General features: G+C 38.6%; 1 protein-coding gene across 3 annotated transcripts; it reads right to left on the bottom strand.

The window, feature by feature from the left end:
• Window positions 1-228910: 228910 nt before the first annotated feature.
• On the bottom strand, window positions 228911-1146755 carry LOC120541399 (cytosolic carboxypeptidase 4). Of its 3 annotated transcripts, none has more exons than XM_039772988.1 (24): window positions 1146602-1146755; window positions 1017630-1017697; window positions 971533-971596; window positions 941392-941538; window positions 917718-917849; window positions 909437-909530; window positions 858178-858215; window positions 819269-819477; window positions 789354-789522; window positions 770806-770873; window positions 753616-753732; window positions 726496-726947; window positions 697641-697724; window positions 694394-694483; window positions 693663-693811; window positions 683512-683599; window positions 678746-678890; window positions 673595-673748; window positions 626130-626310; window positions 464203-464332; window positions 458595-458726; window positions 457418-457594; window positions 399647-399810; window positions 228911-229931 (listed from the first exon to the last, which is right to left on the bottom strand). In XM_039772988.1, exons 1-24 carry the CDS (start codon window positions 1146675-1146677, stop codon window positions 229625-229627), a joined length of 3435 nt encoding a protein of 1144 aa, XP_039628922.1. In that variant the 5' UTR covers window positions 1146678-1146755; the 3' UTR covers window positions 228911-229624. The 3 variants fall into 3 exon arrangements, with proteins under 3 accessions (XP_039628922.1, XP_039628923.1, XP_039628924.1); XM_039772990.1 differs by lacking the exon at window positions 228911-229931 and adding an exon at window positions 358088-358143; XM_039772989.1 differs by lacking the exons at window positions 971533-971596; window positions 1017630-1017697; window positions 1146602-1146755 and adding an exon at window positions 941773-941873.
• Window positions 1146756-1153433: the final 6678 nt, after the last annotated feature.

The raw sequence follows: 1153433 nt of genomic DNA, 5'->3' as shown, positions 1-1153433 counted from the left end.
TTGTTAAAAAAAATAAATAATGCATCAGGTGAGGATGCTGATAAAAAGGTTGAGAGATAAAAGGAACTGGAGAAAAGCAAAGGGAACAAAGACGAATCAGATGAAATTGGGAAGAGTGAAAGCTCCAATACGAGTGCCTGTGCAGAGCGCGGACAGCTGGGCAATTTAAGATTGCAAGATATCCAAGTAAAATACGAGTTTATATGTGCAAGTTGTAGTCATCTGAGGGAATGACAGGTCATGAAAAAATAAATGTTGGGACACCAACCCAGCCATCCCCTTTTACTTCAAATAATAATAAAAAAAACAAGCACATGATGGCATCAAAGCAACAACAAAGTATAGCCTCCTTCAAGATTGGCGCAAAGTAATTCCGCTTTTAGATAATAGAGGAGCTCCATCTCTTTCAGTTTCTCAGTCATAAAGTGACGCTTCCTTTCAGATGGTCATGCTTTTATGGCCCAGGGACAGGAAGGGGTGGAGTCAGTTGCCCTCACTAGTCAGTATTTTGGTTCTCAGCCTGGGGTGTAACTACATACCTGGCAGGAACTTGAAGGGTGACTATTTGACGCATATGCATGATAAAGTATACATATCAGAAGATCTCATTTCATTTATTAAAATATTACATGCTGACAGTGCTGTGAGTGCTGTGTGAGGGTTGTGTGGGCTTTCCCATTAGTTTATCCCAGCTTTCTGAAGGGGTGTTAGTTACTCATTTACCTTATTCTAACCTTGGAAAATGAAATTGGTAGCTTCTCTAAAACAAGACAGACACCTCCTGGACTTCAGTTTTAAGTTACATTTATTTAACTCTTGAGTAACATGCATATATATATATATATATATATATATATATATATATATATATATATATATATGCAGTATATATATATATATATGCAGTATATATATATAGTCACAAAAATTATACAAAGTCATCAAAAGGTTTGGGGCAGCCACCTGTATAATGTATCCTGGCTGCAAAAGGGTTAAGTAACTGTGCAATGTTCACAAGTTCTAGTCCAAAACAGAACTGACATTGGTTGCCTAAGATGGCGGTTTTATATGCCAAGCATGGAAGTGACATCATCAAAGGCACCAGAAACCAGAAGTGACATCATCAAAGGCACCAGAAACCAGAAGTGACATTATCAAAGGTGCCAGAACCGGACATGACATCATCAGGAGGTGCCAGTACGTCATCAGTGGCACGGAAAACCGGAACTGGTGCCGTCAATGGTACCGGGACCGGAAGTAAAGGCATCAGTGGTGTTGGAACTGTGCAGGATTTTCCGTGGATAGTCTGCAAGGGATTGAGAAAGAAGGTCATTGCACCTCAACGGCCCCTGGTCTAGCATGGAATTACTATAATTCAAGCCCATTAGCTGTCTCCCAAAGGTACGTGTGTGACAATATATATATATATATATATATATATATATATATACTTTTAATAAACTGTAAAAGATTATTATATATTAAATACAAATTCCATACTTCTAATTACAGACATGGGAGAACCATGTACCTGCTGCTTTTTATTCCAACTAGTTTTCACAGTCAGTGATTCATTTTACCTTGAATTATTTTCATTGTTTATTTTTCGGTTCTTTTTATCTTCTCTTATTCTGAATTTAGAAAACTGCAAATGAACAAGTGGAAAAAAAAGGGAAAAAAGCATTTTTAATCAGGAAACGCTACTTCTTCTAGAGTTTCAGAGTCTCTACTAAATGTGCAAACCAAAGATATCTTATCCTCTTTGTTCTTCAAACAAAACAAAATATCATAAACAACAACAGTGGGCGTGAAATTTGGCTTTTAGAAACAAAGTCATCAAGAATATCGCATATGTTAATTTTTGCTGCATGCTCTCTTTAAAAACCAGTGACAGGAATGGAAAAGGAGAAAGGATATAATATTGGAAGAGGGGATGCTGTAATAAAGTGCAAATGTTGGCTGCATATTGAACTGTGTGCAATTTTTTCCATTTTATCTCCAGTTACTTAAGCAAGCATGTGCATGTGTATATCAATAATGGCTGTAGTAAGGCAATTCCATGAAATGTTGTCATCTTTATGTTCTTAAACATTCACGTCTACTTTTGAATCCTGTTGTTTTGTTTTTGTTTTTTTTTAATATTTGTTTATTTTTCATGTTATTTTGAATGTCAGACCCATTTTGTTAGCAGAAGCACCTCCATATTGTTTATATTTATAACTCATTTCTGATTAGGGGGACTATGATGTTTTTGGTTGTTCCCTAGTTAAAGATGGCAGTGTGCACCTCCCAATGTCCTAGCTTAGATTTAAATCTAGTGAGTTCCTTATGCATGCTGTTTTGGTTCAGATCCTCATTTATTTGATTGGCTTTAGACTGTTGCTCTCCTTTCTGACCTCCGAAGTTTGCATTAAAGTTTTGGTTGTGCTGCTTGTAATGTTTGCCTTACTCATTCCCAATCTTATACATTTTTAGCCTTTGGACTAAGAATTTAGTCTAATCCTCTTGTCTTTCTACTCCTGGAGTCATATTTATAAAACTTCCATTCGCTCATTTCGATCCTCTTTTTGCATTTATGCAACTTTCCGTGCAAAAGTTGGGATTTATAAAAGGAAACTTGGAAGGAGAGCCTGCATATATTTATGACAACTTTGACTCGTCCATACTCAACATTTTAGAGAAAGTGGGAAATTATGACACCATTGATAAAGTGAGAGATTGCAGCCAAAACCAAGTAAACAGCAACTAAATGATAACCAAGTCATTATTATAAATTTGCATTGATGTAACAAACAAATTAAGCCTAAATAGTGATGAATATGATGAACTGACTCTAGTTTAGTTCCCTTTTAAGAGCAAACATTTACATATATGCAGTAAAGAAATTTTTCATCTGTTTATATTGAATACCTGTTGTCACGTCTCAGGATTAGAAACAAATGCAGAAACTTGTTGTCAATAATTGCATGAAGAAAAAACAGGTAGGATTCACTCCCTGTGTACAGAAACCTATACAGTAAATATCAGCCTACTCCTAGCCTAATGGTTTGAAACAACATTGCTTGTTTGGCGCTATTTGAAGACTATGTACAGTAAATAATCATATACGAAAGGAACAAGCTTTTAGAACCTAGCTGGGCTTTTTTTTGCCCATGGTCTTCATTGTCTTGGAGCTATGTGCTGATTTGGGTAACTACAACAATAAATATGTGACACCATGAACACACCAAGAAAAGGCAAAAGGGGCAAACAAGCCATAACAAAGGATATCAAAGGAAAAAAGTCCCATAAAATGCTAGCAATAGCATTAAAATATCCCCAGAACAGTCAAAACCTTGAACGGCTAATCGATTAAAGCAGTAGGCAAAGACTTAACAAAGATTATTGGGTAAAGAATTGAAATATGTTTTTAAGCTCTGTAAGGTGGCGCAGTGATAGCGCTGCTGCCTCGCAGTTAGGAGAACTGGGTTCGCTTCCCAGGTCCTCCCTGTGTGTTTGCATGTCCTCCCCGTGTCTGTGTGGGTTTACTCCCACAGTCCAAAGACATGCAGGTTAGGCGCATTGGCGAACCTAAATTGTCCCAAGTGTGTGTGTGTGCCCTGCAGTGGGCTGGCGCCCTGCCCAGGGATTTGTTCCTGCCTTGCGCCCTGTGTTGGCTGGGATTGGCTCCAGCAGACCCCTGTGACCTTGTAGTTAGGATAATAGTGGGTTAGATAATGGAATGATTAATGAAGCTCTGTAAGCTTGAGTAGAAGCTAAGTATCATTTAGTACACCAGCAAAAACACATCAGACAGCCAAATCACGAGCAGCAAAACTGACAGGGAAGTGGCACTTACCTAAACAATCTAATGCTACATTCAGACCAAATGTTGAAATTGTTTTTTTGTCTGCTTTACCCTATATGGGATGAAGTGGTGGCTGTGAGGCTAGGGATTTGCACTAGTGATCGGAAGGATGCCGGTTCAAATCCCGTAAACGGCAAAAGTGACTCTACTTCATTGGGCACTTGAGCAAGGCCTGGGTATGATGTTAACATGCATGCAGTCCTGCATGTAGGCCCTCCAACCTGCAGGGAAAAACCTGGGGGTTGGTGGCAGAATTGGCACTCCAGCCACCGTAAAAACCTTCACACTGGTTCCATTCCATCTGAACTGGTTGTGGTGCTGAGGTGTCCTAATCTGGGATCTTGAGTTGGTTTGTTATGTGGTTGGTGCAGCAATGTGTAAGCTTCTAATCTCTACCCTATACCATCAGCATGTCTTCATAAATTCAATTTTGATTAAAGAGTCTTCTTCTTCTTCTTTCAGCTGCTCCTGTTAGGGGTTGCCACAGCGGATCATCTTCTTCTATATCTTTCTGTCCTCTGCATCTTGTTCTGTTACACCCATCACCTGCATGTCTCTTTTGTTCTGGATACAAATGTATCTTTGTAAATAGATGTTTCCTGCATTAGAAGAAAGCACGCCTACTTCAAACAATGTTTTCAAAATCCAGAAAACTATTACATTTCAGCCAACAACTTCCCTTTTTCTTACTTCCTGAAAACATCATCCATGATTCTCCTATCCCCTCATTCACTGCACCTAGCATCAGATAGTAGAACATTTTATTAATGTTTTAGCCTTTCTTCTTTGATAAATCATCACACTGTAATTTCAAAAAATGCTTTTGTCTTAGCATATCAAAAGATTATATTATCTCTAATCTTATTATTTACTGACTCATCTTGAATTTCTCAGAACTTGCTTATATTACAGAAACCTTTTTACTTTTCCAGTAAAGATTTATGATGAATTTTAGACCCGATAATAGTGCTGCTACGTAACGGTATTGTCCAGGTCATTACAAACTGAAACACAATGCTGTCTTATTCATTTATATATGAAATAATGTTTGTCACAGTTTATCATTTCATTTTAATTAATAAACTGCTTACTATTTCACTAATTCTCAAATTACCATTATAATACATGCTAAGCTATTTAAACTAATATAAACAAATCCTTACTCAGGAAGTTCACTCTTGGCCCCGTTTTCTTTTTCATTTACTGACGTAGTTAGGCTTCAACTTTCACAATTCCAGGATTCATCTGTATGTTGATGTCACAGTTGTTGATCTTCATACTGCTTCCTTGTCCCCATCAAATAAGAACCAGCATGAATTCATCTGCTTTGTTCAGCTGGCTCGTCACATTTATTCTAAAGCCCTTGTCACACTACATGACTTCTGCAGTGATTTTTACTCACAGAGTTTATCACCTATATCTTGGTGAGTTGGGGCACCTGTGGCACTCTCACATTACTGTCAGTTGTGAAGTTCGATATTTCTAGGAACTAAATCAACAGCTGCAGGGATGGGCACATGGGAGAGCTGACAACCAATAACAACCAGCATGGCCATAAAAATATGAACACAGGTGTTTTGATCCAAGCAAGAAGAAGACAGGTTCTTCAGTCTGATGTCACAAGACAGAATTAAAAAAGGAAAATAAACGGACCAAGATTAAGGCTGAACTTGTCATACCTGGAAACCCTAAATAAAGGCGCAGGTTCAGTCAAATAGTACGTGAATTATCTGTCAGCATGCCATGAGTTTAAAATACTTTGAAAATTTGCAAATATACTGCAGAATCATCATGGTGTCATGTAATTTGTCATCCCCTGCACTTTCTAGTTGCTTATCTGTAAACAAGATTTAGCAACTGCAGTTGTGACTTTTTATATCAACACTGACTAGAAGTTGCGTAGCCAGGTTAATCTGTAACTTCAAACAACTAACTCTGCAAAGGAACATATCCAGGGTGTTTATTATTTGAACATACAAGAGTAGTGTACCACAAAGCCAAATTCCATCCATCCATCCATTTTCTAACCTGCTGAATCCGAATACAGGGTCACGGGGGTCTGCTGGAGCCAATCCCAGCCAACACAGGGCACAAGGCAGGAACCAATCCTGGGCAGGGTGCCAACCCACCGCAGGACACACACAAACACACCCACACACTAAGGCCAATTTAGAATCGCCAATCCACCTAACCTGCATGTCTTTGGATTGTGGGAGGAAACCGGAGTGCCCGGAGGAAACCCACGCAGACACGGGAGAACATGCAAACTCCACGCAGGGAGGACCCGGGAAGCGAACCCGGGTCTCCTAACTGCGAGGCAACAGCGCTACCACTGCGCCACCGTGCCGCCCACAAGCCAAATTCAGTAGGACATATTAAACAATAACATCTAACATCTAAGTCAAGTCGGGGAGCATGCACTGGTACAGTGTGTTGTCGCACCCACTACATGACGAAACAACTCCGGCAGACATGCGGTCCAGTCCCACCCTCAGGAAATGACTCTCTATATGCCACAGCCAGGTGTTACGTGGGTGACTCCTTGGCCTGGTCCAGCCACTTGGGTCCCCAACAATGAGGATCCTACGAGCTGGATCACCCTCTGGAGCGGAGTAAAAAGTGTAGGATAACAATGAAATAAACTGTAAACATGTGTTATTATCAAAAGTACAAATATATATAAAAATCTCATGTTCACAGACTGGCAATAAACAATAACCAGGCACAGAAATTAAAATATAATAATTAAAAAATTTACAAACAAAGAGCACAGCAAAAAAAAGACAATATTAACAGAACTATGAGGTTTTGCTCTTTTTAAATACACACATACCTCCAACTGCATGAATGGCTGATTAAATAGGTTGCTTAGCAACAGTGATTGAGAAGTAGGGCCAAAGGCACAGCCCTGAGCACACCGAGAGAGCTCGGTACAACCTCAGTCAAGTGCTGACCTCAAACACGACCACAGCATGTCCTTCTTGAAAATGTGCTGCAAGCCTTGTACTTCATGATCTATCTCTACTATAAACAGCACAACTATTGAGCAGGTGGCCTTGTAAAATAATTAGCAATCTGGCAGAATTATAAAGTTTTAAAAACATATAGATAACCTTGTATTAAACCTAAATGTTTTATGGTAGGAAACATGTCTTTGTACATTTAACACAAGAAAGGAATTAGATGTTGCTACTGACTTGCCCCTGCCTGAATTTGCCATGGTAGATGTAAAAATGTCTTTTAGCTTCTTTGTCCTTTACAAGTAGAATATATACTGTAGACATAACGAATTTCAAGACTGCAGTTACTCACTGCTACTGGCTACTTTATATTTTAAATTTTCATATGTGTGATTTTATCATGAAATTACTATGAAATTCCAGAAATCACAGTAAAAAGTGTGATGGATTAATCGAAAGAGTGGACCCTCAATAGTTGAGTTTAAAAAATGGATCACAGAAGAAAAAACATCTATAAGTCTGATTTAAATTATGTTGAACCTGTGCCTTCATTTCTAGGCATTGAGACAGAGAAGGGATGTTATTCACCACGTGTCCATAAAGAAATCTATTGCACCTTTCAAACAAGAATCAATGAAGTGTCAGTATAAGAAAATGCCGTATCAAAAGTTGCAGTATGTTAGGGGTGACAAATGCTTTTTTATTCATCCTTAGTGTTAATCAGTACCAATATGCAGCTGTAAATCCATGAAAAAATGCATTATTATTATTTTAATTCTTTTCATTTTTATTACTATTTAATTTAATATTGTTTCTTTGTATCAGTATACTGCTGCTGGATTATGTGAATTTCCCCTTGGGATTAATAAAGTATCTATCTATCTATCTATCTATCTATCTATCTATCTATCTATCTATCTATCTATCTATCTATCTATCTATCTATCTATCTATTTTATTTGACTCTAGCTGACATTTTGGCACATAATAGATCTATTGTTGATCACATGTGACTCATTCTTCTCTTTTGGGAAAATAATTTAAATGTATTAGAAGGGACCTGGTACTCCACCTATTACTAAAAGACCAAAAAGATCTTGAAGGCAATGATATTGTTTTAAGTCATGAGCTATTTCTGAAAACAGCTTTGTGTTTTATTGTGTGAGATAATGTAGAATATCATTGTTTTGGAGTATTTGTGGTCAATTTTGGTAGAACTGATTATTTATGCAGATATTGCAACATAGACAAGGGAACTCTCTCAGACTATGAGACATGTGGGTGGCTACATACAAACAGTACCATCCTACGTGAATAATTTTTTAGCAATTATCCATTGTTGATTCTGTTCCTGATGTTAAGTTTTATTTATGTTATAAATAAGCCCATGCTGTAAAAAGCATGGGGTCCTAGAAACTATTGAAATCGTCAGAAAAAAATTGAAATGTAGAGATGTCAGGTAATTGAAAGGAACTACTCTGGGCATCTCTCTCCTAGGATGGTTCATTTTACTTACGTACTCGTCTCACTTGTGTATCAGCGGCTAAGCAAGTTTCTGTATCCTCGGAGGTGGAGCCCTTACCCCGACTCCATTTTTCACTTCCGGGCCTGACAGACAGACACACACACTTCCACACGTAGATGTTTATGTGTACGATTACCTGAAACACTAATGATTATCAGCCTGGACTGTCCCCATCATGTCTTGGGCATGATATTTTTGAGGGTATTGTTTCTTTAATGTTCCATTGATAATCAAAAGCTTAGTAAATCCAAACTGAACACTTCACATATTGAGAACTGAATTGCTTTCTAAGCCAGTTCTCGTATCTTTGAAATGATGCAGCTGATAAACCTACAGATTACCCCGGGAAGTTAAAATTTTGATTTTCATGGCATTTAGAACTGGCACATATTGCCAAATAATAAGGCCATGTATTTATCTATTCTGGGATCATGTTACCTGGAGTTTTTCTTTTCCTCTCCCCTTTTGACATTCTCTCTACCACTGCTGCTATATTATAATGTTCCTAAATCTGCTCAGTTCAGTTGAGAGGTGTGAATGACCATAGGATATGCTGACAGTGTAAAGAACAAAGCAAAAATCAGAGTGACAATAATTAAGAGTCTAGCCATCCATGTGGATACAGGAAGAACTCCAAAAGGATAAGAGTATGGGATTCAAACCTCAGACACTGAAACTTTAAGGCAGCATCATTAACTTTTGGGTCCTGTGCTATTAACATAGTTTTTGTAAAATAATAAATTACTGACTTCACTATACTAGCATGTTTAAAAAAGTAATAGTTTGAAAATCAGGTACAATTAAACCATTAATAAAGGTAATAATGACTCCTGCTGCAGCAGTTCTGCCGGAACAAAGTGTTGCAATTAACTAATTCATGGCGCCCTGCCCAGGGTTTGTTTCCTGCCTTGCGCCCTGCGCTGGCTGGGATTGGTCCCAGCAGACCCCTCTGACCCTGTAGTTAGGATATAGTGGGTTGGATAATAGATGGATGGATGTTTTTACTTCATTTAGCAAAAAAGGTCTAACATCAATAGAGCTATTCAAACTGTTCCAAGTTCTACCCACAAATTACACCTACAAGCCAGACTACTGAATCTGTTACCATGTTATCAATTTTTTAAGATGTCTGGTGCCTCCAAGACAGACGAAAGCATTATATACAAATTTTACTTCATTTCTTTTAAGCTGATGGCAATAAGTTGTTTTAATTTCTTGTCAACCATCTGTAGTTTCACCATCTCCTCTCTCTCCCTGTCTTGCTCCATCTGACGTTTACAGTACTTTTAAATGGCATACCACCCTGTGGCAGTGCTCTTTTTTCGACACTGGCAAGATAACAGGTTGCTTTTGCCAACACCTTCTTATCCCTGTCCTCTGCTACCTGTTTCTCCCCGACAACCCTTTGCCCAACTAGCAGACCATTACTTTCTTCTTTTACAGCTTTTCCCACTTTCATGTGCTTGTGGGGCCACTATATTTGTTGTACACTTCCTCACCTACCAGGCCTTCATAACGTATGTCCACTTTCACTTATCCTCGATACCAGCACTTCCATATCCAATATTCTTTTCCCCATAATGTTCACCAGTCTGTTCATTGCATGCTTGTGCCACTTTAAGCTTTTTTCTGTATTTTCATTGAGATTTTCCTAACTTTAATTGTACCTCTGATCCGCTCAATCCTGATCTTATCAAGTTTTGTTACTCCACACATCCATCTCAACATTCTCATATTTGTAGTATCCAGTTTCCTTTCAAGCACTTTTTTAACTGCCCGTGTTTCTGATCCATACGGCAATGCTGGTGTACCCAAGGTTTTATATACCCTTCACTTTTATATTGATTCTTCAGTCACATAACTCTCCCAATGTAGTTTTCTAATGTTTCCAACTTGATTCGCTCTGTGGTTTATTTCTAGATCTAACTCTCCATCCTCTGTTATAGTTGATCCGAGGTATTTTAACTTTCCACCCTTTAAAGCTTTTCTCCCTGAAGATGAACTTCTCCATCTTCTGTCTTTTTCCTACTAATTCTTAAAGTCTTTTTCCTCCATAACCCTTCTCCTCTGCTCCAGTTTCCTTTATGCAACATTCTTAGTGGTGCCATATTGTATGATGTTATATGCAAACAGCATGTACCATGGGGCCTGATGTACAGTACTATTCCTCTAGCGAACAGCCCATTATATTAAACTTTTATAATAATAAGAACACCACACAGTTCATCCAGCATACACTAGTCTTTGATTGAAAAGCAAAATACAACTAATCTTTAGGATTGATAAACTGTGTCTTAACAAAAGTTGAGGTATGTGTAAACAGACGAGGGACTCACTGTGAAACAGTCCACAAGGGGCTAAACCTTCCTCTGGACCTACTGTAAAAATAGATACTGTGAACTGTAAACAGTTTTTTCTGCGGCTCTACACCTGTATAAAGCTCTCTAAAAAAATGAGTAAGGTACCTTAAATATTATATTATATTATATTATATTATATTATATTATATTATATTATATTATATTATATTATATTATAGTAGCTGTAAGAAGCCTGGGCTCCTAGAAACCTTGGATTCTGGCACTTCAATCAATCAATCGCATCAGTTGTGCATTGGCAGCTCAGCGAGGTTCTCTCACGGTTTCATTTTGCCGACATGCTCATCTCCGTTGTCTATCAGCGGCTAAGTGGGTTTCTCTCTCTCTCCTCGGAGGTTACGTTTTGCTGATTTGCTCGCCTCACTTGTGTATTAGCGGCTAAACGTGTTTCTCTTTTCTTGCCAGTTTCACTTTGGCGACAGAATCAATTTCTTTAAGCTTCAGGCTATAGCCTCGCACTTCCAGAGTACCTCGCTCTTCCAGACTGGACAGACAGACATGCACACTTCCACATGTAGACGTTTATATTATATTATATTATATTATATTATATTATACAATTACTCACTTTAGCTGAATTGTGTCTAGCAGACCATAAAGAAAACAGTGCACACCTTGTTCTTAGGTTTTCAGAGTTTAATTTTGCCACAATTTTTGAACATTCATATAAAATATATCCATGAAAATAGCTGTTTACTGTTATTTTAGACAGGGCTGAGGTTATAGTACTAGTAGAGGAAACATAGATGATATAGAAATGCACTTATAACCCAGTAAGTATATAAATGCCAGCTACAACACATCACTTCAGTAATTACCTCTTTCTCCTGTAGACTTATAGTTGATGCCTCCCATAATCTACTTAAAGTCATGAGTATGATATTCTCTGAGCATCATCCCATTTTGTCTACTTCCTGACCTCCACCAATAAATCTATATAGGCATACAAAAAGAAGTGTAATTTCAACAGAGTTTGTCTACTTATACTCAAAAAAAAAGATGCTATATTATCTGAAAACCATATTATCTGAATCCATGCAAAAATGTTTCAGAACTGCTTTAATATTATTAAAAAAATAACAATACACTGCAAACAGGAATGCTTTGACATTCGGGCTCCATTAAAAATATTGCAATATGTAAAACAATTTATACATAACTTGAAGCTGGTACCACGACAAATTTTCTCTCTGAGGCACTGGATTTTTATGGAGAGTGGGTGGGTGGGGGTGTTTCATGGATTTGATGTGGAATTACATTACAAATAAAGGTCACAATATTTCTGATTCACAACATGTATGCCCAAGAGTGCATAAGCAACAAATTACAGCAAACAGAGCTTTATTCTGCAAGCAGGATCACAGTGTAACAGTTGTATCAACCAAACACATGCAAGGTGGTACTGTAAGTTTTTGCTTTTCATTTGCTTTTTCAAAATCTATTGCAAATTCATTTGTAATTTTATTACTTCTATTGAATGAGTTCCTAACTGACAAAACCAATACAAAATAATTTCCTGTATTTTGCTTTTTGAATTGCCTTTTCTCAATGCATTTTTGATGATGTTAGGTGTATTATGATACTGAAGAGACTGTTGCTACAAGACACCCCCAGTGGATTTACACTAGTAATTGCTTTACTATAAATCCCAATCAAAGCACATAGATCATCTGGGTCTTAAGCTGTGAACACATTTTTTAAATTTATTTATTAGACGTCACCATCCTAACATTAGAAGACATTGGCCAGGTTTTTTTCAAAGTTTTTTTTTTAAATCTATAATAAGAAGCTGCCTTCAGTAACAGCCATTTCTTGGTATGTACACACCTCAGACCAGAAAAAGTCCAGCTAACCTCCCCACAATACATCTATTTTCTGAATGTGGTTTCCCAGAAGTATTCAGCACAATGCAAAATGTATCTCTTAACCCTGGCGTTATACACCTTATATCACCCTGTGTGGGTTTTCCAGTTATTCTGGTTTTCTTTCTCATACATGTGCATTTTAGGCTGCTTGGTGACTATAATTTGGGCAAGGTTAAGTGCCTTGAGCATGGGGATGGTGCTATATAAATAAAATATATATTATTATTATTATTATTATTATTATTATTATTATTATTATTATTATTATTATTATTATTATTATTATTATTATCTGTTTATAGCTTTCAAAAGATCCATCCAGCTTCTACTATTGCTTTGGTTTAGGATTTTATTTTTTATGGTATATATATATATATTTATTTTTTATTATATATCATTTGATTAGATTTAATGTTTGAACAATTAATGTTTAGTTAAAAAAAGAAATGCAACACTCTCCATTACATGCTGTATTAAAAAGTAATCAGTCATTTGAATCATATCTTTTTAATCATGTCATGAAAATGTCACTCCAAAATTAAAGGCACCAGACCCAAATGCTTTGAATTACAGTGTGTTTTACACATTAGATTGCATTTAATTTTAGTAATCCTCCATAATTTTGAACTACTGGGCTCTCCTTTTCCCTTGGCTTGCCCCATTTTTATTAACTTTATTAAGCAAGGCGCCTTTGCCTTTTCAACTACATGAAATAACTAACGTTAGACTTCAAATACTGTATGCTATAGACTGAATGTAAATCGTATTTTTTTTCTTCCTGAAGAGATATTGTTGTATTTGTCAGAGGCCGGACGCGGCTGTTTCTCTACTTTGAGTTTCTGTAGTTGAGAGCAATATGTAATGCTAAAAATAGTGCATTCTTGTTGATGCTAAAGTGGCAGACACAGAAAGATCAGTCTAAATATATGATCTTAAGAAAAAACAATCCCCTACAACATGGCCAGGCTCTGTGATTTAAGTGACATTGAATTTCTTATTAAATCGTATACTGCTTTTGAAAGAGTGAGATTATTGCTGGCTTTCGGAATACCAAAATGAACAAAGTGTGTCTGGATGTCTTCCTTGCTGAGTAGCTGCAGATAGCATGATCCAGCAGAGAAAGAGTTTGGCTTAGAAACTTTATGCTGCTTCCTTGTTTTTTATGCAATCTCGGCTTCAGACACAATGAAAAAAATTTACTTTTTTTTTTTAAGTAAACCAATTTTATTTACTTAGATATACAGGTGCCGGTCATAAAATTAGAATATCATGACAAAGTTGATTTATTTCAGTAATTCCATTCAAAAAGTGAAACTTGTATATTAGATTCATTCATTACACACAGACTGATGTATTTCAAATGTTTATTTCTTTTAATTTTGATGATTATAACTGACAACTAATGAAAGTCCCAAATTCAGTATCTCGGAAAATTAGAATATTGTGAAAAGGTTCAATATTGAAGACACCTGGTGCCACACTCTAATCAGCTAATTAACTCAAAACACCTGCAAAAGCCTTTAAATGGTCTCTCAGTCTAGTTCTGTAGGCTACACAATCATGGGGAAGACTGCTGACTTGACAGTTGTCCAAAAGACGACCATTGACACCTTGCACAAGGAGGGCAAGACACAAAAGGTCATTGCTAAAGAGGCTGGCTGTTCACAGAGCTCTGTGTCCAAGCACATTAATAGAGAGGCGAAGGGAAGGACAAGATGTGGTAGAAAAAAGTGTACAAGCAATAGGGATAACCGCACCCTGGAGAGGATTGTGAAACAAAACCCATTCAAAACTGTGGGGGAGATTCACAAAGAGTGGACTGCAGCTGGAGTCAGTGCTTCAAGAACCACCACACACAGACGTATGCAAGGTTTCAGCTGTCACATTCCTTGTGTCAAGCCACTCTTGAACAAGAGACAGCGTCAGAAGCGTCTCGCCTGGGCTAAAGACAAAACTGCTGCTGAGTGGTCCAAAGTTATGTTCTCTGATGAAAGTAAATTTTGCATTTCCTTTGGAAATCAAGGTCCCAGAGTCTGGAGGAAGAGAGGAGAGGCACAGAATCCACGTTGCTTGAGGTCCAGTGTAAAGTTTCCACAGTCAGTGATGGTTTGGGGTGCCATGTCATCTGCTGGTGTTGGTCCATTGTGTTTTCTGAGGTCCAAGGTCAACGCAGCCATCTACCAGGAAGTTTTAGAGCACTTCATGCTTCCTGCTGCTGACGAACTTTATGGAGATGCAGATTTCATTTTCCAACAGGACCTGGCACCTGCACAAAGTGCCAAAACTACCAGTACCTGGTTTAAGGACCATGGTATCCCTGTTCTTGATTGGCCAGCAAACTCGCCTGACCTTAACCCCATAGAAAATCTATGGGGTATTGTGAAGAGGAAGATGCAATACGCCAGACCCAACAATTCAGAAGAGCTGAAGGCCACTATCAGAGCAACATGGGCTCTCATAACACCTGAGCAGTGCCACAGACTGATCGACTCCATGCCACCCCGCATTGCTGCAGTAATCCAGACCAAAGGAGCCCCAACTAAATATTGAGTGCTGTACATGCTCATACTTTTCATGTTCATACCTTTCAGTTGGCCAACATTTCTAAAAATCCTTTTTTGCATTGGTCTTAATTGATATTCTAATTTTCCGAGATACTGAATTTGGGACTTTCATTAGTTGTCAGTTATAATCATCAAAATTAAAAGAAATAAACATTTGAAATACATCAGTCTGTGTGTAATGAATGAATCTAATATACAAGTTTCACTTTTTGAATGGAATTACTGAAATAAATCAACTTTGTCATGATATTCTAATTTTATGACCGGCACCTGTAAATGCACTAAAAAGTGAAAAATACATTTTTCTTTAACCACAAGTTGCGTGGTTATATGTGACTAAATAAAATTGTGGGGTGCATAAATTAATTGATTCAAACAATATTTGAAACTTGTTTAGCATGGTGGGGAATTACAATGTGAATTACAATGTCGTCTTTTTAATATTTTATGATGAAAGTAGCTATTCTATTAATTGATTGAATAATTAATTTACGTGTGCCACATGATTCTATTTAGTCACATATAACCATGAAAATTGTGGTTAAAGAAAAAAATTATGTTTTGCTTTTTAGTGCATTTATAACTAAAGTAAATAAAATTGTTTAACTTAAAGGAAAATGTTTTATATATTTTATTTTTTATTTCTTGAATATTTTGCACATTAGTTTTTTTTAATAATTTTTCATTAACGGGAAGCTTCTTTAAAAGCATTACATATATCTTCTTTGCAGAATTATTTGAAAACTAAAAAGCTTTATGTTGTGATCTCTATTTTTTTAAGCTTACACCAATACTTCGTCACCGTGCTCATCAAGGCTACTCCTTAACAAGAGTAAACAAGTAGAGGCAAGTGGGGGAAATCCGATGTGTCTCTCACTTGGATGCTTCTATGTAGCACTATATTCTTTTTCCATGATTGCTGCGTGTGCGTTAATTAGAATTGCATAACCATTGATTATGGCAAAATTTGTTAGGTAATTAAATTGGTTTTGATGGATTATTGTATTGTCATCGATACTGAACACATATGGAAAATTGTAAGAAATTCTCTTTGCCAAAAGTGGGTTTAAAATCAGTTGCAGACAAACAGAGAGAGGAGTCAAGTTAAATAAAATAATTTAAATAAAAATCATGTGCAGTGTATGTAAACTCTTTTACAATTTTTTTTCACCATTGAATGCGCTTTATAAAGGAGACCTACTTACAAAATTTGTTGCTTTGTACACATTTAACAAATTAGTTTCTGAATATTCAAGTCAAATTGATCTCCATAATGTGAAAAATGAATGTATTATCTAGAGGACGGTGAAACCCTGCACCATGTTTGTTAAATTAAATTAAAGATAAAAAAAAAAACAAACAAAAGCAACCTAAATGAAGTCTCAGTGAGCATTGCTTGAAAACTCTACACTCATGGACAAACGGGTAGATCTGAGTCTCAGCATGTGAAGACATATTCATATACAAACACAGCTGGACGATACTGAAATATACTCTGCTGAAACATCCAAAGATGATTCCATTTATCAAACTCTCTAATTAGAAACACCTTACTGTGCTGTGCATCAGGTTACTGTAGACCATATGTATGTGCTGAAGAGGTAACCTAATAAACAGTGTAGCCCAGAAGTAAACACAGTTAATGATGATGCTAAATTATGGATGAATACATTTGAAGACATTGCTAGTCATTAGTCAGTTCATCACATATGGTTACTATACATAAAAACACACTGCAGAAGATTCAATACAAGCAGTTCTATCAGTAACATTTTCAGAACTTCATTTACCTGTCCATATTATAAAATAAAATCTATATCCGCTTCAATTGTCTTTAATTTCGAATAAAAGAGCAATACTGGTCTTCAATTCTGACATGAGCTATGTTGTTCAGAAAATTCAACTAATATTACCACTTGACACTTGTGTCACGGATGTTTATTTGGTTTCTTTTATTCTTCACTGAAGCACATCTCAGTACAGCGTAGCCTTTTGATTACGTTACTTGATTTTCAAGGCTGCAGGTGTATGTCCTGCTTTAAGTCACTGTGTTTACTTTGGGCTTGTATTTACTGCTTACAAAGGTGAAGATAGAGACACAGATGTAGGTAAAATTATTATTATTATTTTTTTTTTTTGTCAAAGAAGAGATTAAGATAATGGAAAATATCACCAGCTGGCAACAGAAGAATGAAAAAAAATATATTTCCTTGACAATATTCCTGGACAAAATAAATCATAAGTGCTTCTCGATCCATTAAGATAAACAAAATTACCAAACTGTTATATTGAGTAGCGGTGGTTTTAACATTTGGAAAATGATTACGCTTTTCAGGTACCTCGGTTTAAAGTCTTAGCACATTAACTTCATACATCACTTTACTGTGCCTGCGCTTTCAGCCCATACTGGAAGCATCAGGAATAAGGTCTGAATGCACCCGACATGAGATGTCAGATCATCTCTGGACACACTCACATATACTGTATATCCACACCCACAATCACTGACAGGATAGCAAGTCACTAAGTACCTTGATTCACTCTGAATGTGCAATGATACTGGAATTACTAGAGAAAACTCTCCTGAGCACAGAGTGATATTTTCAAACTTGACAAAGACAGATAGTGCGCTAGGGAGTTGAATCCTGAGTGCAGAGCCTATGAATTAGTAGCAACACTAACTTTGTGCCACTGTATCACCTCACCATGCTTCTTTTAGTTTAAAATGCAGCACCAAGAACCACTGCAGTTCCTAGCGTTCTTAATTAGCATCCAATTATGTTATGTACTGACAGCAAAATACTCATCCTAACTTCATAAAATGTGACTTATTATTCTTTTCTTTATCTTTACAAAGCAATAATGGCCTAGTACTCCCATTTTAATTTGAGATGAGCTTCATGTAATCTGGAAAATACAAATTTAGATTATTGTAGAGAACACAAACAAGCACATACATTATGGGAAGGAATCTTGTAAACTGGAAAAACTTCTGTTGATTAACTGGGCACCTAAATTCAATCTAAGAAGTTTTCATATTAGGATGGTGGATTTTGCTCTAGTTACATGACCAGAGAAGTATTAATATTTGCTTTAGTTGTACATACAAACCTTTAAAGATTAAAATTCTTCTATTTATATTTTATATTTAATTTGATTTCCATTGCAATGTGGTATGAAGAGGTAACTGATAAGAAGTTACCTGGGCAAGTCCACAATGATGGCACAAAATAGGACTTAAGACTCAAAGAGGTCTTACATACCGTATATACTCGTATATAATTCAGGTCTTAAAACCTGAAAAATTGATCATAAAATCAGACCAAAAACTTATACACCCGTTCAAAAATACACTTATTTTATTAGATTTTTTTACATCTTCTTGCCTCCTCCAATCTTGCATCAGTTTCTCAGACACATCGAATTTTGTTGCAGCAGCAGCACAGTTAACCGTTTTTGTTTTGTTCGCCACTTCAACAATTTTTAATTTAAAACCAGCTTCATATTTTCTTCGGATTGAACGCTCCATCATAGATATGGGATGCTCTTATGATAAAGGTGTATGAGCGTGTGAGATACAAAAAACACAAAACAGTGCAAACGTCATGTCAGGATAGTTTGGGTATTAACGTATGGTCATGTAGGCACAATACATAGCAAAAAAAGGCAGTGTGCTCCGTGGATACTTTCTCAGGTGGGCGTTAGCATATCATAATGTCTTGACCTTAATATCGTGAGTTTTCCGTATTCAAATTATACGATGAGCATTATAAAATACCGGACATTTTATGGTATACCAGTATGGGAGCACAGGGGGATACTATGACGCATTAACCTGGACCACCAGCACTAACAAGAGAGACAATTAACCTGAGTGGAGGAAGGGACTAACTTCCCAGGAGTCAAAAATAAGACAACTTCACTTATTGCAGAGATTCCTGATAGTCTTATATTAGAGAGAGTTAACCAAGGCAAGGATAGCTACAGACGACAACATCTTCTGGCCACTAAGGGGCACATGGTTCCAGGTGCAGAGTAGGCAGAAAGGAGGCTGTCTGGGTCATTTGGCCCTAAAGACAATTGGCTTCTTTCATCTTGAATTCATACCTAACATTTCTATACAGGACAACTCCAATTTTGCACACACCACTTCTTAATGCTGCCAGCCCTTATATTTTATGCACACCACTCATATTTTGAATATGCCACCTCTTTTCTTGCCTGTGCTACTTTCAAATTTTGTATGTGCCACTTATTTTAATTTTCAGCACCTTTTACATCAGGGCCACTGTAATAGATATAAATTTTGAGTGTTAGCACTACCTGATGGTCTGTTAAAAAAAAAAACTATAAGCAAGAAGACCATTTGTGTTGCATATTTTGTTTTGTTCTTGTCTGGGGAACTGTTGTAGAATAAAGTGACATTGTCTTCTTTTCTTTGTCATGGAACATGAGGCTTAGAGCGTTGGCAGACCTCAGAACTTTTTATAAGTTTCTAGCTGTGTAAGCCTGTGCTGTAAAAACCTGGGGTCCTAGAAACTATTGAAATAGTCAGAAAAAAAATTGAAATATGGAGATATCAGGTAATTGAAAGGAACTACTCTGGGCATCTCTTTCCCAGGAGGATTCGTTTTGCCGACATGCTCGCCTCGCTTGTACATTAACGGCAGGAGGAAAAGTAAAATGGATACCATTTATCTGATGTTAGCGGCTAAGGGACTTTGTCTTTCTTCATGCTCGCCTCACTTGTGTTATTAGTGGCTAAGTGAGTTTTCTGTTTCCTTGGAGGTGGAGCCCTTACTCCGACTCCATCTCTCACTTCCGCGCCGGACACACACATGAACACTTCCATGTGTAGACGTTTATATATAAGATAATTGAGTTACACTTTGAAACGCTTATAACTGACTTTAGGGCACCTTAATTAGAGAGACCTTAACTTGGCAATACTTAGTTTACAAACCTGTGCAACAATTATCAACCAGAATTGTGGTGATATGTGCACCCAATAAACCAATAGTGTGTCCCAAAAGCCACGATGAGACAAAGCAAAGTTTGGGGCAGCCACCCGTATAATTTGTTTTCCTGGCTGCAAAGTGTTCTTTTCAAATGATAGCACTGCTGTGCACAAAACCGAGTCCAATACAGAACTGAGGGCATAGGGAAAAGGAGGAGGTTTTTAAAGGGGAAGACAGGAAGTGAGATCATAGGGGTCGGGCTCATTGAGGTCTTCAGCCATTGGTTCGAGCCCGGACGTGACATCACAGGGGCCGGAGCCGGCAAGGTCTCCTTCAATAGGCTCGATCCCCGGAAGTGACGTCAGGAGAGCCAGGCAGAATCCCCCGGGAATGGCCTGCAAGCAAGGAAGAAAAAGAGTCAGCGCACTCTGCCACATCCTGGTATGTCTCAGAACTGTCCTTACCCGAGCCCTTTAGCTGTCTCCCATGCGCACGTGTGGGACAAGTGGTCCGTCCTTCAAAAGGGATCAGCACCTGCTCACTTCAGCAGACCCTCTGCTCTTTAGGGTAAGGAGTAGAAGGCAGTTTGTAATTGGACTTGGAGTCTGTCTTACTGAAGACAGCTAAATGCACAAGAAGGAGAGACCTTACATAACAGCAATATCTTGCTGAAGAAAATAGTTGAGCAATTTTCAGTAGATATAGTTTATTCCTTGCAAGTGAAGATTACTGTGGGAAACCTTAAAGACTGAAACTGTAATACAGCCATCCACCGTGGTGTAGCCAAAACCAGGGAGAGAATGTGTCTGGATAAAAAAGACAAACACGCAATCATTTTTCCACATGTGCCACAGAAAATCTTTCCATGGAGCCTGAAGATTACACAATAAATTATGCTTTCCATCCCTTTAGACAGTAAGACCAGGGCAAAATTCTTATTATGAATACTTACACTTTTGGTTCCAAGACTAATGTTGCTTATAACCTTAAAAATAGTATATGGTCAGCAAATGCATTAGCATATGTATTATAACTACGATTGGACATAATAGACCGTGGGAACGATAAATCTTTAGCTTTTCTAAATATTCCTTTACTGTTAATTTTAAAGTTTGTGAACGCTGGCCCCGGCACAGACAGACGGACAGCATATTTTTGCCCAACACACTGTTTATTGACACACTATTTACAATATAAAAGTCCTAGTGCACACTCACACGACCCCAGTGCCTCTGCACCGATTTCCCCAAAGTCCAGGCCCACAGTCTCTTGTGCCTTCCTGGCCGCCTCCCGTCCTCACTCTCCAGTTCCGTCTCCTTCCTCCCGACTTCCACCAATCACTGGAGGGAGGCGGCCCCTTAAATAATGCCACGGATGAGCCCCAGGTGCTTCCGCCGTCCTTGGCCACGCCCCAGCGTGGCGGAAGTGTCGGCTGCCTTCCTGGCAGCTCTCCGGGTGCCACACAATGTCTTCCCCCCGGCACTTCCTGGTGTGGCGGAAGTGTCGGGTTCCCGGGATAATCAGGCACCGGGGCGCCGCCTGGCGGTGGCCACGGGTCCCTACAGGGCTGGGCTTCAAAGCCCTGTACCTGAGGGCCCGTGCCTAACCAGGACGGACGCCCCACTCTGTCTGGAGGAGGCACTCGCCCTCCTCCGGTCCTCCAAGGCGTCCCGGCCGGGCTCCTGCCCGACCGGCAACCGCGGGATAAACCGGCATCGGCGCCGCCTGGCGGTGACCACGGGCCCCTACAGGGAAGGGCTTCCATGCCCTCAACCCGTGGCCCCAACAGAACCAGGACGGACGCCCTCGCGGTCTGGAGGAGGCACAAGCCCTCCTCACGTCCTCCTGGGCGTCCCGGCCGGGCTCCCGCCCCGGCCGGGGGCCACAAGTTATATCCAAGAGAGCACAACCTCATTCCATTACAACTTTCAGCTTCAGGCATCCAGCCAAACTGCTGCTTCAAACAGTGTGACAGACATCCTCACAGAGTAGCTGTGAAGAAAACAACGCTGCTGTATTAAAGCATGTATTCAATGAACAACTCATAACTAAGAAAACATTTATCAGTTTGACTGGCTACTAAACAATAAATCTTACAAAAACCATTCAAAAGTCATTTTGAAATAAAGAATGTTTCCTTGGGCGATTTTTAGGCAAGAATTTAAAAAGGAAAATACAATTTTTAAGCTTGTACAAAGTCTAAAACCGTATATTTGCTAAAATGCCAAGAAGTGTAATTTCAACGCTGCATTTGTCTTCTAACACTCAATCAGAGTTCAATATACTATATGATTTCATAACCTTATTAACTGAAACCATACAAAGATCAGAATTTGAACTGTAATAATATAATTTATTAATAGAATAGAAATACACTGAAAGTCTAATAATAACTGTGATAATTGAAGTACAGTATGTAAAACAGTTGACTACAAAGCAAGGTCGATGCCAAAACAAATTTATAGGTGTGCAGTGGATTTTGATTTTTTTTATTGATATTTAGTAGAGTCTCGCTTATCCGACATAAACGGGCCGGCGGAACATCGGATAAGCGAAAATGTTGGATAATGGCAGGTGTTAAGAAAAAACCTATTAAACGTCAAACTGTGTTATAATCTTACACATTATGAACCTAATAATCATGTTTTACAACAAAACAGAATAAATTAACTGAAAAAAATGAACTTACAGTTACAGAATTGTCTGACGTTAAATACAGTATGTACTGTACTTAAAAAGTTCAGTGCTGTGATGATTTAAAGACATTTTTGATCGTAGTTTGCTTTCCTGATGAGTGCCGTTTCTTCACTGTGAAGTCTCGCCATCTTTGCAGCATCATTATGTCGATTCCTGTAGCTTCTTCTTGTTGCTCAATGTAATTAATTGCAGTTTCTAGCCTTAACTCCGTCACTAATATAGTCAACATCCGTACGAGCGTATACGTTTTACTGCAGCATTGTGACTGCGTATGTGTGTTTGTGATGTGACGTGCGAGTCCCCGTCTTGCACCCGAAAACTCGAAGCTGAGTCTCAGTACTTTTAGCAACACCAGCTTTATTAAGCTAGAAACAGCAACAGCGAGGTTATTTAATGTAGCGGAATCTGCCATTCTCCTATACACAGACACAGCAGTCAGGCAGGATCGGGGAGAAAGTAATACTGAGCTCAACGCATTTATAATGTCCCTTGTTCCTTGTATCACCCATCAACGGCAGGCGCTTATAGCATGTCCGCGATCTTTTATGATTGGCTTTTACATCGAACTGCTATAGCACTGGGAGATTGCGATTGCTTTGGGACGCTCTTCCGCGTGTCGTTCCATTGGGTGGAATCCCATCCTCACACCAGCCATGATTCTTTTCAAAGGTAAAGTGCAGGTTAATTTGCTTTATGTATTTTTACTTTATATTGTGTATTAATCATTTTTATATGAATAGTTTTGGGTTGTAGAACGAATCACCTGAGTTTCCATTATTTCTTATGGGGAAATTCACATTGATATACTGTACAAGTGCTTTGGACTGCAAGCACATTTCCAAAACGAATTATGCTCGCAAACCGAGGTTCCACTGTAATTAGCTGCGGCAGAGTCGGGAGCAACAAAAAACAGACTACGTTCACGCTCGCAACTTGCAGTTCTTGTTGCCGATTGATGCGTATTTTTTTTTTTGTTTGTTTTTTGCAGTGGGACGTCGGATAATACGGAATGTTGAATAAGCGAAGATAGGATAAGGGATACTCTACTGTACTTTATTAATCCTTGAGGGAAAATTGTCTTGTCACATGACCTTTGGGGGTCAGTGCACATGGTCAGCCATTGTACCTTGAAGGGACGGGGCATGTTTGATTAGAATTACTGTAAATATTTCTCACATTGTATTTGATTCACCCTAAATATGCTTGAGAGTGGATAAGAAAAAGATTACAGTTAACAACTTCATCATTCGCATTGCAGTGCTGGAGGATGACACTCCAACAAACCAAACAGAAGTTGTATCGATCAAACACATGAGATGCAGCACAGGTAAGAGCCCACACTCACACACAGAAAGCAAATTCATAGAACTGAAGATGCCGTTCTGCGCAATGAAAAATAAGAAAATAAAGTTATAATAAAAAAAAATGTGTAACTTTAACTTACCACTGCATTGTTATTATAAGTTAAACTGTAGGAAATGTTTTTCATATAACCTAGCTGAGGCACCAAGTCAAGGATTTGATGATTTAAAACAGTAAGGAGGTGATTTGTGTAAAGAAATTAAATTACTATAGGAAAGAACAGAGGTTTAAATACCTAGATATTGATTTCTTCAATGTATGTGGTACAATAACGATTTGTTCATAACTGTACTTTTCATTCTTGTATATGATGTTGTTTTCTTCTGATACTGTGTGTATTGTATTTCTTCTTGCCATCGTGCAAGTTGTGCAAATTATCGGGTCATCATCTTATGTATAAACATCTACGCCTGGAAGTGTGTGTGTCTGTCCGGCACGGAAGTGAGAGGTGGAGTCGGGCTAAAGGCTCCATCTCCAAGGATACGCAAGTGAGGCGAGCACGCTGGCAAAATGAAACATCCGAACAGAGAGTCACTTGCTTATCCGCTATTACAGAAGCGTGCCGAGCACATTGGCAAACCGGTTTCCCTTTTACTTTTCCTCCTGCCGCTAATATAGAAGTAAGGTGAGCACATCTGCAAAACGAAACCTCCGAAGAAAGACAGTCGCTTAGCCGCTAATGCACAAATGATGGGAGCACGTTGGCAAAACGAAACATCCTAGAAAAGATGCCCAGAGTAGTTCCTTTCAATTACCTGACATCTCTACATTTTAATTCTTTTTCTGACGATTTCAATAGTTTCTAGGACCCCAGGCTTTTTACAGGACAGGCTTACACAGCTAGTAAGATATAAGCGGAAAACTCTGATTTCCATTGAGTCATGCTGTTGTGTCAGACTGGGCTTATATTTATTTTCTAATGTATTGTTGTTTTCGTATTTTATGTCATTTTTGTTATGAGTTAAATGGAGTTTTCTGTAAGTAGGCCTACTGTGTTTTTATTTCATCAACTTTTGGTTTCTGGATTTTTCTTGTTTGTGGCTTGCTGCTGTGGATTGCTTTTTTGAGCAAATCTCTTTTTGTTTGCTTATTTTTGCGGTTTGAACATTTTTGGTTTTTTTTATATTCAATAATAAATAACTTCTCACTTTACAAATATAATTTGTATAACTTGTCTTTACAGCCCAGAGTTGGATGGTTCTCTCCCTTATGAAACATTTTGAGTTATATTTTTGGAGACTTTCTTTTTATTTTTATAATTTAAAACCAGCTCCCCTTTTTTGTCTTGTGTAGGCCGAAGTTAGCATGTAGTAGTTGTGGGACAAACTGGATTGGGGTGAGCCTCTTCTGGGTAAGTCAGTGAAGGCCCTGGCCTGCTTTTGTGGATCTTTTTGAGGACTCACACCCTTTTTGCCAAGTTTGGAATTCCAAATCACCATACATGATGAAATTCCCATTAATTTGATGTCTTAATGATTAAGTCAAGTATAAAACGTTGAGCATGTTGGTGTCTGCCTGTCTCCACTTATGTTTCCCATTGGCATCTTCTGACTGCCATAAGGCTGAAAGAAAACTTTGAAGACTATACCAAATAAAATAGTTGTGTTTTTTATTTGCTTTTTCAATATTTGTTGCAAGTTAATTTGTAATTTTATTCCCCCTGTTGAGTAAGTTCCTTACTGGCTCAAACAGTACCACCACTTTCCTGTGGTGCGTTCTGAATTGCCTTCTGAGGCTGTATTGTTCAGCCAAATGTAATTACAGGTATTATGATAAAGAAGTGGACTATTGCTGAAAGAAACTCTTGTTGGATTCATGTCTAGTGACTTCTCATTTTCTTAAGTTATGAATAAACTGCCTTGTGCCCTGTGTTGGCTGGGATTGGCTCCAGCAGACCCCCGTGACCCTATTCGGATTCAGCGGGTTAGAAAATGGATGGATGGATGGATGGATTACTTTGTTTGCTACAGTGAGTATGTTTGCATTATTTGTTGAATACAGCTTCACCATGTCCATACTACTAAAAAGTTAAAATGTAAAGGTATTTGTGTCTAATTTTCCCAATTAATGAACTTTGTTGATAATTGTACATAATTGCACATAATGCTCTCGACATGAAGTATTTCTTCCATCCTGGCTTGAATGTGACAGAGAGAGATATTCCATGTTGTTGGCGTAAACTTCCAACAGGTACCTCCTCTCTATCTTTCTACCACACACTGTTTTTCTTGCAGCTGCAGTTTGTTACTGACTTTTGACTTTGCCTCCTAGGGGTGTTTATATTTAACAAGTCTCCAGACATTTTTTTTTGAGATATGCAAACTGCCAGGCAAAAACTGGTTTTAATTCTATTAAGTTGTTCTTCCAGTGAGGTAAGGATGGTTTGTGCCATTACAGAAGAGTTCCTGGTCACTTCTCTGTATTTACTTTGCATGTGCACAAATGTTGAACACACCTACCCAATAAGTAAATGCTTAATATTGGAAACTATTGTGTTTTGCCCCTTTTTAAGAAGCCATGTTCTTATGTGCTTACCACTAACAGTAGTTTATATTATTTTTCTTTTGGAGGTACCATTTGGGTAGAAAAGATTTCTTTTAGTACATCCTGTGTTTGTTTTCCAATAATTGTGTCGCTACAAAGGCAGCTTAAAGATTTAAATCTAAATAAATTAAACCTTTTTATTTATTTGGAACAGATTCATAGCTCCACACATATGTCTGAAGGATATTTTTTATTTCTATGCAAAAGGACGAAGGTCCAAATCTTTAGAGTCCTGGTGCTTCTTGTCTTACTCAATGGTTGCGAGATATGGGCACTATCCAGTGACCTGAGATGAAGACTGGACTCCTTCGGTGCTGTGTCTCTCCAGAAACTCCTTGGGTACCGCTGGTTTGACTTTGAGTTGCTCATGGAGTCCAGAATGAGGCGCTTTACCTGCATTTTGTGAGGAAACATCAGTTACGGCACTAAGGCCATTTGGCGCTTTTCCCCCGAGGGTGATCGAGCTTGTAAGATCCTCATTGTTGGAGACCCAAGTGGCTGGACCAGGCCAAGGGGTCACCCACATAACACTTGGCTGTGGCACATAGAGGGTCATTTCCGGAGGGTGGGACTGGCCTGCGTGGCTGCCAGGGTTGTTGCCAAACAGGATCCCTAGCTGTTTTGTCGTGTAGTGGGTGCGGCAATGTACTGTACCAGTGCATACTCCCCAACTTGACTTGACTTGAAAATGGAGCTGCTGCCTTGCAGTAAGAAAACCTGTGTTCTTTACAAAGCCAGGTGCTCTCTGCGTATAATTTGCATATTCCTCCCATGTTTGTGTGGGTGTCCTCCGCGGGCTCTGGTTTCCTCCCACAGTTCAAAGACATGCAGGTTAGGTGAACTAGTGATACTAAATAACTGGAGTGTGTGTCTGCCTGAGGGGTTTCCAGGCAGGATCCTGAATTGTTTCGTCATGTGGTGGGTGCGTCAATGCACTGTACCAGTGAATGCTCCCCAACTTGACTTGACTTGACTTGATATTCTAAGTGTATTCCTTTCAGAATTAAAGAGTGAATTTGACTTAGGAGTTTGATTAACTAACTGTCTGCTTGTCCGTTTACATGCCAAGTTTTGAAGTACATCCATTAATATACAAGCTCCACTGCCTGTAGCACACAAAATATTCTGACAATTTTACAAGAAGACTATACACATTTATAATAGCACCAAGACAAAAATCAATTTCAAGGTCAAAGTATTCCTATAAAATTGATATGAAGCCCTTCAAAACATAATGCAAATTCATGACAAAAAAGCCAGTAGAGAGGACAATACTCATAAAAATTTAAATTACATTATTACCAGTGTGGGCTATCATCAACCAAAAGGTTACATAAAAATAAAAATATAAAATATGAATAAATGTCGGTTTTTCAGTCATCCAAAACTTTAACAGAAATGGGGAACAACAAACATACTAGCAAAAGACCTGACAAGCAGTACTGCTAACCAGAAAAGGGAGAAAATCACAAACACCTGTCTTCACTGACATAATTTTAAACAGTTAGTGTGGCCACCTGCCTAGATATGAGTGCAAACAAACAAAGATAAAGTACAAAATGAATATGCTCATTTCATCCAACGCATTCTTATCTTTTAGACTAGTAGCTTAAATTCCTTAAGCACGTGATATTATTAGCTTTACAAGTATAACTCATTAGGTTTCAGCAAAAGCACCTGTTTTACAATGCAAGAAAAAATGCAAAGCATGTCATTTTGGTACTACATCAGGGAGACCATAGATAAATAGGTGATCCATGAATTTCTAGCCACTGGAACTTCCTGCAATAACTTAATATGAATGTGAACATATGGAGTATACATACCGTATATTGACAGTGTAACATTCATATTGTTCTAACCATAACTCATGTACTGATCAAAAAATTAATGTAATATAATACTAAAAGAGAAAGTGTGCCAGAAACTGATTGATTGCACAGAAAAAAACTCATTTCTGTTATTTTTAATTCATCATTGCATTTGACTGTGCTTCATTTTTATACTAATTTTACAACATATAGTAATTCATCCATCCATCCATCCATTATCCAACCCGCTATATCCTAACTACAGGGTCAGGGGGGTCTGCTGGAGCCAATCCCAGCCAACACAGGGCGCAAGGCAGGAAACAAACTCAGCCCACCACAGACATATAGTCATCTAAAACATAAAAACAAATCTCAAGCTTTTATTTGAATTAATCTCATAAACATAATAATGCAGTTAGTGACATGCTTTCTGTTGTTTGTCTTGCTTGTGTTCTTGAATCAGCGCCCATTAACAGTATGTATTGTGTCATAGAAGACAAAGTCATGGGCACCAGCTATTAAAAGCACAGTGTTCTTGTCATATTTCTTTTGGGCAAAATTAAAATAAATACTGAGATTACTTTGAGGTTTAGGGACTGGGACCCTGGACTGAGTAAGGTTCCCAGGAAAACAGTTTATTTTTTAGCTTTGCCAAGTGTGTTCCTATCCCAGTGGCAAAGATTCTCTCTGCTTTCAACCATGTCAACTAAAGATCATCTCTCACCCTTGATGTACCTCCAGCCATCATCTCTGCAGCTATTTTTGTCCAATAACTCTGTGAAGACTTTGTTTTTTTGTCCAGACAGCTGAGCTCCCAGATTGTTGTGCTTGGCTCTAACCACTGCCAATTGTCAGTCTGCTCATTTTTGTTTTGTACAGATGTCCACATCTCAAGTGACTGGAGATAGTCTTTGTTTGTTACTATGCAGCTAAGGAAAATCCAGCCTAAGTGGCTACATTCTTGATTTTAAAGCATTTTCATAGATATTCATAGATAGGTGTATGCCAAAGTATTAATTTGTGACAGTTTATCAGCAAGAGTGAAATGGAAGGTCTACAAGACGGCAGTGAGACCAGCTTTGTTATTTGGGTTGGAGACGGTGGCACTGACCAGAAAGCAGGAGACAAAGCTGGAGGTGGCAGAGTTAAAGATGCTAAGATTTGCACTGGGTGTGACGAGGATGGACAGGATTAGAAATGAGTACATTAGAGGGTCGGCTCCAGTTTGGAGACAAAGTCAGAGAGGCGAGATTACGTTGGTTTGGACGTGTGCAGAGGAGAGAGGCTGGGTATATTGGTAAAATGATGTTAAAGATAGAGCTGCCAGGCAAGAGGAAAAGAGGAAGGCCTAAGAGAAGGTTTATGGATGTGGTGAGAGAGGACATTCAGGTGATGGGTGTAACAGAGCAAGATGACGAGGACAGGAAGATATGGAACAAGATGATTTGCTGTTGCAACCCCTAACAGGAGCAGCCAAAAGAAGAAGAAGCTGTGTGCCAAATTATTGATGACTTTTACTACGTCATGCTTTCTTCCATTTTTAAAAAATGTTAAAGCAACTGATTGAAAAAATTGTATTTTTTGATTATGCTCCAAAAACATTAAATAATCAAAGTGTGCCCCATTCAAGCCATCTACAGATAATACAGGAGGTGGGGTAATGGAAACATAATATGAACCACTTTACAACAACCACAGCTGCGAAACTTAAAATGTGGAGTGGATCTTAAAGTGGGCCAGTTGGGACAAACTGTAAATACAGGACCACCACATTGCCAAACAATGTATGGTCTAATATATCTGGGTGCTAATTTCTGGTACAGCACTCTTAACCAAATGTCCCCGGTCACCAACCATACCTTTAGCCCTATTTTGTAAATTGGAGCAGGTATACCAGTAGGAACACTCTTTGTATTTGAAGCTTCATTCAAATTTTTTATTGCCCTCACTAGTTTTTCTCAAGAAGTCTGAACTCCTGTCATCTGTTTTTTTTTTTTCAGAATCTTTATTTCACCTTGTACCTCCTTGCACTTCTTGCAGTTCGTAAGACTGAGGATTAAGGGGGTTAATATGGTGTACCAAATACCAAAAAAGCAAAGTGCAAAAGTCAGTCTTTTGTCAATGCTGGCTCATTATGTCACTCAGTTCAAGTGCAAAGGTTTTCCAAAAATAGTCACAAAAGTCATAATTAAAGAAAAAAGAAAGTAAAGCCATTGATCCTTTTTGCAACCTTTCTCCTCTAAAGGCCTCCTAGAAAAGGAATCTTCTGGACAAAAATTCAAACTAAAATTAAATCCACTTACTGTTCACCAGCTTTGTAGCGGTACTATATGATTAACGTTGTCATAAATGTATTTTGTGCTGAGTCTTTCGTAGCATTGCCCTGTTTACATGGTTTGTGTGTCTATGTAAATATGCACTCCAGGAACAAAGGGGGAAGGATAACACTGTGGAACCGTGGTTCCTCGTGATAATTTGCCTGTCAATCCTATTACCTGCATCCAAGACATTCACTACTTAAACAGGAGGTCAAAAAGAAGAAAAAAAAAAGAAAGAAATCCTGTTCTATTATACCGCCAATTCATTGCAGAGCTAGGAGAAAGTACCAATCCAAATCACTTACACTTTTTTCTACTTGCCACTTTTAATGCCTGACAACTTCACCTTTGCATCGTAAAACCCCGGGGTTCTGGACTACACCGATGTACCAAGGATAAGCACAGTGAGACTATTTCTTGTTGTTTGGGGAGAGGAGCAAGCTGTCATTTTCATCTGTATAATTGCCGTAGGACACTTTTTCCAACTGAACCAGGTTCACAAACATTATCAATTTTCCGTTTAATCTTCCAGACTTTTACACTCACCTAAAGGATTATTAGGAACACCATACTAATATGGTGTTTGACCCCCTTTCGCCTTCAGAACTGCCTTAATTCTACGTGGCATTGATTCAACAAGGTGCTGAAAGCATTCTTTAGAAATGTTGGCCCATATTGATAGGATAGCATCTTGCAGTTGATGGAGATTTGTGGGATGCACATCCAGGGCATGAAGCTCCCGTTCCACCACATCCCAAAGATGCTCTATTGGGTTGAGATCTGGTGACTGTGGGGGCCATTTTAGTACAGTGAACTCATTGTCATGTTCAAGAAACCAATTTGAAATGATTCGAGCTTTGTGACATGGTGCATTATCCTGCTGGAAGTAGCCATCAGAGGATGGGAACATGGTGGTCATGAAGGGATGGACATGGTCAGAAACAATGCTCAGGTAGCCCGTGGCATTTAAACGATGCCCAATTGGCACTAAGGGGCCTAAAGTGTGCCAAGAAAACATCCCCACACCATTACACCACCACCACCAGCCTGCACAGTGGTAACAAGGCATGATGGATCCATGTTCTCATCTGTTTACGCCAAATTCTGACTCTACCATTTGAATGTCTCAACAGAAATCGAGACTCATCAGACCAGGCAACATTTTTCCAGTCTTCAACTGTCCAATTTTGGTGAGCTTGTGCAAATTGTAGCCTCTTTTTCCTATTTGTAGTGGAGATGAGTGGTACCCGGTGGGGTCTTCTGCTGTTGTAGCCCATCCACCTCAAGGTTGTGTGTGTTGTGGCTTCACAAATGCTTTGCTGCATACCTCGGTTGTAACGAGTGGTTATTTCAGTCAAAGTTGCTCTTCTATCAGCTTGAATCAGTCGGCCCATTCTCCTCTGACCTTTAGCATCAACAAGGCATTTTCGCCCACAGGACTGCCGCATACTGGATGTTTTTCCCTTTTCACACCATTCTTTGTAAACCCTAGAAATGGTTGTGCGTGAACAGTAACTGAGCAGATTGTGAAATACTCAGACCGGCCCATCTGGCACCAACAACCATGCCACGCTCAAAATTGCTTAAATCACCTTTCTTTCTCATTCTGACATTCAGTTTGGAGTTCAGGAGATTGTCTTGACCAGGACCACACCCCTAAATGCATTGAAGCAACTGCCATGTGATTGGTTGATTAGATAATTTCATTAATGAATTTTTTTTTCATTTTTATTACTATTTAATTTAATATTGTTTCTTTGTATCAGTATACTGCTGCTGGAGTATGTGAATTTCCCCTTGGGATTAATAAAGTATCTATCTATCTATCTATCTATCTATCTATCTAATGAGAAATTGAACAGGTGTTCCTAATAATCCTTTAGGTGAGTGTATGTGCGCTTCGTCTTTTAGGGTTCATGTTGTATATTAACTTTTTGCTGCACCTTTTTTATTATCACATTCTGCCAGTCACTTTTGGGGTTCAGTGTTATGACGGGGCCAGTTGGGGTGTGATATAAATTGTTTGGAGTTTGTTCATTTCTGCCATGCTCACAATGCGTCATACCTCAAACAGACACACACAGTCCTGTTTTAATAGATGTGGCTATGCACATATGCCACATGCCCATGTAGTCCTCCTGTCTAGGCACACGTCTGAATCTCACACGTGTAATATATATTTCTTGCACACAGCTCATTCACATGCTCACCAGGATTAGCATCTACCTGCTTTAACTAATCTCCTAACATGTGCCTTAATACATCACTTTAAAAACATTAAAAAGATGTCAGCTTCAAACATGCAAATAAAATTGCAACATTACATGATAAAATATGCTCAAAACATGGTTTAGCATTTCAAAATAATAAATTAGACAAAGTGACAGTGCTTCGATGTCTGCTTTCACAGTATCCAAAATGGCTGACAGTATATCACATGTTTACAGGCTGATAACATCCCATGAAGTCATGCCGTAGGCAGGGTCATCTTAGCATATGGGCATGCTGGGCGGTTGCTCGGGGGCCCCATGCTAATCTATGTATGTTGTGATTTGCTGAGTGGTTATGTAGGTAGGGCCCCAGTACACTGCTTTTCTGGGGCCTATAATGCTGTTAAGACAGCCCAGGCCATACCAACCATCTTGGGACCCTGCATGACAAATGATGCCAGATTGCTAGCAAATAAATAAATAAACAAATAGACAATTACATAAATAATAGTAAAAGTACACAAACAATACAAAAAATGATGCCATTCACCTTGTCAACAACCACACAGTCTAAATAAAAACAAGGACAAAATAAGGTACAAAGAAGACGATTGTTTTTGTAAATTGGATGAGTGACTGAAAAATAAACAAAAGGGCCACCAGAAACATATCGATCAGACTTAAAGCAGCAAAATACCCATAAATTCTGCTATACAAACTGTTCAGAAGACTATATGGGCACAATGGAATAGGACACTGGGCACACTTTAGAAACAAGAAGCATAAACCGAATGCAGCAGCTGCAGAGAGAGTAGGAGAGAAACAGAAGAAGACAAAGAGAAAGGACATTTGGGGGCTCTGCTCAACAGTCATGAAATGATGGAATGATCCTCCCAGGTCTCTAAGATTCTGGCTACAGTAATTTATGCTATGCTGCACATTGTCAGCATCCCCTAATAAGCTAGATTTGATCAGTGGACACCTGATATTTTGTGCCTGCCCAGTTCCCAAGTTCCCAAGCAGCCATTTTGTTATTTCTTTGTTGCTTGTCAAGTGAATTGGTGGCAGCCTGGTGTATCTTTAAATGGGTAATTTGGTGGAAAACCATGCTTCTCTTTTTTTGTGTGCAGCTTCTGACCATCAACTTACAAAACAGCTACACTGGCTTTCTTGTCTGCACAGACTTCCTAACTTTAACCAAGATGTGGCTACATTGTTTATTCTTGTTCCTGTTCAATTTGTCTCAACACCTGAGCCGAAAATAGCTCTTCTGTAAAGTGAGCAGCAGCTTCGTTTTGTGTTTCTACTTGAGTAGTCTGCTGGTTTTTTAGTGGTGTCTGCCTGGCTATTAATTCTCACAGGTATCAACTTTTTGTCTAAAAAGTCTATAGTCCTTGTTTTAAGGCACACTTATATTTTCACTCTATGTGGTTCTTAACCAATAGTGTTCATGGTACCCCATACTATTAATTGTACCCCTCAAATAATGCTTTCAGAGTTGAAAGATGCACTGGTTATAATCCCTGCTGTTCTTTGGGCCAATATTTTCCCTAGAATTTCAGTACATAATCACTGCCATTCCAAAACAGCATTTGCAACACAATGGATGAAAACTCTCATTATCACCAGTGGTTCCTAATTACCAGCATCATAACTGCATTCTTAGAACAGAAACATGAGCAAATGAAAACATAAAAATGTCTCGTTTGTTTAGTATTCGGTTACCACTAAGACAATGCTGCACACACATCACAGTGTGAAGTGTCTGTCTCCATTCCAAACCGAAGGCTGGGGCATGGATGTCTGGGAATGGCAGCAGATATTAACATACTCTTTAATAATCTATGACTTTTGAGCCTCCGAGATTCACAAGAAAATTCTGTTTGCTTTCTTTATGAAACCAGTGATGGGCTCCATGGTAGAACTACTTTAAAGTATTTATGGTAACTTAGACTTTCTAATCATGCCAATGATACTTAAATAGGTAATGCCAGTAGACGGTTACTGTACAGAAGCAGTTGGCAAGTTGTTACCAGGGACCATAGAATGACGACACCACAAGGGATTAGTCTGTAAGAGGCTGTTCTTCAAAACAGTATTTCACATTAGTAACAAGAGCCTCGCCAAGGGGCCACTCTGAGTAAATGAGAAATTCTTAAATATTTTTCCATTAGACAACACTGGACATATTGACAGTGTCCCACACGTGCGAGTAGGAGGCAGCTGAAGGGCTTAAATAATCGTAACAACTTATCCAACCAGGGGGTGGTGGGGTGCACTGACTCTCTTTCTCAGTTCCCTGCAGACTGTTCCTGGGAAATCCCGCCAGGTGCCGAAGCCCAGAAGAAGACACTTCCGGTCCTGGCCCCGAGGGCGTTATCACTTCCGGTCAACTCTCCATAAAAGCAGTTCCCCTTCCTCTGGTGATCAGTTCTGTCTTGGACTCAGTAGTGTAAACTACCCAGTGCTAATTTTGACACAACTACTTTTTGCAACCTGGATTATAATATACGGGCGGCTGTCCCAAACCTTCTTGCGATGTCTGGAGTCTCTTATTGTGACAACAGAAATAGAGAAGGAAGAAGAAAATCGAAGAAATCAAATATATCTTAAAGAAACCTGGCAGCACGTAAATAAGATGCCAAAGTACAAGAAGAGTGTGAACACTTAATGGTGATGTGTACAAATGTCATTCACACCTGTCTGCTGATCAATAGAAATTGATATTTTTAACAGAAGTAACCAATCGACTTCTCAAAGAATGATCAAATCTGAGAGATGGTAGAAAATAATTTGTATTGTTCAGCGTTATCATTTTTTAAATCATATAAAAGGACCCTACCAGACAGTTTAAGCTTCAGAAACTAGTGAAAAAAGGCAACAAAGTAAACCAAGTTAACTGGCATTCATCATTGTGCTCCAGCTTATGAGTTTGAGTCTAAGAAAACAGGCCTGTAGTTATTTAGTCTAGTTGGGAAACCTCAAATATACTTGTGTTAATAAAAAAACTGCTGCCTAGGGTGCTATCATCTGAGGGAGCCAGTTATTAAGGTTAAAGGGGGCACTCCAAACATCAGGGGAGATCCTACCCAGGTACTAGAAGTATGATAATAATGTGGTATATATGCAGAGGAGCAGTGTTTGTGTGGGTGACCCCACACCCCATCAAACTTTAATGATATTGAGTGGGTACCATTAATGAAAGTAAACCCTATGGAGCAGATCATTGAACTTTGATGGGTGCTGTTAACTACCGGGTGCTGATTATGAAAATAACCGTGCACATACTCCATACACCAAGGGGCACGCGATCTTTAAAGTTAGCATCCATCAACCCCATCTAGGACTCCAAATGGTCTTTATCTAGCACTTACATTATTGTGCATGTGTGGGAGTACTAATGGAGGAAAATTTAAGTTTATTCATGGAGTAGAACTTGTTAGCTATAAGGAAAGAGAGTGGAATGTTCTGAGCTCAAGTGACAGTTCTGTGTGCATCTGTGGAAAGATGTCAACAAGATGGAAAGAAAGCCTTGTACACTTTGTATAATCATAAACAATGTGAACTTCCATCAGGCCAGAGAAGATCGTCTGAAACTCTAAAAGGACTGGGTAGGCTCTGGATTTGCAAATGGGCAAATTTTACTGTTACCTGATTCTCTTTCCAGGAATGTATCTTTACTTTCACTCAATTATGGCTGCTGGGTTCTTGTTGCATCCTTTCACATGGGTTTAAGACAACAATACATGAAAAAGACCAAGGCCCTGTGGTGCCAGAACAGTAGCCCAAAATAAGGAGTTACCTGCAGACTATAAATGAAAATCATTCCAGATGATTCAGGCTTTTCATTTGGTGAACAAGAAAGATTCTGGAGTTGGGCTGTGGGAGGTCAGTCAAGCAGAGTCTAGGCCAGTGGTTGGAGACCTCTGGTGTTGCACTGCTTGCCAAGGAAGTGTTGGCAAGCATGTGTTAATGAAGGGGCCCAGCATCAGGTGTGGTATCTTTACTAAGCTGATGCCCAGGGTTCATTTTGGTTTCTTGATGTATGCTTTTGAGTGACTTCCTGCCCATATCTTGGCCTGTCTGTGCCAAATCGGTTACGACATATTTTATTGCAGGTGTGAAGACATTCTGAGCATGTGAACCAAGACATAAGTAAAGAGATACCTCGAATGAAAAAAGGTTCCAGAACCTCAATACACTATCCTCAAAAAGCTGTTGTTCCCTGTGACCTGAATTGATTTTCAATGACAACTACAGGAATTAGAAGGTCTAACTTACCTTCAGTATGATCATATGACCTTAGTCGGTTGTTGTACAATTTGTGATGCCAGGTACCAGCCCTCTGTTCATGGTGACTCGGAATGAGCCCATGCATTATCATAATTTCACTGTACCATGTTGAGTTTAATGTTCTGTTTATACTTGAGGACCTGAAGTCTTAATTTTAGGTTTCTTGCACAGTGAAACAAAAGAGACAGTGTTTTCAAATGGGCTGCTTTTTTTGTTTCCTTAAAGAGATTTTCATGGTTGTTGGCCACAGCATTTCCCAGTAGTAGTTTTCTTATGTGCTCCACCAATCTGCTGTTATGCTGTTATAAGACATGGATTCCTCAGGTTTTGCATTCCAGTCCTGATCCCTTTCTGTTGCTGATTAGAGCGCACAAAGCCTACTCATGATTGCTAGGCTTTGGCTAACCTCTGTGAGAGAGGGCTCAACTATTGACATTTGGCTCACTTTGATATAAATTGAATTTCCAAATCAAAAGCATTCTCAAGAGTTTTTGCCTAGAAACGCCTGTTGAAAGGGTTCACTTTTGCTTCACAATCATTTAGCTGTAGCAATGTTACCCACATGTACACAGCTGTAAACTTGGGCAGCATTAATCCCTAATCCATAAATCCATTAAATATAGGGTACTGCTACACTTGGGCACACTATTAAACTGCACACCCCAGTAAATGCCCCAGTTCCTGATAATAGTTTTGTTGTTTTCATTGTCCAAGTGTCTCACAAATAGAGTTCCCAGCTAGATGTGAAGCTGAAACATGCTTATCGGCTATAGGCAGACATTTCCATTTAAGCAAAAAGACTTCTGACTTTAATGGTTTTCTGGAGAAAAGAGTGAGTAGCCATTGGTCAGCAAGCCTTTATTTTTAATCCATCCTGAAGGAACTGCTAATATTTGATACTAAATGTGCCTGACGGGTCATTATTGTAAGGTAAATATTAAACCACTTTCTTTTACTGTTTGATCTTCCAGAACAACAACAACAACAGCATTTATTTATATAGCACATTTTCATACAAAAAAAATGTAGCTCAAAGTGCTTTACAAAAAGAAGAAGAGAAAAATAGAAGACACAATAAAAAATAAAAATAAGTCAACATTAATTAACATAGAATAAGTAAGGTCCGATGGCCAGGGTGGACAGAAAAAACAAAAAAAAAAACCCCAGAGGCTGGAGAAAAAAAATAAAATCTGTAGGGATTCCATACCAAGAGACCGCCCAGTCCCCTCTGGACAATCTACCTAACATAAATCAAACAGTCCTCTTTGTATTTAGGGTTCTCATGGAAGGACTTGATGATGATGGTCACGTAGACTTCTGGCTTTCAGTCCATCAATGTTGGAGCATCATGATGCTTTGAGTAGGTGGTGGTGGTGGTGGTGGTGCAGGCCGCCACCAAAAAGAAACCGGAAAAGGTAACAGAAGAGAGAGTAGGGGTCAGTACGGATTTTGGAGCCACTATGAATAGTTATTATGATGAATTAAACATACAGAGTATCAGTATTAAGTTAAAGTGAAGTTATAAAAAGGCCATGTTAAAGTAAAGAAGCCTACTGGATTCAGGTCTTGTATATAAGACATTACTACAACTGTGACAAGAACAGCCCTTTCTGCCCAACAAGCTTGTCCATCCTATTTTCCTAGATTGTCTTGTGGGCAGGAGGAAAGGGTTTAGGGAAGGGGGAGAAAGAGAGCAAGCTATTTCTAATCTATCCTTTTAATCCTTATAATTATAAGTTCCAACATAACGTTAAGCTCCATGCCAATGACTCCTGGGAAAACTGGAAATTAAGGTCAAAGCTGTCTTATTTTAAGTTAAGACTACAAAATGACAGAAAAAATTCAGAAGCAATATCTTCATGACCAAACAGTTAACTTTGTGAGCTGGAATGTTCAAGGGTTGAATCATGAATTAAAGAGAAAGAAGGTATTCTCTCACCTAACAGGTCTAAATGCTAAAATAGTATTTTTACAAGTGACCCACTTATTAAGCAAGGATTAGTTCTGGCTGCACAGAGACTGAACTGGCCAAATATTCCATTCCAGCTGTACAAAGAAAACTAGAGGTGTAGGAATTCTTGTACACAGAAAAAAACATTTGTGGTAACAGTATTTGATCCTGAAGGGAGATTGTGATAGGTAATTTATTTAACTGTAAAGTGATTTTGATAAATATCTACGCACCCAGTGTAGATGATAAGGACTTCATCCAAAATGTATCTGCATCCATTTCCAATATAAACGCTCATAAAATTATAATGGCTTTAATTGTGTTCTAAATCCAGACCTAGACGATGACGTCTAACACTGCAAAACAGTTACACAGTTTGTAACAGATCACAACTTATCAGACCCCTGTAGATTTCTAAACCCAAACTCAAGAGCATATTCCTTCTACTCACCAGTGCCTCACTGATACTCAAGAATTGATTGTTTTAAAATAACATCAAGTCAAGATCTTTAGCTCCTTACAATCCTACTCTTCACTGCACTGCTTGATAATTTATTTCATGGGCCTATGGTTCTTTATGAGAAAAAAACTTCTAACGTTTGTATGAAATCTGCACTTAATTTCTCAACTGCATCTCTGTTCTTGTTGAAGAATTTATTTTTATGTAACAGCTAGGAACCCCTTTACTATTTCCTTTTATAATTTTAAACATTTTGATCATGTTGCATCTTAATCTTGATTTGGTTTAACTCCATTAATCTTTCATCAGGCAGATGTTGAAATTGTTCAAGTAAGGGTAGCATGTTACTATCGTTATTAGTCTGTAGATACTGTAATTTGTAAATAATCCTAATTTTGTGTAGTATAGTATTTTAGTTGGGACTCGGGAGCAGTAGTTAGCGTGTTGTAGTCACTAATTTTGAGCAGTCCTATTCTTTCTTCTTCTTTTTCTATGAGAGAGGCTGAAAATGAAACAGGAAGGTAGTCCAATTCCAACAATTTTGTTGAGAAGTTCAGTAACAAGAAATGATTCTTTATTTGTGGTATACCAAGACTGGCTGTCTGACTGCTAGCAGTGATAGAGAGCTAGTTTTGCAGACCTTGTGAATTTTGATGTGCTGTGTCAGAGACACCAAAAATCAAAGATATTTTAAGTTATGTGTTCTGAACTTGGGGCTGCTTTGTAGCTGTGAGGTGTCTGTGCAAGATCTCACTGTAATGAAAATTCAGCTAAAGCCTAATTTGCAATGAAACTGATAGCAATAGAGAGCCATCTTTTTTATTTACCTCATGGACTTCCTGTAGAGAAGACTGGTCCTTTTTTGAGGTGTCACTTTATAAGAAGGTGGTTTAAAAAAGTTACCATAAAATACAATTTTAAAAGGTTAAGAATTCCTGAAATAGGGGCATGTGCATGACTGAGCATACTTGACAGGCAGGGAAAGAAACATATTATTGACGAGGGTGCCCGACTTCCTACTGTTCTTAGGTGTCTGATAGATGCAACATCGCTGCTGTGCTGCCAGGAGTTAGCTTCCAGGGGACATGATGAGAACAGAGATTCTGTCAATAAGGGCAACTTTAGAGAATTTACAGACACGTTTGCGAAGTATGATGATATCTTGGCAGCTCACTTTGTCATTATGTGTATTTGCTTGAATTCTGGCATGTCAGAGACCATACAGAATGACTTCAATGTTGCTACTGCAGCTACAGATCTGTAGGAGATCAATGATGAGGTCAAAACTTCTTTTTAGCATTTCAAGTAGATGAGACAACAGGGATTTCATATTGTGCACAGCTGGTCCTTTACAAGGTATGTGGATATTGCTCCCTTAATTCAGGAGGGTTTTATTTGTTTGTTTAATTTGCTAGGAGGGTGAGATACAAAACTTATGATCAAAATCTCTGGTGAGCTGAAAAGATTTAAAAAATATTTGTTTATTTTAAGCAGTTACATATAGATTTAGATGACGTTTGGTGCTGTTATGTATTTTGCAGCATGGCAGCTAGTGAATTAAAAAGTAGCTACAGATGAATAGAAAAGATTCCTGTGATCTGGTTTGAAATAACTGAAATGTATGTCCTGAAGACACTGCAGATAAATTGTATGGAACTGCATGTGTTAACTGTATGCTGTGACAGATTGGGGGTGCTGTCGTCCCCTTGAACCCTCAGATCAGTCGATAGACACCAGGTAAAAGTCCAAATATTGACTTTATTATAATTATACAGTGCACAAAGCACCCTCCTCTCCACAATACTAATAAATCACTACAATACAAAATAATCAATACAATGGTCCACTTCCATGATGCGTTGCCACCCTGCCACCCAGCTCAGCTCACTCGTCTGGGATCTCTCCCAGTCTTTTATAGTCCGAGACACGGAAGTGCTTCTGAACCCGCAGTCCATGTGACTTCCTAGCACGTCCAGGTCAGAAGAAAACTCCTCTTCTTCAACCCGGAAGCACGTCATTCCTTTTGTCCATGTGGCTAGGACGAACTTCTGGGCTGTTGGCAAAATACTTGTTGCTCCTCCCTGCAGCACCTTCTAGTGGCCCCTGTGGTATCCAGCAGGGCTGTGGATGAAAACTCCATTGTCCATAATTCCCTGCTGGCATTCAGGGCACCTCCATGCTGCAGGGAGGGCTCCACCTGGTGGCCTGGGGGTATTGGCCAGGATGACTGGCCTGCCATAGTCCACAATGTATTACATCATTACACAACAGATTATGGTGATATTCTTGTACCAAGGACTATGAGCCACCACTGGCCACAAACGGCACCATGCACTGTCATATGTCTCAGAGGAAAGCAGAGAAGAAGAAGTTAGTTATACCCATGATTGTTTTTTGTCATGTTAGGATCCCAGTGTGACCTTATTTTTCCCTTTATAGACTTTATTATGTATACCTTAACAAAATGTCTCAAATTCCATACTCCTACCACACTGTTAGTTACAATAGTTCAGCTTTTCCCACTTCCGTTTTACATTCTATAACCCCAGACAACCTGATAGCATAAAAGAACAGTCAGGAGAAAGAGTTACATATAAATTTAATTATGTTTTAAAGATAATACAATTTTATTGTTACTAGCACCATATAAAAAAATAGAAAGTGCCATCAGAAACCATACAACATTTTATTGCTAGATATGTAGTTTCAAGCAGTTCATAAACTTGTTGTTACGCTTAATTCTTCTTCTTAGCTACCACATCAATCTGCCTGTATCAGTATGGCTTCTGAATAGAATAGGGCTTCTCAGGATGGATCAATTGAGTGAGAGAGAGGATAGAAAAGCAGAGAGACAAAACTCAGACCAGTACCTGTCACATGAGGACCAATGTGGCGTAATGGTACAGTGTGACCTCCTCATTCAGTGACTAATCCTCATCAGCCACATCCCAGAATGAGTGTCTCCCTACTTCATACTACAGGGTGGCCCATGAAAAAGTAGCCCGTCTTCCTGCCAGAATGGCGCGCCGATTGACTACCCTCATCACGAAAGCTGTGTAGACGTAGTGCAAACGTGTGAGTATGAGCTGAGCGACATGTAGGCTATTCCATTCCACAAACAATCGCAATAGTGGAGGCGTACGTTCTCACGGGTTCTATTAAGGAAACGTGGGACATTTTTGCAACAAAGTTTCCTGCCGCTGGTGTCCCTGCACGTGTCACTGTCACGAATTCGGGGGACATTTACAGAAGACAGGATTGTCACCAAAGGATTGTGGCCGCCGAGATCGCCAGACTTAAGCACTTGTGACTTTTATCTGTGGGGCAATTTGAAGGGAAAAGTGTACGCTAATAACCCGAGAACTTTACACCAGTTGAAAGACAATATTCGTAATGCAATTCGGAGCATTGGCGCCCCAGAATTGCGTCGCGTATATGACAACATGTTAAGGTGCGCCCAAACATGCATTGACGCACAAGGAGATCATTTTCAGCACTTTCTGTAAAGAGTGAGCAAAGATTTTTGCATTTCAAGTTCTTTCTTTCTTTATGGAAGGGCGCCTTTTTTCGCCAGGGAGGCGGGCTACTTTTTCGTGGGCCACCCTGTAGTTCTTCTTATACCAAGACTCAGTCCCATTACTTCCAGCTCGATTACTCTTTCATCTCACGGTAGTTGGCCAGTTTATGACCGTCCTGAGGGGGATGGCTCATAGAATGTCCTTGTAAAATTGGTTGCAAGGAGATTGATGAGTACCCCCAACCCCCTTCCACAAATTTACACTCCCAAAGCAGCACTTAACAAGGTGGTTCTTATCAGTCATGGAATTCGTAAAACTTCTGGGAGTTCACAATGAATTGTTTGAAGAATGCTGTTTCTTTCTTTAAGTCACTAATTCATTCTTAAATGACAAACAGTTATCAAAGTATTAAATATTAATCTACTTCACAGTTGGCCAGTTAGTCTGTTTACTTTAGTCCAATAGTGCAATAACTGGAAGTATGTGTCAACATCCCTTATATGTTTTCTGCTTTATTGCTCTGTTTTATGTTGCAGACCCCCACTATAGCATGAGACTGTCTTCACTGTGCATACCCAGCCTTTCTGTGACCATCAAAAAGTCGTACTGAAATGTACCAACTGCAGCCAAGAGCGTATATTATCGCAGAGTGAAATGGCGTTCGTAATAACCAAGAATTTTGTTCCTTGTGGTTAATTAACCACTTCAGGATAAACCTTTTCTGTTATCAATTATTTCACTGCACAATGTGAAAAAATCTACTTTTTTGTGATAAAATTGAAAATATAAATAATTCAATACTTCTAATTTATCATCCTCATATATTCCTTCCTGTCTTCCTTTTCCATTAAGCTCCTTTACCAAATTAAGTTCATCTTCATCCATCAATGACTTCTTTAAAATGAGGCTTACCACTTGTGTACTGGGTCTCATACCTACCCCACTAATCAAAACCTGCCTTAATACCACTTTCCCAGCTGTCACAATCATAACGAATACATTCATTGATACTGGCGGCTTAATTGCCACTAGTTCATTATTATCAAAATCACACTTTGTATGCAAGATCTTTTGTGCATGAAAAGCACAGGCATATAATGTATTAGTAACATGGAATACAATTGTATTCACAACAATGTCCATCTACCTCCAGCTAATGCAGAAGACTTCAGTGTGGATGCCTGAAGACAGAAGCATATTTTAAAAAAGTAGTTTTTAATAAGTAGTAAAATATTTCTTGAGTATCCAAAGTCCACCCGTGATGGATGCCACCATGGAGCCAAGGTTTTTAACAAAATAAACATAGTCAAGGGAAAACACCACTAATGTCTGGACTTGTTCAGTATCTTTAGGACTTGATACTATGCCATGAATATAAGGACTTTGAGGGTTCTAGGCATTTTTGCACTGATTCCACCATTTCAGTTTATTTTTTCTTTGTTTTGGTCATATGACTACAAGATAACTGGGAACACAGGCATGTTGCTGTGCCATTAGTGTATATGAACTTGATAATTTGTTCATTATTTTACTGGTCCTTTGTTTTTTAAAGATAAACATAGGGTTGAGGAGGCTTCTTCAAAAGGAGAAGAGAACACTGTTTTCTTTTCACGTTAAGCAAATGGCCTTTAATTTGAACCTCCTTTGCTTCAAAACATTCCTTGATTTTATAAGAAGTTAGAGGTTCTGGAGTTAGTAGGAACCCCCCATGGAATAATTTAGAGATTTTGTTTTTACTACTGTAAACTAGGCGTCTCACTGCTCAGTGGCTGTTCTCTCCAGTTGCACTTACCATGCCAAGCTGAATAGTAGCTTTCCTTTTTCATTTTTATATGCAAACCAAAGCTCATATGCTACCAGACTCTTTGAGTAGTCTGTAAATTCTCGAACACTCTCTTTAATAGTCAGTTTCTTTCCCAATTTCAGCTCCCATTATAATTTGCATGTCTATTAAAGCAAGTGATGTTGTTGTGATTTTACCTACTAAATGATATGGAATAACTCACATTTCAAATATAGCTCAGATGTCTTTTCTTTCAATTTAATCCTGTTGTTATCCTTTAAACATTATTTTGTTATTGAATATAATATTTTTATTATACTTTTGTGAATATTATTATTTTTTATGAATTATTATAATGTTACTGTATTGTGTAAATCGTATATATTTGTCCTTTATTCCTTGTAGTTTGTATATTAAACCTAAGAGGTGGAGACTCCTGATGCTGCAGCCGTAGGACTCTCCCCACCAGCCTTACTTAAGAGACTTGCAGGCAGTAAGCTGCTTTCTGAAGCACTAGTGTAAACTTCTGTTGTTTGGAGCTCCTATTTTTCAGATGTGTGAAGTGTATCTGAAAGTACTTTTTTGTTTTGATCTTAGTTGTATGAACTTCAGTTTTTTTCCTGCATCTGAGAATTAGTATTTTTGTTTTCAGTTTGTCTTTTTAAGCATACCCTTTGATTCTCTTTGTTTTTGTGAAATAAACCTTTAAACATAAACAAGCATAGTTTTTGTTATTGTGGGCCAGCATTAATGTGGTTTTCCTTTTCCTTTTTAAGTCTTCAAGGTATTTTATAGCCTTGGTTTCATTTTGGCCTGTATAGGCAGTGAAGCTTGCTTCTCAAGTTTGGTGCTTTCTGGAAATCTAGTTTTTGATTAAATCCTGTTTCTGAGATTCATGAATGGGGCAGGATCATAAAACTAAAGCCCTATAGATTATTTAAAACAACAGTTAAGAACTTTTTAATGTATGTCTTCTTATATAATACATTACCATGGCCATCCCTTTGTCTGCCCAGGATTTTAAATCACCTGCAGCTCACAAACCATTGACCTGAAATTTGGTACACATATACTACGTGACGTCTACTATTCATGTTCGGGGTGATGATTGACCTAAAAGGTTATTCCTCTTTTTATTTAATTTAATTGTAGAATCAACTCTCAGCAGTGGCCAGCAGGGCGGCCATGTGGCGCATGCATATGGGCGCCATTCTCATCCCTACCACCTTTGCCGTCACTTCCCCTACCTCTTCATATCTTAAATCATTCTTGAGGCAGATTGAACACTTAAGTGCCAGCTTAAGTGAAAAATTAAGAAAAACGTACTTAGTAATTGACTTAATCAGTTTTAATGTGAAAAGATGCCGACAAAAGAAGAGAAGAAGTGGGCCGCCATGGAGAAAAGAAGAGCCGCTCAGGAAGCAGCATATGTATCAGCCTCTTAGCAAACGAATGCTAAATGTACTGAGAAAAGAGTATGAAAACTGTAAGTCAAGCGTAATAACTGCATGTTATCGTGCAGTACGCTGTTACTGGTAACATATATTTGACCTTGGAAATATTTGGAATCAATGTTCCTGTCAACAACAGTCTGGTTTTCTGTTGTGGATGCAGGGAAGGAGCCTAAAAAGAGAACTACTTTAAACTTGTTTGTTAAATGTCAAATAACAAATTTTTTTGGGAAACACTTGTAAAACTCATTTATTCTTTACCTACATGATTTGTTATCTCATTTGTTATTCCCTAAGACTTATCAATTTCAAGAAACAAAACCCAGAACTGCTATATAAACCTGTTTATGAATCAGGTTATTTAGCATAGATGTTTTAACGTTGGCAGAATGCTTTTGCAGAGTTGGTGTTCCTGCCTCACAGTGCCAGGAGCTCAGGTTTGATTGTTAGCCTGGTCAGGGTTTGTATGGACTTTGCACTTTCTCCACATGTCTGTTTGGATTAACTGGTGTAAGGGAGTGTATGTGTAAAAACACTGCATGATTAGCAGTTTTAAGGAAATGTGCTATTAAGCACTCCTAATTAACAAAATGTTTATTCCTACATGCACTTTGCAATAAATAATTTCCTTCACTTTCCAACTTGTGAAGCATTTAGAATATTTAGCATGTTATAAAGCTTTTAAATGCAGTTTGAAGACTTTGTTCATGTGAGGGAGGTGTGTATCCCAGCAGTTCTGGGTGCAAGGCAGGAACAAAGGCACACAGCCACAAGCATAGTGATTATGTATTAAAGTTTGCTGTCTTTAAAATGAATGTATTTGCACGGACCTGTTAAAACTCAAACCATGCATGGGAAAAACATGCAAATACGACCCAAATAGTGATGAGGAAATGCTACAATTAGACCTCATAATTCTGGAATTATGAGATAGAAGCACTAACTACTAGACCAATCGGCAATCAGTTAGTGGTCTTTTTATTCTTGTAGCTATGTTTATACATGTGACATACTGTAAATTTGAACTTGAAAATATTTTGTTAAAGAAAATTCTTACATTTGTTATTTTTTAAATACTGCTAAAGTCATTACCTGATAGATATTAATAACAGTAGAAACAGAAATATAAATGAAGATTTTGCCATTTATACTGTATAGTGCATTTCCACAAGCATGTTAACATTGCATGCTGTACATCTGCTATAACAAATCATTCAATCAACTCACAGTATGGGATTAAAAATTTACCAATGCTCTACTCTATTTTAATAATGCCTTCTGTTACATGTGTGTTGGAAATATGGCAGTATGTCTTCTCACAGGGCAGAAGTTCACATACGCATGATGCAAGTGTGTTCACATATGTAAGCCAAATTTGCTAAATTAAAAAAAAAGAAAAAGCTGATCCTGTTTTTTTTGTATTAGCCTGCTGTTTGAAAGTGTGTTTTCTCTGTGGCCCAACTAACCCCAGAGAACAAAAGTGCAGTGTGATCAGTCACAATATGTAAAGCTGTGTTTGAAATGGATATACGCGTCAGTACTCTGTGCATTACACTAATGTATTGATGTGAAGAATGAGGAACACGGTGCATTTTCCCATTAGAAATTTAAGTGCCACTGCCTAAGTTCAATGTTTCTCCCATATAGCTTGCGGGGGGAGTCTCCCTTAATATTTTAAATGTTATTAGCATGGTCAAAGAGCAGGGGTAGGAGCGGGTCAGTTTTCAGTACTGCGACAAGGATCTGAGTGGCGACCGAGCAAACATATAAACAACATGAGAGCTGGTATACATCTAGGAGTGTCAGTAGTCAATAGGAAAAATAAAAATGAAAACAAACACTTGCTCTCCACTGAGCTTTGGTGGACTTTCTCTTTCCCTTTTCCAATATGATCACATCTCTATTTTACTGTCCAGGACACTGCCTCATCTTCAGACATCCATCCTTCCTCTTAGTTGCTGGCTGGTGCTATTCTTGTGGCCCATCAATCACTTCTGCTGCATTCTTCACTTACATAAAGCACGCTTCTCACTACAGCCGACATGTAAGGTGTTTTGGTTGTTTTTTTTTTTGTTCTTTATTTCGCCTTATACAATTTCTCGTTTTAGGAATTTGTTAGTTTTCGCATACTGCGCAGGGTCAGCCATTGTATAGCGCCCCGGAGCAATTGAAGGTTGAGGGCCTTGCTCAAGGGCCCAGCAGAGTACGATTTCTTTTGGCAGTGACGGGGATTCGAACTGGCTTCCTTTTGCATACCAGCGCAGATTCTTAGCCTCAGAGCCATATTTATAAAAGCTGAGAAATAAAATATCTATGGAGATATAAAAAAGAGTCAGCTATCTTTCATTTTTGCATAACAATATTAATATTTATTTATTATTCCAATCAAATCCATCAAGGTACTTTTGAAATTCTGTAGTATTTAGTTTTTCTATTGTTGGGGTTTTACCCCTAAATATTGATATATCAAAATGTCCTTTCTTAGCAGATACTTACTTGCCATCCTGCCAAATTTCAGCTTCTTAACTAAATGGGAAATGGTGTTATTGTAGGTAAGAGAGTGAATGATGAAGTTAACTTTACACTCTATAGATAGATAGATAGATAGAGAATGGCACTATATAATAGATAGATATATTATGATCAATTGACTGTTTTTTCAGTATTACTTGTAATGCTTTTTTTCTATGTGGTGTGATATAAACACAGACCAGACATCATAAAAAGGTTTGGGGCAGCCACCCGTATAATATCCCAAGCTGGCGGGGCATCGGCTGGTGTTTGATCAGCTGATGCCGGCTTCTCACTCTCTTGCTCGATCTCCTGATCACTGTAAATAAAATCCGATTCTGAAAAATCAGAGTCCGACTACGCGATAAAGCGCAAAACATAGTCTGCCGAGTGTTTTCTTTTCTGCACTCACTTCGCTCCCTTGTCACATGTCGATGCCATCTTGCCATTGTTTACATTTCACAACTCACGCACACGCTAGGATTAGTTGCCGAGTCAACGAGTCTAGCATTCCTCCAAGCACAGAGGTAATGCCTGTGATGTGACAGTGAGATTTGTCGCCATTAACAGCTGATTATCGCCCTCTATCCCTGAATGTCGACTTTAGTCGACATTTGCCCTCAACCCCTCCTGTCGACAAAAGTCAACATCCGCCCTAAAAGAGTTCAAGGCCCATACAGGGAGTGATGTCATCAAAGGGGCATGTCCTGGAAGTGACGTCGTATGGACCGGAAGTGATGTCATCGAAGGGGAGGGACCCGGACGTGACGTCTTCTAAGGTACCGAAACTGGTAGGATTTCTTGGGAAAGGTCTTCAGCTGTCTCCTACTCGTATACTTCAGATGGGATTGACTAAGTAGCACTTTATTTTGACTCATAATGCTGCTGCTAGACAAAGGTTTCAAAAAACACACATGAAACTACCTTGTGGGTTACATCCATGCAATGTAAGGTCGCTCATTAATTCTTAAGATTCATTGTTTTCGGGAAATACACCCAAGCTCAGTAAAGATCCCATGTATTTCACTGCCTAGCAAAAATGTGAATTAATTAAAGAATGGCAAAAAGCAGCAGTTAAGTACTTAAAAATATAGCAAACCATGAACATTTCTAAATTTCTTATAAATGTACAACTCACTCTACTGCACTTTCCTAAATGCAGAATAAATTTGTAGGAGAAAGTTTAACTAATTAAACAATGAGATCATTTTGAGGTCCAATGACTTGCTAATTGGGAAAATAATTAGAACAAAAACCTGCAGCCACATGGATGCCTAGGACTGGGACTGGAAATCACTGACTTGGATAAATGATATCAAGATACTGCACTCTGATCCACACATATAGGATCCACACAAATATGTGATCTTTTTATTATACTCTCAGTTTAAGCTGATCTGACAGTTGTATATTACAATTTAATGATATAATACTATTTATTCATTCTTTTTCCACAGCTTATCCAAAACCAGGCCATGGGGGCAATGGTCTTAGCACTGAGGCCCATACGTCTCTTTCACTAGCGACATCTAACTCACACTGTGGGATCCCAAGGTGTTCCCATGCCAACTGGGAGATATAATCATCCCAGCAAGTCGGTATTCCTCAGGAGGGTCTTCCCCGGGGTCTCTTCACAGCTGTTCATGCCCATAAAATCTTCACAGAGATGTATCCGAGAGGCTTCTGTATCAGATGCCTGAACCACCACAGTTGGCTCATTTCGATGTGGAGAGTCAGTTGCTCATACTCAGAGCCACTCCCAGATATCAGTACTTCTCACTCTTATCTCTAAAGGTGAGGGTGAGAATATACTAATAATGCATTCATTTAGGACATCAGAACTTTAAAATGTTTAACATTTATTTTTGAGCAGGTAGCAAAGTTATTTTGTTGGTGATATTCTAGGGTTAGTATTGATTAACACTAATATGGAAGTGCTATTCAGAAACCAAACAGCTAAGCAATCGAAGAAAAGCAAATACAGTCACATGTTTTCATAAACCAGAGGTGCAGTTCATCAACTTCTAACTTTTTTGGTGTACAAAGATAAAAGCACAGGATATATAGTATAAACACTGACCAAATTTTAGGCTTGTATGTTCAATCAAGCTATATGAGCAATTCTTCTATGGCTCTAATTTTCAAACTACTGTACTTAATTGGATCTTTCAAAGAAACAGGTTGCATCTTTTGAGCTTCTTTTCCAAGATTGGAATAAGACACCTTTTATTGGCTAACTAGAAAGATTATTTTGCTTACCTTCTCACCACATCCATAACGGTTAACACGGTACAACACCCTAGGCCTATAGATTGGAATACGCTAGCTTATCACTGACAGTGAACAGAATATTTACAACTGACAACCAATTATGGGTAATGAAATCTATAGAAGACATCACTGGGAGAAGGTGAGGCTTTTCTGTTAGGGAGACTGACTGGACTGACAGCTGAAAATGGCCAAAGAAATTTAGAGAATAAGCCAGCTGATTCCAAAGAGTTGGGAGTTACTCTTCATTATTAAAGACACTTGAAGAATTTAAACAATAAATGTGAAAAATTCAAATAGAACAGTAACAAAGCTGAAACAAATATAACAGAGTAATAATAATTTTTTGCTTACAGATGACCTTGAGTAAAACTGAAAATGTACAGTCATCAAAAACTACCCTGTAATATACAATTTATCTAGAACTTTACAAATACAAATAACTAATGCAACGGGTGGCCGAGATTCTTAACTGGCTGGGACACCTCTGTAAGGGAAGGACCAGGGGTAGGAGCTTGCATGGGGCGATACCTCACCCAGGGCGACACAGAGGGCAGTCCCCCTGGTTTGCTACAGTGCCACGTAGCAGGGAAGCTCAACACTGCTGGGGCCCGTGGCCACCACCAGGAGGCGTGTGAAGAACGGCTGAACCCTCTTGTGCAGGGCTGCCGTCACACCCAGAAGTGCAGCCAGGAGGTGATCATGGAAGAGCTGGAGCACTTTCGGGTACTCTATAAAAGTCAGGTGGTGGAGGAGGACAAAGATGCAAGGAGGAGTGGAGGCAGAAGAGAAAAAAGAGGAGAAAAGAAAGGGACTGAGTAATTGGTGATAGGTGTACTGTGTGCTAAAGAAGAAGAAAAGCAAAGTCTGCTTTAGGGACTTGTGTGTCACTGAGCCTATCTGTGTCTGGGTTAGGGGGCTGTTTGACCCCTGATCTTACACACTGAGTAAATGTAGCGTGTTACTTCCCACTTCTACTTGTGGGTTTTTGTGGGTAGTCCTCAGTCATCTGAAAGCCTTGTGATTCTAAACTGAATGTATTTTCCTGGGCAGCAGGTGGATATGAAACTCGTTATTTACTTAATATTTAAATTTGTATTGCTTTATTTTATTAAATACTGCACATAATCAGCGATCTGATGCCAACTAAGGCACATATGTTGATTTAGGGTCTCAGGTTTTTAAAGCAGATGGTAGGTGGGTTGCACACTAACAAACATGTACACACACACACACACAAATCAGTATTCTTACAGTCACAGTTATGTGTTTTTAAGTGTTGCAAAAAATCTAAATTCCAACATTCTTTATTTCCTCTTTTTCTTTGTGTTTTTAGATTTTTTCATTTTTATTTTTATTTAATTAGCACAGTTTTTTTTTTTTATTAATGACAGTTATACAGGGTGGTCCAGATCGAATTATGCAGATCCAGATCGTCTGGATGACTTTGATTTATGCGGGGACAATTCCAGTTCGGAGCGAAGGCGATTCTTCATGTCGTCAGTTTGCACACTTCTCGATCGTCCGGGATTTTTCGGGTGATTTTCTATGTAATAAACTTAATAAGTTATAGAGTAATTTAAATGGCATAATTAGATCTGGACCACCCTATAGTTTTCATTAAAAACAAAGATATCCTTTCTAAAACTGAAATACACTTCCATAATAAACTACTACAAGATAAATTAGCCATTAATGCATTTTAATTGTATTACTTTTTAATCATCCATTTTTTTAACCTGTTAGGGAAACTCTAAACCAGCAGCATCACACAGAAAGCAGATTTAAAATCATATTAGAAAACCTTAGTTGCATCACTAGAACCATAACTAGGAGCATCCATCTGTTGCATATTTGGACATTATGTTCTTTTCAATGTGTATTTTGTAATTGATAAGACAGCATATAGAGTAAAGCAACAACATCTTGGGTACCCTGCATATATCACTTAGCGTCTAGGAGAGCTTGACAGAGGAAGATGGAGCGTGTATTTATTTTAAACTACCTCTTATAAAAACGAGGCATTTATCTGATTAAACTTGCAATTGGAAGAAGCATTTTGCTGCTTTTCGCTGCCTTTATTTGTCACTGGTCTTTGACACTCATTCATTTATTTTGTTTGAAGTCTGCTACAAGACTTTTTTATGAGACCTAAGCATGCGAAAGATTGGGGAGGAGAGAGACAAAATCCTGCTTATTAGGAGTTGCATTTCAAAACAGATTCTAACCGTTTTTTTTTGTGAGAAATTTCTGTCTTCTGACAGAAATAGTTTCTTTTGATAGGTCAAAAGTATAATTAAGAAATACACTTAAGGAAAGCATCTCCAATTTAAAGATTAAAAAGATCTACTGTACTAATTATAATAAGGTACTAAAGGGAAACATTTGCTTAAGAAACTGTGAAACAAATAATAGAATGGTCAATGGCCCCTTTACAAGCTCATACATAAAGAAAACCACTTTTTGTGGTCTTTTCAGGTACTAGCACAAAAGATTTTTAAATGTGCCTACAATAAGTAGTTAGGAGAAACTAGGTTTAAATAAGGTGCTTTCATAATGCATATGGCTATTATATTTATAAATTGTAGTACTAGGGGTTGTACCGTTTTAGCCATTATGGATGCAGTGAGAAGTCAAGCAAAATGACACCTTTTATTTTCTAACTAAAAAGATTACAATATGCAAGTTTTCGAGGCAACTCAGGCCACTTCTTCAGGCAAGATATAAGGGAAAAGGGAAGGGTGATCGCCTGGATTGCGGCAACTACAAGGGGATAACACTGCTCTCTATTCCAGGTAAGGTCCTTGCTAGGGTCGTCCTCAGTATTATCCGTGATCTCCTGCTCACCTACCAGCGACCAGAACAGTCTGGTTTTACGCCTAAGAAGGCTACCATCGACTGCCTCCTGGCACTGAGAGTTCTCATGGAGCACAAACGCGAATATCGGCAGAGTTTCTTTGCAGCCTTTGTCGATTTTCATAAAGCGGCCGACTCTGTTGATCGAGCTGCCCTGTGGGACATCCTGAGGGTTCGTGGGATCCCCTCAAGGTTGCTGGATATCATGGTCGGCCTGTACACTGGTACTGTGAGTGCTGTGCAGAGTGGAGGCAGAACCTCTGTGTTTTTCATAGTTGATTCAGGGGTTCGTCAATGGTGTGTTCTGCTCCTACTCTGTGCAATGCTTGTATGGATTGGGTGTTGGGCAAGGTCTTGGGGTCCAGTGGCTGTGGGGCATCTGTTGCTGAAGAAAGATTCACGGATCTTGACTTTGCTGACTATGCTGTGATCTTCGCGGAGTCAATGGAGGCTCTGATCGGGGAGCTTGAGAGACTGAATGAGGAGTCCGAGTGTCTGGGCTTGCGAGTATCCTGGATAAAAACCAAGATCCGGGCTTTTAATGACCATCAGCAGTGTGTCTGTCTGCGGAGAGAATGTCGACCTTGTCGAGAGGTTTACTTACCTTGGCAGTGACATTTATATCTCTGGTCACTCAGTAGACGGATTGGGAGAGCATGGGGGGTCATGAAGTCGCTGGAAAGGGGTGTGTGGGGCTCCCATTATCTGCAAAAGGACAAAGGTCCAAGTCTTTAGAGTCCTGTTGCTTCCTGTTTTGCTATATGGTTGTGAGACATGGACGCTATCCAGTGACCTGAGATGAAGACTGGACTCCTTTGGTACTGTGTCTCTCTGGAACATCCTTGGGTATCGTTGGTTTGACTTTGTGTCGATTGAGTGGTTGCTCATGGAGTCCCGAATGAGGCACATTACCTGCATTGTGAGGGAACGGTACTAAGGCCATATGGCTCATTTCCCTGAGGGTGATCCGGCTCGTAAGATCCTCATTGTTGGGGACCTGAGTGGCTGGACCAGGCCAAGGGGTCGCCCATGTAACACCTGGCTGTGGCAGATAGAGGGCCATTTCCGGAGGGTGGGACTGCCAGGGGTGTTGCCAAACGGGATCCCAAGCTGTTTTATCATGTAGTGGGTGCAGCAACACACTGCACCAGTGCATGCTCCTTGACTTGACAGTGGAGCTGCTGCCTTGCTGTAAGAAGCCATGTGTTCTTTACAAACCCAGGTGCTTTCTGAATGGAATTTGCATGTTCTTCCCATGTTTGTGTGGGTTTCCTCCATGGGCTCTGGTTTCCTCCCACAGTCCAAAGACATGCAGGTTAGGTTGAACTAGAGATACTAAATAACTGGAGTGTGCGTGTGTGTTCGCCCTGTTGTTACTGGTGCCTTGTCCAGCGTTTGTTCCTACCTTGCATCCTATGCTAGCTGGGATAGGCTCCAGCACCCCCTGTAACCGTGCTCAGGACTAAGTGGGTTAGAAAATGACTGACTGACTAATAAATTCATCCATTCATTTATGAAACTCATTTTTTCTAAGACTTGCTTTGCAGGGAGCCAACTAACATTAGAACAGCAGAACAGAACAGAAATCAAAACATTTTGATAAGCACAGCCCAAAATAGCTTGCCAATACTATCCACTTAATTTCTTCAAAATAACATCAAGTTGAGCATTGAAGGTACCTAACGTTTCACTGTCTACCCCATTACTTGGTAACTTATTCCATGTGTCTATGGTTCTCTTTGTCCTAGTATTTGTGCAAAGTGCACCCTTTTTTTTACCGTGTCCTGTTCGGCTGTGAAGCAATCAGAATTGATGTCTGAATGCTGGCGACTAGCCTTACAGTTTTTCTCTCAGGTGGAGCGTTACAGCTTCTGCTGACGTCACGCCTGATACCAAAACTTTATTAAAAAATATTTTTAGATGTTTTTAAGATTCGAACCGGACACGGAGACAAAAGTGAAAGAAAAAGAAGAGAGAGAAGGAAGAGATGGAGGTAAAGGGGAGGGGGGGTTTCGTATAGAATAAACAATAAATGAACCAGAATCCGCTTCTAGACCTGCAGAAAGCGAGGGGAACAAAAAACCACAAGACAAAATCATTGCTGCATCAGCTACATGAAGATATATAAAAGTAAAAATGTTTGCTGACAATCATACAGTAATTATTACTGAGGCATTTAAGGCCACCACAACCTTAGATCATGTGCTGAAGATGTCCAAGTCATACTTATGAAATCACCATGTGAGCACCTGTGTGTGTACGCACGCTTGTATGTGTAAGGTTTCTCTATAGGAGCATCCAATAGTGAGTGTGAAGGGCCACAGACCTGCCCCCAAAACGTGCGGAAGATGGAGGAGTTCCAAGCCCAGAGATCCAGAGGTCACCCCAGAGCGCGGAGACCCCAGGGAGGCCGTCACCAGAGAAGCACCCTTAACAAGTTTACAAATGTTTCTCTGTGTTCTTGTTCAGCTCATTTTAAAGTAACAGTTTCGATCCACTGTACTAATTCCTTTCATAATTTTAAACACTTCAATCATGTCTCCTGTTAATCTTCTGAAAAGATTCAACTCCTTTAGTCTTTCCCCATAACTCATACCCTGCATACCTGGAATGAGCCTAGCTGCTCTTCTCTGGACCTCTTCTAGTGCCGTTATGTCCTTCTTGTATCCTGGAGACCAAAACTGCACACAGTACTCCAGATGAGGCCTCACCAGTGTGTTATAAAGCCTGAGCATCACCTCCTTAGACTTGTACTCCACACATTGTGCAATATAACCTGACATTTTATCTGCCTTCTTAATGGTTTCTGAACACGGTGTGGAAGTTGATAGTGTCAAGTTCACTATGACTCCTAATTTCTTCTCATAAAATATAATTTCAGTTTTCAAACTTCCAATTCTGCATTCAAAACATGTAGTGGTTTAGGCTGGAAGATGGAACTGGAGGACGCAAACACAACCAACACAGCCATGTGATGATTATGGAAAATCTCCACAGCTAGCCGCTGTACATCTGTGTTTTGCATATTATTCTTCATTTTCTTTTTCACAATGTATCTTACTGCACTTACTTTGACATAAGCCATATTATAAATTTTACATATTTTCATGGAAAAGGGTCTTATGCAATTTCTTTGTTAGTTAATCCATCTATCTGTCAATGCACTTAGGATCTCTGAAACCAAAGAAGAAAACTGAATGATTATTTTTGAAATTAAAAAAATAAAATGGTCTAGTTTTGTACACTCCCACACACACACATTTATATATATATATATATTGTGGCCTAGTGTAGGAATGTCAGGTTGCCGAAGAAAATCTGGTGCACCAACTAGGTCATCCTATTTAATAGCATAAAGTCTCAACACAAACAGTAATGCTCCTTGGGCTTCAAATAACAAAATAAAGGCTTGGCTCTTAGCCGTGAATTAGGGGCAGTTTGTTCGGGAGCTCCATCCAGCGGGTCGCTCTTGCCAAAATGACACCTCAATCCGGGCAGCCTGGGGTTTTTATAGTTACAGAACAAGATGAGGTGGAGCTAGGTTCCCTCATGGGTACTTCGTCAAGATTGCTGGGAAAAAATGAGAAGACAATATTAGCAATGGTGCCCCCCTCTCATCCTAGTTAAATATATATATATAGCTAATGGTGTGACAAAATTCAAAAATAGCTAAGCACTTCACAATTACTAATGGCACTTCTTTGGTCATGGGATTATCAATGAACATACTATAGTTTTTATATAATTTCTCTCCCACATCTTGTTACTGGATTGCTTAAGCAGCTCTGACACTCATTGAAGAACCAAAATCAAATCCCTTTTCTCACAACAACCCTAGCATTTATTCATGGAGCCAGGAAGAAGGATGTGCAATGACTATGAATTGATACAAAAATTAATTATATACACATCAGGGACTTACTTTATAAAGAGCAAGATATCCAATATTCGACAGTTCGAAACTAATATCCTGGCAGAGACCGACCACAAAACAGCAGCCAGCACTGGGCAGAATGCCATTCTCCCACAGTGCACACACGCATACAGTGGGCTAATTTCAATACTCTTACTATAATTTTAAAAAAGCCAAGTAAAAATTAGCAAAGACATAAGGAATTGTTTGTAGAAGAAATCATAATGCTTTAATTTTTTTTAAGGTTTGCTATTCATATACATTAACTTGTAATTATTTATTTTAGTTTTCATTATGAAAGACACTACATTTCATGTAGTGAAGCATATTTTAAAAAGAAAAGGCTGACAAATATGAGCATAGCTATTTAATATGATCAGATATTTAAAGTATGCTTAAAGAGTCATATGCCATAACTGTCCTGGTATCCTGTAAAATGCTACATACTGTAAAGTTAAATGTGGCTAATGGATTGATTTAGGTGCTAACCCTTCTTGTGAAAGTGTTATGTTCATGTAGGTTGATCTTCATCAATGCAGACACTTAATAAAACAGTTAGTACATATGTATTTACTGCCTATCAGTGCTGCATTAAAGTGCTGAAATTGCTTTGATGGAGATGCAGCGCTACTCAAAGCCTGGATGTGTATTCATATTAGTGATTGTGCATATGTTTTGATTTTTTCGTTTACTTTTTCACTGAAGGTAGGGTTAAGAGGGTGGACAATGGCTGCATATGTCTCTTCTAACATTCCATGCCATTTGTACCTTATAACATTCTGAAATTTTTATTCTGCATTTCAAATGGAATAAAAGCGGTAAAGTAATCTACTCTCTATATATAAAATTCTAAGCCTAAAAGTGCAACGATTTTGTGCAATGATTTTTTGGTGATTTTTTATGTCACGTTTTTTGTTAAGCTTTAAATCGGGCGTATTTTAAAACCAACATATATATGTTTGGTATCATTCCTTTCAGAATTTATTGAGCTTTAATGTGATGCTGTTAGATTTTCACATTCTTATTTCATTTTTAAATTCTAAACTAAAAAATATCAAGAACTCACGTTCCGTGAGACGAGACTTTGTGGCAAGAGATTTAACCACATCTGGGGCCGGAAATAAAAGACAAAAAGTAGGACAGCTGCTGTACAGGCTTTTAAATGTTTGAAGCACCGTGAGAGATGCAGATCACACGGCATGGCAGCAGCAGCAGCAGCAAGCCAGCAGCTGATCGAGCAAAGAGGAGGTAAAAAAAAAACTATTTATTTCCCATTGTATCACCATTTAAGAGGTTGTTTCAGAGGAGTGACTGCATCTCCTCTTCACAACGAAAGCAGCAGAGACACAGGGGGGCTGGTGATTGCAGCAAGCAGGGGGCGAACCCCTTAGTAATAAATAATATTTTTAACCCTTCTTAATCCAGTTCATGGTTGTGGACAGGATACCTGCCTGCCCCCATGCCAACTACAGTATTTAGCCAATCTGGAATTATCAATTAACCTAACTTGCACATCTTTGGAATGTAGGAGGAAAACCCCATGTAGACAAGGACAATGACTGAGGTTGGGATTCAGACTGAGGACATTAGATGAGGTTGTACTGTTTCTCACTGCTCCACCTAGCCACACTGATAAAATAACAATTAATAAAAAATCTCAAAATAGTTAACAGCAGACAGGCTCCCTTAATGGAAAGTGCTAGTTTCAGTCATAAACATGTATGTGTGGATAAAATTAAAATATATTAATTTGCCAATAAAACGTTTATTGACAAGGAAAAAATTCCAAATTAACAAAGCAGCAACTATTATAATACTTGTATAAAATGGATGAAACATAAATGGTAGTAATAAAAGTATTTAAAAGGACAGTTACCGTATATACTCATGGATACGTTCTCTGGCAGATAAGTCGGGACTTGATTTTACCATATAATTTCTGGCATTTTATACTGTTGGTCGTATATAAGTCAAATGCAGAAAACTCACGTTATTGGTTCCAAGAGATTACGATATGCTAACGGACACCTGAGAGAGTAACCACGGAGCACACTGTCTTTTATTTCTATGTGGGTGTGGCAATGCGTTGTATTAGCATATCCTCCTAACCCAAACTATTCCAAAACAACATTTGCACCGATTTGTGTTTTTTGTATCTCACACTCTCATACACCTTTTCATAAGAGCATCCCTTATCTACAATGGAGCATTTGATCAGAAGAAAATATGAAGCTGGTTTTAATTTAAACGTCATTGAAGTAGTGAAAGAAATTGGTAACTGCGCTGCTGCAACAAAATTCGATGCATCTGAGAAAATGATGCAAGATTTCAGGAGACAAGAAGATGCAAAAAAAAAATGAAAGTGTCGCAGTTTTGAACGGGCGTATAAGTCTGGGGTCTGATTTAATGATCGATTTTTCGGGTTTGGTGACCCAACTTATATGTAAGTATATACGGTAATTTTCTAAAAAGTAAACTTCATATCAGAATGAGTTTCTTTGAACTAATCAGGGCACTGAAAGACAGAAGGGAGAGCTGGAAGTGGCAGAGTTGAAGATGCTACGATTTTTGCTCCGAGTAACAAGGGTAGACAGGAATAGAAATGAGTATATTAGAGGGACAACACAGGTACGGCAGTTTGGTGACCAATTGAGAGAGGCTACATTGAGAAGGTTTGGGCATTTGGATAGGAGAGATGAGGGGTACATCGGGTAAAGAATGTTGAGGATGGAACCGCTAGGCAAGAGGAAAAGAGGAAAGCCAAAGGAGGAGGATTATGGATGTGGTGAGGGAGGACATGATGACAGTCGGTGTGGCAGAAAATGGTGACCCCTAAATGGCAGCAGCCAAAAGAAGAAGTAGAAGTTTTGTGCTGGTGATTTGTCACTGTTTTCAAAACCTTCACACTATTTTTAATACGCCTTTAAAGAGAATGTTTCCAAACTTTTCTTTCATGGGCATTAACTTGTCATAAACATTGTGGGCAGGCTACAATGTAAACAACAATAATATCAATAATAATATTCTTTATGTTTGAGTAGAATAGGAAACACCACACAATAAAAATATGTCTCACTCATTTTGAATGAGGGAGGGCAGTAGTGTGAACAATGAGTTCCCAGGATGGGAAGGGGCTTTACCGATTTTCCAGGCTCTGTGGAGGCAGTGGGAACTGCAGATATCTTCCAGGGAAGGCAGAGAACAGCCAATGATTTTCTCTGCCTTCAATATTATCCTCTGCAGAGCTTTCCTGTCTGCTCCTGTATAGCCAGCATGCCATTTTGAAATACACTATGCTAAAACACTCTCGACGGTAGAGTGGATGGACATTAATGAAACTTGAATAGTTAGAGATTATCATCGTAAAACTAAAAGATGTTTGGCACGATTGCACGGAAAGCAAAAAGTGTGCTTCCTGGTGATTCTGCATTTGAAACAAAATTTTATATTTTTGAAAACAGTGATGAAATTATAATTCCTGATTATTACAGAAAGGTAGAGGTATGTAAAGGAAGAATTACAGAGTAAAACATACAAAGCAGAGACCATTGTAGCAGAGGGGAGTAAGAGGAATGAGAGCTGTGTAGTGGGTTTTGACAAATAATGTGAAATGGAAAGAGAGGCTGTGAGACCTAATAGAGAGAAACTGTAAGGAGAGATAGAAGTAGAAATGAAGCAGTCCTCAAAAAGACTGCACATCACATGAAGGCCCAGCTAGCCAAAAATGTTCTCACAGAGCCTATGGATGACAATGGGCACCCACCAATATCAAAGAGTGTTTTGTGTAGTTGGGGATTACTGCTTTGGAGTGAAGTCTTTTATGCTTTTCCATTAGTAGAAAATATCAATTGCATATGTCAGAATTTGGCATGAACCATATTTTTAATTTTGATTTGAAGTTAGCAATGGAGATTTCTCCTAATTTATAAACAGCATTAATGGTATCCTCTACGGAGCTATTAAGGAGAAGTAAATGTTTGAAGGTTGGGAAGAGTGACACCAATATCATGTCATACTCATACTGGGCATTTTAGAGATGAGTGATTCTGCATCATATTTATAAGGGATTGAACCCATGGCACTGGTAAAATTAAAATGAGGCACAGTGTTTGTTATACTATGGTCAAGCAAGGCTGAAAGGATACAATAAATGTGACAAAAGCAATAATTTGTGTTAGCTGTCAAATTTAAAGAGGAACAGATTTCAACTCTCTGATACTGGTGTTGTTTAGAAAACAAGGATTACAGGGAATAATACTGACTTAAATGGATGATAGAAAATTTGAACCTGAATCTTTTAGTCGGTGTCACATGCTTTAGACATGGCCCATGTAAAAGGAGGAGTTGAGGTTTCCACAGTAGTTTAATTGTCCTTCAATTCCACCCTCAGCTAGAACAATCCTCACCAACCAAAAGACCCCTGATGTTATCTAAATCCTATTTCAACACCTACATCTTCTGTTCCATCCCTTTTTAAACAATATATATTTACTTACACTTTTCATGTAATTTCATTACACTTACACCTTAACACCAGCAAGACCAAGGAGCTGGTGGTGGATTTTAGGAGGCCCAGGCCCCTCATGGACCCTGTGATCACCAGAGGTGACTGTGTGCAGAGGGTGCAGACCTTTAAATATCTGGGTGTGCAGCTGGATGACAAATTGGACTGGACTGCCAATACTGATGCTCTATGTAAGAAAGGTCAGAGCAGACTATACTTTCTGAGAAGGTTGGCATCCTTCAACATCTGCAGTAAGATGCTGCAGATGTTCTACCAGACGGTTGTGGCGAGTGCCCTCTTCTACGCGGTGGTGTGCTGGGGTGGCAGCATAAAGATGAAAGACGCCTCACGCCTGGACAAACTTGTTAAGAAGGCAGGCTCTATTGTAGGAGTAAAGTTGGACAGTTTAACATCTGTGGCAGAGTGACGGGCACTAAGCAAACTCCTGTCAATCATGAATAATCCACTACATCCACTGAACAGTGTCATCTCCAGACAGAGGAGTAGCTTCAGTGACAGACTTTTGTCACTGTCCTGCTCCACTGACAGACTAAAGAGATCGTTCCTCCCCAACACTATGCGACTCTTCAATTCCACCCGGGGGAGTAAATGCGAACATTAATTTTATTTTAATTTTTTTCATTTTTATTACTATTTAATTTAATATTGTTTCTTTGTATCATTATACTGCTGCTGGATTATGTGAATTTCCCCTTGGGATTAATAAAGTATCTATCTATCTATCTATCTATCTATCTATCTATCTATCTATCTATCTATCTATCTATCTATCTATCTATCTATCTATCTATCTATATTGAAACCATAGGTATCATTCAACCAGCACTGGAGTGAGACACTGTAGTTGCACAAGTCTGTACTATTTTAGTTGAGTTTATTTTTTAAAAATACAATAATATTAACTGAGGAAGCCTGAGGCATCCCAACCCTTTGTGACATGGTTGTAGTTTAACTTACACCTACATTAAATATAGATATGATAAAGGAGAACAGATTCAATCTGTTTGATAGGTCTTACCAAGGAAGAAAAGAATATCATAGTGAAAGGCAGAGGCAGGACAGTTTAAAATTTTAAAGATTCAAATGAGAAAGTAAACAAAGGTGACGGCATGCAACAAACACTTTTTAAAGCTTAGATTAATTTATAAGGTGCTGAGAAATGTTAAGGTTCGTCATAACAACTGCTGATAGGGTGTAAAATAAAAATGTAAACATGTTCATGAACACTGACCTGAAACCCATGTGATAAAGCACTTGCCAGAAGGAGAACCAATTTCATTTGTCAAACACAATTTTATTGTCTAAATATATGTTTGCAGAAGAGGGGGAGGCAGTATCATTGTTGTGAAGAAAGCAAGGGGCATTATTAAAAGTCAAACAAATTGAAGAATGTGGTTATTAAAAGCAAGTTTTAGAATGGATTTTCCCTTTATTTTTACACAAAGCTTGGAAGCTACTAACCGTGCAACCACTTGTAAACATGACTTCCATGATGTAACATGTCACATTTTGGATGTGAATTTTGGAGAACGGGGTGGGTTGGGTTGTGTTTGGGTTCACACTTAGAGGTCCTAAAGCGTGATGATTTTTTCACACACTTGCGATTGGCAGGCAGCTCAAAGGCCTTAAGAATTGTACTACCATGCCAGACCAGGGGGTGGCGAGCTGCACTAACTCCCTTTCTCAATCTTCTACAGACCATCCATGCCAGGTCCCAGTGCCAGTGATGATGTTACTTTCAACACCAGCACCATAGATGATGTCACTTCTGGTTTCCGGCACCACAGATGATGTCACTTCTGAGCCCCAGAACACATCACTTCCAATTCGGGCAGCATAGAAGATGTCACTACCTGTCCAGAAGACGTCACTTCCGGCCCTGATGACGTCACTTCCAGTCTCGGGCTTTAAAGCCGCCATCTTTTCATTTTACAATCAGTTCTGTTTTGGACTCAAACCTGTGAACATCACAACCAAATCAACCCATTTGTTTGCAGCCAAGGCACAATGTATGGGTGACTGCCCCAAACCTTGTCAATGTCTGTGGTCTGCTTTTGTGGCAATATACAGAAACAATCTCACTGAGCAGGGGAATGGTTCAGGGTGGTTTGTTCTGTTTGGGTTCCTCCTTGGAGGTCAGAAAGGATGTAGATTTACTGAAACTGTTAAAGTGATCAGGAGGTGGAGGTGCCCCTTGAAAGCATGAAAGCTGAGTGAAAAGACAGGGTGGAATAGGGAAATGCCGGTAAGAAGCCAACTTCATGCACTGTTTATAATCATACAAATGTACATAAAGTACATTTCAAAGCAAATACAGAATTTTCTAGTAATCACCAAATTAATTTCAGACAAACTTGATGTATATTTAAATGTGTGCAAATTCACACAGAAATAAGCTAATACACACTTGAAAAGTAATTATGTAGGACATGTGCTAGTTCATTTTCAAGAAAGGGAAAGGTAATTTCTAGAATCTATGTAATTTATTTTGCTTTATTGTTCAACACCTTTCTGTGGCTGAAATATGGATCATTTAGATTATAATGAGGTACATGAGAACAGTTAAATTCCTAAAAGACTACAACATTTTGAAAAATGTTCTGTAGAACACAACATATTTTTTATGATCAGTGTGAGAGAGTAGTGAATAAATAACATCCACTTAAAGAGAAAATAAAAGCTACACTGTAAATTACGACTTTGGTCTTTTTACGCATATGTTTCTATAAGTAACTCTTCTGAAAAGCTTTAAGATAATTATCAATGCTGTTTTGATTGAAGTATTTAGATAGATAGATAGATAGATAGATAGATAGATAGATAGATAGATAGATAGATAGATAGATAGATAGATACTTTATTAATCCCAAGGGGAAATTCACATTTGTTCCAACCATTTAAAAAGCTCCTGGCAGAATATGCTCTCTTTCTCCTCAAATAATATAAATAAATCTGAAAATGTTCCTATCAAAGAACCAAGAAGTTATAATAAATCAAAAGAAATAAAAAATAATGACCCTCTTCCATAATATGTAAACAAGCAAATATATATGAAACTGAAAATAAAAAAATGAATAATATGTACATCACAGAAGATATTAACGTGTGGAAGAGGAGGAAGAGAAGCTGATAGAGTCATCTTTGTGTTTAACATTAGGGAGTCTATTATGCACTAAGTACTTGGATATTTTAATGTGATTAATGAAGTACAAAAGGATTAAATGAAAAATATTTAATGAGTGGTTGCTTTAAAGAGACAGTGTTAAATATGTTTTTAAAAAGTTTTTTTTCTTAACAGAATAACTAATTATCCTTGATCTTTTTAAATCTTTGCAACTGCTCATTTAAATCCATCAGTTAATTATATATACTATAGAGTGTAATTGAGCGTAACAAAGGAAATCTACTTCATTAAGGAAAATCTCTTTAACTGTAAGTTGGCCTGCTAGTGTATTTTGATGTTGATGCCTTCATTAAAAGAGACTGAAGCACTTTTTTATCCAGTTTGATATGTTTTCATTTTTTAATATATCACAATTCACTTTATTGGCCAGGCACACGAACGTGTACTAGCTATTTGTCTTAATAGTGCTGGTTAACATACAAGGATAACAGAGAATACAAAAGATAAATATAGAAAAAATAAAATATAAAATGATAAAATATGATGCATTATACAAGGCAAAAGAAAAAAGATAAAGAGATAGTAGGATTAAATTATCCAGGCAGTCTAATGTGCAGGTGTACATACAAGGTGTGATCAAAAAATATGGTGAATGTTTAAATAAAAAAAACATTACAGGAAAAGACGCATTGCCATTAATCCCCCTCAAAATACTCCCCCTCGCTTTGAACACACTTATCCCATCATTCTTGCCAGTTTCTGAAGCAGTTCTAGATGTCCTCTTTTGTGAATGTCAGAAATTGCTGTACCAGAAGCAATGTCTGAAACGGAACATTGTCACGATGGAGGATGAAACCCATTTCTCACATCATTTCCTATACACTTTAATAAGCCTTTATAATATTTAGAATTCACCTTAGTGTTCTTGGATACAAACTCAGCTTGTACAATTCCATTAAGATAAAAAAACACCATCAACATCACCTTGATGTTGGATCTTGATTGACGTGCAGGACTTCAAGGCAGCCACGACAGCAGAACTAAAGACACTCACAAAAGAGGACTTCTTCAGAAAGTGACAAAACAATGAGATAAGCGTGTTCGAAGAGAGGGGGAGTATTTTGAGGAGGATTGATGGCAATGTGTCTTTTACTGTAATTTTTTTTTTAATTTAAACATTCACCATATTTTTTTTCATCACACCTCGTAGATATTGAGTAGAAGCCTCAAACCTGATTAGTCAGAATAAATGCAAGTGGGGAAAAAAAAGTTTAGGTGACATGTTGTTTTAGCTTTCACTGTACAAAGATGTTTGGACATCTTTCAAAAAAGGTGATGTCCTGGGTGCAGTCAGCAATGATCTTTATGGCTGTATTCCTTTCCCTGGACTCATATAGGACTTCAACGTGTGGTAAGTTACAGCCTATGATCTTTTCACAGGCTCTTATGATGTGCTGCAGATTGGCCATAGCCAGACCAGAGGCAGCACCAAACCACACAGTTATAGATGAGGTCAGAATGATGGCTTTGCAGAATTGAGACCAATATTGCTTGAGGAAGATTGAATTTCCTTAGCTGATGCAAAATGAACCTTCGGTCATGGACTTTCTTAACAATGCATGCAATGTTATTATCCCACTTAAGGTTTTGTGACAGCACAGTGCCCGGAAACTTAAATGGTCCTGTCATTCCAATGGCTTAGCCATTTATAGCAAGTGATAGGTGAGCAGGTGACTTTTTCCTGAAATCTATGATCATCTCCTGAGTGTTTTGAGTGGTTAAGGGCCAAATTATTATGGCTGCACCACAATGTCAGATTTCCCACCTCTTGTCTGTATATGGACGCATCATTGTTTGAAATGAAGGCCTATTAGTGTAATGTCATCTGCAAATTTAAGATGTTTGAGAGACGAATCACAATCAGTAAAGTAATTTGTATACTGTGAGAAGAGTAGTAGGGAAAGGACACATCCCTTCAGTGAACCAGTACTAAATGTTAATGGGTCAGACATGTGTGCACCTAGCAGCATGCACTGTTTCCGATCTGTAAGAAAAGTTTGGTTGAACTGAGCGAGTTTCCTATCTAGGAGCTCTGGGATGATTGTGTTGAAGAGCTAAAGTTCACAAACAAGATCCTCACAAAAGCCTCTGGTTTATCAAAGTGTTAATAAATAAAGCTCGGACCTAAATTTACTGCATCTACAGAACAGTTGGCTCTCTATGCAATAAATGGGTCCAGGAAATCTTTTTAGTATTTTTGAGGTAATTCAGAATAAGGTTCTGTATCCAAAGGTCTTCATTACAACAGAGGTTAAAGCTACTTTAGGCCTTTTATTGTTTTGCTACTGGAATGATGTTGGAGGTCTTGAAGTTGGCAGTAACAGTGCACAGATCCTGAGATTGGTTAAAAATGTCTGCAAATACTGTAGTCAACTGTTCTGCACAGTGCCTGAGTATGGAAGGGGAAATAAGGCCTGCAACTTTTTAAATATTTTGACTAAGCTGCAGATGTCTTCTTCAGTGATGAGAGGACAGGGAAGCTGAGAAGATGAGTGTAGTGTGGTAACAGTGAGACCATCAGATAAAATACAACACTGTGCAAGTTTACTAGCCAATCACTTCATCCAATTTCTAAAACTGCTTTTACCACAGGCTGGATTCTTACTAAGGGAGGAACTCAAATCTGGAACAAATGGGATATTTGAATATTTGAACTACAAGTGGAATTACAAGAAACCTACATGATATGAGAACAACACACAAATAGGCCTTTGTACCTTTGGACCCCCTTAACCTGTGTTCTGTTTATTTATTTTTTAACTGAATATTGATATCAACTTATTCATACATCTCCTGAACCTACTTTTTTTAATTAAGGCACAAGGGATCTGGACCTTATCAACTGCAGCAAAGTTCCAGTCCATGTCAGGAAATGCTCATTTAAAAACTCAGTCTCATTTATACTGAGCTACTTTATAGTCAATGAAGCCGGCTGGTGTGTCTTATGAATGTTGGATGAAAGATAGATACAGAAGGTTATACATACATACATACATACATACATAAAAACAACAAACCAACCAAACACACATACAAACTTCTGGCTTGGATAATAGAGAGCTGCTGCTGTCAATAAGGTGATTCTAAATTGTCCCTAGTGTATGCTTGGTGTGTAGGTGTGGGTGTGTGTCCTGCGGTGAATTGGCACCCTGCCCGGGATTGGTTCCTGCCTTGTGCCCTGTGTTGGCTGGGATTGGCTCCAACAGACCCCCGTGACCCTGTGTTCGGATTCAGCAGGTTGGAAAATGGATGGATGGATAAAAGGGTTGTAAATGGGAATAGGTTGACATTAGACCTGGTCAGATTGTAGCACAGGTTTATACTTAAAATCATTAATATTTGAGTACAGGGGTCCAGCTTTTAGTGTCCACAAATGGAACATGCTGATAAACATTTATTGCCTTGTTTGAAGACACCAGCATTCAGAACGTTTCATCATTAAGATATTAGTAGCAGTAACATGGACAAATTCAGTCCGCATTTAATTTTAATTGTACTGTGCTCCTTTGTTTTCCACCAATGCTAATTCGCAGAAATCTCCAGACCCTCTCCTGCCCAATCCACTGTGGCAGGCGGCCTGGACACCCCTGCTGCATATGTTCCGGGGGAGCAACCATGGGCAACTCAATACCTCCCCTCGGGACGCTTGGTGGCAGTCTCCCTGGCCAGTGGTGATGCTTCAACCTCCCGCAGGGCTCCATGGGAGATGGAGTCCTCAACAGTCCAGTTGGGAGCTGGGGTGCCCGCCAGGGGGTGCTGCATGGATTCCACAGCCCAGCTGGACAACTCTTCAGCCCCACCCGGAAGTGCAATTGGAACCAGGTGGTCAAGCACCTGGAACACTTCTGGGTGAGCTATAAAAAGGACCGGGAACCACCAGTTAGGACCAGAATCAGGAGGAAGAGGACATGGTTACCTGGGAGGAGTGGTGGTGACAAGGTGGAGAGTTGTGTTGTTTATAGTAAGTGCTTTTGGGACTGTGTTGTGGTTAGGGGGTTCACGGGGAAGATGTGCCCTCCAGCTGAAGAAAATAAAGTCTGTGTTTGGATTTTACATGAGCCTCTGTGTCAGTCTGTGCCAGGTCAGGTGCTATATAGTGTCCTTATCACACCACGTAGTCTAATGAAACCTATCCAGCATTAAAATTACATGTGAAAAAAGAGCTTTGAGCCAGTTCTCTGCAGTACCTAAAATATTACAGAAGTTGTACTTGCCATTCCATTCTGTAGGATGTAACAGTTCATGCAACAATCTATTAATGTGGGCAAGATGAAAGAGATGATTGTTAACTTCAAAAAGGCGCACTTCCCACTACACATTAAGGTGTCAGTGGTGGAATTGGTCAAGAGCACCAAATTCCTTGGTATCCAACTAGCAGGTCTCTTTACTTGGTCAATTAACACCACCTCAATAGCCAAGAAGGCGAAGCAGCATCTCCACTTCCTCAACCTACCTCACCCATTCTCAACACATTCTACATGGGCACCACTAACAGCATTCTGACCTGCTTCATCACAGTCTGGTTTGGAAACTGCAGTGCCTCTGACTGTAAGGTCCTGATTGTCTATACAGCAGGGCATAAAAGAAAAAAGATCACTGAGGATTCTCTGCCCTCCATTAAATACATCTTTATAAAGTGATGCATCTGCAAAGTCTATACAATTGTGAAGGACCACTCTGCCCACCCGCAGTCTTCTTGGCCCACGTCCATCTGGCAGAAGGTACTGTAGCACGTGAACCAGTTCTTCAAGGTTCTGCAACAGCTTCTACCCCTTAGCTGTCTGGACTCTGACCTTTGTGCTTTCCCCAGCCCTCAGATCTGCTCCTAGTAGCTTATTTATATGCATTACCTGTTGTTATATGTGTTACTACTGTTGTTTTTTATTATTAGTTGTTATTATTTATTTATTAATATCTATTTCAAATTATTACTATTTATTTATCAATTTATAGCATGTTATACGATTTTTACATGTCTTGCACTTGCCTTGTATATATGTATATAATGTTGCACTGCTGTCCTGGGGAACATTATTTTCATTATTTAATGCCACTGTATGCTGCAATACCGTGCAGTACTGCAATACAATAAAGCCACTTGACTTAACTTGACTTGAAAATCGATAAAACATTTCTCAAATATTGGATCAGGCCATGCCTGAATCCTTTCTGCCTTACTTAAATCCTTGCTTCAGACCTTCACCTCCTTCGTCCTCAGATGAACTTGCAAGTTTAATCTTCCCTCCAGATTTTTGCGTTTTTGCCCTTTCCATTTTCAGATGAGCAGCCCCTCCAATAGCATGTCACTTAGTCAGCAGCGATCACACTGCTATCAGGTGAATACATTTATAATAATAATATTTAATATATTCTACTTTACGCTCCTCAGAGTCTCTTACATTCTTGCATGTTATTGTGACAAGTCAAGCAAAATTAAACCTTTTATTGGCTAACTAAAAAGATTACAATATGCAAGCTTCCAAGGCAACTCAGGTCCCTTCTTCAGGCAAGACGTAATACAGAAACTGGAGTTCCCTGTGTTTATATAGACATCAAGACAGATACAACATTGGAAAACCTTTAAGTGAGACATCTTAAATGTAAAAAACTAATAGACCTCTTCAGGCTAAGATTCATTTAGCAAGAGAGGAGAACAATGTATAGTCCAGATCTTTGGATAAGATAACTGTCCAAACAAAGTCTTTTGCTGTTTCTGATTAGTTTTTCCATACAATGTGGATCTGTAGACAGGTTGTCTATGTCAGTCTGTGAGATGGAGACAATCCTCATATTTGGCCATGTCTCTTTTTAAATCATGTTTTAATGTGTTAAATTTTAGCATGACTTTGACTTCCCATTCTTTTTTCTCTTGCTGTGTTCTGAAGTTGCCCATGAGCACTGTGACTTTAAAGTCCCTCTCACAGTGTCCATGGCTGTTGAAGTGGGCTGCTACAGGAACATCTGTGTTGCCATGCTTGTTGTGGAAGCTGTGGAAATTCATTCTTTGTCCAGTTTCTCCCACATAGAGTGCAGAGTGAGGACATTTCATGCAGAGAATTAGGTAGACCAAAATAGATAGTCTACAGGAAAATGATCCCTTTATGCAATGTTATAGTCAGCAGTGTGGTATAACTACACGGTCTGTATTATAAATGTAAGCACATGTTTTACATCTTTTCTGTAGACAGGGAGATGTTGCCAGATTCTTTTGGTTCACTTAGGGAGCTTTGGACAATTAGTTGCTGCAGGTTTGCCAGGAGGGGAGGTTCTAGGTAGCATTAAAAAACTTAATTTTCTGAGACCTTAAAATGAAAACTTAACAATCCAGATATAACTAAAATTGTTGTAACATTAAGAATACGGGTCTAAATGAAACCACTAAGCACACTTTAATCAGATTAATCATCTGATTTTCATTTTATGTGAATACTGTCACATCCAAAGAGCTCTTTATGAAGCAATTAAGAAAATTAGAATGCTTGGCATATCAAGTGCTCTGTACAGGATTACTGTCATGCTTCCGCTTATAAGAAGTCCATTTCTTGTCCCTTATACACTTACTCCCCTTGTATTTTGACCCTGTCCAGGTTGCTCGGTTTGGCTTGCAAACAATTGCCACTTGCAAGGGGATGCACAGTATGAATCTGGACTGCTCTTAGCCTTCATTTAGTGTTCATTCATTACGTCCGTCTTTCTTGAGCCTTTCATGTCTTTCATTGTGGGTTCAGCTTTGTTTCTGTTAAATGCTTTTTCCTTCTGATATATCTATCCTTTATTCTGGTGCTTGACTCTGCTTGTTGACTCACAGTTCTGCTATTGCACTTTTTCGACTTGAATGTGCACCTTATATTTTTGTTGTTTCCATTTATTTTGCTCTGAGTACTGACCTCCTGCTTTCTTTCTGACTATGACATTGGTAACCTTTTATTTTGATCTGAATTCACCTTTGAAATTTGTTATCTGCTATACTCATTAACCTAGTCATTGCGTTTCCCTTCATTATTTTAAAAAGTGCCCTTCTCAAAAAAGAGCTAGATATAAACATAGAAGAGGAAGAGAGAAGCAACCATAGCTGAGCTGACACATAGCATGACAGTTATGTACAGAACAGTCATTACAACGAATGCAGACAGATAGAATGTTAAAAGAGCAAGATGAAAGACAGATAGAATGTTGTAACAGGAAGGGCGTTTTTGTAAGTGGCACCTGTTTAATCTCAGTATGCACTTCTCCCCAGCAATACAGTAAGTCTAAGATACAAAACATTCCATTTTTAACACTAAAACGTAAAGTGAGGAATCCTCCTCACCATAATTTATTAGCACAGTTTGATAAAAAAACAAAACATTTTTGCTATGAGATTAGAGGAATATATTAGTTCAGTACTGCAAGTAAAACCCATCCGCTCAGAAACGTATGTCATTCTTATTGGTAAAGAGGATTACATGGAATGCAACTAAAGGAGAACAACACATCTAGCTCCAAAGTACAGGCAACATTTCAATACAAAAAAGTTAACAATTACTCCTACACCATGTTAATATATAGTTGTGATATTTATGAACTTGTGAATGTTGGGGACATGCTCAGAATGTGTCTGGTTCATTTTATTTTGTTTTATAATGTTACCAATTTTTAATTGCATTCCTTGCATGTTTTCTTGTCGTAATATTGTGACATTGCTTCTGTGTGTTGATTTTCCAGTGGATTCTGCTATTTTGTGTGGTTGTTTGCTATGTTGTGAATCTGGATTCTAGGATACTGCAGGGTTACTAGGCATGAAATGTGAGTACCATGTGACCCATGACATTATGGCAGACATGATACACAGCATAAGATTGTTGATTGCATTGAGTACGAGTCTAAACCATTGTTCTTCAACTTTCTTTTAAAGAAAGATTTATTTTATTTTGTGGTACCCCTAGTTAATTTTCTGACTATAGGTAACCCTGAACAAAACAAAAACCAACTAACCTGGTTGATGATTATAGCTTTTCAATAAGATATTATGGCCTGCCATGATTTGCAGATCTTCTGGATATTAGGTAGTATAGTAGAGAGCGAGATTCTTTCATTACTTCCTCGATCTTCTATAGCCTTTATCTTTTTTTAGCTTTTACACTTATAATGCAGAAAATACGAACTCACACGGATGCGATTAAAAAAAAATTGCAGAAGATTTACTAAAGTTTTTCTCAATATGAGGATATTCATTCTTTATTTCTTTTTTTTTATTATTAATTTTATTACAATCCATACAAAGAAATCAAGTTTTTACAAAAAGAAAAATTGAATTAAGAACAGATCAATTCTTTATTTCTACCCATAATTTCTCAAGATGTTTGAATTTCTTGATGGAAACATTATGTGCAATTTCTATCTTTGTGAGACTAAGCTTAGAATGACTTGATACTGATGGGTTCTCAACCCATATTTGTATGTGCATATTCTTTGGTATAAAGTTTGGAAAATAAAACTAAATACTTTTCCTGTACTTCAAGATGCTCAGAAATCAATGACGTGACGTCTTTTCTCTCTGTTGCAGCAACATGTGCTAACATGAACACATTGACTTGCTCCACTATGGTGACCCACACTCCAAACTTATCCCGCAAAGCTTTTATTTTATCAGTGGAAGATACAACATTTTCAGCAGATCCTTGCATGTTGGAATTAATCATGTTTAAAATGTTCAAAGATATCAACTAAATACGATCATTTTGAAATCTAATCATCAGCAAGTGACATGCAGAATCTTTCTTGTTTTTGAAGGGTAAAAAAACACCTCATCCTTCAGTTCAAAAGCTTGTGACAACACTTTGTCTTTTTAAGATACCATTCTTGTTTCCTAGTGAAACAGAAGCTTTGCTAAAACTTCTTGAAAAACAGATGTGATTTAGGAGATGTGCGATTTGATATACTTATCAATTTTTAAGTATATACGGTTTAGTAGATGTCAAGCACATTTTTTAACTTATTGCTGAGTGTTTTCCTAACCAGCACTTGATAATGGAGGAAGCAATATGTTATTATAAAGTCACTGTTTTCTTTCTTCATTAAAAACTAGGGGGCAAAGCCCCCTGTTTGCTTTGCAGCTCCTTTCACTGAACCAATCATTGGTCATTGAGCCCCATCTACAGTATATGAAATCCCACACAAGGAGAGGGAGTTGTATAATGACACAGACATAGAAGTTGGCAAGTAGCCGCGCCTCAACCTCGCTATTTGGTTGTTGGGAGTAGCTTTGGGGTCCATCCTACTTACAACCCAGGCTTCCAGACAGGAACTAAAATACATTTATTTCAGAGTCAATAGAGTGAATTATCCTGAATTTTTAAGGAGGGAAATGTGTGGCTTCCGAAGTAAAGTACAAACTAATCCTGGCACAACAGCTGACCCACAACCTCCAGCCCGTAACACATTTTAATAGCATACATATTATCTTTCTAACCTTGCCATATCTCAGAGGGTTTTCACTTTGCTCTTTTGGAGCTTGTTCACAAATACAATTTTGGGTACCAGTAGCATTCATATCAAACAAACACTAACTATCAAGTGCATCTGTGGCACCCCTCTGCTATTGTTGTGGCACCCTGGTTGAAAATCACAGGTCTAAACTTTCAAAACCTTTAAAGGGAACATTCTGCAAAGAAATCAAAAGCGTCATTCCGAAAAAAAAAAAAAAAAGAAATTGCTTTTCACTTTATTTTATTTTGACATTGATGTTTTGTTTTTTATTTTGTGTTTTGGTTTGGCCAAAAAGCTTTACCCATCTCTCATGTATCAGAACTAACTTTAGCCCCAGACAACTCCCTTGCTTTTCCCTAAAAGACATAATGAGTATCACAAAATAGGAATGAAGATTTTTTTCATAAGCAATGTGATGATGCTTTTAAATAAAGAAAATGTAGGCTGAAGACATTTACATTTGTCTTGTGTGATACTAGGCATTTGACAGGTATTCTTGGATGTTCATATTGAGAAGTTTGAAGGTGTGGACTCAGCTACTCAAATTGATTCAAAAATGAAATCAGTATGTAAAGACTGCTATAACAATCAATCAATCAACATTTATTTATATAGCACATATTCATACAAAAAAAATGTAGCTCAAAGTGCTTTACAAAATGAATAGAAAAATAGAAGACACAATAAAAAATAAACATAAGTCAACAATAATTAACATAGAATAAGAGTAAGGTCCGATGGACAGTGTGGACAGAAAAAACAAAAATAAAATCTGTAGGGGTTCCAGACCAAGAGACCGCCCAGTCCCCTCTGGACAATCTACCTAACATTAGTCAAACAGTCCTCTTTGTATTTAGGGTTTTCATGGAAGGACCTGATGATGATGGTCACGTAGACTTCTGGCTTTCAGACCATCAATGTTGGTGCATCATGATGCTTTGAGTAGGTGGTGGTGGCGCAGGCCGCCACCACAGAGAAACGGGAAAAAGAAACAGAAGAGAGAGTAGCAACACCTGACCTTCTGCTTCACATTTGTTTCAGTGCTGCTGGCAGTTAAATTGTGCCTTTAAGCAGAGTTTCAAAACAGAGACTACATCCCAAAATAAATATGATATTATTCAGACATCCATTTAAACCTAAAGGCTTACATTTTCTAATATCCCTTGTCTACGCCCAAACCACCTCTGTTGTAGTATTTCACCAGAATAAAGGAGTTCATTCAACCAAAATCTTCAAGCCGCTAAAGGCACACTTATTTCAGTGAGCAACTAAGCATTTCACTACATATTGCACTGTATGTATAATTTGTAGGTGGCATATTAAATTTGATTTCAGTAACAAAAACATTTTAATCATTAAGAAATAAGTATAAAATACAAACAAGACAAAAAGCAACAACAATGATATTGTAGCACATGAGATATTGCCATCTTACATTACATGAAAAAGAAAACAAAGATTTGCTTTCAGAATTAAAGAAAGGATTATTTATGATTTAGGCAAGGTTTGAAGCTCCTGTAGCTAAATTGAATTTTCCTTTTGTGTGGGCATTCTATATAATTTTCACTTCAGAATCACTATACACACCCAAACCAACTAAATTGGAGGAGTGCTGACATACCTTATGCTACATGAGATTCAAATGAGTAAAAAATGGTAAACCCTAGAATAAATAATAGTGATTAATTTATTTGCATATATTGGTATTGTTTTTGAATTTGCTGAAATGCAGTAACTGTAATAGGATATCCATATTTGACATACTTCTTGTGCTTGAGATGATTTATATCTTGCAGGTGATATACAAAGTCATTGCCAGCTTTAGCACTTAACTCATGTGGACAGCGTAACTTAAAAGACCAACAATGTATATATAGAGAAACCTCTATTAGATGTGTAAAAAATCCTTATTATTATCAGAAGTTGACCAACTCTCTTCTTTCTGTCTATGTTGACAGTTTCACAATTTGGAGAGCTATTGAGAATTCCTCTCCTGAACTCCTGAATTACTAGCCAATTCATGTAACTGAATAGGTCTGTGAAGTTCATTGGTTAAACACAAAGGGGACATACCTTTATCATCATATACAGATGATACTCAGATCTATTTCAGTGTTAAAACTGAAACATCATCAGAGCTTCCTCAGCTCATAATACGTCTTAGTGAAATTAAGACCTGGATGGAGCATAACACATTAAAATTGAATTGCAACAGAATTGAACTCCTGCAAACTGGCACTAAATCTTCATTTAAGAAAACAAGCTACTTTTCAATAACTCTTGGTGATGAACTCATCAGATCTTTGTCTACTGCAAGGAATCTTGGTGTAATTTTTGATACCCCCCTTTGTTATTCCACTGACACAAACCACATAAAGAAACTTTCTTCCTTCCACCTCCATAACATATTCTCTCCTTTTATAATACCAAGAAAGTTGTCCATGCTTTTATGAAATCCTGCATCCACTATTGTAACTCCTTACTGGTAGGTGATGCTTCTAATCTTATTTCACAGATCCAGTTGATTCAAACTTCTGCTGCAAGAGTCCTTACTCAAACCAGCAACAGCGAGCTGATATCATCCATTCTGCTTCACCTTCACTGGCTTCCTGTGTCTTAAAGGACTGAATATAAAATTCTGTTAATGATATACAAAGCTTTAAATGGCCTTATACCGGACTACATCACTGACTGTCTCCTATGGTCCACTGATTCTGTCCATGTTATTGTGCGCCACAATAACCTGCACTCTATGGGTGACAGGGCCTTCCGCTCTGTAGCATCCAGACTTGTGAATGACCTCCCTCAACTAATTAGATCAGCTAAAAGAATATTTTTTTAAAATAGAGAGTGGAATGAGTTAGTTTTATCTGAGATTCAATGCTTCTCTCTTTATAAGCTCTTCAGATAATACATTGCAGCATCTCTCATATGCAATGCTAATGTGAATGTTAAACAAACTGAAGAAACAAAAATAATACTTATTTTGTCATTTATTTTGCTTTCAACAAATGATGGATGAGAACTACCTATCTTTAAACACCGATAAAACAGAGATGTTAATTATTGGAAGGAATGACGCAGATCGCAACAATATTTTGCCATCATTTAACTCGATTGGAATCACCATTAACTTTACTGAATCAGCCCACAATCTAGGAGTTATCTTTGACTCTAGCATGTCACTTAAAGCACACATTACAAAGTTGTCTAAATCATGTTTCTTCTATCTTAAAAGTGTTGTGAAATTAAGATGCTTTCTAAATAAATAGGTTTCTGAGAAATTAATTCATGCTTTTATTTCTAGTAGGATTGACTACTGCAATGCTGTGTTCACTGGATGTTCAAACTGTTCTTTAGACAGCTTCCAATTAATCCAAAATGCTGTTGCAAGAATTATTACAAGAACAAGAAAATAAGAACACATAACTCCAGTTCTTAATTCCTGACACTGGCTTCCGGTTAAGTTTAGGGCAGATTTCAAAATCCTTCTTTTAACATATAAAGCCTTAAATGGCCAAAACCCTGCTTACTTATCTGAACTTATCATCGCTTACAAACCAGAGCGCTCACTAACATCTCAAGATGCTGGTCTGCTTATGATTCCAGGGATTAATAAAATGGGAAGTCGTGTTTTTAGTTACTGGGCCCCTAAACTGTGGATGGTGGACATGCCTTCGGTCTCAACTTTCAAATCCTGGCTGAAGACTCATTACTTCAGTTTAGCATATCCTGACTAGAGCTGCTGATTAACTGTACAGACTGTATCTCTTTTGTTATTCATTAGCACTAAAACATAAGTAATAAGATAGTTATAATTTGTTATTAACCCTCACCTATTCTGTTTCTCTTCTCGGTACTCAGATGTGGCACTTGATGCCACTGCCCACCTGCCAAGTTGTTTTGCCTGCCTAAGGTTAAATCATCTCTGATGGAGGATCAAAGGAATCATCGGGTAGAGGGGTCTTTTCATTGGATTAACTGGCCCAGCGCTGTCTCAGCTGTGGAATGGCCAGTTGGGGGAGGCAGCTTGATGGCTGAGTTCTCCAGGACTCTGATTTGTGATATCATCTACTGTTGAATTATGCTCTGTACTTGTAATATTTCTATTGAACTATTATATTGTATTGAGGATTATTTGTGCTTTGTTCTGTGTATTGTATTGTATTGACCCCTTTTTTTGACACCCTCTGCATACCCAACCTACTTGGAAAGGGGTCTCTCTTTGAACTGATTTTCCCAAAGGATTCATCTATTTTTGTCCCTACAATGGTTTTTTTGGCATTTTTTCCTTATCTTCTTAGAGAGTCAAGGCTGGGAGTCTGTCAAGAGGTAGGGCATGTTAAAACCCATTGAGGCATTCATTGTGTGATTGTGGGCTATACAAAAATAAATTGTATTGTATTGTATGCCTATTAATGTGCCACCTTCTGTGGCTTACAAATTCCATAGATGTCTTCTACACTGATGTGCTCAGCATGACCACAGAATATTTATTTCATACTATATCAAATGTCTTTGTACTTTCCATGGATGCTTCTCTTTCCTTGAGGAAAAAACAAATATTGCAGAGACTGCTGTCTTTCAATGTACCAAGATAAAAGAAGGCAGCACAGCAAGTATATAACTGGGTGCAAAATGATTGTCAGCATTGCAAACAGAAGCCAATGCGTCCCCAGTATCGATCGATAAGTGGATGGAGGTGCACAAGTCATTGATGTAAATCCGCCTGTCAGAAGAGATTAAGCTGGCTTAAATGGTAATTAATGAAAATCCCTGTGCAATTGATAATGGAATTTTAACAGGTTATTTATGCAACAGAATGTGGAATATTCAGAATTAACTGAATTATCTCCATTATTTTCTAAGTGTTTATGAAATGAGTCCCTTTGAATATGGGCGCAGAGGATTTAAAAAATGTGTGAACAGAGAATACTGGACTCCTGACTAGATAATTTAAGATGCTACTAAAATTATTGTATTGTAACAAGGCTTTGAGTGACACTGTTAAATGGTAGCACATTGATAGCAAGGACACTGAGCCCTTCCTTTTTAGTGAATGGAAATGCGGCCTTGTTGAAGTTCTCAGCCCAATAATAGGCAAAATATATTTTTTGCATATCCACTCTGGCAATATACTATTGATAGTTCAAATGGTGTGGCACAACAAGTATGAATGTAAGAAATGCAATGGTTATTATCCATGGGTAACAGAATCTTAGTCTTGTTTGGTTTTCAAAACTATAAGACTCAGGGTGGCAGGACTAAACAGAGTTCAAAGTTCTAAATGGTAACATTTGGGTATTGCCCTGGATCTGCAGGAAAAACATCAAGTGTTCAGGGTTAAAGGATGTTTTTCACATATCAGTTCAAATAATACAGGTGTGTGTATGTGTGTGTGAAGGATCAGCGCTAGGCCATTTACTCTTTCATGGCATTTCTTACCGTTGCTATGTTGACAACAGGGTTACTCCCAAAACTCCAACCAACTCTGTTCCATCTCCTCATGAGTAGATTAATATCTTCTTAACCCTTTGATCTGAACCCTGCCCTCTCCAGCATTTTGGCATTATAACTTTACCTCTCAAGCAATTTTCAACAATTCTGAAAAACAAAAATGTTGATTTATAAAAGTAAAATTTTAGTATATGACGATAAGCTACAATGTTATAACAACAGACTGATACTACTGAACAAGCTGCATCACTTTCAGTGTTGCAGTTTCCATCATTTTCGTCCATTTTAAGGAACTAATGCTAAAACTGCATATTTGAGTGATATGGTTCAAACCAATTTTTAGTGCCAGAAGCAATGCACGGGAACACATTGCATGATTTTCACCATCTTCTAATCAATCGCTCCATGTCTCCCTTTCCCCGTGGATCTCTCATTTCTGACATCAATCGCCCAAACTCTCTCAGGCGCAATGCAACCTGCTCTGGAGACAGCGGCATTTGGGGAGTTTTGACCGGAGTGGTAAAACTGTCACACCATAATGCAAATGTTCTAAGGTGAGTTCAGGGAGGAAAGAAATCTCCTGTGAAGCAGAAAGGCAAAAGCTGCTCCCATGCTATAGTACAACTGATTTATTTCCCTTTTCTTCTTGAAACCTACCTGAAAAAGCAAATCTGGCCCACAGCTAAAAAAAAACCCATCAGCATAACTTGTGTAAGTAGTGTAACAGTGTAACTAGACAGAGGCATATTAAGCGCATAGTGTAAAAAAGCAAAGTCCAGTATGCTGGTGAGGTGGGTTATAATGGAGTGGGATATGACTCCACAACAGTGGACTGCAAGATTTAGAGAGTAGAGCAGCATAACAGCAGTATACCGTAATAGCTATTCGAAGGCCTATATTCATGCCAGCAGGGTTATGACAGTAGATAGGTGGGCCGTTATACCAGCCTTTCGATTATATACCATTTTGTGACTGGCTCAAAAAAATTGGCCTACCATGTTCAAAAGGTTAAACTATACCTCTCCAAGTCTGGCATGACACACCTAGAGAGGTACAGTCATACCTAAAGCAATACACCTTTATAATGGCTCAGTGTGCCTGCTCTCTTATTGTTAGCTAAATCAAAAGGTTGTTTTTTCTTCTTGTGTAAGGGAAGTTGCTTTTATGTTTTTTTATAATATTTACATATTTCTTGAGTTTCTGAGATAAATTTCCGCTTGAAACAAATAAAGCTCTCTCTGTCTATCTACCTTTCTATTTCTTCTGTTTCTCTTACTCTCTGTAGGCTACTCGCCAAGCTTGCAAAATCTCATCTCCAACTTTCCCAGCTGATCCAAAATATCTTATTCCTCATTTCACTCACATTGCCTCTGTACGCTGCTCTATCAAATTGTGCTAAACATTACTAGAATTCAATTCCAATGTCTTTTATCTATAACATCCCAATTCATCCCCTCCAAGACATTTGTATTCTGTCTGAGCCTGTCTACCACCTCTCTGTTAATTCACCAGATGTACTGAAAATTCACAATGTTGCTCAGTTTTACCTCCTAATTATAGAACAAGTTTACTACGATCATCCAAACTCTTCCAAAATCTTCTGATGTTGAAGTGTCTCTTAAAGATGCTTCTCTTTACAGAGTATTTAGGGACAGCTTAGATTTTCAGTCTATCCAGTCATAAAAGTCAATCAAATGTGGTCTGCCAGACAGGTACTTTTTTTCTCAATTGCTTATTTACTTTCAACATTCTGTGCAAATGTTCTACTTACATACTGACTTTGTAAATCATATTGGGTAAATGTGTCTGTCAAATAAAGAATAATAATAAGTAGCATGCCAGTACTGATAACTTCCAACCTGGATGGATGTGAACTATAGTTTGGCTGAATTCATAGTTTGGCTGTTTTCTTTTGCAAAGTTTTGACATTTATTCATAACATATCTGTGCTAAATTAAAGATGTTTTCTGAAGCAAAGATGCAGGTCTCCATAAAATTTCCTTGATGAATAAACTGCTATTGGAGATAGAGCATCTAGCTTTAGAACAGAGCATTAACGCTATAGACATTCTTACTAGTTAATATTAACTAGTTAGTTATTAAGATCAGAAAAATGATGGATGCCTAAGGAGTAAGCAAATTCATAATCAAAAGTGAAGCAGAGGATAGTTACCAAAGACAGAAAGACAACGCATACCACATGCAGTTCAGAAGAGTTCATCCACCTGGAGCTAAACATGTTTGGGCCAGGCCAGTAATAGGATGGGAGACCAGCTATGGTTGCTGCTGGAAGATGTGTGGATGATGCCAGCAGGGGGCGCTTACCCTGTGGTCTGAATGTGGATCCCAATGCCCCAGTGCAGTGAAGGGGACACTGTGCTGTAAAAATGGCACCGTCCTTCAGATGAGATGTAAAACCGAGGTCCTGACTCTCTGTGGTCATAAAGGATCCCTGGGCATCCTTCAAAAAAAGCAAGGTGTATCCTGATGTCCAGGCTAGTTTGCCCTCCACGGCCTAGTTATTCTGGCCACCTAATCATCCCCCGTCTCTAATTTGCTATCTCTCTCACCACTTCTCTCCCTAGTAGCTTATGTGTGGTGAGAGTACTGGTGCAAAATGGCTGCTGTTGTATTATCCAGGCGAATGGAGCACATTAGTGGTAGTTGAAGTGGCTCCTCACTCTCTATGTAAAGTGATTTGAGTAGTGAGAAAAGCGCTATATAAATGTAATGAGTTACTATTATTATTATTATTATTAACACTCAAACTGAACCAGAATACCAGGCAAAATCAAAGATCAAAAAAGAAGTGCAAATGCCTTTCAACTAAATAATCCAAAAAACAAGGACAAAAAATAAACAGAGGCCACAAAGGAAAGCTTTAAGTAAAGAAACTATGCAGAAGCCAGGATGCTTTGTATATTACACTGCCATCTTAAACAGTTACGGTTTAATGATGTCACGCTGGCAGCAATCACATGACTATAACTGACATAACAATGAGCAAACAACAATGATCACAGTCATCAGAAACAATCAAAAAATGGAGGCATGAATGGCAGAAACACTCCTAAAATGGGGGCACAGAGACGTCATTGTCATAACAGTAAATATAAACAAATAATGAAAAGTCAAAAAAGTCTGCAAAAACCATAACATTCAGAACTAAATCAGGATAACTCTTTTATGGCACTTGGCATCACTGCCATTTTGATCCTTCTTAATTTGGCAAAGGAAATGTGTTTGTCAGGATTAAACTAATAATGCTTGTTTTTATTTCATTTTTTGTTATGTTTGATGTTATTTCAAGGACATTACAGTTGTGAACGGCACCCAGGCACAGACAGGCGGACATGTTGTTGTCAAACCACCACACGTTTATTTACAGAATATTTACAAATTATGGTCACAAAGACCCCAATCTATTTGGTCACTCAGACCCAGTTTAGTGCACAATACCCCAATAAACACTCAGTCCTGGCCACAATGCCTTTCTTCGGGCCGCCTCCACTCTCCACTGCTTCGTCCTCCTTCCACCCGACTCTTGCCTCGAATGAATGGAGACGGCCCCTTTTATACAGGACCCGGATGAGCCCCAGGTGTTCCCGGCAATCCTCTTCTGGCCACGCCCCAGCGTGGCGGAAGTGCCGGCTGTCCTCCTGGCTGCTCTCCGGGCGCCGTCATAAATCATTCCCCCAGCACTTCCTGGTGTGGCGGAAGTGCTGGGGTAACAGGTCCCCAAGGCACTGGGGTGCCTCCTGGCGGTGACCACGGGCCCCTACAGGGAAAGGCTTCCATGCCCTTGACCCGTGGCCCCCAAAGCAACCCGGAAGGCAAACCCCATGTGATCCAGGCAGGGCTCTGACCCTCTTCCGGTCCCTCCTGGCGTCCCGGCCGGGTCATGGCCCCTGGCATCCCTGACACAGTCATCATTTCATGTGTTTGTTTACTTGTGAAACACCTCTTTGTGTTGTTCCTTGTGTTCGGTGCCACCATTTTGTGTGTCCTGTTGCTATGAAATTATTTGGTTGAAGGTACATGGTCTGCGGTGGGTTGGCACCCTGCCCTGGATTGGTTCCTGCCTTGTGCCCTGTGTTGGCTGGGATTGGCTCCAGCAGACCCCCGTGACCCTGTATTCGGATTCAGCGGGTTAGAAAATGGATGGATGGAGGTACATGGTGCAATCATGGAAACTCCTCCTATCAATCATAGCTTAATATTAACTATGAATCTTTTGAAGTTTACAAACAATCAGTTGATTTTTTTGTGTTTTGATATTCTGATCTAGACAACAACTGACTTCTCTTCTGTAATCCCTAAAAATCCCTTCCATTTTCAGTCAGATGGGCAAAACACTGTTTTTACCAATGATAGCCACCTTGTCAGCTGGGTGTTAAGCTATGGGATAGTTAGATATGGAAACAGAATTGTGTTGCTCTTCTTTGCAATTTTAAAGGTTAAAGAAACCAATTAATTTAAACAAACTGTAATATATTTGTATTTCTATGCACATACCTCTGCGGTGGGTTGGCACCCTGCCCTGGATTGGTTCCTGCCTTGTGCCCTGTGTTGGCTGGGATTGGCTTCAGCAGACCCCCGTGACCCTGTATTCGGATTCAGCGGGTTAGAAAATGGATGGATGGATGGATGCACATACCTTTGAGTTCACCATTTTAGATTTGTTACGTGTAGTTTTGTGTTTACTTTAACTACACTGTATATGTAATGGTGTGTAGCTCACTTGGCTTGTACAGTAAATTACAGTGCACTTTACAAGAATAATTTGAACATAATGATTGTTAATGTCTGATGTTTGCAGCAAAATGTTTTATTGAGAAGGGCTTGTTAAAGGGAAGGTTCAGAGCTAAACTGGAAGAAATGCTAAGGCTGATGGGATTTTCTGTTTTACAAATTAAAGTCGCAAGTGCCTTAAGTGCAATATAATGCATATGGCGATAATGCTGGTGAATATATATGTAAAATTACTAGAAAACTTTCCTTTTCTGATTGACCTGAAAGAGGATCAGTAGACAGTACATTTATGTGTGTTCATCATTCTTTAGTTTCAATAGCATCTTAAATCACAGAGCTTTCGACTGGATAACAAGAGACCTAGATTTGTCAATAAATGAAAGACCAATAAATAAATGTAATAAGGCACACGAAAAAAGATTTGGGGATCCTCTCCGTATATTGTGAAAAAAAGAGTTGTCTTAAAAAACTGATACCCGTTGTGATCATAATGCAACACAGACATCATAAAGATTTGGGGCAGCCACCCATATATTGTTTTCCCAGCTGCAAAAGTTGAATTTTAGTAGCATGATGTGCATTGAACAGAGTGCAAAAAAAAAAACTGCTTATCAGAGAGAAAGATGGAGGCTTTAAAGGCCCGTAAAGGAAGTGACGTCATCAAAAGTGTTAGAATCGGAAGTGATATCTTCTGGATCGGATGTGACGTCAGTAAAGGGGTCGGCACCGAAAATGATGTCTTCTGGTCTGGAAGTTACATCAGCAAAGGGGTCGGTACCGGAAGTGATGTCTTCTGAGGTGCCAGAATCTTGCAGGATTTCCCGAGAAAGGTCTGTAGGGAACTGAGAAAGACAATCAGCGCACTCCGCCGCTCCCTGGTCAGATGTTTTATTACAATTACTCAGGCCCTTCAGCTGCATTCTACTAGCAAGTGTGTGAGACTGTCTTAATGGCTAAAAACAAAACAAGACAAAAAATATTACTTAGTGGAAGGTAGAAAGTAGGAAGTGAGGCCATCGGGATGGGATGGAAGTGTTTGGAAACAATGGGTTAGTCTTGTGTAGGTCTGCAGGAAGAAGAGAAAGGCATTACTCCTTACTCCTTACCAACTCTTTTCTCATGTTTGGTAGCCCTGAATTGGACCCTTTGGCTTACCCCTAAATGCATGTGTGTGACAAGAGGTAGATAGATATTTTGTATTTGTCCCAAAGGGGAAATTAAAAATATCTTTATGTACTTTTAATTATTATTTGTAAAGTAACTGCAGTGTTATTACAATATAAGTTTTTTCATATAACTTGATAAATAAACAGCTGTAAACAGAATATTTAAAGAAAACAGATATGAGCTTCAAGAGCAGCTTTGGCTTGCAGACCATTTGGGTCATTTTAGCCCTGATAAAAAATATACTTTTCCGCGTTTTGTGGAGTCCATGCACAATAGTACAAATAATGAATTAGAAAACAGTTGGCTTTGGGAGAAATGGAGTTGGAAAGAAAGGAGAGTCATCACTCAAAAGAAAGGCACTTATCATTCTTGACTTATTCAATCTTTTTAATCTTTCCAAAGCTGCTATTCTTCATTTTTTTCAACTTAATTTAAAAGCACACCATCTTGCAGCATCTAAAACTTGCTAAGCTTGAATTGTAAATCTTTGATATTAAGGTCAAAGATGATGCTGTTATCAGCAGAAGTTAAGAGGCTAATGCCAAGTTAGTTTATGTTACTCATTTTTCAACTCAGGCTGAAATTTTCTATAAAAAACATTATAATACAAGGTGACAGATTAATGTCACATATTTTGGAAGATTTTAAAATACTATTTACATATTTTTACTTTTAATATAGAGGTTTCTGTAACAAATAACATAAAAAGTACAAATCAACCTGTTCATTTTCAAAACTGTTGAATCCTATAGCAAGACAAAAAGAAACCCTGTTTGAGACACAGGTGCATACTCACTGATAGCACTGCAAGTTAAAATCTATAATTTTTATATTATTTCCCATATATGAGTATATATACAGGAGTACCAGTCAAAAGTTTGCACACACCTGCTCTTAGAAGTGTTTTTCTTTTTTTTTTTTTGTCATTTTCCCCATTTTAGAATAATAGTGGAGACATCAAAACAATGAAATAACACAAGGAATTGTACAGTCACCATATTAGAGTTAAACAACACAGATCTTTCTTATATTTTGGAATCTTTAAAGTAACAAGCATTTGCATTGATGACATCAATAGACACTCTTGGCATTCTCCTAGTCAGGCTTCAGAAAAATGGAATTATTTATCGACAGTCTTAAATGAATTCCCAGATATGCCGAGCACTCATTTCCTTTTTCACAAGTCTCTGCTGCACCAAGTCATCCTGAACCATCGAGCAGCGTTTAATTTGAGTATCTGTTGATGCCAGCTCACCTGCTGCAGCACATTATTTATCTCCTTCATTGCCAAACAGCTCTTACACAGCTTGAAGGTGTGTTTTGTGTTATTGCCCTGTTCAAAAATAAATAATAGTCCAACTAACTGCAAACTAAATGGGATAAGGTGTTATTGCAGGCTGCTTTAGTAGCCATGCCAGATAGTCTGTATAAATTGTGGACAATCCAAAGCTATCTCACAATATCATAACTCCTTATTCATGCTTCATGGTGGGAATAACACATGCAGGCATCATGAATGACAAGAAAGAATAAAGGTATATAGAAGAGTCTTGTATGTTCATTAGATTTTACTTAACTTCCATACCATTGGAAACCCCAATACCTTCTAATGGCTAGAAAGCATCTTCCTATGAAGACACAAAGGTAGAAATCCGAAATCTCAAATTTGGAATAATCAAACCAAAGGACTGATTTCCACTAGTGTGCTGTTCACTACCTGTGTTTGTGGGCCCAAGCAAGTCTCTTCTAATTTATTGTCTCTGTAGTAGTGATTTCTTTCCAGAAATCCTATCAAGAGAACCACTAGAGATTTGAAAAGGATATTGACCATACCATACCTGTACGAAGGCTGCGTCACCACTACAACCTCCACAGCTAAGCTGAAATTCAGCTGAAGCTTTTGATAACATTACCTCTGCAGGCTGGTATAGCTCTTGTTGAGTCTCATACCTAAGGATGTCAAATTATCCAAAAAATAAAGTTTAAATATTCAAATTAAAAATAAGTAAATATTCACAAATATTGTATCTGAATTAGGTTAATGATTCTATGTGTTACTTGTTTTCATGCACTTCTTATACATTAGATAGATAGATAGATAGATAGATAGATAGATAGATAGATAGATAGATAGATAGATAGATAGATAGATAGATAGATAGATAGATAGATACTTTATTAATCCCCAAGGGGAAATTTACATACTCCAGCAGCAGCATAGATAAAAAAAAATTAAATTAAAGAGTGATACAAATGCAGGTATAACAGATGTGATAAAGACGCAATATAGGCACCTGACCCAGCACAGATTCACACTGAGGTATGTGTAAAATCAACAGGCTTTTTATTTCTTTCTTCAGCCATGGGGCACGTCTTCCCCGTGTCCCACCAGCCCAACACAGTCCCAAAGCACAATTCAGCAATCAACCAACCCTTCCTTTGGCACCACCACTCCTCTCAGGCAACCTCGTCCTCTTCCTCCTGATTCTGGCCCCTTTTATAGCCCACCCGGAAGTGCTTCAGGTGCTTGATCACCTGTGGCTAATTGCACTTCCGGGCTGGGCTGTAGAGGTGTCCATACAGGCTCCGGGATCCATGTAGCACAACCTGGCGGCCACCCCAGATTCCTCACAATAAAAGCCTTGTGTGGATTGAGTCTTCTAAGGAATATAGCAATTATTTTAAAAACCAAAATGATATTACAAATGAGTTAAATGTTAATGAAGAAGGGGATAGTGACAATGACACCTCTCAATATCTCCTCAGAGGCAATTACATAGTAGTGCTAGCATTAAGAATTTTTTGGAGTTTATTAATGGCAAGAGAGGCACAAGAGTGGAAGATCATTTTTCAGACCTGCAGTTATTTCTACCATCAAAGAGTTATGTGTGAAGCAGTTGTGATACTGTAGGCTACTAGATTAAAAAAATGTCATCAGCAAAGTGTGCAAGTCACTTAATCCAAAATCATGGATCATTTCTTTAGTTGGCTTATTTGTTTGGTGTGGTTTGTTTTACTGTGGACTCCCATTGGCATCTTTTCCATGCAGTCCTTTCACATTGGGAGTTTGAATGTTAATAGCTGTAGTAGGTGAACAAAGAGGACCATGGTTTTAAAATTTTTAGAACAGAAACCTTTGCATATTAGCCTGCTTCAGGAGATCCATTCCAATATAAAGAATCAACCAGACTGGTTACAAGAATGGGTTGGGGGGTCAGACTTTTCTTGGCCATAGTTCCAGTCCAGTTCTGGGGTGGCCATATTATTTTAAATATCTGTGCAATTACAGGTCACTAAAATTAGTGAAGTGGTGGATAGACACTTGTTAGTGGTTCTGGTCAAATATAGGGATCAGGATCTGGTGTTTATTAATGTCTTATGCCCCTACCAATGGAAGGGAAAGGATTTGTTTCTTTGAATCTTTACAAAGAGTGGTGAATTTTTTTGTTAATGGTAAGGTTGTGTTGGTGGGAGGGGACTTTATTTTGCAAAAATTTTGTGTTAGATTGTAATGGCACTGGACCTCATCCTGATTCTGTCCCAATGTGTAAAGCTCTGTTAAAACAGGCAGATCTTGTGGATGTTTGGCATAACATGAAGGAGTGAAGAATGTAAAGGAGTGGGTGGATATATTTCTATGGCTCAACTAGATCAGTTTTATTGTCCCAGTCACAATCTAAACACTATCAGATTACATCTTTCCTGTTGGTTTTACTGATCATTTTATGGTGGGATTGAAAAGTGTCATCCCCAAAAAACTCTCTTTAAATTCTTTCTGACACTTCAATGTTTCACTGCTAGAATTTGCTCATTTTGTTAAATGTTTTCAATTTTTTTTAAGCAGTGGACTGATTCCAAATCTAAATATGATTCTCTTAAGCAGTTGAGAGGGACATTTCTAAAGGTTAGATAAAGGCTTTTGGCTAACGGTGTACACAGGACGTCACTTGAAAGAGCTTGATAAACATGAAATCCTTGAAAGAATACTCCAGGATTCTTTGCAGAATGGATTTGACAAAGAGTTTTTTTCAATTTTAACATCCAAAAAGCATTCCCTTGCTGGTTTTTTGGATTTATGTACACAAGGTGCCCTAATGAGGCCACAGTTTCAGAAAATAAATCACTTTGATGCAGTTACAAAATCTTTCTTTAGTTTGGAGAAGAAAGAAACTCAAAGCAAATTGGCAGAGAATTGTGCACTACTGAAAACATTAAAGACTTTTCATACAAATCTTTTTAATGCCAATTTTATTGATAATTCGGCAATGGTTGAGTTTCTTGACAGACTTCCTAGGTTTTCAAATGATTTTAAGCTACCACTAGACTCTGAGATAACATTTAAGGAAATTTCAGGCTCCCTTTATGATTTACACACAGGAAAGGCCACAGGGATTGATGGCCTTCCTGCTGAGTTCCACAGACACATCTGGCCAGAGCTGATGTGCGCAGGGTGTTTTTAGAAAGCTTGAAAAATGGTGAATTGCCTGTAAGCTGCAGAAGAGCAGTGGTCACTCTGTTTCCAAAAAAAGGACGTCTATGCCAAATAAAGAACTGGTGTCCCATGAGTCTACTCTGTACAGCTTGTAAGATTTTCTCCAGGGCATTGGAAAACCGTCTGACAACTCAAGCTTACTGTACACCCATTAGGTCACTAATAAGTTAATTCATGACAACATCTTCTTTATGAGTGATGTGATTTCAGCACCAAGAATGTATGGTATCAGTCTTGGAATTTTATTGATCAGGAAAAGGCATTTGACAGAGTAGATCACAGATATTTGGTTAATACTTTGAACTGCTTTGGGTTTGGGGATAATTTTATCAAAATGATCACAGCTGTGTAGTAAAGTTTTTAATAATTTAAAGATTAATGGGACTTTCAGTGTCCCTGGTCGAGAGGGAGATTCAGCAAGTGTGCACTTTATCAGGAATGCTGTATTCCTTTATCATATAATTCAGAGATTTCAAGGTGTAGATGTCCCTCCTTGTCCAAAGGTCACTACTAAGTGTTTGTGTTTATTTGTTAGATCAGAGCATAATGTTAAAGTGTTAGTTTCATGCCAAAAAACCTTTGAAAGCATTTGTTCAGCTAAAATTAATTGGTCTAAAATCATTGCATTGGCATAAACCTATGTGTGGAGATCCTCCTCCAGGGAGGTTACATAAGATGCAAAAACAGTTGGTTGATTTTTTTTTGGATGGTTTGCATTGGCTGCAACAGAGTGTGCTCTCTCTACCAGTGGAACAAGGAGGTCAGGGATTCATTGATATGCCCTCAAAAGGTGTATGCTTTTGACTATTTGCAATTAAAAAACTTTTTTTGGTTCCCACTTTCTGACTTGGATGGATTTGGTACTTCATTTCTTTTTTCGGATAGGGGATTTTGGATTTGGACGAACAACTTTTGGTAATGGAAATAAGCAAGATAGTTCAGGTTTTACCCAAATACCACAAGGTTGCTTTATTAACATGCCATCTTGTTTTTAAGAAACATTTTAGAACATCAGGTTAGTTGCATGATGTGTCTTTAATTTTTAACTCTCTATTTTGTGCTTTCATTTGAGGAGTAAAAATGTTATGGTGTATCACGTGACTTTTGATGCTCGCCTCAGATGGAGATTTCCCCATTTGCATTTCAGACTTTGTTCGAAAGTGACGAAATACGCTACTTTGAATTTGTTCAGCAAAGACTCTAGCCCATACTGTGCTGTATGAAAATGGAAGAGCTAGGTGTAGTGTCCGAGAAGGAATCATGGCATGTTGATATGCAACGATTCTATGATGAACTGTCTAAAGTGTGAGCCAATGCTGCAAAAACAGTGTTTTCCTAACTGAAACTACTTACCAGAAGTTAGTGAGAGATGTAAAAAAGGCCAAGATGACTACTAAGAAGGAACCACGGGAATATTGGCAGCTAATCACTATGATGTGATGTTAGTGGAAAACAAAAGTAAATTGATTTAGCCTGTTAAAGAAGGTGTTATTGCTATCCAGTTCTACATCACGGACTCTGAGTTATTTAACGTACTTCATGATGCTCAGAGGACGTGACAGAATGTTGAAAGAACTTTCACCCAAATACAAGAACGTTACTTGTAATGATAATTAAATGCAATTTAAAATAATTTATTTTCCATCCTTGTTGCAACAAGCAGTTCAGGGGACTGGGCGGTCTCTTGGTCTGGAACCCTTGCAGATTTTATTTTTTTCTCCAGCCTTTGGAGGTTTTTTTTGTTTTTTCTGTCCACGCTGGCCATCGGACCTTACTCTTATTCTATGTTAATTAATGTTGACTTATGTTTATTTTTTATTGTGTCTTCTATTTTTCTATTCATTTTGTAAAGCACTTTGAGCTACATTTTTTTGTATGAAAATGTGCTATATAAATAAATGTTGATTGATTGATTGATTGATTGATTGATTTTATTTTCTCTTGTTTTCCTCAATAAGAAAGTCCCATACTTTATTTTGTATTTCTTTCTTTTTAATATACGTCTTTTCAATAAAAGCCTTTTCATGACTCTCTTTTAATACTTGTCAATCTATATAATGCCTAGGTATTACATACAATGCCTAGGGAAAGTATATATAATATTAAAATAATTCAGATATTTCATACCTTGCTCAAAAACACCAGGAATTCTATATATTGCCTAGGCATTTTTATACAATGCATGGTTTTCATACATTGCCAGTAACATACAGTATATATTACCAAACATAGAAGAGTGTCAGGAGGCACTGTAGGAATTTGGCTGTGCTTTGGCCACAAGTGAGGGTGCTTTGCCTTTAAGGAGTCAGCTTAATTCTTCCCAGGTAGTCAAAAATGACCCAAAACTAATGTTGGTCATTTGAATATGACACCAGACTTGTCTTTGGGTATTCATTTAAAAAGACTTCCAGTCCTGCAGCCAGGCGAGTTTGAAGAGATGACAGGTGCAATGGCAAGCGTGGAAGAGGACAAGGCTGGAGTCAAGAGGCAGAGTTGGCTGAAGAAGCATGGTGCAAGGTTGGTTAAGATAGATTGAAGCTAATTTTCTGCTATACTGAGAGCTTCTGTACTTATGTTCATCCTTTGCTGGTCCTACCTTACCCAAACACAATAAATTTCCATTTGTTTTGCAGGTTGACTGGTATCTGTTTATTCTTTTGGGTTTGGACCACGTCGGAGAAAATCCTCTGCAGTTCATAATATAGGTTAGCTTATGTAACTTGTGTTCTCAGACACAAACTAGTGAACTAGTGATGGCAGATTCATTGTATGCATAAAAAGACTTCTCATCTATAAAAAGAAACTTAAAATGAGGTTTATTTTTCCTTCTGAACTCAAGACAGTACTAATTCAATACCTCCTAGTCTTTATCTGGGTCAAAAACAATTGAAAAGCCTGACTTCTTTACTGTACTTCATATTCTTATTACAGCAAAAAATGAAGTAATTACCTTTGTGAATAGGGATTATTACTTTCATTTGCAGAGAAAATTAAATTATTTCTTATTTCTATTCATATTTCATCCACATGATTTTTAACTTTTATTTTCAGATCACTATTATAATGATATTGCATACTTATCTGCATGCATTTATGTTGCTCTTAAAAATTGTACATTGTTCATATAATCAAGAAGGCTGTTTATATTAGGGCTGATTTTTGATGTCAACAGAATGGCCTGTTATTGATTTTCTATGAGGCAGATGGAGTCATTAACGGAATTTTAAAATTATATTATCATGTGAACAATTGCAAGAAGTAAATTTAATTATAAATGTATGCTTTTTATCCCCTTGAAATGGACTGATGTTTAATTTCTGTTGCTGAAAATCACATACCTTTTTGTAACTTTATCATCATGCATCATCTATATTTAATGGGACAGCAGCATTTCTGTGTTACTGTTGTATTTTTTCTTCTTATGGAATAGTACATTTGAAAAGTTTAATTTAGTTAATTTTAAAAAATCTTGTTTATTCATATATAACGTACATTTTCCTGCAATTCAACTAACACTAGGATAAGAAAAGAGCAATGCATTTCCTGGTCCTTGATCCTTTATTATCTGAAATTTATGCTCAGAAAAGTTATGTGCTAATGGTGGTACGGTGTTACATAGCATTAAGTCCCAATAAAAATGAAGCCACTTTAACCGGCCCGTTACATGAGTTAATGATACTGTAGACTAAGAATAACCTCTTAGGCTTTGAGACAATTTAACAATGGCCTCAGTAGAATTTTATTGTTTTGGTTCTCAAGTGGTTCTCAAATTCAGTTTTTTTCTCAACCAGTGCCACACTCAGTCAGTTGATCTCATTGTTTAATTAGCTGGTGTTTTTACCTCTCCTTTCTGAATTGTGTAAATCACAGTAGTGTGAATTATGTATTCATAAGAAATTAAAAAATATTGGTATTTTTGCCATAGCTTTAAATGCTTAACCCCCTTCTTCCATTTTTACCTTTTAATATACATTTTGTGTATTGATTTTACTTCCTAAATTGTATCCTAACTATTGCAGTTAACAATGAGTAAGGTAGACTAAATTCAACACTGCATATAAAACTGGCCACAGCTCCTTTAGTGACATACATGCTACTATGCTTGTTAGTTAATAACAGCTTTAATAGCTAGAATACCTGAAAAGGTGGAATGAAAATGATCATAATGATGATGTCATGTCCAAACCTAATTATGTCATATCATCTACTGTTAAACCGTACTTCTTTTTATTATTATGCTGTCTTAAGGAATTGTTCTGTTCTGTATATTGTATTGTATTGACCCCCTACTTTTGACACCCACTGCACGCCCAACCTACCTGGAAAGGGGTCTCTCTTTGAACTGCCTTTCCCGAGGTTTCTTCCATTTTTCCCTACAAGGTTTTATTGGGAGTTTTCCTTGTCTTCTCAGAGAGTCAAGGCTGGGGGCTGTCAAAAGGCAGGGCCTGTTAAAGCCCATTGCGGCACTTCCTGTGTGATTTTGGGCTATACAAAAATAAACTGTATTGTATTGTATTGTAAGGGTAAAAACACTAAAATATTACCATATAACATACATTAACACTTGTAACATTCCAATGAAAATGAAGAAAACCCAATTTTGCAATTTCTAAGTTGACTCCAAAAAATGAAACCGGGAAATAATTAATTATTTTAATTAAGGAAGGTGTCTCATTAAAATCAGAATTTGCTTAAAACAAAAGCCTTCAGCCACCGTGGGCTCCACTGAATGTACTTAAATAAACACTTTTTAGTGTTTTTTAGAGGCAGATCATAAGCCAAGAGATGGAATGTCTGTTTTAATAGTACCTCGTCTTTGGGTATAATAGTACATCAGATCAGAAGGTGTAAAAGAGCCTAATTATGTTGTTTTGACACAATACTACAGGAAGCTGCTTAAAACAAAGCATTATATAAGTCTGAGGTAACAGGCCTGCAAAACCTAATTTGTATGGAAGGAGCTATATAGGAAATATGAATATTAGAACAAGAACAACATTTATTTATAATGCACATTTTCATAAAAAAATGTAGCTCAAAGTACTTTACATAATGAAGAACAGAAAAATAAAAGACACAGTAAGAAAATAAAATAAGTCAGCATTAATTAACATAGAATAAGAGTAAGGTCCGATGGCCAGGGAGGACAGAAAAAACAAACAAAAAAAAAACTCCAGATGGCTGGAGAAAAAAATAAAATCTGCAGGTATGCCAGACCATGAGACCGCCCAGTCGCCTCTGGGCATTCTACCTCACATAAATGAAACAGTCCTCTTTGTATTTTAGATTCTCACAGAAGGACTTGATGATGATGGTCATGTAGACTTCTAGCTTTTAGTCCATCAATGTTGGAGCATCATGATGCTTTGAGTAGGTGGTGGTGGCGCAGGCAGGGTTTGATTCCTGCCTTGCGCCCTGTGTTGGCTGAGATTGGCTCCAGCAGACCCCTGTGACCCTGTAGTTAGGAAATAGCGGGTTAGATAATGGATGGATGGATTTTACAGTATTTTTTTGCAAAAACTGAAAAGCATTCAGTAAACATTAATAATAATAATAAAGAAACTACCTAACTGTCATACCTTTAATCATGAACTTCATGGACACGTCTATTTCACTTTGTTCTCTGATCATTACATTATTGTTAAATTCTTCCTGTAAAAGATATTCTTTCAAGTTGTTGTAAAATTCAAATGTTTTCTTTTTTTTCAAGAAATGAAAAATGTTCTTTTTGACGGAGAGAAATTCAATATGTTCTTCTTCTTTCTTCTTTTTACTTGAATGGCGGAAATTCTATTTGTTAATACAGACAAACACAATGCCAGATCAAATGCAAATCAAGGGATCGGGCAGTATCATAAAAGTAATTTTTAGTAAGCAGAGAGTGCTTTGCGTGAGGCAAAATGGATGGGAACACGTCGTAAAATCAGAAATGCAGATCAGGTAGTGTCATAACATTAAAAGTTTTTTTACATACATGCATGGATCAGGCAGGCAACACAGATCAGGAAGTGACAGAGGTATTGTAATTTTCTTATTCAGACTGTCCAGGATGGCATTGTTTCCTGTTTTGAGACATTCTGGGAGGAAGAGGCGGGTCTAGGTGGGCTAACCCCGGAAGTGACATCACAGGTGGAAATGTGTCAATCTTGCTTTCTGTAAAGGGGAAAGGAGAAGAGAGAATGTTATTGCATATCGCCACCTCTGAAGAGAATTATAATCACATAAGCACTTATAGTTGTGCTTGAAAGTTTGTGAACCCTTTAGAATGTTCTATATTTCTGCATAAATATGACCTAAAACATCATCAGATTTTCACTCAAGTCTTCAAAGTAGATAAAGAGAAACCAGTTAAATAAATTAGACAAAAATAATATACTTGGTCATTTATTTATTAAGGAAAATGATCAAATCTATACTAATAAAAGGCAAAGCCCTCACTGACTGACTCACTCACTCACTGACTCATCACTAATTCTCCAACTTCCCGTGTAGGTGGAAGGCTGAAATTTGGCAGGCTCATTTCTTACAGCTTACTTACAAAAGTTAAGCAAGTTTCATTTCGAAATTCTACGCGTAACAGTCAACGGTCGACAACGTCTGCCATGTTAAACTTTCTTATTTATGGCCCCATCTTCACGAAATTTGGTAGGCGGCTTCCCTGCGCTAACTGAAACTGATGTACATACTTATTTCGGTGGTATGATGCCACTGTCGGCCACCATATTGAACTTTCCAATGTCACTAATTCTCCATCTTCCCGTGTGGGTAGAAGGCTGAAATTTGGCAGGCTCATTCCTTACAGCTTACTTACAAAAGTTAAGCAGGTTTCATTTAGAAATTCTACGCGTAACGGTAATAACGGTCCACAACGTCCGCCATTTTAAACTTTCTTATTTATGGCCCTATCTTCACGAAATTTGGTAGGCGGCTTCCCTGCGCTAACCGAAACCAATGTACGTACTTATTTCGGTGGTATGACGCCACTGTCGGCTGTCATATTGAACTTTCCAACGGTCTTTGTTACCTATGGGCCCATCTTCAAGAAATTTGGTACACAGGTTCCCAACGCTAACTGAATCCTACTTACGTACATATATACGTCCATAGCCTGCAGCTCGGTCGCCATGTGAGGCAGCGTTGGGTCCCCCATCCCCATGCCTTCCACGTTGTTGGCTGTCTGCCTATATAAGGCTGTCTGTCGCTCCAGTCTCTTCATTCCCTTTCTTACTTCGCCACGGTATTCACGTCTCCCTGCTGATAACCTCAGCCTTTTTATTTAATCCACAGCTTCTCCGCTGTTTTATTATTCGTTTATTACGATTATAGTTATTGTTTAGGTATTTTAGACTTAGTTTACATTGTTCAGGTACCCATTTCCTTTATCGTTCCAACAGTACCCCCATTAACATGTCTATCGAGGTGATCACCATCAATCAAAGAATTGTCACTTACCGAGTGGTTTCCATGCCCGGAGATGGCACCTGCCTTTTCCATTCGCTGTGTTACATATTGCACGGCTATATCAGGCTCACTCTTGATATCCGGAGGAACATTGTGTCTTATGTATTGAATGACTGGGACAGGTTCAAGGTGTGGACTGATGACGGTACAGGAGATAATTATACTACACAGGAGCACTATAAGAGTGAAATGCTTAAGCCCTTCACCTATGGTTCTGCATGTGCGTTGATGGCTGCCACTGAATTGTTCGGTTGTCGCTTTCAAGTGTACCAAAATGGTCAAATATTTTACACCTTTGGACAACCGCCAATGCCTCTTAAACATCTTAGATTCACAGGTTACGATTTGAATAGTGGACACTTTGATGTTTATGAATGTTTAAACTCTCAAAAGCTGGATGCGAAGTTAAAGTGAAACCGGTTGTATGCTTACAACGCTTGACAGATGCCGATTGTCTCTTCAATACAACAAGTCCAGCAAATACTAACGTAATTGAAACAAACCATAAAACTCAAACAGCACTTTATGACAGCAGCAATCCAAGCTGTGAGATTTGAGGCAAGATTACTTTTCACATGGCCAACTGTACATTGCATGCTTAAGAGTAACCTCAGGGCACAGCTTGGTCCTTACAACCGGAGGGCCGAACTGACAACGTGGTATACAAAGAGATCCTTAACAAATAATTATTGGTATATTTTCCCTCAGTTTAAAAAGGTTTACTTTTCTTCTTAATAAAAATTTTAAGGCAGTACTTCGCCACTGCAAAGCACGAGTATTTTGCTAGTATTACATATTTGCAAAAGTATGTGAACTTTTACTTTCAGTATCTGGTGTGACCCCCTTTTGCAGCAATAACTGCAACTAAACATTTCCGGTAACTTTTGATCATTCCTGCACACTGGCTTGGAGGAATTTTAGCCCATTCCTCCATACAGAACAGCTTCAACTCTGGGATGTTGGTGGGTTTCCTCACATTAACTGCTCGCTTCAAGTCCTTCCACAATATTTCGATTGGATTAAGGTCAGGACTTTGACTTGGCCATTCCAAAACATTAACTTTATTCTTCTTTAACCATTCTTTGGTAGAACGACTTGTGTGTTTAGGGTTGTTGTCTTGCTACATGACCCTCCTTCTCTTGAGATTCAGTTCATGGACAGATGTCCTGACATTTTCCTTTAGAATTCTCTGATATAATTCAGAATTCATTGTACCATCAATGAAGGCAAGCCGTCTTGACCCAGGTGCAGCAAAACAGGCCCAAACCATAATACTACCACCACCATGTTTCACAGATGGAATAAGGTTCTTATGCTGGAATGCAGTGTTTTCCTTTCTCCAAACATAACGCTTTTCATTTAAACCAAAAAGTTCTATTTTGGTCTCATCCGTCCACAAAACATTCTTCCAATAGCCTTCTGGTTTGTCCATGTGATCTTTAGCAAACTGCAGACGAGCAGCAATGTTTTTTTTGGAGAACAGTGGCTTTCTCCTTGCAACCCTGCCATGCACACCATTGTTGTTCAGTGTTCTCCTGATGTGAACTCATGAACATGAACATTAGCCAATGTGAGAGAGGCCTCCAGTTGCTTAGAAGTTACCCTGGGGTCCTTTTTGACCTCGCTGACTATTACACGCCTTGCTCTTGGAGTGATCTTCGATGGTCGATCACTCCTGGGGAGGGTAACAATGGTCTTGAATTTCCTCCATTTGTACACAATCTGTCTGACTGTGAATTGATGGAGTCCAAACTCTTTAGAGAAGGTTTTGTAACCTTTTCCAGCCTGATGAGCATCACCAACTCTTTTTATTAGGTCCTCAGAAATCTCCTTTGTTCGTGCCATGATACACTTCCATAAACATGTGTTGTTAAGAGCAGACTTTGATAGATCCCTGTTCTTTAAATAACACAGGGTGGCCACTCACACCTGAGTCAAATTTCACCTTCAAACTCACTGCTAATCCTGGAGGTTCACATACTTTTGTCACTCACAAATATGTAATATTCGATCATTTTACTCAATAAATAAATGGCCAAGCACAATATTTTTGTCTCATTTGTTTAACTGGTTTCTCTTTATCTACTTTTTGGACTTGAGTAAAAATCTGATGATGTTTTCAATCAATCAATCAACATTTATTTCTATAGCACATATTCATACAAAAAAATGTAGCTCAAAGTGCTTTACAAAATGAATAGAAAAATAGAAGACACAATAAAAAATAAACATAAGTCAACATTAATTAACATAGAATAAGTAAGGTCCGATGGCCAGGGTGGACAGAAAAAACAAAAAAAACTCCAAAGGCTGGAGAAAAAAATAAAATCTGTAGGGGTTCCAGACCAAGAGACCGCCCAGTCCCCTCTGGGCAATCTACCTAACATAAATCAAACAGTCCTCTTTGTATTTAGGGTTTTCATGGAAGGAGGTTTTAGGTCATATTTATGCAGAAATATAGAAAATTCTAAAGGGTTCACAAACTTTCAAGCACAACTGTAAGCTGTTCCCAAAGACACACGTGTGACAGTCGTAAAATTGTTTGTAACCTGGAACATTTCTTGGATAGAGTCCTTTATATTTTAGCTGCCACTTCTCTCTGACTTCTTCATATTGGAATTAACTTTCATCCAGCTATTGGTATTGCTGTAATTTCACTCAAATATTAGGGCAAGTGTTATAAGACATTTAGTAAAGTGTTTGCTTAGAAATAAGGACAGTCATTAAGTGACTGAAAATGGGCTATAAAATACAAAGAACCTTCTTCTGTGAACTTCAATTGTCTTAATTTTTAAAAGTACTTAAAATGAAATTGATAAAATGAAAGACACGCACAACAGAAGAAAAGTGTAAAAATCAATTGATTTAACTTTCAAAAGAAAATAAATGTATGTTTCTTTTTTGTTGTTAATTTAAGACATTAGCCATATTTCTAATGTTTTCAGAGGTCTTTTAAAAAGTAAACTTATAAAAAAGACAGAGTGCTCAAACATGGTAAACAGAAATGTGAACATATTATCATGAAAACAATGGATGTGTCAGATGTTTAAATCACTTTTTACAGATAAATGAACCCATCTGCAAAAAAGATCCTGTCTTACTCCTCAATCCACAAAGTTGCCTGTTGGTGGACCTCTCTTTAATAAACAGGTAAGTAGTGGAGGCAGAGAAGGAGGACAAAGAGCTGGTATATGAGAGCAAATGTCAGTGAATTACTTTGATTTAACCTTCTTTAAACAGTACTGTATAATTATTTGTCTCATATAGTACTGCATGCTTGATATTTTTGTGCCAAAAACTTTCCTGTATCTTCAAAGACGCCAGCCATGAAGCCCAGATGAGAATGCAGAATGTTTCTTTATTTACACACATCATGCATTAATGTCTCAGTCCATGGAGTGAGCAGTCAATTCAACAGTTCGTTTGCTTTTATTTTATTTCTATTACCTCAACTAATGCATCACTTCATTTGACTCTTAATATGTATATTATGCAAAACTTTATTATCCCATCCAATCTGCTTGTACCACCAGTCGACTCTCCAGTTTACCTGAATTTGATAGGGGTGTTCTGAGAACATTTCTATTGATCTTAGCACTGCTTCATAGGCCAGGTGTTTGGGCTTTCCCATTAATATATCCTCGCTTTCTAGAGGGGTGTTTTTTACTCATTTACCTCATTCTAAGCTGGGAAATTCAAGTTGCTGGTTTCTTTAAGGTGAGGGAGACCTCACATGCTTCATCTTTAAGGTACACTTGTGTTACCTTCAGTCCTTTTCCTTTTGTTTAAATAATGCATTGTTACAACTTCAATTAAGTATATACTTGTAATAATTTGTGAAACATTATATATATTAACTAAAAATTCCATAATATCTGACTGCTTCTAAAACAGTTACTTTTGGTGCCATGAAAATATCACAAGCATTGAGCATTTCTCTATACACTACAGCACATATGAGAGGTGAGAGTCAAGAGAACAGAACCTACAAGTAAACAATGACAAATAAAAATGCAAATCTCATTAAATGTGTGAGCAGAGCAGAGACTAAAGTGAGGTGCTACAAATGTGGGAGTGATAGCTTTGAAAGTAAAGGAAAGTCGGTTGAAGTGTTATTGACATCTAATGAGGACAGACAATGAATATAGAATAAATAAGGAATGGAATTACAAAGTCAAAGTGGAGATGGATGGATAAAGTAAAAGAAGATCTCAAAGAAAAGAGCTTAACTGGCAAGGAGGTGCAGGGCCGAGCTGTTTGGAGAAGGTTTATCAAGCACATCAACCACACATAGAAGTGGGAAAAGATGAAGAGGAACAGGAAGACACTTTTGGTATTGTCTCTGTGAGGTCTGAATAGTTATTCAGTGCTGGACCATGTGGTTTTTTAATAATAATAATAATAATAATAATCATAATGCATTTAATTTGTATAGCGTATTTTCTCCACATACTCCAGCTTTAATACCACATGTGTGTTGTAAGCGATGGCCAGTAGCTCAACCTGGCTGGGAGGTCCTTGAGATGGAAGGACGGGGGAAGGCAGCTTTTGTAGGACACTTCCTCCCCCAAGATTCCTGCAGGGCACTATGGGACATGTAGTGTAATACCACAGCCCTGCTGGGTACTGTGGGTGCCGCCAGGGGATGCTGCAAGAGGACCGGAGGAGTTGTATTTCATTCATAGCCCGGAAGTACTCCCAAGTCACGAGGACATAAGTGTGATGATGCGGGTTCCACTCCATGCCAAACATTGCCGAACCCAACACCATCGGCAATGTTACCAATGAGCTGGACAGTGAGGCACAACAATGAAGCAAGGGGATGGTGCAAAAATTGCAAAGTGCTTTTATTAAAACAACAAAACTTAAAACAAAGTGGCCAAATAAAGTGCTGTGCATCACAGTTCCTTAAATAAATAATCCCTAAAAAGCAGTGAATTGTGGAGGTTAAAAACAATAAATAAATCCTTAAAAAAACAAGGTTAAAACAATGGCTGGAAGTTAAAACAAATCCTGGTGCTTTTCTACTGGTGACTCCCCTACTTCTCCCGTCCAGGCTATGCACCAGGGGAGCCACCTTACCCGCAGCTGACCTTCTTACTGCCTTCTTCTGCTGGTCTGTTCACCTTGCCGATCCCTGGCTCTGGTGGGCTTCACCTGACCATGACTTGGGCTCCCCAGCAACCAGGGTGCTCACTCTGGAGCTTTCACATCTCAAGTCCCAACTCCCGATGCCTATCCCGGCCTTATGCGGTGAGCCATCCTCCTTCTGGTCACTCCCGCTCCTCAATAATGCTCAGCAGGAGCAACCACTACCACCTGCTCCCGGGGTGCCGGACAAACACCCAGGCTCACTGTTCAGCTGCAGGTGTTCTCAACTACGAGCACCTTTGCTCACTTGCTTGCTCATGCACCGGCTTTCTCCTCCCTACTTCCTGCTTTCTATCCTTCTCAACCTTCATCCATTTTTTTTTCTTTCTCTCTGTCTTTTTCCCCCTAGCCACCTCACGCTTCTATTTATTATGGGGATGTGGATCAGTTGTGGCATTTAGCAGCTCCCGGCAACAATTACGGAAACGGACAACTCCTCACCTGTGCACTTAAAACTAGAATTACCAGACAAAATGACACCTTTTATAAATACTATATTTTTATTTGGAACACTGCATTTAAAATGTGTTCTATGTCTACAACGATCTATGTAAACACATTGTTAAAACAGAAACGTTTTTCATGTTTTAGTAATAGTTGACAAAATGTAGACATGAAGTGTATAATGTGTGAAGCCTGAATTCCAAATATCAAAGAAACACTTTCAGAAAAGGCACAAATGTAACAGAACAAGTGTGCTTCTATTCAAGAATATAACTGCAGAAAAAGAACCCACGTTAGGGTGCGACATTGACACACATTTGCTACGATCAAGTCGGTGGTGCAATGATATCAACTGTTGACTGGTAATGAAAACTTCACGGGTTCGATCCTGGATGAGTCCGTTTTGAGAAGTGAGCTGCACGTATTCTTACTATTTTAGAATAAAAACATACATTTGATTCCAGTCTGTAACAGCCAGTGTAATTTATGATACTTGTAAAGGTTAGCTTTTTTTTTTATTCAGTTTTATTCTCTCAGCCGCGTTCACGATCCCAACACCCCCTCCCCCAATTTGACACTGCTGTTTTCACATAGACGCTATAACAGAGGTCAACTCAGATCATGACGACGGTTCTACATCGGAGCAAGAATACACTTTTGCCATCACTGTACTTTGTATATGTACATGGGAAGCTCTGCACTCTACTTGTGACTTTACGCTGTAGGAAGTAAGTAAATAAATAAAGGTAAATAGGTAAACAACATTCGATCTGGCTCTTATATACAAAGGACGTAATTCTAGTGTTAAGTGAAGACCGTCTGCATCACGAATCATGCTGGAACTGCTCCAGCCACACATGCCACGCCCCCTCTCTCAGCCGCGAGTTATTTTAAAAAGTGGCCATTTTGACGTGAGCTTTGGACCCGCTTCACCACGGGAAGCTCCGAAGTACTTCTGGGCTGAAGAAAACTCAAGTCCTCCATCTGACCGGGAACTGTTTGCAAGTCATGTGGGAGGAAGAATGGAAGCACTTCCTTGTCACGGAATATATAAAGGACTGCTGTGAACCCAGCAAGCGAGCTGGAGTCGGGAGGTGTAGGACAGAACTTGCTGGAAGGTGTGGAGGTGAGAATTAGAATTATTGTGAATATTATTGTGTTTAATTATCTATTGGTGGCTGTGGTGTTGAAAAGGCACTGTAAAAGAAGAAACCTTAATAAATATCTTCTTAGTTCTTTAACCTTGGGTCCTGAGCATCTGTCTGTTGGATTTAAGGGGCAACATTGCCACCTAGTGTCCGACAGTGTCTTAGGCTAATTGGTGATTCTAAACTGGTTTTGTATTTTTGAGTACATGTGTGTTCATGAGTGTACACAAGAGCAGACTGGTGCCTTGTCTATGCTTGGTTCCTGCCTTGCAACACATGCTGTCAGGGTAAGCTCCAGCTTATACTACCCTGAAATCAATTGGGTACAATGATAAATGATGGATGAGTGGATGGGTATAACAGCTGAAAAGTAAAATAATAATTCAGGTTTTCTTTGTTTAGGTTATTCCTGCATTTCTACATAAGTTTATTTTGGGTGATATTGCTTTTTAATTAAAGGAATGAAAAGGTTGTCATTCTTCATAGAATTGAAAAAAGAGGCATAATAAGAACATGCCCTTACACAACCAAATACTGAAGGAAGCCGGGCGTTGATTGTTTAAGAATAGGATCCATGAAAAGTGTTTGGTCAAGATGCATAATGAATACTTTTCAGCAAAATCAAGGACACAGGATATAATAGCATATGATGACAATATAACAGTTCATCCTTTGACATGAACAAGTTTGAGTGAGCCATTACAATTGTGACAGTGTCACCCTCGAGACTGAGATACAAGGATGCTGAAGTTCTTGCAACTGCCATAGTAAATATATTATCTTTTGCTATTGACATAATGATTTGACATCTTCAACAACACTCAAGTGCCAGGTATATGAAAAATGTCTACCCTAGTATCAGTACCTTCAGTATCATTCCATCTTAAAAATAAAGTTTTTGAAGAGTGGTACAATATTTAAAACTACATCCAGCAAGCTGACAATGTTTAAGGATATATTAGGACTAAATAAGAGTGAAAAGACCTTTTTAGACACTGAAAGCAATAGTACCTGCAAAAAACACAGGAAGACTGTCAGCATGTCTTCCCTTAGGGATGCACTCCTGTTTTTAAGAGGAACATTGAATGAAATGAGGATTCTTCCAAACAGTATGACGTAAGGCTAACAGTAACAACCAATTTACAAAATTCAATAGCCTAAAGTTAGGCATATTCCTTGAAATGTAGTCATGAAAACCACAATAATGAGTGGATAAGGCACTCCAAGGGGGAAGAAATATGGGTAAATTACTTCACTGAAATCTGACCAGTCGCCTACATTACATAAGAATCCAAATTAAATTACCAACAAGCTTCTCCGTCACAGTGGTAGTCTTTAAGATATCCATTAAAATCTCTAAGGACCATGTTACATTATTTTCAGGAAGGAATCCTTCAACATTCTCAAAAGCTGTGGTTTATGAGGATGAGGTCAGTGGTCCTTACATTACATCACATACTAATACTGAATTCACAGTAGCACATTCTGAAGGAGATGACTTCTTTCATCAAACACACTGCCATTTTAATGTAATTAATAAGCTCAGACAACAGTAGTTGTCTCATAGTCAAGAGTCTCAGAAATCAGTGCCAAAGCTGATTTACTTAAGCTGAACACCTTGCTCCCTCTAACAATAACCTAAAGACAGATCATACATTAATAATGAAGAGCAAATTAATCAAAGAAAAAAATAATCAAGTTATGATATGCATAATGTGTGAACATTGGCTCTGTACAGAAGAAGAGAAACACTCTCTCCCATTACGTTTAGAGTAGCTGTTTGAAAGTGTAAAATGTAAAGTTTTTTAATGACCTGATGATTTTTTATGCTATACACCACTTTGCAAGCCTGTTTTAAAAACTGCACAAAAAAAATTTGTTGATATAAAAGTTTACTTCATCACATATGTTTTCAAGGAAGAAGTCACCATTTAAATGAACACCACACTATCTCAGCAAGCACAGAAAAGATGGAGGCACATACCCGACAGAACTAAAAGACGTGAAGTGACATGTTTAGAGGAAAGCTGATTTCACAGCAGAATCTCAAGCAAACTCAGGAAGGATATATGCACTCAAAGCAGAATAATAAAAACAGCTCAAATCATGCTGTGTGGCAGGAAAACTAACCATAATGAAATAATAAGACACAAAAATATATTTTTTGTATTCTCATGGTCCCAGGAAATGCATTTACTGGTTCTTGTTAATGCTGCTTAAATAAGATGGTTCTTAGACTTAATGTTGTGACCATTCCAAAGTCACTCAACTCTGCAGAGGCAGCTCAAACTTATAAAGTACTGCAAGTGTACACCACTAATTTCATATATTTTACAAACAATGCAGGATGTGAAGGCGAAATTATAAGCTCTTGCTAAGGGGAGCATGCACATGCAAATGTCAGAGTCATTAATTGTTGTCACTAAAATGCATTATGACCTACTCATGATAATCAGAAGTGTTCAATTTGTTTCTGAAAGAAATGTATTTCTGGAACAAAAAATTAACACGCTCATTAAGTATGCTGGTCTTCTCTTGGACAATGAGATAATAGATAAAATATGCAAGTTACTTCCACATAGCTCTTTTTGTTTGACTCTTTAACGCCTCAATAAATATGTTACTGAGGGCCTTGGTATAGTGAATGAGTATTGCCCATTATTTCTAGGTTTTCAGTGTCACGCAAGGGCTGCTAAGACAGCGGACTTAACTAGGGAGCCCAACAACATTACCTTGACCTGCAATCCAGAATGAAGACTAAATTCAGTGGCTAAACTACATCTCTACAAACACTTTGGTCAACTCTGTGCTTTATCTGATAATGGATATGTAAATCATGGAAGAGATCCCATATCTGGGAAGACTTCTTGAAAAAAAACAAGCACGTACATTTTATGCTTGTAACTGCAAGCTGAAGTCTGGCTGACTCTTGTTGACAAAATGTAACATCTAGAAGCTGTTATGGTTTAGCCAGAGTTGCTGTTTCCTCGCAAAAGACAAATTGTTCATACCACATGCTTGGTATCATACTGATTTACTTCTGTAATGCAATAAAATTATTACTTCCATATCCCTTTTGTTACAAACATGTACCGGGAACACAGAAGGCATGTTCTCTTATATTGACACTTTTGTCGGTTAAAAGTGGACATGTTCAGTAAGTTTTGTAATGCCCTGTCATACTTGGCTAGCCTGGATAGTGTCACTGATTCACATAAAATGCAATTAATGCTGATATATGTTTTACTTAAAAAGATTTGGGAACTCAGGCAAAAATTAAGCCCTAAATGACTCTGTACACTACAACTGAAAAAGATAGCACATTCACCACAATATCTCTGTATTATAAAAGAAAATCTGGAGACGAGACAAGACTATTGGCAACAGATTTCTTCAAGTCCTGCCCTCCTCTCAATCATTTCCGGGAAACGGTCCACACCCACGGTCCTCTCACCTCTCATTTTTGTGAATGCTTTTGTCAGACACAGATACTGCGCTCTCAGCTCTTATAAATTTTTACGTTTTCCTCACTAAGTTCCCAATGAAAGAAGACTTGTTATGTCAAAATCTTATTGAAGAAGTTCATCCCAAAGGGTTATCAACAGAAGAAATGAGTACATGGGCAATCCTAGCACTGAGAAACGATGAAGTCAAACAAATTAACGTGAAAATTGTCGATTGGTTACATGGTAAATTGGTTAAATGTGTATCAATAGACTCTGCTGAAACAGTTGGTGGTGATGGTGCAGAAGATGAAAAGATCAACTTACAATATCCCAAAGAATATCTACAACCATTAACACCATCGGCTCTTCCACTGGCCGAATTACTGTTGAAAGTAGGATGTATCCAAGAAAGATACATCTTCCGCGGATAACATTAGACACCAAAGGAGATCTTGATATGACGTTCGTATTAAAACATTAACAGTTTCCTGTTAGCTTTTGCAAAGACAATTAACAAATCACAGAGACAAACATTCGAAATAAGTCAGTTTATTTATTAGAGAGAAAGAAACGATATTCACTCATGGGCAGTTATACGTTGTGTTGTCACGATGTAAGTCCAAACATAGAATCAAAATTCAATGCAATATTGATGAAAATTTAATGAAAAAAATTGTTTTTACTGAAGTTTTACATTAAAAGTGTAAGTTTAAAAAGTATTTGCATGTTAATTTCAAAGGCAAACAGAACAACATTATATAACGCAACAAATAACTCTAATGCAACATGAAACCTTTCAAAATATTACGTTTTACTATTTTTTACTATGGATTATTACTTGTTGTAATGTAAACTAGTTAGTTCTATTATGCATATGTAACAATTCCCATGAAAATAACAATCTGTTTAAATTGTATATCTGCATCACCATATGCGAGCAGCCGAACTGCAAAATGGCTAGTGTGTAGTTCTGGGCCAGGGGTTGGCGAGCGAAGCGAGCAGCGGGGCAAAGTCCCCTAGTGTTTTACTTAAAAAGATTTGGGAACTCAGGCAATAATTAAGTCCTAAAGTACTCTGTACACTACACCTGAAAAAGATAACACATTCACCACAATATCTTACTAAAACAGTAATGTATTAAAAATCTTACTTTATTCTTTGTCAGTTAGTATTGCCTAATTTTAATATTTTTTCTTGTAAAGCACTTTGAACTACATCATTTGTATAAAAAAGTGCTATATAAATAAATGTTGTTGTTGTTGTTGTTGTTGTAAGGTACAAGGCAACTTGACCTATGAAAGGGAGAATTCATTCCACTTGTGTCGGCCCCATAGGCAGTATGACATTGAGACCTGGGCATTAAACTTTGAGTACCTGATGAATTTAGATAGAACTGAGATGTGTATGATAAGATGGACCGTGTCACTGTGAGATACGCTGAAGAAAGCAGATCTACACAGCAAAGAGATTATTCAACCTAGAAGTGTTGTCATGCAGAGGTGATGCCATAGGTTGTGTATGCATTTGATGCAGAAAGATGATGACAGAAATGTTGCATTGAGGAAGTGAGAAGAGATACGAAGAAAATGCAGCTTACAGATGCTGATATGTATGATAAATGTTGATGGAGAAAAGCAATTTTAGGGTGAAGCAGTCAACCTGGGTTATCCTGGAAAGTAGCCATGAAACTGAAATGATTACTCGCTAACTGCACTTTGTGGAATGCCCTCCAGGTAACCTTCCAAACGGTGTTTGTTACCAAACCATTTCCCTGTTAAATTAGGAATTTGTATTTCCAGACAACAAACACATTATGGACAAGTAACCTTAAGATGCAGTGTTTTAGATTTTGATTGCTTTTAATTGTTTTTTTTTTTTTTTTTTGCAGTTTTCTCATTCACAATGATTAATTTTAATGTCTTTATAAATCCCCTAAAAAGGCATTTTAATTGTACAGCATGTGTGCTACTCTGTGCATAAAAGAAAGTAAAAGGCAAAGTTTACTTAACAGGTGTTTGCTCTTTGAAAACCAGTGAAGGCTGCCTGTTTGTGGCAAATCCTAAGCACAAAATAAAATAATGTTTAAATAAAAAGTAATGCAATAAAAAAGGAAATTTAACTTTGTAATTATCCTTTGTTCAGAATACACACATGCTTAGTGTTTGTGTGTTCTATATAGAAAACAAAGACAGAGATTAGTTCTTCAGTTTGTTATTCTGACTTTAACCTTGGCATAGTTTTGGTTTTGGTTCTCTCGTTATTTAGATGTGTTAGTTTAAAAGGTTTAACTTGATTTTCCCTGGAAAGGAGAATCAAATTTGTCCTTGAATAGGAAACCGACTCTCTGCTTAAGTTTTTCATTGTAATGTAATTTATAAAGCAATAAATGTATCTCAACAGGAAACACTATTCACAGCTTCTCAAGAAAAAAAAAAAGAATAATGTTGTGACCAAACTTATTTCTGTGTCTTTCTGGTTATGTACAATTAATACTTATTGAAAAAAATGGTGTTAAGGACAGAAATCAAGCAAGTATCTGACCTGCCTTACATGTTTATATTACACTAGCCAACCTGCGGCGTACCATACGCCACATAATCAGGCCGGTGTTTTAATGATTTTTAAGCACAGGGAGAAAGTTAACATTTGAAATCTCGGTAATGTAATAAATCAGCAAGAAAAGCAACATTGTAACAATGCATGGAACGAAGCAACACACAATCGTCCGTGACTGAAAACTGGCGGACCGTCCTCGCGCCTTCTTCTGCCAGACGGAGGGATGGGGGTGCAAGGCGCGGAGTGTGGAATGGGAGGAGAGGAGAATGACGTCCATTCAGCTCTGTCCGTCATGCTAGTCTGCTGATTTCTCGTTCAGTATGCACTGGCCAGTCATGTGCCCACCTCCAACTCTTAACTTGAGTTGTTGGCTGCTTTTCTATATATAATCCACCAAGACACCCGACCACGGTAGTAGCGAGGTGGTAGGGGGTGTATACAAAGGGTTGAGACGCAACCAGTGGGAGCGTATGAGTCGCACTTAGTGGGAATTCCATGGTTTGCAGCCCGAATGGGATTCAACCGCTTACCCACGCTGGGTAGACACACGCTCAATGTCATGCATAATTATTTATTGAATGCTAAACACTTCTGGAAAGACACGGTTGTCTAAAATGGGTTGGTGTGAGAATACAACAGTAAGCGGATGGAACTCTGGAGAGAGCAAAATACAACACAATAGTGAACCCGCGGCATAACAAACGCCGCATAATTATGTATTGATGGTTGAACACTTCTGGAAAGACACAGTTGTCTAAAAAGGGAGGGTTTGAGGACAGAAAGTGAATGAAAAGATGGAACTCTAGACTGCTTACTTCATTGTGTTTTAACCTCAGTTGTAAAGGAATGTTTTAAGGACCCCATGGGAGACCCCTCGGTTTTGGCTGCTTTTCTATATATAATCCACCAAGATACCCGACCACGGTAGGAGGGGGGTGTGCACAAAGTGTAGGGACGTAATGAGTGGGAGCGTATGAGTCACACTTAGTGGGAATTCCACGGCTTGCAGCCCGAATGGGGTTCAACGGCTTACCCACGCCTCTCTGCGCTGAGTAGACACACGGTCAATCTCATGCATAATTATTTATTGAATGCTAAACACTTCTGGAAAGACACGGATGTCTAAAATGGGTTGGTGTGAGAATACAACAGTAAGTGAATGAAAAGATGGAACTCTGGAGAGAGCAAAATACAACACAATAGTGAACCCTATTGGCTCAGACGTGCATGTGGACTCTTACCACAGACGAAAGGGAGTAACTGGGTGGTCGGTGAGTTTTTGCGTCCAGGCAAATGGGCAGGCAGTGTGAATGCCTAGAGAGCGAGGGTAGACGCCGGCCGGTGAAAAAGGAGTGTTGGTGGGCAGGAAAACGTCTTCCGTGTTCCTGTAGGAGCATCTAAGAAGACGCATGTTTGTTGTGGATACGAATAGCTGTATGTAGCATGTAAAACAGTTTGCTATGGTGCACGCGTCATGTGTCGTAACCGAAAAGTCGGTTTTTAAAGACTGCTTACTTCATTGTGCTTTAACCTCAGTTGTAAAGGATTGTTTTAAGAATCCCATGGGATACCCCTCGCAAACCGTTTCACACACTGCATATGGCGATTCACCTCCGCGAGAAACATGCTTCTATGAACGGTCAACATAGCTCGGAGGTGCATGACATGTACATGACATTAACCTGACCTGCACTGCATGTGGCCTCTACGACAGACAAATATAAATGACGCCATTTTTTCTGTGTTTTCGCGTCCGAGTTGGTGGCCGTGGCCCTGCGAGTTGTCGTCGTATCCAATGGTCTTGGAGTTGGTGGGCGTGGCTCCTTCCTGCGTGCGCCATAGGTGTCTCACTTGTCGGCGGCTTAGTGAATCCACACCCCTTCTGGCATGCTTTCCATGGTTGTCTTGCCTTAGTGAATTATATATATAGATATGTAAAGTACCACTGAGCAATTATTCTGGGGTAATGGAACAAATCGAATTTTAAGTCAATAACACAGGTTTGTAGAAGATTTAATATTGAGGGAGAAGAACTGCAGATGAACCAACCGGCCTATACTGAACTGAGACAAGAAAATCTGCTATAGGGGGTTTGGTATCTTACATTTGGCAAGCACTTACTGATACAATGTGGTTAAAAGGTCAAGGACAATAAGCTTAATACTTGTGCTGCCAACTTGCAAACTATACTGATATTGATATGTAGTGACCCTGAGGCGCTTGGAATCACATTATTTAAAAAACAGCATTTTATCTATTTTAAATAGGGAAGTCAGAACACCACCCAGTCTGATTTGACCAACACCCCTTCAATAGTGACACAATACACAGAGTTTAAATATTTCAACAGGAATATATCAAACTAGCAGAGTGAAACACTCATTTATTAAAGCAATCACAATGGTACAGGGTGAGGCAGAAAGGACAGACTTTTTTACAAAATCACAAAATTGTTAATTTTTTCTTACAAAGAAATTTATTGAAAGATTTGAGCTCATATTGAAATAGCATTTGACAATTTGTAGGGATGGAAATGCAGGTCTATATGCAAAATACCCCTTACCGAACGATTACTGAGGCCAAGTTCATAAGAATGCTTCCGAGCAGATCGACTTGGACTGCACAGCAGGGCTAGTCATACGCTTTCCACATTTTCAGGGGTATGTGCCGTTAGTGTAGCCCCGGTGTCTTTTGTTCATTAGTGTACCTTGTGTACGAAGTGCTTTAACCCAACGTAGGATAGTGTTATGAGTGGAAACAGCTTTATTTCTGAGGATATTGAAATGGCAACGAAACTCACGCTGAACTGCGGTAATAGAATGGTTGTTCTTGACAAAACAGTCCTACGCAAAAATGCGGTGTTCTATTGTCCACGGCTCCATGGCTTCAACTAAAAAGAAAATAAAAAATGTTAAGACTTCGCGAACCTAACGCCACCTACCGCACATCTGTCACTCCACCTAGTGGTGAGTTCTAGCCATTTCAAAGACGTCTGTCCTTTCTGGCTCACCCTTTAAAATGGTATGTCTGTCTGTTTCGATTACAGTGTGCATTTAGGAACCTCTGTTCACCTGAGTTGCTAAACCTTACTTCCCTCATTCTTTTTAAGTCTTGCTACCTTTGTTCATCGGATATTGAAGCCCTCTTGTGGACACCGGATGACATTACACCCAGGCACAGACACCGATCATACCGTACAAAAAACTAGATATCACATCCTCAGGACTGCAAGCTTCCTTTAAGTCCAGATGTCACAATCATAAAATTCCTGCAATCTGTGGTGATATTTACTTTTTTGGGTATACTGATCTTTTTTTTTCTCTTTTTTTCTTTTTTTCTTTTTGATCTAATTTAAATCTTTTATTGACTAACTAAAACGATTACAATATGCAAACTTTCGAGGCAACTCAGGCCCCTTCTTCAGGCGAGATGTAATCCATAAACTGGAGTTCCCTGCGTTTATATGCACACTAAGATAAGAAACAACATTGGTAAGTTTTTAAGTGAGATTTACCAATGTTGTTACCTGTCCTAGTGTGTATATAAACACATGGCATGGAACTCAAGTTTCTGTATTACATCTTTCCTGAAGAAGGGACCTGAGTTGCCTCGAAAGCTTGCATATTGTAATCTTTAGTTAGCCAATAAAAGGTGTCATTTTGCTTGACTTCTCACTACATTCATAATGGCTAACACGGTACAACACCCTAGTACTACAGATCTAATTGAGAACTGGATCTACATACTAAGAATTTTGTGTTTGAGAACCAGAGCTTTTTCAATATTCAGTCATGTGTATATGCCTCAATAAAACCTTCATCCACTGCTAGGTGTCACATCATCAGGAAACTAAAACTTTCTGATGTTTGTGGTGGTACTGGATTTAGACTGAATTGCTTGGTTTCTATTAGATAGATAGATAGATAGATAGATAGATAGATAGATAGATAGATAGATAGATAGATAGATAGATAGATAGATACTTAATTAATCCCAAGGGGAAATTCACATAATCCAGCAGCAGTATACTGATACAAAAAAATAAAAACAAAAAAAACAAATCAATATTAAATTAAATAGTAATACAAATGAAAAATGAAAAAAAAAGCAGACAATAACTTTGAGTAATGTTAGCATTTACTCCCCCAGGTGGAATTGAAGAGTCGCATAGTGTGGGGGAGGAACGATCTCCTCATTCTGTCAGTGGAGCTACTCCTCTGTCTGGAGATGACACTGTTCAGGGGATGCAGTGAATTCTTCATGATTGACAGGAGTTTGCTTAGTGCCCGTCGCTCTGCCACAGATGTTAAACTGTCCAACTTTAATCCTACAATGGAGCCTGCCTTCTTAACAAGTTTGTCCAGGCGTGAGGCGTCTTTCATGTTTATGCTGTCTCCCCAGTACACCACCGCATAGAAGAGGGCACTCGCCACAACCGTCTGGTAGAACATCTGCAGCATCTTACTGCAGATTTTGAAGGATGCCAACCTTCTCAGAAAGTATAGTCGGCTCTGACCTTTCTTACACAGAGCATCAATATTGGCAGTCCAGTCCAATTTGTCATCTAGCTGCACTCCCAGATATTTATAGGTCTGCACCCTCTGCACACAGTCACCTCTGATGATCACAGGGTCCATGAGGGGTCTGGGCCTCCTAAAATCCACCACCAGCTCCTTGGTCTTGCTGGTGTTAAGGTGTAAGTGGTTTGAGTCGCACCATTTAACAAAGTCTTTGATTAACTTCCTGTACTCCTCCTCCTGCTCACTCCTGATGCAGCCCACACTAGCAGTGTCGTCAGCAAACTTTTGCACGTGGCAGGACTCCGAGTCATATTGGAAGTCTGATGTATATAGATTGAACAGGACCGGAGAAAGTACAGTCCCCTGCGGCGCTCCTGTGTTGCTGACCACAATGTCAGACCTGCAGTTCCCAACACGCACATATTAAGGTCTGTCTGTAAGATAGTCCACGATCCATGCCACCAGGTGAGTCTACTCCCATCACAGTCAGCTTGTCTCTAAGGAGCAGAGGTTGGATGGTGTTGAAGGCGCTAGAGAAGTACAAAAACATAATTCTTACAGCACCACTGCCTCTGTCCAAGTGGGAGAGGGATCGGTGTAGCATATAGATGATGGCATCCTCGGCTCCCATCTTCTCCTGGTATGCAAACTGCAGAGGGTGGCCTCAGGTGGTGAAGCAGCAGCCGCTCCATGGTCTTAATCAGATGTGACGTCAGAGCAACAGGCCGGAAGTCATTCAGCTCACTAGGACGTGATACCTTTGGGACAGGGGTGATACAAGATGTTTTCCAAAGTCTTGGGACTCTCCCCTGTTCCAGGCTCAGGTTGAAGATGCGCTGTAGAGAACTCCCCAGTTCCAACGCACAGGCCTTCAGCAGTCGTGGCGATACTCCATCTGGACCCGCTGCTTTGCTGGCATGAAGTCTTCTCAGCTCTCTGCTCTCATGGGCTGCTGTAAGGTAAGAGTCTCTACAAATGGAAATATGCTTTTAACTAAATTAAGAATGTCAGCTAAGAAGATTAAAGTAAGAGCTTAGGCAATGATGCAAAAGGATTCATATAAGTACTCTGAATGAATTGACTCTTGGATGACATGAAAATCTTCAAAAAAAAATTAATCCAAAATTAAAATGAAATTACCCTTCTGCTCAAGATCATTGCAATACTACTAATAATCTGTCTCCATCTTTTTGATGGGGAGGTTCTTTTGAAATTCCAGTGTTTGCTGAGGACATTAAGAAGCATAACTGATATGATTTTCAACAGTTCCAGGGAATATTTTAGAACAGTGAAAGTAGCATGAAAGTAGCTCAAATTGCTTCACAATAATAATCTATCGAGATTCTATCAGCAACTAACAGCAGCTGTATGTGAAGAAATCAGATTAATTGTAGGCTCCAGTACTTTAGTCTTAAAACTAAATTGTAAGTAGTTAACAAAAAATGGGTAAAAAGAATAGGGACTCATCAAAAATGAGAACAGGAAGGCGTTTGGGACAAGGCACAAATGGGAACATGACAGCCTTTCAAAAACAGACTATTCACTGTTGTGCCATATTTAGTAAAGAGCTGCTTTTGGATAAACCTCAGGACATTTTATTATTATTAAAATCACCTGTTTCTTACTATTATCCTGAAGAATGCAGATTTTTTTTTTTTTTTTAATTTTTGCAATAGCCAACAGTGTTTTACAGTTCAGGTAACAGTAGACATTGCCTTCATTTGAAAAGTTACATTTCAGTGTAACAGTGTACACAACTTCTCAGCTTTTTTGCTAACTGCTTGATCCATTGGGACAGTACTACATGTACAAACACAACCAAATAATCAGTAGAATTTGAGGAATAAAGGTTAATGAGGAAAATACTATGTGTGAACATAATTTTGGATAAAATTAAAAAGGACACATAAAAAACTAAGATAATGGAGCAGTTTATATGGCAAAGCATTAATGATGCACTACTGCATTTAAAAAGCTTCAGTCACTGCTGTGCAGTCAGCTCTTTCTTTTGGCGAATGCATGCATTCGTTTTTATTTAAAATAATTAATCATTATGGGACTTAATAAAGAAATTGTACCCTTTGTGGTTTAAGCTTGCTTAACTTGGCCATGGTAAACAATTCGACTTTTGTTTTTTTCCTGAATAGTTATTTTAGATTTAAATGAACAAACATCTAATGTTATAAACCTAAAGATTGATTTCATATGCTGTACTATAGAAACCTTGGATTGTGCATTCAAATTTGGGTAGGATTGTTTTCTGTTAATATTTGTAATATTGTACCTCTTTTAAGTGATGGGTTCTCTGTCCTTTAGAAATGTAGTTTAAGGTATATATCAAGGTTAAGGTAATTTGAACATGTCTAAAGAGGACTCATATATATAGCCACACACGCGTGCATGGGAGGCAGCTAAAGGGCCTAAATGAGAGTAATTCCATACCAGAACAGGGGGTGACGGAGTGCACTGACTATTTTTCTCACTTTCCTGCAGACCGTTCACTGGAAATTCCACCTGGCCCCGATGATGCCACTTCCTGTTCCGGTCATATTTACGCCACTTCAAGTTCCAGGCCCTTGGATGATGTCACTACTGGTATAGAACCCATTAAAGAATAGCGTTCTGGTTCCGGCCATTCTGATGATGTCACATCCAGGTCCAAGGCTATGGAAGGGGACCCTTCCGCTTCCAGCTTTGATGACTTAATTTCCCTTTCTGACCTTTAAAGTCGACATGTTCAAACTAACTTGGCAGTTTGATCTTGGACTCTGATCTGTGCACATCAGTTCTATTTACCCATTTGCAGCCAAGGAATATTATTTGGGTGGCTGCCCCAAACCTTTTTTTAAGACTCTCATCTCTGATTTTTGTCACACGATTTTTGTCACACACACGAGACAAAGACAGATAAAGGTTTGGGGCAGCCACCCATATAATTTGGTATCCTGGCTGCAAAAGTCATTTTCAAAGCAACTAGCACTGAAGTGCATACAATGGAGTCCAAAACCAGATTGCGGGAGAAGGGAAAAGGGTAGGCTTTTAAAGGGGAAGACAGGAAGTGAGGTCATAAGGATCGGGCACGTGTTCATTATTCATTGGATCAGGCCCGGATGTGACATCAGGGGGGCCGGAGCTCGTAAGGTCTGTTTCCATTGGTTCGGTCCCAGAAGTGATGTCAAGAGAGCCAGGTGGAGCCTCCCAGGTTTGGTCTACAGGGAAGTGAGAAAGAGAGTTAGTGCACTCTGCCACATCCCGGCATGCCTCAGAACTGCCTTCACTCGAGCCCTTTAGCTGCCTCCCATGCACGCGTGCGTGACAATATATATAGTAAAACTATCAACAGGAAAGGTAAACATGTTTTGGAGCGCCTTGAGGCTAACCCTGCATAATTCAACAATTGTATGAAAATAAAGCACGTGGTAAAATGCAAAAATGAGTTGTTATGTACATATTGTAAAATTGAGATGACCACAGGGGAAACAGTTGTAGCTGGGTGGCAACTAGCAAAGAAAAGAATTTCGAACAGTAACAAAAGAATGTGCCAAAGGAAACTGTGATCAGAACTGCTTGGAAAGCTTGCCTCCAAAACTTATTATACATTTCTGTTCTGAGTAAGGATCCAACTGATCAGACTCTTTCAGTGCAGCAGTGAAATATGTAGCTCCTGGCCCAGATGGGATGGGGAGTCATGTAAGTGCTGTTGGTGTGGTAATTTCTTGGGTGGGAATTTCTCTGAATTGCAGAAAAAGAAGAGGAAATTTTTACTGTAAGTGCCTGATCCTGGAGTAGTATTGCTCCTCTTTCCAGAGCCCAGAAGGTGAACTCTAGTCGCACACGTGTGGCTGTATGTTGTTTATTTCCATGCCTAATACTACCTTTTATCTGAAAAAGAACATTCCATTCTACTTCTAATTTGTTTTTAATTTTAATTACCTAAAACACTTATAACCAAGATATGTTTCTTCACATAATTAATATTTCATTATATCTAATTTTAATTTAACTTACAATGATCAATAGTTTAAGGCTTACTATAATCTTAAAAAGTAATAAAACATCAGATTGTTAACTGCAGACAAAAGGAGGAGATTTCTTTTGAGCTTTCAACTTAATTTTTAAACTATTCATCGTGTTTTTGAATGCCTATTCCTTTTGCCATCTGCTCTGTTACTTACAGGGTACATGGAATATACATGTCCTGTCTCAGACAGTCCAAGGGCCCTGTTTTTCCTAGTATGCGTAGTTAGTTTGACTGTCTTGTTGCAATTAATTTCAAACCATTCTTCACCATTAATTACATCTTACATGATGTCAAGTGAGCAACTACATAAATACTGTGTGTGATACTTCTAAAAGTTAATGCCACTACTACTATGGGATAGCTGCGGCTCTCTCAATAATAATAATAATTTTTTGCATTTAAGTAGCGCTTTAATGAATACACATGATTGGAAACTATTTTTACCATACTATTCCTGTTGCAACAGTACAATAATAATAACAATACAATAAACAGGTAATAACGGGAGAGAAAGGAAAAGAACTAGACACTGTACTAATTTCCTTGAACCCTAGTACACTTCCATTGGTTCATCCAAGTACAGGTAGTTGAGTAGTTTGTGTCTGGCTTTTCTGCACTTGCAGCATTGGAGGTGGGGAGTGAGGAGTCTTTCTTTCTTTCTTGGTCTTGTGCTTCCGTGGTCATGTGAGGTCTTTGCATGACAGACCCGGTCTGCTAGAAGTCCTTAGGATGACAAGATGGTACTTAATCACCTTTATAAGGTCCCCTATGGAATGTAAGGGCATTGTAGAAGTCTGCCAAGCAAATCAGGTATAGTGTTTACTACATAATTTGCGGTTTTCAGTTGCATGATTTGCTCACTGGAATTTTGGTTTATTTTCACCATTTGGCCTTTCAAATCAATATCTGAGTGCAATCTGTACACATACGATTAAATGTTTATTCCATGCCCTTATTCGCCCATTTGCTGGGTATCACCCTGTTTTGGGCTAATGTCTTTTTCTTCAAAATTGGGTATTTAAGGACATGCCACTTGTCTAAATAAGAGTACATTCTGAGGGACTCACCAGTCAAGAGCAGTGTGACCCCACTTATGTGGTAGCCAGCAATGTTGCTTAACCATTAACTCAGGAATGAGGAAATGCTTAGCCATTTGTATCTGGAGATGCCACAGTCGCCTGGGGCCTCATGTATAAATGGTGCGTACGCACAGAAATGTTGCGTAAGAACTTTTCCACGTTCAAATCGCGATGTATAAAACCTACACTTGGCGTAAAGCCACGCACTTTTCCATGGTACCTCATACCTTGTGATTGTAGTTAACTTGTAACAATATAATGGTCCAGGGAATAGCCATAGTATTCCAAATACCATAACTGCTTTAGCGTTGTTACTCTCACTGCACCTTAGGAGTTGCCACAGCGGATCATCTTTTTCCATATTACTCTCACTGCACCACTCAGAGTATTAATATCACTGTATCTGAGTGTGGATCACAGCAGCAGCTGATCGGAAAGAGAATTATCGGTATACAGCTTCAAGGACACACTGTCTCAGACACGGCAAAACGTTTTAAAGCCTTTCCTGTACGGACCTCGTGGTTCAGAAACAGTTTCATCCCAAGGACTATAAACGCACTCAATCACTGCTCCTTGTAGAACTCTTTGTACTTATAAGTACAATTACCTCACTGTAAACTTGTACTACAGTTATAATATTGCACAACCTGAGCCACTTTATAAAGTGCGTATTTACATATGATGACAATATCATTTTTAAGATGAAATGCAGCAAAATATGTTTATTATATTATATAGGTAAAACTTTAACTTCATTTAAATCTATATTCTTCACTGGGACTGGCGTGAAGGATAGAATAATTAAACATGTACTACGAAGATATTTCAATGTTCCTTAAACTTTTTAAAGAATCAGTTCTCTAAGTTTACAGATGGCTTAACATCTATTACAGAGCTGATTGTGTGGCAATCGGTTACTTGGAGAAAGAAAAGCAAAAACTGCATGGGCGGCCACGTCAATATATATTGAATATAAAACAGAAAGAGAAAATAACGACACAGCTAAAAATGCAGCGGCAAATTTCAACAAAAGTTAAATGCTTGTGTCATGAGCACGAGGCGGCTAGTGTCTGCAACGGACGTGGCCATCCGCCGTGCATAAGCTACCTCACTGACATTGGCGGGCGAAGGAGCCACCAATTCTTTTTCTGCCCAGTGCCACCACAAACCTAGAGCCGCCCCTGATACTGCTGCAATAAATAATTTCATCGATGGTCGTGCACAATCGCTGCTCTGTAAAACTCATGTTTAATAACGTGCTTTAACTCTTAATGATATCACTTATACATCTCAGAATTTTAGTTATTCAGAGAGCTGTAATATCTGTGTACAGTCGGAGGAAGAGAGCCGGTTTAAGAAGCAAGTAGTGATTCACACACATAGAGCACAAAGAAGATCAAATATAAAACAAAGCATTTAACGTGCTACTTTAATTACGATGTGATTTGAGAAACTGGTTAAGTAAATGATTTTAAGATGACGTTTATGATGTTCTACTTTAATGACAAAATAAACTACGTGATTAAAGTGGAAATTTCGAGATTGAAGTTGACATTTCGTGCTTTTTTTCTCTACTGTGCCTTTTTTTTCTCTGTAACCTAAAAAGCTTTCATATGACACTCAGACGGTAGGCTACGATTCGCCTTTTCACGGCGACTGATATCTGTGCTTTCAAGTTTCTCCAACACGCTATGTCACTCGATCAACTTCCTTTTGTGGTTTAATTAAACAAATAGTATATTTTTCCTTTGCCTCCACTTGGTATTCGCTGAAATCGTTATATTTTCCCCCGTGCTTTTCCCATTGTCTTTTCACAGAAGGCTGAATAACATTCGGGGTCATTTTTGCTAAATCGCTTGTAATTCGACCTCTCCAAATTAGAATCATTGCTGTTATTGAACTATCTGGAGTATAAACACATGTTTGGTCTCTTTGTAAAGGTAACATTCTCTAGTTTCACCCTTAGTAGTCAGAATCACTGTAGGTGTGACTGATCAAAAGTTATGCACATTAGAACTCACAAAAAACAAATTTTTTGTTCTCGCCTAAGTTTTTTTATGAAAATAAAGGAAAATAAAGCTGCAGTAGGTAGGTGAGGACAGAAACACACAATGTACCAACAGAATAACTTGTTGACTACTCACATTTCAAATTTGAAAAGAATACCTGTAAAAATGACATTTTTACACCAGTTTTTATGTGGGCATGCCCAGGGGGTTTTTAGAGGGACCATTATCCACATTTTGGAACATATGGAAAAGTGTAATAACTTTTGAATGCTTCAACCCACATATATCAATGAGGGCTCTACTGAAAGCTTACACCTAAAGGAATCTATATCTACATACAGTGTCACTCTATTAGTTATAAAAATAATAAAAACAATAAAAAATACACATTTCTATGTAAAATAGTCAATACAAGTTATGGGCCAAAAATATATTTATATTTTTATTTTTACTTTTTTTATAAAATGCACACAAACTATATATATTTCTTTTACAAACTGTTACAACACAGCTCAGCGTTTTTCCATGTGCCACTTGATGGCAGCAATCACTAGCAAGCAGAAAGCACAAGGCGTGGCACGTCGCTCTCTGCCATTACGTCCCTGTGCGGTTGAATACTTTCAAGCGTACATGCATCTATTATTTAATCAAGCGTTTATTTACGTTTAAACTTCTACTTTTATTCATATTTAAAATGCGAAAAACTTGGCGAAATCACAATAAACAACCACGCACCAACTCTGCAGACTGGCACAAATGCCACCTTCACGCAGCTCGATTGTTTTTTACAAGTTAGTATGGCAAGTCACATATCAAAATGCTCGGCTGCTCATTGGCTGTAAGTTTTGAGTGTCAGTCACAGTGTCCAATCAAACTGGTAGATTCTACCAGAGTTTGAAGCAGACGTCATCATCTAAAGCTTTCTGTGACACTGGTTGGCTATACGAGGTGCCAGTCAACCCCAGACCCATCGTAATTGGCCAACTTAGGTGTCTTTGAAGCTAACACTTCCGTGTTTCATGCGGTAGCATGGTTATCGCCGACAGAAACAAATTACGTCTAATATGAGCAATATAAGTGAAAAAAAATTACTTAGGTGGTCTCAAGTTATGAAGCATTTTCTGGAGTTTTTGTCCCTTTGAGAATATATCGTGTGTTTTGGACCTAAATCGTTTTACTGGATTATATTCGCTGGAGCCTTACGGACACAATGGGATCAATACTGCTCGGAAATATTGATGTTTGACTTGCAGGGGTCTTCAAAGGTAGGCACAGTCAACTCTTAAAAGTATGTACTTCTCTGTAAAAAAGGCTTTAGTGTCAGTGCTGTGGTTGTTGTGTGTCAAAATGGTTTATATCATCGGAAAGACGAGACTTTGAAGTTTCATTTGATGGGTAGGGTGTCGAGATGCATGGCAGATGGGCATGCACACATTACTGTAACGTTTTTGAACCGCTGTTTGTCCCGGGACCGGGACGTGTGCGCGTTAAGAGGTTAAGGGTGATTTATATTGATTTGCATATTCAAAGAGGCGTAATTCTGGGAGGAGTTGGGGCGTTACATAAAGCGTGCGGCGTTAGTTTTCACGCTGATCGGGATTTATATAGCGGAAGAACGTGGAAGTTGGAGTACGCACAGATTCCTGCATCTGTTTTTTTCTGTGCGTAAGCACATTTCGGCTTTTATGCTTACGCCATGTTATAGTGCGAGTTCTACGCACGGCGTTATACATGAGGCCCCTGGTCTGTTGATGGCATCCAGCAAAGTTGAAATGTTCACCTGCTTTATTATGGGTCAATGAAAAATCCTACCAGCAACACCACTGAAAGGATGACAAAAGAACATGTCAAAGGTTCAGGGCTTCATTGGAAGTTCACATTTATCTGCCAGCAGGAAACTTAAAGACTGTAAAATATGTGTGAAAAAATGCTGTTTTAGTAGCTGATCTAAATATGATAGCCTCCTTCTGGTGAGTTTCATGCTTATATGCTATGAAGCTGGAAGAGGCAAAATTGATCGGTCCAGAGGAAGTGACATCATCAGTCATCACAGGCTTCTCTTCCATACTGGAAAAGACAACAGAGTTATTCACATGCTGTACTTCCTTCCTCCACCTGTCTTGTCTCCTTGCAGTGACTCCAGTACTCACTAGGCTCACCCATATGATAATATATACTTACATAAAGTATATTTTGGAGAGCTGTTGCTGTGCATATATTTTACAGTTACTAAATAACACCCATTGTAAGTAAGAAATGTTTCAACAATTCTTAACAAGTAAAGCAGTCAACATCCAAGTGGTGAGAGAAGAAGATGATCTCAAGACCTTCTCAGGTCTGTCCTGATTTAAGCATCTGTTCCTCTCCTTCAGTTGTTAAACCAGATTCACAAGTCCATTTTAATGTTTCTGTTTATCTGTAATAGTTTGAGGAGTCAAGCAAAGCCTCATTCTTTTTCGTTCACTTACTCACACAGGTTGGGTTTCGGTGGCTGGCCAGCTGTTTTGTCCTAGTAGAGTTATATATTACTCTACTTTCCCCTTTTGTATTATAATGTGTAGCCTTTGCCAGAATGCCTCATATCTCACAGACTTATCACTGTTTATAAGCTATTATACCTTATAAATGTAGAAGGGAAGGTGGGGAGAAGTTATAACTTCAGGCAATTTGGTGTAGTAAAAGACAAGCAGGAGTTAAGTTACACCTTAAATAATGTCTTATTGATAATATTCATAAATAATAACAATAAGCAAAGTACAAATGAACACTGGCAACCATACAACCTGATAAATGCTGATAGGTAGTTTCAGGCAGCACACAGACTTGCAGTTTCTTTAAATGTCTAGTTAAGGGATCATTTTTGGTCAGCTTTCTTCAGAACAGGCTGCATGCCGGTCTCAGTATGGCTGCCGAGTTGTGCTCCTCATGGCAATGTTGTGACAGAGAGATGCTTCTTCGTGGTGACGGTGTAAGAGGGAGAGGTAAAGCAAGCAAATTTAAAGATTCTCTGCCCAAACTCTACAGCCAATAGGGCGCTTTGGTACTTAATGGCTTCTGATTTAAAACCAAACAGGCAACTTTAGACCAATAAAATTCTGGTGTGAGACAATGGTTTCACACCTGCCCCCAAAACCATTTGTTAAGCTGATGCTTGCCATCTAGGTCATTTGGCTTTCCTGTGGGGGTTGATTTAGACAGTCCTGCAGAGAATCACTTGCCAAACTGGACTGAGGCACTTTCCCCTGACCCCTGTCACAAAATTACAAAGAAACTCAGTTTAAATGGTTTCAAATTGCGGGGATGGGGGGCATCAAACCATTGCTGTTCTTATCAATGATATAACACTAATATTACATTGCTCTGTCTAAGTTACAAATAAAGTCATACAAAATATTTATCAACTTATACACAACATTTCACACCACAACACAAGCCATTAGGCTTTATTTCCTTAACACTCATATATTATCACTGAATTAAATTTAAAACCCTTGATTCTCTAATCGTGTACATATTGGAGGTACACTGCAATCATTTGGTTTTCATGAACCTTTTAATTTATGTTTTTCCTTTTTTTCAATGACAGTATTAGAGATGTACAGTATGTGTTTCATGGCATACCAGTCAGTCATGCATTTTTCTTTTTGGCAAAATGTTCCATTTTCACTTGTAGATATTGGCATAATCAAGCTAAATCACCTCAGTCCACAAATGTATCATAAAATCATTGTGTTAATCCCTGTCCTTCTTTACCAAGCTATGCTACAGTGTGAGCATTATATCACTGAGCTACTGTCTTTAAAGTCTTCAAAGTCACAATGTTTACGAGGTCTTCATAGACATTGCAATTTCTTCTTGTTTTATTCAGGCAGTCTTATTGCACCCTGTTAACATTTTATAATTAAATTTTGTAATGAGCACCGATAAGGAAAATGGATTGCAAATAGAATTGACAGTTCAACCCTTACTTTAATCAGTCTGAGAACTTCTGAATGAACATCCATACTGTTATGTCCACGGAAAACATCTCTGAGGCAGCAAATATAAGTACTGAAGTAGTGAAAATAATCTGTCCTACTCAGTTTGGAGACCTATGTAATCAAAAGAATCGTTTCAACACTTGTATATAATGAGACATCAAAAAGGTTAACCAGAGGACCAGCTTGTTTATTTTAGAACTACAGCCATAAAGATGTAAAATGTTGCAGTTCAGTATTAGAATTAATTGCCAGTCAACTTAATATGTATAATACTGAATGGTTTAAGTTTTTTCACATAATATAAATCAGTAGTGGTTCTCAACCCATTTTTTATTGATGGCCAACAAGTTGTGATAATAATAAGATTAAAAATGATTCACCCAAAATTGAATGTAGTGAAACACTGAGTTTTTAATTTACAAAAAAATTGCAACGCAAATGGTGTTTCGCCAGGCAGCATTTTAGGTTATTCACAGTCATGGGTTGGTAAAAAACTGTTGTGCTGGTATTTAAAGCATTGCAGAGATTCCTTCAGACACTGTGACTTCTGAGATCATGGCCCATAATAAGGAGGATCCATGTCTCATAAATGGGGATCTCAAAATGATAGCGTCCATCCCAAAAAACAAAATGGAGTTGCACAGTAAAAATAAAAATAATCAAATAAAACATTTTTGTAACATCACCAGTTTAGTCAGTAAGAATGAAATTATAATCTATGCTGATACAGATATATTATTGAGTTGTTTAGAAAAAAAAAAAAAAGAATATTACATTTTTAAAAACATCTCAATCATAACACCAGGACCATAGCCACAGGTGGGCGTGGATGGGTGATTGCCCACCTACTCAGAACCCCCACCCACCCAATCAATTTTCAAATTGAAATATATATAAATCATATTTTACATAAAACAGTTTTGATATTTATGTTAGTATTATTCATCATCCCTTAGAATATATAAATATATCAATATTCAAGTTGGTATTTTATAGCCACACCCCCATCCAATCATTTGAGTGCTGCGTCTCCCAACATTGTGTGCATTACTGAGTACAGTTTTACTGGAGTATCCCCCTTGTTCAGCCGCTGATGGTCAAGTTTTATACACCTTCTTATCTGAGTAAAATTTTATTTGTCCACTTATTTTCATGCCCACCCACCAACCAATTTCTGGCAATGCCACTGCATAACACAAATTAAATTTTTAATTTCTTCGGCAGCCATTTTCTTCCTGTGCAAAAACGTGTTAAAATGTTATACTGGCGCAAAGAGCAGAAAGGGGAGTGTGATTAGACAGGACCTACCTGTAAGCACTTCAGAGGTGTTTTCTCCACTACTAAAATCCATTGACTTGGTTATGTGACCGCCTACGAGCTTCAGAAAGGATCCTGATTTGGATCAGTTCATAGAGTTGGAGAAAGAGCCAATGGTGTTACTACTGACCCCAAATGAGTGGTCCTTGGTTTGCCGGGACGCCTCCACGCTGGAAGGACTGGGGTAGGGAGCCTATCCTGAGTATTAAAGAGCACTAGATTGCAGCACCCTTGGGTTGCAGCTTTACCTCAGAATCCTGCAAGGCTCCATGAGAGGTGGAGTTTGATGTAGCCCCATTGGGTCCCGTGGGTGCAGTCAGGGGGTTCTGCAGCTGCTTCAGAGCCCTTGGATGCAGCTCTTCCATTACACCAGGAAGTGCTGCCAGAAGTAGGTCAGCGAGCAACTGGAGCACTTCCGGGTGCTTTATAAAAGGAGCCAGCAGCCACTACTCAGGAAGCAAGAGTGGAGAAATGGGGGACAAAGCTTGCCAGGAGGAGTAGAGATGGACAGGGAGAGAAAAGAAAGAAAGAAAGAAAGAAAGAAAGAAAGACCTGAGCATTGCGTGCCATTTGGTTCTGTGGGGAGAGAAGGATGTGCCCCCATGTGTAAATAAACTGTATGCTGTGTGGCAAACTTGTGTCCAGCCTGTCTGTATCGGGGTTGGGGGGGCTGTACATGCCCCAGGCTTCACAGCAGGCAGGCAGTGCACAGGGCAGATGAGAGCACACAGAGACACACAGAAGGGGGCTTGGGTGGCATTGCAGGGTACTGACGAAGAACAAAACGGTTTTGGTTGCAGTATATTCCTCAGGGCAATATTACTTGCTTTTCACCCCGAAAAATTTATTTAAGTGAATTTTATTTTTGGCCATTACGAACTCACATGAAAGATGACATTTAGAGACAATTTTGAGAGATCGAACGCAAAGTGAAAAGCTGCTGTCTGTTGATCACTATTAACAAGCTTAGTGGGATGCACAATAAGACATATTTCCCTGAAAATTACTGTAAATGTTTGTCTTACACAAAAATGAAACATACAGGTTTATCTGGTAGTGGCATCATTATTTGTTTAATAATTTATTCAGATCAAACGTTTTGAAAAACACCAGTGAGTAGAGAAGACAGAACACCTTTTTACAACTAGTAAAACCAAAACCAACAGTCCATCCTTGTTTTATTAATAATTAAAACATCCTTCCACAATTTACTTGAACAGTTTCCTAAATAAAATGATTATATTTTTATAAATAAGAAACACTTATGTTAGTGAGCTTTTCTTCTCTGTAGAGAAGATTAAGTCTATGAAGTGAGGAGACAGGAGTGATGGCATATCTAAGATGTGTTTGCAGATTACAATCCACTACACCTACCTTAATACATGATGGAAATTGGCTCACAGAAAAGGGGGCTTAAGAATAACAGGTGTTTCCTGTAGCACTGTGTCCTGAACATGGGGTTCCTATGCACAAAATATCTCAAAAAAGCTCACCTTAGGGGCTGCCAAACCCCAGTTAGTCACAAAAGGGCAAACATATAATCTTTATAAATGAAATATTTATTATTAACAAAAATGCTCTGTAACAAAAATTAGCTCAGAAGAGCACCAGAGGCCAAAGCAGTTACCTGAAACAACAAAGGCAATCCAAAGCAAACAATGTCCTAATACACTAATCCAAAGACTAGTTAAAAAGAGAGCACAGAGGTCAAAAATCCAGTAATTCAGAAAAATATAATAGTAACCCAAAACACCACAAGTACATTTAATGAACTGCAAGGGTCTGTGGGTTTTCTTCAGCCTTTATAGGGCTGAGGGCATTCACTTGATGGTGTAAGACAGACAGGTGGCCTTGCCTCTTGGGGGACCACACACAAAACACATGGCACAAAGGAAAAGATACATAGACATAAAAAACTAAATTATGCACAAAACTAATAAGAAAAAGAATAAAACAAATAATTAACACCAGTAACACTATTAGTATAAACAAAAGAATAAAAAAATGGATGAAAATTACTTAAAAATGGAAGTTGAACACCAGCCAGAGGAGGAACTATGGTTGAAATATAACATGAGAAATGGCACCAAACTGAATTGTCATTTTTATGCTGCTAAAACCTATTTTGCATGCGGATCACTTTACCTTGTAATTTGCTCATTCTTGGATTTTGAACAAACCGCATCTTGTTTACTGGAACGTTTTTCTTGTTTATGGCACACCTCCTAATCACCATCTGTTTCCATTTCATGTTCATAATGTTGTCACACACATGCGATTAGGAGGAAGCTGAGTGGACCAAGTGGAGGTAATTAGCCGCCAGACCTGGGGGTGGCAGGGTGCACTAAACCTACTTCTGTTATCTCTGCAGGCCAGATACAGGAAAACCTACCTGATTTATCATCAGCAATGTCACTTCTGGTTACGCTACCACGAACGATGTCACTTCTGGTCCCGGAAGCACGAACTTGCATCACTTCCGCCGTTGGTGCCACGAACGACATCACTTCCGGTTTTGGCCTCTAATGCTGCCATCATCTTATTATTTCATCGGTTCCGTCTTGGAACTCAGCCAGAGCATTTCTGAGTTTATTTAAAGACCCTTTTTGCAGCCAGGGACAATATAAGGGTGGCTGCACCAAACCTTTTTTGTGTGTTTAGACTCATTCTTTCACAAAAAATCACACACAATTAGAAACATTGTAAAAGGTTGTAGTAAACTGGTTTTACAAACCTACATAGTGCGAAGCTTTACATATATTGCAAGGTTAAATAACCTCTAATCATAAACTTGTGAAGGAGTGACTAATGCAGATGATTTGTGGTTTTGCATAAGTAAAAGCTAGGAGTTGGTTAAGAACTCCTGATATAAATAATATACAAATATGTACAAATATATTGCTTAGGGAAGCTTATTACATTTGTCTTCTTAGTGGTTTACTGCTGCAATAAGAGTGAAAATAAAAAGTGTACCATATACTACTTGAAATTTCCATCCATCCATCCATCCATTTTCCAACCCGCTGAATCCGAACATAGGGTCACAGGGGTCTGCTGGAGCCAATTCCAACCAATACAGGGCACAAAGCAGGAACCAATCCCGGGCAGGGTGCTAACCCACCGCAGGACACACACAAACACACCCACACACCAAGCACACAGTTGGGCCAATTTAGAATCGACAATCCACCTAACCTGCATGTCTTTGGACTGTGGGAGGAAACCGGAGCGCCCGGAGGAAACCCACGCGAACACGGGAGAACATGCAAACTCCACGCAGGGAGGACCTGGGAAGCGAACCCGGGTCTCCTAACTGCGAGGCAGCAGCGCCTCCACTGCACCACCGTGCCACCCTATTTGAAATTTACGGGTGAAAAACATTGTGTATTGCAACTGATAACAAAGTATTGTGGCAGGAGGCTGGGGGCCAGACCCAGCCGGGACACCTGGAAGGACTGGGAGGCGATCCATACATCCCCCGGGTCACGAGGGGGCAACCGCCCTGGATGATGAGGGGGCCACGGGGATGGAGCAAGGGGCATCGTGGAGCCCGGGAGACCTGTACTTCCACCACACCTGGGCAGGTGGAGGAAGAACCTTCCAGGGACACCCGGAGTGCTTCCAGGTGCTCATGCGGCACTTCCGCCACACCAGGAAGTGCCTCTGGAAGGTCATCAATGAGCACCTAGAGCACATCTGGGTGGACATAAAAGAGGCCGCCTTCCTACACTTGGGGAGCTAGAGTCGGGAGCTGGAGCTGGAGCAGGACGAAGCTCCAGGGACAGGAGGAAGAAAGGCGGCCCACGGACATTGAAAGAATGGCCCGTGTTGAAGGTGACTGGTGCTGGGAGCACTGTGTGCTGTGCGGAGTTTATTAGAGAAATAAACGTGTGCTTTGTATTTGTGCTGGTGTCTGTCTGATGGTGTTTGGACCAGGTCTCACAGTATCTAATTTTGTAATATATTTAAAAAGTCATATACAATACTAATGTTGCACAGAGTAATATAAATATACCCTACTATAAATGTTGTGTATATCGAGCCTGTGTAATTTTGGATTAGCTAATCTGTAACAGAACTCTGTTTCATGTTAAAAAGTATTAGCTATAACTTTGACAGTCCTGTTCAAAACATTAATGACATTTACTTGACAATGGGGTGGGGATATTTTTTTGTAGGCAGAATAGAGTGAGACACTAATTAAGAAAATCAGTCATGTGTGCGCTTTCTTTTCTATACAGAATGTTAATGAAGTCTTTTTTACCTTAGTATGTCTTGGGATTTGAAATACTCGTAACTAATTAGACAGCTCCATGTGCATAAGGGAATAGCAGATTTCAAAAAACATTGTAAACTGGGAGAAAGAGGTGTTAGTGTTAGTACTACATGACCGAACAATATTGGTTCCAATTCTTCAGTTACAAAAGAAGATGGCTAATTATGCTATTTTCTCTCAGAGGTGTTAGTTTTCTAAGATTTTCCATATATTCTTTATTTTTCTTTAACATCACCCATATTACAGCAGTATTTCTCTATTACAACACTTAGCAATGTCTGGACCTCAATTAAATAGACTTAAATAGATAATTATTAATAAAACTTGTTCATTATGAAGAAAATAATAATAATAATAATAAGATAAATACTGTATAAGAATTGTAATATTACAGGATATAGGTATTTTTCTGGCTTTGGAAGTTTAAGTTGCTGTATAGTGCATTCAAACATGAGAAATAAGCCTAATTTTTGTAGAATCCTGTGTTTATGGGTCTGCTGTATGTTTCAAACTGGGGTCTAAACATTGGAGGAAATAAATAAAGAAATGATACTCCCACCCAGATTACATAGGCTGTTTTTTACAAACAAGAGGAAAAACAACAAGAATGTATTAGAATAGCTAACCACATCCAGATTTGTAGAATTCATTAAAAGTAAATGCAACCACATAAAAAAATGGGTAGCTGTTATCTGGAACAATTTGAAGTAACTGAGTAACAAATCAATGTATAATCCCCAAAGCCACTGTCTCTTGAATTGGCATGTACATCCCATGTGGTTTCTTTTAGTTGAACTCTCAGCCTACTCATAAGTTTGCGTTTTATGTTTTTTCATGTTTGCTTCTTATTAAAACATTATTTCAATTGGTAATTCAGAAAGAGTAATTCAACGATGTAACTTTCCTTAAATTGCTGTTATTGATTAGGAACAAGTAATTCAGTCTATTTGAAGAGAATCCCCATGGCTATATGCTAGCTACATCAGGACCAAATATTTGTGTTTTCTTGTGGTGTAAAATGGGCAAATTGCTGTAAATACACTGGTTTTTAAACCATATACAGTGGAATCTTGGATTGCGAGCATAATTCGTTCTGGAAATGTGCTTGTAATCCAAAGCACTCATTTCCACATAAGAAATAATGGAAACTCAGATGATTTGTTCCACAACCCAAAACTATTCATATAAAAATGATTAATACAAAATATAAAGTAAAAATACATGCAACAAATTAACCTCAACTTTACCTTTGAAAAGAATCATGGCTGGTGTGAGTGAGTTTCTAAAGAAAGAAGAGCGTCCCGAAGCAACCGCAGGCTGCCAGCATTGTAGTTGTTCACCGTTAAAGCGCCTGCCGTTAATAGGTGATACAAGGAAAGTTATAAATACAGGGCACAGTATAGCTTGGCCACTGACCTGGCCCGACCTTGCCCGATTGCTGTGTCTGTGTATAGGAGAGTGGCAGATCCCGCTACAATAAATAACCATGCTGTTCCTGTTTTAAGTTGAATAAAGCTGGTGTTGCTAAAGTACTGAGACTCAGCTTCGTGTTTTGGGGTGCAAGACAGAGACTCACACATTACAACACACACGTGGTCACAATGCTATAGTAAACATAGAAGTAAATATAGAAGAACCATCAGCTCAGTTGTGATCATGTGACGCTCGGCAGACAAAGCGTATATGTACTACTCATATTATAAGACCTCGCTCGTTTATCAAGTCAAAATTTATTAAAAATTTTAGCTCCTCTTACAAAACACTCGCAATCCAAGGTTCCACTGTATAGACGGGATGAGATCCTCCCTGTAACTTACTATTTTATCTTGAGCAAGTACAGTAAATATGCCTATGCTCCAATTGTAAAAGAAAATTACACCTATACAAGTAGTGTATTTTATGATTGTAGATTGCGTTGGGTAAAGGCATGTACCCAATATATAATAATTAACTCTATAAATCTGTATAATGGAAACAGCTGTAAGTGTTTTTCTATATAACATGATGAAATACTGGTATTTCTGAAATTACTCTTGTTAACTAGTCAACCTCAACAGCAACACTTATTTCCAAAAGCACATTTTCATACAAACAATGTAGCTTTATAAGATGTCAAAGAAGTAGTTACATGCAAAGAAATTACAATTAGATAAGACAAATAATGCATAAATAGTATACAAAAAAATAAATAATGCACACTTACATGAGATAGATATATAATTAAGAGCAACAGAGTCCTTAAACATACATTTTTTTTTAAGTCTCTAGTGTTGTACCGTGTTAGCCATTATGAATGTAGTGAGAAGTCAAGCAAAATGACACCTTTTATTGGCTAACTAAAAAAATTATAATATGCAAGGTTTTCGAGGCAACTCAGGCTCCTCCTTCAGGCAAGATGTAATCCAGAAACTGGGGTTTGCTGTGTTTATATAGACGCTAGGCCAGATGCAGCATTGGAAAACATGTAAGAATGTACATATTAAATGTAAAAAATTAATAGACCTCTTCAGGCTAAGATTCATTTAGCAAGAGAATAGAACAATGTATAGTCAAGATCTTTGGATAAGATAACTGTCCAACAAAGTCTTTTGAAGTTTCTGATGAGTTTTTCCATGCAATGTGGATCTGTAGTCAGGTTGTTTAAGTCAGTCTGATAGATGCAAACCATCCTCATATCTGGCCATAAAACACTTGTCTCTATTTAAGCTTTCTGTTCTCTCTTGCTGTGTTCTGAAGTTGTCCATAAGCACTTTGGCAGTTTAGAGATTTCTTAATAAGGAGGGTCTGAATCCATCTGCAGCTGAACTCCTTAAAATTTTAAACTGAAGAAAACCTCAATCTGTTTTCCCCATTGTTGACATTATGCAGATTCTTTGATCCACTTTGCCTGTGACTAATGCTAGTGAAGAGCTGTTCTTTATCTGAACTCTTTATTGTGAAAAATAGATCTGCTTTTTCTTGAGATGCCTTACTCTGATTAGAAGAGCCATTTGTTAATTACTAATGTAGCGGTCGCGATGCCGCTAAGATTCATACCATCATAAGGACGGTGATTTATTAATTTTTTTGGTGGGGGCCCCAAGAATGCACCCAGCCTTGGCCAGACTCGCACACACTCGCACACAAAACGGGAGTGATATCGTGAATAGAGGGGGTCCTAGTAATGATGTGGGCAGCTGAATTGTGGACCAGTTGAAGCTTATATTTCTTTTCTTTTCTGCACACCTGACTCATGTTGACTTAAGCTCTCTCTACTCATTAACGCAAAAACTAACATGACTGTCAACAATGTTAATTTGATGATTCATGACAAAGCTACAACTCCAATACAGTCAAGCTGCAGTACTCCAGTTCTCCGCTCTGTTGTGGAGGTTGTTGCTTTGCACTACACTTCAGTGATGTTACATAATAAACCTGGTTACACATAGTGAAAATTATGTGTGAACAAACAATTTTAGGGTAACATAGCTTTCATCTTGTAGAAATAACATAAAGGGTTAATAAATGTCACAAACCTTTGAAGGTATATCAGGAAACCAGATAAAGGGTCAAGTGAACAACAAAATGTACTGAAAGATGACTAAGAGATGACTAAGAAATCAGCAGATGTCCTGTAAAGAACCAGAATGGAAAGTTGTTTTATGCACAGAAATTTCATGGGTGGTGGCTCAACTGAAAAGTATAAGAAGAACCAGAATATAATATAATAGTCTTTTATTTTATATAAGTCATTTGGGTGTAAACCAATGAACCAACCAGAGTAATTGTATACATTGATTGAAACTGTATTTAAATTAATAGTTTATATTATGATAGATAGATAGATAGATAGATAGATAGATAGATAGATAGATAGATAGATAGATAGATAGATAGATACTTTATTAATCCCAAGGGGAAATTCACATAATCCAGCAGCAGTATACTGATACAAAGAAACAATATTAAATTAAATAGTAATAAAAATGAAAAGAATTAAAATAAAATTAATGTTCGCATTTACTCCCCCGGGTGGAATTGAAGAGTCGCATAGTGTGGGGGAGGAACGATCTCCTCAGTCTGTCAGTGGAGCAGGACAGTGACAAAAGTCTGTCACTGAAGCTACTCCTCTGCCTGGAGATGACACTGTTAAGTGGATGCAGTGGATTCTTCATGATTGACAGGAGTTTGCTTAATGCCCGTCGCTCTGCCACAGATGTTGAACTGTCCAACTTTAATCCTACAATGGAGCCTGCCTTCTTAACAAGTTTGTCCAGGCGTGAGGCGTCTTTCATCTTTATGCTGCCACCCCAGCACACCACCGCGTAAAAGAGGGCACTCGCCGAACCTCTATTCTTTGTTTCGCTGATCATTCTGTGACGGACTGCTTTTGAAGAATGCTCCCTCTAAGGCACTTTGCCGAGGAGTAAATAAAAGATACCATGACCAGCTTTTCTCCTGCCTGACAACTAATGTGTCCTGTTAGGAGAGGTTTCTTTCTTTAATAAGATGTTACTGTGGCCCATGGCCGGCTTTTCATCCCAGCCAATACCCCCAGGTCGCCAGATGGAGTGCTCCCTGCAGCATGGAGGTGCCCCGGATACCAGCAGGGAATCATGGACAATGGTGTTTTCCTTTACAGCCCTGCTGGATACCACAGGGGCCAACAGAGGATACTGCAGTGAGGCCCAGAGAGTCGTTTGTGCCCTATAACCTGGAAGTGCGTCTTAGTAACAGCGACAGGAGAGATGACATACTTTCGGGGTAAGAAAAGGACTTTTATCTGACCAGAAAGTGATAAGGAATCATGGACTGAAGGATGGGGAACACTTCCAGGTCGGGGACTATAAAGAATTGTGAGAATTCCCCAAATATTGAGCTGAGCTGGGTGGAAGGGTGGCAACGCGTCTGGGAGTGGAGGATTGTTATTGTAGTGATTGTTGATTATTTATATGAGTATTGTGGAGAGAAGGGTGCTTTGTGCACTGTGTAGTTCAAATAAATCAAATTATTGGACTTTTACCTGGTGTCTGACGTTTGGTCTGAGGGTTCAAGTGAGAGATAGCGCCCCCTATCTGTCACATTACATTTCTGTCACATATGTTTATGGGAGGGGTTATCTGACTCAAGTCAAGTAAACTGAGCAACAAAATCATGCAATCCAATTCGCTGTCCATCATAATTCCTGAATCACGTAGGTCTGCGAATCCTCAACACTGACCTCCCCGCCATCGGTCCTCTGATTACAGGCCACATACACAGTGTGTGTTCTGCACATAAGAAGGGGTGGGTTTGCTAACAGTACACCATTCTACAACACTCAGCACAGAAAAGCACATTATCAGAATGCCTAGCATTTGCTCCTCTCTTAGAATTAAAATTAAAGCATTGAACATTTTGTCCTGCCATTCAGTGCTTAGAATGAGAGAGCTGGATATATAATTAGACTATTGCTATTAAATTACTTTTTGTTATTATTTAGATAACAAATTACTCTTTGAAAACATTAATTTTAAAATAAAAAGTGCCATCACTAGTGCATGTCAATATCTTACAAACATTTTCATTTGGATTCTGTGTAAAAAAAAAAAAACATTCTTAGAAAATTCGACAAGGCATTGTTTTTGTAAAACCTGTGATAAAAACAATAAGGTAGAATAAGGTAAAAAGGTAAATGATAATACTAGTGTAAACATCTTAACCTGTAATAAACAAATTCTTGCCATGACAGACATACTTACGCATGAAACAAATCATCTATCTTGCTCAAAGTCCTTTTATTAACAGCCAAGGCACCCAAAAAACAGAACTGACATTCAGTAATATTGAGTGTGAAGACATGCACAGATTGATTGCATAGTATTTCATTAGAACTAAGGTCTCAAAGGCAGCAAATGTTATGCCTACTGCAACTTAATAATGAAGGAAGACTTGCATTCATAGCCCTTGTAATATTTGCCTGCAAAAAAGTGAAATCGTTTTTTCAAGAAATGCCCATTTTCATTGAAGAAAACAATCTGGCCACTCAAAAGAAAAAAAAAAATGAATTACTTGAAAGAAAAGATTGTGTTATTTCACAAAAGGATCACTTGTTTGCAACTGGTAGCATAGTCGGCATGTGAGCTTTTCTCATGAAGGGTGCTGCAGGCAATCCGAAAACTGAAACCTACATATAGATAGATAGATAGATACTTTATTAATCCCAAGGGGAAATTCCCATACTCCAGCAGCAGTATAATGATAAAAAACAATATTAAATTAAAGAGTGATAAAAATGCAGGTATAACAGACAATAACGTTGTATAATGTTAATGTTTACCCCCCTAGGTGGAATTGAAGAGTCACACAGTGTGGGGTCTCCTCAGTCTGTCAGTGGAGCAGGATGGTGACAGCAGTCTGTCGCTGAAGCTGCTCCTCTGTCTGGAGATGATCCTGTTCAGTGGAGGCAGTGGATTCTCCATGATTGACAGGAGCCTGCTCAGCGCCGTGCCTACAATAGAGCCTGCCTTCCTCACCAGTTTGTCCAGGCGTGAGGCGTCCCTCTTGTTTATGCTGCCTCCCCAGCACACCACCGCATAGAAGAGGGCGCTCGCCACAACCGTCTGATAGAACATCTGCAGCATCTTATTGCAGATGTTGAAAGACGCAGGCCTTCTAAGGAAGTATAGTCGACTCTGCCCTCTCTTGCACAGAGCGTCAGTATTGGCAGTCCAGTCCAATTTATCATCAAGCTGCACTCCCAGGTGTTTATATGTCTGTATATGAAGTATCACTTTAGTTTTAATCTCATGGTTTACTACAGATGATATTGGGAAATGAGACAATATGGTGGGACAATGATTTGCATTCCTGCATCATACTGTAGCTCCAGGGCAGGTCTAAATTCTAATTCCTGGGTTAAATGACCTGTATATTCCATGTGGTATTCTGGCATACTTATCAGGATTGCTTTCTGTCCCAGATCCTATGCTGCCAACGCAGGTTCTTCAGGTGTACAAAGTGTTTTTTATTTTATTTTTTAAGGGCACATTTTTCCTTAATGCATGTACTTTTGTCCCTTTGAGAACATATACTTTCATTATCATTCTCACCTATTGTCATGAGCTCTGGGCAGTGACTGATAGAACGAGGTTGAGTAACTTAGCAATAAAGGAGAACCTCTGAGTAGAAGAGTTGCTCCTCTGGATCAAGAAAAACCAGTTGTGATGCATTGGGCATGTAGTTAGATGCCTGCTGGATGCCTTCCATGAGAGAGGATGAAGACCAAGGGGCATAGCCAGGAGTTATTTGTCAAGGGGCACCGACATTCAGATGGAAAGCTAATCCCCTAGCAGTTCGTTAAACTGATAAAGGGCCCAGTTGTGAGTGAGAGACATAAAACAGGCCTTTATGTAAAAAGTGCAAAAAAGGTACAATGTTTATTGTGCAAACTGACCAAGGAACAAACTGGTCCATAAATAATTAAAATGTTCAAACCAGTTCAAAGTATAAAACTGGTAAAATCCAAGAAAGCAAGAAATGCATTAATAATTTAAAGGGCTTCTTTAAAATTAGTCTTCAAAATGAGCTAAAGAAACCCACACCAGGAAAGTCACATTCACCTCCATACTGCAGGCAAACTTAGGGCTACCAACTCTCTTTCTCTGAAAATGAGGACATTTGGGTCAAAATATGAGGACTTTTGAGGATGCCTTTCCCTATGAAGTCATAATATACCTTTATACTGTCTTATGGTTTTTTTAAATTCTATAAACCTTTACTAACAGTTTATCACTATAATTATGATATGATGGCCACAATCACAGTCACTGGCAAACTAATAACCCATTGTTATATATTGCTGAAATAAATGAACCACGCAATCTAGTCAGTTCTTCCTTAACTTTATTCACTCTTCTCCTTTTCCCTTTCTTTTCTCCTCCACCCCTTTCCTCACAGTGACCTCTACCTCCTGACTGATTACATTAATATCCCACACCCATTAAATATTTTGAATATATCAAGCCTCTTAAATTAACAGACTTCATTACTTCCATTCTTATTTGTAGAGCTTAACTGTCGTAAAACCCGTAAAAAATGATACATATGGTAAATCTGATTGGATTAAAATAAAAATTTAGTTTATTTGCATTTATCTACATTCTTTTATATTCTTCCACTGAAGTTATTTTTCTCAGTAAAGGGTTCTTGGATAAATATGAATGGAAATCTTTACATAGTGTGCTAGTGAAATTGAATCTTGGGAACATTAGCCCCTTAATTGAATCTGTTCTGCCCTTTCGAAAACAAGAAGATTTGTTGTTCATGTAGTCTGTAAACTTGTACTTTCTTTTCACCATAATGAGTATTCCAGAATTTATGTAAATGAAAGAATTCTGAAACTGTTATTAAATTACATGATGAAGTGACTTATTACTTGATCAACTGATAACTAAAAAGATATTGCATTAATAATGCAGAATAAATTTGTGATTTTTTTAATTAACTGAAACTTTAATAGTTGACTTATTCATTTACAATTATAAATCCATTTTGGAACAACAGGTGGTAATAACAATATTTTCCATTAAAATATTACAAAGCAGTACTTACTCGCACTTAAATACTATGGACTGTACCTGGATGTTTACCCAAGCTGCTGAAAGAAAAGGTCTCACATAGAAAACATGATATTGTAATTTTGATTTTGAATACATTCACTTAGTTACAGTGAATTAGGATTACAAATAATTAAGGAAAGAAACAACATTTATAATTAACTGTCTACTCGCCAAGAAGATAAAGCTGAATTCAAAAGATGAAGTGAAAAGGCCAAGTTGGACAGATATCGATTATTCTCGTCAATATCTGCGTTGTTTACTACCGAAATGGAAGTGAAGATTCTGGGAAAAAAAGTGTGTGCACTACTTCCGCAAATGCTGATTGGTGTATGGCTTTCAATTTTTACCAATGATAAGGATATGGAGATTTTCAAATTTTAGGACACAAAATTCAGGACACAGAATTTTATAAATTCCTCCCAGACAGTCCCTGGCGGGGATATGTCTGGGAAAATGAGAACGGTTGGCAGCCCTAGGTAAGCTGAGACCTGAAGAGGTGACCCATATTGCACATCTCTAGGACCCAGTTCAGATGGCAGGTGAACTCCCTTCATTGCTCCAGTCAGCTCTGCATCTCCTCTGACACACACGTAGGCATTCCAGGCAGCCTCTTCACCTTTGCTCTGTGGTAGCAGAGTTCCTCACCACCTTACTTCGGCACGCTGTACCGCCAAGAGGTTTCCCCAGCAGCCGTTTGCCACAGCTTACTGCGTTAGTTCCATGTCCTGTCCTGCTCTGTTGTATTCCCAGTGGGGCCCTGCACCACCTACCGCATGGCCTACTTGACGTATTTCCAGCAAGTTCACTCTGCCTCAGATAACATCATTTTAAAGTCTTTAAAAAAACTCCCCCTTTTCTTCTATTTTGTGGTACCAATGTCTCCATATTAACATAGGTACAGAGTGTGTGTACTTTCTCCCATATTTTATTCTTTGTACACCAATGACTTGAGGTCCACTAACTCTTCAGTGAAAATCATTAAGAAAAAGAAAAAATGATACATTTCCCTGTCGTATTGTTGCCTCCAAGTCAGTTCATCATCATCTTGGATTCACTAACTAATGAAAATTAAAACATTGTTTCACTAGGACCAGTCCTCAGCTATACAAAATCCTGAGAAGGAGAAACACACAGTGAAGCCCATTCGTAAACACAGCTCAAGCATTACTGTGTTGACGCCTATTAAAGGGGATGAAGGTAGGGACATTAGAGCTTCAACCACACAGACCATTTCTTTTATCACAGTGACAACCAACACCTCAGAGGCTTTTGCAAGCATCAATGCCTTTTCTACTTCTGTAACTGCCAGATGATCTCAGCAAATATCTGGATAAATACACTGCCTGTCTATGCATTGGGAAAGGAAGATCATTCAGAGAACTGCGGTTAAAAATAGAGAATGGCAGGAATATTCCTGTAAAGCAGATGCATTTTTTGGCTATCCATGCTGAAGCTTTAGTAGTGCTAATGCTGTATCATTATTCCCCAGATTGGCTGAATGCAACAAGGGACTACTACAACATGCAATCTGCAAAAAACTTTTGAGGTGCATGGTGATTTGGAAAGAAAAAGAAACAAGCCTTGCAAACGTTGGTTCATTCTGCACAGTTTACAAGAAGTCACACTGTACAGTATGTATCTATCTGCCTTCAATTACTGACATTTTTCACTTTTTGGCCCCCAACAAGTTATCTTTCTAAGAACCTGTTAATACAGTGGATTAGATGGCTGGTATGATTTTTGGCAATGTCGTATCTTACACTTGGCCAAAATAAGCAAATTGCTAGTGCTTTTTGAAAAATTATTTCACACAATATCACTTAAAATCTCATAACATTTGAAATTAAATAATGGCACTAATGAGTGACATAGTAATAAGTGAAATTGTGAAAAGTTTACTCTTTAATTCCTGTGGAAAAAAAAACTGATGTAGCACTATTGCTACAGAAAACATGAGTTTGCTGTCATTTTTTTGAGTTTTGAAAAGCACTGTCTGGTTTGTTGTAGGGAATTCTGTTTGAACGGAGTGGTAGTGAAGGAGTGTGTTTTGCAGTTCTGTTCGAATTCATGAAAGGAAATGCTTCTGTTCTGTGTCCAACGTATCCTGAACAAAATAGTCACAAACCTCATTGATCGTTTTGTCTTATTTTCTTGAAATGACATACAGATACATTTCCTTTTTACCAGCTCCTGGACACCATCATTTTCTATCCCTCAGCCTAAAAGTAGAGCTAAATCGTATCACCGAGAGCTGAAATGAACGTGTCTCATAATCTCACGAGCTCATTTATATTTTAAACAGGTACAGTACATAAATATGGTCTTTTGTAGCATGTTAATGTTTAAAAAAGCATAACGTTTATACATTCCACCACTATGGTTTGATAAATTCATTACCTTGGGTGCAAAGGAAATCTTTATCTGCACCTGCAGGACAGCTGAAATATGTTTTTCCAGATCCTTTATGACTGTGGGTGTAAGGCAATACTCTTATCCTCACCCATGGAAAAATATTTTCATAGGCAGAAAATGTTTTTTGTTGTGAAAGAAAGTTGGTGCATGCGGTGGTTTCAAAAAGTATGATCCCTTCACTTTTTTTAACATTTTGTTACAGCCTTGTGCTAAAAGTAAATTCATGTATTCCCTCATCAGGCAACACCCAATACTTTTTTCAAATTTAATAAAAAGGCAAAATTGAAATATATCACATCCATACAAGTATTCAGACTCTTTGCTATGACACTAAAAATCTCAGGTGTATCCCATTCTATTGTTAATCATTGAATTGCTCTTACACACTGCTTGTAGTCCACCTGTGCTCAACCCATTTACTGGCCATGATTAGGAAAGTCGCACACTTGTCTATAGAAGATCTCTTGCTTTATAGTCATTCTGGTGTGTGTTGAGAACAAAGTTTGTGTGTATATTTATGTATTTATTTACTTACTTTTCTATCTATTTAGGTATATATTTATTTAAAGAGCTTCTGTAAAAAGCTACATTTCCACCTGGGGACAAATAAAGTTCTATCTATCTATCTATCTATCTATCTATCTATCTATCTATCATATAGTGCCTTTCACATCCATCTATCTACTTATCTATTATATAGTGCCTTTCATATCTGTCTATCTTGTTTGTTAGGTGTGAATACACTTGCATTTCGTACATACTGAAATATCCATGTGTTCTGCAGATTACCCAACATAACTGCTGAATATTTGTAATGTTAATGGTCTTTTTGTACCTATGTGATACTTGCTGTTGAGGAGTTTCCACATATGCAAAGACAAATTCTCACACTTGACAGTTAGTTGCAAATAATGAAATTCTAACAGCTGTATTCTGGTTTCTATGTATGCTTGTTACAATTGTTTTGATTAAAACCATTTTAACCCAAAATGTGAACATTAACAAAAATGTTGGGTAAAAAATATAAATTTAGACAAGTGCATCTGAAACTGGGCACAATTTCTCCTGAAATCACTACCAATATGTATTAACATGTGTTGGAAGTTAATGAAAGTCTTTAGAACAGCTGCTTGGCATTGTAGTGCAGTAGTTTCTAATAGCGGTTATTGTTTTGCCTTTGCATGTAAGATTGCTTTTATTATCTGACTTAACAATTCTAAGAGACACATCTTCTATTATGAACAAGCTTAGAGATGCAGACTTGTTTATAACATATAAAAGTTAACAAAGTGGCAATATCTGTGAGAGGATCATAAATAAGTAATGAGACATGACAAGCTGTACTAAACAAATCAAATCCTCCCATGTCTATAGTTGTGTTTTAAGGGTACAATGTGAAATGTCTTAAAATATACATACATACATACACACATATATATATATATATATATATAGTGGTAGATTAAGGGTTTTCTTGCACCCTTGTACCCTCAGACCACTCGTCAGACACCAGATAAAAAGTCCAATTATTATTTATTATAATAATAATGTGCACAGCGCACGCTCCTCTCCACAATTCTCAATAAACACAATAATACAATAACCAATCCTCAACTCCCAGACGCTTAGCCACCCTGCCTCCCAACTCAGCTCCCCGTCTGGGAGCTCCCACAGTCCTTTTATATTCCCTGACCCGGAAGTGTTCCCTATCTCCAGTCCATGTGATTCTCAATCACTTCCGGGTCAGGTAAAAGTTCTTTTCTTCAACCCGGAAGTCCGTCGCTCTTCCTATGACGAACCTCCGGGTCACAGGGCACGAAGAAGCCCTCGGTCCTCCCTGCAGCTCCCTCCTGTGGCCCCCATGGCATCCAGCAGGGCTGTGCACAAAAACCACATTGTCCATGATGCCCTGCTGGTCTTCTGGGGACCTCCATGCTGCAAGGAGGGCTCCACCTGGCGGCTTGGGGGTATTGGCTGGGATGAATGGACGGCCATATCTTACAATATATACTGTATACACAAAATCAAATAAAACATTAAATGGAAAAACTATATAGTATACAATTTTTAACATTCTACACAGGAATATTTTTCTAGCCCCTGACACTACATACTTACGTTTGTTGCTTTAAATATGAAAATAACTAAGTTGTCCAACTAAGGCTTGTATACAATATTATAGAATGTTAGTTACAGTATATTTTTATCTTTGATGGACGTATTCTCGATTCAGTTTACTCAGAAATGAACATATTACATTATTGCCCTGGCACGGCAGGACAATATCACGACAAGACAATACTGACCTATAACAGGAGGAAGTAATGGCGTTTATCCTGGTCATTTTCCATTTTCATATGTAAGCTAAAATGAATGAACCATTTCAATGTTCATGTGTGTTTTATTTGAAACTTATCATTTGTGACACAGTGGCTAAGGGACTTGACTCCAATCTCGAAGTTGCAGGTCCTAACTAACTCCTAACTCTTTTTCTGTTTCTTTTTCCAGTTTCTTTGTGGTGAGGGCCTGCGCCACCTCCACCTACTCAAAGCTTCATGATGCTCCAACAATGAAGGATGGATTAAAAGGCAGAAGTCTACATGACCATCATCATCAAGCCCTTCCGTGAGATCCCTAAATACACAGAGGACTGTTTCATGTATGTTAGGTAGAATGCCCAGAGGGGACTGGCCAGTCTCATGGTCTGGAATCCCTACAGATTTTATTTTTTTCTCCAGCCGTCTGGAGTTTTTTTTTGTTTTTTCTGTCCACCTTGGCCATTGAACCTTACTCTTATTATATGTTAATTAATGTTGACTTATTTTATTTTCTTACTGTGTCTTTTATTTTTCTATTCTTTATTATGTAAAGCACTTTGAGCTACTGTTTGTATGAAAATGTGCTATATAAATAAATGTTGTTGCTGTTGTTATAAATAATCAGCTTGGATCATTTTATACAAAGTATTTTTTTCAGATTGCCTAGTTAAACTTGTAAAATTATTAGAGTAGATTCTTTGTGATTTTTAGAATACTTAGATGGACATTTATCTCGTAAAAGAATGTGATATACTTTATATGTGGAAAAAATGAATTATGCTAAAGGGAAAAAGGGAACCATTTTCACAGTTATATGTGACTAAATAAAATCGTGAGGCACACATAAATAAATTAATTCAATCAATTAATAGAATTGCTACTTTCATCATAAAATATTAAAAAAACAGCATTGTAATTCCCTAACATGCTAAACAAGTTTCATAAATTGTTTGAATCAATTTATGTGCGCCCCACGATTTTACATAGTCACATATAACCACGAAAATTGTGGCTAAAGAAAAATGTATTTTTTTGCTTTTTAGTGCATTTATAACTAAAGTAAATAAAATCGTTTTACTTAAAAAAAAAAAATTCTCCTTAATAGTCCATGCTGAGAGTGTAATGGACATGTGCAGACAGGATTCTTAACTGTAACCCAGTTAAGGGTTTACATGGCCAGTTAACCAGGTTGCTCACAGAGAAATCTATGTTTGCTAACCAGGTTTCTAAGAGATTGATAATCTGGTTCCTCTAGCCAGAATAAGGCTTGACATGGTATTTTAGAAACTGGTGAGTAATCAGGTTATTAAAGCACATCTAAATGCACTGAATGTGTTCCATGAACACACATAAATATTCCCCACAATATTACACTGGTACTACAACCTCTAAAATCTTGCAAATCAACTTCAAGGATTAATAGACTCATATCACTAATGATTCCTAAAGCTGGCCAATGGCATAAGCACTTTATCATTGTGTGCTTCTCTATTAATAATTTGTTCAAATGGTTTGAGAGAAAAATGTCATTAATAACATGCATCAGAGATATTAAAATTATAAACAAATATGAAAATGAGTAAATAAAAAAATTACAAACTCATATTTAGTAATCCATATTGTGCATAAATTATGCTGGGAAACAGTAACAGGCTTGTTGATATGGCACTAAGTTAAAGTTCCATACAAACATCAACATTTGCAAATTACACACTAGTGCTAAAAACTGTATCTTCTACAATGAGCCAAACAGTGAAATCGGCCTCCTCTTTTGTAATAAAATAAGAATGCAGTCGGTACACCCATCAGTCAGCACATAATGGCCTTGTTGACAAAGTGCAGATATGGGGAATGACAGATTAACTATATTAGACAAAATCTAAGATGAAGTGATTAAATTAAGATCAAGAAATATTTTATTCGGTCCATTGAGACAGAATTTTATCTTTGAGAATTGGATTTTTTCTAGAAGACCACAGCTTTTGTGCAATGCAAAATGCTACGTTTCTTTGCGATCTGGACTATTCCATGTCAGTTCTTAATTCATTCACTCAGAGGTATAACCGAATGTTTTAATGAAGGGGTGCTGCTGAATTATTAAGAAAGCTCAGTCTTTTCATATGATTAGCCACACTTCAGCTTTTCCTTTTCGTCAAGAATAGACTTCCAGTACCCAACAAACCATCTACAACAAATCAGCTTGGAGGACTGTATAGTTTTGTTTCAATAGCCAAATGTCTTATGTTCTTAATGAAAATAGTTAGACATATAAGTTACAAAAGTTCCTCTCAAGGAGGTAAGAGGTAAGAAACCCCAGATTTTCACACCAAGGAGCTGGTCTATTGGGTTTATGGCTGAAATGACATTTGAGCCGATGGTGGTGTCATCATGCCAACAACAACTGGAGTCAATTTGCAAAGAGGCACAATGTAAATGTACAGACACTGCTCAGTGCAAAATTCTTCACAGATCCTGAGATCCTGCAATAAAAGGAAAGAAAAATGAATGCATCTAGAAAAACTGAAAGTCCACAAATCAGTCTCGAACAAATCAAAATATGAATGAAGAGTATCACTAGAAACATGCATCATTACTTGAACACATAAGATTTTCAGTTTAATGTCTAACTCGTTATGTTTTTTTCATATCACACTGGTCATAGAACATTTTTTTTCTATTTTGTTCCCCAGAAATACACAATATTAAGAATAACAATTCAGTTGCTGTTCCAATACTATTGAACTTTTTTCACACATTCATTTTTGGATGGTGTCCATGGTGGTACCATATTTACCAGTGCTGCCTTACAAATCCAGTACCAAATGTGGATCTCACACTTTGTTGTTGTCGTTGTGGAGTCTTCTCATCCTCTCTGTCTGCAGTGATTTTTTTTTTGTGGATTCTATTGTTTTTCTCACACAATCTTCAAGACGCTAAAGTGTTATGTTTGTTTGCTGCTGTAAAGATGGAGGGATATTGTCCAAAAACGTGATGTGGGATGCAACTTTTCAAAGATTCAATGTGAATTATGCAGGTTTAAAAAAGATAATAATAAAGTTAAAGCAGCCAAATAAATAAGTAATCTGTATGTATGTATGGAGTATACATGCAGATAAAATGCTTTTTCAGTAGTCAGCATGTGAGGCATACTGAGCTCAGAAACTGGAAGGGCAGACAAGTGCTAGATTGACATCTAATATCTTTTTAAGTATGTGTGCAACTTCCATTTGCCACTAAAATCTCACATATTTATGTCATTTTAATAAAAACACCACTATTTTGGGTCAAATATAAATATGACATGAAACTGTAAAGAATATATCTTGCTGTAGAGCACTGGTACTGTGTTCTTTTGAAATGGAGGTCATCAATAGCATGCAATTTTATACTTAAATCAAATCACTATAATAATACAGAGGTGCTCTTTATAGATTGTATTCCTGTGATTTTCTTTTGAAAATGAGAATTTAGTCCAAATGTTTTTCATCTTGCCAGCTTTTTATTAGCAGTGTTTTTGCTGCCATATTCGCCATGTCATTTATGTAATCACAGATATGTATTTAGCATTTCAATTTAGATGAAAAGCTATGGAGAAAACGTTAAAGGGTAGCATGAGTGATGTTTTATTATAGTGCTGCTAACAAGATTACAAAATGCAGGAAAAAATTATAAAATGATTATTATTTTCAGAGCTCCAACTATGGAAATACTGAATTGCAAAGTGTAAAAAGTAAAGAAAGGAGGATCCAGCGTCCTATGGGTGGGATGAAATTTTAGCTTGAAAGGACTTTTAGTAGATGATGAAATATCTGAGTACACACAAAAATATCATCTACCCCGGTATAGGAAGCTCCTGTAAAACTTGAAAGAAAGTACATTTGAATTAGAAATGATTCTATCATAGTTTCTTTTAAATTATCACATTTTACAAGATATTACATATTTATATTTGTCTTTATGGCACCTCTTATAGTAGGTGTTACCACAAATCACAAACAAGTAAAAAAAGAGAGCAAAATCTGACAAAAATGCAGTTGCATGTACATAATAAATAACATACAATAACAATGGAATCTTGGGACTTGGTCTTGTGGTGCAAGGACAACAACCTGAAACTCAACATTAGCAAGACAAAATAGCTGATGATGGACATCTGCTGTGCCAAGAAGCCTCTCAGACCAGTCGTTATCCAGGGGCCTTATGTATAAACGGTGCGTACTGACAAAAATGTTGCATAAGCCCATTTCCATGCTCAAATCACGATGTATAAAACCTAAACTTGGCATATAGCCACGCACATTTTCACGCCAGTTTTGCAAACTGGTGGCACCCAGCATCAAAGCAGTGCTTTTGTTCGAATGTGGTTTCCCTTTTTTTTCTTTTTAGATCCACATCCCTGATGCGGCTTTATCAAATACACTGAAATTAACCGCATATTGTTTATTAGTTTAAGGCATCTGATTGTAATTAACCTGTAACAATATAATGGTCCACGGAATGGCCAAACTATTCCAAATACCATAGCTGCTTTAGCATTGATACTCTCACTGCACCACTTGGAGTATTTATCCCACTGTATCTGAGTGTGGAATCACAGCTCTACAGCAGCTGATCGAAAAGAGAATTATCAGAATACAGCATCAAGCACACGCTGCCTCAGCCATGCTCACTGTCTATTGAACTGCTCCTAAATGGCAAACGCTTCAGAGCCTTTCCTGTACGGACCTTGTGGTTCAGAAACAGTTTCACCCCAAGAACTATAAACGCACTCAATCTGTCCATCTGGTACTCCTTGTAGAACTGTTTGTACTTATTAGTACAATCACCTTACCTCACTCTGTGACCTAGAGGGGAGAGGACGCTGGCGTTGAATGTTCGCCGCTTCTCCCTCGGAGTCTGAAGTTTAATATTGCTAATTTACTATTTTTAGTAATTTTTAGAAAATTTTCCTGCTCTGTTTTATCGTTTGTCGTGGATTTTACGCATTTTTATCAAGTTTTTGTTGTCTATTTACCTGTTGCCTGGACATACTGTTTTATTGTTTGCTGTGGATTCTACGGATTTTTATCAAGTTTTGTCAAGATTTAGTGTCTACTCACCTGCCACCGGGATATACTGCTTTATCGTTTGTTGTGGATTTTGCAGCACTATCTGGATGGCATCCTTTTCTCCCTCTTTGGTTGGAATGGTGCTCAGCTATTCCAGTTTACAACTTCGCCGACTAAATCCTATAACCACTCCTGGAATTAACATCCACATCATTAAAGAACTTGGACTTCTTCGCCGTCTTCATTACATTCATAGAGGCTCTGGTTGGAAGTTCATTTTCTATAATCAGCAAAAGTGCTCTGCTACCAACATTCCATCTTTTTGGTCACTTGTTCCACATGTGATGCGTCATCAGAGCACCGTTGTTTCAACTACTATCAACATTAGAAGTATTGCAAGATCTCTGCACTCTAGCATGGGAAACACCCGAGCCATTGTGAGAAATACCGCGAGATCCTTACATCCCCGGCTGGATTTATTTTAATGTTTTGAGACCTGTACTGAGATTTACTCCACAATCACTGGTCAAATTTGAATTGTTTAATTCACAATCCATCAACAATAAATCCACACTGATTGACGAACACATCAGGGAGAAAGGACTTGACTTCATGTGTCTGACAGAAACCTGGCACTAGTCAGAGGCTTACTCTACCTTAAATGAAGCGTGTCCATCTGGCTACAGTTATTTGGAAGCAGCTCTCAGCACTGGGCATGGTGGTGGTCTAGCCATCATCTATTGTCAGGTAATGGGGGTGTCCCCTATTTCGTTACCTGTAACATCTTCCTGCGAGTGTCTTGCATTTAAAAGCAAGCCCCCTTTTCCCATGACTGTTCTTCTTATCTATCGACCTCTAAAACCTAACTCTGCTTTTATTCCGGGAATGACTGATCTTCTCACAACACTGTGTGCCACCTCTGCTAACATCATAATCCTGGGAGATATAAATATTCATGTTGATAATCCTAAATATTATCTCACTGTTGATTTTCTTGAGTTGTTAGATTCTCTCAACTTACAACAATATGTTGATGTCCTCACACACTCTAGGGGTCATACACTTGACTTGGTTATTTCAAACTCTGCTTTAATTAGTAATTTACTGGTTTATGATCTTGGTATTTCAGACCACAAAGTAGTGTCAATAGAGCTACCTTTTTTCTCCCCTCATACCAAACCAAAACGGCAGATTCATTTTAGAAATTTGAAGAACATCAATGTGGATGCCTTGGCCCTGGACCTTAAACTTCTTTCTACTGATCTTACCAGTTCCAGCTCTGTTGCTGACCTTGTGGATCTCTACAACCAGTCTCTGAGAAGTCTCCTTGACTTTCACGCCCCTTTAATGTCTAGGTCCGTCTCATTTTCGTGCTCATCACCATGGTACACCTGCGAGCTGCGAAAAATGAAGGCGGCTGGGCGTGTCCTTGAGTGGCAGCTCAAGGCTTCTGGGTTGACTGTCCACAAACAGGCCTATAGGGAACATAGGAGGGCGTATGCAGAAGCTTTGAAGGTTGCACGGTCCAGGTTCTAAACTATCATCATTAGAAATAGCTCCAGGGATCCAAAAAACTTTTTTCTACTATAAATCATCTTCTTAAACCTCCTTCATGTGCTCATTCCGAGGTCACTGATGAGAGGTGTAATTTGCATATAAATTTTTTCTGACAAAAGGTTTATAACATTCGCTTAAACCTCTCTACCATGGATATTCTGTTCCCCCCAACTGTCGACCCGCTGCCTGAGACTGTCCAGCCCCTTTGCTCCATCACTGTGTCCACACGGGAAGAGGTGGAGGACGTCATCAGGAAAATGAAACCGTCTACCAGTTCCCTGGACCCTTTTCCCTCAGCCTTGCTGAGGGCCAACATTTCTGCTGTTTCTCCATTTATCACCAGGATTATAAACCAGTCCCTTTTGGCTGGCCATATTCCTTCAGCACTAAAAACTGCTGTCATCAGACCTCTACTGAAAAAACCCACCCTGGATCCTGAAGTTCTGTCTAACTATAGACCCATCTCTAATCTTCCATTTGTCTCGAAAGTTCTGGAAAAAATAGTTGCAGTACAACTTCATGATCATCTCAAACTGAATAACCTTTTTGAAAAGTTTCAGTCTGGTTTTCGCCCTGGCCATAGCACCGAAACAGCCCTGGTCAGGGTCACTAATGACCTTCTGATGTCAGCAGATACTGGTTCTCCTTCTTTACTCATTCTCCTTGACCTGTCAGCTGCTTTTGATACAATTGATCATAATATTCTTCTTCACCGTCTGCAATATACCATTGGACTTTCAGGAAATATTAAAAATTGGTTTACATCTTATTTGACCGGTAGAACTGAGTATGTTGCTCTTGGCAGCGCAAAATCTCATACCCATAATGTTACCTGTGGTGTTCCACAGGGCTCTGTGTTGGGCCCCATCCTTTTCATCCTTTACATGCTCCCCCTTGGAAGTTTCATTAGGAGACATGGTCTATCTTTCCATTGTTATGCCGATGACACTCAGCTTTATCTTAGGACAACTCCCACCTCTTTTACTGCTCCTCTGCCAATATCTTCATTGACTATTTGTTTGGAGGAAATAGAGGCATGGATGAGGCTCAACTTCCTTCAGCTAAACAGATCTAAAACAGAAGCCATTTTAGTTGGCACACCACACCAGCTTCGTTCTACCATCACCAGTATCATGTTTTCTGATCAAAACATTCCTGTTTCTACATTTGTTACAAATTTGGGGGTTAAAATGGACTCTCAACTCACTTTTGACACCCACATTAAACATCTCTGTAAGTCATCTTTTTACCATCCCAGGAACATTGCTAAACTCCAACACTTACCCTGGCAGATGCAGAGAGGCTTGTCCATGCCTTTGTCTTGTCCAGGCTGGATTACTGTAATGTGCTCCTCACTGGGATTCCTGACAAGAGTATCCAGAGACTCCAGTACATTCAGAACAGCGCTGCCAGGATCCTGATGAGGGTGCGAAAGCATAGCCACATCACTCCTATCTTGAAAACCCTTTACTGGCTACCTGTACCACTTAGAATAGAGTACAAGGTTTCCCTCCTTACCCATCAGTGCATCTATGGATCTGCTCCCCTGTATTTACAGGAACTCCTTATCCCTCATACTTCCTCACGCACCCTCCGCTCTGTGCATGCTAACATTCTTCAAGTTCCCAGAACTAAGCTTAGCAGTATGGGTGATAGGGCCTTTTCTTCGGTGGCACCGAGGCTGTGGAATTCTCTCCCTGACTACCTGAGAGCCCCACAGTCGACTGATGCTTTCAAACGAAACCTAAAAACTTTTTTAGAAAGGCCTTTTGTTAAATTATTTCTATAGATTATCTGGTTTCTTAATTTATTCTTATTTTGTAGCACTTTGAGATTGTTAAATATAATAGCGCAATATAAATAAAATTTATTATTATTATTAACTTGCGATATAGTTATAATATTGCATAACCTCAGTTACTTTATAAAGAGCGTATTTATATATGATGACAATATCATTTTAAGATGAAATGCAGCAAAATATTTTTATTACATTATACAGATAAAATGTTAACATCATTTAAATAAACTATATTGTTAATAATTAAACATGTGAGGACACAGTGGCACAGCGCTAGCGACAATCTGGTGCCCCGTTCAGAGATTGTTCCTGGTTGACCCTGGATGGATAGATGGATAGAATAATTAAACACGTACTACAAAGATATTTCAATGTTCCTTAAAAGTTTTGAAGAATCAGCATTCTAATCTTACAGATGGCTTTACATCTATTACAGAGCTGATTGTGTGGTGATTGGTTACTTGGAGAAAGAAAAGGAAGGACAGGAATTGGGGGTAAGTACGTTTGAAAGAGACAGTACTGCTGCAATAAATTATTTCATCAACGGTCGCAAATGGCACAGTAAGCATCTTGCGGGAGGCAGAAACAATCTCTGGACAGGGCACCAGGTTGTCACTATTACTGCGCCACCATGTTCCCATGTTTAATAACATGCTTTAACTCCTATCATCATGAAAATGGTATCAAGTATACATCTCAGTATTTTAATTATTCAGAGAGCTGTAATATCATGAATGTAATGAATTCTGTGTCCTGTTGGAGAAAGAGAAAGGCCATTTAAGAAGCATGTAGTGATTCACACACATAGAGCACATAGAAGAACACATACAAAAGAAAGCATTTAATGTGCTACTTTAGTTACGATGGTATTTGAGAAGCTAGTAAATTAAACGATTTAAAGATGAAGTTTATGATGTTTATCTTTAATGACAAAATAAACTACGTGATTAAAGTAGAAATTTCGAGATTAAAGTTGACATTTCCAGCTTTTTTCCCACTGTGTGCCTATTCTTTTTCTTTTCTCTGCACCCTAATAAGCTTTCATATGACACTCAGATGGTGGATAATGACTTGCCTTTTCACAACGACTTTGATATCTGACAACTTCTTGTCTATTTCGGGCACTGTGCGACTTTGTGAACTTGAGCTTTCAAGTTTCTCCGACACTCTATGTCACTCGATCAACTTCCTTTTGTTGATTATGCCACTCTTAAAACCAACAAATAGTATATTTTTCCTTGCCTCCACTTGTTAGTTGCTGAAATTCTTCTATTTTCCCCCGTGCTTTTGCCATTGGGTTTTCACAGAATGCTGAGCTTAAGGGCTATTTATATTGATTTGCATATTCAAAGAGGCATAATTCTGGGAGGAGTTTGAGAGTAGCAGCAGGCATGTGTATGTGCTTTGCTTTGCTTTTCACGCTGACTGGGATTTATGTAGCGGAAGAATGTGGAAGTTGGTGAATGCTCAGATTTATGCATCTGGATTTTTTGTGTGCATGCACATTTCCACTTTTGTCCATATGCCATGTTTTAGTGTGAATTCTACACACGGTTTTATTCATGAGACCCCAGAGGAGGATGTGGAAGTGGTCTGACAACACAGTGGCACTGGATAAAAAAGGCAAGAGCAGAATGTACTTCCTAAAGAGTCTCAGGTCTTTTGATGTATGCAGCAAGCCGCTGGAAATGTTCCATCAGTCCATAGAAGCCAGTGTGGTGTTTTACTCTGTAGTGTACTGGGGAAGCAACCTGAGCTCAAAAGAAGCACAACGCCTAAACAAACTTTTCAAGAAAGCCTGTGCCATCATAGGGCCAACCCTGGACACACTGGAAACTGTTGTGGAAATGAGGATGGTGGCAAAATTGTATGCCATCATGAAAAATCCCCTCCACCTCCTTTTAGCCACATGCTCATTCCACCACAGTGTGCCCAATAGCACCTCTGGGGGTCTTTTCTCCCCACTGCTATTAGACAACTCAGTGCTTCCTCCTGACTTTTAAGTTCATTTTGAAATATCTGCACAATATAAATTTCTTTATTTATTTGTTTGTGGATTGATTGATTGATTGGCTGTCTTATTTATACAGTGAGCATGTATCCTTATTTTTGATGTTTCTGCTGCTGTATGCATCTGAATTTCCACATGGGATTAATTAAACTTATCTAATGTCATCTAAATCTTATTAGGTTAAGGCAAGAGGAGAATGTGGAGTTTGAAATATTATTTAGTGATGAGAGAACTTTTTCTTATGCTTTAGAGTTTTTTTTCTTTCTCTTCATTAAATGACTTCACTTTACAGGCTATATTGTACTTTATATAGAAGTAGACAAGTATTTATGCATACCTATCTATATATGCCTCTATATATGTGACTTATGTCACACTCTTGCAATGTGTCTTGAAAGGCCTGATACAGTAGAATAATCTAATGAATGTTTTCTATGCAAATATTTAAAATTATGAGTAACCTAAAGTAGGAGCTTTTGCAAGGAAAGAAAACAGCATGCATAAGAAGCATTTGCTGGGCACAAGTTGTAATGAGATACAAACACAAAGCAAAAGGTTTGGGGGGTTCCACTCCATATATTGTAGGATTCAGAGTGAGAAAAAAGATCTGTGTGGTCCAACAAGGACTGACTGCAGAGCAAAGGTGTTGGGTTTTTATAGCTGAGGGAAAGGAAGAGGCGGGTCATCTGGAGGGAAAGCAGAAGTGAGGTTGTAAGGGGGTGTGGTTTAAAGCCAAAAAAGGAAGAGGACTAGGTCTTACTGCTCCTGTAAGAATGTGAAAAAGGCATTAGCAGACTTGATTACTCCCTGCACCTGCATTTCAGCATTAGCTAGACCCGAAACTGCTGCCTTCCATGCAAATGTATGTGACAAAGTCTTTAAAGTAAAATTAGAATTAAACAGGAAAAAAGAAGCAATTGCTTTAGTGTTTCAATTCTGCCTACTATGAGAATTGTCAGTTATCATTGCACTCTAGAGAATATTAACATCTAAAACATGTGGTTATAATTTACTAATGTGGCCTTCTTTTTTAATAATAATTACATTTTGTCATTAATATATATGGGCTACATGTAGGTACGGTTATTTGTTACCTTATTTTGTTGACCTATTGTGGCACTCTATGCATCTGTCCAAATTACTCTACAAATGCCTTTGAAGCTGATAATGTGATAATGTTGGACGACACTACTGCTGTGATGATACTTAGAGCATTGAATTCTATAGTAATTTTCATCATACATTGACAAAATTAAATACTTTTGTCAAATTTTAAAACTGTAGTGACCCCTAGTGGGGCCGAGTTTCTGTTGGCCCCTAAACCCTGTAAAAATATTCACGTAACACAGGAAAAGGTCTGGGAGCAGCCGCCCGTATTCTTGAAATAGGCTGCCAAAGATGAGGGTTTGGTTAAATAAATGAAAAGGTCTTGACAGATATCAATCCAAAACAGAATGGTTCAAACAGAGAAAACATGGCAATTTTAAAGTCATGCAGTGGAAATGACATCATTCAGGAAGAAAGCGGATGTGATATCTCCTGGGCCGGAACTGGAAGTTATGTCATCAGGGCCCAGAACTGGAAGTGGTGTCATCAGGCCCGGAACCGGAAGTGACGTAATCGAGTCCAGGCGGAATTTCCCGTGGTTGGTCTGGAGATAAAAAAGAGGAAGGATCAATGCACTCCACCACCCCCTGGACTGGCATGGAATTATCCCTTTTTAAACCCTTCATTTGCCTCCCATGCACACGTGTGTGATAATCACTATGGTTCATTTTCTCCAGTATCCTCACCAATGGAGTTTTTATGTTCCTTTTCTCCTTAGCTATCTAACCACTACATATGTAAGCAAATCAAATATTGACTTTTACCATTTTAGCTGTTACAGACTTACAGTATATCTGACTTCAATTGCAACTTAATTTTGATTCACCTCCATTGAAGATTCTTCCATTTCTGCCTCTTTTGAAATGTTATTATATGTTTTATTATTTAAAAAAAAAATGAGCTACAATTTGGATCAAAAATGTAATATACAGTCAGGTATTCTGTAATGGTTCCTTATAGATTCCTTATAGCATTTCAGGGATATCTGGAACTGTCCGAAATGGAATAAAGCACCCCTGCAATCACTAAGTAAAATTTCCAGAGGGGAAGTTTTTTTTTTCCCTAATTAATATTTCACTGACTAAACCTACTGTGCATTATTGCATACCTGTGCCACCTCTGAGGGGCACCTTCCTAATAAAGTACAGGTGACACTTAATAAAGGGGGAGATTTTCAGAATGAAACATAGCATATGGTCTTCCCCTGTGCAAATGGGGAGTGTGTGCAAAATATGGCTGAGATAGATTAAACTGTGTAGATTAACATACCAGGCAAACACAATTTCAGCATTGTGTATTGGATAAGAAAACTATTGTAATGGAACTGACTCTTGCATCAGCAGGAATGGCCAATCGTAACTGTTCTGCCTGTGACTGAAGATTAATAGCAGGCACATAGGCAAGAACAAGGGATCAGGACTCAGGAGCTGAAATGGATAGAATAACAAATAATAATGATCATTGAAGCCAAGCCATTTACAAAAAGTCAAAGTAAAAAAAAAAAACACATTCTAGTCAAAGGTCAGTCCTGGAAGCTGCATCTCCCATGGTATCAGCTTAAATATTGTCACACTGCTCACATCGCATGCAGTACTTCCAAAGGATGCAGCATTACCAAAAGACACCAATGCTCAAAAATGATGGTGCCAACTAACAATTCAAAACCATAATGCTTAAATAACATTAGAAAACATAAATACAATAAAGGCTTTGTGAATCAAAATCAGCATGAAACAAGGTCTCTGAAAAAAAATACAGGAACAAGGGAAACATTTTATTTAAGGAAAAAAAAATAACAAAAGTACAAAGAATCAAAATAACAAGAACAGTAACGCTAAGACATCAAGAGAAAGCAAGAGCTGGTATTCTGTTATTCAAATTCTATAAACAGGGCCCACCTACCACAATCACAATTCTAGAGGTGCTAATGCAAGTAGTCCTTTGTGTGAAAGAGAAATAAAATGAGCAACAATCTGTTGGGTCAGCACTCTATCAATTCAGACAGTTTGCTTACAAATTGCACTGTTTGATAGAGTTAGAGATTTGAATCTTCAAAAGGCATAATTAGATACAGGTCATATTAATGTTGAAAGAAGTAAAACAATGGTTAGAAACACTGAACTTTGGCTGTGTAACCTTTCTTTTATACCCACAACACCTTTTTAGGCTTGTAATTCCTCTGGCTTTGTTACCCTTTTTCCTGTTATATTCTCTGTTCATAGGGACACTTTATAATTGAAAGGTGTGCTCTGGCATCTGGTGATGGTCACCAATGAATTCTGTTTCTCTTTTGGGGATAAACCTTTGATTCATCCATGTAGATAATGCTCTAATAGCAGTGGATGTTTTAGTGTGGGGTACAATTTGGTACAATATGTGTTTGCTTCTTTTTCTACAAAGTGTTTTACCTCAATGGTGCCATTTTCATAACAGGAGAATGCCCGATTGCCCACACAGCTTCTAACGTGTCTCTGCTAGAGATGGTGTGGGACATCCTGGACTGAACTATGGTTTACAGTAATCCCTCCTCGATCGCGGGGGTTGCGTTCCAGAACCCCCGCGATAGATGAAAATCCGTGAAGTAGAAACCATATGTTTGTATGGTTATTTTTATATATTTTAAGCCCTTAGAAACTCTCCCACACTGTTAACATTATTAGAGCCCTCTAGACATGAAATAACACCCTTTAGTCAAACGTTTAAACTGTGCTCCATGACAAGACAGAGATGACAGTTCTTTCTCACAATTAAAAGAATGCAAATATATCTTTTCTTCAAAGGAGTGTCTGCATCAGGAGAAGAGAATTTAAGAGAGAGCACGAGCGCTCGCAAAGAAAAGCAAACAATCAAAAAATCAATACGTGTCCTTTTAAGTTTGCCGAAGCACCGCAATAAAGCGGCATTTTTTAGAGGAGCGTCAGTATCTTCTAAGCAAACAGCCTCTGTGCAAACAGCCCCTCTGCTCACATCTCCTCCGTCAGGCGCAGAGAACGTCAGAGAGAGAGAGAGAGAGATTAAAGCAACAATCAAAAAATCAATACGTGTGCTTTTGTGCTTTTAAATATGCCGAGCACCGCAATAAAGCGGCATTTTTTTAGAGGAGCGTCAGTATCTTTTAAGCAAACAGCCCCTCCATCAGGCGCAGAGAATGTCAGAGAGGGTGAGATAGAGGCAGAGACAAGCAAACAATCAAGCTCCGCGCGGGATGCATATCTTATAGCATTGAGGAGTTTTAGTTAATATGTAATACATGCTCTGATTGGGTAGCTTCTAAGCCATCCGCCAATAGCGTCCCTTGTATGAAATCAACTGGGCAATCAAACTGAGGAAGCGTGTAGCATAAATTAAAAGACCCATTGTCTGCAGAAATCCGCGAACCAGCGAAAAATCTGTGATATATATTTAGATGTGCTTACATTTGAAATCCGCGATAGAGTGAAACCGCGAAAGTCGAAGCGCGATATAGCGAGGGATTACTGTATTCCACACCTATGACAGGCCATTGTCTTTTTGGTAGAATAGTTGGACAATGCTCAGTTGGATAAGACAATGGATACTTTTGATTGTTCATTAGTTGGGCTCAGTGTCACAGCATGAAGCACTACATTTTTTTTTTTACCCAATGCTATTATTCTCCATTTGCATCCGAATTCTGGACCAATGAACCAGCTGGACCAAGTGGTTTATTTTCTTTGTCATTAGATTATTTGTTACTCATGTGTGATATTTTCTGTTTTATGATGTTTAAGCAGATTTCATGGCATTACATTTCTTGTATATGTAGCACCCTCCTAGTTGGGTTTAATAGTAAACTTAGTAGTTTCAGTACTAAGTCTCAGTGACACATTTTTTTTTCTTTTCTTTGCTTTGAGGAAAGCAGGAACAGAGAGAGGTGTGATTGGTGCTCTTTACTACCAATCAAGGTATAGTGTGCTGTTAGTACGCCAATGAGATTTGTTTTTTTTGGGGAGGTGAGAGGAAGAGGGTGTGGAGTCAGAGTGGGGGTAGAGTGTTGAATGAGGGTGTAAGAAAGAAAACGGGGAAAAAAGAAAAGAAAAAGCTTGTACTAAGGTTGAGGAGAGTGCGGGAGCGAGCTTTGAAAAAAAAGGTAGAAAATTTTTTTTTTGGTGTGTCAATGTTAAATATGAGCGGCACTGAGCGTGTTTGGCTCATTGGAAAGCAGATGAAAAATGGGGCTAAGCTTTGGAAAAAAAAAAGAGTGACAGACAAACGAAGCGTTGAAGGCCTATTTTGTGGAAATTCACTATCTAAAGGAAAAGGGAACGCAAATAAATCCCGCATCAAGATGAAGCTACTGCTGTCTTCAAAGACAAAGCTTTGAGATTTCTGTGTTTCACCACAGAGGTAAATGTGAAGTGCGGCGAACGTTTTAGAAGGACACAGTGAGTACCTGTGGAGTTGTGTACTGTATATGAGCTCCAACTAAGCGCGCCAATGATTTTTTTTATATACATATATATATATATTTTTTTAATTTATTGTTGATTTCTATGTGTGAACCTTGACTGTGCTGTAATTCAGACCAAGTAGTTGAGTTAATTTAAACTGTGATAATATCCCTTGAGTGGTGTGTTTAATAGATGTGTTTTATTTCTTTTTGTTTCCTATCCATGATTGTGTGGAGTACTTACATGGTGGTTGCATTCAAATAAATTATTTTATATTTATATATTGTCACACACACGTGAGTAAGAGGCAGCTAAAGAGCTTTGATAATGGTAATGTCTCACCTGACCAGGGTGCGGCGGGGTGCACTGACTTTCTTTCTAAGTTCCTGCAGACCTTTCCCGGGAAATCCCGCCAGGTTCCTGTGCCTCGACTCTGAACATGTCACTTCCTGTCCCGAGGATGATGTCACTTCCTGTCCCGGTTCTGAGGACAACATCACTTCCCCAAGACTCCCTATAAAACCTCCCTCCCCTCCTCAGTATTTCAGTTCTGTTTTGGACTTAGTCTTGTAAACTGCTATTGTCTACAATTCTTTAATTTTGAAGCCATGAACATATTATATGGGTGGCTGCCCCAAACCTTTACCATGTCTGGAGTCTCACTGTGTCACAATATATATAGTGGAAAATCAGCCCCGATACAGGCAAGTCCCAAGCACACATGTTTATTTTTCTTTTCTTTTCTTTACACAGCACAAATGCCCACAAGTATTGCTCAGTCCTTGTCCTTTCTCTTTCTTCTCTCTTTCTTCCTTTATCTACTGCTTCCATACCTCCATACAAGCTCTGTCCTCTACTTCCTGACTCCAGCTCCTCAAATGGAGTGAGGCGGCCCCTTTTATATTGCACCTGGAAGAGCTCCAGTTGCTCCCTGACGATCATCCGACAGCACTTCCTGGTGTGGCAGAAGTAGCAGAAGTGCTACATGGACACTTGGAAACACTCCAGGTGCACTCGTATGTTCTTCTGGCAGCACTTCTGAGTGTGGCGGAAGTGCTGCATTCCAGGGCTTCGAAATTGACCAGGAGCTTCCAAGCCTCAATCCCACAGCTCCGATACAAACCAGGGGGGCTGGCCTCTCATGTCCCGGGGGAGGTGTCATCCTCCACAATATATATATATATAATGTGCATAAATGGGAAAGGGTATATTATGTAATTAACAAAAGGGGGAGTGTTTACTTTGAAATATTTTAACAGCAGGGATAAATATAATTGTTTCATTGTACCCATTGGTTATTAAAAATAATTGGGTAATGTGGATCCCACCAGTGAAATTTCATCCTATGACATAGGTAACATGCCAGTTCAACAGTGGGAGGGCTACAAATAAATTTTTCATTCTTCCATTCTTGGCATATTTCACAATGTAGCTTCAAATTATGTTTGAACAAATATTATTGAACCAAGTATGCATGGAAGTGTGCACATTTCAGTTTTAGCAAAAAAGTTGCAATGCTGGAAATAGAAACAAGGAAGTAAGCTTAAAAACGTGACATGCTATTTAGTCAGCAAGTGTTCTTTGGCAATGGTGCTACTTTTCCATTCCAAGAAAAAAAGTGCACATTTTTATTAGAAAAAATTATTTGAAAATAGAAACATTTAAAAAAAATACACTTGTATTGAATATTTGCTGAACCCTTTACAGAAAACAGTTTTTTCTTTCTGCTAACTTTATCAAGCTGAGTCATCCAGAGCAAATGTTATGCATCAGCCTTAGCACAGTACTGTACAGCTTACTATAGAAGCTCCCTATTTCATTGTTCACACTACTGTCCCTGACAGCTCAAACAGCTGATCAGCATTTCTGCAATAACTTCCTAAAAATATAGATTAAACACACACAAATGTGTAAGACCCTGTCATAGAACAGTTAAACTTGAACAAAACACTGAGATTTAATGCTAATCATTTGCCTCTATTGGAAAGGATCACAAATATAAAACAACAGATGATGGAGTAGTGGGAATGAGCAGATTAGGTAAATAACATTGTATCATTAAATATTAATAAGGTTTATAAGTAATAGATCTGTGCATACAAATGTTTAAATGAAATATTATAGGATGCCTCTGTTGTAATTACTGTCTAATTCGTATTTGAGAATACTTACTTCTGCTGTATGTACTTTCACCTGTTCGCTGGATGTGTACATTTTCATTGTGCTAGAAAAGGTTTTGTTTAGTATTATCCAAATCATATTATGTGATATCATCGAGTGTTGAATTCTTCTCTGTACTTGTAAGATTTCTATTGCACTATTATATTGTATTGAGGATTACTTGTGTTCTGTTCTGTGTATTGTAGTGTATTTTTTTTTGTATTGGATTTTTCCTTGCCTTCTTAGAGAGTCAAGGCTCAGGGAGGCTGTCGAAAGGCAAGGCCTATTAAAGCCCATTGTGGCACTTCTTGTGTGATTTTGGACTATATAAATATAAACTGTTTTGTAATGTATTGTATTGTATTACTTGGGCCCATATGCTGATTTCACATTCAGTTTCAAACAAATAGTAAACATTAAATAAGAATGGTTCAGATTGTTAAAACGTTTATCTCACTGAAAAAAAAATGAATGCTGTAACAATAGGTGCTTGGAAAACATTAGCTTAAAAGCCTAATGTGACAAGAATGTTAAAAAAAGCATGTTTAAAACCAAAAAAGATGATGTGAAAAACTATTTTAATCCAAAAGTGAAAATATAGAATTTGTGTGAGGAGCTTGAATTTGCGTTATAGTCAAGTCTTCAACTAGATACAGCCATTATTATTATTTCTTGTATCACACATTTTGACTACATTGTGTCTCTTCAGTTTTCATCCTATATAATGAACTTTGCTTATTTTAGCCATTTTTCAGGACTCGCTTCTTGCTCTTATTGCGAGCTGCTTTCTACCTTTAACCTCCTTTGTATTAACCAGGCTCAGAATTCTGTACAATTGTGGTTAAACCCGAGTCAGGCTTGGTGTGAGCTGTAATGATATTCTTTATAATGTGTGTTAGGACAGCCCCCTGTACACAGACTGACACGAAACCAGATGTCCGATACACACACATTTAATGGTTTTTCTCTTATACATCACCACACAATGCTCAAGTAGCCAAACTCAGTCCCTTTTCTCTCTCTTCTTCTATTTCTGCCGCCCTCACTCCTCCACATGCAAGCTCCGTTCTCTTCCTCCCAACTCCAGCTTGACCAATGGAATGAGGTGCCCCCTTTTATAACACCCTGAATGTGCTACAGGTGCTTCATGGTTGAGTTTCTAAGTTCTGGCTCCTTGGCCCCCATGCAGACCAGGGCAGCTGCCCTCTCGTGGCCCAGGGAGGTATTGTCTCTCTCCCGGTCCTTCCAGGCATCGCGGCTGGGCAGGATCCCCAGCTGTCCGACACAAATGTTAAACCTGAATAAATGCTCCTGTCAGTATTCTGCTGCCAACATGAATATTTCTATGCTTTCTGTCACTTTATGGTAACTCTAAAGTAATTCATCAATATTCATGAGTGGGGCAGAGCTTCAAGGAAAAACACAATGGTAAACAAAAGTTATAAAGGCAGTTTGAAAATGAACTGAAAATGAACCATTGCTTGAATTGAGTGAGGGTGTTGTTATGTGCTTTGGTCATCAGATATCGACATGGAAAATATAACCCTAAATTGCACAAGGAATGCCTCAATGGGCTTTAAGAGGCCATTTTTGACAGCCTCTAGCCTCTAATCCCTAAGAAGACAAGAAAAATCTCCCAAAAAAATGTTGTTGGGGAATAAAATGGAAGAAATATTGGGAAAGCAATTCAGAGAGAGAGAAACCTCCTTCCAGGCATGAAAGTGTCTCTCTTCAAAAGATCACATCTCATCACAAAAAAAAAAAATTCTCGTGTCATCCCAAGATTTTTTTTTTATAATAGATAATAATTTTAGCATCATTCCCTTGGTAAGTATTCAGGACACGATAGGTACAGAATGTGTTAGTTTCATAGGAAAGGCACACCCAGAACACAAAAAATTTACACAGTAATAAAAAAGCATACAAAGATTAGATTTTTGGGGATTTTTCGTTAAATTAACATAAAGCGGAAGGCAATATGCATTGTAGCTGTGCAGCAGAATGAAAGCAATAAAAAGAAAGTGATGGAATAAAAAGGCAGGAAAGCATACAGTATATGAAAAAATTACAGGAAAGTGTAAAATGGCCGAGCCAACTTAGCCATATTGCATCACATAACAGAATGTATTTTAATGAAAACTCCTTTACTTATTTGTTTTAATGTCTGCATGTGAAAAACTGTATTGTATGAATCATTAAATTCAAAGCTGCTAGTTTTTTTATTTAATAAAATCTGTTTACTGTAATACATCACAGAAGACCCTTATAGAGAAGTGAGTTGTCCTCTGCCAGCTGATTTTTCAATATACTGGATTGCTCTCATGTAGAGAATAAACTATGGCACAATCTCACAGAGAAAAAGTGTTTGTGCATTCTTAACAATCAATATTAAGCTTTAGAGTACGCTTTCTCCAGGGCTTTCATGTATCATTCTGAAATCAGAGGGCTCCTGACCATCACACATACTCTTCAGACACAGAAGAATTCCCCTGTATTAAGCATGTGTAACAGATAAACAAGGTTTTCTGAGGGCAGTTCCCAGAAAACAAGAGTGCACTGCATTCATAACCCTAATAACAGCAAATTCTATACCCCCTAAGAACCTGCTGGTTAGTAGATGTTATATTCCCATGCCTTACAAAATAAAACCCATTTTCAGGGATAGATTTTATTTACAGTCTAAAAACAGACACTAGTCAGAGTGCAGCCCGAGTGATAAACATATATCCAAGAAGGATTTAGGTTTGTGTGCCATGCTTTTATTTAGCTTATACAGATTATATAAAGAAGACAAAAGGTGATGGCCTCCTATGGGGATTCCCTGGTAATTAGTTTGAAACCTTGTAATACCAATACACTTTTTAGGTTTAGGACATCCATAAAATGTTGTAATTCTTATATAGGACAATGATTGGAAGACAAGATTACAACGCAAGGATTTATAGATATAAAAATAACATTAGCAAACCTGCTTAATCTAACTCAGGGTGGCAGGGAGCCTGAGCCTATGGTGGCAATACTGGTCAAATGTCCACACTCACACTGGGTCATTTTAAAGTTGGCAATCAACATAATCTTTGTGTCTTTGGAGATGTGGAGGAAAACTCAGAGATACAGGGAGAACATACAGACTCCAGGTGGATGCTGATTCACTGAAGCATTAGCACTACCATGACCTGGAATGCAACAACAGCTGGAAATACTACACAATGCAACACAAATTCAAACACAAATACAACACAATGCAGCACACATTCAACATCTGGTGCTTCCATGAGTGGTTACCAGTTACTGCAGCTTAATTTTTCTGTTGTTGTTGTTGTTTGCGACTGTTTATTACAGTTTCTGTCTTTTTGGATACTTTTTCTTCCATAGACGCCAGAACCTGTGAGGAACAACTATTGTTCACCTTCATGTAACAGCATCCAATGGATCTCCGCCTTTTGGCTCCTGGTGTGCCAGAGCCAAAGCTAATTGCTGGACTATTTACAGAGCTGCTGCAGAAGTGCCAGGTGAAGAGAGCAGGAACCTGACTTCACAATAAGAGGAGAAGGTACAGACCTTATCTGCTTTCTATCGTCATGTGGTAATACTAGCAAATATAATGGAGGAACTCTTAGTGCTGACCAGGAGATTCAGGGAATACAAACACTGTAACCCCATATGCTTTATGGAGACCTGGCAGAGAACTGAAACTTCAGACTCAGTCGTTGCATTGGACAAGTTTAATACGGTGCGAGCGGATAGAAGTAGGAAGGAAAGCGGTAAGAAGTAGGGAAGTGGACTTGCCATTTTTGTGAATGAAAAGTGATGTAAACTGGGACACATTACAATTAAAGCATAGGCTTGCAACCTTAATACTGAACCTGTTATTCTGGGATTACATGCTGCAGGAGTTTCAAACACTTTTCTGGAAGACGCGGCAGTTACAATGGACATCAATCCATTGCATCAATCGATTGTAACCAGTGCAGAATGCAGCTGCTAGAATCTTAACTCGGAAACGAAAATCCGAGCACATCACCCCAGTTTTGATGTCACTACACTGGTTACCTTTGTCATTTAGAATTGACTTTAAAATACTGCTTATGGTTTACAAAGCCTTAAATAATCTCGCTCCATCTTATATTTCGGAATGTCTTACATCTTACACTCCAAATCGTAACCTTAGATTTTCAAATGTGTGTCGACTTAGAATTCCAAGAAGTGGTGAGGCGGCCTTCTGCTGTTATGCACCTAAAATCTGTAATAGCCTGCCAATAGGAAATTGTCAGGATAATACAGTGGAACACTTTAAAGCACTGCTGAAAACACATTATTTTAACATGGCTTTCTCATAGCTTCATCTTAGTTAAATCCTGATGCTCTGTATATTCAATTAATTATCAATATTATTCATGGTGGCTCCAAAATCCGTACTAACCCCTACTTTCTCTTCTGTTCTTTTTCCGGTTTTCTGTGGTGGCGATCTGCGCCACCACCACCTAATCAAAGCACTGCGATGTCCTTACATTGATGGATTAAAGGCCAGAGGCCCACATGATCATCATCATCAAATTCTTCCATGAGATCCCTGAATACAATGAGGACTGATTGAGGTAATTTATGTTAGGTAGAATGCCTAGACGGGGCTGGGCAGTATCATGGACTGGAACCCCTTCAAATTTTATTTTTTTCTCCAGCCGTCTAGAGTTTTTTTTTCTGTCCTCCCTGGCCATCGGACCTTACTTTTTTTCTATGTTAATTAGTTTAATAATTTTAATTATTTATTCTGCCTTCTTTCTCTTTTTTCATCATGTAAATCACTTTGAGCTACATTGTTTGTAAGAAAATGTGCTATATAAATAAATGTTGTTGTTGCTGACATAGTATATGCTTTGGATAGCAAACATACCACTGAACAATCCAGTGCTTTCAATACAGTTTCTATGAATTTTAATCATATGCCTCTCTCTCTTTCACAAATTTTTATCAATTTGCAGACTGTTCAACTAGGGATAATGGAACCCTGGACATGTTATGTTAAAGAAGCATATTACTCTGTTGCTATGCCACCAAGAGGCAGATCAGACCACAAGTTGTTTCAGCTCCTACCCACATATTAAACCCATTGTCCAGCAGCTGCTGTCATCACTAGGACAGTGCATAAATGGACAAGGGAAGCTGAGGAGGCTTTGCAGGATGGCTTTGAGAACACTGACTGGGATGTGCTTTTTTGAGTGAGAACATTGAGGGATTCGGTCACTGTGTTATAGATTACATTATGTTTTGTATAGAGAACACAGTTCCTAATAGGACAGTGAGCTGTTTCCCCAAGAACAAACAATGGATCATAAAGGATGTGAGGCCCTACTAAATAAGAAGATGAAGGCCTTCAGTTGATGAGGAGAAGATTGGTGGGTACAGTCAGAACTGAAGAATCAAGTTTGGGTTGGTAAAGTTTGCTATGAGAACAAGCCACAGTTCAATCTACAGCAGAACAATGAAAAGGACATATAGAACAGGTTTGGGAACTATCACTGGCTACAAGCAGGCTGTAAAATCTGTGGAAGAAAGGAACACAGACAGTTCTAATGAGCTGAGCCAGTTCTTTATCAGGCTTAAATCAAATTTATCAATCCATCCCTTCCTCAACATCAGCCACTGTGTGTAGGGAATCCATGCACAGGCATCTCACATGTGAATGGTTTTAGAACGACCGACACTTATTTTTAATAAAACTACTGCAATATGTTGACAACAATAAAAGACTAACCTTAACTACAGGCAGTTCATGCTGTCATATAAGTACATGTATCTAGTTAGTTGCATAATAAGAGCATAGAAAGCACAACGTGTCGAGCGTGAAGTCATCCAGGCGAGAGTGCACCTACGTGCAGAGTACACCAGCCGCTGAGAAAGCACGCTCTGCCTCCACTGGAGTAGGCGGCACAGTCATCAGATACTGATACACTTGTTCTAAACAACACCCATGCTTGCTGTTGCTCTGAAACACCACCATTTCAGCTTTTAATGACGCATCCAGTTTCTTGTCATCATTCTGTGATGGCAAGTTTCTTGGCACAGCTAAAGTGGATGCAACAGACTGACACATTGCAATTTCAAGTTAATGTTCAAAGCTGTTGTCTGATAAAGACACCAGCCTGTACTGTCAACAGCACATGCTACAGACGTCAACGAACTCTGCCCCTTCCCGGCATTCATGAGCTGCAGAGTGCAGACACATCCCAGTCCACTGTCTTAGTGGGAGCCGGGAGACTGACTGCTGCTGGTCTGTTGCTGACTGAATTAATGAGCAACACATTACACCATAGGCCAAAAAACCGTGCCACTTAATTTTTTTCAATTATAACTCTGTTATTTCTTAAAAGATTTTTACACTTTTACATGCTATATATGTGAGCTTGGCCATTACCGTTCAGCTGGGAATTTTAGCAGTTTCATTCCCAGGAATCCCTAACTGTGTGCAAACAGAGGAGGTGTTAAGCTCCTTACTGCCACCTCTGACTTTTCACCACCTTCGTACCTTCCCATGACTTCCCCTTTGATGACACAACACCTGTGATCTCTACTCTCCCACCCACTTCCCAGTTTGTCTGTCTCTTCTTACCAGGTGAAGAGAGACCCGGGTAAACTCGGTAAAATAGATGGTGAGGACTGGTGGAATCAGCCCCAGGGAGCTGAAAACATTTTAGCCAGCTCTAATATTTTTTTTCAGTATCTGTTCTCTCTTTCCTTGCATTTGTAGAATGTTTCCCTGCTGTGGAAAACATTTTTGTGATCTCAGTGCCAGAGAAGTGAGATTATCAATATGTTTGAGAGGTTGGTCCAGAAACTCCTCCAAGTTACCAGACTCATGTTGGTATTGAGGACGCTGTGATTTATATGCTCCACTGAGCGTACTCTGGTACTTTGTGTGAAGGATCTCTATTTCACCTTTCAGCCAGTATCCCAGAAATATCAAGAGATCTATACAATTTTTTACTGAGATTCATAAATTGGTGAAAGTCTACATTAAATAACTCATTAAATACACTATTTTTTAACAAATAACCCAAACACACTTGCTGCAATAAGCCAAATAAACAATGTACTCATCACATAAGGATAATAGAAAATGTATATATGCAAGTCTACACAGATATACATGCATATAGATATACAAACAAAGGACAATAACAAATAACACAAAACACAAATGTACACTAGCCTAGTCAACTTTATCTCCCCTAATAAAAAAGGCACATAACTTATAAATTCGGATCTTTCAATTCATGTGGTCAAGATGGATAACTTATTTAGCTAGTTATTAAGTTTCTAGTGTCCTTACCATGGCAGTCGTGTTCATTTGCTCACAACTAGTCTACACTGCCTCCCCCAACTCCCCATACACAATATGTTGTGTGTGTGTGTGTGTGTGTATGTGTGTGAGATGCTGCTCTTAAATTTTCTCCTGGATTTAGGAAGAGAAGCATACAAGAATGTAAAACTGTGCCTTTGCAAATGTTGTTACTTTTCAGTTACAGTGAAACCAATACCATAATATATTAGCTGGCTTTACCCTAACAACTTATTTAACTACAGAATTACGGTAAAGCCAAAAGCATTAAGCATGTAGAAAGATCCTAGATCCAGCGCATAAAATGGTTTTTAAATGAAGGAGTCAACATTTTGTAATTTGTTTTTGGGTGCACATAAGCCCAAGTGTTTGGTTGACAAGTGCTGCAATGTTTTGTCCATCATGTATGCCAACTGTTATGTTACAGCTCTTTTTTCACTGATAAATGTTTAGATGGCTCATCAAGGAGACATTTGTGGGTGTCAGTTTGTAATTGATCATTTTATCAAATAAATCCCTGAGGTTGCATTCCAAAGAGGTCCTGTGAGGAGAAATGACCCTTGTGCTGGGATTAAGAGTGTCAGGCATTTTTCATTTTAGAAAAGTCTTGTGTGGCAAAGTGTAGCAAAATGGGTAAGGCCAGTCTGTCATACACGTCCTCCTGGATAAAGCAGGAACCAAGTTCAGGATCATGTTCTTTAATTTTGCCAAGGTCTTTAACACCATTCTGCTTCACAGACTATGAAACAAGCTAAGAGTTATGAATCCATGCTCCCACAGTTTCCTGGATCATGGTCTTCCTGATCAACAGCAGGCAGTTTTTGAAGCTTTAGGACTTTGTGTCAAAGATGGTGGGGTGTAACACTGGGAAATTTTAGGAAATGTCTAGTCTCCCTTTTTGTTTTGGATCTACATAATAAACTTCCAGTATACTACCAGCTCTTACCATCTGCAGAAGTTCTGAGACAACTCCACCATCATAGAGTATATTGATAATGGAGGTTAGGCAGATGAAAGGACGCAGGTGGAGGACTTTATCTTGCGGTGCAGGAAGAACCACCTGCAGATTAACACCGACAAGACAAGGGTTGGTGATGGAATTCTTACGTGTTAAAGAATCTCTAAGACCAGTTATCATCGAGGGGAGAAACTTGAGCTGGTGCAGAGATACAAATACCTTGCGGTCCATATGAACAGTTAACTGTACTGGTCGGACAAGACAGAGGCACTGTATAAGAACGGCCTGAGTAGGCAGTACTTCCTAAGGAAACTCAAGTCTTTTGAAATGTACAGCAAGTTGCTGAAAATGTTTTACCAGTCCATTGTAGCCAGTGTGTTTTTCTACACGGTGGTCTCCTGGAGAAGCAAGTTGAGTTTAGATGACGCAAAACACCTAAACAAACTTATAAGTAAAGCCATTTCCATCACAGGACTGACACTGGGCAATTTGGAGGCTGTTATGGAAAAGAAAATGGTGGCAAAATTGGATGGGCATCAAGAAACAATTCTGCTTATTCAGGCTAGGGAGAGCTTTCTTGGAATACTTTTAGCTACAGGCTTCTACCTCCATGGTGTAAAAAAGGCAGCTCTGGGGATCTCTTCTGCCTGCTGCCATTAGGCATTTCAAGGCTTTCTCCCAACGTCCCTTTCTATACGGAAACTATAGGAAAACAAACTTTAGTTTACTACTTATTTTTCAGCATACTATTTATTGTATTATATATTTTACTCTATTGTCTTATATAGACTGTGAGTTGATAGCTGTGTATTTAATGTTTTTTTGTTTTGCTGTGGCATGCATTTATTAGTCCCGAAAGGGAAATTTAAAGTACAACTAATCTAATCTAACCTAATATAACCTAATCTAAATACCTATGTAAATAAGCAGACTAATGTTGTTTATACTTTGAATGTGGATAAGTGTACATGTTTTCACACACGTGCACATGGGAGGCAGCTAGAATGACCAAAAGAAGGGAATTCCACGCCAGGTCAGGGGGTGGTGGGGTGTAGTAAATCTTTCTCTTTCAAATCTGCGGTCCAGACACGGGATTCTGCCTGACTATGACGATGTCAGATCCGGTTCCGGCCAGAGGACGTCACTTCCTGTTCCGTGGCCTTCTGGCTTCAGCTCCAAGTACATCACTTCTGGTTCTGTGCCCTGATGACATAAAAGAAAGACAACCTCTACATTGTATTCAGCTCTGTTTTGGACTCAACTCTGTACACATCTTTGCAAACTATTTTGTGTTTTGTATACAGGTGGCTGCTCCAAACCTTTTTTTGTGTGTCAACGTTATTTATATTCACAATGTAAAAATAGAGAATATACTGATATATGATAAGACAGGTAGTCAACAAAAGATGTAAATGAAAACTCCACATTACAAACTTTCTTAGAAAAATGAATGTTTGATGGATATACAGTATGTTTTCTTTATGAAAACTGAAAATCCAGATGAACAAAAATGAACTTAACACAGGGCCACAACCATAGTTGAAACATAATAAGTGGGGTTACTGCTGCCTTGTATCATTGGGAATCCCTTCCAATTCTCTATTCAAGTGAAGTTTTAATGTTTGCTCAATGTTTTCATAGCTTTTCCTCACACATGTGAAAGGCTTGCATGTTAGAAGACCCGGCAAGCCTAGAAAATCACAATATAAATATGTGGGGTTTGTTCATGACTAAGTCCTATGATTGACTAAAGTTCCAACCATGACCGTTTTGCATGCAATGAGGCTGAGACTCTGGTTCTCACTTGCAAAAACCCTGCAGAGAAGTATGTAAGAGTTGTACAGGATATGTACGAGGGAAGTGTGACAGTGGTGAGGTCTGCAATAGGAGTGACAGATGCATTCAGCGTGGAGTTGGGATTACATCAGTGATCGCCTCTGAGCCATTTCTTATTTGCAATGCTGATGGACAGGTTGACAGACGAGATTAGACAGGAGTCTCTGTGAACTATGATGTTTGCTGATGAGATTGTGATCTGTAGCGATAGTAGGGAGCAGGTTGAGGAGACCCTGGAGAGGTGGAAATATGCTCTAAAGAGGAGAGGAAAGAAGTTCTGTAGGAACAAGAGAGAATACATATCTGTGAATGAGAGGGAGGTCAGTGGAATGGTGAGGAAGCAGAGAGTAGAGTTGGTGAAGTTGGATGAGTTTAAATACTTGGGATCAACAGTACAGAGTAATGGGGATTGTGGAAGAGAAGTGAAAAAGAGAGTGCAGGCAGGGTGGAAAGGGTGGAGAAGAGTGTCAGGAGTAATCTGTGACAGACTGGTACCAGCAAGAATGAAAGGGAAGGTCTACAGGACATTAGTGAGACCTGCTTTGTTATATGGGTTGGAGACGGTGGCACGGACCAAAAAACAGGAGACAGAGCTGGAAGTGGCAGAGTTAATGATGCTAAGATTTGCATTGAGTGCGACGAGGATGGACAGAATTAGAAATGAGGACATTAGAGGGACAGATCAGGTTGGATGGTTGGGAGACAGTCAGAGAGGTGAGATTGCATTGGTTTGGACATGTGCAGAAGAGAGATGATGAGTACATTGGGAAAAGGATGTTAAAGATAGAGTTGCCAGGCAAGAGGAAAAGAGGAAGGCCTAAGAGGAGGTTTATGGATGTGGTGTGAGAGGACATGAAGGTGGTGGGTGTGACAGAACAAGATGACAAAGACAGAAACATATGGAAAAAGATGATCCACTGTGGCAACCCCTAACGGGAGCAGCCAAAAGAAGAAGAAGCCAAAAGTGGCTGTGTCTTCTTTGTAGATAAAGAGAAAAATGAAACTTATGTAGTCAGGCCCGGAGTGGCAGAATTGGTTTGTTTTTATAGTATATTGTGTTCTCTCTTTCCTGTACATTTCATTTTGTTGTTAAGGTACCACTTCTGTTTACTTCACTTATGACCTTATTAGTGTTATTTTGAATGCAGAGTGTTGCCACAAGGTCACCTACATGCTAAATACAATATGAATTTTTGTATCTTCAAGAAAAATGCATAGTAAGTTTTCTTTTTGTGAGCACAAAATAAGCCAAATAGACAAGTAACTGGAATCAGATGATGGAAAAAGATTAAGAATCCTCAATAACTCTGATGCTTCATTCCATGGCTAGAAGGATGCAGTATTATTGTACTTAAAGTAGGTGTTTGAAGTAACTTCACTGAAATAAAAATTCTGGAGTTCATTTGTGTTGAACTTTTTAACTTCAATGAAATCACAGGCAGAAATCAAACTGTGTTGTGAGGCAGGAATGTTACCCACAGTGCCCTATACAGTATATGACTGTAGATCTCCCTTTAGTGAAGGAAGTACAGTTCATTTATCTTTTTATTAATCAACTTGAGTGTAATCCTCATTTCCTCATTCTAGCAAAAGGGCAAAAGCTCGGCTGAGAGCAGCAAGGCTGTAGAAATCGCTTCCCCCCCTGGTCCTTATGCTAATAATAACAGTGGTAATAGGAAATGCAACACTGGGAAAACAAACAGAGCAGTCTGTAAAAAAGAAGAAAATTAAATTAAGGACACTTGAGTAGCTCAACTCGAATAAGAGGGTCACAAATTTGATTACTGGGATTTTAGCAGGCAGTATTTGTGTCCCTTGTGCTGTTGCAGTGGAGCAGACTTTTATTTTTTTGCCCTTTAAATAAAGCCACTGCAAAGAACAAGCAAACATTTGAAAGTGGATTTTTAATTTCAAACATTTACTCATGTTTCATGTTTTTAATGGTATGCCCCAAGTGCAGTTTGCTGAAATGTGCTCTTTTATGACATAAAATGTGTCCTTCACTAAGTAAATTAAACATTGGAAGTAAAGGAAAAAAGCCGTCACATTTGGTGGATATTACCAACATACTGAATCAGATTTTGCTGCATACTGAACATCCGGAAACAGGGTGACTCTTATTGTACTTCTTTAGAGTTAATTTGAGCATTTTAATGGGAGAATTCACAAAATATGTGTCAGCATTCATGTTTCATTTTGTTTTGACTGGTATCAAAAATGAATGACAGAAGTCAATCTTATGTATTTCATTAACCTATATTATATCCTAAAGGAGTGTCCTTTTGGACATGTTATTTTTAGTTATTAAAGATTTTAAATTTTTAGATATTAAAATATCTTTCTTACATAAAGGTAGAAAGCAAGAGTCAAAAAAGAGTTGTTTTATCCTCAACCAGAATCACTAAGTCTAAACTAAATACAAAGCCAAAAGTAACAGTCCAGTTTGGCTCTACGTCTTTTAGCAGCTTGAACCCAGAGCCACCAATAGTTATAAACAAGGATGAGCCAGGCATATGAGGACACAATCACTCAGCAACGATTGGTGTAAAAGTGATAAGTGCTTTATTTCACACGAATCAGTGTTCAGCAGGTTCAAATAAAATAATCCAATAAAAGCAAGGTGAAATGTGGAGGTTAAGAAGTCAAATAAGTAATCAATAAATACTCCTTAACATGAGGTTAAAATCAAAGTAGAGAGTAATTCTTTTTTGAAATCATGAGCCCCAATGCTTCTGTCTAAAACCTGGCCTGCCTGACATGTGCACAGGTTTCCATCGCTCGTCCTTCAGCATCCAAGGGGTGCCATGCCAAGCTGCACACATGTCCTCTTTCGCCACTTCTTTGGTGTATGTGGGATACACAGCATAACAGGCCGTTCCTACTCTTCAGCATCACTCAATTGGAGCGCCCTCTTCAGCCTTGAGCAGGCCACATTTTTCCCTCTTGGGCTTATTCCCAACCACCAGTCTCCATTTCTCACAGCATGGGTTCTCTCATTACTGCCTCTCACTTTGTTTCTTTTGCTTTGTTAACCTTCATTTCTTCATCTCTGTTCTTCTTTTACTCTTCTCACTGTCTTTTGCCCAGCCCCCTATTTAAGCTGTGGCCCAGTGCCGGTGCCACAATTACCAACTACAAGACACGAATGAAGCACTTGACTGATCCGCTCATATCTGAATGTGAATGCACGGTCAGCAAAGCTCCCTCACCTTGGCCTGCTGCATGTCTTTCAGATTCACACAAACAAAATCGGTACTGCAAGCAAACTAAGATACTTAACACGATGAAAGAAGTCATAAAATCAACCAGAATGTTCAATCAAATTATAGAAAAAAACCTGATTTAAATCCGTTGTGAGGGATGGCTGGCGTTTCAGTCTGGCCAGGACGTCACTGAACAGAAAGAAGGAGGAAGAGCAGGTTTTTAGGACAATGCCTCCCCTAGAACACTAGATGGCAGCTTCCCTGGACAGAAATGGTTCCCCGGATTTCCTCAGAGCATCATGGGACATGGAGTCCGTTTCTTCAGCCCTGTTGGGTGCAGTGGGTGCCACCAGGGGGAGCTCACAAGGAACCTGGGGACTCCTACTGTTATTACGACCTGGAAGTACTTCAGAGGCACGAGGACAGAAGCCCGCAGTACTTCTGGGCTACTTGAGGAGGATGATGTGGCATTGAACCTGGGAGAAATACTTTCGGGTCCTGGACTATTTAAAGGACTGGTGAAGACCCAGCAAGGAGAGCCAGAGTTGGGAGGTTGGGTGACTAAGCTGCTGGGAGTGGAGGATTGATTTATTGTATTAATTATTATTGTTATTGTATTATTATTGGAGAATTGTGGAGTGTGTGGTGCTTTGTGCACTGTATAAGAAGAAAATGTTAAGGAATTCCTCCGGGTGCTTCCAAACGTGTGTCCTGGATGTCAGACAGATATACAGACAGACAGAGAGATGTTGGATTTTATATATATACACAGTATATATATATATAGAGAGAGAGAGAGAGAGAGATTGCATATTTGTTATAATCAGCCTAAGCATATATAAGATTTAATGACAGTTTTCTGTATTTTTATGTTACAGACGGCATTAATTGTGATTGATTTCAGTTGTTGTCATGCTTAGAAATTGTGTTAATCATCCAGACAGTTTCTGTTATGTGTGTGGCTTATTCAGACCAAAGCACCACATCACCCAATTACTGTAGATCTTTAGAAGATATACAAATTGTAAATCTTGGGCTCCACAGGTTATCTGTACGAATGGATATTTACAGGTCCATAGATCAATTCTGTTTTTCAGGATAATGGTTTTAAACAAATTCTTTCAGTAGCTGAGCTAGAAGCTTGGGAGACATTCATGTGGCTCTGTGAAAAATTTCTGGGTAGCCATAAGTCTCCTTCATACACAGAAGGAGTTCAGAATTAGCTTGAATCATACCAGAAACTGGGCTATTGCATGTCATTGAAAATACACTTCTTGTACTTACATCTAGAGTTCTTAATTCAAAATCTTGGTGTGGCGAGTGACAAGCAAGGAGAACATTTTCACCAGGTCATTCAGTTAATGAAGCATCGCTACCAAGGTTTTTGGAATGAGAGTATGATGGCCAACTGCTGCTGGATGTTGTGCCGTGACAATCCAGACACAGTGTTCACAAGAAAATCCTACTCAGTATTTTTAATGAAACAGTGGTAGCTGACTGACACTGTTCGGTATATCGATGCCACAGTGTGTGGCAATTTGACTTTGCACTGAATATTTTGAAACATTTACTTCATCGGTGCTTACGTTTTACTAAACACTACATGCAAATACACTGTAAATTAATATCACTCGTAACTCAAAAAGTTGACGTGACTGGAAAAGACTAAAAGTAGATCTGAAATCAACTTGAAAAATATTTTAGAAAAGTGTGTTGTGGTCTCTGATAATTACCAAAAGCATTTTTTGTTGCCTTATGTAATGTGTCAAAAAGTAAATGGCTAATTTTTATAGGCAACGGTTGGCATCACAATGTCTCAAAAAACATTGTATTCTGTACAATAATGCATTTACTCTGGGTTAACTATGAAAAACAAGCTTCATGACTAAGGAGCTTGGTCTCATAGTCTCCAGAAAAGTACTTGCAATCTAACCTCACTTAAAAGTAATATAACCTAAGCCTAATTTACATCCATGTCAATATTATGCTATACAAATTGTGAAACAAGCCAGATAATAAACTTTGAAGATCAGTACAGAGCAACAGAGATAATCCTTGAGTAACTGCTGTATGTTACTTGCACAGCTGTCAATTGGCAGCACAGCTCATTCCTTTGTGGCAAGCACATGACAGACTGTAATAACTGCGGGCCCCAATGCCCATGGTGTTCTGAATATTTATTTGCAATTACATATTTAATTCTTTCTTCTGGGTTTTCTACCTCATCATAAAGATGTGCAGATTAGGCTGAATGGTGGCTGTAAATTGATCTGATGTGTTTGAGGGTGCCTTGCAATGCTGTTATACTGTTTTACAGTCAAAAGTTTTGATGTTTTGTTCCCAGAGCCACTTAGTTATCACTTTTGCCTTATGGCACGGTGCTCCATCATGCTGGAATATGTGGGTTTTTGTTTGTCCACCTGCCTTTTGAGGATGGACCAAAAGTTCTCAATGGGATTAAGGTCTGGGGAATTTACTGGCCACGGACCCAAAATTTCGATGTTTTGTTCCCAGAGCCACTTAGTTATCACTTTTGCCTTATGGCATGGTGCTCCATCATGCTGGAAAAATTCATTGTGGTTCACCAATCTGTTCTTGGATGGTTGGGAGAAGTTGCTCGCGGAGGATATTTTGGTCAAATTCTTTACTCATGGCTGTGTTCTTAGGCAAAATTGTGAGTGAGCCCACCACCCTCTTGGCTGAGAAGCAACCCCACACATGAATGATCTCAGGATGCTTTACTGTTGGCATGACACAGCACTGATGGTAACGCTCACCTTTTCTTCTATGGACAATTATTTTTGCGGATGCCCCAATCGCAAAGGGAATGCATCAGAGAAAATGACTTTACCTCAGCAGTCATCAACAGTCAAAATCTCTGTCCCTTTTTTAGAATATCATTCTGTCCCTGATGTTTTTTCTTGGAGAGAAGTGGCTTCTTTGCTGCCCTTCTTGACATTAGGTCATCCTCCAAAAGTCTCACACCTGCCTGACGGTCGTGGCGCTCTCTGGACTGTCTTGGGTGCCTTGAAACCTTCTTCACAACAATTGAACCTCTCTATTCTAACTCAGTCAGCATAACAGAGTGACCTCCAGCTATGTCTTTGTTGACACTCTCACCGGTGTGAACAAGAGGATCACTGAAATGATGTTAGGAGGTCCTTTTGTGACAAGGATGAAATGCTGTGGAAATGTTTTTTTGGGATTAAGTTAATTTTCATGGCAAAGAGGGACTTTGCAATTAATTAAAATTCATCTGATCACTCTTCATAACATTCATAAAAACTGAGGCAACAAACTTTGTGAAAATTAATATTTGTGTCATTCTCGAAACTTTTCGCCATGACTGTAGTAGGCCCTTCCTGTAACCCTGCCATGGAAAAAAGACAGATAGGCCTATATTTCATACAACTCAACTTCAAAAATGCTTTTAGGAGGGTTATTATTGATGCACACTTCTCTCTGAATAAGAGTGCTGTTTTGAAGATATTTTAATATTAATACAGACTTTTATGACAGTGAAAAAAATGCTAACTATAGAGCACTCAGTAAGAGCACATTCACATTTCTTCTGTTGTATCTTCTGGGTCTTGGGTAAGTATTTTAGATGTTGTGGCTCTGACCGAAGAATTCATTAATATAGACGAGTAAGAAAAAGCTTGTTAACACAGAAGCTTTAACTTGAGTGTTTTGTGGTAAAAGTGCAGAGGACACATCTAAGGCAGGCATAAAATACATTCAGAAAGATGAATTGGTACAAACCACAACTCATATCTATTTAGTTGTACACCTCTGAGGTCTTTAATGAATAACTAGCGCCCTAAGTTTCCTTTCTTATTAGAATGCATGTATTCATATTACATATTGCAGCAATCTATTAGGGAGGAGCCTTGGACAAATGAATTTTTATAATGAGAAATCAGTACAGCGTCCAAATGTAAAATTAAGTAAACATTTTCCTTCAAAAGTCATAGCCAAACATTTTGAGAATGACACAAATATTAAATATGCTGCCTCAGTTTTTATGATAGCAATTTGCATATACTCCAGAATGTTATGAAGAATGTTCAGATGAATTGCAATTAATTCCAAAGTCCCTCTTCGCCGTGAAAATGAACTTAATCACCAAAATAACATTTCCACTGCATTTCAGCCCTGCCACAAAAGGACCTGCTGACATCATTTCAGTGATCCTCTCGTTAACACCTGTTAGTGTATTGATGAGGACACGGTTGGAGATCACTCCATCATGCTGACTGAGTTAGAATAGAGAGGTTCAATTGTTGTGAAGAAGGCTTCAGGGCACCCAAGAAAGTCCAGCAAGAGCCAGGACCATCTCGTAAAGTTGATTTAGCTGCAGGATCAGGGCACCACCAGTGCACAGCTTGCTCAGAAGTTGATTGAGAGCCTGACAGGATGAATTGCAGAGAGGTCTTGAAAAAGAATGGCCAACACTGCAAATATGGACTCTTTGCATAAACTTAATATAATTATCAATAAAAGCCTTTTTTGAATGTTTGTCCCTGCGATATGTTAATTGTCATAGCAACAGCTATTGTAACGGGAAACTGTAAACGTTTTAACTGAAAATGTTTAATATAAATGGCATATCAAGATCTCCTTTGGTGTCTAATGTTATCTACGGAAGATGTACTACATTACTTTTCTTGTTGCCTGTTAAAATTTTACATGTCATTGTGATGTAACTAAGCGACAATTTTCACATTGATTCGTTTGATTTCATCGTTTCTCTGCACTAGGATTGCCTGTATACTAATTTCTTCTGTTGATAATCCTTCGGGATAAAATTCTTCAATAAGATTTGGACATAATACTGTAAGTCTTCTTTCATAGGAAACTTAAAGTGAGGAAAAAGTAAAAATTTATAAAAGCTGAGATTCTGTGAACTGTGTCTGACAAAAAGCATTCACATGAGTGAGAGGTGAGAGGACTGTGGGTGTGGTTGAAAATGGTTGAGAGGAGGGCAGGACTTGAAAAAATCTCTTGGCAATAGTCTTGTCTCAAGATTTTCTTTTATAATAGAGTGACTATAATTTTCTTAAATAGATTTTTAAATTGAGCATATGCTGCTGTCATCGCACACCTGAGCTTTGGTTCATCAGAACTGTCTTTCAGAGAAAATGTGAAATAAAGAAATGTCACAGGGTGAGCGCTGAGGACCTGAAGGCTTACTTATATCCACAATATCTAAAAAATGTAATAGACTTTGAGGAAAGTAATGTGGAATATATTAAATATTCCAGTACTCAGCTGGTAGCACTGCAATCACTACCACCTAAGGAGTTATCTCACACCTTATCGGAGGAACAGCTCGTCAGAGGATCACAAGGCTGAAGATATGGAGCGAGGTCAAAAGTAAGGTGGAAAGGATTCAAAACTGGCCAGCCTTGATTGCTTTTTAAGCTGAAACCAAAAAAGACACCCATTTTGAGTGGTCCACACCAGTGCCTTATTGGTCCTCTTTGCTTTGTGATACACTGGTCAGCTCTCAATTTGAAGATTATCAGCATTTCAAGGATTTTCTGCACTGACACCTCCAGTGGTATGGTTTAGTTTCTATTTGAGACAAGATGACTCTGTGTGGCTAGGTATTCTTGTTTTAATTATTAACCTGTTTATTTATGTGATATTGCTATATTGTTAGATTGCTGTATTAATTTTCTTTATGTATATTTTTGTTTGGAAAAATGCCCTGATTTTGTTTCTGTTATTGCTTTGCTCTTTTTGGGCAGGATGTTATTTGATAGACAGTTAAGACCTGCCCTCAAACAAACAGAACACTGGTATTCAGTGGATGTTAGACTTGTTTTTTTCTTTTCTCCTGTTGTAAAAAGTCAAAATTGTCTTTTTCAAAATGTAAATATTATATCTTACAGGAAAACTATAAAGTGAACAGCAGTCTTCTAATCTGGATATAAAAATCATGCTCACTAACTCAAATGTGGCTAGATGTTTTAGGACTCTAGGTCTTTCGTGTATATGAAATTGTTTATTAAGTAATTAATCATTAAAGTACATTGGCCCAAACATAAAAATCTAGAAAATTCATTTTGATTTACTAAATTGGGGCAAAAGAAAGATTGTTGTCAGACTTTAATATTTTCACTTGACTAAAAAAGCCAAGGGCGATGTTTACATGACTGTGTGATGCTTCTATCATGCATTATTAAAAGCCAGTACAAGCTCTTCATATTGAGCTGAACAGCACTGGTTGTGCATGTAAATATTTAAAAGAAAAAATAAATAAATAAAACAGAGCACAGATTTCTTTCTCACATGTTTTAATCATCTGCAGCATGGTTAATGAAGAGGATTTACTTGAGGTGCTGCTCAAACATTAGACCTTGCGCAGAATAACAATTCATGCTTTATTTACTGCATTAATAAATTCTGTTTTCTTACTATGATCTTAAAAAAAATAACATTATATTTCATGGTGCTAATTGGATAGAATCCTCACTAAATAATAAAGACACATCTCCTAGCAAGAAAGAAATAGAGAACGTGTTATGAAGGTCATCAGTCAGTCATTAAGTAGCAATTAGCTTTGACTTTCACTTCTAAAGGGACGACTGCACCCAAACTGTGAAAGTAATAATCAATAATTACTTGTTCAAACAAGTGAGCAATGCCTGTAGGCTTCCTCTTGTGTACAAAAAAACATTAACACATAGGCCCACTTACACACAGGTACCCGCCATTGTTCTGTTCAGTTTGGAGTTGAGAAGTGAGATAATGCAATGACACAGTTGGAAGGATGATAGCAGAATAGGAGAGAGTGAGAGAATAAGGGTGATGGGGAGAGAATATTGTGTTTTTGGACGGTGGGCAAGTCAAGAGACTTAAACTTGCATAAGATAGGCCCAATGAGGCAGACAAAAGGAGTAAAATCTAATAATACGGTGCCACCATAATAATTTGGACCTTAACATACAAAATACTCAAGAGATGATCATAGATTTCAGGAAACGGTCATCTGCTCACCTATCACTTGCTCAGTAATTGGGATAACAGAATTATTTAAGTTTCTGGGCACTGTGCTGTCACAAAACCTTAAGTGGGACAATAACATTGCATGCATCATTAAGAAAACCCATGAGAGAAGGTTCTTTTTTGCATCAGCTGAGGAAATTCAGTCTTTGTCCAGATCTACACAGCCATCATCGAGATCATTCTGACCTTGTCTATAACTGACTGGTTTTGTGCTGCCTCTGTTCAGACTAAGGCCAATCTGTAGCACATCATAAAAAGATGCCCGTGAAAAGATCGTAGGCTGTAACTTACCACAAGTTGAAGTCCTATATGAGTCCATGGTAAGGAATAGGGCTGATCTGACTCACTACAGGGCATCACCTGTTTCAAAGACTTCTCTCCGGCAAACGTCTTCATGCAGTGAAAACCAAACCAACATGTTACTTAAACAGTTTTTTTTCCATGTGCAGTTATTCTTACTACTCAGATCTAAGCTTCTAATCAATATCTACATATACCTGCACACTAGACCGCCTGGACATTTTAATCCTACAATCTCTTTATTTATTTATTTAATAATGATTATTATTATTATTATTATTTATTTATTGTCATTTTATTTTATCATTTTATATTTTATTCTCTTATATCTTTTGTATTCTGTGTTATCCTTGTAGGGTGCACAAGTACTATTAAAACAAATTCCTTGTACTGTACACAATTCTGATCCTAATTAATGAAGCAATTTAGTTTGATTATTTTTTTTCACAGCTCATAGACAATGCTCATCCCAGTCATCAGATCTTAGTTAAAGTCAGATTTTATTCAAAATTCTGGAGTGATGCCCATGACAGGATTATCCACTATCCTCATTTATTGATCCATTAGCAGACTTGTTTAATCAGTTTTAGAATTGTGGGGACTAAAACCTATCTAAGTAGCATCAAGTGCATGGAAGGAGCCAAAAATGACATAAATGCCAAAGGATGTTTCTTGTCGATGAATGTTGTAGTGTCCTTCATACATGCATGGTATATCTATGTCAAGGTGCACTGAAGCAGTTATCGCCACTTGTGGTTACCCAGCACTCTACTAAGGCAGTGTGTTTCCATTTTTATTATTTTGTCAGACATTTGTATGACTAAAAGCATTTTTAGAATGGCTGATGGATATTCTACCTAAAGCCGTTAGCGAAAGCAGTTCAGCGTACTTTTATGACTTTTTTTAATGTGAAAATCAGCTAAACTACATATCCCACAGAAAAGGAGTTGTGGAGTGCACTACACTGTCAGCGATGGATGTTTGAAGTACAGAAAAATAAGGAAATCAAAGTTTTCATTTGGGATATTGGGTATTATTGAAGGCATTTATCACATTTTTCTGAGAAATAAAGATCCGCCTCCAAGTTGTTGAAACATTTCATTATCATCAGGTTTTACTTTTCAGAGCTAGATTTGGTAGGACATTAAGTTCAATCTCTCCTTTCTTTTTTATTAACAGAAATGTATCTGAGAGAGGACTATGAAGAATGTTAATCTAGGATGCACAAAATTGTTTTACAGAAACACAATTTTGCAGGTAAGGAGCGGCAGTTCTTTTTCATAACATAGGTGATCACTTAATTTGAATGATCAAATTTTGGGTAAACAATTAAAGCAGCACCCTGACCACCATCACTGGATAACAGCAACCAAATCAGGCTTTACAGTGTATAGATCTTTGCTATACAGTAGCCATACTGATACATGAAATTCCGTGTTACAAAAATGCAAACTTTTGGCACATCATTAAAACATGACTTTCATAATTTGGGGGTAATACTAGGGTGTTGTACCGTGTTAGCCATTATGAAAGTAGTGAGAAGTCAAGGTACTCATGGCCATCGATCAGTGGACAATTTGCATATCATTGATCATACTGCCTATTGTTTGTCAATGGTGCTAGTTCGGTCATTAGGCCAAGGTACTGTTTATAAGGTTGGAGAAACCTGCAGTCAACTGAGACTGAGGAAGTCACTTGGATGAGTGATGAAACGTAACAGAAAAGAACTATATCCAGATGAACAGAATCAACTTTCTAGAATTTCCTTACCTGGATTATTGAGCATGCATCGAAACGTCATTTTGCTTGACTTCTCACTATAATTTGTGGGTAAAAGTGTCTCAAGTTTGTACAGTTTAATTAAAAATGGCTGCTTAATAGTGACTGACAAACCTAATGATTTTTGCTTAGAGCAGGGGGTGCCTAAGCTATTCTTTTGGTTCTCGACAACCAAAATGTTTGCCCTTACTCCCCATTTTATTTCACCCATAAACGATATCCAGAAATCAACTTTCCCAGGATACAAGCAGTATGCAGCTTGTTCGGTTGACTGCTTAGCAGAGGATGTATTTGTGAAATGAGAATGTTAAATGAATCCAAGTTTGTTAACAGGACAATGACATGAAAACCAATGAAATTTGCATGGACTCTAAATAACACTAAATAACATAAAATTATTCAGTTTACGTGGATTTGTCATGCTTTTTCATGGCATTTTAATCTGTCCATGCTTGCTGCATAGTTGCATACCTTACCAAGGCACCTTAATTTTAAGTGTTCTTTTTACGGATCTTGCAGCTCCCAAAATAACCACCAGATGGTGAGTTGCGTGCTGTAAAAGCCTGGGACGATAAATGCACCGACTGTCTGTGAAGCCTCTTAAAAAAGAAAAAAGTTGATTTTTTTTCTCAATGCCACCTAATCTTATTCCCTCCCAGGGAATTCTGGTTGGATCATATCAGAATTTTCCAATATGTGGACAGATTTCTCTAATAAACGTTAACTTATCTAAATAATTACTTCTGCCCCTCTTAAGCTAATCATTAGAAAAACATGAAAATTCACACTCTTTTTGTCACAAAAAATCAATAAAACAATGGGATGCTGGAGTCTAGTTGATTGACATCAGATCATTGTGATACCCTCCGACTCATCATCGTCTAGCAGTACAGATTTAACCACCATAAATACTTGGGATCAACAGTACAGAGTAATGGGGATAATGGAAGAGAGGTGAAAAAGAGAGTGCAGGAAGGGTCAGGAGAGATTTGTGACAGACGGGTATCAGCAAGAGTGAAAGGGAAGGTCTACAGGACGGTAGTGAGACCAGCTATGTTATATGGGTTGGAGACGGTGGCACTGACCAGAAAGCAGGAGACAGAGCTGGAGGTGGCAGAGTTAAAGATGCTAAGATTTGCATTGGGTGTGATGAGGATGGACAGGATTAGAAATGAGGACATTAGAGGGACATATCAGGTTGGACGGTTGATAGACAAAGTCAGAGAGGCGAGATTGTGTTGATTTAGACACGTGCAGAGGAGAGATGCTGAGTATATTGGGAAAAGGATGTTAAGGATAGAGACGGCAGGCAAGAGGAAAAGAGGAAAACCTAAGAGGAGGATTATGGATGTGGTGAGAAAGGACATGCAGGTGATGGGTGCAACAGAGCAAGATGATGAGAACAGGAAGATATGGAAAAAGTTAATCCACTGTGGCAACCCCTAATTGGAGCAGCCAAAAGAAGAAGAAGATTTAAACACTATGAAGAAAAAAAAGTGAGAACCTCAAAACTGCCCACTGCTTAGGAAATTTTATTAGCTATAAACTTCATAAATCGAAATTGCAGCACCTCAAGTTTAGAATTGCACAGCTTTAAGGTGATAAAGGACAAGCTGCAGTAACACAGAAAACATACACAGACTACACAAACTGCATATCTGGTCTGGTAGCATGGCTAACCACTGGGCTGCTAAGGTGTTTGCTAGTCAGCTCAAGGATAACAAACAATTGAAAAAGAGATTTTCTACCTGCATACTTGTTCTTCCAACACCAACTGTTTGAAAGAGGAGCATCATACTTGCGGCTCCTAGACTTCCTTGCTGTTTTTTTTTCAAATTTGGCATGGTCCTCAGCATGGATAAGGATGAAAATCAAGATTCAGCGTCATTTCTAACTGATGTTGGCCTCCTTTCTTTCCTTTTTCTTTACATTACTGTGGTCACTTGTAAGGGATAATATGCTACTGAACATTTCATACTGTTTCACTGGCATTTGCTGCATGGAGAAAAGGTCAAACTGGAAATGCAAATGCATATAAAAAATAATAATAAAAAAATAACAGGCAGTCCTCATTTTAATGTAGGCAATGACCTTAAGGCTCCATCGCTTAACTAGGTGGTTCAAGTTGCAAATCCACATACATGCCTAAAGATACAGAGAACACTGCAGGGCCAATTGATCCTGCCTTTAAAGACAATTTCACATATTACAAGAAGTAACATTTTCCTGGATAAGTAATAGAATTGAGCATATTAGAGAAATCTACAACAAAATATTTAACAAGACAAAGCTAGGGGGGGTTTTATGATCATTTTAATAATAAGTTGCCCAACATGTGGTGACTGGATCTTAATGCAGAAATGCCCACTCTTCCCACCACTAATTCAGTTCATTTAATTGCGTTATTTCATATTTATGATTGAATTATGTCACTAGTGTACCATGACAATGAATGTACTGCCATATCTTCTAGGTCTTATTCTTGCTCTGGACCCAATTCTGCTGATGTGCACTCGTATTCTTTTCTGGTGAATGATAATGTGTGCTTGTACTTCTGTTTTGTAGGAATACATACAGAGAAAAGTTTCAGCCGGTCTTTAAAAGTGAGATACTCATAATCCAGAGGCATTACACTAATAAAATATAAGTTGAATCAAAACCAAATCATCCATCCATCAATGTTGTGCAACAGTGCTGATCTGATTTGGTATAATTCAGAAGTGAAAGTCTATTCAGATGTAATAAAAATCAGATTTTCTTGAAATGTACACAAGGTACAAAGGACTGATATTTATGAAGCTCTGAACTTTCAACTAAACCATCTGGGTAAAATAGGAAACATCTCTGGATGAGTCACCAGCTCATCATGGAGTGAAGGGACACACAGATTCACTCTCACTTACAGCAGGATTAAATTAAAAGTTGCTAAACAAAAATAGTCAAGGATTCGTAAAATGTTATTTTTGTCAAAGCTTGTCAGAGAGGAATTTTTTCTATGTTACTTACGCAATGTGTTTTGTAGGGCTGACCAAGAAAAAATTTTCAACTCACGTTTTTACCGAGAACAAAGATAAAAAAATGCTTATTATATAATAGAACCCAATGATAACCAATGCTGTATAAGGGTAAATGATATGAAAAATGTCCGAGTTAAAAAAATGGCAAATTTTTCGTCTGGCAAAATCCACATGTTTGTTATCCAGAAGTTTAATCACAGCATGCAAAACACAAGCATTTTTTGACAAAATATACTTTAAATGTTTTTTGCTAAAATGTACACTGTGATGGGTAGCCACGGCCACTACATAGCCGGGACACCAACAGAGTGGAAGGACCAGGGGAGAAGGCATTGGTGAGGCAATGTCTCCCCTGGGACACAACAGCGCAGCCCTCCTGGGCAGCTGTGGGACCACGGATTCCCGCAGGATATGTTGGGAGCCGGAGTTTGGTGAAACCCTGTTGGGTTACGTGGGGTCCACCAGGGGAAGCTGCAGAGCCCTATAGAGGACCTCCAGCACACCTGTGAGTTGTTCCAGGTAATACTGAGGAGCCATCTGGAACGCTCCCGGGACCTGAATAAGAGGAGCCGCCTCACTCCATTGAATGGCTAGAGTCGGGAGGAAGAAGACAAACCCTGAGGAGGAACGAAGGCGGATGAACTGGCGGCAAGAAGGGACTATATATAGATGTGTTGCGGTGTTTGTAATATGTGCACGTTTTGCTGTAAATAAATACAGGTGTTGAGTTGAACCTGTGTCCTGCTTATGTGTGTCCGGGTTAGGGTGGCTGTACGCCCCCTGGTGACTTGTTACAACACACACATTGTCTTACAGCATGAAATGATAAGCAGTTGCTTTAAAGACAGTTGTAAGGGTGTTCACTTCATATCCTTATAGCCATGGTGTGCTCACAGTTAACATTTCTCAGACATGAAGAAATTAAATAAAAACTGAATTATCTTTTTTAAGATATAAAAACATTAACTTTTTGTTTGATTCAAAGGATGAGAATTTTTTTATGTAAATTGATAAGATTTCTTCTTGAAAGTGAATCACAGCAATGTCTTTTCTTTTCCTTTCTGAAAACAATCCCATCAATTAACACTTGTGGAAGTATCCCCGGAGGAAGACAGGAATAATTCAATCAATCAGTCTTTATTCAGGCACAGATGAGTACATGGATTGATGCTTTGCAAAGTAGAAGAGCAAAAAACTTTTAATATTCCTCCATGCCCCTTCCCCTTACTTATCAATAAGCACAATACGTTTATCTAAACATTTCATCTTACATTGCATGAATCGGCTAACCATTTCTATTTTATGTACATCACAAAAGGCTACTGGGCATGTAAGGCCTGGTTTAAAACTGTGTGCCCTCCATACCTTACACACGGCAAGACAAATCCCTAACTGAGGCTAATCTATAGTCAGTGAGGTTAGAAATAGTTAGAATATATCAACTCAGTTCCGCTTGTGGGGGTTATAAGAACCTTCCATAGACTACACACCAATATATTAGCAAACATTTAATATAACTTATACAGTAATCCCTCCTCGATCGCGGTTGGGGATGGTCTGGAACGCAACCAGGTGAAAATCCGCGAAGTAGAAACCATATGTTTCTATGGTTATTTTTATATATTTTAAGCCCTTATAAACTCTCCCACACTGTTTATAAATATTCCCTGCACAGTTATACAGCATAATCCCTTTGTATTCTCTTAGATATTAGGTAAGATTCATTTAAATTATGTATATAAACACACTGTTTATATACAGTAAAACCTAAATATTATTTTAAAGATATCCAGTGTCTCCGATATCACATATGTTACAGCCATTACGATAGACAGGCCATCAGCAATAAATACGTACAATGCAAGAAAAATAGTATACAGTAAATGTGTGTACAGTGACACTAAATGTACGTACATGTACTAAGTACTGTAAGTAGAAAATTAATTATGGTTATTCACCAACAATGACACGATGACTTGTCCAATAACAATGAGTTTAATTTTACTGCACAACAAAGGAGAGCGTTACAGCCCTTCTAAAGGAGCCTCTTCAGGCAATTGTGTAGCACTGCCATTGTTCTTCTTCTGGCGGTCTTCAATCCAAATCCCTAAAACAGATTCCATCCGGACTACTGCCTTATTACATCCACTTACAACTCGCTTTGCACCCTGGTTAAAAGGACACTGCGGCCGTAGATCTTATATTACTTTCCTACTTTTAAAATAAAAAGAATCGTAGCCTCATTGATGCTGTAATGGCATCCTACAGCGGTGTAGCTTTTCCCTTTCTTCAACAAATCCAAAACATTTACCTTTTCAGCAATCGTTAACATCTTCCATTGGCGCTTGGGCACAGCCCCTGAAGCAGTAGCAGGAGCATATCGTTTTGGAGCCATAATGAAGGGCTTGACTATGCACAAAGATGAGCACAAAAGTAAACTCTTTACACAGCGAAACACGTTGATGCTGAATGAGCGAGACGAGACTTCCTGGTTAACACTGCATTCAGCACACAGGAACTTAACTACGTGCTCTGATTGGTTAGCTGCTCAGTCATCCGCCAATAGCGTCCCTTGTATGAAATCAACTGGGCAAACCAACTGAGGAAGCATGTACAGGAAGTAAAAAGACCCATTGTCCGCAGAACCCGCGAAGCAGCGAAAAATCCGCGTTATATATTTAGTTATGCTTACATATAAAATCTGCGATAGAGTGAAGCCGCAAAAGTCGAAGCGCGATATAGCGAGGGATTACTGTATAACCAGCAAATGGCTCTTACAGTCTTCTTTCTGGTTGCATTTCATTTTGGAACAATGTAGTACACACTTAATATGTTTAGTTATTTTTTTATTTTCACTAGTTATAATGATAGATGATGAACTTACGTTGAAATGTTTTACGTGCAGATCAAGCAGAAAATCAGTAACAACATTTTTCTGCAATACGAGCAAACAGTAAATCGAGTACAAAATAGTGTGAGATATTCAAGCAGACATCTGAAGTTTTTTAGAGCTGTTCGACTGTCAGTCTTGCTTCACAGTTATCGTATTTCAAAAAATTGCTCAGCACTGTCCCTCTCTGTCCTGATCGCACCCTGATCTTCTGTTCACAAAGGACTTAATGTACTCGATTCAGTGCTGGTTTGTGGCCACAATCTACTGGCAGAAAGATATTTTGCAGTTAAGAAGGTAGCCCTGTCACACCATGTAACTGCTGCAGGTGCCGTGGGCCATGTTACGGAGAACCACTGTAAATACTGGCAGACACTATTGTGAAATACAGTGAAAGCTCTCTGGGCATGCAGGTCAAACAATGGTGCTCATTATTTTGGGTTCTCATTTTATGGCATGGTCATCATGTTTGCGTGAGCCAGTGGAAGTTGTAAGCAGATATTTCACTTTGTATCAACATTATATATAAAAACAGGACTAAAAAGGTTATGTTAAAGAAACATCATTTTCAAAAGTAGGCTTTATTCAGCATTTCAATGGAACCCTGTGTAAAAATTCATAATGAATTAAAGTCAAGTTGGGACATAATCACAACAGTAACCAGTATGCAGTGGTGTAGCTAGAGTTTGTGCCGCTCGAGGCGGGGCGGTGCTTCAATTTGCTGCCCTCCAACATGTCTGAATATGTTAACCTATTTAAATAGAAAAGTAAAATGATGTATAGAGAAAAATTAAAATAGATTTTGCATAGATTTATTTATATATAGAGAAACAGCAGTAATTTTTCACATATAATTATTTATAAGCTTCAACTAAACAAGAATATAGTATAGACGCACTGATAAGCCATGTTCTAATTATTAGTTTAATATAATAACGCTGTGAAAACCAGAACCAGTGTAGTGTACAAATGATAGGTGGGGATGTTTTCTGCGCAGAGCAAGAACGCATTCGGATTGATAACGAAATGAAATTATAAATTGTAAACTAGTTGTTTATCTTCCTAGAAATTATTATCGGTGTAATGTTTATATTTATTCTTGTTATTGCCTCGTAGATTTCAACTGCTGTGTCTGATGCCATCACAGAAGGACAGTCTGAAAATTATTTTTGAAGCATTTGTGGATAAAAATCAGAGAATTTTACTTTTTTCATTCATGAGTGATATTTTTCCGAGCCCTGATGCTTACACATGAATTGTACTGAGCCTGTTAGCCAATAATGCAGCCCCCCAAAATGTGCCAGCCGGAGCAGACCGTGCCCGCCGCCCACCCTTAGCTACACCACTGCCAGTATGGATCATTGCTTGTGGTGAACCTTGTTAGTACAATGCTGTATCTGCTACTGTGTACTGGCACAGGGACACACAATAACAATGAACCCGACCAGTTCCTATAAACCTAATACAAATAGTAAAAGAGACACACCATTTGGCAATAATGGTCTATGTGGTGGTGTGCTTTGCTTTGAAATTTACAGACCTCATTTTAAGTATCCAATAATCTCTCTAAATACACTTTTGAGAAGTCAAACTTTTTCTGCAAGAGAGTTTATTATTTTAAATTAATCTGCACTCTTTTCATGAGAGAGTGGATCGATATCACGTAATGTATTGATTAGCCATGCCTTCTAGGAGCTAATGTGCATGTAACATTTTCTTAGAATGTGGCCTGAATATAAAAGAATCTTCACGAGCACTTAAACAGAAGTCTTCCAGAATGAAAGATGAAAACATTGAACTTGGCCTCATGCCGATACATTAAATTTCCAATTAGCACAGCTAGCAAATTACAAATCCACAGCAACAGCCATGCTTTCTAAGTTTTAAAAAGATTAACAATGATTCCAGCTGATTTAAATAAGTCTTATTTTACTGGTTATGTAAGGGGATAGCAGTCTAAAGAAGCCTGCAGTGCCCTTTTATGTGTAAACATATGCTACTCTTCTGAAAGTAGTCCTTCACTCCTGAAGCTCTAACTTGTTATTCACTTCAGGACTTGTTAATGAGCAATTACTTCATGCTGCGCTCACAATAGGGAACTTGCTGTGAACTTCCTCCACAGCAAACCCTTGCATGCAAAATAAGATTCTGTACATGATGCCTTTAATGTATCAGTCAGCTGTTACATTTCTCAAACAAAAATGTATGTTAAGAATTTACTATCAAATGACCCTGAAACACATTTTAGACCCAAGTCATTAAGCATTAATAATAACGCAATGTGTATTGAAGGCATTAGACGTGTGTCAGCCAACAGTGCTCTCTTTCTGTGGACTTGTTTTCCTTTAGAGCATTCTCTCCTTTTAAATACACCTTTGCCTTGTAATTGTTACTATTTTCTCTACTAATTTGGCATCAAAACTGCACTACATCTGGGGAAAGCTGATTAGTGAATAAGTAAAATGGTTCATTTTTTTGCTCTTTGGAGGCTCTCCTGATTGTTGGTGAACATTATTGCTGTCATTAATCCTTTACAGCGTAACTGCTTTTTGAGTCATTATATCGGATACTGAAAGATTTGTGTCCTCACATCAAGCCATAATTTATTACTTTCTGGTTGGTATTCCTATTGTAATCAATCCTTCATCTATTACCAAATAAGACTTCATACCACCAGAGTATTCCAAGTTATGCTCGATGCTGGTGATGTAGACATCTGTTAGCAGTATCTTACCTTCTTCTTTCATTAGTGCTGCAAATTAAAAATGGCACACCATCCTTATGCCCTACAATTTATTGATTTAAATAGATATACGTATATTAACTAGGGGGTTCGCCCCCTGCTCGCTTGGCTCGCCAACCCCCAGCCTGTGCTATGTGCCTGCCACTTTGTGTCTCTGGCGCTCGCGTTGTGAAGAGGGGGGCTGAACGCACCCCAAGGAGACTCGGTCGCTTCTCTGAAACCCACTCTTAAACAGTGATACAATGATACCTCTTTGCTCGATCAGCTGCTGCCATGCCGCATGATCTGCATCTTGTACGGCGCTTTGAACATTTAAAAGCCCATACAGCAGCTGTCCTACTCTTTGTCTTTTATTTCCAGTCCCGGGTGTGGTTAAATCTCTTGGTACAAAGTCTTGTCGTGCGGGACGTGAGTTCTTGATATTTTTTAGGTTATAATTTAAAAATGGAATAGGAACCTGAAAATCTAACAACATCACATTAAAGTTCGATAAATTCTTAAAAGAATGATACCAAATATATATATGTAGGTTTTAAAATAAGCTAGATTTAAAGCGTGACAAAAAACGTAACATAAAATCATTGCACTTTTAGGCTTAGGATTTTATATATAGAGAGTAGATATATATTATTATTAAAGCCTTAGAATATTGAAGTTCCCATTTCAGCTTGTACCATAATAATTTGTAAAAACTGTCTTTTAACACAATATGCTGTGCCTTAATGGTAAAATCTGCACTATATGGCCAAAAGTATAGTTGTTCATCACTCCTTGAAGAGTAGAGGCTACTACATTAACAAAGGATTCGGTGGAGGGGGGGTACTCAGGGAGGGGGGTGTAATGACACTGTTGTATAGATGCACAGCACTTGCTTTTGTTTTTTTTGTTTTTTTTTTTCCTGTGCCAAAATCTACTTATTAAAGTGGGTTACAGCTGGCTTGGCACCCTACTAAACATTTTACCCGAGTCCAGAGATTCTGTTACACCTATTTGAACACTAAGCTGTTGGTCTGACCTGTAGGACAAAATACAGCTGGGGAGGGGACACTAAACACAGGTGGGTGGCTTTGCACTGCCACTACATTGTCCCAAGTTGGAACATTTTCAGTCATATACTGGATAAATGCATCTTACCTTTAATAACTATTACCTTTTTATAATAAATAGCTATTCAATCCATATCAGAAATTAATTCTTGATGCGTCCTGTAACAATGGGGCAACTTCACATCAATGCACATGGTTTTGGAATGGAATGTCCAAGAAGGTGTTGTAATTTTGAAGGTCACGTTTCCACAACTTTTTTGCCCATATAGTATATCACTCCACTTTGATGTTTTTACCCTGTTGAAAATAGTGTATGAAGTCAGAAGTATTGACTGATTGATTGATGATAATTAACCAATTAATTAATTATCATCTTTAACTTTGGAGTACCAGTAAGTAATTATATAATTACCAGTAATGGTGCACTGCACAATAACGTGCAGTGAATACATTTGACTTGAGCATTCCTAGTTTTCATCCTCTTTCTCTGTACGTTTACCATTCATTTGCTCAGAGGTTGATGTGCTTGTTGCTTCCTGAGCAGCTCTTCTTTACTCCTCCCTAGTGGCCTGCTTCTTCTCTTCTTCCGTCAGCATCTTTTCACATTAAAACTGAATAAGTCAGTGTTTGTGTTGCAATCACTTAGTATGTTTTCTTTAAGTTTTCACTTAAGTTGGCACTTAAGTCTTCAATCTGCCTCAAGAATGATTTAAGATATGAAGAGGTAGGGGACGTGACGGCGAAGGTGGTAAGGAATGAGATCGGCGCCCCTATGTATGCGCCGCATCGCCACCATGCTGGCCGCTGCCGAGAGTTGATTCTACAATACAATAAAATAAAAATAAAAAAAGGTATAACTTTGGAGGTAAATCATCATCCCAAAGGCATACAGTAGATGTCACATAGTATAAGTGTACCAAATTTCAGGTCAATCGGTCAAACAGTTTGCGAGCCACAGGCAATTTAAAATCCTGGACAGACAAATGGACAGCCACAGTAGCATATTATATATAAAGATATAATTTCCCACTTTATTGTCCTTATCTTTCTCTCTTGTTTCCAGCTGTATAACTGTTATCAAGGTAATTGAAGCACACTTGTTTTAAGAAAAACAATACTATAATTTATAAATGAATCTATACTAATAAAAGGCAAAGCCCTCACTGACTCACTCACTCACTGACTCACTCACTCACTGACTGACTCACTCACTCACTCATCACTAATTCTCCAACTACTCGTATAGGTAGAAGGCTGAAATTTGGCAGGCTCATTCCTTACAGCTTACTTACAAAAGTTAAGCAAGTTTCATTTCGAAATTCTACACGTTGTTAACGGTCGACAACGTCCGCCATGTTGAACTTTCTTATTTATGGCCCCATCTTCACAAATTTTGGTAGGCGGCTTCCCTGCGCTAACCGAAACCGATGTACGTACTTATTTCAGTGGTATGATGCCACTGTCAGCCGCCATATTGAACTTTCCAACGTCACTAATTTTCCAAATTCCCGTGTAGGTAGACGGCTGACCCCATCTTCACGAAATTTGGTGGGTGGCTTCCCTGCGCAAACCAAAACCAATGTACGTACTTATTTCGGTGGTATGACGCAACTTTTGGCCGCCATATTGAACTTTCCAACGTCACTAATTCTCCAAATTCCCGTGTAGGTAGAAGGCTGAAATTTGGCAGGCTCATTCCTTACAGCTTACTTACAAAAGGTAAGCAGGCTTCATTTCAAAATTCTACACGTAACGGTCATAACGGTCGACAACGTCCGCCATGTTGAACTTTCTTATTTATGGCCCCATCTTCACGAAATTTGGTAGGTGGCTTCCCTGCACTAACCGAAACCGATGTACGCATACTTATTTCGATGGTATGACGCCACTGTCGGCCGCCATATTGAACTTTCCAATGTCACTAATTTTCCAACTTCCCGTGTAGGTAGACGGCTGACCCCATCTTCACAAAATTTGGTAGGTGGGTTCCCTGCGCTAACCAAAACCAATGTACGTACTTATTTTGGTGGTATGACGCTACTGTCGGCCGCCATATTGAACTTTCCAACGTCACTAATTCTCCAACTTCCCGTGTAGGTAGAAGGCTGAAATTTGGCAGGCTCATTCTTTACAGATTACTTACAAAAGTTAAGCAGGTTTCATTTTGAAATTCTACACGTAACGATCATAGCGGTCGATAACGGTCGACAACGTCCGCCATGTTGAACTTTCTTATTTATGGCCCCATCTTCACGAAATTTGGTAGGCGGCTTCCATGCGCTAACCGAAACCAATGTACGTACTTATTTTGGTGGTATGACGCCACTGTCAGCCGCCATATTAAACTTTCCAATGTCACTAATTCTCAAGTTTCCCGTGTAGGTAGAAGGCTTAAATTTGGCAGGGTCATTCCTTACATATTACTTACAAAGGTTAAGCAGGTTTCATTTTGAAATTCTACGTGTAACGGTCATAACAGTTGACAACATTCACCATGTTGAACTTTCTTATTTATGGCCCCATCTTCACGAAATTTGGTAGGTGGCTACCCTGCATTAACCGAAACCAATGTACGTACTTATTTCAGTGGTATGACGCCACTGTCAGCCGCCATATTGAACTTTCCAACGTCACTAATCCTCCAACTTCCCGTGTAGGTAGAAGGTTGAAATTTGGTACTTACGTATTTCGGTGGTATTATGCCACTGCCGGCCGCCATATTGAACTTTTCAACGGTCTTTGTTACTTATGGGCCCATCTTCAAGAAATTTGGTACACAGGTTCCCAACCCTAACTGAATCCTGCTTACATACATATATACGTCCATAGCTTGCGGCTCGGTCACCGTGTGAGGTGGCGTTGGGTCCCCCATCCCAACGCCTCCCACGTTGTTGGCTGCCTGCCTATATAAGGCCGTCCATCACTCCAGTCTCTACATTCCCTTCCTTGCTTCGTCACGGGATTCACATCTCCCTGCTGATAACTACCGCTGTTTTATTGTTCACTAGCAGAATACCCGCGCTTCGCAGTGGAGAAGTAGTGTTTTAAAGAAGGTACGAAAAAGAAAAGGAAAAATTTTAAAAATAACGTAACATGATTGTTGATGTAATTGTTTTGTCATTGATATGACATCTATCTATCTATCTATCTATCTATGTTGTTCTCATATCTATCTATATATATATATCTATCTATCTATATATATATATCTCTATCTATCTATATATATATACCTCTATCTATCTACCTATCTATCTATCTATATATATATATATATATATATATATATAGCAAAATACCCGCTTGCAGCGGAGAAGTAGTGTGTTAAAGAAGGAAAGAGAAAGAAAAGGAAACATTTTGAAAATAACGTAACATGATTGTCAATGTAATTGTTTTGTCACTGTTATGAGTGTCGCTGTGATATATATATATTGTAACAGAATAAGATGCTTGCTCGCACCCTTGCACCCTCAGACACCACGTCAGACACTAGGTAAAAGTCCAATAATGATATTTATTATATCAATGATGTGCACAAAGCACCCTCCACTCCCAAATACTCCAATAATAATAATAATAACAAAATAAAATAATAATAATCCTCCACTCTCCCAGACGCTTAGCCACCCTGCCTCCCAACTCAGCTCATCGTCTGGGAGCTCCCACAGTCCTTTTATATTCCCTGACCCGGAGGTGTTCCTTCCCAACAGTCCACAAGTCCTTATTCCTTCCGGGTCAGGGTAAATAATGTTTTTCTCACCCCGGAAGTCCGTCGCTCTTCCTATGACGAACTTCCGGGTCATAGGGCATGAAGAACTCTTCGGTCCTCCCTGCAGCTCCTCTCGTGGCCCCATGGCATCCAGCAGGGCGGTGCATAAAAACTACATGGTCCATAATGCCCTGCTGGTCTTCTGGGGACCTCCATGCTGCAAGGAGGGCTCCACCTGGCGGCTTGGGGGTATTGGCCGGGGTACATGGCCGGCCATATCTTACAGTATTCCCCCAGCGACGAATTAGAAAGATTCGGAGCGGCCTGCCCCGAGAGGAAGTCTTCCTCCAAGAGGACGCGTCATCCGGGCTCTGACTGCGTTGCCCCTGTCCTCGAGCAAACCTTGGGGGGACGGTGTACCTCCTGTCTCTCCGGGGACATTGGCGCCACTCGTGACCCGGTCGCTGGCAATTGTAGCACCGACGAAGTCCTCCTGGTTGGCTCTTTTCCCGAGACCTGAAACATCTCGGGAACTCGGTCAGCTCCACCCTTTCCCCCGCCAAGGAGGGTTTTCTGGCCGCCTCGCTGCTCTCCGCCTTTTTCCCACCTTGTCAGGAGACCCCTCTTTATTCTAAGGATCTCCAGTTTACTCTGGGGCTTGTCCACAGTTTGGGGTCTCTATTAGTGAAAGAGAGCCCTTTTACTGTCTGCACGCCCTTTGATTTATAAACCACATGGGTCGGGGTCTTTAGGATCGAATCGCTCCAAGAGACAGCACCAACCAGCTGCTCTGGCTCGATCGGTCCTTCCCCGCCGCCGTAAACGCTTTCGCCTCTCTTGTAGGGCACACATCCATTTGGCACCCGCTATGGATTAAAAGCGGGCCCGGATCACACTGCGTCCCTATTACATTATATACGGTACCGACATTACCTGTCTGTACCGCCAAATCACATAACACGGGAGGCTCTCGGTCTAATCGCCGCAGGTACTCACGTACTCTTCTTAAAGGCGCTTCGGCCGCCGCTCCCCGATCTCCAACGATCTTCTTAATCGCCTCTAAAGTCTGCAAAATACTCCGCGACGGGCTCGATTAATTTTTCGAGTTCCCGCACGTCAAAATAATTAGTTAATTCGGCCGGGTTTGGCTTACTTCCTGGTTTGCCATACCGTCCGCCGGAGCCAATGAACTCGCCGCTGTCGGCACGTGTTCTGACGGGTTCCGCACGGGTTTCTGGGAATTGGAGTTCTCTACAGACGAGGACCGGGCCGCCATCTTTGGTTGACTGCGACCTGCCTTTATTAATTTGTCGGCAGATCGACCAGCCATTTCCCGGCCCTCCTTACCTTCTTTTGGGTTGAGCAGTGCTTCGCTCATCACCCCTTTCTCCTTCGGAAAAATCAAGTCCGTCTTTTCTTGGGCGAAGTCATAAACAGCTGGACACGGACCTTCTCCTTCCCATAATCTTCCGGGGTGGGTCACGTGTCCTTTGCCGGCACCCGTAATGCGGAAGTCTTTTTCGTTGTCCGTCTGCCCGCACAAAAGCGCCACACTGTCTTCGGGAGATTCTCCTGCATCCCGCAGAACTTCCGGATGATCTTTTCCGAGGTATGTGCATGGTACAAAATGCGTAATTTTAAATAAATTATCTACGTTTGCAGCACATACCTCGTTGTAGGTTTCTTCGTCCGGAGTCCTCTCCCGATCCGTGTAGTCGCCCTGTCGCTCATCCCGAGTGTCGGCCATGACGAACATGGAACTTCCGCTGGTGCTGTTGCCCTGTTTTGTCTTCTTTTTTCCCATTATAGACTTGAAAAAAGGTGAGGTTTCTGGCGATTTTCCTGTGTGTGTTGTGACGCTGTCTTCCCGGGGTATTCTGTCCACAGTAAAATTTTTCCAGGTCCTCTGCCAAACTGACGGCCAGAGAATCCTGCCGAGCTACGCCAACTGTAACAGAATAAGATGCTTGCTCGCACCCTTGCACCCTCAGACACCACGTCAGACACTAGGTAAAAGTCCAATAATGATATTTATTATATCAATGATGTGCACAAAGCACCCTCCACTCCCAAATACTCCAATAATACAATAATAACAATAATAATAATAATCCTCCACTCTCCCAGACGCTTAGCCACCCTGCCTCCCAACTCAGCTCATCGCCTGGGAGCCCCACAGTCCTTTTATATTCCCTGACCCGGAGGTGTTCCTTCCCAACAGTCCACAAGTCCTTATTCCTTCCGGGTCAGGGTAAATAATGTTTTTTCTCACCCCGGAAGTCCGTCGCTCTTCCTATGACGAACTTCCGGGTCATAGGGCATGAAGAACTCTTCGGTCCTCCCTGCAGCTCCCTCTCGTGGCCCCCATGGCATCCAGCAGGGCGGTGCATAAAAACTACATGGTCCATAATGCCCTGCTGGTCTTCTGGGGACCTCCATGCTGCAAGGAGGGCTCCACCTGGCGGCTTGGGGTATTGGCCGGGTACATGGCGGCCATATCTTACAGTATTCCCCAGCACGAATTATAAAGATTCGGAGCGGCCTGCCCCGAGAGGGAAGTCTTCCTCCAAGAGGACGCGTCATCCGGGCTCTGACTGCGTTGCCCCTGTCCTCGAGCAAACCTTGGGGACGGTGTACCTCCTGTCTCTCCGGGACATTGCGCCACTCGTGACCCGTCGCTGGCAATTGTAGCACCGACGAAGTCCTCCTGGTTGGCTCTTTTCCCGAGACCTGAAACATCTCGGGAACTCGGTCAGCTCCACCCTTTCCCCCGCCAAGGAGGGTTTTCTGGCCGCCTCGCTGCTCTCCGCCCTTTTTCCCACCTTGTCAGGAGACCCCCTCTTTATTCTAAGGATCTCCAGTTTACTCTGGGGCTTGTCCACAGTTTGGGTCTCTATTAGTGAAAGAGAGCCCTTTACTGTCTGCACGCCCTTTGATTTATAAACCACATGGGTCGGGGTCTTTAGGATCGAATCGCTCCAAGAGACAGCACCAACCAGCTGCTCTGGCTCGATCGGTCCTTCCCCGCCGCGCCCGAACGCTTCGCCTCTCTTGTAGGGCACACATCCATTTGGCACCCGCTATGGATTAAAAGCGGCCCGGATCACACTGCGTCCCTATTACATTATATACGGTACCGACATTACCTGTCTGTACCGCCAAATCACATAACACGGAGGCTCTCGGTCTAATCGCCGCAGGTACTCACGTACTCTTCTTAAAGGCGCCGCCGCTCCCAGATCTCCAACGATCTTCTTAATCGCCTCTAAAGTCTGCAAAATACTCCGCACGGGCTCGATTAATTTTTCGAGTTCCCGCACGTCAAAATAATTAGTTAATTCGGCCGGGGTTTGGCTTACTTCCTGGTTTGCCATACCGTCCCGCCGGAGCCAATGAACTCCCCGCTGTCGGCACGTGTTCTGACGGGTTCCGCACGGGTTTCTGGGAATTGGAGTTCTCTACAGACGAGGACCGGGCCGCCATCTTTGGTTGACTGCGACCTGCCTTTATTAATTTGTCGGCAGATCGACCAGCCATTTCCCGGCCCTCCTTACCTTCTTTTGGGTTGAGCAGTGCTTCGCTCATCACCCCTTTCTCCTTCGGAAAAATCAAGTCCGTCTTTTCTTGGGCGAAGTCATAAACAGCTGGACACGGACCTTCTCCTTCCCATAATCTTCCGGGGTGGGTCACGTGTCCTTTGCCGGCACCCGTAATGCGGAAGTCTTTTTCGTTGTCCGTCTGCCCGCACAAAAGCGCCACACTGTCTTCGGGAGATTCTCCTGCATCCCGCAGAACTTCCGGATGATCTTTTCCGAGGTATGTGCATGGTACAAAATGCGTAATTTTAAATAAATTATCTACGTTTGCAGCACATACCTCGTTGTAGGTTTCTTCGTCCGGAGTCCTCTCCCGATCCGTGTAGTCGCCCTGTCGCTCATCCCGAGTGTCGGCCATGACGAACATGGAACTTCCGCTGGTGCTGTTGCCCTGTTTTGTCTTCTTTTTTCCCATTATAGACTTGAAAAAAGGTGAGGTTTCTGGCGATTTTCCTGTGTGTGTTGTGACGCTGTCTTCCCGGGGTATTCTGTCCACAGTAAAATTTTTCCAGGTCCTCTGCCAAACTGACGGCCAGAGAATCCTGCCGAGCTACGCCAACTGTAACAGAATAAGATGCTTGCTCGCACCCTTGCACCCTCAGACACCACGTCAGACACTAGGTAAAAGTCCAATAATGATATTTATTATATCAATGATGTGCACAAAGCACCCTCCACTCCCAAATACTCCAATAATAATAATAATAATAATAATAATAATAATCCTCCACTCTCCCAGACGCTTAGCCACCCTGCCTCCCAACTCAGCTCATCGTCTGGGAGCTCCCACAGTCCTTTTATATTCCCTGACCCGGAGGTGTTCCTTCCCAACAGTCCACAAGTCCTTATTCCTTCCGGGTCAGGGTAAATAATGTTTTTCTCACCCCGGAAGTCCGTCGCTCTTCCTATGACGAACTTCCGGGTCATAGGGCATGAAGAACTCTTCGGTCCTCCCTGCAGCTCCCTCTCGTGGCCCCCATGGCATCCAGCAGGGCGGTGCATAAAAACTACATGGTCCATAATGCCCTGCTGGTCTTCTGGGGACCTCCATGCTGCAAGGAGGGCTCCACCTGGCGGCTTGGGGGTATTGGCCGGGGTACATGGCCGGCCATATCTTACAATATATATAGCAAAATACCCGCGCTTCGCAGCGATGTCATGTGTTAAAGAAGTTATGAAAAAGAAAAGGAAACATTTTAAAAATAATGTAACATGATTGTCAAAGTAATTGTTTTGTGTATTTGGTGGCAGCGTCACAAAGTTGTTTTCGTAGCTGCATCAGAAAATGTACCACGACGTCTGACACGCCTCCTTTTTACTGTTTTCTCACAGCTTGGATTGCTGCTGTCATATATATATATACACACACACATACACACATACATACATATATATATAATATACATATATATATATACACATACATATCTTCATATCTACATATCTATATACATATCTACACACACAAATTATATATATGTGTGTATGTATGTATGTATGTATGTATGTGTGTGTGTGTGTGTGTGTATATATATATATATATATATAATCTAGATAGGGGTGTGTGTGTATATATATATATATATATACACATACATACATATATATACACATACATATACTTGTGTGTATGTTTGTATGTGTCTATATGTGTGTGTATAGCTTTGGTCACTGAGTGCAAGGGAAAAATAATGAAATATAGTCTATAAGTTATTAAACAGTAAAACATTAACGTTTTAAGAAGTACAGGTACATTGAGCACTACTGGAGTGGTTTGGGTAAACTACATTTTAAAGACTGTGTAACAAACAGGTAAGTAACTAACAGCAGCTAAAATGTATATGGATCATCTCTCAGTAGTAGATCCCTTTTGAAAGGCTACACGACGGCTGTGGTATAGAAATTACATTTTCTATGTGAACGTTCAAATTTGTGCCTCTGGTAATGTGCCTTACCGGCAATTAAAGAAAATTATTTTTGTGTCCTCTGCCGTGTTAAGAGAGAAAGGCTTTGGTTTGGGATAAAAGGAAAAAAGGTGTAAAGAAAGGAAAGTTGCCTTTTCTTTTATATAGTATAGAGAGATGTGTTCGCTGACGTTATGATCGCCTTTTGGGACAGTCGCGTGGGTCTTGTGTAGACTGGTGAGACGTCCCGCCATTAATCGGCTGTGATGGCACTGTGAGTCCTCCACTCGTATGCGTGTGTTCATAATCCGAGCTGAGGACCTGATAATCGTATACGTGCAAAAGAAAGTGTGAATCGCCTTAATATTATTTTGCCGTGGTGTAGAAAAGGGGTCCCATGTTTGCACTTGTCTGGGCTATAGCTCAGGGGGAGGATGAAAAAAATTAAAAGTGCTCACTTTGACTTAAGGCAGAAGCGCAGTCAGCGTCTCAAAGGCCGGCACAGCTATGCGCGCGCTGGCTGCTCGACTTTTGCTGGGCAGGAGACCCCTTTTGTACACACGTTCATGATATCAAAAGTCTCAGCGCTCTTTGGAGGTAATTCATATATTATATATATAGCAAAATACCCGCCGCAGCGGAGAAGTAGTGTGTTAAAGAAGTAATGAAAAAGAAAAGGAAACATTTTAATAATAACGTAACATGATTGACATTGTCATGAGTGTTGCTATCATATATATTCCTGCCTAAATAAGTCACCCTCGCCGCTCTTACTTTTTACCGTTCATTTAATCATGGCTAGTGGCGGAAAAATTATAAAATGGAAGGAGGATGGCTTTACCAAAACAATTATTGATGGCGAATCGATTATTCATAAAGCTTGAATTGGTGATCTGTTTTTCTGTGTTAACCTCATATTTTTCATACTTCTTCTCAAACTAAGGTGGTGCGAGGGTAAAATGAATCGGGATGCGCTGATCAATGTAATCGGTGTACCAGGAAATCATGCATTGACAAAAGCTCCCTTTGCTTGTAATGCAAAGTGTGATTAAATGCATTATTTTTCAACGCGTTATGGAGCACATGCATCGAAGCTTCTCAGCTGTGCTTGTGCTAAGAAAAGGAAAGATTTTAAAAATAGCGTAACACGATTGTCAATGTGACCTTTTGTAAGTAGTGCCTGGAGGATTCAGTGTGTTGAAACTCTAGAGACAGCGTGTGTATTAACTTGAGGTAAATGGGAGGGGAGATGATGACGTGACTCCCCCACCCGCCTTAACTGTCAATCCCCCACAAACACAGTCTCGAATTTGCATAAGCACACCCCTTCACCTACAATTTTAACTTAGTTACAAAGTGATCAAAACTCTCGTTTATATCCTGCGTCCTCTCATTAAACTTGTATCCCGCATTACCTGTGGGCATGTGAAACGCCAGCGTAGCCTGTCTATGAACTTAATTTAAAGTTTAGGTTTACACCTTGCTTTCTTTCCGAGGTAGCAGCACTCATGAATATGGTAGTATATGCCACTCGCTCGCTTCTTATTGTTTCGCTGCCTTCTCAATTATATAATGCATGTTTTCTTAAGCGCTTTTTGTAGGTCTTCCTGGTTTTCTACGTACTGCGTTGACAGTCAGTTCACGTTATTACGTGGGAGGCGTGATGATGTCACACGAAACTCCGCCCCCTACGTCTTTGCAGCTCTACTCCATTACAGTTAATGGAGAAAAATACCTTCCAGTTATGACCATTAGGCGTAGAATTACGAAATGAAACCTGTCCAACTTTTGTAAGTAAGCTGTAAGGAATGAGCCTGCCAAATTTCAGCCTTCTACCTACACGGGAAGTTGGAGAATTAGTGATGAGTGAGTGAATGAGTGAGTGAGTGAGTGAGTGAGTGAGTGAGGGCTTTGCCTTTTATTAGTATAGATTTATTACGATTATAGTTATTGTTTAGGTATTTTAGACTTACTTTACATTGTTCAGGTACCCTTTTCCTTTATCATTCCAACCGTACCCCCATTAACATGTCTATCGAAGTGATCACCATCGATCAAAGAACTGTCACTTACCAAGTGGTTTCCATGCCCAGAGATGGCACCTGCCTTTTCCATTCTCTTTGTTACATATTGCACGGCCATATCAGGCTCACTCTTGATATCCGGAGGAACATTATGTCTTATGTATTGAATGACTGGGACAGGTTCAAGGTGTGGACTGATGACGGTACAGGAGATAGTTATACTACACAGGAGCACTATAAGAGTGAAATGCTTAAGCCCTTCACCTATGCATCTGCATGTGAATTGATGGCTGCCGCTGAATTGTTCGGTTGTTGCTTTCAAGTGTACCGAAATGGCCAAATATTTTACACCTTTCGACAACCGCCAATGCCTCTTAAACATCTTAAATTGACAGGAGACGATTTCAGTAGTGGACACTTTGATGTTTATGAATGTTTAAACTCTCAAAAGCTGGATGTGAAGTTATCGATGAAACCGGTTGTATACTTACAACGCTTAGCAGATGCCGAATGTCTCTTCAACACAAGTCCTACAAATACTGTCGTAATTGAAACAAACCATGAAACTCAAACCGATTATGACAGCAGCAATCCAAGCTGTGAGATTTGAAACAAGATTACTGTTCACACGGCCAACTGTACTTTGCAGGCTCAAGTGTAAGCTCAGCGCACAGCTTGGTTATATTACAACCGGAGGGCCGAACTCACAATGTGGTATACAAAGAGATCCTTAACAAATAATTATTGGTATATTTTCCCTCAGTTTAAAAAGGTTTAATTTTCTTCCTAATAAAAATTTTAAGGCAGTACTTCGCCGCTGCGAAGCACGGGTATTTTGCTAGTTCTATATAAATATGATAACCGCATATACAGTAATCCCTTGCTATATCGCACTTCGACTCTCGCGGCTTCACTCTATCACGGATTTTAAATGTAAGCATATCTAAATATATATCACGGATTTTTCGCTGGTTTGCGGATTTCTGCGGACAATGGGTCTTTTACTTTATAAAGTACATGCTTCCTCAGTTTGTTTGCCCAGTTGATTTCATACAAGGGACGCTATTGGCGGATGGCTTAGAAGCTACCCAATCAGAGCATGTATTACATATTAACTAAAACTCCTCAATGATATAAGATATGCTTCCCACGTGGTGCTTGATTGTTTGCTTTTCTCTCTCACTCACACTCTCTGACATTCTCTGCACCTGACGGAGGGGGTGTAAGCAGAGGGGCTGTTTGCAAAGAGGCTGTTTGCTTAGAAGATACAGACGCTCCTCTAAAAAATGCTGCTTTATCGCGGTGCTTCGGCATACTTAAAAGCCCAAAAGTATGTATTGATTTTTTGATTGTTTGCTTTTCTTTTGCGCTCTCTCTCTCTCTGGCATTCTCTGCTCCTGACACGCATTCTTTGAAGAGGAAGATATGTTTGCATTCTTTTAATTGTGAGAAAGAACTGTCATCTCTGTCTTGTCATGGAGCACAGTTTAAACTTTTGACTAAAGGGTGTTATTTCATGTCTAGAGGGCTCTAATAATGTTAACAGTGTGGGAGAGTGTATAAGGGCTTAAAATATATAAAAATAACCATACAAACATATGGTTTCTACTTCCCAGATTTTCATCTATCGCGGGGGGTTCTGGAACACAACCCCCGCGATCGAGGAGGGATTACTGTATATCAACATAGAAGACAGGACCTTGTTTACTGGCTGTTTACAGTCCTGATTTCGGTTTCATGATACCAAGACTCCAAGGATAATGTCTGATGTTGTGTGGAATTGTGTGTTTTTGTCCCAGGTTCCTGTGGAGGAGTTGTCCACTTTTGGTTTTTGTTACATAGTCCTTTGTCCATGGTGTGGTGTAATGCTGCCTTCCATAGCTTGCTGTTAGGCACTTTGCTGTGTCCTCTGCATCTGCAATGGGAAAAGCGTTACTATATCTGCCACAAGAGAGTAGGTGCTGAAGTTGCTTTTTTTAAAGTATTGCTGCTTCTCAGTCTTCTCAGACACTGCTACAGTGCTTGCCTTGGCTGACTAGATCCTACAGCTAGCTTAGGACGGCAAGCTCCAACTCTATGGAGAGCAACTTCCAGGCCAAAGAAAGATTAGGAGCTTTTTGCTCTGGAAAGAGTGGGTGGCTTCTCAATCCAAAGAGAACAGATCAGCAGTAATCACTTTGTCTTACACACTATCCTATCAACATGGAAATCTTGGATGACTGTGTGGCAGATGGCTGGGGCCCTTGCCCGGCCAGGATGCCTCTTTTTTATATGGTCCGGGGGAACAAGCAGAGAATGAACAGTACCTCCCCTGGGACGCTAGTTGGCAGCCCCCCGCGTAGAAGCGGTGCCTCGGATTCCTGTAGGGCTCCATGGGAGATGGAGTTCTCTACAATCCTGTTGGGATCTGGAGGTGCCGCCAGGGGGGCGCTGCAGTTGTTCCTGAGCCTGTGTGGGCGGCTGTTTTGCCACACCCGGATGTGCAACCAGAAATAGGTTGTCAAATACCTGGAGCACTTTCAGGTGGGCTATAAAAGAGGCCAGCAGCCACCACTTTGGGAGCCAGAGTCGTGAGGAGGATGACGAAGCTTTCCAGAGGTAGAGTGGAGGAGAAGAGAGTAAGAAGAAAAAGACTTTGTTGTTGTGGTTTGGTGCTTTTGAGACTGTGTTGTGTGTGTGGGGAATGGGGAAGGTGTTGCCCCCAGGCGAAGAAAAGAAAAATAAAACATTTGTTTTATCAGTGTGACTCCTGCGTCTTTCTGTGTCAGGCTGAGCACTGGTATAGTGGCTTTTGTCACAACTGGTATTATATTCCGCATCAATTAACTTTTGCCATCGATCACTACTCTTTCCTATTTTTAATATTCCTACTTGCATTTTGGTATAATGGAACAGTCAGAAAGGCCAAATACAAAACAGAGCAGAGTTTTTAATAAATGTAAAGAAGCACGATAACGTTAAAAGCAAGCTTGAGAAAAAAGCTGTGATAATCAAACCCATCAGAGACAGAAAAGGATAAGGCAAGATCAGAGTCTGATAACAAAGTAGTAGAGAACCTTTTATTTTATGGGCTAAAACAATTTTTTAGGCTTTTCCCTGTCATCTCAAATCAAAAGAAAGCCAAGTGTAGGATCAGAGAAAGGCCACCACTAAGCCTTAACGTTATCATCCTAAGCCCCAGTAAGCTGCTTTATTCACACATATGATGAATTAACAGACATACCTGTAAAATTAAATCAGTTATGGAATAAGTATGGAATGTAGATGAAGCTTGTCAGGGCAACGATTTAGTGATTATTCAGATGGGCTTCAAATGGAAAAAAAGAATAATAAGGAGCAGAAAAGTAAACATGTTTGGTGTTTAGGTGTCATTACATGGAAGAAACAAACTTATTTGAAAAGTAAACCTCAGATGGAGCATTGGACACTACCTCACATATTAATCAGATTACTAGGACACCATTTTTTCACTTAAGAAATATAGAAAAAAGTAGATCTCTTATAACATTGCAAGATGCTGAGAAATTAGTTCATGCTTTTGTTTTAGTCGAGTAGATTAGTGTAACGCACTCCTCTCAGTACTACACAAAAAAAGACATCAATCGATTGCAACAACTGCAGAATGCAGCTACTAGAATCTTAAAACTAGGAAAAGAAAATCTGAGCACATCTCTCCGGTTCTGATGTCACTACATTGGTTACCCGTGTTATTTAGAATTGACTTAAAAATACTGCTTATGGTTTACAATGCCTTAAATAATCTCCACTCCATCTTATATTTCAGAATGTCTTTCACATTACACTCCAAATCGTAACCTTAGATCTTCAAATGAGTGTCCGCTTAGAATTCCAAGAGCAAAGAAATGGTGAGGCGGCCTTCTGCTGTTATGCACCTGAAATCTGGAATAGATGACCGATAGAAATTCATCAGGCTAATATGGTGGAGCACTTTAAAAAACTGCTAAAAACTCATTACTTTAACATGGCTTTCTCATAGCTTCATTTTAGTTTAATCCTGATATTCTGTATATGCATTTAATTTTCTTTTTTTTTTGTGGCTTCGAAATCTGTACTAACCACTACTTTCTCTGCTGTTCTTTTTCCGGTTTTCTGTGGTGGCGATCTGCGCCATCACCACCTGATCAAAGCACAGTGATATCCCTACATTGATGGATTGAAGGCCAGTGGTCCACATGACCATCATCATCATCAAGTTCTTCCATGTGAAGCATGAAAACCATGAGGACTGATTGAGATCATTTATGTTACGTAGAATGCCCAGTGGGGGCTGGCCAGGTGGTCTCATGGTCTCGGAACCCCTGCAGATTTTGTTTTTTTCTCCAGCCGTCTATTTTTTTTTTGTTTGTTTTTTTCTGTCCTTTCTGGCCATTGGACCTTACTTTTATTCTATGTTAATTAGTATTGCCTAATTTGTATTTTTATATATTTTCTATTTTTCTCTTTCTTCATCCTGTAAAGCACTTTGAGCTACATCATTTGTATGAAAATGTGCTATAGAAATAAATGTTGTTGTTGTAGTAGCAGCCTTTCTTTCGAGATTTCTCTGTCCACTGCCAGATTGATGCTTATTGTTCGTCTTTCTTTTGACGAGATGTGTGTATGTTTTTATTAAACCTGAAGCTTAGTTTTAAGGTGGAACTCTTTTTGGTCCTCAAGTCTCCCACCTGTCTTCAAGTGACCCCCCAATGGAGAGAAGTTTATCCCACCCTCTTTTCAAAAGTCACTACTTGGTTTAGAGCACAGGTGTCGAACTCCAGGCCAGCAGGTTTTCATTCTAACCCTTTTCCTAATCATTGACCAGTTTTCACTGCTAATTAACTCCTTTCCCTTCATTTTAATAGCCCTGTTTTTAAGGATTCAGTCCTCTGAATTGATTGATTTCTTCATTAAATGGCAGCCAAACATAAATGAGATGTGAAACGAGCCAACAGATGACCAGATAAATTGGAACGTCAAACTCCAGCCAATTTCATTCCAACCACTTACTTAATGAGAAGCCATTTCTTCCTGCATATTTAAGCCATTATTGAATATCATGACTTGTTGCTGCTCTCATTCTGCCACAGCAGACTGTTGATTTTTTGTTTTTTCTAAGACCACCGTCAAGATGCTTTGGTGACCTGAGCTGACCAACAAGACCTTTACCTTTCTTTATTTTCAGGTTAGTTGGTCATGTGGCTGCTTGTTTTGTATCTCAATGTTGTTTGGCTGCTCATTTAGGAGAAAGAAACAACTAAGGGGTCTGAGTCATGTCAATTAAAATGAAGGCAAAAACAAGTTCATCAGAAGTAAAAATGGCCCACTAATTAAGAAGATGGTTAGAATGAAAACTTGCAGCCACAGCAGCGCACCAGGACTGGAGTTGGACACCCCTGGTTTAGAGTCACCACTTGGTTGTTGGGAGGATCTCGGACTCCTCTTTGCTTGCATACTCAATTTTGGGAGGATTTTCTGCTCCCTAGAGTGTTGCCAAATGTTACTCATTTTTCAAATCGGATTTTCGGGTGCATGTTAAACTTCATGGATACTTTTAAAATCGGTCTTTTTCATAGAAAAACATCTCCTTCGCAGCTTTGCTTATCTTGTTCTTTTGTCTTCATGTTGCAATGCTCTTTTAGGAGTTGTTGCTTACTAACTGTGGGATTTCCTGCAGTTCAGTGTGTTTTCCCTTAATTTATTTTAAACACCTTAATTATACACAGGTGGACTCCTTTTAATGAATGACTTGGTAAATGGCTGTTGTGATGAAGACTATGGGCTTTGTTTTCCTGATAAAACCAGAACAGAAGCCACTGGTCCTCAACGGTGTACTGTGTGATTTGTGAACTGCTTGCAGTTTTCTTTTTTTTAATACAAAGCATTTGTTTTTAAATATTTGCTTGTGGTTGACAGATTTTTAGAATGTTTCCTTAAGCAGGTTTTGTTGTCAATATTTCATCTACACAGTAGCTAAGCTTGCGGAGAAGTGTTTGTTGAATTGATATTCTGTGCCGTGCGTTGGAGTGCTTCATGAGAGATTGTTAAAATTAAATCTAATTTAGGTTAATTGATGTAATGATTAAAACATGGGTGAAGTTGAAGTCCTAGGAGTAACATTACTGTTAACTCGTGGGAAATACAAAGACATAGCAAGGTGTTCTTGTGTGAAAAGTAAAAAATGAAAGAAAGTAAACGGGAAAGAGCCGAGACAAAGAAGCTTCTGAAAATTAATAGAAATGTGGGTGCACTCAATAATTAGACTCTTGTAAAAGTTAAGTCTGTAATTGGAAGAAGTACTGCTCAGGTGAAGCTGGAGGTTTGAGGCATATATAAAGATTTAATCTGCAATAGTTACAAACATATAGCAAAAAGCTAGAAGTGGAAGAGTGGAAAACTTAGAGTTAATTATACACTATGATTAAAGTTGCTAAAGCTGAGGCCTCCGCCATAATAAGCAACTAGAGGAATGTTCAAATCCATCTTTATGATAGACAGCAGGTACAATAAACCGTGACGCTGGGAAACACTCCAGTCCAGCCAGTCAGGTCACTTCTAGATATAAGTAGATGGTGTGGGAGGTCAATGCCAAGGGGTATCATCTTCAGACTGCTTCAGCTCTTTGACATACTAAGCAGAGTTAGAACCCACAGCTTGGCACATCTAAATCTACTTCCAGTTAGGATAAAAGCAGAACGTAGAACTTGTACTTAACCATGTAAAAATGGCAGCTGATATTCAGGATTGTACAAGAACTTCTCGGTTTTCTTGTTGTCAGGGATTATGTGTTGCCTTACGTGAAGTACTAGCCTAGACCTGAGACCTGGGCACTGATACGATTTTTTGACAATGGAAAAGAAAAAATGGATAAAAAAGACAGATAACGTGTTCTTTAGGGGTAAACATGGAAAAGCCTTTTTTGAAAATATTTTTATTTGCCAATATGGAGAGCAAAACATGTTGTTGACCATGCAGCTTTGGCAAACTGCAAACACTATAAAATGTTAAAATACAAACCAATGGCAGTAAGAGCCTAAAATGTTTTGTGTTATAGTGGATGCATGGAATTGTATATAACTGAAGTAGCCGTATCAGAATCCAGTAGTCCACCTCAATAAAAGGACAAGTATCTGTCTGATTGCGAGGTCTCGATCATTCCAACAGTTGGCACGACACCAACATTTGTAGTAATAAGATGCATTGCATTTCTCATTCCAATAGATGGTGCATGAAAAACATTAACGCTGCTTTTAAAAATCCCATAACAAATGGCATATAACAGAGAAACAGGCATTGCAATGTCATTCCAACAGATGGTGCATCACAAACCTTTGTAGTAATGTGTTTTATTACAACAAATGTGTGACATATTAAAAATGTATTACTAGATGCTTTACAAAATACATTCCAACAGATGGTGTACTGCAAACATTAACGCTGAACTCTGTGTTGATCACTTAGAGTTGAAACCATCTTAGACAGGTAGCACAGCTAGTAAAATATAAACGGATACACATTATTTACTCCGAACATCAACAATGAAAAGTATAAGGGTATCCATAAATATGAAGCATAAAGGAAATAAACAACCTGATGTCAAAATTTGCAGAGGCCTGTCAGGTATTATTCATTTTTATTTAGTTTAACTTTCAGTTATTTATCGCTAATGAGGTTGTTGTTATCACATAAAACTTGACATAGTTGACATGCACGTGTATGCATATCTATGTTATGGAAATAAAATCAATTTAGAAGATTGTTTTGGAGCAACACTGTAATCCCAATTAGTCAGGCTTACAGTAAACTTAATCAAATCTGAGTATATTAATGAAAGATTTGTTTGTTTCTGGACGATAAACCATGCATTTGGCTTGTCCTTTTTGTGTAGTTTAAAACTGGTCATTAAGTTTAAAGAAAAGTCATACGCTTGGAGAGTAAAAGGTTGCAGATGAGAAAAACCTTAGAAAACACGGCATGACAAAGTAACATTTTGCTGCTATCAATAACATATGAATATGTTGGAAGCATTAGTGTAAATGCCCAAAATAATTATTTTTCAAAAATAAAAATATTAAAAAAATGAAAGCACATGAAAAATAACTATCTGAGTAAAAATACTAATGACAATATAACATGAAAAAAAGTGTTTGTACTGGAAAATAAAAACAGAAAATTCTTTGAAACATAAAAGAGAAACTAAACAAGTTAGAAAATGTATGCATGGTGGAACATGTGTTCAAAATCTGTGCTGGCACCGTAGCCCACAATGGGCTGCATTCAGTAGGTAGGATCTAGAAACTTCTCAGTCCAGGGACAAAGGCTCTCTTTGAGCAAAAGGCTGAAAACAGGCCGAGACAGGACTCTAGTACACTACAAAGACCAATACACACACCCCATATTCACATACAGTGACAATCTGGCAATTAACATAATTAACTAATTAACTGGCAAATAAAATAACCTAACTAAATAAACCTTTTGTAATTAATTTCTACTTTACTTAAGCATGCTATCATTTCATAAAATGGGACTTGCCAAGCGATTCAGTTATGACCGACTAGCTACGCTACCCATCTAAGTTGGGTTGAAATCTAAGAAATCACTTCCATTTGCAGTTCCTAATGTCTCTGTTACATGCTGTTTAGTTTGGGATTTGTAAAAGCAGTGTTAATGTTTGTGACAAACCGTCTACTGGAATGACAAAAGAAATGTATTTTATTACCACAAATGTTTGTTGTGGGCCATCTTTTGGAATGATAGAGGCATAGCAACCAGACAGACTCACATACTGTAAATGTATCCTTTTATTAAAGTTGATGTTAGAGAATAACAGAAGTGAAAGGCAAACTTTATTATAGCAAGTGACTGGTATGGATATTAGGTGAAAGTGGTAAATTATAGGGTGACCAGATTTTCAAAGTTTCAAACTGAGACACTTGTGTAGCATGTATGCCAGGCCTAAAGCCCAAACTTATTTGTTTAATACCTGCTTTATCTCATCATCATCATCATCATCAGAGATGGAGCAAGGCACAGAAAATATACACATATAAATGCACACGGTTCTTGAAGTGGAAATAATTAATTGCCAGTACACTCTGTTTTCTGTCCTCCTGTTCAAATTTAACACAAGATATTAATCAATTGGGGTTCCCACTTGGAGTTTCGTGCTTGCTTTTGTAAATGTATTGTGATGACGTTTGTGACACTGAAAAACTTTATTAGATGAGTATAACTGATATTCTTCAGTTATATACTGGGATACAAACCATGAAAACGGAACTGTCCATGTCGCTGGGATGTCTGGTCATCCTAGTAAATTATAGTGTCAGTGAAATTGGGAATCACTATCAACTGCGGAAAATGGAGCTCTAAGGTTGCTTTAGTGTAAAGTTAATGCTGAGCAAATGTTTACTTACTCTTTGCATTATGGCTTACATGCCACAGGGTCATTTCTTCAAAGAAATAAATACCCACTTACTTTTTATGATTCATTGCTTCTCTTCTGCTTGTGCTCAAGACCACTCAGAGATAGCAACTTTCTACTCGGGCACGCAGTCTGCTGGTGTTTCATTAACTTGTATTGGGGATCTGTTCGCCATCAATAGTAGTTATTAGAGATGAAACACAGCAAAATATACAAAATGTAAATGCTGTCAAGGTAAAATTGGAAATGTAAGCTAATTCATAGCTGATGTCTCGCAGAATGAGATTGCAAATTTGACAATGCATTAAATTTTAAAATCTGTTCGAGATTTCTATGACATCCCGTGTAGCGGGAAGGATGGCACCAGACTACGCACTGGGCATCTTTGTAGTTTGAGACCGATCAGCATCAGTATTGAGAGTTGTTAGGTAGAGAGACACAGACACAAAAAGATGATATTGCAAAATGAAAAGTGGGTTTTATTAACGGGTGCACAGAAAAAACAGTATGAGGTGGGATTTGTTTTCATGGTCCTCACTGCCTGTGACACACCAAACACAAAAGAATAAAAAAATTTCAAAAGAACAGTGAATAATAGTTACAGTGAATTACAAGTAACCAAATGAAGAAGAGTCAAAAACAATAAATGTATATACACACAAAAATAAATTGTTAGTCTTAATAAAAAAGTGCACTCAGGAAAACACACAAAGGCAAAGTCCTTCCAATGGTTCAGATATACAGAAAGAGAAAAAAAAAACAGTGTACTGTATATTCAAAAAAGACAAAAATTGCACCTCAAACCCAAATTATATGATCCTTATATGCAAAAGAAAATCTATACAGAATAAGGCACAAGCCATTATGCTTGATGTGCTATTTAGGATTAGCTACACCAAACTCTCACTGTCACCATGACTGAGACAAAAAGATGACCCTTGTAGGCAGGAAGTGCTTTTTAAATTGGGGAACAAAACTTCCAGCCAATCCTGCATCACGGTGCTTCTTTCCTATAATTGTGGTTGTTGTAAGAAAGTTCTGCTTATGTGCTACACCCAACCCCTACAAGGCCAGTATTAAATTGCATGGTGGCCTTATATGCAAGCGTGAGCACAAGTGCACCCCAAACATGCATCAGTTGGACAAGCCAATGCATTCTCCAAATTTACTATAGTAAGTTGCCTTCTTGAAATTTTATCTCAAGATCCTTGTCTCGGAACAAATGCATGCAATAAATCTAATGTTCCGTGAAGCAGTAGGTGGTGATCGAGACACTTGCGTTTTGATCAGGCACATGTGAAGTCCAGTAGGCCTTGTCTGAACACATGTCTACCCTGCCTTCGGGATCACACAGGGCAGAGTCCTGCCAGAGCATACGCTTGAACTCTGAATGTTTAAAAACCTAAGTGCCTTTATTGTTCAATGTATAAACTGTTTCAAACTAGTTTTAGAATATGGTAGTACCTAGCAAGCGTATTGCCACAATATCAGTTTAACGAAAATTGAACTTGCTTCACAAATTTCTTTTGTAAATTAAATGTACCACATTTCAACCAAACTGGTCCGGGGTAGCTGAGGTATTTCATGCGGACTGACAGACAGACTGGCAAGGGCTATGGCAATAGGTGCTTTACGCATTACTTGCTAACGCACCTAAACAGAACTGCTATGGTAACTAAAATAAACTATTTTTACTTAATCATTTACTGCTTTTTTGTTTTTTTAACTAAAAAATTAAACAAAATGAAAAATGTAGCAAACAAACTAAAATATCTAACCCACATATTGAATGAAATACTTTGGGTAAAAGTGTTAATGAGATTTATTTGTTATAAGCGATCAGACATACCGCAAGAAAGAGTTGGGGCAGCACCCTGGTGACCCTGTATACCTGAAGTTGAATAGTAACAAAAATTAAAAAAAACAGAGACGTCTTTCCATACGCAAGTTCTCAGTTGAACTGGCTCAAAATGATGGATCTATCGCTTTTATGTCGTTCCAGTATGAAGAGGCGGGTCCATGTGGAAGGAAATTGGAAATGGCGTCATTGGTGTTATAGAGGTCAATCTTCTGGTCTACAGAGAGAGGAAGAGAAAAGACATTAGGACACAGCACCAACCAGTGGAGTGGTGAGGAATTGCAATATCTTTATACGTATGTATGTGACAGTGTTAAGTTTTTTGGAAAAGAAGAGTCAAATGATGTTCAGACATTAGGTGTAATCAAGACTAACACAACCTCTTGGAATAATGGGATTTTGTGAGTACTACTGAAAAAAAAAATAAAAGATGTTATTTATGTACTATAGTAATCACTTACCAGAAAACACTTAACATGGAAGAAATATGTGATGACTGAAAAAATACAATTGTGAATGTAGTGCTCAAGGGACCCAAAATGGATTTCAGAAATTGTAGATCAATGAGCTGTGGTCCCCGGCCGGGACGCCCAGGAGGACCAGAGGAGGGCTTGTGCCTCCTCCAGACCGAGAGGGGGCGTCCGTCCTGGTTATGGTGGGGGCCTCGGGTAAAGGGCTTGGAAGCCCAGCCCTGTAGGGACCCGTGGCCACCGCCAGGCGGTGCCCCAGTGCCTGATTATCTCAGGAGCCCGGCACTTCCGCCACACCAGGAAGTGCCGGGGGAAGATGGTAGGGGACACCCGGATGGCTTCCGGGTGCGCAGTCGGCATTTCCGCCACACGGGGGTGTGTCCGCGGGAGATTGCCGGGAAGCAGCTGGAGCCCATCTGGGTTCCTATAAAAGGGGCTGCCTCCTTCCAGTCAGCAGTGGATGTCGGGTGGAAGTGGACGGAGCTGGAGAGAGGACTGGAGGCGGCCAGAAAAGAAAGGCACAGGAACTGTGAGCCCTGGACTTTGGGGAATCGGTGCAGAAGGCACTGGGGTTTGTTTTGCACGTTCAATTTGTAAATATTATTGTAAATAAACAGTGTATGGTGGAGCCAACGATGTCCGTCTGTCTGTATCCGGGTCCAAGTTCACAGAGCCTTACATCTGTCCTGTACAAGATTATACAAAATATAAATTAGAAAATTTGCTTACATAATAATAAATACCTAGAAAACAAGAAAATGCTGCCAGCTGAAGTAAACAAAAAGGAAAGAATATGTTATACTTCACTTAGACTTTTAAATAAACTTACACAAAAAATAAAAAAAATAATAATGCCTAAGCCATAGTGTGGCATCTAAATCATGGTTAGTCCCTGCTTTGCTGTTAATGCTGCAGAAATTAATCAAACCCAAGCAAACCAGAACAATGGTTTGATAGATGGATGGATGATTATGATGAAACCATCTTTATCATCTGACATTGTTCCTGACTTCTTCACAGCCAATCAATGAATGTCAGAAAAATTCCAGGTCTCTGACTGCACAGTTGAGGCTTAAAAACAGTCCACTGATTCTTATCCATGGTAAAATGTACACAGAGTTATAAACAACCTGAGATGCGACAGATCTCCACTGCTCTAAAAAATAAAATGAAGAAAGCGAAATTTTCTTTAAGAAAACAGTGAGCATCACGAAAACGTAATGATTCACAGGGCAGTCTGACCGCATTCTCAATGCACCCACTCATCTGTCTGACTTTACCTTTCTCTTCTCCCATCTTCCTGTCAAGACTGAGATGACTTATAAAAAGACACAAAGTATCATTTTCACATTATGTGCCACTGAGACTACTAGTGTATGTTACAAAGAAAGACTTAAAAAGAAGCAGCATGTGCTGCAACCCTAACAGTTCCTGATATGACCCTGAAAAAAGGAACTAAATTTGAATTTCAGATTGTCAAAAATAACATTTTTTTTTTAAATCATGAAGGATGTTTGTTTTACCATCTCTTGTACTGCCAACAATCCATTGTTTATTTAGAATTCTAAAGATTATAGTCTTATGTACCAGACGAGATAGTTGTCAGAATTCAATGCAAGAACTGTGAAACAATATCTTCTTAATTAACACCAAAATCAAGGAATATATCCAAAAGTCTAGAAAAATCCATATTTTCTACACAATATTCCTAAATTCAAAGGCATTTAAACTAAAAAAAAGTTTAGAAATTTGAAAAATGGAAGTGATAAGGTTCATTCACCACTTTTCCAAATCTGGCTAATCTAACTGGAGTATTGCAAGGAGTGCGCCTATCCCAGCATTACTGAGTGGAGGGCAAGAACTGGGCAAAACTGTGAAATTAAAAAATGTACTTTATATGTAAAAATAAAAGATTTAAATATAAATATGCTGATGAGTCAAATGGATATTGGGGTGACAAGGACACAAATCATAAAGCGGCACTTTTCAGTGTCTCATTACCTCTCCATCCTCTAACCTGTAAACGTCAGATTTCTTTCTGAAACCTTAAAAATATCTGTCCCTCTGTCCTTGCTAGATCCATTTCTGATCTTTTCCTGTCTTCATTTATTTCATTAACAGTAGATAGTCTTCTTGACCACTATAACTGAGTCCTCCATTCAGCACTAGAATAAACAGCTCCTTTAAAGCATAAGGTTTTCTTTAATGTTCAGCTCCATGGTACAGTTTAGCATGACGGTCTATGAAACAGCTGGCTGATGCCTTGAGAGAACGTCACATAAGACTGGCCTCACCGTGCACATCCAGCCTTTCTCTGACCACCAAAGAGCTTACTGGGATCCAATAACTGCAGCCAAGAACACACATTATGGCAGAATAATAGAAAGTGACCGTGATAACCCAAGGATTTTGTTCTCTGTAATTCATAAACCACTTCAACCTCATTTTGCATTATTACCTCCTCTACCAAAGTCTTTAAAAAAAATTCCTCCACTTTTTCCGCAATAAAATTAAAGATATAAATAATTCAACTAACACAAATCCATCATCCATTTATGTCTGTGCCTATCTTCCACCTCAATTCAGCTTTTCTAAATTTTTACCAGGCCCATCTCCATTTGTTAATGACCTGCTCCGTAAGATGAGGCTGACTACTTGTGTACTGGACCTCATCACCACCACACTTCTTAAATCCTGCCTTTATGCCATAATCCTGATCGTTACAACAATAATAAATACACCCATTGACACTGGCTTTGCAATTTAAAATCACTTCTGTAACCCAATGTTAAAAATATCTGGTCTTGATGCTGACAATCTCAACAATTTTCAGCCTATTTCTCACTTACCTTTTCTGTCAAAAGTTCTTGAGTGTGTTGTAGCCTCCCAACTCAACAATTACTTAACTTCTAATAAATTGATGGAACCCTTTCAGTCTGATTTCAGGGCACAGCACAGCTGTGAAACTGCTCTGCTTTGGGTAATCAATGATATGCTTTTGGCAGTAGACTCTGGACAAACCAGCATATTAATTCTGTTAGATCATAGTGACATTTGACATTCAGGTCAGTCATGACATTCTGCTGTCCAGAATGGAGAACATGTTGGGTTTCTCTGGCACTGCCCTCTGGTGGTTTAAGTCCTGTCTCGTGGATATGCAAGAGTTTGTTAGTCTTGGCAACAGAAGGTCCAGCTTGTTCCTCAGGGCTCTGTCCTCAGCCTTCTGCTCTTCTGTATCAATGTGCTTCCCCTTGGCCATATTATTCATATCTTTGGACTGGGTTATCATTTATATGCACATGCACAGATACTCAACTCTAAGTGTTAAAAGTGAAACTTCATCATAGCTTTCTCAGCTCTCAACTTGCTTCAATGAAGTTAAAACCTGGATGGAGCAGAACACTTTAAAATTAAGTTGGAACTAAACTAAATTCCTGCAAATTGGCAGTAAAGCGCAACTTATAAAAATGTGCTCCTTTTCAGTCACTCTTGACGGTGATCTCATCTGATCCAAGGAATCTTGATGTCATTTTTGATTCTATCCTTTCTTACTGTACATCATCTACATAAACCACATTTAGAAACTTTCTTACTTTCTCCTTCATAACATATCATGTGTTCGCTCTTTCCCCTCCTTTTCTAATGCTGTGAAGCCTGTCCATGCTTTTATCATATCGCACATCGATTATGGTATCTTCCTAATGGCAGGTGCTGCTTCTAATCTTAACTCACAGCTCCACCAATTCAAAACTCTGCTGCAAGAGCCTTTTAAAGAACCAGCAACAGCGAGCACATCACATTCATTCTGCTTTGCCTTCACCGGCTCTCTGTGTCTTACAGGACTGAATGTAATTTTCTATTAATAACTTACAAAGCTCTAAATGGCCTCACACCAGACTTCATCAGTGACCTTCTTCATGCTCCTGTTTTCCCACAGGCAGGTCCTTTAGGTGTATGGCGCTCAGACTTTGGATTGACCTCCAGAAATTTATTAGATCAGCTGACTCCATTCATTCTTTAAAACAAAAAAAAAAAAAAAAAAACAACTTAAAACTCATCTGTTCAGGGAGGCTTTTAACATAACCTGACATTCTGCCTCCTCTTAAAGTCTTCCTCTCTGTCCACATGCTTAGGATAATGTGTGTGTGTGTGTGTGTGTGTGTGTGTGTGATATCACAAATGATGTTATTTGTTCAGGCTTTTCTTTTAGTAATAAATTTAGTATTTTACTCTGGTGTACTGGCTTGTATTCTGTTTAGTTCTTATGTACATCATGTTTCTCTCTGTATCTGTTTTAGTGTTCTATTCAGAAAATGTTTTTATCCAATGTTACATATACCTGCTGTTTCTTTATGAGACCTGGGAAAGGTGCTACATAAATAGAATGTATTATTATTATTTGTGAAGTGGACCTTTAAGGTATTGTTTACCTGCTGCAGTACAGAAAAGAGGCTGTTGTTGGGATGGCTGGTAGCATTGATAACTCTCTTTGCCCTGGTCCACTTGGTGGAGTTGTCCTCAAAGTTAAGAAGTGCACACCCAGTGATGTGTTCAGTGACACTTTCTGAAGAGCCTGCTGCTGCTGTTCCCAAACATGGTAGTAATAATTAGTGTCGGGATACTTTCAAAGGTGCAGGTGAAGAAGTGCACCGGAAATCCCTGAGGTGTCTGAGGTAGTAAAGATAATAATATGTGTAACATTGTCTCAGTTGAAAGCACTGGTTGCTATCAATGATACAATCTGTCAATGATACCATCAGCAAACAAGCACAATTTTTGTGAAATAGGGTAAATTATTATTCATCGAGTATAATAAATAAAGATCCACAACTACCTACTGTGCTCTGACCTACACACTAACAAATTCAGGGATTTTTTTAATTCTGCTTACACTGCTTTGAAAGCTACAGGTAGATATTACTATGTAATATAATAACAATAATAATAATCTATATATATATATAATTCACTAAGGCAAGACAACCATGGAAAGCACGCCGGAAGAGGCGTGGATTCACTAAGCTGCCGACAAGTGAGACACCTATGGCGCACGCAGGAAAGAGCCACGCCCACCAACTCCAAGACCATTGGATACGACGACAACTCGCAGGGCCACGCCCACCAACTTGGACGCGACGACACAGAAGAAATGGTGTCATTTATATTCGTCTGTCGTAGAGGCCACATGCAGTGCAGGTCAGGTTAATGTCATGTGCATGTCATGCACCTCCGAGCTACGTTGACTGTTCATAGAAGCATGTTTCTCGCGGAGGTGAATCGCCATATGCAGTGTGTGAAACGGTTTGCGAGGGGTATCCCAAGGGATCCTTAAAACAATCCTTTACAACTGAGGTTAAAGCACAATGAAGTAAGCAGTCTTTAAAAACCAACTTTTCGGTTATGATGCATGACCGCGTGCACCATAGCAAACTGTTTTACACGCTACATACAGCTATTCGCTTCCGCGACAAACATGTGTCTTCTTAGATGCTCCTGCAGGAACACGGAAGACGTTTTCCTGCCCACCAACGCTCCTTTATCACCGGCCAGCGTCTACTCTCGCTCTCTAGGCATTCACACTGCCTGCCCATTTGCCCGGACGCAAAAACTCACAGACCACCCAGTTAGTCCCTTTCGTCTGCGGTAAGAGTCCACATGCACGTCTGAGCCACGCGGCGTTTGTTATGCCATGGGTTCACTATTGTGTTGTATTTTGCTCTCTCCAGAGTTTCATCTTTTCATTCACTTATTGTTGGATTCTCACACCAACCCGTTTTAGACATCCGTGTCTTTCCAGAAGTGTTTAGCATTCAATAAATAATTATGCATGACATTGACCGTGTGTCTACCCAGCACAGACAGGCATGGGTAAGCCGCTGAACCCCATTTGGGCTGCAAGCCGTGGAATTCCCACTAAATGTGACTGTAACCCTAACCCTTTGTGCACACCCCCCTCCTACTGTGGTCGGGTATCTTGGTGGATTATATATAGAAAAGCAGCCAAAACCGAGGGGTATCCCAATGGGGTCCTTAAAACATTCCTTTACAACTGAGGTTAAAACACAATGAAGTGGGCAGTCTTTAAAAAACGAGTTTTCGGTTACGAAACACGCCCGCATGCACCATAGCAAACTGTTTTACACGCTATATGCAGCAATTTGTTTCAGCGACAAACATGCGTCTTCTTAGATGCTCCTGCACTTTGTTCACACCCCCCTCCCACCTCGCTCCTACCGTGATCTGGTGTCTTGGTGGATTATATATAGAAAGGCAGCCAAAACCGCACAGAGCAATGAAAAGTTCCATCTTTTCATTCTCATTCTGTTGTATCCTCAAACCCTCTCTTTTTAGACAACTGTATCTTTCCAGAAGTGTTCAACCATCATTAAATAGTTATGTGGCGTTTGTTATGCCGCGGGTTCACTATTGTGTTGTATTTTGCTCTCTCCAGAGTTCCATCTTTTCATTCGCTTACTGTTGTATTCTCACACCAACCCGTTTTAGACAACCGTGTCTTTCCAGAAGTGTTTAGCATTCAATAAATAGTTATGCATGACATTGAGCGTGTGTCGACCCGGCGTGGGTAAACCGTTGAACCCCATTCGGGCTGCAAACTAAGTCCCACTCCTACGCTCCTACTGGTTGCGTCCCAACCCTTTGTACACACCCCCCTCCCACCTTGCTAATACCGTGGTCGGGTGTCTTGGTGGATTATATATAGAAAAGCAGCCAGATCCGCACCGAGCAATGAAAAGTCTACGTCACTCACAGGTACATCTGGACTATGTAAAGACGGCGACTTGGCGAGTTGGAGGTGGGCACATGTGCGGGCAGTGCATACTGAACGAGAAATCAGCAGACTAGCATGACGGACGGAGTTGAATGGATGTCATTCTCCTTTCCTCCCGTTCTACAATCCGCGCCGTGCACCCCCATCCCTCCGTCTGGCAGGAGAAGGCGCGTGGATGGTGCGCCAGTTTTCAGTCACTTCGGACGATTGTGTGTTGGTTCGTTCCGTGCATTGTTACAATGTTACTTTTCTTGCTGATTTATTACATTACCGATTTTTCAAATGTTAATTTTCTCCCTGTGCTTAAAAATCATTAAAAAACCGGCCTGATTATGCGGCGTATGGTACACCGTGGGTTGGCTAGTAATAATAATAATTTATTTAGTGAGGAGAAAAGGGATGGTGAAATCGACAGACGGAATGGGGCAGTGAGCGTAGTTATGCAGTTGCTATACTCATTTGTAGTGGTGAAGGAGCTGAGTCAGAAGGCAAAGCTCTCGATTTACCAGTTTACCAGTTTATGTTCCTACCCTCACCTATGCTCATGAGCTTTGGGTAATTACTGAAGGAATGTGATTACGGATACAAGCAGCAGAAATGAGCTTTTTCCATAGGGTGGCTGGGCTCACCCTTAAAGATAGGGTGAGAAACACAGACATCCGGGAAAGACTCGGGGAGTAGAGATGCTAACCCTCCACATTTAGAGGGGCCAATTTAGGTAGTTCTAACATCTGATACAGACGACTCAGTTTGGAGGGTTCTATGGACACAAGCTGCTAGGAAGAGACCCTAGAGCAGACTTAGTGCTTACTGGAAGGATTATATCTCCCATATGGCCTGGTAATGCCTTAAGATCCTACAGTATGAGTTGGCAAATGTGCAGGGAAAAGGAACATATTGCCCCCGTGACCCAGGTTCGAATGAGCAGTGGAAAATGAATGAATGAGTGAATGAATTTGGGACATCAATTTATGTTTTCATAAAGTGGAAATGCAGTAAATTAATGATGGTTACTGAATTTCATACTTCCCTTGACATACGAAGATAACAGCATTGTTATATTTTTTCCAGCCCAGATTCTGACTGAATTTGAAGCCGGGGTGGCCACTTGAGCTTGAAAAATCTACCAAAGGAATAGGTGGAATAGGTGCCTTCTCCTTAAACTTTGATAAAAGCTGCCACTTGCTGACAACAAGCGGACATCTGTGACTGCTAGTCAGTTATGATATTTGAAATCCACACAATAAGCCGCTGGAAAGTGATGAGGCTTCGGTATTGGCTGTCATTTCTGACTGATAGCTGAAAATGACCAATGAAATCCACAGTATATGCCAACTGATACTGAGACTCTGAATGCTGCCGTGAAGGATATTTGCACATGTGCACAATTTGATGTTCTTTTCTAAGCTAAAATTACAGTTTTAGTTAATATAATGGCAACTGTGCATAAAAATCTAAATTACCAAAACTAGTTTAGTTTTCCCTTTTCTGTTCTCGTTTTCAGATATTTTTTCTTTTCTTGATATTAGTTAATGGAATTATTATTTTTTCGTTAATGACACGTTTCATTTTAGCTTTCATTTAACGAGAAAAACACTAGCTACCACAATAATGTTACCACATTTACTGTATGTACTTGTAGAATGCTCGGGGTGCTGAGTTGTCTATTGGCACTGAAACACCTAAATGATTATTTTTTTCGCCATTCTGTCAAATGTAGTTTTGGTTTCCTTTCCTCCTGGCATCACCAGCCATCTGACCATTGCATACGTTACTAAATTGAACTCTGGATTTTAACCATTATAAGTATTAGAGGGTTAAAAACTGCCTGTAGTTTATAATAATTAAATTACAAGATACTTAATCCTGCTAGGGACTTTTTATTAATGTATTTATCAGTTTATTATTGTTATTTGTCTTGTTTTTATTTTACATTTTTTTAATCTTTGTATTTATAATTTTTTCTTTCTTTAAGCTGAATTTAAAAAAAAAAAGTGCTATTTAAATACATGTTGTGTTATTCTTCTTGTTCAACATCCATTGATCCACTTTCTTTATGCCCTTGTCTCCCTAGATTGGGCAGGGCAGACACATAAATACTTGTACACGCTCACTCATGGGAGTGACATGGGAGGAAACAAGGAAGCTTGGGTAGGATAGATATGTCATCACATCACACCCAGGACCTCAGAGTTGTGAGGTAAAAGGTATCAGGAATGAGTCAAATTTTGGGTCCTCCATCAATGTGCAGTTGTCACTTACTGTAGTTCTGCACATTTGAAGCTGTTGCTTATCAACTGTAGGTGGGCTGCAGTCTGAACATAAGAGAAAGGACAAGCACAAGTCGTTGTGATTAGGAGACATTAATTTCATTTCTTTTTCCCCCAAGTGCATATCTTTTATTTTACTAAAGATACGAGGGACGTTCAAAAGGTTTCCGCACTTTTGTATTTTCGTTGGAAACTGTGAAAGCGGGAGGAGTAGTAATTGCGCATTAACAACTTGGTATGCCACTGGGAAAATGACATCGTAAAGGAAGGTGATGTAATTTGTTTTCGAAATTCTTAATAGAGTTTAGAAAAAGAATTGTGTGGAAACTTTTTAAACGTTCCTTATCTATGGAGTACTGTACATCTGTCCATCTCAATTCAGTTCAGGGACTGGAATGAAAAAAGCTTTCATGAAAAATTATTACAAGTCTTTAAATGACATTTAGTAATGCCATACTTTTATTTCTTAAACATTTATCCACTTTTTTTTTTGAGCTGTCATCAATTTCAAAGCCAAAATAGTTTTAAAATGTTTAGTAATACAGAGCAGAATCCTGTCATGTCATGATTGCCCAAACTTTGAGATGAATGATTGAGACAGATGTGAAAACAGTGTGGTTGAGATTAATGAGCAAACCAAGATAATCATCTGACAGAAACTAAGGTCAAAAACTAACAATCAGGGATGGACACATCTTTCTGTTCAAGCAGAAAAAAAGGTTACCTCCAAATCCTTGAAAGCCACCATATAAACATCTATTCTTTGAATATGGAGATGTATAGTAAGGCACATATTTTCCACAGTGCATGTTGAAACGGAATGAATCAAATGGCTTTGGTAATTAAGTCTTGTGTTTTTATTAGTTTATTTATGCTTTTTTGACATGGCATGCCAAAAGTAGAAAGGAAATGTTCATTTCATTAACAGTGAGACACTAATTATATCAAATTATTGTACATTTACTTACATAAATAATCATTTACAATTTCCACTTCATTATACACTTGCTTTATACATGTCAAAGTATAATTTTACTTCTAAAGAATGGATTATTTAAGAAACCTTAGAAAAGGCACTTAAGGTAAGGTCATGTGGGATAATTAGTTACCTGATAGGCTGATTAATTTAGTATGTTCAACAGGTTAATAAGGTTATCTAAGAACTAAATCAATTTTAAGTTAACAAAATAAAAGTAATTGCATTTGTACAAACTGCAAGAAATGAACTTTAAATTGATTCTATTAGTAAATGTATATGTAAAGTTAAAATGCAATCATTAGTAGCTAAACAGTCAGTGTACATTTTTATTAGGACAAAAAAAACTATTTATTTGAGTTATTATTCTTGACTTACATACAAAGTACATACAGAAATCACATTCTTTTTGAAGTTTTACATACTTAATCCTATAAACTGCTCAATTTCATAAATAACCAAACACATAGTTTTAAAATATTATTGCTATTTTCTAGTAAAACAGTTCACTTGTTAAAAAGCACACATTTTAATTTACTGAGAAGTTCAAACATCGGAGTAATGTTAGTCAAAAACAGTATCAACATAAGTAATGATGATTACTGGACACATCAAAACTATGACGTGAAGCAAACTGAGAAGAAGGTTCTGCAGCAGGAAGATGTTGTGATGGCTTAGATGAAAAGCACATCTTCTTTTTGGAATTATTCAGGCCGTTTTTTTCTTGCTGACACTTATCATCTTCTTCTTTTGACTTTTCAGAAAAATTCGCAACCGCTTCATAGACTTCGGTATCAAAATCACCACCATCCCATTCATGATCTGAACAGCCATCACTGTGATAGTCAATTTCCTCCACACATGGGGGTTCATCATCTTCTAAAATGCTGTCAAACAACAATGATAACAGCTTCAGTTAAAAACACAGTAATACAGTAAACAGGCAAGTAAATAAATACAATTCTCAATAATAATAATAATAATAATAATTCTCTCCTCCACACCTCCCAGCAAGCTATGTCCTACACCTCCCGACTCCGGCTTGCTTGCTGGGTTCCCATCAGTCCGTTTTATAGTCCTTGACCCAGAAGTGCTTCTGTCCTTCCACCCACGTGGCTTGCTAGCACTTCCAGGTCAGATGAAGGATCATCTATGGATGAGGTATGGCTCCTCTGGTCCTTTTACAGCGCTTCCTGGCAGCACCCACGGTACCCAACAGGGCTGAGAAAATGAACTCCAAGTCCCAGGATGCCCTACAGGAATTCGGGGCACCGCTACACTCCAGGGGAGCTGCCATCTAGCATTTTGGAGGAGGCAGTGTCCAAAATTATCTGCCTTCCCCCATCCTTCCATCTTTTGGACACCCCGGCTGGGTTGAGCTGCCGGTCGTCCCTCACAGCTTACATAACTCTATATTGAATTACATCACACATTTAAGCAAAAAATGCTTCCCTATGTACAATATGTTGATTAAACACTGCATCTTTACTGGGAATTAGTTTTTCTTAATTTTCTGTCTCAAGAAACGTAACTCTTGCTCTCGATAAATACAAATATGTTTTATTGTTCTGGAAGATACAAAGACAATAAGTTTAATTTTTTCAATTGAACTTTGCACCTGTTTGAATGTTTATGGTTTTTTAACAGTTAAAATAGGAGAGTTCATTTTAGTGTCTAAAACCTATCCACAGTAACACCAATAATTTTGAAATCCATCTGGTTTTGTATTCGTTTCAGCCTTCCATCCAGACTGAAGTATTTTTGCCTTCCACAAACTTACCATTTCAAAAGCACTCTATGAAGTGTGTAAATTTTAAAATGTTTTGCCTCATGAAGCAGTGAGGATGGGAAAATCAGTGATGTGTAATTGATAAGGGCCAGGCACCAACTTCAGTTTGTTGTGATAGTGAATTGGGAATTGCCTCTGTCATCTCATCTTTACTTATTTTTCCTAACATCTTTGCATCACCACAACTCGGTATTTCACTATATTTATTTTGGCAGGTCTCCTCGCCTATACAGTAAACCCTCGTTTATCGCGGTTAATCCGTTCCAGACTCTACCGTGATAAATTAATTTCCACGAAGTAGGATTCTTTATTTATAAATCGAATATTTTTGCAGTTAGAGCATAGAAAACCTGTTTACAACCTTCTAAATATGTTTTTTAACATTATTAGAGCCCTCTAGACATGAAATAACACCCTTTGGTCAAAAGTTTAAATTGTGCTCCATGACAAGACAAAGATGACAGTTCCGTCTCACAATTAAAAGAATGCAAACATATCTTCCTCTTCAAAGGAGTGCGCATCAGGAGCAGAGAATGTCAGAGAGAGAGAGACAGAGAGAGAGAAAAGCAAATCAAAAATCAATATGAGCTGTTGGGCTTTTAAATATGCGGAGCACCGCCGGACAAAGCAGCTGCATGGAAGGGAGCAATGTGAAGGCAGTCTTTCAGCATTTTTTAGAGGAGCGTCCATATCCAGTGGGGCCTGTGTGCGAACAGCCCCTCTGTTCACACCCTCTACATCAGGAGCAGAGAATGTCAGAGAGAGTGAGAGAGGCAGAGAAAAGCAAACAATCAAAAATCAATACGTGCTATTCGGGCTTTCAAATATGCGAAGCACCACGCGGGAAGCATATCGTATATCATTGAGGAGTTTTATTTAATACGTAATACGTGCTCTGATTGGGTAGCTTCTCAGCCATCCGCCAATAGCGTCCCTTGTATGAAATCAACTGGGAAAACAAACTGAGGAAGCATGTACCATAAATTAAAAGACCCATTGTCCGCAGAAATCCGCAAACCAGTGAAAAATCCGTGATATATATTTAGATATGCTTACATTTAAAATCCGTGATAGAGTGAAGCCGCGAAAGTCGACGTGCGATATAGCAAGGGATTACTGTATACGCGGTTATCATATTTATATAGAACTAGCAAAATACCCATGCTTTGCAGCGGCGAAGTACAGCCTTAAAATTTTTATTAGGAAGAAAATTAAACCTTTTTAAACTGAGGGAAAATATACCAATAATTATTTGTTAAGGATCTCTTTGTATAATTCGGGAACCAGCGAAAAATCTGTAATATATATTTAGATATGCTTACATTTAAAATCCGCTATAGAGTGAAGTCGCGAAAGTCGAAGCGCGATATAGCGAGGGATTACTGTAAACCCAGGAGTGATAGAGTTACAGTACAGTCAAACAATTAATTCACTTTAGACAGAGCACAAAGATGGCTTTTTTTGAATTTTGCCTCCACTACTTCTAGCATTCAAACAAGGGTGCACTCAACTCTGCTGATGGTCTTCCTGAAGAGCTGTGCAGTAGAAACAAGCTTGCAGATATCAACATATAGAATTGCAGATCAGTTCCAGATGACAGCTCCCTCTCTCCTTTCCTTTCATCACAATTAATGGGAATGTGGGAAGCACACAAGCAAAAGATTAGCTTTCTTTGAGTCTTATTTTGACTAACTCTTATATGATGTGCTATAAATACCAGGAACCATATATTGCTTCACACAATTAGCAGAGAATACTAGAAGATATATACAGAAGGGACATCAAAATATGCTCTTTTTGCAGAAACCGAAGCATAATGCAACTGATGCAAATTAAAAATGATGCATTACCAGTGCAATTGTGCAGCAGTGCATGTCAGCAGTTTCTCATGTCTAGTGAGCACATGTTTTTGGCTGTTGTAAGATGAAAAATCAGAAGCAAGATTACCTGAGTCTAAATCACTTCCTTGCTTCCCAATCTTGTTTTTCCATTTATTACATATTACATCTTTATTATGAAATGTATATTATTAAACCTGTAATATAATTAAGTAATAACTATAAATCTCTGGCAAATAACATTATTCATTTTAAATACCACACATAATATCTTGTCAATGTTAATAATGAATACAACATTTTCTTTTGGAGTAATTCTATAATCAGAGGTGTAAAATTTAATTTGTGTGGAGCAGCAAAGTTTTTAACTTTTAATTTCTGTGAATTGATCTGATAACTTAACTGCTAATTTTTATTTGTTGTTTTGAAGTACACATACAGCATATAACAAATATAACTTATTATTGTTGTTTCTTTCTGTATCAGGATGGTGAAATTTGATTTCTCTGCAGAAATATTTATAGCTTTTAATTTATGTGATTCTCTCTTCTAGCATATTCAATCTTTATTGTTTGGAGGTGCACATTTTCACTCACTTTTGTAAAAATAAAGTTAAAAGTGTGAAATTCTGAAAAACAATCTTTACTGTTATTTTACTATGTGCTAGATTTTAAGATTATGATCTTAACTGTGTCTAATTTTAAAACTGTATTAAATATCCTAAACAGTACATGCAAAATTTTTTAGTGAAGAATTAAAAGTGTTCTTTTTGAAATATGCAATAACTTTGCTTTAGTCTTAGCAAAAATAAAAACATAGTTCATGAATATACGTGACACAGTCTTCATCATTTCATTTACAGAGAGCAGCTAATTTATTCTAAAATCAGTATGATGTCACCTTCTTTACACACCGCAGGTAATAAAAATATAGCTACTAAATCAAAAAATTAAAATATTAATGTAATATATAATATTAAATATTAAGGGTCATGCTGAGTTCTAGACATAAGCTTAGAGGGGACAGTGCTTTTGTAGTAGCTGCCCCTAAGCTTTGGAATTGTCCACTTTTTTATGTTAGGTCAGCACCAGCTTTGGTCAGTTTTAAATCCCACCTAAGAATCTTTTTTGCCTTAGCTTTGTAAACTTGTCTGTGAGTATTTACTTTTGATGTATTTATTTACTGTATATATATATATATATATATATATATATATATATATATATATATATATATATCAGTAACGGCGGTGAATCCACTTGACTTGAGTGTTCCTAGTTTTCATTCTCTTTCTTTCTCTGTATGTTTACCATTCATTTTCTCAGAGGTTGATGTGCTTGCTGTTTCCTGAGCAGCTCTTCTTTTCTACACCCGCTTCTTCTCTTCTTCCGTCTGCATCTTTTTGCATTTAAAGTGTATTAAGTCAGTGTTTGTGTTGCAATTACTTAGTACGTTTTCTTTAATTTTTTAATTTAAGTCATCCATCTGCCTCAGGAATCATTTAAGATATGAAGAGGCAGGGGAAGTGACGTTGAAGGTGGTAGGGAATAAGAACGGTGCACGTATGCATGCGCCGCGAGTTGATTCTACAATAAAATAAAATAAAAATAATAAGAGTAATAAAAATCATCACCCCGAAAGCGGATAGTAGATGTCACGTAGTATATGTGTACCAAATTTCAGGTCAATAGATGAAACGGTTTGCAAGCTACAGGTGATTTAAAATTCTGGCCAGACAAATGAACAGCCACAGTAGAGTATTATAGAAGAAGATATAGTGTGATGGACGGCCGGCAGCTCAACTGGTCCGGGACACCCAAGGAATGGAAGGATGGGGAAGGGCAGCTACTCTGGGACACTGCCTTCCACAGGAGGCTAGATGGCAGCTTCCCTTGACTGTAGTGATACCCCAGCTTCCAGCAGGGCACCATGGGACATGGAGTTCATTTATACAGCCCTGCTGGGTACCATGGGTGCCGCCAGGGGAGGCTGTGAGACAAGGATGGGAGGCAAAGTGCTCATCTAGACCGGAAGTACTAGAAGGTCATGGGAACGGCAGTCCAAAAGTACTTCCAGGCTGATTAAAGAACTACGGAACGGAAGAGCAGAAGCACTTCCAGGTTAAGAGCTATATAAAGAACTATGGAACACCAAGCAGGCATGCCAGAGTCGGGAGGAGGTGGACAACACTTGTTGAGCGGTGTGGAAGAGATAAAGAGAAAGAATATTGTGCTTAGTGATTGTTACTTGCCTGTTTATTGTGGCTATGGTGCTGGGCAGCACTGTTATAAAACAAAAAGAATTAATAAATTACTTCTTAGTGCTTTTTACCCTGTGTCCTGCCTGTCTGTGTGTGTATATATATATATATATATATAATGTATATATATATATATATATGTGTGTGTGTGTGTGTGTGTGTATTTATGGAAGCTGTACAGCACTTTGGTCAACTTCTATTGTTTTAATTGTGTTCTACAAATAAAATTGACTTGTCTAAATTATTGCACTTACAGTTAATACTGAGCAAGTTAACGAATGAGAAAAAGCAAATTTTTTTCTAGTGTAGAAAAGGGGGCAGCACAAGGATTATAAGGCCCCAGAGGACTGAAGGGAGAGCAGTCCATTAGGTAACAGCCTGCGATTTTAAGTAGGGGGAACTTGACTTTATTGTCCTTTTACAGCAGGTAGCTACCTTAGTGGTGTGACTAAAGGCTACTGAATCTGTAAGAGTGTGTGTATAACTGGAAGTTTTAGTGTGATGTTGATGTAGGCAAAGAATGGCCCCAAAACCCTGGCAGTGATGTCGTTCTTCTGTGTTTTATAAAGAGAGAGAGAGAGGTTAGGAGCATACACTGATACAGCACATTGCTGCACCTACCACACGACAAACCAACTCAGGATCCAGATTAGGACCCGAGTGCAGCCATGCAACGGGTGATACCTCAGCACCACTTTTATAGATTAAGCATACATTTTTCTTGATCTGAAGCACTACTTGTATATAATGTAAAATTGTAGTAGCCATTTCTAAATAGCTTCTTTACACTGTCTGTGGAAAGTCACAAATTAATTTGGTCTCCCAAGAATTTTCACACATTTCTCATATTTAAACAACTTGTCACTTATGGTTTTTCTAAATTATCATATATATGTATATATAGTATATACTGTATATATATCTTGTATATAAACATCTTCGCATGGAAATGTGTGTGTCTGTCTGTCCGGCCTGGAAGTGAGAGGCTTTATAGCATGAAGCTTAAAGAGCCACCCCAAGTTAACCAGTCAGAAGAAGAAAGAAGTACAAGGCCACAGCATGAAGCTGAAAGAAAGCAACTCTGTTGGCAAAGTGAAGCCGGCGAAGAAAGAGAAATGAGAGAGAAACTTGCTTAGCCACTAATAGACAAGGGGGGAAAGCACATTGGCAAAACGAAACTGCCGACTCTGCATTTCAGTTTTTTTTCCTGACGATTTCAACAGTTTCTAGGAACCCAGGCTTTTTACAGCATGGACTTACACAGCTAGTAAATATATACAGTATATATAGTATATGCTGTACTGTATATATATATATATCCATCCATCCATCCATCCATCCATTTTCCAACCCGTTGAGTCCGAACACAGGGTCACGGGGTTCTGCTGGAGCCAATCCCAGCCAACACAGGGCACAAGGCAGGAACCAATCCCAGGCAGGGCGCAGATATATATACAGTATATACATATGCACACACACACATATATACATACACGTACGATATACACATATATACAGTACTCATTGCACAGTATAATACTATTATCATTTACTACATTTAGTTAGAGACTTTATTTTGAGTAACCAGTTTGACTTTCCTAATATTCTTTGAGTGATAACTACTATAAACTTTATAATTTTTACTTAGGATAAAAGATATAGTGAGTTTTTCAAAGTACTTTTGAGTTTATTAAAAGAACACATTACTTTTAATTTGATTTGCATATTTTGAATGTAAATCATCCCTAGATACATTCATCCTTAATATGTGCAAATTCTCTCTTTGACCCAGACTCAAAACATATCTGGATTGATCAAAATATTACTTAATGAGAGATGTTATCAAGCTTACAAACATAAATGTTTTGGAAATGTCCTGTGCTTAAATCCGATTGAAACAAATTGTTAGCATCCTTCTAGCCTTTTCTATTCGGAGAAATATACCTCAGGATGTTATTGCTTATGACTTATACTACACTGCAAGTACAGTGTTTTCATGTTGCTCAAATGGAAAAATCCTCGCCCACCTACTATAACACAATGGAATATTCAATCTGTACTACTGAAAATAAGATAAAAATAATTACGAAGTATAATTCATAACATTTTAGAATGTGGCTGGCATTTTCTATTATTTTCCTCAGTCTCTTAATCATAGCATGCTGAAGCATTTCTAACTTTCTGAATATATCACTATCTATGAGTATATTTTTCATATTTTATCTTTGCTAACAAGATGTGTATGGCTGACATTTTCTGATCTGAATAAAAAGTGTTACTTTATGTCTTAATGATCTGTGATACTGTATATGTATTGTACTGAAACCTCAGAATGAATAAAAATAACATTCTCAAATTCACTTATTCCTATTCAAGTCTCAGGGTGCCAGAAGAGTCTAAGCTAACATAAAGTGTAAAGTTAACATATAGTGCACCTTTACTAGATCTGCTCATACTGCAAAAATGTACACTAATTATTTTTTATGTGATAATCAAAATTATCCAGCTAATTCTGGATCTTTCTTTTTCAATTTTTTCCTTATTACTTTTTTATTACTTATTACTGGCATCTAGTGCCATTACTCATTTATTTGTTCAAGCTAATCCTCCTGGCCAAGGCAGCTTAAAGGCTCTAGCAATGGTAATTCCCTGCTGCTCCAGGGGTTGGCGCTGTGTGCTAATGCCTTTTCTCTTCCCTCCTCTGCAGACCACAAGATTGGCAGCCATACCACTGCTGACATCACTTCCAGTATCCGTCCATCTGGACCGAGTACTTCCTGCCAGAAGGACTTAAAACTGGAAGATCCACCTCTTGAATCAGTTCATACTTGGTCTCGCATCTGAGAAGAAGTTCTCACAGTTCATTTTAATTTGTGTTTATTGTTTTGTTAACAATTGAAATGGGGTTTGCCTTTTGATGCTCCAACTTTTTATGACCTCTTTTGTCTTTTGTTATACTGGATTTTATTTTTTTTCCTCCATTGCCAGCTCACATGACTTTGCATGATTTCTAAAATATTTTAGCTATTGTTTTTTGTTTCTCTTCTGCCATTCATTTAAATAGAAATGTGTGCTCCAGTTAGGAATTTAAATGTTGCATTTGTTAAGATAATGTGTTGCATCCTCCTGATTGATTTTTTTTTTTTAATGTTTTTTGATAATGTAGTGTTGTTATTTTATTTGTAATTAGCTGCACTACACATCTAATATGGGTTGAAATCTAAGTTATCAGCGTAGACCTCAGTGTTAATGTTTGCATTGCATGGTGCACTACAGATATTTCTGTTATATGCCGTTTGGCATGGGATTTGTAAAAGCAGTGTTAATGTCTGTGGTGTGTCATTTATTGACATGACAAATACAATGGATTTTATTATTACAAATGTTTGTGATGCTCTATTTTTTGGAATGACAAGGGCACAGACACACAGACACTTATATGATTAAGCTGGGGTGTTATTTTTGTGATATCTTCACACCATGATTTTGAATTTTTTTTTCTGACATTTTCTGTACTACTTTCACTATGTTGTTGTTAAAAATGATATTTATTGCTGTCAAATGATTGTGCGATGTCATCATGCCAGCATTATACTGTATAAAAAGGCAACTACAGAATAATCTCCAACCTTTGGATCAGAGACACTAAAAACAAACACAGACTAGCTCTGGTTAGAGGAAGGGAAGAAGATCTTTGTTAGAATTTTGGTTCTGCTTCTTATTTTGTTTTGCTTTTTCCGACTGGTACTTTTACTATTTATACTTTCATGTATACCTGCGTAGCCCCCTACATGATAAACAACAATTGTTTTTGTTTTGTTTTTTTATTTTTTATTGATTTTATTGTAATTATTCCATACAAATAGATGAATTTTTACAAAAAAAAAATAGGATGGAAAGCAAATCAACCCCCACCCCTGAGAAAAAGAGCATGATAAAAAACAATTGTTTTTGTTGCCTGTCATTTCTGTTACAAAATGCTTGTCCCACAATAGCAAAACAAGGTCCTATCTTCCAAAATTTAGGCTCAGGCTTTAAATAGAACACTACTACTACTTTAACAATATAGGGATGATGTGGGCATTTTTACACTCATTTTCAAGTGTTTCTTGTGTCACTAGTTTTACTGCCCACATTTCTCTGTTTCTTTTCAGTTGAATTCTGAAATATTTTTTTGGACCATGTCATCCACCATTTTGCAAATTCACAATAAACACTACTTAAGTTTCCTGTTTTTAGGGCTAAGGCGCCAGTTGATAGAAGCGTGCCTTTGGCAGTCATGACAATAGAATAATAGATCATCGATGAAAACAAGTTGCAGATTCAAAACAAAATCTCTTATTGCTTTTGTTAAATTTTGTGTTCTGGTATTTATTGATCTTAGCTCTTGTTTTTCAAACACAAATTTTTGTCTCATATTTTGGCTTAGATGCTTTACAGGTTTGTGGCTTTATTCCTCTCCTGGCACACACACACAAACCTACCTAGCCTGTTTGGAGTCGTGGGGAAAACTGAGCAAGAAATCACTTCTTTCACTTCAGAAATTCAAAGTATTAATTTAAGAGGGAGAGGGAAACCAATGCTTACAAAAATCATTCAAATACAAATATAGCAAAAGGAAAGCTGCAAAGGTGTGCCTAAAACAGCAACTCAAAGCAAACAAAGCCAAATTTACAAGCCAGAAATTAATAATATATATAAAAAAAAGGGCAAAAAAATGTCAAACTCTAACATACATAAAATAAGTACCGTATATACTCACGGATAAGTTCTCCCGCGGATAAGTCGGGACTTGATTTTATTGTATAATTTCCTGGTATTTTATAACGTCGGTCATATAAGTTGAATGCAGAAAACTCACACTATTGGTCCAAGAGATTATGATATGCTAACACCTACCTGAGAGAGTAAGCACGGAGCACACGGCCTTTTTTTTCTATGTGGGTGCAGCAATGCGCTGTATCGGCGTGTCCTTCTAACCTCTCTCTCTCTATCTCACTCTCTATTGTGCCTACATGACCACACGGTAATACCTGAACTATTCTGAAGCAACATTTGCACAGTTTTGTGTTTTTTTTTGTATCTCACACCATCATACACCTTTATCGTATGAGTATCCCTTATCTACAATGGAGCGTTCAATCAGAAGAAAACATGAAACTGGTTTTAAATTAAACTTTTTGAAGTAGCAAAAAAAATTGGTAACTAACTGCTGCAACAAAATTCTATGTGCCTGAGAAACTGATGTGAGATTGGAGGAAACAAGAAGATGTTAAAAAATAAATGTGTCGCTTTTTTGAACAGGCATATAAGTCGGTGTTTGATTTTATGATCGATTTTTCGGGTTTCAAGACCCAACTTATATTTGAGTATATACGGTATCCATCAATTCATTATCCAAACCGCTATATTATAATACATGGTCACGGGGGTCTGCTGGAGTCAATCCCAGCCAACACAGGGCGCAAGGCAGGAAACAAACCCTGGGCTGGGTGCCAGCCCACCACAGGTATATACGGTATTCAAAATTAAATGATCTGAAAATACAAAGTTGATCTGAAGGACTAGACCTTCTACTCCATGTAAACCTGCTACCACAACACCAAAGCACTATAAATAAGTTGTCATCAACTGCAACGTGTCTAAAGGTTTCCAATACAATAGTGATCCTTTCAGTTCAAATGTAGCCTGATCAGTAGAACTAAGATTCCCCATCTGTACTAAAACCTTAGTCAATGCCCCACAAACCTCAGCTCATGTATTCTTCACTATATGTTGTGATTCCTGGTCTCCTTACTTTTACCTGGACCAGCAGATAAAAAAGATATGAAATTTTAATGCTGAGAGTAGAAGCAAGTGATCTAGGAATAAAAAGGTGGGAATAAAATAATCTGAGTGTTTAAAAATATGCCTCTATCTAAAATCCATGATCAACTGCCTACATCTCTAGGTCACATGTTTAGTAATGCCCTATCTCTCAGAAATATTTGGATTGAAAAATACCAATTAATGCAATGATGGCAGTATTTGCAGTAATACCACTTGGGATTATTGAGCTCTATGAGAAATCAATTGTAAATATCCCATATCACACTACTATCACATACTGTACTTCTTTTTCTCAGCTAGAAGAACCATAATCCATCTTCTGTAACTGAGTGGGAAAGCAATGTTTTAATATTATCTTGAATTACAAAAAAATTGAATTCTCTTTAAGAGAGTCTGTTCAAAAGTTTTTCAAAACCTGCCATGAATCCTGGTATAATCTTAAAATAAGCACACTAGGCCTTTGCTTAACTTTCTTACTCTATTTGCTGTTATTTTTCATATGTTAAGAACTATTTTACATGAGGCTCTCTATTTGTATTGCTCTCTTTCATTTTTTGGTGAATATGGAGTTCTTTTCGTGGGGTTCATTTTGAACCATATTTTCACATTTGCCACATCAATCTTCTAGTTTGATGTATTCTGTTTTCATGTTTTGTTTTCAAATAAATGAAAAAAATATATACTAAAGGGCCTAAATAATCCTTTTTAAGCTTTACCTCCCTGTTTTAGGCAATATTAATTTACTAATACAGCAGGCAATTAGAGCACAGAAAGCAGGAAAGGCTCTTGTCACACAGGAGGCTTTCCCACTATTACAGTACAATACAATACAATAAAATTTATTTTTGTATAGCCCAAAATCACACAAGAAGTGGCACATGGGGCTTTAACAGGCCTTTCCTTTTGACAGCCCCCCAGCTAAGATAACAAGGAAAAACTCCCCAAAAAATCCTAGTAGGTAAAAAATGGAAGAAATCTTGGGAAAGGCAGTTCAAAGGGAGACCCCTTTTCAGGTAGGCTGGGTGTGCAGTGGGTGTCCAAAAGAACAGGGTCAATACAATACAATACACAGAACAGAACAGAATACAAGTATACAATATAAAAATGCATGTTGGCTGAGACAGCTAAAAAGAATATCAGCAATGCTGACAGGTATTTTATAAAATGGAGATTTTAAAGCCTTTAACATAACTAAAAAAATAGAAAATATTGTAGCAACTTCCATTGCTGTTGACTAAATATGAAAATGTCTGCTGTTTGCTTGCTTTGTATGTTTAGAAATTTTAGTATACAAACTCCGGGCTAAGGTGTTGCTCACACACTGTTGTTAAAAGACATAACTGACCTATACAACAACACACACAATGACATAAAAAATGAACAAAAGCTATGTTGACTTTACTTGTCAGGATAATAAAAACATTTTTGTTTAGCACTTGGTTGACACAGCAGCTTATAATATTACTACATCCTTCAACAATATCACAGTATGAAAATGAGAGGACAAAGAACCAAAGAGCAGTAGTTATGAATGAAATCACTCATATAAGAGAAAAGTATGTGTGTGCTTTGGCAACTGATATTCAGACAGAGAGCGATCCTAAAACCTTCTCTTAAATCTTAACTATCCACGGTTAGTCTTGCGGAGTCAAATGTGATTCTCAAACAAGAATACAATTCTAGAGACAACCCGTTAAAAAGTGTGTAGTGTAATAGCAGCAAAATCTTGCCACCCTCAATTTCTCCAGTCCATGCATTTAAAACTGCCACTGGAGTTTCAGAAAGAGAGCAAAAGGAACTTAGCAAAAGACTTAATGCTCAGAGGAAATAAAAAGCTAAAATTGCTGTTATCCATTCAGGAGCTCAGTAGAACAAGGTCACTGAAGTTTAACAATTAATTTGCATATTTTAATGAGCATTGCGACAGTGGAGACAGAAAGATGCCCACATCTAGACCACTACTGATCCACACGTTTGAGAAATGCCTCTGTTTGCAAATTTTATCTTCCTGTCATTTTAACTGTTGCATCACTATATGACAATACAACAGCAAACAGAGTTTAGATAAGCACTGCACTCTATGGATATACTGCAGTATGTGTTTAAATGCTGCGGCTATTATGTTATGGCATATTTGCACTTCCAATTAGAACGTAATGATACATTTCTTTAGTTATTCGTATAGACGTGCAGCCTCATCTGTGCATCTACTGGAGGTATTAGGTAGATTTGTTGATTTGGGGGTCCTAAATACTGAAATCTGCATCTCCCGTGCTCTTTGTTATCAGCTCCCAAAACAGCAGTCCTTTTGATAGAGTGTGACACACCATTTACTTCAAATGCATATTTTGCAGTTCATAGATTCACACCGTATACTTCAAATGCATATTTTGTAGTCCATAGTCCTTTTAAGGTAACATCGACTCCTACACTATAATCGTAAAGCTGAACAACAGAGAGAACACATGGCACCATCGACAACATATTGTTCACACTTACCATTTGTCCATTGATGCCATTGAATGTCAATGTATAATCTGATTCTACACAAAGGCTTTTTCCTTGCATCAGGGGTTATGTTTATTTTTAAAACATGCAACGTGCTATTTGCACACATGAATACTTTGTGACTGTAGATGGTTCAACCTAAACCTAAGCTTGAAGTCTGTCAGACCAGGTTAATGTGAGTACCGCTCATCCTTGCACTTCAAAATCACCGCCCCTACTTTGAGTACTTCCTTCATGAGACGTTGGATTGGTTTAGAAATGTGACACACAGTGAGTTGTCTATTTGTTCCCACCCAGTTTTAAGCAAAATTTATTCATGGTTGTCTCTAGGTGTATATATTATACATACACACACACACACACACACACACACACACATATATATATATATATATATATATATATATATATATATATATATATATATATATATATTATAATCCTACTGCAAAGACAACTAAGGGCTTGTCACTAGAGAGTGTTTGCAACACCATTTGAAACTAACACCTTACAAACAGACAGCAGGTAGTTTTTGCTGCTTCAGAAACCCAGAGTTTTAGGACCAGTGCTAGGTTTTTAGGCAAATATAACTGCTGTCTTGTGCAGGTTTATAAGCATTACCTGCAGCACCCATTTCCTGGAGATCTGAGTTTGCTCATCTAGTGATTGACTAAAAAAGGCTGGTCACTTATTTCAGAGACATCATTGAGCTAAGTAAACTGGAGAAAATGTCTTAAGCAATTTACTGAAATGAAATGTAACTCAGATTTCCATATGTTGGATTCAGTATTAGAGTAGCATAATGACACACTGCTGGTAAACAACTAGTTTAACAATACTTAGTGCATGATAGAAACACATTGTAAACTTTAGTGTTTTTCATGAAACCATTTAATGATCCTACAGATGATTTAGAGATAGACAACTCTGTACTGCACTGCCAAGGTCAGTGAGATTAATGGAGCATTACTCAGCAGCATCACTTCAGACGGTTTAATTTCCTGAATCTGTCAGAGCTGGATATGTCATTTAGCCCTGGAATGCATGTAAGATTATATGAGAGTGGAAATTAGCCCATCCAAAATGCTTTAAGGGTGGGAACCACACAGTTCTAAATTCCCAGGACTCAGAAAATTGGCACAACATGTTCGCTACATCACGACTTCAATTGACACCTCAGAAACAAAGATTAGTGTCTGCTGTTTTTAATTTTTAGAATAAGGACCTAGTATTTTGTAATCATCATCGGTGTTAGAACAAACTTGACCTTCCAAAAATCAAGGTGCAGGCTTCACTCCTTACTAGGACTCAAGGTTTCATTTAATTCAAAATGAGGCCTAATTTCCTTAACCCAAGCTTTAACCTAGCCCAAAAATCAAACAGCAGGCTTTTCGGCCCACAAAAAAAAAGCGTTTACTTCCTTAAGAAGGTTCAGAAAAGAATTGGGGAATCATCAACCTACTCCAAGTATGACAAAAACCATAAAAACCAAAACTGGAACAAGAACAAAAACACAGCACAAAGGACATAAGCAAACCTAAAAGTGAACAAGGCCAAGGTTGAAATCCAGAGCACAGTTGCACAAGTAAAAGCAAAATTATTCAAAAGCCAGAGAAATCTACAAGTACTTACAAAAAAACCTATATCAAAGAGATTCAATGAAGATCTGAGGAATCTCAGCCAAATATAAAGGCTTTGGGCAGTTTCTTCAACTGAAATGTCAAGGGGGACCCACCTCTTGAGGCTCCACATAACAGTTCACAGGACACAGAAAACCGCTATTACATATACAACATTATATAATACAACAAAAATGAATTGACACCAATACATAATAAAATACAGAGAGAACAAAAAACAACATATACCTAAGCCAGGGATGAAACCATGAGTAAACGATAAAATTCACTATTCTTTTACTAAAATGACAGAGGGACAATCGGACACACTTATAACCTTGGCAGGCTACTTTTCTGTTTTAAAATTCAAAATTCATCAAGTGTCATTTTTGTTTGTTTTAATTTCATTTTTGTTACATGATTTAAGTTTTGAAACTGATTTGTTTTCAGTTGAGTTTTGTGAGTGTTTTATAGCTTGGGCCTAGCATTTCACAAAGACTTTTTTGTCATTAAAATTTAGATCCATGTTTTATTTGATTTCAAAAAGAGGAAGAGGATAGCAGAGTAAATTATTTCAATATATAATTTTGAATCGATCCACAGGCATCCACCCCAACCTACTCCTTGTTTATTATATGCAAAAGAAAACAAGCAAGTCACTGAAAAAGCTCATAGTCCCACACATCCGGCTGAGCAAGCGATAACTAAAATTTACAAATTAAGTTGTATCATGGGTTTACTTTCACCCTTTATCACGGAAGTAGAGTCTTTCCACTTTCTAATGGTTTGAGCAGATACACCATAGAACTGTGAGCTGCAAAGATCAAACAGTATGAGGTTCAAAAAGAAGGCTTTCAGACAGAGAAAGTAACAAGGTCAGGGTTCTTCTGTGGTGAAGGTTTAAGAACCTTGGCTGCAATTGTAGTTATTGAAATAATGTGCTGTTAATGAACGGAGAGAAACAGCGTACAGAAATCTAAAAGGAGTAGGATGATAGGAGAGTAAGGAATAGAGATAGATAAAAGAGCAATTAAGACCCAAACAGCCACAATAGTAGGACATCCCAGAACATGTGGAGAAAAATACCCATTGCAGTAAGGGAACACTGATGACAGAGCAGGTTAGGAGCTAAACCCATCAGGAAACTCTGCCTAGGATAGTGATAAACTCTGAATATATATATATATAGGTAGTCCCCAGGTTATGGACAGCTGACCTATGACTTACAAACGGGGCCGCAGCTGCGAAGCATGCACCTCAGTAACTGCCACTCCGTCATCTTCCACCTGGGGATGCTGCAAGCGGTGGCTGGATGGAGGCGATTTTACTGCTCGCGCTGTGTAGTGTCCCTCGGGCAGCTTCCAGCGGCAACCACCCGGTTGTGGATGAACAGAGGCCATTGAGAGTGAATAGGGGGGTGGGGCGTAGCATTGTAGTATGCTTTGGATGACTGCCTGTTTAATGGGGGTGGTGGTGGGCGATTCACTACCCGCGTTTGGCCACACCATCTTCATTCTCGGTTAGCGGATGCTGCAGGCAGCATACTGTAATGGAGGTGACTGTGAGGTAGGCTGGTGATGAACCACCCCTCGCCACCCTCATTCATTCTCAATAGCAAGCTTGCTTGTTCTGTTACGCACATAGCAGGAAGTTGTCTCTTGTCAGTACATCAGACGTGTTGATGACAGGTGCTTTCCTGCTGTGATAGCGTGTACAATGCTGTGCAGAAGAGAGATGAAACTCCATCATTCAATGGCAGAGCACTTGGTTACAGTCGGTCAACAATAGCATTTTTTAAAATTATGTACCTGTTCTGACTTACATACAAATTCAAAATATAAACCTACAGTTACCTTATCTTGTATGTAACCCAGGGACTGCCTATATGTATATATATATATATACATATATATATATATATATATATACAGTAAGATGTGTTGATGAATTTCTGGAGAACTCTTTTTATTTTGTTGTTTTTAAAAATTGTGCTCCAACACAATGGAGTTGACAGGGTTAGGTCAGTGATCCATCTCTTAAATCACTAAGGTGTAATAATGGAATCACCAAGGCAGACATACAAAGAGGAAATGCGTTTGGTGTAGAGCAAAGAAGAAAAAAATAGTCGAATAATGGATGGTTGGGAACAGCGGCAGAAAAAGTTATTTCACACATCCTCAGGACAGATCTAATCTGTAAACAGAAAAAGAAATAGTGCTATCAGTAATGTTTACCACATTTTTGCTAGTATAGGGTGGCCCACGGAAAAGTGAATCGCCTCCACCAAGACAAATCGATCCCATGACGTTGCAAAGAGTGTACATGAACATGCTGAAATGGGCACAGAGATATATTGACTCACAAGGAGATCACTTCAGCATCTTCTGTAAATGTGTATACCAAATTTGATCTTTTTCTCTTCACCACATAATGCTGTCGTCTCGGTGGAAGCGGGCCACTTTTTCGTGGGCCACCCTGTATTTGGTTACAGCAACATCAATGTATTATCAGTTTTTCCCTAAATATTTACAGTAAGAATAGAAGATCAAAATATTGTTATAGCAAACTATTTTTGGGGAAAAGGAGTAGAGTTGTTAGGAATGTGTTTTCTAAGCACTGAAATCTATCTTAAGATATGGACAGGTGATATTAAAATGATGCTTATTGATTTATTTAGGTTTGTTTCTGATAAGTGACATGTGCCTGAGTTTTGTGCATGAATGCTTTTATGTAGGTCTTCTGTACAAGTATTTGAAGGAGGCCCTATCTCATATATGGCAATTACTGATTGGCAGTCAACATGAATCCCTGTTAAATTAATCAGATTAAAAATCAGGAATTCACAGTGGAGAAGTATGTGACAAGCAAATAGATCTTTTTCCTACTACCTCCACACCATCCCTTTAAAACATGCACAAAAGCAACTAGCAGGGACACATTATGTTCACCCCTACATTCCTTTAGAAGATGTGTTTAATATTTTACAACTGTTAGGCAAAAAAGTCAGTGTTGTTACACAAAAGTGACCCAAACAGATTTAACCTTCTCATTTGGTTCATTCTTTGTCATATTTCTCACAGCTCAAATAAGGAATAAGTTATAATTTGCAGCAACATGGAATTAGAATATTTGTGATGTATGTAAAATGTATAAATCACTTACCAATAGGAATATTTATATATAAGCAAGCTAGACAAATTAAACATTTTTCATTCTAACTTTCCAATTTGATTATCTTTTAATTGCAATAAGTAGATGGTATGAGTGGATACATATTCAACCTATTAGACTTTACAAAGGCAGACTTTGAGAAATTGTACTCTACCTGCTCCTTTGCAGGTTCTGTCCAACCTCAGGTTGCCACAGGAGCTTTTCATAGTGAATTTGCTGACTGATCAGGTATTTCTCAGTCATCACTGAGTCACACCATGCCAGCTATATAGGATGGTATTATCCACTTGTCATTCAGATAAATATGATTTCCTTACAGTGTGATTGAACTGGCAAACTTAAGAGCGCAATTCGCAGCAACATCCGGTTTTCCAAATGTAATCAGAGCGGTCAACTGCACGCACATTGCTATTGCAAAGACGCTGGACAAGTTGCATCAGCCAGGGATGAGTCACCAAAAGAATGAGCTGGCATTACATCATATTTATCTGGAAAACCAATAAAAATGGCTGCTCGACACAGTCACAGGTGCTTTTTCCAACTAGTACCGCAAAAGGCAAGAAGTCCTTTTAAGGATAGAGAGTCAAATCAAAGTAAAGAGCAGAGAATTGGTCCGTTGTGGCACTCAGTTCCATCAATACACTACAAAGGTACCTTCAGAAAATGAATTTGTTTATGTAAATAGAAAGCATTTCCACTCTATTAATGTCCTGCTCTATAGTGCACATAAAGTGTTTCACATTGTGCAAGCATGTACCTGTACAGATGCACTAAGATGAACCTGACCCAACAAATGATCAGCCAGATTGGACAGTGTTACAACTTCATTTGAATGTGAATGTAAAAACAGGTAATCAGATGCAGCATTTATTTTATAACCAACTCATTTCATTTGTAGTCAGTATCACATAGTGCAGTTCTTATATTCCTCGGTTCATTGGTCACATCTTTTACAGAATCCACTGCTGCATGTTGCGACACCAGAACAGTCCATAAGCACACAGCCAGATGGTTTCTGAGGCAAAGGTGTGTGTGCAGCCAGTGCCCAAAGACGTACTCGGCACAGCAGCCTCAGTTTTTGTAATATTGTCTGAAATAGAATAAACAGACGGTGGGCTGCGACTCACCTTTTCATGTTGACTATGATATCTGACCACTTCTTTTTTTCATTCAGGTACTCTGCAACTTTCTGAACTTGAACTTTATAGTGTCTTCGCCATGCTTTTGTTTCTTATACCGCTGCATAAGCCAACAAATATTATATTTTTCCTTGCCTCCACTTTGCATTCACTGAAATTCTTCTTCTTCTTTCTTATTTTTCAACCGAACACTGAATGGAAGGTGATATTTATATTGATTAGCCTAGTAAAATATGCAAAATTCTGGGAGGAGTCGGGGTGTAGCTGTAGGCGCATGCACATGCGTTAAATTGGAAGTGTGCGGAATTTGCCGTACGCACAGAATTATGGGTCAGGATTTTTTTGTGCCCATTTCCACTTTTGTCCATATGCCATGTTTTAGTGTGAATTCTACGTACGGCATTTTACATGAGGCCCTTAATGAGTATGAACGATACTACTATATTAGGTCATAATTCATTAGTTCGTCATTATGTGTACTTTCTTGTTAATTAAAGTCTGAACTAACAAGGAATATCAGAGTTCACACCTGGCTATGACAGGCACAGCTCCCTACCATCACCCATTTACAGAACATTATATACTCTCACATGGACAACGACAACCCTATTTACATGTTGTGCCATCTGGGTTGTTAATTCAAATCTTTTAGAATACAATATTTTCAATAGCCTTCTGCAAAAAATCAATATCATATACAGTAATCCCTCGCTACTTCGTGGTTCACTTTTCGCGGATTCACAACTTTGCAGGTTTTTAAATATAGTAATAGGTTTTCCTAGTCTAAGAACAACAAAACAAGTTGTAAGTAATTGCGTTGTAACACGGGCTGTGATTGGTACATGGGAGGGAGACGACAAATCACAGCTTCCCGCTTTCTAATCGGGCCCGTGATTGGTGCTTTGACTGATGCCCAGATCCCACAGCACCTCCCCTTGTCTCTCTGTCGCGGCCATTTCGCTTCAAGCTTTCTCGCCGAGCGGTTTACTTTACACTGTACTGTGTGTGATTTTTTTTGTGGTTTCTTTGTGTTGAACTTCGCTTCAATTTTCACCCCCTGCAATGGCTCCCAAATGTGCTCCTTCTTCCAAGGCTGGTGCTGAGCCTAAACGCCAACGAAGAATGATGACGATCGCTGAGAAGGTAAAACTTCTGGATATGTTAAAGGAAGGGAGAAAGTTCGCGGCTGTGGCTGCAGACTGGCTAAGGATCTGCAAAAGCGGTCACAGGAATGGGACGACGATATGGTTCGATCGGTCCAATTTTGCAACAAGGTCGACGACGTCATGACCGCCTACAAGCTGCTCTTCGACCGGAAAAAGAAGCAGCGACAGCAACTGCCGATCACAATGTTTTTGCAGCCTCGCAAAAAAGAGCCAGCTCCTACTACTACTACGGATACACCTTCGGAAACCGTGGAAGAGGTGCCCCAGGAAATGGCACCGCCGTCTGAAGAGACGTAAAATACAGTCATCGGCTGCGCAGTAAAAGTTATCATCACCTTCATCGTCATCATTTTTACTGCACAGCATATTCATCACCATCATCACGTCTTATATATTTACGTGTACTTCGCTATACCGTAACTGTAAAGTTATCTACCAATTTCATAATGCTTAACAGTTGTCCCTGTTATTAATAGAGTAAAGGGTGGGTTGTAAACAGTACAGGGAGGGTTTAAAAACGTCCAAATACACGTTACATAATTAAATAAATATGGTGTCCCTACTTCGCAGAAATTCAGTTATTGCAGCTGGCCTTGGAACCTATCTTCCGCGATAAACAAGGGATTACTGTAATACCTCTGTAAACATCATGTACTTATTTCCAGCACAAAAAAACTACCTTCAATGTATGTTAAATGGAACAGAATGTAAACTGCAAAACCATAATTTTAAAGAAATATTTGTCTTTTTGTGCCAGTATTAACAGTCTGAATGAAAAAAACTTCAAATAAATTTTAATGGTATACTAGGAGGCTTTGCCCCCTGCTCGCTTTACTCGCTAACCCCCGGGCCTGCGCTATGCGCTAGCCTCTTTGCGGTTCTGCCACTCGCATTTGGGAATGCAGATGTACAATTTAAATAGATTGTTACTTTCATGGGAATTGTTACATATGCATAATAGAACTATTTTACATTACAGCGAGTAATTAACAATATTAAAAAATAGTAAAACATAATAATTTGAAAGTAAATTATGTTTCATGTTGCATTAGAGTTATTGCGTAAAATGATTTTGTTCTGTTTGGCTTTGAAATTAACATGCAAATAATTTTATAAACATACACTTTTACTGTAACACTTAAGTAAAAACTATTTTTTGAATAAAATTTTTGTCATTATCGCATTAAATTTCATTCTGTGTTTGGCCTTTCATCATGACAACACAACATATAACTGCCTGTGATTGAATTTTGTTTCTTTCTCTCTAATAAATAAAACAACTTTTTCAAATGATTGCCTGTGAGATTTGTTAATTGTCTTTGCCAAAGCTATTCTAATGGGTAATTGTTAACATTGCAATACAAATAGCATATCAAAATCTCCTTTGTTGTCAAATGTTATCCGCGGAACCTTACTGTTTTTGCATACATCCTTCTTTCTACAGTAATTTGTGCGGTGGAAGACCAGACAGTGTTAACGGTTGTAGATATTCTACGGGATATTTTAAGTTAACGTTTTCATCTTCCGCACGATCACCACCAACTGTTTCAGCATAGTCTATTGATACGCGTTGTGATAAAGAATCCACTCCCGACATTATAAAGGTTTGGAGCAGCCATCTGTATATTGTATCCTGGCTGCAAAAGTTTTAAATAATTGAATAGAGATGTTCACAAGACTGAGTCCAAAACAGAACTGCCTGACTGGAAGCCAGATGGTGGCTTTAAAGGCCCGTAGAGGAAGTGACGTCATTGGAGGCCAGAACTGGAAGTGACATCATTGGGACTGGAAGTGACGTCATAAACGGTGCCAGAACCGGAAGTGACATCATCAGAGGCTCCCAAAACGGAAGTGACATCATCAAAGGCCACAGAACCAAGAGGGATTTCCCGGGAATGTTCTGCAAGGAACTGAGAAAGACAGTCAGCGCACCCTGCCGTGCCCTGGTCTGATGTGGTATTGCCATTACTCAAGCCCTTTAGCTGCCTCCTACTCGTACATGAGTGACAGCATTTAACCAATTTGCTGTGTAACCGATCGACAATTTTGGCATAAATTTATTTGACTTCATTGTTTCTCGGGGCTAGGATTGCCCGTGTACTTAATTTCTTCTGTTGGTAACCCTTAGTGATGAAATTCTTCAATAAGATTTGGACATCATATGTCTTCTTTAATTGGGAACTTAAAGTGAGAAAAACTTTAACTTTATAAGATCTGAAAGAGCAGGAACTGTGAGGAAAATGTTAAAATTTATAAGAGCTGACAGAGCAGGAACTATGTCTGTCAAAAGCTTTCACACGAATGAAAGGTGAGAGGACTGTGTGTGTGGTTGAATATGGTTAAGAGGAGGGCATGATTGTAAAAATCTCATGGCCAAAGTCTCATCTTGTGGGACTTGAAAAAATCTCTTGAAAAAAGTCTTGACTTGTCTCATGAATTTTTTTATATAAGAGAGATGAGAGAATTTACATGGCACTGTCTGCTCTAAGATGGCAAAAAAGCCACACAGCCAGTTGATTTAAATTATGTTTTAGAAGAGTGACTTTTCAAATGTAGTTGCAAACTGGCTGCCTAGACTTTACATGCCGTAAACCATTGCAAAATTAAGATTCACAATATGGAAATGCTAAACACTTGACTTCATTTAGTTAATTATTTTATGAACAGATTATTATAAATGTGCATGTCTTCTAAAACAATTTGGAGTTTCTGGGAATTAAATAACTGAGTAAAAAGCTAAGAGGGAGGTATCTGAGATAAAGTATGTCACCTGTGGAAAGGCTGATTTAGGCATGCTAGTTATTTCATTTGTAGTGCATTACATTTAGAAACTTTATCTGTATATTGTATATTAGCCCCAGCATTTTTTTCAGGGTCATCCTTGTAAAGCTGAGCTAGCATACTTGAAGTGTATGTATGATGAAACTGCTCTGTATTTAAATTTCTGCTCTGCAGGGATGTGCAGCAATATGATATAAAAATGTACTTGTTTACCACATTAATGCCATAATTCATATACAGACAGTTAGCAAGTCAGAGAAGCAATTTCAGTTATTTTTCTTTGCATTCCCGCCCTCTAATGTAACTAGGATTAATTTAATCCTAATCAAACTGGAATATACTTTGCTTCTTTGTTACTGGTGCAGGTCAAGCTGATTAACATACAGGGTATATTATGGTCTCAAAAACATCTGTGACTTACCTTAAAAATTGCGCTTAGAGATTTAATATGGAAATAAACCTATTTTGATTAGATTAGCAGAGTGATACAAATTAAAATGCTTCATGCACATATTGAGGAAAAGGTTAACAAAAATTGAAAAACAATATTTTTGACTACCTTGCATTGGTCTGAGCACCAAAACATATAATTAAAACAATGTCTATTTATTTGTGGCCCTTATTTCTCTGAAGTACTAGTAACTCAATATTAAAATTACTTCTGACCTCCGTAGCAGACAGCCTTACGGCTGGCGTTAAATTCAGTTGCAGTTCTACAGCTACTTCCATTCTCTAGGACTTTCAGACCCTGATTTGATGTAGACAAGCTTTATTAACTCCTAATTGTCCTCTTAATGACCGGCATGGTGCAAAATACAAATTAAATAAACACAAATATCTCACAGAACGTGGATCATACAAGAAATAATATTCCAATGCCCTCTGCAGGTAGACACTAACAAAGTCATATTCTTTAAGCACCAGTTCTGGAAAAAAAAATAATAGTATACCTAATGAATTCCTTATAGTATTGTTCAAAACTCATAGGCCATCCAAGAAAATTAAAATAGTAGGTTTTTATTTGCATTACGTAAACAGTTGAAAAAATATAAACATAGACAAAAGCAAAGGTAACAAGAATATCTTTGTTCTTTAAAATGAGTCACTATTTTCTTTCACCTCCTTTACAATGCAAATTGAGCAGATCACTTTAGTAAATTGCAGTGTATAATTTTTAAAGTAGTTTTGTGGTAAATTGGTACAAGCTTCTTGTAGGATTTTTCACAAATCTTATCTTCACTTTGGTTGTTTTTGTTCTTTTTCATGTTCAAGTGGTCCCATACTAAGGTAACATAACACTAATATAGTACTTTTGATGTTGCATCTGTTCAATTCTACTCCAAATACATGAATGGTGTGCTAATCAATTAAGTTGTTTTCTAAAAGATAAAGAATATGAATCAGAAGCTGTTTATATTTTTCAGCAGTCATCATTCTATCCATTTTGAACAGTAAACTGTTGGCTCAAATGCACCCCAATTTACTATGACTCTGAAAGGATGCAGAGAGACAGCAATGTACTTCTTTCCAACTCTTTGGCTGATACTAACAGTTTGGGCTTCTCACTCCTTGAGAATTTTTGCCACTGGATGTCACTCCATACCTTATCATCTTCCATTATGCCTTTTTGTACGAATGGTTACTTGGCTGCAACAAGCCTGCAAGAAAGTGACCTTTAAGTATTGCATATTGGATTTCCAATCTTTAGCTATCCCAGTACCTTCAAATATCTTTAACAAGCTGTACAGTATGTCTTGAAAGTCCAGTTGGGTGTGTTATTGGTTGCTAACTTTGACTTTATTGATACAAATCTTTGCATGTAGTTCTGTCAAAGTGTGGACAGCTTAGTCATTTCAAAACCTCTCCTCAAAACCCACAATGTGTGACCAACATTGAAGACTGACATTTCTTTGTCAATTTGGGGCACTAGCACTGCTAATTCGGTAAATCAATACCTCATAAATCTGAATCAGGTGTATTATTAGTGCAATTTAACAACTATGTGGAAAGTGTGGGAAACCTCAAGAAGATTTTGGTTACAGGTCTGTGTTATAGCCATCTCACAAGTTACCAAGTTTTCTCTTGCATCTTTTTATTGTAGCAATATTAATTAGTGTTTATTTTAATGTAACTTATTTATCAGTCAGGGTCTCTTCCCGGTGTCAAGTATTTTCTTTGTTTATTTTTGTTATTTTTTTAATATTATTTTGTTTACTATGTTATTAATTCTATTTAAATTAAGTGTTTATTAATTACTCTTTAATTTGTATTCCGTTAAATGACTATGTATATTTGTTTTCTTTGTTATTTGTCCTGTTTCATGTATGTGCAGCCAAAGGAGGTGGGGCCCCAGCAATACTTAAACCAAACCTGGAGACGAATCAGCACCTTCAGCATGGTTTCTTTGTTTTTGATCCCTGTTTATGATTTATCTTCTTTTAATATTTTGATTTACTGGGTTGAACCCCTGCTTGAATTGTTTTTGGTTATGTGTTTGGATTTGCTTGCCTTAGGTCTTACCTAAAAGATAAATTCTTTCTTTCTTTCTGGAACTCTGTAAACTTTTCAGGGTAGATGTTGACATTTGTCAAAAGAAGGGGTTGTTGGTAGTAATCAACTGTAAATGGTGACAAAACCTGTCATTATGTTTTAGTTGGAGTCTCTTTGCTAGAAGGAAAGTTAGCTCCATTGGTTTGACCGAGATTCACGTGAAAGAAAGAAAGAAAGAATTTGCCTTTTAGGTAAGACCTAAGGTGTGTAGCAAACCATGACAAAAATGGCATCAACATCTGGCAAAAGATCAAAGCAAATGTGAAAATCAGAATACTCCAAGGACATCGTTTCACATATTACCGCTCAATTGGATTTGTCCAACGCTGATTTTGATTGAAAATGAATGTGAGGTACCAGCATCAGCTGAATGGTCCCCAACTGATCTAGGTGCTGAACAAGTTCATGTAGCTGATGTGCCTATGGCAATGGCCGCCAGTGGGGACTGCCACTTACAATGACAAGAGGTACAAACCAGATTCCAATGCATTACAACTGCATACGGACGCTGCTGCCAATGTCCCCCTTGACTTATGAAGACAGCGTGGCAGCCAGACTGCTTTGCATTCCTCATGAACTGTCGGCCACAGCACTCAGCAATAGATGTTTTATGTTGATTTCTGTGTGAAAATATTGCTTTGTGTGCTTTTCTGAAAACTGTGTTTGTTGGAAAAAATATTCATCCCTTGAAGAATTAATAAAGGGTTTATGGAAAATTTGCTTTTGTTTGTCTTGGGAACATAGGATTTTAACAGGTTTTCTCTCTTCCTATTTGTGAACATTCTTGAACTTTTGCTATTTAAATTCCTGATGCCAATTTTTGATTTTTTGAGGACTACTCCCATTTCTGTATTTAATTGTGGTAACAATCATAACAGTTACACGGTACTTCATAAGAAAATACCTGTAAATTCATTCTACTCATCGTCAAGATTTGTATCACATAACGTGTACAATAGGGGTGCAGGCTACAAAATATCCTAAACCAGACCAGTGCACAATCAGTCTGGAACCCAAAAGCAGCCTGACTCTAAACTCTCAAGGCAGGTTTTAAGACTTTCTCACTCCCACAAAGGGGTTTAGGCTTTTAGGTAGATTAAACTGTAAAAACCTCTGGCTGAAAGGACAAGGCCTATAAAGAATCTTTATAAATGAAATGTTTAACTATATTAACAAAAAGAAGCACAGAAAAGGAAGGGCAAGGAGAAAAGAGAAAAAAACAGACAAAAAAGTTATGGCTCAAAAGGTGGCTGTAGGCTGCTAAAAATCAGCGTGCAATTCAGAATCAGAAACGACAAAAACAGACGCAAGAAACCCAATTACTATAAAAATACTAAACATAAAGGTGAAGGGCGGTCCCTCAGTGGTTATGTTATGAAGGCTCCACCTCTTTGCATTTCACCCACAGAAAGCAAGGAGTGTAATTTAAAAGGCCATTGACACACATAACAATTAGACAGTATTTGCATAAATCAATATAAACAAGAATTACATAAAAACAAAAAACAACAACAAAAAAAAAATGTATGAACAATTAAAATGAAAATATACACAAGGTAGGAGAAAAAAACCTTGCTAAACTTTAACATCCATGAACTAGATTTATAAAATAATGTTTTGGGTGGCCTAAGATTTGTTGCATATTGCTATGTAAATAAATCTGACTGTTATAAAACTGTGACATTTTGAAGATTTGAGAAACATCTTGCTCAGAATTTGAAATACAAATAAGCACAATCATAATATGCCACCTCTTATACAATACAATACAATAAAATTTATTTTGTACAGCCCAAAATCACACAAGGAGTGTCACAATGGGTTTTAACAGGCTCAGCCTTTTGACAGCCCCCCCAGCCTTGACTCTCTAAGAAGACAAGGAAAAACTCCCAAAAAAACCCTTGTACGGAACAAAAATGGAAGAAACCTTGGGAAAGGCAGTTCAAAGAGAGGCCCCTTTCCAGATGGGTTAGGCAGTGGGTGTCTAAAAAGGAGGTAAATACAATTCAATACACAGAACAGAACACAAGTAATCCTCAATACAATATAATAGTGAAATAGAAATATTACAATTACAGAGCAGAATTCAATAATAGATGATATCAATAAATAGGATTGGGATTTGTTTAGAGTCCTGGAGACCTCAGCCATCAAGCTGCCTCCCCCTATTGACCATTCAACAGCTGAGTCAGTGCTGGGCCAGCCAATCCAGAGAAAGGACCCTTTTTACCCGATGATTCCTACGATCAGAGATGACTTTACCTTAGGCAGGCAAAACACTCACTAAAACAGAAAAATGATCCTTTATGTCATCTTGCCTTCCATGAATGAACCTGGGATTTCACCTGACTCGTCCTGTAGGCAGTTTAGTTTCTCTGTAATGTCCACAACCTTTCTCTGGTGCTGCTCCTTGGCACTCTTCTTCCCCTCTCCTTTGCCACTGTACCTTCAACATTTTAGGTATGGTTAGCCCCTCCCCTTTTAGATTTCATTGGACTTTATTTCTCCTTTCAAGGTAATACATACATTCTTAATACCTATTCAGATTTGTTTTTGCTGTAATGATGAAAAGGTAAAACCCGACAATGACACAAATCACACATGACAATTGTTACATGTGTATGTCAAGATTCTATTAATAGAAACAGTGTTTGATTTGGACCAAACTGTTATCTCCAGGAAATACTTCTAGATCAGGCGTAACCACCTTGAAACAGGGGCTATATCTCATGACAGTTTCCCCTGGTGTTTGCCACTGAACACAACTGCGAAGCTCAATGGAATCACAATTCCCATGCTGTCCATACTGGGACCCACCACAAGGGATGCCGCCATCCACTATGTGAGGAGATGACCTGACCATGGGAGGCAGCCTCCTGCTGTTCCAAATTTCTTCTGGCCTCAAAACTGGGAAAGGATCTATTAACTATCCTGTTAGGGGTGCCTCTCCATTCCGACATTCATTGATTATTCTGGACTCCCAGCCAGGTATAAGACTTCTATCCATTGCTACTGGGCTGCGAGTCAGCTGTCATTGTGCCTCTTCATGTCAGCATTCTGGCTGGGACAGGGAATGTTATACCTTCCTTCCTGATTACTCATTAGAGTAGCATCTTGGACAGGTAAGCGATCAGAGTCCATCATGGCTAGCATGCTGGCCCATTTATTACTGTACAATATCTATATTGTGTAATTTTCAAATAAATATATGCTTACTAAGCAAAATGTCACTTAAGAGCCTAGCATAGTTCACAATAATTCTAAGTATAATATTTGTTTGGACTTGAAACATAAAATTGAAATGCATCTAGAGTGTTTACATATACGACATATATGTACACGCAAGGTATTTAAAGTCCATACTACCAATTTTTTTCCAGCATTTTTATTTTGGTGACTATTTCTGAAATGGGCCTATAAATGATCTAATTACTATTGTTTACTCATTTTTTAAAGTAATTATTTCTGGCTGGGATTGGCTCCAGCAGACCCCCGTGACCCTGTAGTTAGGATATAGCGGGTTGGGTAATGGATGAATGGATGGAAAAAAATCACTGCTGTGTGATTATTATTCATAATATTTACTGTTAATGTCTTTTGAAAGCCAATCACACTTGGCTGGACCCTTGCTTGTTCTGTATATTTGTTCTGACTGCATGAGTGGATGGATGAATGGACTGTAAATTTCCCAGAATGCTTTGTTCCTAAAGCACTAAGAGAAAAGACTACAATTTACTTCCGACTCCAGTTAAGGCTCTAATTATGGGATCACAGAAATGCCAGGCCAGCCCTCATTTGTTTGTGTTATTCACTCCAAAGGACACCATGCATCTCTCTGACAGATAGTCATTACACCGTCATACCGAAATCAGGTTTCAAAGAAATATTGAATTTACTAACAGCCTATGGATCAGAATGAATACAATGACCAGAGATCCTTGGTGTAATAAGTGTAGAGGACAGCACATGAAATATGGCTGCAGAGCAGTATGTTAACATTTGTAACAAATTCATGCAAACATTTTGATTTTTCTTAGTGACTTACTTACTATTGGTCGTTTTTTCAGACTAATGATGATTCACATTTAAATTACAGTTTAATGGGATAAATAGTGCTTTGCTTTACAATTAGTACATTTTTAGTTGGCAGGGAGGATTGGTACAGTGGTCAAAACAATTTCTTTTTTATAATTTGTAATTAGCATTTTACTGTCTCTGTCTCAATGACATATTCTGAAAGTAGTGACCTAAAGAAAAAAAAGATGGGGTATTCAAATATCCATGGTGCACTTTTTTCAAAAAATGCAATGTTCTAATTTAAGTTTAGCTGGATATTGTATTTATTTTTTGCAGTGGTTATTTTGTTAAATGGAAGTGTGATGCCCCTGGGTGCCTGCAGCCTGGCATCGTTCTGTTCCCAGGACATCGGAAGTCATGAAACTGAGATTGACTAGTGCAATGAGGACAGATACACAGCAAGGTTGGTGCAAGTGCATTGTGCAGTTTATTCCAAACTAATCAATGCAAATTTTGTGAATAAATAAATAACCAACAAATAATCCATAAAACCAGTGCTCTTCTGAGGGAATCAAAAGGAAAAATCAAATACACACACATATATATATATATACATATAAAATCACAGAAATAAAATCTGGTTCAATCCTCTTTTCCTGTGTGCCTCAGTGCGTCTTTCTCTCCTTTCTCCCCTGCTTACCCATGGGGGTCTCCTTAGTGAGGCTGAGACACCGGAAAGCATGGTCATCAATTAAATGGATCCAGTTTGTCTTAGCCACTTCAGCTGGTCACCGCTGAAATGTCTAAAGTCCAGCTTCGAGGTCCTACCACCATCCGTAAGACATCCATAGGATGTCACTCAGAGCCAAATGGCTGCTCTTGCTCCCACATTGCTCAGCAAGAACAACCTGCCCCAGGAGCACTTTTACTTTCACTCGCTGTAGGGACTCCTCCTGAATGTCATGCCTCCTATCCAATGCACCAGTTCACATTTCTGATCTCACTCTTAATTCTCCAACAATTCTTCTCCATGATTTTCTCCCATCTCTTGAACCTTTCTATATTCCTCTTCTGTACTTTTCCCTTCTATGCCTTACTCAGGTTCTTTTATGTGGGTCTAAGTGCTCTGCTTGATGAGGAAGCGTCAATGAGGAAACTGGCTGAGCTGATTTAATTTGCACGTGAATATACAATCAGCCAATTTCCCATTAAACACCCAACGGCATTGCAGCAGCACGCACCGACACCAACCGAGCCTGGGCTGCCATGTATTTATTTACAAATCCCTCCACTACCATAACGTACATGTATCATTGTGATGAAAACTTCAAGGACTCCCCATGACCCTAGCTTTGATTAAGAAAAGGAGGACCAAGCCAACAAAAGCAGAAAGTACAAGCACTTATTTGTTTCAATTTCAAACAATAATTTTCACTATCTGAAACAAGGAAAGGAGAGGCAATAAAAAAATGTTTTTAGGATATGAACCAGAGAGACATAATTCTATAGGCAGCAGTACTATCCCAATTTTGGCAATTAAAGGGTTGTATACTGTGCCTTGGTATAGAGTATATCCATATAAGATACTACATCTATCTAATTTTACTTTGATTGCATCAGACTTTTCTTTTATATTGAGGATCATGCTTGAAATAAAGTAGCTGTCTTGGGACTATCGTTAATTGTTTTCATTGCAAATGCTATTGGTGAAGAAAGGAAAAGGTTGGTGTTCCTGAGTGTAATTGGTAAAAAGAAATTTGAGCTTCTATGAGATGTCATAGCGCCATGAACCTCAAAAGAAATTAGATTAGAACAGCTAAACACCATGGTAAAGGCACATTTGGACCAATAGCAGAATCTAGTGTTCGAATGTTATGTCACAGTATATTGTGGCTTTAAAGGTACTGGCGGAACGTTGTCAGTTTGGCGCAACTTTAGGCGAATAGTTGAGAGACCAGCTAATCTGGTCCTTGTTGCTAGTTTTTAAATTTTTAAATCTTTACATGGGCTTGCTCCTGCCTATTTATCCGAATTGCGTGTTTTACACCAGCCATCCAGAGTGCTTTTATCTTCTGGTCAGTTGCCTCTTGTTATCTCTCGTACCAAGTGTAAAACTAAGGGGGACAGACAGGACTTTAACAGCTGCTGCTCCTCGCCTGTGAAACTCTTTACCTCATCACATAAAGGAGTCGTCTACAATTGAACTGTTCAAAACAAGATTAAAGACTCATTTCTATTCACTTGCATTCCGTGACCTTCAGTAATACTGATGGTTTCCTCATTGTGATTATGTAACATTACTTCTATTTATTATTTATTTTATTTATGTTCATTTATTTCACTTATATTTATGTTATTCATGTTAATTGTATGTTTTATGTTATTCTATTATTGTAAAGCACTTTGGCCATAGCATTCCTATGTTGTTTTAAATGTGCTATATAGATAAATTTGACATTGACGTTGACATTAATCTGTGGGTTGGTTAGTAGTGAGCCGTGAGGTCAGTTGTTAAAAATGGCTTATGAAGAGTGTTAACCCGGGACAAGATGTGGATATTTGTAAAAATTACAAGTGCAATGTTGCCAGCATGGAACAGTTTCAGCTAGTAAATCCATACAGTATAGTACTGGCAGCTTAGTCGAAGAATGAAGGAGAAGTGCTTCTACCGTTTGGGAATTGACGATAGTCCTAATATGTGCTCGTTCAAGAATTGTAAGTGTAAGAAGTGTAGGAAAAGTCGGGCATTTGGCTAGGGCTTGCCAAAGCAGATTCATAACCAGAGTCAAAAACTGATAACACTGACCTCATTTAATGAGCTGTTTTTTTTTCCTCTTCTATTATTCTACATTAAGAAAGGAATAGCAGCACGATTTGTACATGTATATTGTAAATATTTTTGCTATACATTTAAATGCTTAACTCTGTTTCGTTGCTTTCATTATGTTTTGCGCTTTCTCTGAGCAGTTTGCTCCTTCATTGTATCTTAATAATGACAATTAAACATGAGTAGAGGAGACACTCCGGCAAACAACACTGAATTGTGAAAGGCTGCAAGTACTTTAGCATCAGACCCACTAATTAGTAAATAGTGGATTAATAAAAAAAAAGAATAATCCCCATATAACTTCTTTTTTACCAAGCTTAGTTTTCTAATTTCTATATTGATTCTAAAACACAGAATCTGGGAAATAACAATTTACTTAATTCGTCCAAGAGTCCAATTAAAAACAGGAGCTGATTGGAACTAAAATCTGCAGTCATAGTGGGTCCCCACGGCCGACTTTGAGAACCCCTGTTCTAAACTTTCCGGAAGAGGGGTAAGAGGACATGATGGCCTTCCGTGAGAAAAATAACATAATTGTGATCGATATGGACAGTGCACCTAGGCCTAATTATTGATCAGGTGCTTTTCCCAGGATGTCAGGAATCCAAATATGAGGGGCTTCAAAGGGTACTCCCAGCATGTTTCTTCTGAGGAAGCAGCATGTTACTAAATGCACTGTAAAAGAACATAAAGGACAGTTGCCTCTGGTGCAAGAACTGTTTGTGATGTACAGTGAGTATGTAAAGACCTATGATGTTCTGTTGAAAGTTAATGGTATAAGATGCAACTTGATACAGGTACTGCCACGTCTGTAATTTTGGAGAAATTGAACTATTCTAAGTTTAGCACGTTTCTTTAATACCCAAAGGATGTTGTGTTAAGAACGTATACATCGGAAAATCCAATAGTTTTGAGTAAGCTACTTGTAAATGTAAAAAATGAGGGGAAACTGAATTGCTTGCCCCTACTGGTTGTAAAAGGGGCTGGAGGTGCTTTAATAGGGCAAAAATGGCCTCCTTATCTAAGGCTAAATGGCTTTGGTATATTTTAGGTGACTGGTTAAATCAAGTCATTTCAGCAAAAATATGGGTTGTGTGTTCGATGGAGAAATGGGCTATGTAAGAGGTATCCAGGCCAAACTGCTTGTACCTGATAATGCTATTCCAAAATTTTGTAATGCAAAATCCGTGCCCTATGCAATTAGACATGCAGTGGATAAACAGCGGACTGTTTAGTATAATAAGTAGTATTGTCCCCAATATCGTATGCAGAATGGGCAGCTCCAATTGTATATATCCCAAAGTCAGAGGGGAGTATACATATTTTTGGGGACTATAAGGTTACAATTAACCCATGGCTAGATGTATTTTAAAAGTGATTCATAGATAGGATGAAATAGTAAAGAAAATGTAGTCCGATATTCCTGGCCTTGCAAGTATAAGGCTGTCACCATATCAAATGTGACAAAAGTATCTGTAAGTCATCCCTTACAGCATTTCAAAGACTGCATTATCAATCAGCTGATTTGTTTGTTCCGTTTATTACAGGTACGATACAGTACCTGTTATAAGTCTTAATGTTCTCGTGAGAGGATTTTTGTGATGCTTTTAAATGCCATGTTACAGCAGACCTTAGCTGAAGCATTATTTAAAATCAATAAGTAAATGTGTATTTGGCATCTACAGCCTCTGGCTGTGTTGGCAACATTGGCTCTGAAACTCTTCTGTTTTTGCCTCTAGGCACTCTGGAAATTGTTAAGGTTCTGACAGGCCAATCTAAAATGGAAGAATTCCAAAACATACTGATCTGAACCATAGACCTCTGAGCTACATGCCTTTTGAGTGTGTGGCACCCTCTAAATGATATTTTTAGGGTCTGTGATTCAGCTTACAATAAATAAATCAATACAGATTTGATCAGTCGATCAATAAGTAACAGGTTAATGATTCAAGGAATCAGATTTGACAAAATAAATGTGTTAGGTTTTCATACTGCAATTTATAGCAAATAAATGTTATTGAAAAAAGCAAAATTATGACCTTAAACCATTCTATGCCTGTTTTGAATGAAATAATAAACAAACAGCCAGAAGAGCCACAGCTGTACCAAGTGACCAGGGTGTCACACAGTCTATGGAAGTCACTTGTAAACCTGCAGGTCCAAATGGCATCCCTAGTTATCAAAGCGCATACTCATCAGCTGGCAAACATACTTTTGCTACATACTCTATATTGCTTGTAAAACCCTCACATACTTTAAGGCAACCATCATTCTTCCATTTCCTAACTAAATCTAAAATCACATGTCAGAATGATGCCACCCAGCTCTATCACAATGCAGTGCTTGGAGTAGCTGGTGTTAGTATGTCCAAGTCGAGCAAACCAAACATCTTGAGCTTGTATCACAGTGGAATAACATTCATCAAGGCCATGATTTCAGAACCTATTAAGGCAGAATTAGCCCACTCTGACAAAAGGAACACTTCAATACGAATATTATTTACTAACTATTTGAGTTTTCATCACCATAAGAACATGACAAATTTGACAAATGAGAGGAGGACATTCAGTCCATGGAGCTCATTTACTAAGCTAATAGCTAAGCTACCCCAATATCTCATCCAGATTATCCTTAAAGGTTGTCAAGGTTACAGTGACACCAAAGAGACCTGTGACTGCTGAGAAGAGACCATCCATGTGTGATGGGAGCCCACCAAATGTGGTCCTACTCAAGAAGTCATGCAAACCACCGGCAGATGTGCTCCGAGACATGGTTGCACGTTTCCCGGTGAAAACAAACAGAGGACGTAGCAGACACTGCACAAAAGGCAACACGAATATGCTCTGCAGGAAGTGCAATTTCCGCCTCTGCTTTTCTGAGGAGAGACCACTGCAAGTGAATACTGAACACTGGTTCTTTGACAGTTTTCATGTAGTTTTGCACATAATAATTTCATTGCATTTCTTAAATAAATTATGATTCATAAAAATATCACTGCTGTGTGATTATTATTCATAATATTTACTGTTAAAGTCTTTGAAAGCCAATCACACTAGGCTGGACCCTTGCTTGTTCTGTATATTTGTTCTGACATCATGAGTGCAAATGGCCAAATTCTGCTTCCAGCTAGGCCCAACGTCACAATATTACAACGTTTCCCTAAAAACTTACTAAAACATAATTTTAAAAAAAAATCTTCATTATTTGTATCAGAGGCCTCCTACAACAATATTTGACAGGTGAAATTTTTTTTGGCCTTTTTTCTATACATGGTTAACTACATGTCTCAGTAGTTTATTTCGGATTCCCATAACTCTTTGAGTATGTAAGTGTTTCCTGGGTTCAATCCGAAATGTTCAGTACTTCCCCTTAATTTCCACTGGTGTCCTTAAGTATGTGATTCACCGCTAAGTTAATTCTGCTGAATTTACTTTAGCAGTGTCTTTGAAAATTTTGATCTCTGTGTAAGATTACACAGGTTTAACTCTCTGAGTCTGTCAGAGTGTAACATGTCCTTAAGTCCTGATTGCTGAGTTCTTTTTTGAGGTGACTTCCTTTAGGATAGTATCCTCAGTCTTGTATTTGCAATTAAAATGAATTTTGCCCACCTTTTAGAATTATTTTTGCTGACTCCCCAATGTCTGTCATTGCTCTAATTTGAGTGTCTTCTGTAAATTTCACAAGTGTATTAACAATGATGGAATCTATGTCCTTCATAAAAATCAGGAAATGTAATGGTCCAAGCACAGACCCCAGAGAGACTCCACTGATGACCTCACCGCATGTAGAGCATTATTCTCTTATCTAAACACTTTGTCGCTTGCTGATTAACTAACTCGAGATCCAGTTTTGTAGGTTAACACTAGAATTACCAGAGCCTACGAGAAAACTTGTAAATCCAGCCCACCTTAAATCCTTTCTCACCTCTCCATCAGCGTCTTTTGTCCTGTAAATGTGTTTTTACATAGATTGTTGACACTGAACACACATGAAATGTATGTATTCCAAATGACGATGTACTTTTTTACCCTATAAAGCTCAAGCACTTCACTCGAAGAGAAACAATGAGCAGTGAGAAACTTCTTTGCGAACTGAACTGTGGTGGTGGTTTGGGGATGGGATACCAGACTGCTTGCTGCTTATCGACACATTTACAGGACAAAAGACACTGACGGAGAGGTGAGAAAGGATTTAAGGTGGGCTGGATTTACAAGTTTTCTCGTAGGCTCTGGTAATTCTAGTGTTAATCTAAAGTTATTGTCAGTTTTTTTCTTTTATTTTTTTCCTGTCTCTGTACAGTAGTTAAGCATATATTTTCATGGATGCTAGGGTTTTGAGGAATGTGAATTTAAAATTGATTTGGAAAATCCACAATGGTTAATATGTTGAAGTTTTGCAACATCTTATTGGGACGCCATTTTGTTTGTTTGTTTGGTAATAATACTACCTGGCACTTACGACAAGTATTTTATTTCATTCTAGAAAGAAAACTTAATTTCTGTTTTGCTGTCAGTTTCAGTTTAATTAGGTACAAAGTGCGTAGAGCAATATGTTTTGATACAAGAAGTGGAAACATGCTTTTCATTCTGTAATTTTATGTTAACCACTACAAAAGTAATTTATAAGGTTATTGCTATTAGTATAAAGCTTTATTTTGGTAACACTTTAGTTTAGGTACTGCAAAAATACATATATTACTTGTAAGTGCCAGGTAGTATTATCTGCATCCCTTTCCAAGAAGGGAGGCCACAATAGAATGACAGAGATGGACTGGCATCCCATCCAGGATTGGTATATGACCCTTACCTGAATGGGAGGAAAAAACAAAGGGGTAATGGGGGAAGACTGTTATTCTGGAAAATGTTTATCCTTAATCCACTAAATAGCATCATCCCTGGACTTCAGTAACCATGTGGACATCTGCTGGGTGTTATAGTGCCATTAATTAGCCCAGATGAGTCCCATGGATTTTTGCCAAGGGGTGCTGCATGGATTCATGATCCCTGTTTTCTGGGGCTTCCGTTTAACCCAATAGTGCTTCCATCAAGTTATGCTCTGGCACCAGAAGTACTCCTGGTTCCAACATAAAAGGAAGCCGTCCAGTCTCCTCCAGAGACTCCTTCAGAGTCAGGAAGAAGGAAGGCAACGCTCACTGGAGAGATGTCGACAGAGAGAGAAGAGAAAGAAGGAGGACAAATTTTGCTTGTAATTGCTTGTGCAACCTTTGGAGAAAACCTTTGTGAATTATGTTTATAATAAAATCCTTGAACCCATAACTGCATTTGTGTTGGTTGTGTCCAGGGTTTGTGGCTCAGTAGAACCCCCTCTCTGTCACACTGTCCATTGTTAGTCTAAGGTGCATAGTATGTTAGGCTTGTAAGGGGAAGTTCACTTTGTAAGAATAAACAGAACTGTAATTAATTGAATTAAATCAACTGTAGAATGCCTTCTTTGGTCAAGATGAGATGAAGATCCAGAAATCCAAAATTCACCAGATATTAGGTAGCAGTAAAAACTGAAAGATCCATGCCCCATGGTGTTTGGTTAGCTGATGAAAGCCAACTTTTATTAGGTCTTCTCTTAGCTCCCCTTTCTTCACTTCCATATTCTATGCAGACACACGAGAGATCATCACATCCGACTTCTTTCACTGTTCACTGTGATGTACTGTATATTACCTTGCAAAAATGTATATTTCTTTTTAAACTTTCTTTTATAATCAGCTAGTGTTTGCTTCAAATAGATCAGTTTCTAGTTACAAACATTACAAGCTAACAGAAGAACAAGGATACATCTTCAAATTACAAGATTGGTAGACCATTAACATCAGTAACAGTAAAAACTGATCTAAATTTGTTTTACATTTAATGAGATCAAACCATTTTATGAACACTATCAATTCATACTGCATTTTACTTGCACACTGTTTTCTAATTAAGAATTGGGATTGCTGCAGTATTTTCTGTCCAGCTGATCACATCTACTTTCAAATGATGCTGCGCCTTTTAAGTTCTACAGATTCACTAACATTTTCTTGATTACTCTATTGGAACTTAAGTGCACCACATTCCTTAGTTTCCATGGTAAGGAAATGTCATTAGTATTTACTTTTGTACGCTAATACATATTAACTAATTAATAAAGGATAAAGTCATTTCAATATATTGTTTAAGTAACTCATCAAACAAACAGTTCCTGGCAGGAAATTCTTCTATGCAGATTTTCGCTCAGGACTTCAGGTTTCTCCTATGCCCCAAACATTGAATTAGTTTGGTATGACAGAATGTGGGTATGTTCATTAATGTGTCCAAATGGACTGGAGCCAACCAACATGGGTAGCTCATTTTCTGTCTTGTACTGCAAGGAAAAGAAAGGCACTGGATCTCTGTGACCTTGAAATGAATGGAGTTCAGAATCAACTAGATGGATGATTAATTTATTTCATAATTTTATCTCACTTTATATTATAAATAAAAAATGGACTAATAAAGTATATCAAATTGCTTTTTTTCCTTAAATGTCAAAAAACATTTGTCACACCTGGATCACATCTGGTGCTTTTATCTGTACGTCTTAATAATGTACACAATAAATCATGGCTATAAACCTGAAATCTAACATTTTTGTACTGATTTACTACTGTAGCCTTCAATAAATCATAAACACCTATCTATCTGCTGTTTTTATTACAGAATTATGGGAAGCTAGAGCCAGTCATAGAACTAGTGGGAGAAGTGAGGTATCAACACTGATTTCTTGTGTTCTGTTCGGTGTATTGTATTGTAATTAACCCTTTTTTTGATACCCACTGTACACCCAACCTGCATGGAAAGGGGTCTCTCTTTGAACTGCCTTTCCCAAGGTTTTTTCCGTTTTTTTTTCCCTACAAGGGAATTTTTGGGGAGTTTTTTCTTGCCTGGGGGGCTGTCAAAAGGCAAGGCCTGTTAAAGCCCATTGTGGCACATCTTGTGTGATTTTGGGCTATACAAAAATAAATTGCATTGTATTGTAGCACTGGAATGGATGCCAAAATTGCAGGACACACTCTCATTCACACAACATTCCCTGGTTATAATGAGTTGTTTTTAAGTGGACAATTAACCTTTGGGATATGGAAGAAAAGCTAAGCAAAAGAAAAAAGCCATATTGACACAAAAGGAAACTTTAATTAGACGGTGAATAGAGTGCATGTCCCTGGAATTATGATTCAGCAGTATCACACACTATCATACCTTTACAGTTAGCACTTTTTGTGAGTAGATTAATTATGTATTACTTTAAAGTCAATTCAATTCATGTTTTTTCTTTCTGTAGCATTCCTCACTGAACACTTGCACAAGTTTCCAAGTGGGCCTGTGCAATGATAGAAATAAACAAACCATTCCATCAACAATACACCATATGTGATTTTCCTTTTTAGTCTTACAAGTGATGCTTAGACCTCATAGAAGTAAATTTCAGTTAAACTTTCAGTGTTTAACCCACAATTGTGGTGGTTGTTTCCTCAAATGAACAACATTATTATTAAGTGGTGTTAACGTAACAGGGCATGAAACAGGTATACTGTAGTTACACTCCATGGCACCTTTTTGGAGCCTGGCTCAAATTTAGGATAGGGAGCCATGCCTATTAGAAGTTTGCATGCGTTTTCTTCTTGAACTTGCATCTTCTCCTACAGATCCAAAGTTGTAGTTCTACTTACAAGCTCTAGTATGATTTTGAGTGAGGTAAGTGTGAAATGTGGCAGGGATCAACTGTTCCTGTCTTGTATCTGTTGCAATCAGGACAGGATGCAGATCACTTCACTATGCCTCTGATTAGAACATTAGAATATTCTAGACGAGAACAGGCCATTCAGCCCAACAAAGCTCGCCAGTCCTATCCATCTATTTCTTCCAAAAAAACATCAGGTGGAGTTTTGAAAGTCCCTAAAGTCTTACTATCTACCACACTACTTGGTAGCTTATTCCAAGTATCGTTCTTTGTGTAAAGAACTTCCTAATGTTTGTGCGAAATTTACCCTTAAGTTTCCAACTGTGTCCCTGTGTTCTTGATGAACTGATTTTAAAATAACAGTCTCGATCCACTGGACTAATTCCCTTCATTATTTTAAACACTTCAATCGTGTCCCCTCTTAATCTTCTTTTGCTTAAACTGTAAAGGCTCAGCTCTTTTAATCTTTCCTCATAATTCAACCCCTGTAGCCCTGGAATCAGCCTAGTCGCTCTTCTCTAGACCTTTTCTAGCACTGCTATGTCCTTTTTGTAGCCCAGAGACCAAAACTGCATGCAGTATTCCAGATGAGGCCTCACCAGTGAATTATAAAGGTTGAGCAAAACCTCCTGTGACTTGTACTCCACATACCGAGCTATATGACCTAACATTTGGCTTCTGAACACAGTCTGGAAGTTGATAGAGTAGAGTCTACTATGACTCCTAAATCCTTCTCATAAGGTGTATTCTTGATTTTCCGACTGCCCATTGTTTCTTCAAACGTAGCGTTTTTACTTCCTCTTTGTAATACTTTACGTTTACTGTCATTACATTTCATTTGCCCAAGCCTGTATGCTATCCAGGTCCTTCTGTAATGATATAACAGATCCAAAATTATCTGCTAATCCACCTATCTTGGTATCATCTGCAAACTTAACTAGCTTGTTACTTATATTCCTATCTAAATCATTTATATACTGTATATATTAAAAATCTGGAAAAGTGAGTTTTGAAAATGGATGCTTTATTCAAACAGGAATAACTGATGTCCTAAACTCTACTCTTTTATATAACTAATGTGAAAATTAAGAGTATCGCAGAAGAAATTAACTTTCTTATCTTTGCTTCTCTCTATAATCAGGATATTGTGTCAAGTTTTGATTTTATAGAAGATGTTGTACTTTACCTTCAGCCATGTAACTTCTCATTAGATATTTACACTTTTCTTAAAATTCTACAAATCATTGACACTTTTAAACAATGTATTTCTTCCATCCATCCATCCATCCATTTTCCAACTCGCTGAATCCGAACACAGGGTCACGGGGGTCTGCTGGAGCCAATCCTTTCAAGCTGAATACTGTACCTCTGTATGTGTATATAATGGCTAGCTAAAGCGACATGTAAATATGTAAATGTAGAAATATTAGTGGTTATGTCTGTAAAGTCATAGAAAGTTACATTTTAATTATTGGTTATATTTACTGGACACTACCAACTCAGAATCATTTAATAAACAGATGCTGAAAAATACAAATCTTTGCCATGAAATAAATGCTTTAAACCATATTGTGTCTAAATATAAAAACACTGTTTAAACTGAGTACATTTAGAAAAGTTATGTTTATCTGGAGTCTTGTTCAGATTCATGGCTGATCATTCTTATGCAGAGATGTGGCTGGGATCAACTCTTTCTTATTTGTAATACCTGAAGTAAGTAGTGAAAAATGATGTATCAATATGGTATTTATTCCATGCTTCATTCAATTTTAAATCATAGAAATTAAACAGTAACACAATATCCCAAGTAGATTCAAGCAATATACTGAATTTTTAAAGTGCAAAACCACATCCTTGCTAAACAAAAGACAAAATTCAGCTTTTCATTCTTGCCTTGTTTACAAAGATTGTAAGACTTTGATGATCCATCTAAAGGTCTAAAACCAGGATAAAAGGGTCTGAAATTGATGCTCCTGGCATATGCTGCGGCAACAGAAATAGGCCAAAACATCAATCAGAACAGATGACCTTTTACACCTGTATCATAAAAGGTCAAAAAAAGCAACTTCTGTGGTGAATGTGTCTGTTCTGACACAGACTCAGACAAAGCATTTTTTGTGATTCGGTTTTTATTAACTCTGTTTCAGTTTCTTTATTAAAATGTATTATAATCATGAAATTAAGCTCCACCATAGCTATAAGAGATATAAAATGATTTAAGTGACCACAGATTTTTCCCTGACAATGCATTCTTTGTTCATTTATGTAACATGAAGCTAACTGATCAAAGTCCAGGAACTATGATATTTGTTTGCAAAATTACAAAATCTGTTATTTGTATTTAGACTTATTTTATGCAGAATAATAAGATTTCCTTATTTAATTCCATAATATATACACAGAACTGTGTCTTAGGTTCATCACAAAAACATGCAAATTCAAGATACTTTCAAAAGTACTGAGATAAGATGTTTCTAAATATCACAAAATGTCCTACAAAAAGCAGTAAATAGTAAAAAAAAAATCTATTAAATAAACAATAAAAAATAAAAACCTAAATAAAATCAATATTTGGTATGCCCACACTTTACATTTAAAAACTGCATCAATAAAGCCCACTACCAATTTGGCAGATAGTTTGTTCCAAGCATCTTGGATCACTTTCCACAGTTGTTCTACAGACTTTGGCTGTATGTTTTGCCTTTTTCTCCCAGACAGCCTTCATATCCTGTTTTGGGACTTGTTTTACATGCAATGTGTTACTTGGATGGTCCTCCCTTGGATTTTAAGATGTATTATGCAGAAGAGGCAAGTGATGTCAGTTGAAAAGGCCATTCCAATAATTCACTCTGGATTTTTCAAAGGTGACTCATCTCTCTTTGCACAGAAAAAACAAGTGTCTCTCTGGCTGAAGGCACAGATATGTTTACTCTGCTGCAAGACTTTCCTCTCACTAAACTGTAAACTGTCCACTACTCCTCGTAGATTTACACAGAAATGCAGAACACTCAAAGTGGAAACTATAAATCAGCCTACACTGAAATACCAGTATGCTTCTATGAAATGATGGAGGATCTATAAGATTTCAGTTAAAAAGTTATATTAAGAATAAGCTTGAAAATTAAAAATATTAGGGCTGGCTGCTACTCTTAACTGTAGTTAAGAGTTAATTCTGTGAGAGTGCCATGCTTGATGCTCTGGCTTCCTGATTAGGATGGAGTCTAGTTCCTTATCAGGAAGGGAGGTCGGAGGGGAGATGGATTGACTCTTGTACTTTTCGTGGAAGTGAGGCTTGCTTGGAAGTGCAGATTGTGGCTGCTTCCTAGTATTTTAATTTCCCCCAGTGCACACAATAGCAGATCCCACGGCTGGAGCCCCCATATAGGTACCCACAAGGGAAGGATAGAATCCTAGTCCTGAAGGACAGCCTTGTTGAGTGCTGCAAGGAGTTGCAGAGGAGCACCACCCCTTCTTTAAAAAGCTTCTGCCTGATCTGGAAGTGCTTCCAAAATGCATTGCTGGAAGTATTTATGGGCCTAGCACTTGCCTGAGGGTCAAGTTAAGAGGAAGTTGATGAGAATACGTAGAAGGTGTTGTAGGAGGAAAAAGACATTGTGACTTTGTTATATTGCCTTAAAAGGAGGAAACTGAACGCCGGTGCAGGTATTGGCTTCAGTAAAGCTCCTTGTATTTGAACCCATGACTGTTTTATGTAGTAGGGTCTGGTGTTTGGGGCTGAGTGGTACCCTATCCAACTGGCCACACCTGTTAATTAGAGAATGAGCTAAAAGAAATTTGAAGTATCTACAGTTCTCTGTTGTAAACCTGTTATTATGTCAGATGTGCCTTAATGACAGTACTGTAATTTTAAATACTATATATATATATCTATAATATTACTTTTGGAGGTCACAGCACCTCAAACTTTAGTCCCACTCCTAGCTCTGCCATTTTATTTTTGGAATTTGTAAATTGCTCCCATGTTCACACAGTTTTTCTCGAGATAGTCCATCCATTTTACTTCTCCACCCACTCTAGTTATTCCTTATTGTTTCATGAACAGAATGTTTCTGCCTTGTGTACAATGCTGCCAAGATATGGCCCATTTTTTGTCACATAATGAATAAGTAGGTCCGAAAATGAATACAAGGATGGTATTCTAGATGGTTAGTGTTGTGAAACATATTTTCAAAGGTAGCCACAGCAGCTGTAGTCAAAGTAAGAACATTCTGCGCAGAATCCAAAATTTGGAATTAACTTGCTTAGAGATCTTTATATAGACAACGTCTTTGCATCCTATGAACAATTACATTCCAAATTTAACATTCCAGCTACAAATTTCTTTCACTATCTTCAAATCAGGAACTTTGTTAAACAGAACCTTCCAGATTTTCCTCATCTTGCACCCTCATCCACGCTGGAAAAAATATTGCTCAATTTTGAGGAATTAGACTCCATCTCTACAATATATAAATCATTTTACAATCCCTTCCTTTCAAAGATCCAAGAGGACACTGGGAAAATGACCTCTCAATTAATATATCAGAAAAGGAGTGGAAAGTAGCAATGCAGAGAATTCACTCGAGCTCCATATGCGCAAAGCATACAATTATACAACTCAAAATTATATATCGAGCACATCTGTCTCGACTAAAACTCTCCAAAATGTATCCAGGGCATGATCCAACCTGCGAACATTGCAACCAAGTCCCAGCCTCACTGGGTCACATGTTCTGGGCCTGCACCAAATTAACATCATTCTGGACAAAAATTTTTAATTACCTTTCAGACAGCCTTGGTCTCATAATCCCTCCTAACCCATTAACAGCTGTGTTTGGGGTTCTTCCAGAGGGGCTTAAAGTGGAGAAGGACAAACAAATTGTGATTGCATTCACTACACTCTTGGCACGCAGACTTATTTTGCTAAACTGGAAGAACCCAAACTCTCCTCTTTTAAGTCAGTGGGAAACTGATGTGTTATACTATTTAAAATTGGAAAAAATCAAATACTCAGTTAGAGGATCTGTACAGACTTTTTTCAAAACATGGCAGGATCTAATCAGTAATATTTTAAAATAAGTTTATAAAGCACAGAGAATTTATTAATTTAGGTATTTTTACAAGCCTTAAATTTTACAGCGTTTGGCTTGCTCTCTCTCTCAGGGGTGGGGATTGATCTGTTCTTAACATAATTCTTTTTTTTGTAAAAACTTGATTGCTATGTATTGATTGTAATAAAATTAATAAATAAAAAAAAAAAAAGAATCCAAAGTGCAAACAATAGTGACATACATGGATAACTAAATATCAACTGGGAAATCAAGATTTTCCTTTAGGGATAAGAACCATATTAACTGTCTATTCATAAAATTAAAAAAGACTGTTTTGATGTCAATCTACTCTCTATTTATCATACCATTGACTTCAAATTCATGTCCAGTTTTAATCCCAAATGTTAAAAGGAAACATTCTTTGCCTCTTTTCCTTGGTGTGTTGAAAAAGGCACATTGCTCATTTTTTGTATTTGTTTAGTCATATTTTTTATTTATTGTTCACTACTGCAGTGTGAATTAAATAAATAAATAATATTATGCATGAATTAAATATTGTTAAAATAATATTTTACAAATGAAGTATCTGCTGCAAAAAAATTTAAAAAACACTTATTGATTGCTTGAATCTCTCCAAATACTGAGCTAGATTGCTGGGCTACTATCCCTTGAGTACACTGCACAGCCATTAGGGCTTTCAAGAATTTATTTACTATACATTTGATCGCAGGTATAAACAGTAACATACAATGTTTGAAGCGGTGTGGGAATTCTGAATCTGGTTACTGCAGACACTCTAGTAATTAAAGCTTAACCTTGAAAAGATCTTTAAAGGATATAAAACGCAAAATGAAATAATTAAAAATCAAAATTCACTAGAGGGCATTTTGACATAAAGCATCATTTCAGCTTAATGCTGTTTCATAATTTATTTTCTGTGAGAGCACTACAAATATTGCATTCATTCTTAATGCAGCTGTTCAATTTAATTTTGATATTGTGTTCATGTAATGATGCCAAAATTTCTTCCATCCTCCTGAAGGCCATTAGGCTATCATCGTAAAACCTTAAGTTATCTGATGCCTGGTGTATGCTGTTAAAATCTCAGAATATGACAGTTACCACATAATTTGCATGGGCTGTTGAGAAGAATAAAGTTGACTTGCAAGTCAACTGCACTAAGCTTGTTAAATCTCAAGCCTAAGTCTGCTGGTTGCCATTGCTGGGTGTGTGAATGGGACACAGTGGTTTGCCTAAGTGATTGACAGCACCGCATAATATTCATCTGCATATTTAGGAATATAAGAACATAAAAAAATTGGCAAATGAGAGGAGACCCTTCATTCCATTAAGCTTGTTTGTTTAGCTAATAGCTAAGCTGTTCCAATATCTTATCCACATACTTCTTAAAGGTTGTCAAGGTTTCTGGTTCAACTCCATGTCTTGGTAGTTTGTTCTAAAGTCCCACAACTCCTTACGTAAAGAAGTGGTTCCTGGCTTCAGTCTTAAATGCACTTCCCCTTAATTTCCACTCATGTTCTTGAGTATGGGATTCACCCTTAAACTGAAAGAATGTTGCTGGATCTACATTATCAATGCCTTTAAAGATTATAAATGCCTGCATTAAGTCCCCATGCAGTCTCCTCAGCTTGAGGTTAAACAGGTTTAATTCCCCGAGTCTGTCAGAGTATGACATGTCTTGAAGTCCTGGGATGCCCTTGTTTGCTCTGTTCTGCACAGCTTCACAGCTGCTACTGTATGTCTTTCTACACACAATACTCCAGATGTGGTATTACAAGTGCATTATGTAGTTTGAGCATAATATCCCTCTACTTAAATTCAACAGTTTTTATGATATAACCCAACATTTTATTTGCCTTTTTAATTGCTTCTATGAACTGCTTAGTCAATGATTTATCTTAAATCATCTCCTGAATGGAAACTGCTCAACCGGCCTTTTAAATGCATCCCTGTTACTCTAAGTGGGATTCCTCGCTCTGACATTAATCAAGGGAGACATATCCCCTTTTTGTGTGTCGTGAACAAATTTAAGGAGAAAATACCGGGCCACAACACCTTAAAGACTGAGAAACACTGCTTTAAAGTATTACATCAGTCTGTGTGACATTAACTAAATTGGTCTCAGAACCACATGATTGAGACCAACTATAAATAAATTTTACTATATCTTGCCTGAAGAAGGAGCCTGAGTTGCCTCGAAAGCTTGCATATTGTAATCATTTTAGTTAGCCAATAAAAGGTGTCGTTTTGCTTGGCTTTTCACTAGATGTAACAAAAAACTATGGTGCGCCTATTTCTATGATTTTTATTTTATCAATATAATAATAGTACAGACAAGACATCAAGAAATGATATACAGTAAGTACTGTAGAGAAGAAATAACAAGCCCAAATTGTCCCTGTTACCCTGCTTTCCAGCTGCTGTCAAATAGAAACACCCAAATAAGGGTCACTGGTAATATAACATTTAAGCGCAGAAGCAGTACTAGGGTGTTGTACCGTGTTAACCATTATGGATGTAGAGCGAAGTCAAGTAAAACGTAATCTTTTTAGTTAGCTAATAAAAGGTGTCATTTTGCGCGACATCTCACCATAGAAGCAGCAAATTCCCAGTTATGGATGAACCCGTTCATGGCTTTGTTAATTCACAGTATAGGCAAATCCAGGTGAAGCAATGGAACAGCAAAGAGGATGGGTGATAGAAGTGATTTAAAAGAGACCTTTAAGGTACTTAGTGATAAGTGTGGTTGGAGTTGGAAGGAAAAAGAATCGAAAGGAATCCAATTCAAAACTGTAACATCTGGAATTCTGGAGCTCAAAACCTGAAATACCAAACAGATTACACAAAATACTGATGCCAAGCTGTATCTAGAGGTGGAGACCATGTATCAGTAAGTAGTGATCAATAAATATGTTTGTGTTTAGAGAAGAATACCATGAAAGTACAAAAGAGACTCAATATTTTAGTAGTAAACGAATGATCAAGAAGGTGAGGTAAATTATTAACTGTTAAGTGTGAAATTAAATATAGTCATGTGCTGACTTACAGTTGGCTGTATGTCAGTCACAAAGTACACAGGTCACTGTAGCTGAGTGTCTGTGCATCTGGTGTTGGTCAGAGGTACACATACTTTAACTGCCAGTACAGAGTAACACAAACCAATATTTGAGTCTCTGCGGCTTTTTTTCATGGTGCTGTGCAACACTTTTGAAGTACCACTCAGCTGTCTGCATGCTCACTTCCAATCCCATGTAGCATTTTAAAGGTGCATCACAGTTTTGCTCCTGAAAATCCACTTGATGTTTATGTGACAGTGCTTTGTGATCATTCGATATTTTATGGGGGACCCCACTCATTGTTTGTGTGTTGGTCTTTCGTTGCGTTTGTTATATCACAGGGAAAAGTCATCATTTGTTTGTTGGTGTTTGGCAGTGATGGATTGATACTTCAGGGAGAAAGCTCATACAATATAGTGGGACAAAGGAAATAAGTTGTTAAAGGAATGTACCAGCTCATCTATTATTCATTAGTAAAAAAAAAATAATACAGGGAACATGCGCTGTAAGTATGAATGGCCTTAATTCATTCAACTGTAAATTGGCATGTCAACAGTATATACTTAATCTGAGATAGAACGTAATCAGATATTCATATTTCTACAAAGTTTTCACATGTGAAGAAGTCAATAATCTCCTAGTAGCTACAGAGTCTACTAAGGAAGTACTTAATAAATTGCAAAGAGGGAGTGCTATAGGATATAGTGGCTAGGTGCATGAATGACAGTTTGTGGAAAGAAAGAAAGAAAAGTGGGTCATCCAATTTAAATGAATGAAGTCCAACAAAAAAAATGCCTCTTGGTGTCTGTACAAGTAGCCCTTTGGGCAAATTTCAACAAAAATTATTCAGTTCTTTGCCACAGAATCAAGGGTCATTGTTGTCACATGACCTGGAAGGAGGATTGCACAGTCCCTTCACTGGGTGGTTTGTCAGAGCTGAAGGGAGAGAAGCAGAAGAAAATGTTAGCAGCTCCGCTCCCTTCTCACCCTTGTAAGTTATCATATATATTTTGGTCGAGTCTGTGTGATGACCCTCTAATGTGCATGAGTGACAAAATATATATATATATATATATATAAATAAACCATTATCATATATTTTTCTGCAATTGCTGGACATTTGTAAAGATCTGCAACCAGCAAGTGTTATCTAACTATATAAAAAAGGTGATCAAGCCGTTCCAAGTAACTATGGGTCAGTAAGGTTTATGTACAGTATATCAAAGGTAAATCAAAATAGTAAATTATTAAAGAAAACATTGAGTAACACAAGTGAAATCTTGGTGTATTACTGAAAAGTCAACATGGTTTTAGATGTGGGAGAAAGTGTTTCACCGATGAGCAACAAAAATCCTATCACCTGATATACAGATATATTATTTCTCTTAATTTACAAAAAATCTTTTCATAAAGTTGCACAGAGGCTAGAAATAACCTAAAACAAATGGGAATTTAAGGTGCATTGTTTAGCTGAGTGAACAATAGGCTTAATCACACAAAGCACAGGTTTATTGTGACAAGAGCTTTTTTTAGTATCTCTTTTTGATGAGTGCTGGGGGGAAATTGCTATTTTTAATTTACATACATTAAAGATACATAAAAATGTAACAAACAACCCGGTTAAGTTTCCTGATGACACTGACTGTGTGGAAAAGCTGAAACCTTAGAGTCGGCAGAATAAGTACAAATTAACTCAGATAGAATTGAGACTTGGGCAAAAATGTGGCAAATAAAATAAAAAAAAAAACTAAATGTAAATTGTTTCATACAAGAAATAAAACTTTAACATTTTAATACAAAATGTGAGTCTAAAATGCGTAAGAAAATCTTTTAAGAAAAATTTAAGAAACATTGTGAACTCTTTACTACCCACGTCAAGACAGTGTGCAGAAGCTGTAGTTTCCATATTATGATGTATCAAGTAAAAATCAAGTGAGAGTATATTCATAAGCTGTAAAATTCACTAGTGAGGCCTCAACTGGAATAGAGTGTACAGTTCTGGGGCCTCATGTATAACACCGTGCATGGAATTCACACTAAAATATGGCATATGGACAAAAGTGGAAATATGCGTACGCACAAAAAAATTGAGATGCACAAGACTGTGCGTAAGTCAACTTCCACTCACTTCTGCTCCATAAATCCCAGTCAGCATGAAATGTAACGCACATGTACGCACCTGCTGTCCCACCCTGACTCCTCCCAGAATTTAGCATATTTGAACATGTAAATCAACATAAATAACCCTTTTATTTGAGTGTTTTGTTAAAAGGCAATGGCAAAAGCACGTATAAAAAAAGAATTTAACCAAATGCAAAGAAGAAATTCTACTCAGTGAAGTGGTGGCAAGGATAAACGAACTTATGATGGCTTATGCAGTGGTATGAGCAACAAAAGGAACTGGATGGAATGACACTCAAAAGTTCAAGTTCAGAAAGTCGAACAATGCCTGAAATAAAAAAGAAGTGGTCAGATGTCAAAGTTGATGTCAAAATGTGAGTCGTAGCCTACTGTCTGAGTGCCATATGGAAGGGTTTTAGGACACAGAGAAAAGCAAAAAAAAAAATAGGGACACGGTAAAGAAAAAAAAGGGTCAAAATGTTGACTTACAGTGCGAGGCAGGAACAATCCCTGGATGGGGTGCCCTCTCATTGCTACCGCTGCACCACCATGTCCCCACATGTTTAATATTAACAGTATAAATTATTTATATTAATAATTTATCTGTAAAATGTAATATACATACTTTAACACATTTTAATATAAGTATGACATCAAATATACATCAAATATACACCCTAGCCTGTTGTTAACATCTTTAAATACTTGCTCTCTTCTATTGAATTGAATCGAATTCCTTTATTGTCATTGTATGGTACAATGAGATTCGATATGCAAATCCTTCATAAACTTATTTTCCTACAAAACGACATAATAGCAATAACAATAATATGATAAAAAATATAATATAATATATATAGTATGAAATCATAAGTACAATATACATGTACCTATAGTGTAGATGGTTCATAAAGTGGCTCAGGTTGTGTAACATTACAGTTGAAGTGCAAGTTTGCAGTGAGGTAATTGTAATTATAAGTACCAGGAGCACCTAATGGACTGATTGAGTGCATTTACTGTATAGCTCTTGGGATGAAGCTGTTTCTGAGCATCGAAGTCCACGCAGGAAAGGCTCAGAAGTGTTTGCCGGACGGGAGAAGTTCAAATAAACTGTGCACATGGCTGAGTGGAATTCATGCAGATGCTGGTGGCTTTCCCAAGGCAACATGTGCTATAAATGTCCTCCAGTTCTTTCCGATCAGCTGCTGTAGAGCTGTGATTCAACACACAGAAACAACAGGTTAAAATACTCTTGAGTGGTGCACTAAGTGTAACAACACTAAAGCAGCTATGGTATTTGGAATAGTTTGGCACCATTATATTGTTACAGAATAACTACAATTATGTGCCTGAAAATGTGTAAATGATATGCAATTAATTTTGATATATTTGATTGATTGATTCATTTATTGATGTAAATCTGAAAAAAAGGAGCCCACAAAGAAACAGTAGCACTGCTTTGACCCTGGGTGCTGCCAGTTTGCAAAACCAAGCAGAAAGTTGTGTACGCAAGTGGGGAGCTGCCGTAAGAATATGTGTGGCTTGACACCAAGTTTAGTTTTTTTTTTACACCATGATGTGAGCATGGAAAACGGGCCAATGCAACATTTTTGTGCATATGGACCATTTATAAATGAGGCCCCTGGTCTTTATATTACAAAACAGAGATAGCAGCACTAGAAATGTAATGGTTCTGGTTGTTTATGTTTTGCATTCATTGTTTGGGTTCCTTTTTTATGTCTTCTTTATTTAGTTTCAAGTATTTTCTGTATGCTTCTTATACTTATTTATGTAACGTGCATAATTCTTCATTAATGTGTAGCTACTGTATGTTTCTTTGTGTACTGTATATTTATGTTGAATATGTCTCTTCTGCTTTGTGGGTGGCTCCCCAAGAGGCGGGACCACCTGTCTGTTTCCATGGTAAACCACCCCCAGTCCTCTAAACATGGAGAAAACCCACTGGTCTACGGTGGTACATTTGTCTTTCCTTGGTGTGGTGAATTCTCTTATGTTTTATGATTTATTGCATTGTGGATTTCTGATCCCTGCTTTGTTTTTGACCTTGCTTATTGAATTCTGTATGGGGACCTTAATTGCCTTTTTTGTTCTATATGAGAATTTTGAAGTTCTGTGCCCTTTTGAAAATAAATCTTTTTTTTTTTTTTTAAAAAAGAGCATTTGTCTGCTCTTTATTGTATAGCCAGAGTTTATGGTTATCCCTTCCTTTGAGGGTTTTTACTGAAGTAGAACTTAGTTTTGCACCAGATTTCCCATTTAGAGGGCCTGCGCCTCACAAAGCCAGCAGGTCTCTCCCCAGGGAACTGACTGAGTCAAGTTTGCCGCTGCTGGAGTGAACCACTTGCTCCCCAGCCAGTATGGGGGACCCTGTGAAGACTGTGGTGATTAGATTAAAAAAAGACATGTTCAAATTTATGAAATGTAGCTTATTCAACATGAACACAGATGGAAGCTGGTTTAGATTCAATTTCGAATAAATATTAGAAGGCTTTTCGTTTGTGAGAAATTGGCAGATATTAGTAGTTTTTGGACCTTCAGAACTCAACTGGACAATATTTTGCAACAGTAAAATAAATAAGGATTGGCAAAGTATGTTTTGCTGTATAGCCTCTTTTCACTAAAATTGTTCTTGTATACTTGGATGCAGGACCTAATTGCCTTTCTGTTTTGTGCTACTTTGGATAACATATGCTATAATGGGCAACAGGTGAAGTTTACAAGACTGTGGAATTATTTAATTCAAATTCATTTTATTCTCAAATTCCCTTAATCCAACCCAGAGTTGTGGGGCACCAAGGCCCACCCCAGCTGCCCTAAGTAAAAAGCAGGAAACAGCCCTGAACAGATTGCCAGTCCATTGAAAGGCCCATTTAAACATATACCTGCACTCCCACAGGGGACAATTAACTTAAAATGCACAATTTTGTAGAAAATCAGCAGAAAATCCCACTGAGAAACAGGCAAACAAGCAAACTCCTCAAATCTGGGATGCTGAATCCATGAGACAGCAGTGCTACCTGCTGTGCCACCCTGCTTCCCACCTCTGGACTCAGCTTCCCACAGACAATTAAGAGGAAAGGAAATTGCAGCTTTATTGGTAAGCCAGGCTGAAGAGACACAATGGCTTACCCAGCTCCAGGATGAATGCAGCACAGAGATTAAGTGATACAATTCAAAATCTTGAAGTGAGAAGTATTTTCTCCTGTGGACTAGGCAACGAACAGATGATAAATAAGCAGAGTCTGTTTTATGTGAAATCAGATAATCTATTATGAAAAGTAAAATGGTAACCAGAATTCAAAGTCAAAAAACAAAACAAAAACATTCTCTAGAGCAGTATTTTTTTGTGGTCCTCTTTTATAATGGCAATGTCATAGGATCATGTCAAGAAAAGTCAAAAGTATGAGACTGGAAACAAATGCCGTTTCAACAAAGCATGGCTACACCCATGAAAAAACAAGCAACGAAATTAGTAAGCCGATAATGTCACTGCAACGATAAACTATTGCAAAAAAGGAAAAATAAAAATTAATTCCGAAACATGATAAAAGAGCTACACAGATGTCAAGTACTCTCCTAAGACAAGTTATAGTCTAAAGCGGAACAATAAAAGTACTGAGCTGACATCCCATTTTTTTGCCTATTATGTTCAAAGACATCACTTTTAGGCAATCAATCAATCAATCCGTACTACTAAGGGCACTAGTGTATTACAAGGTTAAATATATTTATATATAGAACAAAATGCATTGGCCTTATAATCTGATTTGTCCAATAAAACCCCCGATATGTAGCATCAAACATTTATTTTGTTTTTGTAAAATTGATTTTTAATGATATATGATCTTTACATATTGTCACAAAAGCACAATGAGAAGGATGAAAAGGTTTGGGACAGCCACCCGTTTATTATATCCTGGCTGCAAAGAGGTACATTTTCAAAAGTTTTTTACTCATGCGAGTTCAAAACAGGACTGAATTTCTGCCTTAAGATGGCTGCTTTTAAAGACAAGTGGAGGACGTGATGTCATCAGGGACGGAAGTGACGTCTTTGTTGGCACCAGAACCAGAAATGATGTTATCAGTGGCACTGAAACTGGGCGGGATTTCCCGAGAATGGTCTGTAAGGGATTGAGAGAGACAATTAGTGCACCTCGTCGCCCTCTGGTCAGGCATGGAATTACTATTAGTCAGGCCCTTTAGTTGTCTCCTAAATGCATGTGTGTGACAATATGTAAAGTGAATGCTGAATAGAAAGCTTTGTGAGGTTATGCACAACATCAACAATTGAGGAGGTCTGTATTATCAAATTTAGCAAGTGGGTGTATGTATACCCCAGTAAACCGACCCAGAAGACAGAGAAGCACAGTTAATATGCAACTGAAATGTAGTCGGATTACAGTCAAGATTAGTCCCTAGCATGGGCAGGGATGCGGGTGCACACATGTTGCTGCCGCACCTCCCTGTTAACAGCACTTTTGGTTAAAAGTTTAGCTAAACTTACACTTCTTTCACTTTTTTATTGTATATATAGTTTATGGATGTATCTGACTTGAACTGCTCTGATTTGGATTTATTTTTATAGACTTTATGGACTTTGCCTTGTCTGGGTTCGTAGCCTTGGGTACAACTGAATCTTTCTGTGATTCATGGGATAAGTCTTATGAACATTTCTTTGCACCGTGCTGATCTAGGAGCCAGGGATGGTCTGTCTTCCCGATTATATGGGTGGATTATATGGATATGCTGGATTGTTCTCTTGTGAAAAGTGGACAGACAGACAGACATTGGATTTTATATACAGACCGTATATAGAGATGTGATGCTATCTTGGTTTTTAGTAGGTGAAACTATTTTATGTTCCTATCATTAGGATGTGATTGTCCATTTCCAGAAGTGAGGCCCAGAAGTCATGTGCGGTGATGTCTGCATTTGTCAAAGTTTGTGGATAAATTCCAATAACCTTTCGTTAGTGCTTCTGACTTTGAAAATGTGATTATTGACTTTTTGACTAGGAAACTATAACAACTTTGTGTTTTTGGCTTTAACCTTAGCTAATGTTTTTACTTTGGTTTTATCTTTTGGTCTTCCCCTGCTCTTGTATGCTTCCAGCTTTCTACCAGCTCTGGTTAGACAATTATTTTGTCATGGAATGCGTTTTTGTCATGAGCAAGCAGCAAGAAAACAGCTAAATGTCGAAGATGCTGTGCTAATCCTGCCGGAGAATGAATGCAGAAGTCTTGTGAGACCTATGTAATGTATGTACCTCTCAACTTGTTTAGCTAGTGGCCGCAATTAACCTGTTCTACATTAGCACACGTGATCCTCACTCCCAATTTTTGACCAATAACTACAACCTCACTTGGACTCTATCTACACTAACTTTGCTCGTCTTTCAGCCTTGTAATGAATCATAGATTGGCAATTATTCATTATTATTTAAATTTAAATACAGGGTGAGTCCAAATTATGTTAACACTAATGGTGCTGCTATGTATATACTTATATACAATTATTGTGGACAATTTATGTGTCACATATGGTACAGTATATGTGTTGAACATGATGGCAAACAGGTTGAGAAATTCCTGTAAATCATCTTGTACATATAAAGTATGTTTTTTGAATAAATTGTTTCAGCCATTCAAATGTTAACATAATTTTGACTCATCCTGTATATATATATATATATATATATATATATATATATATATATATATATATATATATATATATATATATATATATATATATATAGTGGTAGATAGGGGGCGCTCTCGCTCCCTTGAACCCCTGTCCACGACTCCAGACACCAGGTAAAAGTCCAATTGTTGACTTTATTTAATTGCCACAATGCACAAAGCACACTCTCCACCACAATACTCATATAAATCACAACAATACTCAATAAATCAATCCTCCAGCTCCCAGACGCGTTGCCACCCTTCCACCCAGCTCAGCTCGCCATCTGGGAGCTCCCACAGTCCTTTTATATTCCCTGACCCGGTAGTGTTCTCAATCCCCAGTCCATGTGATCCTCAATCACTTCCGGGTCAGGTAAAAGTTCTTTTCTTCACCCCGGAAGCCCGTCGCTCTTCCTATGACGAGCTTCCGGGTCATAGGGCACAAATGAGTCCTCGGTCCTCCCTGCAGCACCCTCTTGCGGCCCCTGAGGTATCCAGCAGGGCTGAGGATAAAAACTAAATCGTCCATGATTCCCTGCTGGTCCAAGGGGCACCTCCATACTGCAGGGAGGGCTCCATCTGGCGGCCTGGGGGTACTGGCCGGGATGATAAGCATAAGTATAAGTATAATATATGCAGATGTCAGGTCATTGAAAGGAACTACTCTGGGCGTCTCTCTACTAGGAGATTTCATTGTGCTGATGTGCTTGCATCGTTTGTGCATTAGTGGTGGGAGTAAAAGTAAAAAGGATACCATTTTGCCGATGTGCTTGTTTCCCTTGCATAACAGTTTCTCTCTTTAGTCGGCGGTTTTACTTTGGCAACAGAGTCTCTTTCTTCTTCTGACTCGTTAACAGCCTTGCCGCATCTCTGAGCTTCATGCTGTAGTAGCCTTGCACTTCTGAGTCAGACAGACAGACGCACACACTTCCGTGTGTAGATGTTTAGTTTTCTGTTTCTTTGGAGGCGGAGCCTTACCCTGACTCCACCTCTCATTTCTGGGCCGGACAGACACACACACTTCCACACGTAGATGTTTATATATAAGATATATACATATATATATACTAGTGGGTTCCTCCCTGCTTGCTTCACTTGCCAATCATTTCGCGTCTCTGCCACTCACGTTGTGAAGAGGGGGGCTGAACGCACCCCAAGGAGACACTGTCGCTCCTCTGAAATCCCCTCTTAAACGGTGATACAATGGGAAACAGTTTTTTTTAACCTCCTATTTGTTCGATCAGCATCTCATGCTGCACTTCGAACATTTAAAAGCCTGTACAGCAGCTGTCCTACTCTTTATGTTTCATTTCTGGCCCTGGGCGTGGTCAAATCTTTTGGCACAAAGTCCCATCTCACAAGACATGAGTTCTTGATATTTTTTAGTTTATAATTTTAAAACAGAATAAGAATCTGAAAATCTAACAACATCCTTTTAAAGTTCAATAAATTCTGAAAAAAATGACACCAAACATTGGTCATATATAGGTTTTAAAATAAGCATGATTTAAAGCGTGACATAAAAAGATCAGGATATTTCAGTAGATAGTTTGAAAAAGTCAGTGACACTGAATTTCTTTTTAATCAGAAGTAGCTACATCAGCAAAACCAAAATCCCTGTTGGCTCTGATAACAGATAAAACTACAAAATGACTAAAATATTCTACATATTTTAAAAGAGACACAAAAGTTCCATCCACTTGTCCTTTTACAAAAGTCACTCACCCTAAAAGAGGACTTACTTAATTTTGTTGAGTCACTTCCTTAACTCTAGAATTACCAGATCCTATGAGAAAACTATTTTAAAAGGAGCATCCCACATGAAAATATAGCGATCTCATAAACTAACAGTGCATACCAATTTATAAATTTTATGTCTGTTTGAGGTTAAAAAGAAAAAAAAAAAAAAAATCATCATTTTCTCCCCAGTGGGGAATTGAACTCAGGTCTCTATGCACAGTTCAGCAAACCTTACTGCTACACCACAGAAGCTGTTGTATCATTCTTGAACCTTTTGTGAAAGTGTTTATTTGATCTTTGGACTTCAGGCTTCACACATTCTATAGTTTATGCCTACATTTTGTAACATGTATTACTAAAATATGAAAAAGTTTCTGTTTTGACAATGTGTTTACACAGATTACTGTAGAAACGGAACACACATGAAATGCATGTGTTCCAAATAACGATCTATTATTTCCATTCTAAAACTCCAGCAGTTAACTCACTCTCAGATAATCAAACAAGGCATGAGCTGGGAAAACTCAGTGAACGTTCTTCGACGGTGGGGGGTGGAATAGCCGGCTGCTTACTGTTCGTCTTAATCAGCACATTTACAGGACAAAAGATGCTAGCGGAGAGGTGCGAATGGATTTAAGGTGGGCCGGATTTACGAGTTTTCTCATAGGGTCTGGTAATTCTAGTGTTAAATTTTCAGTAATAAGAGTTTTTAATTTTTGCCTTGTATGTATTTCATATTACAATCTAAGATAACAAACAACATACTATTCTTTTACAAATTAATGGTGACAATATTTAGTTAGCATTAAGTATTCTAGCAGCTTCAGGCTACAGTCAGGAATCAGCCATTGATGTTATGTCAACCCATTACTGAATTAGCACACACACTGCAGAACAACAAAAATGATACTACTGTTGCTTACATTAGAAAGCTCTGATTATGACTCAGCCATAAGGACATGGTTACAAAAATCAAATATTTCCCTAATTCAAGCAGCATTTTCATTATATGACCTTAATACAGATCTTCAGCTCAATGAGCTTCAGGTCAACTTAGGATAAAGAATAACTAAAGAAAAAAGTTAGAAGATGACACAAAAAGATAAAAAAAAAAACACTTAATCTTTACAGCAAAGTTTGACATAAGATATGGAAATGAGCACCTCTGCTACCTCAAAGAGAGACATGAATTTGGGTGGAAGAGAGATAATTGAAGAGGCTCTAAAGTATCAGGTCATATCTCTGTCTCCCACACTGTTTAATTACCTTTAAATCTGATGGAATTGCTTTTCTCTCTGTTTAAATCCGCTCAGCCTACGGATGCTGTATACTTACAGAAGGTGAAATAAATCTTCCAAATACAAAATTAATTAATTTTGATTGTAACTTTTTATTAACATGACATATACACTGAAGCACAGGAACTAATCGTTGCAAGGTAATTAATTACTAGCATTAAACATCAGAGAAGCACCTTCTAGTTTGTAGTCATGGTACACACAGCACATAACAAACAGCTTTTATTGCATAGCATAAGGTAGTTCCTTGTTTCCCAATGGAAACAATACTCTGTTTTATTATTATCTTGACGAGAAAGAATAGCATGTACAGACTGCAGGTTTATTTTACAATTTTAGGCTGGCATAATATAATTGGCAGCCATTTACATTTAGGAATGACATTTCTACAACCAGACACTAAACAATATGATCTGCCAAATCTATGGCACATGCATTTATTTGACTTATCAATCTATCCATCTATTCATTTCCTGGACCCTGCTTATCCAAGACAGGGTTGCAGGTAGCCAAAGCCTGGCAGTGGATATTTTGGTTGTATTTTATGAAGAGAAAATATTCTCTGGGAAGAGGAATAATATGTACTGATAAAAAAACTGCAGAGTAACACTGTCTGCTCTATGTGGGCAAGACATCCTCTACTAAAGTGGTGCCACATTGTACTAATATGGATATATGCTGTGGATTGAAAACTATGCAAAATCAATGTACTAACACCTTATCTCTGTCAATGGAACACAACACCATACATAATTTCTTTTTAAATGTCAGGAAGCCTGATCAAAAAAGTGTATCTAATCTGTTTTAAAGTGCTTTTCATTGATTTTTTTCTCACTTCAAACACCATATTTGATCAATGAGTTGTTCATTAATTAATTTTATTATGTAAAACAGTTTAATAGCTCTTGTTAATCTGCCTTGCAGTCGGTCCTGATGGGGTAAACACCAATCTCTCTGAGCTGCAGTGTAAGGAGGTTTGATAATGGATGGCATCCTTAGTCATTTTTTTAAAAGTTTAGTCTACAGCAGGGGTGTCGAACTCCAGTCCTGGAGGGCCACAGTGTCTGCAGGTTTTCATTCTAACCCATTTCCTAATCAGTGACCAGTTTTTACTATGTAGCACTTTGAGATTTCTAAAATATGAAGTGCAATATAAATAAAATTTATTATTATTATTATTATTATTATTTATTATTATTAATTAACATATTTTCCCTTCATTCTAATAGTCCTATTTTTAAGGATTCAGTCCTCAAAATTGATTTTTCTCCATTAAATGGCATCCAAACAGAAATGAGACATGGAATGAGCCAACTAATGACCTGCTAAATTGAGGTGTCAAACTCCAACCAATTTCACTCCAACCAGGTTCTTAATAAGGAGCCAATTCTTGATGGTAATTAAACCCGTTATTTAATTCCATAGCCTGTTGTTGCTCTCATTCTGCCACAGCAGACATTTCCAAAACTGTGGATGGTCTATTTTTATAAGAACAAAGTCAAAATCTTTTGATGACCTTAGCAGATTAACATTACTGAGACCTCCACCTTTCTTTATTTTCAGATACTGTGGATAGCTGGTCACACAGTGGCTTGTTTTGCGTCTCATTATCATCAGGCTGCTATTTAAGGGAAAAGAATCAAGTAAGAGGTCCAAATCAATTTAATTAACATTAAGGCAAAAGACAGTAATTAGCAGCAAAAACTGGTCACTAATTAAGAAGATGGTTAGAATGAAATCCTGCAGCCACTGCGGCCACCCAGGACCGGAGTTCGACACCCATGGTCTACAGTACCTAATTAAAATAACATCTTTATTTAATATATGGGCCTTTATACCAGTATAACCAGTCATCATCCAACCTGCTATTTCCTAACACAGGGTAGGGTCACGGGGGTCTGCTGGAGTGCCAGCCCACTACAGGGCACACGCACACACTAACTACACACTATGGACAATTTAGGATCGCCAATGTGCCTAACCTGCATGTCTTGTGGAGGAAACCCACACAGACATGGGGAGAACATGCAAACTCCACGCAGGGAGGACCTGGGAAGCGAACCCAGGTCTCTTTACTGTGACGCAGCAGCAATACCAATGCACCACCATGCTGCCCCCAGTATAACCAAGCCTTTTCCTATTTAGGGAAGGTATCGTTTTTAATTGTAATCATTTTTTCAAAAGAAGCACAGAGGTCTATTTTTTCCAAGACATCAGATATTTTTAAGGCAATAGATGATTTCTAATGTCAAGCTGTAACCAGTCCTGCTGCAAATAACATTTGTAAAATAAAACTGTGAAAATATGGTTGATAGTTGTCTATCCCCAATCCAAGCAAACCCAACTGAGGAGTTAGTTTAATATTCAATTTTAAAGAGTTTGAGAGAAATGTCTGAACTGCCAGCCAATAATGATAAACTGATTGACAAGACCACCACACAGAGTACCATTTTTGCCACACTGCCTCCAGCATGAAGGGGAATAGACTAAATAAGCTTTAGCTAATTTCACAGAAGTGAGATGCCATCTATAGATTATCTTCAAGCTAAATTCTATAAGTTTAATGCTATGGGTAGATTTGTGTAATGTAGCCAAGGCCAAGAGTCACTGCTCATCAGAAAATGCATGGTTCAGATCTCCTTCCCATTTTAAGACAAATGTTAAATGATCGGTAAGTGAAGGAATTAGTAAGCCAGAAACTGGTTTATGCAGACATTATTGCAGTTGAGATAACTTTGTTTTAGTTCTTTTATCAGATGCTAAAACACAAACAACGCTTCTTTGGCCAGTTTAGGTCATGAGCAGTAACATGTTAAAAGGCTGTGAATACTCAAAGACCTTCAGTACAATCTCAGCATATTTTACTTGATATTTTTATTTATATTTGATCCCGTGGATAACAATAACAAAGGAAATTGAATTTGGTAACATGAAAAAAGTATGATTATTGGAATGATTTTCCAGAGATGGCCAGGCATTCTTTACTGTTGGCAACATCAGATAGCGCAAATAGCATGCATATATAACATGCTTATCCCCGCAATCTAAATCAACTTTAACAAAATTCTTTAATTGTAATCATAGATCAGTTCAGTAATCTTCTGTTCCTGCTACTTCCATTAAAGGGTAGCAGGAAGCCAAATCTAATTTAGGCTTCATCAGATAGAAGGAATACAACCTGGCAAGAATGGCATTGTATCCCTCAGCACATTTATGCGTACAATCATAATCACTCAGACCAAGCCAGTTCAGATTCCTGAAGTTAATCCAACATGGTCTTTTGCAGGTGGGAGGCAACTCATGGAAAAAATTCTACAAAAACATTAAGAATATGCAGATTGTATATGGTGTCCATTTTAGCCATCCTTCCTTTTGCAAAACTCCATCTTCCCTCTCACCTACCTCTGCCAAAATTACATTCGTCCTCCAGCCTCCAATAAAAAGTCATCTGCGCGCCAACAATTGACAACAAGCTATCCTCCTTACTGCCTCCAGCCTCTGCCAAAATCTCTCTCCACTCTCCTACCTCAAACCCAGAAACAAGAAAAACACAAGATAGATGCTTTGTAAAAGGGCCAGGTAGCTGTCAATTATTTTTTTCAATAACGGCAATTAACCCTAAGCATTAGAAAGCAGACATACTGTACATCTGTCAGTCTTCATATCAATCATTATTACACATTCCCCTTCATGTTTACTTGGGCAGGAATTAATTTTTACAGCCAATCACATTCATCCACTTTAAAGTTCTTTCTTTCAAACTCATTTTTTGTCTGCATTTTTATAATCTGAATTTTTGCAAATCATCCATTAACTTCTATGTCATTTAAGCATCATTCATTTAAAAATTGGATTAGTACAATGAGCCTTTTTCTACTATTTTAACCATTTAGGAAAACCATTTCCATATTTCAGTAAAGAAAATGTACTTCACACTGAACTAAACAAAAATTGTAACCTGGCTGGGACTCAAAGTCACATTTTTGGAACTACAAGTTTAAGGTTATGATTGCCATGAACATCTAGCTAATCAGCAGCAGCTATTCTATCTCTCTATGTATAAAATCCAACGTCTGTCTGCTTTTCACGAGAGAACTACTTAATGGGTTTAGATCGGGTTTTTTTCTACAATCTGCTTGAACATTCCGATTGATTTTGCGACTTCTCTCTTCATGCTATATACCGAGGGAATGGGGAGGCAGGACCTTAGGAGTAGGGAGCTGGGCAGGGCCATCCTCACTCATGCACCAGCCTCCATTCAAGTTGCTCAACCTCTAGCCACGTGTTGGAGTGCACCTTTCCTCCGCTTAGCAAGTGATACCCGTTTGTTCAACAGACATTATCATCTAGAGATTGTCAAAGAGTAACTTTGACGTTTTTGAGAAAAATCATTATTACACATTCCTCTTCAAGTTTATAGGGCGGGAATGCATTTTTATAGCCAATCACATTCATCCTCTTTAAACTTTTTTCTTTCAGACTCTTTGTTGTCTGAATTTTTATGATCTGATTTTTGTAAATCGTCAATTTATGCCATCTAAAGCATCATTCATTTTCTTTTTTCCAGCATTTAAAATTGGAATAGTACAATGAGCATTTTCCTACTATTTTAACATGTAGGAAAACCATTCACATATTATAAGTAAAGAAAATGTACATCAAATTTGGTAAGGTGAAAGAAGTATGATTATTGGAATGATTTTCCAATTCTGGCCAGGCATTCTTTACTGTTGATTGTTACTTTTGCAACATCAGATAACACAAATAGCATGCATATAACATGCTTATCCCCCCAATCTACAGTAAATCAACTTTAACAAAATTCTTTAATTGTAGTCATAGATCAGTTCAGTAATCTTCTGTTTCTGCTTCTTCCACTAAAGGGTCGCGGGGATCCAAATCTAATTTAGGCTTCATCAGATAAAGGAATAAAATATGGCAAGAATGGCATTCTATCATTCAGCACATTTATGCATACAATTATAATCACTCAGACCAAGCCAATGCAGATTCTGAAGTTTATCCAACATGGTCTTTTGGATGATGGAGGCAACAAGAGCCACATGGAAAAAAACATCTACAAGAACATGAAGAATATACAGACTAAACAAAGACTTTGTATTGTGTCCATTTTAGCCATCCTTCCTTTGGAAAAACTCCATCTTCCCTCCCACCTATCTGACAAAATGATATACATCCTCCAGCCTCCAACAAAGTGCCATCTGCATTCCACCAACTGACAAAAAAGCTATCCTCCTTACTGCCTCCTACTTCTAGCAAAATCTCTCTCCTCTCTCCTACTTCAAACACAAAAACAAGAAAAACATAAGCAAGATGATTTGTAAAGGGGCCAAGTAGCCGTCAATTATTTTTTCAATAATTGCAATTAACCCTAATTATTAGAAAGCAGATATACTGTACATCTAGCAGTCTTTATATCGATCATTATTATGCATTCCTCTTCACGTTTACTTAGGCAGGAATGAATTTTTATAGCCAATCACATTCATCCACTTTAAACTTTTTTCTTTCAAACTCATTTTTGTCTGCATTTTTATAATCTGATCTGATTACTTCTATGTTATTTAAGCATAATTCATTTTAAAATTAGATTAATGCAATGAGCATTTTTCTACTATTTTAACATGTAGTAAACCCATTTTCATATTTCAGTATAGAAAATATACATCACACTGACCTAAACAAAAATTGCAACCTGGCTGGTACTCAAAGTCACATTTTTGGAACTGCAAGTTCAAGGTTCTGATTGCCATGAACATCTAGCTAATCAGCAGCAGCTACTCTATCTCTATATATGTAAGATCCAATGTCTGTCTGTATGTCTGTCTGCTTTTCACGAGAAAACTACGTAATGGATTTAGATCGGGATTTTTTCTATAATCTGTTTGAGCATTACGGTTGATTTTGTGACTGCTCTCATCACGCTAAGTATCATAGTTTGGTTGCGGCACCGATTTATTTGCGCAAATCCGAGAGACAGGCAGCGGGCTGAGGGGATGGGTAGGCAGGACCTTAGGAGTAGGGAGCTGGGCAGGGCCATCCTCACTCACGCACCAGCTTCCGTTCAAATTGCTCTACCTCTAGCCATGTGTTGGAGTGTACCCTGCCTCGACTTAGCAAGCGATACCCGTTTGTTCAACAGACATTATCATCTACAGATTGTGAAAGAGTAACGTTTGATGTTTTTGAAAGAGAGATCACAGCTATGAGTATTTTAGAGGGCACCTACTCATTGGCAGATAACACCCCCAAGTGCTGTTCTCCCCATGTGGGAGCCACTCTCCCATTAGAACTGAACACGATCAGATACAGTGGCAACATTTAAGGTTGGAGCAGAGATGGCCAGAGATACCTTGGCAACTTTTTACATTTTCGGCAAAGAGATCACAGCTACATTGTCACCCCTGATAGTAAAGCCAAAAATATTGTATATCAAGAGGCCCTCAGATACAAAAGGTATCAATATAAATTCTTCCCAATACACATTATTGCATTTTTTAATTTTTTTATTGATTTTTAAAATTCGTCCTGTTTCATTACTAAGCTAGCAGAGCCAGAGGGGACAGCTAGTCTCTCATAAAATAAATGCCATTGGTGCTAGCATACACTTACTCTTTGAGCATGCATTAACAAAGCTAAACAGGCCAGACACATGGCCTGAAATAAAAAGATAGAGACATCCTAATAATAATTATCAATCTTTTTCTTACTTCTATTTATTTGAATTTAAATCTCTTCATCTTTCCTCTCCTAATTCTTTGTAACTTAGGTCTGCCTTATTATTTGCTCCTATCAGTCTCTTTATCTTAAGGTAAGATATTGTCCCTTGTGTATCCTTCAAATGTTAATTTGTAAAGTTGCTTGATGAGCAAATTAACTGATTCACAATAACACACACCAATGAGGCAGCAATGCTAACCACTGTGTCATTGTGCCTTTATCCTACTACAGTCATATCAAGTATATCCTTATTACGCTCTTGAGCCTTACTATTAGAACCTTACATTTAGATTCCACCCAATCTGCTCATGATTGACTAAGTTAAAACACTGCCATTATGTAAATAAAGTACAGTTTAAAAGAAAAAGAAAAATCTCATTGTCATTAGTATTCTGCCACTGGCAAGCACAAATCAGCTCAGTATTAAGTGTGAAAGGTCACAAAACTAATCTTCCAGTCTTCCCCTATGTGCACACAAACTGTTTTAACTAGAGTTCAGTGCAAATGTTTATTTCTGTAAGCTCCCTCAGTAAAAAAAACAGAATGTCATACTATACTTAAGAGTGTAATATGACAATATTACTAAATTAGTAGAAAGGTACAGCTCAAGAGAAAAATCCAAAATCAATGAAAATCTCTTAGAGTTCATAACTACAGTAGAATGTGCTTCATCACAGACAGGATTTCAGAGATCAGGTCACGTGTCCAGAGTGAGCTTCTCGTAAACACAAACTATGAGGGCAATGGTTATTTTGAAACTTGGAATGATTTGCCAAGTTCTTATTCTGTGTTAAAACATTAAAACTGGCCTGTAGCAGCAAATGTAAATAATGACAATTTATTTAGGCGTGTTTCATAGTATTGATGATTCTGTCATAAAATTTAATTCTTCTTGTAAAACGGTTTTAGTTTCAATTGCTCTGCTCAAGATACGCTATAATAAGGGAAGACCTGCTCCCTGGCTAAATGAAACTATGTGATTGCTGCGCTGTGCCTGTTGAGCTGCGGAACGGCGTTGGAAAAAAGATGGACTGATTGTTTCTAAACAGATTTTTAGGACTTCTCTATTCAACTTCCAGGCTGCAATTAAAACTAAACAAGATTTCTTTGCTGACTTAGTATCCCATCATTCTAAGAATCCTAGGGTCTTATTTAATTCAATTAATGTGGCCATTCACCCTCATTCTATGATGGGATTAAATAGCACCGATCATTCATGTGAGCAGTTTCTTTTGTTCTTTGTCAGCAAAATTGATACTATCCGCTGTGGCATTGTTCAAACTGGCTATGAACTTCCTACTGTTAAACAGGGCAATGTCTTGGAATCTTTTGATCTTGTCTCACTTTCACAATTAAAAAGAACTATTGACACCCTTAAACCAGCCCTCAGTCCTCTTGATATTGTACCACCACACCTCATAGTGGAAGCCTTTGATGTTTTGGCTCCCTCTTTACTAGCCATTATCAATGATTCTATAAGTGAGGGTTTTGTGCCCTCATTTTTTAAACATGCTACGGTGCGTCCCTGTCTAAAAAAGGCAGAATTAGATCCTGGAGTTTTAGCCAATTTTCGCATGATTTCCCAACTGCCATTTCTGGCAAAAATTCTAGAAAAAATTATTTATAATAAATTGGTTGATCACCTTAACTCCAATATTTTATTTGAGATCTACCAATTTGGCTTTAGGCATTATCATGGTGTTGAGACGGCCCTCCTTAAAGTATTCAATGACATCTCTATTATGACTGACTCAGGTGACGCTGCAGTACTTCTCCTCCTTGACCTGTCTGCTGCCTTTGACACTATTGACCATGAGATATTGCTGTTGCGGCTTGAACATCTTGTTGGGCTTAAAGGGGCTGCTTTTAACTGGTTCAGATCATATTTCACTTTTCAGTGACTTTAAATTCCTCTTTTTCGTCTACTGCACCTCTTAAATATGGTGTTCCTCAGGGATTAATTTTGGGTCCTATTTTATTCTCTATATACCTTCACCCTATTGGAGCTATTTTTAGGAAATTTAACATTTCGTTTCACTACTACGCTGATGATACTCAGGTTTATCTTCCTGTCTGCAACTCTGCAATAAATCAACTGCACAACTGTCTGTCAGCAGTAAGATCCTTGATGGCTAATAATTTTCTTGATCTGAAGCAAAATAAAACGAAGGGCTTATAGTGGGTCCATCAGCTAAAGCCCAAATTGGTCTTGGACTTCTCGGCTCTTTCTCTGTCTTTTGCAAACCTGAAGTCCGCAGTCTTGATGTTATCTTTGACAGTAGCCTCTCACTTGAGAAATAAGTTAATTCTGTAGTCAAGAGTTGCTTTTTCCAGCTTTGTCTATTAGGTAAGATCAAGCCTTTTTTATCTGCTAGGGATCTTGAGAAAGCTACTCATGTTTTTATCTTTTCTTGCCCTGATTACTACAACTCGCTGTATTCTAGGATTAGCAAATCCCTGATATGCAGGTTACAGTTGGTTCAGAATCCTGCCGCTTGCTTTCTGGTTAGGGCAGGAAAGTATGACTTCTGTTTCTCCAATATTAGCTTCTTTACCCTGGCTGCCTGTCAGTTTTCAAATTGATTTTAAAATCCTGTTGCTAGTTTTTAAATCTTTACATGGGCTTGCTCCTGCCTATTTATCCGAATTGTGTGTTTTACACCAGCCATCCAGAGTGCTTAGATTTTCTGGTCAGTTGTCCTTTATTGTCCCTCATACCAAGTGTAAAACTAAGGGGGACAGACAGGACTTTAACAGCTGCTGCTCCTCGCCTGTGGAACTCTTTACCTCGTCACATAAAGGAGATGTCTACAATTGAACTGTTCAAAACAAGATTAAAGACTCATTTCTATTCACTTGTATTCTGTGACCTTCAGTAATACTGATGGCTTCCTCATTGTGATTATGTAACATTACTTCTATTTATTTTTTTATGTTCATATATTTTATTTCTATTTATGTTATTTGTACGTTTTGTTTTTATTCTATTATTGTAAATTACTTTTGCCACAGCATTCTTATGTTGTTTTAAATGTGCTATATAAATAAATAGACATTGACATTAATTTATGTACTGTCTACTTAGAATTAAAGTCGTAAATAAATACAGTTATAAGTGATGACATTTGTTCTCTCTGAGGCCACCAGTGCTCAGGGGGATGCAAAGAAACCCTGAGTGCATGGGACCTGTGGCTCCTGATGAAAATGTACTCTTCATAAAGATATTTACTAAAGTGCAGTTTCAAGAGACATAACCGCTCATTAGGGCTTTGGGTTAAAAAGCAAGTAAAGTCTCCCTTTAATAACTTAAGAGTTTAATCAAGAATAAGGACTAAAAACACAGTACTCAAGTCATAAGTTAAATGATAAAAAGTAGAAAATAAATGAGTTCTCATCCAGAAACATAACAGAAAATGCATGACAAGACAAGAGAATTATAGTTCATGATCTCATATCTTTTTGTTAAAACAGAAATAAAATGATATGATTTTGTAAGGCTGCTATTATTAAAAGGAATTTTAACAGTAACTGATTCCAGGAGGGCTGCTACTTAGCACTGATTCACCAAGTCAAATACTGCAGGATGCATTTAGCACATTTGCTTTTTAACCAGTACAGATGACAATTAGTTGATGCCTGCCGTATTTCATTGATAAATAAACAAATAAGTCTGAATTAGCATAAGCTGCTGTAATTCAGGATGTGTAATCGTTTACCTCATGAGGCAGAAGTACATACTGAACAAGAACAGTTCAGTTTAAATGTTTAAAGTTTAAATGTCCTCAGTTTTAATAGAAATGTGTTATTTTTCACCCTCTGATAGAAGCCCACAGTAGGACTTGATCCTCTATAAAGGAAACAAATAACATCATATTCGTAATCACTGACCTTGAAATAGTTTAAAACAATACCCCACATCTATATAAAAGAACAATCAAACTCTATGCAGTCAATGTCAATGTGTGTATGTATATTCCAGCATCACATCCAAACGGCTGGAGCGATTTTCATTAAACCTGGTACACATGTTCCTTATTGGTCGACTAAAAATACTGTAGGGTGAAATCAGCTGTAAGCCACCTGGGTAGGGTGGGAGGTGATCTTGCGGTCTTGTATGCCGCTTATTATCCACTTGACACTCGGAACGACCACCAGAGGGCGAACTGGAGGCAACTGCCAGCATTCTTTATGTTTAAGCAGCACCGTGCCCCTGTTGCTTTTCAAATTAAATACAGTTGGCCTGTTCCGAGCGTCAACTAGATGATAACATACATACAAGACCGCAAAACAAGGACATTAGTGAGTCTTTGTTTCTTGATTTATTTTTATTTTTAAGGTTGTGTTTTTTTAATTATGTTTTTCTTAAACAGAAAAAACACGAGGGCAAACTGAAGGTGACTGCCAGCATTCTTTATGTTTGAGCACCACCGTGCCCCTGCAGCATTTCAAATTAAATACAGTTGGACAATCCTGAGCGTCAACTGGATGATAACATACATACAACACCGCAAGACAAGCACATTAGTGTGTCTTTATCCATCCATCCATTATCCAACCTGCTATACCCTAACTACAGGGTCACGGGGGTCTGCTGGAGCCAATTCCAGCCAACACAGGGCACAAGGTGGGAAACAAACCCAGGGCAGGACGCCAGCCCACTGCAGAAAACCCACGCAGACACGAAAAGAACAATCAAACTCTATGCAGTCAATGTCAATGTGTGTATGTATGTTCCAGCATCACGTCCGAACGACTGGAGCAATTTTCATGACACTTGGTACACATGTTTCTCAATGGTCGACTAAAAATACTATAGGGTGAAATCAGCCCTAACCCACCCCCTTCTGGGTAGGGTGGGGGGTGATCTTACAGTCTTGTATGCATGTTATCATCCAGTTGACACTCAGAACAACCACCAGAGGGTGAACTGGAGGATTATTTATGTTTGAGCAGCACCGCGCCCCTGTTGCTTTTGAAATTAAATAGAGTTCTACTCGTGCAAATGAGTGTGTCTGTCCGGCCCGGAAGTAAGACGTAGAGTCGGAGTGAGGGCTCCAGGTCCAAGGATACACAAGCAATGCCAGCACACTGGCAAAAGGAAACCTCCTAAGAAAGACAGTTGCTTAGCTGCTAATGCACAAACGATGCAAGCACGTCGGCAACACAAATCCTTACAGCAGAGAGATGCCCAGAGTAGTTCTGAAGATATCAATACTTTCTAGGTTCCCGTGCTGTTAAACAGTTAGTATATAGCAGGTGTCTGCCAGCATTCTTTATGTTTAAGCACCACCCTATTGCTTTTCAAATTAAATAGAGTTGGTCGGTTCTGAGCATCAACTGGATAATAACATACATACAAGACTGCAAGGCAAGGACATTAGTGAGTCTTTATTGTTTGTTAATTTTATTTTTTATTTTTAAAGTTTTGGTTTTTTTTTAATTATGTTTTTCTCAAACAATTAAATAAAAAAAACTTTATTTTCCTCCGGGCAATGCTGGGTATTTCAGCTAGTGCTTATATATTGTGACCACTGCTGCAGGGGGACACAGCAAGCCAGCAAGCCTGTAACTGATCCCCGCAGAGGAGCCGTAAGAGTGTTTGCTTACCATTGAAAAACTGTTTAAGAGGGAGTTTCTGAAGGGCTGCCACATTCCCTTTGCGACAGCGGTCACAATAATCTATCTATTGTATTAAAAAAATTTTGGGTCGAGACATGATCATCTTGGGGAGACACTTTGAAGACCCGCAAGACTACTTACAAACAATTTCTCAGCGACACTTTAAAGTCCTGGGAGACAAGGAAGTGAGACAAAAGGACAGCTGCTGTACAGGCTTTTAAATGATCATCGCACAGCGCGACATGCAGATTACACAGCTCGGTAGCAGCAGCTGCAAGCCAGCAGCTGATTCGTCTGCATCTCATTAGCGTGCGTTCAGCCCCCCCTTCATAACACGAGCGGCAGAGACGCGAAGTGGCGAGCGTGAAGCGTGCCCCCGAAAAGAGCAGTTGGGGGTGGGTGAGTGAAGTGAGTAGGGGCAAAGCCCCCTAGTGTATATATATATATTATATCTATCTATCTTATAAATAAATGTCTACGCATGGAAATGTGTGTGTCTGTCTGTCCTGCCCGGAAGTTCGAGGCTACAGCATGAAGCTCAAAGAGCCGGTAAGGCGGCCCCAAGTTAACGAGTTGGAAAAAGAAAGAAGGACAAGGCTACAGCATGAAGCTGAAAGAAAGCAACTCTTATGACTAAATTGAAACCGCAGAGGAAAGAAAAAATTGCTTAGCCACTAATACACAAATGAGGCGAGCACATCGGCAAAACGAAACCTCTGAGGAGAGAGAAACAGCACAGGCTTACACAGCTAGTATATATATATAATATATAATATATATATATTGTCACAGAAGGCTGGGGTTCTTACCCAGCCGGGACACCTAGAAGGTCCAGAAGGTGGCAGTAAAAGCTTCCGGGTCAGGATGACACAACCGCCCTGGAGCAGGAGAGGACCACGGGAGAGGAGGAGAGACCTTCCAATTCGTTGGGAGCCGTGGCCACCGCCAGGGGGCGCCTTCAGCCTCCTAGAACCCGGGAAACATTACTTCTGCCACACTTGACAAGATGGCGGAGGAACGGAGCAAAGGGCAGCACTTCCACCACACCAGGAAGTGCTGCCGGAAGATCGTCTTCAGCCACCTGGAGCACATCTGCGTGGGAATAAAAGGCGCCGCCTCCCAGCAATCTGGGGGCTAGAGTCGGGAGAGGGAGCAGGACGAAGCTCCCAGGAGGAGATTGGCAGCCAAGGACTGAGAGAAAGAGCAATATTGGGGTGATTATTAATTTGTGCATTGTGTGGAGTTTGTGGATTGTGTTTATTTAATGAATAATAAACGTGTGACTTTTATAAAGATGTGGTCTCCGACTGGTGGTGTACGGGCAAGTCTCACAATATATATATACTTCATATGTTTACATATATCTTATATATAAACGTCAACACGTGGAAGTGTATGTATCTGTCCAGCCCGGAAGTGAGAGGTGAAGTCGGGCTAAGGGCTCCACCTCCAAGGAAACAGAAAACTCGCATACCTGCTAATAACACAAGCGAAGCCAGCACATCAGCAAAGCAAAACCTCTGAAGAAAAAGTAACTCGCTTAGCCACTAATACAGAAGCGAGGCGAGCACATTGGCAAAAGGTAACCTCCGAAGAAAGACAGTCGCTTAGCCACTAATGCACAAACGATGCGAGCATGTCGGCAACACAAAACCTCCTGGGAGAGCGATGTCCAAAGTACTTCCTTTCAATTATCTGAATTCTCTACATTTCCATTTTATTTCTGACGATTTCAATAGTTTCTCGGACCTCGTGCTTTTTACAGCACAGGCTTACACAGCTAGTATATATGTACTGTATATACACACATACACACAGGCGGAGAGAAAGGGTTCAGATTGCAAAGTATTTCTAATTTAGGTTGAGCTCAGGTATACCTAACTATGACAACACACCTTTTCTATAGAGTAGTATTGTATTATGTGTCCTATAATAGGGTGTTGCACCGTGTTAGCCATTATGGATGCAATGAAAAGTCAAGCAAAATGACACCTTTTACTGGCTAACTGAACAAATTACAATATACAATGTAGCAGATCAGGATAGATTGTACATGTGAGTATTTCAGAAATGCTAGTCTTGAAACAGGTCTATTGAAAGTCTTCTGTGTTTTTTTACAATGGGACATGAAAGGTGCTTCCATGGTTTAGTAGTTAAGTCAAAGACAATACATAATATATCAGCAGCTCCATATACAATATTGTTATTCATAATATTAGAAAAAAAAACTTGACTACAGTGCCTTGAACCTCTTCCTGTTTTCAGCCTAGCAGTTTATTCATGATACCCTGGCTGTCTTATCACCCGAACGTTAAATCCTTGTTAGGTAGAGATGACATCACTTTTCTTTTCTGTAAGGATTCCTCACCAGTACATTCAGGCGTTTAAAATGTTGGATTGGCATTATATGAGACTTTTAATGCACATTTTCAGACTATGCCAACCAAGTGTTCCCACATTTTTAAAAATACTGTATACTGTATTAAAAAAAAAAACCTTACTATAAAAAAAAGTTACCAATCTTACTGGAGTATTTTTTGTAGTACAATGTAATATGTGTGATTGTTTAAGATAATAAAGATTAAAAATAAGGCCCCTTGTTTGTACTTACACAATTTGTCTGGAAGGGTAATATTTTCTCATCTATTGCATTTTATCACCCAAAGTCCTGAATAAGAACAATCAATAAATACTTTGTCGTTTATAGACAAAATACTTGCACACATGAACATCATTCATGTTTTCTGTTTAAGGCAACATATTCAATAAATATCAATTCCAAGAAGCTTTTCCCTTGTGAAATGAGCACTTTTTCTGTTGCTCTTTAAAGAAAAATCTTCAAAAACCTGGACTAACGCAATCGACAAATGAACCCTAAAGAACTGACAAGGACTCTCCAACAAAATTGAAAGAGCTTTTCCCACTGATCCTGCTCTTACATGCTCATGGATTCCTTGGTGCCCTGGGGAGGCCTGATTGGAAATCAAGTCATTTATACTGCTCAGCTGAGACTGAAGGTCTGCCAAACTAGTCTACCGTGCTGGAGCATCAAGATTAAACTGGGCCCTATTTATTGCCAAATTACTCAGTTGAGTGTCAATTGCTATTCAAAAGCATCAAAAAACGTATCTCAGTTCAAGACCATGAATGTGTCAGCCAAACTGACTGCGTTGTGTGGCTCAGCCAAACATTTCCCTTTTTTCTTTCAATTGTATTACACAAAGACAAAAAATCAAATTGCTACATTTTCTAATTAATTTCAGCAAAACAAATGTAATCTTCCTATTGTGGGAGACATAAAAAATGAACGGTTTATTTGCTGGTAATTAAGAGATGACAAATGCAAACAAAATCTTGCCATACTTACACACTTAAGAATATTTTGACCTAAAAAAATCATATTCTTTTCTCAATTTTCAATCATAGCTTATTTCCCCTTTATAGCAATACTTTCCACCTCAACCGTTCACCTTTTAAATGGCTGACTGAATATTATACTTACTGATTATTGTAATTACTGTGATTATGAAGAGGACTCCTATCCCTCCACCCCTTTTACCATTTATTCATTTCTGCAATGTTTGAATTCATTATATGGAAGCATTTTTAGAGTAAATGCAAACTATACTTGAATCTTTAAAATTATAATGAGCACTTTCATCCAGATACACTTGTTTATTGCCATTTTATAGCTATTTCCTACTGGAACTAAATTTTCAGCTTGCCCCCCTTTGCAGGAAAAATCTACAAGGTCAAATGCAAGAGGTTATCTATTATTTGGTGCATATTTTAGCAAAGTTAAATGTTTGAAAAATGTAATATTATACACAATTGTTAATTTGTTTTCAATAACTGCTCGATTGGATTTTATATCAAGGGGAGGTGGAGTCGATCCCGGCAGAAGCGGCACAAGGAAGGAATTGGTGGTAATCTGGCATTCAGACTTAGGATAAAAGGAAATACACTCTTACTAAAGGAACAGCATTGTACAGCATGTGGACATTTTTCCAATAAGCTATTCTTTGGATTCAACAGCTAGAATTTATGTATTTTCCTCACACAATAAATAACAAAAACTAAAACTTTTTTTTAACATTGGTAACTTGTGGAAAGTTTCATTGCTGTCATATCAATGCGGGTTTATGAATCTGCCAGTTAAAAGTACCAATTCAATGCCATAAGCATGTGGTATGATTTTGTGCAGCCTTAAAATGTGTGCCTCTTCATTACTGAAAATCCTTACATGTCTATCTTCATCTTTAACTATCTGCTCTTAATACTGGGGTCGCCACTCTACCATTAATTCCCCAGAAGTCTTACAAAGTGGTTAGAATAGGCAGTTACCATACAAGAACGTTTTTAGAGGTGACAAGATCAAGTAGGCAAGGATTGAAAACTAGCACTAGAATATAGGAATAGCAGGGTTTTCAGGAATGTGCAGCAAACATTCCACAGATGGGAATCCAGGAAAAATTGTCAAAGGATTTACTGAACAAAAAAGAATTGAAAGAAGAACCACAAAGAAGGGAATATCAGAAGATGGATTAAATTATCCTTATTGTATACAGTTAGTGAGAACAGGAGGTGGGTGGAAAGGCCTTGATAGATTAATTGCTAGAATAACTGCTTTAAATGTTACTTTTAAAACACAGAAGCTACTTGATATTGATGTTGATTTACCAATTAGAAAGAAAAGGCTTAAAGTAGTGGTTTTCAACTTCAATCCTGTGGAATGCAAGTGCTCATTTCTAATACCCTTCTGTTTTCAAAAACATAAGAAATTTGAAAAATGAGAGAAGGCCACTAACTCCATCACTTTCATTTGTTTAGGAAATAGCTTTGCTGTTCCAATACCTCATCCAGATACTTCTTAAATATTGTCCAGGTTTCTGCTTCAACTGCATGACTTGGTAGTGTCACATACGTGTGAATTGGAGGCAGCTGAAGGGCTTACAGAATACTGTTAACACGTCCACCATGGGGGTGGCGGGGTGCACTGACTCTTTTTCTAAGTCTCCTGCAGACCTTTCCTGGGAAATCCTGCCAGTAACCGGTGCCTCAATTCAGAGCACGTCATGTCCAGCCCTGAGGATGACATCACTTCCAGCCCTGGGGACGACATCACTTCCGGTCCCAGCCCCGACGATGGCATCACTTACCCCAGACTCCATATAAAGCCTCTTTCCCCTCCTCTGGATTGCAGTTCTGTTTTGGACTCTGGTCTTTTAAACTACTCCGGTCTTACAATTCTTTACTTTTGCAGCCAGGAACATATTATACGCGTGGCTGCCCCAAACCATTATCATGTCTGGAGTCTCGTTTTGTCACAGTAGTTTGTTCCAGATTCCCACAACTGTCTGAGTAAAGAAGTGTTTCCTGGGTTCAGTTGGATATGCACTTCCCCTTAATTTTCACTGGTGTCCTCAAATATGTGATTTGCTATTTACTTCAAATAATTTGACTGGATTTACTTTATCGATACCTCTGAGAATTGTGAAGACCTGGATTAGGTCCCCAGGCTGTTTCCTCTGCTTGACACTAAAAATGTCCTGAGTCTGTCACAGTAGGACATATCTGAAAGTCATGAGATACAAATAGTCGATCTCTGCTCAGCTTCAAATCTTTTTTGTAATGTGGTGACCAGAATTGCACACAGTACTCCAGACATGATCTCACTAATGTATCATACAGCCAAAGCATAACATTACTCAATTTACTGTATATTCAGCAGTTTTTACTGAAAGCTATGGACCACAAAAAGGAATGTATACCCTATCAAGGAGAAAACTAACAAAAGTGGGATTAGGTTAAGGGTGGAGTTCAGAGGTGGGTGGCAGTGATAGAGTAAAATATCACAATACAGAATAAGGTTAAATAGAAAAAAACAGGAGAACCATTACACGTTTTCACTGCAATCCCTGTAGAGTATTATAATGTTCTTTAAAGATGTTAGTTCTTTCTTTGTTATTTATTTGTATATTTATTAATATATATGTTAGTTATTTCTTTTTGTTCCCGAACTAGATCCATATATGTTATTAACTAGATCCATATATGTTATTAATCTATTTATCTGTTACTATTGCATTTCAAACATCTATTATTGCATTTCAATATTTTAATGTATTTGTTGGGCTAAAATATTATTTGCCTTCTCACCCTACTCATAACAAGATTAAAAGATTAGATGCTGTTTCTCTTTTAGTCAAGAGATTAAATTATCTGTGTAATGACAGCTTTTTTGAAGAGCCAGAATAGAGGATCATGGATTTCAATGAGCCTCAGTGGTTTATGCAATTCTTCTACAAATGGTATATTGACCTACACATGATCATATTCATGTCAGTATTAGAAATATGGCTAAGTTCTGTTTCCTGCTATTTTGCAGGTAATTGTATGTGAAGCATATAAATGATTCATTCCCTCAGATATAATCAACAACAACAACAACATTTATTTATATAGCACATTTTCATACAAACAGTAGCTCAAAGTGCTTTACATATTAAAGAATAGAAAAATGAAAGACATAATTATAAAAAATAAATCAACATTAACATCGAATAAGAGTAAGGTTCAATGGCCAGGGGACAGAAAAACAAAAACTCCAGGCGGCTGGAGAAAAATAAAATCTGTAGGGATTCCAGACCATGATACCGCCCAGTCCCCTCTGGGCATTCTACCTAACATAAATGAAACAGTCCTCTTTGGATTTAGGGTTCTCACGGAAGGGCTTGATGATGATGATGGTCACGTAGACTTCTTCCTTTTAATCCGTCCATCATTGTTGGAGCATCATGAAGCTTTGAGTAGGTGGAGGTGGCGCAGGCCACCACCACAAAGAAACCGAAAAAGAAACAGAAAGAGAGTAGGGGTCAGTACCGATTTTAGAGCCACCATGAATAGTTGTTATGATGAATTGAACATACAGAGTATCAGGATTAAGTTAAATTACGATTAAAATGAAGTTATAAAAGGCCATGTTAAAGTAATGTGTTTTCAGCAGTGTTTTAAAGTGCTCTACTGTATCAGCCTGGCGAATTCCTATTGGCAGGCTATTCCAGATTTTAGGTGCATAACAGCAGAAGGCCGCCTCACCACTTCTTTTAAGTTTTGTTCTTGGAATTCTAAGGAGACACTCATTTGAGGATCTGAGGTTACGATTTGGAATATAAGGTGTCAGACATTCCGATATATAAGATGGGGCGAGATTATTTAAGGCTTTATAAACCATAAGCAGAATTTTAAAGTCAATTCTGAATGACACAGGTAACCAGTGTAGTGACATCAAAACTGGAGAATGTGTTCTGATTTTCTTTTCCTAGTTAGGATTCTAGCAGCTGCATTCTGCACTAGTTGCAAGCGATTTATATCTTTTTGGGTAGTCCTGAGAGGAGTGCGTTACAGTAATCTAGTCGACTGAAAACAAGCGCGTGAACTAATTTCTCAGCATCTTTCAGTGATAAAGAGGTCTAACTTTACTTATGTTTCTTAAGTGAAAAATGCTGTCCTAATGATCTGATTAATATGTGATTTAAAATTCAGATTACAGTCAACAATCACCCTAAGCTTTTTACCTCCGTCTTGACTTTTAATCCTAATGTATCCAGTTTATTTCTAATAGCCTCATTGTATCCATTATTGCTGATCACTAAAATTTCAGTTTTCTCTTTATTTAACTTGAGAAAATTACTATTCATCCATTCTGAGATACTAGTCAGACATTGTGTTAGTGAATCAATAGAATCAGGGTCATCAGGTGCTATTGATAAGTACAGCTGTGTGTCATCAGCATAGCTGTGGTAGCTCACGTTGTGCCCTGAGATAATCTGACCTAACGGAAGCATGTAGATTGAGAATAACAGCGGACCCAGGATAGAGCCTTGTGGAACACCATATTGGATATCATGTGTCTTGAGTTGTAATTCCCACAACTAACAAAATATTTTCTCCCTGTCAGGTAGGATTCAAACCAATTTAAGACACTGCCAGAGAGGCCCACCCATTGACTAAGGCGATTTCTAAGAATGTTGTGATCAATGGTGTCAAATGCAGCACTCAGATCTAAGAGGATGAGAACAGATAAATGGCCTCTGTCTGCATTTACCCGCAAGTCATTTACTACTTTAACGAGTGCAGTTTCTGTGCTGTGATTTGTTCTAAAACCTGACTGAAATTTATCAAGAATAGCATGTTTATTTAGGTGGTCATTTAACTGCATAATGACTGCCTTCTCTAGAACTTTACTTAAGAAGGGCAAGTTAGAGATGGGTCTAAAATTTTCAAGAGCGAGGGGTCAAGATTATGTTTCTTAAGTAGGGGTTTAACTACAGCAGTCTTAAGACAGTCTGGGAAGACCCCAGTATCTAGTGACAATTTACTATGTCAAGAACATTATCAATTACGCCTGATACTTCTTTGAAAAACCTTGTTGGTATCGGGTCAAGGGCGCAGGTGGAGGTTTTAATTGAGATATTATTTTTTGTAAATCAGGTAAATCTATCCTAGTGAAAGAGTTTAATTTGTTTATAACAGGATGTTGGAGTTTAAGGGGGATCCTTAGTGTTGGGGAGATATACTATGTTATTTCTAATATCATTAATTTTTGATTGAAGAATACAGCGACAGCCTCACAGGTTTCACTGGAAGCACTTAGGAGGCATTCCTTTGAGCTACCTGGGTTTAGTAGGCGATCAATTGTTGAAAATAAGACTCTAGGATTACTAGCATTGTTATTTATAATATTAGAGAAATAGCAGCGTCTCTCAAGACGGACAGTGTTATTGTATTCTGTTATTTTGACTTTTAATATTTCGTGGTGGATAGTAAGTTTACTCTTCCTCCATTGGCGCTCAGCTCTACGGCATGTTCTCTTTAAATCAGACACTCTTTGGGTCTTCCATGGTATACCAATGCTAGAAGATTTTTTCACTGTCTTTTCAGGTGCAACTATGTCAACAGCAGCTCTCACTTTAGAATTAAATCTTTCCACCTTACTATTTACATTGTCCTCGCTATTATAGCTGGCACTATAAACGGACTGATTGCTTAAAATGTTTGTAAGTTTTAAAGCTGCTGCCGAATCAAAGAAGCGTTTTTTAACAATATGCTTCTCATGAGTGTTTTTTATCATTATTTCTATATTAAAAAGTAGAAGAAAATGGTCTGATAGACCAATATCAATGATCTGTTTTATATCAACTTTCAGTCCTTTAGTAATCACTAAGTCTAATGTATGACCTGCTTTATGTGTAGGCTGATTTATGAGTTGTCTCAAATCAAAAGAATCCAGGAGGTTCATAAATTCTTTTACTTTTAGATCACACTGATTATCTATATGAAAATTAAAGTCGCCAACTATTAGGAGTGTGTCATAATTAGTAATTAAAATTGACATTAAGTCAGAGAATTCCTCAAAAAACGACGCGTTATATTTAGGAGGTCTATACACGGATAGTATTAGAACTTGAGAATCTCCATGAATAACAACGGCGAGATACTCAAAGGACTTGAACTTACCAAAACTGACATCTTTACATTTTAATCGGCTCGAGGAAATGTTAGCCAATCCCTGGCGGTTTGAATGAGTAAAACTGTAATCCGGAGGCGCAGATTCGATTAAAACACAGTTAAAGACTACTGGGCTCAGACTAGAAATTGATAAATAATAATCTGTAAAATAGCACTCTTCAGGGTCAGAATTTAACTTGGGAGTAACACTTGCTTTGTACAATCAGAATTCCAACGCTTTCAGCCTTCCTGCCATGTTTAGAATGAAAGACTTTGGCTACTCAGCTATTTTTTAATTTGTCCTTGATATCTAAACGGGTCTCCAGCTTACTGCTTCAAAGATGCAAAGGCATTTTTTTTCCTCACATTCTTGATTGAGACCTTTATGAACCTATAAATGTTATAAACTTTAAAGAATTATTAAAATAATATAATTTATAATTTTTGAAAATCACCTCTTAAGAGAGAAGAAGTAAAGGAACATATTCTTAAAATGTCCTTTGTTAAGCAAGGTTCTACATATTTCAGTGCTGAGTTCCGCCACCAACATTAATGTCAGCAAAGTGTCAAAATGATAAAACAGTCATTGAATTAAATATACAATGGCTTATAATGAAAACACCTTTCCTGTGTACTTCTTTGGCCTTCTTCGAGTTACTTGGGTTCAGGGAAGGTTCGATATCACACAATATTGCTCACACATTCCATAAGAAAAGGTATCTCATAAGCACTGGTTGGTTATGCAGCAAATGGAAATTTTTTAAATGTAAAAATGTTTTATGGCAGATTTGTTGTATAAAAGCCATACTCCTGAGAAACTGTACTGTGCTGTAAAATGATATAATTCCTATAAATTCCGACAACATGATTTTGAAGTAGTATAGTGTTACAAAATATTTTTAGTAGACAATTAAATAGATCATTATGGAGGTTGAATCCACTCAAAACCGGTGAAGTTCATGGCTGGTAAGGTACTGACTCCTTCTGAGTCAGATTAACAAATATATGAACCCAAAAGAGTAGCTTATTCACTATTCAATTGGCAGGATGCACATTGATTACTGGTTATGTTTCATATCTCATCAGCATTCTTTACACACACAGTGGTAAGGTTCATATTTGGCTAAGAAAGAACGTTATATTTATAGCGGCGAGAGAGAGCGGACAGAGTGCATTTGCTATGCACCCTCCATGCATTCTTAATTTGCCGTTGCAATTCCACAATTAATACTCATTCAATACAAATGAAACTATAGAGTGGTGTACAAAAAAAATGGATTTTAGTTTTGACCTTAATTGAAATATTTAGTTGTTTTTAAAAGATTTTAATTCTGATGCTTTAATCAATTTTAATACAGACTGTTAAAAAAATGATTACAAGAAAAACAAAAGAATATATTTTATTTAATGTCAAAATTTAGTTTTAAAATATTGGATTTTTTTTCTTCATCTGATCCCATTTTTTTATAAAATTGAAAACCATTTATGGTCTTACCTTTACTTGTAAATGAAGTCCATGCACCTATCCTTCTCCATGAAAATCTCCGTCACTTTCTTGTAAAGGTCCTCCTTATTTTCCTTTAGCTTTAAAAGTCTCTCTGCCTCAATGGAGATTATCGCCAAGAAGAACAGCAGCAACAAGCACCTGTTGGGCTCACATGCGCTTCTTTGGAGCGGTACGGTACTGTCTACCTCACCTTGTGCCTTTTCTTTGCAGTTTTATGTCCAATCAGCAAGACTAAATATGTAACACACATTCATTAAAGATATTAGCCAGACTGTGGGAAGTCAGGGTGTTTAATAAACGTGTCTGCAAACATTATATTGGTACCATACAGAGACACAGCAACAGGCACGTGCCAATTGCAGGAATCAACCCAGTGTGTGAGGGAGAGCACAGACCAAGGTGAGGCTTGGCTCATTGCTGCCGCACCTCACGTTTCTCCCCTGTGTTTGAACAGGAAATGCACCAAAGCAGCGAATTCAGACTATAACAATTATCAAAATTATTGGAATGATACAGAAAACAAATTTATAGCACAGACCAGTGGACACATTTATTTTATGTTATCATTATTAGTTTTTAGTTATTAGATCTGCTTCACCTGTCTCCCCTGACTACATGTCCCTGCTAAACACATGAGATAACATATATTAAAATCAAACAGTTCAGATATGGAGCAATAGATTGCAATCCACAAAGTAAAAAAATTAAGATCATATGCATGAATCTACTAAGCACAATAAGGAATATGGATGACACAAGGAAAGAACAAGTACTGTACAGTACATTGCTGTGCTGTTTTCAGTTAGTAAGATACCATTTATGACTACATTAGAGTTAACTGAACTGGTTATTAAGTTATTGGAGGACAGAAGGATTTTGCGCAATACAGCATCTCAGTTTATCACTTTATTAATACAAACTGTAGTGATGGAAAAAGGTTTGTAGGAGGATGTAAGAATACAAAGGAGAGACAGGTAGACATAATAAGACTGAAGAAAAGAAAAGAACTAAAAGAAACTAAAGTGTAAATGTAAATCCTGAGACCTATACAGCCTAGAAATATTACAACAGTCACCTAAATGATTCATTTCTAGTCTTGAATGGGATGAATATATGCTGTCCACTGAGAAAACGTTGCTTAAAAAGTGTCATGGGTATACCTTTTCCCATTTTTATATGGTGTACTTGTTTAGAAGGTTCTACTGTAAGCCTAAGAAGGTTTAATATGCATTTGAGAGATGAGTAGGTACAGTAGAAGGTCTAAATGACAGAAACAAAAACATGTTAAAAGCCCAGTAACATAACGGTAAACATACCATTTCTATAAATCAAATTTTTACCCATGCATATCACTTTAAGGGGGTAAATTGATGCATTGGTTAGTAATGCTGTCTTACTGGTGCAGAAGTATAGATTCAACTATCAGCCCAGTCATTTTCTGAAAGGAATTTGCAAGTTCTCTCTGGGTTTTTTTCTCTGGGAATTGTTCTTGGGTTGAAAGTGTGAGCATTTATGAGCGAGTCCTGAGATGTACTGACCCAACTTCCAGGTTTGGTTAATGGCTTGTGACTGATGCTGCTGGGATAAGCTCTAGCTCCCTGTGATAGGTAATTCGATGACTAAGTTCAGAAACTGGCTGTGGCAGAAGAAGGATATATTAAAGCATTGAATGGCATCCAAGAAAGTGTCTGAGCGGAATTCCAGTGGAGTAATAATATCTCACCTTTTTAGCTATAATCTGGGAAGTAGGGCTAGAAGTTTACTGATTATGTATTCTGTTATTTTTTTTATTCTATTACATTTCTACTCTGTCTTCTTTAACAGAATCCAAGACCTTTTAGCTGTCCCTTTCAAACCTGATATTTAATTTGAGACAGTAGTAGCGTTCAATTTTTCTGGAAACAGAAGCTGGTCAGAAAGGCATTTCACTCACCATTTTAGCCTCAGCATCTACACTGATAATACATTATTTTTATATTGCAGACATTGATTTCTATAAAGCATAATTACTCAATCAAATAGCTCTCTCTCCTCATTATACAGTGGCATCTTGCTTCTTCCTTTACATTTTCTGCAATATCAGTGCAGGTCATTTGCAATTCCTCCCACCAACTTCTTCCCTAGCAACCAGTGGGAATCACTTTTGCAACAGGTGCCAGGCATTAGAATTGCATACACATACACGTGTATTCAGAACCTAAAGAAAAGCTTTTATAGCTGAGGAGCTCCATTACTGCATTCATAGTGGCATTAAAATAAAACATGTCAATCTTCAAGTATGTGTCTGTTAATTGGAAAAAAATGCATATGTAGCAGACTGGCAGGTAAGCTCTGTAAACTAAGCTGATATAATAAAAAGAAGGGTGAAAAAATAATCTAATATCCCTGTGAAAGACTATTTATGATAAAGTCATAAAACATAAAATGAAATTGAATTAAATCTTTATAGCTATGTGATGGTAACAATAAAACCATTTTGTTAACCTTTCAGAAGTGGTTTGCTTTTAAAAAGTAAAACACGGGAGAGTAAAGACTGAAGAGATCCATAAATTAACATTTTGTTTTTAACCCAGCCACAGGGGATGCACAAACCAGTGTGTTACTCGTGCTGGTCCCAAGCCCAGATACATGGGGAGGGTTATGTCAGGAAGGAATTTTGCCAGATCAATATGCAGACAACAATACAGATTTCCATATTGGATCAGTCGAGGCCCAGGTTAACAATGGCAGCCAACAGGGTGCTTGCAGAAATTGAGCTAGTGTTGGCCGAAAAAGGAGAAGAAGAGGAGGAAGGCGTTTTCAGAGGTGGAGGGAGAAGAGGAAGGTAAAAAGAATGAAAGTGAGGGTAGGAACTTTGATTGTTGGCAGTATGACTGGTAAGGGGAGAGAGTTATGATGGAAAGAAGGAAGTTTGACATATTGTATGTGCAAGAGACCAGATAGGAGGGGAGAAAGGCCAGGTGTATCGGTGGCAGGTTCAAATTGTTCTACCATGGTGTGGATGGGTGGAGAAATGGGGTAGGGGGTTATCCTGAAGGAAAAAATATATCAAGGGTATTTTGGAGGTGAAAAGAGCATCGGACAGAGTGATGATTATGAAGCTAAAAATTGAATGTGTGATGATGAATGTTGTTAGTACATATGCCTCATAAGTTGGGTGTGTCCAATGCATACAAAATAAGATTTCTGAAGTGAGTTGGATGAAGTTGTAGAGAGTGTACTCAAGGGAGAGAAAGTGGTAAGTGCTGCAGATTTCAATAGACAAGTTGGTGAAGGGAACAGAGGAGATGAGGAGGTGATGGGTAGGTATGGTTTCAAAGAGAAGAATGCAGATGGTCAGAAGGTAGTAGATTTTGTGAAAAGGATGGACATGGCTCGGGTGAATATGTACTTTAAGAAGAGAAAGAGAGTGAGGACAGAGCCTGGGATCAAACGGTGGAAGTTGAAAAAGGAAGACTGTATGGTTGAGTTCAGGGAGGAGTTAAGACAGGCAGTGAGTAACAGTGAAAAGTTACCAGACAGCTGGACAACTAAAGCAGAAGTAGTAAGGGTGACAGCAAGAAGGGTGCTTGGTGTGACATCTGGACAGTGGAAGGAAGAAAAGGAAACCTGGTGGTGGAATAGGGAAGTGAAGGAGAGTATACAGAGGAATAGGAGGGCAAAGAAGAAGTGGGATAGTCAGAGAGATGCAGAAAGTAGACAAGAGTACAAGGAGATAATGCGCAAGGTGAAGAGAGAGGTGGCGAAAGCTAAAGAAAAGGCATATGATGAGTTGTATGAGATGTTGGACACTAAGGAGGGAGAAAAGGACCTGCACCGATTGGCTAGACAGAGGGACCGAGCTGGGAAATGTGCAGCAGGTTAGGTTGATGAAGAATAAAGATGGAAAGGTACTCATAAGTGAGGAGAGTGTATTGAGTAAATGGAAAGAGTACTTTGAGGCTGATGAATGAAGAGAAAGAGAGAGAGAGAGAGAGAAAGAGAGGAGGTTGGATGATGTAGAGATAGTAAATTAGGAAGTGCAATGAATTAGCAAGGAGGAAGTAAGGACAGCTATGGAGAGAATGAAGAATGGGCTGTCGGTCCAGATTACATACCTGTGGGAACATGGAGGTGTTTAGGAGAGATGGCAGTAGAATTTTTAACCAGATTGTTTAATGCAATCTTGGAATAGGAGAGGATGTCTGAGGAGTGGAGAAAAAGTGTACTAGTACCAATTTTTAAGAATAAGGGAAATGTGCAGAACTGTAGTAACTATAAAGGGATAAAATTGATGAGACACAACATGAAGTTATGGGAAAGAGTTGTGGGATCTAGGTTAAGAAGAGAGGTGATGATTAGTGAGGAGCAGTATGGTTTCATGCCAGGGAAGACCACTACAGATGCAATATTTGCTTTGAGGATGTTGATGAAGAAGTATAGAGAAGGCCAGAATGAGTTGTATTGTGTCTTTGTGGGCTTAGAAAATGCATATGACAGGGTGCCTAGAGAGGAGTTGTGGTATTGTATAAGGAAGTTGGAAGTGGCAGAGAAGTATGTAAGAATGGTACAGGATATGTACGAGGGAAGTGTAACTGTAGTAAGGTCTGCAGTAGGAGTGACGGATGCAAGGTAGAGGTGGGATTACATCACGGATCAGCTCTGAGCCCTTTCTCATTTGCAATAGTGCTGGTCAAATTGACACATGAAATTAGACAGGAGTTCCCATGGACTGTGATGTTTGGGGATGACATTGTGATCTGTAGTGAGAGTAGGGAGCAGGTTGAGGAGAACCTGGAAAGGTGGAGATATGCTTTAGAGAGGAGAGGAATGAAGGTCCATAGGATCAAGACAGAATACATGTGTGTGAATGAGAGGGAAGTCAGAGAAATGGTAAGGATGCAGGGAGTAGAGTTGGCCAAGGTGGATGAGTTTAAATACTTGGGATCAACAGTACAGAGTAACAGGGATTGTGGAAGAGTGGTGAAAAAGAGAGTTCAGGCAGGGTTGAATGGGTGGAGAAGAGTGTCAGGAGTAATCTGTGACAGATGGGTATCAGCAAGAGTGAAAGGAAAGGTCTACAAGACAGTAGTGAGACCAGCTATGTTATATGGGTTGGAGATGGTGGCACTGACCAAAAAACAGAAGACAGAGCTGGAGGTGACAGAGTTAAATATATTAAGATTTGCACTTGGTGTGACAAGGATGGACAGGATTAGAAATGAGGACAATAGAGGGTCAGCTCAGAGACAAAGTCAGAGAGGCGAGATTCCATTGGTTTGGACATCTGCAGAGAAGTGATGCTGGGTATATTGGAAAAAGGATCCTAAGGATAGTGCTGACAGGTCCGAGGAAAAGAGGAAGGCCTAAGAGATTTATGGATGTGGCAAGAGAGTACATGAAGGTGGTAGGTGTAACTGAGCAAGATACAGAGGACAGGAATATATGCAAAACGATTATCTGCTGTGGTGTTCCCTTATGGGATCATCCAAAAGAAGAAGGAAGTATTTTGTTCTAACATTCCTCTTTAATATATCTAAGGCAAAGACAGATCCCTGCATTTCGAAATTAAAACTAGATATCTGCAGAAGTTTTAAATTGGTAAAAATAGGTGTAAAATCGAAATATTTATTAGCAAAGCACATTCCTTGAAACTTAAAGAACCCTTCTAAGAGTCAGTTTGTGTAATTAATGTCTATATACATTGAAAGAATAAATATATAACTGATTTTGAAATTATATATTGGGAAATATATATAAAAGAATTAATTGTAGAAAAATCTACTACAGTTAATTCTGAACAGAAATTAACATGACAAAGTTTGGTGGTGGCAGACAAGGAGATATTTGTCTAACACGCTGTCTTATCTAAACATTGTCATTTGTAAATTTGGAATTTCTTAAACTGTTCATGGATTGTTTGTATTTGCATTGAAGATGTCCCTTTTAGCAACATAATATACTTAACTGTTGTTCCTACAATCTATTACCCTTAACATTTTAATATTTCAAAAGCACACAATAGGAGTATGGCAATGGAAGAGTGTCTCAAGAAGGCAATGGAAGATTAGAAATAAGGAACTTAAAAAAAAAAAAATCAATTTGAAGAAACGAGACAATCAGGTATCTTAAACAATTACAGATTCTCACAATAAGGAAGCAGCTATAATTTTATATATAATATTAAACTTTGTAGAGAAGCAGAATAGCTGAATTGTAATTACATGACAAAAACTTTATATCCAGAAATGAAATGGCTTTTCAAAGCAGCACTTGAACTTGTGGAGGCTGGGAGAGTAGCTGCAAATAATTTTTTAATCCAGTTGGATAAAACCAGAAAAGCTGAAGGGTCACATGTTTTTTCTTGTGAGTGCTTGCTTAGGTAATAAAATGGAACTAAATCACAAGGCAAAGACAATAAACCTTTATGCCTGAAAGTTAACGTTTGTCATTTTTCTTGCAGGACCAGATATCTATACTAATAAAAGGCAAAGCCCTCACTGACTGACTCATCACTAATTCTCCAACTTCCCGTGTAGGTAGAAGGCTGAAATTTGGCAGGCTTATTCCTTACAGCTTACTTACAAAAGTTAAGCAGGTTTCATTTTGAAATTCTACAGGTAACGGTCATAACGGTCGACAACGTCCATCATGTTGAACTTTCTTATTTATGGCCCAATCTTCACGAAATTTGGTAGGTGACTTCCCTGCGCTAACCGAAACCAATGTACGTACTTATTTTGGTGGTATGACGCCACTGTCGGCTGCCATATTGAACTTTCCAACGTCACTAATTGTCCAACTTCCCGTGTAGGTAGAAGGCTGAAATTTTGTACTTATTTCGGTGGTATGATTCCACTGTCAGCCGCCATATTAAACTTTTCAACGGTCTTTGTTACTTATGGGCCCATCTTCAAGAAATTTGGTACACGGGTTCCCAACGCTAACTGAATCCTACTTACGTACATATATACGTCCATAGCCTGCAGCTCGGTCACCGTGTGAGGCAGCGTTGGGTCCCCCATCCCAATGCCTCCCACGTTGTTGGCTGCCTGCCTATATAAGGCCGTCCGTTGCTCCGGTCTCTACATTCCCTTCCTTGCATGGGATTCACATCTCCCTGCTGATAACTACAGCCTTTTTATTTAATCCACGGCTTCTCTGCTGTTTTATTGTTCATTTATTACGATTATAGTTATTGTGTAGGTATTTTAGACTTACTTTACATTGTTCAGGTACCCACTTTCTTTATCATTCCAACCGTACCCCCATTACCATGTCTATCGAGATGATCACTATCGATCAAAGAAATGTCACTTACCGAGTGGTTTCCATGCCCGGAGATAGCACCTGCCTTTTCCATTCTCTTTGTTACATATTGCACGGCCATATCAGGCTCACTCTTGATATCCGGAGGAACATTGTTGTCTTATGTATTGAATGACTGGGACAGGTTCAAGGTGTGGACTGATGACGGTACAGGAGATAATTATACTACACAGGAGCACTATAAGAGTGAAATGCTTAAGCCCTTCACCTATGGTTCTGCATGTGAGTTGATGGCTGCCGCTGAATTGTTCGGTTGTTGCTTTCAAGTGTACCGAAATGGCCAAATATTTTATACCTTTCGACAACTGCCAATGCCTCTTAAACATCTTAGATTCACAGGTGACGATTTCAGTAGTGGACACTTTGATGTTTATGAATGTTTAAACTCTCAGAAGCTGGATGTGAAGTTATCAATGAAACCGGTTGTATGCTTACAACGCTTGACAGATGCCGAATGTCACTTCAACACAAGTCCTGCAAGTACTGTCGTAATTGAAACAAACCATGAAACTCAAACCGATTATGACAACAGCAATCCAACCTGTGAGATTTGAAACAAGATTACTTTTCACATGGCCAACTGTACGTTACATGCTCAAGAGTAAGCTCAGCGCACAGCTTGGTCATATTAGAACCAGAGGGCCGAACTCACAGTGTGGTATACAAAGAGATCCTTAACAAATAATTATTAGTATATTTTCTCTCAGTTTAAAAAGGTTTAATTTTATTCTTAATAAAAATTTTAAGGCAGTACTTCGCCACTGTGAAGCATGGGTATTTTGCTAGTTTATGATAAAATGAAGAAAGCAAACAATAGAGGCTGTTCACAGACATTGTGTCAAAAATGTCCCATGTAAGAAAATCTGTAAAGTTTGCTGAGGACTCAAGAAAAAGTGACAAAAATTATTGAGGAGTCAACAAACATTACAAAAAATAAAAACAAAAACAATCGTAAAAACTAGAAAATGTACATTGTACATTTAAATAGCAAATAAACGCACAAAGTACATTCTGAAACAAGTTTAGGGTTTGTGTCAAAATATTGTTATCATTTACATAAAACAGAGCAATTAAAAGTTTAGTAAGACATTAGTGTAAATCAGATATCGTCCCAAGACATACCAACAAATAACTAGCTAAGCTTTGCAACAAGGAGAAAGCAGGGAGTCTCTGACATTAAGTGAGCAAAAAAGAAGATCTTTTGTGAAAATATGAAGGAAGGTATCAGATACAATCAGAGAATGGCTTTTCAACTGCTGCATGGAAAGACTTAAAATACTACACTATTATGCAAATTGCAAAATCAACACAAGAATAAAACAGTAAGATTTTTAGCTTTACCCAGTAAGCAGTAAGATTTTAGTAAGATATTGTTTGGTAAGATAAATTTCTCTTACCCTGCTGAGTAATCAAGGTAGGGTCTAAAACTGCCAAGTAGAAAAAAAAAAAAAATCCCTGAAAGGCGATATTAATGTACTGTTTTTACTTAAATGTTTTGATGTATTTTTGTCTCTCACATAGATTTTTTGCAGTTTCTTTTTGCTTTTCATCTCCTTAATAGGTTTGTTCATGTCACCTTAACAGCATTTGTTTGTTGAAAACTGTTCAGAGGCACTGTCATTTTGTTTTTCCATGCTCATAGCCATATTGTTTACTGTTACCATGCCCATTACCAGTCACATGACACAGATGTCACCTTGTCCTGCCTATAGAAGGTAATGCTGGATCAAAGGCACTTCATGATGAAAAACCTTTGTTAATCAGTTCAGATCGTTTTGGATGCTTGTAGCAAAAAGGCACCCAGAAATGTAAGAAGTAATGACCAGGAAATGAGAGAGAGAGACAGAGATAAAAGCAAAGGAAGTAATTAAATCAAATGATGTGCAGGTCGCAAATAAATAAAAAAGTAAGCTTGAACCAACTGCCAAAAATATCCAAGTCAAAATATCAAACCTAAAAGATTCCCAGATAAAGTTTACATGATGACACAATGTGCTTTAACAGTAGTTGTCCTTATATACAATGAGGCCACAGCCATGAAAAATAGGTCTAAAATAATAGTGGTTGACATCAGCCTTATAATGATAAATTGTAAAAACAATTACTAAAAATGAATGCAAAAATAAGCAAAACAAAAAATCATATAAATGAAATTGGACCAGGTACTTTATCAGTATGATTTGGATAAAATTTTGCTTTTGGTTGCTTGGTTCGGTTTTTGTCTTTTTGTTATTCTGGCCTTGGTGTGACTTCTGTCTCCTTTTTTCTTGTTCCATGAAAATAAAGACAGAATATGATTTGTCTGAAGGAGAGTGGGGATCAAATATTAAATCTCAGGATGCAGATGAAGAAAGGACAATAATACCAAACACGTATTAGTCTTGGCCTCCTAGGGGAGAGGTAAATGATGCAGAATATCACATTTGAGCCACATTATAGCAAATGTATACCAATAAACAGTGGACCAAAGAATGCTGACTGTCTAACTAATGGTTGGGAGATAATATTGTGCGCTTTCTCTATATCTGATTAACATCCTGTGGAAAAGGGTGATGATTTACAGGCTGGCAGAATACATACTCTACTTGGAAAGAGGATCTCAGATAAACAAATTACTGATTACATTGCTTTTGATAACATCCTCACAGTTAAAGAATTTGCAGAATAAGGAGAAGCAAAACACAAGGTTAATACCAAAGTAACATTACTCCAGAGTAGATAGCTCATGTTATTCCTGTTTACCTGCAAAAGACGATGCCAAAACAAAGAAGGATCTGACCTAGAACTGTAGTAAACAAGTTATTATTTAAGCTCTGTTCAGCGAATGCAACTTAGCTTGACAGATTTTACATGTAATTTAGGTTTTAACCATGACATTCATCTAACCTTTGGTCAACACATTTCCAAATTAGCAAAGATTTGGTAAAATAAAGAAAACCATTTTCTTGATAAGCAGAAAATAGAACAACTTATTCCATCATTTGTACTAAGCAAACTGACAACTGCATTGCTATTCTGTCAGGCTGTTCAAATTGTCTTATTACCCTGCAGTTAATTCAAAATATTGATGATAACTGGACCTGGGGAATTTGATGACAAACTAGCGGAAACACCCAGCGTTGCTCAGGAGGAAAATAAAGTGTTTTTTTTTTTTTTATTACTATTTGATTGAGAAAAATATAATTAAAAAAATCACAACTTTAAAAATAAATTAACAAACAATGAAGACTCACTAATGTGCTTGTCTTGCGGTATGTATGTTATCGTCCAGATGATGCTTGGAACCAGCCAACTCTATATAATTTCAAAAGCAAAAGGGGTGTGGTGGCGCTCAAATATAAAGAATGCTGGCAGTCACCAACAGTTCACTCTCTGGTGGTCATTCCGAGTGTCAACTGGATGATAACATGCATACAAGATCGCAAGATCATCCCCCACCCTACCCAGAAGGGGGTGGGTTAGGGTTGATTTCATCCTACAATATTTTTAGTCGACCAATGAGGAACATGTGTACCAGGTTTAATGAAAATCGCTCCAGCCTTTCGGAAGTGATGCTGGAACATACATACATACATACACATACACACATACATTGACTTTTACATATACAGATTCCAGTTCTGAATTCTTTTAACTGTGGCCGTTATATGCACAACCAATTTTGAAACCCTCATTTAGAAGTACAAACTAGTGGACATCTTTGTCCTGCCCTACCTTGCAAACTGTTTTAATGCATATACTAAAGAGTGCATAGGGCAAATAACATGATGTTGCTATTTTAAATGATATCGGGACATCTGTTACTTTGCTTCCAGTTGGGAGCATTAGTTTAGATGATTATTTGTTTTTGCTACAGCCATTGCAAAGAGGCAGGTATTTAAAAGGTTCTTCTTTAAAATGACTTTACCCAGGCAGAAAAAGTAACAACTGTCAGTACAGAATATGAGTACTTTAAGGAAAAAAACAAGTCTGAATCTGTGTTTGCACTTAAAACCAATGACTTGCAGTAAGCTTTTTTTATGAAATTCAGTCACCTAGCAATGAAACTTTTTAATTGATGCATATGCAAACTATGAAATATTGTATACTGTATAGACCCCAGTATCGTTTCTGCCTTCTATAAATTGCTTGGCTTGGAATTCGCTATTACACCATTATTTTATCAATAAAATGTACATCCTTGCAATGTAAATTTTACATTAAATAAAGATGACCCTTAGTTGCTGATTATTTGCAACAGTATTGCTGTATCTCTTTTATCTTTTATTCAAGTAAGCACTGAATATAACACCTCAATCATCTGAAAGTTTAAGTCTGATGGATAGAACTTTATTTGTTCCCACAAAGACATTGGCCTTTTCACAGAAGCCCTAGATAGATCGATGTACATAAGCTATGGTCTAAAAAAACACCAGAATGACTAAAAAAGAAAGAAAACTTCTGACTTGGTCATCGCAGTCTCAGTGAGTTGCTTATACATGTACGAGGTGTGATCAAAAAGTACGGTAAACGCTGATGCAGAGCACCATCCAACAGCAACGCAAAACAATTCAATGACGGTTCTGACTTGTCCATCCTAGAGCCTAGTTTGTGACAAGTTTCAAGTTGTTCGATACTGTGAGCCACCGTTGAGTGTTTTTCAAGTTCATCGTTAATAATGGATATCGAGCAACACTTTAACATGAAATTTTGTTTCAAATTGTGAAAGCTCAGGAAACTGGATCTGACTCGGTTGAAGATGAGAAAAGATCAGGACATGCTTCAACTTCAATATCCGAGGAAAATATTGAAATGGTTTTATTCTTCATCATGACAACATTCCTTGTCACACATCCCTTCTAGTACGACAATTTCTGTTGAGTAAAACAATTATGCTATGTCCGCATCCACCTTATTCTCTGGATCTGGCACCGTGTGACTTCTGGCTGTTTCCTAAATTGAAAATGACCATGAAAGGCAAAAGATCCATTAAGGAAATCCAGGCAGGCACGACAGCCCAACTAAAGACACTCTCGAAAGAAAACTTCCAGAACTGCTTCGCAAAGTGGCAGGAGCTTTGGGATAAGTGCATTCAAAGTGGAGGAGAGTATTTTGAGGGTGACTGTAGTTGTAAATCTTTCACTGCAATAAACATTTCTTTTTAAAACATTCACCGTATTTTTTGATCACACCTCGTATATTGCTATTGTCTTAAAGGAGCCTCAGTAGTGTTTCTTGACACACTTCTGCTGAATGATTTGTTGGCTGAAAGTCCTCAGTGTTAGTGTTTCAGGGAGAGGATGTGCAGCACTGTTCATAATGACACTCAGTTTTAATTTAACTTTTTCCATCACTACTACCCTTCAGGGGGTCCAGGGTGCACCCCATAACTGAGCTTGCCCTTTTAAGTAGCTTAATAATGATTAGATAGATTAATTAGCCTAATAAAGACATTTGTTACATTAGAGGTTCTGAATTAAAATAATTGTAACTTTTTAATGATACAAGAGGTGTTGATATTTTGCACCTGTATTGCATATTTTAATTTATTTTTTCTTAAACAATCCCTTCCTGAGAAGAGGATTTAACAAAGAAAAAAAGAATAATCAACAATAACAGTTTAGAAAAAGAAAGAATAAAGAAAATAATTACAAAAAGTATCAATTGTCCTTATTTTATAACTAATCAGAGATAATGATAGATTTCATGGATAAAGACAGGTCCAATGTTATGAATGTCGCATGACATTCTATGGCCAGCAGAGCGTGGCTTTTAAAGTGAGGCCCAATTTAGTGTATGTGGCAGTAAACCCCATATGCACCACTGCTTGTTCCTTACTTAGTGATTTCAGTCTGTGAAACAAATAAAAGGAATGAACTTTTCACCTGCATTTAAGATTTCCTACCTAAATAAAACTTTTACTTCCTATTTGAGTGATTTTCTTAACCTTTCACGTGTCAGGCAATGCTGCCATGTCTAGTGAAGTCAGTCTACTAACTGCTGTGAATTTCTGATTTAATGCCTTTAATGCCATTGCCCTTTAATCTGTTCACAATGATGCAGAAAAAGAAAATAACAAAGCAGTTTGGAAAAATACTTTCATTTCAAGTGATCTTGCTGCATTTTATAAAGTGAATAAATTGAATGCTACATTATATCTTTGGCAAACAGCCATTCTAAGTGCTATCTGAACCCGGGTTGTATTTTTGTGTGGCAGTTTGTTTCTACAAAGGATGTTGTGGATAAACAAATCTAAGTATGCTTTAAAAAGCACATATTGTAATTTCATAAAACTGTCCAAAATATAAAACTGTTGTGATTAAATACACTTAACACTAAAAACAAAGGAGTGATTTTTATAATCAACAGCTTGCTGGTACTGTACCATAAGATTGTTAATATTCTCATTCATTTTTTTTTTTTGCTGTTCTGTTATTAAAATTAAAGCCTTACTCCTGAAAATCTTTTTTCAAATTACAGTATATTGTAATTGTTGACTCAGACTTTATATTTTATTCTTTTCAAATTATTAATACAATGTACATACTGTATGTAAAAAAATCATACTTATTTATTGAATATTGAATACTTAATTAAATCGTCATATTCATTAAATGGGAAAAAGCAAGAATGGCAATCAAATCCAGTAAGAATAAAGTGAACTCAAAAGGTTAACCATGATGCTAAATGTTGTATGTGGAGGCAGTTGTAAATAAGTTTCACCAGGAAAGAACATTTACAAGTTGCCTGCTACCATCAAAGATTTTTCTTAATTCCTAAATGCACCCACCAATTCATTTCCTAACTTGGTTAATCCAGCTAAGGGTCATTGATGTCTGGAGTCACTCCCGGCAGTGTTTTGCACAAGGCAGGCACTAACCTCAGATAGAGTGCTAATCCATGGCAGCATACACTGAGACATACTTCAAAATGTGTTTAAGTTAACTGAATATTTCCAATAATCTATTTTCCAACCTGCTGAATCCAAACACAGGGGTCTGTTGGAGCCAATCCTGGCCAACCCAGGGCACAAGGCAGGAAACAATCCCGGGCAGGGCACCAACCCACCACAGGACACATACACAGACACTAGGGCCAATTTAGAACCGTCAATCCACCTAACCTGCATGTCTTTGGACTGTGGGAGGAAATCCACACAGACACAGGGAGGACCCAGGAAGCAAACCCAGGTCTCCTAACTGCGAGGCAGCGGCGCTACCACTGTGCCACCATGCCGCCCTAACTGAACATTTGAGTTGGCAATTATTATATTGGAATATAGGTAAAAAAAAAACCCTTACAGACACGTAGAAAACATGCAAAACCCAAATATGCAGTATTCAAGTCACGATTAAAGCCCAAGCTTGAATGGCAATAGCACTGTTCACTCTACCACCAAACTACTGTGTTGTTTAATTTATATTTTTAGTTATATTTCCTTAAAATGACAGTAATTCTTTGATTTAAGCAAAGGCACACCAGATTCCATGGTATTTTTCTCAATCGGATCTAGTTAATGCCACACCAAAGTTAAACGTTTTACTGTGATTGACATTAATATGTTGTAAGGGAAGTATGTTGTAGCATATTACTGTATATTACAACAAAAATACCAATACAGTGACTTCACAGTAAACTGGGCGGCAAAAGTAATGTGATGTAGCTGTACACTGCTGTTAAATTTCAGTAATTTTCTGAATGTTTACATGTTAACTGTAATAGTAATTCAGAAGCCAGTAATTCACTGTAAATTTACCAAAACAAGTTTAGTTAAAAACATTGCAAAAGAGATTTTTCTGTAACTTAACAGTTAAATGACTGGCAACTCAGCTACCAATCAATTTGGCTGTCAGACATATACAACATCATTTTTATTGATTGATGCAATTTCAACATTTAGTAGATTTATGTTGTGTGGTGAAAAAGGACTGGTTGCTTTGTGATGTAGGGTGTGCTACCAGCAACATAAATTATCTTCCATAACCACAAAATAGCCTTCAGCAGACACAGAAAAAGTTTAAGGTTTCAAAGTACTCAGATCTCTATCCTTTCACTTATCTCTGGGTTGTGCTTGAAAAACAAGTCTTACCCATTGAGGCCCAACCTCAAAACTTACAGAACTTAAACGATCTGCTGCCAACGTCTTGGTGCCAGATATGACAGAACAACTTCAGAGGTCTTGTGGAATCCATGCCTTGATGGGTCAAAGCTTTTTTGACAGCACAAGGGGGACCTACACAATATTAGGCAGGGGTGATTTTAATGTTGTGGCAGATCAGTGATATCTAGAGTAGCCCATATTTATGTATCGAAAATGGCATCACTGTGTAGCCTGAGAATCGGAGTAACGATGTGCTGGACCAGGCAAACCCTGCTGTGTTTGAATACAGAATGGCAGCAAATCAATTGTTGCTAGAGCAGGGCATACGTTGTGTGCGTTTCTACTCCGCAACAAACAACTATGTGGTTTTGAAACAGAGGATGGCAGTTGAGTTTGGAGGCAGTGGCCCTAGTGTACTAACCATCGCAAGAATAAACACAAAATTCGACATCAGCAGTACTGTTTTGGCAAGTGAAGGGAGCAGGTAGGCCCAGGAGTGTGCGTAACGATGCCAACACAGCTCTTGTGGCGAATGCCTTTCAAAGTTGGGTTCATCTTCAGACATGTATCGATCTGGATGGCATCTTGGTGGACCACGTCATGGAGAACAGGGGATTAAAAAACATTTAAGGTTCTTAATGTTCATGTTCCATTAAGTTACTTGATAATAACATTGGTAGTTTCCTGACGATCACACCTTTTCAATTATATACATAACTAGCAAAATACCCGCACTTCGCAGCGGAAAAGTAGCGTGTTAAAGAAGTTATGAAAAAGAAAAGGAAACATTTTAAAAATAATGTAACATGATTGTCAATGTAATTGTTTTGTGACTGTTTTGAGTGTTGCTGTCATCAAGGGTTTGATCATCATTATTTCTTTCAATCAGGTTCGTATTTGGAGGTAAACCGATTTGGTTGTGAACCGAAGCAATTTCCCCTCATAGGATTGTATGTAATTACAATTAATCCGTTCTAGACCATATGCACTGTATGTAAATATATATTTTTTTAGTTTTTAAGCACAAGTATAATTATACCATAGAGTGCACAGCGTAATAGTAAACTAAATGTAAAAACATTGAATAACAGTGAGAAAACCTTGAACAAAAGAGAAAACTAACACTGCAATAGTTTGCGCTATAGCTCTACCAACCGCTGGCTAAAAGCACTTTTTTTAATGAGTTTTAAGCACAGGGGAAAAATGAACACTTGAAAAAAATCCATAATTTAATAAACCACCAAGAAAAATAACATTGCAACAATGCATGCTACGAACAGATCGCTGGAAACAGAAGTGAAAACAAAATCAAGACCAGTGTATTCTTTAACCGCCTTCTTACCTAATGTGTCCAGCTCTCTCTCTCGCGCTGCCTGTGTAAGTGTGTGTGTGTCGCGCTATCTCTGTTGCGCTGCCTTTGTGTGTGTCGCGCTGACTGTGTGTCTGCGTCCATCTCTCGGGCTGCCTCTGTGTGTGTGTGTCGCGCTATCTGTCTTGCGCTGCCTGTGTGTGTGTCGTGCTGCATTTGTGTGTGTGTGCTTGCGCTGACTGTGTGTGTGCGTCTGTCTCTCTCACGCGCTGCCTGTGTGTGTGTGTGTGTGTGTGTCGCGCTGTCTCGCGCTCTCTCTCTTGCTCGCTGCACAGGAAATGCACAGGGAGAGACTGAACATGTACAAACCGAAAGGGAAATTGGCTTGTTCGTATACCGAGTGTGTGGTCGCGAATATTTAGCTCAATTACGTGGGAGGCGTGCTTAATTCCGCAGTAGCTGCACTTATGAATATGCTAAGCACAGTCCTTTACCCGCGAATATTTACCTTATATGGGCAGGCACTCAATTACGTTGGAGGCGTGATGACACGGACGCGCTGCAGGCTATAGCTGTATATATGGACGAAAGTATGTTCCAGTTATGACCGTTACGTGTAGAATTTTGAAATGAAACCTGCCCAACTTTTGTAAGTAAGCTGTAAGGAATGAACCTGCCAAATTTCAGCCTTCCACCTACACGGGAAGTTGGAGAATTAGTGATGAGTGAGTGAGTGAGTGAGTGAGTCAGAGAGCCAGGGAGGGCTTTGCCTTTTATTAGTATAGATTATGGGCCACCCTGTATGTATGTGTGTATCTATATATTTATATATATATATATATATATATATATATATATATATATATATATATATTTATATATATATATATATATATTTATATATATATATATATATATATATATATAGTGATGGATGGCTGGGACGCACCTGAAGTAGAAGGATGGGAGAAGGCAGCTTTTTCAGGGCACTGCCTCCCCCAAAACACTAGATGGCAGCTCCTGGAGTGCAGCAGTGCCCCGGATTCCCGCAGGGCATCCTGGGACTTGGAGTCCGGTTTCTCAGCCCTGTTGGGTACCATGGGTGCCGCCAGGGGGAGGTGTGAAAGGGCTTGGGTTTGTCGTGCTTCCCTTGCAGCCCGGAAGTGCTTGGAAGTCATAAGGACGGAAGTCCCACAGTGCTTCCGGGCTGATTAAAGAATTGGGAATCTCCATCTGACCTGAAAGTGCCAGCAAGTCACGTGGGAGAAAGAGTAGGAGCATTTCCGGGTCAAGAACTATATAAAGGAATGGTGGAGACCCAGCAAGCGAGCCAGAGTTGGGAGGAGTGTGATGGAGGCTGCTGGGAGGTGTAGTGGAAAGAAGAATTGTGTTTTTGTTTTGATTATTTGTGTGTATTGTGGCTGTGGTGCTCTGAAGGCACATTACAAGGAGGCAAAATAAATTAAAATACTTCTTGGTGATTTTACCCTGTGCCCTGCATACTGTCTTTTGGGAAAAAAGGTGGGCAACAGTGCCATCTAGCGTCCATTAACTTAAGGACCTGATGTGCACCGCAACATGTCGTGCCAGGGGACAGCGGTGGGGTACTAACATCTCTTTCTTTATTTCCTTAGAAAGAATGAAGCAGCGCCGGCATGAGTTTACGCAGACTCCTAAAGAAACCAGCCACTTCCAAGTTCCTTCCTTCCCTCTGGTCCCCTCCTGATGACGTCATTTCTCCCATCCACCACCACAGTTTCTTCCCAGCATCCCATCTGTTTACTTCCGTTCCCACCTCATAAATTGTCTGCCTGTCAACTCCTCATTTGTCTGTTATGTTGTACGAGAACCTGACTGACCATGATTTCCTTACAGTATATGGTGACGGAACCCCAAACCTTTACGATTGTGTTGTTGTCATTTCTTACACCTGCTATTTTCATTGCTGGGTCAAAGAAAGCCAGAAATCACAGTATCTTTGAAGCACTGGAAGCAAATCAAGAAACAACCTTGAATGGTACACCAACACAAGACACACCCATATGCGGTATATGCTTACACTATTTCATACAGTGTCAGCGTAGAGATGTGTAAACTTGGCACAGAAAGGGACCAGGCAGAGGACTGAACCTGAGTCATTAAAGCTGTGATAGATAGAATTGTCAACCATGACAAGTTCATGGTACCCAATAAATATTTAAATTGAATTATTAAAAGAACATGTAATTACAGTAAATTGAAAGTTCTCATTTGGTTATTAATAAACAGATCTGACTTAAAAGAGGTTGCCTTAAGATGATACATTAAAAATAGTCATGTGAAGAGTTAAATAAGAGCTGTATTTGAAGCATATGACTTATTTCGAACACAACTGCACCTGTAAGAAGAAAAAATACTCTAAAATTATGCTATGTCTAAAGTACAGCTTGATAAATGTGTGCAAGTATTGAATCAAACAGAGGATATGAAAAATGTATGAAAATATTTCAGATCAAGTCCTGTTATAAATACTGTATGTGGATAAAAGCTGATGCTGTCTTTCAACCAGACATACTGTACTGAAAACGATGCATATTACTATAAGAATAAATATGCACTGTACTATGTGTTTATTTTTGAGATACAAAACAAAAAAAAATTGGGCTTTATTTAGAGCCCCATACACACATTCAATATAATTCTGTTGAAGATTTTTTCAGTTGAAGCCAAAGACTTTATAATACAAAATAGTGCACAATATTTACAATTAATGTAATTCATCATAACACAGATTGTATTAGCCTATACAATGACTAGCTTTCAGCGGCTCATAACTTCTTTGCAGGTTTACTATGATTTACAATAATGGAAATTGTATTATACCTGAACATTATTAATACAACTACCAAAACAGTAAAGAAATGTACACTGATAGGCCCCTTTATTTATGCACACCTACCTTTCCCTCACAATTACCAGTGCAGTAAGTGACTGTGTCATGAACAATAAAACTGTTTCAAGCAAGTAACTGAATAGAAACACATTGAATGTCTACACAGTGTGACGGATGGCTGGTGCCTATGCCTGGCCGGGACGCCCTTTCACCACATACTCCAGGGGACAAGGGTGGGAAGCCCAGTACCTCCCCCTGGATGCTAGATGGCAACCTCCCTGGGTTGCAGTGGTGCCTCGGACTCCCCCAGGGCTTCATGGGGGTTGGAGTTCTGTTCAACACTGTGGGGTTCCTCTGGCGCTGCCAGGGGGTGCTGCAGCAGGAGCTGCTGGCCCTTTTTGGGCACTGGTTTCGTCACACCCGGAAGTGCAGCCGGATGTCAGCAATCAATCACCTGGAGCACTTCTGTGTACCCAATAAAAGGGAGCCAGCGACCACCACTGGGCAGCCAGAATCAGGATGAAGAGGATGAGGTTGCCAGGGAGGAGTGGTGGAGGAAGAGAAAGTGCTTGGTGTTATTGTTGTACTGTGCTTGGGACTGTGTTGGGGCTGGAGGGATTACAGGGAAGATGTGCCCTTCAGCTGAAGAAAAATATACAGTTTAATTATTTTACCCATGCCTCCCGTGTGAATCTGTGTCGGGTCGAGCACTATATAGCGCCTTTCTTACAATAGTTACACACATGCATAAGAAACCATTGAGTCAATCCACCTCATTTATTTGGCTAATAGCTAAGCTGTCCCAACATCTCATCCAGAGTTTTCTTAAAGGTTGTCGAGATTTCTGCTTCAACTCCATTTCTTGGTAGTTTGTTCCAGAGTCCTACAACTCTATGTGTAAAGAAGTGCTTCCTGGCTTCAGTCTTAAATGCACTTCTCGTTAATTTCCACTGTTAGTTAGTACAATTTTATTTCACTTGTGGCAGTCAATTTTTTGTTACTTGTCCTACTACATTTATTGAAGAAACAGGCCCTAGCCTAATGTTACTTGATTATGTGTACCTCTTTTGTATGTCACTTCAGATAAAAGCAGCTGCCAATTAAAACAAATGTAAATGTAAATGTTGTACCGTGGTGACCAGAGCTGCACACAATACTCCTGAAGTGGTGCACCTAATTACGACTTTACCAAGGCTACGGCACTTCGGTTTCACATCACTTCCATCTCCTGTAGTGTGGTGATATAAAAAGCAGATGGGTGGGCTTTTTTTTATTAAAGGAGTGTGGGGCGGTTTAGGTATGTGCTTTATGTTTACAGTTATCAGTCAGCACATTTTTATGGAGCCCCTGAGGGGACAGAGTGTTTTTTATTTTCCGGGAGACAATTTGGTGCGTACAACTTACAATCTCATGCCCACCATTTATATATCTCATGCTCACCACGGTTATCCCAAATTTTTTTAACTGTGTGGTTCAGAGCTTCCATACACAATAAATGCTTTCTTATCTTTTTTTTTTTTACTGTTCTGAAAAGAATTTTGCACTGAAAAATAGTTCTGAGTATTTGAAATGAAAAGGAAACACACCAAGCTTTTAATATGTCTACCTAGACTGGACAGATTAAAAAAGTTTTTGGCAAGATTGCACTTCTTTAGAGATTACAGCATGAGTGCAAAGCAATATCAGAAAAAGTATTTCTATGTAACTGTAGAAGACAGATCATAAACATCTTTCATAAACACAGGATATTCAGTTCAGTAGTGCTCAGCGTTTTCTATTATGTATTTACAAGAATCAATCACGTTAGAATGTTCAGGTGTAAACTTAAATTGTGCAGTTATTTTTTATCAGGTAGAAGAAAGTATGCACTTCCAAAAAATTATCTGTTATTTACTGAGGTAGTGAAATGTGTAATAGTTTTAGTGCTTGGGCCTATGATCAGTTCCAGATGTGATTTTTCGTCTTTAATGAAACCAAGCTCAAAAATATTTAATTAGATCAACTTGCATCCCAGAATTTTCATGTATGTCTGAGTGCATGATCTGCTATTGGCTAGCATTTACCTAGAACTAGCTGTTTTCCCCAACATTTCCCAGGAAATTTAGTAAGTCAATGGGTGTCAGCTATAGTGCGGTCAGTTAACTGGGTGTATCAGAAATACTATGGAACTAACTAAGTGATTTTCTGTATACGATGCTTTTAGATTTAAGGGTTAATATTATTGGAAGGTGTAGTGGAGGGAGGGCTTCTGTTCTCTTTCTCCGAAGTAAATCCCTCATCCTCATCCTCATTTGAAAACAGCAGTGTCAGACTGGGGCAAGCGTGAACGTGACTGAGAGAATAAAACTGAATTAAAAAAAAAATGCTAACCTTTACAAGTACCCTAAATTAACACCGGCTGTTACAGACTTAAATCAAATGTATGTTTTCATTCTGTAAAAGTAAGAATAAGAGCAGCTCACTACTCAAAACAGAGGCTTCCAGGATCGAACCACGAATGTCTTGATTATGAGTCAGCAGTTCTTACCGCTGCACCTCCAAAGTCGTCATATTAAGGGTGTGTCAATGTCATACCCTAACGTGAGTTCTTTTTCACCAAATATATTCTTGAATAAAAGTGCACTTGTTTTGTTATACTTGTACCTTTTCTGAAAGTGTTTATTTGATATTTGACTTCACACATTTTACACTTCATGTCTGCATTTTGTCAATTATTATCAAAACATGAATAACATTTCAGTTTTAACGATGTGTTTACATAGATTGTTGTAGACACTGAACACACTTGAAATGCATGTATTCCAAATAACGATATATTATATTTACACTATACAACTCCAGACAACTCACATGCAGGTAAACAGACTTGAGCTGAGAGAACATTCTGCCAAATCTGTGTCAGTGGTGGGATGAGATAGCAGGGTGCTTGCTACTTTTGCTGATCGACACATTTACAACACAAAAGACGCTGACGGAGAGGTGCCAAGGGATTTAAGGTGGGCTGGGATTATGAGATTTTTCATTGGCTTTGGTAATTCTAGTGTTAGATTAAATCCTGCTACTGACTCTTGTGATCATGAACAAATCACTTTACATGCCTCTACTACAATTAGAAAAACAAAAGAAACATAACCATTTGTATCCCATATGTTGTAAGATGACACCAGTCAAGCAATAAGTAATAATATTATTAGGTCATATTATTAGGTCATTGGAGCTGCTTACTCTTGAACATTCTATATATTTTCCATGAGTAAAACATTCCTGTATTAGGCCAATTCCTGCCTTTTTCTGTTTTTCCAGTTACTTAGCTTTTGCTGATGGTCATTTGAGTATATATTAGTATCATTATTTAATGTTTACGATTTTCATTTGTTTATTCTATTTACTCAAAGAGAGAATTTCTTTTCATGTTTTTCGTCAGTTGTATGTAGTCTCCTTTTAAAGCCTAGAGATGTGAATATATATGAAAGGCAGTACTTGAAGTGGATTTACATAAATGCTAGTACCCAATTACCACTCATTTATTAATATGAAGAGCAACGAGCTTCAATATAAAATTTTGTGACAAATAAAAAAAAAACAACTGTCGGCCAATTTTCTTTTTCTGTAATGTCACCAAATTTCAATTAAATCTGTCAAGACATTTTTGAGATTTGGGGGTATTTACTTTTTCTGTTGTGGGGTAGGGTTACCCCTAAATATTGATATATCAAATTCACCTTTTTTAGCAGATAACAACTGCACTAGATATACCATACGCCAAATTTCAGGTTTTTAACTATCAGGAAGTAGTGTTCTTGTTGATGAGTGTGCGAGTGCATAAGTCAGTCAACTTTGCACAATATTTAAATAGATTGGTTTTATTTTTATTTCTACTGTTGCTGAAATAGGCACTGGATTACTTGAACTCAAATAGAAATGGGCTGCCACCCAAAGATAAACAGGCCACAAGGCATCACCGGAAAATAAGAGCCTATGAAATGAAAATACTGCAAGTTTTTATTTTTCAAATACATGCAAGGTGCAAATGCAGCTGGAGTAGTGTGCTCGGTAGTGGCAGCATGTATGTGCCAAGCAGATTGGGTGGCAAAACACAGAGTACACTTACAGTACACATATGTGAAAATTCTGCCCATGACTGCTACAGCTCTGTGGTATCACGCTGGCCTTACAAAGCATCATGGGGCACTCGGAAAACATATTTATCTAATCTGTTTGCACAGCAGATTTCCAGGAAAATGAAAGTGAACAGCAAACAAGGCATATTTACTACAAAAAAACACTTTGGTGAATTTTGCCACTCAACCCTAATAGTCTATCCATCCATAATCCAATCCACTATATCCTAACTACAGGGTCACAGGGGTCTGCTGGAGCCAATCCCAGCCAACACAGGGCGCAAGGCAGGAAACAAACCATGGGCAGGACACCAGCCCACTGCAGTCAACCCTAATAATGATTATCTTTAAACATTTCTCTATAATTGCTGTTAACTATATTTTCTATTCTATATATTCAAAGAATACAATATGAACTGTGTCATGTGGGTGGAGAATTAAAGGGTTTAGGCTCTAATGTTGGTTTGAACTGAGACTGTAATAATTGAATGTTCAATACAACATAACATTTTCAAACCCACTTGTTCCAATTCAAATCCGTGTTGGCCTGAAGCTCATCCTGGCAGCATTGGGTACAAGGTAAAGAAACAGGTCTGGACGGGGCACCAGTCCACTGCATAGCCCTCCTTCACTTACACTCACATTCATACTAGACCACTTTGATATTGCCAGTCAAATGTTAGCACAGAAAAAAGTATAAAAAAGTGTGAAAACCTGGTTTAAGCAGTCTGTGTGTAGCGGGTGTATATACTTTTTAATTTTTTATTCAAAAACAAACAATGACAAAATATGAAAAAGCAAATCAAGTAAAAAATTTGAATTATTTATGAAATAAAATAAATTTCATGTAGCCTGTTGTGTTCAGAACATGTGTAACAGCAGGAGACAACATTTTAATCAGATTCCTTATGTGAAAAACACAGGAGATGCAATGTTGGTTAGCAACAATCAACTTCAGATGCTTTAGTTCACATTAAAAAAACAAAAGAAATAAAAAAATAACTATATTGTAAAACTGGAACTTAAAAGGAACAGAATGTTTAAAGATCAAAGCAAGATAAACTCTTTATTATAAACACTAGATATGCACAAGTTAGGACAGAACTGATTGCTTATTACACAAATTGAAATATTATTCCTGGATTTTTAGTATAATTTTTCATAATTATGCAGTCAGGAAAGCATTACACTAAATACATGCATAGTGTTAAGTTATCACACGTATTATGGAATAACTGGCCGTGGTACTTGTACAGGTAATAGACTAATTTAAAAAGCAACGCAAAGCAAGTTTATTTATGTAGCACATTTTGTACCATTAAGCAATTCAAAGTGATTGATATAATAACATTAAAATAAAATAAAAAGATACCACTAAATGATAATTTAGAAAGACATTAAAATGACAGAAAGTTAAAACAATGAATAAATTAAGAAAATAAAACAATGACACAGCAGCGTTATATTTCAGAAAACATAGTCAATCAAATGCACCACACATAATCAATCAAATGCGCCGGAAAATAAAAATGTTTTTAATTTTGATTTGAACACTTCTACTGTTCGGGCATCTCTAACATGCTTTGGCTGACTGTTCCTTTTTATGTTGCATAATGGCTAAAAGCCATTTCACCTTGTTTTGTTCTCACTCTGAGTATAACCAGCTATCCGGCCCCTAAGGATCTAAGAGTTCTGCTGGGTTTTTAAATGGTTAGCATCTCTGTGATGTGTACTGCTCCTGACTAAAACCAGTATCTTAAAATCAATTCTGTAACTAACTGGAAGCCAATGTAGTGATCTTAATACTGGAGTAATGTGTTCTGTTTTCTTAATTTTGTTAAGCATTCTGGCAGCAGCATTCTGAACAAATTGCTTTTTGGGTAGACCTGAGAAAGGGGCATTGCAGTAATCTAATCTGCTAAACATAAAGGCATGGATAAGTTTCTCCAAGTCTGTTTTTGACATCAAACCTTTGATTTTAGAAATGTTTTTCAAATGATAGAAAAAGACATTCAGGTTAGGTGGATTGGCGATCCTAAAATTGTCACTAGTGTGTGCTTGGTGTGTGGGCTGGCACCCTGCCCAGGGTTTGTTCCTGCCTTGCACCCTGTGTTGGCTCCAGCAGACCTCCCTGACCCTACGTTAGGGTATAACAGGTTGGAAAATGACTGACTGACAGATTTAGTTACTGCTTTAATATGCTTACTGAAACTAAGATCTGCATCCAGAAGTACAGTACCTCAAGACTTTCAACTTCATTTTCAGCCTTTAGTGCCTGGGACTCTAAATAAGAAACAATTTTAAGTCTTTCCTGTTTATTGCCAAATAGTATAATTTCAGTTTTATCTTTATTTAATTTCAATTTTAATTACATTTATTTAATTTCAACAGCCATGGACACTGTGAGAGGGACTTTAAAGTCACAGTGCTTATGGGCAACTTCAAAACGCAGCAAGAGAGAAAAGAATGGGAAGTTAAGCTCATGTTAAAATTTAATACATTACAGCATGGCTTGAACAGAGACAAGAGTTTTATAGCCAGATATGAAGACTGTTTGCATCTCTCAGACTGACACAGACAACCTGACTACAGATCTGCATTGTTCTGAAAAACACAAACTTCAAAGGACTTTGTTGGACAGTTATCTTATCTAAAGATCTTGACCATACATTGTTCTTCTATCTCCTGTTAAATTAATCTTAGCCTGAATGAACCTATTATTTTTTTACATTTAAGAGTTTTCATTTAAAAATTTACCATTGTTGCTTCTTGTCCTAGTGTGTGGATATAAACACAGGAAACTTCAGTTTCTGTATTACATCTTGCCTGAAGAAGGGGCCTGAGTTGCCTCGAAAGCTTGCATATTGTAATCTTTTTAGTTAGCCAATAAAAGGTGTCATTTTGCTTGGCTTTTCTCTACATTCGTAATGGCTAACACGGTACAACAACCTAGTACTACTCTTTATTTAATCGAAAGAATTTTTGCTGTATCGAGATGTTAATTAGCTGTAGGCAATCACACAGTGAATCAGTAGAACTGAAATCATTTGGAGAAAGAGACAAATGAATCTGGGTGTTATCCACATAGCTGTGGTAATTAATCTTGTCTTGTAACATTCTACCAAATGGGAGCATGTAGAGAATAAAACAGAAGAGGACCCAAAATTGATCCTTAGACTGATAATTACCAATTTTTTGATTTAATCTCATTCATGCTACAGCATGCATTCAGTACACTGCTTAAATGATCCAAACCAATTCTCACGACCACTGTATGTTTCATTATAACATTGGGCAGAACATTATGCCACTGCTAGTGTAAAAGGGTATTAATGATGTTAGACCCCAAAAAAGCACACAGCATCTTCCATGATGTGCTCTAAAGACGTCACCAATGAGCAATGATGCAAACAAAGGAAAGGACAGAATCCAAATGAGAAAGAAAGAAGAAAGTTTGAATTAGCATAAGCCGCACTAATTTGGAGTATTTATAAGAAATGTAATGATTTACTTTATTATGTAGAAGTACATAATAAAGAAGAATAGTTGGAGCAAATACGTGAAATAATGAAATGTGTGCTTCAGTGTAAATGTTCATGATCAGGATCTTCGTAATACCATAAAATGATACTCCACTCCTATATTACATACCCCATTTTAAAAAAAAGAGTTTTTGTAAAAGGAGCAACTTTGACTCATTGTATCCCATTAGGGGGTAAACCCCTGGGGTCAGCTGATGTGACATTCACAATTTCTACTCCTTCTGATTATTATTATTGAGGAAGACAGCTATTGGTTTACTCTTTATCATAAGGGTGTAATTTCCTGCACAGAAAATGGCTCAAAAGAGGGCAACAAATAGGGAGAAATCCCAAAAAGCTTGGGGTGTTGCACAACTAGACATCCAGACGAGTTGAACGGTATCTCATATGTGGGGGTTTTCTTGTACCAGTGAATAAGGAGGTGCTGGAGAAAAAAAAATGAAGGGATTTCAACATGTTTATAAGTAATTCTTATGAACGCAAAAGATGGAAAAATGCACCCCATTTTTGTATGATCAATCATATCTGTTTTGTTCTTTCATTTCACCTTCCACTGCTGTTCTCTTGCTATAGGCATTTATTTGCACAATTTTTTTTGTTTAACATTCGATACGCTCTTTTGGAATTTTCTGTGGTTTGATGTTTAATTTCCCACTCATATCCATGCTTTCTACCAGTTTAGCTTTTGGCCATTACATTTTTAGAAGCTTGTCTTTTAAAACAGATACCTCGTGATGAAATTGTAAGCTGCTGGTTTTTTCGTCATTTGCATTTTGATTGATATTTGGCAGCTGTTAAGAAAATTGGATACACTTAAAAGCAGGGACTGAAGCAGTTTAAGACTAAACGAAGCAATTAAGGAGTGCGAATCATAAAAAGTAGTCTAACTGAAAGGAAGCACAAAAATGTGGCCTGAGTAATAATTTCTTCAGCTGCAATATGTCATAGTTTTGCCAGGGTTCTGTCCCTTATTGCTTATTGTTGTTTGTTTATTTTCATTTTGCTCCTTTTGTCAATGTTTTTCTTTTAATTAATGACTTATTTCTAAAATTATATTATTCATTATTAGGCATACTCTTTTTGTTAATCATTTTGCAATTCTCTGTTTTTTATTTTTGTCTTTTTGTCTTCTTGCACATATGGAGAATGGGGGACCTCTGAATTATGCAGATGTGTAGCTAATACAGGACGACCAATTTAGCAGTGATTTGGTAGTTTTGGGCTTTCCATTGGGGCATTGATTTTGTTTTTTTTTTTGTTTTTTTGCTGGGTCCCCTTTTCTGACTTCATGTACAGTATTAGGTGGTATTAGCCAAGGTTAGGTTAGTATTCTTTGATCTTAACCTCTGCTCTATAATTATTGTGTTATTTAAAATGTTTGTCTCTGAGTGCTCATAAAACAATTATTTTTTTTTAATTTTGGCTTTTTAATACTGGTTGGCCTTTTGCCTTTTTTCTGTACTTTGAGTTCTGGACTTTACTCTTTGTTACCCTGGGTTTATGCAATTATTTTGTATGGGAATATTTGACATATTTAAATTAACTAACCAATTTAAAGTTATTCTAGTATTTTTTGTACAATTACTCGTTCCTTCTGGCAAACAACACAGGACCAATGACACTTACACCAGTAGTTTCAGGCACAGTTTATATCCACAGATCACAAATTACTGAACAGCCAGTTATAATAGCCTATATTGTCAAAATATTGTAATTTAAAAAACACTGTGTATGTATGTATATGTACTGCATATTGTATGGAGGACATGACTGGACTAGCATTCCAGCTAAAATGGATAGTGTTCCCTTACCTAACAGAATACCATCTTAATAGAGGAACAACATAAATGGGGAGGAATGGTCGTCTCTCCCAGGATGCCTGTTGCTCAATGCCCTGGATGGAAGGTCAGAATGGAGGGACAACATATATTCTTTGTCAATATATTTTTTACTTGCATATTTATTAATATTATGCCAACATATATGTCGTGCACTACACTGAGAGCATGCTTTATGCAAACGAAGGGCAGAGCAGAAGCAAATGACGGGCCGACAGCACCTCTAACAATTGGGATGGATGGATGGATGACTAAAGAAGAGGTGGTGTCTTGGACAGGAAAAAGGAAACTACATTTGCTATATGCAGTGAGGTGTGAAATACAGGAAAAAGTTCAACAAACTTGTTAAGCTCAATGGTTAATTAGCAAGTATGTTATAAAGCAATAGTTAAGGGAGTGGGAAGCAGATGTGGAAATGGTGTCAACTGATCCAAAACAAGCCTGGACCAACTCGAGGAGGTGTAGTGGCTTCAGAGGCTTAAGCCCCCAATCTGTTGTGCCTAGCCCCTGATCTTTTTCTTCATTATATATATGATCAACAGCAGCAACTCCCTGATCTTTTTGTCTATCATATTTAACATATTCCCAGATCAATGTTACACTGTCAAATGAATGTATGCAAAAGCCCAAAGGGAATTTCCCTGCTCTTTGATTTTACATGCATGTAAGACTGCACAACAGTCACAGTGGCGGCTAAGACCCTGATACCTGCAAATCCTAGAAACATCCCTGGACTGCTAGCTTCCATTTAAACTTAACAGATCCCCTTTGATCTACGCTATTGTAGTATGCATTCGCATCTGCAGACTTTAAACAGGGAAGCCCCAGCTCCCAGCTCTTTTTACATTTCTAACTACAGACATTAAAGGGGAACCCAATACAATGAAAAAAAACATGAAAAGAAATTCTTCAGTGAATAACATCAACAAATGAAAATCGTAAACATCTAATAATGGTAATAATATATACTCGAATTTTGCATTATTCCTACTGACTACCCATTTCAGTTCAAAAGAATACACTTTCCTATAAAACAGGAAAGTTTTACAATGACTGTCCACAAAAGCCAAGTCACTAGGAAAAGCAGGAATTGATCTATAGTAGAATGTTTTACTCATGTACAGTATAATTGTATGTAGCATGTTCAAAAGCAACCATATCCAATGACAAGATAATTATTATTATTACTAGGGGGCTTTGCCCCCTGCTCGCTTCGCTCTCCAACCCCTATGCCTGTGCTACATGCCAGCCACTTTGCGCCTATGCCAATCGCGTATGTGGATTTCACTTTTACCAAACAACAAATCTTTTAATTCTTGTGGATACGCTTCTTCATTGGGAAGAAACACTACTTTTCCCTGATGGCAACATGAATTAGACGATCTACAAGTCTCCGACTTAAACTTTAAATCCAAACGATATATTCAATCTCTTTTCACTGTTCTTTTATTTCACCGAATAATAATTTCCGTTTTTTTGCACTAATGTGATCTTTACTATCATTTTTTTGAGACTGTTGAATTTTAGTACTTTCATTATCGCACCAATGTTATTGAATTCTTTATGACGTTCTACTTTGTCATCTACTCTTTGTCTTTTATTTCTGGCCCCAGGCGTGGTTAAATCTCTTGGCACAAAGTCTCATCTTGCAGGAATTGAAAGTATCCCTCTGAAAAAGTCACATCTCGTCCCAGGCTAAAAAGTCTTGTCTCTGACTTACAATATTTGAGATACAATTAGTTACATTTATTTATTTGTTTCTTTTTATCTGGAGTACTGGCATGTGAAGTGACTTGCTCATGGTAAAACAGTGTCAGTAGCAGGATTTGAACCCACAACCTCAGGATTTGAGGTTCAACATCCAAAACCTTTATCACTACTCCACACTGCCTACCAATAATCTGGGCCTTTTTTAAAAAAAAACAACTATACATACCGTACAAAGAAAAGTACTTAGTTATTCACATAGTACTTCTGATACACCTGATTAATTGAGCTATAACTGAGGCTCATTGTCTCACAAAATTTCCTGGGTGAACCCGAGTAACACAGTTACTTTTAAGAAAAAAAAAGTCTGTATCATTGTTTGCCTCTCAGTTTACTGAATAATAATTAGATAAGTGAGGAATATCAATACATTTTTAATAAACGGTGTATTAACTAATTAAACAACCTATCATTTACTATTAAAATCTGCCATTCCTCGACCATTTTACCACAGTTCCTTTCTGCCTCGTATTTAATGTAATATCCTATCAAACAGTGAGTACTTGTATGTACAGTAAATAAATTGTTTAATGTATCTGTGATATGCTTCGTAAAACACATTTCACAGAACCCTGAATAACACTGATTCAATAAAATTGAAGTGTTGAAATCTTATTGGATTACCGCAATACATTATTATCTTAATTTCTTCATCACTTACTTTATAAAGCCATGGTGTCGCTGAAATATTAATTGAAAGATTTGCTTAATTTTATTAAATATAACACAAAAGAAGATTCATCTGTTAGTCAGTGTGTATGAAATGTTTTTCTAAAATAAATAGATAATTAAAAAAAAAATGTCACACTGCATCATAATACCTGGGTTCATGTGTGTCTGTTTTGGGTCTTTCTCCCACTTACCTCCCATGTCCTCTCCTGAACCCTTCTCACCTTTTCACCTGCAATCACTCCCTGCCACTGCAGCCTTACACCAGCTCACCTTTTGACTCCAAGATGAAAGTGCCTCTAGAGACTGACCTTTGGTTGGTGTGAGCAGTCTTTGAAATCTTTTTTGGGATCAGAAGCACTGCCTAAAAGTCCTGATGACATTTTTCCAGAGTTTCCTCTGGTAATCCCAGATGTACTCCTGATTCTCATTTTATAATTAAAGGAGCACACATTCCTTGTTGCTTCCATATTTTCTACCTACTGATGCCACGTGACACTCTGAAGGAACTCTCCCATAAGCTCATTATCACTTTGAGGTGGCCTGGAGTAATTACTGTGAGATATGGCTTTAAAGTTCATCATACTGACCTATCTTATAAAGTATGGATAGTGCTGGTTCCATTATCTATCTTACATTTGCTTTATCATCCCTTCTTGCCCGAGGCAGTGCAGATGCCCACTAAACAAAATATTTTACAGAACATTGTACTAACTTATTTATTGTTATGTCTTACCTTAATATTTCTATTACAATTGTCCTTAACATAACTTAAACAGGACTGATAATGATATTAAACAGAACTTCAATTCCATCGGTGGAATGAAATCACTTGAAATTAAATCAAATGTGCCTAGAGGATGATTAAATCTGAGCACAGTAAACAAACAGATACAGTATTTTTTTTAAATACAGTTTAGATATTATGGGAAACAGATGTGTATTTGTTAGACTCTAATAAGTCCCTCTTATTTTCTAATATTTTCTGATCTACCTTTAAATCAAAAATTATTCCTGATGGATGGATGTAAAGCCATAATTACTCCTAATTAAGAAAATTGAAAAGAGTTTAAAATCAAATAAACAAAAGAGGTTTACATTATTTGAAATCCAAGGTAATCAGAAATACAAGCCAGACACAGTATCTACAGTATATATATATTTACACCAACAGGGACTTTAATGACATTGCATTCAAATACATAGATTTTAATATGGAGTTGGTCCCCCCCTTTACAGCTACAACAGCTTCTACTCTTCTTGGAAGGCTTTCCACAAGATTTTGGAGTGTTTCTGTGGGAATTTGTGGCCATTCATTCTGCAGAGCATTTTTGTGGTCAGGCACTGATGTTGGACAAGAAGGCCTGGCTCCCAATCTCCGTTCCAGTTCATCCCCAAAGGTGTTCAATGGAGTTGAGGCCAGGACTCTGTGCAGGCCAGTCAAATTCTTTCACACCAAACTCATCCGACCTTGCTTTGTGCACTGGGGCACAGTCATGCTGGAATAGAAAAGGGCCTTCCTCAAACTGTTTGCACAAAGATGGAAGCATAGCTTTGTCCAAAAAGCCTTGATATGCTGAAGCATTAAGATTGCCCTTCAATGGAAGTAAGGGGCCTCTCCCAAACCCTGAAAAGCAGCCTCACACCATTCTCCCTCCTCCACTAAACTTCATAGTTGACACAATGCAGTCAGGCAGATAATGTTCTTCTGGCATCTGCCACACCCAAACACGCCTATCTGACTGCCAAACAGCTTTACACCACTCCATCTGACACTTGGCTTTGGACTTGATGATATGAGGCTTGCATGCAGCTGCTCGGCCATGGAAACCCATTCCATGAAGTTCCCGCTGCATAGGTTTTGTGCTTACATCAATGCCAGTGGAGGTTTAGAACTGTTCAGCTATGGAATCAGCAGAGCATTGGTGACTTTTACGCACCATGCACCTTGCTGACCCCGCTCTGTGACTTTATGTGGTCTTCTGCTTTGTGACTGAGTTGCTGTCGTTCCTAAACGTTTCCATTTTCCAGTAATACCACTTACAGTTGACCGTGGAATATTCAGCAGGGATGAAATCTCATGAACCATCTTATTGCAAAGGTAGCATCCTATAGTACCACACTTGAAGTCAATGAACTCTTCAAAAATGTTTGTAAATGGAGACTGCATGGCTGGGTGCTTGATGATATATACCTATGGCAATGGGTTTGATTTAAACACCTGAATTCAATAATTAAGAGGTGTGTCCCAATACGTTTGTCTTCATAGCGTATATGCTATATATATATATATATACAGTATATATATATTATATTATATATATATATTATATATATATATATATATATATATATATATATATATACACATATATTGTGATAGAAACCAGGGCATCAGCGAGCCCAAGACCCCGAACATGAACACACAGAGTCCCAGGTTCAAGTAAAGGATGGGTTTATATACCACAATACCTTTACTGTTGCACAAACACAAACACAGCTTTATCTCTGCAGTATATTTTTCTTCTCACCTCTGCACTACCCTCCTCCTGTCAAGTGTTGCTCTACTTCCTCTCAGCTCCGACTCGCCTAGATAAGGGAGTGGGGTTCCTTTTACTAAGGACCTGGGAGTACTTCTGGTGCCAGGGCTCCTCCCAGAATGAGTACTTCCGGGTCAAACAAAAGTCCCATATTTTGCAGCACCCCCGGACCCCCCAGCAGGGCTGTGCTGCAGAACAACAACTCCCGACATTCCCTGCTGCTTCCTGAATGGGCACAGAGAGGGAGGGATGCTGCCATCTAGTGCCTGGGGAGAATAAACATTCTCCAGGTACAGTCCTTCCTTGTCCTTCTTCATGGCATTGAAAGGTGTTAAATCCAAGCAGGGCACCTTTATGTTCCCTCAGGGCCTCCTGTCCAGGTAATGGATCTTCCTGACTCCTGTCCATCCTGTGTGTTTCTTATAATATATATATTTATAGATATTCATATGTCTGAATAGCAGTCTGATTACTTGAATGCTAGTACATGCAAGTAAATGATTTTTTCCCAGTTTGTGTATTTTTTCCAGCACACTGATAAATTAATAACTTTTCTTAATCAGGTACTGTAGGCTATGAATGACATGTAAGAATAAAATATGATTTTAATAGTTAGATGAATGTAAATGACAGTAGATTAGAGCGAGGAGCAATAAAGCAGATTACTACCTCTTGTGAACTTTTGTTGTGTTTCACATTTGTTGATGTGTTGTGAAAATTTAGGAGAAAACTATGAGTTTTTAAGTTATTTTGTCCAGAGACCAAAAATTGATATTCAATAGGAAATAATTTCCTTGTACATTTTCCTGTATATTATGAAATGGTAAAAATACAATAGTTGTAAAACATTAAGAATATTTTAAGAAACATCACTCAAATATTTTATTTTAGTCTTCGCTGTGGAAAATTATTTAATTAAACCTTAAACTATATCTTATCACAAAAACATTTTAACAGCACAATAAACTGAAAGATGATACTGAGCTTTAATATAAATTAAAATAATTTCTCATTATCTTAGATGAATTCTGCATATTGTTTATAGTACACAAAACAATACAGAGAGAATGATTTTGAACATTGATTATATAATTAAGATACAAGTGAAACTCCCTTTATACAGAACATAAATTCTTCATAATGAAAAAAACAAAACTTTAGAAATATCTTCATAAAAATGTAGCAATGAAATGCCCATTATCTAACCATAATTCATATTATACACTCTTTCCAAAAAAAATTAATTTTTTTCTTTCATAAGCAACTATTGTGTGGGATGAAGCTGTGATAAGAGTTTCCAATTTAAGGTAACCTTTGACAAAAGGCTGATAGTTTTATAAAGTTTTAGATTACTTTATTATTCATGTTTCATTTTGAACTCTGTTTAATCAAAAGTTTAAGAAAAGCTTTGGACTAAAGTTAACTCACAATATACGTAAGCTTTGACATGTGTACTGTACAGATAATGCATGCAAAAGAGTGAAAAAATATTAAATCATTTGCAGATGCACCAAAAACTATAAACACGTGTATGTTTACCTCTTCAGTCATTCTGTTTTTCCTACTTGTGCCTCTCTATTGTTGTACAACAACCTCCCTTTTCAGATCACTCTGTTTGCCATTTGCATTTTAATACTGTATAACATGGCTAATATCCACTCATGATTTCACTTCACATATACCAGCAGAGTCTCTTAAAAATACTCTAGTGCTACTATTTAAAAGTGTTGTGAGTGTCGCCAGGCTGTGCCTCTCTTTAATTAAGTGTAGCCACTCTGAAGCTCTCATGCTTTGTTGCCCACATATACCCATACTAGTGCTTCTATGTAACTGCAGACATCCTGAGACTTGCCAACATAACACATCAACTCTAAAGCTCATTCTTCCTCTCATTCTGCTACACAAACATGCACACACACTTTTTTACATAGTACACTTTACTTTGATCTGACTTCAGATTCACTTCTGATTTTTACAGTTTTTCCAATTTTGGAGTGATACATTTACACATTTTTGTGATCAAATTGTTATAACAAAAAATAGACTAAGAAATAACAAATATTCTCTATTTGAGAACAAATCAGAAAAAGAAGCCTCCTCCATACAACAAACTCAACTCTGTGAATGAGGAAGAAAGAGTGTCAGTCACTGGTCCACACTGTCAAGTGTCCCACCAAATGAACAGTAGCATACATTTTTTGCTAAAATATTTTTAAATAAATAAATAAGGAAAGAAAATCAGAGTAGTGCACAAATGTGACTGAGCTTTTCAGTTAAAGCTCCCCCTCATTCATGGGTCAAGAGTCCTGTCTTCAGTTCAAAAGATTGTTATAGACATTGTGAGCAAATTCAAGGATAATTGACATGAGGATTATGTGACATGAGTAATCTGAGATTTTTTAGGGATGTTTTAATATTGTTTGATGTTATTCAGTTGTCGATTATAACATAACCTTTGTAATCTTGGGTGACACAGTGGCGCAGTGGTAGCGTTGCTGTCGCACAGTAAGGAGAATTGAGTTCACTTCCCGGGTCCTCCCTGCATGGAGTTTGCATGTTCTCCCTGTGTCTGCGTGGGTTTCATCTGGGTGATCTGGTTTCCTCCAACAGTCCAAAGACATGCAGGTTATGTTCATTGGCAATCCTAAAATTGTCCCTGGTGTGTCTGTGTATCCTGCTGTGGGCTGGCACCCTGCCCGGGATTTGTTCCTGCCCTGTGCTGACTGGGATTAGCTCCAGCAGTCCCCCGTGACCCTGTGTTAAGATATAGTGGGTTGGATAATGACTGACTTTGTATGAGATTAAAATTTTTCTTGGCATCACTATAAACAACACAGGGAAAGCATCAGATAAAACCATTTATAAGTTTTGGGTGGAGTATTTCTTTAATAGCACAGAACATTCCTCACAGGGTGCCACTCTTCCATTTTGCTCTGGTTCTCCCTGAGGATATGCTCCCTGGTAATTCTTCATATTTTAAAACTCTGGATTATTAATTAGTTTGTCTTGTCCTCTGCAAAATATGTTTTGTCCCTGGTAATCTCTTGCCAATGTTCTCCACCCTGTTACTGTTAATTTAACATATTATGTGCAACATGTACTATTATTTGTACTTTACAAAAATAGCTTTTTACATTGTAAAGTTATATAAAATATTATTCACATATACATAGTTAGATTCTACTTTAGAGCATTAACATTTTTTTAATAAGTTCTACCTAATTTTATATATAATACAAGGAGGAGTCAAGCTAAAGTTCGAAAATGGGATTTATTAGAAAATGGAATGACCCTTAACAAAACTGATCATGTCATTTCTCAATGTAGTCTCCACCCTTCAAAATGCACTTGCGCCACCTGCCTGGAAGTGGCAGCAGAATCAAAGGTACTGCATTGTTCGCTTGCAGTACCGGCTTATTTGCGCGAATCTGAGAGACACGCAGCGGGCCAAGGAGAGGGGGGCAGAGCCATCTTTCCTCCACTTAGCTAGTGAACAATAGAACTACTTAACAGATTTAGATTGGGTTTTTTTTCCTATAATTTGCTTGAATATTTGCGACTTCTCTCATCACGCTAAGTATCATAGTTCGCTTACAGGAGCGATATATTCACACTAATCCGAGACAGAGGCAGCGGGCCGAGGAGAGGGGGAAGTGTGACATCAGGAGTGCAGAGCCAGGTAGGGTCCTCCTCACTGTCCAGTTTTACTACTACATGGGCGGAGCCGCAGGGGACGGCTAGGAAATAATATCGGTAATGGTTTCAGCCAAAATGTAACTTGATTTGGCATCATTAAAACAAAAATGTTTATGTTTGTCTGATATTTACTGTTGGTTTTGCTAGATTTTTAAATTTAGTCTTAATATTTTTATAGAGGAGATAACTAGTGCAATATTCTGCATTTACAACCATGTCTTTAACTCTGCCCTGTCCTGTAAGGTTGAAGTCAGTGTTTCTCAAGCTTTAAGTATTTGCAAACCCGAGTTTTCATAACAGTTTTAATCGCGCCCCCCTAATATTTTTTTGAAAGGAGCCCACTAATACCAATTTGTTCTTTTCTAATTACTGATATATCATAGATGCATATTTTTTTATACCTTCTTAACTTTTATCGACATTTATCTGACTATAATTTATTTTTCTAGTATCAGAATGTAGTCTAGGTTAATTTGTTTTGGTTTCAATAGATGTATTTTTCATATTTTTGAGTCTTGTTTTCTTCTTTTCACATCTTCGCGCCCCCCTTTTTGTTACTTTGCACCCCACAGTTTGAGAACCACTAGGTTAAGTAAAATAAAAACCTGCAAAAATGAATGGTTTGTTGTGCTTATTTGTTACCATTTATTACTAGCAAAAATACTTAATGTCTCCCAGGAAAAATATAAGAAAACGTGTGAGGAATAAATAATAATAATAATAAATTTTATTTATACTGCACTTTATATAAACAATCTCAAAGTGCTACAGAGTAAAATACAGTAATAAAACAAAAAGACCTAAAAAAAAATACTTCAATAATAAAATATCTTTCTAAAAAGAATAAATAAATAAAAAGAATAAATCTAACTAATTATATACAATTATATTAACACAGAATATTTTATTGAAAATACTTTTATATACGTTATTACTTTAAGAAATGCTTATAGCAAGTGATGTGCCTACAACTTCTGCCTACACTGATGTGATGAAGGTTACCTATGGGACTGTACTTTTCCTTTCATACCCCTCCGGAAGACTTTACTCTGTCAGAGCAACAGAAGAATCAGATATTGTGGGACACCATGACCTTTTTCAAGGAGTTACAGTCTTGTGTTCCACAAGCAAATTGACAGCCACATCTCATCCCAAAATGATTCAGGGGTTTGAGGAGGAAGGTTTCGAGGATGGGGTCTAACACCAGGTATTATTTGCTTAAAGATTCTGGCACCTTTGCCATATTACTGGAAGCAGAGGTTCGCCTCAATATTTATAAAGAATAATTTTTCTTCTTTCACACAATTTTAGGAAATTAACATACTAAACAGAGTGATGTGCTTATAAAACATAATTACATTTAACTCACTAAAACTGTATGAAGTGTCAATTTATAGTTCAGCCTCACAACCCAAGAGTGAACATAAAAAATAAAAATAATTTATCTTTTAGGCTTACTGGATTGCTGATGGTGCTTTTGATTGTCAGAGGTTAAGTATCTAGACACTAAACAAAATTGTTGTCAAAGAACAAGACAAGAAATCATCACTAGAATGTCCAGTAGACACAAAAACTATTTTCTAGGAGAGCAACCAGAACTCTGGGTCAAGAAAGGGTGAAAAATCTGTGTCAAACATTTTGACATTGACATTCAATAGAAAGTGAAGGATGGAATGGAAAAGGGAATGTTTGAACAAAAAGCAATAAAATGTTGTCTTATTCAGAACACTGCTCATCTGCTAAACGGTGGTGCAGTGGTAGCGCTGCTGCCTCACAGTTAGGAGACCCGGGTTCGCTTCCCGGGTCCTCCCTGCGTGGAGTTTGCATGTTCTCCCCGTGTCTGCGTGGGTTTCCTCCCACAGTCGAAAGACATGCAGGTTAGGTGGATTGGCGATTCTAACTTGTGTGTGTGGGCTGGCACCCTGCCTGGGGTTTGTTTCCTGCCTTGTTGGCTGGGATTGGCTACAACAGACCCCCGTGACCCTGTAGTTAGGATATAGCAGGTAGGATAATGGATGGAAGTATGGCTAATCCTAACATTTTCAGAACTGATTCTGTGGATTTGTTTAATAAACTAGACAGATTAAGATGAATAAACCAAAAGTATCTATCTATCTATCAGTCATGTACTACAGATGCTAAATTACTCTATATCTTTCCTTCTGTAAGCCATCTTCTTAAAAAATCTCAAAGACATAATATTATCATCACATTTTTATTAAACAGAGCTCTTCCTGAACTTTCATTACATTACAAATCCCTAAGATGTACAGGTTTAGTCGATTGGTGAGTCTAAATTGGTCCGATAAGGGAGAATTTGAGTGAGTGAGCGTCTGACCTCCACGATGGATTGACATAGCCATCCAGCTCGATTCTGGTCTTGTGCTCAAAGTTGTCAGGAAAAGCTCTGAGTTATTCAATATTTTGTCCTGGTATAAGCGGATTAATAAAATGAACAAATGAGTCTGTAAAAACTAATTTTGTTTGAATTTGTTTTGATGGATTAAGTGATGATTTTGTGTTTGTCAAACTGTTCAGTTCACTCATCTACATAATAATATTAACACAGCAATAGAAAAATACAATAGACTTTAACTGTGAAACTGAACTTGTAGATTTATTATGAAATAAAGCAATACACTGGAGCCATTCTGCAAAAAAGTATATGGAATCAAAGTGCTGAAAAATTACAGTAACTATTCATGAAAAGTGCCTCAGATAGGAGAACTAGAGAGAAAGGTTATTGTGTTCTTTATGTCTGCATAATGTAGAAAGCTTGCTGGCAAAAAAAGAGGACATCTTTTATGGAGGAAAGGGAGAGGAGTGATATTCAAGTCTTGACAGCCGCTGTGTTGGCTGTCAGAGGAAATGATCAAAATGCCACTTCATCACAAACTGAAAACATCAAGCCACTGAAACTTCAGCACTTGTTATCCTAAATAAAAAAAAACATGAAATCTTTCATAAAATGTGGGAAAGAATGTTATTTTTAAAGGGGAGAATGCTTTGTTTTAGAATTATAGTTGTTGCCTTGAGGTCGTAGGGGACTCAAACAAATGTATGCATTTTTAACAAATAATTAAAATGAAATGCTCTATTATTAAAGTACTATTTGGTAATAAACAATTATGTTGTGCTACTTCATTTTATAGTGGATAAATAGGATCACATATTACATCCAGAAGAATATGATGTTCTCACATAGGAGTGATTTAAGGAAACTGGGAGGCTTTATCAATTTCCAGTCTCCTCTTATTTAGTTGCAGGGCTGGAGTCCCCACTGAGCCAGAAGCCTGACCCACCCAGTCAGGAAGCCATGACTGATTATTCTGCTAATCGACAATATTATTGAGAGAATGCTACTAGCTAATAGGCAATCTATTTTTAAAATTACCACGGAAGCAACTCTATTGCCTTGTTAGTGTTGATTATGCATTTTTGGCTGTTGTTGGCTCAGATGTAAAGCAGTTATTCATATCAGTTTGTAATCCATTATGATCAAGCTCAATAAGTAAATATTTCAAAAAAGAATTTCTGAATTCGAACCAGAAAACTCAAATGTGTCTGAGCATAAGAAAGCAGTTGATAAACAGAAATCCTTAACATGCGCTGAAATATTGCAGGTTCTGACACAAGTCCCAGAAAGGTGAGACGAGAAAGAATTTTCCCTCTTCTTGTATCTACTGGATAAGCAACTCACTTAACCAAACATTTTAAAATTCCAGACACGTACAATATTTAAAATATCACATACGTGAAGTATATCAGGTTTTAATATAGCACAGCAAGAACAGAAATACAGTTTTGTACAATATGTGCAAACACTTCCCTTAGGGCAAACCCTGTCAATGAACATGAACAACAGAACTCACTCAAGTATATCATCATTTCTGTGTTCATCAACAAGTCCCATCTGCTCTGACCCCTGTTAAATGAGTTTAAAAATGTTCCTTTGCCTTTAGTTGTTATTGTAAGTGTGTTACAGAAAATGTTCAAGGACTAGTAATAATTCTTCTGAAGATGCCTTGGCTGCATTTACATCACAGGTATGTGGGTTTAATTGTATCGGGTCTTTTTTAAAAAATGAAATGATGCTATTTGCTTCAACAGTCCTGGAAATATAACTTTCGTATCATTCACCCTCCAGTTTTGGAGAGTTGTTTGTCATGATGAAATCTGTCTAATTAGTTTCTTTTTCTTGATTGAGATGAGGTTTATTTAGTTTTGTATACTATATATACTATATTTATGTGTGCCACGTAAACAAAGAAACTAGGAACTGGGCTTGATGATCTCCATCCAGTTTCTTTACAGGTAAAGACAGGCTCAGGGTGCTTATGCAAACACAAGTATAATAAAGCAATAGAAAAGAGCACAATCATACATAATTTACATATATAATCACATACTGATAAATAAATAAACAGTAATGCAAAAGATTCAAACATTTTGGCTAAAATGTAAATAAAGTCAAGATAACATAAATAACAGCAAATAAACACATAAATCAGAGCGTCCAATTAATAGCATCCCTGAAAAAAGTCATCTTCTAGGAAGAATTCAGTCACACCAAGCATGAAAACTAAGAATTTGGCTGACCTAATCTAATACCCTACCATGCCCCCTAAAATGTGTGATAATATGATGGTCAATAACACCTCAGTTCAGTAGTCACCTTTTTATTAAACATGTCTTAAATATGGAAGCTACATAAAACAAGACAGTTTCTTTGTTCAAGTTGTTTTTTGCAGTATACTTGCTTTAAACTCATAGCACAACTATTCCAAAATAGACATAAAGAGCAGGCGTCCATAATGTCTGTATACAAGTTGCTACCTAGACTAGCAGAATCCCTAAAACTCACCGCTTTGTTGTCCCAGCTATGTTATTAAAGAACACTTTAGAGCAGGGGTCTCCAACTACTGTGGCTGCAGCTTTTCATTCTAACCCTTTTCTTAATTAGTGACCAGATTTTTCTGCTAATTAACTCTTTCCCTTAATTTTAATTGATGCACAGCTAAAGACTCAGGCCCCTTACTTATTTTTTTCTTCCATTAATTAATAACCAAACAATATTAAGACACAAAATGTACCAACACATAAACATTAATTCGTGTCCATCATTAAATAACTGAAAATAAAGAAAGGTGAAGGCCTCAGTAATGTTGATCTGCTCAGGTCCACAAAACATTTTGACAGCCAGCGCTCTTAAAAAAGAAAATCAACAGTTTTGGAAATGTCTGCCATGGCAGAATGAGCGCAGTGCAATTAAATAACGGGTTTAATTAGCAACGAGAACTGGCTTCAGATTAAGAAACTGAACGAAGTGAAGTTGGTTGGAGTTTGAGGCCCTAACTTAGTTGGTCATCTGTTGGCTCACTTCACATCAAATTTATTTTTAGGTGCTGTTTAAGGAAAAAAGAATCAATTCAGCAGTCAGGTTTTAAGAAAAGTCAATTAAAATAAAGGGAAATAGTTAATTAGCAGCAAAAACTGGTCACTAATTGAGAAAAGACTTGGAAAGAAAACCTGCAGCCACAGTAGCTCTCCAGGACTGGAGTTGGAGACCCCTGCTTTAGAGGCTAGCCTGAGGACATATTGCAATCCACCAAGCATCAGTGCCACCTTCAGGCTCCTGGCCCTGTTGAGTACGTTTTTATCTTTTCCCACAATTCAAACTTATCATCAGAATATTTGTTACAACATATATTGCCTTCAGTCTTTAGTTTAAACAAAACAGTCAGCAATTTGTTTGTAAATCAAGTTCACTGATGTGATTCTGATTCATGTAGAGCAGGGGTGTCCAACTCTGGTCCTGGTGGGCTGCAGTGGCTACAGGTTTTCATTCTAACGATTTTCTTAATTAATGAGCTGTTTTTGCTGCTGATTAACTTTTTTTTGCCTTCGTTTTAATTGATGTGACTCAGACCCCCCAGTGGTTTCTTTTTCCTTAATGAGCAGCCAAACAATAATGAGACGCAAAACAAGCCGCCACATGACCAGATAGCCTGAAAATAAAGAAAGGTGAAGGTCTCGTTCATATTGGTCTGCTCAGGTCACCAAAACATCTTGACAGTGGTCGTAGAAAAAATAGAAAATCAACAGAATGAGAGCCGCAGCAAGTCCTGAAATTCAATAATGGCTTTAACTAACAGCAAGAATTGGCTTCTCATTAAGAAACTGATTGGAGTGAAATTGGCTGGCGTTTGATGCTCCAATTTAGCTGATCATCCGTTAGCTCGTTTCACATCTCATTTCTGTTTGGCTGCCATTTAATGAAGAAGCAAATAATTTCAGAGGACTCGGTCCTTAAAAACAGGACTATTAAGATAATTGGAAAAGAAGTTAATTAGCAGTGAAAAACTGCTCACTGATTAGGAAAAGGGTTAGAGTGAAAACCTGCAGCCACTGCGGCCCACCAGGATCGGAGTTGGATACCCCTGAGGTAGAGTATTACTGCTTTAAAAAGTTCACCGTTTTCTGGACTTTGGGGATGCTTACATATTTAAATACTTTCGGCCTAGAAAATCTGGTTAATGAACATTTGGCTGTTTACGAGGACACCATTTCCTTGACATGAATTCTTGTAAAGCGATGGTTTCAAAATACCATAATGTATTGAACGGACACTGTGAATTAGACACCGTAAAACTACTGTATGCCTGCTTTACTGAAGTATGTCCCACAGAGTTGTTTTTATCTGTTCACATCTGTGTAAAGCCTTGTTATTTTCATTTGAAAGAACAGTTGCTCCTTGGTGGCTGTTTTGTGTTGGCAAAAGGATACTCCTACACCTTTTCTGGTGGATTAGTCAGGTCTATGACTACAGAATATGATGCCTCATTAGGGTTTCATTTGAAAATAGGCTTGAGCAAAATGAACCTCTTTCCTCTAATAATTAAAATTATTTGCAAATGTACCATTTTATAAATAGAATAGTGTAGTTCATCAAAAAAGACATATTTCATTTCTCCTTGTCAGGGTGCTTTTCTTTTAATAGTAGAGATGCACAGACCTACTAGAAAGCCGTCTCCATAAATCATCTCACCCTCCAATACCTTAATGAACTGAACAGATAAATTTAAAGCATTTTACAGCAGAGTGGTTTTATTGTCAGTCCATGCTGCCAACAATGTCACATTATTTTCTTGGGATAGGAAAACTTAACAGTTTTAGACCCTACTATGGCTGAATTACCAGTTTTATATCAGAAGAATTAATTTTCTCTCTTAAAATGTAGCATGCAGCATTCAACCAATGAAAGAATAAAAATATGATTATGTTGTTATAAATAGAGATGTACTTTTTAACTTATAACAATCTAAAAATACAAAGCTAAACATGTTTAAAATACAGCACTATAAGCTTTTTAAACAAATAATAAATGGTATTCATTGAAGTAACAGTATGAATGAAAGCAGATACAACAACTTGCTACTGTGTTGACTCATCTAAGACTTCTTCTTCTTCTTTCGGCTGCTCCCATTAGGGGTTGCCACAGCAGATCATCTTTTTCCATATCTTCCTGTCCTCTGGATCTTGTTCTGTTATCCCCATCACCTGCATGTCTTCTCTTATCACATCCATAAACCTTCTCTTCGGCCTTCCCTGTTTTCCTCTTACCTGGCAGCTCTATCTTTAACATCCTTCTCCAAATATACTCACCATCTCTCCTCTGCACATGTCTAAACCAACACAATCTCGCCTCTCTGACATTGTCTCCCAACTGTCCAACTCGAGTTGATCCTCTAATGTACTCATTTCTCTTGACTCATCTAAGACTACGTCGAAAAAAATAACAATAAAAAACAACTTAAGAACCTTTATGTTAAGTAGAATTCCCAGTGAGGGCAGGTTCCTGGTCTTTTGGCCAGGAACCTGTATATATTTTGCTTTTTTTCCCCCAACTTATCTGGAATTTTTACAATTTTTTCCATCTACCCCGGCCAACTGACCATATCGTCAGACTCTCATTTAAAATGTTTTAAAATAACAATTCTATATTAAGTGTAAGAGCCAGTCTTAGAAAGTTCATTTTTTAGGTTAAATTCATATAGTTTTTGCTTAATTTCTATTGAATGCCAGTTTCTTTAGTTACTTAGAATATGGTATAGCCTCATGAGATAGAACTTTTTTAGCTATATGTGTATAACAGATTGTTAATTAAGCCAAGGAGGAAATAGTCTTGCTGCTAGCATGGACTGTTAGATATGTACATTGGTAATTTTGGATAAACACAGCTACATTAAGGACTAGACTTCTCTTGAGTATACATATTATGTATACCATGTATATTGTGATAGATAGCTCCACCGGGAGGCCTGGAAAAGCAGGGGACCGGGAGAGGGGCAATTCCTTCCCAGGGATGCAAGAGGGCAGCCCCCCTGGATTGCATCGGGGCCACGGAGCTTGGAAGATTAACCCTGTGGGAGCACATAGCCACTGCCAAGGGGCACCTGGATGGTTCTGGAGCCATGGAATGCAGCAGTTCTGCCACACCAGGAATTGCTGCCGGAACAGGTACCAGGTACACCCGGAGTGCTTCCAGGTGCCCATGTAGCACTTCTGCCACACCAGGAAGTGCTGCAGAAAGGGCATCAAGGAGCACCTGGAGCACATCCAGGTACAACATAAAACAACAACATTTATTTATATAGCACATTTTCATACAAAAAAGTAGCTCAAAGTGCTTTATATAATGAAGAAAAATAAAAAACAAAATAAGAAATTAAAATAAGACAACATTAGTTAACATAAAAAAGAGTAAGGTACGATGGCCAGGGAGGACAGAAGAAACAAACAAAAAAAAAAAACTCCAGACGGCTGGAGAAAAAATAAAATCTGCAGGGGTTCCAGGCCACGAGACCGCCCAGTCCCCTCTGGGCATTCTACCTAACATAAATGAAATAGTCCTCTTTGTATTTAGGGTTCTCATGGACGCTGTTGGTGATGATGGTCATGCAGACTTCTGGCTTTTAATCCATCACTGTTGGAACATCACGGTGCTTTGAGTAGATGGTGGTGGCACAAGCCACCACCAAAAAGACACCAGAAAAAGAAACAGAAGAGAGAGATGGGGTTAGTACAGATTTTAGAGCCATCATGAATAGTTATTATAATGAGTTGGATATACAGAGTATCAGGATTAAATTACAGTGAAGTTATGAGAAGGTCATGTTAAATTAATGTGTTTTCAGCAGTGTTTTAAAGTGCTCCACTGTATTAGCCTGGTGAATTCATATTGGCAGGCTATTCCAGATTTTAGGTGCATAGCAGCAGAAGGCTGCCTCACCACTTCTTTTAAGTTTTGCTCTTGGAATTCTAAGGAGACACACATTTGAGGATCTGAGGTTATGATTTGGAATATAAGATGTCAGACATTCCAATATATAAGATGGGGCGAGATTATTTAAGGCTTTATAAACCATAAGCAGAATTTTAAAGTCAATCCTGAATGACACAGGTAACCAATGTAGTGACATCAAAATTGGAGAAATGTGCTCGGATTTCCTTTTCCTGGTTAGGATTCTAGCAGCTGCATTCTGCACTCGTTGCAAACGATTTATATTTTTTTTTTGGGTGGTCCTGAGATGATTGCGTTACATTCGACTGAAAACCAACACATGAACTAATTTCTCAGCATCTTTCAGTGATATAAGAGGTCTAAAGGGACCGCCTCACTCCATTCAGAGAGCCGGAGTTGGAAGGCAGAGGATGAAGCTTGCGAGGAGAGGAGTGAGGGCAGCAGAAGAATATAGAAAAAGAAGAGAGAGAGAGAGAGAGAGAGAAAGGGAAAGCAGTAGTGCTGGTGAGTTGTGCAATGTGTAAAAGGCAAAAGAAAAATAAAAAGTGTGTGCTTTCAGGAGTTGTGAGTTGGTATCTGTCTCTGCCAGGGATGATTCTCCACTATATATATATATATATAAATATATATATATATATATATATATATATATATATATATATATATATATATATATATATATATATATATATATATATACAGTGGTGTGAAAACTATTTGCCCCTTCCTGATTTCTTATTCTTTTGCATGTTTGTCACACAAAATGTTTCTGATCATCAAACACATTTAACCATTAGTCAAATATAACACAAGTAAACACAAAATGGAGTTTTTAAATGATGGTTTTATTATTTAGGAGAAAAAATCCAAACCTACATGGCCCTGTGTGAAAAAGTAATTGCCCCTTGTTCAAAAATCACCTAACTGTGGTGTATCACACCTGAGTTCAATTTCCGTAGCCACCCCAGGCCTGATTACTGCCACACCTGTTTCAATCAAGAAATCACTTCAATAGGAGCTGCCTGACACAGAGAAGTAGACCAAAAGCACCTCAAAAGCTAGACATCATGCCAAGATCCAAAGAAATTCAGGAACAAATGAGAACAGAAGTCATTGAGATCTATCAGTCTGGTAAAGGTTATAAAGCCATTTCTAAAGCTTTGGGACTCCAGCGAACCACAGTGAGAGCCATTATCCACAAATGGCAAAAACATGGAACAGTGGTGAACCTTCCCAGGAGTGGCCGGCCGACCAAAATTACCCCAAGAGCGCAGAGGCGACTCATCCGAGAGGTCACAAAGACCCCAGGACAACGTCTAAAGAACTGCAGGCCTCACTTGCCTCAATTAAGGTCAGTGTTCACGACTCCACCATAAGAAAGAGACTGGGCAAAATGGCCTGCATGGCAGATTTCCAAGACGCAAACCACTGTTAAGCAAAAAGAACATTAGGGCTCATCTCAGTTTTGCTAAGAAACATCTCAATGATTGCCAAGACTTTTGGGAAAATACCTTGTGGACTGATGAGACAAAAGTTGACTTTTTGGAAGGCAAATGTCCCGTTACATCTGGCGTAAAAGGAACACAGCATTTCAGAAAAAGAACATCATACCAACAGTAAAATATGGTGGTGGTAGTGTGATGGTCTGGGGTTGTTTTGCTGCTTTAGGACCTGGAAGGCTTGCTGTGATAGATGGAACCATGAATTCTACTGTCTACTAAAAAATCCTGAAGGAGAATGTCCGCCATCTGTTCGTCAACTCAAGCTGAAGTGATCTTGGGTGCTGCAACAGGACAATGACCCAAAACACACCAGCAAATCCACCTCTGAATGGCTGAAGAAAAACAAAATGAAGACTTTGGAGTGGCCTAGTCAAAGTCCTGACCTGAATCCAATTCAGATGCTATGGCATGACCTTAAAAAGGTGCTTCATGCTAGAAAACCCACAAATAAAGCTGAATTACAACAATTCTGCAAAGATGAGTGGACCAAAATTCCTCCAGAGCGCTGTAAAAGACTCACTGCAAGTTATCGCAAACGCTTGATTGCAGTTATTGCTGCTAAGGGTGGCCCAACCAGTTATTAGGTTCAGGGGCAATTACTTTTCACACAGGGCCATGTAGGTTTGGATTTTTTTCTCCTAAATAATAAAACCATCATTTAAAACTGCATTTTGTATTTACTTGTGTTATATTTGACTAATGGTTAAATGTGTTTGATGATCAGAAACATTTTGTGTGACAAACATGCAAAAGAATAAGAAATCAGGAAGGGGGCAAATAGTTTTTCACACCACTGTATATATATATATTTATTTATATACACTATAAAATATTTTGCTATATATATGTACTGTTTATTCTAATATTATTTTTGTATACTATTTTTTTATACTCTATTTTTTGTTTTTTTAATTAAAGTATTTCTGTCATTATTTAAAGCACGTGGCGCTACATTGTTAGTATAAATATGTGTTATATAAATTTATGCTGTTGCTCTACATTTGACAAATGGGTGGAAAATATACATTTTTGAATCTCATTAAACTATTCTCTGTTTGTCATTGACACAGAGTTAAATGACTAATTCTGACTAGTGGTGGAGTAAAATATTGGGCTGTATTTAATGAAGTGAGTGTGAATGTGGGTGTCTGCATGAGTGCATCCTGTGATGGACCGACCCTCCAGTCCAGGATTCTTTCCTAGCTTCCAGAAGATGCTTCAGCTCGCAGCACCTCTGAATTGAGTAAAATGTATGTTTTGCATGTAGAGAGGGAATTTGTAAGGTAGTCTATAATTAGTAAACAGAATAGCTCACAAATTTTATTTCTTTTCAAGATTTAGCTTAGGTTTGTGTATGGAATATTGATGTACTGTATCACTGTAAAAGTTTATGGAAATAGATATGATTTTATATATTCGATTATATTACTGTATGTTTGTTTCATTACAGGAAAGGGAAAAGGATAATATATGGTGTATAATTTATGCTTCTGTGGCTTTCTATGGAAGTTAAATTAAGCTGATTTGAATTGATTTAATAAGCTTGTATTAAAATATACTGCTATAGCATTAATCTGAAGCTAAAAATACAATTAGTGTCTTTATATTAAAGATTACTTCTTATTACAGTACTGAAATCTTTGCCAGAGATGTCCCCTGTGTCTCTGACACTACAATGTTCATATTGCTAAATCACTTATTGGCTTAAATCAGCCTTAAGTTATTTTGAGATATTTTTTCTTATGTTGCATTAAAGATGAAGTATTTCAGTTACTATTACTCTAAGGATTAAGAATTTAGATCTTTGCAAGAAACAAACCAATGCTGAATCTGTAATGCAAGTAAACAATAAAGAGTGGGCTTTGCCACTCATTTAACTGTAACATTATATCAATAAATCCTGAGCCTGTAGTTTGCAGTTGGTGATATACTGTACAAGACCCTCCTTGGTTGATATCTACAAAGCAACTATATTTTATATTTAGCCTTTTTATAATTGCACTGGCATTATTGGATCAACATAATTCCAGTTAAAAATACACATTATAACAATGACTGGTAAGTGACCTCATGCATTGTTCATTCTATTTAAAAATGATGCAGTGTTGAATCAGCAATGCTGCTCATAACTGCACAGTTCTGGGTTTGAATCAAGGCCCAGGTACTGTCTGTAGAGGTTTAGTATGTCATCCCTGTGTTAGCACAGGTTATTTTCCGCATTAATCCAGTTTCTTTCTCCTATAAAAAAGAACAAGTTTTAGGAGAGGCCAATTGGTAACTTTTATTTGCTCCATATGAGTTTATGCATGTGTGTGCCGATACTTTCTGTATTGGAATACAGGGATATGCTAAGGTCCTTTTAATCCTGAATTGGATTAATGAGGTTTCAGTTATTAGTATAGATACAGATATGTATATACTGTATTAGATATGTAGACACAACATTAGTTGAGTTCAAAAATTCATCAATTCCTTTTCAGAATCAACATTTTACTATCACAAAGTGATGAGGCAGGATAATCTCTGAGCAGGATGTCAATGTACGCCTTATTGGCCTGTTACTCTCAAAAGTGTTCTAATGAAATGTGTCCAGATGCAGCAGTTTTTGCCTCTTTATGAAAAAAGTCGTAATCCCGGGCCACCTTAAATTCTTCTTCTTTAGAGTGTTTTGTTTTGTAAATGCGTTGATCAGCACAAGCAGCCTACTATCCCACCCAAAACCGACGCAGCTCAAGTTGGACAAAAAGTTCTCCCAGCTCAAGTCTGTTTATCAGGGTGCGAGGTGCCTGGAGGTGTATAGAGTAAATAATATATCATTATTTGGAACACATGCATTTAATGTGTGTTCCGTGTCTACAACAATCTGGGTAAATGTAGGATGACAGGAAATGCGAGGCAAGAAATGTTGAAAACTTAACCAAAACAGAAACTTTTTCATGTTATAGTAATAATAACAAAATTTTGACATTAAGTGTAGCTGCTTGCTGCTTGTGCTGATCAGCACATTTGCAAAACAAAACACGCTAATGGAGAGGTGCGAAGGAATTTAAGGTGGCCCGGGATTACGACTTTTTTAGTAGGCTTCTGGAATTCTAGTGTTAAGATGTCCAGTGTAAATGGGCAACTTATCCACTTTAGTTTTAATTGCTGATTTGCTTTCCAGCATGTACCACAAAAGGCCAGTTAGATGTAGTTTTTAATTCTTCAGCAGTCTGTAAATAATGACTCTGGAAAAAGCTAAGGAAATTAGTTAGAAAAAGAGCTTTCTGCAAAAGGGTGAGTGCTTATAGTTAATCAAGAAGATCTACAGAAATGTGTTTTGGCCAAAAGCAGACTCTACATACTGTTGGTTGAGACAAGGTAGACTGAATAGGACCATTCACATGGCAAATGACAGTGATGAACAAGAAAAACTATGAAAATATTTCAAACACTAAGTGCTGCAAGTGTCTTCGAGTCCTTCAATATCCAGTGGCTCAAACCACAGGCATACCTATAAGCATAAAATAACAACTTCTGCCCACTGCCTTTCAGATAAGATGGCTAACACCAATAAAACACAGACAATGAAAGTAAAGTAAATTGCATAGTGGGTTCAGGGAATGTTCGTAAATGATTATGAATAGTTGTAAATTCAAGTAATGAATAATGAACTGTATTAAACATGCAATCTTTATTTGTAGCTGATGAAGTAAATAGATTATGTGTGTATGTACTATTCTTATGAAAGGTAAATATATGCAATTTAAATGTAATCATCATACTGTTATATGGGAAGCAATATGTATGCTGTATCTTGATACATTCAAAAAATAGCCATGAGCATTATTATTTTCGTACTTTTAATTTTTGTACTAAAGTGTGTGGGCTCACAACATCCAAATGTAAGGAAGACAAAATATTGTTAACGAAAAACTCCTGTGCTCCTTTCATGGATTTGATAAAATACTTTTCCAAAAACTTAGTGTATCCATTTATTATGGATCTTCAGCAAAGCAAATAACCAAACTTCCTTCACTTCTACATACACACATGGAATTTGCCCCAAATCAATTCCTATCGCTAAGCCCAAAGAGTTGAGTTACATCTGCTCCTTAATTTTCTATTTTTGTGTTTCTGATATGGATGTCAGCAACACTGGATCACCACAGGGAACAGGCCTGTCTACTTTTCCCTTCAATCGGTAAACCTCAGACTAGAAAGTAACAGCAGGTCACGTCACTTGCAGACATTCTCAGATGATTCTGCACTTATGGGGTGTATTGAGACAGAGTATAGGAGTCAGGCGGTGAACTGTTTATTGACTTTCGCTGCACCAAACAGCCTCAATGTCTGGTCACTACTAAGAGAGTGGATGTTGAGGTGGGGCACTCCTACAAGTAATTGGGGGTCCACATCAATGACAGGTTGGACTGGTCACATAACACCGAGGAACTATATAAGAAAGGGCATAGCAGGCTCTTGGGGGACTGCATTCCTTTAATGTGGCAAGTGACATTCTTCACATCTTACGAAACTGTGTGATGGCCAGTGTGATTTTCTACTACGTAGTGTGCTGGGATGGTAAAATGACTTCAGGAGAAGTCAACAAGCTAATAAAAGTGCTGGATTAGTCCTACAGAAAATTGGCCAAGACCAAAAAAAAAATAATAATAATTAAAATGAGGATATCATTAACATGGTGTCTGTTCTAATGAAATTTGATCTGTATCACCCTCATGTGGCACAATGAGTTCCTGACCACTGATTTTGGTCTGAATTTTAAATTGCATATTAATCAGATTACTAGGACAGCATTTTTTCACTTAAGAAACATAGCTAAAGTTAGACCTCTTTTATTCACTGAAAGATGATGAGAAATTAGCTCACGCGTTTGTTTTCAGTCGACTAGATTACTGTAACGCACTCCTCTCAGGACTACCCAAAAGAGACATAAATTGTTTGCAACGAGTGCAGAATGCAGCTGCTAGAATCCTAACTAGAAAAAGAAAATCCGAACACATCTCTCCAGTTTTGATGTCACTACACTGGTTACCTCTGTCATTTAGGATTGATTTTAAAATTCTGCTTATGGTTTATAAAGACTTAAATAATCTCGCCCCATCTTATATATCGAAATGTCTGACATTTTATATTCCAAATCGTTACCTCAGATCCTCAAATGAGTGTCTCCTTAGAATTCCAAGAGCAAAACTTAAAAGAAGTGGTGAGGCGGCCTTCTGCTGTTATGCACCTAAAATCTGGAATAGCCTGCCAATAGGAATTCGCCAGGCTAATACAGTGGAGCACTTCAAAAAACTGCTGAAAACACATTAATTTAACATGGCCTTCTCATAACTTCACTGTAATTAAAATCCTGATACTCTGTATATCCAATTCATTATAACTATTCATGATGGCTTTAAAATCTGTACTAACCCCATCTCTCTCTTCTGTTTCTTTTTCTGGTGTCTTTTTGGTGGTGGCTTGTGCCACCACCATCTACTCAAAGCACCGTGATGTTCCAACAGTGATGGATTAAAAGCCAGAAGTCTGCATGACCATCATCACCAACAGCGTCCGTGAGAACCCTAAATACAAAGAGGACTGTTTCATTTATGTTAGGTAGAATGCCCAGAGGGGACTGGGCGGTCTCGTGGTCTGGAACCCCTGCAGATTTTATTTTTTCTCCAGCCGTCTGGAGTTTTTTTTTGTTTGTTTCTTCTGTCCTACCTTACTCTTTTTCTATGAAGCGCCTTCTGCTGTTAGGCACCTAAAATCTGGAATAGCCTGCCAATAGAAATTCGCCAGGCTAATGCAGTGGAGCACTTTAAAACACTGCGGAAAACACATTACTTTAACATGGCCTTTTCATAACTTCACTTTAACTTAATCCTGATACTCTGTATGTTCAATTCATCATTATAACTATTCATGGTGACTCTAAAATCCATACTAACCCCTACTCTCTCTTCTGTTTCTTTTTACGGTTTCTTTGTGGTGGCGGCCTGCGCCACCACCACCTACTCAAAGCATCATGATGCTCCAATAATGATGGATGGATTAAAAGCCAGAAGTCTACGTGACCATCATCATCATCAAGTCCTTCCGTGAGAACCCTAAATCCAAACAGGACTATTTCATTTATGTTAGGTAGAATGCCCAGAGGGGACTGGGTGGTCTCATGGTCTGGAATCCCTACAGATTTTTTTTTTGTTTGGCCATTGGACCTTACTCATATTCTATTTTAATTAATGTTGACTTATTTTATTTTCTTACCAGCACTTTGAGCTACTTTTTGTATGAAAATGTGCTATATAAATAAATGTTGTTGTTGATTTAAAAAGTAAGAGTCAGCCACTAATGGTTGCTGTATGCCTGCTAATACTATGCCACTGCCAGCAGAGACTCCTTAAGTCTTCCATTTACAAAATGTTCACCTTTCTCTGTCCAGTGCAAAAAAAATAACATTGGCTATAAAAGTGGGGGGTCACACTGTGCATGGCAATTTACTTATGCATTAATCTAATTCTCAGTTAAATTAACACAGCTTCCAGAGGGCAGGAGACTCTTTGCATTCATACAGCAATGACTTTTGTACCACTGATGGCTGGTAATTTATAATGCAAGATAGTGCAGACTGAGGTCCCAGTGACATCATTTTGTCTATGGAGCTATCATTATAAGTAGACATACTCTGCCAGGCATTCTGAGCAGGAAGGTCAACAGGTCCTAAAATACTGTCTGGGGTACATGTGCTTGCATTTTTGTTGTAACAGTAATACTTTTTTTTCAAGTTATTTTGAAAATACAAAAATTACCATCTGATGCTCAGCATTCCCATGTTGACACTGTCATTCACTAAACAACAAAGCCATAGAAAATAATAATTTGAGCTATAAAAATACTTGGCCAAAGCTGAATTGTATGTTAGTATGTGTTTGATGTGATAATCTTGAATATAAATGTGGGGCTAAACACCACTGTAAACTTCATATTTACACCATGATATTAATTTTGTAACAATTTTCATACTCTTCCAGTTGTCCTTAATAGTTGCCATGTCCGTTCATCTTGTTTTATAACTCATCTCTAGCACTTTATCACTTCTCAGTTTTCCTCAACTACTGCTTTGTCTCAAGCCCAAGCTGAATAAAAGAACACAAATAATATATTTTATTTATCTAAGAGTTTCCTTTTATTTGGACCAGGCTATATTAATGAGTATTGATCTACTCCTGCTAATTTAACTAACCATCAGTATAGAAAGTCCAAATCTGATGACCAAGTCTGAAGACGACACACAAGAAAAATGACAAGACCAGATAGAGTTAGTCCTTGAATTCAGTTTGTCACTAAGGCTCAAGAAATTACCACCACTGTTAAAAACACCCAGTTTTGTTCCAGTTCCAAAGAAGGCAGGTCCTCGTCATCTAATGACTATAGGCTAGAGGCCATTACATCATGATGACCTTCAAGAAGATGGTTCTAGACTATGAGTCCTCTTGTCAAAACTCACTTGGACTCATTGCAGTTTGCCTATGAATTTCCCCTTGGGATTAATAAAGTATCAATCTATCTGTTAGACAAAGATTGGAGTGACGGATGCAATTATCTATCTGCTCCAGAAGGCTTATTCCCAACACAACAAAGTTGGAAGCATTGTGAGGATTTTGGTTTTTTTTTTATGTCTCTAATGCCTTCAATACCATCCAGTCATCCAGACACCTTATACACCTTGGAGTGTAAATATATCATTAGGTCATGTCACCTGCAGAATTGTACAGATAATTCTACACTAATGATGTATATTGGAGAGGGTGGATAGAGTAAGGCAGAGTAAGGCAGAGTCTGCTGGAGACGTTTGTTTATTTGCAGAAGCTAAGTTGATAATAATAAAGGGCAGGGTATACTCATAGGAGAATGTATTCCTTTAATGTGGGTACTGTCATCCTTTACATGTTCTATAACTCTGTGATAACAAGAGTAATAGGTAGCCATGGACCATCACTTCAAAAGAAGCCCACAGAAGCAACAAGCCAATTATGCTTAGTTATGAGATGCAATAGAGATAGTAGCAGAGGAAAGAATTAAGATGATGACATTATGAAAAATGCTGCACACCATGTTTACAACACACTATCACTGAGACGTTTTAGACAATTAATTATTCAGCAGAAGGGCGTCAAAAAACGGTACTGGGTCTACTTCATATCTGTGGTAATAGGCCTTTATGATGCCTCACTGTGACTGCTCTTGTATTTTTTGCCAAGGCATTGTTGTTTCTGTTCTTTGTTCTAATACTTCATGATCTCCTGATAAAATTTAACTTTCTCCTTGGGACAAATAAAGTATCTATCTATCTATCTATCTATCTATCTATCTAGCGTACTATGCTAAAATTAATATCTATCTATCTACCTATCTATCTAGCATACTATGCTAAAATTAATATCTATCTGTCTATCTATCTATCTATCTAGTGTACTATGCTAAAATTAATATCTATCTATCTATCTATCTATCTATCTTTCTTTCAATGTGGTCAAATGATTGAAGATGTTGTTGTCTTCATCCAGATTCCCCACTTCTGCTCATCAAGAGAATGTGTATTTTAAGTGTGTTTGCATTGCTCCTCATATCTCTTACATGTTGTTACTTTTCTCAGAGCTTTAATCTTGTAAATTGACTACTTTAAAGTCTGACAATTTTTATGAAATAAAAATCTCATGATTTCACTCATCACTGAACTCCAAATGTTCATTTATGACAAGCTCATCTCAAAATCTTTAACTCACAAAGATGTTCTCTGGGCAAAAACAGCTAGCTTTGCTATTGAAAACTTGAAATGTGCCATATTCAAATAGAATATATCAGTATCTCGCCAAAGGGACTTATTTAGATCATGTTTAAGAAATCATTGAACATTTGTTGCATTATGTTGCAAATAAATGAATGCAAAATAAGAAACCCAAGGAACAAATATATTTTAGTTTAGCCAGAAAATGATCAATGAAGGCATCTCTAGTATTGGAGAGTTAAAATCAATATGTCAATATTATTGTTTTAGCAATTTAATGAAAAACAATCACAGTACTATTAAGGGCTAATTGCATAAACCTCATAACAGTTCCTGTGAATAATATTCAAATGATGTATTGACGAAGCAGTGACACTGCCCTGTGATTACTTAACCTTGAATTATTTGTGTGTCGATTATATTTGCTTCATTCAAGGCAAAATGCTAAGATGTCTGTTTTCATGAACATCAGCATGCATGTGCGCACCACATAAAGAGAACACATGCATTCTTTTTCAGGCAAATCTAAAGGTTCTTCAAGATCCATTACAAGAAATGTAAATGTTACCTATAAGATAAATATTACCTTTGGATTAATGTAATCTAATTAATGACACAACCATCAATAGCATTTGAGGCCTTCCCAACAAATAAAATCAATAGAGTATACACCATGCAATCCTTTGGTTGTGGATCAGCTGGCAGAAAGAAAACTTGTATATTTCAAAGTTGCTTCTGTTCTCTGCAGCATATACTCTGTTTTTTTTTTTCTTCTTCAAATATTTGCATTCAGTTCAGAAATTAATGAAAGTGCTATCAGATCCAGAAAGAGACTTGGAATGACTACATTTTCTTATTTCGCCTGACCAGCCTGTCAGCAAACTCAAAAAACAATGAGGCAAATCTTTTGTTATTAACAATGTGCAATAGAAATGACAGTTGCTCATAAAGCTTGGGATGAATGCTGAAGAAAAAAACATGCATTGGTTCACATCAAAAGGAAAGAAAGACAATGTTAATAAAGGAGACATTGTTAATTAAAGAGGCTGAGGCTTTTATCTATTTTTAAACAAGTAATGTCCATGCATATAAAATGAGAGAGAGAGAGAAGGAGAGACAGAGGTGTATTAAAGACAAACATGAATGCTCACTTCTGTGCTCCTATACAATTCCTATTGCCTTTACACAAATACTTTTGCTGTTATGCTAATTTGATGGTTCCTGAATGTATTACTTTTTTAATGATTCTGTAAGGTAATGATGATTTTACTGTTCTCTCTACAAAGACATATGGTATTTAACTCATACAGGATATGTTTACTACATTTTTATATCAAGCCTAGATCTCAAGATACTTGCAAAACCTAACAAACGAATATCAATATTCTCTATTGATTCCAATTTTTTTTTTTACTACTAGAACTGTAGTATGTTCACCTGTCTTGCAATGCCTTTGCATTTTTCTGTACAGTGATACTTTTGCATTGTAAATCACCTTACAGTGACAGCCATTCTGAAATGTACATTTATGCAACTGAAAATGCACTGGATAATATAACTTTGTGGAATAAAGTCAAATGTGCACAAAGTCCTGCAACTATAAAATGAGTGTTGCCAGCTCTTATCAGTATCAAATGAATGATCCAGCAGGTACTTCCTGGTCAGCAGTTATCTGATATCAGGGTTTATGTCCATTAAGAATGTGTAGGCATGAACCAATAATGTGTAGCAATTCAAATTTGATTATTATTTTTAAGGACTAATCCTAACCACCCTAACCATAACCACTTTTGAAAACTAAGTATATTATGGAGGAAAAAGAAAGTGTTATTTTACTTGACTTTCATGAAATATTATCTTTTTTCTGGCCCCTCCAGTTTTCCCCTACGGTCCAAAAACATGCAAGATAGGTGGATTGGTGAAGATAAATTGCCCCCTAATGTTTGTGTGTCTGTGTGTTCACAATGCAATGTACAGGTACCCTGTCCTGGGATTGTTTCTGCCTTGCACTCAGTTCTTGCTGGGACAGGTTCCATCTTCCTCAAAACCCTGCTCTGGATAAGTGGCATAACACTAGAATTACCAAAGCCTACAAAAAAAACTCGTAATCCCGGCCCACCTTAAATCGGTTCGTTCCTCTCCATCGGCGTCTTTTGTGTTGTAAATGTGTCGATCAGCAGTAGCAGCAAGCAGCCTGCTATCCCATTCCCCCACCCACCGCTACAGTTCAACTCACAAAGAAGGTTCTCAGTGCTCAGTGTCTGTCTTGGAGTAAATTGCCTGGAGTTGTAGAGGGTAAATAATATATCGTCATTTGGAATACATGCATTTCATCTACGTCTACGACAATCTATGTAAACACATCGTTAAAACAGAAACATTTTTCATGTTTTAGTAATAAATGACAATATGTAGACATGAATTGTATAATGTGTGAAAGCTGAAGTCCAAATATCAAATAAACAATTTCACAAAAGGTACAAGTATTATACAACACTTCTGTGCTGCAGCAGTAAGAACTGCTGACTTGTAATCAAGAGGTTGCAGGTTCGATACCGTCTGCTTTGCAAATTAATGTTTTGAGTAGTGAGCTGTTCTTATTGTTAATATTATATAACCAGTAACGGCATACTGCACGATAACGTGCCGTGAATACACTTGACTCCTAGTTTTCACCTCTTTTTCTATGTTTGGCAATCGTTTGCTCATAGATTGATGCGCTTACCGCTTCCTGAGCTGATCTTCTCTCCACTCTAGCGGCTTCTCTTCTTTCGTCGGCATCTTTTCGCGTTAAAACTGATCTGTTTGATGTCAGTGTTTGTGTTGCAATTACTTAGTACATTTTCTTTAATTTTTCACTTAAACTGACACTTAAGTTGGTAGGGAATGAGAACGGCGCCCATACGCATGTGCTGCTTGGCCACCCTGCTGCGCATTGCCGAGAGTTGATTCTACAATAAAATAAAATAAAAATAAAAAGAGTAATAAAAATTATCACCCCGAAAGCGAATAGTAGACGTCACGTAGTATATGTGTACCAAACTTCAAGTCAATAGATGAAACGGTTTATGAGCTACAGGTAATTTAAAACCCTGGACAGACAAATGAACAGCCACGTTAGCATATTATAGAAGAAGATAAAAACATACATTTGATTTGTGTCCGTAACAGCCGGTGTAAACTATAGTACTGGTAAATGTTAGCATTTTCTTTTTCACTTTTATTCTCTCAGTCACGATGACGATACAACCCCCCACCCTCACCCCAGATCGGACACTGTTAGTTTTTATTTGAAACTGGAAATAACTAGATGGGTGGTGTTTTGAGACATTGGAACTGGACATTCTCTGATCTGGAGGGATAAAACCTGACACACAAATGCTAGTGAATCTGCCTTCTTGGTATCTCATTGTTTATTGGGTTTTATTGAGTGTTCCTGCTCACGCTGAATTAGTATGCACCTTATGGTCCATGATGTCAAAGCCGTACTCACAAAAAAACAGAGACAAAGGTATATATGAAATTTGGAATAATTAATTTTATGACCTGTATAGTACATTTCAGAAAACATTGTGGCACTGTTGCAGCATTATTCATATTATTCATGTTCATTTGCATACCTTCTTGTGGTTGTAATCAGTGACCGTGTTTTATTTGTATTTTTTTTATTCTGATCCTGCCCAGTCTCCACATTTTGGTGCACGGTGGTGTTTCTTTTGTACTCCCGGACATGCAGAGGAAAGAATTGTACAGAGAGGTGAGTTCCGCGCTATGTAGAATCATCAAAATTAAATGTTAACAGTTCCCACACACCCTAGGACCATCCTTCCTACATTTGCGACATGTGTACCTGTTGCAATGCACACACTTCTCTCTATGCTTTGGTTCCTATTACACTGAAGTTGCACCTGACAATAAGTTCAATTTTTGCTTCTGATACTGTTACAGTTGTGATGGAGTATATGATTATTGGTAAAATATAAAATAGATTGATGTATTGATTATCATTGTAATTGTTGTAAAATTATAACAGATAACAATTTAACATTTCATGCTGGCATTTTTTAGCTGGAGTTATTCACTTAATTAATTGGGTGAATATTACACCTCATCTTATGTCATCTCATTATCTTCTTAACCGCATTTCCTGATGAAGGTCAGCCCAGACTTCTCTGTCCCCAACTACTAACTTCAGCTTCTCCTGGGAAATTTCCAGGTGTTCTCAAGCCATCCAAGAGATACAATCCCTACAGCAAGCCCCTTGCCAAATGGAGGAGATGCCTGGGAGGCATTATTACGACATGCCCAAATCATCTCAACTGACTCCTCTCTATCCAGAGGCTTTGGGGACTCTCCTGATTCTCTGAGCTTCTCACCCTATTAAGAAGTCTCGGACAGGCCTCCCTGCTACTTGTGCTTTCTGATTTTTTTTAGTCATAATCCACAGCTCATGACCATAGGTGAGGACAAGCATACAGAGTGTACCTTGGCGATGCCGACAGCTAGGTCATCTCGAGGTTTGTGTTCCTTGTAGGGTCTCCCTTGGAGCACAGGTATGGGTTGAAAGGCCAAACAAACAACAGTTCACAATGATCCCCATGAAGGTATAAGATTAAAAAAAAAACAGTGTACTATGCTCAGGATAGGTGTTGTGATCCACTCACTTGAAATAGTCACAGAGGTAAAGCAGGCCTAAATCCCACCAAGTTGTCTTGAAGTGGTGCAACCTACATTCCCCCTTGAGTGGCTGTCTTGGGCCTGCACTGGGATAAACGGCACTAAACACCTTAAGTTAAAAATACTAAACCCACTGGCCACTGGCTAATACACAGAGCAAGGCAACAAAAACAAATCATTATAAAAGGAGATTTTATTAACAAAAAAAATTAAGTAAACATAATAAAATGCTCAAAAGAGTAAAAACGAGGCAAAAGGAATTACTAACAAAACCGTAAGCAAACAAGTCTCAAAACCAAAGCCAATCAAAATCCCAAAAGCATAAGGAAAGAGTCAAGAAAATGAAATGCAACAAACAGCAATAGCAAAACAGGAAAAAACTCACCAGGCACCAAGGGTATAAAAATTCTTCAGAGGGACTGCACTTCGCATGAGCCTTTATAGGGCTGGGAGCAGTCCCTCAATAAGGACTGACAGATATCTCTGCCTCTTGGGGACTCACCCACAAAACATACGGGACATGGCAGAGCAAATTTAAGCACATAACGACTACATAATAAAAAAAAACTGACCTAAGATGCATAGCTAGAGAAATAATAATAAAAAAAAACATAATTAACATAAAATATAATAATAAAAGAACCAAAAAAGAACACAATGGACATAGAAAATGAATTTATGTGTAAGACAGAGGGGAAACTCTGGCTTACACATCACATTAGGGTTTCCAGGACCCACTTCTGGAGCCAGGCCTGGGGACGGTGTTCGTCGGCAAGCACCTTCTGGTCAGGCAACCCACATAGCCTGGCCAGGCTCAACCAAAAAAGTCAATGTGGGCTCATGGGCTCATCACCTGCAAGATGAAGAGTGAAGGTCAGCTGCTATGGCAGTTTAGTGGTGGGCTTATGTAGGAAAGACATAGGCGGACTAGACCCTGGTAATGAAGTTATCGCATCTTTGATGTTAATTTCTCAAATACCTGTATGATGCAAATTAGTCAATTACAATATTTCCTTTGAAATTTTTGTTTCTTTAATTATGTCATATACAATTTTAATAAGTCTAATCAATAACAACCCAGTTTATTGATTTTCTATTTGTTCTCATTTAGCTACTAAAATATTTTGCATTCAGTTGTATAAAAATACAAAATAATAAAAATAAAGTAATTACCAGTGGCACTTGTTTGTATTCATTGAGTTTAGAGATGAAACAACTAGTGGCGTCTCTGCATGGTGATGATGCCCTCCCCTCAGCAGATGGCACTGTTCTACAAAACTGAAGTAAGCAGTAAACTCACCTCAATAGTTTAATGTATTTTAAAATGTTTATGGAGGACTCAACTTAGTTATCATAATCACATTTTCCAGCTTTCTATGATATGTTCAATGAAATTTATTATCTAAAAAAATATTTATTTTTAGAATATGTGATCATGTTCTTTGTGGCTGCCACTGATTCTGGGTTCCATAGCAGGTCCTCAACTCTGCAATATTCTCAGTATTCCTTTGATCATATGTGCATGTGTAGTCTGTATGTTTCAGTTCCACTTTAGGGCATGAAGGTTAGAGAATTTTTAAGTGACCCATTTTTTGGCACAATTTAAACAGTGCATTAACTTGCACATTTAGCTATACTGAAGTAGTAGTCATCATTATCTTTCCTCAGCTGCCCTCAAAGTTGTCTGCCATTGTCTGTACAACTCCAATCTTTCATGGCATCTTCCATGCAGCTCCAATCATCCTTTCACCATCTATTTTGCCTCACACCACTCAGTTAGGGTCAGAAGCAATACCATCTGTGCTCACTTTTCCTGAACTCCATGGAGTCAAAGCAAGACTGTATTCAACTGGAACTTGCTGAAAGCCACATACCCAACCCTGTGCATTTAAGCAGAGGAGTGGGTCTCATAAATGCTGCTTTTAAGTGTTTGATCACCTCCCTCTATCTTTCACTCTCACATACAATCATCATCAGGTGAGCTTCTCAGAATGGCTCTAGTCCTTCTGGCAGTGTTTCTCTTTCAGGCCTGTGTGGCTCTACTAGAAATTTTATTCCAAAAACTTTACTGAAAACAACTTATAACTCTAGAACTGTAGGGAACTTCTGCCACAGTTGTTTGGAGCTGAAAAGATTGGATAATCTGTGTTTTACTTGCTTACTTTACAAGCATAAGCTGAAAGGTTTCCACAACTGTGCAGTAGAAGACCTTAGCTTTGTGTAAGCTGCAACTGAATCTCATTTTACAGTAAACACATCGATTTTATACAAGTAGTATTTCACTTGTATCCAAATAACATTTACCCACAAATTGCCTCTGGATCTGCCTTTGTCTTTATCAGCTAAATGTGGGTGTGTGGATGTAGAAATCGCTAACTGTCTTAATGGTCATCATCAGAAATTTTGCCTCCTTCTTCTTTCTTTGTTTAATTGTTGCCAAAACAAACCTTTAAATGGACAAATTGCTTTACATTATAAAACAGCAAAATAGTAAATCTCTTTCCAAAGGCAGAAATATGCTAATGTGACTAGGTACAATTTTAAAGCTCTATTAGTAACCGAGTGAGTGGATATCTCTGTGTGAAATACAGTAATTGCTTAAACTGCAAAGCACAGCAGCAAATGATTGATTACAAAGGCCAGTCGTGATGACATAGTGATTAGTGCTGTAGCTCCTTACAGTAACTCACAGGTTAATTCCAGTTAGTGTGGCAAAATGGCTCTGGCCTTCTGCTTTAACTCCTCTTGTTGTATTTGTAATGTAAAAATACAGTTGATGCTTTAACTTGTGAAATGGACTAAGGCAGTGGTGGCGAACCTATGGCACGCGTGCCAAAGGGGGCACTCAGAGCCCTCTCAGTGGGCACGCATGCCGTCGCCCGAGCACAGAGTTCGTTACTATAAAGCCAGAGGAATGCGGGGCCGGGCTGCTCCCCTCACCGCTCCCCCTCTTCACACGCGCCGGAGGACTTTTCTCACATCACCCGCCCCTCTGCCCAGCAGCCCAATGGGAGCACTTCCTCCCTCTCCTGTCTGGGGTAAGGTGGGCGGCACACATGCTGCTTGAGGGTGCGGCACGGACTGCAGCCTTTTGAGTCTGTGATTCCCGTGGTGGGGTTGGAGGGGATGTGGTATAGCGGGTCCACAGCTCAAAATTGAAAAGGCCAGTTTTAACAGATAATTGCCGCACTCGCGGCTTAAAGGGGGTTATGGTAGAGTGGCCGGAGCGGTTTCCGGGAGCTTTGTGATGCAGGCAGTCCTCACTTAAGCGCACAGGTGAGGAGTCGTCCGCATCTGTAATTATTGCCGGGAGTTGCTAATCGCCACACCTGATCCACGACCCCGTAATATATAATGGAAGCTTTGGGGGCGGAGCTTAATAGGGAAGACCTGCGTGAAACACTTGAGAGGATCGAAGGGATGATAAAGGACAGCATAGTTAGTTATGAAAATGAAATCCTTAAAGTGTGGAATTCTCTGCCAAATAATCTTAAGTCAATGAAGGCACTTGAGATTGCTTTCCTTACTTTGTTTGGAACATCTTATGCTTGTGCAGCTGTTTTCAGCTTTGAATTAAATCAAATCTGACACCAGAAACAGACTAACAGATGACCTGAGTGCTGCATGTGTTGCTCTCAAACTTACAAAGTATGAGCCAAGGTTAGACAAATTATCAGCATGCATACAACAGCAAAAAGCACATTAATTGTTCAAAAGCATACCGAATGCAAACTTTAACCTTTCAACAAAAAGTTGTTTGTATCATTGAAAGCTCTGTTATTATGTTTTTCTTTTAAGACAAAAGATGTTAATGTATGAGTTGCTTTTCTAAACTAAAAGCTCAGTAGATAGACAGACAGAGCATCAGTGTTGGCAGTTCAGTCCAATTTATCATCCAGCTGCACTCCCAGGTATTTATACGTCTGTACCCTCTGCACACACTCACCTCTGATGATCATGGGGTCCATGAGGGGCCTTGGCCTCCTAAAATCCACCACCAGCTCCTTATGCTGGTGTTCAGTTTTAGGTGGTATTCAGGTTAAATTGCCATGTTGGCACTTTGCGATAAATAAGTGGGTTTTGGATTGCAGTTTGGGCACTTGGTTTCTAAATGGTTCGCCATCACTGGACTAAGGTGTTATAATGCATAGTGGTCTCAAGAAATTGGAAATCATGGAAGAAACATCAAGTACTGTATCTAGCATAAACATTTAAGGAGCCTGTAATACGTAACTGACACCACTGTATATAACTGAGCCATTAGAAGTTGATTTAGAAATGTCAGTACATAAACTGAAAGTGTACTTGACTGCCATATTCCCTGGACATGGCTACACATGTCCGAGGACCACTGGGAGCACTGATAGTTAGAATATCACTGCACATAGTCAAGAGCTTACTAGAAAATGTCTTTACATTGTGGACCACCAGGGGGTATACCAGCTACCCTACCAGACACAGACAGGAACAGACACAAGTGCAGGTGCAACACAGCTTTATTTTTTCAAGTGGGAAAAGCTTCCCCCTGCTTCCCACCTTTACAGCACCATTTTGCAGTAGATAACTACAGGTTCTCTTCTTTCTTTTGCCCTTTTCTCGCCACCACTCCTCCTTCAGCAAACTTTGTTCTCTTCCACCCAACTCTGGCCTCTGGAGTAGTGGCTGCTGACTCCTTTTATCAGACTCCTGGAAGTGCTTCAGGTGCTCATTGACCTACGTCCGGCAGCACGTCCGGGTTGTGGCAGTAGTGCTGCATACAGCGGCTTGGAAGTTCTCCAGGCGGCCTCTGGCGGTGGCTACGGGCCCCAGCAGGGTGGAGCTTCCAAGCCCCAAACCCATGGCCTTACAGCAAGCCAGGGTGGCTGCTCTCTAGTGTCCTGGGGAAGGTAATGCCCAGAACATAATCTCTCCCAGGCAAGCTGTCACGACATACACAGATCAGGATAGATTTCCACATTGGAGGGGTAAAACTTGATTTGACAAGTAGCTTAAATGCTATATTGGCTATGAAGGTAAGTAACTTTAAGAAGGAAGACAAATCTTTCAAGAGACGGCATACAATATAAAGTCTACTTGTCTCATCAGATATTCCTGATCATCATAGTGCCAGAGAGTAGAAACATTTTTCTTGCTGGTCAAATATGAAAATATAAATATATTGTATTTTGTATGCATGTCAATAAATTTGATATTGAATTATTTGCTTGTTAGGTTTTTCAGGAGTTTGATAGAATTTTTCATGGTTTATGTATTTTCATTTATTTGATTTCTTTTGTTTAATTTTCTGCCAACCTTGCACAGTTTCTAGAAATTACAGGACGTCATGGGCCCCTACCAGAATTTTATTTGGAACCTGAAAGGTATTTTTACAGGACTGTAAATTTTACACCTATGAGGAGTTCTTTAAAAAGGTGTCCACACTGACTGTACAAAGTCAAGGGTTAAAGCAGTCCTTTGTGAACTCTATGTGGCTCCATCAGATTAACTCTGTCTCTTCTTTTACCTCTTCAGATTACTGAGCTTTCTAGCCTTTCTTCAAGAAATGTCTGTCATTAACAAAAATGGAGGATGTGAAATTTCATTGAAGTGATTCATGCCATAATGCAACAAACTTAGGTCAACTGAAATCTAAACTCAGCAAAGTGCTGGAATGAGATATGTGGACTATACTTGCCATGGAATTAAAATGAAGTCGCTGTCATGTTCATGGGACCAATCTAAGATGATGCTATTTTGTGACATGGCATGTAATGTTATTCTTTGTCACACACGCGCACTTTGGGGACATTCAAAATCTCGATCACGTGTGAAAGAACAAAGGGTGGGGGACTAGAACGAGGCATTAATGTTTTTCTCTCCTTCATTCTACAGAAAAATAACCGAATAAAGCATTCCTACCAGTCATCACATTATGTCCATGCAAAAGACTCCTCTTCCGGCTCTGTGAAGTTACCTCACTTCCGGACTCCCCCCGATGACTTCAGTTCCGTACCTATCCTTCTGACATCATCTCCCGCCACTACTATCAACATCAGCGCCACTGTTCTCCTCACTTCCTCCTTGCTAATTGGACTTCCTTTACTGGTTCCATAAAACAGCCAAGAACATACTTTGTTTTGTCAAAATTATTTGATTTGTTTGACCCTAATTTTGAACTTGACCCTACAGCCAGTATACGGGGAGGCTCCCCAACCCTTATCCTGTGCCTCTGTGCTGTTATTTTATCACACTGTACATGATAACAGCACTACCGCCAACCGGCAACATTTACAAAGGACAGGATGGATACATGAATTCTCGCTGTTTTATGACAAATTCTGACCATATCAACTACATGTCACGGCAGAAATCACGACGTAACATGTTTCCAGTCTTTCCTCATCCAATTTTGCCGCTAATGGGCCCACTTTATCATCTTTGTCATGTTTGTAGCTGACAGTAGAGGAATTCATTATGGTTCTCAGTTGTTGTTGTAGCCCAGGTTTTTAATGTCTTAAAGAGTTATTAACTGAGTATTTGCTGCTATTCCAGCGGTCTGGATGAGTCCGGACATTTTTCTATAAACCCTTGTAATAACAGTTGCCATTAACTCCATATTGTTTTGCTTATTCTAACATTCCTTGAACTCTGCAGTGAATGTGGTACTTAAAAAATCCAGGTGGACTGCTGGTTCTGAGATGCTGGAACTGATATGTCTGCCCACCAACAATCATGCCATTGTTAAAGTCATACACCTTGCTCATTCTAAAGTTTTTGAGAACAACTGAACCTTCTGACCGTGTCTGCAGGCTTAATGTATACTTGGGTGCAGCCAGCTGACAGGTTGTTTGGAGGAGAAGGCTACTTGCATTACTTGCATTGCATCGCATATTAATCAGATCATTAGGACAGCATTTTTTCACTTAAGAAACATAAGTAAAGTTAGACCTCTTATATCACTGAAAGATGCTGAGAAATTAGTTCACACGTTTGTTTTCAGTCGACTAGATTACTGTAACGCACTCCTTTCAGGACTACCCAAAAAAGATATAAATCGTTTGCAACGAGTGCAGAATGCAGCTGCTAGAATCCTAACTAGGAAAAGAAAATCCGAACACATTTCTCCAGTTTTAATGTCACTACACTGGTTACCTGTGTCATTCAGAATTGACTTTAAAATTCTGCTTATGGTTTATAAAGCCTTAAATAATCTCGCACCATCTTATATATCGGAATGTCTGACACCTTATATTCCAAATTGTAACCTTAGATCCTCAAATGAGTGTCTCCTTAGAATTCCAAGAACAAAACTTAAAAGAAGTGGTGAGGCGGCCATCTGCTGTTATGCACCTAAAATCTGGAATAGCCTGCCAATAGGAATTCGCCAGGCTGATACAGTAGAGCACTTTAAAACACTGCTGAAAACACATTACTTTAACATGGCCTTTCTATAACTTCATTTTAATCTTAATTTAACTTAATCCTGATACTCTATATGTTCAATTTCCTCAAAAGAACTATTCATGGTGGCTCTAAACTCGGTACTGACCCCTACTCTCTTTTCTGTTTCTTTTTCCGGTTTCCGGCCTGCGCCACCACCACCTACTCAAAGCTTCATGATGCTCCAACAATGATGGACGGATTAAAAGGCAGAAGTCTACGTGACCATCATCATCATCAAGCCCTTCCGTGAGAACCCTAAATCCAAAGAGGACTGTTTCATTTATATTAGGTAGAATGCCCAGAGGGGACTGGGCGGTCTCATGGTCTGGAATCCCTGCAGATTTTATTTTTTCTCCAGCCGTCTGGAGTTTTTTTGTTTTTTCTGTCCCCCCTGGCCATTGAACCTTACTCTTATTCGATGTTAATTAATGTTGATTTATTTTGTTTTATAATTGTGTCTTTCATTTTTCTGTTCTTTAATATGTAAAGCACTTTGAGCTACTGTTTGTATGAAAATGTGCCATATAAATAAATGTTGTTGTTGCATTAAGAAGCAGGGGAGATTATTAAAATGGACACTTATTATATATTTATTTCTGCATATTGCTTAATGTCTCTCTTTGTTTACGTGTTACATTATGTGCTTATGTTTCATGTCATTTAGCCAGACTATATTTATTATTATTAGGTACTGGGCTTTTAAACTAAACTTGAAAACTCACTCATATCATCCCAAGTTACAGTTATCAGTCTTACGTGTTTGTCATGTGTGGAAGAAATTCATGAAGACACAGGGAGAATTTAAAGACTCCAATTACAATTTGAACCAAGGACTGGAAGATTATATGGCAATTGCACTAAACACTGTAAATACTAGTGAAATGTTTTCATCTGTGGCATTCTATACTTGATATAATCCTATTTTTTTAGACTGTACATGAAAGAGTATCCACTTCTGCTACACTTTATGTAAAATTTACTATAAAAATAAAAGACTGTAATTTTTCATATTCAGCTGAAATAGATGATAAACATGAAGATGTAAATCATGTGGAAGACTGGGTTTTGAATGTTTAAGCTATTATGAAGAAACATTTTTCTGCTGAAGCACTGACACTGTTATATAGCTATTAATATTCATTTACGGCAACAGTTTAATTTCTTTCTATATACCAAATAGCAGTTTACAAATATTCATGTGAACAAGCTAGGCTGACCTTTCCCTGCTGTTTTTCATTTATTTCACTTACTTGCTTCTTTTACACAGAGCCTTTGCTAGTGAAGCACTATAATCATTAATAATCTTTTGACATTATTTTAATCTATAGCAGGGGAGGTCACACACATTCTAATACACATTTCAATTGAAGCTGTACAAATAGCTTTCAGCAGTTAACTACTGTAAATTCATTATGTACTGAGAGTAAACTGAAAACCCAAGGAAGGCAAATAATGGGCAGTCTGACCAAGTGCTGGAGTTATTTTTACTTTGAGGGATTACGCTAAAAGTATTTGTGGACAATTCCAAAACAGGAAGGGTTGGTGATGTTAGCTTGCTTTACTGGCCATCTCATATAATAAGTAAATATAATGAGGCTACCCAAACATCTCATGCCAGCTCACATGACCATAACCACCGCATCATTTATCTATGTCCTCATGACTTCACTTATCTTAGAACTCCAAAGCAATACAAACGGCAAAGGTCAAGCCATATGAAATAAAAATAAATGGATATAAATGAAATACAACAATAAAATGAAAATGAGCACAATCTCACACTACTGAAGCGGATTTGTTAGACTGAGCTTTTAAACAATCGCTAAACAGTTGACTAAAGAATGGGACCCTCATCCATAATTTAGCCAGCCGGGAATGCTGACACTTCGATAATCAATACATCTTTCCAATGAAAACTGCAGGAATCATTCTTCCTTCATTGTTCCAGTGAATTAAATCTGAGCAGAAATAACTGTGATGATGAAAGGGAAGCATGGCAGTAAACATCACCTGGTTTAATGAACACAAAAGGTATAAATCAGTTCATTGACTCACATGTCTGAGGTTGAATACACATGACTTTACATTTACATTTTTCATTGTACCAGATATTTGTATACAGTGTACCTACATGTGTGATGTAGTAATTTACTAATAAATTAAACAAGTCGATCAATAGCATACAACTATACATAGTAAATGTTTCCTTCTAAGAACCAAAAATAAGCTGTTCTTGAAATGGAGTACACTTTCTGCTTTAACTGCATTCATAGTTAACTATAACCTGTCTCATTTATAAAACTGAAAAAACACATGTATATGTCTAGAAAAGGTTATTTTTTTGGAAGCTAATCAGTCCTATTAATGGATCGAGCTTTTATTGTTGTTGACAACTCAATTTATTTTTTTACTGACACAGAAGCAGTTTAACTGATTTTTTTATTGTTCTTAAGAAAAAGTATTGTATTCTACATCTCAGATAAACCCCTGCAACTCACACCTTTTGTGCCAGTCTAGATTAATACTATTAGATCAGTGACACAGCCTCACAGATGATGACCACTGGAACCATCATCTGTTTATTGAGTATAAATGCTATACAAGTTTGTGACTTTACTGCTAGACCAGATTACATGAAAACTGCAAGTGAGCTACACTATGGTTTTACATGATGATATATAATTTACCAAGAATCCCCATTTTTTAATGTTATACTGTATTATTATATACTAGCCAACCCACGGCGTACCATACGCCGCATAATCAGGCCGGTTTTTTAATGATTTTTAAGCACAGGGAGAAAATTAACATTTGAAACATCGGTAATGTAATAAATCAGCAAGAAAAGCAATATTGTAACAATGCACGGAACGAACCAACACACAATCGTCCGTGACTGAAAACTGGCGGACCGTCCTCGCGCCTTCTCCTGCCAGACAGAGGGATGGGGGTGCACGGCGCGGAGTCTGGAACGGGAGGAGAGGAGAAGGACGTCCATCATGCTAGTCTGCTGATTTCTCGTTCAGTATGCACTGCCCGCTCATGTGCCCACCTCCAACTCGTCACTTGAGTCTTCGTCTTTACACAGTCCAGATGTACCTGTGAGTGACGTAGACTTTTCATTGCTCTGTGCGGTTTTGGCTGCTTTTCTATATATAATCAGCCAAGACACCCGACCACGGTAGTAGCAAGGTGGGAGGGGGGTGTGTACAAAAGGTTGGGATGCAACCAGTGGGAGCGTATGAGTCGCACTTAGTGGGAATTCCACGGTTTGCAGCCCGAATGGGGTTCAACGGCTTACCCACGCCGGGTAGACACATGCTCAATGTCATGCATAATTATTTATTGAATGCTAAACACTTCTGGAAAGACACAGTTGTCTAAAACGGGTTGGTGTGAGAATACAACAGTAAGCGAATGAAAAGATGGAACTCTGGAGAGAGCAAAATACAACACAATAGTGAACCCGCGGCATAACAAATGCCGCGTGGCCTCTTACCACAGACAAAAGGGACTAACTGGGTGGTCGGTGAGTTTTTGCGTCCGGGCAAATGGGCAGGCAGTGTGAATGCCTAGAGAGCGAGAGTAGATGCCGGCCGGTGAAAAAGGAGTGTTGGTGGGCAGGAAAATGTCTTCCATGTTCCTGCAGGAGCATCTAAGAAGACGCATGTTTGTCGCAGATGCGAATAGCTATATGTAGCGTGTAAAACAGTTTGCAATGGTGCCGTGGTCGTGCGTCGTAACCGAAAAGTCAGTTTTTAAAGACTGCTTACTTCATTGTGCTTTAACCTCAGTTGTAAAGGATTGTTTTAAGGATCCCATGGGATACCCCTCGCAAACCGTTTCACACGCTGCATATGGCGATTCACCTCCGCGAGAAACATGCTTCTATGAACAGTCAACATAGCTCGGAGGTGCATGACATGCACATGACATTAACCTGACCTGCACTGCATGTGGTCTCTACGACAGATGAATATAAATGACGCTATTTTTTCTGTGTCGTCGCGTCTGAGTTGGTGGGCGTGGCCCTGCGAGTTGCCGTCGAATCCAATGGTCTTGGAGTTGGTGGGCGTGGCTCCTTCCTGCGTGCGCCATAGGTGTCTCACTTGTCGGCGGCTTAGTGAATCCATGCCCCTTCCGGCGTGCTTTCCATGGTTGTATTGCCTTAGTGAATTATATATAGATGTTATTTCCAAACCTGTTGACGCAGAACTTAGAATGTGTACAATAGGAACACAGTTTTTCTTATTTTTACTGTATTATCTCAAAGTTAAAAAACTCAGGTGTTATTAATAACAGATACAAATTTTCACTGAGCAAAAATTACTTTATACCAATGGTAAATAAGTCAAACAAGTATAAAAGTTGACAATGGACAGTGCTGCATTATAACTCCCTGAAAATCTTGATTTGTTATGCCTTAAACAAGTAGCTTAAAAATAATTAATATTCTAAAATTTGCAGAAAACAAAACATGCATATACTCTATCTATCAACATATGTAAATGCATTTCCTTTCTATTTATCTATAATAATAATAATAATAATTATAATAACAAGGGGGCCACTGTTCTCTTCTCTCGCCAACCCTCCGGCTAGCACTAGGCGCTAGCCTCTTTGTGGTTCTGCCGCTCATGTATGGGGATGCAGATGTACAACTTAAAACATTTTTATTTTCATGGGAATTGTTACATATGCATCAACGTAACATATAACTGCCTGTGACTGAAATGAATTTCTTTCTCTCTATTAAATAAAAGGACTTTCTTGAATGCTTGGCTCTGAGATTTGTCTTTGTCTTTGTCTTTGCTAAAGCTATCCTAACTGGAAACTGTTAAAATTTTGAAACAAATGGCATATCAAGATCTCCTTTGTTGTCTAATGTTATCCACGGACGATATACTAAATTGCCTTTCTTGGATACATCCTTCTTTCTACAGTAATTCGTGTGTTGTAAGACCGGACGTTGTTAACAGTTGTAGATATTCTTTGGGATATGGTAACTTGTTGTTTTCATCTTCCGCACGATCACCACAAAACTGTTTCAGCATTGTCTATTGATATGCATTTAACAAATTTGCCATGTAACTGTTTGACATTTTTGGATGCATTTAACCAATTTGATGTGTAACCGATCGACATTTTTGGTGTCGATTTGTTTGACTTCCTCGTTTCTCGGTGCTAGGATTGCGCGTGTACTCATTTTTTATGTTGATAAACCTCCGTGATGAAATACTTCAATAAGATTTGGACATAATATGTCTTCTTTAATTGGGAATTTAAAGTGAGGAAAACGTTAAAATGTATAAGAGCTGAGAGTGCAGGAAGTATGTCTGACAAAAGTATTCACACGAATGAGAGTTAAGGTCTTATTTGAAAAATGTTTGAAAGGAGGGTGTAACTTGAAAAAACGTCAAGGCAAAAGTCTAATCTCGCAGGACTTGAAACAGCCTCTAGACACCTCTATTATTATTTTTTTGACCATTCTTCCATACAAAATCTGTCCAGTTCAGTTAAATTTGATGACTGCCGAGCATGGACAGCCCGCTTCAAATCATCCCATAGAATTTCGATGATATTCAAGTCAGGGGACTGTGACGGCCATTCCAGAACATTGTACTTCTCCCTCTGCATGAATGCCTTTTTTGATTTCGAACTGTGTTTTGGGTCATTGTCTGGTTGGAATATCCAAACCCCTGAGTAACTTCAACTTTGTGACTGATGCTTGAACATTATCCTGAAGAATTTGTTGATATTGGGTTGAATTCATCTGACCCTCGACTTTAACAAGGGCCCCAATCCCTGAATTAGCCACAGAGCCCCACAGCATGATGGAACCTCCACCACATTTGACAGGAGGTAGCAGGTGTTTTTCTTGGAATGTGGTGTTCTTCTCCCACCATGCAAAGCGCTTTTTGTTATGTTATGTCAGTCCAAAGCACTTTGTTCCATAATGAATCTGGCTTCTCTAAATGAGCATTTGCATACAACAAGCGACTCTGTTTGTGGCCTGAGTACAGAAAGGGCTTCTTTCTCATCACCCAGCCATATAGATGTTCTTTATGCAAATTGTGCTGAATTGTAGAACGATGTACAGATACACCATCTGCATCAAGATGTTCTTGCAGGTCTTTGGAGGTGGGTTGTCTGTAACCATTCTCACAATCCTGCGCATACGCCGCTCCTGTATTTTTCTTGGCCTGCCAGACCTGGGTTTAATAGAAACTGTGCCTGAGGCCTTCCATTTCCTGATGACATTGCTTACAGTTGAAACTGACAGTTTAAACCTCTGAGATACCTTTTTGTAGCCTTCCCCTAAACCATGAGAAGAAAATTCTTTGTTTTCAGATCTTTTGAGAGTTGCTTTGAGGATCCCATGATGTCTGTCACTCTTCAGAGGAGAGTCAAAGGGGAGCACAACTTGCAATTGGCCACCTTAAATACCTTTTCTCATGATTGGACATACCTGTCTATGAAGTTCAAGGCTTAACGAGCTAATCCAAGCAATTTGGTGTTGCAAGTAATCAGTATTTACCAGTTACATGCATTCAAATCAGCACAATTACAAGGGGACCCACTTTTTACAGCCCGTTTTTCACATTTGATTTAATTTCATACAACTAAATACTGCTTCACTAAAAACACCCCAGTACTCAAATGTTCCTAGGAAATGAAAGACATATCACTGTTATCTTTTTTGTTGAAAGTAGAGTAAATTATTAAGCAGGCTGAGAGGGGTTCAAAAAACATTTTTATATGACTGTATTTATATAGCACCTTTCCCATGCTCAAGGTACTTCACAGAGTCTCAGAAAGAAACAGCAGGGTATATGTCACATTGGACTGAAATATTTTCTGCATAGAACAGTTGCAGAGGATTCCTTACTTTGCTTGCGAAGGTTTTACTTGGACATTTTAAATGGAAAGTTTATTTTTCTTCTGTCTTAATCAATTGTTTTGCAGAGAAACTGTTCATTCACAAACAGATACCCAATTTTCACATAGAGAATATTTTAATATCACTCTTATTTCATTATTCTCACAATGATACCACATCATCCTGGTCCAAAGGCTCAAAGAAGCCTCAGACTCTGCTACATAGGCCACTTTGCTTTGCTGTGGGGATAAAGTCATTTTAATAGTAGGCAGGTTTCATTTTTGGTTTTATTTTAATTTTGGCCAAAAAGATCAGTTTTAAACTTTCATTCAAAATTCTTCATGATCATGCCAGTTTATAGTATGTGTACTAGGGTGACTATTACATGTACTACTAATGTAATATTTTTAAACTCAATGACTAATTCAAATATAATATACTTTAGTATGAAACCTGTTGAAATATCATAAAATACGTAATAAACTATTCCACTTACCAAACTTAAAATGATTGTTTCCTAAAACCATCAAAGAAGTAGTCTAGTGTTTTATTAGCACAATTATAATCCATTAAAAGTATTTATAATTTGTTTTCCTGCAGTGTATACACAAAAAGCACATATTTGTGGCAGTAAAATAAGAAAAACACACCTGTGAGTGTAAGCTTTAGTCTTTTTCACTAGAATTAAACCAAATGAAAAAAAAAAGACAGATGACTTCTCTCAGAGTCAGTCATGCACATAAGAAAAAAAGATTACAGTAAATACTGTTTTCTAGCCACATTACTTTAAGACAATCATTGATAAGTATCGTCTGTTTTCAAAATGCTGAAGGTGACAAGAGACTCAGAACAGGAGGCACTATGGATAATATACGCATTAAAATAACAGCCTTGGGAAATACAGATACAAGTTCAGTTTATGTATTAATTCATGCTCTTGCAGTACAGTTGAGTCTATTATCTCTCCTTCATATTCGTCACCATACGAATCAACTTAAATATGCTTTCACTTAATCTTATTTTTGAGGAGATTAAGAATAAATTAATTCCACAGTGGATCTTTTTTAAAAAAAGAACTTGGGTTTACACACAAATATTATATAGATATAAGTCCATACCACAGGCAACCATTGGTTACAGGAACTCACAGAATTTCTAGTGTGAATTATTTAAGCAGAAAATTACTCGGCCCAAGGACCTGTCGGGGATTACAAAGGAGAAATGGCTGTAAGTAAAACTGTGACGATTCTTTTCTGTGTCATGTTGTAAAATCTAAAAAATTCTATACATATTGGTGTTTTTTTTCTCTTTGTTTCTTTTACTAAATTAGTTAAATTACTTTTTTCTTTGACCTTGAGTTTGTTTTGTATTTCTAATATGAATATGTGCCTGGAAGGTAGTACAATGAAAGCTACACATTATAACTTCATTCAAAACTACATGTAGACACAATTTTTTATTTTGTTTCTAGTGTATGGTACTGTTTTTATGATTACAGTAGGACTATGATGTGAAATATACAACAAAAGCAACAAAAAAAGAATAAAAATAAAATGTTTTATTTTTCATGGAAGTCATGAACCACAATTGAAAATTAAGGCACGAGAACATTGCCATACTGCACACAGCACAGTTCTGGATTTTTTTTTAACAATTTATTATTGTATATGTGGCTAACATCTGTATCCAAGGGAACTTACAAGATCAGAATACAGTACAATTGTTTAAATTAATTTTTTCAATCAGAGTTCAGACAGGTTAGTTGACATGAGTTGGGCCACGCAGTGATTCAGAGGTGGAAAATGAACCATTAGTTCAATGCCTTGCCCACTACATCACATTGCCGCCTCCTAGGACATATTCCGAAAATGAAAACATATAAATATTTTTTAAAAAATTATGGATTTACGCCTTATGTAAAGGGTGATCTTACTTTCTGAGTTTTGTAAAAAGCTTTTTTTGGAAAAATGCGTTTCTTCACTATTCAATATCTTCTTAAAGGCTTCAGTACAACTTGAAGGGCAAACCTTAAATAGGACAATACTGAAGAAGTTGGTATGAATCAAAATGTCCCGTTTAAACCGAAATGAATATGTTCTTAAATTTTTATTTTAAGAGAATATAGCAAGACATTTTATTAGTTACAGAATGCCTGCAGTCTATTCTTAGGCTAGGTTAATATTTTTTAAAAAGTTATTACATCATGCTATTACACTTTATTATAAACTAGCAAAATACCCGCGCTTGGCAGCGGCAAAGTACTGCCTTAAAATTTTTATTAAGAAGAAAATTAAACCTTTTTATACTGATGGAAAATATACCAATAATTATTTGTTAAGGATCTCTTTGTGTACCACATTGTGAGTTCGGACCTCCGGTTGTAATATGACCAAGCTGTGCGCTGAGCTTACTCTTAAGCATGCAACGTACAGTTGGCCATGTGAACAGTAATCTTGTTTGAAATCTCATAGCTTGGATTGCTGCTGTCATAATCGGTTTGAGTTTCATGGTTTGTTTCAATTACGACAGTATTTGTAGGGCTTGTGTTGAAGAGACATTCGGCATCTGTCAAGCGTTGTTAGTATACAACCAGTTTCATCGATAACTTCACATCCAGCTTTTGAGAGGTTAAACATTCATAAACATCAAAGTGTCCACTACTCAAATCATCACCTCTAAATCTAAGATGTTTAAGAGGCATTGGCGGTTGTCCAAAGGTATAAAATATTTGGCCATTTTGGTACATTTGAAAGCGACAACCTAACAATTCAGCGGCAGCCATCAACTCACATGTAGAACCATAGGTGAAGGGCTTAAGCATTTCACTCTTCTAGTGCTCCTGTGTAGTATAATTATCTCCTGTACCGTCATCAGTCCACACCTTGAATCTGTCCCAGTCATTCAATACATAAGACACAATGTTCCTCCGGATATCAAGAGTGAGCCTGATATGGCCGTGCAATATGTAACAAAGAGAATGGAAAAGGCAGGTGCCATCTCCGGGTATAGAAACCACTCGATAAAGTGACAGTTCTTTGATCGATGGTGATCACCTCGATAGACATGTTAATGTGGGTACGGTTGGATTGATAAAGGAAATGGGTGCAGGGAGATGTGAATCCCATGGCGAAGCAAGGAAGGGAATGTAGAGACTGGAAGAAAAGACGACCTTATATAGGCAGGCAGCCAACAACGTGGGAGGCGTTGGGATGGAGGACCCAACGGTGCCTCACACGGTGACCAAGCTGCAGGCTATGGACGTATATATGTACGTAAGTAGGATTCAGTTAGCGTTGGGAACCCGCGTACCAAATTTCTTGAAGATGGGCCCATAAGTAACAAAGACCGTTAAAAAGTTCAATATGGCGGCCGACAGTGGCATCATACCACCGAAATAAGTACCAAATTTCAGCCTTCTACCTACACGGGAAGTTGCAGAATTAGTGACGTTGGAATGTTCAATATGACGGCTGACAGTGGCGTCACACCACCGAAATAAGGGTGTACATTGGTTTTGGTTAGCGCAGGGATGCCGCCTACCAAATTTCGTGAAGATGGGGCCATGAATAAGAAAGTTCAACATGGCGGACGTTGTTGACCGTTATGACCGTTACGCGTAGAATTTCGAAGTGAAACCTGCTTATCTTTTGTAAGTAAGCTGTAAGGAATAAGCCTGCCAAATTTCAGCCTTCTACCTACACGGGAAGTTGGAGAATTAGTGATGGATGAGTGAGTGAGTGAGTGAGTGAGTGAGTGAGTGAGTGAGTGAGTGAGTTAGTGAGGGCTTTGCCTTTTATTAGTATAGATTACTTTATATGGATTACAAGGGCGGCACGATGGCACAGTGGTAGCGCTACTGCCTCGCAGTTAGGAGGCTCGGGTTCGCTTCCCGGGTGCTCCCTGTGTGGAGTTTGCATGTTCTCCTCGTGTCTGCGTGGGTTTCCTCCGGGTGCTCCGGTTTCCTCCCACAGTCCAAATACATGCAGGTGAGGTGCATTGGCGATTCTAAATTGTCCCTAGTGTGTGGGTGTGTGTGCCCTATGGTGGGCTGGCGCCCTGCCTGGGGTTTGTTTCCTACCTTGCGCCCTGTGCTGGGATTGGCTCCAGCAGACCCCCGTGACCCTGTAGTTAGGATATAGCAGGTTGGATAATGGATGGATGGGTTACTAATAGTTTACTTTAGGTATTTATATCCAGAATCACAAAGAGAAATCAATACCATAAAACATTAGAAGGCTGTAACACCTTGTTCATCAGAGGGGAACCTTGGCATTCGATAATGTCAGCTATGAAAGTAACTGTTTTCTTTTAAAACGTTTAATTTTTGTATCGCGTGGCCCACCAAAAAGTGGCCTGCCTCCACTGAGGCGACTCCCATCTTGTCTGCCATCCGATAGGCAGCTGTGGTCGTGTTGCCTGCCTTGTAGAGATGTATTGACACACAAGAAGATCACTTTCAGCAATTTCTGTAAATGTGAGTACCAGATTTCATCATTTTTCTCTTCACCATGTAATGCAGTCGTCTTGGTGGAGGCAGGTCATTTTTTCGTAGGCCTCCCTGTACATTTGCTGCATAATTACTTTTGATTTAATGGTTAGAATATATTGTTAGAGGGTTCCTCTGAAGGTTAATCCAGGGTGGATTTTAGCAATTTTCAGTAAAAGAGCATTTGTTATTGATTTATTTTCAAAAGAATCACATTATTTAGTTTAAAGTCTTCACTTATTTTAGAGGTATAGTTAGTTGTTTGGCATGACTGTGCTCACTTTATATTTGCTCTGTTTTGTATTTTAATGTGCCCTTATCTGAGGATCACAGATGATAATGCACTCTTTTAAAAAAAGAAGTTACAATTGATTTGTTTTTAATCTTTACAAAACAAACCAGGCTGTTCTTATATGGGTCAAATGTGTTTGGTTAACTGCCTTGTTTCTTGCACAGAAAGTATAAAGACTGTAAACTTGCTTCAAAATATGGTGACTATAGACAAAATACATCCATTTCCTGGACCTGTTTAATCTCATTCAGAGTCTCAACATGCCTGAGTCAAACCCAACATCACTGGCCACATGGCAGAAACTGGACTTTTTGAATTTGAAGATCATTCTCTCCCCCTCACTCGTTGGTCAAGAGTCCTGTCTTCCATTTAAAAAGTTAATATCACATGATTTTGGCTTTCCATTTACGATGTGTGCTGATTTTCATGGAAATATCTATACAGCAACATGCAAGCAAAAAAGCAGTGTGTTGCACATTTTAAGCATATGATTGGATAGCTACATGTGGATTATTCGAGATTTTTTTCTTCCTTTATTCCATGGAGGTTTTTCACATCATTTGCCATTGAATAGCATTTGTTTGTCATGAACTCCAGTTCACTTAAAATTTTTTTTAAAGAAACTAATGTTTTTGTTCACAAAAGACAGCTTCTCTTAGCTTCCCTCTTATATTTTTTAACATGGAGAATATTTTAGTGTGTCGAAAGTTCATTTAAGTAGCGTTCATGGATTAGGTTGCTACACGCATCTCTGGTTGCTAGAGGAGATCTGGAGCTCGCAGCTTATGTCGTCATTGACACAACAATACAAAGAGTCACCATTTTGAACTTCCAACTGTCCAACTTGGTGGATAACTAAAGGCTTTACTTTGTTCAAATATTCTGAGATTTGTTTTGGCTTCTACCTCAATTTTCAATGCCTTGGGAACCCTGGACCTCAGCACTTCCTGGGGGGAAGAGAAGCAGGGACACCCGGAGTGCTTCCGGGAGTACAGCCGGCACTTCCGCCACACTCATTCGAGGCTGGAGTCGGGAGAGAAGGAAGGACAAGGTCTGGATGGAGACGTGGAGGCAGCCTGAAGAGTGAAGGCATTGTGTGAGAGGCCTGGACTTTGGGGGACTTGTGGTGGTTTGTGTGCACTGCGGACTGTGTAAATATTGTAAATAAACGTGTGGTGGTGGAATTACAACATGTCTGCCTGTCTGTGCCTGGGTGCCGTTCACAATGTTCATTATAAATATAAAATATTAATACATCTTATTTATATAGGATCTAATAACAAATATTATGTATCTGTATCTGCCATCCCTGCATGTTCTCCCCGTGTCTGCGTGGGTTTCCTCCGGGTGCTCCGGTTTCCTCCCACAGTGAAAAGACATGCAGGTTAGGTGGATTGGTGATTCTAAATTGGCCCTAGTGTGTGCTTGGTGTGTGAGTGTGTTTGTGTGTGTCCTGTGGTGGGTTGGCACCCTGCCCAGGATTGGTTCCTGCCTTGTGCCCTGTGTTGGCTGGGATTGGCTCCAGCAGACCCCCGTGACCCTGTGTTTGGATTCAGTGGGTTGGATAATGGATGGATGGATGAATGGATCTGCCATCCCTTTACAATATGCTGTTAAATTTTCAGTTCATTCTTTATTGCATTCTATATTGAATGACTCGTTATCTAGTCATGATAAAGCAATCTTATTCTAATGAGTAAAATACTAAGAAAGGAAGTTCTACTAGTAGGCCATATGCAGAAAAAACTTTGTGTTGTATAATTGTCCACTCCACTCCTCCTTTAATATTTCAAATGCACGCAACATATAATAATAATAATAATAATAATAATAATGCAATCAATTATTATTGCTGCAGCAAATTAGAGCAAATGAGCTTGGTTGTTAACTGTTAACCCCATGTTACATTATCACTCCCGTTATTGCTAGAGGAGATCTGGAGCTCGCAGCTTATGTCGATATTGACACAACAATACAAAGTGTCACCATTTTGAACTTCCAACTGTCCAACTTGGTGGATAACTAAAGGGTTTACTTTGTTCAAATATTCTGAGATTTGTTTTGGCTTCTACCTCAATTTGTTCTCTTACTTTGTTACTTGATTTGACATTTAGGTTTTGCTTTGCTTGAAATGTATTCAGCTAAGAGATCTTTCCTGGTGTGCCTCTCTCATCCACTTCCTGGTCCTTGTTTAATCTCTGTGCAGCGCCATGGTGCCAGGACAAGCTCACAATTGTCTTGTACTGTATCATAAACTTTTTTTCAGTTCATTCTTCATGAAAACGTTAAGATTATTTTTTTCTCAGCAATCACTACAAACTACATGGAGTATGTAACATATAAAAAATATGTTTTTAGGTGGAGTATTCCTTGTATTCCTTTAACTCGTGAGGCTGTGGATTGAGTTCCCAGCAACTGACCAACTTTATGCCATGTTACCATCCTGTGCTTAAGCTGTATTGAAATGAAAATATTAACAGTTGTCAGTAGTTCCAATCTTGAAATGTATTGTGAGGTGATGTTACCTGGAGAAAGACTACAAATTAAAAATGGAACTTGTATAAATAAACTTTTACATGGGAAATTACAAAAATTCAATTCATACATTTTCAGAGATTGTGTGAACATTTAATTATAAACACAGTACAAAGGAAATTACATGACTGATGTTACACTCCACCCAGACGAAGCCAAGACAAGGTCTGAACACAAGATGAAAAGCTTACATACTGTATGTATTTCATTTAGTTCCAACCAAATCCATTTAATGATAGTCAAGATACTCCTTACATTTTATTACATATGCTTTCATAATAGGGGTGGATATTGCCACCACTTTACAGATTCAGCATCCTGAGGGCTTAAACCCTACACTTAGTTGTCCTCTCATCAGAACTGCATGGGTTTTCCACCAGCTATTTCAGATTCCCTCCCATACTTCTGAAGACGTGCTAGATGTGCAGATTAGTAATTCTAAACTCTGCATGAGTGTGTCCATCAGTGAGCCCTGAGACAGAGTAGCACTTTATCTAAAAGCGTTTCCTTCCTTACCAGAGTAGACTCTGGCTTCCCATGTCCTTGAACAAGTTTTAGAATGTTATGTTATGCTATCTTACTTTAATAATATGTGAGCTTTAAAAAATTATGACAAATCCTTATAGTCAACCCCCGACTGCCTTTTTGTATTACTATTCAGATCTGCTTTACGATAGACAAATAGCATTGTTTTAAAAAATGAACCTAAAATATAAGCATGAAAAATATCCCCAAACATATTTTTTTCTTGTGACTTTCTTCTGACATTCACTGCCAACATGTCTAAGCAATGCTTTTATTCAGTTTGAATTATGAGAATTAAAATTACTTTTTCCTACAATATCTTTCTATGCAAAACTCATTCATTCAAGCCTACTATGAAAAAGTACAATCTCACTGAAGGATGAGTAGACAAAGAAATGCAAAAACAAAAAAAATGTAGTAACAAGTGAAAACTGTTGACAATGGCAGAGTTGTTATGAGATGCATGTTACATAACACTCATATATCATATACCATATAATAAACAAATGGCTAGAGGAGCAAATCAGCATTTCATGAGGAATACCTAAAAATACAGACAAATAGTAGAGAAGTCAAAGAGGTCCTTATGCTTGAATTTTCTGAAACAGCCATTTAATATTTATAGATTAACTGACTGTTTCAGATTATCATGAAGTGGCATATACTATTTCAGTGAAAAGTGGCTAAACATATAGCAAAAGTGTATACATATGTTGTCAGGGATGCCAGGGGCAACGACCCGGCTGGGACGCCTTGGAGGACCGGAAGAGGGCTTGTGCCGATCTTGGACCATGTGGGGGCCGCCACCCTGGTTGCTTTGGGGGCCACGGGTAGAGGGCTTGGAAGCCCAACCCTGTAGGGGCCCGTGGTCACCGCCAGAGGGCGCCCCGATGCCTTGGGAACCCGGGATCTCGGCACTTCCACCACATCGGGAAGTGCATGGGGGGGGAGAGAAGCAGGGACACCCGGAGTGCTTCCAGGAGTACAGCAGGCACTTCCGCCACACTGGGGTGTGTTGGCGGGAGATTGCCGGGAAGCACCTGGAGCACATCCGGGTGTGGATAAAAGGGGCCGCCTCCCTTCATTCGAGGCTGGAGTCGGAAGAAAAGGAAGGACAAGGTCTGGAAGGAGACGTGGAGGCGGCCTGAAAAGTGAAGGCATTGTGTGAGAGGCTTGGACTTTGGGGGACTTGTGGTGGTTTGTGTGCACTGCGGACTGTGTAAATATTGTAAATAAACATGTGGTGGTGGAATTACAACATGTCTGCCTGTCTGTGACCGGGTGCCGTTCACAATGTTCATTATCTATATAATAAAAGCCCAGCGCGGTGTCCGTGTCCGGGTCCACGTTCCTTTTGGCTGTATAGCCGCCCCGTAGAAAAGCCCCAGTCCGTCCCCTCTCAGAATTCCTGCTTACCCCCCTCCGTTCTTTCCCCTTTGCTTTTATTTTTCCTGTTCCCGAAAATCTTTTCAAACAAAAGTAAAGAAATAAACACATTAACGTCTTCTCTCCTCTGCCTATTAAATAATCAATAAAATGAAATTAAAAAAAATCATGAAAGAAACAGAAACCACAACCTACCCTTACAGCGTACACCGCGCTTCTGGCGTTACAGCCAAACACGTGGTGTATGCAGGTTATGAGGTGTGACGCTAATTAACGCCCGTACTACAACAGATTATATTGTTCATATACTATTAACTATTTACAGGGATCAACTCTTTTGGGGAAGTTCATAACAAAAAAAAAAAATTAAATTGTAAATAACATGTGCACTTGAGTATTTCGAGCCCCGCGTCTGAGTCGGATGGATCCCCTGGTCACCAATTTGTGTGTTTCACTATGCCCACTATGCCTTTCCGTCTTCAGCTACCCTTGTGCACTTGTATGGAGGAGACCTTATGGAACAATGCCAAAACGAAACGCAACTAAACCTGCTGCTGCGAGAGAGGACACATTACAGCGTGATCACGAAGCAAAGAGGAAGAGGCTTGACAGTCGCTCGCAAGAAACGGACACTCAGCATTCACACAGATTAGCTCAACGACGCGTCTCTGCCGCACAACGAAGGCAACTGAAACCCCTACAGAGAGAAGACAGATTACGCCGTGATCGCGAAAGAAAGAGGCAAAAGCATGCCAATGAGACACCCAACGAGAGGTCCTTACGATTGAGTGGTCATCCAACGCGCAGCGTAGCGCGCACCAAGTTGCTAGTAAATATATAATATTAATACATCTTATTTATATAGGATCTAATAACAAATATTATGTATCTGTATCTGCCATTCCTTTACAATATGCTGTTAAATTTTCAGTTCATTCTTTTCATAGCTACATTCATATTGAATGACTCGTTAACTAGTCATGATAAAGCAATCTTATTCTAATGAGTAAAATACTAAGAAAGGAAGTTCTACTAGTAGGCCATATGCAGAAAAAACTTTGTGTTGTATAATTGTCCACTCCACTCCTCCTTTAATATTTCAAATGCATGCAACATATAATAATAATAATAATAATAATAATAATATAATGCAATCAATTATTATTGCTGCAGCAGATTAGAGCAAATGAGCTTGGTTGTTAACTGTTAACCCCATGTTACATTATCACTCCCGTTATTCTGAGTCAAATATCTTTGTATGAAGAGACAGCAAAATCTACATGTTTTCCAGATTCAAGCAGTCTCCAAAGTCATTGTTTGTAAAAAATGTACCTTAAGTGCCATTTACACATGTTTAAAATGAACCAGTTTTACAAAAGCTTTGTTGTCAGAAATTTCAACAATGAGGATGCCTGTAAATCTGCTGCATTACATTTGAATATTTCGACGCAGGTCAAATGCCAGAACAAGCCTTCGTTATATGGAGAGGTACTCACCTATAGGACCCCTGATCTCTAATGGGGTCATCCAGATCCAATGCTGCAGGAATATGTGAGGTAAGTTTTTTGTCATGGAGTAGTAAGTTGTTACTCAACACTAATAGACTCTGGCAGAACTTGGCACCCATTTCTTCAAGCTCACGAGTTCCAATTTGAAAGCCCTGTGGAAAAAAGACAAACGTGTGGTAAACATACGTGAAAATGATTTTAATGACCTATTTTGCGGTCATAATAAGAAGGCAGAGGGATATTTGGACTCTTAAACATGGAGAATTTCAGGGTATTGCTGCAGCTTTCTTTAATAGAGTATTCCTTTTCAAATTCTAAACATAATTTCGTAAAGAACGATCGAATTACAATTTCTTAAAAATTGCGCAGCAAAAGCACCATACTAGTAGAAGCTGGATCAAGTATATCAACCTATAAGTTAATAACAGTAAAAAACAACAAAATAAACTTTGACTTAGATTTTTTATAATTTTTTTATCATGGACCTTTAAAAAACATTGGTATATCAGACAATTAAGGCTACATTCACACTTTTGTGGTTTCCTGCAGTATTTCAGCATCTGCATAAAACAGGAGATTCTGCAGCACACCAGTAAAATCAGTTTGACAGACTGTATATATTTTGCATACATTTGCAATTGGAAGTGTGAAAAATCCTATTAGTAACTATTTGCTATTTAAGGACAATTTTATTAGATTAGATTTATTACATTGGATTAGATTATACTAGCAAGTAAGCATAAAAATCCATCCATCCATCCATTATCCAACCCGCTATATCCTAACTACAGGGTCACAGGGGTCTGCTGGAGCCAATCCCAGTCAACACAGGGCGCAAGGCAGGAAACAAACCCCAGGAAGGGTGCCAGCCCACCTCAAGGCACACACGCACACGCGCACACACACACGCACACACGCACGCACGCACGCGCACACGCACACACAGACCAAGCACACACTAGGGACAATTTAGAATCGCCAATGCACCTAACCTGCATGTCTTTAGACCAGTGTTTCCCAAACTAAGTCCTGGGGACCCCCTGTGGTTGCAGGTTTTTGTTCCAACCAGATTCCTAATCAGTGACAACACCTGATAGCACTGAGCGCATTTAATTAGCTGGGATTTTTTTTTCTTTTATTCGACATTCAGAAAAGCATAGCAGCATGATTTTTACATTTATAAGACATTTAGAAATACCGTATTCCTGCTTTTGCTATAGATTTAAATACTTAGCTCTCTTTTGTTAATTTCATTATATTTTGCCCTCTGTGCAGTTATCTTAATAATGACAATTAAAAACGGGCAGATCAGACACCCAGTCAAACAACACTGAATAATCAAAGGTTGCAACTACTTTAGAGTCAGACCCACTAATTAGTAAATAATAGATTAATTAAACAATTAGAACACCTTGAAAAGTAGGATGAAAATCAAGATGAAAATACTCTTAAAAAGAAAAAAAATACATTATTCCTATATAACTGCTTAGTACATTTTAATATATTTTTTTTTTAGCAAATTTAGTTTTCTAACTTCTATATTGTTCCCTAAACAAAGAACTTGGGAAAAATCAGTTCACTTAATTAGCCCAGGAGTCCAATTAAAAACAGAAGCTGGTTGGAACAAAAACCTGCAGCCACAGGGGGTCCCCAGGACCGAGTTTGGGAAACACTGCTTTAGACTGTGGGAGGAAACCAGAGCACTCGGAGGAAACCCACGCAGACACGAGGAGAACATGCAAACTCCACCCAGGGAGAACCCAGGAAGCGAACCCAGATCATAAAAAAATCTGTATTTATATTTTTGCTTTCAAAAATTTTTTTAATGAATCATTACTGTTTTGCACGTTGGGTTGACATAACCGAGTATTAAAATGCAGGTAATTTGAATTATGTAAAAAAATCATATTACCAAATTATATTACTAAACTCTTCCAATTTAAAGTAAATTAGTAACATCTAGAGCAGGGGTGGGCAGATTCAGTCTTGGAGGGCCGCAGTGGCTGCAGGTTTTTGTTCCAACCCAATTGCTTAATAAGAAGCACTTATTGCTCAAGTGACACTACTGCTTCCCTTTAGTTGTCTCGCTCGTTAACATTTTGAACGCTTATTGCTTATTTTAGCCTAAAACAGTTGTATTCTTGGTTTTTAATTGCTCCTTATTAGCAATAAGATGCAAATGACAAAAGAGACCAGCATTTCTCCATTTAGCTTGTTTCCATGTACATCTTTCTGTATTTATCAGGCACTGTTGGTTTTAATTAAATACTTGGAAGCAAAGTGAAGAGAATAAAGTGAAGCACTGAGAATAACTCGTCTGTTTTAGACTTCAAATCATTTGGATGATATCCTTAGAAAGGGAAAGAAATCAAGGATATGTGAATGACCTGACGTGGCAGAGTTAACACACTAACATGCCATGAAATTAAATAATTGACAAGGATTGGTTTTTAATTAAGCAACTGGGTTGGAACAAAAACCTGCGGCCCTCCAGGACTGAATCTGCCCACCCGTGATCTAGAGTATTTAGCAACTGCCGATACCACTTTAAATGTTTTACTTACTTTTATTATGCTTTCATTATGTAAAACTATATTTTAGAAGAGGAAATCAGAAAGTATGCTATGCCTAACTGAGAATAACGTAGCTGCATACTAACCATTCAAATGCACATTGAAAGACTATGTGAGATTCACCAAGTAACATACCTGTTTAGTACATTGAATTTTAATTAAACATACTTTAAATTTTTTTCTCTATAAATTTAAAACTGTTGGAATCAGTGACCTGTGCTGGTGCTGTGGTTAAAGCTCACAGTGCCTCACAGCTCTGTTGACTTAGGTTGAAGTCTCAGCATAGCATGCATTCTGTTTAGGGGTTTACATGTTCTCTCCGTGTCTATGTTGATCTTCTTAATGTGCTTTGGCTCCTTCCAACATCCAAAATTTATACTTGTTAGATTAATTGGCAACTATAAACTGGTATTTGTAAAATTGTGCACTGTGAGGACTCACATTCTCTCCAGCATTAGTTTTTACTTTATGTGAGATGTTACTGAGATAGGTTCATGTTTTTTCTGACACAATGAAAAGATGAACAAAAGAAAATGCCAAGTGTCAAGGAAACAAGAATAAACAACAACAATAAAAGCTGCCCCACTGAGCTTTGCTATAACAACTTTGCCCAGAAAGTTAACTATGGTGGTTTTACTACTTTTCCACTTTTCAGAATACCACAAACACCCAACCACCCTCATCCATTTACCCTTTTTCGTTCATTTATCTCTTTCACTTAGCAAGTTGACCTTTACCCAGCTCTTTTCCTAAGTATTAGGGATCAAGTACTCCCTGGCAAGAAGCCTCTTTAAAAACTTATCTGGGGTTCTCATTTGGGTTCAAGGGTCTGGCGTGTTCCGAACTGCACTTTTGGGCAGCATAATTCCAGTTTCCCTAAGCAGAGCAGACTTGTTGCCGCTTGCCAGTATAAAGGTTTTGCTTTTCCTCCTTATTGTCCTACAAGACACATCATTCATCCTGGTGTCTTCACAGTTTTGGGAAACCTTCTGCATAGGAAGAACATCCTACCCTGCCTACCCACTCTGGCATATAAAGGTACTGCCAGGCTGGAAACCTGTCCTGTATCTTTCACTTGCTACATTTACCAAGATGTTTATCCATCCATTCTTTCATGCTTCAATTAATCCTTTTGGTTTTATTCATATTTAAGTAAAATGCATTAGCGAAAACTTACATTTACAAAACAAGTCAGGCTCATTACAATAATACTGCATGGAGAAACCAACATTATTTTCCATTATTATTATTTTTTTTCTCAATCAATGTACATAAAACCACAACATAATGTTCCAATTTGCCCTCATAATGAACTTCATTTTCTAATACTGCTTCTCTCTGTGAAGCTAGTTACCTGTTCAGCAAACCTGAAGTTTCCCATTTCAGTTTATAAAACAAACTTCTGTGTCTCTTCAACAATATTCTTATTGCACAGGTTGTGAGTGTGAAAGCAGTAGGTGAAACAAGCTATTGTGAACTCTATATACTTCAGCCATTACTACAAATGCAACATCTCAGCAGCATGTCAGTACATATTCGAAGAGATTGAATATGTGGACATAGGTGATCTTACAGAAATATGCAGATATTGTTCGGCTTTAAAGTCGGAGACTTGTTGATCGTCTAATTCGTGTTGCCATCAGGGAAAAGTAGTGTTTCTTCCTAATGAAGAGGCCTATCCGTGACACTTAAAAGTTTTGTTGTTTAGTGAAAGTGAAATATACATAAGCGAGCGGCAGAGACATGAAGTTGCTGGCAAGTAGCGCAGGCAGGAAGGTTTGCGAGCGAAGCAGGAAGGGGGCAAAGCCCATTGTTTTTTAATAAGAAAATGTATAAGAAGCACAACCCAACAATAAAATATAATGTAAGTAAAAAGACCCCATCTGTATCAATAGAAGTTATTAAATTTTAACAGAGACATCTTTATACCATTGAACAGTCTCATATTTCCTTGCAGATGCACCAAATACAAGGATAATGTTTCTTAATGAGTTTAACTAAAGTCCAAATTTCTTATATTTCTAAATTCAGAGAACAGTAATTAACAGTAATTTCACTGACGGCATTCCAGAGCTCACTTATGGCCACTGCTGCCTTTAATTATATGTCTTTCAATGTTATTGTCTATTATTTTTTCCCTTGTTTATGAAAACAAGATATCCACATCATGCAAATTCCTATTGTTAAGCCTCTGAAAACACCAAGGTGTTAATTACACCTCACCAAGCTTTTTTCAGAAATGAATCTGGACAGCAGGTTCACCAAAGAAATCATAGTGTCTGCTGGAGTCTCAGTTTTCAGCAAATCAAAATCTCATTATTTCATCCCTCAGTGGTATTTTGTTCAAGGGCTGTTAAAGGTAATGAACATGTTTTTATAAATCATAGGTAGAGTTAATAGGTCTCATTGAAACACTGAACAATTAGCAAGGGAACTGTAAGATCAAGAAAGGCAAGGGGCTGAAAAAGATATGAATAACATTATAAGGCCAAATAGAAGACAAATACAAGCTTGAATCACAGAATGGTCAGTGAGCTTATTGCTGCAAGAGGGTTAAAGCACTCTCAGTATCAGTAGAGGCCAGTTTGCTAATATATTCTGTACTGCTGAAAAGACAACATGAGTGACAGCAGTATTACACTAGGGAGTGAAAGCAATGTGTGAGGTGCAGTCAGTGTTCTTATACAGTATATCTGCATGACTGAGTCTTGACATGGACAACTTCCATGATAATACTGGCATGCTTTCTCAAAGGAGGACTGTAAAAATGACAAAAGCACCAAACTAAATCTGATAGCAAAAGAAGCTCACGAGCATGCATGTGAACTAGGTCCACTGGTGTTGAGTACATAATAGAGCTTTGTGTTTCCATAACTTTGTTAGCTTACTCTACTCCAATGAACAAGTTCTTCTAATACAGATGCAGACATTTTACAAATCAGGAATGAGTTAATTTATCAGTGATAGTGGATGTCACAATTGCAGCTAGGAACTACCTCATGCAAATCCACTGTGTGAGTAAAGGAGCTCAGCACAGCAAAATCTCAGTGTGTGTTTTGTAGGAAGTACATCCCAACAACTTGCATTTGTGACTTATCAACAAACAACAACAACATTTATTTATATAGCACATTTTCATACAAAAAGTAGCTCAAAGTGCTTTACATAATGAAGAATAGAAAAATAAAAGACACAATAAGAAAATAAAATAAGTCAACATTAATTAACATAGGATAAGAGTAAGGTCCAATGGCCAAGGTGGACAGAAAAAACAAAAAAAAAAACTCCAGACGGCTGGAGAAAAAAATAAAATCTATAGGGATTCCAGACCATTAGACTGCCCAGTCCCCTCTGGGCATTCTACCTCACATAAATGAAACAGTCCTCTTTGGATTTAGGGTTCTCATGGAAGGACTTGATGATGATGGTCACATAGACTTCTGGCTTTTGATCCATCCATAATTGTTGGAACATCATGATGCTTTGTGTAGGTGGTGGTGGCGCCAATATATAAGATGGGGCAAGATTATTTAAGGCTTTATAAACCATAAGCAGAATTTTAAAGTCAATTCTGAATGACACGGGTAACCAGTGTAGTGACATCAAAACTGGAGAAATGTGTTTGGAATTTCTTTTCCTAGTTAGGATTCTAGCAGCTGCATTCTGCAGGCCACCACCACAGAGAAACCGGAAAAAGAAACAGAAGAGAGAGTAGGGGTCAGTACGGATTTTAGAGCCACCATGAATAGTTATTATGATGAATTGAAAATGCATTACATTAAAGGGGATCTACCGCATGGCGACTTGTAGGAGGTCCCTGTAGAGAGTGAAGTTGAGTAACCTGGAACTATAGATGGTAAGCGAGACTGTGATTGAGTAAGTATGAACAACATCATGAACTTCCCTGATTTTTATGTACTGCCATAACCAGTGTCATACATGTAAAGATAAGAATATAAGAATATAAAAACAGTTTTGGTGGCCTTTTATGCTAAAATATTGTAGTCTGTCAATACCAATTCACTTTACTTTTGCAAAATATCATCCTGTGGGGTTCTGAAGGTCCCCCGTATATTATTATCCAACATATCGATGTTTCTGTGTTTAAAAATAACATTTGTCTGCAATATACCCTTAACCATCTATCATCTGTGCCCCTATAATCATGGGTGGAGTCGGACATTTAAGCTTGGGGAGTGGCAGACGGATCCTGAAACATAATTGCATTTTTTTGAGTCACAATTAGAGTTTTATTTTTGTTTTTTCTGTCCTCCTAGCCATTTGACCTTACTTTACCCTTTGTTATTTAGTATTGCCTAATCTTATTTTTATTATTTACTAGCTGACCCCTGCGACTCTGCCCATGTAGTAGTGAAACAGGACAAACTTTAACAATCAATAAAAAATGTAAAAAAAATGTAATTCTGGCCAAGCGTAGGATAGGTACACTCCAACGTCAAACGTTGGCACTGATCGTGTTCAGCTCTGATGGGAGAGTGTCCCCCACATGGGGAGAAAAGCACGTGGCCGTGATATCTCTGGCAATCAGCAGCTACCCTCTAAAGTTATTCTGAACAGTCAGGAGTTATTCTGAAAAGTCAGCATGGGTTCAGAAGAGCAAGGTCCTGTTTTACTAACATGCTGGAAATCTATGAGGAGGCAACAAAAGGATATGATCAAAGTGGAGCATATGATATTATTTATCTTGAATTTCAGAAAGCATTTGATAAGGTGCCACATGAGAGGCTGGGCATCAAATTAAAAGAAGTGGAAGTTCAGGGTGATGTTTGTAGGTGGGTGCAGAATTGGCTCAGATACAGGAAGCAGAGGGTGACGGTGTGAGGAACCTCATCAGAACTGACCGATGTTAAGAGTGGTGTTTACAGGAGTCAGTGCTGGGGCCGCTGCTATTTTTAATATATAGAAATGATTTAGATAGGAATATAAGTAACAAGCTGGTTAAGTTTGCAGATGATACCAAGATAGGTGGAATAGCAGATAATCTGGAATCCGTTATATCATCACAGAAGGACTTGGATAGCATACAGGCTTGGGTAGATTTGTGGCAGATGAAATTCAATGTTAGTAAATGTAAAGTATTACACATAGGAAGTATAAATGTTAGGTTTGAATACATAATGAGCGGTCGGAAAATCAAGAGTACACCTTATGAGAAGGATTTAGAAGTCATAGTGGACTCTAAGCTATCGACTTCCCGACAGGGATCAGAAGCCATTAAGAAGACAGCCAGAATGTTAGGTTATATAGCACGGTGTGTGGAGTACAAGTCCAAGGAGGTTCTGCTCAACCTTATAATGCACTGGTGAAGCCTCATCTTGAGTACTGAGTGCAGTTCTGGTCTCCAGGCTACAGACAGGACATAGCAGCGCTAGAGAAGGTCCAGAGAAGAGCGACTAGGCTCATTCCAGGACTACAGAGGTTGAATTATGAGGAAAGATTAAAAGAGCTGAGCCTTTACAGTTTAAGCAAAAGAAGATTAAGAGGTGACATGATTGAAGTGTTTAACATTATGAAAGGAAATAGTTTAGTGGATCGACACTGTTATTTTAAAATGAGTTTATCAAAAACATGGGGACACAATTGGAAACTTGTTAAGGGTAAATTTCTCACAAACATTAAGACGTTTTTCTTTACACAAAAATGGTGGACACTTGGAATAAGCTACAAAGTAGTGTGGTAGACAGTAAGACTTTAGGGACTTTCAAAGCTCAACTTGATGTTTTTTTGGAAGAAATAAGTGGATAGGACAGGCAAGCTTTGTTGGGCAGAATGGCTTGTTTTCGTGTAGAGTGTTCTAATGTTCTAAAACACATGTAGGTCTGATCTCTCTCTCAAAAACATCAAAGGTTATTCCTTAACAATCTGTAGATGATAATGTCTGTTGAACAAACAGGTATTGCTAGCTAAGCGGATGCGAGCTCGAACATGTGGCAAGAGTTACAGCGACTCGAACAGAGGCTGGCGCGTGAGTGAGGAGGGACCTGCCCCCCTCCCCTCGGCCCATAGCCGCTCTCTCAGATTTGCGCAAATCAATCAGTACTGCAAGCGAACTATGATATTTATCACAATTAGAGAAGTCGCAAAATCAACCAGAATGTTCAAGCAAATTATAGAAAAAAACCTGATCTAAATCTGTTAAGTAGTTCTCTCATGAAAAGAGGACAGACAGACAGACGTTGGATTATATATTGTGGAGGATGGACGGCCGTTTATCCCGGCCAATACCCCCAAGCCGCCAGGTGAAGCCCTCCTTGCAGCATGGAGGTCCCCAAAAGACCAGCAGGGCATCATGGAACATGTGGTTTTTATGCACAGCCCTTCTGGATGCCATGGGGGCCACAAGAGGGAGCTGCAGGGAGGACCGAGGACTTCTTCGTGCCCTATGACCCGGAAGTTCGTCATTGGAAGAGCGACGGGCTTCCGGGTTGAAGAGAAGAGCTTTTACCTGACCCGGAAGTGATTGAGAATCACAGGGACTGGGGATTGAGAACACTTCCGGGTCAGGGAATATAAAAGGACTGTGGGAGCTCCCAAACGGCGAGCTGAGCTGGGTGGAAGGGTGGCAACGCGTCTGGGAGCTGGAGGATTGTATTGGTGATTTATTGTTAGTTATTGTGATTAAATGAGTATAGTGGAGGAGAGGGTGTTTTGTACACTTTGGAGAATTAATAAAGTCAACTATTGGACTTTTACCTGGTGTTTGGAGTCGTGGACAGGGGTTCAAGGAAGCGGGAGTGCCCCCTATCTACCACAATATATATATTCTTCATCATGTAAGGCACTTTGATCTTCATCATTTGTATGAAAATGTGCCATATAAATAAATGTTGTTGTTGCTGTTGTACAGATGGCATATTCAAGCATAAGATGCGGGCACACGTGAACAACTTTGTGATCTTTCAAATAGCTACTTGAGGATCTGTTTTGCTGACTTAAGCGCCTATCTGATAAGAGGAAGATACTGTATAAGAAATCTAGAAGTTGAAGTGAACTCACTCAAGTTAAATTTGAAACAGTAAACCAATGTGTAATTTATGTATTATAGGATGTTTCTCTGTTTTAAGCGTATGTGACATGCAAGAAAGATTTGTTTATGTAGGAAAAAATTGATTACTGTATTTAATGATTATTAACATTGGCTATGGCCTTAAAATTTTTTTCAGGTAACAAATTAACCCTTTACTGGTGACATGTGCATCTTTTGGAGGCAGGAAAACTGTCTGAATATGAACAGTGATGAGTGAACTAAAACTCCTACCTAAGTCCTCATTAAATGAACTTTAAAATTTCAGACCCCTTCGTAGTGTGTTAATATTTAACATTCGTAGTTCTTATGTTTATTCTATACATTTATTTATCTTAAAGTTCACCTGCCACACATTTGAAGTCTGTTTAGGTCCATTTTTAACAATTTTAGGGACTATTGGGTACCTGTCATTCCACTTACTTTAGAGTCATCAGTAAACATTATCAGCTTGCTAGTTACATTTTTTTCAAGATCATTGATATAACTAAAATGAGCAGCAACACCAGCATTGATTCCTGATCGACACCACTTTGACATCACTTAATTTCAAAATCCTCTGCTTTCTGTGTTTCATTGAGTTTTACCTCCATCTACACAGTGCATGTTTAACTTTCAATTCTTTATGTTTGACCACCACTAACATCTCATATGATAAAAAAGATTACCTTAGCAAATTATTTCCTCATAGAACTGTAAAGTATTTGTAAAATATGCATTCTGCCTTTTAATTACCTCTGTACTTGACATGATATTGCTAACTCCTTTCATTAAACTTACCCATGATGCACATTATGAATATTTACATTTACTCATATTGGCCCAATCATCTTTTAACCTGAGAAAGTATCTGATAGCTTTCAGTCTTAAATGACAATTTCCTCAGGGTGCACCAAGGTCTAAAAAATATTCCTTAACTTTTTCATATTTAATTATTGAACTTCATTAAGCACTCTAGGTTAAATATTTTTAATCCTGTTTTATTCTCAGGAAGGATTGTTTTTCTGCTGTTTCCAAAACACTGATTACCTCCTTAATAGTCTCTTTAGCTACTGAGAGATTTTTAAATTCTTAACACGTGGTATTTACTGCTTAATTTTCATTATATTTCATTTCAACCATACAATTCCTAGTCAAGTAATACTGAAGCTCAGTGAGTGAAGTAAATGCATTTCAGGATTTTAGCTTGTTATAAGAAACCTTGTTACTGGAGGTACACTGTATGACTAAAAGTTTACAGATTCCTGAACATCACACCATTATGACCTTGACTGTTTCTGGCTATTATAGCTTCCACTCTTCTGGGAAGGCTTTTCACAAGATTTTGATGTGCATATGAGGGAATGTGTGTACATTCAGACCAAAGAGCGTTTGTGAGGTCAGACACTGATGTTGGACAAGAAGACCTGTGCCCATATTTATTAAATGTCTTAGAGTAGGAAAACAGTCCTAACAGGCCCAATAATCTTAGAGTGAGGCAAACTTAACTCTGTTCTTAGGAGAAAAAGCATTTTATCAATTTTCCTAATTTAGGAAACTACTCTTAACTTCATGAGCTGTCCTAACTCGCTAAAAGTTGTCAGAATCTGGTGTTCAGGCAGTAATAAGCATGCACATTCCGGGAAAGTTGGAATGTTGTTGGAAACGCTGGGCAACAATGAACTATTAAAAAGATACTTGATGATTGCACCATCTACGTGGAAAGGCCATGCAATGTTTGCTGAAATGAGAGTGTTGGTAACCTTTTGTGGAAAATTCAGTTTTGTAATAGGCACTGCTCCATGGTAGAGCCCACTCACACTCCCACAGAATTAATTTGGCATTTCATGTTAACCTGACATTGACATCTTTAAAGATGTAGCAGGAAAGCCGAAGGACATGTAAGAAAACCCTTGCAGGCTCTGGGAGAATATGCAAACCCCCACATAGACAACAAATCAGGATGCTGAATCAGTGAGACAGCAACGCTAACCAATCCATCATCCTGCCCCATCACAAAGTATTTGCTTAAAATATTTTATTTTTCTACATCAGTTCAGTTTCTTCACATATAGTGGCCACTTCTAAGGAAGGCTTAGAGCTCTGTAGAGTTTTACAAACATAAGATGGTGATGGTGACAACATATTAGGGCTAGGAGCCATTAATTATAATTCATAACTTTTTTATTTTGAACAGTAACATTATATATGGTGATATAATTATGTGTAAGGCCACATATCAATTTACTCATTGATATAGTAAATCTGAATAAAGTGTGAACTCTAAAGGAGAAGCACAATGATTTTGTATGGCATCATCAGTCTGTATGGTGGTACATGGAATAATGTTAATAGTTTAAAGATACAGAGAGGAGAATCAATTTGCTGAAAAGTAAAAGGCTGACTTTGACAGCCCAACAACCGTTGCTTTTTATATGAATGCTCACCTCAGCAAAATTGACTTTAGATAAAAAAATAATTTTCACTCATCTCTAATGAAATTATAGGGGTTCTGAGCTACTTTTTTCTGAGGGTTAGGAGGATTGGTGGTGATAAATCCGGTCCTGGTGTGTGTTCAGGTGTGTGTGTTGTTCACCCTACAAAGGGCTGGCATCCTGCCTTGCTCCTAATGCTTGCTGAGGTAGGTTCCAGCTTCCTTGTGTTCCTTTCCCTGGATAATTAGGTTCAGAAAATGGATGAATTGATGGAAAGTTTAAATTATAGGGTTGTAGTGTTGGTTTATAGGGTTTTTACTGTCATGTGTACAGAGTATAGTCACGTCCTTGCATGTGCTAGTTAAGATGCAATATGTTGCCACTCTGGTGCCATGAGTTATGACTTTACCTCTATTTTAATATCATGATTCAAAATATACAATAAAGCTCAATTTTGATAGCATACTAAAATGTGAAAAATATATTTCCATACCTATGCTAATTCACATTCTGTGTGGGTCCCTTGCAGTTGCTAGGCCAAGATGAATACTATTCCATAGATATAAAATGTAGTAGTGAATGCTATCCATCATATAGGTTTATAAAGTTTTTTTTTTATTAATATATAACTTTTAAGCAATGCTGTATTAGCCAGTTCTTGCTCATAGGCATGTATAATTTAAAAGATCAGATAAGATATTTTGTTAGGGAGAGAACTGACCAGAGTTTCTTGACAAGAAGAGCACCTTGTTTTTCTGCATTTGTGCATTCCTTAAAAATTGCTGAAATATGAACTGGTATGAAGTAGGGAGTCGGCTGATTAGGATTGGTCGCTGAATCAGGAAGGGCACTCTGTATCACGACACCCCATTATCACATGAAAGAAGATAAAGAGAGAGGTAACAAACAGCCTCTGTCTGCCATTTCCCATACATAGAGGAGGAGGTCAGGCCAAAGCTGACTCCATTCAAAGGTCATGGTGGAGCAAAGACCAACAGCAGATACTGAGACACCTGGTAGTATTACATGAACACAAAACGAACTGCTACTTAGGCTATAATGGTACTTAATTCACACTCATTTGAACTCTGCTTATTATTTTGGACATATAAATATAATTCACAAATAAATACTGTATGTAACTTGTCTTCTGCTTGTTCTGATACTCTATCTAATGCCTGGGGTTACAGATATAAAAGGCAAGGGGAAATTTTCAATTACAGTACCTGACAGTGTGGTAAGAGAATTGGATTTGAGGCAACCTGTTAAGGTCCACATAATAAAGAGTATAAAGGAGGGAACAGGGTCTCCATTGGTCTCCACCACAACAAAACAAAACATAAGGATAAACTGACCACAGGATAACACAAAGGTACTTATCCTTACAGTATTTGGGGTTTGGATGGAAACTTCCATGTGCCTTTCTTTTTATAAGGTTTAGAACAATAGTTTGGGGAGTTATTTTCTATAATAAGTAACTAAAGATTTCAGCACTATATGGTGTGTATGTCATTAAAATATAACCAATGCAAATTTTTCTGTGCTTTAGTTGTTGCCTGAGTGCTACTGCATTGATACTTATTAAATTAAGAATAATTTATTCAGAGGTTATACATAGACTGACTGAACAGATCAAGACTATACTCCTTTGAAAAAGACAATCTGTAAACTTACTACGGTTTGCTTTAATCTATGGAGCTTCAACAAATGCTACGCACTTATCACCACATGACATAACGCCTGTAGGTCATTTGCTGTGCTCATTAAGATATGAAGGCCAAAGATGTGCATACACTAGCAAAGTCATGCAGATGTACAGTCAAATTAATGCGTGAATTTTGTATCCACAGAATAAATATTATTTTAGCTTGAGGTGAACATTACAAAATATCAAGCTGTAAATATTTGATGTCCCTTTACAAGCAAAAGGATACAATATGGATTTTTCAAAAATTTCTGTTTTTGAGGATTGTGATATCCTTACCTCTGATGTCTTTTTTTTTTTCCTTTCTGCAATCAAACTATTCCATCTTTTATGTTTCGCTTACTCCTGTCGAATGTGTGATTGTACAAAAAAAAAAGATGAAAAGGTAACCTTCTGGAAATGCGGTTTCGATTAAATTATAGATGAGATTCAGATAAAAATCATTTTAAAAAACACATACAATAACCCACTTTATATAAACACATGCCTTGTTAATATGGGAGGAACGTTTTTCCTTCGGCTGCTAAATGTTTAACTTCATTTCACAATAAGTGAATTTTTACAGTTTGGATTTCTCATCCATTATCCAACTTGTTATATCCTAACTACAGGGTCACGGGGGGCTGCTGGAGCCAATCTCAGCCAACACAGGGCGCAAGGCTGGAAACAAACCCCAGGCAGGGCACAAAGCCCACACACTAGGGACAATTTTAGAATCGCCAATGCAAATAACCTGCATGTCTTTGGACTGAGGGAGGAAACCAGAATACCCAGAGGAAACCCACGCAGACACGGGGAGAACATGCAAACACCACGCAGGGAGAACCCAGGAAGCAAACCCAGGCCTCCTATCTGCAAGGCAGCAGCGCTACCACTGCACCACGGTGCCACCCCATTTGGATTTCTTATCAACTTTAATTTTTACATTGTCAAAATGATTCTCGGATAAACATTTTTTTTCATGAAATGTGTAATGATTTTATTCCATATGACATAAACTTAGTTTCATCAATTGAAAGTCAGAAATGTTATTCAAATGGACAATTCCACTGAGATTTAAGGTTTCCTGCCATTTGTTTGTCCTTCTTCTCTAAACCCTCTGTTAAATTATTTTAAACTCTTTAAAGTGACTTAGTGTGAGCCCATCACATTTCAGCTTTCTACTTGAAACTTAACAGATTTGAGTGCCAACAGGAACTGGACCTCAGCAGACTCCCTTGGCCTCATCATGGAGTGGTGTCCTGTCTATTTTAAAGACTTCAGGTTTGTCATCAGAGCTCTTTACACCAGCAGTGGCGCATCACCAGTCTGCAGTAGTGTTGTTAAATGCAATAATAAAGTACAAGTTTGTTTCATTGTTTCATTAAAGCCTTGAAGCTAAATTTAATAGCCAATTGAGTCTTGTTTGACTACGGGAATGTTTAACATCTATTTCTATCATTTGAAAATTATAAGGACGAGGAGGTGGTTAGAGCCAAGTCTTATCTTTGACACACAGAGACTCATTCCCATCACCTCATTACCTCCTAGCTGGTCTACTACAACTCTTCATGCTTGAAGCATTAATTGACTATGGCAGGTGTAGTATTATATTTTTAGAGTTGTTAGCCATTCTATGATACGATCATTCTCGATTTTATATACAGCTCATTACTGTGAATAGCATCCTAAAAAAGTTTACATAAGATATTAACAAGTCAGAAAATGTACGCATAGCATACGAACATGAAGGTATATTCACGGACTTAAACGTTTTGAAAGTTGGAGCATTTTTATTTTTTGGTTATTTATTTCATCAAAGAATGAGCTATCATATTGTTGTGTATTACATTTTTTGTAACATTGAGTCATAATCAGAAATAACAGAGATGACAGAATGCAATGACATGTATTAGTTCATAAACAAATTATATTTAATAGCACTTTACAAAAGCATGTAGTCAGAAACTGAACCCAAATGGGCTTGTGGGTACTTTCACAACTTTTATAGACCACAGATCACAACTGAAGGGACTGATTGATGTACTATTGTTAGCTGTTCATTTTGGAAGGACTATGGCTAACTGTACTTCCAATTCCTTAAATTTAATTTTTTAAGTGCTGATGAAAAGTTAAAATCTGTATTGAAATCTGCTTACACTAGTGCTTCAGAGCCTTCTGTGGCTATAGGATGTATAAAAGACTCGACACTCTACAAGTTGAAATATCCTCTCTCAATGTAAACTTGAAAGAGTAAATGAATCAATAATTGAGGTTGCACAGAACGTTCCTGTATTTTAAAATGGATGATTTATTAATTGGAAGTTTTTGAAAATTCAAAAATTTGTACAGCACTCTCTGTTTGAGCTATATCGATGAAAATATAACTCTCTTGATAAATTTCCTTGAAGAATAAGTTTATGAAATTTCAACAAAATGGGTCCACCAAGGGCCAAGTTATTTCATGCAGACAGGCAGGTAGACCGATAGATAAACAGACTAAAAACAAAAATCATAAACAAGCAAAGGTCCTTTTATTCTGGAAATTTAAAGGGTACATTTCCAAACAATTGAATGTATGACTTTAACTATACGTAGTTACAAAGTATACTTTAATGCGAATATACTGTGATATGAGAGACAGGTTTAGTCAAAGTATGTATTTTGTAATGTTTTTAAAAGGATAACTTCAAAAATTTAAAGCATCATAAAAACAAATTAGAGGACTGTCATGTAAAAATAATTGATGTTCGTAAATTAGTTATAAATTGTAATGTGCATTTAACGCTGAGTTCACATTACATCTATCATATCATTTCAGTAATCAGGAAGATTCAATTAATTACACATTCAATAAAACTATGGAGAGTTCCAAGTTAATATACCCCCAGGGGAGCCCAAGACAGGGGGAATGAGCACTCCTCTAGGATAGACCCACAGGTAATGAACTAAGGTATCGGATCAATGACGACGATTACGAGATGGGCGTTTGGCAAGGTCTGGAAGAATCCACATGGCATGAAAATCCATCACGACAAAATGAAACGTATGGCAATGGAGCAAGTGGTGCATCTTCGTCTCATACTGTATGTACTTAGGGTTGTTCTACATGCCAAAGACATATACTGTATATCAGCCTGGAATGAATGAGTGTGCACATGTTGGCAGAAGTGTCTTCTAGTACACTGCCACTTTGCTGAGTTTCATGTTCTGCCTTGTACTCAGTGGATATGATTGAGTATGATGTTAATCTGCATCCAGCCCTGCATATAGGCCCTCCAACCTGCAGGGAAAAAACCTGGGGGTGGGTGGCAGAATTGGCACTCCAGCCACCCTAAAAAAACCTCACATCGGTTCCATTCCACCTGAAGCGTTGTGGTGCTGAGGTGTCACCTGTTGCATGGCTGCCCTCGGGTGTTAATCTATGATCCTGAGTTGGTTTGTCATGTGGCGGGTGCGGCAATGCGCTGTATTGGCACCTGCTCCTAGCCTCTTGTACTCAGTGCTGCCTGGTTTGGCACTGAATCCTCAAGACCATGATTTTATAAGCAGGCTAGAAAATAGCAAATAAATTAACAGATTGACTTCTACTAATAGAAGTCTTTAGTTTTAAAAATCATTTATATACAATGACTCTAATTTCCTGTCTTATAATTAGTCTACTAATTAGGTTTTCTGTTGATGTGTAATTAGGCTATTTAAAAATTGAATATGTGTTATTATTATTTTTACTATGACTATTATTGATTGAACCATTTCTGGGGGTAGACCTGTCCATTCACACATTACATATATACACAGCAAGATACTGTAACTCTAATTACATTCTTTTAATTAAATAAAGCTTTATTGTAGGCAGTGTATTAAATTATTCATTCTATATCCTTCTGACAATATACACATTTACATCTCTGCATCAAAATATGTGTGCTTTGGCTTAATGAGAAGTAAGATGAAACTACAAAGGAAATATATTGGGAAAATAACATTGTAAGCTGTCCTTCTAAGGAATTCAGCATAAATAGAAGTAGTGGACTGCCCTTTTTCAAAAGAGCACATTAATAAATTCTCAGGTTTAAAGGGGAAGCCGCACTCAGTGGCATTATAAAAGTCTTACATCAAAAATGAAAAGTCTCATCCTGCTAGGATCAAAAGGAAAAAAAGAAAAGATCTGCCTCTAATATGGCTGAAGAAAAACATGAAAGGGAGGAATTGTCACTTTGTTAAGAGTTGGGAGATGCTGGTTTATAAAGAAGCTTTAGCACTGATGTCACTGCTTTTGTTTAGCCTTTTGATTTTTAGAGACCCATGCCCAACCTTAACCATAACCCCAAATCAGAAAATAATTCCAATTTCCTCAGCGTCCCTATTAAGTCGGATTTTCAATTTGTGCTTTTAAAGGCCAGTGCGTGCCTTTTGAAGGCAATCACTGTCTGTATGCATGGCTGAGTGTGAGTCTACACGCTAAATTTCATCAACCTTCTCTGTGTTTAGATTTGGTTCAAATGTAGGAATCTCATAACAAGAAACTACTGTCTTTAACAAAGACAAATTGTTCTTACTTTCTAGCACATATCTTATTAACATTAGTATAATTATACAGTAAATCACATTTGTATCACATACATACATTTAAAATAAAATCATTAATTGTGCTCACAAGAGACTTAATTTAATTTCATCTAACAAAGTGTCAGCTTTGCAATTACAATACATTTGAACCATTTACTTTAATATCACATAGGGAACTATTATGAAGCATGCATTTTATAAATTTGCCTTGTGTTTTAGTTTTAAATTAAGTATATGAATTGTATTCAGTTGACTGAGTAGACCGCTTCCTGCAAAGAGAGAGAGAAATAAAGAAGGAAAATTGCAAACCGTTAGCTCTCTTTGAATGCTGAGTGTTTGTTAAAAAGGCAATGAGAATATTTTGTTATAAGATTCTTTCTTAAACAATGGTATTCATTCATAAATATTCAAAGTAGTTAAAAGAAGAACTTGTGGCTATTGCCTCCTCCTACCTGTGGTTAATATATCATTTGAGATACACGGATTGGTAGAATGTCTGAGAATATAGGTTGTGCTTAGCCATGATTAGTTTAAAGGCACAAGGCATACACATGAGAAGAAAAATGGCTCATGATCTATGACGCTCCACTAGTCCAAGTTTAGAGTTGGCCCCAATCTAAGACACTCCATTGTTTCATGTTTAAAGCATCATTATCATAACAACATGAACATTTTCTAAAATTGGCATAAAATTGCATACAATGAAAGTTACATGTAGCACAATCCTTTAGATTGTCTTAACATTTCACTACATAGAATAATCCTGTTATTTTGTCCATTATACCATAGATCCTACATGGTCCTGAAATTTAGGGGCTCTGATTTACAGTTTATTAAGTTTTCTGTTTGCTTTTTGAAATACATCTGTCTCGACTAAAACTCTCCAAAATGTTTCCAGGGAATGATCCAACCTGCGAACGTTGCAACCAAGTCCCAGTCTCACTAGGTCACATGTTCTGGGCCTGCACCAAATTAACATCATTCTGGACAAAAATTTGTAATTACCTTTCAGACAGCCTTGGTCTCATAATCCCTCCTAACCCATTAACAGCTGTGTTTGGGGTTCTTCCAGAGGGGCTTAAAGTGGAGAAAGACAAACAAATTGTGATGGCATTCACTACACATTTGGCACGCAGACTTATTCTGATAAACTGGAAGAACCCAAACTCTCCTCTTTTAAGTCAGTGGGAAACCGATGTGTTATATTATTTGAAGTTGGAAAAAATCAAATACAGTGGAACCTCGGCTTGCGAGCATAATTCGTTCTGGGAACGTGCTCGCAATCCAAAGCACTCGTATATCAAAGCGAATTTCCCCATAAGAAATAATGGAAACTCAGATGATTCGTTCCACAACCCAAAACTATTCATATAAAAATGATTAATACAAAATATAAAGTAAAATACATAATACAAATTAACCTGCACTTTACCTTTAAAAGAATCATGGCTGGTGTGAGTTTCTAAACTCATGTTAGATTCCACCCAACGGGACGACTCGCGGAAGAGCGTCCCAAAGCAATCGCAGTCTCCCAGCGCTGTAGCAGTTCGCCGTATAAGCGCATCCAAAAAGATCGCAGACATGCTATAAGCGCCTGTCGTCAATGGGTCATACAAGGAACATTATAAACATCCCGCTACAATGAATAACAGCGCTGTTGCTGTTTCAAGCTGAATAAAGCTGGTGTTAAAGTACTGAGACTCAGCTTCGTGTTTTGGAGAGCAAGATGGGGACTCGCACTTCACAGCACACACACACAGTCACAATGCTGTAGTAAACAGTATACGCTCGTACGGATGTTGACTATATGAGTGAGGCACACAGACTCAGATGGAGAATAGGAGACGATTGCCAGAGAGAGAGAGAGAGACGCGCTGGGCGAGTGAGCGAGATAAGGAGAGAGAGAGACGCGCTGGGTGAGCGAGATAAGGAGAGAGAGAGAGAGAGACGCGCTGGGCGAGCGAGATAAGGAGAGATAAAGAAGAACCATCAGCTCAGTTGTGATCACATGACGCTCAGCAGACAAAGTGTATCCATACTACTCGTATTGCAATACAACGCTCATTTATCAAGTCAAAATTTATTAAAAATTTTTGCTCGTCTTGCAAAACACTCGTAAACCAAGTTACTCGTAAACCAAGGTTCCACTGTACTCAGTTAGAGGATCCGTACAGACTTTTTTCAAAACATGGCAGGATCTAATCAGTAATATTTTAAAATAAGTTCATAAAGCACAGAGAATGTATTAATATATATATATATAAAATCCAACGTGTGTCTGTCTGTATGTCTGTCCGCTTTTCACAAGAGAACTACTTGATGGATTCAGATTGGGTTTTTTTATAAAATTTGCTTGAACATTCCGGTTGATTTTGCAACTTCTGTCATCGCGCGAAGTATCATAGCTCGCTAATCGAGTAGCATATTATTGTGCTAATCTGAGACAAAGGCTGTGGGCTGAGGGGAGAGGGAAGCGTGACATCAAGAGTGGAGAGCCGGGCAGGGCCCTCCTCACTCACACGCCATCCTCGGAGCGTACCTTTCTTCTGCTTAGCTAGCGACAGAGAGAACTACTTAACAGATTTAGATCGGATTTTTTTCTATAATTTGCTTGAACATTCTGGTTGGTTTTGTGACTTCTCTCACCGTGCTAAGTATCATAGTTTGCTTGCAGGAGTGATACATTCGAAACTAATCTGAGGCAGAGGCTGCGGGCCAAGGGGAGGGGGAAGCATGACATCAGGAGTAGGGAGCCGGGCGGGGCCCTCCTCACTCACACGCCAGCCTCTGTTTGAATTGGTCTACCACTGGCCATGTTTTGGTCCGTATCTTGCCTCCACTTAGCTAGCGATACCTGTTTGTTTATTGATTTTTAAAATCTGTCCTGTTTCACTACTACACGGGCGGAGCTGCAGGAGACAGCTAGTATATTATAATCTTAACTTGTGCAGAATTTTTAGGCATATAAGAAAATGAATCTCTCTCTCTTCAATGACCTCCATGAACATATTTTTTATTGACCTACATGGAGGGAGTACTCTTTATGTTCTGATGAGTTTTGACTTTCTTAAATAGACACAGATACTACCACTCCTTTGCTGGTTAAGATACAAGTTCCAGGGCAGTCACCCTTTCTTGTGTCACTCTTTTAATGAGTCATTGATTGGAACAAACATGTAAAAATATGTAAAAAAAATGACTTTTTTTTCAACCAGTGTTTTAAAAGCATTCTTTAAAACAGAACAAGCAAAACCAAAAAAATGTGTGCTGAGTTTTCTAAACCACTCCCATGTAAAATGCATAAATGTCGTGGCATTTTCTAAAACGCTTAATCCAGATTGTTGCGAGTGGTGGGTGGCTTGAGCCTATCCCAGCTAGCATTGGGTACAAGGCAGGAATAAAACCTTAACAGGATGCCAGTCCATCACGTGTGAAAACACTCACACACACACACACACATATGCTGGGTACACTGTGCATAATGAAACCTGTATGGTAGAAAGCACATATGTTAGGGTTTTGTCTGTTTTTCATGTTTTTTCAAGTTTTGCACACTCTCTGCTTTGTGTCTGTTGTCTGCTAGGACAGGACTTCTGTTCTATTTAGATAAATTCAATCGGGTGTTGTAGTTACTTCACCTGTAGTTATTTAAAGAATATTTTAAGTTCTGTTGCCACAGTTTCCTTGCTGGTGTATTAGTTGTTCAGCTGTACTCTTCAGCACCCTTTTGTGCTTTCCTCCTTCTTAATTATATTGCTTTTGGATTTTTGGGTTTAGTTATTTGGATTATTACATTTTGGATTACTAGCATTTTTTATTTGCTGCTTTTGTGAATTATTTCCAGTGCTTTTTTTCTTTCTTTTTTTTCATAATTCTTCTTTAGGTCACTTTCTTTGTTAAATAACCTTTTTTATTTTTGTTACAACTTTTGAGTAGTTTATTCAGTTTCTTACTCTTTTATTTGCACTTGAATTTGAATTTTTTTTATATTTTGTAATGCTGTATGCTGTTTAAACAATTTATGTAATTGAATATAGTTAAATAATCAGATGTTTTGTTTGGGCAATGTGTTTTGACAGTTTAATCCTTCAAGTCTGTGCTAAATAATAACATAACAAAATTATCATAACCAATTTCAATTAATATCATTACACTGTATTTGTTTTATGTGTTTGCTTGTTTTAGTTTTTTTACACATGGTTCCTATCTATATAACATATCAGTTATTTATTCATGGTATATCGTCATTGATTTTATGAATAAATAATTTATTGTCATTGTTCTGCAAACATTACATATAACCCTGACTAGAGTTGCTGCTTAGCTGTGCCTACTTCATCTCTGTTCCTAATCATTAGTACTGAAATATAATATAATACTTACATACGGTTATTTACCCCTCCCCTATTCTGTTTATCTTCTCGGTATTCCTTATGTGCTACACCTCTACTACCAAGTTGTTTGGCTTCCTATGGAAAACACATCTCAGGTAAAGAAACAGTGGGATCATCAGGTAGAAGAGTCCTTTCATCAGATTGGCCGGCCCAGGACTGATTCAGCAGTAGAATGGTCAATAGGGGGACGTGGCTAGTTGATGGAAGTCTCCAAGACTCAGATGGTTTATTTCTGACTTCTTTTCTACAATCTGGCTGGTTCTACAATTAACTATATTGTTGTTTTTAATTTATGTTAATTATTTTGTCCCAAGAGCCAGTTTCTGTAGCCGAAGATCAGACCGCCAAGGTCCTCGCCTTCGGCTACCACCCAACTCACACTGCACCCAACCTCCTTGGCCCCTTCCAAAGGTGGTGAGCCCATGGGAAGGAGGACCCACGTTATCTCTTCAGGCTGTGCCCGGCTGAGCCCCATAGGTGCAGGCCCAGCCACCAGGCGCTTGCCATCGAGACCCACCTCCAGGCCTGGCTCCAGAGGGGGGCCCCGGTGACCCGCGTCTGGGCAAAGGAGAATGTTGTCCAGAGTTTTTGCTCATCATTGGAGGTTTGTTGAACCGCTCTTTGTCTCATCCCTCACCTAGGACCAGTTTGTCTTGGGTGGCCCTACCAGGGGCATAAAGCCGCGGACAACATAGCTCCTAGGATTCGCAGCTGAGTGTGAAGCGGCTGGGATGAGAATCAGCACCTCCATAATCTGAGACCATGGTCCTCAGCCGGAAAAGGATGGAGTGCCCTCTCATGGTTGGGGGAGAGATCCTGCCCAAAGTGAAGGAGTACAAGTATCTCGGGGTCTTGTTCACGAGTGAGGGAAGAATGGACCATGAGATCGACAGGCGGATCTGTGCGGCATCCGCAGTGATGCAGGCTCTGCATCAGTCTGTCGTGGTGAAAAAAGAGCTAAGCCGTAAGGCGAAGCTCTCAATTTACCAGTCGATCTACGTTCCTACCCTCACCTATGGTCATGAGCTATGGGTAGTGACCGAAAGAACGAGATCGCGAATACAAGCGGCTGAAATGAGTTTCCTCCGCAGTGTGTCTGGGCTTTCCCTTAAAGATAGGGTGAGGAGCTCAGTCATCCGGGAGGGGCTCAGAGTAGAACCGCTGCTCTGCATCGAGAGGAGTCAGATGAGGTGGCTCGGGCATCTAATCAGGATGCCTTCTGGACAACTCCCTGGTGAGGTGTTCTGGGCACGTCCAACTGGGAGGAGGTCCCGGGGAAGACCCAGGACACGCTGGAGGGACTATGTCTCCCGGCTGGCCTGGGAACGCCTTGGGATTCTCCCGGAAGAGCTGGAAGAAGTGGCTGGGGAGAGGGAAGTCTGGGCATTTATGCTTAAGCTGCTGCCCCCGCGACCCGACCCTGGATAAGCGGAAGAGTATGGATGGATGGATGGATAATTATTTTGTTTTAATATATTTTAGTAAATATGTATCCTCATAAGTGATTGTTCTGTATTTAGTGAGTGGTATGATCTACTCTTGCATTTTGCCTTAAGAGTTGTCGTGGCACTCTACGCCTGCAGTTGGTGAAAAATGCTGTGCAAGAACGAAGTAGTTTGTACTGTTGTGTTATATTTCTGAGGTGGCAATTATAGATTGGCCATCTAGATCTGTGAAGAGGATTACTTTTATTCTGGTTTCTGTGTTGTATAGTATTTAAGCCCTTTTTTTGAGACCCATTGCGCACCCAACCTACCTAGAAGGGGATCTCTCTCGGAAGGTTTTTTTTCCTTTTTAATTCCTACAAGGTTTTTTGGGAGTTTTAAGCTGCTTTCTTAGAGTGTCAGGGCTGGGGGCTGTCATTCAGGCATTCCTTGTCTGACTTTGAGTTATACAAGAAATAAATAGTTGTTATTGTTGTTAGTGACCATAATGCAGGGATGTCAAATGGGAAAGATAATCTGCATGAATATTATATTCCTGATAGTAAAACACTGGTTTATGGATAGATTGTGTTTGTGGAACATGTTCTAATTAAGGTACTTTAACAACAGAAGCTGAAAAATCTCTAATAAATGAAAGAATGTTGTGTCAGTTTTAAAATCAGTAGACCATAGAGTTGGACATCTTTGGTCATCTGATGGAGGGATTACAACGATCTAATTCAGTGAAACAAAGTCAAATGCTGCAATTCAACACACAGCTCCACTGAATATTTGGATCTTCTAGTCTTAAATAAAAATAATTCAAGTTTCACATGACAGATTCACCTGTCCCTTGGAATTTCTTTCACAAAATGAGACTAAAGTAGAATGCTTATCTACACGGTAAAAGAAAGTCTTTCATGCAAGCTACATTAATGTGCAATCATGGAGAAGTCTGACTTCTAAAGTTTTTGTGAATGTTTCAGAGAAAAAGATGCAAAACTTTAATTAACCTCACATGGACCTTGAATTTCAAATTTATCTTATTACGGATAGTTAAGAAATGAGCATTCCTGCATCATAGTTGTAATTAATGGATGAACAGCACAGAACAGCAAACCTTTGCTAAACCAATGACAGGAAAAATAAACATCAGATTCAAAATGAATGAGTTACGCACACATTTCAGATTCAGCTTGTATAAAACAGAGGAATTAAATCCCAAAGCAAAATCTGAAAACTACAAAGTCTTTTTATCATGTGCTATATTTAAAAAAAAAAGAATATAAAGAAAAAGTCACAGACAGCCTTGATAAAATAAAAACCAATGTTGATTCATGGATTTATTAATCAGTCAGCTTGAAGTACAGAGAGATTCACTTGAAAGAGGCTGCGGATATTCTGTTGTAACTCCCATTAGGATGAAGCAATCTGAACCAAAAAAATATGCTCTATACCTTAACGTATCTGTAATCGATTACATTACATGCAATGCTGGAAATGGTTTCCGTTTTTTGCTAGACACATTTACATGTGGCACCCCATGTTCCTGAACATATCGGCAAGCATCTCTCGGGGGGGAGGCAATAGCAGTAATTTCACGTTGGATGTTTTCCTTCAAATCTTCCACAGTGCAAGGCCTTTTCCAATAGACTTTTCCTTTGAGCATACCCCAAAAGAAGAAGTCTAGTATTGTCAGATCTGACAACCATGGTGGCCAAAGCCCCTTTAAAAATTACCCTTTTGCTGAAGAAGGACTCCATTTCTGCCATGCTCCTTGCCAATGTGTGACACGTTCCTCAGTCTTGCTGGAAGTAACCTTCCGTTAACTCACGATCATCCATTTGATTCTGACATCACTTAAACGAATTGGTGACCCAATAGGTTCGCACCATGCAGACGCTTTGCTCAGTACTGTACACCACCATCCTGATGAAAAGTCGATTGACTGAGTGAAGGGGTACAGGCGGTATGCCCCCAGACGTTGCAAACGGAGGTTAAACATTGAGACACAGGGGCATCTTGGCTTGTTTGAAGCTCCATATACTGAGGAGCACATTGCACATTGTTTCGTTCAGATTGCTTCGTCTTAGCGAGAGTTATTACAGAATAATCAGGGCCTCTTTCGAGTGAATCTCCCTGTATAATGCTGCAAAATATTAAAGACAATGCCTTTGGTTTTGGTCACATGTTTAAATGATACTTAAAGTAGGACTCTTTTCCACGATGTATGGATGGCAGCAAAAATGTAATCAAAGTGATAAAATGAGATCAGGTAATTGACACATTTTACAAAAGAAAAATATAGCTGGCCTTGCATATTTACAGCTTTGTTATACCTACATATGACAAAGCTGGAGAACACATTGTCCTATAATTTTTAATTTTCATCTTGAAAATAACTCTTGTATAGTTCTCATGCAGGCATATACTAACATACCACAGCCTAAATTTAATTCATTCACTAAAGCCTAACTGAAGAGGTCATCATATTCAAATTTTTAGAACCAATTTTTTAGAACCAATGACATAGAATCAATCAATCAATCAACATTTATTGCACAGCACATATTCATACAAAAAAATGTAGCTCAAAGTGCTTTACAAAATGAATAGAAAAATAGAAGACACAATAAAAAATAAACATAAGTCAACATTAATTAACATAGAATAAGTAAGGTCCGATGGCCAGGGTGGACAGAAAAAACAAAAAAAAAAAACTCCAAAAGCTGGAGAAAAAAAATAAAATCGGACCACGAGACCGCCCAGTCCCCTCTGGGCAATCTACCTAACATAAGTCAAACAGTCCTCTTTGTATTTAGGGTTTTCATGGAAGGACCTGATGATGATGGTCACGTAGACTTCTGGCTTTCAGTCCATCAATGTTGGTGCATCATGATGCTTTGAGTAGGTGGTAGTGGCTCAGGCCGCCACCACAAAGAAACCGGAAAAAGTAGTATCTTTGATAAAGAGTTCCATGCGGTATTGATATCATAATTTAGAATCTCATTGTCCAGCATGTTAAGATGTATGCTTTCATTTCAGAATGGGAAACACCACTGCAGTTTTAGCACAAGTCGCTATACATATGATTCAGCCAAACACCACCTTCCATATATCCAATATGGCAGTATGAGGTTTCATTGTTAATAGTGCACCAGCTGAGTGGTTCACTATTGATTTAGTTACAGTATTTATTGTTAATCACTATACTCTATAGGCATTTGTTTATTGTTCTTCATGTTTATTTGTATCACAGCAGTGGTTTTCTATCAAGCCTGTTTTTTTGGTTGGTGTGGGTTTGCACCGTCAATAGCAGCTGAGGTTTAATGGAGGTGAGTTCCAGTACATGTGTTGCCAGCTTTTATGAAACGCCATTTAGGATTTCATTCATTCTTAACAGTAAATATACTGAGTGTTGAAACACAAGCACTATGTAGTGAAATGCATTTATTGTCCATCTAAATGCATACAATATGTTCTGGAAAACCATGTGTAACACATGGACTACGTAGAGAAATGCATATACAGTATTGGGATTTTATCTAATACACTGTATAGGCATACATCAGATAGTGAATTTGTTTTTAAAATGACCATAACAGACTTGTGATGTGCTTATTTGCCCAAGTATTGGCAGTTAAATAATGCTGAAAAGTTAAGAAGGTTGTGAAATTCTGTGTACTGGGTGGAATATTTTTCAAAGCAGCATCTCAGCATAGAGCATATGAACTGTAAAAATTATTTACGTTCCCAATAACAACTACCTAACAAAAGAATTGGGGAAAAAGCTGAAAAAATTGATGTTGAATTCATGATTTTCTTCATTGTGTTTTTCCTGTGGGATTTTTTTTCTTGCTTTTGCCTCCTACTTGACTTTTACTTTCCAGTTACCCTGTCTTTTTGTTTTAAGTACAGTATGATCTATTAAAAAAAAATCAATTACCTAGCATTGTCTGTGTTAGAATGTGGAAACGTAAAAAGTAATTACAAATGACATAATACCAAACGTCATTCCTTTGAGCTTCTTGCATTTACTACATAACTATTGTTAGTATTGGAAAGCATAATTACTGAAATAATGGATTGGAGCCATTATCAGGGAAATATTGGATTAACTCTTTGATGGCTGAATATTTTTTCCAAAAAACTCAGTTTTCAGAAAAGCACACAATGCACTGGTTTCACACAGAAATGAACACAAAATGTCTGTTGCTACATGCTGTGGCTGCTGTTGGTGCCTGCACAGGGGCAGTTTGATGGTCAGCAGGAATGCACGACAGGGCAGCTACCTCTCTGTCTTCGCACAGCAGGTGGGTGACAGTGGTAGTTGCAGTGTGACGCATATGGTTTGTACCTCTTGTCATCATAAGTGTTGGCCCTCCTAGGCGAACGCTGCTGTAGGCGTTTCCACTACACGAACGTGTTCAGCACCAGAATTAGCTGGGGACCAATAGGCTGATGCTGGTACCTCACCTTCGTTTTCCATCTCCAAATCATTTGCATCAAACTCCAGAGTCTGAAAAGTCAAAGCCTGATTCAGCGATAATACGTAAAATGTCCATGGAGTATTTTGCTTTACACATTTGTTTTCGTCTTGCCAGATGTCGCTGCCATTTTAGAGGCTGTTTACTCTTCACTATTCATGCACCTACAGGGAATCAAGGTCAAATCAACAAAGCTACGTAACTTTACTTCAAGCAAAGAGAGTTGAACTAAACATAATTGTCTCGGTTTACAGCGGATTATCATCCTCTACCCCAGAATTTTGCTAAAAGTCAACATCAGCCCTGAAAGAGTTAAAGAAAAAGTTAAATGTAATGGACAGAAGCCAAACCCGGATTTATTGGTTGAAAGGCAAACATGCTAATAATTACACCACCATCAAAACCTACATGGTGATGTTTCTCTTTCATTGTAGTATTTCATACCAACTACTATTTCGAAACTATAACTGTTCGCTCTGGCTTCATTGGGGTATGATTTTCAAACTTCACTGTACATTTAAAGTGGGTGAAAAATTGTTTAAACAATTTAAGACAAATAACCCTCGTTTTTTATGAGCTGTGGGTTTGCTACCACTCATTCTCATCCCAACCCACATGAGGCCAAGAGTTAGCAGTATGTATCCAAATAATTGAACATAGAAACAGTGCTAGGCAGGTTGAGATGCAATATTACACTGCTCGAGGCACCTGGGAATCATGACAAAAATAGCAAACAAAATGCTTGAGTAAAGAAAACATTTAATATGATGTACAGGAATCAAAACTAATTCTCCTGCTAGAAAGGCAAGCTTGATTTCCATTACACTACCATTGGAACCTGCATGCTACTGTTTCTCTGTCGACAGGTCATACTATGGAATTTCACGCCACTCAACCCAATTCAGAGCCAACGTTCTTGTGTCTGGTTGGCACAGAGAGAAGTTGGACAATGTTTGTGCTTTATATATGTACATTTATTTTAATTTGTTTTTTTTTTTTATTTTATTTTATAAATGCATTACCTGTATTCATCGTTTATATGGTGTCACACATGTACGCCTGAGGGTGAACATTCAGGCTCATCCATGGTAAGCAATACCACCCCGGTACACGGAGAGGCTGCTGTCGCTAAAGGGATTGTCTTTTTCTGTTCCCACAGCACCAAAAAGATGCCCAATGAAGGCAACTGACTCCGCCCTTTCCAGTTACAGAAGTATAACTTCGAGGAGCTCCCGGAAGGTGGCGTCTCATTAGGACGTAGGTTCATCCCTTGACTGTGCTCTACCCTAGACGTGACCTACTGTAGTTTTGTTTGTTTGTGCCACTGAGCGCTATGCAGATGCCCCAAACTTTATTTTGGATCCCATGTCATACCTTGTACAACCACAATGGATATGTAGCATTATGTGGAAAGAAAAACAAAAATTGTCTATGTTGTGATTTGCTGAATAATGCTTTTGAATAATTACATTTTTTAGATTCATTTTTGAAAATGAAATGTATCAATATAAATGTAATGAATTTCTAAAATGTAATATTGTAAGAATTCTCATTTGTATTTGGTCATCACAAAAATGGTCATTTTAAACTGTTAAGCTAAAAGGATGTAAGTAACATATGTCATTTTGTAATCATTGATAAGGTAGCACATCTTCAAGTCGACTGTACTAATTTGTGTAAGGACTACATTGTGAGGAGTCTTAGGTAATCCTTTTGAAATTTTCTTATGTATCAAAAAAAAAACAATTCTTTAAATGTGATGATGAACATTTTTCAGCTCTATTGGCGTCAGCTTATGTAACGGACAAAGTCCTAGCTAGTGGCTTGATCCTCTTTGGTGAACTGTTTTGTATTAGTCTTTGGTGTTGTCACACACGTGCACATGGGAGGCAGCTTAAGGACTCTAGTAAATGTAGTTACCCGCAGAGCCAGGGGTTGGCACTGTTTTCTGATCCTTTCTCTCCTTCTCCCTCAGCAGACCAGATGATTGGCTGCCCTTCCATCACTGATGTCACCTCCAGTGTCTGTCATCCTGGACCTGTCCCTTCCTATCAGCTTTATTTATAATGCTGAAGAACAGCTAACTGCTTCAGTTCTGTTCTGGACTTTCAGTCTGTAAAGACATCTCCACAACTAATTGTGTGTTTATTTCCAAAACATCCTCCGAGAGCAACTTCTCCCAACCATCCAAAAACAATTTGGTAACAAACAAGGCTTCTTCCAGCATAATGGCGCACCGTGCCATAAGGCAAAAGTGATAACTAATTGGCTCGGGGAAAAAAACATCGAAATTTTGAGTCCATGGCCAGGAAACTCCCAAGGGCTTAATCCCATTGAGAACTTGTGGTCAATCCTCAAGAGGTGGGTGGACAAACAAAAACTCACAAATTCTGACAAACTCCAAGCATTGATTCTGCAAGAATGGGCTGCCATCAGTCAGGATTTGGCCCAGAAGTGAATTGACAGCATGCCAGGGTGAATTGTAGAGGTCTTGAAAAAGAAAGAAGGGCCAACACTGTAAATATTGACTCTTTACGTAAACTTAATGTAATTGCCAATAAAAGCCTTTGAACCTTATGAAATGCTTATACTTCAGTATACCATAGAATCATCTGACAAAAAGATTTAAAAACACTGAAAGGGCAAACTTTGTGAAAAGCAATACTTGAGTCATCCTCTAATCTTTTGGCCATGACAGTACATATCTGCCTTCTGAAGACTGTCTCTGATCTGTCGGACAGGCATTTGGGGCTGTTTCTTTACCATAGTGAGGATTCTCCTGTCATCAGTAGTGGAGGTCTTCCTTGGCCTACCAGTCCCTTTGTGATTACTGAGCTCACCGGTGCGTTCTTTCTTCTTAATGATATTCCATACAGTTTATGTAATCCTAGGGTTTTACCGACGTCTCTAATTCTTAGTTTTCAGCCTCATAATGGTTTCATTGACTTTCATTGGCATAGTTCTTGTCCTCATGTTGAGCAATGGTAACTACAGACTCCCAAGGGTATTCTGAAGGTAGAAACAAGCACAGGTATCTTATTCCTGCACAAATGAAGCAATGAAACACACCTCTGAGTCATCCCAAACACCTGTGATGCCAAATTGTCCCAAACATACTGGTATCCCGGGTATCCAGAAATGTTGGGATATGTGGGGGGTGAGGTTTATAAAAAGTGTTGTCATTTCTACATGGTGTAACTGAAATGTATACAAATACCCTTCAATTAAAGTCTGCATTGTGCACTTTAATTATGACTGAAGTGTTTCATTTGTAATTTCAAACTGTGGAGCAGAGTGGTAAATCAAGGAAAAATGTCTCTTTGACCCAAACATCACTGAGGGCTCTGTATATGTTTATTTTTTTCTACCCATCACTTTTTTTACGTCTAGCACTCTACATGCTGTTGAAAAATGGAAAAGTAGAATTCCATTTAATTTTCTTTGTCCTCTCCCACACCATACAATTTAACACTTGTCATCTTCTTCTTTTTTCTTATCAGTGGAACCTCAGTTACCATGGTGATGTTTGAAAACAAGCCACCCACAAATAATTACAATAAAGTGTCACAAAGCCTATGAAGCTGATGTCTGCTTTAAAAACAGATAGCCCAGGATTTTAAAATCCACTTTGCTCTTTAATTAATGGTGGCTGAGATTTTACTGGTCTTCATATCACTATATACTATAATTTTCATTTTTAATAAGTTGTCTTAACTGCTAAACATCTCTTGGAGTGTGTTGCTTCAAAGCAGGCTGCTCTTTCAAGCTGCTCTGGAGACTTTCAAAGCCGGCTGAATTCTTAAAGAATTTAATCTTGCCCACCTAACCTTTACTTTAAATGCAATTTTCAACAAAACAAGGTGAATTTTTTTTTTTCAGTAGCTATACACATTGTGACTAGTAGGGGGTGATGCAGCCTCCCAAACCTCAGATACCACCAAACAAACACAAGTTTGGTTCAAATAAATTATTTATTATCCACAATACCCTCACAATGTCACTCAATACACACAACTCCTCTATTAGCTCTCTCTTTCCTCTCCTCCACACATCGAGTTGAGCTTTGTCCTCCTACTTCCTGACTCCAACTCAACTGGATGTGGCAGGGCAGTTCCTTTAACCTTGGACCCAGAAGTACTTCTGATGCCAGGGTATAGCCTGATAGAACTACTTCTGAATCAACTGAAAGTCACAAAATCCACGGAGCACAGCTCCTAGTAGCACCCCATGGTGGAGCCCATGGACCCCAACAGGGCTGCTCTATGGTACTACAACTCTCAGCTTGCCCTGTGGGTGCCCATTGGTGTACCTTCCTCCCAGGCTGCTCTCATCTAGCTGTTCAGGGGAGCATGTAGGTTGAACAATTCTCCTGTCCTTCCTTCAGGTTTGACTCCCAGCCAGGTGGTATTCCTCCATCTAATCCTGCTGGGATGCCAACACATGCATTCTTCAGATGGCATCCAAGGACCAGACCCTTGTATAGGCATAGAGCCTCCTGGCCTAGCAGCACTCCCTGTTGTGGCGGAAGTGCTGCAGACCACATCTCCTGGAATGTCTGGGCAGACCCTGGTGGTGGCCACATGCCCCAACTGGGTGGAGCTTCCCAGCTACTAACGTGTGGCCCACATGTGAACCAGGGCAGTTGCCCTCTCCTGTCTCGGGGGAGGTATTGGTCCTCTCCTGGTCCTTCCAGGCATCCCAGTATTCTCAGACGCCCCAGTCGTCTGTCACAAGTCTTTATACCTCAGACTATACATATAACACAAGGTCAAATCACTTGCAGAAATTCTCAGATGATTCTTCACTAGTGGGGTGTATTGAAAAGGGAGGTGAAAGGGAGTAGAGGAGTCAAGTGGAGAACTTTGTTCCTTGATGCAAAGGGAACTGTCTGCATCTTAAATCAGAAAAATCAAGGAACTGATTAGTTACTTTTCACCGAACCAAACTCACTATTTAAAGAGAGGATGTAGAGGTGGTCCACTTCTACATGAACTTGGGGATCTACATTAATAAGAGGTTGGACTGGTCTTGGAACTGGTCTTCTTCCTTAGTACACTGTGTTCCTTTAATATGGGAAATAACATCCTTCACATTTTCAATAACACTGTGGTGTGCTTGGCTGGCAACATAACTTCAAGAGAGGCCCACCAAGTCAATAAGCTAATTCAAAGGGCAGGCTGAGTTATAGGACGCATTCTGGAAACCCCTGGACAAAGTAGCAAAGGAGAGAAATAAAACAAAACTGACTGCCATTATGAACAATGCTGCACATCCTCTCTCTGACATGCCAATACCGAGGACTTTCAGCCTACGAATTATTCAGCTGTAGTGTGTTAAGAAACGTTACTGAGTCTCCTTTATTCCAACAGCAATACACCTGCATAATGCCTAACTGTGACTGTGACTGCCAAATCAGAAGTTTTCTTTCTTTTGAATTATCTTGCTTTATAGTCATTCTAGTGTGTGTTCAGACAAAAGTGTGTGCATATATTTATTTATTTATTTATTTACCTACTTACTTATCTACCTATGTATGTATGTATTTATTTATTTAAAGAGTTTCTGTAAAATGCCAAATTTACATCTGGGGACAAATAAAGTTCTATCTATCTATCTATCTATCTATCTATCTATCTATCTATCTATCTATCTATCTATCTATCTATCTATCCTCTTTACAAACATATTTTTAATCAACATATTGTGCTTGTGTAGGTGACACAGTAGTACAGTGGATAGTGTTGGTACCTTACAAATTGAGGGTCTGGATTCAGAGCTCATGCCCAGCTCTTGTCTGTGTGGCATCTGCACATTCTCCCAGTGTGTGTACTACAGTTTACCTCTCATATTCTGAAAGATGTGTGTCTTAGGTTGATTGGCAACTCTAAATTAGCCCGTTTGTATCTCAGTGCTTGTAGATGAGCCTTGCACTTCATGTGACTGAACTGTCTGATAAGATTTGAGAATGTCTTCTTATGACATGTTACATTTTAGTGTTTTTTTCTTTTGATATACAAATACAGAAGTTACTCATGGAACAACAGAGAATATACAAACTCGGCTTTTAATTAGTATAGACCTTTTCTATAAAGGACATCTGAATCCCAGATTTTACATCTATGGTCAATGAAATAAACACCATTGTTACCATAGCCAATACTGATAAAACCATTTAATTTTACAGAAGTGAAGATCTGTCAGTGTTACATTACATGTGGAAAAAATGTATACCTCCATACATCCATAGTTCCTTATAAGGCATGATATACAATCGATTATTTTATTGTAACTATATCAATAACTTAACTAGAGATGTTGCCATACAAGATCAATCAAGCACCACATAAGAGCAGACACACAAAACAGAAAGTCACCAGGGTAGTAAATCAAAAGACAATTACAAAACAAAGGAAGAGAAGTGAGAGTCACTGACAAAGGAACACGTTTTAGAATTTAGCATAAAAGAAGTTGAGAGAAAAATGAAACCTAACACTGAGCTTCCTTGTGCATTGAGGTAACAATAGATCTTGCCTGAAGAAGGGTGCCCTGAGTTGCCTCAGAAGCCTGCATATTGTAATCTTTTTAGTTAGCCAATAGAAGGTGTCATTTGGCTTGACTTCTCACTACATTCATAATGGCTAACATGGTACAACACCCTAATACTAGGTAACAATATAAATCAATACATAGCCATTCTTTGTTATTACTTTTCCATTATATAGTGTGAAGGGCTATGTTCATTAAGAGAAGGATACACTTTTCTGACTTAAGTACAGTGCAGTGCATACACTTGTTTTCTGTTTTGTTGTTTTGTCCATTTAAAGCTATATTAATTAAGACAGCTTCAAAGAAAACAAGACATGACATCTCCATACTTTTTCCATTATTCACACCTATTGAGCTCATCTGAAGGAAAAAAAAACATAATGTAGGGGTGATGTACTCAAAAATGACCCTTTCAGCAATTCTCTTATAGCTCTTAAGAAAGCATGGGTTTGCTTTTGAGCCAATACTTCTAATTGGGCTGAATTGCAGGTGCATTAAGGTTTCAAGTGGCATACTTGAATTCATCTTGCATTAGGCCTTTCCATCAGTCTAATGGAGTGCATAGACCATAACAACCAGAACAGGCCAAAGTAAGAATAAGCTTCTTATTCTCAATACCAGAAAGATGTTAGTAGCTAGTTTTATTACAGAATTGTTATAGTTTAGGATCAATCCCTTTTCTTCTCTCAAGCATATTGTTCCTCAAACTCAGTTCATCCTTTTTATAGTATTTTAATAGAGTTATTATATAAAACACATGGAAGAAGTTTTGTAATAATACAAAAGAAAGATGATATTTTTAAAGGTTCAATGCTTCTACTTTGAATTCCTGTGAATTGTAAACTAAATTTAGAGACCGATTGATTGATTTTATTTTTATTTTTGTATTTTTTAAATGCCAATGAACTGTTAATTCTGTTCTTTTTATTTTCTATTATAAGTAGCAGCATAAAATGTATTACAGTATGCTCAATATAGTCATCAATGTCAAATGAATATACATACAAGTCACATACATTTCTACATGGGATGCACAGATTATGGCTTTGAAGAGAAACTTATTTTCATTTTTTTTTAAATAAATTTATTTAAAATTAGGGTGCCACAATGCAAAGCATTCTTAATTCATACCAATGGGGTATGTTCTGTGTGAAGCTTGCATATTGTTGCTCTTCATTTTTGTGTTAATGAATAAGATGCTCAGCTTTATTTACCATTAAATGCTGACCCCAAGTAGACACCTTTCACTATTTTCTTGCTGTTTTGAGCTCCACACTGCAATGAGATCAATTTGTTTGCACCAGAATGTAAATGAAACTGAGGTAATATATGCAAGTTCTTGAAACAGTCAAAAACTATAAATATTTTTTCTTTAGGAAACAGCACAGCTAAAAGTAGTTGCTCTGTCTTGTAATTTAGGAATTTGATTTTGAACTGTGTTTTAACCTATTGTCATTCATTGGAATTCTCCATCGAGACAGGAGGTGGTGCTGTGTACTAATGATCTCTCTTCTTCCCCTTCTGCAGAAAGAATGATTGACACTGTTCCATCTGACGTCACGTCCAGGATCCGTCCACCTGGACCTCTTAGAATGCCTAAAATCTTGAGGATCTGCCATCTTGGGCAGTCTACCAGAGACAAAATTGTCCGGATGACTAATTTCTTTGCATTTTACACAATTTTTTTTTTTTTTCAAATCTGTAATTAATAATTATATGGGGTTGGCTACAAGGCGCCCCAAAATCTTTGAGTTTGTCCTGCTTTTTCTTTTACAGTGGCAAAGTCAGCAGGATTTCCAGTGGGCAAGGCACAATGACTGAGTCTCAGGATGTATTGTTTGTCATACAGGCTATAGCTGTGGAGATCCATCCACTAAAGGTCCAGGTGGGGGAACACCGGATCCAGCTCGCCAAAGCAGAGGTATGCAACCGAGCTCGTGCTGCTCTCCAGCGCGACCTCCAGATTGAGATTGTACCAGGTATTATTGCCTCTACATCCAGATAACTATACTGAGACATACCTATTGTTGTTTGAAAAAACTGCCACATGTCACCACTGAGAACGTGTAGATTGGGCACACATACTGGTGCAGTTCTTTGGAGGACTGGCACATCAGGCCTGTAACAACATTGATGAGCAGGTGGCCGGTAATTATGATCAACTAAAGGCCAAGGTGCTGCTACGGTACAGAATTATTCCGGACCAGCAGGCGAGGACGTGTCACGTATGGACTTTCGACTCAGTTAGGCTGACCCATTCGGAAGCATATGATTTGTGGAGCAAAGTTGGGTGATGGCTGAAACCCGAGGTAAACTTGGAAAAACAAATTACCAAGATGGTCACAACTACCGCCCTTCCCAACTACCTTGCCTAGCCAGTCCAGAGACAAGAGCAATAGTCCAGACAACTCATTTCTGGCATTTTACACACTTTTTTTTTGTAATTTTTAATTATAATTATACTGAGTTGGCCATAAAGCACCACAAATCTTTGACCTTGTCCTGCTTTTTTTTACACTATGCATAAAAGCTATTTGGAAATCTGTCTATTTAGCCTTATTAACATATTCTAGATTCAATCTTAATTGATTTTTCTGCTGCTGAAACATTTATGTTTTTATTATTTCACTTCTGAACTATTACAGCTTGCTTTATGATGATCTTCCACAACAATACTCACATAAACTCCAAACACAACAAAACTTTCAGATGCACACAGGGTTCCTATTTAGCCTTTCTGCATGTTGCTTTTATTGGCTACTTCTTCTTCTTTTGGGTGGTCCTGTTAGGGGTTGCCACAGCTGATCATTTACTTCCATAAGTTCCTGTCCTCTACATCTTTCTCTGTCACACCCACCACCTGCATGTCCTCTCTCACCACATCCATAAACTTTCTTTTAGGCCTTCCTCTTGCCTGGCAGCTCTATCCTTAGCATCCTTTTCCCAATATACTCAGCATCTCTCCTCTGCACATGTCCAAACCAACGCAATCTTGCCTCTCTAACTTTGTCTCCCAAGTGTCCAACCTGAGCCGACCCTCTAATGTCCTCATTTCTAATCCTGTCCATCCTTGTCACACCCAATGCAAATCTTAGCATCTGTAACTCTTCCACCTCCAGTTCTGTCTCCTGCTTTCTGGTCAGTGCCACCGTCTCCAACCCATATAACATAACTGATCTCACTACCATCCTGTAGACCTTCTCTTTCTCTCTTGCTGATAACCGTCTGTCATAAATTACTCCTGACACTCTTCTCCACCCATTCCACCCTGCCTACACTCTCTTCTTCACTTCTCCTCCACACTCCCCATTACTCTGTACTGTTGATCCCAAGTATTTAAACGCATCCACCTTCGGCAACTCTACTGCTTGCATCCTCACCATTCCACTGACCTCCCTCTCATTTACACACATGTATTCTGTCTTGTTCCTCCTGATCTTCATTCCTCTCCTCTGTAGAGCATATCTCCACCTCTCCCAGGTCTCCTCAACCTACTCCCTATTCTATCTACAGATCACAATGTCACCAGCAAAAATTTTATTGCCTCATTGTTAAACATAATATTCAGTTCAAAATATTGCTTTTCATTTTCTAAAGCTCTGTGCAATGAACTTCTTTCCAATACAAGTTATATTTAATTGATCATTATGTATTGTCTGCTCCATTATTATCCACAGTTTGCGTCATGTGCTTTTAGCTGCTGTAAACCTAAAGTTTTTCACTTAGTGTTAGCTGCAGTGTATAGATTTGTTTAAATCAAAACTTACAGGGTAAAGCAGACATTATGTAAACTTCAAAACTATTTTTCAGATTTATTTCTTATAGTAAAGCGATACATTTTTTGGCATTGTTCTATTCTTACAAAAAAGTAGATAGGAAGAAGCCCATATGACAAAACTCCACACCAACAATAAGACCAAGGAGGTGAAAGGTATGGGAACAGTGACGTGTTTATGAAAAATCAGTAAAGACAGGAGAACACAAAGCACAAGTGAAAAGAGTTAAACAATGACTTAAAAGTTTCTCACGTCCAAAGCAGTAACATACACACCTCATTCACCTACTCAACTGCTAACTATTTTCTCCATCTCTGGCATCTTCTCACCTTTTCAGCTTTTACCGTAACTGTCCTCTGAATTCTGTGGCATCTATAGGTGTAGAAAACATTAAAGAAGCACTCCACCCAAAAATGATATTTTTTATACGTTGCTTACCTCATGTATTTTGTAGTGGTGACTAAGAAACATTTAAATTTAATGGTTTCATGCAAAATCTATAGAAAAAGATTATGATGTAATTGAAGGCAGTAGTGAGCAATACTGTACAATGGCAATCAATGAGTAAAACATCATTGGAAATTAAAAAAAAAAAAAAACTCACCTTTTGTTGTGTTGCATAATCCATATGTCATTTATCCAAATATATGCAGATAATATGTAAAACATGTGCTTTTTTGCTAAAATACTGCTAAATGTATTCTTCTGGAATAATCAGTGAACATCATAAACAGCAAATTAAGCTCAATGGAAGCTACTTTTTGAACTGAAGACAGGACACTGAACTAATGAATGGGGTGGTCAGAGCAGATTTTCAATTCAAAAAGTGCCTCCCTGTGGCTTTAAGTTCCTGTTTACGATGTGCTCTGATCATTCCAGAAGTTAATATTTAACAGTATTTTAGTAATATAGCATGCGCTAAAGGGGATGATCAGGAGAATTAAGATAAACGAGCCAGAAACTCAAAACCTAATAGCAGTACTATCTTCTGTCTGACTAGAACCAAAACCCAAATATTTGTCGTATGAAATCCAAAAGGAAAAGTCAATAATGGAAAATCTAAAGAGCAAGGTAGACTCCTTAGAATATCTAAAGACTTGAACAGTGATGCATCTGGTGCACTAATTGTGACTAATGTAACTTCCAGGATTGCATTCAATAGCAACCATTATTGTGTCATGATGACAGCTTCCAGGGAGAAACAAAATGGTAACAAAAGCGGCATAAAATTATTTCTACTAACTAAAAACTATTTCTAAAATGAAAATAAATGCAATAATTGGGTTCAGTGTCAACAAAATCCATAATGGGAAATAACTATTAAGAAAAAGGCTTAAAGAAGTATTCAGAAAACACCAAACATACATAATCATAAGAACAATGACACCACATTATAACTCTCTCTAGCTTCTCCTGGTGTCCCTTAACGTCTGAGTCTCAAGTTGCCCTTAAAGTTGAGTCTCTCAGGCAGCCTCAATGATCACTGCCTTAAAGAGTGTACTATACTGTCCCTCAGTGAAAAGTCAGGAGAGTACTAGATGTGCACTAGTTATCTCTGAACTTGACCTTGAAACGCAATGTAGAACCAGCTTTCTTAGTTTATGGGCATTTGGTGTCATCTGTTGTCCAGTAGGTCTCACTCTGTTTCTGAACAGATGGTCTACTTTTCCCAGCACCTTCTGGATTCCTTATCCTCTTGCATTTTTCAGGAAGACTGCATGTTTCTTCCCTACCCATATCTCATTCTCCCCTGCACTGTTACACCAGGGCACTCAACACATTAATAGGGCACACTGTCTCCTAATGCCCCTATGTTCTCACACCTGCATCAATGGGATCTTCAGCTTTTAGTTGTAGTTTAACTGCTGTCTTTTAACATTCATACCCTGACTTTACACATTAGCATGTACCCATTGCAATGAACTATCTTGCCTATTACAGGTAGCATGATTTGTTTGTAGGAAATCATAGATATGTGATCCCTCACCATCATGAACATTTTTTATATTTTTTATATGGTACTGAAAACCATGACAAAATTTCATCACTTAAAATATGGAATTTCACCTTAGATCTACCAGGACTGGATTTTGATATGGAGAAGAGAGGATCTGTGTAAAAATAGTCCTTAAACTTACGTTGTCAAAATCATTTGCACTAGAGATGATTGCCCATGTCAACATGATATTAGGGCCCAAGCCAATCCCAAAATAGGACTCTTAAATTTGAAATAAATTCAATCAAACTTTTTCTGAGCAGGTAAACTGAAACACAGTCTTCAGAGTTACATTTACTTAAGTAACTTTTTAAAATAATTGTACTTCTAAGAGTAGTTTTACAGCACCATACTTTTTTCCTTTTACTTGAGTACATTTGTGGAGAAGAAATGCTACTCTTACTCCGCTACATTGGGCAACACTCGACTCGTTACTTTTTTCCATGTACACATTACACTATATTTTTGCCAGAGAGAAGCCGCCTGTGGATCTACTGCATGACTGTTTCACGATCACACGTAGCAATAATAATCACAAGACTCCGTTTCACCAATCAGATGTAGCAACAATAATTACATGACTCTGTTTCACAAATCAGACATAGCCATGCAGTCACCTGACCACACACTAACTGTGGCAGCATAGACACTGCCTGACTGCTGTGTCTATGCATAGGAGAGTGGCAGATCCCGCTACAATAAATAACCACGCTGTTCCTGTTTCAAGCTGAATAAAAATGGTGTTGCTAAAGTATTGTGACTCAGCTTCGTGTTTTAGGGTGCAAGACGGAGACTCACACGTCACAGCACACACACATGGTCACAATGCTGTAGTAAATAGTATACACTCGTACAGATATTGACTATATGAGTGAGGCATACTGACTGACGATTGCCCACAATCCCGCAGTGAGAGAGAGAAGAACCATCAGCTCAGTTGTGATCACGTGTTGCTCGGCAGACAAAGCGTGTACGGACTACTTGTATTGCAAGACTTCACTTGTTTATCAAGTCAAAATTTATTAAAAACGTTAGCTCGTCTTGCAAAACACTCGCAAACCAAGGTTCCACTGTACATGAAAAATGAGAGCCAACTCCAGATGAAGCTTAAGCACTGGGGCACAGAGTGAAGAACAAGCATGTTTTAACCAAACATGCACAGACACAGACAGTCAAGGTAAAGTGAGACTTCTTGATCGTGCACAAGCTGCCTTGTTCTAATGTTATTTTCTATCAGCTGTGCTATTTGGAGGGCAGATGCATATGCAGTATTATACTGTCAGGGTACAGGATATCTTGTCACTGTAAGTAGTTTGCACTGTTCAAACAAACATGTTACCTACTGTAGGTATTGGCTTCAAAAGCTTTGTTGTGAAAAACTAAGATTTGGAACTTTGTGCTATTTGTGCATTTTAATTTTGTAAAGATGTTATTTATTTTTACTCATTTTTTATTTTATTATTTGGAAATAGTAGAATTTGCACATTATTTTATATTTTTGTCTGTCTTATTACAACATTTCTAAAAAATAAATAATTTATTACGATCAAACAGTTACTCAGTACTCAGTCTTTTTACCAAATACTTTTATACTCTTACGTGAGTAATTTTTTGGATTTTTTGGATTTTTACTTCTACTTGAGTAATATTATTTTGAAGTAATGCTACTCTTACTTGAGTAGAACTTTTGGCTACTCTACCCACCTCTGACAGTCTTTGAAAAAGGGATTTGGCAGCTAAGCGCCTGTTGACTAGCTGCAAAATGTAGTCTGGCTGGGCTCAGTCTAAAGAAGCTGCATTAAGATGCATTGAGGGCTCACTACTACAAGTTGACATGTAGATATTTCTGTGATGAAAGTCCAGTATGGACAGGGCAGAACCAGATGAAGTGGATGTGCTATATTACATCCATCTTCCAATAAGAAGACAAACACCATTTTTCAGTGGTGGGGGAGAATAAATGGAAGTAGCAGACTGCATGTCATGGTGATATATAAAGGGGAGCTCTGTATGCCCCTAGACCCTTACAATAGTTCTGATGGCCCGGCAAAAACTTTTAAAATCTAGACAAAGAAGGTATGGTGAAATTATCGTTGGGCTACCGTACAAAACAAATGCACTTTTGCGACAATGTTGTTAAATAGTTACTTCCTGAATTATCAACCTATATTTCAAGAGGAAACTCAAAGACTCATGGGAGAGGCTTCTTGTACAGAAGACAGGACTCTTGACCACAGAATGATGGGGTGAGGTGAGCCTTCAAATCAAAAAATCCTTCTTGTGAGTCTTTGAGTTTACTCTACACATAGCCCCCGATAATTTAGGAAGTAACTAACAATATTTTAGCAAAAAAGCATTCATTCTGCACATTTTGAGCTAGCGACTTTATAAATGACATGTGGCTTATTACTTATTACTTTTTTTTAATATTTGGGGCACAGATTTTTTTTTTAATGATGTTTGCCACTGTCCAATGTTGGCCACATATCAAATCCCTTTATGAGAATTTCACTTATGTACGTTCTCCAAGAAAGCATGAATATACTGACTCGTAAGATAGAATACAGTGATCCCTCGCTATATCGCACTTCGACTTTCGCGGCTTCACTTCATCGTGGATTTTAAATGTAAGCACGTTTAAATATATATCACGGATTTTTCGCTGGTTCGTGGATTTCTGCGGACAATGGGTGTTTTAATTTATGGTACACGCTTCCTCAGTTTGTTTGCACAGTTGATTTCATACAAGGGACGCTATTGGCGGATGGCTGAGAAGCTACCCAATCAGAGCACGTATTACATATTAAATAAAACTCCTCAATGATCTACGATATGCTTTCCGCACGGTGCTTCACACATTTCAAAGCTCTAACAGCCCGTATTGATTTTTGATTGTTTGCTTTTCTCTGCGCCTGACGGAGGGGGTGTGAGCAGAGGGGCTGTTTGCACAGAGGCTGTTTGCTTAGAAGATACGGACGCTCCTCTAAAAAATGCTGAAAAGACTACCTTCACATTGATCCCTTCATTGCGGCGGCTTTATCGCGGTGCTTCGTTTACTTAAAAGCCCAACAGCCTTATTGATTTTTGATTGTTTACTTGTCTCTCTCACTGACATTCTCTGCTCCAGACACTCATTCTTTGAAGAGAAGATATGTTTGCATTCTTTTAATTGTGAGAAAGAACTGTCATCTCTGTCTTGTCATGGAGCACAGTTTAAACTTTTGACTAAAGGGTGTTATTTCATGTCTAGAGGGCTCTAATAATGTTAAAAAACGTATTTAGAAGGTCGTAAACAGGTGTTCTATGCTCTAACTGTGAAAATATTTATAAATAAAGATTTATAAATAAAGAATCCTACTTCGTGGAAATTCATTTATCTGTCTGGAGCCGATTAACCGCGATAAACAAGGGTTTACTGTATAACTGTGCGGAGAATATTTATAAACAGTGTGGGAGAGTTTCTAAGGGCTTAAAATATATAAAAATAACCATACAAACATATGGTTTCTACTTCGCGGATTTTCACCTATCGCGGGGGGGTCTGGAACGCATCCCCCGCGATTGAGGAGGGATTATTGTAGAAAGAACTGTAAGTCAAAGAATGGGCTAAAGGTCAAAGCTGGCAGTCAAACAGATCTTTCTTCAAAGTGAAAATGGCATCTGAAAAGTTGGAGTCATAAATAATCGTAGGGATTCAAAAAAACAGAACAACTAAATAATGAACTTTTACCGCAATGAAGTAAGGTTTATCCGTCAAGCTTGGATACTCTTGAAATGCCTGGGCCACATGAACCCAGAACCCCAATAACATAGCCGAAGATGAGCCATGACAAGTAAGGACACACACAGTCAGCAAGGTGTTGGTGAAAGTGTCTAGTACTTTGATTTACAAAAACAAAACAAATAGTGGCCAAAAGTGTAGTGCAGAAATACTGAAATAAATAAACCATAAATTCATGTGAAACGTGGTGGTTAATATGTCCCATAAATAAGCAAGAAGAAATGCAATAAAATCAAGGTTAAAATACATTCAGAATCTTCTTCTTAAAAACATGAACTCCAATGCCCTTCCTAAAATCTGGCATCTCCTCAGCTCATTCCTTCAGGACCTTGCAGCAAGAGAAGACGCTCGCCAACAGATGAAGTTATCCTTTACTCCTGGGTTCGGATTAACCACCACCAGTGCCTCTGCATCTGTGAGACACCCTCTGAACACCGCTCACATCTTCCTCTGCCAGTCCTTTGGCGCCTACATGGGAAACGCTGCAAGATGGGGCCGCTGTGTTACTCAATAGCAATGCAACTTCCTCAGCCTGTTCCTTTTGGGGGAGATAGCTCCCTAGTTGGAATAAGTTCTTTTGTAATTGCAGCATTTTAAGTAACTGAAAACAATATAGATATGATATTAAAAGGCGATACCTCTCCCATAGTGATACGGCGGTAAAAATCACATAAGAGAAAATAACTTAGCTTTCTTTACTGACGATTTACGGGGCATTACAGACAGGAAGCCATAGCAAGACAATACCAAGGTGGGATCTTGATCTATACAGTGTGCCATTTTTCATTGCTGCGATGGAAGGATTTTCAGGACAGATGACGTTATCACCCATCCATCCGTCGGCTTCAAAGTATTTGGCTGCTGTCCAAGCCTTTTAAACTGGTTCCTCCATGTGCAGGCCCCCACATCGACAAATATTTCATTTCCAAACAAGGAAAGAAGATTTTGTGCTGACTTTTAACAGAGGACAAAATAGTATACACCTGTCTTTAGGCTGACTATACATTTCTCCAGCTGTCTTTGTCTATCTTGTCCTATGCTTGGCCTAGCAATTATAAATGCTGTGAGCCCCTGTGTGATAACTTTGGCCTGGCCTATACATGTGAGCGGATTTATAAAATTATTTTTGTACAGAGCACAGTGACATTAAACTTATATTCTGATTACACAGTCCCACGCTCGAGTACAGGCCTGTCGCTCACTTCCCCTGGGCATACATTTGCCACCTGCTTCCTTTCCTTCCAGCACAGACTCTCCTGATCCTGCCTCTTTGTTATGCCTTAATCTCTGTTCTTTATTTTTCTCTTCTTCCTTTAAATTTTTTTTTGCCATGCAGGCTTCCTTTATAGCCCCGATTGAATGCATGTGCTGTCCTTCTTCTGCTCCAATTTGGGAATGAAACACTTGACTGACCTGCTCACATCTCCATATGAATACGCGATCAGCCAAGCACCCCAATCAACCTCTGAATGGCATTCTTACGTTCACACATGCACCTCAACCTGCTTGAAGCCTGAATGTTCCAGAACCTCTGATTATTTATTTAAAATTGCGCTTCGCCACAGACCTATCATCACAGGGACTGATGACATATATTGATTACATACTGATTTTTTATATTCTGCTAGGGAGTTCACCCCTTTCTCGCTTCGCTTGCCAACCCCAACCTGTGCTACGTGCCAGCCACTTCACGTCTCTAACGCTCGTGTTGTGAAGAGGGTGGCTGAACGCACCCGCAGGAGACATGTTCGCTCCTCCGAAACCTCTTCTTAAATGGTGATACAATGGGAAACAAGCAGTTTTTTTACCTTCTCTTTGCTTGATCAGCTGCTGACTTGCTGCTGCTGCCGTGCCATGTGATCTGCTTCTCGCACGGTGCTTCGAACATTTAAAAGCCTGTAAAGCAGCTGTCCTACTCTTTGTCTTTTATTTCCGTTCCCAGGTGTGGTTAAATCTCCTGGCACAACGTTTTGTCTTGTGGGACATGTTTTAGTTTATAATTTAATGGAATAAGAATCTGAAAATCTAACAACATCACACTAAAGTTCGATAAATTCTGAAAAGAATGATACCAAACATATATACGTCAGTTTTAAAATAAGCCAGATTTAAAACATGACATAAAAATGTCACATAAAATCGTTGCACTTTTAGGCTTCGGATTTTATATCTATGTAGTAGATTTACAATTGGCTGACACATCATATATACAGTGCATCTCCTATTTTAATAATATTAAAATAACAACTGAAATTCTATTTAGGGCTTTCTAAATGCATACTAGTGTAAAAAGGACTTTTTGTAACCAGGACATGAGTAAGTACAGATAGTGTTTTCTAACAGCCAGCATTTTTCTGCTTAAAATTTTCCCATTTCAGCATTAAAGTGTCACAAACGTCTATCAGAAGAATCACATCTGTTAAATATCTGACAATCATTATTTGTAGTAAACTGAGGAAAAAAGAAACGGGGATCACCTTCATTGCAGCAGTGGAAATCCAAGTATGCCACTTTAAAGGGTCTATAAAAAACATGTTCATTTGGGTAGCTGCCATCCCCAGCCTTGCCAGGCTCTGGTTTCCTAGGTGATGTGGAGTCAAGGTGACCGAGGCACAAGGTAAAATGTCTCTGTTTCCAAGTGCCTGGAAGGCACCGCAAGAATGTTACTGTGAACATGTGAGGGTTAAGCATCAGACTGAAGACCTGTCACCCCTATGGGCAGCGAAGAGACATCTGTGGCAGCTGTGTTTAATACATTAAGACAACCACAAAGGATTGGTAATAAAACATGAACATGCAACATTATTAAACATTTTACAAGGATAATGCTGCACTCATCTTTTGAAAATTGCTTTTCAGCAACAAATGACCTTTATATTAAAAGATTTAGAAAGGAAGTTTTCTAAACAAATTACCTGGATCATAGTGGGATTAATTTAGAAAACAGTGCCTGAAGCGACTATTTGGTCTGTTCTAGTCCAATAACTGCAGACAGAATATGTCTGCCCGATTAAAGCAAAATTTGTTACTCTACAACCTGCAGCGTTGAAAAACATATTTTCCCTGTAGCACAATGAAGATGATGATTATAAAGAACATAGTTTTCATAGAAATTCTGAACGTCTAAACATGTTGCATTTGTTTCTTTGTTCAATTATACAATGCTTACAGCAGCTACATTTGGTTTTCTTTCATAGATTTAGAATCTATTGAAGACTTGCAAAACTGTTTTAAAAACAAACAAGTCTTTGTTTTCATTACTATGAATATTTAATTCTGAAAGGGCCAGTTGATCAGATGAATAATTCCCATAAAGTAACCTACCACAGTGCTCAGTATCCTATTCTAGTTGGATTAGCCTATTTTGAGCATCATTCGTTTCTGTAAACCTCTCATTAATTGTTTTTTTTTTTGACAAAAGGAAAAAATAATTTTGCAGGAAGGGGTGCTTTATTTTTAGGACATAATAAGATGTTATTACTGCTAATATTCAAAGAGTTCCAAGATTTACTTTCCAAGAAAACCTGTTAATAGACGTAATATTTCAAACAAACTTTACACTGTATCGTAAAATTCACAAATCCACTTAATCCAGTTTAATAATAATAATTCTTTACATTTATATACTGTTTTTTTTCACTATTCAAAATTCTTTACTTAGTGAGTGAGGAGCCCCCTTAACGACCACCAATGTGCAGCACCTACCTGGATGATACGAGAGCAGCCATTTTTGTGCCAGTACTCTCACCACACATTATCTATTAGGTGGTTAGAGGGTGAGTGAGACAGCCAATTAGAAACAGGGGATGATTAGGGGGCCAGAATTACTAGGCCATGGAGGGCAGTTTATCCTGGATATCAGGATATCACCAAACTCTTTCCGAAAGATGCCCAGGGACCTTTAATGACAAGAGAAAGTCAGGACCTCAGTTTTACTTCTCATCCAAAAGACAGTGCCATTTTTACAGCACCCCCACACAGACCACAGGGTAAGTGCTCCCTGTTTTCTTCTACAACCCACTTTTCCAGTAGCAACCCAGGCTTTTCCTAGATGGTCTACCATCTAAATGGGAGGGCCTGAGCATGCTTAGCTTCAGGTGGATTACCTGTTCTGAAGTGCCACGGCCCACTTGCCAAGTTGTTTTGCCTGCCTAAGGTAAAGTCATCTCTGATGGAGGAATCATCGGGTAGAGGGGTCCTTTAATCGGATTTGCTGGCCCAGTGCTGACTAAGCTGTGGAATGGCCAATAGGAGGAGGCAGCTTGATGGCTGAGGTCTCCAGGACTCTGAACAAATCCAAATCGTATTTAGTGATATCATCTACTGTTGAATTCTGCTCTGTACTTGTAATATTTCTATTGCACTATTATATTGTGTTGAGGATTACTTGTGTTCTGATCTGTGTATTCTATTGTATTTAACTCCTTTTTTTGGACACCCACTACACTCCCAACCTACCTGGAAAGGGGTCTCTCTTTGAACTGCCTTTCTCAAAATTTCTTTCATTTTTGTTCCCTACAAGGGAGTTTTTTCATTGTCTTCGTAGAGAGTCAAGGCTGGGGGGCTGTCAAGAGGCAGAGCCTGTTAAAGCCCATTGCGGCATTTCTTGTGGGATTTTGGTCTATATAAAAATAAATTGTATTGTATTGTATTATAATATTGTATAGAGTCATGGGAGGGCCAAACCCTATCGCAGTAGTACCTGGACGCAATACAGAAAACATCCAGTGCCAGTCCATTACAGGGCCCAATTACGCACACATCAACAAACACACATTCAAAGTCCAAGGTGGAACTGCCAATTCTAACATATGTGGATGGGATTCAAATCCAGGACACCTGGATGTGTGCAACAGCAGCACTAACCTCTGTGCTACCAGGTCACCCACTTCAGATGCAGGTTTCAATTAATTCTTACAGATTTGGATAATGCAGTGGCTTGATTATCATTCTTACTGGGTATGAAAAATGGAAACAAGCAAAAGCAAATATAATTTTCCATGAACAAGATGAGCAAAGGCAAAATTAAGTGCAACCCTCATGCCAAATCACTGCAGTAACGAAAAACACAAGCTCAGAAAATATCTAGAGAATGTGAAATTTTAAGGTTAAGCAAAAAAAAAAGTTGATCTCAATATCATTGGCTAAACCCAAGCAAATATTTACCTGTTTGCACTTTTCCAACATCTGTGCACGAGACTCAGCAGCAAATGCCATTTATCTAAGTAAATGTCAGATTCTCAACTATAAAATTGTATTAAATGTAACCCAGAGAAAGAACTGCTTTGTCACCTGCACACTGAAGAATAACAAAAATAATCTCCCTATTTTATCCATCCAATTTCCCAAGCCAATTAATTCAATTTTAAAGCTGCAAGGAGGAACAGAAGCCTACTCAGCTATGCACAACCCTGAACATGATGTGAATCTACAGCTGGGCAGAGTCTTTTGCACATCACATTTACCTATTGTTGGACAATTCAAGTTTGCTGGGTAATCTAACTAGAGTCCCAGGGTGAAAACCCACACAGACATGGTGAGACACACAAAACCCACAGACAGAAACTGAGCCAGGATTTGAAGCCGGCCTCCTGAACTTGTAAGTCTGCAGAACCACTCAGTGCACCACCATCCCATACAATCTACACAGTGAAAAACAATTAAGATTAAACTAGACACAGAACTGTCACACAAATTGGGTAATACAGTACTGATATCTAACAGTGTCAGTTATGTAGATCCAGTTCCTTGTGTGTTGAGGCTGCAAATTTTCTCAGTGTTCATGTGGGTCTTTTTGGCATAGTCCAACATTTGCAGTCATTCAAAATGCCAGCATGTTAGGTCAATAAATTAGCCAAAAATGTCTTGGAGTCTGAGTAGCAGGGTAATATCTTAACTGCATTTTGATATTCATAAACAGTTACGAGACTGAGTTCAATCTCAGCACAATGTAGCATCATTCAGACATGACTTGTCATCAATAGAGAAGCACCTTCAAAGCAGATGTCTTAGATATATAACTTTGGAAGAAGCCGTTCCAGAAGATATACAGACCTGATATTATGTCACTCATTTGGTGCGCCCATTATAACTTTTTCCACATTAAAAGTAAAGGCCATGTTGTACCCCCCAAATTTGTGTGTTATACAAGTCTTGTGGTAAGTTCATTTTAGCTTTTACATCTTCAAGTGAAAACTAAAATTGTACGTCAAATATTCTTCAGTTTCAAAAAGCAAAGAATCAGGAGAACCCAAAGAAAAGCCTGAGATGCTCAAAAATGCTCTTTTATATAGTACTTTGCTGAATGGTCACGCAAGATTTGAAGAAACAAAGCAATCGTTACATCAAGATAAGATACAACAACTGATAATCTTTCAATGGTCACGTTATTTGTCAGATTGTTTCTGCACAGCTAATACAATGATATAGCAACCAAAAAGTTCCCAATCATCCATCCATTTTCCAACCTGCTGAATCCAAACACAGGGTCACGGGGGTCCGCTAGAGCCAACCCCAGCCAACACAGGGCACGAACCAATCCTGGGCAGGGTGCCAGCCCACCGCAGGACACACACAAACACACACTAGGGCCAATTTTAGAATCGCCAATCCACCTAACCGGCATGTCTTTGGACTGTGGGAGGAAACCGGAGCGCCCGGAAGAAACCCACGCAGACACAGGGAGAACATGCAAACTCCACGCAGGGAGGACCCGGGAAACGAACCGAGGTCTCCTTACTGCGAGGCAGCAGCGCTGCCACAGTGACACCTAGTTCCCAATCATTTCTCCTATATTTTCTTATAAGCCCATACACACTTTTATGTTAAGTGTAAAACTTGAACAAACTGCTAAAACTGGCATAATATAATGAAAATTTGAGAATGCTTTTATGTTTGAATATATTCCCATATTCCATCAGCTCTCATGCTTTTCTTTAATATACAGTAAACACAACAACTAAGCATTCCACATAAAAAACATTTTCTTGTTAAACCTCTGTTTACATAAACAACAAAAATACAATACAAGTAATGCTAATACTGTATTTCCTTATTGAGCTGTACATACTTTTAACACTAATCATTCAGTATGTTTACAGTACATGCACTTCAGGGCAGCACGGTGGTGCACTGGTAGCACTGCTGCCTCGCAGTAAGAAGACTTGGGTTCGCTCCTTGCGTGGAGTTTGCATGTTGTTCTCCCCGTGTCCGTTGAGTAGTCCGATTACTTTTTAGAGTAGTGAGTAACCAAACTCAATACTTATTTTATTGAAGTTAAAAAATAATTATACTATTAGAATTTATATATATATATATATATATATACAGTATACAGTATATTCTGTATATTGTGAAGTCAACCCCGACACAGACAGACACCCACCCCATTCCCCACAAGCACAACACAGTCCCCAGCACACCATACTTTTTCTCCCTTTCTCTTTCTTTCTTCATTCCTTCTCTTCTCCTTCACTCCTAGGCAACTTCATCACCCACTAACTGATTCTCGCTCACCGAGTAGTGTCTGCTGGCTCCTTTTATAAGGCACCCATTAAGTGCTCCAGGTGCTCATTGACACATTTCCGACTGCACTTCTGGGTGTGGTGGAAGAGCTGCCAAGAAGGGATCAGCAGCTGCTTCAGCACCCCCTGGTGGCGCCCACGGATCCCAACAGGGCTGTATCCATCTCCAATGCTCATGGAGCCCTGTGGGAGTCCAAGACACCATTGCACTCCAGGGGGGTTACCACCTAGCGCTCGGGAGGAAGAGGACGAGGTTGCTTGGGAGGAGTGGTGGTGCCAAATGAAGGATTCGTTGTTTGTGCCATTTAAAGTGCTTTTTGGACAGTGTTGGGCCTGTGGGACACAGGGAAGGCATGCCCCACGGCTGAAGAGAAAAATAAAACTTTGTTAATTAAACACGCGCCTCTGTGTAAGTCTGTGCCGGGTCGGGCACTATATGGTGCCTTTATCACTATATATATATACTGTATATATACTAGCAAAATACCCGCGCTTCGCAGGAGAAGTAGTGTGTTAAAGAAGCAATGAAAAGAAAAGGAAACATTTTGAAAATAACGTAACCTGATTGTCAATGTAATTGTTTTGTCACTGTTGTGAGTGATGAGTGTTGTTGTCATATATATATATATATATATATATATATATATATATATATATATATATATATATATATATATATACACACACATATATACACACAAATACATATATATATACTGTATATACATACATACACACACACATATATAAACATATATACATATACATACATATCTACATATATACACACACAGCTATTTCGTATCAGTGCAATACGCTGTTTGTTAAAACGGTTGACTCCGCTCTTACGTGCAATAACAAATCAAATCATTCAGTTGTCTTTGCTCATATGTCATTTTAGAGCTGGACGCCTGGCATCTTTTTTTGGCCACAGGTTTGTTTCTGTTTGCTGTGAGGTTCTGTGTTGTGGAGATTCTCAGGATGGATTGCAGGTGCTCATCAGTGAGGCGAGTCCTGTGTGCTGTTTTGTTAGTCTTTATCACTGAGAAGAGCTTCTCACACAGATATGTGCTACCAAACATGCACAAGGTTCGAGCCGCATGTAGACGGACTTTTTTTGTTCTTCAAAGTCACCAAAGCACCGTGCAAACTCAGTGCGCAATAACTCTAGTAAGCGGTAAGTGTTCGGCAAGGCAGCTGAAGCGCTGCATTATGGGATCTGTAGTTTATTGTGTTACCAGCGCTTCATATACCCGGCTTTAATAACAATAATACAGTATATAAAATGATCTCGCGGGCGGATATAATTACACGCCGGACCGGATGTGGCCCGCGCCCTTGAGTTTGACACATATGGACTAAATAGAACTTGAAAAGATATATTTTTTCAAATGTGATCGCGCAATTCAGATAGAGTTGACGCGCACTACAGCCTGCATGCCTCAATGAGTCATCCTCCCTCGCTCTTACTTTTTTACCGTTCATCTAATGAATACACTGAGTATGGCTTTACCAAAACAATCATTGATGGCAAATAAAGTATCCATTATTCGAGTATGTAGAGTGGGATATATATATATATATATATATATATATATATATACCCGCGTATCGCAGCGGAGAAGTAGTGTGTTAAAAAGGTAGAAAAGAAAAGGGAACATTTTAAAATAACGTAACATGACTGTCAATATACAGTATTTGTTTTGTGAGTGTTACTGAGTGTTGCTGTCATCAAGGATTTGATTATCATTATTTCTTTCAATCAGGTTCGTATTTGTAGGATGTGTTGTGTTCAAGTTACATTCCGTGTTTGTCAATCGTTGTAAAGATGACAGGTTTCATTCATCGATTCGTTTCTTACTGCATCAATAAACAGCTCGTCTTCTTCTTTATCTGAGACCTGACACACTGCATGCACGGGTTTTTTACACTGTCTTCCTTTAGCGGACATTGACTTTTTCCACCGTGTGCTTTGTTTCCACAGTAGCTGCATTTATGAATATGCTTATCAGACGCTTCATATTTTTGCTGCCTTTTCAATTGTGTAATTCGGTTTTGTTCAGCTCTTTGGAACTGTTGCTTTTATCTGTGCACGCGCCAGTTCACGTGAGCCACTCGGTGTACTTGCATCGAAGGTTCCCAGCTGTGCTGGTGCCATCTCGTGCTATGTCCATAGCTTTATTTAATGTTACCTTAGTCCTGGCACTTAAAACTTTCTCTCGCAGTTTCGCTGAGTTTGTGTCAAACACCACCCTGACCATCTCATCTTCCTCTCCATAAGCACAGTCCTTCACCCGTGAATATTTACCCGTGGCAGTTTGCTATTGGATTGCCGCTGACGGACGGCCTTATATGGGCAGGCACTAAATTACAAACGCCAGCGCAGCCTGTCTATGAACTTAATTTAAAGTGTAGGTTTACATCGTGCTTTGTTTCCGAAGTAGCAGAACTCATGAATATGGTTGTATATGTCACTCGCTCGCTTCTTATTGTTTCGCTGCCTTCTCAATTATATAATGCATGTTTTCTTCAGCGCTTTTTTGAGGTCTTCCTGGTTTTCTATGTACTGCGTGATTACGTGGGAGGCGTGATGATGTCACACGAAACTCCGCCCCACGGCGTTGAAGCTCATCTCCATTACAGTAAATGGAGAAAAACTGCTTCCAGTTATGACCACTACGCGTAGAATTTCGATATAAAACCTGCCCAACTTTTGTAAGGAAGCTGTAAGGAATGAACCTGCCAAATTTCAGCCTTCCACCCACACGGGAAGTTGGAGAATTAGTGATGAGTCAGTGAGTGAGTGAGTGAGTGAGTGAGTGAGTGAGGGCTTTGCCTTTTATTAGTATAGATTATTACCCTCAAATGTACTATTGCAAAGAGGGGTGGAAGTTAGTTAGCTGTGCCTACTAAGAGTTAACTTTCTTAGAATTGTGTTTACCCCCAGAATAATGAGCCAAAAATGTTGAATTTTATTCAACAACAAAAAGCGCTATTATGTGTGTATATCCTTCATGTGATATGTTTTGAAACAGTCACCAACACACAGCCCAATGCCACAATCAGGACAGTAGAGGAATGTTTCTTTGCACACTTTTCTTATAATATTTTTTCTGCTGTTTGCGCAGAATGTGAGAACATCAGGGTAGAATATCAGTGAGTGGTTCTCACAATCAACGTACCCATTGTGTTATTTTGGGCTACCACAGCGCAAGGCTTAGTGACTTCCACATTTCCCGTGACACAAACACTGACAGTTGCTGCATTGTGAACAGTGCTTAGGGGGCTTGTCCTTCCACCTGATTGCAATCATCTTGCCTGTTTTCCCCACATAGATACTGTACCCCTCTGAAGGTTTAAGCTACCGAAGTCACAAGGCATATCATGCTTGTACAGTCCTATATATACATCAGTTTTTCTATTTGTGTAAACATTTAATGATTCATATTGTCATAATTATCACTTGATTCAACTACTGTAAAGGTTTACTTTCAGTTTGTTTTAAAACTGGCTCTTCATTTACATGTGTTTTGGTTGAAGGCTCTGCCCCAGAAATGAATATCGATGAGTTACCATAGAGTGGAAAACGCATATAAATATTTATCATTTTTTGGCAGCATGATGTTATTTTATCCACAAGACAGTAGTAGGATACCGTCTCGAGCATTATTTGGGCTTAACACTTCACATCAGAGCATAACAGGTTAACCTGAGAGATGCTCGGGCTTAACCATTGTTACAAAGAATTCCAAGCTGAGAGATGCTGTGGGGTTAACACCAAGGAGGATAAGTACTTATTAATTTAAGACTGAAAATATTCTGATACTTAAAAACATTTAAATTTCTGGATTTCAGAGAGTAGTGCTCCAAGAAAAAAGGTTGAGTACCCCAGGTCTAGAAATCCCAGGTGACATTTGATCACATATTTGGCAACAGTCTGCCATACAAAACCAACCTGAATGACTACTGTTAGAAGTAATCAAGATCCAAGATCATGAATCTTTGTTGCACTGGCTTTATACTAGTGGGGAACCCTGAGGAGATGATACAATATTTTGGGGAGTCTTGGTTAACAGGTTTTGGAAACTCCTGCTTTAGAAAATAATTATATTTTTTGAGATTGTATCTTATTTTAAAAAGCACAACTTTAAACACCAGTCAACACAAATGCTATTTTACTAGTGCTATAAATTATATGATAATACTGTCCAGCATAAGGAATGCTACCCAAGCTATACTTTTAGAATGGAGAATTTAGCTGGACTACCAGGCACAGTCCTTAGTTGGTTTGCATCATATTTATAAGATGATTTTCGTTACATGCTGAAGTTGGAAGAGTCACTTCAATTATACTGTCATGATATGATATGATATAAAAGGTATTATGGATAAATTAATTTTTCTCTAGGTTCACTTTTTACATTTGTAGCAGTTTTGAAGTTCATAGATCATTTCTAGATGTGTGTTTTTTTCATATTACAATACAATATTTTACTATTATAACGTTTTCCTTTTAACATAATAGCATTTTGTTTTGTTTATGAGCACTGCCATTTTGATGGTCTGATTGCCAAAATATACTGCTAGTTGCTAGTAGACATAGAAACTTGGCTGCAAAAGTCCTTACACGGACCAGCAGCAGCAGCGAGCACATCACACCCATCCTGCTTCGCCTTCACTGGCTCCCTGTGTCTTACAAAATCGAATGTAAAATCTTACTAATAACCTACAAAGCCTTAAACGACCCTGCACCAAACTACATCAGTGACCTTCTCTATCACCATGTGCCTGTCCAACCCACTAAGGTCCTCTGATTCTGGCAATCTTGTTGTATTTCACACTAATCCACACTCCATGGGGGACAGGGCCTTCAGCTGTATAGCACCCAGACTCTGGAATGACCTACCGAAATTAATCAGATCAGCTGACTCCATGAATTCTTTTAATAAAACAATTCAAAACTCACTGCGGTGGGTTGGCACCCTGCCCAGGATTGGTCCCTGCCTTGTGCCCTGTGTTGGCTGGGATTGGCTCCAGCAGACCCCCCGTGACCCTGTGTTCGGATTCAGCGGGTTGGAAAATGGATAGATGGATGAATTCAAAACTCATCTGTTCAGGAAAGCTTTTAGCTCTACTTAACTTTATTACCCTTCTCTTCCCTTATTTTTTCTCCGGCCGTCTGGAGTTTTTTTTGTTTTTTCTGTCCCCCCTGGCCATTGGACCTTACTCTTATTCTATGTTAATTAATGTTGACTTGTTTTATTTTCTTACTGTGTCTCTTATTTTTCTATTCTTCATTATGTAAAGCACTTTGAGCTACATTCTTTTGTATGAAAATGTGCTATATAAATAAATACAGGGACAGGGATTGGAAACCACCGATCTAGAGCATACAATGTGATCAGAAGATGTTGGTCTCCTAAGAATTCACAGGATTCATAACACTGCTGCATTTTAGTGTTGTTAATGGCAGATCTCTGTATAAGGGATACTTTCAACTGAACTGAATTAATGTCATCAAATGCAAAGATCAGTGGTACTTACTTTGTATATTCCTTGGTCAAAGCCACAGTACGTACTTTCCATTGTGTAACTTCTCAGTACACCAATCTCTTTCCAGACTACCACGCGAGCTGTTGACTGACGAGATTTCTCCACTAGGAAGTTGCAGCTGTTGAATGCAAATGCTGGTGCTATCCTGTCCAGGATTTTTGGAAGTGTCTGCAATGAAATAATGGACATTTAAAAAGATACACATGAGGTTGCTTTTTAATTAAGAAATGATAATCATTTTAACAAAGCATCTGCTACAATAGTATGTTGTCGATGATGCTACCAGAGTGAAGAATACGGGCAAGGACATGTTTATTGCAGACTAGCTTACTTTCTCTACAATGACAAGTTTTTATATGAATTTTAATTCTTTAGTTTTTCAAGAGCTACAACCTGGGTACACTAAATTAATTTAATGGGCCTCAACAAAAAAACAACAAAATAATACAAATATTAGCATGTTCCTAACATGTAGGTTTTTGTGACACTCTATCAGTTGTACTGTGACGTTCAAATCATACCTGAAGTCCAACTTTTTCTTTTACTGTTTTTATTTATGCTGTAGATGACTGTTTTAGTGCATATGTTGATTTCGTTGAGCCCACTATTCTCTTTATCAAGTTTTTGTATTGCCAAATCCAATTTAGACTGAGTTAATTGTTTACTGCACATTAAACATGATTGTAAAACATTAGCAGGTGTTTTAACTGAATTTGTATTTTCTAGTGATTTTTTTGTATATATCTTGCTTTGCTCTGTATTTTATTCCAATTAGCTTTATAAAATGCCATGTGAAAAGTGCTAGAAGAAAACGCTTTAAATGACTGACTGAGTGATTAAAGTAACATTTGAATATTAATAGTCCACAAAACTTAAATATGTGAGTCCTTCAATTTTTTGATTACTTCACTATAAATCTGGCCATGCTATTTAAAGTAAATTAACTTAATTTCTATCATTATATTTACTAGACTTAATTTTTGAGGTGTTATTAATTATATATTTATTTTATTAAACTATTTTAATTATTAACACCAGCACAGTACAAGTGTCGAAAATGTGTGGCTTCTCTAACAAACTAGAGAAGGAAAAAAAAACACAACACAAACACATCATTCGTGCCTATATGAAGCACTGAATGCAGATTTAACATAATGTAACCCAATACCCGGTAGCCTGGGTCCTCCTTCACTGTGGTTGTGCTGGCTGTGGAGCCAGATTGCCATAAAGTCTCTTTAATACTGCAGCCATAGAGAAACACATTCTTCTTTCTGGAGTGTCCATGGTAATCACAGAAAACCTACACAAGGAAAAATTGTTATTGGAGATTAAAATGTTAACATACATCCTTATTTAAAATAACATAGCATAAAATTCTCAGACCCACTTAATTTATTTGAAGGATTTTGGGCCACCGACTAGGTGCGCCAGACAATTGCAGGACATACAGCAAAAATTAAACGCTTTTATATTACTAATTAAAAGACTAATTAAAAAAAAAGAACTAATATGCAACACATTTATTCTTATTTTGATTATACTGAATGTGCTAATGATATCGTTTTAAAAACCAACGAAAATGAATAAAGGCAAGTGCAACAAGAAGGATATTAAATACAACCTAAAATAACCAGAGTCAACTGAAATCTATCAAATCAAAAAACAATAGTGTAATGCATCTATTAATAATACCAAAGTAAAAGAGAGATGCTGGGTATATTGGGAGAAGGATGCTAAGGATAGAGCTGCCAGGAAAGAGGAAAGCCTAAGCGAAGGTTAATGGATGTGATGAGAGAGGACATGCAGGTGATGGGTGTGACAGAGCAAGATGCAGAGGACAGAAAGACATGGAAAAAGATGATCCACTGTGGCGACCCCTAACAGGAGCAGCTGAAAGAAGAAGATTAATAACACTTATTTACTTTATTACTTGAGTCTCTTGTATCATGTTTGGGTTTACGGGCAGCCTTCTAAAGCCCACAACTGCTTTATAGAACTACCAGTAACAGTGCACTGCATGATAACGTGCCGTGAATACACTTGACTTGAACATTCATAGTTTTCATACTCTTTTTTTCTGTACGTTTAGCATTCGTTTGCTCAGAGGTTGATGCACTTGCTGAGCAGCTCTTCTTTTCTCCACCCTAGTGGCACACTTCTTCTCTTCTTTCATCTGCATCTTTTCACGTTAAAACTGATTAAGTTAGTGTTTATGTTACAATTACTTAGTAAGTTTTTCTTCATTTTTCACTTAAGCTTTCACTTAAGTCTTCAATCTGACTCAAGAATCATTTAAGATATGAAGAGGTACGGGAAGTGACGGCAAAGGTGGTAGGGATGAGAATGGCACCCATATGCATGTGCCGTATAGCCACACTGCTGCCCGCTACCAAGAGTTGATTCTACAATAAAATAAAGTAAAAATAAAAAGTGAAATAACCGTGGAGGTCAATCATCACCCCGAAAGCGGATAGTAGACATCACGTAGTATATGTTGTGAGTAGGGGGGCTGAATGCACCCCTAGAAGACACGGACACTCCCTTACTTGCTGGACTGGTGCGGCTGCACTGTCGCGTGATATGCTTCTCGTGCGGCGCTTTGTATACTTAAAAGCCTGAATAGCACCTGTCCTTTTTGGCTGATTGCTTGTCTCTCTCACCTCCTCCAGACATCCACTGCTCCTGTTGGGGGTCCCACTCCTGATGCGAACCCCTTTTGAAAGAGAGAAATGTTTGTTTGAAGTGTTTGAATAAAGTTTCTGTCTCTACAATCCCTGTGTTTCGTGACAAACGGACACCCATGGTAGCATATTATATAAGAAGATCCATTGTGACAGATTGGGACCGTATCGCTCCCTTGAACCCCTGTCCACGACTCCAGACACCAGGTAAAAGTCCACAAGTTGACTTTATTTAATTGCCACAGTGCGCAAAGCACCTTCTCCTCCACTATACTCATACAAACACAAACACAATTACAAATACAATAAATCAATCCTCCAACTCCCAGACGCGTTGCTACCCTTCCACCCAGCTCACCTCGCCGTCTGGGAGCTCTCACAGTCCTTTTATACTCCCTGACCCGGAAGTGTTCCCGATCCCCCATCGATATGATCTTGTATCACTTCCGGGTCAGGCACCAGTTGTTTTCCTTCACCCCGGAAGCACGTCGCTTTTCCTCTGATGCACTTCTGGGTTATAGGGCACAAAGAAATCTTCGGTCCTCCTTGCAACTCCCTCTTGTGGCCCCTGTGGTATCCAGCAGGGCTGAGGATAAAAACTACAAAGTCCATGACTCCCTGCTGGTCTTTGGGGCACCTCCATACTGCAGGGAGGGCTCCATTTGGCAGCCTGGGGGTATTGGCCAGGATGGCAAACCGGCCAGATACCACACCATCCATCCATTATCCAACCCACTATATCCTAACTACAGGGTCACGGGGGTCTGCTGGTGCCTGAACAAATAGTGAGTCTTCCTATTTAACATTTACTAATGTGCCTGTAGATTAAGTGGAACAAATTAGATGTGGTAGCCATTAATCTGTTTGGTCAGCTATCCTCTATAAAAATAAGTATTTTTTTAGGAAATGCAGAAGACTTATTTAAACATCATCTACAACCACCCTAAAGTTTAAGTCATCCGTTGTCAAGGCTCAGAATTTTGGATTGTTACTCACAGGAAACCTTTAGATGCTAGTAACAAAAGAATACAGTTTGACTAAAAAGTAATATTTTGCACAATAAAACCCAACAATTAATGTTCTGTCCAGGACTGATCTCAGCCTTGCATCTTATACTGCCAGCTTAGTCCAACAAAATTGCTAATTCAGTTCCAAAAGATGGATGGATGGATAGATGAACTTTACAATTTCCTTTTGATCATTAAGGTGCTTTGCTTCTGTTCAAGGTTTTTTTTTGTCTCTCTCGAGTGTCCCTTTAGATAAATGACTAATTATTCAGGGAAATACTGCAAGGGAAAGATTTAATTTAAGATATAGTTGAGGCGAAAAACCTGTGCAAACATTTTTCTTGAAAATGTAATATTTCAGAGGGACTTACATATTCAAAAAGCATGTATTGAAAGAAAGAACAATTGAAGTCAATCTAAAAAGAAACCTTAGAGAAAAAAGATTCACAAAGTACATCTGTTTTTGCTGTAATTATTATGTTCTGAATTTATTTTATAAGGTAGTAATATTTTTGGCTTTAACCGTTCAAGTTTCTTTTGCCAATATTGTGGTTAGCAAGGCTGCTCTACTAATTACAGTAAATGGTGCTAAGAAGTGAATAATTGTGGTGATTCAATTGTGTAGACTAAAGAGAAATGGTACTAACATTTGGCAAAGATGATCAGCAAAAAGCAGTTCATTTGTTTCAGACACTCATCTCCATGTCTAAAAACAACCAGGTAAAGATTAGATAACTTCCCACATTGAGTGCTAAAGGAATAGTGAATAATTCAGCATTTCAGTTCTTTTAGGCAGAGCAGGACAGTCAATGAAATAATTAAACAAAGGCTATTCACAGTTCTGCCTACATGGTTTTAGAGCTGATATGTTTTACCACTTAACTGAAAATATTTTTTGTAAACACGTAGAAAAATCTCCTGTGACAGTGGACCAAGTGGGCTACAAGTAGGAGAGGTGAAGTTGAACTCTTTGGCATGACTAATTTGTTAATTTTCATGAATACATTTAGGCACATTTTGACTTGATACAACAAGGGAGAACCTCAACTTTTATATGCAATTTCATCCATTACACTAATACAGTATATGCAGTATGCACATCATTTTCCTGAAGCTGACACCATAAGAAACACTTTCAGCCTGCAAACAGTACGGTACATTAAACAGAATATCTGAGGAAGTCTTGATGACGTTAAGGCCCCTATTAAGCATGTCCACCAGAAACAGGAAAAAGATATAAACTTTGCACATTGCTACAATTAATTAATTTTAAAATATATTGATTATATTTAAAATATTTATGAAAAAATGTGAACTTTGGACTGCAGGCATCAAATGTATTTCACCTGACTCAATTTTCTAATATAATTAAAATAATTATAAACCTGTGAAGTCCTACAGATTGGAAATACAATAAAGTATACTTTAAGCAAGCCTTAACTCATTCGGGTACATATAAATGGTGGATTAAAAATTGTTAAGAATGGCTAAACATACTGCTCAAAAAAATTAAAAGAACACTTTTGAATGAGAGTATAGCATCAAGTCAATGAAACTTCTGGGCTATTGATCTGGTCAGTTAAGTACCAGAGGGGGTTGTTAATCAGTTTCAGCTGCTTTGGTGTTAATGGAATTAACAACAGGTGTACTAGAGGGGCAACAATGAGACGACCCCCAAAACAGGAATGGTTTAACAGGTGGAGGCCACTGACATTTCTCCTTCCTCATTTTGCATTTAGTTACAGTCAGTGTCACTACTGGTAGCATGAGGCGATTCCTGGACCCTACAGAGGAGGCACAGGTAGTTCAACTTCTCCAGGATGGCACATCAATACGTGTCACTGCCAGAAGGTTTGCTGTGTCTCCCAGCACAGTCTTAATGGCATGGAGGAGATTCCAGGAGACAGGCAGTTACTCTAGGAGAGCTGGACAGGGCCGTAGAAGGTCCTTAACCCATCAGCAGGACTGACCAATATCTGCTCCTTTGGGCAAGGAGGAACAGGATGAGCACTGCCAGAGCCTACAAAATGACCTACAGCAGGTCACTGGTGTGAATGTCTCTGCCCAAACAATCATAAACAGACTTTATGAGGGTGCCCTGAGGGCCTGACGTCCTCTGGTGGGCCCTGTGCTCACTGCTTGGCACCATGAAACTCAACTGGTATTTGCCATAGAATACCAGAATTGGCAGGTCCACCACTGGCACCCTGTGCATTTCACATGTAAGAGCAGGTTCACCCTGAACACATGTGACAAACGTGAAAGGGTCTGGAGAAGCCATGGAGAATGTTGTGCTGCCTGTAACATCGTTCAGCATGACCGGTTTAATGGTGGGTCAGTGATGGTCTGGTGAGGCATATCCAGGCAGGGACGCACAGATCTCTACAGGCTAGACAACGGCACCTTGACTGCCATTAGGTATTGGGATGAAATCCTTGGACCCATTGTCAGACCCTATGCTGGTGCAGTGGGTCCTGGGTTCCTGGTTTATGATAATGTCCGGCCTCATTTGGTGAGAGTATGCAGGCAGTTCCTGGAGAATGAAGAAGTTGATACCATTGACTGGCCCCCACGCTCGCCTGACCTAAATCCAGTAGAACACCTCTGGGTGTGACATGATGTTTCGGTCCATCTGATGCCGCCAGGTTGCACCTCAGACTGTCTAGGAGCTCAATGATGCCCTGGTTCAGATCTTGGAGGAGATTCCCCAGGACACCATCCATCGTCTCATTAGGAGCATGTCCCCTCCGACGTTGTCAGGCACGCATACAAGCACGTGGGGGCCATACAAACTACTGGGTACAATTTGGAGTTGCTGCAATGAAATTTCGGCAAAATGGACTAGCCTGCCGCATTATTTTTTCACTTTGATTTTCGGGGTGTCTTTGAATTCAGCCCTCTGTAGGTTGATAATTTTCATTTCCATCAAATGGTGTGGCATACTTTGGCTCCTAACACATTACTAGTCCATATCAGTAGAGATATCCAGCAGGATGTTTTTCCCCATTGAGATCTGATATGTTTTCAAAGTGTTCCTTTAATTTTTTTGAGCAGTTTATTTTTTAGGTACAACAAAATTTATACTTACAATGGGGGGTTTGCCAATACCGTTGAGATAGGACAGCAAGCCTTTGCAGTGGTATATCGTGGGACTGAGGTTAATGTCTGGCTTCATCCATTGTCTGTTCAAATCCTCACCACTAAGGGAGCACCGGTGCCTGAAAACCCAATCATAATAAATAAAGAGCATTAATGAAGACAATGGGAACATTTTAATATGACTAAAAATACATTTTTTGTGGTATTACTTAATCATTGAATGAACACTTCTTAGATTTTAAAACACTGATAAACAAGGAAAAACAGCTATGCACATCACTCATACTGGACCAGCTCTAAAGCTCCAGTTAACCTAACACTCATGTTTTTGGAAAAAGAGAAAAACCCATGCAGAGATGGGTACTGCATGGATGTGGTATAGTGGGTCCAGGGCTCAGAAGAAAAGCCCAGTTTTTAAATAAATAATCGCTGCACTCGTGTCTTAGAGGAGTTATGGTAGTGTGGCCGGAGTGGTTCTCGGACGGTACGTGATGCAGGCGTGCACAGGTGAGGAATCATCTGTATCCATAATTGAAGCCGGGAGCTGCTAATCGCCACACCTGTGCCACATCCCCATTATATATAGTAGAAGCGCAAGTGCGAAGAAGAAAGAAAAAAGGATTAGAGTGAATGGTGGTTAGGAGAAGGAAGACGGGAAAGGCTGGAGAAGTAAAGAGCTGGTGTGAGATAGAGAGAGTGTGATTGATCGAGAGCAGACTCTCTGGTGTTTTGCAGGCAGCTGGAAGGAGAGCCCCCAGGAAAGGGTATTTAGCCAACACTCGGTGGGGCTGAAGAAAGCAGTCTCTCCAGCTGAGCGATCAAGAAGTTGGAGTGACCTGGAAGGTGGTTGGCTTGCCACATAAAGCCACAGTAGGCAGCGGGAGTCAGGAAGACTGAGAGTGAACGCCAGCGTGTGTGCCCTGGCCGTTGGGGAACCTAAGTCTCGGTCTGACAGAGCCAGGGACTGACAGACAACTGGACGTGAAGAAGGACATCTGCAGGTTGGGTGACTCCCCTGGTGCAAAACCTGGATGGGAGAAGCAGGGGAGCCGCCAGTAGAAAGAAGGCAGCGGGTTTTGTTTTTAAAAGGACTGTTTGCAGTCATTGTTTTAACCTCGGTTTTTAAAGGATCTATTTATGGAATTTTAACCTCCACATTTTTCACTTGTTTTTAATGAATTACTTGTATAATGACTCTTTGATGCACTGCACTTTATTTGAACACTTTTGGTTTTGTTGTTTTTAATAAAAGTACTTTTTGCACAATCCCCTTGCTTCATTGTAATATCTTCACTTTCCAGCTCATCTGGTTACATTACTGACGGTGTCGGGTTCAAGAGATCCCAAAAGGGAGATGGGAACATAGAGAAGAACCCGCATGGTCACAGTGCACATTCCGCATGACAGTCCCCAGTCAAGAATTTAAGCCAAGCACTCCGGAGATGTGTAGCAGTGTTAATACCATCTGTGTCATCCAATAATAACAGTGCTTCCTTAACACATGGACTGCTACACCATGTATTACCAGGACGCCGCAGTATAGGTTTATGCATCTATGATAAATAATGAACTCTATTTACAACGTATTAGAAAATGACGATTTTATTTTCAAAAGTTACCATATCAAATATGTAAAGAAACTGTTGATTACTTTATTTTGACCAGCAACACAATAGAAAGTATGCAGATGAATGAGAGTCCTTGAATGATGGCACTATGCAGAGGGCAGGTTTCAAAGCACATGTACCACAAATATAGTGCATTTTTAAAATGAATTTTGGATATCTTAAAATGTAATTTACTTTTTAAGATATCTGAAACTCGCTTTGAGATATCTTAAAATAATTTCCTTTACATTTTAAGATATCTGCAATACATTTTGAGATATCTCAAATGTATTTCAAGATATCTCAAATACAATTTCAGATATCTCAAAATAATTGTGTCTGCATTTCAAGATATCTCAAATGAATTTTCAGATATCTTAAATTGACCTTTCATGCATTTTAAGATATCTTAAATGCATTTCAAGATATCTCAAAATCATTTCCTTTAAAATTGCCTATTATTTCAATGGGACTACTTGTTTATTATAAGATATCTTAAAATGTATTTGAGATATCTTGAAATGTGCAGGAAGTCATTTTAAGATATCTTGAAATGTATTTGAGATATCTGAAAATGGACAGGAAGCTGTTTTAAGATATCTGGAAATGTATTTGAGATATCTTGAAATACAATTTGAGATATCTTGAAACACATTGTTAGATATCTGAAATGGAGCAGAGACCCATTTTAAGATATCATGAAATTAATTTTAGATATCTAAAAATGTATTTCAGATATCTGAAAAAATGAATTTCAAGATATCTTGAATGCTTTTAAGATATCTAAATTATATTTCGAGATATCTCAAAATAACTTCCTTCTCATTTTAAGATATCCCAAATTCATTTTGAGATATCTGAAATGCATTTTCAGATATCTTAAAATGACTTCCTGCACATTTCAAGATATCTCAAATACATTTCAAGATATCTTAAAATAACTTCCTGTGTATTTCAAGATATCTCAAATTCATTTTGAGATATCTCGAAATAGACAGGAAGTCCCATTGAAAGAATAGGAAATGTTACAGGAAGTGATTTTGAGATATCTCAAAATGTATTTGAGATATCTTGAAATGCACAGGAAGTTATTTTAAGATATCTCGAAATATATTTGCAATATCTCAAAATGCACAGGAACGTATTTCAAGATATCTCGAATTGCATTAAAGATATCTTAAAATGCATTTCAGATATTTCAAAATGTACAGCATATCATTTCAAGATATCTTGAAATCTATTTAAGATATCATAAAATGCTTTTTAGATATCTTAAAATAGATGCATTTTTAGATATCTGTAAGTCAATTTGAGATATCTAAAATGCATTTCCAGATATCTTAAAATCCATTTTGAGATATCTCTAAATGTTAATTCGGCTTGCCATATAGTTGGTTACTGTGTTGAGTAGGCTGCAGAATGTCCATGTAGTGCTGTCCTAACAGTTGTGACAAGTCGGACGCCTTGTGATGAAGAAACTTTTTCAGGGCAGCTTCCTGCATTTGTGTCAGGGCCTATTGGTTTGATATCATCCAATTGACTGTCACTATTTTGACCAATGTCATTATCAAAAATATTCATCTTACAACAAATCTAGATTTTTCAAAACATGAGCAACTTGATACCTTTTTCCTGACAACATAAAGACAGACTCTTTATAACACTATTGTCTACAAGCTGTTACATCTAACAGAAAAAAAAACATTCCACGGGTATCCACTAGATGGCAGCACTATAATAGATAACTAAGACATGGCCAGCTGGCTGTGTATGGCGGCTGTATACTAACATGCGAGTTATATTGGACATTGTGTATAGACGGGCTAAATGAGATATGACTTAACTCGTACCTCGCATTCAAAGTGTTAAAATATTGTATGCATAATAGCTGAATGTGGGTTTCATTGTGATTAGCTCTGCTATCTCATACCTCCATTGTTCCAAATTGTATTGTCACCTTGGGAGCTGTCTGGGTGGAATTTGCACATTCTCCTTACATCTTTATTGACTGTCTGAATACTCCATTTTTATTTCACACCATAAAAGCATGCATGTTAGATTATTGTACGACTCTGAACATGTTCAATATACAGTAAGTGAGTGTGGATGTCGGTGTGTGTGCCTTTTTATAGAATGTCATCCTACTTGGTACGCAGTGTTGCCTGGATGTGCTTCAGCTGCCTACCACCCTTTACTAGAGAAAGCAGTTTTAAAAAATGGATAAATGATACATTTTTGGAAAAAATGTCAGATATAATGTTTATATCAAGTTTTGGTTTTTAAATTTTTTTTTATTATTCCTTATATATTTTCAGAACTTAAAGCTTAGTCTAATAAAGCTATATATCATGTGGCTGTACTGGCAGGTTTCTATTAATATATTATTAAACATTAATAGATTTTTGATTCATACACACAATGAGTTTCTCATTAACACAGTGGAAATCTACAAGGGGAAAATAAAGGAATAGTCCAAATACAGCGTCTCAAAATGTAAGTCAAAGCAAGCAGCCAAATATTATTATCTTTTCCTTTCTCATCCCTTCATGCATTTGCCTGTTCTCACAGTGAACTGGTCAATTTCAGATCGGAGCATTTTTTTTAATGCATTTTCAATTGAAGAGATATCATCTACTATTGAACATGGGAGATGAGAAGGAGAGAGATTAAAAAAAACAAAATGTCTTATTTAGGGCAAATGTTAAGATTGTACTGATTGCACAAAAAACAATTTTCTTTAAAATACCAAAAGGAAAACAAATCACTTTTTTTCTTGATGGATGTTGTTTAATAAAACAGATAACACATACTGAAGTTAGAATTCAATGAGTCTCACACCTTATTTACTTCCATGTCTATATGTTATCAATTTTCATTGACTATATTAATACACAACTGGATTTTACCCATATTTACCCATATAATGCTCCTGTACATCATGGTATGTAAAATATACTTTGCACTCATATTTTTTTTTCAGATCCAAAGTTAGTTTATGAATTTGTTTAGAGTTTATATTATCGAAGAACAACTGCAAAATGTAAAAGAGAAAATCCAAATATTCTATTCCTTCCAACAGTCCATTTCCATCTGAAACCCCCATCTAAGGTTTCAATGTGACAAGATGTTGTCACACACGTGCGGTTGGGAGACAGTTTACGGGCTCAAATAGGTGTAGTTACCGCCGATCAGGGGATTGGCGCTGCCCTCTAACTTTTCTTTTCTTTCTCCTGGCAGAAGTGAAGAAACCACTTAATAACAATACTTCCGGTTCCAACCGTCAAGATCACGCCTCTCCCTACACGTCACCTCCGGTTCCAACCCTCAAGATCACGCTGCTTCCTACACGTCACTTCCGGTTCCAACCCTCAAGATCATGCCTCTTGCTACACGTCACCTCCGGTTCCAACCCTCAAGATCACGCCTCTCCCTACACGTCACTTCCTCCAGACCCACCTATATATACCACCCTCATTTTCTATTGTTCAGTTCCTTTTGTTTGAACTCAGTCTGTAAAGACGTTTGTTTTTTTCTGTGTGCAACAGTATATGGTGTAGGTCCCCAAACCTTTGACAGTGTCCCTGTGTTTATTTTACAATGTATAAAGAATAAATAAGGAAAATGAAAAATAAATTCAACAAATAACACTTCTCCATAAAGAACAATCCACAAAGACACAAAGTTTTAGTGCTTAGCATCAGCACACAACTTAGGCGTTATCTTTGACACTAGTATGTCTTTTAATTCTAAAATCTGTTTTTCCAGGCTTAAAAATACGGAAAGTACAGTGTCTATATTTCTGTAGGATACTGAAAAAATAATTAATGAATGTATTCAGGTAAGATCAATTACTTCAATGCATTATTCACAGGACGTGCTATTTCTTACACAGCTCTCAGTTAATTTAATATGCTGCTGCAAGAATCATTACAAGGCTTACATGCATGGCCCCCACAAGGTGAGGGCTGACAGGGCTCTAGCCAGTGGGCCCGGGATCACAGGGGCCCAGCGCGGGATGAGTAAATATTATGCACAAACAAAACGTATGAACAGAAAGCAAGAATTGATCCTACAGCGTTGAGTGTCAACTTCAGCATAAAATACTTTGAAAACTAAAAATAATATCAAAAAAAGTTTCAGATAAAAAAATTTCTACATATATTTTTCTACAACTTTCTCGCTTTGACATTTTAAGAATCCAAGTAAAACGTAGACCTCTCCACTGGTCGAAAATTTTGATATTAATTGCTGATTTGGTGTCATATAGTTTTATATATTCTTTATTTATAAATATTATAAACAATAAACTTAAGCAAATTATACATGGTTTTAAACACAATTAAATGAGAAATACCACACAAAAAAAATCTAACATTTACGTCACTTATTTCTGCAGATATAAACAGTTAAAGTTAAAATTTCAATTTTTTTAATACAGTTATTTTGTTGGGAAACTCAATTATATTCATATTTGGCTTGGTCGGAAGTTCGGTTTAGCAGCTGATTGCAATTGTTTCAGTGCAGCAAGAGCATGGGATCTGTTACTCACATTCAAGATGGAACGGGTGTCACACACGTGTGCACGGGAGGCAGCAAAAAGGCCTAAATGAGTGTAATTCCATGCCAGACCAGGGGGTCACGGAGTGCACTAACTCTTTTTCTCACTTCTCTGCAGACCAGTTATGGGAACTTCCGCCTGACCCCAAAGACGTAAATTTTGAGTTCCGGCCTCAATGATGCTACTTCCGGTTCCAGCTCCCACTGATGATGTCACCTCCGGTACCCACCCCAATGATGCCATTACTGGTTCCAACCCTATGGATGGCATCACTTCCTCCCTTTAAGCCTCCATCTTTGTGCTAGCAAATCAGTTCTGTTGTGGATTCCAGTCTGTACACATCTGTACCTTAAAAATATCCATTTTGCAGCCAGGAGTAATATACGGGTGGCTGCCTCAAACCTTTTTGTGGCTCTTTTGTCATGATTATGATACAGGATTATGTAAAGAGGGCTTCAAGGTCCTAGATAAAATGAATAATCTTAATATGTGCAGTTAGGGGAGATTAAAAGCAACCAACTTTTACAATACAATGTATGTCTGAATGTTACAATAAAATCCTACATCCTTTGACCAATCTGGACCAGATTTTGCATAGTTACTCTCTAGGACCATATAGACATGATAGGCTACTTTGGGGCCCCCAGTGGGTTTTTATTTTCTACAGGATGCTATAATTTGCACACCAGTGCAACCTTCTGGCTCAGAGCAAGTGAAACAGACTGAAGCCAGACTAGCAGACAAAATAACCAGAGCTTAACATTATTGACCTGGGCAACGTCACATGCTGCTTCTCTCTGCTGTTATATTAAAAAGGAGTACCATGTGCTTTTGCAGAGGGATGTTGGGTTAGGCTTGATCGAGAGTGGAAGTACAGTACAATACAAAGGTGAAACACTCAAATGCTCTGATCAGATGGTCAGGAAGGAAAATAAAAATTCCAGGCAGCAAGAAGTTGGAGAAAAATTAACCTCCACGGGTTTCAAAGCCAAAAGACTATCCAACCCCATCTGGGTATTCAAGAAAACAAAAATTAATTATTGTTATGATGCAAAAGGTCTTATCGAACTTTGAGTGACCATAATCCTTCCAACATCAAAGCCAACTGCCAAGTTAAGGTTTCCTCTACATTCTTCTATCTTAAGGATTGGAGGAGACCTTTTGCCCTGTAGTCTTCTGGGCTCCCTGGGAGATTTTTCAAGGTATACACGGAGAAGGATGAGAAAGAGAAGCATGCTGCATTCCTTTGCCCTAGTCTCTGTTCTCTCTATCTCTGTTTTCATTTGCACCAGGAAATTACAACTGACACTGGGTAATAAAGGAAACAGCGGACATTTTTTAAACTTTTATCTTAATAAATGGTTCCCTGGTTGGTCCATTAATGTTGGCTAAGTTGTGTTATGGTCATTGATCTTAGTCTCTTTCTCTCTGACCAAGCTGATAAACAGCAAACTCCTTAGTGTTATGACTACCCCATGAACAACAAAGCCAAAAACTTTGAATTTTTTTTCCAATACAAAAAATTTTTACATGTAAAAGAAAAATGTAAATACCAAAATATCAACATAAATACAAGAGGGAAAGACTGTCTAGTGCCCACCGCTGTACTGATGCAAGTCCTTTGTGTGATATGCTTTGAGACAGTCACTAATGCACAACCCGATATTGCAATTGGGACAGTAGAAGTGTGTCTCTTTGCACACTTTTCTTAAAATTTTCTGGAGTCTTGCACATGAGAAAGTAGAATGTTCAGTGCCTGACCAACATGTGCCATTTGTATTATTGCAGGCTGACACAGTGCAAAGCTTAGTGACTTCCACATTTCCCCTGACACCAACACTGACAGCTGCCACATTGTGAACATTGCTTAGGGAGCTAACGCCCTGCTTGTCCTTGCACTTGACTGCAATAATTTAACCTTTTTGTCCCACAACTACTGTTGCACCACAGTGAGGCTTCAAGTGACTGATTTCACCGGGCATATCGACGATAAGGTCATATGTATGCTATATCATTCATCAGTTTCACTTTCTGTGTCCACGTCTGTTGACCAATTCACATCGTCAACTCTATTATTCGATTTGAGCAATGGTTCATTTTCAGTAGGTTCTAAAACTGCCTACTACGTTTTTTTTGTCAATATTATTTCATCCACTACATAGCAACAGAATACTGCCCCAAGAGTTTTTTGAACATAACACTATACACAGTATTATTACACGTCACCCCAATCCTTTCTTGGGTTTAATTGTATTTGAATAGAATTCTGAGCCTGAGTCATGTTCGGGGCACATGCCAAGGAGGTTAAAATTTCTGAGTGCCTTGTTACTGTATATCAAAATATCTTATTAAATGTGATTGATACTGCAATATCAGATAGAAAGATGCAGATGATGCCTACCAATAGGACCACTTTTTCCATTCTACAGAGAATTCCCTTTTGGTTTAGTAAAACGATCTTCATTCATTTAATGTACAGGCAAACAATCAGCTGGATAAGTCAATGTAATACATTTTTGCACTATCTGTGTTTGTTTCAACTTTAATGCTACTGATTAACTCCTTGTTAATTTACCAGATTGGGTACATGCTAATTTCAATTTTTTATAAAGCTTTACTTTTATACTTGTGTAAAACCTTTGGTTTAAGCACTGTATTATGAAATCATGCCTGCTTTATTGCTGTATTTTAATTTTGATGCAGTGTGTTGTCATTTTATGAAACATGTATTACATATTTAATGATATAATTCATCTTGCAGTTTCACACCTTAAGTTTGAGTAAATGCTGCCTTGTTTCCAGAGAGTCTGAATGTGTGTTTATCTGACTGATACACTGAATGTGTACTGAGTGGGAATAGTATGTTAATCATTTTAAAATACTCTTGTTGCTTTTAATTAGAAATTGGGAATAAGATTGATTCTTGCAGAAGACCACCACCTAGAGACAATTAGAAATTTAATAGCAGTACCTATGGAAAAAATAACCTTTGTAGTGTCATCAGTAGTACTAGGGTGACACCACCATTCAACTGAAAGATGACACTCTTGTTAGTTCTGTTTTTCACAAACTGACAGACAGATGGACCTTCCTGAGAAGTGATAGCTTCCACCCCAAGCATATAAGGTGCGCCATTATTTTCAGCCAAGCAATACGATACAACCACATCTACTCAGACTCTACAGACCAGGATAAACAACTGCAGGAGCTTAGACAAGATTTCATTAGACAAGGATATACTCCAAAAACAAGAGACACTCAAATAAGAAGAGCTACTGCCATACCCAGAGACCACCTTTTGGAATATAAAAACAAAGACAACAAGAACTGCATTCCCCTTGTTGTCACCTACAACCCATATCTTGAAGCACTTCGAAAAATTATAAAAGAACTTCAGCGGACGGGCTTATTGGCTCCCGGCCGGTAGATATGACAAACGAGGAAGTAAGTATACCTCCAGCCAAATTAATTAAATCTGTTGGCGTGCGGGAACGCGAAGACTTAATTGAGCCTGTGCGAGGTATTTTCCAGATGCTGGCGGCCACTGAGAAGATTGTCCGGGATCTGGGAGAAACAGCTGAGGCACCCATCCGAAAGGTAATTTACAGAGAATCGGACGGGAGCCTCCCGTAATACATGAGGTGGCGGTACAGGTGAGTCAAGCCGGTACCGTAAATAATGAAATAGGGACGCAGTGTGATCCGGGCCTGCTCTTAATGAATAGTGGGTGCCAATACACAGCGTACCCTACAAGAGAGGAAGAAACAGTAACAGAGTGGTCGGGGGAGGGGCCGATCAATCCGGAGCAGCTGAATGGTGATGGCTTTCGGAGTGAGTCGGTCCTAAAGACCCCAAACCAGTTAAAAATTAAGTCTAGAGGGGTGCAGACAGGAAAGGGTCTCTTTTTATTAAATAAAGAGGCTCAGACTGTGGAAAACCCCCAAAGCAAGCAGGAGATCCCGAAAATAAAACAGGGCTCTCCTGACAAGAAAGAAAAAAGCAAGAGAGAACCGTTAGAGGCGGTGGGGGTTTCTTTCCCGGCAAGAAAAGGGGCGGACCTAATGTTTCCTAATTGTTTTCAGTCCCGCAGGGGGAGAATAACAGGAGGACAGAGGCAGTGCTATGGATGCCGAAGGTTGGGCCACATTTGGTGAAACTGTCCTTAGAGAGAGGGGGACAAGCTGTCGAATTGGACTAATATTCCCCCTAGATTCTCCAGGGAACAAGATATGAGGATTAGTCGAGGCTCGACCGGAACGGCCTCTTGGAGAAAGACTTCCCTCTCAGGACAGGCCACTCCGAATTATAATTCGTCGCTGGGAGAGGAGTACTGTGGTGTATGGCCGGCCGTTTATCCCAGCCAATACCCCCAAGCCGCCAGGTGGAGCCTTCCCTGCAGTATGGAGGTTCCCCGAAGACCAGCAGGGCATCATGGACATTGCAGTTTTTATACACAGCCCTGCTGGATGCCATGGAGGCCACTAGGTGATGCTGCAGTGAGGAACAACGGTCATTTACCCTACACCCTGGAATTACGTCCGAGTCACATGGACAAGGGGAATGACGTGCTTCCGGGGTGAAGAAAAGGATATTTCATCTGACCCGGAAGTGATAAAGGATCACACGGACTGGGGATTGAAACACTTCCGGGTCAGGGACTATAAAAGGACTCTGGGAGCTCCCAGACGGAGAGCTGAGCTGGGTGGAAGGGTGGCAACGCGTCTGGGAGTGGTGGAGAGTATTATTGATTTATTATTGTGATTGTTATATGAGTATAGTGGAGGAGAGGGTGCTTTGTGCACTGTGGCACAAAAATAAAGTCAACTTGTGGACTTTTATCTGGTGTCTAGAGTCGTGGACAAGGGTTCAAGGGAGCGATAGCACCCCCTATCCGTCACAACATGAAGATACAAGGTACATCTATAAATAATAGAGATAAGTGGTTAGGTGCAAGGCTTTGAGAGACTTTGAGAGAATGACACAATGATAATGAATAAGGATAGATAAACAAATGTAACATTTGGGAGCATATATATAAGTAAATACATTCCTTGAAATGTGTACTTTCAGCATTTGGTGGTATCAAAAACTTATACCCAGCAATTAATGAGGGTGAAAGAAGTTTATAGAAACAGTATTCATGAAAGATGGTTAGCATGAGTGCATAATTCATAAACCTTTATAAGATATATAATAAATGAAAGGATTTAAGCTTTAAAGCATTCAGTAGCTTGTTGGAAACAAGTGCTGCATATAAAGAGAAGACATTATTACTCCTCCTAACTGATTACACTATTTTTGCTTGAAGCTCAGTCATGTTTCCAAAAAGGTGCAAGGTTTGAACAGCTTGGGATATAACTGAAGTGAAATGTAATTTACAAGATTTTCTATATCCCATGATTAGGTTTAAGCGTACAATTCATGATGTGAGGATCAGACAAATAGGTTTCATTGGCATGCCATGAAAATTCAATAGTGACATTAGTCATAAAATAAATAAAAAATTATAGTGGTAGAATAAGAAATCTCTAACATAGTCACTACTCAGATATCAGAAATGAAAAACAGACAGTTATTCACCCAAAATTTCCTTCTATTACTAACTATTTTTAAATGTAAAGACTATCACATTATATAGCTATTATAAAGACATAGGAGAGAAAATATATTTAAACAAAACATGAATTTTACAAGCTGTAAATATTTTACAGTTGGTGTGTGTCAGGTAAGTTTCATACATCTAACCATTTCTCTCCTATAAACAGAAAGCAAAGGAGTAATATGGCAGCCTTCCCAGTACAGTGGAACCTTGGTTCATGACCATAATTCGTTCCAAAACTCTGGTCGTAAACCGATTTGGTCGTGAACCGAAGCAATTTCCCCCAGAGGATTGTATGTAAATACAATTAATCCGTTCCAGACCGTACAAACTGTATGTAAATATATATTTTTTAAAGATTTTTAAGCACAAATATAGTTAATTACACCATAGAATGCACAGTGTAATAGTAAACTAAATGTAAAAACATTGAATAACACTGAGAAAACCTTGAACAACAGAGAAAACTAACACTGCAAGAGTTCACGCTATGGCCTTACGACCCGATCATTGTAAACACTTTTTTAATGAGTTTTAAGCACAGAGGGAAAAAAAAGGAACATTTGAACAAATCTGAACTTTATTTAAAAACCAACCACAAGCAACTAAGAAAGTAACATTGCAGGAGTTCACACCAATAGCCTTACAACCCGATCGCTGTAAACACTTTTTTTAAAATGAGTTTTAAGCACAGGGAAAAAAATGAACATTTGAAAAATCTGTAACTTAATAAACAACCAAGAAAAGTAACATTGCAAAAATTCATGCTACGAACCGAAAAATGAACATTTGAAAAATCCGTAATACAAAAACTAACCATAAACCACCAAGAAAACTAACCTTGCATTAGTCGAGTTCTGGCATGAAGTGAGGAGGAACTGGGTGGAGAGGAGGTTACAGTGCTTAGAAGCCATGGTTAACTGCAAAAGCACATGAAATACTGTAGCGCACAAAGAGTTCACAGGTAAAGCACACACGTCTGACTGAGAACAATGAACAGGGAGAGGCTGAACACATGCTTAAATGCAGCAATCGGCGCATACGAACCGGAAGGTAAATGAAATAGAGCACAAAGAGTTCACAGCGAAAGCACGCACGTCTGACCGAGAACAATGCAACACGTGCGGAAATCATCGGCGCGCACAAACCGAGTGGGAAACTGGCTTGTTCGTATACCGAGTGTGTGGTCGTGAACCGAGGCAAAAGTTTGGCGAACGTTTTGGTCATAAACCGAGTTGTACGTGTACCGAGACGTTCGTGAACCGAGGTTCCACTGTACAAGGGGCCAAGAGAGGCTGGCATTCAGGGTCCATTTATCCTAATTCAAGGGATGTATGTAAGGCAATTTTTACTTAAATCAGAATGTAATTATTAACTAAGGAAGAATTTATTCTGTCAAAGTTTGACTATCCTCTCCCAGAATTTTTTTCCGCATATCAAATTCAATGAAATGTTTAGGTACTGAAACAAGAAAAAAAAATTCAGGCAACTATGCACTCCTGAGCATCACATATACCTGCACAAATCTGCATAAAAATATTTTTTATGCTTTCAAAATATACGGTGTGAAGGACACCTGGTCGTCAGCCAGCCCAAACTCCAACACGAACACACAAGCACAGTCCCGGATATAAATAAAGGAAGGTTTTTATTATAAATACCTCCAAAACGTCTTACATAAACACAAATCACAGGTTTCTCTCTTCCTATAATAACTCTCTCACCACCGCACTGCCCTCCTCCAGTCAAGTTTTGCCTTTCTACCACCCAGCTCTGACTTGCCTGGATAAAGGAGTGTGGTGCCTTTTATTAAAGAGCCAGGAGTACTTCCTGTGCCAGGGCGATTGTCTGATCGAAGTACTTCTGGGTCACACAGAAGTCCATCACCACAGTAGGGAGCTTGTTTTCCTGTGGCACCCTCTTGCAGCACCCCGTGATGCCAGCAAGGCTGCCTTGCTGGACTACATTTCCAGACATGCCCTGCTGACTCCACACTGGGCACTGAGAACCAGGGCTGCTGCCATCCCTCGTGGCATCTACAGCGCTTAATCATTTCTGAATAATATAGTATCTCACCATATTGAAAATATTTTCTTCAGTGTTTACAGTTTTACAAATCATCTTAGAAATGTTTTGCAATAATGTACACCTCAAGGTTATTATAGTTTTGCCTTTTTATATTAGTTTTTACTTTCTGACCTTACTTGAAAATTCAGTTTAGATGTAATTTTCCTTCACCATGTATTTTTAGTTTTAATTTAGTTTTTAATTCACAATGACATTTCTATTTTATTTTTATATATTAGTTTCAGTAATACGGTATACTTAAAGAGCTACTACAGAGTTTAGTTTTGTGTCACAATCAGACAGAACTGTACACTTAATGGGTTTGGATATAAGTTTAATGTTAGTAAAAGCTTACTAAACTACATGGCTTATTATCTGGTTTTGTTTTTATCTGATAAAAACAAGCATGATCAAAACCATACACCAAATATGAACAATTTTATACAATTTTAGAATCTTTAAAATATATTCTATAGCATTTGTGCTGAACAAATGTGCGCTGATTGTTGACACTTTTCTTCTTTTCCTTTTCTTGCCCAGAATGGACCAATTTGTGATGAAATCTACGTGAATTTTAAGGATTGAGGGTTTTTTTCTCTAATTATCTACAGCACACAACATATCCTGCTCTAAGACAATGTGCTTACAATTAATGCCTTCAATATTGTATTCAAAAATCTCCAATACTGTTCTTTGTTATTTTCTAATATCCATATTGATCTCTGATTCCATCTCTCACACATAAAATTCAAAGACAGAATTTTGCCACCTGCAGGCCTGAAAAGATATAAAAAATCAGAAAACAGAATATACTTTGTTCTTGTAGGTGTGAACATGAAAATCATGGGGGCTTAGGAAGAGCAGGGCTCTTAGACTTGAATCAATGTGCAGAGCCCACCTAGCTGTATTGAGGGAAACAAAGAATACCAAGCATGTAGTGTCAAGGGCTAGGGCAGTGAGAGTTGAATAGCCCTTGCATAAGAACAGTAAACCCTTAATGAGCAGAGTAAGAGCAGGTAATAGGAGTATGGACAGCCACAAAATGACAGAAACAGCATCTGAGATTAGAAGCATTATATACATTTTCTAAACCTACTTATCCAGAGCAGGATTGCAGGAAACCTGAAACCTATCCCAGCAGGATTGGATGCAAGGCAGGAGAAATCCCTGGACAGGGTGCAAGCCTATTGTAGCAATACTATATACAGTATGTGCAATATGTATGATATGGCTGATATTAAGATCAAAAAGAGTATGAAATTTTGAGAGAGACGGATAGATTGAAATGATAATGATAAATATTTTAAAACATAATTTTGGCACCAGATTATTTTTCACAATATCTGGTATTTTGAGCTGTGAATGTAAAACTAAAAAAAGATAAATTAATAAATAAAGAATAAATGCAAAAATACATTAGTATCTCTTTCCTTTAAAGTGCAGAGATTTCATTTAATTAAGGAACACAAGAGCTTATTTTCACTCAGCTTCAATGTTTGTCATATCCAAAATTGATCATTTTTTGGTTTCATGAAAACCAAGTTTGGAATGAGCGTCGAGATCCATATTCGTATGTGCAGGTCAGTCATGATATAAATCCCAATTCTCACACTTGTGTGAGGATATCCATAGGTGCAGTTATTTTGTCCACCTCTCAGTCTGCGGAAAGCAGTGTAATAACATCATTACCTTCTAACTAAAGTGGACAATGATGGCTGAAAAATAATCTGAAAGATACGTCAATGGGACCTTTCTGCAGGAAAAATCAAGATTTATAACAGTTCAGAAACCACGTTCAAGAAGTATTGCATCTCCTGCCAATGCCAAAGCAATGCCATTTACAGTGCCAGTGACAAAGTAAAGGGGAAAGAGATGCCATCTTTTGATTCCACGTTAGGACATCACTTACATCATTTTTTAAGTACAATGTCACATTTCTCCTTTATTTGCACAAACCAATCATTTTTGAGTAAGAGGACTAAACATGGAATGTCTATAAATAATTATTGTAGTCCTTAGCTGTACATGTACAAAGATTGCTGCTTTTAACACGGACAGGTTAAGCACCTTATCATCTAGCAACTGAAGAAAGCCTAAATAAAAATCTCCCAATAAATTATGTTGCCAATTATATCAAGCATTAAGATCATCCATCCATCCATCCATCCATTATCCAACCCTCTATTTCCGAGCTACAGGGTCACGGGGGTCTGCTGGAGCCAATCCCAGCCAACACAGAGCACAAGGCAGGGAATAAACCCCGGGCAGGATGCCAGCCCACTGCAGCATTAAGAACATTTACTTATTTAAATTTGATTGACATAGTCCATTATCAAAACATTTTACTAAATGTGCAATTCTACATTCTGACTACATCTTTATTTTAGCTCATAAGGCTCCGCACGAATCTTGTTGCTCTAAAATGAACCTATTTTCTGTTGCTAAGACAAAACGTATTTATTTTTCTAACCAGTGTGCAAACTGTTTCCATCCACATGGCTCCATAAATTAAACTTTTAAGAAAAATAATTTGGATAGATTGTCTACATCCCAGTACTCAGTACATTCTCATTATAAGCTTTCACACTGATTAAAATGCAATGTGCTGGACTAAGAAAAAAAAATAAGGCAAAAAATGTATTTCCTTCAGACAGAATGTTTTAGCTAAAACGACTCTGATATATATTCAAAGCCAGCAATCTAAAACCCAGCGTGAAGCACTTTACATCTGAAAATGCTGAATTTTGTTTGCCAGTTTTCAAGCCTGACAAAAACTTTGTATCTTAAACTCATCTGTAGCTGGAGATTCATTTTGGTGGATTTGTTTGCTTTGCAAGGGGATGATAAAAACCTTCATTTGGATTTTTTTAGGTCATAATGACCCATTTCCTCATTAGGGCAACACAAATAATGGAAAAGTCGTGATTTGATTGGGAATATTTTGTATCTGTTAAGGCACATTGGGAATTAGAGCTATAACTAAACATCTTTCCTGTTTAATATATTTGAGTATACTTCAGATCTACAGTACATTCAAAGGTGTTTATGGCTCATTTTGTGTGTGATCAAAAATACAGTGCAGAAATGAATGAATCACTTTATTAAAACAATTAATGAATCAAATTAAATGTGACACCCCTTTGTAACCAACCAAATTTGATTCTGAAAAACAGCTCTAACAAACTACAGTCTGTAATTAGAAGAAACCTGTCCACACAGCTTCATATGCACAGCAGGATAGCACTTAGTTACAGATATGTACAGAGAAATAGGAAAATTAGGGGGTTGGCTAAAGAAAACGAAATTTAATTAAACAGAATATTTCAGACAGATGAAGAGTAGTTATTTATTACAACACGTTAAAAGTTGGATAATGAGGATCTTAATACCAGACATCACACAAATAAAGCACTATATGTTTCTTCTTCATGATCATTTGAGATTTCAAAGTGGACATTTTAATAATGTTTAGCTTGTAACTGTCAGCAGTGAATTCTGATTTTTAACTAACATTTTTTCCCACCAACTGACCCTTTACCTGACTGGAGCCAAATAAAATGCCATATTAAATGTTTCAGCCATGCTATTAATGTTCCACGTCAAACAGTCTTTACCTATAAATCCTTTATCTGTGAAAAACATTTAGATAAATCGAGGAAAAGTTTTTTTTTCATTTATGGCCAGATTCAAATGTTAAGCAACAAAACTCATCAAAGATCTGCTGCCATTACACTACTAAAATGTGACTCAAACAATCATTTCCGGGTGCTAGTTTTCTAATTTTACACATCGTAAATTTTTCATTTTCCATTTCCCCTGATTATTACAGTTTTGGAGAGCTTTTCATTTAGAGTGTTGGGAGGAGAAGGAAAATATGAAAGGAGCAACATTCACATTTGCATAACAATAGTGATAAAATGGTAGCAGATCATTTTAGAAGCATGTGTTAAAACATATATGCACTCAAGCATTAATCTCTATAGGCAGAATAAATTAAGCCCAATCATAGGTACTGATAGATAAAGATTGTTTTTTTTTTTTTTAGATTTGTGGAAGAACCTGCTTTTGATTGGAATATTAAAATACCTGGTAATTCTAAAATCATTTTTAAATTCTGCAGATTTCAGTAACTTAACCTGTGGATGCAAAAACAATTTGGGTTAGTTGCAAGGTGCCACTGACACAGTAGAACATGAAAATGTTTAACTACAGTGCACATGATAAGGCAGTAAGTGTAAAGGAGCTAAAATGACAAAGTAAAGAGTAGGAGTATTCGGCTTTGTCAGGTAGTATTTGCCACCTTTAATTTATTTATTCTTTTCAGGATGAGGTTTAAAACGTTAAAAACAAATTTGCATTTATTGTGTTTCTCTTATCATGCTTCTGTTTTGGTTGCAGAACACAAAGCGATTCCAAGGATTTTGCTGTCAGTTACAAGGTTCAAGTGCTTCATCATTATAGCGCTGTGGAAACAGAATGCAGTGATTATACTGTAGTGATCCTTCATGAGAATCACAGGTAAAAAATATTGGAATCCCTTGCTTTTAATGGAATAAAATCCAACTGGTTTAGTGCCTAAGGATTTTTGTTCTTCCTGTCCCCCATGTTTACGTGGGATTCCTCCATTCGCTTTAAAGGCGAAAGGCCAGTGTAGAAGTGACGTCTTCAGAGGCAGGGACTGGAAGTGACGTCATCAGAGGTGCCAGAACCCTGTGGGATTTCCCGAGAATGGTCCATAAGGGATCGAGAGAGACAGTTAGTGCACCCTTCCACCCCCTGGTCGGCCCTTTGGTTGACTCCTACTCGCACGTGTGTGACAAAGTACTGTACATGTACTGTATTGTACTGGCAATTCATAAAACATGTAGTTGCACACTTGTGTTAAAGTGTCATTCAATCGGGCCTACATTTTACGAAATTGTGTATCTGATTACTGAGGCTGTAAAACTGTCCATAGTCCTGATAGCTGTTTATCTCCAGATAGCAACGCAGCATGCATAGGGACTTCAGAGGGTCTGTAAAGGAAACAGTCTCTGCAGGAGGCTCATTAATCATGCTGGCAGCAGCAGTATCCTCGTCTCCATCGGAGTCTCAATTGTCGGCAGTGTCCTTAATGATTGTACAGATCTCAGCATTTACATGTACATAAGAACACTGTGCTAAACTGACTACAGTGTACACCTAGTAACTGCACTGTAAACTGTTAGGCCTCAGTACAGTAACGGGATTGGACATCAGCACCTGAATGATCAGCCTTCAGCAGGTCACAAGAGCCAGGCCACTTACATCGTCGTACGCTGATTATGTCATTTGAGCATGTCAATCAATATCGTTGTTTGACTAGTGGATGTGAAGAGACGGTGCAGTTAACGAGAGTGCTTTTGGCTGGAGAGAATAGCAAGTATGTGCGCTTAAGCGGATTGTGTGCTTATCGCTAGTGTGTTCATCAAAAGTTATTGCCCGTTTACTTGACTTTCTACAAATAGGGACCATGCAAGTCACGTGCAGCTAAGTGGAGCGTGCGCTTAAGTGGAGTCGACTGTAGAATCTCAGATGATTTATTAGTCCAGGGTGATTCAAAAAGATTCATTCAATTTCAAAGTGCCATATTTTTACAACCATGAGGCACCTGGGAACCAATCACATACCAATTGAAAGAGGGGGATCATAGAGTTTCTGACTGTCACCGGAAGAAGGCTCTATTCAGTGAGGAGATGACGACCCCTGAGTGGAAAGCATTTTGCATTCCCCACTTCAATAAGAGTGAATCCATCATAACTGTGCAACGTGATTTTCAGTGAACTTCCAACAGCTCAGAGCATTCATTGTTGGTACCAACAGTTCCAAGTAAAAGGATGTTCATGTAAAGGGAAGAGCACAGGGCGACCTCATGCTTCTGATGTGTTTCTCATCTATTCTCTTTCTCTTCTCAGTACTGAAATTTGGCACTTGGTGCCACTGCCCTACTGCCAAGTTATTTGCCTGCCTGAGAAAAAGTCATCTGTGATGGAAGAGCACTGGAGAAGCGTCATTTCATCAGATTGGCCAGCCCAGCACTGACTCAGCTGTGGAATGGCCAGTACGGGGGAGGCAGCTTGATAGACGAGATCTCCAGGACTCTGATATCATCTATGCTTGCATTTTGTTTTAAATTTTTGTAATTATTGCTATTTTACTATAATGTTGCATCAGGGATTAATATGTTCTGTTCTGTATTGTATTTATCCCCTTTTTTGACACCCACTGCACGTCCTAAACTACCTGGCAAGGGGGTCTTTCCCAAGGTTTCTTCCATTTTTTATTCCTTACAAGGCTTTTTTCTTTGGGAGTTTTTTCTTCTTTTCTTATAGAGTCAAGGCTGAGGGGCTGTCAAAAGACAGGGCCCGTTAAAGCTCATTGTGGCACTTCTTGTTTGATTTTGAGCTATGCAAAAATAAATTGCAAAATTTTAACGTAAAAATTATTGAAGTTTTCAATAGAAAGCCCTCTGTCCCTTGACTACTTGAATCAGACTCCATTTAAGCGCATAACTAAATGTTTTCATATTCAACTGTTATTGTTGCCAATGTGTTACAGAAAATATCGTGGGAATAATAGCTGTCTTCTAAAGCAGGTTTGTGCATATTTATATCACAGGTAGTTTCAGTGGATTTATCCTTTTTATCATTTAATGACTTTCAACAACTTTGCAGTTGCAATATTTCTCTCTTTTCACTTCTGGGGTTTGTTTTCATGTTGAAAGTGGTGTAATTGTTTAATTAGTTGAAATGTACTTAATTTCTACTTTACCCTACAGCAGGTGTCAAAAAGCACACATAAGAGAGTTTAAAATGTCGATGAGAGATACGTTTAGCAGTACACCACCAGTCAACAAAAGGAAACAAAATAATCCATGTCCACTACCTGCTCAAAGAAATGCACAAGTAACTCGTCGATCTCTGAAGAGATCTGTCCACCTCATACCTCCCAGTCCAGTGTGGCTCACCCAGCAGCTCTGCACCCTTTCACGAAATCTGACATTCCCTAAACTCTATTGATGCCAGTCTTTTCCAGCACATTCAACAAGCCAGGCTCTGGCAGTGCTTATGTATAATACCCAAATATTCATGCAGCATTCTCATTTGAGAAAAACAAATATAGCTGTGCATTAGTTCTGGTGGTAATAGTTGAATATTTAAGAGTTATTCTGAGGTAATGAACTTAATAATAAAGAAAATAAGTACTGACAATCACAACAAAGTGATTAAACTAAAGTAAACATATCAACTATACAACATTCAACCTACTATGAAATGTGAAGTGTATCCTAGATTACTTTTGGTAGAAGTCTTAAATATTCTGGCTCACCATTAAAAATGACTTGAAGAAGGAAGGAGAAAACACACTAGGAAAGACTGATGGGTGATCTTGATAATGTGCAAGTACAGTAGTGTTAGTTTATAGGATATAGGTTCAATCTTTTCAAAACTTTTAAACGGGCTGGTAAGGGCTGGTTTCTGTACCTGAATGGAAGATTTCTTATAGATTGCCAGCTCTACTGGATTCCACAATACAATACAATTTTCAACAGCCATATTAAGTCTGGCTAAGGTCATAGCCCATATAAGAAGTCATTGATTCAACATTTAGACAATGAGTACTGTTGTTTTGTCTCTTCGTTTACATGGTCATTGCCATATTGTTTGAACAAAGATCCCTGTTACTAGTTACTAGTATTGTGATTCATGATGTGTGATGTCATCACACTGTTCCTATAAATAATCACAAGTCATGATTTCAAGTGGGTCTCACTCTGTTTGAGTTTTGAATTTTTCTATTTTCTTTCTTTCTTTCTTTCTTTCTTTCTTTCTTTTTATTTAGCTAATATCACAGTTAATTGTTTTATAATTGACTAGCTGGGCTATACATCAAGGACAGGCTGAAATCTAACTAATCAATGTAAACCTCATTATTAATGTTTACTGTGCAACATGCAATTCATAAGTCTCTGTTATAAGCTATTTTGTATGGGATTTATAAAAGCAGTGTTAATATTTGTGATGCACCACCTATTGGAATGACAAATGATATGCATTTTATTATTATAAATGTTTGTGATACATGGAGATTCACTTGAAAGAGGCCCCGAATATTCTCTAATGACTCTTGCTAGGACGAAGCAATCTGAACAAAACATCGTGCAATGTGCTCCCCAGTATATGGAGCTTTAATGACCCTGCGTCAGAGTTATGAGGTAGGCATCGGACAGCCGTCATGACGTTTAACCTCTTTTTGCAACTTCTGGGTGCCTACCGGCCATATCTCTTCACTAAGTCACTCGACGTCTCATCAGGATGATGGTGTATGGCATTGAGCCGTGCATCATCTAGCGCCTTCAACACCATCCAACCTCTGCTCCTTAGGGACAAGCTGACAGAGATTGGAGTAGATTCATATCTGGTAGCATGAATCATGGACTATCTTAGAAGGACCGGAGGAGGGATTACGTCTCCTCCAGACCATGAGGGGGCGACCACCCTGGTGTCTTTGGGGACCATGGGAACAGAGCTTAGAAGCTCAATCCTATAGGGGCCCGTGGTCACCCGAATGCCTGAGGAGCCCTGGCCCTCAGCACTTCCGCCACACCCGGAAGTGCTAGGGGGAAGAAGACCAGGGACACCCGGAGTGCTTCTGGGTACACAGCCGGCACTTCTGCCACACCAGGCAGTGCCGTCAGTCGCTTATTGGGAGGCACCTGGAGCACGTCCGGGTGAGCATAAAAGGGGCCACCTCCCTCCATTCGATGGCTGGAGTCGGGAGCGGAGTAGACGAAGTCTTGGAGGAGAGGAGAGGAGAGGAGTGGAGGCGGGCCTGAAGACAAGAGAGGCAGTGTGAGGCCTGGATTTGGGGTTGTGTGTGGCACATTATTCTGTATATATTGTAAATAAACGTGTGCTGGGTGATCTAACGATGTCTGCCTGTCTGTGTCTGGGCCAGTGTCCACAAGAGATATGTGCTTGCTAAGTTAAGCCAGTGTGAGTGTGGATAGGTGTGCTGTGCCATTCATACTTGGTACCTGCTTCTCTCTAGTGCTGCCTGGATAAACTCTACATTGAACGAAGTGGGTCCAGCCATGCATAATATTGGTCACTAAAGAAGAAATATTTAAAGTTGGAACAAACAACCTTTTAATTATTGTTTTCTTCTCACATTTTGTGTCCCCTGCAAATTGTTTCCAAACAACAACAAACAGTCTGTGTATATTGTTTTTGTTTGAAGACATAACACTTTTTCCCCTAATTAAGAAAAAAAATTATTCAATTCATGTTGATAGACTAAGACTTCGTATTTTAATGATGCAGGGGAAGCTTTGATGAATTTAATCTCCAGAAAACTCTGCTAACCTATTCAGCTGAAATCTGAACTGCCAGCTTTCAGAAAAACGGAGCGCTCGCCTGGATTAAAGAATCCATTCATTGTTCAGGCAGGGTGAGGGGCTTGGTACTTGTATCTTGTTTCTGCTTGATAAAGCAGGTTATTTGAAGATTACTCATTCAATGAGTTTTTAATCTTCCTTTTTTATACTTAAGGTGCATTAGTTCAAAGCTGAGGTGGACAGTCTGTTTTTAATTGAATGTCATTAAAGACACATTTTGCCACTTTTAAAGAGGATTAACACTGTGTTGGAGTTGTACTTTTGGAAGCTGGTGATTTACTCCTCTGCAGTTAGCTGTGCCTGTTAAGTCAGCAGCAGTTATTATATAATGAAGATGTTTTATGAGACTATGAAGTTATGGGAAAAACAATACAATATTTGAGTGAGAGGTGTCATTACTGTTTTAAAATCAGCCGCTCCCTAATAGTCTGGGAAGGCTAAGAAACTAAAAGTGCTTGTTAATCTTGTGACCAAGCAGAGAGAATGTAGGAGTCCGACAGGACCACAGTGTGCCTGAAATATTACAAATTATAGTTACTAAAATAGAAGTTCTGTTTTCCTGCTTTTACTTGACCTGTTTCTAATTATTTCATGTGGCATGGTGTGCCATTTTTTGTCCCAGGCTGCTGTGAGTGTATCACCTTCACTTGAATCTCTCTCATTTGGTTTACTGTGGAAAATACCATTTTACATGATTCTGCTTCTGTGTATTTAGCTGACGTATGCACAAGGTGACTTACAAGATACGCACTTGTTTACATATTTATTTGATTTGACTTGAATGCCCTTGAGGGTTAAATTCTTATGCAGAATTTATTATTCACATCACCTTTTACATGAGCTAACCTAACAGTCCTACTCAGGACAGTCTATTTTTAGATTTTTAAATTATTTGTTTAACAGTCAGTAGCAGTAATGAAACATGTTTCAGATTATTTTTCCTTATTAAATGGATGTTTACTGTGAAAACCAGAAATGATTGATGGGCTGGAATTTGAAAAAATGCACAAGCACTATGAGTCTAAGAGATGATAAGCATTACGGAATTAAATTAAACCTTAAATCAAAGTAGTGGTCAAGCAGCAGTTTTTGTATAAGTCTGTAAATTTGTAACATTAAACATAATATCTTATTTCACCTTAGATTTTTTTTTGCACTAGATCCTATCAAATGGAACTTTAATTAAGGACAAAGTAATACTGGAAATGGGTGTTCATCATCAGTGAGGGTCCCTTATAAATGCCTTTAATTAATGTTGTAGATAGAATTTACTCAGCCTCTCATAAGGTCTTAGGGAAACAGTGTCTGCCTTTGAGTGTGAGGAAAAAGCTGCCCGCACTGACTAAAACTACTACTACTACCTCCGTCAGGCGCAATGCAATTTGTCACATGTACGGGTGCAAGGTGTCTGTCAGGGACATGTCAGAAATACTATTGTAAAATAGGAATTCAAAATGCGAATGCTTACATATATCACCAGTTTGGGTAGTGCTTTAAAAATACAACCTGTGCATACTACACATGGTATCATTTGCAATAATTTTATCTGTTTATTCCACTTTTAACAAAAGACAAAATACATTGTGCAAAATATTATGTACATGACACACAGGATGTTTGTGACGATGCCGGTTCCCTACAGACTCCCTCTTCTAACATGGGAGTCTGTGGAACCAACACCATCGATAGTTATGACCGAGAGGAGCTGACAGATGAATTATGAAATGAAACCAGGGGATAGTGCAAAAAGTGCCAAGGTGCTTTTATTAAAACAAACAGTTGTGTCCAAACAGAAAGTGCAGTGCTTCATAGTTCCAATAAATAAATCCATAAAAAGAGTGAAAACTTGGGATAAACAGCAATAAATACATTTGTTAAAATCTGAAGTTAAAATGCAGTCTCTCTCATCATGATCTCAGCCCACCTCCGTCTCTCATTCTCCCTGGCTCACCCATTGCTCCCACAGCCGGCAGAGACCCAACAGCAACGAGCTCCTTTCGGCCAACAACCATCTTGGCTACCTCCAGGCATCATGGCCAGACCGTCCGAGGTCGGCTCTCCTCCCTTCTTCCTTCACACTCACGTAGTTGCTCCTGATATCCATCGGGAGGACACCTGCCTTGCTCACCCCACTCCACCCGAACATTCAGTGGGGTGAACTAGCCCCTAGAGTGCCAGAGCCAAACGCGCCTTTGCGGGGCCCCAGCTCATGCTGTCTCCTTCTTCCAGGTGGCCTGATCGTAGCTTCCAAGACTCCCTTTTATGTCCTTTAACCTCCTCTTTTCATCTTTTCCTCCATCCATGCCCCCTTTTCCTTGTGCCGAACCGTTGAGTGTATATATGCACTCAACTTCTCCGTAGGCACAGCGCCTTAATCACAAACCGCAGGAAGCCAATTGGGAATGATCGCACCCACACGTGCAGGTGCGACTTGCTCCAACTACCTCATTAACTCCCCGTGGTCGTGCAATCGCGCCCACGGTATGAATTTAAAACTGACCCTTTCTTTTTTGAAGCCACGGACCCGCTATACCACAGTTCTTTGACACTAATGTTTATGTAAGAAGTACGTTATCTTCATGTAACTGAACAAAACTCCCCTTCTTTACTCTGAAGGTTCATTTTCAAAGCATGACTTGCAGACCAAAATGGCATAATCCAAACAAAGTGCAGTGTGGCATTTTTTGCATTCATATCTTGACAGCTTTCTATGACCGCTGTCTCTGGTACATGGAGAGCACCTTCTTCTTTTTGCTGATGGTCCTGGAGTGTTTCCATCATCTTCACTTTCGACCTCTTCTCTGGGCGGGCGATATTTTTGCCATCTTTCCTGAAGATGCCTTGGTATTCCTACTGTCTGGCTAATTCAGTGATAAAATATAAAGTAACTAGCAAAACACCCACGCTTCATAGAGGAGAAGTAGTGTGATAAAGAAGTTATGAAAAAGAAAAGGAAACATTTTAAAAATAACGTTTCATGATTGTCAATGTAATTGTCGTAGGCTTATTTTAGTATTAAGAGTGAATTTGATGATTGTAAAGAGTTGTATTTATGATTGTAAATGTTGTGTATGGGAAAAGCACATTTTAGGCAGAGAGCAAACCACGTAGTAGAAAAAAGAAGGGGGACCGGGGGTGGCCCTTGTGCTTCTCTTCCTTGAAATAAATCGCCTGTTAACGGAAATAAGGAATGAGAGGTCAAAAGGAAAGGTCAGTTCCGAAAATTGCTTGGTGAGAACTGCCAAAAAGAAGGTGTTATTTTCAAAAGTTCATTATGGGGTATGGCACAAAATGAAACATACTTGACGTTTGTAAGTACAGTGTAAAGGATGAGCATTGGAAATTTGGGTTTCCTACGTATATTGGAAGTCGCAGAAATAGTGAGGAGGGGTTTCCCCTAAAGGAATGAAACCGCCAAAAGGAGAGGTCAGTTCTGAAAGTTCCTTACGGCATAATGGTGAGAACCACCAAAAAGAAGACATTATTTTCAAAAGTTCATTATGGGGCGCGATGCGAAATGAAACATACTTAACGTTTTTAAGTACAATGTAAATGATGAGCATGGGAAATTTGGGCTTCCTACGTATATTGGAAGATGCAGAAATAGTGAGGAGGGGTTTCCCCCTAAAGGAATGAAATCTCCAAAAGGAGAGGTCAGTTCCGAAAGTTCCTTAATGCATAATGGTGTGAACCGCCAAAAAAAGAAGACGTTGTTTTTGAACGTTCATTACGGGGCATAGCAAAATGAAGCATACTTAACATTTGTAAGACATTTGGGCTTCCTATGTATATTGGAAGTCACAGAAATAGTGAGGAGGGGTTTTCCCTACCTATATATATAGTTTAGGGGGTACACCCATTTCCCCCCCTTGGGGGTTGCAGTAGGACATGAAACATACCTAACTTTTGTAAGTACACTGCAATGAAAGAGCATGTGAAATTTCAGCTTCCCACCTACATGGAAAGTGGGAGAATTAGTGAGTAAGTGAGGGCTTTGCCTTTTATATGTATAGATACTGTATATGACAATGCATTATTACAACATATGGTAATATTGAGTCTTAGACAAGTAAAGCAAAAGTAAAAAATAAAAAAATCCAATTTTGTCACTAATGACATATTTGGGAGTAATGTACCTACAGGATCTCCGACACCATATCTGCCTTCCATGATGTTGAATCTGCGATTACTAATCACGTTATTCACAGGCACGTGATGTGTGAGGATGGTTCAGAGACGGATCCAGCTCCGCCAATCAGAACATGAGATATCCGAAATTGTGTCATTTGTGTGCCTGTCAGATCAGTTGCGCCTGATGGAGGGTTAAATTGGAACTTATGTTTGCTTAGTGTCTTAAATGGCGCCTGCAGCCATAACACACAGGTTAGTATAATTTTATGCAGATGAGTTGTTCACCATTCATTTACAATATGAAACTCAAGTAAATGAACAGCATTTTGGAAAAACAAGGAAAGCTCCTCTACTGTAGCTAAACATCTCAAAAACATGACTGTAAGGTTAATTGGCAATTCTTACTTTGCCCAGTGTGTGTGTCTGGACTGGTTCCCCATTTTTGTTTGGTTCCTGCCTCTGGTTTTCCACAGCCCTGAATTACATTAAGAGATTTTGAGACATTTGTTTGTTGTTACTGTGTTTAGTTTCAGAGGTCACCATCTGGAAGTGTAATTTGAAGAATGACAGGTGAAAAAAAACAAGTTGGAGTTGGTTGTAAACCTTTGCTACAATTTGTGTTTCACTGTTTAATTCACTGAACAATATCTACATACATAATTTCCATTTTTAATATATAGTTTGTATGCTGTACTTCTTAGAAAACTGGTTTAGTGCACCTATCTTTGTAAAAAATGAACAGAAAATTACAAAACTTCAGCATTTGCAGTCAGGTGCACATATGACTGTTGGCCATTCTTTTGTATAGCATCTCTCCCAAATTTTCTTGCTGCAGCACCTTTAAACACTGGCTGTGTTATCTGTTTATCAATAAGTCTTGTGGCGTACCACCAGAGCCCTTTACACCTATTTAGTGGAAGGATTGGGGAATAGTGCATATTCAGGGCATTACCTCCCTGGGAACACTAGAGGGCAGCCTAACCAGGTTGCAGCAGTGCCTCAGACTCCCACAGGGCTGCTTGGGAGTTGGAGTTTGGAGCAGTCCTGCTGGGTTCCATGGATGCCGACAGAAGGAACTGCAAGAACGGCTGAGCCCTTTGGTACAGCACTTCCACCACACTTGGAAGTTCTGCCGGAAGAAGATCACCGGACATCTGGAGCACTTCAGGGTGCCCTGTAAAAGGAGCCAGCCACCACTACTCTGGGAGCTTGAGTCTGGAGGTGGAGGATGAAGCTTGCCAGGAGGAGCGGAGGTGGATTGAGAGGAAGAGAAAGAGAGAAAGAAGAAGAAAAGAAAATGTTTTGTGCTATGTGTTTAGTGCTTTAACTGTGCTATATAGGTGGGAAATGGGGGAAGGCGTTTCCCACGAGGAAAAGAAAAAAAAAATTAAAATGTGTAAAGAGAACTTGTGTCCTGTGTCTGTCTGTGTCAGGTTTGGGCGGCAGGAATGCTCTCTGCAGGCCACAGTCTCAAGTTATTTTGTATTTTTAGACACATAATGATAATAGTCACTGTTTGTAACTTATCACCAATGAATGTTTATTGCTTGCAGACTAAAGTTAAAATTATCATATGGTTGCTGCTGGATGCATTCACTCAATGGTTCTAACTGGCCTAGAAACAATACCCAGAATGCATATTTAAAAGGAAAGTAACAGCGAAACATTTACATCAGAAGGGTTGCTTTGTAAGAGTCGCTTCATTAAAAATTGCAGGAAAATAATTTATTATAAAGCAAAGCGTGACTCAATCAGCTCTAATATGCTCATATTAAATAATGGAGCAGTTCCCCTCTCATCACTGTGACACCTGGGTGATCCTTGGCTGTCCATCATACTATAAATGCTATTTTCCAACTGGTACTCCTGACTTCACTACACTCCATCTCATATAAGTTAAGCGTAATTCACCCACAAAAGGTAACTAACTAATAAAGAAAAGGGGCAAATCGTAAAGAAACTGGAGAAATCTGCAGTACCCAAAGAAGACCCATGTTGTTGTTGAGAGAATATGCACACTTCGCACAGACAAGGATTACTTTATCATTGAATTTAAATTGCAAAATCTCATTAAAACATTTTGGCAGTAACTGTGCAGATAAGCAAACTTGAAACTTTACTATGTCAGACACAATCATTCACTCCAGATTCAGGATGTTCTGCTTGCATCCCTTTTTAGAAAAAAACATATATATTTATATATATATATATATATATACATTTTTATTATTAAATATTATATCATTTAATTCACAGTTTTCAATCTATAAACCTAATCGTGTGCCTCGTCATTATATATACTGTGGTATTTTGTATTGAATCGAGGTATTGATGCGAACACCATACATACGGGGTATTGACGCAAACATCATACATACGGATAGTATCAAATTATATACATATATATTGTGGTCTATGGCCGGCTTGTCATCCCGGCCAATACCCCCAGGCCGCCAGATGGAGCCCTCCCTGCAGTATGGAGGTGCCCCAAAGACCAGCAGGGAGTCATGGACTTTGTAGTTTTTATCCTCAGCCCTGCTGGATACCACAGGGGCCGCAAGAGGGAGCTGCAGGGAGGACCGAAGATTTCTTTGTGCCCTAAAACCCGGAAGTGCGTCAGAGGAAGAGCAACGTGCTTCTGGGGTGAAAAGAAAAGGACTTTTTACCTGACCCGGAAGTGAAAGAGTTACATGGACTGGAGATTGAAACACTTCTGGGTCTGGGACTATAAAAGGACTATGGGAGCTCCCAGACGGGGAGCTGAGCTCGGTGGAACGGTGGCAACGCGTCTGGAAGTCGGAGGATTGGATTATTGTGTATTTGATTATTGTTTATGAGTATTGTGGAGGAGAGGGTGCTTTGTGCACTGTGGTGATTTAATAAAGTCGATTATTGGACTTTTACCTGGTGTCTGGAGTTGTGGACAGGGGTTCAAGGGAGCGATAGCGCCCCCTATCTGTCACAATATGTATTCATTCGTTAACTGAACTTGCTTTTTTCAATCGAGGCTTACAGAGTACAAAAACTACAGGGCACACATAAATTAATTCATTCAATCAATTAAAAGAATAGCTACTTTCATCATAAAATATAAAAAAACAACAACATTGTAATTCCCCAGCATGTTTCAAAAATTGTTGGAATCAATTAAATTATGTGTGCCCCAACGATTTTATTTAGTCGCATATAACCATGAAAATTGTGGTTAAAGAAAAAATGATTTTTTGTTGTTTAGTCTATTTATAACTAAAGTAAATAGAATTGTTTTACTTAAAAAAAAGAAATTATGACAAGTCGAAACCCATGCTGTCTGCCTTGGGCACAAGGCAGATACCAAGACTGGATGGGACAGGTCAATTCTACTGAATCTTAACTATTACTTGGCCAGTTCACAACTCCTATTCAAACTAATTTGCACAGCAGGGCAAAGAGAAAACTAATGTGAACACGAGAAGGACCAGCAAATTCCACATATACATTAGTATGACTGGGCTAGAAGTTTAATTCAAGACTCTTGAGCTTTGAGGCAGCACAATAGACTATTCACCTGACATAAAGACCGCATTATCCTGCACTCCAAACATTTTTAGGTTAAGAAACTTAAAAGAAATTGTGACACATTCAAAAGAGCAAAGACATTCTTCAATCACTTGTGAATATGAAACATAGTATTATGGAAAATAATACGGTATTATTTACCATATATTACAATTCATATTGTTCGCTATATTCCAAATTGGGCGGCACGGTGGCGCAGTGGTAGCGCTGCTGCCTCGCAGTTAGGAGACCCGGGTTCACTTCCCGGGTCCTCCCTGCGTGGAGTTTGCATGTTCTCCCTGTGTCTGCGTGGGTTTCCTCCGGGCGCTCCGTTTCCTCCCACAATCCAAAGACATGCAGGTTAGGTGGATTGGCGATTCTAAATTGGCCCTAGTGTGTGCTTGGTGTGTTTGTGTGTGTCCTGCGGTGGGTTGGCACCCTGCCCGGGATTGGTTCCTGCCTTGTGCCCTGTGTTGGCTGGGATTGGCTTCGGCAGACCCCGTGACCCTATTCGGATTCAGCGGGTTAGGAAATGGATGGATGGATATTCCAAATTCCGCATGGAAGTGACTAACAGTTTTTCATAGTGATCTCAGTAATGTTACTTCATGCTTCTTGACACTACTGAAATGAATCCCCTTTTCCCCTATGATATAATAAAATGCTGTGATCTTTATTGGCGATTGCTACTTATTTAGACAATCATTCGGGGCTCAGTCACATCAGCATGCACTCCTACAATCACAGCAGTATGGCCCAGTGAGTGACATACTAAACTATTGTATAAACCACTACATTGTGATTTCAATCCCTCTAACTAACTCACTGTCCAGGCTGGCGTTAGCGTTGGCAGTGCCCTGTTCAAGGAGACTAGCAGGTGCCCTCATTCCATATCTTAAGTACAGTAGAGCTTTCATTTTCTAATCTGCAAAAAAAAGATACAGGAAAAGTAAAGCTGACTTTTATAAATTATTTACTCCTAAATGCATTATCATTTTACAAGCGAGTTAATTAATAATTTAACATGCTACTAATATTAATATAAATATTTTAAAGTATGATGAGTTCAAAATACTTCATTTTATTCTCTATTGGATATTTCCACCTGTATGACTAAGCTTTGATTATCTAGCTGAGCTATCCCCAATCTCCATTACTTTGGGTAATTCATGTTTATTCACCCATAGATATATTAAATTCTATTAACTGTTAATTAAATAGTGAAAAAATACTTGAAACTGTTGAAAGTGGGGTTAGCACTGGGTTACATAATGATAATCTCAAAAACATTCTGTTTAATTAAATGTTTTAACTGTTGGAAAACTCCATTTTCAAACTGACGTCTTCCTGTTTTCTTATTGTGTCTTTTGAAGAACAAAATTCATCCACTGACTTCTGATCATGACATTCTCTCCACTTTCTAAGACATCCAGAGCAGGCTGGCTGAGGAAGCACTGTCTGCACAGGTTCTTTTTGCTGGATAAAAGTGTAACAAAGCCCTTTAACCCATAAAAAGAAGTCTCAGTTTGGTGTTCCTGAGTTTGGCACTCTGTTCTCTCCACCATATATACATGCCCTGCTCACTTTATAACCATGTGCCAGTGCTTTAACTGTTGTGTAATTAAAGAAAAATAAAAAGCGAATGTGTGTTGCTCAGTCAGTCATTTTTCAACCTGCTATATCCTAACTACAGAGTCATGGGGGTCTGCTGGAGCCAATCCCAGCCAGCACAGGGTGCAAGGCAGGAAACAAATCCCGGGCAGGGCGCCAACCCAACACAGGGCACACACACACACACACACACTAGGGACAATTTAGGATCACCAAGGCACCTAACCTGCACGTCTTTGGACTGTGGGAGGAAACCAGAGCACCCGGAGGAAACCCACACTTGGAGGACCCGGGAAGCGAACCCAGGTCTCCTTACTGCGAGGCAGCAGCGCTACCACTGTGTGTTGGTGACGCTTTCAAAACATATCACACATTGTAAATATACACCAGTACAGCAGTGGACACTAGGCATTCCTTTCCTATTGTCTTCATGTTGATGTTTTGATATTTACATGTTAGTGTTACACATGATAGCATTTCTTCATGTTGAAAACAAATTCAACATTTTTGGTGGGTAAACAGAACACTAAGGAAGTTAAATAATAAATGTAAATGACTAAAAATAATAATGACAGACAAAAGAGAAATCATTTAAGTGACTTTAATATGAACTGCTATCTCATTGTGGTCTACACATGTGCTAAATTAGTTTCTTTGAATCACTAAAAAACTGTCACACTATTGCAATATTATTACAATATTAGAGTAATCAGATTAGAAAATAATCTGAAATGGACACATAATATGAGAATGGATATCATAACATGCTTAACAATATTTTTTTCTGCGCTATAAACTGTTTAAAAGATGGGTGACATGGTGACTCAGTTAACAAAGCTGCTAGCCTACAGTCTCAGGGACCCAGTCAACAGTTGTATGAGAAATTCCAGCTCTCCAAGTGACCTGATTTTAAAGGCATGCAGGTTAGATTGTTAAATCTAAGAGTGGATATACGGTTTGTGTGAGTGTGGATTGACTGGTATCCACTCCAGGGCTAATCCCTGTCTAGATTTGATGAAACAGGTATTTGCTGTAGCTTCCCTTAAATGAGACGTTTGGTAATTTTCAAGTCAAAGTTATTTCTTCACAATCATATATTAGTTTGTCACATAAAATTGCATTGAAAAGTGTAGCATCTGCTATTTAATAAAACACTAAGGTCTGTGTGCGTGTCCAGTTCCCCAGAACTAATCTGATTGGTCAGTTTGGCTTTGGTAACACATCCTAAAGAGGAAGTGCAAGTAGGAGGCATGCTGTGAGTCACCCTCAAAGCAGACAGCTGGTTAGCAAGGCACCTCGAAATGAGAGACAGAGAAGCAGGTTGTTATGGGGACGTATTCAAGAGGGAGCACCAGTCAAGGGAGGTTCAGACACACGAGGATACTGAGGAGAGGCGCTGAAGTTGCACGTAGGGCAAGAGATATCAAATATATTTATATTCTTTTACCTGTATTTGAGGGGTAACGTGGCTAGTACGTAGCAATTCATCCATTTTTCATGCATTAAAACTTAGGAATCCATTCATTTTTTAATCCAAAAATGTTATAGAGCACTGATCAATGCCTTGATATTACATAAATATTGCAAAACAGCATATCCATATTGTTTTAAGAAGGAAAAAAGCAATCCATTGTTGTGAGATGTAGCCATTTTAACAGTAGACTGGCTGTGTGCCTCACTTTGCCACGTTTGTCTTCCTCCACGGCACCCTTTCAGCTCCTGTGGTGTGGATTCACCACGGAAAGTCATTGGCACAGCATGTAATCAAGTTACAAGAACTAACATACATTATAGGCATAAATCCATCTTCCTAACCTACCCTGGGCAGGGTCACTGAGCAATAGGAGTCAGTGGAGCCAATCCCAGCAAATATCAGACGCAAAGCAGGAACAACACCTGGACAGGGTGCCAGTCTGCTGCAGGATGAGAACACATGCACACTATAGGTCCACTTTAGCAATGCTAATCCACTTAACCTGCATGTGCTTGGACTGTGGGAGGAAAATTCTCCTTCACTGCAGGACAGCCCTGCTACCACTGGGCCACTCAATAATAATAATAATAATGATATTATTATTTTATTATTGCTTTCATCAATATCTTCCATCCTTTTAACAAAATCCTTATTTTTAAGTTTTTTTTTTTGGTCGTAGCCAATTTCCTATAGAACCAATGTTAAGAAAACCTAATTACAACAAAACCCTGTTTTATCTGCAAAATGTATTACAACAAAGTAATTTTCCATGAAAAAAGCAGTACAACACATAGATTTCTTCTGGGCTTGGCCTAAATAATCGCAATTCAGGAGTTTCAATTGGATTGCCCGTTTATGTCACTTAGTTTACTCGATATTCGTCACACTCTTGCAATGGACCAGAGCTCGTGAAGGATATTGCAGCAGACTGGAGACATTGTGGGCGGATCTAGGGACAGACTAACTGTCAATCAAATTCAACATCCGCTCTACTTGCAGAGCTGTGGAGGTCAATAGCTGGACTTTGTCAGTGAGTCTAGTGCGATTATCGCAGCAAGGATCGGAGGAGGTCGTACAGGATTGGCTGCGGTCACCTGCAATACTACCACAGTGAATCAAGCGTGATTGTCAGAGTGTTGTTCTTCTCAATGAAACAAGCGTGATCGGCAGAGCGGGAGGAAATCATCCACAGCCCACGTGCAATGCTTTCAGTGTGAATCAACTTTGGCTTGAAAAATACCAAACTTATCCTTTAATACTGTAATGGTATTAGCAGGCCCAAAATGAGGCAGGCTGACAGACGGACAATGGCCTACTGGATCACTTAATAAGGAGAAGGTTATCCACAGAGACTGAAATTCACAGATACATGTTTTGAATCTTACTGCTTCTGTTCTTTCATGCTGTGCACATATCGGGTAAGAAACATTGGTGCTTGTTGTAGTGTTGTGAGTAGTCAAACAGCAAGTGATAAAACATCAGTGAAAGACAGCAAAAAGATCAATAATTTTGTCCGTGTTTTTATATTTTAGAATTTTTATCAATAAAGAAAAAATCGTTCATTAACTTTCAAACCTGAAAACTCAAGTAAAGAAATGGAAGGGCCAGAGTATATTCTGGTAGTAGTACATATTGCAGGAACCAGCATCAGATGGTGTGCCAGTGCATTCATGGGCACACACATTTCAGTACGCCAGTAAAACAAACAATTAAATATCTGAGGGCTGTAATGGAAAATTGAGCCTTATTGGTATACATACTGTATTTACACAAGCAGTTAGGAGAAGAGTAATGTAACAAAGAATACAGCAGTATAATGCACATGAGGAATGTGGTTAATAAACCTACTTAGACTTGAAATTGTTTTCAAATCCTCAAAGGATCAGGATGACAAGTCAGTAGAATAGCTCCATCAATAATGTTTTGCCCACATATGCATGCCAGTATTCAGTTTAATGTTTGGTGTATTCCATCTGTTGAAGCTCATTCTTCAGACCCACATAAACTAATGTCTGGCTGTTAAAACCACAAAGCTCCACTGAGCGTGTGCTGTCTCATAAATTGTATCCTAAATACAGATCTAAGGTGTCCATTTACAGTATGTATGACTGGGAATGATTAGAAGACAAAGACAGTGGAAGACGAGTTGCGATGGATCGGTGTTCTGATATACTGCTAAAAGACAACCTGGCTCATCAAAATAATCTTTGCAATCTAAAATGACAGTGACTTGTAAATTTTTAAAGTTCATTTGCAAGAACATTTATTTTAGCTGGACTTTTAATACTGGAATGTATTTAATGCCTCATTTTGTAGACCATTTTTGCATTTACTTCCTTCCACATACATTTTAAAAAGAAGGCACTTTGTAAACTGCAGTAATTAATAATCCTCTGAAGCAAGAGTAGTCATTTCTATTACTGTCTGAAAAGTATAACAGTCCAGCTTGTAGCTTATTGAGACATTTCTTTAGCGTAAAGGTCTTAAGCACACATCTTATTTACCATATTTAATGGAACAGTAAAGTGATGTGGAGGACTGTGAGACAGAAAACTACCATGATAATGAGGTACACAGAACAAGTAAATACATACTGGCATATTTTTAAAGGTTAAACTGCTGCTCAAAAGATTTTTTACAGACAAGTGAAGTATAAAATAAAAAACTGAAGACACATGATGAAGGCCTAATGAGGATCTGCACAGGTTAAAAAAGAAGGCTCCACTAAAGTTATCCCTAATTTTTGGTGTGGAACGGTCTTCCTATGACTGCGTTTCTTCTGCTAGTTGGATATTGCAGATTACCAGACATTGGTTGAATTTTTACTTAAAATGAACTTCTGTGGGTTATAGTAATAATTTGAATCCCCAGAAGACTGAATCATTAACTGGCTCCAAGCTTTTTGGAAATGAAACGAGTCACTCCTTTGACTGATTTCATAGTCATTCACTGAACTGGGCCAAAATAAGCCCATACACATTCTAGTGTTAGGAGGTGAGTTGGAGTAAAGGCTGACTAGCAGGATTGGAACTACAAGTAGGAAGACTGGAAGCTGCTTAATAGTGAGGATTGATCAGATGAATGCACTGTAATTTAGTGATGTTACTGCACTGCCTGCTTACCTAAACATTAAATACTTTCATAGTGAACAGTTTTTGACAAACTGTTCATAAGTGAAGAACACATTTTTAAACAATTCTGTACAGTAATTCTTTGCGATTTGCAGGGATTAGGGGTGCAAGACCCCATGCAAATGCAAAAATCCATGAACATGTTTTGGGCCTGTGATGACTGTATATTCAAAGTTTATACAGTTCAGTTTCACAGATGTAGATAATGGTGATGAAAGCATGAAATGAAATCGATTGTGAACAACCTCCTGAAAGTTTTGTCCTACTGTGATGCCAATGTATGTGAAGAAAATAACTACACAGAAAACTCTAATTCAATGGCTGTAATTATAATCCAGTTGTGCAGTAAATTTTTGCAACAAAAAGACACAAACTCATTGTCTTTTCCTTCTGGTTTATTATGGCTCACTTTTCAAACTAGCGCCATTCCTCTTTCACCCAGCTTCCCTCACGGTAACTGCTGAAGCTGCCAAATGACACAATACTTCCAGGGTTGCTGGGATTTGCAGTCCATTTAAGTAGCAGGACTACACCGTTGTCTGCAGTTTTCCACAATAGGTCACAGAAGAATTTTCAGTTAATTATTGATGACAAACCGTCAAATAGGTGGATCGGTGAATCACAGGAAGTGTAGTGTAGTGATTAAGGTTTTGGACTTCAAACCCTGAGGTTGCAGGTTTAAATCCCACTACTGACATTCTGCAACCATGAGCAAGTAACTTGACCGGCCTGTTCTCCAGTTGGAAATCCAAAAGAAATTGTAAGGTTTCTAAACTCTTTTGGGTCTCCCCCCAATGGGACGACACGCCCAAGAGCATCCCAAAGTGCGATCACCACATCTGTGGGAGACTGTTTATCTGTTACTGCGGAAAACCGCAGGCTAATAGCACTGCAGCAGCTCGCCACCAAAGCAAATCCGAAAATATTGCAGTTGCACAACAAGCACCTGTCACCGATAGGTGATACAAGGAACATTGCAGGGAACAGTATTACTTGGCCACTAACCTGGTCACGACCCTGCCTGATTGCTGTGTCTGTGCATACTGTAGGAGAGTGGTAGATCCCACTACAATAATTAACAGTGCTGTTCCAGTTCCAAGCTAAAAAAACTGGTTTTGTTAAAGTACTGAGACTCATCCTTGTGATTTGGGATGCAAAGCAGGAACTCACACATCACAAAATGTAACCATTTGTATCATAAATGTTGTAAGTCACCTTGGATAAAGTTGTCGTCCAAATAAAGAAATGCAATGTACATGGAGAAATATAAGCAGGGACTTCAATACAGCCAGGAACCAAATGACACATCTCACAAGACGTTGAAATGAATCAATTATAGCTTTCATTAAAAATCATGAATTATAAAAAGTAATGTTGGATAATTCTGGGTTTTACAATGATGGTTTAATGGTTAGCAGCATGCCTCATAGGTTTTTAGAGACTGTTCAAATCCCAGACTTGTCAGTGTCTTTATAAAGATTCTTTCTCGGTTTGCATTGGTTATCTTTTTTGGGGTATTTTAGGTTTCCTCCCATGTTCCAAGACAGGAGAGTTAGTTTAGTTGGAGATTCCTAATCGCCCTTTTGTATGCAAAGGTGCCTAGTAATAAAGGGTCACCTTCGAGGGTTCATTACCATTTTGCACAGGAAACCCTGTGATACGATTAAGCAACTATAAGAATGGATAGATAAAAGAGTCTCACTACATGTTTTAACTATTCTTAATCCTTGTGTGAGGACAGGCTTCCAGGAAGGAACATCTGTTGAGCTCTACAAAGCTATTCATGACACCTTGTTGCTCGAGTAGCTACAGGGAACTGGGTGTAGAAGAGCTATTTAAAGCCATTTATATGGTAGATAGAACTAGAGAGCTTAGAATAAATATGAAAGTAACAGGAAAAACGTCAGAAGTCACATTTATTTTCTAGAAGACTTAAAGGAAATATCGAGACTAAAAAGCATTCAAAGAGAAAATAGTCTATGACATCTGTCAGATAGCCCTGAATAAGGAAACATGCATATCTGTTTATTTGTATTTCTTTTTTAAAAGAATCTTTCCTCACTGTATATTTTAATTCATTCATTCTTTTTTTTTTTTTGTAACTTTTTATGATCTTCTACCAATATGTCAAGATATACTGTAAGTGCTATGGTAAACTTCTCTATTGAGACAAGTAAATTTATCTTAAAATAAAAAGGAAGTCATTTTCAAACATCTTAAAATGCATTAGAGATATATGAAAATTCACAGCATATATTTTAAAATGCGTTTTACATATCAACCTATTAGAGAACCACCCTTTTACAATTAAGGATCAAACACTGCCAAAGCCTACTCCAGCCACACTGGGCACATGCCAGGTTTTAACTGTGGATGGCATGACAGTAGTTTCTGTGGTTTATTTTTTATTTTAATTTGACAAAGTTTTTTTCTTTGTTTACGAGACACTGTTTGGAGGCGTCACTTGACCATGTTTGGTTTTGCTGATAATGTCAACGAAATGGAGGTATATTAACACTCCAGGCACTATCCCTCAGTACAAGCATTACTGACATAAACCTTCTTTAATATAATTCGTTTTTGAATTCAAGTGGTTTTGCGCTTCTGCCTTAAATTTCTTTTTGTTCTCAAATAATGGTTAACATCTTACCCCTTTCATTTTTGTTTTCAGCTTTTTTTGATCTTACAGTTTTTACTCCTTGTTTTGCCTGACCACGTCTCATTCATCAATTCCTGGTTTACTGCTAATACACAATAATTACTGGACATATAGTGTGTTCAAATGTTACCAAATGCAATAGTGAAGTCTTAAATTGTATTTTTCATATCTTCAAAAAGTTGTGCTTTCTATTTTCTATACAAAATAGGTTTCTAGAATGACTTCTAAGATGTCTAAAAATAAATTTTTACATAGCTCTTATTAATCTGCATCCAGTCCTGCATGTAGGCCCATAAAAAAACCTCACATTATTCCACTTCATCTGAATTAGTGTGGTGCTGAGGTGTCACCCGTTGCCTGGCTGCACTTGAGTCCTAATCTGGGATCCTTAGTTGGTTTGTCATGTGGTGGGTGCGGCAATACACTCTATCAGCCCGCACTCCTAAACTCTCTCTCTCTTTCTCTCTTATTGTTTCATTTTCTGTAGTTGCTTTCCCATTACAGGTGGGAAATGGCAGAGGTGGAGTGGTGGCTCTGAGGCTAAGGATCTGCGCTGGTATCCGGAAGTTTTCCGGTTTGAATCCTCGTCACTGCCAAAAGAGGTCCTACTCTGCTGGGCCCTTCAGCAAGGCCTGTAACCTGCAATGGCTCCAGGGGTGCTGTACATTGGCTGACCCTGCGCTTTGACCCCAAGGGGTATGCAAAAACAAAAAAATTCCTAGTTTATGTATATATATATATGTATAAGGCTAAATAGATAAATAAAGAACAAAAAAAATCTGAAGGACAGTAACCAAGCATCAATGATGGTTTATGTGACCATGGCTCTGGGCTGGTGGTCCAGTCTGCCATGATTGTGAAGGAAATTGTTTCAGATCAACACAACTGTCCTGTATGCCAGGAGCTTATGGAGGATCTTGGTAAGCCTGAATTTTTTTTGGTTTTTCTGTCCCCCCTGGCCATTGAACCTTACTTTTATTCGATGTTAATTAGTGTTGACTTATTTTGTTTTCTTATTGTGTCTTTTATTTTTCTATTCTTTATTATGTAAAGCACGTTGAGCTACTGTTTGTATGAAAATGTGCTATATAAATAAATGTTGTTGTTGTTGTTGAATCCCATCAAATCAATTTCGAGGATCTTCAAAGCATGTTGTACTGCTCCATACCTTACCATACCATTCGAACTTATTAAGAGTTAACGATTATTTCTTAAACTTGATTGGTCTATTTGCAGTGCCAATGTCAAACAGCATGTTAGATATGCACCACTCTACTTCTGAACTGGGTGGTCTTGAAGTATATTGTGTCACTTCACAAACACCATGATTCAACAGCTCCTAGCACCTGGTCGTGCCCAATCAGCACAGGAGTGAAAAGAACCCTGAAGGACATGGTGGCTTCCTATTTGGCTGAACGCCATATAAATCTGGATAAGAGGCTCCCAAAGCTCAAGTTTACTTAGCATCAGTATGGTAGTGTAAGAGTCAACAGGGGAGACTATCTGGTAGCATATCAGCTTAAGTGCCCATTCAACAGGTTGAGGTGAGTAGGTCAAGATAAGAAAAATTACCGGGTACAAAAAGGAACAGGTTTAGAGCCCAAAGTTAAAAGTATGTAGATGTTTAACACCAAGCCATATTTTGAACTACTCTTCCAGTGAACTGGGGAGGGACGTATGTGATACTGGCACATAAAAAGGAAATAAGGTTGGTTACTTTTTGAATTTTATTGTTGTTTGTCACAGAAAAAAAAGATGGAGAGACTTGATTGGCTGCAATCCTCTTAGCATATAAGATTTGTGATTAATGATTTAATGATTTCCTGGAACTACCAAAATGTATAAAAGCAGCTGATCTAAAAAGAGAGACAGCTGAAAGGTATAGGAGGCGGATGAAAAAGTGATTAAAGTGCAGTGAATATTGAAGGCCGTACACTCCAATGCCTCCCATGACTTCTAGTGGCACCTCTGTGGAGATAAAAAGAGATGATGTGGCCACCTCAAAGACTGGTTTCCTTTCAAGTGACTACAAAAAGGAGCCCCAGACTTACAAAAAGACATCTTTGGAGTAGCTGATTAAACTTAGTTGGTTTGGGCTCTGTGTTAGTTTAATTTTGTTGTTTGTGTTTGTCTGGGATTTTTAGTGACCTTTGTAAATGATTTATACTGAATTTTTTGTTGCATTATTTCCGTTTAATATAGAGAGAAGTAAAAGCTTTAGATCAGGGATGTCGAATTCCGGTCCTTGAGGGCCCCAGTGGCTGCAGGTTTTGATTCTAACCATCTTCTTCATCTGTGACCAGTTTTTGCTGCTAATTAACTTCTTTTGCTTTAGTTTTAATTAAGTTGATTCAGGCCCCTTAGTTCTTTCTCTGTGAATTTCCCCTTGGGATTAATAAAGTATCTATCTATCTATCTATCTATCTATCTATCTATCTATCTATCTATCTATCTATCTATCTATCTATCTATCTATCTATCTATCTATCTATCTATCTTTCTTTTTCCTTAATTAGCAGCCAAATAATAATGAGACACAAAACAAGTAACCAGCTCACCTGAGCCCATCACACAATACCTGAAAATAAAGAAAAATGAAGGAGTCAGTAAGGCTGATTTCTCAGGTCACCAAAGCATTTTGACATTGTTCTTAAAACAAAACAGAAAAATCAACTGTTTTGGAAATGTCTGCTGTGGCAGAAAGAGAGCAGCAACAAGCCATGGAATTAAATAATGGGTTTAATTAACAGCAAGAATCAGCTTCTCATTAAGAGACTGGTTGGAGTGAAACTGGTTGAATTTGAAGTTCCAATTTAGTTGGTCTTCTGTCAGCTCATTTCATGTCTCATTTCGGTTTGGCTAACATTTAATGAAGAAAAGAATCAATTCAGAGGACCCAATCCTTAAAAACAGGGCTATTAAAATGAAGGGAAAAGGAGTTAATTAGCAGTGAAAACTGGTCAGTGATGAGAAAAGAGGTTAGAATGAAAACCTGTAGCCACTGCGGCCCTCCAGGCCTGGAGTTCGACATCCGTGCTTTAGATCATTACAAGTTACAGCTTTAATAAGAGGAATCACTAGGGAGAACTTGTAAATGGCTTTGCGTTTTTTTAGGTGTTTTTCTTCTGGATAAGATTTAAGGAACAGGAAGAGAGCCTACTAAATGTACAGGCTGACCTTCATGACTTAGTGGAGTCATCAGTGTTTCAAAGTCCTTAGTAGGACAACCTCACACAGACCAAATTTCTCATAAAATTTGAAATACTGGCAAATTTTATACATTTAGAGTTACCACTGTACTACTAACTACTAATGTCTTTGTGATGTGGGAGAAAACCATAATCCTCAGAATAAACCTACATTGACACAAGTGGATTGTGGAAACCCCACATAGATAGAAATCTGGTCAGGAACTGGACCCTAATCCCTACAATTATGAGGTAGTAGTTAGTGCCCATGCAAGCCACAATGCCCGCATATATCTGCTAAAAGTCTTTTACATGCCAATCAAGTTAAAACCCTGGAGTTTAATTGCATTCAGTTTTTCATTGTTTAGCCTGCAGTATTGAAGGGGTTAATCTCCTCTTTCTGGTGGATGCTATTGTGTTCTAATTATTCAAGATAAGATTAATCTACAAGAAACTAATGCAAGAGTGTTCGGTGCTGATTATTTCCACAAGTTAATTAGCTACGTAAACCCCTTAACATTCACACTTAAAGACATTAGGTTCTGATTAGAAGTTCTTTGCTACTCCAAACATAATATCCCTGAGGTCACCTGAAGGTGTGCCGATATGTGAATAGGAAGACTTCGAGAGTCACCTGCCCGAAATGTTACACCATTAAGATTTATAAACTTTCTTCTTGCATGGCTCTTTATAATTTCCATTACACATCATGTAAACAAAGCTTTTAGAAACTGAAGAAATTAAATCTTAAGAAGTAAAAGAAAAGGGGATTAAAATAATCTATTAATGTTTTATTTGTGTAATGCAGAAGATTGGACTGCAATGGATTATAGAACAACACAGTAGGTATGTACTGTAGGTACTGTGAGCCTTATATATCAGTTTTACTCTAAATTATAACAATTACAGCGTATGATAAGTTTCAATAAAACGAAGAAAAACTAATGCAAAAATATTTTAGGCTACTTTAGAAGCGTTAAAAATCATATAACATTGACACACATTTAGTAAATCACTTTTACATTCTTATGAAAAACAAAGAAAAAAACAAGAATAATAATGTAGCTAATAAGTGAATGATGCACTTTGTGCAGTAAATAGAGGCATTGGCGCAGTAAAACATGTGTTCTGAAATTATAAGGTAAAAAAATGTCAGTATGCAGACAAGATTTAAAAGATCCTTTTGAAAAATCTTATTTTTAGAATGCCTTTAACAAAGGTGGGCCTTCAGCCTGTATTTGAATTTTCATTAAAAAGATTCAAGGACAAAGACTCAGAGAGCTGCAATCATACATTGTCGCTGATCAGGTTCTATAGAAAGGCACAGCTCAACTGTTTTATCGAGAACAAGTGCTGGCCCTGCTTATCTTTCTATACTTATGTGCATGTAAATCAATGAAAAGAATAAATAACAGCAATGACATTTTCATTACTGGCCTTATTAATGATAAGTAATATTAAAAGAGAACTGGAGGATGTTCATATTCACACAGATATTGAATGCACATATAGACAGCAAGAGAGTATGTATTCATTTCATACAAGTTACTTTCATCTAACCTCAAAAATAACTTGCATATTGGGCTATTAAAATAAAATAATTATGGGCCCTTAGAAAAGGACTTAGATTCATGTGTGTGTGCATTCAGCAGGTGTACACCATTGGTCTTGACTTTAAGGAGTGTGAGCAACATTATTATCAAATAATTTTCCTATGAATGAGCACAGTGGAGACCTATTCGTTCATTTTTTAAGATCAGCAAGGACAAAAATCAACAAAAAAACAGTAGTAAATATTTTTGTAATGAAAAATTGTATGTGTTTTCTCCTTACCACTTTAATAGTGTAAAGCCAAAATCTGAAGTAACGGCTAACTTGTCAGCTTTGAGTTTGAGTTGTATTCTAAATGCTTATTTTGGCAGTGTTTCTTTACTCTTCTGAAGTATTGCTTTATGAGTGAAAAGATATGTATGGATGCATAAGCTGAGATTTTCCAACTTTATAATAGCTGTGGCGTTTTGAACTTATTTACTGTAATATCTCCTTGCCATTACGTGCATTTTGTTGATAATGTGTGTGGCAGCCAATCATCATTTATGAAAAAAACTTTCATGCCGCCTGTCTGAATGAGTACTCTGGCAGCTGCAGATAGCTGTGTGCCACTGCAGCCAAATCATATTGTTGCACATTAAAAGAGTTGTTTTGCATTAATTCTATTGTATATTAAACATGCTGTAATCTTGAGATATGGAATGCAATAATAATACAAAAGTCATGCTTTCATAAATACATGACCTAAGCATTCCATGTTTGATTTATTCATCCAAAGCTTATTATTGCAGTTTATTGAACTTCTTGTTAAAAAAGTTGTTTTACTTTTGGTTTAAGTCCATGAAGTTAGAACTGGCCCACAGTGCCTGAATTGCTTCTGTAAGTAACATAAAACAAATATACATTAAGGTCATTAATGAAAAAAAAACGGAATCGTTGTCTTCTTTCTGTTTTATCTTAATTTACTTACTTATTTAGGCTCTGCCCTTTAATTATTTCAAATTGAGCAGTAAATGAAATAGGGGTTTAATATCAGTGTAATTTTATATCTTATACTGTGTTACTGAGAGGTGTTAACATAAAGTGTTAACGTTTATCTTATTTTCATTAACTGCATGGTCCTTGTCTTACTTAATTGCACCTTTTTATTATTAATATTATTATTACTAAATATGATGTAAATGCGCAAAATGTGAAGGGAATAGTTTGCCTATTATTAAAACAAAGTTCAGCTAGGAATACCGTATATACTCGCGTTTAAGTTCTCTTGTGGATTAGTCGAAGCTTGATTTTAAAGCATAATTTCCAGTATTTTATAATGTCAGTTGTCTAAGTCGGATGCAGAAAACTCACATTATTGGTCCAAGAGATCATGCTAACACCCACCTGAGAGAGTAACCACGGAGCACACTGCCTTTTTTTTTATGTATTGTGTCTACGTGAGCATACGGTAATACTCAAACTATTCCATAGTGACGTTTGCACTGTTTTGTTTTTTTTGCATCTCACACCCTCAAACACCTTTATCATAAGAGCATCTGTTATCTACGATGGAGTGTTCCATCAGAAGAAAATATGAAACTGGTTTTAAATTAAAAGTCGTTAAGTAGCAAAAGAAATTGGTAACTGAGCTGCTGCAACAAAATTCGATGTGTCTGAGAAACTGGTGTGAAGCAAGAAGATGGAAAAAAAAATGAAGGGTCACATTTTTGAATGGCCATACAAGTCGGGGTCTGATTTTATGACTTATATTCAAGTATATACAGTAATTCTAAATTATAAATAAACATACATATAACAGCACTTCTGGGCATGCGGACAATTCAGATTAAATCTTGTGAAGATGCAGCAGTACCATAGGAATCATCTATAATCTTTGAAATTCTAAGACACTTATTGGCAAACAATTACAAAAAAGTAGACAAGATTGCACCTGTTCAAAAAATAATGGGGGCAAAAATGCACACCTTCAGAAAGAAAAACATAATTTTCATGTGCGGTATGACTTGGCGTCTTTTCTCCTTGCCTTTCTAATTATCTTAAATAACATTAGAACATTAAAACAATCTAGACGAGAACAGACCATTCAGCCCAACAAAGCTCACAAGTCCTATCCACGTATTTCTTCCAAAAAAACGTCAAGTCGAGTTTTAGAGGTCTTACTGTCTACCACACCACTTGGTAGCTTATTTAAAGTGTCTATTGTTCTTTGTGTAAAGAAAAACTTCCTAATGTTTGTGCGAAATTTACCCTTAACAAGTTTCCATCTGTGTCCCCGTCTTCTTGATGAACTCATTTTAAAATAACAGTCTCGATCCACTTGTAACGGCCGACCCCTTATTCCCAGCCGGCAGCTACACCTCCAAGACCTGTGGCCTGGATAATTGACTGAGAAACCTTTTCCTGTCAAGCCGTACCACTACACAGATTAACTTTCCCCACAATCGACGGTTTGAAAAGCAAAGACAATAAGCAGGATGTAAAATTAAACAAGAATAAATGTATTAAATGGGACAAGACACGCCACAAGACAAATGTACACTCAAATATTACTACACCCCAACAATCCCACAGCAAAACCGACAATATATATATATATACAAATCCCCTCCCTTGTCCACGTTACATATAACACACACCACACAAACGACAAATGGCTGGCAAACGGAATGATCATGAACTTGAGTCCGGTACGTGAAATAAATGTCCTGAATACGGGTACTGATTAATGGCGATAGAATTGTTCGTATTTCCCGGCGTTTGGAATAACCTCACCGTGTTTCCTCGGCGTGCGGCGAATGATGATTCGACCCCGGGGTCTTCAGCGGTAAGCAGGTTGAAAGGCAGTCCGGATGAATGAAATACAAACTGGATGATAGCGCAATGGAATGAAACGGCAGGCAGGTTGAAATCGTGAATGCGTTGTTGGTTGTTCTCCTTCTCTCTCCTCGTGCTGGTCTCTCCTTTTCGTCTCCTCCTCTTCTCCTTAAATAATCCGTGACGGCAGTAATTGATTAATTGATATACAGGTGTTTTCCAGGTAAGTGATTGTGAACTCCTCCCATCATCCGTCCTCCTTTACGGGGACAACATTAACTGATACACACAACGCAGTCAATGGGACAATGAAAACGAGACACACACAGCACTGACATTTAAACACTATGTGGCACCGCTACACACTGTACTAATTCCCTTCATAATTTTAAACACTTCATTTGTGTCTCCTCTTAATCTCGTTTTCTTAAACTGTATAGGCTCAGCTCTTTCAATGTTTCCTCATAACTCATCCCGTGAGTGTAGCCCTGGAATCAGCCTAGTCGCTCTTCTCTGGACCTTTTCTAGCACTGCTATGTCCTTTTTGTAGCCTGGAGACCAAAACTGCACACAGTACTCCAGATGAGGCCTCAACAGTGCATTAAAAAGCCTGAGCTTAACCTCCTTGGACTTATATTCCACACATTGTGCTATATAACCTAACATTCTGTTTGCCTTCTTAATGGCTTCTGAACACGGTCAGGAAGTCGATAGTTTAGAGTCCACTATGACTCTTAAATTCTTCTCATAAGGTGTACTCTCGATTTTCAGACCACCTATTGTGTATTCAAACCTAACATTTCCACTTCCTGTGTGTAATACTTTACATTTACTGTCATTAAATTTCATCTGCCACAAATCTGCCCAACCCTGTATGTTATCCAAGTCCATCTGTAATGATATAACGTATTCCATCATTTATATATATTACAAATAGCAGCGGCCCTAGCACTGACCCCTGTGAACACCACTGTTAACATCAGCCATTTCTGATGAGGTTCCTTGCACCATAACCCTCTGCTTCCTGAGTCTGAGCCAATTCTGCACCCATCTAAAACATCACCCTGAACTCACACTTCATTTAGTTTGATGCCCAACCTCTCATGTGGCACCTTATCACATGCTAACTTTCCTATTATTCTTCATCTTCTAACACAAAAGACCCCAAGATCTCATCAGAACCGTGACCCACCAAAGAGTAGTTGTCTTCAGTCTCTGAATATCCTTTATAAAGATGTAGTGGAGTTACTCATAGGTGACATATTATACTTAAACTAGTGTTCCTTCCAAAAAGTAGAGTCTCTCAGAGACTCTAGGACACATGCAGTATAAAGCAATGGCTCAAAGACCGTGAAGATGGTTACCCATCCACAGCTCTTCTAATTCTTACACAAACTGTTGGAGAAGAATGAGACACGATTCCATAACCCTTCACTCCATAGATCACACTGGTTGATCTATTTGCTCTTTTGCTCAGGTAGAAAACACGGGTGATTCTTGTATCATGTAAAGTTTCGTAACATGTCCAAATTTCATCCCCTTTAGATGGATTTATCTATGTCCTAGCATAGAACTCTGTGACAACTACTGTATAAATAGGTTTTTGGTCACATCTTAAACATATGGCTACATAGATCCTGCAGCTCTAAACTTGTTGACACCCATCCTGTAATCAAAGCATTTGACTCAATTTTTCCACCAAGCTAATTTGAATTCTCGTATTATGTTTAGAAAATGACATTAATTTAACTTAATCTCTGTACCAATTGAAGTGTATACTTAGGAATCGGAGCTACACAAATTCATATACTGCTGAAAATGTAATCAGTATTACATGGCAATAAGAATTATCTCTTAAAATCAGGTCTGTAAGTCTGTTCATCATAATGAGAACAGGAAGATACCTTTCTAGCAGACCCAAACACAACTGCTCTAGACTGATGTTTACATATGCTCCTTTAATTCTTCTTCCTGTTCATCATTTCCCACTTCTATATGGGGTCAATGTGCTTGATCAGCCTTCTCCAAATCTCAGTCCTGCACCTCCTCACCCGTTAAACCCTTTTCCTTCAGATCTTCTTTTATTTTATCCATCCACCTCCGCTTTGACCTCCCTCACTTTCACTTCCATCCTTCTTTTGCCCACATATTCATTGTATCTCTCATAATGTGTACATACCACTTCAACCTACCTGTACTTTCTTAGGTATTTCTCCCACCTTTGTTGTACCTCAGATGGTCTCATTTCTTATTCCGTCCTTTGTTGTAACTCCACACATCCATCTCAACATTCTCATTTTTGTCACATCTAACTTCTCCTGTGCCTCCCTTTATTATCCATGTCTCAGCTTCATGCATCATCGCTAGCCTTACATTTAAACACCTTACCTTTCACCTTAGCCTTAATCCTTCAATCACACAATACTCCTGATACCATCTTCTGATTGTTTCACCTACACTGCACTTTTTGGGTTATCTCTTAACCTGATTTTCCATCTTGGGCTACCACTGATCCTAGATATTTAAATGTATCCACTCTTTTCAGTAGCTCTTGCTGCAGGCTAACTCCTGAATCCTGATCATCATGAAACCTTAAATTATGCATGCTCCTTTAATAATGCACAATAATTGCTTGATTATTCCTAATAAAGATGTATACATTATAAAAGCATTTGTTCAGCACTCTGTGATGCCAATAAGACTATGCAGTCGGCGACTCAGAGTAGTGTATATAAGCATAATGAGCCAAGATTTTAAATGACAAAGAAAAAAACAAAGTGTTTTATAGGGGATTTATGTTATGGGGACATTTTGAATTTAGCTCACAAGAATTACATAACTGTTCCAAAGTGAATTCAGAATATGTCACAAGTACTATAAATACCATGCATTCAAAATGCAGCCAACTCTAGATCTAAACATGTAATCAGATGAATGGATGCTAAAAAATGCCTGTCAATTATTAAAGGGCACAGCTGATTTTACAATACCTTGAATGCACTTTGACCATAATTTCCATTAAACAGCAAAAGTACAATTATGTAAACTTGTTTCCAACTACAGTATAAACCTACTTACTTAGTATAAAGTGACAATAAAACAAACAAAAAAAACTTACCATACCTAAAAATAAAATATACAGCTGTGGTTAAAACTTTTCAGAATGACACAAATATAAATTTTCGCAAAGTTTGCTGCTTTATTGTTTTCAGATCTTCTTGTCAGATGTTTTTATGGTATACTGAAGTATAATTGCAAGCATTTCATACGTTTCAGAGGCTTTTATTGACAATTACATTAAGTTCATGCAAAGAGTCCATATTTGCAATGTTGGCCCTTCTTTCATATTCAAGACCTCTGCAATTCACCCTGGCAGTCTGCCAATCAACTTCTGGGCCAAATCCTAACTGATGGCAGCCCATTCTTTCTTAAACAGTTCATGGAGTTTGTCACAACCTGTGGGTTTTTGTTTATCCACTCGCCTCTTGAAAATTGACCACAAGTTCTCAATGAGATTAAGGTCTGGGGAGTTTCCTAGCCATGGACCCAAAATTTTGAAATTGTGTTCCCCGAGCCACTCAGTTGTCACTTTTGCCTTATGGCCCGGTGCTCCATCATGCTGGAAAAGGCATTGTTGGTCACCAAACTGTTCTTGAATGGTTGGGAGAAGTTGCTCTTGGAGGACATTTTGGTTCCATTCTTTATTCATTGCTGTGTTCTTAGACAAAATGGTGAGTGAGCCCACTGCCTTGGCTGAGAAGCAACTCCACACATGAAGGCAGCTAATTTTTCTTTCACAGTCTTTTCAGCAGATGTACAACAAGTTAATACTTTATCTATAATAACACAGAAAGGAAACTCGTCTGCTATTAAGAAATCGATGAAGGTTGCAAGCCATTCTATAGCAGACCGCTTAAATGCCTGAATACTTTACGGCTCTGAATGTTTGCATTGTATTTTAAATATTAATTGCATGATTAAAAAAAATCCTTTGAATGTACTAGTGTGTGAACGTCGGACTTCAAGTGAGTCAAAAGTGTTTCCCATTTTATTTTTCTGACATAAATATCACAATGCGTGACAGATTTGACCTCGTTTCCATGGTGACAAAATATAAACCATTAAAAAATTATTTTAAAAAATTAGTGGTATTTTACTTTGGAAATATTACCATGCCACCAGCAAATGCAAAGCAAAAACAGTTAAAATAAATTTGTTAAGGCTTTTACCTTACATATTGCCTTTGAGGTTTTAGTGCCATGCTCATACAGTATATCATTGTGCATACATGATTAATTTTATATTATGGACAGAATGTAAATTTTCCTGGGATGTCTATTGTAAACTCACTCCAGTTATTTTATAGGCCTTTTAAATCAGGTGCATAATTAAACCTTCTCTCCCAAATTGTCTTGTTAAATTCTACGTGTGGATATTTCTAATTTTGTAAAACTGTTTTGTTCGGTACTTAGAATATCTTGGCAGAATGGGTGTAAGGCAAGTCCCAGCCAGGATAGGATACCATTTTATTGCTAAGCCAATGTTGGAGAAGACTAATTATTGAATTTAGATTTGTAAATCAAGGTCATTAATGTTCACTCATTTTGCAGGAAAGAGAAAACCACAGTAACTGGAAAAAGAAAATCATACAGATATAAAAACATGCAGACTCCTCAATGTGATGATTCAGAATCTTATTTAGGTCAGTTGAGTTGGAAGAGAACATAAAGCCTCTTTTCATTGATTTGTATATTGTAATGACAAAAAAATAAATAAAAAAACAGTTATGAATTACAAATCCATGGTTTCATTTTTTTATATTTGGAAAGTAGTGTCATAGATTGTCAATTTTCCTACTTCACTGCCCTAGTCTGTTTTGAATAAAAATGTCAACAGCACAGTTTCTGCTCAAAGGCATCCTGGAGGTTATGGAGCAGAGGAAAACTGTCACAGCCAATCACTTCGACACAATGCAGTTATGAAGACTGACACGCAATTACCATTCCTTTAAATTATACAAAGCAACACATCATACACACATTACTAATTAAGTAAAGTAACCCTGACTGTCGAATATCTCGATTCAGCATTAGCAATTCAGGGACATAGCAATAATATTTCTAATTTTAAACACAATGAGGCTTTATAATGATTGTAAAGTTCTTACGGAGGGTAGAGGGACATGGTAACGACTGATGGTGCAGAATTTTAGTGACTATGATGGAGAGCTTTGGAAATTGTACACGCATTTTGGTATTTTTTTTAACTTACAATACAATATCATTCCAGTGACTGTAGAGTCTGATAGTAAGGATAATGTCTGAAATGAGAATATTGCAGTATACTCAACAGAGAAAGTTATAATGACCTTAATCATGGACATTAGTAAGGATTGACTTCAGTAGGGATTGTTCTTTTTTTACTGTTGTTATTGGCAAGAACTGGTAGATCACATTAAAATCTCTCTATTATAAAAAAAATCTTGGGAGGGAGACTAGGGAGACGAGATGTGATCTTCTCGGAAGACAATATGACGTCCTGCAAGAGACACTTTAACGTCACGGAAGACAAGGCAGTGAGACAACATTTAAAACAAGTTCACGGACATATAACCTAGCATGTGTTGGAATGCTTTTGGCAGACACACTTCATGTGCTCCCAGCTCTTAAAACAACAACAAGCAGAACACGCAGCTCGCCAGCAGTAGCAAGCCAGAAGATGATCCGATTGCTTCTCCTTAGTGTGCGTTCAGCCCCTCCACCCCCTTCGCAACGCGAATGGCAGAGACGCGAAGTGGCAAAAGGACAGCTGCTGTATAGGCTTTTAAATGATCGATGCGCAGTGCGACAAGCAGAACACACAGGTCACCAGCAGCAACAGCAGCAACAAGCCAGCAGATGATCCGACCGCTTCACCTTAACATGCATTCAAACACAACGCGAGTGGCAGAGACACAAAGTGCCAAAAGGACAGCTGCTGTACAGACTTTTAAATGATCAATGCACAGCGAGACAAGCAGAACACGGAGCTCACCAGCAGTAGCAGCAAGACAACATGATCCGAGGCCATCTCCTTAGTGTGTGTTCAGTCGCCCCCCCAAAGTCACAACGTGAACAGCGTTATACATCCTGCGAAAGAGATTTAACCATGCCTGGAGCCAGAAATAAAGGACAAGTATTGTTTTAACAAAAGTTTCAAAGTAAAAGTGAAAATAATACATATGTAACTATTCCCATGAAAATAACAATCTCTTTAAATTGTATATCCGGTAAATCAAACCTGGGGATGGGCGAGCGAATCAAGCAGGGGACGGAGCCCCCTAGTATTTATTATTTTTGCCACAGCTTCTTTGTTTGCTTCTGTGTACTAATAAAAGTAAAACCATGTATAACGTCTTTATATCCATTTATGTTTTTATTTGGTCTCTTCTGCCTTTTTCTTTCTTTCTTTGGCAAAATACTCAAGAAAAATAAAAAACGTTGTTAGGTGCAAAAAGAGATTTGACAAAAAATCCAAACCAAGGCTAACAAGTCATAGTACATGAATAACAAATAAAAGCAAACAAACCTAACAGAAGTTATATAGAAACATAAAAAATAATAATTAAAAAATAATCAATCTATACTAATAAAAGGCAAAGCCTTTACTGACTCACTCACTCACTCACTCACTCACTCACTCACTCACTCACTCACTCACTCACTCATCACTAATTCTCCAAGTTCCCGTGTAGGTAGAAGGCTGAAATTTGGCAGGCTCATTCCTTACAGCTTCCTTACAAAAGTTGGGCAGGTTTCATTTCGAAATTCTATGTGTAATGGTCATAACTGGAAGGTATTTTTCTCCATTTACTGTAATAGAGTTGAGCTCATCACGCCTCCCACGTAATCACGTGAACTAAATGTCAACGCAGTGCATAGAAAACCAGGAAGAGCTCCAAAAAGCGCTGAAGAAAACATGCATTATATAATTGAGAAGGCAGCTTCCCAATTCATTTTACCCTTGCACACCCTTGGTTTAAGAAGAAGTATGAAAAAATATGACATTAACACAGAAAAGCAGATCACCAATTGAAGCTTTATGAATAATTGATTCGCCATCAATAATTGTTTTGGTAAAGCCATACTAATTGTAATCCCTCTTCCATTTTATAATTTTTCCGCCACTTGCCATGATTAAATGAACGGTAAAAAAGTAAGAGCGAAGCAAGGGTGACTTATTCAGGCAGGCATGCGACAGCTCAATAGCTCGAATTTGGATATAAGTAGATTCTATTTAGTCGCCAGAAATATATTTGTTAGGAATGGAAGTTGAATTTAGTCTTTAAATTTCTATGTTAAAGAAAAAGTTATGCAATGATGACTACATTTAACTATATAAAGTCAAAACTTGATTATATAAAGTCACTGTCGGAATAAATAAAGTCAAAACTTGAATATATAAAGTCAGCGTCGGTATATATAAAGTCAAAACTTGAATATATAAAGTCAGCAGTGGAATATTTCGGAATATATAAAGTAAGCGCTAGAATATATAAAGTCAAAACTTAAATATATAAAGTCAGCGTTGGAATATATAAAGTCAGCGCTGGAATATATGAAGTCAAAAAGGGGGTCAAACACCGTATTAGTATGGTGTTCCTAATAATCCTTTAGGTGAGTGTATATATAGATTGTGGTCCCTGGCCGGGATGCCCAGGAGAACCGGAGGAGGGCTTGTGCCTCCTCCAGACCGTGAGGGGGCATCCGTCCTGGTTATTTTGGGGGCCTCGGGTAAAGGGCTTGGAAGCCCAGCCCTGTAGGGACCCGTGGCCACCGCCAGGCGGCGCCCCAGTGCCTGAATATCCCGGGAGCCCAGCACTTCCGCCACACCAGGAAATGCTGGGGGGAAGACGACAGGGGACTCCCGGACGGCTTCCGGGTGCGCAGCCGGCACTTCCGCCTCCAGTCATCGGCAGAAGTCGGGTGGAAGAGGACGGAGCTGGAGGGAGAACTAGAGGTGGCCAGGAGAAAGGCACTGGAAGAGTGTGGCCTGGACATTGGGGGAATCGGTGCTGGAGGCACAGGGGTGTGTGAGTGCACGAAAAACTGTAAATACTGTTGTAAATAAAAGTGTGTTGGGTGCAACAACGATGTCCGTCTGTGTGTGTCTGGGCCAGCATCCACAAGATATATATATATAGATATATATATATATATATATATATATATATATATATATATATATATAGATATGAGAACAACACTCATATCAATAACAAAACAATTACATTAACAATCATGTTACGTTATTTTTAAAATTTTTCCTTTTCTTTTTTATAACTTCTTTAACACACTACTTCTCCGCTGTGAAGCGCGGGTATTCTGCTAGTACAACAATAAAACAGACATTAGGCTCAAACATAACACCGCCATTATAGATGCATACTCTTATCTTCATTTTAAAAAGATAGTCTGCTTTATTTTTTGAAAGCTCCACTCTTTGTTTAATTCTAGGCAGTCCATGTCTCAAAAGACATACTTCTTGTACTAACTGGACTACAACGGAGCTAGAATCTTGGGGTCCTTTCTGTTTTAAGAATTATTTAAGAAAGGTTAAACATACCAGTGATTACTTGCTATGATGTGGAAACTGCCTCTTCAGTATTATGATCTTAAAGAGGTTTTCAGTAAAAAAAAATTCCAACTTTTGGTCCATGTCATCTTTAAATAGTGGTGGCATTGGAAGGGGTGGGACCTCCAGTGTCACACCAGAAGTGACATCACAGTTGATCCATGTTTGCTTCCTCTGTTCTAAAGGTGGAAGAAAGCAAGGCTGTGAACACGGCTGTTTCTCCACTCTCATATTTATAGGTCCAGGTGCATGACAATAATTAAATAGTTTTTTAAAGTGACTGTTCACTTAACAGCTTTAAGGACTACTTTTATTCTAAACTTTACAACGGATACAGAAAACAGGAATAGTAATAAGTTAAATGGCATTTCCTATAGTAAACTATGCTGTGTCACTATGATAAGTAAAATGCACAATGCGATAGGGCTACTTCTGAAAATAGTTTTCCTAAAACATACTGAAACAGGGCTATTCCAATAGTGAATACATATTGGAACAGATCCCCTTCAGCTTAATACTAAACAAGTTCATCCATTTATTCTTTTTCCAATCAGCAAATCTTTACACTACTTAGAAGTACCAATTCACTTAATGCAATCATCTTTGGGGATGTGGAAAGAAAACTGGAGCACCCAGTAGGAAATCCATGCAGACACAGAGAGAACCTGAACATTCCATACAGGTAATGACCAAGTACAGAATTCAAACAAAGAACAGTGGAATCTTGGCTCAGCAGTGCTAGCCACTTCATGATTCATTGCATAATTATCTCTAAGTGAATATTTGGCTGAAAACTACACTTCAAACTCATCCCCTAGTCACTGAGAATTTGTCTATAGGGATATCCTCCAAATCCTGAACACTTTATAATAAATTCAGCCAAAGAAAGGTTCTCTTACTACAGTGGACTAGGGTCCTGCACAGATTTAGTTCTCATCTCGTGTTTAATGCTGCCTGTGTAGATTTTAGCTTCCTGTGACTAAGTTGCATTGTACTTGTATGTATGTGCTGTATGTATGAAAGTTTCCATTATATAAAGTACTAGCAGAATACCCGCGCTTCGCAGCGGAGAAGTAGTGTGTTAAAGAAGGTACGAAAAAGAAAAGGAAACATTTTAAAAATAATATAACATGATTGTCAAAGTAATTGTTTTGTGTATTTGGCGGCAGCGTCACAAAGTTTTTTTCGTCTAGCTGCATCAGAAAATGTACCACGACGTCTGACACGCCTCCTTTTTACTGTTTTCTCACAGCTTGGATTGCTGCTGTCATATATACACACACACACACACACACACACACACATACATACATACATACATATATATATATATACACATATATATACACATACATATCTTCATATCTACATATCTATATACATATCTACATATACACACATATATATATATATATATATATACATACCTATCTACATCATATATACACACACATACATACATACACACACACAAATTATATATATGTGTGTATGTATGTATGTATGTATGTATGTATGTATGTGTGTGTGTGTATATATATATATATATATATATACACATACATACATATATACACATACATATACTTGTGTGTATAGCTTTTATATATGTGTGTGTATAGCTTTGGTCACTGAGTGCAAGGGAGAAATAATAAAATATAGTCTATAAGTTATTAAACAGTAAAACATTAACGTTTTAAGAAGTACAGGTACATTGAGCACTACTGGAGTGGTTGCGGGTAAACTACATTTTAAAGACTGTGTAACACAACAGGTAAGTAACTAACAGCAGCTAAAATATATATGGATCATCTCTCGGTAGTAGATCCCTTTTGAAAGGGCTACACGACGGCTGTGGCAGAGAAATTACATTTTCTATATGAGCGTTCAAATTTGTGCCTCTGGTAATGTGCCTTACCGGCATTTAAAGAAAATTAGTTTTGTGTCCTCTGCACTGTTAAGAGAGAAAGGCTTTGGTTTGGGATAAAAGGTGTAAAGAAAGGAAAGTTGCCTTTTTCTTTTATATAGTATAGAGATGTGTTCGCTGCGTTATGATCGCCTTTTGGGGACAGTCTTGGGGTGGGTCTTGTGTAGACTGGTGAGACGTCCCCGCCATTAATCTGCTGTGATGGCACTGTCAGTCCTCCACTCATATGCGTGTCTTCATAATCCGAGCTGACAACCTCATAATCGTATACGTGCAAAAGAAAGTGTGAATCGCCTTAATATTATTTTGCCGTGGTGTAGAAAAGGGGTCCCGTGTTTGCACTTGTCTGGGCTATAGCGCAGGGGAGGATGAAAAAAATTAAAAGTGCTCACTTTGACTTAAGGCAGAAGCGCAGTCAGCGTCTCAAAGGCCGGCACAGCTATGCACGCGCTGCTGCTCGACTTTTGCGGCAGGAGACCACAGTTTTGCAGACACGTTCATGATATCAAAAGTCTCAGCGCTCTTTGGAGGTCATTCATATATATATATATCAAAATACCGCCCTCGCAGCGAGAAGTAGTGTGTTAAAGAAGTAATGAAAAGAAAAGGAAACATTTTAATAATAACGTAACATGATTGACATTGTCATGAGTGTTGCTGTCATATATATGCCTGCCTAAATAAGTCACCCTCGCTTTGCTCTTACTTTATTTACCGTTCATTTAATCATGGCTAGTGGTGGAAAAATTATAAAATGGAAGGAGGATGGCTTTACCAAAACAATTATTGATGGCGAATCGATTATTCATAAAGCTTGAATTGGTGATCTGTTTTTCTGTGTTAACCTCATATTTTTCATACTTCTTCTCAAACTAAGGTGGTGCGAGGGTAAAATGAATCGGGATGCGCTGATCAAAGTAATCGGTGTACCAGGAAATCATGCATTGATAAAAGCTCCCCTTTGCTTGTAATGCAAAGTGTGATTAAATGCATTATTTTTCAAAGCGTTATGGAGCACATGCATCGAAGCTTCTCAGCTGTGCTTGTGCTAAGAAAAGGAAAGATTTTAAAAATAACGTAACACGATTGTCAATGTAACCTTTTGTAAGTAGTGCCTGGAGGATTCAGTGTGGAGAAACTCTATAGAGACAGCGTGTGTATTAACTTGTGGATTTTTCTGTGAGTATTTGGTGGCAGTCTGAAGAAGTTGCTTTGGAAGACGGCGTTAGCTGCAGAGCTCAGCTCAGAGCCAAATGAGATGAATGGGAGGGGAGATGATGACGACTGACTCCCCACCCTTAACTGTCAATCCCCACAAACACAGTCTCTCGGAATTTGCATAAGCACACCCCTTCACCTACAATTTTAACTTAGTTATAAAGTGATCGAAACTCTCGTTTATATCCTGCGTCCTCTCATTAAACTTGTATCCCGCATTACCTGTGGGCATGTGAAACGCCAGCGTAGCCTGTCTATGAACTTAATTTAAAGTTTAGGTTTACACCTTGCTTTCTTTCCGAGGTAGCAGCACTCATGAATATGGTAGTATATGTCACTCGCTCGCTTCTTATTGTTTTTCGCTGCCTTCTCAATTATATAATGCATGTTTTCTTAAGCGCTTTTTGGAGGTCTTCCTGGTTTTCTACGCACTGCGTTGACAGTCAGTTCACGTGATTACGTGAGAGGCGTGATGATGTCACACGAAACTCCGCCCCCCCAAGTCTTTCCAGCTTAACTCTATTACAGTTAATGGAGAAAATACCTTCCAGTTATGACCATTAGGCGTAGAATTTCGAAATGAAACCTGCCCAACTTTTGTAAGTAAGCTGTAAGGAATGAGCCTGCCAAATTTCAGCCTTCTACCTACACGGGAAGTTGGAGAATTAGTGATGAGTCAGTGAGTGAGTGAGTGAGTGAGTGAATGAGTGAGTGAGTGAGTGAGTGAGGGCTTTGCCTTTTATTAGTATAGATAACAATGTTAGCTTTAATTTTTATTTGGCACTATAAACAACTGTGCTAAAGTAGTTTTATTTAATCCATGTTATACACAGGTAGAAAGATATTTTAACACTACATGGCAACTAGTAGTCCATACACTTAATATTTCTTTTAGAGCGCATTTACAGAATTATTGGCTGCCTCAGCAACAACAGGATCAGCTAGCCTTGCAGTGGACACTGGCCATTGCTGAGTGCACATACGAACGCACTCACACTGGTTCATATTTAATTCACAATAGACAGCCCTCCACAAAAAGGGCGATGGATCAGGAAAAAACTGTATTCAACCCAGGATAATTATTTGGTGCAAAAATCCATTTGTGTGTTTGCTTCCCTACTCACAACTGCTTTTTAAACATCATTCCTAGAAGCACAATATGTTTTCATGGCAGACAGCTTAATGAGCATTAGATTACGAAATGAAAAATTTCCAGGCAAATTGACAGAGTGAGTTAGGAGCCTTCGAGTGAGAAGTCAGAGCATGTTTAGCCACTCAGCAGGAGTGACTGAGAGCTCCAAGAGGTCCCACTGATGCTGATGGATGGTGGTGGGGACACAAGCCAGTGAAGCTTGAGCTTGCTAGTATGCGTCTCCTGCTGCTGAGCGGACTCTAGGAGCGAGTTGAGGGGATGTGGATGTGGACGGATGGACTGTGGCTTAAGGTTTGGAAGACGACTGATCTTTTTTTTTTTTTTAAGACGTTGATTTTAACCACTTTTGGATTATGTATTTATTGGGATTTTAATCTACACTTGAATACTGTTTTTATGGATTTATGTATTTATTTATGTATAGAATTAAGCACCATGCCTTATTTATTGTTTGGACACAGTTGTACTGTTGTTTGGAGACTCTTTGATTGTTATGTGTCCTCGTTGCAATAGTCCATCCACAGTTCATGAATATTGATGATCCAGAAGGAAATGCTAGATTCAGACAACACATGCATCACAGAGAATTACCGTTTATACTTGTATATAAACTGGGTCTTGAAACACAAAAAATTGATCATTAAATCAATTTACTTATGCGCCTGTTCAAAAATGCAACACTTAATTTTTTTTTTTTTTTACATCTTCTTGCTTCCTCCAATCTCGCACCAGTTTGTTAGATACATCAAATTTTGTTGCAGAAGCGCAGTTACCAATTTCATTCATCACTTCAATGGCTTTTAATTTAATACCAGCTTCATATTTTATTCTGATCGAATGTTCCATCATAGATAACGGATGCTCTTATGATAAAGGTGTATGAGGGTGTGAGATACAAAAAATACAAAACAGTGCAAATGTCGCTTCACAATACTTTGGGTATTACTGTGTGGTAACATTGGCAAAATACAAAGACAAACAAGGCTGTGTGCTCCGTGGTTACTCTCTCAAGTGGGCGTTAGCATATCATAATCTCTTGGACCAATAGCGTTAGTTTTCTGCAATGGACTTATACGGCCGACATTATAAAATACCGTAAATAAAACAGTAAAATCAAGCCCTGACTTATACGTGGGAGAACTTAAACGCGAGTATATACAGTATATGGAAGGTCGCTTTGCCAGACAGAGCATATAAGAATTTGTTTACATGAATATTTGCATAAGACAGAATACAGAGTGGATGATTATTAAAGAGCTGTAAAGTATATGAAATGATTAATAAGAGGATAGTTAAGTGTCTATTTTTTTATTTTATTTGAAGAAAATAACATTCAATATGATCAAGTCTAACTTACATAATGAAGAAAATAACATCAAGTCGAATTTAACAAAACAGAATTCGGTACCCACCCGAGAAGTTTTAACTTTAAATGTATGAAACTCTGTTTTTTAACTCTATAAAATGCATCATCTCCCTTGTTTTACCACAAGAAAGTTATATTGTCTGTTAAGTGGATAGCACATTTCATAAATGTTTCAGCAGATTTTACATTTTATTTCCACTTGAATAAAACATGAAATTAATTATTCTGTATATTGCCATAGATAGATAGATAGATAGATAGATAGATAGATAGATAGATACTGAATATGTATAAATATTTTATTTAGTTTTCAAATCTGTGTAAGATTCATAATAATCTGTTTAATAGATGCATTCAAAGTTTTAATATATGTATTAGGTAAAATGAATATGTTTTATTCATCGGTTTACTGTTCACTCTTAAAAATAAAGGAGCCAAAGTGATTCTTCAGAGTGATGCCATAGGGGACCATTTTTGATTTATAAAAGAACCGTACACATGAAGGTGCAAGAAAAAACCTTTATTTATTTAGATCTATTTTAAGTTCCATAAATAACCATGAAGAGTGAATAGCAGATACATAAAATACAAGTGATTTCTTGATTTTTAAAAGGATATTTGCTGCATACAATTATTCAGGGTTAAGTTCAGTTTTTTTCTCTCAGTCAGTATCCTACTCTACATTAAAGTTTTATGTTTCGTCCATAAATTAGGAACCCTTTTTAAAGACCAAAGAACCAATTTCATATGCAAACAACATCTAACAGAATTAAATGATTCCTTGCCAATAAGAGTAACCACAAAAAACAGTTTAGGGTCATTTTAGAGTAATTACTTTTTAGAGTGCAAGTTGAACTTTTGAATGTTTCTAAATAATAACTGAAGAAATTCATATACTGCATATAGTGCAAACTTTTTAGACTTTTCAAGTCATGTGAACATATTATCATGAAATTCTTACCAGAATGCCTGCCACGAAACAGTAACAATAGTAGTATGATAGGTCAGACAATAAACTAATCCAAAAACATATAATGAATACAACAACAAATGCTGAAGAAAATATGAATAAAATACCCCATGCAACTGTGAGAATAATTGAGATGTTAATCAGTGATTAATAAGGAATCTCTTGGTGGGTCATGGTGTGAGTGCTTATGGTTCTGCACCACTTGCCAGAGTCGAAGAAGAGAAAAGTGACTATGCAGAATGGCTGAGATCTTTAATGAAACTGCCTTTCTTAAACTCCTCTATGCCTAGATAGAGGGGAGCAGAGTTGTAATAATAATCCCAGACCAGTGATCATCTGTGTGAATTTTGCATATTTTGTGCTCTGTAATGGAGTGGCACCCTACCTTTGTTTGGATACTGATTTTTACACCAAGAATTACATGGCTTAAGGAAATTTAAAAAAAAAAAAGAATGTACAGGGTGAGTCAAAATCATATTAACATTTGAATGGCGGAAACAATTTATTCATAAAACATAATTCATATGTACAAGATGATTTACAGGCATGTTTCAACCTGTTTGCCATCATGGTCAACAACGAGCCCCCAACCCAACCCAACGAGCAACAGTAAAGCCCGGACACACATTTTGCGGGGAGTAGATGATACCACCGTCTGTATTCTGTCCTTCAGGTCATTGATATTACAAACTTTCCTGCTATACACGCGTACCTGTGTGGAGGCCATGGCAATGGTCCATCATGACCTATCCATCAACCTGGAAAGGTGTGATCGAGATAAAAATAATCCATTAGTGTTAACATAATTTTGACTCACCCTGTATTTAGTTAATAGTTAACTCGTCATGAGATACAGGGGTCTTCTCAGATTGTCTAATGATTGCACTAGCTAAACCCCTACTCATGAAAAATGTTCTTAAGTCCTCTGTCTTCAACAACTTTTAACTTATTTCTAACCTTCCTTTTAAGTAAAATTCTAGAAAAAGCAATTTTTCAAAAATTAAATAACTATTTAAAAAACAATTTATTCTTGATAAATTTCAATCAGGTGTTAGAAGAAATCATAGCATAGAAGCTACACTGGTTAAAGCAGTAAATGACTTGTGGGTTAATGCGTAGCGAGGCCATGTATCTGTTGTTGTTCTACTAGATCTAAGTATGGGATTTGACACCATAGACCACAGTATTCTTAGAAATTGCTTTAGTCAATGGATAGGCCTTTCTGGCAGTGCCTTAAATTGGTTTTAGTCTTATTCGACAGGTAGAAAATCCTTTGTTAGCTGTGGTGATTTTAGTTCAGAGATCTATGATATCGTATACGGTGTGTCATGAGCATCTGTTCTGGGCCGCTATTATTTTTAATCAGTGTTTTTCCATTAGACTTGATTATATTGAAACACTACATGAACTACCATAGTTATGCAGATGACATTCAGCTTTACTTATTTATGGCCCCTGACGCTATGGGCTCTGTTGTCCAATCCACTCTTGTATTTCTGAATGGATGAATAGTAATTTCCTCAAGCTAAGTAAGGAAAAACCTGAAATCTTAGTCATTGGTAACACTGGAAATAATGAGAGTATTAGAAATAAACGTGTCCCCTTAGCATTAAAAGGCAAGTTTGAAGTAAAGAATTTAGGTGTAATCTTGGACTCTGACCTAAACTTTAATCACATATTAATTAACATGTGCATTTTGCTATTTAAGGAATGTTGCAAAAGTTGACCTCTTACAACATTGCAAGGTGCGGATAAATTAGTTCAAGCCTTTGTTTTTAGTTGACCAGGTTATTGTAATGCACTCCTAACTGGAGTACCTAAGAAAGACATCTGTTGGTAACAGCTTGTCCAGAATGCAGTATCAAGAATCTTAACCAGAAACAGAAAATTTGAGCACATCTCCCCAGTTTTAGTGTCATTACATTGGTTATCTGTGTCCTGTAGAATTGACTTTAAAATTCTACTAATGGTATATAAAGCCTTAAATAATCTTACTACTTCACATATTTTTGAGTCCTTTCTCCCCCTACAATCCAAGTCATATCTTTAGATCTTTTAATAGCAGTCTGCTTATTATTCCAAGTGCTAAGCATAATAAAGCGGTGAGTCAGCCTTTTGCTGTTATACACTATAAATCTGGAAAACTTTCCCGATTAAGATACTCCAGGCTAACACCATAGATCATTTGAAATAACTCCTAAAAAGCTAAGTTTTTAATTTTGTTTTTTGTAACAACTTTTTAGTTCCACCCTGAATAAACTAGATAATGCATAGAATTATAATGTTCTTCAATTCATTTTCAATCATTATTAATCTCTACTTTTCTCCGTTTTCTTTTCTGATTCTTAAAGCACCACCACCATCTGATCAAAGTATTGTGCAGCTGCCTGTGATGTTTGAATTAAAGTGGACATCCAACTTCCCACATCAAATCTTTTAAGACGAAGCCTGAAGAAAAAAAGAGTAACAAACTACTTAGAAACATTTATGTTAGGTAGAATGTCTAGTGAAGGCTGGGAGCTCTTTTTACTTTGGAACCCAGTAGATTTTGTTTTTTCCTGTCCTCCTGGCCATCTGACCTTATCTTTGGACTCATCTTCACAGACTTAAAAACCAATTCTACATAAGGACTCTGCTTCCCTATCTCTATATATATAAAATCCAACGTCTGTCTGTATGTCTGTCTGCTTTTCATGAGACATCTATTTAACGGATTTAGATCATTTTTTTTTCTAGAATTTGCTTGAACATTCTGGTTGATTTTGCGACTAAGCTCATCGCGTTAAGTATCATAGTTCGCTTGTGGTACTGATTTATTTGTGCGAATCCAAAAGAGATGCAGTGGACCAAGGGGAGGGGGTGGGGCTATGTGGCTCTGTTGTCCAATCCACTCTTGTATTTCTGAATGGATGAGTAGTAATTTCCTCAAGCTTAGTAAGGAAAAACCTGAAATCTTAGTCATTGGTGACACTGGGAATAATGAGAGTATTAGAAATAAACGTGTCCCTTTAGCATTAAAAGGCAAGTTTGAAGTAAAGAATTTAGGTGTAATCTTGGACTCTGACCTAAACTTTAATCAAATATTAACCATATTACTAGGAACCTCATCGCGTTAAGTATCATAGTTTGCTTGTGGTACTGATTTATTTGTGCGAATCCAAAAGAGACGCAGTGGACCAAGGGGAGGGGGTGGGGCCCTCCTCACTCGCACTCCAGCCTCGGGGCGTCCTTACCTCCGCTTACCTAGCGAACGAGAGAACTACTTAATGGATTTAGATAATTTTTTTTTGTATAATTTTCTTGAACATTCCGGTTGATTTTGCGACTTCTCTCATCGTGCTAAGAATCATAGTTCGCTTGCAGGAGTGATATATTCGCCCTGATCCGAGACAGAGGCTGCAGGCAGAGGGGAGCAGAAAGCATAACATCAGGAGTAGGGAGCCGGGTAGGGCTCTCCTCACTCACGTGCCAGCCTCTGTTTGAGTTGGTCTACCTCTTCGTTTTGGAGTGTACCTTGCCTCCCCTTAGCTAACGATATCTGTTTGTTTATTGATTTTTAAAGTTTGTCCTGTTTCACTACTACGCTGGCAGAGCTGTGGGGGACGGCTAGTTTATTATATATCTATTTTATGCAAGTGTATACCATCTCCCTGTGTTATTTATTAATCATTATTTTTACTTAATTTGAATTTGCTCTTCTTTTTTTAACAATTTCTTTGACATCTTAACAAACACATAGAACTGCATTCTCTGTATAAAAATGTGCCATAGAAATGAATGTTGTTTTCACTTTTTGAGTTAAAAATCAATTCATTATTTTCATCTTGCTTATAAGAAAATTTAAATTATATGAGTTTTGATAGTGCTCTTAATAGTCACCAGCTCCATCCTATACACTAATTTATTAAGGTTAAATGTTTTAAATAGCTTTTCCTCTTAAATGCAAAGCATAGCTTCACTTATTTTATGTGTTATAAGGTTGTGATCATACTATATTTATACTATATAATTTATACTATATTTATCATATGCAAGTAACTGATTTTTTTCACATATTGAACAGATGACAGAAATTCTAACAGGTTGCCTAGGTAATAAAGGAGTTAAATATCGACATGCACTTTGATCCATTTTCCTCACTGCTTGAATCTGCCCTTTTACTGTGTGAAATTGTGGAAATGAACACTTCTGTCCACATTCCTGCTTAACTGTTAGGCCTGGTATTCCGTCCAGTGGGCTTCCTGTTGGGCACTAATGTTCAAGTAACATTCTAAGATGATAAATAAACTGAGAATTAGATCTGCCCAGCAAAATCCTAGTTCCTGTTATTTTTCTAGTGGCTGATTTAGTGTAATTTTAACAAGCAAAGGTCTATTTTTCAGAAAGTTCTTTTCCTTGAGTATGTTAATGAGGTGGACAGACCTGTATTCTGTGCTCACTCTGTACTCTGTTAGCTCCAGTCAAGCACGACAAAGGAGTTCTGAAGCACTAGGGCGCAACAATGACTTCTGTTATGATTACCTTTGTGCATTGCATAAAGAGCCTGGTTAAACTGAAAATTGCTTTTCTGAATATTCATGCATTTTGTTTATTTGTGCCTATTAGGCAAAAGGATGTTGCCACCAGGGAGATGGTAGGAGGAGATAAAAGTTTTCTATGCTTGGCTGCATTATATCATCTGCTACACTGGAAACAAAATGTTTTACAAAAAAATAAGCAGAATGCTCTTTTAAAAATACTATGTACTTTAGTTCTGAAACTGTATATTCTGTTGAATCTCAAAAGAAGCAGTATCTACATTTTTATTGAAAAAGATACTTGAGAGTAGGGAGACACATTGTTATAATGGTTAATGCAACGGAATCAAAACCACAAGCCAGTCACTATTTAGATGAGAATTACATGTTCTCAAAGTGTTCAATTGGGCCTTCTTCAGGTACACCAGCAGACACCAAATCCCAAAAATGATCATGTTAGGTTAAGAGGTGATTCTAAATTGTCCAAATGCTCAAATATGAGAGGATGTGATTGTGTCTAAGAGTGACTTAAGATAAACTGGCATCCTGTCCAATGTTTCTTTTCTACACAATTACTCAGGACATGTTTTTTACCCAGTTTGACAAATTTTGAGTAAGGTCACTTAAGCATAGGTTGTGTTTGTTGTTCACAGAAATGGAGAGAGAGACCAATGCAAGGATAGTTTTATTAATGCGAGGTGGTAAGAATGAAGAGACCTAAAATAAAGACTTCTTAAAATTTTTAATTTTCAATCCTAGAAATGTCACAGCTGATGTCAATTGGTCTTGCTAGATCCATTTCTGATCTTCTTCTGCCTTCCACTGTTCCATCAAAACTAGATGGTCTTGTTGACTACTATAACTCAGCCCTTTGTTCAGCTCTAGATAAAATGACTCCTTTAAAAAATAAGGTTTTTTCCTCAGAGCGTTCAGTTCCATAGTACCACTCTGAATTACAGTTTATGAAAGCAGCAGGCCGACGCCATGAGAGAATGTCACATAAGACAAACTTCACTGTGCACGTCTAGGCATTCAATGACCAATAAAGGGCTTACAGGGATGCAGTGACTGCAGCCAAGAACACACATTATAGCAGAATAATAGAAAGTGACCATGATAACGCGAGGGTTTTGTTCTCTATAGTTAATAAACTACTTCAATCTGCATCTTGGCCAATTAACTCCTCTACAGAAGTTTGTCAAATGTTCCTCCACTTCTTCTGAAACAAAATTTAAAATCTAAATAATTCAACTAACACAAATCCATAATCCATTTATATCTTTGACTATCTTCTCCATCCATCCAGCGCCTTTTCTAAATTTTCACCAGTCACATCTGCATTTGTTAATGACTTTGTAAGACAAGACCCACTACTTGTGCAATGGACCCCATCCCCACCACACTTCTTAAATCCTGCCTTCATGCCATAATCCTGACTGTTACAACAACAATAAATACATCTATTGACACTGGCTTTGTGCCAGACATTTATAAAATCACTTCTGTACTGTATGTCCAATGTTAAAAAAGTCTGGTCTTGATGCTGACAGCCTTAATAATTTTTGGCCTATTTCTCACTTACCCTTTCTGTCAAAAGTTCCTGAGTGTGTTGTAGCCTCCCAACTCACCAATTACTTAACTTCTAATAAACTGATGGAATCCTTTCAGTTTGGTTTCAGAGGGCAGCACAGCTGTGAAACATCTCTGCTTCAGGTAACTAATGATTTGCTTATGGCAGCAGACTCTGGACAAACCAGCATATTAATTTTGTTAGACCTCAGTGCAGCATTTGACACTGTCAGACATGACATTCTACTGTCCAGAATGGATATGCCTGGCACTGCCCTCAGGTGGTTTAAGTCCTGTCTCACTGATATGCAAAGGATTGTTAATCTTGTCAGCAGAAGATCCAGCTCAGCTCAGTCACACAAGGAGCTCCTCAGGGCTCTGTCCTCGGCCCTCTGCACTTCTGTATCTGTATGCTTCCCCTTGGCCATATTATTCATAGCTTTGGACTTGGTTATCATTTTTATGCAGATGATGCTCAACTCTATTTCAATGTTAAACTTGCCCCTGTAAAATTAACACCCAGATGGAGCAGAACTCCAAATCTGAACTCTTGCAAATTGGCACTAAAGCACAACTTAAGAAAATGAGGTTCTTTCAATAAATCTTGAGGATGATCTAATTAGACATTCTTCTAAAGCAAGAAACCATGGTGTCATTTTTGATTCCTCCCTTTCGTATTCTACCCACTTAAACCGCATTAAGAAACTTTCTTACTTTCCGCTCCATAACATATCCTGTGTTCGCTCATTCCTCTCCTTTTCTAATGCTGAGAAGCTTATCCACGCTTTTATCACATCCCACATTGATTATTGCAACTCCCTACTGTGCTGCTTCTAACCTTATATCACATCTCCAGTTGTTTCAAAACTCTGCTGCAAGAGTCCTAACATGAACCAGCAACAGTGAGCACATTGCACCCATCCTGCTTCGCCTTCACTGGCTCCCTGTGTCTTACAGGACTAAATGTAAATTTCTACCTTCAAAGCTTTAAATGGCCTTGCACCGGACTACATCAGTGACCTTCTCCATCACTCTGCTCCTGTTTGCCTATTAAGTTCCTTTAATTCTAAATACAGTGGGACCTTGGATCACGAACGTCTCGGAACACATACAAATCGGGTTACGACCAAAAAGTTCACCAAACTGTTGCATCTATTCACGACCACACCTCGGGTGACGAACAAGCAAGTTTCCCTTCTGGTTCCTACGCATGGATGATTTCCACATGTGTTCAGTCTCTCCCTGTACTGTACATTGTTCTCGGTGCATCACGCAAAGGGACTCTCCCTCAAAACTGTAACCTCCTCTCAACCCAGCTTCCTCCTGTGGTATAGCGGGTCCACAGCTCCTGTCAAAAAGGCCAGTTTTAATAAATAATCATCACACTCGCGGCTTAGCGAAGGGGCGTGGTGGTGTGTGGCCGAAGCGGTCCCTGAGGAGTTGGTGATGTGGGCGTTTCTTACCAAAGTGCACAGGTGAGAAGCAGTCCGCATCTGTAATTGTTTCCAGGAACTGCTGATTTGCTCAGACTACCACGTCCTCTTCAAAAATAGAAGCGTGAGTTGGCTAAAGGGAAAAAGAAGAGAATAGGAAAGAACAGGAGGTTGCAGGAGAAGGCAGGAAGCAGGAGGAGAAAGCCAGTGCAGGAGAAAGAGAGAGCGCACGAGAGAGAGAGCGAGCGAGCTCAGGCTCGCGTGCAGCTGAGCAGGGAGCCTGGGTGTTTGTCTCAGTGTTATTCAATGTTTTTACATTTAGTTTACTATTACACTGTGCATTCTATGGTATAATTAACTATTTTTGTGTTTAAAAATCTTTAAAGAAAATATATTTACATACAGTTTGTACGGTCTGGAACGGATTAATTGTATTTACATACAGTCCTATGGGGGAAATTACTTCGGGTCATCGTGACCGGAGGTTCCACTGTATTTTGTTTTGCCTCACACTAACCTGTACTCAATGGGTTTTAGGGCCAACAGTTTTAAAAAGTCCAAACTTTTTAATGACCTCCTGAAATGAATTAGATCAGCTGACTCCATTCATACTTTTAAAAACAACTTAAAGCTCATCTGTTCTGGAAGAATTTTAGCTTAATCTAACATTCTACACCTTCTTTCAGTTTACCTCTCTGTCCAGATGCTCAGGTTACTTTTTTTGTGTGTGTTATATCACAAATTATGTTATTTATGCAGGTATTTCTTTAAGTATTGAATTTAGTATTTTACTCTGGTTTATTGTATTTTATTCTATTTAATGCATTGTATATCCTACATTTATCTGTGTTAGTATTCTGCACAGAAAATATTTGCATAAGTTACATATACCCTGCTCTTCTTTCTGAGACTCTATGAAGCATATTGATCATGGGAAAGGCACTCTATAAATAAAATGTTTTACTGTTATTATTGTTGTGTTTTTAAACCTTTAATCATTTCATCAGTAAGCATGCCACACTCTTGTCCTTCCTTAACTTTTCCTAAATTTTTGAACTTTTGAACATTTTTTACATTCTGCACCCTTCCCAATGTACTTCCACTTTAATATGAAACCCTGCTATGAAGTTTTGAAAATCTCGTGACCCTAAGTAGAAATGACTTTCTGAAAGGGCAGCACGGTGGCGCAGTGAGTAGCGCTGCTGCCTCACAGTTAAGAGAACCGGGTTCGCTTCCCGGGTCCTCCCTGCGTGGAGTTTGCGTGTTCTCCCCGTGTCTGCATGGGTTTCCTCCGGGTGCTCCGGTTTTCTCCCACCATCCAAAGACATGCAGGTTAGGTGGATTGGCGATTCTAAATTGGCCCTAGTGTGTGCTTGGTGTGTGAGTGTGTTTGTGTGTGTCCTGCGGTGGGTTGGCACCCTGCCCAGGATTGGTTCCTGCCTTGTGCCCTGTGTTGGCTGGGATTGGCTCCAGCAGACCCCCGTGACCCTGTGTTCGGATTCAGCGGGATGGATGGATGGATGGACTTTCTGAAACCTATTGTCAAAAATGCATAATCTGTATTTGGGAAATTACACTGAAAATGCATGTCACATGTATTTTGTGAAATTGGAAATTTTCTGCTTCTAAATTATGTAGGTGTACTAGTATATTAAGGAAGAGACCCAATACAATTATGGAGTCATTTGTGTCATCATATCTGTTGTTATTGCTAAATGACGACTCCTTCATATTTTTGAACTGCGTTCTGGATCTGATGTGTATAATGAAACACTACAACACTCTCCCCACATAACTCTCAGTAAGAATAGTAAGATCTGCATCCACTTTTAGATTTGTTGTTCATCATTCTCAAGAGGTTCCCAGCCTTAAACCCATTAGCAATTAAAAAAAAAATCCTTCTAATATCTTTTAATTTTTTAAACAAAATATTGTAGCACTCTGCAGTGCTTGCCATCACTGACACAATGGATTTAAGCTCATTACATCGCTCTTTTAGGCAGCTCATTATCCTTTGGCTCACAACTTTCTTTAGCCGCACTAGCATGTAGATCATGTAGCTATGCCCTTTTTTTCAGGATTCCCTGCAGCTGGTACTGAAGCTGCTCACCTGAATGACAGAATGTCAACTTTTACTGTTGCTCACTCAGCAATGAAAACATCCCCAGGGGAATGTGATTTGTCATCACTAGTGCAATTTTTTTATTTTTGTTGTTTACTAAGATATTTTTTTTTTCTATAAAACCCAAATCATCCTGAGAGTTGTGTTCAGTGCCTGCTTTCATGATCAGGAAGAGCCAGTCACATGTATTTATAACTAATGCTCATAATGTCATGCATCAGGTACAGTAAATGTATGCTGGTTAAGGATAGTAACGTCTACAACGAGCAATATGCTGTGCAAGCCTCAACTGAAAATGTTACTAACACCCAATGCCACAAGCCCTACAAGTATAAACAAGGCAAGAAGAGAGTCTAAACAAAAAATTTACAAATAAATGAAACAATGGAAACATGCCCAAATTCTGACACAGGTAATCCAAAATGAAACAGAGAGAAACACAATCACAAATGGCAAAAGAATGGCAGTCATGCAAACTCTGTATTAAGGTAATATATTCCATCAATAAATCACCTTAAATTTGTAGAGTACATGTTAAAATTGCATAAAACTCATCATGTTTAAATATTTAAAAGACATAAAAAGCCACCAATTTACCACCACATACACACAAAACATCCCAGGCAGTAGTACTCCATGATAAACTGAGTGCTAACCCATAATGTATTACTAGGTTTTTAAAGTGACCATACCCATATGAAAAACTATTTTCCACATACTGTACTGTATCTCCTTCCTAAATTCTAATCAAATGATTTACTACCAGCTTCCCAATAACATACTTGTTAAAAAGAAGGCACAATAATTTTAACAGTCATTTTTTGCAAAGGTATATAATCCAAAGTAAATACGCTCTTACATGATCTTTCGTTATAACAATTAATTGCAATAATGGCCCTGTACGTCTGAGATTTTGAGGTTAATTTCTGAACAAATCATTTCTGAGAAAAGAAGGCAGTGTCCATGTCTGACTAATAATACTTCTGTATCTCGGCAGGGAAGAGTGGCAATATGCTGTATGTTGGTTTGACACACAGATAAGAATCTCACTCTATTGTGGCTACGGGACAATAAAGTTGAACTTGAAAACTCATCCTTTCTTTCCATAAATGTCCCCATGGAAGATTTTGAAATTTGGAATTGACTTTCCAGTCAATTAGTACAAAGCCCAGAACTTGAACAAGCACTTTGAATTGAACCAAAGTAGCCAATAAATATCAGCATACTTTTCTGAGTCCTAATTGTCCAAAATGTTCATTATTTGATTAATCCTTACATAGATGTATTGCTCAAAAGGTATGCCTCCAGATTAACTAGGGTGAAGTATTTTCCAACAACTCCAAACTGTTCTGCTAGCAGTTGAGGATATTACTTAATTTACAGATTACAAATGCAAGCTTTCGAGGTAGCTAATTGCCCCTTCACCAGGCAAGTATGGCAACACGGTACAACACTCTACTGCTATAAAAGCATCTTAAAAGTTAACATTGTTGAACCAGCTATATAGAAAAGACGGGTGGTTATATAATCCAGATTAACACATTTATAATAAATGTTGCCAGGATGTCCATCGGGTTTATATAGGCCAAAGGGGATTCCAAATGGAGTGTAGGAAGCTGTAAAACAATTATTTAAATCTGGGACAGAGAAATTAACAAACATACAGAAAACTATGTTCTCAAAGATGAACATGAGGGACATCCAGAAAGCTTCTAATGTTCAATCACCACCAGTGACTCACTGTGTGATCCGTAGCAAGTCACTTATTTGCCAGTGCCCCAATTATATAAAATACCTGTATAGGTAAAATCTTTTAGGAATGAGTCTGCAAGTAAAATATGGAGATAGTAATAACTGCATATATTTTAATCCTGTTTCCTTACAGAGATGTACACAATAAATAGTGAGTAAACATCTTATGGAAATAAGAATTTAACACATTGCATATATAGTATCACAGGGTTCCTTGTATGACTTCTGTCTCACTAGTGTAAGGCAGTATGTTAAGTGCAGTCAACTAAATAAAGCATTTGGCCAACGTGCTGAGCAGTTCATAAAACACAATTAATGCCACAATAAAAAAAAGATAAATTTTAAAAGCCCCCCTTTCTAGCAAGTCATCACATATTCAAGTGGTGTGCAACAGTTAATTTGATGCAGGCTTGAAAAATCGTTTAATTTCTGTTCTTCCATCCTTGAAACAATTTGGATTTTGCCAGTCAAAAACATATTGAGCGAGGCTGCATAAACTACATTTAACAATATTTGTCATGAGTGGAACAATATGAAACATATTGATTGAATTACAGACCAAGTGTTGATGAACACTAATTAATAATTACAACATTTAGGTGGGCAGATATGTGAACAGCCTGACATCAGTCACAAAATGTCACATACTGTATGTGACTCATAGTTGCTTCTAGATTGTAACTTGTAGCCATTATGGCATCTCATATTCTGACTATGCCCAACCTCAGGAAAATATAGATAGTAGATATATATAACTGTCAGACCAGGATTTCAATATTTTGTCAGATTTTAAGCCACAATTTATGAGTATAACAACGAATCCTAACATAACATGTGCCTAACATAGGGTTACCAGATACCTGTGAACCCAAAGGAGGACACTGAAGGTCATAAAGGAGGACAAAGGAGAACACAGACCGTTCTGTTCACGAAACACAGTGTGAAGTATGTGTTACAATGAAAACTTTAAAAACAACTAATTTGACAGGTCATAAAATGAGTCATCAAAATTAAAAGTTATAGTATAACTATTCACTTTCATATTTTTTAAACTAGGCGACTTTTTGCAACAGTTCATCGTTCCGGCAACATAGGCATAGAACTCCAGACAAGAAACGTTCTTAAAATTGTACTTTGTAAGAAGAATTCCTCTGACAGAGTCAACAGTTTATTTCTTTCTTTTGTCCACTGGAAAATGCTCTTTCATCATTGGCATTCTGCCCAGTAATACAAAAGAAAAATTTGCACATTTTAAGCAGCTCTGAGTAACTGGCTTCATTTGCACAACTTTGAAAGCATGAACATCACTGTTCATGAAGGAGACGGTCAAAAAAATTGTCATCTTTGTGTCCTGCGAATGATTTCAAGTTGCAGCACTGATCAAACAACTGAACATCGTCTACAACAATACTCTTTTCGTTTATGTACTGTACGCATGGCAACAGATCAACGAACGTTCTGTCTTTCACTTTGTTTAAAAGCATCCAACAAAAGCACTGAAGCACATAGACGTGTTTTGTTTTCGATAAAACATAGATGATTTATGTAAAACATAGAGATGATAGTGTGCAATTTTAGCCAATAACAAGGTTAAGTCAGTGATTGATAAAAGCTGGACATTTTCACCTTTTTAGGCAATGCCTGCCGAATGGACGACACAACGCTGAAAAGGAGGATTGCCGGACATCTCGTAACCCTACCTAACATTAACCTCAGTTCAATGAACCCCATAAAGAAGTCAAGTCTAGAACTGAAGGAACCAGAACATCTGTTACACTGCTTGGTACCTTATTCCACATATACAGTCATATGAAAAAGTTCTTAATTCTTTGGATTTTTGTTTATCATTGGCTGAGCTTTTAAGGTACCAACTTCCTCTTAATATATGACATGCCTTATGGAAACAGTAGTATTTCAGCAGTGACATTAAGTTTATTGGATTAACAGAAAATATGCAATATGCATCATAACAAAATTAGACAAGTGCATAAATGTGGGCACCCCGACAGAGATATGACATCAATACTTAGTTGAGCCTCCTTTTGCTAATATAACAGCCTCTAGACGCCTCTTGTAGCCTTTGATGAGTGTCTAGATTCTGGATGGAGGTATTTTTGACCATTCTTCCATACAAAATCTCTCCAGTTCAGTTCAATTTGATGGCTGCCGAGCATGGACAGCCTGCTTCAAATCATCCTATAGATTTTTGATGATATTCAAGTCAGGGGACTGTGATGGCCATTCCAGAACATTGTATTTCTTCCTCTGCATGAATGCCTTTGTAGATTTCGAACTGTGTTTTGGGTCATTGTCTTGTTGGACTATCCAACCCCTGCGTAACTTCAACTTCGTGACTGATGCTTGAACATTATCCTGAAGAATTTGTTGATATTGGGTTGAATTCACCCGACCCTTGAATTTAACAAGGGCCCCAGTCCCTGAACTAGCCACACAGCATGATGGAACCTCCACCAAATTTGACAGGAGGTAGCAGGTGTTTTTCTTGGAAAGCGGTGTTCTTCTTCCTCCATGCAAAGAGCTTTCTGTTATGACCAAACAACTCAATTTTTGTCTCATCAGTCCAAAGTATTTTGTTTCAAAATGAATCTGGCTTGTCTAAATGAGCATTTGCATACAACAAGCGACTCTCTTTGTGGCGTGAGTGCAGAAAGGGCTTCATTCTCATCACCCTGTCATACTGATGTTCTTTGCACAAATTGTAGAACGATGTACAGATACACTGTAACGGCCGACCCCTTGTTTCCAGCCGGCAGCTACACCTCCAAGACCTGTGGCCTGGATAATTTACTGAGAAACCTTTCCTGTCAAGCCGTACTCCTACACAGATAAACTTTCCCCACAATCGACGGTTTGAAATGCAAAGACACAGTAGGCAGAATGTAAAATTAAACAGGAATAAATGTATTAGATGAGACAAGACACGCCACAAGACAAATGCACACCCAAATATTCCTCCACCCCAACAATCCCAAAGCAAAATTGAAAATATATATACAAATCCCCTCCCTTGTCCACGTAACATATAACACACACCACACAAACGACAAATGACTAGCAAACAGAATGATCGTGAACTTGAGTCCGAACGTGAATAAATGTCCTGAATACGGATACTGATTAGCGGCAATTGTAGTGTTTGTATTTCCCGGCGTTTGGAACAACCTCACCGTGATTCCTCGGCGTGTGGTGAATGATGATTCGACCCCGGGGTCTTCAGCGGCAAGCAGGTTGAAAGGCAGTCCGGATGAATGAAAAACAAACTGGATCAAAGCGCAATGAAAATGATTCAGCAGGCAGGTTGTATTCGTGAATGCGGTATTAGTTCTCCTCTTTCTCTCTCTCTCGTGCTAGTTCTCCTTTCGTCTCCTTCTTTTCTCCTTAAATAGTGACGGCAGTAATTGATAAATTGATACACAGGTGCTTTCCAGATTAGTGGTTGTGAACTCCTCCCATCATCCGTCCTCCTTTACGGGGACAACATTAACTGATACACATACACGCAGTCAATGGGACAATGAAACGAGACACACACAGAACTGACATTTAAACACTAACTATGTGGCACCGCTACAACACCATCTGCAGTGAGATGTTCTTGCAGGTCTTTGGAGGTGATCTGCGGGTTGTCTGTAACCTTCTCACAATCCTGCGCATTTGCCGCTCCTGTATTTTTCTTGGCCTGCCAGACCTGCAGGGTTTAACAGCAACTGTGCCTGTGGCCTTCCATTTCCTGATTACATTCCTTACAGTTGAAACTGACAGTTTAAACCTCTGAGATAGATTTTTGTAGCCTCCCCCTAAACTATGAGAAGAACAATCTTTGTTTTCAGATCTTTTGAGAGTTGCTTTGAGGATCCCATGATGTCTGTCACTCTTCAGAGGAGAGTCCAAGGGAAGCACAACTTGTAATTGACCACCTTAAATACCTTTTCTCATGATTGGACACACCTGTCTATGAAGTTCAAGGCTTAACGAGCTAATCCAAGCAATTTGGTGTTGCCAGTAATCAGCATTGAGCAGTGACAGGCATTTAAATCAGCAAAATTACAAGGGGACCCACATTTTTGCACATCCAATTTTTCACATTTGATTTAATTTCATACAACTAAATACTGCTTCACTAAAAATATTTGTTCAGAAAACACCCCAGTACTCAGATGTTCCTAGGAAATTAAAGACATACCACTGTTATCTTTTTTGTTGAAAGTAGAGTAAATTATTATGCAGGCTGAGAGGGCTTCACAAACATTTTCATTTGACTGTATATATTGTTTCTATCAAAACAAATATTTTCTAATGTTAGTATGAAATGTAACCTTTACCAGATATATCTGTGCCTAACACATTTAAAATAATAGCTAGCATCTACCTTGTTTCTCTTAGCTAGGGTGCTATCAAAACTTTCAAATTTCTACTTTCTGTAAATACTATTCTGTCTTAAAAGATGCAGTAGTGAAAAAATGTGTCCTGACAAAAATGTATATTATGCATATTACCATTCTTATTTGGTTTAACTGCCCATCCCTGTTTAATCATTTGTCCATTTTATTACCCTTTGCAGCCATGCATAGTGACCAGTTCTGTCTTTAATACAAGTTGAACATACCACCCAAACTACAAACGTTCAACTAAGGGTTGTGAATCATCTGCAATATTTGTCCTGAAACCACTGCACACAAACAGCTTCCAAGCTTAAGGTATCATTCTTACATGAATCACCTCATAACCCTGACCTTTACTTTGTGACACTTTGCAATTTAATATATAAAAAAAAAATAGAATGTAAAACAGCTGAGATTCTAAAGAGGAAAAAAAAAAAAGCTGGCAAAGCAGAAGTGAATACAGATAAGTTCACAGATGCCACTGTAACATTTAATGACAGACTCCCATGGGCAGTAAGTACTGAATGTCAGAAAAAGAAGCTAACAGGAAAAGTGATGATTACCGTACATCCTTTCAAAACCTTTTAAAAGAAAAAGGCTATAATACTTGCATTAAAAAAAAAAAAAAATGCGTTAATAAATCAAGGTTAAAAATACAATCTTAGCCTTTGAAAAAGTTGAAAAACAATGCAGAAGATTAGCAATGATAAATACATGCCTATGATAATCAGGCACATGGGATAGAAGCTTGAATGAGGTTTTGTTTTCTGAAATTGCTGCTTTGCCCAGGAGGAAGAATATCTAAAAGTGGGCAGAAATATTTATGCAGATTTAGCAGGCTATTTTTGTTTTCTGTTTTTTTTGTTTTGTTTTTGGTGATTATCATCATTTTACAGGTGTCATCTAGGCATATTAGAAATAAAATGTCGGGGTGGGGGTTGACTTTCAGTCCTATTCTTGTAAAATTGATCCGTTTGTATGGAATGTTGTGTGATTTCAATCTTCTTCTTTCGGCTGCTCCCGTTAGGGGTTGCCACAGCGGATCATCTTCTTCCATATCTTTCTGTCCTTGTCATCTTGTTCTGTGACACCCATCACCTGCATGTCCTCTCTCACCACATCCATATACCTTCGCTTAGGCCTTCCTCTTTTCCTCTTCCCTGGCAGCTCTATCCTTAGCATCCTTTTCCCAATATACTCAGCATCTCTCCTCTGCACATGTCCAAACCAACACAATCTCGCCTCTCTGACTTTGTCTCCCAACCGTCCAACCTGAGCTGACTCTCTAATGTCCTCATTTCTAATCCTGTCCATCCTCATCACACCCAGTGCAAATCTTAGCCTCTTTAACTACCTCCAGCACTGTCTCCTGCTTTCTGGTCAGTGCCACCATCTCCAACCCATATAATATAGCGGGTCTCAATTTAAAAAAAAAAAAAAAAAGAAATAGAAAGTCAAAACATCTACAAAAATAAAAAAGACACAAAACCAATATTAATTCAAGGCAATGGTCTTGTTTACATTTTTCTGCAAGTCTCTGAATAAAACTATTTTAATGGTTGGATTTGAAGGCAGTGAAATAAAAAGGAATCTACACACTGTGCGTAACTTGTATAGAAATTATTCATAAGAAACGTTGATTGATGGCTGTTTCCGAAGATCTCAAGTTATATTGTTAAAACAACTTGAAAACAAGTTCACACGTGACTTAACAGACTTTACAGGTCTAAATATTGCACATGCAGTTCTTCAATTTCTGTTCATGTGTTGGGAAGTAATAGAAATTATTATTTAATTTTTTTATTATTTTTAAAGGTTTTTTTTGTATTTTTAATTATTCCTTTTATTTCAAGAAAGAAAATAACAACATACATTTAAGTTGAACTTTTAAAATAAATAACCTCATAATCGGAAAAACATAAAGCCTGTGTTCACTTTTGTGAATTCACCTCTAGTAATATGTTTAGAGTAGCGTTGCCATTTTCAGATGGCAAGTTGAAATGGCTACTGCTAGCCAACTCCTTCAGCATAAAAAGAGAAACTTTCATGACCGATTACGTTGAATTGAGACTTACTCCGTTTGCAGCTTTGAGTTTTTCAGTTTTTTTCTTTCACGCCACAATTTTCAAAGCTAACATTCCTTGTTTGTGTAAGTGTGACCTTCTCCTTTGCAGGTTGTGTATGCTGCTGGCATTAACTGTAATCAACAGTGGGTGCGCATGATTTCAGACTAAGAGGTACTGTATTTTGTGTCGTTACACTGATTGATCTATTTGACAAAAGGTTGTCCCAGCCCATCTTTAAAATTTGTGTTTTTATTTCTCTTTCATGAGCTGCAGCTGGTGTACCATAGAGTCACAACTGTATTATTAACTGTAATATAAAGTTACAATTTAAACTTAATCTCACTTACACTCACAAGTATAAAACTTTGAAATTACAATAAAGTACAGAATAAAACACTTAAGTTACTGTGGTAAAATAAGAACTTTCATGTCTATCTATTATAATAAAAAAATCTTGGGAGATGAGACTTTTTATCCTGCGATGAGACGTGATCTTTTGAAGAGAGACACTCTCACATTCCACGAGACAAGAGATTTAACCACAACCAGGGCCGGAAATAAAAGGCAAAGAGTAGATGACAAAGTAGAACGTCGTAAAGAATTCAAAAACGTTGTTTTCGATACACATACAGAGCAGGTTAGAGATAATGGAAGGACGAAAATTAAAAATTCTCAAAAAAAAAATGATAGTAAAGATCGCATTAGTGCAAACAAACGGAACTTATTACTCGGTGAAATAACGGAACAGCGAAAAGAGATTGAATATATTGTTTGGATTTAAATTTTAAGTCAGACACTTGTAAATCATCTAATTCGTGTTGCCATCAGGGAAAAGTAGTGTTTCTTCCAAATGAAGAGGTGTATATGTGAGAATTAAAAGATTTGTTGATTGGTGAAAGTGGAATCCACATACGCTGTCACGCTTGGGTCATAGAGTTGCACAGATACATAGGAGATTTTAGAGACAGAAACGTTATTCAAACACTACAAACAAACATAAGTCTCTTTCAGGAGTGAATCATGCTCCGTGTGCAGTCGGAGGGGACAGTTGCATCTCTCGATTATAAGAATAGAAAATCTTCCTCTTCATAGGGACGCGCCTTGGAAGCGGGACCCCAACAGGTGCATAGGATGTCTGGAGGGGGACAGCTGCTGTTTAAGCTTTTAAATGTTCAAAGTGTCACGTGAGATGCAGCTGAGCCAGCAACTGATCGAACAAAATCAAGGTAAAAAAATAAACTGTATTTGTTTCCCATTGTATCACCATTTAAAAGGGAGGAGCAACTGCGTATCCTTGGGGTGGGTCCAGCCCCCTTCATACCGCGAGCGGCAGGGGCGTGAAGTGGCTGGTGTTTGGCCAGTGAATCGATCAGGGGGCAAAGCCCTTAAGCTTTTAGACAAGTTAGAAAATGTATGCATGTTGTAACATTCAGGTATGTTCTGGGATTGAGTTAATGGTTTTGATGGGTTTTTTTGTTTAGTTCATCAAAGAGACATTTCTGTTTATTAAATATTTGGTCATGGTGGTGTGTGTAATGTATAAAAAGAGCTTTGCTCAGACTGCCACACCACTGTTTGCAAAGGCAGCATATTCAAGCATATCTTGTGCCACTGGTGCTTACAGCATGTTGGGACGATGGGGAGTGTAAGAAACAGAATGTACATGACAGCACCCTAACTTTAAAAAACGTAACCAGCTTCACACGATGTGACAAACCAGTGCACTTCCAACTGAAAATATATGACATTTTAATACATCTTCCATGTTTCATGTTAAACAGTGTAGATGCTCTGTCCAAATGTTGGTTTTTGCATGTGCATTTGTGCTACACTTCTACCAATTCATTCATGGATAACTTTTCTGCTCAGTTTAAAAAGGCTCACCACTACATAATTCATAATAAGGTGAAAGTAATGCACAAGCATCAAACTGTTTCTCCTGAGCTCCTCTAAACTCCTCAACATTTTACCACTGGTTGTCTGAGCTCATAGCAGGCTTACATTATCTGTAGTATAAAATAAAGCAAAAACACCTCTACAAATACTGTAAAATAAAAAATAAAAAACTACTATTGCAGGGTGTATATAAGAACATAAATACTAAGTTTTTACTTTCATTTGTCACGTTACCCAGCTAGCAATATCAGCAATGCTCTGATACTCAAGTGTCCTTCATTTACCATTTAGTGTGAGCCATCACTAAATAATAATCCATCTTGCCATGTTTCTTAAGTGTGTAAAGCAGTCCTATATTTTTAAACTTTGTAATAAATCATTTCTCATTGATTTTGAAAATGTAGACAATTTTATTATATTCTTTCACCAAATGCATTTTCATTCATAGTTTTAAGTCCTGAAAGCTTTTTCATTCTAGCTTTATCCTGGCATTTGAATGCTACTGTTTGACCTTCCTAAAGAGGCAGAATTGAGATCTTTCCATTTATGTAATGCTGCACAAATTTTTTAAACTTCTGTTAATTGAAACCTTGTATCATTTTAATTTCTATGGGAATTGTAAGTATATCTGCCAGACACAGACAGGTGGACATGTTGTTCATCACCACCACACGTTTATTTACAATACTATTATGTACAATATTTACAAGTCCTAGTGCACACACGAACCCCAAACACAGTCCTGGCCACACAATGCCTTCCTCTTCGGGCCGCCTCCACTTTCTCTCCTGCTTTGTCCTGCTTCCACCCGACTCCAGCCTCGAATGAAGGGAGACGGCCCCTTTTATCTCATCCCGGATGAGCTCCAGGTGTTTCCCGGTATTCCTCCCTGGACACGCCCCAGTGTGGCAGAAGTGCCAGCTGTTCTCCCGGAAGCTCTCCGGGTGTCCCTTCTCCTCTTCCCCCCAGCACTTCCTGGTGTGGTGGAAGTGCTGAGGTCCAGGGTCCCCAAGGCATTGGGGCGCCCCCTGGCGGTGACCACGGGTCCCAATAGGGTTGGGCTTCCAAGCCCCTCTACCCGTGGCCCCCAAAGCAACCAGGATGACTGCCCCCACGTGATCCAGGGTAGGTGTAGAACCTTTTCCGGTCCCTCAAGGCGTCCAGGCTGGGTTGTTGCCCCTGGCATCCCTGACAATCCCAATCCTAGCCATACTTAAACCACTAAATCTATTGTCATACAACCCATATTAAATTTATTGTTGGAAGATGCTCTAGAAACTCAATAAAATTAAATTGTATAGTAATGTATATAGTATTTTTTTCCCTAACTGAATACATGAAATTGAATTATGAATATTATATTTAAGATTTAAATAGGCTCCACAAACCTTCTGACCCTAGTCTGGATTAAGCAGGTTGGAAAATGACAGGACATAGTTAAAATTTATTCAGGTGGATAAAAGACAAAGGTTATTTCCACACTCTAAAATATTGTAGCGACCTCTGCGTCAGGCTCGAAAAGAGAAGAAGTAAAAAAAAAACAGACAGACGTAGTAAAGCCTCACCACAAAAAGTTTTTACTTGAACAATCAAGAAAAAGAACGCTGACCTTGTAACCCCAAACACACCCCCTTTTAAGCACCCTCTCCAACCCCTTTTGCCATCTCGGGTCACGCCCCCCTCCCATCCCGGGTCCTGCCCCCCTCCCTTACTGCCTCAATCAATACCCCGCTGTCAGTCTGCTGTGCTGTACTCCGCCCTCCCTCAATCGGACCTAACAGTCATTCAAAAAAAAGGCTTCAACCTGGCTGGGATGCTACAATATAGAAAAGTTTCTTAGTGGGGTGTATGATGAAGCCTACATAGCAAAAATGTTTTGGTTTTAAGTTTATTTTCTAAGTTTCCTTACCCTTTTCTTCCTTATTCAGATGCACGCTGACATAAACTTTCACTAATTCCATTCTTATGCCTGTTACATGACAACTGTTAAACGAAAAATTAACTGCTTGCAAGCTACTTAGGGTTAATAGCTGGCAAAGCCGTTTTGCTATAACGGCAGGTTATTCATACAGGCGTCTGTCATAAGACAGGGTGCAGTAAGCTGAACCAGGACAATTTCCAATTTCTTTAAGAACGTGCCTATTTGACACTGGAATGATGACCTTTCCTTCTTTAGGGTCTATCTGACAAGTAATATAAAAAACAAGAACAGATGGCCCATTAGCGTAATAAAATAAAATGCTTAAGTAAACGATATTATACTTTTTGATTAAGTAAGCGGAAGGAAGTAGAAATTATAAAAAGCCAATCGAAAAATGGAACTTTGCTCTACTGCCTTGCAACGTAGGATCCATGTACTCATCTGTGACTGAATAAAAATCTAATTGATTGAACTATTCCTGTCTTCCTCGGGGGGTTTCTTCCACACAACCAATAGTAAATTAGGCATTTAAATTTGTTCTAATGCAATTGTCATCTACGGAATTAGCTTTTAATGTCCTATTTTCTTATACAGTATGGTACAAAATTATTATTTGATGTTTTAGGTACTTGTGCTCAAGTGGTATATGTCTAAATCTATACAGTTTGACAGACTGCCGGGACCCATGACCAACCAGGACGCCCCTTTGGCACTGAACCTGGGGGAACAGCCATGGGCTGCACACTACATCCCCTGGAACACTTGGTGGCAGCCCCCCTGAGTTGCATCAGGGCCACAATCGTGGAACACCGGAGCTCATCCCTGTTGGCCTCCATGGCCACCACCAGGGGGAGCTGCATGGCTTCCTGAGCCTGTGTGGGCAGTGATGCAGCCACACCCGGAAGTGCGACATGAATTAGGTCAATCATCACTTGGAGCACTTCCAGGTGGGCTATAAGAGGAACCAGCAGCCATTACTCGAGGCGCCAGAGTCGGAAGGAGGAGGACAAAGCTGCCTGGGAGGAGTGGAGGAAGAAGAGTGTGTTGTGGTGTTTTTCTTTTGTATGTTTTGGGGACTGTATAGGGCCTGTGGGACAGGGGGAAGATGTGCCCCTCAGCTGAAGAAAAATAAATCTTTTGTTTCATTTTTACGTGCCTCCGTTGTCAGTCTATGTTGGGTTGACGTCTATATAGAGCCTTTGCCAGAATAATTAATAGTGTATCTTCTAAAGATGATGTTAAAGTGCTAAAACAAATAAAAATAATAATTTACATTGGTTTTTATTCGATCTCTTGCACTCCTGTTAACTGTAAATATTATAAATTATTCATATTTACTGAGGCCACAGTTTTTCCTGTTGATTAGGTTAAAAAAAACACCTTTAACACATTCAAGCCTGTCAGTAATATATCTTTTAATGGAAAAAAGAAGAAAGTTGTTTAATTTTACACTTTTCTCTAAGACAACATCACAAGCCAGCAATGCAGTGTACTGCATTATGGAGTTCTTGTCCTTCTCGATTTCCTCATACCTACCAGTCAGACTTGTTGAGATCCATCGATATACAGTACTTAGTATTCTCTGAAGCAAATCTTATGTAATAAATTTATTGATTATAATGCTAATGTATTGTTACATGGTTAATGCTACTTCCATGTGCAGTTTATCTCAAATTGTTTACACCTACCTTTGTTTCGTGTAAGTTTACTGCACAGCAATATGTAATCAGTTTCACACTTTGCTCCTAATCTGTCTAGTGAACCATTCTACCTATCACCTCACTGTCCCCATATTTCTGCTTTATAGTTTCTTATATTGGGTCACAGGTAATATTAGATTAAATTTACTGTCTTCAATATTCTTCTTACTCAGGATTTTGGGATTCAAATACACACATATATAAAGTTTTATTTAGTCTGTTTGGTAAAATTAATATTAAACAAAAATGACTTGAATGATTCACACTAAACAGCTTTACCCCTTCGTTAAATAGTCAAGATTATTTATTCAGGGGTTTCTTTACTGATGACATGCCATGCCATAAGTACTGAATAAAAGCCCTTAAGAGCGATTACTTGCATTATCTACTCCACTCTGTCAGTCTTTACGATTCCAAAATTTCACATTATATTTGAGATACACTTATGTTAGATCCATGTACATTTGTATAAATCCCTGAATTATACGATTACTGTATATGAAAAAGAAAAAAATACAAACAAAAATAAAGCGTAACAACATTACTTCCTTACCATCCCCATACTATTACAGAACATACCGCACATGGTAAACACCAAAAGAAACTGTGGTCAGTGTATTTAAAGAAAAAGAGAAAAAAAATTCAAATAACGTATACAAACATCCCTTGTTGCAACGCCTTTCACAATACACTCAAACATACAGACTACAAAAAATACAATATATGATCACAAAAAATATCCTTAATAAAATGAAAACAATTATTTCAATAAACCTAGAAAGATCCACAGGTGTCCAGAGTTACCATAATATTATGAGACATTCTACAGAAGTTGAGGTTGGGCATCAAACTAAAAAAAGTGGGAGTTCAGGGTGATGTTCTTAGATGGGTGCAGAATTGGCTCAGACACATGAAGCAGAGGGTGATGGTGCGAGGAACCTCATCAGAACTGGCCGATGTTAAGAGTGGTGACCAGCAGGGGTCAGTACTAGGGCCGCTGCTATTTTTAATATACAGTAATCCCTCCTCGATCGCGGGGGTTGCGCTCCAGAACCCCCTGCGATAGATGAAAATCCGTGAAGTAGAAACCATATGTTTGTATGGTTATTTTTATATATTTTAAGCCCTTATAAACTCTCCCACACTGTTAACATTATTAGAGCCCTCTAGACATGAAATAACACCCTTTAGTCAAAAGTTTAAACTGTCCTCCATGACAAGACAGAGATGACAGTTCTTTCTCACAATTAAAAGAATGAAAACATATTTTCTCTTCAAAGGAGCGCCGTCAGGAGCAGAGAATGTCAGAGAGATAGAGCGAGAGAAAAGCAAACAATCAAAAAATCAATATGTGCTTTTAAGTATGCCGAAGCACCACGATAAAGAGGCATTTTGTAGAGGAGTGTCCGTATCATCTGGGCAAACAGCCTCTGAGAATGTCAGAGAGGGTGAGAGAGAGAGAGAAAAGCAAACAATCAAGCACCGTGCGGGAAGCATATCTTATATCATTGAGGAGTTTTAGTTAATATGTAATACATGCTCTGATTGGGTAGCTTCTAAGCCATCCACCAATAGCGTCCCTTGTATGAAATCAACTGGGCAAACAAACTGAGGAAGCATGTACCATAAATTAAAAGACCCATTGTCCGCAGAAATCCGTGAACCAGAGAAAAATCTGTGATATACTGTATATTTAGATATGCTTACATTTAAAATCCGTGATAGAGTGAAGCTGCGAAAGTCGAAGCGCGATATAGCGAGGGATTACTGTATATAAATAATTTAGATAAGTAACAAGCTGGTTAAATTTACAGATGATACCAAGATAAGTGGATTAGCAGATAATATGGAATCCATTATACCATTACAGAAGAACTTGGATAGCGTACAGGCTTGGGCAGATTTGTGGCAGATGAAATTTAATGTCAGTAAATGTAAAGTATTACAAATAGGAAGTAAAAATGTTAGGTTTGAATACACAATGGGCGGTGGGAAAAGCAAAAGTACACCTTACGAGAAGGATTTAGGAGTCATCATGAACTCTAAGGTATCGACTTCCCGACAGTGTTCAGAAGCCATGAAGAAGGCTAACAGAATGTTAGGTTATATAGCACGGTGTGTGGAGTACAAGTCACAGGAGGTTCTGCTCAACCTTTATAATGCACTGGTGAGGCCTCATCTTGAGTACTGGGTGCAGTTTTGGTCTCCAGGTTACAAAAAGGACATAACAGCGCTAGAAAAGGTCCAGAGAAGAGCGACTAGGCTGATTCCAAGGCTACAGGGGTTGAATTATGAGGAAAGATTAAAAGAGCTGAGCCTTTACAGTTTAAGCAAAAGAAGATTAAGAGGTCACCTGACTGAAGTGTTTAAAATAATGAAGGGAATTAGGATAGTTGATCGAGACTGTTATTTTAAAATGAGTTCATCAAGAACATGGGGACACTGTTGTAAACTTGTTAAGGGTAAATTTTGCACCAACATTAGGAAGTTTTTCTTCACACAAAGAACGACAGACACTTGGAATAAGCAACCAATTAGTATGGTAGACAGTAAGACTTTAGGGACTTTCAAAACTCAACTTGAATTTTTTTGGAAGAAATAAGTGGATAGGACTGGCGAGCTTTGTTGAGCTGAATGGCCTGTTCTCGTCTAGAGTGTTCTAATGTTCTAAAAAGTTCTATAGAGAACAAGTCAGTCATTGAGATAATGAAGACTACAAGACAGTTGGTGATTTACTAGGCTTATGAATGTTCTTCCAAAGAATTAAGCAGAATTCCTGGAGGTGTTTGCGTAGTTATGAATGAGGTAGGCTGCTTAAAACCTATTTTGGGTTTCTTCTGTCTTTCGCAAAATGCATTTTTGCTTCTCTCTGCACAAATGTACTTAAAACAGTTTATGAATAAACACTTCCTCTTACTGCAAACTGTGATTTTAACTGGTCCATTTACATCTTATTATTCCTGCTGAACCTGCTCTCTCTTTCACAGATTCAAACAAATAACTAAAAAAAACAATCAATGAGTGCAGAGAAATGATTAAATAAATGATTTATGAGACAACTGTTATATTTTAATATTTCCAAAAATGCAAATTGATGAAAATCATGATGCTGGAAACAACATCATAAAGCCCCTTCAGGCATTTTATGTATACAGATATGAGTAAATTTTTTTAGAACATAATTTTCAAAAGTAAAATGCTTCTAGCACTCAGTCTATTGAACATAAGACCTTCTTGCATTAGAATAACAAAATTCTTTCCTCTCAAAAAAAGATTATGTTATTTAGCATACAGCTCCTTACTCCATTCTCTACATGACTCAGATTCATTATAGCAACACTGTTAAATAAGCCTAAGCTTTCTTGTTTGTCAAGAACCCTAAGGCATTGGGCCGACAGTGATTTTCTATAAGCAATGGAGCAGTTAACAGCCGTTTGCCACTCTGTAGGGTCATTATCTAACATCTTTACTCTTCTACACTGACTTGTTATTAGTAAGAAGAAATAAGGTGACAGAAGTCAGCCAAGGTAACATAATAGCAAATAAATAACCTGAAATCCAGCCTTTCAGAATACAAAATAATATTTACAAAGAACACAGTATTTTCACAATTCTATAGATATCCCATTTACAGACAGATGAAGCATCAGTTTTTATTGTACATTTCAAACGTCAGAATACGATTGATTTTTTTTTAAACTGAGAATGTGCAAAAAATGATCTATTTGATCTGAAGGCCTCTCATTATATGATTTCATTTTCCCTATAGTGTTATTGAGCTATAATTTGGCACTCATTTTGTAATTAAAGAGGCTAGATTAAATAAAATGTATCATGTAAAGTTCTTTAGTAAAGAACTACAGAGAGCCCAAACTTATCGTGGTAGCAAACTGTGACTGAACAAGAACAAGCCTTGAAGGGAACAGTGCCAGTGACACTCTTACACTTTATTAAACACACCAGGACAATTTAGTGTTTTCAGTCAATCTAAAGACATTGACTTTTTAATGTATGAGGAAACTTAATAAAACATGAAAAAATCAGTTTTTGCAAGAAAATATGCCAGTGTAACACCTCCTAGGCTGTGGGGGGCAGTGTTACCAGTAAAATGTAAACTGTGCAGCCTCTCTGTGTAGCCACACTCATTTGAATCTTTATTAAATACAGCTTCAGATTTAAATTACTGTCGGTATCTTGCATTGGCAACATACAATAAAAAATGGGACTTAAATGCACACATGCCTTAAACATAGTAATTGACATAACAATAATATAATAAAAACTGTCATTCTATATTATATTATCAGCACTTATTAAATGCAAAGAACTAAGCTGACCCACATTCAGAACTTAACACAGTACAACAATATACAGTTTACCTATTCAAGCTGTTTAACAGTTTAACTCAATGTTTCATCTTTAGCAATTAATGTTTCCACGTGTTAACATATATGTGAAAAAGTAATGAAAATTACAGAATACAATAAGGTAAAAAAAAAAAGTAAATGATTAATCTGCCTAGATTTGGGTGTTGTGATATCCTGTGTAGTGGGAGTGTGGTCCCAACCTACACTCTGGACATCTGATAGTTCGTGAGCTGAATAGGATGAGAGGGGAGAAGTGACACAGATCCAAAACTGAAGGGTGAAAGGTGCAAGGTTATTTACAAGGGTGCTGTACAAAAACAGGATTTGTTTCAGTCCTTTAGTGCTGACACTCCATCAAAAAGCAAATAGAAACAATAAGGAAAAAAGAAAAAAAAATGGGTGTATTTACAGTAAGTACAGTGCACTCCTACAAAAACTACACACATACACACGATCCAAAAGTAAATGCAGTCTCCCTTCTTTTTCCCTGGCTCAGGAAACTCCTCACAAGGTGAAACATTTTAGGGAAAATCTGTACAAGAAAAATCAAGTGTGTGTGTGTATATAAGAAAAGAAAAACTATCCCAAACCTAAATATGGATATATACCTCCACCACAACTATCACGCAGAGATACATTTGTACAAAAACATTTACAAACCCATCAAGAAAAACACCCGCTCCCTCTTTAGCTCAACAGTACTTAACCCTACGTCGCCTTTAAGTCCACTGTGATGACCCCTGTTGGCCAGCAACTTCTTAAATACAGGGTGGGGCATAAAGATCTCCCACATTTTAAAGGGGTATAAAAAATTAACAAAACTATCCAAAAAAAAGTATATATTTCCGAAAAGTACATAAAAAGCAGTTTTGCTTTAATGGGTTTTAAAAATCATATCAGATAAATGTCGGCCATCATTGGCAATACATTGCTGAAGACTTTCCCGGAAGTTCTCCATCGCTCTCCGGGTCATCTCAAGTGGAATGACGTTGATTTCCTGTCTGATCCTTTTCTTCAAATCCTCAAGAGATTGAGGATGATGTTTGAAAGCTTTTCTTTAGGTTTCCCCCAAAGGAAAAAGTCACATGGGCTTAAATCTGGTCACCCCATGTCTCCCCTTAAAGAGATCAAATGCCCAAGGAACATTTCACTCAACACTCTGTCCTGTTGAAACCACACACATTCTGTCCTAGCTTTGACGGTTGATTTTCTTTTCAGTGTGGACCTAGTTGCCCAAAAGTTAGAAATCTGCAGGAAAATTGTTTTCCTATCTGGTACAGTGCAAAGTGTATACGGAACGCTCTCTGTGTCGCTATCACAGAACGGTTGTTCTCATAATATGCTTAACAACAAATCCCCGATGTTCACTGGTCCAGCTTATGATGGGTACTGAAAATTGTGGAGCCTAACCTACTGAATGAGATCTACGCCACCTCTCTACCCCCACTTCAGCCCGCACAGTTCTCCCTCGAAATGTGGGAGATCTTTATGCCCCACCCTGTATAACTGTCAAGGTTATCCAGCCAGTCTGCCACCCCCATCTACCTCACACACCTATCCAGGTACAGTAGATGCTGGCACGTTCAAGCCACGTGTCGCGACAAACATGGGCAACTTCCTGCTCCCTGCTGGAAATACATATAAGCCCCATGAATGGCCAACGGCTATTCTTAGCTCAAGCACGCTGGTTGCCGCCTCTGCAGTAAGTAACTTTTATTTACTTAAATAACGGGATCCCCAATGTCTTACTCAACCTCAGTTACAAATGCAAATAACGTTTTTTTCTTTCGGGCACGCCACATCTTAAACTGCCTGTGATGGGCAGACTGCTAGGACACCTTTACTTGCCATTACACCAACTCCATGTGTGCCCAGGCCCGCCACCCCTCACAGCGCTTTCCCATGCAGCGCCTTCAACCTAGAACGGTAAGCACCCTCCATTTACGCTGGTGTACTTTTACTCTTATAAACAATAATGTTCAATTTTGCATTACTTTATTGGCAATACACAGGGTTGTGCATTACCTAAGGTGTACGGAAGAATGTTACATTACTAAGAATATACAGTAGTTCAGAAATAATAATATGTTGTTGGTAGGTACGACGCTGATACAGGGAGAGTCGACATCCTTTTAAAAAAAAATAAGTAAACTTTTAACGCGTTAATAATACAAATTAGGCAACATTGCACTATAATCATTAAAATTTTTTATCTTAAGTGTTACCATGTAATTTGGTGTCAATTAGTGTGGTAAAAAAACTATATTACGGAAGCGTGTTAGGACCACAAGAGAAAAAAAAAAACAATAGGGACACTGAAGAAAAAAAGTTTACCATCATCGTTTATGTCAAGATTAATATTAAAATGTTGAGTTTAATCACTCCTACAACACCATTCCAGTTGGGCTTGGTACTTTACCTATTTTCATCACTTTTAGTGCTTTAGTAACCTCCTATTCTAGCAAAGTCCTTCCATTTTCTTACAATGATCTCCTATTCCATTCCCTCACTCAACAACTTCAACATGTCCATCTTCCAGGTGTCTTTAATCTCATCTCTCTATTGTAATAAAAAAATCCTGAGACAAGACGTGATTTTTTCAGAGAGATACTTTCACATCCCGTGAGATGAGACTTTGTGCCAAGAGATTTAACCATACCCGGGGCCAGAAATAAAAGGCAAAGAGTAGATGACAAAGTATAACGCCGTAAAGGATTAAAAAATGTTGGCACGATACACATGCAGAGCGGGTTAGAGACAATGAAAGTACTAAAATTCAAAACTCTCAAAAAAATGATAGTAAAGATCGCATTAGCACAATCAAACAGAAATTATTACTTTGTGAAATAACGGAACAGCGAAAAGAGATTGAATATATTGTTTGGATTTTAAACTTCAAGTCGTTGAGTTGTAGATCGTCTAATTCGTGTTGCCATCAGGGAAAAGATTGAAAAGATTTGTTGTTTGTTGAAAGTGAAATCCACATACACAAGCGGCAGAGATGTGAAGTGGCTGGTGCGTAGCGCAGCCCGGGGGATTTGGTGAGTGAAGTGAGCAGGGGGCGAAGCCCCCTAGTATTATTAATAACAATTTTCTCTTCAGAATTTTTTGAACAAACATCTCTCATCTTTGCATCTCATCCTCAAGCACATACTGGACTTTTAAAGTCGGAATTCCCATACTGATGCTATCCTCCTTCAGTCTCCTTTTACAACAAGCAAGAGGGACAGTGACCTTATTCTAAAACTCAGGACACAGGTATACTGTCTTAAAAGTGTCAGTTATTAACAATTTGATTCTGTCAGAGCACAAAAAAAAACTCTAAGTGTTAAAGCTGTAAATAATATTGTCATATTATCCAGTGCAAGCAATGTGTCTGAGAAGGTTGGCATCCTTCAACATCTGCAGTAAGATGCTGCAGATGTTCTACCAGACGGTTGTGGCGAGTGCCCTCTTCTACGCGGTGGTGTGCTGGGGTGGCAGCATAAAGATGAAAGACGCCTCACGCCTGGACAAACTTGTTAAGAAGGCAGGCTCCATTGTAGGATTAAAGTTGGACAGTTTAACATCTGTGGCAGAGCGACGGGCACTAAGCAAACTCCTGTCAATCATGGAGAATCCACTGCATCCACTGAACAGGATCATCTCCAGACAGAGGAGTAGCTTCAGTGACAGACTTTTGTCACCGTCCTGTTCCACTGACAGACTGAGGAGATCGTTCCTCCCCCACACTATGCGACTCTTCAATTCCACCCGGGGGAGTAAATGCGAACATTAATTTTATTTTAATTCTTTTCATTTTTATTACTATTTAATTTAATATTGTTTCTTTGTATCAGTATACTGCTGCTGGATTATGTGAATTTCCCCTTGGGATTAATAAAGTATCTATCTATCTATCTATCTATCTATCTATCTATCTATCTATCTATCTATCTATCTATCTATCTATCTATCTATCTATCTATCTATCTATCTATCTATGTGGCAGATACTATGCCATTTGATTTAAATGTTTCACAGTTATTGTAGTAAAGAAAAAATAAAAGTTAAAAAAAATAATTCTTGGCAGTTCGATCAGTTATTTTTGAGTAGCAGGGGTTACAATCCATAGCAGTACATAAAACCTTAATCAAAAAGCAGAGCAGGAAGGCTGTAGCTAGAAAATCTATTAAAAAAAATGTCAGGTTCGAGGCACACATATTGAAACAATATGAGCCAGGGGTTTAAAGCTGAAATTCACACTAAAACTCAAAGCATCTTTAAACAAAACAAGAAATCAGAATCTTAATAAGGTAACGTAACTGATCTGAGAATGCCAAATCGGCAAGGGAGAGAAAGCAGACCCCCATCTACTAACTGATTAGCCAAGGAGGGCCAAACAAAACTGCAACTGCTTAAAGAGATAAGGTTAATTTGACTAAAACTGGACAGTAGACTTTCAGTTTTAATTAGTTTTAGGCTTTCGGTTTTAATTATTATAAATATTACTTCTGTTTTGTCATGGACAAAATCATATCGTGTACAGTTGCTATACCTGTCACCCGTCACATGTCAAGCAAATTATGTGACTCATTATGTCATCACACATCAGTCTCCTTCTATATACAGTAAACTTGTGCATATCTTCTAGTGTCCAAGCTTTAGAGCAAATTTCTATCACAGCTCTCTTTCTTCATTGTTAGTGGAAGCTAAAAGGCACTTCCAAGAATAATTTAGTGTTAAGAAGTTTCCGTTTGTTTTCTTGACTTTTCTGTGCCTTGCATGTTAGAATTTTGACTCTTTGCCATTATTGTGCTTGTCCTTTATCAGTGTTTTCTTATCCAGTCATTTTTCTTAAAAAGAAACTAACATATTTCCTTACTCATTCTGGATAAGATCATAAAGACGTTCTCCCTCCGTTTATTTCATCTCCCAGTTTATCACCCTTCTTTATTTTCCTTCAGTGGTCCTTTTCATGAGCTGGCGCCCTTCCCGGGATTTGTTTCCTGCCTTGTGCCCTGTGTTGGCTGGGATTGGCTCCAGCAGACCCCCGTGACCCTGTAATTAGGATATAGAGGGTTGGAAAATGGATGGATGGATGGTCCTTTTCATGATGAGGACTGTAACACTGACATGAACAGCTTCATTGGAAAACAGACAAACAACTCTTGCTCATTGAGATACAGGTTGCTTAATAGGACTGAGGCGGCTTCCACTTGATATAAGATTGTCAACTGTATTGAAATAAGACAGCTGCTGATCAGCATGTAACAGCTAGCTGGACAAGAATCAGCCAGATGGACAAAAACAAAAGCAAAATAAACCAGCCATAAAGTATTTTTATTCAATTCAGAGCCCCAGGTCCCACACACTCAAACAGAGAAGAAAGAATTTGGCCTCAAAAACAAAGCTTCTTTTTCATTTTTAAGTGCATTTCCATATAATGCTCAAAGCACATATTGCAATAGCCCATGTCTGTCTGTCCATCTGCATGAAACAACTCGGCCCCAGTGAACCAAATTTGTTGAAATCTGACACATTAACTCTTCAAAGAAATGTGTCAAGATATCTTTGAAAAGATTGCGCTGTACAATGTTTTAAAATTTCAAAATCTACCACTGAAAAGCCGTGGCAAAGTTGAGAGCTTGTCTGTCTTAAAATGATTTTACTGCTTCAATTTTACCTTGACTGTGGTTACACCAACTTGTATATTTTGTTGATTTTTTTTCCACCTCCAATAGTCACAGACTGTGTGCATGAGTAGGAAGTCACTGTCATTTGCTGCTTTGCACATACTGTATGTGGAATGGCAATTCTCCATCAGCAAACTGTGCTATTTTAGCTTTATGATGTCTTCCCAGTGGCTTGAGTAAAAATAGAAGATAAGCAGTTCATAAGCATCTCCAGATGCCTTAAAATGTAACAGGTAAGTTAAATGATTTTCCTAACTATAAAAGTATAAAATGCAAGCACACCAAGCAAAATGTTATATAGATATGAAAGTAGAACGTAAGCCGCTGTGCACAGAGCAAATAAACGTTCACTTAGTATTTGCCTTACACTTACACTGAGCCACACAGCTCCGTTATCTGTAGTTTATAAAGATTCACTATTTTACTGACACTATAATTTAGTAGGGTGTCCAGACATCCCTATAACAGTGACTGCCTGTTCAGTTCCAGAACAGTTTTCTGTGAACAAAGGAAGCTAAGATCAATATACACCAGAATGTTAGAAAGAGAAGAGTATGGAGAAGAGAAGAAATGGCTCAAGATCTGATGAATACCACATCATCTATGAAACATGGTGGACGCGGTTTATGGCATGATCGTGCATGGCTGCCAATGGAAGTCAGTCACTAGTGTTGATGACTGCTGGCAGAAGTAGCAGAATGAATTCTGAAGGGTACAGAGCTATACTATCTGCTCAGAATTAGTAAAATGCTGCAAAGCTGGTAGCAGAATGCTTCACAGTATAGGTGGAAAATGAGCCGGAACATACTGTGCTAATAAAGCAAACCAAGTACTTTTCAAGGCAAAGAAGAGGAATATTCTTCCAAGGCCAAGCCAATCAAATTATTTCCTTTTCTTGTCATACCATTACCCTCTCCTCCTCTGTTACAAATTTGGGTGTCAAATTAGACTCTTATCTGTCATTTGATACACATGTCCATCACCTCTGTAAAATTGCATTCCTTCATCTCCTAAACATAGCCAAACTCCATCCTTGCCTCTCCCTTTGTGATGCTGAAAAGCTGGTTCTTGCCTTTGTCTCCTCCAGGCTGGATTATTGTAATGCATTCCTCATTGGGAAATACAACAAGAGCCTTCAAAAGCTCCAACAAATTCAAAATAGTGTTGTAAGGATCCTGGTGAGGGTGCAGAAATATGACCATATTTCACCAATCCTTCGGTCAATTCATTGGCTCCCTATTCACCTCCATATTGAGTACAAACTCTGTTTGCTCACTCACCAGTGTATTCATGGAAATGCTCAATAATATCTGAATGAACTCCTTATATTACAATCCACTACACGAAACCTCTGTTTTGCAAATACCTACTGCCTTCGCCCCCCTATGACCAAACTTCGCACAATGGGTGACCGAACCTTTGCAGTTGCTGCTCCACGGCTCTGGAATGCCCTACCAGAGAACCTGATAACACAGCAGATTGTGGGCTGTTTTAAAAAACAGCTAAAGACTTTTCTATTTAGGAAAGCATATTAACAAGAAAGCCACTAATTATTGTTGTTTTATCTCTGTTTTTATCTGTTTTGTCTTTGGCATATTTTTTTTATGTAGCACTTTGAGATTTACTACAAATGTAAAGTGCCTTATAAATAAAATGAATTATTATTATTATTATTATTAAATTACCTCAACCCAATTGGACATGCATTTCACTTGCTGAAGACACAAATTGAAGGCAGAAAGTCCATTGAACATGCAGCAACTAAAGATGGCTACAGTAAAGGCCTGGCAAAGTATCACTAAAGTAGAAATCCAGCACTTGGAGATGGCAATGGGTTCCAGACTTCAGGCAGTCATTGACTGTAAATGATTTTCAACCAAATGTTGAAAATTATCATTATATTTATGATTATATTAGTTTGTCCAAGTATTTTTGAGCCCCTGAAAATGGAGGGGACCATGTATAAAAATGTCTTTTCTAAGCTCCTACAATATTTTTGTTAAACCCCATGAATTAACATTAGAATTACCAGAGCCTACGAAAAAACACCTTTGATCCATCCCACCTTAAATTGCTTCTTACTTCTCCGTTGGCGTCTTTTGTCCTTTAAATGTGTTGATAAGCAGCAAGCAGTCTGCTATCACATCCCCCACCGGCGCACAGTTTTCTCAGCTCAAGTCTGTTTACGTGCGTGTCAGTTGCTTGGAGTTGTATAGAGTGAGAAGTCAAGCAAAATCACACCTTTTATAAATGCTATATCGTTATTTAGAACACATGCATTTCATGTGTGTTCCGTGTCTACAACGATCTATGTAAACACATCGTTAAAAAGAAATGTTTTTCATTTTTTAGTAATAATTCACAAAATGTAGACATGAAGTTTGTAATGTGTGAAGCCTGAAGTCCAAATATCAAAGAAACACTTTCACAAAAGGTACAAATATAACAGAACAAGTGTGCTTATCAACACATTTAAAGGACAAAAGACGCTGACGGAGAGGTGAGAAGCGATTTAAGGTGGGATGGATCAAAGGTGTTTTTTCATAGGCTCTGGTAATTCTAGTGTTAAAGCTGAAAATCTATATTTCAATCACATCTTTATTGCTTTGCTTTTAAATCCATTGTGATGGTGTACAGGGCCAAAATTATGAAAATTGTGTCAATGTCCAAATACTTCTGGACCTGACTGTATTTAATTGGCACATACAAATTGTCACCGTGTGTAAATATGTGTTTTGTGTGTGAGTGAGAGTGGTCCCTGTGATAGACTATAGTCCTGCCCAGGCCTGTTTTCAGCCTTTTTGCCTGGCCCCCCACAGCCTTGAAATAGATTAAGAAAGTTCTAGAATCCGACCTACTGAACTCAGTTCATTGGGGGCTACAGTGCCTGTATTGTTCTTGAACGCACCTGAACGTTCCATCATGAATACTTTACATTGTCTAGCTTGTTGTTACCTCATTCTCCAAAAAAACTTATAAAAATATTTATTTTTGCTTTTTGGTAAAGCAGTATCTTCTCCTGCTGTTGAATCAAAGCATAAACAAGTTAGTTTGGTTTAATTGTGAGAAAACTGAGATGCTATCTTTGTAGACTGGATTAAATCAAGGTCAGATTTATACACGATATTAGTCCTGCTTTCTGTGGCTTACAAATATAACCAAATCATTTATAAAATGTTCAGGTTCATTAGTATTTTGTAAGCACTGTATTTGTTGTAATGCTTTATTGTCAGAATGTACACATTCTTAAATAATTCCTTTACAGTAAATTCTAAACAGCAGTAAAGATCATATCTAGAACTAAAAAATTTAATAATATCCCTCCAGTCTGTAAACTGCAACACAGTATTTCAGATAATTTGAGAACATACTGTGTTAAATTCTGCTCCAGAATAAATGCTTAAATAAAGATTAGTTTGTTGAAAATACAGTGCATCCGGAAAGTATTCACAGCACATCACTTTTTCCACATTTTGTTATGTTACAGCCTTATTCCAAAATGGATTAAACTCATTTTTTTCCTCAGAATTCTACACACAACACCCCATAATGACAACGTGAAAAACGTTTACTTGAGGTTTTTGCAAATTTATTAAAAATAAAGAAACTGAGAAAGCACATGTACAGAAGTATTCACAGCCTTTGCCATGAAGCTCAAAATTGAGCTCAGGTGCATCCTGTTTCCCCTGATCATCCTTGAGATGTTTCTACAGCTTAATTGGAGTCCACCGGTGGTAAATTCAGTTGATTGGACATGATTTGGAAAGGCACACACCTGTTTATAGAAGGTCCCACAGATGACAGTTCATGTCAGAGCACAAACCAAGCATGAAGTCAAAGGAATTGTCTGTAAAACTCCGAGACAGGATTGTCTCGAGGCACAAATCTGGGGAAGGTTACTGAAAAATTTCTGCTGCTTTGAAGGTCCCAATGAGCACAGTGGCCTCCATCATCCGTAAGTGGAAGAAGTTCGAAACCACCAGGACTCCTCCTAGAGCTGGCCGGCCATCTAAACTGAGCGATTGGGGTAGAAGGGCCTTAGTGAGGGAAGTGACCAAAACCTGATGGTCACTCTGTCAGGGCTCCAGAGGTCCTCTGTGGAGAGAGGAGAACCTTCCAGAAGGACAACCATCTTTGCAGCAATCCACCAATCAGGCTTGTATGGTAGAGTGGCCAGACGGAAGCCACTCCTTAGTAAAAGGCACATGACAGCCCGCCTGGAGTTTGCCAAAAGGCACCTGAAGGACTCTCAGACTATGAGAAACAAAATTCTCTGGTCTGATGAGACAAAGATGGAACTCTTTGGTGTGAATGCCAGGCGTCATGTTTGGAGGAAGCCATGCTCATCACCAGGCCAATACCATCCCTACAGGGAAGCATGGTGGTGGCAGCATCATGCTGTGAAGATGTTTTTCAGCGGCAGGAACTGGGAGACTAGTCAGGATAAAGGGAAAGATGACTGCAGCAATGTACAGAGACATCCTGGATGAAAACCTGCTCCAGAGCGCTCTTGACCTCAGACTGGGGCGACGGTTCATCTTTCAGCGGGACAACAACCCTAAGCACACAGCCAGGATATCAAAGGAGTGGCTTCAGGACAACTCTGTGAATGTCCTTGAGCGGCCCAGCCAGAGCCCAGACTTGAATCCGATTGAACATCTCTGGAGAGATCTTAAAATGGCTGTGCACCAACGCTTCCTATCCAACCACATGCTCTACCCAATCAGAAAAGATGGTCCACGGTGGCCATATTCTATTAAAAGATGGTCATTTACAGTATCACCGGCACCTGCTGTGTCACTTACCTGCTCTTTGAATTGATAGGGTCACGCAGGACATATTTCTCCTTTTTCTTCTGTACTAATGCCCCTGCTTATTTTCTGCTGGGGGACAACGAGACATGTTAAGAACTTCCATCATCCTCTAATGGTCCCTACTTTTATACACTGATATGTACAGGACCCCGTCAACTGTAAGCAGCAACACACTGTACTGAGGGAGTATTCTCTGTGTCACTTTGCTGGTGTCTTTGTAGTTGTTAATATCTTATGAATCAGGCACCCTTTCACATTTCATTTTAAAAATATGGTTTTGCTTGTTTGAAATAGAAATGGACATTATTTCCTTTACAAATATCCATCCATTTTCCAACTGGCTGAATCTGAACACAGGGTCACATGGTTCTGCTGGAGCCAATCCCAGCCAACACAGGGTGCAAGGCAGGAACCCATCCCAGGCAGGTCGCCAACCCACTGCAGGACACACACTAGGGACAACTTAAAATCGCCAATCCTGCATGTCTTTGGACTCTGGGAGGAAACCAAAGTACCCGGAGGAAACCCACGCAGACACTGGGAGAACCTGCAAACTCCACGCAGGGAGGACCCGGGAAGTGAACCTGGGTCTCCTTACTGCGAGGCAGCAGCGCTACCCACTGCACCACCATCATTACAAATATGCATAACTTATATGTATCAGGTGTTGTAGATCAGTACTTTGTAAGTGCAAGGGGAAGAAAAAGAGACAGAGACAAAAACAGAGCATGATGGAGAAGAGAGGCAAATGGGATTTGTATTTCTTAGCTCTAGGTAGAGAAAGTACATTTTTTTAAACTGGGTAACCACAATGGGGTGCCACTGATCCCCAGACTACACACACAGATGTGCCTGAACACAATTCTGGCTCAAATAAAGGATTTTATTAGTTACAAACACCTTCTTCACAAGAGTACCAGCAAAAACACCACATTTCACAATTCTCTCCTTCTACCTCCAAAGTTGTTGCCTGCTGCCTCACGACTCTGATTTATTTAAAGGAGGTAGTGGGCTCTTCTTTTAAATTCGACCCAGAAACTACTTCCAGTCTCATGCCCATATCATCCAGATCATGTGGAAACCAGAGCAGTCCTCCCAGGGCAGAGCCCTGTGGTGGTACCCAAAGATGCCAACTCCAGTGCCACCCTGCGGGTGTCTTAATCAGGTGCAGCCTTGAGGAACACTGCCAGTTGTCATGTGGGGGACTGAACTGTTCCCAGTGAGCCCATTTGACTGGTCCATTCATTAAGACCTGTCCTTTCTCCCTGGCACCTACAACTATTTTATATAACAAGGATGAGCTACAAATGGGCAAAAATCAAGAACATCACTAATTTAGCCATCTACAAACATTACACCAAGTAGTCTTTCTACACATTTTATCAACAAATAATAAAATGATGATGACAGTTGAAGGTCAAAATAGCTCATAAAAGTAAATAATTCTAAACAGAAGGATGAAAAGAGGATGAAATCTTTTTTATGTTTAAGCTGTATTTTAGAATTTGAATTTTGAGTGTATACCTATTTATAAGTGGCATGGAAATGCTTGAGGCTTCCAGATTTTAATTATGTGTCTTATACATACTTAATGTAAGATAAAAACACATAGAGGTATCCTAAAATATACAAGACGTTTTCAGCATCATCTATGGATGGCCCTCTGGGCTCCCAGCTTATAAACTCCACTCATTTTATTTTGTCTGTTTTATATTTTCCTCATATTAGATGGCTCTTTTTCACCAAATGTGACACATTTTTTTAAAGCGGGCAGCTTTGTCATGTTTTGAATCTATGATGTTAATTAGCCCTTAAACTTAACAGATTTTTACTGAAACTACCTGAAACAAAATATATTGAAGAAACATGTCTGAGTTTTCTACAGAAGCAGGCAGCTGAGCAGCAATAAATGCAACTCTTTGTGGTAAAACCAAATACGAGTGACAATATGATGATCTACAAAATTGGAACTGACTTTAATACAATTGAGATGTTAGGTAGTGTGACCTTGGAGAGAAGGATATGGACTGTAAAGAAGAAGGTCACAGATCGATTCCTCACTGTTGACCCTGAGCGAACCACTTAACCTGCTCTCACTTAAACTGTACCAAACTTAATATTGTATATTAAAATTGGTTTTCAACTAACTTATCTGTTTAAATACAAGCTAAAGCTGAATCAATCTTTCATGATTAATAGAATAAAACAAAATATTTTAAAAGAAAAGGAGAAGAAAAAATAAAAATAGATACCGTATATAGGCGCATTTAAGTTCTCCTGCAGATAAGTCGAGGCTTGATTTTTCTGTATAATTTTTATAATGTTGGTTATATAAGTCGAATGCGGAAAACTTGCGCTATTGTTCCAAGAGATTATGATATGTTAACGCCCACTTTTGAGAGTAACCACCGAACACGCTTCCTTTTTTTCAATGGATTGTGCCTACGTGACCACACGGTAATACTCAAAATATTCTGAAGCGACGTTTGCAGTGTTTTCATACACCTCATACACAATTATCGTAAGAGCATCCCTTAACCACAAGCGTTCGATCAGAAAAAAATATGAAGCTGGTTTTAAATTAAAAGTCGTTGAAGTGGCGAAAGAAATTGGTAACTGTGTTACTGCAACAAAGTTTGATGCGTCTGAGAAACTGATGTGAGATTGGAGGAAGCAAGAATATGTAAAAAAAAAATGTAAAAATGAAGTGTCGTATTTCTGAATGGGCATATAAGTCAGGGTCTGATTTTATGATCGATTTTTCGGGTTTCAAGGCCCAACTTATACACGAGTATATACGTTAATTAAACTAAAACGTTAAAAAAGCACAGTTATACACAGCAATTCCATAGTGATTAACTCAACTTTTACAGCCATGCAATGTGTTTTAAAACATTTGCTTTCCAAAGTTTTGACTTCAGATTGTCAAGCGTGATGCTGGACTCCCTCTAGGTTTGTGATTTCCAGTTGACAGTTGTAAGCAGATGCATCAAGTATCTAATAAGTGCCAGTCTATGGTGAACACAGTAAGTTAAATACAGTGAAAGTTTCATATAAAATCCACAGTACATGGCAGATAGAGAGATACGAGAAAAGAAAGGAAATGGCAATATGTGACACCCTGGGTAAGGACTCTGTTGTACAATTCCCGACTTGGGGTGTCAGTAGACAGTAGACTGAGCAACCAGGGGATGGAGTAAGATAGACTCAAGACTGCAAAAGACCATTCAGAATCAGGATTCTGTTTTATTCCGGCAGTGTCCAAACTATTTTACAAACAAATATCTTGCAAAGAATATATAGAAAGTCCAATATAAAAAAAGAAAAATTAGTGCCAGTGTTACTTATAATATTTTACAGTGGCTTCCAAATAAAAAGTGAAGAAAAGAACAAAACAAAAAACAAAAACTCTTTCACCTCCTTCGCCCAGCTGCAAGATGATTCATGAAGGACAGGCAAAAAAATGAAAAAATAAGCACCTACTATATACACAAAGGACAGGATGCTACTCAAACAATTTAGTAGCACAGATCTACATTAAAGCCCGAAGACCTGGTCAAAAGACGACTCCTGGCGTTCGGATCCCAGTTTTATATCATGAGCCCTTTTGACCATCCAATCCGCCTTTATGTTACTCGCGGACTTCCAGTAATCCATCAGGACGTATATCATTTGTTAACAGCTGCTCAGGTGCAGTCCACCCTATTTAAATGTTCCATCACTCGCACGTATGTACCCGTCTGACTTGACTTCCCGCTCAGCCTCTATTAAGTGAGTACTGTTTAACTTTCTCCCTCTTTCAATTCTATGCTTTGCCACATGTGTGAGTTCCTTTTGCCAGCTACTTTAAAACTGGGCTCTCTTTCCTTCTGATCTGTTTCTCCAACTTTAAATATTGTACTTTCTCCCTCTCTCCTGCAATGGTTACAGAAGCGCGCCTCTGCAATCGGCTGTCAGAAACTGTGAACGTGCTCGAAAAACAGCCTCAGACGCATGCCTCGGCATCGGCAAGTTCGAGCCCCAAGGCTTACTCTTGGAGCACCTGTAGACCTCCAGGCAGCCCTTCGAGTATCCCACTACTGGTAAAACTTTGTGCCCCTGCCATGTTAATCTGTGTAGGGGTGCTAAAACAGGAGAATGAAAACCATTTTTTTTTCCAAACGTCCGTGACAAGACAAGCGGCTGTCTCTTTATTTGCATTACTTATAGCCACTGAACTTGACTTATCACACTGTAATATGCAGAAAGCATTAAAGCAGTGGCCTCAAACTTCGGTCCTGGAGGGCCACAGTGGCTGTAGGTTTTCATCGTAACCCTTTTCTTAACTGGTGACCAGTTTTTGCTGCTAATTAATTCCTTTTCCATTCATTTTAATTGACTTGTTTTTTTAAGATTCGTTCCCTCTCAATTGCTTCATTTCTTTCCTTAAACGGCACCCAAAAAAAAATGAAATGTGAAGTGAGTGAGCCAAAAGAAGACCAAGTCAGGGCTTCCAACTCCAGCCAGTTGCTTAATTAGGTGTCGAGTCTTGTTGTTAATTAAACCCGTTCTTTAATTCATAGCTTGTTGCTGCTCTTATTGTTCAATAGCAGACATAGGTCCAAAGAAGAGCGACTAGGCTGATTCCAGGTCTACAGGGGTTGAATTATGAGGAAAGATTAAAAGAGCTGAGCCTTTACAGTTTAAGCAAAAGAAGATTAAGAGGTGACATGATTGAAGTGTTTAAAATTATGAAGGGAATTAGTACAGTGGATCGAGACTTGTATTTTAAAATGAGTTCATCAAGAACATGGAGACACAGTTGGAAACTTGTTAAGGGTAAATTTCACACAAACATTAGGAAGTTTTTCTTTACACAAAGAACGATAGACACTTGGAATAAGCTACCAAGTAGTGTGGTAGACAGTAAGACGTTAGGGACTTTCAAAACTCGACTTGATGTTTTCTTGGAGGAAACAAGTGGATAGGACTGGCGAGCTTTGTTGGGCTGAATGGCCTGTTCTCGTCTAGATTGTTCTAATGTTCTAATTTCCAAAATTGTTGATTTTTTCTTTTTTAAGAGCACTGTTCAAATGTATTGGGGACCTGAGCAAATCAACATTCATGAGACCTTCAGATTTCTTTATTTTCAGATATTGTATGATGGACACCAGTTGTTTTGGCTCATTTTGTATCTCATTATTGTTTGGCTGCTAATTGAGTAAAAAGAAACAATTGAGGGGTCCGAGTCTTCAAGACCAAATCAATTAAAATAAATTCAAAAGAAGTTAATTAGCAGCAAAAACAGGTCACTAATTAAGAAAAGGCTTAGGATGAAAACCTGCAGCCACTGCGGCCCTCCAGGATCACCGTCTGAGATCACTGCATTAAAGAAATTTCTTATAATAGCTAAGACAAATCATAACTGTCAAACAGTCATAAAGGGAACACGATAAGCACAAGATTAATATAAATTAGGTGCATGGTTCAAGCTTTCGTAAATACAATTAATAAAAAGACAATTGGATAGGAGTCTGTTGGGTTCATAAGAATTAGAAGATGCTTGTGACAAAATGTCAAAAGAGTGCATACTCCAGGTATGCATATCGTGCTTACTTGGGAATCATCCATAGAATAAATCCAACACTCCAGGAGCCTACCAAATGTCTTATTACGTCCGAATGGAGAAGGTAAAATCTTGAAATTGAGTTTGGTCAGCACTGTATACATCAAAACTGCCACCAGGCTTGCGTGGTCTTACTGGTTTTGTAAACCCAAGCCTAACAATTTTCTGTGAAAAGTGAAGACACAATAATTTCAAAGAGGTTATTTTCCTGTTCCGCGTGGAAACACCAACATTACTAATTCATTTTTAGGAATTCAATTGGTAGGATGTTTAATGATTGAGCTGTCGATGTAATTTGCTCCATCAGATTTTTAACAGGTCCCAATGGAAGACTCACCTGATGACCTTATTTCTCTTACATACCTAGCTAATTTAAAAATGATGCCTTGCAGACAGGACAACAGGGAGTGAGTCTCACTGTGCTAAGTGCCTGCTCTTAGTGTCAGTAGAACAGTTTGGCAGATCACCAGCCCAGAACAAATGCGTTTCCAGTTTTTTTACTTAAACACTTAAGGTTGAATGAGTGTCAGGACTTAGTTAAAAGCAGCGGACAACACAAGCCAACTGCAGAGTAATGCTATGTGAACTCAGGGTAGGAGTATACTTGTCAATTCACATAGCTTTCTGTGAGCCTTTGATTTATTTTTAAATCATTTGAGTTTCCCAAGGCCATAAATTGAGTTTCTCTCTTTTTTTCTTTTTTACTTTATATTTCTTTTCACTGTGTTTCAACAATTGTATTGTAAAATACTAAAAAATGAAAGTCCTAAAGCTCAGAACCCTTGCAAGTAGCTTGTAGTCTTTTCTCTTTTCTTGTCAAAATTTCCTTAGAGGAAACCCCTCCGGACCCCTGTTAAAGCTACTAATTCAGGATGCTCAGTTCTTGTTCCAGCAGCCTGCCCTTGCAAAAAGTTATGCTTTTTTGTCTCAAGAATCTCAAGAGGAGAAAAAAACACACAGTCTTCGTATTACACTCTTAAATTTGACGTGTGATAATGGCATAATGTCACATTCATGGCAGATCTCATTGACGTGTTTGTTGAAATGTTGGGTGATTTATTGCAGTATGTCAGAAACTCAAAAGATTTGTTTTCATATTTGCCTTCAGTAAAGTTTGTACATATATAATACATACAAATAATGATATATAATAACTAAAAATCTAACTTCCACAAAGTGCACGTCACAACCAAAAATGTGACGTGAATGGCTTCATACAGTAATAAAATGTATGCTATACAAAAGTCCTTAAAAGTCATGCATGACCTTATAGTCAGACAAAGTGTAGGAGTGGAGCCCAGGATTACATACATGGAACTCATCTAAACCAGGAGTTCATTGTAACTCACAAGACACTGGGAGATTTTATGCGCTATTTTTTTTTTTTAATTTCAACTATCAAAGCAATCTGACATGCAGACTGAACCAGACATGTTCTACCAGAACCTATCATGAGCTTCCGCAGCGGTGATTCACTGGAGGACCAATACACATTCAGAGTCACCACAGTATATAAACTTAGTCCTGTTCTATATGTGACAGCAGACAGTGGCAATTACATAAAGCCTGGGGCAAGTCTTACATGGTCTAGCAAGATGTTTAGATAGGTTCCAGGAAACGCTAAGAATCTTTCTGTCTTTCCTCCATTTCATATTAAATTGCATTTCTCAACCTAAGACCTGTAACCTGTAACCAGCCCTTTGCATGATAGCTTTCTAACATGATAACAAAGCTGAGCCTCTCAGCTTGACAACAGCATGTGGAAGCCTGCTTTCCCCATAACAATAAGCAAGGCCTCACTTGGTGTCTGAATAAAACAGACAACTTGATAAAAGCTGAGAGGTGGTAATAACTGACAGGAATTGGCAAAGGTAAAAATCAGTAGTTGTTAAACTGATAAAACATGATAAATATGTAAGACGCACAAAAGAATAACACATACTGTCTAAACCTGGCAAGCCACACTGATCAGTTAAGGATGGTATTTCCACATTAAGGGCCTTCTCTCAAAAATGTAACATATTAAAATGTTCCCAACAAATTGACTTCGCCTTTTTAATGACATTTTTCAGTCTTCAATCACATGATCATTTCAGTTTCCTATGTATAAAAATACTGTATCTTTTGTAGCATGTGTCTGCAGCTGCTAGCCTGTTTCCACTTGGTGGTCCTGGCCTAATTGGACCTGCAGTGCCCAACGTGTGTTTGTGCGTATATAAACATACTGAGCGTTCGGCGTAGCATTGAGGCCTGAAGGCTAGGACCCCTATCCACCTTATTGTCAGCAGGAAGATGAACTATGCCATTTCTTTAAATTGTGTGTTATAATTTTAGATTTTTCCCATCAATGCTTTAAAGTCCAAGTCAGCGATGAGCTATGAAAAGTCCAGCTCTCTTAATTCTGAAAACTTCACTTCAGGGAAAAGAAGCGAACAAAGCACAGCCATACCCAGAAAAGGATACTGGATCATGATGCCCCTGTTTCAAATATGCACTGTCCTGGGGCAGAAATAACAGGTTACTTCAGTGGTTTGCCATGGAAAATCAGAGCACTGCATGGACATTGAGCATGTTCAGGTGGGATTGAGCCTTTGAATAGAAGATCTGCCTCTTCTACTTATTTATTGCTCAATGCTTTTTACTTCAGTTCAAAAGTTCAACCCCATTTAAATGAACTTTTCTTTTAATGGAAAAAGTTTTTCAATGACAATATTGTACAAAATGCATGTATTTTGGACATTGTGAGCATGCAGCTAGATAACTAACATTATGTGACACAAATAACGTGAGATTTTTTTCACAAAACTTTTAATGTTTTTTGTTTTACTTCAGTATTTGCCCCTCATTAAAAAAAATGGTCTAGCAGTCATGTGTAAAAATACATTTCAGAAATCTGAAGGTGACCAATATGTAATTTTAAGGGTATGCATTTAGGGTATTCTGAAATAGATACATTTTGAGATATCTATAGTTCGCTTTAAGATCTTTAAAATAAATTTCAAGATTTATTTAGATGCAAAGTTAATTTGACTGTCTTTACTCTTAATGGGAATTGGAAGTCAAGTATAGAGAGGGTGTGACATAATGGAGAATGGCATGAAGACCTGCAGCTCCCCTAAACAAAAGTGTATGTATGCCATTAACACCTTCATGTTGAATAAAACACGTATGACGAAAACCGAACAGTCCAATTAGGCTCATGGGGTTTGACAGAGCATTAACACCTTCTGCCTGAAAGACGAAGGAACTGGCCCCAGAACAGTGTTCCAGGGCACACACTTATTTAAGCCACTAATTATCCTAACTTTTAGGTTTATGTGATGGAGATGAAAAAATTGGAAATGAGCCCACGCCGATAGAAGAAAAAGTACAACCTCTGCACAGACTGGGTCAAGATTCAGCCTAAATAATACATATGAGGTGAGACACAAAAATAACCGGATTGGTAAAAAAATATATATTTATTGATGAATAACAGCATTCTAAACATTGTCACCTTCTACTTACTCCCCCTCCCGATCTCTACACCGCTCCATAAGTATCTTCCATCGAGTGAAACGGTCTTCTTGCTTGAGGCTCTTCAACAGGCTTGGCGTTTCTTTCTTTACTTCATCCATTGAAGAAAAATGTGTTCCCTTCAGGTCACTTTTGATTGTTGGGAACAAGTAAAAATCACAGGGAGCTAAATAGGGCGAATAGGGAGGATAATCAAGAACAGGAATATTTTTGTCAGTCAAAAACTGCTTTACGGAAAAAGAGAAAATTTGCAAGAAATTTGATGTTGATTCGCTGTTCGATTTTTCTTTTCACCCAATCAATCAATCAACATTTATTTATATAGCACATATTCATACAAAAAAAATGTAGCTCAAAGTGCTTTACAAATTGAATAGAAAAATAGAAGACACGAAAAAAAATAAACATAAGTCAACATTAATTAACATAGAATAAGTATTTAATCGTGTAGCGATTGTTGTGCAAATACTGACTGGGCTATTCACAGGATATACCTAGTCAGTCGGCGGATTGAGAGGGCGTGCAGGAGGGGATATAGTTCTATGATTCGCGTCCGTTGGACCTCCACATGATTTTCCAGGAAAGCCCCAAGCCCAGTCTGGTTATTTTTGTGTCTCACCTTGTAAAGCTTTCTCCTCTCCATTTTGAGTTTTCAATAATTTTATACTTAAAACACTAAAGTAAGCATTACATTATATTTTTACATTGGTTAAATGCTAGCACATTATTTAGATGTCATTCTTCCCTTATTAACTTGATCTAAATGGGATATGTAGACCCCTATTGCTGCACTCCTTCTGTAATGGTCACCCTGTACTGGCAACAAATAAAATAACTGGGGAATAGTTCATGTGTCATTTAATTATCATATGAAAAATGCTTTAAAACAGCCTTATGCTAGATGTTCTAAAAATCAGTTATAGTAGGTTTAAGGAGCAGTATTCATCTAAAAAGGTAAAGTGCTTAACAATGAGATTGTTCACTTCCTATCAGTGGCAGTTGATCACATGAGTAACTTTGTCCTCTGCTCAAGGTGGGTTTGTCAGTTACAATAGCTACCCCGTGCAGTGTGCACACACTCACAACTCACACGACATATGTGTCTGATTTTCAGCTCCTGCTCAAAATAAATGTTCACGCTGAACATATATGCTGTGCCATGGTACTCTCCCAGAAATGAACTGGGCAAAAGAGGTACATGAAAACCGGGCCACACAACGAGGAATGTACATAATGCCACATGTGGGGGTGAGTTTTAACAAAATGGTTAATTTAATTTAATCTTGACACACTTAAAGTGACAAATGTGCAGATTTTATTTTATATTGTTTTTAAAGAGATAATATTATAAATACTACATTTTGCAGTTGTTTGGTGTAAAGTAGATATACCCAATTTCCAGACTCAGTGATATTAAAGTCTTAATAAATATGATTTACATTAAAGGAGGAAATGTTTTATTTCACAAAATAAACACTGCAACCTTTTTTGGTTTTCATACACCATGAAAAAGTGTTTGTTTTCTTATTTACTTCATTGTTATCTTTATGTAAATATTACTATTTGTTTTTTACTTTAGAGATAGCCTGCAGCCCCACAGGATGACTGACACTGTAATTACATATTTAATAATGCACTTTGTCATTCCTGCAGAGCAGCTGAATCTATCAAGTTTTGATAAATGTTGTTTCGTAAAGAAGGCCATGCCCTTAACATGAACATCTCAGTGCAGTTATTATATGGATCCTGACAGCCAACAATTATCACAGGTCTGGAGGGGAAGTTTCACAATTAAGAAAATGACTTTAAGATGGTGCTTGCTGTGTTCCTTTGTTACTTTTGTTTTTAGTTCATCTGGTTAGTGAAGTACCTATAGAGAAAAATAGCATGTCAATCTTCTATAATAATCAAGTATACTACTTTAATTTTAAGAGATTTCAAAAGAAAAAAAGCAATAATAATAATGGTACATTATATATGTCATGTATCGAATAGTGCACACCTACAATATATATAGATGAAAACTACAAAAACATCAGTATAAAGAGTTACTGCATTGAGATTTATGTCACAAAAGCTGCATTAGAAACAATGCAATTAAATAATGTAATTAAGACAAAACAAAACATTTTTGTGAAAGAAAAACAATTCGAAATATTAGAAAACTAGCTGCATGTGGTCTTCAGGACAAAAAACAACCCGGAGACTCCCTAGAAGTTTTACTATATTCGTGAACTTGGAGAGGAGTCAGATAACTCTTAAGAATTCCCCAGGGCAGAGGACATGGACATACCTGTCCTTGCTGCTCCACTGCCTTTCATAAGAAGACACTGGCGATACCATATCTTAGCTGTTTCGATGGAGTCCTATTAATCTTTGTCTTGAGAAAATACCTCCAGATAGACAATATTTTTAGTGAAAACTTCAAGCCTTATCTCTTCGTTGCTGAGGTGTTTCATTTGCACGTTGTTGAGCCGTGGTGTTTGCTTCCTTTTGACGTTGTGTCTCTTCATCTGTGTCATCAGCACAATGTCATCGTTGTGTGGTGGCATTGACTGCACACAGGTCTTTCATAGTGAGAAGTGAGGGTCACACAAGCGCCATCTAGTGGCTGTAGTTGAGTGTCAGCAGAGCAGACTCCTCCATACGCACACACATAGGTCTTTCATTTATATACTATACGTCTAATAAAGAACAATAAAAGATACCAAATAAAATAACAATTTGTTTACAGATTTGTGGGAAGTGCTGGTGGGATAGGCACTCCATGACTCTAAAGCCGATAACTGGTTTATACAGTCGATGGGTGAATAAACTGCTTCTATAGCTTTGAGAAATTCACTTTAATTTGGCATTTGGAATAGAATGTCCATTAATGGGAGGAAAGTTTTTATCTGGTTAGTGTGGTTGCCTTTTCGCTAAACAATTACGATTATTTATTCAATTGTTTCCACATACACAGCTGCCAGATTTCATTACATAAACCCCCATTATGATTTTCGTATTTATAATCATATATTCATTTATTTTTCTTAAGATTTACAAAATCTTCCAGATTTATTTAAATATTTTCCATCCTTTCAATTTTTTAATCTATATGTCCTATTTTTAACCCAGAAGTGTATACCATGGTAACTTCTAAACTAAGCATTTTTTACATCATTACCCAATCTGCTGGGTGGAGCTCAAAATGACAACATGAAGTGATGCATATGTTGAACTTCGAGTATTTTTTGGATTTTTTGCAACAACACATCCCTTTAATTCCTGACTCTGAAGCAGTGTGTTGAAAGAGAAGTGCAGTTTATGTAGAAAAAGAGGGTGGATTTGGAATCATGCTATTTGTGATGTGGAATCTATCTATCTATCTATCTATCTATCTATCTATCTATCTATCTATCTAAATAGTGATTAAAAGCAGGGATGGACCGATATCACAGCCGGGATAAACTCCTTACCCTTACCTGGCAGTGTAATGGATGAACGGGGAAATCTGCCTCCCAAAAGCACATGTTCCTGGGCCACTAAACTCCTTTCTATACCTACAGAGCATGATGAGAATAACAGTCACGTGGGGCAGTCCTGCTGGTTTCCCTGGGTGTCGACAGGAGGAGCTGCTGAGGAGGGCTGTCCCTGCTTTCAGGGACTTACACCTGACCTGAGAGTACTTCCTCCTTGACACTGCTAGTATTCTAGGGTCTGGTATAAAAGGTGGGGACTCTAGCAGCTGCTGTCACAACCTGTGGCGAAACCATGCTTGAAGCTGACTCCCTCTCCTTCTTCCACATACCCTTTATGGCATCTACCGGATCATTAGGAGGGCAACACAATCATCGTACCTGCTTGAGCAATAAATTCAGTTGGGATGATCCACTCCTGGAGAGATGATCACTCACTCCACTGTGGGGCTATGGACCACTCTGTCTCTTCTCCCTCATGCTGGTGCAGGAACCCAATACTTCGTTCTAAGTCGGTTTGTGTGTATGTGTTTTTTTTCCTCTATCACTCTTTTTCTGATCCTGTGTTCACCCCCTCTTTGCCATGCAGGTTCTATTTATACAGCCTGATTGGGTGAAGGTGTGAATGAGGCAACTGACCCAAGAATTGTAATTGGCTTGTATTTTTGTTCCGAGCTCTTCAGATGACCAATTTTATAACATTGTGATGTAACATACGCTCCCAAACAGTCCAACAGACTGAAGTTTACTTGATTATGCTGACCTCTTTTGTATGTCACTTTGGATAAAATCATAGCTGAGCAAACAAATGTAAATGGATCTGTCATTGCTTGTGTAAGTGTTTCACATTTTACCTTTGTCTGCATGGGTTAATCTCTAGGTGTTCTGGCTTTCCATTTGAGCTCATAAAATAAGCTAAGCATATTTGTCAAGTAAAGTTTGCAAAAACTCAGCCACAGTTCTCATTTCTGGTCTCTTAGAGCTTTTTTTTAAAGAATACAAAAACATTAAACTCCTTGAATGCCCAATTTTGGCTATGCAAGTGGGGAGAAGCAGTCAATATTGATAACTTTGTAAAGGTAGGTGCACTCTAATAAATAAAGTCAACAAGGAACATTACACACATATCTCAGTAACTGTATTTTATGTCATTTGTTAAAATCACTTCTTTGGCCAAGAAACAAATCTATTTCTGCTGTGTCTGTATTAAGAGGAATAGGAAACAGAATGCCTCCACCAGGTACTAACAGGATAAGAAACATTAAACAAGGAGATATGCACTGTTTGATAGTGTCAACATTGAGAATAATCATTTTCTTTTTGTTCATTTTCTTTTAAAATTGTATATTTATAGCATCTTGGAGTAGAATAAAACACTTTAAAATAAAACTAATCTGAAATATGTGCGTAACTATTTCTGAATGTCCTATGTTTAAACATACGGCACTGTGTACAACTTTTAGGCACCCTAGATTTTTCACATGAATTTAGATGTTTAATTTTCATCCTATACCAAGGTACTCAAACTCCACAGTGGCTGCAGGTTTTCATTCTAACCCTTTTCTTAATTAGTGACCTGTTTTTGCTGCTAATTAACTTCTTTTTGATTAATATTAATTGACTTATTTTTCTAGATTTGTTTCCTAGAATTTCTTCATCGCTCCTCTGAATGGCTTCATTTCTTTCCTTCAATGGCACCCAAATAGAAATGACACATGAAGTAAGTGAGCCAACAGAAGACCGTCTATGTAAGTCTGGGTCTCAAACCCCAACCAATTTCACTCCAACAAGTTGCCAATTCTTGTTGTTAATTAAACCCGTTCTTTAATTTCATAGCTTGTTGCTCCTCTCGTTGTGCAACAGCATACATTTCTAAAATTGTTGATTTTCCCTTTTCTAAGAGCACTGCTAAAATGTTTTGTGGACCTGAGGAGATCAGCATTTCTGAGACCTTCATCTTTCTTTATCTTAATATATAATACTCTACCATGGCTGTTTGTTTGTCTGTTTAAAACATCTGTAGCTGTAGCTGGACCTATTGACCTGAATTTTGGTACACATATACTATGTGATGTCTACTATCCGCTTTCGGGGTGATGATTGACCTCCAAAATGATTCCTCTTTTTATTTTATTTTATTGTAGAATGAACTCTCGGCAGAGGCCAGCAGGGCAGATGTGCGCCGAAAGCGTAGAGGCACCATTCTCATCCCTACCACCTTCACCATCAATTTCCCAACCTCTTCATATCTTAAATTATTCTTGAGGCAGATTGAAGACTTCAATGCCACCTTAAGTGAAAAATTAAGGAAAACGTAATTACAACACAAAAACTGACTTAATCAGTTTTATTTGAAAAGTTTCTGACGAACGAAGAGAAGAATCAGGCAGCTAGGGTGGAGAAAAGAAGAGCTGCTCAGGAAGCAGCAAGCATATTAACCTCTGAGCAAATGAATGACAAATGTACAGAGAAAGAGTATGAAAACTATAAATGCTCAAGTCAAGTGTATTCACTGAACGTTATCATGCAGTGCGCCATTATTCGTTTTAAGATATTATGTGATGGACATGTTTTGGCCCATTTTGTATCTCACTATTGTTTGGCAGCTAATTAAGTAAAAATAAACAATTAAGGGGGCCAAGTCTTCAACAGCAATTCAATTAAAATGAATTCAAAAGAAGTTAATTAGCAGCAAAAACAGGTCACTAATTAAGAAAAGGGTTAGAATGAAAACCTGCAGCCACTTGGCCCTCCAGGACTGGAGTTTGAGAACCCTGGCCTATAGAAACGTGTGTCATCAAAAAAAAACAAACCAAACATTTATTTAAAAAAATTAAGTATTAAGTAGAGACATTTTAGTATTTTGTTAGAGAAAGCAACATATGTTAGAGAAGCGTTTTCAGATAGAGACTTGATTCCTTTGTAGATTATATTGCAGATATGCACCAAATATCAAATATATACCCCAGTGCTTGATTAAACAAATTTAACATGCACGTTCGAGTGATCAAAGATATTAGGAGCTGATTGCACCAAACTGATTAACTTAAACAAAGTGGGTGTTGAAGGAATCAAACCAGACAAAGGACATCCAAAGTAAAAGGTAAGTACACTGCTGGTGTGACAGTGTAACCTTCAAATCATCAATACTGACACTATGGCAAGAGAGTGCACAACAACAAGGCACAAGGTGGTCCTTTCACGTGCAAAAGTTTACTGATGACACTGCTATCGTGGGCTGCATCAGGAGTGGGCAGAAGGAGTATAGGAATCTAATCAAGGACTTTGTTAAATGGTCTGACTCAAACTACCTACAACTGAACACCAGCAAAACCAAGTAGCTGGTGGTGGATTTTAGGAGGCCCAGGCCCCTCCCGGACCTTGTGATAGATAGATAGATAGATAGATAGATAGATAGATAGATAGATAGATAGATAGATAGATAGATTATCAGAGGTGACTGTGCAGAGGGTGCAGACCAATAAATACCTGGGAGTTCAGCTGGATGATAAATTGGACTGGACTGCCAACACTGATGATCTGTGTAAGAAAGGACAGAGCCGACTATACTTCCTTAGAAGGCTGGCGTCCTTCAACATCTGCAATAAGATGCTGCAGATGTTCTATCAGATGGTTATGGTGAGTGCCCTCTTCTACGCGGTGGTGTGCTGGGGAGGCAGCATAAAGAAGAGGGTCACCTCACACCTGGACAAACTGGTGAGGTGTTGGATACCATGGGGGCCACAAGGGGATGCTGCAGAAAGGCTCAGAGACTTTTATGTGCCCTATAAGCTGGAAGTACGTCCTGGTCACAGGGACAGAGGAAATGACGTATTTCCGGGATGAAAAAGAAGAGCTTTTGATCTGACCCGGAAGTGCTAAGAAGTCACATGGACTGAGGGTTCAAAAGCACTTCCGGGTCAAGAACTATAAAGTAGTCTGGGAAATCCCAGACGGACGAGCTGAGTCGGAAGGAAGGGTGGCAATGCGTCTTAGAGAGTGGGGGATTGTGTATTGTTTAGTAATGGTGATTTATATGAGTATTGTGGAGAGGAAGGTGCTTTGTGCACTGTATTGTTCAAATAAATTCATAATTTGGACTTTTATCTGGTGTATGGCGTCTGGTCTGAGGGTTCAAGGGGACAACAGCACCCCCTATCTATCTATCTATCTATCTATGATATAGTGCATATCTATCTATACTAAAATTAATATCTATTTTATAGCACCTTTCATATCTATCTATCTATCATATAGTGCTTTTCATATCTATCTATCTATCTATCTATCTATCTATCTATCTATCTATCTATCTATCTATCTATCTATCTATCTATCTATCTTGCATCAGCAAGTTTCTCCTCAGCAGAAACATGTGGAGTTTAGAAGTACCGTCCACTTCTGTGAAGAAGTGTGTGTCAGAACATAAGTCACAGTGGTAGGTGCACAAAACCAGAAGAACAATGCGTTTAATGCAGCTATGAGGAATAAAGAATGCAGGTGTTTGGACCTGAGAAATAGATGTTTTATATGCTACCACAGAATGGAAAAAAGAAAAGAAGAGCAGAGATTGCAGCTGCACTTGATGTACAAAAAGTCTTTGCATGGATACCTGCTCTGTCAGACAATATGACTGAAAAAAAGGGCTAACTTGCAAAACTTTATAAACGTGAAACCGAGTAGGGAAATCATTACGCAGACATAAAGCTACGAGTTCTAGTTGTGTAAATTGTTGTGCTCAGTTGACATGATCAGCAACTGCAGTCGTCAAGTGAGATGTCCCCTCTGACTGCAACACGTGTAATATTACATTGACTTTTGGCTACTGAGTTTGACTCCATCATGTACTTGATTTTTTTTCTTGCATACTTTGAGATGAATTCCTCAACAGTTGTGTTATCAACAAACTTGATAATTCTTATAGGTTATGCAAGTAAAACCATGAATAAAGGACTGGTAAGAAAATGCAACTTTGTGGTGAGATGATGGGCTTAGAAGGGTTGTCCTTAAGCTTTACCACATTCTTTCTGTCAGAAATAAATCCAACAACCAGTAAAACACTAGAAATGACTGATACCTTTGTTCGCCAGTTCATCAAAAGTATGAGAAGAATAATTGAGTTAAAGGCAGAACTTTAGTTCATAGCAATGTTTCAGACATATGTACTAGAGGATTTGAAGAATATCATGAAGTCCCTGGAACACTGTGTACTACCCTAATCTATTTTCACAGTTAGCAAACTGGTGTGGGTTGTGACCAGTAAGTGGGTGTTGCAGCACATCACACCCCAGACTCAACCACACAGACACAAGTCCCTTGTTCAAATACGTGTTTTATTACCAATAATACCTTACAAATGCTTCTTGGTTGTTCTCTTCTCTTTCTGATTTATTTATACCTTCTCTCCTCCCAGGCAAGCTTTGTCCTTCTACCATCCAACTCTCCTCAGTAAGACAGAGTAGCTCCTATTATCTCAGAACTGGGAGCACTTCTAGCGTCAGGGAATTACATGTAGGAAGCACTTCTGGGTCAAATGTAAGCCCCACAAAGTAGGGGGCATGAATTCCTGCAGAACCCAACAAGGCTGCTATTTGGGACTACAACTCCCAGCAAACCCTGCAGTACTGAAGTACTTACAAGTACTGCAGCCCAAGGATGCTGCTGCCTATCATGTCAGTGGAGCCAATGGTCCAAATAAATCATCTCCCCCTGCTCCTCTATTACACTGGCCTCCTGGCTAGATGAGGGTTTTCAGTCTATCCCTGCTGGGATGCCAGTGTACCCACCTCCCAGGTGGCATCTGCCAATCTTCTGGCTTTGTCCTTAAGTTTTTGTCCTTAAATATGTCAAATGTAGATATACTGTACATGACCACTGTGCTTGCTTACTGAGCTATGTATTATCAGAACTATTTGTTTTTTTTATCTTATGTTGTAAATATAAGGATTTATTTGATATTTCAGGAGGTTACGGAATTTTCCAAGCCATGTAAATAAAACAGCATAATGTTTGTGTAAGTAGAAAAGAACAGTGGACATTTAGGGATATCCTTCAGGCAAGAAAACCACAAAAATATTGTAGCATTTTTTATTCTAACCCAGCTTAACTCCTTTAAATTGTAAGTGCAAAGACCCCCAATAATCCTATAAAAATGAACACTACTGAGAGGAGCAGGTCTTGTGAATCTGAGATAGCAAACCTCACTGATTAATGTGTGTACTGCTAGCGATCCCTTAAAAAAAGTGCAACCTGTGCCAATGATGAAACAGGTTGAGGCTCCCAGCCTGGTCACTATTTCTCCTGATGAAGCTTATGAAGGGAGCAGCATGATGAATCACAGATGTTCTTTGACAGACGGCACCATTCATCAAGCGCCTGTCTCAATCACACTAACCAAAGCCTTACAATACGTCAATGTCATATGTCGTACCGCCCCAATGCATCAAAAAAATTATAATACAGCTTAGCCTGTATTTCTTTCTTAATTTTTCTTTTTTTTTCAAAGCTTATTGTTGTAACAGCTTTCTAAAATATTTGTTATCCTCAAACCTATGTTCATTTTTTCAATGAATCTTTTTGTTTTGTAATGAAAAATTACAATATGGTTGATTGCCTGAGTGCTTTTGATTGTAAATCATTCTGGACAACTAAGAGTGCAAATAGCTGAGAATGGAAAAAAAAAATCCACAGGGCCATTAAAAAGACTTGCAATCGCAAATAATTACACAGCACCAACAGAAGGTCCCTCTTACATAGCTAAGGATTGCAAATAGCAAAGAATTTATCAGATGATTTGTGGGATTTTGGAATATTTGTGTAAAAAAAAACCAAAAAAAACCAACACACACGCACATATATATATATATATATATATATATATATATATATATATATATATATATATTGTCACATCCAATTATTTGAAGATTTGAAACACGGTAACATATGCAATACACATTTCTAGGTTCGAGCAAATGTCCACCATCTTAAGGCATCTTAATGCTTATTTCCTCTTAAGTGTTCTCATGGGCAAACAGTATTGTTGAATTTTATTATGAAAGCATAACAATTACATAATATTACAAAATTTATCAAATCAATTGGTAAAATTAGCTAACATTCCAGAGACAATAGAATGGAGACTGCTATAATGTCTTCAAGTGACAATAGCTGGATCCTCTGCTTGAATGCAGGCTGGTTTGCCTTGCTTGAGATGCTCTGCTCCTCTTCTCCTAATATGCTTTCAGGCTGCTGAGGTATGAATACAGGTGTAAATTGGTTTTCAATCTTTTCTGCGTAATTCTAATTTAATATTTTTCTGTCCAGTTTGGATCCATTACAACCTCAGTCCAGGCAAAAATAACTGGTTTGAACATATTGTAAGTCTACACTTGGCTATATTGAAATGTTTTCTTAAAAGAAAACTGTTGTCGCGTATGCACATCTGTGGACCAACCTCTGGGCTCATCTGAGGTATGTACTACCACTCTGAGTTAAAAGGGGGTGCTGACACTAACCTTCTCCTGTTTTGTTCACAACATAGAAGACACCCACTGAGAGCAACTGACTATGCCCTTTCTGGTCTTTGACCTATAAATCTTGCGGCTGCCAAAAGGAGGTTTTCAGTAATTCCACTGAACTTACCGCAGGACGGAGCTCCTTACTCATAGTCATAGTATAACATGATAGCAGTATTATTCTGGAGCGTTCCTTTCTATTGGCACACATATCGCCAATAATTTTCACTGACTTTTCATGTAATTTTTGTTGGAATTAGTGTGGTTGATAAATGAACTGCACATGAGCAATGGAGAATGTTGGGGCGCCAATCTAGGTGTCCCCATTTATCTATATATTTTTACTATATGGTAATTTTGCATTCTGATTTACCAGTATCACACTATGAATTGCCAATGCACTTGCTTTAGAGCATGCTTTGCACAAGAATTTCATAATTTCTCAAAAAATGGTCCTGCAGAAGTTGGCCTACAGTTCTTAGTAGACCTGAAGTTATGAGGTTGCCAGATTCAATTTCTTTTTCAATCAGAGAAAGTGAAAGTATGTAGTATACCCCAGATGAATTAAATATGGTATACAGTAATCCCTCGCTATATCGCGCTTCGACTTTCGTCGATTCACTCTCGGATTTTAAATGTAAGCATATCTAAATATATATCACGGATTTTTCGCTGGTTCGCGGATTTCTGCGGACAATGAGTCTTTTAATTTATGGTACATGCTTCCTCAGTTTGTTTGCCCAGTTGATTTCATACAAGGGACGCTATTGGCGGATGGCTTAGAAGCTACCCAATCAGAGCATGTATTACATATTAACTAAAACTCCTCAATGATATAAGATATGCTTCTCACGTTTTGCTTGATTGTTTGCTTTTCTATGTCTCTCTCACTCTCTCTGCCTAACGGTGGGGGTGTGAGCAGAGGGGCTGTTTGCCTAGAGGATACGGATGCTCCTCTAAAAAATGCCGCTTTATTGCGGTGCTTCGGCATACTTAAAAACCCAAAAGGACGTATTGATTTTTTGATTGTTTGCTTTAATCTCGCGCTCTCTCTCTGACGTTCTCTGCGCCTGATGGAGGGGGTGTGAGCAGAGGGGCTGTTTGCACAGAGGCTGTTTGCTTAGAAGATACGGATGCTCCTCTAAAAAATGCCGCTTTATCGCGGTGCTTCGGCATACTTAAAAGCACAGAAGCATGAATTGATTTTTTGATTGTTTGCTTTTCTTAGCGAGCGCTCTCTCTCTCTCTGAAATTCTCTGCTCCTGATGCGCGCACTCCTTTGAAGAGAAGATATGTTTGCATTCTTTTAATTGTGAGAAAGAACTGTCATCTCTGTCTTGTCATGGAGCACAGTTTAAACTTTTGACTAAATTGTGTTATTTCATGTCTAGAGGGCTCTAATAATGTTAACAGTGTGGAAGAGTTTATAAGGGCTTAAAATATATAAAAATAACCATACAAACATATGGTTTCTACTTCGCGGATTTTCACCTATCGCGGGGGGTTCTGGAACGCAACCCTCGCGATTGAAGAGGGATTACTGTATTCACACTCTATTTGTCAGGATGTGGAGGCACTTGTATTCTGTTTTACACTGGTTTGATTTTTTATTGCCTATCATTGTTTATATATTTATTTTTGTATAATTATTTACTTATCAATTACTATATTATTTATTTGTATTATTTATCTTATTATTATTAAACTGCGAATAAGTGCATGATCAATCAAAACCTACATGTCTTTTTCCATATGAACAACTGTAAACCTACTTTTACCCACCTCTGTATGTGTGTGAACAGACCAACATCTGTCTGTCTTAATGTATGTCTGTCCGCTTTTCACAAGATAACTGCTTAACGGATTTAGATCAGGATTTTTCCTATAATTTGCTGGAACATTCCGGTTGATTTTGTGACCTCTCTCATCGCCTAAGTATCATAGTTCACTTGCGGTACCGATTTATTTGTGCATATCTGAGAGAGAGGTAGCAGGCTGAGGGGAGGCGATGCTCTACTCACTCACGCACCAGCCTTAGGGCGTATCTTACATCTGCTTAGCTAGTGAACGAGAGAACTACTTAACAGATTTAGAACAGGTTTTTTTCTAGAATTTGCTTGAACATTCCGGTTAATTTTGCAACTTCTCTTATCACACTAGGAATTATAGTTCTCTTGCAGGAGCAATATATTTGCATTAATCCGAGACAGAGGCTACAGGCCAAGGGGAGGGGAAGTGTGACGTTAGGAGTGGGGAGTTGGTCTACCTCTGAATTTTGTAGTGTAACTTGCCTCTTCTTAGCTAGTGAAACCTCTTTTGTCCTGTTTCACTACTACGCGGGCAGAGCCGCGGGGAACGGCTAGTATATACTGTATTGTAGTAAAGCAATCAGGTTTGCGTTCTGGGTCCTCCCAATATGGAGTGCTTTGAGTAGTGAGAATAAGCACTATATAAATGTAAAAATTTACTGTTAGTGATATTGTGATATATTAGTAATAGTGGTAGTGTGGAAGGATGATCATCCCCACGTGGTAGGCATGAGTTAGGCTGTAAAGTGCAATGTCAGGTGATTCAGCTACTTATCATGAAGCTATTTTTGATATACTCACACATAAAAATGCAAAGATAATTTTAATTGTGTTGTAAATGGCTCATTGCCCTCCTATGAAGCTATTTTTAATATACTCATACAAACGATGCAAAGATCATTTTAACTGTGTTTTAAACAATGATATAAAGAAAAAATGTTTCCTTTCTATACTAAATAAAAATAAAACATCTGATTCCTTTTCTTCGTATACTTTATATTGCCACACATCAGGAACATTTTGCCCTGTTAGTTGTCTTGATAATGTCATGAATATAATCATTTTACGTTTTAAAGAAAATTATAATTAAAGAATTTCCTCATAAAACAGGAGCATTAGTGCAGATTGTGGACCATAAAAAGATTTTTTTTATCAAATCATTTGTTCTGGTAATGTCATAAATAGTGTATAATTATAGTTGTTTGAAATGCTGACCACCTTTCTCTTTTGGTGGTTGCCTGCATAAAGCTGGAGAATCTTTCTACATCATAGAAAAGATGAGACTTTTCTCAGGCACTATTCTTAAACAGTAATTTGTTTAAAATCCAAGTGAAATCCATTCATTCATTCCTGAATCTTATGTTCTGCTAATTCATTATTTTGATGGGTATTTAGGACAACTGTGCTTTGCATAAATGCATTCATGGCAGATGTCCAAATCTGGATGCTTGGTTTTTTTGGTTGTCAGTTTAATTTGTGCACTGTGCTTAGTTGTATAAGGACCAACACCCCTGTTGTTGAGTCGTGCTTGTTGTATGCCTGCTGTGGATGGTCTTTTAAACATGAACCAAAACAAAAAAATATCCATTACTCAGTGTGGGTGAATATTTTTGACTGTTTGTTTTCCTCAAAGGAGAGTAGAAGACTTTATTAAAGAAAAAGATGTCCAGCAAACCACAACATGGTAATCAAGGATACAGTAACATACTACAAAAGGCAAAGGTATTATTTTTTCTTATACAGTATATTACAATTATGTGCAACTGAAACATAATCCACCTAAAATATTTTACTGCTTAATTACTATTATTTTGTAGTCCAACTTTTGACCTTTTATAACAGCCATGTTTATGCATCTGGTGCTATAAAACATATTTGGTAAATAAAGACCCTCAATCCAATCAACAAAAACAAAAGAATAGCAAATTCTATGGTACTTGAAACATGTAACTAATGTCTTATACTGTATTTATGCATTTATTCATTTTTCTTTTTCTTTCAATTACAGATCTACCCACAGCATTTGCTAATTGCATTTCAGTTTTATTTTTTTAATTTTGTAACAAAAAAATATAAAATAATGATAAAGAAGTTATTGAACCTTTAAGAAACACAGATTAGTATATAAGTTTATGAATTTATGAATTGGAAAAAACAAAAATATATTAATTGGTTTTAAAAAGGAACATTAGGAAAAGTTCATTCAGCCCAAGCAAAGCCTGTCAATCCTGTCCACTTAATTCCTCCAAAGTGACATCAAGCAATCAAGAGATGCAAAAACTTTAAAGACATAAACTGGAATCAGTTTGCATATGCAGTGAGGTGGACCTCCAACTACCTGTAAAATGCACCAATCAATTATTTTGTGTTTTACATTTGTAATTAATTTAGATTCCCCTGCAGAGATCTGTTTTAATTTTTACATTAAATAGTCTGTTTCTGTTGATTCGTATCTAAAAAGGCAAATCAAACCCACTATGATTCAAAATTGTATAATAATAATAATAATAATAAAAAATACTTTTTATAATTACTTTATTACTTGCATGTTTTAGACATACCTGTTTTCAGACCTCATTTTATGTGGTGTTAGAGAATTAAATTTGAATAAATTTAAAAGCTTCCAAAACAATCTAATTTTGAATTATGACTATGAAGCAGAAATCTTTTCATCTTTATATATAATTTGATACTATCCATATGTATGGTGTTCGCGTCAATACCCTGTATTTATGGTGTTCGCGTCAATACCCTGTATGTATGGTGTTCGCGTCAGTACCCTGTATGTATGGTGTTCGCATCAACACCTCGACTCAATACAAGTTAGAACCATGCAATGGGACTCTGCCTCTGTAGTTAGAACATAACGTGGCAAACGCGGACGCAGTATTGCATGATTGGCTAAGAATGTTTGAATGCTTCAGTGATGCCGCTGGACGGCTGAGTATAAGTAAGTCGGTGTTGGTTTGAGCAGATAACAGTAAGTTTGGTTGGTTTTTGGAACATTGCTTTGGTGGGGCGTACTTTCCAGGACTAACATTGTCGACTGACTTAAAACCTTCGACAGCTCCAGAACCGTAAGTAATTTAGAACGTATCGCCATTTGCTTGGTACGTCGAAATCTATCTTTGGACAGTTCAGTTTTGGCATCCGTCCTTGGCAAATTGAGTAATGACGGCTGGGTATTAACAACGGTCATTATTTAAATTTTAGCCGAGTCTTATGGGCCAAAAATATATATATATTTTTTTTTTTTTTTTATAAAATGCACACAAACTATATACATTTCTTTTACAAACTGTTACAACACAGCTCAGCGTTTTCCATGTGCCACTTGATGGCAGCAATCACTAGCAAGCAGAAAGCACAAGGGCGTGGCACATGTCGCTGCTCACTGCCATTAGACGTCTCCTGGGCCGATTGATTACTTTCACGCCACGTACATGCATCTATTATTTAATCGAGTGTATTTACGTTTATCGGTACTTTTATTCATATTTAAAATGCGAAAAAACTTGGCGAAATCACAATAAACAACCACGCACCAACTCTGCAGACTGGCACAAATGCCACCTTCGCGCAGCTCCGATTGTTTTGTTTACAAGTTAGTATGGCAAGTTACATATCAAAATGCTCGGCTGCTCATTGGCTGTAAGTTTTGAGTGTCACTCACAGTGTCCAATCAAACTGGTAGATTCTACCAGGGTTTGGAGTTGTACGTCATCGTTCAGCTGTCTGTGACACTCGTTGGCTATACGAGGTGCAAGTCAACCCCAGACCCGTCGTAATTGGCCAACTTAGGTGTCGATCAGAAGCTAACACTTCCGTGTTACATGCGGTAGCATGGTTATCGCCGACAGAAACAAATTACGTCTGATATGATCAATAGAAATGAAAAAAAATTACGTAGCTAGTCTCAAGTTATGAAACGTTTTCTGGAGTTTTTGTCCCTTTGAGGATATATCGTGTGTTTTGGACCTAATCGTTTTACTGGATTATATTCGCTGGAGCCTTACGGACAGAATGAGATCAATACTGCTCGGAAATATTGATGTTTGACTTGCAGGGGGTCTTCAAAGGTAGGGAAAGTCAACTCTTAAAAGTATGTACTTCTCTGTAAAAAAGGCTTTAGTGTCAGTGCTGTGGTTGTTGTGTGTCAAAATGGTTTATATCATCGGTAAGACGAGACTTTCATTTGATGGGTAGTATGTCGAGATGCATGGCAGATGGGCATGCACACATTACTGTAACGTTTTTAAAACGCTGTTATGTCCCGGGACCGGTACGTGTGCGCATTAAGGGGTAGGTTGAGTATGTGAAATCTGCCTCATCCTAGAGAAACCACCAGTTCAATTTCCTAAGGTTAAAATGAGGTAAATGAGTAATGCACACCCCTCTGAAAAGTGAGGATAAACTAATGGGAAAGCCCAAAAACCCTTCCTAGGAAGCAGCACCAAGTCCATAGTAAAGTCCACAGGACTCTCCTTTCAACAAGGTAGCATTCAGATAAATCAGACTCTGTGGGAGTCTGGAAATACTGGTGGCTATAGTTAATTGGTTAAGATGACAGAATTCTGCATATTAAGAGACAGATGACATGATGTATTAGATGAGGTAATGATAGCAAAAAAGCATGAAAACAAATGAAATGTATTGTTGATTGCACACTCCATGGACTGAGATATTTGTCACATTCTATTGTTCTGTATTCTCATCTGATGTCATAACTGATTCTTTGGAAACAGAGGAATTATTTTTCCACAACAGGCTTTGGACCTTAATCCTTGAAGTTGTGGGTTCAAATCTCACTGCTGACTCTGTGGTATCATGAGCAAGTGATTTGACCTGCCTGTGCAACAAATGGAAAACCAAAAGAAATGTAACCAATTGTATAATAAATGTGTAAGTCACCTTGGATAAAGGTGTCAGCCAGATATGTAAATGTCCATGTTTTTTATTGTGTATCATAGTTTTAATAAACGTGAAAGCAACAAATGGGATCAAACTGGGGGTTAAATTGACAGAAGGAGACAGTCAGAGATTAGATACCTGGACATGTGTGGTGTTTTCCGTTTCAAAACTGCAGTACATTTATTTTTATCACTTCATGGAAAAGTATTTTGATTGGTGACATTATCACAGAATCACACAGGGCAGGCAGTTCATTCAGAAAGCTCTAAAATGTGCTCATCAAATCAAAGAATCAAATTTAGTATCAACTGTACACAGAGCTGTGATTTTATCTAAAAGGTTGGAACTCCAACATTTCTTTGCTTGAGAATTGTACTTCCTCACTCATCCAGAATATATATTTGTAAACTGAGGTGCTACTATCATTTATATTCTTACAAGATAATCATATATTCCCACCACTTTTAGGCTGCAGAATGTTTACCCCAACTGTGAAAGCTCTTGTTGGGCACCTGGTTCACTGGGTTTAAAGGTTTTGAATCAATTATTTCAAGTTTTAATAGAAATTAATATTATTTTCTATCAAGGTACCATTAAAGTAATTTAAAAGAATAACCAAGCCATTACCAGTGATGCAAATGGTTATTACTTCTTGAAATGACTGATTTGTAATTTATTATACATCTATGACTACAAAGTCCCATTTTCAGCAGCGTTTACTCCAGAATCCTAACAGTAAACTAATCCTTAATTACATTAACAATGTTTAAAAGCTAATTAAATTATTAGAGAAACCTTTTCGTTGTAATTGTGTTAGCACCACTAAAACCTGTTATTCTGTTCACTAAACAAAGTAAATTGTTGTTTCTTGGACACATTCCTAACATTCAAAATTGGGCAACATAAAAAAGCTTTCTCAAAAAACACATCAGCCTGTTGTTGTTGCAAAATGAAATTTGTTCCATGAAACAGGTTGCCATGAAACTGAAGATTTCATAATATGGTGTCTGCCACTGTCTTAAAAAAAGATTTCAAACTGGATATAATCAGAATGGAAAATATAGTGTAAGGTCCAGGTGCTCAGTAAGTACATCGCAGACTGAATTTTGAAAAGCAAATGCCTTACAAATCCTCAGTTGGCTACATAATTACACTGTACAAGCCAAACTCCAATGTTATCTACAATAGTGAAAAGACGACTCTGGGATGCACACCTTAGAGCAGGGGTGGGCAAAGTCAGTCCTGGAGGACCAAAGTGGCTGGAGGTTTTTGTTCTAACCCGGTTGCTTAATTAGAAAGCAATTCTTGCCAATAATTTAATTTCATGGCTTGTTAGTGCTTTAACTCTGCCATGTCAGGTAATTCTCATATCCTAGATTTTTTCCCCCTTTCTAAGGATATCATCCAAATGATTGAAGTCTAAAACAGATGAGTAATTCTCAGTCCTTCAATATTTTCTCTTCACTTTCTTTCCAAGTATTTAATTAAACCCAATAGTGCATGATAAATACACATGGGTGTAAATGGTAACAAGGTAAATGGAGAAATGCTGGTCTCTTTTGTCATTTGCATGTTATTGCTAATAAGGAGCAATTAAAAACCAAGAATACAGCTGTTTTAGAGTAAAATAAGCAATAAGGGTTCAAAATCTTAACGAGTGAGACAACTAAAATGAAGCACAAGTGTCACTTGAGCAATAAGTGCTTTTTATCAAGCAATTGAGTTGGAGCAAAAACCTGCAGCCATTGAGGCCCTCCAGGAGCAACTTTGCCCACCCCTACCTGAGAGGCACAGTTTCCAGTATCTACGTGCTTTTGTCCATCTTAACGTTTTCTTTGCATTTGCTTGTTTCAGATATGGCTTTTTTTTAAACACTTCCTTCTGCAGTTTCATCTATCCATCCATTATCCAATCCGCTATATCTTAACTACAGAGTCACGGGGGTCTGCTGGAGAGATCCCAGCCAACACAGGGCGCAAGGCAGGAAACAAACCCTGGGTAGGGCGTCAGCCTACCGCAGAGTTTTAAATGATACTATATTTGATCTCTTATGAATGTCATATAACATTTTAGATGTTAATAATATGCAACAACTCTTTTGAGGCCACTTTTATTTGTGAAAGACGTTAAAATCTTTTTAGCATTCGAAATGTGCAAAAACATAAAACCAACTAACATCTGAAAATGTATAAATGCACCATATATGGTTATGAGCTGGGTGATACTGTTCAAAGCAACCAATTATATGTCAAATTGTTAGCAACATGTTTTGCACTGGCCTCGCAGTTAGGAGACCTGGGTTCGCTTCCCAGGTCCTCCCTGCGGAGAGTTTGCATGTTCTCCCCGTGTCTACATGGGTTTCCTCCGGGTACTCCAGTTTCCTCCCACAGTCCAAAGACATGCAGGTTAGGTGCATTGCCGATCCTTAATTGTCCCTGGTGTGTGCTTGGTGTGTGTGTGTGTGTGTGCCCTGCCCAGGAATTTTATTCCTGCCTTGTGCCCTGTGTTGGCTGGGATTGGTTCCAGCAGACCCCCATGACCCTGTAGTTAGGATATAGTGGGTTGGATAATGGATGGATGTTTTGCACTGGTTGTGTTATTTTTTTCTGCTGGTTCTTTTTTCTTACTATGGTGATAAGTTTGCACTCAGATAAACACACATATTCTTTTTATATTTAAAAACTTTGAGTGAATTCAAATGTTTGTTCCCAGTAATATATTATGTCTGTGGATTCCAGAGTGGGAAGAAGCCAGCTCGACACTAGTTATCACTCCATCACAGGACATACAAATAAAAATAATCACTTGCAGAAAGTAAATTTTAGTTTCATATTAACTATTAATTATGTTAATATATTAGATATGTAAAGTGGAACAGGGAAAAGCCCAAAGTAGACAAGCGGTGTGATGTTGTAGTGACAGGCCTCAGGGGACACTCCTTACCAGCTGCAGTACTTAGACTGGCTTTCATAGGAAGAGATGGCTGGTATTTGTTGCCATGACGTAAGGAGAATGAATGCCTGAAATACACAATCCCCAGTTTAATTTATGGCTTTTGCTGTCATCTAGCTGATCATTCCAATAGAGATGACATTTGTTAAGCTACAGAACTCTTTCAGCCTTCTATCCCTTGATGAAACCCCCCTCAAGAGAGTTAACCATTGTAATGCAATCTTAAAATTTCCATAAAAGTTAAAGGGGTTTGCCACTACAGATGACAGATAATACTACAGTGGCCTGTTGTTTTTCCTGTTTATTCATCTCAGAATGATCCTGCTGCCTCCACGTATGGTTTGATTATCTCAAGAGTTTCATGGAGTGATGTTAATAAGTCCACTGTCCATCACTGAGCACCGAGAAAAAAAAAAACAAAACTTCTTTGTTAATAGTTTCTTGCCAATCACAATTGATGCTATATGGTAACAAGAGATCACTTTGATTGGTCAAGTCTAGTAATAGTAGTCTTGACCACCCTCACGCACAACCCAAATCAAAGGCAAACGGGTTGTTTCACTTAACCACAGAAATCTAAATTCCTTTTAAATTGGACAAATTGTTTTAACTGTTGGAGGTCTGTGCTCATATTATCTTAACAGGAAAAGTATTCTGCTTACCCAAAACAGCAGATAAATGAGGTTTCACTTAAACAGCAGTAGTTGAGGTCATTTAATGATTCTAGGAAAACTGAGAGCTTATCTGGTAAAAGATCGCAAACAAGATGCAGCCAGAGAAAGCTAAACAGCCAGGAAAGCTCAGGCTTCTAATCACTGATGGAAAACATCAAGGCTTGGAACTTTTAGGCTGTTGTAAAAACTTTCAGTAGTGGGACTTTGCATGAGGAAGTTATTTTCTTTATTTGTAGGTATTCCTTTTATTCAGTTGTGCTGGGATTATTATGGCCGGGCAACATGGTCTAAAAATTATTTGTGTGTCTCAAGATACTGAGGTCTGGTCTGTGAACTGTAAGCAGAAGGCCTTATTTTTGATAGAATCCGTTACTTGTGCCAGTCTTTAAAATGAAATCATGCCTACCAAGTACAAAACTTTTAACAATGTTTTTAATAAACATAAGGCTCAAGAAACTGCTTCCACATATGCCAAGCATTTGTATCATTGAGCCTTTAAATGAGCACCATTACCTAGGAGGCAATTGTACTTTTTGTTTGGGTTCCCAAGGTCTTCTAGAAATAGGTTTGTTTTTTGGGGTCCAAGAACAATGGAGCTTTGTGTCACAATTTAAACTTTAAGGGAACTAAGCATAACAATTGTAAAAAAAAGTACTTTTTGCTGTTTAATGTGACATTACTAAATGCACTCTGGGTATCTGTCCTTTTTACCTAATTGAATCTAAAGAATGCATACAAGATGATCTGTGTCTGGGTTGGGGATGAATAACATTACAATGGAATGTACTCATTATAAATATTTATGATGTTATGTACTTTGGTCAGTGCACTTGACATTTTGTAATTCATAACAAAATCTTCAGCACTTACCTTTGGGATGTTGTACCTGTCTATAGCAAACATATTTTGAATTATTCACACGATTATGAATCCTATGTATGCCATGTCTGGAAGATCCTGTCCTATTTTAGAAATAACCATCTGTTTGCAAAACTAAAAAAATGTCAGAATTCATGGCCCTTCTACGTTATTCGTTAGTTTTATCTAACAATGGTTTAACAAAGGACCAAGCTCAGATCCAGGTGGTATTAAATTTGCCAAATCTTACTTCTATCAAGTAAGTCCAAGGTGCATGAGCTTTGCCAATTGCTATATTAAAATATGATAAAAGAACATGAAAAAGAGATGAAGAGAAATAATGGATGTTGGAGAAAATCAGTTTGGTTTAGGTACCCTAATGAAAAATACAGTGAAGGAGGGAACAATATAGTGATTTTTTTGCAGACCTTTAGATAGCCTAAAACAAAATGTCAAGAGAAGAGATATTGTGGAAATTAAAAAGGAAAGGGGTAGTTACTCAAGTATTGTAATATGGAAGATTCATTAAAAATATGAACACTGTACTTCTGTGTGATGCAGTAATAAGAAATGAGTCTGACGTGACAGTGGAATTGTAGTACATCAGGGTTCATCATTGAGCCCATTACTATTTATATTAACATCAGATGAGATCAGCAAAGAAGTGACAAAAAGCCTCTGTGGTCAAATATTTCTATAAATAATATTTAATTATATGAAGATACAAGGGAAAAGATGGAAATGGAATTATAGATGTGTAGAAATACTATAAAAAGGCATAGGAGGAAGATATAGCAGATCAAAAACCCAATTCCAAAAAAGCTGGGGCACTGTGTAGAATAGAAATAAAAATAGAATGCAAATGTCATAAACCCATATTTATTTATTTAGAATGTAGAAAACATGTCAAATGTTGAAAGTGGACATTGTACTGTTTCATGAAAAATATTAGCTCATTTTGAATTTGATGGCAGCAACAAGTCTCAAAAAAGTTGGGATGGGGGCAAGAAAATGCTGGAAATGTACCGTATATACTCGCGTATAAGTTGGGTCTTGAAGCCCAAAAAAACGATCATAAAATCAGCCCCCGACTTGTACGCCTGTTCAAAAATATGACACTCGGATTTTTTTTTTTACATCTTCTTGCTACCTCTAATCTCGCACGTTTCTCAGACTTGTCACGCATGCGCGAGTAGGAGAACGCGGATGGATCTTAAACCACATCGGAAGACGTTCGCCGGCAGGGAGTGGCGGGGTACTAACCTTTCTCCTTTGTTTTCCAGGACCAAAGACGCTCCGCCATAACTCTTACCCGCAGTACGTCTACTTTCGCCCTTCCTCCGCCATCTTCGATGACGTCAGCAGTCCCATCATCCCTCACGCCTCCTTCCCAGCATTCCTCCACTTCCGGCTCCTCCCTTATAAAATGGCCGCCGACGCCCAATGAGGCATCGTGCATATGAACTGTTTAGTTTATGTCTTTTGACCTGCATTTTTTTTGCTATTGTGGATCGTCTACAATATACGGGGCTGGAAAACCCCAAACCTTTATGCTGCTTGTTGTTGCATCTTTTACAGACTCATCAAATTTTGTTGCAGCAGTACAGTTACCAATTTCTTTCGTCACTTCAATGGCTTTTAATTTAAAACCAGCTTCATATTTTCTTCTGATCGAACATTCCATCGCAGATAAGGGATACGATAAAGGTGTATGAGGGTGTGAGATACAAAAAACTGTGAAAATGTCGCTTCAGAATAGTTCAGGTATTACTGTGTGGTATTGTAGGCACAATATATAGAAAAAGAAGGGAGTGTGCTCTGTGGTTACTCTCTCAGGCGGGCGTTAGCATATCATAATCTATTGGACCAATAGCGTGAGTTTTCCACATTCGACTTATACGACTGAAATTATAAAATACTCGAAATTAAATGAGAGTAAATACGGTGTTACCAAAAAGAAACAGCTGTATATTTCTGCTGTATGCATGTTTGTATTCTGTATTTGTGGTGTAAACAAAATAGTTTACAGAGAAAATAACCATTATGGGGAACTTAAAGCTGAAAAGGATATAGTGCACTGTGCTGGACAAGATGAAAACAGTGTGCTAAGCAGAATATTAGAAATTGATTTGCCAGGAGATAAGAGTAAGAAGGAGAGAAAGACCAAAAACCAGGTGGAAGGATGTGGCAGTGAAGGTTATACAGGAAATTGGGTGTAATAAGTAGATGACCAGAAAGAACATGACGGAATAGAGAGACAGAGCTCCACTACAGTGACCCCAAAAAGGGAAGAGCCAGGGGGGAAAGGTTAAGATGTCTGTGACCCTGTTTGTTTCTAAATGGAATGAACTAGTGGAGAAGAAAATCAGAAGAGTGACATCACACGTCATTTACATGAGGGTTCCCAAAATCAAAGTACTAATTGTAAGGAATTTACTATGCAATTTTAAGATTCTGAAAGATATAAGTTGAAGACTTCAGGTAAAATTTAGGAAAGGCTACAGGTGTAATCTGGAAAGAGCCATTTCTCCTTTTTTTCCTTGTTATCAGGCATGAAAAGCTTTTCCTTTTTTGTTGGATATTTCAATTGAGAAATTAACAAACCTCTTTTTTATCCTGAAATGTGTATTGTATTCACTGTTAGTTGCAAACTAACAAACAACAAACCTGGGCACACACGTATCTTCTTTGTAGATTTTTCAGTGTATCTATGGAATTACCAGGAGTGTGGTAACAGCTAATTACTTGCATTGTAATTCTCAAATTATAATTTGTGTTAAGTAGTAGATTCATGTTGATAATTGAAAAAAAAATTAATAAGAGCTAAAGGGTAACAATTAATCAAGATGACATTATCCATAAAAATATAAACGTAGAGAAGCGTACAGGCAATGGCCATCAACGGAAGGAGGTTACAATTATCTCACAGGACAGTCCGAGGGAAGTCAAATTGTAACTTATTGGACTATTGTATACCTTTAAAATTCTGAAATTTTTAGTTTTCCACATTTCCTTATTCTCTTAAGAGTATATAAAATATCGATTGTACACATCCATCAATTTTTTCTAAACCCACTAAATTTAGTTAAATGGTAATTGAGGGCCTAACCTATCACATCACATAAGTAGCAGCCATAGATGGTGTGCTAGGTAATCACAACACACACATTCTGATGATATGTTGGCTTCTGTATTTTTTTTGTCTGTTAGCATATGTGAAGTGTCACACATGTGCACATAGGAGGAGCTGAATGGACCAAAATGAAGGTAATTCCACACCAGGCCAGGGGTTGGTGGGGGACACTAAACCTTCCTCTATTATCTCTGCAGACCAAATACGGGGAAAAATCTGGCTGACATCACTTGCGGTTTCGGCCCCAAGAATGACTCCACCTCCGGTTCTAGACCTCAATGACATCACTTCTGGTTCTCTGCTTAAAATACTGGACAACTTTTCATGTATCTCAGTTGTGTTTTGGACCCCATTCTGTAAAGATCATTGCTACTTATTTGCAGCCATGTCCCAAACCTTTTTTGTGTTTTGAGGCTGGTTATTTCACAGAAATTAAAACAATTACTAAAGGTTCAAATAACTTTATAGTTTCTTCTAGTGTTCCAGTGTTCTTTCTTCACTAGTGTTTTTGTTAGATGTGGATTTATGTAAAGGAGCTGTTTCTTAGGGAGTATCTGCTCCGTACAGAATAGATGACTTGTGAATAGGCCATTTTCAGCAGACTCTTCTACATGGCTATACAAGTCCTGTAATAGTTTCAGGAGAGAGTGCTATGTTTCTAGGTCTTAATCCATAAGTATGACGGTTGAAAAGGACTGAGCTATAAGGAAGTGAGATCCACAATAACTTTGGAACACAATAGAGATGCAAACTGGTCAGCATCTCATTGACCCTTTTAAAATTCTTTATTAAGTCCCTGAAAAACTGAGGCAGTTCTGATGGCAATAAGGAACCACCTCTGTATTAGTTAGGGCTAACCAATAAACAGACCAATCAGTGCATTGATCATGACTATTCAAGTCAGCCTTTTTTTACATGACCGGTACTTCTTTTTCATATACCATTGACTTCTTCTACTTCTTCTTCTATGCTTTTCCTAGAAAATATGAAATCTAAAACTGCTACAAAGAGTAAAATATGAGCTGCTAGGGAGTGACCTCGAAGGACAGTCACTTCAGTAGCGCACTTTGGGTCTGGTTTGTTTTTTTTCCCTGTTTCACGCTACAAAGTAAAGTTAATACGCAACTAAAGTTCCCGTAAGCGATTATTTTTGTATGTATGCCTTGTGATGGAGTGATATCCAGTGCTGACTTGGTCTCCTACCTCCCTGGAATTCACAGTCTAATATATTATTGAGAACAAATATTTGAGTTAACTAAAAGTTTTGAAATAAAAAAAAGAATATGTGTGTATATTGAAGTGCGAACTTTGATGTCACCATACAAAGAAAAAGAATGTCTCAGGTATACACTTTTCCAAAGATAAAAAAACAAATGAATACCTTCAGGAAAGCAATCAGCTTCTTCATGATAGAAGCAATTCATTTCTCCTGACGGATCAGCCTGGGGGCCATTGGAGGAGTTCCAAATGAAAGTACAAATTGTTGGTATGAACTAGGCCAGAAATACAGTACCTTTACAATAAATATTGCTTCAGACATAGACAAACGGTGCAGATGGGGTTAGGCTTTTAAATTTAAAAAAATATTAGGCCAAGACGTGCCTTGTCGAAGTGATGGAGAGGGCCATTTTACCTACCGGAAAAACTTGAAATGTGATGCTTACTGCGTTAGTAAAATGCACATTGACCCGGGAACAGGGTTCAGACACACAGTAGTAATACACGTTTCACCAACTGCCCTAACTTCCTTCACTGCGTTACTGAAGAATACATTGAAGAAATCCATTTAAAGGCACGTTAGTGAAAGAAATAATTTTGATAGATGACATAACATTCAGAAATCGATGCTTACATATGTGTCCCTCATTATAATTTACTCCAGTTTTTCTAAAGGTGTTAAATTGTTTTATTTTTAAAAGCAGTATTAGTCTTGATAGCTTTGTAAAGTACTTTATCATAATTTATTGCATAACATGTGCTTTTCTTTATGAAATAGAAATTATTTGACACTTAATGTAGGGTTTCTAGCAAAGTACAGCTTGCAACCAAGTGATATTCTGTGGTCATTGCAATGGGGCTTGTACAAAACTCCCAGCATGCTGTCTGTTGCATCATCACACACTCTGGTTGAGTGTGAGCCTGCGCAAATGTTCGTTTTGCGCCTGACACACTGAAATGCTGTACTTCCCAGAGTCTGCATGTTGCCACATGTGTTTGATTATTTGTTAACCTTGTGTGTATCTTTATTAGATGCTTTTGTTTTTAATTCTTTTAGAAATATAAAAACAAGTTTTCTGTACATGGCAGTAAAAACTGTAATGATGTTTTACCAACATGTTTCAGGCAGCCCTTTAAGTTTAATTGTGTTCAGTTTAATGTTTAAAACTGTATTTGGTACTCTAAGAAGTGTTGCTCCTTTATTAATGTATATGAACTTCTAGGCAGCAGACATAGAAATCACAGTTTAAGTAGTTACTGTGAATGTGCCATGTCTTTACAGTTTAAAAGTATTTAGCAACTTCTTTTCAGCATCTTTGCAATACAACAGTATGTCATAGCACAGGCCTATTCAAATGGTGGCCCAAAAGCAACTTCTGAGTGGCCCAGCCTGTGGTCCCGCCAGGGCTCCTGACTGCAACTGAAATGATCACAAATGTGACCAAAAATAGGTTTGCAGATTATCACTTCTACTTAGTTCGCCAGTGGTGAATGAAATCATTGAAATTTTAAACTATTATATTATAACAGACACAAGAGACCATTTTTTTTATTGTTGAGCGTATGGGCCGTAAACATACAGTGGGGGAAATAAGTATTTGATCCCCTGCTGAATTTGTAAGTCTGCTCACTTACAAAGAAATGAACAGTCTGTAATTTTTATGGAAGTTTCATGTTGATGGAGAGAGACAGAATATCAATCAAAAATCCAGAAAAAAAAACACATTACATAAAAGTTATAAAATGATTTGCAAGTCATTGAGAGAAATAAGTATCTGTACCCCTACAACCCAGCCAGAACTCTGGCTCCTACAGATTGGCTGTGTGCCCACGTGGCATACAGATTACAATCAATCAATCAATCAATCAATCACAGATACTCCTGATCTCAAGTCATTATGTGTGTAAAACACACCTTTACACAGAATCAACTTCTTCCATTCCAACCACAGCAATTAATTTAAGTAGAAAGTGGGTGCCATTTTGAATGCTTGAGCAGTAAGGTCACTATTAGTACACTAGGAGGTCTTCTGAGCTTGTTAGGCGGTGGTGCTGACATTGAGCTCCAGTGTGGATCCCATGTTGATAGACTGCTGATAAAAGTGCCAGCAAATTACTGCACTGAAAAAAATGTCATGTCAGATTAAAATTAAAAAAAAAATATGTATGTATATCTGTTGCACAAAATAAAATAGTTTTTATCAAAAATAATTTAATTATGCTTAATGCACTAAATTAATATATCCTGAAACAACATATTTTTATATAAAATGAGTGAAACTTTTGCATTGTCTTTTAAATTAATCATATTAATATTTTGTTGTTTAAAAAACATTTTTTTTTTAAAATGCACCTCACCGAGTTACTTAGCTATAATCTTTTCAAGTTGTCAATTATACTTATTCCAGAATCATTTTATAGTTCATGTTCACGGTTATTAATAAGAAATAAACAGGTTTGCTTATACCAAAACTAGTTTTATTTGGTAAAAACAATACAAACCAACAAAAACACAAAAGATTAGTATTCAAAACTTGAAATGTACTAAATCTGTATAAGAACACTGTGTCTTTGGCTTTGCCAGAATGCCATGACCAATGTATAACTAAATATGAACAGAAAATGACCTTGGATAGAGTGTTATATTATAAAACACATTTATTTATATTTATATAACTGTATATATAATATAATAATTGTTAAATATTAGTAAAATATAATGTGCAAAAATTGCTGCTTGGCACCTTGTTTCACAAAAATATATATATATATATATATATATATATATATATATATATATATATATATATACACACACATATATATATATACACACTCACCTAAAGGATTATTAGGAACACCATACTAATACGGTGTTTGACCCCCTTTCACCTTCAGAACTGCCTTAATTCTACGTGGCATTGATTCAACAAGGTGCTCAAAGCATTCTTTAGAAATGTTGGCCCATATTGATAGGATAGCATCTTGCAGTTGATGGAGATTTGTGGGATGCACATCCAGGGCACGAAGCTCCGTTCCACCACATCCCAAAGATGCTCTATTGGGTTGAGATCTGGTGACTGTGGGGCCATTTTAGTACAGTGAACTCATTGTCATGTTCAAGAAACCAATTTGAAATGATTCGAGCTTTGTGACATGGTGCATTATCCTGCTGGAAGTAGCCATCAGTGGATGGGTACATGGTGGTCATGAAGGGATGGACATGGTCAGAAACAATGCTCAGGTAGCCCGTGGCATTTAAACGATGCCCAATTGGCACTAAGGGGCCTAAAGTGTGCCAAGAAAACATCCCCCACACCATTACACCACCACCACCAGCCTGCACAGTGGTAACAAGGCATGATGAATCCATGTTCTCATTCTGTTTACGCCAAATTCTGACTCTACCATTTGAATTTCTCAACAGAAATCGAGACTCATCAGACCAGGCAACATTTTTCCAGTCTTCAACTGTCCAATTTTGGTGAGCTTGTGCAAATTGTAGCCTCTTTTTCCTATTTGTAGTGGAGATGAGTGGTACCCAGTGGGGTCTTCTGCTGTTGTAGCCCATCCGCCTCAAGGTTGTGCGTGTTGTGGCTTCACAAATGCTTTGCTGCATACCTCGGTTGTAACGAGTGGTTATTTCAGTCAAAGTTGCTATTCTATCAGCTTGAATCAGTCGGCCCATTCTCCTCTGACCTCTAGCATCAACAAGGCATTTTCGCCCACAGGACTGCCGCGATACTGGATGTTTTTCCCTTTTCACACCATTCTTTGTAAACCCTAGAAATGGTTGTGCGTGAAAATCCCAGTAACTGAGCAGATTGTGAAATACTCCGACCGGCCCGTCTGGCACCAACAACCATGCCACACTCAAAATTTCTTAAATCACCTTTCTTTCCCATTCTGACATTCAGTTTGGAGTTCAGGAGATTGTCTTGACCAGGACCACACCTCTAAATGCATTGAAGCAACTGCCATGTGATTGGTTGATTAGATAATTGCATTAATGAGAAATTGAACAGGTGTTCCTAATAATCCTTTAGGTGAGTGTACATATATATATATATATATAGATATATATATATATATATATATATATATATATATATATATATATATATATATGTGTGTGTGTATATATATATATATATATATATATATATATATATTGTGAACGGCACCCGGCACAGACAGGCGGACATGTTGTTGTAAAACCACCACACGTTTATTACACAATATATTTACAATAACGGGTCACTCAGACCCCAGCCAATGGTCACTCAGACCTCAGTCACGTGCACAAACCCCAAATCACCCAAAGTCCTGGCCACAATGCCTTTCTTCGGGCCGCCTCCACTCTCCACTGCTTCGTCCTCCTTCCACCCGACTCCAGCTCTGAATGAAGGGAGGCGGCCCCTTTTATAGCTGACCCGGATGAGCACCTGGTGTTCCCGGCATACCTTGGCCACGCCCAGCGTGGCGGAAGTGCCGGCTGTCCTCCCGGCTGCTCTCCGGGCCGTCATAATCTTCCCCCAGCACTTCCTGGTGTGGCAGGAGTGCTGGGGAAACAAGTCCCAAGGCATTGGGGCGCCTCCTGGCGGTGACCACGGGCTCCTACAGGGAAGGGCTTCCATGCCCTTGACCCGTGGCCCCCAAAGCAACCCGGAAGGCAAACCCCACGTGGTCCAGGCAGGGCTCTGACCCTCTTCCGGTCCCTCCTGGCGTCCCGGCCGGGTCATGGCCCCTGGCATCCCTGACAATATATATATATATATATATATATATATATATATATATATATATATACACTCACCTATATATATATAATTTTTTTTTTTCAAACAATCAAATTCAGCATTTGCATTGCATTGTATTCGGATGTATTATTTATTTGTCTGTATTAATAGTATTTACCTGGTTGAGCAATGTTATATTAATACTAATGAACAGCAACGCTAAAAGTTGTTGACCTGTAACAAAAGTCAGAACTTTTTTTTTGTTAAGTACGTAAACGTACCTGTACTAAGCGAATAAATTGAGACAACTTAATAGTACATTTGCTGACTTGTGACGGTAGTTAGTAAGCATAGTTTGATAAAAGAGAATACAAGGAAAAACACAAAACAGAGTAATGTTAGTCTGTGTGATTAAGTCTTTTAAATGAATATCTCTTGTGTATGTGTGTGTTTTTTTTTTTACTTTAATTTCAATAATGTTTTGATCTTAACCGGTGAAAATAACTTAAACCCACAACCTGTTCCTTCTTTGAAAGTAACATGACTTTACCGCCAAGTTATTCAACCTCTGCTGATGATGAATTCGCTTTGTGCATATTCATTTTCGGTGAGGACTAAATATAACTGTTTTGACTTCTACCTAAATGACTGAAATTAGAATATTGTACATCCCACAAGATTCAACAAATTAAACATGATCAGATCGAGTTATGTTCACAAGTAGAATATAAACAATACATGTAATATAAAGTAAATACAATTTTGTAAATGTAACAACCTGCCATTTCCCTTTTATTCAGTGTGAGAGCCTTTTGCAGAGCACTGTGTAACACAAGGTATCATACTAAGTGGAAGTAGCCAAATTTATACACTGATTGACTTTGCTGCCTGGCTAGAAAGGAAAGCACATGCACTACAAGTGGCTACAGAATTATATCAGGCTCCATCACATGGAATTGAATGATGGAAGTGAAAAGAATATCCCACACATACAACAGGGACCTGACAGCATACCTCCCAAGTCAATCAAGTCCTTATTGCAGCAATAAAGAGCATTATTGCTTGCTTACAGCTTGCGAATTTGGACTCTGTCTATTGGATGGAGCGAGTAAAGGACAAAGATTGATGCAGGAGACGTGGCAGAAGGCACAATATGGACAACAGTACAGTGAAGAAACCATGTTCTACCCCTTGGGTTCTTCATGATGTAGATCAGATTAGCAATCAGTGCCTCCTCCTGTATGTTGTATATCGATCAGAGCCATAACTGCAGTAAGGCTATGCTAAAGGTTGTCCAGGTAATAGTATCTAATCATAAGAAGACCCTTAATATTTATGTTGTATTGGATGATAAATAATAATAAATACTATTTAGGAAAACTCAGATATAAGATTGGAGGCTTCCTTTAACTCTACAGTGTGAAGATGTTTCATATTACCAAACCATGGTTAGGAACTATTTATGTACAGTACAACCGGATGTTATCTTTGTTTATTTAAATTATACAAATATCTGGAAATAATGCACAAATGTAGTATCCAAGTTTTTCATTCTTCATTTTTAACGTCATAGTGGCATTTTTAATTTAAGTTTAATTTGACCATGCACCACGTAGTTGTTTTAATAAAGTTTTTTCCCTGTTCTGATTTCTTACTGTAAGTATTTCCTTTCAGTCATGCCTTTCCTATATAATCTACAATTAAACCAAAATGTAAATGGAAAGATCACACTGTAACAGCTTCAAAATATGGTTGTGTTTATTTATTTATTTTCATTTCAGTTTAGAAACCTGATTACTGACTTTTAATTGCAAGGCAACATAATTGCCATACATTTCTCTTAGTATTGCATCTATACAAGTAACAAACATAAATACAATGAACACAACATACTATACACCCTGCGGCCCTGCCCTGGACAAACGGATTAGGAAAATAGATGGAGAGATTGAATATTCAATACATGACACCATCCCAACATTATTACAGTCATGGAGAATCTATGTGCATTTTATACAAAGTTGACTGACTCACTCACTCACTCACTGACTCACTCACTCACTCATCAACAAAAACGCTTTATTCCATTTAGCTAAAAAATCTAGCGAGATGGTTGGTTCAGCAGGTATCCGCTAAGAAAGGACATTTCTATTTGTCAATATTTAATAGTAAAAAAAATAAACCCACAATAGAAAAATATGCAAACATCTCAAAAATGTCTTGAAAGATTTGATTAAAATTTGGCAATATTGTTAGAAAAAACAAAGTTTGCCTACTCTTTTTTTGATTCATTGATATTTGTCATTAATAATGTTCTAGCAAGTGGGACATTTAATGCACCATGTCCCCACATTTCGCCACAGCACTGACAGTGATCTCACAGGGTACTGCGGCTTATCAGTTTAAGCAAATGAAGGCTGTCTGCAGCAGGGAAGTGAAAGGAGCAAAGTTTGAAGAAGCTTAAATAAGAAGCGTTTAGCAAGTCCTTGCCATATGCTGTGGCTGCTGTTAGAGTAGTCAGTCTTCTGCGACTGATTAAGCAAGAAAAGTATTCAATATATATTACCCCCCTTCATCTTATCTATAACCTTGTGTAAATGGGGAACTCCATGGCTGAAACAGAAAAAGGCCCCATTTCAAGCGTTGACTGCTCAATGTTTCCTTTCACAGAAGCACACAAAAGCTTTCAACAGTCCAGTGGCAGCAGGCAGGATCTTTGAGATAAAAAGAATAAAAGCTTGCGTATGGTGAAAGAACATAAGCAATTGTGTGACTTTTTCAGTTATTGTTGTCTATAGAACTGAGGCAGCAATTCACATCTGAATGACAACATTCAATATCAGTAATGGTGCTTGGCAATGACTTTCTGAGGTGAATCCACTCTCCTGGCCCTGAAGAATGCCTCAGCACTGCGGAGGAAGACTAACATAGCAAAGTGAGGTGCACAATCAGTCTCCTTTTAAAATGGCTAAATCTCACAGCAATGGTTTGCTTTTTGCTGTTTTTCTTCTTAAAAAAATATGCGCGTAATCTCAAGACAGGAATCAATACTTCATAACAGTTTTGGCTTGAAAAATGGAGATACAGTGATCTCTCGCTATATCACGCTTCGACTTTCGCGGCTTCACTCTTTTTTCTCATACACGCTTACGTCACTACGCATGCGCTTTCTGAGAACTTTTATCTAAGCCCTACGATGGCTCCTAAACATGCTGCTTTTTCTAAGCCTTCTGACAATAAAACTAAGCGCCGGAGGAAGATGCTCACTATCCAGGAGAAGGTGAAACTCTTGGATATGATTAAAGATGGCAATACCCTACAAAAGCCTCCTCACGCATATGAAAAGACAGCGCCAGCAACTGCCTATCAAGATGTTCTTCAGCCGCGCACCCAGACACCCACTGCCTACTCCTAGTACTTCTTCACTGAAGACAACAACGCACCTGCTGAAGATACTGCACCACCTCTGAAGACTCTCATACTGAGGTCGTGCCTTCATAGGTTAGTGGTTGTGTGCAATTAAATGTACAGTACAATAATCTACTATATAAAAGCGTTCGGGATTGTCCTTCCGTCCCGTGAGTGCAAAGCGTAGCGATATTCCGCTTATTACAGACTTACTACTTGCAGCTTGAGGTACGAAGCGACGCGATGTGAGCAGAGTTCTATTGCTGTCATCGTTCCCTTGCTTTTGTGCGCGATGCGCTGGAAAAATAGACAAAATTATGTCTCTGGAAATAATTAATGTTGATGGAGTACAAATGCCTCACCGCGTAGTAAATATCAGGGGAGATGGTGCTTGCTTATTCTCATCTATAGCTTATTTAGTGCATGAAACTTCATCTTTAGCGGTACAGATTCGGGCTGACATTGTACGACTTTGGACAGGCACTTGAGGGGATAAAAAAAAACTTAGGTTTTCGGGAGATGTTATGAATGGGCACTTTGATGTTCTCATTACCTACACTTACATGCCTGATGTACACATGGAGCGCACAAAAATTGAGGATAAAAGTCGTCGCCTTAAAAGGCGAGTGCGCCTAGTAATATGATATTTGTAACGTCTAATATGTCTTATTTTCTCTTATTTTGTCTAATATATTGGGTAATACAAGTGTAGTGGTGACTAAAGGGTGTTATTTCATGTCTAGAGGGCTCTAATAATGTTAAAAAACGTATTTAGAAGGTCGCAAACGGGTTTTCTATACTCTAACTGCGAAAATATTCGATTTATAAATAAAGAATCCTACTTCGCGAAAATTCATTTATCACGGTAGAGTCTGGAACGGATTAACCGTGATAAACGAGGGTTCACTGTATTCGGTAAGTTTTAAGGCTTTAATCACACTGAGACTCCATTATCGTTTAGCTCCGTTATAAAGTGCCAGAGCAGACTAGTTATTTTTTTTTTAAATGTAATAAATATGCTTCACCTTAGATTGTAATTTCATTTGGCAAAGTAATATACACCTTGTTTGTAAAGATATAACTTTGACTTGAAAAATAGCAAACGTATCCTTTCTTCCCCATAAACTGGCACCTTGTTGATGATTATTCCTAAGAATTTTGTCTATATACTTTGGAATTGTTGATCACATGAATTCATTATGCGTCTTAAGGTGCTCATTAAATTGATCCCAATTGACTGGTTTGAATCACATTCATAAAACATACAATTTCAGTAATAAAATTAGGAGACAAAATGCGTGTAATGTGTAAGTTGAAATAAGTGCAAGTAAGTGCAATTTAAGCTACTAAAAAAACAAAGACTTACCACTTCCATTCAGAGAGGTAGGAATTATTTTTAACAATGTCTGACATTAAATGTGTCTACCCAGTCTGCCAAGCATGTATTCTTATTCACAACAAAAGGAAACATGCAGAGATATTTCTGTACTATTCATCGGAACTGCTTAATGAGATAATTGAGTTTTCTCCAGCAGACCCCCATGACCATGTAGTTGGGATATAGCGGGTTGGATAATGGATGGATGGATGGATGAATATTGAAAGAAAAAACAGAAGTAAAACCTCAACTGATTGCCCAACAGGTTACTTTTATATTGCATACTTTAAATTCAATGGCAATTGCATTAACGTAATTCAGGTTAGTTGCATTATTGTGAAAAACAAAGCAGAATTAATAAAAAATGTTTGTTGAAGCAGCTGATTCCATTTAAAACTTTGAAAAAAAAAACTGAAATAGTATTCAACATCAGACCCATTAAGGAATACTGATTTAGGGCCCATTTATACTTCACGTTCAGAACATAGCTGCCACGCGTTCCTGGCGTTCATTTACAGCGTCCTCTGAGCACGTCCACAGACATTAACGAAATGTGTCCGCGAGTTGCAGTACCAGCAAAAAGTCAGGGGGCGCAGTGTGATCAAATTCGGAATGTGACATCAGAGTCTCTGTTTACTATCAACATGTGACAGAAAGCTGCTCAGGATCAATGTGCATGCTTCGATGTTTGATGAATGGTTCAATTTGGTGAAGCAAAATGCTGACCTACAAATGCATTTGTAGTGCTTTAATATTCAAGTGCCGCATTTTCCCCTTCATAATGTAAAAACAATACATTTTAAAGGTCTCACATACCATCTTTTTTTTTTTTGCACCTTCACAACAGCATCAGAATGTACGGAAGCATATTTGAGCCACAGAGAAAAAATTACGGACATGGTGAAAAGGACTGTGTTGTGGAAATTTCGGCTGTATTCTCAAAATGTCCACTTTAACCTCATAGTTTACTTTATCATTAAAGTAGACCGTTGTAAACGTCATCTTAAAACTGACCCCGTTATTAATCACTATGTGTTTCTTTGGCTTCCTCCTGAACCGACAGCAGCAATCAGCACACAGAACATGTTACATTTATGATATTCCAGTTCCAGCTCTCTGAACATTTAGAATTTTTACATTTCTACTTGATATCACTTTCATGATGAAATGCATTAAACCATGTTACATTTTACAGATAAGTCATTAACTTCATTTAAATAATGAATCCTGCTAATAATTACACATGTGGGGGTGGCACGGTGGCAGAGTGGTAGCGCTGCTGCCTCGCAGGGAGTCATGTTCCTTGCCTGGAGTTTGCATGTTTTCCTGGTGGGTTTCCACAGTGGGTTCCGGTTTCCTTCCAAAGATATGCAGATTTGGGGATTTGGTGATGCTAAAATGACGCCAGTGTGTGTGTGTGTTTGTGTTCACCTTGCGATGCGCTGATGCCCCGTCCAGGAATTGTTTCTGTCTCATGCCCGATGCTTGCTGGAATGGGCGCATCCCAGGATTGATGGATGTAATCATTAAACATCCTTTTTAGAGATATTGTGGCAAGGTGTCCTCGGAATTTAATGGGTGTTTCAGGCAATTCACAACACAACAAAGCTGAACCTGTACTCACCGTGATGATATCTCGCACTGCCACCTGGTGGAATCTTCCAGATTAACGTAAAGTAGGCACGTAAGCATAAACAGTACAATACTTGCGTAGCAATAGTGTCCGCTGGAGCACGTGTCACATCGCGTGAAATACAAACTCAGCCTAAATGCAGTATTGTGAAATGATGGCAATTAGTTTGGAATTTAAAAGGATCTCTGAAATGATCAGTTGCTCCAAGTTAGCTGAGTCAACAGACATCAGTGATGCAGCTTTGTTACGCATTTTTATTAGTATGGTATTTGAGGATATGACCAAATATAAAGAACTTTTTGGGATTTTGAATATTCAAGCACAATGAAGACATTTTTTTGTCATCTAAAGAGTTTGTTTACAAAATAAGATTATTAGAATCTACTCTAATATCCATAACTTCTGTCAAAGTACAATGATAAGTTGGTTCATTTGATTCAAAGGAGGATAAAATATTTCCCAATATCCTTCATTATCATGACATATACCACCTATTAGGATTTTGTGCAAAAATGTCAAACATGAATTAGATGATGGACACGACTGTTCAATATGGGTAAGATCTCTACAAAGATGCCTCTTTTGGTCATTTAAGAAGACTGATGGAAAGCACGCAGATAGCAGATTGAAGAGTTTCTTTACAATTTTAATCACACAGAATACAAGCAGGTTAAAAGTCAACAGTGGTGCAAAGATTTGCCATTTTAACTGACGTGACTGACATAGACAACAAACTTGATTTGGAGCTGCAAAAGAAAGACACAAACTGGTATGATCTATGCAGTTAATACTTAAAGTTGCAGAGTCATAACTTTGGAACTTTAAAACACAGTATCAAGGCTGTAATAAAAAGATAAAAAACATCTAACACTGTATGCTATGTGGCGAAAATTCAAAATGTCATTTCAGACAGCGCCAAACATTTCTAAGATGTATCTGATTGAAACTTTTCTTGTGTTTTTACCTTTGCAGCAAACACAGATAGCGATGCACAAACCACCAAAATGATTAATAATAACTATTTCACCTAGATTCATCCATGCTTGAAGATGGCATTTTATCACTCCAATGTAACATTTAAATAAAGCATAGGAAACATCTCACTACGTGAAATGCAGTGCTTATTTAATAGCTTTTCTGATTCAACTTACTTATGTGAATTCACAATTCCCTGCATGAACATCAATAAAACAAATCAATTTTCTCTGATGACTACCTGGCAGCCTGTCTGAGAGCAGCTATTGGTGGCCACTCTCCTGAATATGCAAAACTGGATGACTCTTTTCAGATAGATAGATAGATAGATAGATAGATAGATAGATAGATAGATAGATAGATAGAAGGCACTATATGATAGATAGATAGATAGATAGATAGATAGATAGATAGATAGATAGATAGATAGATAGATAGATAGATAGATAGATAGATAGATAGATAGATAGATAGATACTTTATTAATCCCCAAGGGGAAATTCACATACATAGTGCACATCATCAAAATAAGGTAAGGGTCACGGCTATTTTTCATAAGTGCTATGAATAGTTGTAACTTTACTCTCTTACACTATAGTTATCATATAACAAAAAAAAATATTTAATAATTACATATATACTAGCTCATACAAATGTATAGCCTTATTATTTTTTATTTTATATATTGTAATCTTTTAGGCCCTAGCGAAAAAATGATAATTTTAATGAAAAATTACCAATCAGTAACTCTTGTTGTATTACCTATGTGGCAGATGGCCATGGGGCTCAGCTGAGGGAGGAGCAATGTGACGGGCGGCCAGGGGCCCTGCCCGGCCGGGACGCCCCTTCAGCATATGTTCCGGGGAAGCAAGCATGGGAGACCCAATACCTCCCCCTGGACGCTAGATGGTAGCCTCCCTGGGTTGCAGCGGTGCCTCAGACTCCCGCAGGGTTGGAGTTGGAGCGTGGTGCAGCCCTGTTGGGTTCCGCAGGGGGTGCTGCAGTGGGAGCTGCTGGGCCCTTGTGGGCAGTATTTTTGCTACACCAAGAAGTGCAGCCTGGAGTACTTCTGGGTGCCTAATAAAAGGAGCCAGCGGCCAACACTTGGGAGCCAGAGTCGGGAGGAGGAAGATGAGGTGGCCTGGGGGGAGTGGTGCTTTACTTTGCTTTATTTTGGTGTGCTTGGGACAGTGTTAGGGCTGAGGGACACGGGGAAGACTTGGACCTCGGCTGAAGAAAAAATAAACCCTTTGTTGATTTTACACATGCCTCCGTGTCAGTCTGTGTCGGGTGGGGTGCATATATAGCGCCTTTTTACACCTAATAGAAAAGTAGATCTTAAACTACAGAAGTGTGGGCACTCCAGTGTAAGAAATGTATACGGTGCATAGCACTCTAACTTTACTCACAAAGCCCATCTCAAATTAATGGCATATGCTCAATCTTGGAAAGTATTATAAGGTAGGGGAAGGAATGTTGTGGTACATTTTTCTGGTGTAAGACCACAGAATAATTGTAACACACTACAAGAGTGTGACAGTTGACTTATGGAAAAAGAACAGAAGTGAAAATCCTGGAAAAATTAAAAGGCAATAGTGGAGGCGATACTTGTAAGAAATGTTTTGGCACACTTGGGCATGGCACACATACAAAGATATTTTTACACTGACAAAAAAAAAGAGAAAAAACAATTCATAGCATTAGGGTGCTGCTGGAGGGGTGAGTGGCACTTCCCTGAACATCTATACATGTGAACATTTTAAAGACTAAGTAATGCAGCTCATTATAGGGGCTCAGACAGAGGAAGATTAACATTTAAACAAATACGGCAAAATACATTACACTCAAGACAGACAGCCTTTTGTACTGAAATTTAAATGCTAAAGTTGGCCTCCCAGCTGTCCTTCATTGTAAGCTTAAATTTAGAAATGTGAAGTAAACACATTGTACTGGCACGCTACCAAGGGAACATCAATGTGCCGACAGCGTTGTAAACACCAGTCTGAATCAATTCTGTTGTCTAGAAGACAATCATTCACAGGGTAATCAGCTGTGTCTTATTTCTGAATGCCATTATTGTCTCATATGTTAACACAAACAAATATAAACATGCAAACTTTGCCGAACCAAAATGTAGACTTTATTATACAGCATTATTAGCTATAATGTCGTTTTTAACTCAGCATTAAGTTGGCCTGATTTAGGTAAATGTGTAAATATGCCAAATGTGGTCAATGTTTTTTTTTTTGTTGTTTTGAAGAATGTGGTGGCCTAGTGCCGTGGTAGTTAGCCCAGCTTTAAAGTGAGTATTGGTGTATACGTCGACTCTTACTTCATACATTATTCATTCCTCTATTGTACCAAAGCAGTCAGGAAAGTCTCTGGCCACTTTTACCCTGAATTGGATTAAGTAGCTTCAATAATGGATAAATATTTGGATGGTAACTGAAACTGTGGGGCAAGACATTGCTAGAGCTGTTCTAGGATGTGATAATATGTGGGGCCCATGTACATTTTATGTTGTTTTTTTGGTTATAATTTGCCATTTCGAAATATTGGCTTGCACCCTATGCTGGCTGTGATAGACTCCACATTTGGATGATGGATGGATAAGATGATAGAGAGAATTATGGGTCAATGATTTAAGTAGGTGCAGTAAGTAATATATTACCGTGCTTTAGGCATCATAACAACTTAGCCATTAATTGTATGAGTGTGTATGCTGGTAGACTGTTAACCAACACACAATGGCGGCATGCTTTATTTTTTTTTTTGCAAATATTGACTTAAAAATCAATTTTTTTTTTTTTTTTGGACATCAAAATTTGAAACAAGTAATGGCACTGGTAGAGTGGAATCAACCAAAAATGTCAAAAATGAGCAGAGGTATGAAGAATGTAAGAATACTACAGCTCTGAATGTAAACTTCACATTTAACTAAGCTGGAGTTTTACAAGCTTGCTAAGGCTCCATGAAGTCGTTTTAACTTGTTAACGATTGTAAACTAGTGATATTTACAAGTTATACAGCTTCACAAAAGTCCAATATGAGTCTAAGTTAAGAAGCAATACAAGGAGTAACAGTGAAAAAGCTGTGTATGGACGATGAGTATTATTTCAAAGCCAAATGCAACTTGTACACATTTGGGGTTCAAACACAAACAAAAATAAAAAAAAAAAAAAAGCCAGAAAAATTCAAAATGGCTTTTTGCCAAAATTGCTTAAAAAAGGTAGTTGTTAAACTGTCATGCAGAAACACCTAAAACATATTGCAAATACTTTGTATACTTACAAATACTTTAGACAAGGGCAGGCCATTCAGCTCTACAATACTCACCAGTTCTATCCAATTAACTTATCCAAAATAACATCAAGTCGAAGTCTCTAAAGTCCTATTGTTTACTACGCTACTGGTAACTTATTCCATGCCATTAATGGTTCTCTGTGTGAAGAAAGACGTATGTTTTTTTTTACCTAATGTTTGTGCAGAATTTACCCTTAACAAGTTCTTAACTATATTTTTCCTGTGCTCTTGATGAACTCATTTTAAAGTAACAGTCTCGATCCACTGTACTAATTCCCTTAATAATTTTAAACACTTCAATCATGTCTCCTCTTAATCTTCTTTTGCTTAAACTGTAAAGGCTCAGCTCTTTTAATCTTTCCTCCTAATTCATCCCCTGTAGCCCTGGAATAAGTCTAGTTGCTCTTCTCTGGACCTTTTCTAGCGCTGCTATGTCCATTTTGTAGCCTGGAGACCAAAACTGCACACAGAATTCCAGATGAGGCCTCACCAGTGTGTTATAAGGCTTGAGCAGAACCTCCTTGGACTTGGAGTTCAAGATTTCAAGGGTCTAACCTCTGTTAAATTTCTTAATGACTTCTGAACACTGTCTGGCAGTTGACAGAGTTCCTTTTTGACTCCTAAACGCTTCTCATAAGGTGTACTTTTGATTTTCAGACCTCCCATTGTGTATTCAAATCTATCATTTGTACTTACTGCATGTAATACTTTATATTTACTTACATTAAATGTCATCTGCCCAAGCCTGTTTTCTGTCCAGGTCCCTCTGTAATGATTCAACAGATTCTCAAATATCTGCCAATTCACCTATTTTGGCATCATTTACAAACTAAACCAGCTTGTTACTTATATTCCTATTTAAATATATTAAAAATATCAGTGGCCCTAGCACTGACCCCTGTAGGACACCAATCGTAACATCAGCCAATTCTGATATGGCACCTTGCACCATCACCCTCTACTTTTTTGTTGTCCTCTCCATACATATGCATGCACCATTTTTTATGCAGCCAGCTTTTGGTATTTATAGGGTCTACTGTATGAATATTTATTTAAATATTGATTTGCACCATTGAAGTAGAAACATGGCTCTGTTTATTTAAATGGAAAAAAAAGTATCTTATAGTTGTGCATATTTTATATTAGTAGTGAAGTGAATTGCGCTGTTTAAATAAAAATAGATTGAAGTCGTTTGATTAAATGAAAAAAATTGAGTGCAACATCACCTGATACACCTTCCCACTCCACCCCCTGACAATGTTAGGAAGACCATCTGCCATTAGTGTTTGTTGTTAGTTATTTATATAACTATTGGCATAACCTTCCATGTGTACATTGATGTGTGTCTCAAAGGTGTATTTTGTGAAGAACCAAGTATGCTTGTCAGATATTTGCCCATATTTTGCCAAATGTAAAGTAAAAAGTCAACCAAAAAGTTAACAAAATAATAAATATTAACAGAAAAAAACTACAACTAGGATCTGGAAAAATACACTCTAACCTAATCCTAATGTCTCAGAGACAGAAAAACCTGAAAAGGAACTTGTCTGGAGGAGCTATTTACGACACAAGAAAGGGGATACAAAATAGATTTGATGATGTGTTAGATGTGTTTTTAAAACGATGTCTTCAAGGTGGTGGCCATTATTAGCGATACACTCTTCAAGATGATTTCTGAACGCTTGTATGACTCATTCAGCCATTTCAAGGGGATTTCGTGGCAAATAGTGTCCATTGAGGGCTTCAAGGTTTTGAGGTCGGTGTGTGTATACCTTCGACTTGAGATAGCCCCACAAGAAGAAATCGCACAGAGCAAGATCAGAAGAACGTGAAGGCCACCCAACATCATTGCACAGGGAGATCAGCATCCCCAGAAACATCTGTAAAACTTGCATGGATCTCCGCACTGTATGAGGTGTTGCTCCATCCTGTTGAAAGTGGACATCCACCAAATTATTTTTTTCCATTTTATGGCCGCAAAAAGTTGTCTAGCATTTCACGTTCTGAAGTGCTCTCCCCTCTCCCTCCTACAATGCCAAATTCTGCAATGGTATACCAGACTGTAACACACTCACTGTGCAGGTGTCTCTGATGAAGTTCACAAGGGTTGGTTTCAGCCCAAAAGCAAAAGTTTTGCTCATTTATGAAACCATTCAAATGGAAATGTGCCTCGTCACTGCAAATGAAGATGGCATCTCGATGAATGGTTTGCAGAATGTTAGTACTCAAGTCTCTTCGGCTCTCCCAGTCTCTCTCAGTGAGTTATTGCACAATTAAGGTCCTCATGCAAAATCCTCCTCAAAGACGTGTCGGAAATGCCTAAGGCAGAAGCAGGTTTGCGCTCTGAACGTCTAAGAGACTGCAAAATTGATGCCCTTACATCTTGGATGTTTTCAGGTGTTCACATAGTCTGGAGATTTTCTATTCAATGTTGTACCCGTCTGTCTAAATTTAGCCACCCACTGAAGAATTGTTTTCCGATTTGGGACATCACCATTAGGAGGAATGCTGAAGTGTGTTCGGAAGGCGCACTGCGTAGTGATGATGGATTCGCTGTGTTTGAAGAACACTTCAACAGCAAAAGCACGGTGCACACTGGACCAAGGCATGATGCCAACTGAAAACTACAAGGGATTGCCTATCAAAGGACCCCCACCCAACCCACTTGGCTGTCTCTACCTCGCGCAACAACAACAAAATTTATTTATATAGCACATTTTTATACAAACAGTAGCTCAAAGTGCTTATGCGCAATGACCTTGAAAAATGTAGTACTTCATTTTGGCTCACTCTGTATTTTTTCCTGGTGTCCTACATGATGACAGAGGACACAATTACTCTGTAGTAGTTCTCATTAGTGTTTGTGAGAATTACTAAATGAACACTTTGAAATTGCTTTAGTTTTTTGTCTGGCACCCCCTGACTCACCTGTATACAAACACCCCCACATATGATATACTGTACTACTCAAATTGTCTTGATGTCTAGTTATGCAAAACACCAAGCTTTCTGGGGCTTACCCTCTCTTTTTGCTCATCTAGAACTGAAAACCCCTTATTTTAGGGCATTTTGGGGCCTTATTATGTACAGAAAATTACACCCTTCTGATAAAGAGTAAAGCAAAAGGTGTCTTCATCAAAAATGATCAGAAGGACTAGGAGTTGTGCATGCCACTTGAATGGGCCCCAAGGGTTCACACCGTAATTGGTATAGTACACATGGAATATATTAACAGCATAGTATAATGAAATTCAATAATATTTTTCTCAGATGTCAATATTAAGAAATTCCCAGTATGGCACAAGACAGGTGTATGGTCTGTAATGGTGCTGGTAGTGTTCATAAGTGGCTCATTAACCTGATCAATTGTTGGAAGATGGAGATGTAAACATGACATTAGCTGCATGCCTTGCATCCCTAATAATGAAATGGATATACCCTTAAAGAGTGGAGGAAGTGTTTAAGTTGAAGCTAAGCAGGATTGGTATTGATAATTGTAGATTGTATTTTTTGAGTTCTTTAGTAGTCAATTTGCCACATACATAAATCTGAGATTCATCCTGTCAGAAAGCTCTACGTGGTTCAGTAGTAACAGTTCACTAGAATTCTGTTTAAATCCCAAAGCTCCTTGAAAGATGCCTGTTGGTGCAATAAAGCAATGTTAAGAGCCTAAGTGGATGAAATTGTGTTACCAGTTCTCGCTGTCTTTGGTATGTTTGTCAAAAAGTTACATACCCAATTATAAGTTGAGATGCACAGACAAAGGCATTCAAGTTTTAACACTATTTTTGTTGAAAGACATTAAAGACAGAATTGTAATCGATGAGCAGCATTCTTACATCTCTTTTTTTTTTAAGATTTTCCAAATCAATGTGTCCAGCAAAGTGGGATGGCATAATAAACAGATCTGTTGTGATGGTAAACTAACTTCAGTGGTCCAGAGCAGCAGAGGTGTTACAGATATACAGATTCAGCTTGGCAGGCAGTGTGGTGTAGTATTTAAGCCTATGGACTTCAAACCCTCTTTGTTCAGTGCCCTTGCGCTATTTGTTTTTATACATATTTTCTTCTAGGTTTGGATTTTTTTTTTGTCATTAAAATCAAATAACATTCCACACAAACAAGTCAAGTTTTACAAAACTAGGTTTGAAACAAATCGACCCCCACCCATGAGAAAGAGAGCTAGGCCAGCAGAGTAAAACTTTAAGCTAGTAAAAATAGGTAAATAGATAAATTAATAAATGAGTACAGATCCTCTAAGTGAGAATTAGATTTTTTCCAATTTCAAATAATATATAACATCAGTTACCCACTGACTTAGAAGAGGAGAGTTAGGATTCTTCCAGTTGAGCAAGATAAGTCTACGTGCCAATAGTGAAGTAAAGGCAATTACAGCTGGTTTGTCCTTCTCCACTTTAAGCCCATCTGGAGGTACCCCAAACACAGCTGTTAATGGATTAGGAGGGATTGTGACACCAAAGCTATCAGAAAGGCATTTAGGATTTTGGTCCAGAATGATGTTAATTTGGTGCAGGCCCAAAACATGTGACCCAGTGAGGCTGGAACTTGATTGTAACATTCGCAGGTTGGAAACTGCCCTGGAAACATTTTGAACAATTTTAAACGAGACAGAAGTGCTCGATATATAATTTTGAGTTGAATAATTGTATGCTTTGCGCAAATGGAGCTCGAGTGGATTCTCTGCATTGCTACTTTCCACTCCACTTCTGAACTATTGAGTAAGACATCCTTTTCCCACTGTACTCTTGGATCTTTGAAAGGGAGGGACTGTGAAATGGTTTTATAGAGTACGGAGAAGCTATCTGAGTACTTAAGACTGATTAATATTTTTTCCGGCATAGAGGTAGGTAGGAGGTGAGGAAAATTGGGACGATTCTGTTTAACAAAGTTTCTAATTTGAAGGTAGTGAAAGAAATGTGCTGCTGAAAAGTTAAATTTGGAGTGTAATTATTTGCAGGATACAAAGGCGCTATCTATGTACAGATCTCTAAGTGATTTAATCCCGAATGCTTTTCAGACATTAAAGACTATGTACGTTTGGGAGGGTGGAAAAAGGTGGTTCTCGTGCAGAGGTACCACAGATAAAGACTACTCTATCTTAAAATACTCCATGCATTGGTTCCATATTCTGAGTGAATGAAGCACAATTGGGTTGTAAGTATATTGGTGATAACTTGTATTTATTGGGGTACAAAGCTAGGAATATAAAGAAGTACTGCAGGATTTTATTTCAATTGCTGACCAAGCCTGTGTATGTTCATCTATTTGTGTCCATGTCCAGGTTTTTATAGCTTGTGCATTTGCTGCCCAGTAATAAAATTAAATGTATGGTAGAGCCACGCCACCTTCTGTTTTAGGTATTTGTAGGGTCATCTTTTGGATCCCAAATAAATGAGGTTATGGTTGAATCTAATTTCTTAAAAAATGAATTATTGATGTATATTAGGATGTTTTGAAATAACAAAGAAGCTTAGGAAGGATATTTATCTTAACAATATGAAATAAAGGGTAGACCATCTATGCAAGTCTTGCTTAATTTTTTTCCATACAGGTGGCCTGGTTTGGATTTTTTAATATAAGAGATGGTTTGAAGTTCACTTAGAGAAAGCTTCCTGCACAGACGGTTTAGGTTGGTATTTACTGAAACCAAGGAAGACCACCATAACATCCCACCTAAATCTGGATTATTTCCCTATATGTCTGAACCAGTGTTTAAATGAGAAGGTGTTTGAAGAAATGAGTATTTTCCTTTTTATTCCAGTCTGCTTAAATGCTACTGTTTACCCATTCTTTTGTATTTTTTTTCCTGTGCTTGACTTGAAAAGGCATCTGACTTCATATAATTTATTAGAGATTTAAGCCAGCAGAGAATAAAGGTTTGCCTGATGTATAATGTCAGTGAAAAAAACAGTACAGTACAACACTGATTTTTGAAGTGTTAAAACAATTCCTTCACGGCCATTTCGTAAGAATGCACGTTACTGTACACACGCACCTCGTTGCTTTTATCACATGTGACCTAAAACCAGTCCATTTGCTGCAACTAAATATTCTGTCTGCTGTGTTCACAGGCAAGTAGCATTACAAAATGATAAAGCAGTTTGATTAAACGCATAAATCAGAAGTCCATACTATTTATTTCGCCAGCTTTCTATAAATAAGTAAGCTTATAGACACCCCTGAGGCACTACTGATGAACTTAAAATGCTGCATTTTATTGATAAGGAACTTTGAAATCAAGAAAAAAAATGGCCCCTGTAACTAGACATCTGCACTATCCGATTTCAATTGACAAGCAAATCTGTTTCCAGCCCAAATAAACAGTTTAATAAAAATGAAAGAGGCAGATCAATTCTTCTGCATGTACACGTGAAAATAATGAAAGGGGACTCCAATAAACAAATGAGACAAGGCATCAGATCTATTAAGATTTAGACTGCAAGGACATTCATTTGTATGCTTCATGCAGACTTAATTCAAGCTTTTTTTGATTAAATGTTCTTCTCTTGTCTAACTCATGCAATTGCTATTTTAGAGCAAAAAATTGAATATTCTGCAATTCTCCAATATACTGGTACTGGCCTACTTGCCTGAATATTCAGTTTTTATCAAGTAGCCATATAAGAGGACCTCCTGCTTCACGAGTATAGAATTAAATCAGAGGTTCTGAAGTGTCAAGGTAACAATAAAGGTTATAATTCATGACAATTTCACTGAAAAGTACTAAAGTACGTACTCTCAGGCAGCCAAGAACTAATGGCCCCTTTCTAAATTAGGTAAAAAAACAAAACAGCACTGTTATCCTCACAGACTCCTTGCTTTTAGAGTGCCTTGTGTCCTGTTTAAAGCTTTCTGGCATAGCTGCTAAATTCTACTCTCTTCTTAATAATGTTTATGTATCACGTTTAGTTTCTTTAAAGAGAAGATGCTGCAGAATTCTTCAGAAGCACTTCATGAAACTGGATTGTTTTATGCTTTGGAGACCGTTGGTAATAATATGTAGCACACTTGATTTTCTTTTTTTTTTTTATTTGCAGCACTTGGAAATTAACTGAAGTTTCTGAACACTGAAATATGGCAGTTGGCTTAAAAGGAAACTTGATATGCTATCTTGAAAACCTATTTTATCGGTAACTGCTGTTTAATATTCTTTTTATTTAAAAAAAAAAAAAACAACAACACAACTGAAACTTTATATATATAAAAAAAACCAAGAAGGAATACTCTCGTAGTGCTTCTGAACCTGAAATGACTTCACTGAGACTATAAGTTAAAGGAAAACAAATGTTTTTATCAAACCATAAAGGAATGAAGAAACTAAAAACAAAATACATAGATAATCAAAGTTCTGTTCTTGCTCCGCATATGACTACACATTTATCTTTTTCTGTCAGCCAAGTGTTCTGACCAGTTCACATTCTCACAAAGATGCACAACTCATGACTTTTTTTAATCTTCATTCCCCCTGCTCTCATTGTATCGTGGCCTGTTTTCATCCTGGCAGTGCTTGCCACCAGCTTTCCTCCCTTCTTTATACTCATTGGGTTACTGGTAAGCCTTTAAATTCCAAATTAATGTTATTTCTGGAACAATCTTCAGAACAGCTTCTGGGATCAGGATTGCTTTTTAGACCTAATTCATAGAATTTCTTCTGGGCAGCTCCAGGTATCTCCACACCTATTTAACAAATTAATTGTTTTCTAAAATAGAGTAGGCATCTAGTTATACTAAGCTGGAATTCCTTGTTGTCTCCAACCAAGCAGAGGAGATATCTTCTTTCACTGCCTCTCCCATTTTTTCATTCTTTATTTTCTACACCCACAATGTAATTATTTCTACAGCAGTCTCTCCTCAAACCATCCCATGACGTTGTGGCGGATGGCCGGCAGCTCAACCCTGCCGGGACGCCCCTTAGATGGAAGGATGGGGGAAGGCAGCTTTTCCAGGATACTGCCTGGATAAATGGCCGCTCCCATAGAGTGTAGCGGTGCCCCAGATTCCCGCAGGGCATCCTGGGACTTGGAGTCCGGTTTCTCAGCTCTGTTGGGTGCTGCCAGGGGGGAGCTGTGAATGGACCTGGGGAGCCATGCTTCTCTTGCAGCCTGGAAGTACTAGGAAGTCATGAGAACAGAAGCCTCAAAGTACTTCCGGGCTGATTAAAAAAATTGGGATTCTCTATCTGACCCAGAAGTGCTGGCAAGTCACGTGGGAGGAAGAACAGAAGCACTTCCAGGTCAAGAACTATTTAAAGGCCTGTGAAGCACCCAGCAAGCAAGCCGGAGTCGGGAGGAGTGTGACAGAGCTTGCTAGGAGGTGTGGAAGAGAGATTTGTGTTTATTAACACTAGAATTACCAGAGCCTACGAAAAAACTCGTAATTCCGTCCCACCTTAAACTGCTTCTTAAATCCCTTCACACCTCTCCGCCAGCGCCCTTTGTTTTCTAAATGTGCTGATAAAGAGAAGCTAGGAGCAGCCAGCTATTCCATCCCCCCACCAATTTAGAACGTGCACGAACTTCAGCTTGATTGAGTATCTGGGAGTGAAGTGGAGTTTTAGAGTGGAAATAATAGATCGTTATTTGGAATACACGCATTTCATGTCTGTTCCGTTTCTACAGTAATCTGTTTCAACACATTGTTAAAACAGAAACGTTTTTTATATTCTAGTAGTAGATGACAAAATGTAGGCATAAACTATATAATGTATGAAGCCTGAAGTCCAAATAGCAAAGAAACATTTTCACAAGAATAACACAATTGCGCTTTTATTCAAAAATATAACTGCAGAAACAAAAAGCCGCCTTGACATGCGACATTGACACCAGTTTATTGTAACTGTCTCCGTGGTTCAATAAACTCAGCTCCCGCTTGGGAATCAAGAGGTCACGAGTTCAATCCTGCGCCCCTCCGTTTTGAGAAGTAAACTGCTCTTATTCTTACTGTTTTAGAATAAAAGCATACATTTGATTTCAGTCTGTAAAAGCCGGTGCAATTTATGATCCTTGTAAAGGTTAGCTTTTTTTTTTTTAGTCACTTTTCATTCTCTCAGTCGCGTTCAGATTCAATCCATACAACCCCATCTGACACGGCTGTTTTCACTAAAGACGCGCTATAGCTCTGCAGTGTACCACGATGCATACTAACGCCAACCACCCCCGGATTCTGACACACAAACGCTGGCGCTGATATTGCCCATTTATTGTGGCTGGGGTCCGTTGGAGGCATTGCTTAAAGAAAGAAGCATTAAAATACATCTTGTGTCAGCATCTGTCTGTTGGGTTTAAGGGGCGATAGCAACCACTAGTGTTCTTACAACGTCTAATCCTTTCAGTACTTGCATATCATTCCTACCAGTGCGTGTTTCATTCTTTTACTTTGGTGTACTGTCAAATCCTGTTCCTGCCGTGTACACGCTTCTCCGGCTCACATGAAAACTTTGAAGTACTGAGGCAAATCTTTTATATTACAAATAATCTTTCAAAAAGAATTCTAAAATCCCTTTTATACCAACTGTATATGCCGAGAATCATAAACTATCCAAAGAAAATCCTCTATAATTGCTTGTTATATTTATTAATTAGACTTCATGGCATAAACTCAATTGCTTAAGTAAATGAGAGTCTTGCTTGATAATATTTGATGCTAACTATGCTTAAACTGAAGTGCCAAGAATGACCTGGAAGATAATGCAGATTACCCCCCCAAAAAAACTTTTGCTTAACCGAACACTTCACATTTGTCTTTACACAAAACAGAGGGACTTTAAGTTATCCATTAAAGACAAACAGCAAAGTAAGTTAAGCAACAAACTGAATTACATTTTAACTTTTGGTCTTAGGTTGTGATTTGAGTATAATTACTCATCATCTGAATGACATGTCCTTCAATTGCAGTTGGCTTCCGATTTTGCGCAGAGCTACCGCATAATCAGCAGACTTTCAGAATCACACAAAAACAACTGGTATGCCAGAAAGAGACTCACGTGCCATTGATCACACCATCTGGATTAAGCATAGGGATGATCTTGAAAATGAAGGTCTCACGCAGCATTATAGCTGCGGGAACATTGCTGCACAAGAACTCCAGTGTACCTTTCATTACCCAGCTGGCATTACTCTCCCCAGGGTGAACACGAGCTGTCAATACTACATAGGGGCGATTACCTGAAAAAAAAAAGTGAAAATGTGACATATTTATTTTTTTCTGCTGCAATCTATCTGAAAGCTATTAGGGCGTGTTTTTTTCTAGTCCCTGATATTTTTATGGTTTACACCCCTGCATATTATAAGTATCCCAAGTTATCACATACTGTAAGTGTAAAGTTAATCTTCAGCAAAATCATCCTACAATTTCAATCATTTAAATTGTTAACAATATACAGGGTGGTCCAGATCTAATTATGCAGATCCAGATCGTCTGGATGACTTTGATTTATGCGGGGACGATTCCAGTTCGGCGCAAACACGATTCTTCGTGTCATCAGTTCACACACTTCTCGATGGTCTGGGATTTTTCGGGTGATTTTCTATGTAATAAGTTATAGCATAATGAAAATTGCATAATTAGATCTGGACCACCTTATAATTGCTTTAAGTAAATTAATTTTATTTTCAATATCAGGTATTGAAGATCCCTATAGAAAACCTTAGTCTTGTATAATTTTGACAAGATAAATTTTTTTTTCTGTTTTATGCAGTAATGGCCAAATCACCAGAAAGTGGAATCAACTCACACCACCTCTGAAATAACACAAGTGCAAACTGCCTACCTTTGTTATATTTACCAGATAATAACCCACCCCCATTATTTTATTGTGTGTTTTATAATCTCATAGGAGGTAAGATTCAAATAAATTTAACAAGCTGCGCATAATTATTTTTGGCTGGTAACCCTGAAATTGTCTTGGGGTATAATGATTAAACTCTCACATTTAAAAAAAAAAGATAATGAATTGCATTCAAAGAAATACATGGCTCCCAATCTGGACTCCCCCCTAGTCCATTGCTCCAGAGAGGCTCCCCATCTGAACCTTTGACTCCCGCTGCCTCACGGCAAGTCACTACTACTGCTGGCCCTCCAGCTCCAGAAAATCACTCAGCCAGAGTGACCCACTTCACCAATCCTGAATGCTGGCCGTATGCTTACTGTATATACTTGTCTTTAAGTTCTCCCGCCTATAAGTCAGGGCTTGATTTTAACATATAATTTCCAGTATTTTATAATGTTGGTCATATAAGTCGAATGCAGAAAACTCATGTTATTGGTCCAAGAGATTATGATATGCTAACGCCTACCTGAAAGAGTAATTACGGAGCACACAACCTTTTATTTCTATGTATTGTGCTTACATGACCACACAGTAATACCTGTACTGTTTTGTGTTTTTTGTATTTCACACCCTCATACACCTTTATCGTAAGAGCATCCCTTATCTACAATGGTGGGTTCGATCAGAAGGAAATTTGAAGCTGGTTTTAAATTAAAAGTCATTGAAGTGGCGAAAGAAATTGGTAACTATGCTGCTGCAGCAAAATTCGATGTGTCTGAGAAACTGCTATGAGATTGGAGGAAGCAAGATGTAAAAAAAAAGAATAGATGTTGTATTTTTGAATTGGCGTATAAGTCGGGGTCTGATTTTAGGATCAATTTTTCGGGTTTCAAGACCCAACTTATATGCAAGTATATACAGTAATTCCAGGGGCTCTCATCCAGGATGCCGGTCTCCTCTCTCTCTCTCTCTCTTTATCAAACTCGCTTACTCGTTCACCCCAACACTGACGAGCTCACTCAATCTTGTCTTCTCTCTCCATCTCTTAACCTCCTTCTTTTCTTCCAATCTGCCTTTTTTCTTTTGATTCGTCCCTTTTAAAACCTCCAGCCTTTTTCTTTTCTTTTTCCATTTCTTTTATCTTTCCCTTCTGATTTTTCCATTCTTTCTTTCTTTCTCGTGTTGGCCCATCCTTAAGAATATATTAATTTATTAATATATTGATAGATTTTCCGCCCCCTGCTCGCCCACCCCCGGGTTTGGTTTACCAGATATACAATTTAAAGAGATTGCTATTTTCATTGGAATTGTTTCATATGCATTATTTTTACTTTTATTTTAAAACTTTATTAAAAACAATATTTGTCCTTTATTTCTGGCCCCGGGTGTGGTTAAATCTACCCCTAGCAGGACATATAACGCTGCTCACATTGTGATTGAACGCATACTAAGGAAATGCGGTCAGACCAGCTGCTGGTGATCTGTGTGTTCTGCTTATCGTGCTGCATGTCGATCATTTAAAAGCCTGTACAGCAGCGGTCCTCTTGCCACTTCGTGTCTCTTCCGCTTGCAGAATGGTGGGGTGGGGGCTGAATGCATGCTAAGGAGATGCGGTCGGATCATCTGCTGGTAATCTGCATGTTCTGCTTATCGCTTGTCGTTGTTTTAACAGCTGGGAGCACATGAAGTGTGTCTGCCAAAAGCATTCCAACAACTAAGTTAGATGATTACGTCTTGTTCACTTCGCTCACCCACCTGCTCCCCACCCCCGACAGGGGTACGCTATGCTACAGCCAATTCGCGTTGTGAAGGGAGGGACCTGAACGCATGCTAAGGAAAAACAGACGGATCAGTTACTGGCTTTGTGCTGCTGCTGTTGAGCTGTGTGTTCTGCTTGTCGAGCTGTGTGTCGATCATTTAAAAGCCTGTACAGCAGCTGTCCTTTTGTCTCACTGCCTTGTCTCGCGGGATGTTAAAGTGTCTCTTGCGGGACGTCAAAGTGTCTTCCGCGAAGATCACATCTCATCTTCCTCGTCTTCTGCCCAAGATTTTTTTTATAATAGAGAGATATATTTATCATCACTGGAACTGGAAAAATGATACATTGCAAAACACAGTGTCTCTTCCTTGCTACCTCATATGAGGTTTCCTATAATCCATAGCCTTCCTAGGCTACACTTCAATGTCACTGGTCCCGCTCCAAACTTCCACAGCTTCTTGTAGGCAGCATAGTGATTTTTCTGCCACGTCCTCAACCTGCACATTCACACCACTGACTTTCCTAAACTTTGCGGGCTGATCCCAGCCAGGATCCCTCCCGAGAGCACCAGTGGCCACATGCCCAGACCAATGCATTGGATGAGTAATCACCTCTCTTTCTCTTGCTCTCTCATTCACTCACTCACTCTGCCACTCACAGGTTCAGCCTCTTCTGATAGGATGTCTCTCCAAGGTCTGTGCTGTCCCCACTAAAAAATTCATGTCATAAGCAACACTAATTATAACAAAGAAAGATAATTAAAACAATAAAAGCTGCACTAAACCTAGCATTTGTTTAGGTTGTAGAATTATTGTGTGCTTACAGTAGTTGATTTGCTGTAATGAATACTAGCAGAGCAATGAATTGCTGGAATCAGAATTAGAAAATATTGCCCTATCCAGTTCAAGCAGCCAGAATGCATTTTACAGCAAAGGAGAAGGTGAGATTTCTGCTGCCCTAATTTCTTTATTTAATTAATCACGTGGCTTCTTCTAATTAGACAATTACTCAAGTGTGTTTTAACAGGGTAATTTTAAACTGCTATTCTCTTTCTATTTAAGGGTAAGTAGAGGAAAGTTTGAAATCACTTTCTAAAGGTACGAAGAAAAGGAGCTATTTGGAGGTCAACTTGATTAGAGTTAGCTCCTGCCTTCACATGTATTTCTTGAGAAAGCCAGAGATCAAGCAGTGTGCAAAGAGATCCTTTGTATCAGGTAGAAAGTAGAATGGCATTAGCAAGAAAAAATTATATTTATAATTTATAGGGCTAGTCACATCGCAACTACTTTTTGTTGAACAGATAATAACTTGATGATTTTTCATCTGGGGTGGTAATCACAGCAAATGATAATTTTCATTCAGCACATAGAGTAATGAAGCTAAAGCAGAATAGAAACCAGTCGACACGTGATTGAGAGACTCTGTTTAAAAAAGACAAATTTCACAATGTACTGCATACATCTTGCAGTCATATTACTATAAAACAAAGCTTCTCATTTGTGTTATAATTCTCCTGTGCTACCTTATATTAGAAAACACACCTAGGTGTGAAAAAGGTACTGTATAAACTCTTTAAGGATTAGAATTGAAAAATGTCCTACCTATATTACAGTATCAAAGATCTTCACCTTCTAATAAACTAATTTTTTTAAAGTTAAGGTGCTACAGGAAATTTGTTTTAATTGCCCCTCTTCAATGAAATACATTGTTTTAGACAGAACTACAGAGATAATCAGGTTGATTAGGAAACTAATGAAAGGCCTGTTTAATAAAACAAGCACAATGGTAAATTGCCAGAACAGGAAAAGAATGGAACTAAAATATTGGAAAAGGAAATATGTACTGTATGTTATTGTGATATTAGGATTGCATAACATACCATGTCTACTAAAGGCAGAAACATTTGCTAGAGCATGTTATTGGAAGTGTGGGAACTTCTTCATCATATATTTAATTTGTATTATTATTAATTTGTCTATTTTATGGATTGGGGATGTTAAAAACTAAATCTGTTTCTTTGTATACAATTTTTTTGGTAAACTGTGTTCTTTCTTTTTTAACTGGATGTAATGCAGCACTATGGTAAATGTCACTATTAATCCTAAAACCATGCCAGCCAAAACCTTGTGGAGATGCGATCCTGGCACCCATAGAATATTTATGGAGCCTAGTTAATAATTATCAGATCAAACTGTCTATTCTCTGTGCTTCTTGTTACCTTTTGTTCTTCAGACATTGCAGCCTTTACTCTTTCTTTGTGCTTCTCATTGTTGTTGTTGACTGGACATTTTAGCGTTTACTTTCCATTGTCTTTGTGCTTCATGCTGTGTCTGCTTATTGAACATTCTAGCTCTCTTTTTTCATCATTCTGCCTTTTTTAACTTGGTTTCATGTACTAATTGCTCTTCATCTGAAGAAGAATTCAATTTAGGTTTTATTTATTCCCAAGGGGATTCATTCAAAGTAACTACTTTTTAAACGATATTATTGTGGACAGCAGATGACCACTGAAATGTTACGCCTGGACACTGATGGATGTCGGAAGGTTTGCGATTTACGCTCAGGCATGAATGGATGCCACACGGTTTACCATGTTACACTCGGACACTAACGGATGCTGGATTTTTTTTTTTTACGTTTTCTATATAGATAAGAGAAAAGATTGCATAGTGATTATAAAATAGTGAGTGAAAATTATGTAATGTAAATTCATTCCATATGTTTACCTTTTGTGTAAATTGTTTTATATACCTTTAGCGCCAGTGAGTAAACTTTCTGTTAAAGTTAAATACGCAAAGCGAATAAGTGAGGTTACTACTATTCTGAGACATATAATTGCATATTTCTTATAAGACACTTTAAACTAAGAATATTTAATTTACTTGTTATTAGTGTGCTGTGCCTCAGCATGGACAGACACCAGACTGTTTAGTATGTTACGCTGACCACAGACCTAGCAGTGGACGCCTGTCAGACGCTGGACATTTTGTTGCTTTCTATATACTGTAGATGCCCCAGAGGACAGATGAGCATCCTGCCCAGGACTGAGGTGAATTCCTTACCTTACTGGCATGACATAATGGAAGGATGGAATAAATGGGGGCATTACCCGGCTGGGACGCCTTATGATTCCTGTCCTGATTAGCGTGCCCGAAGGCAAAGGGAAATGGTAAGAGAACACAAGAGGGAGCAGTTCATCCCCCATTATACTAGATACCTGAGTCTCAGTCTGGACACCCACAGGGCTGCATGGGAGTTGGAGTTCGGAAGTGCAGCCCTGTGGGAATCCCTGGGGATGATAGAGGGATCTACTGGGGGAGGACCTCCTTGGCCTTCTTATAACCTGGAAGTACTTCCAACTGGCCACGTCATATCACCAGAATTGCTTCCAGGTCCACCATAAAAGGAGCCCGTTGCCATAGCTCAGGGAGTCAGAGTCGAGAGGCCCCGACTCTGGAGGACGAAAGAGAAGGAGATTTCAGTCCCACCTGATGTTGTGCAAAAAAAGGTAGTAAGCTTCCCTCAGTAATTCTTAAAATATTTGTAACAAGCTTCATTTTTATCTTCTTCAGCAGTTTTTTTTTTTCCAATTTTGCATCATACCTGTACACTCAATGTAATTTGTTATCTAGAAAACTATTGGGTTTTTAGTATTTGAGACTGTTTTTATGTCAGATGCTGCCAGCCTATTTCTTTGGGATGCGACTGGCCCTTGCAGTGCTCTGGGGTTACACTTGCTGTAGGTGAGTGTGCACATGTATGCATTCAGCTCTCCAGTTTAATGCTGGGGCCTTAAAGCTCCAGATCCTGCATATCTTCTTCATTAAAATAAGGACTGCCTTTTGCTTTTCCTTGTCTACACAATACAAGCCCCTGAAAAGGTACAAAAAATCCAGTAGCATTTTTCCTGTAAAGGAACTAAAGTATTTAAAAAATAAATAAACAGACTAAAGCAGTTCAATATCAGGAATGCACTGAGCACAAGACATTCAGCCTGGCTGGATTCTTGATCTTCAGCCACCACTAAGAAGGACTGCATGGTGGCACAAAATTAGTAAAAGCTACCAATTAAGTTCTTTCAGCTGTTTGCTGACCTTGCGCTGTCTGGCAAACATTTGGCTGAACGGTGCTGAGTGCTTCTAGCAGACATCTCCAGAGGTATGCATTTGAGTCGTGCAATGTGGGTAGTTTTTGCGCTCTTGCTTTGTTATTGTGGTTTTTCCTTTGTCACATTAAAATCATTCAATTCTAAGCACAGTTTCTAGCCAATATATTTTCCTGTGGTTATAAGGCTTTCAGTTTAATGTTTAAATCTGTATTGCTGTTCTTTGTCAGCTGATGACTGTCATGTTTTAGCCCTTTAAATCCTCTTACACCCTGAGGGCACTTCTCAGCAATTTCCAGCAGAGTGGAGGACACCATTACAAAGCCTTATTATCCAATAAATAAAGGAACGACAGTCATTTTTTCACTAAAACTTGAAATATAACTTCAAGTATAACTTGAATTTTTGTTTATTTCAAATTTAAGCCTCAAAAACTGTTGCCAAAGTTAAAAAAAAAACATAGATGGACACTGATTTTTCCAAATGTTTGTTATAAAATAAAGTATATCTCAAGTTTAAGCAATGGCAGGTCAGTTTTTTAATGTCTCCCTCTAAGGTGTTCCCAAATATGTCATCTGTACCTATAAAAAGTTTCATGTTGATAACACAAAGAAATAAACAGTTACAGCATTGGGCACCCTCCCTCCTTCAGAACCTTACCAGGCAGGAATGCACAAATATAAATATAAATAATATAATATTTATATAAAATAGAAATAATTTCTCACATATACATTGTCACACACATGCGGATGGAAGGGTGCTAAAGGGCCTGAATGAGAGTAATTCCATGCCAGACCAGGGGGTGGCGGAGTGTACTAACTCCTCCTCTCACTTCAACTGCAGCCCAGTTACAGTATGGGAAATTCCATGTGGCCCTGATGACGCCACTTCCGGTGTCCACTCTCTACTGATATGTCACTTCCAGTCCTGGGGCCAATGTCACTATCTCCACCCCCCCACTGATGACATCACTTCCAGCACTCAATGACACCACTTCCGGTTCCGGCCGCAACAGTGACATCACTTCTTCCTCTCTCCTTTACAGCTGCCATCTTTGCGCCACCAAATTAGTTCAGTTGTGGACTCCAATCTGTACAAATCGGTACCTTAAATATCCATTTGCAGCCAGGAAATATAATCAGGTGGCTGCCCCAAAGCTTTTTTTTTGTGGCTCTTTTGTCGTGCTTATGACAACATATACACACACACATTTATATTTATTGTACATGCACACATAAGCACACACACATACATACACAAAAAACTCACATTTTCGTTTATTTTTCTCATTTTTGTCGCTATCCTTCTTTCAAAAGTGGGCATGTTATATGTTGTTGAAAAAGTCTCTGTCGCCGCTAATAAATGGTATAAGGCTTGCAATGGCACAACCCACTGAGCCAGATTGCTGCAGCCACCTGTAATACTAACCTGCTCTTTAAGGGTGAATATCTCGCTTATGCATCATCCCACAGTGATGAGCTTGGGCTAGTTTTATTCAGCAGAGTCTGCTGTAAATTGTGATACATAACATGTCTATATTTGCTTTTGCTTTATGAAGTTATATGTGACAACACACAAAAATTCCCTTTCTCACTGGCACATGGGCAGTGAGTATTGAAGTCAGAGTGGCAGCTTTTGTTCAAACATGGCCGCATTGGGTGTCGTTAGATACATCATAATCTCAGCTATTCCAATGGTGTGAGTTTTGCGAAGTATGACTCACTCAGAAAGAGCCAACCCTGAATCCCCAGATGGTTCAAGACCAGGAATAGTGGTTGTGTTGATGAATAATGTTATTTTTCTTGAGATTACTTCATCGTACATACACATGTGAGGGCTCATTTTGCTCAGCAGAACCTGCTGTAAATGCTGATTTGTTACTGGTATATTTTTGCTGTTGCTTTGTGGAGTTATATGTAAATGCACACGAAAATGCAGATGTGAGATGTCATGGTTTTTCTGTTTTTTGGCATGCAGTTGCGGGGGTTCAATGCATCGTTTGAAATCTACTGCTCAAGACCTTTTGATTGATGTATAACACTTGGGTATTCCTTATACAGAAACATTACTGGGCTGGATTTCATTTGTTTTTTTATGACATGCATGACGTGATCACTAGAAGTGTGTAGTAGACACCCGTAGCTTTCAAATGACGCATTGTTTGTGCCTAGGGTGGCATAGTTTGTCTGTGTGATGCAGTGAAAAGTATTTAAAAACATTTTTTGAACCTCTGTTGGCCCGGTACTGGGCCGCTTAGGTTTAAAAGGAAATGTTGTTTTATCTATTGCATTCTCTTTGTTAGTTAAATGTCTTTAATGTGCATTCTATGCTTTTTGTCCTTTTTTAATATTGTCTTGTTTATAATTACTTTGCATATATTTTAAGTTTCATATAAATGTACTGTATTTACTCATGTGCTCTGCCCCTATTAAAATACTGTTTCAGTGGGCGAGGCCACCATGATATACAGCTGGAGGACTATACTGTGCCTTCATATTCCAGTCAGGGGATCAGGCCTTCCAGGTCGGCATTGAGAGTTGTAGTGGAAACTGTTTTCTTGTGGATTTTGAGATTTGATTTGTGGACTGGAATTTGTTTCTTGATTGAGTTATGGTGTAAGTGGAAGCTTGAATTGAGAAAGAAGGTGATTCTACCAAACAATTACCTGATCGCAAAAGAAAACCTGTATCCGTATTCAGGGTCAAGCAGAGAGTGTGGTTTGTTACACGGAGAACCACAGGAGAGTTTTTTGCTCCTCAAGCTAGCTCTTTGGTATATTGGACCATATGTTATTAGGAGGAGAGGAGAGTTTTGTTTTACCCATCAATTCAAGATCCTTTTCATGTAGCCAGACTGAAACCTGCTGGTCACAATCTCTTTATTGACAAAAAACTCCACCTTCTGCTGTATTAGTAGATGGATGTGAGGAGTATGAAATTCAATTAATTTTGGATTTAAGCTGTCATAGTCCAAGGCTAGGATATCTAGTACACTGGAAAAGTTATGGAGGGTCGTTTCTGGGTGTGTAGTACTTATATTCATATCTCCAACTATAAGCCCCATTTTCATGTTCACTTTCCCCTTAAACCAGGTGGTTTCATCCAGAGACTGAGCTCTAGTGGGAGAGGCCTGTCCTGATTTTTTTTTTGGTAATGTTTTATTTGACCTTTTGGGAGATGTTTATATTTATTTGGTGGTTTTCTACAATATAACAGAGAATTAATTTGTCGTGTAATTTTATTTTCCAGTCTTTCATTTTAAAAGCAGATTTATTTTCTGTTATTATGCAACAACATTTTTGTGTGTTGGTGAGTGCTGCTATTGTTAACCTTGAGTGAATTTCATTTCAGTTTCTGACATCACCAGAGCAATGTTACTAAAACTGCCACTTACTGACCCAATTTAGTCGAAATTGGATTGGAAGAACCTTGTAATTTTTTTTATTTTGGTGTTTTTAAATTTATTTTGACTCTCAACCTTGTTCTTTGATTTTGATTTTTAAATAACATTAGGGGTTTGTGACAGATCAGCATTGCCTTTTTGGTAATGACCTTGAGACAAATCTTTGACCATGTTTCATTCTCCCATTCCTTAACATAAAAATTTTCCTTTGCCTCTTTCAAGACAGACTAGTGTTTTTTTATTATTATTTTTTATGTTTTACTTGTATCTTAGAGCAGTGGTTCTCAACCATTATGGACATAGGACCCAGTTTTAACTATTTATGTTCACGGATAACACAATTGGGGTTTCCCACATGCAGAAATTGGAGAGCATGTGGGAGGGATGATTTCCCTTGGTGAAATGAGTGTATTCTTTTAGCTACGTGCTTATGACCCAAAGACATCCACTTACAACCCAGCGACAGAGACCCCCAGTGTTAAAGAAACACCATCTTAGAGGATTTACTTCCTATTTTTGTAGGCTCTGTGTAGTTTAAAATAGCAGAGTGCAGTTCAATTATCTGTTTATAGGGAAAACCTTTTTGTAGCATCAGATTATACGTTGGCATTCGACGGCATCAATGGACGAATGGTAAATGTGAACAATATGTTGTCGCAGATGTCGTGTGTGCTCTCTGTTGTTCAGTGCTGTGGCAATAGTGTAAGAGTCGATGTCCACTTGAAAGATTTGCAGCTATATTCACGAAAATATGAACTGTAAAAAATGGTGGGTCACACCTCATCAGAAGGACTGCCATTAAGAGAGCTGATAATGAGAAGCCACAGGAGATGAAGATCTCATACTTAAAACACCCGAATCAGCAATTCTGCCTAACAACACCAGTAGACTCACAGATGAAGCTGCACAACATCCGCCTTCTGACTGTATGTCTAAATGAATTTAACATTAGTGTCTAGTTGGTAATGCAAAAAAAATAGCCCTATAGTCCACAATGCTTGTCTTATGTCTATTTACTGTTGTTGTGTCATATAGTGAGGCAATAGTTAAAATGACAGAAAGATATCATAGCAGACAGAGGCACTTCTCAAACGTGTGGAGCTGTGGAGATCTTCATTGGTCTGTCTGTCTCTATTGCTGCAGCACTCATTACAATGTGCAAATTACTATTAAACTTCAGTTACCTTGTGCTACTGAGCTTCTGAATGTATAACAGGAATTTTAGCTTTTATTTTCTCTCAGCATCAAGTCTTTTTGTTCAGTATCTTTTGATTTCTCCCTGATACTCCTGTGGCAGTTTAAAATGCACGGACTGGAGGAATTGGGGTCAGGTATTTTAGGAAGAATCCCTGTGGGTGAAGCCTTTGTAGTGTAGGACTACTCAGTACACCCTTTTTAAACTGCTTGTCCCCAGATGTATATTCTCATTTGAGAATCACGCCTGGCTCTGTGAGACTAGATTTGTATTTGCTGTTACAAAGAACTAGTTATTACTGTTGTTGTTAATAACAATAAAAATAATCATAATGAAATGTATTTAAAAGAGTCCTTGCTTACACACAAGAGCAGTGTAAAAATATATGTTAACAGACAAGGAATAAATAATAAAATTTAGCATAAGCTATTACAAAATAAAAAAGATTTGGAAAAAAATACACCTAAATAGGTAAGACTTTAGCTTTATTTTATTACAAAAGGAGCAGTAGAAGGAGTGTGATAACTCTGTCATTTCTTAAATTCCACTTCATAAAAAAATGACAAAATAAAAAAACATTAATTACATCCTAAAATGAAGAAGTTGCTTCACATTTCTAGGAGAAAAATGTGTTGCTTAGAAATATGTTAGATAATAAATTAAAGGTGAGTATAGTTTAATATGTAAATAAAAATAAATCAAAACATACAAAATTAAATTTATCAAAGCACACATATTAACCAATTTACTACACAAGGAACTAAAACCATCTGCATTGACTAAATGGAAGATCACAAAACATGGTTGCTTGGTAACTAATAATGGCAGTCTGTTCCCCCTATTGGAAAATATGAATACTACAGAAAATAACTACAGGAATAATTAATTTACTGCAGAGAAAGAAGTACATTAACCAAATTACACAGCTACAACTGTACGCGCCGCGCTTGCTAGCATCTAACATCCACCTGTGCTCAACAGAGCCCACGCCATACAAGCAATGCATATTTCCACACTGTAGAGTTGGTGTTAAACGCAATATTTAAATAAAAATAAAACCAAAGTTTGATGCTTTGGGCCTGATATAAAAAGAAACAACAAAGCTTTCAATCAGTTAAGCTGTTTAGTTACTTAAGGATCGGCTCCTTGTATTATCTTCTCTCTTCTGCCCTCCAGACCACTCCATCATCAACACACTTTCACACATACTGGCATGAAAGAAGTGTCCACTTTAAAATCCGCATAGACACACAGATGTGTAGAATCATCTGTATTGCCACATTGTGGTATAGCGGGTCTGTGGCTTAGAAGAAAAGGCCAGTTTTTAAATAAATAATTGACGCTTTCGCAGCTTATAAAGGGTGGCCGGAACGGTTCTCAGATATGACGTTGTGCGGGCGTTTCATTGCTTAAGTGCACAGGTGAGGAATCGTCTGCATCCGTAATTAATGCTGGGCGCTGCTAATCGCCACACCTGTGTCACGTCCCCATTATAAATAGGAGAAGCGCGAATACAGAGGTTAGAGGAGGAAGAAGGGGAAGCTGGAAGCTGATGCCAGTGTGAGTGATCGAGAGTAGAAAGAGCAAGCTCGCGGTTAGGAGAAGGCAGCTGAGTGCTTGAGAGGAGCAGGAGTGACCAGAAGGTGGTTGGCGCGCCATAAAAGGCAGCGAAAGGTGTCGGAGGCTTTGATGATGGAAGCCCCGGCGTGAGCGCCCTGGTCGCTGGGGAAGCTAAGTCTTGGTCTTTCGGAGCTCTACGGAACCAGGGACTGAAAGGCTTCCAGACCAAGAGGAGAAGTCAGCTGCAGGTAGGGCAACTCCCCCAGTTGCATAGCCCGGATGGGAGAAGCAGGGGAGCTGCCAGCTAAGGAAGGCACCAGGTTTTGTGTGTAATCAACTTCCACCAGCCATTGTTTAAACTAATTTTTATGGATTTATTTATTGCATTTTAACTACACGTTTTCATTGTTTATAATGGATTATTTTTGGCTTTTAGAAGCACCTTTTGCTTTTGTCTGTTTTGTAATAAAAGCTTGTCTGCGCTTTGCACCTTTCCCCTTGCTTTCGTTGGTGTCCTCATTGTCCAGCTCATCTGGTTACATTAGGGTTAGGGGCAGAACCCTTTTGTCATCACACACATATTATGGTGCATATCTGCACTGCACCAATTCTTAGATCCTGGACATTGTAGGGTCTGACCTCAAGCTGTGAGGCCTGCTGAGTTCCAAACTGGTTCTCTAGTTCGTCATCCACATAAAAAGCTCTTAAATGAAGCCCCTGGTGTGAAGGCAATATTACTTGTGTGTAAGACAAATGGAGCCTAGAGAGAGTTTGGAATGTATGTGGTGAGAGGTGGTGGCAGAAGACACGTTTGACTTCAAATGATTGCCAGGGATGGTAGAGAGTGGAGGAAAAGGATTTCAAAGCAACCAACCAGTTTGGGTAAACATAAAAAATGGATGTCAAACCAGTAACAATGATCAAGAAGAAGAGATAGATTCATGTAGTTTTCACAGGAGAGAATGCAACACTAGCACAGAAAACAAGAGATGAAAAGCAGCCCCAAAAGTCATTGTTTAAATATGCAGATCTTGCTTATTTTATTTGGTCCAATGAGCCTAAAACACACAATACAAAAATGGACAACTTAAAAAAGCGCATGAGGTAACACAACTGGAGCAAACAACAAAGAAAAGCAAGGTTAAAAAATACAATGAATGGAGAAGCAAATTAAGTAATACATAATGAAAGCGTTAGAAAAAGACAGAACAAAGATGGCATCTTGTTTTCCAATAGAGCTAACAGTGTCATTACTCAGGAAGCCACAGGAGGTGAAATGTGCTGGTGTAAATATCAGTTTATAGTGTGTATAGAGTATAGCATGATACCACATGAGATTTTCGCTGCAAACCCATTCCAATGGTTTCTTACTGGTTATCACAGGGAGTAGTGGTCGACAGGTCGGATGGTGTGTACTTCTCCTGCAGTTGCTGAGCTCCAAAACTGATTTATCAGTAGTATCACTAAGCAGACATTTCCAAATCTTTTATTAGTAAAACTGATTTATCAGTAGTATCACCAAGCAGACATTTCCAAATCTTTTATTAGTATGTTTAAACTACATGAACAAAATCATCACAATGAAACCTCTGTTTACACTATTTCAGTATTGGTTTGGCCCCTTGACATCTACGTCACTGTTCAGGAGCTCACTTCTTTTTGATTACTGTTATTATTGGAATTGGAATTATTAACTCTTTTTAAAACAACAGTTATTAAGGGCACAATAGCCTTCAGCACTAATTCTAAGTTGTCAACTGCTCTGACTCCTCACTCACTGCTGATTAGATCTGTAGGTTAGCCGCTCTTTTTAACTTTAATGCATTTGCTCTGAGAAAAATATAACTGGGATACAACATTTCTATTACTTCTGTTTTATGTAATTTCTATTCTATGTCATTTATAAAACTGAAGAGGACTATTTGAACTCTCCTATCAAGAATATACTGTATGTTCTTTCATCCACCTTCAGCAGTGAAAATCTGTCATTTTCTTATTCTTAGGAAAAATTTTGCCCCCGATATCAAAGCAATGAGAAATGAAAGCTGCAAACAATCATCCTCTATGGCTAATTAAGAATGGATTGACTGTGTACTGTATGTGTTTGTCACAAATGGCCACCATTACACTGTATTGTAAAATAAAAAAGAAACTAGCAGATGATTTGAAACTGACTATGTGTAAGGTTAGATATTTTTAAATCTGTAGGGCAAGAGCACAAACACATTGTTGACATAAATTGTGTTTAAGTAGATGACAAAAGTGAAATTAGTCAGAATTAAATCTACCTGTCTAGATGGGCTCTCAAAGAACCTTAGCTTAAGGCTAAATGTTGTGAATTGAATACACAGCTATTGTAGTTCGAGGGGTGGGACTTGGAGTAATCAGTCATTGATTCTTCTAAAGTACAAAGCTGGCCTAAAGCTACTAAGTAATCTTCTATTCTCGGATAAAGCCTGCTTGGGTATGTAAATGAGGTCTAATTAGTACAAATCAGAGATGTCCATTTCTAATTACAAGATGAATTTGCCCTCCAAAGCTAGAAAAAAAATATGACTTTTAATTTCAAATTTATTAATTAAAAAATTTCCAGTGCAATTAACTGGAGCTCATTTCTGCATATGATAATTAGTCGACATAATCCCATTTAGTATGACAATTTGGCTAATAGGATCCCATCAAACTATGTGAAGCTCTTTTTCTGAAGTATGGAACACATCTTGATGCTGTCCAAATTTTAACTCTTTCTTTTCATAGCTGGAGTAAGAAACCAAATGAAATTGTTTTTATGTTTTAAACCAATAACCTGGAGTCATTTACTTGCCTGATTAGAAAGCTAAAAAAACTTGAATCTATACATAACCTAATATGTTTTCATTTTGATATTTTATTTCCACTTAAATAACTTTATATTACTTAAAATAAAGATACTGAAAGAACATCATCTTGGAAATAAAATACAGTAATAATATATATACTGTATATATATACAACCACAAGCATTACCTGGTAGGTAACCACCCATACAATCAGATTGTGATTCAGACTATGAATACCATGAATGTAACTACCCCGATCTACATACTGTCAAATAAACGAACCACAAGCCGTGGCACAACATGAGAGGCTTCGCCTCTAGCGCTGGCGTCCGAGGTTCGATTCCCCGAGAGGGGATGCAGTGAGTGTGTATGCCTGATCAGCCCAGAATTAGGGCAAAACATGTGTTGCATACTCTTTGCATTATTTGACAGTAAAACTATTCAACCATATATATATATATATCCATCCATCCATTATCGAACCCACTATATCCTAACTACAGGGTTATATATATATATATATATATATATATATATATATATATATATATATATATATATGTAATTGGAGAAGATAATTTTCAAAAGAGCATCAAGATCATGTTTTTTTTATTTATAAATTGAAATGAAACATATTGCTTTGTGTTTAACACTAGAATTACCAAAGCCTACGGAAAAAACTTGTAATCCCGGCCCACCTTTTCCCTTCGCACCTCTCTGTCAGCGTCTTTTGTCTTGTAAATGTGTCGATCAGCAAATGTGTCCCCCCACCCTCTGCTGCAGTTCAATTTGCAAAGAAGGTTCTCAGTGCTCAGTGTTTATCTTGGAGCGAAGTGCTGGAGTTGTAGAAGGTAAATAATATACCGTCATTTGGAATACTTTCATTTCATGTGTGTTCTGTGTCTACAACAATCTATGTAAACAAATCATTAAAACAGAAACATTTTTCATGTTTTAGTAATAAATGACAAAATGTAGACATGAAATGCATAATATATGAAGCCTGAATTCCAAATATCAAATATAAACACAAATATAAACACACACACACACACACCAAACTCACACTTGGGCCAATCTAGAGTTGTCAGTTCAACTAATCTGCATGTCTTTGGACAGTGGGAAGAAACTGGAGCACAGGCAGACATGTGGAGAACATGCAGATTTCATGCTGGGTGGAGCCGGGATGTGAGCCCCTATGACTGTGCCACCAAAGGGAGATATACAAACTGAAAATTGAGGAAGACTGGAAAACGGTGGAAGAAAAAGTTAAAAGAATGAGGAAAATGGTGACAATACATTGATGACAAATGCAGCTATCACAATTCTAAAAATAATAATAACCAAGAAGATTTTACAATTCCTGTGAACCTAGATTAGTCAGCAGAATGAAACCATAGTTGGGAGAAAAAGTTGCATACTAAGGTCCTCTGATTCTGGCAATCTTGTTTTGCCCCACACTAACCTGCACTCCATGGGTGATGGGGCCTTCAGATATATAGTGCACAGACTTTGGAATGACCTACCAAAATTAATTAGATCATCTGACTCCATTCATTCTTTTAAAAAACAACTTAAAACTCATCTATTCAGGAAGGCTTTTAACTTAACCTGACATTCAGCCTCCTCTTAAAGTCCTCCTCACTGCCCAGATGTTCAAGATAATTTGTGTGTTATACCACATGATGTTATTTGTTCAGGCTTTTCTTTTAGTATTAAGTTTATTCTGTTTAATGATTTTTTATATTCTGTATCTATCTGTTTTAGTGTTCTATTCAGGAAACGTTTGTATATAATGTGACATATACCCTGCTGTTTCTTTCTAAGACTCTGTGAAGTGCCTTAAGCATGGGAAAGGTCCTATATAAATACAATATTTAATTATTATTGTCTTGACAGCAACATGACTCATGCTTTTCTGGCAAGTGATTTAGTGCTTCAAGGAGGTGTGACATAGGCAGCAATACTCAAAAATGGGCAGTATAGCAATCTGTTGGACGAGTCTGGCTGTGGCGGTTGGCAGGAGAATGGCACTCGCCTGACTGCACTGTGCCAAGTGTAAAGTTGGATTATGGTATGGGGTTGTTTTTCAGCGGTTGGGCTTGGCCCCTTAGCTCCAATGAAAGGAACTCTTAATGCTTCAGCATACAAAGCCATTTTAGATGATTTCATGCTCCCAACTTTGAGTGAACAGTATGTGGATGGCTCCTTCCTGTTCCTACATGACTGCACACCAGTGCACAAAGCAATGTCTTTAAAGAAATGAATGAGTGAATTTGGTGTGGAGGAACTTGACTGGCCTGCACAGAGCCCTGACATCAACCCAATAGAACACCTTTGGGGTGAACTTAAGTGAAGCCAGGCCTTCTCGTCCAACATCAGTGCCTGACCTCACAAATGCTCCCCTGGAAGAATAATAAAAAATTCCCATAAACACACTCCTGAACCTTGTGGAAAGTCTTCCCAGAATAGTTGAAGCTGTTATAGCTGCAAAGGTTGGGACAACTCCACATTAAAACCTATGTATTAAGAATGGGATGTCATTAAAGTTCATGTCTTTACAAAGGCAGGTGTCCCAACACTTTTGGCAATATAGTGTACCTAGGCTTAATTATTGTTCTGTGGTCATCACAGAGGTGGGTTAATGAAAGAAACCTGATATGTTTTGTATGTTGGATGTCAATAAAAGAATCAACCAATAAAGGAATAAAGCATGTGATTTCACTAACTGTGCTTGGTAAGGCTACTCATCTGTGTAATCTAATGAGTTAATAATATTGGCAAATACCCATTCATGAGGTATGTTAGTTGGACAGTCAAGTAAGAAATTCACTTGATGATATTACCACTACAACTATATGTAATACCATTTCCAGATTTTCACTAGAATTATACCCTCATCCAAGTTCTCAATTTTATCTAAAAACCCTTCATTTGTTCCCACCTCATCATCTGTTCAGTACTCACATCGAATTATCCAAAAGCTTCCATAAAATTAGTTTCTCTTGTAGTGGGTTCCCGTTTAAATCAACTTTCAGCCCTCCAGGCCTGTATGACTTAACGATCGATACTTTCAACTATTTACATAAGAAACAAATTGAATTAAATGAAAAGGACACTTTAATAATTGTATTAATGTTAATTCCTTGGAATTTAAAGTGCATGTAGACCAGGTACTTCTATGACAACAATTTAGGGTGAAAAGGTAGTGTAGTTGTGACAATAGATACAAAAAATGATTTAATAAGTGCTTAAAAGTACAAAGTTATTTGAATTGATGCAAAAAAGGTAATTTTCTCTGCATATCTTCTTTTATTAAATCAGTTGCAGAAAAGACTCTAGGCTAAACATCTTATTACTAAAAAATATTCTTCATACTTATAATAAATACCAATTATTGCATACATTAAATACACAAAAATACCCTAAACCTCCTCAAAGCCCTATTGTTTCTGCTAATGACTAATTATTACCACCAGTTACACACATTATTGACTTTCATATTGCAAAATTCATTAAGCTGTCTCAGACATATATCACAGATTCAGCCAATTTCATGTTTCTTATTCCTTCATCAGTTAATGTGCAAACCCTGTTACATTATGGTCATTTTAGATATCGAAGCTTCATACACAAACATTCCTTAAACTGCATCTGCATCACTAGTTTTATGTAGTCCATTAAAGTACTGAGCTTAGATTTCACATTTTTATTAATATGAACTTCTCTTAATAGCTTTACAGTGAAATTTAACTGCAGTCAACAATTGCTTTGATGGCCAGTGTTGGTCTCAGTATTTCAAATACATTTATTTTTTCTCATTTGAAGACAAATATGTTTTGTTCTAATTGACTTGTAGTTATTTGGTTGAAATACATTTATGATATAGTGATGATCTGGGATGATGACATACCTTGTTTGGATAAGGAAAAGGTAAGAAAATCTCAGAATAATCACATTTACAGTATAATCACGTCTTTTTCATTAGAGGGCACACAGAAAGCTTACAAAGCCTTGAAAGTTGAATATTTGGCAGACTACGAAAACATAATAGCTGAAATAATCATATGATTAAGAGTGAGTACAACATATGCAAGAGTTTTAGCTGTCTATCTCTACAATGTTCATTAATGTAATGTAATACATCTTGGAGGAAAACAGTTTCTGTCAGAAAGATTGCCCTTTTTAACAAGGCACAAACAGTGATAAAGGACCACAACACGAGACACTTTCTAGAGAAAGATAAAGCATCAGTAGCCTAATGACATGATCATACACAAGAGATGGGTATCTGAAGCTGAGGTAGTGCTTTAGTGAGGTGAGACATCGGCCATAATATTCAAAAAGAGAAGAACACAGAAATAAAAAAAACACAGAGAGAAAGCCTAGCCTAAATGAACATTCCATTGTCATCTCAAAGGTGGGTTTATGCCAGGAAATGAATGTTTTGTATATGGGATGTCTGTAAAAGAATCAACCGGTAAAGAAATAAAGCATGTGATTTCACTAACTGTTCATGATAAGGCTACTCAAGCGTGCAATAAAAGAGTTTTAAAAATGGAACACCTTTCAAAATGGACAGGATCCAATCACATTATTATTTTCATGTGTTGTGTTTACCACAATCATTAATCCTGTTTCTATAAATGCAAATAAGTGGGCTCATGAGTATATTGCAGCTGTAATAGACAAGTTGCTGTACCCAAATGACATTGTACATTCTGTTGTTTAATAATAAGTGTAAGGGATACAGTATATAGACAGAAAGAGTCCCAACCATCGAAAGTCAAGCACAGAGTATAACAGCAACACAGGAACAGCAGGAAAATGTTCTACAAAGATCACGGAATGGTATAAAATGTATGAAATAAGGATTCAGAAATTGAAATGACCAGCATTTTATATTTGCCCATCAAAGCTTTCTACAGGGCATAGGGAGGGACCCACGATAAAAAATGGAGAGCTCAGCATTTAGATGATAGAAAGCATACCTATTTGTGTTTTGTTCCCCTCATTTTACAGTATCTAAGAGCCTAATGTGCACACACAAGATGCCATCATCTAGCCAGAACTGTTAACACTTAAAGGTGTAATCCATAGCATTTGTTCATGCACTACATGATACCTTCAAGGTTATAATGCCTCAGAAATGTGCATTACATGGTAAAATGACATATCTAGGATTAAGAGGGATTTATTTTTCAATGACATTAAATGATTCCCATTCATTTGGAAAAGTGAAAATGTTAGGTTTACAGTACATGTGATCTTTCCTAGCCCTGTGATTTACAGTCACGTGGACAATCATTTCCCAAGTGATATCCACAGGTTTCACTGAGGCAGCCCTTAGTGTTGTATACTTGTCAGCAGTTATCTCAAAAAACATATATTTTTGCATTCCGCTCCTAAATTCTTTTAGATTTATGTTGATAGGAGAAACATAGCAGAGGTTTTGGATTAGTTGTCGAAGATACCTCTGAGAGTGTCAGTAATACTGACAGTATGGAAAAGTGTCTTCACAGAGGACATAGGCAATATATTTTTTATTAGTACTATTAGATAGATAGATAGATAGATAGATAGATAGATAGATAGATAGATAGATAGATAGATAGATAGATAGATAGATAGAACTTTATATGTCCACAGGGGGTAATCTGACTTTTTACAGAATCTCTTAAAAATAAAAAAAAATACATACAGTTGTGCTTGAAAGTTTGTGAATCCTTTAGAATTTTCTATATTTCTGCATAAATATGACCTAAAACATCATCAGATTTTCACTCAAGTCCTAAAAGAGAAACCAGTTAAACAAATGAGACAATAATATTATACTTGGTCATTTATTTATTAAGGAAAATAATCGAATATTACATATTGTAAGTGGCAAAAGTATGTGAACCTTTGCTTTCAATATTTGGTGTGACCCCCCACCCAACCCCCTTTGCAGCAATACCTGCAATTAAACATTTCCGGTAACTTTTGATCATTCCTGGACACCGCCATGGAGGAATTTTAGCCCATTCCTCCGTACAGAACAGCTTCAACTCTGGGATATTGGTGGGTTTCCTCACATTAACTGCTCGCTTCAGGTCCTTCCACAACATTTCGATTGGATTAAGGTCAGGACTTTGACTTGGCCATTCCAAAACATTCACTTTATTCTTCTTTAACCATTCTTTGGTAGAATGACTTGTGTGTTTAGGGTTGTGGTCTTGCTGCATGACCCACCTTCTCTTGAGATTCAGTTTATAGACAGATGTCCTGACATTTTCCTTTAGAATTCTCTGATATAATTCAGAATTCATTGTTCCATCAATGAAGGAAAGCCATCCTGGCCCAGATGCAGCAAAACAGGGCCAAACCATGTTACTACCAACACCATGTTTCACAGATGGGATAAGGTTTTTATGCTGGAATGCAGTGTTTTTCTTTCTCCATACATAACGCTTTTCATTTAAACCAAAAAGTTCTATTTTGGTCTCATCCGTCCACAAGTCAGTCTTCCAATAGCTTTCTGGTTTGTCCACGTGATCTTTAGCAAACTGCAGATGAGCAGCAAAGTTTTTTTTGGAGAGCAGTGGCTTTCTCCTTGCAACCCTGCCATGCACACCATTGTTGTTCAGTGTTATCCTGATGGTGGACTCATTAACATGAACATTAGCCAATGTGAGAGAGGCCTTCAGTTGCTTAGAAGTTACCCTGGGGTCCTTTGTGACCTCGCCGACTATTACACGCCTTGCTCTTGGAGTGATCTTTGTTGGTCGACCACTTCTGGGGAGGGTAACAATAGTCTTGAATTTCCTCCATTTGTACACAATCTGTCTGACTGTGGATTGGTGGAGTCCAAACTCTTTAGAGATGGTTTTGTAACCTTTTCCAGCCTGATGAACATCAATAACTCTTTTTCTAAGGTCCTCAAAAATCTCCTTTGTTTGTGCCATGATACACTTCCACAAACATGTGTTGTGAAGAGCAGACTTTGATAGATCCTGTTCTTTAAATAACACAGGGTGCCCACTCACAGCTGATTGTCATCCCATTGATTGAAAACACTGGACTCGAATTTCACCTTCAAACTAACTGCTAATCCTAGAGGTTCACATACTTTTGCCACTCACAAATATGTAATATTCTATCATTTTCCTCAATAAATAAATGACCAAGTATATTATTTTTGTCTCATTTGTTTAACTGGTTTCTCTTTATCTACTTTTAGGACTTGAGTGAAATCTGATGATGTTTTAGGTCATATTTAGGCAGAAATATAGAAAATTCTAAAGGGTTCACAAACTTTCAAGCACAACTGTAAATAGGTATATATTACTAATTTAAGAAATTTTGTTTTAACCTGCAATATTTTTCAGTCATTTAACAACTTTTTTTAATAAACTGCATTATAACTATAGTGGGAATCTGGTTGAAACTATAGTACATCGAGAGAACATGTCCATTTAACAAAAAAATGATTAAAAGGAGGTTCAGAAAATGGACGACAGTGTGGATCAACTACTGTACCTTCAATATGACATTTCATTTCGGCATCAGTCTTTGCAGTTTCACTCAGTTTTATCTACCAGTTTCGTTCCTTATTATTGAGCAAACCTAAATCATCTATTTTCTCTTCTGGCACCTGGCGCAAATGGCTTAAAAGCTAATGGTTTTCAATATGTTATAATACTGTAAACACTATCACCAGCATCCATATTGCTTTTCTCATTTGTACCATATGACATCTTTCTAAGGCTGAACGACCTCAACATTCCTTTAAGCATAATTGTGGCCATTAGTCTATTTTTCAAAGATAAGGTCTGAATTACACTTTTGGAAGCCAATAACACATAACCACAGTACATTACTGTAGACTGTGAAAATGTGTACCATTTTTTCTGTACAGTTAAGCAAGAAGTTTTTACAAACCAGTTTTGAAGAACGTGTATTTTAAGGAAAAGGTGGAGTGATATAAATGTTTTAAAGTATTGCTTTAAACCTTTAAGTAGCTTTAAAAATGTTCTGTCATCTGAATGCTCCTTTATTTATTTATTTTTTATAAAGCAAGCTAGAAAAAATGTATTTGGGAAAATTTTAAATGATTGTTCTCAGTTGGGGATTAAATTTTCAAAGAAGTGGCAAAGCAGCAGATTGCATGGAGGGTTTAGTGTAGATAACACTTTTGGGAGGCAAGATATGAGTAGCAATTATAAGAATGTGTGTGTGTGTGTATGTGAGAGAGTGTGAGACAGTACATGGGGCACACGGGAGAAGCTTGTTTGAAACAAAGAGATACAGTTTTGATCCTAGCATTTTCCTCAGAGCTTAAAATAAAGACCTAAAAGAACATTAAATAGAAAAGAATTTTGAAAATATGAAAAATTTGTTTCCATATACTTTCAGTAACTTCTTATATTGTCATATTATGGACTTGTTATTACTTTGTTTTAGAATCTAACATAGAATCATGAATAGTTGTATTGAATAAATGGTTCACTTTGCTCATATTTCTAATTCTTTCTGGAGTTTAAAAGCTTTCTTTCATTATAAATTTGTTTTAAAGGGTGAGTTTAATACTTTACAAAACGAGGAAACTGACACATGCACTACAAATTTTCTGTCTCTGATTTATTGTGTAGGGTGTTACCAAACTACATAAGGTTATACACACTCTGATTACCATTGATTACATTTAATCATCACCAATGGTGTAAACTTTAAAAAAAAATAATTATGGTATATGTTAACAAAACCATTTAAAGAGTTAAATACTTTTGATCTGTTCTTCTTGCCATAGGTCAACTGTACAGCCATATGGAATTAGTGACAGTTTGAGAATCTCAGATTTAAGCAGTGTAGATCAACATACAATTAGCATTGACTCTGTTGAGAAACAGACACTCAAAAGAGGCGCTCCTCTGAAAATAAGGGTTATTAAATAAAAAAGGAACTTATCATTGTTGAATAATATCATGCAATCTCCTCAAACAGAATTTGTGACAGACAGTCCACTCTGGGCTCCATTGAGACACATTTGGCTTTTTCTCCTTTCACTTAACACTAGAATCCCTGAAGCCCACGAAAAAATTAATAACCCCGGCCACCTTAAATCCCTTTGCACCTCTGTGTTGTAAATATGTCAATCAGCACAAGCAGCCTGCTGTCCCATGACCCGCCTTGATGGAGCTCAATTCAGGCAAAAAGTTCTCCCAAGCATTTCATGTGTGTTTCGTGTCTACAAAGATCTGGGTAAGTGTAGGATGAAAGGAAATGCGAGGCAAGAAATGCTGAACACATACCTAAAGCAGAAACTTTTTTCATGTTATACTAATAATGATGTGAAGTGTATGATGTGTGAAGACTTTAGTCCAAATATCAAATAAACATGTGCACTTTTATTCAAGAATATAACCAACATGTAAATGAAATGCTTTTTTCACCATAGTGGTGAAGAAGGAGCTGAGGAAAAAGGTGAAGCTCTCGATTTACCTGTTGATCTACATCCCTACCCTTACCTATTGTCATGTGTTTTGGGTAATGCCCGAAAGAATTAGATCATGAGTATAAATGATCGAAATAAGCTTTCTCCATAGGGTGGCTGGGCTCTTCCTTAGAGATAGGGTTAGAAGCACAGACATTGGGAGAGGCTCAGAGTACAGTTGTTGACCCTCCACATCAAGAGTAGCCAACTGAGGTGGTTTGGACATCTAATGCGGATGCCTCCAGAATTCCTCCCTGTGGAGATTATACAGGCATGACAAGATGGAAGAAAACCCAGGGAAGACCCAGGGCTTGCTGGGAGAACTATTTCTACCCAGCTGCCTGGGAATGCCATGGGATCTCACAGTATTAGTTTGCAAGTGTGACTGGGAAAAGTGAGGCTTGGGCTGCATTGCTAAGACTGCTGCCCTAGCGACCTGGTTCTTGGATAAGCAGTGGAAAATTAATGAATAAATAAAACAGAAATAAAGAATTGGTCAACACTTGATGTTCATAATTAAATTTGTCTAAAAACACAAATATTTCATTAATAATAAACCCAATATATACAATTATATAGTAAGTCATGTTTAAGTCATGATTAAATTGTGTTTTGAAGCAGTGGTTACAACTCATTCTTTGCAGTCCTAGGGGCTTGAGTCAATTTTAAGGAACAGTCACTGTATATGCTTAGTTTACATATTCTCCTCATGTTGGTTTAATTCAGGTATTCTTATTTGCTACCACACATAAAACGCATGCATGCCTGATGAAATGGTGGTTTTAACTTTTCACAGCAATGAAGTCCAGCAGTGGCAGATTAATGCATGGACTACCCTCAGCTGTTGTTTTGGGTCCCAACTAACAACAAGGCCAGCCTTGGGGGGAAAAAGGAAAATTTCAGATGTGAGCATCAGTAGGCTTTGAGGAGTAGGAACCAAATTACCTGAACTATTCTATAAGATTTCAGTATGTACCGCTCTGATGCTGACCTTTCTGATCATGAAATAGGTCATTACGATAGCAATTAATGAAAAGATTTCATAATTAATTGTAGAATTATGGTATTTGAGAGTTCCTGTAGAGTGCCTCTTTCTCTTGCACAATTTGGCTCAACAACTAATCAGCACATCATCATCTCATAACAGGCTTAAGTTTCAAGTTTGGTATTTTTCTGTCTAGCCATTTTAGCTCTAGACCGTCGTCAAGAGACACACACCCATCATTGAGATATCAGTGTTTTTGGTATCAGGGGACCCTAAAACGTGGAGATCCGTCAAAAACTGGGGGTTGAAATTTTTGACAAATCTAAAGCTTTTGCTTCTCCAACATAAACAATAGGTTATGGTTGGGGAGGGCACAAAGCAAAAATAATAAAAAATGTAAAAAAAAAATTAAGCTAGATGCTGATATTACAGATCTACAACTTGTGAGGAAAAGGAAGTTGCAGTCAGTATTCCATAGTGTAAATGGATGTACACTATACTAGCTACAGTGACGGACCAAGTCTTTGATGGACTGGCCTTCTGGACTATTGGGTAAAATTCTCAGTGTGCCATTTTCTATGTGGGCCATGCTGTCAGACCACAAACTGAAACTTTAAGACAGAAGGAGAGAACAAGCGAAAGAGCAGGAAACAGAGGGAGGAAGCGGTATAATGAGAGTGGTCCACACTGTGCAACATCCAATCACATAATCGGACTAATCCATGGCCACAAGAAAAGGAAAGCATGAAAGGATGAAAGGATTGAATCATGTAAGGATTAATGAATAAAAGTTAAAAAAATGGAAGGAAGGGAAGTGTGCTCAAAAAAAGTAAAGTTACTTTAACAAGGAGCAGAAATGTATAAGGCAATGAGCTATTTATGAGCGAGCGGTAGCAGCAGTCAATGTGTAGAAGTAGTGAGCACAGCAACCTCTTTACTAAAGGCAGACTAGTTCATCAGAACACCAGAATCATTAGAAGTTTTAAATGATTCATTAAACTGCAACTCTAGTGGTAAATTAAAAGATTAGGAACACGATGTTAACATCTGGTGTTAAACAAGACGATATCATCGAAGGCTTCTCTTTAATTTTATTTCCTCTAATTTAATATTGCCAATAATCTAAACTATTTAATGATTTACTTTACTTCCAAACAAACGTGGAATGGAGCTAAGATTAGCTAGCAAGCAGTGAACAGATGTTGAGTCAGAACTAAAGGCTAACTTTGCCCATGTGGTAGATAACACACATTTTTAATTCAGCAAGTTGAAGCATTTGCAGAGCAGAAAAGTATAGCTGGTGGGAGGGGAGGAAGAAGAATAATGCAAGCATAATAGAAAACCAAGGGGATCAGTGCAGTATCTGCACAGTCTGTGCTTTTATGTCATTCAGTATGCTGTACTACTTTACTTGCAAATCAATGCAGCATGTTATGGGTACATGCGCTGAAGGTGATTGGTGTTTGGCTGATTGTAATTGGCCAGTTCGGACCAAAGTCTAGGACCAATTGCTGATCCCACTCCATCTCTGATTGCCTGTTTTTAGGCCAGTGGACAGCACTCTTTTTCAAAGCAGACTTTGCTTCAAATACACTGAGGTCTACAATGCAACAGGGAAAGCTAAACAATCTAACAATGAATTCACTTGAAAATGATACCCTTCAACAGCTAGATCTCAAGGGAATCATAAAGGTGTTTGGTGCAAAGAAAGCCAAAAGAAAAGGCTTTTGGTAGGGCTATATATTAAGTTTTGTGCATCCATTATATATTCGCATAACATTCATGTACAGTTTTGTGAATGTTGTTGGTTGATTGGTCGAACATCAATAAGCTACAGTGTATACTAGTGGAAATAGCTTTGTTGCTAATACTGTGGAGCTTACAGCTGATCCAAATTGGTTATTCCTTCATTGCTTCAGTGTTGATATGGTGTCCCTTAACGCCAGGCTGGTCTTTTATAGCGCTGTGATATTTTAGGTGAAACTATTTTTGTTGCATTGATATGTTAAAAATTATGCATTGATTTGTGTTTTATGCTTGGTAAAGGTCCATACTTGACTGTAAGGTGCAGACGTTGGGTGGGAGTGGGGTTTGTATTAAAATGAATGTCATGGGGCGCCACAGGCCAAGTACTTGTATATGTCACTATGTAAAATGTGTGTTAAAGGGTGAAAATAACATTTCATGTTTATCAAATTTAAAAATATATATATTATGAATGTTTTATCGAAGTGGTGAGGTGGAAATATACTCTAGAGATGAGAGGAATGAAGGTCAGTAGGAACAAGATAGAATACATGTGTGTGAATGAGAAGCAGGTCAGTGGAGTGGTGAGGATGAAAGGAGTGGAGTTGGCAAAGGTGGATGAGTTTAAATACTTGGGATCAACAGTACAGAGTAATTGGGACTGTGGAAGAGAGGTAATAAAGAGAGTGCAGGCAGGGTGAAATGGGTGGAGGAAAATGTCAGGACTAATTTGTGACTGATGGGCATCAGCAAGAGTGAAAGGGAAGGTCTACAGGACGGTAGTGAGACCAGCTATGTTATATGGGTTGGAGACGTTGGCACTGACCAGAAAGCAGGAGACAGAGCTGGAGGTGGCAGAGTTAAAGATGCTAAGATTTGCATTGGGTGTGACGAGGATGGACAGGATTAAGAATGAGGACATTAGAGGGTCGGCTCAGGTTGGACGGTTGGGAGACAAAGTCACAAAGGCAAGATTGCATTGGTTTGGACACGTTCAGTGGAGAGATGCTGGGTATATTGGGAGAAGGATGTTAAGGATAGAGCTGCCAGGTAAGAGGAACAAAGGAAGGCCTAAGAGGAGGTTTATGGATGTGGTGAGAGAGGACATGCAGGTGATGGATGTCACAGAACAAGAGGTAGAGGACAGAAAGATATGGAAGAAGATAATCTGCTGTGACAACCGCAAAGAGCAGCCGAAAGAAGAATACATTTTATTTATATAGCGCCTTTCCCATGCTCAAGGCGCTTATTTAAACAGTGCATATGTAACATTGGGTACAACTATTCCTGCATAGAACACTAAACAGATAAATACAGCAGATACAAAGCATTATATAGAATAAAAGAAGGTTTATGGATGTGGTGAGAGAGGACATGCAGGTGATGGGTGTAACAGAACAAGATGACAAGGACAGGAAGATGTAGAACAAGATGATCTGCTGTGGCGACTGCTAACAGGAGCAGCCAAAAGAACAAGAAGATCAAGGTGGTCAAACAGAGATACATCTGAACATTCAAATTCATTTTTTTCCAATGTTAATCTTTAAGAAATCTGACAATAAAGATAAAAAGCATCCTTCATGCAAATATGTATTTGAAGGTTAGATACAACCAGGTGACCCTATGCATTAAGCAGGATTTGCTGCTGTCAGCTAGGAGTTTTAAAACCGGCTGGAAACACAATCACTAACAATCCAGTTTCTGTAATTCCACAAAACTGTTATGGCTTGAATGAGCATATGCTTGATGGATCAGGTTTGACTCTTTCTGTGCTATAATACAGCAAAAGAAAAACAAGACATTAAAGCCATATTTTATAACATTCACTACTGTACTAAGTCTGTGAAACTTGTTTACAAGGCGTTTTAATTTAACATATGACTTTATTCCCCTTGCCAACTCCAAGGTGCACATTGCCACTGCATTAGGTCTTAGTAAAGTTGTGCCAACATGAAGTTTATAATTTATAATTGTAGTAGTAGGATGCTAAGTAAAAACACGAGAATTGTTTAACTAATATCAAATTTTGAGAAATCAAACCAGACCTCCACTCACTAATAAGAATTTCTTTTTTTAGATCATGCTTCAAGTTTTATCATTCACACATTCGAAAGGAATCAACATAGTATTCGCTCATTTGAAGCTATTGGCACAGGCAAACATGGACATACTTAACAGGAGTCAACCCATCCAAAGTTAAAAGAAAAACAGTTCCTGTGAAAATAGTTTATATCTTCTTTATTTGAACTTGATAGAAGAGAATGGCAAAAAATAAATCACATAGCAACATCTAAAGAGCGTTTTGTCTACAAAGAGATAATTCCACTTAAAATATCACTTATGATAAGTAACCTGCTTTTTAGCAGAACACTTCATCAATTGTGTTTTGTACTCGCGAGTGTGCAGTACTATAACATATATTTCAGAAGTCATCCAACTCATCTTTCAAAGCACATCTCTTGGACACTTCACCATCATTATATGTAATTGTAAGAATTAACGTTTACGCTGTGCTTCTTTGGAGTTGCTATATACTGTGGGTCAACATTTCCCAACCTGTGGGTCATGGCGGCATTGGAGGTGGGCTGCATCTGACCCCCTGCACGTGGCTTTAGAGATGTAATTAAAGCTAATTAAATTAAAACTAAATTAAATGTATTTATCTACTTACTTATTTGTACAAGTCTAAAGTTTTACTCTGCTGGCCTAGCTCTCTTTCTCATGGGTGGGGGTTGATTTGTTTCGAACCTATCTTTGTTAAACTTGACTTGCTTGTATGGAATGTTATTTGATTTTAATAAAATCAATAAAATGCTAAAATAAGTAAATAAATAAATAAATAAAGCTAATTAAAGACCTGCAGTATAAAGAAAATGGCCATTTTTCTTTCCATTTATATAACTCTGACATCCTTTAAAATATCACAATATGAAGCACTGCATCTGATATTTTTGGAAGCAGACTTAACATTTTAGTCCTATGAACATATGCACAATAATTAAGTTAGTTGTTTATCTGTACTATGGCTGTCTATAACAAGTGTCTGAAATAAGGTTCTTAAATTCACTGAATATATGTTTTGACGGACAGAAGAGGCCCCTTCTCAGAAAGGACGCCTCCGTAATGGAAGGACTGGGGGAGCAGACATGAACAGGACACTACCTCCACCGGAGGGCTAGATGGCAGCCTCCCTGGGTTAAAGTAGCACCTCAGATTCTCACAGGGGAGTTAGAGTTCGGCACAGCCCTGTTGGGCTCCGTGGGTGCCACCAGAGGGTGCTGCAGCAGCGTCAGAGCCCTACTACATTGAACTTCCACCACAACAGGGAGTAGCTGATGGGCCACCTGAAGTTAGCCGAGGTGCAGCATAAAAAACAACCACCTCACTTTACTCAGGGAGCCAGAGTCGGGAGGAGGAGGAGGAGGAGGACGATGACGATGACAATGAGAAAGCTTAATAGAAAATGAATGGAAGTGGAAGGAGACAGAGAGAAGAAAAAAAAGAAGAGAAAGAGAAGAATCAATCAACATTTATTTATATAGCACATATTCATACAAAAAATTTAACTCAAAGTGCGTTACAAAATGAATAGAAAAATAGAAGACAATAAAAAATAGAAATAAGTCAACATTAATTAACATAGAATAAGTAAAGTCCGATGGCCAGGGTGGACAGAAAAAACAAAACAAAAAAAAAACTCCAAAGGCTGGAGAAAAAAAATAAAATCTGCAGGGGTTCCAGACCACGAGACCGCCCAGTCCCCTCTGGACAATCTACCTAACATAAGTCAAACAGTCCTCTTTGTATTTAGGGTTTTCATGGAAGAAGTCAAAGTATTGTGTGCTGCTTTATTTGTGCTGTGCTGTTGGTATTTTGTGTCTGGAAATGAAATAAAAGCATTTCCCCCTTGTAAATCAAAACGTGTGTCTTGCTGGACTTGTGCCTTGTGTCTGTCTGTGTCCGGCTTGGGGAGTTGGTGCGCCCCCTGGTGGCCACAACATTATATTAATTAACAGAACAGTAACACATTTTCATTCTTAATCAATCAAGCTGTGGTTCATTCCAGAGTTTAAAATGACCAATGCTTCTATGAATTTTAAAGCAAAATTATCAGAATTTTTGGTTAAGTTTTTAATCAATATTTTATCCTTATTATTTTTCATGTAGTGTCTTTCTTAATGAGTAACTTTTAAATGCATTAATTCACAATGTATTTTAACAATGCAAATTATGCACACACCACAAGGTTAAAAGATCAAGACATCACTTTTGAACTTCATTAATTATTACTAGATACAGTCGAAATACTCTGGTGAATATTTTCTTCAGCACTGGGGACAAACATTAATCACTCAAAAGCAGAAATGTCACTCAGGTTTCTTTTTAGCACTAGGCTTTCCGGTTATACAGTGAGGATATGCCTTTCATTTTAATAATATGTAGATTATTGACTTATTATCATATGTAGATAAAATTATTTGGATCAATGTTTACAAAATGCAATCAATTACAGAATTCAATTTGTGGACTATGTTGTTTCTTTCTAAATTAACTAAAGGATATGTTTGGCATTTGTCAAGTTATTTATTCACAATTAAGGCTTATATTAATTTCCACCATGATACTGTGTTCTAAAGTGCAGAATTCTTTAATAAACTCTAATAAGCATTAAAATTTACACAATACATCCATTTTACAAGGTTGTGGTATTATCAAAAATTAACGGGTTGGATAATGGATGGACGGATGTACTGCTTTATGAATTTGCACACAGATTGAGAAATAATGTGTCCTTGTCATTTAAGATTAGATCAGGTCAGGTTACTGCACTGGAGAAGCGCGTTGCTGCACCCACCACCCAACGAAGCTCGGGATCCCGGTTGGAAACCCCCCAGGCAGACACGCGGTCCAGTCCCTCCCTTTGGAAATGACCCTCTATCTGTTGCAGCCAGGTGTTACACTGGCCTGGTCCAGCCACTCGGGTCCCCAACAATGAGGATCCTATAAGCCAGATCACACTCTGGGAATCGAGCTACATGGCTGTAGTGTCGTAACTGACGCTCCTTCACAATGTAGGTAATGTTCCTCATTCTGGACTCCATGAGCAACACAAAGTCAAACCAGTGGTACAAAAAACATTTGGGTCGTCGTCGACTGAAGACAGATGACGACGTGAAGGAAGTGGTGCATAAGTGGTTATGAAGACAAGACAAAAACTTTTATTCTACTAGAATCCTGCCACTTCCAGACAGGAGGCACAAGTGCATTGAGAAGGGTGAAGACTCCATTGAGAAGTGACACAATCAATTTTGCTAAGGTTCGTTCCATTTTCTAATAAATCCCATTTTCAAACTTTAGTTTGACTCCCCATTGTATAAATATTGGAAGAAGATATGCGGTAGGCAGTGGTATCGCTGCCTCGCAGTTAGGAGACCCGAGTTCGTTTCCTGGGTCCTCCCTCCGTTGAGTCTGCATGTTCTCCCCGTGTCTGTGTTGGTTTTCTCCTGGTACTCCGGTTTCCTCCCACAGTCCAAAGACATGCAGTTTAGGTGCATTGGCGATTGTCCCTAGTGTGTGCTTGGTGTGTGGGTGTGTGTGTGTGCCCTGCGGTGGGCTGTCACCCTGCCCGGGGTTTGTTTCCTGCCTTTCACCCTGTGTTGGCGGGGTTTGGTTCCAACAGACCCCCGTGACCCTGTAGTTAGGATATAGCAGGTTGGATAATGGATGGATGGAAGGTATGTGGTAAGAATAAGGGGAGTTTACAGAAGATGTCAGAAGTAGCAGTGACAGTGAACAAAACATTGAATAGGTCAGTTTATGCTACTTCTGAATAACTTACCCAGTTTTGAAGCTCTTAAGAAATCATAAGTGAGCAAATTTCTTAAACCATTCGCTTCAATATGTAAATGAATCTTCCCAGGCAGTGCAGCAAGTTACTATATTGAGCTTTGTTTTTTCACAGCTAAAACAGTTGTATAATTATTGCAAGCTTATTTTTTCTTTTGTTTTAATGATTAAGTAAAGCTTTCTTAGATCTCATTTTTCTGATTTGTAAAACAGTGTTGGTCCCTTATGGGGGTGGGTTGGTGGTGGGGTAGGGATGAAGCCACTGCTTGAAGTGAGCACTGTCATTTTTTTTTAGTGTATACCAACAGTGTTTTCAAGTGAAGCCAATTCACTTGAATTCAATTTGGCGCCCCCCCCCCCTTTAATCTTGCTGCCCAAGTCTCCCCACCCCACAGACCCCACCGACCACTCTTCAATGTTGGAAGGATGGAATGAAGTGTGTCACAATGCTCAAAGCTACCTCCACATTCTTCACATTCTGTTATATGTTATATATAACATAGCAGCAATTATGTATATATCCATTTCAAGTACTTTCATTTTAACTTTTTGAAATAAGTGAATTAATAAGTGAATTGATGATCCTGATTTTTTCACTGAACTGATCTGGATGACTAGAATGCCCACCATTGGCATTCACATCATTAACAGGCTAGGCGAGAGTCTGGCCATGCGCAATATAGCTAATGCTGTTGCTTTGATTGTTGGCATTTGAATTCTTCCATCAGCTCTATGCTAGAACAATGAAGTCACCAGTCTGCTCTATGGCAGGGTATATGAAGACGAGTACACCATTTCACGCTGCAATTTTTTTCAAAGCACCCACATGAATGTGTACTTTTTCCTGTTAAAAACAGAAATTTCTACCCAGATTTCTCTCCCTTAAATAAAAAGGCTGCCTGTTTATATTATGCCATGCGCAAGCACACGCAAAGCATTAACACACATAAATCCCACCAAAGATCTTTAGATAACTTCACTAATGGTACCAGTGAATGATCGCTGAATCACATAATGGAAACAAATGAAAAAAGCCAACATATTTCTAATATGCAAAAATTTACCAAAATAATGTGAAATAGATTTAACATAACCAGAACCTGGCACAGTGGCTTAGTTACACATTGAATGTGCAACCCTTCTTTGTTTGAAATTATTATTGTTGTTGAGATTAAATTTAATACAAATTATTTGTGATGCTTAATCCACTAAGTAATACGCAACAATAATTTTGAAAGTTGCTTAACCCAAATCAGAGTCAATGGGGACCAAGCCAATTTGTCAATAGCATGTTTCTTTAGCTGAGCCATTATGGGCTAAATTAAAGGGTTCAGAGAAGGGGATGCCAGGAGAAACCAAGATGGTCAGGTATGTCTCTACTTGCTTCACATCTCAAACGTTGACCTGAATGAGAATCACCAATCTTGGTTTGACTCGGCCCATCAATACACCCTCACACACGACCACAGAAGTGTTGTACCCAATGCACCCACCAACTTTTGAATTCTCGACCTCATTAAAAGAGATATTCTCCTTTAGGAGTGTGGCCTTTTTTACATTGCTCTGGCATTGCTGATTTTCACCTTGACAAGGCAGGGACTAATTCCAAGTACGTTGTCATTTCATCCCATGGTCTGCACTCAGAGGGCCAATTTAGAATTCCCAGAAAACCAAACATGTAAAGCCTTAGAGATGTGGATGGAAAACCCACAGAGACCTTTGAAGAACATGTAAGCGTTTAACAGATAAACTTCCAGTATTTGAAACCAGGATGCTGCATCTGTACGGTAGTAGTGCTAATCATTACAATAATGCGTTGTAGCAGTGTTATTGTGGGGAGAACTTCACTTCCCGACAGGCCAAGGGGGTTACCCACATAGAATGACGGGAACGCTGGGGACGAAAGAGGTCAGTGGGAAAGCTGAAAGGGAGGCCTGACGGAGCAAAAAGAGATCAGTGTTTTGTGTATCCTGTCTAACGTATCGTCTAAAAAGTCAATTGTGCCCTGGATCATTTCACATTAGATGAATGGACTGTCTCGTGCCTGCCTGTCGTGTTATAGTGGTGGATTAATTGTTGTGTGTCTTCAAAAGGAGTGCTCCTGCAAATCTCATCCCTCGCCATTCAGGACTACCGGTAGGACTGTTTCACTCATTTTCTACGGAAGCTGTTCTCGGGATTCGCATCTTCACACCATATCATTTCACCTGCTTTTGCTGTATTGGACTGTATAAAGACGTTTTCTTGAGTGTTTATTGTGGTTTGTTTGTGTTTATTGTACATTTCCATAAGGCGACTGGGGTGGGATTATAATTGGCATGTAGTTATATTTAGTTTATTAGTGTTTAATACATTTTTTAATTGTTTTATTACCTTGTTTTTAGTCTCTGCTTGTGAATGTGTGCAGGTCGGGCCAAGGCTGGGTGCATCCATGGAATCTCCACCAAAAAAAATAAATAAATCACTGTCTCGTCGACGGTGTGAATCTTAGTGGCACCGGACCACTACACCATTGCCCCAATATACTAAATACATACAGTAAAGAGACATAGAACTAAACACAATTAGAAACCTCACATCATTATCCAGGTAGTTTTGTGTCATTAAGTGATGAATTAAATGTTGTGTGGTATTTCTTTCATAGTAACAGTTTAAATTATTCTGATCTGATGGCTACAAGACAATTTATGCGAAGGAACAGCTGTTAAATCTCTCAAATGCTCAGTGCTGGTTGTTTTTTTGTTTTATTTATTTATTTATTTCTCCCTGATTTGTAGAGGTGCAGTTCATTCATTATCTGCAGTCAATTGTTGAAGACCTTTGCTCTGTTATTAATAAGTTATCAGGATCCGAATTATGTTTAATGCTTTTATGATTTAAACAACCAAAAGTTAAAAAATTGATTTAATTAGTGTATTTAATTAAACTGGGTCACAAAACACTCCAGGATTATTTTATTTTCAAGATTTTTTATTAGGATTAAATTAGAACTGTAACATAATTAAATGTGGGGCAAATGTTTTCTGCTCTTGAGCTTTTCTGCTTTCTGCTCTGTTAATTGCTTCTTGGCCCTAGTGTCTTAACTTAGTGACCTGCAAATGTTAGTGTAGTTTTAGGACCTTTGAAACACAAGAATCCAAAGCTATTAATAATCTACAGTGTAGTTTTACATAGGTAAAAATTTGCAAAGTACATAAAAACATGCAGAATGTTTAGACAACATTAACTTTATACTTATCTATTTTTTAGGTTAAACCATGTGAAGATTCTCTTCCTCCCTTGCCATCAGCAAACATAATGACCAATGAATATATGGGAACCCAATGAACATGTTAGAGTTACCAGTTGACATAATTAATGTCAAGGTTCCAATCACTGGTGTTTGATCACAGAGAAAAGATATGACTGAGTCACCAAGGACTATGCATGTTAGCCTAAGCCAGAGCTGTATTTTGTGGTCAATGGCGAGGAAGCTCTGCCCCACAGAATACGATTTGTTTGGTGGAGTTAATGTCATGCACGAGCAAGCATTAATAGACAGACGTGGACCAAGAAACAAGATTGTTTTAAGACCCTTTATTCATCAGAATGTCATGAAAATGGCACTTTATGTCACAACTTCAATTACCATGTATAAATAAGCATAAGTCTACAATACTAGCCAATGTCTCAGTTCGTTTACTACATTTGAAAAGTAGATGATAAAACAAGGCCTTGGTAACCAAATTGTGCAAACTTGAGAATATACATTTATTAACTATATTCACATTTGTTCACTACTATCAAAAATTCCGAAGTAATAGCTCATCACACTGGCAAGGGTTTTGTTATCATCAGAAATTGTACATTATGTAAACCATATTATTAATATTACATGGTTTATTTTGTAAACATGCCTACAGTACATTTATTGGCACATCCCTTCCAAGCAGTAACAGAATTAACATGGTAATTCCACAGAAAAGTGCCACATGCAAAATTCAGAAAAAATGAATAAGGTGCAAAAACTGCTCTTGAAATTTCAGATTTCAGTTCTTGCAGTAAACACCCACTGCCTAATATTGTGCTGGTCCTCCTGGTGCTGCCAAAACAGATTATTCCATTATTTTAATTATGGATCTCTGCTGGAAAAAGACAGAACTCCACTTCTGAAGGAATAAAAATATTTGCAAGCCTGACTCATTTTTTTTCCTATTTTCGCCTGGACAATAAAGGGTGTCCTTTGCAGCCCCAGCTGTTTATTTTTGTTCCTTATATTTTTTTTTTATACGTAGAGGAAAAGAGGAAGGCCTAAGAGAAGGTTTATGGATGTGGTGAGAAGGACATGCAGGTGATGGGTGTAACAGAGTAAGAAGAAAACGATGTTCCACAGTGGCCAAAAGAAGAAGATATATATATAACCTAATATTGTGTTGGTCAGCCTCATGCCAACAAAAAACTGTGATCTGTTGAGGAATAGATCTCTAAAAGGTGTCCTGTGGCACCTGGCACCAGGATGTTAACAGCAGATCCTTTAAAGTCTGTAGGTTGAAATGTGGGGCCTTCATGAATCTGACCTGTTTTCCACCATGTCTCACTGATGTTCAATCGGATTGAGATCTGGGGAAATTTAGATGCCAAATCAACACCTTCAACTGTTTGTCATGTTTTTCAAATTATTCCTGGACAATTTTTGCAGTGTGGTAGGGGGCATTATACTGCTGAAAGAGGCAGTTACCATGAGGGAATACCACTGTTATGAATGGGTGTATGAGGTCTGAAACAATCTTTAGGTGGGTGGTACATGTCAAAGTAACATCCCCATGAATACTAGGACCAAAGAACATTATTCAGAGCATCACACTGCTTTTTTCCCATATACTGTGTATTCTGCTGACATCTCTTCCCCGGGTAAAGACCCTGCCATCCACATGATCTAAAAGAAAACATGATTCATCAGACCAGGCCACCTTCTTCCATTGCTCCATGGTCCAGTTCTGAGGCTCACATGCCCATTGTAGGCTATTTCAGAGATAGATAGGAGTTAGCATGGGCACTCTCTTCAGGCTACACAGACTGTGATTTACACCTTTACACCTTTCTCTCATGTCCACTACTATGTTTTTCAGCAATTTATGCTATGGTAGCTGTTCTGTGGGAATGGAATAGATAGGCTAGCCTATGCTCCCCATGTGCAGCAATCAGGCGCCCATGACCTTGCGGTTCACCAGTGGACCACTTTTCGTGGATATTAACCACTGCATACCGAGAACACCCCACAAGACACGCTGTTTTAGAGAGTCGCCTAACCATCAAAATTTGGCCCTTGTCTGATTCGCTCAGACACTTGTGCTTGCTCATTTTTCCTTCTTCCCACACATTACCTTTCAGAACTGACTGTTCACCTGCTGCCCAACATATCAGAAGTGATTTAAAAATAATAAAAATGGTTCCTCATTTTTCTACGAACAATGACATTCAAGCCCCATCACTAAATTAGAATATTTAGGCTCCACATTCGCATACACAGTCTGGGGTATAAAAAAAAGCAAAACTGCTGGGCATAGAGGTCCAGTCTCTCAGTCAGAGATGGACTTACAGCACATAACAAAAAGCAATATTTTTCTAGATAAGTAATGACATTCAGAATATGATGGAGAATTGGAGAAAAATTGCTTAAGAAGAGAAAGTTGTTACAAACATTGTAATAGTATGTTAAATTACTCAAGGAAGCTTATTATTATTTTGCATAAAATCTGGAGGACTGTACCCAACTGGCCTTTAATGCAAAAATGGTTTAAAGCAAGTGAATGCATTCTGGAAAGACTTGTTCCCATAGAGTTCATATGGTTGTCCTTCTACTGTTCCAATATTCTCATACAATTCTGCAGTTGAGATTGGTAAAGCTACATGTGTCTTTGTGTGACCCGCTAAACAGAAATACCTTACCGAGAGTCTCTTCCTTTGTGCATTCACAGCATCGAGAATTCCATTTAGTTCATCTAAATTCTTGTATAGTACTCTGTGCTCAAAATACACAGTCTTACAATTATAATTTAGTAACTCTGAAATATAAAGTGTTTAGAATTTACATACATTAAAATGCACATGCAGATAAAAATGTAATGGAAAAATGAATCTTGGTGTTTAAATATAAAGATAATCATTCCAATATAAATTTCCATTAGTTTAAAAAATGAAAAATGGCCTGTTGACAGTGAAGATGATCGAAGCAGACTACAGTTAACATTATTACTGGAAAAATATATCTCTGTGGTGAGTGGGCAAACTCGCTGTTTTGCTCACCTAGGAGAAATGTTTGCCTTCCCCCTCCCAGGCATTCTATAATATCACTCACAAATGCTGCAATCCACAAGTGTATGAACTGAAGGGCTGAGTCTGTGACCATTGAATCCTAAGATTTCCAGTGCCTATGATCTCTCAGTGGCCCTCATGCCAGAGCAGCATATGACGAAGAGGACTATACTAGAAGAAGTCTGATAAATGTTCATAATGATAGGGATGTTGTTTGTTTCTCAACAAACAATTAATAACCGTAAATGCAATATTAACACAATCATCTGATTTAATAAGGGAATACCAAATGTTCTTCACAACCAATAAGTAGGGTTGAGAGAGCGGCATAAGGAGGTTCAACAATGAAATAACAGGTCCTTGTAGCCAAAAACACAAAGCAGGGAAATGTTAATCGCACCGGCCATGGACCACAGTGCGTGATGTGAAAATCCAAGCATATCTCTTCAGTTCTGATGTCACTACATTGGTTACCTGTGTCATTTACAATTGACTTTAAAATACTGCTTATAGTTTACAAAGCCTTAAATCATCTCGCTCCATCCTATATTTCAGATGGTCTTTCACCTTACATTCCAAACCGTAACCTCAAATCTTCAAATGAGGGTCTGCTTATAATCCTAAGAGCTAAACATAAAAGAAGTGGTGAGGCGGCCTTCTGCTGTTATGCACCTGAAATCTGGAATAGCTTACCGATAGAAATTTGCCAGTGAAGCACTTTAAAAAACTGCTAAAAGCTCATTATTTTAACATGGCTTTCCCATAGCTTCATTTTTGTTCAATCCTGATACTCTGTGTATGCATTTAATTATTAATGTCATTCCTGGTGGCTCCATAAGCCGTACTAGCCCCTACTTTCTGTTCTGTTCTTTTTCCGGTTTTCTGTGGTGGCGATTTGCACCACCACCACCACCACCTGATCAAAGCACCATGCATTCCCTACATTGATGGATTAAAGGCCATAAGTCCACATGAACGTCATCATCAAGTTCTTCCATGTGAACCCTGAATACAATGAAGACTGATTATGAGGTCATTTATGTTAAGTAGAGGAGGCTGGCTGGTGTCATGGCCTAGGAACCCCTGCAGATTTTATTTCTTTCTCCAGCTGTCTGGAGTTTTTTTTGTTTTTTTCTGTCCTCCCTGGCCATCGGAACTTACTTTTATTTTACGTTAATTAGTATTCCCTAATTCTATATTCTAATTTGTGTCTTTTTATTCTTTCTTCATTATGTAAAGCACTTTGAGCTACATCATTTGTATGAAAATGTGTTATATAAATAAATGTTGTTGTTTATGAAGATCCACCAGGAGGCAGTGTTTCCTGGGGCAGCCTGTTTGGACAGGATTAGCAATACAGTAGCATCACTACACATTTTAACTAATAACCTGCAATTCTTCTTGACGTGGACATGCGCCAGTAATTGATTAGTAAGACATTAAAGATCACTTTCTTTTCATGTGTACTGAACATGGAGGAGGGGTAGTGTGTATAGGGTTTTGAAGTTAAGCTTTTATTTTTCTAAACTGTTAATGTGTGAAGAGGGACCATCAAACAAGGACACTGTCTCACTGTTAGTAAAGGTTCTCGCTTTGTTTGTTGTGGGCATGTTATAGTGTACAAAGCTTGCTTAGTTATTAAAAATGAATTACATTCAATTTCTCTCTGTTGTCACAATCATGTGTGTGAGTTTTATCTTTGCCAAGCACTTTTTGGGAAGTCCATTTATCTCGGATTCTGGTGGCATTCTGGTATATGTCTAATTACTACCCATGGTCATTTGAATATAGCACAGATGCTACTCACAATGCTATGTTAATTTATTTCTCTATCCATTTCAATTCCTGCTTTTAATCGGACAGCACTGTTAGTAGATGCAGCCTGTTTAAGCAGAATTGACTGTATGGTAACCTCACCACAAATTTCAACTGGAAAATTTTAACTCCTCATGAATCCTGGTCCTGCTGAGACAAAATAAATAGCAATTTATGTAAACTGGGAAATCACTTTTTTTCTGCCACAGCCTGCTGTATACCTCCTGCTTAGTTTCTACTAAATCGCATAAAGCAGCCAGCTCTCCTTAATAATAATCATCAGTACGAACAGCGGAAAGCTGTTGCAGCCTGGAGCAGAGGCCCATTGATGGTCTGCTCACAGATTAAGCCTCTGTAATAAGGTGAACAGGCTCCAGAAGTGACAGAAACTGGTGATCTACTTTTCTGCTTTTTTTTTTTCTACACAGTCCCCAGGGGGACTGTTCAGGAGTATTGAGTTCCCAACATGGGAGAAATTATGCTCAGACCGACCAAAAAAAAAAAAAATCTGAGTGGTCAATATTAATTGTACAAAGAAAAAGTGCTAGAGGCGTTAGGGTGCAATCACTTATACTGCCTCATCCAGACAAAGAGTGTGTTAGTCATCCCGGTATATGCAGTGTGCTTTGGCTCATCTGTTACCTTGTTACTCCATACTGTCTCAGTTATTAGATAAACTGCTTTATGAGTGCAGGAATAATTGATTATTTTAAAATCGCTGAGGCTCAATAAAATGCATGAATACATTCTTAAGATGATAGTTTTATTTAAGGCTTTCATTGCTCCTTCTTCAAACTCTTTAGTTAACTTTCTTATTGTATTTCTCTCTTACATATGTTATTTGGTGAAAAGGTTTTTCTTAAAATATGTACTTGATATACTGAGTACTGATTTTTTTTTTTACATTTAACAAAGTAAAATAAATCATTTGTTTAAAATTTAAAAGGTGCTAACTTTTCTTCTGTATTACTGCACATATTCCGGCTTTGTTACGGTAGGGCACACTATTGAAGAGTCAAAAGCACGCTGCATCTTTAAAACACTGTCTACTTGATATTAATGTGACAGTCACAGCATGATTTATACTTCAGCATTATACTGATTATGTAGAATTTAGACAAATTTTTAATAAGGACTTAAAATCCTTGAGAAGGACAGTCATCCAATCTTGAGTTTATTAGTGTCAGAAAAGGCTTCACAAGCTAGTGACTCTAAATTGGATTAAGTATGGAAATAAATTGGGGGGATGATGGATTCTAAATCCCCACAACACAGAGTTGGATTAGGCAGGTTTGAAAATATTTGGATGATTCTATATTTATAAAGTTAATATAATTGATCAAAATTTGCAAAAAGATGTTTATGCATTTTGAATACATTCAAAACATGCTGGTATGAGGGAAACAGAAAAACAATCCATGAATAAAATACAGCGGGGAAAATAAATATTGAACGTGTCAATGTTTTTCTCATTAAATATGTTTCTAATGGGCCTACTGACATTTTTTCTGAATGTTCCAGTGAGCACCGCTGGGGTCCATAATCCGAAAGTGGAACGAACATCATTTCACCACAAATCGGCAAAGACCAGGTGCCCCTTGCAAGATTTCTGACACAGGAGTCAAAAGAATAATCAGAAGAGTTGTCAATGAGCCAAAGACCACTTGCAGAGAGCTTCAGAAAGACCTGGAATTGTTGTTTCAAAGAAAACAATAAGTAATGCACTTAACGCAAGCTCACAGCGCAAGGCTCCACTGCTGAAGAAAAAGCATGTTGAAGCTCATTTAAAGTTTGCTGCACAACATTTGGACAAGCCAATGAAATACTGGGAGAACAGAGTCTGGTCAGATGAGAGTAAAATTGAACTCTTTGGATGTCATTGCACACACCATGTATGGAGGAGAAATGGCATTGCACATCACCTCAAAAACACCATACCAACAGTGAAGTTTGGAGGTGGTAACATCATGGTGTGGGGCTGGAGAAATGTATCAGGACATTCTTGATAAGAATCTGCTGCCATCTATCAGGATGCTGAAGATGAAACAACGGTGGACATTTCAGAAAGACAATGATCCTAAACACACAGCCAAGGAAACTCTCAATTGGTTTCAGAGAAAGAACATAAAACTGCTAGAATGACCCAGTCAATCACTCGACTTGAATCCAATTGAAAATCTATGGAAACTACTGAAGATCAGAGTTCATGGAAGAGACTCCTGGAACCCTCAAGATTTGAAGACAGTTTGTGTGGAAGAATGGGCCAAAATGAATGTATGTGACTCATTTCTCCATACAGTAGGCATCTTGAAGCCGTCATTACCAACAAAGGCTTTCTACTGAGTATTAAATAAATTTCAGTAAGCGTGTTCAGTGCTTATTCCCTGTGTTATTCCACATTATTACAAATAACTTAATTTGTGGACTTATTTGTTTTGATTTCTTTGTATATAAGATTACTTGGGTCTTTATTGATATCTGGTGAAAATGTCATGTCTATAGCCCCATTATAAATATATTTACTGAGAAAAATGTTGATACATTCAATACTTATTTTCCCGCTGTATATCATAAAGAATATATGTTATGTGTCGTTTTTACTATGCTTTTTTGCATTTCTTTTTTATAAAGAGCCCTCCCCAAGTCTCCTTCTCCAGATGTTTATGGCTGTCCCCTAATATCACACACAATAGTATATGGAGCAGGAGTGCAATGGTAAGCTGCTACCCCCAAAGCTCTAAGGCACTATATTCAATGTCTGGCCCAGTCACAACTCTTGACAGGGAGTCTACATATTCTCCTTGTGACAGCAAGGTCTTTATACGGGCTCTCTAGTTTTCTCCCACATCCCAAAGGTGTACATGGTATTTTAATTGGTCACTCTAAATTAGCTCAATATGAATATGCTGAATGTGTGCCACCCTTGGGCTTGATTCTTAACTTATGCTCAATGCTGCCATGATAGGCTTCAATCCTAAACTGAAACAGGCGTGTTTAGAAACTGGATGGTCAGGAGCTCATGTAACACATTGAAAAAAACAGAAAAGAGAAACAGATCACTGGTTCTACAGAGTTACTACTACAGCAACTGAAGGGGATGTCTACAGCAATGCTCAAAATGATTAAATAAATAAATGTTATGAGAAAGTTCATTGTTCATAAATTTAGTTTTGGTAAGTTTAACTTGATTGTATGGAATGTTACATGCTTTAAATAAATTCAATAAAAGTAAAAAAAAAAAAAATGAAATACTGTACAGCTTTTCCTGCAACCTCAAAATGAAATATCCATTGTCACACACATGCGCATGGGGGCAGCTAAAGGGTCTGAATAAAAGTAATTCCATGCCAGACCAGGGGGTGGTGAAGTGCACTAACTCTTTCTCTCACTTCATTGCAGACCAGTTACAGGAAATTCCGCCTGGCCCTAATGACGCAACTTCTGGTTCCGGGCCCAATAACATCACTTCCTGTTTAAGCCCTACTAATGACATCACATTTGGTCTCGGACCCAGTGGTGTCACTTCCGGTTCTGTCCCTACTGATGATGTCACTTAACCCCCAAGGGACACCACTTGGGGTTCTGGCCCCAATGATGACATCACTTCCTCTGCTCTCCTATAATCTTTGTGCCAGCAAATCAGTTCTGTTTTGAACTCAAACCTGTACACAAATGTACACCATTGAAACCTATTTTGCAGCCAGGAAACAATATACAGGTGGCTACCCCAAACCTTTTTATAGCTCTTGTCAGTTCTTGTGACACCATATTCATTTTAATAAAGATTTTTGTTTGGTTTTGCCTTCTCAATTTAGCACATGACTTTTAAAATGTTTAAGCATAGTTCTTTTTTAATTTACATTCATTTTGTGATCAGATCATTAAATACGACAATTAAAATTTGTCAGATTTAAAACTCGGATGTAGTTTTTGAAGCCAGCAATCCAAACAATAAGGACCTTAAAGCATTGATTCCTAACATAGCTCCTCAACAGCAAAACAAGTAAGGTGCAGCCACAAGCATCAACAACCAAAGGCTTGAACACCAGAGAACGTGATAAAGACAATGGAGAAGTACTGATTAGCCTCAGAGTTGCAAACTGTTCTATGCCTCAGCTGGACGTTGAATCGAACATTGGCCAAGCTCAGCTGGAAAGATATTTTCAGGAAGAGGAACAAATAGACTGAAGGAACTCCAAATGTTCTCCAATCATTTAGCAATGAGGCATCTCCAGTGTGGCTGAGGCCAACAGTGTTATTGAGTGTACATCTGGATTAAACCTTCATGGCTGATAAATTCCCCCAGAAATTTTGAAGGCATTAGACAAAAGCGGTTGAATGCAAATGTAGCTAATACAGCTCAACAACACTGCATGGAATGGTGAGACAATCTCTTTCTTTTGAGAAACTAAAATAGTGATCCCCAGTTTTGAGAAGTTACCCTTGCAAATTCTATACCATGACACTACGGGACCTCAGACTTGAGATGAGCCGTGTCAGTTCTGTTTAGGCACTAAGCAGTTATCCAGCACTTTTCAGCATATGAATATATAAATATTTGTAGGAGTGCACTATTATCATCGATCTCGGCAGATTCCGAGAAGGAACGTGCTTACTCTGTTCTCTGAACTCTCATAACTATGGCATGCCAGTGTCCATAATGCAAACTATCTAACCAACTTTATGTGAACAATGGGAACTACATTTGCATTTTTCAGACCAAGTTGTAATCGGTTACTGAGCTGGATGAGACTTGGTTTAACATTTCCATTTCCAAATTTGATGCACTGCTTCCATTCATCTGATAATGAAAAAAACAAGACGGTGAAAAAGCAGTTGGTTTTGTGCTCCAGTTAAGTTTCTGTTAATGAAGAGAGAGCAGAGATTTTAGAAGAAATATCACACTAAACTAACTTGAGCTAAATTCCAATGTAATGTATTTGCTTTTAATTTACACTTTTTCTATTTTTACAAATATTTTATCTACTATACATAGTATATTATATGGTATAGTATATGGATTTTGTTTCATTATAAGAATTGAATGCAGCATGCACAGTTTCTTCATAGATATGTGTACAGCTACCTTGTGGAATTGTGTCTTTTGTAGGAGGTGCACAGATTATGTTGAATGAATGACCAGGATGAGTTGCTTTCATAAAACAATGAGGCAACATTTTTAAAGAAGTGATTTCATTAAACTAATAAAAGACACAAACCCTGGTGCCTTCCTAAACAGTAACATTGCTTGCCTTTAAAATGCGCTCATGATATAGGAGTTTGGATTAGACACTCAAAGCAAGTCCTCTAGTTCTTATAGATGCTGCTTCTCCAACTACAATTAAACCAGATGAAATGGTTTGGGCAGCCGATACACGTCCATGGGAGGGTTCGCTTTCAGTTGTAATTAATATTTCCTATAAAGTGAAGGCCCCAAAGCAGACCCACACCTTTTGAAAGAATTAAGATTTCTCATTCTGTAAACGCCTATGGGCACCGTAACAAAATCTGGAGAATATCAGTGAAGAAGAAGAAGTGTTGTGTTCTCTACTGAGCGTGTTTCTACCATTACCCGCAGAAGGAAAAGCAGACTTGAACCATACGGAAACAAAATAATTGTGAATATGATTTAAAATTATCAACAGACATTTAAGTTATTTTTAGAATTATTACTTACGAAACTGCTGCACATTATTCCAGTTCTGTGACCGGGGACAGGCAGTGATGGTAATGACTGGACAGGGATTTCCATTTAGTGTGTTGCACAAGGTTTGGTGCCTGAAGAATACCATCTCAGGATCCAGCGACTGTTTTAAAAGCTGAAGTTGCGTCTAGAGAATAAAAAACAACTTTGTAATTTTTTCTAATGCAAGAAGCAAGTGCTCAACAGAAATGTATTAAACAACTGAAAATAAAAAAAAAATAAAATCTTGTTAACATAATTTCATCATGTTAGAAAGGAAAACCATCTTTATATATAATAGGCAACCGTGGCTGGCTATTTGTCTGTCCAGCATTTTTAATCACCTGTAGCTTGCAAACCGTTTGACCTATTGGCCTGAAATTTGGTACACATATACTACGTGCCATTCTCATTCCCTGCCACCTTTGCCATCACGTCCCTTACCTCTGCATATCTTAAATCATTCTTGAGGCAGATTGAAGAGTTAAGTGCCAACTTAAGTGAAAAATGAAAGAAAACATACTAAATACTTGCAACACAAACACTGACTTAATCAGTTTTAACGCAAAGAAATGCCGATGAAAGAAGAGAAGGAGTGTGCCACTAGGGTGATGAAAAGAAGAGCTGCTCAGGAAGCAGCAAGTGCATCAACCTCTGAGCAAACTAATGGTGAACGTACAAAGAAAGAGGATGAAAACTATAAATGAAGTGAATTTACTGCAAGTTATTGTACAGTGCGCTGCTAATGGTTTTACAGTAAATAAACATCAGTCCAGGTACATCCTGGGCTCAAAGCATTACTTTTTGATTACTGGAATAATTTGGAAGCTGTAGTAATTGAGGTTTAATGATTTGGTGAACCAGAATGTGCCTTGTTTTTATCTCCCTGCAGTCTGTTTTCATGGTGAACTTTGTGTGCGTGTAAAGGGGTGTAACATCTGCCTCTCAGCAACAGAGGGCAGACAAGTTTGTAGCCATAGACACTAAAAGCAAAGAAAATTACAGATGGCCACACCATAATACAAGGGTCTGCATTTCATTAAATAATATTAGTTAATGAACAGTTTTTTAATATACTGTTCCAATAGCAAGCACCGTTCTAAAACAATTTCCATATCTTTATGTTATCTTTATTGCAATTGGTGCAGTAACTTGCCTAAGGTCATGTAGCGAACCAGAAATATATATATATATATTAGCAAAATACCCACGCTTCGCAGCGGAGAAGTAGTGTGTTAAAGAAGTAATGAAAAAGCAAAGGAAACATCTTGAAAATAACGTAACATGATCGTCAATGTTTTGTCACTGTTATGAGTGTTGCTGTCATATATATATATATATATATATATATATATATATATATATATACATATATATACACACATACACACACACATTATATATACAGTATATATATATCTATATCTAGATATATATACTGTATATATATATACACATACATACTGTACATACATACACACACACACATATTTTTATATATATATATATATATATATATATATATATATATATATATATATATATATATATATCTAACTATATCTATCTATATATCTATCTATATATATATCTAGGAAAATATGCCAATAATTATTTGTTAAGGATCTCTTTGTATACCACATTGTCAGTTCGGCCCTCCGGTTGTAATATGACCAAGCTGTGCGCTGAGCTTACTCTTGAGCATGTAACTTACAGTTGGCCATATGAACAGTAATCTTGTCTCAAATCTCACAGCTTGGATTGCTGCTGTCATAATCGGTTTGAGTTTCATGGTTTGTTTCAATTACGACAGTATTTGCAGGACTTGTGTTGAAGAGACATTCGGCATCTGTCAAACATTGTAAGCATACAACCGGTTTCATCAATAACTTCACATTCAGCTTTTGAGAGTTTAAACATTCATAAACATCAAAGTGTCCACTACTGAAATCGTCACCTGTGAATCTAAGATGTTTAAGAGGCATTGGCGGTTGTCCAAAGGTGTAAAATATTTGGCCATTTCGGTACACTTGAAAGCGACAACCGAACAATTCAGCGATAGCCATCAACTCACATGCAGAACCATAGGTGAAGGGCTTAAGCATTTCACTCTTCTAGTGCTCCTGTGTAGTATAATTATCTCCTGTACGTCATCAGTCCACACCTTGAACCTGTCCCAGTCATTCAATACATAAGACACAATGTTCCTCCGGATATCAAGAGTGAGTCTGATATGGCTGTGCAATATGTAACAAAGAGAATGGAAAAGGTAGGTGGTATCTCGGTGAGTGACTCGGTAAGTGACAGTTCTTTGATCGATGGTGATCACCTCGATAGACATGTTAATGGGGGTACGGTTGGAATGATAAAGGAAATGGGTACCTGAACAATGTAAAGTAAGTCTAAAATACCTACACAATAACTATAATCATAATAAATGAACAATAAAACAGCGGAGAAGCCGTGGATTAAATAAAAAGGCTGTAGCTATCAGCAGGGAGACATGAATCCCGTGGCAAAGCAAGGAAGGGAATGTAGAGACCGGAGCGACGGATGGCCTTATATAGACAGGCAGCCAACAACGTGGGAGGCGTTGGGATGGGGGACCCAACGCCTCACACGGTGACCGAGCTGCAGGCTATGGACGTATATATGTACGTAAGTAGGATTCAGTTAGCATTGGGAACCCATGTACCAAATTTCTTGAAGATGGGCCCATAAGTAACAAAGACTGTTGAAAAGTTCAATATGGTGGCCGACAATGGCATCATACCACCGAAATAAGTATGTACATCGGTTTTGGTTAGCACAGGGAAGCCACCTACCAAATTTCGTGAAGATGGGGTCAGCCTTCGACCTACACGGGAAGTTTGAAAATTGGTGACGTTGGAAAGTTCAATATGGCGGCCGACAGTGGCGTCATACCATCGAAATAAGTAAGTACATCGGTTTTGGTTAGCGCAGGGAAGCCGCCTACCAAATTTCATGAAGATGGGGCCATAAATAAGAAAGTTCAACATGGCGGACGTTGTTGACCGTTATGACCGTTACGTGTAGAATTTCAAAATGAAACCTGCTTAACTTTTGTAAGTAAGCTGTAAGGAATACGCCTGCCAAATTTCAGCTTTCTACCTACATGGGAAGTTGGAGAATTAGTGATGAGTCAGTGAGTCAGTCAGTCAGTGAGGGCTTTGCCTTTTATTAGTATAGATACTGTATATATATATACACACACATAAACATCTATCTTATATAAATGTCTATGCGTGGAAGTGTGTGTGTCTGTCTGACCACCCCGGAATTGCAAGGCTATAGCATGAAGCCACCGAGAAAAGAGAAACTTGCTTAGCCGCTAATACACAAGCGACACGAGCACATCGGCAAAATGATATCTCTGAGGAGAGAACTCGCTTAGCCACTGATAGACAACAGAGGTGAGCACGTCGGCAAAACAAAACCGCCGAAGTAATAGAACCTCATTTAGCTGCTTGACGTGCAAGAATCCATGGTTTCTAGAAGCCCAGGCTTTTTACAGCACAGGCTTGCACAGCTAGTATATATGTATGTATACTTACTGAGAAAATGATTGCATCTGCTTATCCTTGCAATTTTCTAATTAACCAAAAATGTGGCAGTAGCGCAATACATAAAATTATGCAGGTAAAGGTTAGGAATTTCACCAGAGTCAGGAAATATGAGATCTCAAGAATTTCAGCTGTGGCATGATTATTGGTGCCAGATAGGTTGGTTTGAGTATTTCTGTAACAGGGATTTTCGCAGGCAATAGTCTCCAAGAATGGTGTGAGAAACAAAAAACCATCCCATGAGCGGCAGTTCGACAAATGGAAATGCCTTGCTGATGAAAGACATCAGAAGAGAATGACCAGACTGGTTTAGACTTACAGACTTATTGTAATTTAGATAACCACTCTGTATTGTTACATTTTTATGAATGCACAACACGTCGAACCTTGAGGCTATAGCAGCAGAAGGCCACATCGGGTTCTCTCCTGTCAGACAAGAACAGAGAGCTGAACAGTGAACACAGGCTCACCAAAACTGAACAGTTGATGGTTGGAATAGCATAGCCTTGTCTGATGAATCTCGATTTCTACTGAGGCACACAAACAGAAGGGGCGGTTGGTCCTAACATTATGATTTGATGCACCCAACTTGCCCTGGGTCAACAGTCCAGGCTACTGGTGATATATTGGTGTGTTGAATGTTGTCTTGGCACACTTTGAGTCTGTTAATATTGATTAGTCATCACTTGAATACCACGGCCTATTTCAGTAATGTTGCTAACCATTAGCATCTCTTCATGGCCACAATTTACCCATCTTCTGATTGCTACTTCCAGTATAATAATCCACCATGTCACAGAGCAAAAGTTGTATCAAACTGGCTTCATGAACATGACAATGAGTTCAGTTGTCTACAGTTGCCTTCTCAGTCTCCAAATCAAAGAGGTCACTTTCGGAATATGGTAGCATGGGAGATTCACAGAATGCAAAAATGTGCAGCTGGCAAAACTGCTGAAATTGTGTTTTGTAATCACGTCAACATGCAGCAGAATGTCAAAGAAATGCTTCCTACATCTTGTGGAATCCATGCCATGAACAACTGAAGCCATTTTAAAAGCAAAACGAGGCCCTACCCAGTATTAATATAGTGTTCCTAATAATTTGCCCAGTGAGTGTATATACATTTTTAAGCAGCTTTGATTATTAAATCCCAATAATACTAAAATTTCAACTTTTCTCCATAAATTTCTAGCATCTGACCCCAAATGTCATATTTTGTTTGTAAGCTATTCCATCTACCGAGAGAACATATTTTTAGAACATTTCATAGATATTTTACCTTAAAAATAAATCAATTCTTTAAATAAAACAAGAAACATATGCTGATGCCTGGAGAAAAAATGTAGCAGCTTTTAAAATAAGATCTCATAAATAATTAAAAACCAACTGTGGGTAAAGAAATAAAGAAAAGTTGACTTATTTTTCTTTCTTAGGGCTTTCTAAAAATGATTCTGTAGGGATTTCATCTGTACAGTGTATGGAAATAACCATTCAGTTCCAAAGAAAAACCAGTGTTCGTTTTAAAAAGAATATCTAACTATGCAAACAGAAAAGAAATTACCTGCAAAGCAGTATAGGTATAGGGATAGTGATAGGCCAAATAGCAGACGTCATCGTTATGTGGAAAGATCACAGTGAAGCTTAGGGTATAGAAAGAAACCCCCTTCTGTCCACCTTTTGATGAGGAAGGTTGTGAAAAATGGTTTCTGTAACAACATGAAAAGGAGGCTTTACTTAGCATGGACTAAATGCATATTTTGCTTTCCAGCTCAGTCTTTACTACTTTTTCAGTAGACCTTTAAACAAATGCATGACAGACAATAGAAATATGTGCATTCTTTTTTTATTCTTTTGCAGAAAAGTTATTTATTCATAATGCTATTTAATGTATAATATTTCCACTCTTGAAAGTTCACTGTTGTGTTATCAATGACTTTCTTGGTCGATTCGTATTGAAATACTGATGAAAGCATTCGGGTAGCAAATTTGTTACCCAACAGAAATTTTAATTTGTTCAGATAAGAAAAATGAAAACTTGCATGTTGAGGTGAGTCTAGTAATTTTAATTATCTGCAAGAAAGATCTTAAAATTAATAGTATAATAGGTTGTAAAATTATAAATCAGTGCTAAATGATAAAATGATGTAACCAATATGAACATTATACCATACTTCATGATTGTAAACTAATAATATTAAACAACTATAATGAATTTATAAGTAAGAGCAATATTCATATAACCATGGGTAACAGGGCGCCTAGTAGGGATTCAAGAATTTTTTGTCACTCAGTCAGTCATTATTTTATACAGCACACTTAATAGGAGTGTCATTACATATTTTAAAAAGAGACTTACAAAGTTTTAAAATATAGCACAATTCATATACAGAGACAAACCAATTATTTTCCCTTAAACTGAAACAGCGGTATTTTTAAGAAAAACATTTTTGTTTGTATTTGATCTTCTTCTTCCGGCTGCTCCCATTAGGGGTTACCACAGTAGATCATCTTTTTCCATATCTTCATGTCCTTGTCATCTTGCTTTGTCACACCCACCACCTGTATGTCTTCTTTCACCATATACATAAACCTCCTCGTAGGCCTTCCTCTGTTCCTCTTGCCTGCCAGCTCTATCCTTAGCATCCTTTACCCAACATACCCAGCATCACTTCTCTGCACATGTCTAAACCAACTCAATTTTACCTCTCTGGTATTTGATGAAGTTTATTTTTTGGATTACGATTCTGATAAACTATTAGGTGTCACTTCCTAGTTTTTTGATAGTTTATAGCTTTTCTCCCTTAACTGTATGTGAAAAAAGGAATCGTGGAAATGGAAATGTGTTAAAATAACAGTAGACAAGTTATAGATGATTACTTTACTTTACATTACATTTAATCAAACCCCTAGATTTTAGAATGAACTAAAGCCCTTGTCCACCTGCATATTGTGACTAAGTTCTCTTGGGTGTGATACAAACAAACTATTGATTTTTATAGCAAAGGCTGAGTTACTCTTGTTGAGGATGGTCAAAGATTTTGTGTGAGGTACGGTAATTCGTAACTTTTGCTGTTTCTTCTTCGAAAACAATTTTCACAAGCCCATAGTATAAAGAAGTTCTGAGTTATTTTACATCTAAACGTCTACGCATGGAAGTGTGTATGTCTGTCTGTCCGGCCAGGACAGCATGAAGCTCAAAGAGCCGGCAAGGTGGTCCGAAGTTAACGAGTTGGAGACAAACTCGTTTAGCTGCTAATACACAAGCGCATCAAGCACATCGGCAAAACAAAACCTCAGAGGAGAAACTCGCTTAGGCACTGATAGACAACGGAGGGCGAGCACGTTGACAAAACGAAACCACCAACTATGCATTTCAATTTTTTTTTGGACGATTTCAATAGTTTCTGGAGCCTGGGCTTTTTACAGCACGGGCTTACACTGCTAGTTTTTAATAAACTTAAAAGAATTGCTGAACTCTACCACTTGCTCTGTCTTTTGTAATAAGGATTTGTATTGCAATCTTTCTATCTACAGTCAACTTCTACAACTGATGCACTCCATGACTTAAATTATTGGAGAGCTGACAGTTTTTCAGAATTGTCTATGGTCTCCACAAACAGTGAAACACTGTGACATTTTTTGAGTGATTATTGTCTAGTAGTTGAAAACATAGAGAGGAGTTCACACAACAGCAGTGATCAACAATGTCAATAACAGTGGCAGGAGAGGATTTTCACAGTAAAAAGGGAATACAAATGTGGTGATATACAAGCCAGGGAAGGGAAGCAGAAATTTAAGCCTAGGGGCCAGCTTTTAATAGGGTTGCTGGCTGTGGGAAATGGTGGAAAAATCTAAAAATAAATGATGTTATAAATCAATTTTTTAGGTTTAAAACAGCATATTTTCAGTATTACTATCATCAGAAATCGACGAACAGGAGCATGACATGTACACTGATGAAATAATAATAAATTTAAAAACGCAGTGTTCACTGGCATAGAAAATGCCATTTCTAGTGGTAACACCTAGAAATCCATAAATGGACTTGAATTCAATGAAACCTAGCTGTAGAAAAGACATGAAAGTAGAATTTAATGCATGTGGGTTGGAATGCGATATCACAGTAAGCATTTTTTTTTCCTTAAATTGGGAAACTGGAGATCTAATTATCTATCATAATGTGGCAGTTGGACATGGCTTTGTCATGTCCCTAATGCCCTTTTTACTATCCTTTGCATTTTTTTTATTCTTTAGTGTTTTGTGATATTTAGTAGCTAGTCTATGTAAGCAGGCACTCACAATGATCAGGCTGACTCAATGTGAAAAATAGGCCCTTTCAATTTCTTTAACAAGAGCTCTTTTTGTCAGCCCAGCAAAAGGGACCTCTAATGTTCATCACCAACAGCTGATTTGTTTTCATCTTCCCGTTCAAAGCACCAGGTAAAGTGAATCTCTGACAATTATATGTACCTTCTAATCTTATTTTTACTTTTATGCCAGCAGAGTCACCATAGTATAACACTGAATTCAAAATTTGCTTCAATTTTCTGCTAATCTCCATTTTATTTAGACTAAATATGCAGTATATAACCATGTTTGGCAATATTCTGTCTGTATGAAAGATTTACCACAAATTACTTGGTCAGACCAATGCGGTACGAAAGATGTTTGCAGGTTTGTCAGGCTGAGTGAACTGGGTAAATAAATACAGGCAGACCACAGGCTACCATAAATTGCAATGTCTGTTCACTGTGTGTTGGGTAGCATTTTGAACTTCTACCAACAGAGCTGAGCAGTACGGCACTGGTGCATTGCTTTATATAGCAAAGGAAATCAGTTCATTGACAAGTCTGGATAAATAACCTTACATATTCACATATAAAGAGCATGTCTGAGAGCATACTGTTAAAAATAAAAGCAGCATGTAAAGATTGCTCATAGTTCTTTTTTACCCATTTTTTGGATGGAAGATACACTATATGTATCACTATATGTGTCACCTAGAGTCCTATTTCAATTTATTCCTAATCCTCTAATGACACCGTTTGGAGTCACAATTAATGGGATTAGATTATGTAGTTATAAACTAAAAGTGAGTTCCTATTAAGCACTGTTAGCGAATGAACTGATTTTTCTTAACTGAATGAATCTGAGTGCACCTCGATAACTGAAGAAGTAAACAATGTCTTATATTATCTAAAACCAGAAGAATCCAATTTTCTTTGAGCGCCAAGTTTTTTCACATTTCAGCAAAACCTTATAAATGTGAATGTCAAGTACGTTCGCTGCTAAATTTCTGTTGTACCTCTGGTGTTTTAATCTATATGAGGAACTATTTTATAATAGAAATTTTGTTTTTCATATTGCCCTCTCAATTGAGTAAATGATGGAATTTTTATGATTTAAAATATTTTAACTCCCTCTTTGAAATGTAGCAATGATTGTATTTTTGATTGGACTGTGTTTTATAAAATTTCTTCTGACTTATATATTACTTCAAGTTCCTATTCCTTGTTTATAACTTTTATTGTAATGTATACATTTTGAAACTTAATAATAAAAGGGCGTCAGATCATTTTTGTTTTTGGTAGCTCTTCAGAAATACATGAGCCTTTACAAAATCTTGAGCAGCGAGTAAAGAAACTGTCCTTAACGCCTTCTAATTAAATTAAAATTCTAATTCTAAAAATCAGTGAACACCAGGATATAATATATTTAACTATTCAAAATGCTGCTTTTATTGAAAAAAATATATAAATGTGGATTGTACAATTCCTTTAGTTTTTGCTGTGGTTTATACATGTTTAAACCACTTGATATAGGCAAACTGTTTTTCATTTAAAAGTGATATTAAGCAATAAGTTCTTTATATTCTACTTCAGTTCTTTTTGTTATTGAAAATTTATGTACTCTAATCCTATGAGTGACACAGAAGTGAAATACATACCAACTAATATAAAGTACACTATTATTAATGTACAAGATTTTTTCAGTCTGATAGAAATGTTTTTTATTCCTTCACTGCTAAAACAGTTCCTTCTATGATTCCTAAAAAGTATTTTTTTATAGTTGTGTACAAGATTCAGTAGACTTAAAATATGCAAATGGTACATATCTGCATATAGCTTACTGTGCATTCCTTCTTGATTATGATTTTGACATGATAGATACCATTACTGTTAAACTCTAAAAGCATTTTCTTTGAACATGATCCAATGACACCTTTTGTCAGACTTTAACACTTTCATCAATCATATGCTAACCATGTACTGCAAGAAAAGTAAAAAAACATAAAAGACAAAGAAATGAAAGATCAGATTCACTCACTTGTAATAGCAGACTTCGTTTCCTTCACGGACCCAGTGAGGCCGACCTTGCAAAGCTTCTTGTACAGAATAGAGCACAGGCTGCATACCTAACATAACAAGACAGCAATTCGACCAAATATTAATATCTTCAGAGGACTGGCAGCTTAACATCTCACCATTCTGCATCAGTTCCATGTGTAGCATGACATTTACAATACATTACTGAAGCTTAATTGTTAACACAGATGCTTTTTAGCTTAAACTAACATACCTTAGCTTGTTGTGAAAAGGTCATAGCATGGCATGTAGTACTTATGAAAGGTCTGAAAGACCCACTGAAAAACCTTGACTGTTGCCATTATAGCAAAATTTCAGAGGTGAGGATAAAAGGGTAGTTTATATGGGACATGGGACAATCCTAAAAAAGTCAAATTATCATTACATTTTGGATTGAGGGCTATGATGACTGTGTAGTATTTTATATTGAAATTCAAGGTCAGTGTAGTCTAATTTCTCCGGCCTTGCATACATTTTCACTTGTACATAAGCTACCACACTCTTAGTATTCACAATTCAAACTCTTCTATTAACTGGGGTCTGTGTGTGTGTGTCACTAGCGAGAATCACTCAAGGGCCACAAACCCAGAACATTCATGTCAGAGATTCCTTTAGCAAAGCTGGATAAGCATTTACTTCTTACTCAGAAGCCCAGGATTTGCAGCCAGCCTTGAAATGGAGAGAGGCTAGACACTCTCTGAGGGGAGGACTAAACGTATCCAGGGGACGGCAAGGCTAAGAGAGACATGAGAGTGAGTAAGAGTCTGGCACTGTGTTTTCATTGCAGTAGCAGTCAAAGGGGCTGCTTGCTCAGCTGAGCAAGGGACATTTTCCTTCAGCAAATCTGAATAAGCATTCACTTCTGACTCAGAGGTCCTGAGTGTGTTGCCAGCCCCTCTCTGTGAGGATGTGAAATGGGGAGAGGTGAGACCCTGAGCAACTCCTGGCTGGTTATGTGGTTAAATGTCTCCTTTCTTTTGGTAGCCTTTCTTTTTTTTTTCTTTTGTACTTTTTGCATTTACCTTATTTTGGCTTTTTATCACAGTCAGAACTTATTTCCAGACTCATTAAATTAAGTGAATACTTTTAAAATCTGTACGTTTGTTCAGTTTTTCAGATACTTTTTCTGATTTAACCTTGTGAATCACTAATCAGCCTGATTCCAGGTATGCGCTACAAAAATGGCAAGATAATATATACACACTTAATGCATTCACAATAAGACCACTAGCAATACCAGTTGAAAGACTCAAACTTTCTTATCTACTCTCTATATATAAAATCCTAAGCCTAAAAGTTCAACAATTTTATGTGACATATTTAAGTCACGTTTTTTGTCACGCTTTAAATTGGCTTATTTTAAAACCTACATATACATGTTTGGTATATTCTTTTCAGAATTTCTCGAACTTTGTGATGTTGTTAGATTTTCAGATTCTTATTCCATTTTTAGATTATAAACTAAAATATCAAGAAAGTTGTGGTTTAAATGATGTCAGTAAAAACGAATGGATCATTTATTTAGTCTCTTCGAGCATAGTGGACCTCATTTTAACGGGAATACTCAAATCGGTAAGAGAGTAAATATTTTATTCTCATTTCATGATTTTTACTCCGTTAAATAATAATTCATTTTTCTTTAACATATTTATAGAATTTCGTGATTTTTGACTCCAACAAATAATCATTTTTCTTTTTTACATTTACAGATTTTACTAATTTTCTGGCCGCAACTGGGGGTTGGGCGCTTCGAGACCCCAATAGGAAGATAATGAGAGAGTTGTACTATTTTTTTGGTAGAGTACAGAGGTGGCTGGAGCGATTATTTCCCTTGCTTCTTCCTCCTAGGTTGTTTTCCAAGAGTAAAAAATAAAAGCTAACATTGGCAGCTAAACCATCTGTGTATGAACTGATTCAATGATTCCTAATACTTGAACACTTGAAATATGCTATTTACTGTGCCATCTTTAACTTATTCTTAACTTGCCTAATTAAATATAATCTGAGTACTTTAAAAATGATTATTTCTATAAATAAAAATTCTGTACAGAGAAATCTTTGCACAGTTTCAAAATATTAGCAAGAATGTTCCTCCTTGTATCAAACTGTGTAGTTGTAAACTGCTTCTTATTTTTAATTATTTTGCCGTTGTTAATTAGGAATGGTGCTATACAAAATGAAAACTAATATCATTGCTCATTTTTAGTGATGTTCCTTCTGATAATACCTTCTATTTAAAGGATTCATGTAAAGATCAGCTATACTATGTATGAATTCTTTTCACAATACCTTTTGTTACTATTACAAAAGGCACAATAAAAAAAATAAGTATTTTAGTGTTAGCCAGTCCCAAGACTGGATAGATGGGGAGGGTTGGTGTCAGTAAAGGCATAAAAAATCATGCTGAAACCTTGACAGGAGATGTCTAGTGAACAAAAATAGTGACCCCATATAAAACTGGGAATAACTATGAAAGAAGAAAAAACAAAAGAATTGTTATATAGTACCATTTGTTTAGTTCATTTTAAATACTGTTCACTGAACAAAAATCAAATTAAACAACAAGCCTTTGCATTGCATTATATGATATTTACATTTTAACTTAAATGCTATATTTGAATGAATTTCAGAAATAACAGTGAATGTGAATAGTGAATTACATAAACTCAGTTTCCAAGCGGTTTTAGATACAGTACCATATAAATACAAATGTCAAAATCTATATTGCTTGTTCCATTAATTATTGTTAATATGTCAATAACTAGCCGTCCCCTGTGGCTCCGCCCACGTAGCAGTGAAACAGGACAGACTTTAAAAATCAATAAACAAACTGGTATCGGTAGCTAAGAGGAGGCAAGGTCTGCTCCAAAACGTGGCCAGAGGTAGAACGATTCGTACGGAGGCTGGCGTGTGAGTGAGGAGGGCCCTGCCTGGCTCTCCACCCCTTACATCACCCTCGACCCACAGCCTGTGTCTTGGATTAGTGCAAATAAATCGCTCCTGCAAGCAAACTATGATACTTAGCACGATGAGAGTAGTCGCAAAATCAACCGGAATGTTCAAGCAAATTATAGAAAAATAACAATCTAAATCCGTTAAGTAGTTCTCTCATGAAAAGCGGGCAGAAAGACAGACAGACAGATGTTGGATTTTATATATAGAGAGATAATTGGTTTATATTCAATATACTGATACTTAAAAACTTAAATAAGTACTAAAATTTTGTTAAAGATTGTTTTGAGAATTAATTAAAGAATATATTTTATTTCCTTCAGATTCACATGTTGCAGACCATTAAGAGTGCACCAGTTGTATGCCTTCACAGACACACTCCCATTCGCCTACTTGCCAAGAGTTAGCAAACAATAAGTAGAAATAGGAAAAATTCATATGAAGTAGCACAGCTGAAAGAAGAACAACAGTTCCGCATGTTCAGCTAGTTAGATCAAAAGTTGCTACTCCCAGGGTTGCTCATCATGATTATGAAATGTATTTTAATTTTAAGTAAAGCATACATTTTCCCATTGGATTGCATTTGGATAGCAGTGAAGCATGGTACTATCTGTGTACAGTTAATATAAAAGATTGCTTATTTCATATGGTGCTATTTCATGCACATTTTTTTAAAGAACTAGAGATTACTGAGTTCCCAAAACCATCTGATAAAAAGACAGAAGATTTTGTTCCAATAGAGTTTAAGTACTGGACTTCCCCGAAACATGCGAGGCAGGAATGCAGTAGTAATTTATCATTGGTTCATTTTTGACAGTTTCAAGTCAGAACTGTGCAATGTGAAAGTTTGAGTCGGGTTTAATACAGCCTGAGGAACGCTGTATTTTATTTAAAGATTAAAATTTAACTTGAAAGGTTGTTTTCTTAACACTTTGTCCAGTTCTTTCATTGTCCATCATTACAGTGCACTGGTATAGTTTTAAGATATATCCATTGATTGCAGTAGATAGATAGATAGATAGATAGATACTTTATTAATCCCAAGGGGAAATTCACATAATCCAGCAGCAGTATACTGATACAAAGAAACAATATTAAATTAAATAGTAATAAAAATGAAAAGAATTAAAATAAAATTAATGTTCGCATTTACTCCCCCGGGTGGAATTGAAGAGTCGCATAGTGTGGGGGAGGAACGATCTCTTTAGTCTGTCAGTGGAGCAGGACAGTGACAAAAGTCTGTCACTGAAGCTACTCCTCTGTCTGGAGATGACACTGTTAAGTGGATGCAGTGGATTCTTCATGATTGACAGGAGTTTGCTTAGTGCCCGTCGCTCTGCCACAGATGTTAAACTGTCCAACTTTAATCCTACAATGGAGCCTGCCTTCTTAACAAGTTTGTCCAGGCGTGAGGCGTCTTTCATCTTTATGCTGCCACCCCAGCACACCACCGCGTAGAAGAGGGCACTCGCCACAACCGTCTGGTAGAACATCTGCAGCATCTTACTGCAGATGTTGAAGGATGCCAACCTTCTCAGAAAGTATATTCTGCTCTGACCTTTCTTACATAGAGCATCAGTATTGGCAGTCCAGTCCAATTTGTCATCCAGCTGCACTCCCAGGTATTTATACGTCTGTATCCTCTGCACACAGTCACCTCTGATGATCACAGGGTCCATGAGGAGCCTGGGCCTCCTAAAATCCACCACCAGCTCCTTGGTCTTGCTGGTGTTAAGGTGTAAGTGGTTTGAGTCGCACCATTTAACAAAGTCTTTGATTAACTTTCTGTACTCCTCCTCCTGCCCACTCCTGATGCAGCCCACAATAGCAGTGTCATCAGCGAACTTTTGCACGTGGCAGGACTCCGAGTCATATTGGAAGTCTGATGTATATAGACTGAACAGGACCGGAGAAAGTACAGTCCCCTGCGGCGCCCCTGTATTGCTGCACACGATGTCAGACCTGCAGTTCCCAAGACGCACATATTGAGGTCTTGTCTGTAAGATAGTCCACGATCCATACCACCAGGTGTGAGTCTACTCCCATCTCAGTCAGCTTATCCCTAAGGAGCAGAGGTTGGATGGTGTTGGTGTTGTAGTACAGCTACACAGTAAAATATACATTGTAGACAGTGGTGTAATATTAGGAAGTTAATCATGCTTAGTTTTGCAATATCTTAGATTTTAATAAAATATAAAGAAATACTTAGAGAAAAGCTTCTATATTAGGCAAATGGTTTTTAAGAATTCAATTACATATCAATGTGGAAGTCTCTGAAGGTCTCAAAACAAATGGATTATTTTAAATATTTATTACATCATTGATGGAGGAATTAAATATTTTTTTTTATGGGAATACTGTATTTGTCAGCATCATTCTAGCCTTCAGCATATCCTACCTGTGACCACTGATCCATTAGATTTCTGCTTTGTTGATGACAGTGACAGTAAGCACACAGATCAGAGCACATAAGGAAGAACAGCAGTGGTCCAGAATTTATTTTCCATAGTAATATAAGTTCATGACTGTCTGACTCCTTACATTACCTCAAACTAGTGTAATCCACTTGAAGAACTGAATATTAGGTGACACCAGCCTTCCCACTGTTATGTTACTAAAGATTTTCTTTACATTTGTAGCCTCTTGGCATTCTACAGTAAATAAATTAAGCTATGACTGCATCCAGTTTTTTTTTTTAAATAGGACTCATTAATATGAATGGTAAGGTGCTAAAACATTAGATTGAATATTTCATTTAAAAATATTACTTCTCCTAACTAATGTTATATGAAAATGTGACCAGTTAGTGAGACATTAATTAAGGTTATTAGAGCTGAGGGTAAATCTTTAAGCCATTGTGTGACTGAAATTCTTAAATATGGGCATTAATTTGAGACAGTTAAGCAGAAATGATCTAATGTAAGCTTTTGTATGGGGACATTTGCATAAAATAATAACTCTTACTAAGATCACTCATAAATTCAAAGTTGTATATAATTTATCCAACACATTTAATTCATGTGGAAGTAGTACATGCAGATCAGTAAAGAGTAAAGCTATATATAAAAAAAAAAATCTCTAGTAATTCCTGTACTGTGACCTGCTTGTAAAAGTAAATGACAAGAGGATCAGTACTGATGACAAATTAAATATCCAATAATGGAAACTCCTGTCAGGTGACACATTCAAAAACAAAGATGTCAGTGTTTACATTATTTACATAAGGGCATGAAAGCTTCTGAGCTGAAGTAATCCATGCAGATATTTTGGGTACAAAACCAAATTTGTTTAATGTGGCAAATAAGCAACTCCATTCAACTCTGTCTAATCCTTTACCCACAACCATTGTCAGCAGGACTTCAACCACAAGACTCTCAAGAAGGTGATGTGTGTGTTAAGTTCAATATATGTATATAATAACTGAGAAATCCAGTCTGGTCTTAAGAAATAAAAGAAAGAAGTACCTCCTCTATCCTGTTTGTAAGAGGCTTAGCCAGAATATGGACATTGGTGTTTAACAAGTATGTTGGTCTGTAATATGGACTGTGACCAATGAAAAAACACTTGCTCGTTGATGTTTTTTCTTCTAAGGGGCAGAAGCTGAATAATCAAGCAATACCCTGAAATACATGCAGGAGTTGATCAGTGTGGAAATCTTTCATGGATGGGCAAAACAAGAGTCATAGGAAAAGCAATGATCAGGAATGTGAAATGCTTTACCAAGCAACAACCCTTAATTTGTTCCCAAGAGATTCTTTTCACTATCTGGGAAGGCAACTATAGAAACCAGTGTGATGATAACATTTGAAGACACTTTAATGATAGAAGAAATACAAAGTAGAATACATAAAACATTTTCAAACTGTCTTGAACCATTTCAGTACATTTTAACTAATCCTTATTTAAATAAGATCGCCAAAAATGATAACACATTGTCTGCTGGACGATTCACTACTGCAGTGTAAGTTTAAGCATATATGATAAACAATGAACTCTATCAAAAGTCGTCAAAAAATGTAAAGATGTGTATTGGGATGATTTTATTATCAAGAGCAACTCTGTCAAAATGTATATAAACCCAATTTAGAATGTAAAGAAACTGTTAATTATTTTCACTAGAAACATGATTACAAATCAACATTTGAATGAGAGTCCTTGAAGCATGGCAGTATGCAGAGTGCAGGATTAGAAGAACATGTGTCGCAAATACAAGGGATTATCAAAAAGTTCCCACATTTTTTATTAACTCTATATATTAAGAATTTCAAAAACAAATTACATCACTTTTCTACATAGTCACCTTCATTTGCGATGCAATTTTCCCAGCTTCATGCCAACTTTTTAATGCCCAATTACTACTCCCAACTTCACCATTTCCAATGAAAATATAAAACGAACAACCATCGTATAACACGTTTCTTTGTGCTGTCCACACTTGTTGCACACAACACATTTGGTAGTTTGGTGGCTGTTATAACTCAGTGGGCGGAAGAAGGTCCATGTAGTGCCTCAAGTCGCTTCACAATCCACATCAGTACAAGAGCCTAAAGGTCCCACATAATCCACTTGATTGTCACTATCTCAATCACTGTCATTATCATCAATATATTGATCTTGAAACAATTCAAAACATCAGCTACTTTATACCTTTTTTTGCAACAGCATAACCATGGATTGTCTATTTGTAATACTATTTTAATGTAGCTGACTCCAAAAAAAACGATTCTATGGCTATCCACTAGATGGCAGCACTTTAGTAAGTAACTGAGACGTAGCAGCAGAGCTCATCATCACGCTGGCTGCATCTGTAGCAACTGTATACTGAAATACGAGTTATCTTGTACCTCTTGTGTCTCCACAAGCTCAATGACATAAGAGTTAACTTGTACGTCATGTTCAAAGTGTTAATCTAAAATGTGCAGTGAGCCTCCATGGGTCTGGGGTTGAAGAGAACTTGGTTCATTAAGCCTTTGAAAAAACTGTAACAAATTTTCTGGATCCAGCTCTGTAATACAAACAAATGTTAAAGGTTTGAAAATAGAGTCAGAATTCTCCAGCGATTAGCACAAGCGCCTCGGGGTGCTGCGTATGTAGTTTAGCAACAGCGGAATGGCTGATGTCACCCGCTATCTCCATGTCCGCCAGAGGAAGGATGTAAACAATAACAACAATGACGTGTCCAAACTCAGTGGCAAAGTAATAGGGACGCAGACTTACGGCCAACTGTTCAATGTCCCTGCAGCAAGTGGAAATTTTGACATTTACATGTCCAGAGTTACACCACCTTGTATTCACATAGAGAGCAAGTCCTCCTCCTTTCCGTTTCTCGCAGGTATTTGCGTCTCTGTCCGCTCTAACTGTGCTAAACCCGGGTAGCTCCACGTTAGCATCTGGGATGTTAGTTGTTAGCCAAGTTTCACAAAAACACAACAAACTGCATTCTCTGTAGGTCCTGACATTTTCACCACCGCAGCCAATTTGTCAATCTTATTTGGTAGTGACTTCACATTTCCCAGGATCACAGAAGGCGCCGAAGGCTTGTATCGCCACTTCTTCGCTAGCCTCTTAACTTTTAGCTTAGCGCAGGCTCTGCTGCCACGATACGACCTTCTTACCTCGTCGGGTAAATAGGCAACCACACAGGCATGGGCATTTGTTCTCAGAGCTTGAAGCTGATTACCTAAATAGACTAGTCTGGACGTGTAAAAAATCCATGTCCAAGTAATAAAAAGTGGTTCAAAATTAGGTACAAAACATAGATTTCTATTAACTTTTGAGCTATTTCTGCCAACTGGAAGTGGTATTTTACCTTTTATTCATGCAGTTGTAGAGACCGATTTATTAAACTTTACTTTTATAACAATTGTTCAATATATTATTAATTGTATTTGGGGCTTGTTTTGCTTTGGACGTGCTCTGTCTCTGGGTATGTCAGAGGACTGGGACTGTGTGAAGTGGGTTTTAGCCTCATTTGGGGAGGCAAAAAGGGAGGGAAAGAGAGCAGGCTTGATCTATGCCTAATCTATCCTATTAATTTTTATAATTATAACTACCAACGTAATAATAAGCTGCATGGCAACAACTCTAGGGGAAATAGGAAATTAAGGACGAAGCTGTCTCACTTCCAGTTAAGACTATAAAATGACATCAAAAACTCAGAATCATTGTCTCCATGATGGGACAGTTAACTTCGTAAGCTGGAATGTTAAAGGCCTGAATCACGAATTAAAGAGAAACTTATTAATTTAGGTATGTTTACAAGCCTTAAATTTTACGCCGTTTGGCTTGCTCTCTCTCTCAGGGGTGGGGATCGATCTGGTCTTTAACTCAGTTTTTCTTTTTGTAAAAACTTAATTGCTTTGTATGGATTGCAATAAAATTAATAAAGTAAAAAGAAATTGTATTTGATTTGTTGTTGATGGTTCTTTAATGTGCATAATTAAAAAATATACTGTCTTGCAGTTTACTCCTCAAATATCCATCCCCATATCTGAGTATATGAGAAAGTCTAGGGGAGACCACTCCTGATTTTTTAGTTGAACTTTATGCCAGCCTATCAAGTAAATGCTACTCTTGACACACATTTGAAACTTATCTTATTTTCTCAGTTATACATCCCTATATTGTCATTACCTGTAGTGATTTTAGTCAACATTGTGTGGAATAATTTAATTTCCTGAGCACGACTATGACAAACAGTCTTAACCGAGATTATCCATTAAAAAAGATCAACAGAACAATTTTCTTCAGTCAGCTTAAAAATTCAATCTGTTGCAATTAGTTCCGGTTCAGATTTTAGGGAAGTCACTGAAAGCATTCTCACTTGCCCCGCAATATTCTGGTTTGGAATTGTATCTGCTCACTGGAAATTTATACATGTACAGAAAGGTCTAAGGTTAAGAAACAAGTAGGTGCGATAATCATAAACCAAACTGATCTCTGTAGCCATGTCTTTCAGTTATTACCATTAAGAAGACATCACTCCAAACAAGAACCACTTGACAGGTCAGTAGTCCGTTTTCTCCTGCAATCAATTTATTAATCATAATTTTTAAATCATATACTGTACTTTATAAGTCAAAAAGAGGTTTGGGTTTAAGAATTAGCATTATATGAATCATTAAAGGAGTCTGCTGATCTGTATGTCAGAGATGTACTTACCATAGTTAAATTGGCTGTTTGTTTTTTCACAGTTTATTATGTTAAAGCGATATGGTATCCCAGCTTTCATCCCACTAACTTCAAAATAAAACCACTGGTGATGCTGAGAACAATTCACATCGGAGTTCAAAATCAGATCATATTCAAACCTAAACATATAAAAAACAGTAGATCAAGATGGGTGTCATGCAGCTTGAGGGATTAAAATTTAACATACGGCTGAGTGAAATGAAGTCAGCCACCTACTAGCGGCTACAGTATCTTACTTAGTGAATTTTGATCATCTGTTTCTATGAGGATGAGAATTTTTCATGTTAGCAACCCTTCCACAAAAAATACTTTTTAAAAAATGATAACTGACTAACATCTTTCCAACAGCTTTATCCTGATTAACATGTAAAGTATTTTGGTTTCTCTGTTGCAGTTATCAAGCTTTGTTCATTTTTTTTGCCTTAAACGACTCTCTTGTTTTTAGTAATATGCACTAATTCTTCTTTTCTTTAGAAGCTATATCATTTATGATGTAACACTGAATTTAGGAGAGCACATAAGCAAAATATTTAATGATATTAGTGATTGTAGAAAATATATTCAATACATTAAAAATGATATATTCCAAAAAAATGAAACTGTAAATTATTTTTTCTGGTTCTTGTACTTTCCCTCACTAATTACTGTTTTGAACTAATAAAACCTGACAAGCAAGAGTCATGGATTTTTTAAAATTGTACCTCCGAATCTGAATGGCTTTGCGAAGGTTTCCAGATTCAAATCTTGAAAAAAAACACAAGGATTCCGAATCTTCTGAATTATAATGCAAACTGTTGAAAGAAAGAGAAGGAAGGGGAATGCAATTATGAAACAGTTCCAATATAATTTTTTTTTTTTTTTAAATACTTTTGCTTTGCTAATGACACCATTATCACTGACCTGACTACCAACAACCTCCAGAGAAGAGACATATCTTTTGACAAAGTGGTGCTGGGACTACAATCTCTCCCTTAACCTCAGCAAAACCAAAGGAGCTGGTGAAAGGCGTCAGGAAGTGGAAGAAAATCACTGGGAGGATGCTGTGGACAGTGTCGGCAGCTTCAGATTTCTTGCAGTCACCACTTCCAATGACCTGAATAGGTGCTGCAAATCTTTACTGCAGTAAAGAAGACTCAGATATTTATTTTCTTAGACATCAGATGAAGACTTAGAAATGTGCCCAATATTATTAAAGATATCAGCCACCCTGCACGATTACTTTTCATCCTCATAAATTCTACAAAATGACACTTGTACCATTAGATTCTGGGATAGTTTGCATCCCTCTGCCATAGAATCATTCAACAGCCACTCATATTAACAAGAACATGATTGCAAAATTATTTGATAGATGGACAGATCTAAAGTTCTGTCTATCTATCTATCTGGCTTTTTACAGAAGCTCCATAAATAAATACAGAAATAGGTACTGTAACAAAAGGTGCTATATGGGTGCCTGACCAGACACAGATGGACACGGAGGCACATGGAAAATAAATAAACTTTTTATTTTTCTTCACCTGTGGGGAATGTCTTCCCCATAATTCCCACCGGCACAACACAGTCCCAAGTGCACAAACACACCGCAAAGCACTCTTTTTCTTCCTCCACCACTCCTCTCAGGCAACCTTGTCCTCCTCCTCCTGACTCTGGCTCCCGGAGTGGTGGCTGCTGGCCCCTTTTATAGTCCACCTGGAAGTACTCCAGGTGCTTGATTGCCGACTTCCGGCTGCACTTCCTGGTGTGGTGAAAACACTGCCCATAAGGGCTCAGGAATTCCAGCTGCAGCACCCCCTGGCAGTGCCTGAGGGACCCAACAGGGCTGCACCCAACTCCAATTCCCATGGAGCCCTGTGGGAAACTGAGGCACCACTCCAACCCAGTGGGGTGGCCATCTAGCGTCCAGGGGGAGGTATTGCACAGTCCATGGCTGCTCCCCCTGAGTATATAATGAAGGGGCGTCCTGGCCGTTCATGGACCCCGGCTGTCCACCACAGTACATAAATAAACATATATATAGAAGCTAAACGTCTGACTTGGCTGTCACAGTCTCAGTGAGGCATTATGCAGGCGTATTGTTGTTGGTATAAATTAGCCCCAGTAGAGTTTCTTAACACACTTCTTCTGAATAATTCATTGGCTGGAAGTCCTCCATGTTAGTGTGTCAGAGAGAGGATGTGCGACATCGTCTATAATGACACTCAGTTGTGTATTAATTTTCTCCTTTGCTACTAATTACAGGGGGTCCAGAGCATGTCCCATAACTGATCCTGTCTGTTTAATTAGCTTGATGATATGGATGGCCTCTTTTGAAGTGATGTTAGAAGCCCAACACACTACATTGTAGAAAATTGCACTGGCCATCAAAGAGTTGTAGAAGATGTGAAGGATGTCACTTCCCACATTAAAGAAATGTAGTCTCCTAAGGAAGAAGAGCCTGCTCTGCCCTTTCTTATATAGTTCCTCTATGTTCAAAGACCAGTCGAACCTGTCATTAATCTGGACACCCAAGTACCTGCAGGAGTGGACTACCTCTACATCCACTTTCTAAATAGTGACCAGACATAGAGGGTGTTTAGCACGGCAAAAGTCGATAACTAGTTCCTTGGTTTTGCTGATGTTAACAAGCAGACAATTATCTTTGCACCAAAAAACAAAGTTCCCCTTATAAATCCTATACTTTCTCTCATCCCCTTTACCAATACACCCTATAAGTTTAGAATCATCTGAAAATTTCTGCAGGCGACATGGCCTAGTGTTATACAATGTATTTATAGTTTGAGGTACACAGAATGAAGAGAAAAGGAGACAGGACTCCAGTTTTGTTCATATCCTTATCAGAGATACAATCCTTGAGTTTCCTATATATAGTGATGTATGGCCGGCCAATACCCCCAGGCCGCCAGGTGGAGGCCGCCCTGCAGCATGGAGGTGCCCTGAATGCCATCAGGGAATTATAGACAATGGAGTTTTTATCCACAGTCCTGCTGGATACCACTGGGGCCACTAGAAGGCGCTTCAGGGAGGAACAACGATGGTTTTCCCATCCTAGTGCCTCCTAGTCACATGGACAGAGGAAATGACGTGCTTCCGGGTTGAAGGAGTATTTATCTGACCCGGAAGTGTTACCAGGTACATAGACAGAGAGAGAAACTCTTCCGGGTCACGGACGATAAAAAGGACTATGGGAGATCCCAGGGTTGAGCTGAGTCGGCTGGCAGGGGACAACGTGTCTGGGAGAGTGAAAAATTGTGTATTATTGGATATTGATTTATTATTTATGAGTATTGTGGAGTGGAGGGTGCTTTGTGTACATTATTGTGTTAATAAAACAAATTATTGGGCTTTTATCTGGTGTCTGGCATCTGGTCTGGAGGTTCAAGTGGACGATAGCGCCCCCTATCTGTCACAATATATATAAATATATATATATATATATATAGTCACACACTTGCGCTTGGGAGACAATTTATGGGCTCAAAAAATGTTATTTCCTGCCGAACAGGGGGTTGGTACTGCCCTCTAACTCTTCTTTCCTTTCTCCTGGCAGAAGTTAAGAAACCACCCTATAACATCACTTCCAGTTCCAACCCTCAAGATCACGCCTATTCCTACACATCACTTCTGGTTTAAAGCCTACTGGTCACGCCTCTTCCTACACATCACTTCCTGCAGACCCACCTATATATACCACCCTCATTTTCTGTTGGGACACTTCCTTTCTGAACTCAGTCTGTAAAGATGTCAATTTCTCTGTGTGCAGCATTATATGGGGAGTTTCCCCAAACCTTTGACAGTGTCCCTGTGTTTACTTTACAATATACAGTATTTATATACATACGCAGTACATATGTCTGTGGGTATGTGTTTATTTCATAACTGTTTTTTCATAACTGTTGTAATACATTCAAATAGACATAAAGAAAACCTACATATAATTCACTTTACCTGGGAGTTTCTAAATCGAATACAACTTTGTCAATATTGTCTCCAGGGTTGAGCAAACGCTGAATGTCTTCAAAAACTTTTTTCCTGAAAAAAAAAATTTTTAATTAAAAAAAAAAGTTGCTAATGAACCCTCTGATGAAATCTTTTACTGTTAAATACAAGCATGCATTAATAGCAAATGTCTGATACTTTCCAAACCTTTTGTCAAATATTTAAGTTTCTTAATAGCAATGTTTGTCAGGTATGTTTTGACTTCTTTGGTAAATAGTTTGTATAGAACTTTTAAAATACAGATCTTAATAAAAGGCATTTTTTAAGAGTGTTATTCTTTACTACAGTTTATATAGAAGAGCCAAGCAAAATGACACCTTTTATTGGCTAACTAAAAAGATTACAATATGCAAGCTTTCGAGGCAACTCAGGCCCCTTCTTCAGGCAAGATGTAATCAAGAAGAAGGGCCCTGAGTTGCCTCGAAAGCTTGCATATTGTAATCTTTTTAGTTAGCCAATAAAAGGTGTCATTTTGCTTGGCTTTTCTCTACATTCATAATGGCTAACACGGTACAACAACCTAGTGCTACAGATTATATGAAATGCAATTGTTTTATTCCTTTTTGTGTTCATAGGAATTACTTATTCATTAACAAGTGTAAATGTATCTTAAATCATAGCCATTAGTGAGATTTAGCAACTGCCTGGATTTAACCTCAGATAGATTTTCTATCAATCAGCTGATTGATCCTCTAAATCTGAGTACCTCTTTATTTTATTGTGTTCATAAGAATTACTTATGGATGCTTTCAAATCACTTTTTTTTTCTTCAAGTGCCTTCTGCCTTCCTGGTATGAGAACACCCCTCTATACGATACACTGTTTGACTTGTCATGATGTCTGGTTATGCAAGATGTGGAGCAGGCCCACACCTGGGGGGGGGGCAACCATGACACTTGTCAGGGGCCCAAGCTAGATAGGGGCCCGCCCTTTAAGTGGCGTTTTAAAATATACGCACATATTTGAAACACGAAAGGGGCCAGAACTCTGTCAGCTGCCTGGGGCCCACAATTTCCTAGGTGCGGGCCTGTGTGGAGCTTTTTGGGGTTCCTCTCTATTTTTGACCCTCTACACTAGGGTTGTGTGATACTGAAAAAAAATTATATCTCAGTATTTTCTGGGACTTTGATGATAGCGATAATTAGACAATATATTGCATCCTTTAAAAATGTGTTTGCAAAAGTCTTATTGATCTAGTTTGGTCTTGATAATAGGACATTAATTGTACTTTACTAATGGGATTAATGGAAACAACAGTTAAGAAAAACAGGTCTTATTTATTTACATAAAACTGAAGTAAAATAACACAAAAATAATAAAATCACTAAAGTATTCCTGAGATCAAGCAGTTCAAGTAAACCATTTCAAAGTGGCCTACAGGTCTTACACAAAAACTTGCACTAAAACCAATAAAAGCATTATAGTGAGAGCATTTTAAACGGACAATTCCCTTTAATGTAAACAAGATATGAATCCAAAGGGAATAAAATAGTAATCATAAACGAACTACAAGGCAGGAACATTACAGTGTGGATAAATATAAACTGCTCTGCGAACTGTGAATTGGTGAATTGTGCAGCATTCAAGCAAGAACACAAATCTAACATACCTCACTATTGTGTAAAATTCCAAACACTACACAAAAAAAAACTATAGCATTTGTAAACAAATTCTGTCATAATTCGCACAAAGTTACAAAAAAAACCCAAACCTATAACATTTTTAAACAAATTACTAACTAAGTTCTGTCCAATAAACAATTATAAAATTCTACGAGGAAACTTCAAGTTGTGTGACAGAATCACCAGAGCAGCACAGTTACATGTTACAACATTTCTTCCAGTGCTGAAAGTCCTCTCAGAAGGGCTGCACGGGTACCTTTTGGGGAAATGTACTTTTTGTGTTTTCCACCCTGGAAGCCAAGATGGATTGCAAAATAAAAACCACACCAATAGGCGTATGCTAAAAATAATCTGAATGAATTATGTAATTTGTTAGAAACGGATTAATAATTTGCTTAAACGGATTTTTTTTTTTGCCTGACACCTACAGGGCTCCATAATGGATCAATTTCACTTTGCAGATGGTGACACGTGTTAGTTGTCAAGCTGTCTTCAACGGTAAATGTTTTCTGATATAGTTTGCAGATTCCCATCTTTTAAGCAACATCAGTCTTTTCAAACCCAAACCACCTCTACGTGAGTGAGGATGATCCACATCTTTCAATTAAATCTAATGATGTAGATTGCGAGGCTGTTTAATTCCCTGGAGCTGTTTGCTCACTCATTTTAGACAGCTGACCGTGCACGTGTATGCACTCGCTTTGCACACGCGTAGTAGTCTATTCTGTTACGTTACATGAGACAGTGAATGTATGGACTCTCAAGGCATGTTTCTGATTGTTTTTCTGCAAAGTGAGTGACATATTTAATAATTTCAGTTCATACAGAGTAAAAATATAACTGTCTTCAGCAAAAATGATCAGAAGGACTTGAAGTTGTGCATACCACATGAACTGACCCTAGGGCTTCAAAGTTACTCCTTTTCACTAAACTTCAAAAAATGGGGATCAGTTATACAGGCATGCCAGTGTGGAGTGTTGTTTTATGCTATTTCAAGATTGTTGATCACAAATATGATAATATATTTGATATTTGATTTTTTACTGGTGGTCCTAGCCCTCTAAGAAAGATTCCCAAAAGGTTAAAAATGAAAACTTTCAAAAATAAGCATGTGGGGTATCGTTTTAGACTATTTGAAGGTCAGTGATTCTGAATATGATGTTGTTTTTGATTTGTGATCCTTTATTAAGGATCTAGCCCTTTATGGACCTCTATGAGAGCGTGAAAAATGACAAATTTCTATTACAAGCAAGAATATTTAGACTTTAAACATTTCATTTGAAGAATACATTTTTAATATTTCAAACATTTGATGCAACTATTCTTGGTTGTTATGCATTCTTCCTTACCAGGTTCTACCTATCTGTATTTTTATAAACACCCCAAATTTGGGTGGCTTTAGGCCAGGCATGTGCAACCTACGGCCCGTGGGCCGAATCCGGCCCGCGTACTGATTTTATACGGCCTGCGACGACTTTTCCAAATATTGAATCTGGCCCGTTAACCCTCTTTGTGATGCCTGTTTGTTCTTGTGGTATTGTTGGATTATTTTTGATAGTATGATGCGGCCAGTGCTTTCTGAAGTACTTTATATTGTGCTTCCCCCACTTTTACGGCACGTCCGTAACTGTCGCATGTTTAAAGTGTGCAAGAGCTCGTAGTCACGTAGTCGTTGACTCTGCTGCATCTCTCTGCTCTGCTGTCGTGCGTAGCATAGCACAGTCTTTACATGGTTTTTGCTAGTGCTGTACCTATCTGCATGTTGTTTCGAGTTTCACGCTATATCGGCCTACATTTCAATACTTTCAAATACTGTACTTGTGAATTTTTGATCAAACCCTAATTAAGATGGCTTCAACAAAGAAGAGAAAAGTGGACGCGGAGAGTCGTACATTTCAAGAGAAATGGACTGATGATTATTTTTTTATAATGCAGAAAGAAAAACCTCTTTATTTGATATGCCTGGAAACTATTTCAGTTTTAAAGGAATACAATTTAAAAAGACACTACAATACAAAACACGCTAATTACAACAGTTACAAAGGTAAACTAAGAACAGACAAGATACAAAATTTGAAAAAATGTGTATCGGCACAGCAAATGTTATTACGCAAAAATACTGATGTAGCTGACAATATTGTTTGTGCAAGTTTTATTGTCAGCGAAAAAATTGCGAAGCACTCAAAACCATATTCTGAAGGCGATTTTGTCAAGGAATGTCTTACTGCAGTCATGAAAGTTCTGTGTCCAGAGAAAAGCCATGAAATGGAAAAGATAAGTCTTTCTCGTTGGACAATAACCCGACGAATCGACGAAATGGCCAGTGACATAAAATTAAGCATTAAAAATATTGCATCAAAATTTGAAGCATTTTCCATTGCTCTTGATGAGAGTACAGACTCCAACGATACCGCTCAATTGGCTATATTTATTCACGGAGTTGACGCTAGCTTCAATTTTACGGAAGAATTGCTTGCTCTCCAACCAATGAAGAATACAACAAGGGGTGAAGACATTTTCCAGGAAGTAAAAACTGTTTTTACTGTATTTGATTTAAAGTGGGAAAAGTTATGCAGAATATCCACCGATGGAGCTCCATCGATGATTGGACCAAACATCAGAGCTGTTGCCCAAATAAAAACCGAATTGTCAAGTAACAAAATCAATACCGAAGATTTGTCGGTATTGCATTGCATTATACACCAGCAAAACTTATGTGCAAAATCAGTTAAATTTGCACATGTGATGGGCACAATAACTGCATGTATAAACTTCATTAAATCCAGGGCGCTAAATCACCGCCAATTTCAAGAATTTCTGGCTGACGTTCTTTCTGACCATGAAGATCTTACATTTTATTGTGAAGTGCGTTGGCTTAGCAAGAGAAAAATGTTGAAATGTTTTTATGATTTGAGAAATGAGGTATCTCTTTTCATGGACATGAAAGGAAAACCTATTCCTGAGCTAGAAAACAAACCCTGGCTGTGTGATCTTGCATTTCTTGTCGACCTAACAACACATCTAAATGAACTTAATGCTAAATTACAAACTCAGGGACAAATGATTCATGAGCTTTATGGACACATAAAATCATTTCAAAATAAGCTTCGACTCTGGGAAAGCCAATTAAAGGAAGGCAATACTTATCATTTTCCCACACTTGCGAACCACAAAGATTTTGATTGTGAATCGTTTGAATGAATAAAATTCATTGAGTGGAGAATTCAACACTAGGTTCTGTGATTTTAAAAATCAAGAAGCAAACTTGCAAATTTTCTCTTGTCCATTTGATGTTGATGTCGAACTAGCTCCACTTTCATTGCAAATGGAATTAATTGAACTACAAGAGAACCTTGTCCTGAAATCAAAATTCAATGATATTGAATTACTTGACTTTTATAAAAACTATTTCCCACGTGACAAGTTTCCAAAGCTGACAGCTTTTGCTCAGAAAAGAATGACTCTATTTGACAGCACCTATAAATGCGAGCAACTTTTTTCAAGGATGAACTTCGTAAAATCCAAAACCAGGACACGAATTACTGATGAACACCTAGAAAACACGTTGCGAGTTTCCACGTCCACAATATCTCCTAATATTGATAAGCTTGTGTCCACCATGCAATCTCAATCGTCGCATTAATAAACAGTTTTTATTAAATAATATATTAATAAATATTTGTTGGTTTTTTTTTTTGGCCTTCTTACATTTTCGATTTTCAGAAATACATATATATCCTGAAGTACTCCAGCCCGCGTAATCTTTCTACTTTCTAATCCGGCCCATAGTCCTGTCAAGGTTGCACATGCCTGCTTTAGGCTAACTCAAACTTTTTTGTTTTAGTCTACAACTTTAACCAATTATTCTCAGGCGTTATATAAGTAATGTTTTTTGACACATACTATAGACATTGATAGCTGATTGTTCATTTAAAATCTATTATTTTGACAGATTGTGTCTGTGTTTGTACTGTATATGGCCAAAGAATGCACCACATCTTTATAAGGTTTCTACAAAAAGAAAAAATCAAAAAATATGAAAAATAAATTTCTTTATTCCTAAAGTATTTAGTACAGATAGCCACAGTCTATCCTGGCAGCACTTGGGTGCAAGACACAAACCAGTGCTGGGTACCAGTCCATTGCATGCATGTTCACATTGTGCCAGTTTAATTGATCATTAACCTAGCATGTCTTTAGCATGTGGGATGAAGCTGTCATTCCTATAGAAAACCAAAGGGCCAGAAATTGATTTAAGGCACTTGGAGGTTTGGGGTACCAGAGGTAACCACTACAATACTATGCAACCTTAAAAATTAAGCCAAAATAATAGCTATAGATGGCTATAAAAAGGAGAGACAAAGTACCAAAATAAACAACAAACAAAACCTTACATGGTCACCAAGCATAATTATAAAAGCTGTGGATCTGTTATCCAGTTTTGCACCTTGTGATATTGTAGCCACTGCCACTGTCTCTTAATCTGGCCAGCTTCTCCACGCCGCTGCCACCCCCTGCCAGTAAGCATTTGTCTAGCTCTCTCCCAGGCTCTAGATTCAATTACCACCTTGCAGGGAGTTGCCACAAATTGTATTTTCAGTTTTAAGTGGACTAAAGGCAAATCTATATTAAAACAAAGTGTTTTTTTTTATTTTCACTTTTTAGTTGTAACAAAATTGATATTCATTAATAAAGTCTTTTATGTATTTACTATTTTTCAACTTTTTTTTTTTTAATTCTTCTTCCTTGCCAAGTTGCTTGTAAGGTTTATTAGTGGAAAAAACAGAAACATTGCCCCCTGCTGGCATGACAATGAAAATCTTGCAGGATTTGGTGTTGCCAGGTGGTCTCCCATCCAAGCACTAACTGAGGAAGACCTTTCCAAGATCAGATGTATTCAGGCAGGTATGACTGTAAGCAGAAGTACTATTTTTTGCTCCTTTTTAGAATGAAACAGATAAATAACAAATGATAATAACTTAATAAGGTTAGTATAGCGAGAACAAGTGATACTACTACTGTTACTACTAATACTACTAACAACAAATGTCAGCACTGCTGCAGAGAATCCTGTGCCAAATGCCATTTAGCGGAGTTTACAAACAGACAAATAATACTGTAACTTAAAAAAGGCATTTAATATTGTCTTTGTTAAGTGCACAGGTGTAATTTTGTCTTTCCGTTTATGGCTTTCTTTGATTGACCCAGTTTCTCCATGATGTGATAACGTATTTTAAATGTAATGATCCTTTTCCTGATGACAACAGTCTGGATAGACAGATATAGAGATTTCTCCCCAGAGGGAAATTTTGCTTTGTACATAAGCTCTCTAAATAAGTAAATACATAAACAGGTAGATAAATAAATCTACAGTATATATATATAATATATAGTATTATAGTTATAAGATAGTGCTGGCACAATTACACCTTAACTGTGGAATACAGACTGAGTGCAGGTTAGCAGGAAGACCTTTTTAGATTTGCTACAGAGTGTAGTAAGTATGATTGCCTTGTTAGTGTCCTGTGCCCAGTTCTTCGACTGTGACAATTCCAGGGGCGTGCCAGCCACCCATCCTGAAACAGACAGACACAAGAGGCACACTAACACAACTCACGCTTTTTATTTTCTTCTTTGTTTCTTGCAGTTCACAGTGCATAAATCACCATAAATAGCTCATTCCTTTTTACTTTCCTTTGACTTTCCTTCTTCTCTTTCGCCGCCTCCACTCCCTCCTTCACAAGCTCCGTCCTCTGCCTCCTGACCCCGGCTCCTTGAATGGAGTGAGGCGGCCCCTCTCTTATAATGCACCCGGATGATCTTCCAGCAGCACTTTCTGGTGTAGCAGAAGTGCTGCAGTCCATGTCTCCGGAACTGTCCAGGCCACCCCTGGGGGTTTCGATGGACCCACACAGGGTTAAACTTCCAAGCTCCGTGGCCCCAAAGCAAACCAGGATGGCTAAACTCTCGTGTCCCGAGGGAGTTATTGTCCCTCTCCCTTTCCTTCCATCCTCCAGGCGTCCTGGCTGGCCAGTAGCCCCAGCCATCCGCCACACAACACAGATAAACTTAAGTGTAACAGATGTGCTGTCCATGTCAAAAATATGAAGGACAACACAGGGTACAGCACAGACACCATACCGTGGTAGGGCAGAGTGAATTTAGAAACTTGTTTTCTTTGTCTTTTTCTCCGTATTGAAACTAGTTAGGAGTTAAACAGTTTTATGGAGTCAGTGCCTAGCTCTGCAGCATTAACTACAAACTAGTAATCAATTCTAGACAGCGTTCCAGTTCTGTGGACACTCATACTTACTGGACATTTATCAGAATCACTTTTATTCACCAGTACTTAATGCACAGGAATTAAACATGTTAGATTTGCAGCTGCTGAAAAAATAATACAACAACACATACAAATAACATAAATTAAACAACATATATTATAAGCAGTTGCAGAACAGTACATTTATAAAGGATGTGCAATTGACAGTGTGTGGGTGTATAGTGTGCAAGCACACACTTATACACATACCTATACAAATATCACACATACACACTCTCACACCTTCATACCTGGTTTGCGAGGACTTGAGCTGTGGAGAATGTGTGTGTCAGTACCTGTTCTGTAACAGACATCTCCTTGTGTTGTGTTTGTTCCTAATGTAATGATGAAATACCTGAATATGCTCACTGCAATCACCTCTGATAGAAGACAACCCTAAATATTTTAGAGATTTGCAAATGTGAATCATCTCCACAAAGAGGGTCACAGCATACTATATAAGGCACTAGGTGCATTTTGTTTTAAAATATTTTGTGATTTCTAGTGGCCTGTCAACCAAATGACGTGAATAATTAGTTGTTTATCTTGTTATTGTGCGAGTTCAAATTGTGACAGAGGGAGAATATTGATATTTTGTAGTTTTGTCATAGGAACCAAAATAACCTGAATTTTTTTTTTTTTTTGTTGATGATCTTGTAGCTTTATAAGTATGGTGATATTGTGGCAGTGTTAGCTATGATTAACTTTATAATAATTTTTATAAACTCCTGAACCTTTGCTGTTGTTTGCACTGTGGTGCCTATGCCACATTTGCCAGTTAAAAGTAAAAAGGAGAAGGGTTCTTATTTCCCCTGCTGCTAACATTTCAAAGCCTAATGATGAGTAAGTGCACATTGTGTCTATGAGTGTGTCAGTGTGTATCTGTTGTGATGTGAAATTTTGCATACAAGTTGGCAAATATTTTTTATGTCTTAATTTGTAACTTAGACAAAGCAATGTAATATTAGTGTTAAATTGTAGATAATAACAGCAATGGTTTGATGGTTTAAGAACCCCTTTCCCCCTTTCAGGGTAATTTTACAATTGGGTTGTGGGGAAGTGCCTCAAACAAGTTTGGTAAGTGTTTCTCTGCTAAAGTCTCTCTCTCAACCCCAACAGGAAAGCCAGGCTGCTTAACTGCCAAGCTTTACCTTAACATATGGTTTTGGGGGCAGGTGTGGAGGTGTTCTATCCCCCCATTGGTCTGAAGTATGGCTGTTTGGATCTGGCTTGTATCAAAAGCCTTTAAGTACCACAATGCCCTATTGGCTCTAGTGTTTGGACAGAAGACCTATAAATTTGCTTACTTTACCTCACCCCCTCTCTCTTACCAAACTGATGAATGACCATCTCACACCATAAACTAAAAAGGACAACAAAATGAAGAGCACAGCTCGGCAACCATATTAAGACAGGCATGCGGCCTGCTCTGAAGAAAGCTGACAAACAAATGATGCCTTAACTAGAGACATTTTAAGTAACTAACAAGTCTGTGTGCCGCCTGAAACTACACATCACTATTTATCAGGTTGTATGGTTCCCAATTTTCAAATGTCTTTTGCATATTGTTATTATTTATGAATATTATCAATAAGACATTGTTTAAATTGTAACTTAACTCCTGCTTGTCTTTTACTACACCTAACTGCCTGAGGTTATACATGTAGAAGGGAAGGTGGGGAGGTTATATGATACAATACCTTAGAAACAGTGGTAAGTCTGTGAGATCTGTGGCATTCTGACAAAGGCTACATATTAATAATACAAAAGGGGAAAGCAGAGTAATATATTACTCTACCAAGACAAAACAGTATCTTAATGCACTTTCTGCAGCAGGGTGTATATGCGATTTCATGGTGGCAGTATGGACCTGGTGCATGACAGCAGGACAAACTAAAGTGCTGTAATTGTAGCAGAATGGTAGCTTAACATATATAAATATTTACAGGTACATAAACACAGCTTTTTATAATACAAGTACAACCAAGAATAGCTAGCATGTTCAGTGGATTTAAAGGTGGCCTTTGCTTTCATGTCAGAACTTCTGTTATTGTTCCTATGATTGCGTTTTCAAAGCTGAAGACTGTTTTGGCTGGAAATTCTGCAGTGTATTCATGGTTAAAAGGAAATAAAAGCATTACTTGAAATTTAACTTTGTAAGGCTTCTCAAATCTCCCGTTTTCTGATGTGTTCTTTTTCATCACAAGGGACGCACTCGACAAAATGCCAGACTCTAATAACCAAAATATATAATACACAGTTCATCATTAAGAGCTTGGCAATTGTTAGTCAAGTACTGGTTGCACATGTACACCATTTTCTATTCTGTTAATTATAAATTGTTGACTACGAGAATTTCGTGTTTAGAATTCAGTAGTTCAGTTCTCCTGAGAAAGGTCAAGATGGATGATTGTTGATGTGACACGGTATAAAAGTAACCATTCGACAATGTTCACTGCTTTTTCCAGATGTTTTTTTGCAAGAAAAAGGTATAGTTATGATGAAAATTATAACAAAATAGGAGTAGTTTTTTTTTTTTTTTTCCAGGGGCATCTCACAAGAATCTGTGTAATTCACCGTAGTTTCTCTAATCTATGTCATGAACATTACAGATGACCCCCGACAGAAGAGAAAACAAACACCTGGGAAACAGCAAAAACAACTGAAAAAGACCCATGTGATCTTCAAAAATGGGAAAATGCCTGCTGTAGACAAGTGTAAAGTGATATATATGAGTTATGATGATATTAAATGCAAAATGGGTGACATTGAAAAGTAAACCCTGAATTTAGTGGTTGGCATTGGGAGAATATTCACATCCTTGAAAAATTGAGCAGAAGCAAATTGAAAAGAGGAAACAACTGTTGACTGCTGCAGAAAACAAGAACAAAGCTCATGTGTAGATAGTCCAGCATGCACAATACTACGCTGGCAAGCAATGAGAAGTTAAACTGTATATGGATATGGACGACTACAAAGACATTGATGAAGTTCATTGAGCAGCATTAGTTTAGCTACTTATTCATGTGTATACAAGCGCACTGTGGGAAGTTAAAGGAAAGTGAATTCAAGACAAAAATCACATAAATGGATCTGGGAATGCGGAGTAGTCAACCATGTCATGAAGTTGAAGTGGACAACCAGACAACTTTTAACGATGGATTACATGAGATATTTGGAAACTTAGCTTTAAATTAAACTAGAAAAATACCCGCGCTTCGCAGCAGCGAAGTACTGCCTTAAAATTTTTATTAAGAAGAAAGTTAAACCTTTTTAAACTGAGGGAAAGTATACCAAAAATTATTTGTTAAGGATCTCTTTGTATACCACATTGTGAGTTCGGCCCTCCGGTTGTAATATAACCAAGCTGTGCGCTGAGCTTACTCTTGAGCATGCAATGTACAGTTGGCCATGTGAACAATAATCTTGTTTCAAATCTCACAGCTTGGATTGCTGCTGTCATAATCGGTTTGAGTTTCATGGTTTGTTTCCATTACGACAGTATTTGCAGGACTTGTGTTGAAGTAACATTCTGCATCTGTCAAGCATTGTAAGCACACAACCGGTTTCATCAATAACTTCACATCCAGCTTTTGAGAGTTTAAACATTCATAAACATCAAAGTGTCCACTACTAAAATCATCACCTGTGAATCTAAGATGTTTAAGTGGCATTGGCGGTTGTCAAAAGGTGTAAAATATTTGGCCATTTCGGTACACTTGAAATGCGACAACCGAACAATTCAGCAGCAGCCATCAACTCACATGCAGAACCATAGGTGAAGGGCTTAAGCATTTCACTCTTATAGTGCTCCTGTATAGTATAATTATCTCCTGTACCGTCATCAGTCCACACCTTGAACCTGTCCCAGTCATTCAATACATAAGACACAATGTTCCTCCGGATATCAAGAGTGCGGTTGGAATGATAAAGGAAATGGGTACCTTTACAATGTAAAGTAAGTCTAAAATACCTAAACAATAACTATAATCGTAATAAACAAACAATAAAACAGGGGAGAAGCCATGGATTAAATAAAAAGGCTGTAGTTATCAGCAGGGAGACGTGAATCCCGTGGCGAAGCAAGGAAGAGAATGTAGAGACCGGAGTGACGGACGGCCTTATATAGGCAGGCAGCCAACAACGTGGGAGGCATTGGGATGGGGGACCCAAAGCCGCCTCACACGGTGACCGAGCTGCAGGCTATGGATGTATATATGTACTTAAGTAGGATTCAGTTAGCGTTGGGAACCCGCGTACCAAATTTCTTGAAGATGGGCCCATAAGTAACAAAGACTATTGAAAAGTTCAATATGGCGGCCGACAGTGGCATCATACCACCGAAATAAGTACGTACATTGGTTTTGGTTAGCGCAGGGAAGCCACCTACCAAATTTCGTGAAGATGGGGCCAAAATAAGAAAGTTCAACATGGCGGACGTTGTCGACCGTTATGATTGTTACGCATAGAATTTCGAAATGAAACCTGCTTAACTTTTGTAAGTAAGCTGTAAGGAATCAGCCTGCCAAATTTTAGCCTTTTACCTACACGGGAAGTTGGAGAATTAGTGACATTGGAAACTTCAATATGGCGGACGACAGTGGCATCATACCACCGAAATAAGTACGTACATCGGTTTCGGTTAGCGCAGGAAAGCCGCCTACCAAATTTCGTGAAGATGGGGCCATAAAAAAGAAAGTTCAACATGGCGGACGTTGTCGACCATTATGACTGTTACGTGTAGAATTTCGAAATGAAACCTGCTTAATTTTTGTAAGTAAGCTGTAAGGAATATTTAAGTAAAGGATGTGTGAGTCAAAGAGAGAGAGAGAGTCACCACTGATAAAGAAGGATATCTGTAAGCTTTATAGTTAGTGCGTAAGTTCAGGATAATTAGAGCTAAAATAGACACAGTAGACAAATTACTATATGTGCCCTTTTCACTCCATTGAATACTTCATCTAGAATTTTTTTTTTTGCTGTATTGTTTATGTGGGTTTCTTAAAGCTGTTAGATCCACTATCCAAATGCATTCATTAGTGTCCTACTTCAAATTAGCCCTGTGTGTGCAGCAGTGGGTTATGCAGTGGACTGGCACCCTGCTCTGGATTTGTTTTCTGCCTTGTGACCTGTGCTGCCAAAATAGGTTGGGTCAGGTGGGTTTGAGAATGCAGTGTTTTGTGTTCTGTTATGCGATATTAACCTCTGTTATGCTATGTCACCTTATATTGACAGAAATGAAATGGAGAGATTACCTGTCTTTGTCAAAAGGGATATGCGGATTTGGAAAACTGATTGAAATAATCTACAATATGTGAGAATGAAATTGTAATTATCAGGTGCCAAAAAACAGTGACCAAATAATATGTGAAACAATGTATCTCCATTTGATCTTTTCTCTTTATTACCTTAACAGAGGTTAATTGTACAAAAAAGAATAAGTTACTCCAAGTTGGAAAAAAAATCAGGAGGGACAATAATTACGAGTAATTTTCACTTAAATCACTTAAAAATTGCATTCAACTGTGATAGCTTTGGGTCTACAACTTTGTAAATCAGTGACTGGATCCATTTGAAGAATTAACTGTGTTAATTTGATTACCTGCTGTGCGTACTCCCACAAGAAGAGCTGGATAAAGCAGTTTCTTGCCTAGTTAATTATTTCTATGCATGCAGGGAATGGGGACACGTTTTTATTGTATGTGACAGAATTCTCTTCCAGCCAAACACGCTTTGCTAAGGGCATGTGAACTGGTTATGCAGAACATACCCTCTGTTATATATAAATGATCACATATACATGGACTAGAAATCAAATGTCTGTACTGTACTATGCTTACTAGGGAATCCATTCCTGGATGGGTTTATCTATTCCCGGGAATTTGGGAATCCCGGGCTCCCGGGGATGACACAGTGCACGGGCATCTCACATGTGAACGGTTTTAGAACGACTTAGACACTTATTTTTAATAAAACTACTGCAATATGTTGACACCAATAAAACACTAACCTTATCTACAAGCAGTTCATGCTGTCATATAAGTACATGTATCTAGTTAGTTGCGGTAATAAGAGCGTAGAAAGCACAACATGTCAAGCGTGCGGTCATCCAGGCGAGACCGCACCTTTGTGCAGAGTACGCCAGTCGCTGAGAAAGCACGCTCTGCCTCCACTGAAGTAGGCGGCACAGTCATCAGATACTGATACACTTGTTCTAAACAACACCCGTGTTTGTTGTTGCTCTGAAATACCGCCATTTCAGCTTTTACTGATGCATCCAGTTTCTTGTCATCATTCTGTGATGGCAAGTTTCTTGGCACAGATAATGCGGATGCAACAGACTGACGCATTGCAATTTCAAGTTGCTGTTTAAAGCTGTTGTCTGATGAAGTGCAGACTCCTCCCAGTCCACTGTGCTCAGTCTTATTGGGAGCCAGGAGACTGACTGCTGCTGGTCTGTTGTTGACTGAATTAATGAGCAACACACTACACCATGGGCCAAAAAACCGTTGTCACTTAATTATTTTCAACTATAAGTCTTATTTCTTGATTGATTTTTACACTTTTACACGCTACATATGCGAGCTTGGCCGTTCCCGTTCACCCGGGAATTACAGTAGTTTCATTCCCTAATCCTTACTGAGGTTTCAGATTTTGTGAAGGCTAAAATCAAGACAAATCAAATCAGAACTTTTGTTTAAATCGATCATTTCAGGAAAACTATGCAAAAATAACATCTTTCATTGCCTTGTTTGCAAAAGTGTGTACACTTTTGTCTAATACTTTGTAAAGTCACATTTCTCTTGAATTACAGCAGTTTGTTTGTTTTCGGATAGTTCTGTATGTACTTTAAACACTTTAATTTTGCCATTTTATATTATGCTCACATTGGAAAAAAAGTTCAGTCTTAACCAGATTGTAAAGGGATCTCTTGTGAGATCTTTATAGGACGGAGGTATGGAATGGTCCGTTTCAGGACATTGATATTCCTTTTTAAGCAATTTCTTACCTGAATTGGTGGCGTGATCTTTGTAGCACCAAAAGGTGACATTAACAGTTTTGTACTGTTTGGGAGTTAATTCTGCATTGTTTAGGTGAGGAGCTGTATTGTTTTCTTTTTACAAAACAAATCATTTAGAATTAAGGACAAAAACTTTGTCTCATCATACCATTAATTTTTTTTTCATGTGGCTTTGTGGATTTAATAATGTCTTCTTGCAATTTTTTTTAGGATAGGGTATTCTTTCTTTAAGAAATCGGTTCAGTGTTTCAAATAGGTATACATTTTGGAGTGATATTTTTTTTTTTACAGAATACTTGAGGTATCATTATTTCTGCTTCTTAATAATGGTCTTCACATTCTCGTGTTATGTGTAGAATACATTGCCATCAAAATTATTTTATATCCCTTGTGGCCACCGGGGGCGCTGCAGCTCTCCAATCTCCCAACACAAACCATCTTGGACATAAGTCTCAACAGACAAAGAGTTTTTATTTGGGAAACTCTTAAAGGAAGTGTTTGCCATGCCATAACCACAAGACATCAAATAGCACATAGCAAAGCGTTGTCTTCTTCCCTTTTTCTCTGTCACTGTCACAAGTATTGTCCTCCTCCTTCCAACTCTGGTTCCCGGAGTTAAGGCAGGTAGGTTCTTTTAGGTGAAATCCAGGAGCACTGCCGGGTTAGGTTGGAACCAGAGAAAACACGGCTTGCAAGTTCTCTCTGCGCCACCTGGTGATGCCGACTGGACCAACAGGGCTGAGCCAACAAACTCCAAGTTGCCATGATAAGGTATGTGGCCATCTAGTGATCCATGGGAGACAATGCCCTGTGCATGCTATCTCCCCCCAGTCCTTCTAAGCTGTGGCCGTCCCTCACACCCTCTATGCAGCAGCATGCCACAAAGGAATCTGAGCTGTCACTGCCATCAGCTGATAAGGATGATGAGATGGACAAATACAATGTCTCCAGCCTTGTTTATATTATCAGATTGAGCTTAGTACAGAAAGCCAAGGGAAAGTACTGGAACCTGAGCCCTCATCAAGAAAAATCTGCTGTAAACAGGTGCTTAAGAACATTTCTCCCAAGAGCAAAGTCATTTTTGCTTCCGAATGCCCTATAAATTGGATTAAAATCTATCTATCTATCTATCTATCTATCTATCTATCTATCTATCTAATAGAGGGAAATGGCACCATAACATGAATACATAGAAAGAAGGAGAATCTACGGGCACTTCCTGCACAATGGATGTGTAATTGAGGGTGAAAGCTTGAGATACCACATGTTGCCAAATGGGCAAGTCAACCCAAGTTGAGGTCCAATAGAGCTGTGAGTTAAAAACCATACTTGTTAATTTGATTATTTTTTAGACATATGCCAACATGCTGTATTTCACTTTTATTTGTAATTATACCTCTTTATTTTGTGCCTGAATATGAGAAGTGTTTGTGTGTTTTGAACAAGTTAAACTGATTTTTCTGTTATATCTGCATATATATCAATAAAAGCTAAAATTCCACTAAGAGTGTGTGAACTTCTGACGTCCACTGTATGTAAAAGACAAGTGAAGTCGTTCAGGAAATTTCTGCATAAGAAAAAAAAAAAAAAATAGAGAGGTTCATCCAAATATCCAAGGATAGTGCAGGGGAGACATCTTTTGTTTAGAGGCAAGATTATCATTTGTGGGTTAGATTTACTTTTTGTTTATATTGGTTTATTGCTCCATGTTTTATTTTATTACTTGAAAATTTGTATTATATACTTTTTTATGTTGCAGATTGGCTGCCAACCAACTGTTCTTTTTCCCAAACCAACTGCCCTGGGTTGACTACTGGCACTGCTCCGATATTAACAGCAGTAAACCAGGAGATGTGTGTTTGTTTCAGAAACAAAAGGTTTTTTTTCTTGAGAACTAAAATTAAAACTAAAAACTTTTTCAAACATGTCATTTTTTATTTTTCTAAACTAGAGAATTTAACTCTAATCAAACATCCATTATCCAACCTGCTATATCCTAACTAAAGGGTCATGGGGGTCTGCTGGAGCCAATCCTAGCCAACACAGGAAACAAATTCCGGCCAGGGCGCCAGCCCACTGCAGGGCACACACTAGGGACAATTTTGAATCGCCAATGCGCCTAACCAGCATGTCTTTGGACTGTGGGAGGAAACCAGCGCACCCGGAGGAAACCCACGCAGACAACGTGCAAACTCCACATAGGGAGGACCCGGGAAGCAAACCCAGGTCTCCTAACTGCGAGGCAGCAGCGCTACCCACTGCGCCACCAATGTACCCTAACTCTAATCATTTTGAGAAAAAAAAATTCAAGGAGCTAATCCCCCAAATACTACAATACAAACAGAACCAAAAAAGAAAGTTGAAATGAAAGATCAAGAGTCTAAACCAGAATACCAAATTAGAATGCCAAATGTTAGACTTTCTAAGAGCCATTGTTCACTGATTGAATCCACACAATGATCCAAATGCAAACTGCCACATGGTAAAAATTTGAAAATATACTGCAACCATGAGAAGAGCTGTCACCAAAAAAAAAAAAAAAACAAACTTGAAAGAACTCTGACGTGTATATGAAGAGAAATCAAAATTACAAAACTCTCTGTGACTGGAATGTGAGCTGTCACCACTTCAAAAAGCGCTGCGCTCAGAAGACGACCTTTAGCCACAGAAACAAAACACAGAAATTCTTGTGACTTAAAGATGAGCTCTCATCACTCCAAAGAGTGCTGTGGTTAGAAAAACATCTTTCTTTTTTTTTTTTTTTTAACTTTTATTGAATTTATTAAAAGTATGTAACATTCCATATAATCAAGTCAAACTTAACAAAACTAAATTCAATCGAACCCCTACCCGTGAGTCTTTAAGATAAGTGTTTATTCTAAAATGTTATTGATTAGATCCTGCCAGGTTTTTTAAAAGTTTTGCACAGATCCTTTAAGTGAGAATTTCATTTTTTACAATTTTAGATAGTATATAACATCAGTTATCCACTGACTTAACAAAGGAGAGTTAGGATTCTTCCAGTTGAGCAAGATAAGTGAAGTAAAGGCAATTACAGTTGGTTTGTTCTTCTTTACTTTAAGCCCCTCTGTGAGCCCACCAAACCAATTGTGACACCAAGGCTGTCTGAAAGGCCTTTAAAGCTTTTGGTCCAAAATGATGTTAATTTGGTACTTTGGACCTTGACCTGGAAACATTTTGGACAATTTCAAACGAGATAGAAAAGATTTTAAGTTGAATGATTGTATGCTTTGCGCATATGGAGCTCGAGTGAATTCTGTGCCTGGCTGCCTTCCACTCCTTTTCTGAAATTTTGTGTGAGAAATCCTTTTCCCACTGTCCTCTGGGAGCTTTAAAAGGCAGTGGCGTAGTTAGATGTGCGGTGATTTTTGGTGGCAGCAAAAGGTCAGTACAATTCATGTGTAAGCATCAGGGTTCAGAAAAATATCACTAATGAATGAATGATTTTTATGCCCAAATGCTTCAAAAATAATTTTCAGACTGTCCTTCTGTAATGGCATCAGACACAGCAGTTGAAATTTATGAGGCAATAACAAAAATAAACATAAATATTACAGCGCTAATAATTTTTAGGAAGTTAAACAACTAATTTACAGTTTATAATTTCGTTTTGTCATCACTCTGAATGCATTCTTGCTCTGCACAGAAAACAGGTTCTGGTTTTCACAACGTAATTATATTAAACTGATATAAACTAAACTAATATAACTAGTAACACGGCTTATCAGTGCATCTATACTATATTCTTGTCTTGTTGATGCTTATAAGTAATATGTGAAAAATTATTGCTGTTTCTCTATATATGAATAAATCTATGCAACATTTATATTCATTTTTCTTTATAAGTCATTTTAAGTTTCTATTTAAATAGGTTAACATATTCAGATATGTTGGAGGGCAGCAAATTGAAGCACCGGCCCGAGTGGCACAATCTTTAGCTACGTTACTGTTAAAAGGAAAGGACTTTAAAATGGTTTTATATATATATAGAAATACCATCTTGAGTCAACACTGATCAATACCTCTTCTGGAATAGAAATAAGCAGGAGGTGAGGAAAATTGGGCAGATTTTGTTTAGCAAAGTTTCTAATTTGGACAAAGAAGATCTTTCACCACAAAAATCTAAATATAGAAGTTCTTTTTGACTAGAAGAAGGGCTTTAGTCCACTCAAAAAGTCACTGTGGCTGTAATGCAATCTCCAAACTCAAAAATACACTTCACTATTAATGTGTGCTGCCATGAAAATCCAGGTTTAAAAATGGAATCTACTATGAAGGTGTGCGGCCACAGAATTTGACTTGAGAGCATATTTTTCTTGATGCCTTTTTGCATAACGTACAAGACACAAATGTATTTTTGTATTTTTTGTACACTTTTCATCACAAATATCATTAGTTAAATATGTATTTTCCTCTAGAGGCATTCTGCCATTAAAATCAAGACTCAAAAATGTATTTTCTCTAAATATGTTCACCCCACAGGGTTCAAACTTGTGAGACCCAAATTACTGTTCTGGAATTTTCTTCATGACATCATTCAATGAGGCAATCCTTAGTATCCATGATGTGTACCTGAGCAACACATTAACTAAATACAGTGGAACCTCGGTTTACGAGTAACTTGGTTTACGCGTGTTTTGCAAGACGAGCAAAAATTTTTAATAAATTTTGACTTGATAAACGAGCGATGTCTTGCAATACGAGTAGTATGGATACACTTTGTCTGCTGAGCGTCATGTGATCACAACTGAGCTGATGGTTCTCTCTCTCTCCTTATCTCGCTCGTTCGCTCGCCCAGCGCGTCTCTCTCTCTCTCTCCTTATCTCGCTTGTTCGCTCGCCCAGCGCGTCTCTCTCTCTCTTTATCTCGCTCGCTTGCTTGCCCAGCACGTCTCTCTCTCTTTCTCCTTATCTCGCTCGCTCACTCGCCCAGCGCGTCTCTCTCTCTTTCTCCTTATCTTGCTCGCTCGCTCGCCCAGCGCGTCTCTCTCTCTTTCTCCTTATCTCGCCCGCTTGCTCGCCCAGCGCATCTCTCTCTCTCCTTATCTTGCTCGCCCGTCTCTCTCTCTCTCCTTATCTCACTCGCCCATCTCTCTCTCTCTCTCTCTGGCAATCGTCTCCTATTCTCCATCTGAGTCTGTGTGCCTCACTCATATAGTCAACATCCGTACGAGCGTATACTGTTTACTACAGCATTGTGACTGTGTGTGTGTGCGCTGTGAAGTGCGAGTCCCCATCTTGCGCCCCAAAACACGAAGCCTCAGTACTTTAACACCAGCTTTATTCAGCTTGAAACAGCAACAGCGCTATTATTTATTGTAGCGGGATCTTTATAATGTTCCTTGTATGACCCATTGACGACAGGCGCTTATAGCATGTCTGCGATCTTTTTGGATGCGCTTATACGGCGAACTGCTACAGCGCTGGGAGACTGCGAATGCTTTGGGACGCTCTTCCACGTGTCGTCCTGTTGGGTGGAATCTAACATGAGTTTAGAAACTCACACCAGCCATGATTCTTTTTAAAGGTAAAGTGCAGGTTAATTTGTATTATGTATTTTACTTTATATTTTGTATTAATCATTTTTATATGAATAGTTTTGGGTTGTGGAACGAATCATCAGAGTTTCCATTATTTCATATGGGGAAATTCGCTTTGTTATATGAGTGCTTTGGATTGCGAGCACATTTCCAGAACGAATTATGCTCGCAAACCGAGGTTCCACTGTACTGGGAATCAAAAATAAAATTGTGAAATTAAAAAAATAAAATTAAATCTTTCTCAGACAAGAACATAAAAATAAAACACATACATGAAAATAAAGAAAAAAAATTAAAAAATCAACTTTCGAAATAATACAATCTATTTAACTAACAAAATCTATCTAAAACAAAAAGTTAATTATAAAAGCTAACTTAAAACACAAAACGTACAGCTGAGTGAGGTGTGGGCTTGATAAGACAACTCATAATGTGGGTCTTGTTCCAGACTCATTTCTGATATTTGTGCATGATGAACAGTTTTCCTTTATTACAGCATGCTTTGCATAGGTTAATGAAGATTGCATTTTAGGTACATCTGAGAGAAGTATATGACAAAAGAGTCAATGTAATGTTCTTCCCAACATATATGGATAAACGGAGATCACTCCTCACAAAAAGAATTCATTTTCTTTTTCAATTTAAAGTTAGAATAAGGCTTCACTTTTTCATTGAGGTCCAGAAGGTGGGTTTGGAATCTTCTAGTTAAGCAAAATGAACCATGTGTAAGCAATGTAGTGTAGATTATTATAATAACGTTTACATTGTGTAAGGTTATGCCATCTGGCATTACTTGATATCAAAGAATAGGGAATGACATTAGATCCAAGGCTACCTCAAAAAATGCTTTTATTTGAACCCAAAATGGTCTGAATGTAGATCATTCCTTAAACATATGTCATAACAAGGCAGGCACTTAATGACATCTTTCACAGTGTGAGTCTGGTCCTGCATACTGCTTAGACAGCTTAAAAGAAGAAATACATCATGTGAGCAATGTGCAGTTTTTAGCTCTGTTGTGGAATGTTTCACACAGATTAAAGCTGGGCATGGCTGAATTCCATTCTTTATCAGACGTTCTAATTGAGAAAACATTTTCCTATCATTTTCTCAGATCACATAGTGGTAAATTCCTAGACATTTGTGGGTATGACGCAGAAACCTGTGTCTTGTTTGTCACATTTAGCCAGTATTGCTTCAGGGATAGATATTGATTGAAATGTAGAAGGTTGCTTTTGGCAACATTTCTGATTTGTGTATAAATAATTTGTGTATAGTGTCATACACGCGGACAACTAAAGGGCTTGAATAAACGTAATTTCACACCTAACCGGGGGGTGGTGAAGTGCACTGATTCTCTTTCTCAATTCCTTGCAGATCATTCTCAGGAAGTCCTGCCCGGTCCTGGGGCAGCCAATGACATCATGTCCGGTTCCAGCCCTGATGACATCACTTCCTTTACTTCCATAACACCATCCAACCTCTGATCATTAGGGACAAGCTGACAGAGTTGGGAGTAGATTCATACATGATAGCATGGATCTTAGACTATCTTAAAGACAGACCTCATTATGTGTGTCTCGGGAACTGCAGGTCTGACATTGTGGTCAGCAGCACAGGAGCGCCACAGGGGACTGTACTTTCTCTGGTCCTGTTCAGCTTATATACATCGGACTTCCAATACAACTCGGAGTCCTGCCACGTGCAAAAGTTTGCTGATAACACTACTATCATGGGCTGCATCAGGAGTGGGCAGGAGGAGGAGTACAGGAACCTAATCAAGGACTTTGTTAAATGGTGCGACTCAAACCACCTACAACTGAACACCAGCAAAACCAAGGAGCTGGTGGTGGATTTTAGGAGGCCCAGGCCCCTCATGGACCTCGTGATCTTCAGAGGTGACTGTGCATAGAGTGCAGACCTATAAATATCTGGGAGTGCAGCTGGATGATAAATTGGACTGGACTGCCAATACTAATGCTCTGTGTAAAAAAAGACAGAGCCGACTATACTTCATTAGAAGGCTGGCGTCCTTCAACATCTGCAATAAGATGCTGCAGATGTTCTATCAGACGGTTGTGGCGAGTGTCCTCTTCTATGCGGTGGTGTGCTGGGGAGGCAGCATAAAGAAGAGGGACGCCTCACGTCTGGACAAACTGGTGAGGAAGGCAGGCTGTATTGTAGACACTCAGTTTGACATCTGTGGCAGAGCGACGGGCGCTGAGCAGACTCCTGTCAATCATGGAGAATCCACTGCATCCACTGAACAGGATCATCTCCAGACAGAGGAGCAGCTTCATAGACAGACTGCTGTCACCATCCTGCTCCACTGACAGATTGAGGAGACCGTTCCTCCCTCACACTATGTGACTCTTCAGTTTCACTCGGTGGGGTAAACGTTAACATTATACAAAGTTATTGTCTGTTATACCTGCATTGTTATCACTCTTTAATTTAATATTGTTCTTTATCAGTATGCTGCTGCTGGAGTATGTGAATTTTCCTTTGGGATTAATAAAGTATCTATCTATTTAAAAAGCCGCCATCTTAAGACAGCAATCAGTTCTGTTTTGGACTCAGTCGTGTGAATATGTTTGTTCTAGTTAATCAATTTTGCAGCCGGAAAATATTATATGGGTGGCTGCTCCAAACCTTCCCAATGTCTCTTGGTCGTTTTTGTGACAATAGTTAGCAGATTATGTTTAAGAAATCATAGTTCAAGGGATGACAGTGGGTTAGGGTTGGAGAGTGAGAAAGCAACTTTTTTTTTTTGATACCCATTTTATTTTATTGGGAGGAAGACAAATGTAAAGTTGGTGTGAGCTGAAACATTAGAGCTTTCACTCATGAAATGATGGCAGAGATAGCATTTCTGCAGGGGACATACTTAAATCACACTTGGCTGAAAACAGACAAAGAAATTAGTCTTTCTAACTTCAGCAGAAAGACCAGAAAGGTAGGAATTATAATTAATTGTAATCGTAGGTAGGAATAATAATCACATTACATCTTGCCTGAAGAAGGGGCCTGAGTTTCGTTGAAAGTTTGCATATTTTAATTTTTTTCAGTTAGCCAATAAAAGGTGTCATTTTGCTTGACTTCTCACTATAAATAAGTAAGTTATTTTTCTCATACATCAATAAAAATATTAAACTTATGTCAATCTGATTCTTAGACAAATTTTAGATCTTACTTTGTTTTGGTTAGGGTTAATAAAAGCAAGATGCCATTCCAGCCACAAGCACACAAGGAAGAAACCAAAAATGGGAGGGATGCCAGTCCATTACACACCACATTCATTAGAACACTCTAGACGAGAACAGACCATTCAGCCCAACAAAGCTCGCCAGTCCTATCCACTTATTTCTTCAAAAAAAAACCATCAAGTCGAGTTTTGAAAGTCCCTAAAGTCTTACTGTCTACCACACTACTTGGTAGCTTATTCATGTCACACATACAAACAGAAACAAAAAATCAGACTGACAGCATGTCTTAGGAATGACAAAGGAAAGTGGAGCCCACGGGTAAAGATTTGTGAAGATCAGAAGCCCATTGTGGAATGAAAACAATGTCTGAGTGTTAAAGTGTGAGAAAACAATGCAATCTGTTGTGCTACATGCCAGCCTGCATTAGGCATATACAACAAGAGATTGTTATTTTGTTATATTATAGTTATTTCTCACAATGATTTCTTCCCTCTCTTCATTGTTTGTGCTATTTACATTACTGGCTTCTAAATAAATATTTTCAGTTTAAGGCTTACCTTTATCAGTGTTACAATAAAATGGATGATGTGATCTTCTAGCATTCCAGGAGATCAATTTCTTGCACATTTGTCAGTCTACTTGTCTACTCACTATCATCATTAGTTCTTTTGCAACATTTGTCCAGGTCATGTGTACTTGTATGCCAATAATAATAATAATTGATGTTCTACCACCTGACTGAAGGGGTCTTCCCATTGCCAATATGTGCCTTTTATGGACTTTACATTTCATTCACTCCTCTGAGATGACAGTAGAGCCTTATGATTGCTGTCTTACACTGAGAGGTCAAAACTGGGACACACATGATGCAGTATCCAAATGAAGCAGTCAGTAACATTTAGGACATTTTTCCTGCTTTTGGTCACTGAATTATTACCAGATGATTATTATACAGGTTGTTGCTTTTTAAAGACACCAATCAGTCCTCCTTGCCACAGCCTCAACAAGTAGAAGGCGTAAACAACACAACAGAATAACATGCTCCTTGCATTTTTTGCATGTGTGTGTCTTTTAGTGCTTTGTATCTTGGCTTCTGCTGTTAAAAAGAAAGGTAGCCAAATGTTAAAATGACACAACGAAAAGATAAAACAAAAACAATAAAAAATATTCTACGCATTTAGAAGATCACATTTTGTCATTGTACAGTATTCGATACACAGCTGAAGAGCAGAAAAGTAAAATGATCCAATGTCAGTTAAAGATTGATAGTATCGTGTAGGCCAGAGATTTTCAATCCACCGTGCGGCTGTAGCTTTTTGTCCCAACTATTTCATAATCTGTGGATCATTTCCACCTTTAATTAATCTTATTAAATTAATAATTGACTTTTTTTTCCTTCTCTTATTTTTCATTCGAGTACAATTTCCTTTTATAACAAATAATGATTTTTTTTTGCCGTAGCTTTAAATGCTTATCTCTTATACTGCCATTTACATTTTGATTCTGTTTTTTTCTGTAATTTGCTCTTTTATTTGTATGTGAATACTGACACTGAATTAATGACTATAAGAGCAGACACAGGTACAAATTGAACTGAGTGCTAAAGGGAAACAGCTACTCCAGTGTTACCCACTTGGGACTTATTAGCAAACAGTGGCTTAAATGACTTGAACATAATATTAAGCTGCATCTATCACACATACAGTAAATTATTGCATTATCCAATATTCAATCTGATATTTTTTAACATAATCAGTTTGTAACTTCAGAAGGATTGCAAAAAAGCATAGAAACTGGGAATCGATAGCTTACTTAATAAATGGAGGAGTCCAATTTAAAGATGGGATGAAAATCTGCAACCACGGCTTTAGAACTTAAGAATAGTTGTGATGGGATGAGACCATTCAGACCAAAAGGCGCATCCATCCTATTGACTTTGATTGTCTAAAATAACATTAAGTCAAGATTTGAAGGTCCCTAAAGCTCTACCTGCTACCACACTACATGGTAATTTACTCCATGTGTCTACAGTTCTTTTGTGTGAAGAAAAAATTTGTAATGTTTGAGTGAAATTTGCCCATAACAAGTTTCCACTGTGCTGATTAACTTCATAATTTTAAACACTTCAATCATGTTATCCCTTGTAATCTCAGTTTCCTTTTTACTGAAAAAGCTTCAACGTCTGCAATTTTTCCTCATAGTTCATACCTCTATGTTCTGCAAGTCAAGCTAATCATTCTTCTCTGCACCATCACTATAGTTGTTATGTCTTTTTTGTAATGTGGAGACCAAAACAGTACACAGTACTGAAGGTGAGGCGTCTCTAATAAATTATATAATGTAAGCTTAACCTCCCTTGACTTGTACTTTACACATTGTGATACATAACCTAACATCTCACTAGCCTCCTTGATTGCTTCTGTGTACTATTTTGATGTACAACTAGATAGCATCGAGTCCCCTTTGACTCCTGGATCCTTCTCATAAGGTTTTCTTTTCAAGTTTCAGGCTTCCTATTGTGTATTCAAATATAACATTTCTACTTTCTATGAGTAATACCATACATTTGCTTACTTTAAATTTTATCTGCCACAAATCTGGCCAAGCGTCTATGCTGCCCAAGATCTTAATGGTTCAATCACATCTATTTCCTATTACAGAATACTAATCTGGACAAGCTTCCACCCTCTTTGGTACTTTGGCATATGGTATTGAAAAGCAGTTATTGATTACCTCTAAAAAACTTAAATAAAGTCCCGAAAGACTAAAATATCCCCCTGTAAACTTTCACTTTTAAAATTATTATAAATATGTAAATTGAGACCTTCCTGTCCATCATTGGGCAGTGTCCACATTAGGGGGTCTAGTGTTTGGGGGTTGTCAGGGTCCCTGGATTGAGCTTGGAAACGACTTTGTGTAGGTTACTCAAATGGATAATAGTAGACATTATTAAATAGACAAAGAGAAAAAGATAATTCTAAAATATGCTTAAGAGAAGCAACTAAATAAGAGTTAAAAGGACGAAATAGGAAGAAAACAAATACAATATACTGTAAATACAAAGACTAAGTAAAGAAAGAAAAGGTTACAGTTGTGTTTAATTTAGAATAAAGAGTAGTAGTGTTTTAAAGTAAAAGATTCATTTTCACTCCTTTTTACCTGAAAAAGACCACACGGTCTGATAGGAATTCACATTTTTAGTAAAGCACAGTGCTATGAAGAAGTATTTGCCCCCCTTCCTGATACCATCTATTTTTGTACATTAGTCACATGGTTTCAAATCCATCCATCCATCCATTTTCTAACCCGCTGAATCTGAATACAGGGTCACGGGGGTCTGCTGGAGCCAATCCCAGCCAACACAGGGCACAAGGCAGGAACCAATCCTGGGCAGGGTGCCAACCCACTGCAGGACACACACAAACCCACCCACACACCAATCACACACTAGGGCCAATTTAGAATCGCCAATCCACCTAACCTGCATGTCTTTGGATTGTGGGAGGAAACCCACGCAGACACGGGGAGAACATGCAAACTCCACGCAGGGAGGACCCGGGAAGCGAACCCGGGTCTCCTAACTGCGAGGCAGCAGCGCTACCACTGCACCACCGTGCCGCCCTGGTTTCAAATCTCTAGACAATATGTAATACTAGATACTGTAAAGGGGACCTGAGTAAACAAAGAACACCATTTCTAAGTTAGTACTCAATATATTTAAGTAATAAACATATCCAGCACCTTGGATAAAGCAACTGACACCTTAGTTAAATACTCCGACTGACTAAATTTAATTGATAATTAGACTCTCCTGATTTAACACAGTTGGCCCTGTTGAATCTAAAACTCTTCATTTATTGACCTTTACCATGACAGTGAAGAAGTCACTACAAGGTTTCTTGAAGAACACTATACCTCAATCAAAGGAAATTTTAGAAGAGACGAGGAAAAAAGTTATTGCAACTTATCAATGAGAAAAGTGTTACAAAGTCATTTATTTCGAAGTATCTGGGTCTCCGCTCCATTAGAGTGAGAACCATTATCTCCAAATGCAGAACATTTGGAATAGTGGTTAATCTTCCCAGGAAAGAAAAGCCTGCTAAAAACACCCCTATGGCACAGCAACGACCGATTCAAGAAGTCACGGAGGATCTCAGAAAAGCAGCTAGCTTCAGCTACAGTCACTATAATAAAGATACTGCATAAATATGGAATACATGGGAGAGTAGCAAGGCAGAAACATCTACTATCCAAGAGTAACATCAGTGTTTGTCTCATATTTGGAATTACTGTATTCCTTTTCATTACTAAACAAAAAAAAAAAAAATCAAACTAAACTCTCCTCAAACCAGAATCTAAACCTGATACAAATTTGCTGTGTCAGTAAATTTTAACTGCCAGTGACTGTTGTTGACTAACTGAAGAACAATTTCCCAGAGTCAATTAAGCTTAATAACAGAAGTAGCTTCTTTAGTGAGTTTCTAACATGTTCATAGGTTAATAAAAGTATTAATATGTAATTTCATTGACTTAAGTTTGCAGAAAAATACTCTGGAACAAGTGGCAAACATCATGCCCTAAAACAGACGAGTCAATTTAAGAAAATAGCTCATCACAGGAAAATTGGTTGTGTTAAACTAAGACTTTTAGCATTAATTTAATACTGGGGGTTTTACTGTGTGTTTTGAATAAATTACTAATTATTACTGTAACCAATGTGCACTTTACGAACCGTCATCATAATGGTCAGGATAAGTTTTCAATATCTGAAATTTTAATGAAGTATCATTGAACAAACTCGTTGACCAACATGCATTATGGGGTTAAGAAATCTGATAGCTGCTTTAGTGTCAGATATTCAGGCTGTTAAACTGAAGGTTAGCAGAGGTTATACAAGAACTCCTAAAAGATCTTCCAAATAATCTTTGTCTAAACTCAGGGATAATAATGTGATATCTGATGAAGATCACCACACAAGGTAGTATGTAGATAGAAACAATTTGATTGCATTACCTTTGGGTTAGTATTTTTGTTGTATTTTTATAAGTACAGAATTAGGTTGTTGCAGGTTACCTTTGGACTCCATCGTTGCGTTCTGCTATAGACTGCTGATAGGGTAATGGGAGGTGTCCCCAGAAGTCAGGGAAAGCTAGTAAAGAATATCCTGCAATTGACTTAGTCTTGGCTGCAAAATTGGTGTAGATCTCTGGATCATGACCAGGGATAGAGAATTGATGTCTTTCAAGCAGTATACTCAACATCTCATGCCTCATAGTTATAAGATGTGGGCTGTGAAAGCTCCTGGCTTCTTGGTACAATTCTGAAACTGCAGTTCCAGTTGTCTCACAAGATCTGTGAGTCTGCTTAGATTTTTGAACTTGCTCGTCAGATGATCCACAGTGAGAACTACAATTGTTCCTTATTGTACCACTGCTATGTTTCTCGGAGTGTTTGAGTCCTTTTTCACTGTTGTCACCCAGAATGTCCTTCACCTCAAAACTGGCCTCTTCTGAGCGATCCACATCCTAAGAATAAAGAAATTATTTTTCTATATGTATACTGTAGATTTACTTTATTTCATAATTTGACAGATTCATATATTTCTACATTTTTACAGAAAAAAGGATTACTATTAATTGTGGAACCCAAGTTTGTTAAAAAGAACAACCAATGAAAATGGAGGAAAAAAAATTCAAAATATGCAGTTCTACATAAATCATTTTGCCAAAAAAATAATTAAAACAGGAAATAATTTATCTGTATTTGCTAAATACTCAATTGCACAATATGAACAACAGGAACAGAACAGGAAGGCATAAAAAATCTTTCATCAATTACAATCACATCTTGGTGATTAACGACCTTGTTGCCCAGTTTTGGGCAAGCATCTTAACCAAAAAGGAAAAGAGAAACAATAGGAAAACATATTTAAAAGGTACTGGTGATAAAGCAGATTTATTGTATTTCATATGTTAAAGCTACACAGCAAGAAGGACTGCTGTCTGACAGATTCAGAGAAGATGACCTAAACGTGCCACAGTCACTTTCAGTATGGATGTTGCATGTTCATCATGTCCTTCAGCTTCCTCTCAAATTCCAAATGTTGTGCAAAGCTAACAGGTGATGTGGAATAGTCTCTGAATGACAGGGTTTATTTGTGTTTGCAAGAATTAGGCCTTCAAATGACAAACATTCAGTCCAGAGCAGCTCCTGATACCTTCTGCTGCACTATGTAAGCTTTGGAAATCATTGTACCATTTAGTTTTGGGTGTGGAAGGTAGCTGGTGGTCAGACCCAGCCGGGACGACTGGAAGGACTGGGAGCCGGTCTATACGTCCCCAGGCCAAGAGGGGGCAACCCCCCTAGATAGGGTGGGGAACACGGGGACGGAGTGAGGAGGCTCAAACCCATTGGAGCCTGTGGCCACCACCAGGGGGCGCCCCGAGCCTCATTGAGCCTGGGAGATCTGCACTTCCGCCACACCTGAGTGAATGGAGGACCTTCCAGGGACGCCTGGAGTGCTTCCGGGTGCTCATGCGGCACTTCCGCCACACCAGGAAGTGCCGCTGGAAGGACATCGGCAAGCACCTGGAGCACATCTAGGTGATTATAAAAGGAGCTGCCTTCCTACAGTTGGGGAGCAAGAGTTGGGTGCTGGAGGAGGATGAAGCTCCAGCGCGAGGAAGAAAGGCAGCCCATGGACGTTAAAAGACCCGTGGTTCGGGATGAATGGTGCGGGAGCACTGTGTGCTGTGCGGGACTGTGTTGGGGACTTTTGTAAATAAAAGCGTGTGTTTTATACTAGTGCCGGTGTCAGTCTGATGGTGTTCGGGCTACCTCGCACATGGGGCTACACAAAGAGGGAGACGGTTCAACTCCCAGGATCAAATGTAGTTTATTGTGCTTCGTGTTTTCAAGTTCAGCCTAATCTATTTTTTTCAATGGTGGTTTCTAAATTGTACAGTGTTAGGGCTTTCACTGAAAGGGAGGCTGTTTGCCAAACTGGAAACACTTCAATTCCAAATTGATTGTTATGTTCAAGTTTACTGTTTGTTACTGTCTGTTGTAAGCCTTAATACGAGGGGGAGTCAAGCTAAACTTAGAAAATGGAATTTATTAGAAAGTTGAATGAACCTTAACAAAACTGATCATGTCAGTTCTTAATGTCATCTCCACCCTTCTCAATGCACTTGAGCCTGGAAGTGCCAGCAGAATAAAAAGGTTTTGTATAGTCTTTGCCACTACTCGTGCACCCCTTTCTTCATGTCGTCATCTGTCTTGAATCGATGACCACCCAGATGTTTTCTTAGAGGTCCAAAAAGGTGCAGATCACACGGTGCCAAATCTGGCGAATAAGGAGGATGTGGCAATACCTCAAACTTCAGTTTCTCCAGACAAGCCTTGGTGTTCTTACAGTGTGTGTGTCATTGTCTTGCAGCAAAAGAACTCCTTGAGTTAGCAGTGCCCGCCGCTTGGATCGAATTGTAGGCTTCACGTTGGTCTCCAGCAAGTCACAGTACCTTGCACTAGTGACTGTAGTACCCCTCAGCATGTAGTGTTCGACAATAACTCGAGTGCACGAGTGGTGGCGAGGACAAGACAAAACAATTTTATTGTGCGGGCACTTCCAGGCAGGTGGCACAAGTGTATTGAGAAGGGTGGAGATGACAATGAGAAGTGACACGATCAGTTTTGTTAAGGTTCGTTCCATTTGCTAATAAATCCCATTTTCTAAGTTTAGCTTGACTCCCCCTTGTATGATGGATTATTTTTACTGAGGCTTCAAATATTACCATTTCACGTAGAAATGTTTATCTTGATTCAAAGATATAATCAAAGAAATCCTCCATTACTAAAACTTAAGAATAACTTACCTCATGTCAGAACATGAATTTCACTGCCAGGGAATTTTTGTGCCTTATTTTGTATACACATCCCTTGTAAATTGAAGGTATGTATTTAAAACTACTCTTGTTTATCACGCCTCAGGTTTGTGACAACATGCTGCATTTTAGTTGGACATGTAAGTTAGATTTTCACGGTACTCTTTACATATAACAACATTACCACAACTACTGCTCCTAAAAGGGAATTCAACACAAATATAAGAGAAACATTCTTTCTGAGACCATGGCAAATGAATCCAATTGAAATTATTTTGGAATATTTGGGTCATTTACTATTTTTGGCGTAAACCTTTCACATTTCTATTGCCAGTTCCGCTCTACCAGATGTACAATTTGGATACACTGGTTCATTGAGGCTCTAGAAATCATTTTGTTTAAGTCTAACACGTTGAACTTAAGCATCGATGCGACCATAGCTCCACTTCTAATACACAAAGGGGAAGTGCCAAATCAAGGCTGAAACAACAAAATAAAAACTAATTACTTCGAGAATTTTAGAATATGTTGTATGAAAAGGTGAAATGAAGTGGGAAAGATTCAAACAAGAAATGTAAAGTACAAACTAACATTAGGGGTGACCTTAACGATTAGCAGATTGGTCAAAGTTTTTGTTTGAAACTAACAATTTTCAGGCATGTTTTCTCCAGGAGTTCTGTATTTATTCTCCTTTGTCTAAATAAACACAGTCTGCAATGAGTGGCTGTTAGCATGTAGCTTGTGTCAGATTAAGGGTTCACTCGCATTGCTTTGAGATAAACTATCCATCATTCTGCACTCGCAAAACAGTTTTGATTAATGAGGACCTTCCATAGATGGAAGGAGGTCTGAAACGTGACAAAATGCATATGATGCCTTAAAAAGTGATGCGGGTAATAAGGCCAACATGCCAGGACTAAGTTCTTAACAGCTTCTGATTGCAGATTAACATAGGACAGGGGTCAGTGATACATTCAACTTTTTATATGCCACCAGTGGAGAAAAGCTTTGAAGACTTTAGACAGCAACCAAAGTGTTTCTTTTTCACACTAGAGATGGAATGTCACTTTCATTAAATCTCTATAATAAAGTACTATGAAGTCACTGAAGACTGCAAAGAGAAAACCTAGGACCTCAGTTAAGAAATTCATTGGGGAGCGTGATCTTTCAGCTTTATGAAAGCATGACACAAGGAATAAAAATGCAATTTGTCATCTAATTACTGTTTGATGATATACATTTAAACATTGGTGACACAAGAAGGAATTGTAGCACAACTGTGAGATGAGGGGGTGTATTGTATGATATATTGATTAGTTTTACTTAAATGCTCCCATCACTTCAGTACTTCACTCAAAATAGAACTTGATTCTCTCTTTGTTTAAGCATGACAAAATATCTCCGCTTCACACATTCAGAAATGCATCGAGGATGAGTTTAAGCAGAAGATTCAAAAATTCAAACCAGACTAGGCAGATTCTTCAGTGGTACAGCAGGGTAATTTTTACATGTCTTCGGTGAAAGTGAAACCACCTATCATTTATTGTTTATTAATTTATGTATTTATTTTAATGGGGCAGCCCATTTGAGTGGATGTTAGTGTCGCCACAACACAGTTTGAAGCTAGGCCAGTGAAGGTTCTTTGACACTTTCAACACCAGGAACCAGAATAAAATGGTGACAGTCTGGTTCTAGTATATTTCCATTATAATTTCTAAAGGAGCCGCCATTTCTGCATTGATTATATTAGACATAATTAATGGGTATTTGCATACTTACCAACAACGAAGTTATTGAAGAATTCAATGTGGTGATGAATGTTATTTCATAATTTTTATGCTCTTGTTTGAGTATAAATTTAGCATATATTTGTCTTTGGAGCATTTTCATGCTGCACAGGATGACCATTCTGCCAACATTTTTAATATTCACATATTATTTTAACAATATTGCATATTGACATTTTTATGTGATGTCAAACACTATCAAACGGTGCTTGTGATTTGTTTTTTTCACAGTACGTTTTGCAAATAAAGAGAGAATTGCATTGCACAAAACAAACCATCGTACATGACAACTGAGGTTGAAATCATACTGTTACCGCTGCCTTGTTAAGTCATTCCCATGTCTGCATGTACATATTCTGTGTGCAGCAAGAACCAACCAAGATGTAAAATGTCACAGCCGTTTAAAGCCAGGGACTATAGAGGGAAAAATGTAACTGAAACAGTCCAGGAACAACGCTTGCCCTTATTCTCCCTAAATCCGGGTGTTAGTGGGAAAATGGCATCTGCGGAAATGACTACAGTACCTTTGGAGATAACATGTTCACTTTTTATTTGCAGGAGAATCGTTTTTCTTCCATAGTGGAAATACTGGTAAGTCAGATTATTGACTGCTGGCGCCATTTTGTGACTTTCACATTGGCCATTGCCAAGGCAGCCTCACAGAAGTCCCCAGGATTGTGCACACATCACATCATCAACTCTTTAAAAAGGTAATCTACTGTATGCACAGTTTGGGTGTCTATATTTTGGATAAGACTAAAAGACGTTATGTGCACTTCTCTGTATTTTCATTCTTGGTTTTCTAACTTACTTTCTAGTTTGTGATTCTCGTTATTGCTTCATGTTTCTGGCTTGGCAAAAGATTGGTTCATCTCTTTGATTTTTGACCCTGGCACATATTCTGCTTTGTTCTCATTTATCTTCTGGTCCTGAAGAGTCACCTAGTTTACGTTACTATCTTGGTCTGTCCATTAAGCTCTATTGATAGTCACATTCAAATCATAAATAAAACCCTACCCTTTCTCTCCTAAATTTTAAATAGTTATAATTCGGAATTGCACCAATTTTACATTGTTGTGGTGTGACTTTTTGCGTATAAGCTGATAAATATTTTGTATGTCTTTATTTGTAACATATAACACTAATGTTTGTCATTGATAAGAGCAGCAATCGTTTGATGGTTAACAAACCGTTCATTTTTAGGAATGAGTCTTTGCAATTTTACGACAGGGTTGGGAGAAGTGCCAAAAACCAGTTTGTCAAGTGATTCCTTGCAGGGCTCTCTTAATTAACCCCCTGCATGGAGGCGAACAACCCAGCTGGCAAGTTTCACTTTAACAAATGTTATTGGGGGCAGCTGTGAAACCATTGTATTGCACCAGAATTATATTGGTTGAAAGTCACCTGAAGCCATTAAGTACCACAACGCCCTATTGGCTGTGGGGTTTGGGCAGAGAGTCTATAAATTTGCTTGCTTTACCCCTCCCTCCCTCTCTCTCATACCATCTGATGAAGGAGCATCTCACACGCCATGAACTGAAAAAGACCACACTGAGAAGCAAATCTTGGCAACCATATTGAGACAGGCATGCGGCCTATTCTAAAGAAAGCTGACCAAAAATGATGTCTTAACTGAGACATTTTAAGTAACTACAAGTCTGTGTGCCGCCTGAAACTACACATCAGCATTTACCAAGTTGTATGGTTGCAAATATTCACTTGTACTTTGCTTGTTGTTATTATTTTTGAATATTATCATACATTATTTAAAGTGTAACTTAACTCCTGCTTGTCTTTTACTACACCTAATTGCCTGAGATTATAAATGTGGAAGGGATGGTGGGGAGAAGTTATATACTACAATACCTTATAAACAGTGGTAAGTCTGTGAGATTTGAGGCATTCTGACAATGGCTACACATTAGTAATACAAAAGCAGAAAGTAGAGTAAAGCATACATGTATACAGAAAACTGGGATAAAATGAGTAACCTGGTTAAGACAGAAACCTGGTTTCTTAAAAAAATGGACATGAGCAAGTCCACTTACAGAATTCTCCTTTGGCAAAACTCTCCAAAGTCATAAACGTGCACTAAAGATGTGATTAAACATCATCAACAGCCAACATTAATCCAAAATGAAGTATGGAGTTAGTGTCTCCTGAGACTGAACTTAGTACTATTACTTGAGCTTTAAGACAGATTATTTCAACCAGGAGAAGGAATAATGCGAATGCCCAAACACTTGCCTCAGGAAATTTATCTGAGTGGATGCGTCCACTGTTCAACTTCAGGATTCTGGATGGGTGGAAAGCAAAGACTTGCTCAGGCTAACAGAATGAAACAGACACGCGCAGACTACAAAATTCATAACTGCAACCAGCTTTAAGTTTACATGACCGCATTACCATGATTGTTGTGGAGAAAAATATGTGTTTTAACCCAGTTCCACAGAGACCACTATACTGGTTTCATAATGCATGGCATTTTTGAATCCGATGTGACAGATAGGGGACGCTATTGCTACCTTGAACCCTTGGGCAATATTTTAGACACTAGGTAAAAGTCCAAATATTATTTTTATCATTAAATAACAGTGCACAAAGCACCCTCCTCTCCACAATACTCATAAATCAATAAATAATCCTCCACTCTGCGACGCGTTGCCACCCTTCCACCCAGCTCAGCTCGACATCTGGGATTTCCCATGGTCCTTTTATAGTCCTTGACCCGGAAGTGCTTCTGAACCCTCAGTCCATGTGACTTCCTAGCACTTCCGGGTCAGATCAAAACTCTTCTTTTTCATCCCGGAAGCACATCATTCTTCTGTCCATGTGACTGGGACGTACTTCCGGGGTGTAGGGAAAATAGTTCTTACTCCTCCCTGCAGCGTCCTCTGGCGGCCCCCATGGTATCCAGCAGGGTTATGAATAAACACTCCATTGTCCATAACTCCCTGCTGGCATTTGGGGCATTTCCACGCTATAGGGAGGGCTCCACCTGGCGGCCTGGGGGTATTGGCAGGGATGAATGGTCAGCGATATCCCACACCTGATATATATGAAAACTGTGTTATTAAAGTGCACGTAAAACACTCAATTCTTGACTCTTTCTGTATCTGCCCTACAAATCATTCAAATGAACTAGTATTAACTCAATGTCAATCTGGTCCTATGTACGTTTCAAATTTAGATTCATATTCTTATTTGCTTTGTAAATGTCTCCTGGCAATGCTATTTGAAAAGAATGGTGCATAAAACTGCAGTATTGGTAGTTAAGGACTGGTTTTCCAGAATCAGAATGAACAAATGAGAAAATGTATAGGTGAATGTTTTGTAGATGTTGATTTTCAAATGCTGTTAATTATGAAATCTATCATTTAAAAAAAAAATCTACAATTAGAAAAAAATGACAGCAAATATCTATTTTATAAATAAATGCATATCAAAACAGCAATCTGTGGCTTGGAGTGAACAGTGGCAAAGACAGAAGCAGCAAGTGTACAGATATGCACAGGTAGCTTCCTGTAAAGAGAAGCCTGTAACAGCATCAATGCAAATAATACAGTCACTGCAGCCTTGTGTTGTGACATCAAAAAGACAGATTCAAAGTAACAGCCTCTTTTGATGTTGAAAACAGATTAGACTTTCCAATTATAGCAGCTGACAGACAGAAAATTCAAAACATTTTAAGCTTTAGGGATTTCTGTCAGGTAAGCAGCACTAAAATATTCATTTTGCACTCTTGCATAATTGGCATTGGTTTCCCACAAGTCAAAGGGAGAGGTCAAAGGTGCCACCCAACAGACAGATATGCACACAAAATAATTTAGTCTCTAAGGGTTGAATTATCTGGCTTGCACGACAAAATCAAGACTACTATAATCTTTCAAAGTTTTCTGTTATTTCCTGTTTTAATTAAATAGGTAGCAATGTTGCAGCAGGTTTCCAAATTCAAGAGCTTGGCTGTGACTGAGGCTGCTGAATTCTGGTGTTTATTCTTACTTGTCCCCCTCATCCAGATGCCTGGAAAAGCAAGGAAGTAAATGAATACTATATACACCATCTGATAATTATGGCAAATGGAAGATATCCCTGATCGCTGTAATAAAGGTATTAATGAAAGCAAACATGAAACTAGTTTGGATTAAGTATAAGAGGATAATTATGCAGTCAATGACAAAGTACCTTCTTAGTGGGTTATTGATTTTATAAGTGATTATGCATACACCATATGCAAAAAATAAAGAGAAAGGCTTCTTTCTAAAATAAAACATGAGACTGAAGGTTTATTTGGAACAAAGTCAAGCATCTCCTAGTCCCTATGGCATATTCTGCTCTTAATTTTTACTCATCTCTTGTAATGTATATACTTTGTTGAACCTGTTCAATACAGCTCAGACTTGCCAGGGCCTAACCCGGCAGTACAGGATACAAAGAACAAAACAACACTACACGGGGTGCCAGTTCAGTTAGGCCCTTTCATTCACATAGTCACACTGGTGCCCAACACAAGACAAATTTACAGTCGTTTATGACATAAGAAGCTTGTCTTTAGGGATGTAGGAGGAAACAAATGCAGCAAATGGAGAGAAATGTATACACTTATGGAGAGAATGTGCAAACCACACAATGACAACAATGTATGAGGTATTTTAACCAAAATTTGGAACCATGAAGGAGTATTGCTAACCTCTGTATCTCATTTGTAAGTTAATGAATAATGGGTTTCATATCAGTTCTGAAACAAAGTACAAAAATGGTTTTGTTCCAGAACCAAACAGTAGGACCTGACACACAGTAGCCTTTAATGAGTTCCAGGTCCCACGTGTAAGTCTGACCTGAGAACCCCTGAGTTAAGCTGGTTCTTGTGCTCTCTTCTGAGCAGTGACATCTTACCATTAAACACTTATTTTGTTTTTTGACCTGTAGTCTCTGAGAAAGTCTTCCTAGGTCCATCCCTTGCTCAGTTACTGCTAAATATCAAATTACACCTGAAAAGCTACCTTTCCACACTTGTATTTTTGATTAGTGATGGAGATGTCTTTTTCTTCCACTTTGTGATCTATCAGCTCCTAGTCATGATCTGCTTCTCTGTTAGTTTTCTATGTGCTTTGCATTGTTTTCCTCACCTGTGATTCATTCATCCTTTCATTTCCCAAATCACTAATTCCAATTTAAGGCTGTGGCGCTGTGATATAGCGGGTCTGTGGCTCTAAATGGATGGCCACTTTTTAAATAAATAGGGGAGCAGTTCCTGGGCGCAATGCGAGTGTGGGATTTTCCGCACTGAAGTGCACTGGTGCGGGATTGGCTGTGTCCGTAATTGATGCCAGGAGCTCCTAATCGGCACACCTGTGTCATGTCCCCATTATATAAAGGAAAAGTGAGAGTGCAGTGGGGAAGAAAAAAGAGACCGAAACAAAGAGGAAGGTTAAACAGCGATGAAGGCAGGGGAGTTAAATGCCGGTGTGGGAGCAAGCGAGAGTATGCTCGCTTGTGAATGCAGGCAGCTGGGAGGAGAGCCCTGGAAGAGTGTTTGGCCAACACTCAGGGCAGATGGATTGGGTCGCTCCTACTGAGCATTTCAGAGAAGCAGGAGTGACCAGTATCATGAATGACTCGCCATGTAAGGCAAGAAGGCAGCGGGAGTCGAGGAGACTTGGGAGGGTGAGCCCCAGTGTGAACGCCCGTGCCGTTGGGGACCCGAGTCTCTGTCTGGTGTATGAGCTATACGTAGTCAGGGGACAGAAGGCTACCGGACCAGTAGGAGAGTCAGCTACACCTGCAGATAGGGCAACTGCCCTGTTGCAAGGCCAGTAGGAGAGAAGCAGGGAAGCCGCCAGTTAAAAGGAAAAGGCACCAGGTTTTCATAAAGGACAGCTTTCAGCCAGTATTTTTGCCTCATTGTTTTTAATGGAATTATTTATTGGGAGTTTAAACTCCATTTTTATCACCTCGTAATTATGGATTGTTTATTCATTAACTTTGAACACTGCACTGTGGGCACTGTTTAGTTTTGGTTTGTTCTAATAAAGGCACTTGCACACTTTACACCTTCCCCTTGCTCCATGTGTGATTTGTCCTCATCTGCCAGCATATCTGGTTGCATTACCGACAGTGTTGGGCTGAAGAGGCTCCCAGAACAAGAAGAGAGAGCATGGAGCAGGACCAGTACCATCACAGGCGTGCAGAACCAGTCCTGGATAAGGTGCCCATCCATAACAGGGTAAACTTAGTTATGTACAGGCTCAGACCAAACCAGTCTAGACTCATTAATTGACCTAGCAACCCTGTGTTTAAAATATGTGAATAAATCCAATGGAAAAGAGTACATAGATATGTGAAGAACATAAACACTCCATAAAGATAATGACCAGGGCCAGGATTCCATGTTATTTTCCTGGAGCAGAGAAGCAGAACTACTGACTGGCATGACCCTATGATTGATCATATATTTAATTAACCTTGATTGCAATGTGTTTCAGTGCTACAGTTGAGCTCAAAAAAATGTCACAGGTCACCCACAGCCAGAACTATGCTCACTAATTACATACAATGGAACCTCGATTTGGTCGTGAACCGAAGTAATTTCCCCCATAGGATTGTATGTAAATACAATTAATCCGTTCCAGACTGTACAAACTGTATGTAAATATATTTTTTTAAAGAGTTTTAAGCACAAAAATAGTTCATTAAACCATAGAATGCACAGTGTAATAGTAAACTAAATGTAAAAACACTTAATAACACTGGAAGTTAAAATCCAATAGAAAAAAGTCTTCATTAAATACGAGGTTAAAACAATGCTCGGATCTGTCTCTTTAAAAGCAAGTATTTTTGCGTCCAGCCGTATCTCTGTCGCGCGCGCGTGTGTCTCTCTCTCTCTCTCTCTCTCTCTCACGCGAGTGTGTGTGTGTGTGTCTCGCGCACGGGTTTGTGTGTGTGAGCCTCTCTCGCGCTCGCATCTGTGTGTGTCTCTCTCTCGTGTGTGTGTGTGTGTCTGTCTGTCCGTCTCTCTCGCTGCACAGGAAATACATAGGGAGAGACTGAACACTTGCGGAAATCATCGGCACGCACAAACCAAAAGGGAAACTGGCTTGTTCGTATACTGAGTCTGTGGTCATGAACAGATGCAAAAGTTTGGCGAGCTTTTTGGTTGTAAACCGATTTGTACGTGTTCCGAGATGTTCGTGAACCCAGGTTCCACTGTAATGTCTTTTTTGTAGCAAATGTTTGTAGTGAGCCAGCAATGGCAGCTTGAAAAAAATAACTGCTAACTTGCCGTGTTCACATGCTATGCAACTTTTCTGAGTTACCATTTTTATTGTCTCATTGTGCTGTGCATGTGACTTTCTAGTCAAAGTTTCTGAAAAAACACATTTTCACTGTGGATTTGATTCACAATTTGAGCAAAGTATTTTCGTTACAGGCTTTAGAAACAGTGCCAATGACATTTTTGAAACATTTCACCTAGATTTGAAAAACCTTTATAGCAGGGAAACTTCATGGTAATTTTAGAGTAACTACAAATCTTTTAATGAGTGCTGCAATTGTAACTCTTGTTTGCTTGTACTGCTGAACTTAAGTGCAGCTTTTGACCCAGCAGACCTTTCAGGGATGGGCAGTATGACATCAAATGAACATTATGATACATTTAAATCAACGATAATGTTTTAACATTCCATTTTCAAAAAAGTGCCAATTTGTAAACAGTTTTTAGTTGTTATGGCACTCAGATATTTAAACTTGTATATTACGTGATATGCTTGAAGATTATGTTATAAATATACAAATCATTAAAGCAGCACACACATTATCTCAATGTCATAATTCTTGAAAATGCCTACAATAATGCTTATTTAACATTTATATAACATTTTAACATACTGCAGATTGAAAATTTAAAAATTTAAATATTAAACACATTGAATATTTATAAAATGCAAACTAAATGTTTGTTTATGCGGTGATTACTATCAGATTTACAGAGTACAGTGAAATTCTTACTTGCATGAGAAGTTAAAGACTTCTTTTTTAAAAAAACTATATTTTTCCTCTAAACACTCTGAAGGGGTCTCTACAAAATATATATTTCACATCTTACAACTTTTTCCAGTATTGTGCAAGAATTAATATACATTTTGTGAAAAAAAGATCATGGTTTTACAATGTTTTACAGTAAAAATCAAGCTAAAGTTGTGTGTTTACTATCAATGAGCAGGAAATTAACGTCTTACAGCCATTCTAAACTTTCAAAATGAAGCATGTAAGAGTGTCTTTGTGTTAAAGACTGCTGTTTTGGGAAATCACTTCAGCTATTTCTCTGTTTTGTCTGGGCCATACATTCTTTGTATTCCACGATATTCTTTTGTTTTCAAGTGAGGAAATCAAATTGTGTTTCGCCAGAGTGTGTGTCAGAGTTGATATTTAACTTTTTCAGAATTCTGTTTTCTGAAGCCTAAATATGACAAAATGATCAACCCTGCCTCTAATTGAGGTACCAGCTCATCTTCATTTGTATCCAACTCATCCCCGTCTGACACGGTTCAGCGTAAGTGCTTTCTTTGACATCATGCTTCTTTCATTTTGAATGAAGATTGTGGGATGGACAAGGTAAAAGACTTTACTGGATGTTATGGCAGAAAAAGGGTGCCGTATTTTAAAGGGGACATCTGCTCAAAACACAGAGTAGTAGAGAGCTTTTACCAAAACATCAACTTGAACAGAATTGTTTGATGAGAGCTTCTTATTGTTGGGATCATTAAATTTTGGTGTATCACCCAGCACTAAGACCTTTGCATACTGATTGAAATTATTACAACATTGAGTTGGAATATCAAGTATTAAATTGCAGTAGTTTACAATTGATTTGATAAATGTTTTTGCTGCAACTGGGGTTCACGCTTCTCCTTCTTCTGCATTATTTATGCATTAGGCCAGGGTTTAAGTCTGGAAACCATGTTTTCCTCCTTGAGAATGCTGACATTACTGGTGGATGCACCATCTCCTTACAATGCTGTGATACATGTAGTCCAGAGATCTCAAACTGCAGTCCTGGAGGGCTGCAGGTTTTCATTCTAAACTTTTTCTTAGTTAGTGACCTGTTTTTGCTGCTAATTCACTTCTTTAGATGTGAATTTATGTACATGTAACCACAAAAGTGAGAAACTATGAGATCACAATAAGTAGAGATGGGGACTCAAGTCCAATGACTTGGACTCAAGTCACAAATTGGATGACTTTGGACTTTACATTTGACTGTAGACTGTTCATTGTAAACCAAAGCTTGCTATCTGTTGGATCAGGTTAACAAGAGCACCCCTGATCTTTGAAGTTCAAAATCAAAACTCCTACTTTGAGTGTCACCTATATGAGGCATTAGATTACTTTAGAACTGTGACACTCAATGAGATGTCTATTTGTTCCCACATAGATTTAAGAACAATTTATTCATTGTAGTCTCCAGGCATATATATATATTGTACTAGCCATCCCCTTCTTTGCCCACGTAGAAGTGAAACAGGACACTAGGGAGGGCCCTGCCCAGCTCCCTACTCCTGACATTACACTTCTCCCTCCCCTTAGCCCACAGCCTGTGTCTCGGATTAGTGTGAATATATCACTCCTGCAAGCAAACTATGATTCTTAGCGTGTTTAGAGAAGTCGCAAAATCAACAGGAATGTTCAAGCAAATTCCAGAAAAAAGCCAGATCTAAATCTGTTAAGCAGTTCTCTCATTCGCTAGCTAAGTGTGGATGTAAAATACACCCCAAGGCTGGCGCGTGAGTGAGGGTGGCCCCGCCCCCCTCGGCCTGCTGCGTCTCTCTCAGATTCTCGCAAATAAATTGGTACCACAAGCAAACTATAAAACTTAGCGCGATAAGAGAGGTCGTAAAATTATCTGGAATGTTCAAGCAAATTATGGGAAAAAAACCCGATCTAAATCCGTTAAGTAGTTCTCTGGTGAAAAGTGGACAGACGTACAGACAGGCAGACATTGGATTTTATATATAGAGAGAGATGTCCGGCTTTAGCAAGACTAACAAAAGTGTGGTGTCTCAATGATTATTGACTAGTGTCACTCACTCTTATTGTGATGAAGTGCTTTACAAGAGTGGTGCTGAGTCACATGAAACTTAATATTACAAATAGTTTGGGCCATCTCCAGTTTGCATATCATTACAACTAGTGCTTAGGGAATGCCATATCCCTTGCATTTCACACTGGTCTGGCGAATATGGATAATAAAAAGAACTCTTCTAGTTTGCAGTTTATATACTACAGCTCGGCATTTAACACTGTTACTCCAAAAAGACTGATGAGAAAGCTCCAAGATGTGGATGTTAATTCCACACTTTGCAGCAGAGCTTTAGACTTTCTAATTGACAGACCTCAGCATGTGGGTATTAGGACCATCATCAATTCCCTCTACATTGATCCTCAGCAAAGGGACCCCACAGGCTAGTGTAGTGAGCCCCCTGCTGCACACCTTATTCACCTATGTGACTACATGGCTAAACACAGCTCTAAACTCCATCAATACATTTACTTATGACCAACAACATGTTGGACAGAAGAGATTTTCCTTCTGACATTGTGGTGTCAGCCAAACCAAGTAGCTTATCATAGACTGCAGGAGACAGAACACACTCCTGTGTACACAAGTGAGGATGCTATGGAAAGTGTCACCAGCTCTGCTTTTCTTGGAGTCACCCATTACTGTCAGCTGAAGTGGACTCAACACATCTCGGCTTTCATTAAGAAGGTTCACCGACCCCTTTATTTTTTCGAGCATCTGAGGCAAGCCTGACTATTTCCACCTATGCTCACCAAAGTGATTCCCCTTAGACTGCATTACATCCTGGCACAGCACTTACTCATCTCAAGACTGCAAAGAACCACAGAGTGTTGTCAAGTCAGCTCAGAATCCCATTGGTGCACAGCTCCCTTCTGTTCAGAATGTATGTACATTGCCTTAGAATGACAAATAGTATTATTAAATATTACATTTCTCCCTCCGTTCTGGAAGATGTTACAGGACCATAAGCATGCCACACCACTGGATTCAAGGATAGTTTTAGTCTTCATGTCATAATGTTTCTAAACATCCATTGAGGCTGGATGTCATGTATTGTTGATGTAATCATTGTCCATTGTTGGTATTGTACTACTGTCATTGGTCTATCAGAAACATGGAAGTACACATTTAATTTATACTATGCACACATGACAATAACTTGAACTTTATCATTTCTAACACTCCATACAGAGGACAAGCAATTAAGAGCAATAATTGACTTCTGATTGTGACTATAGTTGAAAAGAAGCCCAACACACCTTGTGGTTACCCCGGCATGGGGCTAAGACCACTTATCAAATAACAAGCATCTCAGGTGGCTGTGGTGATGATGTAGTGTATCTCACATTGAATAGACAGCATACATTTAAATGTCGGCCTTTACTAAAACATTTTTATAGGAAGCAATACATGTTATTGCCAGAACTTTGGCACCAGTATTTCTGTGATTCCCAATATAGTAAGTGACCCTAAATAAAGAAAAAGGCAATTATTAAATACAGTAAATAATCACATGAAAAAGTGCAGCAATATACTGTATGTGAGTCATTAAATTGTGGAAAAAAGCATATTTATATTTAGTTAATCTAATTATTATGAAATACAATTTAATCCTCTTGTTTTACTTCAGCAACGCCGTTTTGTTAAATTAAATTTTTGCAGTATTTATTCTAAAATGGCCTTATTTTTAGCAAATGTTTGTATTTAAGAATGGGACTGTAATGGCAGCACTATTTATTTCAGAGTGCCTCTTTTCATGACCTGACAGACTGACCCAAACTGACAAAGTGTTTTGGAGAGCAATCCAAGTTTCACAGAACAATGCTGACATTAGCAAGGATAATTCAAAAGCATTTTTAAAACTCCAGGATTTTACACTCAGGTACTGATTCTATGGCCTCTAAATCTTCAAAATGTTAAAGGTTTATTATCTGCAGTGGTTAAAGATTGAGTCTTGAGTGAGTGAAAGTCTGTTTGCACAAAGTCTGTTAAGGAAACTGTTAATTGGATACAGAAGAGTACAACACTGTATAATAATTCATAAATATATTATTTATTTCTTTTTGATTAATAGCTTTTGAGTTGGAAGCAGTATTAATTTTGCTCTGCAGCTACTGTGTTCTCAGTTGTGACTTATGTAACAATTGTTCAATGGTCTTCTGCAGTTCAAACTGTCCTTGCAGAGGTGTGTATTTTAAAGTTTAGAGGTTACAAAGCAAAAGCAATTTAAATGTTAATTTCAAAATTGAGCAGTAATAAAAATAATACACATGTAACAAACACCTCCAAACTAAACAAGTCACCAACGCTGCCTGGTTTTTACCATTTTGGATGAAGGATTTGCATCCTCACCTCACAAACTTTCTAAAGCTCTGAAAGTTGGTTTCATTAGACAGCATTCTCTGGAGCAGCGATTGAACAATTTCTACCCTTAGTTACAATGACACCGTTTTTGGAGCATTGATACCTCCCCGTTGACGTTAGCTAAGACAGATATTATTTGAATGCCAAGCATAACGTCTACAGTTTGAAACCATTTCTTAACATCTCCTTTGGATTAGTAGAGTTCATATTTTTACTTTTTATCCTGTTTCTAATTGCACTCCCATGAACCCTCCTAACCCCCTGTTCAATGTTATTTCCCATATGTAATCACACTTGTTTTTCCCTTCCCAGGGTGGAGTTGGTGGGGGAGTCAGGTTTGAAGTTTGCACAATTAGAAACATACTGCATGGCCTTGTGTCGGAGTTGGGCGGAGTGATTTATATAACGAACAAGACACTACCTGAAACTGTTGGCTTTTTCTTTTTCTCATATGCTCAGAACAGAGCGATGCAAGTGGCATGATACAGTGACATTCAATCACGCTGGGGAAGGTCTTTGTGTGAAAGTTTGTGTACACTAAGAAACATTACCTGTAAGTTGAAACTGAAAACGCAGGAAAATAACAAAGAAAATGTGCAGCAGACAACCTCCGGGTATGGCAATTGAACTGTAAAACTGTAAAACCACGATGCTTCAAAGTCGATCCAAGCAGTATTTACAAATCAAGCATATCCTCAAGTCCTTCATTTTTACTGCTGATTATGCACAGCTGAGACATGTAGTACAAATGACCAATCATGGACAAGGAGACATTATTAGCATGCTCTGAACCTCAGCCAGCCAATGGTAATGGGCCCTTCGTTGCATGTGACGTGATTTAGGGAGGATATTTGATACAAGAAGATTAACTCAGCTATAAACAGTAAACGTGTGCAAGTTGCATATTTTAATAATGAAAGAGGGCAGACAACAAGGAAGCTTATGATTTATTTGAAAGAAGACATCATTGGGTATGTAAAAATGCCATTATTGCTTTTAATAGACTTATGGGCTTACTGCAACATACAATATCTGAAATATAGTGGTATCCTGTCGGCTAGACACCTTGTGCATAAGTGGACTAACTGTTAGGTTTTACTTGAAAGTATAACAGTAAATGTTAATATCATTAACTTAAAATTACTAAAGTGGTAAGGTCAAGGCACGATGTATTTTGATCTAATAACACTAGATCTTGAAGTTGATTGCCCAGTCTGTTGTTTTACAGAATCTCTCCATCCATCCATTATCCAACCCGCTATATCCTAACTACAGGGTCACGAGGGTCTGCTGGAGCCAATCCCAGCCAACACAGGGTGCAAGGCAGGAAACAAACCCCGGGCAGGGCGCCAGCCCACCGCAGGGCACACACACACACACACACACCAAGCACACACTAGGGACAATTTACGATTGCCAATGCACCTAACCTGCATGTCTTTAAACTGTGGGAGGAAAAATTAAAAACAATTTAATTTTTTTAAATAATAATCAAATGTTTACAAAAATGGTAACTGACATTTCTAATTTATTTCTTACCAGATTAGTTGTCTTCCAAAATAAAATGAGGGTGTTATTTCTTTGTTCATCTAATATATTCAATAAATTGCAGAGTACGCCATATAGGGGGCAATGTTATATTGTTTAATACTCACATTTACAGTACAGGCTGGTTAACCTGCAGTATTATTTTCCATTTGAAGTCTTCTTTTTATATCATTAAAATCACTCTTATTGAGGACTTTAAGAAATGATTTGTCTCTTAGGATGTTTTTCGCAATGAAAAGCAAATGTAACTCTGATGTTCACCTTGAAGATGCTATATTTAAAGCTGGCAATGCAGGGCTACATTTGAACACAGACTAGTGAATTATGAGGTAAAATTTTTCTCTTATTTGTACGTCATTGGTTAATCTCCATTTCCTGTTTGATAGAGAGTCCATTCAGCCATCCATTTTATACACCTCCTTATCAAATTCAGGATTGCAGGGGCCACAAGGTTAGCTCTAGGCAGGGAAACAACCCTAGACCGGGGTGCCCAATGCGTCAATCCCGATTGACCGGTAGATCGCCAAGGTAGTGCAGGTAGATCGCATTGCATTCAAAAAAAATTTTTTTTAAACGTTAGTCTATTATATATCCTCCCTATGGTATTTGCCACTTAATTGACATACAGGGTGGCCAGTCTGAGATCTCCTTTCTTCTAACACACTGGTCATACCGCACGCACGATCAAATGCACAAGCTACTGCAAAACTCCGGCTGTGATCTAGTTAGCCTTCCAATTTACATCGACTAAAGAAGGGATTTAAAAAAATTGTTTGGGGAGGGTATGGGCTGGATGTGGTATTGGAAGAGGATTTTTTTCTCAAAATATCACAATCGAAGTGCGTTTGTCTGATCTGTCAATCTATCATTGCTATTCCAAAGAAGGAAAATTTGGAAAGGCACTTTCGAACTGTTCATAAAAACTACGAAACTGACTTCCTTACAAAAAAGTGATCTGAGAAAGACAAAGGAGAGATCGCAGTTAATCGGACAGCCGTCATTTTTCACTTGGCTGAATTCAAAAGTTCCTTGACTGCATTATTCAGCTCTACTTATTTATGCCAGTCAGCCTTTTCCCACATGACGATTATTAAATCCAAATACTGTAGTGACCATAAATGTATTGAATGATTATTGTGCTGAAAAAGTGTTGACACCCCATGCCCTAGACAAAGTGCCAGTCTGTTCCAAGATGCATTTACACACACACAGGATGGCTCTAACTAACCTAAGATGTCTTTGGCATGTGGAAGAAAAACTAGACTACCCAAAAAAAACACACAAGCTGTGCCAGAGCTGGAATTTGAACCGAGTCTCTGAAGCTGTGAGATACCATTGCTAATGTCACACACGCACGATTAGGGAGCAGCCGATGAAGCACGAAAGAATGAGAGACATGTGTTTAAGACAGAGTATTAATGTCTCTCTCTTTTCTCCAGCAGAAAATAAGAAGAGAATAAACCAACAACACCTTAAAGTCCGCTTCACTACTCACCATCTTGATGCTCATAGATGACCTCACTTCTGTTCCTGGTCTGTCTCCTAATTCCTCCGTCCTTCCCTGCTGTTTCCCTCTAGTCCCTCTCCGATGTTACAACTTCTAGTGACTCCTGATGATGTCTACTCTGCCACTTGTTGTCCACATCATCCTTATCTCCTCAGCCTATTGAACTTCTGGTTTCAGTTTTATATAAACTCATTCCACCTGTTATCTGATGTCTGCTGTTTTGGTTATTGTTTTAAAATCTCAGTATCAGACCTTTGCTGATCTCCTTTGCTTTAGAGATTATACAGGGATGGTTCCCCAAACCTTAACGTGTTCTCTCTCTCTCTTATTTCTCCATTCTAACTATAGTTAACTATTACAGGTACCATACTCAACAACAATAATATCAAGTGTAATAAAAAGGACTAACAACATTCCTTTATTTACAAGAGACTTACTACTGTATATTTTGCCGAATGAAAAGCTCCTGAGCAAAACCAAAACATTAGTAACTTGGAGTTGTACAAATGTACGGTTTCCATGTTCTTTTAAACAACATATTCTGTTTAATAGCATTTATACACAGAACTGTGGAACAGATTAGCTGCAGACTGTAGTGATACGTAAGAACACAAAATAAACTGAATTAAGATCATGCCCTCCAGTGCAAACATTCCTACAGCAGTATATTTTTCATTCACTTAGAATACTCAAAAATGTTAGCAATTCGTCTTATGTGACAATGTGACGTGCATTTCCTCAATGACCATTTTAATCATCTTAAAACACTTCAGAAAAATTGAATAAGGATTGGCAATTTCATCTTTAATTATATATTCTGCATGTTTTAGCTATATTGTGTGAAATGCTTATATTTCATTTGTAAAAAAAGAAAACACAGTCTGAAAATGATTGATTCATTTTTTTTATTATTATTAGCTGATCTCGGTGTGAGCTACAGTAGGTTAAGAGCAGAGAGCCGTCATATTATCATATCCATAACTAACCATCCCCCATGGCTCCACCCGTATAGTAGTGAAACAAGACAAACTTTAAAAATCAATAAACAGTGTGACAGGTAGGGGGCGCTATCGCTCCCTTGAACCCTTGTCCAATATGCCAGACACCAGATAAAAGTCCAAAAGTAGACTTTATTAATTCTGCACAGTGCACCAAGCACCCTCCTCTCCACAATACTCATTAAATCAAACACAATACTCTACAATAAACTCTCCACCACTCCCAGACGCGGTGCTCGCCGTCTGGGAGCTCCCACAATCCTTTTATATTCCCTGACCCAGAAGAGTCCCCAGTCCATGTGATCTCCTATCACTTCCGGGTCATATAAAAAGTCCTTTTCTTCACCCCGGAAGCACGTCATTCCCCTTGTCCATGTGACTCAGACGTACTTTCGGGGCATAGGGTAAATAACCGTCGTTCCTCCCTACAGCATTACCTAGTGGCCGCCTAAAGACTCCAATGTCCATGATGCCCTGCTGGTCTTCGGGGCACCTCCATGCTGCAGGGAGAGCTCCACCTGGTGGCTTGGGGGTATTGGCCGGGATGAATGGCCGGTCATTCACCACAACAGCTAAACGGGGGCAAGGTACACTTCCATCCATCCATCCATTTTCTAACCCGCTGAATCCGAATACAGGGTCACGTGGGTCTACTGGAGCCAATCCCAGCCAACACAGGGCACAAGGCAGGAACCAATCCTGAGCAGGGTGCCAACCCACCACAGGATACACACAAACACACCTACACGCCAAGCACACACTAGGGCCAATTTAGAATCGCCAATCCACTTAACCTGCATGTCTTTGGATTATGGGAGGAAACCGGAGCGCCTGGAGGAAACCCACACAGACACGGAGAGAACATGCAAACTCCACACAGGGAGCAAGGTACACTTCAAAACGCATAAGTACACTGACTCGAATGGAGGCTGTCGTGTGAGTGAGGAGGGCCCCACCCGGCTCCCCACTACTGATGTCACGCTTCCCTCTCCCCTGGGCCAGCAGACTCTCTGCGAACTATGATACTTAGTCACAAAATCAATCAGAATGTTCAAGCAAATTATACAAAAATACCCAATGTAAATCGTTAAGTAGTTCTCTCGTGAAAAGCGGACAGACATACAGACAGACAGACGTTGGATTTTATATAGAGAGAGATGAACTTTGGTATCTGTGAGTTCTATATGAGTATATTATGGTGCAAAATTCTTTGTCAATACTAACATATTGCTTCAGTGTTTCGGCTTGGATAGAAAACATCAGTGTGGAGTTTTTTTTGCCATGATTTTAGACATGTAAGTTTAGTGCTATACGAATAAGTTTACCTTTATGTGGTGTAGTAGCCGACCCGGACACAGACAGGCGGACACGTTCATGTCACCCACAACATGTTTAATCACCATTATTTACAAAGTGCATAAACCCCAAAGTCCCCAAAAGTCCTGGCCAACAATACAATGCCTTCTCTTTCTTCAGGCTGCCTCCTTGCCTCCTCCACAGACCTCGTTCTCTTCCACTCGACTCTAGTCACTGAATGAAGGGAGGTGGCCCCTTTTATAATCACCCGGATGTGCTCCAGGTGCTTCCCAGCAATCTTCCACCGGTACTCCCCAGTACAGCAGAAGCACCGGCTGCATCCCCAGAAGCACTCCGGGTGTCCCTGCTCCTCTTCCAGGTGTGGCAGAAGTGCTGAGGTCCAGGGCTCTACAGGCATTGGGGCGTCCCCTGGCAGTGACCACGGGCCCCTACAGGATTGAGCTTCAAAGCTCTGTACCCTTGGTCCCCATAGGCACCAGGGCGGTCGCCCCCACATGGTCTGGGGGAGGCATAAGCCCTCCTCCGGTCCTCCTGGGTGTCCCGGCCGGGTCACCCCCCCAGCCATCTGCTAAAGTGGATTCATTTAATCTACTTTATAGTTAAATTGTTGCATGCTAAATGTGACATTGAGGTAATTGAATTAGAAGTTGTGGTTAAGTGGCGGCCAGTAAATGATATTAAAATTCCAACCGTAGTGCCAAGTGCACCAAGACATTATTAGCAGAGATTATCTTGGATGTCGGTGACACTTCTGTTTATCAGCAGTCATGATACAGCACAATGATACAGCATCCTAGAGGTACAACAGCGATCATTTTGATAAAGAGAAAGCATCTTTAGCAGTCTCCATCATTTTATTAAAATATGAACAAAAATGGGCTGGAAATGAGAGACACTTGCAAAAAATATTTTTAAGTGGAAATTCTCTGTCAAACCAAATTATTATAAATAAAGTTTAAAAATTTTCATTTTTTAAATATTTCTGTCCACTTCAATATGTACTGCAACAATGACACATGATTGTACAGTTCTGTAAATAGTGGTACATGCTGTATATGCATGACTTGTTCTTAAAAAATGCCTATGTCACGGTTTGGCCAGAACTCTGTCGCTGGCTCCATTTCATTTACTGTGTATCTGTTTATTTTGTTGTTATTTGTGATTTTTTTTGCTTTGTTATCTTCTGTTAATGACTATCTCAGTCTGTTGTATATTGAGCCCAGGGAGACAAACTGCAGTTCTGAGGACCGCTCTTGGCCCTTAGACATTACCTCCAGCTATTGTTGTTTGGTTGCCCTTTTTTGGATTTCTCCCAGCTTTTTGGACAGTATAATTTCTGTTTTTTGAATTTCTAGTTTTTGGCAATTTATCATTTTTGCTGTTTTAAGCATTTGTATTATACATGGCCTACTTTTGAATTGAAACATGGAGGCAACATTTTGTAAACATGTTGTCCGTTTTTTATTATTTGTTTATGGAAACATTTCTTCAATAAAATTTTATCATTAAGAGACTCTGTTCATTTTTTGGTGGTCAGGAGTTTCATGGTTCCTTCTAGGATTTATAGGATTGGCCTTGTTTGGTAAGTAGGTAGGGCATGAGCCTGCTTTAGAGTTTTAATTTGTGGCCTGCCTTGTGCTTCAGAGGCCTTAATTATGTTTTCATGCGCCCGAATATCACAATGGCTCAGTCCAAGTAGTGACTGTCAAGGTTTCTATTGCATATCTGTTAGCAACCTTGACAGTAACTAGGTAGCTCCTTTATGTTCTACTCAGTCTCTAAAATTTTCTAAAATAACATAACAGTAAAGCATACTTACATACACATTCACTGCTCAGCCAGAACATTAGAACCACAAGCCTAATATTGTGTAGGTCCCTCTCATGCAATCAAAACATCTCTGACCTGTTGAGGCATGAACTCCACAAGACCTCTGATGGTGTTCTATGGTATCTGGCACAAAAAACAGATCTTTTAAGTCCTGTAAGTTATGAGTTGTGGATTTCATGGATCAGAGTTGTTTTTCCAATACATCCCTCAGATGTTCGACTGCATTTAAATCTGGGGAACTTGAAAAACCAATTCAACACCTTCATCCCTTTATCATGTTCCTCAGTCCGTTCCTGAACAATTTCTGCAGTGTGGCAGGGCTCATTATATTGCTGAAAGAGGCCACTGCCATCAGGGAATACAACTGTTGTGAAGAGGCATATATGGGCTCTGCAACTATCTTTAGGTAGGTGGTACATGGTCTAAGTAAAATCCACATGAATTCCAACACCAACGTTTCCCAGCAGAACATTGCCCAGAGCATCACACTGTCTTCTTCCCATATCTTACTGCCATCTCTTCCCCAAGTAAACAACGCACATGCACCTGGCAACCCACATCATCTGAAATAAAATGTAATTTATCAGACCAGACCACCTTCTTTTATTGCTCCATGGTCCAGTTCTGATGCTCACATACCCTTGTAGATGTTTTAGGCAAAGGACAGATCAGCACTGGCACTCTGACCAGTCTACTGCTATGCAGCCCCCCATATGTAGCAGGTTGCAAGGGACTGTGTGTTCTGACACCTCTTTCTCATGGTCAGCATTATGTTTTTCAGCAATTTGTGCTACAGTAGCTTTTCTGTAGGACCAGACAAGCTAGCCTTCCCCATGCTCATCAATGAGGCTTGGATGTCCATGACACTGTCGCTGGCTGTCCTTCCTTGGTACTAACTGCTGCATACCAGGAACACCCCACATTACCTGCCATTTTGGAGATGCTCTGTCCCAGATATCTAGCCATCACAATTTGGCCCTTGTCAAAATTGCTAGGTTCTTTATGCTTGCCAATTTTTCCTGCTTCCAACACATCTTTTTCAAAAAACTGACTGTTTGCTTGCTGCCTAATATATCCTGCCCTTTGACAGGTCCCATTGCAATTAGATAATCAGTGTTATTCACTTCATCTGTCCGTGGTTTTAATGTCGTGGCTGATCAGTGTATACTAGGACAGTTTAGAGTAGCAAATGAACCGAACATTCGCAGTATTTGTTTTTTAAATTGTTTGGCTACTATAAATTATACACAACATGACATTCCCAGCCCCACTTAATCCATTTTACGTTTGTTGAGTGACAGAGTCTATGATGGCAACAATGAGCACAAGGCATGAATGGGGGTGCCAGACCACCACATCGCCTCACTCACACACATACCCACACTCTCACAGATGTGATTTATGAGTGACTAATCAATCTAAAATATATATATATATATATATATATATATATACATATATACTGTATATATCTTTGTGATGTGAAACCAAAACTGAAGTAATAAGAGGATGACGTATGGAGAGAGAGAGATAGACAGACAGTGAATGAGTGCAGGAATTTGAACTCAGGACACTGGATCCATGAGAGAGCATCAACTCTGTACACTAAACTCATTAATCTACTGTAGCACAACAAATAAAATATGTCATCAAATAGTCAATACCAAAGGTTGAAAACAAAGGTAAAAAAATATAAAAAAAACAAAACAGCAATCAAGATCAAAACTAGAACTGTATTTTTTGCTCCGAAATTCACTAGTAAACATTTGATCTTTTTACAGAGTCTTTCTAACCAGCTAATCGTTTAACCATCATGAACAACGCATCATCATCTTAGTAGCAATGTGATGATGTCACACACTGAGACACAATGCAAACAACATGGATGCACAAATGGCAGCAGACCCGAAGAAATCAATAGCAAGTTGGCACTACAATGATATCAGAAAGATATTGCAAATAATATATAAATATTAAAATAAATAAATCATCCAACTAAACACTCCAAGGTCAATTCTAAGTTCCCTGTACCTGTAATCTTAGGTAAAGGATTGAATTTGAAACTTCAAGTGTCTGGTAAAATTTGCTGCTAAACTATCAAAATGACAAGCAGAGGCTTATTCTTGAATTATACAAATACGAATTCAGTGATCAAAAGGTTCAATACGTACTAATAAACAGTTAACAAACCTTGGAAATATACTTAATTTGCTTTCTTTCACTCTCCAGTAAACTCATTCTTTCAAAATTGCCTCCCTCCATTATGTTTTGACAAGACCTGGCTGGGGAAATGAAGCCACTTTCAGGCAAGTTTTGCACTGTACCCCTTTGAATGTTAATTGTCCAAGTGCAAAGCTCTGATGCGCAGTTAATGCCTGCAATGCTTCTACATCATACTGGGCATAACTTCAAAAATAAAAGGTAACAGATAAGCAAGTGACGGCAAAAGGTTTCACAGCAAGTAAATAAAAGTGAACAGACTTTGTTTTTTAAATGTGCCACAACATATAAATAGCAGTAACACTGACTTTGAAAATCGAATCTACAATTCACAGCATGTGCTTGACTCAAGCTTTCCAACAAGCCATGCCCCATTGATTGTTTATCTTTCTTTTATTCTCATAAAAAAGGAGTTTTGGACTAAAGAAATGATGACAAAGAAAGTAGCAAGTAGTATGTGTAAAATTTCTGAAGGGGGATCGATCAGAAAAGCAAGGATAGGATAAAATAATGACTAAAAGGCAATAAAAGCAAACCCCAAGGGATAACATCTCTGGGTAGCATTTCTGAGTGCTTCCAAAATTAGAAAAACTAATACAGATAAATACATAAAACAACTAGTGCTATGTTCATTTTTTTTTAATCATTGATACTGCAATACCTTAAAATCAGACTGCAACTCAGGGAAAAACCTTTCATATTGCTTAAGGTCCTGTCTGGTGCGGTCAGGTTCTGGTCTGATGCATAGTTTTCTTAAATCTGTCTCTAAATCTTCATCCTGCAGAAACACATAAGAAAACGAGTATATCAGCAAATGTGTTCATTACATAGATCTATAGCAGCCCCTTTGCAGAATCACACAACAGCTTTCACATACTACACTGAAAATCTGATGTGCCAACAGACTTAATAAGAAGAACGTGTTTAACAAATATTCTTTGCAAGAAGCATTACACATGAGAGTTTCTATTTGTCTTTATAAGTTTAACATACATCATAGAAAAAAAAACAGCTATTGCATACTATATGCCTTCAGTGTTATATTGTTTTAATGAATACATAACTTACATAAATTAACTAGTGTATAGCACTGGTTACAATATATTTTAATATGTTACCTTTATGTATGTAGGTACATCACAGATAATGCAACTTTGTCATCATACATCATACATACATGCTCATCTTTGTAATGGTTTTTGTTTTTTCTTCTTTTCCAGATTTCCATAACAGCAAAAATTAATAATAACAACATACACTTTTGTAATACAGTGGTACCTTGGTATACATCCTTAATCCGTTCCAGATCCTTTGATTTATACCAAACAAGTTTTTCCCATAAGAAATAAAGGGAAAATGATTAATCTGTCCCCATAAAAAAATCCTATTGTTATTAGCATATTATACATTGATGGAGTGTATAAAATAATTTAAACACTGCTTAATACTAAAATACATAAATACAAAAGAATTAGATGAAATAAATGAAAATTTAACCTCAATTTACTTTTTAATAACGTCTTTGTTTTTCACAATCGTAGATACCGTCGTTTTCGGCAAATGGTATGCAGCAGCATGTACCTTACCTCCACTTAGCTAGCGAACGAGAGAACTACTTAATGGATTTAGATCAGGAGTTTTTTATAATTTCTATAATTTGATAATATAACTGTTGAGAAAGTCCTTTGAAGTTTTTGATGACTTTTTCCATATAATGTGGATCTATATTCAGGTTGTCCGGGTCAGTCCGAGTCAGTCCGAGAAATGTAAATAATCCTCATATCTGGCCATAAAACTCTTGTCTTTATTTAAACCATGTTGTAATATGTTACATTTTAGCATCAGTTTAACTTCCCATTCCTTTCTCTCTTGCTTTGTCTTGAAGTTGCCCATAAGCACTGTGACTTTAAAGTCCTTCTCACTGTGTCCATTGCTGGTGAAGTGAACTCCTACAGGAACATACTTATTGCCATACTTAATGTGGAACCTGTATAAATTCATTCTTTGGTGTAGCATTTGTCCAGTTTCTTCAACACAGAGTGCAGTTTTGGCACATTTCATACACACGATTAGGTAGACTAGAAATCGTCAACATACAGTCTGCTGGTGCCAGTGGCCGAGGACCTTGTCTGTGCACCTGCATTACAGGCGTTTGTCAAGCGAGTATTTTCACTTTGTGGCTATCTGTACAATAGATGTCATTGTAACATGAACAGCTCTCTTGAAATGTGTGCTTGTTTAAAGCTTAACAACAATGTGCTTGCATGGACTGGTTTCTTGGGTTCAAACATTTGATCTTGCTGACTGTACTCATAAGGCCACTTAATCTGTTTGGTCATTGATAGTCAAGCTGTGTTTAACGGCATTATGAACTATGTGTGTATTTTATTGAATGAAACATAACTTGCATTGAAATATGTGTAGGCCAGCATTTGTGGTCTTAAAACAGAAAAAAAAAAACTGAAATTGCACTAATATTATGTAAAAAAAAAAGTCAGAACTAAATAAAAAAAAAAACTAAAATTTTAAACACAGAACTAAATAAAAATAAAAATTGTCCACTCCACTGAAAAGTAAAACAAAATAAAAATGAATTGTGTAAAATAAAAACTAAAACTACAATTAAAATCAGAACTGAAATATCACTGCTGAGTACAAACACTTTTTTAAAGTACATAGCAAACAGAAAACTTTTAGAATTATCCTCATACTGATCTCATGATTGTGCTAGTGATTTACTGCCAGGAGTTCCATTGCCTAAATGCAGATTATATGCCTGAGCACAAACTGCATCTAAAGCAATGGATGAGGAAATGGAGAAAAATGTGGCTATTACTATTGTTCTTTTCTGTCAAAAAGAAGAATGCATTTCTTTGACTGTACAGTATATTGATTACATGAATCTGAGTAAAATTACTATCCGCTGCCATTGATTTTACCATTATTAAACTAGTTCACTGGGTCAGCTGTATTTACAAAACCTGATTTACGCAGCGCACACAATGTCATTCACATGCATGAGTGTAACAAATGGACAGCATTTAATGTCTCAACAGGGCATTACAGATCACCCTTAATGCCCAATCGTCTTACAAAGTCTGTAATATCAAAATAGAGGCTAAAGTATGGATTAACTCTTTGAGGGCTGAATATTTTTTCCAAAAAGCAATGGTTTCACTCAGAAGTCAACATTAAACGTCTGTTGCTGCATGCTGTGGCTGTCAGTTTGCCAAGAATGTGCGGCTTGCTTGCTGCCAGGCTGTCTTTGCGTGGCTGGGATGCATTCGCAGTGCATTGCAATCTGGTTTCTACCTCTTATCATTGTTAAGTGGCAGTCCTCCCAGGTGAACATTGTCAGTACCACGACTAGCTGGGGAACGATCAGCTGAATCTGAAACCTCACATTCATCTTCAATCTCTTGTATCAAAAACCTGAGTCCAACAAGTTATAGTCCAGATCAGAGATAATAGACAACACAGAGTATTTTGCTTTACATATTCGCTTCGATCTCTCGCCAGACGTCAGTGCAATTTTTGCCGTTGTGTGCGCCTTGCTACTCATGAGAGTGCAGGGAATCTCGGTCAAACCAATTAACTTTCCTTCTAGCATCGAGAGTCCAACTAAAATGTAATGGTGGGTTTTGTCACAGTTTACAGTTAATTACCATTGTCAATTCCTCTTTTTGACAAAAGTCAACATCAGCCCTGAAAGAGTTTAACAAAAGTAAAAGCTATAACAGAATGGAAGGCACTAGCCTCAATTAAACAATGTAAAAGATTTGCTGAATTCCCAAATTATCAAGGGAGGTTCATAATTCAATCATAAAAGCCATACTTTCATTCCAAAACAATTCTATCTGAAGTTGATGTAGACCCTTGAAGCCCAAGTGTTCATTTTAAAAGTTAAAAGATTTACTTACCTCCACACAAATCTTAAGGCACCCAGAAAATTACAGATTGTTTCAAACTTAGAAATCAGACATATCCTGTAACAAAGGTTTTCAATATTCTGGAAAACCTTATTTTTTGCCCTTTTCTCAAAAACATGAGCATCCACAGAACAAAACTATAATGTTGGTAACAGGAAATTACTGACAATACAGGGTGGTCCAGATCTAATTATGCAGATCCAGATCGTCTGGATGACTTTGATCTATGTGGGGACGATTCCAGTTCAGCACGAAGACGATTCTTCATATCGTCAGTTTGCACACTTCTTGATGGTCTGGGATTTTTCGGGTGATTTTCTATGTAATAAACTTAGTAAGTTATAGTGTAATGAAAATTGCATATTTAGATCTGAACCACTCTATAGAACTATTATAGCAGTGGCATTAGTTGTTAGAATGGGCATAACATCCATTTTTATCTTTAAAGATCTTAACAATCTAATGTGCTTGAAGGTAGCTAACTACCTTACCACCAGACAGACCATAAAGGGTGTTTGTTTTAATTGCATTTTCATTGTTTTTCTTATTTTGTATTTTGCAAGATAGAAATTACTGTCTCCCATTAATATTAGAATAGTGAAACTGTTATGGAGCTGGAAAATATCATACCATTAGAAAGACCCCCATTAGTAACTAACTTCTCAGTTATTGGTAATTTAGTTAAAAAGATTGCCAATGCAAATGTCAAATTAGGGTGGCATGATTCAATAGTTGGTAGTTTGCCAGGGCTTTCAAAAATGCTAAAATTGATTAGAAGATAATATTGGTGTCTCTCTGAGCAAAGGGATGCTCAGGATTATATATGTCCTTGCAAGATCAGGGATAAATCATTGACTGGAAGCCCATTAGGTTCTTTGCAACCTATACCTTCATCCAACAAACTGTGGGAGATTTAAATGGATTTTATTATGGACCATCCACCTTCAAAGGATTATACCAATATTTTGCTAATGGAGGACCAGTTGTGTCTTTTGAGATCAAATCGATTTGTTATTAAGCAAAAAAATTAATGCTGCTTTGATATGAACAAAACAAAAATGCAAATAAAATAACACCACCAACTACACACCCCCAACTACCACCTATTAGTACCTAAAATCATCTGCCCAAGAAAAGAAAAAAGAAAGTAACAGAAAGTTTAAACCCGTCTTGCCAGAGAATAGGGAAATAAACAGAAACACTCCCTGTACACGCATGTCCCACCACCAGTCTTTATGAAGCTGGGTTAGGGTGAGGACTGATTGCCACATATCTGCTGGGTGTGTAAGTGCTCTGGGAGGTCTTGTTAAATATTAATATTAAATTGTAATGATTGCTTAATCCTTTGCTGCTGAACGTTCAACATAAGCCATTCTGAGCATATGAAGCAGTGTATATTGTAATGTATGTACTGACATATGGTGTATTATTTGTAGTAATATATTCAACAATATGCTTAGCAACATAAATAGTAATAAATACGGTAATTTGAGGAAATGTAACTAAGCTATGTAAGCATGAAGCTGAAACATTACAGGCAAGAATTATATTTTGTGTGTATTATCAATTGTTCTCTTCATTTTGGCAGGAATTGTTTTTACTTTGAATTTCACTGAAACTTTTAAAATGAAGATAATTTTGACTGTGAATGTTTTGTTCTGTTTATTTTTTTGGTGTATACTCAATGCTCAAACCTTTTCAGTAGCTGCGGAATTCTGAAAACATTGAAGAAGCACAGTTATACTTATAAATTCATCAACTGACAGCATTACCTGTAAATGCAGAAATGTAAAAAATCATTTTAAGGCAGTTGTAACACAAAGCAACAATGTTTCACACATCACTGTAACCATTAACTCATCAACTCTAAATGCATTAATCTTAAGTCAGGACTGGCCAGAAACAAAAATGGAATCTAATAATAGTAGCTCTTGAAATTCCATTTTATTTCCAAAAGCAGACTTAGTGAAGTACAATGCCATTTTGGACATTGAGTATAAGCTGACAACAAACATTAATTCAGATATAGAGGGATATCATGCTAATCATGCTAACATATCTTTACATGAGTGTCTTCTTATGCCCTGTATGTTCAATTTCCTCAAAATAACTATTCATGGTGGCTCTAAAATCTGTACTGACCCCTACTCTCTTTTCTGAGGGGACTGGACGGTCTCATGGTCTGGAATCCCTACAGATTTTATTTTTTTCTCCAGCCGTCTGGAGTTTTTTTTGTTTTTTCTGTCCCCCCTGGCCATTGAACCTTACTCTTATTCGATGTTAATGTTGATTTATTTTGTTTTATAATTGTGTCTTTCATTTTTCTATTCTTTAATATGTAAAGCACTTTGAGCTACTGTTTGTATGAAAATGTGCTATATAAATAAATGTTGTTGTTGTTGTTGTTGTTGGAAAGCAATGCTGAACTATAAAGCTAAGAAAATGGCAGTTATGTTTGAGATGGTAGTCCAGTAATATAGAGTAAACATATGTCCCACAAAAAGATAAAGAATAAGTATTTTAACTAAATACTTTCAGTTAATTTTAAACTTAGTTTCAGAAAACCAATAAAATTGTATTACAATGAATAGTGTCTCTAATTAGCATTTAACAAACTGTATTCCTCCCCAATGAATGTCACAGCTGTAATTTTACATATAACATCGACTTACACTCTTGCAAATGTAAACCCGCATCAAGAAGAATAGCAGAGATAATTCTATTATCGTTCTTTCTGATATGATGCTTTGCCACCCCCCAGGCCCAGCAAGACACAAATATTAACCTTCATAGCATGACATGACCTTATTTAAAGATTATCTTTTGATACGCAAGCTGAGGTTAGCCTGCTACATGACACTGTCCTTTGAGCACTGCTTCATGAATGCTGACCCCCTCAAGGAGATTACCTGACATTGGTCTTTTCTGACAGCATGTTGTGATCTATCCAGCTGTGAGGGCACTTATCCATGCCTTCTTTTTATAGTCTCCATTTCTGCAGGGCTCTTTTACAAAGATCATTTGCATGGGCGAGAAAGGAAAATTGTTTATGTTGCATTTATAGAAGATGTAACGAATGGTTTGGGAAAAACACATTATCAGCACCAAGTCATATTCTGCTTGTATAACAAAAAGTACTAGAGTACCTCAAACATCCTTGATCTTTCTGCTGACTGAATTCTAAATTTCGTTTGTGGCTTATTTTTTTAACAACAGTACAGGATCTCTTGAAAATTTAATATAATTCTGTATTAAGTGAGTATTAGTTAAGTAATATTTAACTGTAAGGAGCCTACTAGAGAAGGCACGTTAGATGTTCAGTAAGTAAAAGTCCTTCAACATCTGCAATAAGACGGTTAACAGATGGTTTTGGCGAGTGCCCTCTTCTAAGCAGTGGTGTGCTGGGGAGGCAGCATAAAGAAGAAGGACGTCTCACACCTGGACAAACTTGTTAGGAAGGCAGGCTCTATTGTAGGATTGAAGCTGGACAGTTTAACATTTGTAGCAGAGCAACAGGCTCTAAGCAATCTCCTGTCAATAATGGAGAATTCACTGCATCCACTGAACAGGATCATCTCCAGGCAGAGGAGTAGCTTCAGCGACAGACTGCTGTCACCATCCTGCTCCACTGACAGACTGAGGAGATCGTTCCTCCCCCACACGCTAACAAATGCTAACATTATTTAAAGTTCAAAGTGTCTGCTTTTACATGCATTTTTATTACTCTTTAATTTAATATTGTTTTTTTGTATCAGTATACTGTTGCTGGATTATGCGAATTAATAAAGTATCTATCTATCTATCTATCTATCTATCTATCTATCTATCTATCTATCTATCTATCTATCTATCTATCTATCTGATATAGTGCCTTTCACTATCTATCTATCTATCTATCTATCTATCTATCTATCTATCTATCTATTAGCATTAAGCAGGTATGATAATAGATGCGTGATAATATACAGGGTGAGCCAAAATGAAGTACCATATTTCTCAAGGTCATTGTGCGAGGTAGAGGCAGCCAAGTGGGTTGGGGTGGGGGTCCATTGATAGGCAATCCCTTGTAGTTTTCAGTTGGAAACATGCCTTGGTCCTGCGCACCGACCGTTCTTATGCTGTCGAAGGGTTCTTCAAAAACAACAAATCCATCATCACTGCTCAATGCACCAAACACACATAAGCATACCCTCACAACAGTGACATCCCAAATTGGAAAACAATTCTTTAGTGAGTGGCTGAATGTAGACAGACGGGAATAACATTGAACAGAAAATCTCCAGGTTATTCTCGGACTGTAAAAATGCCTGAAAACATCCACGCGGTAAGAGCATCAATTTTGCAGTCTTCTAGATGTTCTGCACGCAAACTTGCTTCTGCTTTAGTCATTTCCAACACGTCTTTGAGGAGACATGAGGACCTTAATTTCCATCCATACATAAAATACAAATGATGGTAATGCAGGAATTCACTGAGAGAGACTGGGAGAGCCATAGAGAGTTGTGCGTGAAGATTCTGCAAACCGTTCATCGAGATGCCATCATCATCTGCAGCGAAGAGGCACATTTCCATTTGAATGGTTGTGTAAATAAGCAAAACGTTCACTATTGAGCTGAAACCAACCCTTATGAACTTCATTAGAGACCCCTGCACAGTGAGCATGTTACAGTTTGTTGCGCCGTTGAAGAATTTGACATTGTAGGCCTATACTTTTTTGAGGAGGGGGAGCAACAGTCACCGTCACTTCAGAACATTACATTGAAATGCTAGAGAGTTTTTTGCGGCCCAAACTGGAAGAAATGGATGTGGTGGATGCCTGGTTTCAAAAGGAAAGAGCTACAGCTCATATAGCACGGAGATCCATGCAAGTTTTGCGGGAGATGTTTCCGGGTAAGCTGATCTTCCCTGCGCAGCGATGTCAGATGGCCTTCACATTCGCCTGAACTCACATCCTTGCAATTTCTTCTTGTAGGGCTATCACAAGTCGAGGATATACACACACTGACCACTTTTCTCCTTGAAACAAGTCCAAATGAGTAATGCAAGTGTTCAGAAATCGTCTCGAAGAGGGTATCGCTAGTGATGGACACCACCCTGAAGAGATCATTTTAGAAACACAGTGAAAAAAATATATTTTGCATACTGTTTCTTGTGTCATAATGAAATATATTATATTATATTATTATATTTTGTAGCATTTTTATAGAATAATCATTTGAAATGTGGTACTTCTTTTTGGCTCACCCTGTACTTCTAGATGCCCAAAATGGCATATAACCCATGACCCCTCAATGATCGGTGCAAGACGAGTTGGACCACCTTTCCATGGCCAGGAAGGAATTAATATAACTTAATGGGAGGTTTAATTATTAGAAAGAGTTTCCATTACAGTACACCATCATAGCATTTCCCCAGGTGGCTGAGTAAGTCTTCTGTTAAAAGGAACTCATCCTTTTGCCAGCCTTATCAAAAACGAGGGTTACCACATCAGTCAAACATTCCCAAGGCACAGTCCATATCTTTTACGCAACCCTGAGAAGGCATGTAAACCAAAACACTTTCACAATATGCAGTGCTTTACCAGTTCAAGTCAAATCTGGGGTATCACTACAGCTTTGTCACTAAGCTTTTTAATCACTTCAGTAGCCTCAGCCACAGAGATGCACCCAGCCGTGACCAATGCTTTTGACAACAAGGGGGGCATATCTACCAGGTTTAGTAATTTCTCAATGTGCTCTTTCTACCTCTTAACAACATCCTCAGTTAATGTCAGAATTTTCCTACCTTGCTAAGGACAGTGTGGATAACATTCCACTTATCTACCCTGAGTCATCAAATGGTTTGCCAGAATCTGTTCATGGCCATTCCAAAAGTCATTATGCATGGCCTCACCAACCACAACATACAGATAAGCCTTAACTTCTGCCTCAGCCACAGCTACCATTTTTTTGGCTTGCCAGTTAGTCTCTGTCGTATCTGGAGTAGGATTGCATGGTATACTGGTACTGAAAAAGTAACTTAATTTTTAAAATGGTATGATGCCAGCATTATGGGAATTTCAGCACCAGGTATAAAAGTAGCTTTGTAAGACCTTGTACTCAGTTCTTCATTCTTCCTACTGCCCGACTTACTGTAACACTCGCGAGGGAAAAATCCTCCCCACTCCTTCCAACACACTAGAGCAGTGTTTTTAAACTAAGGGTCGTCACATGATTGTGTAATAAAATTATGAGTAAGGAAATTACACCTTTGAGTGCTGTACTGTAGATCTTTATGTATAATACAATATACCGTGGCTGTCTGTTTGTCTGTCCAGGATTTTAAATCACCTGTAGTTCGCAAACCATTTGACCTATTGACCTGAAACTTGGTACAAATAAACTACGTAATGTCTACTAATCACTTTCGGGGTGATGATTGATCTCCAAGGTTATTCCTCTTTTTATTTTTATTTTATTGTAGAATCAACTCTTTGCAGCAGCCAGCAGGGCGGCGGTGTGGCATATGGGCGCTGTTCTCATCTCTACCAACTTCGCTGTCACTTCCCCTACCTCTTCATATCTTAAATTATTCTTGAGGCAGATTGAAGATTTAAGTGCCAGCTTAAGTGAAAAATTAGGGAAACGTATAAAGTAAGTGCAACAGAAACACTGACTTAATCAGATTTAGCGCGAAAAGATGCCGATGAAAGAATAGAAGAAGCGGGCCGCTAGGGTGGAGAAAAGAAGAGCTGCTCAGGAAGCAGCAAGCGCATCAACTTCTGAACAGACGAATGCTAAACGTACAGAGAAAGAGTATTTACTGCACGTTATCATGCAGTGCGCCATTACTGGTTTTAAATAATACAAGTCAACTGGATTACACTTCGTCACACATATCTGATATAAGCAGTAGCACTACTGGCTTCCTACATCTCAATTCAGTCTAGTTAGTCTATTTTATTTTCCATTTTCTTGGGTTTTGAAATCAGTTTTATAAATAGGTTTCTGTAAGAGCATCAGTCCATAGTGTTTACCATAAGATTGTTTCAAACCCCCTCTAATGGGAACAGGCAAGTTAAGTGACTTTCCCCAGAAAATGAACTGACAGTTTTGTGCATCACTCATCAGCATCTTAGACACTAGCAACAATGCTAATTTTTTTTGCCCTTCAAGCACCCCACTTTTTGCTCTTGCATGAATTTTTGTTAAATTTTCTGTTTTGTGAACCAATACCCTCGTTTATAAGGATTCTTCAGTTTTGATTGTCTCTTCAAGCCAGAGTTTTTTCATGGTTTTTGTCCCTTGAGAGCATTTTGAACTTTTAAAGCCAGCTCTTCCATTTTAATCCTGCTTAGGCCGAAGCCTGCAGGTAGCAGTTTGAGAACTATCTGGGCTAGCGTGAGTATCTTGTGGACTGGCCAGTTAAGGTCCCGGACTACTTTAGTGTCTTTATAAGGCCTCACATATCCTTTCACTGAGCTGAATATTCCAATTTATAAAAGCAACATGATAAAATTATAAATTGGGTTGTATGATATGTGAATATTTAAATGCTCTGTATGTATACACTCACCTAAAGGATTATTAGGAACACCATACTAATACGGTGTTTGACCCCCTTTCGCCTTCAGAACTGCCTTAATTCTACGCGGCATTGATTCAACAAGGTGCTGAAAGCATTCTTTAGAAATGTTGGCCCATATTGATAGGATAGCATCTTGCAGTTGATGGAGATTTGTGGGATGCACATCCAGGGCACGAAGCTCCCGTTCCACCACATCCCAAAGATGCTCTATTTGGTTGAGATCTGGTGACTGTGGGGGCCATTTTAGTACAGTGAACTCATTGTCATGTTCAAGAAACCAATTTGAAATGATTCAAGCTTTGTGACATGGTGCATTATCCTGCTGGAAGTAGCCATCAGAGGATGTGTACATGGTGGTCATGAAGGGTTGGACATGGTCAGAAACAATGCTCAGGTAGCCCGTGGCATTTAAACGATGCCCAATTGGCACTAAGGGGCCTAAAGTGTGCCAAGAAAACATCCCCCACACCATTACACCACCACCACCAGCCTGCACAGTGGTAACAAGGCATGATGGATCCATGTTCTCATTCTGTTTACGCCAAATTCTGACTCTACCATTTGAATGTCTCAACAGAAATCGAGACTCATCAGACCAGGCAACATTTTTCCAGTCTTCAACTGTCCAATTTTGGTGAGCTAGTGCAAATTGTAGCCTCTTTTTCCTATTTGTAGTGGAGATGAGTGGTACCCGGTGGGGTCTTCTGCTGTTGTAGCCCATCCGCCTCAAGGTTGTGCGTGTTGTGGCTTCACAAATGCTTTGCTGCATACCTCGGTTGTAACGAGTGGTTATTTCAGTCAAAGTTGCTCTTCTATCAGCTTGAATCAGTCGGCCCATTCTCCTCTGACCTCTAGCATCAACAAGGCATTTTCGCCCACAGGACTGCTGCATACTGGATGTTTTTCCCTTTGCACACCATTCTTTGTAAACCCTAGAAATGGTTGTGTGTGAAAATCCCAGTAACTGAGCAGATTGTGAAATACTCAGACCAGCCCGTCTGGCACCAACAACCATGCCACGCTCAAAATTGCTTAAATCACCTTTCTTTCCCATTCTGACATTCAGTTTGGAGTTCAGGAGATTGTCTTGACCACACCCCTAAATGCATTGAAGCAACTGCCATGTGATTGGTTGAAATCGAACAGGTGTTCCTAATAATCCTTTAGGTGAGTGTATTTCTATATACATGTTGCATCGTGTTTATGTTGTACTTGAACATTATAAATGGAAAATGCATTACACTGTACATAAATAAATTCAAACTGAACATTACATTGAATTAGCCGTTTATTTTAAAGTTAGAAATTTCTGGAAGATGGTCTTGCAGTAAGAGGGTTTATATTGATGAGTACTATCAACTTTTCATATTGACATAGCTCTGGTGTTATCATGGACTTCCAATAAATTCTCTACACTACTCAAAATTAGATTTTTATTAGGTGCAGTAAAGCCTGTGGGATGAACCAGACAACTCTTTACTGACCTATCTTATTTGTTTTGTAAAGACTTAAATGTCTCAGATATTGCAATAATTCATCCATATTTTATTCACAGTATTATGCACTTACATTTAAGATATTCTTTCCTTTTCTAATTAATTAATGCTGATGTTATGAATGAAATTTGCCATATGAGCAAAAAAAGTGATTTATGAAACCCTAAGAATTCAATTTAAATGTGTAACTGTAACGACACAGTCAACACCAAAGTGAGTAATAAGGCATTCAGTGTATAATATATGGACTGTGCAAGTCAACCTACTGTGCATCACATTAAATGAATGAATTCCATATGTGTGCAGTAGAGGCACAGTGGTCAGTTCTGTTCAAAGAAATCAAATTATGCTGCCCACTTTCAAACACACATTTGGACATATTCATTTTTCAAACGTAATTTCTTTTTTATTTAATATAACTTGCCTCTCAGCTGTTGCTACAATATGCAGCTAAATTATTAAATGTTTAGTCAGATTGCTCCTGGAGATAGAATACAAATGTTGTTTTGAATAAGCTACAGTTCCATTTGTTTTTTTTTTCTGTTTTGTTTTTTTTTATCCCTAGAGGTCACAAATCAATCTGTTATAGATGCAATTATAATTTTTATAAATCACAGACTACCTCTTGGCTAATCAGGTCCCTTAATTCACAAATCTTTAAAGACACTACTGCATTGTATTTTAGGCTAATTGTCTTTTTGTAAATTTGATTGAAAGGAAAAAGCAAAAAGCGTCATTTTCTCTTTTCTGTGAAAAAATATAAATTTCTGACATACTTTTACAAGGTTTTGTTAGTAGACAGTGCAGGTCTTTGCCTTGACTATCAGGTATGGTGGCTTCCCCACTTTTCCACCTCCCAACTAGTATAAAACTCACTGCACACTCGCTTCTCTCTCCAGATAATGGCCTCTCACCAGTGAGGTTTTGCCCATCTCAAAGCCCTCCTATCATCTAAATGTTAAACTTTCATTCAGCAGCCTTTAAGGAATTAACAATAAGGAATTATTAGGGAAAATATTGAGTGACACATACAGTAGCAAGAACAGGAGTTTTAGGGAAGAGTCAGCATAGCTTCAGATGGAGGAGGGAGTGTTTTACTAATGGGTTTAAATTCTATGAGGAGGTATTTCCAGAGGGGGGCGATAGCTCCCTAGTCCTTTTGTAATTGTGGCGTTTTAAATAACCGAAAACCATATAGATATGATATTAAAAGGCAATTCATGATGCTCCAAAAATGATGGATGGATTAAAAGGCAGAAGTCTACGTGACCATCATCATCAAGCCCTTCCGTGAGAACCCTAAATCCAAAGAGGACTGTTTCATGTATGTTAGGTAGAATGCCCAGAGGGGACTGGGCGGTCTCATGGTCTGGAATCCCTACAGATTTTATTTTTTTGTCCAGCCGTCTGGAGTTTTTTTTTTGTTTTTTCTGTCCCCCCTGGCCATTGGACCTTAGTCTTATTCGATGTTAATTAATGTTGATTTATTTTGTTTTCTTATTGTGTCTTTTATTTTTCTATTCTTTATTATGTAAAGCACTTTGAGCTACTGTTTGTATGAAAATGTGCTATATAAATAAATGTTGTTGTTGTTGTTGTTGAATACCTCTTCCATAGTGATACAGCAGTAAGGAATCACATAAGAGAAAATAACTTAGTTTTCTTTAATAACGATTTACGCAGCATTACAGACGAAGGAAGCCAAATGGCATGACAATTACCAAGGTGGGATCTTGATGTATACAGTCTGCCATTTTTCGTCTCTGTGCTGGAAGGATTCTCAGGACGGATGACATTATCACCCATCTGTCGGTCGGCTTCGAGGTGTTTGGTCTTTTATACTGTTTTCTCCACATGCAGGCCCACACTTAGGTTCCAAACAAGTTAAGGAGAGGATTCAATTTCATCTCTAACATAGAGAAATAGTACAATACCCATTTATGTAGTTGTCCCCTTCTCTGTTCAAATGCTTGCCTAGCAGTTCTAAATGCTGAAAGCCCCTGTGTGCTAACTTTGGCCTGGCCTGTACATGTGAGTGGATTTATAAAATTATTTTTGTACAGAGCACAGTGACATTAAAGTTATATTTTGATTACAGGAGGCAACAAAGGGATATAACCAGAACATTGCCTTTGGTATTATTTATTTTGGTTTTCAGAAGGCCTTGATAAGACCCCTTAGGTAATGTCGGGCATCAAACTGAAAGAAATGGGATTTCAGGGAGCAGTATGTAGATGTGTGTAGAATTGGTTAAAATACAGACAGCAGAGGAATCTTATCAGAATGGTAAGAGTGGTGTCTGTAAGGGGTTACACTTAGGGTTATATACCTGATTTGGAAAGGAATATAAGTAAGAAGATTTTTAAGTTTGCAGATGATACCAAGAGAGGTGTAGTGGCAGATAATACCCATTGAATCATTACAGAGAGACCTAGATAATATACAGGCTTGGACAGATTTGAGGTACAGTAATCCCTCGCTATATCGCGCTTCAACATTTGCGGCTTCATTCTATCGCGGATTTTATATGCAAGCATAAGTAAATATATAACGCAGATTTTTCGCTGGTTCACGGGTTCTGCGGACAATGGGTCTTTTTACTTCCGGTACATGCTTCCTCAGTTGGTTTGCCCAGTTGATTTCATACAAGGGACGCTTTTGGCGGATGGCTGAGAAGCTAACCAATCAGAGCATGGAGTTAAGTTCCTGTGTGCTGACTAGCTCAGCGACGGAGTGCCGAATTCGATTCCGCGGCATTAACCAGGAAGTCTCGTCTTGCTCATTCAGCATCAACGTGTTTCGGTGTGTAAAGAGTAAACTTTTGTGTTCTTTTGTGTTTATCTTTGTGTATAGTCAAGCCCTTCGTTATGGCTCCAAAACGATCTACTCCTGCTGCTGCTTCAGGGGCCGTGCCCAAGCGCCAACAGAAAATGCTAACAATTGCCGGAAAAGGTAAAAGTTTTAGATATGTTGAAGGAAGGGAAAAGCTACACCGCTGTAGGACGGCATTACGGCATTAATGAGGCTACGATTCTTTTTATTTAAAAAGGAGGAAAAGAATATAAGATCTACGGCCACAGTGTCCTTTTAACCAGGGCGCAAAACGAGTTGTAAGTGGACTTAATAAGGCAGTAGTCCGGATGGAATCTGCTTTAGGGATTTGTATTGAAGACTGCCGGAAAAAGAAAAACGGCGGTGCTACACAATCGCCTGAAGAGGCTCCTTTAGAAGGGCTGTAATGCTCTCCTTTGTTGTGCAGTAAAATTAAACTCATTATTATCGGACAAGTCGTCGTGTCATTGTTGGTGAGTAACCATAATTAATTTTCTACTTACAGTACTTAGTACATGTACGTACGTTTAGTGTCACTGTACACACATTTACTGTATACAATTTTTCTTGAATTGTACGTGTTTATTGCTGGTGGCCTGTCTATTGTAATGTCTGTAACATATGTGATATCGGAGACGATCGATATCTTTAAAATAATATTTAGGTTTTACTGTATATAAACAGTGTGTTTACATACATAATTTCAATGAATCTTACCTAATATCTATGAGAATACAAAGAGTTTATGCTGTATAACTGTGTGGGGAATATTTAAACAGTGTGGGAGAGTTTATAAGGGCTTAAAATATGTAAACATAACCATACAAACATATGTTTTCTACTTCGCGGATTTTCACCTATCGTGGGGGGTTCTGGAACGCAACCCCCACGATCGAGGAGGGATTACTGTAAATTAAATGTGTTGTCTGAAAATTGAAAGTACTACTTATGAGAAGGACTTGGGAGTTGTAGTTGACTCATTACTCTTCCAGGCAGTGTTCAGAAACAATAAAGAAGGCAGTCAGAATGTTATGTTATATAACACAATGTGTAGAGTACAAATCCAAGGAAGTTATGCTTTAGCTTTTTAACGTATTAGTTAGGCTGCACCTCAAGTACTACGTGCAATTTTGGTCTCTAGATTTCAAAAAGACAGCAATGGTAGAGAAGTCCAGAGAAACACAAAAGTATGACCTGGGTAATTCGATTTGCCCCTTTATTCATTTTAATACTGTCATATTCTAAGACTTAATATCCGGCTTTGTGTGCCCTGGGAGGAATAAATGAATGAAGAAAAATAAAAAAAGCCTCCTATGGTGGTGCAGTAGTAAGCAGATTCAGTAGAGTGAATTCTGTAAATTCTCTTCAAAAAAGGAAGATGGAAATTGAACAAGTAAGTAAATACTTCTTTCTGCTCACAACACAAGATTTGCGATCATCACTGTGTAAAAGCAAATGCACGTTTTAATAATTACAGTTCCACATAAAATAAATACTCTTTATATGGAAAATCAAATTTTTAAGGGGTCTGCTCAATACACAAAGCATATACGTCCCGAAAATGCCGGACAGTTTTAGAAAAAGAAGTAATTCTCAGGCTAAGGATCTTCAAGTCCTCAACAGCTACACCTTTTATAATGTAAAGTGATAACTAGTAAATGGAAAACATCAATACTGATTTTCAAAATTTAAAAAGGCACTTTTCCTGCTTATTAGGTTTTACTTTTTATACTTTTATACTGCATGCGATACTTCAGACCCACAAGTGTTGAACTCAAGCCTGCTGATAGATGTTAGCTTTCCATGCACACCCCAGCACTCATACCAGGTAAAGGAGCTCAATGAAAATATTGAAAGCGTGTGTTGAATACAGCTTATAGAGAAGTAGATAACAGTATCACTTCTGCAACCATTTAAAATAAGATGATAACATGACAGTTAAAGAAAACAGCTAAATTAACAGCCATGGTTAAGAACATTCGGATGAGACATGCAAGGATATGAACATCCTTTAAATGTGAAACTTACTTCCTCTTTTGTATCCAGTTCCTCATTTTCTAGCTGCTCTTCATCACTTTCATCTTCCAGATTTCCATCTATGTGCAAAAAAAAAATGAAAAGTAACATGGAAACTACCAATCGTATTTTGTACAAAATGGTTTTGTGACTTCCTAACAAAACCTTGGTTTATTGATGAAAACAAAATTTCCATTCCCTTAACTACCAATAAAAAAATGTTTTGATAGGAACAAGCTATTCAGTCCAACATAACTTTTCATTCCATCCTTACTTACTTACATTTTTCATATACAGTATGTCATCAGGTTGAGAGCTGACGTACCCCAAAGCACTTCCATCTACTATAAATTGTGAAGGTTTTGCTACACGATTGCTACACATGGACACCATCCAGTGACCTGTCGATGAACACTGGACTCCTTTGGTACCGTGTCTCTTCATGGAATCCTTGGGTACTGCTGGTTTAACTTTGTGTTGAATGAGTGGTTGCTCATGGACTCCAGAATGAGGCACATTACTTGCATTGTGAGGGAGCGTCAGTTACGGCACTAGGGCCATGTGGCGTGATATCCTGGAGGTGATCTGACTGACAGGATCCTCATTGTTGAGGACCCAAGTGGCTGGACCAGGCCAAGAGGACACTCACATAACACCTGACACCTGTCAATAACAGATAGATGGACAGGGTGAGACTGGACCATATGTCTGCCTCGGGGGTTGCCAAACTGTGCCAAGCTGTAGTGGATGCAGCAACACGCTGTACCAGTGCATGCTCACCAACCTGACCTATACGAAAGATTTTTTCTTTTATTATTAAAATTATTTTATTTGTATTTTCATTGAGCCTTTTTTTCTTTTTTCTATTATAGTCACCATTGTGCGGTTGTTTTCCATGGCCACAGTCATATAGAATAGAGTAACAATGCACATTGCCAGTATGTCATGCCATGTCGTGTTATATGGGCCTGGTATTTGACATTACCTTGCCATGCTTATAAAAGATGGTGAGGCACAATAGTTGTCCAATTTTGAGGATTAAAATAAAACCTACAGCAGTTTAATGTCTTGATTTTTGTTTGGGGGCGCTTTAGTAGTACCACCTTTTGATCTTTTGCTCTTGTCTGTTTGACTTTTTCCTCATGTTTTGGGTTTCATTATTAGCTGCTTCTGTCCTTTTTGGTTCAAATTTTGATAACTGTTCTCCAGGCGCTGTCAATGATAAACTAGAGCTTTGGCACTGAACTCATTTTTTGCCAAGAGACTTTCACCTTAAGTTAGTCCTGTGTTTTCTGTTCTGTTCTAAATTATTTTTAAGTTCTGGTATGGTTTTACTTTCTTGTTCTTGGTCACACTTAAGGTTTAATTCATGTTTTTGTTCATGCTAATGTTTTAAAGATTTAGATTGAAAACTAATTCCAAAAACTAAATCATTTGTGTATTAATTTCTTATTCGGTATGTACCGAGAACATCTCTCCAGTTCTGATGTCACTACACTGGTTACACTTTATGTCATTTAGAACTGACGTTAAAATACTGCTTAAGGTTTACAGAGCCTTAAATATTATTGTTCCATCCTATATTTCTGAATGTCTTACACTCCAAAGTGTAACCTTAGATGTTCAAAAGAGTGTTTGCTTATAATTCCAAGAGCTAAACTTAAAAGAAGTGGTGAGGAGGCCTTCTGCTGTTATTCACCTAAAATCTGGAATAGCTTGCCGATAGAAATTCGCCAGGCTAATTTAGTGGAGAACTTTAAAAAACTGCTAAAAACTCATTATTTTAACATGGCTTTCTCATAACTTCATCTCAGTTTAACTCTGATATTCTGTATATGCATTTAACTATCATTATCATTCATGGTGGCTCCGAAATCCATACTAACCCTTACTTTCTCTGCTTTTCTTTTTCCGTTTTTCTGTGGTGGCGAACTGCACCACAACCACCTGATCAAAGCACCGTACAGTCCCTGCATTGATGGATTGAAGGCCAGAGGTCCACATGACCGTCATCATAAAGTTCTTCCATGTGAATCCTGAATACAATGAGGACTGATTGTGAGGTAATTTATGTTAGGTAGAATGCCTAAATGGGGCTTGGTGGTCTCGTGGCCTCAGAACCCCTGCAGATTTTTTCTCTAGCCGTCTGGAGTTTTTTTTTTTTCTGTCCTCCCTGGCCATCGGACCTTACTTTTATTCTGTGTTAAATTTATTTTTTATATTTTGTCTTTTTTCTCTTTCTTCATTATGTAAAGCACTTTGAGCTACATCATTTGTATGAAAATGTACTATAGAAATAAATATTGTTGCTGTTGTTATTTCTATAACTCTGTGATGGCCAGTGCAATATTCTACATTGTGGTATGCTGGGCTGGTAACATCACTTCAAGAGAGGCCCACCAAATCAACAAGCTAATTAAAAGGATAAGCTTAATTATGGGACACACTATGGACCCCCTGGAGGTAGGGCTGAAGGAGAGAACTACAACAGAACTGAGTGCCATTGGTGCCAACAATGCTACACATCCTGTGTCTGACGTACTAACACTGAGTACCTTCAACCAACAATTATTCTGCAGAAGTGTGTCAGGAAACACTGTGAGGGCCCCTTTATACCGACAGCAATAAAGTGACTGTGACTGCCAATCAGAAGTTTTCTTTCTTTTGAATTTTCTTGCTTTTTATTCATTCTGGTGTTTGTTCTACGGAAGCGTATTAGGGCCATGGGTGAAAAAAAAATACGGACACAGTGAAGAAAAAAAAAATCTAAATGTCGAGATTAAAGTCGACATGTTGACTTTATTCTCGACATTTCCACTTTATTCTCGCCATTTACATCGAGATTAAAGTCGACATGTTAACTTTATTCTCGACATTTCCACTTTATTCTCGCCATTTATGTCGAGATTAAAGTCGACATTTACACTTTATTCTATTGTTTATTTTGTCAGTAGAATGTCGCAAACTAAACATCTTAAAATGAATGTTCAATTTACTAGATTTTCTCAAACCCCTTCATTAATTAATGTAGCACATTAAATGCTTTATATTAAGTGTTCCCGACCCAGTTTTTAATCTCTATGCGCTTCTTCAACTGACTTCCTCTTGCACTGTGAGGCGCAGACAGCGATCGCCGCACATTGACTTCATGATGTTCCTGCTCTAAGAACATTCAGAATACTAAGAGAAATACTTGATATCTTCTTCACGATGAAATGCATTAAAGCATGTATTAAACATGGGTGGCGGGGGGCACGGTGGCGTGGCTACAGAGCTGCTCCCTTGCATTAAGGGTTCCCCAGTTGTATGTTCAGTGTAGTACAAAGTCCCAAAAACTGAATATATGAATGGGTATCGTACAGGTTTAACTTAAATATTGTGTAAATATTGGGCTTGGTGGGTCGGAGACACGAACACAGGATTAAATGGATGTTCTTCTGAGCGGGCTTTCTTTATTGCATGCGTGCTGTCTCTATCTGACGTACTAAACCTCCAGTTTTTATACTTGCTTTTTTTTCTGCACATAACCAATCACCACAAGATAAACGTCTTTGTGAAATTAAAACAAGTTATAAACTTAGACCTCGGAGTTTTCAGAACTTTAAATTATTAAAGCATGTGGGGGCACGGTGCTTGCTGGGATGGAGTTTTCAGAAATTAAAAAAAAATCTTCATTATACATGTTTAATTATGCCATCCATTCAGGGTTGCGCCCATCCCAGCAAGCATCTTGTGCAAGGCAGGAGTAAATCCTGAATGAGACGCCAACACATCGCAGGGTGAATACGTGCAACATATAAAGTAGCAGGGTCAATAATACATAACAAAACCCCACATCCTACATGTCTTTGAAAGAAAACTGAAACACGCCGAGTAGACCCACCAGAGAAACATGCAAACTCAAGGCAGGGAACACCCGGGACACCCTTGCTGCGAAGCAGCAGTGCAACCACCACGCCACCGTGCCCCCATATGCTTTAATACATTTTAAGATCTGTACATCTTAAGTTTTGAAAACTCTGGGGTCTAGGTTTATAACTTGTTTTAATTTCACAAAGACGTTTATCGTGTGGTGATTGGTTATGTGCAGAAAGAAAAAACAAGGATTGGAACTGGAAGTTTAGTACGTTAGATAGGGACAGGGCGCATGTAATAAAGAAAGCCCGCTCAGAAGAACATCCATTGAATTCTGTGTTCGTGTCTCCGACCACCACATCACGAACCCAACATTTACACGATATTGCAGTTAAACCTGTGCGATACCCATTTATATATCCAGTTTTTTGGAGCCTCGTCACACTTGCCATAAAGTTCACTACACAGAACATACAACCGGGAACCCCTTAATGCAAGGGAGCAGCTCTGTAGCCACGCCACCGTGCCCCCCGCCACCCATGTTTAATACATGCCTTAATGCATTTCATCGTGAAGAAGATATCAAGTATTTCTCTTAGTATTCTGTTCTTAGAGCAGGAACATCATGAAGTCAATGTGCGGCGATCGCTGTCTGCACCTCACAGTGCAAGAGGAAGTCAGTTGAAGAAGCGCATAGAGATTAAAAACTGGGTCGGGAACACTTAATATAAAGCATTTAATGTGCTACATTAATTAATGAAGGGGTTTGAGAAAATCTAGTAAATTGAACATTCATTTAAAGATGAAGTTTAGTTTGCGACATTCTACTGACAAAATAAACTATTAGAATAAAGTGGAAATGTCGACTTTAATCTTGACGTAAATGTCGAGAATAAAGTCAACATGTCGACTTTAATCTCGACGTAAATGTCGAGAATAAAGTGGAAATGTCGAGAATAAAGTCAACATGTCGACTTTAATCTCGACATTTAGATTTCTTTTTTCTTCACTGTGTCCGTATTTTTTTTTCACCCGTGGCCCTAATATGCTTCCGTATTGTTCAGACCATAATGTGTGTGTATTCATTTATTTATCTACCTATTTACTGTATGTATTTATTTATTTTATGAGCTCCTGTAAAAAGCCAAATTTGTTCCCTTGGGACAAATAAAATTCTATCTCTTTATTTCTAGTCCTGTGCTATTCTGTTCTGAAAGTACCCTGTGTTTATTTTTCCTCCATTTACTTGTGTTTGTGGATATTCCTTTTGTTAATGATATAATAAATGAATTGCTTTTCTTAATTGGTTTAATTTGCTTTTTCTTGCTCATTTACCTTTGGTAGGATTTTAAAATTCAATTCAAAGTTTTCCCATTGTCTGCCTTATTTGTTTATCAGTAATTGTCTCTACCAGTGTCTGCTTACTGTACATGAAGTCCTGAACTACCCACAGCCACATGCATTGTACAACCTGCTAAAGTAACTTCTTTTTGATTAGATTAGAATTTCCTAAAAAAATATTTATGTATTTGACTGTGTTGTTCATTATAATGTGCTATTTTCACATTGTACCTGAAACTTCCCTACACTGTGAGTAATGCACCTTTACATTATTACACACTGCTTGTCAGTGGCCTCTATAACTAAAAGTTCATTCCATTTGGTTTCCTCCAGACATCACTGTATTTGCTTAAGATTTGTCTTAAGAAAATGATTCAGTTAACAGTTTTACTTTTTGTGTGTCTGCTCACTCCAGCAGATCATTAATGCATTTTGGCATTTCCAATTTTCTTTGCAATTGTTGTTCCCATTTGTTCTTAATACTTATGATTAGCACAGTTGTCTGTTTTTGTACAGATGTTATCCTCATCTGCTCTCGGTGTTTACCTCTTTTAGAGTAAATTTAATGATTTAGTTTCCAATGATTCATACCTTGAAATGATTGCTTGCTAATGGTTAATAAATCTCTGGATTCTTAATTCTGCCTTAACTGTGGCAAAATATTAAATTTAAAGAAGGGTTACATTACATATTCTTAGTATTTTGACTGAGCACTGTGTTCTAATTTGCAATTTTTAAATTAAGTGTTACTGTTACTAATGAATTTTCTTTTAAAACATTTTTCTGTTATTGCTACATATCAAGTTCTAAAGAAAACAAGGGCTAATCCAAAGAATTGAAAAATAACAACAAATGGAAGAACATGAACCGGGAAACTTTACATCTCCAAAGCCGACAAAAAGCTACATGGAAAAACATGTCAGCACCCCGAATTGCAAGAAGTGGTGGTAGGAAAATAATCTCAACCTTAATGTCAGCGAAACTAAGATGCTAGTTATAGACTTCTGAAATGTACGTACATTGGAGTAGGTGCTGTTAAGAGGATTAAGTAGCTTTAAATTTGGCTATCACTGAAGTGGGCACAACACATTTCATCTCTTGTCAAATAGGCTCAGCAGTACCTCTACTTCCACAGATGTGTGAGGACAACTTGTATTTCTCCACCTGTTCTCACAAAACTTTACTAGTGGACAGTCACTTCCTGGTATGGTACTGACTCCATTTTTCTGCAAACACTGTTCAAAATCCAGATCTCAGCTTTAAGGTTCTCCATTCATTGATGTTCTGCAATGCCACTGAAGGCTGACTCATCTTTTGCCTGCACAGTTTTAACACCAGTCCTGCTTCACATGGTTCATCTGGAGTCGGTGGCCACTCAATCTGCCACACTTTATTTCCAGTCTCATGACTCAGAATCTCTACTGGTATCCATGCACCTAGGCCAGTGGACCTTAGGAGATGGACAAGAATTGGTGGAGCTGCTGAGATCTCAGCTGCCCATCTCAGTCTCAAGACTCTCCAGCAACTCTTCCAAAGAGCCAAGCAGGTCCATTGAAGTCTCCATGGAACTCGGTACTTTGCTAAATTAGACAACAGATCTTATCCTCCTCCTACTTCTAACACCAATGTAGTGCTGATACAGAGTGACAAAATGAACTCTTTGCTCTTTATATGGCTCTATAAGGTGACTTGCTGTCCTTAAAAGGCCCCACTAGATAGAATTCTGTTTAACACACTGCAAGCTTGTTTCTTTTAACATTTTATTAATTTTATTTAAATCAAACAACAATCCATACAAGCAAGTCAAGTTTAACAAAACTAAGTTCAAAACAAATCAACTAATGAGAAAGAGAACCAGGCCAGGAGAGCAAAACTTTAACAATAGTAAAAAGTATGTAAATAAGTAAATGAATAGAAATAAATAGAATAAAAAAGAGGGGAGAGAATCTGCCTCCTCAATTTAAATGCTAATTCTAAAATGTTATTGATTAGATCCTGCCAAGGCTTGTTGTTTTTATAGGTGCACCTGCTGTTGGTTTTGAATTTGCTCATTAGCATGAAGGAATGCCAGCTCATACTATGGGAGAGACGCATCCCTAGTTGACACAACTTGTCAGCCTTGTTACACTGTGCATTTATATTTGGTGAAATCGAAATGCCTTAATTATGCATGGGCCAGACTAAACTACCCTCCATATATCTCTAACATGTCGAGTTATTTTCCAACTGAACGGCTGATGATAATATAAGTCCCAAAATTCATAATTTAGCTCAATTTTTGACCTGGGCTTAATTTTTCCCCTACCTTTATTTACCGTATATACTCGTGTATAAGTTGGGTCTTGAAACCCGAAAAATCGATCATAAAATCAGACTCCGTCTTATATGCCCGTTCAAAAATGCGATCCTTAATTTTTTTTTTTGTTTACATCTTCTTGCTTCCTCCAATCTCGCATCAGTTTCTCAGACACATCAAATTTTGTTGCAGCAGTGCATTTACCAATTTTTTTCACCACTTCAACGACTTTTAATTTAAAACCAGCTTCATATTTTCTTCTGATCTAACGCTCCATCGTAGATAAGGGATGCTCTTATGATAAAGATGTATGAGGGTGTGAGATACAAAAAACACAAAACAGTGCAAACGTCACTTCGGAATAGTTCAGGTATTACCGTGTGGTCACATAGGCACAATGCATAGAAAAAAGGCAGTGTGCTCCGTGGTTACTCTTTCAGGTGGGTGTCAGTATATCGTAATCTCTTGAAACAATAGCGTGAGTTTTCCGCATTCGACTTATACGACCGACATTATAAATTACCGAAAATTATACGGTAAAATCAAGCCCTGACTTATACGCGGGAGAATACACGGTAGTTTATATGGTAATTGTAATGCCTTTAGTTGGTAATTGCCTTTCACGTGAAATCATTTACAACTCTTTCAACTGAATAGCTTGAAATGAATAAAATGTAATGATCTACTGATGTCGATATTTGGGATTTGAACTTTTTCATGTCATGGCTCTTGTTGCCTCTCCATGAGTTAGCTTTTCTTGGTCTATTTAACTATAAAAAGAGCACCGTTGTTGTCATGTTTTTGGTTGTAGCATTGTCTAAGGTTATGATTTAAAACTTTTCTTCTGCTATTAACTATACGAGGGTGAAAAACTGTGTAATCAGATGAACCAATTGAATTTAATGGAGAGACATGTTTGTAATGGGGTCCTAAAGACGTAGTAAGCACCTTGAGAAATGGAGCTTAACATTTCTGTAGGACATCTATATTAGCAATATGAATATTAAGCATTCTGTAGTAGCAAATGAGAATGCCAAACCTAATGTCCATTCTAAATCATAATAATACCTAACTAAAATCTTTGACATGGTTAATTTTTTCTCATTCTTGCCTAAGAATAAATCTTCATTGGCTTCATTGTACCTCTTTTTGCCTGTGACAGCGAAAATAAATTTTCTCATTTTATATGGACGTTTGACAAGCAAGCACTGGGTATTCATCTGCTTTTAGTTGTCTTTTCTCCGCTTTTAATCGGAAAATAACATCTCAGAAACCTGTAAGATGTAATTATAATGTATAGAAATATTCTATAGCAATGCTTACTGTAAAAGAAAGAACAATGCTTAGTTGTCATTCATTTCATATGTGGGATGGCCAAAATTACCGAATACAGGGTCAAGTGGACTACTTAGTTAAAGTCTGATATTTCAGGAGCTGTGCCTTGGTATAAGTTTCTGTTTTGACGATGAATTAATATAAATCTGTGTCTTACCTGTGTACATCACATTAGTGCTTCATAATATATGGCCACCTGTCACTGTTCGAAGCCAGTCAGATATACAGCTGTGACGCCTTCTATACAAATTCTTTTTGCCTGCAGCACTACCTACGTTAATAGTTCTTTATATTACTAACTCAGGTATTCTAATGTGATATGTTTTTCAGCTGAAGACTTGACATCTTTTAGCTGCCTTCCTCCTATCCTTGCCTTTCTAAATATCAACCATCAGTCATCATTATATACTGCTCAAAAAAATGAAGGGAGCACTTAATCACCATAGTCTAACACCAAGTAAGTTAAGCTTCTGGGATATCAGTCTGTCCAGTTAGGGAGCATAAGCGATAGTGAATCAACTTCACTTGTTTTGGTGCAAATGAAAGTGACAACAGTAAGATACCCTGCAAAAATGGAATAGTTTTGCAGGTGGTGGCCACAGACAATTGCTCTCTCCTTATCCTTCCTGACTTATTCTTCTCTAGTTTTGTGTTTTGGTAGTGCCCTTGACAGTATTGGTAACATGGGGTGGAGCCTGCAGTCAATTCAGGTTGCACAGGTAGTCCAGCAACTACAGAATGGCACACCCATATGTGCTATTGGAAGGTTTGCTGTGTCTCCCAGCACAGTCTAAAGAAAATGGACGAGATACCAACAGACATCTAGTATTTCCTTTAGAAGAACCATCAGGCTATGTTTATTTTTAAAATATGAAATTTGCTCTCTGCACACGTGACATACATTTTGTTATGTCCAGTAGGGATTTTTAGGAGACTTTTCAAATGTGCATGGTTCATTGTAAATAGAAGCTTGCTATCTTTTGGACCACAACTCTGATCGTTGCAGTTCAAATTTGCTGCCCTTGCTTTGACTACAGCCTTCATGAAGCATTGCATTGGTTTAGCAATGTGATACTCAGAGAACCGTCTAATCGTTCCTACCTAGCTTTAAGCACAATCTACTCACGATTGGATCCAGATGCATATATTGAATGTCTGGCTCCCGTGAGCCTACTACCAACCAAACCACTGAAGCCACACTTCTCTCTACCACACTGACTGACCATCCAGCCTCCCTGTAAAAGTTGTGTGGAAGGAATGTAAGAAAAACGAAACACAATTTTTATTTGGCCGTTGGACAGTTAGGTCCTGAAACCTCCCCCTTATATACCAGATGACAACTTGTCAAAACAGTGGGCTGTACAGAACTTTTGAAAGACTATTGTAATTGTAGTGATTATCCAACTACAAATGCATAAAGGCCTTGTTGCTTCCCATAAAGCTACATTATTATTAAAAATTTAGAATATTTGAGGAAGAGAGGCTATCGGTGACCAACCGCATGAGAGGACATCAAGAGTGAGATGAAAAGACAATGGCATTTGTTAATGGACATGATACCAACCAAAGTAAACAACCTACACTCTGGACAACTTCATTATGGCAAAGCACTGATAAAAGGGTCACTAGAAGACATTATGTGTGAACTTTCTAAGAACTGATGGACTATTGTCCATAGATTAACTGGTCATGGTAATGATTAATATATTAATATTCTGTGTAACCTATTGGACAAGTAAATTTTTGCATAATTGTGTACATTGAAATGGCAGACACAAATGAATATTCATTGGTGACATTGCCACAGTGAAAATGACAGAAGCAGCATTAATAAGATAACTGCTACCAAACTGCAAGTAAGCCCAAAAGAAAAAGAGTGAAAAGAGCTAAAACCATGCTATCTACTGTGTACCTGTGTCTCCCCGGCTTTATTATATATTCTTTTGTTAGTTTCCTAAAATATTTAAATATTTGTTTGAGAAATGTAAAGCTGTGATAGAATTTGTCCATAGGACTTTCATATTAAGTAGGTTTGTGACTTTAACACTAGAATCCCTGAAGCCTACAAAAAAACTCGTAATCCCGGGCCACCTTAAATTACTTCGCACCTCTCCATCAGCGTCTTTTGTATTGTAAATTCATCGATCAGCAGAAGCAAGCAGTCTGCTTTCCCACCCAACCAAGTTGCAGAGAAGAGTCTCGGAGCTAAAGTCTGTTTATCTGGGTGTGAGATGTTTGGAGTTGTTGAGGGTAAATAATATATCGGCATATGGAATACATAAATTTTATGTGTACATGATAAAAAGGTCTGTGTAAATGTAGGATGAAATGCGAGGCAAGAATTGTTGAACACGTGTTCATATTATTCGTGTTTTTCAGATTTTAGTAATAATTTACAAAATGTAGCCATGAAGTGTATAATATTTGAGGACTGAAGTCCAAAAATCAAATAAACACTTTCACAAATGGTACAAATATATCAAAACAAGTGAGCTTTTATTAACTGTAGAAAAAGAAATGGGGTTAGAACTTCTGACTCGTAATCAAGAGGTTCCTGGTTTGATTCCGGGCGCGTCTGTTTTGAGTAGTGAGCTGCTCTTATTGTTACTATTATAGAATAACAACATACATTTGATATGAGTTTGTAACAGCCGGTGTAAATTTATGGTACTTGTAAAAGTTTTTTTTTTAATTCGGTTTTATTCTCTCAGTCATGTTGACACTCCCCCCGATTAGGTAATTGTGAATAGTAAGTGATGAACTGCCACTCATTCCAGTTATGAATCCTGCCTTTCACCCAAGAACGTCAGAATACAAGAGACAATTTTGTGACCATAATTTTGGAATAAGTGGGTTCAATAAATGGACTCATTTGATAGGAGGATTTGGAATGTGATACATCAGACCATTGACACCAAGAAAGGTGGTAAGTGCCATCTCAGTTATTAGTAAAGTTTGTCTGGGCATAATGAGATTTTCTTGAGCTTTGATAGAGTGGTGGTGAAGAATTCCAAAGTGGAAGTGAATGACTCAGAGGTGCCTTTTGTACTTCCACAGCAGGAATATGCAAATATTGAATATGCAGTGCTTCAAGCTGTATGGACAGTGCACTGGCAATACAAATTAAAGCATTCCATATAAGCATTACAGTTATTGATTAGTATAGAGTACTAAATCCTTCAAACAGGAGCTAATAGATGACATCTGTGAAACAATTCAACATTTAGAGTAACTATAATAGACGATATAATGGAATATTGGAAAGCAGCTCACGAGCTACAAAATATGAGGAAAGTGAAGGAGAGAGAAAAGGAAAACAATTTGTTGAAATATCTGAAATATCTATTGTGTATCTCCAAATGCGCAAAGCATACAATTATTCAAATTAAAAATACATATCGAGCACATCTGTCTTGTTTAAAATTGTCCAAAATGTTTGCAGGGTAAGATCCAACCGGCGAACGTTTAAGGGGTGCACCAAATTAACATCATTTTGGACTAAATTTAAACTTAAACTAAAATAAGGCTCAGATAGCCTTGGTGTCACAATCCCTCCTAACCCATTAACAGCTGTGCTTGGTGGGCTCACAAAGGGGCTTAAAGTGGAGAAGGACAAACCAACTGTAATTGCCTTTACTTCACTATTGGCACGGAGACTTATCTTGATCAACTGGAAGAATCGTAACTCACCTCTTTTAAGTCAGTGGGTAACTGATGCTATATTCTATTTGAAATTGGAAAAAATCTAATTCTCACTTAGAGGTTCTGTACTTTTTCAAAACTTGGCAGGATCTAATCAATTACATTTTAAAATAAGCATTTAAATTGAGGAAGCTGATTCTCTCTCCTCTTTTTTATTCATTTATTTATTTACATACATTTACTATTATTAAAGTTTTACTCTGTTGGCCTGGCTCTCTTTTTCGTGAGTGGGGGTTGATTTGTTTCTAACCTAGTTTTGTTAAACTTGACTTGCTTATATAGAATTTTATTTGATTCTAATAAAATTAATAAAATGTTAAAAGAAACTAAATGAGTGAGCCACTCTGCTGGACAAACAGGACAACAACTAGGGAAGACAAGTTCAGGGGAACATCAGATTTTTTAATTTGCACTCTGTTCCTTTTTTACATGAAATTCTTTTGTTTATCTGCTTCTTTTGAGTGCTTTATTTCTGACGATGAATGCACCTCATATTTTAATGTACTTGAGTCTCCTTTGAAATATTCCGGGTGTGAGGAGATGTAGTGTGCGGTCATTTCACAATGCATTAAGCAATCAGCTAGAGCAAAATAAACAGCAAATGTCTCACAGTTATTTAGAGAACTTCCACAGGAGCAGCAGTAGCAGAAGTTTTTAGTGTTTTGTATCAAATTCATTTAGGAAAAAATATTGTAATAATATTTTTACCTTATAGTGTTTTCTAAAGAGTCGAGTGAAGATACATTTTTAGGAAAATGTTTTCCGATGTTTGAAAGCCATTTAATTCTTATGAAATTAATTGGAATAAAAATGTATTTTTCCAGTGTACACATACTGTGACCACACACTTCTTGTTAGTGAGCACCGTAGCTATTATTTTAAAGTATGCTAGAGAAGAACATATACAGAAAGACAAAGTACTTAATGACAAATTTTCTCTGGTGATGGAGGTTTTCTCAATGAGTATGCATAACTTCATGGGTGAATTACCTTTATAGATGTTTTGTTTCCTATTTGAAACTGTATCAACCAATATAAATGCAAATGACCAGTGGGGAAGAATCTTGGAGCTTAAGATTCCCATAAAACTTTTGACTCCTCCAGAATAAGCAGACAAGTACAAGTTGTGCCTCTTAATTCCACTGAGGTCTGATTTACAGTATAATGCTTTGGTAAAGAGGCTCAACATGTCTTGCGCCATTATTCTCTTAAAGGCTTGCTGCTAAATGTTTTGTCTTCTTTATTTTGCTACACTAGTTAGATGCAATTCTGGTGAAGTAAAGCTATAATTGCAGTTTAATTGTTGTTATTTTATATTTCGTGAATTTATGTTTGTCATGGATGTAGTGTAATGTAAAATACAGTACATGAGTTTTTTTGTAAGAATACCATAATCATTACATTAGCATGTCAGCGGGATAGCACTGTTGCCTCAAGGTTGTTGGTGTCAAATTTGCATGTTCTTCCTGTGTCTCTGTGGTTTTCATCCCACATTTTAGAGATATGTCAGTTATTTTCAGTGCCATCTTTAAATTGACACAGTGTATGTGTGTGTGCATGAAGGTACCTTGTCCAGGGTTGGTTCATACCTTATGGCTGATGTAACCAGTATAGGCATGAGCACCCTACAGACATTTTAAATGGAAGGGTCATAAAGTAAATGTATGGATGCACCATAACCAGTGGTGGGGGGTGAAATAAATTTTGGTTTGTGGGGGGACAAACTCAAGCAACACTTATCTATTATATACAGTACTATCTTTCATTTTTATCTATTATATAGTGCCTTTCGTATCTATCTATCTATCTATTATATAGTGCCTTTCGTATCTATCTATCTATCTATCTATCTATCTATCCTCCTCAGACAGGTCTTGACCACCTGCAGAGTTTGTTTGAGAGAAGTCCATGTGTAAGCTCATCCTCAATCACTTGCCTGCTCCCAAATTCTTAAATCAGGATGGTCTGGCCCAAACTCCTTTATCTTCTTTTTTTTCTTCGATTGAACGATTTATGATGGGGTGTTTTATTAAAGAAATAACCAAATTTTCTTTGATTTCTGAAGTTCCACTTGAAGTTGCCTTCTCCCTAAAGTCACGCTTACTCATCTGTAGTTATGTTAATGGTGGTTGTGAACTGTGAATCATTGATGTGAACATGAAACATTGTGTCAACAACTGTCCAATCACAGTAAATTACAAAAAGCCTAAAACAATTTTAATTCGCTACAAATAAATATGGGAGTGTCCGGAGCACAGAGAGCTGCATCTCCAGAAAAATCTGAAAGCAACCAGTTAAAGGGCAGCCTCAGGTCACCTGCTTGCCAAAAGGACTTACATAAAGTTTCATTTGGCTGGCACCCTTCACTCAGGAAACATAGAAATTAAACTAGTACAAGTCAGAAACAATTTTTTATGGATGTTGACATGCACTGACACCAGGCACGTTGCGCTGATTTATTTCATGGTTATTTTGCATTACCTAATTAATTTAAGTAGAGTTTTTAAAATATATGGAGGATGGGCAGCGCCCTAGCACCCTGCATTACAAACCGCCACTGACCATAACAATGAAGAGGAATTTCTTGACTTGCACAAGCAGAGTACTTTAACTGTATCTCATGGTCTGAAACAATTTTAAGACAGGCTGACGTTACTATTTTTACTGTGCTTTGGCACACAAGTCCTTCATGTTAAAAGCAGCTGACAGAGACTCTTAATTCCAGCTCAAGTGTCAGTTCTCCTCACAGGGCCTCAATGGAATGCAGCCTCTGAGGCATATCTGATAAAATAATCGGTCACAAAATGACACCCAGAGATGTCTCATCAATGCCTGATCAGGGACAAAGGGCCGTAACGCAATGATAGGAAACATTGATAGACAAATCTTTGCACCGATTTTCAACCAAAAGGTTGGGCTTATGTGCAGTCAAGAAACTAATGGGAAAACATCTTCTCCTTCCTTTAAAAGCCTTTACGAATATCAGATCTGGGCTGTTTCTAGATGCCCAATACTCCTTGCCTGGCTGTACCTTTTACTGTGTATAGCAGGGATCAGATTGCCAAGGGTGTGGCGATGATGAAGGCTGGCGTGACCCCATTTTATTCCAATCTGGTGTTGGACTAGAACAGAGGAAGACTTGTCTGTGCTCGAGTTAGATGGGGGTTCTATTAGTCCTGCTTAGGAATAGCAAGTGTACAAACAACAGAGGGACTGTATGTTTAAAGCCATGCATTCATCTTGCCTTTAAGGATGGATGTTGACTGTTCACCAGCTGCTCAGTAATGCAAACTTTGCAAGCAGAAGAGAACACTGTTTGTGTAAAACCTCAGAGAGAAATCTGTAGTACCGCCTACAATCAGAAGTTGTGACCAAGGCAGAGAAGGAGAAAGCTCCTCAATATAGAAAGAAAAGAATGCTGAAGGTCTTTCCACAAGTGCTGGAGTAAGTAAGTCTACCAGCAAAGGAATAAGGTGTTGCCTACGCCAAACTATAAATACACTTACTTTGATTCTGAAAACTGTTACTATGTAAACTCACGTATAAGTCGGGTCTTGAAAGACGAAAAATCGATCATAAAATCAGACCCGACTTATATGCCCATTCAAAAATTCAACACTTATGCAACATCAGTTTCTCAAACGCATTGAATTTTGTTGCAGCAGCGCAGTTACCAATTTCTTTTGTTACTTCAACGCTGTTTAATTTAAAACCAGATTCATATTTTCTTCTGATCGAACGCTCCATCGTAGATAAGGGATGCTCTTACAATAAAGGTGTGTGCGGGCGAAAGATACAAAAAAACGTTGCTTCGGAATAGTTTGGGTATTATCATGTGGTCACATAGGCACAATACATAGGAAAAAAAAGGAGTGTGCTTCGTGGTTACTCTCTCAGGTGGGCATTAGTATATCATAATCTCTTGGACCAATAGTGTGAGTTTTCTGCATTCGACTTATACGACCAATATTATAAAATACCAGAAAATATCCGGTAAAATCAAGTCCCGACTTATCCGCGAGTATCTATACTAATAAAAGGCAAAGCCCTCACTGACTCACTCACTCACTGACTCACTCACTCACTCACTCATCACTAATTCTCCAACTTCCAAATTTGGTAGGCGGCTTCCCTGCACTAACCAAAACCAATGTACGTACTTTTTTCGGTGGTATGACGCCACTGTCAGCCGCCATATTGAACTTTCCAACGTCACTAATTCTCCAACTTCACCTTTGTGGGTAGAAGGCTGAAATTTGGCAGGCTCATTCCTTACAGCTTACTTACAAAAGTTAAGCAGGTTTCATTTCGAAATTCTATGCGTAACGGTCATAGCGGTTGACAATGTTCGCCATGTTGAACTTTCTTATTTATGGCCCCATCTTCACGAAATTTGGTAGGTGGCTTCCCTGCGCTAACCAAAACTGATGTACGTACTTATTTCAGTGGTATGATGCCACTGTCGGCCTCCATATTGAACTTTTCAACGGTCTTTGTTACTTATGGGCCCATCTTCAAGAAATTTGGTACGCAGGTTCCCAACAATAACTGAATCCTACTTACGTACATATATACGTCCATAGCCTGCAGCTGGGTCACCGTGTGAGGCGTTGGGTCCCCGATCCCAACGCCTCCCACGTTGTTGGCTGCCTGCCCATATAAGGCTGTCTGTTGCTCCAGTCTTTACATTCCCTTCCTTGCTTCGCCACGGGATTCACGTCTCCCTGCTGATAACTACAGCCTTTTTATTTAATCCACGGCTTCTCCGCTGTTTTATTGTTCATTCATTACGATTATAGTTATTGTGTAGGTATTTTGGACTTACTTTACATTGTTCAGGTACCCATTTCCTTTATCATTCCAACCGTACCCCCATTAACATGTCTATCGAGGTGATCACCATCGATCAAAGAACTGTCACTTACCGAGTGGTTTCCATGCCCGGAGATGTCACCTATCTTTTCCATTCTCTTTGTTACATATTGCACGGCCATATCAGGCTCACTCTTGATATCTGGAGGAACATTTTGTCTTATGTATTGAATGACTGGGACAGGTTCAAGGTGTGGAATGATGATGGTACAGGAGATAATTATACTACACAGGAGCACTAGAAGAGTGAAATGCTTAAGCCCTTCACCTATGCATCTGCATGTGAGTTGATGGCTGCCGCTGAATTGTTCGGTTGTTGCTTTCAAGTGTACCGAAATGGCCAAATATTTTACACCTTTTGACAACCGCCAATGCCTCTTAAACATCTTAGATTGACAGGTGACGATTTCAGTAGTGGACACTTTGATGTTTATGAATATTTAAAAGCTGGATGTGAAGTTATCGATGAAACCGGTTGTATGCTTACAACGCTTGACAGATGCCGAATGTCTCTTCAACACAAGTCCTACAAATACTGTCGTAATTGAAACAAACCATGAAACTCAAACCGATTATGACAGGAGCAATCCAAGCTGTGAGATTTGAAACAAGATTACTGTTCACATGGCCAACTGTACGTTGCATGCTCAAGAGTAAGCTCAGCACACAACCTGGTCATATTACAACCGGAGGGCCGAACTCACAATGTGGTATACAAAGAGATCCTTAACAAATAATTATTTGTATATTTTCCCTCAGTTTAAAAAGGTTTAATTTTCTTCTTAATAAAAATTTTAAGGCAGTACTTTGCCGCTGTGAAGCGCGGGTATTTTGCTAGTATGCAATAATTGTAAATGTATCCTTATATTTTAAGTAAATTGTATCATTTGGTTTTTTGCAGCAAGCCTGTTAATGTTATTTGTTAAAAAATAGTCTATCGCCATGTCCGAACCACAACAGAGATACTAAAAGTTTTTTATTGTAGACTTTGTTTATAAATTGTACAAATCTCTTCATATTTCTGAAGCCCCAGATAAAAGGTGAAACAGAGGTCCCTCTCACACAAAACATTAATTTGGTGTCCCTCAATGAGCAAAACTCAAGGTCCTCCATGCCAACCTACACCATCTAAAAATTAACTGAAGGAATCTGGACTTACCATGACTTGAGGAGTCACATGAATGGCTTGACTCAGGCCTGCCTGGAACAGGAAAAGAATAGACACTTTGGCTTGATGGCACCGGAAGCGGGCACTTGGGATAACATTTTCTCATGATTTGTGTAGCAGAAGTCACCAGTAACTCGACTCCTCTTTTTCCAAGAAGATCCTACAAAAAAAAAAAAAATTGAAAAGAAGTAATTTCATGTTCATGGTATTTTCAGGTACAAGACACAGACAAGGAAATCTTAAACGCACAAGCTAGAATGAAATATTTATGAAATAAATAAAAATAATTCACAGAAAAAATAATTAGAAACATAAAAAGCCAATCTTGGAGAAATGCCTACATCCCCATGAACTCAAATTGCTGAAATAAAAGTGCAACAAGTTATTGACTGCCCACTTTTTCGCTGGACTGTCTTAACAATACACAGAGGCAGCTATGTAATGAAGTGTCCAAATACCATTGTGGCGGCTCTAGAATCATCTCGTAATGTCTATTGTGATGGACGGCCGTCAGTTCATCCCGGTCGACACATCCAGGACGCTAGATGGTGTCCTCCCTGCAGCCTAGATGTGCCCCGGATTCCTGCAGGGCATCATGGAAAATGGAGTTTGGCTTCACAGCCCTGCTGGGTACTGTGGGTGCCACCAGGGGACACTGCAGGGAGACACGGAGAGTTCTGTTTCTATTATAGCCTGGAGGTACTTCCAAGTCACGGGGACGGAAGAACTGAAGTACTTCTGGCCTGAAGAAAAAGAAGAGTTTTCATCTGATCAGGAAGTGCTATGGAAGCACATGGACTGAAGGACAGAAGCACTTCCGGGTCCAGGACTATAAAAAGGACTGTGGGAAACCCAGTAGACTGAGCCGGAGTTGGGAGGGAGTGTAACAGAGCTGCTGGGTGGAGAGAAGGATTGAGATATTGTTATTGATTTATTGTTCATGGTGGTGGAGGTGCTTTGGGGCACTTTATTGAAGAAAATAATTAAAAATTAACTTCTGGGTGATTTTACCCAGTGTACTGCATACTGTCTGTTGGGAAAAAAGGTGCGCAATAGCACCACCAAGCATCCACATATTTACACTATTTTGAATTTTCTTCAGAAAGAATACAAGAAAATTAAGTGTATAAAACAAGACAAGAATATTCCTTACAGCCGGATGATTTAGTTAGTTGATAGTTAAGGTATCCCAATACCTGATCCAGCTTTAAAAATTTTCAATGTTTCTGAATCAATTATATGACTCAATAATACTTTCAAGTTCCCTGGCTTCAGTCACAAAGGCACATTTCCTTGAATTTTGCAAAGTAAATAATTCATTAATTTTAACTGCAAGAATGCTGCTAGATCAACTTTATCGATGTCTTTAAGAATTCTGAATACTTGAATTAGGTCCCCTAACAACCTTTTCTGCTCCAGGCTAAAAAAAGTTTAATTGCTTTAGTCTGTCAATGTAGGAGATGTCCTTTAGTTCCGGGATGCCATTCATAGCGCTTCTCTGCACAGCTTCTAGTGCTGCCATGTCTTTTTATTTTATGGCAACCAAAACTGCACATGGTACTCCTCAGTCCGTCTCTTTGGTTCATTATATAGTCTGATCATAATGTCTGTCAATTAATATTAAACAATTTTTACAAGATAAACTAACATTTTATTACTTCTGCATATTGTCTAGACAAAGAGAATACTGCGTCCATGTAAACCCCTAAAATCAGACGTTCTGTCCAGAGTCGCCACTTTGCGTGTATAACATTCCATAAATTTTATACTTCTGTGCAATAACTGTGTTTTGCACAGTTTTGAAGATTCCTTATTTTTACATTGCTATGTTATGTCTTTAGTTTCTTCTGACTCTCAGATTTGTGGATTCAACTAATTTACTAACTAGATCAACATTAATGTCATTAATATAAATTTGAAAAAGTAACAGTCTAATTACAAATCCCTGAAGAGCTTCACTGATGGTCTCGTTCAATGGAGATCATTCTCCTCTAATCTGTACTCTTGTCTCCTGCCAATTAACTAAATGGAAATCCAGTTTTGTCAATTACCTCTTATGCCAATGACTTCTACTTTCAAAATAATTTCTTACTTTGGATTTGTATCAAAGGCTTTTTCAAATCTAGGTTAAAAATGATTTACTGTGCCATGTTTTGGAGTTAAACGTACATTGTAATGAATGACATTTATATTTCTTGTATTAATTATGGTATTATTTTTTTAAAGGCAAGTGGTAGCATAAGACAAACTGGGTAATATAGCACCCATTAACCATAAGATAGTTGATGCAATATTCGGATTGATTCATCTTTCCATCTTAGAATTAAACACAAAATCCTATAATACAGAAAATAAATATCTTTTCTGAGACAATAAAAACAGAACTCACATTTTTTTGTCCATCCAACATGACTTCAATAGCATAAGCACACTATTATTACTGTGATGATTACCACTACATTTAAAATGCGATTGATCGGACAAAAATTTGTGCATTGTTGGATGAACTGTGTGACATACAAAGAAGAATGGGAAAATGTATTGACTTTGAAATTTTCTGAATACCAGGATGTGTAATGTTATTCAAGTAAAAATGGGAAATCAGATTATAAAATTCACTTGGCAAAACACGGCAATGTTAGACCCACTTAATTCAGTTCAGGTTTGTGGCCACAGCCACAACAACACTGGAAGAAAAGTAGGAACCAATGTCATCCTATTCTTATTAAATAGTACATCAAATATACAAATTTAAAAGGAAATATTCATTTTTGTGTGTTGTTGACGGTGCAGTGCTACAATTGTCAGTGACAAAAGAGCTCCAGAAAGTTGTAAAGATTTCAAAGTAAGAGCAGCAGGTAATTTACCGGAGGCACATTGTAAAATTCAAGGGCAGCCCAGTGACCATCCAGAAAGTGGTGTACCAAGTCTATGGGACAAAGATAGCAGCACATTTTCAAATACATAATGTCTTCTAGAAGTGGTAAGGAGTTGTGATTGAACCCTCTTAGCAGCTTTGCATCATGGCCTAGTCACTGCTGGTGTCAAGTGTATTAATCTTACTATGTCTGTTATAATAAGAAATAAGGAAATCAAAACTGCAAACAAGAGTTGGGGATTTGCCCTGTATAATACCTGCGAATTTTGGTTTAAACGTGTTGGAAAAACCAAACAGTTGACAGTTTACAGTACAGTAGTGGAATGATCATTTAAATAGAAAATGGCTACAGGAACTGAGTTGACAGGAAATGATGGAAAATCCGGAAGTGATATTAACGGGACCCGGAAGTGACGTCATCTGGTAGCACCAGAAGTGACATCATCATTGAGGAACTTGAAGTGACATCATCTTGAAGGGCCAGAAGTGACATCATCGGTGAGAGACCAGAAGTGACGTCATCTAAATGTGCCGGAAGTGACTTCATCACAGAAGGAGTGGTTTGTACGGAGCCATTTTCAGATATCGGAGGTGTTGTTGGTGAGTGGGTGTTATTATTATTTTTCTTCTTTTGTTCTGTAGAGACAGAGAGAGAGACATCAGTACCCCAATTCAACCCCTGTCTGAAATTATATTGCTCACCTCAGGGCTTGTTGAATGCCTCCTAAGCATATGTGACACTGTATAGGTTGACCTCCTGTATCCCAAACACCACAGTAAGGTTAATTGGAGAGTCTGAATGGTCTCAGTACAAGTGAATTCACTCTGCAATGGACTGTCAGGTGTATTTCCGGTTAGGTCTCGGTTAGACATAAAAAGGTTATTATTATTATTATTTCCTGCCCAAAGCAAGGATAGACTCAGAACTATCTCTGAACTATACCATTTTAACAGATGAACGAGTAGATAAGTGTAAAATGTCATGTCATTTTCTAACCTGTTTAATCCATACCAGGGTCATGGGGGTCAATTTAATGTCGCCCATTCACCTAATCAGCATGATTTTGGACAGCGGATGGAAACTGGAGCACCTGGCAGAAACCCACGCAGTGCTACGAATGTGACACCCTGCTGCCCCACGTGCAAAATGTGAAAAAAAAAATGAATATGCTACAGATGTAGTGTTGCCACAATGTTTAACTCTGGTCTCACTGAATATTTCTCTTGTATTATTTTGTTTTGATATTTTTTGAAGTAATATGTGCAAATTCTGCTGCCCTAGTAAGGAATTGCGATTTCATAAGCAAGCTGCTATTTCACATGGAGAATATTTTTTGCCTGCCTTATTTTGGATGTATGTTTGACTAGACTTGCCTTTAGTTAAAAAAAAGAGGAAGTACAGTGAAGAAAAAGTAAAAAAGACAGAGGGAAGCCATCAGGATGTGCGGTACTGTCTACTCTGTTACAAACACGTTGTTTTTAGACATTGCACAGTTTACAAGGATTCCAAGCAAGAAGGCAGATATCCAGATAATTCTTCATTCTATTTCTAGGCTTTTCAGCCAGGGATAAAAAGACTAGACAGAGATATCTGTTTTTTTTACATGAGAGAGCAATACCATCCATTTTCCAACCCGTTGAATCCGAACACAGGGTCATGGGGGTCTGCTGGAGCCAATCCCAGCCAACACTGGGCACAAGGCAGGAACCAATCCTGGGCAGGGTGCCAACCCACCGCAGGACACACACAAACACATACTAGGGCCAATTTAGAATCGCCAATCCACCTAACCTGCATGTCTTTGGACTGTGGGAGGAAACCGGAGCGCCCGGAGGAAACCCACGCAGACACAGGGAGAACATGCAAACTCCACGCAGGGAGGACCCGGGAAGCGAATCTGGGTCTCCTAACTGTGAGGCAGCAGCGCTACCACTGCGCCACCGTGCCACCCAAGAGCAATACCCTCTTATTTTATTTAATTCTCCATAGTAATGAATTCACAGCATAACTAGAGTTTTGCTTTACAAAATAACTTGTGAAACTGTGGTATTTCCATTAACACATGAAGAAACCTGTTTAATTCCTGTTTGGGAGTGCTTCAGGTGCTAATTCTGCATGTGTCTGACTGTCATTTATGCTTTAAATAAAGCTGTCTAGTGAAAAAAAAAGTTCATTGGAGTCATTTATTGTGACATGTAAACATTTTGTTGAGCTGTAAGATGTCTATTGTTGTGATCTGGCAGTGAGATACCCACTTTGCCAATTATGATCACAATCTCGGTGATAGCAATCCTAAAGGTGCATCAAAGACAGAAATGGTTCTTGGTACATTCCTCCTCCTCCACCTCATCTGCAGGAATCAAGAAACAGAAAAAGGTGATTATTAGGTAAAAAGTGTAATGTGTTCTCCGCTGGAGAAAACACAATATGCAGCATGGTGTGTTTTGGTCTTTAGTGGTGAAAATATGCAACATGCCACATTTTTACAGCTCCTTCACAGTAATTTACTGTTGTGCTTTGGATTAACTGCATTATTCACTAACAAAACCTTAGGGAGAAATAATTCCTTCCTTTCCTCCCCCATTAATTTTGTGAAACTGTATGTAAAACAAAACTTGACTGTTTCGCTCATCCCTACTTTTAGAACATTAGAACACTCTAGACGAAAACAAGCCATTCAGCCCAAAAAAGCTCACCAGTCCTATCCACTTATTTCTGACAAAATACATCAAGTTGAGTTTTGCAAGTCCCTAAAGTCTTACCGTCTACCACACTACTTCAAGTGTCTACCGTTCTTTGTGTAAAGAAAAATTTCCTAATGTTTGTGCGAAATTTACCCTTAACAAGTTTCCATCTGTTTCCCCGTGTTCGTGATGAACTCATTTTAAACTAACAGTCTCGATGCACTGGACTAATTCCCTTCATAATTTTAAACACCTCAGTCATGTCACCTCTTAATCTTCTAAATATGACCTCCTGTAACTGGTAGTAAACTCTTCTGTCTTGGCTCATATTTTGTATAGACTTCATCAGGAAATAGTTTTTGTTCAGTGTAGTAGAATAGTAATTTTCTCAAGTTAAGTAAAGAGAAAACTGAAATTTTAGTGATCAGCAATAATGGATACAATGAGGCTATTAGAAATAAACTGGATACATTAGGATTAAAAGTCAAGACGGAGGTAAAAAGCTTAGAGGTAATTGTTGACTGTAATTTGAATTTTAAATCACATATTAATCAGATCATTAGGACAGCATTTTTTCACTTAAGAAACATAAGTAAAGTTAGACCTCTTATATCACTGAAAGATGCTGAGAAATTAGTTCACACGTTTGTTTTCAGTCGACTAGATTACTGTAACGCACTCCTCTCAGGACTACCCAAAAAAGACATCAATCGTTTGCAACGAGTGCAGAATGCAGCTGCTAGAATCCTAACTAGGAAAAGAAAATCAGAACACATCACACCAGTCTTAGCGTCACTACACTGGTTACCTGTGTCATTCAGAATTGACTTTAAAATTCTGCTTATGGTTTATAAAGCCTTAAATAATCTCGCCCCATCTTATATATCGGAATGTCTGACACCTTATATTCCAAATCGTAACCTCAGATCCTCAAATGAGTGTCTCCTTAGAATTCCAAGAACAAAACTTAAAAGAAGTGGTTAGGCGGCCTTCTGCTGTTATGCACCTAAAATCTGGAATAGCCTGCCAATAGGAATTCGCCAGGCTGATACAGTAGAGCACTTTAAAATACTGCTGAAAACACATTACTTTAACATGGCCTTTTTATAACTTCATTTTAATCGTAATTTAACTTAATCCTGATACTCTGTATGTTCAATTCATCATAATAACTATTCATGGTGGCTCTAAAATTGGTACTAACCCCTACTCTCTTTTCTGTTTCTTTTTCCGGTTTCTTTGTGGTGGTGGCCTGCGCCACCTCCACCTACTCAAAGCTTCATGATGCTCCAACAATGATGGATGGATTAAAAGGAAGAAGTCTACGTGACCATCATCATCATCAAGCCCTTCCGTGAGAACCCTAAATCCAAAGAGGACTGTTTCATTTATGTTAGGTAGAATGCCCAGAGGGGACTAGGCGGTCTCATGGTCTGGAATCCCTGCAGATTTTATTTTTTCTCCAGCCGTCTGGAGTTTTTTTGTTTTTTCTGTCCCCCCTGGCCATTGAACCTTACTCTTATTCGATGTTAATGTTGATTTATTTTGTTTTATAATTATGTCTTTCATTTTTCTATTCTTTAATATGTAAAGCACTTTGAACTACTGTTTGTATGAAAATGTGCTATATAAATAAATGTTGTTGTTGTTGTTGTTGTAGTGAAATTCTCCTCATCATTCATGACTAAGAGCAGAAGGACGATCCAAAGAAGGCAGCACACTGAAGTATAGATCACTCAGGGATTTTAAGACAGACACGTGCATGTTTACCTACTTTAGGACTATCTGTTACTGTACATAAATAATAATGTTACCCACTTTCTGATGCAATGGGGTACAACAAAACCATCAAGTCCAGTCGGTAATAGAGAGCTGATGGAGATTATTAGTGCCTCTTTATTGTAGTGTCCCGTGCAAACGAGAGGAATAAATCTGTCACAAATCAACCTGCTGGCACTCGTGGAGTACTGGAGCTGGAACCTCGATCTTGGGAGATCTGTGTTTTTTTCTAGTTTTGACATATTTTATTTTGTAGTATTTACTTTATGTTTCCATTATATTAATTCACTGATTTTTTTAGAGAATTTTAAGTTTTTTGTTTTTTTATGTATAAAGGTAACCTGTACTGCCCCACTTATTTCGGACTTAGGGATGAGATCCCATGATGATGTATGGTCGATAAGAAAAATACAGTGATGGAGGAGAGAAATAGAAAAAGTCGGGATTTGCAGCGTTATCAAGGCTACCAATTTGTGTAATACAAATCAATATGTCAGGGTTTTGTAGAAGGAAACATTTTGAATGGATTCCAAAGAATAAACTGGATATTTAGACAACTCTTCATTTCATTTAATTGCTAAGAGATTCTGGGTTTCTTTACAGTGTATGGGAGAGGGCTGCCATCCAGATTTTTTCAAAGTTAGAATCTGCATTCCCTAGCAAATGTGCATCATATATGCAGTTGAACCATTTGAACTAAAAATCAGAACTAAACAATATATAGCATGTGGAATTGTATTGTGTATCATTTGTTTGTTTGTTCTCTAAGGTACTTCCATTATATTTTGATCAATTGTATTGGGAGGTAAATGTGTCTTCTGCTTTTGCTTTGTTGTTTATAATGTTAGTTTTCTAACTCCTTATTTATATTTACTTCTTGTTATTCATACTTTAATTTTTATAGACTTAACTAGAAAGGGACTTTATGCTGACAAGGGTAGCTAAATAGTGTGGAATTGTTTATAAAATACTGGAAATGTACATTATTGCTAGGAAAGATATGTTATACCAAAATAAAGAACTGCAGGCAGCTGAAACAATGAAACAAAAAAGTAGAATAATGAAGAAGTAATATTTTGCTTAATTCTCAGCGTTTAACATAAGGCAGGCATAATAATTAGTACCTAATGATCCAAGTTAGTCTGACAGACAAGAATCAAGAGTGTCTTTTGCATTGTCTTATTAAAAAGAGTCCTGAAGGAGTCAAATTCTTGCCAGCGTCATAAAAAATGCTTCCAGACAGGAAAGCTTTGCAGTTCGACAGAGGAAAACTCCTTTAACAAATATGTTTTAATTAAGATGAGAAAGTTATGGATTATTAAATGGCAGAGTGAAAAAGTGTAATAATAAAATGGTAATTTTTCCTCCTGCTTTGATTTGCAGCTTGCTGAGAAAATCAATATGATTGCCCTGAGCTTATGAATCACTCTTGCAACTATCTGAAAACGCAAGGTAGTGCTAAACTGCTTGTACATCACAGCCATATAATGTCATATATTATTGATTTATGAAACTTGATGGACTTCGATACAGAGAGTATTATGAATCGTATAAGAAACTCTACTCATGTAATTCTGCTTTGAAAACCAGTACTTAAACATAATATTAGTGCAGGACAGGAAAAACAAGTTTGAATCTCTAAATACATGAATAAAAAGCTGTAAAGTGTAATTCAGAAGATGCCGTGTTTTGTCTTCTGTGTTTCTTTCTTCCGTTATGTTTTACTGTAGAAGCAGCTTGAGCGGAGGAAGTCAGATTTCAAGTTTTCCAACAACAGTTTTAACATCTTCCTGACAATTGTCTGGTGATTGAAGGCCAGCCAAGAACTGGGTCTCATCCCAGTGAAGTGTGCTGGTATAGCTGTAATTGTTGGACTGTGGATTGTTGAACACCTCCATCAAACATGAAGAATAGCAGATAAACTTCATGTACCTGCAGCTTCACAAATTAAACCTCATAAACACATGAAAAAAGAGGATCCAAACTGACTAGTAAATCAAGAGTGTCCGCTGAGGGCTTCGATTCTGCTTTACTAGTACTGTCTGCTATAAAGTTTACAGTACTGGCACCAAGCATCAGTCAGTTTTATATGCTCTGTGGTCTGCTGTTACACATTGGGCAGCTGTTCCTCCGCTCTCAGGAATGTGTTAAGAATTTATAGCATAATGTCTTATATGTTACTGCATTGTTTTTTTAATATTGTATTACTTTGGGGCATCTTGCAACTGTAGCGTACTGTCGAGCCATGTGGTGTGATGTAATGGCATCAGTGCAATGGCCCTATAACGTAGGTAATACATCTTATTAAACAGATGACGTAGCAAGTGGCAGAGAAATCGAGAATGAATTCTCTATGGACTTAAAAAATTTCTGCCACAGCCATACCTGTATATTAATCACTTAGTTTCCACTGCTAACTGGTAAGTTAAACTACTCTAGATAACATTATATGGAAGGCCTCTTTCTTTAACATTTTTTTGTGGTTTTGACCCATCAGTAATTTACTGGTCAGGTAAATTAAATTAGAACAATGTAGACAAAAGCAGGCCATTGGGCCCAACAAAACTTGCCATTCCTTTCCACTAAATTCTTCCAAAATAACATCAAGTCAAGTTTTGAAAGTTCCTAAAGTCTTACTGTCTACCACACTGCTTGGTAACTTATTATTTTAGTATCTATGGATCTCCATATAAAGAAAGACATTCTAATGTTTGTGTGAAATTTACAAGTTAACAACATTCCAACTGTGTCCCTGTGTTCTTGATGAACTCATTTTAAAACAACAGACTTAATCCACTGGACTAATTCAATTCATAATTTTAAATACTTCAGTCAGGTCTCCTCTTACTCTTCTTTTGATTAAACTGGAAAGGCTCAGCTCTTTAAATCTTTCTTCATAACTCATCCGCTGTAACCCTGGGATCAGTCTAGTTGCTCTTCTCTGGACCTTTTCTAGCACTGCTATGTCCTTTTTGTAGCCTGAAGACCAAAACTGCACACACAGTACTCCAGATGAGGCCTCACCACTGTATTATAAAGCCTGAGCACCACCTCCTTAGAGTTGTAATCCAGACATCATGCTATATAACCTCACATTCTGTTAGCCATCTTAATGGCTTCTGAACACTGTCTGACAGTTGATAATGTAGAGTCCACTATGACTCCTAAATTCTTCTCATAAAGTGTACTTTTGATTTGCAGACCTCCCATTGTGTATTCAAACCTAATATTTTTACTTCTTATGTGTAATACTTTACATTTACTGTCTTCACATTTCATCTGCCAAAAATCAGCCCAAGCCTGTATGCTGTCCAGGTCCTTCAGTAATGATCTGCCAATCCACCTATCTTGATATCATCTGCAAACCTAACCAGCGTGTTACTTACAGTATATTTCTATCCTGATTATTTATATGTATTAAAAATAGCAGTGGCCCTAGCGTTGACCCCTGTGGATCACCACTCTTAACATCGGCCAATTCTGATGAGGTGCCCCGCACCGTCACCCTCTGCTTCCTGTGTCTGAGCCGTTTCTGCACCCATCTAAAAACATCACCCTGAACTCCCACTTCTTTTAGTTTGATGCACAACCTCTCATGTGGCACCTCATCAAATGCTTTCTGAAAGTCAAGTTAAATAATATCATATGCTCCTCTTTGATCATATCCTATGTATCATATTCATAGAATTTCAGCATGTTAGTAAAACTCAACTCCCTCTTCTGAACCCATGCTGACTGTTCAGTAAATCTCCTGCTCTTGCCATGTGTTGCTCAGTCTCTTCCCTAATAATTCTTTCTATTAATTTTCCTATCATGCACATTATGCTTACTGGCCTATAGTTGTTGGATCTGCCCGATTACCCTTTTTATATGATGCGATAATATTTGCCATTTTCCAGTCCTTTGGAATTTCCCCAGTGCGCAGTGACTTCCTAAAATACGTTTCAAGGGTTAATATATGTACAGTACTTACGGACATCCTTAAGAGCTTAAAACTGTCCTTTACATTTTGAATTAAATACTGTAAACTGTAGTATTATTAAGGTAACTTTTTTTAATGTTCATGTATAGAGGCTGGTGCTGTCATATTGTCTACTAGATGGTGGAATTTCAGAGTGACTGGAATTGCTATTGCAACATTTGTGAAATCCAGATACAGTATACTGTTTTTTTGCATTTGGCCAGATCTTTGTTGTCATAATCAAATCATGTATTGAAACCATTAAGTTCCATAAGAAGAACATTGATGCTATTGAATTAATATGATTTCATAGTCAATATGCATCTATATGACCTGACACATTTTAAGTTATCACCAGTGCTGCTCTATTCCAGCTTATTGCAGTGCATTTTAATAACTTTTATTGTTTTGCTAAGCTCATTAACTTCACTTTTTGTATATTTCCATATCAACACCCTGACATGTGTTAATATGAACCATCACCAGACTTATCAACACTGATGAACCACAGTTTTGTATTAGGAGATTAACAGGTTTCACAGATGGTGGAGTTGGTGGGTGATTGATTTACTTCAGTGGTTTCCAATCCCAGTCCCGGGGGACTCTTGTGATTGCAGGTTTTTGTTTCAGTCAGTTGTACAATCAGTGAGTGACATTTCCTTTAATTGACCTTGTCGTTTAATTAGCTGTTTTTCTTCTTATAGCCTTTAAAAAAAACAGTAGTGAGAGATTTGCAGTCTACACAGCTTTACTTATCTTTAGTACCTGTTGACCCTGATTCTATGCTGATCCTATGTCTTACTTGTGTTTCTGAATGAATGAGTAGTAACTTTCTCAAGCTAAAAAAGGAAAAAAAAAAAAAATTCTTTGTGGCTGGCAAAAAAAGAAATAATGAGGGTATTAGAAATAAATTTGATCCTGTAGCATTAAAAGTCAAAAAATCAATTAGATCTAATCATTAACTCTGACCAAAACTTTTTCTGCTTCCACCCTCCTGAGCCACATTGTTGGATTTAGTACTCCAATACTGGTGGTGCAGTGAAGGAGATCAATCACATCCTTGTGGGCAGATGCTGAAGGCTCCTACAGAACTGCAGAGTCTACAGAAGTGCTCAGTTTGTGAATTCTGACCACAGACTTATTGTTGCTACTCCGGCTTAGGTTCAGTAGGCTACCACCTACTAGAAGAATGAGGCTGGACTTGGCCAGACTCCGAGATCAGGCTGTTTCTAATAAGTTTGCACATGGTTTATGTGAGGAACTTGCAGACGTAGGTGCGATTGCCTGTCCTAATGTGATGTTGGAGATCTTCTATGACAAGACCCTGAAGGTTGCTGAGGGTTGTGCTTGGTGTTGTCGGTGTTCCCAGAAGGAGTTCAAGTTCAAAGTTTATTGTCATATGCGCTGTAAGGAAACACATTTCCCTTTACAATGAAATTCTTTCTTTGCTGTCCACACCAAATGACAAAACCAATGTATAAAGAGAAACATAAATAATAAGTAGCAGATAGGTATTTATTCTTATAGAACGCCCTGGATATTATCGAGAGGAGTCTTAGCGCATGGCTTGATGGTAACTTTGGTCCCTTCCAGGAACTGAGAAGGATGACTGCAAGGGCTCTGAGGGCAGATAACGAAGTGTTTGTTAGAGGAATCTGTGAGCAAGTGACACACCATCTATGGTCTAGTGACACATGTCCTGCTTGCAGAGGAATTGAAGCATTATGCACATCCATATCTGTTCCTCATAAAGTCACAGTCAGGGCTGGTGATGGAACAGTCCATACAGATGACACTGCAGTTGTGAACCACTGGGCTGGCTCGTTTGAGCAGCTGTTTAAAGCTGATCCTCTGGCTAGGATGTAGGACAGCTCTGGTTCCACAGTTCTTGTGGCTGCTCTTCCCATTAGCTGTGAAGTACCCAGTCTCACTGAGATTGCAGAGGTAGGACACCAGCTGAGGGAAGGGAAGGCTGCAGGGATCTGTGATATCTGAGTTGAACTTTTCCAGGTTAGTGGTAAGGCTGTCCTTCTGGCATTGTAAGCAATCTTTGCTTCCATTTGGGACATAGTCATTATCCCAACTGACTATAAAACAGGACTTGTTGGCCCTATCTGGAAAGGGAATGGTGATCACCTGTATAACAGCAACTACTGGGTGTAACATTGCTCTTTGTGCCAAGTAAGGTCCTTGTTAGGGTCATCCCCAATAGGATCCGTGATAACTTGCCTTCACCCAACTGGAGCAGTCTGGTTTTATGTCTAAGAAATCTATCTTTGACTGCATCCTAGCACTGAGGGTTCTCATCAACCGCAAAAGCAAATATCGGCAGAATTTCTTTGCAGCCTTTGTTGATTTTTGTAAAGCGTTGAACTCAGTTGATCAAGCTGTCATTTGGGACAACCTGAGACTCACGGGATACCCCCAATGTTGCTGGATGTCATGGCCGCTCTTTACCGGTACTGTGTTTGCTGTGCATATTGAAGGCAGAACCTCTGCGTTTTTTCCAGATGATTCTGGGAGTTGTCGGGGTTTGCTTTTGCTTCTAGCTTGTTCATTGCTTACATGGACTGGTTGTTGGGTAGAGTCTTGGGGTCCAGCAACTGTGGGGCATCTGTTAGTGAAGAAAGATTCACTGATCTTGACTTTGCCAACGATGCTGTGATCTTCGTGCAGTCAATGGAGGCTCTGATCGGGGCTGTTGAGAGACTCTGCTAAGAGTACTGGATAACCTGGATCAATAACCAAGATCCAGGCCTTTAATGACCTTTTGGGCACAGCCATCAGCAGGGTGTCTCTCTGCACAGAGTGTGACTACGTTGAGAGGTTTACTTACCTTGGCAGTAACATTCATGTCTCTGGTGACTCTTCCTATGAAGTCAGTAGACAGATTAGGTGAGCACGGCAGGTCATGAGGTAGCTGGAAAGGGTTGTGTGGTGCTCTTGTTTTGCTATATGTTTGCAAGACATGGACGCTATTCAGTGACCTGAGATGAAGACTGGACTCCTTTGGTACTGAGTCTGGTTGGAGGATCCTTGGGTACCACTTGTTTGACTTTGTGTCTCAGAAGGGGTTGCTTATGGAGTCGTGAATAAGGCACAATACCTGCATTGTACTGTAATCGAGTGTTAGCTACGGCACTATGGCCAAGTGTCACGATTCCCCGTGGATGATCCAGCTCACAGGATTTTCATTGTTGAACGGCTGGACCAGATCAAGGGGACATCCATGTAACATCTGCGGCAGATAGATGGTCATTTCTGTATGGTAGAACTGGACCGCATGTGTCCCTGGGGGGTTGCCAACCTGGAGTTATTTCGCCGTGTGTTGGGTGTAACAATGAGCTGAAACTGATACAGCTATTTTCATATAAATTGCCAGAATAGAGATGATTGGTGCCGTCAGTAGTTTAAGTAATGACCTGTGTAAAGAACTGAACTCATAAAAATCAACAAATTATGGTGGACTAAGCCATGCATAGCCAGCCTGTCCCCTAATTGATTGTTAGGTGTTTGAGTTCTTTGCTATTAAAAGAAAGAAAATTATGACTGTTCTTCAAAGCTGGAGTAGAAAATGCAACTACATAGGGCCACAACCATCACATCCAGGGACTGCCGCTGCAACTGGGATAATAGATTGATCGATTTTCCTGGAGACTGAAGAAACAATTTACTTCATACATGCCATAGCTCGGTTTACCAGAGAGTTAACATTAGCTTTAGAGCACTGTTGTTCATCCAGAGGGATATGGTTTTGTTTAAGAATTCCTAAAGGTACTGCAAATCCATACAATCAGCTTTTTATGGTATTCTATCATTAATATACCAGCTCAATGGTGTCCAAGGAAAAATACAAAATCCTTTATGTACTCTGAACCAATAGGCCAATTAACACAGTTACCCATGAGGCCAGAAACCCGGCATGACTGAACATGACAATGAGCTATGTATCATAAAAGTGGAAGGAGGATTCAGGAGTGTAGATTCAGCATAGTTTTGTGTTTTCTGTTAAGGGAAGCAAAGTCAAATACATGCATGAGGTCTTATCACAGACATGAAAAGCACCAAGTATCCACAACCATAACGCACAGTAAAAAAAATCCAAAAGAAGCAGATTTTCAAAAATAATGAGAAATAAATTAAAAAAGCAGTGATAATACAATATGAAGAAATGTGCAACGATCAGAAAAGTACTTAAAGACATATTCTCTCTTGGCTGCTTAATAATGAAATTTACAGAGCAACTCAACAAAACGGGTAAAGTAAAAGACAGAGTGTTGTGATTGAAGCAGTGGCACAACTACTGGGAATACAGGTGGGTCTGTTGAATCGGGACCAATGAGATTGGGTGACCTATGGTGACTGCATGATTATGTTTTGTATGCTGTTAGCTTGCTTTCCTACTTGACATCAGAATGAAAAGTTTAACAGCATTCTCATTCCTGCAAGTCCATAAAACTTAATTATACTGTAAGAGAAGGTGTGCTTGAGACTGCATGACATTCTGGCTTCATTTGCGCTAGAACATTTATAAATATAGACTGGATCATAACATTTTAACTTTCTATTGTGTCTTCTAATAACAGTTTATTTATACAGTATATATATATATATATATATATATATATATATATATATATATATATATATATATATATATCGTGAAAAGCGGACAGATATACAGATACATCTGTTTATATGTCTATATGTTTGTCCGCTTTTCACAAGAGAACTACTTAACAGATTTAGATCGAACTTTTTTCTGTAATTTGCTTGAACATTCTGGTTGATTTTGAGACTTCTCTCATCATACTTCACTTGCAGTACCGATTTATTTGCGCAAATCTGAGAGAGATGCAGTGGGCCAAAGGGAGGGGGGCAGGGACCTCCTCACTCACGCTCCAGCCTCCATTCGAGTCACTCTACCTCTCACCCTCACCCCGTGTTGGAGCATTCCTTGCTCCACTTTGCTAGCAATACCCATTTGTTCAATAGACATTATCATCTACAGTTTGTTAAGGAGTAACGTTTGACGTTTTTGAGAGAGAGATCAGAGTTACGTGTGCTTTAGAGGGTAGCTGCTGATTGCCAGGGATATCATGGCCATGTGCTTTTCTTCCCACGCGGAGTACGCTCTCCCATCAGAGTTGAACATGATCAGATGCAGTGCCAACATTTAACGTTGAAGCGTATCTACCTTCCGCTTTGCCAGAACTAAATTGTTTTTTAATTTTTTTATTGATTTTTAAAGTTTGTCCTGTTTCACTACTACGTGAGCAGCACTGCAGGGGACAGCTAGTATACAATAAGTCATATTCCTATGAATCAGATATTTACCCGAGCTGTTTAATGATTAACTGTTTTGGTACTTTCTCTTAATGACATAGGGATGTTACTAGAATATATCACATACCTGTTTGCTGATTGGCTTAACTGAAATGCTTTCTAGCTATTATACATGATATAACCTAACTGATAAGGACAGCTGTTCTGTTGGGCTTCTTTTGCCATGTTGCATTCATTCAATGTAATAAGAGGACATCCATTGTGATGTTCATTTGTAGTGGTGGCTCAAGACTATTCTTTATTTATGGAGTATTTTTCTCAACAATGACTACTGACCTTATATGTAGCTTATATGCTTGACGTATCACAATGATGGTGTTAATTTTTAAAATATATTTTTGGTACTAGTACCTATGAAATTCTAGTTATGCCACTTGATCAAAGTCAAATGACAGAACATTAAATAAGAGGAAAAGGGGAGTTCTGAGCAGATTCTTACCCCTTATTGTCTATTAAAGAAGATGAGAACATGACGTGGAACTGTCTAGAGAGCAAAGTAACATAAAATGAAGGTTATATTCAGAGTTGGTGACTAGGCCTGAAAAATGAAAAACCTCTGAGGTGAGCATTGTGAAACATTTGTCTTCTGTGTGGAGAAGTGGGCTGCATTATTCTTAAAATACCATGAAGAACTGCATAATCAGAGCAGAGAATTTAGGATTAACAACTTGCTGTGGGAGTTAACCAAGGCACAGAAATTCAAAGAGTGTAGGTAAGAAATACAGTAGTTTTTTGAGGTTGAAGGTACGGAATTAGAGAAAACTGATTAATGCTCATGATCTGCACTTATGAATCATACACACAAGGTAGCATTTATGTTATGACTGTAATTATCTACCATTTGTGTTTGGTCTGGATACAATGTCATATATGTCACATCTCCTAACATGTGACATCTTCTGTACAATGAAGTATTTTTTTTTTTTGCCATTTATTTCAGGTGTGGGCAATGATAACAAAGCCAGAAAACACTCTTGACCCCTAGCCCCCAAAAACTGCATGGAGTCAAGTCCACAGAGAAATGTGTCATACTGTATGAATATAAATATGAATGACTCATTACTACAAAAGATGTTTGTTTTCCCATAGTGATATAACTTCCAGTCACGACTTTGTGTGTGTGTGTGTAAGTTGTCAAGTCTCCTAGCTAAATTTGTTATTTATACTGATAGCTGATAGTCGTAGTGTAACATTTAACTTGCTGATATAATTTTCTAGGTGGCATTTTTAATTCTCAGCATTTCAGACATCTGTACTTAGCAAATGACTCACTTATCTGTAATTATTAACAGTTTTCTTTTCAGCTTCATGAGAATCTGTTTGTTTTCTGTGACAAATGCAACTATTATTTGGCTGAAAAGCCAATAGTTTAATTAATATTAAAATCAAAATTGTGATATATAAGGTAAAACTAAGATATTATCAGGGAGACTGGTCACATGATGGAAGGGGCAAGGGACATAAGATGGGGAGCTCACTTAGTGCATTTACTTGAGCTTTGTGTTTTCACCTTTGCACCAGTCCATTTAATCTCATATTATGTAATGGCTAGTCCTATGTTTTTTTAAAGTGTTTCGTAGATTGACTTTTTAACTAATGCTAGCTTTTAGGCTTCCCTGTTTTGACTCCTGTTTCTTCTTTTTTTGCCATCAAAAATAATCTAATCTAATGTAATCTAATCTGATCTGATCTAAATATTCACTTTAAATGTGTGTAAATATTGTGATCAGATAATCAGTGGAGGGCGGCACGGTAGTGCAGTGGTAGCGCTGCTGCCTCGCAGTTAGGAGACCTGGGTTCGCTTCCTGGGTCCTCCCTGCGTGGAGTTTGCATGTTCTCCCCGTGTCTGCGTGGGTTTCCTCCGGGTGCTCCGGTTTCCTCCCACAATCCAAAAACATGCAGGTTAGGTGGATTGGCGATTCTAAATTGGCCCTAGTGTGTGCTTGGTGTGTGGGTGGGTTTGTGTGTGTCCTGCGGTGGGTTGGCACCCTGCCCAGGATTGGTTCCTGCCTTGTGCCCTGTGTTGGCTGGGATTGGCTCCAGCAGACCCCCGTGACCCTATATTCGGATTCAGCGGGTTATAAAATGGATGGATGGATAATCAGTGGAATTCTGCAATAGACAGAAACAGTAATAGCAAAATACCAAACTACCAATCCTGAGGAGACTCACACATGTGCGCCAGGGGGTCATCTTCCTGGTTTGTCTAAAATAAATAATACCACCCAGAGATGAGAATGGGGTGTTGCTGCTAACAGTCTTGTCTCTTTCTTTTCCTCACAGCCTCAAGAAACCGCCCCCTGGGGGTGCTGAGACAAAAGAAGCCCCACCCCACTCCACCCCAAGTCCGCAGCATATTAAAGGAGACCAGTCCATGAGGATGGTGTCATATATAGAGAGTGTTAAACTGAGCCCACAACTCCCTTCAAGTAAAAGAACATCTGATTGAAGAACTTGTTGATAAAGAACAAATTCTGGATTGCTTGAAATGTCGTTCTCTTTAAATTTTTCTTGAAATTAAACAGGGCTTTATTGCTCAATTGGCACCCCAAGCAGCCTGCTTTTGTCCTGCATCATCATTTTGCCCCACTACAAGAGCTACAGAGAAAGATTGTTTCTCAGTCCAGAAGGCCACTCAGGAAATAGACCCTCTCCATCTTCAGCTCCTTCAGTAGGGTGACATGAAGCTGTTCAAGTGCCCAGATCTCACAGTGCTAGCAGCTGATTATGGGAGTATTAAATATACTCCGCATGAAATTTCTCGTCTCCTACATTTGCAGGTGATGCAGATATAAAGGTAGCTTTCAGGTCTTCTTCAGTGTGACTTCTTCAAAATTCACAGCTTGTCACAGCAGTTGAGAGCCGACACTCAAGTTTTCAATGGCAGCAGTAGATCATTTGTAAATTTCAAATCCATTTTATACTATTTCTTCAGTGATGAGCCAGATGCCAGATCACATCTAATCTCAACTAGTATAGTAAAATAAAACTAGTAGATAGTGAAATAAGTTGTAGCACACTAATAAAAACAGAGAGATAATGCAGATCTTTTGTGAAAGACTACTGCCTAAATAGCTTCTAGAAACTGTATACCATATGTCAATGGTTCCCAAACTCGGTCCTGAGGACCCACTGTGGCTGCAGGTTTTTATTCCAGCCAAATTCACACTTAGTGATAATAATTGATCTCATTTATTTAGACAGTCTTTTTTTCCTTTCTCTTATTCTGCCTTTAGAAAAGCACAGCAGTATGATTTTTACCTTTATAAGATTAGGGGGCTCTGCCCCCTGCTTGCTTCGCTCACCAACCCCCGGGTGGGCGCTACATGCTAGCCACTTCATGGCTCTGCCTCTCGCGTATGGGGAAGCAGATGTACAATTTAAAAAGATTGTTATTTTCATGGGAATTGTTACATATGCATAATAGAACTTTTTTTTTTTTAATTTTATTGATTTTATTGAAATCACACAACATTCCATACAAATAGATCAATTTTACAAAAATAGAAAGAAAATTATGTTTCCTGTTAAGTTAGAGGTATTTATTGCATTATACATTTTCATTCTGTTAGGCTTTGAAATTAACACCCAAATACTTTTTAAACTTACACTTTTACTGTGAAGCTTCAGTAAAAACAATATTTGGAATTAACTTTTCGTCAATATCACATTGAATTTTGATTCCGTGTTGAACTTACATCGTGACAACGCAATGTATTACTGCCAGTGAGTGAATATCGTTTCTTTTTCTCTAATAAATAAACCGACTTTTTTGAATGTTTGTCCCTGTGATTTGTTAACTGTCATAGCAAAAGCTATACTAACGGGAAACTGTTAACATTTTAATATGAATGGCATATCAAGATCTTCTTTGGTGTCTAATGTTATCCGCAAAAGATGTACTACATTACCTTTCTTGTCGCCTGTTAAAATTTTACATGTTAGAATTGTTCAACCAATTTTGAATACAGCTAATCTTGTCCTATTGCATAGCCCATCACTCATACATAAATTATGCAATAACATTACGATACATCCTTCTTTCAATGGTAATTTGGGCGGTGGAAGACCGGGCTGTGTTAATGGTAGTAGATATTCATCTACATCTTCCGCAATATCACCACCAACTATTTAAGCATAGTCTATTGATACGCATTTAACCAGTTTGCTGTGTAACCAATCGACAATTTCTGCGTTATTTTGTTTGACTTCATAGTTTCTTGGTGCTAGGATTGCCTGTGTACTCATTTCTTCTGTTGATAACCCTTCGAGATCAAATTCTTAAATAAGATTTGGACATAATAACTGTTCTTTTATTGGGAACTTAAAGCGAGGGAAACATAAAAATTTATAAGAGCTGAGAGTGCAGGAACTGTGTCTGACAAAAGCATTCACACCAATGAGAAGTGAGAGGACCATGGGCGTGGGCCGTTAACCGGAAATGGTTGAGAGGATCGGCAGGACCCCGTCTACCAGCTTGAAAAAATCTCTTTGCAATAGTCTAGATTTTCTTTTATAATAGAGAGACATTTAGACATATTTCTACTTTTGCTTTAAACACGTACCTTTCTTTTGTTGTTGTCCTATTGTTTTGTTATTTTTTTATGCAGTTTGCACCCTTCATTGTATCCTAATGATGATAATTAAAACAAACAGAAGTGATGGCCTGATAAACAACACTAAATGATGAAAGGCTGCAATAACTTTAGCATCAGATCCACTAATTAGTATATAGTAAATTAAAACATCAGAACACATGGAAAAACAGATTGTAAATCATGCTGAAAATTGTTAAAAAGTTAAAAAAAAAAAAGATCCCCTTATAAGTGCTCAGTACATTTTAATAAAAATTTACCAAACTTAGTTTTGTAATTTCTCCATTGACTCCAAAACACAAAAACTGGGACATAACAGCTCACTTAATTGGGCTAGGAGTCCAATTAAAAACTGAAGTTGGTTGGAACAAAAACCTGCAGCCACAGTGGGTCCTGAGGACTGAGTTTGGGAAGCAGTGCCATATGTTATATAATTTGGTGAAAACACTTATCTCATTGGAAGAGTTAGCAAGAGACCCAAATGTAGTTATATGGTGAAATAATCAAAATAAATATAGTAATGTGGACCTGTGTAAAAGAAGAGAGTTTACTTTGGTTCAAGAGATGGCAATGCAAGCTTCCTGGTTCTGATCAGCAATCTGCAGATAGGAGCTCTAGCCATGTAAGTTGAGACTTCATTTCAATAAATGACTGATGAGCCTGTCAGGTCAAAAAACTGACAAAGGTAATAGAAAAGGGATTCTCAAGTTGATAAGGAGCTGGGCCGCTTAAAATGAACAGAATGTTGTTGTGGGCCACAGCTTTGTACTAATTGCTTTCAAAAAGTAATCACAGCCTACATTCTTGTATTTGCTTTCAGGAGATTTCCATTCAGTTCAATGAACTTTCTGTCTGTATTATTGGCAGAATAAAATGTATATTTGCTTTGTTTTGGCAAGGCAAGTTGTTATTGAGGTATTTTCTGTTCATACTAAATGACAGACCATTGCCAGTTTGATTGGCAGTTACACAACAGCACTAACTACAACAGTGTAAATAAAATCAAATTTGTTTTGTAGAGAAACAAAAAGAGTCTGAAGGAATTCCGTTCAGGTGGAAACATGTAGCCAAATAATAATAATAATTCTTTGCATTGAATAGGCTCTTTTCTCACTACTCATAGCGCTCAACAATTGCAGGTTAAGGACCTTGCTCAAGGGCCCAACAGAGCAGAGTCCCTTTTCTTTTGGCATTTGCGGGTTTCGAACTGGCAACCTTCTGATTACCAGTGCAGATCCCCAGCCTCAGAGCCACCAGTCTACCCAAAACAAGAGGACAAGGCCAAAACATAAAATAAAAAATAGTTTGTCTAGTTCCAAAGGTCTTTCCTACTCTCCTTTACAATTCCAAACCCGAGGCATACTTGAAAATTCAAAGGAGAGCAGATGCAGTATAAGATTATGAATAGCTTATCATGCAAATCAGTTACATTTACACTTAAACATACCAAGCAGCAGGCTTATGAGAGAACTGGACTCTACAATCCACTGCCAGCTTGTTCAATGAGTGATCGTCAGACGTCATAGTGACATGTAAGCACTGCATGAGATGCTCCTCTAGGAGACAATTATGCTGGCTGCTCTTGATGAAGTTAATTGTGAAAAAGATGCATTTGTATAGACAGGTCGATACAACCATTGTCAACAAAAGGTCTGCAGCTATTCTTTGATTGCAAGTTCAACATTTCCAAATCTTGTTTTTAATACATTGTGAACTCTGGATTTGTTCCTTTGTTTCTTACTGAAATGCAGGTTTATTGATCTTCGAAATGTCTTGGGTTTGACTGGAGACAGATGTTTGTCATACGGAAGTACAGTTTTTGGAATCTTGAAGTCGCCAAAATGAATGTTTTTGGGCAAGTTTTCTCAAAAATATACAGTAATCCCGAATTCTACACACAACACCCCATAATGACAACATGAAAAAAGTTTACTTGAGATTTTTGCAAATGTATTAAAAATAAAAAAACTGAGAAATCACATATACATAAGTATTCACAGCCTTTGCCATGAAGCTCAAAGTTGAGCTCAGGTGCATCCTGTTTCCCCTGATCATCCTTGAGATGTTTTTGCAGCTTAATTGGAGTCCACCTGTGGTAAATTCAGTTGATTGGACATGATTTGGAAAGGCACACACCTGCCTATATAAGGTGCCACAGTTGACAGTTCATGTCAGAGCACAAACCAAGCATGAAGTCAAAGGAATTGTCTGTAGACCTCTGAGACAGGATTGTCTCGAGGCACAAATCTGGGGAAGGTTACAGAAAAATATCTGCTGCTTTGAAGGTCCTAATGAGCACAGTGGCCTCCATCATCCGTAAGTGGAAGAAGTTCAAAACCACCAGGACTCTTCCTAGAGCTAGCTGGCCATCTAAACTGAGCGATCGGGAGAGAAGGGCCTTAGTCAGAGAGGTGACCAAGAACCCGATGGTCACTCTGTCAGAGCTCCTCTGTGGAGAGAGGAGAACCTTCCAGAAGGAAAGCCAGCTCTGCAGCAATCCACCAATCAGGCCTGTATGGTAGAGTGGCCAGATGGAAGCCACTCCTTAGTAAAAGGCACATGGCAGCCTGCCTGGAGTTTGCCAAAAGGCACCTGAAGGACTCTCAGACCATGAGAAACAAAATTCTCTGGTCTGATGAGACAAAGATTGAACTCTTTGGTGTGAATGCCAGGCGTCATGTTTGGAGGAAACCAGGCACCGTTCATCACCAGGCCAATACCATCCCTACAGTGAAGCATGGTGGTGGCAGCATCATGCTGTGGGGATGTTTTACAGCGGCAGGAACTGGGAGACTAGTCAGGATAAAGGGAAAGATCACTGCAGCAATGTACAAAGACATCCTGGATGAAAACCTGCTCCAGAGCGCTCCTGACCTGAGACTGGGGTGACGGTTCATCTTTCAGCAGGACAACAACCCTAAGCACACAGCCAAGATATCAAAGGAGTGGATCAGGACAACTCTGTGAATGTCCTTGAGTGGCCCAGCCAGAGCCCAGACTTGAATCTGATTGAACATCTCTGGAGAGATCTTAAAATGGCAGTGTACCGACGCTTCCCATCCAACCTGATGGAGCTTGAGAGGTGCTGCAAAGAGGAATGGGCGAAACTGGCCAAGGATAGGTGTGCCAAGCTTGTGGCATCATATTCAAAAAGACTTGAGGCTGTAATTGCTGCCAAAGGTGCATCGACAAAGTATTGGGCAAAGGCTGTGAATACTTCTGTACATGTGATTTCTCAGTTTTTTTATTTTTAATAAATTTGCAAAAACCTCAAGTAAACTTTTTTCACGTTGTCATTATGGGGTGTTGTGTGTAGAATTCTGAGGAAAAAAATGAGTTTAATCCATTTTGGAATAAGGCTATAACATAACAAAATTTGGAAAAAGTGATGTGCTGTGAATACTTTCCGGATGCACTGTACCTTCCTCTTCAAAGGAATGCCGTCAGGAGCAGAGAATATCAGAGAGAGAGAAAAGTAAACAAAAATCAATAGTGCTGTTGGGCTTTTAAGTAAACGAAGCACCGCGATAAAGCTGCCGCAATGAAGGGATCAATGTGAAGGTAGTCTTTTCAGCATTTTTTAGAGGAGTGTTCGTATCTTCTAATCAAACAGCCTCAGTGCAAACAGCCCCTCTGCTCACACCCCCTCGTCAGGAGCAGAGAATGTCAGAGAAAGTGAGAGAGAAAAGCAAACAATCAAAAATCAATACGGGCTGTTAGAGCTTTGAAATGTGCGAAGCACCACGCAGGAAGCATATCGTATATCATTGAGGAGTTTTATTTAATATGTAATACGTGCTCTGATTAGGTTGCTTCTCAGCCATCCGCCAATAGCGTTCCTTGTATGAAATCAACTAGGCAAACAAACTGAGGAAGCGTGTACCATAGATTAAAAGACCCATTGTTCGCAGAAATCCGTGAACCAGCAAAAAATCCGTGACATATATTTAGACATGCTTACATTTAAAATCCGCGATGGAGTGAAGCCGCGAAAGTCGAAGCGCGATATAGCGAGGGATCACTGTACACATTTCTTGCACTGGATTCATGGAGTACTGGAAAAGGTCGTTTTCAGCTTGTTAATTCAGGGAAAAAAGAGATTGAACGTCAGTATTTCATTGGTAACGTTTTGATATTTAGTACTTACTCATGAACAGAGATGTTTTTACTAGAAGCCTGCGCAACATCATAAACATTTTTCTGTCAGAAGGTGGCATTATGTTGTAGCTTTGCTTCCGAATGCCTTATTTAATGTACATTAAAAAAATGTTTTTAATTTTTCTATTTAATTAAAATGATATAAAATTACTTAAAGGGCCACTTAATTTTACCTGCGGACAACATGTTGAATGTGAAATAGAGAAACCACTTAAAAAATCTGTTTCAATGTTAAAGAAATTAACTTCTCCAGCCTAGGAACCTCAATATATTTGATGTGTTCAGAAAAAGGTTTACATCTGACAACACCTGCATAGCTCACGGCCTTGGGACAGCCACACCCATCCCAAAATGCAGTAGCGTTAATACAGACATCAAAAAATTCAACTTTTCTACACTAATTTCCTTAGGCATCACAACCACCTAATGAAAATAAATCGCCTGCATACACAAAATCATATTTTTAATATAATATATAACTAGCCATCCCCTGTGGCTCCACCCACATAGTAGTGAAATAGGACAGTGAGGTGGGCACTGCCTGGATTACCACTCCTGACATCACGCTTCCTCCGTGATCCGTTAAGTAGTTCTCTCATTTGATAGCTAAGCAGAGGTAAGGAATGCCCCAAGGCTGGCATGTGAGTGAGGAGGTATCTGTTCGCTTCCCCTTCCCCTCAGCCCGCTGTGTGTGTCTCGGATTAGTGCAAATAAATCGGTACTGCAAGCGAACTATCATACACAGCGCAATGAGAGAAGTCGCAAAATCAACCAGAATGTTCAAGCAAATTATTGAAAAAAAAACAGATCTAAATCTGTTAAGTAGATCTCTCGTGAAAAGAGGGCAGGCAGACAGACAGACGTTGGATTTTATATACTGTAGAGAGAGGTTAGGTATGACTGGTCTCTCTGTGTTTACTCTTTCTTCCAATACGGAGTTTTGTTGAGACCTCTCTGTCTGCCCACCACAGTCCAGAATGTTCATATTGTATATTATATGCCTAAGTATATTTAGAAATGTATATAGTGAAACCATTTTAAAATATGAAAAGATATTTCTGGATTTGTCATTTCTTTCACAGTTGATGTTGACTCTGTTTGGGGGGACATTGCCAGCCAGAAACAGACCAACGATGTGCTAGTAGGTAGACTGTAAATTTTATGCCTACGTATGTAAAGGCCTGCCTCCAGCAGACTAAAAGTAGGTCTCAACTCTCTACAACACTATAATAGAAAAATAGGTTCATAAAATTAATGAATGAGTAAATGTATTTTTTGGTGATGTAATTAAGCAGTAATTCACTGGAAGGTCTGTACGTGGTGAGGTTACTTGGGAAAAGGTTTCGTTATGAATGTATGTGAGTAAAGGCTAAGCAAAACATCAAATGTTGCTCTGCTGCTTTAATTAGCTGTTCATAATATAAATAATATATGAATTGCTTTGTAAAGCTCTTTGAGACTCTGCTCATAGGTAGGCTCTGGCTCTTACTGACTCTGATTAGATACATGCTGTAAAAGATAGATTGGTGCAAGAATAGATGCACTTTGGGAACACCAAGCTATATTTGCACTGCAACTTAATCTATATTAGAGCAGATGAGTGTTGCTAGTCCTGTCTCACTATGTGACCAAACACGAGTCACCTTAACTATTTGTGCTCCAACTGTGATAAAAACATGCAGGACATTTTATGGTATATTAACTCCTTATTTTGCATGGATGTCAGTGGATCATCCTCTGGGCTCTTCTGAGGTATGTACTTCCACCCCAGGTCAAGAGGGGGTGCTGTGGCTAACCTTATCCTCTTATGTTTCCTCCACAGTGCAGAGAAGATGCCCAGTGAGGGCATTTGACTCTGCCCTTTCATGTTCCACCAGTACATATCCCACAGTTCCTGAAAAGAAGGCCTCACCCTTCCCACCATGACTTTAAAAGGCTTTAGCAGCTAATAAAGGTTCCTGAGCTAAGGACCCTGATATTTTGTTCATTTTGACACCATCAAGTACACCTTTTGTTTGCTCATTTGTTTCAGTTAAACGGCAACTTAATTGACGTTGCTACATTTCACCTTGTGGACCTGCAGTTCCTTCCACCGACCACACTCTGTTTGTATCATTGGACTTGTGCTGTGTCCAGGGCTACCTCGTACCTTGCTTCCAATGCTCCTGAGAAGGCTGCCTCCTTCTGCAATGCTAAAATTGGACTAGGTTTTGATGGTGACGAGGCTGTTACATGACTATTTACATAATACATTAATCACTGTAATAGATGTGTGACCCTGATATTATACTGGGTGAGTCAAAATTATGTTAACACTAATGGATTATTTTTATGTCGACCACAACTTTCCAGGTCGATGGATAGGTTGTGGTGGGCCATCGCCATGACCTCCACAATCCCTTGTTTTGACACCCTGTGATTTCTGATTATCGGGTATGGTGAAGGAGGGCATGTATTGCAGGAAAGTTTGTGATATCAATGACCTGAAGGACAGAATACGGACTGCGGTATCATCTATTCCCCGTGAAATGTGTGTCCAGGCTTTACTGTTGCTCGTTGGTTTTTGTGTGTTGACCATGATGGTGAACTGTTTGAGACCTTCCTGTAAATCATCTTGCACATATGAATTATGTGTTGTGAATAAAGTGTTCCTGCCATTCAAATGTTAACATAATTTTGACTCACCCTGTATTTACATTTAAAATTTATTAAAGTGGGTGACTCGAAGGTACAATGTTTTGCTCTGCAGCATCAGAGAGCCAGAGGACTTGGTTCAGATCCCATTCTGGTGACTCTCTGTGTGGAGTTCATACATTTACCATATCACATCTTGGATTTTTTCCAAGTTCTAGCATTTTCCTTTGGAATTTCCAAAACTATATATGTGGGTGACTTTAAATTGTCCCTGTATGAATGTGCGTGTGTGTATGTGGTTTGCACACTGCTATGGACTGTTAAGAGTTTACCCTCAAGATCTCAGAGAAATGTGCTGGCAAAATGGTTTTAAAGGAAACATACGTCATCCAAGAAAAGATAACTTGAAGTGAATACCCTGAGCCTTTCAGACTAAATTGTTAGTTTAATGAAGCAGAACTTCAATTTTAATGGTTTTTACCGTTAATGTATTTGCTTTTTTTCCCATTTTTTATTACATATGTGTGCTAATTGAGAAAGATTTATTTGCTACCTGCTGTTGACTGCAGCTCATTCAGTTAGTGACTGTGCTCCAGCCCCTTCAGGCCAGTAGCCATAAAATATAATTATAGAAAATGGAAAAAAGAAGAATGAAAGTTTGACCTGGGCGTTCATGTACTACAGAATCAGGGAACACTAAAGCAATAAGCGAGTGAGCAATAACATTGACCGTTGGCTCTTTTCAAAGCATGTTTGAAATACATTAGGTTAAGATTAAAGACATCATATGTATGTATCATAGCCTTTGAGGCAAAAGAAGAATCCAGTCAAACAAATGATTGTTTACCATGGAAGAATATAGGAATTGAGAGTAAGAAAAAACAATCTGAAGTACTGCTTTTGGATCTGTTTCTGTAACTGCATAATGCAAATATGTTAAATGAGAAAAGGAATGCAGAAGAATAAAGATTCAGTAATAGTATAATAAAATTAAGACAAATCTTGAAAAACATACAATATAAGACAGAAAACAATAGGGTAATCAATATAATATTTGAAATAAGTGCAGTAAGGAGTCAATGAACGGCATACAGTAAAACAATTTGTGGATAGAAAAGGAATACGATGCAATAGAAGAACTAAGTCCAGAAAAAAAACCAGAAAAATAAAATTAGACAGGAATTTCAAACAAAAGAAACAGAAAACCAGATAAGTGGATATTCCCTCTGCCCCTGTGCTGGATAATATTTTATTTTGCTGCGTCTGAAGGTGCAGAATGAGATTGTACTAATGAGGCAGTGCCAGTGTGGTGCCCATCGTTTCATTCTACAGTGTCTGGTAATCCATGCGTCAGAGACCTGGGCTCATTTACTGGCCTGCTCACTTTATGTGGGTAAGAGGTTTCTGCAGGCACTTTGTTTTTCTCACATAAAAACGTGCATGAGACAATATGACTACACGTGTGTGTGTGTGTCTGTGTCTTGAGTGCAACTTGGAATATACTGACATCTTTTCCAGAACTATGCCAGACAAAGTAGGCTCTGGTTCCTTGTGACTTTGTAATGGCGTGTTCAGCAATTCAATGGATATAGGCTTGCAGAATGAGAAGAAACAAAACAAAATCGTGAAAGTGCAAAATAAAAGAAATCTCCAGAACAGAAAAGAAAGAAAAATGGATTGAAAAGCAGAACCTGAAATAAAAGCAAGTAAAGGTGTGGGCAGCACAGAAGAATGAACTTAATATTGCTGGGTGTGATGAGAAATACGGGCAAAAGAAGTTCAAGTAGAAGAATGTTGAAAAGGAGTGGTGACAAGATGGATCACACCATATTATAAGAATTCAGGAGAAAGCAAAATGCTATGCACTCACCTGCGTGGTGTGATATAGGATACTAATGCCATCACTTTCAAACAGTGCCTTCTTCCCTGCATGGATGCTGGTAACGTGTCTGAGACAGTGTAAGAGTGATCTTCTCAGGGGGACATACTGATTTTCAAGGTCAGTATAGTGCCAGTCTTCAAAAAGCTTAATCAAAGTGGTTACGTAGCCTCTGTCAACTGCATGCCGACTGTTGGTCTCTAGAAGTGAACACAGGGACAGGTTCATGTCTTACTATGTCTTTCATATAACGACATATACTTTTTGTTTGCAGAAGCACGCCTGTATCAGTTCCCCTTCACTTATGTTTTTTTTATGCGATGGTCTGCACTTAATTAAATACTTACTAATCTATGCTCATCAGCGAGTGATGGATTTTACACATTTATAATTTTGAATCATTTTGTCAGGGTACTGCATGTAAAGAGATCACATGCACCAGTATTAGGCTTGCCAGATTAGAAAATTAGAAATACGGGACACTGCTAAAAACTCTCTCTATATTACTATATATATATAAATTTCTACATGCCCCCTACACACCCAGACCAATATATTATATAAGCAGAGACATAAGTTAAAAACATAAATCAAGGATTTTAATGGGTTATGAGGAAAACAAAACTAAAATCATTAGAAAATGATTTACTGAAAGTGCAATTACACCACAGTTTGCTTCAAAACAGCTTCTGCCTTGTTTGATAAATGTCCATTCGCTGGAATATTCATCATGAAATTTACACTTACGTTTTGGCATCTTGGGATGGATGGATGGATTAGTTAATAAGTTAGAAAAAAGTGGGCCGTGGCAAGTAGTAACAACACGCTTTGTTGACAGTCATTGTATGTTGCTGATACAGAACTGCGAAGCAGCGCAGCTAGAGAGCAAAACGGTAAGAGTGTCGCTGTCCTCAGCCAACCATAGCAACTGAACAAGCTACAAACAGGCAGCAAACACTAGTGACCTCGTTACATTTGGGTTATTTTCATCAAGAGAATCTGAGATAAGAAAGTATAATTACTTTTAAAGTTACAACTAAGTACTGTAAGAAGGTAGTAAAAATATATTTTTATTACAAAACTTGAAAATGAACTAAATATGGGACATTTGGGTGTTCCTGAAAGGTCAGTACTCGACAGGGGACAAACTTATTAAATATGGGACATGTCCTGTATATAAGGGACGTTTGGCAACCCTAACAAGTGTTCATGTTCAGCTTCTCCAGCTCTTCCATACACATCCTAAAGTTACACACAGCAGGTGAATTGTTACTTTAAAGTGATTCTACCTGGATGTTGCACAATTGTGGTTTATCTTAAGCTGTTCCAAAGGCTCTGGCTTCTAAGACCCCAAACTTGACTTGAGAAGTGTGCTTGATAATGGGTGGGTAGACATTTCTAGTTGATCCTTCCATCCATCCATCTATCCATCCTCTTCCGCTTATTCGAGGTCGGGTCGCGGGGGCAGCAGCTTGAGCAGAGATGCTCAGACTTCCCTCTCCCTGGCCACTTCTACTAGCTCTTCCAGGGGAATCCCGAGGCATTCCCAGGCCAGCCGGAAGACATAGTCCCTCCAAGTCCAAGGTTGAACGTGCCCGGAACGCTTCACCAGGGAGGTGTCCAGGAGGCATCCTGATCAGATGCCCGAGCCACCTCATCTGACTCCTCTCGATGCGGAGGAGCAGCGGCTCTACTCTGAGGTCCTGCCGGATGACTGAGCTTCTCACCCTATCTTTAAGGGAAAGCCCACACACCCTGCGGAGGAAACACATTTCAGCCACTTGTATTCATGATCTCGTTCTTTCGGTCACTACCCATAGCTCATGACCATAGATGATAGTAGGAACACAGACTGACTGGTAAATTGAGAGCTTTGCCTTACGGCTCAGCTCCTTTTTCACCACGACAGACCGATGCAGAGCCCGCATCACTCATCCACCTGTCGATCTTACGCTCCATTCTTCCCTCATTCTATTCTCAATTTACTGAAGAGTAAAAAGATTCATATGCTTCACATCATTTAGCTCTACCACACGCCTGGCTGCTCTGGTTTGTTTTTAATCATTCACAAGGCAATATAAAGGCCATAATGCCCAAAGTATAAAAAATGTATCTCTGAAATGTATTATGTAGCATCTATTTTACAATTTTTGAAATGTTTTAATGTAATTATATTAATGTTACGATTTGGCCTCTCGCATGATACTATAAAGTATTTCAATGAATTTATTAAATTAAACTGAAGAGATACTTTTGTCAACACAGACTCAAGTACCAGTTGAGAACTTGAGAAATATGACACAGTGAGCATAAAAGAATGTTGCCTATATCTATAATGCCTGTGAATGTAAAAGGTACATTAAGTGGGATATATAAATATTCCCATATCCACCTGGTAGCACCACGATCACTGCTGTCTAAAAAGCCTTGTTAGTGTCCATTTTAAAATGAAAAGGGCAAAAGGGACAAAATCCAGAGTGAGGCCTGATCTCATATGTAAGAAATGTTTGATCGTTTTTAAATACGTTGTATGATATGGCGTTATTTCAGTGCCACTATTCTGAGCGCACGTAAAAAAAGATTGCAAGTGCAAGTGTTGCATTTTGAAGAGAAATTTATTTTGGCGTACAAAGCTGAATTTGAGTGAACAAAATTCATTGCTGCGTGCAAAAAATGTATTTCAGTGTTTGCGCTTATCCATATACACACACACAATAGCACCCCCTCTCGCTCAGTTTTTCATTTTAAGCTTGCTGCAATGTATGTTGCTTGCGCTCACAACATTCTCTGCTGCAAGCGCTCAACTCTCTGTACACCGTTATAAGTGTGCCACAAAACCAACCAATCACAGACTTGGTTTCAAAAATTCTGATTGGCTCTTACGGTCTCCAATCAGCTCGCTAGCTGCTGCATTCCGGAAACAGTCGAAATGTAGCTAAATCCAGCTAAACTCAATTAAACCCCAATTTGCGGATAACATCTTTAATTATTTTATTTTAAAATATATTATTTGTTAAGACTATCGTTGGTGTAGTATAATGTAGTTGCATTATACAACCATGCCAACTGACTCTCCAAATTATATTTGAGTAGCTCTCTTTTTGTCGTCGAATACTGAATGCAGTATGTGTGTATGAATGTATGTTGTAATGCAACTACATTATACTACACCAACGATAGTCTTAACAAATAATATATTTTAAAATAAAATAATTAAAGATGTTATCCGCAAATTGGGGTTTAATTGAGTTTAGCTGGATTTAGCTACATTTCGGACTGTTTCCGGAATGCAGCAGCTAGCGAGCTGATTGGAGACCGTAAGAGCCAATCAGAATTTTTGAAACCAAGTCTGTGATTGGTTGGTTTTGTGGCACACTTATAACGGTGTACAGAGAGTTGAGCGCTTGCAGCAGAGAATGTTGTGAGCGCAAGCAACACATTGCGAGCAAGCGCAAATGAAAAACTGAGCGAGAGGGGGTGCTATTGTGTGTGTGTATATGGATAAGCGCAAACACTGAAATACATTTTTTGCACGCAGCAATGAATTTTGTTCACTCAAATTCAGCTTTTGTACGCTCAAAATAAATTTCTCTTCAAAATGCAACACTTGCACTTGCAATCTTTTTTACGTGCGCTCAATATTTTTTTACGTGTGCTCAGAATAGTGGCACTGAAATAACGCCATAGTATGAACTGTCGCACCTCATGGTGAGTCACGGTGAGCTCAGGTACTGTGACATTTTGGGTACTGTGGAGAATTGACCGCTTATATTTGATATTATTTTAATGCAGGACGGGTTTCATTAGACCGAGTGGGAAAAGCAGTAGGGGAGTGCTGGAGGTTTATGTGAATAACCAATGGTGAAAAATGGAGCACAGTAATCTAAATCTAAATGTGTGATCCAGACATTGAAATGCGGACTGAATTAGTCCACGTTTCTGCTCAGGGATATATGTAATATCATCCTAGCTGACTCAGCAATAGAAATGATTCACTCTGTATCAATATCTTAATTATGAGTCATTCTGATTAATACAAAAAAGGAAATAAATGTCATTCCATTTATGGACACCGCAGGCATGATCTCTCTAGAAAAACAATACTCGAACTGCATTATAAAAGCCATCACTCTGTGTACCTTTTTAAGTGTTTGCAGATTTGGATGTTAATAAACCAAATGTGACTCCATGAAGGGTAAAATGTCTAATGTATGATTAAATCTTCTTTCTGTGCACATTACAAATAATTCTGTGTCCATCATACTTTCCCTAGGACATTTCTGCACTTGGTAGCTGTGCTAGACACCAGTTTATGTCACAGATGTTTTTGTATACACATGAATGTTACCTGCTCCATCATTGGTAGCCATTATATAGCTTAGTATGGAGTTGCAAAAAACAATTCTCTTATGCAGTGGTTCTTCATTTTTTTTCTCACAATTTAGCCTTTTTGTGACTTTGCGACTCACAATCGCCACAGAGCATCATACATCCTTTGAGAATTTCTGCCAATCATTGTTCCAGCTGGACAGTGCCGGCAGTTTTCCCTTGGGGAATCGCAGATGCAGATCATAGTGGATTACGTCTGCCTATGATGCCCACGGTTACCCATTGCAAGGCATTCCGTAAACCGTTGCGACCATTTCAGAGTGAATACGGTAACCCAAGTGTAACGTAGTTCAGACATCACATGACCCAAAAAATATGCTACAACCCATAGTTTAAGAAACACTGCTCTTAGCCATACAATCTAAAGGAAAATTTAAAAAACTCTATGTAGACTGTTGACTGCAGGGACTATGATTTTATGATTAATTTATAATAGACCATGTTTCACTGTCTTTTGCCTTTTTCTGCTGTGGTAGGGCATCGTGTCACTCCTCACTGATCTTCTACCAAGTCATGGGGCTGTGAGTAGCTGCACTACTGAGTAAAGGGGGCAAAAACTGTAAGTCTAATAACAAGCTAAGCTCATAAAACCTTTGCTCATGACAGAAAATCTCTGAAGTTGCATGAAGCATTTGCAAAGGTTCACTCAGAAATAGTGGACCATATTTGAACCTTTGGAATAATAAAGTCACATGATTTTTCCCATGAGCCACCTGACAGATCTGCATTTCAAATCATAATTCTGACTGCAATGTGGCAGTCACTATGTAATAAGCTCGTACACCTTAATAAAGTCATGTACATATTTACCTAAATCAATGACATGAATTTAAAACCACATTCATGCGGATCCACGTGGACCCCATTTGTAACCCACAAAAGCTGCTTCGTGCTGTAATTCAGAAATATCTGCTTTAAAATAATTTTTAAGAAATCTGCTTACAGTGCCAAAATAATTCTTCTTTGTATTTTAATCGTTGGATATTAATGATGTCACACATGAAAAGTGTTTAGAAATCTGAGCAGACTATATTTCCTACTTACTCATCCATTCATTTTTTGTAGCTTTTATTTCCAGTAGAGAGTAATGGCAGCAAAGGAAATAAAAACTAATTGTGGATTGAATACCTGTCAGTTATAGAGCATACTTCTGCACATAACATACCTAGGCCAGTTTACTGTTGTCAATAAACCGGATGACAAGGAAGGGAATTAAAAAAATTAAGAAAATTCCCACATTTGGAAAACATAAAGACTTCACAGAGAGCATTTATGCCACAAATGAGACTTGGGCCCGAGGGCTGTAAGGCACATAATGGTTCAAGGACTATTATCTGGATTATGCCCCAGTTTAGCAAATTTATCTAATTATGTTTTTTCTGATGAAACTCTCCAGCAGCATAATGAAGCTATTACCTTTTTGAATATCGGTTGTCAGATTTTGCACAACTCACTTTTATCATCCATTATTTGCTTTTAAAGTGGACACGTGAGAGAGAAATAAAACAACACAAGGTAATCAGATATCAATCTGAAACTTAGAAATAAAACAAAGTATTGTCAGTAAAGTTTAGCTTAAAAAGTGTGCTTATACTGTAAAAATAAGGTATTTCTTTTACATTGGTTGTAAAACATTACAATAAACTGTCAGGTAACACACAGTGGTAGCAGGTAGGACAACACAAATCATTCATTTATTCCTCTTTTGAACATGATCATCCTAAAGGATGGTTGATTGGAGGTAACCCTACAAGCACTGGACACAAGGGTAGGAACTAATTCTGGACAAGGAGACCATCAGTCACATGGAATAGCCACATATTTTAATTGAAAAAATATATATATTATAATGCTGCGGTGGGCTGGCAACATGCCCGGGGTTTGTTTCCTGCCTTGCGCCCTGTGTTCGCTGGGATTGGCTCCAGCAGACCCCGTGACCCTGTAGTTAGTATATATCGGGTTGGATAATGGATGGATGGATATATTTTAATGTGAGTGCCAGAGAACCATTTTAGAAAGAATTGGTCAAACAGGGTTCTACATGGTAGATAGGCAAATAACAAAACACAAAATTGAAGACTTCAGTAAGCAGACAGAAAAGTCAAAACCAAAACTTAAAACCAAAATCAGCTAGAGAATTTAGTTTTCTCTCATGCACTAAAAGATCTGCATATTCCCTGCCACACAATAAAAAGATTCATCCATCCACTCATCCAATCATTTGTGCATCTTTTTTAACCTGCCCTGTCCTTCTTTACTGACTTGGGGTGAGATGACAAATATGATGACATATATTTGAAAGATAATGACAAGGGGATGAACATAGCCAGGAACAAGTCAAGGTTAAACCAAACTGGTTTGTTGTCGGACTTTAGATCAAAAAGTACAAGTTGAAGAATCTATAACTAGAACTAATTTCTAAACTAGAAAGACAATGACAAAGATCAAAAGTTTTTGCTCGCACGCTACACAGATATTTATCCACAATCATGGATACTTCAGAAATGCACATGGTGACCTTTCTACAGCTGCTCCAGTGAGGACACACACATCATGTAATCAAGGGAATTCTATATACAGTTGCCATGGAAACACCCGATGCACTTCCTCTGAAATGGCGGCGCCCATAGCAAAACAAAGAAGATGCTGAAAACTTTCAATGTTTTCAAATCACTATTAAATAAACATTATTTTCAGAATTCCTGGTTCCTAAAATTCCTAAATTGAAGCCTACATATTTAGATTTCATTCAGAAAACCCTACAAAAAAACTTCTTATCATAACAGCTTCAAGATAGTAACCAGTCCTGGATTGAATGGCAGTTTATTGTAGGGCAAAATAAAATATGTTGTACAAATTTAGAGTCGCCAATTATCAAAATGTTCATGTATTTTTGAAATGACAGGAACAAAGTTATCCAATTAAAACCCCAATCATAAAAAGGAAAAATGTGCAAAATCCACACAGAAAGTTAATGGCCCAGGATTTTAAGAAACAACTCTGGAGATAACGGGCAGCAGAGTTATCTCTAATAAGAATCCCACGTATCTATTACAATCTGCTTATTGCACTCATAAGAATTATTTGTGGACACTTTGAAATCACTTCTGTGTTCTTATGTCCAGTGCCTCCTGGGTCACACTAGTACAAGAAAGCATAAAATTTGCCAATCAACTCATCTTGCATTCATTGTTTTAATGGCTCCTTATTAGCAATAAGATGTAAATAACAAAGCAGTCAGTAGTTTGTCATCTAGCTTGTTTCAAATTACATCTCTGTGTGTTCATCATGTACTGTTTGATTTATTAAAACACTTAATATAAAATGTGACAGACAGAAAATTATCCGTTTTAGGCTTCAAATCATTTGGATGATATCCTTGGAAAGGAAAAAATCTACGATATATGTACCTTACATTGCAGACTAACAGGCCATAAAATTAAATAAAGTCTGAGATTGGAAAGGATTGGTTTCCAATTAAGCAATTGGGTTGGAATGAAAACCTGTAGCCACTGCGGCTCTCCAGGACCATCATTGCCCACCCCTGCTCTAGACGTTAAAAATCCTCATGTTTAAGCCATTTTTGGACTAAATATTTTGCCAGAAATCACACCCTTATGATAAAACATAAACCAAGAGGTGTCTTCAGCAACAATGATCAGAACGACTAAAAGTTGTGCATAGCAGATCAACAAACCCCAAGGATTCAGCCCCTAATGGGATAAGAGGGGTCAAAGTTTCCCCTTTTCACAAAATTTTGAAAAAATGGAGATCAATAACATAGGAATATGGAGCGTCGCTTCATGTTACTTCGAGGTTGCTTATCATGAATATGATAATATTTTTGATATTTGAATTTTTACCGGAGGTCCTAGCCCTCTAAGAGCCCCTTCCAGAAGTTTAAAACTAACGAACTTCAAACATAAACATGTGGAGTATCATGTTAGACTGTTTCAAGTTCAGTGATTATGTGTATGATGTTATTTTTAATTATTGATCCTTAATTAGGAATCTAGCCCTCAAAAGACCTCTATCAGAGGGTGGAAAATGCTAATCAAGTATATTTAAAATTAAAAATTTAGGCATATATTTTTATATTCCCAAAATTTTTGCAACAATTCTTGTTCATTATGCACTTCTACTTTATGGACTAAATCATTGCATTTCTTAAAAACAACCCGAATTAGGGCAGCTTACTCCAATTCAGGCTTTTCTCAGATCTAAAGAGTATTGGGAAGAAGTCATTAAGAAGTTCCAGATAAAGTCAAAGCAAAGTCCAAAGGAGATCACATTCTCTCATCCAAACTCAAACATGAACAATTTATAGTTGACAGATAGAGGGGAAAAATGCAAACTCCATGTAGATAATGACTAGACAGGGATTTTAAAGCATTATATTGGTGCAACCAATACTAAGATCCTACTTTAACATGCAGGATTAGTGACCATCTGAAAACATCCAACCCTCAAATAACTTTGTTACTTCTTCTCAAATACCATCTTCATAATGTGATGGACGGCCGGCAGCTCAACCCGGCTGGGACACCCAAAGGATGGAAGGATGGGGGAAGGCAGATACTTTTGGACATTGACTCCCCCAGGACACTAGATGGCAGCTCCCCTGGAGTTTAGCGGTGCCCTGGATTCCCGCAGGGACTCCTGGGACTTGGAGTTTGGTTGCTCAGCCCCGTTGGGTGCCATGGGTACCTCCGGGGGAGCTGTAAAGGGACAGGAGGAGTTGTGCCTCATCTATAGCCAGGTCACGACAACGGAAGCTCCAAAGTACTTCCAGGCTGAAGAAAAGACCAGTTCTTCATTTGACCCGGAAGTGCTAACAAGTCACATGGGCGGAAGGACAGAAGCACACCCGGGTCAAGAACTATAAAAAGGTCTGCTGGAGACCCAGCAAGCGAGCCGGAGTCGGGAGGAGTGTGACAGAGCTTGCTGGGAGGTGTGAAAAAGAGAACTGAATTTATTATTATTATTATTTGTAATTTAGTTTCCTAGATTATTGTGGCTTGGGTGCTTAAGGTACTGTTGCCAAGAAGGAAAAGAATTCAAATACTTCTTGGGACTTGGTGGCCAGAGCGTCTTTCTGTTGGGGTTAACGGGGCGACAGCGACCCCTAGCGTTTACAATGAATAATTAAAAGCTATTTTAAAATAGTCCTGGCTTTCCGTATAAATAACAGAAGACTTCTAAATGAGACTGACACCATAAGTAACTTTTCTGCAGGCCTACAAAATAAAAGTAAAATAATTGGAAAATCCAATTCCCTCTCATTATGCCTTAAAAAGTATTCTAAGATGTGATTTGTTAATGTACATTTGAAGAGCATCGCCTATTAGCAGTGCAGTCCTTCTGGTGCGTTACCATGGCTGGGTGTCAAATCTCTCTCATATTTACAGCTGTATTGTTTATTCAATTACAATTGTCTTGGAATATCAAAAGGAATGTTTGTGTTTGTGTTGCCGGTAGACACCACAGAAAAAAAAAATGGACTGCATCTGTCAAGATGTAACGGATTCTTCATTAAATAAAAATAGGGAGGGAAGGGCAACAACTAAACAAATCAAAGCCCTGACAGCACTCTAAATCAAAGGAAAAGCTTGCCTACTCGTGCTAGAGGACTGTGCTTTCCTGAGGCATATTCTGTCACCTATCTGCACACAAGAGCATCTTCTTATGCTGCAAAGCTTCCTCTGTTTTATAATAACCTATCACTTCACAGCCGGCTCCCCCTCCACGGTGGTCAAGCTGTTTCCTCTCTTGTCTGCTCCCAGTAGGTCCTGAAAAGCCCAGCATATCATGCTAATATTTTTTTCAGACTTCATGTTTTAGGGTCATAATGATCATCATGAAATGAAATTATAAAATCAACATTCTCAGATCAAAAAAGGCCCAGAAACCAAACACTTTCAAGTGCTCATCCCACTCCAACTCCTAATGAGCAGTGCGGATGAATCACAAAGCTAACAAAATTTAAATATATCATTTCATTTACACTATCATCAGTGTGTGTGCTCCAGGTGCTGGAAGATGCACAATATTCAGTGATTGGCTGCCATCTTCTGGTTAATGACAACGATTCTATCTCAGTCGGTTTCCATGTTTTAAACTGACTTCACGTCATTTTTCTTTCTTGATTTCCTTTATTTTTATGGAGACTGCTTTGGTCCAGGCTTTTCATTTTGGTGCAGTAGTAGCACTTAGGTTACAGTCATGCCTAGGGTTGTCAGATTTGAAAATTAGAAATGTGGGACACTCTTAAAATTTCTCTCAATATTACTATATATACTGTATATAAATTTACACATGCCCACTACACACCCAGACCAATATATTATATAAAAGTAGAGACATAAGTTCAAAACATAAAGCAAGGATTTTAATGGATCCATCCATCCATCCATTATCTAACCCGCCAAATCCTAACTACAGGGTCACGGGGGTCTGCTGGAGCCTATCCCAGCCAACACAGGGTGCAAGGCAGAAAAAAAAAAACCCAGGCAGGGAACCAGCCGGATTTTAATGGGTTATGAGCAAAACAAAAGTAAAATCATTTGAAAATTATTTAATTCAAGCTAAAAAAGAATTCTGTAAAAGTGAAATCATTTGAAAATATTTATTTAATACAGACAACAGAAAAATATTATTATATAATACAGGTAGTTAGAAAAAAAGTGGGCCGTGGCAAGTAGTAACAGCACTTTGTTGACAGTCACCGAATGTTGCAATGCTGATCCAGAACTGCACAGCAGCGCGGCTGGAGAGCAAAACGGTAAGAGTGTCGCCGTCCTCAGCCAACCAGAGCAACTGAACAAGCTGCAAACAGGTAGGAAACATGATTTTCCTCGTTACTTTTCGGTTATTTTAATCAAGAGAATCTGAGAAAAGAAAGTATAATTACTTATAAAGTTACAACTAAGTACAGTGATTATGCGTATGATGTTATTTTTAATTATTGATCCTTAAGAAGATAGTAAAAAAATATATTTTTATTACGAAATTTGAAAATGAACTAAATACAGGACATTTGGGTGTTCCTGAAAGGTCAGTACTGGACAGGGGACAAACTTATCAAATATGGGACATGTCCCGTACATAAGGGATGTCTGGCAACCCTAGTCATGCCAGTAAAGCATTGCTGAATTCAGTCCCAGAGGCACCTCACCCAATCTAAAGGAGTTCTAAGAGCCTGTTTTAATTTTTTTTTATTTTATTTTAAAGGCTTGACAGACTACACAAACAGAGTAGTTGGCACTTGTGCCTCACATCAGGAAAACTGGTAGATATAGTGGCACATGCATGGTTAGGACAAAAGAGATGATTAGGGGGCAGTACGGTGGCACAGTGGGTAGCGTTGCTGCCTCTCAGTAAGGAGACCTGAGTTTGCTTCCCGGATCCTCCCTGCGCGGAGTTTGCATTTTTTCCCCGTGTCTGCGTCGGTTACCTCTGGGTGCTCCGGTTTCCTCCCACAGTCCAAAGACATGCAGTTTAGGTGCATTGGCGATCCTAAATTGTCCTTAGTGTGTGCTTGGTGTGTGGGTGTGTGTGCCCTGCGGTGGGCTGGCGCCCTGCCTGGGGTTTGTTTCCTGCCTTGCGCCCTGTGTTGGCTGGGATTGGCTCCAGCAGACCCCCATGACCCTGTAGTTAGGATATAGCGGGTTGGATAATGGATGGATGGATGGATGGATGGAGATGACTAGGGCAGACATCTTACTATTAAGAAAGGCCAGAAGGATGAATATCTTGGAGGTGAGGATGAGACGAATGAAACCCTGAACTGCAACAAAGCCCAATATTCCAGAAGAGGATTTATGCTCTAGGATTGTCTTGCTCTACATTTTGAGCTACCATGAAGATGTGGCCTCCGTTGACTCAGAGGTGCAGAAACAACATTTGTAGCTGGAGTAAGCTGTAACCTACAAAACATGGACTGTCCCTGAGCCCTGGAGTAATTCCAGGGCTTTGCCAGAAGTCATCTGCTTCACAGCAGGAGGCTAACTGAGTATGGGAGGTGGGAGAAGAGTCTGGGACAAACGTTCAGCCCACACGAGAAAAGAGGTCTGGGTTTAGTAAGAAAAAAACAAAAAGGTGATAAGAAAGAGAGCGATTTGTTGTGCCACTGTGGCATTTCAGTAGGCGGTGTGATGCCTAAGGGAACGTACAGTAAGTGTGACCAAGGCGTATGGTGAATGCTGATGCAGAGCACCAGCCAAGAGCAACGCAAAACAGTTCAATGCAGGTTCTGACATGTCCATCCTAGACCCTAGTTTGTGACAAGTTTCAACTTGTTTAATACTGTCAGTCGTTTATGAGCCACTGTTGAGTTCAAGTGTGTTGTTGAAGTTTGTCGTTAATAATGGATATCGAGCAACGCATTAACATGAAATTTTGTTTCAAATTGCAAAAAGCTCAGGAAACCCATCAGATGTTAAAATCGGTTTATGGTGACACTGCACTGACAATTAAGACTGTTTACAAGTGGTTTGATCGATTTCGTAATGGATCTGACTTGTTTGAAGACGAGAAAAGATCTGGACGTCCTTCAACATCAATAAAAGAGGAAAATGTTGAAACGTTTTCATTCTTCATCATGACAACACTCCTTGTCACACATTCCTTCTAGTACGACAAATTCTGTCGAATAACAACATTATGCTGTGTCCGCATCCACCTTATTCGCTTGATCTGGCACCGTTCGACTTCTGGCTGTTCCCTAAATTGAAAATAAACATGAAAGGCAAACGATTTCAATCCATTGAGGACATCCAGGCAGCCACGACAGCCCAACTAAAGACACTATCGAAAGAAAACTTCCAGAACTGCTTTGCAAAGTGGCAGGAGCGTTGGGATAAGTGCATTCGAAGTGAAGGAGAGTATTTTGAGGGTGACTAGTAGTTGTAAATCTTTTACTGTAATAAACGTTTCTTTTTTAAAACATTCACCGTATTTTTTGATCACACCTCGTACAGCCACCCTAACCCAGACACAAACAAGCAGGATACCAATTGCCACATGGCACACGGTTTATTTACACAGCACATAAGACACAGGGCACAACACAGTCCCAGTCCTTCCGCCTCCACTCCTCCTCAGGCTTTTTCCTCTTCCTCCCAACTCTGGTGGTTGACGTCTGGCGACCAGCCCCTTTTTGAAGGGCACCCGGAAGGAGTTCAGGTGCCCAACGAGCTTCTTCCGGCTGTACTACCGGTTGTGACAGAAGTGCGACCAAATAGGGCTCTGAAAACATCCATGTGCCCCCTGGCAGTGGCTCCCATGCTCATGTTCCGTGGCTCCGCTGGAAACCAAGGGGGCTGCCCTCTGTTGGTCTGGTGGAGAAATAGCCTTATAAATAATCTGTCTCCTGGTCCTTCCATACTCAGGGCCACCACTGCAGCTCTCCTCATCATGTAGACAGAGCATCATTAGCCAGATAGGCAGGTCAAGAGAAGCAGTGGTGTATTAACCAAAAAAGATAAAGAAACTCGGACTAAGCCGGACCCCAGCCCCACTGAAGAGACAGTAATTTTTTAGGCCATGGTTACCTATCTTATAATCTGCTGTAGTTTCCCATAGCCGTCTATGCAGTGAAGCTGTGGTGGATAAACTTTGTGACTTTTCTGAGCAATATCCTTCAATGTAGCTGCTTTAACACTCTGTTTCTACAAATAGTAATGTAGGAATTAATTGTATAGAATGGAAATGAGTCTTAACAAACAAAAATGAGAAAGACTAAATACTCACTTCATATGTCATTCTCAGTGGCTCATAATGTCATGCCCTGCTGCCTGCCCAGAGAGTTGGAAAAATCAGACTTCATAACCATTTTAGCCTAAAAGCTGTTTTTGCTGCAGTGGTGATTCAGGTTTTTGACTGTGAGGTTGATCTTTAAATAGGTGCACTTTACTTCAGCCTCACTACCGAAAGAAAGACAAGTATGCAGTGAGAATGCCGCAAATGAACTATGTACTGTACTTGCAAAATGTACAGTAACTCCATAGTCAAGACACAGATTTTTTCAAATAAATGTCAAAGCTGAAAGGATATTTTAGCATTGCACCAGATTGTCAGCTTATAGTATGGCAGAAAGACATTTGCACTTGTAATGTTTTACTGTTTTTATTGATACACTTGTCGCAGATCTATCTGACTCATACATGGAAGTAAATGGAAGATTTGAACTCCTATATAAGATTCATGAACTGTCTTTTGAAAGACTTTATTACTCTGCTGTCTTTCTCCAAAAGAAATGACTTCCTGGTGATTTTGCTGATAAATTGTTCAAGCATGTGAGGTTAGTTGGTGGCCTGGTATAAGTGAGTGTGGGTGTGTGCATGGATGTGTCTGTCCCACAGTGGACTAGTGTCCTGTTCAAGTTTGGCTATTGCCTTGGGCCTAATTTTGCCAGGATGGTTACAATAGGCCAGGACCAGAATAAGTAGGTTACAAAATGCATCTTCTTAGTGTATGTAGTCCAAAGACAATGTGTAAAAAAATTTAAAAAATAAAAGTTGCAATGGGTTTCTTTCAATTAAGCCATTTTCACACTACTACTAGGATGCAAGTTTTGGTTCCGTCATGTTATTTTGGAATGTTTCAGATGTTTAATGCTCTGAATATGAAACCTGTACTGCCTTGGAATTACCTCAAAGATCCCACAGCGCAGGCGTAATCACTAATTTCAGCGTGTGTCCTCAGACAAATGAAAAGCTTGCAGTTGAGGTTCTATACGGTGGCTTTAATCATTCTGTAGTAATTTACATTTGTGGTGTGTTCAATTTTCACATTTTATGTAACATTCCTACCTACTGTTTTGAGAGGGTTCAACACAGCTTGTAAATGTCAAAGAAATGAGCATCATGTGAGGTGTAAAACACTTTTTTAATAATCAAAATGATGCATCCGAGGCAAACAATAAAAAGCAAGGACAAACATCATGGAAAATCACCAGCAGCATTCTAAATGATTAGGTGTTGCTCTTTTGTTATAAGTAATGAGAATCGGGACTGCTCTGGTTTGATTGATAGGTACTGTCATGCATGTGCATCTGGGAACCATCTTTCAGGCTCTGAAGAGGTAAGCAGTTCCATCTCAGGATGAGAGGGGGCGCTGTCTCGAAAGGTATCTTCTCCTTTCACTCCAGCAATAGGTCACCACCCAAAGGGGATGCTTCGCTGCACCTCAAAGACCTGAGAAGGCCCTTTGCCTTCCAGTCCCGTTCCTGGTCAGTGGTGTCACATATTGACCTGATGCTTGCTAAGAAAAGAGGTCCCATTTAGTCTCTATTATTAAGATGATCCACACCCCCATTTTCATTGTTATTTTCAGGCCGCAGGGTCGTCTTTTCCTTTGTTATTAGTAAATGGGGTAACCCAGTTTGTACCGCAACCATGTTTTGGAGTACAGTAATCCCTCTTAGATCGTGGGGGTTGCGTTCCAGAACCCCCCCGCGATAGGTGAAAATCCACGAAGTAGAAACCATATGTTTGTATGGTTATTTTTATATATTTTAAGCCCTTATAAACTCTCCCACACTGTTAACATTATTAGAGCCCTCTAGACATGAAATAACACCCTTTAGTCAAAAGTTTAAACTGTGCTCCATGACAAGACAGAGATGACAGTTCCTTCTCATAATTAAAAGAATGCAAACATATCTTCTCTTCAAAGGACCGCCGTCAGGAGCAGAGAATGTCAGAGAGAGCGCTCGCTAAGAAAAGCAAACAATCAAAAAATCAATACGTGCAGTTGCACACCGCGATAAAGCAGCCGCAACAGAAGGCAGCAATGTGAAGGTAGTCTTTCAGCATTTTTAGAGTAGCGTCAGTATCTTCTAGGCAAACAGCCTCAGAAAAGCAAACAATCAAGCACCGCTCGGGAAGCACATCACATATCATTGAGGAGTTTTATTTAATACGTAATACATGCTCTGATTGGGTAGCTTCTAAGCCATCCGCCAATAGCGTCCCTTGTATGAAATCAACTGGGCAAACAAACTGAGGAAGCGTGTAGCATAAATTAAAAGACCCATTGTCCGCAGAAATCCGCAAACCAGTGAAAAATCCGTGATATATATTTAGATATGCTTACATTTAAAATCCGCGATAGAGTGAAGCGGCGAAAGTCGAAGCGCGATATAGCGAGGGATCACTGTATACCGGTTTCTCTTCGCTAATGCTACAGTGTACTTGTTTAGCTGACACAACACTTACATCCTAAGTACTGATATTGTTTAGCTGTGTCTTTAAATGCTGTTATACTTTTTACTTAGCCAATTTATAAGTCAGAATTTTATCATTTGCACCATATGCTGCCGTAAATGTGCATGAATTGTCAAGGTTCCCATCTATATCTATATATATATATATCTCTATATATAAAATACAACGTCTTTCTGTCTGTATGTCTGTCTGCTTTTGAAGAGAGAACTCTAGATCGTGTTTTTTCTATAATTTGCTTTAACATTCCAGTTGATTCTGCAACTTCTTCCATCACGCTGTGTATCATAGTTGTCCTGTGGTACCGATTTATTTGTACGAATCGGAGGGGGCGTTGACCTCCTCACTCATGTGCCTTCCTTAGGGTGTATCTTACATCTGCTTAGCTAGCGAACGAGAGACTACTTAATGGATTTAGATTGGGTTTTTTTTCTATAATTTGCTTGAACATTCCAATTGATTTTGCAACTTCTCTCATCGTGCTATCATAGTTTGCTTGCTATCATATATTCAGGCTAATCTGAGACAGAGGCTGTGGGCCATGGGAAGGGAGAAGCGTGACGTCAGGAGTGGGGAGCCGGACAGGGCCCTCTTCGCTGTTCTGTTTCACTACTATGAGGCCGGAGCCACAGGGGACGGCTAGTATATATATAAAATCCAAGGTCTCTCTGTCTGTCTGTATGTCTGTCTGTTTGTCACAAGAGATCTACTTAACAGATTTAGATTGGGTTTTCTTCTATAATTTGCTTGAATATTAATGATGATTTTGTGACTTCTCTCATCGCACTAAGTATCATAGTTCACTTGCAGTACCAATTTATTTGCACAAATCCAAGAAAACAGCTGCGGGCTGAGTGGAGGGGAGCGGGACCCTCCTCTGTCATGTGCCAGTCCCCGTTCGAGTCACTCTACCTCTCGCTACATGCTGGAGTGTACCTCGCCTCCGCTTAGCTAGCGATACCTGTTTGCTCAACAGACATTATCATCTATAGATTGTTAAAGAGTAATGTTTCACATTTTTGTGAGAGAGATCAGAGCTACGTGTGCTTCAGAGGGTAGCTGCTCATTGTAATAGATATGACAGCCAAGTGCTTTTCTCCCCATGTGGGGGACACTCTCCCGTTAGACCTGAACACGATCAGATATACAATGCCGACATTTGACGTTGAAGCGTATCTACCTTCTGCTTGGCCAGAATTACATTTTTTTACAATTTTTTTATTGATCTATAAAGTTTGCCCGATTTCACTACTACAAGGGCAGAGCCATGGGGGACAGCTAGTTTAATACATTAGTAAATTATCTGTGTTTGATTCATACTGATGATTTTAGAAGAAATTATGTTTTAGATATAGTATGTTTAAATAAAAACCTTTTAAATACTAAAGGCTGTTGTAATTAAGATGGAATCCAGATTTTTTTTAAGTTAATTATTTGAGACACCAATATAATATGTTTGAAAGGGGTCAGTTAGATCTGCTCTCCTTTTAAAACATCAGTTAAACAAATTGACAATAATAAAAAATGTTGGTCAAAAGAAGGTTGACTTGTGGTATATGCAATAAGGCAAGAATTATAGGAAGGACATGCAAACATTAAGAAGAATTGTTGTTATCTATTAGAATGTTGATGTTTAGGGCGCTTGGACAATCCCGGAGCCTTGGACTGCAGCACTTACGCCACACCAGGAAGTGCTGCAGGACGTTCATCAGGGTGCACGTGGAGCACATCTGGGTACAACATAAGAGGGGCCACCTCACTCCATTTGGGGAGCCAGAGTCGGGAGGCATAGCACAGATCTGGAGAGGAAGGGAGAGGAGAGGAGGCGGCAGAAGAATAAGGAGAAAGAAAAGAAAAAGAAAAGGACTGCAAGTTTATTGAGGTGATCTGTGCGATGTGTTGTGTGTTAAAAGGAGAAGAAAATAAACTTGTATGCTTTCGGACATTGTGGGTCTGTGATTTTATCTGTGGCAGGGCTGGTCTTTTCATTATATACTGTACAGTATATATACCAGTAACGGTGCACTGCAAATACACTTGACTTGAATATTCCTAGTTTTCATCCTCTTTCTCTGTACATTTAGCATTCGTTTGCTCAGAGGTTGATGTGCTTGTTCCTTCCTGAGCAGCTCTTTTTTTCTCTACCCTAGCAGCCCACTTCTTCTCTTCTTTCGTCTGCACCTTTTCACATTAAAACTGGTTAAGTTAGTTTTTGTGTTGCAATTACTTAGTACTTAGATCAAAGATTCTACAATAAAATAAAATAAAAAGAGAAATAACCTTGGAGGTCAATCATCACCCCGAAAGTGAATAGTAGACGTCACGTAGTATATGTGTACCAAATTTCAGGTCAATAGTTCAAACAGTTTGAGAGCTATGGGTGATTTAAAATCCTGGACAGACAAACGGACAGCCACGGTAGTGTATTATTTAAGAATTTATATATATATATATATATATATATATATAATGTAAGGGATGGCTGGCAGCCCAACCTGGCCGGGGCACCCAGAGAACGGAAGGATTTGGGAAGGTAACTTTTTTAGGATGCTGCCTCCCCCAGAACGCTAGATGGCAGCTCCCTTGGGTGACAGTGGAGTCCCAGATAATCCCACATGGCACCATGGGATTTCGAGTTCCACATTTCAGCCCTGTTGGGTGGTGCGGGTGTACTCAGGGGGTGCTATAAATATGCAGGAGCCATATGGCTAACCCGGAAGTGCTAGCAGACCACGTGGGCAGAAAAGCAGAAGCACTTTCACGGTTGGCCAATATAAAAGGACTGGACCGACCTCACAGAGATGAGCCAGAGTCGGGTGGATGGTGGACAAAGCTTGCTGGGAGGAGAGGAGAAGGAAGAGAGAGAGAGAGAGAAAAGAGAATTGTGTGGACTGTATTGCATATTTACTTGTGGCAGAAGTGCTGGGGAAAGCACTGTGAAGAGTTCACTAAATAAAGAAGCTCGTTGTGCTTTTAACTTGTGTCCTCAGTGTCTGCGTGTTGGGGTTGAGGAGTAACAGTGTCCTCTAGTATCCACAATATATATATATATAGTGACGTGTGGGTGACAGACTTACACAAGAGAGAAGGAGATGAGTCCAGGTTCCCAAAAAAATCAACTTTATTGTTGTGAAGACAGGAGCTTTCTCAAAGCATTTATTCAAACCAGAACTGTCACTCAAACACACGCAGCATTGTCCTGAATTCGCTACCTTCTCAGATCAAAAGAACAGATAACCTTCCTGTATAAGTGAGGAGACAGAAAGTGAACACACGGCCAGGTCAGCAACCGATTTTAAATGTTCCCTGCATCAAATAGTGGGTGACAGAAATGTGTTGCACAGGGAGACAGAGAACTTGCAGTTATACCTGTAGCGGTCAACCAGTTCCTGCCTGTAGTTGGGTGCACAGCGCAGTTGGGAAGTTGTCAGGGTCTCAAAAATCTCACAATATAAAGCAATGAGACGTCCCATGCCTTGGTATAATGTTGCCCAGCATCCACAAGAGGGTGGGAACGGACCGGTAAACAAAGAGAAGTACCCTATGTAAGATAGTGAGCCCTACAGCACAGGTCTGGGCATTCCGTTGTCCGACGTCCAAAATAGGACTGGAATTTCTGATGAAGAAAGGCAGCAAGAATGTCAAAGAAAGAGGGATTTAAGGCCTAAAACGTCCAACGATAAAAGGCAGTAAGACATATAAAGAAAGATGGATGTAAGGAATTGTACAATTAAGCCTGCTTTATTAAATGGTCGTTTTTGCTATTCTAGTTACAAATGTAATGTGAAAAAATTAAATGTAACATAAACTTAAAATATAATGTTGCAACATAAACATGGTATTGCATATTAACATAGGACTACATTAGTGAAATATATTATGGAGGTGCGTGACCCTCCTAAAGTAAAATATTGCTGGCACAGAGCCCAGGCCCATGATGCAATCATAATTTACATATTTAGAAATTCAAAACTGATTACAACATTTAACCAAGAGCATACAGTACTTCTGTATTTTTTATTTTTATACAGTACTTCTGTATTTTTTATTTTTCTTTTTAAAACAAGAACGGTTTCAGTGTGGCCTAATGACTAATGGTCTGAATGGTGACATTGCCTGTGTGATACTCGGCCCTACAGGTCCTGCACTGTAATGACAGAAAGATGCAAACAGTTTTACTATGCAGCTATGATTTATTTTATAAGTTGCTTTGGATAAAAGTGTCATTTAAATAAATGTCCATTTTAACACTGCCATGTTTTTAAAATATTGTCTGGACAGAATTATGCAGGTACATAAAGAACATAATTTGATTTGTTGTCTGTTCTCAAGCTTTTACTCTTATGTGCCACATAAATCTTAATTGTGATTTCCAGACTCAGAATCCATTTCATTACTGATAGGATATTCTTTGACATGGATTTTTTTTTTTTCATCCACCTACACTTAATCATACATTGGGTTTTAAAATTGCAAATGACACAGGGTACAAGTGTGTACAGTGCAGAACTGAAACTGCTCAATGCTACTGTCCTCAAAAAAGAAAAGAAAAAAAATCATGAACTCTCTGTAAAACAAAATGTAAACAAGTTAAAAGAATTAACACTAGAATTACCAAAGGCTACAACTTGCTTGGTCTGGCAGTAATCAACACACATGTACTGTACAAGGCATCCATGGGTCCATTGAGAAAAGAAGAGTGTTCTTTGCTCACCTTGCAGAGGAACTTCGTCATCGCCTCTTACAAGAAAAGGCGATGGATAAAGCAAAAAGTGCATGCAACACTGACACGCTTCTGTTCCATGACCGCCGCTTCCCCCAGGAAAGCAAACTCAGTCAGTGTCAGGTACACATGTCGTAAATGTAGGAAGGACGGTCCCTGGGTGTGTAGGAACTGTTAACATTTCAAATCTGATGATTGCATATAGCGCGGAACTGACTTCTCTGAACTATTCTTTCCTCTGCATCTCCTGGAGTACAAAAGAAACACCACCATACACCAACATGTGGAGATTGGGCAAGATTGGAAAAAAAAACGTGGTCACTGATTACAACCGCAAGAAGGCATGCAAATAAATGGTATGAATAAAGTTGCATCAGTGCCACAGTGTTTTCCGAAATGTACTACTCAGGTCACAAAGTGAATTATTCCAAATATCACATATACTTGTGTCTTTGTTTTTTGTCAGTGTGACTTTGACATCATGGACCATAAGGTGCATACTAATTTAGTGTGAGTAGGAACACTCAATAAAAAAAAATAATAAGATACCAAGAAGGCAGATTCACCAGCGTTTGCGTGTCAGCTTTAATCCCCAAGATCAGAGAATTTCTAGTTTCATTGTCTCAAAGCACTACTCACATCTACAGTTATTTCCAGTTTCAAATAAAAACTAACAACGTCAGATCCCTGGGGGGGCAGTAGTATGTATCGTGATTGTGACTGAGAGAATAAAAGTGAAAAAAAAAAATGCTAACTTTTACAAGTACTATAAATATGCATAGCTGTTACAGACACAAATCAAATGCATGTTTTTAATGTTTAATATTTACAATAAGAGCAGCTCACTACTACTTTGGCCGGCACCCAGGATCGAACCAACAGCCTTTTGATTATAAGTCAGCAGTTCTTACTGCAGCACCACGGAAGCTGTCATATTGTACTTGCACTTTTTGTGAAATTGTTTATATGATATTTGGACTTCGGGCTTCACACATTATACAGTTCATGTCAACATTTTGTCAATTATTGCTAAAACATGAAAAACGTTTCTGTTTTAACAATGTGTTTACATAGATTGTTGTAGACACGGAACATGCATGAAATGCATGTGTTCCAAATAATGACCTATTATTTCCCCTCTAAAATACTCCAAGATATTCAAGGCTTGAACTGGGAGAAGTTCTTGCTCTTTCTGAGGCGGTGGGGGGATGGTATAGCAGGCTGGTTGCTACTTGTGTTGTTCGGCACATTTACAGGACAAAAGACACTGACGAAGAGGTGCAAAGGAATTTAACGTGGGCCGGATTTACAAGTTTTTTCGTAGGCTTTGGTAATTCTAGTGTTAAGCAAGTAATCATTTTAAATCACAAAGAAGAATAAACTATACTGGTGGACACCAACAGTAAAGGTAGATAAAGCCGAAAAGGTGAAAAAAGCATCTTTCATAGAATTTTAGTAGCATGATCTTCACATTTATCTTAAATGATCTGGAAAGACAAAAAGATGGCAAAGGCAAACTCTTTTATATGGGTGGAGTGTGATGAGGCCAAGCAGAACAACATTCAGATGGCTTCAAATGGGTTCCTACTCAGAAGCGGTAGGCAGATCACCACCTGTTCTCATGCGAGGTTATGGAAATGTTGACCTGGGTATAGTGTCGAGAAGTAGAATAGGCCCTTTGAGGAATTCCTAACCCCAGTGGATAGCACCCTTTGTGTGGGATGGTAGTACCAAGGCACGAATTGGGGTTGTGTCCATCTCAATGGTTAAGGACCAATTGGTTGCCAGGCAGCAAGGGTGGATGAGATATGACTAGAAACAGTAAAGGACTGAATATTGTGCCACTGGTTTCCACTGCAAGATGGGGTGGGGACAATGCTGCAGGTCTGGCAGACTTAGATGGTGGTCTCCATTTTTAAAATGGAGGCAAGAGGGGGTTGTTCTGATTAGTGAGGGACCATACCATTCAGTCTTTTGGGAAAAGTTCATGGCAGTGTCCTGGACTTAGAGATTTGTCCAATATCTGGACAATGGAGATTTTGCTTCCTGAAAACTGCTGAGTGTATCTTATAGATTTTGGCTTGCAGATTACAAAAAGCCACCTTTACATTTCCCTATCGCATACTGTTTAATTTCAATTGCCTATTCATTCAAATTTCTCTTATAAGTATGCATAATTAGTACTTTGTATAATAACTACAACTAAAACATCTCTGGTGATCTAACAGTGGTGGCACTGCAATTAGAAATGCAGCTCATATATACAAAGCACTGTTGTTTCATTTGAGAATGGGACAGAAGTCCTAAAGGCTCATTTCATTACAAACTGGTAACTGTTTCAAAGATCGACTTAGTGGGACCAGAGAAAATTGCAGGGAAGGCATTCCAGGATTTTCTTGGCAACTACAGAGCACCAAATTATATCCAGCTGGTTGAGCACATTCAAAGATATAAAACCACGAAGTGCAACATGTCACTAAAAATTCATTTTCTGCCTTCACGCTTGGACTTCTTCCTTGTTAATCTTGGTGCAGTCGGTGATGAACATGGTGAAAGGTTTCACTGGATCATTACAATGATTGAAAATTGGAGTCAGGGCAAGTGGAATCCATTAATGCTGGCCAATTGTTGTACATTGAAAATGAGAAGCACTTGACACAGAGTACAAATGAAAGTCAGGAGCGAAATATTTTTAACTCAATTAAATGTAATGCATCACATCATAAAATGATTACACCCATGAAATTCAGTAAAAGTGTTTAATATGTTTATCATGTAGGTATGAATACGCAATGGGCAGTCAAAAAATTGAGAGTACACCTTATGAAAAGGATTTAGGAGTCATAGTGGCCTCTAAACTATCGAATTCCCGACAGTGTTCAGAAGCCAGTAAGAAGGCAAACAGAATGTCAGGTTATATAGCACGGTGTGTGGAGTACAAGTCCAAGGAGGTTCTACTAAAGCTTTATAAAGCACTGGTGTGCAGTTTTGGTTTGCAGGCTACAAAAAGGACATAGCAGCGCTAGAAAAGGTTCAGAGAAGAGCAGCTAGGCTCATTCTAGGGCTACAGGGGATGAATTATGAAGAAAGATTAAAAGAGCTGAGTCTTTACAGTTTAAGCAAAAGAAGATTAGCAGGTGACATGATTGAAGTATTTAAAATTATGAAGGAAATTAGTCCAGTGGATCGAGATTGTTACTTTAAAATGAGTTCATCAAGAACACGGGGACACAGTTGTAAACTTGTTAGGGGGAAATTTCGCACAAACATTAGGAAGTTTTTCTTTACAAGAACGACAGACACTTGGAATAAGTGACCATGTAGTGTGGTAGACAGTAAAACTTTAGGGACCTTCAAATGTCGACTTGATGTTTTTTTTGGAAGAAATAAGTGGATAGGACGGGCGAGCTTTGTTGGACTGAACGGCCTGTCCTTGTCTAGGAAGTTCTAGTGTTCTAATGTTTCTCCAAATTCCTACATGATGCAGTCAATCTGAAATTATATTTGTGTCCATTTTGCAGCCTTCTGTCATGATCACCAAACACTTTACAGAAAGCAAAGTTTTTGAACTTGAGAGGTACAGTAGCTTAAGGGTTCTGGTGATTGATGGTAGTTACCTGCTGAACCAGGTGTTGGTGCTGTGTGTTAATGCCATCTCTCTTCCAACCTCTACAGTACAGAAGAGTGATGGCCAGTCCATTTCTGATATCACTTCCAGTGTACGCTCTCCTGAACCCACCCCTTCCTGCCTGGAATCCTTATGAGCAGCAGAACAGCCATGTTTGAGTCAGTTCTTTATCAGACTCCCATCTGAAAAGACAGCTTTGTTATCTTGAAGAAAATACTTTTTTGATTTATTTTCATTATACAGGGTCATGGACATGTCCTAAACTCTACTGTATCTGCTTCTTGTTTTACAGGAGAATGTGTAAACTGTACACACAGAGGGTGACCATGCCAGGATTCAAACTCAGATCCTTGGAGTTAAACACAACAATTAAATGAAATGTGCTTTCAATCATGTACTTTTGTGGAAACCTGATAAAATAAAAAGTACAAAAAGAAATAATAACAAAAGTGAAATGATTAAGTGCTCCAGGATTTTCTCCCTAAAATTATTTTTAATTTTCAACACTTCTGTTAATAAAGGACTACAAGGACAAAACTGAGTAATATCAAATGCATAATGGTTATGTACCATGAAACATAATTATTATTTAGATTACGCATGTCTAATATTCATTGTTAAAAGAACCCAAATCTATTTAACAGTTAAAAGCTTTCCATTAATGTGACTAATGCTAGTAGTAAGCTCTGCACAGAGAGGTAATAAACTGCTCTAAGATTTCAGGATGCGCGGTTTGGCTGTCAGAGTTCATTTTTAATTCTGCTTTGTTGGGTGTACTGTCCATGTGTCCCAGGATCAGAAAAAGAAAAAAAAAAGAACTTTTGCCCCAGGGATATTCATGAAAAGAAACTTTACTGAAATATTAATTCATGAAATGGGTTTCATCGTTGCTTCTCAGGGGTTCACTGAGAGAAATTAGCCTGCAGCTATGTGGAGCTAAAGCTGAATGAACTACTGTGATACAGCAAGTATGCTGCATTCCTCCAGTACTCTGACAAAACAAAAAAAAAGAAATAAAAAATTACGGGATGTAACCTTCATAGCTAGAACACAAGTACATTATGTAGAGAAAAAAAAAATGACAAATTTTTGTAGCATTTATGCTAAACCACTGTGAAAGATTTTTGATTGCCTACATGCCTGTAGTTAGAGCGAAGCTTATCCTCGGGAAGCTGCTGTTTTCCATATTTAGGGATGGTGAGCATGTTTTATTAATTCCTTCTTTTATGGGAGAACTTACATTGATATTTTTTAAATATGGGAATGCTAAACCACATTAAAATTTAAGAGAAGAAAAAGTATGATGTGTTTTAAGGACATTGAGAAGATGAGGTTCAAAGATTATTGATCTACTGTGTGTTGACTCATGCTCTCCTGAGGCTACAAGTTCTAAGAATTGATATACAGAATTGGGATGAAATCTCTTCTCAACTATCCGTGCTGAAACTTAGCAATACTGGGCAAAACAAACAAAAAACAAATACAACCTAACTTAGTAAATCTGTCAGGTTATAAAAGCAAATAGATAAGTAATCCTCTACAGGGCCCCTGAAACAGAAGTGCATTGTGAAAGTGGGCTCTGTGCCGAACTGCTAACTGCAGCCTCATTGTGCCCCCTGCAGGTGAAATGAAAGTTCATCTTGAAGATACAACCTGCTTTGAAACTGTGCCTTCGTCCATTTGTTTATTTATTTGATTGTTTCATATTAAGGCATCATTGGTAGTAACCAATACTGATTTCTTGTAATTTTCTAATTAGCAGCTTTTGCTACACTATTACATTTTTTTACACATAAAATAGTGTGGTGTTCACTCAGCCCACTCATAATATTATTTAAAAATGACTTTCTTTATTACTGTGTATTATTATAGAAGTCAAATAAAACATTTACTAAGACTGCGAAAACATGTTTTAATATAATTTTTATTTGCAAGTTGCCACAGAGTGCAGGAATATTATTCATAAAGCGCTACAGTAACACAAGCTACAGTAGAGCACAGGCCATGTAGACAATAAATGTCTGAACCAATGAAGTAAAATATAGCAATAAAGTCTTGTCTTAATTTAAAAGCAATCGTTTGAAAGTTATATAAAGGCTGTCTAGGCCTCCTTTTTTGAAAAGTCTTGCCTTAATCTCCCTAGCGTCTTGCACTGACAGCCATTTTGTTGCTGTAAGTCTGTTCCCTCAGGGCCATCTTACCAGCGTCATAGGCCCTGCCTTTTGACAGCAAAACAGAAGCATACATATGTGACGGGCGACCTCGGCCATTATCCAGCCGGGACACCACCTGGATGTGTCGGTGAGGCAATACCTCCCCAGAGATGCTAGAGGGCAGTCTCCATTTATAGAGCACCCGGAAGTGTTCCAGCTGTTCCATCATCTCCTTCCGGCTGCACTTCTGGATGTGAAGGCAGCCCTGCAGAGGATAGTCGCCCTGGTGATGGCCATGGTTCCCAGCAGGGTTGAGCTTCCCAGCTTAGTGGCACTGTAGCAAGCTAGGGGGGCTGCCCTCTGTTGTCCCCCTGTGCAAGATCCTTCCCCAGTCCTTCCTTTACAGAGGTGTCCCATCCAGGTAAGAATCCTGGCTGCCTGTTACAATAGGCATCAGAAACATTATGGGCCCCTATGCTCCTGGGACTCCCGGCCAGTGCCTGTTGTGCCCATACATTAAGACGGCCCTCGTTCAGTGCACCTGACCAGTTTACGGCACTGTGCCATCTCCTGTTTGTCTGTACACCAGCCAGCAGTGACGTGCGGTGAGGTTCATGGCTGGTGACACCTGTTGGGCTCACATGCGCCGCCTTCAGGTCTGGCTCATCTTGTGCCTTTTCATTGTGGTTTTATGTCCGATCAGCAACACTAAATATGTCACACACATTCATTAAAGATAATATTAGCCAGACTGTGGAAAGTCAGGGTGTATAATAATCGTGTCTGCAAACATTATAATGGTGACATACAGAGAGACAGCAACAGGCGCACGCCATTTGCAGGCATAAATCCCGTGTGTGAGAAAAACGCAGTCCAAGGTGAGGTGAGGCTCGTTGTTGTTGCACCTTGCATTTCTGCCCTGTATTTGAACAGGAAATGTGCCAATTCAGTGATTTTGACTATAAAAATGATCAAAATTATTGGAATCATACAGAAAACAAATTTATAGCACAGACCAGTGGACACATTTATTTTATGTTATCGTTATTATTTTTTTTTTACTTTTCATGGTGACAGGTGAGGCTCTGGCTCACCTGCCTCACCTGACTGCTAGCCAGTGCCCATTAGTGTAGCATGGGATTAGTGGACCTACCATTCAATCACAGTGGATTTAGAATGTATTCCGACCCCTTGACTTTCTGCACACTTTATTGTGTTGCAGATTTAAATTTAAATGAATAAATCAGACATTTTAGCCAATCAATTTACACTCAATACCCCATGATGACAAAGTGAAAATATGTTTTCAGAAAGGTTTGCAAATTATTTCAAATCAAAAACTGAAATCTCATTTGTATAAGTGCTGTATTCAGGCTCTTCGCTGTGGCACTCCAAAATTATGGTCTGGTATATTCCTGTTTGTTTTAATCCTCATTGAGATGGGTCTAGAACTTGACTGGATTCCACCTGTTGGACATATTTTAGAAACACTCACATCTCTGGATATAATGTCCCACAACACACATTGCATGTTAGGACAAAAACTAATCCATGAAGATCCAGAAACTTTCTGCAGACCTTCATGATAACATTGTGGTGAGGTATAGGTCAGGCTAAGGGTATAAACCTTCAGTTTTCCCAGGAGTACAGTGGTCTCGGTAATTGTGAAATGGAAGACGTTTAGAACCACCAGGACTCTCTAGAGTTGGCCATCTGGGTAACCAGCCAGGAAGAACCTTGGGCCAGGGAGGTCACCAAGAACCCAATGTTCACCCTAACAGAAATTCAGAGGTCCTCTGCTGAGATGGGAGAACCTGTCAGAAGAACAACAATCTCATTAGCTCTCCATCAATCTGATGTTTTATGGCAAAGTGGCCAGATGGAAGCCAATCTTGAGTAAATGTACAGTACAGTTTAAAGGAGAATGAGCAAAAAGCTTCTCTGGAGTGATGAGAAATTGAACGCTTTAGGGCAGAACTACAAGCACTGTGTCTGTCGAGGACTAGGAAATGCTCATCAACTGCCTAACTCCATCCCCTAGAGTGAAGCATCATGCGAGCAGTATCATGCTATAGGAGTCAGAGAGGGTCAGGGAGACTGGTCAGAATTGGGGGGAAGGAGGAATTCTGTCACATACTGAGAGGTCCTTAAAGAAAATCTACCCTAGGGTGCACACAACCACAGACTGGGGCAGCAATCCACCTTTTAGCACAACAATGACAACACTGGATTGGCTTTGGGACAAGTCTCTGACTGTCCTTGAGCCCAGGCCTAAACCCTACAGAACATCTGTGGAGAGTCCTGAAGATGGCAGTTTACAGACACTTTCCATTCAATCTAACAGAACTTGAGAGAACCTGCCAGGAAGAATGTGAGAAAATGCTCAAATCCAGGCGTGTAAAACTGGTAGAGACCTGCCCAAGAAAACGCAAGGCTATAATTGCTGCCAACGGGGCTTCTACAAAGTATTGAATTAAGGGTCTGAACACTTATTTCAATGAGAGATTTCTGTTTTTAATCTTTAATAAATTTCCAAAACATTCTGGAAACCTTTTCCCTTTGGGTTATTAAGTGTATATTGATGGGCAAAAATGGTAAATGTATCCATTTAAAATGCAATCTACAACACAATAAAGTGGGCAGAAAATGTAGGGCCCTGAATAATTCCTACATCCACTGTAAATGTTATTTTATTGATGGCCAGAACAAGCTCTCCATGACTCGGAATTCCCTGAGATGCACAAAGGTGGGCACATTAGGGAGGCCATGAATGTTCTTCCAGACACATGTGGAATAAAGGAAAAGATAACTGTCACTGACAATGGTGCCAATATCTTTTCCTGAGCACAACTTTGTAAGTGTGCAGTGCTCACACACTCAATCTGGCAGTAAAAACAGACATAAAACAAACCTCTGATCTGCATGAGATATGTATACGGTCTCAGCACATACTTTTTTTTATGTTTTTAGGTCTAGCATCATTGTAAAGAAGGAGGCCTCAGATGTTTATGAGCAGATTGGCAATACTTAATCAAAACTTATCCAGGAGGTTGAAGCTAGAGGACCGGCACCTTTTTAATGTGGCAACACTTATTTGACCAACATAAAGTAGTGGCAACTGCCTTGACCTCTATCTCAACTAATAAAGCTCCACTAAAACAGTCAGACAGGGCCTTCAGGCTCTTGCTGTCACAGTTGAACTGTTATCAGAAAAGAGTTTCTATTTCAAAAATGATTCCAGTTCTCAGGATGCTTCATCATAATTTTCAAGCAAAACCCAAAGGTTAACAAACTTATTGCATTGCAGTTCTGCAATAATGTGAGAGGACAATGTGGGATGGAGTCTATGAAGGTCCTTGCTCTGTAAACACTGCTGAATCTCAGGTTCAAAGTTCTAACTTTTGGATGTTGAGAAAATGCAACCAAAGCAGTGCAGTGCTTGACATCTGAGTGCTGTACTGTCATTTGTTCAACTACTCAAACTCAATGCAGTCCTTCTCAGACGTCAACCTCAACAGCTAGAGCAACTGAGGCTGGGGAAGATCAGGGCTCTGAAACAGTTTAGGGTCAGGGTGTCTCAAATGAAGCCACTGTGGAGATTCAAAATGATTTCTCAGCTCTATATCTGATTAGACGTGATGATCCTTTAAGTTACTGATGCAGACATTCTGTCATCTTCCCTCATCTGTTCCATTTAATAAATGTGCATTTCTCAATTCCAGTAACCTCAGTGTCTTTTGACAGGCCATTCTCCAAAGCAAGACAAGTCTTACGTTAGAGGAGAGATCAACTTAGTTCAAGCACTGTAGGACAGATTATTTTTCCTAATAAAAATACTTTATTATTCCCTAAGTCAAGATGCACAAGTACTCTCCCTACAAATCCTCATATATATATATATATATATATATATATATATATATATATATATATACCCTGTATATATTGCTCAAGAAAATTAAAAAGAAAATGTTTTCATGAGAGTATAACATCAAGTCAATTAAACTTCTGGGCTATTGATCTGGTTAGTTAAGTAGCAGAGGGGCTTGCTAATCAGTTTCAGCTGCTTTGGTGTCAATGAAATTAACAACAGAGGCACTAGATGGGCAACAATGAGACAACCCCCAAAACAGGAATGGTTTCACAGGTGGAGGGAGGTCACTGACATTTTTCCCTCCTCATCTGTTTTTTTGACTTATTTTGCATTTGGCTATGGTCAGTGTCACTACTGGTAGCACGAGGAGATACTTGGACCCTACAAAGGTGGCACAGGTAGTCCAACTTCTCCAGGATGGCACATCAATACGTGCCTCCCATTGCCAGAAGGTTTTCTGCATCTCCCAGCACAGTCTCAAGGGCATGGAGGAGATTCCAGGAGACAGGCAGTTACTCTAGGAGAGCTGGACAGGGCCGTAGAAGGTCCTTAACCCAACAGCAGGACCACTATCTGCTCCTTTGGCCAAGGAGGAGCAGGATGAGCACTGCCAGAGCATAAAAAATGTCCTCCAGTAGGCAGGCCACTGGTGTGAATGTCTCTGATCAAACAATCAGAAACAGACTTCATGAGGGTGGCCTGAGGGCCCGACGTCCTCTAGTGGGCCCTGTGCTCACTGCCCGGCACCATGGAGCTCGATTGTCATTTGCCATAGAATACCAGAATTGGCAGGTCCTCCACTGGTGCCCTGTGCTTTTCACAGATGAGAGCAGGTTCACCCTAAGCACATGTGACAGATGTGAATGGGTCTGGAGAAGCCATGGAGAACGTTATGCTGCCTGTAACATTGTTTAGCATGACTGGTTTGGTTGTGGGTCAGTGATGGTATATCTGGGGAGGCATATCCATGGAGGGACGCACAGACCTCTACAGGCTAGACAATGCCACCTTGACTGCCATTAATTATCGGGGTGAAATCCTTAGACCCATTGTCAGACCCTATGCTGGTGCATTGGCTCCTGGGTTCCTCCTGGTACATGACAACGCCTGGCCTCATGTGGTGAGAGTATGCTGGAAGTTCCTGGAGGATGAAGGAATTGATACCATTGACTGGCCGCCACACTCACTCACCTGACCTCAATCCAATAGAACACCTCTGGATGCGACATTATATTTCGGTCCATCCGACGCCGCCAGGTTGCACCTCAAAAAGTCCAGGAGCTCAGTGATGACCTGGTCCAGATATGGGAGGAGATCCAGCAGGATTTTTTTCCCCATTGAGTTCTGATGTGTTTTTAAAGTGTTCCTTTAATTTTTTGGAGCAGTTTATAATGTAACAGTGCTGGCAGGTTGTATCAGCCAGGGATGAGTCACGCATAGCATGAGTTGGCATTCCATCAGCCAACATGGCAAGTCTGCAATGCTGCAAACAGAATTCCATCAAGTGCAAAACTGCAAGCAGTCCTACTAATAATAGTGAGCTTCCTCATCAAGCCACGTAAAGAGCAAAAGAATCCATTCTCCCACTGGTGTAACATTTGTGTCAGAAGTGGGACAAAAGAAGATCTACTTGCTTGAGTGCTACAGAGACTGGTTTGACTCTTTTGGGGAGTTGCTGGAGTGTCTCATGACTGAGATCCAGGGTTTGGAATGCTGTTTGCAGCTTCAGTACAGGAACAAAGAGAGCTGAGAGACTGCTAGCTCTGCACCGCCACCAGCATTTCTCCGTCTGCTAAGGTCTATTGGCCTGGGTGCACCAACAACAGCGGAGCTGCGGTGCACAATTGAGGTGCTGCACCCATGGAGGCGTATATATACGAGCCGGCACAAAAGGAGGAAAGAGAGCGTGAAAGAGAGGAAAGGCTTAGAGAGCAAGAGCAGCACTGGGGGTTGAAAGAGAGTGGACGAGCCAGCCAGCTGACAGAGAGAGGTCAGTGCGGTCAGGTGTCCCATGTGGAGCAAAGGATCGACACTCGAGGGACGGATTGTGCCCTCTGAATGGGAGGAGTGGGCATAATCAAGGTGGAGTCTGCCCTAGGGATCCGAGGGACGACTGCGTGTGCGAGAAGGAAGACGGGAGGACAACTGACCCCGAGCAGTCTGGCAGATGGTGGCAGAGACAGCCAAGACGGGGGTCAGTAGTGTGAGGACTGTGACAGCTGAAGTCTCTCCAGCTGAGCAAGCCTTGGGTGAGCTGGAGAAACAGGAAAGGAGCTGTGCCTGGTTTTAAACGTTTGGAATTTTAATCTTTTTATGGATTATTTATTTATGGACTGTAGTGGACGGCCAGGGTCCATGCCCGGCCAGGACACCCCTTCACTATATGTTCAGGGGGAGCAGCCATGGACTGTGCAATACCTTCCCCTGGATGCTAGATGGCACTCCCCCTGGGTTGGAGTGGTGCCTTGGTTTCCCGCAGGGCCCCCTGAGTTGGGAGGAGGAGGACTACGCTTGCTGGGAGGAGTGGTGATGAAAGACAGGAAGAGTCTTTGTGCTTGCGTGCTTTACTTGTGGGTTTTTGGGACTATGTTGTGCCTGTGGGGGTCACAGGGAAGACATGCCCCACAGGTGAAGAAAAGTAAAAGTTCTTGGTTTTATACGTGCCTCCGGTGTGAGTCTGTGCTGGGACAGGTAGGTAGGTAGGTAGGTAGGTAGGTAGGTAGGTAGGTAGGTAGGTAGGTAGGTGGGTGGGTGGGTGGGTGGGTGGGTGGGTGGGTGGGTGGGTGGGTGGGTGGGTGGGTGGGTGGGTGGGTGGGTGGGTGGGTGGGTGGGTGGGTGGGTGGGTGGGTGGGTGGGTGGGTGGGTGGGTGGGTGGGTGGGTGGGTGGGTGGGTGGGTGGGTGGGTGGGTGGGTGGGTGGGTGGGTGGGTGGGTGGGTGGGTGGGTGGGTGGGTGGGTGGGTGGGTGGGTGGGTGGGTGGGTGGGTGGGTGGGTGGGTGGGTGGGTGGGTGGGTGGGTGGGTGGGTGGGTGGGTGGGTGGGTGGGTGGGTGGGTGGGTGGGTGGGTGGGTGGGTGGGTGGGTGGGTGGGTGGGTGGGTGGGTGGGTGGGTGGGTGGGTGGGTGGGTGGGTGGGTGGGTGGGTGGGTGGGGGTGGGTGGGTGGGTGGGTGGGTAGGTGGGTGGGTGGTACTTTATTAATCCCAAGGGGAAATTCACATTGTCACAGGACATTTTGATGCACTGCACCTTAGCTGAACACTGTTTGGTATTGACTTTTTTCATAAAAGCACTTGTTTGCACATTCCCCTTGCTTTGTTTGGTGTCCACGTTGTCCAGCTCATCCGGTAACATTACCGACGGTGTTGGGTTGTAGAGGCTCCCAAAATGGAAGATGGAGCATGGAGCAGGACCCGCACCGTCACAGTCAGCTTGCACTTGTGAGATGTAATCAATCCCATCAACCGATGGTCGATAAAATCTATTAGGGCTCAAAAAGCACAGAAGAGGGTGTGAAATCTGCAGGTTAAGAACCCGCGACTTTAAATGTGAAACTGATGTGATGCGTGGTGTATTATGGGGCAGCCTAGAAAAGTTTAGAGTTTGTTTAATTTTCATTAAAAGATGAATGGAGATGGATCTCTGCTGGTGTCTGGAAGGTTGCCAGTTCAAATCCCATTACTACCAGAAGGTATCCTACTCCGTTGGGCTGCTGAGCAAGACCCTTAATGTGAAAATTGCTCCAGGTTTCTGTACAATGGCTCACCCTGTTCTCTGAGCCCTAAAAGTCATGTGAAAAGACAATTTTCCCCTTGAGGATTAACAAAGTATATCAAATCAAAATGCCAAAGGGGCCTGTGTTGTCCTTTACCTGTTGGTTACAGACAATCTGATCTCCCTCATCCATTTGGCTTTCAAGGAATTGACGCTCCTTGGATGACCCTACAGGGCTGTTGAAAGCAAACTGAATATTTTATGCTTGAATTATAGTGAGAATCAATTCGTCAATGTGTTCATTAAATCTTTAAATGCATGAATCAATTTTTACTCCTGTGCTTGTCATTATCACATTTTTTTGCTATTACCAGTCGACATCCTTGTATTTCCTGCTAGCACTTTGGATTGTGAGCAACTGCAGGCATGTTCTTAAAAGCAGATTGTGAGATGTGCATATATCCAAAAAACTTGAACAAAAGTATTTGCGATTAAAAATGAAATACAGAGGACTAAACTGTAAGCAAAGCAGAAACACGAATTGCTAAGTGTCATCACCAAATGTCACCAGAACCAAAACACTAAGACTATAAAGCAAACAGAGAAGCAGGAGGCTATGAGTTCAAGACTAATACTGTTCAAGGAGTATATGTGTAATGTCAGACAGAGAGCTGAAACGCTGTGCTGAGTTTTATGGTGCCGCCTTTGTGATGAAAGGCGTAGTGCCTCTTGTGAAGCACATCTTAGGATCAGTGAGTTTGTCCTAGCAACTCACCGATAAAAATGGTGGGACTGTATAAATGGCAGTGTGATGCACTTAGAATACTCTTCTCAAGTCAGTCAGTCAGTCATTTTCTAGCCCGCTACATCCTAAACTAAAAAATTACACCAAAACACAGATATGTTCCATGAAAATAAGACTATAAGGTTTTTCAAAACAAATGGACAGGTAAAATTATCTAAAGTTTTCCAATTCTCTTTGTTACAGTTAATTTGTCACCCAATTGTTCTCTGCAAGAAGAACCCTGTGCCTCACTGTACTTAGGTATAACCTTAAGGGCTCGTTTATATTTCACACTCAGAACACGCACACATCATGGCTGCCACGCGTTCCCAGCATTCATTTGATGCGTCCTCTGAGCAGGTCCTCAGAAATTAATGTGACACGTGCATGAGTTGCAGTATCAGCAAAAAGTCGAGGGCGCAGTGTGATAAAAGTTGAAATGTGACGTCAGAGTCTCTGTTTACTATCTACATGTGTCAGAAAGCCTCTATGCGGATCCCTCGGGACTGATGTGCGCGCTTCGATGTGGTGAAGCAAAATGCCAACATACAGATTCATTCGTGGTGCTTTTATATTCAAGTGTCGCATATTCCTGATCATAATGACACGATACATTTTAAAAGTCTCACACACCAGCTTTTGTGCCGTCTTTTTTTTTTTTGCAACTTCACAACAGCAACATAATATACAGTGCTGTATTTGAGCCACAGAGAAAAAAAAATTAAGGACATGGTGAAAACGTGTATTTTGTGATTAACGTGGACAAATCGGCTTTAATCTCGAAATGTCCACTTTAAACTCGTAGTTTACTTTATCATTAAAGCAGACCATCGTAAACGTCATCCCAGTTTTTAAATGCTACAAGCTTCTTGGACTTCCTCCTGACCTGACAGCAGCAATAGATCACCACACAGAACACATTAAATGTATGATATTCCAACTCTCTGCACATTTAGAATCCTTAGATTTATACTTGGTATCACTTTCATGATGAAATGCATTCAAATATGTATGTTACATTTTACAGATAAATCATTAATTTCGTTTAAATAATGAATACTGTTAATAATTACACACATGAGGTTGACACGGTGGCGGACCGTTAGCACTGATGTGTTGCAGGGAGTTATGTCGCTGGTATTCCTTGCTTGGAGTTTCCATGTTTTCATGCTGGGTTTCCACCGTGTGCTCCTGTTTCCTTCCAAAGATATGCAGATTTGGTTACACTAAAATGATGCTAGTGTATGTGAGTGCTTGTATTCACCTTGCTATGAGCTGATGCCCCATCCAGGGATTGTTTCTACCTCGTGCCCAATGCTTGCTGGTAAGGACACATCCCTGGATGGATGGATTTCATTAAATATCCTTTTCAGAGATATTGTGTTAAGGTGTCATTTGAATTTAATGGGTGTTCCAGGTAATTCACAAGAAGGAGAAGCCAAACCTATTCTCACTGTGATGATATCTCGCACTGCCACCTGGTGGATTCCTCCAGATTTACATAAAGTACGTGCACAAGTATAAATAGTAAAACGCTTGCATAGCAGGAGTGTCTGCTGCAGCTTGCGTTGCGTTGCGTGAAGTATAAACCCGGCCTAAGGGTGATCAATACCAGCGGTCTTGTTCAGAAAGCGGACGCCACTTCAGACGACCTTCCCTTCGCCCAAACACTAACCTTAAGGTCAATAAAATAGGTCTCTGATGCTAAGTTACTATTTTAGGGCTAAAATGATAACAGAAATGTGAAACCTACTTATATACTGTGAGGGACAGCCCGGCCAGGGACGCCTCTGCTACATACGTCCCGGGGGAGCCACCATGGATAGTGCAATGCCTCCCCCGGGGCGCCTGGGGGCAGCCTCCCTGGCCGTGGGTCCTTCCTCAGTCTCCCCCGTGGCTCCATGGGACATGGAGTCCACCACAGCCCGGTTGGGTGATGGGGTGGCCGCTAGGGGATTTTGCGGAGAGCCAGCCGCTACAATGGACGACTTACCAGCCCCACCCGGAGGTGCAATTAAGACCAGCTGGTCAGGCACCTGGAGCAATTCCGGGTGGGCTATAAAGCAGGCAACCTCCCTCCATTCTGGGCCAGAATCGGGAGGAAGAGGACGAGGTTCCCTGGGAGGAGCGGTGGTGGCAGAAAGGGTTGGTTGTAGTTTGTTTGGTGCTTTTGGGACTGTGTATTGCCTGTGCGTCACGGGAAGACGTGCGCCCACGGGTGAAGAAAAACAATAAAGCCTGTGTTTTGTACTCGTGCCTCTGGGTGGTCTGTGTCGGGTCGAGCGCTATATAGCGCCTTTCACAATACCTAATCTTAATTATTGTGAAACAACCAAGTGGAATCCTCTTTCTGAACAAAAGCCCAATACAGTGCTTCCCAAACTTCATCCTGGGGACCCACTGAGGCTGCAGGTTTTTGTTCCAACCAGATTCATAATCAGTGACAACACCTGATGATAACACTGATCTCATTTAATTAGCTGCTTTTTATTTCTCTTATTCTACATTCAGAAAAACACATCAGCATGATTTTTACATTTATAAGACATTTAGAAATATTTCTGTTTTTGCTATAAATTTAAATGCTTAACTCTGTTTTGTTGATTTCATTATATTTGTCTCTTTCTCTGTGCAGTCTTTCCCCTTCATTGTATCTTATTAATGACAATTAAAAACGAGCAGAGTAGACAGCCAGGCAAACAACACTGAAATCGTGAAAGAGTGCAACTACTTTAGCATCAGACCCACTAATTAGTAAATAATGGATTGATTGAACAATTAGAACATCTGGAAAAGTAGAATGAATACCAAGATGAAAATATTGTTAAAAAAAAAAAAAAAAATTATTTCCATATGCCAACTGCTTAGTACATTTTAAGAAATAATTTTCTTTTACCAAACTTAGTTCTCTAATTCCTGTATTGTTCCCAAAACACAGAACTTGGGAAATACGATTTCACTTAATTAGCCCAGGAGTCTAATTAAAAACAGAAACTGTTTGCAACAAAAACCTGCAGCCACAGTGGATCCCCAGGACCTGGTATGGGAAGCACTGGTCTATACTATCTAAAATAAAAAATATATATAAATAAGGTTTGCTCAGGAGGGAATGACATAACTAGTCTACAAAATTCAAATATACTCTTAGCTCTTCATTCTCCATTGCGATCTTCATCTTTAGTCATATAATTAATTGGAATTATTGTATTTTTTGCTTTTCAAAAATGTAACAATATATACAAAAAGACCACGTGAGGAATAGTGAAGTCAGAACACGGTATTTGAATTACAAAAGTTTCATTACAGATGTAAGTTTAAACCCATTAATATGAAAATTTAAAGAGAAAAATGAAAAGTTATTAGACAGACCATGATAAAGATGAATATGGCATTGGTAAAAGAGAAATAAAACTTACTTGAATTTAGCAAGGCTGCTAGTGCATCTATGGTTGCTCTGAAAAAGAAGAAAATGTAATATTGTTAGAATTTCTCCAATGTTATTTCCTAAATACTTTTGATTATGGGTAATCCTTAATGTATTCAGAAAATATTATATATGTACAAAACAAGTATTATAGGAAATCATTCTCACATATTCACTTAGGAAAAGTCTAATTTTAACTGTCATAATTTCATTCTTTTTTTTTTAATATGTGATGATCTTTGCCATGTCAGTTATTCCACACTTTCTGGAAACCATTACAGAAAATGTAAGAAAAATTACTACAGTTGCTGATTTAATAATAATAATAAGAAGAAGAAGACGAAGAATAGTAATGCAACTATTTATATTGTATCTTTCCCATACTCAAAGTATATCACAAATATTCTATTTAAAAGTTCTGAGTTAGGAGATAAGAACGCAAAAAAATACAAGTTTGTAGAAGGGTAACATGAGCAAATTATATAATTTGTGTAAGGTTACATGTAAGAATAATTAACTCATCCACAGCAATGAACAAAGACTTAACTGAGCTCATAGTTCATTACGATCAAATCACTTAAAAAGACACATTGTATCAAGGAGGAAGATAAACGACGATGAGTAGGCTAGGACTGAATTATGTTATTAGCTTAGATCCGAACACACAGTTGAAAATGGACATTCAAAGGATATTCATTTGATGTTTAGATCAGACCTAAAAATTCCAACCAGACCGCCATTGTTGTGTTCTTAAGCAAAATTTTGAGTGAGTCCACTCTGTTGGCTGAGATGCAACCACCCAGCCTGATGCTGACACCACCATGCTTCACCAAGGGGATGGTGATGGTGTTATAATGTGCTGTGTTCAAACATGGTGTTCAGTCTGATGGCCAAAAAGTTCCATTTTAGTGCCATCAGATTATACTGTAGAACCTTCCTCCAGCTGACTTCCGAGTCTCCCGTGTCCCTACTGGCAAACTCCAGACAAGAGTGGCTTTCTCTTTTAAAGTACCTGGCTAGCAGCTGTTGTCTGCATAGTCTCTGTTGCTTGTCACTCCTTCGGCATTCTCAGAGGTCTCCTGGTGGCCTCCTTCACTGTTGGCATGACACAGGAGTGATAGTAACGCTGCTCACCTTTTTATTTTTCTGGATGCCGTCAGAGAAAATGGCTTGACCCCAGCAGCTCTCAGCAGTCCAATCTCTGTACCTTTTTTAGAATATCAGTCTGTCCCTGATGTTTTTCTTAGCTTCTTTGCTGCCTTTCTTGACACCAGGCCATCCTCTAAAAGTCTTCACCTCATTCACGCCTGCCTGCTGCCATTCCAGAGCAAGTTCTGCACTGGTGGTGCCCCCTGATCCCGAGTCATGAATAAAGAATGGGACCACAACATCCTTAGAGAGCAACTTCTCCCAACCATCCAAGAACAGTTTGGTGCCTTTTCCAGCATGATGGAGCACCAGGCCATAAGGCAAAAGTGAGAACTCAGTTGCTCAGGGAACAAAACATTGAAATTTTGGCTGCTTGGCCAGGAAACTCCCCACTGGTCAATTGTGGTCAATCCTCAAGAGGCGGGTGGACAAACAAAAACCCACATATTATAAGAGACTCCAAGCATTGATTACACAAGAATGGGCTGCCATCAGTCAGGATTTGGCCCAGAAGTTGATTGAAAGCCTGTCAGGGCGAATTGCAGAGGTCTTGAAAAAGAAAGAAGGGCCAACACTACAAATATCGACTATTGGCATAAACGTAATGTAATTGTCAATAAAAGCCTTTAAAATGCTTGTCATTCTACTTCAGTAAACCATAGAAACATCTGACAAAAAAAATCTAAAGCAGCAGACTTTGTGAAAACCGACACTCTCACTCGTCAATTTAAACACTTTTGGCCACGACTGTACAGGTATTTTTCAGAGTCTCATTGGCAACCAGTTGTTTCTTCTCAAACATTACTTTTCTGTTCAGATCAATAAAATTACAAAACAAATCAGTCTTTATTGATGTTTAATTATTGTAAATTGTAAGACACATGCAATAGATCCAATCTGACATACGTGAGCCTAAGTAGAGAATGATTAACAAACGAGAAAAAAAGGAATAGAGCAATCATAGAGGTCATCATGAATTGTACCATCTTGACTAAACATCCATCCATTCCGTCTCACACTACCAAACAATGCTCCGACACACACAGCGTTCTCTAGGAATACTGACATTTATTTGTTAATACTCTTAACCAATACTGAATTCAGAATGCTTAATTCTGCCATCTACTCTCCATGACAATCTCTCACACCCATGTCTTTATTCTTTATGTCCCTTCCACAGATTACTGTAAAAGAATGTTGGATAGTCTACGACCAGCAATGACAACCCTCATGCACACCATTCACCTTAAGCCCTCTGCAGAGTGTCAGTTCGTAAGAGCCAAACATACGTACCTAGTCTAGCACAGCAGTCATGGCCTCCTTCAGCCAGCCATGATAAGCATTCTCTTGGCTTTCCTGTTCCATCTTGATAATTCCATATGGTACACATGCACTCTTGCTCAATTCTTTACATGATTTTCTTAAATTATTGCACACATTCTGATTCACAGTCATAGCACTGTCTCAGTAGCTCTCATTGCTCAGATCCACTGTCTCTACACTGAATACATGTCAATGCAAATAAATGCATGTACACAGCAGTAAAAAAAAGGACTCAGAATGAAAAATGATATAATTAACACCGACATACTCGCTAATTTAATTTATTAACTGCTGACTCATTAAGTTCACATGCCTTGGGCTAAACAACAAAACATTTTAGGAAAGTATCGTATTTAACTCCTTTAACAGTCGTGGTGTCTGTTAACTTCTAACCTGGAGACAGCTCTGCCCCAATTTGAATACGACCTCAGACTTACTGCAATTATGGAAGAAGAATCAGAATAAGAAATCAGAATAAAGAATTCTAAATGATCTGACTGCTGGATAACACCTTTGAGAAATATATGATACCGAAGATTTTATAAAATACAATGATATCAGGGCAGCATGGTGGTGCAGTGGTAGTGCTGCTGCCTCACAGTAAGGAGACCTGGGTTCGCTCCCTGGGTCCTCCCTATGTGGAGTTTGCATGTTCTCCCCGTGTCTGCGTGGGTTTCCTCCCACAGTCCAAAGACATGCAGGTTAGGTGCATTGGTGATCCTAAATTGTGCTTGGTGTGTGTGTGTCCTGCAGTGGGCTGGCACCCTGCCCGGGATTTGTTCCTGCCTGGCGCCCTGTGCTGGCTGGGATTGGCTCCAGCAGACCCTGTGTTAGAATAGAGCGGGTTGGTAAATTACTGACTCACTGACAATGATATCATAACATTAGCAAGCACATCATGCAAGTTTACAGTTGTTGTACATCATGTCTAAGCTGCAATATAATATTATTTTGTGTGTCGGAAGACTGATTAAAAAAGCAAAGATGCCCAAAAAAAATTGTACCAATAACAAATCTACATGTATTAATAAATTAAATACACTTACTTATGTGAATCCACAATTCCCTGCATGAACATCAATAAAACAAATCAATTTTCTCTGATGACTACCTGGCAGCCTGTCTGAGAGCAGCTATTGGTGGCCACTCTCCTGAATATGCAAAACTGGATGACTCTTTTCAGATAGATAGATAGATAGATAGATAGATAGATAGATAGATAGATATGAAAGGCACTATATAATAGATAGATAGTTAGATAGATAGATAGATAGATAGATAGATAGATAGATAGATAGATAGATAGATAGATAGATAGATAGATAGATAGATAGATAGATACTTTATTAATCCCAAGGGGAAATTCACATACTCCAGCAGCAGCATACTGATAAAAAACAATATTAAATTAAAGAGTGATAACAATGCAGGTAAAACAGACAATAACTTTGTATAATGTTAACGGAACTGAACAGTCACATAGTATGGGGTAGGAACGATCTCCTCAGTCTATCAGGGAAGCAGGATAGTGACAGCAGAATAACAGGAAATCTAAGGAACACAGAGGGTAATTAAGAAATACACTAAAGTGAAAGAAAACAAAAACTAACATATTTCAGAAGTTTACATTTTTGCTGTGTGTTAAAGTATGAAAAATATTTAGATTTTAGCAGAAATGTTACAAAATGTATAGTATTAATTAATGGTAAGCATATACAATAAATGTGTATTCTGAACTTCTTGTCAAATTATCGCCTGCCTTTCTGCACAACACATTGCTCACTAAAGAGTGGCAGGGTAGTGTAGTGTTTAGGGCAGCGGAATTTGACTCAACACATTGCCAACTCAGTCCCCAGCACTGACTCACTGTGAGACCCTGAGCAACTCATTTAACCTTCCTGTGCTCTAAATAACAAATTGGTTTTCTAAGGTTGAACATAGGAGCATCAGTTTAATGTTAAGTTATTCTCTGTAATAAGAAAACTCTCGTGCATTTGATCCCAAAGATATGCAGATCTGGTTGACTGACAACTGTAAACTGGCACGGCACATGTTTTACTTGAAGGTGCTGGCATATTGATACTGTATTGGATTAAGAAAGTGTGATAAAGAATAAATGAATGTCGCTTTGATTTAGAGGTTACTACATTTATAGACGTCTATGTGTTCATGGATAGACAGATCTGTAGTCACGGTTTCCTCGTCAGCTTAGTGATCATGCAACTTAAATGGAAATTTTACGTTATGCTTCATTTTCCATCTTAGATTTAAACATGCTTTTATTCAAAGTTCTGTTTTAGGGTATTGTTCTCTGGAATGCTAGGCAATATATCATTGTATCCAACATAATTAATACTGCTGACAGTCTCATAAATTACTCAATGTTATGTGTCCAAGACAGGAAGTGTGTAAATAGTAACAATGTTCAGCCCGCAAAGAGTTCAGCTCCAGCAGTTTGTGTAATTAAGGTCATACAAGTCAGTATCGATACTGTTGGTTAAATAAGGTGTAAGTGAATTTAATGTCTTTTTTTAAAGTAATGGCCTATTGTTTAAGCCCAGGGTTTAGTACCCTATTCATATCCAGCATGACATAGAATGTGAGTGAAAAAATCAAAATATGCACATTTTAGTTGAACATTTAAACCTTTAGTAAAATGCAAATCTCATTAGTATTTAAAGAACAGAGAGCAGAGCAGGATAACAGTTCTTAGTACTGCTCACAGCTTCTGGAACTTGGGTTCAACTTCTGGTCCAGTCAATGTCTATGTTGAGTTTAGATGTTTGATCTGTGTCTGCATTTTGCTTTCTCCTAACCCAAATCAATACCAAGAAGACGAAAATTTAAATGGGAGTCCCACTTCACAAATCTAAAAACATTTTCCAAGTGTATTACAAAGGAAAGCTTATTTGTGTGGCAGAACTAATATCATGTTGACTTTTGTGTGTTCTATGTCTCAGCTCTCTTCTGTCTTCTTTCTTTTTGAATAGCATCTCATAGCTGATGACCGTATCACAAACCACACTTTACCAAAAACAAGACCAATGAGGAAGCTAAGGTTTAGCTCATGCTGGAAATTCATCATCTTCTTCTTCTTTCAGCTGCTTCTGTTAGGAGTTGCCACAGTGGATCTTCTTTTTCCATATCTTTCTCTCCTCTACATCTTGCTCTATTACACCCATCACCTGCATGTCCTCTCTCACCACATCCATAAACCTTCTCTTAGGCCTTCCTCTGTTCCGCTTCCCTGGCAGCTCTATCCTTAACATCCTTCTCCCAATATACTCAGCATCTCTTCTCTGCACATGTCTAACACAAAGCAATCTCGCTTCTCTGACTTTGTCTCCCAAACGTCCAACATGAGCTGGACCTCTAAATTGAACTTGACCCTCTACATTTAGAGGTGACCCCCTAAACCCTGGAAATTCACAACATATCAAATTATTGACATCATTCTATTGTTCCCATAAAATACAATAAATTAAAGCTAAATATTGAAGTTACAAGCAATCAAAAGTATGCTCTCAGTTGAGCCTCTGCAGAGATCACACCTCATCATTTTATCATATAAAATCATAATTCCAAAAATGGTATTTTCAGTCTCAGGGAGGTCTAAAACTTGTAATGTAATTTTTGGAGGATTCCAAAACAGAGTGGTCAACATTTAATTATGCAGATCCAGGTCATCTGGATGACAGTGATTTATGCAGGGACGATTCCAGTTCAGCGCGAAGACGATCCTTCATGTCATCAGTTTGCCCACTACTCGATGGTCCTGAATTTTTCGGGTGATTTTCTGTGTAATAAACTTACTAAGTTATAGTGTAATGAAAAATGGACCACCCTATACTTTCCTTATACTTTGTATATGAGAAAGTCAAGGAGGTCTAAAACGTCAAGATTAATCAAAATCTCCTATCTTCGGACGTATATGAGAAAGTAAAAAACATGGATTACCCAGGATTTCTTTTCTGTGTGGTACAGTTATTCTGGTCTATGACAAAGGCGCAGTGCTGCTTTTCCTACCTGTCAGACGCTGTTCCCTAAAATCTTCAGTTGACAGAAGCAGCAGTGGCTGTGCTCTCGTGTGAACTGAGTTGTCTTTGTCTGTAATGCCAATCATTTCCAGATACTGTAGATCAGGGGTGCCCACACTTTTTCGGCTTGCGAGCTACTTTTAAAATGACCAGGTCAAAATAATCAACCTACATCAGCGTTTCTCAACCTTTAAATATTTGCGACCTAAGTTTTCATAACAGTTTTAATCGCGCCCCCCCTAACATTTTTTTGAAATGTAGATGCTGTGGAGGACTGCCGGCTTAGTGCTCCGGCCCTCACCCCCAGGCCGCCAGGAGGAGCTCTCCCGACAGCAGGATCGTGCCCCGAGTTCCAGCAGGGCCCTAATGGACTATGTAGTGTTTATACACAGCCCTGCTGGATACCTTGGGGGCCACCGGGAGTCGCTGTAGGGGGGCTCATGGGCTCTTATGTGCCCTATAACCCGGGAGAACGTCACGGTCATGTGACAGGAAGAAAAGGACTGTTTACCCTGACCCGGAAGGAATAAGGGACTGTGGTCTGATTGGATAGGAACACCTCCGGGTCAGGGGCTTTAAAAGGACGATGGGCCAGTCCAGACACTGAGCTGAGCTGGGAGTTAGGAGGGCGAAGTGTCTGGGCGAGGAAGAGAGATTATTATTGTGTTGTTTATTTAAATTTATGAGTAGTGTGGAGGGTGCTTGGTGCACTGTGTTAAAGAAAAATAAAGAATCTTGGACTTTGACCTGGTGTCTAGCGTGGTACCTGAGGGTTCAAGGGAGCACTAGCGCCCCCTACTGCCACAATGCATATTTTATTATAACTAGTTAACTTTTATCGACATTTATCTAATTCTATATTTATTGTTTTAGTATCAGAATGTAGTTTAAGTTCATTTGTTTTTTATATATTTTTGATTCTTGTTTTCTTTTTTCACATCTTCGCACCCCCCTAGAGGGCCTCATCCCACAGGTTGAGAACCACCTACATTAAAAATGATATATATATATACTGAGTATCAGAGGTGGGTAGTAACGAGTTACATTTACTCTGTTACATTTACAAGAAATTGCACTTCTAAGAGTAGGTTTACTGCACTATACTTTTTACTTTTACTTGAGTACATTTGTGAAGGAGAAACGCTACTCTTACTCCGCTACATTGGGCAACACTCGAATCGGTCCTTTTTTACCATTAGATAAAGTCTGACAGGCAATTTTCAATCTGCTCTGTAGTGTATGCTGTCAAGTTGCGCACATGCCTTCCATTGCGTCTCCAGCTCTGACGCGAGGTTTTGGATGTTCCCCAAATCAAGGCGCTGCAGCTTTGAGGACAGATGTTGCGTTTTTTGTTTGAAAGTATTAACTATTATATTGACCATGGTGTTCTCTTTTCCTTGCAGCTGTAAATTAAGCTCATTCAACATGTTGGTCAGATCAGAAAAAAATGCCAAGTCTAACGGCCACTGATCGATATTAAGTTGCTTGTATTCTGCATGTTTAATGACAAGGGGAAACTCCTGCCAGGGGTCTTGAAATCTCAGGAATTTCTCCCTAGTCATCTGCCTCAACGAAAGCATCTTTTATCATCTCTCCATCATTATGCTTAATGATTGAGTGACAAACCCAGAACGATGCTTCGGTGTGTCTGCCTTTGCTTTTGAATTCAGCCGAGTGAAAAATGATGGCTGTCCGATTAACTGTGATTTTAGTTCCCTCTTCTTTCTCTTTCTCAGATCACTTTTTGGAAGGAACTCAGTTTCGTAGTTTTTATGAAAAGATTGAAAGTGCTTTTCCACATTTTCCTTCTTTGCAATAGCAATAATAGATTGACAGATCAGACAAATGCACTTTGATTGTGACATTGTGAAAAAAAAAAAATCCTCTTCCAATTCCACATCCAGCCCATAAACAACAATTTATTTTTTTTTAAATCCCTTCTTTAGTCGATATAAACTGGAAGGCTAACTAGATCACTTAGATAGCCGGAGTTTTGCAATAGCTTGCGCGTTTGATCGTGCGTGCGGGATGACCAGGGTGCTAGAAGAAAAGAGATCTCTGACTAGTCACCCTGTATGTCAATCAAGTGGCAAATGCCATAGAGAGGATATATGGTAGACTAACATTTAAAACAAAAATTTTTTTGAATGCAACACGATCTACCTGCACTACCTTTCCAATCTACCAGTCTATCTTGAGCGACGCATTGGGCACCCCTGCTGTATATCCTTCCATAAATATGAGACCATTCACATCATAAAGAGGCTACAGAATACACTATACGATCATTTTAAACTACAGCCCCTGGAAGAGCACTATTTACTAAAGTTAGTTTTACTTTTTAAAAGAAATCAGTGCTTATCTGTAATACAATTTATCAGTCTCATCAAAACACAAAAATACAGTCGCAATTAAGCTTAATTTTCAAAAAAATTCACACTCATTTTTTGATACTCCAGAAAGTTCTCAGGTGTTATTACACAACAAGAGGTTTAGAACACATTGCAGATAATTGGATTCATTTGAACATATTTACAGTAATCACAGTTGCTTTAATGTCAGCTAATCAGCCAGACAGGTGATACTGACTGGAATTGCACAACCCTGCTATTGTATGTCATCTGAATGCTTTAGGGAGCGGGCAGGTGAGATCAGTTGTAACGTGACTTGGTATGTCTTGATGTTATACACGGTATTTTTATTTTATCTGTGTAGTTCACACCCAATAATTCACTAAAACAGAATATGTCCTTTTTAAGCACAACTGAATAAATAACTACTGCAGTGCCATTGAATTTCCTGTGTCAGAGGGAAAAATGGAGAAAGTTCTAAAAGATCTGTAAAATAATCCGTTAGTTAGTCTCTAAATGTAAGACAAAGCCTACAATGGATAGCCTACTCATCTTAGAGCTGCTGTTGACGCTATTTGTTTTGCTTTTAGGTGTGTTTATATATAATAGGAAAAGCACTTACTGCAATCGCCATGTCTGTCTGTCTGCCTGCCTATCCATATGGAAGTCTGGCTGCATGGAACAACTCAGCTTCTTCCAGTGGACTAATTTTGTTGACATGGACCATATTTATTCTGCAAGGAAATTTATCAGGAAAGTTGCATTTTTGTTGAGATACAGTGAATACAGCATTTCTTACGTCTTAGACATTCCCATTGAAAAGCATAGGCGAATTTGCAAACTAGTTTCCCTTAAAACAGAGAAATATTCTGTGCAATGTCAATTACTGATTATTAAACTGTTTCAAATGTAAAATCTCAAATTTACCTCAAGAGAGGTCACTTCAACTTTGTAGTGTTTCCTCTTTTACTCACCTGATAGCTGTTCCTGATGGTAAATTGGAATCCCAATACAAGTTAGTTGAAATGCTGGGGAGGCATGCTGCCCAAGCTGCACCACAGGTATACCACCTCACTTCTTCTACTGGTTGTGGTAAGTTAAACGTGAAAGCAACAAAAAAATACTTATACTATGCTCATTCACTCACACCGGGGTGATTGTTTTTTTAACCTAACATGTACATCTCTGGGATGTGGAAAGAAAACTGGAAAAACCCCATGGAGACAAAGAGGACTCCTCACAGGTGGTGCAGACTCGAGGGATTCCAAACCAGTAATTGTAAATGTGTGTATACAGCACCAGTGCCAGCCTACCCATTAGTCTCGGTCCTGGGGACCCATGGTGGCTGCAGGTTTTAGTTCCAATCAGCTTCTGTTTTTAATTGAACTCCTAGGCTAATTAAGTGAACTGTTATTTCCCAGATTCCCAGATGTTTTGGGAACAATACAGAAATTAGAAAGCATCTCTTGCCTTTTGAAAAGTCACTAGTGTGTTTGATAGCCATCTTAAATCAGTTTATACACATTGACTGTATATTGTTGCTGTCCTATTTTCACCTTTAACTTCCAAAATAAAAAATATTTTTTGCCTTTATTCTTTGGTGTATGAGTCACTTGATGTTCAGTCATTCGAAAGGCTAGGGTGTTAAGATTAAGCGTATCACTCATTAAATGAGCCACATTTTAAGCAGAGGAGCAACCTGAGAAGAAAAACTGAGAAAGCAAACTTAGATGAAAGTACAAGGAGATGTTTAAAAAGGACAAATGCTGTGAATTGAGTTTTATTTCAATTCTGATTATTGCAGCGTGCAGAATACATAATTAATATTTTTCATATATTTTATTTGGTTAAACGAACATATATTATATGTTTTTTCTTTGCTATATTTATATTTTTATTTATATTCCACAAATATTAAAGTGTTTTAGCTTGTACAAGGAATATTATTTGCTACATAATTTAAGAGATGAAGCAGCTTCCAAATATAAAAATTCCAAATCAAATGTTAAACTAAACCAAAGTCAAGGTCAAACACAAAATCTTTTATTTAACCAAGAACTTGCTGGAATATTCTGTCTTACAGAGAGAAATAGTAGGAAGAAGGTGTTATGAGCAGAATTTTTGATTAATTTATTGTGGGTCCTCAGTAGGTATGTATCCAGTTATGGGGTTTTGAACCCAAGAATTACAACCACAGTGGTACCTCGGTATACGTCCGCTTTGGAATAAGTCCAACTTGGTATACGTCCTGTTTGGACGCGAAACATTTTGCTTGGTATACGACCTTTGTTTGGAATACGACTCACGTGCTAGAACACCGTGTGCTACCCTTGTTTATCTCTCTCGAGACAAAGCCACGACTGCCCACGAGCGTCAGTACGCCAGTTGCTAGCATTCAGCGAACAACCTGCGCTATAAGTCTCTGTGAATTCTAACGTGATTTTGTGTTTTTTTGCATAAATTTGAATTGATTGTTAAAACGTATGAAGATGGCATGCGTATCTGGACTTGGCTACTGCATACCGTATGCCGAGAAGGGCAGTATCTACGATTGTGAAAAACAAAGACGTTATTAAAAAGTAAAGTGAGGTTACATTTTCATTTATTTCATCTAATTGCTTTTGTATTTATGTATTTTAGTATTAAGCAGTGTTTCAATTGTTTTATATAACCCCATCAATGTATAATATGCCAGTAACAACAGGATTTTTTTTCATGGGAACGGATTAATCATTTTCCCTTTATTTCTTATGGGAAAAATTCGTTTGGTATACGTCCTGTTTGGTATAAGTCAAAGGATCTGGAACGGATTAAGTATATATATATATATATATATATATATATATATATATATATATATATATATATATATATATATATATATATATATAAACTGCTCAAAAATTAAAGGAACACTTTGAAAACACATCAGATCTCAATGGGAAAAAGAAATCCTCCTGGATATCTATACTGATATAGACTGGGTAATGTGTTAGGAGCGAAAGGATGCCACATCGCTTGATGGAAATGAAAATGATCAACCTACAGAGCCCTGAATTCAAAGGCGCCCCAAAAATCAGAGTGAAAAAATTATGTGGCAGGCTAGTCCATTTTGCCAAAATTTTATTGCAGCAACTCAAAATTGTACGCAGCACTTTGTATGGCCCCTGTGTTCTTGTATACATGCCTGACAACATCGGTGCATGCTTCTAATGAGATGACAGATGGTGTTGTGGGGATCTCCTCCCAGATCTGGACCAGGGCATCACTGAGCTCCTGGACAGTCTGAGGTGCAACCTGGTGGCATTGGATGGACCAAAACATAATGTCCCAGAGGTGTTCTATTGGATTTAGGTCAGGAAAGTGTGGTGGCCAGTCAATGGTATCAATTCCTTCATCCTCCAGGAACTGCCTGCATACTCTCACCACATGAGGCCAGGAATTGTCGTGCACCAGGAGCCACTGTACCAGCATAGGGTCTGACAATGGGTCCAAGGATTTCATCCTGATACCTAATGGCAGCCAAGGTGCCTTTGTCAAGCCTATAGCGGTCTGTGTGACCCTCCATGGATATGCCTCCCCAGACAATCATTAACCCACCACCAAACTGCTCATGCTGAATGATGTTACAGGCAGCATAATGTTCTCCATGGCTTCTCCAGACCCTTTCACTTCTGTCACGTGCTCAGGGTGAACCTGCTCTCATCTGTAAAAGCACAGGGCACCAGTGGTGCATCTGCCAATTCTGGTATTCTATGGCGAATGCCAATCGAGCTGCATGCTGCTGGGCAGTGAGCTCAGGGCCCATTAGAGGACATGGGGCCCTTGGGTCACCCTCATGAAGTCTTTCTGGTTGTTTGGTCAGAGACATTCACACCAGTGGCCTGCTGGAGGTCATTTTGTAGGGCTCTGGCAGTGCTCATCCTGTTCCTCCTTGCCCAAAGGAGCAGATACTGGTCCTGCTGATGGGTTATGGACCTTCTATGGCCCTCTCCAGCTCTCCTAGAGTAACTGCTTGTCTCCTAGAATCTCCTCCATGCCCTTGAGACTGTGCAGGGAGACACAGCAAACCTTCTGGCAATGACACGTATTGATGTGCCATCCTGGAGAAGTTGGACTACCTGTGCAACCTCTGTAGGGTCCAGGTATCGCCTCATGCTACCAGTAGTGACACTGACTGTAGCCAAATGCAAAACTAGTGAAGAAACAGTCAGAAAAGATGAGGAGGGAAAATGTCAGTGGCCTCCACCTGTTAAACCATTCCTGTTTTGGGGTCATCTCATTGTTGCCCCTCTAGTGCATCTGTTGTTAATTTCATTAACACCACAGCAGCTGAAACTGATTAACAACCCCCTCTGCTGCTTAACTGACCAGATTAATATCCCATAAGTTTCATTGACTTTATGCTATACTTTGATTAACAAGTGTTACTTTAATTCTTTTGAGCAGTATATATATATATATATATATATATATATATATATATATATATATATATATATATATATATATATATATATTTATTTTTTATAAGGCATTCTGATTTAGATTTTTTTCAGTATTCGGCAACACTATTTGGTCTTCTGTGGCTGCCTCAATTTTGAGTTTTAGTGTTTGTGCTGTCTTTTTTCTGGACAAATGGAGGTCATTACCCATGATGCCATGTGTTAGGGGCTATAAATGTCAGTTCAAAGGCTTCCTGGTTATCCAAGTTAGGATAAGACAATGTTGGTGTGTGAATCTATTTAGACTGAAAAGACCCTGGTATTACAAACCTACTTGGTTTCTTTAGACCTTTAATGTTGTCTTGAATTTTGTACTTGATAATCAATTAGTTAGTTGTCTTTAGTTTGAGCCCTGCATGCACTCCTGACAATGTTTTATCTCCTGATCTCTTTCATGAAATTCTTTACTGCCTCACGCTGAGCCGGTACAGGAGGGTCATCTAGGATAACCGTATTGTTTATTGGACTCATTTCTGAAAACCATATATGAATAATATAATAAGAGACGAGGTATTTCACACTGCTGCATGCTGACTATCTGCTGTCACATACATGCACATGGCAGGAAGCTAAAGGGTCTGAATGAGAGTAATTCCATGCCAGACCAGGAGGTGGCAGAGTGCTATGGCCTTTTTTCTCACTTTCCTGCGGACTGTTCACAGGAAATTCTGGCTTGGCCCTGATGATGTCATTTCCGGTTCCATTCTTGATGATGGTTCCAGCCCTTTTGATAACATAATGTCCAGGTCCAAGCCTATGGAGGATGACCCTTCCGCTTCCGCCCTTAATGACTTCCTTTTCTGGCCTTTAAAGACACCATATTCGACTAGCCTGATCAGTTCTGTTTTGCACATCAGTGCTATTAATTTACCCCTTTTGCAGCCAGAGAACATTATATGGGTGGCTGCCCCAAACCTTTTATGACTACTGTCTCTGGTATTTGTGACACTGCCTATTACAATAGTTACATACAAATCTTTTCCTGTTGGAATCCATCAAACCCTGCCGCCTTTTCTCTGACTCTGAAGACAGCAGAGACCTCAGCCACAGACAAGAGCCTTGTCCCCATTTTACCAAAGGTTCTTGCTCTGCCAATATGCTGTCATCCCGATAGTTGTTTACTTCTGTAAGTTAAAATCAATCATTAAAAGTTATTTTTTCTCTTTTAAATTCTGTGTTTTGTCCTTTGCTGATAGTTATGAGGTGTACGTGTGTGGGAGTTTTTGGGTTAGCAATTGGAGTAAGTCACCCTTGCAAAATACACTCCCTTTGTTGTCTTGTTTCTTTCTTGAATTGTCACCTCCTTTTAAATTTCTTTTTCAGGGAACATGACAGAAGGTAATGTAACACTGAATGTAACGTCTGTGAGATTCTGAATAAGTGAAGACACCCCCATGCCTCTACTAGGTAGCTTCCATCAGAAATGCATGAACAGTTTATAATTGATCCCAATGTGCCTTTGTTATAAAGTATATTGCCCCTTCTTCCTCCATTTAATTACTGTACATTGCCTGTTATCTGTGACAAAAGCAAGGCCATGAAGGACAAGAAGTAAAAAAAAAAAAAACTAATGAGCTTTGTCTTTTAATTTTAAATTATGATGCTTGGCAGGAGAATATTCAGTTATGTTCAAATGGCCGTGGCCTAACCTGTTTGTAACTGAACTTTCATGTGGTTGAAGAGATTATTCCTTTACTTTAATACTATTTTATGCCAGCAGAATACCTTCATATAAAAATGGCTTTGATTGCTGGTGGCCTGGCCATTAACCTGAAAATATATACAGTATATATTTATTTTCTATTATATTTACTCCATTTTTGCCTTACTTGGTAATACTCTACCATCTAAGATTTTGGTTTCCATCATGCCATGTTTTGCTAGGACCATGTATTATGTACACATGTGTGTCAGATATCATGGCAACCAGCTGTGTTATCATGGAATTTCCTATTGTGACACTATTCTCCTCTTTATGCTCTTTATTGTGTAGACCTTAATAAAATGTCTAAAATCCCATACACTTACTACTCTGTGATCAGGTACTTTAGCACTTCTGCCTCCCTCTTTCTTTCAACATCTGGAACCTCTGGCACTTAAGCAGAGAACAAAGTAAGGAAACATGTAGGAGTCATGTTACACAGTTAATTATGTATTATTGATAAAAACAAAATATCCAAAAATATTAAGGAAGCAGAACACAATGTGAAAATTGGCAAGTCGAGGGATGCAAGAAGTGGTCAATAAGCCAGCAGGAGAAGAAAACTAGTAATAAGCCAAAAAGAAAAGAAAAAAGAGTCCAAGGAGCAATGAAAGGGTCGTAACAATAAAGTCTTCTTGATAGTGCCTTTTAGTTATCTTCTATTATCAATCGAGAATGAGTTATTTTTTATTCTGAAGTTATGAACATCTTAATTTCCACAGTTGGTGACATAATTTATAGTATTATTGGGTTATATTTAATTATTTAGTATTTAATGTTCTCCTGCCACACTATGCGACTCTTCAATTCCATCCGGGGAAGTAAATGCTAACATTACTCAAAGTTATTGTCTGCTTTTACATGCATTTTTATTACTATTTAATTTAATATTGTTTTTTGTATCAGTATATTGCTGCTGGATTATGTGAATTTCCCCTTGGGATTAATAAAGTATCTATCTATCTATCTATCTATCTATCTATCTATCTATCTATCTATCTATCTATCTATCTATCTATCTATCTATTTTGTTTTGTTATGGGTGCTGCCATTTTGGGGTACGATTGTTAAGACAAAATGGAATGTTGCTATGGGTGCTGGATGGCATTATGAAGGTGAAACTACTTAAACCACTGTTCAACTGGAGGTAACTGTCCTCCTAACGCCTTTTGGTGGCGATTCTTTCTGTTTCAGACTGGAGAAAAAACAAAATAGTTTTGGTGCAGAATACACTTGACTTGAGCATTCATAGTTTTCATCCTCTTTCTCTGTACATTTAGCATTCATTTGCTCACAGGTTGATGTGCTTGCTGCTTCCTGAGCAGCTCTTCTTTTCTCCACCCTAGCGGCCCGCTTCTTCTCTTCTTTTGTCGCCATCTTTTTGCTTTAAAACTGATTAAGTCAGTGTTTGTGTTGCAATTGCTTAGTACTTTTTCTTTAACTTTTAACTTAGGCTGGCACTTAAGTCTTCAATCTGCCTCAAGAATGATTTCAGATAAGAAGAGGTAGGGGAAGTGATGGTGAAGGTGGTAGAGATGAGAACGGCGCCCGTATGCATGCCCCACACGGCCGGCAAGCTTGCCGCTGCCAAGAGTTGATTCTACAGTAAAATAAAATAAAAATAAAAAGAGGAATAACCTTGGAGGTCAATCATCACCCCAAAAGCGGATAGTAGATGTCACATAGTATATGTGTACCGAATTTCAGGTCAATAGGTCAAACGGTTTGCGGATTACAGGTGATTTAAAATCCTGGACAGACAAACGAACAGCCACGGTAGATTATCATATAAGAAGATCAATATAAATATAGAACAGACAAGGGAGGATGAGAAATTACAAGATTAACAAAAACAAAACTACAAAACAAAGATGCAATGCTAACATACAGGCGCATTAAGCCATGTGACTCTACTGTTACAAAGTTCTGCTGTGCACAAGAACGGTTTCTGAGGTGCTTCTAATGCATCTCTTTAAATCGTATACCCGGATGTAGTAGTTCACACTCAACAACATTCAGGCTGTTCTTGGATGAGACATTTCTTCAAACTAGACACACTGCCAAAATTATAATAATAATAATAATATTACATTTCATTTATAAAGCACCTAAAATACCAGGCATTTTTAAAATTACGTCTTTTATGGTTTGCCAAATGTTGGTGTCTAGTCACAATATAAGCTTTTAAAGGTTTTAAAGTCTGAACATGAAGTCAAAATGTTAAAAGAATGGGGGTCCCTCTAAAAAAATATGATTTGTAATTGAAGTGATAAATGTGAATTAAATATTCAGACGTACTGCTTTTTATACGTACAGAAGGTCCTTGGCCTCTTTATCTCATTGTATATCTTTGTTATAAAGTAATTTATGATCATTCTCTAGATGAGTTGATTGTTTCTTAAAGGATTCTGATTTTCTTTTCTTCCACCTTTCATCAAGTTGCATTGCAATTTGCCGAAAACTCTTCACAAAGCAGATGTTAGCAGTAGTTAGCTACCATTTTATTTGACATCTTCCATAATAAATTATTTTCTCAGTGGAGCCCATCACAGAGAAACCATTTTGTTAGAATTGTACTTGTAATTGTTGGTTTGGCTCAAGATGTGTGATTGCAAAAAAAATCTTGTTAACAAGTTTTTTTTTTCACTGCCATAAAATATAATAGTTTCACTGCTGTAATTTTAGTAATACAACTTAGCCTTATGTTGTATCTAAAGAAAAAGTGCAAAATCAGTTCTTAATCTCTGATTCTAAACATTATTTTAAAAGTGGATCTGTAGGTCAAAGTATTACAGAAGCCAGCTCTTGTTATTTTTATTATTTATTTCTCTCATTACTGCAAAAATGTAACTTAACAATTTGAGTATAGTGTCTTTCACTGGAAATCTCTTTACAACTTGATTATATTTAGAATCAATAGTTTTAATTGACCAAGATGGTCCATGTCACAATGGTTAACAGAATCGATCACTGCAACCCCAGCCACCACCAAATGATGCTATCCATGGTGCTAAAAGAACTGAACTCTAAGCATGTATTTAGAATTAAGAGATTGTTCCTGCCTTGTGCCTGACACTTGGCTCCAGCTGGTCCACAACTCTACACTAGATAAGTGGGTTTGCAAGATGGATGCATAGACAGTTGGACAGACTTAAAAGGGGACTTGGAGAAGGAATTCAAGATAGCACTTGTCTACAAACAAATGAATGGGCCTTATAGGAGACCGATCCCCCATAAATGCAGCAAAGTAAAGCTGCCTTTTATTTATTGCAGTACTTGTAAACAACGTCCTTAATTTATACTGTCAACATCTCACTGTTTTCATTTTCCACCATCATAATAAGACTCTTCAATGGAGACTTCACACACTTTCACAATGCTCATAACGATTAAATACTGTAGAGCCTCTAAGTACCATCTATGAGCCTGTTAGCAAAAAGTGGTACTTCATGATGTGAGTTCTGATTGAGAATGACTGTGTATGATGATTGGATGTTCTACCTGCAGAGAAGCTTTTACTAAATGCTTCACATTTGATGAAGTGGCTATAAATTAAAGCATACATTTGGAAGTTCTGTGCAAACATGAAGTTGACGTCTTAGTTCACAATGCAATATATAGCCCCGCAGCCTCAAGGGGCTTAGGTGTGAGCTGATCCTTTTTATAACATAGACCTGGAACATGCTGTACATTTAAATGGAATTTGGTCATTCTGGGCCTTGTATGTATGTCCTGAGATAGTTGTCACAATGGTTATATTGATCAATTAGTTTATATCCACATTTTTCAAAATAGGCTTAACAATTTAAAGTACACTCAAAAAAAGCTACCCTCTAAAATATTTAAAGGGACATTTTGTGAAGAGTGGATGCTTTTTAATCAATTTCCTTATACCATACGAATAATATATCCATCTGTTATCCAACTCACTATATCCTAATTACAGGGTCTCGAGGGTCTGCTGGAGTCAATCTCAGCCAACACAGGGTGCAAGGCAGGAAACAAACCCCGGGCAGGGCGCCAGCCCAACGTAGACGAATAATATAATTGCCACAAAATTTTTAAAATGCACTACTGAGTTCCTTATATTTTAATTTAACTTAGTCCATGACCTCCAGTTGAATTAAACAAACTCAAAAACAGATTGATAGGGAGTTGGATAAAAATAGTTAATTAATTTAGCATACTCCCATCCATCCATTATTAATTCCGTTTAATCCAGATTCCGGTCCATGGGGCCTCAGTCTGTCTTGGCAGCATTGGGTATATAACATGAACCAGTCTTGGACAGGGTGCAAGTTCATTGCATGGCATGCACACATTCATCCATATCTTGAACTCTAGAGGTTTCTTGTGGTATTCCATCTGTACACATAACAAGCAAAATACAATTAAAAAATACAATATAAACTATATGGCACCATCACAACATTGTATATAGTAGTAATAGTAATCTATACTAATAAAAGGCAAAGCCCTCACTGACTGACTGACTGACTGACTGACTGACTGACTGACTGACTGACTGACTGACTGACTCACTCACTCACTCACTCACTCACTCACTCATCACTAATTCTCCAACTTCCTGTGTAGGTAGAAGGCTGAAATTTGGCAGGCTCATTCCTTACAGCTAACTTACAAAAGTTGGGCAGGTTTCATTTCGAAATCCTACACGTAATGGTCATAACTGGAACCTATTTTCTTCCATATACTGTAATAGACTGCAGCTCCATTGCCGTGGGAGGCGGAGTTGCGTCTCACATCATCATGCCTCCCACATAATTGAGTGCCTGCCCATATAAGGTAACTATTCGTCAAGTACAGTCAAGGACTGTGCTTAGCATATTCATAAGTAAAAATATTTGAATCACAAACTGATGTTAATTATATTTTGTCCATGAATACTTATTAAATAATTCCAAATAGTCTGTCCGCTTCCGTTCATAGCTTTTCCGATGGTTGTGCTGCTTCCAGCCATGTATTTTCATATTAAAGCATTTAACCAATCACATTTCAGCCATCATTTGTTGCCAGGCAGAGAGGCCTTCACAATCCGTTGTGCAGGCACTCTAACACAGAATAAATGTCGATTAACCTGTTGCTTCAACCAATCAGATTTTGAGTTGGTGTCAGTAGGGCCCTCCGATATGAGGAACTCTACGAGGTCACTGAACGCACCGCAAGCGCTCTGAGCGTCCTCGCGCACACTACGGCCAACTCCGTGGCAGGATTCTGGACAATATTATTTGCCAGACACAGACCAGATTTCAAGACCACGAAAACCTGATGTTTGTCACGCTCCTCGAGCCCCAGAAGTTTCGGGAATACAAGAAAAATTTCCTGCATGCAGCCTTCTCCAGTTTAACACAAGAGCCATGGAGCGCTTTTTGATCTGTCTCGGCTTTAAACAGAACTGACTGTAATGTATGCCATGGATGATTTTGCTGAAAAATCTCCCACTGATCTCTTTGACTTCCTTCATCAGAAAAATCTGAATGAGAGCATGGGGCAGCTGTTCACATTGGTATATTTGGCGGTGACCATTTCCATGTACAATGCTTCTCTCGAGCAGACATTTTCAGTCCTAAAGCAAATTAAAACTTATGACAGAAATACGACAGGGCAGGTTCGCCTTTCACCATTAGGTTCGATGGCGATAGAAAGGGATTTTTTGATGGAACTGAAGCGCATGGATAATCCGTACGACAGAGTAATTGAACTGTTTTTGAGGAAAGAGAGAAGGATGGATTTTGTTTACAAATCATTCAAATTTTTGGTGAGTAGAATGTTGCGATTTTCCTAAATAATATTGCAAGTTTGTGAGTTATTATTGATGTTTTTTATGTGTGTCGCGGCTGTGGCTGCAGTAGAAAGGAACTTGCTCACCCCTGGTTTGTCTATTCAATAAAGGCATTTATTGTGGATACAGGAGTTATCTTATATATATATATATATTATATATATATATATATTGTGAACGCTGGCCCCGGCACAGACAGACGGACAACATTTTTGCACCCAACACACTTTTATTTACACGACTATTATATACAAATGGCTCACGTGCACCCCCAGTGCCTTCTCGCACCGATTTCCCCAATGTCCAGGCCCACAGTCTTTTGTGCCTTCCTGGCCGCCTCCTGTCCTCTCTCAAGCTTCGCCAACACTGCCTCCCGACGTCCACCACTGACTGGAGGGGAGCCCCTTTTATGGGAACCCGGACGGGTTCCAGCTGCTTCCCGGCACTTAGTGGTGGCCACACCCCTGTGTGGCGGAAGTGCCGGCTGCGCACTCGGAAGCCGTCTGTGTCTCCCTGGAAGTGCCGGGCTCCCGGGATAAACAGGCACTGGGGCGCCGCCTGGCGGTGGCCACGGGTCCCTACAGGGCTGGGCTTCAAAGCCCCCTACCTGAGGCCCCCTGCATAACCAGGACGGACGCCCCCACTCAGTCTGGAGGAGGCACTCGCCCTCCTCTGGTCCTCCAAAGCGTCCCGGCCGGGCTCCAGCCCCAGCCGAGGACCGTACGGGATAAACCGGCATCGGGGCGCCGCCTGGCGGTGACCACGGGCCCCTACAGGGCTGGGCTTGCAAGCCCTCCACCCGTGGTCCCCAACAAAACCAGGACGGACGCCCCCTCGCGGTCTGGAGGAGGCACAAGCCCTCCTCACGTCCTCCTGGGCGTCCCGAATATTTATATATTCCCTGATCTACATACTGTCAAATAAACGAACCACACGACGTGGCGCAACACAAGAGGCTTCGCGTCTAGTGCTGACGTCTGAGGTTCGATTCCCGAGAGTGGGTGCAGTGAGTGTGTATGCCTGATGAGCCCAGAATTAGGGCGAAACACATGCTGCATACTCTTTGAATTATTTGACAGTAAAACTATTTCAATATATATATACAGATTGGATTGGATTGACATTTGAGGTGGGTGGGGGAGTGACGTCATCCTCTCCCCTCCCATTCACCTCATTTCGCTCTGAGCTGAGCTCCGCAGCTAACGGTCTTGGAAGCAACTTCGTCACGCTGCCACCAAATACTCACAGAAAAATCCACAAGTTAATACACACGCTGTCTCTTAGAGTTTTTCTACACTCAATGTATTCCTCGCATCCCCGTTACACCCTCTGATCTCCCATTTCAATTCAGATGCCTCCAATTTCCAGTAAGGCTCTGCTTCGTGATAAGAAGTAAGAAGTCTCAGGGACAGAGCCAACAAAAGGTTGCCATTGATTTCAGGTAAGATTGCTTTTCTCCTGGACAACTATACTGTACGTTGCATTCTCAAGAGTGGGGAGTAGGAATAATGTGATAAACAGTGACGCTACTAAAGAGGAGAAACGAATCATATCAAAGGTCTGCTCTGATTGAAATAATGGTGAAAGTATAGGAAATCAGTAGGGACACAAAGCAAAGAAATAAGTAAGTTCAAAAATCTTGAAATGAAAGTGAAAAGAATCTGGAGACATTACGTACATTTACTCTACACTATGTTAGATCAGGACCAAGTTCTAATTTATTTAATGCTACTGAATTAGAAAAGTCGATTTTACTCTGCACTGTGGCGCAGTGGTAGCGCTGCTGCCTCACAGTTAGGAGACCTGGCTTTGCTTCCAGGGTCCTCCCTGTGTGGAGTTTGCATGTTCTCCCCGTGTCTGCATGGGTTTCCTCCCGCAGTACAAAGACATGCAGGTTAGGTGAATTGGAGATCCTAAAATTGTCCCTAGTGTGTGCTTGGTGTGTGTGTGTGCCCTGCAGTGGGCTGGCACCCTGCCCGGGATTTGTTTCCTGCTTTGCACCCTGTGTTGACTGGGATTGGCTCCAGCAGACCCCCGTGACCCTGTAGTTAGGATATAGCGGGTTGGATAATGACTGACAGACATTATTCATTATCATTTCCTTCATCAAACTCTCTTACATGGATGGACTTTACTCTGTAATCTGCTGGTTCTCAACAAAAAAGGGGATGCGAAGATGCGAAAAAATGAAAACAAGAATCGAAAATATGAAAAATACATCTATTGAAACCAAAACAAATTAACTTAAACTAAATTCTGATGCTAGAAAAATAAATATAGAGTTAGATAAATGTCGATAAAAGTTAAGTAGTTATAATAAAACTTGTAGCGGTGTATCGGCAGCAAAAAATATAGGAATACATTTTATTAGGGTTTCAAAAAAACGGTAGGAGGGCGCGATTAAAACTGTTATGAAAACAGTAGTTTCTCTCAGTAGTAATGCATGCAGACATTGCACTGTGCACACCATTGCACATAGCACCTTGCGAGCTATTTAACCACCTATCACATCTGTTCAATTGAAAATAGAACAAATTAATCAGATGCTCTGTGATTGCAAAGTTCTCGCTGTTGTCTATCAACTCACTACCCAGATATCTTGTGGTTGCCATTTTTACATTGTCATGCATGCGCATCAGAGGGTCCAGACCTCCAGGCCTCATCTAAGGTATGTAATACCAGTGCAGGTTGAGAGGGGTCGCTGGCGCTTGTCATGTCCACTTGCCTTCTCTCCACAGTGCTGAGAAGATACCAAGTGAAGACAATTGACTCCAACACTTCCAGCCTGCTGCCAATAAGTGCCGAGGGACCCGTAAGGAGATTTAATTTTGTAATCAATTCACCCAAACGGGCAGAGCTCCATCCTAGTGACCAATCAGCATGAAAAACCTTCAATTAAGCCCTAGGAGGTGATCTGCTTTTTCTTTGAGGTTATTTTTACCACAAAGTGTCTGTCTATTTTGTCCGAAAGTAGCCCCGCAGGGTTCCACATGGTTACTGAGATCCTGTGATGTTGCCATCTAGTGGATAGGGGACGAAAATATACAAAATTAGGAGCTTTCCCCCCGTGCTCCTTTATCTTTTCCTCCCGTTCAGGTAAAAGTCCCATACTCATCCTGGCTGGGTTGCCAGATAATCTGACGTGACACAGTATCTCACAGGAGTAAAGAATTACTGCAGTCAAAATAAATATTTTCCCAGTATTCCCATCCAGCTCCTTTTTAAACATTTAAACTGAATCTCCAACTTACATCAAAAGCTACACAACTCCTCATCTGCAGAACCACTAAAATAACTTTATGGGAAAGATTTTACATTTGCAGTCACAGATAATAAACGAAGAGTTACTTCCCATGGAAAAAATGCTTCTTCAACTTGTGCTAGATATCGGCTAATACAATTTACAACTGTACTCTGTACATACCTCTCTAAGTTGAAAAACCTTACAATCTCCCCAGACTACAGGTCAACTATAAGAAATGTGCCAGACATGAGCCTTTTTTCGCTCTGCCCCATTTAGCCTTTGCTGGACTTTTGTGTTTAGAATGTAGTCAGAGGCTCTTGTCCATTAACTGCTCTTTTTGTTTTTTCTTCCCAGATGGAACACTTGACCACAAAGACTTGTCTAATATGCTGGAATTTGCCAGCTTTTCAAATAATTTGGGTCAATTAGTGAACCCAGCACCAGTTTCTACTTTGTAAAGGTTACAAGGTATATTATATGAAACTAGATAAGCTACAATTTGTGTTGGGCAGTCTTTTATAGCTCTTACTTTTCTAAGGTCAGAGTTATCAGAGACCTTTTCTTTCTGATAATTCTTTTAACATGTAATTTAATGGGGTAGGAACGCAGGGGAAGGAAAGGGCATAATGAATTTAAATAATATTGCCTATGATGTTAGCGAACTCACACACTGAGTTCAGTTGGCGTGTTCTCTTTGTATTTGCATGTTTTTACCTCTGAATATTCTGTCTTTTCTTCTTCTTCCAGTAGGTGCTCTTGTTAGGTTAATTGATGAACTCTAAATTAGCCTTTCATGATGGACTGATATCTTGGTCTGCCTTGCACCCGATGCTTCTGGATGACTCTAAATTAGTCCTATTTGAGTGAGTGTAGGCTTTGAATTGCCATCGTTAGGAAGCATTAAATGGAGCAATCCTTCTTGGAAGAGGTATGTGAACATGTCGGGAGCCTTAGGGGGACATGGTAGGAGGAGGCTGTTACCTGAGGGAAGGAGACCTAATTACTTTTGTGTCGAGTGATGCTGGGTTATATTCAAGAGTTCTATTTAACACTCTTTCAATGGTGTTGCATGAATAACTAATTTTTTTTGGGATCAATACATTTCTATCTATCTATCTATCTATCTATCTATCTATCTATCTATCTATCTATCTATCTATCTATCTATCTATCTATCTATCTATCTATTGTGAGGGATGGCTGGGACGCTAAATGGCAGATCCCCTGGAGTGAAGCAGTGCCCCAGATTCCCGCAGGGCATCCTGGGATTTGGAGTTTGGATTCTCAGCCTTGTTGGGTGCCATGGATGTCATGGGGAGCTGTGAAAGGACCTGGGGACTCATGCTTCCCATGCAGTCCGGAAGTACTGGAAAGTCACAGTACTTCCGGACTGGTTAAAGAATTGGGATTCTCCTTCTGACCCAAGGACTATATAAAGGACTGATGGCAACCCAGCAGGCTAGCCGGAGTCAGGAGGAGTATGACAGAGCTTGATGGGAGGTGTGGAGGAGACATTGTGTTTATTATTATTATTATTATTATTATTACATATTCTCTTTCCTGTTTATTGTGGCTGGGGTGCTTTGGAGGCAATGCTTAAAGGAAGAAGAATTAAAGATCTTCTTATTGCTTTTACCCTGTGTCTACCCTGTCTGTTGAGTGAAATAGGGCAACAGAGCCGCCAAGCATTTGACACTATCTATCTATCTATCTATCTATCTATCTATCTATCTATCTATCTATCTATCTATCTATCTATCTATCTATCTATCTATCTATCTGTTGTCATGTATGCACATCATAGCACCACCATCTCAGGCGACCTGGAGGCACAATTGTTGACTCTTATGTCTTTTTTTCACTCAGAGCTCAAGAAAGACACCCATTTTGGGCAAATGACTCTGCCCCTTCCGGTTCAAGAGCTGTAAAAGTGAGGTGCTTCCAGAAGGAAGTGTCTCATCAGGGAGATGAGCCACCAACCCAACAGAGCTTTGAGCCTGAAGCCTGACCGCTTTTAAGAGCTTATCAACTGCAGCCAATGGCCTAGCATACCTTGTGGTTTTTATTGCCTGTTATTTTGCCTCACCTTATTATTGCAAGTATACAGGGTGGACTGGCTGACACCCCAACAGCTCATTGGACTATTGCAGTTATGATGGTCAGTAACACATGGTGTAATTCTCCCATGTTCTGTGCCTCCATAGCTAGCCATGTGTTGTGCTTCTGCTTCTGTTTCTGTGAGGGTGGCTTGCTGTGTGGCAACTTGTATCTGTAATTGGTTTAACTGGTCCACCAGCTGTTGGACCAGGTCTGCCAGGTTGGCTGGGTTTGCCATTGTTGTCCAGTACAATCCTGCTGACTACAGCATCTGTTGTCGACCATGATAAATACAAGTGTCCAAATAAAATGTTGGGGTGCTAGCTGGGCCACCCTGATTATTTGAAATAATATGGTGAATTAAAGAACAAAAAGCTATGTTCTGCTGTTGGCAACAATGGATGAGCTCTAAAGAGTGGTCAGGCTTCAGAGTCAGAGCTCCATCAGGTGGGAGACTCATCTCCAAATAAGACTCCTCCTTCCCAGAGTGCTTTGCTTTTTTAACTCATGAACTGGGAGGAGTCAATCAATGGGTGTCTTCTCTGAGCTGTGTGTGGGAAAAAAGATAAAAGAGTCAGTGATTACACCCTTTGGTCTTATGGAGTGGCAGTGCTTATCTTTGCTGATCTATCTATCTATCTATCTATCTATCTATCTATCTATCTATCTATCTATCAATTTTTAGATATTTCTGTGTACTTATCAGTGCTTAACTTGAGCAAAGCAGTTTGCACTGCTGTCACGTAATCACCCAGTGAGTATAGCTGTAGCACCCAGTGTGCCCCCCTGTTATCTCAAGACTATTTACTTGGGATAACCTGTTGCTGGTCTGATTGTTCTTTCTTTAATATCCTATACTAAGTTTATTTCTACCATTTTTACAGTTAAAACATGAACAGAGTACAAAATGCTTAAAATAATTTGCTCTTCATCTACAGAGGTATCCAGAAACCATACTCTACATATACTGTGACTCAAAATTATTTTAAATGATATTAAAAAATATCTATACTCATTATATAAGTTCAAGTTTTCTTTTTTTACACAAGATAAAAGGGCATTCAGCAAAACCCAGAAAGAATGTCTGAAAAGTGATTTTTCTTTCAGACAAGGTCTGCATCTAATTCTCCTTTTTACCTGACTGCCTTTAAATGCAAAAAGCGGGTACCAACAAAGGCAGTGCTAGAAGTGACTTTTTAATAATCCATTTTAAACATAGCAATCTTCTTCTTTTAATTAAATAAATAAAATCTTAAAAATATACAAGCTGTTAGGAAAGAAAAGAAATGAATATTTACTAAGCTTCAAGTCAATGCGCTACTTGTTAAAACGTTGCAGAACCAGCTGTGTGCTTTCAGTGAGGTTATCTAATGACATTTGGATCATTTGTCCGAGACCATTAGGTTAGTAATAATCCTATACAAACATATGCACATCTGCCGGTAGCAAATGAAACAGAAAGAACTTTCTAGCTATTAAATGACAAGGACTGCAGTGAAAGCAGACAAACAAGGAGAAAAGTCTGTCAATGCATTTAAAGCAGGCGTCTGGCTTGCATCAAGAAGCACTCAGTGCATCCCACAGACTAAACAAACAGAATCTTGTCACCTCACAGGCAGGAATGCAGAAAACACTCTCCAAGCTTTGTTTACCTCACTTGCTTCCACCCGAGCCAATTCTGACAAAACAGGAGGCTCACTTGTAGAAGCAAAACAGGCACCGCAGTTCACAGGAACACTCGGAATTCCATTTGACAGATCATGATGAAAAGGCGAAGAGCGATTTAACTCTGCTACACGGACTGGTATTAGACGTTATGCACTTAAATACATGAGTGCTGTTCTGTGTGTGTGTCGTGTTATAGGAGTACTAAATTTGTTATGCAATTAAGATTTCCAGATCAACTGTATATTTACAAAAATTACTGACAGAAGCAGATTTAAGTCAAAGGGAAAACAAAAGAAAAGCTGTAATAGAAGATAATAGTTAATGGCACAGCTATCCTGAAAATGATCACATGCTTATTTTGTGGGACTAAGTAGGCTAGTGCTTGATGTGTACCATTTTGCACTATTCTGAAATGAAGAGAATGAAAATATTAATTATTATATATTTGTAAGATTTCTGCATGATGAATACATTTGTGTTTGCCATTTTAGGCTTTTAGAACTCATTTATCTTGGTCTTGTGCACATAAAGTCCCAATCCAAATCATATTATGTGATATCATCTGTTAAATTCTGCTCCGTACTTCTAAAATTTTTATTTTTATACTGTATTGAGGTTTTGTTCTGTTCTGTGTATTGTATTGTATTGACCACCTTCCTTTTGACACCCACTGCACCCCCAACCTACCTGGAAAGGGGTCTCTCTTTGAACTGCCTTTCTCAGGGTTTCTTCCATTTTTCCCTAAAGGGTTTTTTTTTTTCTTTGGGAGTTTTTCCTTGTTGTGGGGGACTGTCAAAAGGCAAGCCCATTGTGACACTTCTTGTGTGATTTTGGGCTATGCAAAAATAAATTGCATTGTATAAAGGTAGAGGCAGAGATTCTTTATTTGCCTTTTGTATGATGTACATATGAAATCTTACTTGATTTATCCAGCCAGGTACATGAAACAAAGTACAGGTCACTCATATACAATATGTCAAAACAAGTGCAAGGCAGTACACATACAGAACAGAGCCCTTACATTACTAGGTAGCATATTGTTGGATGTTTAAATTATGTAATTGCATGAGTCATACCCGGATGGAGGTGGTACCCAGCCGGGACGCCTGAGAAGAAAGGAAGAGGTCTTGTGCCTCCTCCAGACCTCGAGGGGGCGACCGCCCTGGAGGCCTCGGGTAAAGAGCTGGGAAGCTCGACCCTGTAGGGACCCCAATACCAGGAAGACCCTAGAACTCAGCACTTCCGCCACTCCAGGAAGTGCTGGGGGGAAGAGAAAACGGGGACACCCAGAGTGCTTCCGGGAAGACAGCCGGCACTTCCGCCACACTGGGGCGTGTCAGTGGGAGATTGCCCGGAACACACCTGCAGCACATCCGGGTGCTTATTTAAAGGGGCCTCCTCCCTGCAGAAGGGAAAAGAGTCGGGTGGAAGATAGGACAAGGTCTGGAGATGGCAGGAGGCGGCCTGAAGAAACAAGAAGAGAGAGGGCATTGTGTTGGCCTGGACTGAGGGGTATTGGGGCTGGTGAGCATGGACTTTTGTAAAATAGAGATGAAAAATAAACGTGAGTTGGGTGACTTGAGCGTGTCAGCCTGTCTGTGTCCGGAGCAATGTTCACACATGGTTAACATATTCTAACTATGATCAATATTGTTGAGAAGATGAAATGCAGAGGGGTAAAAAGTGTTCTTCAGCAAATTTGATACCATGGCTTGACCTCAGTTCGTAAAACAGGCTGTGTCCAGAGTGAGTAGAGTCACAAAGAATTGCATTAGTCCTATTTATACATCGTTTTTTTCTATCATGGGAAGAATACAGCCAATGATGCACTATGCCTGCTTCACCACTCTTTCCAGTGATCTCTTTTCCTGAGGTGTTTTGTTCCCATATCAGAGTGTATTTTCCCTCCTTTCATTACAAACTCATTAATGCTGTAGTAGAAGTTTATCTGTTTCCACGTACCACACTTCCTCAAGCATCTAGGGAAGTGAAGGTGCTGCTGTGCTTTTTAATGATGGAGGTGATATTTTGTGATCAGTTGAGTTTCTCTGAAAGGTGAAGACTGAGAAATTTGAAACTATCCTCTGTCTCCAGCATGGCTCCATCCATGCAGACTAGTGAGTGAGTGGTCCACCTGTCTCCTCCTGAGGTCCTAAACCATTTCTTTAGTTCTGTTTGTGTTCAAGGTGAGGCTGTTGATGTGACACCAGTGAGCCTGTTGTTGTTCCTCATGAGATCGATGACTGTGGTGTTGTCAGTAAATCTAATTTTACCCTTTAACGGTGTACTGCACGATAACGTGTTGTGAATACATTTGACTTATAGTTTTCAGAATCTTTCTCTGTTCGTTTAGCATTCATTTGCTCAGAGGTTGATGCGCTTGCTGCTTCATGAGCAGCTTTTGTTTTCTCTACTCCTCCACTCCACACTACTTCTCTTCTGCCGTCGCCATCTCTTAGCATTAAAACGGATTAAGTCAGTTTTTGTGTTGCGATTACTTTTTTCTTACATTTTCACATAAGCTGGCACTTAAGTGTTCAATCTGCCTCAAGAATGATTTAAGATATGAAGAGGTAGGGAAAGTGACGGCGAAGGTGGTAAGGAATGAGAATGGTGCCCGTATGCATGAGCCGCACAGCCACCCTGCTGCGCTCTGCCGAGAGTTGATTCTACAATAATATAAAATAAAAATAAAAAGAGTAATACAAATCATCACCCTGAAAGTGGACAGTAGAGGTCACATAGTATATGTGTACCAAATTTCAGGTCAATAGGTCAAATGGTTTGCGAGCTACAGGTGATTTAAAATCCTAGACAGACAAACAAATAGCCACGGTAGCATATTACATAAGAAGATGATTAGTGTCAAAAGTGAAACATAAGTACAGCTTTGGGCTCAAGACAGCAGTCTTGTGGAGCTACAATGTTCACTATTAATGGTGATGATGCTTTGTTGTCAATCCTAACTACCTGTTAAAAAGTTCAATATCCAGTTACAGATGGAATTGGGCAGGCCCTGTTCTCTGAGTGTTGCAACCAGTTTGGAAGGGACAATGATATTAAGGTTGAGCTGTAGTCAATAAATAACACCTTAACGTATATGTTCTGATGAAGACCACAGTGGAGGGTCTCTGCTACAGCATCACCTACAGGTATCTTTGACTGGTAAGTAAACTACAGAGGATCCAGTTAGGCAGGAATGATGGTATTGATGTAAAACAGCACAAGAGTTTTCTTGACATTTCATGACCACCAACTTGACAGCAACTGGGCAATAATGATTCAGACTCATAACTCTGGGCCTTTTGGGCTCGGGAAAAATGGTGGTCTTTTTAGAAAACCTGTGGAATGGTTGCCTGTTTTAGGGGAATGAGTTAAAGATTTTAGTTAAAACATCAATTCTGAGGCACAGGATATTTAGCATTACATTAGCATAGCCCCTATAGAGGCATTAAAACAAAGAAACATGGCAAAATAACTGAGTATTAATGGGTATTAACAGTACTACATCAGATATAGTCATTATTTTTACTACAACTAACTACTTCTTCTATTATGACAGTTCATGTCACTAGCTAACTGCCAAGGCTGTCATAACTTGTCCACAATAAACTTGTGCCGCATTCTGGAATATTGAATTGAAGGAATCAGGGAAAAGCATTGCTGCCATTCTTTACGGAAACAGGAATCAGTCTGTTTGTACTTGACACTTAGATCTGACGTCGATATTTTAATAATGTAGTAGTGCGGGTAAAGCCTGTAGTATTAACTGATAACTGATAGTAATAACCTGTCTGAAGAATACATCATTATCTGTCAGGAGTTTCTCCTGCTAACTTTAATGGGAAAATTAAATTCACCTTACATTTAGTCATGCAGCTGCCATCAAACAGTCTTGTAGCAGCTTTGAACATTGTAAGACAAATGCACACACATTCTCATAGTACAGCTATGTAGGGGGACATGAGTAAAAAAACAGTACTGCTATCAAGGCAGGCCAAACCTGTATACAGAGTCCATGCTTTCTGTAGACAGTTATGTTATGAGTCTGGGGTTTTTAAACCATACATATTTGGGTTTCATACTTATTTTGTAATTTTATTTTTATTTTCAAGGTATCACAAAATTGTATTATTGTTGCCATTAAATTCCACAGTGCCATTTTCGTTTTGGTGGTCATCTTGGCTTTCACTGTTGCTCTACTTTCCTCATATCTCAGACTTACCACTGCTTATAAGTTATTGTACCATATAACGTCTCCCCACCTTCCCTTCTACATTTATAACTTCAGGCAATTAGGTGTAGTAAAAGACAAGCAGGAGTTAAGATACAATTTAAATAATGTATTATTGATAATATTCATTAATAATAACAATATGCAAAGTACATTTTGACAACCATACAACCTGATAAATGCTTGATGTGTAGTTTCAGTTGGCACACAGACTTGTTAGTTACTTAAAATGTCTCTAGTTCATTTGTGGTCAGCTTTCTTCAGAGCAGGCCGCATTTCTGTCTCAATATGGCTGCCAAGCTGTGCTCTTCATTGTAATATTAATATTATTATATTATATAATATTAATATTATTATATTATATTGAATATTAATATATTCATTAATAATAACAATATGCAAAGTACATATTGGCAACCATACAACCTGATAAATGCTTGATGTGTAGTTTCAGTTGGCACACAGACTTGTTAGTTACTTAAAATGTCTCTAGTTCATTTGTGGTCAGCTTTCTTCAGAGCAGGCCGCATTTCTGTCTCAATATGGCTGCCAAGCTGTGCTCTTCATTGTGTTGTCCTTTTCTGTTCATGATGTGAGATAGTCATTCATCAGTTTGGTAGGAGAGAGAGGGTGAGGTAAAGCAAGACAATTTATAGGTTTTCTGTCCAACCCCTACAGCCAATAGGACATCATGGTACTTGTAGGCTTCTGATACAAGCCAATTCCAAACAGCCATACTTCAGACTAATGGGGGAACAGAATAATAATAATAATTCTTTGCATTTTTATAGCGCTTTTCTCACTACTCAAAGTGCTCAGCAATTGCAGGTTAAGGGCCTTGCTCAAGCTTGCTGGTCTGGATTTCTTGTGGGAGTTGATTGAGAGAGTCCTGCCGAGAATCAGTTGTCAAACTTGTTTTAGGCACTTCCCTCAACCCGTCGTAAAATTACAAAGAGACTCAGTCCTAAAAGGGGGTATGGGGTTCTTAACCATCAAACCATTGCTGTTATTATCAATAATGTAACACTAATATTACTTTGCTTTGTCTAAGTTACAAATAAAGACATACAAAATATTTATCAACTTATATGCAGGGTGTTTAAGATAGTGTCACGCTGCTTCCTGCGTCCAAGATTCTGGATTTAATACTATAAGACCATTGTGTGTGTTAGCAAATCTAAAGGCTCCTAGGGAATTAGTGCATTTTAAGACTACAAGTTTGACTTACATTTTCCTTTCCCAGTTCCTTTTTACTTTTTGGCATTGACTTCTTTTCTGTACTTTTAACCACAAGTTGCCCAACATCAACTGAACTTTGAATTAACATTTTTGTTTCTGCTGTTTTCAATCAGCGGACATAAGCATATGTAAAAAAAGCATTTTTTTCTGCTGAGAACTGTAGACTAAGTGGAACATGTTTCCTAGTAATGTAGCTAAAGTTCAGCTTTGAAGATCTTTCAATCTCTACTCTTTATTTTAAAAAAGTTACATGAATGGAAACTGATGGATTATAATATTATTGTGTAAGCGGTCTGCACTTTTTATTTTACTATGGCTTCATCTCTTGGAATAGGTGCTGATCTGGATATATTATGGCATACAGAACACGGTGATTCAATGGGGCCATGGATAAAGCTACATTACAGCACTTCTTGGTCCAAGTTTTCTGTGCTTGGGCACAACCGGAGTTTAGTATGTGCATTTTTCATTCCTCATTTGGGTTTTGCGTTTTTTCCAAGGTGATACTACCAAGTGGATTTGTTATTCTAAATTGCTTAGTTATGTGTGTGATTACTGTAATAAAGGAAGATATGCTTGTGGTGTCTCCCTGCAACTGGAATAATGGCAAGGAATCAAACACATCAAAAATGGATGTAATTATTATGTAAGGTACATTGAGGATAGTCACATAAAGGGAAAATCATATGAGCATCAAATGAACAGACAAGCAAATACCTGCTGTCCCTCTCGACCTGCCATTACAGGTATTTAAGCCCTTGTCCCGCCAGATGGGAGGTTCACACAGGTGCCCACCTTTATAGTACCCAGAAAGACCTCATTTCTCATTTTCTTTCTCTGTTTTTCCTTTTTCTGGCCTCTTCCTCTCACCAATGATTCTTTCCTTCAGCTCTCCTCCTAACACTGAATCGAGTGAGTCAATGACATGAGGCAGCTTCAAACCATGGGGAAGGGTTTTCCATCCAGGCCTGTTATAAAGAAAGCCACTTTTGGTCAGGGAAACACTAGGCTAGAGTTCACTTTGCCATCCTTGGCAGTCTTCAAAAGACAAGATCTCTCATATTGATCTTGGGCTGCCTATCGTAAACAAAGTCACCAAATCTCATTTCTCTCGGTCAGGAAAATACGTTGCCATTTCACAGGATGTGGTACAATGGCTGGCCTCTTGACACTCATTACCCTTAGGAAGATAATAGGAACGCAACACTGTGTATTGTCCTCTATCTGCCAGGGCATCATTTGGCCTTTAGTCAGCCTTTCATGGACTGTCTCGTTCTGTCTTCAAGCAGGTGGTCAGACATCCCTTGTATTTGCTTGGTTGTTTGCTCTTTGGTACACTGGAAGAATTTAGTGTCTCCCTTTCTCTCTTGTACTGTGTGCCATGTTACTGGTGCAGTTACCCCTCTTGCCAGCTGCCTCTGTTATCTTATGTTCTACTCTCCTGTAATACTTGTGTGCAACACAGTGCTTGCTTTCTTCCTTAACACCTATGTCTCCTGGCAACCCATAATTTGAATTTGATAAACTGATTCAGCATAAAAACAGAATTTTCCTCTTCCTCTGGCGATTGCTAACAACTGGCTTTTAGTCTTCAGGGATATGCAACACTCTTGGGTTTACTGCATAATTAGCTCTTCAGTAATAACTACACCTAATCCACAGAGGACATGTTGCTACATTAGGGAAGCCACTTCTGTAACTAATAAGCTGTTAAAATATTTCCATAAGGAAGGCAATGGATGCCTCATAGGGTTCCTTATAAATCACACCTATACTTAACAGCAGCTGCTTGGGGACCCTTGAGCAGACCCACAAAACGGAATGCTGGATTGTAATCATAGAGAGAAATTACTACAATGCAGACTAAACAAATGAAGTTTAAATTGTTCTAGTGCAAGTCTGAAATCAGCGCTGGATAGGGGAGTACCGGTAATAATAATAATAATAATAATAATAATAATAATAATAATACACTTTATTTACATAGTGTTTTTTCCAATGCTCAAGGCACTTTATAGAGTCTCAGGGAAAAAAGTAGGGTATATGTAACTTTGGATACAAATAATAATCACATATTACACGAAGAGCAGATAAATACAGGATATATAAACCACCCATTATCCAACCCGCTATGTCCTAACTACAGGGTCACAGGGGTCTGCTGGAGCCAATCCCAGCCAACACAGGGCACAAGGCAGGAAACAAACTCCAGGCAGGGCGCCAGCCCACCGTAGGGGACACACACTGGAGATAATTTAGAATCGCCAGTGCACCTAACCTGCATGTCTTTGGCCTGCAGGAGGAAAACGGAGTACCTGAAGGAAACCCACGCAGAGACAGGGAAAACATGCAAACTCCACACACGGAGGACCCGGGAAGCGAACCAGGGTCTCCTAACTGCGAGGCAGCAGCGCTACACACTGCTCCACTGTGCCGCCTATATAAGCCATTAAATACAATAAAAGATAATAAACCAAGGTAAAATACTAAATACAATGCTAGAAGAAAAAACCTGAACAAATAACATCATTTGTGATATAACACACACAGTCTATTGCAATGGACTCCATATTCAAAACGTTTTGACAGATTACAGTTGCGGCACTTTGAACAAAATTTAAAGTTAATAAAAGTCACTTTAAGATTGTCAATGAAACTCTTTAAAAGTGGATATCACTTTTCTTTTCCTGATTTAATACTGTAACATTTTGTTAGATCCATTATTCAATGTTCGAGCTGTTGAGAATACTTAGAATTGCTTATTATTAATTATGTAATTTGCTATGGTCGACAGTTAATGAGCTTTTTCTGTTCGCCTCCTCCTCCTCTTAGTGTCGTGTGGGGCAATTGATGCCACTACGATTTTAATCGAGTTATCCCTCCTGACCATAGAATGGCAGCTCAGAGTGGATAGTAATATGTGGCCCATGGGTGACAAACCCAGTACTCCATTGAAATCATGAACATGAGCCATTTAATAATAATATTACTTATAAGAACCTTATTATTAAGAATTAATTTTTTATTTTTTTATTCACATATTTTTGCTATTGTTAAAGTTTTGCTCTGCTGGCCTGGCTCTCTTTCTCATGGGTGGGGGTTGATTCGTTTCAAACCTAATTTTGTTAAACTTGACTTGCTTGTATGGATTGTTGTTTGATTCTAATAAAATTAATAAAATGTTAAAAAAAAGAACCTATCATTGAAAATGTCTACAGTCTTCTTTTAAAAATCCACTCAATCTCTCCATCATCAACCTCATTTTATCCATTCTAAGCCAAAAGGGCCCTGAATTGCTGCCAACCTGGCATTATCAGGAGCAAGGCAGGAATAACTGGGACACTCCATTAATTCAATTTGTTCTTCCATAAGGCACTTCATGGAACACAAGCACAGAGCACTTAAACATATTTACAGCTATGACAGCAAGTTACTAAATAACTTTCTTCTTGTTCTTTCAGCTGCTCCCATTAGGGGTTACCACAGCGGACCATCTTCTTCCATATGTTCCTGTCCTCTGCAACTTGCTCTGTTAAGCAAGTTACTAAACAACAATTTAAGTTAAACTATGTAAGCTAATTTAGACACACAATACAAAAGAACTGAATCTTATTGACTACTAGCAAAACACCCGCGCTTCGCAGCGGAGAAGTAGTGTATTAAAGAAGTAATGAAAAAGAAAAGGAAACATTTTAATAATAACGTAGCATGATTGACAATGTAATTGTGTTGTCATTGTCATGAGTGTTGCTGGCATATATATATATATATATATATATATATATATATATTGTGGAAAACGTACCCCCAAACACAGACAGACCGACACCAGGATGTCCAAAACACTCTCCTTTATTTTTATTTTGAGCACCACAATGCCTTCTCTCACCAACTCTCTTCCTTTCTTCCTCTTCTTCTTCTTCTCTTTCTTTCTCTCTCTCTTTCTCTTTGACCTCCTTCCTCCTCCTCACAAGCTTCGTCTCCTTCCTCCCAACTCTGGCTCATTGTCTGGAAGGAGGCGGCCCATTTTATCCTGACCCGGACGAGCCCCAGGTGCTCCCCTTGAAGTCACCTCCTGGTGTGGCGGAAGTGTCAGGAAAGCACCTGGAAGCATTCCGGGTCTTCTTGGAATTATTTCCGGCAGCACTTCCTGGTGTGGCGGAAGTGCTGCCATTCAGGATTCTCCAACTGTCCGGGCGCCCCCTGGCGGTGGCCACGTCCTCTCACGGGCATCACAGCTCCGTCTTTGTGGCCCCCAAATAGACCCAGGCGGCTGACCTCTCGTGGCCGAGGAGAAGTATTGTCCTAGTTGGGGACTGTCCAGGCATCCCAGCTGGGTAGTGTCCCCATACATCTGTGACACTATATATATATATATATATATATATATATATATATATATATATATATATATATATATATATATATATATATATATATATATATATATACACACACACACACATATAAACATATATATACATATCTACATATATACTGTATATACACATATACACTCATCAAAAAAAGAAACGTCCTCTGACTTTCAACTGTTTTTACTTTCAGTAAACTTAATGTGTAAATATTTGTATGAACACTAAAAGAGTCAACACCATAAGACATAAACTAAAAATGTTTCACAATGTGTCCCTGAATGAAGGGAGGCTCAAAATCAAAAGTACCAGTCAGTATCTGGTGTGGCCACCAGCTGCTTGAAGTACTGCAGTGCATCTCCTCCTCATGGACTGGACCAGATTTGTCAGTTCTTGCTGTGAGATGTTACCCCACTCTTCCACCAAGGCACCTGCAAGTTCCTGGACATTTCTGGGGGGAATGGCCCTAGCCCTCACCCTGCGATCCAACAGGTCCCAGACGTGCTCAATTCCTTCAACGATAAACACGAATCCGTCCATCACCCCTGGTGAGACAAAACCGTGACTCATCAGTGAAGAGCACTTTTTGCCACTCCTGTCTGGTCCAGCGAAGGTGGGTTTGTGCCCATAGGCGGCGTTGTTGCTGGTGATGTCTGGTAAGGACCTGCCTTACAACAGGCCTACAAGCCCTCAGTCCAGCCTCTCTCAGCCTATTGCGGACAGTCTGAGCACTGATGGAGGGATTGTGTGTTCCTGGTGTGACTCGGGCAGTTGTTGTGGCCATCCTGTACCTGTCACGCAGGTGTGATATTCGGATGTACCGATCCTGTGCAGGTGTTTTTACACGTGGTCTTCCACTGCGAGGATGATCAGCTGTCCTTCCTGTCTCCCTGTAGCGCTGTCTTAGGTGTCTCACAGTGCGGACATGGCAATTTATTGCCCTAGCCACATCAGCAGTCCTCATGCCTCCCTGCAGCATGCCTAATGCACGTTCACGCAGATGAGCAGGGACCCTGGGCATCTTTCTTTGGGTGTTTTAAACAGTCGGTAGACAAGTCTCTTTAGTGTCCTGCATTTTTAGAACATTGACCTTAAATGCCTACTTTCTGTAAGCTGTTAAGGTCTTAACGACCATTCCACAGGTGCATGTTAATTAATTGATTATGGTTAATTGAACATGCATGGAAAACATTGTTTAAACCCTTTACAATGAAGACCTGGAAAGTTATTTGGATTTTTAAAACATTATTGTTGAAATACACAGTCCTGAAAAAGGGACGTTTCTTTTTTTTGCTGAGTATATATATACATATCTACATACATACATTATACAGGAAAATAATGACTATTAACAAGGTTGCCCAAACTTTTGCATCCCACTATACATATATACATATATATTAGGGGTGGGACTCGATTAAAATAATTAATCTAATTAATTAGAGGCTGTGTAATAATTAATCCTGATTAATCGTATGTAATCGCACACGTAAATTTGCCCCAAATCGCAAATGTTTTTTTTTAATTTAAAAGGGTTTTAGTGTGCGACAGAATCAAATAATAGACATGGACATGAATATTGTAAACTCAAGCTGTTTTAATTTCTGAAAAAAAATGCTTTTAAGCTGCATTTCAATTCAAAACAGAAACAAAAATATCATTCCTGGCTAAAATTGGGCAGACTTAAAAATAAAGTGGTAGTTTAAGTACTTTAAGTACATTTTCAGAATAGTATTGTCTTTAAATAATAATAACAAAATTTTAACATAAAGTGCAGTTTTTCTTCTTAAAAAAATAAGGCAGAAACATAACACCTTTAAACTCTGAGTAACCTTAGCCAAAATTATTTTGTACATTAGGCTAAAACAGTGTGATCATTGAACATTTTGTAATTAGATGTAATTAGAATTACTAACGGTCACGGAAGTCCAATGATTCCCAGTAAGAGCCACAAAGTCCGCTTTCTGTAATGCATCTAATTTTGCTTGCTTTTTCAGTGTGCACAAAACCACGCTTTTATCAAGGCTTCCGTCGGGTAGTCTTTTGAAATGAAATTTGCTTCTGATCAGTCGTAGCAACGCGCTGTCTTTCAACTCTTACATTTTTGTAGCTGTGATGTGTGCATCAATGTAATCGGTGTACCAGGAAATTATGCACTGACAAAAGTTCCCCTTTGCTTGTAATGCAGTGTGATTAAATGCGTTATTTTTTTTAACACGTTATGGAGTACATGCATCAAAGCTTCTCAGCTGTGCTTGTGCTAAGAAAAGGAAACATTTTAAAAATAACATAACATGATTGTCAAAGTAATAGTTTTGTGACCGTTATGAGTGTTGCTGTCATCAAGGATTTGATTATCATTATTTCTTGCAATCAGGTTCATATTTGGAGGATGTGTTGTGTTCAAGTTATATTCCGTCTTTGTCAACCGTTGTAAAGATAACAGGTTTCATTCATCGAAGTGTTCACCACCCAAATCGGTACTTCGTCAATGTAAGATGTTCAACAGGCATTCCCGGGATTAAGTTGTGGAAATTGCCTGCGAACATTTAGCGGTAGCGTGTGTATGAACTTAATTTTATGTTTTCCAGTCCTGCAAAGTCATTTGACGTGAGCCGCTCGGAGTACATGCATCAAAGCCTCTCAGCTGTGCTCGTGTGATCTCACAATGTCAACGGGTTTATTTACTGTTAGCTAAGACCCGACACTTAAAAGTTTCTTGCTACAGCAATTTTAACTCCGTTACAAAGTGATCCAAAGTCTCATTTATACCTCGTGTCTTTTCATTAAACTTGTATCTCGCGAATACCACATTAGTCGTAGGCATGACAAACGGCAGCGGGAGTGTGTCTATAAACTTAGTTTAAACTTACGGTTCATACCGTGCTTTTTTTCAGCAGTAGCTGTTCAGAGTCATTTCACGTGATTACGTGGGAGGCGTGATGATGTCAGATGCAACTCCGCCCCCCCACAGGCATGAGCTGAAGTCCATTACAGTATATGTAGAAAAATAGGTTCCAGTTATGACCATTACGCGTAGAATTTCGAAATGAAACCTGCCCAACTTTTGTAAGTAAGCTGTAACTTCCCTACACGGGAAGTTGGAGAATTAGTGATGAGTCAGTCAGTCAGTCAGTCAATCAGTCAGTGAGGGCTTTGCCTTTTATTAGTATAGATTATACTATAAACAATCATGGCAATATAAAGTCCAGATTAACATAATGAATGAAATATGAGTAGTTAACAATATCTATATTCTCTTATTAATTTATCTACATTCACTTATTAATTTATCTATTTACTTATTTTTACTAGCTAGTTTTATTCTGCTGCCCATGCTCTCTTTCTCAGGGGTGGGGGTTGATTTGTTTTCAATCCTATTCTTGTAAAATTGATCTATTTGTATGGAATGTTGTGTGATTTCAATAAAATCAATAAAATTATAAAAGAAAGAAAGAAAAACAACAGGGCGGCACGGTGGTGAAGTGGTAGCGCTGCTGCTTCGCAGTTAGGAGACCCGGGTTTGCTTCCTGGGTCCTCCCTGCGTGGAGTTTGCATGTTCTCCCCGTGTCTGTGTGGGTTTCCTCCTACAGTCCAAAGACATGCAGGTTAGGTGGATTGGCGATTCTAAATTGGCCCTAGTGTGTGCGTTTGTTTATGTGTGTCCTGCAGTGGGTTGGCACCCTGCCTTGTTGGCTGGGATTGGCTCCCTGTGTTTGGATTCAGCAGGTTGGAAAATGGATGGATGGATGTGTGTGTCCTGTGGTGGGTTGGCGCCCTGCCCGGGATTGGTTCCTGCCCTGTGTTGGCTGGCATTTGCTCCCGTGACCCTGTGTTTGGATTCAACGGGTTGGAAAACGGATGGATGGAGAAAAACAATAAACTTATAGGTTCTAACAGGCTCATCACAATGCACATTCACAGGCACATCCACTCATATGCAGTCACTAGTGAATCAGTAAAGAACATCTTTAGGAGGGATGGAGAAAGTGCTCCCCTCAGTAATATCACAAGACCAAACTGGATTTATTAGGGGCCGACACTTGTCTTCAAATCTTCGACGCCTGTTTAATGTAATATACTCACCAACTAAATCAAACACCCCAGAAATATTATTATCATTGGATGCAGAAAAACATTCGACATGATTGAATGGAAATACCTTTTTACTATTTTGGAGAAGTTTGGGTTTGGCCCGAACATTTGTGCATGGATTAAATTACTGTATACTAACCCAGAAGCTTCAGTTTGCATCAATAACATTTGCTCAGACTACTTTAAACTAGAACGTGGCACAAGACAAGGATGCCCTTTGTCACCACTGCTGTTTGCAATTGCCATTGAACCACTGGCAATACATTGTCGAAATACTGATCAGATAAAGGGGATTAGCAGAGAAGGACTGGAACAGAAAATCTCATTATATGCAGATGATATGGTACTGTATATATCGGACCCAGAAAATTCTGTGCCTGCAGTCTTAGCAGCACTCACAGAATTTCAAAAGCTCTCTGGTCTCAGAATTAATCTGAATAAAAGTGTACTCTTTCCGTGAATTCAAGAAGCATATAATATTAGATTAGACACCCTTCCTTTTATCATTGCAGAACAGTTTAAATACCTCGGTAAACATCACAAGTAAACATAAAGCTCTTTATCAACAAAATTTCGTCTGCCTGCATGGAAAAAATTAAACAAGACTTGCATAGATGGTCAACCCTTCATCTCACACTAGCTGGAAGAATTAACACTGTTAAGATGAATATTCTTCCTAAGCTCCTTTTTTTATTTCAAAACATACCAATATACATTAATAAATCGTTCTTTAAGCAATTAGATTCAACAATAACCTAATTTATTTGGAATTCTAAACATCCACGCATCAAAAGAGCGACTCTACAAAGACAAAAGGTAGAAGGCGGCATGGCTCTACCTAACTTCCAGTTTTATTACTGGGCGGCAAATATACAGTCGATAAGAACCTGGACACAAATAGAAGAACATACACAGGCATGGACCGCAATAGAAGTAAAATCCTGACATTTGGTCTCGTCCGATGCGAGAGATGGACGTCTGAAGTGGAGCTCCGCTAGCAGTGGTGCTATTTTTCATATTATTTGCTTATTATTCTGAGATATCCTGTATTTATTCAACCCGAGAGGGACCGCTACAGTATATGTAAACACATATAAACATGGCCAACAAGAAGGGGGGTCCGAAAGAATCGAAGACTAAAGCTACATCCAAGCTGCGATCAGCAAGCCCTAGTTCGAGATACGGCCTCTCAGAGACAGACCTGGATCAGATGGGCGAAAGTACAGACTCCTCGGGACCACGGTCCGCTACATCGTCGCCTGCTGAGAGCGAAAAGGGGAGCGAAGGTGCGATCGTGAGTGCAGATGTGGATAGCTCGCCGATTGGAGAGGATTACCTGAAACTGGAAAAGGCCGGGAGGTCCGCGGCTTCAGTTACGCAATCACGCGGGACTGGAGCAGCGGGACACCGGCTTCAGCAGAGTCTGCTGCTTCATCTACGGTACAAGAAGGCACATTTGAGCTATCTGAACTGAAAGTGTTGCTCGCTGACCTCAGGCAAGATATAAAGAAAAGCGAAGGCTAATGAGAAAGCAACGGCAAAGGCACATGAGAGACTGAAACAGGAATGAAACAGGAGATGAAACAGGCAATGAATGTCTGCGACAGGAAATCCAACAGGCAAATGAAAGGCTTCCAAGAGGTACAGCTTGAACTTCGACAGGTGCTGGGTAAAATTGAAGAGCGCATTGAGAAAAACTCGCTAAACTGAGCACGCTTGCTGATCGATTGGAGCATCTTAGTGAGACATTCACGAATCGGATCGAAATAGCCGAACATCTAGCTGCCAGTGCCGAGGAAAGAGCAGTAAATGTCAGTTCGGAATGTAAAAAACTCGGAGAAAAACTTGGAGACAGACTGGCTGCTTTAGAAGATGGGAATAGAAGGTATAATGTCAGAATTGAAGGCTTGCCGGAGAATCGAGAAAGTTTAAACCCGGTGAAATTCGCAACTGAACTTTTTTCTAAAATAATCGGGGGCGACTTTAAAGCAGAATCTGAGATAGCAGCGCTTACGCACAGCACGCTGATCAAACACCGCCAGACCCCGACCAAGATCTTTTATAGTCCGCTTTGAACGATTATCATTTAAGTTAGAGGTGATGGAACTCCTCAGGAAAAAAAGGAAGATATTATATATGAAGATTGCCACATTCGTCTTCCCTGACTTCTCTCCAGCAACAGCTATCAAACGCCGCCTTCTATAATATTAAACAGCTGCTACGGCAAGCCAATGTCAAATACGGCCTCCTGTATCCGCAAAACTGAAAGTGGAATGGCAGGGGCATTTCTATGTTTTCGCTAGCAAGGAGGAGGCAGAAAATGAGTTAAGAAAGCTGATCCCGGGACTATTCTGATACATAATTGTGAGTCATGGCGGTAAATGATAAAGCTAGGATTAATAATCTACTGTCTGATCTATTTGTTTTAAAATACGGGTTTTTATCAGCATATATTCTCATATTCTTATATTATTATTACTTACTTATTACTTATCATTACTTAGTATTACTAGGGCTAAATGTTTGTGTTTTATTGTGCTTAATTACGTTTTCCTCCTCTTTTTTTCTTTTCTAATTATTTCATGTGTACCCTAAATGAGACTGTTCAATATCATACCCTTGGTTTGCTGTTATTGCTATTACTGCATTAAGACTTGTTATGCTTGTTTTGGACACATCTTTAACACCATCACCTGGGTTTATTATCTGGGGATATCATCTTAATGCACTAAAATTGATGAAGATTATATGTATGTATGTATATATATATATATGTATATGTGTATATGTATATATATATATATATTAAGTGCAAAATTCTTTTCTTTCTTTTTCCTCTTTTAAAGACTATATTGGTAACAGATATCTCTATCTTTTAACCTTAAAGCGCCACTGCATGGGGGCTTGATGTGCTTTGGACGTGCTCTGTCTCTGGGTATGTCAGAGGACTGGGACTGCATGAAGTGGGTTTTAGCCTCACCTGGGGAGGCAAAAAGGGAGGGTGGGGGTTAAGGGGGGAAGAGAAAGAGAGCAGGCTTGATCTATATCTAATCTATCATCTCAATCTTTATAATTATAACTATCAACGTAATAATAAGCTGCATGGCAACAACTCTTGGGGGAATAGGAAATTAAGACCTAAACTATTTCACTTCCAGTTAAGACTATAATATGACACCAAAAACTCAGAATCAGTGTCTCCATGATGGGACAGTTAACTTCGTAAGCTGGAATGTTAAAGGCCTGAATCACGAATTAAAGAGAAAGAAAGTACTTTCTCACCTAACAGGTCTAAATGCTAAAATAGTATTTTTACAGGAAACCCACTTACTAAGTAAGGATCAGTTCCGCTGCAAAAGACTGGACTGGCCAAATGTTCCATTCTAGTTTTACAAAGAAAACTAGAGGGGTGGGAATTCTCATACATAGAACAGTACCATTTGTAGCATCAGATGTAGTATTGGATCCTGAAGGGAGATATGTGATGGTCATGGGAGACTTATCTAACTGTAAAATGATTTTGATAAATGTTTATGCACCTAATGTTGATGATAAGGAATTTATACAAAATTTATTTGCATCCATTCCCAATCTGAACACTCATAAACTTATAATGGCTGGGGACTTTAATTGTGTTCTAAATCCACTTTTAGATAAGACTTCCTCCACAGGGGAACGCAACTAACACCGCAAAGATAATTACAAAGTTTATAACTGATCACAACTTATCAGATCCCTGGAGGTTTTAAACCCAAATTCAAGAACATATTCTTTCTACTCACCAGTACATCATTGCTACTCAAGGATTGATTACTTCTTTATAGATAATAACTTCTTGCCTAAGATTAAATCTTGTAAATACGATGCTATTGTTATTTCAGACCATGCTCCGATGATCTTGGAGCTGAAATTACTAAGCCCCATACACTCACCCCGCAGATGGCGCCTCAATCCGCTTCTATTAGCTGACGAGAATTGTACTGAATTTATATCCAAACAAATCGAATTCTTTCTAGAGACAAATACATCCCCTGAGATCTCTGCAGGAACACTCTGGGAAACTCTTAAGGCCTTCTTAAGAGGACAGATTATCTCATATCTTTCCCACAGAAATAAATCCAAAGCGAAGAAAGTAGCAGAGATAAAAAGCGAAATTACTAAAATAGATGAAGAACATGCCAGACTACCAAGCGAGACTCTACATAAGAGGAGGCAGGCTCTACATTCAGAATTAAACCTCTTGACAACTAAAGAAACCGAACAACTAATTTACAAATCCAGACATCATTATTATGAACATGGAGAGAAAGCTAATAAGCTTTTAGCAACAAATTCACAAGCAAGAAGTGCAACGCAATCTCGTAATTACTAACACGAATGGAGATAAAATCATCGAACACAAAAATATAATGTGCACTTTTAGAGACTACTATAAATCCCTATATACTACTGAGTTTAAAGAAGACAATATACAATCTAATGCATTTCTGGATAAATTACAGATACCACAAATTGACGCTATTAGTGTGGAGGAGCTCGATAAACCTCTGTCATTATCAGAATTACTGGATGCTATAAAGTCACTCCAAGGTGGAAAAGCAGCAGGCCCTGATGGCTACCCTGCAGAGTTTTACAAGAAATTCTCCGCTCAGCTAGCTCCCCTCCTATTAGCAACATTTACAGAAGCCAGAGATAACCAATCTCTTCCACAAACCTTTCGCCAAGCACTAATCACTGTCTTTCCAAAACAAAATAAGGACTTATTACAATGTGCATCATACAGACCAATTTCACTTCTGAATAACGACGTTAAAATACTCTCTAAAATCATAGCTAGAAGGATGGAGAAAGTGCTCCCTCAATAATATCACAAGACCAAACTGGATTTATTAGGGGCCGACACTTATCTTCAAATCTTCGACGCCTGTTTAATGTAATATACTCACCAACTAAATCAAACACCCCAGAAATATTATTATCATTGGATGCAGAAAAGCATTCGACATGATTGAATGGAAATACCTTTTACTATTTTGGAGAAGTTTGGGTTTGGCCCAACATTTGTGCATGGATTAAATTACTGTATACTAACCCAGAAGCTTCAGTTTGCATCAATAACATTTGCTCAGACTACTTTAAACTAGAACGTGGCACAAGACAAGGATGCCCTTTGTCACCACTGCTGTTTGCAATTGCCATTGAACCACTGGCAATACATTGTCGAAATACTGATCAGATAAAGGGGATTAGCAGAGAAGGACTGGAACAGAAAATCTCATTATATGCAGATGACATGGTACTGTATATATCGGATCCAGAAAATTCTGTGCCTGCAGTCTTAGCAGCACTCACAGAATTTCAAAAGCTCTCTGGTCTCAGAATTAATCTGAATAAAAGTGTACTCTTTCCGTGAATTCGCAAGCATATAATATTAGATTAGACACCCTTCCTTTTATCATTGCAGAACAGTTTAAATACCTCGGGTAAACATCACAAGTAAACATAAAGCTCTTTATCAACAAAATTTCGTTGCCTGTATGGAAAAAAGTAAACAAGACTTGCATAGATGGTCAACCCTTCATCTCACACTAGCTGGAAGAATTAACACTGTTAAGATGAATATTCTTCCTAAGCTCCTTTTTATTTCAAAACATACCAATATACATTAATAAATCGTTCTTTAAGCAATTAGATTCAACAATAACCTCATTTATTTGGAATTCTAAACATCCACGCATCAAAAGAGCGACCCTACAAAGACAAAAGGCAGAAGGCGGCATGGCTCTACCTAACTTCCAGTTTTATTACTGGGCGGCAAATATACAGTCGATAAGAACCTGGACACAAATAGAAGAACATACACAGGCATGGACCGCAATAGAAGTAAAATCCTGCAGTACTTCTTTGTATTCCTTGCTTTGTGCTCCAATAAACACACGCTATCGGCAATACACTAATAACCCAATTGTGCTCCACTCACTTAGAATCTGGAACCAATGTAGAAAGCATTTTAAGACGGAGAAGCTTCTTTCTGTGGCACCCTGCAAAAGAACCACCTCTTTCAACCCTCACAAACATATGCAGTTTTTAATATCTGGAAAAAATTTGGAATTAACTTGCGTAGAGACCTTTATATAGACAACGCCTTTGCATCCTATGAACAATTACGTTCCAAATTTAACATTCCAGCTACAAATTTCTTTCACTATCTTCAAATCAGGAACTTTGTTAAACAGAACCTTCCAGATTTTCCTCATCTTGCACCCTCATCCACGCTGGAAAAATTATTGCTCAATTTCAAGGAGTTAGACTCCATCTCTACAATATATAAAATCCTTTTACAATCCCTTCCTTTCAAAGATCCAAGAGGACACTGGGAAAATGACCTCTCAATTAATATATCAGAAAAGGAGTGGAAAGTAGCAATGCAGAGAATTCACTCAAGCTCCATATGCAAAGCATACAATTATACAACTCAAAATTATATATCGAGCACATCTGTCTCGACTAAAACTCTCAAAATGTTTCCAGGGCATGATCCAACCTGCGAACGTTGCAACCAAGCCCCAGCCTCACTAGGTCACATGTTCTGGGCCTGCTCCAAATTAACATTATTCTGGACAAAAATTTTTAATTACCTCTCAGACAGTCTTGGACTCACAATCCCTCCTAACCCATTAACAGCTGTGTTTGGGGTTCTTCCAGAGGGTCTTAAAGTGGAGAAAGACAAACAAACTGTGATTGCATTCACTACACTGTTGGCACGCAGACTTATTCTGATAAACTGGAAGAACCCAAACTCTCCTCTTTTAAGTCAGTGGGAAACTGATGTGTTATATTATTTAAAATTGGAAAAATCAAATACTCAGTTAGAGGATCTGTGCAGACTTTTTCAAAACATGGCAGGATCTAATCAGTAATATTTTGAAATGATTTTATAAAGCACAGAGAATTTGTTGATTTAGGTATTTTTAAAAGCCTTAAATTTTACACCGTTTGGCTTGCTCTCTCTCTCAAGGGTGGGGATCGATCTGTTCTTAGCATAATTCTTTTTTTTTGTAAAACTTGATTGCTATGTATTGATTGTAATAAAATTAATAAATAAATAAAAAAAAAAAAAAAATAGAAGTAAAATCCTGCAGTACTTCTTTGTATTCCTTGCTTTGTGCACCAATAAACACACGTTATCGGCAAAACACTAATAACCCAATTGTGCTCCACTCACTTAGAATCTGGAACCAATGTAGAAAGCATTTTAAGACGGAGAAGCTTCTTTCTGTGGCACCCTGCAAAAGAACCACCTCTTTCAACCCTCACAAACATGTGCAGTTTTAATATCTGGAAAAATTTGGAATTAACTTGCTTAGGGATCTTTATATAGACAACGTCTTTGCATCCTATGAACAATTACATTCCAAATTTAACATTCCAGCTACAAATTTCTTTCACTATCTTCAAATCAGGAACTTTGTTAAACAGAACCTTCCAGATTTTCCTCATCTTGCACCCTCATCCACGCTGGAAAAATTATTGCTCAATTTCAAGGAGTTAGACTCCATCTCTACAATATATAAAATCCTTTTACAATCCCTTCCTTTCAAAGATCCAAGAGGACACTGGGAAAATGATCTCTCAATTAATATATCAGAAAAGGAGTGGAAAGTAGCAATGCAGAGAATTCACTCGAGCTCCATATGTGCAAAGCATACAATTATACAACTCAAAATTATATATCGAGCACATCTGTCTCGACTAAAACTCTCCAAAATGTTTCCAGGACATGATCCAACCTGCGAACGCTGCAAATTAGCTCCAGCCTCACTGGGTCACATGTTCTGGGCCTGCACCAAATTAACATTATTCTGGACAAAAATTTTTAATTACCTCTCAGACAGTTTTGGACTCACAATCCCTCCTAACCCATTAACAGCTGTGTTTGGGGTTCTTCCAGAGGGTCTTAAAGTGGAGAAAGACAAACAAACTGTGATTGCATTCACTACACTCTTGGCACTAGACTTATTCTGATAAACTGGAAGAACCCAAACTCTCCTCTTTTAAGTCAGTGGGAAACTGATGTGTTATATTATTTAAAATTGGAAAAATTTAAATACTCAGTTAGAGGATCTGTGCAGACTTTTTCAAAACATGGCAGGATCTAATCAGTAATATTTTGAAATGATTTTATAAAGCACAGAGAATTTGTTGATTTAGGTATTTTTAAAAGCCTTAAATTTTACACCGTTTGGCTTGCTCTCTCTCTCAAGGGTGGGGATCGATCTGTTCTTAGCATAATTCTTTTTTTTTTGTAAAAACGTGATTGCTATGTATTGATTGTAATAAAATTAATAAAAAAAATAAAAAATAAAAATAAAAAAAAAAAAGAACATCTTTAGGATATGTGAGAAGACAAAAAAATAAAAACGTGAGACAAAACTGCAAACCACTGCATCAACACGCCACTACTTTTTGGTTTTTTTGTTTAAATCTGTTATGCAAAAGTATATTATCATGTAGATATAGCCTTTATACAGGTATGGAATCAGGCTGGTAATCAATTTCTGTCCCATTAAAATGGATGGCAGTTTCACTGATGAAAGTTGTTAATCTCTGATTGACATCATCTGATGAATTAAACGGTGTCTGGAAGAGCATCACAGGCTTCCTATCACAAATATGACATATCTTAGATATTACATTCAATCCAAAATCCCCCTCCTTCCCATTTAGTTTCATACTTGTGGTACAAAAGACCTCAAGGCACTGTATAAAGAAAAACAGAGCTATTAACCTATGTGGCCCAACAAAATATCATCCATTCTGCACTGGAAGAGAAAGCCTTTAGGCTGCATGTCAGCAATTTGTCTAATAGCCATAAAGCACTTTGAATCTTTGTTGGAAGTGAAGCCATCCTGGAGAAATATATAAGCTCAATTCAGCCACTTAAACCCAGGTCAAGGAAAAAGTTTATTCAGCCTGCAGTTTGAATTTCAATCAGTCTTCCAGTTGAAGGCTAATGTTATAAATGAACTACTCTAATGGAAAATTATGAATAAAAGAAAGAAAGAAAGAAAGAAAGAAAGAAAGAAAGAAAATGGTTGAAATGAATATATCATTTGGAGCTGCTATGCAGTTGTATGTCTTACAAAAACACGAATGGCTTTGCACATACTGTTACCTTGTTTAATACTTACATTTTTTTTTCCACTGCACAACTAGGAAGCAGAAAACTGTAAAAATTCGGAGTGTCAGCCAGGCTTAAGAACTGTCAGACTCCACTCTCATCACTTATTTTCTATGAAAATGGCTTATTCGGTTTTATAATATCATCAGAATCATTAAATCGTTTTCGGAGCACTTAAAACATATTTTGTAGCTCTTCAAAGGAAAAGCAGTTTGGCCATTCAGTCAATGATATAAGCATGCTCACTTACTTGATGGTGTGAGTCTGTTTCAAGTTGTATTTGGGAATAAGTTTAAAAAGTAATTCAATTGTGCCTTCTTTACCCAGGAGGACTGCTGTAGAAACTGCAATGGAGAGTAAGAAAAATAACAACAATTTAAATTGCTGTGTGGCGTAGTTAACAGCATTGGCTGGCTGATAAATTGGCCTGTTGGGAGCTAAAAGTTAATCACTACATAAAGAACATAATCAAATCTCCAACATCCAGCCATCTATTTTAGAAACCTGATAATTCTTTTACAGTGTTAAGCAGCTATGTCAGCAGCGTCTGGTGCAAAAATGTAATCAGCCCAGGATGGGATATTACGCAATTGCAGAAAATATACAAGTACATCAACCTATAACAGGTCAACGGAGAGCCACCATTCGACCTAACAAGTGTTTATTCATGACAGAGGAGGAAGACACACAATCACTTCAGAAGGAAGCAGTTCAGTATTTAGCAAGACACTTAAAACGTAGATACATCAATGAGTAAATTAATAACTAAACAATAAATAATGGATTATTTGATTCACATTTTGATAACACCAATAAGTTTAACTCTAATATCAGGGTATTGACTATTAAGTAATCAAAGATGGAATATACCTTCAAAAAGTAAAAGTAAAATGTGAAACTGAGGGGCAACATCTGAGAGTGTGCTCAGTAAATGAATTCATTAGTTAATCAGTTAATCAAATGTCACATATAACATGGCTAAAACAGTCCAAAGATAGCTGCAAAAAATGTTTTCAGTCATTTAGTTTAAAGCTATAATGAAAATTGTAAAAGGCAAAAAGGGTGCCCAAAAGGCAAGGAGTGACCCGGAGATCAAAACTACGAAAACAAACTCAGTGTCCCAGCAGTAGCTCAACAAACCAGGAAAGATGACCAATGCCAGATGACTGAATCAGAAAAGTATGTGTCAGAAATTAGTGAAAAACCAAGTGTACAGGTTTATTAGCCAGAGAAAGGTGTGAAGTGAGCAAAATCAGAAAAGATTGCAGAAAAACCAAAATCAGACATCTGTAGCACTGCGGCACCATCTTAAATACCAGTCAATCTAGCAATCATGTGACCAGCGGCCAAAGTCCATGATGCTGAACACTCAAAATAACACTATGATGATATCGCCAAAATAAAGATAATTAATACAAAATAAAAATGAAAAATTAATCAAAAATTAAATCAGGAGATAACAAAACCCACCCTAAAATCCACCGGTAATAAGGAAATGGTGAATATCCAGTTTGTAGGAAAGGTTACTGACGGAAGACCACATGAAACTTGGAGTAACAACATATACCTACTCTACACAGGAAACCCAGATCTCTGGACCTGTTAAGCAGCAGTGCTAACAATTGCAGAGATCATTAATATGATATATAATATTATATTTTATACTAGCCATGTCCCGCGGCTCCGCCTGCGCAGTAATGAAAAAGGACAGTGAGGAGGGCAATCCCCCTGCTCCCCACTCCTGACGTCATGCTTTCCCTTTCCCTCGGCCTGTAGCCTCTGTCTCGGATTAGCGCGAATGTATGGCTCCTGCAAGTGAACTATGATACCTAGCGTGATGAGAGAAGTCGCCAAATCAACTGGAATGTTGAAGCAAATTAAAAAAAAAAACCTGATCTAAATCTATAAAGTAGTTTTCTCGTTCGCTAGCTAAGCAGAGGTAAGGAACGCCCCAAGGCTGGTGTGTGAGTGAAGAGGGCCCCGCCCCACTCCCCTCGACCTGTTGCATGTCTCTTTGATTTGCGCAAACAAATCGGTACCACAAGCTAACTATGATACTTAGTGCAACTGGAATGTTCAAGCAAATTATAGAATAAAACCCGATCTAAATCCGTTAAGTAGTTCTCTCGTGAAAAGCGGACAGACATACAGACAGACGTTGGATTTTATATATGGAGAGATAATTATTTATATATTTAAATAAACAAATAACAAATTAAGCCACAGTAAGGATTACAGCCAATGTAATGGTCAGGTACTGTATAAGTGTGTAACTATGTGGGGTTGATGCAGAAGTTCGATCAGTGGTGGTTCTGTTATATATAGGAAGGGGCAGTGAATGCTGTGCATTTAATTGGCTGATTGCTTTGGGGTAAAAGCTGTTCTTTAGCCTGGTAGTGCAGGCATGCAGGACTCTGAAATGCACACCAAAGGGCAGAGGAGTGAAAATGCTATGGCCAGAGTAGTTTGGCTCTCTACTGATGTTCTTTACTTTTCTGCTGCAGCGGGTAGTGAAGCTATCTTCCAGTGATAGAGTAAATACATAGATATTGAGTAAAAGCTCAGAACTGCTTAAAAACTGTTTAAGTGACATGTTGTTTTAGCTTTCACTCCAGAAAGACATTTGCCAGAGGGAAGTCTTTGGAAAAGGTGATGTCCTGGGTGTGTCAGATCAGCAATGATCTTTGCAGCCCTCTTCCTTACCCTTGGCTCATATTGGACTTGAATGTGAGGTAGGTTACAGCTTACGATCTTTTCACAGGTTCTGATGATGCTCTGCACATTGGCCTTAGCCTGAACAGAGGCAGCACTAAACCAGACAGTTATAGACGAGGCCAGAATGGACTTGATGATGGCTGGACCAATATTGCTTGAGGGAGATTGAACTTTCCCAACTGACACAAAAGGAACATTCACTGATATTGAGTGTAAGAGCCAATCTTAGAAAGTTAAAGTTTTGAGTTAAACTCATATTGATGTTTGCTTAATTTAAATAGAATATTAATGTCTTTCATAGTCATAGCTTATGGTATAGTCTTTTCCCCCTGTAGTTAACAAGAGATAGAGCCTTCTTACTATAACTGAATAACAGTGTGATAATAAGCTCAGTTTGTTTAGAACAGGTCTCATTAAAGAGGGACTTGAAAGATCCATTTTAAAGCTTAGGAATGGGATAAGCATAGAGTTTTCTGACCGTTTTGAAATGGTTCAGAAATGATAAGTGAGAAGTAACGATTTGTGATGTAACAAGATTAAGCTTAGAATTGAACTTTTCTTAACTTTAACTTTTTCTTTTTTGTTATTTAAATTTTTTTCTTTTTGTGTGAATTGTTTTACTTCAAAACTTAACTAAACTCTCAAAAACCAAGATATTTTGTCTGTGGAATCATTTCTACGTGTCAGGCTTTTGTTGAATCCCATTTTTTTGAGTTGAAGCTGCAGAACTTTGGTAATTTTGGGAAAACGCAGCTACATTGAGTAAAAGCTCAGAACTGCTTAAAAACTGTTTAAGTGACATATTGTTTTAGCTTTCACTCCAGAAAGACATTTGCCAGAGGGAAGTCTTTGGAAAAGGTGATGTCCTGGGTGTGTCAGATCAGCAATGATCTTTGCAGCCCTCTTCCTTACCCTTGGCTCATATAGGACTTGAAAGTGAGGTAGGTTACAGCTTACAATCTTTTCACAGGTTCTGATGATGCTCTGCACATTGGCCTTAGCCTGAACAGAGGCAGCACCAAACCAGACAGTTATAGACGAGGCCAGAATGGACTTGATGATGGCTGTGTAGAGCTGAACCAATATTGCTTGAGGGAGATTGAACTTTCTCACCTGACACAAAAAGAACATTCACTGATGGTCTTTCTTAACAATACACGTGATGTTATTGTCCAACTTAAGGTTTTGTGACAGCGCAGTGCCCGCAAAATTTTAAACAATTGACTTAATGGCTATGATGTAGTAATGATAACTGTTGTGCCCCAATGTCACGTCTATTACATATTAAAAGTGAAATTTGTTTCACTGGATATTTTTCTGTAAGTGACGATTAAGCATGTTGCTGACACTGTAACAAATTTAAAGAAAGGAAAACAGAACAAAACCACATAAATTCTTGACACTGAAAGATTCTTTATACGGTTTAAACAATTGTATTTCACAGTAACTGTGCTACTTCAGTGAAAAGTGTCATGATGCCACTGTGTAATTTTATAAAATAATAAAAAAAAAAGTTCAATGCTTTTTTTTTAATGGGATCCCCTCAAATCCTTTCTAGTAAAGATTACAAAAATGTGCATGGTGATTTGAAGCTTAGCACCATTCAATTCAGAGGCTAAGCATTTAAGGAGCTTTACAAGATTTTCTTCTGGCAATATTGCACTTCTTTATGCCCACATACTGTACTGTCCTCATATTTTCCCTAAAGGTGGGATGTTTGCAACAGCAATTTAAGGATTTAAGGTGTTTCTTACTATATTTATATATAATCAAAGGCCAAATCACCTGTGGCAGCCCACCAAACCCAGAATAACACAAAAAATGTCATAAAGTAAAGAAAATCATACTTTCATCTGAAAATAGCAAAATGGAGAACACAAAGAATTAATGTAAACAGGGCACAGATGAAATCCAACTGCCATTGTGGGCCTACCTATACAGGTCTTGAAACCCTGCCTGACTATTGAGATGACCTATCCATATGCCAACCTGTCAGGAACTGCACAAAGGACTTTACACTGCCCAGGGAATGCTGCCTAGTTTCAAAAGCTCCATAAATGGCCACTCTCATTCTGGAGCAGCACTGACTTGTCACACACGTGCACTTGGGAGACAGCTAAAGGGCCTGAACAAAAGTAATTCCACACCAGTCCAGGGGGTGGCGGAGTGCACTATTTTTCTTGCTTTCCTGCAGACCATTTACGGGAAATTCTGCCTCATCCCGATGACATCACTTCTGGTTCCAGGCCCGATGACGTCACTTCCGAACCCATGGAAAAAAACCCTTCTGGTTCTTGTCCTTTTGATGACGTCACATCTGGGTCCGAGCCTATGGAGGAGGAGCCTTCCGGTTCTGCCAAGAAGACCTCATTTCCTGTTCTGGCCTTTAAAGCTGCCATCTTACCTCCATACCATCGGTTCCGTATTGTACTCAAACCTTTGCACATCAGTGGCATAACCTATACCCTTTAACAGCCAGGGAACAATATATGGGTGCCTGCCGCAAACCTTTTTTCGAATTTTGTGTCTCCTTATTGTGACAGACTTTAATCTATGCAGTCAGTCAATCGATACATCCCATCGTCGTGTGGATGGGGATGTAGACTGAATGGTGAATGTAAAGCTCATTCCTGGGATTTAGAGCCAAGTTCACAATTACCAACTACAAAATGCACAATACAATACAATACAATACAATACAATACAGTTTATTTTTGTTAGCCCAAAATCACACAGGAAGTGCCGCAATGGGCTTTAACAGGCCCTGCCTTTTGACAGCCCCCCAGCCTTGAATCTCTGAGAAGACAAGGAAAAACTCCCAAAAAAACCTTGTGGGGAAAAATGGAAGAAACCTCGGGAAAGGCAGTTCAAAGAGAGACCCTTTCCAGGTAGGTTGGGCGTGCAGTGGGTGTCAAAAGTAGGGGGTCAATACAATACAATATACAGAACAGAACAATTCCTTAAGACAGCATAATAATAAAAATTTTAGAAGTACGGTTTAACAGTAGATGATATGACATAATTAGGTTTGGATATTTTTAGAGTCCTGGAGACCTCATCCATCTAGCTTCCTCCCCATTTGGCCATGCCACGGCTGAAACGTTGCTCCGATGAAAGGACCCCTCTTTCCCATGATTCCTGTGGTCCTCCATCAGGGATGACTTTACCATAGGCAGGCAAACAACTTGGCAGGTGGGCCGTGGCACCAATTGCCACATTGTTGCTGCTGCTACACCTGTCAGTATGCCAATTACACAATACCCTTTACCATCACTCCTGAACTAGACCCCCAAGTACTTAAACAATTCCATTTGGGAAAGCAATTTTACCCTCACCTTGGATTTGGAGAACCTTATTCCCATTTTGGTCACTTCACAATTTTTTTGAAATCCTCCAATATGTAACAGAGATGAGAGTGAAGATGAGTGTAAAAGAACATCATTGTGCACCATTATTACAAATGTTACTATTAGGCATCCAAAATTGCCCCTGCAACTCTGAATTGGATTGGTAGTGTTATATTGTGTTATGTTTGTTATATTGTGTTATGTTATGTTACACTGGATTGTATTCAATGACACAGCCTGTTCATTGCAGAACTTTTCAACCACTGTGGTCACTCTGGCACTGACTCCTCTGAAAAGGGTCTTTTTGCAGTGATCTTTCACAAACTTCTCCCATCAAGCAATATTTTGTTTAGGCCTGCCAAGTCATTATGAATGTAACTTTCCAAGGTTTACATTAAGAAGTTGAACATTCTGTGTAAAGCAGCCTTGCTGTCTACCTATACAAACTGCAATGCCCTCTCATAGGACAACTTCAGAGCAGGAGATAGGGGGGACCATCTTGATGAAAAAGCATATTCCAGTGTTGGTTCTGTGAATGTCCCACCCCTCACCCTGTGGGTGGAGAGCTCACATGATGTCATTATCCACCCATCCATTATCCAACCCGCTCTATCCTAATTACAGGGTCAGGGGGATCTGCTGGAGCCAATCCCAGCCAACACAGGGTGCAAGGCGGGATACAAACTCCAGGCAGGGCGCCAGCCCTCCGAAGGGTTGATGTCATTATATGTCTTCTAAATCTTCATCCAGCCATAAGGCACTTGCCAATGAACAACACCTCTGTCCCTTGCTGTAGCATAACATTTTTAGTGTTTTTAGAGTCACGATGGATTTATATTTTCTATCGTTATTACTTTACATCTCTGCTCAAAGCAATTTGCTTACTAATAACATATTCACGTGAGAGGTGTTGGAGCAAGCTCACAATGCTAGAGGTAGTCTGATTTCTTGCCTTCTCACCACTCACAGGAATAAAAAGGTAAATGGTCGATAAAATTAAACATATATTTATTGTATTATTACTTTCAACAACACCAGTGTTTAAACATTAAAAAACATGCTCTACAGCAAAGATTAATCAGCAAGTCACAACATACTTAAATTAAGTATGGAGCCTTTATGCTCGTGGGGCCCCCGGGCAACTGCCCAGCATGCCCATGCATTAAGACGGCCCTGGACTAAACCCTATCATGGCAGCACTGGGTGAAAGGCAGGAAACAATCCTGTACAGGGCACCTATCCACCACAGAGAATAATGCCCACTTGCGCCAAGTTTGAATTGCTGTTGTGATTAGAAGTTCCAAACAAAGCAAATTGGGTGTGAGGTCTCCTAAAAGAACGATAAAGGCAGGGCCACAAACTAAACAACCTGGTCAAGGAGACTCGCGTCAAATCTAGCTAGCCTCAAAACTGCTAACTGAAGGCTTCTACCCTAGCAGAACAATAATAAGCCGAGCTGGCAAAATAATAAGAAAAGACACAAAATATAGCAAAAGCACTGCAAGAGGAAGGATACCCATCAGCTTTCAGCTTGTATGAACAGGCCCTCACAGTCCACTGGCCTAAACATCATTGGAAATCTGTGGATAGATCTCTAAAGAATAGTGCATGCAAGACGGCCCAAGAATCTGGCACAATTAGAAGCCTTTCCCAATGGCAAATGGCGAAAATACCCCAAATAACAATTGAAAGACGCCTACCCGCCTACAAAAAGCATTTACAAGATGTGATACTTGTCCAAAGTGGGTCTTACTAAGTACTGACCATGTGTGCCAAAATGTTTGCCTTAGGCCCTTTTAATTTTTTTTTCAGTATTTTGCTTAAAATGTTAAAGAAATGTGTCGTCTTTAACTTTCTGCCTCTTGGTGATCAGTTCATTTGCTGCTTACTTAACTAGTCACAGTAACAGACATTTTAAACAAGGGGGCCCAAACGTTTGCATGCCACAGTAGGTATTGGCTTATCTGTATGCATAGCATGCAGAATGCACATTTTTTATACACCAAACAATGGAGAATATGATATAATTGCAAAACATGAGATGATGGTTTGGTGCAGGGATTAAATAAATAGCAAAACATTTTCACTTTTGCAAAATGAAAGGGTGAAAAACCTGTGAATAATCAGCCTGAAGCATACGTGTATCAAAGTTGTGCTTTGAAATTTCCAAACACACGGCAGCTTCACCCTTTCCCTAGTAATGAATGATTTAACTCTCTACTCATGAGGGATTTCCTTTCCTTTTTACTGCCGGCTGATTTGTTTCTGAACTCTTTTAAAAGGATTTGATGCTTCTTGAAATATTAAGACATAAAAGCACATTTCTTTCAGCCCCCCAACCGTCCTACAAGAGTAGCAAGTGTAGGCTGATTAGAGGCAGGCAGATTGCTCTTCCCTTAGATTTATTTACATAATCAAAAAACAAAGTCGAAAACAAAAGGCTTTAAACATTGCCAACAGATAACTCACCACAGGAAGCAAAGACTCTTAGCACCCACAAGCAGGCTGTCGCTCTCCTCTGATCGTGCAAACTGCATCTCAGCAGACTCAAAGTCGGGTGAACAGCTTCTGCCTCCTCTGCTTTGTGACCAATTTTTCTGTCTGTGAAATAAATATTGTAGTTATCATGTTTGTGATACATGTTTGAACAGATTACATATAGGAAGGGGGAGTCAAGCTAAAGGTAGAAAATGGGATTTATCAGAAAATGGCGTGACCCTTAACAAACTTGTTCATGTCATTTCTCAATGTCGTCTCCACCCTTCTCAATGAATTTGCTCCACCTGCCTAGCAGTGCAAGCAGAATAAAAGGTTTTGTCTTGTCCTCGCCACCACTCGTGAGGTTAATTGGTAACGTGTGCATTTATTATCATTTATTAAACAACCAGTAACGGTGCACTGCACAATAACGTGTTGAATACACTAGACTTGAGCATTCCTAGTTTTCCAACTCTTTCTCTGTACATTTTGCATTCATTTGGTCAGAGGCTGATGTGCTAGCTGCTTTGTAAGCAGCTGTTCTTTTCTCCACCTTAGCGGTCCGCTTCTTCTCTTCTATTGTCGGCATCTTTTCGCATTAAAACTGATTAAGTCAGTGTTTGTGTTGCACTTACTTAGTACGTTTTGAATAATTTTTCACTTAAGCTGGCACTTAAGTCTTCAATCTGCCTCAAGAATGATTTAAAATATGAAGAGGTAGAGGAAGTGACGGCGAAGGTGGTAGGGAATGAAAACGGTGCCCGTATGCATACGCTGCATGGCTGCCCTGCTGGCCGCTGCCGAGAGTTGATTTTACAATAAAATAAAATAAAAATCAAAACAGGAATAACCTTGGAGGTCAATTATCATCCCGAAAGTGGATAGTAGATGTCACGTAGTATATGCGTTCAAAATTTCAGGTCAATCGGTCAAACGATTTGCGAGCTGCAGGTGATTTAAAATCCTGGACAGACAAATGAACAGCCACGGTAGCGTATTATATATAAAGATAAACAGAATAAAACAAAAATCAATCCATGGGGCGATCTCTCCTCCATTAGCCATTGCTTGTGACTTTGGCTAACACTAGGGTTGCCAAATTAGAAAATTAGAAATACTGGGCACTCTTAAAATCTCTTTTCATATTACTATACTAGGCTGACCCGCCTTTTAAGGCGACCGACTTTTAAGTTGACCACTTCTTAAGGCAATTCAATATGTAGATCAATTTGATATTTTATACAAACTCATTAATTTGGTTATATTGCATTTGAGTGGTATTACTTTAATACTCGTAGTTTCTGTTATTTTTGTGATGAAATTTTAACTTTTTTTCTGTATTGAGGTCGCCCTTTTGAACCCCCCTGATATTTACTATGCGGTGAGGCACTTGTACTCCATCAACATTAATTATTTCCAGAGACATAATTTTGTCTATTTTTCCAGCGCATCGCGCACAAAAGCAAGGGAACGATGCTAGCACCAGAACTCTGCTCACATCATGTCACTTCGTACTGCAAGCTGCAAGTAGTAAGTCTGTGATAAGCGGAATACCGCTACGCTTTGCACTCACGGGACGGAAGGACAATCCCGACCGTTTTTATATATTAAGAAAGAAGAAGATATCGTACAGTCTGGAGTAGAAAATCATCTTTTACCTGGAAAAATGAAACTACAAATCCCATCGTGCATTGCAAAATGGACAGGGCGTGTGTGGAACTCCGTGCTACTCGCACAGTCTGGAGTAGAAAATCATCTTTTACCTGGAAAAACGAAACTACAAATCCCATCGTGCATTGCAGGATATATAAATTTATACATGCCCTATACACACCCAGACCAATATCCTATATAAAAGTAGAGACATAAGTTAAAAACATAAAGCAAGGATTTAAATGGGTTATGAGGAAAACTAAAGCAAAATCATTTAAAAATTATTTAATACAAGCTAAAAAAAAATCTGTAAATGTGAAATCATTTGAAAATATATGTTTAATACAGACAACAGAGAAATATTATTATTATTTAATACAGGCAATTAGAAAATAAGTGGGCCGTGGCAAATAGTAACACACTTTGTTGACAGTCACTGTATGTTGCTGATCCAGAACTGCAAAGCAGCACAGCTAGAGAGCAAAACTGTAAGAGTGTCGCTGTCCTCAGCCATCCATAGCAACTGAACAAGTTACAAACAGGCAGCAAACACTAGTGTCCTCGTTACATTTGGGTTATTTTCATCAAGAGAATCTGAGAAAAGAAAGTATAATTACTTATAAAGTTACAACTAAGTACCGCAAGAAGGTAGTAAAGATGTATTTTTATTACGAAATTTGAAAATAAACTAAATATATGACATTTGGGTGTTCCTGAAAGGTCAGTACGGGACAGGGGACAAAATGATCAAGTATGGAACATGTCCCGTATATAAGGGACGTCTGGCAACCCTAACTAACACTGCTAATTTCCAGCACTTTTTTTTGTTTCATTACAAGAAAGCTTTTTTTTCTTTTCTAGTCTTTATTTGAGTTTATTGAATGCAAAGTTAAGTAGACAAACAGAATTACAGGTCAGAGAAACACATTTTCTTTTATTTCTGCAAGTTCTGATTTTAAAAATTGCAGCCAGAATAAAGCATTTTAAATGCCTTGATTGGTAAAACCTTCTATCCAATACTTTGTTGTGCATTTGAAAGAATGTTTCTGCTGAGTGCCCCTTAAGCAATGCCTCTTGTTCACCAAACTTAAGAGCAACTAAGAGAGCCCCCAAGTCTAATTGGTCTCCGTTGGCTGCATTCAGAAATTGATTACAGTCGGTCTTTTCAGAGGTGGCCTGACTAATCAGTCTGTTGGAGGGTTTGTGGGCGATAAAGAAAAGAGCATCAATCTCTACACAAACCCAAAGACAGCGCTCATTTTCTGTACAAGTCAGCACCTACCCCGTCCTGCTCTGGATCTGGGTGCCACGCCAACCTTTGTTTTCTTTTTCCACTCATGAAAAGAGAATAATTATGTAAAGTATAAATGTAATTCTTCTAGAATGAGCAGATAAATATATTTATTATAGACAGAGCTAGTGACAAATGATTCTAAAACATTTGTGCATTTGCTCCTTTGCAATTACTATGTTGTGTATTCAGCGAGTCAGCATCATAATTTATATTTATTCAAGACTGCAGTTATTAGTTAACACATTAAAATAATGCAAAATCTAAACATCACAATGAATTGAACTCTGTGAATCCCTAGTATAGAAAATAATTTCTGATTATTATGGCTATGCCTCTAAAGTAATTTATGCAAAATATTAATATTCAGATGTCTGAGTGCAAAAACATCCACCCATTCATCCATTATCCAACCCACTATATCCTAACTACTGGGTCACGGGGGTCTGCTGGAGCCAATCCCAGCCAACACAGGGCACAAGGCAGGAACAAATCCTGGGCAGGGTGCCAGCCCACCACAGGGCACACACACCCATACACCAAGCACACACTAGGGACAATTTAGGATCATCAATGCACCTAACCTGCATGTCTTTGGACTGTGGGAGGAAACCCACGCAGACACGAGGAGAACATGCAAACACAACGCAGGGAGGACCCGGGAAGCAAACCCAGGTTTTCTTACTGTGAGGCAGCAGCGCTACCCACTGCACCTGAGTCCAAAACAAGTGATGTTTATTTATTTTTTATTTTCTTTCAGTAACTATATTCAAATAGAGGCTGATGCCAATAGAACACTCACAGCACTAATCACCCACCAAAAAGACTGACCAAGGTGTAGGGATTGTTAAATATCAATGGTGGAGAGTCAGAATGGGTCTTAGTCCACCTGAAACACAATCACTCCTTACACCATGTTAATCGTTTTCTTCATCTCATGTATCAATTTATTTCAGTTTATGTGTCACATACTCCTATAGCAGTATAAATATTTGTATATGCTGATAATGGAAGATGATTGTGAGTTTCTCTTTTATATTGGGTGAAGTAGCTGCTTCTCCCAGATGTTGTCCGGGTCCCTGCCAGTGAGGAGTGTGCATGACGTCCCTGTTTGGATGTTTATTTTTTAGAAAATGTGATGACTCTAAATTGTCGTTGTGATGGTGTATGTTTTAGTGGGCTCTGTGAGAGACTGGAGTTCCAGTCAAGATGGATTTCTTGCCTTGCACTGAATACTGGTGGGCTGCTGGGTGATCCTGAATTGCATGATCAGTTATGGAAATATAATGCAAACATATGTTTTATGTTCTATACTAGCTGTCCCCCGCAGCTCCGCACGTGTGGTGGTGAAACAGGACAAAGTTTAAAAATCAATTTAAAAAAATGTAATATGTATTGAGTAGAATTAATTTACTGTACATTGATAGCTTTCTTATCCGATGGCCTCTTTCTGGTTTTGCCATCAGGGGAGAGAATGTAGCTGTGATCTCCAACATTGAAGACTTCCAGGGTCCATGAACTTTTTGGTATTTGAAATTTCATTTTAGAAGCAAAAATGAAAAAATGAAAATGAAAGGAATTTTCAGATTTAGATTTTTGATTAAAGAATAAAATGATGGAAAATAAGGTATTTTTTAATACTGTGGTAACAAATAGCAGTCATAAATTTAAAATTACATATACTTTTCTGGATTTATTTGTGATTCAAATAATGAAAGTGTAATAGCTCAAAAACAACAAAACAGACGCATTTTCGTTGTCTGAAACTGGAAGTACTTCTTCTTCACAACACATCGATCGACGGCCTTGAAGTTACACTGCATGGCATCAGCAGAGGATGGACCATTATGTTGTTTTATGGAACAGTAAAAGAGTGACACTCCGGGACGAGGACATGACTGCAAAAAAACTGAGTTGAATCTTTCAGGTAAAAATACAAGCTTTGCAAACTTTGCTTCATTGATGTAGCAGTTCTTTTATGAACGTTATTGTTGTTACATATTTTTGACGATACGTGCGAACAATCCTCCTCACAACACATCGACCGACGACCTATGAACGTTATTTGTTGTTACTTACTGTGAAACAGCTAACATTTAGTGATTTCATTTACTAACACTAAGTCTGGCAATTTTTAGAGTGCTATCGCTAGTAAACGTTTCGAGTATTAACAAATTAAAAATGCGCACAAGTGTAACACGTTAGGAAAGCAACGTGATTTACAGAAAGTTTTCTTAACATGTGTTACACTTTTCAATGAACAACCATTCACACATTTACACACATTCAAAATGTTAGCACTATAAAAATTGCCAGACTTAGTACATGAAATCACCAAATGTTAGCTGTTTCACAGTAAGTAACAACAAATAACGTTCATAGGTCGTCGGTCGATGTGTTGTGAGGAGGATTGTTCGCACGTATCGTCAAAAATACCTCCATTATCTCCAGTTTCAGAAAAAAAAAGTGTCTGTTTTGTTTTTGAACTGTAACGCTTTCATTATTTCAATCACAAATAAATCCAGAAAAGTATGTGTAATTTTAAGTTTATGTCTGCTATTTGTTACCACAGAATTAAAAAATACCTTATTTTCCCTCATTTTATTCTTTAATCAAAAAACTAAATCTGAAAATTCCTTTCATTTTTATATTTTTGTTTTTGCTTCTAAAATGAAATTTCAAATACCAAAAAATACACGGACCCATCTGTCTTATCTATCTATGGTATAGTCTTTAGAGCAGGGGTCCCCAACTCCCGTCCTGGAGGGCCCCAGTGCCTGCAGGTTTTCATTCTAACTCTTTTCTTATTTAGTGACCAGATTTTGCTGCTAATTAACTTCTTTTGAATTCATTTTAATTGACTTGCTCTTGAAGATTCAAACCCCTTAATTGTTTCTTTTTCCATAATTAGCTGCCAAACAATAAGGAGATACAAAACGAATCAAAACATGACCTGTACACTGTGTCCATCATACAATATCTGGAAATAAAGAAAGATGAAGGTCTCAGGATTGCTGATCTGCTCAGGTCCACAAAACATTTCAACAGTTGCTCTTAGAAAAGAGAAAATCAATCATTTCGGAAATGTCTGTCATTGCAATATGAGAGCAGCAACAAATGATAGAATTAAAGAATGTGTTTAATTAACAACACAAATCAGTGTCTAATTAAGCAACTGGTTGGAGTTTGAGGCCCTGACTTAGATGGTCTTCTGTTGGCTCACTCACTTCACATTTCATTTTTGTTTAAGGAAAGAAATGAAGCAATTGAGAGGAATGATAAAGACATTCAGGGGAACAAATCTTTAAAAGCAAGTCAATTAAAATTAATTCAAAAGAAGTTAATTAGCAGCAAGAACCGGTCACTAATTAAGAAATGGCTTAGAATGAAAACCTGCAGCCACTGCAGCCCTCCAGGATCGGAGTTGGAGACCCCTGCTTTAGAGTATCAAAGATCATGTAGTACAGTACCTCTGTAGTAAATCTACAATATTAACTAGATAGATAGATAGATAGATAGATAGATAGATAGATAGATAGATAGATAGATAGATAGATAGATAGATAGATAGATAGACAGATAGATAGATAGATACTTTATTAATCCAAATGGTAAATTCACATAATCCAGCAGCAGTATACTGATACAAAAAACAATATTAAATTAAATAGTAATAAAAATGCATATAAAAGCAGACAATAACTTTGAGTAATGTTAGCATTTACTTCCCCGGGTGGAACTGAAGAGTCGCATAGTGTGGGGGAGGAACGATCTCCTCAGTCTGTCAGTGGAGCAGGACGGTGACAAAAGTCTGTCACTGAAGCTACTCCTCTGCCTGGAGATGACACTGTTCAGTGGATGCAGTGGATTCTTCATGATTGACAGAAGTTTGCTTAATGCCCGTCGCTCTGCCACAGATGTTAAACTGTCCAACTTTACTCCTACAATAGAGCCTGCCTTCTTAACAAGTTTGTCCTTCATCTTTATGCTGCCTCCCCAGCAAACCACCGCATAGAAGAGGGCACTCGCCCCAACCGTCTGGTAGAACATCTGCAGAATCTTATTGCAGATGTCGAAGGACGCCAACCTTCTCAGAAAGTATAGTCTGCTCTGAGCTTTCTTACACAGAGCATCAGTATTGGCAGTCCAGTCCAATTTGTCATCCAGCTGCACTCCTAGGTACTTATAGGTCAGTACCCTCTATTTGGTTGTCTTGCGTGTATCTAGTGTTGCTTACATTTGTAGGTCAGTGGATTGAAAGACAGAAGATTGTTTTTACTACAAAGTTATCTGAATTGTGTTGAAATCAGCTGTTAATAATTATGCCATATACAGTTCTTTGTTTAAAAGTTGCACATAGGATTTATATTCTCTATTTGACAATCATACACTTCCAAAATATGTATCTTACTTAAAATGTCATCATATTCACAGTTCAGATGAAGAAAACTGCTTTCTTCAGCGAGTTTAGAAGATTATGTTATTTTATGAATAATTTACTTAAGGTATAAGAAATTGTGAAAATGTACGTTGTATTACAATTTGAACCATAATAAATATATGAAACTTTTTTAAAGCAATTGCCTTTTTTGTTGTCTGACAACTGCATATAATAATGGCCCGTGGCCCTGTATTCAGCATCCTTCACTGATGTTTATGTGTCTGACTGTGAAGCCACTGCCAGGCTGGAGGAATCCGATTTTGAATTTTTCTTCTTGCTCTTACTGTATGCAGCATGCTGTTTGCTCGCAGACTATTTTTGCTGTCTGTGAAAGCAATTAAAAGACAATCTGCTGATAACTTAAATGCTGTTTTGGCAATTTAGGGGCATACCTTGAGGGCCAAGATTCTGCAAGCCTTTTATGAATTCTCTCAGAACAATAAAACTGTTGAAGTGTACATGGAGGCGGGGGGTGGAAGACGAGGAGCACAAAAAGCCTGTTTAATTTTGTCTTTCTCTTAGATTGCACTTTTATTTAATTGTACATCACAAGAGCTTGGATTTAAAGTGAGCAATACAAACTACGACTTTAGAAAGATATAGAGGAAAAACACTTTTTCTGCAGAAAACAGCTGAAAATCATTGTCATCAAAAAGTCTTTCAGTTTTTCACAGGATATGGAGGGGGAGGTGAGGTGGGTGAGTAGGTATTGGTAAAAGGCACGGCCCAGGTATTGTATCTACTATACCACCCATGCACTCCTCCGTTTAATGAACACAATTATTATAATTCAGAACTGAAGAGAGCTATGTATCCAATGCTCAAGGTAAGAATAAACCCTGGAGAGTGCAGCAGCACAGCACAGAGCACAGTTGCACACACAGCCACATTCACTCACACAGATTAAACAATTAACCTAACATGCACATTAATGGGATGTGAGAGAAAAACCTGAGGACAAAGAAAACTGTATGGTGAGAATATGAAAATATAACACAAACAGTAGCTGGCCCGGGATCCCCTGGCAGTGTGAAGCAGCAGTACTGTAATATAAAATACATTAAATGTATATTCACAAAAGAATGGCTCTGCTAGAATGGAAACATCTTGCACACACAGGGAATCCCTGCATTCTTCAGTTGATACCCACTTCATGAACAATTCCCTTTGTAGTTCAGTTTGGGATTGGTGAATTTCTTTTTAGTTCTCATGTAGATCTCTTCTGAGATGGTGGGTACAAAGTACAAGCACAGATTTTCAAATATAAAACGGTCAGAAACATAACTCCATGCAACATACAGTGCATACTTCACATGAAATAAACCTGCACATATACAATACTAGCCATTCCCTACAGCTTCACATACGTATTAGTGAAACAGGACAGTGAGGAGGGCCCCGCCCAGCTGTCTACTCCTGATGTTTTGCTTCCCCCTCCTGCAAGCGAACTATGATTCTTAGCGCAATGAGAAGACGCAAAATCAATGGAATGTTCAAGTAAATTCTACAAAAAAAAAATATCTAAAGCCATTAAGTAGTTCTCTCATTTGCTAACTAAGCAGAGTTAAGGTTACGCCCGAGGCAGACCCATGAGTAAGGAGGGCCCTGCTCCCTCTCCCCGCAGCCCGATGAGTCTCTCTCGGATTCGCGCTAATAAATCGGTACCACAAGAGAACTATGATACTAAGCGCGATGAGAAAGTTGCAAAATCAATGGAATGTTCAAGCAAATTATAGAAAAAAAAATCTAAATCTGTTAAGTAGTTCTCTCATTCGATAACTAAGCGGAGTTAAGGTTATGCCCCAAGGCAGACGCGTGAGTGAGGAGGGCCCTGCCCCCCTCCCCGCAGCCCGATGAGTCTCTCTTGGATTTGCACTAATAAATCGGTACCGCAAGCGAACTATGATACTTAGCATGATGAGAAAGTCACAAAGTCAATGAAATGTTCAAGCAAATTCTAGAAAAAAAGATCTAAATCCGTTAAGTAGTTCTCTCATTTGCTAACTAAGCGGAGTTAAGGTTACGCCCCAAGGCAGACCCATTAGAAAGGAGGGACCTGCCCTCTCTCCCCGCAGCCCGATGAGTCTCTCTCGGATTTGTGCTAATAAATCGGTATCACAAGCGAACTATGATACTAAGCGTGATGAGAAAGTCGCAAAATCAACGGAATGTTTAAGCAAATTATAGAGAAAAAAATCTAAATCCATTAAGTAGTTCTCTCATTCGATAACCAAGCGGAGTTAAGGTTATGCCCCAAGGCAGACGCGTGAATGAGGAGGGCCCTGCCCCCCTCCCCGCAGCCCGATGAGTCTCTCTTGGATTTGCGCTAATAAATCGGTACCGCAAGCGAACTATGATACCTAGCACGATGAGAAAGTCGCAAAGTCAATGGAATGTTCAAGCAAATTCTAGAAAAAAAGATCTAAATGTGTTAAGTAGTTCTCTCGCGAAAAGCGGACAGACATACAAACGGGTCTAAAAAACTATATATATATACATTTTTAAAACCGTTTCTTAGCGAGCACCTATGGGCCAAGGGTAACCTACAATCCAAATTTCAAGTCCCAAGTCCTCGTGTTCGGGAGATTTTGTGATGAGTCAGTCAGTGGTATTTGGCTTTTATATACACTGCTCACAAAAATTAAAGGAACACTTTAAAGAAACACATTAGATACATCAGATCTCAATATGAAGTTGGATATCTATACAAATAACGACAGGGCAATGTCTTAGGAACAAAAGGATGCCAAGTCTTTTAATGGAAATAAAAGTTTTCTGCCTACAGAGGGCTCAATTGTGTAGACACCCTAAAATCAGAGTGAAATGAAGATGTGGCAGGCTAGTCCATTTTTTCAAAAACTTAATTTCTGCTGCTCAAAATGCTTTTCAGTATCTGGTGTGGCCCCCACGAGCTTGTATGCATGCTTGACAACGTCGGGGCATGCTCCTAATGAGACGACGGATGGTGTCTTGTGGTATTTCCTCCCAGATCTGTATGAGGGCATCCCTGAGCTGTTGTACAGTCTGAGGAGCAACCTGGCGGCGCCTAATGGACCGAAACATAATGTCCCACAGATGTTCTATTGGGTTTAAGTCAGGGGATCGTGAAGGCCATTCAGTTGTTTCAATTCCTTCATCCTCCAGGTACTGCCTGCATACTCTTGCCACATGAGGCCGGGCATTGTCGTGCATTAGGAGGAAACCAGGACCTACTGCACCAGCGTAAGGTCTGACAATGGGTCCAAGGATTTCATCCTGATATCTAATGGCAGTCAAGGTGTCTTTGTCTAGCTTGTAGAAGTCTGTGCGTCCCTCCATGGATATGCCTCCCCAGACCATCACTGACCCACCACCAAACTGGTCATGCCGAATGATGTTACAGACAGCATAACATTCTCCATGGCTTCTGCAGACCCTTCAACATCTGTCACATGTGCTCAGGGTGAACCTGCTCTCATCTGTGAAAAACACAGGGTGCCATTGATGGACCTGACAATTCTGGTATTCTATGGTAAATGCCGATCGAGCTCCACTGCACTGGGTTTGTGAGCACAGGGCCCACTAGAGGACGTTGGAACCTCAGACCACCCTCAAGAAGTCTGTTTCTGATTGTTTGGTCAGAGACATTCACACCAGTGGCCTGCTGGAGGTCATTTTGTAGAGCTCTGGAAATGCTCATCCTGTTTGTCCTTGTCCAAAGGAGCAGATACCAGTCCAGCTGATGGGTTAAGGACCTTCTATGGTCCTGTCTAGCTCTCCTAGACTAACTGCCTGTCTCCTGGAATCTCCTCCATGCCCTTGAGACAGTGCTGGGAGACACTGCAAATCTTTTGGCAATGACACACATTGATGTGCCATCCTGGAGAAGTTGGACTACCTGTGCAACCTCTGTAGGGTCCAGGTTTCGCCTCATGCTACCAGTAGTTACTCTGACCATAGCGAAATGCAAAACTAGTGAAAAAAACAGTCAGAAAAGATGAGGAGGGAAAAATGTCAGTGGCCTCCACCTGTTAAACCATTCCTGTTTAGGGGGTCATCTCATTGTTGCCCCTCTAGTGCACCTGTTGTTAATTTCATTAACAGCAAAGCAGCTGAAACTGATTAACAACCCCCTGTGCTACTTAACTGACCAGATTAATATCCCAGAAGTTTCATTGACTTGATGCTATACTCTGATTAAAAAGTTTTCCTTTAATTTTTTTGAGCAGTATATATAGATTAATGTGTTACATTTGTATTGATTGTTCTAAAATTTGAAAACAAAAATTAAAGTTAACTAACAGAAAGAATATATCACCACCTGGTAATGGAAAAGAGCAAAAACAAAAACTGGGGGTGACAATATATACAGGGAAAATACACCTCTGGGGGTATACAGTTTATAAAAATAAGCAAAAGTGTAGTTTTCATGTGAAAGGAAAAACATTTGTTCCTGAAAACAGTGTGAATTTTAGAAAGTTACAATGGGAAGCATCAGTTTTTCATTGCATTACAGACTGTACCTTTGGAAAATATGTCCTATACATTGTAAATTCATTAGGAATGTGTGACACAGAAAGCTGTTAGAGGGTTAGGAGTGACTTATAATTGTTGCCTGAGAATAAGAGCAAAAAATGAAGAATAAGAGCAAAATATGCCAAAAAAATGTTGAAATACTGCAGCCTTGCAGTTCCAGGGAGTTTCATTTCCTGGCCTGGTCAATGTCTTTGCAGAAGTTTCATAGTTTGATGGTGCCCAACTGTATTTTTCTTGAGGTACTCAGGAATGAAAACACACACATGCACAATAGTCGAGAGTGTTTCCTTTGGTGGGCCCAAGTTCCGGCGTTGCACTTGGTACTGCTAGGATCTCCATGACCCTGATATGGTAAAGCAGGTTTAGGAAATGGATGAATAGACTTGCATAGTTTTTTGGTTTTTTTTAATGCATCCAACATCAGGCCTGGGTGAAGCCTACATGTTACATTGGCATCTAAGGAAATGCAGGTTTTAAAATTTAACAGGATATAAACAGGCATATTAGGGGTAGCGGTGTGTTTGGGCATTTGTCCTACAATGTACTAGAGACAGACTAATTGCCAGTTCATGCTTTTTCTTTTGCCCATCCTGGACTAAGTGGATTACGGAAATGTATGAGTTGATGTAAGAGCATTAAACATAAATATGCTAGACATTATGCTGACTTTACCCAAAGTGGGCAAAAAGGTAGTGGAGTGGCAAGCATTGCAGCCTTGAAACTCCAGGGAGTTTCTTTTCCTGGCCTGGTTAGCATCTGGGAAGCATCTGTTTTTCATTGCATTACAGACTGTACCTTTGGAAAATATGTCCTATAGATTTTAAATTCCTTAAGAATGTGTGAAACAGAAAGCTGTTAGAGGTTAGGAGTGACTTATAGTTGTTGCCTGACAATAAGAGCAAAAAATGAAGAATAAGAGCAAAATATGCCCTAAGAATGTTGAAACACTGCAGCCTTGCAATTCCAGGGAGTTTCATTTCCTGGCCTGGTCATTGTCTGTGCAGAGTTTTCATAGTTTGATGGTGCCCTAAGAATGTGGATGTTCATTCAGGTAATAACACAGATATTCAGAGTGGCCTTCCTAATCTGAACTATGAATTGTAATTGAATTTCTCTGCTAGTCAGGGATCATTCATATTGAACAGATGGAAGAAACATCTGCTGGACAGACCTGGTTGACCCAAACAGGCAGTGAAGATGTGCTCAGAATGACTAGCAGGTGCTTCTGTTCTGGATGAGTTCCACTATCATCACAACAAAATGTTCTCTTGCAGCTCTATAGTGGTCAGGGACTTTGGGTCTGTGTGGACACCGCTCAAGACAATGTGAGGCCTAAATGGTGTAAGTGCAAAGAGTACGGCTAGAAGGTTATTTATGTCTATCATGGAGGGACACCTGACAGGGAAGAAAAACTGTCTATTTTAAGAAAGAAGGCCCTATTGCAATGTTAACAGTTGTGCTTCCAAATTTGAGATATGGGGTTCAACACAAAGAAAAATGTCACTAAGAAGGTAATCATCAAACTCTGTATGCTTCAAAGAAAAGCTCCATACTAGTCTGAACCTCTTCACTGAGAGACCAACAGGTGTCTAGGACTAGCTCCCAACTTCAGAAAACGGGAGATCCTTTGCCAAGATACCTTGGACAGGTAAGTGTGCACATAATAATTATTGTCTTCATAGAAACAATAGAAACTGTTAACTGAATTCCATAACTCCAACCATTGAAGAGAAAAGTTGTTACTTCATCAGCTGTGTCAACACCTCCTTCAGTGAACTGCCCCATAGTGTCTTCAAGAACTGAAGGCCTCAACAAGTAAACCATATACAGGGGTGATCAACAACAGTCCTGGAGGGCCATAGAGGCTGGAGGATTTTGTTCCAACCATGTGCTGATGAAGCACTTATTGCACAATCAACAATTTTATGCTTCATTTTAGTTGTTTTGCTTGTTAATATTCCTCACCTTTAACTGCTTAATTTCCTCTTAAGCAGCTGCATTCCTTGTTTTTTTTTTTGCTCCTTATTAGCAAAGTAACGAAGAGACAAGCAGTTCTTCATCAAATGTGTTTCTGTGTGTATTCATCATCAATTTTCAGATTTAATAAAATATTTGGAAGGAAACTAAGGAGAAAAAAAGCGAAGGACTGATTTGTTTTAGGCTTCAACACATTTGGATGATATCCTTGGAAAGGCAAAAATCTACGATACCTGACATTAGATTATGTTAAAACATTAATGACCAATTAAATTAATTAACATCTAAACCATTTTACAGTCCATCCATCCATCCATTTTTCAACCCGCTGAATCCGAACACAGGGTCACGGGGGTCTGCTGGAGCCAATCCCAGCCAACACAGGGCACAAGGCAGAAACCAATCCTGGGCAGGGTGCCAACCCACCACAGGACACACACAAACACCAAGAACACACTAGGGCCAATTTAGAATTGCCAATCCACCTAACCTGCATGTCTTTGGACTGTGGGAGGAAACCGGAGCGCCCGGAGGAAACTCACGCAGACACGGGGAGAACATGCAAACTCCACGCAGGGAGGACCCGGGAAGCGAACCCGGGTCACCTAACTGCGAGGCAGCAGCGCCACCACTGCGCCACCGTGCCGCCCCATTTTACAGTCCCTACCTGCAAAGATCCAAGAATACAGTGGGAAAAGGATCTCTTACTCTCAGAAAAGGAGTGGAAGGTAGCAATGCACAGAATTCACTTGAGCTTCATATGCGAAAAAGCATACAATTATCCATCCATCTATTATCCAACCCGCTATATCCTAACTACAGGGTCACGGGGGTCTGCCGGAGCCAATCCCAGCCAACACAGGGCAAAAGGCAGGAAACAAACCCTGGGCATGGCGACAGCCACACACCCACACACCAAGTACATTACACACTAGGGCCAATGTAGAATCACCAATGCACCTAACCTGCATGTCTTTGGACTGTGGGAGGAAACCGGAGCACCCGGAGGAAATCCATGGGGAGAACATGCAAGCTCCACGCAGGAAGGACCCGGGAAGCAAACCCGGGTCTCCTAACTGCGAGGCAGCAGCGCTACCCACTGCACCACCATGCAGCCCAACATACAATTATTCAACTTCAAATTACATATCAAGCACATCTGTCTTGTTTAAAATTGTTCAAAAAGTTTCCAAGGCAAGATCCAACCTGCGAACGTTGCAATCGAGCTCCAGCCGCAATAGGCCACCAAATTAACATCATTCTGGACCAAAATCTTGAAATGCCTTTCTGACAGCCTTGGTGTCACAATCCCTCCTAATCCATTAACTGCATACACTGTGTTTGGTGTACCACCAGATGGGCTTAAAGTGGAGAAGGACAAACCAGCTGTGATCACCTTTACTTCACTACTGGCATGTAGACTTATCTTGCTCAACTGCAAGAATCCTAACTCTCCTATTTTAAGTCAGTGGGTAACTGATGTTATACACTATTTGAAATTGGAAAAAATCAAATTCACACTTAGAGGATCTGTGCAAAACTTTTCCCAACCCTGGCAGGATCTGATGAATAACATTTTAGAATAACCAAAGCAGATTCTTTTTTTCCTCTATTTATTTTAAATAATTTATTAATTTATCTATTTACCTATTTTTACTAGCTTGAAGTTTTACTCTGCTGTCCTAGCTCTCTTTCTCATGGGTGGGGGCTGATTTGTTTTCAACCAAGTTTTGTAAAACTTGACTTATTTTTATGGAATGTTATTTGGTTTTAAAATCAATAAAATCCAAAATGAAAATTAAAAAAGATCTGTTATTGGCAAGGATTGGTGTCTAATTAAGCAACTGGGACAGAATACAAACCTGCAGCCTCTGACGATGTGATCTCTCGGTCTAAAAGGCAGTCTGCACTCAGTAAGACTTGCGTCACCTTTCACTGTCAACTAAAAGTTCTTGAGAAATTGAATCAATACTACCTGCTATTAACTACTTTGTCATGTATTTATCTCAGATTTAAAGATTGAAGTCATTTAGCGATTAACTAATCAAATTAACCTGACAGAGAAAACAGCCCTAAATCACCCCAAACACATTCATCCATCCATTTTCTAACCCGCTGAATCCGAATACAGGGTCACGGGGGTCTGCTGGAGTCAATCCCAGCCAACACAGGGCACAAGGCAGGAACCAATCCTGGGCAGGGTGCCATCCCACCGCAGGACACACACAAACACACCAAGCCCAATTTAGAATCGCCAATGCACCTAACCTGCATGTCTTTGGATTGTGGGAGGAAACCCACGCAGACACGGGGAGAACATGCAAACTCCACGCAGGGAGGACCTGGGAAGCGAACCCGGGTCTCCTAACTGCGAGGCAGCAGCGCTACCACTGCGCCACCGTGCCGCCCCAAACACATTCATTATTATTATTTTCCTTTTCTTATGTGTTTCATTTTTTTTAAATTTCTACTTTTATCTTGGACACTTTTATTTGTGGGTCTTCATCTAAAATATTGCTGCTTTTCTAGTGGTTTATTTTGACTCTCCAACATGTCTTTCAATGGCCCCTTTATAAGTGTTTTCAGTTCACCATTAAAGCACTTGCTCACATATTCCTTTATTTTTACTATTTTCATGGGAAGTAGCTGGTTCAGATGTGTCACTAGCAGTTATGACAAGTCAGATCATTGTCTGACACCTCAGTCTTGATTTTGCTATTGGTGTCCCTGGTTAAAACTTCCTGTAATGGCTCTTGGTATCGTTATAAGCACAAGCCATCAGTTACCTACAGATGGCCATGCGTTGTACAATGTCAGTCAGGAGGTCAATTAACCTTCTCCCAAGCCCCCATTGACTGCTTCTTCTCCCATGTCACACCTTTTTCTTCTCCTCCTGGTGTTTCACCTCTACGTTTTTTAGGGTGTTCAGTGTCTCTACAGGACATACCAGTATTGAGGTGTTACCCTTTTTCAGCACCGGTATGCAAAAATTCGGACTCCTTGCTAGTGAATCATTATTTCTTTTGCTTAGGGCATTAATGGACCTCCCCATGGCTTGTGCCTACCTGTCCTGTCAGAAATTGCTCTGCCCACCTGGAAACCCATCACTATATACCATATATTTACAAAGCGCTATTGAACCAGTTATCATGACCTATTATGGAATCGAATTTACAGTCTTCAAATGACACCTCCCCAGGCAATGTGTCTACTGTCACTTTGCTTGAAAACTGATGGGAAAGGCAAAAAGTGTATAGAAGCAAATAAAGCATACAATTCAAGGAAAATGTGTTGCTAAAAAAAAGTCCACAAATGTCACATAAGCTCATGAGACAAGGCTTTTTCTGCCGCCAAAATGAAATAAATCAGAGCTTCTCTCACTGGCCTTTGTGTTCACACTGGGCTGTAATCAAGCAACAGTTTTATGGATCACAAAGGTAATTAACCTGTTTCTGAATACCCTGTAATGTATGTAAATCCATTAGCATGCATCAAGTGCCAGATGATTGTGTTTTTTAAACTTCACCAATAAACTTCAGTACTTACCGTTTTCTAGCTGCAACTAAATCACACTTAAATAAATTGCACTTCCAAGGAAATACTTCTTTTTATGTTTTAACCTCTTCTTCATTCCCTTTGTAGATTCACAGTTTACTGCTAATATTCTCCCGTCAATTAAATGCCACATAGCCGACTCTGATCCAATTTAATTTGGACTTAAGTATACATTTAGTTTTATTTTCTACTAGAATTTGATTAAAATGTATCAACCTCTTTTTTGGTGTCTCAATTTTGTTTTTTCATTTTTGGAAATTTCTAGTTAGTTCTACAGAATATCCAGCTCCTGATTTGGATTCAGTCTAATTTTATAGAAATCCTTTATTCAGTAAACTTTCTGCTAAGGTGTGGATCTTTTTCTGCACAATGACAATGGGTGAATCTTGCAGAGTTTGCATTGCCATGAGTTTGTCAAAACCACATAAATGTTTGGGAACTTTCACCAAACTCCACGAAATACATTAATGCCAGTGGGGAAGGAGAAACTGAACTAGTTTTGAATGGCATTCAATGATGTAAAGGTTTTAATTGTCTCTGAGGGTTAGAGAAGCATCTGTCATCTATTCTGGACTGATTATTGTGGTCAAAAAATGTGACTTGCGCTGCGAAGTAGCAATTCTAACCGCTGTGAGATCATGGCTAAAAAACAAAACACACAGAAGGAAGGATAACCAATAACAAAATACAACAAACTGGCAGTAAATGATATATATGAGGATAAATATAATATAATATATCCATCCATTTTCCAACCAGTTGAATCCGAACATAGGGTCATGGGGGTCTGCTGGAGCCAATCCCAGCCAACACAGGGCGCAAAGCAGGGACCAATCCTTGGCAGGGTGCCAACCCACCACAGTATATAGTATATATAATATAAAAAATATATGTTATAATATACATACTGTATAATGGCAGCTGAAGCCATTACCCGGCCAGGATGACTCCAAAATGGAAGGGCAGAAAGAGAGGACTTCCAAAGAGTACTGTCTCTCCAAAACTGTTACTTGGCAGCCACCCTGGGTTGCAATGGTGCCCCAGATTCCCACATGGCTGTATGGGAATTAATATTTGTCAGCACACACCTGTTGGGATAGATAGAACCCTTCAGAAGTGATCTACCCCTGTCCTTCCAATTCGGAGGCATCCTGGCTGGATAATGGTGCCAGCTGCCATCAATCAAAAATAAATCGTTCTATATATAAAATCTAACATTTGTCTGTCTGCCTGCCTGCTTGTCTGTATGTCTGTTCGCTTTTCATGAGAGAACTACTTAACGGAATTTGATCAGGTTTTTTTTTCCATAATTTGCTTGAATATTCCAGTTGATTTTCCAACCTCTCTCAAGTATCATAGTTCACTTGCAGTACCAATTTATTTCCACGAATCTGAGAGAGATGTAGCGGGCTGAGGCCCTCCTCACTCATGTGCCAGACTCGGAGAGAACCAGAGACCTACTTAATGGATTTAGATTGTTTTTTTTTTCTAGAATTTGCTTGAACATTCCGGTTGATTTTGCGACTTCTCTCATCGCGCTTAGAATCATGGTTCACTTGCAGGAGCAATATATTTGCGCTAATCCGAGATAGAGGCTGCGGTCCGAGGGGAGTGGGAACTTTGATGTCAGAAATGGGGAGTCGCTCAACCTCTGAGTTCTGAGTGTACCTTGCCTCCATCCCAATGCCTCCCACGGCAACTGAGCTGCAGGCTATGGACGTATTATGTACGTAAGTAGGATTCAGTTAGCGTTGGGAACCTGCGCACCAAATTTCTTGAAGATGGGCCCATAAGTAACAAAGACAGTTGGAAAGTTCAATATGTCGGCCGACAGTGGTCGAAATACGACCAAAATAAATACGTACATAAATAAGAAAGCTTAACATGGTGGAAGTTGTCGACCGTTATGACCATTATACGTAGAATTTTGAAATGAAACCTACTTAACTTTTGTAAGTAAGCAGTAAGGAATAAGCCTGCCACATTTTAGCCTTCTACCCAAACGGGAAGTTGGAGAATTAGTGATGAGTGAGTGAGTGAGTGAGTCAGTTAGTCAGTCAGTCAGTGAGGGCTTTGCCTTTTATTAGTATAGATATATATAAAAATATATGAGAATAAATGATATACTGTATATGTGTGAGACTGAGTCATTCCATTGTTTTAAGCTGAGGCTCCAGAAACTGCAGGAGTGACTTTTTTGTTTCTGATCTGTCTATGCAAACGCTTTGCACTTTTCACTTTCATGAAGAAAATAGAAACACCTTAAACAGTAGTAAACCGTTCATTATTATTTTTATTTCACAGGGGTTACATGTGCTTTCTTTCTTGGTGAGAAGGGCTGCTTTAATGCTTGTTTTGGATCGTAGCTCCATTGGCAGTGCTCATAATATTCTCATTATGGTCAGCTAATGTACTCCTCAAATGAAAATACTGCATTTTTTTTCTGGCACATGCAGGGTGGAAGGTTGGAGTACAGATTGGGCCGTGATGTCACACATGCCAAAAGTAGCTCTGCAGTACGCACGTACAGTATGATAGTTCTGTGTATAGCTGCTATAGCTCTATGATGTCACACTGGCTTCACCAAGTATCAGGGGTAGCTGGGAAATAAATATTTCTATATGCTGGCCACATAGCAAATTTATATGAAAAAAATTGTAGAACAAGCTCACCAGCACCAACACAGCATATCCGTTGTAAAAAACGCTTGGTCAACATTCACTGATCAACATTAGTTAACAAAAATAGCTTAGACTTATGCACAATTACAGTATTAAGAGTCTCCTAAATTTAAGATATTTAATGGATGTTAGATTATTACTTTAACTTTACAAATAGGGGCACTGGAAGTATCTCGTAATGAGACTAAAGTTAAGGTAAATAGACAGTTTTCTGTTATTTCACCTTTTTTATTGTCACAGCTGTGACTCTACGCTTGTACTTTTTATGTTGTTTGGAGGCTCACATGATGTCTTCTTCAAAATGAAACTCTATTCTTATTCCTGGTGCTTTGACATATTAGTTAGCTGACAATCAGATCTTAACAGTGAGTAATTTGGTGTAATTAAGGCCTGCAGAAATGTAAGGCTTAATAGAGTTGATTGTGTATTATAACCAAAGGTTTTAAATTCATAAAATTTATGTAAAGTGTATAAGTTCCAATTTGCAAACATTTCTGACTACTTTCTGATTGAAAGTCCGTGAATTTAGGTTTAATAAGTGTTGCTTAAATCTTGGTTTAATGGAGTGTCCTTTGCAGAGCAGGGGCCTCATGCCTAACGCTGTGCGTAGAATTCACACTATAACATGACGTAAGCACAAAAGCTAAAATGTGCTTACGCACAGAAAAATCCAGATGCAGAAATCTGTGCGTACTGCAACGTCCACGTTCTTCCGCTACATAAATCCCGTTCAGCGTGAAAAGTAACTCACGTGTACGCACCTGCTGTCCCACCCCAATTCCTCCCAGAATTACGCCTCTTTGAATATGCAAATCAATATAAATAGCACTTAAGCTCAGCATTCTGTGAAAAGACAATGGGAAAAGCATAGGGAATTTCAGCGAATACCAAGTGGAGGCAAAGGAAAAACATACTATTTTTTGACTTAAACAGTGGTATAATCAACAAAATGAAGTTGATCGAATGACACAGTGTGTTGGAGAAACTCGAAAGCTCAAGTTCACAAAGTCGCACAGTGCCCGAAATAAAAAAGAAGTCACATATCAAAGTTGCCGTGAAAAGGCGAGTTGTAGCCCACCGTCTGAGCTTATTAGGGTACAGACAAAAAAAAAATAGGCACACAGTGGCAAAAAAGCACGAAATGTCAACTTTAATCTCGAAATTTCCACTTTCATCACGTAGTTTATTTTGTCATTAAAGTAGATTATCATAAACTTCATCTTAAAATCATTTAATTTACTAGTTTCTCAAATCCCTTCGTAACTAAAGTTGCACATTAAATGCTTTGTTTTGTATTTGATTTTCAAAGTGCTCTATTTTTGTGTGAATCACTACGTGCTTCCTTTCCTTTCTCTTTCTCCGACAGAACACAGACTCAATTACATTCGTGATATTACAGCTCTCTGAATAATTAAAATAATAAGATGTATATGTGATATCATTTTCATGATGATTGGAATGAAAGCATGTTATTAAACATGAGAACATGATGGTGCAGTGATGGTTTATGTCCCACACAAGATGCTGCTGCGCCATGCGTGACCTTCGATGAAATAATTTATTGTAGCAGTACTGTCTCTTTCAAACGTACTAACCTCCAATTCCTGTCGTTACTTTTCTTTCCCCAAATACCCAATCACCACATAATCAGTTCTGTAATAAACGTTAAGCCATCTGTAAGCTTACAACGACGATTCTTCAAAACTTTTAAGGAACATTGAAATATCTTCATAGTATATGTTAAATTATTCTATCCGTCTATCCTTCCAGTGTCGAGCCAACCTCAGTAAACATACAGCGCAAGGCAGGAACAATACGTGAACTGTGTCCTCACATGTTTAATAATTAACAATACAGATTATTGAAATGAAGTTAAAGTTTTATCTGTATAATATAATCAACATATTTTGCTGCATTTCATCTTAAAAATAATATCGTCATCATATGTAAATACACACTTATATAAAGTGGCTCAGGTTGTGCAATATTATAACTGTAGTGCAAGTTTACAGTGAGGTCATTCTACTTATAAGTACAAACAGTTCTACAAGGAGCAATTGGTTGAGTGCGTTTATAGTTCTTGGGATGAAACTGTTTCTGAACCGTACAGGAAAGGCTTTGAAACATTTTGCCATGGCTGAGGCATCGTGTGCTTGATGCTGTATACCGATAATTCTCTTTCCGATTAGCTGCTTCTGTGATTTCCCACTCAGATACTGTACAGTGATATAAATACTCCAAGTGGTGCATAGAGAGTAATAGGGAAAAAGATGATCCACTGTGGCAACCCTTAAAGGGAGCAGCTGAAAGAAGAAAAAGAAGAAGATGAAGAAGGTGCTGTGAGAGTAACAACGCTAAAGCAGTTATGGTATTTGGAATAGTATGGCTATTCCCTGGACCATTATATTGTTACAGGTCAATTACAATCAGATGCATTACACTAGTAAACAATATGCGGTTAGTTTCAGTGTATTTATAAAGCCGTGTCAGAAAAATAAAAAGAGTAACCACACAGGAATAGTAGCACTGCTTTGACGCTGGGTGCCGCCAGTCTGCAAAACCGAGTGCAGAACTTACGTACGACAGGGTATGAGGTACCGTGGAAAAATGCGTGGCTTTACGCCAAGTGTAGGTTTTATACATCATGATTTGAATGTGGAAACGTTCTTACGCAACATTTCTGTGCATATCCACCGTTTATACATGAGGCCCCAGGACTGTCTGGGTCACTTGCAATCCCTTGAGTATAACAGAAAGGTTAACCAGAAGAACATAAGCAAAGCTAGCAAATGAAAAGAGAGTTCTGCTTGTTTTATTTAATAAGGTAGGTTTCACATTTGATTAGGAGTTTCGCTTGAATTGTCCTTTTGTTAAAGGAACATTAAATTAAAGTTTCACATTTTTCATATGCCCAACAATATTTAAGGTGGACTATTTAATAAAAAAAAAAAGAACCATGAATGCCAGTCTCACATTTCCTTTATTGGTTAGGGATGCTGATATTTGCCTGGTTAAAACCATTGTATTATTGTCAATAAAATGCAACAATTTAGAAAACATTAGCATCTGTTATTAAACATTTTTGGCTTTCTCCTCATTAAAAGGCAGGATCTGATTTCAAAATGCAAAGTGTTAGAATTACTTTGTTATAATCCATCCATCCATCCATTATCCAACCCGCTATATCCCAACCACAGGGCCACAGGGGTCCACTGGAGCCAATCCCAGCCAACACAGGGCGCAAGGCAGGAAACAAGCCCCAGGCAGGGTGCCAGCCCACTGCAGGGCACACACACACCCACCCACGCAGCATACACTAGGACAATTTAGAATCGCCAATGCACCTAACGTGCATGTCTCTGGACTGTGGGAGGAAACCAGAGTGCACGGGGAGAACATGCAAACTCCACGCAGGGAGGACCCGGGAAGCAAACCCGGGTCTCCTAACTGCAAGGCAGCTGCGCTACCCACTGCGCCACCGTGCAGCCTTGTTATGATCTTTCTAAAATATAAATAAATATGTTTTTTTGAGATCTTTTTATGCAAACATACCTCTGTGTCCAACCTTGGCAAGCAATTGCATCAATGGAAGCAGAACGATGTCATTTGGTGGGACGCGTTTCATAGAACTGACAAGAGTTCTGAGCAGAGCTTCACTACCACCCTTAGAAATCATGTAGTAGATCCTCCTGTCAGTGCCTGGAAAAAGGAGAATATAGGTCAAAAAAAGCACAAGGATACTAAACTTATTATAAATTGATTAAAAAAAATGACAACAAATTTGCTCTCAATTTTTGAGGTGCTTAACTATCAATTTGCAATGAAATAGTAAAAACGCTCTAAATGGTAGTTATTCCCTTAACCATCAGTGGTGTGATTGATTAATAGATTGATAAAAAATAATATCCAAATCTTTCCATATACAGTAAATACCTCACAAAGTCAGCCGAATTCTGTTAAAATCTGAAAAAAACAATCTGTGCTTTTCCAACAGATATCTTCTGCATATTTTGAAAAAGAAGTAAAACGCTTTATATTCCTCTTGAATATACTGCATCTTGAAATCCAAATGAGATTCATAGATGCTTGATTTGGTAGCATTGGTGGCAGAAATTAAGTCTGTAACTTCCACTGTGATACTCTTGTGGGTGTTCCCTAGAGACCGCTTGCTTGCTGAAATTTAGACTGCAACAGCTGCACAGTGCTTCAGAATGACTATACTGCTTTTCCAAGAATTTCAGGGAGGCAAATTAAGCCTCCAGTCATATTCGTTCTTTAAGCTTTTTTCTTTTCAATCATACAACACTGTTTTTTAATAATAATAAAAGGCTTTCCTTTTGAAATGTTTTGTGGAATTTAACTACTGGCAGATATATTACCCCATATAATCCATCTTACTGTATGCTTAATGCATTTTTGTAAATATACGCCATCATTCTAGTACAGAATGAGATGGTGCTTTAATGGTCAAAAAGAGTCAAGGGCATGGGCAGATACAGAAAAGGGTAAACCTTCTGCCAGCCCTCCTTGGCTCCACTCACACTCTATGGAGAAGGGCAGTGATACCTGCTGGGTTACATTTTTCTCTTGTTACCTGAAGAAACACACTTTTGCATTCTTGTTTTTATACCACTTGTCCTTCCAGGGTACCATCTTATCCCCATAGCAGCCCCTACCTTCATAAAGGGACATGCTAAGATTCTTTTGCCCTCCCATTGTCAGTCTTTTTCTAAAACCGATGTTTTATGTAGACCATCTACCCATCTTGTTTCACTCTGGTGGTCCTCTTTCTGTTAGAAGTTTCCTGACACATATGCACACTCTCACAATGTCTTGTTTCACTAAGTTGGGTATGACCAAGTTGATAATTGCTGTGGACAAACAGAGTGAGCAGAAAATGTTTAAAAACATACTGTGGTTAATGGAAAAGTGATTGTCTGAATATCTTAGGAGCCAAAACATGAATGAATAACTACAATTCAAAGGGTAAAACATGATCAAAAGTCACAATCAGAAAAGGGTTGCAACCAGAACACAAATCCTACTGCTAGGTCCTACTTTTTAAGTAGGGTAACTTTCATTATGAAGATCAAGAGTTTTGGCACCCATCAATGGATAACACAGAGTGCAATCACCTATATATTATGTGGAGATCAGCCTGACTTCAGACAGATACAAGAACACACAGAAGTCCCAAAAGCAGACATGTTTAATTTTCTTCTTTGTTTTTTACTGCACCACACAATGCACAAATCCCCAACAATGCTCACAGTCTTTCTTTTCCTTCTCTTTTCATTTGTTCTTCTAATCTTCTTCTGCTGTCTCCACTCCTCTCCTGCAAGCTCTCTCCTCTGCCTCCCGACTCTGGCTCCCTGAATGGCGTGAGGCAGCCCCTTTTATAGTTCACCCGGATGTGCTCCAGGTGCTCTCTGATGACCTTGCTGCAGCACTTTCTGGTGTGGCGGAAGTGCTGCATGGGCACCCAGAAGCACTCCGGATGTGCCTAGTTCCTGTTCCGGCAGCACTTGCGGATGTGGTGAAAGGATCGCCCATACAGGCTCTGGAGCAGCTGCAGCACCTCCTGGCAGTGCCCCACATCCCATGAAGCCCTGCAGGAGTCCAAGGCACCACTGCAACTCGTGGGATCTGCCATCTAGCATCCCGGGGGAGGTACTGTTCTGCCCATGCTTGCTCAACCCGTCATCTCAGTGAAGAGGTCATCTGGCTGGGCAAGGCCCCCGATCGTCTGTGACAATTTAGTGCTGCTGTGTCCTTTTTGTAGCCTGGAGACCAAAACTGCACACAGTTCTCAAGATGAGGCCTCACCAGTGCATTATAAAGGTTGAGCAGAACCTCCTTGGTCTTGTACTCCACAGATCGTGCTATATAACCTGACATTCTGTTAGCCTTCTTAATGGCTTCTGAAAACTGGCTGGAAGTCGATAGCTTAGAGTCCACTATGACTCCTAAATCCTTCTCATAAGGTGTACTCTCGATTTTCCAACCGCCCATTGTGTATTCAGACATAACATTTTTACTTCCTATGTGTAATACATTACATTTACTGACATTAAATTTCATCTGTCACAAATCTGCCCAAGCCTGTATGTTATCCAAGTCCTTCTGTAATGATATAACGGATTCCAAAATATCTGCTAATCCACCTATCTTGGTATCATCTGCAAACTTAACCAGCTTGTTACTTATATTCATATCTAAATCATTTATATATATTAAAAAAGTTTTTTAATTAAAAGACAACATGTAAAAATAATGTCATCCTGTGGATATCAGACTATGATGGGTCCCAGGAAGGAAAAGGAAGGAGGAAAGTTGGTAAAACATTTCAAGATGATCTGAGGGTTATCAATGTTACTTGGGAAAATGTGGAAACCACAGATGTTGATCAAAATCAATGGAAAATGCTTGTTACCCAATGCACACTGTTGTGCGGGAGCAACTAAGACTTAGTCTAGTTGGAAATGCAAATATGTCATGACATTTTAATACATTGCATATGCATAGATTACAATTCTTAACTAAACTCAAAATGCTGTTGTTATCTCATATTGTGATGCAATAGTTAAAATGACAGAAACATATCATAGCAAACACAGGCACTTCTCAAACATATGGAGCCCAGTAGCCACGGTGGTCTACGTGTGTGTATGTCTGTCTGTTTCACTTGTCGCAGTGCTCATCACAATGTACAAATAAATTTTTAAGCTTCAGTTACCTTGTGCTACTGAGCTCCTAATTTTAGCTTTTTATTTTCTCTGAGCATCAAGTCTCTTTTGTTCAGCATCTTTTGCTCTCTCACAGAAACTTAGGTGGTGGTTTAAAATGCATGGACTGGAGAAATTGGGGGTTAGTGTTTTAGGAAGAAGCCCTGTGGTTAGGTCTTTTGCAGCACAGAATTTTTATGCTATTTACATGTTTTTTTATCACTTTTTAATGGGTTGTACTATACACTAAACACAAGATAAGATGATCTATTTAAGAGACACTCAAGACACTGTCAGTATGATTATCTGTTGAACAACCTTATGACCTGGGGACAAAAACTTTCTCTGAATCTGTGTTTCTGTCTTATACAGTTTGTTGGGAATACATTTTTGAAATCTGCTCTTTCATTTTGAATAACCCGGTATTACACGTCTGGCTTCAGCAAGAATAAGTGTATGGTGTTGCATTCACTGTCCTCTATGCGAGTTATGCTACAGTAACACTCAACACTAACTTTATAGTTGAATTTACTAGATGGAGTGAAAACAACAAAGTCAGAACAACAAAGTAGTAGATTGTTAACTACCTTACCAGGGATCATGTGCCTATTGTTGTAGTTGTTGTGGAAAAAATGTGTGGCATTAGATTCTTAGGGGTCCATATCACTAATATTTTAGATTTCTTCCCCACAGCATAACTTGTTAAGAAAGGCTGAGAAGTGCCTTAACTTCTTGAGAAGACTGAAAAAAGTCAGTTATTCTCATCTCATTAGCTTACAAAAATACACAGAGGAGGGCATATGGATAGCTGCATCCCATTCTGGTATGGCAGCGACACTGTGGCAGACTGCCAGGCCCAGCAGTGAGTGATTAAAACAACCCAGTTCATCACCTGAGTTATTCTATTATCCATGCATGGCAGTTATGAGAGAGGATGCCAGAAGAAGGACATTTCTATCATCTCAGACTGCAAACAACTCAACATGAAACTATTTCTCCAACAAGAAATATAGCAGCATTCAGTCGCTAGACTTTATACTGCCAGGCTACTCAGATGATAACTCATACGTGATCTGCTTTAACTGATTTTGGACTAAGATGCCACTGTGGGACAAGTCTATTACACTATACTACATACTGTATGTTTTGTTATTGACAGTTCTACATCTCAGTCGATATTGTCGGGAAGGATCATCTGGCGATCAGCTTAAAAAAATGGCACCATTCAGGGACAGCAAAAACAAACAGACAACTTGGCACCAACAGGGATGGCTTATGTTATCCTGTCAAGACAAAAAGAAAGCAGTTACTGGGGGAGATAAGTCCTGGGTTTGTGCTATTTACTCTCAAAAGCATTTAACAGGGGCACCATATTACCTTTGAAAGGGCTTCACAAATCAAAAAGAGCAATATGGCCAAGGCTGGCTACCTCAGCTTCAAAACATTAGCAGGGACCCGAGTCTGGCACTCTCATTGCTACCCCTGAGAAGGCTGCATAAATCAAAAATATTAGCAATAAGGCTGACACAGGCTACCTCAGCTTCAAAACCTCAGCAGGGACCGGAGGCTGGCTTTCTCATTGTTACTCCTGAAAGGGCTGCACAGTCCTAACAGAACCAGCACAGATTGCTCTTAAACAAACATGGAAGGCATACCCCATCAGTGAGGTTCTCCTGTCAGGTGATCTTTAGGCTTCGCTTTCCTGTTCATTACCTTTTGAAGAATTAAACCAATTACGATTCATGCAAACACACACACTGGGACAGATGATAAAAATAAAGGTACGTTTCAGTGAGGACGTGTTCAAACTTTCATTTAATTATTACTTGTGTTTATTTGCAGAGAAACACGGCATTAATTACTAGAAATCAAATGCAGAAGAAAACATACAACCTGAAAAATTCAAATTGTGCCAGTATAACTGACAGAGAGAGATGGATATGTAATAAAAAGTCAATTCTTCCTAATCCAGCTAAGGTATTCCTTATAAGTATGTATCTTCATTGTTATACTTCAACGTGTTTTTTTCTTTGGCTGGGGTTCGAATCCATGTTTTATGTAATTTTAGTTCTTTGTTGAGCCATTTATGTTAGTGTTACTTTTATTACTTATTGGCTGTATTTTCTTTGCCTGTGTTGTGTTCAATGTGTTTAGTGGGTGGTCCCCAAGGAGGGAGGGCCACCTACCAATCACAACCAGGAACTGGTCTCCACCCTATAAAACCAGAGGACCTCCAACAGTTCCCGGCCATTGATCTGAATGTCCTAAAAGAGTGGTGAGTTTCTTGTTACTTATGATTTACTTGTGCTTTGTGATAATTTCATTTTTTGACTTCATGCTATGTTTTTTGCCTTTTTTCTGGATTTTGTATTTGGTCTTATTCACTTGGATTGCCTTGTGTTTCAGGCAGCTCCTCTTTTCCATGGAGCTTACTTTTGTTCAGAGGATATTTTTGTATTAACAAACCATTCAATTTATAAGGATTCTGTGTCTGCCTTATTACTAGTCAGGGCTTTGACTGCAATATCTAGCAGGCACTTTGGGAAATCTTTGGGACTCATCCATGGTGCAGCCTTACTTCTACTCTTCTTCTTTGGGCAGTATGCGGTTTCTTTGTGGCTTCAGGATTACCTACACCCTCTCTCTCGCATACTAACACTGTGTTCTCAGTCCTTATATTAGAAGCTGTGTGTCATGCTTCAGTTTCTAAAAATCTCTATAGTATCTGCCGCTCTCGAAAGCCTTACAACATCTGAATCAAACCAACTCAGGCGCTTTCTTTTATACTGTGAGTTGATGGCTATTTTTAGTAAGTGAGAATAGTAAAAATCACACAACTGAGAATTTACCCTTGATCTTGCTCTTCTGTCCACTTTAGGTTATTTTAAGCTAATTATGAAATACAAGTTAAACATCAAAATCACCAAAAGCTGCTATTTCACATCATCTTACCAGCATATACACACTGGTTAGTTTATGTTCGCTTAAACATAGATAACACTTCTTAAAGGTTGCTTTATTTTGCATATCCTTTCCATAATGTTTTCCTTGTCTACATATCCAAGAATTCAACATTCTGTTAAACAGATTGTTTATTCCGTCAATTTGTTTAGATGATGGTTTAAAAGAAGAACAGATCTGTCACGCCCCTTAACTAAAGTGGTCTCAAACTTGGCCCAAAATGCCTTCTAAAACTTTTACCTTTCTTGTTACCACTTTAAATGCTTGTCTTCATTTACAATTCAGTCTCTTAAGCCTTTCCCACCATCCACTGACTGTTTCTGACAATATGACGTAATTAGTAATTTCCTGACTGTCTTTTTGTTAACCTCTTATTTAAATGCACACAATCAGAAGTAACAATAGTCTTTCCCCTATGAGCTCTATAATATAGTTATACGCTTGGTCAAAAACTTTATTTGTTTACAAGCTGCATCTTATGTAAATAGAACACTCCAATTAAATATTACATGTCTTATCTAATATACTGAAAGAAACTACTTCTTTACAAGCACAGTAAAGAATTACATCATGCACAGTGGATTAGTGGTTTCAGTTTACAATGTATGAGCAATTTTCAATCTTTGGTAACACTATAGTTTAGGCCCTGCAAAAATGCACCTATTATTCATTTACTATTATGTAACAAGACCTTAAGAAACACTTCTTTGGGTCTTCATAACACTTCCAAAGCATCTGCAGTGTGACCTATTAACAACACCTCACCTTGGAGTGGTCTGAGGTGGCTTAACTGTGATACATTTCACTTGATATTGCATAGTTTAGTGAATCCTTCATATTAACAAGTAATTTTTCAATCAAGCCAATATAGATAGATAGATAGATAGATAGATAGATAGATAGATAGATACTTTATTAATCCCAAGGGGAAATTCACATACTCCACAAGCAGCATACTGATAAAAAACAATATTAAATTAAAGAGTGCTAAAATGCAGGTAAAACAGACAATAACTTTGTATAATGTTAATGTTTTACCCCCCGCCCCCAGGTGGAATTGAAGAGTCGCATAATGACATATGTTAAAATGCACACAGATAAGTATCACATGTACTGTTTTATGAGTGCTATGAAGTGATTTGAAGACCAAAAGAAGCCTTTGTTAAATGAGTAATAGATTAATTATTGCACTACCTAAACTAAAGTGTTCCAAATTTCTTCATTTGTTCACCCCTTTCTATGTGCCTTATGTACTTAAAGATGTCATTTTTGAGTACATTTTGGGTACAAATTAATTATTATTATTATTATTATTATTATTATTACAAAGGTGCTATGAGAGTGCCCTCTATAAAACACACTGGTTGTTACTCATTTAGTGCATATGTCCCTTTATAACAGATATTTGTATATTTTAATCTAATACTGCATTGACTTTTGCCACAATAAAGACCCTCTATGCCTAGTCACTATTCATTGAGTTGAAGTGGAGGTGGTAAACTGCTACAAGTATTTGGGGGGGTCCACATCAATGACAGGCAACACAGAGGAACTACAGTATATAAGACTGAACTATCTTATTGTTTCATGTTTATTAGTATTTGTTTTGATACTATCATTTTTTAGTGAAATGTGGATGCCCTGTGAGTATCACGTACCATATAGTAGCTAAATGGTATATGTTTTTGCACCAGTGAGAATAGAAAGCTGTACATTTTCAGGACTGAGCTGTACCAGAATTCAAGTACTAGCAATACATGTTTAGAATACAAAATTGAGCATTCAGGATTCAGTTTGTGGTACGTCTCTAAAGACTTATTCAATAATACAGTTACGTTTTGAAATTTGATACTGAATACTTTTAAACTACATCTCCTAAAAAAGTGCACATTCAGTCAGCACTCCATATTGGCGGATTCATTTCACTGCTGTTCGAAGATATTAAAAAAAAAATCAGGGCGTTCCAAAAAGCAAAACTTGAATTTGCTGTGCGCTGAGCACAATGCTGAATCCACACAAATGAAGTGATAAGCATAGACTGCTATAGCCTACTGGCATTTCCCAGATCCTCAGTCTCTCCCCAGCACTTATTGTTTGAGCATTGTTCACCTTGCGTCTCATTCATTCGCTACTTGCGTTGTTGTCACTGGTTAATTTAATGTTCTAGCATTGGGAGATTGGTTTCTAAATGTTTTCTATTGATAAGCCTAGTGCTTGCTCTCTCTCTCTCTTGTGCTGGAAGTAGCACCGCTATAGATAGTAATAATAATAATAATAAATAATAATAATAATACTAACAATAATAACAATAATACATTTTATTTATATGTTGCCTTTCCCATACTTAAGGCACTTATGCAAAATGGTCTGTAACACGCTGCCAATTCAAGTTTTGTTCTGTTTGCTTTTTAGGTGAGCTAAACTCTTTCAAAAATCTTGTTCACCCTTTTATATTTATTTGTGCTTTAACAAGTGTTAGTTAAGCAATTATTTGATGTTTTGAGAAGCGGTGCTATAGCTGCAGAAAGAAATGTGAAACAGTACTGCAGATGCAACTTGCTGCTGATTCTACCTATTCTTTTACTTCTTAGCCTTTTGAGCCTACTTGCAGCATGAAATGGGCAATAATGTTAATTTGAAAGGTGATCTGTGGTTGACTTTATATTTCACCAGATACAACGCAGTTACACAACTCAGAGCATGTCATCTGGAGTTTACACGTATGTGCGCTCGCCTCTCATTATTCCAGATGCCAGGAATTGAAAGGCTGTGTAAAAGATGATTTGCCTGTGCTCCCTTTGTTTCTGTGAAAAAATGGCTCCAGAAACAATTAAGTGATCAGAACAATACATAACCTGACTTTGCTTTTTATTTTTATTTAAGTTTGTTTTTTAAAAGAAAAAAACACAAGAATGTGAAATGGGTAAAACACCCTCTTAGCTACAGTTATGTTTTTTTTCAAATATTCAGCTTTTATTAAGAAAAGTTTCCTGAAAAAGTTGGTTTCCCTTATTTTGATAAAAAACAATAACAGAGCTTCTTTATCATGTGGCACTAAAGTGCATTTTCAGCATCAAAATTTAATTTAAATAAGTTTAACTACAGGCTCTTGATCTTCCTATATGTTTAAATTAAATGTGATGTGTGGGTCACAGACTTGCATGAAAGAGAAGCAGGTGAGTTCAGGTTTCCGAGAAAATCGGCTTTATTGTTGTGAAGACAGGAACAGTCTCAAGCATTTTTATTCAAACAGGAGCTGTCATTTTCATCACTGAAACAAACAGCAAGCAAGCAGTGACACTAATATTCTACCTTCTTTAGCTCCCTTCTTCAGATTAAAAGATTAATCTGGATTCTGGAGGAGAGATGATAGAAAGTAAGCACATGGCCAGGTCAGAGTCTGGTTTTAAATGTTCCCTATGTCAACCATTACGTGATAGACATGCTACGAGGTGAGCCTGCGAACTTGCAGTTGAAGCAGCAGTGACAACCCATTCCTGCCTGTTTTAACAGAGTGTTAGCACAGAGATGAAGTGTTGTTGAGTACCACTGGGAGGTGTTGGGGTCACAATGAACACATACATATGTATGTATTGTGGTAGCTGGCTTGGACACAGACAGTCGGACACATTCAAGTCACCCAGCCTGTCAAGTCACCCAAAACATGTTTATTCTTCAATGCCATATGTACAAAAGTGCAACACACCCCAAAAGTCCCCAAAGTCCAGGCCACCAATCAAATGCCTCACTTCTCTTCAGGCCGCCTCCTCTCCTCTCCTCCAAGACCTCGTCCTTCTTCCACCTGACTCAAGCCATCATATGGAGGGAGGCGGCCCCATTCATAATCACCCGGATGTACTCCAGGTGCCTCCCGACAATCTTCCACCGGCACTCCCCAGTGTGGTGGAAGTGCCGGCTGTGCAACCGGAGGCACTCTGGGTGTCCCCGCTCATCTTCCCCCCAGCACTTCCGGGTTTGGTGGAAGTGCTGAGGTCCAGGGCTCCCAAGGCATTGGGGTGCCCCCTGGCGGTGACCATGGTTGAGCTTCAAAGCTCTGTGCCCGTGGTCCTCATAGCCACCAAGGCAGTCGCCCCCACGTGGTCTGGGGGAGGCGTAAGCCCTCCTCTGGTCCTCCAGAGTGTCCCGACTGGGTCACCCCCAGCCACCTGTGACAGTATGTATGTATATGTATGTAGGCTATATATCAATTTTTGAAAGTATTCAAAGTTTTCATGAAGTATTCAGAATATGATATACATTTTGAGTATTTAATCAGGATACAAATCTGAATACACTAAGGACTATATGTTCAATTTTCAGTATTGCAGGCAGTAGGAGGCTCTCTAGCTCCCCAAACACCCAACACGGACAGGCTTGAACACAAGTGTAAAACCACAAGAGAGTTTATTCATGGGAAACTATTCCAACAAGTGTTTCCCACACCACAATCACAAGTACAATAAGTTCAGCACACAGAGATACTTTGTTTCTTCCTCTCTCTGTTTTTCTCTTTGTCTATGCCATCTCCACTCCTCCAGCAAGCATTGTCCTTTACCTCACGACTCTAGCTTGTCCCTGTGAGGCAGGCAGCTCCTTTAATCTCCCACTTGGAAGTACTTCTAGGCTTGCGTATGCATAGCCTGAAAGCACTTCTGGGTGAGGTTGGAGCCCCATGAAGTAGGCCTCTGCACCCCCACCCTGACAGCACACATGGAACCCAAAAGGGTTGCGCCAAAGAACTCCATGTCCCATGATGCCCTGTGGAAATCCAAGGCATCGCTGCAACCCAGGGGGACTACCATCTAGTGTTCATGGGGAGATAATGCTCCGTGCACATTCTCTCCACCAGTCCTTCCATCCCGATGGTGTCCCAGTCATGTAAGAATATGGGCCATCCTTCAGTGTATATAAATACTTTTTACGGTATTCTGCCCATCACTGTGCATTTTATTGTACTGTAAATTATAGTGAAAGCAAAAAAACATTTTGTAATGAACGACACATGTGGACTGCATCCCGACTGGGATTGAACAAGGATCCTTAACCGGCCAAACTGTGGGAACTGAGTACGGCTGAACATTTTCTCCCCCAATACACTAGATGGCAGTATCCTTGGGTTGGGATTCCCAACAGACGTTTGCATGCCATGCTGGGATCTGTAGTCCTGTGGAGCAGCTCTGTTGGATTCTGAGGAGGAGCTGCTGGGATTCATAGTTCCTTCATTCTGGGACTTCCTGTCGACCCAGAAGTGCTTCCAACAGGCTATGCCCTAGCATCAGAAGTACTCCCAGGTCTTAGATAAAAGAAATCACTCGATCTCAGCCAGGCGAGTCATAGTCAGGTGGAAGAGGACAAGGCTCACCTGGTGGTATGGAAGGTGAAGGGAATGATCATTGTAAGAATTGAGAAACCTGCTGTAATTGGATGCCAATAAACCCTTTTATTATATTAGGGCTTGTGTCTGTGCAATTGTGTCTGGGGTGATCCAGTGCCCCGTAGTGGCCACAATTTGATTATTTCTGATTTATAATAAACATTTGCTTCCAGGATAAAGTTTAATTAAAGTTGAGTTTAGGTGAGGAAAGAGTTTTGTATTACTATTTTAAAATTAACCTGTGACTTCATTTACTTTCTGTACTAATATTTATTTTTTAAATAAATCAGCAATTACAATGAGCTTGTTTGAACCCCATTCCATAAAGTTGTACGTACCGTACAAACTAAAATCTCTTATCACCTGATGTAACCCGCACAGAAGAGGAAACTGAAATCTCGTTGTACTTGTCTATCAGCAGTTTCACAAGTGTACAGTGATGAGAACACATGTATTTGTCCAAGATATTCCTAGGGAATAATTGGCCACTGGCCAGCAGCCAAAGACCCTATCTTTCTGACATTATATCAGTGAGGCTTTCCTCTACTTAGCCATATGCCTTTGGGAATATGGGAGCATAAAACATGCAATTTCAAAGGGAGCTGATTTCACCTATGTGGACAGCTAGGAATGTGACACTTTTATAAGGCCAAGAAGCAATAGAAGTTAACAAGAGAGACATAACAGGAGGCTGTGTTTATACAGCACTGATCATTTATTTATTTTTATATACCTAATTTATATTTTATGAATTCACAGACAGCCTAGCTTTGAAAAAGGAGCTCCTGTATTTTTTCTCTGTGCTGCTATTTGGATCAATGTTGGTCTGATTTCCCATTCTTTGATAGCCATACCATTTTCCCCTTACTTTCTGAATCTTTACTTTCAGCATCAAACATACTCAAAGATCATAATATGCTACAGCTTCACTACAAAACATAACTTATGCACCTTTAAAATTACAGAGCACATTTACAAAATAAGAACAAAGTTTTATAACATAAAATACATACTCGTAGTCTAAAATTATATCAATAACAAGGTAAAGTGCTGCCTAAATCTTATTTCCGATTTCTAGATCACAGTGAAGGCCGGGTGTCATATGTGCTACGGTATTCTTTCATCGTGTGAGGTCCCTTCGACCTTCTCTTATTTAAAACCAAACAAAAGAACAACTGTCGTACTGATGGCAGCACTATCCTTAGTGCATGATTCATTAGTTTGCTATTTTGAATTACTTTTCTTATTAACTATCTTTATTAGTCTTCCTTTGTGGAATATACATACCCGTATTATCAGTTCCTAATATTTTAATATTTCAAGTACATTTTTCTTTATTTCTTTTTTTTTTTTTTTTACAAATGCCTAGAAGTATTTAAGGATGTATTCAATTTTACTTGAGGTACTAACTGAGTTTAATGTCACTCTAAGAAAGCACTAGATGGAGCTTTGGTTTATTGACCTGAACCCTCTTTCTGTTTATGTTAAAATCCACACTTCAACCTTTCTTATATTTTTGACTTATTATATAAATACATTTAGCAGATAAACTATCCAACCTCTGACACAAATATCAATATTTATTATTTAGTGACACTAGTGAGTTACTGGCCGTAAAGAAGTAACAGAAACATCTGGGAGGACAGCAATCATGCTAGAAGTATTAGCAGGAAGAATGTCAAAATGTATATTTATGCTTTTGGTAGTGAGCCATAATTTATACAAATATCATTAAGACAACAAGGTGAAAAAATGTCATACTTTTAATATGCAACAGTAAGCATTATGGTGACTGATTTTTTATGCTGGACTGGTGTCTGGTGTACCAGCTCATTTTTTAACTGTTTTATGTATTTTGTAGTTTGTTCTGTTTGATTTTAATATTTTTTTCTGACTAGTGATCTTCGTCACGGCACGTGATACACAGAAAGATTTTGTGAGAATGATTGGGAAAAGAGAGGTAAATAAAACGTAGCAAAGGTCAAAACCATTAGATCAAAAAAATCTTAAGATGTTGGTCAAAAATCTTAGAGTAACAGTCAAAACCTGGAAATACAATACTAAGGAATAAAACTGGCAAAAGGTAGCACACAAAAGGTAGTTTTCTATCAGCAAACTCAAATGATGAAGTGCTTTGATAGCTGCACTGCGTGATTAAGGGTTGCGATCTCCATTACTCAGTCACTACCTAGCCAAAATGGAGAATCCTGTTATTAACAAAAATGACGTAGAAGAAGTTTCAAAATACTCTGAATATTCATAACTAGCAAAACACAATCAATCAAAAGTCTGATGCAGGAATCAAAATCCTGGACTACAAATAACATAGCAGAGATCTTTGAATAACCAAACACCCAAAAGGAAAATGTATAATAATTAATAAACAGACACATCACAACACAAAGGGCATGGTCGTGTTAGTCGGCATGTCATGTCGCAGAGGCCGTTTTGGTCTCTATAAATATATACTTAGGGCAATGGTATGAGCCGCCCTTCTGATCCTTTTTTTTTAATTCCTTGATTTCTTCTTTTGAAATTTATTTTGCAAATAAGCTTTTTCCCAGTCACACCACGTTGTACAATATTTTTTGCTGTTTTTCTTTTTTCGAGCTCTAGTTTGTTTATTCTGTTCAAGTCTTTTTTTTACATTTGTCTAGCTCTGTGGTGTTTTATCTTCTTAAAGCTATAATTTCAGTCAGACAGTGACATCTGCCCATAGATGAGCAAAGAAAATCACCATGGGTTCATCCATAATACCTTAATGTTTAATCTCCATTTTTAGGTTCACAATAGGATCTGCTATAGATTATAGCACCAAATTATTTTTCTCATTTTCAACTTTGTTTACTTTTCATTTTTATAATCCTTAGTTACCTAGTGGCACATTTTTCTTTATTAATAAAAAAAAAAATGTATTTGTTTATGTGTGTTTTACAAGCCTGGTGCTCATGACGGGTAGATTATGGAAGGTAACAGTTGTTTTTGCCTATCCATTATGCTAATGCTTTTATTTTGTACACATAATTAATAAAGAAAAATAAAGTATTTACTTAATTTAGATTCTTGGGGACTGCATTTTTAAGTGACTGAACTTTGTTAATTAGGTGAAGGATAATTTACGGCCAGGCAGCTCAACCCGGCCAGGATGCCCAAAGGATGGAAAAACTTGGAATTCGGTTGTTCAGCCCTGTTGGGTACCGTGGGTGCCACCAGGGGGAGCTGTGAAGGGACAAGAGGAGTCATGCCTCTTCTATAGCCCAGAAGTACACCCAGGTCATGAGGACGGAAGCTCCAAAGTATTTGAAGAAGAGACCAATTCTCCATCTGACCAGGAAGTGCTAGCAAGTCATGTGGATGGAAGGGCAGAAGCACTTCTGGGTCAAAGACTATAAAAAGGACTACTTGAGACCCAGCGTGCGAGCCGGAGTTGGGAGGTGTAGGACAGAGCTTGCTGGGAGTTGTGGAGGAAAGAATTATTATTATTATTATTATTATTATTATTATTGAGAATTGTATTGATTTACTTGCCTGTTTACTGTAGCTGTGGTGCTTGGGGAGCACTATTGGAAAACAACAACAACAACATTTATTTATATAGCACATTTTCATACAAAAAAATGTAGCTCAAAGTGCTTTACATAATGAAGAATAGAAAAATAAAAGACACAGTAAAAAATAAACATACGAGGTGTGGCAGAAAAGTAATGAGACTGATTTTTTATTTACCAAAGTTTTTATTTTTTTCAAACATCAATGTTATCCCCCTCAAAGTAGTTCCCTTGGGCAGCTACACACCGATGGAGACGTTGTTCCCACTGTTGGTAGCAGCGCTGGAAGTCTTCAACCGGTATGGTCTTCAGCATGTCCATTACACTCTTTTGGATGTTTTCTAAAGTCCCGAAATGATGTCCTTTGAGGACATTTTTCAGTTTAGGAAAAAGTCACACGGACTGAGGTCAGGTGAATAAGGGGGCTGGGGAACCACAGGAATGCCTTTTGAGGTCAAAAATTCTGTTATGGAGAGGGCAGTTTTTCGGCACCATTTTGGCACAGACCTTTCGCATGTGCAAATGTTCAGTCAAAATTTGATGAACGGTAAATCTGTTCAAATTTAATTGTTCACTCAACATTCTTAATGATCGCACAAGAGTGTTCACACGTTCGATGTTTTCATTGGTTTTCGAAGTTGAAGTCCTCCCTGAACGGTGTTCATGTTCAACGTGTTTTCTGCCTTCCAAAAATGATTTGTGCCAGCGAAAAACTTGAGCTCGGGATAAAGAATGTTCCCCATAGGCTTGTTTTAACTTTTCAAACGTCACACTTGCCATTTAATGGCACAACGTTGCTCCAAATTCCGCTGTTCCATTTTGCGTGACGCACAACCAAAAACACAACTTCGCTAATAGCAGTCACAAAAATCACGTAGTTAACGGAAGGAGTTGAAACTCGCACTGAGCTGTGGGAGGGTACTGATACACGTGCTCTATCAAGGACAACAGCGCAGTGTTGCCAGATCGCTTGCAGTGTTGCCAGTCTCATTACTTTTCTGCCACACCTCGTAAGTCAGCATTAATTAACATAGAATAAGTTAGGTCCGATGGCCAGGGTGGACAGAAAAAACAAAAAGAAACTCTAGAGGCTGGAGAAAAAAAATAAAATCTGTAGGGATCCCAGTCCCCTCTGGGCAAAAGAGAAGAACTAATAAAATACTTCTTTGTGTTTTTATCCTGTGTCCTTTGCATCTGTCTGTTGGGTATAATGGGGCAACAGTGACCCCTAGCATTTACAGTATATAAGTATTAAACAACCTATGGTCTTTTGGTTCAAGACAATGACTAAGAGCTTTGAGGGACTCTTTTAGTTCAGTTTTTTTGGAAAAGGACTCTCTGCTTAAAATTCTAATACATTTGTGCTTGCATTTAGGAATGGTGTCTCTAATACTGCCACTTTAATAAAATGTTAAGATCAGTGACATTTCTGCATTCAAAGTTAGTGTGGCCTTCCCAAGACAGGCAGGACAACTAATAAGCATCCTTCAGTAATTTACCGTATTATTAAAATTTTTATAGTAACTCTTTAAAGATTTTTTTTTTCAATTTTCTATCATATGTTCAATGCAATTTCTTATCTTCAAAAATATTTTTGCGGTATGTGAAATTGTCTTCTTGCCTGTGCTGCAAAACCAAAGACTTTTAGCCTTGGTTGTGTGTTTACATTTGGTTTGAACGTTTCCCAAACATGGCCATTCAGCACAGGGTTTGATCTACCTAGCTCAAAAAGCTGAACCAAAGCCTCCACCTTTGAAAATAGGCCTCTCTAGCTCCAGAGAATCATATAGTCAAAGCCTCAGGACTCAAAAAGCAGCCTCTGTGAGTTGCACAGGCTAAAATACATATTTCATAAAAAAAGTAAAAAGGGAGAAGGGAACCATGGAAAACCTGTGGCCCACAGTAAAAATAATGTTTCTTTATAATTAAACTAGCTGTGCTGTAGAAATCCTAGGGTCCTAGAAACTATTGAAATTGTCAGAAAAAAAAATGAAATGTAGAGATGTCAGGTAATTGAAAGGAACTACTCTGGGCATCTCTCTCCTAGGAGGATTCATTTTGCCGACGTGCTGACATCGCTTTTGAATTAGCGGCGGGAGGAAAAGTAAAAGGGATACCGTTTTGCTGATGTAAGCAACTAAGTGACTTTGTCGATTCTTCTGAGGTTTCGTTTTGCTGACGTGTTCGCCTCGCTTGTGCATTAGTGGCGGGAGGAAAGGTAAAAGGGATACCGTTTTTCTGATGTTAGTGGCTAAGCGACTTTGTCTTTCTTCTGAGGTTTTGTTTTGCTGATATGCTGCCCTCACTTATGTTATTAGCGGCTAAGTGAGTTTTCTGTTTCCTCGGAGACAGAGCGCTTATCCTGACTCCACCACTCACTTCCAGGCCGGACAGACACACACACACACACACACACTTCCACATGTAGATGTTTATATATAAGAAATTTTTAAGAAACATTCAGAGCAAGAACACAAACAATGAGAAATCAAAAACTTATGACAGAAGGAACAGCTCAGAACCAAGTCCATTATCAAGAGACAGAATGAAAAACCTGAGCCAAGAACTGAAAAGCAGAAAATCATAAACATGTATTAACAAAGTTAATACAGATTCTTTCACAAGAGATAGAGATGAACAAAACAGACTGAAAGCAAATGCCACAGTGCTAGGGCTGAGAATTTCCCAAACGCATGAAGTCCTTGTGGAGGTCATACAGCTGCAGCACTGCATCCTTAGGCTCAAAAAAGAAATTTCACAAAAACAATAACTAACAGAATTAACATAAAACAGTAAATGCTTACTAAACAAGATAATATTCATTAAAGAATGACCTAATATATGATGAAAGAAAAGAAAATCATATTCGATCACAAAATGTACAAAATAATATTATAAAAAAAATAACAAAAAGGTTAAATTAAAAAAAAAAACACTTGAGCCAGAGCAGAGACTTTGGCTGTAACATAACTACGCATGCCACCAAAGAGGTACAAACAGTTTAGTAAAATTTCTTCCCTTAAATTTGGCCACAGTAATTTGAAAAAAAAAGAAAGCAGAATAGTATCAGGAAGGCATGAAGCACCAGACATCATACTGACTGATCTTGACCCACCACTGAGAAGGACCCCATAACAGTTCCAAATTTGATAACCCACTAAAGAAGCCTGACGTGTGCTCCTTCTATTCCATTAAAAAGAAACCAGCAGCGTCATCCACCTGTCTGAAAGAAGCACAAAGTCCTGGTGCAGAAAGACCAGATACAGTATGGAGAAAAATGTTTTCTCAGGTGTTTACTGACCTCATGCTGTCCAAGACTCAACTTTCCACATGGTGGATAGCGCTAGTGATGAACAGTTCATATGCAGTTTTTCAAAACTGACACTAAAAATCAGTTTCACAAATGATTTCACATTTTCAAGACGAGAAACTCACTAAAGATATTTGTGGAGTATTAAAGGTTTTTTGGAGTGGAAAATAAAGAACACTGCTCCCTAAATCCTCATTCACACTTTGGTATTTTTCTGCAGCGGGGTAAAGCTTGTATGTAATCTACTGTATAATAACACAGCAGTAAAATCCATTTTATGTATGCCACTTGTGCACATCACTGCATAGGAGTGCACTTCATTAATTTGAAAATATGACATGCTTCCTATTTTCCACGCAAAGATACACTAAAATGCACCATCATACATATTACTGTCTTTTCTGTAGAGGAAAATCTTACTACTGTTAAGCACAAACTTCCTTGTTTTAAATACAAAATGACAGGCAGGCACGTGTGTAACTAATACATGAAAACACTTCTAGACAGGAACTAAATGTCTTCTTTCTTGTGTCAAAGGTAAAAATTTTGCTAGAAGCAAAATGCAATTTGTTTCGCAAAGTGAAACACAAGTTTTTTGTAGTAAAAAGTCAAGCAAAATGACATCTTTTATTGCCTAACTAAAAAAATTACAATATGCAAGCTTTCAAGGCAACTCAGGCCCCTTCTGCATATTGTAATCTTTTTAATTAGCAAATAAAAGGTGTCATTTTGCTTGATTTTTCACTACAATCATAATGGCTAACACGGTACAACACCCTAGTACTTAAGTTTTTTGCAAATTCAATTCTGAGTGAATCATTTTGCTCCGAGCTAGTAAGTACTATTAGTGGACCACTCCAGAGTCGTGTGTTTGAGTTGGGCAGCATGTGTATTCTGCATACTCATACTCTGCTATTGAGGCTTGTTCTTTTTCACCTCAAAGCTGCTCAGTTCTACATTCAATGTATTGTTATTCACAGCCATTGCTTTTTCCTGGACAATGGGTGATTGCTAGGCTCTCTGATTACTTAATGTTTGAATCTATATTGCTGTATTTTGTCAGAAAATGGTGATGTTAAAGTGTGTTGCAATGATCTGATACCATTTTTTACTATTGTAGTTTTAAAACAGCATCTTCATATTTATGAGCCGGCAGTATTCCTAAGATCTATGAGAATTCATTCTAGAATGCTCCATGTAACATTCTAATTATTGTATTAACTGAGTTAGAAAAATACCAGCTTTCAAAAATTAATTTAGCACATTTACTTTTCTCTCTGCTTTTTACAATATGAATACTTTTAAAAAGAATCATTTACAATTTTAGAATCACATTAGCATAGAAACACCTGCTAGGTGCATAACAGACATGTATAGAATGGGAATGCCACAGAGCAATGTCTTCACTGGTCAGTAGGGTCTGAGTTTTGTTCTCCAGAATACCTTTAAGTATTTTAGTTTATCATTTATGTTACATCATATCCTTACCTAGAGCGAGATCCGTTTTACCCTCATTGAAAACAGTTTTAAAATAATTTCAAATATATTTTCTTTGAATTGATCATCTACTTAATCCAATAAAAAAAATAACACTCGCAGTTTACCTGTTCAGGTCACCAGTAATATATTTTCTATTTTTTTTCTTTCAATGAAAGTGACTCATCATTAAAAAAAAAAACGGGAGGCTGTCCCACCATCTTAGAAAGACGAGAATGTAATGTCACAGCCAACAATGGGTAAGTCAGGTATAATTCACAAATGGAACTGTCGTGCTGAATTTGGTGGGCAGAGTCCCACAGTATATCATTTCAATGGAGTTCTGGGCAGAGTTCCACAGTATATCATTTCAATGGAGATTCCAGCTCTGCCAGTCTCTAGTGATTATCAGTGCCTTTGCAGACCCCCTCTCCTCACCACCCATAAATGCAGATGGTGTCACTAAGGACTGCAGCCTCCCATTTGTATTTCCCACATTCAAAGAAACAGATGTGACTCCATCAGGCTGCTACAGCTCTCATTAATAAACTTAATTAATTATTTGTTTCATTTTGACAAATATGTTCATCTTAGGTTCCTCTACTGTGTAATGCTAGCTAGCTTGTGAAAAAACAGATAACATCATCTTTAAAATGTACTTTCTAACTACCGAATACAGTGGAACCTCGGGTCGCGACCATAATTCGTTCCAAAACTCTGGTCGTAACCCGATTTGGTCGTGACCCGAAGTGATTCCCCCCATAGGATTGTATGTAAAAAAAATTAATCTGTTCCAGACCGTACAAATTGTGTGTAAATATATATTTTTTTAGTTTTTAAGCACAAATATAGTTAATTATCCCATAGAATGCACAGCGTAATAGTAAACTAAATGTAAAAACATTGAATAACACTGAGAAAACCTTGAACAACAGAGAAAACTAACACTGCAATAGTTCACGCTATAGCGCTACCAACCGCTGGCTAAAAACACTTTTTTTTTAATGTGTTTTAAGCACAGGGAAAAAATGAACATTTGAAAAATCAATAATTTAATAAACCACCAAGAAAAGTAACATTGCCACAATGCACGCTATGAACCGATCGCTGTAAACAGAACTGAAAACAAAAACAAGCCTTTTCTACCTTATACGTCCAGCCTTCCCTCTCTCGTTCGCTCTCTCTCTCTTTCGTGTGTGCGTGTGTCTCTTTCGCAAGCCTGGAGCGCCTATGTGTGTGTGCCTCTGTCTCGCATGCCTGTGTGTGTGCGTGCCTCTGTCTCAAATACAGTGGAACCTCGGGTCACGACCGTAATTCGTTCCAAAACTCTGGTCGTAACCCGATTTGGTCATGACCCGAAGTAATTTCCCCCATTGGATTGTATGTACATATAATTAATCCGTTCCAGACCGTACGAACTATATGTAAATATATTTTTTTAAAGAGTTTTAAGCACAAAAATATTTAATTATGCCATAGAATGCACAGTGTAATAGTAAACTAAATGTAAAAACATTGAATAACACTGAGACAGACACCTAGGCTCTCTGCTCAGCTGCATGTGAGCTCGCTCACTCTCTCTCTTGCGCTCACTCTCTCTTTCTCTCACGCTCATTGGCTCTCTCACTGTCTCTCTTTCTCCTGCACCGGCTTTCTCCTCCAGCTTCCTGTCTTCTCCTGCAACCTCCCGTTCTTTCCTGTGCTTCTATTTATGAAGAGGACGTGGCAATCAACAGCTCCTGGGAAAAATTATGGATGTGGACCGCTTCTCACCTGTACACTTAGGTGAGAAACGCCCACATCACAAACTCCTCAGGAACCGCTTTGGCCACACACCACCACGCCCCCTCACTAAGCTGCGAGTGCGGTCATTATTTATTAAAACTGGCCTTTTTGACAGGAGCTGTGGACTCGCTATACCACAGGAGGAAGCTGGGTTGAGAGTAGGTTACAGTTTTGAGGGAGAGTCCCTCTGCATGATGCACTGAGAATAATGTACAGTAACGGGAGAGACTGAACATGTGCGGAAATCATCGGCGCATACGAACCGTAAGGGAAACTGGCTTGTTCGTCACCCGAGTTTGTGGTCATGAACAGATGCAAAAGTTTGGCGAACTTTTTGGTCATAACCTGATTTGTACGTGTTCAGAGACGTTCGTGACCCGAGGTTCCACTGTATAATCATGTATAGGTTGTTTCTTGAAACCCGAAAAATACAACACGTAAATTTTCTTTTTTTTTACATCTTCTTGCCTCCTCCCATCTTCCATCAGTTTCTCAGACGCATCAGATTTTGTTGCAGCAGCGCAGTTAACAATTTCTTTCGCCACTTCAACGACTTTTAATTTAAAACCAGCTTCATATTTTCTTCTGATTGAACGCTCCATCGCAGATAAGGGACGTTCTTACGATAAAGGTGTATAATGGTGTGAGATACAAAAAACACAAATTAGTGCAAACGTTGCTTTGGAATAGTTTGGGTATTACCGTTTAATCACGTAGGCACAATAGAGAGAGATTGGTTAGGAGCACACGCTGATACAGCACATTACCGCACCCACATAGAAAAAAAAGGCTGTGTGCTCCATGGTTACTCTCTCAGGTGGGCGTTAGCATATCATAATCTCTTGGACCAATAGCGTGAGCTTTCCACATTCAACTTATACGACTGACATTATAAATACCAGAAATTATACGATAAAATCAACTCCTGACTTATCCACGGGAGAACTTATCCGCGAGTATATAAGGTAAATGCTATGACCGCAAGTGCTAATGTTTGTTTTACCATTTTAACATGTTTACAATCTGATGTTTCTGCCGTTTCCCATATGTGCCTATGTAGCCTTTAATATATTTTATGTATGTAGATAGTGAACTTTCCTAAAATCAGCACTCCCCATCGATACAGTTAATCAATACAGTTAATTAATAATGTTCATCCTTGTCTTGTCATGGGACGTTAATTGGTGTTGCATCCCAGCACTGTGTGTGTCTGCTCCTTTAGTGAGGGCACCGGGTATGGTGTGAGCACTGAAGGGGTAAGACGTGAATTCAAAGCTCTCTCACTTGACTCTTTCTAATTTTGATTTACTTAGACCTTTCTATTTTTTGCTTGTGTAAGGCATGTGCTTTGGAACTTGAACCCCAGACACAGACAGAAACGACACCAGATGTCCACAAAATTATTTTTACTGACGGGTCCCTGTCTTTCATCAAGCAGAGAGTCCCATCTGGGATGCCATGTGAAAGATGCCCAGACACAGACAGACACTGAGACAGCCAGATGTCCAAACACACACTTTTATTCTTTTTCAGCACAATACACACAGTGCACCAACCCACAATAATGGCTCAGTCCTTCCTTTCTCTTTTCCCACGTATTCTGTCGCCTCTACTTCTGCACTCGCAAGCTCCGTCCCCTTCCACCGGCTCCGGGAGTGGTGGCTGCTGGCTCCTTTTATAGCCCACCAAGAAGTGCTCCATGTATTTGATGACCTATTTCCGGCTGCAGTTCCGGGTGTGGCAGAAGAACTGCAAAATCCCATGCCCGTGGCCCCAATGCAACCCAGGGGGGCTGCCATCCAGCATTCTGGGGGAGGTATTGTCCTGACCAGGTTTGCTCCCCCAGCCATAGAATGAAGAGGCGTCCCGGCCAGACAAGAACCCCGGCCATCTGTGTCTATGTTATCGTTATAACTTCTTGTGTAAGGTGAGTTGTTTTTAAGATCCATGTATGTAAATAGTTTTATTTGTGTAAATGGTTGTGAATGCTGAAGGGGAGTAAAAGAGAAAGAGAGAGAACTTGATTCCCTGTGCGACTCCCCTTTCTTTTTTTTTTTTGCTTGTGTTAGAATAAAGAATTGGCGCCAGCTGACTGTTGTCTGCATTTTCTTTCAACTCACATGGCACACAACACAGAAGGCAAACAGGAATGGGCAGCTATATCTACAGAAGATTACATGTAAACAAGCCATTCTTGATTATGGCTTAGTAGAACACTCAGTGTATTTTAGTGTGGACTTAGCTCATTTTAGGGTAAACGTTCATAAAGACACGTGTGTGTACTACCTCAAAGACAGGAGGTAGTATTTTAAATGAGAGGACACCAGGAGAGGAATGTGAAAATTGATTTGTGCCAATTTTGTTAACAAGAGGCCAGAACCAAGCCTAAACCCAAGAATCAAAGTAAAGACGCAACAGTCAGAACAAAAAAGTCATTAAAAATTCAGAGTCATGAACACTATGATGTATTATTCAACCTTGGAAATAATCAGCTAATAGTCTTTGAAACAGCAATTCTTGGATTTATCTGTCAAACTTCAATATAACATGGCCACTAAAGCAGTCTGGTGAACACACCAGAGGACTAATCATAGCAACGACATTAACAAAATGGGGGCACCTGAGAAAAAGACAAAATTGCATTCTGGGAAAATATGAATTTTTTTTTTTTTTTAACATTGTTATAGTACCTGAAACCCAAAAGCCAACCTCATATTTGAAATCTCTGCATTTTAAACCCCTGTAATTGATGTACAGTATATTGAGCTAGAAATATACTGCTCAAAAGAATTAAAGGAACACTATTTAATCAGAGTATAGCATAAAGTAAATGAAACTTATGGGATATTAATCTGGTCAGTTAAGTAGCAGAGGGGGTTGTTAATCAGTTTCAGCTGCTGTGGTGTTAATGAAATTAACAACAGATGGACTAGAGGGGCAATAATGAGATGACCCCCAAAACAGGAATGGTTTAACAGGTGGAGGCCACTGACATTTTTCCCTCCTCATCTTTTCTGACTGTTTCTTCATTAGTTTCACATTTGGCTACAGTCAGTGTCACTACTGGTAGCATGAGGTGATACCTGGACCCTGCAGAGGTTGCACAGGTAGTCCAACTTCTCCAGGATGGCACATCAATACGTGTCATTGCCAGAAGGTTTGCTGTGTCTCCCTGCACAGTCTCAAGGGCATGGAGGAGATTCTAGGAGACTAGCAGTTACTCTAGGAGAGCTGGAGAGGGCCATAGAAGGTCCATAACCCATCAGCAGGACCAGTATCTGCTCCTTTGGGCAAGGTGGAACAGGATGAGCACTGCCAGAGCCCTACAAAATGACCTCCAGCAGGCCACTGGTGTGAATGTCTCTGACCAAACAACCAGAAAGACTTCATGAGGTTGACCCAAGGCCCCCATGTCCTCTAATGGGCCCTGAGCTCACTGCCCAGCAGCATGCAGCTCGATTGGCATTCGCCATAGAATACCAGAATTGGCAGATGCACCACTGGTGCCCTGTGCTTTTTACAGATGAGAGCAGGTTCACCCTGAGCACGTGACAGAAGTGAAAGGGTCTGGAGAATCCATGGAGAACATTATGCTGCCTGTAACATCATTCAACATGAGCAGTTTGGTGGTGGGTTAATGATTGTCTGGGGAGGCATATCCATGGAGGGTCACACAGACCGCTACAGGCTTGACAAAGGCACCTTGGCTGCCATTAGGTATCAGGATGAAATCCTTGAACCCATTGTCAGACCCTATGCTGGTACAGTGGCTCCTGGTGCACGACAATTCCTGGCCTCATGTGGTGAGAGTATGCAGGCAGTTCCTGGAGGATGATTGATACCATTGACTGGCCACCACACTTTCCTGACCTAAATCCAATAGAACACCTCTGGGACATTATGTTTTGGTCCATCCAATGCCACCAGGTTGCACCTCAGACTGTCCAGGAGCTCAGTGATGCCCTGGTCCAGATCTGGGAGGAGATCCCCCACAACACCATCTGTCATCTCATTAGAAGCATGCACTGATGTTGTCAGGCATGTATACAAGAACACAGGGGACATACAAAGTGCTGCGTACAATTTGGAGTTGCTGCAATTAAATTTTGGCAAAATGGACTAGCCTGCCACATAATTTTTTCACTCTGATTTTTGGGGCGTCTTTGAATTCAGGGCTCTGTAGGTTGATCATTTTCATTTCCATCAAACGATGTGGCATCCTTTCGTTCCTAACACATTACCCAGTCTATATCAGTATAGATATCCAGGAGGATTTCTTTTTCCCATTGAGATCTGATGTGTTTTCAAAGTGTTCCTTTAATTTTTTTGAGCAGTTTACATAAAAAAAGTTGTAAAAATCAGAGAACATTACAATGTGGACTTTGTCTTGTGGAATGCTATATACATTACTCTTTTCTAGATTAATCAAGTGTATCCAGCTACAGAGGACTCCTCACACCTGACTCCCCATTCAGACCTTTCACCACTGCTAGGCATTTGTGCAGAATTTGAAAGCAAACAACAATATTTAAAATAAGCATTGAACTCGTCAATGTTTTTCTCAGTAAATAAATTTCTAATGGGACAATTGACATGAAAGTTTCACCAGATGTCGGTAACAACCAAAGTAATCCACACATACAAAGAAATCAAAACAAATTAACTTATGTGTAATAAAGTGGAATGACACAGGAAAAAAGTATTGAACACATGAAGAGAACAGACTAAAGAACGGAGCTCCCACCTCTGTACTGACCACTTCAAGAGAGCTTTAAATCCGCTTCTGTACTCACTGTTTTGCACTGCTTTTACATTTGTCATTATTTGACACGCCATCAAGCCTTTTCCTCTGTGACTGGTACTTTACTTTGGTTGATGACAATGTGTACAACATAAAATGACAGACCTTAAAACATGCAAATAGAGAAGTAGGGGGGATGCTTTTTTTGCACCATTTCTTCAGCTGTTTCTCTCCTCAGTCAGGCAAAGGCCTCATATTCTAAACTCCATTGAGCACCTTCTCCCTTTCCTGCTTGCCTACATTAATTTGATTGTGTAGCGGTTTGCACAGCAGTATTGACCGATATATATAGGATTGCTTTAACCTGCTTAATTCTATTTGGGATTGTTGGGACACAGGGGGATTGCAAGCCATTTAGGGTTAGATTACATATATTTCCAAAAAGAGGAAGAAGAAATAAAGGGAAATCATAAAAGAGAATTTCACCCTTTTAAACAAAGGCACATTTTAAAGAAGGTGAAAGATCATGGTCAAACAAGAGAGACAAAATAACAAAGCAAGCTGATTTAAAAACATTTGAAATTTGTATTCTAAACAGATAGAGTATCTTCAAAACAGAATTAAAAAAGAAGAATATGTAACAAATACGAGGTAGGGGGGCTACTGTTAAAATAACCCACAATCAAGCATGACTGGTACATGTACATACTGGAAATGTCTTAATGGAAAGTCATAGCAGGAGCATTTGTAATGATCACAGACAGGAACATATTTTAAGAACAGAGTGGGGGGGGCACTAAAAGAATATGCTTATTAAGACATGGGCCACAACAATTAACAGTATGTCTGCTGCTTGATCGCTCGTATTCTGCACAGTTCAGAGTAGGAGGCAATGGGTATGCCAGTTATTTTGCTTCATCTAACAAACTTTGTCAAATGCAGTCATTTTGATGTATCCTTGACTACACGTACGATATGCCTGAAGTGGGGATTTCACACTCCTCACAGCAGTAGCAAATTTGTGGGCGTATTTGAGCATGACTTTTCCAGATACAATCACATTAAAATAAGAATCAAGCTGGCCAAACTAAATGGTTGAACTGTAAGGCTTTGCATGCCTGCTGTTAATACCTAAGTTAAGTGCCTGTTACACACACATACACTGTAAGATCTTTATGTGGCATATGTAAAGCGTATTTGAGGTTGGCGCAGTGTATTGTTGAGGTTGACTACAGAACGCTTACTTGCAGCATGGCAAATGGAGAATTACACCTAGTAGAAGTCACAGTAATGGAAGATTAGACCTTTGATGGGAGGCCCTGAGAAGACAGAAAAGAAGGAGGCACAAGTCTCTGGGGGAAAACCTGACAAAAGAAGTAGCAACATGGATGTAGAAAGCAAATCGGGGCAAAAGACTTTTAGTAGTCTGGGGACAAATGAGAAGTATAGGCACTGATATTAAAGCAAGTAATTCGGGACTACTTTACTTCAGAGCAAACCAGCACAGAGAAAGTCTGTAGTTCAGCAATGTAGTCCATCCAGCAATCCATCTATGGTGATCCCCACAGTCTTTGCCTCTAATATATCCATCATAATGTCTCATAGTTAATTAAATATTATTTAATACTTTACTTAAATGTAATGCAAATGTACATCATTGGCTGGTAACTAGCTTTTTTGGGATCCTTGTCTACATGGATAACTTGCAACTTCTAGACAATGTCTTATCCATCCCATTGTGTCATTATGCGGACATTAAATGTCTGTCATGATGGTTGAACCTTTTCTTCAGTAGTATATGTTCAAGTTAGGGAGTTCTCAGCAGTCACCTTACACTCCAAATCATAACCTTAGATCTTCAAATAAGTGTGTGATTATAATTTCAAGAGCTAAACGTAAAAGAAGTGGTGAGGCGGCCTTCTGCTGTTATGCACCTGAAATCTGGAATAGCTTACCGACAGAAATTCGCCTGGCTAATACAGTAGAGCAGTTTTAAAAAACTGCTAAAAACTCATTACTTTAATATGGCTTTCTCATAGCTTCATTTTAGTGTAACCCTGATATTCTGTATATGCATTTAATTATCATTTTTCTCATGGCTCCACAATCCACACTAACCCCTACTTTCGCTGCTGCTCTTTTTATGGGTTTCTGTGCCACCACCACCTGATCAAAGCACCGTGCAGTCCCTACCTTGATAGATTGAAGGTCAGAGGTCCACATGACCATCATCATCTAATTCTTCCACGTGAAACCGGAAAACCATGAGGACTGATTGAGATCATTAATGTTAGCTAGAATGCCCACTGGGGGCTGGGTGGTCCCGTGGCCTCTGAACCCCTGCAGATTTTGTTTTTTTTTCTTCAGCCCTCTGGAGTTTTTCTGTTTGTTTTTTCTGTCCTCCTGGCCATCGGACCTTACTTTATTCTTTCTTATATTTTTCATTTTGTAAAGCACTTTGAGCTACATCATTTGAATGAAAGCGTGTTATAGAAATAAATGTAGTTTAGGACCAAGTGTGTAGTCAAGTAGTAATGGAAGTTCTCCAGTAGGAAGTTACTAGCTACTATTAGAGACCTTTTATTTTTGTATTGGAGTTTATAAGATAAGTAAGCACTTAGTGCTATCTGGAATTGAGAAGAAAACATTGAAGAATACCAACATAGTTTATTGAGAAAACCAGCGAAGTAATATATGCATAAAACACTGTACACCCTGCCAGTCTGTCCAGGGCTGGTTACTTCTTTGTACCTGAAACTACTAAGGAGTGCTTGATGACCATCTGGCAGATTGATCAGATTTGAAAAGAGAGGGATGGATCTCTACAGATCTGCCACCCCCAGTGTGGACATACTCTCTCTTCTGTTTCTCATTTTGGCCACATTCTCCCTGTCTGGTATCTCTTGTATGCTTATTCCTCATTGTTCTGTGTACCACTGCTGCCTGCTTAGCATGTAAAGGACCAGGTGGCCAGGAGAGTCCCATTATGATTTATGCGAATAACTCAATCATTAATTTTTTTTTATTTGTTTTGCAGTCAGGTCATGGCTCCTTTAGTTTGGATTTTTAATTGCTATAACATTGCTATAGGATGTGTCCTATGTATGTGCATGTCTGTGGCATCATGGAAGTGCAGTCACACAGTTTTAGAGGCAATTGTGTTTAAGAAAAAGCCACAAGCTCAATTATAGTACTCTGGTAGAGGAGTACTAGCATATGAAAGTTGTTATTTTTGAAGAACTTTCTTTTCTGGGATTTTTAAATTTTATTTTTGATCAACATTTGTCCTATCTTCCAACTTTGAGTGAGTCAATTTATTTTTATTCCGTTGTCTATTCGTCTGTCCTCCAGTGTTTTATGCTCAGCTCTGTGAGAATTTACATACTCTCCGGATGAGAACTTACATACTCTCCATGCACTTTGGGTTTGTTTTACTGATGAGATCTGTTTTTCCCATTATGATAAATTCACTATATTAGAAATTAATATATTAATAAGCTAATGCATTTAGTCACATCAGAGGAATACCAAATCAAAAGGTTAACTCATCTCTTAATCAACCGCACGAGTTGGAGCACAGAGTGTAGCCACACCACTTCATCATGTTTCTGTGGTTTTGTGATCATTACGACTAAGAGTTAGAAACATTTACACGCTAATTAACAATAAATTGATTCCAAAGATTATAAAAGGTGCTATCATTGGTATTTCTAAACACTACGTGTACTCAAATCCACAGTGCAGTACAGCCTTTCCTATGAATTTTTGCTCACCTGCAGATAGAAGCTCATCCAAGACGCTAAGGATGTTGAGAGTGCTCTCATTATCATTGGAGTTCTGCAATGAAAATAATAAATAAATAATAAATAAGTCAAGAGAGAGAAAAACAAAACAAAAATTCAGTGTTAAACTGCCCGGCAGGCATGTAAATCCAAACTTCTATATTATGTAAAAAAGAAGTTTGTTTTTAGGATTGTTCTTATTACTGTTTGAAATGATGACCTAATACTATTTTGAAGTGTGTATTCTACTGTTTTGGCACTATTTAATAATAATAATATAGTGAAATAGCTTTGAAATGATTGAATGTCTGGTTCCCTTCGTAACATATAACATAACACAGATGCTGTTGTCAAGCTGTAGTACATTTAGTAGACTCGAGCTTATAAAACATGTTGTTTTACCAGTTAATTATCAATTCTTTAAATTATTTCCATTTCGTAATCTATTTACTCTCCCGCCGATTACAGTTTTGGTGAAAGCCATAGCCTAGCTTCGGTGGAAAGACAGTAAACAAACCTGCATGAAAAACTATTATTATGCTTACTGGTCCGAACAATGGATGACAACTACAGTAGTCTGTGGGTAACAACTTGTGGCTTTGGATGAATACAGTTGTGCAAATAATGATAATCCAATATATTGACAACTGCTGGTACAGTAGCGTATATGGAAAAAGAAACTGTTTTTCAGGGTGGGATGGTGGTTTGCATAGTCTCAGTATTCAGTTCCAGCCTTGGAGTTGTCTGTGTGTAGTTTGTGTGTTTTTATTTTGGGTATTTCGTTTCCCCCCACATATTAAAAACTGAGCTATTGTAAAAGCTTGATGCCTGATCCAGAGCTGTGTTGTGTATCTTGAGTCCCATGTGCTGCCAGGTCAGGCAAAGGTCCCCCCTGACCCTTTATCTGAATATACAGATTTATAAAATTGCTTTAATATGTTACCAATAATCTTTCATTATTGTTATTTATAAGATTGTTGAAAGTTAAAAATAAATAGACAAGTACAAATATAAAAATTATCCTGATGGCCACATGGAATTGAAGATTCTAATAAAGACACCTCTATTTTATTGCACTTAGATTATAGCAAACCAAGAATGCCTAATGTGGACCTTGACCTTATTATGAACAGTGCAGAAGCCCTACTCTCTAAGCACAATGCCCACTCTTCTCTTACAAAAGCACTGAATTTCAATTATGCAGAGTTGTTGACCAGTGAGTTTATGTTGGCATTGACTGAGAGCTGTACATCTCTCCATGAATGCGCACTCATCAGAATTCAGAACATTTTACTTAATGGAAGAGATTAGAATGTGTTCAAAAGCAAAATAATACCAGTTCTCAAGAGAGTACACATGACTGGCAGACACAGGATGAGGGCATTGTTGCATTCTGGTCACCATGCGTCTATTGTTCTCACCATTTCACATTGAGACACATGACAGAGCAGGCTGGCACCTGTCGGTAGACAGATACAAATTGCAGGAACTGTGCACTAAGATGAAGCAAAATTAAATCTAGCCAAAAATTGCAGGCTTAAAAATAAAGATTTGCTCACTGAAAGCGATCTCAGTGATCACAGCTTGAAACTGACCACAGGCGCCTGTCAGCATTTCTTCTGCAGTGGAAATGTCAGGGAGCATAAAGTACCCACAATGCTGCTACGCCCACTGCTCTATTTGTTGTTATCAGAAAAAACATGAAGTTAACAGGCCGTTCCTACTGCATTGTTACGGTACATGTTGGTCCTCATACATGAAAGGTCTTAAGAAGTCTTATTTGTTTTGCATAGTGACAGAAGCCACAAATGCTGCTTACCATTTGCAAGATGCTGGTGACAGGAATGTTTGAGTAATCACAGAATACCAACAATCTCATATTTTTTTAAAGTAACTTCCGTTACTTCTATAGACAATTGTTAAGGACTAATGATAGGAATACAATTTTTTCAATAGCAAAGGTTTGCTCTCTACAACTTACAGCACATTGCATGCACTGGTACAGTGCGTTGCCGCACCCACTACATGGCGAAACAACTCGGGATCCTGGTTTGCAACCCCCGAGGCAGACATGCGGTCCAGTCCCACCCTCCGGAAATGACCCTGTATCTGCCGCAGCCAGGTGTTACGTGGGCGACTCCTTGGCCTGCTTCAGCCACTCGGGTCCCCAACAATGAGGATCTTACGAGCCGGATTACCCTCGGGGAAACACACCACATGGCTGTAGTGATGTAACTGACGCTCCCTCACAATGCAGGTAATGTGCCTCATTCGAGACTCCATGAACAACTGTTCATTCGACACAAAGTCAAACCAACGGTACCCAAGGATTTTCCGGAGAGACAAAGTACCAAAGGAGTCCAGTCTTCGTCTCAGGTCACTGGATAGCACTGGATGTCTCACAACCATATAACAAGACTGGAAGCACGAGGACTCTAAAGACTTGGAGCTTCGTCCTTTTGCATAGATATCGGGAGCGCCACACACCCCTTTCCAGTGACCTCATGACCTCCCCATGCTGTCCCAATCTGTCCACTGACTTCACAGGAAGAGTCACCAGAGATATGAATGTCACTGCCAAGGTAAGTAAACCTCTCAACAAGGTCAACACTCTCTCCGCAAACAGACACACTGCAATGGCTGTGCCCAAGAGGTCATTAAAGGCCTGGACCATTAATGACCAGGCCTTTAATGACCTCCACTGTTATTTGATTAATCCTTGGAATTTTAAGTAGGCTGACACCTTGTGACCTTTATGTGCACTCTGGTTTATAACTAGTGATAAGTTCAGATGAGTAAGCAGAGCTTTGGCCATTTAAAGCTTTATAAGCTAAAATGAGGATTTTGAAATCAGCCCTAAGCTTTACTGGGGACCAAAGAGCGCACTTTAAAATTAGAGTTATGTGTTTGTATTTTCTGGTTCATGTAATAATACTTGCAGCAGCATTTTGAATTACGTGAAAGCTACATGGGGTGGCACGGTGGCGCAGTGGTATTGCTTTTGCCTCGCAGTAAGTATTGGAGAAACATCCTTAGGATGAAAGATGTAACTGGGTATCATCTGCATGCAAGTGAAAATTAGTGTTATGTTTTCTTAATGTTAGTTTCCAATGGAAGCATCTAAAGTAAAAACAGCAAAGGTCTGAGTACTGAGCCCAGCGGGTCACCAAATTTAACTGCTGAGTATAATGACGGAGTACTGTCAGCACATTTCTGTACGTAACGGTAACAAATTAATAAATAAGAATGAAACCAGGCAAGCACAGTTGTCTGTGAGGCCAAAGTAATTCCTCAGCCTGTGTAGTAAAATAGAATGGTCAATGGTATCAAGCGCTGTGCTTAAATCTAACAACATAATTACAGTGGAATTTCCTTCATCAGAGGACAACAGAATGTCATTTATAACATGAGTTAGAGCCGTCTATGTACTATGACAGGTGCAGAAGCCAGACTGGAATTTCTCAAAGTGAAACTGAAGCTGCGTGGCAACCCCTTTTTCAAGTATTTTAAAAGAGAAATTGTAAATCTGAAATGGTTCTAGAATTATTAAGCACCAGTAACGCCATGCAGTAAATACACTTGACTTTAGCATTCATATAGGGTGGTCCAGATCTAATTATGCAATTTTCATTACAAGTTCATCACATAGAAAATCACCTGAAAAATCCTGCACCATCGAGAAATGTGCAAACTGGCGACATGAAGAATCGTCTTTGTGCCAAACTGGAATCGTCCCTGCATAACTCAAAGTCTTCCAGACTATCAGGATCTGCATAATTAGATCTGGACCACCCTGTAGTTTTCATCCTCTTTCTCTGTACGTTTTCATTCGTTTGCTCAGAGGTTGATGTGCTTGCTGCTTCCTGAGCAGCTCTTCTTTTCTTCATCCTAGTGGCCCGCTTCTTCTCTTCTTTCGTTGGCATCTCTTTGCATTAAAACTGATTAAGTCAGTGTTTGTGTTGCAATTACTTAGTACGTTTTCTTTCATTCAGTTAGTTGATCAGGAGCTATGCTGAACTATTGACAATGCTAAAAATGAGTCCTGCCAGAATTCTGTTCTGTTACTAAATTGAAATTACACAAATTTGCACAAGGCAAGACGGGGTTTGCCAATCTAGTGTTTAGTTGGCAAGGTGATACAGAGTGAGAACTTAAAAAATAACTTTCTAATTAAAGAGAATTCATTGTTTTAAACAGTATATAAAGGTTATTACCGCTGTTATCAATTAATGTAGAATTGAGTGGGCTATAAAGAGAGCTTTTTCATACTTTTTAGCAGTCCCTGTATATGTAATTCAGATCTGCAGCTTTTTTGCTCTCCATTGATGATATTATAATTGAAGAGCTCGAGTATTACAATTAAATCAGGATGAGTTTTACTGTGTTTTAATCACTTCTGTTTTAATGGGAGCTTGTGTCACCCCATGCCATCAGTCCTTGGCATAGTTCTTCATCAGGATGACTGATAGTTCATGGACTGGGGATGGACCAGTAACAAGTGAGGAAACCAACACAAATATTCATGTGCAAATCAGTGCATTGTCTTATATATAAAAGTCTATACGCGTGGAAGTGTGTGTGTGTGATTGTCCGGGCCAGAAGTAAGAGGTGGAGTTGGGGTAAGGGCTCCAGCTCCGAGGAAACAGAAAACTCGCTTAGCCAATAATAACACAAGCAAGGCGAGCATGTCAGCAAAACAAAACCTCAGAAGAAAGACAAAGTCGTTTAGTCGCTAACATCGGCTAAACAGTGTCCCTTTTACTTTTCTTCCCACCGCTATTACACAAGCGAGGTGAGCACGTCGGTAAAACAAAACCTCCGAAGAAAGACAAAGTCGCTTAGCTGCTAACGCACAATCGATGCGAACACATTGTCAAAAGGAAAACTTCCTTTGGAGAGAGATGCCCAGAGTAGATCCTTTCAATTACCTGACATCTCTACATTTCAGGGTTTTTTTCTGACAATTTCAATAGTTTCTAGGACCCCGTGCTGTTAGTCTATTATAAAGTGGGAAGTAAAATAAATAATCGTGCAAATCAAAACAGTGCTTGTCATAAATTATTCTTCATAAAAACTACCAGGAAGGGTACAATAAAATACTAAAATCAATAAGATCCCATTTTCTGCCTGTATTGTTAATCCCTTCTTCCTCAGAAGTTCCCAGGAACTCTTACTGCCTAGGCACCACTGCTGCTGCATTGCTTCTCCCTGGGACGAATCTTAACAGCATCCATGTCTTTCTTTTAACTCAACCACATGTCACCCCAATGTTTTCAGTCCCCCATCTCTTCCACCTTCCTTTAGTTACCACAAACTGTAACCCATAAGCCGCTTCTCCAACCTACATCCAGTTTCCCCTGTTCCTCAAGACATTGGAAGCAGGCTTGACCACTTGCTGCTTCTGTAACTCAGCACTAGCCCTTAGTGCTGCTCCAAAACAGACGTCAGTAGCACAGACGTCTGAGTCCATCCTGCCCTTCAAAAAAGGTTTACATGCACCTTCTGCTCCTCTTCTGAGTGTTCCTTCATCTTCTTTCCCTTTTTTCCCTACACCTACCCTAGAACTCTTTATTCTGTGGCTGTTCATGGTTACTGTGCCGCACATGCCAGTGATCAGCACACTTGGCACTTGGTAAGCACAAAAAATTATTTAACTTAATAAATACCTCCATTCTTACAACATTCACAACTCCATCGCAGAGCTACTACATCCAAAGTCTCTTTCAAAGTCACATTATAATTTGTTATTGTTTTATTCAAAGTGTTTTCAACAATTATGCTTGAATTTCTCAAAATAGCCACAAATTTTGATGCAAAGTTGCAATCTAGATGTCACACTGTCCTTGTGCACTGGCCAGCGCGAAACCAAATCAAACGTAATTAAGTAGTGATAAGTAATGAGTTCATTTAATGTTGTAATATTTACATTTTAAATCTTAACGCTGTAACTAATGCTCAGCTTTAATGTGTGGTTATAAGTCTGAGTTGGGCCACTGACATTTTGGCAATCCTTAACTGAGTTTAATAAATAAGTAAAACATTTGCTTAAATACATGATCAAAATTTAGGCTAAATCAGACACAAGGTTTCCAAATTCAGTCATGAACATTGAATATGGCCCTGGTGGCCTGTAAACCAGTACTACAATTCTGTTTTAATATCTAATACTTGTGCCTCAAAGGATGTAAATTTGTCTAACATTTTAGGATATGTTTGAAGTTTATCACATAGAAGTATCCCAAGACCACTTCCTCTACCACCAAGCCTTGATTTATGAAGGAACATATAGCCATTAGGTGATGCCTCTGCTAAGGCAATAGTGTCAGATTTACTAAGCCGGGTTTCAGTAAGAAGATAGTATTACTGATTACTAAATATTAATACTAAATACTACTAATTACTTAAATACTAACAATAATATTACTAAAGCAGCTTTACTTCCAAGAGAATAAGTGTTTAGTAAGCAGAATTTTAAACTGCAAGGATGTCTCTGTACTTGTCTTAAATTTTTTGTTTTAATTTGAATTAAGTTACTAATACAGGTACCCTTTAGTGGAGGATCTGATTTTAACTCTTGGTCTAATTATGCTTTTTATCCTTTTGGTTATCAAGTGATTTACATCTCGATTCAGCACTAAATTTACAAGATGCCCTGTAACAGAGGTTCTGGGTAACAGCTATAGCATAGTAACAGGTGGGATAAACAACAGCCTGTGATTTAAGATCACAAGAATTCCTTCTGGTCGGTGCTCTGATCAGTCAGCAGGGCAGTTTGCTACCATATTTTGGGATAAAACAAAAGTTCTCCAAACTTATATGAGCTTTACCCTGCTTTCTATTGGCCAGTTGTATTCATAGCTATTGTAGCCAGCCGGGACGCCTCCACACTGGGAGGACTGGGGGAGAAAGTGTGGCCAGAGTGTTACCTCCCTGAGGGCGCTAGATGACAACCCCTCTGGGTTGCAGTGGTGCCTCAGACTCCTGCAGGGCTTCATGGGAGTTGAAGTTTGGTGCAGCCCTGTTGGGATCTACTGGCACCTCCACGGGGTGCTGCAGCAGCAGCTGCTGAGCCCTTATGGGCAGTTCTTCTACCACACCCGGAAGTGCTGCCAGAAATGAGTCATCAACAACCTGGAGCACTTCCGGATGCCTTATAAAAGGAGCCAGCAGCCAATACTCGGGGAGCCAGAGTCGGGAGGAGAAGTGACAAAGCTTGACCCGAGGAGTGAAGGAGAAAAGAGATAAAGAGAAGGAAGAGAACTTTTGGGGTGCTGTGCTTGTTCTGGACTGTTCTGGGCTTGTGGTAAACAGGGAAGACATTTTCCACAAGGTAAGAAGAAAAAGGAAAAACACGTATGTGCCTTGAACTTGTGTCCCAGACTTGTCTGTGTCAGGTTCAGGTGGCAGTGCCAGCCTGGGTGGTCCACACCATATTGTGTTTTGATTTGTAGATATTGATTATGTCTATTATAGTGTGGTAGATTTCTTCAAACGCGTGAATGTTCAATTTCACATACCAATAAGGAATGATAATTGGGAGAGCCCATGTCTTCCAGTTATCTGCTGCTGGTGATGGAACTTGCCACATCATTCCTTTCAACATTCCTTAAATTTCAGACTATTCTGATAATGCCAAATTTGTTCTTGTCTGTTAAACTTCATTGCCTTCACTAAATGGTAAATTAAAAAAGCTACAGATATGGAAGCACTGAATCTCTAGTGAATTGTATTAATTTGTAACCATATGTTCCGACACGAAGACAGATTCTAGTAAAGCAATGATTTATAGAAATTATCAGATATAAATTTTGATAGCAAATACGGTTCCTGTTCAAGACTGTTTAATGAAACGTAACACCAAAAGAGAAATCTGATTAGCAGAAAGGCAATAAAGAAATCCTACGATACCTGTCTCCCAATACCTAACAACCCCATCACAGAGCTAAAGATGTATCAAAGCAGCACCCCAAAACATCTTCAACAACAAAGCACTAATGTGTATGTAAAATATGCCTTACTTCATTTGCTACCCTTTATAAATTCTGTTTCATATACTCAAGCCACGGATTAGTTTATCAGTCATAAAGATTTCCCACTGGGTGGCTCCTACTGTTACTGCACACTAGTCAAATGATTTAGGTGTCCAAGTATCAGAAGAATAATTTGAAGGAATAATCATTTAAAACTAATTCAATTCTATTTCTAAAGGTGCATTCTGTCTCACTAGTAAGAGTACACACACTTTTATTTTTAAACTAACAGCTCCTCAGCACACAACATACGGTCTTCCCTTAGCAGATACCCACAGTAATTTCTGAAATTTTTTTGCTGTGATCCTCCTGCTTTTTATTAAGTACTAGCAAAATACCCGCGCTTCGCAGCGGAGAAGTAGTGTGTTAAAGAAGCAATGAAAAGAAAAGGAAACATTTTGAAAATAACGTAACCTGATTGTCAATGTAATTGTTTTGTCACTGTTGTGAGTGATGAGTGTTGTTGTCATATATATATATATATAAATATATATATTTACACACACACACACATAAACATATATATATATACATATCTATACATCTACACATATATACATACATATATATATCTACATATATACACACACATACATACATACACACACATATGTACACACAAATACATATATATATATACATACATACACACACACATATATAAACATATATACATATACATACATATCTACATATATACACACACAGCTATTTCGTATCAGTGCAATACGCTGTTTGTTAAAACGGTTGACTCCCGCTCTTACGTGCAATAACAAATCAAATCATTCAGTTGTCTTTGCTCATATGTCATTTTAGAGCTGGACGCCTGGCATCTTTTTTTGGCCACAAGTTCGTTTCTGTTTGGTGTGAGGTTCTGTGTTGTAGAGATTCTCAGGATGGATTGCAGGTGCTCATCAGTGAGGCGACTCCTGTGTGCTGTTTTGTTAGTCTTTATCACTGAGAAGAGCTTCTTACACAGATATGTGCTACCAAACATGCACAAGGTTCGAGCCGCATGTAGACGGACTTTTTTTGTTCTTCAAAGTCACCAAAGCGCCGTGCAAACTCAGTGCGCAATAACTCTAGCTTCGCAATAACTTGCAGCATCATAAGGTAGACTTGATTAACGCGGTAACTGTTCGGCAAGGCAGCTGAAGCGCTGCATTATGGGATCTGTAGTTTATTGTGTTACCAGCGCTTCATATACCCGGCTTTAATAACAATAATACAGTATATAAAATGATCTCGGGCGGATATAATTACACGCCGGGCGGATGTGGCCCGCGGCCCTTGAGTTTGACACATATGGACTAAATAGAACTTGAAAAGATATATTTTTTCAAATGTGATCGCGCAATTCAGATAGAGTTGACGCAAGACTACAGCCTGCATGCCTCAATGAGTCATCCTCCCTCGCTCTTACTTTTTACCGCTCATCTAATGAATACACTGAGTATGGCTTTACCAAAACAATCATTGATGGCGAATAAAGTATCCATTATTCGAGTATGTAGAGCGGGATATATATATATACATATATATATACCCGCGTATCGCAGCGGAGAAGTAGTGTGTTAAAAAGGTAGAAAAGAAAAGGGAACATTTTAAAAATAACGTAACATGACTGTCAATATACAGTATTTGTTTTGTGAGTGTTACTGAGTGTTGCTCTCATCAAGGATTTGATTATCATTATTTCTTTCAATCAGGTTCGTATTTGTAGGATGTGTTGTGTTCAAGTTACATTCCGTGTTTGTCAATCGTTGTAAAGATGACAGGTTTCATTCATCGATTCGTTTCTTACTGCATCAATAAACAGCTCGTCTTCTTCTTTATCTGAGACCTGACACACTGCATGCACGGGTTTTTTACACTGTCTTCCTTTAGCGGACATTGACTTTTTCCACCGTGTGCTTTGTTTCCGCAGTAGCTGGATTTATGAATATGCTTATCAGACGCTTCATATTTTTTGCTGCCTTTTCAATTGTGTAATTCGGTTTTGTTCAGCTCTTTGGAACTGTTGCTTTTATCTGTGCACTGCGCCAGTTCACGTGAGCCACTCGGTGTACTTGCATCGAAGGTTCCCAGCTGTGCTGGTGCCATCTCGTGCTATGTCCATAGCTTTATTTAATGTTACCTTAGTCCTGGCACTTAAAACTTTCTCTCGCAGTTTCGCTGAGTTTGTGTCAAACACCACCCTGACCATCTCATCTTCCTCTCCATAAGCACAGTCCTTCACCCGTGAATATTTACCCGTGGCAGTTTGCTATTGGATTGCCGCTGACGGACGACCTTATATGGGCAGGCACTAAATTACAAACGCCCTCGGCAGCCTGTCTATGAACTTAATTTAAAGTGTAGGTTTACATCGTGCTTTGTTTCCGAAGTAGCAGAACTCATGAATATGGTTGTATATGTCACTCGCTCGCTTCTTATTGTTTCGCTGCTTTCTCAATTATATAATGCATGTTTTCTTGAGCGCTTTTTTGAGGTCTTCCTGGTTTTCTATGTACTGCGTGATTACGTGGGAGGCGTGATGATGTCACACGAAACTCCGCCCCCACGGCGTTGAAGCTCATCTCCATTACAGTAAATGGAGAAAAACTGCTTCCAGTTATGACCATTACGCGTAGAATTTCGATATAAAACCTGCCCAACTTTTGTAAGGAAGCTGTAAGGAATGAACCTGCCAAATTTCAGCCTTCCACCCACACGGGAAGTTGGAGAATTAGTGATGAGTCAGTGAGTGAGTGAGTGAGTGAGTGAGTCAGTGAGTGAGTGAGTGAGTGAGTGAGTGAGTGAGTGAGTGAGTGAGGGCTTTGCCTTTTATTAGTATAGATCAATGAATTTTGGAATTATCACTCTTTTTATTTTTACTTTATTTTATTGTAGAATCAACTCTCGGCAGCGGCCAGCAGCGGCCAGCATGGCAGCAGTGCGGTAGTGAGGCACATGTGTATGGGTGCCGTTCTCATCCCTACCACCTTTCTCTTTAGTTATAAAGTTATTTTTTAAGATCTCACTCTGTATCACCTTGCAAACTAAACACTAGATTGGCAAACCCCATCTCGCCTTGTGCACATAACTTTTGTAATTTTAATTTGGTAACAGAACAGAAAGTCATAACTTTGATTTCTAATATAAAACCTACTATTTGTTCCTTAGACCGAGTCCTAACTAAACAAGCAAAAAGCTCAATAGATATTCTGGCAGCACCCATTTTTAGGGTTGTCAATAGTTCAGTACTGAATAGCGTAGCTCCTGACCAACTAACTGTAAGTTAAAAAGCCAGAGCTAGACCCACATATCTTCTTATATAATACGCTACCATGGCTGTCCGTTTGTCTGCCCAGGATTTTAAGTCGCCTGTAGCTCACAAACCATTGGAACGATTGACCTGAAATTTGGTACACATATATTATGTGACATCTACTATCCACTTTCAGGCTGATGATTGACTGCCATTGTTTTATTTTATTTTAGAATCAACTCTCGGCAGTCGCCAGTAGGGCAGCGGTGCGGCACATACATACCTACCTACCACTTTCGCCGTCACTTCCCTTACCTCTTCATATTCTTAAGTGTAAAGTTAAAGAAAATGTATTAAGTATTTGCAACACAAACACTGACAGGTGAAGCCCTTACCCCGACTCCACCTCTCACTTCTGGGTCGGACAGAAACACACACTTCCACACGTAGACATTTATATATATAAGACAATGCACTGATTTGCACAAAAATATCTGTGTTGGTTTCCTCACTTGTTACTGGTCCATCCCCAGCCCATGAACTATCAGTCATCCTGATGAAGAACTATGCCAAGTGCTGATGGCATGGAGCAACACAAGCTCCCATTTAAACAGAAGTGATTAAAACACAGTAAAACTCATCCTGATTTAATTGTAATACTGAATTCTTCAACTAGAATGTCGAGAAATGGAGCATCGATGGAGAGCAAAAAAGCTGCAGATCTTCTGAATTACATATCCAGGGACTGTTAAAAAGTCAAAGCGAACTTTATTGTCACCTCAACCATATACAAGTATACAGATAGACGAAATTGTGAAGCTCAGGGTCCACAAACAATGCAAATAATAAATTAAAAATAGAATTAAAATTTTAAATGAAAACACAAACAAGACAAGATATTGTGCAAAGACAAGACAAAGAAGTAGCAGCAATATTAACGTGTAGTAAGCAATATGAACATTGATGCAATGTATGGTATTTACAATCTACATACATAAATATAGTCAATAGATATGTAATATAATAAATAAATAAATATAGATAATACAGAAATTATCAGTGTATGATAATAGTTCTTTAAGACACGTGTAAACAATGACAGGTCAGAATGTTTCACAGTAGCATCAAAAAGCTCTCTTGATAGCCCACTCAGTTCTACTGTACATTAATTGATAACAGTGGTAATAACTCTTAGATACTGTTTAAAACAATGAATTCTCTTTAATTAGAAAGTTATTTTTTAAGATCTCACTCTGCATCACCTCACAAACTAAACACTGGATTGGCACACTCTGTCTTGTCTTGTGCACATAACTTTTGTAATTTTAATTTGGTAACAGAACAGAAAGTCATAACTTTGATTTCAAATATGAAACCTACTACTTGTTCCTTAGACCGAGTCCTAACTAAACAAGTAAAAAGCTCAATAGATATTCTGGCAGCACCCATTTTTAGTGTTGTCAATAGTTCAGTACTGAATAGCGTAGCTCCTGGTCCACTTTTGGGGAGATGATTGACCTCCAAGGTTATTCCTCTTTTTATTTTTATTTTATTTTATTATAGAATCAACTCTCAGCGGCACATGCGTACGGGAGCTGTTCTCATTCCCTACCACCTTCGCCGTCAGTTCCCCTACCTCTTCATATCTTGAATGATTCTTGAGGCAGATTGAAGACTTACTTTAAGTGCCATCTTAAAGAAAACGTACTAAATAATTGCAACACAAACACTGACTTAATCAGTTTTAACACGAAAAGATGTCAATGAAAGAAGAGAAGAAGCGGGCCTCTAGGGTGGAGAAAAGAAGAGCTGCTCAGGAAACAGCAAGCGCATAAACCTCTGAGCAAACGAATGACAAACATACAGAGAAAGAAAGAGGATGAAAACTAGGAATGCTCAAGTCAAGTGTATTCACTGCACGTTATCGTGCAGTGTGCCGTTACTGGTCATTATTATAATGTATGTACTCTAGTCATTATTATTATTATTATTTAATAGTAATTAACACACTCATAATAAAATACTATTTCAATCAAAATTCTGTAATTATTTATTTATAAGCTGTTATAGTACTGTTTTAGTTCAACAATGATGGACGGATTAAAAGGAAGAAGTCTACGTGACCATCATCATCATCAAGCCCTTCCGTGAGAATCCTAAATCCAAAGAGGACTGTTTCATTTATGTTAGGTAGATTGCCCAGAGGGGACTGGGTGGTCTCATGGTCTGGAATCCCTACAGATTTTATTTTTCTCCAGCCGTCTGGAGTTTTTTGGTTTTTTCTGTCCCCCCTGGCCATTGAACCTTACTCTTATTCAATGTTAATGTTGATTTATTTTGTTTTATAATTATGTCTTTCATTTTTCTATTCTTTAATATGTAAAGCACTTTGAGCTACTGTTTGTATGAAAATGTGCTATATAAATAAATGTTGTTGTTGTTGTACTAATATGAGAAATTTGCCATATTTTGTTTTATTCAGTTTAAAGAAAATAGAACTCTACTGTATAATGTTGCATTCATACAGCTACATTATAATAAATATGGAGTCTGCTATGACACGAGCAGTGCCATTTGATATTCATTTTGTGTTTATATCAAGATTAAAAAAGTAAAACCATTATTCTGTATTACATAACAGTGACATGTTTCATGTTTTGAGGCTGATCTGAAGAATTTAAAATGTATGAAGTAAATGTAATATTCCTGAAAATAATGCAAAAAAAAAAAATGCATTTAAAAAAAATATTTTCAATAACATTTTCAAATGACCCCAGAATAACTGTGCTGCTAGGATATGAAGTGTGTCTGCCAACTGCCCCATCTTTTAAAATAATTGGATACAGTGTCATTTCTAGTTAATCCAATCAGACCAGGTGGAGGAATGTGTGTGGGGAGGGGGGTATTTAAAAGTAGAAGGAGATGAAAGGCTGTTGAAGGTGCCCGTAATCTCAGAGAAGAGTCCACAGCTGAGACGGCAGATCACATTACCAACCAATTCAGGCCGTTTGCAGAGTGCTCAACAGTAGCTTTAGCATTTTTCCTCAAAAATCTTAAAAGGAGTAGCATCTTGTTTTGTGTTTATCTGCAGTTGGCAAATTAGTTTGAAATAAGTCCATATGTCCTTAAAAGACAATCATTTACTCTTAAGTTGGACTTAACATTCCATAAAGATGATAACAAAATAAAAGAGCAAACAGTGCAGCTGCTTCTTCCAAAACCACAATCCAAGTTTCATATAATGTTTATATAATAGAGGCTGCCTTATAGGACATTTTTAGATAATATCAAATGTTTTAAACTTGTATCCTTATCTTTAAAAGGGGCTTTATTATAATTAGATATATAGAAATCCAGTATATCTTCATATTCACACTGTCTTAACCTTCAGCACCATACTGGATATAGCAAGATATAAAATAGCTAGCTGGCAAGCTAAAGAGTAAAGATGTCTCTAACAAGACATACTGTTGATAGATAGCTAAATAAAAATGGCTGACTCGGATCTATGTGAAGTGCAAAATTAGGCATCGTCAGGACCAGGATTGCTGAATGTTGCATGCTGTTCTCGATGGAATGCCTTTTGGAAAATATCACAGAAGGGAAGCCACGTATTGGATCCCCAGAAGCTATTCCAGGAGTGGTATAATAATGGAATCAAACTGGGAGAAGGTCAATGATAATAACCTAGTAGGCCACTAAGCTCACATATGATAGTTACAACAACAACATTTATTTCTATAGCACATTTTCATACAAATAATGTAGCTCAAAGTGCTTTAGATGATGAAGAAAAGAGAAAAAAAAGAACAAAGTAAGAATTAAAATAAGAGAACACTAATTAACATAGAATAAGAGTAAGGTCAGATGGCCAGGGAGGACAGAAAAAACAAACAAAAAAACTCCAGACAGCTGGAGAGAAAAAATAAAATCTGCAGGGGTTCAGACCATGAGACCACCCAGCCCCCTCTGGGCATTCTACCTAACATAAATAAAACAGTCCTCTTTGGATTTAGGGTTCTCATGGAAGGACTTGATGAGGTTAAGGGGGAATGTGACCTTATATTTAGTGCAATGTCCCCTATTTGATTATAGAGGTGGTAACTGAGGTATCTGGCCTCTGTAATGTACAACAGGTTGGGGTTCAGACACCATCCATACAGAACTCCCTGTGTCAGCTCCAGGGGTTTAAGGCCACAATATTGACCTCAAGAGATATTCAATTCTTGTCCCAGCGGAGAACTTAACTTCTTCTTATGGACACAAGCTCGGAGTTAGGTGTAGGGCAATTACCCTGCAGGCATAAGGAGTTGAGGCCAGAGGTGGTGAAAGACTTATCAGGAAGAAAAGAAGGTAGAGAATGTGTATAATTAGGGACATGGGCACTCGCTTAAGATGCCTCACCTGGTAGATGGTAACCTGGTAGGCTCAGAGGGGAGGTTTATTTTTTATTTTATTTGTTTATTTGCTACTTTGTGCTCTCCCCGAGTGTAATCCCTATTTTGTGTTTTAATTTACTTAGTATAACACTTTTATTTGGTACTTCTGATTTCTATCTGATCATTTTTGGGATCAGGATCTACTCTGCAGTGTCCCTAATAATTAATATAATATAAATAGGATAGGATAGGTTAGGAGCACACACTGATATAGCGCATTGCTGCACCCACCACATGACAAACTAACTTAGGATCCCAGATTAGGACCTGAGTACAGCCATGCAATATAATAACATTTTAAACGTTTGCTTTTGTCAAGTCTACCTTTAGGTGCAAATAAAGTAGAGGAGGAATAAAATATCCAATTGAATTTATTTAGCAGTCCTATGAAAGCAATAGAGGAGGAATGAAGGGCTCAGGCATAAACCACATACAGCTTATTTTATTTTCCTATCACAGAAACCTTTTTGTCTTGGATTTCTGATCTGTGAAAAAGTTGTGCAGTATGAAATATAACTAATCTTCTGATGCATCACTTGTTGGTATGTTGTGTTATTCATCATCCTGCAGCCCTGAATTTGATTACGTTGTTAAGAAAATGGATGGATGAATAGGAGGGTTTTCATTACATATACTCCATAAATCAGAAAGATAAACAGCCGGTGTGTGGATATCTGAATATACAAACTTTTCTCTTCTTCAAGTCCCTGTTTTTCTTATTAACTTTTATAAAGTGATGTGTATAGCTAGTATTGTTTTTATGTTTTCCTTTCGGAACACTGAATATTGTATTGCTTTGTATGCTAAGCATAAAAACTCTCGTAAGCACTGCACAGAACCTTTGGCAAATAGTTTTTTGAATTAAAAAAAATGTACAACGCCATAAATAAGTTTTCATCTCTTAACGCTTTTTAAAAAATAGTTATTGCCTCAGATCCCAAATTTGAAAGAGATAAAATTTTCCCCTAAGGGCTCTGTAGAATTCTGTGCATTTTGTCCCACCAAATAGTCAATGTCTAAAGCCTTTGACACTTTATTTATCGAGGTAGTGTATTAAACTGAAGCAATATTGATTTAATGCGTGTCACTAGATCAGTTTTATATATTCTTCAGTGCCTCCCAAAAATATAATTCAGCATATATTCCTGTTATTAAAATCTGGCAGTGTTTGCTAGAGTGAAAATCCTACTTTCACACTTGAATGTTTTTTGACAAAATGTCAGCTGAATTCTTCAACTTGTAATTGGTATGGATTTTAATTTAAAAATAGGGTTAAGAAGGGGCACAGTGGTGCTGCCTCCTTTGCCTGTGTGGACTTATTCTCAGCATGCTCACTTTCTTCTCCCACTCCCCAAAGACCTGTAGTTGAAGTTAAGCGCTGATGTTAAAATGACCCGATCACATGACATGTGGGAATGGGTGTGCGTGAAATGATCTGCGATGATCTGTCACCCTGTTCACGGTTATTTCCACACGTGTGCCCAGTGCTGTCACGCAAGGCCATGCCTCCTGCAGTCTTAAACTGGTGTGATAAAAATACACAGGAGACATCAAAGGTTTGGGCTAGCTACCCGTTTTATATGCCCTGGCTGCAAATGGGTAAATTTTACAAGAGCTGTAATTGGCACAAAGTCCAAGACATAACTAATTGAGCGGTGTAAAGATGGCGGCTTCAAAGGCCAAGACTGGAAGTGACGTCATTGGAACTGGAAGTGAGGCCATCATTGGCGGCGAAATTAGAACTTTATAGTTCTTTAGTGGTTTTGGTGTTTTCTCAGACAACTATTGCCTGCCAACGCATCATTTTTCTGGGAAGGGTCCTATGCATTTTGGACCACCAGGAGGCATACTGCTCCCCAAACCCTGACACAGAGAGGCTGAGACACCAGTTCAATACAACAAACTTTTTCTCTTCAGTAGGAAAGTGCACTCTGTTGCTCCCCACTTTACAGCACAGTACAAAGCACCAAATATATCACAGTCCTTGTCTCTTTCTCTCCCTCTCTCTCCCTCTCTTTCTCCACTCCTCCTCCTCCTCACAAGTGTTGTCCTCCACCACCCGACTCTGGCTCCCTGATTTGTGGTGAGGTGGCTCTTTTTATAGCAGGCGTTTCTCGACTACCTACTTCCAGGTGTGGTGGAAGTAGTTCTTCCAAGGATCCAGCTGCACCAGCACCACCCCCTGGCAGCACCCACGGGGCGCAATAGGGCTTCTCCAAACTACAACTCCCACCATGCCCTGCGGGGATCCGTGGTGCTGTAGCCACCCAGGGGTGGCTGTTCTCTAACATCTCAGGGGAGATAATGTCCTAAATACAGTCTCTCCTTCGGTACTTCCACCCAGCCAGCATCCCGGCCAGGAAATGGCCCTGGCCATCCATTACAGCATATAAAGTTGGTTCTTTGTGCTTTGAAAACCTTTCATATACGTAGAAAAAAAAACCTGAAACATTTAATGTATGGTAGGCAACCATGCACTAATAAGTTAAGAACACATGGACCTAGCCTGCGTTATTATAAACAGCAAGAGTCCTTTTCAAATCATAACTTATTGTTATTTTCACAAATCTATTACCATCTGTCTATATTTATTTACGTATGGAGGCTGTTTTTTTTGTAGGTGATTCTTTAGGAAACCAAAAATAGTTCCCCTATGGCATAGCCATGAAGAACCACACTGGCACCTTTATTTTTAAGAGTGTAAGTAATGTATAAGGAGTAAAGATTTTATCATCTCCATACAATTAAGTGCTCTCATAAACTATAGTTTACAGAAGGACCAGGAAAGCCTTTGACTAAACTTAACCCCAAAGCTTACTCACAAAGTATCATTCATTGATTATTTGACACCTAGAGATTAATCCTTTCAATCCATTTTAAGAGCAGGAGCGAGCATTACCAAAAAAAGCAGCTCATCAAAGACTCAGACATCTCTCTATTATAAAAGAAAATCTTGAGACGAGCTGAGACTATTGCCAAGATATTTTTTCAAGTTGGTAGAGGGAGTCCTGCCCTCCTCTCAACCATTTCCGATTCACAGCCCACAGCAACAGTCCACTCACATCTCATTCGTGTGAATGCTTTTGTCAGACACAGTTCTTGCGCTCTCAGCTCTTAGAAATTTTTATGTTTTCCTCACTTTAAGTTCCTAATAAAAGAAGACTTATTATGTGCAAATCTTATTGAGGAATTTGATCCCGAAGGGTTATCAACAAAAGAAATGAGTACACGGGCAATCCTATAAATGATGAAGTCAAACGAGTTAACGCGAAAATTGTTGATCGGTTACACAGCAAATTGGTAAAATGCGTATCAATAGACTGTGCTGAAACAGTTGGTGGTGATGGTGCGGAAGATGAAAACAACAACTTACAATATCATGAAGAATATCTACAACCATTAACACCATCAGGTCTTCCACCAGCTGAATTGCTGTTGAAAGAAGGATGTATCGTAATGTTATTGTGTAATTTATGTATGAGTGATGGGCTATGCAATCGGAGAAGATTAGTTGTATTGAAAATTTGTCAAACAATTCTGACATGTAAAATTTTAACAGGCGACAAGAAAGGTAATGTAGTACGTCTTCAGGGGATAACATTAGGCACCAAAGGAGATCTTGATATGCCATTCGTATGAAAACGTTAACAGTTTCCCATTAGAATAGCTTTTGCTATGACAATTAACAAATTGCAGAGACAAACATTTGAAAAAAATCGGTTTATTTATTAGTAAAAGGAGTCATTTCACCCTATTTTCTCAAGTATTTGTTAGAGAGAAAGAAACGATATTCACTCACGGGCAGTTATACATTGCGTTGTCACGATGTAAGTCCAAACACGGGATCAAAATTCAATGCGATACTGAAGAAAAGTTAATTCCAAATATTGTCTTTACTGAAGTTTTACAGTAAAAGTGGAAGTTTAAAAAGTATTTGCGTGTTAATTTCAAAGCCAAACAGAACAAAGACGTTTAATGCAATGAATACCTCTAATGCAACATGAACCATCATTTTCTTACAATTTATTATATTTTACTATTTTTTAGTATGGTTAATTACTCACTATAATGTAAAAAAGTTAGGTCTATTATGCATATGTAACAATTCCCATGAAAATAACAATCTGTTTAAATTGTACATCCGCTTCCCTATACTCAAGTGGCAGATCCGCAAAGTGGCTAGCGTGTAGCGCCTGCCTGAGGGTTAGCGAGCAAAGCCAACAGAGGGCAAAGCCCCCTAATTATTTTAATTAAATATTTGGCTGACACTTTTATCTAAACTTACAACACCAGGGTACATTACAAATGTTAAGCAGATATTTTTAACAGTTAGAGCACAGGCAGGGTAAATAAAGTGCCCAGGGCCATACAGTGGGAAATGAACCATCAACCTTGTGGTTTAAATTTCAGTGCTTTAGCCACTGTGTCATACTGCACTATAAAACAAGTTTGGAGTAACAAGTAATGGAACAAACTGTCCTAAACACAGATGTCAATTTTACCATTAGAATTTCTGATTCTTTATTTTTTTCCGATTTCATGCAGTGTGCGACATCCTCTACAGTGCTGAAGGATATGTCAGCAGATTCCATTGCTGACTGCAAAATGCTGTTTCTTTGTAACTGATGCAGGTAGGTGCACAAATATTAAAATATTCCAAAAAATATGTAAAAAATGAATTCTGCTTTAGTTGAATGCATTCCTTGTAGAGGATGACCACTGCCCGCATACTAATATGGTCTTCTTGAACAAAGTTTTACATTTGACATTATGGCCTGGATAAGACACCTGAGGCATGCGCCCACTGGGAGCTGGTGCTCTGGTTAGTGTGTGCTTGAGACATTATTTCCTGTGCCTTTGCTTTGTTAATAATTAGGGCTAGTGGTTTGTTTAGAAGATTTATTAGGCATTACTGCAAGGCAGAGAATATAATAAGCTGAAGCCTCCTGCCAAATGTCTGTCTAATGGAATGCCAATGAAACAATTGCAGATCTCCTAAAACAAGACAAATGCAGTACAACTAAGAAACAATTGTTCAAGTTGAGAAGTGACACCAGTTAGTGTCTGTGCCTAAAAAAGGATTATGGTGATCATTGTTACACATTACCAACCTCAGTCTTAAGTGAAATACAACATAAATGTAACCAAAAAAAATTACATCAAGGTCATAATTAATATAAATAGAGTATTAACTGATGATTTATTAAGTTTAAACACGCATGATTAAAATTGTTAGGACTCTGTAACAGAACTGGGGTTATTGATTCAAATCTTCTGGTGGAATATTTAAATTGGCGCTATTTGAGTTAATTTGGGAATAGTAGAAGATAAATTGATGTTATTTATAAGCAAAAATTATGAGATGGTTGGCTTGGCCTGAAAATGTAAAATAATTACTGGTGCAAATGTAGAAAGTAAAATGCAAGTCAAGCTAAAGTTGTTGAATTCTTGCAGACTAAACATTTAAATACATCGACTGGATCCTCTATTGTTAACTAAAATAATTAACTCACAAAAATGGATATATTTCAATTAGTTTAATGAAATTATGGCTGATCCTCCACAGACACGCCATTTATTATAGGCTGAGCCCTTTAAAGCGTTGCACATTTCTGTTATACACAATTGGAGGTCAGCCCTGGAGAAAATCTTGTTTTGCGCCAAAGCTCAGTCTCATTCTTCACATATCTCCTCTTTCTCTGATGGCATATTTAAAAGCTTAGCAAACAATGTTCTGCAGAGCATTCAGGCCATTAGAAAACATACAGTATAAGATGACACAAGAGGTTAATAATAAGTGGACTCAATTCCACTGAGACCTCGGGCGTCTTGTTTTAGCAGTGGCCTTTTTTGGTTTCAACCTGGCAAGGCAGTGACATCACAGTTTGGGCCCTTTTGTCATTTTCGTGGGCTTCATGTTTATCACAATATGTTAAACTGCAGCTGTTCTCCTGTGACTTCAAATTTTAATTTGTATTTATAGTTTTGAGCCAATATTTTGAGAATATTTAGTATCGAAATATAGAAATCTATTTAAAATGATAGAGCTGCAGACGGTGTAGGCCACCCAAGGTAACTAGACTTTGCTTTTCGCCTGGGGTTTGCATGCGCCAACCATGCTCCTTTGGATTGTTTTGCCACATTTCCACAATTCAAAGATGACTGTGCCATGGCTTTCTGTCCGGGATGGGTTCTTATTATATGCTAGCTTCCGATGGCATAGGCTCAACCTCCTTTCAAGTTTTCAGAAAGAAGTGTCTTCAGATGGATTGATGGATAAAATCATTTAAGTGCATACTCTCACTCCCTGTCTGATACAAACATTAGTAACTTCAGCACAATTGGATTATCTGTTACCTTTTTATCAAATTGATGAGATGAACAGTTTAAGTTTTACTTCCATCTGACTATTTTTACTTGCAGTGGGGATTATCTAGCTAGCAGGGGTGACCATAGCTGGCATGACTTTAACATAGAACACTACAAAGGAAGGGTGGACCAAAGCCCAAGTAGAAGCAGAGAGACTCACACTGTCTGAGAGATTACTCCATGTGCATAATGCAAATGTGTCAGAGATGCTTCTTATGTTCTTATGAGACAGATGCCCCTGAAAAACCGGCAGGTGGATGACGCAACTGTTTGGGTCACTAGGCAGCACATACAGTCCAGGAGTTTCTGGCTAGAAGAGGTGTTCTATTTTGCCCTGGAATTACAACCTGTGGGCTTTGAAGGTTGAGCAGTGCAGAGATGTTTCAGTATGACTGTCAGGGTGGTAGTGAGGCTACAGTTTGACAGTCTCAGAAAGAGCAGCATGTGAAGAATTGGAAGAACATGCTTTGGAGGTGGGTAAGTGTGTTATCCGGCCTAGCTGACAGCCAGGAACAAAACACTTGCTTGTAAGGGATTGGCGGGGCTGTAGGCTTTTCCTTTTGTTGTTTAGTAATAGCACATTTTTAATAATTCAGAATTCTTTGGAATTGTTGTTGTCGATATAATACTACAGCAGACAGGACACAAGTGAAAAGAGCTGATCATGGTGAAGGAGCACTGCCAAGTTGAACATAGAAAAGCAAAGCTCAAGAATCAAAAGCAAATCAACGTTCTTCTGCTATTCTGAAGTATCTGCTCTTACTCTATTGAAACATTCACATTATCTTTCTCATTGCACTTTGAGCTACTGTTTGTATGAAAATGTGCTATATAAATAAATGTTGTTGTTGTTTCTCAAATCTGAGAGCTTCCATCCCAGGTACTTGGACCATATTCTAGTTCTTCTATAGTTGTAAAAAAGGTGAGACCAGTTTCCCACACTTTGGCAATAACCAATTATTTCTGAATTCACCTAACATTTTTCACCTCCAGACTGAAACTCGTGAACACCTCTCTCTTGTTCTATCGTCCCCAACGTCCCCCTTCTAGGACATGAAATCAACAAGATATCAGATTTTAAATGATGCAGTGCAGTGGAAGGGTTATGGACCCTAAAATCATTCTTGGATTCCAGCTTCTGATGTTCTTTCATGCCATCTTTTAGCCCAATTTCATAGACTCCACATCACACATCAGAAGTGGGGCTTTTGTGATGAAGTTGGGCTTTTGTTTTCAGAGATTCAGTACAATAGTTCAATGTAATAGAACCCAGAAAATACAAAATGGTCACCATAAATAAATGAAAATGCCTTTTTTATTTTTTTATTATTAGAGCCCTCTAGACATGAAATAACACCCTTTAGTCAAAAGTTTAAACTACTCCATGACAAGACAGAGATGACAGTTCTTTCTCACAATTAAAAGAATGCAAACATATCTTCTCTTCAAAGGAATGTGCGCATCAGGAGCGGAGAATGTCAGTGAGAGAGAGAGAGAGAAAAGCAAACAATCAAAAAATCAATACGTGCTTTTAAGTAATAAAGCGCCATTTTCCGTATCCTCTAGGCAAACAGCCTCTGTGCAAACAGCCCCTCTGCTCACACCCTCTCCATCAGGCAGATAGAGTGAGAGAGACAGAGAAAAGCAAACAATCAAGCACCGCACTGGAAGCACATCGTATATCATTGAGGAGTTTTATTTAATACGTAATACGTGCTCTGATTGGGTAGCTTCTCAGCCATCTGCCAACAGCGTCCCTTGTATGAAATCAACTGGGCAAACCAACTGAGGAAGCGTGTACCATAAATTATAAGACCCATTGTCCGCAGAAATCCGCGAACCAGCGAAAAATCCGTGATATATATTTAGATGTGCTTACATTTAAAATTCGCAATGGAGTGAAGCCGCGAAAGGCAAAGCACGATATAGCGAGGGATCACTGTATATGGGATAACATTATGAAAATCTATCGATATTTACTCATTTGTTTGGAAGCATCCTAATTTTCCCTTTTTGCCTAAAATTAAAAATAATGTTTGTTTTTTTCTTCTATGAGGACACATGCAAAGTATTCATTGATCCTATATCAAAATAACCAAGGAGAGCGTCTGGTTTAGTCATATTGGGATCTCTGTAGATGTAGCTTTCCAAATTCCATAGGGTACAGGTGTTAAAGTTGGTTTATTTTGAACTATAAATGTAGCATTGATTATATATTTGATTAATCTATGTCTCAGTTATTTTAATGTGATAAGCAAATTCAACTACCATATATACTCGTGTTTAAGTTCTCCCGTGGATAAATTGGGACTTGATTTTACTGTATAATTTCTGGTATTTTATAATGTTGGTTGTATACAGTGGTGTGAAAAACTATTTGCCCCCTTCCTGATTTCTTATTCTTTTGCATGTTTGTCACACAAAATGTTTCTGATTATCAAACACATTTAACCATTAGTCAAATATAACACAAGTAAACACAAAATGCAGTTTTTAAATGATGGTTTTTATTATTTAGGGAGAAAAAATCCAAACCTACATGGCCCTGTGTGAAAAAGTAATTGCCCCCTTGTTAAAAAATCACCTAACTGTGGTGTATCACACCTGAGTTCAATTTCCGTAGCCACCCCCAGGCCTGATTACTGCCACACCTGTTTCAATCAAGAAATCACTTAAATAGGAGCTGCCTGACACAGAGAAGTAGACCAAAAGCACCTCAAAAGCTAGACATCATGCCAAGATCCAAAGAAATTCAGGAACAAATGAGAACAGACATAATTGAGATCTATCAGTCTGGTAAAGGTTATAAACCCATTTCTAAAGCTTTGGGACTCCAGCGAACCACAGTGAGAGCCATTATCCACAAATGGCAAAAACATGGAACAGTGGTGAACCTTCCCAGGAGTGGCCGGCCGACCAAAATTAACCCAAGAGCGCAGAGACGACTCATACGAGAGGTCACAAAAGACCCCAGGACAACGTCTAAAGAACTGCAGGCCTCACTTGCCTCAATTAAGGTCAGTGTTCACGACTCCACCATAAGAAAGAGACTGGGCAAAAATGGCCTGCATGGCAGATTTCCCAGACGCAAACCACTGTTAAGCAAAAACAACATTAGGGCTCGTCTCAATTTTGCTAAGAAACATCTCAATGATTGCCAAGACTTTTGGGAAAATACCTTGTGGACTGATGAGACAAAAGTTGAACTTTTTGGAAGGCAAATGTCCCGTTACATCTGGCGTAAAAGGAACACAGCATTTCAGAAAAAGAACATCATACCAACAATAAAATATGGTGGTGGTAGTGTGATGGTCTGGGATTGTTTTGCTGCTTCAGGACCTGGAAGGCTTGCTGTGATAGATGGAACCATGAATTCTACTGTCTACCAAAAAATGCTGAAGGAGAATGTCCGGCCATCTGTTCGTCAACTCAAGCTGAAGTGATCTTGGGTGCTGCAACAGGACAATGACCCAAAACACACCAGCAAATCCACCTCTGAATGGCTGAAGAAAAACAAAATGAAGACTTTGGAGTGGCCTAGTCAAAGTCCTGACCTGAATCCAATTGAGATGCTATGGCATGACCTTAAAATCGCGGTTCATGCTAGAAAACCCTCAAATAAAGCTTAATTACAACAATTCTGCAAAGATGAGTGGGCCAAAATTCCTCCAGAGCGCTGTAAATGACTCATTGCAAGTTATCGAAAACGCTTGATTGCAGTTATTGCTGCTAAGGGTGGCCCAACCAGTTATTAGGTTCAGGGGGCAATTACTTTTTCACACAGGGCCATGTAGGTTTGGATTTTTTTTTCTCCCTAAATAATAAAAACCATCATTTAAAACTGCATTTTGTGTTTCCTTGTGTTATATTTGACTAATGGTTAAATGTGTTTGATGATCAGAAACATTTTGTGTGACAAACATGCAAAAGAATAAGAAATCAGGAAGGGGGCAAATAGTTTTTCACACCACTGTAAGTCGAATGCGGAAAACTCATGCTATTAGCACAAGGGATTATGATATGCTAACTCCACCTGAGAGAGTAACCACAGAGTACATGGCCTTTATTTCTATGTGGATGCGGCAATGTGCTGTATCAGCGTGTGCTCCTAACCTCTCTCTCTCTTTCTATTGTGCCTACATGACCACACAGTAATACCTGAACTATTCCGAAGCAACGTTTGCACTGATTTGTGCTTTTTGTATCTCACACCCTCATACACCTTTATCTTAAGAGCATCCCTTATCTATGATGGAGCGTTCCATCAGGAGAAAATATGAAGCTGGTTTTAAATTAAACGTTGTTGAAGTAAAGAAAGAAACTGGTAACTGCGCTACTGCAACAACATGTCTGAGAAACTGATGTGAGATTGGAGGAAACAGGAAGATATAAAAAAAAGTGTTGCATTTTTAAACAGGTGTATAAGTCGGGGTCTGATTTTATGATCAATTTTTTGGGTTTCAAGACCCGACTTATTCATGAGCATATACGGTAAATTAAAAAAGGCAAACCCTTTTAACTCAAACAAAAACAGGCCTGTCGTGCCACAGCATTCTGTAAGCTTTATTCGTTATGAACTGCCTGGTATGAGAAGCACTGAAAGAATATGACATTACCATCTTGAAGCAACATTCCTTCTATTCTCTAGCCATATAATCTTATTTATCTAACTAATATAGCATGAAGATATTGTGTACTGATCACCTATGATGCTGGATATAAAAAACACTGTAAATTATACGTATAGATTCTTCATGATCAGTGTTTGCAAGCCATTGTATACAAACTGAGATTTCTTTTTAGTGAGTTGTGGTTTTACAACAAGGCACAAACATGCTGCCTCCTTCTGTTGTTTCTGACTCCTTTTACTTGCACTCATAACATAATGATAAATAACTCTTTGCATTTATATAGCACTTTTCTCAGTACTAAAAGCACTCAGCAATTGCAGGTTAAAGGCCTTGCTCAAGGACCCAACAGAGCAGAGTCCCTATTGGCATTTATGGGATTCGGACCGGCAACCTTCCGATTGCCAGTGCAGATCCCTAGCCTCAGAGCCACCACTCCGCCTCGACATGTGTAATCTACTCCAAGGGATTGTCAATGTTAAAGAAAGAAAATGTCATTAACTGTTGCTGAGTGTCCACATGCTTAATTAAGCTTTATTTTATCTACAGTGCTTGAATGCATTTGGGAAAAATAAAATAGAACCAATGTGTTGTGTATCGGGCCATTTCCAGAGACATTAAAAATCAACTGAACAAGGACATATTGTGCCATCTGGCAGTTCATGGAAGTGATTAGTACTTGTGGTAGTGGGGATAGCAACAGAAAATAACTGACCACTGAGGAAAATGTCACTCATGGCCCAGTACAGTACTACAAGCTGTTTGCGCATGCAACATAGGTCTGGAGTGTTGACATCGATAGAGATGTGAAGATCACCTGATTTCCACAATTGCTTAATATAAGAACACTTCTGGTGCTTTGAAAACTAAACCCTGAAGTTAAGCATGGATGACATCAACAGAATAGAAGAGGATAATTTATGATAGACAAGTGAGGCCACCATTCCATTTTGTACAAATAGAAAATCCTATCTACAGTACTTATGTCTGTGCATGTCAGAATTTCTTTGTTCCGTATTTGTGCTTTAAAGAAGTTCATCATTTGATCAATTCATACTTGTAAGGGCATAACATACTGTATAATGGTAATGATTTATCCATTTTAAGTAGTGCTATAACTTGTTTTTTGACACATTGTGCAGTCTGGTGTGATTTAACAAAGGAAGAATGGCATGAATAAGAGCAAAATTACAGACCCAAACTAGCTGAGCAGCATCTGCACAGTGGGCATAAGGCTGGAAAAAAGGAAAATGAGTCTTAAGAATGTTGTCTCGTTTGTAAATACGGATGTTGGTTCACAAAACTTAAAAGTTGTCAAATTTCTTTCTTCCTGGTATCTAACCTCTAGAGATGTAAAACTGAAAATGTTTAATAGGTTAAAAACAAGTTACAGCTACAAGTAATCAATCCGTGCCTGGAATAAGCACAAAATTTTATTCCCTTCTGTTTAACACTATCAAATTATAATTCAGATCATGAGACGTGTAACACAGAGAGTGCTCACATCACACACAGCTGCGTACAAGGCAGAATAAATTAATCCTGCCAGAAAACAGATAAATGAGAAAGACTGTAAAGCACCACACATATTCAGAAACACTTCCATTGTTTTTAACTGGGACAGTGATGCATGTAAAGAATCTAATTAACATCAAAACACACTCTTGGCAATATTTAAATTATTAAGACTCATACTGTTTGGGTCAAGTGTTGGTGTCAGAAACACAGACTTAACCCGGCTTTATTAATGAATACAGTTTTGGATGCACTGCAAGTATTTACTCAAGTTGGTTTGCAATGTCTGTCCATCTGGCCTTTTTTACACATTCTTGGCACTATAGGCCGCAAAGCAGGGCTCATCCATGGATGGGAGAAAGAGTCCATTACAGGGCCCACTCACGCATCCAACCAGAGTCACTTATTACAGACCAATACTACCACATTTTTAGACATTACACTTAATTTTTTCTAAAGGGTGAAGACACACCTTTACCACAATAACCACTGGAGAACTTTCTCATTCTGTTTTAATTTGCCTCTTGTTACTGGTAAAGTATTTTGGCCTACACCACTGTATGACAATGTGCTGTTTACATATTACATATAGACCAGTAACGGGGCACTACACAATAACGTGCAGTGAATCCACTTAACTTTAGCATTCATAGTTTTCATCCTTTTTCTCTGTACATTTATCATTCGTTTGCTCAGAGGTTGATGCGCTTGCTGCTTCCTGAGCAGCTCTTCTTTTTCTCCACCCTAGCGGCCCCTTCTTCTCTTCGTTCGCTGGCATCTTTTCAGATTAAAACAGATTAAGTTAGTGTTTGTATTGCAATTACTTAGTACGTTTTCTTTAATTTTTCACTTAAGCTGGCACTTAACTCTTCTATCTGCCTCAAGAATAATTTAAGATATGAAGAGGTAGGGAAAGTGACGGCGAAGGTGGTAGGGAATGAGTACGGCGCCCGTATGCATGCGCTACATGGCCGACCTACTATAAAATAAAATAAAAATAAAAAGAGGAATAACCTTGGAGGTCAATCATCACCCTGAAAGTGGATACTAGAGGTCACGTAGTATATGTGTACCACATTTCGGGTCAATAGTTCAAACGGTTTGTGAGCTACAGGTGATTTAAAATCCTGGACAGACAAACGAACGGCGACGGTAACGTATTATATAAGAAGATGGTGTGACAGGGAAAATACAATTATACAAAATACCAATAAGCAGGTAAGAACTGCAGATTTATTGGAGTGGTATGAATGAGTACGTGTGCCAGGAAATAGGTTGGCATCCTGTCTAGGGATGATTCCTGGACTGCACTTGAATTCACCTGATTCTGACTCCTGGAGACCCTCTAAGGAAAATGTTAGATTCAGAAAATGTAAAGACGGACAAAACTATTTGGGGGAATTCACTTGTGATGTAACACTACTGCTATACACTGATGCTAGAAACTGACACAACAGGCTTGAATAATAATGCTGTACTACCTTTTCTAAATTATTAAAACACTAGGCTCACCCGCCTTTTAAGGTGTCCGACTTTTAAGTTGACCACTTCTTAAGGCAATTCAATATGTAGATCAATTTGATATTTTACACAAACTCATTAATTTGGTTATATTGCATTTGAGCGGTATTACTTTAATACTCGTAAGTTTGTTGTTTTGTGATGAAATTTAAACTTTTTTTCTATATTGAGGTCGCCCTTTTGAACCCCCCTGATATTTACTACGCGGTGAGGCATTTGTACTCCATCAACATTAATTATTTCCAGAGACATAATTTTGTCTATTTTTCCAGCGCATCGCGCACAAAAGCAAGGGAACGATGGGAGCACCAGAACTCTGCTCACATCATGTCGCTTCGCACCGCAAGCTGCAAGTAGTAAGTCTGTGATAAGCGGAATACCGCACGCTTTCCACTCACGGGACGGAAGGACAATCCCGACCGCTTTTATATAGTAAGAAAGAAGAAGAAGATACCGCACAGTCTGGAGAAGAAAATCATCTTTTACCTGGAAAAACGAAACTACAAATCCCATTGTGCATCGCAAAATAGACGGGGCGTGTGTGAAACTCTGCGCCTGCGTAGCACTCACGGGATGGAAGGACACCTGACCGCTTTTATATAGGATTGCAAATCCTCGGTATATAAGGTAATATGACCATCTTGGGACAGTACAGTATAAGAGCCTAAGTTGAAATGTGTTGAATTTGTTCATATATCTAATGGTCATGTATGTTAGAAATAAAAAAATCAATCAGACATTACACTAAGCATGACTTGGTGCACCAGGTTTTGTCATACAAGATTCACACCTATGTCAATACGTCCAATTAGTCTAATGACATACCATAGTAATACAGTATCTGCAACTTGTGAAATTCAAGGGAAATCTGCACCTCTGATTTACTTTGGATCAATGATGGTGGCTTTACAAATCAGACAGCATGTGCGAAATCCTAATATGAAAAAGCTATGTTTGTGTTCCAAGCCCATTACAAGTGTTGATTGCTGCTTATTGTTGTACATCCTTGGCCCCTGCTTCTGTAGTCTGCTGTACTGCTCTTTGAGGAGTACGGAAGGGGTCACAAGACTATTCCATGGGCTCTGATTGGTTAAAGATTTAGAGAGGCCGCTGATGCCTATGATTTTCTTATTACATTTCCATCCGGTTTTTAAAAAAATTTGTGCACCTCTCATGCAGAATCAGCTTCAGTCCTGTAAACAGCATTAATATTACATCCCTTGTAACCCAAAAGTGTTATGATTTATGGCATTTACAAATTTTTTTTTAGGTAGATAAATTTTTCTCCCAGGTATTGCAGGTGGTTTTTGGGTTTGTTTAGTGATGTTGATTGAAGTCTCTTATTATTTTACTTCTTACATGTCTATTTACCTATTCTGATTTATTTTTATTTTTATTTATTTCATTAAATGTTCACCATGCTGCCATTTTCTTTTCTGCTGAGCATCTGCATTTTATTGGGCCATCGTCAAGACATGATTGTTTGTTGGTAGGGGGGTGGCTTTGGAGATAATTACATTATGAATACAATGATATAAAAGCTGTGACTTAAGACTAGGCATCATCCGAGATTGTGGATGTTCTAAAGACTCTTGGTTCATTAGTTAATGGTATTGTTGGTACTGAAAACCTTTCGCCTTTACACTTCGAATATGGTTAAAATTTATTATCTCAATTTCCTAAATTTTGATTCTCTGAGGAATTTAAGTAAAAAGCTGGTTACGTGTGTAGATGATGCCAAACTAGGTGGATTGGCAGATAATCTGGAATCTGTTAAATCATTATAGAGGGCGTGGGCAGATGTGTGGGAGATGAAATTTAATGACAGTAAATGTAAAGTAGAAAGAAAAGTAGAAAGAAAAATATGTCATGTTTTAATAAACAATGAAAATCAAAAGTACACCTTATGAGAAGGACACAGGAGTCATAGTGGACCTGACACTATCAACTACCAGAGCGTTTTCAGAAACCATTAAGCAGACAAACAGAATGTTAGGTTATACACTCTGATGGGTGGAGTACAAGTCCAAGGAAGTTCTGCTCAGGCTTTATAACACACTGGTGAGGCCTCATCTGGAGTACTGTGTGCAGTTTTGGTCTCCAGGATACAAGAAGGACATAACGGCACTAGAAGAGGTCCAGAGAAGAGCAACTAGGCTGATTGCAGGGCTACAAGGGATGAATTTTGAAGAAAGAATAAAAGAGCTGAGCCTTTTCAGTTTCAGCAAAAGAAGATTAAAGGAGACAGGATTGAAGTGTAAATATGAATTAAATCAGTCCAATGGATCAAGACTGGTACTTTAAAATGAATACATCAAGAACATGGGGTACTCGTTAAGGGTAAATTTCACACAAACATTAGGACTTTTTGCTTTACACAGAGAATGTAGACACGTGGAATAACTACCGAATAGTGTGGTGGACAGTAGGACTATAGGGACCTTCAAAACTCAATGTTATTTTGGAAGAATTAAGTGGTTACAACCTGGCAACCTTTGTTGGGCTGAATGGCCTGTTCTTATCTAGATTGTTCTAATGTTATTAAGGTGGCACATGTTGTATTTGCCAGAACTATGTTGAAAGGTAATTCTGGCTCAACTAAAGCACTGAGGTTGGGTAGTACAAATTATTTTTTCTTTATGCATTGCCTGATGAATATGCTATTATTGTTTAATATAATATAAATCAGTTGCTTGATAGACCCCAAAAAATTATGAGGGAAGTGAGCAAGCACAAACCGAAATGATATCTCATGAAAAGGACTTACATATTCTAGACAACCTATAATTACGCACTGTTGTAGTTTCTTTAATACTGAGGACCGCCTTTCATGATATCATTGCGGAAGTCATTTGGTATGTAAGGAATTGGCACTTATTTAGCTAACATCCATTCCACTATGTAGTTGTTGTTTCCTGCCTGTCTCCAGCTATACTTGTGCTCTCAATATTTTGAGTAAACACTCACCTCTCTCTGCCTATTCATGTGTTTTCAGTATCTCTTTTTGCAGTTCAAGGACCACTAGAGCTTACAGACAATGGACTTGTTGTCACGGTAACGGCATACACAAAAACAACAAATTCTGCAACATGTATAAAAGTAAGAGATATAATAATAGAAATAATAATTTAAAATAAAAAAAACAACTATAAATATTGAAAAATTACATTGAACTAAACATGTTCGTGCCTTCATGCCAAATACAATAATGCAAATCAGCATGAAGGTAAGGAGAAAATTAGAATAATCATTTTTGAAAGCTTTGTGTGTGTGTGTGTGTTGTAAAGTAAGATAGCAAATGACCACGAGACAGAAATTGGCATATTTGTAATTACAACCAATAATGACAAATATACAGTGGCAAAGAAATAGCACTTTGGAGTTGGAAGAAGGGATAAGTGATGTCAGGCTAAGTTCCTAATTTTTGTTCCAGGCAGCCACTGAAAATAATTTTAATATTTACAATACATATCAACCAAAGACATCAAACTCTCATACCAGGCATCCGCTACCTGATTGATGAGCAGGCGCCTGCCATCTTTTGTGCTTCAACCAGTGAATAATAAATGCTAGAAGCAGAATGCTTAGATATATAGCCAGGATTCTATTTCTGTTTTGATGAAAAAGAACAATATTCAGCGACATCAGTCACTACACTTCATGCTCATTTGTCTGGGGAGTAAAATCTTTTTTGAAATGTTTCCAGCACTTGAGATATAAGGATGTGAATTTTTGAGGAGATGTTGTATGATGTTATTTAAATGAACTAAAGAATGAGCTAATGTTTCAGCTCATCATTGATTTAATTCTAACACTTGCATCTTTACACACTGGATAAGGTTTTCATTGTGTCCAACCTTAAACAAAATTCCCAGACTTAACATACTATCTAATATCCAAATTGCTCACTTTATTCAGATAATCTGCCCTAAGAGATTCTGCATGAAATCTCTCATTTTCTCTACCAATTTTACTGTTGTTCTTCAGCACAATTTACAAACAAGCAAAGCAAAATGCTAAACAATAAGGTATAAATGAAGCAGAAGCAGTTTCAAAGTGAACAGCAGTGTGAGAAAGGATAACCCATAAAGCAGATGGCTAAAGGTTGAAAGGATATAGTTACGTTATTGAAAAGGGCATTGTGAGTGTAATCATATGTGGACGACGCTTGTGAAGTGAAGAAGTTGGTGATATAAAATTAGAATGACGTGCACTCTCAATAAGAAGTTAATAAGAAATAAAAAAAACATTAAAACCAAGAAGTCCATTTGAAAGGTGTCAGATATTTCATTTTTACAGTATATCTCTGTCAGTCTGTCAGTTACACTCTATTGGGCATATTCGTGTCTATCTATCTATCTATCTATCTATCTATCTATCTATCTATCTATCTATCTATCTATCTATCTATCTATCTATCTATCTATCTATCTATCTATCTATCTATCTATCTATCTATCTATCTATCTATTCAGCAGTAACATTTGTGGTGCACCATCCATTGGAATGTACTGTATTTTGTGTAAAGCCTGAAGTTTTAAAATGCAGGGCATTCTTCATTCCAATAGATGCTGGATCAGACATATTAACACTGGTATTGTGGATCCAATACCACATGCCATATAATAAGGCAACAAACAAACTAATATAATTTAATAGCAGGAAATTTACGCTAAATAGAAAGCAATATAGCAAAAAATGAATATTAGAGGGAGTACTAATCTCATTCAATTCCATTAAACATTTGATTTTCCCTTTGTTACTGCAGCAAAATGATGGAAGAGCCTGCTGCCTCCCATGACACAACTTTGAGAACCCCGTGGTCAAACTATTAGCTAATTCCTTCTTTGTGATAGTCAGTGGGTTCCTTTTTAACTTCCTGTCATCTAAAAATTCTTTATTAGGTCATTGTGTTGGATGCAGTTGCCACTTGATGGAATGAAAAACATGATGTGTTTTATTAGTACAGTACAAGCATCCAAAGACTGGCAATGACACCATTGAGAATGATGCCCTTGACTGAGCGTGTCCTGAGAGATATCACAAGCACTGTGCACTGTGGTTACACTCTGTGGAATTCATTTCCATTAGATGATGTTCCCGCACATTGATTTTAAGTACTAAATGAAGAGTTTTAAATGTAATGTGCTGGACGCTATCCAGTAACCTGAGACAAAGACTGCACTCCTTTGGTACTGTGTTTCTCTGGAAAATCCTTGGGTACCATTGGTTTGGCTTTGTGTCGAATGAGCGGTTGCTGATGGAGTCCCGAATGAGGCACATTGCCTACATTGTGAGGGATCAGTTGCGGCACTACGGCCATGTGGCAGATTTCCTCGAGGGTGATCCGGCTCGTAAGATCCTCATTGTTGTGGACCCGAATGACTGGACCAGACCAAGGGGTCGCCCACATGACACCTGGCAGCGCCAGATAGAGGGTCATTTCCAGCACGCGTGTCTGCCTGGGGGGTTGCCAACAGGGATCCTGAGTTGTTTCGTCGTGTAGTGGGTGCGGCAACGCTCTGTACCAGTGCATGCTCCCCAACTTGACTTGGCTTGGACCAGCTAGTATGTAGCAGTGCTACCATTGGTTAGAATTGCATCTCCCAGCAGTCCTGGCAGGGCTGTTGGGGGCAAAGGTGGCCAGAGGGGTTCAAAAGGAGGGCAGGGGACGAAGAGAAAAAAAGTTTTGTTTTGGTCGTTTTGTTCTTGTATTTATCTGTGGAACTGCCTGTCGTTTTCCTGCTTTACATCTTCGTGTCCTGGATTGTGTTGTTTGTTGGGGTCTGGAATCATTTGTCTACCTGTTTACTGTTACTGAGGACGTTGTCTGGATTTATTGGCTTTCACGGAAGAAGGAGCGCTCCTGAACCATTCATCTGTCAACTTACTTCAGCAACTACCGGTAGGACTGTGTTTTTCCATTTCCCTCTCTTCATTCAAATCACTGGACATAACTTCACTGCTGATCATTTCATACATGGACTTTACTGCGTGTTTGTCGTGTTTATCTGTTAATTGTAATATCGCCGAAGGGATCAGGGGTGGTATTATTGTTTTCATTTAGTTAATTTAATTTCATTATACTTTTTTATCGTTTAAGTCCCAGTGCGTTTTCTTTGTCTCTGTAGTGTGTGTCGTGCCAAGGCTGGGGTTGTCCCTGGTAATCCTCATATAAAATAAATAAATCGCCGTCTTTCTCGACGGTGTGAATCTTAGCGGCTTCTGACCGCTACAAGTATATAATATTAAAGGCAACTGAAGGTCATGGAGTTGAATGGGTCACAGACCAGCAAAAATCCATCTTGAGTGAAAGAAGGAAAAAGTATATGTTATCAGTGTACAAAGAAAAGTCTGATCTGTGGCTCCTATTAACTGATTAAGATTGTTGTAAAGGAAATTAAAGTTGCTGAGACAATGTTAGGGTAGAATTAGAAATCAGGTAAAACAGAGTAATATAAAATGTGTCCATACAGTGGACACAATTTTTGTTGTCTGTAAAATTACTTCAGGTCAAAGTGAAGGACCTGTATTATACTGTTTATTGATTGATCTGGACATAGCGACGCAAGAGCTGATGATGCATAATTTTGGTATGAATTAATTGATAGTGTCCGCATTGATGATGATGAATCAAGAAGCAGGAAACTCAGGATGGCCAATGGAAAAAACAAAACTTCAGGTTCTAAAGTGGAACTTCAACAGGGAATCTGTTCATGCTTGAGATAGAAAGAAGAGCACACTGTGGTGGATTGTGAGGGAGTCCCTACCATCAGTTTTTTGAAATTCTGATATTTGTGTCTCACAATATTCAAAAGAAACAAAATAAATATTAACTAAACACACTTCAAGATAATAATGTAATGTATCCTCAATATACAAAAAAATGTATATTGTTGCATTCATGGGGAAATAAGGACATACCTCTCAAGAATCCATTCCTGTTTCTCTAGTAAAATTTTAAAGGGCTCATATATCTCATTCCTTGGGCCCATGATACACTATGAAACTGAAATGGTCAAACAATGATATTCTCCTTAGAAGAGAATACCCACTTTGTTGTCAAATTGCTAAAGAAGAACTTAGACAACTGCATATACAGTCAATTCTCATTATCCACTGGTGTTACATTCCTGTGGATACAGAGGCTGCAAATGCTAAAGCACAGATCAAATGGGGAAAATGAAGTTAGGTTCCTGTGGGACACCAGCTGGAGGGAGGACCTTTGAATGAAAGGTGGGTAAAGACAAGCTGAAGATGTGTATTATGAGCCAAGAGAAAGTCTGACGAAAACACACGTGAAAGTGTGGCAGTTTAAACTGAGAAGAATGAGCCTCACTACTATGGATGCCCATGAATACTAAATAAACTGCTCAAAAATATTAAAGGAACGCTTTGAAAACACATCAGATCTTAATGGGAAAAAAAAATTCTGCTGGCTATCTCTACTGATGTGGACTGATATGGTAATGTGTTAGGAATGATAGGATGCCACATCGTTTGAGGAAAATGAAAATTATCAACTTACAGAGGGCTGAATTCAAAGACACCCCGAAAATCAAAGTGAAAAAATGATGTGGCAGGCAGGCTTGTGCATTTTGCCGAAATTTCCTTGCAGCAACTCCAAATCATACCCAGTAGTTTGTATGGCCCCCCAGGTTCTTGTATGCATGCCTGACAACGTCGGGCGGTGGGGGGCTGGGTGGCATGCTCCTAATGAGACAATGGATGGCGTCCTGGGGGATCTCCTCCCAGATCAGGACCAGTTCATCACTGAGCTCTTGGACAGTCTGAGGTGCAACCTGGCAGCGTCCGATGGACCGAAACATAATGTCACACCCAGAGGTGTGCTATTGGATTTATGTCAGGCGAGAGTGAGGGCCAGTCCATGGTATCAATTCCTTCATCCTCCAGGAACTGCCTGCATACTCTCCCCACATGAGACCGGGCATTGTCATGCACCAGGAGGAACCCAGGACCCACTGCACCAGCACAGGGTCTGACAATGGGTCCAAGGATTTCATCTCGATGCTCTCATCTGTGAAAGCACAGGGCGCCAGTGATGGACCTGCCAATTCTGGTATTCTATGGTAATCAAGCTCCACAGTACCAGGCAGTGAACACAGGACCTACTAGAGGATGTCAGGCCCTCAGACCACCCTCATGAAGTCTGTTTCTGATTGTTTGGTCAGAGACATTCATACCAATGGCCTGCTGGAAGTCATTTTGTAGGCTCTGGCAGTGCTCATCCTGTTCCTTCTTGGCCAAAGGAGCAGATACCGGTCAGTCCTGCTGATGGGTTAAGGACCTTCTACGAGGGGCCCTGTCCAGCTCTCCTAGAGTAACTGCCTGTCTCCTTGAATCTCTTCCATGCCCTTGAGACTGTGCTGGGAGACACAGCAAACCTTCTGGCAATAGCATGTATTGATGTGCCTGCCATCCTGGAGAAGTTGGACTACCTGTGCCAGCTCTGTAGGGTCCAGATAACGCCTCATGCTACCAGTAGTGACACTGAGCGTAGCCAAATGCAAAATGAGTGACAAAACAGATGAGCAGGGAAAAATGTCAGTGGCCTCCACCTGTTAAACCCTTCATTCCTGTTTTGGGGGTCGTCTCATCGTTGCCCCTCTAGTGCACCTGTTGTTAATTTCATGAACACCAAAGCAGCTGAAGCTGATTAGCAACCCCCTCTGCTACTTAACTGACCAGATCAGTAGCCCAGAAGTTTCATTGACTTGATGCTATACTTTGATTAAAAAGTGTTCCTTTAATTTTTTGAGCAGTATATAAAGAAACATTTTTTTATTACTATTAAACTGCCTATCTTTGAAGTAATTTTACTAAAATTACACAATTAATAGAGTTGTGGCAGAGTGGTAGGTGCCACTACTTCATAGTCTTCTAGCCCTTAAGTTATTACTGTTCTCCATCTTAGTGGCACTTTCACTTTCTCCCTGTCCATGTTCATTTTTTTTGGTTATTCTGGGTTTTATGAAACACCCCACAGTTGCATATCTTACTTTATTAGTGATTTTACTTTGGTCGTGTATAAATAAAAGTTCCCTTCATTTCGCTGCTCTTCCACATTTAATGAAGAATGAACTGTGACTATGTTGTGCAGTGGACGAGTGCTGCATGCTGGAATCATTCTCGCCTTGTTAAAAATGTTGACCGGATAGGCACTAGGACCTAATTGCCCAGGGGGGTGACATGGTGGTGCAGTGGTAGTGCAGTAAGGAGACCAGGGTTTGCATTCTGGGTGGAGTTTGCATGTTCTCTCTATGTCTGCATGTTTGCCCAATTATCGACTGGCATTCTGTTTAGGGATTGGGCCTTATGCATGCCAGGATCAGTTCCAGCGCTGCCACAACCCTGATCTGCATTAATCAGGATAGAAATATACTGTACATGACCCAATAGCCTTCTTCAGAAATAGGATAGATGGATAAGTGACCGAAGTTGGCATGTTTTTTGTTTGAACTCTATTTATCTGAAAACATTGGGTTAGCATATGATTAAAATTCAGCTTTGTTTTCTTATTATTTCATTTTTCTTTATGTAGAAGTGATAAACATGACACTACATAACATTCAATTCTATTACTAGGCTGCAAACATACGTATAACTAACATTTTGAAAGTCAACAAAACCACACCTGCTTGGTTAGCCATGGAAAGGAAATCTTGTTCAAAGTCCTCTTTGTATGCTGAGCTCCATGCTCCAGTCAACACTAATTACCATCCACACCAGATGGGATAACATTATACTGTATAATGAAAAATCAATTGTGATGAAAAAAACTCAATTTGCTTAACTAGAAGGATCCTAACCCACCTCTCGTAACTCAATATCTTATTATTGTTGGACTGGACCAAATTCAAATCTTTCTGGGAGAAACAGTTGAAGGTATTTTTTTATCACTCTAAAACAATCCTATTGGGTCTATGCTAAACTGGTTCTGCTGTCTTAATATTTATAAGGAACCACTACAGACTGCATTCTTTTGTCATACAGCTCTCTGAAATAGGTAGTAGAAGGGCGACGAATGTTCAGTTTGATGGGATTTTTTGGAACGCAGTGTCTGTATTACTGTATTGATTGCATCTCTGACTGAACTAGTGCTAAAGTCCGCGTTTTGTTCTCTTAATTAAAAACAAGACATGATGAGCCTAAGTCCCTATAATGGGCCCATTACTTGCTGAGATCATACCCTGCATTAATGTAATTATGTGTTTTAATTTACATAATAAGCCTGAAATGCAGAATGTGGTTGTTAATTGGAAAAATACACCACAGTGGCATTTCAGAGCCCTTAGCTAGTAGTGAATATAAGTCCAGCTTCTTTAATCTGACTATCAATTACAAAGGGTTGCCTGGTTGGCAAGGGATTGCCTGAAGCATAGACTCTGCCAAAGAACATCAGAGCTAAGGGAGGGGGGTATTAGACTATGTCCTTCAACTTGGTGCCTCTGAATTAAAATAAGAAATAGAGAGACAGACAGAGGGGGAGGAATGTGCGACTCCTTGAGGGAACACCCAAGGATATTTCCCAATAACCAGCGTTGTGCAAGTTCACACCTCATAAGAACTAGTTCAAAGTTCAGTTCACATAGATTAAAATTAATAAATTCACGTTCATAGTTCACCATTTCAATTTTGAACTAGTTCATGTTCAGTTCATTTTGTATTTTTTAAGGAGTGAGAATAAATGACCCATGAGTTTACTTTTTTCAATTTTGCATGCCTTATATTAGGCTATTATAGTGTTCTTGAATAAAATACAATAATTATGAAGACTTTTTTATTTAAATACACTTTTTTGAGTTATACCCAGCAAGAAACACGTATAACTATATTTGCTTATATCCTCCCGGTCAAAAAAGAAATTTAATAGATGCAAGTATACATATAAATTACCACTCTATTTCCAACTGTGTGACACAAATGGTAACTGTGGGACCAGCGTGTAGGTGAACTAACCTATTATACTGCCGGTCAAATCACGCTGCCGGTCAAAATTTGCTTCACATATTGCATGTCCAATAGGGAAAAATATAAATTGGCCTTGCGAAGTATAACGTTTTCCTAAAATCAAAAGCGGAGTTTCACCGCGTGTTCGTGTCAGTTGGGGTGCAGCTTAAGCACAAGCAGGCAGACACAGACAGGCCCTATTTGATTTTACGTTATTTTTTCTGAATACAAATAAATGGCAAAAAAATTGTATAAAATAAATATTCATAAAAATCCACTATTTGTGCTTATCCGAATACTGTATTTAGATTTGGCTTCACCCCTAAATTACAGGGTAAAGTAAAACATTTAATCTGAACCTAAACCAGATCCAGAATGTCACATAAAACTGAACTAGCTCACATTCAAGTTCTTCACTTGAAAATATGTTACATTAAGTTCACTGCTTTTAGAAAAATTAGTGTGTTCAATGAATGCGCTCTTTTGAACTAGTTCATGCACAACACTGCCAATAACATTAGCAGGTATGTAACATGATACCTTGGTCCTCTGCAGAAGCTGCTGAGATCAAGAGGACACAGATAATGAGATGGAAATGGTTCCTGTTTAGAAAGGAAGGTCATGTTTCTCCAATTAGGGTTAGGCCATTGAAGAATGTTGAAGAATGGAAGAATGGAAATGCTTTCTTTCCCTACCATACCATCTATCTATCTATCTATCTATCTATCTATCTATCTATCTATCTATCTATCTATCATAGAGTGCCTTTCATATCTATCTATCTATCTATCTATCTATCTATCTATCTATCTATCTATCTATCTATCTATCTATCATAGAGTGCCTTTCATATCTATCTATCTATCTATCTATCTATCTATCTATCTATCTATCTATCTATCATAGAGTGCCTTTCATATCTATCTATCTATCTATCTATCTATCTATCTATCTATCTATCTATCTATCTATCTATCTATCTATCTATCTATCTAATGTTGTGATCCTGCAGACTATACTAAAATATCTATCTATCTATCTATCTATCTATTGTGAATAAGGCACGCAACCTGACACAGATTCACACTGAGGCATGTGTAAAATAAAAGTTATATTTATTTTTCTCTTCATCTGTGAGTGCATGTCTTCCCCGTGTCCCACAGGAAATACACAGTCCAAAACACCAACACACACAGTCTGGTACTCTTTCTCTTCCTCCACCACTCCTCACTGGCAATCTCCTCCTCCTCCTCCATAGTCTGGCTCCCGGAGTGGTGGCTGCTGGCCCGTTTTATAGTTCACCTGGAAGTGCTCCAGGTGCTTAATTGCCATGTTCTGGCTGCACTTCCAGGTGTAGTGAATACATTACCCATTGGGGCTCCGGAGTCCCAGCTGCAGCACACCCTGGCAGTGCCTGCAGGACCCAACAGGGCTGCACCCAACTCCAATTCCCATGGAGCCCCGCGGGAACCTGAGGCACCTCTCCAACCCAGGGGGTCGGCCATCTAGCGTCCAGGGGGAGGTGTTCCACCGTCCAGGGCTGTTCCCCCTGAAGATACAGTGCAGGGGTGTGCATGGACCCCGGCCGCCTGCCACACTCTCTATCAATAATATGGTGCTCTCTCTATCTATCTATCATATAGTGCCTTTCACATCTATCTATCTATCATATAGTGCCTTTCATATCTATCTATCTATCTATCTATCTATCATATAGTGCCTTGTCTATCTATTTGTGATTTTCCAACCCTCGTACTCCTGAACAGGGTCACAAAGGGTGACAGATAGATAGATAGATAGATAGATAGATAGATAGATAGATAGATAGATAGATAGATAGATGTGAAAGGCACTATATGATAGATAGATAGATAGATAGATAGATAGATAGATAGATAGATAGATAGATAGATAGATAGATAGATAGATAGATAGATGTGAAAGGTACTATAAGATAGATAGATAGATAGATAGATAGATAGATAGATAGATAGATAGATAGATAGATAGATGGCACCCTCTACAGGGTTTTCTTTCTGTCTTGCACCCTATGCTATTCTACCGTATATCTTTTTTATGAATACAAATAAATGGCAAAAAAATAGTATAAAATAAATATTCGTAAAAAAACATTATTTGTGCTTATCCGAATACAGTATTCGGATTCGGCTCCACCCCTAGATTACAGGGTAAGGCAAAATGTTTAATCTATCTATCTATCTATCTATCTATCTATCTATCTATCTATCTATCTATCTATCTATCTATCTATCTATCATATAGTGCTTTTCATATCTATCTATCTATCTATCTATCTATCTATCTATAATACCTAGAAATGTTTATAGTACTAAGGTGTTGTACCGTGTTAGCCATTATGAATGTAATGAAAAGTTAAGCTAGAAATATTTACAAAAACTTTATTAGGCCCCCTGCCTTATGGTATCTTAGTTTGTGCAAAACAAGCTTGATTCCTAGAGGGCTGTTTAAGAGTCTTAAAATTCCAGCATTTATTTGTCTTGTTATATGACTCCATCAAAAACATAGGCTGTGTTTCCGTGTCTATTTTGGTGGTTTATGTGTTTGTTAAGTTTGTACTGGAGAATGAGCTCACAATAAAAGAAAACAACCAGTAGCAATAATGATTGTAAATATTAACAAATTTAGTGGCAATCTTGATCATTTTTATTATCATATGAGAACAACAATTTAATTCAACTTCTAACTGTGTTTTTATTTTTCTTTCAAGAATATAGAATCAGGAATATGGGAAGAAAATAAAAACTGGAATAAAGGCTATATAATAAATTGTTATTTTACTGATTTCATTGGGGAATCTCTGAGAAATCAGCAAGCCAGGAAACACAGAACAAGAACACAGTATATAATGAAAATGATTAAATGAAAAATGATGAAGTGGCTCATTCCCATCATGTCATGTCTCCCATGACACAACGATGAGCAATCATTAAACATTCTATTTATCTAAAATGTATTCATGGCTCATTAAGATTTATATGCAAGTGATTTTTAAAACTAGTCAGCTCATGAAGAAATGTGCAAGTTACATTAGAGCTCCTTCGTTTTGTGATATATATATTAATGAGTCAGAGTACAGATTAAGTAGAAAAATATGATACTAAAAAATGTGCAACAGCTAATCCTTTAAAGGTTGGAAGATTTAAAGTCACAGAGACCTGTTACACTATTAGACAGAGCAAATGTAACAAATCAGTTTAAATGGTATAAAATTGCAATGTATTAAATAAGAATGGGAAAGAAGACAGGTGTACATGAAATAAAATAAGATGCAACCTTATCTCTTGTATGGTTGAATCAATGGAGTCATCATTATGATGTTTGGATGCACACTAATGCTATTTGGCTATGAACAACTGGCAAAGCCGACTGAGACAATTGATCAAGCTAATAAATATTTTAAATACTGAGATGCACACTATGTCTACTGGCAGGCTCTTGGTTATGGCATTGGGCTTTAAAGCACAAGGATGCTGTTTCTATCCTAGCTAATAAATTGCTATGTGATCCTGATTATGTTGCATAATTTAGTATTTAATAGTGCAATAACTAAAATTTCCTATCCAGCTAAGCATGGTCTATCTTCTAGAGATGCCTCACTTGTATTTCAGAATAATTATGCATGTCATTATAATGTTTACTTACAAAGTAAAGCCTTAAGGTCTTAAGTGTACTTGGCACCAACAGGCGCAATTTGTGTGTGTGAGACAATAATCAAGTCACTTATCCTGCTTTATAATGTCATGAAACAGTAACTACCATGCCAGGTATTCTTCACACAGCTGAAGAAAAAACATTGAACCGATAGAGATTTGCGAATCAGAGAACACGAGATTTATGAAACATTAGTTTTTACTCTTCAAAGAGATCAGTGTGAGAAACGCTTGAGACATATGCAACACTTATAGAAATAAAATGGGCAGCATGGGCCAATTCCTTGCTGAGCTCCTATGTGAGTAACTCATCCTAATGCTGATCACACCACCTTCTACCCCAATCAGTACATTAATCAATTTATTGAACCTAGTTTCTTAAATTGTGTGACAGCAACTGGACAGCAACCTGCTACCACCGGTGACACAAGCACGTGGCACTCAAACAGCAAAACGGTGGGGTCTTGACAGCTGCTGCGTTCAGTTGGTTTTATAACCAGCTTTATTTATCTGATGTAAAGTGAACCTCAAAATGTAAAATGAGGGGACACTAATTAAAAAAAAAATTACAATCCATTAAATCTATACTTGTATCTATCCAACCATGTGTTTTCTGAGCTCACATTTCCTATTATAGGGCAGTAATCAAGTCTATGAGACAAACAAATTCAATAAAAATGCTTCCTGAAAATGACTACTACTGAGAGGAGCATGGCTACCTTAGTTCCATTCCTACTTGGAGTACCTTCTTTGTAGAGTTTGCCTGCTCTCCCTAGGTTTCCTTCACAGATTCAAATTTTTTCTTCAGTCTACAGTGACAGGCTGTTAGATTTGATTCTCAGATGTGTGGGGTTGTAGGTGACTACGTGATGAACCGGTGAATTCCTTCATCCTTGAAACCTTGCCATGGAGTAAAGAGCTATTGAAAAGGGACTGATGGATGGAGCAAATTTAATGTAAAAAAGGTCAATGAAATTTGCCAGCAGCCTAGGCAATGTGATACCAGTGCTGCTATCATATCTTGAAGCCAGATGAGAAATGGTAGATATCATCAAGAAAATGTGATTACTACAGAGACTGCTTTACTGCTATTGTTTTTATTAACAGGACTTAGAAATTCATTAAAGAAAAGAAAGAGGGCAAAAGCTTGTGTGAAGAAAAGGTTAGAGCATTGATAGAGCTTATTACATATTAGAAGGAAAATGTGTTTGTTTTGGAATAATTCTTAGATGGGCATCAGTTCATTGTACACACACAGACACATACACAGCTATCACACGGAGCCAAATTAACATTACCAATTAATTTGACATGCATGCTTGTAAAGGATGTGGAAGGCAAAACAGTATTATATTGTATTGTATTATATTATATATTTTACTATGTTACTTAGGAAAATAGAATATTAAAATCTTTTTGGTTTTGTGAAAATAATTGGTATGGTAACATCCAGTCAAAAGTAAATCTGAACGTCTATCGCAGTGATTACTTGGGCATTTCATGTACTAGGCCCAATATGTTATGACAAAGTGAATGCTTTAAAGTCAGAAGACCTGCCTTGCCTGAAACACACTGTGTGCACACGGAGCTAACCAGAGGATACAATCACTTCCTCATCTGTGTTTTAGGAAATATTACAATAAGACCATGCAAGAAGCTAGACTGCCTCCTACCTGCAATGTGGAGAGAAGCACCTCCAGTCCACTAGCTGCTGATCCTGCCATGCTCAGCCGTGCCTTTCCTGTAAGTAGGAAGTACAGAAAATGCAATTAGTTGGTCCTTTCCTGTTCCAAAACCAGAGCACAGCTAGCCTGTCCCCTTGCTGCTTAATTTAAAAAGTAAGCAAAGAAGGGGAGGGAGCGGCTTTAGGATACTGGGGGGGGGGTCTGCACTCAGTGTCTGTAACCCTATCTCTCAAGATAAATCCATCAGCCCACTTGTGCCAGGACACTGAGATGAGCTCCCTATATAAAGGGCCTGACAGCCTGAGGGATTAAGAAGAGCTGTGAGCTTCTGTACTGAATGTTGTATTTTCATTTTGGAAAGATGGAGAGAGAGAGAGAGACAGAGAGGGAGAGAGAGAGAGTGAGAGAGAGAGAGCAAGTGCGACTGGCCCTGTTTAGTGCGTCTGTGTTGGCTGTGCCTGTTGTACATGTCTTCTTTATGACAGGGTGTTCTCGGCCTCATAAGAATTCCATCCCTGGCATTCAGATGTATGGTTATGTAGTTACAGTATGTAAACATTGCTCATTCTGTCACACACCCACACACACACACACACAGAGGGTCTGCAGTTAACCTTAACCTGATGCTCTTTGAAATGAATAAAAATGACTGAATAGCATTTTCTCAAATTGTCCGTGTAATATACTATGCTAAATGCTAGATCACATTAAAGGTGTAATACTACTTAGTTATAAATATTGTAATTAATTACATGAATACGTACACTGCAAACATGTATAGTAATTAAAATACATCATTCCATGTCCTTTGACATGCCATTGTTCACATGTTCACTTTAGGCTTTGTGACAACTGCAAGTACTTTGAGGCTCATTTAAAATCATCTTTTTCTTTAACCACCTGAATGAGTTCCTGACTGCTGTTCAGTGCACATTTAACTGCTAAATTCCTTGATTGAGAGGATGAGCGAGTAATGCCACAGCAAAAAGTCAATCCAGCAATTTTCCATGTTATTTTTCCAGTGGGGGCTGAGTGGTCTCGTGGCCTTGGAACCCTTGCAGATTTTGTTTTTTTCTCCAGCCCTCTGGGGTTATTTTTGTTTTTTTTCTGTCCTCCCTGGCCATTGGACTTTACTTTATTCTTTTTCAATTAGTATTGCCTAGTTTTATTTGTATATATATATATATATATATATATATATATATATATATATATATATATATACAATATATATATATATATATATAATTCTTTTCGCGTTTGAAACGGAAATTACGTACAGTCAGGTTACACAGAGAAAGTGAGACAGAACAGATTGAGAGAGAAGGCTCGCAGGCTCACTGATCAACGTATACGACAATCACAATTGACGGCCTCACAAACACCCGAACCACATGCTTACGTATGACCACAGGAGTCAGGTTACACAGACAAAGTGAGACAGAAGCAGCCTGCAACAGTCAGGTTACACAGACAAAGTGAGACAGAAGCAAATCGAGAGAGAAGGCTCACAGGCTTGCTACAACAGTCAGGTTACACAGAGAAAGTGAGACAGAACAGATTGAGAGAGAAGGCTCGCAGGTTCGCTGATCAACGTATACGACAATCACAATTGACGGCCTCACAAACACCCGAACAATGTGCTTACGTATGACCACAGGAGTCAGGTTACACAGACAAAGTGAGACAGAAGCAGCCTGCAACAGTCAGGTTACACAGACAAAGTGAGACAGAAGCAGATCGAGGGAGAAGGCTCGCAGGCTCGCTGATCAACGTATACGATAATCACAACTGAGGACCTCACAAACACCCGAACAATGTGCTGAACAGAATCGAATTCGACGGATGCAGTATTCACAGGCTACCACGTCACACAGGCGTCAGGGTCTGTATATGGAGGGATTCAATTATAACACTGAAAAAGATTATTGCCTACATCCAAAAGTTACAATAGGAGAAATGGACATCATGTGTGAGTACTGCCAAGCAAAGAGGGTTAAATTTGAATCATGTGGGATGTGTTGTTCAGACGGCATTAATGTCGTTGCCTCATGACAGCCACAAATTTTTCCCTTTCACTCAGGAAGCGAAGCCACTGGGTAATCTGCTAGTATTTTATATTTTTTTTTTACATTTTTTAAATTTTTTTATATTTTTTTCTTTTGTCGTCTTGTAAAGAACTTTGAGCTGCATCATTTGTATGAAAACATGCTAAATAAATAAATGTTGTTGTTGAAACCTAATAGAATTCCTAAGTATTTCTTGGATTGGCCTGTATGATTAGATTAGATTAGAGATCTTTATGGTCAAATACACTTGTGTTGCTGTGATGTATAAATGAATTCAGGAAACAAATAAAAGTAGCAGAAGAAAAATTAGCATTAAAAAATAAATACAGTACAGTAAGTAAGAGTGGGAAAACAGTAACGTACAGTACAATTTCACATATACAGCAGGTGGGTGCAGTACACAGTGCAGGGCAGGTAGGATCAAGTTACTGCCCTGCATTGGGAGTTCAGTGACCTTATGGCCTGGAGGAAGAAACGGTTCCTGAAACAGGTGGAGTGACTGGTGAGATTCCAGTAGTGCGTTCCAGAAGGAAGAAGTGAGCTGGATGGATGTCATCAGAGATGATGAATTCAGCTCTCCTCGGACAGTAGATGTTGTGAAGCAGACCTTTAAAGACGTTTCTCATCCTGGCAAGTGAGGTTACCAAACCAAACCATAATGCTTCCTGTCCGCATACTTTCAATAGTGCAGCTGCGGAAGTTCATTTAGCTAATTCAGGAAGAAGAATCTTTACTAAGTATATTGACACTCTGACAAAAAACTTGGTTGCTATTACCACTTGCGGTTTTATACAAGTGACTTGTTGGTTTAGAGGTTCTATTCTGTTTGCGTGTAACTCTCTGGCTTCTGTAAATCTCACAAAATATCATTTTCATATACCTACAAACAGTGCGTAGCTCGAGTTCGTGCCACTCGGGGCGGGGCGGTGCTTCAATTTACTGCCCTCCAACATATCAGAAAATGTTAACCTATTTAAATAGAAAATTAAAATGATGTATAGAGAACAATTATGATAAATTGTGCATAGATTTATTCATATATAGAGAAACAACAATAATTTTTTACATATAATTATTTATAAGCATCATCTAGACAAGAGTATAGTATAGAAGCACTGATAAGTCCTGTTCTAATTATTAGTTTAATATAATTACACTGTGAAAAACTTGAACCAGTGTAGTGTACAAGTAATAAGTGGGAATGTTTTCTGTGCAGAGCAAGAACGCATTTAGATTGATAACGAAGCAAAATTTTTAATTTTAAATTAGTTGTTTATCTTCCTAGAAATTATTATCAGCACAATGTTAATGTTTATTTTTGTTATTGCCTTATTAATTTTCAACTGCTATGTCTGATACCATCAACAGAGGGACCGTCTGAAAATTATTTTTGAAGCATTTGTGGATAAAAATCAGAGAATTGTTCTTTTTTTATTCATGAGTGATATTTTTCCAAACCCTGCTGCTTACACATGAATTGTAGTGAGCCTTGTGGCCAATAATGCCACCCAAGACAGACTGCCCCCCTCGCCCGTCCCCAGCTACGCCAGTGCCTACAGAGTACTTACCAGGCATTTGCACTGCTATATAAATACATAATAATGAAAGAGACCTTAGTGATACTGTCACCAAAGGTTTCATAGGATTCGTTGCCCCATGAGTAAACTAGCTCAAATGACAACAGTCACAAGGTGAAGCTGCCCCTCAAGACACTCAATACAAAGAATCATATGGCTCGTCAAGAATACCTGATGAACTTTGTAATTCACAGCTGCACAACGTTTTGTCCTCAGAAAACTAATGCTGAAATGTTTAATCATTTATTCTCCAGATTTCCTGTGTCCACTTCAGGATCGTGGGAGGATGACATTTATACTGACAATCTTGGGAACAAGGCAGGAATCTCACCTCAAAAGATGCCAGTCTAATTCAGGGCATTCTTACAAACCAGGTAGTTTAGAGTTGACAGTTTACTTAGCCTACTTATTATGGGGTGGGGGGCATGTCGGAGGAGTACCAGAGTAGCAGGGGGGATCATGTAAACTCCACATGGAGAGCAACCCGGCTCTGAACCAAACCTGGGTCCCTGGAGCTGCCTATTGATCTTTGCTTAATTGTAATTCAAATGATATACATACAGTATGAAAGTGCTTTGCCTGGTACTTCCGATTAATATTTAAAAATGTTTACAGAACACTTTTGAAAAACTGGCTCCAGGAAACTTTTCAAACACATATTCCTCCCATATGCAATCAAAGGTAGTCATACATCAGAAGCATCAAAAGTTGCGTGGCTTTCTAACTGCATTTACACATTTCTAACTTTTCTTGCAAGGATATTTAAATGTTGATCCTACTTAGAAAATTTCATTTTAATCACCTTTAAGTGTATTTGAAAAAGTTAGAATAGTTAAATATCCTGAAAACAAAAAACATTTGCGAGATTGTTCCTCCCGGTGAGCTGCCATTTCACCCTGCGTTAGCTGCTACCTTGCACATAATGCTGCCATAGCTGGCTGGGGCTCCTGACGACCAGGAACTGGGTCAGAAAATGAACTGGACCATAGATAAAATAATCTGGAATTCAGCAAAGAAATTTCAAAACTGCTACAAATTTAAATTCTAAAGCTACACGTTTCTGAGCACTTAAATCTTGGAGGAAGTAGATAGATAGATAGATAGATAGATAGAAGGCACTATATGATAGATAGATAGATAGATAGATAGATAGATAGATAGATAGATAGATAGATAGATAGATAGATAGATAGATAGATAGATAGATAGATAGATAGATAGATAGATACTTTATTAATCCCAAGGGGAAATTCACAAGTAAACTTTTATATAAGCAGTATTATACGTAAACTTATGCACAGATATTAGAGTATTTTATATGAAAAAAACAAACTGGAATTACTTTCTAAGGAGCTTCTGTGTTTTTCTTCACATAACACCGATTCATGTTCAGACAGCCCAGTGAGATTTAAGTCTACTGAATATAGTTTACTTCTTAAAGAGTTCTGCTGTGTAACCTTGAAGCTCTAGAGAGCATAACATGAACTCAAGGATTTTAATCTCTTATTATAGGATGTAGTGAGTTAGGCCTTAGCCAAGTGATGTCTGGTTAATGACAGTTACTGCCTTCCGTTCACAGCTGCCAAGGCCCCATGGCAATTAACTTAAGGAGCGCACTAAAAATTTCTTTACAATGCGGCCTTAGAACATTCCATAGTTCCATTCATATAACCCACCATAAAATGTAAAAGAATGATCAGCAGGGGTCAGGCATAAGCACAATATTGTTTTTAAGAAGCCTTTGGGTCAGCGGGTGGGAAAAAGGATGTAAAAGACCAGCATGTGACAGTAGGAGAATTATGTGGCTCTCGTGTCAAAAACATAAAAAGTATTTCAGGTAGACCATTAATTGAAATATTAATTATTTGTACATATTAAAAAGGCAATGAGTAATATGAGCAAATAAAAAAAAAAAAGTATCTGTTTGGCAATATTCCATAAAATATAAAATTGGAAAAACACATAATACAGTATATCAAAAAGTATTGCTGCATTTAAAGAAGGTAAATCTGAATGATGGATCAAGTAGTTGACAGCACAGTGAGCAGAAATTACACTTGGTTGGAAAAATGGTAACTGTTCATAAAAAAAAAAGAATGCTCAAAATGTGTGCATATTTGTAGTGCAGCACCAAGGAACAATGGCTAACAATCCTGGGAAATGATTTTGTTACTGCCTATATGGAGTCTGCACTCTCTCTGTATTTGCATTGCTTCTTTTTCATTGAGAACTACAGTTTTCTTCAGAGTAATATATGCTCGGTTAATGGCAACTCTGAATTGGTCTTGTATGAATAGATGTGTGAGAGCGTCACTGTGCCCAGCAATGCACTGCTGCCACTTCCAGTGTTAGTTCCTGTGTTACACCCTTCAGGAAAGTTCCTGCCAGTCCATGGTCCTGAATTGATTATGAGTTTGTTAATGCATATGTGTATAACAAATTAGTACAGTATGCAATAAAAAGTTCAGTTCTAAATATCTCTCGTTGTGCTAAGTAAATGTCAATCGGTTACAGGATAGAAAGATAAGTGTGTATCTTCAGATTTTTGCTTTTTGCTGTGCACACAAGCAGATGGCTAACCCTTCTCCAGCATACACAGACGTACTGTAGTGCTGTACACAGACGCGACATTCACTCTCAGACGTGGGCACAGAAAAGATTGAGAGGGGAGCCACTCGGATGAGTCTGTCTCAGCAGTGCAGATACCACATCAATCAGTTCATTTGAAAGAGAACAAATGAATGGGCTTCACAATCATGTGTGTAAGACATAACTAACACCTTTCTAGATATGCTTCTCACAGGGCTGGGTACTAATGGGATGCCAGGCTAAAAGCTCAGCAGCCTGCTTTACACAGATAGGCAGTACTGCTGTTTTTATTAGTTAGCTCATTTGTCTGGGTATGGAAACAATTTTTCAAATTCTGTTATGCAAAATGCTTTTCGAAGGAGTTTATGCATTCCAGCAAATCCTTTATGACTCTTGCTAACCCCATTGATAATAGCTCTAGGCTTTCATGTCAATGGCGTTGACCTTCTGTTCTTGGAATTTCATTTAAATTTCTTCCATGGAGGTATTCATCCAGCTAGATTCACCATAAAAGGAGTTATGCAAGTAACTAGCTAAATGTATTCCAGCGGTTGTATATTTTATTTTGCCAGTATAATCAGGTTTTATGCAATTTCCTGTCAAGTAACTCTGGTGGCAGATGATTGTTAAATACAAATAACAAATCAATGCCTTGTACTATTTATCAATTGAAAGGAATGTTACCCGTGACTTACAGATTAAATATAGCTATGTAAACAATGCCAACTGTAAGAATAATAAAGTAGTCAGATACTGCAGAGAGGCACCTTTAAAAGACGAACAGAGCCAGAAATAACCAGCTTGCCTATTTCTGTCCTTTTCTCAGAGTGCTATGAAGACTGTCGGGGGCTGACTTTGACAGCTGAGTGTTGACAGTCTGGCATGTCAGGCAGGCCTTATTGGCAATGGGCAGAGCCTAAAATTCCAAAAAGTGTGTGTGTGTGTGTTGGGGGGGCTGGGGATACAGATGGGGGTGGGTCACAACTGTCCTGCTAGGTTATCCATGTTTAGAAACAGGGTAAGACGCACTAGCACTCATCTCTGCTTCTCAGTTGCACGGTGAATTCCTGGAGATTTGCACTCTAAGTGAATCTCAGTCTCCTCTTCAGAGCTAAAAATCAGCGTAACATGGTAACCCCAAAAACCATACTATCTTTGTTTAACTTTCTGATTATAAAGAAGACAATAAAATCATGCAAACTTATTAATTCACATTTTATAATACTTGTGTCAATAGTTTGCAGGACACACCATTCAGTTTTGCTATGGTATGAATACTGTAGCAGTAATGAGAAGCACAAGAAAAAATATCACACTACAGAATAGCATCGTTCTCAGAGTTTTGTATCTTTGACCTTTCTCATCCGTAATACTGACTTCTTAGATGGGAGTTACTTACGGTGGAATGGTAGTGCAGTGATCAGTGCTGCTGCCTTACAGAATCACAGCCTGGATTAAAACAGAGTACGTTTGAAAAATGTTTCATACGAATATATATACAGTGGTGTGAAAAACTATTTGCCCCCTTCCTGATTTCTTATTCTTTTGCATGTTTGTCACACAAAATGTTTCTGATCATCAAACACATTTAACCATTAGTCAAATATAACACAAGTAAACACAAAATGCAGTTTTTAAATGATGGTTTTTATTATTTAGGGAGAAAAAAAATCCAAACCGCCCTGTGTGAAAAAGTAATTGCCCCCTGAACCTAATAACTGGTTGGGCCACCCTTAGCAGCAATAACTGCAATCAAGCGTTTGCGATAACTTGCAATGAGTCTTTTACAGCGCTCTGGAGGAATTTTGGCCCACTCATCTTTGCAGAATTGCTGTAATTCAGCTTTATTTGAGGGTTTTCTAGCATGAACCGCCTTTTTAAGGTCATGCCATAGCATCTCAATTGGATTCAGGTCAGGACTTTGACTAGGCCACTCCAAAGTCTTCATTTTGTTTTTCTTCAGCCATTCAGAGGTGGATTTGCTGGTGTGTTTTGGGTCATTGTCCTGTTGCAGCACCCAAGATCGCTTTAGCTTGAGTTGACGAACAGATGGCCGGACATTCTCCTTCAGGATTTTTTGGTAGACAGTAGAATTCATGGTTCCATCTATCACAGCAAGCCTTCCAGGTCCTGAAGCAGCAAAACAACCCCAGGACATCACACTACCACCACCATATTTTAATGTTGGTATGATGTTCTTTTTCTGAAATGCTGTGTTCCTTTTACGCCAGATGTAACGGGACATTTGCCTTCCAAAAAGTTCAACTTTTGTCTCATCAGTCCACAAGGTATTTTTCCAAAAGTCTTGGCAATCATTGAGGTGTTTATTAGCAAAATTGAGACGAGCCCTAATGTTCTTTTTGCTTAACAGTGGTTTGCGTCTTGGAAATCTGCCATGCAGGCCGTTTTTGCCCAGTCTCTTTCTTATGGTGGAGTCGTAAACACTGACCTTAATTGAGGCAAGTGAGGCCTGCAGTTCTTTAGACGTTGTCCTGGGGTCTTTTATGACCTCTCGGGTGAGTCGTCTCTGCGCTCTTGGGGTAATTTTGGTCGGCCGGCCACTGCTAGGAAGGTTCACCACTGTTCCATGTTTTTGCCATTTGTGGATAATGGCTCTCACTGTGGTTCGCTGGAGTCCTAAAGCTTTAGAAATGGCTTTATAACCTTTACCAGACTGATAGATCTCAATTACTTCTGTTCTCATTTGTTCCTGAATTTCTTTGGATCTTGGCATGATGTCTAGCTTTTGAGGTGCTTTTGGTCTACTTCTCTGTGTCAGGCAGCTCCTATTGAAGTGATTTCTTGATTGAAACAGGTGTGGCAGTAATCAGGCCTGAGGGTGGCTACGGAAATTGAACTCAGGTGTGATACACCACAGTTAGGTTATTTTTAACAAGGGGCAATTACTTTTCACACAGGGCCATGTAGGTTTGGATTATTTTTTCTCCCTAAATAATAAAACCATCATTTAAAAACTGCATTTTGTGTTTACTTGTGTTATATTTGACTAATGGTTAAATGTGTTTGATGATCAGAAACATTTTGTGTGACAAACATGCAAAAGAATAAGAAATCAGGAAGGGGGCAAATAGTTTTTCACACCACTGTAAAAGACAAAATAAATAGGATGAAGTAAAAAGAAACTCGGAGTTTAAAAGTTCTAAAACAGAAGAGTTAGAGGTGCTTTGGAAATATCCATCCATCCATCCATCCATTATCCAACCCGCTATATCCTAACCATAGGGTCATGGGGGTCTGCTGGAGCCAATCCCAGCCAACACGGGGTGCAAGGAAGGAAACAAACCCCACGCAGGACGCTAGCTCACCGCAGGGACTTTGGAAATATGTGTTGAAGTCTAGTATAACCCCAGATGTTATTCATATATCATTACTAAGCATATTTTTCTATTCGTTTCAGATGGGAGAATTAAGTAATGAAGTTGCAAATGTGACTCCTATCCACAAGAGGCAAGGCAAAATGGGTCCCAGCTATGATACACCAACAGGCTTTACTTCCTTCCCGTTCTGAGATAAATCAAAAGACTATTTAAAGAAAACTACAAGTAATATTCCAGATAAGCCCGTTTGTGGGATTATGACAGAAGGATACTGCCAAGCCAATTTGTTGGTCTTTATTGAACAGGCAGAAACACAGCCAACCTAAGATTAATTTGATTCAAAATATAGAAAGAAACTGCAACAGAAGAGTCTTACAAAACGTCTTTTAGGTTAATAAATCAGCCAGAAAAAAAGTGTGCAAATAACGCTGCTGTTACCGTACAGGACCTAAAATCCTTCCATGGAGTGCATTTCAACTTTAATGTCTGCAGTTGCTAAATCGTGTTACTTCTGTGGCTCTCAAATTACATGATTTCTTCCTCAATTACCTCATGATGTTTCATTAATCTTGTATTGCACTGTAAAAACACCATGAGGCTGTGTAATTTTGACAGCCAATCAACATGGAACACACTGTAATAGAAAAAAAAGCAATGGACAAATACAAACAAGCAGCTAGCCACTACTGTCAATATAGAGGATATATCATAAAACCTACAGTAGATTGCATTGGTTTGGTTTTTTGCATAGTCTAAAACACTTGCTTTTCTTCTTTCCTTGCATCCCCCATTGTTCTTTAATGTTTATGGAAAATGTATGCTTTATACTTTCTGTTGAGTGCTTATTGGCTATCAGCTCTTACACGCACAAACACACAAAAGCCCACTCTGACTGCTTATGACTTGCAATTGTAAAACTAATTTAACTTTGTGATAGCAAATTGTAGAGAGTTCTAGAAACTGTTAAGATTGGTATAACTGAGTCAATTGGTTTGTCACATAATTGATGGTAATGGGCTTGCACTGCCATTGCCTACAACTCCATTTGACTTTTTTAATTATGTATGAGGGTGTACCCAAAAATAACCGGAATTGAAAAAAAAAATGGTTTTAATAATTTTTACTTACTGAAACTTTAGTCCCAAAATGAGGCACATTACCTGCATTGTGAAGGAGCGTCAGTTATCATAAGTGTTGTGCACTGTGATTACACTCTGTGGAATTCATTTCTATTAGATGATGTTCCTGCACATTGACTTTAAGCACTTGATGAAGAGTTTTAGATTTATTGTAGACTGGTGCTTCCTGTCTTGCTATATGGTTGCGAGACATGGACGCTATCCAATGACCTGAGACGAAGACTGAACTCCTTTGGTACTGTGTCTCTCCGGAAAATCCTTGAGTACTGTTGGTTTGAACTTGTGTTGCTCACAGAGTCCCAAATGAGGCACATTCCCTGCATTGTGAGGGAGCATCAGTTTATGGCACTACGGCCATGTGGCGCATTTCCCAGAGGGTGATCCACTTCGTAAGATCCTCATTGTTGGGGACCCAAGTGGCTGGATCAGGCCGAGGGGTCGCCCACGTAACACCTGTCTGCGGCAGACAGAAGTTCATTTCCGGAGGGTGGGACTGGACCGTGTGTCTGCCTGGGGGGGTTGCCAACCAGGATTCCGATTTGTTTCATCGTGTAGTGTGTGCGGCAACGCACTGTACCAGTGCATGCTCCCCAACTTGACTTGACTTGAAACTTTAGTCTCCTTCAATGTCCTCTCCATGTGAATGAATGCACTCGGTTCAATGGTTTTCCCAATGGTATAAACACTTTTGGAATTGCTGAAGAAGAATGTTGTCCAAGGCCTACAGCCATTTTTCTTTGACTTCCTCCATGGTACAAAAACGCTTTCCTTTGAGTTCTTTTTTCATATACGGGAACAAGAAAAAGTCGCACGGAGCAAGATCAGGCGAGTAGGGAAGGTGGCACGAACTCCAAAACACACAAGTCAATTCAAAAATCTCTTCAATAGTCCGGCGGCAATCTTTGTAAATTGCATTGTGAACTTTTTCAAGATTTTCGTTGTTCCTAATTGAAATAGAAGGTCGGCCAGATCTTGGTTGGTCCTCAAGTGACATTTCCCCTTGTTTGAAATGTGAAAACCACTCGTAGACCTGCGTTTTACTTAAAGCATTCTCTTTATTATTATTATTTTTTTAAATTGTATTAATTTTATTGCAATCATTCCATACAAATCAATCAATTTTTACAAAAAGTAGAATCGAAAACAAGTCGACCCCCACCCCTGAGAGAGAGAGCAAGGCCAACGGAGTAAAACTTAAGGCTTGTAAACATACCTAAATTGATAAGTTTGATAAGCCAATAGAGATGAATGGAGAAGAAAAAGAAATACGGAAATAATTGCTTCCTCTGTGCTTTATAAACTTATTTTAAAATATTACTGATTAGATCCTGCCATGTTTTGAAAAAATCTGTACAGATCCTCTAACTGAGTATTTGATTTTTTCCAGTTTCAAATAGTATAAAACATAGGTTTCCCACTGACTTAAAAGAGGAGAGTTTGGATTTTTCCAGTTTAGCAGAATAAGTCTGCGTGCCAAAAGTGTAGTGAATGCAATCACAGTGAAAGCATCCTCTTTAAAAGCAGTTTCAAGCATCACAACAGTTTCAGCAGCTGATTTCGCTAAGAGAAAACAAAATTTAACGCACACTCGCTGTTCTTTATGATCGGCCATCACAAAAATCGCAGAACACGCTTGATAAGCACCAAGAAAAACTGACCTGGAATGGCGAATGAACAATACAGAGCAACTAAGTCTAGATTGTGCACCAGGTACAGATTTTGGTTATTTTTGGGTACCCCCTCGTAAATGTAGGCTACAACTAAAAATCTAAGGAAAAGGCCTGTTGTGTGATCCATACTTGCAAGTGCTCTACATGGTTTAAGGGTATCAGCAGAGGTCATTAGGATCTGTAATGAGATCATTACTCCTTCTAAATTATATCAATGACAGACTTGTAGCAGTTTGGCTTATTTTAACAATTGCAGAATCTGTAATGATGTAATGGAAGGCAGATTTTAAGAACTGGGACACCTTAATGTAAATTTCTGTTGCTTCAGATACTTTTTTCCATTCATCTCTTATGGATTTTATGAAAGTTTAAGTCCCAAAGAATATAACTAAATGGCGAATCATGTACATAGGAACATCCGTGGAAATTAAAAGATAAGTTTGGTATTTTTCAAGTTGAAGTTATTTTGTCACAATCATTGTATATACGAGGTGTGGCAGAAAAGTAATGAGACTGATTTTTTATGTTTTATTTTTTTCAAACATCAATGTTATCCCCTTCAAAGTAGTTCCCTTGGGCAGCTACACACCGATGGAGACGTTGTTCCCACTGTTGGTAGCAGCGCTGGAAGTCTTCAACCGGTATGGTCTTCAGCATGTCCATTACACTCTTTTGGATGTTTTCTAAAGTCCCGAAATGACGTCCTTTGAGGACATTTTTCAGTTTAGGAAAAAGTCACACGGACTGAGGTCAGGTGAATAAGGGGGCTGGGGAACCACAGGAATGCGTTTTTTCGATTGTCCTTCTGCTCAATTGTGAGGTTTTTCGGCACCATTTTGGCACAGACCTTTCGCATGTGCAAATGTTCAGTCAAAATTTGATGAACGGTAAATCTGTTCAAATTTAATTGTTCAATCAACATTCTTAAAGTTAAACGACGGTCTGACCTCACAAGAGTGTTCACACGTTCGATGTTTTCATTGGTTTTCGAAGTTGAAGGCCTCCCTGAAAAACTTGAGCTCGGGATAAAGAATGTTCCCCATAGGCCTGTTTTAACTTTTCAAACGTCACACTTGCCGATTCTCCAAGCTTAACACAAAATTTAATGGCACAACGTTGCTCCAAATTCCGCTGTTCCATTTTGCGTGACGCACAACCAAAAACGCAACTTTGCTAATAGCAGTCACAAAAATCACGTAGTTAACGGAAGGAGTTGAAACTCGCACTGAGCTATGGGAGGGTACTGATACACGTGCTCTATCAAGGACAACAGCGCAGCATTGCCAGATCACTTGCAGTGTTGCCAGTCTCATTACTTTTCTGCCACACCTCGTATTAGGCTCCCACATGAAACTGCATTCTAAAGTGAAGCATATTTTATAAATTAAAAAAAATAAATAGCCTGATCTTACAGATTATAATGGAGGTCAAGTTAGTCATGTCCTTTGTACTGTGATACTCTTAGTTACTCTTTTCTGTTCCCCTTCAAGAACAGCAATGTGTGTTTTTAATGTTATGTCTTTATTTTTTATCATGGACCAGATTTTGAGACATTATTTACATTAACTAATTATACAGTACAGTCTAAGCATAATGTCTCTGGATAAAAGAGTGACTCCTACAAGGTGGAGACTGTAAAAAAAAATGGACCTTGCACACAACACTGTTTCACTCCAACTTGCAAAGGAAATGGATCAGAAGAATTCCTTCCTATTGATACTCCTGCCTGCAAACTCTCATGACAGTTCTGCAAAATATTCACAAAGGGTGGCAGACATCCAAATCTGTCAAGCATATTCTATAGGAGATCTCTATTCACTGGGTCAAATGCCTTAGTTAAATCAATAAACCTTTGACCTTTCTCCTGCTTTCTGCATTTTTCAAGGAGTAATCAAGTGACAAAAAAATACGAACATTGCTCATACCCCAATCTTGGCAAAAGCCACACTGTGACCTAGGTGAGTTTCTCTCCATCAGGTGTTGAAGGAGGCAGTGAAGTAAAACGTTTGCAAGAATCTTACTGGTAACATCACTTAAGCAAATGCCTTGACTGTCACTATATTCAGAGTAATCTCCTTTTTTCTTGTAAATTGTAATGATCGATGCATGTTTCCTACAATCAGAAATCATTTTCTTGCCCCAAGAGATCAAAAAGAATGCATGAAGAGGGTGCAATAAAGCAGATTGAAGTGCCACACACTAATTATTGATTTTTTTAAGCATATGGTGAGTCACTCTTACTGAGGATATGGTCATTAAAGAACTGAGCACAATGTTTTTGATGGTGCAGATTTACTGACACTCGCTAATTCCAATCAATCCGCAAACACACCTGGAAAACATGCAAGTAGAGTTAGTCTAGGATTACACGTTGACAGAATAACACAAGGATATACTCCCAAGAAAACGCATACTCAGATAAGACAAGCTACTGCCATACCCTGAGACAACTTTCTGGCATATAAAAACAAAAACAACAAGAACTGCACCCGCCTTGTTGTCACCTATAACCCACATCTTGAAGTACTTTGCAAAATTGTAAATGAATTTCAGCCAATACTAAATAGTGATGAAACGCTGAGAGATGTATTCCCAGATCTTCCCCTCCTGGCATACAGACAACCACCAATCCTGCTGCAACTAATTGTCCAAAGCTCCCTAACGTGTAACACCTGAAAATGGTACATCTCCCAGCCTACAGAAAAGATGTCAAACCTGTGCTTACATTTATAATACAGATTGTGCAGTTACATCCCACTACAGACAAAGACATCACATAAAGGATCATTTTCCTACATATAACCTGATGTGGTCCACCTAATTCTGTGAATGAAATGTCCCAACACTGCAGTCTTCATTTCTTCTTCAGGCTGCTTCCGTTAGGGGTTGCCACAGCGGATCATCTTCTTCCATATCTTCCTGTCCTCGTCATCTTGCTCTATCACACCCATCACCTGCATGTCCTCTCTCACCACATCCATAAACCTTCTGTTAGGCCTTCTTCTTTTCCTCTTGCCTGTCATCTCTATCCTTAACATCCTTTTCCCAATCTACCCAGCAGTTCTACTCTGCACATGTCCAAACCAAGGCAATCTCGTCTCTCTGACTTTGTCTCCCAAATGTCCACCTGGACCAGGCCAAGGGGACAACCATGTAACACCTGGCTGCAACAGATAGAGGGCCATTTCCAAAGGGTGGGACTGGACTGTGTGTCTGCCTTGGGGGTTGCCAACCAGGATCCCGAGCTGTTTCATCGTGTGGTGGGTGTGGCAACACACTATAACAATGCATGCTCCCCAACCTGAGCTGACCTCACCTGTTCCCTTTCTTATTTGTAATGGTTATGGGCAGGCTGACAGATGAGATGAGATTAGACAGGAGTCCCCGTGGACTGTGATGTTTGCTGATGGCATTGTGATTTGTAGCAATAGTAGGGAGCATGTTGAGGAGACCTTGGAGAGGTGGAGATATGCTCTAGAGAGGAGAGGAATGAAGGTCAGTAGGAACAAGACTGAATACATGTGTGTAAATGAGAGGGAGGTCAGTGGAATGGTGAGGATGCAGGGGGTAGAGTTGGTGAAGGTGGGCGAGTTTAAATACAGTATAGAGTAATGGGGATTGTGGAAGAGAGGTGAAGAAGAGAGTGCAGACAGGGAGGAGTGGATGGAGAAGAGTGTCAGGAGTGATTTGTGACAGACGGGCATCAGCAAGAGTGAAAGGAAAGGTCTACAGGACAGTAGTGAGACCAGCTTTGTTATATGGTTTGGAGATTGTGGCAATGGCCAGAAAGCAGGAGACAGAGCTGGAGGTGGCAAAGTTAAAAATGCTAAGATTTGCATTGGGTGTGATGAGGATAGACAGGATTAGGGTCAGCTCAGGATGGATGGTTGTGAGACAAAGTCAGAGAAGCGAGATTGCATTGGTTTGGACATGTGCAGAGGAGAGATGCTGGGTATATTAGGAGAAGGATGCTAAGGATAGAGCTGCCAGGCAAGAGAAAAAGAGGAAGGACTAAGAGGAAGTTTATGGATGTGGTGAGAGAGGACATGCAGGTGATGGGTGTGATACAGCAAGATGCAGAGGACAGAAAGATATGGAGGAAGATGATCCGCTGTGGCAACCCCTAATGGGAGCAGCCGAAAGAAGAACAAGACTTTTTAAAATAACGTTCAGCATTTGTACGTTCTTTGGATAGTGCTGGGATCCGGGTCTATTTTTCACTATGCTAACATAATTAAACATTATAGCCTAGTTGCCTGTTCCTTTCATTTCTATTAGAGTTTTACATCCTCAACAAGAAAGTCTCAGTCTCATTTTTATAACTATAGTGTTTCAGTATTATTTAAATTCCTTATTGAATACCCTTTATCATGTAAAGCAAGATAATAAAGGAGGTTGAAGAGCACATTTTATTATTCATTTTAAAAGTCATGAGAAAAATTTGACAAGTGAAAAGTTGAACTTTATGAATATACAAATGCAATTCACTTTGAAAGTCTTTCTCATAAAGTGTAAGCATTTACTATAAAGAGGAGCAGTGAACACACTGACAAAAGGCAATGGACAAGGACAAAGTAAGATTAACAGAAAGTATGGCTGAGGACTAACAGAATTCATTGTCAGTTTGCATGTACCGAGAAATCTATGACCATCATTCCCTTGTGATAATTTCACTCTCTTGATTTGATAAACATTGATTCTCCCTTATCTGTAATGAGTCCTTATATGCAACATTTATTAACAGCCTTAGCAAAGAAAGTATGTGGCCTATCCTTCTGCATCAGGATGCTATTTACTATGAGACCCTTAGCCAAAAAGATGACATGAGTGATGATTTCATAAACTTGTATCCTTTGGTAGACGTGTATCCAAAGCATTCTGTAGTGTGTCTAACTACAGGCTCTAATGTGGCACTAAATGTACTCTTCAGCTTTTTCTGACAACCTTTGCATTTTTTATTTGTTTAAAATAACATGTATGCAGAGAAATGTCTAAGTCTTTGATCATTCTAGTACAAAATGCGCTTCAAAATCTGTTTGTTGTAAATCGGATAAATATGACAATAGCACAGGCCATTGTCTTCCATTGAAATAAACCTAAAACATGATTCAGGCAAAGAGGTGATGTTGTGAAACATTTAACTTTAACGTAGCCACCTTGCAGTGAATAAATGGGAAATAATTTAATTCTCAAAGAAGGTGAAATAAAGCATATAAGTTTGAAAAAATGGACATTAACAAAAGTAAATACTGTATATGCATGTGATATTATGATACATTAATGCTGATCACTTTTGAACATCCATCCAATTTCTTATGCACTTATCCACTTCTGGGTCACACAAATCCAGTGTCTAAGCTGGCAGCAGAGTCACCACTGGGAAAAATCATTCACTTATACTGGGCCAATTTATAGTTGATGGCTAATTTAACATAAATGTCCTTGAGGTATGGGAGTGTTTTATCAGATCCTCCATGACATGCACCTAAAGTGAAAGGTACAAACCTCTTAGGCCATTTTCTTAATGGGGAATGGAAAAAAAAATGTCAACAGCAGCAATACAACTGTTACCTGTAATTTCTTACCTGTCTTACTTGTTTGTGTTGTACCTCACGTATTCAACCCTAGGGACCTCTGTTAGCAGGCTGCTCGCTGAATGTCTTTACTTTCACTCGTTTATTTCAACCACCCCATCTACCACTAATAGAGGACTTCTCAAAAGCATTCCCTTGAGTCCCTGAGGGGCTGCAGTTAGACAAGGAATGATCAATCTTAATTTCTTGGCTCAGCAGTCACCAATTCAGGTACCGAGTTTAAGCTTTTACTTAAAGGTCGTATTTCATAATAACCAAATTAAAATTCACATTTCATAATAATCAGAAGAAATGCAAGCAGTACAAAGAATTGCGATAGATCCTGGCTGGGTCCATGCAGTCTTCACTCAGTCTCAGATGACAGTTCCAATATGGCTTCTTTATTTTACATTTACTTATTTGGTTGACACCTTTATCCAAGGCAGTCTGACAACATTTAAGATACAATTAGTTACTTTTTTTTTGTTTTTTTGTTTTAGCAATCAGAGCCCAGGCATGTCAGGTGACTCACTCATGGTCACACAGTGTCCGCAGCAGGATTTGAACCCTCAACCTCAGTGTGTAAAGTCCAAAGTCTTAACCAATACACCACACTGCCTGGCTTACTCACATATTATAGATTCTAATTGAAAAATTAAAAAAAAGATTTCTTGCTGGAGACGCTCCATAAAGTGGCGTAAAGAGTGATTTTGTCAGCTGAGTTAAAGGAAGATCACAAAGGCTATGACGATGCTGCTGTGGAAAGTATTCTGCATTGTTCCTGTTCCAAAGAAGGCAGGAAACTCTTCACCTAATGACTACAGACCAGTGACCCTTGCGTCTCACATCATGAACATCTTTGAGAGGCTGGTCCTGGACTGTGTGAGTCTTCTTGTGGTAGACCACCTGGACCCACTGCAGACTGGCAATAGGACAAAGACTGGAGTGGAGGATGCAATTATCTCTCTGCTCCACAAGGCTTATTTTCATCTGAACAAAAATGACAGTATTGTGAGGATTATGTTTTATGATTTCTCAAGTGCCTTCAATACCATCCAAGCCATCCCTGTTAAGAGGTCAGCTCAGAAATACGCCTATGGATGAGCCTATGGTGTCCTTGGGTAATGAAGTATCTGTTGTGCAGACTGCAGTTTGTGAGATCTGAATACTGTGTTTCTGATAAGGATGTGAGCAACACTGGAGCAGCTCAAGGAATAATCCTGTCTCTTTTCCTCTTCACTCTGTGCACCTCTGACTATAAATATAACACCAAGTCATTTCAAATGATTGATACTGAGTATAGGAGTCAGGTGAAGTAGTTTGTTTCTTGGTACAAAGAAAATTGTCTGCATCTTAACATCAGCAAAACCAAGGGACTGGTTATCAGGTTAACTAGGAAAAGAAAATCAGAACACATCACACCAGTCTTAGCGTCACTACACTGGTTACCTGTGTCATTCAGAATTGACTTTAAAATTATGCTTATGGTTTATAAAGCCTTAAATAATCTCGTCCCATCTTATATATCGGAATGTCTGACACCTTATATTCCAAATCGTAACCTTAGATCCTCAAATGAGTGTCTCCTTAGAATTCCAAGAACAAAACTTAAAAGAAGTGGTGAGGCAGGCGGCCTTCTGCTGTTATGCACCTAAAATCTGGAATAGCCTGCCAATAGGAATTCGCCAGGCTGATACAGTAGAGCACTTTAAAACACTGCTGAAAACATATTACTTTAACATGGCCTTTCTATAACTTCAATTTAATTTAATTTAACTTAATCCTGATACTCTGTATGTTCAATTCATCATAATAACTATTCATGGTGGCTCTAAAATCGGTACTGACCCCTACTCTCTTTTCTGTTTCTTTTTCCGGTTTCTTTGTGGTGGTGGCCTGCGCCACCTCCACCTACTTAAAGCTTCATGATGCTCCAACAATGATGGATGGATTAAAAGGAAGAAGTCTACGTGACCATCATCATCATCAAGCCCTTCCGTGAGAATCCTAAATCCAAAGAGGACTGTTTCATTTATGTTAGGTAGAATGCCCAGAGGGGACTGGGCGGTCTCATGGTCTGGAATCCCTACAGATTTTATTTTTTTCTCCAGCCGTCTGGAGTTTTTTTGTTTTTTCTGTCCCCCCTGGCCATTGAACCTTACTCTTATTCGATGTTAATGTTGATTTATTTTGTTTTCTTATTTTGTCTTTCATTTTTCTATTCTTTAATATGTAAAGCACTTTGAGCTACTGTTTGTATGAAAATGTGCTATATAAATAAATGTTGTTGTTGTTGTTGTTATTGACTTTCACTCACCAAAGCCTCTATTCTGTAAACTATTCAGGGAGTGCATGTAGAGGTGGTGCTCTCCTACAGATACTTTCACATCAAAGACAGTTTGGACTGGTTTCATAACACTGAGGAACTATACTGGAAACAGCAGAACAGACTCTTTTTTTTTCTTAGGAGACTGCATTTCCTTAATGCGAGAAGTGACATCCCACACATCTTCTACAAGTCTGTGATTGCCAGCGAGATTTTCTATGCTGCGGTGTGCTGGGCTGGTAACATCACTTCAAGAGAGGCCCACCAAATTAACAAGCTAATTAAAATGGTAGACTCAGTTATGGGACGCCCTCTGGACCACCTGGAGGTTGTAGCAAAGGAAAGAATTAAAACAAAACAGAGTGCCATCATGAAAACGAAGGAGATCCTCAACAGCTTTTTAGAAAATGATCTGTGGAATTGCTTTGAACGTTGGCAGCATTGTACGCAGCCATGTGTCAACTCAGAAGGGAACTATTTTGAAGGTGAATGTAGTTAATTTTCTTCATTTGTTAAATAAAGAGAGTTGCAGGCATAGTCTTGTTTTCTTGCGTTGGACCTTGTATTTTGCCTTCACAGTCCAAACTCTGCTAAAACATAAGTCATTTTCAAACATCTGTATTAGCCCTTAACTCAAGCATACCAATCCATCCATCCATCCATTTTCCAACCCACTGAATCCGAACACAGGGTCACGGGGGTCTGCTGGAGCCAATCCCAGCCAACACAGGGCACAAGGCAGGAACCAATCCTGGGCAGGGTGCCAACCCACTAAGCATACCAATATTTATACATTTTTTATCTAAATTAAATTTCTCAATTGTGTTTATTTCTGAACAAGGGTAATTTTATATAGTATCATAACTTTTTACATCTAGCAAAATTCTTTTCCTCTTTATCAATTTGTTTTCTTTAAAAGTGATGCTGATAAATTCACGCACAAAAATTCAGTACAGCATTCTTTTGCAATAAGACGATTCAAAATCCTTTCAATGTACCAAACACCCCCAAGTCCAAAGAAGAGTACCTGCTTTATTGACATTTTTATTTTTATATATTCGCATGCACCTGGTGCTTCAGATAACTCTGATTGCAATTCAAAGGAAGGGTAAAGGTAGTAGCAGTGTTTGCTTATTTGGCCTCACACTGGGACAATCAGAAAAGAAAGTGCATAAGAATTAGAGTTTTGTTCCTTTTATAATGTAAAATCCCAGTACCTTCAAGTACACCCATTTCTCTTAAAATGCTTGATTTTTTTTTTGCAATCTTCCAATATTTATGATCAGTTGAAAACAATTTGTATAAAGGAGGCACCATTAGCCCAGCCTGCACAGGCATAATATACACGATACTAATACAGAAAGTAATATAAGAAAAATAACAGCACCAAACCTTCCTTACAGTAAAGCATTGCACACATTTATCGTAAAGGTTACCAGTCATCAACTGAAAGCAAAGTCCAGAAAACCTTTGTTAAATAGTAAAAACTCTATTTTATAGGTGATACTTTTGTTATGTATTTATTTATTTGCCCTCTCTTTTGTCTTAGCAGCTGTTATGCATACAAAAGAGATGACTAATCCAAATAACTTGAAGTAGCCTAATCCTCACAGATCACATCTCAAAGCTTGTGGTCATATTTCTGCCAAATGCAAAATGTTAAGTAATACACCATACAAACACTTTTAGCATCCATTTATCAAACAGCTGCATCCATCACAAACACACACACACACACACACACACACACACATGCAAAGACAGCCGACCACCGCTGTAGCAGGTCTAAGCTAGTGGTGCTTCTGCAGGGCTGTTGCGCTGCTACATCTACAGTAGCTCTGAAAAGCCTTTCCAGGTCAGGCCCGTCCTTGAAGGATATAAACTGCCTTAAGCCACACTTTGCCACGTGCCAGACCATGGCAGTTTGAGGGGGCAGGGTGTTAATGTCTAGGTGGTTAAAGGTCATTAATGGATCATTTAAAAATCTGCCTTCCAGCATTGACCCTTTGACACCACTGGATTCCTTGAAAAATGCCAGCACTGGTAATGTGGTAGAACGTCTTGTCAGGAGAAATATGAAGAGCTCTGTCATAAAAGTTATAGTTGCAAATTTATTTTAATGCGAAGCAGATCTGCGTTTAGCTCTGCCATCTGCCCCTTTCTGCTTATTACTGCTTTATATCTAAATGTTCTTATAGAGTGATTCCTCGGCAGAAGGTTTAATACAGAATATAAACTGCTTCATTTGTAATATTGCTGTTCTATATGTACTGTGAATGAGAAGAGCAGCATGAGAATGGTCTGTACTTGTAATGCAAATGTTTTCATCAGCTGTTCATTTTTGTCCAGTAACTCAAGCGCACATGTAGCTAGAACAACATTAAAATGATTGTATTTGTGCAATAATAGTCAACAAATCGATTAAAAAGACAGTATTTACCTAAAATAAAAAAGAATACATTCCTTGTTTATCTGAGGAATATAAACAATTTTACCATGTGTGTCCATATCAGTGCTGTTTATCGCAAAAAATGGTGGTGGTACCAGGGAAAGAGAGCCACTGTAAGAAGAGACCGAGCCATCCTGAGAAGCTGGGCAGATGGTGTGTGTGTGTGGGTGGGTGAGTGAGTGTAACTGAGTGTGTCTTAGAGTAAGAGAGATGAGCCTTTACCAAATCCTCTCCTCCAAATCCAATCTATTGGCCTGCTTAGGTAGCTGATAGTGAGTTTTGGGAAGGATCCTGGCATGGATCAGCTGCCAAGGAAAATATAATAGACTAGCCATGTGCGCCCAACTACGTTGTACGCGTTAAAGTTGTCTGTGAAGGGCTCCCTGTTTAAACACGGCTGCCAGTCGTGAACTGGGCCCTTCGTCGCACAGCATTATGATTTTTTATAAGGGAAACAAAATTACAAAAGAAAACCCGTGGATATTGATTCGATAGGAACGGCCTACTCGGAATCACTGTCCGAATCGTAATTATGTGGTGATGTAGGAGCATTTCTGCTTCTGTCTATTCATTGTCCGTCTCGTTTTCACAACACTGTCATTTCCTCTCACGATCTCTTCTCAACCTTTCTCCAATCTCGCAGGTTGCTTTGTGGCAATCCAAAGAGTAAGGCAATATACATGGAGCAATGATTATAAAAGGGGGACACATAGGTATCCAGGCTTTTTAAAGCATAAATAGGGATCACTTCACTGACATGTGAGCAAGCCACGGTACAACTGTGAGACGCGCAGCACTCGCCGGCTACAATGTAACAATAATAATTTCCAGAACGAGCTGTTACATTGTCATTCATTTTACCCACTGTCTTTTTTCATTCATATGTTACATAGGCACGTACCTTTTATCTCATTCTCTAACCAGGCCTCAGGAGCTAACCAGCGTAACACTGTCCACCACCGCTTTCGTTATTCCAGCACATTGTTGACATCTGTGAGTAACAACAACATACTAAACTGGAAGGTGGTCTACGCATGCGTGGAATTCACAGACAAACAAAGATCAAGATCTAAATGAAGATCTCTTTAGTTAATTTAAACAACAACAATTTGTTTAGTTTGAATGTCTGTGTTTTGAGGTGTGACTGGCGTACTACAGTCTTCAGTAGTATAAGCCTGGAGAAGATTCTTAATGCAATGCCTATGTTTTAGCTGTCTCTCTAACTGCCATCTAGTGCTTCTTCTTCTAATTCATTCACGGACAAAGATTAGATAGATAGATAGATAGATAGATAGATAGATAGATAGATAGATAGATAGATAGATAGATAGATAAATAGATAGATAGTTTATTAATCCCAAGGGGAAATTCACAAATACATAATAGCAATGAAATTAAAATAATAAAACCCAAAGTTTGGAATCAAATGGTAAAAAATTTTCATCAGTTGTTTCCACACTACAAATCTGTGCTTGTTTGAACGTAGTACTTTCAGCATGCAAAACCCTGGCACAGGAAGTACTTCCAGGTCTCAGATATAAAGAGCTGCTCTGTCTCATACAATGGAGTCAAAGTCGGGAGGGAGAGGGCAATGCTTTCAAAACAGGACAGGAAGAAGACGGAAACTGTTGGATTACTATTTGCTCCGTTGTTTGGTTGATTAAAAAGCCTACAAAGGTACTGTTAATAATAAATCATTTAATTCAAATCATTGGTTACCCGTAGCAGAGCAGTTTTACAGCTGTGCCGCACCCTGAAACCAGACTGAAAGGGTTCCATCAAGTTATTAGTGGTTAAGTAATTGGTGAACTGGGAGGCTACAACACGCTCAAGAACTTTTGACAAGAAAGGTAAATGGGAAATAGGCCAAAAATTGTTAAGATCGTCAGCATCAAGACCAGACTTTTTTAACATTGGGGTTACAGAAGCGATTTTAAAAATGAGCGGCACAGAGCCAGAGTCAAGGGATGAGTTTATTATTGTTGTAGCAGTCGGGATTATGGCATGAAGGCAGGATTTAAGTAGTGAGCTGGGTATGGGGTCCAGTACACAAGTAGTCGGCCTCATCTTACAAAGCAGGTTATTAACAAATGTAGAGGTGACTGGTGAGAACTTAGAGAAGGAGCTGGATGGAGTGGGAAAACAGTGAGAGATATAAACAGCAAATGATGTATTTATATTAGTTGAATTATTTAGATCTTTAATTTTGTTATGGAAAAAGTGGAGGAATTCCTCACAGACTTCAGCAGAAGAGGTAGTTGGGCCAGATGTGGGTTGAAATAGTTTATTAACTACAGAAAACAAAACCCTTGAGTTATCGTGGCCACTTTCTATTATTCTGCCATAATGGGTGTTCTTGTCAGCAGTTAGTGCTTCTCTGTAAGCTCTTTGGTGGTCAGAGAGAGCCTGGATATGCACGGTGAGGCCAGTTTTATGTGACATTCTCTCCAGCTGCTTTCATAGATCGCAATTCTGTATTATACCAAGGAGCTGAACGTTTAAAGGAAGCCTCCTTATGTTTAAAGGAGCTGTTTTATCTAATGCTGAATGAAGGGCTGAGTTATAGTGGTCAACAAGACTAACTAGTGTTGATAGAATAGGTGCAGACAGTAAAAGATCAGAGATGGATCCAGAAAGGTCCCAACCCTACTCACCATGCCAGTGTGCCATTAAAGGTCAAATACTATACAGTATACCCACAGGCCTATTTTCATGAAGCTGAATTATTCCATATGGAGCTTGGATAAGCAAAATCAAAAATAAAGCAGACACCAAACCTGGACAGCACACAAATATGTCTCATTCTTTTAAGCATTCATCTCCATGGTACAATTCGTAATTATGGTCTATGAAAGCAGCTGTCCAACGCCTTGAGAGAATGTCACATAAGACTGGCCTCACTGTGCGCAGCCAGGCTTTCTCTGACCACCAAAGGGCATACAGGGATGCACTGACTGCAGCCAAGAACACACATTATGGCAGAAAAATAGAAAGGGGCCATGCTAACCCGAAGGTTTTGTTCCCTGTAGTTATAAACTACTTCAACCTGCTTCTGGTCCACATACCTCCTCTGCTGAAGTCTGTGAAAAATTCCTCCACTTTTTTCGAAACAAAATTAAAGATCTAAATAATTCAACTAACATAAATCCATCATCTGTTTATATCTATCCCTGCCTTCCCCCTCCATTCAGCTCCTTTTCTAAATTTTCACCAGTCACATGTGTATTTGTTAATGACCTGCTTTGTAAAGTGAGGCCCATTACTTGTGTACTGGACCCCATCCCCACCACACTTCTTAAATCCTGTGATAAATTACGGAATTATCTATCTATCATATAGTGCCTTTCATATCTATCTATCTATCTATCTATCTATCTATCTATCTATCTATCTATCTATCTATCATATAGTGCTTTTCATATCTATCTATCTATCTATCTATCATATAGTGCCTTTCATATCTATCTATCTATCTATCTATCTATCATAGTAAAATTATTGGAGAAATGCAGACATTCTGATGATTTATGGGGGCTTGGTGGGGAGTTATGTTCTGTAGAGAGGGGCAATTTGGTGACTGGGTGGTGACTTCTTTAAATGTCCTTCACAATATTAAAACACTGGATGGTTAAAAGTGCAGAACAGGAGACATCCTGAGGAATACAGTGCTGTGTGTATAATAGAGAGTGATGTGTGGAATACAGAGGCGAGTACAGGGGGAGTAGTGGAGGAGCAAACTGATGATGAAATGTGTATGTATTATGGACAATTATTTAAATCCTGCCTTCATGCCATATTCCTGACTATTACAACAATAATAAATACTGATACTAACATAGGCTTTGTGTTGGCCACATTTAAAATCACTTCTCAAACCCCACTGCTAAAAAAGTCTCGTCTTGATGCTGAAAATCTCAACAATTTTTACCCTTTTTCTCACTTATCTTTTCTGTAAAAAGTTCTTGAGTGTGTTGTAGCCCAACTCAACAATTACTTAACTTCTAATAAATTGATGGAACCCTTTCAGTCTGGTTTTAGTGGGCAGCACAGATGTGAAACTGCTCCACTTCGGGTAATCAATGATTTGCTTATGGCAGCAGACTCTGGACAAACCAGCAAATTCATTCTGTTAGATCTTACTGCAGCATTTGACACTCAGGTCAGACATGACATTCTACTGTCCAGAATGGAGAACATGCTGGGTATCTCTGACACTGCCCTGTCCTGTCTGACTGATCGGCAAGAGTTTGTTAATCTTGTCAACAGCAGGTCCAGCTCAGCTCAGCCCAGTCACACAAGGAGTTCCTCAGGGCTCTGTTCTTGGCCCTCTGCTCATCTGTATCTGTATGCTTCCTCTTGGCCATATGATTCGTAGCTTAAGACTGATTTATCATTTTGATGCAGATGATGCTCAACTCTATTTCATTGTTAAAAGCGAAACTTCATCAAAGTTTTCTCAGCCTACAACTTGCCTCAGTGGAATTAAAACCTGGATGGAGCAGAACTCTTTAAAATTAAATTGCAACAAAACTGAACTCCTGCAAATTGGAACTACAGGACAACTTAAGAAAATGACCTCCTTTTCAGTCACTCTTGATGGTGATCTCATCAGACCTTCTGATGTAAGGAATCTCGGTGTGATTTTTGATTCTCCTTTCATATATCATCTATATAAACCACATTAAGAAACTTTCTTACTTTCAACACTGTAACATATCTTGTGTTTGCTCATCCCTCTCCTTTTCTAATGCTGACAAGCCTGTCCATGCTTTTATTACATCGCACATCGATTATTGTAACTTCTCAGTGGCAGGTGCTGCTTCTAATCTTAAATCTCAACTCCAGTTGATTCAAAATTCTGCTACAGAAGTCCTTACACAAACCAGCAACAGCGAGCACATCACACCCATTCTGCTTCACCTTCACTTGCTCCCTGTGTCTTACAGGAGTGAATATAAAATTCTATTACTAACCTACAAAGCTTTAAATGGCCTCACACCAGACTTCTTCAGTGACCTTCTCCATCGCTATGGTCCTGTTTGCCTACCAGACTTTGAAATGATCTCCCGAAATTAATTAGACCAGCTGACTCCATTCATGCTTTTAAAAAACAAAATCAAACTCATCTGTTCAGGAAGGCTTTTAACTTAACCTGACATTCTGCCTCCTCTTTCAGTCTTCCTCTCTGTCCAGATGCTCAGGATAATTTGTGGGTGTGTGTGTGTTATATATTATAAATTATGTTATTTGTTCAGGCCTTTGTTTTAATATTTTACTCTGGTTTATTGACTTTTATTCTGTTTAATGCTTTGTATTTATCTGTTTAGTGTTCTTTGCAGAAATATTTGTGCCCAATGTTACATAAACCCTGCTGTTCAAATAAGCGCCATGAGCATGGGAGAGATGCTATATAAATAAAATGTATTATTATTATTATTATTATTGTATACTTGGGCACACACTCATACATGCTTGCTTGTTCCCAGCTGACCAGTTCAGAGTGACAGCTCCCAGTATCCACTCTTATCCTAAGTGTGTGATAGGAAACCATAGTGGAGAGGAGAAACATGGCAGCTTCATACTGTATATGCAGTGACTGGTCTGGTGAATCAAACCGGTGCCACACGTCTCATAAGGTACCAATGCATGATGTACATAGGTTTTCTAATTAAAATACTGCCAAATTGAGCTGAGATTCTGTCATCAGTTGAAGAATTCCTGAATCCATGAGTACAACAGAACATAAAACAAGAAATGATTTCAACCTTAGGATTCAATCCACACTTTCATTATTAATTTTAGTCTCCTACTTCTTTCTTATACTGTACTGGCTGTGCTAAAACTGAGAGTGTCACTCTGTTTGGAAATGCATTTTATGCCTTTTAGCTTGCATTGTTACTGTCTGTCATCTGGTTAACTGCATTAAATGAAGGGCTTTGTGACAGCAGACATTTGAAAGACACTCAACAAAATAAAAAGCATTAACGTATTGACAGGCATGCAGGGTTTAGCTGTGGATTCTGGTGTTTAAAAATAAAGCCCAGAAATGAATGGCAAACTGCTGCTGTGGATTTCATGAAATGGTGATTAATAGCACAATAAATGCAAAATTCTCAAACCCACTTATTCTCATTCTGGGCCATGGAGGGGTCTATTCCATCTGCCCAGGGTGTAAATGCAAGAAACAACTCTGGACATGGCATAGTCCATCAATGGGCCTAATAGTGCAATATTAATAAGAAAATGATATATGATATGCAATTACAGTTTTTCTCGATTGGTTTGGCTCATTTCTTGAAACCGAGATGACATTCTCAAAATAACATGGACAGATCTCCAAACCACCTTGCAAATGTTCACAACAGAATGGCATTTCTCATTGATTTCATCAAATTGCAAATGCCTTAGTACATGTCTCAAGTGTCTCAGTGCATCTTTGCAAATGGTTAAGTACAAGTAGCCTGCAGTTAGCACAATAAGCCCACATTTAGCACATTTTCCAAATAAATAGATCTTGCTGATCTAAACTGATTAGTTGATTCTCAGTCTAATGGTTGTTCTCTCCAAAACATGTCAGCATGATTTCATCGTGTAAGTCATCATATGCACAATAGTCTGTTCAATTGTCAAAATTAGTCAAGAACATAATACCATGAACACCATATATGAATTTCTTGGAACATTTGATAAATTCATGACAGTAATTGACAATCAGGTGAAATTAGAACTTGACCAACGAAGGAGGAGTTTCCCACATCTCAGATGACCAACCAAACAGTTTGTTTAGTTACCTGACAGGTGCTGTCTATTGTTGTGAATGCTGCCAAACGTGTATATATAGAGCTTGGCTAGGGCCAGTACCATTTGAACATGGAGGTACCTCACCAAGTAAATCAAGAAGGGCAACCTCCTGCTCGAGGAAGAAGAAGAGGAGGAGGAGGAGGAGGAAGAGGAAGAAGAAGAAGAGGCGGAGGAGGAGGAGTGAGGATGCGTGGTGGTGGAATAGGGGGAAGAGGCCGAGGAGCACGAAGACACCATGCTGTCCCGGATGAGATTCGGGCCACAATTGTAGACCATGTGGTTAACCATCGCCTGACAATGGCAGAGGCTGGGCCGAGTGCAGCCTAATGTGCCTCGCTCTACTGTCTCCTCCATCATCCAAACCTTTCGCAGGGAAAATAGGTATGTACTCAGTCAATGATGGAGTCATTACAGTATACAGTACTGTGCATACTGTAAAGCAAGACATGTATAAACTCTTCATTCCGTGTGTGTGTGTGTAGGCCTACAGTACTGTAATATATTACCTCAATGTGATGTTGCAATATGATGTTACAGTACAGTAACTCATTCTGTAACAAATACGGCATACATTACGAATTGTCATACAGTGTTGTCCTTTGACTTCTACGTCTAGGATTGGACGACAACCTCACATGGGTGGCAGAAGAAAACTTCTCAATGAACAACAAGAACAAGAGATCTGTAACATGGTGATTGCAAATAATGCTCTCACTTTGAGACAGATCCGTGATGCAATCCTTCAAGACAATGCCATATTCCAAAATGTCAACTCTATCAGCATCTCCACAATAGACCGGGTATTGAAGAAGCATCAGATGACCATGAAGCAGATTTACAGGGTACCATTTGAGAGGAATTCTGACAGAGTGAAAGAGCTGCGGTACCAGTATGTGCATGTAAGTCAGTTATTGGTTGTCTATTATAGTAACATTACAGTAAGCAGTGGTTCCCAATTTGTTTGGTTTTCAGTATCCTCTTTACCTTTAGAATCCAGCTTTATCTGACTACAGCTTTTGCCTAAAACTGCAACAGTGTTTCTCCCTCTTTGTGTCAAATACTCCCTGCAGTGCCTCTGCATAGGCCTGTACCCCAGGTTTGGAACCACTGGAGTAGTGGCCAGTAGCAGGCTATATTGAACTTGTGGAGGAGAACATAGAACAATCCCATGTAATTTTCTATTTCTGTTGTGTATGACTCCTCTATATGACTGATTTGATTTTTTACTCTATTGTAGAGAATAATGGCATTGGAAGGGAATGAAACATCTCACATCCTTGTATTTGTCGATGAGGCTGGTTTCAACCTGGCCAAGGGCCGCAGAGCGGGTCGTAACATCATTGGTCAGCGGCCACGGTGGATGTCCCAGGCCAGCGAGGGGCAATTTAACAATGTGTGCTGCCATATCTGAGAATGGTGTGGCCACACACATCCCCAGTTTAGGCCCATATAACACTCAAAGCTCCTCATTTTCTTGGACCGTCTTTATACACATCTGGTCCCAGAAAATGAGAGAGGTCTCGAAGGGCCTCACCTACCACACTATGTGATCGTGTGGGACAATGTAAATTTCCACCGTGGGCGCCCATCCAGGGCCTGGTTCACCACCCATCCAAGGATGCTCATGGAGCTACTACCACCATACTCTCCTTTCCTTAATCCCATTGAGGAATTTTTTTCCGCTTGGAGGTGGAAAGTCTATGAACATCAGGCTCAAGACCAGAGATCCCTGCTCCATGCAATGGATGCTGCATGTGAGGACATTACAGGGGATCAGTGTAGGGGATGGTTGAGACATTCGCCGCTTTCTTCCTCGCTGCATCGCAAGGGAAAATATCCGCTGCGATGTGGATGAGAATCTATGGCCAAACAGAGCAGCGTGGAGGGCCAGGAGGATGAGGATGGTGGCCAGGAGAGGGACGGTGACGACAACAACCAGTGAAAGTTACCTTAGTTGTGAAACTTTATTTACTGTAAGCCCTACTGTAGGCTAGATATAATTTTTCTTGTTTTTTGTTTGTGTTTATATTTCGTACATGTACAGAATACTGTATACATTTTTATGTACTCTAATGTATGGAAGTTACTTTATGTGTGTCAATAAAAATGATTACAATTTCCTTGGAAGTAGGAGTGCAGTGTGTCTGATGTCAAACTTTGGAGGCTGCTCTTACTGTAAAATCCTTTTTTTTTCAGTTTTATACATAATTGTATTCTGTTGGCTAGACCTCTGCCATAGTGACAAAACATCTAGGCATTTTGACTTGCAGTGCTTACACGATGCCAAAGGGACGATGCATTTTGGGGGCACTAACTATTTAAATGGGAAAGGAATTTAGTTTTGACACATGGGTAAACTATTTTGGGAGAGATACGAGCTTTTGCAGGTGATCCATGGTGTTGTGCTAAACCATCCAGGTTATTTTGGAAAAACGCACTAAGTGAATGCAAATGAGCCAACGCAATTGAGAAAGATCTTTGACATTTTGATGGTACTGACTCTTTATATGGGAAAGGAATCTATTTTGAAGCATGTATGAACAGTTTTGGGAAAGATATGACCTTTTGCTAGTGAGCTGTAATGTTGCGCAGAACTGTAAGACTGTTTGGCCAAATGATCTTATAGTTTTAAGAATGTAATTTCTGTTTCAAGAAATGAGCCAAACCAATCGAGAAAAACTGCAATATGTTCAGCGAAGCTTACGTAAGCTATATGATAACTAAAATTCCACAGAACATCAGTTGTTTATAAACAAATGTTTAACATTCTGATTGTAATTTTCTTACCAATATTATGAATCCTCTTTTTTCAGTATTGGCAAGTCAGGACCTATCCCAGGAGCAATAGGGACATGGCAGGGATCTTCTCTGGATGAGATACCATCCATTACTGGACACCAGGCCAGATTATTGGTACTGAATGGCAGGCTGTGAAGTAAAACTGGAGGAGGTCCACGTGAACATGGAGATCGTGGAAACTCAAAACCAAACACATCCTGACTTTAAAGCGAAACGGAGGCTGAGGCACTTTGAGGCAGTAACCCTATCCACTGCACCACATGTGGCTAATAAAACAGAAAACTGTGCAAAAAAACAGAGACGCTTTCAACATGTTTAGAGCAAGTGCTGCATTTAAAGCAGCTGAGGCCTTCTTAGGCATGCCAATGGATTAATGATGAATGAAGATTTGATTCCATTGAATGTGGGGAATATGATGCTAAATACAGCTATTTGTAGTAAAGAACACGGCTCATGATTGCTGCTTAGCCAGTGATAGATTTTACTGATTAGAACACATTATGTCAGTCAGTCCCTAGATAACTGAAGTCTCAACACAGCCTGTGTGCAACATCATTCATCTCTGAACAACAAGTCCCAGAATGCTGGCTATGCCAGCATAACAAACTCTCCAGTCCTTTTAGCCATTCCTGTAATTTAGATCACCAAAAAACTAAAACCAATGGCTCAAAACCTGATTGGTAGAACTTACCTTACAAACCACCATAAATCTGCTTGACTCATCACAAGTAACCCATCCATCATCCAGTCTGCTTTGAACAAGTCAGGGTCTTAGGGATGGGTGCCCTTCCCAGTAGCATGGTGTGCAACACAAGGGCAGCTGTGGATGGAGTGCCTCAGCATTGCTGGGCTCAAAGCCACTCTTACTCAAACTGGTCACTTGACCAACCATGGATGAGTCTGAGAAACAGAGGGAGCAACCTTCATGCCTACAGAGCAAGAGGTGCTGATGACAGTGCATGAAGATTATTGGCATATCCTCCAAAACAGGAACAATACAGCACCAGCAGCTACTAAAGAAAGGGAGATGAGGAGAAGGAGGAGGAATACTGTAAATATTATTTTATATTGTCAATGTATAAAACATTTAATCAAGCAAATCCGTGTAAACGTTTTGTGATAAATTACGGAATTGAGCAAATATACCCCAACAATTACTTTACTTGAAACTTTATATGTTGTCAGGGATGCCAGGGGCTATGACCCGGCCGGGACGCCAGGAGGGACCGGAAGAGGGTCAGAGCCCGGCCTGGATCACGTGGGGTGTGCCTTCCGGGTTGTTTTGGGAGCCACGGGTCAAGGGCTTGGAAGCTCTTCCCTGTAGGGGCCCGTGGCCACCGCCAGGAGGCGCCCCAATGCCTTGGGATTTGTTTCCCCAGCACTCCTGCCACACCAGGAAGTGCTGGGGAAGACTTAGGACGGTGCCCGGGAGCAGCCGGGAGGACAGCCGACACTTCCGCCACGCTGGGGCGTGGCCAGAAGATTGCCGGGAACACCTGGGGCTCATCCGGGTCCTCCATAAAAGGGGCCGTCTCCCGTCATTCAGGGCTGGAGTCGGGTGGAAGGAGGACGAAGCAGTGGAGAGTGGAGGCGGCCCGAAGAAAGGCATTGTGGCCAGGACTTTTGAGTGTTTGGGGTTTGTGCACGTGACTGGGTCTTTGTGACCATTGTTTGGGGGTCTTGGTGACCCAATATTGTAAATAATTTGTAAATAAACGTGTGGTGGTGTCATAACAACATGTCCGCCTGTCTGTGCCCGGGTACCGTTCACATCTGGCGTAGCGGCAGGATGCTCCGCCTGTTACAAGGCGGAGACCTGTACAAAAAAATATTGTTGTGGACGGCCCGTGCAGCAGGGACCCCACCCACGCACGCTGGTGCTGCGTGCACACAGCCCAGGGTAAAGGAACCCCACGGACCGCCAGGGGTCCGCAGGAGGGCCGTTATTCCCTGAAGCGGGCGGGCGGCGTGCATTGGAAGAGTGCAGCGGTCTCCACGAGCGCGCGTTGCTGGAGGCGCCCGGGACGGCATGGCGTCCGGAGAGGCCACACCGAGGACGTTTCCTCGGTATGACGGGACCTGGGAGGTGAGTTCCCTGCCTATCGGCAGCCGGCCCTTGGGGGCCGGGCGTGTGTTTTGTTTTCCAGGCAGGGACCTCCAGGATCCGCGTCAGTGGCGGGCGCATGCTGGTTTGCGGGGCTCCGGCAGCACAGCGGCAGCCGCGAGGGCTGCGAGGAGGACGCTGCAGCTCGAGAGGCGCTGGCAACAGCAAGGCTGCCGGCAAGCACGTCGCCGCCGCAGAAAGGGAGCCAAGATGGCCGCGGACCGGAAGTCCCTCCCCCTGACAGGCACGCGATTGGACGGTGTGTCTTGCGTGCCCGCCGATGACTGTAGAGAGGCGGGACCAGGGAATGTCCATCACGAGCAGGGGGGAGACCCGATTGGGCCGGAGGAGAAGGCCCACAGGAAGTGGCGGCGCCGGAGGCCGACAGTCAGGTAGGCTCGCCGGTTAACTTCCTGTCTTTGCCGGCTGCTTTGGCGGAGCTGGAGGCGTCCCTTCAGCCCGCCGGGCAGCGCGTGTTACAGGTGCTATGTGCCCTCGGGCTGAGGTGCTGGTACTGGAGAAGAAGGCGCTCGCGGCGCTGAGAACGTTACTATCGACAACGGGACGGCGCGACGCTGGAATCTCCAGCCGGAGAGGTACAGCGGAGACGGTGAGTACAGCCGACTCCGTAAAGCATATGGGAGGGGCTGCTGAAAAAGGCTGTGAAGACAATGATCAGTTCCGAGTAAGCAGCCCTCCGACAGGAGGTGCGGCGCCGCGGACTGCATGCGCGGCGAGGGGGGAGTCCGTGAGGACGCTGAAGGGACACGGGCTGCTAAGTGCCCCGGGTCCTAGCGCCCTCCGCCCCGAGTTGGCTGCGGTCTTGCGCCGCACTATAGGGACGCAGACGGGACAGAGGCGCCTTTTATTCCATAAGGAGTCTCAAACCGTCAGGGCGTCCCAGAGTGAAGGGAGGAATAAAGGGCTGGGTGCCGATTCCTCCGATAAGGTGAGAGCGTTGCTGGGTGCACGCGTGTGGCTGGCTGCCCTCTGGGAGAGCAGAGGGAATCCCTGAGGCCGGCGGAGAGAGAGCGGGCGGTGCCGACGACTCCATCGTCGAGAGGGACACGGAAGCCGCGGAGAGGGTGCCGATCAGGCAAGTGCCGGGGTGCCGGTTGGAGGGGGAACGCTGCCCGTGCGTGGCACGAGCTGGGTGCTTTGGCAGCGGTTCTGCCCCTGTGTTCTCTTTTGTAGGGACGGACCCCGGGCGAGTTGAAGGAACCCCTTCGTGGCGGAACAGCCCTCTGATGTCGGGCCGTCTGCAGAAGGATCTCTCTGTCGGTGCGCAGGTGCGCTCGCAGCTGGAGGAGCCAACGGGGGAACGAGTGGCTCAGAACAAAGGGGCGTGGAGGTCCCGGAGGGGGTGCCCACCAAGGAGGCCCCGGGGTGCCGGTAAAAGGGGGGAGCACAACCTGTGCGAGGCACAGGGATGCACCATGGGTTGGTGTCTGGATTGTGTCTCCGCCCCTGTCCCTGCTAGGAGTGCGGGGCCGGACCCCGGCTGTCCTCGAGTGGGGCCCGTTTGAGCTCTGCTGCCCTCGGGACGGGTCGCTCTTACCCACAGTGGTCTTCGCTGGCTGTGGGGCACTGTCAGGGATGCCAGGGGCTATGACCCGCCGGGACGCCAGGAGGGACGGAAGAGGGTCAGAGCCCGGCCTGGATCACGTGGGGTGTGCCTTCCGGGTTGTTTTGGGAGCCACGGGTCAAGGGCTTGGAAGCTCTTCCCTGTAGGGGCCCGTGGCCACCGCCAGGAGGCGCCCAATGCCTTGGGGATTTGTTTCCCCAGCACTCCTGCCACACCAGGAAGTGCTGGGGAAGACTGGGCGGTGCCGGGAGCAGCCGGGAGGACAGCCGACACTTCCGCCACGCTGGGGCGTGGCCAGAAGATTGCCGGGAACACCTGGGGCTCATCCGGGTCCTCAATAAAAAGGGCCGTCTCCGTCATTCAGGGCTGGAGTCGGGTGGAAGGAGGACGAAGCAGTGGAGAGTGGAGGCGGCCCGAAGAAAGGCATTGTGGCCAGGACTTTTGAGTGTTTGGGGTTTGTGACGTGACTGGGTCTTTGTGACCATTGTTTGGGGGTCTTGGTGACCCAATATTGTAAATAATTTGTAAATAAACGTGTGGTGGTGTCATAACAACATGTCCGCCTGTCTGTGCCCGGGTACCGTTCACAATGTCCTCAAGTTAGCATTGTATTCTGGTTTTTCAATATTAATGATATCCAAAAAGTTTAAGACCTATGGTATATAGAGAGTTGTTTTAGTCGTAAGAATTGTGAAATGTTATCCTGCCTGCGGCTTAACCTTGTGCTGTCCTGTAATTGTATGCTAAAAGAGACCAGAGGTAAATTACTGTCATATACAAACTTGAACAGAAGACTAGGAATACAGTGCTGTGTGTATAATAGAGAGTGATGTGTGGATACAGAGGCGAGTACAGGGGGAGTAGTGGAGGAGTAAACTGATGATGAAATGTGTATGTATTATGGACAATTATTTAAATTTATATGTGGATTAGGAGGTGTGTACAGGGGAGTAGTGGTATAATGAACTAATTATGAATTGCTTATTTATTATGGACAATTCTATAACTTTATGTGCAGAGTAGGAGGCATGTATGAGGCAATAGTAGTGGAGTAATGCAATCAATAGCTTACTTGTGAAAATGTTGCATATTTAATAACTGCATATTACTGCTGTGTTCATGTTTTTTATTATTGTGCAAAATAAAGTTTATTTTAAAACATAAAAAAATCTATCTATCTATCTGATATAGTGTTCAGTCTATCTATCTATGATACAGTGCTCTATCTATCTATCTATCTATCTATCTATGATATAGTGCTCAGTCTATCTATGTATGTATGTATGTATGTATGTATGTATGTATGTATGTATCTATCTATCTATCTATCTATCTATCTATCTATCTATCTATCTATCTATCTATGATACAGTGCTCAGTCTATCTATCTATGTATGTATGTATGTATGTATGTATCTATCTATCTATCTATTGTGGTGTATGGCCGGCCATTTATCCCGGCCAATACCCCCAAGCTGCCAGGTGCAGCCCTCCCTGCAGTATGGAGGTCCCCCGAAGACCAGCAGGGCATCATGGACATTGTAGTTTTTATACGCAGCCCTGCTGGATGCCACGGGGGCCGCTAGGGGACGCAGTAGGGGGGAACAATGGTTATTTACCCTACGCCCCGGAAGTACGTCTGAGTCACATGGACAAGGGGAATGACGTGCTTCCGGGATGAAGAAAAGGACTTTTTACCTGACCCGGAAGTGATACAAGATCACATGGACTGGGGATTGGGAACACTTCCGGGTCAGGGAATATAAAAGGACTCTGGGAGCTCCCAGATGGCGAGCTGAGCTGGGTGGTAGGAGGACAACGCGTCTGGGAGTGGTGGAGAGTATTATTGTTATTGATTGTGATTATTTATGAGTATTGTGGAGGAGAGGGTGCTTTGTGCACTATGGCAAGTAAATAAAGTCATCGTTTTGGACTTTTACCTGTTATCTGGAGTCATGGACAAGGGTTCAAAGGAGCAATAGTGCTCCCTATCTATCTATCTATCTATCTATCTATCTATCTATCTATCTATCTATCTATCTATCTATCTATCTATCTATCTGCTTGTCCTGCAGTCAACTTTTATTTTGTCCTTTTCTTTCCCCAGTTATTCCTGGATTTGGGTCAACACACTGCCACCTTGAATTGAAACAGGTAAGCTCATGAAATATATTGATGTACACATGTGCATTTAATTTTTAAAAAGCCATTCTAGAAAATAAATGAAGGCCATAATCAGGAAATCTACAGAATGAATGTTCACCCACTCTTTAAAAGTCTGACTACAATGTCCATGTAAAAGCATAAAATGGTTTAAATACTAAAACAGTGCTAGATGTTTTCATCCCTGAAGGAAGAGATGCTGCTGTTTAGCCTCCTTTAAAGACTCCTTCCCGTCAGCCCCAGAATTATTCTGATTAGCTCTCTTTCTCCTAAGTGTGATATACATCTTTCTGTGATAGATTCCAAAACCACACACAGCAATCACAACAAGTGCATTATGCAGATCAGCCATTTCAAATCCTTGTCCTGTCAACCTCCTACATCTGCTGGTTTATATTACAAGTAAGCTTTTAATCACTGAAAAATGCGTTAAGTTACAGTACATGAATGAATTATCTGTGATTGTGGATTTGAGTGCACAGTTGCACAAAGACTCCTGCCATATGTGCAGCTTAGCACTGTATACTGACCCACAGGAAAGCAGCAGAGAGCAGATTCTGGCAGTGGGGAGTGAGTGTGGCACAATGGGGGATAAAGTTAGTTTAATTAGGGATGTAACTGAAAAGTCAGCTAACATTTAATTATTTCTTTGAGTGTCTGGCAGTTCTCTACAGCTCATCTGCATGTCTCCCAAAAAGATAAATAGATCAGCTTGACTTTTTTTTGCGTTATGACACATCACTGCATAATTGTATTTTAAATAATGCTACTCAACTGGTGCTAGAGACTGGCAGCCCCTTCTGGTTTTAATTCTGGCCTTGCTGGGACAGGTTCTTGCCCTACCATCCTGAACTAGTTTAAGTGGATGCAATAATGGAAAGTTGAGTGGGCGATGCTATTGTGATCTCACATTCTGTATTCCATATAAGTTGAAACTTCATGTAACCATTCACATATTTTCTAAATCTACTTTATGTATTTCCCAAATTGTTGTAGGGAGCCGAGGCCAATCCAAGTAGACACAATGCAGGAATGAACTCTGGACAAGGCGCCACTACAAGTCACACGCACTCAAATTTAGATTGACCAATTTACACACCATGCACACCTTCAGCATGTAAGAGAAAAACCCACATGAACATGGGTAGAATGTGCAAACTCCGCACTGATGGAGACGTGGAGGGTAATAAACTCCAAGTCCCAGGAGCTATGAGGCAGGAGCACTAAGTGCTTACTGCACTGCACCACCTTGTCATTCCTAATAAAAAAAATTCAGGAGTGGTCTCCCCTAGACCGTATATTCAGATATGGGGATGGATATTTGAGGAGTAAACCACAAGACAATAATGATATTTTTATATCATGTACTTTAAAGAACCATCAACAACAAATCAAATCAAATTACAGTTTTTCTCAGTTGCTTTGGTGCATTTCTCACAACAGAATTGCAGTTCTCAAAACTGCTTGTTCAATTCCCACAACCTTTAGTCAGTTGTGCACATCATAACAGCAATTTCTGGGTGTTTTCGTCATTTTGCAATTGCTTTAGTTCACCCAGGCAGATGCTTATGTGCAATTCTCAGCTATATCATGCATCAGCGGTTGCTTATATCATGATGATCAAAATGCATTGTGTAGCCCTCTTTTGCATCGTCTTACACTCCAGACAAACTTGTCATTTTTTCATTGTGTAAGTCATTGCAGTCAAAAATGTTCAACAAGATATCATGGGCTGTCAAGTGTATTTTATAGGTTTCTACAAAACTTTTTTGGTTTGTATTCACAATACTAATGATTCCTGCTCTCAGGTGACACATTATTCGGGGCAGGTGTGAGATCTTAGATCAATCAAGCAACTAATCACTGAGCAGTCCCCTAAAATTGCTCCTGAACCTGCAGCTGGCAAGCATATAAAGACAAGGCACAATGCAGCGTGGAAGCACATCAAGGAAGGACAACTTGAAAATGGAAGAACAGCCCAGCCCAGCCCAGCCCAAGAAGAGTAGGGGTGTGTGGTGTAAGGAGACAAAACAGAAGAGGTAGAAGTGGTTCAACACATAGGTCAGTTTCTGATGAAATAAGGGCCACAATTGTGGACCATGTTATAAATCATGGCCTTTCAATGGCTGAAGCAGGTCAAAGGGTGCAGCCAAATTTGGGGAGAACAATCGTATCCTCAATTGTTCAGACATTTCGCAGAGCGAACACGTGTGTAAATCAACGATATTACTCTGTATTTGTGTGTATTACTTTATAATGTTACAGCATGTCATATATTTACAGTAGTCCACACTAGACAATATGTATGTTACGGTTGTCCATTCAGTGTTGTATTTTTACTGTGACACATAGGACTTTAAGACTTCCTGGAAGAGGTGGCAGGGAGACTATTTGTACTCCTTGACAAGAAGAGGCTATTTGTGCTATGGTCATAGCAAATAATGCCATAAGACTCAAGGAAATACAAACTGCCATTATTGCTGACAACGATGTGTTTGAGAATGTCCAGTCTGTCAACATCTCAACTATTAACAGAGTGCTGAGGAGAAACCAAATGAGTATGAAGCAGTTATACTATGTACCATTTCAAAGGAATAGTGAAGGAACGTCGGTACCAGTATGTGCAGGTAAGACTGAGCATGTGCAGTAATACTGTAACTTTAATCTACTGTACAGCAAATAGTCCAACATTGTATATCGACCTGCAGTACAGTTGATTTCACCTTGACACATTTGCTACCGCTGTGAAAGCAACATGAATATGTTAGATTTGACTCTATTGTCTCCAAAATGAAAATGCATTTTACATCAAACTTACTGTAGTATCTTGTTTGATACAGCGTATAATGGACCTGGAATCAAGTGAACCACCACATATTTTCATATACATGGATGAGGCTGGCTTCAACTTGGCCAAAGGAAGAAGACGTGGGCGTAATCTGATTGGACAGAGAGCTACTGTTGACGTGCCAGGCCAGCGGGGTGGGAACATCACTATGTGTGCGGCTGTTTCGGGCAATGGGATCCACACTCGTATTCCTGTTGTGGGGCCATACAACACCCAACATCTGCTGACCTTCTTGAACACCCTCTACAGGGATCTCATTCCTGAAGAGGAGATTGGTCAAGAAAATGTACCACAGTATGTGATCATTTGTGATAATGTGAGTTTCCATCACTCCAACCTAATCAGACAATGGTTTGCCAACCACCCCAGGATGCTAATGGAATTCCTACCTCCATATTCCCCAACTCTCAACCCAATTGAGGAGTTCTTCTCAGCTTGGAGGTGGAAGGTATATGAGCGTAACCCACATACAAAAATGACACTGCTTGCTGCCATGGAAGCTGCGTGTGGGGATATAACAGCAGACGCCTGCAGAGGCTGGATAAGACATTCTAGGAGGTTCTTTCCACGCTGCATTGCAAAGGAAGATATCTGTTGTGATGTGGATGAGAACATGTGGCCCAATATATAGGATCAGCAGCAATTGTAGAGAGCATTTAGAGTTTCAGTATGTATATATGGTTTTCGATGTTGTAATTTTTTTTTCCTTCATTTCATAGGTTATGCATAAAGTATTGAAATGCATTTTTGCTAGACTCCAAGTGCAGTGCATGATATGTCACCATACTGTATACCTGTGCAATCAATAGAATATTCTTCTTGAATCAATCTCCCGCAATCGGTGTTTTGTATTTTTATGTTTCCTGCCCTTGTCATTCAGATGTTTTGTGCATCAGAAAATGTTTAGATTGTGCCAATTTTATATTGATAACATGACTTTACATTTCGGCTGTCATGTCCGTGGACGATGATTCATGGACTTGGCATTTTGATGGCACTGACATATTCAGCGATGTAAATACTTGCTTTTGAGGCATGGATTAAGGATTTTGAAGAGGTTACCTGCTTTTGCTGGTCATCCATGATGTTTTGAGAAATGCACTTGCTGTTATGCAAATGTTAAGTCTGTTGTGAGAAATGCACCAAAGAAACTGAGAAAAACTGTAATAATATATTGAACAACTATTATAAAAGTAAAGTTAAATAAATCGGACTATGCAGCTGCATTAATAAAAGGTAAATTACCACTTCTGGTTAGCGGAAATAGCAGAAAAGTTGACAGAGATCTACGTTTTGTACCGAATATTTGTATGCACAATTTGGTTGACCTAAGTGAATTCGTACTCAAGTTATCGTGTTTACACACACACACACACAGACATAATTCCAAAAATGGTATTTTCGGACTCAGGGAGGTCTAAAACATTGAGATTCATCAAAATCTGTGAATGGAATATTTGGAGGATTCCAATATTTTCCCTAAACTTCATATACAAGAAAGTCAGGGAGGTGAAAAATGTCAAAATTCATCAAAATCTCGACATCATATCTTTGGACGATTTACTTTCCCTTTATTTCGTATATGAGAAAGTAGAAATGACCATAAAAAAGTAAACTGATCATTTTGTACTTTGCATTTTAACGCAGAATTTATTAGTGCTTAAAAGCTCCTTTCCAAAATTTGGTATTAGATACTTGAAAGTATGTAAAGATCCACCTGTGCTGCGTAGACTTTTCTAACTGGATTGTAGGAATCCCTCACTACCTACCAGATAGCGTGACTAGTGTGTCTGTACCCAGCTCATTTTATATTCATTTTCATTTTTTCTTGTTTTATTCTTTATTAAAATTTGTAATCTTCTGCTTCTTCAATCTAACACTAATTCACTTGAGATGACTGACCTACATGCACATTTCAGTTATTAGTACTGTAACTGCACTTTTGCAAATAATGGTTCTTTAATGGCACTTTGTGGTTCTTTACTAGGTTGTGGGGTTCCTTGTAGAACCATTGTTTGACAAAGCACCATTTAATTCTGGGAGAGGTTCTTTGCATATGAAATTACAGGGCAAGTTGTATTTTTGAGGAGATTCATTTTAATATGGAACAAAATACAGCGCTAATCAGTCAATCCAAAATGTTACAGTTTTTCTCGATTGGTTTGGCTCATTTCTTGAAACAGAAATTACATTCTTAAAACTATAAGATCATTTGGCCAAACAGTCTTACAGTTCTGCGCAACATTACAGCTCACTAGCAAAAGGTCATATCTTTCCCAAAACTGTTCATACATGCTTCAAAATAGATTCCTTTCCCATATAAAGAGTCAGTACCATCAAAATGTCAAAGATCTTTCTCAATTGCGTTGGCTCATTTGCATTCACTTAGTGCGTTTTTCCAAAATAACCTGGATGGTTTAGCACAACACCATGGATCACCTGCAAAAGCTCGTATCTCTCCCAAAATAGTTTACCCATGTGTCAAAACTAAATTTCTTTCCCATTTAAATAGTTAGTGCCCCCAAAATGCATCGTCCCTTTGGCATCGTGTAAGCACTGCAAGTCAAAATGCCTAGATGTTTTGTCACTATGGCAGAGGTCTAGCCAACAGAATACAATTATGTATAAAACTGAAAAAAGGATTTTACAGTAAGAGCAGCCTCCAAAGTTTGACATCAGACACACTGCACTCCTACTTCCAAGGAAATTGTAATCATTTTTATTGACACACATAAAGTAACTTCCATACATTAGAGTACATAAAATGTATACAGTATTCTGTACATGTACGAAATATAAACACAAATAAAAAACAAGAAAAATTATATCTAGCCTACAGTAGGGCTTACAGTAAATAAAGTTTCACAACTAAGGTAACTTTCACTGGTTGTTGTCGTCACCGTCCCTCTCCTGGCCACCATCCTCATCCTCCTGGCCATCCACGCTGCTCTCTGTTTGGCCATAGATTCTCATCCACATCGCAGCGGATATTTTCCCTTGCGATGCAGCGAGGGAAGAAACGGGCGAATGTCTCAACCATCCCCTACACTGATCCCCTGTAATGTCCTCACATGCAGCATCCATTGCATGGAGCAGGGATCTCTGGTCTTGAGCCTGATGTTCATAGACTTTCCACCTCCAAGCGGAAAAATTCCTCAATGGGATTAAGGAAAGGAGAGTATGGTGGTAGTAGCTCCATGAGCATCCTTGGATGGGTGCTGAACCAGGCCCTGATGAGCGCCCACGGTGGAAATTTACATTGTCCCACACGATCACATAGTGTGGTAGGTGAGGCCCTTGAGACCTCTCTCATTTTCTGGGACCAGATGTGTATAAAGACGGTCCAAGAAAATGAGGAGCTTTGAGTGTTATATGGGCCTAAACTGGGGATGTGTGTGGCCACACCATTCTCAGATATGGCAGCACACATTGTTAAATTGCCCCCTCGCTGGCCTGGGACATCCACCGTGGCCCGCTGACCAATGATGTTACGGTCACGTCTGCGGCCCTTGGCCAGGTTGAAACCAGCCTCATCGACAAATACAAGGATGTGAGATGTTTCATTCCCTTCCAATGCCATTATTCTCTACAATAGAGTAAAAAAAATCAAATCAGTCATATAGAGGAGTCATACACAACAGAAATAGAAAATTACATGGGATTGTTCTATGTTCTCCTCCACAAGTTCAATATAGCCTGCTACTGGCCACTACTCCAGTGGTTCCAAACCTGGGGTACAGGCCTATGCAGAGGCACTGCAGGAGTCTTTGACACAAAGAGGGAGAAACACTGTTGCAGTTTTAGGCAAAATGCTGTAGTCAGATAAAGCTGGATTCTAAAGGTAAAGAGGATACTGAAAACCAAACAAATTGGGAACCACTGCTTACTGTAATGTTACTATAATTGACAACCAATAACTGACTTACATGCACATACTGGTACCGCAGCTCTTTCACTCTGTCAGAATTCCTCTCAAATGGTACCCTGTAAATCTGCTTCATGGTCATCTGATGCTTCTTCAATACCGGTCTATTGTGGAGATGCTGATAGAGTTGACATTTTGGAATATGGCATTGTCTTGAAGGATTGCATCACGGATCTGTCTCAAAGTGAGAGCATTATTTGCAATCACCATGTTACAGATCTCTTGTTCTTGTTGTTCATTGAGAAGTTTTCTTCTGCCACCCATGTGAGGTTGTCGTCCAATCCTAGGCGTAGAAGTCAAAGGACAACACTGTATGACAATTGTAATGTATGCGTATTTGTTACAGAATGAGTTACTGTACTGTAACATCATATTGCAACATCACATTGAGGTAATATATTACAGTACTGTAGGCCTACACACACACACGGAATGAAGAGTTTATACATGTCTTGCTTTACAGTATGCACAGTACTGTATACTGTAATGACTCCATCATTGACTGAGTACATACCTGTTTTCCCTCGAAAGGTTTGGATGATGGAGGAGACAGTAGAGCGAGGCACATTAGGCTGCACTCGCGCCCAGCCTCTGCCATTGTCAGGCGATGGTTAACCACATGGTCTACAATTGTGGCCCGAATCTCATCCGGGACAGCATGGTGTCTTCGTGCTCCTCGGCCTCTTCCCCCTATTCCACCACCACGCATCCTCACTCCTCCTCCTCCGCCTCTTCTTCTTCTTCTTCTTCCTCTTCCTCCTCCTCCTCCTCCTCTTCTTCTTCCTCGAGCAGGAGGTTGCCCTTCTTGATTTACTTGGTGAGGTACCTCCATGTTCAAATGGTACTGGCCCTAGCCAAGCTCTATATATACACGTTTGGCAGCATTCACAATAATAGACAGCACCTGTCAGGTAACTAAACAAACTGTTTGGTTGGTCATCTGAGATGTGGGAAACTCCTCCTTCGTTGGTCAAGTTCTAATTTCACCTGATTGTCAATTACTGTCATGAATTTATCAAATGTTCCAAGAAATTCATATATGGTGTTCATGGTATTATGTTCTTGACTAATTTTGACAATTGAACAGACTATTGTGCATATGATGACTTACACGATGAAATCATGCTGACATGTTTTGGAGAGAACAACCATTAGACTGAGAATCAACTAATCAGTTTAGATCAGCAAGATCTATTTATTTGGAAAATGTGCTAAATGTGGGCTTATTGTGCTAACTGCAGGCTACTTGTACTTAACCATTTGCAAAGATGCACTGAGACACTTGAGACATGTACTAAGGCATTTGCAATTTGATGAAATCAATGAGAAATGCCATTCTGTTGTGAACATTTGCAAGGTGGTTTGGAGATCTGTCCATGTTATTTTGAGAATGTCATCTCGGTTTCAAGAAATGAGCCAAACCAATCGAGAAAAACTGTAATAAACCAGAAACCTGAATGTTTTACAAAGGAAATATGAGTAAGAACATTCTCAGGGGAATACTTGTGTGCACAATTATTAGGCAACTATCAATGCGCAGAATTATTACTCAACTAAAGAAAAATAAAAATGTTCCCATCTTATTTGTTTATTTTCATCTGTTAAAGTGGGAATAATTAACAAACAACTCAAAATTTACAAATAAACATTTCTGACATTTCAAAAAATATATAGCCACCCTTCTCTTCAATAACAGTCATAAGCCATCCATTGATGGAGCCTGTCATTTTCTTGATCTATTGATAATCAACTTTTGTGCAGCAGCAACCACAGCCTCCCAGACCCCATTCAGAGAGGTGTACTGTTTTCCTTCCCCATAAATCTCCAGTTTAAGAAGGGCCCACAAGTTCTCAGTAGAGTTTAGTTCAGGTGAGGAAGGGGGCCATGCCATTATTCTTTCATCTTTAAGCCCTTTACTGGCTAGCCACACAGTGGAGTACTTCAATGCATGCGATGGAGCATTGTCCTGCATAAAAATCATGGTCCTGTACCATTGCTTGAAGAAAGTGTCTTCTAAAAACTGGCAGTAGGTAATGGAGTTGATTTTGAGTCCATCTTCAACCCAAAAAGGTCCAACTAGCTCATCTTTAATAATACCATCCCATACCAGTACCCCACTGCCACCTTGCTGGCGTCTTAGTCGAAGTGGAGCTCTATGCCCGTTACTGACCCAGCCACAGGCCCATCCATCTGGTCCATCAAGAATCACTCTCATCTCATCAGTCCATAAAACCTTTCAAAAATCTGTCTTCAGATATTTCTTAGCCAAGTCTTGATGTTTCAACTTATGTGTCTTGTTCAGTGATGGTTATGTTTCAGCCTTCCTTACCTTGGCCATGTCTCTGAGCACCGAACACCTTGGGTTGCAGTTTTGGAATATGACAGCACTGGAGGATAATGGGTTCCTGGTAGTTTCATAATTGATTCTTCTTTGGCAGTTAATGTGCGTCTTTTCTTCTCAACACATTTCTTGCAACATTTTCGACTATTTGCAACAAGACGTTTGATGGTTCTGTGATCACTTTTTACAATTTTTGAGTTTTCAGAGTTACATTTTTTTTTTGACCCATTTTGCCTAATAATTATGCACACCTTCATATAGGGTGTTGATCTACTTAGGCCACCTCCTCCCTCATTACATACATACACGTCACCTGATATGCTTAAATCCTATAAGCATTCAAGTTTATACAGCTTGGAGTTGGAATATATGCATAAAAATGATGATATGGTCAAAATACTCACCTAATTGTGCACACAGTGTAGTTCTTTATGCTTTTTTCCTAATGCATAGGAAAAAAAAGCTGAAATCTTTAACGTATGGCAGGCTACAAAGCAGGACACTACAAGATTAAGAAAACCTAGACTTAAACTGTTTTCAGATGTGGCCTTAGGGGTGTATGGGGCCTAGGGCTGACCGACCCCACGCAGGACTGGTTACGTCAAACACTGTTACCGATATGTGTGGACTGTAAAAACTTGCGTGTGAATTTAATAAAAATAATGTTAACATACAATGGATTTTCTCATTACAATATTCAGATAAATTTTTGCAAGATTACACACAGAATTCATGAGAATACCACGACAGTGCAAAATGTGATGTGGTGTCATGTGGAAATCAGCAGGGCCTCTTCTAGAAAAGTACCCAAATTGCAAGTATACTCTGAGTCTCAATATGCAGGATATCAGTCATAACTTACGTTGATGTCATGTCAGCCGGTTATCATTAGTGATACATGGTTTTGTGCATTAATATTCGTTCTATACATATTCTTTCTACTCACCAGTACATCATTGCTACTCAAGGATTGATTACTTCTTTATAGATAATAACTTCTTGTCTAAGATTAAATCTTGTAAATACGATGCTATTGTTATTTCAGACCATGCTCCGATGATCTTGGAGCTGAAATTACTTAGCCCCATACACTCACCCCGCAGATGGCGTCTCAATCCGCTTCTATTAGCTGACGAGAATTGTACTGAATTTATATCCAAACAAATTGAATTCTTTCTAGAGACAAATACATCCCCTGAGATCTCTGCAGGAATACTCTGGGAAACTCTTAAGGCCTTCTTAAGAGGACAGATTATCTCATATCTTTCCCACAGAAATAAATCCGAAGCGAAGAAAGTAGCAGAGATAAAAAGCGAAATTACTAAAATAGATGAAGAACATGCCAGACTACCAAGCGAGACTCTACATAAGAGGAGGCAGGCTCTACATTCAGAATTAAACCTCTTGACAACTAAAGAAACCGAACAACTAATTTACAAATCCAGACATCATTATTATGAACATGGAGAGAAAGCTAATAAGCTTTTAGCGCAACAAATTCACAAGCAAGATATGCAACGCAATCTCGGTAATTACTAACACGAACGGAGATAAAATCATCGAACACAAAAATATAATGTACACTTTTAGAGACTACTATAAATCCCTATATACTACTGAGTTTAAAGAAGACAATATACAATCTAATGCATTTCTGGATAAATTACAGATACCACAAATTGGCGCTATTAGTGTGGAGGAGCTCGATAAACCTCTGTCATTATCAGAATTACTGGATGCTATAAAGTCACTCCAAGGTGGAAAAGCAGCAGGCCCTGACGGCTACCCTGCAGAGTTTTACAAGAAATTCTCCGCTCAGCTAGCTCCCTCCTATTAGCAACATTTACAGAAGCCAGAGATAACCAATCTCTTCCACAAACCTTTAAGCCAAGCACTAATCACTGTCTTCCAAAACAAAATAAGGACTTATTACAATGTGCATCATACAGACCAATTTCACTTCTGAATAACGACGTTAAAATACTCTCTAAAATCATAGCTAGAAGGATGGAGAAAGTGCTCCCCTCAGTAATATCACAAGACCAAACTGGATTTATTAGGGGCCGACACTTATCTTCAAATCTTGACGCCTGTTTAATGTAATATACTCACCAACTAAATCAAACACCCCAGAAATATTATTATCATTGGATGCAGAAAAAGCATTCGACATGATTGAATGGAAATACCTTTTTACTATTTTGGAGAAGTTTGGGTTTGGCCCAACATTTGTGCATGGATTAAATTACTGTATACTAACCCAGAAGCTTCAGTTTGCATCAATAACATTTGCTCAGACTACTTTAAACTAGAAGCGTGGCACAAGACAAGGATGCCCTTTGTCACCACTGCTGTTTGCAATTGCCATTGAACCACTGGCAATACATTGTCGAAATACTGATCAGATAAAGGGGATTAGCAGAGAAGGACTGGAACAGAAAATCTCATTATATGCAGATGACATGGTACTGTATATATCGGACCCAGAAAATTCTGTGCCTGCAGTCTTAGCAGCACTCACAGAATTTCAAAAGCTCTCTGGTCTCAGAATTAATCTGAATAAAAGTGTACTCTTTCCGGTGAATTCGCAAGCATATAATATTAGATTAGACACCCTTCCTTTTATCATTGCAGAACAGTTTAAATACCTCGGGGTAAACATCACAAGTAAACATAAAGCTCTTTATCAACAAAATTTCGTGTCTGCATGGAAAAAATTAAACAAGACTTGCATAGATGGTCAACCCTTCATCTCACACTAGCTGGAAGAATTAACACTGTTAAGATGAATATTCTTCCTAAGCTCCTTTTTTATTTCAAAACATACCAATATACATTAATAAATCGTTTTTAAGCAATTAGATTCAACAATAACCTCATTTATTTGGAATTCTAAACATCCACGCATCAAAAGAGCGACCCTACAAAGACAAAAGGCAGAAGGCGGCATGGCTCTACCTAACTTCCAGTTTTATTACTGGGGGCAAATATACAGTCGATAAGAACCTGGACACAAATAGAAGAACATACACAGGCATGGACCGCAATAGAAGTAAAATCCTGCAGTACTTCTTTGTATTCCTTGCTTTGTGCTCCAATAAACACACGTTATCGGCAATACACTAATAACCCAATTGTGCTCCACTCACTTAGAATCTGGAACCAATGTAGAAAGCATTTTAAGACGGAGAAGCTTCTTTCTGTGGCACCCTGCAAAAGAACCACCTCTTTCAACCCTCACAAACATATGCAGTTTTAATATCTGGAAAAATTTGGAATTAGACTTGCTTAGAGATCTTTATATAGACAACGTCTTTGCATCCTATGAACAATTACATTCCAAATTTAACATTCCAGCTACAAATTTCTTTCACTATCTTCAAATCAGGAACTTTGTTAAACAGAACCTTCCAGATTTTCCTCATCTTGCACCCTCATCCACGCTGGAAAATTATTGCTCAATTTCAAGGAGTTAGACTCCATCTCTACAATATATAAAATCCTTTTACAATCCCTTCCTTTCAAAGATCCAAGAGGACACTGGGAAAATGATCTCTCAATTAATATATCAGAAAAGGAGTGGAAAGTAGCAATGCAGAGAATTCACTCAAGCTCCATATGTGCAAAGCATACAATTATACAACTCAAAATTATATATCGAGCACATCTGTCTCGACTAAAACTCTCAAAATGTTTCCAGGGCATGATCCAACCTGCGAACGCTGCAAAAGCCCAGCCTCACTAGGTCACATGTTCTGGGCCTGCACCAAATTAACATTATTCTGGACAAAAATTTTTAATTACCTCTCAGACAGTCTTGGACTCACAATCCCTCCTAACCCATTAACAGCTGTGTTTGGGGTTCTTCCAGAGGGTCTTAAAGTGGAGAAAGACAAACAAATTGTGATTGCATTCACTACACTTTTGGCACGCAGACTTATTCTGATAAACTGGAAGAACCCAAACTCTCCTCTTTTAAGTCAGTGGGAAACTGATGTGTTATATTATTTAAAATTGGAAAAAATCAAATACTCAGTTAGAGGATCTGTGCAGACTTTTTTCAAAACATGGCAGGATCTAATCAGTAATATTTTGAAATAAGTTTATAAAGCACAGAGAATTTGTTGATTTAGGTATTTTTAAAAGCCTTAAATTTTACACCGTTTGGCTTGCTCTCTCTCTCAAGGGTGGGGATCGATCTGTTCTTAGCATAATTCTTTTTTTTTTTTTTTTGTAAAATGTGATTGCTATGTATTGATTGTAATAAAATTAATAAAATAAAAAAAAAAAAAAATATTCGTTCTATGAAATGTTTTCAAAGATGTACATATACGGAATTTGACCTTGAAGAGGGATTTTAAGACGGCTCCTTGTAGAAGCATCTCAAATATATATATACTGGAGAATATAACTTGACAAATCTGCTCGAACGGGACACATGGACCTCAAAAGCAGAGCAACATTAGGCGCAGGGCCTGGGGAGGTCACCCTACTTGCCGCCACCAAACGCCGCTCTTGCCTGTGTTGTTGTGCTTTCTGGAGCCTTTATGTGGATGGGTCTTTTGGGAACCAATAATGGTTCCCCTATGACATTTCTCTGAAGAACTCTGGCACCTTTATTTTTAAGAGTGTGAGTCTCCTTTCTGTCTCTCACTAAAGAGGAAACAGGTCATCGAGATGCCCACCACAATAAGGTGTATTGATTCTGTTCACAGAAATAAATTGCTTTGTGAGATAAAAAAAATAAATAATTTCAGTCGTCCAATGGACAAAAATAATGGTAACCCGCTCCTCTAAAACACAACTAATTCTCTCCCAGTTGTTCCCTCAAGTCCTCTGTTTTGACTTTCCAGATTCATTTTTAAAACCCTGTGGCCACCATACGGCACCACAGTCCTCATGTCAGGTCCAAGATATAACCAATGGTTCTACTGTACTGTACATGTCTCCTTCTACATTGTCCTGTGAAGTACGAAGCTGCCTGTGGGACATAGTGTAAGTAAAAAGTAACTTGTATGACAGAAATTTAGCGAATGAGCTTGACAACTATGCTACCATGGGCGGCAGACTCTCCCACCATGAGCTGCTGTTTACTTGGCAAGTCACAGGAATGCGCAGGATGGGTGCTTTGTGGATTATGTATGCCATCAAGTGAACATCTCTTTCAGGATCCTTCCTCACTGCCTGATTCCTTGAGCATAGCTTATGATCATCTGGAGGTGGTATGCAGTGTATGGTCCCAGGGTACCTGCTGACAAGTGAAACAACCAAAGAGAATGGGAATACACAGCTGGCACAGGCTGACCAGGCACCCCTCTGGGTGGGTGAGAGCTCCCAGCAGCTGTTATTAGGGAGGACTGTACAGGGCAGGATGGGCATTACTTGTTTTGCAATGCTTTCTTGTATTTTTGTTCCCTCTTCCTCCAGTGTAATGAAGATAGTAAGACAGAGATTTTGTCTCCTGCAAATATATATCCAGTATCAGCCACTTATTTGCTTCTTATTTCAAACAATTGGAAGGGCAAAGGCACTGAACAGCTTAATTATCTTAAATAAATTCAAGAAATATACTTAAAGGTCAGAATGAATTACGCTTGCAAGGAATGCTTCGTTAAAAATTAATAGCGATTCATCTCAGCAGACAGATTGACTTGCTTTGTTAAATTCCAGCAGGTCATGTAGAGGTTTGATTTATTGTTAATATTCGGTGCACATTTGAAGCCTTCAAGTCTCTTTCAATGCTTCTTTCAATAACCGTCATCGATGTAGCCCTCAGAGGCTGCCCCATGCTTCAATATAATATATATTTTATTTTTTTCCTGCCTTTTTAATTACAGCATACATGATTGTGTTCTAGAATGACTGAGTTAATTCAGGGGAACCAATATGGGTACCCCAGATTATATGACACATCAGGGGAGAGGCCTTGGAACAAAGCATGAAGCACATGATATTACAGAATACTTTAATTTTAGTGGAGAAAAAGAGGAGGGAGTTCATGTGGGCTTCCAAAGAAACTTCAATAATTTATCAGTCAGGTGCATTGAAATGAGCTTAGCAGAGCTTGAGGCCAGTTGCAGACTCATTCTTTTATTTATAGTGTGCTTGTGGTTTTTTTTTTCTCATCACCTTTGGCCTAATAATTCAAAAGTTGTTTTGTCTCCTGAAACAATGCCTGCAGCAAGTGCCTATTGCCTGGTGAATGGCACCTTGAGGGAATATTAAGCCTTTCTCTTTTGAATGTCACTTTGCCTCAATTAACGCTTGGAGGGAAAAGTGTCTTTTCTAGGTTGTGTGACTTCATGCTTAAAGCAAAAGTATCCATTTCAGCTTCCAGATCCTCTTAACAGAATCCACGGTCTTGGATGAATTAGCTGTCTTCTGAGCTGAAAAGTGATAAACATCTAGCCTGGGGCTTCGAACTTCTGTCCTGGAAGGCCGCAGTGGCTGCAAGTTTTCATTCTAACCATCTTCTTCATTAGTAACCAGTTTTTGCTGCTAATTAGCTTCATTTTCTTTAGTTTTAATTAACTTGACTCAGGCCCCTTTGTGGGCTCTTTTTCCTTAACTCTTTTAGGGCGGATGTCGACTTCTGTCAACAGGAGGGGTTGAGGGCGGTAGTCAACTGTAAACGGTGACAAAATCCACCGTTACGTTTTAGTTTGACTCTCTTTGCTAGAAGAAAAGTTAGCTTGGTTGGTCTGACCGAGATTCCCTGTGCTCAGAGGAGTTGTGAAGAGCAAACAGCAGCAAAAATGGTATCATCATCTGGCGAGAGATCAAAGCGAAAATACTCCGTGGGCGATGTTTTGCGTATTATCACTGCATTGGATTCTGACTTGTTGGACTAGAAGTGATCTGGAGATCGAGATCAAAAACGAAAGTGAGGTATCCACATCAGCTGATCGCGGTGCTGAACACGTTCCTGTAGCTGATGCGCCTACGGAAATGTTCCCTCGGTTAGACCACTTACGGTATAATGACAAGAGGTACAAACCAGATTCCATTACACTGCGACCATGACTGCCGCTGCCACCTGCACCACGCAACGACAACCCGGCAGCCAAACTGCTGCAAATCCCTGCCAGCCAGCATGCTGTCCATGAGTGCTTCAAGCCTCAAGAGATGGCAAACTGGTGGCCGCAGCACACAGTAACAGACATTTTATATTGATTTACATGTGAAACTATTGGTTTGTGTGCTTTTCTGAAAACTGCATTTTTTTTTGGAAAAAATATTCAGCCCTCAAAGAGTTCATTAGTAGCCAAACAATAATGAGACACAAAACAAGCCTCCACATGACCAGCTCCTTTGTTCCCATCACACAATATCTGAAAATAAAGAAAGGTGAAGGTCTCCATAAGGTTGATCTCTCAGGTCACCAAAACATTTTGATGATATTCTTAGAAAAAATAGAAAAATCTGTTGTGGCAGAATGAGAGCAACAGCAAGCCATGCAATTAAATAATGGGTTTAATTAACAGCAATAATCAGCTTCTCATTAAGAGAGTGTTTGGAGTTTAAAATCCCAGTTTAGGTCACCTGTTGGCTCGCTTCACATCTTATTTCTGTTTGGCTGCCATTTAATGAAGAAAGGAATAAATTCAGAAGACTGGAGCCTTAAAAACGGGGCCATTAAACTGAAGGAAAAAGAAGTTAATTAGCAGTGAAAACTGGCCACTGATTAGGAAAAGGGTTAGAATGAAAACCTGTAGCCACTGCAGCCCTCCAGGCCCAGAGTTTGACACTCCTGATCTAGACAATGCATGCAATCGATAAAAAAGTAAATACAATGTGCAGGAGAGGAAATGAAGAGAGATAACGGTGCTGTGTTTTGGTCACATTCCATATTCTATTTGAAGTTGTTGGGACAACTTTATGGAAAATCTATACATGACAAGCACAAACATCTCATAATCTTGGTGCCATATTGAGTGATCTGGAGAGATTACAGCAGGTCCACAGTGTGTGAAAAGATTGTCAATGTTAAAATAATTCAAAAAATGGACTGTAGAAAAAATGAATTGACAGCTATTTATCATAGTTCACTAGTCCATCCCACCTCTGCTACCATATGGGACGCATGGTATCCGCAGCTATGACACCGCTTCTGATTAGGAGTCTTGCAAGGATTGACTAGAGCAGGCAAGGAGACAACAACAGCTTTTGAAGCAAACAAATGCAAATTTATTATGATGCAAAAAGTGAATGAATTTAAAAACAAAAAATAAATGGTTAAAATCCAACGAGCAGTAAAAACAAGAAACGTCAGTTCCCCATGAGAGGTAAAACAGTCACTCCACATATTGGTGATTTATTGGGTTTTTCATGGAAGCATATCAGTAACTGTTTACAGTGTTCCCCAAACTGAGCCCTTATTCATAAAAGTAAACTTTACTTCCACATCTTCAGCCTACTGCAGTGCCAACAATGATTTCCACTTTTCCCAGATGATCTTTCACCCCTCTGGACATCTTACCAATGCGTACTTGACTTCTACTCCAGGCTGAGGACATCTTAATATCTAGTAGCACTCTACAATGCATCAATGCCCTTTAATGCAACACTAGCAGTTGCTTTCTTCCTGTGATGCTCCCAAGTGCTCACCCAGCACTCCCAAACGCTCCCCTGCACTCTCAACAACCCTCTCCAGATTGCTCTGCACCACATTCCCGGCTGCTCTTTCGATTACATCCTGCCTTACTCACTAGCTCTCTGCTGACACTCAATGCTCAACAATTAGCGCTCATCCATTCCTCCATTTGGCCAGTGCATGGATTGCGAGCCAATTAGCCTCATTCCAATCGGGTTCTACTGTATCTATTTGAACCATGATACTGTGTTTCACAGGACTCTTATAACATCCATTTGAACCTAGATATGGGGTGACATAGGACTCTTATAAAGCCCTGTAAATCTACTCACAGTTTTATGTGCAATGAAACACATTATATCCATTAGATGAGAGGTATTCCATATTTTCTCGTCTACTTCAGAGTATTCCTTTCCATAAGCCTCTCTGATTTCCTTCACAACTGAAAGATGAAACTTCAATTCCTCCCAATCCCACCTCTTTTCTGAATGGTGCTGCTTGATATTCACTTATGAAATAAAGGCAATTCATCCGCAGATGAAAAATGTCTCTTATCAATCAATCCCAAACAATAACACAATACCTCCTATTCATTTTTCGGGTTGATTAATGGTGCACCTAATGCTCTTTCCTGTTAAATGAGAGCAGCTCCCATTAATATCTAATCCATAAAATAAAAAATTACTTTCCATTTTTCATTTAAATAAAGGTATTCACCAAATAAATCCTTAGATAATTGATGTTAGACATCACAGAATTACCCTTAACAAAACAAGATGCTACTTTGTCATGTTGTTATCCGATTTTTATTAAATTGCGATTTTATTTTTTTGGAGGTGTGTTTACTATACTTGGTAATCTGGTCCAATGCCTAATATGGTCATCCAGCTTATAGTTTCAGGAATAAATTTTAAAAAACGAAACACAGTGGACAATATTAATGCATTGATTTTCAAACCATTTAACCCAATTCTTATACTCTCAGAAAGCTGCAGCTCAATACTGCACCATTTGTTACAAAAAAGAGGCAAACACTGTCTCTTACAGGGCATGCATACATACACATGTACTCTCAGTTCCATTAGGTTCCATAAGGTCAACTTAAAGTTGCCCCATAAGCTAACACATATGTCTTTAGAATATGGGAGAAAATTAAATAACCTGGAAAAACGTTTTATATGTATACATTGTGAAAATACAAAATACAAGAGACATTCGTAAAGGTTTGGGACCCCGTCCCATATACTGTAGGTCGCTGATGAGTAATCATAAAGCACTGAAACCAGGTAGGTAACAGACTTTCAAGAAAGACAATGATGAGTGAAACAAGGGGATTTTTATAACAGACGGACAAGAAATGACATGCGTAATGGAAGTGATGAACCGGAGATGATGAAACAGGGAAGAGGCGGAAGTAAGATAATTGGGAGTGGACCAGATGTGAGGTCATCAGATGGAGTCAGATCTTCAAAACTCGGAACAGGATTGTTTCTTGTGATCGCGTGTGTTTTGAATTCTGAAAGGTAAGTGTTTTCTTCTTCTTCTTCTTTTTGCTTGGAGGATGAGAGAGAGAGAGGCATACGCGTTCTGTATAGATAGATAGATTCTGTATGCAGAATCACCTGTAAGGACTAGTGATGTTGTCCATAATTTTTCTTAATCTTATTTCTAACCCGTTTGATATCATTTTATAGACAGTGCGGAGATAAGCTTACTTGCCACCAATTCTTCAGAAGGCAGATATTGCCTTTTTTGAGTAGCAATATGATGACTGCTCTTCGACAGCTGACCAGAAGCTCCCCTCCATGCAAACTGTCCTGTACCACTTCAAAGAAGTACATTCCTAATAAAGGCCAGAACTGTTTGCAAAATTCAACTAGTAAGCCATCAGTTCCCGGTATCTTTCCAGTATTTAGACTTTCTAATGCAACTGTCCTTGAAAAGTGAGATTGTTGTCCAAACATTGGACTGAATCATCGGAAATGTGAGGTGGTCCATTGAGCAAAAGTGGGTGCAGCAGAAAAAGTAACCGTTTCATTCAAAAACAAAGTCTCATAATTTGACTCCGCAAACTCCTGGATGTCCTCAGATTCTCTCAGCTCCTCTCTGGTATCTTTCTGAAGAAAATGAATAACTTTACTTTTGCTCTCTTTTTTCTCAAACGCAAAGAAAATTTTTGTTTGTGCAATTAGATGATTAAGTTAAGGAAGTGGGAACGTATCTCAGTGATGTCCTCCTCGAGTTTCTTCATTTTTAAAACACGGGCCTTTGTGATGTATTCAATGTATTGTTGTCAAATTTGTTTAATTTGCACCTTGGACGCATCCCACCACTGTCTCAGGGATTCAAACTTCAGTTTGGTGGAACTCCACTGCTTCCAAAATAATTTAAAACATTCCAGAAAATGACTGTCTTGAAGGAGAGTGGTATCGAAATGCTAAAAAGATTAATATTTTTGCAGAGATGGTAGGAGAAATTTTACCGAAACTAAAGAGTGCTTGAAATATTCAACAGGAATGATACAAGTGTCAGTTATAAAATTAACTTGATGTCTGGAACTATAAAAGCAATCTAAGCAGGCCACTGAGAGTTGCCTTTTGCTATCTTTTAACAAGGTGGACTGTTTATCTGCAGGAAAATGAGCGTGTCACACATTGACCAAGTCATATGCCTCTACAATTTCTTTGGGCACCCTAAATGACCCCAAGTGTAACTCGGCCTCATTCCTATCCATAACACTGTCTTCTGTAAAATATGATGATCTCATTACTAGTGAACCTTCCCAAAATTCACCCTAAATATAGCAAAGAAATTAACTCTGTCAGTGCCATTATTGGGTGCATAAACATTGATAAAGACCAAAGAGTGTGGGCCCTCCTCTGCCAGCCATAACCTTAGTCACCTTTGTGATTTTTAACAAAGAGTTTTATCTTATTAGTACTGCCATCCCTACACTCACACTGGTGCCATGGCTAAAAAAATACTGTCCCTCCCAAGTCCCGCACCCAGTCAACCTGATTTTCAAAACCTGAGTGGGTCTCTTGTAGGAAACCCACGTCTAAGTGCTTCTGATGTAAAAAATTACAAATTAAATTCTTGGAGTGCCAATCCTGTCACCAATCCTCGAGTTTTCCCTATATGTTGGAGGGCCTTCTTGCAGAACTAGATGCAGATTAAAATCCTACTCCGGATGGAGCAATTACAGATCAAGAGCCTTGCTTAAGGGCCCAACAGAGTAGAGTCACTTCTGGCGTTTTACGGGATTCAAACCGGCAACCTTCCGATTGCTGGCGCAGATCCCTTGCCTAAGAGCCAACACAAAGTTACACAAAAAAAAAAAAAAAAACAGAAAATACATCAGAAACTAAAAAGATTCACACTTCACTCATTGCATTTTTTAACTTGGTGATTTCCTTTTGATCCATCCCGAAAGTAACTTCATTGCATTTTATGTGTTTTGCTGAGCTCAGAAAGAGATCAAAGACAGGATGATAGTCTTGAGCTTGAACACCCCTCTTCACCCATATATTCAAAACACTTTCTGATCCTGTCAATGGTGTATCCCCCCTTAGACTGTGAACCTGATATTGAGAGCTTCTTGACAAAAGTGTCTGAATCACTCTCCCCTTCACCCTGCTCACTTTCATCACTATCAGCGAAATCCCTCCTTTTATCTGATTGATATTGGTTTTTGGGCAAACTGTTCGACATTAAAATCTTTTTTGCATCCTTGGTAGATTTCACTGCTTCCTTTCTTTTCCTAGTAGTCCCTAGTAAAGCCTTTTTACAACCACTCGACTCCAAATTCACATCCATCATATCCACTTCACTCGCGGCTGCTCACTTTTCTGCTTTTACTTTTTTCCTGCTGCTACTGGTATTTTATTTTTTATCTGAACCCAGAGTGCCCACATTTATTTCTTCACTGGGCATATTGGCGTGTTTCTCAGTATTTGTAGGTAGTGTTGCACTGCTTGGAGATATATCAACTCCTGCTGTATCATTAATGCTCCCTTCATTTTGAGACAGAATAATATTCTTATCAGTTTGGTCATGGCATACCTCAGCAGACTGAAGAGTGCGTGTCTCCTCAGTCTCAGCTGTTTGCCCTTCTTTAAGATAGAGGCTTCTTCACTTGACACACTGGGCACAGGTGTAGGGGTATCACCAGCTTCAGAAAGTACACCTTCACTTGCTCTTTTTTTTAGATTCTTTTGCAGCAGTTATTTCTTCAGCATTCTTTATTTGCTCCTCAGCTTCCTTATCATCTAATCCACTCTCACTATCAAACAGCTCATCTTCATCATCCTCCTCCACCTCTTCAGTATCTGGCTCACTCTCTCTTCGATCCAGATCACTTAAATACACAGTCAATAGCTATATGGCCTGCTCTACCACAATTAAAACATTTCATTGATTCAGAACTCACAACCTCCTCTCAGAGTCAAGCTCATCATTTGAGTTGCTTAAAATCATATAAAGCTGTCTTCTGAAAGACACCACATGTTATAGTTCAGGGGATTTGCAGCCCAGCAGAATCATGATTATCTGAGAAATCACTTCACCATATCTACGCAGTTCACACTGCAAAATTTCATTGCTTTTAAAAGGAGGCACATTTGAAATAATAACTACGCAAAGGAGTCACCAGCGGCAACACCAAGATCAGCGCACCATTAATCACAGCTCCCTGCTCGACAAGCCTGGGCACAAGCGCTTCATCATCACAACTGCTTTATTCATGTGAGTTGCTGAACTCACGTTCTTAATCCCACCAACCTTCCGACTTTCATAATACAGGCCACCACCGAGACCGCTGGATTGACTATTAACCTTACTACATGCCTTCCTGATAGATTTGAAAAGCTATGTGGCAATAAGCCATCCAATACAACTTTGGACATCGCCATAGTGGCTCAGCTGCTACAGCAACCTCTTTGAAACAGAAAAAGTATTTGTATAACCCACAAAATAAAAGAGTAGAAAAAAGAAAATGAAAGGAGAGATACTCACAGACAACACGCCCGCCCCAGACCTCGCCAGTCGAGAATCAAATGGACAGATAGATAGATAGATAGATAGATAGATAGATAGATAGATAGATAGATAGATAGATAGATAGATATTTATTTTAGTATAGTCTGCAGGATCACAACATTAGATAGATAGATAGATAGATAGATAGATAGATAGATAGATAGATAGATAGATAGATAGATAGATAGATAGATAGATAGATAGATAGATAGATAGATAGATATTTTAGTATAGTCAGCAGGATCACAACATTAGATAGATAGATAGATAGATAGATAGATAGATAGATAGATAGATAGATAGATAGATAGATAGCACAGTCTACCTGGGCAATTTACAGTATCAACAGCCCATTCAAGTGCTCAAGAGTGACGTGAAGCTGAGTGATGTGTACATGTGGAGGTTGGTTCAATAAATCAGTTGCTCGGCTTCGATTTATGTTTGGTGAGATCATTTGAACAAATAGAAAATTTTAACCAGGAATATGAGAACTTATAACAAATTATACATTAAGTAAGAAATGAAACTAGACAAGGGGTTGAAGGGTTAGCTATGTTCCCATTTACATCACAGTAATGCTAGAAGAGTTGATGCATTTTACTCAATGATCTTCACATTTGAGCAGTCATTGATTTCTCTCTCTCTCTCTCTCACATACACACACACAATTTATTCCTCTCTTTCTCCCAGGATAACAGACAGTGTTGTGTTTGCCTTGAGGCTTTTTAAAGGTTCACTGGTGGGTAGTGTCCTCTAGTCTCCAGTAGGGTCTTTAATGGGCAAGTTTTTGACATCATTGAGAAGGTAAGGAAAGAAAGCCTTCCTGAATGAGACTCTACACTCTCCATAAGTCATATATGTGACATAATAAAAAGAAATATGACACATATAGTTTGCTGTGTTCAAATCTAGTTTTTATATAGTGTGGACCACCAGCGGACATAACCGCTCCCCAAACCCTGACACAGACATGTTGAGACACAAGTCTTGCCAAATTGCACACCTTTTATTCAAGTGGGGAAGTGTTTATCTTTTGTCCCTCACTACACAACACAGTTCAAAGCACCAAATAACACACAGTCCTTTCTTCCTCTCAGTCTCTACTCCTCCTTCTCACGCAAGCTTTAATAATATTAATAATACATTTTATTTATATAGCGCCTTTCCAATGCTCACAGTGCTTCACAGAGTCTTAGAAAAAAAAGCAGGGTATATTTAACATTGGATAAAAATGTTTTCCTGAGTAGAACAATGAAGCAGATAACAAAGCATTAAATAGAATAAAGAACAATAAACCAGAATAAAATACTAAATTCAATACTAAAAGAAAAACCTAGCAAATAACCTAATCTATACATATAAAGGAGGGTTGGGATCTGAGAGGCTGTGTTTGTGTGTTTGTGGAGGGATTGAGAGTTAAGGCGGGTGGGGAGTCACGTGATCATCTCCCCACCCAGTCACGTCATTTCATTCACTTCATTTCGCTCCACTGAGCTCCGCAGCTGACGCACTCTTGCCGTTCTTTTTCCTTAGTGTTTAGTCCTCTCTCCTTTACTAATTTACTGTTTACTAGACGCAGTACTTACTGAATAGTATTTTTTCCTTTAGTGTTTCTACTTAGTGTTTAGTAGACGCGGTGTGCGGGTGTTCCCGGTGGTGTTGCGGTTTACTGTTACTTTCTACTTCGTTTTTATACTTTAGTGTTTAGTAGACTTTTACTTTATCTCATTTACTGTTGTTCCCGGCGGTGTTGCCGTTTTTCCCGTTTCTATTTTTTATGTAGCATGTTCACGAATTAGTCATGGAGAAAATGTATATATTTTGGCTCTAGGAGGACAAACCAAAAATGTTGTATATGAAGAAGCTCTATAAGTCGCATGTAGATACATAATTATTCCAACTACAGCAACTGCAGCTAGTGTATGATATAACAGCCGCACCAATTATCCTGAGCACCTGGACAGAGAGGTAAACTGAAAGAAAGGGCAGAATGTTGCGTTAAGTTAAAAAACTTCCTAAATGAGTGAGTTTTAAGTTGTTTTTTAAAAGAATGAATGGAGTCAGCTGATCTAATTAATTTCGGGATGTCATTCCAAAGTCTGGGTGCTATGGAGCAGAAGGCCCTGTCACCCACAGAGTGTGGATTAGTGTCAGGCAGAACAAGATTACCAGAATCTGAGGACCTTAGTGGGCGGAGAGGAGCCTAGTGATTTAGAAGGTCACTTTCGTAGTCCGGTGCAAGGCCATTTAAAGCTTTGTAGGTTATTAATAGAATTTTATATTCAATCCTGTAAGACACAGGGAGCCAGTGAAGGCAAAGCAGGATGGCTGTGATGTGCTCGCTGTTGCTGGTTTGTGTAAGGACTCTTGCAGCAGAGGTTTGAATCAACTGGAGCTGTGATAGAAGATTAGAAGGGGCACCTGCCAGCAACAAGTTACAATAATCGATGCAGGATGTGATAAAAGCATGGACAAGTTTCTCAGCATTAGAAAAGGAGAGGAAAGAGCAAACACGGGATATGTTACGGAGGTGAAAGTAAGAAAGTTTCTTAATGTGGTTTATGTGGGCGGAATAAGAACAGGAGGAATCAAAAAATGACACCAAGATTCCTTGCATCAGAAGAAGGTCTGATGATATCGCCGTCAAGAGTGACTGAAAAGGAGCCCATTTTCTTAAGTAGCGCTTTAGTGCTAATTTGCAGGAGTTCAGTTTTGGTGCAATTTAATTTTAAAAAGTTCTGCTCCATCCAGGTTTTAATTTCACTGAGGCAAGTTGTGAGCTGAGAAAACTCTGATGAAGTTCCACTTTTGACATTGAAATTGAGTTGAGTATCATGTGCATAAAAAAAAAAAGCTTTGTCCTGTTGTAAAGCGCCTAGGGGGGTTCTTGAACTCTAGTTAGGCGCTATATCAAATACAGGCCATTTACCATTTATTTACCATTTTACTTCCCAACTGTGAGGCACTATAAACTCCTTTTATAGTGTCTGTCACACACGTGCGACTAGGAGGGAGCTGAGTGGACCAAGTGGAGGTAATTACTCGCCAGGCCAGGGGGTGGTGGGGTGCACTAATCCTACCTCTGTTATTTCTGCAGGCCAAATACAGGAAAACCTGCCTGATTCAACATCACTTCTGTTTCCAGCGCCCAGACTGATGTTACTTCCGGTTCCGGCGTCCACTTCCGCTTTTCTGCTTATAAAGCTGCCATCTATTCTTAACCTCATCAAGTCGGTTTGAAACTCAATGAGAACACATCCAATCCTATTTCTATACCCTATTGCAGCCAGGGCCAATATACGGGTGGCTGCCCCAAACCTTTTTTGTGTATTGAGACTGATTCTTTCACATGTCCAATCTTCTGTTCCTCCGCCCGTGGTCTGTAAGCACTTCTGGGTTAGGCGGAAACTCTATGTCACATGGCTCCACCATTTTTACAACACCCCCTGGCGGCACCTGTGCTACCCAACAAGGCTGAGATAAGGAACACCAAGTCCCATAGTGCCCTGTGGGAATCCGGGGCACCGCTGCAATCCAGGGGAGCTTCCATCTAGCATTCTGCAGGAAGCAGTGCCCTAAAGAGGCTGCCTTCCCTCATCCTTCCACACCTTGGATGTCCCGGCCGTCTCTTACAATAGATGATAGAGGTCCTCTTTTCATAAAAAAAATGTCATTCCATCTGTTCACCTGTTGGCAGAGTATTTTATTATGGGCGGAATGTTCCTCCAAAAACAATGTTGGTAATGAGTCTACTTTTAGTATATATTTTTATTTCCCTCTCTTCGTTCTTTCTGTCTGTCTGTCTATAAACGTGCCACATAATTTTCACAGCAGAAATTTGCAAACAATGGAAAACAGAATTTCAACTCAGATCAAATCTTACTTTATAAATGTAACTCATGAAATAAAATGTAAAAGAAATCAATAATGTATTAAAAAGAAAACACCTTTCAGTTCTGAGTTTCTCCTTCTCATCCATTACTGTCTTCAAGGACTTAACAGTCACTCGGCAAGCTCCCAACAAGCAATTTGCAGATCTTTACAAAGATATTTTTAGAGTGTGCTTGAGATTTAGTCAGGACACTGACATCTTTGCTCCCTTTGAAAAGTGCAGGAGGCTCTTTGATGTCCACAATAAAACCAGGCAGTTCTTGGTTTTAATATTTCATTTGCAAAAAGGGATCTCCAGCAGTGCAGCGTGGGGCTGTCAACTGTTATGTTGTCACAGAGAAGCACATACTGTCAGAAAATGGCAGGGCTGTGAAGATTTCGAATAAAGATGTGCTTAACAGTTTTCTTACATTTTCCTTTGCTCTACAGTCCTATATCTTCAAAAGTGCGTCCTGCCTGTGAGTTCATCACAGATGTTTGCAACACTGCCGTGCTTGAAGGGCGGAATTAAAAAAGATGAGCTAGGGTTAAGACGCGCCTTTTTCTTTTGTTTATGGCAGTGTTGAAGGTTAACAATGAGTAAGCAGAGTGAACACGGATTTGCACACAAGTGTTATTCCCAGAATTTGACAAGTGCTGCGTGATGAGAACTTGCAATTCAAAAGTCTCCTAGTTATACTGTAGACATCTGTCCCTGTCTTTCAGAGCAGTAACATATTCTGTTCTTCTTCTTCTTCGTTCGGCTGCTCCTGTTAGGGGTTGCCACAGCGGATCATCTGTCCACATACGGATTTGGCAAAATTTTACACCGGATACCCTTCCTGACGTAACCCTCCCCATTTATCCGGGCTTGGAACCGACACGAAGAAACAAACTGGTTTGTGCATCCTCTGTAACATATTCTGTTCAGTTTCCTCTATTAACTGAATTACATCGGTCTACCTTCTGGAATACTGTCCCCTGTTCATAAAATGCTATGAAAATGTGAAAGAAGAAGAACAAGTAAAGAGTAGGCACCATTTCACTAAGTGACTTCCACTGATGCCTACTATACATTACATATTATACAGTATATCAATTTCTGAGAATTTGTTCTTTATGTATAGCATTGTTTTCAAGCCACAGACTTGGAATTTGACACACAGGTCCTTCTCACTATAAGTCAGGTTCCAGGTTATAATGAGCAGAATGAGATTCTATAGCGTGATCCGTCGTCAGACAGACAGCGCCACACAGATTGGGATGGGAGTGTATGGCTTAGATCAGAATTCCAGAAGGTATCAAGATGCTATACGGCTTGCTCTATATTCTAAGTTGGTTCAACCCAACCAGTACAGCTGTTTGGACATGTAAAGTCTCCTACATGTGTTGCAGCCACATACATTTGGTTAAACTACTTCTCTCAATTTGTAACTGTACACCACTTGTTCAGAAAAGTGCAAAGTAAAATTTATAACAACATTTATAACAACAGTGCTGGGAAATATATATATTGTAAGGTTTCTAAACTCTTTTTGGGCTCTCCCCAACGGGATGACACGCCGAAGAGCTTCCCGAAGCGTGATCACCACCTCTGTAGAAGACAGCATATCGGTCAGGTCGCCAGGGCCCATTGCAGACTACCAGCGCTATAGCAGTTTGCTACCAAAACAAATCCTAAAAGATCACAGTCGCGCTATGAGCACATGCCATCGATGGCTGATGCAAGGAATACTGTAAATGCAGGGAACAGTATTACTTGACCATTAACCTGGCCACGAGCCTTTCTAATTGCTGTGTCTGTGTATATCGGAGTGACAGATCCTGCTACAATGAATAACTGTGCTGTTCCTGTTTTCAAGCTGAATAAAGTAAGTTTTTCTAAAGTACTGAGCCTCAACCTTGGGTTTGGAGGTGCAAGACAAGGACTCAGACGTCACTATATACAGTATATAATTTTTTTTAAATATTTAAGAATTTGAAAAACAATTTACATCACTTTTCAACATAGTCACCTTCATTTGCAATGCAATTTTGCCGGCATCATACCAACTTTTTAATGCCCAATTACTACTCCTCCCGCCATCACCAAAAATACAAAAGTGCAGAAACTGTTTGAACATCCCTTATATATATATATATATATATATACAGTATATACAGTGGGTATAGAATAGAATCACCCCTTTCGATATATACCCATTTTTTTTTTTGCTTTACAGCCTTAAATTAAAACACACAAACCAATATTTTTTCCAGCTTTACTTACTCAATGCAATCTATAACATCCAAGTGAAAGATATCACAGCTACAGTTCAGCAGAATTTTAAAAAATAAAAAAGAAGAAATACTGAGTTTAATAAAGGAACACCCCCCCTCCTAAACAATATTTGTAAACTCAATCAGGTGTAAGTAAGCACCATTTCCATTGCAGACCGTGGTTGCTGGCTTCCACCTGTGATCAATTGTAATCCATGTGATCAGTAAAGCATACAAACAGCTGTTCCTGGAGCATTCATTCCCTTGCTTGGTAGTGCAACTGACAGCAAACAACTGACTATGGGTGGCAAGCCACTTTCAAAAGATCTCAGGGATAGAGTTGTGGACAGACATAAGGCAGGAGATGGAGACAAAAAAATCTCAAAGGCTTTATCAATCCCAAGGAGCACAGTAAAGTCCATAATAAAGAAGTGGCAAGTGTTTGGTATGACTAGGACCCTCCCTGGATCCGGTCGTCCCTCCAAACTGGATGGAAAAGTAAGGAAGGAAACTGGTAAGAGAGGCTACCAAGAGGTCAATGGCCACTTTGAAGGAGCTACAGGATTTTATGGCAAAGAGTGGTCATTGTGTGCATGTGACATCAATTTCAGAAGCGCTACACGGGGGTCACAAGGAAAAATCCACTTCTCAAGAAAGGCCACATTAAGATAGATAGATAGATAGATAGATAGATAGATAGATAGATAGATAGATAGATAGATATTTTTTTTATTTTTAAAAAAACCTTTATTGTGAACATAAAATTTGAAAATATTAATAATATACACAGTCAAAAACCAAACAAGCCCAATTTTCAGAATATAACAAAAAGAGCCAAAAATATCAGACCACCACTACTCCCCCTTTACACTCCTCCTACTCCGCACATTATTAAGAAAATCAAAAAGTTAATATTTCATTATAACACAAAGACCACCACTACTCCCCCTTTACACTCCTCCTACTCCGCACATTAATAAAAGCATGTTGTTGATGCCCACCACTTTTTCATTCCCAGTTGAGCACCAGTTCGCCCCCCTCCACAGCACACAATACCTGATTAGATACTAACATCATCCTAAGAAAACAAAATACAAATACAGAAAACTTAACTAATGTCTCATACATTCATTTTTAGTTCTCCATCCTCAATTGAGCAAAGCATCCCTTTAATTCCCCACACATTTTTAAATAGCTCTAATGTATTCATCAATTTATGATACGTATATTCCATTATTATTCTAGATCGTACATTTATCTTGAAAATCAAGACTGCATCAGTGGCCCCTGTCCCAGATTGTTTATTATTTCGACTCTTTAAAATTGCTAGTTTGGCTTCACCCAATAGATAATTTAATAACTGAGCTTTTTGCCGATATTTTTTGTTGTATTTTGTACCATAAATGAACATGATATTATTAAATTTCCCCATTAACTTTTTACATAATTCACTAAAAAAACTGAAAAAAAAACTGAGTCTCATACATTGCAAGAATAAATGGAATATAGTTTCTTTTTGTCCACAAAATATACAATTATCATCCCTTTCTGCTCAATTACTTTTAAAAAAGAATTTGTAGCGACAATCCCATGCAGAATTCTCCATTGCAGGTCAGCCGTTCTTTTCTTACTTGGGGGCTTATATAGCTCCCTCCAAGCAGGTGCACTCCCACCATCCACCCCCAGATTGTCTCTCCATGGCGTGTCACATACTGTTTTTAGTGCTGCAAAGTGTATAATTTTAATACAATATTTATAAAGGTCCCCCTTTGACAAAGACTTAAAGCTCACGACTTCCCTTTATGGAATGTCAAGATTGTATTGTCGGTGAGCAAGGACAGATCAACAGCAGGGCAGACCTCCATCTCCATGTTTGTTGCTCTGATCGAGTTGTCCAGCCGATGATAATCTTTGGCCATGAATGATAAAAAACTCTGAACTATTCTGACCGACTTGACCCCCAGTATTGAAGATAGCTCTGCTGGGTCAATAAAAGACTTCTTGCTCTCATCGTAAATTTGGGACAGTGTAAGTATTTGATTTGTGATGAGTATTTTAACAAAACTATCGCTGAACAACAGAGGACATGAGAAAACAGAGTTGTAAACTAAAGGCTCATCAGCCAACCAACCAGATGTAACAAAGTTTCTTTTAAAAACAAAGTGCCATGTTAATAGGACTCCCTTGTAAAAATGGGGTAGGCTGGACAGGTCCATTTTGTGAATGTTCATCACTAGAAGTTGTCTATCAAAACGTAAACCTCCCACTCGGCGGAAAAAACCCAATGCCAGCTCTCTCCAACTCAGAGGGTGAGAAACAAAAAACTTTCTGCAGAGCCTGAAGTCTAAATTGTGCAACTTTAGAGACAACGTCAATGAGCCCCTGACCCCCTCTTCCAAAGGTAAAAGATTACACTTTGTTTTATCCAGTGCAGGCCAACCCAAAAAAAATCAACCAGAAGTTTCTGGATTCTGTGTAAAAGTCCAGGAGGAGGGTCCCCACTCACAAGTTTGTGCCAAAGCATAGAAGCTATCAAATTGTTACACACAATCACTCGTCCCCTGTAAGACAGCTTGGTCACAATCCACCTCCATTTGTTCAGTCGCATTGTTACTTTATCTAAAAATCCTTCCCAATTACTTTTGTCCACCCCCTCAGCACCCATCACCACCCGAGATATCTAAAACACTTTCTGTCCCACTTAATTTCTAAGGGCAGATCTGGTGGTGAACTTGCAGTCCAGGATCCAAGTAAAAAAGCAGTACTTTTGGCCCAGTTGATTTTTGCTGAAGATATTCTCTCAAATATCTGTTGACATGAGATTAACATTTTAATGTCATCGTTTGACGTGACAAAATGACACATCATCAGCGTAAGCCAAATATTTAAAAGTAACATTTGGGCACATAGGAAAACTCACGCCCTGCAGTTTGTGACTTATCTGATGTAAAAATGGTTCGATTGACAAAGCGTAGAGCATTCCAGATAAGGCACAGCCCTGTCGAATTCCTCTCTTTACTGAGAACGGGCACTCAAAGAACCATTGACTTTTAGGACACCAAATATATTAGTATATAAGAGCCTGATCATATTTATAAAATATTCCCCAAATCCAAAGCTTTTCAGCGTATAAAACAAGTATCGATGATCTACTCGATCAAAAGCCTTTTCCTGGTCTAGAGACAGAATCCCCAAATCAACCCCGCACAGATTACAGGCTGAGATAACATCCCTCAATACAAATATATTATCATGGATTGAGCGGTCAGGCACACAGTACGATTGACACGGGTGAATTATGGAGTCCATCACATTCCTCAGGCGGTTGGCCAAGGCCCTTGAAAAGATTTTGTAATCCGTGCACAATAGGCTCACAGGGCCAGTTTTGATTTGGCACAAGTCCCCTTTTTGGTAGCAGAACAATGACCGCCCTCCTGCAGCTCAGTGGTAGTTCACCAACCTTTACACTCTCCAGAAAAACTGAAAGCATGTCCGGTCCCAGCAAATGCCAGAACTGCTTATAAAATTCTGTTGGAATCCCATCAATCCCCGGAGTCTTTCCAACATTCAGATTAGAAAGTGAGTCAGAGAGTTCTTGAAGACTGATCTCGGTGTCCAGATGTAATCGAACTTTTCTGAAATTGTTGGCAAACCTTCCAAAAACTCGGACATGGCAGCTTCATCAATGCTTTCATCCTTAAACAAATTTTGTAAAAGAGACAGCAAAGTCCTTATCTCCCCTGTAGTGCACAGTTCTTGGCCGTCGGTGTCACGGAGCATATGAATTGTCTTACTCTGTGCTTCCTTCTTTTCTAGACTAAAAAAAAACCTTGTGGGTGCGTCCAGGTGATTGAGATTCTGGAAGCGAGACCTCACTAAAGCTCCCTTAGCCTGCAACTCCAGAAGCTGAGACAGTGAATGTTTCTTAGCTGTTAAAATCTCAAAATTGTCTTTATCAAAACTGTTCTGAAGAGTGGCGTGTAGTTCAGTGATGTCCTCCTCCAGGCTTTTCATATGATCCACACTCCTCTTCGTCACTTGCTGGGTGTATTGTTGGCAGAAAGCTTTAATCTGAACTTTTGAGACATCCCACCATTGTCTGAGGGAAGTGAATTTGGATTTAGTGAGGGTCCATTGCTGCCAGAAAACTCAAAGCACTGAAGGAAGTTTGAATCATCCAACAGGGAAACATTGAATTGCCAGAAAGACTTAAAGAAAGGTTTTTTTGAAAAGGTGAGCTTTAAAGCCACCAGAGAGTGATCAGAAAGACCGAAAGGACAGATATAAGTAGTAGTGACTGAATTTAAAAGATGCCTTGAACAGTAAAACCGGTCTAACCGTGCCATAGAAATGCGGCCACCCCCCCCTTTGACCCAGGTGTATTGTCTATCTGTAGGGAATTTAATCCGCCATACATCTACCAGATCTGACTGCTGTAACAAAGTATTTAATACTCTGACAGAAGCTGGATGTGGCTCAGTACCATTTCGATCAAGCTGAGCGTTATCAGTACAATTAAAATCCCCTCCCAGTAGAAGAATTTCCCATTAATAAAAGATTCCACCACTCTTCTCAAAGAATCAAAGAAACAGATCCTCTCTCGACCATTTGTTGGTGCATATGAATTAATTAACACGAGGTCTTGATCCCCATCTTTAATCTGCACCACCAGCAGCGCCCAGCCACCACCTCACTAATATTAGTGATTTTAAATTCACAGTTTTGGAAATCATCACAGCTACCCCAGCACTGACATGAGATCCGTGACTAAGCACAGCCTGACCCCCCCATTCACGTAACCAGTCCTGTTCATTCTTAATATCAGTGTGTGTTTCCTGAAGTAGTGCAATGTGAAGGCCTTTTGCTCTAAATACTCAAAAACTGCAGCCCTTTTGCGTCTCCCCTACACCCGTTCACATTCAGACTCCCAATATGAAAAGATTCCATTAATTCAAGACATAAGGGAGTAACCAATAAAATACATAACACAAATAAATAAAAGAAACGTAGGACTAAATCCATCATGATTAAAGCAGTGATTTCCTAACCCTACTGATCAAATTCTTTAGTCTCACTGACTCTTTCTGGTCCATGCCAAGCTGCACGGCATTGCGCATCACCCTCTGTGCTGACACCAGGAAGAGCTGAACGTCTGGGAAGTGTTCCTCCACTTTAACCCCTCTCTTACCCTCAATAAATTCTAAAAATACCGTATACTTCGGTGCTGTATCCGCCTCCCAGTGTATATCTTGAAGAGGACTCGCTTCTCACGGAGGTGTCAGTGTCACTACCCTCATCCTCTCTATCGCCAACGTCACAGTCACTGTAACTCTTGAACAAGTTGCTGCGTTCACTGGATGGCTCGCTGGACACAAGGCTTTTCTTTGCCGACTTAGTATTCTCTGATTTAATCTTTCGTTTTGACGGGCACTTTGAAAATCTCATCCCTCTCGCTCACACTTGCACTCCCACTCTCCACTTCACACACCTCATCCATCGGCCTCTCATTCATCTGCCTTTCCACGGCTTGCTCTGGGATAGGCTTTATCAGCACCGCGTCTTCAGCAGCCTGCACTTGTGCAGCTTCATCGGATGCCTGAGACTCGTTCACAGCGGAGGCAACTGGCGCAACTCCCTCGGAAAGAGTGTTCAATGTCGTCCCCTCACTGCTACTGGTCTCAGGCTCTGTGCTCACTTTACTCGCTGCACTTTCAGTTTCAGCCGCCATATCCTCGGCAACAAGAAGCGCTCTTCTCTGGAGCGTCTTTAGACAGAATATTTTCGGGCCGATCATACACAACACCCGCTCCATCCAACCGCTCATTACACTCAGACCCATCCTTCTCCATATTCTCCACCTCACTTTCATACTCAGACTCGCAGTTTTCATCGTTAACCCTGTCAGTGTTCTCCTTAATCGGAGCGGAGCCGCCCGGCATCACTACGGGCTCATGTTTGCACTGTGCCGCCTTGTGTCCAGCTCTGCCACAGTTAAAGCAACGCATTGAATCAGAAGTTACAAATACTACATAATCATCGCCTTCCACCTTAAACCTGAGGGCCACGTTTAGATCTTCATTCATATTATTTAAAATCATATAAACTTGTCTCCGAAAGGAGACCACATGTTTTAACTCCTGCATTTTGCAGCCAAGGGGGATTAGCACTATATCAGACATAATCTGCCCAATAACGTCTCAATTCCCTTAGTAAAATATCATTTTTTAAGAAAGGTGGAACATTAGAGACAATAACTTTCTTCGCAGGCGCCGATAACGGCAGGACAGGAACTAATGCGCCATTTATAACAACCCCTTCTTCAACAAGTTTATTTACGAGAGACTCGTCGTTTAAAAAGACGACTACAGCCTTATTCATTCTGCTTGCTGATAGAACATTTTTATAACCAACTATTTTCCCTACTCCCACCACACAAGCTTCGGCAGAAACCTGAGGGTCCACCAGGACCTTAGCGCCATGGCGGCTGAAAGACTTTCAAACGCCTTTGAAAACAAACCAGGAGCCCGGCCTTTGGACACGGCCATGGCGATAACCGCCAAAGCCGCGTCTTAACAGTAAAAAAAAAACTTATAAAACTCCAAAACAAATCTCTAAGAAAAGAAAAGAAAAAAAAAAACAAATAAGAGAAAAGAGAAAAAAATTGGGGCTTACACAGAGACGTCGACGCCCGTCGGCTTCCACCGACTCAAACATGCCCACCCCAGACAGCACTAATCGAGCAACACACAGATAGAGAGATAGATAGAACAAACACTATATCATAGATAGATAGATAGATAGATAGATAGATAGATAGATAGATAGATAGATAGATAGATAGATAGATAGATAGAACAAACACTATATCATAGATAGATAGATAGATAGATAGATAGATAGATAGATAGATAGATAGATAGAACAAACACTATATCATAGATAGATAGATAGATAGATAGATAGATAGATAGATAGATAGATAGATAGATAGATAGATAGATAGATAGATAGATAGATAGATAGAACAAACACTATATCATATACAGATGCAGTTGCTGTAACAACAGAGTAGGGTGGAGCAAAGTGAAGTAAAGTAAGATGATGGTTTTTCTTCTGTAAAGTGGTCATCTGTTTTTTTCAGCTGTTTCCTGGTATATTTTATGCATTTTTCGAACATATGTCACTCCAAACCCACCCAAGTCAGGTAAACTGTATTTTGGTTTTGTCTTAGTAACAAAGTGTCTTTAATAGTTTGTTTAGCTTAACTTCATGGACTTTTTTAGCAGCACCTAGACATTTATGCAACAATCCAAATTTCTATTGCACAAATATGATTGTGTTTACCATCCATAACTACTGTACGTAATGAAGCACTCAGTGTCTCACCTTATGCAAGTTCTTTTCAGCACAGTGACATATCATATTGTCCATTGCTCCAGCACATATATATATATATGTTCTCATTTACTTAAAATAAACATTGTGCAGTGGTCCTGGTTATAGTAATGGTCCATCATCTGTATGACGCTGGATTAACATTAATCGTGATCATAAATGTACATTCACATACAACAGCAACATACAATATTGACAAAAACCCTCACCTCTTAGAAATGTGTTTTTTTATATTAAAAAACAGATTCATGCTTTTTAAAGGCACATTTTCAGTATTTCTTATTTCTCCAGCAACAGATTAAGACAGTGAGTACATCTCAGCTTTTACGGATCTGATATTATTATCTGAAAAGATTATTTTTTAAAAACTTCCTAAGTGGAAGTGATTTCCTTTTCCCACAATGGTGTCTCATATGTTCTTGGCAGCAAAGTCTAAGGAAAAAATCAAATACCGCCATTGGGTCATACCAGATCAGGAATAAAGAAATGCCAACAGTGTTGTGCAAGTTCACACCTTACAAGAACTCGCTCAAAGTTCAATTCACACAGATTAAAATTAATAAATTCACGTTCATAGTTCACCATTTCAATTTTGAACTAGTTCATGTTCAGTTCATTTTGTATTTTTTAAGGAGTGAGAATGAATGACCCATGAGTTTACTTTTTTTAAATTTTGCATGCCTTATATTAGGCTATTACAGTGTTCTTGAATAAAATACAATAATTATGAAGACTTTTTATTTAAATTCACTTTATTGGGTTATACCCAGCAACAAACACGTATAATCATATATGCTAATATCCTCCTGGTCAAAAAAGAAATTAAATAGATGCAAGTATACATATAAATTACCGCTCTATTTCCAACAGTGAGACACAAATGGTGACTGTGGAACCAGCATATAGGTGAACTAACATATCACACTGCCGGTCAAAATTCACGTCACATATTGCATGTCCAACGGGGAAAAATATAAATAGGCCTGGCGAAGTACGACGAGTTCCTAAAATCGAAGCGCAGCTTCACCGCGTGCCCGTGTCAGCGGGGGTGCAGCTTAGGCACAAGCAGGCAGACACAGACAGGGCCTATTTGACTTTACCCTATTTTTTCTGAATACAAATAAATGCCAAAACATTCATACAAAATAAATATTCGTAAAAATCCACTATTTGCGCTTATCTGAATACCGTATTTGGATTCGGCTCCACCCCTACATTATAAGATAAGGAAAAACATTTAATTAGGGCCTAACCCTGATCCAGAATGTCACATAAAACTGAACTAGCTCACGTTTAAGTTCTTCACTTGCAAATACGTTACGTTAAGTTCACCATTCTTAGAAAAATGAGCATGTTCAATGAAGGCGCACTTTTGAACTAGTTCATGCACAACACTGAATGCCAATGCCTTCTTGTACCAATACTTGCACATTTAAGGAGGCTCAAACAACACCACTGCAACTTTAGTAGTTAGTAGTAATAAAGAAAACCACAGCAACAGCACAAATAAACTATATTTAGGTAGTTAAAGAAGTAATGCGAGTTGCTTCATTCTCAACAGGCTTCTTACTGGAAAGCTTGCCAACTGACTAGGCACAATGCTGGCATCCAAAAGGTCTGCTTGATAATGTTCTCCTGTCCATTGGGCTGTAAAGAAACATGGTGTTTATCTACTACTTTCAAAACTGCAAATTCAAATCACCATGAAAGTTTATGACTGCTATAAATCGCAGTCACACAGATGAGTGGTTTAAAAAGGAATGCAGCAGATGAATGCCATTAGCTAAACCATCCTTAGCGCTTATCGAGAGTCATTTCTTGTACAGGTGGTGAGAAGACAGTGACTGGATTTGATATTTTAATTATAAACAGGGGTGAAAGGCATAGCTTTCTTCTTTGCAATGCAATCAGTGAGGGTCAGGTCAGATCTTAGTCATGTGTCATTATTTCAAGGTAAGCCCTTCTAAGTAGGCACATTTGAATGTGACAGCCAAATTAGTTCTTTTTAACCTCAATCTTCGGTGGCAAAGCAAGTTGTCTGAGCTAACACAAAGAGAACAGCAAGTCTTTTGACTTGACACAGACAAATGGAGCGCATGATTATTGCCAAATTCATTACAGGAAGGATATTTTGTTATGAATTCTGACCCTAGAATTAAAGAACCTGCTGATGAAATCCTTGGAGGAACTTCTTTAAAGGACTTGGGCTGTTTAAATGTTACTGTGGGCCTGGATGATTATCATTAGGTAAGACATGATAACAAGAGGCTAACGTTTTTCTAAAGAGATGCAAGCCTAAGAAAAGATACAATATAACTGGTCCATTTTCTTTTAGGAAATGACAGACAGACAGGTGAGATTGACACTTTTAATAAGAAAAAGACTTCTCAGATAAAAGTGAGTGATTACAATTCAAAGATTTTAAAACACACCATACTATATCACAGGACAGTATACTATACTGTATATACAGATTAGTCTTTCAATCTTTCCCCAGAGCACTTTCGAAATTTTCCATGCAAAGAAAAAGATGACATTGATATTTTTTAAGGATCACTTTAAAATGAGACATACATGAGAAACAATATTGGCTTTGCACAATTGCAGTTATTCTTTTGGGGGCACATGATTTACAAGCAATTACCTGCAATGTAGGCACAGCTTATAATGTCTATTTATGGTGCTTCTGAGGAGTAAGGTTATTAAAGTGTAATTCATGTAAACATAACATTTCTTAGCCATGCTTTAAAGCTTGGGTGCATGTGCAGAACTAAGGAAACAGTTTGCTTATGGCGCCTTCCCCCGGGATTTACTGCACAAGCTCATCACATGTTAGTGGTGTCCTTAATGGCAGACAACACAAAAAGAGGCAAAATAAGAAGCTTTTTTGAATTTGTATGTATATTCTAATAAGTACCACTTGCTTTAATTTAGTTTATGGCCCTTGCACAAGACATGCTGTCATTTGTCAGGTTTAGTATCTGCTTTAAATATAAGTCCAAAATACACAGCCTACTGTGTCTTTTTGGAGGGATGGGGGTTGAGCTGAAGAAGACTACAGTTCACAGAGAAGACCCTCAAGGAGAAATTCATACCTCACAAAACAGAACGAAAGATAGATAGATAGAACGAACATTATATCATAGATAGATAGATAGATAGATAGATAGATAGATAGATAGATAGATAGATAGATAGATAGATAGATAGATATTAATTTTAGTATAGTAGATACATAGATATTCATTTTAGTATAGATAGATAGATAGATAGATAGATAGATAGATAGATAGATAGATAGATAGATAGATAGATAGATAGATAGATATTAATTTTAGTATAGTAGATACATAGTGTGGGAAACAGCCCAGACACAGACAGGTAGACATGATGGTTTCACCACACACACGTTTATTCACGATATTAACAAAGTCCATAAGTGCATCAACAAAGTGCCACAGCACCAATCACCCCTTAAATCCAGGCCTTCTTACTATGCCTTTCTCTCTGGTCCGCCTCCACTCCTCTCCTCTCCTCTCCTCTCCTCTCCTCCGAGCACTCGTCCTTCACTTCACGCAACTCCTGCCATCGAATGAAGAAATGTGGCCCCTTTTATAATCACCCTGATGTGCTCCAGGTGTTTCCCAGCAATTTTACACTGACACGCCCCAGTGTGGCGGAAGCACTCCGGGTGTCCCTGCTCTTCTTCCCCCCAGCACTTCCAGGTGTGGCGGAAGTGCTGAGGACCAGGGTCTCCAAGGCACTCAGTCGCACCCTGATGGCAACCATAGGCACCTACAGGGTTGAGCTTCAAAGCTCTGTACCTGTGGTCCCCATAGCACCCAGGGTGGTCGCCCCCACGTGTCTGAGGTGGGCGTATGCCCCCTTCCGGTCCTCCAAGGCTTCCCGGCCGGGTCGCCTCCCCAGGCATCCGCCACAATAGATATTAATTTTAGCATAGATAGATAGATAGATAGATAGATAGATAGATAGATAGATAGATAGATAGATAGATAGGCGGGCGCCCCAAGCCTCAATAAGCCCAGGAGATCTGCACTTCCGCCACACACGGGAAGGTGGAGGAAGGACCTTCCAGCGACGTTCGGAGTGCTTCCGTGTACTCATGCGGCATTTTCGTCACACCAGGAAGTCCCGTTGGAAGAACGTCAGTGAGCACCTGGAGCACGTCTTGGTGACTATAAAGGGGGCTGCCTTCTTACAGTCGGGGAGCTAGAGTTGGGAGCTGGAGATGGACGAAGCTCCAGCGACTTGAGGAAGAAAGGTTGCCCACGGACATTGGAGAAGCCCGTGTGTAGGGGTGTTTGGTGCTGGAAGCACTGTGTGCTGTGAATAAACGTGTGTGTTTTTGTACTTATACTGGTGTCTGTCTGATGGTGTTTGGGCGACCTCTCACAATAGATAGATAGATAGATAGATAGATAGATAGATAGATAGATAGATAGATAGATAGATAGATAGATAGATAGATAGATAGATAGATAGATAGATAGATTGAGCATTGTGAAGTGATTGCGAAGCCATGGCTGGTGTTTGCGTTATATCACTGGTCACAATAAACCTATATAATATATATAATGCGTTATATAACTGGTCACAATAAACCTATTTCATATGGCTTTTTAATGCAACCAGTGATCTCAATGGAAAACCAAATAAAGCTCACTATAATTTAGTAAACCTTTATCTCCTGTTATTTTAATAAAGAGGCTGTGTTCTTCCTTGAGTTTTGCTGTTATTTAAACTTGAGACTAGGTGAGGCATGGTTGTAACAGGGATTATCACTGCTACCTCACACTTCTGGGAGATTTGGTTCAAATCCCAGCCTGGTAACTCAAGTGTTTCCTCCTTTTATGTACTTTTATGTGGTTTTGTCTCACATCCATTATGCACGTTTGGGTGACTGGCCTGAGGTGGGGTGTGTATGTGAGTGTGTCCTGTGATAGACTGGTATGCCTTTGGAATTGCTGATTCCTAGTTGTTTTTTAAAGCTGTTTTTTAAAGTCTACTTCTGCATGTCTCTAATGTTGGATTAAGTGGGTTCTGAAAATGGATAAACAGACAGACTGACAGAAAGATTAGAGAAGTAAACTAGCACATTGACTCTGAGGGTGAATGCATGAGTGTACCTACTTAGTGTTGTAAAGACATTACCGTAATATTCTGTAACCCTGAGTTCTCAAACAAGGAAGAAAAACAACTGAAATAATTTAATGAAAAGGCAAGTTAAAGAAAAGAAGACTTAATTTAGGAATCTTTATTTTTTCAGCTAATATTTTTATGGCCCTTCATCTAAACATTGAAGAACTTTGGATGTTCAGTAATATCCAAACTTTAAAGGAGCTCATGGCGTTGTCATGGTCCTTCATCAGTGGCACACCGATGAATTTCTTTCTTCATTTAAAAAGGAACATTGAGTCCTGCTCCACAGCTACGTCAATGGCTTTCAGTATAATAAGACAGATTGTGATAAATATCACTGATGCCTAAAAAACTGTGGTTGAGACCTACAGGTAACACTAAATGTAATTGAAAGTTTTCTTATTTACATTTCTCATGTTGATCATTTTGAATGTCTTTCAGCATAATGCATTTTGAGGCAAAAATCCCGAAATATTTTCTCTGTGCTTACTTTTTTTAGCTTTTCTTTCTCTTTCCAACACCACTTTTCTTTCCATAAAGATAATGCTCTGTCTGAGGCCGGCCTAACAGCATGAGTCCAATCGATCAAGCCTAGCCAGGGCCCTGATCAGGCTATTGAAACTATTATCTTCTGTAGTACTATCTGTCATTGGCACCAACTGAAAAATCCTTCTGTAATTCTCAGCATCTTAGCCACTCAACTGGAAAATATGGCTAACCGAGCTGCATCATTAATGCCTGTGCACTCATCTATTGCAAGACAGAAAAGAAAAAAAGAATTCTGTGTCCTTGAATTGATTATTTAAATCACCAGGCATTTCAACGATCCTTTCTGCAGCCATATTCCATGACAAACTGCTATTTGCAAAAACTTACTTTATCTTCTCTCACCTTAGCAATGTAATTTTAAAGACTTTGCTGTCATTAAATCCGTATTGGCACCAGACATTATATTACTTGGAAAAGCCACATGGTGAGTGCATGTAAGGCTTGCTGGTTTGCTATTGACTTCCCAGAAAAAAATAGGCATTTTGTTAGTTCCCAGATAATTAATGGGCTTTATCATCTGCTTTGCTTTTCTTTAATAGTAAGTTATTGGCAATTTTGTTAATAAAAATTATGAATGCTCTGAAATTGCTTCCATTTTTTTCCACATCTCCTGATTCACCTGTCCAAGAAAACCCTCACATAACATAAGTTATTGGCACTAAAACATAAGTAATATGATAGTTATAATTTGTTACTAACCCTCACCTGTTCTGTTTCTCTTCTCGGTAATCAAATGTGGCACTTGGTGCCACTGCCCACCTGCCAAGTTGTTTTGCCTGCCTAAGGTAAAGTCATCTCTGATGGAGGATCGCAGGAATCATCGGGTAGAGGGGTCCTTTCATCGGATTGGCAGGCCCAGCACTCAGCTTGGAATGGCCAATAGGACTCCAGGACTCTGAGCAAATCCAAATCATATTCTGTGAGATCATCTATTGTTGAATTCTGCTCTTTACTTGTAATATTTCTATCGCACTATTATATTGTATTGAGGATTACTTGCGTTCTGTTCTGTGTATTCTATTGTATTTACCCTCCTTTGTTTGATACCCACTACAAGCCTAACCTACCTGGAAAGGGGTCTCTCTTTGGATTGCATTTCCCAAGGTTTCTTCCATTTATTTCCTACAAGGGTTTTTTTAGGGGGGGAGTTTATTCTTGTCTCTTTAGAGCAGGGAAAGGCAAACTTTTTCGAGTTGCGGCACACTAAGTCCAAAAATTTTCTTTGGTGGCACACCTGAGGGACTGCTCATGAATAAAGTCATGGCGAGAATTAACTATGTATGAATTTTTCTAGATAAAGTTTAATTAAAATTACCGTAATAAAAAGCGAGTGATAATCGTTGAGAATTAAATTACAAGGAAGTATCGAATGCTTGCGTCACAACCAAATGTTTTATTAACCACAAAGAACAAAGGTCACTGAGTTTACAAAGTTTACTGTTTTGATCAGCGGTGTCAGAGTGAAAATAAGCTTAATTTTTCCATAGTAATACTCAGACAATTAAGTGGTGAAAGCTGCAGCTACAGCAATACTCTCTCGTTGGCAAGAGCCAAAATGTAGCGTTTGTATTTTCTCGTTCTATATTTGCTCTGCCTTCTTCTATTCGTACAGTGAGCGAGATCTTCTAACAACAAGAATGTTTAAGTCTCACAAGGTGTGTTTTTGACACCGCTGGTGTTGATATGATGATGAATGGTGAACAGCGAAAAGTTTAACTTGCATTCAAAATAAATACATTAGTTTATTCAACAATCTGATTAACCGTTATCTGTTTTTCCAACACAAAATATTTTTTTTTAAACATTATCTTTTTAATCAACCAAAAGTTCAAAAACACTTGCAATTTTAAATATTTTACAAAAAGTTTTTGTGGCGCCCCTAGAAAAGCACTCCGGTTGCCCGACAATGCCTTAGAGAATCAAGGCTAGGGGGCTGTCAAAAGGCAGGGCCTGTTAAAGCCCATTGTGACACTCCTTGTGTGATTTTGGGCTATATAAAAATAAATTGTATTGTATTGTATAAGACATACCGTTCGACTCTTCCTGATGTCTAGTTATGCGAAACGTGAAGCTTTTTGGGGTTCCTCTCCTATATTTGTCATTCTAGACCTGAAAACCCCTTAATAAATGACATTTTAGGACCAAATTTTGTGTAGGAAATTACATTGTTATGAAAAAGTCTTCAGCAAAAATGATCAGAAGGACTTGAAGCTGTCAGTGCCACATCAACCGACCCCAGGGGTTCAACCCCCTATTGGAATACAATGGGGTCAAAATGACTCCTTTTGACAAAACTTTAAAGACATGGGGGATCTGTAATATACGCATGTGGAGTGTTGTTTTATGTTACTTTAGGTTCTCTGATTACAAATTGTGATTCATTATTGGTGGTCCTAGCCATCTAAGAGCCACTCCCAGAAAGTTAAAAATGACAAATCTCAAACTTAAGCACGTAGGGTATTAGTGATTATGAATATGATGTTATTTTGTATTTTTGATCTATGGGCCACTCTCAGAGGGTGAAAATTGAGACATTTCTAATACAACTGAGAACATGTAGACATTAAACATTTAAACTCAAGTCAAGTCAAGTCAAGTTGGGGAGCATGCACTGGTACAGTGCGTTGCCGCACCCACTACACGACAAAACAACTCGGGATCCAGGTTTGTAACCCCCCAGGCAGACGCACGGTCCAGTCCCACCCTCCAGAAATGACCCTCTATCTGCCGCAGCCAGGTATTACACGGGTGACTCCTTGGCCTTGTCCAGCCACTCGGGTCCCCAACGAGCTGGATGACCCTTGGTGAAACGCGCCACATGGCCGTAGTGCCGTAACTGACGCTCCCTCACAATGCAGGTAATGTGCCTCATTCGGGACTCCATGAGCAACACAAAGTCAAACCAATGGTACTCAAGGATTTTCCGGAGAGACACAATACCAGTCTTCGTCTCCGGTCACTGGATAGTGTTCCTGTCTCACAACAATATAGCAAGACAGGAGGCACCAGGACTCTAAAGACTTGGACCTTCGTCCTTTTGCATAGATATTAGGAGCACCACACACCCCTTTTCAGTGACCTCATGACCCCCCATGCTCTCCCAATCCATCTACTGATTTTACAAGAAGAGCCACCAGAGACATGAATGTCACTGCCAAGGTAAGTAAACCTCTCAACAAGGTCACCACTCTCCAAAGACAAACACACTGCTGATGGCTGTGCCCAAGAGGTCATTAAAGGCTTGGCTCTTGGTTTTTATCAGGACACTCACAAGCCCAGACACTCAGACACCTGACTCAGTCTCTTGAGCACCACGATCAGAGCCTCCATTGACTCCGAGAAGATCACAGCATCGTCAGCAAAGTCAAGATCCATGAATCTTTCTTCACTAACAGATGCCCCACAGCTGCCGGACCCCATGACCTTGCCCAACACCCAGTCCATACAAGAATTGAACAGAGTAGGAGCAGAACACACTACTGACAAACCCCAGAATTAACTAGGAAAGATTCAGAGGTTCTGCCTCCACTCTGCACAGCACTCACAGTACCAGTGTACAGGTCAAACTCAAGTACACATTTTAATATTTCAAACTTGTGACACAACTATTTTTATTTATTATGTACTTCTACCTCATGAAGTAAATCATTATGAGCATCCCAAATTGGGCTGGCTTAAGCTAATTCAGATAGTATGGTATTTTTCAAAAACCTCTAATAATTAGTATAAAGTAGGGCTGTGAAAAGACTTTGTCTCTTCTTGTTATGGCCTCTGATGGAAAAACCAAGAATTGTAACATGAATTTTGTCCAAAATTAATTTCATGTAATAACTATCAGTTTGAAGAGAGATGAATAAATATTTGTTACATCTTTCCCCTTAGGCCACTAATGAGTTCCTTGAGACCAGGATCAATGACAGCCAATCTGCTTTGGAGGCCCATCCCCAGTCTTTTGTTTTCCTTACCTTTTATCTCTGGCATGTCCCACCTGTGACTGTTGCTATAAAACACTAATTGTACCTCATTGGCCTTTGCAATGGCCTCCATTCAGACTGCACTTGACTTCTTGCTCTTGTGTTTCTGTGTTGTTGTTTTTTGTTTGATTTATTTACCATTCCTTATACAGTATTTGGGTTTATATTTTTGATATTCCTTTTTGGATTATAAAACTTGCTCAAATGAACAATGTTTATACACATACCATCATCATTGGCTCTCTATAATTATTTTCGTCTTCTCCTTCTGCAGTAGTTAACCGTGCGGCCCTCTATGCTATGGTCTTTCGGCTCAGTTTCATTTCAACTACAGGAGACTTGAGTGCTGTGGGTCATCATACACATGATTTAGATAGAATTTAGCTCACTTCCAGAAATAAACTGTTATACTCAATATTTAGTGCCATGCCATTGACCATCAAAATACTGCCATTTAGGATGATGTTTGTGAACCTGACCATTTTTTACCAGTTGACTATGATCAGGGTTACAATGGTTTATGTTCTGAAATATCAGTATTGTGTAAAAATTTGAAAATAATGATTTTATGTGTTCTAGGGCAATGTTTGATGTGTCTCAGACTGAAATAAAATTTTTGATATCATTTGTGACTGATAACATTTCGGTGCACTATTGTTTGTTACTAAGCCAAAAACAACTTCTACCCGATTGTCAAAGTTTAAATTGAAGTACCGTATAAACTCATGTATAAGTCAGGTCTTGAAACCCGAAAAATCGATCATTAAATTACACCCCAACTTATATGCCTGTTCCAAAATGCAACCCTTACATTTTTTTTGTTTACATCTACTTGAATCCTCTGATCTCGCATCAGTTTCTCAGACACATTAAATTTTGTTGCAGCATCACAGTTACCAATTTCTTTCGTTTCTTCAACAACGTTTAATTTAAAACCAACTTCATATTTTCTCCTGATCGAACATTTCATCGTAGATAAGGGATGCTCTTATGATAAAGGTGTATGAAGGTATGAGATACAAAAAACACAAAACAGTGCAAACTTCGCTTCGGAATAGTTTGGGTATTACCGTGTGGTCACGTAGGCACAGTAGAGAGAGAGAGGTTAAGAGCACACACTAATACAGCGCATTGCCGCACCCACATAGAAAAAAAAGGCAGTGTGCTCCATGGTTACTCGCTCAGGTGGGCGTTAGCATATCATAATCTCTTAGACCAATAGCGTGAGTTATCCACATTCGACTTATATGGCTGACATTATAAAATACCAGAAATTATACAGTAAAATCAAGTCCAGACTTATCCTCGAGTATATACGGTATACTATAAAAAAATATTTAAAATATAGTGTACATCTTAGGAAAAGATGAGCTGTAAATACATGGATGAAAACCGTACCACCTTGAAATAAACAAGATGACTCTTTCACAGTGGAATGTCATTTTACTTTAATTTCTTTGAGAAATCAAGCTAAGCAATCCTTTATTTTAGTTTTATAGAGTTGTATTCCTCTTTTTTTCAACAACAGACAGGGAAGGGATGCTTCACTGCTTAGTAACAGACTCACATATTTTTACAAGGACTGAATTATAAGGTGCTAACATATCCTTCTGGATGCATAACTGCAAGGCCGAATTAAGACTCCTATTGGCCCCTGAGTGGCAAAGCACAACAGCCCACAACCACACTACTCCACTAACCACACACATATACTAACAAATAATATGGACATTGCATCACATATGTCAATAGTAAATCAGGTACTAGGTTTGAAAAAAAAAATCCCAAACTTTATATTGGGTCGCGTTCGTTTTCCTTTTTTCATTAGTTCATTAATGTAGTACAATGAATGTAACAAAGTAATTGATGAATGCAACATCACATCTATGAGGTCTCACACACGTATGCATGGGAGGCAACTAAAAGGACCAAAAGAAGGTAATTCCACGCCAGGTCAGGGGGTGGCGGGGTGCAGTAAAGTTTTCTCTTTCATCTCTGAAGACCAGACATGGGAAACTCTTCCTGAGTCTGATGATGTCACTTTCTGGCCCCGCCCTGATGATGTCACTTCCGGTTCCACCCCCAAGAACACAATTTCCAGTTCCTGCTCCAGATGACATCACTTCCGCCAACGAGCCATAAAAGAAACCCCACCACCTCTTTGCAGTCAGTTCTATTATTGACTCAATCTGTACACTTCTGTGCAAACAAAACCTCATTTTTGCAGCCTGAATCAAGTATATGGGTGGGTGCCCCAAACCTCTTTTAGTGTCAAAGTCTATTTATTTCACAGAGGAAATCAAAATTCTCCGGATGGTGCAGTTAATGAGTATAAATTATTAAACATTTTAAAAGAACAATGCCACATTGATGCAAAATGTTGATATGTACCTGAGCATTTTGGATTTGCATATTTGCACCAAATTAAATAAAAACGGTTTGTTCAGTTGTACCGTGGTTTGGTGCATCTTATTTCCTGCAGTGGCCCTGTTGTCCTCCACATAGATGCTCATGTAAGTGTTGGTGTTTTGAGAAGCTGCAGAATCGGACTGCACATTGTTGCTAGAAGTGGCAATATTAGTCACGTCTGGAAAAAAGAGAGATTAGGAGCACACGCTGATACAGCGCATTGCTGCATCTACCCACACAACCAATCAATTCAGGATCCAGATTGGGACCCGAGTGCAGCCATGCAATAGGTGACACCTCAGAACCACAGTAGTTAAGAAGAAGTGGAACACTGGGAGGTTTTTTATGGTGGCTGGAGTACCAATTCTGGCACCAACCCCCAGGTTTTTCCCTGTAGGTTGGAGGGCCTACATGCAGATTAACATCCTACCCAGGACGGAGCAATCGTAGGTTAAGGGCCTTATTCAAGGGCCCAACAGAGCAGAGCCCCTTTTGGCATTTATGGGATTCAAACTGGCAACCTTCTGATTGCCAGTGCAGATCCCTAGCCTCAGAGCCACCACTCCGCCCAAAAAAAGGCTATTGGTAAAATCTCTCATATTGAATGATCATCCACTTGGCAGCAATTTGCTGGCTCATATCAACCAACCAGGATTCACATTTTACTTCAAAAAGTTTTTTGTTTATTTTTAGGTATGATTAGAAAAGTTAGTAATTGTGAGGTTGAAAGTTGGACGGAGGTGTGCGTGTTGTCTAGTGGGTTGCTGCCAGCTCCTGCACTGTGGGTGAACACTCTTGACTTTTCCTGTTAATAGATATTTTTTTCTCACATATGTGAGCAAAGCCCCAGGGTTTGCACCCAAGTCATCCTGATGGTAGATCAGGCCATGCATAAGTGAACCTCTGGCCTTATCATCTCTCACACTGATTGTTTTTTGCTTGAAAGAGACATAAGCCTGATGTAGGGGCTTTTTTGTGTGGGGTCACCTCTACAGAAAAACTTGGTTTAAGTTCTCCTTAGAGGTGAGCATTGGTACATCATGAAAAGATCAGTACAGATCCAGGAGCCATCAGAAGAAATACTTTTGATGCCTGTATGACACTGAGGCGTTACAAAGCAATTTCAAAGGTATTTAAAGTCAATCACTCCACACTATGATGGATTTCCTAAAAATGTATGACATTTAAAACCCCTGTCAATCTACCAAGTGCAGGCGTATGCTTTCCAAAATTTGTCCAAAGATGTCTACAAGTACACCTGATTAACAAAGGTCTAAGGCAGGGGTGCCCACACTTTTTTGGCTGCTGAGCTAATTTTAAAATGACCAGGTCGAAATGATCTACCTACATTAAAAATGCTATCTGAGTATACTTTATACATGAAATGTATGTTGTTGTACCTTGCATAACTGAATAACCTTTATGGCACAATAACAATTCAATACATTTATGGTCACTACAGTATTTGGATGTAATAATCGTCATGTGGGAAAAGGCTGACTCGCATAAATAAGTAGAGCCGAATAATGCAGTCAAGGAGCTTTTGAATTCAGTCGAGTGAAAAATGACGGCTGTCCAATTAACTGCGATTTTAGTTCCCTCTCCTTTCTCTTTCTCAGATCGCTTTTTTGTAAGGAAGTCAGTTTCGTAGTTTTTATGAACAGTTCGAAAGTGCCTTTCCACATTTTTCTTCTTTGGAATAGCAATGATAGATGGACAGATCAGACAAATGCACTTCGATTGTGACATTGTGAGAAAAAAATCCTCTTCCAATTCCACATCCAGCCCATACCCTCCCCAAACAATTTTCTTAAATCCCTTCTTTAGTCAATATAAATTGGATAGATAACTAGATCACAGTAGTTTTGCAGTAGCTTGTGCATTTGATCGTGCGTGCGGGATGACCAGTGTGTTAGAAGACAAGAGATCTCAGACTGGCCGCCCTGTAAGTCAATCAAGTGGCAAATGCCATAGGGAGGATATATAATAGACTAATGTTTAAAAAAAATGTTTTTTGAATACAACGCGATCTACCTGCACTACCTTGGCAATCTACCGGTCGATCACAATTGACGCATTGGCCACCCCGGTCTAAGGGCTTATAAACCTTTTATCTGATAAAAGTTTTTCTGCCTCACCCCGCACTGTCTGTCTAACGTGGCCTCAGGGAGCTTAAACAACTTGGCACGTCCATGTAAAAAAACGACAAGGGTGAACTTCTTTGAAGGCTTTTACTGGACGTACCTCATTGTAAACTGAAATATACACGAAAGAAACATACAGGTATATACTGTACGGGTGTACAACCAAAGACAATAAAGAATTATTTACAAAGCAATACATAACAGACAATATACATTAAAAAATAAAGTTTTAAATGACACTTACAAGGCAAGTGATTTAACCAGACCTAGGGGTTTATATACATTGACCGTGACCAAAACAAGACATAAAGGAGTGCCTACGTGAGACACATGGGGTGTATTGTATTTAAATGTTTATTATGGGATGTACATGCTTTATGTGAGTTTCATAGACATTTATGACACCACTGTGAGTGTGGGACGTGACTGACAAGTGTGTTAATAAATGGCAAGACAAAGGTTCGATTAATAGTGTCACAAAAAACGACCGTCAGGCATTCAGAAGGTTTGGGGCAGCAACCCGTATAATTGTTCCCGACTGCAAAACTGATTAATAAACAAAGACATGTTCATTCAACTGAGTCCAAAACAGAACTGATTCTCTGGGGACAAGATGGTGGCTTTAAAGGCCAGTACAGGAAGTGATGTCATCAATACCAAAACCGGAAGTGACGTCATTGGCTGCCCCAGAGCCGGGTGGGATTTCTCTAGAATGGTCTGCAAAAGATTGAGAGGGAAAATTAGTGCACTTCGCCACCCCCTGGTCTGGCATGGAATTACATGTATTCAAGCCCTTTAGCTGTCTCCTAAACACACGTGTGTGACAATAGCAGGAATAGTTAACTGCATGTGGGGAAGAACGAAAAGTATAGATTAGTTTTTATTAAATGAGGATTTCTTAATAAAGAAAATTAACATGTAGGGATTCATAAACTTTTCTATATAGATATAAGATAAGAAATGCTATCTTTTGATTAAATAGAGAAGCCTCCGCAGCCTCTCTGATGTTTAGTTTGCTGATGTGAAGTGTTTGTAGATTAAGGCTTTCTTTTGAGGGAAGTTTGGGACCAATATTATAAAATAACGTCTCTTATTTTATAAATCTTCCCTGCTCTGACTAGAGGCTTCAAAAGACCTTTCAATCAAAGTTTGCACTTTACAATTAAACTGTGGGTCACAGGTGACTGATGTGTAAAAAATGATCTGGCCTATCATATATATATCTTTAGCTTCCTACTGTTGTAGTGCTGTGGGGAATAGGAGAAAGACACATTTGAAAATGAGTTACAAAGTGAGAGAATTCTGCCGTGAAAATCAAACGGCAGATCTCATTCTGCAGCTTCTTAAATCCCAAATGGTAGTTCTTTGTCTTGTATTGTACATTGCTCAGGGAACCGCCAGACATATATTAAAATGAAACGTCAGCAATAGCAAGTTCAGACCAGAAAATATGTTATTAAAATACTGCACCCTTCATAGGTCTTTAGTGACTACAGTTCCATGACCTGCATTATGAAAATGAATAAGACTCCCATTTGGATTTTCCATGTAGCAATAAAACAAAGACTAACATTTCACTGAAAGAATTTGTCTTAAAGAGAAAAAGATTAACTAAAAGGTCATATGCTGAAAGGTTGAAAGAGAGGACCACTAGCTGAAATATAGATATATGCATAAATTAAACCACTAAGCATATTTTTGACCCTTCTGCCATGCTTTCAGTAACTTTTGCAGATAATCATATCAGCCCAAATAAAACGGAGAATATATGTCCCCTGGACTGATACATGGCATATATTGACAGTGGGTGCTGTCACAAACTCCACAAAGAGCCATAGCAAGGTTTGGGGCAGCAACCCGTATATTAATTTCCTGGTTGCAAAAGTTGCAAAAATAAATGACAGCACTGATGTGTGCAAACTGGAGTCCAAAACAGAACTTATATCATTGAAAGATGCTGAGAAATTCATTCATGCTTTTGTTTTCAGTCGACTAGATTACTGTAACGCACTCCTCTCAGGACCACCCAAAAAAGACATAAATCACTTGCAACGAGTGCAGAATGCAGCTGCTAGAATCCTAACTGGGAAAAGAAATTCCGAACACATTTCTCCAGTTTTGATGTCACTTCACTGGTTGCCTGTGTCATTCAGGATTGACTTTAAAATACTGCTTATGGTTTATAAAGCCTTAAATAATCTCGCTCCATCTTATATATCGGAATGCCTGACACGTTATATTCCAAATCGTAACCTTAGATCTTCAAATGAGTGTCTCCTTATAATTCCAAAAGCTAAACTTAAAAGAAGTGGTGAGGCGGCCTTCTGCTGTTATGCACCCAAAATCTGGAATAGCCTGCCAATAGGAATTCGCCAGGCAAATACAGTAGAGCAGTTTAAAACACTGCTGAAAACACATTACTTTAACATGGCCTTCTCATAACTTCACTTTAACTTAATACTGATACTCTGTATGTTCAATTCTTCATAATAACTATTCATGGTGGCTCTAAAATCCATACTGACCCCAACTCTCTCTTCTGTTTCTTTTTCCGGTTTCTTTGTGGTGGCGGCCTGCGCCACCATCACCTACTCAAAGCATCCTGATGCACCAACATTGATGGACTGAAAGCCAGAAGTCTACGTGACCACCATCACCAGGTCCTTCCATGAAAACCCTAAATACAAAGAGGACTGTTTGATTTATGTTAGGTAGATTGCCCAGAGGTGACTGGGTGGTCTCGTGGTCTGGAACCCCTACAGATTTTATTTTTTTTCTCCAGCTCTTGGAGTTCTTTTTTTTGTTTTTTCTGTCCACCCTGGCCATCGGACCTTACTCTTATTCTATGTTAATTAATGTTGACTTATGTTTATTTTTTATTGTGTCTTCTATTTTTCTATTCATTTTGTAAAGGACTTTGAGCTACATTTTTTTGTATGAATATGTACTATATAAATAAATGTTGATTGATTGATTGATTGATTGAACAGGGGAAAGGTGGAGGCTTTTAAAGGTCAGAATAGGAAGTGACGTCAAAGGGGCCGGGATCGGAAGGGTCTTCAGCCATAGGCTTAAGCCCGGACATGACATCAAGGGGTCTGGAGCCGGCAAGGCCTTCGTCTATACATCCGGACCCAGAAGTAACAACAACAGGGCCAGGTGGAACTTCCTGTGAATGGTCTATAGGAAAGCGAGAAAAAGAGTCAGTGCACACTGCAAAGGAATTGACCTTACTCAAGTCCTTTAGCTGCCTCCCATGTGCACGTGTGTGACAGTGCACTCTCAAGGCCGGAAGAATAGCAGTGGGACTGACACAAGCAAGGGACATGACACCTGAAAATATAGACCCTCAGTGTCGTGCCAGAGCTGAAGGCGTAATATTGACTGAGGTTAATGATTCATATATTGGAGAGTCTCTCTCACACACACACACACACTCATACACAAATGTACTAAGTGTTTAGCAGCAGAGGAGATTAACTTACCAGGCTGAATGAAAAACAAAATAATGAAATCTAGTTGAAGTATAAAGGCAACACATGACTAGACAGACAACCAACAGAGTAAAGTCAGTATTCCAGCTGATGGCAAAAGCTTAAACACGAGTGTCTAGCAGCCAACCAGCTGAACTCTCAGGTAAGAGCAGCATTTGTGAAGTTACCAAGGTGAGGTAACAAGGTTAATCTGCTCTCCGCCTGTCGATTGCATGTTTATGTATTTTGTGTCCCTCAGTACGTACACCTTCAGTTTTCCTCCTAACAATACAAATGGGTTCAACTGCCAAAAATATACTGTTAAATGAGAATTAATGGGAAAAATATACACTTTGGAGGGCTGCATTATGACCCTCGTAGTGATTATGAAAACCGAAAACTGGACTGACTTGGTTTGTTTAGACTGTCCAGCCATTTCTGATTTATCTTCAGCTCTCTCCAAGCCCCACTCCAGACAGTGCACAGCTGAAACTAGCAGCACCAATGTGACCACATGAGGTGCTCTCCCACCACATGAAGTTTGTTTTCAGGATCCAGTGATTTCCTGTATGCTGTCAGCAATGGCCCACATGTGGTCCCTGGCCATTTTTGTGTGGTGTGTCCTCGACACATAATAGGAACTGTATGTTTTTATGCAAAATATGTGACATCCAAAGGTCATAAAACATCCTTTGTTGTGCTGTTTTCAAATTATCTTACAGTATATGAGTGACCAGACTTATTAAGAAGGTGTAGTAGTCCATTATTAGAATATTAACTGGACCTGCAGTTTAACTCATAGACTCTGTGGTGGTGAGTGCTGCGTTATGCAGTGGCATGTTTGGGCAAAATGGTGAAGGCAACTGATGGAAATAGACTGGACAAACTAATTCAGTTCTGGGAGACCTTAATGGATGTGTCTGAAATGAGGATGATGAGGAAACTGCTCTTCAGCATGAACAGTCCCTCTCACCCCCTGCATGCCTGCTTTGTGGCACATCAGAGATTATGCAGCAAAAGATTAATGGCCCCCAGATGCAGGACTGAGCACCACAGGAGATCTTTTCCTCCTGTGGCCATTGAACTCCATAACTCCTCCTCTTTCTGTAGGCACGCACCTAGAAATTTTCAATAATAATATTCACTCCTGCAATAATCTGATGTGTCTAATTAGTAAAGTATTACATAGATGGTGTGTAATATTCTTCCTCTCCCCCAAGTAATTATTTTCATGAATTATTTGTATTCATTGTTGTTATTATTATTATTATTATTATTATTATTATTATATTTGGCAACATTTTCCTATTTCTGTCAACATTTTACTTCTGTTAGCTATTTAATTTAATTTAATCATGAGTAATTTTTTTATACCTTGCATTTTTCACTTTGTTGCAATTAGCATGTTGAAAAAGCAAGAATGTCCCTCAGGGACTGTAAAAGACTTACCTTATCTCATCTCATCTCTTGCCTTTTCTTTTCTTTTCCTATCTTATCTTATCTAATCGTTTACCTTTTCTTATTGTTTCTTTTCTTGCCTTTGTCTTGTCTTGTCTTTCCTTGTCTTGTCTCATCTTGTCTTTCCTTTCCTTGTCCCATGTTGTCTTGGCTGGCCATGCCTTATCTTATCTTATCTTATCTTTCCTTTGCTTATCTTATCTTATCTTATATTTCCTTTGCTTATCTTATCTTTCCTTGCCTTGCCTTGTCTTGTCTCATCTTGTCTTTCCTCTCCTTGTCCCATGTTGTCTTGGCCTGCCACATCTTATCTTATCTTACTATATCTTAGCTAAGCTTAGCTTAGTTTAGTTTAGCTTATTTTACCTTAGCTTATCTTGCCGTATTTTGTCTTAAATCCAGCTTTAGCCCAAAGACTAGTTAAGCTTGGAGAGCAAATATTCAAATGCTCAATTGGTTATAGGTAGTGGGAGACCACAGTAATGATAAACCGAAGGTGAGACTGAAGTGTCTGTGGAAAATTGGTCCACGGCAAGCTATTTTTGTAGTTCTTATTGTTAAAAATACATTTTTCATTTATGAAGATTTTTAGTTTTTCTTGTTCTCCCAAGACAGGCATTTTACAGTTTCCTCTCACTTGAAGGGCATTTTTTGTGACTAGGCCATTGAATCCTGGGATGAGGTTTGTTTCTGACCATGTTCCAGATTCAGTGGTTAGGTGTTTGCTTATTATGAGGTCTGTTCACTACTTTTCATCATCTTTTGCACTGCTAATTGCAACTGACAGGAACCTTGACCTAATGAAGTATATCCAGGTAACCCATTGGGTTGTTGGTTACTCCTGGTTATGGTATATTTTCAATACCTCCTTTTTATAACCCTTCTCTTGTGTTATTTTAATTTTCTTTTTAATTTTGTACCTGCTTGGCATCATTTTGAGATTTTGAATAGGTTGGTTTACTGATGCCAAGGAACTCTAGACACAGAAGAAGCCACAAATAAACATCTTTACATGTTAAATAATAGATATCTGAAAAGCAGTTGCTACAATGTATAGATTTTCAGTTCCCATGATAATAAATTCTTATCCAATGTGCTGGTGCTATTCTATTTTTATAAAACACTTGCATTAAATCATATTAATATTTTTTAACACACTGTGCGGAAACATGACATTGGGACAGGATTGGTGGGCGCCACACTGTTGGCAGAGAACACGGAAATGTTCCAAAAGAAATCTCCACTACTTGGAAAGCTTCACACCAGCAGTCTGACAATTTAGTGTCAGTCTGGATTTAAATACCCTGGCAATATGAGTAGAACACTAGAAATAATATCTCCCTGGGCACAAGGGTGAAATAGAGGTCTTGGCACCCTAAGAAGAAACTAAAGGAAGTCTCCAAAAACAACAGGGGGCAGCAACTGAGTCTCAATAAGGCTGACAGGTGATACAGAATATAGTATGCTGAATGTGGTTGATCAAGCAAATTGACCCAACATAGAAGTGAGAAAAGATGAAGATGAAGAGGAAGAAGATGTGCACTAGAACGGTAAATAATTGCTATTGCTGTACGTTATTTGACAGGAATTAGAAGACTACTCTTTTTATGCCAGACCAAGGAACATTTCTAGTGCTACAATATTACACTGTGGAAGCACTTCTGAGGCAGAGGCCTCTCAAAGTACAGAAAAGTTCTCCCCTACAGCTTCCCCTGGTGTCATGCTTGGCACCCAGCAGGATTGCCCAATGTGACAACAATTCGCAACATACCCTGTGGACACTTGCAAGGGTGTACCAACCCAATAGCGCCACCACCTAGTGTATCAAAGGACTGTACAATCTATGACATTTCCCCCAATACATCCATTTTATAGCTCTGTCCAGAAACAGGCACACCCTTCATCTCAACCATTACTTCAGTCCAATGCCATCTCCTATTACAGTGGACAACTGGATTACTGTTAAATGGAGAATACTTAGTATTGACTGGAGCACATAGCAGGGATGACAAGATTTGTTGTCCATTGCCAGTGTAAATTTGTGAATCTCTGGCAATTTCCAAGCCTTTGTTGCCCACTAGCTGTGTAAACCTTTACTGTAAAAAGCCCCATGCTCCTAGAAACCATGGATTTTGGCACTTCAATCAATCAGTTGCATCAGTTGTGTATTAGCAGCTAAGCATGGTTCTGTTTTTTTCGGCGGTTTCATTTTGCCGATATGCTCGCCTCTGTTGTCTATCAGCAGCTAAGCGAGCTTCTCTCTTTCGCTTGTATTTCCTCGGTGGTTTCACTTTGGCGATGGAGTCACTTTCTTTAAGCTTTATGCTTTAACCTCCTACTTCTTTCTTCTTCTAACTTGTTAACTTGGGGCCGCTCTTTGAGCTTCATGCTGTAGCCTCGCACTTCCGGGTCGGACAGACAGATGCACACACTTCCGCGTGGAGACGTTTATATATAAGATATGTTTGTCGCTCGGTAGTAAAGCTGAACCTTAGGAGGTGCCAAGACACCTTAAAATTCAAGCTGATCTGATAGGAACACTCAGTTTCCAAAACTAAAGACTTCAAACTGAGAGGTATATTTGCACATGTACATTTAAAGGGTTCTAGCTGCTCCTCTGTCAGTTTTCCAGTCCTTGATAATGCTGCCTTGTCATGCTGTACTTTTTTTTCTCTCTTTATTTACAGTTTTATGTTCATGATTGTCATTTATTTACACCACCTAAAAAATGAATCTAACATGCAGCAAGTCAAGGCTGAATAATGTCTGAATAATCTGATGTTATTGCAATCATTTTGGCGTATTAACTGTTTGCAAGCACAAACTGATTGGTGACCTTTTTAATATATTTTACATTTGCTGGATGTTTTACTTTAAATAAACCTTTGATGTTCTTATGTTTAAGCCTTGGCCTTAGGTGTTTATGAGGTTACAAAATTCTTTGTCCATTGCAGCCCCTGGTAGAGATGTAGAGTTTGTAGCAGACGTTTTATTAAGTTTGGGCACCATCTTAGAAAAGGAAGGCTATTGAGCAATTAAATATTCATTTTGCATTCATTATAATTAAACGTTTTTCTTTGCCTGTTCATTATGGACAGTGGTCATTTGCTTCTCAGTGGTCCAATCTGTGTTGTACTGAATTTTGTGCTAAGTATTTTACCGTAATCTCTGTCAATTACCAAATAAACATGCACCACATCTTATTATTTAATGGGCAGATCTAAATGACTTTGGTTAGCAGTTCTTTTCCACAAAACCATCTCTTAGTTGCAACAGAACCCTTGAAAATATTTCAGGACTTTCGATTAACCTCTTTAGACAACAGCAAGCTGAAAAGTAAGAGCAAATGTTGCCTGACACATTGCTTGTCTTCTGTTACTTGCATTTTCCAAATGTTTTTTTCCGAAGGCTGGACGATGCCGAGAGTTGATTCTACAATAAAATAAAAATAGGAATAACCTTGGAGGTCAATCATCACCCTGAAAATGGATAGTAGACGTCACGTAGTATATGTGTACCAAATTTCAGGTCAATCGGTCAAATGGTTTGCGAGCTACCATTTAAAATCCTGGACAGACAAATGGACAGCCACGGTAGCGTATTAAATAAGAAGATGTACACTTGTAGGTCAAGAAGTCTGAAGGTGCATGAGAGAGACATGAATACCAGAGAAGTATGCAAGGATTGTCCATGATATGTTTGAGGGAGTGAAGACTTAGGTTAAAAGCAGTGCTGGGGTAGCAGAAAAGATCCCAGTTAGAGCGGGTCTGAACCAGGGGTCTTCTTTAAGTTCTTTTCTCTTTGATCTGGCTATGGATGTGTTATGAAGCATGGGATAAATGAGCAATCCCCCTGTTGCAGTCTTTTTACTGATGACATTGTGTTATGTATCACCAGAAAAGAGGAAATGGAGTTGGGAGAATGGAGAAGAAATTTGGAGGATAGAAGATTGAAGATAAACAGGAAGATAAACAGAATATACAGGGTGAGGCAGAAAGGACGGACGTCTTTGAAATGGCGTGACAGATGTGCGGTAGTTGGCGTTAGGTTCGCGAAGTCTTAGCATTTTTTTATTTTCTTTTTAGTTGAAGCCATGGAGCCGTGGATGATAGATCACCGCGTTTTTGCATACGACTGTTTTGTCAAGAACAATCAATTGTATGAGCGTGAGTTTCGTTGCCATTTCAATATCCACAGAAATAAAGCTGTTCCACTGTCCTAACGTTGGGTTAAAGCACTTCGTACACGAGGTACACTAATGAACAAAAGACCGCCGGGGCTACGAACGCCGCGTACCCCTGAAAATGTGGAAAGCGTACGACTAGCCCTGCTGCGCAGTCCAAGTCGATCTGCTCGGAAGCATTCTTCTGAACTTGGCCTCAGTAATCGTTCGGTAAGGCGTATTTTGCATTTAAACCTGCATTTCCATCCCTACAAATTGCCAAATGCTATTTCAATATGAACTCAAATCTTTCATTAAATTTCTTTGTAAGACAAAATTAACAATTTTGTGATTTTGTAAAAAACGTCCGTTCTTTCTGCCTCACCCTGTATGAGGTTTAATGATGATCAGGATACTGATGTTAGCCTGCAGGGAGTGCAATTCAGATTGAATAAATGAAAGACAGTAAGAGGAGTATTGTGTGATTGAAGGATTAAGGCAAAGGCTAAAGGTCATGTTTTTAAGACAGTGCTAACACCAGCATGGCCAGTAAAGGGAGGCACAGGAGAAGAAGTCACATGTGGCACAAACGAGAATTCTGTGATGGATATGTGAAGTTACAAAAAAGGACAGAATAAGAAATGAGACCATTTGAGGTACAACAAAAGTGGGAGAGATATCTAAAAAAGTACAGGAAAGTAAGTTGACGTGGTATGGATGTGTGATGAGGAGAGACGATGAATATGTGGGCAAAAATGTAATGGGAATGGAAGTACAGGGGACGGGAAAGCGAGGGAGGCCAAAGTAGAGGTGGATGGATAAAGTAAAAGAAGATCTGAAGGAAAAGGGTCTTGACCGGCGAGGAGGTGCAGGGCCGAGCTGTTTGGAGAATGTTGATCACTCATATCGACCCCAAATGGAAGTGGGAAAAAATTAAGAGGAAGAAGAAGACCTACACTAAAACAGTAAAATAATTGCTACTGCTGTATATTAGTTCACAGGAATTAGAAGAGTATTGTAAATTAAAACCAATTTCTTTAGTTCAAAATTCTCCACAACTCAGATCGTGAGCTAATTAGAGTAGCTCACTCTGCTTGCCTGGAAATTAAATTAACAAAAAGACAGCATTTCAAATAAGCGTGTCAGTAACAGCCTACAATACGATACAAATAGCTTTTCAACGTTCTTTTGTGATAGTTTACTATGAAGACTCATACAGGCTTTTATTTATTCATTAAATAAAATATTTATAAATGTCAGCTTAAGTGAAGAATTTTTCATGGTTGAGAATACATTTCAGTCTTTTGAAGTATCCACAAATTAATCATTAGTATGCAATTATATTAAAGTAGGAATTCATGCTCCTCTGAACTGCAAAGAACGTGTTGTCAAATTTCTAAACAGACTTTATCCCAACACACCTAATCGTGAGCTGCGTCTCACAGGTGGCTCTAACAGAAGCTTGTCAAACTATATGCAGTTAGAGAATAGCCAAATAAATAAATAAAAATAGCTTTGTGATTATATTTCACTAGGGTAAACCTTGTTCTGAAAAATCTGTTTAGGCTTCTAGTTTGCCTGTGAAGGAGATACTGGCCAGCCCCGTTGCTAGGCAACAAGGAGACATTGACTCTGAGATCAGAGTGAAGTGATTATTGTTTGCAATTGGAAACTCTGTCACATATTAAAATCACTCGCCCAACATTTTTCTTAGTGTACTCCATGATGTGCTCTGCGTTTTGCATTCTGGCTTCAATTATGCCGTGATTACTTATGTAAGATAATACTGAGGTAATATTAGGAGCAGCTGTCAATGTAATTTAGAGATTACATTGGCTTGAGAAAATCTCCCACCAATCTTGAAGAGTCAGGATGAAAACTGTAACACTACAAGTGATTTGCAGATGAATGAGGACAGGAAGACCAACACCATATTTTAAATGGGATTCGGTCAAATATTGTTTGATTCTAACATGACATTATGCCGTGACTGTATTCTATTAGCATGGGCAAATTTATCCTTTCAGTCCATTTTTTTTTTAAATAAGTTCCAATTAATATATCTTTAACTTAGAACCAAAGTATATAATTTTACGGTCTTATTCAAATCAAATTTGATAATATGCAAGTCATTACATTCATTTATAAAATTACTTTAACAAAGAAAGAAAGCCTAGAGGTGTCTAATGATGCCGTAACAAATCAATCAGACATATCTAGCTATGGTGCCTAGAAATGTTTATTTAAAGCATTATTAATATCCAATTAAGACATTCACCTTTGAAATACATGCATTAAAACTTAAGTGGGAAGGACATTACTGCCTTACTCAGAATTCTATAAAAGCACATAACATGTCAGAGCACAGCTTGAGAACAGTCCCTTGATCTAAATGGCACTGGACAGGGAAAGAGCAGGACAAGTGTGAGCTCCAGAACCAACGTAGCAGAAACAAAAGATTGCATTGCTGTACAAAAGATTTAAGTAGAGGATGTTTTATCACGTTTCCTTCCACCGTCCAAAGACATGCAGGTTAGGTGCATTGGCGATCCTAAATTGTCCCTAGTGTGTGCTTGGTGTGTGGGTGAGTGTGCCCTGTGGTGGGCTGGCACCCTGCCTGGGGTTTGTTTCCTGCCTTGTACCCTGCGTTGGCTGGGATTGCCTCCAGCAGACCCCCGTGACCCTGTAGTTAGGATATAGCGGGTTGGATAATGGATGGATGGATGTTATATTGTAGCGGGGCTACATAGTGATAGTGTCAACTGTTAGTACGGCAAAAAACATGTAAATTCTGATCTAGCTGTTCTCATTAATGTCGCATGGCCACAAGTCAGATATGTATGCAGTCTAGGACCACGTATGTCCACACAACCCTGGAAACATCAGATTAGTGTCACATTAAGGCAGAAAATCAGCCTGGTAAAGTGAACGTAGTCAGAGTGCAAAAAAAATGTGGCTTCTTGTACATGTGCCAGAACATTCTCAAAAGATAGTTAATTAATTACTATAATCCATCCATCCATTATCCAACCCGCTATATTCAAACTACAGGGGTCACGGGAGTCTGCTGGAGTCAATCCCAGCCAACACAGGGCGCCAAACCCCGGGCAGGGCGCCAGCCCACTGCAGAATTACTATAATGAATTGTTTTAATTTTTGGATTATTATTATTTTTTATTAAAGTTATTATTTGTTTTAGCATTATTTCTGTGATGTCACCATGTTGCCATTTTCATAGGGGTGCCTCCATTTCATTTGGTTTTTCCTTGGCGGTCACTTTATTGCCGATGACATTAACGGCTCTTCTTGGGGCTATAAGCAGCATGACGCATGTCATTGTACAACCGTTATGAAAGATCACGGCATACCCTGACTGGCAACGTTGTGTTAAAACAAAAACAAAGACCTTGGCCTTGTTAGAAGCAGTAACATTACAAAAAATAATTATTAGGGTATTTTTTGGTATTGGCTATGGAAAAATTTAGATTGTAAAAGTTTATTTGTGCTTTAATTTTGGTTATTAATTCCTTCGATCTATGTGTAATTTCACTCTAGTCTGTAACTGAACTCCCTTTCTGATTTTTCCAAAATGATCATTTATTTGTCCATTGCTACAAATACATTTCTAGTTCATTTGAGCATACCATTTCCTGAAGATAATTGTAACACTAGTATGAAAAATGGTGAAACAAAATAGGGGAAAAAGCATTTTATTATCCGAAGTCCTTTCCTGTCCAGGTGCTCATGTTTATGACTAAGTGGAGAACACAAAAAGGAGCAGATCATCCCCCATTTTACTAGGTGGCAGTGTCCCTCATATACAGTCCCAGACTAGACACCCACAGGGCTGCCTGTGAGTTGGAGTTTGGAGGTTCAGCCCTGTAGGGGTCTCTGTCGGGAGACGTTCTCCTTGGCTTCTTTATATCTTGGAAGAACTTCCAACTGGCCACGTCATGCCACTGGAACTGCTCCTGGGTCCACCTGAAAAGGAGCCTGTTGCCATTGGTGAGTGTCTACATTGGTTTTCATTTTCTTTCCAGTTTTCTAATATTCCTCCCACATCTCAAGGTTAACTGGCAACTCCAAATTGTCCCAGTATCAGAGAATGTTGTTGTGATTCTGGCACCGCAAAATAACAAAACAGGTGGGACCATCAAAAAGGCCCATGAAAAAAGGGCAGAATCCTCACTAGCCTATATTGGTCCCACCCCAGGCATGTCTGACCCTAGGCAACTGGGTGGCTTTGGCCTAATCAGGCCAAATAAAAAACAATCCATGGAAAGTCTCTAAATATGTATAGAGGAAAATATATTATCAGAGAGGGAGATCATAATAACACCAGCTGAAAGATAATCCCCTAATAAAGAAAGCGTTTATTTAACAAATAGAAAAAGAAATGTGCAAAAAAAGGAATTTGCCTAAAAGGCAATCTGAAGCAAATAAGACCAAATTAAGATCAAAAAGCAAAATCAGAGAACAAGAACAAAAAATCAGAAACCAGAAAAATCAGTACATCTCCACAGCCTTGGGACAGTTCCGTGTTTCATGCTGTCTTTTGCATGTGTTAGTGAAGCTTGCGCTTTTTTTTAAAAAAAAAAAATGAGAGTGTCACGTAAAGAGTTGTTACATACATACTGACCATGGCACTGTTCTCATTTTGTCAATATAACATTGACGATGAGGATGGAACTTTCATTCCCACTACCATCTGCATCACATGTACTGCTGGCCAAGCCTCCAGTGCTGTGGACTCACTGAATTGAATCGTTTAAGACATATTTAACAGCTGTTGGTCTAGCTGAAGTGAGCAAAACACATGAAACAGCCATACTTATACATTGCCTAGGCGTCAAAGACCAACATATAGTATCTTTAAAACCCTCAAAACTGTGACTGGATATTCTGCATTGGTAAGCCCCCTGGCATCTAATTTCTCTGCACATCAAATTGTTCTCATCTAACAAATCCTCTTCCGTCCACACCATCAGCAGCCAGTTTATCAGTTTGTTGGGCTGTGGACTGCCATTAACTACCATTCACTCAGAGAGCTCCACAGCCACCACCTTCAAAACTTCCATTTTGGAGTTGGATGGAGTGTGTCTTCCTTAGCTGTTGGACACTACTTAATCTCACCAGTGTCAAACACTTTTTCTCTCAAATGACATTCACTGTTCCCTGTGCAGTTATGCCAGTCCTAAAACTGAAATAGTGAGGCACACTCTCCCTGCCTGTATGCTATGGCCTAAGATACGTTCCAGACTTCATATTTCATGTCTCCCACAATGGTGCCAATTTGTATGGCCTGAACTTATTTACAGCTCTGGGATTTATGCTCCTCGACACTAATGGGTCAGTTGTCCTCACTGCCCATTCACCATGGCTTCAGCAATATGGTCACCCCTTTACACATATTTGGGCTGTTGCTCAGCTTTTACCCACCAGCCTCTGTTTGATCCTTCCGCACAACCAACCTCTCTGTCAAGTTGCCCTTGCTCTCCAGAAGGGTGTGACAACTGAACTCTTGGAGGCGGGCATCATTAAACCAGTTCATGCTTCATCATGAGTCTCAAGCCTAGTGATAGCCAAAAAAAAGAGACAGGGGGTTTGCATCTGGGCATTGACCTCAGGGCTGTGAATAGGTAAATACCCACTGCCTTTTGCTGAGGGGTTCACTACCCAGTTCCATAGCTATAAAGCATTTTCCAAATTGAAACTTCACCAGAGGTACCTGCAGATATCTCTCCACCCTGAGAGCAGAGATTTGACATCTGCAATAGGGTGTTTTGTTATACTAAGGTATCGTTTGGCCTCACCTTTTTCCACAGCTGTTTTCAGAAGGTGATATCTGCTATCTTTGCCAGGATTCCTTGGGTGGTCATCTATCTGGATGATATTGTTGTGCATGGCCCAAACCCTGATGCCCATGATGAACACCTCCACAGAGTTTTCAGGGTATTACTGTAGCTACTCATCAATTAATACTGAATGGCAATAAATGTGTTTTCTCATTCAGTCTGACTGCCTATGGCCTCTTTCCTCTCCAATCTTATGTAGCAGTAATCCAGCATTTCCCTGAGCCCAAAAATGCAGCTCAGATGGCTTCACTTCTTAGAATGATTGCCTACTATCTTCAGTTTGTTCCACAGTACTCTACTACCACAGCCCCACTTCGTCAACTACTGATATTCTTTGGTCCTGGACTCTTGCATACTCAGAGACTCTCCATCTTCTGAAGGTACAGCTCACATCTCCACCTGTCCTAGCTCATTTTGATGTATCTTGTCCAACCTTTGTTGCCATGTGATGCATCCGATGTAGCACTAGGATCAGTGCTGTCCCAGCTACAGAATGGTATTGAATGACCCATTGCCTTCACCTCCCGGGATCTTAGTCCAGTTGAACAAGAGTACTCTGTGGGTGGACGCAAAGCTCTATCTTGTGAATGGTGGCACATGTTTCATTATGGGTGGGCATTCACAATACACCCTGATCATCAGACACTTACAGCCTTACTATCTACATCAGGAACTGGGCACAAGTCAGAGAGACTTCAGCAGTATAACTTCACATTACAGTTCACACTTGGCCATGAAAATGTAATAGCAGATCTACTCTCTTGGCTTCCGCTTACTCCACAACAGAGTCAGGACTTGAAACAAAGCAGAACCTGTTCAAATACTCCACTTCAAGCCATTGTCTCCTTATAGGAGCTTCACGAGGCCTCTAAACATGACCCTGTCCTCTCCCAGCTGCAGTTTTTCATTCATACGGGATAGCCCTCAGAGACTTCAGAGGAGCTGTCTTCATACTACTGAATATGGACTGAGGTGTCCTGTTGGAATGTATTTTGTGTAGGCCATGGGGCTCATGCAGTCATTCCTAGCTGTCTCTGATCATACATCCTGACCATGGCAGCCTGGGACAGAATGGGATATTGAACATCTTGTTTACGACTACATCGCATACCTTATCAGTGGGAAGGTTGGTTCTCCCATTTCACCCCCTTTATTGATGATCAAGTAACAAATCAATAGTGCTATCACATTTTCTGAATAGTCTGACTGGAAGCCAACGTGAACATACAAGTGAGAAGATGAAACATCACAACTTGGAGCTCTGAATAATCCAAGAGAATGTAAACGCAGCATTACTGAGACAAGCAAAGAGTATCTGCATGCATGCCGACTGCTGTGTCGTATTCATTTTGGTAATAGAAGAGAATAGAATAGAATATCTTGTAACAATTGCCCGATACGGGACGCGATTACTACACTCCACCAGCTGTGAGGGAAGTGGACAATGTTTGAAGGATATACAGTAATAGCATTAAAATATTTGGTCCTCAGCCCCTGTTCTCCTCTATATGCGCTCCCCCAATTACTTGAAAGAAATCAGATGGAATTTGGACTGGTTAAGTATATTGTAATCCAACTTTGATACAATTACTTGCCTTTTTTCCCCAGACGCCCTCCCCAGCCTCGCTACTCCCAGTGGCCAAATCTTAGTCCCCAGTTTGAAACACAAATGAAATAAAATGATCTCAAAAAGACAAAGATTAAACATAGTCCATGAAATGGCGAAGAGTCCTGTAGTACAATTATTACTGCATGTTGGAGGGGCAAAAAACAGTGTTCAGGCGAAAACGGCTTCCTAGCTGGCTATCCTGAAGAACCAAACCCTGGTCTCTTCTCTGGGTTTCACCTCACTGTTTTAACTTTGAGGAGGCCACGCACAAATAGCAGACATCCCTGGGTGAAGTCTGATCATGAAATATTCTTGAAGCATTGATAGCCGCGCTTCTTGCCTTCTCCTTACATCCTCTACTCGATCTGCCATTCCCCTTAAAAGGAAAAGTTTCCCACCGAAACATCCTTTCCCTGCTTAGACGTCATAGCAACATGACACCGGCAACTGGTAGCTGGAATACTTACTGGGCAGGGTCCTCCCAGAACTTGGTTGTCCACAATCGTGCCTGAAGAGATCTTTCTTAGACACCCTCCCAGCCATATAATACAGTCACGGCCAGTCCAGAAAGCCAACCCGCTTGTTGTGTTATGTAGCCTTGCTATAATCTTTTGTTCTCATTGCATTGAGAACAATATAACGAAATTCAAATTTCGTTGCATTGTTCTCAATGCAATGACAATAAAAGATATACTATTCTAAATAGAACACCAGCCTCAAGTTTATACAAGTAGGCTGACTGTGGTTCCCTAACAGTGACAGAAAAGTGGTCCAGGGTGGTACACAGAACACTATAGAACATGCCAGACATAGATAAGTATTAAATAAACAGAGAAATATTAACACAAATTACATAAACGTATTAAATATACTTAATAATAAAAACAGACAATACACATAATCCAGGGGAAAAAAACTTTGTCTAAAACATATGAAATGTGTGTGTGCACATTAATGTGGTATTTGATGGACTGACACTATACAAAGATGGTTACCTCCTTGGCTAAGAGAACCTGTGTTAGTTAACTGCTCCCCGTAGTCCTGAACTGGATAAATGGAATGAAAAATGGATTGATGGATTAAAGAAAAACTGTACTTGATCCATTCCTATAATGTGCATATGAACCATTTATGGAATTACTATAAATCAACAGCAACAAACCCCATCTGTTATTTTGAATAGCTCACCATAAATTTCAGAGGAAATTAAAAAAATCTAAATCATGTTTGTAGAACAATACCAAACCATGTTGCATATGTCAGTTATTTAAGTTATGCACCTGCTTGTTGTTCCTTTTTTACCTACTTGAGTTCTACCTTGTGTTAAGTTATTTGGTCTGTTTGGAGTTTGCTTCAGCTCAGAAATTGCAGAGTCACAACTATGTACTCGCCATTCTTCAAAAACTAGTGACCTTTGTGTTACATAAAAGCTGATGCATTGTGGAGAGCCAAAGGAGAATTCCAGCCGCACTGCTGATTGGACAGCGTCTCGGGTGCAGGCTGTTAGGGGCAAAGATACATAGGCCAAGGATAACTGTAAGGGCCTGGAATAAACAGCCCAGGAGGTGATAGCCAAGACAAAGCAAAATAATATTTTGAGAAATACAAGGATCAAAACTATGAAGAGCAAAACACCAAAAACCTCAGAATAAAAGAGCAAAAGAAAGACAAGTAGTTTAGGACAAAGTGAGGCTGGAATTGCAGAAACCTGACAGAAAACTATTAAAGATTCCTTAGAAGCCATAACACTGAGTCCTTTTTATCTACCAAGGGATAACAAAGATGTCAATCGCATCTATAGTTATACCAGCAGTTATATTAACGTCATGTGACCCACTCAGGACAGCACCATGAAAATAAAAGAAACAATATGAAAGAACCAATCAGACAACTCAAACTTTGAAAATGTAAAATGATTAAAAACAGCAAAAACAAAAATCATAATCCTAACACAAGCAGATTGCTTCCGCGTCTACGGTTTCAAGATCTCTTCCAACCTTTCACTCCAGCCCTTCCACACACCCAGAGAGTATGTGGGTCACAGCCACCATCTGTTTTAGTCTGGAAATTCGATCTGTGGTGTCAAAGAAAGGTGTCCCCCACCAGTCATGAACCAGGGACCTTTGGGTTACTTAGAAGTTCACACATTCAGGAGAGTCAAAGGAAAATTGGACAGATTCTAAGTTAGAAGCAGCCTGCGTCAGCTTGTGCAACATCAGAACCAACACACTTGAACGATTACAGAATTTTCTCTGTGTTTAGGGGTGCAGAATGAACACTCCACCACTATAGTTCATTTCCATAAGAGATCTATTCCTCTTGTTTTTGGAACTTTGTCTTACTGCATGTAGCAGCATAAAGGTCAGCTGAACTTTGACCTGCAACTTCCACCCACCCATCCACTTGCTTGAAATGATTTTAGCATAAACCAACTTGAAAACAATATTTTTATTAGCATTTCTAGGCAACGCTCTTTTACTTCTTGACCTCTTGGGGAGATTATGAAACATAAATCATAAATAATATGCATTCACTTTTCACCAGAAATGTAATAGAAACATCTATTCCTTCTTTGGAAGCATAAATGACATAATATGGACATATTCACAATAATATAACAGCAGGTAACATTAACTTGGCTGATATTAAGGGAGCTGTGGTGCAGTCTACAGGTTTTCACTCTAAAGGCATTGTTAGCATTTTTTAAAGCAGTGGGGAATACGTTCACATTTCCCAAACCATTTGATTCCTTTGCTCAGCTTTGGTGCATTTTGTGGAAATCACTTCTGATATTGTTGGGTTATTCCACAGCAGTACATCAAAATTGTCTTCCTGTGTCATACATTCAACCGATCAGATTTAAAATTAGCTCCTGACTCCAAACCATGGGAACTGTCCAAAGAGGGTGAATTCCTGATTAAAAAACTAAACATCATTTACAAAAACACATGCAAAAAACATACAAAGTAGGAAGAAAACAAATCTGCCATCATTTAAGTACCTCACTAAGCAAATGTTTTAAACCATTACTAATGCGTGTGAAATTGAGTGACTTTGTGCATATTTTCTCTGATTTGTGATGTCAGAGGCCAGCTTCATAGTTGAACTGCTATAGGATTTTGGCTTTCCTGTAATGAAAACTTTGATGAGGTTTAGGGAACAACAGAAATCCCAACAATATGAAATCCAGGAGAACATTGCAGAGAAGGCTTCAGATGGCGAGAGGGTTGTTAAAATGGGGGGTGTTTTCAGAGATCTTTGGCTCTGAGAAGTGCAGACTTTCCATCACAGACAATTAATCGTTAATGGTGCTGGTGAAATGCATTGATTCAACTCATGTCTTTTACTTATGCAATTTTAAAGATCTCTGCAATCCTTTCCTGTGAAAACAATTTCAAAATATAGATTACCAATGCCACAGGTGGCTGGGGGTGGTACCCACCCGAGACGCCCCGGAGGACCAGAGGAGGGCTTACATCTCCACCAGACCACGAGGGGGCGACCGCCCTGGTGAATTTGGGGACCACGGGAACTGAGCTTGGAAGCTCAACCCTATAGGGGCCCGTGGTCACCGCCAGGGGGCGCCCCAATACCTTTGGAGCTCTGGCTCTCAGCAATTCCACCACACCTGGAAGTCCTGGGGGAAAGAAGACCAGGGACACCCAGATTGCTTCCGGGTGCGCAGCCGGTACTTTCGCCACACTAGGGAGTGCCAGCGGAAGCTAATCGGGAGGCACCTGGAGCACGTCCGGGTGGGGATAAAAGGGGCCGCCTCCCTCCATTCAGTGGCTGGAGTCGGGAGTGCAGGGGACAAGGTCTTGGTGGAGAGGAGTGGAGGTGGCCTGAAGAGTGAAAGAGGCATTGTGAGGCCTGGACTTTGGGGGAGTTTGGGGGTTGTGTTAGGGCTGTTCGATATAACGATATATATCGGATGACAATATGAAAACGTCTATCGCTGCACATTACGCTATCGTTTGTTTCGTGGTGTCGCAAAATAAACTGTTTACGGCAATATTTTTCATTGTTTTGATGGCCACCACGTGGATGCAGACACACTAGCATGGCTGATGAAGACGAGGCAACACCAGGTAGCTCCACACAGAAGGACCTTGTTCCTAAACGAGGGGCTACCTCTGTAGTATGGAGATGGTTTGGATTTGAAAAGTCTGACACGGACCAGAAAACGGTACTGTGCAAATTATGCTGCAAACCGATCGCTACCACAGACTCCAACACGACAAACCTCTTCTACACCTCCACAAAAAGCACGTGAGCGAGCGTGCAGAGAGTTTACAACTGAGAGGCAGGCCACGTAGGATATTACAGTTGTAAAGGTACTATTTAAACGAGCATGTTAAAAGCTTGGAAGATTAATTGCTACCAAAACAATTTGTTTAAGGCATAATTTTCCCTGCAGCGTTTGCTGTCAGCGTTAATCTTGTTAAAATTACGTTACGCCACAACTGCATTAACACAGCAAATCTCCATTAACGAGTTACGCGGATCGCCCGTGCTTGGGGCTGGGCGGCATCAACACGTTAGCGCCGTCCAGTCCCACGCACGGGCGATCAGCTGTAACTCATTAACGGAGATTTGCCACCTCGATGTGCAAATTAACATTTTACTAGAATGTAGCCTAAAAATATTATATTTAATATTATATATTTAATATATTTTTGTCGTAAGCCTTATTGCTGCTACAGTTTGAAGTACAATGTTTACATTTGGTTTTGACAGTTAATGTTAGACTTGTATTTATTTTGTTTAAAGGGTTTATTGGCCTTATATAGTTTAGTTGTTAGTGCTTTGATCCTTTTATATTTAATATATGTTGTGAGAGTTATTGCTGCTGTAGGTTCACATTTTGTTTATGTCAGGCATTTTATATAGCAGTATTTTATATTGGGCCTTTAGTAATTTGTTTTTGAAAAGTGTTTTATATTTGATACATTAACATTTTTACATTCTAAGTCAAAAATTTGCTCAAATGTTCTAAATAAAAGAACAGAAATAATTACAAGTTGAGTACTTCTCATTTTTGATTTTTTAATTTAAATGAAAAAAGGAGTGGTGATTATATAAACTATTCACTGAATACAAAGAAAATGTACTATATCGTGATATGAAATGAAATATCGGGATATAAGAATTTGGTCATATCGCACAGCCCTAGGTTGTGTACACTTTTGTAAATAATAGTCGTGTAAATAAATGTGTGGTGGTGCTTTCAACATGTCTACCTGTCTGTGTCCAGTTCAACCTCCACACCAGTAATATGTGTTCTGGTTATTTAATTGATTCTTTACTAATTAGCGGGTCTGACACTGAAGTCGTTGCAGGGTGTCTGCTGTGCTGGTTGTTAATTGTCACTATTAGGGTTAAATGAAGGGAGCAAACTGCACAGGAAAAGGGGAAAATAATAGGAAACAACAAAAGAGAGTTGAGCATTTATAGCTTTAGAAAAAAACAGAAATATTTCTAAATGTCTTATAAATGTAAAAACATACTGCTGTGTTTTTCTGAATGCAGAATAAGAGAAGGGTAAAAAAGACCAGCTAATTAAATGAGTTCAGTTGTTATCGATTATTATCACCGATTGTAAATCTGTTGGAACAAAAACCTGCAGCCACAGGGGCTCCCCAGGACCGAGTTTGGGAACCAGTGCTCTATGGCATTTAATATACCATATAAACTCACTCCACCAAAAAGGAATGATTTAAAGAAATGCTAATATCTTTGTCAAGCAGCTTGTTGTCTTAACACCTTCCTCCCATTACCACTGTCCACTGAGTACAGTCAGTCGTTGATCAAGATTTATTATTTACAGCAGTTTTTACTAACCTGCACCGTACATTCTATCAATAATTCTGCAAAGCAAATCAATAGATCTTGATCTCCAGACACCCAAGTGCAAAATGTCAGGAGAAAGCCTAATACGATTATTATTGCAGGTCTAATAAATATTCTGTCAGTCGTTGCAATTAAATTTCTCGTTCACTGCCATGATGAGGAGTATCTGTGTCCTTGGAATGTTTTAGCACCATTCGTGGCTCCATACTTGAAGAGGTTCCTAGGCAGGCATACCAAAGATCTTTGGCCGACCCTCTTCATGAATAAACAAAACAAACAGGAAAATAATACTAGGCAGTGGATAATCTTTTGATTAAGAGATTTATGACCTGAAATACTATACACTTCTCTTGCTGCTTTTCCATCTCCCCAACCCTGACGTCACACACGCTGCCTGTGATTGTGTGTGTCCTTGAAGCTCCAGGCAACAAGTAGACGGGCTTTCAGAGTTTATTTACTGCACTTACAAAAAAGAGCAAAGCCAGAAAAATACACACAGGCAGCGTAAGACCTCCCAGCATTTATCAAAGCTTTGTATATATATGTATGCTGTGGAAAATAATGCAATAATAATGAGTGCATCCATTTTAGACTGCTAATGAAAGTGCAGTGCCGTATTCCAGCTTAGTTCAGAAAAAAAAAATGTAACAAAATATTACACACTCATAAACACTGTTTTTAATAACAAACAGTTGAAAAGTCAATTAATAATGGAAACTCTGAAAGTTGGACATCAGCACAGATCTCCCTCTTTTATTGCCTCCTCTTCCCATCATGTGACTACAGCATGATTAACGTTGCTTAGCAACAAACACTAACAGGCAAAAATAGTAAGAAGGGTCTGGCTGCAGACCTCCAGTGGCAGACCCCTCTGTGGCTGCATTAATTAGTCGTGGACCTCCAGCCAACTCGTAACCATGAAATCATGCAAATCAGTCACTTTAGTCTTTATGCTTGCTTGACATTCCTGGTGAAATTTAGTATTTAAAGTGGCCCCAGGTCTTACTTATAAAGTCCTTAGCTCTTTTAGTTAACCCAGTTGGTGTTTTTTGTTGGCTGAATTTTTCAAAGACGCCTAAGGATGCAGGCTAATACGGTGAAGAGGGGAAGGTAGACATTGCATAGCGAGTTTTGTTGAGCCGTCATTTGACCATCCTTACTGACACTGACACAGAATCCTTCTGGCTCACATCAGTTCCACTACTTAAGTGCTTTGCTCATGGACTATATTTCAGCACACCTGCGTACAGCTTTAACATGCTATTAGTACTGAAGCACTCAACCCTTTCCAAGTGCACTAATGGTTCATAAGGCACTATGTGTTAAATTATAAAATGTATCCACGAATAACATCAAAAAAGAGTGGTATGAAGAAAGCCCTGAAATGGTGTTCTGAGATTTTTCAGGCAAGTAAGGCAGAACTTTTGTAACCCACAATAAAAGATACAACCTTATTCTGACTTCAGGACTTGACAAGGAATTCTTTGCATTTGAACTAAACTGATTTTTACTTGAAAATCACAAACTGGCATATTAAACATGCATGGCATGCAGGTACATTCAGAGACTTGGTCAGCTGTTTGAAAGATGGAGTATTTTTACATTATCATCAAAGAGTTTGTTATCATAATTTTGTTCAGCACGTTTTTGTAACAATGAATCATATTCAGAAGTAATAGTGATGATAGAATATAATTACATGCACTAGTAGTGTATATAAAATATGTTTTTAATGCCATTTTACAACATAATGTGGCTAAAATTGCTTTCATAGTGAGCAGATTTCAAGTTAAGTGATGAAAAGATTTGTGTCTTGTTGTTAATTGGTGTTGGATGTGGAGCGTCTGTGGCTAACTCTGGTTCAAGCATTCCTTAAACATAAAATTTCTCAAAAATGGAAAACTGATGATTGCAACCGCAAATTGTAGACAACATATTACCGTAGCACTGTGCTGATAACTTACAGTGTCGGAGAAATACTAAAACATTATAATGTTTAGATAATGTAGCTGTGAGGTTGTTTTCAATATAATGGAAGTGCTGAGTATTTCTACTTAACTTGTGGTGCTTGTATATTTTACGTTTACAGACTTGAACATCATGCTGCTTGTCCAGGGGACGTGAGTTCCTGTGACTGAAGCTTGTCCAAAATGCAGTGCAGTCGCAGAGCCAAGCGAGGAATGGGGCTGAGGTAGAAGTCAGACCTTTTAGCACGTAATGAGACATACCCTGCATTCTGGTGTAGTAGGACACGGCACAAACCTTGTCCAGTGATGAACAAATAAATACTACTACTATATTGAATAATTAAGCAATATTATTAATAGATAATTGAATAAATAAATGCCCATCTAACTTCTTACCTTTCTTATATGGTAATCCAACCCTGTCTAGATCTGACCCCACCCAATCCCAAATCTAGCAATGAGGTGTTGCTTCACTGCACACGACTGCAGGTATTTCACAGTTTTAATGCCAGGAGTCGTTGTTGAACAAGACAAAGAAAAAAAAAAATACAACTTGTAGTAATTACTCTCAAATTGAAACAGTAAACCAATTTGTACAGGATGTTTCTTGGTTTCAACATAGACGAGTTTGCAAATTTGCCAATGCTTTTCAATGGGAGATTCAGATATGTACAGCACGCTGTATTCAAAATGACTCAAGAAAAACTGAACTTTCCTTACAAACTTCTTTCAAGAATGAGTGTGGCAAATTTCAACAAAATCACTTCACTGGGAGTTGAGTTGTTTTTTCTGGACAGACAGACAAATGAATAAACATTTGCAGTAGATATTTTTTTATTACTTTATATATATATATATTAATATACTGCTCAAAAAAATTAAAGGAACACTTTTTAATCAGAGTATAGCATCAAGTCAATGAAACTTCTGGGATATCGATTTGGTCAGTTAAGTAGCACAGAGAGTTGTTAATCAGTTTCAGCTGCTTTGCTGTTAATGAAATTAAAAACAGGTGCACTAAAGGGGCAACAATGAGATGACCCTCAAAACAGGAATGGTTTAACAGGTGGAGGCCACTGACATTTTTCCCTCCTCATCTTTTCTGACTGTTTTTTTCACTAGTTTTGCATTTCGCTATGGTCAGTGTAACTACTGGTAGCATGAGGCGAAACCTGGACCCTAAAGAGGTTGCACAGGAAATCCAACTTCTCCAGGATGGCACATCAATGTGTGTCATTGCCAGAAGGTTTGCAGTGTCTCCCAGCACTGTCTCAAGGGCATGGAGGAGATTCCAGGAGACAGGCAGTTAGTCTAGGAGAGCTGGACAGGACCATAGAAGGTCCTTAACCAATCAGCAGGAGTGGTATCTGCTCCTTTGGACAAGGACAAACAGGATGAGCATTTCCAGAGCTCTACAAAATGACCTCCAGCAGGCCACTGGTGTGAAAGTCATTGACCAAACAATCAGAAACAGACTTCTTGAGGCTGCTCTGAGGGCCCAACGTCCTCTAGTGGGCCCTGTGCTCACAAACCCAGTGCAGTGGAGCTCGATCGGCATTTACCATAGAATACCAGAATTGTCAGGTCCACCAATGGCACCCTGTGTTTTTCACAGATGAGAGCAGGTTCACCCTGAACACATGTGACAGACGTTGAAGGGTCTGCAGAAGCCATGGAGAATGTTATGCTGTCTGTAACATCATTCGGCATGACCAGTTTGGTGGTGGGTCAGTGATGGTCTGGGGAGGCATATCCATGGAGGGACGCACAGACTTCTACAAGCTAGACAAAGACACCTTGACTGCCATTAGGTATCAGGATGAAATCCTTGGACCCATTGTCAGACCCTACGCTGGTGCAGTAGGTTTCCTCCTAATGCACGACAATGCCCGGCCTCATGGGGCAAGAGTATGCAGGCAGTACCTGGAGGATGAAGGAATTGAAACAATTGAATGGCCTTCACGATCCCCTGACTTAAACCCAATAGAACATCTGTGGGACATTATGTTTCGGTCCATTAGGCGCCGCCAGGTTGCTCCTCAGACTGTACAACAGCTCAGGGATGCCCTCATACAGATCTGGGAGGAAATGCCACAAGACACCATCCGTCGTCTCATTAGGAGCATGCCCCGACGTTGTCAAGCATGCATACAAGCTCGTGGGGGCCACACAAGATACTGAAAAGCATTTTGAGCAGCAGAAATTAAGTTTTTGAAAAATGGACTAGCCTGCCACATCTTCATTTCACTCTGATTTTAGGGTGTCTACACAATTGAGCCCTCTGTAGGCAGAAAACTTTTATTTCCATTAAAAGACTTGGCATCCTTTTGTTCCTAAGACATTGCCCTGTCGTTATTTGTATAGATATCCAACTTCATATTAAGATCTGATGTATCTAATGTGTTTCTTTAAAGTGTTCCTTTAATTTTTGTGAGCAGTTATACTGTATATATATATATATATATACGGTATATACATATATATATGGTTGAATAGTTTACTGTCAAATAATGCAAAGAGTACGTGACACATGTTTCGCCCTAATTCTGGGCTCATGAGGCGTACACACTCACTGCAACCCCTCTCGGGGAATCGAACCTGGCTAGGTCAAAAGACTACTCAAAAATGTAAAGGGTAGAGCCCTAACTCTTTTTGACTTGTCTTATATTTACTTACAATATAGAGTAAGAACTATCTGCAGTTAACTTAAAAAAGTATTTTAATCCTTGTGTGCTTGCATCATGGGGATAATTTACAATACTGATGGACAAGTTTGTAAATTTGGGGATGTGGCCCTATTCTTTAAAAGGTCAGCTTGTTAGATTTAGATAGCAAGATATGAAGAGGTAGGGGAAGTGACGGCGAAGGTGGTAGGGAATGAGAATGGTGCCCGTACGCATGCTCCACAAGGCCACCCTGCTGGCCACTGCAGAGAGTTGATTCTACAATAAAATAAAAATAAAAAGGGGAATAACCTTGGAGGTTAGTCATCACCCGAAAGTGTACAGTAGACATCACATAGTATATGTGTACCAAATTTCAGGTCAATAGGTCAAATGGTTTGCGAGCTACAGGTGATTTAAAATCCTGGGCAGACAGACGAACAGCCACGGCAGCATATTATATATAAAGATATCTACTTTGACTTAAAAAAAGAATAAGAAAGGAACAACCATATACTGGTTACTGTAAATAGCATATGAGAAACTGTTACTGTTTATTTTCCTTTTTAAAATACACTTTTCACACATATATTTGTCATGGTTAGTTTTAGAGTGCTCCCTGGCCTTGTCCTTTCATGTGCTGCCTACTCTAAGTCATGACTCTGACACCACTTCCTAGTTGTAACTTAATGAATCAAAAGGTCTTGTGAATGGAGATGTGTGAATATTTAAGATAGACAGCCTCATTTCTCATTTCATTTCCATGGTCTGGGGTTTGATTCTGGGCCCAGCTGCATTCTATACAGATGTTTTAATTTATTTTTGCATCTGTATGAATTTGCTCTGGTAAATTTCAAACTCTGCCCAAAACCTGACAAGCATTTCTTTAGGATACCTGAAACCATCAAACTGGCCTTCTATGAATAGGTGTTGATGTGTTCACTAAGCGTTCCCAGCAATAAATTAAAGACAATGATATTTTTCATCTTTAACCTAAGAATAGACATAAGGATTCTTATCTGTTCTGTGTTTCTCGTCTGCTTGCACACTTTCAAATAAAATTTTCTTCCTCCCTTATTTTCTTTATCTTTCTTTCTTAATGCTGTTCTTCTGTCAGGTGGTAGTTTCAAACCCAGTTCCAGGGTCATTTCTGACTAAGCCATAAATTTCATCATAAGCTGAAGAGAAACCCATTTTCAGTCAGTCATTTTTGAACTCGCTTATGTCCTAAACAGGGTCATGGGGGGATGCAGGAGCCTATCCCAGCTGGCATAGTGCTAGGCATAAACAAACAATGGACAGGGTGCTAGACCATCTCAGGGTGAACACACAAACACACACACCCATGCACAAAACACACCCAAGGGCCAATTCAGTATTTCCAATCTGCCTGGCCTGCATGAGGGAGGAAACCCATGCAGACACGAGGAAAACATGCAAACTCATCCCAGAATGTGAAATCTGGTCTCCTTAATGCGAGGCAACAGTGCTACTTGCCATATTCCAATATTCCTGCCATTTTAAGTTGCAACATTTTATTTCTTGTATAGCACAAAATCACACAAGGAATGCCGCAATGGGCTTTAACAGGTACTGGTTTTTTTATAGCCCCCCAGCCGTGACTACCTATGGAGACCAGAAACAACTACCTCCCACCCAAATAAAAACTTACAAGGAAAAATAAATTAAACAAATTTTGAGAAAGTCAATCCAGAGAGAGATCCCCTCCAAGTTAGGTTAGGTGTGCAATATGTATCAAAAATGGGTAAATACAACACACCAAACAGAACACAAGTAATCCTCTTCAAATCTATCATTGCCACCTTAGAAATACAATACAATAGTACATCCTACTTAGTTCTTGCACAGTGCCCCTCACTAAGTGCAGGCGCAGAGAGCTGTCACAACTCTCAAGGCAAAATGCAGGAATCAATTATACCACTCACTAAATACAGAACAATCACATATAAGGATACGCACAAACAAAGTAGAAACTAATTAACATAAATGTAAGACAACAATATCTGTCCATCAGCTGAATGTCCAACTATGGCCAGATTGCAGAAAAGGAGTCACACAAGCCAGACACAGTCAGAGTTCTGGAGACCTCAGCCAACAACCTGCCACCCCCCACTGGCCACTCAACAGCTGAGTAAATGCTGGGCCAGCCAGTCTGATGAACGGACCCTTCTGCCTGATGATTCCAGTGCTTATTTATCTGATATGACTTTTCCACAGACAGGCATACAAATTGACAGGAGAGCAGTGGAACTAAGTGCCACAGGGGGATACAAGGAAGAGGAATAAGACAGGAGAGGGCTAGTAACAGTTTATAAATATCATATTAATTATATTTTAAAACTAATGACTAACAACAGAGATGCAATATGCACAGCAAACCAGCAGCTCTAGTCAGGGTATACTAAACTGAAGTAGTGAGCCTTCACCTTGGATTTAAAAGCTGCAACTGAAGGGGCACCTCTTATTATACATTAATGCATTACAGTGATCCCTCGCTATATCGCGCTTCGACTTTCGCGGCTTCACTCCATCGCGGAATTTAAATGTAAGCATATCTAAATATATATCACGGATTTTTCGCTGGTTCGCGGATTTCTGCGGACAATGAGTCTTTTAATTTATGGTACATGCTTCCTCAGTTTGTTTGCCCAGTTGATTTCATACAAGGGATGCTATTGGCGGATGGCTGAGAAGCTACCCAATCAGAGCACGTATTACGTATTAAATGAAACTCCTCAATGATATATGATATGTTTCCCGCGTGGTGCTTCGCACACTTCAAAGCTCAAACAGCCCGTATTAATTTTTGATTATTTGCTTTTCTCTGTCTCTCTCGCTCTCTCTGACATTCTCTGCTCCTGACGGAGAGGGTGTGAGCAGAGGGGCTGTTTGCACAGAGGCCGTTTGCTTAGAAGATATGGACGCTCCTGTAAAAAATGCTGAAAGACTACCTTCACATTGATCCCTTCGTTGCTGCCGCTTTATCGCAGTGCTTCATATACTTAAAAACCCAACAGACCTATTGATTTTTGCTTGTTTACTTCTCTCTCTCTCTGTGACATTCTCCGCTCCTGACGCGCACATTCCTTTGAAGAGGAAGATATGTTTGCATTCTTTTAATTGTGAGAAAGAACTGTCATCTCTGTCTTGTCATGGAGCACAGTTTAAACTTTTGACTAAAGGGTGTTATTTCATGTCTAGAGGGCTCTAATAATGTTAGAAAATGTATTTAGAAGGTCGTAAACAGGTTTTCTATGCTCTAACTGCGAAAATATTAGATTTATAAATAAAGAATACTACTTTGTGGAAATTCATTTATCTGTCTGGAGTGGATTAACCGCTATAAACGAGGGTTTACTGTATAACTGTGCGGAGAATATTTATAAACAGTGTGGGAGAGTTTCTAAGGACTTAAAATATATAAAAATAACCATACAAACATATGGTTTCTACTTCGTGGATTTTCACCTATCGCTGGGGGTTCTGGAACGCAACCCCTCGATCGAGGAGGGATTACTGTATACATTGCACTTGATTCAGAACCTTTGAAAATTCACTTTACTTAAATGTCACCATCCTTTGTCTTTTACCTAGGGTTCCAGCAACCAGTGTTGTATAAAGCACTCAACCTCCACATCTAATTAAAAGTAGAATTACCTTTCTCAAAAGGAAGTTACCATATATGCACCCCGTTCTGTGGACTGTAAGAGGACATACCTGCAATTACTGTGTAGATAATCTTGTGTCTGTGCCAACGACATGAATTTGAAAATAATTCAGCAGTCTTTGTGTGCACTAATTTTCCTAAAGTGAGAGAAGCTTGGATTTTAGATAACTGAAAAAACCTCAGTACCTGACCCACAAAAAGCTTTGCAGCACCCATGTCCCATACTAAAAGTAATCTAAAAACACATTTAGGAATTGTTCATCCAAGCATTCTAGCTCATTGAGTAATACAGTATATTGACTTTAAAATTATATTGCTGGGATATAATAAATCGATTTTCACGTTATCCATCTATTAATTTTCTAAACCTGCCTTTATTTTTTGGTGGTTTTTGACTGAAGTGACAGATACTGAATTAAATGGGGGGCACAGTGACTAATGTTGCTGACTTTACAGTATTTGGACAGCTGCTGAAGTGTCTTCTGAGTGGAGTGCGCTTGTTCACTGTATGTTCCTTGAGTCTCTCGTCTTATAATGAATAGACACACCGTTAGCCTCACGTGCCCTGCCATAGACAGACCACTCAGTCCAGGGTTCATTCCTCCTTTTCCTGTTTCTATTGCCAGGATAGGCTTCAGTTCCCCTCCAGCTCTTACTAGGGCTTAAAAAGCAGATTGAGGTTACATATTTAGCCACCCAATCTGGCATATTTCTGTAAGATTTACTCTTTATTCTCAAAAAGTCATCAGCTAAGGTTTGAAAAATAGCAATCTTTCTGGAAGTGAGATCAAAGCTAAAGGTGAGTCTGCATCAAAAATACAGCAAATTGCACGTTTAAAGCTGTTCAGATGGTGATGATAAATTATAGGCTACACCTGAACGAAATGAAAACTCTGCCTTAGCTTACTGCTATCTCTAAACCTTTTTTTTACTTTTAGAATTTTATATTGTCAAAAACTATGATGGAAAAATTCTAAAGATTTAAAAGCCATTTTGTGAACCCAAAAGAAAAAACTGATGTCACTGTTTAATGCATTAATAAACCCATTAATAAATGAATCGGCATCATGCATGACTGATGTGCTTGAGAGTTATCACTGGCCACTTGCTATTTATTGCTACTCACAGCATACCAAAAGAAAGCACAGGAACTGCAAACTGACCACTGTTCATTTTCTTTAGAATAAGTTTCATAAATAGATTATATCAGTGAAAAGTTTAGCTGAACTACATTTACACTTGGCATTAAAATTTGTCTCCCGTGTCCGCATCATGTCTGGACAGAGATCTGATGGACTCCCCACACTGGCACAGTAATTTGGCATTTAGTGGTCGGTTGCCTTTATCTTTGTATCACAGTGCACCACAGCTACTAACCTGCAGTTAGAATGGAATGACCTGCTAGTAATGACCCAACAAGAAAAAGTGAAAAGAAGGTGACATATCACTCTGCCATAAAGAACTTCAGTGTTTTAGCATGGTGGCAAAGATGTGACAGTCTCATAAAGGATAAGGTAGGTTGTATTCACACATACCACTCACTTTTTAAAGCTGCGCAGGTGTCACGGCTGGCCTTTCTTCTAGATTGATAGATAGATAGATAGATAGATAGATACTTTATTAATCACAAGGGGAAATTCACAAAGCACTTTCTAGTTTTCAAAAAGGAATTTCTAGGACTTACTAGTAAGCTGCCAAAGTCCTACATGATTCTTTTGTCTTTTCTGCTGACCCGATTGATTTATGTGGAGAGAAAACGCATTTGTGTTAAATGTGGCTAGCACTGATGGAAACGGTCCGATGCTGAAACTAGAATCTGTAATCAGGTTATGAAAAAACGTTTGCAGGGGCTAATTTTGCCCTTAAAAAGTATTTAGATTATTTATTTTCAGAAATAAGTAACATTTTATGTATAAGTTCAAAAGTTAGGGTTAGGGTTAGGGTTAGAAGTGAGAAGTGATCAGCTTTTGACAAATGTAAGTGGCAAATTGTGTATTTAGGTAATTACTGGTTATTATTTATTCCTAAAAAATGCTTATTCATTTTATATTAAGCTCAGAAATTCAGGCACAAGTAAAAATAACTTTTATATAGTAAAAGATACAGGCTGTTTTTGAAAAGGCCTATTATTCTTGTATTACACTGTTAAAAGAAACAGGAAATATAACAGCAGTAGCCAGCCTATATGATATTGTAAATTCAAAAACAAGCACCTTCATCATAACTGCAGCAAAACTGCAAAAGAGTAAGTCTATGTAAAGGAACTCTGATAATCTCTCGTGGTGCACTAGGGGAGCCTGAAGGAGTAAAGATCGAGAACCACAGAAATACCAAATGGCCTACATAAAACAGATTTGATAGCATGTCACTTTTAGCAGCCTTAATTGTAAGCAGACTCTTCCTGTCCTCATTGACCAGTCCCTCCCGATGCTTTCGAGCAACACTGAGGAAGCTCTTCAACTAAATGACATTTTAGGGCTTTCAAGCTGCTTGTTTAAGGCCCGACCCAACATTTCAGTAGAGTTTAGGTTCAGGTTTTGATTAGACAATTCAATCCCAAATTTCCTTTTCTTCAGCAATTCCTTTTTGAATATTTCAGATCATTGTCTTACTTTGTAACACAGCTGCACTTAACCTTCATCTCACAGACAGGTGGTCTTATATAATCCTATAACAGACATAACTCAGTTTTCCTTCATTGTCAGCAAGTCACCTAGGTTCTGATATAGCAGCAAAACCCATTGCTACTTTCTCTCAAGACATAGCACAACACCAAAAAGAGAAAGCTCTACATTTTGATTCATCTGCTTATAGAACATTGCTCCAGGACTATTAAGAATCACATAAGTAAATTTAAGAAAGCTTGTGCTGAGCTCTAATGCTCTTGTTTCCAGCAGAGGTTTCAACCTTGCCATGGAATCTGCTTTGCCAAATGTCTTTCCAATGGTAGAGTTATTATATATTATCTCTCTATGCCGATGACACTCAGCTTTATCTTAGGACTACCTCCATCTCCTCTCCCAACATTTACACTGACTACTTTTTTATTTATTTATTTATTTATTCATTTTTTCATTTTTATTACTATTTAATTTAATATTGTTTCTTTGTATCAGTATACTGCTGCTGGATTATGTGAATTTCCCCTTGTGATTAATAAAGTATCTATCTTATCTGGAGGAAATAGAGGCATGGATGAAGCTCAACTTCCTTCAGCTAAACAGATCTAAAACAGAAACCATGTTAGTTAGCACACCACACCATCTTCATTCTTCTACCATCACCAGTATCACTTTCTCTGGTCAAAACATTCCTCTTTCTACATTTGTTACCAATTTGGGTGTTAAAATGGACTCTCAGCTCACTTTTGACACCCACATTAAACATCTCTGTAAGTCATCTTTTTACCATCTCAGGAACATTGTTAAACTTCGTCCAACACTTACCCTGGCAGATGCAAAGAGGCTTGTCCATGCCTTTGTCTCGTCCAGGCTGGATTATTGTAATGTGCTCCTCATTGGGATTCCTGGCAAGAGTATCCAGAGACTCCAGTACATTCAGAACAGCGCTGCCAGGATCCTGATGAGGGTGCGAAAGCATAGCCACATCACTCCTATCTTGAAAACCCTTCACTGGCTCCCTGTACCACTTAGAATAGAGTACAAGGTTTCCCTCCTTACACATCAGTGCATCTATGGATCTGCTCCCCTGTATTTACAGGAACTCCTTATCCCTCATACTTCCTCACGCACCCTCCGCTCTGTGCATGCTAACATTCTTCAAGTTCCCAGAACTAAGCATAGCAGTATGGGTGATCGGGCCTTTTCTTCGGTGGCACCGAAACTGTGGAATTCTCTCCCTGACTACCTGAGAGCCCCACAGTCGACTGATGCTTTTAAACGAAACCTAAAAACTTATCTTTTTAGAAAGGCATTTTGTTAAATTATTTCTATATATTATCTTGTTTGTTAATTTATTCTTATTTTGTAGCACTTTGACATTGTTAAATATAAAGCACAATATGAATAAAATTTATTATTATTATTATTATTATTATTATTATTAATATTGGCCTTAAATGAGACTGCACATTCCTAGATGTTGTTGTTGTTCTTCTTTGTAAGAAGTTATTGTCCCAATCTTTCTTACTTTGGACAATATATAGTAACACTGGCGCTCTTTCATATATGAGACCCAGAAAACTGTAGCATTAACCCAAGAATTTACTAGGATTCCACACCTGAATCACACAAGGCATTTGAAACAGGATGCAAGGATACAAAGAGGCAAGTTAATGCATTCTAGTACCATTTCATAAAGCTGCACTAAGCTATTGGGCTGAGCTTCACCATGCTGGAGAATCTTGCTCTCTTCATTTATAGCAGGAAGGGTATGACTGTAACTGGTGGTAAGTAGACTAACAGCTAAAGTGAAAAGTATTGAAATTATGACATTAAATCTAGTTTTCCTTATTGTAAAAATTACTGATATATCCAAAAAATTGTATTTATGATTATTTAGCTTACTTTAAGAAATTCTGTCAAGTAAATTTTGCTCACCCCTTTGACAGATTTGTTTGCTAAATGCAAGAAAAATAGCTCCCATTTAAAACTTTTTTACTTTCTTGTATACATAGAATAGAGAAAGTATAGGAATCGTAAAAAAATTCAACCTTGAGATTTTGATGAATTTTGACATTTTAGACCTTCCTGAGTGCAAAAATACCATTTTTGATATTATCTCTGTCTGTGATGTTTGTGTGTAAACACGATAACTCGAAAATACTTTGCCCTCCGTCAATGAGATTGTGTACACCTGCTTTATATCAAAAATAAGGAATCCTATCCGGAAGTGGTACTTTAACTAAATACTTTTGTGAATGTTCAAGTAAACTATGGTTATAATTACAGATAGATCATTCCAGTTTTGTATAGGTATTTATAATGATGAAAAGCAAACAGATATGAAATTTGAGAAAAATTACTCAACCGGAAGTAGTATTTTATTTAAACAACCATCTGAATTTTTTGCATCATGGAAATATAAATATGTACACGATATTAAAAACTTTATTCAATCTAAGGCATATTCTTTGTATAACTATTATTCATTTTATCTTAATTTATACATCATCAGTTTAACAATAACATGTAAGCATTGAACATGCCATATAAATATAAAGATGTAATGGGAACAATAAGCTGCTACGTCCCCGTTGTGTTTCTGGTAATACATTTAATTTTATATATATTTTTTTTTTATTTCCACCATCGTTATCATAATTAGATGTAGCTAAATGCAGTTTTACCTATAGCAATTTATTGTAACAAATATTATATAATACCAGTAACGGCGTACTGCACGATAACGTGCAGCGGAAACACTTCACTTGAGCATTCCTAGTTTTCATACTTTCTCTGTACATTTATCATTTGTTTGCTCAGCGGCTGATGCGCTTGCCACTTCCTGAGCAGCTCTTCTTTTGTCCAACTTAGCAGTCCTTCTTTCGTCTACATCATTTCGCATTAAAACTGATTAAGTTAGTTTTTGTGTTGCAATTACTTTATACATTTTCTTTAATTTTTCACTTAAGCTGCCACTTAAGCCTTCAGTCTGCCTCAAGAATGATTAGCGAAGGTGGTAGGGAATGAGAACGGCGCCCATACGCATGCGCTGCACGGCCGCCCTGCTGCGCGCTGCCGAGAGTTGATTCTACAATAAAATTAAATAAAAAGAGTAATAAAAATCATCACCCCAAAAACGGATAGTAGATGTCACATAGTTAATGTGTATACTAAATTTCAAGTCAATAGGTGAAACGGTTTGCGAGCTACAGGTGATTTAAAATACTGGACAGACAAACGAACAGCCACGGTAGCTTTTTATATAAGAAGACTTGCACTTTTTCTGTGTTTTTAGATGACTATAACTCTTTTTACTTTGTACGTAATCTGAGTAATGCATATGTAATCATGAACAAATTCCACCACAGTTTTCAAACTCCCTAAGAATGAAAATATCATTTTTAAGTTTGATTATAAATAGAGATAAATGATTGTGTATCAGTATTATCAAGTAGTTATGATAAGAAACAAAGAGATATGATATTTGAGAAATATCGCACAATTGGAAGATGTCCTTTTCATCTATCACAGTATACAAGAAAGTCGAGGGGAGCGCGCTCCCGATTTTTTGTTTAGCTTTTGCATATGCAGTTTTTGCAGTGATTTTCCTGCATGCTTGGTGGGAGACACCACTTCTGTTTTAAAACCCATCCAGTTCACAAGCATTTTTCAAAAACCTACCCTAAGAAATTAAGTTCTTTTAACGAATGGAGAAACATTTTCTTTGGACTATTTGCACAAGTCTCGAATGATAGGATGAATTGCAGGAAGTCAGTGTATCTTAAGTGAGGCTACCTTGATGATTTGCACGATTCATCAGGCAATTCTCTGGCTTTACTCTGTCACACACGTGTGCATAGGACGCAGCTGAAGGGCTTAGAAAGGACTGATTTTACATCTGCCCTGGGGGGGGCCCGTGGCGGGGTACACTGACACTCTTTCTAAGTTCCCTACAGGTCTTTCCCGGGAAATCCCACCAGGAGCCACCACCTCAAAGCGGGACACATCACTTCCGGTCCCGGCCCCGAGGACGACGTCACTTCCGCCCAACGTTCTATAAAGCCTCCCTCCTTTGCTCTGGGAGGCAGTTCTGTTTTGGACTCTGTCGTGTAAACTTGACTACATGAAACAATTGCTTTTGCAGCCAGGAAACTGCATTAAACGGGTGGCTGCCCCAAACCTTGCCCTGCCTCGAGTCTCTTCTTGTTACAACTCATACAAGTGACATCTTGGGAAATTGTGGGGTTGACTTTGTTTGCATGTGTACACACACAATTTCCTCACACATTGTTTAAATAGCCCACAAGCTTGTTACACCTTTCCAGACTGATATACCGATAGACACTAACAAGTTTTTTTCAGAAGGTTTTCTTTTCTTTTTTTTTTTTGTTTTGACAGGGGCACAATGTCAGATTTTACGCACCTGAAGATTGCACATCTGAATCCATCCATCCATTATCCAACCCACTACATCCTAACCACAGGGTCATGGGGATGTGCTGGAGCCAATCCCAGCCAACCCAGGGCGCAAGGCAGAAAACAAACCCCGGGCAGGGTGCCAGCCCACTGCAGGGCACACACACACACCCACACACCAAGCACACACCAGGGACAATTTAGAATCGCCAATGCACCTAACCTGCATCTCTTTGGACTGTGGGAGGAAACCGGAGCACCCGGAGGAAACACATCTGAATCCCTTGCATGCTAATCAAATAAACACAGCACCCAACTTTATTCTCTCTGAACTTCACCTCTGTAGGACTACAATACACCTAATGATCAAATCAAACTCCCTGCAAAAAATCTGCATATAATCAGACCACAGAAAAGTATCTTTTTCATGGCACTGAATATCTGTTAATGAGCATCATTTTCTCCCTTAGCGCTGACCTTTTTCTGTTATTCCCATTTATGGCATGATTAAGCTTCTAGGTCTTGACTGTCGTAATATGAAAGCTTTTGGATTAAAGCAGGTTTCTACATAGACTGGCTTTTCTTTTTGATATAAAATACTTTTAACTGCTTTACATTTGGCAAGGCAGTATATTTTCACAAAAGTAAGCAAAGAAATTTTAGACCTAGTGCTGACTTTGAAAACAGTTTTTGAGCATCAGGTAGAAATGAAAAACAGCAGCTACAGGTTGGTGAAGGGCCCAGACATTAGCGCTCCTCTACGCAATGCTGCATAGCAACATTGAGCCAAGATTTAACCACAGAAGACCATAAAAGTAAGGGTAAAAATAGACAAAGCTAGCGAAGTTAATTAAATTAATATCCATCCATCCATCCATCCATTCATCCATCCTCTTCTGCTTATCCAAGATCAGGTCACGGGGGCAGCAGCTTGAGCAGAGATGCCCACTTCCCTCTCCCCGGCCACTTCTTCTAGCTCTTCCTGGGGAATCCTGAGGTGTTCCCAGACCAGCCGAAAAACATAGTCCCTCCAGCGTGTCCTGGGTCTTCCCTGGGGCCTCCTCCCAGTTGGACGTGCCCGGAACACCTCACCAGGGAGGCATCTTGATCAGATGCCCGAGCCACCTCATCTGACTCCTCTCGAAGCGGAGGAGCAGCGGTTCTACTCTGAGCCCCTCCCGGATGACTGAGCTTCTCACCCTATCTTTAATGGAGAGCCCAGACACCCTGCGGAGGAATCTCATTTCAGCCACTTGTATTCACGATCTCGTTCTTTCATAGCTCATGACCATAGGTGAGGGTAGGAACGTAGATCGACTGGTAAATTGAGAGCTTTGCCTTACAGCTCAGCTCCTTTTTCACCACGACAGACTGATGCAAAGCCCACATCAAAGCGGACGCTGCACCAGTCCGCCTGCCGATCTCATGCTCCATTCTTCCCTCACTCGTGAACAAGACCCCGAGATACTTGAACTCCTCCAATTGTTTCCTTAAATATGTGAATGCTTGGGATATAAGGATTTTTTTTCCCTGAAATCCCATGAATTAGATTAGAAAACAATGCACAAAACATAACCGACTAGTCAAAAATGACAGCTCTGTGGCCTACAAAGGCTGAATACACATTAAGGTACCAGTTTAGCGACAGAAGAAGCACAGAACATTTACTCTGTTAATGAGTGTTGCTGGGAAGCTATTGTTGCTTTAAAGTGATAAAAGCCATTAACTTCTTCAAATGATTTCATTAATAGATGATTTGAAAATTTCTTCTGTATTTAAACTTGCAGTTTTAGGAAGTAATTTTTCATGACCAGACGAGAGACATTATTATGTTCTTTCATAAACATACAATCTCCAGCATTCGAGCTGAGGGTAATGAGACGTGTCTTATGAAAATGTCACCTTCAAAAAAAAAAAAAAATGACACATGGATGAAAATTAAACTTTTCTGATTGCTTGCTTGAAACTTACATTACTGAAGAGGAGCTTATAGTTATTTTAATAAAGAGGCTGTAATTGCATTGCTATGTTCCTTATTTTTGAAAAACAACAGTCAGAGGAATAAACCAAAAAAAGAGACACAAAGAACGATAGAAATACGATTACTTTAGAGATCAATAAAGTTCTGCAAAGGTAGACAAATCGATAAAAAAAGAATATCAGCATTCCCTACAGAAAGCTGGATTAGTAGGTGCCATACATAAGAATCAACCTTATGAAATTTCACTTCCCAAATTATATTTGCATTCTGTTGTTGAACAGAATTAGATTTTCTTTCACAACAATGTGTTACACTAAATGGTAATACTCTTAACAGCACTGCTTTGTGGGGAAATGAAATCTCGTTATCATTAACATACACCTCACTATTACAAACTCATATTGTATTTAAGATGCTGTCTTCATTATAAAAGCTTGCAACATGATTAACACTTCTCTAGGCCAATGATTTTGTACCAAAACACGTCTTTCATCCACTGTACAGTAAGCTTAAAAAATAAAACCTTACCACAGGAAATAAGATGTCCCCAGTCTTTTAGGTTTTCCCTCCATGTAAAATTAGTATATTTGCTGTAGTTGAACATAGTTGTTTTAACCACACTGGCAATATAACAGAGCGTTAGCTTCGTGGCTCTATGTTTATTTTAAATGATTAGTTTACTCTACGTCCCTATAAGAAATCTTCCACAACAACCCCCTGCCAATAGTGCTTTGCTATGACACTGGACAGAAATACTTTGCAGCTGAGAAGCCAACTTTGCTTGCTATGCATATTGTGTAAATCAAAAGAGCAGGCCTTGTCATCAGACTGCAAGACTTGAGTGGAAGCAAAGCAAAGGACATGTCCCTAATGGGAAGGCATGCTGGGACACTGCTGTCTCTGCAAAGCTGCCTTCTTCCAACAGAATGAGAAAGCTAAAAGGTGTTCCCTGAGCCCCACCCCTAAACAAAGCTCCTCCCACTTATGGGCAATCAACAATTGTAAGTCATATTAAAAAGCAATATTTAGTTAGCTCAATTAGACATTCTTCATTTATTTAAAAAATAGCAAGTGACAAGAATATTAATAGTTATATGTCTGTATTAGGAGAGTGTAATACCTACTTTGGTGACAAATTACTTATTGCTTATGATAGTGATTCTTATCAGACTAGACAATTCCATGAAAGGGTAGGTGGGCTTAAAATAATGTAGAATCATCACAATGTTTTATTAATAAGTCTGTCACTCTGGGACTGAAAGTTGTTTGAAACCACTTACCCAGCAGGAGAAAAAAGAGGAAACATTACAAATGGAAGGAAATCATTGAAGAGCAGAAGTGATACATACAAATAAATCATGTCATAACAAATGGCATCTAAAAAATAATGGTTGTGCATGTAAGGTAAGGTACCGCATATATTCGCGTATAAGTTGGGTCTTGAAACCCGAAAAATTGTTCATAAAATCAGACCACAACTTATACGGCCGTTTAAAAATGAAACGCTTAATTGTTTTTTTAACATCTTCTTGCCTCCTCCAATCTCGCATCAGTTTCTCAGACACATCGAATTTTGTTGCAGCAGCACAGTTATCAATTTCTTTCACCACCTCAACAGCTTTTAATTTAAAACCAGCTTCTGATCGAACACTCCATCGTAGATAAGGGATGCTCTTACGATAAAAGTGTATAAGGGTGTGAGATACAAACAGTGCAAACGTCTCTTTGGAATAATTTGGGTATTACTATTGTTGTCACTTTAGCGCAATAAATTGAAAAAAAAGGCTGTGTGCTCCGTGGTTACTACCTCAGGTGGGCGTGAGTTTTCCTCATTCAACTTATACGATCAACATTATAAAAGCCAGAAATTATACGGTAAAATCAAGTCCCGACCAGAACTTAAACGCGAGTATATATGGTAGATTGCCTAAAAGGGAAAAATTGTCTCCATCCGTGTTTTAGAATTGATATGCATTTATTTATTTTCAACAAGGGGCAGCAGAGTTTGTTTTCTACGTCTGGTGAGTATCTGTGTGGAGTATGCCCATTCTTCTGTTGTCTGTGTATGTCTGTAAAATACAGTATGTATGTTAGGTTAGTTATCATTTCTAAACCGGTCCATTGTGAGTGAGGGTATTTTTGTATGTGTCAGAGTCCTGAAATGAATTAGTGTGTTGTTCGGGTTTTATTACTGCCTTGTGTTGACAGCTGCCAGGTTAGGCTCTTGTCCCCCCCAACAACCGAGAATTAGAATAAAGGAAACTCTTTCAGGCTGGAGGCTTGGAGAAAGTTCACACTTGGCCAGGTCAACATTATCATCTTCTATTACCACACCTAATTTCCCAATTGGCAGTTCAAAGGCAGTAAAAAGCAAACTAGAAAGAACGGTGAATATATTGCAAAAAAGGGTGGATATAAACAAATAAACAATTCAAGTAATAAAGTATATACAGTGAATTAATAAATAAAAGATAAACCAATTAAATATACAACAAACACAACAAAATCACCTTTACACATAACACCTTGGACAAAATACACAGACAAAATCAGGATAGAAACAGTCACTGATAGAGGTTGTTAAATCACGACAAATGCCAGCATAAATCCTTGAAGAATGACGAATGAAAACATTAGTGAGCTGATTGTGCTGTATCAGAATGATTAAACTGAAACAATCTCACTGGAATGAGCAGAATACAAACAGACGTGAACATTTTTCAGGTAAACAGTGGAAACAATGCTTTTCTGTTGTACTTCTGACTTGATGAGATGGACACTAGTAATCCCTCTGCATTGGTAGCAGTCATTAGAACTTGAAGTGGTGGTCCTGGTTGCTGTTATTGTCATGATTTAGTATGAAACAGAATAGAAAATTGATTTTTGAATATTCCCAGTATATATATATATATTGTCAAACACGTGTACATACAGTAGATGTGGGCTTAAGGGCTCTGGTGATTGTAATCCCTCAGCTGGTGCTGTGTCGTAATGCCTTTTCCCTTTCTCTCTCTGCAGACCAGAAGACTGATGGCTGCAACTCCTCTGATATCACTTCTGTTGCCCATCTGCCTGGACCTGCCTCTTCCTGCTTGTAGGACTTAAAACCAGGAGATCTGTCATCTTGTATTAGCATGTGCAGTGCACCATCTATTGGAATGTATTTTTTAATGCACGTACTAATAAAATGCATTGCATTTTTCATTCCAACAGATAGCACATCACAACTATTTGTGGTAATAAAATGCATTACTACAAAGGCATGTAATGACACATGTAATGCATTTTATTACTACAAATAGTTGTAATGTGCCCTCTGTAATAATGATAATGATTATATATATATATATATATATATATATATATATATATATATATATATACAGTATTTATATACAGTGGAACCTCGAGATACGAGATTAATTCGTTCCAAAAGTGAGCTCGTATAGCGAATTTCTCATATCTAGAACAAACTTCCCCATTGAAAATAATGGAAATCCAGTTAATCCGTTTCGCACCCCCAAAAATATCAACATAAAAATCAATTTTCCTAACCAATAACACTGATAAATAATATATACAAGTGGAACCTCGGTTTGCAAGTAACTTGGTTTACGAGTGTTTTGCAAGACGAGCTAAATTTTTTAATTTTGACTTGATAAAATGAGCGATGTCTTGCAATGCAAGTAGTATGGATACACTTTGTCTGCTGAGCGTCATGTGATCATAACTGAGCTGATGGTTCTTCTCTCTCGTGCGCATCTCTCTCTCCTTATCTCTCTCGCTCGCGCCGCGTCTCTCTCTCTCTCTCCTTATCTCTCTCGCTCGCGCGCGTCTCTCTCTCTCTCCTTATCTCTCTCGCTTGCTCGCATGCGCCTCTCTCTCTCTCTCCTCTTGAGGGCAATCATCTCCTATTCTCTGTCTGCATGATATTTTTGGATACGCTTATACGGCAAACTACTACAGCGAAACAATGAAATCACAAGCGCACAAACGCGTAGATCCTCACGCTACGGGAGAACAAGGAACACTGAGTGAGCTGACGGGCTGGCAGCGTCAGCTTGGGTGAATCCCCGAGTCGAGACAGATCGGGAAACGCGTCACGCATACCCACAGCCTGGCTTGTGGCTCATTATGCGAGCCAATGCTCATATTTAGATCCGAATTTTTCACTCATACTTTTCTCGTATCTTGAATTTCTCGTATACAGAGGTGATCGTATCTCGAGGTTCCACTGTATATATATACATGCCAAAGAAGCTGTTTTAAATTAAATTATTTTTGTATCTGGAGATCCTCTGAAATTCTCCTAGTAGGTTTATTAATAATGCTAATAATAATAATACATTTTATTTCTATAATGCCTTTCCCATGCTCAAGGCACTTCACAGTCTTAGAAAGAACAGCAAGGTATATGTAACATAGGATACAAATATTTCTACACAGAACGCAAAACAGATAAATACAGGATATACAAAGAGTTAAATAGAAATAATAGAAAAAAAATACACTAGAATAAAATACTAAATTCATTACTAAAAGAAATGCCTGAACAAATAACATAATTTATGATATAACGCTGACACAACATATCTTGACCATCAGGACAGTGAGGTAAACTGAAGGAGGAGGCAGAATGTCAGGTTAAGTTCAAAGCCTTCTTGAACAGATAAGTTTTCATTTTTTTTTTTTAAAGGATAAATGGAGTCAGCTGGTCTAATTAATTTCTGGACGTCATTCCAAAGTCTGAGTGCTGTACAGTTAAAGGCCCTGTGACTCATAGAGTGCAGGTTAGTGTGGAGTGTGTCAAGATTGCCAGAATCAGAGGACCTTAGTGGGCAAACAAGAGCATAGTGATGGAAAAGGTCACTGATGTGGTCCGGTGCAAGGCGATTTAAAGCTTTGTAGGTTATTAATACAATTTTGTACTCAATCCTGTAAGACACAGGGAGCCAGTGAAACAGGATGGGTGTGACGTGATTGCTGTTGCTGGTCCGTGTTAGGACTCTTGCAGCAGAGTTTTGAATCAACTGGAGCTGTGATATAAGATTAGAAGCAGGATCTGCCAGTAGAGAGTGACAATAATCGATGTGGGATGTGGGATGTGATAAAAGCATGGACAGGCTTCTCGGCATTACAACAGGAGAGGAATGAGTGAAAACATGATATGTTACGGAGGAGAAATTAAGAAAGTTTCTTTATGTCATTGTCAAGAGTGACTAAAAAGGAGCTAATTTTCTTAAATTGTGCTTTAGTGACAATTTGCAGGAGTTCAGTTTTGTTTGAAGTTAATTTTAAAGAGTTCTGCTCAATCCAGGATTTAATTTAACTGAGGCAAGTTGTGAGCTGTGAACTCTCTCATGAAGTTTCACTTTCAATATTGAAATAGAGTTGAGTGTCATCTGCGTAAAAATGACCCAGTCCATAGCTACAAAAGATATGGACAAGAGGAAGCATACAGATACAGAAGAGCAGAGGGTCGAGGACAGAGCCCTCAGGAATGCATTGTGTGACTGGCGCTGAGCTGAATCTGCAATTTCCAAGCCTAATAAACTCTTGCCTATCAGAGACTAAATAACACTGCAACAAATCCAATGCTCAGAACAAAACCCATGAATCTATTAACAAAAGAAAGTCCCGACTGCCTAAAAATACTTTCCCTAAATGATTCATATTTACATGGAAATATCCAGAATCTTGGACACAGAATTAAGTACGCCACTATCTTATATAGGCAGGAATTGATGACACACTGTCACATGATCCCTGAATCACATGACTGGCAACAAGCATAGCAACCATGAACAAAATGGCCACACAGAAACACAAAAGACTGAGATTCAAGACAAAATGGTGGTGCGGCAACATTATAAAGTGGATAATCTTGATCACTTAGTGTCAAAAGTCAAGGCAGAGATAAAGATTTTAGGTGTAATCATGGACTTTAAATTGCACATTAACCAGATTACTACAACGACATTTTTAAACTTAAGAAACATTGCAAGATGTTTTGTGTCGGCTAGATTGCTGCATTCCTACCAGGACTACCTAAGAAATGCATTCCATTGCAGTTAGTCCATAATGCAACTGCAAGAATCTTAACTGGAAAAAGAAAATTTGAGAACATCTCAGCAGTCTTAGCATCATTACACTGGTTACCTGTGCCCTTTAGAGACGATTTTAAAATACTGCTAATGGCATATACAGACTGCAGTGGACTGGTGCCCTGCCCGGGGTTTGTTTCCTGCCTTACGCCCCCGGTGTTGGCTGGGATTGGCTTCAGCAGACCCCCATGACCCCTGTAGTTAGGATATAGCGGGTTGGATAATGGATGGTATATAAAGTTTCCTTCTTCTTATATTTTGCCCCACATCATCCCAAGTCATAACCATAGATCTAAAAGCAGTCTGCTTAATATTCCAAGATCTCAGCCAAAAAAAGTGGTGAGGTGACATTATGTTGTTAAGAACCAAAAATCTGGAATACTCTACTAACATAATGTTTATTTAAAAAAAAAAAAAAAGAAAACTTGTGAAAACCCTCTTTTTTAATTTGGCTTTTTCGTTGCTACAGTTTACTTGTTCTTAATAAATTCTGCATGCATAAAACTATTATATTCTTTATAGATTTACAATGGATTTTGACTTTACTTTCTTTTCCAAAATGACACCACCACCTGATCAAGGCACCGTGTAGCCCCCTGTGATGCTGAAATGAAGGTGGGTGCCCCAACTGTCCTCGAGACCTACTACAGCCAATCCTCTGGGACAAAACCTGGAAACATGGAGGAATGACTTAGGAACATTTATGTTAGGTAGAATGCCCAGTAAGGGCTGGGTGGTCTTTTTGCCTTGGGAACTCTGCAGATTTTGTTTTATTTTTCTTTAGCTTAACTGAATTTTTTTTTGTTCTCCTGACCATCTGATCTTATCATTGCATTCGTCCTTACAGACTTACAATACGATGTTATATATAAGGACTCTGCTTTTCTACTAACTATATATCTATGTTATCCATCCATCCATCCATTACAGTATATCCTAACTAATCTCACTCCATCTTATATATTGGAATGTCTGACACCTTATATTCCAAATCGTAACCTCAGATTCTCAAATGAGTGTCTGCTTAGAATTCCAAAAGCAAAACTTAAAAGAAGTGGTGAGGCGGGCGGCCTTCTGCTGTTATGCACCTAAAATCTGGAATAGCCTGCCAATAGGAATTCACCAGGCTGATACAGTAGAGCACTTTAAAACACTGCTGAAAACACCTTACTTTAACATGGCCTTCTCATAACTTTACTTTAACTTAATCCTGATACTCTGTATGTTTAATTCATTATAATAACTATTCACGGTGG

The sequence above is a fragment of the Polypterus senegalus genome, chromosome 12 (genome assembly GCF_016835505.1).
Source record: "Polypterus senegalus isolate Bchr_013 chromosome 12, ASM1683550v1, whole genome shotgun sequence".
Classification (NCBI taxonomy): Eukaryota; Metazoa; Chordata; class Cladistia; order Polypteriformes; family Polypteridae; genus Polypterus; species Polypterus senegalus.
The sequence above is the reverse complement of the archived record's forward strand: the minus strand, read 5'-3'. Positions and strand labels throughout refer to the sequence as shown.

Bases quoted from the DNA above. Each gene is read 5' to 3' on its own strand.
- LOC120541399 (XM_039772988.1), bottom strand. From the start codon at position 1,146,677: ATGTTCAACTACAGCAAATATACTAATTTTACATGGAGGGAAAACCTA. The intron at 819,478-858,177 runs GTAAGTTTTATT...GTTCACTTCTAG, and splicing joins AGCAGCCTTGCTAAATTCAA to AGACCAACAGTCGGCATGCA. The intron at 789,523-819,268 runs GTGAGTGCATAG...TTTTTTTTGTAG, and splicing joins TCCTATATCACACCACGCAG to GATCTTCTTGGAAAAAGAGG.